Raw genomic sequence first — 1,153,433 nt, forward strand, 5'->3', positions numbered from 1 at the left:
GAGCATCCTGAACGACCTACGTTCCAGGAAGGCTGGGCCCTGTTTATGTCTCTACACCCTCTACCTCCCTCCATGTGTCTCAGGTGCCAGGTTACACCTGAAGCTCCAACATCCCCAATATGCCCTCAAAGCGAATGGGTTAAAACACTGTAAGACGCTCCTCTTGCAGTGAACTGTATGGGCCTTCCCTTCCCTTAGCACTATGGGAAGCAGAGGTGTAGCTCGTACTGGTCAGATTGGAGGACGCAGGATTACGAAGGGTCAGCAGCCACCAACCAGGACAAGCAGAGGCCACCCAGAGCTCTCGAATCAGAGAACACAAATGTCCTGTGTGAGAGACACAGAGACCCACGAACCACCATGGGCCAACTTCCCAGGACTGGGAGGAGAATTGAAACTGAGTGAAGAAAACACATTCTCACAGCATGATGGGGACGGAGGGTGAACTTCAGGATGGGAACACGGTAATGGGGACCCATAACTAACTCAAAAGTTGGGGGGGGGAATCCCAGCAAAGAGGACTGAGTCATCGTGTTGCGCAGAAAGAACAATCAGGAAGGCTGGGAGCTGTGAGGAGCTGGGGACTGGGACTACTGGGGGGGCTCTGGGCCCGCATCCTCCGGCCAGCTGGTAACTGGCTCACCTGGCTTCATCCTCTTCACACAGCAGGGAAAAAGCAGAGCCTTTTCGAAGCTGCTTGCTGTGTTGCTAAAGAGCCTGCTCTTCTCCACACACATCATGCCTCCTCCAGGTTCGGCGGAGATGCCTCAGGTTGGGGAGGCACATCGGCATCACATGCAAGTGTCTGAGATCCGACCGTCGTATGACCTCGACCTACCTCCTTAGCCTCTCTGAGACTCTGATTTCTAATCTGGATGTTAAAGTAGGAATAGTACCTAGACCTCACAGGCTCATGAGGATATTTAAATGGGATATATTTTGCAAATACTTAGAATTTACCGGGTTATTGCATATCTATGGGGAGTTTTAGGTATTGATTTTATCATTGTAACACAAAGTTTGGTACGATTAGGTGACAGGGGCAGCCAAGAGAGTGTCAACCCCTGTGGGAAAGTCCAGATAAAGCAATCCCTAAATCCAGTGCTTTAAAATTTGGTTTTTACCATGTAGACAGAAGGAAGTCACTACAGAATTTCAGGCCAGGAAGTGGTGTGATTGGTTTTGTTGTGTGTTCTACGTTTTTATTTGCCTAAAGGTCACAGGGTGATTGTTGAAATGCAGATTCTCGGGGAGGCCCTGAACCAAAAGGCCTGACATGGGCCTAAGAGGGTGCCGCTGATGCTACGCCCATGGGCACTCACTGCACGCCAGACAGTGAGCTCCTGGCCAGAGCTCCAGGCCACTCAGGAGGTTCCCAGCGGTGCTACATAAACCTTGTGCAACACAAGGCTCCTTGATGTCTAAGCTTCAATTGTCCCATATGGGGGAAAAAAAAGTGATAAAAGTAGTCTTTTGAGATTAAATAGAATGTGCCTACAAGGTCTTGCTTCGCAGGATGCCAGGCATATATTATGTGCATTCACGGCATACAAGAAGTGCTCAACAAATGTTAGCCATGCAGTGATGACCGTGTTTTGTAGGATGAGGGGAGAGAGAAGAGCCTCAGCAGTTACAGAGGCGAGTTTGAACCCTGGGCTCTACTTGACCACTCTGAACCAAGGTCGGTCGCGGTGAAGGTGTGTGGGGAGGGGTTGACCGGGGCTAATGAAGCATGTGTCTCCCTCGCAAGTTCGTGTGGCCCGACTTGGGCCATGTCCTTCCAGATCGAGAGGCACCTTTTTCTTCCCACGAAAGCAATGTCATGCCCTTCACTGCCCAGATCTGGCCAGAGACGCCCTTCCCTAACCCCCATGAGGGTCTGAGTGGGCTGCACCTCCTGCCTGTAACAGAGCGGTCGGCTGTAAGCGACAAGACATATAAAGTGCCCAGCACAGCGCCGGACAAAGTAGGCTCGATCTTTAAGCAACAACAACAAAAATAAACAAATAAATGAATAAACAAACAAACAAACAAACAGTAGCTGATCCATCGCACAATGCATGAAACTCGGTAGCCTTTACTAAGGAAGAAATTAGCCATCTTAAAAGCTTTGGAGTGATTTTTGACATTGCAAACATTTTTAACATTCAAAAACATTTAAACATTGGGCAGCCCATGTGGCTCAGTGGGTTAGCACCACCTTTGGCCCAGGGTGTGGTCCTGGAGACCCGGGATCGAGTCCCGCGTCGGGCTCCCTGCGAGGAGCCTGCTTCTCCCTCTGCCTGTGTCCCTGCCCCCCGCCCCGTCTCTCATGAATAAATAAATAAACAAATCTTTAAAAAAAAATCATTTAAACATCGAAGAAGAGGATTTCATTTATGTCAGAACCTGAAAAAATATTATATGTAGAGTGAACAATGATTCTTTAAAGTCAGTCGACAATGGAGACGTGGATATGCAAATTATAGTATGTGACGTTACGGAGAGTTAGGTAGCCTTTAAAGTCCTAATTATGGAATCCATGAAAAATTGGGGCAAAATAAATGGTCAAATTTTAAAGCCAAAAAAAATAGTACTCATCCTCTCTTGGAAAATGCATTGGGACATGTACATATGCTCATGGGCTGGCCATATAGTGGGGGGTAGAAATGTGGTGGGATCGTCACAGAGAAACCACAGTAGATTCCCTCCAAATATGTCTTTTAATGAACTGTTGTCTCTTACCTTCCTTTTTAGTGCTTGTTATTCTCACCCACCTCCTTTACTGCAGATCACCATTTGACTATGTATAAGACACATTTTTGCTTGTACTTGTGCAAAATGTGTATTTTGTGTTATTCTAAAGAGCCTCACAATTAATTATATTAGCATCTTGTGAGAGTTTTTTCATAAACATGAATGTGGCACATTTTACAGAGCAACGGGATACGCGTAATGCTCGGCTGCAGGCCAGAATTCAGCTACATTCTACACACAGCTGTGAAGATTACCATAAACTTTTGTGTCCCTGCCAGTTCATCTGTGCCCTGGGATTTAATGAACAATAAAAAGCAAATAGCTGGTCAAAGATACACATTTTATTTTCTCCATCTATTTTTTTTTTTTTTGGAATTTGACTGAATAGTAGGTTTATAGTTTACCTACAAACACCAGGTTTATATTATATTTTAATGCACAGCTACTTTTCCTGTTTTCAAGAGATTTGGAATGTTGCTCACTGCATTTACGAGCTCTTTGGAAATTTGTACACTAACTAAATAGAATGTTCTGTGTGGGCTTTTGACAATAGTTTGCTGGTAGGAAGCATCTCAGGGTATCTGATTAAAGTTAAGCAAACCAATCCTAACTCATCAGTATTCTCAGATATACATCTCATTGAGGAAACAAGACATAAGAGGATTTTGTCCATCCTTCCAGAATGAGGACTGAGTCCTTGAGTCAATAGGAGATTCAAAGTAAAGGGAAGCTGACGACTTCTTTCCTCTTCTTCCTCTTTCTTTCTTCTCCTTCTTCCTTCTTCTCCTTCTTCTTCTCCCAGATTAAAGCTTTAGTAAACAAAAACTTCAGGATATTATTCAAATAGGCTTGCTCATTACAACCAGTGTCTCACCAAGTTGCCTGGGATCAAGCCTTTCTAGGCTTGTTACTGTCCGTGGTTATCTAGAGTGGAGACTCAAAGGTAGCGGAAACAAGGACCACACAATTAACCCTCGACCAGCGACCTGGGGGCTGGGGGTCATTGGTGCTCACACCATAATTCGTGACTTTGCTTTGTGCAACTTTAGTCTTTATTTTGGTTTTTTTTTTTTTTAATTTTTATTTATTTCTGATAGTCACAGAGAGAGAGAGAGAGAGAGGCAGAGACACAGGCAGAGGGAGAAGCAGGCTCCATGCACCCGGAGCCTGATGTGGGATTCGATCCCGGGTCTCCAGGATCGCGCCCTGGGCCAAAGGCAGGCGCCAAACCACTGCGCCACCCAGGGATCCCTAGTCTTTATTTTGATACCCTTTTATTGTCAGGATTCAAGGCAGCTGTAGTTAACAAAGGTGTTTTGTTTTTCCTTCCTTCCTCTCTCCTTCCTTTCTTCCTTCCTTCCTTCCTTCCTTCCTTCCTTCCTTCCTTCCTTCCTCCCTCCCTCCCAGAACTCGACTGTTTTATAGTTCCAGGGATAAGAACAGCATTATCTCCAGTTAATACTTAGCTGTGCTGAGTTTCCAATAGGTGGATTATTATTTTAGAAGAACAATTTGGGGATACCATACAGTAGTTCAAGGACACTGATGAAAACGATAACTGATTTCATAAACATAGTTATGTGTGCACATACGCAATGTGACTAAAATACGTGAAGATGCTGAACTGCTCACAGTATTTTTTTAAAACCTAATTCTTAAAGAGCGTTGAATTTAGAGTGAGACATTTATCTCCATGTACATCTAATGGACTTTCAAAAGTAACAATTTTAAGTTTGGATGAAATTATAAGATTAAACTATTTGAGTATTTCTCAAAAAAAAAAAAAAAACAACAAGATTTTATTTACTTATTCATGAGAGACACAGAGAGAGAGGCAGAGACATGGGCAGAAGGAGAAGCAAGCTCCATGCATGGAGCCTGACGTGGGACTCGATCCCAGGACCCCGGGATCCCACCCTGAGCAGAAGGCAGATGCTCAACCACTGAGCCACCCAGGCGTCCCTATTTGACTATTTCTCACCGTTTAAAATCTTCTGAAACCAGAAAAAATAAAACTAAAAAGAAGTGTAGATAATAATTGATATAAAATATTTTCTGAATGCCAAATGCTTATTTTTTTAACCTGCTTTATACTTGCCTTAAGGATAGTTTTCCTAAAAGGTGAAATGTAGATATTATAAAATATTTTGTTGCTTTAAATAGAAAAACAATGTGTTACCCAGGCTGCCCCGTTTCCATTCCAAGTCTCCCATGCTGGACCTATTGGTATAGCATTGTTGTGTAACAATTTTGCAGACATTTATCTGCTTAGAACAACACACACACACACACACGTATTACCTCCTGCTTCGTAGGGGTCATGGGCCCAGGCCAGGGCCCCACACAAAGCTATCATTGAGATGTTGGTGGAGTTCAGCTAAGAAAATAATCTGTTTACAGGTTCATTTGGGTTATTTGGCAGAGTTGGTCTGGTCCTGACTCTATGACTGAGGGTCCTGGTCAGTGGTTGTGTACAGAGGCTAGAGGATGCCGTTGTTTCCTTGGCCCCATGGCCTCTGGCCAATTTGCAGCGTGGTTCCTGGCTTCCTCCAGGCCAGCAGGAGAAGCTCTCTCCGTGTATGAGCAAGAAAAAGCCTTCCATTTCTCCCACAACATCATTGCAAGATTGGCAGCCCGTCAGCCTTGCCATATCCCACTGGGTATATGTGAGTTCCCCCAACCTTCAAGCGGAGGGGTTGCTGCATGCCAGCAGGTGGCGGGGACCACGCTGGGTGACTCCCACTGCACCTAATACACACGGGTGGTCACAAAACCATAACTGTGTTAGCATAAATCGTAACTTAATAAAGTGATTGAAGATTCTGATCAGAGCAATATGTTTGAAAAATCAGGGATCCCTGGGTGGCGCAGCAGTTTGGCGCCTGCCTTTGGCTCAGGGCGCAATCCTGGAAACCCGGGATCAAATCCCACGTCGGGCTCCCGGTGCATGGAGCCTGCTTCTCTCTCTGCCTGTGTCTCTGCCTCTCTCTCTCTCTCTCTCTCTCTCTCTCTGAGTGTGACTATCGTAAATAAATAAATTTAAAAAAAAAAGAAAAAGAAAAATCATAGGACATTTCAATATGTAGAACTATGCTACTTTATCAGAAACAACAATATAATAAAACTCCTACTGAAATCCAAGCAGGTTGATACTGAAATAGTTGAGACACTTAAGATCAGGGTTGTTGAAAAAAGAAAAAAAAAAAAAAAAGATCAGAGTTGTTGAGGAAAACTTTCCAAAAATAAATAGAAAAAGTTAGAAGAATCTCAATGTAATCTGAAGTTACATGCAACAGAGGTACTTAGGGATCACATAAGTTGTGTCTACCATGAATGAAAAGTTTATACAATTTGTTAAGGACTCAGGAACATTTTTTTTTTTTTTTTAGGAGTAGGTAAAAATAAAGCTTCCGTTAGGTTTGCTTTGTTTCCTCACCTTCCATAAAATCCTGGGGAAGATTACGAAAGCATCCTAAACCTTGAACCTAAAGCCTATTACTAAGGATAGTGTGTGTGTGTGTGTGTGTGTGTGTGTGTGTAAAAGAAATGCAGACATACACACATGAAGCCATTCAGTGGGCACTGATGGGATCATTTTGGTCATTTAAAGTGTTCTTTATTGGACTCGAGGTGATAGGGAAACAAGAGTTCCACAAATCACTGTCCTCACCCTGCCCCATGGGAACTTGGAAAGAAGCCTCAGCATCACATTTTGCTGACTTTAAAATGGTCTCAGTTATCTACAATTCTAAAACCATAATTTTTAAATTCATACACATTTTATAGTCCTTCAGGAGCCCCGCTGCAGCAAATACTTTCTTTCTTTCTTTCTTTCTTTCTTTCTTTCTTTCTTTCTTTCTTTCTTTCTTTCTTTGTTTTGTTTTTAGTGGTTGTTTTGTTTTAGGCTGGTACTTTTTTTTTTTAAGATTTTATTTATTTATTCATGAGAGACACAGAGAGCAAGAGAGAGGCAGAGACCCAGGCAGAGGGAGGAGCAGGCTCCATGCAGGGAGCCCGATGCGGGACTCAATCCCAGGTCTCCAGGATCATGCCCTGGGCCAAAGGCAGGTGCTAAACCGCTGGGCCACCCGGGCTGCCCTAAGCTGGTACTTTCTATGCCAGAACCAACATTAGATACATTTGTATAAATATTATTTTTAGATGACGAATCGCAAAGGTTTGCTGTAACTCAGAGGAAGTACTGATTTACCCAAGTTTGTCTTTGACCCAGTAACCACTACTTGAGTCCATTTCAAGGAGCAAAATTTGGAGAGACAGACTTGTTCTCCAAGTTCATAAGTGAGTCCATGCGGCCTTCCTGTCCTTCCTGCCTCTCGCCTCTCCCCCAGAAGCAGTGACTGACCAGCATGTTGGGGGAAAGCTGCCATTCAGTCAAAGCAACGGGCTTCTCCAAACAAGACTCTGGGGGCCAAGGGGACACACAGTCCAAGTCATTCCTGTAGCCAGAGAGCTGCTTGTCCCCTACAGGGGGGACGATGGCAGCACAGGCTCTGCTCTCCATGGAGAGCCCAGCTGGTTTCTCTCTGAGCATCCCACAGCCACCTTTTGGGGCCGCTGCCGGTAGCTGGATCTTAAAGGATTATGGAGAGTTGATTTATTCCTTGGCAATGACTTAGATCTCTCCAAAAATGTGTATTATTCCCTTGAATCTGCATCCTGCTAGAGTGAAGGAATTTAGAACTGCTTTACAGCTTCGTTTAAAAGAGCTTCCTAATTTCCATAGCAACAGATCACCAAGTCACATATTTTGGAACAAGGTCAAGTTTGCCTCCAGACTCAACTGACAGGACAGGGTAATTCTGCAGTTAATGGAAACACGCGAGAGATAGAGAAGCGGGGATACCTTCCAAGAGACTCAGACTTTTAACTACACTCTCATTCAGTTTTATGTTGAATCAACTCTACAGAGAACTTAAATAATTGAAAAACAAACGCATTGCGCTAAAAAGGGACACTGGCAGCCTGAGAAACGATATTTTTCTTCCTCATCCAGATGACAAAAACTGACATAAGTATGGCCATGCTAAAAAAGAGTATGGATTACACTGGGGGGATACGCTTCACACATTGTTAAGGTGTGAATATTGTTTTTCGGCTTTTACACCACCACAGAGTCTCTTGTTCTAGGATGCTAGGCAAGCCTTCGATTCCAGAATTGTCAGAGATAACTGCAATCTTAATCACGCTCTTGTCAACATTCTCCGTTAGTAGCATCGTCTTAGATTGGACTCCCCTTAAAGGTATAGGTGAAAGTTAAAGGAAATGTAGAATCCAGTCTATTGACAGCATCGTTCCCTCTGCAATTCTCATATGATCCTGAGTGAGTCAACGGATGCCAATTCTGGAGAAGTTCATAAGGGATGTCCCAGAAAGCAAAGAAACTATGTAAATCCTCTAAAATTTAACCATTGCTATGTTAAGTGCCAACAAAGTCAATAAGAAATCATCAGCCTGGCAAACATATTTCAATGAAATGACAGTGAAATCCAATGTCCTGGGGAGAGGTAGGTTCATCACACCCTTATTTGCATGGTATGATCACCACAGTTTCCAGACCTGCTCTTAACCCACACATACTCTATCTGAAGAAGTGATGCTTCATGTTTCTTGCTCAATAGCGAGCCCTAGGGAGGTGCGGGGCACAGGTGTGGGGACCAGCAACAGGGTAGTAAATAGGACAGGTGAGGACAAGCGCACAAGAGAGCGGGTATTCCTCAAAATGAGTGTGGATCGTAGGAAGAGGGAAAGGCAGGAAAGCAGGTGATGGACAAGGCAAGGGTGATGCTGTCACGTTACTCAAGCCAGAAACCCCCCCTTGGTACAGTGAAAACAAATGTGGCTACGTTCCAATCAGTGGCTTCTGCTCTTTAGAGGACATGTTAATTCAAACCATGAGTGGTTGCAGCAGTCTACAAATAGAGTTCAGAGGAAACGGCCCTTACGGACAGAGCAGATACCTCTCTGCTTCAATCTGATCAAACATCTAATACACTTTCTCCTGAAAAGTAATCGTTTCTTGAGTGTTTTCTCAAACTGCATGCTTTTAAATAATCCCCAAATGCCCCCCAATGCCCCCCCACACACACATATAAGGTTGAGAACCTCTAGTCAATTTTCAAAAATCAATGATAAACAGAGATCTGGAGTTCCTTCACTGTCACCCTCAGGACTCCTTGGACAGGAAGATCTATGAGTAATATTGGGGCATAATACATCTCCGATTCTCATTCTTCATGTCAGAAGCCTTATTGTTGTTGTTGTTGTTGTTGTTGTTGTTGTTTTCTTTTACCCTTCATACACCCAAGAACAAGTCCACTTATTATCCCAACTCTGGTACGTGATCTAGAATTTCCCTCACCATAGTTGTGGATTGCTGCCGACGTACGATCCTAAACTGACATTAAGAAGCGTGTGGCATCTGCCTCACTGTGTTCCGGTGGTTTGGCTGTTCGTCTACCAGAGATGGACATTATTTTTTTTTAAAGATTTTATTCATTTATTCATGAGACACACAGAGAGAAAGGCAGAGACACAGGCAGAGAGAGGAGAAGCAGGCTCCATGCAGGGAGCCCGATGTGGAACTCGATCCCGGGTCTCCAGGGTCACACCCTGGGCCAAAGGCAGACACTCAACCACTGAGCCACCCAGACGTCCCCAGAGATGGACATTATCCATATACCTAGACATAACATTTTACAGACTTCCAATTCATATACTTGCTAAAAAAAATATCTGATCCGCATTTTATCATTATAAGGAGAGGCTTATTAATATTATTAATGAATATTAATATTCATTAATATTCACTCAATTCCCCTCTCTGAAGGAACACACACACATTCATATTACCTGATTCATAAATAAAAATATAATACAAAAAATCATATAATTTTATAATTGTATAAAATTATGTAATTTTGTTGGTTCTCAAATCTCTTGAATTGACCCAAATATAGTCTAATCTAGATTTCATCCTAAAACAGGTCAAACATTAAAAAAAAAACTAATCAAGTTCGACCCCCCAAAAGACATGACTATATTCTGCTAACCTGCATTAATAAGGGGCCCTAATGTGAGAATATGCATGGAAGCTGATCTTCTTTTTGCAATGGTAACAGAACTTAGAATTGTAATCGTAGAACTAGAATTTGAATTTGCAACCTAACTGAATCCGGAGTAAAACGTATTTTGTTTTGTTTTCAAAGTACAGGCCAATTAGTCAGGAAATAGATCTGATGAAAGCAAGTTGTTGATGATCCTCTATCTCAACAATATTTTAAGCTTTGGGGTAATATAAGAAGAGCCTTGACATTCTTAATAAGATCATAACTTTGTAGTGCATGGTGGATAGGAAGAGAAGAGCAAAAATGATCTGTGGTGATACATAAGAGGACTCCAGCATGCATCTACAGTTACAGGTTTGAAGACTATTTTTGTATAAAATTTTCCTTATAGTTGTTATATTTCTTTTTTAAATGAGTTTCTGAAATATGTTGCAAATTTTCTACATTATATATATACAGGAGTAAGTGCCTGGGGGTTGCTGGAGGGGAGGTGGGTGGGGGGATGGGGTAACTGGGGGATGGGCATGAAGGAGGGCACGTGATGTGATGAGCACTGAGTGTTAGATGCAACTGATGAATCACTAAATTCTACCTCTGAAACTAATAATACACTATATGCTAACTTGAATTTAAATAAAATCCAAAAAAAACATAGATGTAACCAAATCTTTGGCAAGATGAACACATCTGAACATTTTCTTCAGGCATTTCATTCTAATAGCATTTTCACATAATTAAAAGGAATACTTTTACCTGAGAGAAACTTCTGAGGGAAGAAACGCAGATTGTCCAGGGGTCCAAGCTCTGACTCCTCTGCATCAGTTGAGGTGTACGTATGATTTAGTTAATTTCGTGGATTATTCCCTTTCACTGGGCAGTTCTGTGTTAACATTCTCTGGGTTGACGATTTCCAAGAACGAGTGCATTCAGCAATAATTCAGTGATAGCTGCGTGATTAACATTTCACAACTCACTGGTACTCTTGGATTTATCTCAGCACAAAGTAAATAACTTCATTGTCAGGGAGTCAAAAGAGATGAATGAGACCACTTGTCCTAAAAACAGTTTTAAAAACCATGCTTTCTTCAGAATAGGTTTTTTTTTTTTTTTTTACATTTGCTCAGAACTTCACCTCCAATCCTAGCATACTTCAACAGATTTCAAATTGCTAAGGAAGCATAACTCTAAGTCCTTCTCCAAGATAAGTGCATCTTCATAACTCTTAATTCATCAAGGCGGTAAGATAGGTCACTAACAGGAGTGATGAAATGTTATGAGACTGCCAGCTATAAAACGTTTTCGTACCACAATCTCTTATATCAAACATGTACCCAACCGAGAAGAATAAGGTTTCTCTTCCACATCTTTTACATTCTCTCCCAAACCAGCTCAGAAGACAAACAAACTGAAAGATACAGAAAAAAAAAAAAAAAAAGTAAATAAAATCACTGGTTGTTCCCAGCTATGTCTTTCTCCTTTTCTCCCTTAAATACCAAACACTTTTCAAGATGGCTGGACCTCCCACTTACAGCTCTAACAGGTGAATGTGGATTCTATCACCTAGGGAACATCTCCCTGCCTCTCATCCAGGTCCTACATCCTCAATCTTCTCCTCCCTTCCAATTAGTATTTCATGGAACCTCTGACTCTGTCCTACAGGAGCGCCTTGCGTTCCCAGAAACCACACGCTCCTGGTGGTCTCCTGTGGCTCTGCTGTCCCCTTCCAGCCTTGTTAGTAGCTCTTTTTCTCTCCACCTTTAAATTTAAAAAACAAACAAACAAAAACAAACAAAACAAAAAAACAGTAACAACACTAAGGTCCTAGCTTAGGCTCTCTTCTCAGTGATGAACCCTCTCTCCCGTCTTAGGGATCTGTCCACTCCAGCACATGGATTTGCCAGGGGAGACAACGACTTCCAAGCTTTCATGTCTAGAGCGTATCTCCATCCCCATATCATATCTGCTTATTAGACATCTCCATTCAGATGTGCCAAAAATTCACAAGAAGCGTGGATACTCCCCATCGCCTCCACTCTCCGCTACAGCGTTTACGCAGCCAGTGTTCTCCCTTTACATGAAGATAGTCCCATCTGTATAATCGCTTGAGTCAGAAATCTGGAAGCCACTCTGGGTCCCTAACGTTTTCTCACTTCCCCTCAAATCGAGGGGAACAGGTCCAGAACATATTTCACATTCATTCTTTATTCTCCGACCACTGGGCATCACGATCATTGCTCTTCAAAACTGGAGCCAAAGACTCCAAACTCTCCATTCCTGCCTCTCTTCAATCTACTCTGCATATTGCAGAGGGATATCTGAAAAGCATTTCTGATTGAGTCACTGTTTAGTGACATTTTATTTATTTATTTATTTATTTATTTATTTATTTATTTATTTATTTTTATTTTTAGTGACATTTCTGATTTAAGTCACCACTTAGAATCCATTCATATTTTCTGCAGTCTCTTAAAATGTGGCCTCATTCTTCTCTACAGAGTCACTTCACAGCGCTCTTCTCTTGACTGTATACATCAGTGACTGAACATGTTCATGTAGTGCTCACAAATGCTATTTTTTTCTGCTGGAAAAAAAATGATTTTTATCTCCTGCCCACACTCTGTACACATACTATACGCCCAACTAATTTTTATCTGTTCCTAAATTCTTAAATATTTCAAGCTCCTGAACATTTAAACTACCTTATTCTCTAAGCTACTGTATATGTCTCCATAATACAACATTGTGTATTTTGTTATTTATTCCTATATTTGTTGTTCAGTGTCGATCTTGTCCACGGGATCACAAGTGTGATAAGACCAAGAACTAGGGCTCCCTTTTAATCCCAGCACAATGACTGGAAGTATCTGTTTAATTGAATGTTTTTTTTTTTTAATAATAATTTTACTTGATGGAGAAAATATGGAAATGTCAATACAGAAAAAAGAATTAAACATGTGTATGTAACATGTAAGACCTTTGACCAAAATACCTGCATGTGATTTTTATGTAATTCTCACAATAATGTCACAATGTAATCGCCTTAGTCAGTTTGGGTGGCTCTAACAAAAATACCACAGACTAGAGTGGCTGGAGTAACAAATGTTTATTTCTCATAGGTCTGGAGGCACGGTTGAGTTCTTGGTGGAAGCACTCTTCCCAATTCATAGAAATACACCTTCTTGCTGTATCCTCACGGGAGGGAGGGGGCAGGAAGGGGGAGAGAGAACGCATGCTCTAGTCCCTTCCTCCACCCTTTGGGGTACCAATCCCAACCAGTCCCCATACAGGGGCTCTACTCTCATGACCTCATAGAACCTTAATGACTTCTCAAAATCCCAACCTCCAAATACCATCACATTGGGAATTAGGGCTTCAACATATGGATTTGGGGGGGGAATCAAACATTCAGTCCATGGCAGCAGTCAATATTATTTCCATGATTAGAGAAAAGAAAGCTGAGCTCAGAGAGAAATGATCTTGGAATGCCTTGCAGGTGGTAAATGGTGAAGTCCTAACCGTACGATAGGTCTTTTCTGATCCAGCCACCACTTTCTACAGCAGAACAAAGGCTCTTATTGTTCCCTTCCTACTCCATACATCAGCTCTAGTGCATTACTGCTGTCCCCCCACTACATATGTTCCCGCTTCGGGGTCTGTCTACCTGGTTCCACATCTCCTACAACACTTTTTCTCTCTTGATCTTCACTCCAACTCCTAGACATGGGACATTTGGCTTCACCCTTGGATCTTCAACATCTCAGCTAGAGTCAGCAATACGACAGCTTCTTTATCTCACCCAATCCTTAGTGAAATGATTCTCTTGGGGGCAACCAGGTGGCTCAGTGGTTTAGTGCGACCTTCAGCCCAGGGCCTGATCCTGGAGACCTGGGATCAAGTCCCACGTCAGGCTCCCTGCATGGAGTCTGCTTCTCCTTCTGCCTACGTCTCCACCTCTCTCTCTCTTTCTCTTTGTGTGTCTCTCATGTATAAATAAATAAAATCTAAAAAAAAAAAAATGCTCCTCTTGTACACCAGTAGACCACCAGGAACATATATCCTATGTAGTAAATGTTTACATATCTCCTCCGTAAACTGCAAGCTCCTACGTTGTCCTTAGCATTATATTCCTGGTACTTAAGGAAGTGCCTGACATATGGAAAATGCTTTCTAATATATCCACATGGTATTAAATAAATGGATGCAAAAGCCCGTATTCAAATGCAGGTCTGCCTCTTTCATTGCTCATGACTTTGCAGTGCATGCAGAATAATTGGGAATGGTTGTAACTGAAATCTAGTGGATCATTTGAGGTTCCATGAGATGCTGAGTGAGAAAGAAAGACATAATTATTAAGTTAGAATCATTTCAAGGCACTTTATTAGTTGTTTAGGGAACAACCATTTCAAAGCACCAGAAGGCTAACATAAATCACTGTGTCAAAACACCAGCCACGTTCATGGACATAAAGGTTTTTCAAAGGGAAATGAGAAAACTAACACTTTTTTATGCCCTTTGATTTATGTGGGCAGGGGGAAAAAAAAAAAAAAAACTATTCTCAACTCAACAATATATTTGTGGTCATTCCTAAGAGAATAAACAAAAGCTACAGAAATGTACTTTTGTTAGACCAAAATAAATGAAATAAAAATAATATATAAAATTAACAGTAAGTAAATGTGAATATCTCCCCATAGGGTAGACTTACACAGGTCTGCTATATTACCATGCTGTGATTAAAAAAAAAAAGGAATAAAAATATGCAACAAAGAAATACTCCTTAGATGATTACAGGATAGATTATTTTCCTTAAGGATTTTTAAATTTGTTTTAGAGAGGGAGAGGGTGGAAAATTAGTTGGTGGGGGGTGTGGAGGGAGAGGGAGAGAATCTTCAGGCAGACTGTGCTGAGAGCAGAACTAAGCAGGTGGGGCTGGATCCCAGGACCTCGGATCTTGACCTCAGCTGAAACCAAGAGTCGGAGCCTTCACAGACTGAACCACCCAGGAGATGCTGGGCCACCCCAGTGTCCCATCAGGGGTGCCCCTCTCCTTCCATGGCTTTATTATCTAATGGTATAAAATGTGGTGATTTGACCGTTTCAAGGCACACTCACCTCATGGTACCCTCCTCTTTACTTCATGGGCTGCAGTGTTACCCAACAGAAGCTCATATATTTCCTTTTATCTTAATAAAAGTAAGCCTTCCCTTCTGTGTATTCTTTGAATTAACACGTTGACTTCTTTGTACTTAGCTGTAGTGAAAGCAACCTAAACCCTAGCTATCATCCATGCAAATCTTCGAACAAGGGCCAGACTTTGGTGTGATCTGCCTCATTAAAATACTATTTAAATTTTTTTTAAATAAAAAATAAAATAAAATACTATTTAATAGGGACACCTGGGTGGCTCAGTGTTGAACATCTGCCTTAGGCTCAGGTTGTGTTCTCTGGGTCCTGGGATCGAGTCCCACCTGCTTCTCCTTCTGCCTATGTCTTTGCCTCTCTGTGTCTCTCATGAATCAATAAATTAAATCTTTAAAAGAAAAACTATCTAATATACTAAGAAACTGCATTATAGTTCTGACATTAAATGTACAGAGTATATTAAAGGAAACGTCCAGAAAATTCAATATGAGAATATAATGCAATAAGGTCTTTCTGTGTGAAAGCGTCCATGGTATACTACACCTGAGGAGTCGTCTTAGAAGCTCTAAAAATAATTGAGCTACGTGGTATAGAACAATCTCCATGAATCTTTTACAGTCAATGTTATCATCTCCACTCTAAGAATGAGAAATGCAGCCTTGATGATACGGAGTTAACTTCCTGGGATCAAACAGCTGCTAAATGGTAAAGCAAGATAATCAATCTTCCTGTCTCCAAAACTCACATTCTTAATCATCTCTCTCAGTGGCCTCAATGTTAAAGAAATCCAAAGTCAGTATTAATTTGCCAGAGAGGCAAGATTCATCCTGTGGCCCAGAGCATCACTTCAATACCGCCGCCCTGGATCTTTACCAATGAGACACTTCCATTGGTAAGTGAAATATTAGCAAGATGCAAAATTGATGGTTATTTCAATAAATTCTTCACACCAAATCTACTAATGAATGACACACCATGCCCTTGGAGTGACTATGAGGCCCACAGAGGGCCTTAACCCAGTGTATTCTTGTACAGCCCATCATCCCATTTCCATACACAAAATGCTGGCGTTACCAAGAGTGTTAAAGCGCTCATATGGTGACACAACACCCGGAAGGTCTTTTCATTTTGCTAGGCTCATGTGTATCTGTTACCACTATTACAATCCACTTTATATTCATACATATGTTAAAAGCATACAATTCATTCTCTCTTTAATTATAATTATTTATGCGCCTAAACACCTCAGAGGACAGGAAACCACATTAAGGAAGGGAAGGAAGGGACACTATTTCATTCTTATTTATATCTTCCTGGCTAATAAGCACACAACTTAGTACATATTTGCTACTGCAAAGTCTGTTGTATCAAAATCTAGATTTTTTTTTTTTAAGATTGTATTTTTTGGGGACGTCCTGGGATCGGGCTTTCTGTGAGGAGCCTGCTTCTCCCTCTGTCTATGTCTCTGCCTCTCCGTCAGCGTCTCTCATGAATAAATACATAAAATCCTAAAAAAAAAAAATATTTATTTGGGAGAGAGACAGAGATAGTGACAGAGATAGTGAGAGAGAACACTAGTGGGAGGCAGGAGGAGAAGCAGGCTCCCCAACTCAGGAATTAATCCCAGAACCCCGGGATCATGACCTGAACTGAAGGCAGACGGTTCACCGAATGAGCCACTCAGGTGTCTCTAGAATTTTTTTTAATTTTCTCCATTTTTCATCATCTGTGTAATCTAGATTATTTTTGTTTAATCTACCTATCTATCATCATGTATTGATTAAGGTCTAGTTTAAAATGTTCACATGACAAGTCTCCATTTAGAATGGAATTTTATTTTTTTATAATGGAATATTTTTAAGGAAAAAGTTTATATTTATTCAGGAAGAGAGTCAAATAAAATTAGGGTCTGCTCATTAAAAGTATTAAGTGACTACTAATGGTGGCAAATTGTGCCTTTCAGAGATCTGTATCTCTTATGTCCTTCTTACAGCGTGTCCCTCTCCCTATTAAGAGACAGAGCCCATGAGCTCCCCCCTTGAACCTATGCTGGCTGACACTCTAACTCCAGTGCAAGTGACACTATGTGACTATCGAAACTAGGGGATAAAGGCCTTCCAGGTTCCATCTAGGTCTCTTGAGATGATAACTTGGAGTCCTGAGCCATGATGAGACCAGGCTGAGAGACTATAGGAAGATATGTAGGATTACTTGGGTACAAAGACACACCCGGACAACTCTCTCAGGTCCTGCCCTCACCCTACTCCCCGTGTGAGCTCCATTTACCATCAGACTGCAGCATTGAGACCCTGGCCCAAAACTGCTAGCTAAGGACTTCCCAAATGCTCCAACTCACAGAAACCATGAGAAATAATAAAATTTTTATTGTTGCTTTAAGCTATTACATTTTCAGGTGATTTGTTATACAACGCGAGTCACTAGAACACTGATTTTTCTTGGAACATAAATTCTTTCAGAACAGCATCTGGGGACACAATTAAGTACCTGCAAGTAGTAAAGAAGTAAAATAAAATACTTGCTGATGGTCTGATCGGATTCATTTAGGACATGCAAGGTCTTTAATATTACATTTTAAAAATTCATGATAACTAATATAAAGGCCACAGCAACTCTCATAATCTTATATGTAAAAAAAATAACATTCAATTAGTGTACCTTATCTCGCTTGGTCATATTTTGAGTCTTTAACTCATAACGCTTGTTCATATTCAATCATGTGTGATGAGCTGAACTCTAAAAACCTAAAATTCTTTGCCATGCTTGCAAGTGATAACTGACTTTCATTCAGCTTCATCTGTTGAAAAAAATTGAAGCTTATATAATTTCCTCACCTTAAAAAGAGATTTGTAGATATTATAATGTCCATGATTTTAGAGGTTATTTTCTCATTAAGATTTAGTAATGATAAATAATACATTAGGTAGGGTGTTTTATGTAGTTTTTTTTAAAACATTTCTTAGTTTCACTAATGTTTCTACGTAATTTTTATGCTTAGTGTAGGTAGCATCCAACAAAATGGAATAAAAGGCATAAGTATTAAAGAGACAGTCTACTACAAGAAATCTATATTAACTGTGGAAATCACCTCCCTTTATTATATGACTTATATGTGCCCGTAGGAGGTAACAAGTTTAATATATTTAAATGTCAAACTTGTCATGTGACTAAGGTCAATCATAATTTTTCTCCACAAAGAAGGCAATGCTATAGATTTTTCTAGAATGCTCTTTCTATCCCTCTTCTGTTTTATAATGCCAATGAATATCCTCTAACCTTGAGAGGAAGCGTACTTGGAAGTAGTATCAACTGCTGCCAAGACCAGTTTTCTGAAAAAAAAAAAAAAAATTCAAGTGATGGGCAAGAAATTAATATTAAGGTCTGGAAGTGTGCAAATACATGAAAAGTTCTGCTATCGTTCCAGAAACCATTCCAAAAGCGACAAGGAACATAATCTTAGCAGGGCAAGAGGAATTCATTCAAGATCCTTCTGATGGGATGAGAGGCTTGGAGAACTCAATGTAGACGTGAGCGTGAACACACCCTGCCATTCTGCAACTCAGCACATCGATTCTCCCCGAGTGCTCTTGCTCCAAGCACCGCACGCTACATGAAGTGGTTCACTCACTGGCATGAAGAGAAGTTTTGTTTCTTAGATTTCTCAGACATTCATTCCTCTTGCTGCCAACTTGACTGCACATCAGTGCTCTCACTCGGCCTTCTTGGATGCAAGAACCTAACACTCCATCATTCTTTTCAGGTTCTTTCTGTTCTAAAAACTGTTCTACAGTTGAAAGAAATCATGCAGATCAAAATTGGTCCTGCCTGGTTCAATCATTTTTTTAAAAAGTTTTCAGGGGGCCCATGGGTAGTGCAGTCAGTGGAGCCTCAGACTTTCGGTTTCAGCTCCAGCCATGACCTTGGGGTTGTGGGTTCGAACCCAATGGTGGGCTCTACACTGAGCATGGAGTAAACTTAAGTTTCTCTCTCCTTCTCCCTCCACTGGTAGGGACAGTGGCAAGTTACCTTTTGCAAGGCCTAAAATTTAGACAATTTTCTGACTTTCTTTTAAAAAAATACAAATTTACAAGTGTAAAATTAAGAACAGAAGTGGACATTTATTTAACATGAGAAAATAAATTATGAAGGTGCCTGGGTGGCTCAATTGGTGATGTGTCTGCGGTCAGCTCAGGTCATGATCTCAGGGTCCTGGGATAAGTCCCACATCTGGCTCCCTGTTCAGGGGGGAATCTGCTTCTCCCTCTGCTCCTCACCCTGCTTGTGCTCTCTCTCTCTCTCTCTCTCTCTCTCTCACGCTCTCTTTTTCAAATAAATAAGAATTTTTAAAGTAAATTTCAAAAATAAAAGCTAATTACATTTTTAATAGTTGGTCTATGCCACTAGCATCATAATGTCCAGACTGTTTTTTTTTTCAAAATAATAAGCACACATGATACAAATCACTAGTACTTAATTTTCTTACGTGTTTTGGCCTCATGATCCTTGATTGCTTCTTGAGAGACAGCAATTTTGTTGTACCGATATCTCCAGTGATAATTGAAAGATAATTTAGTCTTGTAGTTACTGTGATTGATCTTGTTATTGAGACCACAGACGTTCCCTTTGCTGCACAACTGTAAATTTCGAGTACTCTTGTCAAATTTAATAAATTCTCTATCAAGTTTCTGTTTTGTAGGAAGTGTAGGATTTGGAATTTAAAGCAGTGTTGTTTGTTTTGTCTTGGTGTGGGGTTTTATTGATAGGAGGATTCATCTTAAATAGTCTCAGCAGTATTGATATCCATCAACTACTTTGCTCCGGTCCTGGGAAGGGCCCATGAGGTCAGGGCTAGCGTCAGGTGAAATGAGTGAGGCAATCACCCTGCACACATTTGGGAGTCCCCAAAATGCAATAATCAATATAAATAATAAGATAATATTTTAATGCAATGTTTTGAAGGAAACACCAGCACACACACAGACACACACACACACACACACACACACACAAACCTGTAGGTACACATTTCCGTTTTGCTTCAGAGTCCAGCATTAGATGAGATCACCAGGTGTGTTTTATAGCTGGGGACATAGACTCAGAGCATCTGCTTAGGTTCTGGCGAGGGCTAAGAACAAGGGTAACATCCCAGCTTTGCTCAAATCACTTCATGGAAGTTCTGCATCCACTTCCAACACCTTTATATTACGTACCTTTTATATTATTGTCATTCATGCTAAATTAAGTGAAACATAGACAGGGTTGAGTAATCATAGGTAAGAAGCATCAAAATTGAATCCAGCTTTTTTTTTCTGATCTTAAAACCAGAGCTACTAATGGTTATTCTATCCTGTTGTAATGATCTGTTTTGTCAGTGAAAAATAAGCCATATGATGACAAATCTTGTATCAAATTGCACTACTCTGCCTCATTTTATGCAATGGGAGCTCATTTCTGCACATAATTTTGAAGTTAGAAAAACCTAAAGAAAATCGTTTAATGTCTCAAAAAAATGATTAAAAAATACTTGTTTTTGAAAAGCTTCATACAACCTAAGAAATGATACTTGATTAGACTTCTGTAGAGTCTTCTTGAATCCATCTATGCAATTTCCCTTCTGTGCATTCCCAAGGGAAAGGACGAAAGAATTTATTTTCAATTGCATATAAATCTACAACTTGTCAAGCACACTATCAGACGCTGCCATATTCCCACTGTCAAAGTGTATTAGAACTATCTCTTTATGGTTCTCAGGTTTCCAAGGAATGTCGTACATCTTCTGTCTAAATGTGTGTGGAAGACTTTCCACAGGGCTGCTGTCATTAAACCTGAGAGGTGTTATTTCCTTTTCTTACTGCTCTTAGTCCTTGTAAAAATTTCCCACTCATTTATGGATTCCAAAGTATGGCCCCAGGATCTAAGTGTGTACTTGGATGCACGTATCGAAGCCCACTATAGCAGGGGACGCTAAATCATAGTTAAGAATGAGCAAGAAACCAGAAGTAAAATCCCTGCTTGACCAAAGTTACTGTCATCTTTTTAAGGTCCCTCAGAGAGAAAAAACAAACAAGCAAAACTAACACAAACTCAAAAAAGCAAACAAACAAGACCCAGCAACAACTGTGGAAGACATGGCAGGCAGCTAGGTGCCTGGTACGGTTAATTGGGGCTTTTTCCCACCTGCTACTCTGAAGAAAGAGCAAGAACAACCAGGCTTCAGTACATCAGGCATCTCTCTCCACCCATTACCATGATTTCTGGTCTAAATAACAAGGTCCCAAAGGCTTCTTCTGCTAGCTCCGGTCAGGTGTGCCAACTGACACGTCTTAGAACAGAAAGAAATGGGAACACAAAGGTATGGAAGGCAAGAAGGTAGACCTGGTTCTGGCTCACTCTCCTGACTTTGTCGACTTGACCAAATGGACGCCAGCAGCCCAGATAGGTTCTCCTTTGTCTCCATGGGAAATAAACAGTAGATCTTCATTTAACCCCATATCTCAGAGAAAAGGCACACAGAGAGAATATATGAGTAGAAACGTTATCATCATTTCCTCTTGAAATATGAAAAGGTCATGTTTCGTTTTTTTTTTTTTAATTTAAAAAATTCTATTCACACAATGTGAATATTCTTCATGTCTGGTAAGATCCTAACCCCAGCCACGTTGACTAATCAGTAAATATTAGTGATATATTCACAGATATCACCAATATGTTCCTTTTTGTGTGCTCCAGTATGACATGGGTCAGTGGTATTAGAGACTTGGTACATAGTGCACTAACGCATAAACCATCAGGAAGCCCCATATTCTCTGTAATATATTCGCTAAGCATGGAGCCTGTTCTTGCAGCCTCTAATCTTGAATGATTTATTGAACATGTAAGTCTGTCATGGCATCAGATTAGAATTTTTCAGAGCACTTTCAGAGCAGCTTTTAAATAAAATTCTATTCCATGCAGAGTATTCCTCTCCAGTAAAACATTGCCTGATGCCTCAGGCAGAGTTAGTAATTCTGTGTACTCTACATTATTGTTTAAAATCTTTACCCCTTACATGGCAGCAAACTTATCTTTTTATATTTGTATCACCAGAACCTAGCAAGGGCCTAATTTCCTTATTACAGACTCAATTAATGTTTGTTAACTGAATAAGCTAATCAATCAATCCAAAGGTCTGATATCTGGTAACTTTCTATCAGCCTTAGATTGCTTTGTGGAAATTTTTCCTGACATTAAGATAGTTTAATAAAAGTATGGTTAATCGCATGAAAGTTAATTATGTTCAACATGGACTTAAAATGGTAGATGTGTGAGAAGAATATAAAATGGCAAGACACAACTGAAATAAGAAAATCTGAAATGAGGTGAGTCCACTTGAAAGAAATAATTTAAATTAAAAAAAAAGAAAGAAAGAATTTATAGATCTATTGAAGCACTATGCCACATCATATATACGGAATATGAAACCAAGGAAGTTGCAAGTTAACTTTGGTTTTACACTTAAAACCAAAATTTATATGTTGAGGTAAAAACTTCAAGTCAACAATGAATCATAATTCTCCACTGTATCATGCAAATAGGCTACAAGATAAAACAAGTAATAAAACAGCACTAAATAAACATCTATCAGTAATCACTCTGAATGTAAATGGGCTAAATTCTCCAATCAAAAGACTTAGGGTAACAGAAAGGATTAAAAAAAACAAAAAACAAACAAACAAAAAAAAACAAAGACCCATCTACATGCTGCCTAGAGGAGACTCATGTTAGACCTAAAGGCACCTGCAGATTGAAAATGAGGGGGTGGAGAAACACGTAATATGCAAATGGAAATTTAAAAAAAAAAGCAGACGTCAAAAAAAAAAAAAAAGCAGGCTAGCAATACTTATATTGGACAAACTAGACTTCAAAACAAAGGCACTATGTAATCAGAAACAGGACAATGGCATGCATGTTCCCCATCCACACTTTCATAGGTCAAAGCAAAAGCTGACAGGAGACAGAGAGGTGCTGGATGGGAAGAGGAGAGCCCACCGGTAAAGGCTGAGTATAGTAAATCAGAGAAAGAATCACCTCCTCCACTTCTCCCCCAAAATTCCATTGACAAAGAAACCAAGGGAGAGGATGTTAAATAGACTATCCAAGTACTAGATAACAAGTAGGAAAAAACTGCCTATCAAACCTGCATAGATCAGTAGCAAAATTAACAGATATAGGACAATGATAAGCAAGGAATAAGTTGACCTTAGTTTCAATTGTAGTTTTGTGGAGTTTTTGTATTTTATTTTTTATCATTGTGCTTTTAAAAAGGTTTTTCTGTGTCCTCCAATCCCCTAGTGCCCTTCCTTGTCTCTTCCTCGCTTGTAGAAATAGCTTTTTTTCTCAACAGTTGTTCTTTGATACCAGCTTCTTGCATTAGGAGAGTTTAAGAAGTCAGGAAGAGGGGATCCCTGGGTGGCGCAGCGGTTTGGCGCCTGCCTTTGGCCCGGGGCGCGATCCTGGAGACCCGGGATCGAATCCCACGTCGGGCTCCTGGTGCATGGAGCCTGTTTCTCCCTCTGCCTGTGTCTCTGCCTCTCTCTCTCTTTGTGACTATCATAAGTAAAAAAAATAAATAAATAAAAATAAGAAGTCAGGAAGAGTAGGGGCACCTGGGTGGCTCAGTCGGTTAAGTGTCTGACTCTTGGTCTCGGTTCAGGTCATAAGCTCAGGGTTGTGAGTTCAAGCTTCACATTGGGCTCCATGCTGCGCATGGAGCCTGCTTAAAAATAGTCAGAAACAATGAAAATGTAACAGAAGTAAAAAGAATAAAGGCAAGAATAATGATGTTTTTAGATAAAAGAAAATTAAGAGAATGGGTGCCTATAGAACATTATTTCAAAAAAAATGTTAAAGGCAATTATTTGGGCTGAAGGGAAATGAAAATCAGATAGACACTCTGATCTTTAGGGAATAATGAAGAGCATCAAAATTGCAAACATCCAAGTAAATACAAAAGACTATTTTTCCTTTAAGTACATTTTGAACTCTATATCATATTTAAAACAAAACCCAGGACTCCTGGGTGGCTCAGTCAGTTAAGCTTCTGCGTTCAGCTCAGGTCATGATCTCAGGGTCCTGGAATTGAGTCCCATGTTGGGTTCCCTGCTCAGCGGGGTGGTCTGCTTCCCCCTCTGCCTCTACCCCTGCTTGTGCTCTCACTCCCTCTCTCAAATAAATAAATAAAATCTAAGAAAAAAAAAACCTATATTAATGTCTTATGGGATGCTTTAACGTATATAGACTTCTGAAATCTAGAGCATAAAGAACGGAGTGGGTGATAAATGAACTTAAATCATTGTAATGGTCTACATTTTATGTTCAGTAAAGTAACATTCCCTATAAATAAACTGAAAATCTAAATATATATTGTAAAAAAGTTAATAAATGATTTTAAGCCTGTCAAGACACATCTTAAAAAAAAAAAAAAAAAAAAAAACGAAAAACAGTAAAATATGAGTGAGACATTAAAAGGTCCTCACTTTCTCCATCTGCTAAATCATAAAAGGTAGGACGATCTCTACCGGGGAAGGCAGATATAATGTAAGCATATGAGCATCTCCCCTCCCTAGAAAATGTAATTAATATTAGTACTCTCTTTTATTGAACTTGGAAGCAAACTCAAGATTTTAGACACGGCGCTCTATAGATCCATAAGCAATCACTAGGAGTTGTCTCTGGAGATGAAAACCATTTGCCTTTCCTACAAAAAAAAAAAAAACAAACAAAACAAAACAAAACAAAACAAAAAAAACATGAAGAGGACTCAAAATTGGGCTTCTGAGTGTGCCAGGAACCAGGTTCCAAGCACGCATACGGGAATACATGTGTTGTAGGGAATGGAAGCCAGGACATGTCTCATGGTAGCAGATGGCCTGACTGCCAGTTCACCTCTGGATGACAGTGGTTCTGCGGCCAGAGCGTGATGTCTGTACCAGCAATGTCATTGCCATGGCCCAAGTGTTTTCTGAAGGAAAAGCTACTCAGCAACAAAGTGCAACAGTCCCTCTCAGGCTACAAGACAGAGTACAAATATTTATAATGGTTTTCAAATGTTTGTTCAAGAAACACTGGAGTGAATGCTTCCACTTTCATAAACTGTCAAGCAAACAACAGATGGCAACATCCAATAATCCCAAACTGGGCGATGTCCGAACCAGTGATTCCAAGATGACCCATCAAAAATCATTTATTAGCCTCCCGAGTCTTGCTCTTCGAAGTGTCTTCATTCTGCTAAATTTGTAATATTGTACTTTTTAGTGTTAATTATTTTTTTTCCCTGAAGTCTGCAAGATAGATAGAGAAAAGCAATTTTCAGTACATAGACATTTAAACCAAATACACTTCTTTCCTTTCCTCTCCATTGGGAGCAGGGCCCTGATTTTCAACACAGAAGGCCTGGAGGAAAGCAACAGCATCTTATTAAATTGCCTGCTGGGCTTATTGAAACCCTTAAAATTATTATAGAGCTAATCACCACTCTCATTTAGTTGGCAAAGTCAACAGATATTTATTGTCTCTACCATGTTCCAAGTTCTCTGGACGTGATGCTTGACAATGCATGTGCAAGCAGGGTTCCCACTATGGGCGATGGGGATGGAGGCTCACCCAGGTCTGTTACAGGTGGTGCAAGGAGCTTTCCTACGAATCAATCACACCCCCTCCCCGATATAAGACACTGTTTAAGAATATATAGACGCATATGTTTGTAAAACTGCATCGTTTATCTGGAAAACTCACTTTCCTTTTGCTCTGGATGTGTCATAAATGCTGTGGCTTTTGTGATCAGCTACCATTGGCCCTGATGCTTTGGACTGAACATTAATTAGTTCTCAGGGAAGCGCAGGTTTTAGATACATTTCTCAGTAAAACATCTAGTACATTAGAAGTATTAAAATATCTTGGCTTGAGCCCCATGTTACCTATTCATGGAGCATGGGGGAGATCATCAAATCCAATCACGGTATTGTGCCATGGACAAGCGTTGGAGAAAGAGGAAAGAGCCTTCCCAGCGGCACTAAAAGCAAGTTAATGCAGATCCAGAACAAGAATTTAGGACCTCGATCATCTGTACAGCCAAGCTCCTAAGTTTATTATAAATCACCTCAGGAGTTCCATAGATTTTATTGTACTTGACTTACATTCTGACCTTTAGCAATAGACTTAACTTCCACTCACACAGATTTTAGTTGGGAAAATTTTGCTATTCAAGTTGGAACGTAACCGTTTCATCAAACCTTATTATTGATGTTACATAAAATAGATGTGTGTGTGTGTGTGTTTGCGCACACGCACATGTACCCCCCCCCCATCTCGATTAAACAATCTAGTCTTAAATGGGACCACTGGTGTACTATATTTTCTCTTCTTTTCATCTGTTTGGTTAAACATGAGTTATCCTAAAAATGCGTTCACTCAATTATTTCATTCTTTATTCATTCCGGCATCCATTTAAACAAATAAACATTTTCCTGTAGCTCCTATGTACCAGATACAGTTCCGTGTACCATGGTACAAATACTAAACCATACGTAACATTTTGAAACTCATATGCTGATGTAGGGATAGAAAATAAACAGACACCTGGTCCTGGAGAGAGACACATGCTACAGAGAAAGATACGGGTGAATGAACAGAGAGGAAGGGAAGGGGGTCGGGGAAGTCCTTTCTTTGATGGGGATTTAAGCAGAGCCCTGAATGGTGTGACCAAGGTGAAGAGAGTCTCTGTCTAGAAGACCTGCAAATGCAAAGGCCCTCAAGTTCTGTGAACGCAGCATGTCCTAAGACACTGCAAGAAGACGAGGTATTTCTTGAAGGCTTGGGCACCGAGGAGAGGGTTAGGAGATGGGATTTCTAGGGCCAGGTTTTGTACACACCCTTGTTTTGTTTTTGTTTTTGTTTTTTTTTGTACACCCTCTTGTTGATAAAGACTTGGAATTCCCTCCAAATATGATGGGTAGGCATAGGAAGGCCTTACAAAATCAGTCGGCCTGGTTTGTAGAGAAGAGAAAGTACTAGTGAATAATACTGGCAAGTGCTTAAAGTGACAACAGATTTGTTATGAGGCCATTGTGAAGCCTAGATTCTCATTCTAAAGCTCTAATTACAGAACTGTAACCAATAATAATAATAATAGTAATGATAATGATAGTAATGATAATGATAGCACCACCAGGAAAAGTATCCCAGAAGTAAATGTTGATTGAGTCACTGATATTTTGCACTGTCCGATTTTTACATGTAAAATCTTATGAAATTACCCCCTGATACCAGGAAACTATCGTTAGACCCATTATATAGTGGGAAGTTGGAAGTACACAGGCACATAACAGATTGCCCAAAGTGGAACATCTAGCAAGCAGTGGGGCTAGGGATTGAGTTTGGTCAAATGTTGAGTTTGGTTAAATGTTTGTGCTCAGTTCCAAAGGCACATGCTGAATGTCTGCTTACTTCATGACACAAAAGGGCATCTGTGCAGCCATCATCAGGCTCCAAGCTGTCAAGAGCAAAGGGGATGGTGTGGACCAGTCAGGCAGCACTGGTTTGTCTGGGTTTGTTAACAAAGCCCTCCCTTTCTTCTCAGAAGTATCCAGCTCCATCCTAAATTATACGTCCATTGTGTCCAAAGCCCCCAGAGGCTCTTTTTTGGTTGTTGTTGGTTGTGTACTACCCTAACACAAGAGGGAGTTTACCTATCAATGTGCCTTCTGAAAGGGGAGAAATTTCCCCATTTGTCTGCAAATATATCTTGGTTCCTTTGCTCTAGTATCTGTAGTTTCTCCTGGATGAAGGCTTGCAGGGACAATGTTCTATCACCTAATTAGGTTATCTCAATGCTGAAACATTGAAATCTGTTTTGCTTCTAAATTATAATAATGCTCATTACCTCAGGGGAAAAAAAAAAAAAAAAAAAAACAATGTTCAGGGGATCCCTGGGTGGCTCAGCGGTTGAGCGTCTGCCTTCGGCCCAGGGCTTGATCCAGACCCGGGAATGAGACCCACGTCGGGCTCCCTGCTTGGAGCCTGCTTCTCCCTCTGCCTGTGTCTCTGCCTCTCTCTCTCTCTCTCTCTCTCTCTCTCTGTCTCTCATGAATAAATAAAGAAAATTGTAAAAAAAAAAAAAGCTCAAAGCAAATGGTAAGCTCTGCAATATATCTCAACGCACACATAGAAATATTCTCTAATATTGGGAGAAAACCCAGCAAATAATGTTTTTTCTCAACTTCTTTAACTTCACAAAATGAACAGGCAAGGGTGAAGTAATGGAGAAGCTACCAACAAAATCGATACAATCATGCCCTAATATGAAATAATCTGTATAACTGAGCAGAGGGCGATTGTCCTTATAGAAAGTTAATTTATCCTTGGAACAAGTAGGTTATCATTATGCATATGTATCCAGGGCTTAATTCAGTAAATTCTAATACATATAATAACCCACAGAAACACTTCCATTTGAATTCCTGAAAATAGAAATTTAGGGTAAAAGATAACTCTGATGCATTTTTTTTTTTCATTCTTAAGCTAAACACACTCACACACACGCCAAAAAAACACAACCTTTTTATGTTGACATTTCCCATGCTTTTAAGATTTCATATCTTTGTGATACTTAATGGAAACATAAAATAAAAAGACAAGGTTATTGACAGCAAACACACTTTCAACATTTGAAATAATCCATGCAGTGAAAATATTAAATACCTTTCAAAAGAAACACCAACATCTTGATAATATCCCTAAGGTAGTACTGCACGATTTTTAAGGTCACGTGTTTTCCCATTTTACTAGTTTTTCAAAATGGGGAGTCTGTTAACTTGTGGGAATAGTACACTTACAGCTTGTCCTCAAATTCTCACTGCTTGTGTGAACCGTATCCTGTAGCTTTAGAAACAGAATTGCTGGATTGGAAACAAACAGGCATCCTATGAACACAGCATCACCACCAACAGCTAAACCACCCAAGAGAGGAAGGAGCTAGACTTCCACATGTCGATAGGTATGTGCTCACTTCTGGGCACGGATTATATCTGAAAGAAAAGTGCAACTAAGTGCTCTCCAGTTTGAAGAGTTTAGGGGTTATATCATCATAGCACATTTAGGTTATCAAAGTGGTCAAGTGGGTTGAGTATTTCACTAGAGCCCGTTCACAGAGGGGAGACGGGGTCCGAGGACTTCCATAGAGAGATTCCAGTGTAGGATACATGGGCATATGTTGGCTGGAGAAAGACAAATCCCACCCCACCCCCCAAAAAAGTTGCCTAGCACACAAACTAAAGAGTAGACATCCCTATATTCATTTAGCTGTATTTTCCTTGGATGTAAATATTCTTAATTCAGGAAATGCGGACTTTTTTATGTTTACATATTTTTTTTTCCAGTGCTATTGAAGCATCTGCATATCGAAAGCTTCTTTTATGTTCTCATTCTCTAACTTGATGCCAAAGGGGGCTCTTGAAAAACCTATTCACACAGCTGATGTCCCTGTTGGCTGTTAACATAAAGACACCAATTTGGAACAGGCCAAGGAAGCCCAGGAGAAGGTTGGCAATGATATTCCATTACTGCCCATCTGAATCGGTCACAGAAGTCCACTCAGGCCTGAATTAACTCTGAGCACAAATAATCAATGCTATATGTAAATCAGGCATTGGCCGACGTTCTTCTGTGACATGTCTATTGTAAATGCCAATTTTATTTAGATGCATGACTATGGAGATATTGTGGGGACACATTTCAGCCAGCTAAATAAAAACACCAGAAGTGGTAAATGATTGCATTTGCTATAGTCTTGTTATGAAGTGTTTAGCTTACTTTCTTATTACTCACGCATTCCCTCGCCCAGGTACAGCCCACCCTGAAAAGCTAATATGCCACTCAGTCCTCATCCTGGCCAGTATGTTTGCATCAAAATAAAAAAAAAATTATGTTCCCTAGGCACTGACCTCATTTCTTACAAATGTACAACTGCGGTCGCCAGGGCAACCAGACAAGGAAATGTGGATGGTCCAGTTTGAAACTATTCCCACTGATCCATCTCTTGCCTCATCATCAGTGCCATAGGATGATGTCATGTTTTCTGTTAATAGATAAATATAGAGATCACTTTAGGGGCTTTATGAATCACGAGATAAACAAATGTCGCCGAAGCGGGGACACTACACAGTGATGCACTGCAGCCAGATGAGACCTCCAGGACTTCCAGGTGCTGTGTTGTGCAGGTGAGGATGCTGAAGGCTAATAAGAGAGAAATTACTAGGATTTCAGAGATCACGAGGGGCAGGTCTATGGTCAATCAAAAATAGGAGAATAAGAAACATACTCTACGCATAAGTTCTCTCCATATGTGTGGTTTATGTTAGGTGAGGTATGTATATGTGTACATACACTTGTATACATACTACATGCGTCACATGTACCAATGTGTTGTTAGCTACATGTGACTGACAGGAAATAGGGTCTCAAACAAGACAAATAAGACCTCAAGACTGCTTTATGAGTAAGATACAGCTATGACAAATATTGCTGTTCATGTTATGTGTCCATTTGCCTGGGCAATACCATCAGGTTGCTTGGAAAGACAAGATGTTGCTGTGAGAATAGATGTTCTCTAGAACATCTAGAGAATAGTGATGTTGCTGTGAGAATATTTTTGTTACTACAGTTAATATTTATGACAGCAGGTTGGGTAAAGCAGAGTAACCTCTACAAGTGGAGTGGCCTCATCCAGTTAGTTACTGGCCTTAAGAACACGGACTGATGAGATCCCTGGGTGGCTCAGTGTGGTTGAGCGCCTGCCTTCAGCCTAGGGTGTGATCCCGGAGACCCAGAATTGAGTCTTGAGTCCTGCATCGGGCTCCCTGCATGGAGCCTGCTTCTCCCTCTGCCGCTTGCTCTCCTCTCTCTCTCTGTGTCTCTCATGAATAAATAAATAAATATATTTAATTAAAAAAAAAGAACATGGACTAAGGTTTCCAGAAAAAGAAATTCTCCCTCCAGACCATAACAGGGACATTGTGTCTGAGTTTTGAGTGTGCTGGCCCACCGTGTGGTCTTCAGATCCAAGCCTGCAAACAGCCTTTACCTGAGTTTCCCATCTGACTGGTAGTTCTTGGACTTGCTACTGCCCACAATTATGTCGTCAATCACTACCTCTCTCTCCATCTCCAACCTCCCTTCATTTCTCCCCCACCTAACCCTCCATTCCCATTGGCCCTTCTTCTCTGAAGAAGTCTGAATAATACACAGGGGTAATAGAAATTTGTTAGCAATCAATATATTCTGAGCACCCCCTAACCAGAATGGACTCCAATCTCAGTTCAGGGGACCCCTAAAGACTTTCTTTCATACCAGACCCTTCAGGGTTTGACTGTGGGTAGACTGGGGTGTCGAAAAATTGATTATTTGTTCATCAGCACTGAAATCTTTTAATAATCTATATGACCAAATTGTTAGAACCTTTGGCTCTAGAATGAGGGGGAAAAAAAAAACTGCTTTGACTCTTCAAATACCACTTATTGGCCAGGTAACTTAGCCTCCCAGAGGCTAAGAAATTTTAAGTCTAAATTTCTTCATTTATAAAATGGAACGGCTAACAACACTCATACATCAAATACTGTAATGGATATCTGGTGTCTAACACAATGCCTGCCATCAATCTAAAATAGAAATAGGTTCAATGTTTTTATTACCCCAGTTTAAACTCGGATTCGTAACTATCTCCCAAACTCATATTCTTCACAGTATGCACAATAACTCCCATGAGCAGAGAGGGAGAGAGGGAAGGAGAAAGAGAGAAAGATAGGGAAGGAAGGAAGGAAGGAAGGAAGGAAGGAAGGAAGGAAGGAAGGAAGGAAGGAAAAGAAAGAAGAAAGAAAGAAAAGAAAGAAAGAAAGAAAGAAAGAAAGAAAGAGAAAGAAAGAAGAAAGAAAGAAAGAAAAAGAGAGAAAGTAAGTAAGTTCAGGAAAAATCTAAACACTGAACTGACTTTTCTGCCCTTACATGTTCTTGGAGAGAGAATGTTCAGCATTCTTCAGGTGTAACATTGGAGCAAACGCTCGAGGCTATGGTTTGTACCCACGCACAAAACATCTTAGCTGATAGGCTCTGTACAGACAATATTTACTGATTAATAACAAATCAAACAATGAAAATCTGCTATTCTTGCTTGTGTCTTTCCTATTTGTGCAAATGAACTTTTTAAACCTCTAGTGTTGCTTCTACAAGTGTCTGGGGTTTTTTTCTGTCCCAGCGTGGACTGTGCTAACCTCTAACCCTGTTAGGTTCCTGCTGATGCAGCACCCATCGTATTTTCCACTTTATTTATTTATTTATTTATTTATTTATTTATTTATTTATTTCGTATTTTCCACTTTAAAAAAAAAAATCTGCTGAGGACCTTTATTTCCTGCAGCGCAGGAAGTGAGAGGTAAAGGTCAATTAACTGCATCGTTCACGCCCGGTGGTTTCTTACTGAGAGCCCTAAGACCCGGTGGGAGTGAACAACTCTGTTGGTGAAGCGCTTTGCTATTACAGTCTACAGAGCAAAAAAAAAAAAGAAAAAAGAAAAAAGGATGATAGCTTAGTCAGCTACTGAATTATAATATTATGCTTCACAGAGACAAAACCACATTTAAGAATTCCCAAGAACACTGTCAGGAGAGCTACACAAGGAGAGCAGAAGGGAGACAAGCACACCCTCAGGATCACAGTTAATGACTCCAGAGTCAATGCTAGCATTGTTGAAAGTGTCAACATTTATCTCCAGACCTAGAAATACGCCATTTATGCCATGATATTTATCAATCAGCTTTCTATTGGTTTTGCCAATATTAGACATGTTCCATTCACACAGAAATGTTCTCCGTCCCTCTCACCTCTCCACACACACACACACACACACACACACACACCCCTCTACATGGACACCTTCATATATGCATTTGTACATATATCCCCATGCAAATATATATATGCTCCCACACAAATAAATACTATCTCTGATACACATCTGGGCACACCAGTACATGCAATCCTACAACATACGCATCTTTACCAACATACACAACCCGCCCCCCTGCCACACACATACACCTAGGTTCACATAGCTCCTGCTCACTACAAAGCAGAAAGAATTATAAAGAAATCACATTTCAGCATTGATAACAAAACTCATTTAGTTTCAAAGATATTGGTATTATAAAATTCTATATAAAAATCAAATGTATATTTTAAAATCACCTGGGAGGAAATTGAGTAAAATGTCTGAATTTAAGTAGGCCATAGAATCAGCTTCCCCTATGCATGGCGAATAAACTGTTACATATAGAAGAAGAGAAAGAAAATTAAAATAAATAAGAACAATCAAATGAAAACTTCTTTAAAAATCAGGAACAGGGCACCTGGGTGGCTCAGTGGGTGAAGTGTCTGCCTTCCGCTCATGTCATGATCTCATGGTCATGATCTCAGGGTCCTGGGATCGAGTCCTGCATCAGGTCCCTGCTCAGCAGGGACTCGCTTCTCCCTCTGCTCCTCCTTCCTGCTCATGCTCTAGCTCTCTCTCAAATAAATAAATAAAATCTTAAAAAAAACATCAGGAACAGCTCACAAAGACAAGATTACAAACAGATATAATACTCGTCAAAGAAAGAAGAATCTATTGGTGCAAGAAGCCGAAGATTTTATTGGAGCACAAGAAGGTCCTAATTTCATCCCCACTTCTGCGAAATAATTCTAGTTCAAAAAATTTCTGAGATTCATCATCAATGGCCTTGAATCTGGAGTGAAAATCAGAGTTCCTGGGGGTGGCTGGTTAGCAAGAAAGAAGTGAAGAGGTTGACTCAATCTGATGGAATTAAAAATTCATCATGGCTTTAAGGTCAGTTGACCGAATGACCAGGAATGGAGGGTATTCCCAACTGGGATAAAATAAATACCAAGGCTGAGTGAAAGTTTTTAAAGTAGATTTAATAAGATCTCCAAAGAAACGGAAAGAAACACAGTCCTGTCTATCCCTGACATGCACATGTGTGCACACGTGTGTCCAAACCTCAGTCTCAGCTGAGCTTTAAATTCAAAATAGAGGAATTTCATATTTGTTGAATGAGAAAAAGTAATCCACCCCATAATGCGCAGTTACAGTTTTCATATCTGAGCAAGGAAACAAAAGCCCTGAAAATGGATTATATCTCTCCAGAGAGAGGTGAGGAATCCAGTACAGAATAAAACATTACCCTGGGAATAAAAGAAGTTAACTTACCAGTATTTTTTTACATTAGTGACTATGTTCATAATATCATGAATTAAATTTAAGAAAACTCACGAAGAAATAAAAAACTAATAAATGATTTTAAATGATTTTAAATGATATCATTGCAGAACAATTAACAGTATGTCACTCAGCAGATTATATAACTGACACAGCAAAAAAGTTCGAGGTAATCAAAGTGAATATAAGAGAAAACATCAATAGAGAGAAGATAATAGTTTTTAGGGACATGATAGTCCAATATAAGAATAACCATTATTACAGGTTGAAAACTCTTAAAAATGCCCAGTAGAGCAGTAGTGGGGATTACTATGTCATATGGTAGTTCTTTTTTTTATTTTATTTTTTTTAATTTTTTGAGGCTCTCCACACTGTTTTCGACAGTGGCTGCACCAATTTACATTCCCACCCACAGTGCACAAGGGTCCTTTTTCCTCCACTTCAGCCATTCTTAACAGGTATGAAGTGATTTCTCATTATAGTTTTGATTTGCATTTCCCTGATGATGAGTGATATTGAGCATCTTTTCATGGGTTTATTGGCCACCTGCATGTCTTCTTTGGAGAAATATCAATCCTTGTCTTCTGTGCTTCTTTAAATCGGGTTATTTGTTTTTGGCTGTTGAGTTGTGTAAGTTCTTTATATATTTTGGACACTAACCCTTTATCAGATGCCATTTACAAATACCTTCTCCCGTTTCATAGGTTGACTTTTCAGTTTGTTGATTGTTTCCTTTGCTGTGCAGAAGCTTTCTATTTTGACGAAGTCCCAATAGTTGATTTTTGCTGTTGTCTCTCTCGTCTCAGGAGACACATCTAGATACATTTTGTAATAGCCAGTGTCAGACACCTTACTGCCCGTGTTGTTTTCTAGGAATTTATGGTTTTCTGGTCTCACATTTAGAGACCAGAGTCCATTTTGAATTTACTTTTGTGTAGGGGATGAGAAAGTGGTCCAGTTTCATTCTTTTGCATGTCATTGTCCAGTTTTCCCAACATCTTTTGTTGAATATCATTGAATATTCTTCCTGTTTTGTCAAAGATTAATTGACCATATAAGTGAGGGTTTATTTCTGATTTCGATACTCTGTTCTATTGACCTATGTGTCTATTTTTGTGCTGGTACCATGCTATTTTGATCATTATGACTATTTATATTTCTTAAAATCTGTGATTGTGATACCTCCAGCTTTGTTCTTCCTTCTCAAGATTGCTTAGGTTGTTTGAGGTCTTTTCTGGTTCCACCCATATTTTAGTATTATTTGCCATAGTTCTGTGGAAAAAAAAACTGTTGGCATTTTGATAAGGATTGCATATCATCTGTAGATTGAATCGGGTATAGACATTTTAACAATGCTAAATCTTCCAATCCATGAGCATGGATATCTTTCCATTCGTGTCATCTTCAATTTCTTTCACCAGTGTTTTATGGTTTTCAGAGTACAGGTCTCTCACCTCTTTGGTTAAGTATATCCCTAAATATTTTATTCTTTTTTGGTGCAAAGGTAAATTAAACTGCTTTCTTAATTTCTCTTTCAGATACTTCCACATTAGTGTACGGAAACACAACTGATTTCTGGGTATTAATTTTGTATCCTACATTTTCACTGTATTCATTTATTACTTCTTGTAGTTTTGTTGTTGTTGTTGTTAAGTCCTTAGGGTTTGGTATGTAAATTATCATGACCCAAAGGAAACAGCAACGCTAATTCAAAAGATATCTGCAGCATTATGTTTACTGCAGCATTATTTACAATATCTAACATATGGAAGCAACCTGAGTGTCATCACTATATGAATGGATAAAGAAGAAGTTGTGTATGTGGAGAGAGAGAGAGAGAGCGAGAGCGAGAGCGAGAGAGAGAGAGAGAGATTATACAGCCATAAAAAGGGAAGGGCTTTTGCCAATTACAACCACATTGATGGACCTAGAAGGTATTACGCTATGTGGAATATGTTAGATTGAGAAATCCAAATGCAATATGATTTCACTTATATGTGAAATCTAGAAAAAGAAAAAAAAATAAAAAAACAGAATCAAACCTATAAACACAGAGAATCAACTGATGGTTGACAGATGGAAGAAGGATAGAGGGCATAGGCAAAATGGGGGAAGAGGAGTAGAAGATATAGACTTCCCATTATGTAATACGAGTAAGTCACGGGATAAAAGGTGCACCATGGAGGAGACAGTCATTGACACTGTAATAGGTCTGTGTAGTGACAAATGGCAGCTACATGTGCAGTGTGCACAAGCATACCACGTAGAGATGTATTACTACACCGTGCACCTGAAAGTAAGGTAATATTGTGTAGCAACTACACTAAAAAAACCCCATAAAATAAAATAAAATAAAATAAAATAAAATAAAATAAAATAAATAAAATAGAATTTATTTCAAATAATTTAAAATGGATCAAAAAGATGTTCAAAATATTTCACGTAACTTTTTGTAAAAGAATGAAGAGCAGAATATGAGGTTTGAAAGAAACAAATCATATTCTAGAAAACGTGGATATAAGTACAATAATGTATACCTTATTAAGACACTGAACATCAAGAATTAAGAATATTTTTTCTTCAGCTATCTAAGCTAAAAAATCAAATTCCCTTAAAAAAGGGTGAAATTTAAGCGACTTGAGAGTTTTCCAAAATGACAGTGAAAACAAGAAGTCATGAGACAATGTTTCAAATTTCTAAAGAAAGTATGGCCTTGAAGATACACCAAGCCAAGATACTGTATAGGTATAAACAAAACAAAAACACTGGACACATTCTTGAATGTGGGAAAAAATTACTAACACAACTACCATGAGTCTTTTACAAACACACACACACGTTGCATGGATTAAAAATTAAGGAAAATTATTGAAGTTGGGCATAATGAAAGAACCATGTTTAAGAAGAGAGAATTCAGGGATCCCTGGGTGGCGCAGCGGTTTGGCGCCTGCCTTTGGCCCAGGGCGCGATCCTGGAGACCCAGGATCGAATCCCACGTCAGGCTCCCGGTGCATGGAGCCTGCTTCTCCCTCTGCCTGTGTCTCTGCCTCTCTCTCTCTCTCTCTGTGTGACTATCATAAATAAATAAATTAAAAAAAAAAAAAAAAGAAGAGAGAATTCAGAACAATTAAATAAAAATAAACAGTGTGAGAAATCATTGAAATACTGAATGCAATTATCATTGTAAGCTATTGCAAGATCCAAAAAAAATGTGATTCATAAATTTGGGAGAAATAATAATTGGTTGGCTTCTCAAATTTTCATATCAGAGTCAATCTATACTGTGTAAAACTAAAATGCATTTTATTTATTTATTTTTTTATTTTTATTTTATTTATTTTTTTAAATGCATTTTAAAACATATTGTCTTTACGTCAGTCATATTTTTGCAATCTTGTCAGTCTTAATTGAATCATTAGGAAATTACTATTTGAAGTTCTTTAATTGCTTTGATTTCCATTTAAATTTACTTATATGAAAACAGACATTCCATATTTTCATTAAATATGCATATATATTATAATCCATGTTCATAAGCACATCTGTCATTGTAGTGAACCAGTTAAACTGGTCTCTATCTCTTTTCCACCTGCATACACGCCTATAGAGATATCTAGACTGATCATTATCTGATGTAAGCCATGTTTATTTTATAGGACAGTATGTCAGTTTTGCATTGCTCGATCTCATTTTTGCAAACATCTCTAATGTCTGCCACAGGGAGAACAGGGTCAGAATTACAAGAATAAGTCACGTCACCAGTGCAGAGCTTGAATTGTACCACGGGACCCAAACTCTGTCTCTAACGTCACCACAAAATTCGTGAACTTTCTTGGTAATTTCCAATAAGTAAGACCGCAGAAAGGAGAAGGAAGTCTACGTCCAGATGTGTGTGGGTACACAGCTGAGAGAGAGCGAGAGAGAGAGCTCAGGAGAAAGCCGCAGAGGTCAAGAGAAAAAGACAATGAACAAATGAGAATTATTTAATTGGGAGACTCTTTGTCACTTTATAGTTTCTCTGTATCCAGGCACACTCTCAGTTGTGAGCACTCTCCCTTAACAAGGTGTGTTTTCTCCGGGTACCCCTCTGAACATCATTTTCTATGGTTCTAGTCACTCATGCTTAGTATTTGGTGACCTGCCCTTTGCTTCCAAGCTTCCCAGCAATGAATTTTTGCCAACACATTAAGGTTCAAACCCCGGGAGAAAATTTTGTCATGAAGTCCTAGAAGGACTTATCAAAGGTCCTAGTGTTAAAACGCATGTACAGAATTTTAAGATTCCTCACTCAAAAAAAAAAAAAAAAAAAAAAAAAAGATTCCTCACTCTGACTCTGCGAAAGTAAGCATAGGTGAGGGAGGCGGAGTGTCACAGCCACATACAAAGTTGAATTAACCTTAAAAAATGTGGACTTGGCTGTTAACCCCTCACCCAACTTATAGAATTGCATCAAAGGATTTCTTGTTTATGCTTGTGTATCATTAGTAAAATTAAACTTTTTTTTTTTCTCTATTATGTTGTCTCATCTAAACAAATCTCTTTGGGGATGCCTGGGTGGTTCAGTGGTTGAGCATCTGCCTTCGGCTCAGGATCATGACCCTGGAGTCCTGGGATCGAGTGGGCTCCCCGCAGGGAGCTTGCTTCTCCCTCTGCCTGTGTCTCTGCCTCTCTTTATGTGTCCCTAATGAATAAATGACTAAAATCTAAAAAAAAAAAAAAAAAAAAAAAAAAAGAAAAAAGAAAAGAAATAGGAACACAGATAGGATAGCATAAAAATAAATAAAATCTTAAGAAAAAAAAAGAAAAATAGGAACACGGATAGGATAGCATAAAAAGCCTATTACTAACTTTATGATCATTAAAAGATCAGGGAAACCTAACACATAACTTTAAAAAAAAAAAAAAAGTTTGTGGGATGTAACGCTAGAGTCTATCATCTTAGCCGACATCCACAAAGCTCTTTTAAAAAGTCTAAATAAAGCGTGCCTTTCATTGTTTTTGTATCCTCTGGCTCCAGGAACCTCAGGGAGAGTGGCCCATGGAAAGCTGTGCCCTGCCAGCTGCAAATCCGGCAGGGAAATAATTGGCAACCTGCTGCAATGGAGAGCATCTCAGGCAAACATATGCACACCTCACATTAATATGTACACGTCACACTCAGGCAAGTCTAATGCCATCCGACCTCGGGGTCAGAATATTAACATTTCTTTGTGACATGCCGGAGCTGGAGCTGAATGCCAAGGAAGGCATTTATAATTAGAAAACAACTTAATTGTGATTTATCAACGTCTGACAGGCTGACACTTGATCTTTCCTTACTCTTTTACTGGTGTTAACGTTCCCTTGATGTCCCGAGAGATAGAATTCAGGTGGAAGGTTCTGCTCATGGGCTCTGAGACTTGAATAGCTGCTGAGCCTTCCTATTCATGCACACCTTACTTTAACTCAAGCCTTATATTTCATCATTCCTGTAACATAAAGTGAATTTCAGTGAAATATTTTGAAGACGGTTGAGATGACGGAGCTTATGACACAAGTGTGCTTCATTCGGTACATGTAGCAAAACCATTAGATGCGCAACTGACGTTTCAGAAATATCCCCTGATGCATCACAGACTCTAAAGACAGGGATCAGGGGGGATGAGTCCCCGATTTGGAAGTACATGGAAAAGTGAGAAATGGCACACACGTGGCAATGATAGTTCATCTTGTGACTATTTGGGAAAACGAGACAGTCGTTCCGGTACGGGACTGCAGCACGCGTGATTCGTTATGTCATAGAGAGTTGCTGTTGTAACTCAGTGTTACTCTAGTGAGATAAGAAGGAGCAAAAATAACTCTATATTGAACCACTTGTCAGGAGGAAGAGCTGATACATGAAGCAAACCGAGCTCTAAAGAACCAGCTCCATCCATCGGGCACACACGAGCAATGAACTTAGGTACGTTATTTATGTGACTTAGGAAACTACAGTAATGCTTCCAGAAATCTTAATTGTATGAAGAGTGTGAGTGTGGGTGAGTGTGTGCGGAGGGGCGAGGAAGAGAGACAGAGCCAACTGTCCTTGTAGAAGTCAAGATGTCAAGATACAGGTTGGGGGCATGATGGAACTCCAGAACAGCATCTCTTGTGAACTGTCGCCCTGCCCTTGGTATATTACAATCCTCATGCTTTCATTTATTTTATTTTATTTTTAAATTTTACTTATTTATGAGACAGAGAGAGAGAGTCAGAGACTCAGGCAGAGGGAGAAGCAGGCTCCATGCAGGGAGCCTGATGTGGGACTCGATTCCGGGACCCTGGGATCACACCCTGAGCTGAAGGCAGATGCTCAACCACTGAACCACCCAGGTGTCCCATCTCCTCATTCTTTTAATAGAAATTCAGACACGGACCTTCTCTGCACATCTCTTCTTTCTGTGACTATCCCTGGATGGAAGCCATCTCTGGCTAGAGAAGCGCTTCTCTATGCTTTTTTTTTTTTTTTCTTTTTTTCTGGAATATTTGTGACATCTATAGAAATACACATCCACATCCTGCAGTTACTGATAATACCAGTAACACTAGGAAGTTTAGAATTAACATTGCTCAGTTTTAATTCATTGGTGTTACCAAAAACTCAATAAAGTTTTATGAGAGTTTTTTGATAAATCTCTGCTATGAGCCAGATGACTACCATTTTATGAACTTGATGTGTGGCAGTAAATTAGGTTAAAATAATTATTTTAAAAAATGTAGCTAAATTTAAATGTGTCATAGTAATTATCTCGGTTTTAGCCTCAAAGAGCAGGATTAATAGTAGGGTTAAATTATTACTGTTCTCTGTTACATTTCTCTGCTTCTGCTATTTTTTAATTAAAAATGTGTTTGGATAAAGATTTATATGTTTAATGTAAAATCACATTGAATGGTTTTTAAAGATTTATTTATTTAGGGCACCTCAGGTGGCTCAGTGGTTAAGCATCTGCCTTCACCCTAGGTCGTGATCCCGAGATCTTGGAATCAAGTCCCACATCGGGCTCCCCACAGGGAGCCTAATTCTCCCTCTGCCTGTGTCTCTGTCTCTGTATCTCAAATGAATAAATAAATAAAATATTTGTGAAAAAACAGATGGATTTATTTATTTGAGAAAGAGAGAGAGAGCATGAGTGGGGAATGGGGGAAGCAAGGGGAGAGAGAGGATCTCAAGCAGACTCCCTTATGAGTGTGGAGCCCGTCCTGGGTTTCGATCCCAGGACCCTGAGATCAATACCCGGAGATAACCACCCAGGTTGAAATCAAGAGTCAGATGCTTAACAGACTGAGCCACCTAGGCACCCCATTGCATGAGGGATTTTTATCTTTTAAATTAATTTTTTTTTGGACTCTGGCCATGAGGGCCTTCAAGAGGGCAGTGGACTCTGAAATCTAAACAGAGACACAGTCCCCAGTGCTCGCTCCCTGCATCGAGGCTGAGTCCAAACCAGGAATGGGACACTTTATACTGGGTCCACCCAAAAGGCTGGCCGCCTTTTTGAAATTTAGCCAAAGTGCTCTTGGTACTCACTGCTGCACCGAACAGTGTGGTCAAATTTCTACAGAAGTGGCTTGTGAACCCAGGGCGGTAGGAGAGTGTTGGTCATCGGTTAGGCCAACATTCTTGATGGGGTCTGGACCGAATTAGGCTGTGGCTGTCCACGGTGCACCTGCTCTGCTGAAGTCCACGTGCACAGGGACAAAACAAGCATAATAGAGAAGGTGATGGGGTGTGACGTGAACCACGAGAAAACCAGAGCAACAGCACGGAGAGTGTAGGCACAAAGGCGATTTGTTACCGTCCTCAATACACAATATTCTTTGAAGTCAAAATGACTGGGATTGGACCTGAAATAATTCACTTCCTCAAAATTACATTTTAACTACTTGCAATGCCCAAGGAACAGGTGAGCAACTTAAAACACAGGAAATTTTCCCAACTGCAGAAATTTTACCTGAATTGTATTTGGAAACTAGGGACGTGTAATAGTCACTTAAACAATCAAACACATATTTTTTTCTCCATTTTTAAGATTTTATTTATATATTTATTCATGAGAGACACACAAAGAGAGAGAGAAACAGATGCATGGACATGGGGAGAGCTTGCTTCTCAATGTAGGACTCAATCCCGGGACCCCAGGATCACGCCCTGAGCCAAAGGCAGATGCTCAACGGCATTTTTCTAAAAAAACCCATTATACACAGTTTTGTATTCCTATACTAATTATTAATTATTTAATTTCACTGCATATAAAGTGTTAAGACCAGGGAAAATCTAGTAATGCCCCAAAATGCTCTTTCTCTAACTTCTTTCCTGATGTCTCGATATCCACAGCATATCATATCATCACCGCTGCAACCTGAGATGCTATGAAATAAAGCTTCGGTGTGATTAAATCCAGAATCTGGTAGGTGTTACTAATATTTCCTCTTGCATTAATATGGAAAAAAATGGATGGCAGTCAAATTGAAAAAGCTTGCAGAATCATCTCTTTAAAATATGTAACTATGTGTTTGTGTGTCTTTGCGCCCTGTTCAATTGCAAATTCCTCAAGATTTGCTAAATCTTTGATACATGAATAAAAGATGAATGAAAGAACCCTCCCATTCCTACTTGAAGATCACGACGAACCTCAAGTATACTAAGACCTAATTCTTCTAACATCTTAGAAGTTGTTTGTTGTTTTTCTTTGGTGGGGGAAGGGGGGATGTCATTGAGGCAGGAGGGGAAAAAAGTTATTTGACACCAGGCTATTGTGCCACACTCAATTTTCTATTTGAAATATGTAAAATTTAATGTTGCTGATGATTAGGTTTTCTAAAAGTGTAGTTTTGCGTGTTGGTTTGTTGGTTTTAAATAGGGGTTGCAAGGAAAGATGAGTGGGGCAGGGATATAGCATCACTGCTCATGAATCACCTTGGCATAACTTTCTTCCACTTGTATGCAATTATTTTTTTAAATATTTTATTTATTTATTCATGAGACACACACAGAGAGATAGAGAGTGAGAGAGAGAAAGGCAGAGACACAGGCAGAGGGAGAAGCAGGCTCCATGCAGGGAGCCTGACATGGGACTCGATCCGAGGTCTCCAGGATCACACCCTGGGCTGAAGGTGGCACTAAACGACTGAGCCACTCGGGGCTGCCCCCTGTATCCAATTATTAAGCCAAAACCTTTTCCTGACAATATATTAATTGTTTTGGGTAACAGGTCCCTGCCCAACCTGACCCAATATTCAGGGAAATAAGTAAACAAACCAAAATTTAAAAAATAATAATAATTTCAATTTTAACTTAAAATTAAAAGCTGTCTAATAGATGTGGACACTACAAGACATTCAGTTGTGTTCTGACACCCAGGGTACGTGTCTTATGCACCACTTTGTTTCGGTTTCGCCCATGTGACTACATAATCTACTCTACATTGAAGCCTACAGTTTGAAGGCAATGTCTGTAAAATCTTGGCTTTGGGTTCCTGGTCTCAACTTCAGATTAGTGAATATCCCTAAATAGGTCTGTCACTGATAAGCGCTTTCAGGATTTGGCCAAGGGCTCCCTAGTTCTGAGTCTTCCTGCTAAGAATCTGAAGGTCTTGCACTTCATGATTCTTTTTTTTTTTTTTTTTTTGTAAATTTATTTTTTATGGTGTTCAATTTGCCAACATATAGAATAACACCCAGTGCTCATCCCATCAAGTGCCCCCCTCATGCCCGTCACCCAGTCACCCCAACCCCCGCCCACCTCCCCTTCCACCACCCCTAGTTTGTTTCCAAGAGTTAGGGGTCTCTCATGTTCTGTCTCCCTCTCTGATATTTCCCACTCATTTTTTCTCCTTTGCCCTTTATTCCCTTTCACTATTTTTCATATTCCCCAAATGAATGAGACCATATAATGTTTGTCCTCCTCTGATTGACTTACTTCACTCAGCATAATTCCCTCCAGTTCCATCCACGTCGAAGCAAATGGTGGGTATTTGTCATTTCTAATGGCTGAGGAATATTCCATTGTATACAGAGACCACGTCTTCTTTATCCATCATCTTTCGATGGACACCGAGGCTCCTTCCACAGTTTGGCTATTGTGGACATTGCTGCTAGAAACATCGGGGTGCGGGTGTCCCGGTGTCTCACTGCATCTGTATCTTTGGGGTCAATCCCCAGCAGTGCAATTGCTGGGTCGCAGGGCAGATCGATTTTTAACTCTTTGAGGAACCTCCACTCAGTTTTCCAGAGTGGCTGCCCCAGTTCCCATTCCTACCAACATGCACTTCATGATTCTTTTTTTTGTTTGTTTGTTTGTTTGGTTGGTTTTTTTTTTGCACTTCATGATTCTTAACAGCAAAAACAGAATTGATTTGTTGGCCTTCTCCTGTAGCTTTTAATCTAAGCAATGTCCATAGAGGAAGCCGGGAATAAAAACTGTCCACTCCAGGTGAGTCTTGCAGAGTCTCACAACAGCGCGTGGCCTCAATGTAGGATTTCACGCTGTACATTATACACTAGGTATTTTCATTGTCTTATATTTTCATTTATTCTCTAGAATAATTCTATTGAGTTCTTTCATTAATATTTTATCTTCTTCCCATCAGGACTAATTTTCCTTCTGTAGTTTGGTTTCATTGTCTCACTACACTCAGAGCTTCCCTGATGACCAGTTCACAGCCTCTAGTTAGGATCTGAGGAACTCAGATCAATTTACCCGGACTCAGATGGAAGACTCAGCTGTTTATAGGATCGCACACCAGAAAGCACATCCAAGGACCTTCGTATTTCCGCTCCTCAGTAAGTAGCTCACTGAGATCATATTAATGGTCACTTTCCTGAAGTGAATTAAACCTTTAAAAAGCGCATGGAAGAGAAGGCGGGCAGAGGCGTGTGTGTGAACAGAAATTGCTATCCTACCTGCCTACGTGACCTTGTAGAACTAGCTGTAATTCCCTTGACTCCTTTACAGGTGAGAAACCTGATGTCTAGAAGTTCCAAGAAAATTGCTCCCGTGGCCAACTGCTACCCCGTGGTGGTCATGATCTGAATGCACCGCGCCCCGTTTCCCAAACCCACATACTTTATGGGATGTAACCCTGGCTGGTGAGGACACTATGAATAACATAATGTGTCCGTGCTCATATGGGGCCTGCATGACCCTACCAATTTCAAATAGTTTGTTTCATTCAGCCTTCAGGAATACGCCATAAAACTGAGAGCCTGGGCCTCGCTTAGACAAAGAGGATCAAGGAGACTTTGTCAAAATGATGTTATTTAAGCTGAGTGTGCCAGCATTATACGATTTAGCCAAGTAAAGACTGAAGAACCCTGAGAGAAATCTACCCAGGTGAGAAGATGTTATGTGAAACTATTTAAAAATCTGTATGACAAAAAAAAAAAAAAAAAAAATCTGTATGACATTGATGTGACCAGGACAGAAACTTCTTTACTATCCCTACATATCCTAATTTGCTATCTGCAAAATTAAAAAAAAAAAAAAAAGTGATAATAACTAATGAATCAAAAAAAGCCAAATTGCATTGGGTAACTTATTTTTGCAAAATTACACACTTTCCTTTCCTTTGCTTATTAATATGTATGTTAATGTTTGTTTCGTTGGTTTGGATACAACGCTCTGTGAAACATGTAAAGCTTCAAAAATCTTATCTTCTTGTTTTTTTTTTTTTGTTTTTTTTTTTTTAAATGAGAAAAAATTGCACTTGCTGACTGGCTTTGGTCTTTAGCAAGCCATTAAATCCTCACAAAGACTTTGCTCTGTCTTCTCCTGCTTACATCTGAGCCCCGGGATCTGAACTGTTTGAGTCCAGCCTTTGTAAGAAAAGATGGCTTAATTATCTTGTCTGCTTTTTAAAAAATCTTCCCCAACCTCTTTCGAGGCCTCTTGCCTATTACTCTCTGCTCCTTCTATGTCTAAACGCGAGGCTCTAACTGTGGCCACGAGGAACATCCAATGTACCTACTGCTACGTCATCACATCTCTAGGTCATTTTGACCTTTCTCCAGGTGGCTGTTTTCCACCAAAAACAATTAGTACTATTTTGGCAGGATCTTCTGATTCGTTGGCCTTGCATAGAATATGAAAAGTAAAAACAACTTTCTAATTATTGTCTGATCACGGATGCATAGGTTTTCATTCACAGTCCTACACCTCCCGCAGCATATTACATTGGGTAGAAGCAAAGTTAACCAGAAGGTCCTCAGAGGCAGGAGGCTTGATTCATGTATGTTTGTATTTCTAGTATTCATAAAATATTTAATGTGGCTGAGTTTGATGTGTGATTTTTTTCTCATTTAACTACCATTTGATATCCATAACTACTAAATGATTCTATGATTACCTTGTAGGCCGCATCATGACACGGGCTCTGGTAGCGTAAAATAAGCATTAGGATTAGGAGATGTATCAAATAGTAAGAAAGATCTATCAGGGCACCTGCGGGCTCAATGGGTCAAGCATCTGCCTTCGGCTCAGGTCATGATCTCAGTCGTGAGATCTAGTCCCGCGTCGGGCTCCCTGCTCAGTGGGGAGTCTGCTTCCCCCTCTCCCTCCCGCTCTGCCTACTTGTCTTCTCTTTCCGTCAAATAAATAAATGCAATCTTTACAAAAAGAGAGAGCACTGCTAACCCTTACCACTTTAAAAAAAAAATAGTAAGAAGGAATTATATATATATATATATATATATATATATATATATATAAAATTCTCCTAGAAATTCCAAGCCAATTAGATAAAAATTTGCGATGAATTCTCTAAATGTTCAAAATTACCAATTAAAAAAGAATAAGTGCTTAATCATGAAATCCAATTCATATGGCATTAAATGATTTTAAGTTTTTAATAATATCTCTCAACTTATTGTTGACGAAATTTAGTCTTCTTAGCAGCATTTACATAAATATTCTATTTGTGAAATAGTAAGAATCAAAAGATGGTTTGGTCTTCTTAGAAATATATTCAATATATAAGAATGTCTATTTCATGATGTAGGTGGAACCAAAATTTCCCAGTAGCTTGGCACCCTGTATCTAATACATTTGTCATAACTCTCAAACGGAAGGGATGGATCCTGGTCCAGGATGGCGACACCGTGGGCTCCCGAACTCACCTCCTCCCATGGACACACCTGGTCTACACTACATGTAGAACAAGTCCCTGGTCATCAAGGCTTCCACAGCCAGGACGCCAGCTCTGAGAGCAAACAGGGCTTGCGTGCACGAGACCCATGGGACTGTGGGAGAGAAACGGTTCCTGGCTGGCTGCAAGGGCTCTCTGTGGCCACCCCACAGGGTGCTCAGCACAGAGGCAGCAGACGATACCCCCCTCCCAGCCTCTCCCGTGGGAGGTCCTGTGTGCATCCCTCCAACTGGAGCCGGAGGGTTAGGCCTCTAATGCAGCGAGTACCCAGGGACAATCTGCAACCCTCCCTGAGCCAGCACACAGCCTCTCCTGCTCTCCCTCTAGTCCACTCCAAACCCCTAGGCTCTCCTGGGAAGGAGCTTTGTACCCACGTCGGGCACCTGGGCTCTTGGGACTGCCACCCAGGGGGTGTACCCCTTTGATTGCTCGGCTCTGGAGGCCAGTGGGGCTTGAGCTCATGGGTCCCACAGGAGTGTGCAAATAAAGAAATGGTTCTTAACCAACTGACCTTCCCAGGACTCAGTATGGAAGGAACAGGTGGAAACACCCAGGGCATCCTCTGATGCACAAAACCAATGCACAGAGTCGAGGACAATGAAGACGCAGAAGAGTACGTTCCAAAGACAAGAACAAGACAAAATTCCAGAAACAGACCTTAAGGAAGTGGAGGTCGAGGAATTAAGGAATCCCTCGATAAAGTGTTCATTACATTCACACGGATTCTTACCAGCATCAGCAGAAGGATGCACAAGCAAGCTGAGAACTTCCACAGAGAGAAAGACAATGTAAGGAAAAAAGAAATACAAAATCAAAGAAAACATTTGCTCTAATACCACTGCATCAAATTAAAGAAAAATTTAATTAAAATTAAATTGCTACTATCATAAATAAATAAAAAAATTAAAAAAAATAAATTGCTAAAGTTTTGGTTACTAATCACTAAATGTGTAAAATTAAGCCAGATATGCTACTGGAGGATTTCGCAAATTATGAGGAAAGTGCCTACCTTTAGGGTTCATGAAAATGATATTCAAAAACATCTGAAAAAAGGCAGAAGTTGCTGAAACAACCGTATGTCAGAGGAAATACTAAAATGTGGATTTCTACCAAAGAGAAATCAGAATATGTTGTCTTGGTAGCTGAGAGCAGAAAGTTTTAACACAAGGAGGTGCAATGAATAAAACAGAAAAAAAGGTGAGAAAATCTAGAAAGTACCATAAAATACATTGTGATTAGTATCATATATCATCTGTGAAAAATAATCTGATGAAAAAAGGTTCAAAAATAAGGAAGATAAAAGTCCTGGAAATACTAAAAAAAAACATAGATGAGAAATGATGAGAAATATAATAGTAAATTTCGAGTACTAGTTACTATAAATGACGAATTAAGGTTGATATGCTATTTGAGGAATTGGCCAAAGAATCCTTAGGATAACTGGGGAGAAAAGGCATAAAAATTGGATTATGGAAACTGTCTTTAGAGTTTATGAAACAATCATGACTAAGCTAACATATTCCCTATGACGTGCTGAATTTTTATCATACTACGAAACATATTTTTCTGAGTACTTAACATAAATTGTGATATTCAAAATGTGTATTTTAAAGTAAGACTTTTTTTCCCCAAATTGGTAAGTTAGTCATTTTGCAAATTGGCCTCCTTTCAAACGGAGCTAACCCCCCCCCTTTTTATTGCAGCGTATCACAAGACCTTAAATGGGATACACACATTGCTGTTCATCCAGCTGGTAATATATTTTGCTCCTTTCCAAGACTCTAATATATTAGCAGATGCAGAAAAACAAGCCCTGTTGGTCAGCAGTCACAAACGACCAAGAGGGATGATCGATGCATTGCCCTGGGAGTCTAAGGTCACAGGGTATGAACGAAAAAGTGCGACACGTGGATTAAGCGAACTGTTTCTAATGGTTCTTAAATAAATAAATAAATAAATAAATAAATAAACAAACAAACAAATAAATAAATAAAAACTTAAAAAAATAAAAATTTCAAGATACTACTTTATCAGCACTGCCTGATTTGAATTCCTGAAATCTACAAGGTCCTGAAAAACCCAAAGTCATTTTATTTCTCGCTAAAATTGGTTTAAAGGCATTTGAGAGCAAAACCTGAACGGAAGAGACAGGTTCATAAAAAAAAAAAAAAAAAAAAAAAAAAATCCTGTGTTTGATGATGAAATATTTGTCTCGAGCCCAGCAGGGGGATTAGGTAATGTACTGGGTTTGTGCCATAATATAAATATATCATGCATGCATCTGTGCATATATTATATTCATATCAAGTCTGAGTTTTGCCAGCGCATGGGAGAGACGGCTGGCTTGCTTGATGCCACAGTGTCCTGCTTCAAAACGCCCCTTGTCATCTTCCTCTTCCACCAAATGTGCTAAGGGATGCTGTGCTCAACCAGGTTTGCACTTCACAGAATTCCTAAATTTCCCTGACACTAACTCCAGCTAAATATCACAAATATTACTATTGGAGTATCCCCAGCCCTGGGTTAATACGAATATTTAACCAAGGCTTCATGGGCTTTGTTTGTCCCCTTTTTATATGCAGCCTCACAGACATTCCATCCTTTTTTTTTTTTTCCTTATTTCTCAATATCTGAATTAATAGGTGACTCCTGAGGGCAAAAGATGGGAATTCTGGGTGTGCTGAGTACATATACACCAGTATCAAATAATGACTATGTTTTGGGGAAATACCATCCCCTTGTGTAAGTGGTGGGTCTTCTAGGCAAACAAATTGCTTCATGAATTGAAACACCATCACCTGGACATCCTCTCCCCTCTCCTCTGTGTGGGGTGATCCACGTCCACACACAACGCCCTGAGGTCTCTGTTACGGGAGGGTCGGGGTCCGGGAGGGTTTTTAGACAGCAGTGCCTTCATGTCACCCCTAGCTCAGGAAGCAATACAGGGCAGGCACCTGCCCACAGCAGTGCACAAGACCATCTGTGTTAAGACCGGATCAGAAACCGTCATCACTGGGAAACGGACAGGAGAGATCTCGAAGATTCAGACCCACATGGCCTTGTGAGAGCTCCCCCATATATTAAAAAAAAAGGAGTATGAAAAAATAGATAAATAAAAAATAAAAAAGGCATATGGTCGGGGCTCAGGTCATCTCGGGATCGTGATCTCAGGGTCCTGCGATGGACTCCCTGCGTCAGGCTCCACGCTCAGCGGGGGAGTCTGCTGCAGATTCTCTCTCCCTCCCTCCTCCTCCCTCTAGTGCTCTCTGTTTCGCTCTCTCTAAAATAAACACATAAATCTTTGAAAAATAATAATAAAAAGGAATACGGTCCTAAGATGATAGAAAGTCTGTTTCCACAGGAGCTAGGGGAGCAGAATCGGGGGGAGAAACATTATAGGTAACTTCAATGGTTCCTGCAAAGCCCCTTCCTCCCAAAGGTGGGGGGACCATATTATAGAAGATTTTACCCTTCATGCCTCGCTTCCTTCATCACTAGCCCTGCGGGAGCCAGAGCCTATTGGTCACGGCGCCCCCAGTTTCCCCTGCAGGTGCACAAACCACATCGCCACCACCCTGGGCCGCTGAGACCTGACGTTCAAGTGGCCTCGTGGCTTATGCCGTGATCCCTACTGATCTCTTGTATTGACCATCTACCCCAGCATGTTCTTTGTGAAAATCCCTAACAAATCCAGAGGGTTTCCATTGCAGAATTCTGATGTCTGGCTCCAGGCCTGATGCCAGCTTCATCAAACGCCCCTTAGCTGATCCTATAACATAGTCTCGAAAACACGGCAGCGACTGAACCTGGTGTTTTGTGCCCTTTGTGATGCGTCACAACCCTCTGCATCCCCAGCATGTGAATAACCAACATCACAGGCGTCCCAGTGGGAAGAACGGCTGTGGCACATCCTGGACTTTATCCTAAGGGCTTTGAATGGCATCTTCTCTTATTTTTTGAAATATTTTATTTATTTATTCATGAGAGACACAGAGAGAAAGAGAGGCAGAGACACAGGAATAGGGAGAAGCAGACTCCATGCAGGGAGCCCGACGTGGGACTAAATCCTGGGTCTCCAGGATCACGCCCTGGGCCAAAGGCAGTGCTAAACCACTGAGCCATCCAGGGATCCCCAGCATCTTCTCTTAAAGTGGTCCCCCCTCCCACCAATAATGACTCTTCCTTTCTTATGCTTGAATCTGAAGAAAAGTGCCAACGTGGCCCTCTGGGGCCCTTCCTGAGGTGGGGTGTCAGAGCTACCTGCAGATCTGAAGTGGGCGTCTTCTGTGTGGCACCTGCCAGCCCCGCGCTGCCTCTCTACTCTGGGTTGGTGCACAAGGGGATCTCGCTCTGCGTCCCTATCACTTCCAGGGGCATCTGTCAAACCAACATTCAGGTACTTGCTAGATTAGAAAAAGGAGTCATAAAATAGTGTTTTTTTTTTTTTTTTGTTTGTTTGTTTTTATAGAATCATAGATTACTGAAGTCATATGAAATCACAGGTATAAACTAATCCAAACTCTCAATTCATAGAGGATAAAAAAATGACAAGACATTTTAAAGGATTTGCCAGGATCCCAAGTAGTGACAGCTGAATCAGAGTTACAACTAAAATCTCTGAATCCTAAAATCCATTAATTCCCCTTAAAATGCTGATCGTTGTATTTGATTTAAATGTTAAACATCTGGGCAGCCCAGATGGCTCAGTGGTTTAGCTCCGCCTTCGGCCCAGGGCGTGATCCTGCGGACCTGGGATCCAGTCCCGCGTAGGGCTCCCTGCATGGGGCCTGCTTCTCCCTCTGCCTGGGTCCCTGCCCACCTCACCGTGTCTCTCATGAATGAATAAATACAATCTTTAAAAAATAATAAATAAATAAATAAATAAATAAATAAATAAATAAATAAATACATAAATATTAAACATCTTTCAGCTATTGAACGAATACTTCTTCCTCTTTTAGAGCTTACTTGCTTTTCCCTCCCCGTATGGCTCTCATGAAACTGTTTAAATCCCCTTTCTTCCCCTGATTTTGGTGTCCTAGCTTTCCGATCTGGGCTTGGGCCCTGGTGATGGGGATGCCCAGCAAATTGCAATCATTTTGCTGAGCTTGAGTATGTTTTCTAGAGCTTACTTTTTAATGTTCTCCGGGATGACAGTTCCCAGGCCCGGGAGCCCCCCGACACCAGCACGGCCTGTCCTGGCCGCAGCTGTGGCTCTGCCAGACGTGTAGGTCATCTCCATGTGGTTGTTCCTTTATAAGCTAAGAAATGGCATTTTTATGATGCCTGGTTGAGCTTTTGAACCCTTTTCGATAACTCAATTATTGGTAACACAATTATGTATCTGCACATAAACGTGCGTTCAAATATGTACTTTGCAGTGGGTCACGAGATCTTTTGTGGCGAGTGGCATGACATTATTCCACGTGGCATAATCTTAAAATCGAAGAGCTTACTGGGAAAGAATAGCTACTGGACAGTTTCTTTTTTTATTATTATTATTTTTTAATTTTTTTTTCTACTGGACAGTTTCATGTACGTTTAGTAAGAAAATAAGATGATAGAGCCATAATGGGGATAATTCCTCTTTTTTTTTTAGGGTTTTCCTTAGTTTTTAAAGAGATCTATACAGGTGGCTTTATGCACGATGTGATATTAATATGGTAGTTAAATCAGCATGACCACAGGGTTAGGAGTGGATCATTATTCCTAAGGGCAAAGCCCTCTTTTTATGATCTTTTCTGGCGATGTCTCCACTGAATTCATATCACCGCATTTTGTCTTTATGGCTCTCCCTCGCCTTCTCATTTTTCTTACGTGGGGAGAAATATGAAGCTGCTTCTGTTTGTAAAGACACCTAATAACTCTCATTTATATATCTTACTTCCTTCCAAATTAGTATTCATAAATCCCGATTCTAACTGGTAATAGTTCATTTCCATTACAATGAGTGCAATCCTTTCATATTTGTCCTTCCTCTCCACACTGTTTATATCTCCTCTCTCCTTCCCATTCTCCCTGGATAGTTGTCCCTAGAAACACACTTTAAATGCCTTCTTGTAAGATTTCCGTACTCTTTCCAAAATTTTTTTTCAACCTCTTCCTGTGACATTTGTCATTTTCACCCTAAAACAGTTTAGTTAAAAGTCACCCCATTCTTCCTGTGAATTTCACTGAAAAACGACTTGGCGGGCTGTGTGGTCCTCCGCCGCACCCCACTCTGCCCCACTCCGGCCCTGGTCTCAGGCAAGTGTGTTCATTTATCAACCGAATATAGAAAACATATTTATTGAGCCTCAACTGAATGTCTTGCAGGCTTGTGATACAGACATCTCTGGTTTACAAAGAACTTTTAAATATTTCAAACCTCAAGAAGGCAAAGTACAGTTGATCCCTGAGGGACATGGGGGTTAGGGTCACCCACCACCTCGACCTTCCCTCTCCCTCAGTCAAAATCTGTATATAAGTTTTAACGCCCCAAAACCTTAACAACTGATAGCTTGATCAGAAGCCTTATCAACAGCATAAACAGCTGATTAACACATACTTTGCATGTTGTATTATTATATACTGCATTTTTACAATAAATACGCTAAAGAAAATATCTGAAAAACCGTAAGGGAGAGAAAATGTATTTCCAGTCCTATACTGTGTTTATAAAAAAAAAAAAAAAAAAAAAAAAAAAAAAAAAAAAAAAAAAAAAAAACACAAGTAAGTGGACCCATGCAATTCAAACCCATGTCGTTCAAGGGTCGACTTTAATTTGTTCACCTCCATGACCAACGAGTGTCTAATGCTGAATATAGTAAAATATGACTATAATATTATTCATGTTTCTCTCGTTTATGTAAAGGTCTGCTTTTCATCTTCCAAAGAATATGATTTTCCAGCCTTGTTCTAAATTGGTCACCCTCTTCCGCATGTGTTCCCATAAGTTGATGAATTTTATAAAATATGACACCTCAGACACAACACATCACTCCTGCTATAATCGGATCAGAGCAGGGCAAAAATAATTTGTTTCTTCACCAGTTTTGGACAATATACATTTATTTATATATTTAGCATTATTTCTTTTCTTGCTCCATCCACTGAAGATCTGAGACAGATTTTATCCATTTTTGTCTACTAGATTATTTTCTCAATATACGAATATTTTGTCCACTCTGTTGGTTATTTGCAAACTTAGGTCATTATTTCCTTAAGTTAACCTCGTGGTAATTGAGTTTCCTGGTACTTTTGTCACATGGATGATTGTTTGGTTCATTGTCCCTCATCTTTTCCAAACAGAATTGACTTTCTCAAATCCAAATATAAAACCTTCTCTTTGATATCTTTTCACTTCAGTGTTATATTGTAACATTTTAAGCACATTTGCTCAGTCTTTATTTGATTTTTTTTTATTGAGAAGTCTGGGTGTCCCTTCTTAATCTGGAGAAAACTAACTGGAATATGAGTCATTTTAATATAATTTCTCCTGAAAGGATTTGAAATTCATCCTCCCTTGTAACGTTCATCTCCTGGTCTTCTGGGGTAGAAGATGTATGGAACCGAAGCAAAGGAAGATGAGCCAGGCTTTGCAGTCACTCCTTTCAGGACCTGAGTTATTACTATGGATCTTCTAATTAAATACACTTGTAGTTGGCTGTGGGATCAACCCTGATAGGACGTGGCTGTGATGGCATGAGGTTGTGTGACTGTCTTGTATTTTAGGGAGTCAGTTTTGTCCACACACTAATTATGAAACAGCTTTTGAGGAGTCTTCAGAGATTAAATGTATAAAATTCTCCACTAGTAATATGCTTTTATATTATGCAGTTACTATGGGGCAAAAGTAAGATTTAAACTATGAGTATAAAAAAAGAAAAAAATAAAAATTAAAAAATTAAAAAAATAAAAAAACTATGAGTATACATAATTACAGACAGATTCAGTGAAAATGAAAATACTGGGTTTGGCATCCATAACTGTTTCTAGAAGGTATGTGACTCAGCTTGTTATTTTTTTGTCTTGAGTAGATGGAATGGCAGGAATCTATATAACTGAACAGATTGTAGCATATATTGTAAAAGGTCGAAAAATGTCAGTTATAACTACAGAAATTTCACAGTCAAATAACTTCTCAATCAAGAGGAGGGGAGAATTTAAGGAAGAAAACTTTCATTATTTCAGATGAGGAGGTATGAGGAATTTCTATGCCCATTGGAATCATAGTGAGCCATTTTTGAAAAGGGTAGAAATTAACTTTTATCAATTATCGCAATTGTATACACATTATCATAGAAATACCTAAGTATTTCATTATTTTTTTAAAGATTTAATTTATTCATGAGAGACAGAGATAGAGAGAGAGAGAGGCAGAGACACAGGCAGAGGGAGAAGCAGGCTCCATGAAGGGAGCCCGACGTGGGACTCGATCCCGGGTTTCCAGGATCAGGCCCTGGGTTGAAGGTGGCGCTAAACCGCTGAACCCCCCGGGCTGCCCTCATTCATTTGTTATGCCAATTTCCCATATTCTTATAACTAACGTTCATCAATATATGCTCGGGCCACATATTTCATAAAACTTTTTATCTCATTTTAATCTTTTATAGATGATTGAAGTTATAATGGAATTTCCTTCATTGGTATTTTAACATTGTCTTCCTATAAATGATCAATAGCTAGTATTGAAAAAGACTGTTTTTTTGAGATTTATTTTTATAAAAATATTGTATCCCACGGAATGTCATTACACGAGATATACAAGTAAGCCATCCATTTCCCCTCATCAGAGAGTAAGAGCCAGAATAGAGAATAGCAGTTTTTATCTACAGGGGACTGAAGCTCTGGGGGTACAAATACTGCAGGAGGAGAAGAGGGAGATTTAAAGCTGTATTTGTCAAGCTTCATTATTTTTGATGGGCCGTGTCAGAGGCAGGGTGAGCACTGGCGCTGAACCTCCAGTTGAAAGGAAAGCCGTGAAGTTGTTTGGGGAGGCTGTATGCAGGATATCACCAAGCTCTGAGCAATAGTTCCTCAATAGTAATAATTTTTAATGATGTCAAAAATGTAGCAGTTATGTTTGAATACTTGCCTAATTGGACTTAATCAGTTAAATAAGCGATCATGTTTAAAGCTCTCCGTAATGAAGTCTCTAAAAATCCATGATGCCGTGTGGATCAGTGAAAATCCAAAGAAGGGTTTTCAGAGGAATGGGGAACTCCCCCAAAGTTCTAACAAATGGAAGTTTTATAAATTCAGCAACATGGCTGAGAAAAAAACAGCGAGAAATGTCTTCCCTGTGATATTTCTCCTACACATGGAATTTTTTGCACATAAAAGAAAGAAAAACCTTCCAGCCACAAATGAGTGGCCTTGTGAGCAGAAGACACAGGTGACTGCAGAGTGTGAAGTGGAAATTAGGAGAAACTGACCAAGGGCAAGGAAGAGAGAAAGCAAAAATCAAGTCCTTTTGTAATAGGTAGTTTTACATGTAAAACTGCTCAAAGAAACTACAATGTTTCCACAGACGCAGAAACGAAGGCAATGGATTAAAATATGGAGACCCGACAGCAAAACCCCACATCGAGGATGGATGTATGAGCTGTCTACTGCTGCGTAACAAGCTGTCCCAAACTCAGTGGCTTAGTAGCGACAGGTAAACCTGCACTGAGCCTTGTCAGGAGGCTGACAAGGTTGATCGTGGCCACAGTCTCCTGTGAAGGCTGTCCCGGTGCTAGTGGGGTGAGTGTGCTCCCATTAGACGCACCCGCAGTACTGGTCCATTTCTCACCATCTGTGCTTCTCCACCACGCCACGTCCACAGCCTGTCCGATGACCTCCCCCAGGGTGAGCAGTTCTGAGAACGAGCAAGGGAGACACTGCCCAACGCCGAAGCCACCATCCTTCCATATGGTAACCTCAGAAGGGACATCCCATGACTTCAACCGTGTTCTGCTCATTACAATCATCAATTCATTATGTCTAGCCTGCCTCCAGGGGAGGGAATCAAGCCTGGCTGAGGTTGCAGGGATCCCAGGGGGTCACCACAAGGCTGCCTTTCCTAATCGACATGAGTAAACTTCCATGGATTGGGCTATAGGCAATCTCATTGTCTACACTGAGAGAGGGACAAAGTCAGAGGAAGCAAATGGACCCAGAGATGGGGGTCACACACGAGAAGACAATGCTGGATCAGAAAAACAAGCAGAACACCAAGTAGATTAAACCCAATAATAGAACCATTTGCACAGCTGAGACAAAGAACAGAAAATCCGAGCTATTCTGAAGCCACAGAGGAAGGTCAGTCTCATAGCGTATGTCAGCGGGGAAAGGGATAAAGAGCTTTGGGAGAACAGTAACACTTGTGCTTCAGAAACAGGGCCTGTGACGCGATGCAGGAAGACCGCGCGTAAGAACTCCGGAGTGGTACAGGCTGGGTGTGACCAACATGTTTATGAAACTTCTGATAACTAAGAAATTGCTCTCAAAAAGAAGAGGCAGGGTTTGGCAGACAAGTGGATATGAGTTTTGAGAATCAAAGAACACTTTCAAGATCCTAATGATGTGGGCCACCTGGGGGCTCCGTCGGTGAAGCTCCTGCCTTGGGCTCAGGCCATGGTCTCAGGGTCCTGGGATCGAGTCCCCACGTCGGGCTCCCTGCTCAGCGTGGAGCCTGCTTCTCCCTCTCCCTCTGCTTGTGCCCGCTTTCTCGCAAATCAATAATTTACCAAACAAACAGAATACTAACGATGCCCTGAACCCTGATGGTGTTCGAGGCACAGTTCTGAATATTCCAGCTCTCTCACTTAATTAGGGCATTAATTCAAAAAGGAGCACTATCATGGAAGGCGTTGTGTTCAAGTTCCTAATACCATTATGACCCGGGTAGATGAATTTAAGCTAATTATCGTAACTCCAACTCCTTTGCTGACTGGGTCACCATCCACATGTGGACAGTGATTTCTGAGAAGTTTAGCACAGTCGGCTGGGACAGACGTTCTCTTTGAGAGAGAGTCACTAGAAAAACCAAGGTCCTCCCCTTTTGCTTGACTTTGTCGAGTTCACGTACAACAATTTAAAAAAAAAAACCTCTTAGGCATCTTGTTATAAGCCAAGGAACGAACTTAACACCAAAGATGACAAGTATTTTCTAATTATTTTTTTTCTCTTTCTTTAATGTTACATTGCTTTCAGCTGCACAACCTAGGGACTTGACAGGTCTATACATTATGCTGTGCTCACCACAAGGGTAGCTACCACCCGTCAGCACACGGTGCTGTATTTTATAATTATTAGCTCCATAGTAATAGTCTCAGAATAAATCTACCCCGAGACGAAAACATCTCGCCAATTCTCAATTTTGCCCAAATCCGGAATTTGTATTGAAAACTTATTTTTCTCTCCTCCCCGCCTCCGCAACCTCACTAATTCTAAAAGGAAGGATGTTGAATCAAATCCCAGATGTACTAACATTTTTCCCCCTCTTTTCTTGTAAGAAATGAACATTAAGTCCAAGCCCTTTAACCTCTCCACGGAGAAAGAAATGCACAGATAAAAAGACAGTATGGAAGTACGGAAGTAGCAGCTTGGCATCTGGAGCAGATATCTACTCACTGCCAAACATTTACCCAAAGAAAAGCATTCTCTGCTGTCAAATTTTATTAGGCTCTGCACTGAACAAGAAAAAGGTCTCTTAGGAATATTTCTTTTTTTGACAAGAAATGAACACAGTGTCATTTTGCTTTCTGTTGGTGGAAAGACAAAAAATAAACACTTATCCAGTAATTGTGATGTCCTCAGAGTTTAGACAGTCTCCGAATCAAAAATAAATGGCAGGATATGATTAGCATCCAGTAACAACCACAGCTCCCCACCACCAATTCCCAGGCATTACTGGAGGCAAGCTACCGAGGACCTACTGGGCCTCCAGTTCTGACAGCAGGAGGGGAACAAAAAACTCACAACATCCAGCAGCTTGTCCGGAGAATCCCAACTGTCATCTCTCCAAAAAACAATCACCTGTGGCCCTCATGTTTGCTATTTTGTTGGGGACTGTTTAACTTCGGATTACTTTCAACCACTCAGCAAACACTGGATGTCGACTGTGTGCACAGTGTTGCCATCGGTGTATGCTAATTCCAGGCATTTCACATTTTGCTCTTCTGTATTTTACGCTCGTCTTCTTGGATGCTGTCTAAGAGATGCATTCATTTTCATTCATTCATTCATTCATTCATTCATTTTCAACAGTGGACAGATCTAAACAGATGCCGGCGGGGCGGAGGGAGACGGTTAGAATTTTAACTTGTAATCTTATCCAAGGATATGTGGACTCTAAATAGCACATACCCTCTAACTAGTGATGATTATTGGCAATACTCAACCAGATATTTGAATATGTTACAATTATTTCCCTCTCCCTACTCATTTGTGACAAAACATACTAGAATAGGGAACAGTTAGGTACAAAAGAATAAAATAAAATAAACAAGCAACAAATAAAGTTTTCTATAGTTTGCACCCTAATAGCTGTATGGTTGGCCAGGCCAGTAGACCTGTCTTCCAGAAGCTCAAGAGTAATGACATATATGACATATATACCACAAAACGCTGTCTCATCTTTGTTCCCCAAAGCTCATGATTCCTAACTTTAAGATATAGGATATCCTAACATCTTTCAATGTTCCTATCTATTGGCATCACTGTACTTTATTTGCAGTCTCTGTTGTCAAGGGCTCTACACAGATACCTTATTCTCTAAAGCATCCAGAGTATTCTTTTTCTTGCATCAGTAATCTTTGAAGAAATGACTTCATTCCATCTTCTTGAGCTCCCTTCCCCTCCCTCCATCCCCTGGTCCTAAAGATGAGCTCTCACCCTTCTAATTCTATTCATCTAAGGGTATTAAGACTCTGAGTTCTTCATCAGATCCCATTCCACTTCTAGACAAACCTTGAATGATTTTGATTCCCTTCCCTCTACACTTCACCTCCCCATGTTTCTGGTCTCCATCCAAAATTATAAATTCTCCCTTTACACAGTGAATCATTCATTATACCCTTTACTCCAAAGCTCTTACTCAGCAAAATCATTCCCCGTATTCTTTTTCTTTTTCCTTAAGATTATATTTATTTCCTTATTTTACAAGCATGGGGAAGGGCAGAGGGAGAAGCCGACTCCCCACTGAGCAGGAGCCCAATGTGGGGCTCGACCCCAGGATCCTGGGATCATGACCTGAGCTGAGGGCAGATGCTTAACCCAGGCACCCCTGACCCCCATATTCTTATCACCATCAGTGCATCACAGAGAGGGTGAAGCTTAGTAGGGAGAACCTGGACGTGGATTTTGGAGACAGCTATGGAGCAGTCAAAGTTATTTCTACGCTATTAATCAGAACTGTTAGTGGAAGCCTAGAGACAGGACTGCCTTGTCTTGGTGTATCTATAATATAAAAGAACTGAGACATATTCTATTGTATAGTGAGTGTGACCCACTCTCCACTCTCTTCCTACTAAAAATGTTACAGAAATCACAGGAGACATGGCATGAAAAAAATTACTATTTCAGTGGAAATAGGACATTGGAGCTAAAGCTGACTAGCAGGGATGTAAGCCCGCGCACTGCCATATGGCTGCAGTTCCCACAGGCATGGAAGGATGCCTTGCTGGTTTGAGCAGTGCCCTTCCTGCGCTACCTTCCTCCCCCAAAATCATGTTTGCTGGAAAAGTGTGAATGACCTCATTTAAAAATAGGTTCCTTGCAGGTGTTATACAGAGGTAAGAGATGGTCACAGTAGGGTAGGGAAGGCCCTAATAAAATGGCCAACGTTCTTACAAGAAGAGGCAAAACTTGACGACACAGACACACAGGGAGACTGCCATGGGACGGTGAAGGTAGGGCTGCCGGTGTGTGGCTGCACCCCAGGGAATGCCAAAGACCACCAGCAGCGTGCTGCAGTCTGAAGAAGGGTCCTGCTCTGAGGCAGCAGAGAAAGCACAGCCTTGCCAACACTTGATTTCAAGCTTCTCACCTCCAGACCCAGGACAGAATAGATTTCTGTAGCTGGAAGCCACCGAGTTTGTAACAACAGCCCTTGGAGGTAGATACAAGTGTTCGGAGTCACCCTGTCCTGAAGAGTATGCAGTACATCCCAAGAACAGGTGTTCCGACTCCGAATCGCGAAGATGGGCTTCGAGCTCAGCTCTACCGCTAAGCATTGTGACTCTGGGTAAGTTGTCTACCTTCTCAAAATCTCAGTTTCCTCTTGTGGGAAATGGAAATAAACATTGTATCGCCTTCATTTGACTGTAGGATGAAAACCTGATAATGGGCATGAAGCACATGTCACATCACCTGACATACTGTAGGAGCTTTGTAACTGCTACCTATGTATTTACGCAAACGTAATGACCCCCTAAGAGTGACCCTGATGGTCAGAGGCACAGCCAGTGAAGGGACATGAAGGATATAAAAAGAACCGATACGTCTGTTTGTTGTCTTCTAGGGAACAGCTCTCCCTCTCACATGAGCCTTCTGTTCTATACACTGACACGTTTTCACATATGGAGCCACCCCAGCAGCCAGCAGTTCAGTAGCACCCACATGCATATAATTATCTCTAGCAACACCCCATCCTCTCAAAAATGGGGGGCTGCATGATACAGCCTACCCGCGTAGGCTTAGACAGTTAAGGGAGTAACTTTTTCCGGCCCCTTTGTCCCTTTGCAGTACCAGCACCACCACTGAATTCAGGACACCTGAGTATTTTCCTGATCTGTGGATCTGCCCAGTGAGCACACTGCCTTGCAGGTAGTTGAAGCCCAAAGAAGGTCTACGTAAGATTAGGATCGATGGGCTGGCTGGCGCGACTCAGAGATGCCACGCTCTACGAAGCAGGAAGAGCTGCTCAACGTGTCCAGCAGAGCTTGAGCTGACCACATCTGTGGCTCCTAAGCTGGGTGTGTCTGGTCAAGGACCTGGGAAGCCCAGCTCCCGCCCCCAACAGACTATGATACATGAGGTCAAAGTCAGGACCCAGGAAATCTCACATTTTAGCACATCCCCAGGTGACACTGCTGCCGGACATCTGTGAGTCACATTTTGAGAAAGACTGGCTTTCATGAAACAATGATTTATTAAAGCCCAGTGACCTCTCGCTTTAGGGTTATGTTTGAAACAGATCTGAAGGTGTTATTAACATGTAAAAAAAATCACCATTTTGGTTTCAAGTGCATAGATCAAAATTTCACATAAAAAATATCTCATATAGGGATCCCTGGGTGGCGCAGCGGTTTGGCACCTGCCTTTGGCCCAGGGTGCGATCCTGGAGACCCGGGATCGGATCCCACATCAGGCTCCCGGTGCATGGAGCCTACTTCTCCCTCTGCCTGTGTCTCTGCCTCTCTCTCTCTCTGTGTGACTATCATAAATAAATAAAAATTAAAAAAAATATATCTCATATAAAAAAATCTCATATACCTTTCTTTCATTCCTATCCCCCATTCAGCTATACTAGATGTACTAAAAGAGTGAGTGAGAGAGAGAGGTCTTCACACTGTTGTCTACATGGCTATTTTGTGAAAAGTATTTACTTATTTTGAAAATCAGCCTCTGAGGTCTGGGTTTAACGTGTGGCTCCGGGGCCATCTTAGGATCTGCTCTGGCTTCTGAGCCCTGTTTTCAGGGCGGCTCTTAACAGTCACTGCACATTAGAATTGTGTGTGCAGCTTCAAAATATCTACTCTTCAGTCCAATTAAATCAGAATTTCTAGTTCAGTTTCAGGACATAGAGATCTCTAAATTAATTCCAATGTGCAGCTAGGGTTGAGTAGCACTGCCTGCATAGAATAGATTTATCAGTGGTTATACGGCTCAGGTCTCTGGCCTGACAATAAGAAGAAAACTCAGATTCTGAACCTCTGGTTCTCTGGAGTTGGCGTAACTTCAAGACTCTTCAGAGAATATGAGTATAAACCTCACACTAAATAGGCAATGAGATCACAATTCTTATGCATTCTGAATTTCAGAAACAAAGAATTAGTGGGGCACCGGGGTGGCTCAGTGGTTGAGTGTCTGCCTTTGGCTCAGGGCATGACCCCGGGGTCCTGGGATCGAATCCCACATCGGGCTCCCCTCAGGGAGCCTGCTTCTCCCTCTGCCTATATCTCTGCCCCTCTCTCTGTGTCTCTCATAAATAAATAAATAAAATATTTAAAAAAAAACCACACCACAAATAATTAGAAAAAAAAAAAAAAAAGCAGCCAGCTATAGAAGTCTAAGAGGAAGAAAACACTATAACTTGCATATCATTAGCTTAGCATCGCAGGAAAAACTGGTGCATATGGAGAGAAAGGGAATATCAAACAGACCCTATTTGGCCTGACACCTCTCCTTGAACAGAACAAAGTGAACAAATGGGGAGTTTCTTTTAAAAAGTCACATTGCATATGTGCAGGTTTAGATAACTGAATATTTTTTTTTGGCTTAGAATAAATTGATTTTATTAAACAAATCAATACTACCTTATAAGGGAGACCCAGGTTTATAGATTATTTTAGCTCCTAATTTTGACTCTATCTTCATCCTCATTAAGATCAGACAGTGTAGTGCAGCACGTCTGGGAAGCTGTCCCTCTGTGCCCTCTACTCACAGACACACACGTAACGGCGTCCAAATAAAAATCAGCTAGGGGTAAGCTGTTCTGAGTGTAACAATCTCAAGGTAAGATGGGCGAGGAAAGAATTGATTTTGGTACGATGGGCTGGACTAAGCAAGGTGTGGGCAGGCTGTGTGTCAGGAAGAGCTATTAGACTCCCGGCCTACTCAGGCTGGTGACATGCGATCAACGCAAGGAGCGTAGTGAAGAAAGCTTGAAGTGAGTCGCCCTTAACTCTTTCATCTATCTGTGAAGTGGTTATTCTTACCTAATTTTGCTTCTTACCCAGGGCGAGCAGATATTTATTTACTAGTTTTAATAAAGAAGCAGAGGGGAGACAAATCATAAATGCCATGGAAAGTATGAAAGCAATTTCCTGATGTTTTCATTAGTTTCTTCAAGTTACAAGAAAAAGAGAGCCACTTAATCTCTGAAAATACTCAACCTGGATGATGGCGTAGGAACATTCCGAAAGCAGAGCTCACAAGTAAAATTTTCAAAGAAACTCTGTGTCTCCTCTCTGTAGTTTAAGCCAATCTGTATCTATCCAATCTATTAATCAAACATATTAGTGAATATGTCATTGGGGGATACGTACAGATCTCCGTAGGGGATATGTAAGCATAATTAAAGTTTATATTTTATTTTATTATTTTTTTTAAAGTTTATAGTTTAATATAATTCTGCATTCATTTGCTCTAGGTGATGTCATCTGATTAGGTGTGAAGCTTGGAGTCATTGTCTGATACCCCACAGCACACTGCAAGGAGCTTCCTGAAGGAGTTTTACAGGCACCACTGTAGCCTGAAGATGAAGACACACCGTACAAACTCTAAACCCCTCCCCAACGAGCATCCTTGCACCGTGGTAGGAAGTGGACTATTTCTTAGAGTCACTAAGTGTCTTGCAACTATGGGAATTAGGAAATAATCGCAGGAGCATGTCGTCAATCTCTGATAAGCCAGGCATGTCAACGAAAGTTCGATCTAGAAAATGTGATACGTGACATCTCATTTCTAAGAACTCCACGGAAGAGAAGTGCCTCAGCCTCCACTCCTAGCCAAGCGGAGCTCACAGTGTTAAGGCACCAAACCAAGGTCTCAAAGGACAAACCTGTCACACTGGAAATGTTCTAGGACTATTCTATGAATTATAAAAGCTAAGGAGAAAAAAAACTGAACCGATTTCTAAAGGTGAGGAATTCCATACGTTATACCAATTTTCTGGGCAGGTTTGTCTCAAACAAATGGTAAATTTGACCTTTTAGGTTATAAATGCTACAAACTCTGAAATGAACTGAAGCACATTTTTTAGGCATACCTTTTTATATATAAATCTATAGTTTTATAACGTTGTCACGTATTTTAGTCTAAAATCACTGTGCATCTGTATTATTAACTCCTAACAAAGTTATGAATAATTATAAACTTTAATGGGAATAACCAATTAGTGAAATCGACCTAAACAAAAATTACTAGGCAAAGTTTGTGGATTGTTAAGAGGACTAAACATAATTGTGTTACTTAACCCAATTTAGCTTCTACTAAATGCATAATCTTCCCATATTTCCCAGATAATTACCTCAAGGTGATAGCTTTGTGATAGAAAAGAGACCCATCTTTTTTTTCTTTTTTTCTTTTATAAGCTGGCTCTGCTGTTACAAGTAGAAGAATAACTGGTGGGCAGGCTATATAGTAGCCAAGTCATCATCTGCACATTTCACACAATAAATAGATTTGAAAATATAATGCTAATGAGTAAATTACGACCTCAATGTGCTCTTTTCTCTGTGAATAAAATTACTAGAAAAAAAATATCATGCCAAGAAGATGTTACCTGAGATTTTCTTGAAGACTCAGAATGCAAATCGAAGTATCTTAGAAAATTAAATCATTATCCAAAAGAAATGATAATCATCCTAAATTTCCCACGTATTGTTATACTTAAACAATTTATTCACAACCTTACCCACTTATCACTTGATGTTTTACAGTTTGAAATACTTTTTTTTCATATGATTTACATTTTATTCTCCTAATAAAGCCACAGCTGTGAGAGATCTCATTGTTTATCGAAAGAAGCTTGGGAATTTCCATTATGTACTCAGAGTAATTCGATATTGTAGTCAGATTTACAAAGTGCTGATTGATAATAAAGCTGATTTATGGTCTACATATTTTCAAATTCAGCATCTAATGAAAATAGTTACCTACAGATTCAGACTATGATTATCAAACTTCCATAAAACCAATTAAAAATATAAGCTCTATGGGTATGATGGGTATGATGTTTTTTTTTTATTTTTTTATTTTTTTTATTTTTATTTTTTTACCAATTTACTTGCTGCTAAAAAATCTCCATCTGATCAATTATATCCCTGAGGTTAATGTATGATTGATATTTCCAATAAAACAATTTCCTGCACAATTAAACATTGAGCATCTCTAGGTAGCAAATATTGCTTTTAATAAAGATGCAAGCATGTATTTGTATAAAAACCGGTTTGCACAAAATATATGCATTTTGAGTTCAAATACAGAGTTTGGGGGAGAAGTATTGGAGAGGACATCTGTCTTTTGACCAGTAAACAAAATCTGTCCCATCTCTTCCATCACCAGCTCCTTCTTCAAAGGCCATTTGTTGATAGTTTCTTAAGAATTTTTGTTGGTTTCTTGAGAATTATACTAACAATTATGAGCATTACATAGAAACCAAGAGATACTGAGAAGTATATATTTTGTTCTGTAAGAAATAAAATGATGGAATAAGATGGTGAATCTTTACCTCAAAGAGCTTTTAACCAAGCAACCATAGGGGCAAAACGATTCCCATCTACACACACTTCCTTATAACGCGTTTGCAGTATTGGCATCTATTGCTATTTAGTCATGACTTGAACAACCTCAGTCTGAGTCTCCATTTCTATTTATCCTCAATGAGCTCATTCCATTGCTTCAACTTTGAGGGGATTAAAGAAACCTTTAAAACCACACTTAGGACTTTGGGGAAATGACTCCAACACCCTGTATTCTTAGATTTTTCTTTTTCTAATACGGACATCATAGTAACACCTACCTCAGAGTCATGTCAGCTATAGATAAAATAATTTGTGTATGATTCTTAAACCTCATACATACAAATGCTCAACATTTGTTTCAGTTATTGTACTCTGAACAAATGCCATTTTTATCATAAAACCATATTCTAACATCAAGATAACAGGTGATAATGAGGAAGAGCAAGCAGATTACAATGTTATGTTAATATTTGGCAATTGCTGTAAATGGGTCTCTAATTAAGAACTTTGCATGCAAAAGGACTCAAACAACTTCATGGATGTGAGTTTGCAGAGTAAGCAGCAGAGCACACAGGCGCAGAGGCGTACCTGTGTGCGTCTTTGGCACTCAGGTGTGATGGGAACAACCATTAAAGTTAGCAGTGATAACCCTGTGTCTTTTCAAGATGTATTACATCTATGCTCTCGGCATTTTACTTAGAAGCTCTCAACAACAACTCAACATGACAGTCTGGCAGGATTTTCTACACCCACCCTACACCCAAAATAATCGAAAGTTACCAAGTTGAACTGGCGTTTCCTATGACACATACTTCGAAAGTGGTAAACATTGGGTCAAACTAAGAGTGATCTCATTCTTAAAGATCTATATCACGCAATACAATACGAAAACAGAAAACTGTACTATTGTATCTGGTAAAATAAACTCTAATAATAAAGTATTTTCAGAGCACAGAGGACAGCATGATTTACATATATTGATGTTGGTAAAAAAGTTCTACCAGATGTAGATTTCCTCCTTAGTATAAAAAAATGCAATCTAGCTAGTTATATAAAATATAATTCAAAAAATAAAATAAAATATAATACATAAAGGCAGATTTATATTTATGATATAATGTAACTAATATAGTTTGAATAAGACCACACATAAATACAAATCTACTGATTTTAAATTTATAGCTGTTGAGTGTCAATATCTCTTTGAAGGAATTTTGCAGATTAATATTATAACTACCATGATTTTTTTAATGTCAACATTTTTTTTAAAACTGGCTTCAGACCTCATTAAAAAGAGGGGTACCTGGGTGGCTCAGTTGGTTGAGTATGGGACTCCTGATTTCACCTCAGGTCATGATCTCAGGGTCCTGGGACTGGGTTCCACATTGGTCTCTGCACTCAGTGGGGAGTCTGCTTGAGAGATTCTCTCTCTCCATCTCCCTCTGTCCCTCCCTTCATGTGCTCGCTCTCTCCCTCTCTCTCTCAATGAAAAAATAAATCTTAATTTAAAAAAAATATTTTTTTTTATTTATTCATGAGAGACACAGAGAGAGAGAGGCAGAGACACAGGCAGAGGGAGAAGCAGGCTCCCTGGGTGGAGCCTGATGTGGGACTCACTCCTGGGACTCCAGGATCACACCCTGGGCTGAAGGCGGCGCTAAACCACTGAGCTACCCAGGCATCCCATAAATCTTAAAAGGAAAAGAAAACATTAGAGATTCAGCCAAAGTCACTGGCTTCTTCATCTCTCCAGTTTCCTGAAGTTTTATGTATGAAGTACATCCATGTGTGTTTGGGTTAAGTCCCAAATCCTGATTCAATATTCTGGACCCAGATTCCATATTAAGTCCTCACGTACCCCATGTCTTATTATCATCAACCAACAACAAGTAAAACAGAATGTACAATGTGTCCATCCTCAAACTGCTATTGATGTGCATACCTTGAGCAGACTGGCTCATCATTTCTTATCTCACAGATTCAAATCGGTACAATAATCAAAATTTGTAATGATGGCCCTAAGTCAGGAGGAAGAATGTGAATTTATACATTCCCATATGAGGAATAACAGAGGCACATAGTAGATTTCAGTAATGTTTATGTTAAAATGACACAGGTTAAAGAAAAATTTGTCTTTAATGGAATAAAGTGCAGGAATAAAAAAAAACACATTTATGTAACATTCGGTTGACTTCCTGTTGATCCTGTCATTCACGAATACATTTTGCTGTATGTAATTTAAAGGCATTATGTTGGAAAAAAAAAGAGTAATCTTTCAAATTAGTGTTTTTGTATTTTCTGGATGGAGCTAGAGAGTATCATGCTAAGCGAAATAAGTCGGAGAAAAACAAACACCATATGATTTCACTCATGTGGAATTTAGGACACAGAAAAAATGAGCAAATGTGAAAAAGAGGGAGAGAACGAGGAACCAAGAAAGAGAGTCTTATCTATAGAAAACACAGTGCCAGTCACCAGAGGGGACATGGGGGTGGTGGGGGAAACAGGATTTTAATGACAAGCACACTTGTCATGATGAGGACGGAGCAATATAGCAATGTATAAAGGTGATGAATCATGATATCGTAACCTGAAACTAATAATACAACACTCTAGGTTAACTCTACTGTAATTAAAAATAAGATCATTTATTTTTTAAAAAATGGAATGATCCTCTAGATTCTTACCGAGGACATTTTATATCTAGGATAAAAGTTGCACTGAAATTGCAGATGGAGGTACACAGGCAGGGTTGAATTAAATACGGCATTGACTTCCAGGATCTTTTCTGACTTTCAAACAGCACTTAGAAATGAAGAAGGAAGGTCTCTGCCATCTGTGATGATGTTAAATGTTTTTGATACTTTCAGGGATTTTTTTCCCCAGGGTAAAATGAGAACGTAGTGTGGTTGCCCTGTGGGATCGGAAGCTCTGTAGCAGGGGCCCTTGGAGGACTATCTCAGTGGGGTTAGCAGGAATGAAAGGGGAGTGACTAACAAACCTGTCCCCCCTCTGGGAGAATGAACATAGGGAAGTGGTTTTGACCCTTCTGTGCCTTAAGGCCTATGGATATGGTCATTCAAGAGTTTTCAGAAGTAATACTTAATTTGCTTTCTATTTGAGTTCAGAGACATAGGTACCGAGCTAATAGTTTAAAGGATGTACTTTTATAGGGCACCTGGGGGGTCAGTTAAGCATCTGCCTTCTGCTCAGGTCATGATCTTGGGGTCCTGGGATCTAGTCCTGCATCTGGCTCCCTGCTCAGCGGGGAGTCTGCTTCTCCTCCTCCCTCTGCCTGATGTTCCCCTGCTTCTGCTCTCTCTTTCTCTCTCTCAAAAATAAATAAAGTCTTTTTTTTTTTTTAAGAATGCACTCTTTCTTTATTATAATATGCTTTGGAAGCCTCACACATATTAGGGTATAGAAATATCAGAGTCTCTCAGACAGTGTTAACAAAAGAGCATTTTTTGTTTGTTTGTTTCTCCCTGTCTCTCTCTCTCTCTCTCTCTTTTTTTTTTTCTTATTTCTCTTACTTCCAAGTATGGATTCCTGATGCAAAGACTTCAAAGTTAATTCACTATATGAAGCACCATAGTAGTATGAATTACCTGTACTTACAGATGTTATTTCCCATCTCAAAAGCCAGGGACGTAGGAATCTTATATCAAATGACAGAAACAGATTAGGGTGTGCCTCTATTTTTAAAGATTAATTCAAATCATTAGAAAAATGTGGAATCTAACACAATTACTTGGTGGTACTTTTTCATCCATGCCTTTTTACCTTAAAAGCCAAAGTTCTAAAAAGAATGTAACATTTTATTTTTAAATTTTACCTCAAAAGGTTTTTGAAGCCATGGGCAAGAATATTCCCAGTTAAATGTTTTTTAATAAATAAATGCATTAGCAATGCAAATTGGAAAATTTCAGTATTGCTGAAAAAGTAAGTGCCATGGGGGCAGGTTACTTTTCTGTTTTATTCATAGACTGTCAGAATCTAGAATAGTGAGTGGCCCCCAGAAGAGTTTGCTTGTTGAATGGCTGAATCTGCGTTATTTAGATACCAAATATATAAGACAAAGTTCTATTTTAGCATTAAAAATAATTTGAAAAAAAAATCATTAAAGAAAGTGTCTTCTATCTGTATTAGTAACAGATTTAAGAAATGGACTTTTAGCAATATCACTTTTCTCAGTGCTGTTAAAAGACATACTAGACAATTAGTTTTGCCTTTAGAGCTGAAATAATCAAAATTTGTTTCAGATAGACTGCTAGTTTTGCATTTTTACCATTGAAAGTACTATCATAGGAACCATGGGACCATTGTATTTTCCCCAGAATCTCAAACTCAGAAAATAACCTACTTGCCCACAGTTACTTTCTTACTGATACTGTAAAGTGTCAGCAAGTGGTTAAAAACAAAAAAAATCCCCTTATTAAAATCAAACAAACAAAAAACACCACAGAACTTAATTAAATCTTCCCTAAGGCCTCAAGGGGGCAGTGAATAAAAAAAAAAATGACATCACCGCTGGTTCCCAAAATGCTTAGATTTCCATCTATACATCCTGCTATGAGGAATCCTAATCCTAATGACGTATTATCTATAATAAGTATTTTCCTTTTAAGAATATTTTCCTTTAGGAAAAAAAAATTATGCAAAATGTGTTTATTAAGTTTCAATGTTAATGTAAAGCAATTCTTCGAAAAAAAAAAATAATTCCTGTTCAGAATAAGTGGTATGATCATCTAGCTGATAAGAAATACAGCAACCCCAATACCTCATGCTGCAGTCTTTTTTATTTTATTTTATTTTAATTAATTAATTAATTAATTAATTTATTTATTTATTTAATGCTGCAGTCTTGACAGTGCCACAGAGGAGAGCGGACCTGGGAGTGAATTAGTAGCAGGTATTGTCACCACAGCCATGAGTAGTCAATTTCCATCTTTAACCAGAGCATGAGCTTTGGAGCACCGCTGTCCTCAGAGCAAATTCAGTTCATGCCAAATTGATTTGATTTGTAATCTAGTTCAACGAGATGCAAGGGAACCCATAGAAAACCAGTTTCAAATGATGCTGTCAGGGGACTTTCCTCTGTGCTACAGTTTGACTTCTCAAATTGGTGTTGAAGGCCACAGAGGAGGTGTTTTTTGTTTGTTTCTTCGTTTTTCTCTCTGGACCCAAACTCACCTTCCTATCAAATCATCACCTGGGAGAGACTGAAGCCAAGAGCTACCCTCTTGAATTTATGCTGGCTTTTTGTCCAAAACTCCACTGCAGCCCTTGAAAAGTACTTAAGCTTCATTTGATGAAACGCTTTGGAATAAAATAAATAAATGTGTTCCAAAATATTACCTCCAAATAAAACCAATTCCAGAATTTCTATCATACACATTTCACTGCTATTCTAAAGAAAATGAATTTTAGAATAAATTTCTACTGGATACTTTTCTGGGATGAGTGTTGTAAATGTACATATTCTTACATTTTAGTGTAAGTACCCTGGAATCTACTTTAGTTAAATTTGGAGGGTTTTCGCTAGACAGTATAAAAGGGATGAATAATGTCTCCAATCTAATTTTATACTTAGATGACAGGAGGTATCTTGAAGAAAATATGGCTATCTAAGTAGTGTTCACCTCGATATTTATATATCCAGCAGATAGATACCTATGAAAAATTACCTTCAGGGAAAGGGGCAAACTCATGTATAAAGTGGATTCTAGCATTTTTTATGTGTTATCAAACTTCAGTATGCCACAGAGATTCTCAATGTAGAAAGAAACTTGTTTTAAAATAAAATCTTCTATCCAATAAAAAGGGTATAACTTTCAAATTATTTTTGACTTCAACTATCAGCCAATAAAATTGATTGCCAGTTTTTTATAGTGAGGAAACACAAAATGAGTAAATTGTCAACATGGCTTTGTATTAAGCACATGGCTTTGTATTAAGCACAATGGTTTTACATAAGTGGAAAATATGTAAAAAGCGGTCCTCGTTGGTGGAAAATCATTTTATGTCCCAATGTATTACCTGGAAATAACTTACTTTATTCATAACCAGAAAAAGTAAAAAGAACAGATAATCTAGTTACACATTATTTGATTTAAAAATGAAGTAGCATCATGAGATTTGCTATCTGGCATGGCTCAAGAGCGTATGACTGCATACTCATACACTGAGGATCGCAGCTGGAATGCTGGGATCCTAAGTCTAAGAGTGACAAGACAGCACTGGAAAAGGATGTCCTAAAAAACTCTTTTTTTTTTTTGTTTGTTTGTTTGTTTAATGAGTAGTATTCTTGTAGCTATGAAATTTCTAACATGTTGGAATGTTAACTAGCTCAGGTGGTAGGTAAGTAGGATGCCTGGTGTGAGAAGGCAAAGATAATCTGGGAAAGAAAGAAAAAGAAAAAGAAATAGTCTACGGACACTAAATGTAAAGAGACACATTGAATCAAATAAGCACACCAATTTATATTCCACCTTTAATATGTTTGGAGGAGGAAAGCTGAAACCAATCAAGCATCACTGACTATTACAACTTTGCTTAAAACAAGAAGGAGGGTGAAAACAAAAACCATACAGAGCCGTGATGGACTGAATACAAAAAGGGGCATCTGTGCGTGTGCATATTTATGACTTTGATCAAATTTAGACACATTTAATCCCTCAAGACCAGGATCTCAGGAGAATCGATTCCCTCCACAGTGTTGCATCAGTGATGGGCCGAGGCCTGAAGTTCCCTGCGTCAAACTGTTTGCAGACAGAAGCCAACTTAATGAGTCCGTGGGACTACAAACAGATGCACTGAAGCGATTAGACAAATTATCTGAGATGTCTTGAAAGTAATAGTTTTCTCCGTGTCATAGGAATTTAAAATAAATATGGTTCTGGTGCTCTGAGAACTAAAGCTGAATCCTGTCATTTGCATATCAATAGCGTTATTCTATCATTTCCATTTCAATGTTGTTAAATACATATTGAAGTCTTCATTCAATGACATATTTGATTTTAAATGAAGTACTGATATTCTCTAATTTTATTCAAAATGGCACCTATGGCTCTATTTACTCTATTCTCTCTGTTTGCCCCAATAGGGCTAATAGTCATAGACACTCATATCCATACCTAGATACATTATGACGTTTATTGATCAACTTTACTCCCTTCCCTCCACGAATATCAACCCATGAAGAGCACAGAAGTCCTCGTTTGCTTCATTCACAGCAACTGGCACAATAAATGAATGAATGGACTGGAAAATTAAATGGTTCTGTGGACATGACCAAGGCCATTGATTCTTGGACTGAGAGCCAAAGAGTGCACTTGACCAGCCCTGGTCTTATCCCCAGGTTGGGGCCTCAGAGAAATTCTATCCTTTCTAGGGCTTCAAGAGCGAGGAGCGAAAACGAAGGACCCTGAGCTCCTGACTCCTTCAGCACTTAGATCACTGAACTCTCGGTAGGAAAAATGGAGGCTATTTGGAAAACTTTTGAATGTTATTACAAGGTCATACAACCGCACCAGACTCATACATGAAGCTACTGATATTAGCTGTGAAAAAAATATACTTTTTCATTTTAGAACTACTCCTCTGGGAGGAATGTGATGGTTTAGAACATGCGAGGTTTTGCCAGGTTTGGCCACAGGGACATTGGCAGGATGAAAGCAGAGCCTAGCAGGAAGGCATAAAGGAAGGAAGGAGTGGGGGAAAGTAATAGGACAGGCCCCTCCAGGTACTTTACAAGGGTATGAAAAACTTAGTAACACTTCCCATTAATGGAGAAATAATGGAATTTTTTTTAGAGATTTTATTTATTTATTCATGAGAGACACAAGAGAAAGAGAGAGAGAGAGAGAGACAGGCAGAGGCAGAAGCAGGCTCTATGCAGGGAGACTGACGTGGGACTTGATTCCGGGACTCCAGGATCACACCCTGGGCCAAAGGCAGGCACTAAACCGCTGAGCCACCCAGGGATCCCTGAAATAATGGAATTTTAAAATGATTGTACACTCATCTGGATACTGAATATATTCATATTGGGCTCAGTGCAAGAGACGGGACTTCATGGTAGTGGTTTTGCGTCTCACAATTGCCCGCATTCTGAATCTCGATAGTAGGAGAAAAAGCAGGGAGAGCAGCCCCAGTGGAGACTGTCATCGAATAAAGGAAGAATAAGGCTTTAAGGACATGGTAGTTTGGGTGTTCAAGGTAATGGGAATGCATCCCCCACTTCCAGTTGACCAGATGGATCAACCAGTCACGCCTACCTTAAAAATAATAAAAAGAAACATCATACTCACACATTTTCAACAGCTCAGAACATTTAGGAGATGATTAACTTCACCTAAACGTACCCAAAAGAAGAACCCTACACCTGCCTGCACAATCTCCCTCCCTCATCCCCTTCTCCCACCCTGTGGGTCTCTCTGTGTCTCTGTGTCTCTGTCTCTCTCATAAGCAACCATGAAATCTAATAAGAATTTATGTTCACGATAAAGGGTTCAATGAGTTCTACTCTATAGCATCGTCTTTATACAGTACAAATACAGAAATGGGTCGTTAAGCTGTAAGTTAAGTGAAACTCACATAATGCCAGTAAATTAAAGATCCATATAAATATGACCATCTGTGAATAATAATGGGAAAATATTCCCTCTTTATTTTACTTTTCAAAAGTTAGAATAGTTTTCCCTCATGCATGAAAACGTCTTTAAATTGATTTCTAAGCTTATAGAACTAAATGACTTAGCTTTTCTCATTAACTGTCTAAAATCTGACTTAAGAGAAATATCACCCTCCCGTTTTACAGTTCTGCACCAGGAAAGATATCTAAGAATTATTGATAGTTTGCAGTTATTTCTTCCAGTACCTATTTACTTCAAGAATGATCTAGCTGCAAAAATTAAATTAGATTAAATTAAATTAAATTTTAAAAAGAATGATCTAGCTATTATATTTTGTCATGCTTTTTTCCATATCAGGCTTTTTTTATATTCTACTTACCCTGGGAAGATCTTTTTTTTTTTTTTTAAGATTTTATTTATTCATTCATTCATGAAAGACACAGACAGAGAGGCAGAGACACAGGCAGAGGGAGAAGCAGGCTCTCCCTACGGGGAGTCTAATGTGGGATTCGATCCTGGGATCCCAGAGTCATGCCCTGAGCCAAAGACAGATGCTCAACCGCTGAGCCACCCAGGTGGCCCAGAAGACAGATCTTTTGAGTGAATACACAGGTTTTTCTAATTCTCTCCACATTTCTAAAGTAACAGAGAACACTGTGTGCCTATCTTAATCAATTCTGTGTGTACGCAAACATATAATATTGTGTACTTTAAATTATTAACTATTCACATATTTATAAATCTCTTGAATGAGAGTCTTCTAAAGTTTGCTCTATGAAAAATCACAGCTATCCTTTCACTCACTTACTGGGTTAGAAGTTCAAATTGCTATCAAAACTCCCAAAAGGACGACAAGAAGCCAGCAGGACAGGGTAGGGCTTGTCCATGTTATCTTCATGTCTGACTGAGAGGTTACCAGATAATTAGGAGAAGGCAAAGAATCACTTAGGACATTGCTGCACTTCTGGACTGAATTCAACTTCACCAGAACATCTAAATTGATAAATCACAGTCTCTCTATCTGCTCTCCTCCCCTTGGGGTCTTTTGGGAACACATTACAACAGAGGCCTCTGTGTATGGAGTCACATGAAAATTTGTATGGTGAAGACACTTTATAAAGATGTGCAAATCTATGATTCTCACTGTGCATAGATTTACATAAAGGAACTTGATCTAAATTGAGTGTTTAAGTTTACCCACTGACATTCGAGCTCCATTTCTCTTCTACTCATCATTCACTGATTCATCTGCACATCCGTTTACAACCAAGCCTGAGAGTCCAAGCCAACACCGTTTCGAAAGAATATAAAGAAAATAGAAATGAAAAAAAAACTAATGTGAAACAATTTTAAGTGGGAACAAATGATAAAGTCCTGTCTAAATATGAAACACACTGAAGAACACACTCATTTGGGGGAAATTACAAGATTAGAAATTAATGTCATTTGAATATTTACAATGATTATCACGTACTGTTATTTATTTATTTTAATTTTTTTTTACATACTGTTATTTAAAAGCGATTAATTTCATATGTAAGGATAGAGCTGGCCTTTTCTTCTTTTGGTCCCAGGCTCTGTTTCTTCTAACATGAACCACAGGGAAAAAAATAATAAAACTGCATACTATTAACGATAGTTTATAAACCTATTTCCAGTCAACACCGGGAAAGAAATAATGTCTACTTTATCTTCATGTATGCTTTTTTTTTTTCTTTTTAAACCCCCAGCTAGAATTCATACTCTGTTCTCCCACAATCAAGATTTTTCATTTAAGGATTCCATTTGGAAGTTTCTTTTATGTCACTGATACTTTAAACACCATCCACGATAGATATTCTTCAGGCAGCATTATTGAGTTTTGACAAACAATATATGTCACGTATGTACGGTACATAATTTGACATATTTAACATCTTCCAATGCCATGAAACTATCATCACCACCAAGACTGTGAATGTCCATCAACTCCAGAAGTTCCCTCTGCTTCTCGTACATTCTCCATTCCCAATCACTGATCTTCGTCATTATAGTTTATGATTTCCAGAATTAGACATCCATGGGAACATAGAACATGTGCTACTATTTTGTCTGGGTTCATCCACTCTACCCTATTATTTTCAGATTTATCCATGTTATTGGGCCTATCATTCCCTTTTATTTTTTAATACTTCATTGCATTCATATACCACAACGTTTACATGTTCATCTGATGATGGACATTTGGGTTGTTCCTTATTTGATGCTATTACAAATAAAACTGCTGTGAATATTCATATATAAATATTTGCATGAACATATGCTCTTATTTCTTTTAGGTATATATTTAAGAATAAAATGGCATGGTCATGTGGTGAATGTGTGTTTAATATTATTTTTAAAAATCGCCAGGCTGATTTCTAGAAACTGTTGTGGCATTTTATTAATTTGTGATTTTCAGTAAGTGTGCAGACAGACCCTGCTGTGGTTTTACATTGCATCTCTCTAATGATATTGAACATCTTTTTGTGTTCTTACTTTTCATCCATGCATCTTTTTCAGTTAGAGTGATTGTTCACATATTTTCCTTCTATTTTTTGGTGTTCTCTTATTATTGAATTTTCAGAGTTCTTTATATATTCTGAGTACATGTTCTTTATCAGATAAATGATTTGCAAATGATTTCTTCCAGATGCTGGCTTGACTTAAATCCTTTTAATTGTATTGTGAGAATATAATTAGAATATGGTCTATCTTGTTAAATGTTCCATGTGGTGTACTTGACATAATGTGTTATGAATAATGTTTCCAATATGCTATATGTATTAATATAACTACATCACAAAGAGAACCCAACTTATTGTGTAATATGCATCGGTGACTTGGATCATTGAAAAATTGATGACTCTCAAAATCTAAGAACTCCCATATTTTTACTGCTAGTACAGTTAATCAGCAGCAAAATAAAATTAGGGAGAAATGGCCCTTGATATGAGACAGACCTAGTATAATTTCAGTTCCACTAATCCTGTATAATTCTGTCCACTTCCCTCATGTGCACAGAAGGGGAAATAACAACTCCTGTGTGGATTTTTAGGGAGACTGAATGATCTCACCACTCTAAAAGTACTCACCACATACTAAGTGCTTGCTTACTCTTAATAGCTTGTTGATGACATTGAACATTCAACCCTGCCCCGAAAATGCACACACAAAGAAATAATTCACATGAGAAAATAACTTTCAGATACATGTAAATTGCAAAGTATCTCGAGCAGCTAATTGTGAAGATCAGCCATGCTCTGGGTATCAGAGAGAGACACAAAGTCTGTTTTCTTGCAGATGAGAGGAAAGTCTGCTCCTCGTCAAAACCATATGTGGAAGAGTCATGCTGGCCCACTGGAATGAGCACGAGGAATCCTTAAGGACTCTAAAAACCCTGATACTTTATCTGTAAAGATGTAGTTCATAAAAAAATGATCCTGGTAAACTTGAGAGGCAGATGAGAGACTACATAGAGTTTTAATGCATTAAATATATTTGAATAAATAGTTCTATTTTTTAACAGAATATGATTTGAACAATCAATTTTATTTATTGTGAAAATAAATAAGATCCTAGGGAAAACCACTAAAGTTTCAGATAAGAGAGGGCAAAGCACTTTACAACCAAATGCTATAGTATCTAGTATTATCTTAACTAAAATTAGATAAAGATTAAATATTGAGCTGATGTCATTTCATGTTTAACCTTTCACTTACGGAAAAACTGATTAAAGTAGAAAAACTCATTTTAGAAATATTGCCCTTGGTAACACTGTTTCGATGTATTCCACTGATGTATTCCACTGATGGAATACACAGTTTCAGAGAAACATGTCATGGGCTCAGATAGTGAAAAATAAGGTTCAAGGCATTTTCTGGTCTTTGGAGTGAAAAGATCACTTTGATTAACTTAAACTATAAATAGTTAATATGATTATGAATTCTTACCAAAAGATTTAAAAATAAAAGTATTATTGTCAATCATCAAGTAATCCTGGAGAAAGCTACAGCAGTTTTTCATAAATAGAGCTCAAAAAGAGGAAAGCCGAGAAAGCACAAAATATGTTTAAGAAGTTGGATAAAGGCCATAAAATTCCAAAAATATTCAAAAACTGTAAGATATCTTGCTGAGTGTAGCATCTAGTTTGGCAAGTAAAACAAAACAAAGTAAAAACAAAAACACGTAAATAAAATATGAAATTTAATGAATAAAACTATGCACTGGTGCTTAAATTTATGGATGGTGTAATCCACCTATAATAGATACGATGTGGAATCTGTGCTGGTATGAGGGTGGGGAAAGCACTGGAGGAAGATTTGGGGACCCTGCATGCTGAACTAAGTGAGACAGTGTTTCCCACAGGTTACATGGATGACACAATCTGTAGGAAGTCAAGGACAGAAGAACAGAACACCTCAAGAACCATGAGATGGGTGGGAGGTAGCATTACTGTGAGATATCATTTGTCTTTATCTATGAAAAACATTTATAATATCCCACCATTACGTGCAGGGTTTGGCCTGGCACCAGGCGATCATCTAAACTGACTATAGTTTTGCCTTTTGTGTTTGCAACCATTCCAAATAGATTTTCTTGCAACTCATCTGTACCTAAAATTCTCTGTTTCTGAAAGATTACAGCCACAAGAAACCCAATCTTAGACAAAACACACCTTCATTCTTCCCTAATTACATATAAATAATATGAAAGCATTTCCTCATGGTCAAAAAGATTAACTCCCTTTCCTCAAGAAAGGAAAGGGAGTGTATTAGGAAAATTGCTGTCAGGAAAAGCGACAACATCTCATGTTGGAAACGCGCATTCCTTTTGACAATGATTCACTACAGGAAATCCAAGAGGTGATTGAAAAATAAATTATTCACCATTCTACAAAATTCATGAGATAACTGATTATTACTTATGAGCTTCTCTCATGTCTTCTGGGTACTAGAGTCCCATTTCTAGTCTACCCAGCACATCAATATGTTTGAGAAAGATTGGAATATATCTGGTAGATGGGCATACTGAAAGAAAGAATAAGAATTTCAGCTTCTAACCTATAAATTTCCTGATAGAATAAGTCAGTAGCCTTGGGAGTTGGGTCACTTGCGTTGGGAGAGAATGGTCTTCACACTCAACTTAGCATAAACACAACTGAACATAAAAATTCAGAGCCAGTGATTCCCCTTCTGATTATTACTACTCCCACACCCAGCTGATATAGAGAAAAGACAGGAAATAAAAGCTTGGCCTCTTCACTTCTAATCCACGATATTTGTGAGAAGAGTAATCATGATGACAGAAGAGCGGTAAATGTAGACAAACTCAGAGAAATTTTTGTTACATAAGAGAGGATAACACCAGGAGCAGAATAGGGTCTCTTGCCCTCACACATCCTTGAGGAGTGCAGAAGCCCCATAAAGAAAGAAAGAAAGAAAGAAAGAAAGAAAGAAAGAAAGAAAGAGAGAGAGAGAGAGAGAGAGAGAAAGAAAGAAAGAAAGAAAGAAAGAAAGAAAGAAAGAAAGAAAGAAAGAAAGAAAGAAGAAAGCCCCTCTCTCTATATATATATCTAAATAAATAAATGAAAGAAAGAAAGAAAGAAAGAAAGAAAGAAAGAAAGAAAGAAAGAACCTCTTATCAGGCAGAAAGGAGCTCTGAATTTTAGTGCTTTTTTTAGTGTCATAAACATCATCTTAGGTGAGTCTAACTAAGGAGCAAATCTTTGTGGCAGGGACAGTGGCCTTGCATAAGGCTACAGAGACTGCACAGAATGAAACTCAGAGTAAGACTTGAACACAGAACAGGTGTCAGTCACCCCACTGACACCTACATGAGACCACAGACCATCTGAAGACCCGGAACAAGAAGGAACATCATGCCAAAGAGGATGGATCTGGAGTGCCAAAGGCCATGGTTTCCTTTACATCATCATGAAATCCTGCAGAGTGTCCTATCCTTCATACCTCTCACCCCTCACACCACCATACACTCACACATGAGACACTTCTGCAGAGAAGGGACAGGAGGAGTAATTGACATCATGAAATACTGAGTTTTTACTTTGTTTGTTTTTAATTCCAAGAGAGATGGAATACTGCATAGTTGGGTAAATTAAATTTGGATTGGTTATTTATTTCTTCCTTCTTGCTAATAAGGCATGGAGGCTTTCATATTAGTTACAGCCAAAAAGGAAGAAATTTCATGTTCTCTGCAGATCTAAGGTTCACTTTTGTCAGTAAAGTCACGTGATCTAGCAATAAGAATGATGTAAATTCATGAGGGATAGTGTGACAAAGAAAAACAAGATTGTCAAATTAAAACTCAAAAGTAAAAAACCCAATAAAGAACAGTTGGAAGAAGGAACATAATCATCTATAATAATAAAAAATAATGCAGTAAAATTTCCAAGAAATTCAAAGCAAAAGTGTAGAGAATAAACCATAAATAAAGAAATAAATGAGATGGAAGACTGATCTGGAAGATTCAATCTACACTTAAAGAAAGTAAAGAAAATGGGAGCAGAACAAAAGAACATGGAAAAACATAATTATAAAAGAAAATTCCTCCTTTAAGGAAGATTGTACTTTAAAAATCAAATGTTTAAGACTAACTGAATGAGAAGTATTATGCAAGACACATCCTTGGAGTTTTCAAATGTTAATGACAAAGAAAGATAGTAGCTTCAGAGGGAAAAACATTCGAAGTTACAAGAATTGGATGGTCTCTAGTTCTATTTCATTAAACAGTGGAATATATTAGAAAACCATATACAGAACTCATAAGGGAAAAGAAGTTTCACCTTAAAAACATTCCACCAAATACATCATCATGCTCATGAGAAAAAGACATTTTGAGATACACAAAAGACATAAAATAATAAGATATCCTTTCTAAAAAAAATGAAGAGCAAAAAGGTAAATCATAATCAAGAGTTTTAAAATAATTAGAAATATATGTATCATGATGCCCTGAAAATGAGAATGTTAACAATGTTTTGGCAATTGTTATTCATTGAATATACTGTTTATTAAGCATTTACTAAGTGCCAGACATTTTGTTCAGCTCTTTAGTGACAGTAACATAGTCAATCTGTGTATCAGGTGTGTGAGGTAAGTACACCTGGACCCAATTTCTGTTCCAAGAGTCTCAATGATGGCTCCCAGCTGTTGAGTAACTTCTCCATGATCAGGATACTAACCTTCCTGTGTGTGCATGTGTGTGTATGTCTATAAAGGGTTTGTAAATATTAATTAAAAAATGAAATTTAGGGGATCCCTGGGTAACTCAGCAGTTTACCACTTGCCTTCAGCCCAGGGTGTGATCCTGGAGTCCCAGGATCGAGTCCCACGTTGGGCTCCTTGCATGGAGCCTGCTTCTGCCTCTGCCTGTGTCTCTGCCTTCTCTGTGTGTATGTCTATCATGAATACACAAATAAAATATTTAATTAAAAAATAAAGTTTATTGGGACGCCTGGGTTGCTCAGCAGTTGAATGTCTGCCTTTGGCTCAGGGCGTGATCCCGGAGCTCTGGGATCAAGTCCCACATTGGGGTCCCTGCATGGAGCCTGCTTCTCCCTCTGCCTGTGTCTCTGCCTCTCTCTGTGTCTCTCATGAATAAATGAATAAAATATTTTTTTTAAAAAATGAAGTTTAAAACTGCAAATTAATAGTGTATAGAAATGCCACTGACTCCTGGGCATTGATTTTGTATCTTGCCACACTGCCAAATTGCTGTATGGGTTCTAGCAATCTTGGGGTGGAGGCTTTTGGGTTTTCTATGTAGAGTATCATGTCATTGGTGAAGAAAGAGAAATTAAGGAGTCAATCCCATTTACAATTGCACCCAAAAGCATAAGATACCTAGGAATAAACCTAACCAAAGAGGTAGAGGATCTATACCCTAAAAACTATAGAACACTTCTGAAAGAAATTGAGGAAGACACAAAGAGATGGAAAACTATTCCATGCTCATGGATTGGCTGAATTAATATTGTGAAAATGTCAATGTTACCCAGGGCAATTTACACGTTTAATGCAATCCCTATCAAAATACCATGGACTTTCTTCAGAGAGTTAGAACAAATTATTTTAAGATTTGTGTGGAATCAGAAAAGATCCCGAATAGCCAGGGGGATTTTAAAAAAAGAAAACCATAGCTGGGGTTTCAGGTTGTACTACAAAGCTGTGGTCATCAAGACAGTGTGGTCCTGGCACAAAAACAGACACACAGATCAATGGAACAGAACAGAGAACCCAGAAGTGGACCCTCAACTTTATGGTCAACTAATATTTGACAAAGGAGGAAAGACTATCCACTGGAAGAAAGACAGTCTCTTCGATAAATGGTGCTGGGAAAATTGGACATCCACATGCAAAAGAATGAAACTAGACCATTCTCTTACACCAGACACAAAGATAAACTCAAAATGGATGAAAGATCTAAATGTGAGACAAGAATTCATCAGAATCCTAGAGGAGAACACAGGCAATTCCATTTCTGAACTTGGCCACAGTAACTTCTTGCAAGATACATCCATAAAGGCAAGGGAATCAAAAACAAAAATGAACTATTGGGACCTAATCAAGATAAAAAGCTTCTGCACAGTAAAAGAAACAGTCAAGAAAACTAAAAGACAACCTACAGAATGGGAGCAGATGTTTGCAAATGACATATCAGATAAATGGCTAGTATCCAAGATCTATAAAGAACTTCTTTTTTTTTTAAGATTTTATTTATTTATTCATGAGAGATACAGAGAGAGAGAGAGAGAGAGAGAGAGAGAGAGGCAGAGACACAGGCAGAGGGAGAAGCAGGCTCCGTGCAGGGAGCCCATGTGGGACTCGATCCCGGGTCTCCAGGATCATGCCCCAGGCTGCAGGCAGCACTAAACCGCTGCACCACCAGGGCTGCCCTATAAAGAACTTCTTAAACTCAACAGCAAAGAAACAAATAATCCAATCATGAAATGGGCAAAAGACAGGAAGAGAAATCTCACAGAGGAAGACACAGACATGGCCAACAAGCACATGAGAAAATGCTCTGCATCACTTGCCATCAGGGAAATACAAATCAAAACCACAATGAGATCCCACCTCACACCAGTGAGAATGGGGAACATTAACAAGGCAGGAAACCACAAATGTTGGAGAGGATGCGGAGAAAAGGGAACCCTCTTACACTGTTGGTGGGAATGTGAACTGGTGCAGCCACTCTGGGAAACTGTGTGGAGGTTCCTCAAAGAGTTAAAAATAGACCTGCCCTACGACCCAGCAATTGCACTGTTGGGGATTTACCCCAAAGATACAGATGCAGTGAAACGCTGGGACACCTGCACCCCGATGTTTCTAGCAGCAATGTCCACAATAGCCAAACTGTGGAAGGAGCCTCGGTGTCCATCGAAAGATGATGGATAAAGAAGATGTGGTCTATGTATACAATGGAATATTCCTAAGCCATTAGAAATGACAAATACCCACCATTTGCTTCAACGTGGATGGAGCTGGAGGGCATTATGCTGAGTGAAATAAGTCAATCGGAGAAGGACAAACATCATATGGTCTCATTCATTTGGGGAATATAAAAATAGTGAAAGGGAATAAAGGGGAAAGGAGAAAAAACAAGTGCGAAATATCAGAAAGGGAGACAGAGCATGGGAGACTCCTAACTCTGGGAAACGAACTAGGGGTGGTGGAAGGGGAGGAGGGCGGGGGGTGGGGGTGACCGGGTGGCGGGCACTGAGGGGGGCACTTGACAGGATGAGCACTAGGTGTTACTCTGTATGTTGGCAAATTGAATACCAATAAAAAATAAATTTATTATTTAGAAAAAATAAATAAAACTGCAAATTAATAAATACTAAATAGAGTTGTGTAGATAAACATTCTGTATTCTTCATATTATAAAATAAAGGGTAAAAAGCCTTTATGATTATATAAAATATATGAATCCATACTTTTCGCTGGTGAAAATGTTATGGCATTTCTGGATATGGACAGAACTCCAAACAAGCAGTCAAATCAAATCAGGTTCTGGACAGATGCTTACAGTGTAACTTTGTAGAGAAGAAAACCAGCTTATAAATTCTAAATAAGTTATTTTGTTGTGATCTGTCAAACCTATGACCCCTCAGTGTAAGTTTGCACTTTTGATCACTGCAAAACCAAATTTATAAAAACCTTTTTGTCTGCTTCTTATAGGAAGACACCTCCTTTAATAAATCATCAAATTCTCAACAACTGCTTTTGTAAAGCATATACCTAGGACATGGCCACTTGGAGTATTTGTTTTCAGAAGCTTTTCTATTTCATCTCTTCTTATAGAAACGTGGTTGATGGCCACATCATGGAGTGGTCATTCAGACCGAGCTGGAGGTTAAAATTCATCAAAACATGCTGGGGTTCAAATATCTGGTATGCGATTTCTGTGTTGCAACTGGTGCCTGACATGGGATGAAGGTGGTGTCTATCTGTGCTGAAAAAACAGTTATTCTATTGGACAACTAGAAACCAAGGTCCATAAAGAAATAAAATATGAAAAGAAATATGACACCTGAAGGATTGTTTAAAAAATCTTCTTTATTTATTTGAGAGAGAGAGTGTGAATACACTGGGGAATGGGGGTGGGGAGGGAGAGGGATGAGCAGACTCTGCACTGAGCACGGAGCCTGACTTGGGGTTCGATCTTGGACTGTGAGATCATGATCTGAGCTGAAACCAACAGTCGATGCTTAACCAACTGAACCACCCAGACCCTCCAAAGGAAGGCTGTTTATAATGAAGCGTTCCAAAAATGGGACGGATAGAATTAGCCAAAGCAGTCACTTTCGGTTTGGTTGATGTCCTCTGGGCTTGCGCGTAAGAAGCAGTGAATGTCAAATATTCTAAAAAGCTCTGTACGCCTGCCTCGTGAAGCGCTGATTAAAAGAACTGAATACCAATGTAACCAACAGATTTCCTTTTCATTCATCTGTTACGGAGAATACTAACCATTTGCTTATCTCCATCACTTTCAGAAGTCCTCTTGCCATGTGCCTATCGATACATATTCATCACTCTGACAGCAGAGTCAGGAATAAAAATTCAGATAAGAAAACATGATGTGCATTGCTTTATCTTTTAAATATGGGACATACATAAAAAAATTGACGTACAAAGACAGCTTCTTAGAATGAGCAGTAAAAATAAGCCCAATGTATAGTCACTTTGATCTTGATAAGCATAGAGAATGGCACAGACTGATCATTTGGGTTGTGGATATTCTTAATTCCTCTTTCTTCTCCTCAAAGTCACTAACAAAAGAGCACATCCAAAAGAAATCCGAGATTTACCACCTAGGCGCTTATACTTCTACAGATTATTCAAACCCTACTGCTACTCAGGCAGTCAAAAGATTGGTCCGAAAACACATTTAGAAGACTTTCAATGTCATAGTAAGTCTTGAGCTGAGCCTTTGGATGAGCTTTCAACTGTAAACTCAGAAAAATACCTCAGAAACAAGGGGCAGGTGCAATACTGTGTAAATTATTTCATCACTCTGCTACTCTTGTAAGAATTATTCTCTGAATAACACCTTGGAGACGGTCTGGCCATTCTACGTGACGCACTGCATTTCATTTGTCAGATTGGTAAAATTATTGTAAAATTTAACTGTATTATGCCACTAGTAGGATTCCTGAAGAAGCCAAGAACTTCTTCAGGTAGGTTAATTTGGGATTGCTTTATTGCAAGATGTTTTCTACTTTTGTTATTAATCATGTCAAAGACTGAAGGAATAATTAGTTCTCATTATTTGGCGGGAGATGTCCCTAGAAAAGACAAGCCGAATATATTCAGGGATTTCTTTTTTTTTTTTAATCACACATATTATTCAATTGTTCTTTTAAATTTATGTGATCAAAGGTGATAAATTAACTGAAAACATATCTAATATCAAAGGGTATTTTTCGAGAAACAAAACAATTGGGTATAAATGCAGATCCATTACTTTTCATTCAATTTTCAAGTTTATCTTACTAGATTCAAACAGAAATATGTGTTCCCATCTAATTCCACCTCCTTCCAAAACCAGAAGAGAAACAGCTGAGAGATACAGGCTTGGAAAGAGTCCAGATTCTTCTGTCCAGACTTTTTTGAAAGTTCTGGTGAGAAGCTAAGAATGAAAACATGACTAACATATGGAGCTGTGAGGCTTGTCTCTTGATTTATTTCTGAGACTAAGACATAATTTGCTTTCTGAGCAAGAAGTAGCTCAGGTCCTTGTAACTTGGACCCCAAATCACTCCAACAGGACCTTCCAAACAAGGGTGTTTTACTTGCCATCCACCTCTTGGAGAAGCCAGGGCTTTAATCAGGGGCATTTACCCTTCATGTACAGACATCTCTCCCCTCCCCACCTCCTTCCTTCTTAACAGGTACACAACCAAAGGTACACTGACAAGAATCTCCTCAAAGAGAAAAGGAACCAGGCAAATGGGTTTGCATATCCAAATGCTTTTGTTGCTAAATACGAAATCCACCCCCACGATATATAAAGGGGTAAGCAATACATCTACCTAAATTAACGTATAGTCCCAGATAATATATAAGTTCAATTTAACATTACTCACTTTTTAATGATATAGATAAACCAATATAATATTGAGAATAAAAAACTATGTATTTTTTGAAAAGTGGACTCTATTCTCTTTCTTCACACTGTTCCACACTCACAATTGTGGATTTTGTGTTCCTCCTAGCACTGGTAAATTTAGACTTCCCATGCTTTTGTCCTTGTGGCTTTTGGATTGGACAGATGTTTCTACAGAAAGTGGATCAATGGGCTCCTCATGGTGCTTAGCAAGAGAGTCTTTACTGAATGTCAGACAAACTAAGTCAATGAAACGTTTTTATCTTGCTGCCAACAGCCAACACTGGAGAAGGAGCAGCAAATGGTAGATATCTCCATACAAGGGGTTTTCAATAAAACAAAAGAACAGTCACAAATTGCCAAGATATCAATGATGATTGTAACTTGGATCCTCAAACCCACCATGATTTTCTTTATGATGCACAATTCTGTTACTCAGCTACTGACAAGAGGCTTGATGTATCAACTTCAATATAAAACAAAACATGCCACTCTTTACCTTATTTGGAGGTCACGTGCACGGTATTCAGAAACATGACACTGCAAATCCCTGTTAATAAAAAGAAGTGATGAGACCAGTGTACCTTCAAATGTGAATCTGAGCGACAGTTATGCAATTAAGACAAAACTATCCGTTATCCATCAAATGTTTCCTCCAAACTCCCAGTACTGATAGAACTTTTACAGGTCACCCTACGTATTCTCACATACAGAAACAAACATAATGTGTGACTGTATCATTAAAACTTGTTACTTCTCATTAAATCTACATTAACAATAGTTTCAGTGAGTTTTAGGTCCAGATACTATAGGATCATTTGAAAGCTAATTCATCCAATTTTACAAGGAATACGGAAATAAAACATAAGGAATGTTCTGGTCAGTTGTTTTTTTTTTAAGATTTTATTGATTTATTTCATGAGAGACACAGAAAGAGAGAGGCAGAGACCCAGGCAGAGGGAGAAGCAGGCTCCCTGCAGGGCACCTGATGTGGGACTCGATCCCAGACCCTGGGATCACACCCTGAGCTGAAGGCAGATGCTCAACCACCTAGCCACCTAGGCGTCCCACGGTCAGTTTTGATAAACATAAAGTTTTAACCAACCTGGGCATTAAATATATTTAAATATATATATATATATATACACACACACACACACTAAACATATATACAGTGATTACGCCAGGGGAATAAAATAACTGACATAAAATATCCTTTTTCCTATACCTATAAAATAGGTTCATTTATTAAAAAATGCAAGAATAGCATATTTCACATTGCAATGATTTGGCTTTCTGGAAAACACTGAAATGAAGTTTGGGGCAAATAATTGAAACATTAATAATTTGTTTAGCATCGTAGTGAAATGTAGCATTGTGCCTTAGCTCATATCGAAAAATGTAAAGTTTATTCTGTTGGATTCTGGACAAGGTATCTAAGTTCATATTTGGGGAAAGCTAGTTAAGTATCATCTAGCCTCATATTAACAAAATATGGTCCTTAAATTTGTCAGGTTTTTGTTGTTGTTGTTTGTTTGTTTTCTAGCAACTCTAACAATGAGAGTTCTCTGTAAATGAGATGGTAGAAGTACAAAACCTAATTTAGTAGAACAAGGCAGGCTTCTAATAAATGACAGTCCTTTCCTTTTGAAAGTATAGGTCCTAGGAAAACATTTTATATTTACCTTATAAAGTTCAACAGAAATATTAAACAGAAGTATTTTATATTTAACTTATAAAGTACATGGGTATAAAGATATCTTTTATAGAAGATATCAGTAGTGTGTAGTATAGTATAACAGTATGGAATACCTTTAATAATTTGATAATATATAGTATAAGAGGTCATGCCTAATTCTAAAACTAAACACTGTAACATGTTTGTTCACTTTTTCTAAATGTAGAAATGTTAAATTAAAAGTGGATCCAGACTTATTTGTTAATACTAGGTGTTTTAATATGAAAACAAAATCAAGGGACGCCCGGGTGGCTCAGTGGTGAAGTGTTTGCTTTTGGCTCAGGGCATGATCCTGGAGACCCAGGATCGAGTCCTATATCGGGCTCCCTGTGGAGCCTGCTTCTCCCTCTGCCTGTGTCTCTGCCTCTCTCTCTGTCTCTAATGAAGAAACATATAAAACCTTTAAAAAAAATCAAGTGAAATTAAAAGTCACACAATCAGAGAAGTGTTAAGATACACAGTCACACAATCACATAAGTGGAAAGAACCTCGGAGGGCATGGAGGTTGAACCCCACATTTTAGGGGGTATAAAATGATGCCCTGAAAGACAGTGTACTGTATAAGGTCATGTAGCACCTTTGTACCAGAGCTGGAATGAGAGCCCATCGCAAAAGGATCTACTTTCACTTTAAAAGATATTACATGAAAATAAATTCAACTGTATGAAGTTCCTATAAATAATTCACTTGTTGGACCTCAAATATTTATTTGTGGGAATCAAATGAATATAAAATGAATCTAAATTACGTCCCAATGTGCAAAGATGATGCAAAGGTCTGATGCTAAAATTGTTCTCCTTAAGGTGTTTTAAAAATCCTTAATTTTTGGCGTACTATTTTCCAATGTTATTATTTCTCAGAAGGATACAAAAATTAATGTTTATCTGTGATTCAGTGGTGCTGAATCAGCTCTTCAGCTGCACAAAAATGAGGAATATAGATTTATAATTTTAAAAATCCATAACTGGAATTGTTTTACTTTTAGTGCATAATTGAAAATAATTTACTATATATTTGTATTCATCACATAAGTATTTATCCAAAAAAGTGACATCCTTCCAAATATGAATTCCCATTGAGAATGGATAAATTTCACAGGTTCTTAAGATTTGCTAGGTTGTTGCCATTAAATACATAAACATTTTATATGTTCATTTAATACATATTTATTGGTCACTCTGTAGCTACGTAACTGGCATTTTTCTGGGCATCTGGAATGTATCGGTAAACCTTTTAAAAATACTCTGGCAAGTATAATAGAGCAATACACAGAACATAAGCAATGTGCAATAAGCATACAACAAGCAAGCAGACTATGATAGCAGGTGACAAATGGTCAGTTAGGGAAGAAGGGTGGTGAGTGGGCTGGCAGTAGTTTTCAATAATGAATAGCATGGGCCAGCGGAAGATTTGAGCCAAGTCTTAAATAACCTTTGTTTCATTTATCTAACGTCTACGGTAAAGCTTGTTAAGCTTAAGTTAAGGTACTGTCTACATTTGTAGAGTTAATTAAACTTATTTGAATTTCACAAGGAAGAAGCTAATTTTGTTTCACTACTTTTGCACAGAAAACATATCTTTGCCCTTCCCATTCTGCAGACTTCTTCAGGACTGTCTTTGAATGCTATGACTTGTATTATTTTGTTTAATGCAAACATGTCACCAATATATATCCCTGTCTGTTTTGAGAAGCAAGGTGTGTATGGAAATGGGTAGAAAGGCAACAACACATCACTCCAGGTATTGGGGCACGTCTGTGTAGGAACATGGGGTACAGCTTAATATGAAGTGGCTCAGTTCATATGCTTCGGTCCCAGGGCAGGAAAGTTCTTTTGTTTTGTTTTGTTTTGTTTTGTTTTTGTTTTTGTTTTTGTTTTGGAAAGTTCTAACACAAAACATTTTGCCTTCAAAAAAACCACGCTACGCTCCCTAAAAGTGCTCCCTTTGTCTTGTCATGAGAAAATTGGGATGGTATCAGTCCTCATGTAATTTTCTCATTGCTTGAGGGATTAATTAGTAAAAGACCTGGCACAGATTCTGATATCTGCTAAGATATCGTTTGTGCTCTAGACCTCGTGATTACAACCATCAAGTAGATGTTAAATTAGAACAAGGCAACAGGCATCAGGGTGGAAGTTTTCTTGAACTGTTTATTTGGTAAAATTTTTCTTGCAGAGCCTCTTCCAACAGTATCAAGCCTCGAAGAAATGTCTCTAGAACTGCTTTCAAATCTAGACTTCAGTGTTTATAAGAGATGAATTTATTGTCTAACGATAATATACACGCCAATAATCTGATCTATTCAAGGATGTCGATTATAACATAGTATTATTCCCTCACTTTTTCACATGCACACACATATATATTTTTGTGAGCACATGATCTGAGAGACCCAGATGTCATATTTTTCAATATTTAGCTATTGTAGTTTAGCTGGCACCTGCACTGAAGCTCTTAGGAAGTTCTCATATGGTAGATATCATAATCAGTACCTCTGCAGAAGAACCCCCATTGAAAATAATCTGATAATGTTTGCCAAATATATAGTTCTAACAAACTGATTTGAAAAATGGTGAAATGTTACAGTCATTTCTTTCATACCTAATATATATATATAATATATATCTATATATAGATATATATTATCAAAAGTTCAAAAAAATAAATTGTGTACAATATATTTAGGAAATAATTTCACTATGAAGGAATAAGGCTTAATTTCATCTCAGTTATAGTTTTATAATTATGTGTCTGAAGATGTTTAAGATAAATATTTGTTAATAAAATTCACCAGATATCCATATTGATAAATACAGACAAAATCATTTTGGTAATACTACATATCTGCACAAAGCTGATAAACCCCGGTCACAAATACACCAACACCAGTTTAATGTAACTGAAAGAAACAAAAAACACCCCTTTCATTTATATCCCAGAAATGGATTATATTTTATAACTTGATATTGAGTTGCTGGGCTTCACCAATACATTTCAAACTTGTTTTCATATATCATCATGTAGGGTAAGAAAAACAAATACAGATGCAGGGCTCCTTATCTGAAGGAGTTGACTCAATGACACCTCAAACCAGATGCAAAATTTCGTAGTAAAATCTCAAATGCCTTTATCTGGGAAGCATAGTCCCCCACTCTCTAAAAATGCTTGTAATGTGCTCTTGATACACAATATGATAAATTCATTGCAGCACTTGATCATTAGCTAATTATTTACATAAGTGGAACAGAGGGAAAGAAGGAGCCTGGGCCTTACAGATGGCCACAGACGCATACTTCGTTCAGCACTCTGGGCTTCTTACACTTGGCTAAGCTGCCTCACCTCCCAGGGCACAGCTTCCTCTTCCTGCCTATTAGGAGGTTTATCTTGACTACACAAACACAGAACCTGCTTGCTCAACAAATAATAGCTCACATCTCTTATCTTCCAAATGATACTTTGTTCTCTTGTTGGTCAAACATTTTTTAAGTATTTTCATTGGCCTTCCCTTCCTCAAATGCAAGGGGGGAAAGAAGTGTCCTTCCTAAAGATGTTGGTGGATGGCGCCAAGGAAAAGGAGTAGGTGTTTGGAAGCAAAGCATCATGACCATGACCATAAAATGAACCCTACAGTGTACATTGGGTGGGGATGTGGCTACTTCATCACATCATGAAGATGGGACCTTTGTGAACGTAAGATGTCAAATTTTATAATCTTCCAAGTGTTTGACTTAATGGTTTATCTCTACGGAATGCATAAGGAAAATCTATAAAATCCATGACCATTCAGATTCCCAAATAAAATAGCTGAGAACATACTGGTCACCTTGTTTCATCTCTGGAGTGTTTTTCTCTACAGGCTGAATATGGTATGGTTACCTCAAAAACAAAAATGAAATATAAAACGTAAAAATAAAATGAAAGACCAGGTTCTGTGCCAAGTCACGAACACAAGGTTCTGCACATCTTCATTTTATCGCAGTGCTTCAGGGGCTATTTAAATGACCTGGTTCATTTGTCAGGACAGTAATGAAGAGCGTGGTCCCTCCCACAATGCCCATAAAACAACAGGCTGCTGAGCCAAGGTGGATAATTGACAACACCAGAGCCATTTGTTCCCAGGGCACTCTGGCCAATCAAATGGTATTACTATTATGGCACTAATAATAATAACTTTTTTTAACATGTTTGCCCACCCTTAATTATGATGTTGTCCTATTTCTTTCAAAATGAAATCGATGTCTTCGCCTCAGTTTATCACTGTTATTCAATTTGAGGTATGTCAAGGAAGTAATTTCATGCTCTGAAATTAAAGATAAAAGCCAAGCCAAACTGCAAATCCTTGCCCTTTGGGGCTTTTCTTCTTCTTCTTCACTTTAACTTGAATTTTGTAAAATTATGAGATGGATTGCAATGGATTGCAATGAGATGGATCGCAATATATATATATAAATTTTAAATCTTAAAGTGTAAAGAAACTCTGAAATAACTGATCTCTGCCCAATTATGTAAGGTTGTGATATAGAGGACATACCCAGTAGAAGAGTCTGTCCCATCTAAATATAACCAGAGAAGAGGATAATTAAATACAACTCTATCTTTGATTGTAGCAGTAATTTATTTTAATGTCTATTCTAAATATTTTCCCTCCTAAATTAACCTATCTTAAGCTTAATGATATGGTGATTAAAGAAAAAAAAACCCTCATGTTTAAACAAAATCTACATAACAGAGTGGCAAACAGTTTCATTATTCCAATTCTAGCTTCCATAGCGCTACATTTACAATGATACAGCTACATAACAGCATAGTGGATAAGAACATGAAGACCTTGGTTCTTTCTCTTGCTCTCCCATCAGAGCAGTCCACCACAAAGGAAAAACTAAAAATAAACCACCAATCAAGCAAACAAGCAAACAAAAACTGTCTACTTTTCTAGCAATCTTCCAATCTTACCACATGCCTCCAGCCACTCCCCAAATTCTTCGCTCTAATAAATTGCCATGCACCATTTTGGGTATTGTGGCTCATTAGGACAAGAGGTGGTGTGGAGTCAATGCAAGGCAAGCAGTGAATTATGGCAATGTCTGTTTCCTCATAAGACTTTAGGTCCTCAGGTGGGGAGGGCATGCCCTAATATTGTCGTCTCCTCACAACCTGGCATAGTTTCTGGAAAACAGCAAGTATCCAACAAATGTGAGTGTTATTGCAATATGCAGACCCTAGACCCAGCAGATCCATGTGGGACCACATAGCCTTTCATGTTCTGACTTTGTAGGCACAGTATCCATCTGCATTTCCTCTTCATGGCCAAAGTCATGGAGAAAAGAGATGACTCCTTTCCATGGGAGTGCACTGACATATCATTAGCTACTCAATTATAATTCAAATGCATATTTGTTTCCTGCTGAATATAGAATATAATCACCAAACAAGAAAGACGACGTTGGTTAGGATGACTATTACCTAGCATGCTAAATAAATTCCAACCGTATCCTGGGTATGTTTCCAAAAGAGTGACTCTGGAAATCTCTGATTTCCGCCAAGTATAGAGTTATACACAGTACTTCATCCTTTGCTTTTATTCTCCAAAGTACAGGGAGAAGGCAGTGAATGAGGAAGCACACTGGCCATGTTTCCCTGCACACACTTCCCAGCACTTTCACAGCTGACGATGTGTTGTCACGTGATGAAGTCTTAGATCCTGTCCTTGGTCTCTATTCCAAGTCTTAAGTCTTCGCCTGGGTTGATACTACCCACTCTATTGGTCTCAGCCCTCCTTGTGCCTCAGCAGGAACCCTTGCCATTGCCTTGGTTGTTGTCATCATTGGCGTGAGGATCCCCTGGGAAGACTTGCTCTTGTGGAGTTGGTGCTTCCAAGAAAATTGGAAATGCACTCCCTTTGGCCTCCAAACCATCCCTTAAGTCTATGAGTCTGAACATAGTAATCAATCAAATGGTACATATTTATGATTATGCAGTAGTATGATTTAGCCACAACTGTTTTTTTTATTATAAAAATTTGGGGGGACTCATAACAACATAATTTTCAAGAATCAATGCGGAATTATATGCCAACATCACACCTGAGAGAGTGGGGCATGCTCCACGAATATCAGGTTAGCCCCCAGCTAGTCCCCTGAAGTGAAGGACACTCTGGACCCTCTTCCCAGAGAGGTCCGTGGCTGGGTCAGTGGGATTCTCTGACAGAAGCATCCTTCCTCTGTCTAGAAGAGGCAGATCCAGGATTCCTCAGGGGTCCAGAGGCTATACTGACATCCCATATACCTGCTTTCCTCACCAGTACAGTCTCCCTTGCACCACGTGCGGACAGCTGTATCTTCCTGAGGAAAAGGCTCAGCTCACTTTTTACTCTAGTTATGAAGGTCAGGAGGGGGCGGCATTATAAACACCTTTTGTTTTCCTTATATTGGGTGGGTGTTTAGTTTCTCTGCTTAATGGCCTGCTTGGTTAGAAAAAAAAAAAAAAGGAAATTTTTCTTAGTGTCACCATCGAAAGTAATAAACTACTCTTTAATCAGACTAAAATAGATGTTACCTTCGAGAATCCAACCCTTACTCTCAGGGTTCAGATCAGTATTCCAATTGCTTCCTGTGCACCATCTACTGACCTTTATCAGAGCACCTAACCATAATAAAAATGCACCTCACTATCCCTCCATTTCACTAAAGGTCTCTCGATAAGATAGGATAACCTGTTGTTACTACAGGTGGATCAGACTAGTCAGAGGGAGACCACAACCCCCAGAGCTGGGGGGAGGGCACAGGTGGCAAGATAGGGTCTGTGAAGGGGCATGAATGAAAATGAATGAATTAATTAAGTAGTTAATAAAATAAAGATCAATCAGGGAAGGACGTAAGCTCCTTAATAATGTGATATATTTTATTTTATTATAGCACCCGGTACCGAGTGTTTATTTTTCACTCTTCCAGCTTTTTCTGGCAGCTCTGTTCTGAGGCAGATCATTCAGGTCTGAGTGATACAGATCCCCTAGCTAAGCCTCGATTTTCTAAACCGTGGTTAACTTTTAGAGGAAGAGTCATGATCTCTAACAAAGCTAAATTTCAGCTGACCTTGTAACAATTAGGACAAGTTTTTGTTATAAGTGACAGAAATCCTAAGACAATATTGATCAAAAAAGGAGACTGGTGGATATAAATAAAAAGCTGAGACATGGCTGGATACTTGGGTTCAAAAGATAACCCCAGGACTTGGAAGAAAATGGTAACAGTGGAAAGAGAGCCAAAAGAGAGAGAGAGGTATTGGAGTATTCGTGCACGCAAATCTTCCTCACAAAACTATGCAACAGCTATAATCTATACTCCCATTTTGCAGGTGGAGGAAAATTTGGTCCAGAGAGGTTGAACTGACCTGAGCCCGCATCGCCCAGCTTGAGAATGCCAGAGCTGAGACTCGCAGGGAGCTCAGTGCAGTCTCTCAACCTCCCACTGCTCTGGCTCCTGCAGTTACGAGATGAGCCAGAGTGAAATGCTGAGCTGACTACAGATCTGACTCCTATTCCCATCACGCTGTCTTAAGTTTGCTAAGGGATTAGATGTAGGGCTTGGAATTAAAATAGCAGACATGAGGACATAGAGAAAACGTGGCACCGGGAATGAAACCCAAGAGTGGCCATGGTGTCCCTCACCATGGGGATGAGGGTCACCCTCAGACCTCAGCCAGCACCTTCCCCACTGAAAGATACCTAAGTCCCACCTCTTATAATCAGCACCCGACACTGTGTTTCCTTATGGAGAAAAAAGGAGGATCATAGCACAAAAACGACACAATCCATAATATTTGGAGTGATTGCAGATGGGAACAGTGGAAACTGGTAGGTTTTGAAGTCAAAATAAAGGAAACTCTAAGAATAATGGCCTGAGAGAAGGTCCAGTAGGATGGACCCAGCAGCCAAATCCCAAAAGAGGCTTTGGTACACTTAGCAAGTGAGATGTCTCAAAAGATGAGGGCAACTGTCTTGAAGGAAGACTATCTACAAGGCAATCAACTACAAAAGATAAATACACACAAGGTAAGAGCATAATTCTGATCTAATTCTATCCAGCAACATTTGAAATTGAATTCCACTATTTGTAAGGGTTTCATTTTAATAGGTTCTAATAGGTTTCAATATTATAACTGAAATGCTGCATTAGTTAAAAATACGTATCTCCCAGTGCCGAGTGGTGTGAAAAGTTGAGTTTTGTTATACACCTGAAGTTTTGTTTTGGTGATTTTAATTTTTATTTGTACCCCTTCTGGGCTCTCAAATGGATTTAAAGAAATAGTAGCTTTTAGAGCAGACATTCAAAATCAGTGATAACATATTTTTAAAAAATCCATGTGGGCAGCCCGGGTGGCTCAGTGGTTTAGCGACTGCCTTCGGCCCAGGGCATGATCCTGGAGACTTGGAATCGAGTCCCACGTCGGGCCCCCTGCATGGAGCCTGCTTCTCCCTCTGCCTCTGTCTCTACCCCTCTGTCTCTCTGTTTCTTATGAATAAATAAATAAAATCTCTAAAAAAAAAAAAAATCCATGTGGTAGACCTGATGTAGACTATCTAATTTTAAAAGTGATTACTTCAAGTACTTAACTGTGAGGCCATAGCTTGAGAAAATTTATGTTGAGAAGACCAGAAAAGTCTTATTTTATCACCAGGACCAGAAAAGTTTTATTTTATCACCATCTGAGCCAATCAGGTGCCGTAAAGTAGCAATGCAATCTGGGATTTCCTTAATAATACAATCAGATCCAAGTTGCTCATTTTCCATGGAACTTCTTAGTAGTGAGCATGAATTTGGGATAGGGGATCTCATTCTAGAAATGTTCACATTGCTCTTAGTCATCCACTGTGGGACATTAAGAAATGTCTTAAATCTCTCTGAGCCTCAGTTTTTCTTTGAGAAATGAGAAAAATGTGGCTTCCTTGATTAGTTTGTGCTGAATATCACATTCAAAAATGTATAGGTAGCACCTCTTAAGCTATTCACAAATTAGTCAGCTTTTCCCAGATTTTGCTTGAATAACTATGACCCTTCAAATCTCAGCGACATGAGAATAAAGACTTGTCGTCCATGATATTGGACCATCTTGACTGCTGTTCTTTTCTTCTCCAACTGCTATCCTCACTCAGAGATCAGGCTGAAAGAATAGGCCTTATTTGGAACATGCCATTGTTGTGGCAGAGGAAAACAAAGATGGGGTCTTATGATGGCTGCTGGATACGTCATGTCACTGTTTTGTTTTTGTTTTTGTTTTTATTTTTCCCGCATGTCACTCTAGATCCCATATCACTAGCCAGAGCAAGATATTTAGACAAGCCAGATATCACAGGCATGATCATCAAATCATTTGGAAAAAAATCAAACGTCATAACTACAATGTTCAATTATTATCACTTTCATTGTTAATATAATATTAGGTGAATAGAAGGATGACCAAAATGCGTATCATTCTGGAAATAATGACACACAAACAGTAAACCAAACAGAAGACTGTCATAAATGGGTTCATGTCTAAGGTTTGAAGATACTTCAGCATAAACTGCTGGCTGACTGACCAATAGCGCGCTCCATGACTCCATTTTTCAGTCAATGGATAAGCAAATGGAAAGTCTTTTTTGGGATTCCAGAATGAGCCTTTGTTTCCTTTGCATAGGCAAAAACATTTCCCCTTCCTACTTCACCTCTGACATGTAGATCTATTGGTAGAAGCTGCAATAGTCATCTTGTATCCATGAAATAAAAGCCAGAAGAATCATGCAAGCTGTAGGACTCATAGTATTAAGACTTCAACCAATGATGCAACTGTCTAATTCTTTAAGAGTAGTTAAGATATTGTGGTTATTTTTTTTCAATTAAAAATACTCTTGAAGGATAAAACCTAGGTGCTAATCTCAACTATTTTACTACCCATGTGTATAAATACCAGCAAATTACTGTTTACCTTCTCTGAGACTAGTCACATGTAAAACTATCTAGTCCTTCGGTCTTTTGATTTGCTAATATAACTTATGAATAAAATATTAGGAACTCTTAAGCAGGTAGAAAGAATAATGTGAAAACTCATGGCAGGTGTTTCTAAATATCTGCAATATTTTCAAAAGAATCAAGACTTACTTTTGTGTCACTCTACAGAAGAAAATTAGCTATTATGCATTAAATTTAAGCTACCTTTAAGAAAAATTTTAGCAGTCATGTTCTACAATAGAACTGTCTGCTTTGTGAAGTTGTAAGATACTTATCACCAGAAAGAATCAAGCAGATGCTGGAAAAGCATATATTAAAAATGCAGAAGAACTGATTCCTGGACTTTTAATAATGCTGAATTTGATAACACCTTTGACTCAACATGTCACCCAATTCATACCTTTCTCATGTAATTATAAAACTTAATTACTATATTTCTCCACTGTCATTTCCAGTTTTCATTTCATTCATTCCATCAACAAAGTTTTGTGGGTCCGGAATCTGTTTTAGATATAATGATGTGCATGAAAATGATGTATAAGAAAAAAACATCTAAAATTGTATGGAATAAAGGTGTCTGTGAGAAAGAAGAGGGGTTTCATTGATATGGATGATAGGTGAAGCTTTGAAATTTTCCTGTTTGGGGGTAATCACACACCCATTAATTAACTCACAGATTTATAAACAAAAATGAGAATTCATAATGTGTGAAGCAGAGGACTCTCAAGAAAATGCATCTTCACTGGCATGTTGGTAGCTGACATGGTTGCAGGTGGTCTGAGAGTTTCATTTTGAGAGACACAAGCCTGTCTTAAGTAGTCATCTACTAGAGTCTACGTAAAGTATAACACAACAGAAAATGTCACACATTAAATGTGTAAAACTCCTCTCATTCTTGAGTTGAATAACCTAAGCATGTATCTCTTCCTCATGTTCTCTACCCTCTATCCATTTTCCCTCCATTTTTTAAAGTCCTTTATTACTTCAGAAATTAGCTGAAATTATCTGCATTATCAGTATTGCTATCCTACCGCAAAACATTCTAAATCACTCAAGATGCCAGAGTTTGTGTACATTAAAAAACTTGAGATTTCGTTCATTTTTCATGTAGCTAGAAGCATTTATTCTTCCCCCAGAAGTCCACTTCTACAATAACTATACAGTTTTGCCTCTATGAAATTCCCCTTTTCAATACATTTTCGGTATACAGGTGATTATAGCAAAGGTGGCGTTCTAGTTCAAATATGAACTGAGTGTACTATCATTCCCCACCTGACATCTATGCAAACATCCATAACTACCGAATCTATGTTTGTCTTAAGTAAATGATACGGTTAATAGGATGATTTATTTAAAAAGAAAAAAAAAAACTAGCGCATCTATAATTTGGAAGCTGTGGCAGCAATTTATGAGTGAAAGAATATGAAAGAATAAATCAGACATTTTCCCTGTCTTCTTCTATTCTGAAGAGCAAAAGCATCATTATCTTAAGATCTGAGATCACCTTACATGTTATATATATGTCATATCTCCTCCAAACACGTGATTAATTTCTGACCAGGATCAAACTAGTTTTTGCTAGTTGAAAGGTGAAAGAAGATAACAATGTGTCCTTTGAGTTGAATAAGAAGTGCCACAATCCTTGATTTTCCTATTTCCTGAAACTAGGTAGGGGGTGATCTTTGGGGTTGTTTTCAAGTGGTGCACTGGAAGGTGGCTTGCATCATGGCAAATAGTGCATGTCAGCACCCACGTGACTCTCAGAAGGAAGATGAATGTGAGTGACAAACAGTAATAACAAGAAAAGGAATAAGTAAGTGTAGAGTGGGCTTTCCACCAAGATACTGAGGAGATTTGTGTAGCAGATGGAAGAGCGATGAACAGAAACAGAAAGAAAACCTCCCAGAGGAGCCCAAGTTAATGCATTCCTCTGGCAAGAAGTACGGGACATGCAGCTGGCTAGGAGATACGTAAGGTATAATCAAGAAGTTACATGTGCCTGGGAGGAAAATTTTCTGTGTTTATTAGACATAGAATATACCAATTTAGAGGATTTAGCAAGTTATTTCCTTGTCAGAAAATATGAAGACGAGATACACAGTACAGTCTCCATTCCTGAAACTGTAAAAATTACTTCTGCAAAGAACGTAGCTGAAGTCAGAACAAATACACAAACTTTTCTACTAAGAACAGGATGGCAAGGAGATCTCATTCCTAGGGGACTCCAGTAAGGGATCTTTTGTTCATAACAACATCATAATGAAGAGTTAAAAAACAAAAGCCACATGCCAATTTGGCACGGCAGAGTCTGAAAGTTAACTCTCTCGTTTCCTATGCCACAATTACCGGCCCTGCACCTTGCACTATTAGGTCAAGTGCTGGAGAGGTGTGAGCTCAAGTAAGGTAGCTTCTGAAAAAGCCCAGATTGCACTCGGAGACTTGAATCATCCCTGTGTCCAAGCCTGCCTCTACAGGACAAGGAGCACAACAGAATCTGATATGATGAAGAATTTAACACAAGAGGTGGTTTCCCAAATTTTGGGTTGATTTAAATTCAAGGTTCCTGTAGGATATCACAGAAAAGGGAAGGATTATTATTATTTTTTTAAGTGGCTGGGTCTCTGTTTCCTTGCCAGATTTGATTGATGAGCTGAGGCATGCATATTCAGTGATAAATTATTATGGCTCAGCATTGGTGAGCTATGCTAATTCCCTCAGTATATACTTTCATGGGGTTACTTTTTAAAGATAGTATTTATTCATGAGAGACAGAGAGAGAGGCAGTGACATAGGCAGAGGGAGAAGCAGGCTCCATGCAGGGAGCCCGATGCAGGACTCGATCCTGGGACTCCAGGATCACACCCTGGGCCAAAGGTAGATGCTCATCCACTGAGCCACCCGGGAGTCCCCATGGGGTTATTATATATTGGTGCCTTTTGGAGGTAAATTTTAAATTTTCCCACCCACGATGGTGATCTCCTCCAATGTTTTACTCAAAACATTTTTCTTGTTCCATACTTATAAGTTTCTGGTTTGTTCATTAAATATGCTTAAAGCCCTAAGATCTAAACAGTGGGTCTCATCTAATCCATGGTTAGCAAACTCCTCCTATTCTTTAGTTAAATAATCTAGGGGATCCCTGGATGGCTCAGTGGTTTGGTGCCTGCCTTCGGCCCAGGGCATGCTCCTGGAGACCAGGGATCGAGTCCTGCATTGGGCTCCCTGCGTGGAGCCTGCTTTTCTCTCTGCCTGCGTCTCTGCCTTTCTCTCTCTCTGTCTCTCATGAATAAATAAAATCTTTTTTAAAAAAGTTAAATAATCTAAGTAAGCATCTCTCATCTTCTCTACCTTCTATCCATTTTCCCTCCATTTTTAAAAGTCATTTATTACTTCAGACTGACACAGCAGTGGGAAATGTTACAAAGTCAAAATTTCTTTGGTGCGTGCACATATTAGGTGATGAGAACATCCAGATATTAACAGACAAGTAAAATAAGAATGCATGACTTCTGCGTTACTGAGAGGAGCTTTCTACAAATTAGCATCGGTCATTAGCACAGAGTTTCACCCATGGAACTTTTTCCAAAAGGAAACCAAGTACAAGCTCTTCAGAGTCCATCACACAAGTTTTCACTGACAAGTATGAATGAGTTGATAATTGTGAATTTCTGCTTTGGAAACAAGATTGATGGGTAAGATTCTCAACAAAAACCCAGAGGCTCTGCTATCTATTCATAAGTAGACAGTTTTACCGAAATGGAACCTACAGAATTGTTCTCCAAACAAGGGGTAGTTGAAAACTAGCAAACAAATTCAAGGCCTTACCTGAATTTTGCCAATTCAATGGTGAATTACTTTTTTGAGTAAGTAGTCCAAAGTCTGTTTAATGATGACTATCATAGCATCAGTAATAACAATATAAATGCCTTAAAAATATACTGCATGTCATTGAAGCCTCGGTATTCTCATGGATGGATCTGTGATATTTCCTCTTTTGCTGTGCCCCTCGTTTGATATGCCCATGTGTAATTTAAAATGTGTATGGAGACTCATGTTACAAGAGATGCTCCCTTCTATTTTTCTAAAATATAGTAAAGGGCTTCTACCCATTACTTAGAGGAGTGAAACATTTATATCTAAACTCTCTCAGGGTTTTTTGTTTTTGCTTTTTTGACTGCTTCGAGTATTGGGTTTTCCCGATTCATGTAGAAGCTTATCCAAATTTTCATAACCTTTTACTTTTATGTTTGTTTCCTAGTTCTATATTTCAAATATACTCTCATGTACTTTTTTCTTATGATGATTATTATTATTTTTAATTTCCTGAAGTTAAAAAGATATTTTAGTGTAGACATGAATCTTGATAGTTAAGTAGTCCTTAGAAACCCCGGTGGGTCTTGTATCCCAAACTATCTTCTGCCTTCTTTGATTTATCATGGTTCCTGATTACAGTAGAGTTTGCAAATTGCGGCCCATGGGTCAAACTTGGTCCGCAGACATACATTATAGGGCCTTTTTAAATGATTAATAAAGTTATTAGATCGATTGCCAATATTTTAAATGAAAATTTTACATGTAAGTCTGAATATCTGTCTTTTCTGCAAGACATCAGAATATATGATGTCAGTGCGTTTGCAATTTTGTGTGGCACCATCACCTAAGACTGCAGGAAGGATCCGCTCAGGTCAGCACAATTCCCAAAACTCCTGCTCTACTATTTGTCCTTTCTTGGTATTCCTTTTACTGCAATTTCTGAGTTCAACACAAGTACGACCTCTTTGGCAAGCCTACCTTGACCCCCCTTCATCGGTTTAGATGTCCTTTTAATGACTCTGTACCTAGCACATTACTTAGAAATTATAAGCCTTGCAATTATATCATCATTATCTTCTATTTGCCCATTAATATACTTATATTAACTTCCCATCAATACAGTGAAGACTTTGTAAAATCCTAGGCTGAGTTCCTCTTTGTATTCCAAATACCAATAAAGAATAGGAATTCAATTAATATTTGTTGTTTGATTGAATGAACAAATCTACCAAGATACAGCATTTAGCAGGACAGATATAATCAATCATGTATGGATTCCTAATTGAGTAATAAAAGGTTTTGATGATTTTTATCCCTATGAACAACATGCAATGTGGCTGTCAGGATTATGAATTAGTAACTATTGGCAAAATTGATACACTGTATATTGACTTAATTTCCTTTGGACCTTCATTCCATTTCTCTGCAGTATTTTATTTCCAAACTATAGGCTCACTTTATCAAATCACAATTTAATGTTTATTTTAGATACATAAAATTATTCCAAAATCATATTTATGAGTATTTGAAACGTGTTAGGAAGAGTGATAGTGATGAGCTATATTATCTTCTGACTTCAATCTTTCTGATAGATGTCTGCCTGTCATTTTGCAAATGTTCCTAGAAGATACTCTGTTGAACAGAAAGAAGTCATTTACTTCAAATGAATCATTATGTGACAATGCAGTCACTTGCAAAATAATCATCACCCAAACTCAAAAAAATAAAAATTAACCTCTACGTTCCAAACCAAATGCAATCACAGTGACGATGATAGCAACAGCAGTAATAATAATACAATTTCTGACATATGTAAAGTATTGAGTGGCTTAGAATGTTGATTGCACAAATATTCTCTCGCTTAGGCTTCATCAAGACCCTTTGAAGATTTTAACTATCCCCGTGCTGGTCAAGGCAACGAAGGCAGAGACAGACTAAATGATTTCCCCAGGGTCATGGTGATTTTCACAATTAGGAAGGACACCATTGTGTCTTCTGATCTCAAAGCCATTGTTCCTTTGCCATCCTACTCTAAGCTGACATTGGCAGATACTGTCCTCAACCATGATGAGTCTGAAAGAACTCTATGTTCTTTTGGTCAATTGAGGAGGAGAAGGTAAGTCACTCATATGTCCCCTGAAGCGTGGTATCAAACCCCATGGGGTAACATAGGTTTTTGGGCCTTCCACCAAACCTATGAAACAGGATCCACAGAGTATTCTCATACTCAGGGAGAATTTTCTGCCTCACAGTAGAGGCCGACAAACGGATTATAATTCTCCTGACTGATCGATCCCCTTAATTCCCCAGAGCAGATGGTCAAATGTAGTATAAGCAGCCTCACACACTTACTTCAAAAAGCCTCAAAAATAAGTATAATCCCCATGTGTAGCACATTTTATAAATGGGTGGGCACCACTGTTATCCACCTTAAATTGTGAGAAGCACACATACTAAGAGAGAAGGAAAAATGCAATGGTTAGGATAATCCCTACTTTTTGTGATTACGCCACCTTTTGCATTTTTTACAAGTATCATAATAAACCAAAAGCAGGTATTATGCTATGTAGTTTCAGAAGTCATTTAATGTAGCTTGTCTCATTTGTTTTTCCATGATTCAAAGAGGCTTAGGATGCTGTCCGGAGTCATTCAGTGAAGAGCAAACCAGGAGTTTCGACCCAAGCCTTGGGACAGGGAATGCAAAGCCATCTAAAGACCAATTTGCATTCACACTGAGCTCCAACTGTATATAAACAACTACTTGCAAAAGGTTAGTGAATTGCAAGTAGTTATGAATTAAAGCTTTTGATGGATTTGGTAACAGTGGCGATTTTTATATGAACGGATAAAATTTTGCTTTGTTTCCTGGTCCCGATCTCTCTCCTTTTTTCTCTCTCCTGCTTCACCAACTGCAAAGAGCAGCAGGTATGAAATAGAAAACTGGATTATTCTTGAGGGGTAGATCAGAAAGAGTCAAATTCATAACCTACATCCTGACACACACACACACACACACACACACAAGAGGAGAAGAGAGGGTATCACACTGCTCTAGGCTTGAAACATTTTCTGATATCGGAAATTCATCAGCATCAAGCCAATTGCCAGCTTGAGACTTAACAAATTTACTTGCTTCCCTTAATTAGTACCCTCTTCCCGCTAAGGAAATCTTGATAAAATCCCTTACAAAGCTGGCCTCTTTTAAACTCATGTACCATAGGTGAGCAATATTAATTGGATATTTTAATTATGGATTCTATGTGCAAGCTTCGCCAATGAACAACTATTATTATATTGTAGCGCTCTTACTTTTAAATTGACTCTGTAATAACTCTGAAAGCTGTGTAAAGTAAAATTAAATCCTTATCCATAGACAATTGCATTAGCACTTGTTCCTATGTTCGGAAAGTACCAAGGTTAGGGTGATATAATTCATCCGAATATAAATTAAAAGCCTCATTTATTTGCATTTTTATTCCAGTGTACCCTGGATGCAAAGAATGGAGATGTAGAAAGACAATCAAAATATAATTGTAGCAGCTAGAACGGTAAGTGACTCCTTAAAATAGCTTTTCTACATAAACCGCAAGTCAGATTTTTAGGTGCTCAATTTGCCATTAGAAAATAAGCCCATGATTTAATTTCTAAAGTACTTAATAATTTGTGAGCTGCTTTGTTTTTCATGGTATGTTCCTTGGTTTCCTTGTAGGTTACTAAGAACAGAGATTTTTTTTTTTTTAACTTCGTGTGAACTTAAATTTATCTCCGAATTTAAAATCACCGAAACACTGAGCATGAGAGAGGATCATAAAATAGCACTGTGAGTCCATGAAGAAATGATATTAATAGTGATCTATTATCAACAAGGCAGGGATAAAGTCTATAAATGAATGGAAATGTCTTTCTTGAACCCTCCTCCTCATTCCTTCTGGGGTATGCCAAATGTGCGGGGCCCTCAGTAAAAATTAGAGAAAAAAATCACCTTGGGTAACACATCACACATGTTTATGCACAGATAAATGAAAATACTACATTAATGCTCTATGTTCAGTGCAACTTTTGAGAATACATTAAAACCAGGCACCGGTGCCAAGGGACGATACATCAACAGAATCCTTTATTGTGAACCATTTATTAGATATATTTGCCCATGTTTGCAGACATTAAGGCCACATTCTATAATGGATTTTCTAAGAGTTTGGTCACTTAAAATACACCCTTCAAATGCATTAGCATTATTAAAATTGAGCTGGATCCGAAAACTAATTAAACATTGAGTAGATCTCTATTGTGCCCACCTCTACAACCACCATTTTTTTCTCCTCAGAAATCTTTGCTTGCTCCAAGTCACACACAAAACAGACATAAAATCTTTCACCTTGGCCGTTTCACCATCCAAATTTTACTCACATATTAACTTCCCAAGCTTATTGCTCATGATTTCCTTCTGTGTCTTCTCCATCCCCTCAGCAGGATGACACACTACTTACCACATAGCTCCTGCTCGTTGTTGCCTCTGCATTTTTTTCTTGTAGCACTTAATATAACTGGAATTGGAGTCATTAAGTTAAATTAAGCTGTTCTTAAGTTCCATGACTGTGAACGTATCCCCAAAGAGATGAAACCATTCCTTTCAAGTCCTCAAAGCATTCTTTAAAATATTTATTTATAAAAAAAAATTATTTATTTCAGAGAGAGAGAGAGAGAGCGTACCTGTGTGCAAGCACGGGGAAGGGCAGAGGGAGAGAAATCCTCAAGCAGACTCCCTGTTGGGTGCAGAGCCCAAAGAGGGGCCCCATTACAACCTAAGGGATCATGACCTGAGCCAAAACTAAGATTTGAATGCTCAACCAACTGTGCCACCCAGGCATTCCATCCTCAATGCATTTTTTAGCAGACTTGCTGATATACAGCTCACAGACAGGATATTCACAGAGGTTTGCTTCTATCACCAAAGTCATTTTTTTTAAAGATTTTATTTATTTATTCATGAGCGACACAGAGAGAGAGGTAAAGACACAGCCAGAGGGAGAAGCTCCATAGAGGGAGCCTGATGTGGGACTCGATCCTGGGACTCCAGGATCATGCCCTGGGCTGAAGGTGGCGCTAAACTGCTGAGCCACCAGGGCTGCCCCATCACCAAAGTCATTTTATAGCATTTTCTTCAATTCCATAAAGAAACTCTATCCCTACTAGTAGTTACTCTTTTTTGACCCCCCTTCCACTCTTCAGTTCTACGCAACCACAGATCTACTCCCTGTGTCTACAGATTTGCCTGTTCAAGACATGGCACCCAAGTGGGCTCATACAACACATGGTCTTCTAGGACTGGCTTCTTAGCATAATGCTTTCAACATTTAATCATGTTGCAGCCTGCATATTCATTTATTTTATTGCTATACTACATTCCCTTGTGTGGATATACTGCAGTGTATTTGGTCATTTAGCCTGTTTCTATTTTTGGTTATTGCAAGTAATAATAATGTGTACAAATTTTTGGATAGCCATATGATCTCCTCTCTCCTGGCTACATACCTGAGCATAAATGCTAGGTCACCTGATCACTTTTAGTTTGAAATTTTGAGTAACTGCCAAAATGTTTTCTGGAGTATCTAAGCCACTTTTTATTCCCACCAGCCGTGTGACGGGGTTCTAATTTCTTCACATTCAACATTTCACCTGTCTTTTTTATTACAGCCTTCCCAATGGATATGAAGCTATGTCGTATTGTAATTTTGATTTGTCTTTCCCTAATGGCTAATTAAGGCAGATTTTCATGTGTTTATGACATTTTTATTTTTCTTAACCATTTTATTTTTCTTTGTAGAAATGTCTATTTCTTGTTTGTACAGTTTTAAGTGTTCTTTTTCTTCATATTTTTGAGTTTTGAGAGTTCTTTACTACATATTTAGAATACAAATTCCTCATATACATAAATGGCATATTTTTTTCCCAATCTGTTGGTTGTCTTTCCACTTTCTTGATAATGTCCTCTGAAGCACAAAAGTTTCAATTCTGATAAAGTAAATATATGTATTTTTATTTTATTTTATTTTTGTTTTTTTGTTGGATTGCTGGATCATATGGTAGATCTGTTTTTAATTTTTGAGGAATCTACATACTGTTTTCCAAAATAGTTGCACAAATTTATACTCCTACCAAAATTGCAGTGTGCAAGGGTCCCCTTTACTCCATATCTCTGCTATCTCGAAACTTTTTTTTTTTAAGATTTTGTTTATTTATTCATGAGAGACACACACACAGAGAAGCAGGCTCCCTACAGGGAGCCTGATGTGGGACTTGATCCTGAGACTCCAGGATCATGCCCTGGGTCGAAGGCAGGCACTAAACTGCTGAGCCACCCAGGGATCCCCATGTCTCTTACCTTTTTAACATGTCCATTGAACATATTTTATATTAGATGCTTTGAAGATTCTATCTGCTAAAACCAATATCTGGACCATCTCAAAGCAGTTTCTGTACACATTTGATTGTTTTTCTTTTAACTTGTGTTTTGGTCACACTTTATTTTTTATTTTCATGTCTTATAAGCTTTTTTTTTGCCAAGAACTAGATATTTTAGGAAATATATTGTGAGAAATCTGGATACTGATGCCCCACTCCCCACCAGGGTTTATTTATGTTTTTTGCATGATTATTTCTTCACTGCCTTGAATCAACTACTTCAATGGAGCTTCTTCTCTCCACAGCACACAGACTCTGATATTAGTCCTCAAAGAGTACAGCCCTGGGAATGCACACAGTCACTCTCGGCTGCAATTAGGCAGTCTTTAATTATTTCCTCCATGATCTCTCTACCTCTGCAGTTGCCTACCTCTGCAGGTGTCACATCCAGCTGCTACCTCCACTAATTCCTATCTAATTATTCTATTTTTCTGGACAGTGCTCAGGGGGTTGATATTTCTTCACAGTTTGATTCAATTACATTTTGAGTCTCTTTCAGGGCCCTTAAAAGCCAGTCTCAGAGGTTTGTTCTGCTCTAGGTAGGCACCTCTTAGCTCTTTTCCTGTGTCTTTCAGATAAACTTCTAGCTGGTTTATGGTCTAATGTTTTGCTCTCATGAAGCTCCTGCTCCCTGCCTCTTTTATTCGCTTACCACCCAAAACACCACCACTTTGACACTGCTCTTAGGCTTGAACTTCCACACATTTTTCTCCCCAAATAGATTCAATTCTCTTGGTGTGATAAGTGAAGCTCTCTGTTGTTACCATGCCCAGGCTGAACCTCTGTGTCACTGCTCAAAAACTGCAGGCACAGCTGTCATTCCTCTTCTGCTTTATATACAGCATGCTGAAGAGTGGTGGCAGCCCCTTTATTCTTCAGCTCACATCTCAGGGCTGTGGTGAGGATGATCAGGACCCCATATTCCCATCCTGCCACACCTCTGACAGAGCGTGCACCCTGGAGTGCTGGCTTGGTGAAAGAAGGAAAACCCAGTCCTCTCATTGCTCTTGCCTGGAGAGCTTCTGAAACGTGGACCCAAGGGGGATAGAAACAGACAATGAGCCCCCGCCCAGAACATACTGTAGCCCTAGACTGGGACGTGTGGGGAGCAGGAACTCTGTGGTCTGCACCCATCCCAAAGCAGAATTATGTCATGTAGGGATGAAGGCAAGAAATGTGTGGGTTGTGGCTCAAATGCCACAGACTTTCCTTGTGTTTATCAACAGTCAGATCTTCTCGAATATGGTTTTTCTATTGGTGCAATGTCCTTTAGACAGTTTTCTTGAGGCTTTAGATGGCTAGTTTTTATTTAACATTCATGAGTTAGAGTCGTTTTGATGGGGACCATGTCCATGGAATACCTCACATCACCACTCTAGAACTCAGTCCTCAAATTTTCATAACACATTTTAAATTTCCTTGTTTTCCTATGGTGCTTAGATTCTGTGAGCATTCTAAGGGTGGCTGTTATGCCTCAATCATGTTGTATAGACCTGAAGTGACATGCCATGGTGCATAGTGCTTTGTATACATTATGGCTTCAAAGTATGTTTTTTTAATTAAGTGATGGCCCAGGATCAAAGGTTTACTTTATAATTTCTTGATTGTTTTAAAGAGGGGCTGAGAGGTCATAGAAAATTTTTAATCATTATTGGAACTGAACTAATGTGGTTTAATAGAAAGTCAGAGAACCACTGAAGAGCAATTAAAGATGTCCCTGCCAGTACTGCCATCAGCAAATACCCAACTGGAGGCTTGCTCTGTAAGGCACGTGACATAGTGCCACGGGTGCTCTGTGACAAGGCATGTTGAGGCACCTCATTAGTCAGAAGAGTTAAATTGATCATTTAATCACTACTGAGAGTAAAACAAAGCTCCTGGGGGAGAATATCGATCATTGTGTTCCACGATTGGAAGAAACCATATTTATTTCTTATTACTGCTTCAAAAAAAAATCACAAATGTAGTAGTTTAAAACATCACATGCTTATTATCTTACAATTATGTTGGCTATAACTCCAACACTGGTCTCACAGGGCTCAAGCTGTTAGCAAGGAAGGCTATGTTCCTTCCTGGAGGCCCAAAGGAAAAAATCTGTTTTGCAGCCATTCTTAACAGTTGCAAGCTTCCTGCTCTCCTCAGCTCATGGCATCCACCTTCAAACTCAGCAGCATCGGAGAAATCCCTTCCATATCACACCACTCTATATTCTCCTCTGTATCTCTCTTCCATTTTAAGTCTCCTTGTGATCACATCAAGCCCAAATGGAAAATCCAAGATAATATTTTTTTTCCTTTTTTCTTAAGATGGGCTGGTTAGCAACCTTGATTCTATCTGCAAGGTTAATTCCTATTTTCTCTAAAAGGGAACATATTCACAGATTCCATGGGCATCTTTTTGAAGCCATTATTCTGCTTACTGCAGATACTCTAGATGTTCATGTTATGTTTCTGTGTCCCATCACTGTCCTGCTAAAATCGGGAAAAATAGTCATTTACACTGGATCCTGGATTTCACCTATTTGACAGAATTATAATTAGATTATGTTAGCTTGTAGTTCTGCAGGTGGATATGATGAATATAAAACTTCCACAAGAGGTAATCCATATTTCTTCAATAGTCTACAGCTCCTAACACATTTCAAATTCTGAATTTTAACCTTGTTTCAGTGAACATTTTCAGATGAACCATTATTTGAAATAGTTTCCTTTCCCTGATTAAGTTAGAATTAGTTGGCTATGACTCTACATTTTACCATTTTCCAGAGTCTTATACAAATTGATTTACCCATACTTTTCTCCATGATGTGATTATCCACTTTGTGGACTAATTTTTGTGAAATTGTTTTATTTTTCCTCTTCTTCTTTTTTACCTAAATTGCATCATCTTCACAAATACAACACATAATGATTCAAGGATTGTGCTATATCATCATCATCATCATAACCTCCACTAATCAGCGTAACAAGTAAATTTTATTAAGTAATATGTCCATAAAATATCATAAATTCTTCCCATAAGTTATAAATTTTTCCTTAGAAGAGTCATAGAAGATGAGTACTATTTTTTCTATATCCATTTAAGGCATGACAAAATTGTGGCTCAGAGGTATTTAATGATTTGCCCCAGTATGGTACAAATTGAAAATACATGCTTTTCTTCAAATGACAAATCAGATACCAAGTACAAGTGGGAGAACTGTCAGTAGATGACTACAAAGTATACAAAAAAGAATCGTAATGGGTATCATGCATTTGAAATATAAAGTCAATATATTTTTCATACCCTGTAAATCTTGTTTTTCTGTGAGTCAACATCCTTTGTACAAATGGCATTCAAATTTTATGTTGAGAGCAAGTATAATTTAGAATAAAGGTGTCATTGCTTATGTTGAGAATCAATTTGGAAATTTCAAATCTTAAGCAAGAGCACAGTCTTAAGAGCCAAGTTTTTCTAAAAATAAAATGATTTCTTAAATTCCAAGGAGTTTCCCCTGACTAGAACAGAGGAAAGTTCAAGTAAAGCTCTTTACTATAAGAAAGTTTCTATTCCACAGCAAAATTAAAGCCTTTCAGGACAATGAAGAGGGGTTTTGGCCAAAGAGACAGACTCAGGGGAGTAAGACTAGGGTTAAAATTATGTCTATGTTCCTAAGAATTTATCCTCTTCTCAAGTAAACCAAGGTCTAAAAAGTGAGCCTTTGAACCTTGGGGATTCAGATCCCACCTAAAGGAAAGGGGTGGCTGGCAACAAAGCATTAAACACTCTGTTCTTCTACAATGACTTATGACCATATGAGGTGATTACGGCAGAGGATAAATGTGGCATCGTGTGTTTAGGATGAGAAGACGTGGCTTGAGAGAGTGTCAGGTCTCTTCCTGTGTAGCCTGCATGTGACACTGACAAAAATTGATCTGTTCCTATGCACTCTGTAGGGTTCAAAGGGTTCTGTGAACCACAAGTCTGAAGACCTGCTAGAGATGTCCTGGGGTGAGGGCAAACTGAGAGAGAGCAAGCCCATAGTAAGTCTGAATTTAAAAAGGAGGGGACATCGCCAGGCTGAGAAGCACCAGAGATGAGCAGAGCCGGATAAAGGCCAGACAGAGGAACCATCGAGCTTTACGAGATGAAGAGTCAGGTGTTGTGCAGCAGAGCATATTCACAAATTAATCCATGACTACGGAAACTGTTGAGCAAAAACCAGTCCACATTTCAGGCAGAGGTCAGCAGAAGCCCACAAACTCATCAACAGAAATCCCTGTTTTCCTGGCTCAGGTTGTAATAATCCATATACCATCAGGTAAGAATGAGATCTTACCAATGTGGTACATGTGGGGCTAGGATGTGTGCATGTTGGCGTGTGCATGGGGAAGGTTATGGTGGAGGAGACTGAATGGAGAAATCAGGAAGGCTTGATCATTCATCTAAGCCGGATTGGAGTTTACCTTAAAAGGACCATGTTAGGGCAGCCCGGGTGGCTCAGCGATTTAGCACCGCCTTCAGCCCAGGGCCTGATCCTGGGGACCTGGGATCGAGTCCCATGTCGGGCTCCCTGCATGAAGCCTGCTTCTCCCTCTGCCTGTGTCTCTGCCTCTCTCTCTCTCTCTCTCATAAATAAATAAAATCTTAAAAAAAAAAAAGACCATGTTTAACTAGAAAAGGCTGACATAACTTGAGTGGATAAGTTTACTTTTTATGTTGTTCTTTGTTTTTATACCATTAAGTAGATCTGAGGATGCTCAGGATAGAGAAGCTCAGGCAATAAAAAGAGAAAGGTGGGAGATCTGCGCCCCAGTGTTCACAGCAGCAATGTCCACAACAGTCAAACTATGGAAGGATCTGAGATGTCCACGGACAGACAAATGGATAAAGAAGATGTGATCTATATATACAATGGGATATGACTCAGCCACCAGAAAGGATGAATACCCACCATTTACGTAGATGTGGGTGGAACTGGAGCGTATTATGCTGAGTGAAATAAACCAATTGGGGAAAAAATAATTATCATTTGATTTCACTCATACGTGGAATTTAAGAAACAGTGCAGAGGATCATAGGGGAAGGAGGGAAAACTAAATGGGAAGAAATCAGAGAGGGAGACAAACCATAAGAGACTCTCGACTACAGGAAACAAACTGAGGGTCACTGGAAGGGAAGGAGGTGGGGGGATGGGGTTATTGGGTGATGAGCATGAAGGAGGGCATGCGATGGGATGAGCGCCGGGTGTTACATGCAACTGATGAATTGTAAAACACTACATCTGAAACTAATGATGGACCATATACTAATTGAATTTAAATAAATTTTTAAAAGGAAAAACAAATAAAAAGAGACAAGGTTACTTTTCTTCAAATCCATATCATTGTCAAATTTGACTTCCTTCTGCATAAGATATGATCCTTCTAGAACACGGTGCATCGGCGGAGTCTTCCTTGGAGAGAATTAAAGTAAGACAGGCTAAGACACCAGCATGACTACAAGAACCTGAAAAGGTCTTCCCGACTTTTTAAAACCTGTTTTGTTGGTTTTTTTTGTTTGGTTTTGTTTTACTATGTGACTTTGTAATGTGTTTCCTCTGCCTAAGAAACTGCTATATCAAATTCTATTGATCTGCATTTGACAAAGATATAAACAGACAATCTTGCTGGTAAATGGTTATGGATTGATAACTATTTTCTTAACCGGAAATTTATTGCTATTTTACCTAAGGATTTTTTTAAAAAGATTTTATGTAATTATTCATGAGAGACACAGAGACAGGGGCAGAGACATAGGCAGAGGGAGAAGCAGGCTCCCTGTGCGGAGCCCAATGCGGGACTCGATCCCAGGACCCTGGGATCACACCCTGGGCCCAAGGCAGAGGCTCAATCACTGAGCCCCCCAGGTGCCCCAGGGTTTTTTTTTTTTTTTTTTTTTTTGTTTTGTTTTACTCTAAGCACCAGGCTTTCTAAAAATGGCCACACATGCAGCCATTGCAATCGGTAGGTGCTGGAAGTACCTTTTGCTTTCATTTTTATGGCTCTACCTTAGCTCATAGAGCTGCATTTGGTTCATGCAATGAAACTGAAAATTTCAGCAAGCACTCGCACCTGAGGAGTCACTGTACAGCAAAGGTTGAGTTTAATACTCTTAAAAGTGACTCCTCTGGTGTAATGCTTGACCTCTGGCTTTTAAATACATATAACATGCACTTCAATGTCCTCCGTTCATGGATTAAGCAGACATCCTGAAGTAGCAGCAGAATGCCAATTCATTAATTTACCCTGAGAAATGCACTAGCCGATTTCCCTTGGCCAGGTCTCAAGTTTTACTCTTTTTCTTTATATATATATATATTTTAGTGACCTGAATTTTTTTCCCCAGTTAAAACAATGATCCCAAAGGAGGAGTCTTCACGCTCCCTCATGGGGCTCCCTCATGATGAACACGGGGAGAGAGACACAGGCTAGCATTGCATTTCCACCGTTGTGACGCAAAATATACCTGATAGCTGAATAAATATGATTTCTGGGTTATTTTTACATACACAGCTGACCAGCCATCAGGAAAACCAGGTTGCATGCCCCCCCACCACATTTAAACTGCTAGTTTACAGGATGATTTGCCTAAACCCAAAAGTGGCTCTTAAATTTGAAGAATGATTGAATGTACATACAGTACCTTGACATAGTGACTTTTCTCTAGTAAACTGAAGCATTTGATAGGTGATTTTACTGCCTGATGAAGCAGTTCACATTAGAGAGATCCTTAAATAGTATTAGGAATCACTGTCAATTGATAACTATTTGTAATTTCAGATCCCTTGTGCAACTCTAAGAGAATGAGAGAAATAGATTATTTAATTCACCAAAAAAAATAAAAATAAAAATAAAAATAAAATACTCTTTGAAAACCTCATCTGCTGTTTGTAACGAGATATATCTGTATGGGCAATGCTTTGCTCACAATTACCGGCAGACCACTAAAACACAAAGCAAAATGTTAATGCAAACACTGTATTTATTTTTTCTTGCAGATTGGGCCATTTAAAATGCATTACTATATTATGGCTACTAAATTGAATAGCTATTACGTAGAAGGTGCTAGTATCGGGCAAAGAGACAAACCAGTGATAAGACGTACCACCAGTTAATATTTCGTGAGTGCCCATAAGACCTCAGCACTGGGCTGCAGTCTCCATGGATTAGCTCATTCCATTCTTTCTTTTTAAATATTTTATTTATTTATTCATGAGAGACCCAGAGAGAGAGAGGCAGAGACACAGGCAGGGGGAGAAGCAGGCTCCATGCAGGGAGGAAGCCTGATGGGGGACTCGATCCCAGGACCCTAGGATCACACTCTGAGCCAAAGGCAGATAGATGCTCAACCACTGAGCCACCCAGGCAGCGCTCTATTTGCATTTTCTAACATAAGTTACACACACACACACACAAACACACACACACATATATATACACACACACATACACACATATATATTCCTAAACTTTTAAACTTTTAATCCCTTTTAGGATTTTATAATCTTGCAATTTGTTAATCTTCTAAATTGAAGGTATAGGTATTTGTTACTAGTTTCAAAGATATTATCACATTTCATTTAAATTCTTTTGGATTACAAAGGAAGAAGTTGGCTAGGGTAGGTGAGCCATAAAATAATTTGGTTTCTCGATACAATCTTGAACAAAACAGAGGATTACTACTTTAGAGATTAATACACTTCAGAAGTATATATGTTTTATGAATGCTTTTCATACAAATGTAAATACATAGACCTTTGTATTTTAAATATACACATGAAAGATGCTCCAAAAATATCACGTGGATTCTGGTCTGGGATCATTTTTAAAGTTTTTATAAACTATTAACATCATTCATCCCTTTATTAATTGTTCAATAAAGAATTCTCTGCATTAATTAATTTCAGAAACTGTTCTTGGCAACAGCAACCAAATCAAACTTCAATACTATAGCTGTTTCAATGGATTAAAATAATATTTAACAAATTACTGCAAAGCTTGAAGGCTGAAACACAGAGGTATAATTATCATTTCAAAGAATCCTATTGCTCCACAATTTATACAAATAAAAAGAGAATAGCTTGTTTTCTTATGTTTTCCTTCTCCCTCATTGCAAAATTGTACCAATATTTTCAAACAAGTATTATCTCAGACACCAAAGAAAAAAAAAAAAGAAAGAAACATTTCTTGTCATTTCTCCAAAGTGATTGCTTTGTTTACATACGATTTAAAAACTTTTAAATAGACAAGGTCTGTTAATCCCATATTCATTTGCATAGGCCTCCTTCACTATGTTAAATAGAAAAGATAAAAAAAACTCAAACTATTATACACTATGTCCTTAGATCCACAAAATCAATCTGATTTCCTCCTTTTTATGGCGCATACAACCTTGTAAGTAAATAGTAAAACTATAATTTTACAGTTTAGCCAGAAGACAAAATGATTTTTCATGTTTATAGGTCAGTTACAAAATAAAATCATTCTATGCACGTGTGTTCAAAGCAAACCTTCGGTTTTGCCGTTTACGTATAGATGGTGCTTCCAGGAGCACAATTAATGCATGACCTTGTGTATGTTAGCAGCACGTTCTAAGCGAAAACTCAAGCTAATGTCTTAAATATGCAACTTCACTCGGATTCCTGAAATCCTCTAGCCACACACGTATGCATCTTTACCATCACCCCATTCATCAACAAAACCATATATGCGTTTCCCCGGATGTCAGAGACCCCTTACAAATATCCATTCTTTAGGGTTCCCCTGACCTAAAGTGTCACTAAATACCTGTTGGCCCCTCCCTTGTCTCACACTCCACACTTGCTCATTGCTGACATCTTTACCAGGTCTCATCCAAGAGACTTACCTTTTCTCAGGGTCTACAATCCATGGCCAGTGCGCCAAGCCTGGGTGATTGCCTGTTTTTGTAAATAATCAGCCACAATTACTCTTTTACATATATTCGATGTCTGCTCTTACTCTAAAAATGACATGACATTGCCCCTGAAACCTAAAACACTATTTATCCTGTAACAGAAAACTTTGCTGACCTGGTCTCTGACACAGGGAGCCATGCCCACATTCAACACAGATTATATTTATAATTGTAAAACACACGAGACACTGTGTCTTGGAGCAGGGCTTGACTGCTTCAAATTCGTTTGCTGAAGTCACAGAGCAATCATGGGACGATATTATATGGTAAGCAATGAGTTGCACAAGGAATGGTTTTTCTCTATGAGTCAGAGATTTGTTTGCAATAAAAATGCACAGAATAGCACTGACTTTCAAATTTACAAACTCACAATAAGTCAAAATGCATTTAAATACACCTAAGACAGAATATTATTAATATTTAATAATAGGGGGGCACCTGGGTGGCTCAGTCAATAAAGATCTGCCTTTGGCTCAGGTCATGATCTCAGGGTCCTGGGATCCAGCCCACGTTGGGCTCTCTGTTCAGTGGGGAGTCTATTTCTCCCTCCACCCCTCCCCCTGCTCCTGTGCATGGTCCTGCTCTGCCTCTCTCTCAAATAAATAAATAAAATCTCTTGGGAAGAGGAAAAAAGCACTAGGAATATATATAATTATCGCAAGGTCATTTTGCACCATAAAGAGTAAAAGCCAGAGAAGTCTGAATTTCCAAAGAAGAGCAAAGAATGAGGCATATTTAAAAATGACATGTAAAAACTAATGCTATTTTATAGCACCTTCTTCTGTTTCTCTAAAAAGATGGAAATCATCTTAAAAGTTGTTAGCATTAGCATACTTCTATTCAGCAATGATTCAAGGCCATCTGACAATAATAAAACCTAACGCACATTAAATATTTAGTATGCACAACATACTTGCCATTGGGATAAAAACAGTCAAATTTCAGAAATTGTCTTATGGTTCAAATTATTATTTCAGTTAAAATTTAAGTTGGAAAACACCATTCTAACCTAACATTACAGATGAGGAAACTGAACCATCGTTGGCGAGTAAGGTGTCCAAGGTCAGCTAGTGAGCGGTGGAACCAGGAAGAGAGCCGCCAGTCAACCCGATGCCTCACCTTGATCCTGTCCTCCCGCCAATCAGATGGAGCAGGTGGGTATAGGGATAAAGCTCCACCACGAGGACCAGAGGTCTGAGTTTTTGCTGCAGTTCTGAAGTCTGGACAAGTGATCACTACGGGATCACTTAATCTCTGTACCCTTGTCACCTCAGCTACCGTGGCGGGGGGTGGGGGTGATCACAACTGTTCTCTACTTCACAGACACATGAAAATGCGCTGGAAAGCTGAAAACAAAGCACTTGGGTACCTGGAGTAGATGAACTGAAAGGGGAGAAGACTAATTTTGGTTCAAGGAGAATTGGTACCCAAGAAAGGACGGCTTTAGGGGTGAAGAGAATCGGCCTGAAGAAAATACAAGCAGAATTTCAAAGAGTGGCGTTCAGACAACCATGTATTTGAGATTTGGAGAGCAGGAGGCCTGACCTCTTCCTGGAGCTCAACGTAAAAGGGAGCATTTCAAAGAAAGGTGGCGAGTAGGGCACAGGGTTGGCGTCAGCGGTGGCAGTCCGGAAGTCCCAGCGGCCACATGGCTGGGCCGCAGCAGTGGGAAGGAAGGAAGAGAGTCTCAGAAGGATGCCAACTAACATATTTGGAATGATGGAATTAGAAAAATCACCATTTTGTAAGCACTTATCGAGGAATCGATTAGGGTTTCGAACAGGACAGTTATAGGGTTACAACCATCAAACAACGCAGCCTTCTTGCTAATATCTCCCGAAAAACTTACTTCCAAGGGAACCCATCCCATAGCACTTTCTTAAGCAAATTATACAAATTGACGTTACTACTAGTGGGATAACATGACACAGGTGCACCCTTTTAATGAGATGAATCATTCACTGCATGATATGATCTATGACACGGTCTGGCCAGAGAAGTTTAATCTGACTCTGACCTAGCCTCAAGACCTATGTCCCAACTGGTGGAGAACTCAGGGAATAAAGGAAGGAGGTCAAAGACACCAAGAAGAAATAATCAGACAAAGGAAAATTGTCCTACAAGACAGATTACCTGGTTGTCACGGGAATATGAAGTGAGCAGAAGAAGATGCCGTCCTACCAATCCGTGCGTCCTCTTGCTGTGTAGTAGGTCAGGCCCGATGGGAGGCAGTGCTCTCTGGAGACCATGGGAAAGCCCATGGGAAAGACCACAGCGATGGTAACAGTCGCTTTGCCTCTGAAAATTATTGTTTATTTAGTCCTAGGACAGGGCTCAGTCCTGTGACCTCTGCTCTTGAATTCCACTTCTTCTGGAAGGCGCTTTATTCTTATATTCATTGACTTGAACATAAATGACTCTCCCTTCTGTATTTGCACATGTGACCACTCACATGAACATCATCGCGTTCTAATAGCATCTTTCTCTCGGACCACCGGGGCAAACTGTCCCCAGTAGATTTAATTTGTGCCTTAGCCCTACTATGTATATTGTAAGAATAAAAATACCAGAATAATCGATCTTGTTGAGTCTATTTTAATCAACCAATAAGGGAATATAGGAAAGATTCTGACGTCTGTGAAATAAGGTACCTAAGGTGATTTACTTGGTGGTCCTTTAGGCATACGGATGTATAAATTTCCCTCACTGAGACGGATTCTATTTCATAAAGGTGCCAATAAGCAAACCACCTTCGTAGAGGGCCAATAAGCAAAATTAATACTGTTGAACTTGCGACCTATGCTATTTTCTGGAGGTCCATAGTAATTTGTGGTTCTGGTTTGAGTCAATATGTATGTAATCAAGGAAGATAAGTGATACCCAGCCCATTTTTTTTCCATAAGTAAATTAAATAATAAAAAAGAAATGCCTTTTGGCAACCCACTATTAGGAAGATGCTATTGGCAACGGCAAAAGAGCTTTAGAAAAATAACTGTACAATTAAACCTTATACCTGCAGTAGAAATACATGACTGAATGCCTTCTTAAAACCTTTGTGCTTTTACAGTAAATTCAGTTATCATAAAAATTAAAAAGACAAATGGAGCCAGTTTTCCAGGGTCTACACAGCAAAGAGGGCAATATATTTATGATGCTATATATCTCTGGGCTGGTGCATCCCACAAACAATACAGAACATCTTACAAAACAGACCCATACACATTTCGGGCCAGTCATTGGGAATTTAAAAGAGGCCCGCCTCCGATGTTACCCTGTGCCTAAAACAAACCCACAAAGAAGAGTAGCAATATTAAAAAAAAAAATGTAATATTTTTTTAAGTTATAGGAAAAAGAACCTTTATAATCTTTGTCCATGAAAAATGTACATGAACATCTGAGGAGATTCGAGGCTTGGATATTAGATTCCAGGTCAAACACTTCTGAATATGGATTTTTTTTACCTCAAGACGACAACTCTAATTTCACAAATGTAAGGTGGGGGGTTGTTAAATACCATTTTTCCCCTCTACGCTCGTTCCCATAAGATGTGTGAAACAGTTCCTCTGAATCTCATGCCAGATTGTGGCTCATAATACCTAGCAAAACTAACTAATGGCTTTCATTGACGGTCCTGGCTTGTTTGTCATCAAAATAATGTCTTGGGGGCACTTGCATGGCTCAGGGGGTTAAGCATCCGACTCTTGAGTTCAACTCAGGCCCTGACCTCAGGGCCAGAGCTCAGAGTCGGCTTCCCCCAGCCCCCTGCCCTCCGTGTTCTCTCTTTCAAATAAATAAATAAAATCTTAAAAAAAATACCAATGTCTTGAGACTCTAGGATTTTAAGGATGTTTTCAGGATTTTTAAATTCAGGTTTGGTATTTGTGGCATCCCTGCTTTCCTTTGTCGTCCCCATAATTCTAGTCCCCCTCTACAGCAGCTCTATCTAGGTCTTACTGGGAAATTTTCTTGAAAAGTTCCAGGGGCAAAAAAAAAGGGGGGGGGGACAAAATATTGGCATAACCATCCTAACACTGAGCAAGAAAGGAATAAGGGCTGCTTTTGACTCAAGATGTTTGTGCTGGGTGGGACTGAAGTAGGACGCTATCTCCTCCTTATGGGAAGTGATTAAGGGATTTTGATGATACTCATTTTCTCATTTGGGATTTGCTATTTTGGCAAGCCATATACGGGCACTGAAGTACAAGTAATTAGTGAAATTTGTATCTAGTAATCTGCATATAAAGCAGGTCTTCCTGTCCATTTTAATGAAATCAGTTGGGTTGTGCTTCTTATCCCACATTCTTACTAAATTCCGGGCACATTATTCCAGGATGACATTTTATTTTTTTTACTTAAAAAAAAAAAAAAGATTTGATTTATTTATTCACGAGAGACCCAGAGACAGAGGCAGAGACAGAAGCAGAGGGAGAAGCAGGCTCCCTGAGGGAAGCCCAATGAAGGACTCGATCCTGGGACTCCAGATCATGACCTGAGCCACCTGGGTGCCCCAGGATGACCACTTTGGCTCTGAGTTTCTAAATCTCATTAACATTTTATGTCCCACAATATTTTTTTCTTTTTTCTCTGGCCACTCTTGGTGGAAGCTAACCAATGATCATTGTTTTTCCCAGAAGGATTCAAGCAAGACATTTGACTGAAGACTTTAGGTTGAAAGATTTGTTTACCAGGCAGCACAATAAGCAATATAAGAGTGAAAAGTCAGCAACGTTCTATTTAAAAATCCTTCAGCTTACCAACTCTAGGCCATCACCAGCCACCTCTTTACAGGACCCTACTCCATCTGGGCTGCTAGAATTTTTCTCTCTAAAACCCTTCCAATGTTCCTACGCACATCAGTTTATCTTTTCACACCGCATCCTTCATAAATGTGTTCATAAAAGAAAGTGCCAGTAATGCTAGCCCCAAATGTTTAGTAGCACGGAAGAACTGGCAAAGATTTTAGAATTACAATGTAGTTTTGACCCCACGCCCCTAAAACACGTAGAAAGTATTAGAGACTTTAATCACTTTTTTGTAGAATTTTTTGCACTTTGCGATTCTCAGAACGGAAGGGAATAATTTTGGTCTGAGTTAATATGGCAGGTTTTCCAGTGGTCCCTCTGATTCCACATGTCCACGAGTGAACTACACCATTGCAAAAATTTCAGAAAGGATGTGGCCTCGTTGTGTCCATATGAAGATCCAGAAACAAAGAGGGCCTGGCCCATATCCCATCCATTGCACTGCAAAGATGCAAAAGACAGAGAGATGCTTTGAAACATTTAAAAGACAAAGTCATGCTAATAATACCATGGATGGGATTCACAAGGGAACTCTGGGAAGTAAGAGGTCGTTTCCTCTGGGGCTTAAAATTATGTTATTTTTTCTATTGAGGTCAAGTTCTGAACAGCAATAAAGCCTTTAATTCCACTTTCCCTTAACCAGGAGGTGAGAAAAGCTTTAACAACCTCAGGGACCTCCAGGAAGGCACTAATGAATGATAATTTATTCGCAACAGTCAGAAAGAGCAACCAACTCTGAGACCATGTGTTACAACTTCTGTAACTTTTGCAAAGGCGCAGGAAACAGTGGTGTTCATTTGTAGGTTAGGAATATTTAAAGTAACTTTTCATCTATGTTGGGTAAAGTCAACTTGTGCTGGAGGCTTCCCACAAGAGAATGTTAGCTACAAGACACACGTGAAATACGGATCTAAGCACTTTCACTTTCAGTCATGACCCAAGAACAGGCAAGGAATCAGTTTACTGTATTTTAGAACAAACAAAAAACAACAAAAACTATATATATATATATATATATATATATATATATATATATATATATATATATATTGAAAGTATCAGCACACTATTCACCCAGTATGGATTTATAAAACTTTGCTTCACTTGCATATGCTTGTCCAGTGGTTGGCTGTGTCTTTTGAGAGCTGTATGAGTGTTTCTCCGTAACACAATCACATTTCAATTTAAAAAATTTCTCCAGTGGAGTGTCTTAATTAAAAGCAGCTTTTCCTAAATAAATAAATAAATAAATAAATAATAATAAATAAATAATAAATAAAAGCAGCTTTTCCTGTGAATCTACACTAAAATAAATCTATTAAAAATGATTCACAGAACTCCTTACGTAGTCTACTCATGAAGAACTATGTCAAAATAGTTAAGATCACAACAGAGTATGGCCGTGTCTTTGTGTGTACTTGGATTTACATACAGTACGTCCACGTGTGCACACACATATAGTGTGTAGTATATGTGTAAACATCATATATGCACATAGGATGCATATAATTGTATCCTGTATTCTATAATACATAATTATACATGCATAATATGTGTGTATATTATATATATTATATAAAATATGTTATGTGCATATAATATATACTGATTTGTATTATGTATGTGTAATATGCACATGAGAATGAAATGAAACAGAAGATAGGGACTGATATCACTCATCATTAAAGGACGTTCTAAAGGAACATGCTCATCATCATTTCAGTAACTACTTAGGTTTTGCTGAGTTGTGACTTTAGGCTGAGAACGAGAGCTGCGTTACTAAGCAAATTCAGGAAAATTTGATCTAGGATATGTTTGGTAGAAAGATAACATGGCAGGCTAGAAAAAATATGGAAGGAAGAACTGAGCTTTTATTGTTTGTTTGGTTGGTTCTTTGGGTTGTTGTTTTGTTTTTTAATTTATTTTTTTCTTCTCACATATTTTTGAGATATAATTGATACCCTTTAGATTGTACTTGCTTTAAAGCTACCACGTGATACATGTTGACAGATGTATAACCCCTGAAACCATCACCAAATCAAGACACGGATTACATTCATTACCTCCATAGTTCTCATGGGCTCCTTTGAAATCCCTCCTTCTCTTTCTCTTCCATTTACTTACAGACCCACCCCCATCGACATCCCCAGACAGCCACCAACCCACCTCCTGTCACTGTGAAATTGTTTGCACTCTCTTGGAACTGTATATGAATGAAATTAGACAGTACGTTTTTGTAGCTTCGTTCACTTAATGGGATTATTTTAAAATTCATTAAATGTTATTCTGAATATCAAAAGTTCTTTTTTTTATTTCTGAGTAATATTCCATTGTATGGATATACCACTATTTGTTTATCTATCTACCTGATAAAAGGGTTTATACAATACAACTTTAATTTATCACAGTCAACTTTTTTTTTATAAATTTATTTTTATTGGTGTTCAATTTGCCAACATATAGAATAACACCCAGTGCTCATTCCATCAAGTGCCCCCCTCAGTGCCCATCACCCAGTCACCCCCGCCCCCCGCCCACCTCCCCTTCCACCACCCCTAGTTCGTTTCCCAGAGTTAGGAGTCTCTCATGTTCTGTCTCCCTTTCTAATATTTCCCCCTTATTTTTTCTCCTTTCCCCTTTATTCCCTTTCACTATTTTTTATATTCCCCAAATGAATGAGACCATATGATGTTTGTCCTTCTCCAATTGACTTATTTCACTCAGCATAATACCCTCCAGTTCCATCCATGTCAAAGCAAATGGTGGATATTTGTTGTTTCTAACGGCTGAGGAATATTCCATTATATACATAGACCACAGCTTCTTTATCCATTCATCTTTCAATGGACACCGAGGCTCCTTCCACAGTTTGGCTATTGTGGATATTGCTGCTAGAAACATCGGGGTGCGGGTGTCCCGGTGACCATAGTCAACTTCTGAGCGATATTTTACCATTTCACAGTATTACAGTACATTGTAATAATATACTTATAATTCCCCATTTCAGCATTTGTCATATTTTTTCACATATTTTACTTCTACATATTTTACCTGTACAAGAGCCACAGTGAATTTTTTATTATTTGTACTTCAAAGAGTCAATTATCAATTGAATAGATTTTTTTAAAAAAGAGAACAAGAAAATCTAACATACTTCCCACATATTTAAAATGTATGCTGCTGCTCATTCCTTTGTACAGATCCATAATTCTATATCTTCTATATTGTATTTTTTCTTCTACTTGAAAGGTATTTTTAAACATTTATTATTTTTAACATAGATCTGCTAGTGATGAGAAAGTCTTTAGTCATCTGCTTTTTTTATTATTATTATTTTTTTAAAGTAGGCTCCATGCCCAGTGTAGACCTGATGCATGGCTTGAACTTATGACCCTGAAATAAAGGTCAAGTGAGTCAGACTCTTAGGGGTTCTTGGGTAGCTCAGTTGGTTAAGCAGTCAACTCTTGATTTGGGGTCAGTTTGTGATCTCAGGGCCCTGAGATTGAACAATGTGTTGAGCTCTACACAGGGCATGGCACCTGCTTAGATTCTCTCTCTCTTTATCCCTTTGTCTCCCCCCAACACTCATGTTCTCTGTTTATTTCTCTCTAAACAAATAAATAAATACGTTTTATTTTTTTAAAGATTTTATTTATTCATTCATGAGAGACACAGAGAGAGAGGCAGAGACAAAGGCAGAGGGAGAAGCAGGCTCCATGCAGGGAACCCAACACGGGACTTGATCCCAGGAACGCAGGATCACGACCTGAGCTGAAGGCAGCACTAAACCACTCAGCCACCCAGGCTGCCCCAATACATAAGTTTTTTTTTTTTTTTTTAAAGAGTCAGATGCTTAACTGACTAAGCCACCCAATCACTCCTACTCTCCTTCATTTTTAAAAGATATTCTTAAGATTATAATCTGTAGATAGTTGTTTTGTGTTTTTCTTTAAGGATTTTATTTATTTTTATTTAATTTTTATTTTTTAGTATTTTAGAAAGGGAGAGACATGGAGAAGGGAGTGGCAGGGTAGAGGGAGAATGACAGAGAGAATCTCAAACAGGCTCTACCCCCAGTGTGGAACCCATTCTCATGACGCCAAAATCATGACTTGAGCTAAAATCAAAGAGTCAGACACTTAACAGACTAAACCACCCTGGCATCCCTTCTTTCAGGATTTTAAACATGTTTTTCCATTGTTCTCCAGCTCACATTAAGTCTGATGAGATATCTGTTGTGATTTTTATCTTTAACTGCTTTACTAAGATTGGTTTTAGGTTTATTTTTATCTTTGGTTTTGAGAAATTTCAGTATGATATGCCTTGTTGGAGTTTTGTTTCTCATGCTTCACATTTTTTGAGCTTCTTGAATGTATTGGTGTATAGTTTGCATCAAATTTGGAAAATTTGTAGACATTATTTCATAAAATATTTCTTCTGACACTCTTTTTTCATGTGTAACAACCACAGATGGCCACTTATTATTATCCTATAAGAGTTCACTGATATTCTCTTTATTGTGTCTATAGTCTTTTACCTCTCTGTTTCATTTTAGATAGTTTCAATTATTCTACCTTCAATTCTTCTGGACTTCTAATTTTTAGAGTGTTTGATTTTCTTTCAATCTCATCCAAAGTATTTTCTATTTCATATTTATCATGCTCATGCTTTCCTCTATCAACCTGTATATTCTATCATCTTGTACATTTTTTACTATTTTTTGAGTTCCAGTCTCTTACTTCTTTGAAAACCCATGTAAATAAAAACATGTAATAGTCCAAGGAATACCAGACATTTTGTGTTTTACCTTGCTGAATCATGGATGTTTTTATATTCCTCTAATTGCTCTTCAGTATTTTTCTAGAAAGCAAGCACATTACTTGGAACTAGTGTGATTCTTTCTAAAATGGCTTTTTGATCTGTTAAGTTGTGTCCAGAGCAGTGCTGTCTAGGACTATTTAACCCCATTATTAAGATAATATCTTTCAGAGTATTAATTATCCCCATTACTAGGATATCCTTCTTTTTTTGTTGTTTTTGTTTTTGTTTTGTTTTGTTTGTTTTCTTTTAGAGAGAGCAAGAGCAGGAAGGGGAGAGGGGGAGGGAGAGAGAGACAGAGACAGAGAGAAAGAAAGAGAAAGAAAGAAAGAAAGAAAGAAAGAAAGAAAGAAAGAAAGAAAGAGAGAAAATCTTAAGCAGACTCCATACTCAGTGTGAAGTCTGACGTGGGTCTTGATCTCATGACCTTGAGATCATGAGCTGAACTGAAATCAAGACTCAGATATTTAACAGACTGAGCCACCCAGGCATTCCCTAGGATATCCTTCTGAGTACTCTAACCTATGTAGAATTTTTTTTTTCTTCTCTGGAATTTACAGTTTTCTACTTTGGCCAGTTAGAACATGAATAATCCTTGGTCCTGTGTGAGCTATGTCAAGTTTTCCTCTACTCTCTTCAGGCTGTGTTTGCCCAGCCTCACGGAGTTTCTTCATAAGATTGTTCCTCAAAATTCAACTTAAGACTTAGAGGGGACTCCACCCTCTTTCCTCTTTTCTCAGGTACCAGAAGGAGGTGGTCTTCTTTTCATGCCTAGCACAGCCATGGCTCATGTTCCTAAGAAACTCTGATGTGTAGCAGCTCCAAAGCATGGGATGCTGAATAAACTGGTGTGTTTGTACCTCGTCCATATACTGGTCCCCATAAGCTAAGAGAATATCTCCCTCTTATTGTTTTCCTAGGGAACAGACTTAAGTATGCCCTAACATTAGATGAAGCAAAAATCTATATGCAGCATTTTGTTAGAATTGATGGCAAGTTAATATAACCCATCCTCCTGGTTTTATGGATGTCATAATCATTGTCAAGACTGGGATGAATTTCCAACTGATCTGTGACACCAAGGATTGCTATTCTGTTCATCACATTACATCTGAGGAGGCCAAGTATAAATTGTGCAAAGTGAGAAAGATCTTTGTGGGGACAAAAGGAACCCCTCATTGGCGGCCCATGATGCTTACACCATCCATTATCCTGATCCACTCATCCAGCGGAATGACACCATTCAGATTGATTTGGAGCCTGGAAAGATTACTGATTTCATCAAGATTGACACTGGCAATCTGTGTATGGTGACTAGACGTGCGAACGTGGGAAGAACTGGTGTGATCACCAACAGAGGAGACACCCTGGTTCTTTTGAGGTAGTTCATGCGAAAGATGCCAATGGCAACAGCTTTGCCAACTGGCTCTGCAACATTTTTGTTATTGGCAAAGGCAACAAACCATGGATTTCTCTTCCCCATGGAAAAGGTATCACCTTACCATTGCTGAAGAGAGAGACTGGCAGCCAGACAAAGGAGTGAGTAAAATGGTCTCTAGGTGACTTGATTGGAAGTCTTCATACTTAAAGACAATACAGAATAATTGAAAAAGAAAGAAAAAAAGACACTTGGAGGACTCCAAATCTCAGAAGCCATCACTTTGGGAAGCTCTTTTCTCTCTAGCCCTCTGTCTTTTGAACTCCAGCTGTCTTCTTAGCCACCTACTTCTGTCTCCTAAACTCAGAAATTGCCAGGCTGCACCTGGGTCACTCCCCAACAGGACAGCTTGGAAAGTTTCTCCAGACCACAGCTCCAGGCAGTGAGAATCAGTCTCGCGAATCCATTTTCTTTCTCACAGGAGTCCCTGTCCTCATCTCCACTGTATGAAAAGTACTATTTTACATATTTTATTTTATTTTATTTTTTTAGTATTTTCATGTAGGAGGGACAATTTAGTGTCTGTTCTACTCTACTGACTTGAAGCAGAAATCCCGCAGGGATATTTTAATTTTTCTAAGGAATTTTTATTGCTTTCCTGTAGGGACTGCAATGTAAGACTTTACATATCTTTCCATGAAATCTTCAGTAAAATAATCAGTAAATAACAAACCGTTCACAGTACATGTGTTTTGACAAAGTACAGAGACTCTTAGGCCTTCTTCAGTAACTAGGAAGTGGATATTACATGAAGTGGGCAAGAACTTTCCCTTATTGACCTGTACACCCCAGAATCTACAACTGTGTTTGTACATGGTGAATAGTAAGCTTTTCAGCTCTGATTTCTAAATAACTTTCATCAAGTTCTCTAATTTAGAATCATTAAGAAATGTTAAAGCTCTTCATGCCAACATTTGGTATAAATGTCAAGTTAATAAATGTACCCTGCCCCTGTCTCTCCAGACACTGCTCATTTCTTGATGTCACTAATAGTGAAGATCAAGAAGGAGAACTTCAGGGGCATCTGGATGGTTCGGTCAGTGAAGCGTCTGCCTTCAGCTCAAGTCACGATCTCAGGGTCCTGGGATTGAGTCCCCGTCAGGCTCCCTGCTCAGCGGGAAGCCTGCTTCTCCCTCTCCTCCTTATTTGGGCTCTCTCTTTCTCCCTCCCTCTCTCAAATAAATAAATAATATCTTTTTTTTTTTTAAAGGAGAATCTCATAGGTCTTCTGAGAAGCCTCTTTAGCTTTAGTCTGTCAGAAACATTGTGACAGCTACTGCTCATAGGGCTTCAGGGATAGAAAAGACTACTTTTATTTTAAGCTGTAGGGTCCCTGGGTGGCGCAGCGGTTTGGCGCCTGCCTTTGGCCCAGGGCGCGATCCTGGAGACCCGGGATCGAATTCCACGTCGGGCTCCCGGTGCATGGAGCCTGCTTCTCCCTCTGCCTGTGTCTCTGCCTCTCTCTCTTTCTCACTGTGTGTCTATCATAAATAAATAAAAAAAAAAATTAAAAAAAAAAAAAAAAAAGATTAAAAAAAAAAAAAAAAAGCTGTATAGAGAGAAGGCTTCAAAATACACCATTTACAAAATTCCATGACCTTGTGACATTCTAAATCACAACACCATCACTTAGAAAATGTGTTTGACGTGAGTTATAAAAATACTCGTACTCGTACCTAGTAAATACGGTCCCTGGATTTATTTTAAGAGGGCAATAGTATCATAGGATCGATAATAATTCAAAAAATTAAAATGATAGAATTTATAACAGAACACTACCCCACTATTAAAACTATATTGTAACTTCTTTGTAGGTTACTTGTAAGAAGACTATGATTACTAAATTAAATAAAATGTATAAAAAATGAAAACAAATGCATGATACTATGGTAAAATGTGTGTACACATCAATGCAAAGTAGAAAAGAGTGCAGAATAATGAAAACGGCTGATTTGTTAAGGTGGGGAGATGGTGAATAGTCCTTTATACAAAATACAAATTTAGAGAAAGAGCTGCTATAAAATAAAGGCTATGTGGACCTCCAAGATCTATTTTAAGGCTAGGTTTAATTGGGATCACAGTTGCAGATGTGGAAAATCACTTTTCACTCCTTAAAAATCTTTCTCATGTGCTTTATGTCTGGAATTAAATATCAAGTTTTTTTCTAGACTATGTGAAACCATTCACATTTGTAACCCAAGGGGCCTTGTAATTTGCATCTGTGCTTGTGGCATAAAAACACTCATCATTTGTTACTACTTCGTACAGTTAGTTCCTGGGGGCTTTGAGACCCTGTTCCTGTGTTCCTATCCCAGCTTCCTCTAGTCTGGATCCTGACAGTAGTTTCAGCATTGCTCAATGCAAGTGCAGAAAACAAGGGTGACTAGCCAAGCTTCACCACTGCTCACACGAGCAGACTGCTGCAGTGACAGAATTAGGACTAATTTAAATGAAATGTGTGCCTCGTCTCATGTGAAGGGAGTGTAAGCCTTACTGACATTGTGACAGTTACAATTATCTAAGGGAGTGAGCAGCATTAGACTGCCAAGCTAGATCTTAAAAATAGAAGCACATTCTACCAATCAACAAGGAGCCCAAACAGATGTACACACACACACTCACACACACATACATGCATGCACACGCACACAGAAGCACATGTACATGCATTCATGTATGCACACACAGGCATGCATGCACACAGGTGCACATTCACACACTACACGCATGCATGAACACGGATGCACATTCGCACACACACATGCGTGCACACAGATGCACATTCACGCACTTACATGCATGCATGCACACGGATGCACATGCACACATGCATACATGCACACAGATGCACGTGCACACACATTCATGCACGCACATGCACACACATGCATGAACACAGATGCACATGCACACACAATACATCTCGGCTGTGGGACACATATACACACAGCACATCTATCGGTAAGAGGAAAATAAACAGCCCTAATGGCTACATTAACGTCTCTAAGAATATCTAAGACTCTAAAATGAAAATCAGTTCCCACATGATCAAGTTATGAGAGAAATATGCCACTTTTGCATTTATCTTCTAAACCAGAACATAAAGCAAACAGACCGAATGATAATACACTGGGACGCTCCTAAATTATACACACACACACACACATGCACACACATGCAAACAATAAAGGGACAGTGGCAGAGCCTAGAGGTTAAAATAACTCTCTTTCCAATAAAAAATTGCACATGGTAATTTAACAGTCTTTGGCAAAACTCACTGAACACAATCCAGCTAGAAAAGTATTACACAATTCAGCAAAGGATACTCAACACTCAACTAAGAAAACTCCATTTATATTGATACTTGATGTCTGGAAAATTTGTAAATATCTTAATGTGAATTATGCTATATATACCGATATCATATGTGTATGTATGTGTGTGTGTATTTATAAATACACACACACACACACACACACACACATACATCCTGAAAAAAGACTTTATACTCCAACAGTGCATGAATGATATCCCCACGCACCCTGTTTTTTTCTTAACATTGAGATCCCCCGGCCTTCTGTTCCTAATGAAAGGAACTTCTGTTCCTTTGAAGTCAGCAATATAAATATATATTTCCACCAAAATCCTTCAGAGTTATAAAAGGTTGAATAAGTTCAGAATTCTGAGCAGTTGCCAAGGACATACCCTTTAACGCAGTTGTACCGTTACCATGTAATACAGCATCCTAGGAATACTAAAGCTAATGCCGTACTCTTAATGCGTATGGAAGATAATAGAATTTGAGAAAGCTTTTGATGCACATTTAGTTGGTTTTCAGGTGAATGCTAATTCTTGTTTTTATAGCAGGTTAAAGATTGACAAAATTACAGAAGACAAATAGAGGTGATCAGCATCACAGAATGGCTAAGGGAGATCTCAGGCCAAACTTCACCAGGCCAGCAGAGCACACGTCTTCTTGGCTGCAAGCATGTCCTTTGAACATGCCCTAAAAATAATCAACTCCACCAACAAATATCTGGAGCGGACATTACATGCTGAGCATCTTCTTCGGGGCATACAGCAATGAGCGTTTGGGTGCCAAAATCAGCAATGTGTCTGGTATAACATCTTTAGGCCTATTTGCTTCTTGTTCAGATAAAAAATGTTGACGGGTTACTGTTATTTCCTGTGTTGATCATTTGGAAACTGCTTTTCATTTTAGATTTTTATTTTTTTATTTTTTAAATAATAAATTTATTTTTCATTGGTGTTTAATTTGCCAACATACAGAATAACACCCAGTGCTCATCCCGTCAAGTGCCCCCCTCAGTGCCCGCCACCCAGTCACCCCCACCCCCGCCCTCCTCCCCTTCCACCACCCCTAGTTCGTTTCCCAGAGTCAGGAGTCTTTATGTTCTGTCTCCCTTTCTGATATTTCCCACACATTTCTTCTCTCTTCCCTTAAATTCCCTTTCACTATTATTTATATTCCCCAAATGAATGAGAACATATAATGTTTGTCCTTCTCCGAGAAACTGCTTTTCATTTTAGATTTTTAAAGATATTAACGTACTTACGAGGTACCTTCAGCAGGGACTCCTAGGTTTGTTCCATGATAGCTGTATGATCTTGTATGGGTTATACTTAAAACTTGTATTTCCATTATTTTTTTTCCATTATTTTTTATATAAGTCTTTCATAGATATGTTGAGGACAGTAAATATATATCTATATCCATATATATACATAAATATGTATGTATATGCTGATAAATACATACTTGTATATCATAAGTGCATAAGAAAACATAGCTACTGTATTTTTCCTATTATTAGGATCCAATGGAGCCATAGACATATGAACTAGCCATAAAAGCCATTGTGGGGCAGCGCAGGTGGCTCAGCAGTTTAGCAGTGTCTTCAGCCCAGGGCCTGATACTGGGGGCCCAGGATCGAGTCCCACGTCAGGCTCCTTGCATGGAGCCTGCTTCACCCTCTGGCTGTGTCTCTGCTTCTCTCTCTCTGTCTTTCAAATAACTAACTAACTAACTAACTAACTAACTAACTAACTAACTAAATAACTAACTAACTAACTAACTAACTAAATAAATAAATAATAACAAACCAACATGTGTGGAAAGTGTTTCACAGCAGCCAAGGGAGTGCATGGCAGCCAGAGGAACTTCATAGGGACAAGGTGGGTGGAGGGATGGCGAGTGATGGTGAAAGAGGACTTCCCTGAGGAGGTGACTGAAGACTGAACACTCAGGTAACTAGAAGCTAGTGAGCAAAATGGAGAGGGAGAGAGAGAGGAGAGGGAAAGGGAAAGGGAGAAGAATTCTTGTGGAAAAAAGAAGGGCGAGAACCCACGTGGCCAAGTCTCCTGCTTATGTGACACATGGTTGACAGGAGGCTCAGGGGATTGGGTTGCAAGGTGAGTCTGGCTGGAAAACCACCATGCAGTACATATAAAAGGAAAATGTATAGGAAAAATAAGATATGTCATGAATTATGTGGGGACTTAAATAACTTGGCCATTAGCACCCCAGGGATCCCTAAATGACTAACGCTGGCTTTGCTGTCAGTTCCGGGTCTCGAAATCCACATTTTCTGGAGTGTCGTTGTCCTTTGGTTGAAGTGGAATGTACATGATGATTCTGTCTCCCCCAGTCGTTCCTTTCATCCCTGACTGCACCAGGGAGCTGCTAGACTGCACAAAGCACTAGGTTCCTCCCAACTGAGCACTCTCCTAGCCCTGTCATCATCTTTCCAAAATTATCCAAAATTATGGGAACTCTGTGTCAAGAACTCACTAAATTACTAATATCCATATTCGATAAATCAAAATAAAAGTGCTAAAAAGCTAGAAAATGGAAAATATTCATTACTTTCAAAGAAAGAAATCCAAATATCAGATCTAGCCTTAAAATCAATCCCGATATCAGCCCTAGAACTGTTAGTTTCAGGGATATTGAAAATTGTCTGGAAAGACACACACTTAAAACTTGCACAGCTGCATTAAACATAAGTTACTACAGACTGAACTCATTTATCTCTCTCTTTTTAAAAGATTTTAGTTATTTATTCATGAGAGACAGAGAGAGAGGCAGAGACACCGGCAGAGAGAGAAGTAGGCTCCTTGCAGGGAGCCTGATGTGGGACTTGATCCCGGGACCCCGGGATCATGCTCTAAGCCGAAGAGAGATGCTCGTCCACTGAGCCACCCAATGGTCCCTGAACTCATTTATTTCTTAAACAGGGTCAAGAGATTAGGAGATGAGTACATAATGGGCCTTAGGTATATGATATTCATAGTGGTGTATTTATCATAAAGGTATTTGACAAACTCTTGCAGAAACATGATATCTATATAGGCACATGTTGGCTGATAATAAGGACATCTGGACCGATAATTTTCAGAAGGATAATTTGCAAGGTACCTAAAATAGGCCATAATTTCCATCTGCAGAGCACTCTTTCATTGGCTATTTACTACATGTATCTCCTCAGACTAGTTCTTATTACCTATGACCTGAATTAAAGTTCAGAAAGCAAATTAATCACATATATGAATGTATTTTCATCAATTATTTTTTAGAAAACCTCAATGCAGGGGTGCCTGGGTGCCTCAGTCTGTTGAGTATCCAACTCTTGGTTTCCACTTGGGTCATGATCTTGGGGTCATGATCTAAGGATCCTGAGATCAAGCTCCACAACAAGCTTGATCCCTACTTCCCCCATCCCTACTTCCACTCACAAGCTCTCTCTTTATAAAATAAATAAATAAAAATCTTCATTAAAAAAATAAAATATAAATGCCTTAAATGATAAAATCAGGTTCCTACCAAATGAACTAGGGTGAAACACTGATAAAAATAAACATAGAATATAGACAAATATAATGTTCCACACTCAGCTCAAGTGAATCAGCTCAGAGTAAGGGAATCCAGGATTAATAACTATGCCTGTGAAGTGAGAGTGGGGATTCAAGTTGAAATTTTAGTAATAGTAAATGAGTTGACTATGTATATAACAGAGGAAAATCATATATGCTAAAGGAGTATTTACAATAAGGGTAGAGATATTTAATAATAATAATAATGCAAATATAATAATAATAATAATAATAATAATAATAATAATGCCTAACACATAAAAGCTATAGTAAAATTCACGGCAATCACTTTATAACATAAGTACAATCATTATCCCCATTTTAGGTAAGAAAACAGGCACAGAAAGGTTAAATTAAGCCCAAGTCACATAGCTAATCAGCAACGGAGCAATTTGACTGCAAAGTTACTGCTCTTTAGCAAAACATTACATTTTTAAAGGTAAAAGGACCGTTCAGAAATGACCGGTTGTGGTAATAACAAGAGTGCATGAGAAATCCATACTTGAAAGGGAGACACGACTTATGGAAGATACAAATGAAATACATAACTGACTTCAAACTCTGAATAACTCTCTTGGGAAAGAGGCTGGGTTGTTTCTACATCTCCAAGGGAATAATAGGAAATCACAAAGACATAGTTTTTAACACAAGTTCAAAAAAAGACTTCATCACGCAATTACTGCCTAAGATGGATTTTGGTTAATGATATACACAACGGACAAATTATAGGGCCCAAGGGACTAAGTGCAGATAAATCCATCTTCAATCACAGTGTCAATATTTTTGTATGACAGTTGATGTTTGTGAACATCTGGATTTGCCCATTGTTTGCCCCTAAATGGGCAGAGATTGGTGTCCATCCAGTGTGGATCTGAAACCCCAGCAAGCAATCCATTTCAAAGGGGCATTCATGCACTCAGAAAAGCCAGTTTTTGTGCTTTGAGGGTAACATTTGCATATATCTACGCATAATTTTACTTGATGTACTTTCGGTTCAGCTAATGAAGGTAAGGAAGCTATACTCTTTTCTTTCTTTAAAAAAAATACTAACAAAATTTAAAAATAAAATAAAATAAATAAAAAAATTACTGAGCAGAACATTCCTTATTATATGTCATATCTTATGCTATCAAGTTGGCATCATTTCCCTTAAAAAAAGAAAATTCTTACTTATTCTCTGTATGTCCCTCTTTCCTTCAGTCTGCTGTGGTTAGTAACACACTGAGGCTGCCCAGTTTGTTCTAAATACCTGGGTAATTAACTATCCACCTTACATTTACCTACGAGTTTGACATAAACTAGATATTAACAGACTCACAAGTTAGTGCAATGAGGTTGGTTACTTCTGAGCACTTTCTTAGGCACAATTATTTCTTTTTGTTTCTGTTAGCCTTTTCAATTGAAATTTTTTTTAAGATTTTATTTATTTATTCATAAAAGATAGAGAGGAGAGAGATAGAGGCAGAGACACAGGCAGAGGGAGAAGCAGACTCCATGCAGGGAGCCCGATGTGCGACTCGATCCCGGGACTCCAGGATCATGCCCTGGGCTGAAGGAGGCACTAAACCACTGAGCCACCCAGGGATTCCCATTTCTATTGAATTTATTTAGATACATTTTAAATTAATTTTATTATAGCAGCATTATCTGAATAAAGTATGCATATCCATATTCTACTATGATGTGCCCTCAAAGTCTTAGGTTTGCTTTTTCGTAGTAAGGAGACAACATATTCAAGTAAATGAAAATCTATCTGATTGCTTATAGAAACAAAGTGAGCTCTCAGGGCCCCTGGGTGACTCTGGCAGTTAAGTATCTGACTCTTGGTTTCAGCTCAGGTTGTGATCTCAGGGTCCTGGAATCAAGCCCCACATCAGGCTCCAGACTCAGTGGGGAGTCAGCTTGTCCCTCTCCCTCTGTTCCTTCCCTTGATCACATCACTCTCTCTAAGAAATAAATCAATTAAATATTTAAAATAAATGAAGTGAGCTCCCTTCAAACATGAAATGAAACATGTATCTTTTAGTTTACTCCAAATTGAGTTGGGCCATCTTAAAACATGTTCCCACCCATCAAGGCCTTCCAAAAAAAAAAAATATATATATATATATATATTTTTTTTTTTGAAACATTCAAATTGGACTCCAGAAGCTTTGAAGAAAAAAGTATCAATGGGAAACATAGAGGAGATTTAAAAATGCATTAAACAAAAACTTCAGACAAATTCTCTTTAGATGACTTCCTTTTTCCAAAAGTTCCCCACTCTTAACAGGAAGAACAGTCTCCAATTCCCCTTATTGCCAATGATGCAGTTCCTTTATGGGCATGTTGTCCACCAATTCAAATTATTTTCTCTCTGCTCATCCATACCACTCACCCACCCTGTGATGAATATGTATCTCTACCTTCATTAACCTTGCTCACTGCCCTACTGCCTGGAAATCCTGATGGACAGAGTTCTTTACCCTGAAAACCTCTGTAAAGAGGTATTTGCAAGTTACCACTAAGAACTCAGCTATTTTCATAACCTGAAAACAGCTGTGACATTACTACTGTCTGTGATGCACAAAGCAGTACCTGCCAAACCATACTGGCTAAAGTTTCTGAGAGGTAGGGCTTATTCTGTAACAGGCCAAAATATCACGAGAGTTGATAACTTAAAAAAAAAAAAAAAAAAAAAAAGGAAAAAATCACTTCAAATAAAGGTTCTTTGGGAAACCCTGTCTGTCAGGAATATTTCTTTTGTCATAAATTTTCCATTCTTCCCAGAGACTCGTAAGAAATATTATAATTAGCTACCAAGTTTTAGAGTGTGTTTGCTTGTTTTTCCATTTTGTTTCTTTTTTTTTTTTTTACATAGTTATTCATTTTGCTCAACATTTTGGATTCATGAATGATCTTTTCTTCCCTCCTAAGCTATTAAAAAAAAAAAAGAATAAACACACAGCACAGGCATGAAGAAGGCATATTTCAATAAAAAAACACAATATCATATTAATCTTGAACATTGCTGTGATTTCCATATGTCCAAGACTATTACTCAAACGTAAGAGGCATTACAGACACAATGCTAGGGTTAAGACACTTCAAAAACAATGGGGAAAGACTAGACAATATAAATAGAAAAAAAAATCTAATTAAGCCAAATGCTAACAAGCAGCATAACTCCAAAGCAATACAAATTTAATGAGATCAAAGACTGTCTATATCAAGACTGCAGATCAAGCAAAGCATTGAAAAATTTTTCATGTGAGATAAGCCTTGAAGAATGAATATGACTTATGGAGGCAGGAATCAGAGGAACTATGTCTCAGAAGAGAGAAACACAATTCACCAATTACATTCTGATAATGATTGGAATTCAGGGTGTCACTTAAAAATATATTTGCAATTTCCTAAGGCTTTGATAAGATCCTGAAATGATAATAATGAACATATGTGAGGAGGAGAGCCCAGAAATACAAAGGTGAGTATGAAAAAGAATTTGTTCTCTAAAAAAAATCAATCATCTATTTTCTGAAAATTATTCAATAAAGGATCTATTTTCTTAAAATGGTTCAGCAATAACTTATGATTACCTGCATGAATTTTGCATACAGCAATTTTTTAATAATCAGGAATAATTTGTTTCTTTGGTCATCCAGCAGACTTAGCTGATCAAGTCAATTTTGCTATTTATTGGTCCCTTAATATTTAAGTATAACAATGGGAATATCGGACAGGTATTAATAAATTCCGCACTAAATACTGACATTTATTATTTAGCTCAATCTTTCCAGTATTCCCAGAGCTAATTTCATTATTCTCATTTTACAGACAACAGAAACACGGACTCCCATCAATTTGAGTAATTTGGTCCCAAGTCACATGGCTACTATGTCAGTCAGTAGAGTTAGGGAAGAACAGCCGGTCTGATTTTAAAATTCAGACTGAATAATCAGACTATGAATTAAGCTCTCCTGACCAGGCAAAAATTAAACAAAATGTGACCAATAAAAAGCCCATTTAAATATATGCTGAAACCAATTTAAGTTTTTTAAATAGTAAGACTTGATATATCAAATCTTGTTAAAATTTTGGGTTGCTGTTATCACAACCGTTATCTTAGGTAGTTCTCACCTTGGAATAATCAGACAAGAACAAAAGTATAATCGGGCAGTTCTTACACTGATCTTATTATTTCTGACACGATAAATTCAGTTTCTATCCCTGAACCCCTATCTATGATGGTTCAGTTCTATATCAAGGTTGAAATGAGATGGAGATTGAATACTAATGTAAAAACACTTCTCACAAAGGAGAAATTTTGAAAAGATCCTGATATTAAATAATTAATAAAGAACGGGCCCTGTGCTTGGGGAGTATCTCTTGATTTTATAATCATGGGCTAGGACGGAATAGAAGTCAGCAAAGCATTTGTCCTGAAAACAAATCTAGTGTTCTTGGAATAACCGGGTATGAGTAGGAACAGTAACCCAGGGGCACACCTTGCTCAATTCAGGTTCTATCTCTGAACTCATCTCAGCTAAAGAGCCTGGATTGATTGTTAATCTCACTAAATTCTATTATAATAACATCTGCAGTTCATGTTAATATAATTCTTAGTTATAATGTAACTGGAAGGAAACACTGTTAATGCTGTTAATGCTGGCTAGTGTTGAGCATCCGGGCTGATTCCAGATAGGAAAAATGATATTTATTTTGGTTAAATCAAATCCCTTTGTGGGGGGACTGCTCCCCTCAACACATCTCTACAATCCTCTGCCTTCTCCCCATACCCTATATAAAGGGAGATAATAAAATTTAGAGCAAATGCTCTACAGCGTTCCACAAAGAAAGTAGCAAAAAACGCGATCTACGCAAGTGTCCCTGGAGGTCTAGAGAGTGAGGATGTAGGAAGAAGGGACCTGGAAAATGGGAAGAAGAAGAGGAATAAGGGAGGGCATGAAAGGTGGAGCCCTGGGGATATGCCCATAGTCAATGCTCTAGAGGGCCTTTTACCAACAATCTAGATGGAATCACATAAAGTTGCAGATATTAGATTATATTTTGACCTACAAAACTAGCAATTTCAGATGCCTTGAACTAATAAATTGACATGTAATGTTAGATTTGCTATAATTAATTCACATACCTTTAGGAGATTATGGCATCTGTTTACAATTTGCAAAACTTAATGACCTTTTAAGAAATTGAAAGGAGGTAAGGGCTTCTGATAAATGGGGAATAGAAGTTTGATATATACAAATACATATTATGTATATTTATACTTAATTCATATTTACATAATATATATTTGTAAGATGTTATATCTTATATAACATAAGATATAACATATATAACATATCTTATATAACATATATTTATCTTATATCAGTATATAAGATATATCTAATGTGTAGTGACTAACATATAAATAGCATATTTAGTTTTAAAAACGATGAAGTGGACACACATTTACCACCTCTGCTTAAAACCACAAAATGCCTTACTTGAATATTAATTAAAAATTGACTCTAGATAGTGTCAGGCCTGAGGCGCCTCTGATTTAAAATAACAAGGCACATCTCAAGCTGTGGTTTGCGGTAGAGGCTTATTTCTAAAATCCCCTCTGGAATTTCTTTTCCTCTGCAGCTTGACAGAGGGGCGGAAAGATTTGGAAGAACAGCTCTGTGTCCTCTGCTCACACCCAATGCCGTCTACACTGCCTGTAATGGAGAGCAGGCTTGGAAACACGCTCCAGCTGAGCCCTGGCTGGAGGTGGGCAGCAAGGGGCAGTGCAGGCGAGAGGCTCTACTCCCCCCAACACCAGGGGACCCCACTGCTGCTTTCTGCCAAGTCAGGTAAATAAAAAGGCAAAACTTGAGACATGTAGGTACTTCATGAGGGCAAAATATGGCAAAAAAAAAAAAATCATCAGGTATCTATTATTGAGAAAATAAACTTGAAATATGCTTTGAAAAGAATAGTTTCCGAGGGAAAACATGAGAGGTAATATATTATTTATATCTGGTTTTGTACTTCTCTTTCTCCCTTGCATTTCTCACTAGACAAAGCTCAGGAAATTCAAAATAAATCTGGTTTCCGATTGATTAGTAGGGGAGATTCAGTGTTCCCATATCACTGTTTGGGTAATAAATTAATCATATTAATAGATATGAAATTGGCTAACTTTATTAATTCATAGAAGATAAATTCTGGTACATATATGAGCTATCTTTCTTTTATATATATGAGCTAACTTAATTGATCATCCAGCAATCGTGTGAGGAAGGTACTGTGATTATGGCCATTATACACGTAAGGACACAAGCTCGAAAAGACGTAGACGCAGTCACAGGGATAAGAAGTGCTGGAGTGGGTTTCTGTCCCAAGCATGGGGGGCCCTAGAGTTCTTCTGGGAACCGTTGTACTTTATAGCCTCTTCCTGTAGCACTTCCACGAGCCCTGCTAATTAATGTATGTGCTGGGCTTTCTGACACATATACACGTTAAATTGAAATACTAAAATTATGAGCCCTAGAACTACAACAAGCAACAAACTGTCATCTCCCTATTTATATCTCACAGGGAATAGTCTACATGTACATATGTACCAGGTATACGTGTGTGCATGTGTGCATGAGTTTATACACTTTAGCATGTATATAGGTATATACTCGCATATAAATGAAAACTACGCACATAAACCACTTACATCTGCATGTTCGGTTCACCACACACCCATTCATGTATGTATGCAAAGAGAGTAGACAACTAATTTAAATATTCTCCAAAAAACTTTGCAACCCTCCCAGAAATGCAGAACCCATCTGAAAATTCGTCATGATGGTTTTTGTTTGTTTGCTTGTTTGCAAAGAGGTCTTGTTGCTTTTCAGGTTTCAGAATCTGTGTAAGAATGACCTGGGCTTGATTATATAGCTCACTCCATAACGCCTGCAGAGTAATTCATAGTTTTCAGTATTTTTTAAGATTATTTTTCACCATCGTGTTTCTCCCACACCTATGTGTGATTTGGAAGTTTTTGAGAAACGTTTATAGGAAGAGTCAGTGTATGGGACCCTGAAGAAATTGAAAGAATTTAAAGTATGGAAATATTTGAAACATGAGAGGAAACATGCTGTGAGCATGTTGTCTGCCTTGTGTGTCCTCAGCATCACTTCCCACTTGATCTCTCCCCAGAGCCCTGATTTATGTGTGGGTATCTGTAAATGTTGGGAGAGGAAAGTATCCTACAGCTCCATGTAGGAGAAAATGATAAATGATGCTCAGCTCTTCGGTGTGGGCAGTTCTGCTGTCACAGGGACTGTCCAGGGCGTGCATGTGATCCCAATCCAATCAGATGCATCTGGGGCTTCCACTAGAAAACAGCAGTCTACCTTGATTCTGTGCTGGAAAATTCGGTGAGCAAATATGACTCCTGAACCTAACACTCCCATTTCTCTACGTGTAAGAATGCAGCCTGAAGTCAAAGTAAGTTCCCAGAAAAGGGATAAGCAAGAACACCGCAGAGAGTTAGAGTTAGAGCCCAAATCAAGCATTTCTGACTACCCAAATTCTCCATCTTTGTACTCGTGTGGCTCAATGCATTTCTCCAATTGTTTAAATCTATTTGGTGGGTCTTATGTTATTTGCAACCAAAACCATCATCAATGTTAAAGGAAACATCAAGAATATTGAAGATTCAATATTTGAAATGATTAAGAAAAGAAGTTGTTTTCATTTAAATACCAAGTAATCCTAGTATTATTCATATTCAATGCAAAAAAAATAACTTCAGCTGTGCATTTTAAAAAATGTGTCCCACTTGAGGTATGATTGACATATAATACTGTGTAAGCCTCATGTGTACAATATGATCATTTGATATTTATACATAATCAAAACTGAGTACCATTATAAGGTTATTAACAATGTATTTTAAAGGGCAATTTAATGTTTTTAATATCCAAGAATTTCAGCCTTGAAATAATAGTTAATGGAGCAAATGTTAGTCAATTAAAAACCAAACCAAACCAAACAAACAAACAAACAAAAAAACCCTAACAGACTCTCCATTATACCCAAAGCTCTGTGCTAGAATGCCAACACAGACATGAAGATAAATAAAACACAAAACCTCTAATTCAATCATATAATCTCATTAGCTAGAAATAAGTATTTTGACCTTTCATCTGCATCCTCATAGTCATGTAAAATCTCAAGGTTGGCCTTCCTTAATCCCATTCTTCCTTTCTTTCCAGTAATCAAAGATATCCACTGGAGTAATTACTACTTGTGAAAGAATATTCTATTTACTGAGAAAGCTGAAATGAGTAAGTTCATTAAGTAGTGTGAAAGAAAGACAACAATCAAGAATTAGATCAGATGTCTGCTCTTGAAAAAAGTAGACAAGTAAACACAGGAAGAGGTAATATTTGTAAAGTTTTGGTTTTGTTTTCTTTTTGATTATGAGGGATTAAAATATAGTTCCTGCAAAAAAATTTACCTTTTTAATGACTACCCAAGCAGCATTTAAATTACCAAAACTTAGAAAAAAAGGTAGCCTTCAAATCATTAAGATTAAATCATACATACTAATATTATTATGAGATTTTGTTGTTCTATTCATTAACAGAATATTGCAGGTAGAAAGCTATTAATACAATTGAAGGAAAGATTAAACTATATACCCCAAATATCTAAAAGTCAAACTCTCCAAAATATATAAACTAGAATTTATTGCAGATGGAAAATGAAAATAGATTAAAGAAAAATGTATTTCAATACATGAAATTATAAAATTCAATCTAAGGGGCCCCTGGGTGGCTTTGTCAGTTGAGCATCTGATCTTGATTTCAGCTCAGGTCATGATCTCAGGGTCCTGGGATCAAGCCCTGCATTACCTAGCGGGGAGTCAGCTTGAGGATTCTCTCCCTCTCCCTTTGTCCTTCCACCTGCCCGGCTCTCTCTCTTTCTCAAATAAATAAATAAGACTTTAAACAAATTTAAATTAAGTTAAATTTGAATATGGTCATAAGGTTTCAAATTTACATATTGAATGTTTGTTTTTAATACAGCAATCTAACCTGTTCTGAAAATAAAACTTTCATCCGCATTTTGACTTCTCTGATACTAGAATAAGGAGATAATACCCTTCTATTTATATTTTTATGAAGAAACAGAACTTAAAAATTAATGTACACTACAAAACATGCCTCCCTTGTTAAGATAATGAATATCAAGCAACCTACCTACAGATATGCAGTTGCCTGCACAGCAGCAGAACAGATGTAATCAGAAACATTGGACTGATGGTAGATTGAGCATAGGAAAGGGTGGATAAGCATTTGGAATGTTTTGTAAGCAGTCTAGGCACTAAATAAATATTGTGAAAAACATATAATAGAGATTCAGTAATGAGCTACTTAATGATTGATAATGCAAATTTACTGTTTACAGGGCTTTATGTTTGTAAGATTGACCAAAGGAACACCTAGACGTTTTGTCACACAGTTTTATTTTTTTAAGAAACAATCCCCAGAAAAAAAAAGAAAAAGAAAAAAAGAAAGAAACAATCCCCAGTATAGTCATAGTTGCTTACATTGTTTTCTGAGGGGAAAAAAAAAGTTCCATACAATATGTTAAAAGCCCCCTGAAACCCAATTCTAGATAATTTCCAATAGCACGCAACTAGACACATTTTTCAGAGCATATGGCACTTCTTGGTAAATTTGTTTAACAGTCATCTACATTTATTTTAGATGAATTTTGTTTCCTTGGAGAAGAAAAGGTATATCCATGCAACTCCAACAGGAAGTAAATAAACAAATACACACATATAAGTAAAATATTTTATGAAATATTTTGTTTACATTTAATACAGATACATAGATCATAGGTTTTGAAATTTTCTTTTTTAAAAAAAATACTTGCCAAAGATCTGACAAAGAAAAAAGAAAAATAAGATGTCAGAATCAATTATCCTGCTAGAAAAGTGATGGGGTGTGCATGAAAGAAGAAATCCAAATTCTATCTCCTCCATTCCAGCAAATTGTAATGGTAGAAGCAATGGAAGACTACTGGCATGGTTCAGTAAACAACTCACATGTATCACATGTTATTATTTTGATCCCCACAAAAACTTATTTTTTTCCCACAAAAACTTATGACACACCTTTGATTCCCAATTTAGAAGAGAAGTTAAGGATATGTGAGATGAAGTAACCAGCACAGGCATGCAACAATACATGTTGCACATGTGTGAAAAGAACAGAGAGAAAGTAGTATGTTTTTACCCCTAACCTCATATCATTTAAATATGTTTCAGAATGTATCCTAGCATAGTCTCAACACTGTATATGGCTTTTTTTTTACTATTTTCAAGTAACCACAATATTCCTCAAATCTTTAATGTCAATTACTCAACAATCTTGGAATTGGCACTAATCAATATTAGTAAAATTGCATCTTGTATACCTTTGACAACATTGTGCTTGGATCTACTGCAATTATCTTTGCTGCTCTCATCTCTTGAATGACCAAAATTATTATTAGAGAATAGGAACTGAATTTCCTTCTCTGATTTTATGAATTCTGGGTAAATACAAAACTCAGATTAAATATCTGGACATCAAAATCTGCCTGAGTCAAAGCAATCTTGAGGAAAAAAAAAAAAAGAACAAATTTGGAGGTATCACATTCTCAGTTTCAAGCTATACGACAAAGCTATAGTCATCAAAACGGTATGGTACTGACACAAAAATTCATACCAGATCAGCGGTACAGGATAGAGAGCCCAGGAATAAACACACACCTACATGGTCAATTATCTATAACAAAGGAGGCAAAAAAATCTAATGGGGGAAAGACCATCTATCTCTTCAACAAATGATGCTGGGTAAACTGGACAGCTATGCAAAAGAATGAAATTGGACCATTTTCTTACTCCATACACAAGAATAAACCCAAAATGGATTAAAGACCTAAATGTAAGACATGAAGCCACAAAAACTCCTAAGAGAAAATATAGGCAGTGATCTCATGGACATCAGTCTTAGTAACATCTTTATAAGTATATCTCCTCAGGCAAGGGAAACAAAAGCAGAAATAAACTACTGGGACTGCACCAAAACAAAAAAGCTTTTGCACAACAGAGGAAAACATCAACAAAACAAAAAGGCAGCCTACTGAATGGGTGAAGGTATTTGCAAATTATATACTTGCTAAGGAGTTAAAATCAAAATGTAGCCAAGAACAACTCAATGCCAAAAAATATTAGTAATCCAACTGCAAAAAACTTGGCAGAGGACCTAAATAGACACTTTCCGAAGAAAGAGATGATTCAAGTTCCTAAGCACTGAACTATTACATTATATAGCTTTTCATATTTATTCATTTTTCCCCAATTTATTTATTTTTGCATTATGATAGAATGGACCTATGTACAATGTTTAAAGATGACAATATGTTCTTATGTTTCTTTGAAAAGGTGTTTTCTCTCGTAAAACAATCAGTGTGATTCATCATATCAGCAAGAGAAAAAACAAGAACCATATGATCCTCTCAATAGATGCAGAGAAAGCATTAGACAAAATACAGCATCCATTCCTGATCAAAACTCTTCAGAGTGTAGGGGCAGAGGGAACATTCCTCAGCATCTTAAAAGCCATCTACGAAAAGCCCACAGCAAATATCATTCTCAATGGGGAAGCACTTTCCCCTAAGCCTTTCCCCTAAGATCAGGAACAAGACAGGGATGTCCACTCTCACCACTGCTATTCAACATAGTCCTAGAAGTCCTAGCCTCAGGAATCAGACAACAAAAAGAAATAAAAGGCATTCAAATTGGCAAAGATGAAGTCAAACTCTCCCTCTTCGCCGATGACATGATACTCTACATAGAAAACCCAAGTCTCCACCCCAAGATTTCTAGAACTCATACAGCAATTTGGTAGCGTGGCAGGATACACAATCAATGCCCAGAAATCAGTGGCATTTCTAGACACTAACAATGAGACTGAAGAAAGAGAAATTAAGGAGTCAATCCCATTTACAATTGCACCCAAAAGCATAAGATACCTAGGAATAAACCTCACCAAAGAGGTAAAGGATCTATACCCTAAAAACTATAGGACACTTCTGAAAGAAATTGTGGAAGACATGAAGAGATGGAAAAATATTCCATGCTCATGGATTGGCAGAATTAATATTGTGAAAATGTCAATGTTACCCAGGGCAATTTACTCGTTTAATGCAATCCCTATCAAAATACCATGGACTTTCTTCAGAGAGTTGGAACAAATCATCTTAATATTTGTGTGGAATCAGAAAGGATCCTGAATAGCCAGGGGAATATTTAAAAAGAAAACCATAGCTGGGGGCATCACAATGCCAGATTTCAGGTTGTACTACAAAGCTGTGGTCATCAAGACAGTGTGCTCCTGGCACAAAAACAGACACATAGATCAATGGAACAGAATAGTGAATCCAGAAGTGGACCCTGAACTTTATGGTCAACTAATATTCGACAAAGGAGGAAAGACTATCCACTGGGAAAAAGACAGTCTCTTCGATAAATGGTGCTGGGAAAATTGGACATCCACATGCAGAAGAATGAAACTAGACCACTCTCTTACACTAGACACAAAGATAAACTCAAAATGGATGAAAGATCTAAATGTGAGACAAGATTCCATCAAGATTCTAGAGGATAACACAGGCAAAACCCTTTTTGAACTCGGCCACAGTAACTTCTTGCAAGATACATCCACAAAGGCAAGAGAAACAAAAGCAAAAGTGAACTATTGGGACTTAATCAAGATAAAAAGCTTCTGCACAGCAAAGGAAACAGTCAACAAAACTCAAAGACAACCTAGAGAATGGGAGAAGATATTTGCAAATGACGTATCAGATAAAGGGCTAGTTTCCAAGATCTATAAAGAACTTCTTAAACTCAACAGCAAAGAAACAAGCAATCCAATCATGAAATGGGCAAAAGACATGAACAGAAATCTCACAGAGGAAGACATAGACATGGCCAACATGCACATGAGAAAATGCTCTGCATCACTTGCCATCAGGGAAATACAAATCAAAACCACAATGAGATACCACCTCACACCAGTGAGAATGGGGAAAATTAACAAGGCAGGAAACCACAAATGTTGGAGAGGATGCGGAGAAAAGGGAACCCTCTTACACTGTTGGTGGGAATGTGAACTGGTGCAGCCACTCTGGAAAACTGTGTGGAGGTTCCTCAAAGAGGTAAAAATAGACCTGCCCTACGACCCAGCAATTGCACTGTTGGGGATTGACCCCAAAGATACAGATGTAATGAAACACCGGGACACCTGCACCCCGATGTTTCTAGTAGCAATATCCATAATAGCCCAATTGTGGGAGGAGCCTCAGTGTCCATCGAAAGATGAATGGATAAAGATGTGTTGAACAATGGAATATTACTCAACCATTTGAAACAACAAATAACAACCATTTGTTTCGGCATGGATGGAACTGGAGGGTATTATGCTGAGTGAAATAAGTCAATTGGAGAAGGACAAACATTATATGGTCTCATTCATTTGGGGAATATAAAAAATAGCGAAAGGGAATAAAGGGGAAAGGAGAAAAAATTAATGGGAGATATCAGAAAGGGAGACAGAACATGAAGACTCCTAACTCTGGGAAACGAACTAGGGGTGGTGGAAGGGGAGGTGGGCGGGGGGTGGGGGTGACTGGGTGATGGGCACTGAGGGGGGGCACTTGCTGAGATGAGCACTGGGTGTTATTCTATATGTTGGCAAATTGAACACCAATAAAAAAAATAATTAAAAAAATAAAAAATTATAAATAAATAAATAAATAAATAAATAAATAAATAAAGTGTGTTTTCTAATATTACATAGCTAGAGAAGATTGCTTTTTGTATTTGCATAAAATATCATTGCCCATTCTACTATTTACATTTTGTGCCTTCAGGATTATGGAAGTTTTTTGAAAAAAATCATAGAGACAGCAATGATTGTGGCTAGTCTTAAACTTGTGAATTTAGTTTATTAGCTGCTTTTGTGACCTATCATTTGGTCTGTTTTTAAGCTTCTTTCTTCTTCTTCCTTTGATTTATTTTTTTTTTCTGAAATTGCACTGAATTTGCCTCATCGTTACTGAATTATTTGTATACACATTTCAGTTAATAGTCATTGTTATTTTGCATTATTTTAACTGCTGTCTCTTTTTTATCTTCTACTAAGACTACTGAGACATCTGCTGTTCACGTACCACCCAACAGTAGAAAAAAGTATGTTCCATTTCTCTGAGCTCTTCTACTCATTTTTTCTAGTTCACTATGATGAGTCTAGGGAAGTATTCACACTTATTCTTCCTGGGGTTCTTTGTACCTCTTGAATCTGAATGTTTCCTCAGATCTAGCAATCCTCATGTATTTCTCATCAGATTTTGTTCCTCTCAGTTCTGTTTGTTCTCTCCTCTAGACCCAGACTTAACCCAAGAAACACTTATAACCTGCTTCTCATTCTTGAGTGTCCAGAATCGGGCAGATCCTATTTGAAACCCAAATCATGTGTCAACAGTTAGGGTTTAACAACTTTAGGAAGGAAACACCACCCGAGTGAACCTTAAACATCAAGATGTTTGTGTTTTCTCTGTCAGCGTGTGTAGATGCTGGGGTAGGGAGTAGAAATCAGACCGACAATTTCTTAGGTTGTGACTTCCCCCAGCCTACTTAATCATTTATGACTACCCTACCTCATGTCTTTGAAGATGGATTTGCTTCAGTGATTGTTTTTGTTTTTGTTTTTTTTTCCAAATAAAAAAGTAGTTTTGGGTAAGAGGCGACTGGGATCGTGTGTGGAAATTCACTTATTTGAAAATAGACACACATATGATACAAACACAGGCATACACACTGTGTGCACAGATCCTACTTAAGTATGGAGAACGTAGTTATTCAAAATAACCCCTGTCTATCAAGTTGCAGTGGAGGATGAAATCAGGATAGGGCCAGTCATTGGGCAGATTTGAAGAAAAGTGGTGGAAAATGGATCAGGGAGGAGAAGAACCAGTTCTCTTTCTTTCTTTATCTTGCAAGAAGTCCTTTGTGAAGTTCAGACATTCCACAAGGTAGGCCAGAACAGACATCCAAGTTTGGACAACATAAAAGCACATAGCAATGAGTTAATGTGGTAGAGGCATCATTAATGGAATAGAAATTCAAGATTCATGATAACAGTAACTTAATATGAGCCAAGTTTTGTTTTACTTCTGTTAAATAGATTTTTTGAATACTCATTAAAACCCCAAGGCAGATACTTTTCGTCTGTTTTCTTTAAAGTTTAGTTTAAAAAGTTAACTAAACTTTTCATGAGATATAATTAAAAAGCAGTGATTCATGTATACTCCTTTGAAGATCTATATGTGACCATATAGGGCTCCTGACAGTCTTAATACACTTTGAATAAAAGGCTTATAAAATGTTTCATCCTTTCACATATGCAGGCATGCAGAAATTAAAAACAGCAAAGACCTAATAGAAAGCTTTCAAGATAACTAAGTATTTGTTTAATTTGAAATTGAAGGCAAATATGCAACCTGTACCCTGTTATTGGAGATTTGTTATGAAAAAAAACTTATTAAAGGCTCTAAAAAGTTATGCAACAAATACATCTGTGCAACTTCATTTATCACAGCATTTCCTAAACCTAGTTGAATGGAGAACACTTTTTTTTTTTAATGGACTATTGCTTCTCAAAGAGTAATGTTAGAGAGGGTTAAATATATACATCTAGGTTTAGAAAGTGTCCTCTAAGTTATTCTCCATTTCATCTAATGACTGGCGTGATGTTCTGACATACGGACCACAAAACAAGAAATAACAAGTTTATCTACATATTTAGTATTCTCAACTTTGAAAGCATAAGTGAATAACCAGGGACGCTTAGTTGATTAGGGTCTAAGCTCTGTGTTAGGCTCTATGCTGGGTGTGGAGCCTACTTAGTAAAAAAAATAATAAAAATAAAAATAATAAATAATCCAGTCAAAATGGAGTAATTAATTTTCAAGTTCCTTTCAATTTCCACCCAGTGTTATTTGTGCACAGATTTTTTTTTAAAGTAGGTAATATATAGTACATATTTACATAAAGCATCATTGCTAATTAGGAATTTTGATATGATCAACGAGATATTTATGTTCCAATCTGTTACCATTTTAATTAGTTGTTCAAGGTTCCTGGCCAATTTTAAATCTCTCTTCATCCTTTTAGTGTTACACTGGATTTCTCCATCAGGTGAGCGACAAATAATTAGATCTGAATGTTAAATAGTAAGGATGGAAAAAAAAATCCCCTAGGGACAGCAGTATTGTTTTAGTTCTTTGTAGTAATTTAAGAAAGAACATTAGTTAGTTCCAGATGCCTGCTTTAAACTATTATAGCAATTCAAAGCTTCCTGAATAAAATTTAAAAAGAAAAAATAATACAATTCCTAGCAATAATCATTTGTGAAATAACAAAGCTTCACAATATTCTTTGGAAGTTTCTATTTCTTGCTTTGAAGTCCCAATTTATTTTCATTTATCTTGCATTTTAAATGCTATTGAACATGATTTGAAAAGACACTTTGTACTGTTGTACTGAATACATGCTCAGCATGGATGATTATTTGGGAATGTGTTGTTTAATCAATAGTATTGGCTGTTCTCTTTCTAAAAGTGCTAATTCATTCCACAAAAAAACACTGTTATCACAAATGGGTGTAATTTGTCTTTGACAACATTAATTTAATGTAACAATAATAACTGGATTCATATAAATATATTATTCCACTCATTGAGTAGATAGATGTAATTATATGAAGAAAAGTTCTTTTCACAGCCATAGAATCGGAGGTCATTGCAAAAAGAAAAAAAAAAATCCAGGCATATAGACTACTATATATAACCAAATATTTTAGTTTAATGGGCCAATAAAGAGAAAATTGTTATAAAAATTGAAATTAAAGATTATCTTGGCCTTGCAACCAATTACTAATCCCATGCACACAGGGTCACCGACCCAACTGAAAGTCAGTAAATCAGAAAATGAGTTTTGGGGTTTCCTGTGCTTTTTCACCACAAAGACAGTAATGTCTTACATGCCTCAGGCATTCTTCATTTAAAAAGAAATAACTGTGTTCATACATGTTCACCTTTCCAGCATATCTAGTAGGGGCAAACAACAGGTATAAGATCAGGGGGTTAAGGAGGCATGCCTAAAATTACAGAACTTGCTGAGCAGGAGAGCTAAAAGAAAACTGGCATCTTCCAACAACCTTATGCAAGACTGGTAACTGAAGGATCCAGAGTGAGCCAGAAATCACGAATGGCTGTTCATGTGTATCCTCTGTGAAGTCATCTTTCAACACTGCCCACTAGCTCAGGAATGCATGAGGGCCTCACTTAAAAACAGAGGGCTTAAACTGTGGAAGGAGCCTCTGTGTCCATCGACCGATGAATGGATAAAGATGTGGTCTATATACAGTGGAATATTACTCAGCCATTAGAAAGGATGAATACAAAAAAAAATTTAAAAAAGAAAAAACAGAAAAAAAAAGAAAGGATGAATACCCACCATTTGCTTCAGTGTGGATAGAACTGGAGGGTATTATGTTGAGTGAAGTAAGTCAGTCAGAGAAGGACAATCATTATATGGTTTCATTCATATGGGGAATATAAGAAATAGTGAAAGGGATTATAAGGGAAAGGAGAGGAATTAGGTGGGAAAAATTAGAGAGGAAGACAAACCATAAGGGACTCCTAACTCTGGGAAACAAACAAAGGTTAGTGGAAGGGGAGGTGGGCTGGGAGATGGGGTGACTGGGTGACGGCAGGGGAATGGGGTGACTGAGGACGGCACTGGGTAGGATGAGCACTGGGTGTTATACAATATGTTGGCAAATCAAACTTCAACTTAAAAAATGAAAACAAAAACAAAAACACAGAGGGTTTCCTCTCTATAGAGAGGAATTCCATGCCAATGCAATACTACTTGGAAAAGGCTCTGCCCACCATCTAAGCACCAGAAGACTATCATGGAAAACACTCCACTGCACAAAAGGTACAGAAGGTATCACAACCTCATAGGGAAGCTAATGATGGAGAAGAATTTATCATCCAAGAACTGGAAATGAAATAGTTGATCAAAGAGAGCTAGATGAATTTGTGTAAATGTGTCTCAAAGGGCACCAGGGGGCACTAGAAAAAAAAATGAGAGAATGCCAAAGGAAAGAAAGGGGAGTCTGGGAGAAAACCCTGGTGAATTCCAATACTTCAGGTCAGGTAGAAGGTTCATTTTTATCAGCAGTGGAGAAAGAAAATCACCATATGTGGTGTTATGGCAGCCGTGACAAGGCAGTGTTTAAAGTGGTCAAGTGTGGGGACACCTGTGGCCCAGAGGTGGAGCAGCTGCCTCCGGCTCAGGGCATGACCCTGGGGTCCTGGGATCGAGTCCCACACTGGGTTCCCTGCATGGAGCCTGCTTCTCCCTCTGCCTGTGTTTCTATCTCTTTCTCTGTGTCTCTAATGAATAAATAAATAAAATCTTTTAAAAAAATAAATAAATAAAGTGGTCAAGTGTGAGCAAATGGGTCAAAGTCTGCTGAGAAGTGTCTCTTGCATGTGACAGCACAGCCACCACCGGAATAAGGCCACTGGTGCCAGACTGGAGTGGCTGAAGAGGGGACTGGCAGGGAGAAAGTGGTGCCAGGCAGTGCACACAACATATTTGAGGAGTTTTGCTCCGGAGGACAAATGTGAAGAGGGGCTGGAGCCTCTTCAAGTGCCAGATACAAGAACATGCTTGAAAGCAGCTGGGAATGGTCTGGGAAAGAAATGAAAAAACCTACCCTAAAAATGTGTTGAATTTTGTAAATGAATAAAATGAATTTGTTTTAATGTCATGAAAATATCAACCACCACTCATCTGACAAAACAAAACAAAAAAAAATCGGAACCTAGAGCAATAACTGAAAGATATTTCTTACATATGGCTATTCTAAAAATAACTTTCTCAAACACTTTTCCAATGGGAATATAACTGTCTTCTTGTATATGATTTTGCTGTAATTGAAATTTATGCTCATTTAAAGGAACAAAATTATATAAACCTAAATGTCAAAAGTATGATCCCAAACCTCAAAGAGAATTCTCAGATGTTGAGTCTTTTCAAAGCTTAAAAATATACAGCTTAAAAAAAAATGTTATCTTTTTTTATTTCAAAGAATATTTTGTTATCTAAATTTGGCTTCACTCAGCCCTTGGTCATTCCCAATTAATGTGAAAATATGCAAAACAAATGTCATCTTCCCAAAGGAAATCCATAAAAGCAAGTACAGGACTTTAGATTGTGATTTGGGCCATTAACTGCAGACGTCAGAAACAGCATTCTAGCATGTGCAAAGCAATTGCCAGATATAAAATACCCTTTAAAGGACTGCTTTAAAAATTAATTAATTAATTAATTAATTAACAAACAAATAAATAAATGACTGTTTTTTTAATATTATAAAAATGTTAGAATATTATATCAGAAACACAAAGCATAAATATTCCTCATAATTTGTAAATACAGTAAAATTAAAATAATAAAATTAAAATACTATATATATGATAATCATTTCTATGAGTTCTTGCAAATATATTCATTTTCCTATTTCAGATTGTAGAAAACAGAATTTATAAGAACCCAAGTATTATTACAACTGGTGGAAGATTATTATCTTTCTCAGACAATCCTTATATTGGAAATATTTATAAAATGCATATGCACATGTATGTCCTTCTATGTGTGTAACACTCACAAGCACACTTGTAATCTTCTTGGGAGAGTAGCCATTACCACCACAAGTTCGTGTCTAATCGTTTATTTGCTATTATTGTTTAATAAGAAAAAAAAAAGAAATCTAAGCTCTAGTAGTTTATTCGCTATGTATTGTTTAATAAGAAAAATAAATCAAAGCTATAACCACTATATAAATGTTTGCTATCTGTGTGTCTTCTAAGTGCCTTTTTCACCTCTTGTCTCGTGTTACATTTCCATGGATTATCTGTGATGACTGGCATTTCAATGTGCTGCAGAACAAATGAATCATTTAGAAATAGAGTGTGTTCATGCTAATATCCTTTTTCGAAGAAGTAATGCAAACAAACTTGATTTCTTTTTTGGTTTTAAATTTTGTTTTTGTTTTTGTTTTGTTTTGTTTTAGAGAGAGAGAGAGAGAGAGAAAGAGAGATAGAAGGAGAGAGGGGATGAGAGGCAGAGAGAGTTTTAGGCAGATTCCATGCTAAGCGGGAAGACTGAGGTGGGGCTCGATCTCATGATCCTAAGATCACGACCTGAGTCAAAACCAAGAGTCAGATGCTCAACTGACTGAGCCCCCCAGGTGACCCTGCTGGGTGGATTTTCAATGACCCACATGTAAAGGATAAGGGTAGTCATAGTAGGTTTTACGTTATAGTAGCAGAAAGGGGCTTGGGGATTATCTTAGCTTTGGACAAAATTAATTCTTTGTGAAGGTTTCTAGACTTTGTTTTTGTTGCTGTTTAAATCTGCATATTGCACAGATTTTTGGTTTTGAGAGGGCCATTTGACCCATGGAGACCTTCTAAAACTCTGCTAGCTAAAAAGGCGCTGGCCATAATTCTCACTGTCCCTGGATGGGACGGATAGCTTTAGAGTGTGTGGATGGACCTGGTCGTTAAAACAAAACAAAATGAGGCGCTATTTTTTAAGTCAGGATGGGGGGTGAAGTTCAAACCTTTTGCCCCTCACGGTGAGCATATTGGGGTTTCCACATTCACATTATAGAACCTTCATATTCTATTTCATCGCAGAGCAATGAGGAAGTTCGTTTTGAAACCACTTTCATCTTAATCACGGACACTGAATGGAGCTTCTTAGTAGACGCATGTCTGTCCCATCCTCCAAACCATGCGTTTCATAAGACAACCAGTCTCTGATCCAAGCAGAATCATACTTTTACAGAAACTATCTTCTACAGAAAATCATCACATGCTCCAAAATTAGCCAATTATTTCAATCCAGAATAAGATAAATTCGATAAAGATAAAAATTCAAGTGCCTTTCAACTCCTGAAATTTGTGTTTATTAAGTTATTCATTCTGAGACCCATGTAGTATCTACTTGGATACACATCCCTTGTTGATTGATCCCTTGTGTCAAACCATTTTCTGAGGGGCTTATCTCTAATTAGCTTATGGATTTGCTCTCCCCTAGTTGTCCAGCTACTGAAACTGCATTTTAATTCTCTACTGACTCTCAGTTGGTTTTCTCTCTCTCTCTCTCTTTTTTTTTTTTGTGTGTATTTTTCTCAATTTTTCTCTTAGTTCATTCTTTATTAACTGCATTTTAATTCTCTACTGACTCTCAGTTGTTTTCTCTATCTCTCTCTCTCTCTCTTTGTGTGTGTGTGTGTGTGTGTGTGTGTGTTTCTCAATTTTTCTCTTAGTTCATTCTTTATTAACACCCAGGGCCACTAATGCTGATTCAATTCTCTTCTTCCCTACTGAAATATCATAACAGCATTTTTAAAGCTGTATCATATGTGATAATCCAACAAGAAAACATATTACAATTCAATCAAAAATAAAGGGTATGATTTTTACCATTCCTTTAAAATCTAACTTGATTGGTTCTGGAATAAAAAAGGAACATTAGTAAATAAAGTAAGACTACTTTGCTCTTTCCATATGTCATCATCCTTATCCAGAATTCGTCAACATCTATGTTAACTTACTGTTTTCCCCACAGAACTTATAAATATTAAGTGGCCTTTTCAATATCAAAACTGTCCAGAGTAGCACCTCATTGACATCAAATTCCAATGTTTCTTTTGGTAAAGATTCTGTGAGGATATTTTGAACAGGAAAATCAGAGAAGGATTAGAAATCTCCATTTTTACTGTAGAAAATTTATTGGGGAATATTCATCAATTTAAATTTCTCCAGATGTAGTGATAAGGCATCCAAATCAACCATCAAAAGGCTTTTAATTCAAAGAAGATAAAACTTTAATTGTTTAATGCATATTATAGGAGCTGTTAGGCATGCTTTAATTAGGACGTATTTAAGAAAAGCACTTTAGGAAAATACAGGAAAGACGGTAAAACCAGCAAGCACTGGGTTAAGAATCAGGTGGACTTCAGTACTGGGTGAAAATCCATTAACTGTCAATGGTGGAAAATCCTCATTCTGAAAATTAACAACTAAGGGTAAAAGTAAGCCATTTACCACCATTCCTCTTTATGAGAAATTGAGGGACATTTCTTACTCCATAAGACTGCCATCTAGTAAAAAAAGAAAGAATAGTAGAATCAGAAACCACATTTGGAAGCCCCTAATGGAATGCTTGATGGAGGCACAATCAGTGGCTACTAAAACCAGTTTGTGGAAAAAAGGAAGTCAGATGTGTCCAATGTGCCCGAGCAAACCAACCCCTGTGCTCTATGATCACATAAAGGGGAAACACACTTTTAGAAAGAAGTACCCTGGCTCTTACCATCTTCACCATATTCTCAAAAACAGTGTGTTTCATGGTAATACAACATAATTCCTGAGGTTAACGTGATACGCAGCTCCCACTGAGTTGAGAAACCATTCCTGCTAAATGTTCTCCATGAAGTCAATAGTATTAATAGGGTCAGCAAAGATTTTAACTAAAGGGTAGATATCCTAGGCTTTGGGCCCATGGACGATCCCTACCGCATATCCTTTCTCTGGTTTGTATAAAAAGTCGCAGGCTAGATTTGGCAAACGTGGGATAGCTTAGTGACCTTGGATCTAAAGGATCAACTCGAAAATTCCTACACAAAAACAGCCATACACATTCAAAATATGAGATGTTCCAAACAACGAGCAGTTTTCTCTCTTCAAAATGTCAGCAGCATGCAAATATAAGTAATGTGGGAGGGTTGATCCAACATAGATGCGATTGAAGAGATGAACCTGCATGTCATACACAAACCTGGTTTGCACACACAAGATTAGATTTGCTTCAGGAAAAAAAAAAAAAACACACAGACACATACACACACATGCACACACATTTTTTTTTAATTATAAAGGACATTTTAGAACACTTTTGCTGATTCTAAAGTAAGCATCCTTCATTTTCAAAAATGATGGCATTTTAGGTTATGACTACTTTCCAACATCCCATAATAGCAAAACGCTATATTATCTGAAGGAATATTTGCCCTAGATTTGAAAGTCTAAAAGTGGGTGGTTTTAAGTAAGTGTGAACTTCTGAAAGAGTAAGGTTGCAAATCTGGGTTGCCCAGGTCAATATCCTACCTACGTGTGGATGTCCCACTGATGGATTCTGAATCCCCTTGTAAGTAAATCTGTATGGACGATGCCCATGGCCTTGTCCTGATGTTTAATTAACTGTGTGGGCGTCGGTCAGGAGCAGGTCCAGGGTCAGTACGTGGCAGAGGCGGGATTTCTGGGCAAGGTCCAGAGGTGAAGTAGACCAGCTCCTGTGGAGGGGCACAGGGGTATCCTGCATATTGATGACTTAGCGCAGTTTGGGGTGATCTGGATGTTTGCACAATCCTCTACACTCTAATGTTCTCTCGCTGTAGCCTAAAAAAGATCTATCTTGGCCTTTATGAGATGACATGATTTAATTATCATGAGTCAGCCTGGCCAGCTCCCGTAACTGCAGTGTCCAAACCCCAGTCACTGTAAAATGCCACCTGATATTTGGCTTAGAGCGCGATACCGTTAATAACAAGTAAGCCAGGGCAGGCAAAGGCACCCAGGCCTCCAATTAACCCTCGCCAGCTACTGAACCCACGAACCACTTCTTCTCTTGCCACCGAGCTTGTGATCAGTCGAGTGATTTCTGAAAACGTGTACATAATTAGTTGGGATTAATGAAGACTGAAATCACTAAATATCATCAGTAATAATGTTTACGGGTGCCCTTTCTGTGATCCTGGGCCAAATCCTCTCGCGAGTCCTACTAATAGCAGAAAGAGCATCTGTGAAGAATGGGAGCCTTAGCTCCTCACAAGGGTTTCCCTCCAGAAGAAAAATAGCAGAGGCCTCCCCACAGCAAGGCAACTCTGTTCAAACCAGAGCTAAATACATCCACACCGACCAAACACACAGCAAAGCTCTCCTTTGATCTAAGACAGGGTTTTCCAAATTCCAAGCCATCCTCCTAGCACTTTTTAATATGCTCCTAGCACTTTTTAATAGACTTTAACAAAATATGTCTCAAAGACAAATGATTTTGGGAATCTTCTTTCAAACTTTCAAAACTTGTCTTCCAAACCCGCGTGTGTATGTGTGCACGTGTGGTGTGGGAAACACTGAGAATTTTATTATTAGGGACAGTCAAAAACGTTTGAGGGTCTTAATAGGAAAAGGACGGCTGAGAGTTAAGAAGACACCATCATCCCTTTCCTGCATTTTCTACCCTAAAAAGAAGCAGACAGTTTAAAATAACACGTCTGCTAGTAAAGCTGAGGCTTATGATTTTTTTTTTTTTTTGTCTCAACAGTTGTGAAGTTCAAGAAAATGCACAGAAACCACATTCCCGTTCATTTACTGGGACCATAAACAAAACTTACAATAACTACTGTCCGGGTTCGCTCCTTGTGACATGTAAACTTCTATTTTTGTATTAATACTTTTGTTGTACCTCTTCATATTTATAGCCTATGTGCTGCTTATTCCAAGACCCTGAGAAATATCTATAGTATCACTACCCATGGAAAATAATCTGTTTTAACCTCGCAATCTAAAGTGGGAGAGTGAAACAAAATTCTTGATTAACCACCAAAGTTTATCATTTTGTTTACAGTGAAAATGATTAATTGTCTTCTAATGGGTAAATCGATACCTTGCTTAATTGTATCTGCTTCTCAGAATCGGGTACCTCTAGTTCATTAACTCTTTTAAATAACAGCCTGCCTTGGAAAACTGCACAAAACTTGTTAATGTTTCTTTTAAAGCTTTGATAAATCTTCCAGTCCTTCACTAAATCTGCATTAACAACAGGAAAACTAGGGAACGTCGGTGTGCTGACATACTGTATATACGATGAGAAAAAAAAAAAAGAATAAGATTCTCTTCTTAAAAACCTCACAATGGTGCCAAGCTCATGAGTGGACCATCTGATGTATATGGAAACTCACTGTGAACCATAGAGTCTATCCACCCATATTACCCAAAGTAAAAAAAATCATAAAAGGTAAAATAATAAATGAATAGGCTCATGAAGTCTGCTAGTTTGCAAACAGACTCGCAGGCCAGTGTTCTTTCATTTGGGAGCTCGTGGAGGCCTGTGTGAAGGGCTTTTGCAAGCAGAGGAGACAAAGCCCTAGCTTCTGGGGATTATTTTCTGGTGGGTGATTTAAGCCATAGAGAAAACATCAATACATTAACAAGATAAGTGCATGTGCAGCAAGCGTAATCAGGATGATGACGAGTGGGCCTGCGTAGGAAACAGGAGACAAATTTGGCCCAGTGACCAACGTACAGAGGAGGTGATGTGTTAACAGGGTCAGACTCTGGAGGACAAAGAGTCTGGTTGGCCATTCGGGCTAAAGGAACAGCAAAGACAGAGGCCGAACACAGAAGCAATCTCAGAGCAGCAAAGGACAGAAAGAGGGTGATTTTGCCCATGCATGATAAATGAGGGGAAGAGGACACATAATTATCTTATGAAAATTATCAAGCCATCTAGTACTTCTTTTAACATAATGAAGCAGCTAAAACATCGCCTTTTTTTATTATTATTAAATAAAATTTAAATGTGAGTCGCTGCCATTCATGCCATGTGGCCAATGACAAACTCAGCGGGTCCTTTTTGAGGTGTCCAGTACATGGGGTGACGTTCCCACAGCTGGGTTCTCAGGGCTCCTGCTGACTTGCTGACCATCCAGCTTGTCCATGGCCCCTTGGGGCTGAGGGACTTGGTTCTTTGTCACAGACAGGGCCTGGCATCCTCACCAGTGCTGGAAACCCAGTGCCTAGGGCACACATACCCTTGATATCATGCATCTGCCTGTTGACCCCAGCTGTGCCTTTACCTTCCTGGAGCTCATCCCAAATCACCAACTGTCTGCAAATACTAGGCCTCCATCTCCTTCCTAGTGGTTGTGATTCTCCATCTTTTTCAGGCTCCTCCCCTTCCACAGTAAAACCATGCATAATGCTCAGTCTTGAGAGGAAACAAGAGCAAGGAATGTAAAGTAATGCCTCCAGCCCTAAAGAATTGTCTTCTCTTCAAACAACCAAATGGAAGAAGACTGCACCATTTTTGAAAAAGACAAGGGGAAAGAAGGGAGAAATACAACAGGACAACAGGAGAGCAAACACAAGTAAGTTTCTTGTGTCCTCCCCGAAGATTCACGCACCTACATTTTAGGGCACTGAAGTATGATTGATTTAGGAGATAGAAAAAAGATGCAAGACTAAACATACTGTACTGAAAAACTATTCAATTTATCAGCAGTATGAAAAGTGGAAAAGATCTTACTAGAAAGTGGAATTAAGATCTCAGACATGAGGAGACATTGCACTAATGATCGATGCTTCCATGTCTGAACTTGAGATGATATATGATCTCAACACTAAGCTGCTTAAGAAATTATGAGATTCAAATATAGAAGAAGTTTCTACAGGTAAATATACCTAAGCATGCAGCTTAACTTAGATCTAGAAATAGTTTTTCTCGATATACGGAAAATAGTATCTCTTTGAATTGTGATGATTTTGGTAATTTCTTTCTTTTCTTTTCTTTTTTTTTTTTTTAAGATTTTATTTATCCAGTCATGAGAGACACAGAGAGAGGCAGAGACACAGGCAGAGGGAGAAGCAGGCTCCATGCAGGGAGCCCAATGTGGGACTCGATCCTGGAACCCCAGGATCACAACCTAAACCAAAGGCAGACGCTCAACCGCTGAGCCACCCAGGCATCCCCAATTTTGGTAACTTCAATCCCGATACAAAGATTTATGTAAAGAGACTTCAAGGTTGTTTATGTTAAGATTCCCAATAGTTTAAATAATGTCTGGTTTAAAACTGAAAAAAAAATATTCCTTAGGGCCTAAAAATTAATTACAGAGTAGTCTTCCTTTTTGCTCAACATTTCAATTAAAGCAAAACAGACATAATATTTGAAAAGTAATGGAGAAGAGCAGGAGCTACGTCAGTAGACAGAGACCATGACTTCCAGGAGACAGGTGGAGAGTGGAGGAGGATAATGTGAAGTAAAATGAAAGGGATAGAGATTAAGAAAACGACAGTGGGGAATAGAGGATCATAACAGATTAGCTCCAAGGAGTGGCCTGATTAATTAGAGTCGTAGCCCTGGTACATGAAAAACACACGAGCCCAGGTGTGACACTCGAAACCAAGGTGGGAAATGGATGTGGATACTTCCAGAACACCTGAAGAGTACTACATCACTTGGTCCATTACTTACAAGAGAGGCCAATTACATGACCTCTTGAGAAGCCATTTCTCCCTTGGCTTTAAGTATATTTCTATAACTGGTTGCGAAATGCCTCCACCTTCCTGGGAGGTCTTGATTTTTCTGAGAGCTACTTTGTGCTGTACCAGTTATTCTTTTATCTATAGGACGATCAGCATGGCATTTGCTAACTATTCCATCTCTTGCATTAATTATTTATACATATAAGTTGTACTTGTGGCTGAGAAATTTGTGAAGTCAAAAAATTATATAGGTTCATTTAACAACTCAATCGTATATTTTGGAGACACAGGATTGCAATATATATATTTTTTTTCTAAAAATGGTCACTATTAGGGGAGTAGGTTATAACTGAACCCGTAAAAAGTTACAGAAATCCTCTTTTTGATGATAAAGACTTGTTTTGTTAAGTGTTATTGTCAAAATGTAACTGAGCTACTCAAGTATCTATGAACATATATTTCTCCTCCATAGAGACAAATATTTAAAATTCATTTCTAATTAGCGATTCAATTTTTTTTTTCAGCTCTGATGCAATTGATAGTCCATTACACCCAAGAGAAATACTCTGCACCAGTGTCATCGATGGTCTCTGTATTTTTAAATTCGGTGATTTTTTCCTTTCTACTGTCAAACACTAATCTTCTTCAAAACACTTATTTTCCCTTCAATGAAATCACATCTTTTTTTTTTTTTTTTTTATTCCTCTCAAATGTCTGGCTCCATGGAAGACTCATCCACTTCTATGAGCCGTTAGCTATGGACATATCTCAAGCACTGCAACACCTCTTGTCCTTCCTCACAGACCTTCTCTATAGAAAAATGTTCCCCGGGGGGACCTGGGTGGGTCAGTTGTTGAAGGGTCTGTTTGGCTCAGGTCATGATCTCAGGGTCCTGGGATTGAGTCCCACGTTGGGCTCCCTGCTTCTCCTTCTGCTCTTCCCCATCTCAGGCTCACTTGCTCTCTCTCTCACTCTCTCTCTCTCCTCTCTCTCTCTCAAATACATAAAAATGCTTAAAGGAAAAAAAAAGAAAAATGTACCCACTAAATATTTAAATGAGTATCTTTTCACTATATGGACCTATTCCAGACTTTTAAAGTAAAGGACTGGTATAATCAACTGCCCATGAAACATCTCTTTGCATGTGTCAAAATTTCTTCCAAATCAATACATTGTAAGTTAAACATACGATTTATCCTCTTCCAGGAATTATTCATCTCCGAAATGTTCTCTCAGTTAATGTATAGAGGTGCTATGGACTTACTTTCCCCAAGATAAAAATATAGGAATCGCATTTGATGACTTCATCTTTATATTAATCACCAGGTCCCTTTCATTTCACTTCTGAGATGTATCCTGTACACCCATTCATGTATTTTCTGTCTAGATTTTCCTTCTGGATGTGGCCTTTCACCTGAGTGATGAAACTGGACCCTGGTGGACAAAATGCCCATCCTTTATTGGCCCCTCCAAACAACTCTGCACACAGGACCTTAAAAATCTTTTTAAAAGGTGAATTTGGACATGTTATGACAATTTTTCATAAGATAAACAACACAATCCATATCAGCATCTTAAGTTTCTGTGAGAATTGGCACCTAGTGACCACTCCTGGCATTTTTTACCCTGTTTCCTACCAGTCTGTGTTCCCCCCACGGTGACTATGAGGGTTCCTACCTCAGGGCATTTCCATAAATCTTTTCCCTAACTCAGAATACTTGAGCAACTTTGCCTCGACTGCCTTTGTGGAGTCAACAGTATTAGCGCAGCTGACCTCAGTTCAGTGACCCCATGTGTATTTTCAACTCACCCTGCATCATTCTTTCTTATACACTCCTATTTTATATTTAAAGGACTTACTAATATGCAATGAAATAGTTTTGTGCCAAGTCCATGAGGCCAGGTCCGTGATGTTTGCTCAGTCTTTGTATCCATAGCAAACAGCACAGTGTTTGGCTTAATGTCGGTGCTCAAGTATTTTTGATTCAATGAATCCATGAAGGAATGGGGGATTGAATCATGGACATCAGATATCAACTTTAGAACAATGTTAGACCTATTCATTATATTCCTAAAGCTCTTGCTACTTAGACTCATTGAGTCTTTTTCTATCCTCTAAGAATTCAATGTCACTGCCTAAGATGCTTTCAGATTTTAGTACTCCGATATGACGATATGAAAATAAATGAAACCGTTTATAATGTAAAACTGCTTAAAGAAAAATGCAAAAGTAAAAAGGAACTGGACATCACTCATTAATAAGAAAGCATTTCTGCACAAATGAGAAAGCAGTTTGGTGTGTTAACAGTTGATGCCACCAGCCCTCCCCAAAGGGGAGAAGCAGCGTAATGTAGTATTTCCTTCTGTTATGAAACAAGCTTAATAGCTGCAGTGTGTGCTGAAATTTGTTTAAAAGAAAAATAAGGGGCCCCTGGGTAGCTCCATCAGGTAAGTGACCAACTACTCCTGGTTTCGGCTCAGGTCATGATCTCAGGGTCGTTAGATCAGGCCTTGGGTCAGGCTCCATGCTCAGCGAGGAGTCAGCTTGAGATTCCCTCCCTCTCCCTTTCCTCACTCACTCTTATTCTCTCTCTCCAAAAATAAATAAATAAAATATTTTTTTTAAAAAGGGAAAAAAGTGTCTATAATACAGAAAAAAATACACAAAGCACGACTCTTCAGCATGCATCTTTGGCTTGATAACTGTGCCCCTTTCTCACAATATTCCTAGGACTACCCATGGGCCTCTCACACTGTCTCGTGGGAGAAAGTAACCAAAACCAAAAAACTGAACATATGACACTGCAAATGACCAGTTCTGCTCTTATTTGCAAAATATATAAGAAACGACGCTTATAAAACCAATGCAGACCCCTGCTCTATAATAAATCCCTCTATTGGCAAATAGTATTTTTCTACAGTGACAAAAAAGTAAAGATTGGGGAAAGAAAGAATTTGGTTTGGAAAAAATAGGGTGTATTTTCACTACTACAAAGCATAGTACAAAATGTGCAGTCCTGACCTCTGTAATTCATTCAATAACAAAAGAACCTTCGAGCTGATTATAGTGAAAAAATAAATAAATAAATGTTTCTTAAAAAAAAAAAAAAAAGAAAAAAGTTTCTTCAAACACTCCGACCAGACGTCTTATCAAACAGAAACATACGGTACCTACTATGTTTAATAACTACAACAACATGGGATCCCTGGGTGGCTCAGCGGTTTGGCGCCTCCCTTTGGTCCAGGGCGTGATCCTGGAGTCCTGAGATCGAGTCCCACATCGGGCATGGAGCCTGCTTCTCCCTCCTCTGTGTCTCTGCTTCTCTCTCTTTCTCTCTCTCTCTATGTCTATCATAAATAAATAAATAAATAAATAAATAAATAAATAATCTTTAACCCCTCCCCAAAATAACTACAACTTTCTTTTTATTTATGTAGGCTCCGTGCCCCACTTGGGGCCCCATGCAGGCCTTGAACTCATGACCCCTAGATCATAACCTGAGCCGAAACCAAGAGCTAGATGCTCAACCCACTGAGCCACCCAGGCGCCCCCTACAATCACAACTACAACTTCAGAAATGCTTTTCTAGTTAAAATGAGACCCCCGGGGACAATAGCTATAAATATTTTCTATTTCAAGAAATACAACCATTAACCCTCTCTGTCCTCAGGGTTAGAGCTAAGTTTTCTCATGTTAATATTGTCTATCTGCTCCTTGTGGACCATTGGGTTCTAAACAGAGTATGTTTTCTTTTTTCTTTTTTTTTCTCTTTCTCCTTCCACAGGGAACACCTGCCTCGATACCCTGCTGAACACATTCATGTTATTTATTCATTAAGAGACCCAGCAAAGACAGACACACTTTAACGAGGGGTATGGACCCACTCGCAGGAGGGTCTGGGTCCTGTATGTGGTTCAGGAGACGCTGGAAGCCCAGTCAACGGTGGGGAAGAGAGCCAGCTGCGGGCTGGTTGGCAGCACTGCCGTGTGGCAAGGCTCCTGATGAAGGACACATCCATCAAGGTCCTGTGGCAGCAACAGGGGTTCACTCACCCTGGGGTAGTTGAGGCAAACTTTCCTCCTAGGCCACCCACCTAGGACAGTGGACCTCTCCATGCACGACACCAGCCACTCATGTGTGACTTGAGAAATCCTCTGGAGCCTCGGGAGGCATCTAGGAAGGTGCAGGGGAGCTGATAGCCCGGGGGCGGTGGAAATTTGGGGTGAAATTTGGTTTAGGGCTCCAGGCCCTCCAGCTCCAGAGGGACAATCCTGGGGAGCAGGCTGCAGAGCTCCTTGGGGACCTTCAGGGGCTCGGGCCCCAGCTGCTTAAACTTGTCCCAAGTTCAGGAACGTGCTTTTCATTGATTCCCCTCCTGTCTTGTCCTGATGATTTGGGGTCACTCCTCATTAGGCTCCCTGTGCCCGCGGCCTCAGTACAGGTCTCAGTGAGGGACACCAAACTCTGACACCCCTCAGGGCCCCTGGGGACGAGAATAAAGGTCAGTGCTGGGAACTCTGAGAGCAGGATTCAGAGCAAACAGAAGCCCTGATGCTTTATCAAGGAAGGCAGGGGCCTGCGTCTGCTCTCAAGGGGGAGAAAGGAGACAGATGCCTCAACCTCACCTTCTTTCTTCTCTCAGGACACCTGCTGTTCTCTGTTGGCTGAATTCACCTGAACTCTTATCAGCCAGAGCTCCCATCCCAGGGGCTCCCACATCCGCCACATGGCAAAGGTGCAAACGGAAGGCCATCTGCACACAGAGGCCCCAAATCATGGACACCTCCTCCGGGGCTCTGCAGAGCACCATCTCCACCAGTGTCCCCAGCACCCCCAGCATCCCGTGTCCCCAGCGGCCCCAGCATGGGGTAGCTGGACCACAGCACTGACAGGCACGTCCTGTGTGTCTAAAACGAAGCTGGGATAAATAAGGGCAAGGATCCTCACACCTACGCAGGCTCAACATCTTTTCCCTGTGTTTGACAATGAACTAAAATCCACTATTCTCTAGAGAGTACACAAGAGACGAGTGCTAATGAACACAACTGGAAATGTTTCCTCTGTAAGAAAAATTACACTTTGTTGCCTGACAGCATGAGAGCGGGTGTTTAAAAACATAGACAAAACCCAGATGCATGTTCGGAAGCAGACTGTTCTCCATCATGGCCAAGAGAAGACGCCTAACGATGTTTCTGGAGCATTAAATAGTGGACAAATAATGATTCCTCAGCTCCACCACGCGCGTGTGGGAAGGTAGGGACATGCACAGACACTTCCAGGAGCCAAGATACCACAGGACACTGGACCCCAAGGCCTGTATACGGTGAGCAGGAACACAGCCACTCAATGGTTTGGTGGTTGGAAGAGGAAGAAAATGTTATGGCGACAATCAAACTCCAATTGCACGTCAGCGGTCCATTGGATTGACTGGTTTTTACTGTTGGATTTGCTGGTTTTTACTGTTGTCTCTACGACTCTGAGAAGCCAGAGGAATGGGCCCAGAACAAACTCAAAGATCTAAAGAAACACCAAGCAGCAGTTGCAGGGTAGACACTGGGAAACTCTGGACAACTAAACCTGCGGTATAGACATATCCATCCTGGACGGTAAGGGATCAGGTTCCAAGAACAGCCCAGAAAACATGGCGGTGAGGGAAGTCCACAGCATAGGGTGCTTCACAGGAAAGCTGAAACCACAGGGGTCACCACTGAGCCACTAAGCCCTGGAAGGCTCTGGGACCTCTAAGGGTGTGCGGCCAGTGCTGAACGCTGAAAAATCTGGGTTGAAGAAGTTTATCAGGATGAGTAGTTAGAAAATGGCTGTAACCGTCTATGGATGTGGAAATAAATGTCCCCAGATGAGGATGGAAGTTTGGGAAAAGGAAAGGCGCATTAGTCGAAGGCACTCTAGCAAAAGGAAACCGAACCAAGGTTATCTCTGAGTCTACACTCGGGGGCTAAATACGTCTACAAAATGGCTATTAGGGTAACATGAAAAATACAATTTCTTCTTCAAAAACACAGAACATGGGATCCCTGGGTGGCGCAGCGGTTTGGCACCTGCCTTTGGCCCAGGGCGCGATCCTGGAGACCCGGGATCGAATCCCATGTCGGGCTCCCGGTGCATGGAGCCTGCTTCTCCCTCTGCCTATGTCTCTGCCTCTCTCTCTCTCTCTCTCTGTGACTATCATAAATAAATAAAAAAATTAAAAAAGAAAAAAAAACACAGAACATTCTGTGGACACTGATGCTACACGTTGTGATATTTCCAAATTGTTTCATCTCAGTCATGAAACATAGGCCTCGAAACCACATGTAATATTATGAGCTTCTCTTGGTAGATTTTAGAACAACAACAACAAAAAAAGATGGCATGATTTAATATACCTTTTCTTCCGCAACAGAAAACGTCAGTTGCCAAGTATCACGACAAAACCCCAAGGTTATTAATTCATAAGATCCCATAAGTCATTTTATTATTTTAATCGAAAAAAAAAAAACACTTGTTTTGTAAATATTTATCATTGTAAGGAAAAGCTCCAGATCTCCCTTCTATTATAAGATCATGTGATCTGTCACTAACAGAATCTTGAAACTTTCCAATTCCACATGCCCTAAGGGCCAATTCCTTCTTACTAGAGAGTAAGACAATGGGATTCCCACTGAAGCTAAATTAACATAAATAAATTAAAGCAATAGGCCTTAACCTATAAATTCGAGTTGTTTTTTTTTTTTTTACACAACATTAAATCTAAATATTTGACTATCACTTCGAATATACCACAGAAACTGAATTCATATTTTTGTCATAAACCACGGTTAGCTTTTTAGGAGACAATTCTCCATGGTTTTCTTGTGGTCTGCATGACTTGCAGTGAGGCACTGGCGGTCCTTTCTTCTTGGCTCCTTTTTTTCAACTTTATTCACATAGCAAACAGCTTAGAAAGGAGGAATATTGTTTCGTTCTGTAACACAGGCACGCATGCCTCCCTTCCAGGGTAGTAGTGCTATGTCTCCAGACATACCTAGGGCTAGTTACAGAAGGTTCCAGCGCCCTAACTCAGGCTTCCTGTCCTGAAACACGAGCCACTATGTGTGCAAGCGCCATCTTGCCTCCTTGTGGCACCCTCTGGACCTGGGAAACGGGCACAAATATTCGGATGCTATAGTGAGCAAGAAACCATTGCTGGTCCCTGCCTTTGGACTCCTAGGTCAGCTACCAGCACCCATGCAGCTGTGGTCAACCTGTTGCCTTGGAAGCTGGGTGGCCTCAGACCCTCCATAGTGGTCCGCAAAGCTCCCCGCTTCCCTAAATTAATCCAGTCTTATAGTCTCAAAAGTAAAATTGTCTGTGGTGTCATGTTGAAGTGATGTAATTCCTGCCCCGATATTCAGTGCCACGCCAAAAAATTGATATATAAGAACAAACAAGAACAAACAGGGAGCTGTAATACAAACATTAAATACATGACTACAAGAGAAGCCAGAGAACCTCTTTCACCACTCTGGGACTCCCAGTCAGATCAAGGTCGCATCAAAGGGGTCACAGAAAAGTGATACAGAAGATTTCCTGGGTGAATGTCTTCCTTCTCCTCAAAGAAAGGGGGGGGGGTTTACTACCTTCAGACTCAAGCCCAGCCTAAATATGGCTTGGTGGACTCTCTTGGGGACCCTCCCAGCAGGTGGCTGAGTCCTGTGCTGGAGTCTGAAGTCAGATGAGAAACCAGCTAACTGTTCGTGGCAGAGGCAGGTCAGTGCTGTACTTCTGGAGTGACAGAGACAAACTCCCATGAGGCCAAATTGGGCCTCTCCAAAGAGGAAGCCAGGCTGAATACATTTTAATTACGTATTTCCCAACAAAACCTTCTGGAGAGCTAAAGGCTGGCAAAGCACGTCTGTGTGGGATAGCTCACTCAGAAACCACAAGTGGAGGGTAAAAACCCAGTCACAGGAAAGGACACAACGTTTGCACATAAGTGTCACAGCTGTAGAAGTCCTTGTGATAAGAATCTTTAATTCACAAAAATGCCCCATGAGAGGAAGAAAGAATACAAACCTTCTGGCGACCAGAGAGCTTAATGCTCCCAGCAAGAAGAAACGTTCCTGATCTTTCCCTTCTTCCCTTTCTCCTCCCTCCCCAGAGGAGCTCAAGCTGCAGTCATTTTAGAGGGAGAGAAAACAAAAAGAAAAGAAGAAGGACTAAGCTTTCTCTTTAATCTACATCCCTGGTTGAGGGGTCACCCAGTTTAGTAGTAGAGGAGGTGTGGGGGCGGATTTTATATTATATTAGACCTGATGTTTTTTAATCATGACACAGTACTGGATATTCTTACTTGCAAATTAAAATAGGTTATTACCTGATGGCTTCAAGAAAATTAATGGGGGCAGCCTGGGTGGCACAGCGCTTTAGCCTGCAGCCCGGGGTGTGATCCTGGAGACCTGGGATCGAGTCCCACATCGGGCTTCCCTCATGGAGCCTGCTTCTTCCTTTGCCTCTCTCTCTCTCTCTCTCTCTGAATAAATAAATAAATAAATCTTAAAAAAAAGAAAATTAATGGGTCTATGAGGCGCCTGGATCACTCAGTCGGTCAAGCGTCCAACTCTTGGTTTAGGCACAGGTCATGACCTCAGGGTTGGGCTCCATGCTCAGCGGGGAATCTGAGATTCTCTCCCTCTGACCTTCTCCTGCTTGCATACATGCTCTCTTGTTCTCTCTCTCAATAAATTAATAAATCTTAAAAAAAAAAAAAAGACAGGAGATTAATGGGTCTACTAGCTTTATCGAAGAATATCAAATGGCCATACTCCAAATGAACAGATTTTAAAGAATTTATGAGAGTAAAATTGCATTCTGCTATAGCACCGATCTTGCTCATTATTTTAAGATTTTATTTATTTATTCTTGAGAGACAGAGAGAGAGGCAGAGACCCAGGCAGAGGGAGAAACAGGCTCCATGCAGGGAGCCCGATGTGGGACTGGATTCCGGGTCTCCAGGGTCACGCCCTGGGACGAAGGCAGGCACTAAATTGCTGAGCCACCCGGGCTGCCCTGATCTTGCTCATTAGTATATACCTTTCACACCCACGTGACACCATGACACCAATCACGTCAACTCCCATGCATATCATATTCCAGTCAGGCACTTAGTCTTCCTTCTCCCCTAACTTTCTCCCTTCTTCTCTCTTCTATAAGCTTGCTCTACCTTATAGTATTCAAGTAATTTGAAGGAACTTTTAGTTCAAACTTCTATATTGAGCACTTAGTATGCAAACTACTCCATACAAATGGGGCATTTCAAAGCCCACAAATGGCTCCCCTCCCTCTCCTTGTAGTACTAAGTCCTCTGTTTTCCATCAAAGGGTTGCTGAGTAAGGTGGACAGGCTGAAGGGTAGAGTGGAGGAAAGAAGGAACACAGAGCAGCACCCAGGACAAGGAAGCACGAGGTGTGATTGCATAGACGCCTCTCCAGCACCACCCTTCATAATCTACTCTGCCAAGACTTTCTCAGTGGAACTCCCCTTCATTGACCCTAAAAGAAATATTCTTGCCCTAAAAATACTGGCAGATTATGATAAAATTAAAAAAATATGTATATATTTGATATAAAAGTATCAGATCCTTTTCAGAAGAACAACATAACGCTCTCTTTCTGGATGTGGGTTCTGGGTTGGTGGGGGTTTTTATGAAGATGCAATCACCTATACAAATTTGCAGGCTTTCCTAGAACTACATTGAGCACCTGTAATACTTTTAAAAACCTACCATCACTTGTGAAGCAAAGAACAATTTAGAAGCAATGACTGGGGTCTAAGTATCTTCCAAATGTTCATATAGTTCAAATCAAGTCAATTTGAGGCATGTTTTAAAATCATCGACTCAAGGAAACAGATCTTCTTAAGATATTTGTTTTTATTTGATGAACTACTAAAATGTGAATTTCAGTATTTTCCACAGCTTAGAAAGAATCACACTTTTAATAGTAGATTTTATGGTTTAGAGGGGTAATTGAGTTTGAATAATGATTATAGTTTTAATCAATTTATAAGCAGTATCTAAATAAATACCACTAATTTGGTGAAGCAAATTAATATTTGAATCAAAAGCATCATGCATAAAATTCTAATTGCAATTTCAGATCATTTTCGATAGAAAAGCCATATTGATATTTGAACACAAAACATTTGAAATACTGAATGTTTTACATGTAAAGGGTAAATTTGATAATTACAATAAATAAAAAATAAATATATATTCTTGAAAGCTGCTACAACATAAATAGCCAAGATTAATTTTTTAAAAATCTAGGTAAACCATTACTTAGACAACAATACTACCACTGTTTAGATCTGATTATTTGAAATGGAAGACCTGTTTTCTGCCTTCTAGAAAACCAATTATTTAGATATTATTACAATGAATACACTGTTCCCTGGTTAGTTACATTCACAGACATAGTCATAAATATCCTGTACATATCGTGTGTGTGTGTGTGTCTGTGTGTGTGTGTGTATTTTTTTTTTTTTTGGATTCAAACTTAAACTACAGACCCACGTATCCAATTTTGTATTGAATATTATAATATATATCCGATAGGCATATCAAATGCAGCTGGTTTGAACTTAACTCATCTTCCTGTTTCTTCCTCCATATACACCATCTCGAAAAAAAATGTGTACCATACAGAAATCTGAGAATTATCCTGATTCCCTTATACTCTTTAAAGATCATGTCTAATTGGCATCTAATCCCATCACATCTACCTTTATAAATTTACCAATGGGATTCTCTCTTGCTATCCCCATTGCTATAGCTCTGCTTTATTCCAGGCTCTCATTATCTCTATTCTAGATTTCTGTGGCAACCTCTCCACCTGGCCTCCTGCCAACAGTCACTGCTGTTCATCTTCAATTCATTCTCCAGGCTATGGTGTTTTTTCATTTGTTTTTCAAAAATCAAAATGGGATTTTTGACAGCAGAATCAGATTATATCAGCGTCTACTTAAAATCCCAGTGCATGAGAGACTCCTAACTCTGGGAAACGAACTAGGGGTGGTGGAAGGGGAGGTGGGAGGGGGTGGGGGTGACTGGGTGACGGGCACTGAGGTGGGTGCTTGACGGGATGAGCATTGGGTGTTATTCTATATTTTGTCAAATTGAACACCAATAAAAAATAAATTTATAGAAAACAAACAAACAAACAAAAATAAAAAATAAAAAAAAAAAAACAAAAACAAATCCCAGTGCCCATGGAATTAAAATCTAACCACGTTAGGAGGCAAGCATGTCTTTCCCCCTCTATCTCCAAATTCTCTTGTCATGACATTTTTCATATATTATGCCACAGTCATGCCACAATTCTAGAATCTCCACAGTTCTGTGTGTGTACTTGCATCTGTGTGTTGAGAGACTGTGACAGCAGCAAGGAGATGCAGAGAAATGGGGAGATGGAGAGAGTACAGGAACAGAGGGACAAGGACAGTCAAAAACCAAGATGTCACTGGGGCTCCGTCAACACATACAAGTTTGTATATACAACACATATGTACATAGTAGTCAGCTACTTATAAAACTTCCAGGTTCTTATTTTATCATCAAACTTACTTGGTCAGTAAATAAATACTGACTTTGGGACAAATTATGTAGATTAAGCATGGTTTAGTATCATGTGTCTAACTTTTTAGAAGAGTTAGAAGACACATACTTTATCAAATACCTTATGATGAGAACTCAATAGTAGTGTATTATGGCTATGCTTTTATTAAAGATTTCATGACTATAAGTTTATCCAATATAGTGTAGTTAGAATTTTAAAATTCCCATTTTTGATGTTTCCTATATCTTAAATAATTTCTACAACATGACATGGGAAGATTCACACAGTGTAGGTACATATCAAGCAAGCGTAAAGGAATTTCAGTCAATAAAGATTAAATCTAGTTCCTTCCGCCACCCCTTCTCCCTCCCTGCTTCTTTTGCATTTCCACAGGCTTTTGTTACACTAACAGAATTTCCAAATGGAAGGAAATATCCGGGGCAAATAATTTCCTTTGGAAGTGATAAACCATAACATGAAGTAGAGAATAATCACTAATTCAGTTTGAAAAAAGTTTGAGGGGAAAAATTAAAAATAGGAGATAAACCAATAATTGGTAAAGATCAAATTATAGGGGACTTAGAATTTCAGGCTAACAAGCTTTTGCATTTTTCTATGGCACAGTGAAAACCATTTCAGTATTTTCAACAAGTGGAGGACAAAATTGGCATTGTATTGGAGGAAGATAAAGCTCATAAAATTATATTAAATGAATATATTACAGGATTACAGAGGTGACTGATAATTATTCTATAGCAATAACATCAGATCACAATATTGATCAAGTGCTTAAATATGCCTTATTCAGAGTGCCAAAAATTATATATACTACCAGAAACCCACACATCAGTTTATCAGTTTAGTATTATAAAAGTCCAAGCAAAAAAAAAAAAAAAAAAGTCCAAGCAATGCAAATCTGGAAAGGAAAGGAAAATTGCCTTATAGATAGACAAGACATAAGAGACAGACAAGTGATAAGACATCGGTCACTGTTGGTTTACAGGGAGGATGAAGGGAAGATTTGATATTTGATGCCTGGAAGTCTGAGAGAGAGGGGATGGATATGGAAATGTTTTCATGAGGAGACACTTGGCATAACTAATTTTCAGGTTTAGGGTCAAAGGAATGTCCAGATAGAAGTGTTTTATGACATGGAATTCCACGTACAGCAGTGGAGGGCATGACTAAGGGAATGGTGGTTAAAAGTGGAGATTCTGACCCGGGAAGTCTGTTATTGGGGCGACATTGATGCCACTGTGTCCGTGAGAGGGGAGCAGATCACAGAACGGGAGTGCCCCAAAGACCACTGCTGAAGAGCACCTGCATTTGGAGACTGGGAGAACGAGACACAGAGCAACCTGAGCGTGAGCCACAGCACAGTGGGTTAAGGGCAAGTGCTGGAAGTAGAGCAGACATAGTGAACAACTTTTAGTAGTTCTTTGAATTGTGAAAATAAAAGACATAATAACTTTAGAAATAGAAAAAAAAAGTATAAGGGTTTCTCTGGATAAGATATGGACATCCTGTTTATGGTTATAGAAAGACAAAACTGGTAATGACCATAGTAAAAATGCAAAGAGGGAAGTAAGAAAGATATGGTGGAGCAGGATCTCAGACAAGAAGAGAGGAAATGAGATTACTACACAGTCATGGTCTGGATTTAAACCAAAGATCTACTTCATTTTCTGAGACAAAGGAAAGTATAACTGAAGACATGTTGGGACAAAGGGGAATGCAGAGAAGGCCCTGTAGAATGTCACCACCCACAGAGACAGAAAGTACTTCTGGGAGATGTGGGAGAGAGGGTCAGCTTCGGTGTCATCGAGGATACCTGTGGGTTCAAAGATCTGGAAAGGTCCCAAGGACAAATGTGGGAGGAGACTTCACAGAAGGGCTACATGAGTCTCCATCTCTCTCCCAAGTCATTCTAAGTACTCAACACGTGCAGATGATTTTAGGAAAGTATGTTTTTAACTATCGCTGGGGTCTTCTTGTATTTATGACTCTTGCTGCAATAGGTTGAATCTGCCATTTACCGCAACACCTTTATCATCCAAGAAGCTGAGGCAAGGTAGTATTTTCTCAAAGTTTTCACATATGTTTTCAAATTACTGATTCTTTCAACATATAATTATTGAGTGCATTTCTTTGTGTCCAGCCCTATATTAAGCATTAGGGATGAAAAAGCAAGACATTACTCTGATGTCCCACAATGTTTATAAACATCAGTCCCACACTTGGCCTAAAAACACTCTCTGCTAGATTTTACTTTATAATCCCAAAGCCATGTGGCGCCTGGGTGGCTCAGTGGTTGAGCATCTACCTTCAGCTCAGGTCATGACCCCAGAGTCCTGTGATAGAGTCCCACATCGGGCTCCCTGCAGGGATCCTGCTTCTCCTTCTGCCTATGTCTCTGCCTCTCTCTGTGTCCCTCATGAATAAATAAAATCTTTTTTTTTCTTTTTTTTTTGAATAAATAAAATCTTAAGAAAAATAAAATAAAACCCCAAAGCCTGATGTTCACAAAAGTAATTGAACTCATGTGTTGATCACTCACTTGGTGACAGATTGTCAGCTAATCATTCCCATCTCTTCTCTCATTTAAAACTCAGACTAATCTTAGAAGCTAGGACTACTCAGCCGCCCCTCATTTTATAGATGAGGAAACCAACTTAAAGAGGTTCATTGTTTGAAATAATGTGGATAAAAGTCATGGAAGCAGCTTGAACCAAGGTCTTTGTGATTCCAGGAGTGGTATGTTTCACAAGATAAATACTCATGATCTCAGGGTTGTGGGATCGAGCCCCATGTTGGGCTCCACGCTCAGCATAGAGTCTGCTTGAGATTCTCTCTCTCCCTCTGCCCCTCTCCCTATTATCTCTCTTTATAAAAATAAATAAATAAATAGATCTTTCTAAAAAAGAAAAAAAATATTAAACATACAGTCTAACCAGGATCATGACTCCCGTTTTTTTTCTTGAAATTATTATCACTAAAGATCATTCCCTGCTCTTCATCTTCCAGTGCTGCTCATCTGAACAGAAAGGGATTGATAATGTACACAAATTCAACCTTATTCATGTTAATGATCCTCTGTAAATTGTCTTTATCTTCTTTTTATCCAATATCTTGTGCTACAAGAAACTCTTATGATGATCCCTCATGTTAATTTGCTTCTAGTGATGTCTGACTCCATTGCCATGACAACTTTCACACAGTATCACATTTGACTAGATTATGAAATATGAATCCAAAGTCTCCTTGGACACACTGGTTCTTTTTCATGGGGTCGTAGTGAAATATAGAACTTACTGATTTTAAAGTTTTATTCAAGTATGATTTTTTAATCTTCACAAGAACTTAGAAAGCAATTAGAATGGCATTCATATTTCATTGTACTGATAAGGAACTGAGGCTTCAAGTGGTTGAGTAACTTCCTCTAAGCCATCTTGTATTTTTGAAAATTAAGAGCTACAATTAAGAACAAATTGTTCCTGGGGCGCCTGAGTGGTTCAGTCAGTTAAGCATCTGACTCTTGACTTCTGATCAGGTCATGTTCTCAGAGTCATGAGATCAAGCCCCACATTGGGCTCCACGTTTTGTGTGGAGTCGAGTCTGCTCGAGATTCTCTCTGTCCCTCTCCCTAATCTCTCTGTCCCCCTCTGAAAATAAAAATAAATAAATAAATTTAAGAAAAGAATAAGTTGTTCTGGGCCAGAATTCCTACTATCCAGTGTGCTACTCAAATACAATTTCCAACTGATTTCCTGTCTCTATCCCTAAGACTAAGATCCACAAGTAAGATTTTTGGACCATTCCTTTATGTATTAGAAATACTATAATTGCATCTGGCATGCTAAAGGTATATACCTTATCAGCATTGTGGGTACACACACACACACACACAAAAAAAAAAAAAAAACCCAAACAACAACAACAACAACAACAACAACAACAACAAAACAGGCCATGCTGCCATGGCAGGAGTAATGGCTGAAAAATGCTATATGAGGTATATACCTTTAGCATGCCAGATGCAATTAAAGTATTTCTATATATTATTTCTATATATATATATATATATATATATATATATATATACACATACATAGAGACAGAGAAACAGAGAGACAGAGAGATGTAGAGACAGAGATAGAAAGATAAACAGCAAGACAGAGATATAGAGATAGAGATGGAGATGCAGATAGAGATCTTTACACATAGTCCTCTCTGCTGGAAATTTTGCCTCAACACATCTGGGGTGGTGCTAGGAATCAAATCTCAATAGCATGGCACCATATTATGAAGGCAAGCATATTGGAATAATTCTTCTGTATGTATACTAGACTGAAAAATAATACTTCTGTGAGCAGTTCAAGTGGAATATATAGAGATGAAACAACAGAGAAACTAGAGAGGTGGAGAAAACTCTGTTAAGGAATAGTTGGGGGTCCCTCATGACCTGCAAAGTGCCCTCATATAGCATTTTTCAGCCATTACTCCTGCCATGGCAGCATTGCCTGTTTTTTTTTTTCTTTCTTTCTTTCTTTCTTTCTTTCTTTCTTTCTTTCTTTTTTTTTTTTTTTTTTTTGCGTGTGTGTGTGTGTGTGTGTGTGTGTGTACCCACAATGCTGATAAGTGCTAGGCCATCTTTTCCCGTTCTTTATTCTTACCATCTCCTGAGGACAGTAGTGGCTGAGGGAACATGGTTGAGGAAAAGTGCAGGACAGCCAAGAACAGCACTAGCACAAGCACCTGTTGCCCCTGAGGAGCTAAAAGAACTCGGCTCCGTGAAAAAGAAGAGTGCCACTCATGATGGATGCCTTCAATACAGCTTTATTTAGTTAACCCTGGAAAAGGAGAATGATCATCTGGCCACATACTAGATTTCAAACAAGTGAAGAAAATTTCACATTCAAAGTATAATTCTATTCTCCTTTGTTCAATTATTCTTTTAAAAAGATTGAGGGATTGTGAGCTTAAACTATTTTGTCTTACAGAAGTTAGGCTACCAAGCTGGTTAAGATTTTATAATGTTTTGGCCACACAGGAATTGTCTCCTTCCAAAAATATAAACCGAATGTGTAGGCAGCTGGTACAAACTGGCAGCCAGGCACCAGCATGTGCCTCTTTTTACTGTGTGATGCTGTACTTAATGTGAAGGGGACCACAGAGCAGCCATTCTCACCATGTGCAGGGCTACAAATGGTACCAGAGGGCTGAGAGGGAATAGAGCAGGACTTCTGGGTTTCTCAAATCCCCTGGCCACTGCACGTCCTCTCTGAGTGGCTTCTGCAGATCCATCACTGTGCTGAGGGATGTCTTAGGGATAGGCACAGAATTCAAAACATTTCAAAGATGAAAATGAGCCACAAAGGACACCTGGATGATACAGGGCTTAGCAAATTGAGTTCTGACTTAAGGGAAGATGGGGCTTTCAGCTCAGAAAAAAACTAGGAAATATATTTTAAAAATCATTTGAATAGAACAAAACCTTTGAGGGAAAAAAAATCAGATCAATCATCTAAAACATATCCTAGTTCACAAATTTATATTTTAAAAGAAACTTCTATTAAAAACTTAGGGAGGTCTTTTAATAAAGTAATATCTGAAATAAATCACACGGTGCCATTGGCAGCAATAAAGAAAAGTTCTGCTCTTTTGCAAGGGGGTACCATAAACCCAACGAGCAGTGAGGGGAGCAAATCCAACAGAGGGATTAGGGTTGTGAATTTCCCAGAAATTGGGGACAAAATTACATGTGCCTGTATGGAAAATGAATGTTAGAACAAGAAGTAAATAAAATTTAAACATCCATAATAATGCAAAAATAGGAGGATGGGATACAGTTTAGGATAAGGTCAGTGAGAATCAAAGGGTGCTTAAACTCATACCATACTTCTAAAAGAAAGGCAGCATTGTTTTAAGCACGTAAAATAACTCCAAGTAGACACGTGAGACCTTGCCTAGTGGAGATCCCACATCTTAAACAAACTGAAACTCTTAAGGTTTATTTATACCTGTCATCTATAGTGCAAAAGTTAAAGACAGGAGACTTAGGTTTGAAACCTATCTCTACCATTTTTTGAAGCTAACCTTTTTTTTTAAAGATTTTATTTATTTATGAGAGACACAGAGAGAGAGAGAGAGGCAGAGACACAGGCAGAGGGAGAAGCAGACTCTCCGCGAGGACCCTGATGTGGGACTCAATCCCGGAACCCCAGGATCACGCCCTGGGCCGAAGGCAGGTGCTAAACTGCTGAGCCACCCAGGGATCCCTGAAGCTAACATTTTATTTAAACACTGAATTCTGAATAGGCTACATGCATTACCATCTTCCTTGTTAAGACAAAACACTTCAAGATTTGTCCAGAAATGCAATGGTATACATTATGTAACTCAGTGTATAAACTCAAGATCTAAATAAATAGAATTTAATGGATGCTATTCTCAGAATACTGTAAGCAAAATACAAACTCCGTTATATAACTGGAAGCAGGCTGGGTTTCAGGATCAGTGGAAAAAAATTATTTGTGTTTTCAGCAGCATTATCAACAATAGCCAAATTATGGAGAGAACCCAAATATCTATCAACTGATGAATGGATAAAGAAGATATGATATATATACACACACACACATATATGTACATATGTGTATATATGTATATATACACACACTTATACACACACAGTGGAATATTACTCAGCCATAAAAACAATGAAATCTTGCCATTTGCAATAACATAGATGGAGCTAGAGAGTATAATGCTAAGTGAAATAAGTCAGAGAAAAACAAATACCATATGATTTCACTCCTATGTGAAATTTAAGAAACAAAAGAAAAGGGCAAAGGGAGGAAAAAGAGAGAAGCAAATTGAGAAACAGACTCTTAACTATTGAGAACTGATGGTTTCCAGACTGGAGGTGGTTAACAGACTCTTAACTATTGAGACTGATGGTTTCCAGATAGGGGAAATTGGTAATGGGGATTAAGGAGTACATTTGTTGTGATGAGCACTGGGTGATGTATGGAAGTGTTGAATCACTACATTGTATACCTGAAACTAATATCATACTGCATGCTAGCTAACTGGAATTAAAATCTTAAGGAGGAGGAGGAGGAGGAGAGGAGGAGGAGGAGGAGGACGAGGAGGGGGAAGAAGGAAGAAGAAGGAAGAAGGAAGAAGAAGAAGAAGAAGAAGAAGAAGAAGAAGAAGAAGAAGAGAGAGGAGGAGGAGGAGGAGGAGGAGGAGGAGGAATACACACACACACACACACACACACAATGGAATATTACTCAGTCATCTAAAAGGATGAAGTCTTGCCATTTGCAATGATATGAATAGACCTACAGAGCATTATGCTGAGATAAGTCAAAGAAAGAAAAATACCATGTGATTTCAGTCATATGTGGAATTTAAGAAAAAAAAAAAAAACTGATGACCATTAGGAAAAGAAGAAAGAGAGAGAGGCAAGCCAAGAAACAGATTCCTAACTCTAGAGAACACACTGATGGTTGCCAGAGGGGAGGTGGGTTGGTGGGGTGGAGGAAACAGGTGATGAGGATGAAGGAGGGCACTTGTGATGAGCACGGGGTGATGTATGGAAGTATTGAATCACTACATTGTGTATCTGAAACTAATATTACACTGTCAACTAATTGGAATTTAAGTAAAAACTTGAAAAACAAATTGATTTTTTCAAAGATGTCATCAAAAGCCTTTCAACTTTGTAGGCACGAGTCTAAGATCGGCACTAAAATGGCTACCATAGGATTGTTGTCAAATTCAGGAAAGATGTTGTCCAGAGAATAAAATAGACTAATTTTTTTTCTTACATTACTCTTTTGGAAAACAAGAGACTTACCCAATGACCAACACTGAAGGGTTGTGATGCATAAAAATGAAACGGGTTGTGTGCAAGTGTCTGAGTGAAAGAGATTCATTTTGCCAAATGAGAAAGCATTTCTTTTTTTTTTTTTTTTTAAGATTTTATTTTTATAGGCAGAGGGAGAAGCAGGCTCCATGCAGGGAGCCTGACCTGGGACTTGATCCCAGGACCCCAGGATCATGACCTGAGCCAAAGGCAGATGCTCTACCACTGAGCCACCCGGGTACCCGAGAAAGCATTTCTAACAGCTGAATATTTTTTCATGAGATAGAAAGTACATATTTTTATTAATTTATTGACTACCAATTATATACCGACCATTAGGAAGAAATTTATCTTTAGGCATAAACTCAGGTAAACACTGGAAATGCAGACTATGAGCAAATCCACTCCTGTTTGCAATGTTCAGAAGTCGAGGAGAGTGTAAGATCAACTGGAGCAAATAAAGTGGCATGTTTACATTTTATTTCGAGAATGAAACACCGTAAAAAAAAAAAAAAAAAAAAAAACAACTACAGAAACTTCAAAATTATGTTTTATAAAACCTCTAATGTGTCTCTTTGTTAAACATACTTTTCAATGAAACCTCATAGTATAATTATTATATTTATATTTATGAATGCACCATAAATGTGTAAGAATTAAATTTAATATTATAGATAACAATCTAACTGCTAGATCCTAAATGAAACCCATAGTAATTAGAGGAATATTTGAGGAAGGAATATTTAATGAAGATGCTGATAATAATAGTCAGTTGCATCAGAGGGAAGACCTAGGAGGGTGTAGTTGTTTTCTTTAGGCCAAAGACTCGATGCCAAGTTTCTTGAAAAAATAAATGTCTTTGCATATCTCCACATGGAATTATATAGATATTATCTATTAGAAATTATAAATTAAGTATAAGTGAAATTTACTGATCCAGATATATGATCTATATGAATATTTTTTTAACTCAGATGGTTTTGATTTTAAGCTTAATTTCAAAATGCAGGGTAAGAAATAAGCATGTCTAGATGATGTGAAAGAAATTAAGTTGAAATAAGTGTATGTAATTCTCCCCACACTCAAGTAGCATTCTGTTCTCAAATTATATTACACCACATGCTACTCCCCTAACCACCACTTCCCCTCTCATAAAAACTAGCTGGATTTACACTTTCTTGTCTCTACTTATACTGACCCATTTTCTAGAATGTCCTTCTGGCTCTTTTCTATCTTTTGAATTCTTTTTTGATTAAAGATCCAGTCAATATTACCCGCTCACTTCCCACCCCGTGAAGACCTCCCTTATGACCCAAATAAAACCCACTGCTCCTTCCAACATGTTCATAATGCCACTGGACCATGAATCATATCATAATAGTTAGCTGTCTGTGGTCTGTATTTTCCTGAGTTCCTTGGGCCAAGTTCCGGAGCAAGATTGCATTGCCTTTTGCAGACTTTTTATGTTACAGATTACTCAGAAAAGAGTAGATGATGAATAAATGTTTATTTAGTAAATGAAGGAGGACTGATTATGCAAACAGTCTAAGGCATTAAATATTGTTTGAACAGAAAGACATCCCAATGTTTTTAATATAGTTTATGGCCAAGTATGGCAATATATCCAAAATAGAAAAAAAAAAATCATGTACCTCATAGACAGAGGTGGCAACTAGTGTTTTTATGTCCAACATACATTTGTATGATGAATTTGCTCATAACCTATGATTTAATGTATTAATGAAGACAGGGAATGAGTATAATGATTATATTCATTCTCTTAATAATTATGTATTGTTTCTACATCCTTACACTTACTATAAAAAAAAAAAACACATAGAAGGCATAGTGGATCATTTTAAAGTATAGAATTTCCTCTAGGGATCTGCTATGAGTCTTTACTAGGACAGAATATGGTCCCCCAATTCCATGATAGAGAAACTTAACTGACTTCCAGGCACGAGAACATACGAGCTCTAAACTGGTGATAGAGCCCCCATTCATCCTGGACGAGACTCTGAGAGATCTGTGACAGATCCCTTTCCCCTGGGCAGTGTCCCCAAGTCCCGAGCTCTGAAAAGAGCTAGCACTCCCTACACCTGCTCTGTACCCTGTCATAGAAGAATCTTCAAGAATCTTCATTCTCAGAAGAGCTATCAATCAACGATGAATTCTAACTTTCCGCGTAAGCTAAATACAAAAGAGTTGATATATTTTAGAGCTGTAAACTACAATGAACTCAGATAACAAAAAGGTTGTTAATGAGTTCAGATGAAACACTATCGTCTATAATTTTAAACGGATTGTATAAACATCACTTTCCATAGGAAGAATTAAAGGGTGCTTAATTACTGTGTTTTACCTGAGTTATCTACACAGCAACTAAAATTAGAACAAGTTTTTTTTTTTTAAGATTTATTTATTTATGATAGACATAGAGAGAGAGAGAGAGGCAGAGACACAGGAGGAGGGAGAAGCAGGCTCCATGCAGGGAGCCCCACGTGGGACTCGATCCCAGGGCTCCAGGATCATGCCCTGGGCCAAAGGCAGGCGCTAAACCACTGAGCCACCCAGGGATCCCCAAGTTTTTTTTTTTAATTGAATATGCACCCAACGTAATGCAGCATCTCATGGATCAGATGTCTGATGATCTAGTGGAGACAAATTCAACTGTCATCACCAGAGAGGAATAGCTGCGTAGATTTTTCTCCCCTTCATGGGTATGGAGGACATAAGGATATTCCCTACACAACTAGAAAGTAAAATCCAAGCTAGCTGATAAGAACTCTCCCTTTCAAGTAGAAAGAAGAAAAACTAGTATATGAGATCTAATCTTTTCACATATACATACTTGGATCAGTGATTAATCATCTCAATTAATTAAAAAAAATAATCAAAAGTGTCTTAAAAAGCCACAGAAAAAAATGCCTTTACAAGTGAGGTTTTGAGATCTGAAATGAAACATAAATAGCAGAATTTTAACTCATGTAAAACGTCTGGAGGACATATGGCAATTTCACCTTGTCCTGACTCATGACTTCTCGTGCTGTCCTGTTATATGGTCACACTAGTGTAGCTCAGTGTTGGAAGGTTATTTAGATTTAAATTAATCATCTGTTATCTTACATTTAAAATCCTTATTCTTGTCCTAGCAAGCAATTATCCTGTAACCAAATACATGATCATATTGATTTTCTGAGATAGTTAATGAATATGATTTTCTGAAGTTTGTTCCCCTATTACTTAAAATGCCTAAATTAAAAAAATAAGGTAAAAGCTATAGGTATTAAATTATTTACCATATGACTACATAACAACACAAAAATAATCTACATAAAATATATTGAACATCTGCCTGGATATCAAGTAACCTAATATATTTTTTTAAAGATTTTACCTATTTATTCCTGAGAGACACAGAACAAGACAGAGAGAGAGAGAAAGAGAGAGAGGTAGAGGAAGAAGCAGGCTCCATGCAGGGAGCCCAACGTGGGACTCGATCCCAGGACTCCAGGAGCTGAAGTCAGGCGCTAAAGTGCTGAGCCACACAGGCATCCTGTAACCTAATATTTATTCTGAATTTACTATCTGGTTACCTAGGTTGCTTAGGGGGCCCTAAGCAAGTGATTTACACACATTCACACACATTTATACACACATATATTTACATTTTAAAATTAGCAAAAAATAACTACAAACACATACCTATATGGCCATGTGTGTATGTAGTCTTGTTTTGAATTTGATCAATAAAAAATATAATAAAAAGTTTCTTGTTTTCCCGAAGCTAAATTTTTCTATAAATGTTTCCTATGAATGGTTCATAACAGAGTTGTCTGAAGTACATAATCCTCACAAAAGATCTGTTACTGTTTTGATCTGAATACAATGAATATATGTGGATATATTCAACACAGGTCAGACACTCACATTTCAAGACTGGGGGTTGGGATTATCAAAATCCCATCTGCAGGAAACCACATCTACCTAAAGAAGGGAATTCTACAAATGTGAAAAATTCCTCTGATCTTAAATCAAGAATGGAAAGAAGGGAGGGGAAAAAGCAGTTTGTAGCAGGTTCTCTTTGTCTACCTTTGCCTTTATGTGGGCTTTATTATCGTTATTTCTATCTTCTTTCTTTTCAAAGGTTCAGTGTTCAATTTGAATAGTACATGGGACTGTCTTTCTCTGATTCCTCTAATTGAGAGTTAACTCCTCGCTTCTCTCCCACTGACACCAGCCTCTACGTGGCTGTCATCCTCCCTCTCTTATGATTATGAGATCTGCTCAAATATAATTTTCCTAGAGAGACTTCTTTGATCAAATATAAAGGACTGTCTCCCCTGATTACCTCTCTCTGATTATTGGCTAGCCTCCTCCATTAGAATACAAAATGGTATCTGGGATCTTACAGTCTTGTAGAAATTAACCTGACCCATAGAAGAAGCTTAAAACTATGCGTTGAGTAGATTTCTAAAAGTCATGCACAAACACTTCCCAGTCCTCAATAGGCTAAAAATAACACAAACAAAAACAGAAATTTTACAATGGGTATACAAAATTAGACGTCCGAAACCTACTAATGAATAATATTAATGTTTTCTTTTCTTTTTTTATGCTTGTGGTTGACTATGGTTGAATTTTCAGAGAGACGCCTCTGTTTCAAGGATTCAAGTATTTGATTTCAAAACAATTCGTTCTGGGCTTGGTCATTTTCTTTGGTTAAATAAAAATCGATCCCATAATTAATATCTTTAAAATTAGATTCGACAAAAATAAGTGGCTGTGACTTTCAGTTAAGATCGCGAATTGAGAAGAGTAGAAATCACCACAGGAATATAGAAATAGGAGCGTATCTACATCATCACTGAAACCTAGAGAAGAACATCAAATGTAAAGATTTCATGTGAAATATCATACAGAGGAAATGGGCTCACAGGAGGGCATAACTCTCTGTGGAAAGATCCATCCCCCAACTGAAGAAGTATTGCAGTGTCTTAGAATCAACATAAACTTTCCTGCGAAGGCACTCCGCTAACATCCTGTCATTAATGTTGTGCCAGGGATTTGAGGAAGAACCGACAGGAGACATACTTAGAACACACCTTTTAAAATCCCCGTCTCTACTGAGAATCACCAGCATTGAAAGCAACTGGTAGCAGAAGCCTGAAATTAGGGGAATATTTGCAAATCAGAGAAGGTGTGGGATTCCCCAGAGCATACCAGAGTTTCTCCCCTACCAAGTAGATTGTGTCACAGGTTCAAAGTCTGGGAATAATCCTATCTGGCAATTGTATTACAAATCAGGAGAGGATCCAGCAGAGGTGACAGTGAAGCAATTAAAAAAGACATCTACTGGGACGCCTGGGTGGCTGAGTGGTTGAGCATATGCCTTTGGCTCAGGTCATGATCCCAGGGTCTTGGGATCGAGTCCTGCATCAGGCTCCCTGCAGGGAACTGCTTCTCCCTCTGCCTGTGTCTCTACCTCTCTCTGTGAGTATCTCATGAATAAATAAATAAAATATTTAAAATAAATAAATAAGTAAGTAAGTAAGTAAATAAGAAATATATCTCCAGCACTGACCTCAGGAAAACATCTAAATGGATAGGCAGCTGATTTTTAAAGACAAGATGCATAAACAAGAAATAAACACATGAAAAATTCTGAAAAGATTATAATGTAGAAAAAATATTATTGTACATAATACATACACATTATATATTTATGTTATTTACATGTAAATATTTTATATAATAATACTCATTAATGAAAACTATTTTAAACCTAATTTGCTTTATAGTCTCTAACATTTGAAAAAAGAGTAGCATAATGTTTATAAACAAAGAAACATTTATTTTTTTTAAAGATTTTATTTACTTATTCATGAGAAACAGAGAGAGAGAGAGAGAGGCAGAGACACAGGCAGAGGGAGAAGCAGGCTCCATGCAGGGAGCCCGATGTGGGACTTGGTCCCAGAGCTCCAGGGATCACAACCTGAGCCAAAGGCAGCTGCTCAACCACTGTGCCAGCCAGGCGTCCCACAAAGAGACAATTAAAATAAGAAAACAGGTAAAAGGTAAGCTTCCTGTGAAAATATGAATGGGTAAGCTAATGAAATAAAATAAGGAACTTAAGAAAAAAACCCAAAATCATAATATACATCATTTTCAGTTTCCTACTCTCAATACAGAGTAAGAAACAGAATCAGAATGGTAAAATTCAGACAAATTTGTAAAACCCTCCCAGAATACAGGAAAAAATGAAAGGAAGAAAGAAAAATAGAGACAGAGAAATTATAAATGGTATCAAAGGGGAAAAAAATTATTTATTTATTTATTTATTTATTTATTTATTTATTTATTTATTTTTATTTTTTAAAGATTTATTTATTTATGATAGACATAGAGAGAGAGAGAGAGGCAGAGACACAGGAGGAGGGAGAAGCAGGCCCATGCCAGGAGCCTGACATGGGACTCGATCCCAGGACTCCAGGATCGCACCCTGGGCCAAAGGCAGACACTAAACCGCTGAGCCACCCAGGGGTCCCAGAAAATAAAATATTTAACGTTAAAAAATAAAATGCTTAGTCGATGACAATTTATATTCCTGGAGAAGGATCCAGAGGTATGGAAGGTGAATGCACAGGAGCAGAGCCCTCAAGGAGGTGGGGGAGCCCTGGAGGTGAGTCTCTGAGGAGCTGCTCTCCAGGTAAAGATGGCAGACTGAACCCACTTCTAAGAACATCCATCTCCAAAAATTATGCAAATGCAAAAGGTCATAAGATGCTGATGTTTTTAAACACAGTTCTCAGTCCCTGCTCCCACTCCAGTCCCTGTGACTCTGCAGATCCTGGGAAACTCACAGAGATCCCCAACATCAGAGGAGCATGAGGAATGGAAGCCCCAACCTCCCTCACTGAAGGAGCAAGGCCCAGAGGGAGATGGGGAGACAGTAACCATAGCGACTGTGGAGCTGCCCAAGGAACCTGACTGCGCATCCCAGAACAAGCCCAGAGGAGCAGGCCCAGGGTAATGGCACTTTCTGCTGCTGATTTAGTTAATGAAACTGACTTTGTAATTACAGTAAAGTGACTGTGAATGGAATTACTGGGATAGATGGATGGAGGGATGGGTGAGCAATCAGAGGGTCATGTATCTGTCATACTCATTCCAGCAAGGGTCAAGTTTACATAAAAGCACACAGCACGCAACACCCAACCTTCACACTGTAAATGTCTCACGGTAGGAAAAGAGTAATGGGAGAATTCACCTATGCTATTTTAGAAGAAACAGTTGCAGATTGAATTACTTAAATTTAACACAAGTGAGGAAAAAATAAATGGCATCATGCAAATACAATTAATAAATGCAAATAAATAGCACTCATGAAAATATATTAGAACAGTTAGATAGCGCCATTTAAAACTGGAAGAAGACATAATCCAAAAATTAAAAGAAAAATTTCTTCAAATACTTTGTACTATAGAACTTAGCAAAATAATGAGTGCGCTAAAATTAAAGCTTAAAGAAGATAAAGCAACAGAATTGAATACAAATTACAATTACAGAGAAAAGGGTACAAGTTGATCAAAGCAGCACCCGAAAATAAATGATAAATAAGAACAGAAAGGTCATGACACAATATAAATCATGCAAGTAAAGAAGGAATTTTCCTAATTATATCAAATATAAAAGCAACACACAGAGATAAAAAGAGTTAGAAGGTAAAATCTGAGGACAGTAATAATACAAAATAAAAATAAGGCCGTCCTGAACTAGAAAAGTCAATAAATGAAATGCAAAACTTATTCAAATATGTAATGATTTTTTTCGGAGATGTTGGAAAAATTATGCAATGTTCGAAAGATAGATAATAGATGGGTCATTCGATTGATCGAACTTTATATAAAATAGCTTATATATGATCATAATTTCAAATTTAGGGAAATTCAAATATAATGAAAAACGCTGCAAGGATCCTGATTGAAAGAACAAATCTCTCAAAGGTGAAAAAAAAGTCAGATTACTCTCAAATATCCCCACAGCGATATTCAATAATTGGAAACACTGGAACAAGGTCCTCAAAGCTTTGTAGGAGAGACAACACAACTGGTGGTAGCCACAGCATCAGCCCCTCAGTGATGAATATGCTAAAATGGAAGACACTACCTTGTGTAGCAAAAGGGACTTTATTTTTTTTTAAGATTTTTTATTCATTTATTCGAGAGAGAGAGAGAGAGAAAGAGAGAGAGAGAGGCAGAGACACAGGCAGAGGGAGAAGCAGGCTCCATGCAGAGAGCCCAATGTGGGACCCGACCCCGGGTCCCCAGGATCATGCCCTGGGCCAAAGGTGGCGCTAAATTGCTGAGCTACCCGGGCTGCCCCAAAGGGGACTTTAGAGATAGGATTAAATTAAGGATTTTGAGATGGGAAAATTATTTTGGATTATCCAGGTGGGCCAGAGCTAATCATAAGCCCTGAAAAGTGAAAGAAGACATGAAGAAGGATTCAGAGAGATGGCAGCAGGAGGACTGAAGGCTCACTGCTGGTTCTGAGAGGCAGGGGTCAAGGAGCCAGGAGGAGGGAATGTGGAACCCCAGAACTGAAGACCTTGGTCCTCTGCCCCCAGATGAACAAGGAAATGAGGGAACACAGTGCTCCTTGCCAACACCTTGAGTTTTAGGCCAAAGAGACCCCCCCACTGAGTGATTTACAGAGCTGAATCATCATAAATCAGACCTCTTTAAAGCCCCTAACTGGTAGAAATTTGCCGTGGCTACAATATAAACCTAATAGTTAGCAGAGGAGTAGCACACCCAGCCAAGCTGTGTCCACGCATGAAGGGAACAGAGGGCGTCCCCCAAAAATGCAGGGAGCATGTACTCCCTCGTCACCTCTACTGAGGCCAAGTGGGAAATGCATGCTCACCTGTTGTCTCTTGTTTCATTCTTAAGTGTCTAAGAAAGAGAGAGTCTTTCCAGTGCAGTGATATGGAAAGCAGCTGGATAATATCAGTGACATTATTATGAACTAAAATCTCTTTTTAGATTGGGAGGGAAGGAAAAATGATAAGAAAATTAGCATGCTATTTTTATTTTTTTTCCATAAGAAAGAAATCAAACTGCACTATGTATGTTCGATTATTATGGTTCAGATTTGCACGTGTGCACCCACATGCACATCACCTTTGAGAACACCGTTCCTTAGAACTCCTTCAGACAATGGTATCTTAAGATAAAATTATTTCATAAATAAAACATACCTTTTCATTTTAATTCCAGGTTCTGTAGCACTAAAGGAAAATTAAATATGATTATCTGTATCATTTATATGGATTTTTAAATAGTGTTTTTTTTTTTTTCATTTTTCCCTTTTCAATTATGCAGAGGTCCTGTATAGGAACTGAGCAGATAGTGAGTACTCAGTCCTCTAGCTCTAACTTCCAAGTACTGTCACATCTACTTGTCACATCTAATGAACAAGTTACACTAACCTACCCAAAATCATGCATTGTATGACCATTTGTTCTGAAATTTGCCTTTGCTCTAGACTTTGCTTCTTCAGAGACAGAAGACAACAAAGCACAGCCAGTGTGGTAAACCACAGATCCCTTTGAGTATCTGAGATAAGAATTGGCGTAGGTCTTAAAAACTGTTGAAGTCCATAAACATTAAGGTGAGACTCTAGGGAATCCAGGGCAAAGAAAGAGATGCTTATAAATCTCTCCAGGCAGAAATGAACATGGCTGAGTTTGTGAGATGCTGAAAGCATTCACTCAACAAAGAAGGAGAAAATTATATTGCAAACATACAGAGTGATCTGCTAGGGGAGGGCCTAGGAAACAGAATTAGGGCAGCAGGAAATAGAAGTAATCAATATGAAATATTGGTAGAACATGGCAATTAAAAATAGTGCTTAAGATGGGCGTCCTGGGTGGCTCAGTTGGTTAAGCCCATAACTCGTGGTTTTGGTTGGGGTGATGATCTTGGGGTAGTGACCTCAGGGTCATGGGATCACCTTGCCTCTAGCTTCTCACTCAGTGTGGAGTCTGCTTGAGATTCTTTCCCTCTGCCTTTGCCCCTCCTTCTCACACTCTCTTTCTTTCTCAAATAAATAAATAAAATCTTAAAAAAAAAAAAAAAAAACAGTGCTTAAGAACAAAATAATAGTGAAGTGGTGGTTAGAGAACAGACTAGTATACAGGACACAGTGAGATCACTGCTGAGAGATTATGTACCAGAGAGGAATCAGTGATATGCATTTTATTTCAAGAAATTTATTTTGTAGACACAGAGTAAATGCAAGAGATTTTATTTATTTAGGTACCAAGGTGTGTTTTTTGCATACGACCCTAGGACACACTCCCTTATGATAATTCAAAATGCATTTGTGCTAATGGTAGCTGTTTTGACCCAGATGAGTCAAAGAGTTAATTCTATTAAATTAAGTCTGTCAAAGCCACATCTCTCAGAGAATTCATGCATAAGCACCAGCTAGACGAGGAGATGAAGAGCAGGTCAGCACTGAGGGAGGAGAGGCCAATCTGTATAAACCCAAGGTGTGGCCTCCCTCCCAGCATTTCCATCTGAATTTATTCAATGCACATCAATCCCTGAAGACGAAGAGAAGCCATATTTAACGCGCGTGAAAATTACATTTGTGATTGTATGTATAAGCTAAAAAATAACTTGTTCTGTTTTGCTTTGTATTGTGTGTCAATCTCGACCGTCTGTCTTGCCTGTCTTCTGCTTTGAGGGCTCATTCATTTTCATGACTGCTTGTCACTCTTTGCTGGTGATCTGAATTAGTCTATGTGTTGCTGTACAGAAAAACAGAGTTTTAAAAAATATTTTTCTGGGAAGCAGATTTTCTTTTGGAGAGGGGGTGAGGGAATACAAGTAAAATTTTGCATGGAAGTCAATAATATTTCCTTCTGTTTTTACACCCAAATTTTTGCTCTTCATTAAAGTCTTATTTTAATATCTCCACAGTGTTTATATCTTAGGGTCAGCTGTACTTTTTTTTTTTTTTTTTAATAGATGAGTTGTAGGATTATACATGGAAGCATAATCTCCTTTCCAACTATCACTTTGTTCACTCACCAATCCCCCAAGGGTATCCTCTGCTTATAAGACAAAAAAAAAAAAAAAAAATTAAAAAAAATAAAACAACACAAAACCTCAAAGAAACCTCTTGCCTGAGTGCCCAGTCTAAGAATACTTGGATAGTTGCAGACAGAGCCAGTAGCTTTGCTACCAAAGAATCAATAGCACAGAGGGGAGTGAGGGGAAGTTAGGCAGAAAAAAAAAAAAAAGTGGTAAATAATGGTACTGGAATGAGTTAGAAAAATACAAAGAATGAAGGGTAGGAAGGATCATCTGATGTGAAGAGTAGAAACAAGTGTGAAAGAGACTTAGAGTGTAGATCTTCCAATAACCAAGCCCAAGAACCACTGCCCAGCAGCCATGATGCTTTAAAATCACCTGAATGAACAGTGTGGGACCTGCATGCCCCATGTAGGGATGAAAATATGAAAGGGGGTCCTGCCCCATAAACCCTGTAGTAATGTCCAGAAGCATTTGACAGTTTCCCATGAGCAGATGGGGATGCCACCACCATTGCATAAAGTTACTAGAAACACCACATTCTTATTTCTGATGTCTGTAGCTTTTAACCTAACTAGTCTTTAACTTTTCTAGTCTGAAATAAATGCATATTTCAATTTGTTATGTTTTTAGCAACAATCTCCTATTACTAGATAGAAGACTTTGCAAAGGTATTGACGCTCAAGGTCTCCCAAATTGCAAATCCATTTACTTTCTCATATTTCACAAAATGTAATCTTGCAATAACCTCAAAAACATACTTACCTCCAACTTAGTTTTTTTTTTTTTCCATATTATGTCAATTCATAGGAGTGCCTGCCTCCACTTTCTCGTGACTCTGTGCCACTCTAAAAGACTCCATTCCCATTACCCTACAGTTGCACCATTTGTTAGGGAACATAATTAAAGACAGTCTAGTGGTCAATATCCTTCACATATATAATCCTACATTTAGATGCTTCCAACCACAATTTTTGAATTGCTACTATAAATCTCCCTATATTTTATTCTTTTCATCACTACAGAAATACTCCCTGAGGGCCTGCCATGTGCCTGGTATTATCCAGTGGTCTGGAAATATGGGGACTGGGACAGTCATGGTGCCTTCTCTCCCTAGGCTCATCCTCCAGGGGTAATACTGGGTAGCTACTGCTCCTTCCTTCCCATCAGCATCAAGCAGCTGAACATGGCTAGAAAATCCACAAAACAATGAATTTTTCTCCTAGTAGACTCACCTGCCACATGTTACTTACAGATACTCATTCTTTAAGCATATCTCTAGTGACACGTTGTTATAAAATCTGTTTGGAAATCTCTCCGTTAGATGAAATGCCAGTCAACTCTAAAGCTGCACACTACTTTGTCTTAATAAACTCTCTGATAAAATGGTTATTTGTATATATAGAGTTTAGTCCCCTCTCCATTTTGACTATACTTCAAAGGTAAAGTCGGTGCCCTACTCATCTTTCCATTTCCTCTGCACCCAGTCTCATATCCTGTAGAACTTGTGTAACTGAATATATATTTCACCACCGACCTTGTCATTCACAGATTCACTCTATTCAACTAATATTTTCCTACGTGTGAGTGTCAGGTGTTGTTGAAAAATACCTGCTTCCTTGCTGTCAATATTCATGTCATCTACCATAATAAATCCAATAAATCATTTCATGTTCCAGGTACTACAATAAAGCCATAGAAATATAAGAAGGAAGAGAAGTCTTTAATTTGTGTAGAAGTTGATCAGATTCATCATCACCTTATGGGTAGGCATTTATAACCTAGCCTTTTATTTCATTCAAATAAACGCACTGGGAAAACACAACTGTGCCAACATGGTGCACACAAATGAGTGAGTGCCCAAATTAATGCATGTTAATATAAAAGCAGTGGGTAGTAGAGCACTTTCAGACTTCGGGGAAAGTAACCATTAACCTCAGAGAACCACTGGTTATCATTCCCTCCTAGCAGCCTTGAGCACCCTATCACTCACCATAACACTAATTGGGTTTTCTTTTTCTTTTTCTTGAAAAAAGATAGAAATACACAAGATTGCTGCAAAATATCGCACTCTGGGAAGATTCATCAAAATCTGTGTTCAACTTTCCCAGACAGCTGACTTTTATACTGTTGCATCAAATGGAATCTTCATGTCTGCAAAGCGCTTGTGTCTAATCTTTGTGCCCAAATTCTACTGAGATCTGTTTAATATTGCTAAGCACAGAGAGGGATTTGCGCACCGCAGCTGCCTCAGATTAAGCGACAGGGTTTGGACTGTGCTCATCCAGGTGATCATTTGCAGTTCTGCCTTGAGAGGCTTTACTTGAAGCAGTCTGCCTTCCTTCAAAGAAGGCACCCGCTTGTGAGGAAAAGTCTGTGTCGAGTAGCCCAAAAACAAGAGGTTCAAAGGAGCTCAGGTGCATGAAAAATAGAATAAAATAAAAAATTCTCAAAAATTTAAAAAAAACCCGGGTGATGATATTTGAGTCATGTGCACTGGTTTTGAAGAGAGAATAAAAGAGTACTAAAAATACCTTTTAACTGGCCTCTAAAACTCTGGGCAATAGAAATTTCAGCTTGATTGTATATTGTGTAAGCACTCACATTAGGCCTGAGTTAAAGGAAGAAGTCAACTCAAATGTTGGCAAGCGGTTAATAAAAAAAAAATAAAGTTATGAAAATGCAGGAAATAATTTACATGAAATGGTCTAGATCTGAGAAATTTTCCCATCCTCTGAGCGCCCTGGTGTCGCAGACTCAGCAACACTCTGTAATAAGCAGCTCCCGTAGCACACAGACCGAGTTGTCTCACAAAAGGCAGATGAGGGATCTGAAACCACTTTGGAATTGACATTTTTGTTGAAATTTAATTGAAAAAGTTATAGAAGTGAAGATAATGTGAGGAAGCCGTGCAGAAAGTCATCTCCTCCTTACAGCTGGATCACATGGCCCCGTCACCTTGCTAAACACATTGCTGTGATTGCCCGGTGTCCTGTGTGCCGAGGGTAATGGAGATTACATCTCAATATGGTATTAATTTAAAGTACTGGGGTTGAAAGCACAGAGACGTGGCTCCTCTAATATTATAGATTCATCTATATCCGAGGGTGCTCGTTAGTTAAAACATGACAACTTGCAGGATTGTTCTCCTCTTTTACCTTCTAGACAGTCTCATGCTTCAGCTGAATATTTAAGATTAATTAAAATGGTTTAGTAAATTACACGAAGGAACACAATGTTATACGATAAATATTCATCAAAGGTGTCAAGCTCCATTGTCTGTAAAGTTTAAAAGCTAGTGTATTAGTAGAGTTGAAATACTTGAAAACTGTTCTTTTCTTACAAGTACTATATCAAAGATTTGTTCATATATGGTAAAAGGTAATGAAGTCCAAATCAATTTGATTACTTAGCATTATTAAAAATCATCTATGGGTTGAAGCAAGACATACATTGCATGTTTCTTTCTTTCTTTCTTTCTTTCTTTCTTTCTTTCTTTCTTTCTTTCTTTCTTTTTTTTTTTTCAGATCTTATTTATTTATCCATGAGAGATACAGAGAGACAGAGAGGCAGAGACACAGGAAGAGGGAGGAGCAGGCTCCATGCAGGGAGCCCGACATGGGACTCAATCCCGGGTCTCCAGGATCAGGCCCTAGGCTGAAGACGGCACTAAACCGCTGAGCCACCCGGGCTGCCCTGCATTGATTGTTAATAAAATAATTCTGTGGGTGTTTCACAACTGTTACTTAAATATAAAAACTTTGAGCAGCCTAAATTAGCTACATCAGATTATATCTTAAGTTTCCATGTTATTTCTGATATTTCAGATGTGTTCTTATATGTGTGAGAATCACAGTACTTTTGGAGAACTCACTCTAAGTGCAGATGGACAAGTAAACAGTGGATTCAAGTGCAGTTAGAAAATGTAACATTGGCGCAAATATAATGCCCTTAGACAACACAGTGGGAAAAAGTGAGTGCATTATAAGGAAATGGAGGGATGCTTGGGGAGGTGTGGTTAAAGAAGTACTCATGGAGCCCTAGACTGGTGAAAACATGAATTGTGTACCATACTTTTTGCATAGAACTCCCTTTGCCTTCCAAAAAGCAAAGTTTTCCCCTTCTCTTCTTGTAACAGAGTCTATTTCAAATCCGTATTTTATTTTTGAGTTTACATTTTTACCTTCAAAGTCCTTCATAATTTCAATTATCGGAGAAATCTAGTAGGAGGCATGTTTGCCTTAATATCCAAACTATTCCCATGAGTTTGGGAAAGATTTCAATTAGCAAATTATATTTTTATTTTGTTACCGAGTTGAAAACTAGTAACTAATGGCCCAGCCTTTGTCTTACAAGTAATGCTTTATCAGCATCATACGGTACTATTGGAGCCATAAGCTTCATGCATCGTTGAAGAAATGTACCATAAAGCAACAGATGGCCACTACCGCTAGCCCTCTGAATGCCCTGACACTGTCTGCATATTTCAGGAAAAACGGTAAGAATAATGAAAAATATAAACCACTCTTCCAAAAGAGAGCATTTGAAAATCACAGAAGTTCTAAGATAAAGAAGTAAACTCATGGTCCAACGCATTAAACACTCAACCTGAGTTCTGTTCAATAGAAATAATTATCCAGCGCAAAGTAATACTTTAAGAAAGAACCAAACAACAATGACAAAAATGTCTATCTATTTATATACCTAACAGTTGATCAAATAGATAGATGGTAGCCAGATAACAGGTAGATAGAAGAAAGAGAAAATGATTAATGGAGCAAATAACACTTTAGAGCAAACCTGTGCTTTTCATAACATTAACTTTACAAAAACTAAATATACAACATTATAACCTAGGAAATAAAGTGTCTGAATTACACCTCATGAACTCTTGATCAGGAGGTGTGACATGGCCATTCTTTTTTTTTTTTTTTTTTTGACATGGCCATTCTAAACTCACAGTTGTCCACTCCCTAATGTCTTGTATTTAAAATTCACACTGCCAGCCAGCCATTTTAATGGACTAAATCTTTTTTAAGTATGTTTATTTTAAATCGGTGTCATGCATACTTTTTCAGTGTTCGAGATTCATTAAAACTCTTAAGAAATCCAAATTGAAATTTAAGTAACTAGTGATTTTTTAAAACCAGCATGTGCCACAAAGCAACAATTCTAATCAAACTCAGAATTTGTATTTTTTTTTAAGATTTTATTTATTGATGAAATACAGAGAGAGAGAGAGAGGTAGAGACATAGGCAGAGGGAGAAGCAGGCTCCCCACAGGATGCCCGATGCGGAACTTGATCTCAGGACCACGGGATCATGCCCTGAGCCGAAGGCAGATGCTCAACTGCTGAGCCACCCAGATGCCCATAGAATTTGTATTCTTATGAGCGTTTGTACATTTAGTTATATCATCTGCTCTGTTTCTATGAGAGCTTTCCCAAACTGAAAAAAGAATCACTCACCACATGAAATAGAAATGGACATTGATGCTAAAAGAAGTTAATTAGCTCCTTTAGGTTCATAGACACATGGAGCTTTAACATAAAACCAAGCCGGAACTTTTTTTTTTTTCCAAGCCGGAACTTTGACTCCAAACTTAGCAAGCTCTTCCCAAGAAATCCAGGAAAATAAACAGTGTGCTTTATAAGGAAACTTAATATATCTTCTTAAATATAAATATCTGATCTTTGGGGAGAATCATTTGCAAAGATATCAATCATACTCTAGTAGGACTGCTCTTTGGTAAATATTTATGCATGAACCAAAGTCTATATTGAGTGAGAGGTTAAAAAAAAAACAGAGATGGTAAGTAACTGATTGTTCAGAATTTGTCCCAAAAGAAGCAGCATCAGAAATACTTCCTGTCCCTCCCCATGGGAGGTGCCCACGCCCTCCACAGTGAAGGTGGGGCTTTGCCTGTAGGGCCTGAGAGGCCTCTCCCTGCAGGAGAACTGTATGTTCCTACCAGTCTCATCAAGAGTGGCCATAAAACCTGCTTTGACCCATAAAATGTGTCACTTCCGAGTAAACGAAGAGCCGGTTTACATGAAACTTAACGTGGTTTCAGTGATGCCTTTTCCTTTTGCCACAAGACAGACGTTGTCCCAAATGGGGATTGTCTCTTCAGGCAGTACAAAAAAAAAAAAAAAAAAAAAAACACTGTTGCTTCCTTTTTCAAGAAAGAAAATTCTTCTAGATGGGGGGAAAATTTATACACACACACACACACACACACACGTGCAAGCGCACGCACTCATACAAAACCAGCACATTTATAATGTGTATTTGAAATAACATGAACAGTTGAAGAGTGAAAATCACCTAAATTAGCATTGATCAAGATCAAACTGCCATGATTATTATTCATGGAGAGCCTGTGAGGAATGCAGACAAACAAACACGGTGCCTATATTCCTAAGGCTTACAGTTCAGTAAAACTATGAAAAGTGCTGTCACGATTTAAAATATTACTTGCAATAAAATGTTTAAAATATAATTGAAGGAACATTGAATAAAGAGAATATTAATAACTTTTTTGGGCATCTTAAATAATTAACAATATGGATTGTAAACTCCTTTCCATCTAGCAGGGAATCTGTTGACATGCTGACATCCTTGTCAGTTCTGCACAATGCAGGTAAGAAAATTTCTCATTGAAACACTCAAAATTTAAAAAAGAAAAAAAAAAACTCTCTCTCTCTCTCTTCATTTTTAATCAAAACTTTCAATGACCTTTTGAACGCAGGCCATAAGTGTTGACCTCCTTCTCAACACGGCTTCATATATAATCATTAAACGACCACATTTATAACACATGGATTTGAAAAAACATGAACATTTGAAGAGTCAAAGTTATCTAAATTAGCATTGATCAAGATTTTGGTCTTCAAACTGGCAGGATTATCATCCACCGAGAGCTTGTGAGAAATGCAAACTCTCATCCCTGCCTCAAACCCAATGCCTCGGAATCTGGGGGAGGAGCTAGGAATCTGTTGCCGCAGGCTCTCCAAGCAATTCTTTTTTTTTTTTCCCAAGCAATTCTTCTGCTGAAGTTTGAGAAACGTTGATCAAATGCAGATAGATCTCAAAATACTCCACTAAGATACGTACAAGCCCACTCAAGAGATCACCCTTTTTTATGCTGCAGCATATCACTGTTCATTATATGACTTCTACCACTGTATTGGTTTATATTACTGTATCATTTCCATCGAGAAGTCTTTAAACTTACTGGTGACACTTATTTCACCTCCCAGCACTTTTATGAATTCAGTTCTGGCACGGCTTAGTTTTTATTCAGCTCAGCAGAGAGATTTTCTTTTCATACATAAGGTTAAAGAAGAAACAGGATGTTGGAGACTATAGATAGAAATTTTCATTCTGTTATCTTCATTCATTGTGGTTCTGTTGCCTTTTTCAATAGTTTATATAACAGATAACTCTGAACACCTACTACAGGCTAAGGGATGATGCCCGGGGTGCTGAAAAGCAGTGTAAGGCCGAGGCCTTCCCTCCACTCACCCCACCCTCCCTCACACTTAAGAGTTACTTCTCAGGGCAAGTACAAATGATCAGAATGAATTTTCAAGTGAACCTCTTCATCCTGTGGTCACAAAGTCTACATCTTTATGCTGTTTATATCTTCAAAGAACCCAAGCTGTTTTTCTGCTTATAAGTTGCAAAATCAACTCTAACAGAGCACACAAGAATCATGGCTTTTGTATTCAACAGGGCCACTGAGGTACCGGATTTCCTGGCATATTTCACTTCTCGAACACAGCATAAGTACTCTTTGGCCACCTAGACTGCACCTCTGGAAAACATACAAGCTTAAACATTTCCTTCCCAAAGATGTGGTGGGGAAAAAAAACAAAAACATAAAAAACAAAACAAAACAAAACAAAACGCTGCTGAGCAATATGAGCAATATTCCTTTTTCAGGGAAAAACAATATCATCATTATATCACAATTATACAAGTTGTGATCATGATAAAGCTAATGTAAGATTATGGTTTTTCCTCATATAGTTTATATTCTCATAAAGGATTGGGGAAAATGTGAAGAGAGGATTATTTTATTCACTCAAGTATCCATTCACTGAACATAACTATCGAGCATGAGCTACGTGGCAGGTGCTATGCTGGGCTATGAGATGGTAACTTGAGAAACACAGACAGACGTGGTGCCTGTATTCCTAAAGCTTACATTTCAGTAGAACTATGAAAAGTGTCGCCATCATTTAACATATTACTTGTAATAAAATGTTTGTAAGATGCTTGAAGGAATTTTGAATAAAGAGAATGTTAATAACTTTTTCAGCATCTTAAATAATTAACGATATGAACTGTAAAACTCCTTTCCACCTAGCAGGGAATTTGTTGACATGCTGACATCCTTGTCAGTGCTGCACAATGCAGGTAAGACGATTTCTCATTGAAATGCTCAAAAACAAACAAACAAACAAAAAACAAAAACAAAAACAAAACCAAAGAAACCTCTCACTCTTTCCCTTTGTTTTTAATTGGAACTTTCAGTGACCTTTTGAATGCATGCCATAATTGTTGACCTACTTCCCAACACAGCTTCAGATATGACTATTTACTCAGAGGTTTAAGAAACAAAATCTTTGGATAGGCTTTATTTAGTCTGGTCAGATAGGCATCATCGAAGGGCAATAATCAACGGCCATTAAGAATATGTACCAAGGGGATCCCTGGGTGGCTCAGCGGTTTAGTGCCTGCCCCTTTGGCCCAGGGCATGATCCTGGAGTCCTAGGATCGAGTCCCACATCAGGCTCCCTGCATGGAGCCTGCTTCTCCCTCTGCCTGTGTCTTTGCCTCTCTCTATGTGTCTCTCATGAATAAATAAATAAAATATTTTTTTAAAAAAAGAATATGTACCAAAACCAGCCTCCAACTTGCAGGGATACACAGTTCAACACATACAAGGACAATAGGTCATTAAGGTTAATAGTGAGATCTTAGGGTCAGAGGCTTAGTCATTTACAAGATGTCTGACTTTGGCCAACATTCTTCAATGTTCTGGGGTTTACTCACATTACCTATAAGAGTAATAATTGTATCTAATTAGATGTTCTCATATGATGAGCCAGGTAAAGAACATAAAAAAGAATCTTGCATATTAATTGTCTAACACATTTTAGCAATTATTATTAACATTTTTATTACAAATTCATGTAAAAGCTCATCTAAACAAAGGAAACACCATCCTAAGTATTTTATTTTCCTCTATTTCTCCCAAAGCTGTGCTGTTAAATCCTCTATATTTAGTCTGTTTTCTGTTTTATTTTTCTTTCAAATCCCTTATTATTTCCTTCAGATATTGCCAAAAGGAATGACTGGCAGTCCTTATGAAGGCAGTCTAAAAATCCTACGGGATCTAAAACAAACTCAAGCTTTCAAGAATTTTCCATATTGCAAATTCATGATGGGGAAGGGATTATTCAGTATACTTTGGTAGCCATTAATATTTTATCATTGCCAACATGTAATGCTTAATTATAAGCAATGTTTCCAATGATGGTAAGAGGTGTTTTGACCAGTAATCTTTTTTCAGTAATTTTCATTCCAAGAAAGGCAGCAATACTAGAACTTCTTCTCAAGGAACTCTTCATTACCAATTGTATACAATACTCCCTAATATATCTCCATTTGCTTGAAATCATATGTGTTTGCACCTATAATATTGATATAATCTACTTAACCTGCCAAAAAAAAAATGGTATTTGGACAATTAATGGATGTGCATCTCACATTTATTAAATAATGCAGTATTTAAAATAGCCTATTTAATAATAAAAAGAAGACGACAATTTAAGAATAGTTATCTTCCTCAAAATTCAATTGCATTATGAGGCAAGTAATTTTAAGTGGAAAAGTCATTTTTTAAAGAAGAACAGAATAGGTACACTATTTAATGCAGACGCAGCATTTAGACACATCAGAGAACCAGATTCATGAAAACTTTGTCATGACCGTGTTTATAGTTTTTGTAGTAATACCATGTTTTTCTATCAGTTTGTATTAAACTCCTTATTATTTACTTTCTTTTTTTTAATTTTTATTTATTTATGATAGTCACAGAGAGAGAGAGAGAGAGAGAGGCAGAGACACAGGCAGAGGGAGAAGCAGGCTCCATGCACCGGGAGCCTGATGTGGGATTTGTTCCCGGGTCTCCAGGATCGCGCCCTGGGCCAAAGGCAGGCGCCAAACCGCTGCGCCACCCAGGGATCCCTAAACTCCTTATTATTTAAATACTCTAATCCTTCTCTTTGGACACGGTACAGAGCAACACCAAACAAGTGCTTAATTAAAAGTTCATCTCTCATTCTCATCACTGAATCCTGAGTCCTGGGTTTCCATCTCCCGACCTGGTCACTGTCACTCATTCCCACTTCTTTCATTGCAAAGGTTTGGGGTTATCATCTGACTTCAAATGATGATAAACTCTTAGAACTTTAGAACATCCAGAAATCAACAATCCCTGGCCTCAACCCCCTGTTCTGACAGAGGAGAAATACGTGTCCTAGAAATGTGTTAAAGGATCTGCCCAGGCTTTTCCTTGTAGATCTACTCAGTGACTTCTTACACTTGGATGTGATCATTTTGATATCAGTAAGAGGGATTTAAGGATAGGAACACACACGCAGTGAACTTGGATTCCAGAGCTTATTTGGTTTCTTATTATTTTTCTGGCCTTGGGGAAATAGCCTATTGCTTTGCTCAGCCTGCTTAAGAGATTTATATTGATAGGAAGGATCAAAATAGAAAAAAAAAAAAAATGAGGATACCCTGCAGTGTTAAGAGGGAAGAAAATAAATTTAAAAAAAGAAAGAAAGAAAGAAAGAAAGAAAGAAAGAAAGAAAGAAAGAAAGAAAGAAAGAAAAGAAAGTCACTGGAGAAATGAACAGTGGGGGCAGCCTGGGTGGCTCAGCGGTTTAGTGCCACCTTCGGCCCAGGGCGTGATCCTGGAGCCCCGGAATGGAGTCCCGCATCGGGCTCCCTGTGTGGGGCCTGCTTCTCCCTCTGCCTGTGTCTCTGCCTCTCTCTCTGTCTCTGTGTCTCTCATGAATAAATAGATAAAATCTTTAAAAAAGAAAAAAAAAAGAAGTGAACAGTGGCTTTATCTGAAAAACAAGTTGAGCTTAAGAAATATATTGAGAAAACATCACAGTATCCAAGATAAAGTTCTTACTGTTTCACCAGAAATAACATTTAGTTTGTTTAATGATAATAATTTCACAAATATCAGAAAATAGCACAATTCCTTTAATGTCAAAATCAGCAGTGACGATGGGATGATTTGCTTTAATAGAAAGAGATAAGTGTTCTCAGACTAGTTGCAACTGATAAACAATACATCTCCTGTGCCGTAGTGAAGATTGAAGTTGAATATTTTAGGGAGGGGCCGAATATACATTTTGACCTTGTTTAAATGTAAACTACCAAGTTGGTGAGAGATAGAAAGAGCCTCATTTCTAATGGTACATGATGAGAATCTAACATTTCCAACATCACTCACCAAAGGGCATTATAAACCTATTAAAAGTGGCTGACAGTTCCAAACCTTTCTAAGCCATGTAAACTACAGGAGAAAAAAGGGGGAAAAAAAAAGTACTTCCAACATGATTTTTTATTCAAGCTTTCACACTTGACTGCCAGCCTAATTAGGTCCTACTATAGAAGTTCATCTGATAGATATCCCAGTACAAAGCAGTGTTCTGAAGGTCTAGAAGGGGTGGGAGCCTCAATTTCATAGCATTTTATTTTCAATTCCTCTGGTATAAAAGCGTGCTAACCCTGCACTGACAGAAGTAGAACTACATCAAGACAGTGCATGAGAAGGATTCAAATAAACCCTCTGACAGGAGAAATCACCGTCTGGTTCAAAGTGTTTGTGGAAGGCATTTGACTTCAACATTAACATAAGGCAAGGGACAAAACAGTCTGCGTCAAGACAGAGACATCTGCAATCGTGTGATTAACAGAAACTACGTTATAAACACTCAAAGTGCTCAGGCCTCGCAGGAAGAGCCAGAAGGCTCCATTCCATTGGATCTGTGGTGTATGCACTTAAATTTTGATTGTTTTATTAGCTGTTTGATCAATGAACAGGTTTCTAATCATTCCTGGCCTTAATTTCTTTATGTGCACAGAACACATGATAAGGGTAAAACGGCTCAGAGTCAATGAGGGCTCGACGGGAAAACACACGCTAAGTCCTTGGCAAAGAGCTGGTGCTCAGTACAGGTTCATTGTTGTGATGAAGGTGTATAACCATTTGGACAAGAGGATGAACCACTGTTTCTACTCAAAAGTTCTTTGTGGATTTCTCTAGATGGATGGGTAGATGGATGGATGGATGGATGGATAGATGGATGGATAGATGGATGGATGAATGGATGGGTTGAGTCTTTCTTGTTCTTGTAAAGAGGGGAGAAATATGTAGTATGACCAGTGAAGGGGGAAATTAAGCTTCTAGTGGTAGAGGAGTGCTCCTTCAGTTGAATGGAGATGTATGCAAGAGGAAGGAAGACCGTTGCCCAACCAGGGCGCTCTTGGAGGCCAACCACTGGATTCAGGATCTGCTGGACCTGGGAGTGGGCTGACCCAAAAGCAACCCCTGCTGTTTGGGAACGAAAGTACACGAGCTTCCTGCGTGGTCACCTGCTTACCACCAGTGCACACTTTGATAGAACATATTGTGTTGTCTTTTCCTTACGTGACAAGAAGGTGGCTCAGAATTAAATATGTAGGCTGGTAAATACAGAGTTCGTTTTAATCATGCCCCTGTGAAGAAAACTGTGTCTAACTCATTGGCTTTCAAAGCCCCCCGTGTTCATCTCTTTCTATTTGGCTAATCTGGTCTCATCCCACTCTCTGCCTACTTTATCATAATCTATTATAATCATTATAATTAATTTCCATCCCCCTCAATTCCATCATTGGCTCTTAACCATCACTTAGCCGTTGAAGTAGCTGCTGCTTCTTCAGGAGAAGAAATTTTTCCTGACTCCGCCATCTGACTTTCCCTCTCTGTCCACCCCAACGAGATTTTGCCTTATTTTCTTGTTTTTTTCCTTAATATGTGAAATGATCCTGATTATATAGGAACTTGTTTATTATGTTCCTTTGGGATGCTGACTGCATTATCCCCCTGGACTTGATCACAGTTGCTCAGTGAAGCTCAACTAATAAAGTGTTGAATGAAGGGATAAATGAATCTTAAGGAAATGAGCAAAAGACACCTTGTTATTGGTTCTCCATCCTGTATCATCATCAGATGGAGGCTGCTGGGTCCAGCCACAGTCGCAGATCATAGTTTTCCTTCCTCTTCACCGTGTGGTCTCTCATTTTTGAGCTGTTTCTTTTCTTTAGTGATTATAATTCCCTTTCCATTATTTCTGTATTCTGCTATTCCGTGAAACTGTTAAGCATGAAAGAAAGAAAAGAAAGAGAAGAAAGGAAGGAAGGAAGGAAAGAAGGAAGGAAGGAAGGAAGGAAGGAAGGAAGGAAGGAAGGAAGGAAGGAAGGAGAGAGACAAAGAAAGAGGGAAGGAAAGGAAGAGAAGAGGAGAGGGGAGGGGAAGGGAAGGGAGGGGAGGAGACGAGAGGAGAGGAGAGGAAAGAAGAGAAGAAAAACCACCGCCCAAAACTGATATTTTTGTTCTTATATCACTACTACTTGGGACAAATCTGAATTGTGTCATTATTCGTGTTCCCATTTTCAAGTTACTAATGAGGCTGAGCAATTTTTCTTACGTGTGCCAGGAATTGTTTTCACCAAGTGCTGATCTGAGCCCTGATGGTCCCACATTCCCCCAACAGCATGCCTTGCAAGCAGCTGCAGGACCCCTGCTGAAGTCATCTGGCGAGGGCTGTGGACAGGCTCAGCCCTTTCTCTTGCCAACCACTCCCCCCCCCCCCCAAATGTAGAGTCGCAGCCTTCTCCCCCACTCTCCCCTGCAAGCACAGACTAGGGGCCTTCCCCAACATCCTTAGACTACCTGAATAATCCCTTTTCCAATCTCCCCTGGAGAGACTCGGGCCAAGAGAACTACAACGGTATTCACCGAGTTATATTTATTTTCCCTTATCGTTTTTTTAAATCCTATTATTTTTATTCCATTTTTAAGTGATCTTTAACTTTTTAAACATGTTTTTGTATGTCATTGGATATAAATTGCCCTTTATCCTTTCACTATATTATCAAATTTTATTTTATTTTATTTTTTTAATTTATTTTATTTTATTTATTCATGATAGGCACACAGTGAGAGAGAGAGAGAGAGAGGTAGAGACATAGGCAGAGGGAGAAGCAGGCTCCATGCACCGGGAGCCCGATGTGGGATTCGATCCCGGGTCTCCAGGATCGCGCCCTGGGCCAAAGGCAGGGGCCAAACCTCTGTGCCACCCAGGGATCCCTATATTATCAAATTTTAAATGTTTTGTTGTTGTTGTTGTTGTTGTTGTTGTTGACTTGGATCTTAGATCTCTTTTATCTCAATTATACCTTTATTTTTTATCTTTTGTGCTCTATATGTTTTAATATGTAATTCATTCAAATGTGTTAATATTTATAAAAAGCATTTGGAAGACACCAGATATCTATAGATGGGTATCTCTATCTGTATATAGAGTAGCTGCATCTATATTCAAATGTGTGTGAGTGTAATTTTGCTTCTTTAACAATAATTTTCTTTTACCCTATTTTATTCTATTTAGTCTATTTTAAACTTCAACTGTCCATTTATCATTTCCTCTTCTTTGTTTTAATGTATCCCATCTAATATAGTCCAACATAAGCATACAAACAAAACTCAAATTAATATTCTTGCACACCTAATAAATATTTGCATGTCCTCATGTAGTGTACATATATACATTCCAGACAAATTCTTATAAATTTTATCTTATTGTGGAGGTCTTAAAATGAAGAGTTTGCTTCTCATGCTTCCTGTAGACTGTACTGTTTGATAAACATATCCTAGAAAGGTCACCGGTGGGGAAGCTTTCATTTTGGGAATCATGAAATTAAAATTCTTCGTGCACCTTATTGGATGAATTCAACTTCACAAAATCCTGGGTCTTATGCAACTTTATGATTTTTTTCCTCTGGTGATATACAAGATTAGTTTTCTGATAAATGTTTGATTCCTAGAAGAGCTGTCTGTGGGAACATTTGAGTTGGGGGATATGAATTAAATACCGAATCTGGTACTTGAATCACATAATCCCTCAGAGTATCCAGGGGGTGGTTAAAATCTGCCCTGTGAGATCATGTGCCAAGGCTAGAGCCAATTCCAGTGATTTCTGTGGCTGCCGCTACAGAACCGTCACTGGAGTATAGGAATGAAGTCTCCACTGTTTTTACCGAAAGTTAAAAGGCTTTTAACAGTTCATATGTGGGGAGTCCTGAACACAGCAGCTGGAGGCAGCCTGGCCAATTGATAACAGGAGATAGCAATTTGGAAATCTTCCTACTTCCCCCTGTAATTGTGAAGAGAGACACAATATACTGCCTCTTCTAATCTATGTATTGTACCTCCACTGTAAGACCAAAAGTTCTTCAAAAACGATATTTACACATTGTTTTTATCTGCCCCTGAACTAATTCTATGCATAAAATATCACAGGTGCTCAATTACCACCTGTGAATGAGTGAATGAATCATAATATACTATTATTTGAGATGGAAGTCACTGGAGTTGCCTAACTGTACTAAGTGAGGTATATTTGAGGAAGGAATGAATTTCAGGTACTATAGATGATTCAGTTAAAATAGAAATATTCAAAGTTACACAGAAGGTTGAGGTGAAGGTCTGTCTCTGTTCAGCTGTATGAGGGTCTTGGGATTGCTACCGTAACCTGCTTACGACTCAAATCTCCTTGCTTGTAATTCTAATAGTACTGACACTAATCTATAGTTAAGAGGGCTGTAATGATGATTAAGAAGATAATGCGTGTAAAATGCTGAGCTATTCACACAAACGTTGGGCACACAGTAAGCACCTAATAAATGTTATTTAATGTTTTGGTTGCATATAAATTTAAGGTAATTTTGTATTTTCAAACAATGCCTATAATAAAAGCTAAAATGATAGAAAAATAATATTCATCATGAAACTATTGCTCAAATTTCATTCCACGAAGCAAATGCTTTTTGAATTTAGTGGCATGCAATAAAGTGAAAAGAAATTAGGTAAATTAGCACGATTCATTCCTTTATTCCATATTTCCAGCTTTTAACTCTATTGCACGTTGTATCGCCACAGAGTTTAATGTAATAATAAAAATAATAGAATACGCATAAAGTGACACATTAATAGTCCTATCTGATGACTAAAGATAGCGAGCTTTTTGGAAATTTCCTTTTCAATTTTCTCCACCATTACTGCATTACACAGTCCCAGTTAATCAATCTGCACGAGGAGAGGTAACACGAGCGCTGGCGTGTATGAATCATTACTCTGCTTAAGGTGCATGCAAGTGTTTATTGACATCATTACTCAAAGAGCATTTTTCCTATACTGACTAGGTTCATCATGTTAGAAAGGCCTTAGATTTGAAATCTGAAGGCCCACCCTCATTCCTGCACAATTACTATCTGCATAGTAAGGCAATGCCTTTGTTTTCACATCTGTCAGATAAGATGCAAATCAGAGTTCAGGTTCCTATGCAAAGTCAAGTGAGGAAATGCTGTAGAAGGCCAATTGCTAGTCACATATTCATTATTTGCATGCAAACATACATACAAGATGGGTTATAAAAATCTAGAAAATATGGGTAACCCATACTTCTCTGGATTCCACACTTAATTGCATAGAAACACTAGTAAAAAATAAATGGGTGTAATGAACAGATTCGACAAGAAAAAGGGGAAAATAGAGGAAATAGAATAATAATAGAACTATGGGCTAAAAATTGTTTTCAAAAACAAGATTTTTGGAAACCAAGTGCATTCTTATGGACTAAGAATATTTCATAGCTTCATTTAATAAAAATAACAATAGCTGGTATTGTAGACACCATAGTAAAAGAGGAATGTGCACAATCTAATTTATCCTCAGCCCAATCCAATGAAACATACAGTATCATGAACCCCCAAATCATGAGCCTGTATGAAGCTTGTAATACCAAAGGTTCAGAAGGTTTATTTAAAGTGCCCAAGGGGCTCCTGGGTGGCTCAGTGGTTGAACATTTATTTGCCTTTGGCTCAGGTCATGATCTCAGGGTCTTGGGATCGAGTCCCACATCGGGTTCCCCACAGGGAGCCTGCCTCTCCCTCTGCCTGTGTCTCTGCCTTTCTCTGTGTGTCTCTCAGGAACAAATCAATAAAATCTTTAAAAACAAAAATAAAGTGCCCGAGAGCACACTTAAATTTTCGGTATAGAAGCTGGGATGCATGACTACAAAATCTATGCTTTTCACTACTATGATTTCCCATACCAGTGTTAAGTGAAAAGGCCTACCATCTCAGGCCATCCTAACAACTTCCCGAACAATACTTCCTATAACTCAGTCAGAAGATGATGGTGTGTTATAACCATAGTCCTTTTTGAGCCAGTGAGCTCATTATGCTGGACAGCAGCATACTAAGGCTGGACATCCCTAATTACCGAGGCTGGATATCCCTAATTCTCCTGCCCCTTCCTTTCTCATTCCAATTCTGAAGCAACATCTCTGCCACTTGTCATGTTGGGAGTAAGAATGTAATTTCATAAGAACATTGAGACGTCTACCCAATAGAATCTTGGTGTGCCATTGTTTCCCTCGTACTGGTTCTAAGGCACCAGAGAGAAAATTGTTTTTGTTTTTTTGTTTTTTTTTTTTTTTGTTTTTTTCTGTAAACTGTGTGTGTTCCTTTTGAAGAAGGCATATTTCTTGTATTACAAAAATTAATTGGCAGGTTTACTGAAAAGCAGAACCAACAGATGTGTGTAAACATTATAAATCACATTAAAAGTGTTCAAATCAACCTGTTTATTTCATTTTATAACATTACAAGTCAAGCTCCCCATAAAGCTGTCCAAATTATTTCTACATTCACACATACTTCATAATCCGACATTCGAACAGCAACAGCCATCGCTTCTGGGACTTCAAAGATATTAAAAGGTAAACAACTGATAAAAAAATATGCTATTTTTCACAAAAGGCTGTTGGCTTGAATATTTCATGTTTGTCGGAACAAGTCAGGATATGAAATAGTCTAAGTTTCATGCATTTTAGATGATGCAGTCCAGAATCAAGTGATGCAGCATGTGATCACGCCATGTGCAAATAATGGTCCCTATCTCACCAAGTTGTACGATTCAAGTAGAAGGGCACATCGAGAAGGCCCTGAGAAAACCCTAGGCCCCATAAACATATACAGTTGGGATATTATCATAGAAAGACTCTTGGAAGCAAGGACTCCAACCAAGACTCTTTTTGACTCTTTCCAAGCATTACACACAAGGAATCCTGTAGGAATTATTTTTAAAAATTATTTAGATGATTGTATTTATTCTTCAAAAGAACTTAATGCATTTATATTCCTTTCTACAGAGTTAATAGATTCCTCATATTCTGCAGACAAAGGCATTGTCTGCGTCCACTTTTCAGCCATGATAGTGATGCACAGATAACCATGTTTGGAAGAACATGAACCTGAAAAATCACTCACATGCACTCAAACACACGCACACCTATAATCTCTGTTGTGGAGCTCAGAAAAAAATCAGGGTCAGTGTCATTGGTTTAGTAAGAGCTTCGTTTCTAGGTGTCTGTTTTCTAAAAAAAAATAGTCTTTTCCACCGGGTGGATATCTAGTATTAAAAAAATAAACCCTAATGCTATTAGAGACATAGTTTTCTCCAAAAGATCCTATGATCCAAAAGATGAGATGTCGAAAGCAAATCTATTGTAATGCAGCAATGAGTTTTCATTTACTTCTGATTCCCTTCATCAACAAAGCTTTATGATAATTTTCGTAGTACCAATTTATACTCACGAAGCAAAGGAAAAAGCAGGTTTAGGTGTGAGTGAAAATAACAAAGGTGCTAAGCCATTCTCCTATGACACATCAAAGACACGACGGTTATTTCTGGGTGACTGTTTAACAGTCTCGGGAATCATTTTTATAGTAATCGGAAGTTTTACAAATATGCCAAGGACATGCATCTTCCTTTAGCTCCGTCCTATCCCTGCAGACCAGCAGCAAAGCATCTGGATGAAAGTGCAAATAACCAGCCAGCTAACTGGAAGGAGTGTCCACTGGAAGCCCGACAGCAGCAAACAGATCATAGATACAATTGTGTGACATTAAATAATCATAATTCTAATGTCTAAGTCAAATCATGTCACTCTGCTGGTTTCTTTCTGTATTTTTTTTTAAGATTCTATTTATTTATTTGACAGAGAGGGAGCAGGAGCAGGGGGGAGCAGGAGAGGGAGGGGGACAAGGAGGCTCCTGCTAAGCAGTGAGCCCAACGTGGGGCTGGATCCCAGGACCTTGAAATCATGACCTGAGCGGAAATCAAGAGTCAGACAGTACACCAACCGAACCATCCAGGCACTCCACAATTCCTGGCTGTATTTCAATATGTTTAAATTTGTCTCCTAGTTCTGAGCCGCCCTGCCCTTCACTGACCTGGTCTCTACCACCCAGCCTCTCCTCTTGCTCACTGGCAGGAGCCACAGGGCCTGGCCTGGCCCTCAAACGTGTTCTGCTCTTCCTCTGAGCAGAAGGGAGGATCATTCTCACCAACCTCAATCCCCTGCTGCCAGGTGGGTGAGGCTGGCCTCCCCAGACAGACCAGCCACTGGCTCAAGGCTAAGGGGCCTAGCGCTCTCCTACATGGTCGCACATCGAGGATTTTCCTTCCCTGCAAAGCCAGGAGGTATGCTGATGATGGGTCCTGTTGCTAAGTGTGGGCCAAAAGCATCCCACCCTCCTCACAGTGACTCCTGTCTAAGTCCTTTACGTGAATACAAATATATATATATATTTTTTAAATAATTTATTTATTTATGATAGTCACACAGAGAGAGAGAGAGAGAGGCAGAGACATAGGCAGAGGGAGAAGCAGGCTCCATGCACCGGGAGCCCGACATGGGACTCGATCCCGGGTCTCCAGGATCGCGCTCTGGGCCAAAGGCAGGCGCCAAACCGCTGCGCCACCCAGGGATCCCGAATACAAATATATTTTAATTATTCTTTCAAAAGAGAGAACTTTCTGGTTAGAGATTGCACTATACATAAACTTCATTAGCAGTGTTCTCTGTATCTTATTTTATAAATATTTTGATATCCTTCTTTTGATTTTCCTTTTTTTCTCAAAACCAAATTTCATTTATTTTTATATATTATCTGAGGTTTTGTTTGTAATTATTTATAAATTTATTTTTCATTTTATATTATATTTTGATAAATATTTTAAACATGGTGGATAAGAAGGTACAATCACATTGGAATAAAAAGCCGTGTGTGGATGGTTGGAATATACAACATGTTAAATGGCACATTTCCTATTGTCTTAGAATTTAAGGATAAATCTGAGGACAAATGATAAGTACCGATATCCAGAGAGATGCTAAACAAATGTATGTAGGACATATTAAAAGATAGGAAACTAGTTCAGCAACTACCATGCCATTCTGATCAAGTGAAGATGTTTGCAGTAAAACTCCTCATAGAGACTGGGTATATTAGTTTTCCATCATTGCCATAATAAGTTATTAGTATAGCAGCTTAAAATAAAAAAAAAAAAAACATTATTATCTTACAGTCCTGTAGGTTAGAAGTCTGGCACAGTTCTCACTGGGCTAAAATCAAGGTGTTAGAAAGGCTACATTCCTTCCTAGAGGCTCACAGAAATGTCCTTGCAGTTCTCAGGCTCTATAGGTCACCTGTGTCCCTGGTTCATGGCCTCCTCCTGCCTCCTTCAAAATCATCAAGAATAGATCAAGATCATTCTGTACCTCATCATCTCTTTCCTCTTCTCTGATGGCAGCCAGGAAAGGTTCTCCACTTTTAAGGACTCATGTGGGGTCCACCAGATAGATACTCCAGGATAAATTCCTCTTCTCAATGTCTTTATCTTTATTTATTTTTTTTAATTTTATTTATTTATTTATTTATTTATTTATTTATTTATTTATTTATGATAGTCAGAGAGAGAGAGAGAGGCAGAGACATAGGCAGAGGGAGAAGCAGGCTCCATGCACCGGGAGCCCGATGTGGGATTCGATCCCGGGTCTCCAGGATCGTGCCCTGGGCCAAAGGCAGGCGCCAAACCTCTGGCCACCCAGGGATCCCGTCTTTATCTTTAGTCACATCTACGAAAGTCCTGTTGGCCATGTCAGGTAATATAGTCAACATTTCTAGACATGAATGTCTTAAGGAGTCATCATTCTACCTTCCATACTGGGTGTGGTTTAAGAGCAGGAGATGGTTTTTCACATTCCAAGGTAACTCATTAATCTACATAGTCCATTTCATATTCTCACTGGAGTAAAAAGCATAAATTCTTAGGAAAATCAAAATTATGAACTTCATAGTTTCAGGCCAACATATGTTCATGCCTTTTGCTTGGAGAAAGCTAAAGTAGGGAAGGTTGACGTCAGAGCCTATAATAGCATGGAAAGGTAGAGATGGCTCCTGGGAAGATGCATTTCAATCTGTGAAAGTATAAGGATGTGTTTCCTTTGGCCTTTTGGATTCTGCAAATGTAGACAGATATCAAACACATTGCTAGGGGGTCTCCCTCAATGTGTTGTCTGCAGAAGTCAGGGCACTAATGTTCAAGTAGATCTGGGGACTCAATGCAAGAGGATGGGAAGTAGGGGCTATCACACAGATCAGCTGCCTAGTGAAGAATCCAGATGAAAAGCAGAACTGATGTGCCCAGAGAATATTCAAATAAACTCAATTGTGTGGCATGCAAGTATCAGCATACGGACACCTGCCTAGAAGAGCATCAGTAGCCACAGATCATCAGGACCTAGTTTCTCCTCCTTTCCTCCCATTCCTGTGCCAGAACATGGAGGTTCAAAAGCAAAACAGTAATGATTACAGACACACACACACACACACACACACACACACACACAGAAAGGAAAAAAAAAAGAAAAGTAGAAAAAGATCGTGATCACATTTCCACAACTGGCCTCTGGGCCACGGATGAGGAAGTGTAGGAAGAAGAGAATCAATAATAAATGCAGGATTGAACTTTTCAATAACATTGGATTGGATGTCGGAGTACCCAAAAGATAGCTTCTCCCTCTGCCTATGTCTCTGCCTCTATCTGTGTGTCTCTCATGAATAGCTAAATCTTTAAAAAAAATACCTGAAACTCTTCTTACAGCTGAAATTTTCCGAAGTCTATAGGATCTCCCATCCATATTGTCAAAGTATGCAGAAGAAAAATTGATCAGAGCAAGTTTGGAAGCAGTTTGGATAAAAAGTCTATCATTTTCCTATTTATATACACCACTGAATTCGGTTAGTTCATAATCTGGTTACCATTACATCAAACATAAATTAAAATCAGATCCTTCCAATCTTTCTGTAAAATTATTTACACAATTCAACGTATATCATATATGGCATATATGTACATATTAATGGATACGTGCGTGTCTGTGAATATCCATTCTTATATTATCTGTCAAGAAGTTTATTAGTTAGCTTTGTCTATTAGTACTCAGACATTCTTACATTATACGTAAAGCCATCAAATATGCAATCCATCAAAAGTGTAATTTTGAGGGGATGGGTTCAGTATGCTATTTTTTTCTTTATATTCTTAACAAAGAAGCTAGAAGATATTGCCCACAAGTGTTACTAAACATCATGAAGTTCTAATTTAATTTACTTGTCTAGGCTTATATCAGAGCTAAAACTCTCTGAGGAATAATTAGTCGAATGTCCTTAGTTCACTGTAATCACTGTTGTATTTTGACATATAATTTAACATGTTTTCGGATGAGAATACTTTCAAAAATTTATTTTTTAAATATCTGTACGATACATATGAAGATGTAGAGGACCGTGTCTAACGTAACTGACATTCAATTTCCTGACACCCTTAATGGAGGCAAGACTAGGTCACATTCAATTTAGAAAAAATAAATATATATTGCATAAGAAAAGCCTGATGTTTAGATAGTTGTAATATATCAATATCAGTTTCCTGATTTGCATAAGAATGTGCTTGTTCATAGGAAATACCCTCTAGAGTATCCTCGGGTGAAGGGACATACTGTGACTACTTCCCTAGTGCTTCAGAAACAAAAAAAGTTCTTTTTATTTTTGTAGCTAGTTTTAGGTCATTTACAAAATTAAAGATTTTTACCAACCAAAAGGAAAGTTATTTTCTCAAGGGGTTAAAACATTTCTTGGGGTCCCATATAATATACATGAGTAAATCATTTGAGTGCTAATCCCCATTAAAACATAGTCTTATGAAAAGAATGCAAATTATTCAGACGGTATGCATAAGATTTTAGAATTTATTTCTCTTCTCTGAGTTTTGGTGTCCCCCTTTATAAATTAGTAGAATATTCAATCATTTTTTCACATTAAAAAAATCATACACTCCTTTAACATCTTGAATCCATAAGCAAAGACAATTAGGATTTCGTGATCCCTGCCTTTAAAGTTACGTTGAGAGGAAAAAATGAATATATGGGCAAATAAAGGGATAGAAGTAGGAAATGTCATATGCTTGGCTGACAAGTCCGATGAGTTAGTCTGAGGTATACCAAGTCGTTAGGGGTTATTTTTAGTGAGAGGCAAGTAGAGATGGACAGGCACTGTTATGCAGAGTTTGGAGACCAGTCACAGGAAACTGGTTTAGTGGGGGAATGGCATTTTCATCCTGCTGGGGGTAGGTTGTTCGGATCAGTGCTGACACAGTAAGGCAGAGAGCAGTTAGAGTCTGGTATGGTAAGCAGGTATTGGGGAGACAAAAGCAGATGGTAATGGCTCTCAAAGGGAAAATAAAGGGAATGTTCAATCCTGCAATGGTGTAACTAGAAGATACTGATGATTATCCTGGAAACGTAAGCAAATCACAACTGGGTATTGGAAGCCTCAGGAATCAGAACACACAGTCTATCAGTCCAGAAATACTTTACAGTTGAAAAACATTTTTTTTTACAAAATCAAGGAATAATTTTACTTGCTGTGTCTAATTTTTAAAGTCTAATAAAGTACGTGAATTAATTAGAATGAATTTGGGAAATATATGTATATGGGTTATTTCGGCTCCCTGTAATGACACATTTCATTATTACACAAATATTAAATGATCTGACATTCACTGATACAACTGCCACAGAAACGTACATTTAAAAATGATTCTGTGCAGATGGGGAGACAGGAAGGAGATGGCCAATAATCAGAGTAATGTAAAATTGGAATTTATACACATATATGTATAAACATATATGCATACATGTGTGTATTTACATACCATTATATTATTTGCTTAGACCTTTAGAAGTCTATTTATAAGTGTTTCATATATAAAAACATGTACAACTTAAAGAATATACCCATAAATGTAGAATATATTGACCAAAAGAAGTCGAATGTTTTTTTATGTCCAATTTCTCAAAAGGGATCACTTTCCATTTAGAAGTCAACTCATTAACATTCATATCAATTTGAATTCTAAATATTTAGAACCCTAAAACAAGTATTTTTATGTTTGTGTGCAAACCTTGGAGGATTTATTCAGTTTGCATCTTGGAAAAATATACATTTTAGGGGAATTCAGAAGTTTTCAGTGGAAAAAAAAAGAGATTACTTTACTCTGATTTGATATTTTTGCTGGGGAAATTTGAATGAGATCAGGACTGAAATTTCAATTTTCTTCGAGTTGCTTTATGTTGTGCATTAAGCTCGCCCTTCACAACGCCAAAGACTATTTTATAAGACTGGAATGTTTAAGTATTAAACTATATTATTTTATAACTGGAATCAACAGAATGGAATCTTGAACGTAGTTCAAAAAATAATTTATGAAAGAGAAACAGATGCTGTCCTAAGAGAGTTAAAATCAACTTGTCATTTTATAATATTAACAACAAGCTTAATGACATTAATTGCCCTAATAAATAAAAGTAAAAGGGAGAAAACAATATTACCTCTTACTATTTGCCTGAAGTAACATTAACACATTGATTTTATCCAAGTGTCCATCAAAAGTTCCAATTAAAAGCAAAAGCAAAAATGCCATTATAAAGTGAAATCTGAAAGGAATCCCATGGCTCTGGAATCTTATTTTGCATTTCCCCAGGATGGAGATTTTTCATTCATATAAACAAATCTTATCCCTTATATATCACCAGAAGAATTGTATCATTCCAAATTGAATGGCATTTCACTTTCCTCACTGTTTTTTTTTTTTTTTAATGAAAATAATAGAACATTTAGAGGAAAACTTCAGAAAACAGATATTTTATTACAGCATGTGCAGAACAAAACTACATGCTGAGCTATGGTTGGTACCTCCATGGGGACGTCTTTAGCTCATCTGAGAACACCCCACACCTTTCCAAAAGGTCAATTCCCCTGAAAATACATTTCTTCAGAAAGATTATATTATCATCGCTGGTTATCTAACAATAATATCTTTGTTTACAATACAGCTCTGAAGGTAACCGTTCAAACTTTCAATAAACTCTCATCAATGGGGGAGAGGAAGGAAATCACACATTTAATAATTTGGGTCATTAATTTTATTAGAGGAAAAATTCTAAAGACACATTCATTAAACTACTGGCAAAAGCATAAGCATCGTTGAATATTTTTTTAATAAAAATAACAATTTCTGGAAGTAGGTTATGCAAGTCATGCTGACGTCTACAATAGTCTAAATAATTATTGGTTTAATTATTTGAAAAATATTTCCAATATGGAAAATAAATGTTATAGAAAGATGAGTCTTTCATTAGTTGCCATAGAAAAGTATCGAGCTTTGAAATTTTCTACCAGCTACTAGAGTCCAACTTAAAAAAAAAAAATACAAATACAATTATCACTTCAGCAAAGAGTGGAAGTTTGGGGAAAACTTCTCCAAAATAAAGTCATATATTTTCTGATTGCCATTTAACAACAACAACAACAAAAAGATGAGGTCTTATGTTCAACCCCACTTGTGATCCAGCAGAGAAGGCTAGGATCACAGCCCCCTCAGGTCTTGCTCCGGAGCTAAATTTGTATTGAAGGCCAGAGCCGAACAGTGTGGCTGTAGGTAGCAGCTTGCAGGGGCACATTTGAGGGACACAGATGCCCTTCACGAGAGGCAGGACATGAGAATGAGTCACGGTCAAGGAGAAGTCCTTGTGCAAGCACGCTAGCTCTTTGACCTTGCACACACACTTGTGCAAGCACGTATCAGCAGAAACACAATGTGGAAGTCACAGAGAGCAAAACATTTGGAGAATCTGAAGAAATACAGAGGTCCATATCGTCCACATTATTTTTACTGCATAGTGTATGCAAAAGTGCCATATTAGACTAATTTGGAAAACACTGCATTCTAAGCCCCTGTCACGGGCAGACATGAGCATATTCAAGGTGCTAAGACATCTATAGTGCACCGTTTTTAAGTCTCCCATTTCCCTTATTTTTTTCTAAACTACAGTCTAGATGCAAAACTACTGAACTACTGTTTTATATGGAAACACCTAATAGCATCTCACTGAACTGTTCTCCATGGAATAATGTCTGAGATCATCATCATAGACAGTATTTTCTTTATAAAGTATTGCATTAATTCTTTTGACTATAATTCTATCCACTTTTTATTATTCTTTCTCATCACTTGTAAATGCAATGGATAGTTTTTTTTTTAAAAAATGAAATGTTATTACAATACTCTTGATGAAGAGTCCTAGCAGGCCAGGATTTTGTAACAAAATTATTCAAAGCATGACTTTCAATTATAGTTCAGGTGGAAAAAACAGCTGACGAGTCTATGCTTTATTTACATGACTATCCTTAATTGCACTGAATATTGCAAAATCTCATTTGTCATGTACAATTCCAAAGAAACAATTTGGAGTCCCATTAAAATAAAAAGCAGAAAGGAAAAACCAACCAAGCAACCAAACACCACAACAAAGAAATAAACTATGAGAGTTTTTCATCCCACGTCGTGTGTTAATAACATCTGACATCATTTCCTATAGCGCTCCCATACCGAGAGTCTTGCACTGTACTTTTTAAAAATGCTAATGCTGTGGTAGGGGTCTAAAGTGAATTAATCCTTATGGGTAATTAGTTAAGCAGATTACACACTCGGTGGTGCGTGTCTTAAAGAGTTCAACTACAAAGGGTGCAATTGCTAAAACAAATATAACTTCATTTCAAATGACAGCTTCAAATGCTGAATTTCTTATTTCCCTACTTCTGTGCAAAGTAACTATAATTAAAAGACAAGGGGTAGTCCGGCTACTTGTTGCATTTGCTAGGCCGACTCATTGACTCACTCAGGATTTTTGTCCATTAATTTTACTACGTGTTTCCTGGGGATACTAAGCAACGCACGCAAAATTTATTCCTAAAATTCTTGTTTCACTTTCTCATTTACTACCTGATTTGGTTACCAGTCCTGTCATTGTGATTCAAGTCCTTGAAAAAGAGAAGAAAGCCTCAGAGGAGCCGAACTGCATCATGGCAATCTGGCTGACCCACTAGGGGGCAGTGTCAGAGCATGTCAGAGACAGTGCCAGGCCCAACACCACAGCTTCCTGGGTAGAAATTGAGTATTAATTTATGAGCACAATTTTATGTCACTCTACTTCTCTCCATCTTTCAGAGCATGAGATTTTATTAGGATTCATCATCGTACAGATAAATAAATTTTCTCTTTGTATATTATGTCTGGAAAAGCACAGATATTAAAATTTGAATGTATGTCACAAGTATAGAATAATTTTATCTTAATTTTCTTTGCATTAATATGAACGCCCAACGAAACAATGCAGACCAAAAAAGCCAAAATTGCCTTCCCTCCACAGAGATGTGCCCCTCACGTATGATCACAATGCCTTTAATCATCAAAAACAGCGCAGCTTCATAACCAGGGATGGTAAATTAACTCTTTGGGGTCTACAGCAACCCTATACAACTTTTTTTAAAGAAGAGTTTATAAACTCTTTTAAGAAGAGTCTATGAAAATTAACTTTCATAGAAACTGGAAGAAAACATGCTATCCTTTAGAGAATTATAATATTTTAATACCAGGAATCTCTCGGGCAAATCTAAATTCTAAAACCATCTATGGATGAAAAATTTCTATGTCATAATCAGACAGGCATTATGTCTGGACTAGTAGTCGTAGACTAAAAAATTTAAGAAAGTTATATTATCATTTTAATTACCTGCCTACTTCACCATAGAAGAAAATGGTTCAATATGGGCTTACGTGACTTAGGGAGGAATCAATGATAAAACACAGAATAGGATGAACCAATAAAAAAAATCTAACCCAAAGATTTATTGTATGGAATATGCTTATTGAGATATGCATATACATATCTATTGTCTATGCTTTGATAATATGATAAAATGAATAAACACAAAAAATAAGTCAAGAATCACATATTAAAATAACAACAACAAACCACACCCACAAGCTAGGTACTGGAAAAAAGCTTTCTCTTCTCCAATTCCCCAATGTGGATGTAGGAGATGTAACCCACTGATGACATATATGTCTTCATCTGACAGATAAATACACAGTTAAAAATGACAACAAACCATTCTTTGGATAAGAGATGCCATTAGTAAATATAATCTTACGGTTAGTTTGAGGGTAAACTGTGGCACCCAATAAAATCTTGCTGAACAAACTTTATTTTACATCTATGCAAATGTAAAAGTCATTGAGTCCATCATCTTCAAAATCAAAGGAATTGTGTGTGGTGTATGTTATAGTTAGGACAGTCAGATTCAGCAGATAAAAATATTACCTAAGATTTAAATTAAACTGGGCACCTCGTATTTTCTTTGGCGATCCCACTAGGTAGGATGTGTGAGAAATTACAGTTATGGATTATTTTCTTTCCTTTTATATTTTGCCTAATCATCAGATGGAAAGGTTTGTCAAGATGCCAGAAAACACTGACAAATAAAATTGGGTAGTATTGACAAGAGGGGAATAAGTATGTTTTATACTGCAGTTCATGGTACTGTTTTTTAATGGTGGCTTACTGATGCTGGCAGGCTTTAATCATTGCAATGTTTTAGCATCTGTGAGAGTCTGCATTGGTCGTTTTCCCAGTGCTAGAATCACGTGACTCTCTTTTTTTTTTTTTTTTTTTAATTCTTGGATTTGATGTTAAAATCCAATGAGGCTCAACTCATACCAGTGACAACCTGATAGAAATTTCCATCCAGATTGAATATCACTAGTGATAGAAAACCTCCATCACGTGGAGAAAGCCAGCTATTTTCCAGCACCTCTTGTACTTGGGAGGATTTTTGTAACTAAAATCAATGTTTCTGAATTCCAGTCATTGGTTTTAGTTTACCTCTTCCACTGTACACTTTTGTATTTGGAATTTACAGTTATAAAACATACTTTTTTTCTAATCCCTCACCTTTTCTGTCTAGTACTTAAATAAATATATATTTATATATATATTTTAGAATATGAGAATATATATTTAAATATATATTAGAATATTAGCAAACTTTTATTATCTGCTTAATTTATACAGGGAAATACAATGAAAACTGTAGTAACTAACAGCCCATATATCCTAAGTGGATGTTGGGGGTGAGTTTGCTAGTAGCATTCTCTCACAAGATAACACACATCTCATTACTATTTCCCTAAAGCAGCCATTAGGTGATCTAAGGGGTAAGTAAACTATCCGTTACTATTATGTCTCTTAGAAAGAAAAATTAAGTCAATGAACGTTGTGTAAAGTTTTATTATGTGCCAAATATATACCACCCAATAAAATGAACCACTAGACCAGTCTCTATCCATAGTCTAGAAATAGCATGTGCAAACACTACACATAAACATGTAAACCACATGTATTTTGATTTTAAAATAATTGCATAATTTACTTTGGTTTTGCTATATACCACCACTATGCTAGGTATTACATCCAATTTAATCTGAATAATAACACTATAAGGTGGGTGTTTTCTGGATCATTCTGCCTGAAATAGCTCAAGAGGTGAGTAAATGCCGAAAGTTACACAAATGGGACCCGGGGAGGCTGGGAGCCTGAGGTGGAGCCGTGGTGCACCACACTGGAGCCAGGCCAGCTCATGCTGAGATCAAGCCCTGCCACAGCCTCGGAGATTTCAGTGCCCTCCCCCCGAAGGAGGATTCTGTAGTGAGGAAAGATCGCATTCTATAAATTAATGGGTCATTAACAAAAGACATATTTCATGAGATACTCAATAATATGAAACCCAGAGCTCATGTAAGATTTCACCTTCCAGAAGAGATAGGAGGTATCATTTAAAAAAAGAAAGTATAGAAGGATGCGACCCAATCACATCTGAAATGTTTCCGTGGGATATTTCCTAAATAGGAAATAGGGGTTGTTGAACTCTTCATAGTTGAGACAAAGATGTTCTGTACTTTACAAACCAACCTTCAGCATCTATAGATAAATGGAATTCTTGGTAATAGGTATTCTTGCAATATGGCAGATATGATTCAAGTAATCAACATCATTACTCTCAGAGTAGAACAAGATGATAAGAAAAGATAGTACCAAGAAAAGAACAGAAGCATCACCCAGTCATTCACAACAAAGGACTTTACAGAGAGAAAGAACCAGAAGAAAAGCCATTTCATGTTTTTTTATTTATGGGTTATACTCATTCCATGTCTGTCTATTATTTAACATAATTGGATTGACTATGTACTAAGAATGGCTTGAGTGACTCACTTAAACCTCACAGAAAGTCAAGGAAGTCAGTATTATAATCCTCATTTCCAGAGGAAAAAACTGAGATACATAGTTTAAGCCTTTTGCTGGCGGCCATCTGCGATAAGCCATATAAATGGGGTTCAACCTCAAGATTTCTTAACAACTCTTTTATGCTGTCTGCCCCTGAGTAGAAGACTTGCCAAACAGCCATTCCTTAGCTGTGAAGTAAATCTATGTATGGTTTCCTCATATTCCAGATTTATGATCCTAAGACATACAATGTTTTGGACAATTGTAGGGATTTGGGGAAACACAAAGCAAAGTGGAGAAATTTGGCTTATCACAAGCAGACAACTACTACAGAAATCTGAATAAGTATGTCATAGGAGGACAATGAAGAATTTTAATTGTATAATATGTCTCATCCGTTGGTGGATAATTACTACAATTTATCTTAATCATCTGATACAGTATGTGTCAAAACGACGATAGGCACCCACTTTTGAAGGAGATATTGGCATATTTTGTTCATTGCTTTGCAATAGATAAGAATTAGAATACTTCCTACTTTTATCCCCTGGTAATATTAATTATGTGCAACAGAATCATGTCCTCAATATCTATAATATTTGTTTGCTTACAGTGAAAAATGTTGCCTTAGAGAAAAGTTGCTTTTCCATGTGATAAAGTGGAAAGCAAGAACAAGGAAAATAAACTTGACTGCTAAACGAAACAGATGATTATTACCTTTCTCATTATCAACTTTCTTCAGTTAGTCATAGCAGTGGATACATGCAAATCCCTTCAGGAGTAAATCCTAAATGGAACATAAACCAAATACCAAAGAGAATCATTTTCCCCAAATATTCTGGAATGACTTGCCCGGTAAAATTCACATCCTTCAATGTACGACCTTTATCAATGTTTGCTGTCCTTAATGACATACAATAGACAAGAAACACAGATTCAACATGATTTCCTAAACATTAATTTCCTACATACCTAAAAAATACTAAGAGCATGGACAAAGAAACTACAATGCTAGATACCGTACGTCATTAAGAGCTTTTATCTCACTGGGATCTATATGGCATATGCTTTTATTCAACATATGTTCTCAAATGAGAAAGTTTCATATGAAAGGATTCAGGCTACTTCCCAGTCGTGAGCCGCAGAGTCCTTGAACAACATTTCTATATGGTTCAAATAAAGTTAATAGAATTAAATGAACATTTCCTTTAAATGTCAAATACATATTCCAGGAATATTTAAACAATAGGTAAGGAGTGTCTATTCAAAGGTATAATTCCTACCTGTGATTTCTGTTCAATTATTGTCATATTCTTTGATCCACAGCTTGAAAGGTTCTACCCTTCTGTAAATGTAGTAGAAAAATCAAGATCTAGAATAAGGAATATTGGGCAAGGAAAGCAAAATTCAAGGCAACTCTTAAAAAAGAAACTACCTCCTTCCCCTTGCTGTATTATGTATCTTTGAAAGATACAGAAGTTTTAAAACTTCTCTTCAGTTTGAGAGTTTTAAAACTTATGCTCATCATCACTTCTATTTAATTTGTTTTCTTTACTTATGACTCAAATATTGGCATTAAAAATGTGCTGAGAGGTTGGTCATTTCTCTCAATCTTTGATATTTAATGGACATCACTTCTCTACAACCACACAAAAAAGGCAACAGGCTGGGATCCCTGGGTGGCTCAGCGGTTGAGCACCTGCCTTCCACCCAGGGCGTGATCCCCAGATCTGGGATCAAGTCCCACATCAGGCTCCTTGCATGGATCCTGCTTCTCCCTCTGCCTGTGTCTCTGCCTCTCTCTCTCTCTCTCTCTCTGTCTCTCATGAGTAAATAAATAAAATCTTTTTTAAAGAAAAAAGGTAACAGGCTACTGCAACTTCTGTCTTAGCCACCAAGATCAAGAGAGTAAAGAATGTGAATTGGTATATTTACTACTACCTTACAATACTTTCAATTCTGGAAATTAAACTTCGGCTCTTATTTATGAAATCTGATTTTGATTCCCAGAGTTTCTTTTGTTAAAAATATATATAAATGCAGTAACAGTTAAGTATGCATACATACACATGTACACATATGCACTCTCCATAGTTCTCTATTGGTTTTCACACTTTATTCCACAGACTACGAAATGCAGGATGATTTTAAATATTTACTAAATGTATATTCACCATCTTTGAAGTAGAACTACATTTTCCTTAGAGCCGTTTATATAGTTAGTTATATCTCCAGACTTTTCACTTTTAAGTAGCATTTATGTTTTTAGCATGTAAACACTATAAAATGATGCATAACTATTTTCATATATTCAATTTATTGATGACGTCTATTATTTGTGCTTATATTTTAAATTTTAGGATTTTATATTTTTAATATACTTTCATAGAGCCTGAACTTTTATGATGCTCATTGTATGACTTTACAGTATAAGTCATTTCAAAAGCACACTTAAATCTATGTATTTTTCTAATTTTTCTCAGTAGTTTAGATCGTCAATTCAATGATTGTTTTTTCCAAAATTTTTATTTTTTTCTTCATGCCAAAATTGAGATGTTTCTATTTTTAATCTTCTAATTTTAAAAGGAAAAAATATTCCTTGGATATTCATTTAAAATTATCTCTATCAAAACTATGAATATCTTAACTGTTGTCTTTGCATTCTAATTTTGTTCACTTATTTTAAAGACCCTTTATTTCAAGACTTCTTATATCAAAAGCCAGGCATTTATTTTCTCCTATAATAAATACTACTAAAAATTATGATGTTTTGTATCATGGGTAAAACATTCACATTTGCTTTTGCTGTAGGGTATTTTTAAAGGACCTATTATGAATAGTTAGTATTACTATGAATCTGCTATATTTCTTACTCAAGATAGATGGATTCTCTTCAGTCCATCTGTCTGTGTGGGAAAACTTAATTTAAGTTTTAAGCAGGAGTCATTTTTATTTTTCGAAGCTCATAACAAAATGCCCATTGCCTCCTAATGTTTTCTCTAGTATGGCTCTGCTAAACAGAATCGGGATCTCCTTCTGTTGTGTATTTATCTGCATATGTAACAGGAAATTTAATATTGGATAATGTGAAACAGTTTATCATTTTCTCCTTGAAATAAAATCAATCCATGAAATGACTTTTGTGTGTGTATGAAATGGACATTCTCAGGATATAAAACGAGGAAATCCCAGGAGTCCTGGCGAGTGCTGATTCACAAGAGCTGACTGATAAGTTGTCAGGAATTTTACAAGCTGGTTATTCAAACTTTGGTAACATGACACCAGCCATGGTAGAAGTGTCTGCACCATATATACTGATAAATGCTACAAGTCAGATCCAGCCCTCATTAATACGTCTACGCACAAAGCAAGTAAGGCATTTGCTGTCAGATAAAATTAAACTACAAGGAAACTACAGACATAATCAAATAAAAAGAACTGCAGATATAATTAAATGTTCAGACATGAACATACACTCCATAAATGTTTTTAAAAAGACTTCTCAACTAAACTGAAATTGTCCAAAGTCCAACTTAAACATACCAATTCTCTCCCCAAAAAGAAAACATTCCAGAGTTTTATCCCATTAATAAGTCTATCTCCAAGACTCGTATTTATTTGTGAGTTCCTTTGATGAGTAGCCTCATCATGGTTAACTGATCAATCTAATTGACCCCAACAAACGATAAGGGGAAAACAGAAAATGTTAGTATATTTGGTACAATAGAATAATCTCTAGTCCATAAGATAGACTGACTCCTTTTAAACATAGGAAGGGCCTACTCTCTGCCTTTGCAATAAATGTTATTAGTTTCATTAGCTCCAGTGTGAACCCTAGGAAGATATCCTTTATCAGTTCTATTCCACAGTCATCTCTTAGTGGTGCCTCCAAAAGGATTTTCACTTAGAGGCTGTAGCCTATTGGCAGCATGATTTCTCCTCATATGAATTTAAAGGCTCAGAGATCACCATGATAGTTGATTAAATAGGGCTAATTACCAGTGTTGGTTTCTCCAAGAGTCAAGGGTCAAGCTTCAGTCTACTCATGGCTGATTAGATAAAAGTGAAGCCATGGGTTGAAAGACAGATTGAAACATTGATAATAGGCTTATCAGGACATTTGTTAGATCATACATGAGACGGTTTTACATTATTTAAGTAAAGCCAGATCAACTATGGATTTTTACCACAAATACCCATGGGGTAGAAAAAGCTAATATTTCACAGTAATATGAAAAACATGAATTTGCTTTCTGATGATAGTCTTCCTGTTTGTTCAGTAAATGGCACATCCTTCTAGGTAAATTATCTAAGATCAAGACCATAAACACACATATGCTCATTTTGGCATTATTTACATTCAAGTAACAATATTTAAATGTAATCACTGGTTACGGATTTATTAAATCTTCTAAGTACTCTCATAATTTTCTAGCTAAATAGGTAATCATAAAGACTGTGGCAAATAGAACAAATAAGGTAAAACATGCAATAAAAAAGCAGGACACAAGTCAGTAAGCAGGGTATAATTATAAAATACGTGTAGAGATATGGTGTCACAATTAGGTGTGAATTTTTTTTTCTTTTAAAAATATGCTTTACTCTTATACATAGCATTTTTTTTTTTTGGAAAATAACCCAAGAGTCAAATTTTATAACCTATACCTAAAGTTTAATTTTCAGTAGTTTTAAAATCAATATACCAATAAATGTAAAGCATTTTAGTTGGCTAAGTTTTCTATTGAAATAACAATTAAAAATGAAAAAAAAAAAGAAACAACTAATTTTAGGTAATGAGCAATCCATAGGTACAGGACTAAAATATTACTTCGTTTCACATTCCAATGAAAAGAATTTAGTCACATTGTCATACATATGTTCAGGGAAGGTCTGGAAATACTGCAATGTGCCAGCTACAATTGCATTATTAGGAAAAGATGAGGGAATGAATTTTTGAGGATAGACAGCAGCCCCTATATGATAATGCCCACAAGTCCCCATGAAAGCAGCAGAATCCTTGAGGTGAACAGACTATGATGGCTGGCATGTTAATCAATAACCAACAAAGACCAATAACCAATGGCTGGACATCTGAAACTTTGGAGCTAATACTCCAGAATCCTCACTCAATACCATGTGGAGTGAGTGAGGCTTAATTATCCATGAACTCAAGATCATAGTGAGCTCCACTCAGATAGAATTAAATTTTTAAAACATGTGTTATTCACCAAATACCCATGCTTATGGGCTGAGATTCATAGGTACTTCATAGAGTTTATCAGAGAATTTGTAAATTGGACAAGTAGTTTTATCCTCACAAAACTTGTTTTGCAGATTTATTGGTTGTTTAAACATTTGCCTATTAATAGCTTATAATCTTAATTTCTTCACGGGACCCAGTTGAACCCAGTTAACCATATCTTATTACCTTGAACTGATTCCTATGTAATTATAATATATGACCAAGTGATTATGATTGGAAATGTCATAAGTGATTATGATTGGGAATATTTCACGTTATTTTTTCAACTTCTTTGCTTGAACATCTACAGAGATGTTTTTATTCATATCAGGTAACAGACAGAAGGAAGATCAGTATTTACAAAAGTATCTCACTGGAATGAATGGAAAGCTAATCATCCCTCCCTCATTCTACTACAAATTAATCCCACTCTACTTGAAACAATGAGAAGTTATAAGGTCTATGAAGAAAGTCTTAAAACACTTCTCACACCTTCCCTTTTCTTCAGCTTTCTGGGTTAAATCTATTGTTCACAAGAGTAGAATTCTTAGTTACCTCCCATCTTCAACCCATTTAGTAATAAACACATTCAGGGAAATATTATTTCCAAGAATGCATTCATAAAAGTAAAACAAAAGAATAGCAACAGTTAGTGTTTTATTTATTTTCAACATTTATTTTACTTTCTTTTCTAATTTTACAAGTTTACATACTTAGTATAAAGAACGGAAATTTCACCAAAACCAAATAAGCAGGGGAAAAAAATAAGCATTTTCAAGTCATTGATCAAGAGATAAGCACTGTAAACATTTCAAGTAATTCACACATTTAAGCAATGTGTATAGGCATACATATTTTATTCCATATATTAATTGTACAATAGCGATCACTGCTTTTTCACGAACGTTACTACATAAATTTTCTGTTATTAAATATTTTAAATAAAAAATAGACTGACTGATTGTACATTACATTGCAAGATATATCTAAACATTACTTAATTCCTTAAGGAACCAGGAGGATCTAGAGGATAAGGAATTTGTTTTCTTCTGTCCTGGCTCTACCTCCATCCGTAATTGTTAATTTCAATTTCTAATGGTACAGAAATCACAATAGTCATATAGGGACCACTTCCTAGGGATTTGTGATGCTTTAATGAGATATTCAGTGTATACTGGAACAGTGGCACATGGTGAGCACTGAAAAAATGGCTGCTATTATTATTAAGAACCAACAGAAAATAGCCGCACTGCAGCAGCGCATGTGCTGGTAGGGAGGGCTGGTTGCATGACTGCATGTTTGCTCCATTTATGTCCCATCAAATTGGTTGTAAGGCCTTCAGGCCTGCTTGCAACCAGTTCTAATTCTATCACAATTAGATTAATCTATTTTTCCAGACTTGGTGTGGGCAGGTTAATTAGTCTTCTGTGAGGTCTAGAATATTTCTATCAATACACCTTTCATTAAATAAGAAAACTTAAAAGAGTTTCTGTCCCTTCAATGCAAAAACAGCCTAAACAAAATATAATCCTCACCTAAAGAGTTTAGTAAGGATTTGGTGTCACTCATTTGAAGAAAATTCACGCCCTTATTAGCTCCACGGATTGAAAATGAATTAGAAAAGAAAATGAACTGCATGTAGAGAATACACAAGTTATTGTTAGAAATTCCGCTCCGCTAATTGTGAGCCAGCAGGTGCGGGCTTCTTATTTAATTAATGCAACCCACTCCATACTGTCTTGATCTCACAAAATATAGTTTCCTTTCCTTATGGCAATTAGATCATGAATTTAAACGGGCTCAACGTTTTTTTTTTTTTTAATCTTAAATGTGGTAATAACACTAATGTCAAACACAGTCTTTTCATTACTAAAACGTTTCATGAAGTAAAAATCTCTTGTTTCTAAGAAGCAACACTGGAAATTTCACTTGTTCTGCTGGAATAAGAAAATAGTCGTGTACATCAGCGATTTTTTTTTTCTTCACTGGCAATTTTTTTTTTTTTTACTTCATTAGCAATTTTTCCTTCAAGTATGTGTCTGAAGACCCAGGAAAGTAGCATGGATGGCTTAATAGCTTATTAAAGCAATCTGAAAGTCTTCTTAAAATGAAAATAGGAATTAGATATTTTTTGTTAGTCTAGTGGAAAAAGTATATTTTAACCCTATAACTTTTTAAATAAAGACAGGCTTTTATTCTTATTAACACCAATGAGCAAAATAAATTCTTCTTCTCAATTTAGCACAAGTAAAGCTGACTTTAGCATAAGCAAGCTGATTTCAGGGCGAAAGCCAGGCTACTGATTAATTGGTATTTCATCATTATATGAAATCTTCATTTCAGTTATCTTTTGCTATTTTATATTTAATTCATTTCGGAGTCCGGGAATATTATCTGAAACTCGTTCTTCCTCACATTGCTGTTTCACTGTTCCCTGTGTTTCACATCATGTTCATCCTGCATTTAATAAGGTCTGCAAGAGGCTCAGTTGGTGAGGCATCTGCCTTCAGCTCAGGTCATGATCTTCGGGTCCCGGGATTGAATCCTGCATCAGGCTCCCTGCTCAGCGAGGAGTGTGCTTCTCCCTCTCTCTCTGCCCGTTCTTTATTTCAGAGAGATATTGAGCGAAAGAAGTAAATAAAATCTTTAAAAAACAAATAATACAGTCTGCAAATAGTCATCCAGTACTCAGTAATGCACATTTATTTTTATTAACTTTTTATTTTATTTATTTATTTTATTTTTTATTTTTTTTATTTATTTATGATAGTCACAGAGAGAGAGAGAGAGGCAGAGACACAGGCGGAGGGAGAAGCAGGCTCCATGCACCGGGAGCCCGATGTGGGATTCGATCCCGGGTCTCCGGGATCGCGCCCTGGGCCAAATGCAGGCGCCAAACCGCTGCGCCACCCAGGGATCCCAACTTTTTATTTTAAAGCACTTTTAGATATATAGAAGAGCGCAAAGATAGTACAGAGGTTGACTATATTACCAACACTCTGTTTATCCAACTAGTGACAGCCCATATTAGTATCGTGAATTTGTCCCAGTGAGTGAACTAGTACTGCCGTTATAATACTAACTAAAGTCCATGCTTGATGTGGATTTCCTATTCTTCTGGAACACCCCCTTTCTGCTCCTGGATCACATTCAGGATGCTATGTTATTACATCGATCATCGCTTCTCTTTAAGTTCCTCTTTAATACGCAAGTATGTGTATGACCCAATGCTTCACATGTGAGCGCTGTGCTGAAAACATAAAGACTTTTCTCCTTTCTTATGCAAAATAGCAGGAAGACACAGCAGGAGGCATCCCCCAAGCCCCCAAACCCCAAGCTGGTACACTCTGAAAGAAAGGAGAGCAACAGTGTGACCGAGGCCAGAAGCACCTCTGCTGCACCCTTTCCTCCCATGCGCTGAAGCAGACTCATGGCAGCCCAGCCAGTGTCTCTGTCCCTCTTGGAGGGATGTTGAAGCACCTCGTTGGTCACCTCCTTCAAATCCATGCTGGGAACTGTCTTGCTCCTCTCCATGGGCTAGCCAGGTGGCCACACTCACTGTGGACAGCAGAAACTAGGAGGTGAGGGGGGCCCCAGGACACGTGGGTCTCTCGCCCTCATCCCACCTGCCCTACACTACCACCCCCTGGGCCATTTTGAAGTAAAGAAGTCAGCCTCTAGATTGTTTACAGCCTTATCATCATGAATCTGTGGTATAGTAATTTATTATGTACCATACCTGATACAGTACCAAAACAGAGGATTAGAAAGTCGAATTTAAAATGTATATGTTAAAAATATTTGATTTAAAAGTATTTAATCAAAATACTGCCAAAGATTAAAAAAAAAAAAAAAAGTGAATGTCAAGTCATGTCGTAACATTCATTTGGGGATTTTCAATTATGAAGCTCTGCAACGTACACTTAATTTTATGTAGAAACTCATGTGGATTTTCATAAGTGAGGAATTTTTGACTACTTGTTAACTTCCTCTTATTCTTAATTATAAATGCCTAAAACACAGATTTATTTTGAAACGGGTTCCAAAATCGCCTTGATTTTTAAAATCGTTTTGAAAATACCTGTCTTTAAATCATCGTTTTCCCTAAAGTAAGAGACCCTCTTAGCCGAAATAGCTTAAAGCAAGAGCTATTCTTAGAAGAAAAGATCTTCAGCATTGGATGAATCCACATGGCTTTCCGGATTAAGAGCCTCCTATTAGTTTATGCGATGTGTACGTTTCACACGTTAGTCGGAAGCGTTCAGTCTTGGAACAATAAGCATGGGAATGGAGGTGTATGTGCATGACTATTTGGTAGACTGCATACTATTTGGTAGACTGCTGGATCGCTTGACAACACCTCCTTGGTCTGATCCTGGCCTTGTCCGTGAGGCTACTATGTTACCCCAGTATCATCAGCCTGAGGCTTCCCGCTCCCCCAAGAGCCCATGAAATACCACTGGAAAACCTAGGTCTGCATTCTGTGCAAAGCCTTCCCCAGGACTCCCTGTTTCTAGGGACATGGACACGGAGCCTCATATGCTCCCTTGACTTCATCTTCCACCTGCCGTAACAGGCATCTCAGTCCCTTGTCTAGGTTTCAAAAGAAACCCAATTATACCTTTTGTGTCATCAGATTTTGTAAGAGTTGTGGGAACTTAGGAAGAGATCAGGTGGTAGATTGTGTGGCTTAATGCGGCAGCCCCCCTTGCTCCTCTCCCCTCATCCCACATTTGCCAGCCCCCACATCCAATTCACACCCCAAGCCCATGGAGGTGCTCAGAGAGTCCCGCAAGCAACACCGTCCCTCTGAGTCCTAACAGCATCCTAACCTCTTCCCTGGTTAAACATAACTCCAGGATGTTGCAGTCAAAGGTTTCATTGGTCAAGGCCAGTCACTTTAACCGAAGGATATGCAAAGCAGATAGGATGGGTGCAGGACGTGGCCAAAGGACTGAGTGAGCCCAACCATGACCACATGACCGGGGAGGTGGGTCAGATGTGTGGATAACCACATAAGGGCTTCCATCCATACCATTATTACATTTTACAAGAACATAAGCTTGACCTATCCTCCATGCAGAAGCTGAAATCTGTTAGGATTCTTCACAGTAAATAAGGTATGTTATTGACTTGTTTGTTAGTTTATTCAGTTCGACTCTATTTAAATGTCAATTTTGAATGTCAAAATATTCAAATACCAGAAACCTCGTAGGTTTCCATCCAATGCAAGTAGCAAAACTTCCTTTGTCTTCTAATCTCTAAATTTGTTCTTATACTTCTACTAATCGACGGGTACACTGCAAATATTCTGAGCCCAGAGTGCAGGGGAGACGGAGATGAATGTGTCAAGACAAGGGAAAAGGCAAAGTGATAACGATGGCAGGTGGGCAGAGACCCAGGGCAGGCCCAACACAGGCTGTATTAATTCTGCTGCCGGAATATTATATACAGTGAATGCTCTGCCTCCCTGTCACCATAGAACGTGGAAAAGGGAAATGCAGGCTCCCCTTTATTTAATATAAAACCATTATTGTCATTGTTGTTGATCTGCAGAGAATCCAGTCTTCTATTGTATTCAACAGAACCGGCAGTGAGTCCTATAAACCTTCCATAGTATCCAGAGTATTTTTCAACAGGCAAAGAGCTATTAGCCTCTATTTGTCAACAGAAATGCCCAGTGTTATGCCCTAGAGACTAAATGAAAACAAGGGTCCTTGCAGTCATAGACCAATTACTGTGGCCTAGAGATATCATTTCCCAGGCTCAAAAAAAAAAAAAAAAAAAAAGGCAAAGTGGTCTCATTTCCTAGGAGGTGTGAAGGGTCTGTCCAATTGCATTCTGGCAGTGTCCTCATTTGAACCGTGATGTCCTGAGGGAAACAAAACAGTCATTCCCACTATTCAGAGTCAAGAATCAATCTGGAACAAACATCGGTACCTGACACTAGAAAGGGCTTCTAGGGAGATAAAGGAGCCAATTTGCAAAGGTCTGTTAGGAAACAGAAGCTAGCAAATCGAGAAAAACAAACTAAAACGGAACGGGTATCAACGGATGGAGAAGCCATAAAACACCATAGCAGGTGTCATCAACGAGCTACTCTGCAGAGGTCCCTGTTTGTCTTTTGTCTCATCTGGTAGGAAAAGTGTTCCGCTGAATCTAGGCCTAAAGCAGGAACCCCAAATCACCTTGCAGATTTCCCCAGTGTTCAATAAGGCTGGAGATAGGCCTTGAGGATTTTTCCATCGGTTATCCCAAGACAGAGCGTGTCAAGGCCATTTCCCCAGAATAAAGGCTGTGACAAGCAATTCTGGCAGTCAAGTGGCTTTCCACCAAAAGAGATGGCGATAGAAGAACCCAGGAAGATTCCAACCAAGAAAGGAAGGGACTGATCCTCCAGCTCCCGTTTGCTGAGATGGGCAGCCGGAGCACGCTGTCACATAGATGATGCAGCCTTAACTTCAACCAGAGAAACTGGACTGAGATTCACTACAAGACTGACTCTGGCATGGACTTCCAAGTAGAAAAAGGTTAAATGAAAGATCTGGGTCCTTCAGAAGGATGATGTTGCCCCTGTCCTCGGTCTCCTTGTCCCACCTTACATCCTATGAGGCAAATGGAAGTTGACAAAGGTGATCTCTGGTGCATGGACACTGGCATTCAGCTCTCAGGTGCATCATGAATACCTGCTCCAAAGGTGGACAAGGGTTCAACTTCTCTTATGGTGATTCTCAATCTCAACTAAACTAAAATCACCTGCATTGGGTGGCGGCATTCTAAAATACTAATGCACAAGCTAGATAGACCCAGACCTGTGGGACTCAGCAACCAGTGTTTTTAAAAGTTTTTTAAATGATTTCAGTGAAAGACCAGGTTGAAAATCACCTCCTTAAAAAAAAAAAAAAAGAAAAGAAAATTACCTCCTTACAACAGTCCTTCTCAAAGGGAGAACTGACAATGAGTCCTTTCCTGATCTGAGGAAAAAGGAGAAGGGGGAAAGAGGAGACCAGCAGTGGGGACAAGAGAATGAAGAATTTGCTTTGTTTGAGAAACAAAGACACCTGTCACAGGATTATGCGAAGACAACATGTTGAATACAGAAGTTTAGAATTCCAAGGGGATGAGAAGACTAGGTATCAATTTAATATCTTGGAGCTAGATAAGGTGATCCAAAGAGATTATGCAAATAGAGTAAACAGGGGCCCCACCACTGAGACCTGGAGCGATCCAGCTTTTAGAGAGACTGGAATGGTGGCTGGAAAAGAGTATGCAGCAACATGAGGAAATTCAAAGTGTGTACCAACAGAGCAAAAGAAGAGTCAGTTTTGAGAGAGAGGGGAAATATGAGTGTCAGACATGAGGTGAAATCAAATGAGAAGAGAGAAGTGATTGTCCCCTGGCATTGCAGACATATACTGGAGACCTCAACTAAAGCCACCGCAAGGAGAGCTGGCTACAGAAGGCCAAATGGAGTATGAGGAGGACATGTGGGATGGATGACAAGAACACCAGGAAAGGGAAGAGTATTTTGTGAGGTCAGGGTAGGCTGTCTTATTCGAAAGGGATTACAGGAGCTTTACATGAACATGGTAGATGTGAAGGATTCATCAAGTAAGGAAGAGAAGCTCAGGATGCTGGGAGATGTGGGAAATATGGGGAATTCACAGAAGTCGCCCTTTGCGAGACCAGGGACAAATGATGGGTTTGTATGTAAGTGCAGATATTCCTTGGTCTTTACTTTTCATGATTGCAAATGAGGGAGTCTGAAGCTGTTCCTTCTCTCAGTGAAGTACAAGGTAAGATCATCACCCCAGGAATGGGAGAGACAGGGTTGTGAAAGAGCAGGGGAAAGTATAAGTTCTTAAATCCTCATTTTTGAGGACAGTGAAACATATTATAAAGATGTTTTAAAGTGCTATGCCCTACTGAATGCCCTTCTGTGTGTGTGTGTGTGTGTGTGTGTGTGTGTGTGTGTTTGGTCTTAAATTGAAGTGGAAATTGGCTGGTGTGGCGGTAGGTTTTTCTCTCCAAACGTGCTCAGATCCAACACACAGATATTTGGATGGAACTAAGGGAAAGATTTTTCCAGAAGTATGTTGTAGAGAAATGATGGTGAACAAGCTCAGATGTTTCCAAAGCAGAGGCTTTAATTATGGGATAGAAATCTTAAATTGCATAAAGAGAGATGTGCAGACACAATGGGGATTATTGTGACAAAAAGTACAGTTGGGTACATTATTTTTAGGTCTCAAACATGCTGGATTTCGATACTAAAATAAGCATAGAATTGAGAGTGGAAGGGCATGAAATAGGAATGAGTAGGTAAAATAGGGATGAGAATTTATTCTCATTTGAATTAATAGAATTGGTTTATGGATGCATCATCTACAGGACTGTTGAAAGAAAAAAAATCAATGACAGGAACAAATGGCACAAATGAAGGGAGAGTGTTGTGCTAAACTTCTCCATGAATAAGTGGAATCATAGGATTTGGGGAAATGATAACCATGAGGTATTGGTAGTGGAACAAATCTTGAGGCATGAAAATAGAAAATGGTTTTTGGAAGAAAATAGGTAAGAAATAAACGTACACACAAAGATGTTGAGACATTGGCAGAGTTAATTATCATATGGTAGTATCCAGAAAAGCATATAAAGATGAATAAATTTTCATCAAGAGTAAGATAATGAAACAAACATTGATGAATCCATAAAACCAAATGATATGTAGCCATAAAAATGATATTTTTCTAGACTATTCAAAAAAGGAGAAAATTGGCACTGAATATGGAAAAAGGCAGGATATCTATTTGCACAAACATATATGTTTCTATTTTTGTAAAACAATTAACTTAAAATATAAACGTAAAACCACCTTATCTTGTCAAAATTAGAAATAATTTCCTTGCCTCATGTTTCATATTATTTGAGTTAACTATAAGCATGTATTATATTTATAATAATTTTTAAAATAAAGACTTTAAATTATGAAGTTCCGCTAAAATAATATTAGAAATTTATACATATTCATTCTTCTTAACATTTCATTTTTTTATTTTTCCTTTTAGGCTACGTTCCTCTTTTCTGGATTTGAATGTTATGATCTAACACCTATAAAAAATATCACACAGTGAAAAAAATAGCTTCAATTAAGGCTCAAAATTATTCTTATGAAAAATGTTTCCCTGTCAACTGAACTTCTATTGTAAATATATGTGTTTGGCCCCATTTTATATCATCACAATATAATGAAAAGAAGAGGCATCATGTGGACAACTTCAAAACCCCATGCTCTAGATCCTGAGGTGACCGTTGAATGGCTAATATTCTATTTCAGGGAGTAGGAGTCTAAGAGGATAAGCAGAGAGGAAGGGGAGATGATAAAAGAGGCATGACTGAGCTGGACATCAACAGGGATGACTGCTGGTTCAATGCCATAGAAACATACACAGAGCCACATGAAATGTTTCTGGACCTTCTTTCTGGGGGCATTACAGGAGGAACAGCTCCTGATCTCCTTTGGTCAAGATCTCATCCAACAGATTGACAGCACTTCTGAACCTCTAGGTATGCACTTGGTAAGGCATTCCAAATGGGAGTTTCTCTTCGGCATCAACAGTTGTGGGGCAAGAGGAAAGAGCCATGGACCCAGAAGCAGGGTGAGGACTATAGAACCTGCAACCATAGGTGACAGGTGCATTTACTAAATAATGGAGTCATGGTGGGCTGTTCTTTAATCTCCAATGATGCTGATGTAAATCCTAACTGGGGACCGTGACCAGCTACCATTTCTGAAGGTACTAAAATCCAAATTTGGAAATGATGCATAAATATCAAAATAGATCTTTGATGAAAAATGTAATATATGTGGAAATGGCTATTTCATATTCTGTTTTTTTTTTTTTTTCCCCATAAGAACAGTTTTAATAATGGTATAGGATTACAGTATCTCTACTGGGTGCCGATTACTTGATGTTCTGAAGCTTACAAAGGTAGGGTAGACACATCAGTAATTCATAGGTGATATGAAGATAGATTTTTAATGATCTATAAGATCTACAAAGTAGGGATCCCTGGGTGGCACAGCGGTTTAGCGCCTGTCTTTGGCCCAGGGCGCGATCCTGGAGACCCGGGATCGAATCCCACGTCGGGCTCCCGGGGCATGGAGCCTGCTTCTCCCTCTGCCTGTGTCTCTGCCTCTCTTTCTCTCTCTGTGTATGACTATCATAAATAAATAAAAATTAAAAAAAATTTATAAAAAAAAGATCTACAAAGTAATGTGATTCATTATTTTGAATTACATAAAATGCATACAACTTCTATATTAAAGTTGCCTTTATTTAATACAATAAAACTATGCTTATGGCACTTGCTAGCACTTGTTAACACTAATAAGTGTTAACAAGGGACTCTTGATACTTCTATCTGTGATCTTTTTTCCCTACATTGCCTGAACTGTCAATAAACACAAGCTATTTTCAACAGAACATTGCCTTCTTTTATGTCAGAAGTGCCCCCCCTACCATTTAGGGTCAAAATGTATTAAATATAACAATTAAGTGGCAGGATCTGAAATACTATTTGAAGTAATAGGCTAAAGAATTAAAAGAAATTTCAGTACATTTTATCTGCTCCAAAACAACTAACATGGTAAATTGTTGATAACACTCTACATACCCTTGGATGGGACGTACTTCAATTGCACCATTTTGCAAATGAAGACACTGAGGCTTGCAGAGATTGAATGGCAGGTCAAAGGTAATAGAAACTGAATTCCAAAAATAATTCAGGTTTCCTCATTAAACGTTCCTTCAATTAGGATTCCAGTGTTGCATGCTATACAAAGGCCTATTTATTTATTTTTAAAGATTTTATTTATTTATTTATTTATTTATTTATTTATTTATTTATTTATTTATGAGAGAGAGGGTGAGCACAAGCAGGGGCAGAGAGAGAGGGAGAAGCAGACTCCCTAGTGAGCAGGGAGCCCAAAGTGGGGCTCAATCCCAGCCCCCCAAGATCATGATCTGAGCCAAAGGTAGAGGCTTAACCAACTGAGCCACTCAGGTGCCCCTACAAAAGCCTACTTATATAAGAAAGTGGATTATTGGTTCACATGAACTTAGACTCTAGAAGACTGATAGTACTAGCTTTAGGGATAGGTAGACCAGCTGTTCATAGTATCAGCCAATTTCTCAATAGGAAACAGATGCCAAAATCATATTAGTATACTTTAACAAATATTTTAATGGGGTGATTTTAAAAATATGTGTTAGGCAGTATATTTAAAAATATGTATTCTTAACTATTAGTTAGGAATCCACAAGAACTAACGTAATACCCCAAGCATCATTACTACACCTAAAGTTATGAAAGATAGTAATTACTGGAATCCCAGAACAGAAGGAACATAGAAAGTTAGGGAGGAGCACGCAGAAAGAAAGCTGGAAGGACACACACCAACCTTCCTCAAGGAGGTATCAATTCAAAATACCCAGCCAGATGTACTTCCCTCCTCCCAGCACCTGCAGTCTTCTTCCCATTTTCTAACACAAGGGGAAGTTGGAAGGCATACAGATCGACCTCCTGAGCTGGGCTGATGAGGTACACCTGGAGCAAACAGAAGCTATCCAGGTGCTGACGACTGGTCTTTTTTTTTTTTTTTTTTTTTTTCTGGATGAAAAATCTGTGTCCCCCACAAAGACGACAAAGAAAATCCACCCGCTACCATGCCAGTTTGATCATATCTCATTCTCACCCCTGAAAACTTAAAAAACGTCATCATTTTTTTTTCATTTTTTAATAGAATAGCAAGAAGGGGATGGAAGATTAGAGTCACCATATTTAGTGAAGCATAACTGCTACAATCTCTGTTTCTACAAGGCTTAGATCGATAGGCATTTTCCACAATCCAGCATGCATTTCCTGTTCCTTTTAGCTTAGACTGGTATGTTGGGTAGAAAGTGTTCTTTACCTAGTAGGCTGGGCCACGTCTCAATTCACACAATATGCTTGGGGACTCTGCCTTTATTAAGTTGAAGTGCTTCTCCAGTGACCCAGACTTTTGAGCAAAGGAAGATATGCCCTCGGAAGACCCTATATTCTAAACATAATCATCTTTGCTTCAATGTAGAGAAACCTAATCTCTCCTTCCTTTCCTGACACAACATTGGATGGGTTCCATTCTGGTCTCCCATACCCTGACACCCTCTTTTCACCTAGTCTGTCCCTTCTCCTGGAGCACCTTCACAAGACCCTCTTCCTGTTCCCCCTTCTACTCTTTCTTAAGTACATCCTTCTTACTGGACAAAATCCCCTCCTAATGTCTGTGAAGTAGGCAGAGATGATGAATAGCTGATGGTCTTGTTAGCTACAAACTTTGGCCAAGATAAAATTTGCATAATGAAAGGGTATAAAAATAGGACAAGTTTCCTTAGCAGCTATCCTGATGACTTTTCTTGATCACTGATTAGTGAAGAATCAGTGGCCTTAATCGCAGAATGAAAGATTTAGTTAGAAAGAAGGATGCAGGATAGCCAATTAACGGCTCTGAATTATAAGAACTTGCTGAGGAAATAGATGATACTTTGATTCAAAGATAAGAAAAAAATATAGATGAAATTAATAGCTCTTTGAAGAATTACATAAGTTCAAAACAAAGAATAACGAGATGCCAAAACAAAGATACCTACTAATACTGGGAATAGAAGAAACATTCATTTGTCCTGTTTGGGTTAGAAAATATGTGATCTAAAACACATAAGACAAAGCTTATATAACATAGCATTCCTCTGAATAATCCTGTCCACTGCAGTTTTCCTACAATTGCCCTAAACACAAAAGGAATATTCAAGGGCACCTGGGTAGCTCAGTTGGGTAGGCATCCAACTCTTGGTTTTGGTTCAGGTCAAGATTCTCAGGGTCATGAGATCCAGCCCCATGTCGGGCTCCCTGCTGGGCATGGAGTCTGCTTGAGATTCTCTCACTCCCTCTGCCTCTCTCCCCTGCCACTGCCACCTCATTTGAATGAATGGATGGAGGAATGAATGAATGAATGAATGAATGGTGGGGGAGAGATATCCATGCAAGTGCAAAAACAACATTTCCATTTCTAGTTGATACTGGGGCCACATTCCATACTATAAAACTTAACATCTTTCCACCATGCCTTTTTCCTTTGGATATCACAATAAACTAAGTAATCGGCATTTCAAATACTGCTCTCATCATGTCTTTGTCTTCGCCACTTTGTCTCCTTGTTGCTAGTGGACACTCTCCCTCTTCACATGCTCTTCCGCCGGGCTATTCCATTCCAGGGAATTAACGGAGACAAGATCTACCTTGGAAATGGATGCCACCATTAACTGTAGCCTGAAAGTCCTGTTTCTGGAACTCTCAGAAGGGAATCACCAGTCCTATACCTTGACTATTGCACAGGTTAATTACCACTACCTGATGCTTCCACTCTCAACATTTCATGTCTTGAATTTGCTTCCTTCATGACTCTGTGCCAAATACATTTCAGATTTTAGACATGTACTAGTGGCTGAGCCAATTGAGCAAGATGTGTCCTTCCTATAACTATCCCAAAACCGAAGAAAAAATGAGTCTCTTAAAGGACTGTGGACACCATATCCACTCATTTTCAAAATGGATTCATTATCCCCTGTTGACGGAAATACCCCTGTTCTACCCATCAAAAAGAGAAACCGTCACTGCTACCATTTTGGGCAAAATTTAAGGCCCTGCGCTTCCTCATCTCTGTGCAGTCCTCCACCTAATACTATCCTATCTTCATTTCCACAGATAGCTGCTTACTTCACAGTGGCAGATCTATGTGTTCTACATTCTCTTGCATACAGACTACAGTATCTATTTGTATGTGGCTGAGAAAATCAATTGGCTAGGTATGCTCCTGGGTCTTACAGAAGTACCCTCTTACTTCTGGAAATTATTTAAGCATAACTTTAGAAACATTCCATTTGTTTAGGAATCCAATCTCACACAATATGAGGTGATTATTTTATGCCGCTCTCGGCCTCTCTGTAATCAATGATTTCCTAGACGAGTCCTTGTGGTTCTTGTTATGATGGCAAGACCTCTTCAGTAATAACCATGGGGAAGATTTGGGTCGGGGGGAGGGGAGTTACTTACAAGCCTTGGAAATTACATACAATAGGGACACACAGTCAGATGTAGAGAGGGGACATGGAACTGGGATTGTGCTTCTGTTGTTTATTTAAAACATAAGAGTGAGAATTTAAAGCTCAAGAAGAGAAAAGATAGCCCAAATGGTCATTTGTTGACATCAACCAAGGTCTCTAGAACAAAAGCAGTGGAGGGGACCTGAGACAGAGAACACCTGGCTCTTTATTGAGTACTATGGCTAGCCTTGTGTTTATTTGAGATAGCTGTCCATGAATCGGGTTCCTCTCTGAAAAGGATCCCTCAGCAATCAAAGCTTGCATCAGGCACTGTATTACAGAAAAGAAAGCCATACTTTCAGGGTTTACACAACAATGATCTTCCAGATTGAGTAACTTGCACATCTGAGTCCATTTATTTGCCAACAGCATCAACATCCAACGGGTGAGGACTCTCAACAGGTGAGTTTCAATTATCAGGCCCATCTACATTTTCCAGACCATGATAGCACATAAAATGAAAAGTCTCTTTCTCTTCAAAGATTGGAGACTATTTATAATGATTTTCCCCAGCCAATGACCACAGGACAACTGAGTGGACTTCTCTGTCCCATAGGATACTGGATTCCTAACTTCTCCAAACTGGGTGACACTCTTACAAGATCGGACTAAAGTTATCATACTTATACCCTTGTGGATGCACTAAAATGGTCTTCTGAAGCGTAAAGCTGCCCCTTTCCACTCTCACCTGAGCCCGTATATACTTGGACTTCCTGACAATCACTAACCATTTTTTATGTTTATATATTAAAGACTGGGATAAGCTTTTGGGATTCTAGCTTAGCAGCACAGTGGACAGCACAGACCCAATGCTTGCAGGTCTCAGCCTGTCACTTATCCCACAGTGAACCTACCCACCACATTTGCTATCAGTGGCAGACACCATGGCAACAGTAGAGCTAATTAAGATCTCTGTGTACTTAATCCTCAGACTATTTAACCTCAAAGTCCCTCATGTGTGTTTGACTTTACTTTTTACTGAAAATGTCTACCATGTTATGCTTCTAACGTGGCCTCCTATGAAGTACCTGTCTTTCACGCACATATATTTCTCTCATTGCAATACCTTACACTGCTATTTTCTCCTTCTTCTGAAACAGGGAAATCTCATGAGTGCCCCACACTCTTTTGGAAATTCCCCTTGCCTTCCCCAAATGTCCTCTAACCTTGGTGTTCCCTACAGAATTTTAAATGTCTATGTACAGCCACTCACTTGACAAATGATTTAAAATCAATTACAAAGTCAAAATCCATGGGAAGCTGTGATGGGAGCCATCACTAAAGGGCCCAAGATTACAGCCACAGCTTCCAAGAATGTTGAAGGGTATGAGACTTCATCTTACTTGTGAGCTTACAAATTAGCCTGTCACAGTATCATGAATGATGGCTGAGAACACAGAAAGCACTCCTAGGTCGAGAAGAAAGGACAATTTATTATTCAAACCTGGAAAGCTTGCTTATCAGCATATTTGAGTTACTTTGCCTTGCCCCAAGTCCTGTGGAACCATGACAGATAGGATCATATGGACACTTGCACAGTTAACAGTTCCATTACAGAAGAAGAAACAGGAGATTAGGTCTTCCCACCTTTTTATAAACAGACAGTAAGCATGCTTGCTCTCTGCTCTAAAGGAGACACTGTCTCTCTGTCTCTTCCTTGGCCATCTGCTATACAAATATCCTTGAAAAGACAGTCTAGAAAAAAGGCATTCAATGCCTCACTTGTAAGATGTGCAGAAGCAAGAGACCCAAGAAGAATGGTCTTAAAAAAAATAAAATAATAAAATAAAAAAAATATAAATATAAATATAAAATAAAATAAAACATGAGAGGTGCAGATCTAGAGAACTGAACTAACAAAGGTGGAGGCCACATCATGAGATTGAAAAAAAGGGGCTGTGGGAAACAATGGACGGCTGAGACCTCTCCATGGTGGCCTCCGATACCCTTGTCATCTCAGCTCCTTCTCCAAGCCAAAACCCTTTCACATATGACTAGCTTCTAACACTTCCTCCTATCTCTCTTGACAAAATCTAAACTCACCACTCAAAGGCCACAAATCTGCACAGTCAACTCTTAACTCTTCTGAGAATAATCCATGCTATTTGTGGGGTTTTCCCCCCAAAAAGCTGATTTTCATGGTTTCCTTCCTACTAAAGCCCCTCAGAAGATTTTGCCTCTTTCCCCAAGCTAGAATGCTCCTTTGCAGGACTGTCAAGTCTGACATTTTTGAAGGAAGACTGATGATAATTGTGTTCTGATTGATTTTCTTGCACATCAAGTTTGCTTATCTAGTCAGTAAATACTTGTTTCTTCATTCATTTAACAGATATTTATATACCAGCTTGGATCCAGGCATTGGTAATACAAATGTGAGTGATCTCATATACCTAGATTCTGCATGCTAGTTGAGTAAATAGATGGTCTACAAATAAATGCCCCATATTATATGATAATACAACAAATACGAGATACATCCCTGGCCACACACTGGAATTTCTGGTAACTTGTAAAAAATTCTATCTGTGCAGCCACCTTCCTAAATGGATTAATTTGGCATTTCTGAGTTTGACTCTGGGTAAGTGTGTCATTGTAAACAGCTGCGTAGGGGATTCTGGTATAGGTGAGAGTTGTTATTAAGTGTTATGAAGAAAAAACAAGCAGTATGGGCAAAGTGAACAGTGCTTGGGTGGATGTGCAGGCACGTGTGTGCTCTATCAGGTGGATGGTCAAGGGGTTAGGGAACTGGACAATTCTGAAAGGGTATGAATGGACCAGGCATGCTCATACCTGGGGAAGAGCAGCCAGGGCCTCCGAAATAGGGAAGCGAAGGCTCCAACACCAAGTTGCTGGAAATACTGGAGAAAGAGCAAGACTGAGCAGCAGCAAGGGAGAGGGTATGTCAGCCATGTGACCTAGTTTCACTAAGTAGCTGAGAGCACAGCCTCTGTAGGTGGACCACCCAGCTTGTTTACCTTGCAGCAGCACAACACTACAAAAACCACTGCCTCTTTATGGCTAATACCCTCATGTGCAAGGTGGCCATACCAGAAGTACCTAATCCTTGGACTATTGTGAGGATTAAACTGGTTCATTCACATCTCACACATTAAACGAGGTTATGGTAGAGATGCCCTCTGATGAGAGGTATCCCAATTACTATGCAAAAGCCAGATCCCAAAGATCCTTCTAGAATGTGGCAAAGACATTCCTTCACAGGAGTACCTTTGCAGGCCAAATGTAAATCTGATAATATGAAGATTCTTCTATGTTTGCTGGGTTTATAGTATTCAGCTTTAAAGACTTTAACACAAGGAAGCAATACTTAAAAGAAGGAAAAAAATAATTTGGAAAAAATTATCAGACGGATTTCATTGATTGAGTTGGTTAACTTTCTAATTAGTAGGTGGGCCTAGATATTTTAGAATTTAAGTCATCAACTGTATCATTCTTTGGAAATGTACAAATTTTTAAATTGTCATGCTTTAATATTATTTAATATCATTATTATATTGTTTTGACAAGGAAATATTTAGAAATCAAGATAAACTCTATTAGCTAAAGTCCACAATCAATAGATTCAAAGGCTTAAAATCATATTAAGTTGTCCTTAAATATGTGGTATTTGTAATAATGTGTGTCACATTAAAAAAAAATAGCCAATAACAAGTATTTTGGAAAGACAACCAACATGTGAAACAACCTCGAGTTTCCTCCTCTGAAACCTATCTTACTTTTTAATTCGTTATTGCATTATTAAAATATGCATTATTTAAATATTGTTATATCATCTGAAAGACTGAAAACCTAATACTGTGGTAATTAATAATTATTAAGAATATAATCAGAAGTAAAGGACATGAGTTTATTTTTGATGTGTCACTGATGACAGCTTTCTGGCTCATATCTGGAGAAGAAGATAAGCAAGCAAGGGGCCTCTTTCCCTGGAGCTGGTGGTTCGAGCCATGGAGCTGCACCCCTGCCCTAAGCACAACCACGGCAAAGCCAGTTTCATGTCCCCAGCCTCTCAAGCCATGTTTGCATCTTCCTGGGAGCCTGCCCTGTGCTCCCTAGAAAGCTTTTACATGTTATATATAAACCTTCATGTTTTTTTTTTTTGTTTTTGTTGTTGTTTTTTAGTAAATGTGGGGCATCTCAAAATCTGAACAAAATTTTGGGTAGAGAAGTCTGTCCCTTCTTCACAGCATGACCACAGCAGGATGCAAAATGCACAGTAATAAAGTATAAGAAAAATGCTCTCAATAAATTTCGTATCTGGGCCTTTCAGTTAGTAATAACCACAGAGAATGAATGAATGAATGAATGAATAGATAAATAACAGCCAAATAAAAATAATAAAAAAAGAAGTGCGTTTATGTACATATAATAAATTCACATCATTCTGATGTGGAAGAAAGACCAGCAGGCTGTAGTTCACCCTGCTACTCACCAGCCACGTGACTTTGGGCAAGATGCTACATTTGCTAGATCATGTTTTGTTTTCTGTTCAAGGGGCTGAACTAACACTAAGTTTCCTTCCAATCTTATGATTTTAAAATGTGCTGTTAAAAAAAAAAATGTGCTGTTATTTTCAAGGAAAATACACATTAAAAGCCCCAAACTTCTTGCACTGTTGACAATGAAAACACTCCTGGTCATGGATTTTAAGAAATAAGTTTCTAGAGAATGAGGATGGCATTTACTGTCCAAGGAAAAATATGTGTATATATATATATATATATATATATGATAGAAGACATTCCATGTAGCATACAAAATAGGTAGTTTAGTACGTGACTGAGCCAGATTGATTTGGATACATGATAAATCAAAGTGCAAAGGGCAGAAGGTAAATAAGTCCCTACTTGGCATCTAGACTTAACATTTTAAGAGGAATTTAACTTATAACTAGTGTTTCAGTTAATCATGACCTAATTTTAGGAAAAACTCTAACACCCAAAAGACATTACAAAAAAAAAAAAAAAAGAAGACGTTACAAATATTTCAATCAAAAGACTAAACACTGGAAGGAAACTATAATGCTTCAAGCAAAATTATAACCAAGTCAGCCAGTCACGTCTCCTTTCGTTATGGGAAGTCTTACATAAGCTAAAATAAACAAGCAAATATTCAATATAAAAACTGGAGAAGATGGTCAGAGGTTGACCTCCCTCATGAAGTTCTGCAAAGCCTTTCACATACTCAGAAAAATGTCAGCAGGATTTAAAAAAGAAAATTCATCACTTTGAAGCTTTGACCATATTTGTAAGAAGAAATGCAATATTTGTTAGAACTAATGTGTGACTCCGGCTTATTTAACCCTGATAATTGCTGCGTTAAATTCTCCAACATCTTCTGAAAGATGTGAAAATTAACAAATAAAGCTAAATAAAACTTGGCTGCTTATGAAAAAATACTCTCAAACACCCAAGGACATTTTTAAATTAATTTTTTATAATAAATGGCTTCAGTGACCCTTAGGACTGCTAAGTCATTCATGATAAATAATTTCTAAGGAATATGAATTGAAAATAGATTCATTCATTCAATCAGCAAGCATTAATTAAGTAGCTCTTACAGGTCAATATAGTTTTAGGGGCTGGAGATTAGGAAATAATGCATGTTACCCACTGAGAGGTCACTAAGTGACTCTGAGTGAGGAGCAAGCTTTCTAAGTTCAGAGAAAGAACAAGGACAATGGGCTAGCTAGGGAAGTGAACACGGGTGGGGTTGTCATAAAACCAGTGACAGAGAGAGTCTGCATATGGCATCAGTCTGCAAGCCTGTGAGAGTTTCGGGTTTTATTCTAAGGGATGAGAAGGTGCTGGGTGGGGCGGGGGGAGGGGGCATGGTATTTGCTAATTGCCCTCAGCACCCATCCCAACCTACTTGTATTATACTCTAGTAGAATGCAAGCCTGGAAACCATCACTTGCATCTTACACTTGTCCTCCCATGCAGCTAAGGCTGCAAACAAGGTCCTTTTTTTTTTTTTTTTTTTTTTAGTGTAAGTACACCCTAGCTGTACTTGATAAATACTTATCCTAAAACAGCGTTCACTGTTAAATTCAAATGGTACTAGGCATCTTACATTTTGCCTGTCCATCCCATAGTTGGAGACTTTTTCTAGCATGTCCCACCACAACCCTGATGGGTTGTTGAGAACTAATTGCCGAGCACAGGAGCAGCCTTGTCTTCCCTGACCTGCAACTCTGTAGTGTAAGACTGCACTGAATACGTCCAGTGATGGCCTTCAGATTGTGACCAGTGTAGCCACAACATGTAGGGAAACCTGTATTTCCCTGGTGATAAATGATAACAGCTCTCTTGGCCCATCGGTTCAGTAGATTTGATCTGGGAGTCAATATGACAGTGCCCCTCTAGGATGATGCCTTCCAGGACTTCCAAAGACTCTTTAAAGTGTTTCATGGAGGGGCGCCTGAGTGGCTCAGTCAGCGAAGCATCTGATGTTGGCTCAGGTCATGATCCCAGGGCCCTGGGATCCAGTCCTCCTTAGCAGGGAGTCTGCTTGTCCCTCTGCCTTCTCCCCCCCGCCCAGCCCCGCCTCCTCTCCACCTCCTCCTGAGCCTACATGTGCGCACGTTCTCTCTCAAATAAATAAATAAAATCTTAAATTCTGACAGACATATGTATACTCATAAAGTCAGTGGCAACATTAAGATATAGAATATTTCCATTATCCCAAAGGTTTTCCTGTGTCCTCACTATATATCCAATCGTAGGGGGCCATTTAGCCACTCTTTGTCATTACAGATAATTTGTGTTTCCTGGAGTTGTATTCTAATGGAATCACACAGAATGTATCTTTCTGCAATTGTCTTTCTTAACCTAACACAATTTTGTCAGTATCCACCCATAGTGTGGTGTGCATGTATAATTTGTTTTTTATTTACTGTTAAATAATACTCCATTGTATAAATGCCACATTGTATGTATTCACCTATTGGTGGACATTTGGGTTGCCTAAGTTTTGAGATTATTATGAACAAAGTAGCTATGAAAATGTACATACAAATCTTTGTGTATGTGTCTGCACATACATTATTACTAATATTGAAGTATAGTTGACACACGATATTCTATTAGTTTCAGGTGTATCACGTAATGATTTGACGAGTCTGCATGCAATGTTCACCTGATAAAGGGAATTCTCAAAACTTTCAATGTTCCTGGGCTCTGCCCCTGGGAGCCCAGGGAGGCCACCCTGTAACAATTACCAAGGTCAAAATGGCCTGGCCAAACCTCAACCCACGGGCTCTATTTCTGACCTGAGCATACACTGTACATCTGCTTTGTTAAAATAAATACATTTTAAAAATAAATAATAATAATTAATAATTTTTAAATGACCAAAAAGGAACATTCAGAACACAAGATGAAAAAGAGAAGCTTCTCTGGTTCCTGTAAGATTAAAGTCCCACAGCCCTGTGTCTACTAAAAACATCAAGCCTGTAACTTTCTGGAATGTCCTTCATCTTCATGTTTCGTAACCTTTTATATAAAAACATATATAAGTCTGCACCAAATGCTCCTTCCCTGGAGCACTCTCTTGGTGAAAATTACTTATCCTGGGCACCTGGGCAGCTGTCCTCACTTGGGTTCAAAAAAATATTTTCCTTCGTGCTTTTTTTGTTTGGTTGGTTTTTGTTGTTGTTGTTTTTTTTTTTTTTTTGGAAATTCTAAAAGTTATGTTCATTTTGTGTCGACACACTGCAGGTGAAGCTACTGTCTATCACCATACAGTGTTACAATATCCCTGACTCTATTCCCTATGCTCTACCTTTCATCCCTGTGACTGATTTATTCTATAACCCGAAGCCTGTATGAACATGGTTTTAATCTCTCTTGGGTAAATTCACAGAAAGTATAATTTCTAGGTCACACTGGAGTAGTATACTTAAATATACATATAAAAAAAATCCCTTCCAAATAATTTTCAAAGCTGGCTGTACTTTTTGTATATTTATCAGAGTGAATGTGGATTCTGGTCGTTCACATACTGCTAGCACTTGGCATTGCCAGTCTTTTCCATGTTGGCCAGTGTATGTATGTTCCAGTAATATTCCTTTTTCTTTCTTTCCTTTTTTTCTTCCTTTTTGAAAACAAAAGAAAATATATTTATCATAACCAGAGGTCAGGTGTAGGACAGAGACAGGAGTAGTTAAAAGGGTGGCTCAGTTCCATGGCTCATCTAACTGATCCACCAGCCACAGCATCTTGGCTTTGTCCTTCGACTTCTTCTCCCTCTGATGTATACGTGCTGCAGCATGCTGGCATTATAACCAAACATAACTCTGTCCGTAAGAAGACAGAGAACAATTATTTTATTACTAATTAATTTTATTATTCTCTTTTCCTGTCCATTAATGTTTAAAAACGTATATTTATAGATAAATCTGAGGTAGGCATCCATTCAGTTGTAAGAAATAATAGAGGGAGATCCCATGTGCCTTTACTTAGTTTCCTTATGTGGTAACCTCTTGCAAACCTCTAAGTACAGTAAAAAAAACAAGGATATTAACATTGATACAATCGAGGTTTGGAGTATTTTGTCCCCAGAGCAATCGCTCATCATGCTCTTTTATAGCCTTATTTATTTTGATCTTGCTCACACCCCTTGTTTAGAAACACTAATCTTCTCTTAACTGCTCTAATTTTATCATTTCAAAAATGTTTAAGTGGAATCCTACTGTACCCAAACTTTTGAGATTGGCTTTTTTTTTTTTTTTTTTTCACTCACAATAGTCCTCTGGAGATTCATGCTGGTTGTGCCTGTCTATAGTCTGCTATTTTTCGTTGTAGAGTGGTATTCTTGGTATGGATTTACCACAGTTTCTGTAACCATTCACTTGTTGCAGAAAATCTGTGTTGTTTTTAATTTCTAGGTATTATGTGGATGTAACTTATCATCTATCCGGGATAAATGTCCAAGAATAAAGTTACAGAGTCATAACATCATTGCAGGTTCGTTATTATTTATTTATTTATTTATTTATTTATTTATTTATTTATTGTTATTTACTTATTTATTTTTAAGAAACTGGCAAACTAGGGGTACCTGGGTGGCTCTGTCAGTTATGTGCTCAACTTCTGATTTTGGCTCAGGTCATGATTTCGGGGTTCTGAGATCAAGGCCCACATAAGGCTCTGTTCTGAATGTGGAGTCTGCTTAAGATTCTCTCCTTCTTCTGTCCCTCCCTGCTTGTGGTCTCTCTTTCTCAAAATAAAAGTAAAATAAAAATAAAATAAAAATAAAATAAAAATAAAATAAAAATAAAATAAAAATAAAATAAAAATAAAATAAAAATAAAAAAGAAACTGCCAAATCATTACCCAGAGAAGCTATCCTATTGACATTCTAATTAGTGGGGAGAGAGAAAGCAAGCAAGCCAACAAGCAAGAAATAAAGGAAAGGAGAGAGGAGAGGAGAGGAGAGGAGAGGAGAGGAGAGGAGAGGAGATGAAGGAAAAAGGAAGAAAGGAGAAGGAAGGAGGGAAGGAAGGAGGGAAGGAAGGAAGGAAGGAAGGAAGGAAGGAAGGAAGGAAGGAAGGAAGGAAGGAAGGAAAAAGGAAGGAAGGAAGGAAGGAAGGAAGGAAGGAAGGAAGGAAAAAGGAAGGAAGGAAGGAAGGAAGGAAGGAAGGAAGGAAGGAAGGAAGGAGAGAGGAAGGAAGGAAGGAAGGAAGGAAGGAAGGAAGGAAGGAAGGAAGGAAAGAGGAAGGAAGGAAGGAAGGAAGGAAGGAAGGAAGGAAGGAAGGAGAGAGGAAGGAAGGAAGGAAGGAAGGAAGGAAGGAAGGAAGGAAGGAGAGAGGAAGGAAGGAAGGAAGGAAGGAAGGAAGGAAGGAAGGAGAGAGGAAGGAAGGAAGGGAGAAGGAAGGAGGGAAGGAAGGGAGAGAGGAAGGAAGGAGAAAGGAAGGAGAGAGGAAGGAAGGAAGGAAGGAAGGAAGGAAGGAAGGAAGGAAGGAAGGAAGGGAGAAGGAAGGAGGGAAGGAAGGAAGGAAGGAGGGAAGGAAGGAAGGAAGGAAGGAAGGAAATTAGAAGATAACTCTATTGATATATAAATATCTATTCTGATAGGTATGTAGTAACATTTCATTGTGATTCCACTTTGCGGTCATTTTTTCTTTATATGTCTTCCTAAAGACTTGACAATTTTATTGATATTTTCAAAGGACCTGTTGTTTTTGTTGCTTTTCTGTTTTTAATTTTATTAACTTTTTTTTTTCCTTCTGCTTGCTTTGAGATATACAGGGCTGCTTTGGTTTTTTTTTTTTTTTGTGGGGGGAGGAGTTTTGGATTTTTAAAAATCCTTTAGATTCTTGAGACAAGCACTTTGATTATTGGTTTGTGACTTTTCATATTTGTAATGTATGCATTTAGGGCTGAAGATGTTCCTCTCAAGACTTCTGTAACTATTTCCTATAAACTTGTGGTTGGCCAAAGTGAGAGAGAGAGAGAGAGAGAGAGAGGTAGAAGAAATGGATGAAGGAAATCAAAAGGCAGGGATTAAAAAAAAAATAGGAAAATACTGCGAATATTGGCTAAATGCTAGTTCAGCTGCATTAAATCTGTATGTGGAAAAAAAAGAGTAAGAAGAAATATATGCTTAGTAGGTGTAGAAAAATAATGGAATAAGGTACTTGATTTAAAATATTTATCAACCTGTACTATTCACTATGCGTGAGTACACTGATATCTCAAATGGAATATGTGAATAGAATTGGATAAAATCATGACCAGAGGAATTCATTTTTTTTAAGGAATTCATTTTCTAAAGTGCATATAACAAAGAGTGCTATGTCAGAACATGTAGTCATCACAGTGTAAATCCAATACCTTCTAACTATTGAATTCTAACCATAATTATAACTAACTATAATTATTTTCATAGAAATAAATTCCTCATACCTAGAACAGACTTCTGTGCATGTTTGCTGATTAATAGCATATCAGCTTGCAATGTGCTATGAGGAAAATGAAATCTAACAAAAGGTTCCCGTATTCATAAAATAGAAGACTAATCGTAGAGACTAGTCACACACAATGAGAAATTAAAGAGTGATTTGATTTTGAAATAAAATATTTGCCTTGGCAAGTTTTTAAGAAATCTGACAAACCCTTTTTGGAAGATTTAGGTAGTGCACGTAACTGTGCTAAGTAGTATGGTGGTTAGCTAGAAAAGTAAAAGAAAGTTTAAGTTGTTAAGAAGCTTAGAATCTGTAAATGGAATTTATAAATAATGACTAAAACCAGCACATGATGATTCCTATAGGGAAAGGCAAAGTACTTACAATTTTCCACAGGACCGATCATCTGATGGTGTATATTTAGCATTTAATTTGAAATTGTACAGAAAGGCAAAAACCCCAAGAGCCTGAGAGAAGGTAGTTGGCATTGCAAGTAGAAAAAAAAAAAAAAAAAAAAAAAGGAAAGGAAAGGCATGGTGAGAACCAAGAGACTGCTACTGCTAATAACTACCATCAGAATTTGGAAGTGAGAGATCAGTGAAGAAGTTAGGGATATGCAGGATTTAGGCAAAATAGGTAATTGTGAGAGGTCATGATAATTTGTATACTGTTTCTGTTTATATGGGGCTGTATCTTAAGTATTGGGTGTGTTTAGGATAGAATGCAAGACCAGTATCAGGAAGGGGGGGTAAGTGCTTTAAGTATAATACATATGTGACTGAAAGTTAGAAAATAAGATTACGGTCAAGTTGGGGGGTATTTAAAGGACAACCTAAGGAAACAGGGAAAGTTTACTGGGAATTAGGAGCTTTCTAAATAATAAAACACTTTCTATGTTGTGTTAAAAACAAAACAAAAATAAAAACACTATATATATAAAAAATAAATTAAAAATACTATGTATTTTTTTTCATGTTCACTGTCTAATTTTCAGACATTTCCCTAAAGTGTGTCTTGGTGTGGATTTCTTTGGATTTATTCTCTTATAATACTATTAAGCTGTCTGGATTTGCAAGTTTGTCTTCTGCCAAATTTGGGAAATTTTCAGCTAGAATTTACTCAAATATATTTTTTAAAGACTGTCCTTTTCTTTTCCCTCTGGAACTCCAATGACACAAAGCTAAATATTTTGTTATACTCCCTCAAATCTTTGACAATCTGTTCATTGCACTGCTTTGGTTTGTTTCCAGTTATTCCCTCTCTTTTGTTCAGAATGAGTAATTTCTATTGTTTTAACTTCAAGTTCACCAATATTTTCCACTGTCTCCATCATACTGTTGAATCTATCAATTTAGGTTTGTCACTTGTTTCTCTTTTACTTGAATTTTGGTTATTATACTTTTCAGTTACGAAATTTCCATTTGGCTCAACTTTATACCTTCTATTTTTTCGATGACACCTATTCATGTATCCATTTGTTTCAAAATTGTTTATTATTGCTTGTGGGAGCATTTTCATGTTGGCTACTTTACAATCTATGTAAAATAATTCTAACATTTCTGTGATCTTGGTGTTGACATCTCTTTATTGTCTTAATTAAATATGAAATTTTCCTCATTTTTAGTATGATGAAAGATTTTCAATTGAAATCTGGACATTGTAGGTTTTAGGTTATGAGACTCTGGACCATTTCAAGTTTCTATAGTAGCTGGATGCCTTTGATACTAGTCCAACAGGTCAAACGTGCTGCTTCATTATCACCAAGTAAGGTTAGCCATCCATGTTCCCCATTCAGTGTCCCTTGACCAAGGGAGCAGGGCTTTTTGTTAATGCTGGGTAAAGGTTGGGTTCCATCTCCCTACTAGGTTTCTGCTTATGCCACCTAGCTGAGAGAAGCAGGAATGTCCCATCATAGCTCATAACGTGGAATCCACTAACACCTGGGAACAGTGACATTGTTACTGCTAACTTTGGTCAAAATCCTCACTTCCCATCAGTTTTTTTGTTTTGTTTTGACACAACCCAGCAAGCATGGTGAAAGGGTGTCCTGTTACTACTGAGTGGGAATGAAAGTCCAGCTCTCTCTACCTTCTTTGATAACACCCTTGTGTGTATGTGTATGTGTGTGTGTGCAACACATGTGCCTGGTTAGGATGGAAGAGGTTGCACTGCCTTATAACACCCTGGAGAATTTGGAATTCTAGGCTCCTTACACAGCCTTTGCTGGCACTTCTGGTGATGAAATATCAGGTTTTTCTGGATTCTAGCTGAAGTACAGTGATATATTCTCTAAAAGTTTTTATCTTAATAAGCTGTGCCTTTCCTATTCTTTTGGCTAGAGAAAGCAGAACTTTCTTGGCTTTTCTTGTCAGTACTTGGTGTTTATGGATTGTTGGTTTCTTTTATCCTCAAGTCTAGAATATTTAAGGTAAAAATAAATGCAGGGAGCTCACCACACTGTCCTTTCTTGGGTACTGAGATCACTGCATTATCTGCAGTCCTCTCTCTCTCTTTTTTTTTTTCAATATCTTCTTATTGTTCTATGTACAATCCTAACAGTTTTGGTTGTAGTTAGTGGAAATAACAGGGAGAAGTGTGTCTACCCCATCTTCCTTGAAGCAGAAATCCCCATCTTTTTTAAGTATATACTTTACCTTGTTTGATTTCTTTCTTTTTACAATAGAATGCTTTCAATGCTCTGCAACTGAATCTCAATTGTTATAAAGGCTGAGAGCAGGAACAAGGTATTATTTTATTTTTTATTTTTAGTTTTTGTTTTAAAAGAACCATTCTGACTGATATATGGCAAAAATGATATGGCTTGAAAGTGAAAACAAGGAAAACAGCTAGAGTAATTACTGAAGTAGTTCAGGTAAGACAGAAATAGGAGATTTCCCCTAATGGCTCCGCAAGAAATGGGCCATTCATTGTTTGTGACATTTTCTTACTTACTTGCTAAATGTTTCTTGTGGTCATATTAGTGACTAGATATTGAGTATTCAAAGATAAAATGCCATAGTCTCTCTTTACAGAGGACAAAATGGGAGTGGGGATACAGAAAGAATGCATATACAATTTTACCCCCTTTCATCCATCCACCCATCCATCCATCCATCCATCTATATATCCCTCTTTTTTTAAATTTTGTTCTCCCCTCCCTTCTCTCAACCCATCCTTCCATCTCTTTTTTCTGATTCTCTACTAGATAGTTTTTGTGGACAATTCTTCCACTCACAATTTCACCGAAGGAAGTGAAGGGCTATCCTAGCATAAAAATATAAAGGTATTATTCCATCAGAACAATCAATAATAAGAAATATATCTCCTTGCTCTACTATCAACAATTCAAGGATCCAATGAGGGAAGATTTGGTCATTCTTGATCATAATAAGGAAATGGTCACAGCAGCTTTTGAATAAAGGGTAGGCAGGTTCAAAGGCAACAATATTAAAAGGAAATATATATACACTATATCCTGGGGGAAAAATAAGGAAAAATACAGCTTATGAAGAACCCTCAATGGTATTTTGCACATCTTTCTGCAAAGCCTTTCTTTTTCTATTTTTAGAGATAGAATTGACATATAACATTGAATAGGTTTAAGGCATGGTACATAATGATCTGATATATGCATATATTACAAAGTGATCACCACAATATTAGTTAATATCCATCAGTTTCATATTTACATTTTCTCCTTGTTATGAAAACTTTCAGGATGCCCTGACTTAACATCTTTCAAATATGCATTACAGGATCGCTAACTGTTGTCCTCATGTTGCACATGATATCCCCAGAAATTATGTATTTTATAACTGGAAGTTTGTGCCTTTTGACCAGCTTTACCCACTTTGCCCCCGAACCCCCACCTCTGGCCATCACAAACCTGATCTCTGTTCTGTGAGTTTGTTTCTTTTTAGATTCTACAAATAAGTGGGATCATATGATAGCTCTATTTCTCTGCCTGACTTATTTCACAAAGCGTAATCACCTCAAAGGCCATCATGTTGTCAAAAATGGGAGGATTTCCTTCTTTATCATAGTGGAAGTTCTTAAAAGGTGCAAATGTTATGGAACAACAAAGAAAAAATTTTTTTTTGCTTTATATCCTTGATTCTGATTTTTTTGTAATTACTTAAATTGAAATATGTATCAAAACACATATTCAAAAGTCCCCTTAATTTTTCCTATTCTGTTAAATTAAATGCTAAAGCCGGGGTTTACATTAAGTAATGTCATTAAAACATAGGAGCTCAACTATTGAAGCTTTGTTTAGTGTCCTCATGTTTATAACTACTCTAACGCTAACATATGGCATATGAAAGGTGAATGACATTACAACTCTTTACAGAAATATGCTGAATGAAAACAAAACAAAAAAGCCAGGTAACTAGAAATAAAATGGATAAACAAAAAGAAAAAAATCAAGGTCAAACTGTTACAAAAAGTAGGAGGTGAAGAGGCAACCTCTTTACTTTCTTTTAAAGAATCCTAGGAACAGACTTAGAAGAATTAATTTCTCTCTTCCACAGTGACTTTTGCTGAACCCATCTTTGGCCAAAGGTGAAAATTTATGTTTTTGTTCCAATTGTTGGTGTTTTCTAATATTCATTAAAATAATTTCAAATAATAATGCTGGATAGTGCCATTTACCTACGAAGTACAAAAAGCCCTTTTAGGAAAAGATTGTAAAATATTTTTGGTATTTTAATATAGATTCTGAAAATACAATACTAATGGAATAAATGCACTTAACTGTTAATTCACTAGATGATGATGATATGATGATGATGATTATTATTTGCAAATCATTCAAAATTAAGGGGGAAACACAAATGGTTATGTAAATTGCAAAAAGGGAATGCCTTTGAGCGAAGCTAATCTCATTTAAAGAGCTTTAGTTGGCTTACAGGAGGAACTGCTCTTCATAACAAAAAGTCTATGGTTTCTTTACACCCTCTAACATTTTTTCAGGACATGTCTTTCATGGACAACAAATCCAGTTTAGCAGCATCTCACAGGGAAGCAATTATTCAAGGAGGCCACATTCTGACTTTTTTATTGTATTCAGAGGTTTTATTCTTGTACATAAGACTAAAGCTTCATGCTACACAGGAGAGATGGCAGGTTGTATTTGTAAGAGGTATAAGAATGAGACTACTGTATGCAAACCCTCACTGTGACTATTGCCCAAGGCAATGAATGTAAAGAGAATCACCAGCAAAGCAATCATCTGTTTCTTTATATTTCTCTTAGAGCCTATTTACTGATTCGTGCCCCATCCCACCTGCATTCCATCCAACTGTTCTGCTATCTTATTATAGAAATGAAAGGAACAAAAACTATTGATCTATGAATGACCAAAGTCACTACAGGAAAGGCTAAATGTAAGTGGAGATGCATCTATTCATCTGCAGGCATATCTACAGATATCCTTACTTGATAGAGGAATAGGACTTTGGGGGAAAAATCCACAAGATTGATGTAGATATGGTTCATCTCCTTGGATCAGTGCAGTTGGGGAAGAGGGCCAGAGTCAGACTAGGTTTTGGGAGTAAGAGTGTATAGTACAGACCATAAGACCAATTGCTATTATCAATGATTAATATTAGTCGTTGCTTTATGGAGACCTCAGTATAAATATAACAAGTTCCAAATCTGTGGGAGGCTATTGACATTCCCATATATTTTACTTTCGACAAAGATGTCTATACAGTTACTTGTCCCAAACTTATTTTCATTTGCCACTATTCATATGGAATATATTGTTTAACTAACTTTGAATTTGGACATTCATTACATTACCCCAAGTTTTATAAGAAGACATAACAGACTCAATATTTCTGTCCCCAGAAGTGTATCTAGAGCCATGTGAGAAAAAAAAAATTATCAAGAGCAGTTCTTGATAAAAGGAGGAAAAAAGAAAAAAAAATTCTTTTGGATTATAAATAGAGGAATCTTATTTTGAAATGGCATATATAAATAGAAGGCATCCTTTTGTGGAGGTCTCTGCATAACTGACCTTGAACAAATTATAATAGGCCAAGATATTTTAACATCTGACCCTTCCTAGCTTATTTCCTCTGCTGGACATGTAAAGCTTATTTAGGTTTGCATGATTTAGTCCTTTCTTCTCTAATCCTCTGCCTCCGCACACCATCTGCTACCAATTGCTCGGAGGAGTACCAGGGTTCGTTGGATATTTAGATGAGCAGATGCAGAGTCAGGAGGAAAGAGAGAGGGTATTCCTGAAGTAAGCAGGAGAGGACTCACAAAGAACTTTATTTAGGGATTCTGAATAAAGCAGTTGGGGTTTGTATGATGGATAGGAGGAAACAATAGGATTTAAGAAAAACAAAAAGTATTACAGGTGAATATATGTCCATTTCATGGTGTTCAGGGACAATGGTCAATATGAAATTGTATATTGGTTCCTCTGGAGTGTTCTTTAACTGTGATAGGACTACATGTAGGGTTAAAGTTATAATCTCTCTCAAACATATAAAGGCAGATAAAAATATATCTTTTCTGAAGGGGACTCAAAGTGTGCTGTGTTTTGGGAACAAATGACATTCTTTATTACTCGGGGTTGTTTCTATCACTAGAATGTTATATCAGTGATCTCTTTAAATTGTCAATATACATACAATTCTAGAAAATAATAAAATAGTTAAGATACTTTTATAAATATGGAACTGAAAATATAGTTTTCTTTATAACACTAACCACTGATGTGTATACCTGAGATTTACAAGAAATCAACTATCTTTAAAAATAATAATCCAATTAAGTATGTAGTCTCGCAAACTACAAGACTGTAATCTGCCCTACCATCAGACTGCAAATGGAAAAAAAAAAAAAAGAACAGACTAAACAAAAACACACTGACCAAAGATGAAATAGAAATATAGAGTAGCTATAAATTATAAAACTATAAACAGGAATATCTTTTCCATTTCCCTTAGCAACTTAAATAAAATATCTAACTCAGTGTTTCTTTGTGTAACCAACTGATATAGTGAAGAGTCACAGCAGGTGCATTTCTTCTTTCATTCTCTATGGCAGACATTTTGATTTTCTATTATCCTAATAGAAAATAATTATCTATTATGGCATACATTTTGATTATCCATTATACTGTTCATACGTATTAATGAACGATTTTTGCTCATGACATTCACCTGGTTAACAGCACTGATAACCTAGACTTGCTTGCAACTAGTTGAGCCAAAAGGCTCATCTGGTCAATGGGTTCTAAGTAGAACTGCCCTTGGATGTTACGGGTTTGTTTGTTTTTAGTAAAAGAGGTAGGCTCAATTGGCAGCAAGATTTTGCCTTTCTGCTTTTGCCTTTTCTCCTATCTAGAATTCACATGTCATACTCTGGTGCAGAAGCTACCTTGTGAGCCAGGGGAAGAAAGCTACACACCAATGAAGGCAAAGTCAAAAGGGAGGAATTTGGGTTCTCAATGGCAGCCTAATAGTAATTTCTAACAGGACATTTAATAGAACAAGACTTGGGACACCTGGGAGGCTCAGTCCATGAACCCGTCTGCCTAAGGCTCAAGTCATGATCCCAGGGTCCTCAGATCCAGCTCCACACTGGACTCTGCTCAGTGAGGAGTCGGCTTCACCCTCTGCCTCTACTCCTTCTGCTTGTTCTCTCCCTCTCTCAAATAAATAAAACATTAAAAAAAAATAGAACAACACTTGTATTAAGTTGTATATTAAAAAGCTTGATATGAGCAACAGTCAAAATATCTGAGTAGGTATTTTTCACTAAAGAAGACAAATTAATGCTAGTAAATAAATGATTAGAGATACATAATTAAAACTATAAAAAGATATCAAAATATTGCATATAGTCAGGAATTTACTATGAATTCTGTATATTTTATAGTAAAAGGCTTGCAACCAATTGTTAAAGCCACATTTTTATTAATTTTTATATCATGTTTATAATATAAGATGTATAAATATTCTAAGTAATTCATCACTGCCCCCAAAACTACAAATAGGGACGCTTGGGTGGCTCAGCAGTTGGGCAGCCTCCTTCAGCTCAGGTCATGATCCCAGGATCCAGGATCAAGTCTCACATCAGGCTCTCGCGAGGAGCCTGCCTCTCCCTCTGTGTGTGTCTCTGCCTCTCTCTGTGTCTCTCATGAATAAATAAATACATTTTTTTAAAAACAAAACCAAAAACTACAAATAAGCAATTATCCTGAAGGAGCAAGTTTACATATGTAATGCTATTCACTTCTTATAACTACAAGATAATATGCACAGCATTTTAAATGGGAATTTAAAGTCATTCTTCTGAGCTACTTGGAGAAAAAGAAGTCCAGAAAGAAAAAAAAAAAATCAAAGAATCTCTTTTAAAAAGCATCTATTGTGCTCCTTTTACAATTCTGTAGACTCAGTTGTCTCTAATAAGACCTTTTGTTTAAGAAAAATTATGACCAAAAAACACTAGTTTGATAAGAACCAAAAAGTTTGATAAGAACCAAAAAACACTAGTTTGATAAGAAAAAACACTAGTTTGATAAGAATCGTGGACTTATAATCTGCTTCTATATTCACTTAATTATCTATGGAAAAATAATTATCTTAATTAAATTTTATTTTAAAAATATTTTTTCTAAACAGAAAATTCAAATAACAGCTCTAATTACACAACATTCAGAATTCAAGCTCTGTTCCATGATAAATCTGAATCAAGTAAGTCTTCATACACCTTAAATAATATCAAGCATTCTAATTACAGTATCAATTTACTTCAACAAACTATGAGATGATTTAAAATCATGACATTTTTTCTCAGAGTCATAAAACCTACATTTAAAATATATTTGCAAATCATTTTACCAGAGAATCCACAAATAGACTGATTTCCTCCCATGAAATTATTAGCATCATTCTGTCATAGAAATTGAACAAGATAAAAGATGATTTGGAATTTTTCAAATTTGTATTCATGGTAGAAGTCTCTAGACTCAATAGCATGTTAATTTTTTTCTGTGATTTGTTGATGCCTGGAATAGTTTTCAAGCTAATTCTAGTGAGTTCCCAAGGATTAAGACATGAAAACATTCTAAATCAATATTTAATTAAACCTGCACTTGAACATGTATATTCTGAAATAAATAAGACTCCTTAAAGATATTGACTCAATTCATCTCTTCCTGTAATTATGTTAGAAATTAATTTATTCAAAAATATTAGAACAACAATAAAAGGAAATTCTTGCTTTTGCTCGTTTGGGAGAAATTCATAACTCATACTGGACTAGCCTGTTTGCCATAAACAACTATAAAACAAGAAAAAATAAATAAATGACAGCCTTCTGACATGAGACAGGAGGCAGCAATAGCACACACGGTGAACACACAAAAGAGGAACAAGTGAAATGAGCTACGTAATGACCCTAACGCTCTGCGTGGAGGTTCCTTCCAGACTGGGGTACAGGGACAGGGTGCTCAAGCAGAACACAGAGAACAGGAGCTAGGTAAGCTGAGAAGGTAGGAAGTCGAGTTCCAGGCTAGAATCTGCAGGTACAAGGGAGAAGGAAGCTGTGCAAGCAGCAAGTTTGAAAAAGTGCATAGATAGGCATAAACTGGCAGAAAATATTCTTAGCACATCTATGCAGTCCATTCAAATCAGTAATGAAAAAAATATATATATATCAATTAAAAATGGCCAAGGCACTACCTGGCACCTCATTAAGCAATACATGTCAGTGGTCAATAGTCACATGAAAAAGTGGTCAACATTTTTAGTCATCAGAGGGAATGTAAATTAAAACCACAAAGTCTCTGCACTGCCCAGCCATGGGGATGGCTACAATTAAAAAGAGTGATTCAATATATTTGTCAGCAAAGATATGCAGGGAGGTGAACTCTCGTATATTCTTGACAGGAGTGCAAAATGGTACAACCACTTTGTAGATCTGACACTTTCCATAAATTTAAATATATATATGCTTACCTTATGACAAAACAGTAAGAGAAATGGAGAAATTATTGACTATCTAAAGATTTATTCACGAATGTTCGTCAACAATAGTCATCACACTCTCAAGCTGGAAAAAAACAGAATGCCCATGAGCATGAGAATGAGGCATGTTGATACTATGGAAATACTATAGCATTTAGGTAGGTAGGCGTGACCATGGATGCAGGAAGATGAGTGAACCTCAAAGACATGCTGAATGCAGTAATTCAGACTCTAATGAGTGTATACTGCATGTTTCCATTTGAATGTCATTCTACTACAGGCCAAACTCACAACAGCTGCTGTCTGGCAAGAAGAGAGTATTCCAACAGCAATACTCTATATCCTAGTAGTGGCACCAGCGATATGGTAAAGTGGATGATGTGGTGCAACTTACCAAAACTGATCAAATTGTACACTTAAGGCCCGAGTATTGCACAGTACTCAAAATATACATTAAATTTTAAAAGAAATACAAGATTAGCAATAGTATGATCCTGCTGTTAATGGTTAGCTTTGTTATCTATTCATTCTTTTCTTTAGATTTTGACCTTGAACATTTCCCCAAGAAAACAATATATAGCTACAACATTACAAGCTTAAAAATAGATTTTAATTATTTTTTGCAGTTTTAAAAAAGTTCCAATGATGAACATTTTACGTATGATGAGATATGATCTATAAATCCAAGTGAGCTTCATCAATAAAATTATTTTCTAATATTTTGCTAGTTGCAACAGTGATTATAGATGAATAAAAGACTAGATTATAAAAATGTTATTCTTTTTGTGTACTAATATATTTTAAACCATCAGGATAATGAGATAAATAAAATAATAATATTTTATTTTACTTTAAATTTTTTATTAAGTAAACTCTACACCCAATGTGGGACTCAAAATCATGACCCCAAGCACTTGATGGGATAAGCATTGGGTGTTATGTATGCTATATGTTGACAAATTGAACTCCAATAAAAAAAAATTAAAAAAATAAAAAAAAAATTTAAAAATTGTGACCCCAAGGTCAAGAGCCACATGGTCCACCAACTGAGGCAGCCAAGTGCCCAGAGAGAATGGTTTATTTTAAACATATTAGTAATAAATGCTAAACACAAATGAGTCAACAGCTAAAATGAACAACATTTAGAAAAAATAAATTTTGAATAATATTATTATACTTTACAACCTAATAATATCTAAGTTTATAAAAAGCAAAGGCCATTGGTAGCACATGATGCATGTTAAACATATGCTTTTGCTTGTTTATAACAAAATTCTTCTTCCATAGGCTAAGGCACTTAAACAGTTCATTTTTCATTTTAAAAGTAATTTGGATCTCACTTCTCTTAATGTAATACAGCTGTGCCAGGGGTTAATGTTGAAAGACAGGTCACCTACGGAGTAGCTATCCACTGGACGTGACCTTGTTCCCCAGGGAACATCTTGCACTATGTAGAGTCCATTCTGTTTATCCCATTTAGGGGGAGGGTACTGTGCTACAGGCATCTAGTGAGTAGAGCCAGGGATATGGCTAAATAGTCTGAAATATACAAGACACCTTCCCATAACAAAGAATTATCTGGCCAAAGGTATCACTAGTGTCAAGGTTGAGAAACCCTGACCTACTGCTACCATGTGTCTGTATTATTTTACCAATACACTTTACTGATGGGTAGAAAGCTATCCTATTTTATTATGTACTATAGATTATTTGTCAGATTTCGGTATACAGAGATTCCATAAGTTACTATACCAGGTTTTTTTAGGTCAGCAGACCTTCCCCAGAAGAAAGGCCTCTATCTATCAGTAGATAGAGAAATATATAGATGAAAATATTTAACTATACATGTAGTTTATATATATGTGTTTTAAGTATTAAAATATATATTTATAAATATACATTTTTATATATTATACATAATATAATATATATGTATTTTAAGTATTATAAGAAATCTAATTACACTAAAGGTTATTTTCTTGGGACAACTGGGTGGCTCAGTGGTAGAGCATCTGCTTTTGGCCGAGGGCGTGATCCTGGAGTCCAGGGATCGAGTCCCATATCAGGCTCCCTGCATAGAGCCTGCTTCTCCCTCTGCCTGTGTCTCTGCCTCTCTCTTTCTCTGTGTCTCTCATGAATAAATAATTAAAATCTTTTTTAAAAAAGGTTATTTTCTTTAAATCTGTATTAAAATGTGTGTTATTCATTATCAAGAGAATATAGATTTAAATGACTTTATCAATATTTCAAAGGATTTATAGAACAGCTATGGACTGTTCTCTCCAATACTTGAGAAAGTGAAAAGTATAATTATTAATTACAAACAGATATAAAGTCCTAAATTTGGTGACAGCAGTTGAAAGGTGCAACCTGATGAAGGCGGTCAGTTAAATTGCTGGAAGGTAACAAAGTATTGAAGAGCTTTTGGGGCGGGGGGGAGTCAGATTGCCACGTGCCCTTTTCAGACAGAGATGCTTATAAACTGCTTGCATCCACTGGGTGTTCAAATGTTACAATTTATGACTTCTGAGGTTTTTATCTGAAGTACTTTGAAAAAATCCTAATAAAAACATTGTTTTTTTAAATAAATGTATTTTTTTGGTGTTCAATTTGCCAACATATAGAATAACACCCAGTGCTCATCCCATCAAATGCCCCCCTCAGTGCCCATCACCCAGTCACCCTCGCCCCTCGCCCACCTCCCTTTCCACCACCCCTTGTTCGTTTCCCAGTTAGGAGTCTCTCATGTTCTGTCTCCCTTTCTGATATTTCCCATTCAAAAAAACATTGTTTTTTAATAGTGTGTTATGCAACATGTTTTACCATCAATTTAAATTTAAGTAAAAGTAGAATTACCGAGTTAGAAGAAGACATTTAGCAATATAAACAGAAGACATTATATATGTTTGGTGTGTTTACCCTTTTTGAATAAAGTGGTAAGTTGTACCTGTTTGCTTTGCTATCAGTTGAGGACAAATAATCATCTTCCTTAAAAACATTTATTTAGTTTTAAGAGAAAGAGTGAATGAGCAGGAGTGGCAAAGGGAGAGAGATAGAGAGAGAGAGAGAGAGAGAGAGAATCTCCAGCAGACTCTGCACTGAGCACAGAGCCCAATGCAAGGCTTGATGTCATGACCTCAGATCTTGAGCTGAACCCAAATCAAGAATCAGACTCTCAACTGAGCCACCCAGGCGCCCCAAGGACATTCTATTAATTTGACAAACACAAATATCAAAAGGAATAAAATCAAGAATTTTCATGGTATCTAGTCAGAGTAAAATCTTCATATATATGTTATACATAGTTGTACGACAGAGGAAAGACATACAATAAAATAATAATGGATATAAAATTTATCAAGTATACAGACACCATAGGACTTATTTTCCATAATTTTAAATAGCAGCTAATTTCAAAATAAAAATGTTTACTTTAGGGATAAATATGTTGTAGCAAGGAAATGCAAACTGCTAGGGAAATGTTCAGTTTCCAGTTGACGTAGACAGATTTGAGTAAATTTGTATATTTCTCTCCTTTCTTTCCTCTCTCCTCCTCTCTTTCTTGTTTTGTCCAACCTTCCTTTCCACTCCAAGTCTCCGTTCTTCTCCTCCGTATCGTCCTGTCTCTCTTTCATGGATGCTATTCTATCTTGGAGAGATCTCCAAATTCCACTTGCTTTTCCCTTGGTAACCCAGAAGTAGTAATTACTGTTTTCTGACGTATAATTTCCTAAAGGGGAAAAAGTAACTTTTCTTCCCAAGCTCTATCCATGTAATCTTTTGCTCCATTTAATCCTACTTTTTAATTATGTTTAAAAGCTAAAGAAAATAATAGGAAAAAAATTATATTTCTTGCAGATACTGATGAGCTTTTCTACTCCCACTCTTCAACTATTACTACAAATGCTACTTATTATCTCTGTTTTTTTCCACTTCAACACTATCTCCAACAAAATCCTTTACTACATTTTAGGAGAAGAATGAAAAAATACCTTGATGTGAGGTATTAATATTTATGAACAGATTGAGTTTATGTCAAAATGTATGAAGAACATTTATGAACTGACCCAGAAGATAGTAAGTCACAGATGTACTAAAAAAATGAGGTATATAAATCAAATAAATATTAAGCCGCATTGAGAAAAGTGTTAACATTTGTCAGACAAGGTGGACTAGATCCTAAAGGATACACCCAATACTCAAAAGATATATAATCATCATATTAACTCATTTAAATTAATGGAGAACATTTCAATTTACAACCCAGGAAATAGCTGAACTTCTTGGAAGAACCAACCCCATGATTTCATAGTAGCTGGTTAACATCAGTATTAAAATTTAACTTTTCATATCTATAATTAAAAGTAAATTACAGCCCTTAAATGTGTTAAAGTTTCACTACAGAAAATGCATTTCAGCATTTTAGTGAAAATTCCATTTCAGTAAATTGTCTGAAGGGCAGAGAAATAGTAATCCGTCTTAAGACGTCACTTTAGCCTTTATTTTCCTTAAACAAATCTTCAAAAGTCATATCACAGACACAAAACATGAAATGATCTTTATATAGCAGCCTATTCCAACAAGTTTTTATGAAGATATATGCAATGGGCTCTCAGCAAAAATTCCTGAGAAGAAGCTCAAGTGCAGTTAATGTCAGAATCTTAAGAAAAAAAGACTGAATAAATTTTGGAAACTAAATAAGACTAAAATCTAGGGAAACTTGTCTGTTACTATTACATGAATATGAGCTTTATCATAGGATAGTAATGCGGACTTCAATTTAGCTTTTGGTCTTAATTATCTTAGAGAAAAAATAATAGATACAAATATATTTATATTCAGCCAATTTATATGAATTTAAATGAAAAAAAAATTAATGATCACTTAAACGTATTAAAAATGGAGCAGTCTAAGAGTGCCTGGGTGGCTCATCCAGCTAAGCATCAGACTCATTTTTTTTTAAGATTTTATTTATTTATGAGAGACAGAGAGAGAGAGAGAGAGAGAGAGTCAGAGACTCAGGCAGAGGGAGAAGCAGGCTCCACGCAGGGAGTCCGAAGTGGGACTCCATCCCAGGGCCTGGGGTCACGCCCTGAGCCAAAGCCAGACACTCAACCTTTAAACCATCCAGGTGTCCCAAACATCAGACTCAGCTCAGGTCATGATATCAAACCCTGTGTTGGGCTCCATGTTGAGCATGAAGCCAGCTTAAGATTCTCTCCCTCCACCTCTACCCTACCCACCCCCTACCCCCACTTCAGGTGTTCTCACACCGTCTCTCTCTCTTAAAAAAAAAAAAAATGGGGCAGTCCCTCAATGAATACTTCTTAATTGATTGAAAATAAATCATTCATCAACAGGGAAATGCAAATCAAGACCACAATGAGATATCACTTTACACCAATCAGAATGGCTAGAATCAAAAAGATGAGAAAAAATAAGCGTTTGCAAGGGTGTGAAGAAAAAGGAACCTTCATGCACTATTGGTGGGGATGCAAACTGGTACAGCCACTCTGGAAAACAGTATGGAGGTTCCTCAAAATATTAAAATAGAATTACCATAGAATCCAATAATTCCACTATTGGGCATTTACCAAAAGAAAACAAAAACACTAATTTGAAAAGTTATATGCACCCCTGTGTTTACTGTAGCATCTTTTACAATAGTCAAGATATGAGAGTTATCCAATCTTCTATCAACAGATGAAGGACTGAAGATGTGGTATATATACACAATGAAATATCACTGGGCCATTTGTGACATGAATGGATCTAGAGGATATTATGCCAAGAGAAATAAGTCAGAGAAAAATGCCATATGGCTTCACTTACATGTGGAATCTAAAAAAACAAAACAAAACAAAACAAAAGAAATGAATAAGAAAAAAACAAAAACAAAAACAAAAAGCAGAAAGAGACCTATAAGTACAGACAACCGATGAATGCCAAGGGGGTGAAGAGACGAGAAAAGTAGGTGAGGGAGTGTGGGAGATACAGGATTCCAATTATGAGATGGATAAGTCATGGGGACAAAAGTCTTGGTCAATAGTGTTTAATACAGTGAACGGCATGTAAATAGCATCATATGGTGACAGTAGCTACACTCGTGGTGGTGAGCATAGTATAACATATAGAAATGTTGAATCACTGTGTTGTACACCCGAAACTAATGTCTAATGTCACACTGCGTGTCATTTATATTTCAAGTAAAAAAAAAAATTCCATAATAGAAAATGACAAAAAATAAATTTAAAAATGCTAAAAACAATTCTAGCACTTATTCACTATTTTATTTATTTTTAAAGATTTTATTTTTTTATTCATGAGAGAGAAAGGCAGAGACACAGGCAGAGGGAGAAACAGGCTCCCTCCGGGGAGCCCATTGCCGGACTCGAGCCCAGGACCCAGGATCACGACCTGAGTCAAAGGCGGATGGTAAACCACTGAGCCACCCGGACGTCCCCATTTATTCAGTATTTTAATGTGAAAAATTAATGTATCTGTTTTCAGTGAAACACCTTATAATCCTGATTATAGATATGGTATAGGATATCAAAAGGTATACGCTAATAGAAATAACACCGATTCTCAAAATAGGCAACAGAAGCTATAACAGCTATAAAATACAATCATCTTATGAATACTTTTTCATAAGAACAGATATTATTAGGGGGTGAAAAGCCCAACTCCCTCTGTAACAGTTAAAAATCAATATTGAAAGTGACAGAAACAATTCAAATTAGTTTAGGCAAAGTTATGGCTTCATATAATTGAAGATTCCACTTACAAGTTTTCAGATAACTATTTGTCAAGTAGTTTCAAAGTTGTGACCAGAGCAAAGTACCCAGCTCTGCTTTTCTCAGCTCTGCTTCTGTGGTGTTAACATCCTTGGGGACCTCACGGGTTTGCTGAGTTACTTTTACATTCTTCTTCTAGAGTCAAAGCCCCAGAACTGAGACCAGTTGGCTCTCACCAATGTGAAAAGCATCATGTTTTCATTCCTTTTTTTTTTATTATAAATTTATTTTTTATTGGTGTTCAATTTGCCAACATACAGAATAACACCCAGTGCTCATCCCGTCAAGTGCCCCCCTCATTGCCCGTCACCCAGTCACCCCCACCCCCCGCCCTCCTCCCCTTCCACCACCCCTAGTTCGTTTCCCAGAGTTAGGAGTCTCTCATGTTCTGTCTCCCTTTCTGATATCTCCCATTAATTTTTTCTCCTTTCCCCTTTATTCCCTTTCGCTATTTTTTATATTCCCCAAAATGAATGAGACCATATGTTTGCCCTTCTCTGATTGACTTATATCATGTTTTCATTCTTGAATTATGGCCAAGAGGATGCTATGCCCATCTACCCTACACTTACTGGTTAAACTGCCCAGGGCCCCACACATCCCACTGGGAGCATTCTCACCTAAATTATGGGCTAAAAATCTGAGTCTGGTTAGGGCAGACAAGGGCTGGATGCGGGAGCTAGAGAAGCTACAGGTATGTACTAAAAACTACCAATCTTCAGGCATTTACAACAACAAAAAGCATTTTAATGTCAGAAGAGGCTTTGTTACCGGAATATGGTATAAAGACAATTGCACACAAGATAAATGGCCTGCCAAAACAACATTTCTAAAAGCTCTGAGACACTATTAACCTTACCTCTAATTTTTAAGCTGTTTGCTTTTTGGCAATAGCAAAGTGAAGATAAAATTCAGCCATTTAAATTTCAAAACACAGATACAGAGTGCCCCTAATGAAACACGTTGCTCCATATTTTATAGTCACCGTCTATTTGCACAAAAAATATGCCACAGGCAAATGATTCAATTAAATGCACATAATAAAGCTATATAGTTGACATGATATCACAACTGGAGGGGAAAAATTACATAGTCTGTTAACTGGCAGCTTCCATAAATGTGCAATATCAAAAAGACAATATAGAACATAAAAAGGAGAGTGTAATATTTCACTTAAGTGGGATGACTCCTTGACGGAACAGGAATAGAAATAAAACCCCAAATATCTTTTAAAAACATTCACCATCACTAGTATTCAAGTTTTACTAGTAGTTGTCCAGAAAGAAAATAGAAGCACGAATGCAATATTGTTAATGCTTTCCACAGCGGGAATGAAAAGCCAAGAGCCCTCAGTTAGATTTTGAAGCTGATGAATATTAAAATAAGAAAATCAAATGCACCGCATGTGTGAATGGGAACCGAGACTCTTCAGAATCCCAATTTCACATTTGCAGTCAATTTATCTCTTCACCCTCCTGAAGTAGATAAATTGAATATTGCAGTTAATAGTTGGATAGCGCTTTTGAATAAAGCCAAGCATCTGTCTATTCAGCAAAGGTACATATGCCACTGTGTCTTCCATCAGATCCCACCATCTCTTTTTGTAAGTGTAACAGCTCAGAAGAAGAAACAAATGTCAAATTTGCCAATGATTTTTCTTTCTCAGTTGCCTTTTATAGTCGAGAGTAATTTCTATCAGACATAAGATCCAGAGGGATGCACTTAGGTTCTGTCAAAAATCTACATTTACATTCTTACAGATGGTAGATTCTTTTTTTCCTTCAAGTGATGGAACAATGCCATTGGCCAATGTCTTCAAAACATTTGAGTATATATGTATTCTCAAAATTAAAAAGATAGGAAAATTGGGAGAAACAAGTAATCTGTTGGGTAACCTTAAATAAGAAGGTATTTAAAAATTTAGCTTCTTCATTATAACTAATAAATGTGACACAACAGCATACATGAATGTGGGTAACAGTTATTAAGTATTTCTACCTCGGTGAGTTCGATAGCAGTTAATAAACAGACTTGACATCTTGTCAGGCATTCAACAAGATAATACCCCCGTTTTAAATTTATTCTGGAAAAGCCAAAGGTAAAAAAAAAAAAATTAATAGGGCACCAGAGAGCCCTGTCTCAGAAGCCCATGTGGTCAAATATTTGGGGGGAAAGATAAAACTCTCATTCTTGCTGACTAACTTTATTTCCCATAATGTATTTTTTTCAACAAATGCTAATCAACGTGTATGAAGTCCCTGCTGTTTATTAAGATAATGTGCAGAATTATGGTGGTGATATAAAGATAAGAAACCTACTGTGCTAGTTCTCACAGATTTTTGAGATCTACCAGGAATGACTCGTGTGAATAGATACGTACAGGCAGTACCCAGAGTGGGAATAAAGATAGGGTGTGAAAGGATAATCCATCTCAAGAAGGCTGAGGGGTAAGTAGGGAAGAAATAAAGACTGAGTTCGATTTCAGGGAAGGGGGTGTGCAGAGGGTGTAGTGTGGATGGAACCCTTCCAACCACAGACACGGGCACGGAGGTCTGGCTGCATCAAGTATCACAATTGTAAATGCACATCCCATTTCTGAGCCCTGCTAACAGGCAGGTGCCAAAATGCAGATTATTTTTAAAAGTAATTTATTTCATATGCAGATTATATAAAACTCACCAGGGTCTGGAGCTGCATCTCATAACCAAACAATTAACATTTCTACAGTGAAACACAAACATCGTAATAAGTGAGCAAACAGAGTCAAAATGAACCTCACAACAGGTCAGGAGGGGTTTGGCTGCCAGGCATATTACAAAAAATAAATTATGCTCATAATTTATTTTAATTTAAAAATTCTAGGGGCTGGCTTCGTCGGTGAAGCGTCTGCCATTGGCTCAGGTCAGGATTCTAGGGTCCTGGAATTGAGTCCTGCTCCACAGGGAGCCTGCTTTTCCCTCTCCCTTTGCCTCTTCTCCCGCTCAAGCTCTCTCGCTTGCTCACTCTCCCTCAAATAAATAAAATAAAAAGATAAAGTCTAAATAAGGGACTATATACTTGTAATTCTTACATTCATGTTTAATTGGGTATAATTGATAACAGCGAAAAGAGGGAATGAGGTAACATAAGTTGTAGAGCTGGGCAGAGGCTGGAGGTCAATAGAGCTCCTATATGTAGAGCCAAGGTTTGCAGATGAAGGAGATTACTCAGCAGGCCCGTGTTTCCTGCTGGGCAGGGAAGGAGGACCACCTGGGAGCTGGCACATCTCCAGGGCACGACTGCAAACAGTCCCAATGAGAAAGGGGGACAACGTGGACTGTGACAGAGAACTCAGGTGCAAAGAAATAGGAAGACATAAACATCTTGATCAGATTTTTTAATTGAAGAACAATTCACATTTGTCCTAAGAAAGCATTGAGTGGGGCATCTGAGTGGCTCAGGTGGCTGAGCATCAACTCTGGTTTTGACTAGGGTCATGATCTCAGGGTCCTGGGATCCAACCTTGCATGGGGCTCCATGTTCAGTGGAGGTCTGTTTTCTTCTCCCTTTGCCCCTCCCACACTCATTCTTTCTCTCTCATAAATAAATAAATAGGGGATCCCTGGGTGGCGCAGCAGTTTAGCACCTGCCTTTGGCCCAGGGCGTGATCCTGGAGACCCGGGATCGAGTCCCACATCAGGCTCCCGGTGCATGGAGCCTGCTTCTCCCTTGGCCTGTGTCTCTGTCTCTCTCTCTCTCTCTCTCTCTCTGTGACTATCATAAATTTAAAAAATAAATAAATAAATAAAAATAATTAAAAACAAATAAATAAATCTTTAAAAAAACAGAAAGCACTTAGTACTCGACTGGAAAAAATAATTATAATATTTGAACTTGAATTCAAGAACTATAGCATGAAATAAAAAAGTGCACACCCTTTGTGACTGTACGTGTCTTTGTGTGCGTGTAGTGGGCATGTATCTCTGTATACACATATAGGCTTATTATATATAAATTCCACGAACTGTTTTGGGCTCGCGATATATACTTCCCTCTTACCATCAAGCCTTCTTTATTTCAATAGAAATATTGAACCTTATGCTTAGAGAAGAACATACTGATAATGGAAATATTGGTGATCTTTTCAGAATAGAAAATAGGGTTAAAAACTAAAATAATAAACAAAAAATTTTCCTATTTTACTTCGAAAGTATAATTATCCTCATGTTGTATCATATAACTGATCTACTTTATCTGATTACATGTGTGTTATTACCATTTCTGAAAAGTCTCTTATCAGTAAGAACATATTAACCTGCAAAGACAGAGCAAGATTGAGGACGGGACCTAGGGAAGCCTGGGTGGCTCAGTGGTTGAGCATCTGCCTTTGGCTCAGGTTGTGATCCTGGGGCCCTGGGATCGAGTCCCACATTGGGCTCCCCACAGGGAGCCTGCTTTTCCCTCTGCCTATGTCTCTGCCTCTCTCTCTGTCTCTCATGAATAAGAAAGAAAGAAGAAAGAAAAGAAAAGAAAGAAAAGAAAGAAAAGAAAAGAAAAGAAAAGAAGAAAAGAAAAGAAAAGAAAAGAAAAGAAAAGAAAAGAAAAGAAAAAAAAGGAAGAGAAGAGAAGAGAAGAGAAGAGAAGAGAAGAGAAGAGAAGAGAAGAGAAGGGAAGGAAGGAAGGAAGGAAGGAAGGAAGGAAGGAAGGAAGGAAGGAAGGAAGGGAGGATTCTAAAGAAAAAAAAAAGATTGAGGACCTAGATGCACATAGGATCCCGGGCTACCCAAGCTGTATCCTGCCCACCAACATCCTATCAGCTCACCCAGGGGGAGGCTGATGTCCAGCCTGCTCCCTCCCTCCTCAAGGTCTACATCTTGGAAACGGGCTCTGCTGTCAGTCTGGAGTAAGGGCTTGTCTCTCTAAATTGATTTTTTGCATTGACTGAATTTTTGTCATCATTATGGGACAAAGGAGACTCAGTGTCCTCAGAGGAGGGCCACTTATGCACTCTCAAAGGCATCTCTGTGCTTAGCCCGAGCCTCATCTAAACCACCCTTCACTTGCTAATTATCTCCATAGCTGTAACCATATGAAGAACCACTGCTTCATCATGTACCTTCCACATAAGAGCATCATGCAGTGAAAACAGCACGGATACTGCTTCTTGGGGTCAGAGGACATGATCATCTGGGTTCTACATCTCTGGCTTTGTGCTGTATGGACAGCCGTGTGATGGACCCATACTGAAGGTAAGGAACCAGGTTCTGCGGAAACAAGTTACTCAAGGGACCGCTACAACTATGGACTGAAGCAAAAGTCATCATATCCTTACGAAGAGAAACACATTGAAACATTTACAAATTGAGCTAAATTCTGAAAATGACTATAATGGAACTTGTACTCATAGAGTGAGAAACCACAACTTAAAAGTTCATTATATAGGTCACTAACACATAAAATTTCCTTTAATATGGCCCAATTTCTGGTTTCAGTTTGAAGTACATTATTTGTACATATTTTCAGGAAATTTGGGACCACTGTGAGTCAATTTGAAGGATTTTTATTTTTTTTTAAGATTTATTATTTTTTTTGAGAGAGAGAGAGCAAGCAGAGGCAGAGGAAGAGGAAGAGGGAGAAGCAGACTCCCCACTGAGCAGGGAGCCTGATGTGGGGCTCAATTTCAGGACCCTGAGATCATGACCTCTGCCAGAGATAGATACTCCACTGACCGAGCCACCCAGGCACACAAATTTGAAGTTTTAACTGGAAGAAAATTTTCATAATCCTTAAGTATATAAAAAAAAAATGAATTTTGTATTTCAGGATATTAAAAGCCACTTCAAGATTAAAATAGCGTATCTATGAGAAATAAAGACCTTACAGTTCTTCCTTGATTTCATATATAATAGTTATTTTAATAACTATGAACACTTTTCAAGCTTCAGTATTTTAAGCCATGTAGAAATCCTCTGGTGAAAAACAGGTCTACAGGCAGATATTGTACAGGTACTTTAGAGTACAATACTGTCTACAGGTATATTGCACTTTAGAGTGAAAACTCATAGTAGTGAAAAGAAAATCAATCTTAAAAACATTTGTGAACCCCTAAGTGCACTTATATGCACAGACAAAGATTTACATTTATATCAATATGATACATGCATATGAATCGAGTGTCATGAGGTAAATGAAGAATAAAATGTACAAGAAGACTAATGGTTCTTTGAAGACAACAACCACCACTGACAAAAAGCAGGTTCACACCAAAAATATAGATTTTTGATTCATTGAAAATAACTAAAACCCAGTGTAGAAAGAATGCTTTCTAAAATTTGGATTACTGAAGTATAACATGCTTAGTGCTTGGTTCCAAGGAAAGCAGCTAGCATTTAGGTTATGGCTTAGGGTGGGCACGGCAGCAACAGAGGCAATCTGGAATCCCCGCCACTCCTCCTTCAGCCTCAGAAATTTCTGTAGACCACTACAAGGAAAGACTCAGTGGGTCATCAGACAGGGACATAGCAGGAAATACAGAGAGATATTCGCTCCTTGTAAATATAGAAACTGAGGCATGCACATATGAGAATCTCTTGACTGTCACTGACATCTTTCTACTTCAGACCATTTCTTCTCCAGTCAGTGCAAATAAATTGGTGTGAGCCATGGGTGACAGTGCCTGCCTCCTGCACCCATGGGCATCCTTGCCAGGCTGGGTCTCTAGATTCACTACCCCGCCTGAGCTGCTGGTGACAGTGACACTGTCCTGCTGGGGGCCAGCCATTCTGCTTACTTCTTACATCCACTGGAAGAGGGACAGGACTGGTCCAGCAGGAGAGCTCAGGGAGACAGCATGCCAGCACACAGGTATAGATTGACATGCAAGTGAGGACACCATGCTATGCCGAAGAGGATTTGGGGAGGCTGATGGTGACATGGTACATCACACAAACAATAAATAAAATAAGTGAGACATTACAGAATGTAGGCCTAAATATTAACAGTGGTTATTTTTAGTGGATTATGATATAGGTGATAATGTTATCACTTTTCACGTTCTATATTTTACTCATTTTTATCATTAAGAAATGTATTATATTCAACAAAAATTTTAGGAAAAGAGTGACTGCAGATTTAGCTCTCAGTTTTCTGAAAGGGGAAAATATAAAAGTAGTCTTTCTCAGAAAACCAATGCTGGTGGTGTCACAATTCTGGACTTTAAGCTGTACTACAAAGCTGTGATCATCAAGACAGTATGGTGCTGGCACAAAAACAGATTAGAGAACCCAGAAATAGGCCCTCAACTCTATGGCCAACTCATCTTTGACAAAGCAGGAAAGAATATATCCTGGAAAAAGGACAGTCTCTTCAATAAATGATGTTGGGAAAATTGGACATCCATGTGCAGAAGAATGAAACTAGACCATTCTCTTACACAAGAAACAAAGAGAAACTCAAAATGGATGAAAGATCTAAATGTGAGACAAGATTCCATCCAAATCCTAGAGGAGAACACACGCAACACCCTTTTTGAACTTGGCCACAGTAACTTCTTGCAAGATACATCCATGAAGGCGAGAGAAACAAAAGCAAAAATGAACTATTGGGACTTCATCAAGATAAAAAGCTTCTGCAGAGCAAAGAAAACAGTCCACAAAACAAAAAGACAACCTACAGAATGGGAGAAGAGATTTGCAAATGATGTATCAGATAAAGGGCTAGTTTCCAAGATCTATAAAGAACTTCTTAAACTCAACAGCAAAGAAACAAACAATCCAATCATGAAATGGGCAAAAGACATGAACAGAAATCTCACAGAGGAAGACATAGACATGGCCAACATGCACATGAGAAAATGCTCTGCATCACTTGCCATCAGGGAAATACAAATCAAAACCACAATGAGATCCCACCTCACACCAGTGAGAATGGGGAAAATTAACAAGACAGGAAACCACAAATATTGGAGAGGATGCGAAGAAAAGGGAACCCTCTTACACTGTTGGTGGGAATGGGAACTGGTGCAGCCACTCTGGAAAACTGTGTGGAGGTTCCTCAAAGAGTTAAAAATAGACCTGCCCTGCAACTCAGCAATTGCACTGCTGGGGATTGACCCCAAAGATACAGATGCAATGAAACTCCGGGACACCTGCACCCCGATGTTTCTAGCAGCAATGTCCACAATAGCCAAACTGTGGAAGGAGCCTCGGTGTCCATCGAAAGATGATGGATAAAGAAGATGTGGTCTATGTATGCAATGGAATATTCCTCAGCCATTAGAAATGACAAATACCCACCATTTGCTTCAATGTGGATGGAACTGGAGGGTATTATGAGTGAAATAAGTCAGTTGGAGAAGGAAAATCATCATATGGTTTCACTCATACGTGGAATATAAGAAAGAGTGAAAGGGATTATAAGGGAAAGGAGGAGAACTGAGTGGCAAAATTAGAGAGGAGACAAACCATGAGAGACCCCTAACTCTGGGAAATGAAAGGGGAGATGAAGGGTATGGTGGGATGCAAAGGGTTGCAGAAGGGGAGGTAGGCAGGGCGATGAGGTAACTGGGTGATGGGCACTGAGGAGGGCACTTGATGGCATGAGCACTGGGTGTTATATTACATGCTGGCAAATTGAATTTAAATTTAAAAATGCAAAAAAATAAGAATGAAAAAAATAAAAGCAGTCATTTTCAGTTATGTATATTTAATAATAAATCACTGATGAGAAAAACAAAATCTATTTTAGGTCTCACAGAGAAGCAAAGAAGTAGTTTTCAGCAAGGTCCTTATAGATTGTTTTCTAAAAATATTACGTTTTTAACATAAAAATACTGTTCTTCCCTTTGGTAGAAGCAGTGACGTGGCTTTTGGTGCAGTTTCCTTAACGAATTCTGCAGGTAACTAAATCACAGATGGCAGCAAGCCCCTTCGGTTCCCTGCGGGATGGGTTGATGCTCCTGTGCACTTAGTACGTGTACAGAGGTAAAGAGGCAAAACTCCTTAAATAATATTTTGTAAAACCAAGGCCTGATATAGATTTGTTAATAAAAAGTACATGCTATTGATTCCTGACAAGGTTCTAAATACAGATATTTTTCACCACGGCCCTATCCACGTGACTCAGCAGTACACGAAGCCAAAGTTAGGACTGACTCACCTACCGCTGTCCAGAAAGGACGAGGGCCCGGATACCCGCAACAAACCAATCCAGGAAAGCCAGGAAGAGAGTAAACGCTTCCCTAGAAATAAAGGGGTCTGTTTTCATGCATATGAAAGTGGGTAATCAGGGACCTACAGTCCAATGCATGATCACAGCCAGATCATTTGCATCTTGGACATACATTTGAGGATAATTATATGGTAGACCAACCTTGAGCCTTAAATATTCCAACAAAGTATACAATGACTGACTTTAAGAAGTTCCATTCTTGCTAAATTTTTGGAATAAATTAAGAAAATGCATATCTCAGGGAAAATTAATGAGATTCATGCCGCATAGATACAGTAAGGAAGATGGTTAAACACTGGAAGATATTACACGCGCTGATGATTACGATCTTTGGAGTAAGTGAAGTGATCAGAGCCAGTTTTCCAATAAAGCTTCTTGCCATTCGATTAAACCATATGAAGTCACTGTGTTTTTTAATCTTCCGAACCACCAACCCCCGCCCCCCGCCCTTTCAGGTGGCAACGTTAAGCATTTCAAACTAATAGTTCATGACCACAAACTTCTTTCCTATGCTTATGGGAGGACACTTGGATTTATTGCTTATAACAGGCATTAGAATCCAGACACTAAATATGCCTACATGCATGCCTGGTATCGATTCTCTTATTACGGAAGCAGAATGCACTTTACCTACTGCCACCTGGCATCCTTCCTTCTGTTCTCAGGAATCTCTAGATCTGTGATGTGGGCATTCTGACAGCTATTGTACCTACTCTGGATGTGGGGCATGTGACCCAAGTAAATCCAATAATCACTAGCCGCAGGTATTGGCTGGTTCAGAGGCGGGTGTGGGATGAGGATGCGCTGGGTAGAGAAGAATTGGGGCTCTGTTGGAAATGCAAAGGATATAAATCTGGGAGCATGCAGGCCATGGAGAGGGCAGGAGTCATAATGACATCAGGTCTTAAAACGCAGGGCAGGATCACCAAGGCCTTGGATCAACCATTTCCTGAGGAATTCTGGACACTCAGGGTCATAAGCCAATAATGCACTTTATTGTTTATGCTAATGTGAGTTATATTTATGGTTACTCTCACTAGAAGGGGTCTAGCGCATGCGTCAAAGTAGAGAGAGATGTGTGTATAAAAAAATCATTAAAAACATACTACACATAAATATTATGCAGGCTATTGGTAAATTTATCATACTCTATCACTTTAAAATGTATATTTAAAATCATATATAAATATGTGTGTATAAATATTTTATTATTTTCTTTTCTTCTAGGGTGGACACCCAATGAATTAAAAAAAAAAAAAAAACAAGTAGGGGGGATGCGTGCTGGGTTTGGATTTCTGATCCAATCTGTGAATGCTACTTCGTTGAGATTTTCCTGCTGTGATGGGTGTAAACAGTTGTCAGATAAGTTGAGAGGAGCATCACCGACCTTACAACATTTCAAAGATCCATAACTCCTCAGTTCTCTAAGTGATGGAAATCCTCCTTATTCTTAATGACCCAAAAGTCATTCCAGTCACTAATTATAAGACAGAACTGCCTCCACGACGGTTTCTCTAATTTTGATGTAAGAGCTTCACTGTTCAGACAAACAGAGTAACAGCTGATGGTACCTGACAGGCTTTCAGAGGGTCTGGGGTCAGGCTTAAAAGCTTTCGAAGTGAGAAAAGGATGTAATCATTAAAGAAGTAGCAGCTGATAGCGTGATTCAATCTGCTTTAAGTAGAAAAAAAAAAAAACAAACTGAGCGACAGAAGCTGTCAGAGAGGCCCTGGATGCATCTCTAGCAGAGCATCCATCATTTCAGGCGTTGGAGGGGCAGCTTCGTGTGTGCAGGCCCAGCAGAGGGAGACATCAAGAGGTTGGACTTAGAGGATCTCGCTGTTGATGAAGCAATTTGAAAAATCCGACCTCATCCGGGTCTTGCAACAAACCTGCACAGTGTGAAAGGCAATTATTATTATGCTCATTTCGGAAATGATGAAAGGTAGGCTGATGTCCTGTGTTGCTTTAGCGCAGCCAGATTGCTACTCAACAGTGGACGTGGGATCCTAGCTCAGAGCCGGCTGCTGATCCTCAGAAGTTGCACGGGCTTCCGTCTCATGATACGAACCAGGAACCACAAATGTGGTTCACTCAGGAACCACAAATACGCACTAAATCTAAAAAAAACAGATGCTACTATAATTTAAAATGGAAAAAAAATTTTGACTATTTTGCCAAATCTGACTCAAATAGTTTCCAGTTATATCACTTGGATCTGATACAGCTTTGCTCACCTTGTTTCAAAAGACAGGTTTTTTTGTTTGTTTGTTTGTGTTTTGTCTTTTCTCTCATGTCCTTTCGCTCCCTACCTGCAAGGGAGGAACCGCAAACAGATGTGTTTTTTCTTCCCATTTCCCTGGCACGCGGAATGGCCCTCTGACCCATGTCTGGGCCACTGATGGAAGTGAAGAGATCAGATGGTGCTTCTGGTGAGCGTAGCTCCCCTCTAGTGAAGAGGGTTGCCCCCCAGACAGCTGTGCCCTCTTCCGGCTCCAAGTCCAGGGTGCAGGGCTGCAAAGGCAGCAGACACCCTACCACCACCCCAGGTGGGGGAGGAAACCAGCCCCCTGGCCCCGAGCCCCGATGAGTATCCACTGCTGACAACATGCTACAAGCTGCCCAACGCTGGGTTTGTCTTGGGGTGCAGAGGGGGATGCTGTAGGTTTAACTGTTACTGATATCTGCTCAACCCCAAATATCCAGATTATGCTCCTTTGGTCCCTGAAACACTCAAAACCATTTGCAACCTGCTAGGTCGGCCTTATGCTTCAAGTTAGAATGGACACAAGGCATCATCAGGCATCGCCTGACCTGAAGGCAAACGGGTATCCCCTTAACCAAATGGAACATTGTGTGTCCACCTGCTAATACCCTTCAGGGGCTTGGCGTTTCCCTCGGGCGACAAGTACCTTGTTGATACGGATTTTGTCTGCAGCCTCACACCGCGTTTCCTGCCCCCGGCCCTTTGCTGCAGGAGGCACATGCTGCCCCATGGTGGCAGCCCCCACCCCCACCTGCGCCCTCCCATGGGCACCTGTGCTCTCTCCTGACCCACGCTGCTGTGGCACTGCCTGCCGAAGGCCATGCACACACGTGTCAGGTTTCTCTGCACAATCTCTTACACGAAGCCTTGCCTGACACCTGTAACCAAAACCTGCGCATTCTCTAATCTCCTCGGACACAGTCTTAATGCTTATGCAGCAATCACATCACACATTTTATTTAGCACAGAGGTTATATTAATGCCACAGGTGGGCAGCAGGGTCGATAGAATTGATTTCTCTGTAAAAAAAAAAAAAGTGATTCTGTTCATCACGTCCGTCTTTATTGATACGTAGTCATCAGGGATGAGAGTCATCAAAGAGGATGGGTTACATCCTGAAAACTTCCCTTTGCTGTGTATGAATAAAGGTCTTTTCTCAAGAATTCCCAAAGTATCTCTGCATCGTGTCAGCAGGATTTGGCAAACGAGCTCACACAGACCGAATCCCGCCCACGGGCTGTTGCAATAAAGCTTTATCAGAACACAGCCACTCATTTGTTTATGTAAGATCCAAGGCCACTTTTGCCTTACAAAAGCAGAATCCAGTAGTTACCACAGAGATCCACACAGTCCACGAAGCCTCAACTATTTATTATATGGCCCTTTATAGAAGAAAAAAATGCTTAAAACCTTGCTATTCGGTTAAAACAACCACCTAGGGGCGCCTGGGTGGCTCAGTTGGTTCCTGTGGGACACTTGATTTCAGCTCAGGTCACGATCTCAGGTCCCCAGGTTGGGATATGTGCTGGGAGGAGGGAGGGATCTGCTTGAAATTCTCTCCCCCGCTCCCCACACATGTGCATGCTCACTGCTCTCTCCCTCGCTCTCTAAAATGGATAAATAAATCTCAAAAAAAAAAAAAAAGAACTAACTAAGAACTAAGAACTAACTAAGCTAAGAACAACTTAATAATCAAATAAATTAGGGAAACAAAATTGAACAGTTTTTTTTTTTTAACAGCAAACCTTCTCTGAGCGTTGATTCCTATTACACATCATATGGATTTCAGCTATGCAGTGCCAATTTTTATATCATTTCCCTGAGTTCCCAAAATGTTTTTGACATAGGAATTTTTTTTTTTAACAGATTGCACCTCAGGCCCAGTTATCTGAGGATTGCCAGTTTGCAAATGCTGCTTTAGGAACCTGCAAGAAAATGTTTTTTAACTGAATTGCAGTTTTTCCTCTAAAGTATTGCCTTCATCTGATACTATCCAACTCTCTGCAAATTCACTTATTATTCTAGCGATTTTCTCTGATACAATTAAGCCACTTAGCCAACTGCCCTAGCCGATAAAAGGACCACTTAGCTTCCTTGAGGTAGTAGTTACAGCATACCTTGTGTTATAAACAAGTTAGGTGGTAATTATTTGAGTGATGTGGATAATTAACATCAAAACAGCGACAAATGTACTTGAGGAGAGAATCTATGCTGTAGGATTTAAAATTATTTAATTTAATTTAAATGGAGCCAGGAATACCAGGCTTTAGTTACATTACTGTGATTGATCACACAATTATAAACCCCGTTAGATGTAGACACGACCTGCTATATTTTCTTATAGTTCTTAAATTACTGCTTTCCTCGCCCTGCAGGCTTCCCTTAGAAAATGCAACTGGCATCACTTAGACCCCTTTGAACAAACTGTTCTTTCAACTTGAAAAAACACCTTGATGACAGAAAAAGAAGATAAATTACCAAAAAATTAGGGGCTTAGAAGTGTGCACAACTTATTTGGTGATTCCCTTCATTTCATCTCACAAAAATAGTCGTAGCTAAGCGGACACATGTGTGCACCAGAGACTCCATAGGATTAGCTCACAGGGACTCATTCAGCACATAAGATCTGCAGCCTCAGCACATGGAAGTCACGCGAGCTACATGCATACTCTCACCCCAGCCCAGATGCCTTCCAGGATCTGGAGGAGACGTGGCGTGGTGCGGAGTCCAGACCACAGCTTGCCATTTCCCAACCGAAGCTTTCAAGCGAGCCAATTCTCCACAGGCAGAGCCAGCCCAGGTGGGCACACTCAAGGAACAGTGTGCCCCAGTTTGGCAACAGGTTACTGGACGTCCCCTGGTCCACAGCCCCTTCTCTGACAGTGTCTAAAACATCCTCTGTGGTCAATGCTCTTTGTCCTTGCCCTATTAATGCAACCGAGAGCACTATTAATACTATCTATAGAGGTAGATGTTGCTTTGAATGATTCACCTGTTGGATATCTTTAATGTACTTAACAAAAAAAAAATAATTGAAAATTCTTAAATATGCAAAATACTACAAGAAATCAAATAATACATCTGGGCAGAGGGCAGGTAACATCTGAGAAAGCTTAGGTAGTTGAAATCTGTATTGAGAAAGGTTCTGCCAAATCTCTCAAATTCTCAGCTCAACCGTGTCCTCGCTCATCTGTTATATAACAGCACCACCACCAACAGTGTACCTTTCTGTAAATCAGGACCAAAGACTTACCTAAAATGGAAAAAAAAAAAAAAAAACACTAAAAGATGTTCTACTTTTTTTTTTTTAATGATGACCCATTTTAGGTCTAGTGAGAGTTGTGATGGTCTCATCATCATTGGTCCACCCTTGAGCACACTCCTCCCATACAAAGGCACGCAGAGATGTGGAAATACACGCAAAGAATTTGCTCTCAGAGCAGAGGACGGAGAACTATTGTCAAGAGTGTCTATGCTGCAAACTTCGATGCTGGTCTAGGAGTCTGTCTATCTACCACACAGGTACCTAAGCACAGCTGCTAACATACATTTACGTGATTAATAATTCCTCAAGAATAAACAATTTACATGACATGTCTCCGAATGCTCTGAGATATAAAATTCATTGTGAGCTTACCTTCAACTATAAGCAGCAAGAAACTTTAGGACATGGAATTTATCTCTTCAACCATGATTCTCATGCTTCTATGCACTCATCATCAAAACGGAATCATAATTAAAAAGAATTATGTTCCTTTGCATGAAAAATTTATTACCTGAAATATATCATTCCACCGGAATTTAAATAAGCTTATATGAGAAATTAAGCTACTGTGGGGAATATAAAGCCTCACATGCACGGAGACCTACGTAGCACAGACATCTTACATATATACCTATAGCATTTTTACAACTTGAGTTGATTCTTAAAAATTGCAGTCAGAATCGCTGACAAGGGAAAATTATTTCGACTCTTCATTTTTAAAATAGTATAAATATGTCCACAAAACTGTTTGGTGTCACCGGATAGTTACATTATAAAATATAACATTGTAAAAATATTGTTATTTTTAATATTTTAAAATATTGAGGTAGCAAATATTTATGGAGAGCCTACTGTGCCATAGCACTGTGATAGATGCTATAAATATACTAGCAGATGAAAGCAACAGGTTCTTTATCTCTCTGGAGCCTACATTCTTCTAGGAGCAAAAGGAATTTAAAATATAGGAATACATGTACATACACACTAGATATTTTTTCATAAAAATATACACACGCTATATATATTTTCAATAGATATATATACCTACTATATATTTTCATAAAATGCAAATTACAGTTATGTATTTCTCCTTTAAACTTAGTATTTGTTTTTCTGAAATATCATCTTCCACTTTTAACTTCCACGTTTAAATAAAAATTTCATTCAATACTACTTCGATTTAAAAGACATTATTCTGTGCCTATTTCCATATGTTTCTACTTCTATTTCCATGAATTCAAAATATTATTAGACCACTAAAATGCACTTCTCCTTGCTGTCACTGAAGCGATTGTTAGCCAAATTTTATCTTAATTCCTGTTTTGTTACTCCAAAATTCCAAAAGCCATTTCTTCTGCAAAGCACAAGCCTCACTTCAGAAACACATAACAGAAAATTGATTTTCATCCTGAAAATGTCAAACTTCTGCCTATAACACTCAGCTATGGTTTTCTGAAACAGCAAAGTTCAACAAGAGCCATCGACCTAGTGGCCCTTTGACACATGATGATGGATGCAATGTGTCTACTGCTTTACTGCCAGAATGTCCTCCAAGAGAAGGAGAGAATCAATGAAGAATAATACATTTAAACTGGGTAGCAGGTTTGCTTGTTTTAATGTATTAAAAGAGAAAATACTGGCATTTCACTTCTCTGGGGAGAGACTTTATAAACTCTGTGATTAACTCTTTTCTCTCTTTCTGGCTTAGACAAGTCAGACAGACACAGATCTGCTAAAGGAAGGTGAGCACAGTCCAGAAGGTAAACTCTGTACATAGCTAATGAACTTAGGATGAAAGACAGATGGAATATCTTGTTCTTCTTCAAAGAAGAGGAAAACATATAAAAGATATAATGTTAAGGAAAGTACAACCACTACTCACCCTGGTGTCTTGGCCTTCTGTCAACCACAGGTTCTGGCAACTTCAACTGTTTCTAGTAAGTGATGATATTTCCATTTTCCTACAGGATAAAGTTACTGATCAATGTCACATCAAAAACAAAGACTCTCTTCAAGGGCAGAACATAAGAGCAATTCATTGTCTTATGAATTATACTCATATTGGAATGAATTAATGCATATTCCATAGAGTAAGTCTTACAATCATGCATGTAAGTTTTGGAAGAAGCACACCCCCCAGCTTAAAACGTAACTGTATGAATGTATGCCATCACATATGGTCCAGGTTATAGTCTTTACTCGAGAAACAGAAAATCATTTTCACCTGCAAATTTTTATGCCATTTTACCAGAGTCCTAACAAGGAAGCACAGTATAAATTCTCCTTCAATGACACTTTAAAACTATGGTGTTTTAAAATATGATAAATAGATTCAAGACAAATAAGGACAACTCTGTAGATCAAAGGCTACATTTGAGCCTACACCAAACTTAACTTTCAGAATGTTATGCTACATCATCATTAGCTTTGGTTCACAAACTGTGCATCTCCTTTTTCAAAGGAGAAATGGATAATTTTATGATACGGTGATGCACATTTTTAAGACATTTAAGTATTGAGTTATAATCTGCCTCAAAGTTGAAGAGCATGTCTTAATTATTCATCGTCTACAGTTCCACAGGTGATGGTGTGCTGTGTGTGTACATATCAGGATATAGGCACAGAAATAGTTGAAAATAGCTATAGTTTGTTTCAAACACTTAAACATGTTTTCTTGAAACTTCATAGAATATGATGCTAACAGGTGCACTTCATTAATGGAAAAAAAATGTGTTTCGCAGAACCAAACTTTGTGAACTATTGAAAAGTGGAAATGAATACACAAAAAATTTAGATAATACTTCTAAAATGACTTACAATTACTAGTAGCAAGTATAGTGTCACAAGAAAGGTGAGAACTAATAACAATCTAGAACATACCACTGAAATTTGATGACAATGTGTTTTTATGAATATATAGAACAATATCTACACAAATTAAAAATCAAGAAATCCACAAAAGTCGATTTCTACACCTCTTTGACAATTAAGAACTATCTGACTTTAAGGACAAATAAATAGGAGAGTTTTTAAAATTAAAAAAAAAATTAAGCAGCATATTCATCTGTCTTTTCACAATAAAATGTAAGCTCAACATCCATCTATAAAATATATCATTATGGATGGGGTTTGATAGGATCTTCACCACCCTCCACAGCCATTCTGCCTTCTTGTGGCATCTGGGACATTTTTGCACATTTCTAAGGCTCTATAGAACACATTTTGTAAACTTTTGACATAGATTGGTCCCTAACATACTTTATTAAGAACTATAAAGAAGAACATTGCATGGACTGAATAAAATTGAGCTTCTCAGGTGATTTGATCAACAATCACCATAGAAGAGTACAATTATTACAGTAGACTCTTGATTGCACTTGGGCTCTGAGTATTGCTTCCTTTGAGTACTTCCTTTGAACCAGAAATACCTAGATTTTCCCTAGGAGTTTCTTATGTTTCTGAAGAGTTGCTTAACCCTCATTAATCCCATTTTAAACAAACCATTTTATTTTTATTTATTTTTTTAAGGATTTTAATTATTTGAGAGAAAAAGAGAGCATAAGCGGGGGCGGTGAAGGGGCAGAGGGAGAGGAAGAAGCAGATTCTTCACTGAGCAAGGACACCGTGATCATGACCTGAGCCAAAGGCAGATGCTTAATCAACTGAACCACCTGGGCGCCCCAAACAAATTGTTCTATACTGAGCTTTGAGTCTATTTGGTAACAAAGTGGAGTTGCACATCCTGATTTCTGAGTAATAATTACACACATAAAATATAGCAGAAATTGTAGTAGAGTTGTAGTATTTAATGCCTTGAGAGTGAGGAGAGGAGATAGGGGCACCTGGGTGGCTCAATGGTGGAGCATCAGCCTTCAGCTCAGGTCATGATCCCGGGGTCCTGGGATCGAGTCCTGTATCAGGCTCCCTGCATGGAGTCTGCTTTTATACCTAAGTCTCTGCCTCTCTCTGTGTGTCTCTCATGAATAAATAAAGAAAAAATCTTCTCTGTGTGTCTCTCATGAATAAATAAAGAAAAAAATCTTAAAAAAAAGAGTGAGGAGACAGAAAATGAATAAAACAGAAGTTTGCATAATTTCATTTTATGTAAAATGTAATTTATGTACAAATAATTTCATGTGAAAGTGGATATACTTAACCACTATATTTATGAACACCAAAAAGTTACTTAAATTTTTACTTTTTTTATTTTTTATTTATTTTATTTTTTTAAATTTGTACTTTTTTAAACACATATCACTACTCCTACATTTGGGGAGTTATAAATTAGAGCTTAACAGAATGGTCCTGGCACAAAAACAAACACATAGATCAATACACATTATGGAGAACCCAGATATAAACCCTCACCTACATGGTCAATTAATTTGTGACAAAAGAGGCAAAAATATACAATCGAAAAGATTGTCTCTTCAACAAATAGTGTCTGGAAACCTGGACATATATATATGCAAAAGAATGAAACTGAGCCACTTCCTTATACCATTCACAAAAATAAACTCAAAATGGAATAAAGACCCAAATGTGGGACCTGAAACCATAAAACTCCTAGAAGAAAACATAGGCAGTAATTTCTTTGACATCAGCCATAGAAACATATTTCTAGATAGGTTGCCTCAGGCAAAGAAGACAGAAGTAAAAATAAACTATTGGGACTGCATCAGAATAAAAAGCTTCTGCACGGTGAAGGAAACAATCAACAAAATGAAAAGATAAACTACCGAATGGGAGAAGATATTTGTAAATGACATATCTGGTAAACGGTTAGTATCCAAATATGTAAGGAACTTCTACAACTTAAGATGAAATAATAATCTGATTAAAAAATAGGCAGAGAAGCTAAATAGACATTTTTCCCCAAAGACATCCAGATGGCAAACAGAAACATGAAAAAATGCTCATTATCACTCATCATCAGGGAAATGCAAATTAAAACCACCATGAGATATCACCTCACACCTGTCAGAATGGGTGAAATCAACAGCACAAGAAACAACAGGTGTTGGTGAGGATGCAGAGAAAAAGGATCCCTCTTGCAGTGTTGTTGGGAATGCAAAGTAGTGCAGCCACTCTGCAAAACAGTATGGAGGGGCCTCAACATATTAAAAATAGAACCACCCTGGGATCAGTAATTCCACTAGTGGGTATTTACTGAAAGAATACAAAAATATCAACTCAAAAAAAGATACATGAATGCCTATATTTACCATAGCATCATTTACCATCAGTAGCAGAGATACGGAAACAACAACCCAAGTATCCATCGACAGATGAATGGCTAAAGAAGGTGTGAATGTATATACAATGGAATATTATTCAGCCATCAAAAATGAGTTGTTGCCATCTGCAACAACATGGATGGACCCAGAGGATATCGTGCTAAGTTACTTAGAGAAAGACAAATACTATATAATTTCATTTATGTGTGGAATCTAAAACACAAAATAAATAAACAAAAAGCAAAAATAGACCCATAAACACAGAGAACTGATGGTCGCCAGAAGGGAGGGAGGAGGGGGATGGGCAAAATGGGTGAAGTGGGGTGGGAGATTCAGGCTTCCTGCTACAGAAGGAATAGGTCACAGGATAAAAGGTGCAGCAGAGGGAATAGAGTCACTGATACTGTACTAGTGTCGTGTGGGAACAGCAGCTACACTTGTGGAGAACACAACAAAACACAGAGGGAAGTTGAATCACTACGTTGTACCCCTGAGAATGATGTCACATTGTGTGTGTCAACTATACTTCAATTACAATAATAATCGGGCTCCTGGGTGGCTCAGTCAGTTAAGCATCTGACTCTTGGTTTCAGCTCAGATCGTGATCTTAGGGTCAAAAGATCAAGCCCCATGTCTGGCTCCACACTCAGCACCGAGTCCGCTTGAGACTCTCTCTCCCTCTGCCCCTCCCCCTCCCACTCACATACACACACACTCTCTCTCTTAGAAATAAATAAGTGAATCATCATCATCATAATAATAATGTCAGAAGTTATTCCTAGAGAGTAAGATTTCAGTAAATAGTTCATACATTTTCAAAAATTGGGAGGTAGGATAACGGTAACATCTCAGGTTAGTACCATGGCCTCAAGTATTTCATTGACTGTGAATATTAAAACTATTTTCCTAGGTTGATACAATAGCACCTCCTCTAAGGTCTGTATAGTACGAAGATTAAATCTAAGATTTTCTACCTGCTTTGGACTTCCCCAATATTAAGTGGCATAAATAGTAGAACCAGAGATTCTAATTATATACAGATTACAACTCCACACAGCTTTCTGGAAATGTGTTCTCTGACGAATTCAAAAAGGTCTAGAATCAACAGCTAAGAATACTAGTAGTGTTTCACAAAGTCTTAATTATGATGGGACTCCAGGACGTAGTAGTAGAGCCTTTAACCAATAAGATGCATTATTAAATTACATTCAGCTCTTCAGCACTGTCACCAAATATACACTTGCAGACAGATTTATGGTGCGATCTAATTGAACTATAGCGCATATGACAATACTAGAATAATGAAGTGCTTAGGTATTTATTAAGTAAAAGACTGTACGTTTCAAAATAACAAATTTTACTCCTGAAAATATCATTTACAAAAGGGTGATACTTTGAATTTTGAAACTAATGTAAACAGAATGGAAGCATGAATGGACAAAAATATAAAATTATATGGTTTTCTGCTGTACAAGAGTGGATGCGTGTGTGTGTATAACCGACTGCCCATTACCAGGAGTCATCTTTTAATAAAAAAACCACAGCACAGAGTGCCTGGGTGGCTCAGTGGTTAAGCATCTGCCTTTGGTTCAGGTCATGATCCTGTGTCCCAGGATCGAGTCCCACATTGTGCTCCCCACGGGGATCCTGCGTCTCCCTCTGCCTGTGTCTCAGCCTCTCTCTCTGTGTCTCTCATTAATAAATAAATAATATCTTAAAAAAAAAAAAAGAACCAACAACACTCAGGTGTGAAGTGAAAATAGGAGAAAAGCTTACTATAATTAACTGAATAGTAAAAGTACTTAATGGTAAGAAAAAATACTGTGAATTCAATAATACTTAGATTTACTTTGATACTTCAACACTGTCATCAACTGTCAGTAGACAGGAAATTGTACAAAGTCAAATCACACCGTTGCCTAATTGAGCACTGAGATGATGAAGTGATGTTTTACGATGTGACAGGAGGTGTTCAATTTATAACTAGCATGAATGTCTCCCAGAAGGTGGTGGTGAGGCTGGAGAGCAGACCATGCCCACCCTCAGGCTTAACTGCAAGATTAGAGAAAAAGAGGGCAGTGTGTCCCCAGAAACCAGCTGGCATTTCCAGCCACACCCCTACCTGAACACCTGTTCTCCCTTCAAACTCGTCGTGAGCGATGCCAACCTCCCAATTACTGTTCCCCCTCTAGGTCCCTCCTCCCAGCCACCCTCTTGCCCTCTGTGGCCAAGCAAATCCATGATTCCCATAGCCTTGGTGAAGACAACCATCCATTCTATGCACTCTGACCACAAGGTTAAGATTTACTGTCTCTCCATCTACCATTTACCATCTGGCATTCTTCCGTTCAAGATGGCACCTCAAATTTCTACCAGCTCCTATGTGGTCTCCTCTCATTTTCCTCATCAGCACCCCTACAACGTCATTCAGCTTTGCAAATGTGCATATTTTAAGCCATGATGTAGTAAGGCAGGGCGATGGGTGGAGGGGCAGCAGTTTAGTAAAAGCAGAGTGTCAGCCCACTTTGCTACTTGGCCTTGGACGAAGTTCTTGGCCTACCTACCATCTAATTTACGGGCTTATGAAACTGGTATGTTGGGACTGACTGATTCTAAAGTGTTTTGCAGATTTCGTAATCTGTAAACTGGTTTGTTCCAGGACCAGGTAAAAATAAATAAATAATAAAAAAATAAAAATAAAAAAAAAATAAAGTGTTTTGCAGATTTGTGATTCAAGACCATGTGATTTTCTTTCTTTCTTTCTTTCTTTCTTTCTTTCTTTCTTTCTTTCTTTCTTTCTTTCTTTCTTCTTTCTTTCTTTTTTATTTCAAGACTACGTAATTTTAAATCAGAAGTTAGACACTGGCTTCAACTCAAGAATTAATAGCGGTCGATTGGTAGTGGGTTTTGATGTGATTTGAGCATGTGATTGCTGATCTGGGAGAGAATGCAGCATTCAGGATGTGGAACGGCTGAGTAGTGGTGATCTGTGTCACACAATTGTCACATCTACGGAGGATGCAACTGGAAAGGGAATGAAAGAAAGAGATAAAGAACCTTTCAGTGACAGAAAGGACCTTCTTGAATCCAAGTGATAAGAGTCATTTAAATTTGAGAGCTATTTTGAATATTACACTTCAGACCTCTTAGGAATGATAAAGCCTTTGCGGTCGTCAAGGAATGGATTTTGTGATCACTCACCTTCTAAAACGTTGAGAGATTCTTAAACACACACACACACACACACACACACACACACACAAAGGAACAAAAAAAACCTAAAAATATTGCTTTTGTCTCCTTAAAAGCCCTTAGAAAACTGATTTTTAGAGACATAAAGATAAAAAAGCCTATACTGCCAATATATATGCCAATATAGTCAATGAAGTTGACTATAGTTTATATTTATATAGTTTATATTATAATATAGTTTATATTTCAGGAAAAAAAATACCAGTATAAAATGGAGAATTTTATTTTTTTTTATTTTTATTTATTTATTTATTTTTTAAATGGAGAATTTTAAATTGACTAAAATAGTACTGTTATCAGAAGAAATTAAAGCCAGTATAATTACTTATCAGTGTCATTTCTTAAATCTAAGTACTCATATAATCAAAATACTGTTTTTTTTTTCTTTCAAAATAAGAGTATAAATGTGTTCAAGAGAACATGGGTTTTGATTTAATAGTTTTAACTTAGAGAGGCATAATAACCCAGAAACAGCTGCTAGGTGAGCAAGGTTTTGTTTGGGACCAAAGTGATTAATGTATGACTTTGCAAAATGCTTGGAGACTATTTTGCATAACAAGATGCTCAACGAATGGCCACTTCAGAGCATTTGGATATTATAAATCATTATAATACCAGTTTGAAATCTAAAAGGCCTTCTAATACTCAGCATGCTACAATAACTCCATGAAATTATTTTCGGCATAGTTCAAGAGTAGGCCTCCCGTCATTACTTTCTCCTGCTGAGAGAGCTCACACAGAACACATGATTCCGTAAATTACATTTTATAGAATATGTGCGGCATCATTAAAATGTAACAAAAATTTTGAAGGGGCAGAAAGGAGAGATGGAGCCTATGTGCATTAAAATCAAGGCAGGATTCAAATATATGTACTACTGAAAGAACTAACTTCTTTTAGATTGTCTTTGCTTGAGAGAAGCTTTCATCAGAAAAAGGCATTGTTTTCTGCAAGTTAGAAACAGTTCCACAAGTTCCAAAAGCCTTTTTAATACAAAGATTTGCCAAAAAAAAAATTTGTGTTCTGCAGACTGGGGCAAGAGTCTGGGAAATCATATTTCAGAGACCCATAACCAGGGCTTTCATGCAGAATCCAGTTCATGCTTTCTCATACAAACAGTTAAGAGCTGCATTTGACAAATGGTGGTAAAATGTGTGAATTCGGTAGATCATTGATTATGCTTCCTAACCGGTTGATACAGAAGCACCATTGAACTCCTGGCTGCATTTTTAGTGTTTTTCTTGACCTCCAGTAACACTTCGAACCTCTGTATCTATATTGGCCAAGCCCCGAGGAAGACATGATGTTAGTGGGGAGGGTGACAAAACAGGAATGAGTTTGCTTCTGTGTTAGAAAGATCGCATTGGGCAGCCCCGGTGGCCCAGCGGTTGAGCATCTGCCTTCAGCCTAGGGTGTGATCCTGGAGACCTGGGATGGAGTGTCACGTCGGGCTCCCTGCATGGAGCCTGCTTCTCCCTCTGCCTGGGTCTCTGCCTCTCTCTCTCTCTCTCTCTCTGTGTGTCTTTCATGAATACATAAATAAAATCTTAAAAAAAAAGAAAGAAGAAGAAAGAAAGAAAGAAAGAAAGAAAGAAAGAAAGAAAGAAAGAAGAAAGAAAGAAAGAAAAGAAAGAAAGAAAGAAAGAAAGAAAGAAAGAAAGAAAGAAAGAAGAAAGAAAGATAGATCACGTGGATGCAATGGATGCACAGGCGTCCCTAAAGGAATATGCAGGAAGGAGATTGTGCAGGTGGATCCCTTTCCTAAAGGGTCTCGGTACTTTGCACGCCAGCAACCTTCCAAGATTTATCTAGTCTCCTAGAAAACTATGATTGAATGGATTCAACAAGGAGGCTGTTACTTAGACTGAGGCTGAGCTGGTGCTAATGGCAAGGCAGCCCATGGAGTGAACGCCCAACGTAAGCCTGTAAATGCCACAAGGTCACACAATCAAAGTGCTAAGGATGACCAATCACAAAGAGCCAACCAGGCTTTCCCCAATCACCAGTTCATGGAGCCCTGAGTCTGTTTGTGCCTCTTTTCCATAAAAGTCTCTGTTCCAGCTCCTGGAACTGGAGCTGGCGTGCTCCAAACCATTTCAATCCGGTGCTATACGATGCAAATCAATAAATGCTCAAATAAATTCATTCATTGGTTATCTTTTAACGAAAGTCCTATGACACTTTGTATTTTGTATTTTTTAAGATTTTATTTATTTATTCATGAGAGACACAGAGAGAGAGGCAGAGACACAGGCAGAGGGAGAAGCAGGCTCGATTCCAGGACCCCAGGATCACACCCTGAGTCCAAGACAGATGCTCAACCACTGAGCCACCAGGTGCCCTGTATTTTTTAAATTTAAATGTAGTTGAAGGTTTTTGCAAGCTGGACCTTCTTCAAAGTACCAATGTTGTCAAGCTACTCATTGGTTTGATCTGTTATGTAACTTTTAAAAATGCTCACTATATATATATATATATATATATATATATATATATATATATATATGTTTTATTTATCTTTTTTAAATTTGTTTTCTCAAATTTTTGGTATCCTTCAAAGGGTCGCAGAATATGCCACCCAAAAATATGCCACTTTGGCAGAAGGATTATTTTGAGCTAAGGGCACTTAGGAAAACTGCAAATATAAGAAAAACACCCTAACCTTCCTTTCCCTGGAAGCAGGAGATGAAATGCCCATGTGAAAGCTGTCCTCTTTGTTCAATCTGTTCCCATAGCCAGTAGATTTCACCATTTCTTGGGATCTTTAGTTCTTATGGGGGTTACAAGTCATATAAAACATACATAAATGTGTATGATGTTCTCCAGGTAAAATGTTTTATGTCAGTGTGATTCTCAGGCCCAGCTGAAAAGTCCTAAAAAGGTAGATGCAAAAATCTACCTTCCCTACACCTTCCTCTTGTAGCATTTTACGTAGATATTAAATAATTATACGCAGAAAATCTCTCATGTTTCCATTGCATTTATTTCTCTTCCTTTAAATTGAAAACTTATTTTTTGGCATAGACATTTGATGCTTACTTCTATTTATTTCCATATTACAAAAACCTGTACCAAAGTTTTAAATCCATGTGAAATCAATTTTGATGTAATGTGAGTGTTAATGGGTCGAAAATTATTACATTCAAAACTTTCCTATTTCATATTTTGCACTACATTTTGTCAACCCATTCTGGAAACCAAAGCATCCATAGTAAAGGTAAATATTGTGATCTTTGTTACAAAAATAGAATTTTATTCTCAAATCCTTGCTAATGAATGTTACTGTATGATTATTGAGTAACAAGACATAATCTATTTTAAGATTGATAATTGATTATTTTTATTTTTTTAAGGATTTTATTTATTTATTTGAGAGAGAGAAAGTAGGAAAGAGAGAGAGCACCAGCAGAGGTGGGGGCAGAGCCACCAGGTGCCCTGTATTTTTTAAATATAAATGTAGTTGAAGGTTTTCACAAGCTGGACCTTCTTCAAAGTACCAATGTTGTCAAGCTACTCATTGCTTTGATCTGTTATGTAACTTTTAAAAATGCTCACTATATACATACATATATATATGTGTATATGTATGTATATGTATGTATATCCTCGCTGAGCAGGGAGCCTGATGTGGGACTCGATCCCAGCACCCTGAGATCATGACCTGGGCTTACATCAAGTGTCGGATGCTTGGGACACCCGGGTTGCTCAGTGGTTGAGCATCTGTCTTAGGCTCAGGATGTGATCCCAGGGTCCTGGGATCGAGTTCCGCATCCAGCTTCCCCTCAGGGAGCCTCTTCTTCCTCTGCCTATGTCTCTGCCTCTCTCTGTGTGTCTCTAATGAATAAATAAAACCTTAAAAAAAATACATTCAACTAACTGAGCCCCTCAGGCACCTCTGATTATTCTAATTTTTAGAAGATATATTATAGCTTGGAATTTATGCGAGAAACATGCCACCCATTTGGAAATAAGTCCTTTCAGTCAACATCCTTCAAAAATATCCACCTGAGCTAAGATATGTGGAAGGCAGAAAGAACAGTAGACACAAACCCCTGTTCTTGGAGAGTGTACCCATCTGGGAGATCAGCAGGCTCTTGCCCACATAGAGCTATGACTTAAGGCGGAAGGTGCTACAACATCAGTATAATGTGGGAGAGTGAAGAGGACATGCAACAGAGGCGAGGTCTGGAAGAAGTCAGAGCTGGCTTCAGACAGCATCAGAAGGTTGGACAGGACTTCAGCAGATGATGAGATTCACCAAAGAAGGATAAAGTAAGGGAAGAAGATGCCAGAATCATAAGTGCCAATGCCAGGAAAATAGGACAACTGTTTGATACTCTTCAGTGATACAGGCCGTGGAGGGGACAGACCGTGCACCACTCTAATCACCTGGGCTCTGTACCTTTGAGATATTCAGGCAATTGTTTCTAATAAGAGATTCATCACTTTGCACTTCAGGAATATTAAGCTACTGCACAAAGATCCCTTATAGCGAGGGGCAGAGGCACGGTTAAGAGGCAGTTGTGCTCATGCAGCATTTATTCACCTGTCCCTCCAGCTCCTCATGTGCTTGCTGTGAGCCAGGCGGCGTGCTGAGCTCCCCCCCCCCCAACACACACACAGAAAAGAGAAAAGAGCAGAGGGCCCTACGCAGGTGAGACTGACCTGCCACAAGTGGTGCGTGAAGCTGTCTTTCTAAGCTGACACAACACACATGGAGAGCATAAGATAATAGATTGTGGAATTTGGTGCATGTTTTTAAAATTGTGTTCGTGCCAACAGCATCATGGAAGTAAATTAATTCCAGGATGCAAAAAAAAAAATATGTCCCAAGGTTAACTTCCCTATACTACAGAAAAATGAAAAGCTATAAAAAATTAAAATCCTGTAGATAAAGAAGAGTTATTGCATCGAGAACAAGTAGGCTTTTTGTCACGCTGTCTTACAGGATTGAGGGGATGCCCCCTTCAACCCTTTCCAGGTACATTTCTAGGAAGTCTTGTCTACAGGAAACACTCATACAGCAATTATCCTATAACAGGTTTATGTTGGCCCATGGAAAACTTGTTGCTTGGTTGCTAATGGCATATAATTATGTAACTATTCTTGAGTACTTATATTCTAGTGGCAGGGAGGGAAGCACACTCAGGAAAAAAAATATTTATAAAGATTGAAGAAAATTGACTTTTAAGAAATTATGCCAGAGCCCATAATAGAGAACCTGACTGGGAACTGGGACTTATTTCAGATTGTGTGGCAAGGCGGAGTGCTCTACTGACATGACATTTAAACTGAAGCCTACAATGAGGGGCTCCTGGGTGGCTCAGCTGGCTAAGCATCCAGCTCTTGGTTTCAGCTCAGTTCATGATTTCAGGGTTGTGAGATCGAGTCCTGCCTTGTGCTCTGCACAGTACCTGCTTGAGATTCTCTCCCTCTCTCATTGCTCCTCCCTGGATCACGAACATACACACACACTCTCTCTCTAACATAAGTAAGTCTTAAAAAAATAAAGTAAAATACATGAAGATGACAGAAGTTTGAGAGAAAGACCATTTCAGATAGCAAGAATAAGTTAAAGCCATGCTGGGAAGAAAAATAATCTGAAATTCTGTGACTTATGATTCATTGAGTTTGGGTAAACACATTTTTTGTTTTGATTTTCATTTGCAATTCTGAAAGTTCTAAATCATTTAAAAATAATGGTTTCTTTTTCTTTTAATAGGATTTTATTTATTTACGGGAGAGATAGCACAAGTGCATGAGAGCGAGCACAGAGGCTGAGGGAGAAGCAGACGCCCCACTGAGCAGGGAGCATGATGTGGGGCTCCATCCCAGGACCCTGAGATCATGGCCTGAGTCGAAGGCAGACGCCTCACCGACTGAGCCACCCAGGCATGCAACAGTTGGACTTTTATAACAAAGTACGGGGAACTTGTAATCAAACAACTAAAGGAGGTAAACTCAAGAACTAAAACAAATACCAAATCTTTAGATCACGACAATAGCAAAACCTAAGTCTGTATTTTTCTTTTCTAAGTAGAAAAAAAAAAAAATGTGGCCTACAGTATCAAATGCATGGCTGGGATAGCATCGGTCTCTAATGAAGTTTGTTATCATGACATCTGGGAAGACCTCACTTTCTGTTTGTCCTGGAATATCCTAGTTTACTTCTAGTTTTCTATCATCACTTTGCTCTGGCCTTTGTTCCAGACTTCTCATTTTTAACAAAACATTACTATGAATAGATAGACAAACACAAGTCAGGATGATTTGGGTAGACTCTAACTTTTGGGTATATATAAGCTGAAAGGACATCTCTCTCTTCCTGACCCTTTCTTTCCAGAACAAGGTAATTCCAACCAATATAGCACACACAGCACATACGCCCTCCTGTGCTGGAAGGGGTGGTCAGAGGCGTCGTCCTAGGCCTCCCGGTCCACCAGCCAGCTGAGGCAGGGGCTCTCTCTCTCTTCCCCAGATGTAATCACAATTGTGGGGTCAGTTATAGAATGAGGGAGTTCTATAGTGTTGTTGGATGTGAGGTGACTACATGAGCTCTAAGCACGGCATCCCGGATCCAGCTCACAGAGAACAGTCAGAGGCTTTCGCATGGAGCTTGTCATTTACTATTTGCTGTAAATCCACAATGAATGTTCATTTGTTGTTTTAGTATTTTAGTGCCAACTTCATTTTCAGCCATAAACCCTGTTTCTAGGGATGAACAGCCCAGTACCCCAAACTGCACACATGATGATAAATAGGGAATCTATTTCTCAAGAAAGTCAATGTTACTTGCACACAATGTGTGTTGGCTCCCACCATGGGTATCACTGGCCACGTGGAAAGCAGAATCAGCAGAGAAAACCGCCAGAGAAGCGACAGCATGAATTACAGAGGTGAAGAGTTCCTTCAAGGAGACCGTGCCCTGAAGCAAAGACGTGACACAGGGAACTGCGTGGGGTGTCTTACACATCATTCAGAAGCGTGACATTGTTTCACATCAAATTACCCTTCATGATAATACACTTGGGTCTTCTGGATGCCGTGGTTGCTCCACATCCCCAACAAAACTTATGCCACAGATACTGGTTCCATTAATAGATAAGAATCTAAAAATCATTGAAAAATGCCACTTCTATCAGATTTGTCAAAGAGAAAATGAGCCAAATTCATTTTAATAATGGATTATTTTTATACAATTCATAAATCAAAGTGAATGTTTTAGAAGTGTCTTCGGTTGGATTGCAAAAAGCTAACATGATTAATTCAAATAGGGAGCCCAGTAATTCAATATATAAGGTAAAATCATTTGCTATCATGATAGTTTGAATTAAGTTTTTGAAGCAACAAATTAAGAATCAATAAATTATCATTGCACTTAGAATAGAAGGTGTCTAAACCTAAAATATCTGAATATATACACAAAGAGATATTGAACAACATTTTTTTTGAACTATAAATATTTGGGGCAAATGTCCAGGCAGTAGGGAATGCTGTCTTTTAGCAGCTCTACCCTACTAAGATGTTAGAAATGTCTGAGCCTATGGGGAACTACTTTGTAAGATAATAGGTGTCTGAAAACAATATTGTATCTTTCTATAAACTTAGTCCTCTAAAATGTGGTAGCATTTGTTCAAAAAAACAATCTTTATAATCTTTATCACAATCTTCCTGCAAGTATAACACCATAATAAATTAACTTCTGGAGCTTCTTCATGGATTATAGTAATGGAGAATAAAGATTGCAAAGAGGAAAAGTTATATGAATAAGGCCCTAGAAAAGTATGGGCGGGAGGTATAACAAGTTAAAAGAATGATTAGGGAAAGAGTAAGATTTTATTTTGATTTCTATAAATGTTCTTTAGACACCCCCATGGAAAGAATCTTTTGATTTGTTTTTTTTCCAACCATCTAAATTTGCCAAAACATTCATAAGACTCACAAAGAAAGGTAACTCACAAAGAAAGGTAACTTTCTCTGTATTTTGAATTTTGTTACATAAAACTATGTTCATAAAGAAGTCCTCCACATGGAGAAAGAGGACAGTGCCTAGAAAATGACTGGGATGGAGATACTGATGTACTTCGATACTAAAAAACAATCATGTTGGGATTATCCTCCACTTAGTGGAGTTTGGGTGGCGCTTACCTTATAGAATATGTATAGATAGGATTTTCTCCATTACACATTAATAGGCTACAGAGAAAAGTCATCAAAGACCTCAACAATTTCATATTTGTTAGTCATGAAATGCTACTAAAGACTGAAGGTTATTTTAACAAGTAAATTAAAAATTATGAGACAGGATTGAAAAAATATGGTACTTCTATAAATACCATATACAGACTTTAATTCTTCTGTTACATTTTTATTTTTAGATAAAAAAGAGAGGGATTTTTTGCCTTATGTATATGGACATGTTCACTTTTTTATAGAGTTCTATTGTTCAAAAATTCTAAGTCTATTTCATAAGTACAGTATCATGATACAATAAAATCAGTTGGTAAATACATATAAGTGATTTTTTTTTTTTTTTTTTTTTTTTTTACTGTGTTGCCCTCTCATCTCAGCATTGCCCTGGTTCAGACAACTTATATTATGGGATCGTTTTAGCCTAGTCACTTCAGAAATGTACTTTGTGGAACTTTCTATTTTGAAAGAAAATAAAGCCACAGAAAAGAATCATCCCATGCATTTACCCATATATTTTCACCAATAATGAACAATTTTTAACATTTTGTCATTTTTCTTCTCTCTATATACACTTATACATACAGTTCCTTTTTTTCTGAAAAATTTACAATTGAGATGCTGACATCCCAGCAAGTTGCCGCTGGTCATGAGGATTCTTCTGTGCCTCAGAACTTCGTTGTGATGTTTAAATTAATCAAGCCTACATTTTGGTATAGAGTCATTACAATAATGTCAGCATTAAAGTTATAATTAATACATTATAATCACTTTTGACATTAATAGATGGGTACATTTATATTTTTCCTATATTTGATTAATAATTGAGAAGCCATTATGCCACTTTCTCAAGAACAGGAACATGATAGTCAAAGTCCATATGAGCAGAGGACTTATAACTTAGTGAGGTGTTGCAGACACTAAGTTCTGAAGAGCTTTGAAGAAAGAGACGGGGGCAAGGTAACAGGAACCAGGTGCTGTCTCAGGTAGAGTACTGAGATAGGCCCTCTTAGGAGATGCATTTCATACCGACATGAGAGAAGTAGAAGAGCCAGGCATGTGACTACCTGGAGGTGAGATGCCCTGGTCACGGGAAACATCAAGAGCAACGTCCTCACCAAAGTGAAAGTTGGAAGGGTGAGAGGATGATGCAGTTGGAGGACAGAGAGCCATGGGTAACCACACTGCTGATGATGTCAGAGCAGCTGCTAGGCTGGATGGGATGCCACAGGGCCTTTTCACAACTCCCTGCAGATCAGGATTCCAAGGCAAACTGCCCCCTTGGGGCCAATGCTGGCCCACCCATTGCTGTTCCCCACCTAGAAGCCAGCAACTTTTAGTTTGTTTGTTTTACATCTTTAAATGTTTGTTACTAAAACATCAGAAACAAAGAAAAAAAATGTGTAGCAAAGACTGTGCATGGACCACAAAGACTAAAAAGCGTTCTGTCCCTTTCCAGAAAAAGACAGGCATCTTCCATTGAAAGGAATTTTTGATTTGAGATTTTAGAATTAGAATTTGAGGATGGAGGGGTCACATGACATGATGCATGTTTTACTCTGCGGGGTGTGGGAAGCATCTTCTGCAGGTGGGCAAGAACAGAAGCAGGTGCAGGGACCGTGGGCAGCAGGTGGTGATGGTCAGGTGTAGGGGGCTACCCTAGGGGCAGCCGGACGTAGGCTGGATGGAGGACATGAACTGAAGGGGAAGCCATCAGGTTGGCTGATGGATTGGTGGGCAGGAAAGAACATAGGACAAGTTCTGTAACTGTAGGCTGAACTACTATGTGGTGGTTTTTCTGAGAAGGGAAATGCATACCACATACTTTTTGAGAGTGTTCAGGTCATAGATGATATTTTTCCTCCCTCTAGAGCTAAAAAGGAAAAAAAGAAGACAACTACTCTGGAAAATGGATGCAGCAAACATTAATAGTCATAGAAGCAACCATCTTTCTTAATTACGACTCTTTAGTATATTTCCATTTTGATCTTTAGTTTCTTTCTCTGACACCAAATTTGAAAATAAAAATCTTAAGAGTGGTAAAAATATTTTGTTAAACAGACACAAAATCATATTCACTTTAAATATACATTTTCATCCAGAAAACCCTTGCTGCAGCTCTACTGGAGTTAAAAGACTATTTTCGTTAATGTGCTTAAGTAGCCCATAAACATTTTCTCATTTTTGCACAGCTAGTCTCAAATAATCATTTCCCCATTATTTTAGTCACCATAAGACAATTTCCAAAGCTTTATGGTAACTTTTTAGCAAACTCAAAGTTCTTTAATGTGGAATTTTCCAATTTCTTAAAAAATTCAATATAATTTGCTATATACTCTCTTCTTATATTTGCAAAAAAAAAAAAAAAGTTCTCATTATTTCAATATCTCTGTTCCGCCTGTACTATTGTACCATAATGCACTCAACCCTTTGTTTCCTGAAGGACTTTCAATATGACCAGTGCTGTAGAAAGAATTACATGGGATTTATGAAGAACATTTCCTCATAATCAACAATTCAAAGGGAAGAAAAAATCTTAAGAGAAAAATGATTATTCACATAAAAGAAACTTCTTCTCGCATTGTTTCATATATACTTTCTTCTGTCAAGAGATTATTACAATGTGGATATTGATCTGATGCCACTAACAGAACCATTGGAGGGACAACGGTTGATTCCAGCATTAATGGCCACATCAAAGACAGTAGTAAGCAACTCGATGAGCATGGCGGGAATTCCATGGGCCATTCATATGTGTTTCCTGGTTATAAGTTTAAGCACACCTTTTATTATTCACATGTGATTGTTTACCAATAGCCCATTTGTCATCAGAGGGTTATCTACAAATGAGTTGAATATCCCAGACATCTCTACTGGTAGACATGAGTGCGTACATGATGAGCACAGAAGGAAATAGGAGCCTTCCAATCCTGTCCGCTTCACAAGAGATTAAGATTTTGACCAAATTAGCTCATTAGCTATAAAAGAACCTTAACATTACTTTACAAATTTTCTAGTCCTACGCCTAGATTGATTGAGCAAAACAGGCCTTTGTTCTTCATTCTAAAACATGACAACAGGAATCTTCACCTATTTTTGAATTCTTGCAATTTAAAGTTGGAAATGTAATTCTTTAAGATCACCTACACATTAAGATTTTTTTTAGGGATCCCTGGGTGGCGCAGCGGTTTAGCGCCTGTCTTTGGCCCAGGGTGCGATCCTGGAGACCCGGGATCGAGTCCCACATCGGGCTCCCGGTGCATGGAGCCTGCTCCTCCCTCTGCCTGTGTCTCTGCCTCTCTCTCTCTCTCTCTCTCTCTCTCTCTCTGTGTGACTATCATAAATAAATAAATAATAAAAAAATTTAAAAAAAATATTTTTTTAATGTGCTTCCTAACAATTATAAAAAAAAGCTCTTTCCTCTTTCTCACATCATTGACTATTCAAATACCAGAAACTATAACCATTTTTTTTTTTGCTGCAAAGAGATCATGAAATAGTTTAATGTGTTTGCGACTAAAAAGAAGCAAATTAGTACAACTATATTATTGTGTGCTGTATAGAACTGTAGAGATGGCATTTCCGCTTTCCAGAACCTGGCTTTGCTCTGAGGTAGGAGAAGCTCTGTAATTAGTGTTGAAGAGCTTCCTTGTCACATTAACCCATATCCCATCTCAGCTCTCCACCTTATTAGCTCTCTTCATATCTCAGAGCATCAGATTCTTGTTTGGAAAATGAAGATTATAACACTTATTGAAGTAAAATCATGTTTCTCAACTGTCAAAGGTTAAGTGTTGACATGATTGTGGATCAGCTGAAGTCCTGCACATTGAGGACTAGAGTTCCCACTTTTTCAAACACAAACCCTCTGAGGGACCATGGCAGCACCTACTGAAGCTGAATGCATGTCTATCTTATGACCCAGCAATCCCAGTCAACAGTATATGGACACACAAGACGAAGGATGCACAGGGCCAGCCAAACAACGTTCCTAGCAGCTTCATTTATCACATTCCCGACTGGACAGTATCTAAATACTCATCACTAAGAATAAGGGAAACAAATTGTGGTCCGTCCAAATATTTGTGAAGTAACATCTGATATACAAAACATGAACGAATCTCATAGCCTTTAGGGTGAGCAAAAGCAGCTAGATACAAGACAATACATATCGCATGAGTCCATCTGTATGAAATAAAAGAAATGAGAAGACGAATCTACATTGATAGTAGTCAGCGTGGTGTTACATGTTGGTGGGATATTAGCTCAGAGGTTATAAAGAAAACTTCTGGGGTCATAGAAGCTTTGATTTCTTGTCACAAGTAGTGCTTATGGGGGTTAACGCATACAAGACATGTTATCCAGGAGGATATACATGAAAAGTGAAACAAATTGTTGAGGGAAGGTGATCATTTTATCATCTATAAATCATGATTCAATAAAAATTATTTAAAGCAGTTTCCAAAGAACCTGGCAAATAGAGATCCTAAGAGGCCGTAAGCTATAGATCAAGATAAGTGTCACCTAAAGCATTTAGAAATCAATTTCTAATTACATCTAGATAAAAGTGAACGTAAACTAGTCAGAGAAAGACAAATTTTAATAATTTGATAATTGACCAAATGGCTTTTAGCTACATCTCACAAAAGAATGTTCAGGATATCACCTATATACCAATGAAATATTACACAATTGAGGCAGAAGGAAATACTTGCATATTTAGATAAAGGTCAGAAAAATTACGAGAAAGATAATTCATCATCTATCAGCGAGACCAATAAGATGCTGATGAAACTTTTTTTAGTGCCTTAAGCACAAGATTTGATATGGTAGATATAATAGGTATTACTCTTTATAAAAGAGCTGACCTACTTATACAATCAAACTAAATTCTCCCATTATTTTTTGACACTAATAGAAATGAAGAGCAGATGCAATCTGTTGCATTTAATATGGCATTTGATAAACCTATTTTGACAGATGTCTAGAACATTATCCCTCCTCCAGAAAAAAATACAGGTTTTTTTTTTCCTAGCAAAATGGAATAGTATCACTTTCACAGTCTGAGCCAGATTTATAGTAATTAACAAATGAACATAGCAGATATTAATATATTTTGTTGTTGTTTTGATCTAGTCTTGTATTAAACCTCTCAGATTAGAGACTCTAATTTTTTTATTCACTACTGAACACGATGTCTTTATTATAATTTAAGATTAAACATTTATTTTTGACATACCCTGTTCTAGTTCAAAGCACTTTCATATGCACCTTCTCCCTGTTGTCCACTTTTCTATCTGCACCTTTCCAGGGACAGACATAGATACGTATCGTCACGTAGACATCAACGTAGCCCCATGGGTTCATTAGCTACATTGGCATTTCTAATGAATACAAATTTCCAAGTATCTTAACACATTTTTCTTTTTACCTCTTCTAGCATCTCCTTCTCATTTTAGGTGATATCTGCACTTGATTGTCTAAGAAATGTTGTGTTGGGAAACTAAATGACTTGAATAAAGGCTCATCTAGTTTGGTATCAGATCTAGATTCAAACCTCTCCCTTCCCGTTCACCATTAGTATGGCTTACCCATGCTATTTGATCTCGAGTAGGCTTAATTTAATCCCTTTGGAAATGGGAATGATCAGAACAGTACAGGATGTCTGCAACAATAAAGACTGGGTCAGGTGGCTAATGACTGTCACATAATCCCTGAATACTTGGTACCTGCTTTAATGCAGGCTCCTTTCTTATAAATTTTATTTTTTTATTTATTTATGATAGTCACAGAGAGAGAGAGAGAGAGAGAGAGTCAGAGACACAGGCAGAGAGAGAAGCAGGCTCCATGCACCGGGAGCCTGACGTGGGATTCGATCCCAGGTCTCCAGGATCGCGCCCTGGGCCAAAGGCAGGCGCTAAACCGCTGCGCCACCCAGGGATCCCAATGCAGGCTCCTTTCTTACACTGCCTTGACACCCCAGCAAATATAAGAAAAGCACTCTCAAGCCAACGACAAACACCTGCACATTTCATCACAACTTTTTTGAACAATTTTCATGGGACACATACTCTTTCATTTTTTCCCCCTCTTATTCTCAGCTTCTCACAGCATGATACTGTATTTAAACAAACCACTGCAAATCCCAAGTGTTCGGGGGTACTGAAAAAAATAGTTAATAAGAGTACAATAGACTTTATTTTATGTTAGTCTTCCAAAGAGATGTGTGGCTAGCCAACTGTCGTGTGTTAAGAAATAATACCCTTAATAGGATAAAGGGACTGTTTTTCTTTCCTTAATTATCCCGGTCTGTGGGTATTCATTTCAATATCTGAGAGAGGAGAAAAAATGCAGAGCCAGCACCTCACTTCATTAGCTAGTTCACTCGCCACAGCACAGCCAGAGCTAAATCCCTATCCCTTCAAAGAGGGGGCTAGATGTTTGAATCCTCCTGTTGTCTCTTTCATAACCAAAATCCCTGGGGAGTTTCATAGAGGACTTTTTATCAGCTGACCTCCGTTACACTACTATTTATAAGAGAAAGAGATTGACAGGTCGAAGAGTGGATTCACACTGGCCCAGAAGACAAAATATACCACACAGTCACCGAGGAACAAAGCACTGAGTTTGTTCTCTGATTGGATATTAAATGTCTGGGAAGCCGACCTGGAATGTTCCACGGTAGCATGTGCTGTATTCTGGGTCAACGATTTCTTTTAATGCCCTTCCCAACTTTGATCACATTTCCCTCCCAATGCTCTAGCATGGAAATGTGGGAGCTTCAAAGGTGAACCCAAATAAATTAATCTGCAGGCACGTAATTAATCTTGATATCAGGGATTTCCTGACCTGCCTATCAAGGTGTGGCTTGCTCTCTTCTTACTAGTCAATTTTTTCTTGGAAAAAGTGAATAAAATCAGTTCTGCATTTCATACATGAGACCCCTCCCCACATCTCCTTCTCTCTACTCTCTATAACATGTGTTTTCTGTACTCACACACACAGATTACCTGTATTCTACTGTGTAAGGATACAGATGAGAAAACAGGTATACAATACACCTGCACAGATTCACCATCCATCTTCTCAAATTAGTACATTCTTTTGATAACTGCAAGACACTTTTTTAAAAGGTGAAGCAAATACTGTCTTGGAATATTTGGGATGAATTCTTACAGATATATCTGCTGCTTTGTGTGAGGAAAGTTGCTCTCACACTGAGCATAGAGAGCAGGGCTCACTTTTGACCGACAGGTCATACAGGACCTTCTTTCCCTCGCCAGTAGGTCGGAAATCCTAGAGTGCCTCGTGCTAATGTAGGAGATGATCAATATTCACTTACAGTAAGTACTGATGAAAGAACAGAATACGAAATCTAGAAAAACAATTGTTACGTGAAACTATAACGCAATATGCCCGTTTACTTTCACCGTGCTTAGATTTAAAACCAGGTTTTGTATGATCAACATTTGTTTTTTGGAATTGTTGCCAAAATTCATACATCTAGTTATACTTATTCAGAAAATATATACGCAATTATGTGAAAATTAAAGAAGGAAACTCAGATACGATTCCCATTAATAAAACTAATTTTTTGCATCATCATATGATGCATGCATGCGAGGCTCACTGCATGCTCTATTTATGGTAACTGTTTCCATATCTCTCACCATTTCTCTCTCATAGGAGTAAAAACAGAAAGGTAAATGGCTTAATTTAAATTCAAGTTGCTAATCCAAAAATTAAAATTAAATTAAATCCCATATGTAAGCTATATACTTCATCTATGAAGAATGACATTTTTCCACCTATGTGTGTTTCATAATTTTTTTATGCATTCAGTACTTGAGATATTTGTTGTGCAGGCTCATGAAATAATCATTAAATAGCCGTCTCTTTACGTGGATACCCAAGCAGCTCATTTTCATAGTTTTTCCTTCACTCTACTGCATATGTCCTTGAGGCTAACGGGAATACATTGAAAGTAGTGTTGCAACTTGATACACAAGTTTTTTTTTTTTCTAAAGTTTTACTTAAATTCTAGTTAGTTAAGGGGTGCCTGGGTAGCTCAGTAGGCCAAGCATCTAACTTTTGATTTTGGCTTAGGGCATGAGATCAAGCCCCATGTCATGCTCTGTGCTCAGCACAGAAATCTTCTTCCTATGCCCCTTCCCCTGTTCCTGCACTCTCTCTAAGAGAACTAAATCTTAAATAAATTCTAGTCAGCTAAAACACAGTGTAATACAGATTTCAACAGAATTAAGTGATTCCTCACTAATATGTAACACCCAATGCTCATCACAACTGATGCCCCCCCCTTTTTTAAAGATTTTATTTATTCATGAGAGACATAGAGAGAGAGGCAGAGACACAGGCAGAGGGAGAAGCAGGCTCCCTATGGGGAGCCTGACGTGGGACTGGATCCCAGGACCCTAGGATCACATCCTGAGCCTAAGACAGATGCTCTACCACTGAGCCACCCAGGCGTGCCAACAGGTACCCTCCTATTTCCCATCACCCATCTAGCACATCTCCCATCCTCCTCCCTCCATCAACCCTCAGTTTGTTCTCTATAGTTGAGAATCTCTTATGGCTTGCTTCTGTCTCTCCTTTTTCCTCCTTTCCCCTATGGTCATCTGTTCTGTTTCTAAATTCCACATATGAGTGAAATCATATGGTACTTTTTGTTCTTTGACTGAGTTATTTCACTTAGCATAATATCCCATAGTTCCATCTACGTTGTTGCACATGGTAAGATTTCATTCCTTTTGATGGCTGAATAATATTCCATTATATATATCCCCCACACCTTCTTTATCCATGCATCTAACAATGGACATTTGGGCTTTTTTCCATAGTTTGGCTACTGTTTATAATTCTGCTATAAATATTGGGGTGCATGTACCCCTTCAAATCTGTATTTTTGTATCTTCTGGGTAAATATCCAGTAGTGCAATTACTGGATGATATGCTAGTTCTATTTTTAATTTTTTGAGGAACCAAAAAAAATTTTTTTGAGGAACCTCTATACTGTTTTCCAGAGTGGCTGCACCAGTTTGCATTCCCACCAACAATGCACGAGGGTTCCCCTTTCTCCATATCCTCACCAACATCTTCTATTTTCTGTGTTGTTAATTTTAACCATTCTTACAGGTGTCAGGTGATATCTCATTGTGCTTTTGATTTGTATTTCCCTGATGATGAGTGATGTTGAGATTCTTTTCATGTGTCTGCTTACCATCTGGATGTCTTCTTTGGAAAAATATTTACTCATGTCTTCTGCCCATTTCTTAACTGGATTATTTGTTTTTCTGTTTTTTTGTTTTTGTTTTTGTTTTTGTTTTTGTTTTTGTTTTGGTGTTGAGTTTCAGAAGTTCTTTATAGATTTTGGATACTAACCCCTCATCAGACATGTAACATGGTACTAGAATGCTTAGCCTCAGTAATCAGATAACAAAAGGAAATATAAGGCATCCAAATCAGCAAAGAAGGAGTCAAACTTTCACTATTTGTACATGCCATGATACTCTATGTAGGAAAACCAAAAGACTCCACCAAAAAATTACTAGAACTAATACATGAATTCAGCAAAGTCTCAGGATATAAAAATCAATGTCAGAAATCCGTTGCATATAAAGCAATAGAAAGACATTAAGGAACGGATCCCATTTACTACTGCACCAAAAACAATATGAGACCTAGGAATAAACCTAACCAAAGAGACAAAAGATCTCTACTCTGAAAACCGAAGAACACTTATGAAAGAAATTAAAGAGAACACACACACACAAAAAGGGAAAACTCCCTGTTCATGGTTTGGAAGAATAAACATTGTTAAACTGTCTACACTACCAAAGCATTTTATACATTTAATGCAACCTCTATCAAAATACAACCAGCATCTTTCACAGGGCTACGGCAAACAATCCTAAAATTTGTATGGAATCACAAAAGACCCCAAATACCCAAAGCGATCCTAAAGAAGAAAAACAAAACTGGAGGCATCACGACTCTGGACTTCAAGTTACATTACAAAGCTGTGATCATCAAGACAGTATGGTGCTGGCGCAAAAATAGACACATAGACCGATGGAACAGAAAAGATAAAAAGATAAAAAAATCTTCTTCACAGTGAGGGAACAGTTGGCAAAACTAAAAGGCAGCCGACAGAATGGGAGAAGATATTTCCAAATGACTTGATACACAATAAATACCGGGTTCCCTAAATGATGATGAAACCATGATCTGATAATCCCTGTGTTGAAAAATCATGACCTAAATAATGTCAGTCCCTGGGAATGTGTGCTACATATGCGGTGACAGTGTACTGGGCACTGTGCTGAACTAACACACACGTACACGCACCTTTATAAGCTTGGTACTATCATTTTCATCATTGTAGGGCTGAAGAAAATGGGAGTTGAGAGGAGTGAAGAGTCCTGGTATCTCACCTGTGCTGTTATACTGCCTCTTACAATGATTCCCCAACCTATTCTTTACTCTTCAAAAACCATTAAATTACAATATCCCATTGGTTTCAATAACTGATCCTTTCTCTCTCCAGCATTCTTTTCTCTCAAACCGAGAACATTCTAGGTCTGACAGTAAATAGTATCTAGGCGAATCCTACCACGTACCAAGCTGTTGAAAGTAACGCTCTGGAGATGAGCTATTATCGCCAGTTTTTACAACTAAAAAAAGTGAGAATAGGGAGAATAAAGCTGCCCCTAAATCACAAAGCTAGAAGGCGATGGGGTCACAGTATATGAACCCAATTCCTGGCTGCCAGTCACCATTGTGCTTGCTCTCAAGGCAATGACTGTAAGGTCGTCCTTGTTCTCATCTGTGTCACTATCATGACAGAGAAATAAAACACATGCACAAGAAAAATTGCTGGCAACACAAGCCCAACTTGACGAGGAACAGATGACACATAGTATGGATGAGAAGTCCTGCTGGGATTTAGAAAAGGAAAAACTCATCTCTCTCTCTCCATCTCTGCTTCTTCAGAGCTTTTGTCTCACCTTTTTTCACAAATCCATATCCAATTCGACATATGTTAAATAAGCTCTAGCAACTCGTGCTAACTCTGATTAACTCACTTTCATTCCCTCTACTCTGTCTAGCAGTAATTAAGTCTCATGCACAAGGCATCGAGGAAATTTCCTTTAGCTTATTTTGTAAATGTAGGAGGGAGAAATGCATGCATGATGGCTTGAAATGAAACCTACACCCAACAGTGAGGAAACTGTCACAAATAAAAATTACCAAATTTAACATTTCTGTGTTAGAAAATGGGTTCTAGAAATATTCATGACTTTCATAGAATATGATATTTGCTTTCTCCTTATTTTTTTATTATACAATAATAGGTCTGAGTTTCCATTTGAAATAATCCTTGAAATTGCATTTCCTATCTCACATTTCTTCATCAGTCATGCACTTTGAATTTCTGCAGTGCACACGCTGGCTCGACTGCATAGATATGAATTCTTTCTTAATTAAGAGTTATAGCCTATCATACAAAGAAAAGAAAAATCTTATTTATTGAGGTCCATATTTTATCTATAGCCCTGGACATTAATGCCCAGTTGTCAGCAAAATCTCCTTCTTTCCCGGTTTTGATGACTGCACATTTTGAACCTCATCTTGATATCTGATGGCATCTTTTCTTTCTTTCTTCATGTCCCTCACCTCTGCTTTGGTACTCGTTTGTATATTTGCTTCTGACACCCAGTGATTTCTTTGTCCCAGTGATGCATCGTCCACACTCTAGTTATCAGAGTAGGTAACACACTGTTGCCTCAAAATCAACTTGTTTTAGTCCAATTAATCTTTTCCTCTAAACAGACTTTTTCCTGAGGCTTAAAACCGTTCCCTTATCTTTTTAATGGGTCCTTGAACCTGAACTCTCCGTGCCCCGGGGCCAGTATCTTGTGTCAAAATTAAATCTTATTTTCTCTTTCAAAATAGCTCTCACATGATTTCTTCCTTCTTTATGCTTAATGTTTTCAAATTCATTCATTCCCCCCACGAATTCTCTCTCCAATTTTGTTGTTGGTGACAACAGACACAGATTGTAATGACCCTAATGACAGAAAGCCACTAAGTAGAGTATCTCTACTTAGAGATACTCTCTCTCTCATTATAAAATTCAGGGCTAAATATAATTTAATCATATACTATTCAAAGTATTAAAGAAAAGTACTCCATTGAAGGTAATCTCTTGGTGTTTCTATATGCTGTATACATTTGCCAGTTAAGAAAAATAGTGTTTGTCTATTAAAAAAATATTTTGATTTGGATTAGCCAGGAACACACTACCAAAACACATCTTTACCAGCCTTACTATGGAATAATGTATGAAGATACTCTTGTAGAGGTACTGGTGGGGGATGGACAAGAATAGCTGCCCTTCCTTTAAAAAATAAAAATAGTGTCATGCTGACCTCTGAGAAGGAAATAAGAAAATTATCATTCTTATTCAAGTAATTCCAGAATCTAGTGGTCTATATATTTTTTTGTCTATATTTCTATTTGCCAATCCTTTTGCCACCAGAGATTCTTAAAGTAGTTAATCTAGAATGTCCATCTCTTCCTCCACCAAGTGAGCCAATTTGTTAAGTAAAAGGAATAACTACTTCTCAGAGACCAGATTAGACTTTTCTTTTCCAGAAGACATTAAGATACCAGCACTACCAATTAACACCTCTTTCTGATCAGTAAGGTGACAACTGTTTTTCTTAAAAATCAACAGAAAATAATTCTAAGTATAAAGCAATGAGTGATGACTCTAGAAGTCTCATGTCTCTATTTCTTCTATAAACAGCTTCTTTTGCTCTAAATCCCACTTTCTAACACTTGCAAAAGGAAGAGAGGCCAGGAAATGTAGATCTGAATAATTTTGCTATTGATTTCTCTATTCTTCTGTGAGAGTTATGGTTCCTTAATAATTACACTGAAGTTTCACATTAGCTTGAGTTGTTGTGGATGACCTAGGTCTTCAACACAGTTGCCTACATAAGTTTCTTTTTTAAAATTAAATATTTTATTTTGAAATAACTATAGATTCACATGCAGTCATATGATACAGAGGATGCAATACGCTCTTTCCTCAGTTACCCTGATGGTCATTTCGTGCAAAGCTATAGTGCAATACCACACTAAGATAATGACATCATTGGGATACAGAATATTTCTTTTGATCTTTGAATTTTTAAAATATCAATAAAACACATTAAGTTTTTATTCTAGTTTCCTAAGTAAAATTACCATTAAAAGCCTTTTATTTATTGTTGGAGGCTCCAGAATAAAAAAAAAGTAGAAAGGGCAAATATTCCCATCATCCCTTCTAAAACTGAAGGGCCCAATTACCTAATGTTTACTTCTACTAGTTGTTTTATCTTCTTGAAATGCTATATTTGGTTTGTAACTGGCATTCCAGTGAGATAGAATGATAAGGTATCTCTCTTAAGCATCTAACATTTATTTGATTTGATAAGATATCAAACTTATATGTCAAATGCTTCATGATTCCCTAAAATGATAAGTTTTACAGGATAAATAAGTCATCTTAGTGCACTTATTTTTTTTTTTCCAAAGGCTGAATATAACAGAATTCAGGTCCTTCAGCATAAAATTCCTTATGAGATAGCTTATTTTAATATAATGTCTTATTTATCTGTTAGTTGCCAGAGTGGAGCTACAAGTACTATGTTTCATCTATCACCTTGAAATATTTGTTTTAAAAACAAAGCCTTACAAGGTAACTTAATGTGTTATCACAACTCTCCCATACTTAAAATTCTTTGGACAAGTGAAAAAAAAATGGATGATTTTATCTGCTAAAAGACTATCAACTCTATAGTATAATTTAAAACATGACATTTTTCATTTGAGTATTTTTTATTGTGGTAAAATATAACATAAATTTACCATTTTAGACATTTTTAGCATATTGTTTTAAGAGTATTAAATATATTCACATTATCAGGCAACTGTCACCACGTCTATCTCAAGATTGTCTCTCATCTTCCCAAATTGAAACTCTATATACACTGAACAACAATTTTTCATATATATGTAGTATATATATATGGGATATTATTGAGTGTTTTAAAGGAAAGAAATCTACAATGCTATAGTAATCAATAGTGTGATGCTGGCTCAAAAACAGACACACAGACCAATGGAACAGAATGAAGCCCAGAAATAAACCCACGATTATATGGTCAATTAATCTATGACAAAGGAGGCAGAAATATGCAATAGGGAAAGAGAGTCTCTTCAACAAATGGTGCTGAAAAAACTGGACAGCAATATGCAAAATAATGAAACTGGACCACTTTCTCACATCATGCACAAAAATAAACTCAAAATGGAGGTAAGATCTAAATGTGAGACTTGACACCATAAAACTGCTGGAAGACAACATTGGTACTAATCTTTTGGACACGAGCCTGATCAACACTCCTCTGGGTCTGTCACCTCAGGTGAAGGAAACGAAAGCAAAAACAAATTATTGGGAGTATATCCAACTAAAAAGCCTTTGCACAGCTAAAGAAGCCACAGGACAAAAAGGCAACCTATTGAATGGTAGAAAATCTTTGCAAATGATATATCTGATAAGGTGTTAATATTAAAAATATTTAAAGAAGTCATAGCGTCCAACACCCAAATCCCCCAAATAATCCACTTAAAAATGGGCAGAGGACTTGAATAGAAATTTTTTCCAAAGAAGACATACAGATGGTCAACAGACACATGAAAAGATGCTCCATGTCACTCATTATCAGGGAAATGCAAATCAAAAACCACATTGAGATCTCACCTCACCCCTGTTAAAATGGCTAAAATTAAGAATACAGGAAATAACAAGCGCTGACAAGGATACAGAGAAAAAGGAACCCTTGTGCACCACTGGAGAGAATGCAGATTGCTGCAGCCACTGTGGAAAACAGGATGGAGATCCCTCAAAAATTGAAAATAGAAACTTCATGCTATCTAGTAATTCTACTACTGGGTATTGACCCAAAGAAAAGGAAAACACTAATTCAAAAAGATACTTACTGCACCCCTGTGTTAATCACAGCATTATTTACAATAGCCAATTTATGGAAGCATTCATAGATGAATGGATAAAGATGTGGTACATATATACAATGGAGTATTACTCAGCCATAAAAATAATAAAATCCTGCCATTTGTGGTGACATAAATGGACCTACAGGATATTACATCAAATGAAATAAGTCAGGAAAAGAAAGATAAATACCATATGATTTTACTTATATGTGGAATCTAAAAAAAAAAATAATGAAGAAACAAACTGCAACTGAAACAGAGACGAGAGGGTGTAGGGGGCTGGAAAAAATAGGTAAAGAGGATTCTGAGGTACAAACTTCCAGTTAGAAAAGAAATAAGTCATAGGGATGAAAAACACAGCACAAGGAATATAGTCAGTAATATTGCAGTAACTTATGGTAACTACATGTACCATGGTGAGCATTTCATAATATATAGGATTACGGAATCACTAGGTTGTACATCTGGAGCTAAGATAACATCATGTCAGCTATACTTCAATGACACGTGATACCACATGGACAAACCCTTATGACTTTGTGCTAAGTATGATTTGGTTTGCATGTGACTTTTCTAGGTGCGCTGCTCTAACAATTGTCAATGTAGAGGTTCAGTTAGTATGACTATTTGGGGAATTATCTGACAGATAGTGTGGATGTTTGAATGTGATTTATATAAATTTCTTTTTTTTCTGTTGGGCACTTAAATGACTCATTCTGGGTTTTCGGAGCAGCTTTGATGTTAAAGTTCTTTGCCTTGTTTCCACCAATGGACCTAAAGTCATCAGGTGGTACTAGGTCATGATGTTAGCACAGAAAATGCAGCTCCATGGGATCTATGAAAAATTATTTGACCTTCCTAGCAATCTAACTTTGTGTATTCAAGCCAAAGTGCTAGGTTCTTCATTTCAAGACTGAGTGAGCCACATGATTATTAATAAGGAAAAAAAAAAAGGAGGGAAAAACCCTAAAACAAAAGGAAGCCAATGATCAAGTGCTTTGCATTAGGGGTTTAAGAAGAAATGTATGTATAAATATCTGTAATAGTGAGTGGTCCAATATTATGGAGGCCAACACTGTTGATTTAACAGCAAATCATGGGCAAGGGGCAGATTCTTCACCACTGTTGAAGCAGCTGATAACAACATCCCAATGATCATTCATTCAGGAAGCCATTACTCTTGCATGCAAATGGTTCTAAGAAGTGGAATCCATCCTTCAGTCCTGGAGGCTGGCCGATGATCTAGAGGTGGCACCCATGTTTTCCATGTTCTTACACACAGTAACTGGTTAAGTAACAGATATAATCTAAGTCCAACCAATGAGGGTCACCCACAGAAGGAAAGACATCAGGAGAGTAGTACTGCTCCTCCTAGATTATTGTGCTAATAGAATGCAATCCTGTAAAGACCAAGATCCACTTTTGCACATAACATGGAAAGGGCCTCCCTGAAAATCAAGTCACCATTTATTAATCAATCACCATTTTCCAGATAATTAGAACCAATAGAGTGTTTAATGTATAAATACTGTGCATGTGCATACACACACACACACACACACACACACAGAGTTGACCCTCAGAAGTAGAGAGAGCAGGGTTGCTGGGTCCCTGCACAGGCAAGAATCCATGCAGAACTTTTAACTCCCCAAAATCTTAACTACAGACAGCCTACTGTTGACCAGAAGCCTTATAGTTAACATAAATAGTTGATTATTTTGTATATGTATTTTACACTGTATTCTTACAAAAAGTTAAAGGAAATTTTGTCAACAGAATTATAAGGAAGGAAGAGAAAAGCATTTATAGTACTGCAGAAAATCTGCATATAAGCGGACCTGCACAGTTCAAACCTGAGTTGTCCAAGGGTCAAGCATTTAATGAGAGATTATAAGAAAAAAGTACAAGGCATTGAAGGCTGAGAAGTCCCCAGACCTGCAGTCTGCAAGCTGGAGACCCAGCACCAATGGTGGCATAATTTCCATCCCGAACTGGGGCCTGAGAACCAGGAGAGTCAATGTGGTTCCAGGCCAAAGTCCCGCAGGCTTAAGACCCAGGAAGAGCCCACGTTTCAGTTTGAGTTTAAAGGAAGGAAAACATTGAAATCCCAGTTCAAAGGCAGTCAGGAAGAGGAACTCCTCTTGCTCAGGCATTTTTTTTTTCACCCCATTCAGGCAGTTCCAGTGATAGATGAGGCCCATCACATTAGCGAGAGCAGCCTGCTTTACTCAGTCTAGCAACTTAAATACTAAACTCATCCAAAAACATCATCACAGGAGCATCCAAAATAATGTTGGACCAAATGTCTGGGTACCCCTGGGCCTACCGAAGTTGATACATGAAAGCAACCACCACACCCCAGAACTGCACAGAACCTAAAGATGAATACAGAGATCATGTAGAGATGATACAATTTGAACTGTTGCTTTTAGCCATGCCCAAGCCAGCCCCACTGCTGTTTGGCTCTTGTGAGCCAGCGTGAGCTGTGTTTCTGATACTTGCAATTGAAAACAACACAGAAGCCTCAAGTGATAGAGAATTTTGCTAATGAACTAGAAATATTCCTCGTGTTATTATATTAAAAACCCAAAAGCCTTAAGTTACATCATCATCCTTATTTACTTCTCCCCTCAGAGGCTTTCTTGTAGAACAGAGAAGAATGTGGATTTCAAGGTGGTCCAGAAACACTTCCAGAAGAGTGAAACCTGGTGTGTTTTGGCAGAAAAAAAAAAAAAAAAATTAAGGGCTTTTGTTGTAACATAGCTGTTGCCTGGTGCTGGTCCACATACAATTTTTAAAAAGATTACATAGATAGATGATAGATAGATAGATAGATAGATAGATAGATAGATAGATAGATAGATTTATGAGAAAGAGAGAGAGAGGGCAAGAGCACACAAGTAGGGGGGCGTGGGGGAGGGACAGGGAGGAGCAGACTTCCCACTGAGCAGGGATCCCATGGGGCTCACTCCCAGGACCCTAAGAATATCACCTGAGCCGAAGGCAGATGCTCCACTGACTGAGCCCCCCTGGGGGGCCTCAATCCACACAGTATTGATACTCATTGATGGAATTGCAATAGGTGGAAACACGGGAAATTAAAGATGATCAAATGAGTTACTAAGCTAAGTTATTTTCACTTGAAAGAATTGTCCTTCCTTCTTCTGTCATGACTTCCCAACTTTGTTAGTAGAAAAAGGTGTTCTCTTTCAATACAATGACAGTGATAATAGAAAAGTGGGTTTGTGTGCTCTCCTGTGTCCTTTTTTGGAGAAATAAAAAGTTAGTTTTTCTGTGTTGCCCCCTCAGTGCATTAAACGTTCTGTCCTCTCCACTCCCCGGTAGAGAATTCTGAGATCAGCCCCATGGGGTAACTTCCCTGAAAGGTTTGATGATGTAATGGGCGTCACTAGAGAGTTCAGCCAACAATGGGGAGTGGGCTCCTTTGTAAAGATAATGCTGAGGTCACAACAGAGCCCCTTGCTGAATCCCAGGGCCTGAGAAGTTTGCAGGCATGAGAGCTCCCGTCTCTCAGGGCAGATACTCCTAAGTGTTAAAGCACTTTTTCCTGCAGAGGACAATGTCTCTCAATGAGAGTCATCAGCTGGGGTGTGGTGGAAGGTAAGTCACAGGGACACAACATTAATAATAGCCATGGACAACGTTAAGAAGTGGAGGCATCCCTGCTCAAGTATCTGTAGATTCCTCTGTCATCCAGAGTCACCCTTGTGGGCAGAATGACCAAGGGTGACAGAGTCAGGGCCACGATGGTGTCATTGTCATGATCTTCCAACATCTTCCTCAGTGAATAGATGGAGATACACATTTCTCTAAAAAGACCAAGTAGATTGGGCATTTCAGAAACTTTGGAGGGAAAAAAAAAAAAAACAAAAAAAAACAAAAAGATAAAAAAAAAAAAAAAGAAACTTTGGAGGGAAAGGGGATGCCCAGTGCACGATGCCGCCTGAGATGAAGGTGAGACCCACGTCCAATTATCCAAAGAGACAAGTGTTCTCAACTGGGGACATCTGAGTTCTACCCAAAGCTTTTCATTGTTGAAGTCCTCTGCTTTTTGTCATCGTGGCTCTAAAAGTGAGTTGGTGGTTAAAATGCAATATATTTAAATACATAAAAGCTCTTCCTTGAATCTCAGAAAAATTATTAGTTTACAAGTGTTTTATCCTTTTAACTCTTATAAGTGCACTGTTGTCTTCTTCAATTAGTAATTCTGAACGAGACTACCAGTAAGCATTCTATTAACACTTTGCCAGTAGAAAATCTTACTAAGCAAGGATTATCATGGAGAGAGATTGGTTCAAAGTGTCCAAGTCTAAGTTACTGGCTCCAGAAAATACACATTTATGACGGGCTGAAGACATCCTAGCTTCTGAGAGTAAACTGAGTCAGAAATGTATAATCTTGTACAGATTCCAAACTTTATGGCATGAGATCACTGTATATCTTTCAATAGTTTGGTAATTCAACGTGATCATAACTTCAGACTATGGCAGTTATTGCATTAAGCAAGAATCATCTGTATTCTTTATTTTTTATCAAATTATAATTAATGGATTGTGTTCTATTAGTTGAATGTACAATGATTCAACAATTTTGTACATCACTCAGTGCTCCTCATGATAAGGATGCTCTTTGTCATCTTTAATTTTTGTAACTCTATGTGGCAGGTACTATAATATCCAAATCTTACAAAATAAAAACACTAAGGTTTAGAAAAATGAAGCCATTGTTAGATGTCGCAGAGCTGAAGAACAAGCCAGGCAATGAACTCAAATCTAAAACTGTCTGACCCTGACAGGATTCTATTCTTCCTTGCAAATAACTATTCCTGGATTAAATCCTTCTAGTATCTTTTGGAATTACAGCACCCACAGATTTCCTATAGAAATTGGTTTTTCTCCTGTTCTGTAAACCTTTGTCCTCTCTCTGGATAGAGAAATTTGTTGAAGGAACAGACTCCTTAGATATTCTCAGATCTTATTTCCAGGCAAGAAAACCATTCAGAACCAATGCTCAGGAGGAGAATTTTAATAATCAGTATCAGGTATGAAGAGATACTGAAAAGATTTTTTTTAACTATACCAAAAACTTTATTTATAGTAAGAAAGACATATAATGAATTTTGATTCACTCAATGTGAAATACTAGTTTAAAAAGCTTAATTAGGGGATCCCTGGGTGGCTCAGGGGTTTAGCGCCTGCCTTTGGCCCAGGGCACAATGCTGGAGTCCCGGGATCGAGTCCCATGTCAGGCTCCCCGCATGAAGCCTGCTTCTCCCTCTGCCTGTGTTTCTGCCTCTCTCTCTCATTCTGTGTGTCTATCATAAATAAATAAATAAATCTTTAAATAAATAAATCTTTAAATAAATAAATAAATAAATAGCTTAATTAATAAAATGTAACAGAGACCTATAAAGAACCAGGGCTCATTAGAGAGAAACTATTATAGCCACATACCTAGAACATAGGATCATTTGATAATGCATTCTTGTTGAGAAACTAGTAGAAGGTTTATATAGATAGATATTTCAAAATATAAAATTGGTGAATTTTCTGTTGGTAAGCTTATACTAAATATTGCAGTTTTCATGCAATCCAATCATTAATGCAGTGCAAGAGATGAGTAAACTTCTAAACATTTTTCCAGGGCAAGAAGTATGTTCTTGCTTTTACTACTTAGTTCCTATTTCCCGAGTTTGATAAAGCACTGCCCCATATTTCCTACACAGGTACACACCCAGCCTAAGAGTGCTGCATATATGGTGGCGATCTGCCTTCTGAGTTTGAACAGGGCAGTTACAGAACTCTTACCCTTGGGGGAAAGCTTATGTCAAAAATCAAAACAAAACAAAACATCAATGTCACAGATTAAAAGTGGCTCAACTGGTTTTTCTTCCTTCAGATTTCAGCCTCCCAGAAGTTAAAAATATCCACCCAAATATTCCCTTTGTATATTGAGTTATAACGCAGCTTTGCTCCAATAGAGTGATAAATGAAACCTTGTGTTTTTCAAGATTCTCCCCCTCAAATCTCCTTGGGTGCGCCTGTCAGATTCTGAGGCCAACCCGCGTCATCCAGAAGGCTGGTTTCTCACTAAACAGGCCAGTATCTTCTGGTCTTTTCACTTCAGTTTTGGCTCTGCACTAAGATACAAAGGGTTGTGTGGGTCCAAGGTCAGCCTGTATATGAACTATCTGTTCTTTTCCTTCCCACTGAGTATCAAGTGATGTAATGAATATAAGTGCATTTAAGGGTAAGTTCACAACCTTAAATACAAAGTCTGTGTTGCTATTAAGCTGGCAATAACTACCTCTAAATAATTCTTATATTAAATCAGCACATATTCATCGTATCTTAGTTTTTAAAATTGATGTCTTTAAATTTCTGAGTTCATAGATCTGTAACCAAACTCACTCTCTGTGACAGTTAATTTTATGTGTCAACGTGACTTGAGTTCATGGATGCCCAAGTATCTGGGAACATTATCTCCTGTGTGTCTGCGAGTAAATCTGGAGAAGACTAGTGTTTGAATTGATGAACTGAGTAAAGTAGACAGCCCTCCTCAACATGGGTGGGCCCCCTCCAGTCCATCCAGGGCTCTAACAGAACAAGAGGTAGAGCACGGGGGGATCCAGCCTCTCTTGGAACACAATTATGAATCTCCTGCTCTCTTCTGTGGGACCCGAACCATCAAGCCTATGGTTCTCAGACCTTCAGACTCAGGCTGAAGCCAAAGAAGAGAAGCTTTGGGAGGTCATATGTTTCTAAAGCAATTGAGAAAACAAAGAAAATGGTATCTAGGGGAAAAATCTATCCAATTTAGGGGCATGAAGTTAATTAGTAACATAAGTAAAGTTCTTTATGGGAAAAGGACCAATGCCAGAACGTACTGTCACAGGGCTCTTGTCTCAGGGAATCAAAGAATGAATCTTGCAGACGATGAAATGAAGTGAAAAGTTATTAAGTGAAGATGAGAACAGAAAGGAAAGGGAAAGCTCTCTGGAGTCAGAGGGGTCCTCAGTGGGTACCCACTGAGGGCTTTTATGGTCCATCTTTTATATAAAATTGATTAAGGACCTTGGTAAATATCTTGTCTGTAGCATTTAGGCCAAAGGAGGTGGATCTGTAAGTATCAGGTGAATATCTCGTGCATACCACTTCTCCATCTGGGATTCCTGTGAGTCTGGTCATGGCCCTCTACTTATCTCTCCCTACCTGGTCTCACCTGTTCCTTCCTCAGTACTACAGTGAACAAGTGGAGAGGCTACGACTACAAGCTACTTAAAGTCAATAGCAAGAAACAATCTGGAAGGTCAGCTAAGGTCCTTAGGAAATATTTAATCATAGAAAACATATAAAAATGAACAGTAATTTTAAAAATTACTGAAGTATTTGAAGATATTTTACGGAAATGATATTTGAAATGTGATGTGAAGGGTAGGCAAGAATGACCACTACATCATTTTAGACCTAAGAAGAAAATGCTCCACTGGAAGCAGTGGGGATTTGGGGAGGAAAAAAGAATTAAAGGCACAGCTCTCAGGATTCTCAGCAATGACAAGACTGTAGATCCTGGAATCCCTATCACCTCTACCCTTGGAGGGTTTTGGGTTTGTGAGAAGGTCACTAATAAGAACACACAGCTGTTTTTAAGGACACAAGACAACGCACATGGAGGAACCAGAGATTAGTGTCAGCCCTGAACCCTGAGGCCAGGAAGGTGCTAAAAGCAGTGGCCAGGGGAACGAGGCTGAGGGGAGGACGAGCACCTACCAGAGGACATGGAAGTCCTGTGTGGGGAATGGGACAAGGTCACGGTGAGGAGGAGATGGAGCCTGGGGAGTAGGATGCCCCTCCTCCAGCACAGAAACAGAAGTTAGAAAAACGTCTTAGTGAAGACAGTGCAATTGGTCAACTGAATGGTAAAGTGATAACTTTTTTCAACTGGAAATTAAATTCCACTGCAATGTAATCATTTGCATTCCCTGTGATAAAACACACAGGAAGAAGTTGTGAAGTGAATAATTCATTTGGAAATGATGAACATTTGAGGACAAATTTACATAAGGCTACCGATCTAGTGTAAGTGCTTAGCTAAGAGGTCAATCCTGATTACTTTTCTCCTCTCTCTTTCTTACCCAAGCATTGCTTCTGAACGAAGGGCTTTTTAATATATTTGCAAGGGATGATAAATATTTCTAAATAGCAATGAGTGATGCTGGATTCCTCTCAAAGATCAAATATTAACATTTCAAACTTAAAATTGCAAACCACAAAGTCACCAGGGCAGGCAACCACTATGAGTATCCCAGTCAAAGTGGTTTCAGAGGAACAAAGAAGGTTGGTTTCTGCACGTTAACCCAGAAGGAAGACAGATACATGATAGAAAGTGAGCACCAGCATCAGTTCATTTGTGGAAAGAGAGAGTTGCTTATGATCAGGAGTGATATTCTGAATACTTATCAATGGGGCTGGCCCAGGAGAACACATGCACCTGTCAGCCGGGGGGAGGACGGGGGCATCTGAGAACCATCCAGGGATGTCCCATGTCAGGAAGTTAGTTTCAGTTTAATTGGGGAAAGCCATTTAGCAGAAATACACATATATTTGTGCAGGTGCACACGTGCACAGGGAGATACGGGGAGAGGCAGATGAATCAGGGCGGCAGTGACAGTGCAGTGGCTGCCTTTCCGCGGTGATGCACGGGGACTGTGCACGCTTCATCTCCAGGCCTGCCGCTGGGAAGAATGCCCATGTCAACCACACACCAGCTCCTGTCACTTAGGGCTAAGGAGCAGGACATGTGCCACTGGGGACAGGAGGACAGCCACAAGGTGACGTGTCCACGATTGTGACCACCCAGCACAACAGGACCAGGGTAAGGACTGCACGCTGGCTAAACAGACCACTGCCCAGAAAAGCCTCATGGTTGACAGGAGACCAGTGATTTTGGTGATCCCCTAAGTATTCACTGTTCCTTGAGTGTGGAGTTATTTTGGTCTAAATATTCTAAATCACCCATTCTGGTTAGGTAATGTTTACCAAAAAGTTCAAATTTTCTATATAATCTTGAGTTAGTCTTTATAACTTCAATTTTCTGAAATTTTTTTTTTTTACTTTTCAAAATGTGAATTTTTGACATAAATATATCTTCATGGTATTTCAAAATATGTTTAAACCTAATTTCTGTTGGATCTATATATTAAGTTCCCCTTTCCATATCTAATATTGTCTATTTATATCATCCACCGATTTTTGCTCCCTTGGGCAAAAGATCTTTATTGTATATAGTGTTTTTTTAACTTCTATCTTAACTATTATTTTCTTCCTTTTACTTTCTTCCAGTTTGTTTCCTTTATATACTACTGGAGACTAGTTAATTTACAGCATTTTTTTTTTCAATTTAAACATTAAATACTAAATTGACATTGCATACTGCTTTAGAGGGGGCACTGGGGTGGCTCAACAGTTGAGCATCTGCCTTTGGCTCAGGACATGATCCCGGGATCCTTGGATCAAGTCTCACATCGGGCTCCCTGCAAGGAGCCTACTTCTCCCTCTGCCAGTGTCCCTGCCTCTCTCTCTGTGTCTCTCATGAATAAATAAATAAAATCTTAAAAAAAAAATACTGCTTTAGGTACATTGCATGCATTTCAATATGTGAAGTTCTCATTTCAATTTTAAGTATTACCTACTTTCTATTATGAGCTCTTCTTTGACTTAAAAGTTATTTAGAAGTTTAGTCTCAAGTATATGAATTTTTATAAGATATCTTGTTGTCATTGATTTCTAGCTTAATAGCATTGTTTTCAAAGAACATATTCTCTGTGATATAGATTTTTCTGAAATTTGTTGGGACTAGTTTTATGGTTGTATACGTTATAAATTTTTGTAAAAATGTGCTTGAGAAGCAAACATGTATTTTCCACTTGTTAGAGCACTATAAATCAATTGAATAGATAAAGCTTGTAAATTGTCTTATTTAGACTTCTGTTTGTTTATTTTCTGGTCATTTTGATGCACCAACTACTGAGAGAAGTAGGGGAGAAATTTCTGTAATCATGGTATATTTGCCCACTTTTCCTTGCAGTTCTGTTGCTTTTATATATATTAAAGATAATGTATTTAGGTCTGTACAACTTTAGAACTTTTTCATCTTCTTCGTGGGTTTAACGCTTTTATCATCATATGCCCATTGTGCCTCTAGATCTTTCTCTCCATAAACCCAGTGTCATCTGGTATTTATATGGCACTACCGCTTTTGTTTTTATTCCTGTTTCCATGGGCATATATTTTTCACTTATTTACTTGCAAACCGTACAGGTACTTCTGTTTTAAGGATGTATTTTACAAACAGCGTGGCTGGCTTTGCTTTAAATGCACTCGTCATTTCTGTCCTTTCACTGGTGAGTTAATGAGTATGCATGGATTCATTAGTATTTATTGCTACTGTTTTATTTGGAGATTTTAGTTGTCCTATTTCTCCTGTGCTCTCTCGTTTCTTCCTTCTTGCCCACATGGGACTACTGAGCAGCGGAGTTGTCTCCCTCCCTTCTCCCTCCTCTGTTCTTCTCTGCTTTGGAAGCTGAACATGCTTTAACCACTCTGCAGCGAGGACTCCACGGCAAGTTGCTGTAATACTCTATCTCTCAGGTCCCTCACTCCGAGATGTCATAGAGCACCACGCTCTGACCAGTGGGAGTGTGGCTCCCCACCACTGGCAAGTGAGCCATCCCCTCAAGAGCTTTTTCACAGGCCTATTGAGTTCAACGCCCAAGATTTGTTCCTTGCAGCTTTGGGTCATCAACACATCCACTGTGGATTCCCACCTAAGATTTAGGCACCGTCTGGAATTATAAAATGTATGAAAGCTAATTGGCTCCCAGAGGGCTCAACTCCATGATCTTAGGCTCATTAGCTCCGAACATCTAAGCAGGATAAAGAACATCTAACTAGGATAAATATGACAATGAAGCCATTACGAAGCAGGAAAACAGTATTGAGAATTTGAAAATTTTTAATTTGTTGACTTGGAAAATCAAAGAAAGAAAATTAAAACAACTTTCTTGTTAGTACAAAGTTCTTATCCCTAAATTTAAATAATCACTTGATGTTTACTGAGGTGAGATGTAGCCACCAGGAGCAGGTGGTCTTGCAAAGGTGCAACAGGCAGTCCTCTGCCCGGAGCTCGCTCATGTTTGCGGTGACCTCAGCATTACAAAAATGAAAGGCATCTCTTAAATCTCTTATTTTGAGGACATCACCTTCATCCTTGTTCATTCAATTCTGTGCTAAGCAATTCGAACTTACGAGACACAGCAAAGGTTACATGGATAAAATGCAATACTATGTTCGGTGGAGGAGAAAGTGAAATTTAGCATCACACTTTTTTAGACTTTTTAAAAAAATTTTTGTGGTCTGTGTTTTTTTTTTGTTTAATTTATTTATTTATTCATGAGACACACACAGAGAGAGAGAGAGAGAGAGAGAGAGAGAGAGAGAGGCAGAGACACAGGCAGAGGGAGAAGCAGGTTCCATGCAGGGAGCCTGATGTGGGACTGGATCCTGGGACTCCAGTATTACGCCCTGGGCCGGAGGCAGGTGCTAACCCACTGAACCCCTTTTTTTTAGACTTTTTGATGTAAGCTGATAGATGCTGGTCGTCTTGTAATCACCTGGTAACAATCCCCCTTAGCCAGGACTGTGGCGGTAAAGTCACTGTCTCCCTAACTCTATGCACAACTCTACAAACATCTTGTCCTGAGCATCTGTGTAGATCCTCTTCCTCAAATCCCATCCAGCTGTGACCTCAGCTGCACCTCCCCAGAGTTCCACCTGTTTTTCTCGGCCTCAGGGACATCCAGGATTTCTGAAGTCACCACCAAATGTAAGGTAACACCACATGAAGGAGTGTGATGGGGTGCTTGACAGCAGTCTCAGGGAGAGGGGAGGGTGTTGAAGAGAGTGGTTACGTTGGTTCTAATTCCAGATCTGCTACATGGTATCTGCATAATCCGGGGCTAATGACCTGATTTGCAAGGGCTTCTTTTCCTTGTATGTAAAACAAAATAATGTCTATCACCTGTGAAAAAGGAGAAAGGCAGCGCATCTACAAATGTTTAAATATTAGTTCAATCGCACATCTAGTTCTCAGTCTGGCCTCACATCATCCTTTTTAGATCTGGTGACAGTCCCATGTCGTTAACACCAAACTGGATGCACATGGAAAACCCTCTGTTTACCATTTCTGGGCTTTATAAAAATATACAGAAAGAGGCTGTTGTAGCAGGATAAACTTAGCCATAGTCAGGTTAGCCAAGCTTTGCTTACATGGGCAAATAGCAAATGCCCTTCAAGTGGAAAGGCTCTGAGGATATGTAATGTAACTCCTTCTTGCCTTTCCTTTATAGAACACTTTTATTTTTGCGCATATATATTCTCATTCCCCATCATATTACAAGTCTGAGTGAAAAAAACCAAGCAGATATATTTCTCAGACATTGCTATGCAAGACGTAGACACAATCCTGCACCCTGCCATTGTCATAAACTTGATTATGCTTATAAAATTTTATTTGGAAAATTAACTTTTCACAGGGACGCACATAAAGTCACCAATAATATGTGAATTAACAGTGGAAGTTAAAAGTACGGACAGAACAGGAAAGGCAAGGGATTTTTCCTAAGCAATCAGGACAGGTACAGATTTTTCAGATCTCTTCTTCTTTATATAGTCCCTTCACTTGAAGGGTGTAGGTTCATCAATATTTAAAAGCTAAATATTCAGCTTAATACACACTCAAAAATCAGAAGTGAACCTGGGAGACAAATCTGACTGTGTAAATTGCTGCTAAAGCCATGCATTTGGTCATCTTGAGGAATTAGGGCAATAATTTCCCAATGATTATCTCCTTTTTCTCTCACTGAGACAATATCAACATAGAAAAACATGTTTTCAAGATATATTTCAATTTTAAATGAAAAAAGTGAAAAATTGTTTTTTGCTCTTGTAAAAACTCTGAAAATATCTGTCACTGCACACATATTGCTTGGTTGTATCAATGCATACCGCTCTAAAAATGTTCACTTTTTCATGTTCAGAGGGTTTTCTGTTTTTATATTCACACTCAATGCTTTAAAAATGAAAGCTTTAATTATTCTTTACCAAGTGATGCACGTGAAAGAGAAGTCAACGCAAGTATCTGACCTGCTCATCATTCATGTACTTTATAAGTAAATTCTAAAAAAAAACGGTTATGATCGATGAAGGTACATTATATTGAGCAATAGGAACTCATAAGCAATAGAAATAACTGAACATTTTTCAAATTAGACTGCCTGAGAATTCTGGTAAATGACGCACACGCAAAAACACTCATCGCTGTTTCAAACACTGCTATTTCCCTTCTTTATTTATTTTTATTTATTTAAATTCAATTTAGTCAACACACAGTGTATTATTAGTCCCAGAGTAGAGTTCAGTGATTCATCAGTTGTATATAACACCCAGTGCTCATTACATCACGTGCCCTCCTTCATGCTCATCACTCAATTATCCCATCCCCCCACTTTCCTCCCCTCCAGCGACTCTATGTTGTTTCCTATGATTAAGAGTCTTTTATGGTTTGTCTCTTTCTCTGATTTCATCTTGTTTTATTTTTCCTTCCCTTCCCCTATGATCCTCTGCTTTGTTTCTTAAATTCCACATGAGTGAAATTATATAGTATTTGCCTTGCTATTTTCTCTTCTTAAACACAAGTAATCAAATGAGATTATTATGTTTTAATAAAGCTGCTGTAAAAAGAATTAAAAGGGAAGATTTATATTTGGGGTAGAGCTTCTCTTTCTTAACAGGTTTTTTATTTTATTTTATTATTATTTATTTATTTATTTATTTATTTTTTTTACATGAGGGTCTTACTTTGAAGTGTGTCCTGGGGCAAAATATACAGATTTTTAAAAATGTTTTCTGTCATGATCAGTGTGGACCTGAAAAATCCAAAAAGGACCTGAAATCCTTTTTGTTGTTGTTGTTGTTGTTGTTGTTGTTTTTGTTTGTTTCCTGAAATCCTATAAGAAGGAGCACTTCTACCTCTTTAGCATGAGCCTCCTGACACCTTTTTAGCCACTTAGGACAGCAGGCTTCCTTATTTTTATTATACCTAGTCCTCGTAACAACTCTTTAAAACAGCACAACTGTTTCCCTTTTGCAGATGAAAATACGGAGGCACAGAAAGTCATGCAGCTAAGTCAGAGCATCTGTCTCCAGGGCCATCTGGGTGACTCTAGTGGCCAACCCTATTCCCCAGACATTCCCTCTGCTGCAAACCATGGAATCAAGTGCATATTAAATATAGTACCAGGGAGTTCACAGGTGTATACTAGTGGCAACGATACAGAGAATGGGCATATGAATGGGAAAAACAATGGAAATCAAGAGGAGAGAAGATAATGGTAGTAGGCATCAGTATATTTTGCCATGGATTCTATTTCTGGAATGGACCCTGATTCCAGTTTGGTGAACATCCCTCCCTAAAATTGAGGGCCAAACAGCTTTGTGTGAGTCTATTTCCATGCAAGCAGTATGCATAGTCTTGACGCGAGGCTGTGTCATATGTCTCATTTGCTCAAACTTCATGATGGGTGGGCTCATGGAAGCACGGTGAAATGAACCCAGGAAAATTGAGTCTTTGTTGAAATGTTCATTTGCTTTTCCAGACATATTCAGAAAGTATGTTGTGGAAAACTTTGGATGCCTTGCTGACCTCTGAAAACAGAAACAAAAGGAGGGACCAAGAAACGGATCCCTGGGGCCTGACTTCACCTCCATTTTTTCCCACATGCAAATCCTGATCTATTCTTGGGTAATTCAATTGCAGAAATCCTCCACTTTTTGTGAAAGTCATTTTGGATCTTTCCCATGTAAATGACGGCCAAGGCCTACATTTTGTTGACTCCCTCCATTTATAGCTCAGAAACTGGGTCTCGTTCAGGACACTGAGATTCCAGGCAACAATGCTGCCTCATAGTCTATCCCTTGACTTTGTCTTCATCATCATCCTATAATCGCTCTTCACCATCATCCCTACAATCATTCCCCATCCTGGTGGAAATACTGAAGGAGCTTAGATTACAATCCACTTTGGAAGGAAGTCACTCTGACCAACGATGATGTGTTTCACCCGACACATACACCCGACGACACACACACACACACACACACACACACACACAGCTTAGGATTCGCCAACCATGAAGAAGTCATATCTCTTCTATGTCCACTGTGGTTGTGCATCCTGGCTCCGGGCAGTTTCAATCCACACTTACTTTTTTCCTGCAAAATTACTAACAGTGCCTTCTTCCTCTCACAAGATGCTTCCCGGTTTCATAAGAAATTATGTAATCACACTATCACTAATAGTTTTACTGCAACATTAAATCATGACACTATTAATGTAGCCACGCTTTAATTTCGCTCAGATATATGTATCTAAAGTTCATGATATAGCTTCTTCTGATGTGTATTGCATGTTGGCACTCTCAGAATATCCACCATGGCGAAACTTTAGATTAATAAATTCTTTCAATAATGGTCCGCATCACTGGCCATCAGGGAAATACATATCAAAACCACAATGAGATACCACCTCACAGCAGTGAGAATGGGGAAAATTAACAAGGCAGGAAACCACAAATGTTGGAGAGGATGTGGAGAAAGGGGAACCCTCCTGCACTGTTGGTGGGAATGGGAACTGGTGCAGCCACTCTGGAAAACTGTGTGGAGGTTCCTCAAAGAGTTAAAAATAGACCTGCCCTGCGACCCAGCAATTGCACTGTTGGGGATTTACCCCAAAGATTCAGATGCAATGAAACGCCGGGACACCTGCACCCCGATGTTTCTAGCAGCAATGTCCACAATAGCCAAACTGTGGAAGGAGCCTCGGTGTCCATCGAAAGATGATGGATAAAGAAGATGTGGTTTATGTATACAATGGAATATTCCTCAGCCATTAGAAATGACAAATACCCACCATTTGCTTCAACGTGGATGGACCTGGAGGGTATTATGCTGAGTGAAGTAAGTCCATCGGAGGACAAACATCATACGGTCTCATTCATTTGGGGAATATAAAAAATAGCAAAATGGAATAAAGGGGAAAGGAGAAAAAATAAGTGGGAAATATCAGAAAGGGAGACAGAACATGAGAGACTCCTAACTCTGGGAAACAAATTAAGGGTGGTGGAAGGGGAGGTGGGCGGGGAGTGAAGGTGACTTGGTGATGGGCACTGAGGGGGGCACTTGATGGGATGAGCACTGGGTGTTATTCTATATGTTGGCAAATTGAACACCAATAAAAAATAAATTTATAAAAAAATAAATAAATTCTTTCAATATATCAGAAAATTATACCTTAATATAAAATTTCAAATATATTTCAATTTAAATCAGATACAATTTTCTTTATTTTCAAATCTGCTGAAGGGAAACAGCATCACAATTTTTTACAGAATGGTGTACAGCAAGATTTTGAGAAAATTATATTGTTAATTTTTATTTTATAAGATGAATGTTAGTAATCAAATGCCTCAGTTTCCAGGTAACAGATTTTAAACTGCACAGTGAGGAAAAAAAAAAAAAAGGAGTAAAGAACTGTTCTTCAGAATAACATTCCAAATCTCACCCAGAATGTTGGGCCCAGCCATCCTGGTATCTCACACATGTGTACACACCCATGCACACATACACGCGGCTTTCCTAGAATCTTAGAGCTGTGATTACAAGGTGGCTCTTCTGATTCATTAATTGATACTCTTTTTAAACATTCCAATATATTTATAGGATGACGTGCTATGAGACCACATGGGTCCTGTCAGTTTGATCCTGTGCTACACTACGTATCAGAAATAAAATCACAAGTTATTAGTTTTTCACTCTCTTTGTAGCTCCTTAACACGAAGAGCCCAGGGCCTTCTGAAATCTCCCAAGCATACTGATCCCCTCCTGGTGACTTAGAACAATGGTGCCAAACAAGATACTTGCAACCATCTACGGTCTCCCACACCACAGATTTGTGCCCACAAACTCCCCCTGATATGAACCAAAAGAGAGAATGGTATCATTACATGTTTTCTTCTCTTAATTTCAATGCATAAGACTTTCCCCCTCTCCCCTCCACCACGACTCTGTTTTTAAAACATCTTTCATTTATACAAATTTATCTATTTTAAATATTTTATTTATTTATTCATGAGAGACACAGAGAGGGACACACACACACACACACACACACAGGCAGAGGGAGAAGCAGGCTCCATGAAGGGAACCCGACGTGGGACTCGATCCCAGGTCTCCAGGATCAGGCCCTGGGCTGAAGGCAGTTCTAAACCGCTGAGCCACCGAGGCTGCCCTACAATTTATTTTTATAGAATGAGATAGGGGATCCCTGGGTGGCACAGCGGTTTGGCGCCTGCCTTTGGCCCAGGGCGCGATCCTGGAGACCCGGGATCGAATCCCACGTCGGGCTCCCGGTGCATGGAGCCTGCTTCTCCCTCTGCCTGTGTCTCTGCCTCTCTCTCTCTCTCTATCATAAATAAATAAAAAAAAAATTTAAAAAAAAAAAAAAAGAATGAGATAGGGGTCTAGCCTCATCCTCTCACTAAAAAAAAAAAAATAATAATAATAATCAATCAATCAATCAATCAATCAATAAATAAATAAATGAATAAAAATAGTGATGGGGTGCCTGGGTGGCTCAGTCGGCGTGAACCATCTCCCTTTGGCTCAGGTCATGATCTCAGGGTCCTAGGATGGAGCCCCATGTCAGGTCCCTGTTCTGTGTGGAGTCTGCTTCTCTCTCTGCCTCTGCCCCTCCTCCATGCTTGTGCTCTTTCTGTCTCTCTTCTAAATAAATAAAATCTTAAAAACATAAAGGGAATCGTGTGAACGTGTTGATTCCTAATTTGTCCATGTTTACAATTCTTGACGGCATTGAGGAGATTCACATCCAGTGGAAGTACCTACAATGAGTCACAGTACGTCTCTTCTCAACAGCACGTTCAGTAACATCAAAGCGGCAGCGTGACATTAGTGCTGCAGCTGATGAGGTTCTGACTCAGTCAACACATTTTGCACGAGGGTGGAGTAGCTGACAGCCCATCACATATCAGCTTTGGTGACGTTTATTGGGAAAGAACAGATAGAGATGCATCGCTATTTGTCTAATCGTGTCTCAGTCACAGGTCACCAACAGGTACAAGAGTTCAGAAACATCAGCAAAAACAACAGCGAAAGGCTCTATAAAAATTACAATAGCGATCACTCTAGAATCATTACGTGTAAATGTTGCTACAGTTTTTAAATCAGTGAAGTAGTAAGTAAACTTATAGAGATGGGCATGTGTCCCTATTTTGAAAGTTAAACATTTGCCGGCACACCACTGCATAGGTCTCTTTCCTAAATCCCCCGGAGCCTAGAGACAACCAGATTCTGAAAATTCTGAAAATTCTGAATTTATCACCATATATTAAGTTTGCCTTTTCTTGGACATACTGTATGCAGTGTGTGTGTCTGTCTGTCTCTGCCTATGTCTGGTTTCTTTCACTCCATCTTTTAAGAATCCATTCATATGAGTCTTTGGGATTTGTTTCTTTGAGATGTTGATACTCGGAGAAGTATCCCATCTGAATGCATCTCTTGTTGATGGGCAGCTGGCTGGTTTCCAGTTTTTCACTATTATGAATGAGGCTGCTGCAGCTGCTGTGAATATTTTGTACATACCAGATAGAATTTCTTTTCGAATGGATAAATTAATTCTGAATTTCTTTTATACGGATAAATTAATTCTAACTTTGACTTGGAAAACTAAAACCCATTGAGGAATATGTAAAAAAAAATATTTGAAGGAAAAATGTTCATCTGTTGAGATATAAAAATGAGTACCTAACTGAACAATGGCACAAAGTCAAATACATATAAAAAGTTTTCACATCCTCAGGAAATACACGTGATATAGTGAAAGATGTTTGGACAACTGGCTATTTTTTCAAAAGATTTTACTTATTTATGTGAGAGACAGAGAAAGCACAAGCTCAGCGAGAGGCAGAGGGAGAAGCAGACTCCCCACTGGGCAGGGAACTCGACTCAGGGCTTGATCTCAGGACTCTGAGATCATGACCTGAGCTGAAGCTAGATGCTTCACTGATTGAGCCCCCCAGGTGCCCCTTTAAAGTACATAATCACTTACCAGTATATATAATTAATTTTTAACACTAGCCCCATTTAACAACATGTTTGCAAATTCCTGAAATGCCAAGCATTGTCTGGTTCAGCCAGGACCAGCCGACTCCAGCACACCCCTGGCGTGAGGGAACCATATGTACTTACGCGGTCTATCCCATGGTCAAGACCCATTCAAATAAACGCATATAAAAACACACAGCGAGGTTTGTATTGGAATTGAGTTGACCATCTATCATCGGAAGGGTTCAAGGGGAATCAACATCTTTAAATATTGACCATGTAAGGTGGCTGATGGGACTCAGAGACTTATATCTCATTGCATTCAATAGACTTAGATAGCCACACGTGGCCAGTGGCCACTGTCTTGGACACGGTGGGTTTCCGCATCTGTGGGTGCCAGGAGGCTGCTTCTAACCAGTCACCAGTGCTTCGCAGAGAAAGCCTCACCTGCAATGCGCTCACCTTTGCCATCACGGCAGCGTTCTTATGCTCTTGATGCCCAGGATGCAGTCAAGACTTTCCTTTGGGTAGTTTCTCTGGTTTGGACCACCCACTGACCGTGCCAACATTCGAAGACCTAGTTTGCTCAGGAGGCCTGAGGTTTATGACTCCGTAGAAAGAGCTGTCAGAAACATAGTCTCCTTCGCTCCCTCCTGGAAACTGAGCTAACCTGGGCAAAATGACCTACTTTATTTGCAACCTGATGTATGAGAGGACTTCCTCCTCTTTTTAGGGCTGCAGGTTTAGAAACCATCTTTCTCCTAGCATAGCGAAAACTCTGTTCTCTAATTTACACAAGGAAGGTTTCAACGACAAGGCCTGCTCTACAAAACACCATTACAAAGCCATATTTACGAGCACTATAATTTATCGTGGAAATACATGGGCAGTTATCTGGTACGCCCTGGTCTTTAAAAAACAAGGAGATCTCACCAAATACAGATAACTGATTTCTTGCCATTGGAACGTATTCATTCTGGTTAGCCTCCCAGAACTGAAAACCTACACCCTTCCGTTTACCCCATGTGGCATCGGGGCATGCTTCCTACACAATCAGTCAAAAAACGAACAAAACAAAATAAATATGGACTAAGGGATGTGGTCAGAATTTTTATTCCTTCCTGTATCTGTATTGTTGCAAAGTGATTCTGTAAATCATCCCGTGAAGACATGGCATTTATTGCCCTCTGTGTCTGAATCTGGGTGTAGGGGGCAAGGGCAGGGCACCCCCAGGAGGGACACCTGATTTAACACAAACATTATTTTGAGTTAAAGATAGTTGAGATCCTGTGGGCTCAAGAGAAGCTTTTGTCTGTCCTTTAACTACATAGAAGAATCTAGTTGGGGTAGGAGGGAGTCTTTTCCAGAATAAGGGTTATTTGCTGAGATACCTTTTGTGAGTGACCCATCTGTACGGTAGGGCAAACATCTAATTACCAGACATCTGCTCTCATCATTGGTGAAGGGCACCCCTTCCCTCTGAAGTCCCAGACCCCACCCCTGCTCCTCAGCTCAGGATGACATACAGGCTCACCCTGCCTGCCTGTCTTTGGGATTCCCATGTCTGTGTGGATTCCCTATAGGTACATCTATTAAATTGCATTTTCTCCTGTGAATCTGTCTCATGCTCATTTGATTCTGCGTAAGACTAGAAGGACCCTGAGGGACAGGAATTCTTGTTCCCAGATAAGGGCAATGTTGACTAACAGACAGTGGCCAGATGGACATTGTATCAGTTCTGAGCCTTAGCTTTCAAAGCAGCCTGAGTGCCTTTGCTTGTTCTCCTAGAGGTGCAGGCTCTCTTCCTAGCACTTAGGGCCTTGGCTCGCACACAGTAGGAGCTCAGTCAATACGGGCTGTGTGGGTGAGCATCATTCTCTTGCTCAGTCCTTGAACTGAATGTAGAATAAAACCCCAGCCGCACACTGTGGCCTATGGGACCAAGGAATGAGGCCCCCTTCTAGCAGCTCACACCTCTCCTCCTACCATGTTCAGCTTGGTTACCTTTCTCCAGAATGGCAGGCCCAATCTCACTTCTAGTCTCCTTTGCTGCTCGTTTACCCTGCCCCATCACGTGTCAGAGCCTTGGGATCACATCCTCATCGGAAATATCAAAAATGGGGACTCCTGGGTGGTTCAGTGGTTGAATGTCTGCCTATGGCTCAGGGCATGATCCTGGGGTCCTGGGATCAAGTCCCGCATTGAGCTCCCTGCAGGGAGCCTGCTTCTCCCTCTGCCTATGCCTCTGCCTCTCCCTCTATGTCTCTCACGAATAAATAAAGTCTTAAAAAAAAAAAAGAAATATCAAAAATGCCCTTCCCTTGGTATACCCACCATGGCTACTCTTTGGTCACGATCACATTGTCTTTTTCAGCTTTTTTACACTGATCCTCAATTGCAACAGTCTCATTTCTTATTTCCTTTACTTAGCATTTGAATCCCCTTTGAGACTGTAAGCTCAGGAGAAGACCCCAGTTATAAAACCTGCCATTAGCATGGGAGACCTGGAAAAGGACATGTGGTAAAGTACGTGTACTACAGATGGATGAACGAACAGCATCCGGTGTCCCTAACTGAATGAATAAATGGCATCCCAGGTCCTTAATTAAGCATTTTGTGGATTAATTATCACTAGAACTTGTTCTATCAAAGAATGCTCCTGTAACCCAACCTTTTAAACTGACTCTCCATGAATATTTCAGTCAAGAAATGAAAGCGAAATCCTCTTTGGAGCAAGGTAGGACTGGAACAGATGAGGGATGTCAATCTAGTTTTGTATGATCAAAAGTGGATGGCCCGGTGCTAACAGGCTAACAGAACCAAAAATAAATAAATAAATATGAAAAAAGAAAAGAAAAAAAGAATCTGGCTGTTGTGCGGGAAGACAGAAAAAAGGAAACCAATTTGCACTGCAAAATCCCTTAAAAGCTCCGTAATTGTTGATGCCAGATGCCTTCGGAGGAGTGTGTATCCTCAGGTGTGTGTGTGCATGAATGACAGAGAATAAGTGGGAGGCAGAGAATAATGGGGGGATTGAGGGATCGTCAGTTTGAAGCATAAGGGGCAATTAGGTCCCCAGATTTCCTCTTTGGTCTCCTCATTCAGGGATCCTTACCACTTAACTAACGAAGGGAAGGCAGAAAGTTTATTCCTTGCAAGTTGGAACAAAGATGCTCTAGGAAGACAGGCAATAAGAGCAAGGCACACTATCTATTGATTAAAACCACATACTGCAGCCCCGTTCCTCGCGGCCTTCTAGAATGCAGAGTGGGGATTCTATCTCTAAGATGAGAGTGGAGCTGTTTTGGTGAATGTGAGCAGCCCCCAGGAGCAGAACAACAAAGAACTACACAAATGGAGATTTGGAAGTTCCCCCAAGAAACACAGGATTTCTCATCATATCTACATAGGCTGATGCTCAGCAGTTTGTAAGGATGGACAGAGTTGTTGTGTGGGTTTGTTGTTGTTGTTGTTGTTGTTGTTGAAAAGATTGATTTATTTATTCAGTTTAGAGGTAAAGAGAGAGCATGAGTGGCAGGTGGTGAGGGGCAGAGGGAAAGAGAAAATTCAGACTGTACTGAGCATGGAGCCTGATGTAGGCCTGGATCCCAGGACCCTGAGATAGTGAGCTGAGCCCAAACCAGGAGCCGGCCTCTTAACCGACTGAGCCACCCAGGCACGCTTTGCACAGTTTCTTTTGTTTTTTTTTTTTTTTAAGACTTTATTTATTCATGAGAGATAGACAAAGAGAGAGAAGCAGAGACACAGGCAGAGGGAGAAGCAGGCTCCATGCAGGGAGCCCGATGAGGGACTCGATTCCGGGACTCCAGGATCATGCCCTGGGCTGAAGGCAGATGCTCAACCACTGAGCCACCCAGGCTGCCCCCTTTGCAGTTTCTAAACAGCTTTTTAGTGTCTCACACTTAAGTAGGAACTGGCATCCAATAAAAGACATTGGAGAAAAAAAATGTAGAATAGGAGATCAATGAAATAGACAGAAGATGGACCTCAAAGGAACCAGTGATGAAGCAAGGGCACCAGTTTTAAAGTTTATATACTTATTTTCTTCAGATGGATATTGACAGTATAATTACCACAAAAGGATCCATAGAAAGTTATTCTGTATGTTGACAAATTGAACACCAATAAAAAATAAATTTATTTTAAAAAGAATATATTCAGAGAATAGGTAGATTTCATTATAATAAAATAATACAAAGAATAATAATAATAGTTGACAACAGAAATGAAAATGATTTTAAATGCTGGAATATAGAATTGGAGGTTCCCAGAAAGCAGAACAAAAAGAGAAAAGTAAATAAGTAAATGAAAATAAATAAGGATAAGGCAGTGGAGGACCAAGCCAGGCAGCCGCCATCCAGCTTATTGAAGTCACACAATAGGGAAACTGAAAGGGGGAAGGGAGGGTGGGAATTAACCAAAAACTCAGAAAACTTTCCAGTATAAAAAAACGTGAGTTTTCAGATTGAAAAGGTGACCACAATAAATGAAAACTAAGTGAACAAAAATAATCAAATTGTGAAATCAAATTGTTCAAAACAATATAGAAGAGATCCAAAAAAATTCTAAAAATGTAAAAAAAAAAAAAAAAAAAACAAGAATCACAATAGTGTCAGACTGTTCAAGAAAAACACTGAAAAGCTGAAGGAGATGGATAAACACTTTCTAAAACCCAGGATGCATTTCCATGAATACTCACACTGTGAAATAAGCCAATTGGTACATAGTCAGGGGATAAGGAAATGCATCGCCAATGTTTTTTGTTTGTTTGTTTGTTTTTCAGAAAACCACTTAAGGATCCCTTCCAACAAAATGAGGATGTAAATCAATTAAGAGCAAGATATGGAATAGAACAAGGAAAGAATTCTAGCACCAGAGAGGGGCACGTAGGCAATGCTGGAAAAATTGCCAGGATGAACTGCCCTGCAGGAGGCTTAGTGGACAGTCAGCCAGAGGAAGGATGCCTTCTACCAAGTGAACAGACAGCCAGGGGAAGGATGCCTCCTACCTAGGAGACGGAAAGTCAGGGGAAGGTTGCCTCTACCTAGGGGATGGTCAGCCAGAGGAAGGATGCCTCCTACCTAGGGGATGGCCAGCCAGGGGAAGGATGCATCCTAATATGGGTTACCATGTTGAGCCATTACAGAATTTTAATAAAAACATGAGGCTTACCTCTTGAGAGAATTTCTAAAAACTATGAAAATCATGAAAGCAATCAAGTTTTTATTGGCAGAACCCACCAGGATGTGGGTAAGTTAGGATGTGAGTCACAGGACACCACTTTGCTCGGTATCTACCAGTCAACAGATATGTGATGATATAAATACTGGTCACAAGACCTTTGCTACTATGGCATTCAGAGGATGGCTGTGTGTGGGAGGAGGAGGAGCGGTCCACAAAATGCAATCTTCCCCTGATGGGCGTAGACAAAGAGGGGATGTTTATTTGACATTTTACTGACTTTACAGACTTTTGTGCCCCTGATCACCTCCCCTGGGTCACACCCTTGGCCAAAGGCAGATGCTCAACCACTTCCAAGCCTTATTACTACCATGTTCAAAAAGTTCATATGTGATGTTTGATTTCAAAAACATTAAAAATAGCTGTGTAAGAGAATTACTTAAGAAGAAGGCAGTAAAAACAAAGGAAATATTCTATATTAAGAATCAGACTAGGAGTTGAACGGGATGATGTTATTTTTTTTAATAAGCCCAGAAAGGAGTGTTTTTGACTTCCAAAACTATGTATATTACTCTAATTAAATACATTTTAAAAAGCTAAAACCAAAAGATGCATCTCTCTTTACTACATAACAATTCTTCAGTTGTATGTTAAGTGTGGCTCTGTGCTGCTACCTACTGAGAATGAGGAAATATGTATATGTTTGTTTCAATCTGGTATTTTAATTCAGGATATTTTCATACTGTTGAAATTGAGGGAGCCTGCCAAGGCAATTTACCCTAGCCATTATTCATACTTTTGAGACATCAAGTGATAACCTAAGCATTTCTTACATTTGTTATTCTAGAAATTATGGTAAATAAATTCTTATAATTTGTCATAACCAGCACTTTTATCGCCTGTGACCTAATCGCCTCATGTCAACTGTATGTGTCACAGTTTCAAATTTTGCAAAATAGCATTCTATTACTTACCAGGACACCTTAATACATCATTTCTTAGAAGTTTTAATTATTAGCAAAAATCTCAGAAGCTTCAAATTTGAATTACATTATGATGTCCTAAAAGTACATAGAAATGATTCATAATATGACATAAAATGATTTGTAAAAAAAAAAGGAAAGACCTTAAGAGCAGTTGAGCAATACCACATTTTTTCTCCAGTGTGAGTTTATCCTCTCTTTTAGTCTCTTTAGAGTTGAAATAATAAGCTGAACTCTATAAGATAAAAAATCCCTTATTTTTTCCTAGAAAATCCATATAATATTGAATTCTAAAATACTTCAAAAGCACATATGTTATAGTATGTATTAAACATGTGACTCTTTAGAGTGCAGAAGATAATCGAATATGAAATACTACCTGAAAAATAATACGCCTAACAAAGTTTTCCAAACAGAAAACTGAATGATAAGTAACTCCTAAAAGGAAATAATATAGCATTCCAAACTACACTAAGCTAGAGCCTTATAATCCACTGTGAAAAGCAGATTTGCTGATATTTCTATTAATATTTGTGATAAAGCGTATTTAATAAAATCTACTAAAATATTTTCTAATCCTGAGATATTTTTCATGTTGTGAATCCCATATCACTTTGCTTTATTATCATAATAATGGAATAAAAAGCAAATGATACTTCATAATATTATGTGGTAGAAGTTTAGTATATATTTATTATTTTTAATATCACAATTCAATGAAATCCAGGCCTTCCTTTGCCTTTTTTCCTAACTTCATTCTAAGTTAGCAGTTATAAATTAATCTTTTTTTTTTCCTTTTATTTGCCAACTTTAGGCAAAATGGAATTATCTTCCAAACTACCCTTACAAAGCAATGGTTTGCCTCTTAATGATTCTTATTTGGTTACTTTTCTTTTTACTTGTAAGATCTAATAAAAAAATTATATTAATAAAATTCTATCATGGTTTTCTCTTCCTTCCTATTTGGTCTAAGTCCTTGATGGCACCAGCCAATGTCATGCTGGCCTAGAGACGGTGATGAGCAGTGAGAGTCTCACTCTGTTCAGGGACATAACACTTGCTCCATGATTCACTATTAAAGCAAGCTCTAACTACATCAGTAAATGTTTTAAATCTGTGATGAAAAAAAGAAAAAAACAAATCTCTTCTGTCTTCTGACTAGACGTAAATTTAAAATCAAAGTATAGATTACTTCATTCTAAACCTGCTGGGAGCCAAGGGTAATCCAAAGGAAAGAGGCTTGAGAGTCCAGTAGATCCCTTTTGTGTTTTCTTTTCCTCTCTGGATTGGTTTTGCTTTGCTTTTATTTTCATTTCTTTTTGAATTTTCTTTCCCTTCTAATTAGAAAGGTTGGCATAGCATTCAGAAGCAAGTGTTATGGCTGTGGATTTTAATGACGGGGATTTAAATTAAGTTTCTAGCAGACATCCTGACACATATTAGGCACTCAATAAGTGGTAGCCATTAGCACTACTCTGGTTAAATAAGCACTTTCCTGCTTTGACTGCTCTGTAAAATGCCTTTTAAAAATTATTCAATTCAGACAAATTGGAAAGTACATTAGAATGATTATCTATGGACACATTCCTTGGCATATGGCTGAGGGTAAACTGAGTAGAACAAGACACCTTTCTGACAATTCATCCACTTACATTCTTCACGATTATAATACAAGTAGCTTAATTTCTAATTGCTCAGTTAATGAGGTGAGCAACAGAAAGTGCACTTTTAATAAGAAATACTAATTTCCAAGTATTGAGCAATCTGTGCCCTATTAAACATTAATAGAAATATCCATATTACTAATCAAAAGAAATATCATAAAAAGAAATCAAATTCCTTCACAATTATGTTACCACTCTATATTTAAAAGGCAACATTAATTCCATATTTTGAAATAATACTGAACTTTCAAAAAGTGACTTTTTCCTATTAAATGTACTTAATTTTTATATGAAAACCCAGGTTTCACTGAAAATGTTAGCTACAAATGTCATGGATATTAAGGATATTTTATTTGTAGAATCGGTAAGCCATAGCACATCATTACTAATTTTAAAATATATATTGTAGTTGAAACAAATAATACCAAAGCAACTAAGAAAATTAAGTAATTTTAAAAATTATGGAGAAATCAGTAAAAGTGAAAAAAAAGTATAATTATACTCAAAAGTCACATATACACACCTCTGGATCACTTTTTTCATAGTATTATGAAAAATTAGGACTTAAATGTAATATCAAATAGGCTAGTATTTTATACAGTTCATATGATAGTAAAATACAAAACTAGGTTGCTTTCAGAAATTTCATGTGTATTACTTGTACACATGCAGAACAGAACAATTAAAACACTTTTCTTGGTCAGGTTGGAAGATAGTGGCAGAGTAGGAGGACCCTAGGCTCACCTAGTTCTATGAGCACAACTAAATACCTATCAAATCATCCTAAATACCTTAGAAATTGACCCAAAGACTGAAAGAACAAGCTCCCCAGTTAAAGGGAAAGAAGAAGTCAGGGAAGAAGTTAGGAAGTGAAGAGGCGTGGTTTGGGAGAAAAGTGGATCATGGCCACTGTCTTGGAGAGGGAGCCAGGGTTGTGGGGAAGGGTAAGAAACAGACCACCACACAGGGGACCTCACAGGGAGAATGAATCTCCATGGCAATTGGTTTAGAAAGCCAGCAGGGCAAAATTTTATGGGTTCTTGTAAACAGCTGGGCTCAAAGCCTAGAGTTTTAAAGGTCAGTGGGCTTGGCTGAGATAGAGCTCACAGGGCACTGCACTGCTCTGGGAGAGAAGGCAGGCAAGCAACCCACAGACAGACAGTGTTGAACAACAATCTGAGGAGTACCTGGGGCACAGAGTGGGAAAATTATTCATTCATCTTGGACCACATCCCAGGGAGACAGCATTTGTGAAGAGATCCCTCTGGAGACAAAGGCACTAGCAGGTGCCATTCCCTTTCCCTTTCCCCAGCAAAAACACAGAGACAGCTGCAGGAATCTGTGCAGAACCACATCTGCTACCAAACTTGCTTACACCAAGTCTGATGGAACTGCTTACACCAAACTTGCTTACACCACAGTCTGATGGAACTGCCTCAATCCCCAGTCATACCTGCCTCAATCCCAGCATGGCAGCTCCCTATTCTAGAAGACTGTCCCCAACACATGCACACACCATGTTCCCCCACACGGAAGTTTGTCAGAGTCTTGGTTCCAGCAGTAGTGGTGACAGATCTCATTTCACAAACAAACCAGAGCATACCTAATTAAAATGCACCCCATTCAGGCCAGGGACTATACAATGCCCACAACAAACAAAAAGAACCTCTGCAGATGACTGACCTGAAGAATAAAGTAGCAAGGACAAAACAGCAGAGCATACACAGCACACATTGTAGACATCCCTGAAATACCAGGTCCTGGGATACAGGGGACAGTCCACAGAAAAGACACTACAGGATCTCTTCCTATAAGGCCATTACCCTCAAGAACAGGAGACATAGCTGACTCTCCTAACACAAAGAAACATATAAAGAGACTTAGATAAAATAAGGAGACAGAAGATTTCATCCCATATGAAAGAATAGGACAAGCCCACAGAGATCTAAGCAAAACAGACACGTAACACGCCTGATAGAAAATTTAAAGTAATGATCATAAGGATACTCATTGGACTTGAGAAAAGTGTGGAAGACATGAGTGAAACCTTTAAACAGAGATAAAGAATAAAATAGCAGACATAAAGGACTTAGTAAATGAAATGAGAAACACACCTGATGGAATGGACAGCAGGTTGGAAGAAGCCAAGGAATGAATTAATGATCTCAAAGACAGAGTACTGGAAAATAATCAAGCTGAACAAAAGAGAAAAAAAGAATTATGCAAAATGAGAATAGACTTAGGGAACTCAGTGACTCCATCAAATGTAATAACATTCATATTATAGGAGAAAAAAGGAGAAATGAAAAAGGAAGGAAGAAGGAATAAGAGAAGGAGAAGAGAAAGAAAGAGAGAGAGAGAGAGAGAGGCAGAAAATTTATTTGAAGAAATAGTAGCTGAAAATTTCCCTAATCTGGGGCAAGAAACAGACATCCAGATCCAGGAAGCTCAGAGAACTCCCATCAAAATAAACAAAAGCAGGCCAACACCAAGATATATTATAATTAAATTGGCAAAATATAGTGAGAAAGAAAGATATTTAAAAATAACAAGACAAAAGAAGACCATTACTCATAAGCAAAAATGCATAAGGCTAGCTGGAGATTTTTCAGCAGAAATTTTGTAGGCCAGAAGGTGGCATGCATATTCGCTGAAAGGAATAAATCTGCAGTCAAGAATACTCTCTCCAGAAAGGCTATCATTCAGAATAAGGAGAGATAAAGAGTTTCCCAGACAAACAAAAACTAAAGGAGTTCATGTGCACTAAACCAGTCCAGCAATAATATTAAAGAGGACATGTTGAATAGAAAGTAGAGACAAAGAGTGATGGTATAAAGGTAGGAAACACAAAAGCAGTAAAAAATGAATATTTCTGTAAAAAAAATTAGTCAAGGAACTCACAAAATAAAAGGATGTAAAATATGACAACATATCCCTAAAATGTGGGGAGGAGAGGAGTAAAGAATGGGTTCAAACTTAAACAACCATCAACTTAATATAGACTGCTATTTTCAAAAGAGGTTATACACACACCTACTGATAACCATATATCAAAGGCCTCTAATAAACATGCAAAGAATAAAGAGAAAGAAACCCAAATATATCACTAAAGAGAATCAGCAAACCTTGAAAAAGAAAAAAAAGGATCAGAGGAAATCTTCAGAAACAACCACAAAACAAATAATAAAATGACAATAAGTACATATCTATCAATAACTACTTTGAAAGTAAGTGGATTAAATGTTCCAATCAAAAAATGCAGGGTGACAGAATGAATAAAAAAATAAGACCCATTTATATATTGCCTCGAAGAGACTCATTTCAGACCTAAAGACACCTACAGATTGAAAGTGAGGGGCTGGAGAATCATCGATCAAACAAATGGATGTTAAAAGAAAGCTTGAATAGCAACATTTATATCTGACAAAAGAGACTTTAAAACAAAGAGACAAAGACATTTTATCATAATAAAGGGAACAGTCCAACAAGAAGATATAACAATCGCAGATTTATGCACCCAACATAGGAACTGCAAATACATAAAACAGTTAACAACAAACATAAAGGAACTAATAGATAGCAATACAACAATAGTAAGGAACTTTACCACCCGACTTACATCAATGGACAGATCACCTAAACAGAAAATCATCAGGGAAACAATGACTTTGAAAGAAACCCTGGAACAGATGGATTTAGTAGATGCATTCATAACGTTCCATCCTAAAACAGCAGAATACACATTCTTTTCAAATGAACATCACACACTCTCAAGAAAGATCACATATTGGTCCCCAAAAAAAGTCTCAACAAATTCCAGATAATTGAAGTCATACCATTCTTCTTTTCGGACTTAGCCAAAAGACAAAATCTGGAAAGACCACAAATACATGGAGCTTAAGCAACATGCTACTAAACAACGAACAGGTTAACCAGGAAATCAAAGAAGAAACTAAAAAGTACATGGAAACAAATGAAAATGAAAACAACAATGGTCCAAACCTTTGGGATACAGAAAATGTGCTTCCAAGAGGCTATTTTATAGCAATACAGTCTTACTTCAAAAAGAAAAATCTGAAATACACAACCTAACTTTATACACAAAGAAGCTAGAAAAAGAACAAATGATATCCAAAACCAGCAGAAAGAAGGAAATAATAAAAACTTGAGCAGAAATAAATGAGAAATTAAAAGAAAACAAAATAAAAATGATAGAAAACATCAGAGACAAGGAGCTAGTTCTTTGAAAAATATCAATGAAATTTATAAACTTTTAGGGAGACTAATCAAGAAAGAAAGGAGAAAGGACTCATAATCATAAATGAAAGGGAGAAGTAACAACCAACACTACAGAAAGGCCATTATAAGAGAATATTATGAAAAACTGCCAAAAAAATTGGACAACCTAGAAGAAATGGATAAACTAGAAGCATAAAAACTATCAAAATTCAAAAGGAGACATAGAACATTTGAATAGACCAATAACTAGCAAAGAAATTGACCCAGTAATCACACTCCTAACAAAAATTCCAGGACCAGATGCCTTCACAGGCAAATTATACCAATCATTTAAAGAATAGTTAATATCTGTTCTTCTCAAAATATTCAAAAAAATAGAAAAGGATAACTTCCACATTCATTCCATGAGGCCAGCATTACCCTGACGCCATAACCAGATAAAGACACCACTAAAAACAAGAACTACAGGCCAAGATCCCTGAAGAATACAGATACAAAAACCGTCAACAAAATACTAACAAATCAAATCCAACAATATTTTTAAAAAGTCATTCACTGTGATCAGTGGGATTTATTCCTGGGTTGCCAGGGTGGTTCAATACTACAAATCAATCAACATGGTGCATCGCAAAAGAAAGGATAGGAACCATATGATCATTTCAAGAAATGCAGAAAAAGCATTTGACAAAGTACAACATCCATTTTTTTCATTACTGTTATACATCAGTTCCTGATAAAAACCCTCAACAAAGTAGGTTTTGAGAGAATGTTGTTTTCTAATGAACTGCTATTTGCAAAGAACACAGAAAGCTCAGCAATCTGAGACTTTGAGTTATTATTTTAATAAATGTAAAAACTGTTTTGAAACGGTTTGGCCAAGATCACTCATCCTCTTAGGAGGACATCCAGTAAGTTATCTTTATTTTTGTTCTGTGCTATGAAACTCTCAACTTAAACAGATCATTTTAAAATTTGATAATCTATAATTCTCTGTATATTTATAAATAGGACTGCTTACCTAAACATCATATGTAAATGATCACTGCTAGACAAGATTGGGAACCAGACTGCCTAAGGAGACAACTCATGCCCTAATTATTTTCTGTAAAATGTTTATTTCAAACAACAAAGGTAGGAAGAACTTGGAATATTGAATGCACTTGGTGTATGTTCAAGGAATACTATCAATACACTGGAACCTTAACAACAATGAAGCACAATGAAAATTTATATAGGCTATTTAATATCCCAATGATATTCAAGATATATACACAATGGTAAATCAGAAATCTGGACTCTCTCCCTAATTAAAACAAAAATGCTTAATAATTTAGCTTTATGATACCATTTTGAATATGTACAAGATCATAAAAATTCAAGTCTTTTCATGATTTAAAATTAAATATGAAACCCTCAATATACTGATAAATTATATAAAAGATGATCAACTTGACTTGTCCTAAGATTCAACTCACAAATGCTACAAGTCATGACGCATTGACATCTCCTAAAGGACCATATCCAATACTGAGAAAAATTAATGTTAATTTGTTAAGAAAATGAAGTAATTTTCTGAAATAAAAGGTTTAGTTTAATGTTAAAATCACTGACCTTGAAATCAGTGCATGATCCTCTTTAACAAGAACCTGAAAGTCTCATTTATTAAATGAACATTACACTTCTAGATAACTTTGAGTAGGAAAGACTTATTTTTATTTCCATTTTACTTTTGACTTCCTGACTGTTCATTTAGCCGACATCGCCAATTTGTTCTTAGTACATGAAGCGGTACGAAACTTACACACTCATCACTGACTCCAAATATTCTTTGAGTCTTGTCACTTATTTCTATGTATTCAATAACTGTGCACCATCTGCATCAACCAAGTCATTATCCATTAAAAGAAACCCAATTAAGTTAGATCGTATATGCATGTTAGAAGTTAAATTCCATTTTCAACATATTATCTAGAGTCTTGTAACTTGACATTGTGAAATGCCTAAGAATAGAATGTTTAGATACCACTGATCCCACTATCAAGCTTAAGTGATGCTAAGTGATGTAATAATCTATATAATAGTTCTCTAACAATTTTGTTTGTTTTTTTTTTTTAATTTTTATTTATTTATGATAGTCACAGAGAGAGAGAGAGGCAGAGACATAGGCAGAGGGAGAAGCAGGCTCCATGCACCCGGAGCCCGACGTGGGATTCGATCCCGGGTCTCCAGGATCGCGCCCTGGGCCAAAGGCAGGCGCTAAACCGCTGCGCCACCCAGGGATCCCTCTCTAACAATTTTGAAAGGTGTATGAATGCATGCATTTTTATTGTTCTGCAAAATATTTTGTACAATGCTTCTTATGATCTTTCATGAAAACGCTACAGCATGTTGCTTTTTGTAACATTTCCCTCAATTTTCTTTATTACTATTTTTTACAATGTTAAAAATGATTATAAGCTCACAAGCAGTTGTCAAAAAATAGTACAGCTAGTCCATGGTATCTATTATCAAGCTCCCCCCAATTATTGTACCTTCAAAGCTACGGTGCAGTCTTAAAAGCTAGAAATTGGCACAATGTACACACAGAATTAAATTTTCATCCTTCTAAAAGCGCTATAACGTGGCTCTTCATCAAAAAGTATCACTAGTTTAAACATTTCTTACCCTTCCACATGTATGTTTTTCTTATTAACCTATAAATACTGTGTGTTACCATTATAATTAAAGTATCTTAAACCACACTAAGTTTCTCTCTCATTTTAAATGGATTCTACGTTAAATTTCTGAATGTGCTCATACTGTTATTTGGTCCATCATTGCAGTCTTCTGTTTTATTTCCCTTGTCACAACCCAATATCCTTTTGTACTGTGTACTTTTCTATTCTGCACATCAGCAGCAAGAGACTACTACCTACAAGTAACCCTGAAAGTTTACTAGGTCAGAAGAAAACTCAAGTATATTTAGGGCTTCTAAAACGAGTCAACAGTGTTTGCCTGGTGTATGAGAATGTAGTTTTTTTTTTTTTTTTAATCACGTGGCCTATAGTCTCCATTGGTTTACAGAGCAAACAAAATAGTATTTTGTTTGAGCAGATAGTCAGACATTATATGGACAGATACAAGAATAATATATAAACTACATGTGCCAATGAACAGTGGGTGATTATATGGAGTTTCAATCAACCCGATTACTAGAGTGTTATTTGTCCTCATTGTCCAACAAATGGCTCTGCTTCACTTCAACATGTCAATTTATATGGGCAGACCCCAAGCAGAGCTCAGCCTAAGGTGATCTTTCACTCTGTGCTTTCTCCTTCCTATTGCATATGTGCAAAGTTTTTGAAAACAAACCAACTCTAATCATCAGTGTGTAGGTACTATTTAAGTTGAGTATAAATATCTAATGTGACTATAAGTTGCTACAGTTCTGCTTTCAAACTTTGCATCTATCAGATCAGAATTTTGATGTCTCAATAAGAAAACACTCTTCTCCAAAATTATAGGGTATGTGTTTGTTTTCTCTCTTATTTAAGACACTTGAGAACCACTCACTTTCCATTTATTAGCTAGGTATGCATCCAATACTCCATTGGGATGAATTAAATTTCAAAAGTCTTAATTTAAAAAAATCAAAATTAAAAAAAAATTAACGGCTGCTTTAAAATTCTATTCCATCCCCCATTCCTACTAGACTGTTTTAAAAGGTAGATTACTGTCAATGTCTAGAATGCAGAATCAGTTTTAATTCTTTCACTAGTTTAATTGGTTGTTTAACAAACCTCTGTTAATCTCTCAATTCTGCCTGGCACGTAGACTTTTTGTAATCATCAGAGAATCACAGTTCCCTGATTTGTAAGAGTTAAGTACCAAGAATCTGTGCAAAATGAGATGCTATCATTATCCCCCAATGGCAAGGAAACATCTGGAGTAATTGTTCATAATTAGAGCATGCAGACATCTACGAAAGATGTTCATCTCCTGCTGGGCAGGAGCAAGAAAGGACTTTGTGATCAGTGGATACTATGGACTGAATGGTTATGTCCTCCCCAGATGTAGGTGTTGAAATCCTAACCCCCCATGTGATGGTATTAAGAGTCAAGGCCTTTGGAGGTAGTATGTCTTTGAGTGTGGAGCCCTGGTAGATGAGATTAGTGCTCTTGTAACAGACGCATGTGATCTTGTTCTCTCCCTCCCTGGCCCCCACACCTCTCCTTGTCCACACTAGAATATAATGAGAAGATAGCCATTTGCAAGCCAGAAAGATGACTTTCACCCAGAACCCAGCCCTGCTGGCACCCTGATCTCAGACTCTCAGCCTCCAGAACTGTGGGAAATAAATGTTTGTTGTCTAAGCGCCTCAGTCCACGGTTATTTGTTGTGGCTTGAACCAAGATGGCAGGTGGCACTGGACTCCACAGATGCTTATCCAAGCTGTCAGATGGCTCTCACCTACAGATTTTCGATTTTAACACTAAGCCCACTGCTTAGCTCAAGAACACAAAGTTCCAAATTACCTTGAATTTCCTTTGTCCATTTCAAGTCACAAAGAGTCACAGTTGCTAGAAAAAGGCTTCAAGCCATAACATAACCATCCCCATTCTCTAGTTGTAAAAATCCAACTGAAAACAGGTATAGGCCACATATGACAAGTTGCTCCTACTTTAGAATATATCGACAGTAATTAGATAAATGTGATAGTGCAAAATATACTCCCAGCTCTTAGATATTTATGAAAGCTGTTTCATTAATTTACTTTTACATATACTATTCTTGTTTAGCTATCTAGCACTAAATTCTCTTGAGTTCTTCCCCTGAGTAATTCCTTCTCCTACTCAAGCTTGAAAAATATGGTAAATTCTTCTTAGAGTTTCAATGCAGTTAACTCAACTCTCAGTGGGACAAATCATAGTGCACAGATATGAAAAAATAGAAAATAATTAAATATACTTAATGGGACATTTCTAAAAATCAAATAAGTTTGGTGAGCGTAAATACATAGAACAGTTCTATTGTGGTTTATTTCTACTTAAATGATCTCTAAATAAACATCAAAAAGATAGCTCTTAATGAACAAATCTACAAATTATTTAGCAGACTGTGAAAGATTCACTTACACGACTATAAAATATCCTTTTAGAGAGAAATTACAGTGATAAATCAAGAGTATCTACCTGACATGGGTAAAAACATAGGTCCCTTTGCCCTTTATGTATTCCTAATTAAATATATCACCATGACACATCATTTGCCTCATGAGCACTCATGCTACCTCAAATGCAGATGTTTCCTTCATATAGTTGGACTGGGCAATTCTTTTTTTTTTTTTTTTTTTGCATAAAACAAGTTTAATTTCCAACCAGGGTCACAGTCCTCGTGTATCCCACATTTTGAGCAAGGAGAAAGAAGGTGAGTTATTAAAAATGTACAGTCTACATTCCAGAGGAGAACAAAAAGAAGAGAAAAACCAGTTCATAACTGCAGTTACCACTGTAACACCACAAAACAAACTCTGGAGGGGAGGAGGGTAGAGGGGAATCTCAGTGGGGGGGTGGGGAAGGGCTGTAACAAAGGAGAGGGTGAAATTAAATCTACCAGAGGAAAGTGTGGGAGGGAGCAGGCAAAAATGGAATGAGACACCCAATCCAAAAAGAGCTTTTAGGTGAATGGGAATGTAGAAAGGACCACCCCTGCCAGGCTCAGTCTCTCCCTAAATGACCATGCCTGCACATATAGCACATCCCAGTCGGTGATTAATTCATAGGTGAGGAATGGGGATTCTAAGAATCTGTGTATCAGAATCTAATTATCTATTCAAAAAGACAGAAGCAGAGAAAATAATGAAGCAGATGAAAAGATAACACTAAAATGCTTTTTAATGATGCCATCTGTGTATCTTAAATATGCTTTGGGTTTTTCTGGATATTTTATTCAGAAATTAAGGAAACATCTATATGCGATGCCCTGGTTTCTCTAACTTGCTTATGAATGGGGGAATGCTCAAATGCCGAGTCTAAGAATGACAAAGGTGTTCTGTACATACAAATACTCAGATATATTTTAATATAGACTCTTCAATGTAAAAGACAAATATAAAATACTTTTACATAGTAGACAACATATATAAAATACACAATAAAAAACAGACTCAAACTACTAGCATCCAGGAGTGATGAAATGAGCAAAGTGATGGAATATTGCTTTTCCTTGTCCTTGGGGACAAAGATTTTCTCACAGAATGACAGGAGATAGTTTCTCTAATGTCACCTGTTTGGTATGGGAGTGCTCACAAGTTCCTGGGGTAACTAAGAGTGAGGACTGTGCCAGACACTGTGCTCTGTATTCAGCCCAAATACTGAATTTGATCCTATTAGCTAGGTGTGATCCGTGTGTGTGCAAACTCAGCTGAGGCCAAGACAAAGTAGATATTGCACTCAGGTTACGTAGCTAAGAAAGACGGGCAGAGGTTAGAACCCAGGACTCTATCACTTCTAGATCCAACTGCCTAAACCCTCAGCAGTGCTGTCTCATGACAGCTTTGACAATTTTAAGGTTTAACTTTTTTAATTTTACTTTTTTAGAGAGAGTGCGTGCACGAGCAGGTGGGAGAGGGGAGAGGGAGAATCTGAAGCAGACTTCACGCCCAGCACAGAGCCTATGTGGGGCTTGACCTCATGACCCTGAGATCCTCGTGACCTGAGCTGAGATCAGGAGTCAAGATGTCTAACCAACTGAGCCACCCAGGAACCCCCAAGGTTTTGTTTTTTAATTGAAAAGTTAGAGAAGATGCTAGAAGAGAGGAAGTCTTCTGGAGAAGGGGGACTCTAGGATACATATATCATAGTCCCAGGCATTGAAAACATCCTTAGAAAATACAGCATTAGGCAAAAGTCCTGGTTGGACTTAAAAGACTGGAGTCATTGTCACACGTAAAGCAGAAGAGGCCTTATACACATTCGGAGTGTTGAAGGTCTAGTGGAATGTCACATAGGAGACAAAATTACAGACGGTTAGCATGAAGTAATGATGAGTTCTCAACTTAGGATAAGTAGAAGGAGTTAAACACCAGTAGGAGGACATTGGGCAGGGGGGGTCATATGGAACTAGGATGGGAGAGTGTCCACAATTTTAGCAGATATTTTTCAGGGGAAATAGAATGGAGATATTACAAGAAAGTTTGCTTATAGATCTTTTTCTTCTTTAAAAAAATTTATTTATTTAGTATATTGTTTTATTGGAGTTCAATTTGCCAACATATAGCATAACACCCACTGCTCATCCCATCAAGTGCCCCCCTCAGTGCCCACCACCCAGTCACCCCAACCCTCAGCCCACCTTCCCTTCCACCACCCCTTGTTCATTTCCCAGAGTTAGAAGTCTCTCATGTTCTGTCTCCCTTTCCAATATTTCCCACTTATTTCCCCTCCTTTCCCCTATAATCACTTTCCCTATTTTTTATACTCCCCATATGACTGAAACCATATAATGATTGTCCTTCTCTGACTGACTTACTTCACTCAGCATAATACCCTCCAGTTCCATGCACGTCGAAGCAAATTGTGGGTGCTTATAGACTTTTTTCGAAACAACTTGCATTCATGGTGGAAAACAAAACAAGTATGAGTTGGTGAAAGAAAACAGAAGAACGTTGCCTGAAAGGGAAGTTTATTTCCCTGGATGGTCTACCAGTAAGCGGCTATGTTCATGAGTATAATACTGTGTATTTTCATATTCTATTGAACTCTGCACAGCTTCCCCCAAACACACAACAAATGAACAAGAGCAGAACTCCAGGATTTTATTTAATTCAATATTGCATAAATATTAAATGCAGGCAGGGAATTGTAAATGGCAAAAGGAGACTCTGCTGAATCTAAATTGTGATGAAGATACCGGGGGGAGATTGTGGTCCCAGTTTGCAACTTAGGAAGATAATTTATGTGAATAACAATACCAGGCTCTCCAAGAACCTCTACTTAATGGTTATTTACCAGGTTTTGTTGTTACAGCGGTTTGCTGTTCAATCTCTTTACCTTTCTCAGGACGGTTCATGTAGGTATAGCGCTTGACATAAGCCTTATCTGATCCCAAACTGAAAACTATACATCCACTCAGTAGGAACCAGTGCTTTCAAAGCCATAGTCTGTCCTGTGGCTACCACAATGGTGGCACTCGATAAATGTGAAAACGGATAATTAACCGACAATAATAATCAAAATTATGGCTCTAAGAGGCTGCCTCAAACACAGGCTCTGTCTAAAGTGAGTTCTGAGTGTCTCATTTATTTCCAAATTCAAAACGGCTTTCATTCACATCACTGAACACTGGGCTCGAAGTATGTTCTAGAATGGATTCCTTTGTTTGAAAGAAATCACCCATACCTTACTGCCTCTCTGAATGCTAAATGTCCATATTTCTTCTCATTTCACCTGTCCTTTAACTCTATAAAATAGTTTAAATTCAGGTTAAACGTGTTGCTTAAAAACCTGTGTAGTCTTGGATACTTGTATGGACTTTAAATACGTCAATTAAATGTCTACAGAATGGAATACTCAGATGGCTCATCCTTAATTCTCTTTAGAGATGGTTGAGCCACATGGCTGTGGACCAAAATGCAGTGGGCTGCAGGAGACCACAGAGCCAGCCCCACACGAAGCAGCATGCTACCTTCCAGAGGGCCTTCTGTAGGGTCCACCTTTCTTCACTGTGATAGTTCTCTTTATTACTCGCCACGGGACCTCTTTCACTTATGCTCATCCTTTGACACCATTTGGTAGAATGAATGATATGCCACCCTCTTCAGCATTAAGAAAATTCAGCTTCTGCACATTAACAGGCATGGACCTGTACAAATAGTAAACAGAAGGAAACCACTCCCATTCCTCCTTGGACAGTGCTTTTCTACACCATGGGGATACTGATAAACGTGATGATTGTTAGATCCCACCTCAGGCTTATGGAAGCAGGATCTCTGGGAGATGACCAAGAAAATAGGCAAGTTTCCAAAGTGTCTGGGTTATTCTTTGTGCAACAATTGGGGAAAAAAATGAAATTTGCCTTCAACTACCTGGGTTTTCTGTCTTTTCACATCCTGATATTCTTAGAAACAAGTGAGATCCATGTGTTGAAATGTAATCTTGATCTTCCAGTGGATTCACTGCCCTGAGAAACAATGTCAGAAACAAGGGAACCCGTTAATTTTTAATGGGGAAAAAATGATTTCCCAGAATCTAGAATGTGCAGAAATGTGGGTGCTGATAGAAGTCAGGCATCCAACACAATGGGAAACTCTAAAAGAAATACGATCATTTTAGAAGGTATGGTAAATCAAATCTGTGCTCTGGACCACAGTCCCTCCTCACAGTGACATTATTTTTTCCCTATTATTGTTTTCTTAAATAAATGATACAAATTTTCTTTGTGCCTCCTACTGTGCAGGCTCCCCTTGCTCTGAAGTGTTGAAATTGGACCAGTTTTAGCAAGTCACTCATGCAAGAGATGAAAATCGAAGTAGTTTTGCATGAGTTTAAAGCACAAAGCTGGCTGTCAAAAAATCAATCACTCTTTAGAGTGTAGCATAATGTGTAAAACATAAAGGTAGAAGTTATTGCTTTAGTTCTCTAGGAGAAGAAAATAAGAGTTTAAAGATAAATTCTACTCACTCGTCCCTATCTAGAAACATACAGTGTCATGTTGTCGAACTTGAGATCCTCAAAATAACACAATAGGAAACTACTCATCTGGATTTGGAAGTTATGAAAACCACAAAGCAAAAATAAATTAAAAATGACTGAAAAGCAGCTAAAACCTCAACGCATCTGTATTGCTGCACTATTTTATACTTGAACTATTCAGATCCCATTTGAAGGTCGTATCCATATTTCCAGAGGTTGATTCTCGTCTCAAACTACAGAAATTTAGAGCCTTCTTCAACCAGATTGAAATTCAAAATACCAGGTATTCTATTCACTTTGGGCTACTGTGACAAAATATCATCGGTTGGTGGTTTCAACAACAAATATTTCTTTCTCACAGTTCTGGAGGCTAAGAAGCCCAAGACTGAGGTGTCGGCAAATCCCAGGTCTGAGTAGAGCCTCCCTCCTGGTTCGCCAATGGCTACATGCTCACTGTATCCACTGCACAGGGCAGAGGGCAAGCCCTCTGGTCTCTTCCTTCAAGGACATGGATCTCTTCCATGAAGGTCCCACCCTCATGACTTAGTCACCTCCTAAAGGACCCTCCTATCAACGCCATCACAGCAGGAGCTAGGATTTCAACATACCAATTTTGGAGAACACAAACATTTAGTCCAGGATACTAGGTGATTCATAGACCATAATTCCTTCTATTTGTGTTTAAAAATCTGTTTTAAAACCCTTTCAGTGTTGCAATGTTGCTCAAAGAGAAAGGCAGGCTCTGGGAATAAATTCATAAATCTGAGTGTTCAAAACATCGTCTTATATCTCAGGATAAATTTCAAATGAGATGGCACTCCAGCAATACGATCAATACCATGAGAGCCAATGCCTGACCTGGCTGTTCTACTTTTCTCCGCTATCCCATGATGGATACCGTAAAAGGAATTTATGGAAACCAGTTTCCACTTCTCGAAAATACTTTTTTTCTTAAATCGGAGCAGGCAGCAAATGTCTACTGAAGCCTCAAAAAACCCAAACCAGAAAATATTCTATGCTGGCAACCATGCTTAGAAGGTCACCCTGGGGCAGATGTGCAGTTGGCAATCAGTGCTCTGCAACGTCAGTTCCTGGCACCATGATAATGCCAATATCCTACACAGAGCAGCATCTGGAACATCAAGAAGGAGATCCAAAGTTTGCATCAATGGCCCAGAAGTAAATGTTTTACTGTTCCAGTGTCTTACTGTTCCAGCAGGAAGCTGTCCATGGAGCTTTTCTCAATTATGAGTCAAGATGAGGGAACATTTTAGAAGTTTCACTGTGGATATCTGCGTGTGGATAAATATCGCAGTACCTGAAACTTTATCTGCAGGTTATTTCCCTCACGCATCTGAATTCTAGACATGCTTTCGCAGCCTCCTAATGATATCCAATCAGACATGCAGGGACATATTAAAAATTGCTACTCTGGGAATAAAGACAATACGGAAATAAATATGAGTCATCTGCATTGAGCAACATGTATGAGAGGGAGTCTGAATGATTATAATTTTCTCAGCTAATTTTCCAGTACCCAACTGAAGAAGACAGGCTCCAATTACAGAAGAATAATGTGTAACAAGAAAGCACTCAAATTCAAATTAAAAGGCTCTCAGTTATAAGAATTCTTGGATTTATTACCTAAATAGAAATATAGTCCAGTTTAGGAAACTTTAGTTTCTAATCTGCTTTCGGTGAGAGAAGTAAATATTATTGGATCAAAGCAGGGAATTAGGGAAGCCACGGGCTCTAATCAGATGTCTGTGCTCCTGGAGATCAGAAGTTACGATGGTTATATATCATTTTCAATAATAACTTATTACAGATGAGCTTGCCGAAGAGTCCAATAAATTACAGTGTTAGGAAGACTTAGCAGTTGTTTGTTTTTTAACCTAATATTATATTTCTCTTGAAAAACATTAACCACAAATAGGAACACAGTGAGAAATATACAACCTTCCCTTTTGTCAGCACTCCCGACTTTATTTTTCTCCCAAGAGTAGCTCATCTATTGCGTGTTTGGTGTGTAGTCTCTGGTCCTGTTTCTATTCATTGATTTAACACACACCAGTGAAAGCTCAGGCCCAGATACACATACACTTACGTTTCCAAACAGATTTGCAGGTGCCACACAGGTGAGTATGCCACACAGTTTCACACAAACAAGGTCCTATTTTCAAGCTGGTATTCTCTGTATCTTTCATCAACTGATAGTGTATTTGGAGTTTGTTCACGGCAGTTAAGGAGAGTCTATCTCAATCTTTCAGATCACTACGAGGCAATCTTTAGTGCAGACTGGCAACACTTTATTTAAACACCCACACTGGGGATCCCTGGGTGGCTCAGTGGTTTAGCACCTGCCTTCAGCCCAGGCATGAACCTGGAGGCCCCAGGATCGAGTCCCATGTTGGGCTCGCTGCGTGGAGCCTGCTTCTCCCTCTGTCTGTGTCTCTGCCTCTCTCTCTATGTCTCTCATGAATGAATAAATAAAAAATCTTTAAAAAAAATAAACACCCACGTTTGTCAGCCTATTAGAAAGTTCATATTTTCGTTATAGTGAAATAACACTGGTGGTAGAAATCCAGCATTCATATAGTCATCCAAAACCAAAAATATTTCTTCAAAGTGAATTCAGAAAAGAACATGGCCTGGTGAAAGGGGACATGTTCATCTTCAACCTGAAAGACAGTAAAATTCATTTCTCCAAAGCTCTGCCAGTTTGTACTCTTCAAAGAGCATACGAGAGGCTAACCAGCATATTATTTAAGGATTTTTTTTTTTTCATTTTTGTCAAACCGGAAAGTAGGAGCAGCGTAGTTCTGTATTTGTTTATGGCCATTATAATTCTACTTAAGTTTTTTTTGCATTTGTAAGTTTTATTCTTTTCTTATTAAACTGGAATCTTGGGATCCCTGGGTGGCGCAGCGTTTTGGCGCCTGCCTTTGGCCCAGGGCGCGATCCTGGAGACCCGGGATGGAATCCCACATCGGGCTCCCGGTGCATGGAGCCTGCTTCTCCCTCTGCCTGTGTCTCTGCACCTCTTTCTCTCTGTGACTATCATAAATAAATAAAAATAAAAAAAAATTTAAAAAAATAAACTGGAATCTTGACTTTTTTTCTAATTTTTATTATAGCCTTTCCTTATACTCAGTAGTTGTGTATTTATTTACATTTATATGAAAATGTGTATATTCATATTCACATGCATTATATTTATATATACAAATATTCCTATATATGCAATAGTTTGTTTCAATGTGTCATCTGCATTTATATGTACTCTTATTTTAGAGGTTTATTTTTTATTTTGTTTTAATGTATAGGAAATGTACTTCCTTTATTCTCTAATTGCACTGCATCTCCTTCCTTCCTTCCTTCCTTCCTTCCTTCCTTCCTTCCTTCCTTCCTCCCTCCCTCCCTTTCTTTTTCTTTCTTTCTTTCTCTTTCTTCTTTCTTTTTCTTTCTTTCTTTCTTTCTTTCTTTCTTTCTTTCTTTCTTTCTTCTTTCTTTCTTCTTTTTTTCTTAATCTTTCTTTCTTTCTTCTTTCTTTCTTTCTTTCTTTCTTTCTTTCTTTCTTTCTTCCTTTCTTTCTTTCTTTCTTTCTTTCTTTCTTTCTTTCTTTCTTTCTTTCTCTCCCTCTCTCTCTTTCTCTCTCTCTCTCTCTCTAGAAGGCTCTACACCTGGTGTGGAGTCCAACACGGAACTTCAATTCACAGCCCCTGAGATCAAGACCTGAGGTGAGGTCAAGTGTCAGATGCTTAACCAACTGAGCCAGCCAGGCATCCCTATTTTTTTTTTATTTTTTTAATGTTTTAATCAAATTTGTCAATTTTTTAAAAAGCTTTTGTGTTTTGTGTCTATCTCAGAAGTATACCCTCAATTCAAATATTTTAAACATATCTGCTTATGTTTTCTGCTGAAACTTGTTTTTCATTTACCTATTTAATCCATTTGTAATGTGTTTTGAAGCATGGTGTGAAATAAAGGCTAACATGCATGAGATTATAAATGGAAAACTAATAAACATGGATAGGAAGACTTAGTATTATAAAAAATGTCAATTCTTAGGATGCTGGGATGGCTCAGTTGGTTGTCTGACTCTTAATTCAGCTTGGGTCATGATCTCAAGGTCATGGGATCAAGCCCTATATGGGGATCCATGCTGGGTGTGAAGCCTGCTTTGGATTCTCTCTCCCTGCCACTCTCCCAACCCCTTTCATGCCTTCTTTTTTTAAAGATTTTATTTATTTATTCATGAGAGACACACAGAGAAGGCAGAGACATAGGCAGAGGGAGAAGCAGGCTCCTCACAGGGAGCCTGATGAGGCTGCTCAATCCTGGAACCCTGGGATCACACCCTGAGCTGAAGGCAGACATTCAACCACTGAGTCACCCAGGTGCCCCTCATGCCCTCTCTCTAAAAATAAATAAGTCCCAATTCTTTCCAAAGTAGTCTTTATATTTACTATAGTCCCAATCAAAAAGCCAACAGGACTATGCAAAAGCATAAAATTGGACTACTTTCTTAAACCATACACAAAAAATAAATTCAAATTGGATGAAAGACCTAAATGTGAGACCTGAAACCATAAAACTCCTAGAAAAGAGCACAGGCAGTAATTTATTTGCCATTGGCAGTGGAAATATATTGTTTTTTTCTGGATATGCCTCCTGAGGCAAGGGAAACAAAAGCAAAAATAAACTATTGGGACTACATCAAAATAAAAAAGCTTTTGTAGCAAAGGAAACAATGAAACTAAAAGGCAACCTACTGAATAGGAGAATGTATTTGCAAATGATATATCTGATAGGGGGTAATTACTGGAAATATATGTAGAATTTCTCCAACTGAACACCCAGAAAATAAGTAATCAAATTAAAAATGGAAAGAGAACCTGAATAGACTTTTTCCAAAAACGACATACAGATGGCCAAAAGACACATGAAAAGATCTTCCATGTCACTGGGCATCAAGGAAATACAAGTCAAAACCACCATGACATACCACCTCACACCTGTCAGAATGGCTAAAACCAATACCACAAGAAACAACAAATGCTGCTGAGGATGCAGAGAAAGAACCCTCTGGCACTGCTGGTGGGGATGCAAGCTGGTGTAGCCATTCCGGAAAACTGTGTGGAGGTTCCTCAAAAAGTTAAAAATCAAATTGCCATATGATCCAGTAATCCCACTATACATTTAAGGAAACAAAATCTTAAGAAAGGAAAAGACACTACAAACTGAGAAGAGGTATCTGCAATACAGAAGCCAACAAATAATGAGTGTGAAACTCAAATTGATAAGGAAAAGACTTGGGATCCCTGGGTGGCACAGCGGTTTGGAGCCTGCCTTTGGCCCAGGGCACGATCCTGGAGACCCGGGATGGAATCCCACATCGGGCTCCCGGTGCATGGAGCCTGCTTCTCCCTCTGCCTGTGTCTCTGCCTCTCTCTCTCGCTCTGTGACTATCATAAATAAACAAAAATTAAAAAAAAAAAAAAAAAGGAAAAGACTTGACCATTCCAGGGTTGGGAGAGTATCATGACCATAATATTCATGGACACCTGGATGGTAACAGTACAAACAAGTGAGTACAATCAACCTCCAGTAGACAGGAGAATGTAAAAGTGAAGAAGGTATAGGTTTGTTCTTCAACTACATACCCTAGTGAGAAGAATGAACTGTACTTATAGGTGGTACAGTATAATTTTAAAATGTTTTCCTGACAAGATGAAAATATCAAAAAGATAAAATATAGGACAATATCCCTTTTGCAGAGTTAAGAGTCAGGCAAAACCAAGCCAGATTTTGTGTCCCCCTATATATATATATATATATATATATATATATATATATATATATATGATTTTTTTTTTAAAAGAAAGCATAGTAGTTACCTTTGGGAGTGGTAGGAGAATAATACAGTGCAAAAATACATAGGGAAGTGTAACTTTTAGGTGATGCTCCAGTTCTTGGGATGGGCAGTGATTTCATGGTATTTACTGCATTATTGTACATTATTAAATAAAAATGAAATAAATGAAATAGAAGCAGCCCATGTATGATCAATGGTAATAGTGCTCAATATGTCAAATATTATGATTAATCTTATTCTGCTCCTCTGAAGTTCTAAAAATAATCTATTTATATGGTTATTTTTCTAAAAGAAAAAAAGAAAGTACTGTCAAACAATATTTACTGAATATTCCATCTATAATAATTTTCATGTAAGTGCAGCATTCTGATTGTTACATTATTGATGTGCCGCTCACAACTTTCTGACACAGTAGTAATACTGTGTCTTTATTTCCATGTTAAATTTAAATAGAACATATTTTGTCTTTGAGGGAACTCATGGAGATATTATGCTATAGTTGTAGATGTAATATATTATATATATATATGCCAATTAAACACCTAATAGACATCATGTTCTTAATATATGTATTTTTTCTTATTTAATTATGATTTTCTAAAAATGTTGATTTTAGACAGAAGGAAATTCTGGCTTATATTTGCTTTTTTATTTACATGAAACAAGATTCTGCACATGATCCTAACAAGTCTTTTTCTGCCTTTTTTTATTAACCCGAAGAATCCACTGGTGCAAGGGTATGTGGATAGATTATGACATCTCTAGAATCTTAAAAAAAAAGAATGTGGATTTTAAAGAAGTTATTTTTCTTATTCTCCTTAGATCAAACACACTAATCTTTTTAAAGAGTTCAGATACTTGTAAAGAAATAAACGTAAATATCTAAAGGATCTGAGAAATTTAAGCAAATTCTTACAGACAATATTCTGTCACATGATCTGCTTTTATGCACACCAGAAATATCATTAAATTACCAACATTACAAGCATATGTTGCTCACTATGCAAGATTTATAATTTGTACATTTGACGTAATCTTATGTTTTATTATCATAAATTTTACTGAGGTAATTGAATAATCACACGCAGTTGTAAGAAATAATACAGACATAGCCTGTGTAGTTTCCTCCAATGATAGAAACTTGCAAAATTATAATAAATATCACAACCAGGATACTGACATCACCATAATCCACAGATCTTGTTCAGAGTTCACCAATTTTATTTGGAAAATTAACGTAATTAAGAATTACAGGTAAAGGAAAATGTCTATCTTCCAAGACTTCTTTGCTAAAGTAGGGCAAAGTCTGCCATTGGTTCTTAAATCTCCTATAGAGGAACTGGAGTGCCAAGGGGCTTAGTCAGTTAGGCATCGGACTCTTGTTCAGCTCAGGTCGTGATCTCAGGGTCATGAGATTGAGCCCCACATTAAGCACCTCATCAGGCTCAGCGCTCAGCACAGACTCTGCTTCAGATTCTCTCTCCTCTCTCTGTTCCTCCCACTTGGACTTGCTTGCTTGCTCTCAAATAAATAGATCCCCAAACACCACAACTTAAAACAAAGTCAGTCGGAGAAGGACAAACATTATATGTTCTCATTCATTTGGGGAATATAAATAATAGTGAAAGGGAATATAAGGGAAGGGAGAAGAAATGTGTGGGAAATATCAGAAAGGGAGACAGAACGTAAAGACTGCTAACTCTGGGAAACGAACTAGGGGTGGTAGAAGGGGAGGAGGGCGGGGGGTGGGAGTGAATGGGTGACGGGCACTGGGTGTTATTCTGTATGTTAGTAAATTGAACACCAATAAAAAAAAAAAATAAAAATAAAAAAAAAAAAACAAAAACAAAAACAAAAACAAAAACAAAACACCACAACTTCTCCCAGAAAAGAACTTGATGCATTTCTGGTAACATACCTTGAGGAAAACAACAAAAAGGGGATGAGGAAGTTCTCAAAACAATATTTTTCATAACAAGTCTCATTAACGAGCAACTGGACTTCTATTTGTTGTATTTTTCACTATGTTTCTGTAATCACCCAAATAATACTTGTTGCACAAAGAAAGTATAACTACTTGGTAACATTTCCTCTCCTGGGATTCCGGAGACTGTTACAGAGAGTTATCAGTGAAACTCCCAACAGAGCAAGATATCAGCAAAGGTACATTCTGCAGGGCAAGCATGTTACGTCCTACACAAAAAGGAGTGCAAATAGAAAGAATTTGTACATCTGGATATTCTTTGGTTCAATAAATCAACAAGTGCTACATCTCTTTGGCCTGGGTTTACTTCTACCTTTGGGGAAAAAAAAAAGTGGTTGGTAAAAACAGGAATATTCACCTATTTCCTTCTTTTAAAATGTTTACTTCTAATTTACATTAATTTTCTAAAGTTATGTAATATTGGAGCTAATAGTAGAACTTCTATACTCTCCAGCTTTAGTTCTTCCATTAGGAAGCCAATCAAAAATATTTCTGTGGCAAAAGCAATTTAAAAAAAGCTAATAGTAATAAAAATAATAAAAAAAATAAAAATAAAGAAAAGATAATAATTCAGAAAAGGGGACATTAATTAACTATTAAAAGTAACACGGAGGATTCTAAACTATCACTGGAGTGACAATAAAACCCAAAACCAAGGGATATAGAGCTATAAGAATCTGTGGCAAATTAGCCTTAAAATTTGAGGAGAGAATTTTCACTATATCTTCAGAAAAAGTAAAAGTCATCAAAAAAGAATAATAATCTAGAATCAAAGGAACACACACAGATACACACAACTATAGAAATGAGAAGACTAATGAAGTTCAGTCACTAAAAAAAAAAAAAAAAAAATCTGTAAAATATTGTTAAAACTAGTTAAGGGATCCCTGGGTGGCGCAGCGGTTTGGCGCCTGCCTTTGGCCCAGGGCGCGATCCTGGAGACCAGGGATCGAATCCCACGTCGGGCTCCCGGTGCATGGAGCCTGCTTCTCCCTCTGCCTATGTCTCTGCCTCTCTCTCTCTCTCTGTGTGACTATCATAAATAAAAAAAAAAAAAAAAAAGAAAAACTAGTTAAAACGAATCTATTGAGGAATCAAAATTTTCTACAGACCAAAGTCAGGAGAGCTACTAATAGTTCATAATTATTTTCAATGGGTTATTTTTCACAATTTTCAATTACCTTCATGATTTTCAGGAAGTACATAATTTCTACCAACATTCAGTGACATAGGGAAGAAATTTATTAGAACACAAATGGATGTTTAGCAATTCATGTTTGCGTAGAACAAAAAGTGTAAGAGAGGTGTGGGGACATTTTTATTTAATAAGGCAAAAAAAATGTAAGTATAAATATTAGGGACCACGATAGCTGTTTGATTTTCAACTATCATGAGGTTGCAATTACTTGTAGACTCATCTAACCTGTGGGCTGCATCTAAATGCGTTATAAGGAATTCATTCGAAGGGAGAGACAGAGACAGAGTGGAGGGAAAGAGAGAGAGGGGTTGGGGTTTAAGTTCAGTCACTAAACATACCTTGAGGAAATAATACTTGATAAAATTATACTTGCAAAATTATACTTGAGGGAACTCATGGAGATATTATGCTATAGTATCTGAGAATTTACCCAAAATCAATTATTTGGTAAAAATAATTTCTTTTCCAAACAGCTGAACTGGGTAACACTTATTCCCTCTTGTCATTTCATTAACTACTTATTTTGACTCGCATGTCTCTTAAAATGTCACTACCTAAGCCATGAATTCATTTATGCCTATAATTTCATTTGCATCGAATTGCTAATTGTTACAGGAATTGAGTTACATGGAGAAGGCAGCTTTTTTTTTTTTTTTTAGAAGGCAGCTTTACCAGTAAAGTCTGAGATCACAATCAGGCAATGTGCACTGCCAGTGAACCACTAAGGTATTTCTTTTGGCTAGGAGAGTTTGCAGCTAAATCCCAGAAACATATAAAGCTGTTCTTGTAAAGTATATGGCTCATTCAGCAATGCACATTAAACTGCACTACTCAAGTATGCTGATTGATCAATAAAGTTTGTGGCTCCATTTGTAAAATGTGCAAAAATTAAACCACTTCACTATTTGGTTCACTGAGTTAAGTACATAATGGTTCAAACAATATATTGTGCATTTGAAGTCAAGCACATTGCACATCGCAATGTAGTCAACCATGCAAATATGCCATTTCAGTGATTAGCTAAGAATATTAAATTTGAAATAAATTTGTAATTTGGACAGAAAATTACACAAAATGCTAATTAGTCTGAATTTCTTTTATCTGTCTTTTTTTAAAAAAACTTTTCATATCTAAGCATCGATTTAATACCCAAAACTGCTTTGAAAGCAACATGCTTGTTACTGAGCGCGTGCACAAAAATGTATTCATTACAATTTAAAAATGTATGTGAAAGGAATGCATCAATTCAATAAATAGGAATGCTTCACTAACTGAAATTAAGCTTTAAAAATCTATTTATAGGTGGTCCAGGAACAATAGTTATTTCCCATATCAAGAAATGATGCCTCCCAGGCTAGGTTTTTCCAGGAAGGATCAACTCTTGCCCCTGACTTTATATGTGGTAATGGTAACAAAAAAAAAAAAAAAAAGGTTGCTTTTAAGTGAGGGTTTTGGAAGATGCTATTTTCTAGGGACTGTGGTTCAGAGAGGTCAGGGCTCCAATTACAGCAGCATCTGGAAGCCTGGATCCATAGCACCATTTGGAAACATTTGTAATAGGGGCAAGGTGTCCTGTCTAGTAGTGAGCTGTCAGTGGAAGGGTGAGTTACAGATTTAAGGCAAAGAAGATCAGTTCAACTAAACAGAGGTTTATAATCCTCTACTACTTGGACAACACGAGGCATACAAAGTATAAAAGAAGACTTCTTTTCTCAAAGGATCTTTTTAACATACAGAAACAAACAGTATGAGGAAAAGTTATATGTTGGAATACACGATAAAGACAACCCGTTCTGTGACTTTTGATAAACAGGAAAAGTTTTGTGACATTTATGGGACTCGAACTATTGAAAGGCTTGTGCAAAAGATGATATTTGTAGATCTTAACCTTGCTGGATCAAGAACATTGTGAATAATTAAAAGTTCAAATTCAAGATGTGTTAGAAACAGTGCAGCCCACCCCATACCTCACGCCATGGGCACTGACCAGCGTAGTCCAGCTAGGCAGGCTTGAAGCATCCTGATTCATCGTGTTGTCTGCAATATGCTGCAGAAAGTTGGCGGTTACGTTTGGAGAGGTAAACTATAACTGGATTTTGAGATAAGTTGAGGATAGAACGACTTGGATTTAATCTGTTTGTAGTCAGAATTTGCTATAGGTTTTTAGGAAGAAGAGGGATAGGATAATTGCAGTATTTTAGAAAATTGGATTTGCTTCTAAACAGAGTTTGAGGAAGAAAGAGGTTATGGAGTGGAGTTTATGAGCTTAAGGAAAACTAGAAGTAGATTAGTATTGGTAGAGGGAAGACAGCGGAGTCTCAGTGTAAACCCACCACCGATGGGACCAGATGGCAAATGAAGGACAGAAGAGGGGAGAGATTCTAATATGATTCTCAATACACAATTCTGGAAGATTCAATTTTTGAGACGTGTGCAGGCAGTAAAGAAACGTTCTAGGAAGTGCAGGGGTGGGGTATGAGGAAACAGCAGGACATGGTGCAGGGGAGTCGTACCTGCAAGGAGGGAGTACACACATGTGCCTTGGTCCTGGAGGAAGAGCAGGGGCTGAGGCCTGAGACCTTATCAGCCCTCACCAGCCTACTGAGGCCAGTCTGGGGAGGTGCACAGGAAGGGGCCAGGGACAGAACTTAAAACTTAAAGATGCCAGGCACAAATGAAACAGAGCCAGGAGGATGCAACAGCATGTGCACCGAGAAAAAATCATCTTTGAAATAATTTTGAAATTCACCATGAAACCAAGAGTAGAAGAATTGGAAAGAAATTAGGCCATAGAGCTTTGTGGGAAAAAAACATTGTCACTTTGTAACTTCATCTCAGTAGAATTTTTTTTTTTAAGATTTTATTTATTTTTGAAAGAGAAGGAGAGAGAGAGCAAGAGAGCGAGAGAGAGAGCACCCAAGCATGGGAAAAGCAGGTTCCCCGCTGGGCAGGGAGCCCAATGCAGGACTTGATCCCGGGGCCTGAGATCATGACCTGAGCCCAAGGCAGACGCTTAACACTGAGCCCCCCAGGTACCACCACATTAGTAGAATCTAAAGATTTTATATTCTCTACCCTTAAAAATCTCCCTGCATACAAATGCATGTGTGTGTGTACATGTGTGTGTTGTATATACACGTGTGTGTTGTGTGTGGGGTTGTTTGTACACACATGTGTGTAGAGGCATGTGTGTCTTGTGTGTAGGTCATGTATGTGTCCATTTGAACATGTGTGTGCATGTGTGTAAGAGAACCAGGAGGGCTGTAAGATAAAGCAAAGGAGACAGCCAGTATGACTGAGCCCTAATGTTTGCCATAAAAAAGAATGTGAGGGTGAGACTGACTCCATGAGGCCCCACTGAGAATCCTGTGTAATGACCGGGAAACCTGGTCACGTTCTGAAATGAGGGCAAAGGTCCATTAATAAAATCACATGACGCATAGAGCCTAAATGCCACTTGGGTGTTGTGACTGATGCTGGGGGCTGGAAATCTAAGCTGCTGTGTACAACACAAACAACGGTACGCAGTGGTCCCGGTTAAGGCTCCACAGTTTAGGAGAGGAAAAATGGAAAAATGTACAATGGCTAGATTCAGGGCATGTTCTAGAAGTAGATCCAACATGGGACTAGGAGATGAATAGGATGCTGGGACCAAGGCCCACAGAAGAATTAACAATGACTTCCACATCTGAGATAAACCATCAGGTGACTAATGCAGTTATGAGGTTGGAAAGACTTGGTGAGGCGAGGCTTGGCGTGGGCAGGAAGGGGAAAGGTAGTCTAGCCCCCTGACGTAAGTTTGGTATAATTATTGAATATTCGAGAGGATAGGTCGACCAAGAAGTTCAACATATGATGTGAACCTCAGGAGACCAGTCCGTATTTGCAGATGCAGAAATAATACGTATGTCGAAGCCGTTTGATGCCTAGGACAACATGTATCCTCGCAAGTAATGCTGAATAGAAAAGAGAAAGGTCAAGAATCGAACCCTGTGCTCAGAAGGAGCAAAAGAAAAGAAGACTGCAAAGGTGTTTCGGGAGGTAAGAAGGTATCTCAGGGGACCTGGCGTGGTCACCTGTGCTTGCCCGTGGCCAGGCCTCAGTAGAAGGCGATGACCCAGGAGCAGTCACTGGATTTGACAGATCGGGGGTGTACATCACCTTAATTCCACGGAGTGGGGGAAGACTGGCTGGAGTAAATCAGGGATAGAAGAGGAAGACCTGAGGACATGGAGACATGCCCTACACATCTCTTTCCTAAGTGGCCAGGAAGAAGAAAAGAGAAGTCTAAGAGCCCCAGAGAGGGATGTAGTCAACTTTTGAAAGACAGTCAATAGTACAACTTGCTTTTAGGCCAACACAAATAATCCAGTAGAAGCTGAAAGGTGGATAGTGCCAGGACGCTAAGGGACAGTGGCAGGTGAGCACTTCCTGAGCAGAGGCAGGGTGGGATCCAGTGCACACCTGGAACGATGCTCGCCCAGGCAGCAGAGCACTGGCCGCACCTCCACTGCATCTGAAGAACAGCACAGGTATCGGGGAGCCCCTGTTCCCATAACGTGTTCCAACATGATCATTTCCATTTGCTCAGTACACTATATGTGCAAAGGTGACAGAGAAGAAAAGGGACGGGTGGAAGACAGAGGCTAGAAAGGGGAGACGGAGATGCTCAGAAGCAAAGGACGGCTTGCCTAGTGAACAAAGAAATGGTCTCCAAGTTATTTGGGAGAAGAAATAAAATTGGGAAGAAAATTATTATTGGCTTTTTAAGTTGCTTGGGGTTGGGGCCGGGGGGACAGGGGACAGCTCCCGGAGAAAGGAGGTGGCCCTCAGTGTCGTCCTGCACAGACTGGCCCCTGTCCCACAGAGCCCACGTGGTGGGGGCGCAGAGTGGGGCCTGCTGACCGTCTGCTCTTCTGGCCAGGTGATTTTCTGTCAATTTTTATGGAATGCAAAAGGAGTTTTTTGTTTTATTTTGTTTTTTTGTAAAGCTTAAAAAAAGAAAATCTACATCTTATACTTGAGCTTCCATACTTAAAAAAAGAAAAAAAGAACAAAAAAATAAATAAACAAACTGGGATGCAGTTAAAAAAAAAGGAAAAAAATGAACGAGGTCAACGTCTTTTGACTAAAAGAAACAGAATTTTAATGCATTCATGGAGTGGTCAGACAAGTAACATTTTCCTTTCCTTTTTTTTTTTTTTTTTAAAATCAATGTTTCCATAGAGTTTAATGCATTAAGCCAATTTATACAGTCTCCTAAGATTAGTCTTTGGTTGTAGCTGACTTCATTAAAAGAGTCTTCATACCCAATTGGAAGGCAAACCTCTAGGTAATATTGTAGGATGTTAAAGTCATTTAAATACAAATGACATATGCCATATTTGCATTTAACAAGTTAACTCAGGATCCATCCTACCTGTAAGGCTTTTAAAATGTTACACAAAGGACAGACAAGCAAACTCTTTTTTAAGCACTGGGCTTCCAGTCGCAAAATGCAACGTGTCACGTGGAAAGACAAATGGAAAGACGAAAGACTTTGATCTCTGTAGGAAGTTTGGGCTCAGATTCACATTGCAAGTGATCTGTGAACTGGGTCTTGTCTAATGAACAGATTCACAGTAAAATCCTCTGGGCTTGTTAGCTCTTCTCCTATTGAACAGGGATACCTCTGGGTAAACTTGACTGGCTCCACGCGCGCTGTCGCTAAAGACGAAATCTGTAGATGCTTAGGAAACAAGACCCAGCACGGTACACCTGCCTGTGCCATTCCTGCCCTGCAACTAATCACAATTCCTCAGGCTTTAATTAAGTGGCATGAGGCAGCCCAATTAATTCAACATATGCCCTGATAAGGCCTTGCCAAACGCGTGGTTATGACACATGAAATGCAATTGCTGGGACTCGGAAGGCCCTGTCTCCTTGCAGCGTTCCATCATAAACCTCCTGCTCTAAGGCTAACCTTTCCTCACAGTGGCATCCCAGCGCTGAAGGTGAAGTTGCGTGCGCGGAGATAGGTGGGCATAACAAGTCTGGGCACGGGATGCACGTATGACCATCCTTACACTGTTGCTCATGGGTGGTAAAAAGCCCATTTACTGTGCAAACGTCCAGGGTCCCCCTTGGATCGCCGCTACTGCTGCCCCCCAGAATCACCATGTTGCACCCACGCTTTTGCACGCATTTGCTCACTGCACCTGCAGGAAGTCAACGTTAAGATGTTAGTGTGTTCATCAGCACACGATCGCACACTACACCCGCCGGTACTTAGCTAAGTTTGGAGGGAACAAGACAGCAAGGATCCTGATCCCTATAGACAATTATTCCTACAAGTATCCCAAAATGCCTTATAATACTTATAATTTCAAAAGTTTTAATGAGCTTAGAAACCTCTGTCCCCGAAACTTCAAACCTGAGATGATTAGAAGTTTTTTTTTTGTAAATTATATTAAAAAATAAGTAAATTCTAAACTCATATCCAAAAAGTATGTGTATGTTATCTCTCTACTTTAAAAATTCCATTAAAAAATCTGCTTTTTGCTCCTTTTCCTGTCTCTATTCTTGCTAGGACCCACACTCCCACGTTACACCTGCCCCATAGTACAAGTGAGGTATATCCTCTTTGTAAGGGACAAGGAGTTGGTAATTTCTTCAGTCTTCCAGCACAACAGATAACCTCTAAGGAGTGACCAAGCGGGATCATCACTACTGACGCTAGACACATCGGCACCAAGAGCCCCTGGCTCCACGGAATAAGTGACGTATGGAAGATACCTGGACACCTGTCCTTGTTCCGACCGGTTCCAGGATGCCTGAGAGGACACGCACACCACATCACAATCCTCAATAGAGTCCCCAGACCCTGCAAAAAGATGAGACTCTCCTTTCTGAGTCTCCCAGACACAATGTCTGTACTACTGTCTCACTATACCCTCAACAAACTCTGTTCTCACTCCCGCCTGGCTCGCATTTGATTTCCATCCTGTGTACAGCCAGGGGCCCTCTTGTCTGGTCCTGTGGGAGCCCCCCTGGGTCCTCAGACCCAGCCTGCCTGCATCAATGCTTGAAATCTCCAATAAAAGGTCATTCTTCATTGCATTAGCAAAAAAAGAAAATGTGATCTACAGAAAGTCAAAGCCAAATACAGACTACTTCTGATTTCTTTCTTTTTTTTTTTTAAGATTTTATTTATTTATTCATGAGAGACACAGAGAGAGAGAGAGGCAGAGACACAGGCAGAGGGAGAAGCAGTCCCCAACGTGGGACTCGATCCCAGGTCTCCAGAATCACGCTCTGGGCCGAAGGCAGGCGCTAAACCACTGAGCCACCCAGGGATCCCCTACTTCTGATTTCTGCACATTTTTTTCCTACAAATTTAATTTTGCTGTTGGGAAATACATATATTTGATATATATAATCTCTGAAGATAAATCCTCAGATGTTGTCATTAAAATAATTTAAGTACTCGGAGAGATGACAAACAAGGTTTATGTAAAAATTCAAATTTTAAAAGAAAATTCTTTAGGATTGTCAATATAGAAAGAAGAAATCTTTGTGATTTAGTTATAATACTTTGAAAAATTTTTAGTTCTCACCCTGATAAACCCAACTATGAATCATCTTATGCTATTCCTGGCTACACAAGTCACTCTTTAAATATTTCATCTCATCTAGGCCTGATACACCAAACCCAAGCTACGTAAAGGAGAAAATATCCAGAACAACTAATTAACTTTCCACTGCAAATTCCATAAACACACACCTATGTCTTTTTTTGTTCCTATTTCTAGCAAGTACCACAGTGTTATCACTTGCCATCTTTGTTATACAATAGTTCTTGAATGAATTCATGTTGAACTTAATCCTCACAACAAAATTTTTCTCAGGAACAGAATGACAATTTCCCATTTATATCACTATAGAAACATCGGTTCAGAGAAGGTGAAGCCATAACAAAGTCCTACGATTAGGACCGAGGCTCACTTCTGATCCCAAGTCCTGTGTTCTCTACGTCACATCACAGCTGCCTGTGACTCATGGGTGATGGTGACTGAGACCTCAGTCTGCTCCAAGAACTCTTCTAAGGAATTTCAACGTGCCCATTCATGTACTTATTATTAAAACCTACACGTTGACATTATTCTTACACTACTTGACCGATGGTCAGACTGAACCACAGAGCAAATACATTACTTGAAGAGGAAAAAAGGTCATTTCTCTGGGATTTAGACCTAGGCAGTATGTGATATGTCACGGCCCTTGGAAGCACCAAATTATATATCTACATGTCTAATCCACATACCGATTCATTAAATCCTCATTGAGTCAGACAGAAGGGAATCAGAAGTGAAACACATTGTACCTACTCTCAAAAATCTGACAGAGAAGCTCTTTATGGTTTGGCCAACCAGGTAGACAGTCGATAAAGCACTTAACAGACATGTTTCTATTTATCTAGAAAGCTATTTCCACCAGAGGCAGGATTTTATTTTTCTACACTGCCCTAAAACCAGCAGCTACATGTGTGCCTGGTTTGCTGGGAGCACTTGAAGATTGATTAATGAACTAATCTATTACTTCAAATCTTCTGACCAATTTCAGAAGGTATTCGCCAGATGGCTAAGTGGAAACAGGTACATACAAAGGAAGAGGACACACCTGCTATACTTTGGAATCAGAGACATAATTTAAAATAAAAGTCTCTCTCTTCTTAGTCCCTTGGACTTGGGATGGGTTTCTTCTCTGTGAATTAGGGCAACCAACAATTATAAGTCAAGGTAAAATGACACTCAAATGGGAGAATGCAAGTAAAGCTTAAACCAGTGACTGGCATGCAGTGACCTCATGGATAACTAAATTAATGAGAATAAGGATGGAGAAATATGTCCTAAAATGAAGTGTTGTTTTTTTTTCCATAGATATATTTAACAGTATTACCAGCCACTCAAAATAACTAAATTCATTGGTGCAGCCACTATGGGAAACAATATAAAGGTTCGTCAAGAAATTGAAAATAGATGGGCTCCCAGGTGGCTCAGTGTGTTAAGCAACTGACTCTTGGTTTTGGCTCAGGTCGTGATCTGAGGGTCATGAGATCAAGCCCCATGTCAGGCTCTGCTTTCAGCATGTAGTCTGCTTGAGATTCCTTTCTCCCTCTCCCCCTGCACCCCCTGCCTGTGACTCTCCTAAATAAATAAATAAATAAATAAATAAATAAATAAATAAATAATAAATTCTTTCTAAATATTAAATATAGAATTACATATAATCTAATAATTCCACTTCTAAGTACTTCTCCAAAGAAAATGAAAACACTAATTCAAAAGGGCACACATACCACTCTGTTCATTGTACCATTATTGAAAATCGCCAAGATATGGAACCAACCTGAATGTTCACTGATGAATGAATGGATAAAGAAGATGTGATGTGTGTGTGTGTGTGTGTGTGTGTGTGGACACACACAATGGAATATTTCTCAGCCATAAAAAGGATGAAATCTTGCCATTTGTGTTGATGTGGATGGAGCTACAGGGTATTATGCTAAGTGAAATAAGTCGGAGAAAGACAAATACCATATAACTTCACTTATGTGTGGAATCTAAAAAATAACTAACAAAACAGAAATAGACTCAAAGTTATAGAGAACTAAGTGATGGTTGCAGAGGGGAAGTGGGTAGGGGGATGGATTGAAATAGGTGAGTGGGATTAAGAGGTACAAACTTCCAGTTAAAACATAGATGAGGCATGGGGATGGAACGTACACCATAGGGAACAGAATCAACAACACAGTTTTGTATAGTGACAGATGGTAACTGGACTTACTGCGGTGACCATTTTGTAATGTATACAAATATCAAATCACTCAGTTGTACACCTGAAATTAATGCAATTTTGCATGCCAATTATTCTTCAATTAAAGAAAAGAAGGAAGAAGCAGCACTGTAAAGATGTTTAGAATGATTTTGCCATTTTGCTGGCAGGTGCTTTCATATTTAATTAGAAGGCAGCCTCAGGATGCACACAATTTATGCTTTATAGGTCTCAGCACATTCAAGCAGATTTGGGGATAGCTGGGGAGAAGGACGGTTGACTGTTAGGACCCAGCAGGTTGAAACAGCGATCCCCCATGTTCGCAGAGGCATATGCACTTCCCCACGTCCCTTCACATGGCAGAGCCAGGGCTCTGTGCTTCTGCTCCTCTCCCTAACCTCTTCAACCACACAGGTGCGTGTGAAGCACAGACTTTTGTCTCTATGCAGATTCCTAAGACTCATCTCCCTGCATCCCACAAAACATCCATTCCACAAGGGATGCAGCTTTGCATTCACTAGTTTTGTACATGTGAACTAAGTATTTTATATTAAAAAAAAAACCTACGAGAAAACAATAAAAACCCATTATTTCCACAAGGGCGGTTTTGACGGGAGTGGTACGTGGAATTGATTCCACTTTATGTAACTCATGAAATCTTGTTGGCAGTACCATTATCAGGGCTGCATCTCGCCCTGTTATGAGGTAATGACACCCACTGTCTGGGAACAGACACCAGCTATGAGTGCGGGTAAATGACTATGCTGTTTCGGGATCATTCCTTTCATAAAAGTAGCATAGAAGAGAAATGAACAATTATTCTGAAGCTTATGCCAGTGAGAAGACCAATTAAATGTTTTGTTTTGTTCTTTAATCTTTCAATCTGTCAGCAAGGAAAAGAACACCAATGGGTGAAAACAAAACCACTCAGGGATAATTTTCTATAATAAGTTGAAATAGACATCTTAACAATTCTTATGCAACCTTCCTTTTTTTTTAATAAATTCTATTTATTTATTCATGAGAGACACAGAGAGACAGGCAGAGGGAGAAGCAGGCTCCATGCAAGGAGCCCGATCTGGGACTCCATCCCAGGACCCCAGGATCACATCCTGGGCCAAAGGCCGATTCTTAACCACTGAGCCACCCAGAAGTCCCGCCTTCCATGTTTTTCAAACAAGAATTTTTCCCCATGTTTTTCAAACAAGAGTTCAAAATCAGCATCAGAAGGTGGGATGAGGTTGGGCAGATAAGAGCACTGATAGAAAAAGGAAGTTTTATACTCTCACCTCTCCCCTTGGATGGACCATTCTTCCTCACCGCAGTCGCTAACACTCTAGGTCACTAACACTTCTCAAGATTTAGTTCCCTTTGTCCAATTTCTAAGATCCTCCAAATATGTCTTTATCATGGTACTTAACAAAACCCTACTGAACGGTCCATTGCAGGTCCTACTGGATTAGAAAGCTGTGGACACTGAGAGAAATCTCGTTGTTCATTTACAAAGTCCTAAATGGAATACTGCACTGGGCCCGGTGACACTGTTTCTGATGTTCAATGGAAGACTATAAAATAACGTTCAGATATTTTGCGCATAACACATTTTGTAAGTTCACTTCAATCTAGAGTTCAGTAGTATTTAACATTCATTTTCCAATTAGGAAAATTATGCTAAAATTAATAAATTTATTTCTGTTTTCATAGCTGGTAAGCAGTTGATCAAAGATTCAAATCCTGGGCTATATCATCCTCCCCCCTAAAAAAAAAAAAAAAAAAAGGTGCCATTACTATTACAACACTACACCCACTGCTAAGAAGGAAAGATGAATAAATAACCACCTCTGAGATAAACTGCATTCAGGCAGCAGTCATTTATTATTAATACTGGCTCCACTTGATTTGACAAGTGTCTTCATATAGGAGGTAATTAGGACTTAATGAAGATGCTTCGTCAACCCATCTATAAAGGCAACTGGTAGATTCATGACGAAGTCCACAAACAAGAAAGTGTGTGTGTAACAAGACAAATGACTTTACACCCACTAAGTTATCATCATTGCCTGGCAAAGGGGAACGTGTTTAACTGTAGGCTCCCAGCTAGAACCATCCTGCATCCTCACTACCCAATCATCATCTACACAGAGAGGTGAAGTTAACCATCCGATGTTGACTTCCCTGAAGAGAAGTGTGTAATCTCACGTAGGAGAAAAGAAGGAATGGGAAGAGAATGTTTGTAGTGAGCATAAAACCCATTATACATATTTTTTTTTAAATTCACATACCCTTTGAAGCAGGGATGTGGAAAGTGTAGGAATCTAGGCTTGATAATGAATAAGCTCACTGCAAGAGTTAACACATCCCCACGCATATACAGACACACACACGATGCGCGATGTACGATGAGCGCATAGGCAGACAGTCCGAATTATGTGGAATTACCCAGAAACTTCCTTTTTTTGTGAGACAACTTCCAGGAACATCTACTCAGCATGTCTACTGAGCCATAACTTGAGTTTGTAACCAACCATGACAGGTGCTGAAATCCCAACGCGCCTCGCACTTCTGAAATAGGTCCCTCAGTAATGGTGATATAAAAGACCCCAATAGGATCCAAGAATATACACTGCAGATGTTTGTGATGCATGAAATTGGCAGGAAACCTGACAATACTGCCTAAAGAGTGGGCTTTCTGTCACTAAAACTAAGTAGGAAGAAAACCTGCTCTATGTACATTCCCCACACATTTGACTCAAGAGGAAATAGATTTTCTCACTCTCACGCTGGCCTCTAGTTTGTCTAAATATCCTTCATGGTGGGAACTGAGCTCACTGGGAAGTGTTGGCAGTCCCATTCTCCTAGAGTCCCATTATGGTCCTATGACTCCAAGATCTTACTGATGCACCCACCCGCGGGAAGCCAGGTTACCTCATTCACCAATGAGGCCACATGCGTGCCAAGTGCTTCTTTCTAACCTAAAAATACAGTTTTTCTTCTGTTTCTTCTCTCTCTCTCTCTTTTAGAATATTTCTCTAGAATTATTGGTGCTTGTGAAGTTAATCCTTAGCCATCCTACTATATTCTGGATCCATCCATGAAGTTCCTGATAATGTATCCCTGTCCAATTTTTCTAATTGGTTAGCAATATTCATCAAACTGATTAATGCATAACATTTATATATTCTGAATGTGACTCTCAAATACCTTCTCCTTGCTCACAACTTATGTTGTCACTTTCATTTTAGGTTCTCTTGACAATTAGACGGGATTAGGTGCGTTCAGGGTGGTATGGCGTAGACTCTCTTGACAATTAGAAGTTCTCAGAGTCAACACTATTGAATTGGCCCCTTATACCATCATGTATGGTTTGTGCTCTCTTTGAGTTAAGACACCTCTTCCAATATCATGTTATAAATATGTTAATATATTCTTCTATAGTATATTCTAGATGTGCTTTGGGAATATTCTTTAAGCTTAATTTGTTTTTAGTAATCTCTACACTCAGCACGGGGCTCGAACTCATGACTCCAAGACCGAGAGCCACATGTTCTACCAACTGAGCAGCCAAGCACCCCTACAGATGTGCTGTAGTTTGTTTCCATTAGTATCACTAATCCACATAAAAGTGATTTTCTTTCATCCCAGCACTATCCTTACCCTCTAATCTCTATCCAAGCTCTATTTATCAATTTTCAGGAGAATTTGTTTCTGTGCATTACATTCTTTCTACTGAATTTTTTATTTACATATACGATTCTATTTAGCATAATTGTTTCTTTACAATAAATCTTTATAACTTATAGTATAGCATATAATTTATAATTATTTATTTCTACCCCATAATTAGGCATATGATGATAAATACTTGTGTCTTCAGCTGTTCAAAGGAGGTTTGTAATTTTTCATAAATAATATTTATTCTAAGGCACATCATAGTATTTTTGTTATGTCACACAGTACCTATTTAAATATAGATTCTAACTGTAGCTGGTAAAACAAAACAAAAACAAAAACAAATTTTCTGTAAATTGATTTTGCATCCAGAGGCCTACCAAAACACATTAATTCTAAACCTCTGCCTATGGATTCTTCTGGGCTTTCTGCATAACATACAAGTAATGAAAGTGTAATTTCTTGCTTTACAAAATTTACATTTTTTTTTTCTTACAAACTCGTAAAATTTTCAATTACAGTGTAAAGTAGAAGCACTCAGAGTGGGCGTCCTTGATTTGTTCTGGACTGTGAAGGAATGTTTTCAACACGTCACCGTTAAATGTGGTACCATTAAAAGGATTTTGTGATTGGAAATACATGACCTTTACAATATTTTTAATTTACTGATACGGTTTAGGTCATTAATGGGTATTAAAATTAATCAAAAGCATTTAAAAATTTGCTGTGTCTATCTTGTTTTCCTCTCCTTTTTTTAATGCAGTGTATTACCTCAATCGCTTTTCTAATACTACACCAACCTTACATTCTGGGAATAAAGACAAGTACACATCTTTATAACTTCCGGATTCAATATGTTCGTATTCTCATTAGAAATTTTACTACTAGGCCTGTAGTTTTAGTTTCTTGCACTATATATACTTGATAGCTTACCAAGTTTATGTTTGTCTCATAAAGTATGTCAGAAAAAATCATTATTTTATTATTCTCAGGGTTATTAGATGTATCATTGGACTATTTCTTTATATATATATATATAATTTGTCTGCAAAAGTTTCTAGTCCTGACACTGTCTTACAGGATGACTTAACTACTGTCCTTAGTTGTTGAAGAAGAATCACTATATTTTACACCTGAATCTAATAAAACACGGTATGTTAACTTCACCAGAATTCAACAAAAAAACCAACACAGGTTTCTTTTGCTTCTTTTGTTAGGAAAATTGTATTTTTCTAGTAATCTATATTTGCCAACATATTGATATTTTTTATGATAATCACTCCTTTAATTTTTTTTAGTTTTTTTTTTTTTTTAGCATCTTTGGCTACAGTCTCATATTCATTCCTACTATAATTTATTTGTGCTTTCTCTCTTTGGTACAATTCATACTTCTAGATTTTTCCCAATTTTTTAATCACTTGGAATAATCTCCTTCAACATCTTCACTAATCACTTTCACTACAGCTTTAATATTTATTTCATTAATTTGTTTTTATAGGTATTACTTATGCATTTATATTTTGAGAGTTACTCAGCTGTTCTAAGTTGTCTTTTTAAAAGATTTCATTTACTTATTTTATAGAGAGAGAGCACAAGTTAGAGGAGGGATGGAGAGGGAGAGAACCTCAAGCAGATTCCCCACTGAGCACCGAGCCAAATGCAGGGTTCCATCCTAGGACCCCCGAGATCGTGTTCTGGGCCAAAAACCACCAGTTGGATGCTTTACCCCTGTGCCACACAGGTATCTCCTGCTGCTCTAAGTTTTAAAATTAGATGCTCATCAAGTTTTAGATTTTGTGGTCACTTTTAGTCAAAGCCTTTAGGATTATAAAATACCCATTGGTTCTACCTCAAAGTCACATTGTATACTAGATATGTTGTTATTTTTTGGTTCTACACATACACTATTTTTGCCCTATGACTTCTGACCATGTATTATTTAGAGGTACATAATTAACCAAAATTTTGATACATGCATTTTATTTTTTTAATGTAACTCAGTGTGGTCAGGGTGTGAAGCCAGTATGATACCATTCTTTGGGTATGAGTTGAATCCACCTTTATAACAGTCCTGGGGTAAATTTCCTAAATGTCACATAATTACTCAACCTTTAAAAAAGGGATATATGATAAAATCACCCTCAAATTCTTCTTGTTCTTTGGAAATTCTTGCTTTATATTTTTGAGATTATGTTAATAATTTATTACATTGAGACAAATGCAACACTGTTATATAAATTTTATGAATCTGCTGGGCAAACCTGAATATATGTCTTTCAACTTTTCAACTATTCAGGGAAAACTATTCGATATTTTTATATTGCCTCTTCCCCATTTTCTGCTTCTTAAAATAAAACAAATTTCTCTTTAAACATGACTTTTTGATCTCTCTTCCATAATTCTTACATGGTGACATTTTATATTCTCCATTAATGATAAAGCAGATTAAAAATAAAACACACATTCCAACCAGTTTCTGGCTCTGCATCTTTCAGCCTAATTTCCTGCTGACTGTGTCCCCTGACTTTTTTATTATTATTTTTGTAATTTGAAGGATGTGTTTAATTTGCTTTATCATTATACTGTCATGTCCTCTACTAATGTGAGAGGACTAGTTCCAAACTAACTTTGGTAGATCTTCTTTCATATTTATGTCATTGTTACTTTGTTTCCTGGGCTTTGTATCAGCATTTTCTAATGTATTGAACCTGTGGGTCTTTTTTTTGTTATAACTATTATTTCATTCAGAGCGCTTCATTTTGTTAATTTTGTACTGTTTCACTATAAACTGTTCAGTGCCAACTGCAGTTTTTCTACGGAAATTTTAATCCTGGGTTAAAGTTGAATTCATCCATAGATAACTTTAGTTTGCTTCTATCAGACAAATGAGGACATCACCAGCCAGCGTACATGTGAAATTATATACATGCCTGATTTTTTTTTTTTTCCAGAATACAGAGTATCATGACTGGGAATCTGCTTGTGGGCTACCTTCTGATTCCGAATTTTCAAGGTAAAATTACACTTCTTCCCTCAAGCCTCATTGTGAAAACCAGCATTTCACTCTCTATTTCCATAGAGAGGGATGCATTTCTTCTTTCACCCTTCCTCTTCTAAATCACTTTGGTTCCCTAATTGTATTTATGCGCCTCCTTATTAACTAGGACTGACTGGGAAGACCTAGGCTCGGTCTTCCTTCTAACATCCCCAGGGCTCTCGAAGCAGAAGTGTAAGACCTGAAGGCTTAGAAGAATCCTGCAATAAGAGGGTTTGCTTTAAAGCTCTCATTTCTGATTCTACATTCTTTAGAAGATTTGCAGAATCTTTCATTTTATTTATTAGCTCACAGATTTGTTCTTAAAATATGTTTTTAAAATATTTTATCTAGATATGTTTTTTTTCCAGTCTGGAGAATCAGAGTATCTCATTTACCGTACTGTCCCTTATCTACATTTTTTTTTTCTGATTTTCTTGGTATTTTCCAGTTTGACATGGTCTTGATTTTAGGTTGGCCATCAAAGAGCGAGAGATCTAAAAACTCCAATATAAGTGCCCTGGCAACCCAATTTGTCTTTATTTAGGTAGCTTATAATCTGTTAGTATAAGATACCAGCTGCATTAGAAAAAGTCCTTTGTAAAATAGCCCTATGATGTGTTATATTTTGAAAAAGAGAAATTGTTCCAACATGTGGATTTCTATCTACTCATGTTTTTCAGTTTGGGCAAGTTAGGCATCTTATATACTAAACACACCTATGTACTTGTAAATATCATATTTCTTTCTTTCTGGATATCCATTCATTCTGAAATATCTCACAGAGGGGATCTGATAACCTGTACACTCCTGTGATAATCTGACCTGCTTTGTTGGAAACTAAAAAGCCAGTATAATGACAGACTGCTAAAAACAGCGAATGATCCAAGCTTATTTTTCAAGATGTGCTTCAATGTGGAGCTTGTCACAGGGTATTTCTGAGATGATTTTTTTTTTTCACTCTACTCAAGAACCAGAGTAATTATCTCCTGACTTTGCTTGTGCCTATAAGCACCATCTCCATTATGCTGCCACCATTAACAGAGTAATTAGGAAGGCTATCATGGTCTCAAAGTCTGCTAAGTGATGAGACTCCACCTCATAAAATGTTCATTAGAGGACAAATTACCATTTTTTAAATAGAGAATGCATCTTCTCAAAATATATCTCTTCTGATCTTCTTTGCCAACATCTTGGGCCTGTTTACTATCGCTATTCATTATTACAGACATTACAACTAGGTTCATCTGGAAGTAACTGTGATCTAAATAGGACTTTAGCATTAACTCAATTTTAGGAATACCTTTGTGGTATTTACATAGTAAAGAAACAGTATGTCATAAATAAATGCCAAACCATCAATAGACAGAAGTAGATCAGTTAATATATTGTTGAGATTGCTCCTAACAAGCATTGTAACTGATCTGTGTGTGTAGCTTTTATACGTCACTGGAAGAGATCATTGTCTTGTCCTTGCTGCGGATGGATATGCATTTTTTCATGAAAATTTAAAGCAAAAAAAAAAAAAAAGAAAGAAAATTTAAAGCATATAAACACCTCCCCCCCCCCAAAAAAAAGAGTTAAAAACCTAAAGAAAGTTGTGGCTAGTTGTGGCTGATATATAAACATATATCAAAACTTTAACCAATCACTACCCTATTCATGATTTTATTGTCTTTCAGATCTGATTGTTATTTGCACATTTTGAACGAGCCTCATGTGTTAAGACAATGATCATTCTCACCCGTATCAACAAGACTGCCTTCCATAAAGAGCTGCCTATCAAGTAAGAAAATTAGTTTAGACAGAATCAAAGGGAATTTCTAATATAGATGTTTCCGTTTGAATAAGTATATTTGGAAACTTCTAAAGCATCTTCATTAATAAACTGATAAGATAAAGTAAAAAGTATGTTCGAATCAGAGGGCCAGGATGTGGGATGCTTGAGTGGCTCAGTGGTTTAGCACCTGCCTTGAGCCCAGGGTGTGATCCTGGAGTCCCAAGATCGAGTCCCACATGGGGCTCCCTGGGGGGAGCCTGCTTTTCCCTCTGCCTGTGTCTCTGTCTCTGTCTCTCTTTCATGAATAAATAAAATATTAAAAACAAAACAAAACAAACAAACAAAAAAAAACAGAGGGCCAGGATGTGATGAGGGTTTTAAATCCTTGCCGTCTCTTTCACTTTAAGACTTCTCAGGCAGGAGTCTGCAATTTCTGTCCACCTGAGAAGAACCCAGAGTCTGAGCTCTTCTGATAGCGGCTCAGAGCCCGAGGCAAGCCCACACTCCAAAACAGGCTCGCTGCAATTTTATACTCCATTTAACACTTCATTTCAATGCTCAAACTTCATTTTAGTCTGCAGTGTTAAACTCCCAGCATCTACCTGATTTGGGCCACAGGTTTCAATAAAACACTCATGAAAAGACAGTTTGGGCAAACCGAGGTTTTGAAGCCCCAAAGGGGTAAGAGCCCTTGTGTATATAACTGTGAAACTCACATTTGATTTTTTTTTTTCTAGACTAAAGGCCATAAAACCACACAAAGGGAGCCTTCCTTCAAAAGGGGCTACACAATATATTCTGAAAACAGTGAGTTTCATGAGCAGGTGGTCCAAGATCGTCTGATTGATGCACAATGCCAAGAAGAACCTTTGGCGGGGTTGGGGGGGGGTGTATGTATGTAGTAGATGTGCATGGAAATTATATAGATGTTTAAGTTCAGAAAATTACTGCAAGGATAAGAACGGTGAACTTCTTTTGGAGGGGACTATGTGTTGTAAGAGATACACACAGAACCTCTGTATTTGATTTCCCCTGGAATGGACTTTTAGATCCTGGCTTAGATTTCTCAGGACTGTTCAGATGTCTCATTACCAGGCTGATTTCACTGGCAAACTGTGCAGCTGCCCAGCCTCCACACTTAGAAGGGTACCACGCTTGGTTTAATCCTCTGCTGTTGCTGCCTTGAAATTCTTCAGAATCTTTGAAGAAGAGGTCCCAAACTGTCATTTTGTACAGGGTCCCAAAGATCATGTAACAAGTCTTGCTTCTCCCATAATAGAAATGGGGTTAAATGGGGGAAAGAAGCAATTTACAAAACATCTGTTGAATGTTTTCCTAAATTGCAGATTGATAGCCATGGGGAGGGAATAAGAACAGCGCCTAAGAACAACCATGCCCAATTCTCAAGGCCTTTTGGATTTCCTAAAACAAAATGGCGTGCAGGTACTTCTCTTGCTATTTAACACCACGGTTTTGAATTTCTTACAATAAACCCACAGCTTAGTTAGGAAGAGATGGCATTATTTGGTAGGTGCCTTTCAAGTTCTGTTTTCTAAAAAATATCAACCACAGTAAATCTACAGCCGTCTGATACGATTCTACATAAAATAAGGTAGTTTACTGGTAGACATTTATCTTCTCAGAACAAAGACAACCAATAGAATTTATTTGCTACACGGATAAGCAACGTGAATGGAACTAACAGAAGTAGCCCATTTGTTATGTTGAAATTTCATATGATAGGGATAAAGTCAATCAACCCCCGCCTTGGAAAGAAATGAGGATTCAAGAGTATATCTCAGCATCTGTCAATTGTTTACAAAGATAGAGGCTAGAGTTTGTGCCAGAAAGATAGGGTGTTGCTGATTCTCCATAAGCCACATCGGTTGAACAACATTAAATGGAGAGATGTTGATTATTTCTGCATCATAGTAATAAAGATGTTCTGCTTTTAATTGAATATGCTTTATAAGTAGACAGAGTCTAGTAAGCTACATTCAGCTAGAAGAACTAAAACTAAGATTTATTTTATCAGTCCCTGGTTAAATTCACATGTATAAATTGTCCTTTTCACGACCACCTCAGGGTTCTGCTTCAATTCAATATTAAACCATGTACCATCAAATATTAATGAGAAAAGTCAGATCCATTTATATTTTATGCTGAAATGTAGCCAATTCTTCCATAGTGATAATACAATTACGGAACTAATTTTGAAGCGCATAATGGATTTTTGCAAGTTAACTTATCCATAATAGGCTGCAGCCAGATGTTAAAGAAGATACTGAGTGGGGGGAAAAAAAAGATCCTAAAACTGTAGCATATTAAAAATCTAGTGTAGGAACACCTGAGTTGGTATGATGCTATCGGACTACTAAATGCATACTAAATATTAGTTATTTTCTCCAACATTTTTCTTTTCTCCACCTCCAGAAGAGTCTCCTTTTTGATCCCAAGTACTCACAAATGCAGAAGCCATGTTTAGCAAGAGACATGAAGCACGCAATCACAGTATCGGGGGGGAGGATTCCATGTGCCTGCCTTTTCCTCCTCACCTTCCCCCTGCCCTAACTACACAACCTGCTTCCTCCCCCCAATAATTCCATCAAAGCAATGCTTCCTAAGCTCTTTAATGACATCCACACTACCCTATGTAATGCTCTGTGGGTTTTCCCCATCCTATCAGTCCTCAGCACTGCATTTCTGATAACACACTTGCTTTCCTGTGAAACTCTTACCTTTTCAGACACGATAATTGTTTTCCTTCCTGTGTCCCTGATCCCTGCTATTCATTTTCCTAGGCAGTCTCATCCTATCCTTTTATTCAATGAAATATTTTTAAAAATATTTATGCATTTACTTGAGAGAGAGAGAGAGAGAGCGCAACACAAAAGAGAGCATGAGAAAGGGTAGGGGCAGAGGCAGAGGGAGAAGCAGGTTCCCCACTGAGCAGGGAACCAGACGTGGGGCTCCATCCCAGGACCCTGAGATCATGACCTGAGATGAAGCCAGATGCTTAACTGACTAAGCCACCCAGGTGCCCTATTAAATGAAATCTTATTCCCAGTCCTTTAAGTATGTCACAGGAAGTCTCACCCATACCCGGTACTACAACCAAGCCCATGAGTGTCTCCACATCAGTTCTCATCTCTGTGGATCAAATTCATACATTTGAAACCTGGAACTTAGATTTTTCTAAGTCTGTAAAATCATACATGAAATAAAACTCATAATCATTGCTTCACTCCCTATTCTATGAAACAATGACAAAAAAAAAAAAAAAAAGGATCCTGCTCCAGAATATTCCCTTTCAAGCAATGCTATATGTTCAGTTATATAGGATTGAGATCTCAGATTCATTTCTAATATTTTCCTCCCCTGTATTTCCCATTTCTATAACTTTACCAATATGGTTTTGCTCCTCAGATATTTATAAATATTATTCACTTTTTTCCATCTCATCAACAAGTATGCTCCATCCATGCAGACAACATTTCTCACCTGAACTGATGAAGTGGCTTTACAAAGATCATGTCCACGTTGACTAGTATGGAACCTGTTTTCCAGTCTTCAGGAAGAACAATAATTAAAAATTCAAACCCAGGGATGCCTGGGTGACTCAGCACCTAAGCAGTTGCCTTTGGCTTGGGACATGATCCTGCAGTCCTGGGATCGAGTCCCACATCAGGCTTCCTGAATGGAGCCTGCATCTCCCTCTGCCTGTGTCTCTGCCTCTCTCTCTGTGTCTCTCATGAATAAATAAAAATGAAATCTTTAAAAAAAATTTCAAATTCAATAGTTTAATTCCCCTATTTAAACTATCAACAGCTACCCCTCATTCCTATGGCCTAGACCAAGATCCGTAACATGACTACCTATTAGGCCCCTCACTTCCCGATCTTGGGCCACAGTCCTTGATTTCCGTCTCATTTAAATACTGGGCTCACTACATACCCAAAGCCACTGTACATGGGGTCTCTTCTTCCTACAGTGCATGCCCTCCCTTCCCCTCTGTTGCTCACTCAATTCCAACTTTGCCTCCAGATCTCAGCTCAAGTATCACTCCTTCATAAAGACTTCCCTTCCTCATGCACCTTACTCCAGACTAGAGCAAGCCCAGGCATTCTGCACTGTCGCACACTATGTCGAGTCTGTAACCCTGTTTTATTGTTTTATTATTTATTAATTGTTGGAATTCTGCACCGACTCTCAAGGATTTTGTGCTACCTATCTACATATCTATCTACGCATCTTAATAGAGCAAGCTGCCCGAGTCTTCTCTATGAAGACTTTATTAAACAATTATTGAATAAATCAATAATTTTTTGCAAGAACAAATGAACTGATAGTATATGAAAGCCAATTTACACAAACTATTCAGAAACATTTCAATAAGATAAACCAAGGCCTTTAGAGGGTTTCAAGAATGGATATGGTTTATTTCCTTACCATTTTCTTTACTCTTCTTCCTTCCTTTCTGCTTTCTTTCCCCACTCAAACTTAGCACAGAGCTTTGTGTACCTTAGATGTTCAATAAACTATGCTGAATGAATTAGTAAATAAGAGTATCCAATTCTGTTTTTAAAACTTTCTAGGTGTATAATTCTCAGCTAGTGGCTTGTCAAACAAGATAAGAAATGGAATAATCTATTGAGAAGACTGTTTTAAAAACTGGAAAAACAATTCATAGAACTACTTTGTAAACTTGAAAGTTGACTCAAAAATATTTGTCATTATCATTCTTTTTGAATGTCTATCACTCTAATTTGTTTTATAAAATGTACAAATCAAAACAAAGTCCTACATGGGCTATGCATTGCAATTCTTATCAAAATACCTCTAGCATTGTTCAAAGAATAAGCACTACTAAAATTTGTATGGAACTCCAAAAGACCCCAAATAGCCAAACCAATCTTGAGAAAGGAGAACAAAGCTGGAGACATCATAATCTCAAGTTTCAAGATAACACTAGAGAGCTGTAGTCATCAAAACAGTATGACACTGGCACAAAAACAGACACAGAGATCAGTGGTGCAGGATAAAGGGCCCAGAAACAAACCCACACCTACATGGTCAATTTTCAACAAAGGAGGCAAGAATATCCAAAGGGGGAAAAAAAAGACAGTCTCTTCAACAAAAGTGCTGGGAAAACTAGACAGCCATATGCAAAAGAAGGAAACTGGACCTCTTTCTTACACCATACACAAAGATAAACTCAATATGACTTAAAGAGACCTGAATGTGACACCCAACACCATAAAATTCGCAGAAAGGAGCACAGGCATTAATCTCTCTGACATTGGTTGTAACAACAGTTTTCTAGATATGTGTCCAGAGGGAAGAGAAAAGCAAAAACAAACTATTGGGACCACATCAAAATAAAACGGTTTTTCACAGTACAGAAACATCTCAACAAAACAAAAAGACAACCTATTGAATGGGAAAAGATATTTGCGAATGATATATCTTTTAAAGGGTTAGTATCCAAAATACATAAAGAACTCCTATGACTCAACAATAACAAAAAAATCCCATTAAAAATGGGCAGAAGACATGAATAGACATTTTTGTAAAGAAGACATACAGTGATCACCAGACACATGGAAAGATGCTTGGCATCATTCATCATCAGGGAAATACAAATCAAAACCACAATGAGGGGCACCAGGGTGGCTCAGTGGTTGAACATCTGCCTTTGGCTCAGGGGGTGATCCCAGGGTCCTGGGATCGAGTCCCACACCGGGCTCCCTGCAGGGAGCCTGCTTCTCCCTCTGCCTGTGTCTCTGCCTCTCTCTCTGTGTGCCTCTCATGAATAAATAAAATCTTAAAAAAAAAAAACACACACAATGAGATATCACTTTAAACCTAATAGAATGGCTAGTATCAAAAAGACAAGAAACAACAGTTATTGGCAAGGGATGTGCAGAAAGGGGAACAGTGTTGGTAGGAATCCAAGCTGCTGCAGCCACTGTGGAATACGGTGTGAAGGTTTCTCAAAAAATTAAAACTAGAGATACCATATCATCCGATAATTCCACCACTGGATATTTACCCAAAGAAAACAAAAATGCTATTTAGAAAATATATATGCACCCCTCTTTTTACTGCAGCACTATTTATAACAGCAGCCAAGACAAGGAAGCAACCTGTGTCCACGGACAGTTAAATAGATAAAGAAGATGTGGTTATATACCTAGAACAGAATATTACTCAGCCATAAAGAAAATGAGATCTTGCCATTTGTGACAACATGGATGGAAGGATGTTTTCCTAATTGAAATGAGTTGGGCAAATACTGTATGATTTCATTTGTATGTGAAATCTAAACAATAAAACAAAAAGCAGCAACAGACCAATAAGTATAGAGAATAGTGGGGGGGGGGGGGGCAGAAGGGCGTGAAAGGGCACAGAAGGTACAGACTTCCAGTTATGGGATTCATAAGTCCAAGGGCAAATGGTGCAACCAAGGGAATAGTCAACGATGCCATAACAGTGTCGTATGACGACAGACGGCAGCTGCGCTGGTGCTGAGCCCAGCATCACACGGGCAGATGTGGAATCACTATGGTGCACACCTGAAATGGATGTCGTGTCGTGTGTCAGCTCCACTTCAATGAGGAAAGAGAATAAAGTTAGATGTTAAAAAGCCCCGTATAAAAAAAAATGACTTTGACCATCATAATGTTTTAGATTTAAACTGAATTCTAACGTTTAAGCCCCTTCCGAGAGTTCAGATCTGAAGCCCTGAGCAATCAAGTGAACGCTCCAGAGAAGTCTACAAAGATCTCACACGAGATAGAACATTGTCTACAGTTTCCTGATCAAAACATGGGGCTCTTTCAGGCGTTGGGTGTACTTTACAAAGACGCTCAGAGCCATGTTTCTGAGGTTAACGGTCTTGAGGTTGCTCTCAACCCTTTTTAGGGGGAGTTACCCAAGGCAGCCGCCCCAGTAAATTAGGGCCGGCTGGAGACCAGCAGTAAACTCCACTTCCCTTTGCTCTCAATAACCCTGAAGGGAAATTGAGAGAAGTTTCATGATGAGAAGACGTTCCCTTAAAGGGATTAAAAATAGAGTATATCACTCAGAATACTCAGAATTAGGGCTGTTTTCTTCAAAAGAGTGAGTTAGGGTCATAAAGGTGGAGTTTACACAGAGACTCTCACAGTCCATGATCCTACAACTCTGACCCTATACTTGTCTCCTACTTTTTTTTTTTCCCTATTTCTCACTGGTATATCCTAATAATTGATTCTGACCTGTCACCCAACCTGCTTTCATCCTGGCAAAAATTTTCAGGTTTCTCTCTTGAACTCTCCCAGCATTTAATTCCCAGCTTGGATGTGTTGGACCTCAATCCTTCCATAGGACTGCCCATGCTCCCGTATTCCTGCCATTTGGGCAGGAAAGGCAGAGACACAATTATCTTGGCGGGGGTGGGGGGGGCGGGGGGGGGCAGTAGATTACAACTGCATCGAGACAAATGCCAAATGTCTAGTGCATTTTTTTAGAAACAGCAGGCAGCGTGTAATGCTAATTTTTGGCTTCTCCTAAATATCCATTGGAAATCAGAGTTCAGACAAAGAGAAATGACCAACAGGTGGTGTAAACAACAGGAAGATCCTAAATCTGGAGAAACAAAGAAGGAAAAGCGTGAAGCCCTCAAATCCTAATACAGAACAAATTGATCGTTAACTAGAGATCAATAGTTTTCTCAATAGCTCCAAATATATGGGGCTTCCAGGGTATATTTCTACAATCCTCTTGTATCCTAAATAAAGATACACAGTGGGTTATATGTTCTCTCCAGACAGGCAACGAATTAAAAAACAATAATAAGTTCTCTCATAACACCAACCAGAGATTTTATTTTATTTTTTTTCAACCAGAGATTTTTAAAAAAAGTTAATACCATGTGCATATTTTATATTAATATTACTTCATAACATCATTTTCAAGGCACAGAGGATTGTGCCTGAAATGTATCTTTTAGATTTACCCCTTTTTGTTAAAATTGTAGGATGTTCAGATTCTTTTTTTGTTCTTGTTTCTTGCCCTGCCTTCTTCATATTATGTAGACTCCTTGGATCAAATCTTTGTTTTCGTTCAGTATTGTTTCTTTTGGATAAATTCCTATCGCTAACAAGCCTAGGTAAAGTAAAGTGAGGTAAAGTGAGGTGGAAGTAAATACCAAATGGATATTTGTAGATGTCAGTAAATACTGAATGGATAGTTTTAAGGGAACAAATGTGTGATCAAGAGCGCTGGCCTGTCCCTGAGCATCCTCCTTTCCCGAAAGAATTGAAGGTAATTTGCAGCAGACAGTGTGATCATTCCAGAACGGCAGCCCGCTGTTACACAACTGAAACACCTAGACGTGGCAAGCAACTCCCTTTATGAACACTGCCGTAGTGAAGTGTATATGAGAATTGAACTCAAAGTTAAGTACAGTTGCACTTGGGAAGGAAGATGTTCTTTTATTTTCTTTTTGACACATTATTCAAAGAGCTGAACAATAACACCAGTGAAGAAAAATTCTGAAATGCTATAAAAGTGAAATTTTATATTTTTAAGATGCACACGGCAATAACCTAGCAATGAACTCTAACATCTACTGATGCTTTTTTATTTTTCCATTAAAAATACCCAAACCGTAAAGGAAAATCTGCCTTTTGAAAACCCCACTTGGGAGCTAATACCGTGCGGCAGTAAGCTTCTGCATTTAGGCGCTACTAGGCAATAGCTAGTTTCCAGAACAGCACTCTCTGTAGCTTACTTTACCTGAGTGATGTCATACAAGTGTTCTTGTCAGCTCTCCCACTACGTATTTGGATGAGACCATTGAGTGTTGTTATGTATGTATATAAATTTGTGATGCAGAAGATAACTTTATAAAAGAAAACCATCAGATCTGGTTACACCTGTAGTTGGAGTTTGCGAATATGGATGTTTTATTTAATTCATTCACAAATATGCACTGAATATTACACAGGCAGGTGCTGCTCCATGCAGTAAGGATGCAACATTGAATAAAGCAGACAGCAGAGCAAACTTGGTTACAGAGCTCTACTTCAAAACTGGCCCTGCATGGAGCCTGCTTCTCCCTCTGCCTGGGTCTCTGCCTCTCTCTCTAGCTCTATCATAAAATAAATAAATGAATCTTAAAAAAAAAAAAAAAAAAAAACTGGCCCTCAACTGAGACCTCAAGGAGCCTCCTATCTGCCCCCACTGGATTATATCCATCTCATTGCAGTCTGCCTCTATTTTGCATAATCTTTTTTTTTTTTTTTCCAATTGAGCAGTGAGACACAGCCTATTTCCAATGCTCATGATGAAGGATATTTCTCTTTATATCCTCACACTTCCAAGTTTTATTACATATTTCTTTCCATGCATTAGTATGAACCAAGTACTGACTTAATGGACTTGCTATTTTAGGATCCATTTGTTAAAGCTTCAATTTTCTTTTAAAGTCTCAAATCAGTTCCATGATTTAAAGCTAGCCTATTATTACTCACTTATTTTTGCCTAAAATAAGGCCCTATTTTATATTTAGAACTGAAAAGTGTTCTTCGTTGATACAGACACATGGTACTAATACATAAAAGCTATTGATTACAGTATGTTCACACTCGCCATTAGAGGAAGGAACAGCAATCTGGAGTCGTCACGGGATGAAAGAAAAGAGGATATTGTACTGAGAATGTTCTACTCAAGTCTGCTCCACGTTTAAAGTTTGATGAGGCTATTGTTGTTTCGCCTAAAAGTCAAATTAAAGTGCATGTGCAAATTTTGTAATGGATTGTGTTCTATCCATTTGTACAGCCCTTGCTCTGATTATAGTGCCTAACATTTAATAAATGTTAAATTTTGACTAAGGGGTGACTAAATGGATGAGTAACTGGAATAAACCGACAATGGTTGGTGACTTCCCCAACACTATCATGTAATGATGCAAATCACTGATTTCAACGTTTTTCTGGAAAAACTACTTCAGTAAAGCCACACTTTTCTGCTTAATTATTACCAAAAAAATTTTTTTAAGTAATTTTGGCACCAGGTGGACTCCAGCCCAGCCCTCAGTGGCCTTCAGCATGAGCACGTGGGCAGAGATGGTGAGTGGCAGCCCTGTGCTAGAAGCTGCTCCAGGACCAGGTCCAAAAGCTAGCTGCTCTGACTGCATGAGCCAGGGTCAGTTGCTGTGTAGGTACTGGAGTCTTTGCTTTTTGCCCTAGATGCGTAGATGAGAGGAAACAATTAGAAGGGAACATGCATTATAAAAAATTATTCATCTTTAAGCTATGCAAGAGAACTACTGAGAGGTGAACTTTCCAGAGACCACACATCTTGCTTCCCCCACTCCTATTTCTGCCACACTAAATGATCATGAATCTTTAAGCAATCTCATTAAAAACAGTCTGGCATCTCGTTCAGCAGCACAGAAACTAAAACAAGACCCAGTTTTGTTCATTACTATTGAGGTGCTGAGGGAAGAAACTTAATTGTACCACAATATCCACAACTGTAAACTGGGGATGATGATGACGGCAAATCCTCTACAGGAGGGTACTAAAGCTTCACTAAATTTGTATTTGAAAGGCTCTGAAACCAGTACCTGGAGCATAAGTCCCACGTATATGCACTTAAATTTATAATTGGATGACTGAATAATTAAATACGTATATGAATAACATGTTTTCCCCTGTTTAGTAATATTCTTCTATTTCTCACACTGTAAAGTGTTACCGCCTTTTGTGCTTTTATATCCCAGGGTGTAGAGTATTGGGCACATATAGTTTGATTGGAAAAAAAAAAAAGTTGGGGCCAAAAATAATGCTTGAAGGCATAAATTTGCCCCAAATCAAGAGGAAATGTTTATGCTCAAAACGGATAGTATCATAGAAAATAAGCCATTTCGTTTTGACTACAGAATGATCTCAACCAAGCAAGGTAAATCAAATAAATCCATCTACAAAGCCCATCAGAATAAGAACTAAGACATTCAGAAAGGTATAAAGGTACCCAAATGGAGGAGACATAGGGCACCTGGGTAGCTCAGTGGTTGAGTGTCTGCCTTTGGCTCAGGGCATGATCCCGGATCCGGGGATCGAGTCCCACATCAGGCTCCCCATGAGGAGCCCACTTCTCCCTCTGTCTCTCTCATGAATCAATAAATAAAACCTTAAAAAAAATGGGGGAGACACATCACCTACAGAGGCAACCATTACCACAGGGCTTCTCCGCTCAACATCTTACGAACCCCTAACAGAATGTGCATATGTGAGTCTGTGGGTTTCCTAAAATGATATCTATACAAACAACATCAATTAATCAATCTGTCCATGTAAGTGTCTATCAATGTGGTAAAACATATACACGAATTTTATACGAGCCATATGTTCTTGTACACACACAAGTGTCTGCTGATGGATGAATGCATAAAGAAAACACGTGTGTTTGTACACCTAGGCACTCACAGCATGAAATATTCAGCCATAAAAAAGAAGGAAAAGTTGTTATTTTCAACCACACAGAGGAGTGGAAGACATTGTACTCAATGAAATAACCCAGACACAAAAAGGACAAAAAAAAAAAAAAAGCATGATCTCGATGGCATGGGAACTCAGAAGGGGCTGGATGGGCCTGGATGATGAGGTGATCACTATGGAAAACATTTCTTGTTCCTGAATCAGTAATACTTTCATTTCATAACTGTAATGCTTGATTCCTGTATGTTTTGTCATGAAGCCTTGTTTACAGAAATCTGTTACCAAATCTCATTGACGCTGCTTTGTTTAGGACTTCAGTGGGTTCTGAATTACAATAAGCCCATGAAAACACTGAAGTCAGTTACACTGACGCAGGACCAGCCGACCCTAAGGTATTATGTGTATTCTGAACCACGGTTGATCCACCTATTAAGAGCAAAGCCTATTTCTGAAAGTTTTCTAAAATAAAAATAGCTTACAGCTCTCAGAAGACAAAAAAAAAAAAAATCAAGATTCCTTTTCTTCTGTATTACACAGAATGTCTTTCTGATCTTGTTATAAGTAAAATGGTACTTTTTCTGAACTATTTTTGTTAAAATAATTAGTAGGAAATGTTTCACGTTTTAAAAAATAATGCTTCTTCTAAAAAAAAAACAATTTGTACACCAGCTATTTCAAAGGATGAAGCTTTTTCTGGACCCTTTTCTCTGGTAACATCATCAGAAAAAATGTGAGAATGACTTTGTGTCAACATCTATAGAAAGAAAAAAATCATGTCTGATTTCTAATGTATAAGCCCTTTATACAGAGTCTCAATTTTACTTTCTCTTTAAGTTTCTATTTACTGCTTCCTTTCTATCTCTACAACTATTCCGAGCTTACAAGTATATTAAAAGCAAGGATGGCCTGAAACTCTAGTTCCGGCATTAATGTCTTTTCCCGGGTTATCAGGATGGCTCATGTCACAAGCCCCTGTATGTGAAGTCAGACTCAGGCAAGGGTTCCTTTCAATTTGTGGAGAGACACCACCAATGTGATTAGAAAAAATTATTTACAAAGTATAGCAAAGCAACACATCCAGAAATACTTTTATGAATTTCCAGTGTTCTCACCTCCTTTGTAGAGAAAGGAGAAAGATCAGGTTTACCAGGTTTACCTAACATGGCCTTAGATGCACATTCCCTCTCCCATCCTGGGACTATGGGCATATGTGCTTCACATTTTTTTTTTTTTAGTATATTTCCAAAGAATATTATTTAAAGCATTTATACCTTGATTCTCATACTTTTTTGTGAATACGGACCTGATTTTTAACTTATTTTCAAAAGTTGACAGTAAGATTTTTGGTGTACAGTTCTAGGACTTTTGACACATAATCATATAATGATCATCTCAATCAAGGTTTGGAATAATCTCATCACTCCCCACCACCCCCTACCAAAAAATTACCTTTTGCTCTCCTTTATAACTCTTTAAATTATAAACACAAGTGTTTTTTCAGGCCAATTTCATTGTTTCTATTTTATAATTGTTTTGCATGATGTATCTTACTCTTTAAAAAATTTCTAGAAATAATTCATTTATTTTTTTCAACAAAGATTAGTAACTGCTACTATCAGGCACTAGAGCGGGCACTGGGCACATGAATAAATAGGAAGTATCTCCACCTTGTGCAGGGTACATACTCAATGAGGTTGAGTAGGGGATCAAGTGGTAAATGATAAACACAATAAATAAAAACATTATATGTTACATTAGAAAAAAATGTCCTACAGCAGGAGTATGGAAGCAGAGATTTGCAGAGGGATGACTGAAAATTTAAATAAGCTGACCACTGAGCAACTCATGCCATAAAGATTTTTAAATGCTAAATCCTTATGTGACAGGGATGCCTGGGTCGTTCAGTGGTTGAGCATCTGCCTTCTGCTCAGGTCATGATCCCAGGGTCCCAGGATTGAGTCCCACATCAGGCTCCCTGGATGGGGCCTGCTTCTCCCTCTGCCTGTGTCTCTGCCTCTCTCTGTGTGTCTCTCATGAATAAATAAAATCTTTAAAAAAAATGTGTTGAATTTAACGTCCGAAGTATATCACACCTTTGTATATCCTATCTTTGATTCTGCTTCTCTATCTTGCATTGTTTTTATTTCTAATTAAATTCATCTCTTCTACATATTTGAAAATTGCATAGTCAGGAAATGTCTTGATATAAATTTGTAGGGCTGAAGTTATTTTAAGTTGGAAATGTGTTGAATAGTGTTTTAACATGTATAATTATAACCCCATCCTCTCAACATCCAATTCGCATAACTTTAGGTGATCAAGAAGCTTATTAATGTACAAGTATGAGTGATGCCAACTCACAAAGTGGGATTAATATATACTAAGGTGAAGCCCAAGTGAAACCCAAACCACCAGTCTGAGCTCCAAGACCGTATATGGAGAATGACAAGATCCCATAAAATAAAAATAGGCGTCTGAAACAGAAAACCAGAAAATCACAAAGAGTACAACACACACATACACACATTCATACACAAATACCTGTGTGCACACTTCTGCAGCCCTTTTGTACTGCGGAAACGTAAAGCAGTTTGGGACTTGGGCATATGAGGAATAGACAGGGATGTCCTTGAGTAGGGGATAGAGAGTGACTATAAACAGATGTAAACATATGAAGCAAATAGAATGGAATTTAATTATGAGACCATCTAACTTCCATAGGGGACCCGTCATCCACTGCACCTGTAGGGCAGGTGCATCTCCCAGCAGGAGACTGACCACAGGGTTGTCTCTTGGGAGCAGACCGGTCAGGTGTACAGACTTCCGTTCTCGGTTCCCAAGGACAGACAAGGTCACTCTTGAGGCTCTACGTGAAACCTTCCAGGCAACAAGCTCTGCTGGCCCAGAGGGTGCTTCCCAGCAGACTTCAAGTTTTCTCTCTTAAGTGTGAAATAACGGCCAGGAACCAGAAGTGAGGAAGGCCTCCACGTATGAAAGAATCCAGAGCATACACATAAAGGAAAGGAGAAAGTAGGACAAAGTAGAATGAAATTTTTAGATTTGTTAAGGATTTTTTTTTAAAAGAAAGTTTTCTGTTTTATTCCCAGAAATTTGGCATTAAGCTTAATATATAATATTTACCCAGTAAATTTTTATGGAAAATTATAAAATATTTGAGTATACACTTTAAATATATACATGTGTACATCTTATATATATGTGTGTGTATATATATATATATACACCAATATATAAAATATCGTATACTAATATAAAAATCCATATTTGTAGTATGCATTTTATATAATTTAAATTGGAATAAAAATGTGTTTTAAGAAAAATGTACTTTTATGCTTAACAAGAAATAATAGTTAATAATTATTGATGTTCACAAAATGCTGGACACAGTTCTATATTATTTACATAAATTCAATGAAATAATCACCATACCAAATAATTTTAAATTGAGGTCAAGTGATTTATCCACATAGAGAGAATAGGAAATTACAGAGACAGGATTTAAATCCAAGTTTTCTAACAAAGCGTAAAGAATCTTCAAGAACAAAGTAAGAAGAAAACATATTCTGATCATAACATGGGATCATAAAGATTATAAATTCAGAGTCATTTAATCCCATGTAGTTCATAGGATCTTCATGATGTGGTTTGGAGTGTTGTCGGGGTCCGGAGCCCACAGCCAATAAATAATTCTTGCGAAGTGTTTGGTGCAAAGATGATTTTATTAAGGCACAGGGACAGGAGGACCTGTGTGCCCCAGGGTTGTGAGGGGACTGATTGTACACTTGGGACTTGGGGGAGGTAAGGACACAGGGAGGTTTCTAAAGGGCTTTCATATGTTAAAGAAAACTCTGGGATCCTGGAGACCTAACTATTGTGAAGCTGAGATTGTTTTTCCTTCTTGTAAGGCATCAAGGAGTAGACAGTTGGGAGTTTCCTGGAAACACAATATACTCTGCTCAGCTCCAATATTTGTCAATGGGCTACAGGTTATAAGGACATTTAGTTTTACTTACACTCCCTTCTGCCTCAGTTTCCCACATCACTCATGGAGGGGAGGGTGGAGTTAGGGCTCCAGGAAATTGAGTCTATGGATCTCTGGAAGTCAGGGTGTTGATAAGAATGTTTTTTCCTTATAAATCACCGAGACACTGGAAAAGTGGAGCCTCCTGTCCTGCAGTTAACCATGTGTTTTCCCTTCCTTTAGCTTTAGGGGACCCAGGAGAGCCTCTGGAATGTCACACACATCCCATGGCAGGAAGGGTGTGGGGTGTCAACTCCTGCTTGGTCCTCAGCCTGCCTTCTGCTCCATCACCATCCAGGTGTAAAATACTCTTCGACCAAGAAGAGACAAACTGAAGGTTTTCCTTAGGTAAATCCTGAAGCATCACAGATTCTGGGCACGCAGCTGAATAGGTGTGAGTTAAAGACTACTGAATTCTGAAAAGGTGGAAAACAAACCTTTTGATTTGGGTACAATTAATGGGAGAGGAGAAAATAGCATTCACGTACTTTATTGCAGGATCCCGATGTCCCGAGTAGCTTCTGTAATCTTCTCATAAGTATTAGATTAAACACCATGTATCTACAAGGTCCTTCCCACAGATTTCTCTGTGCCAGAAATGAGATGGCCATTTGGGAGATATTTTGCTAACAGCTGATTTTGTTCAACATTCTTACTTCACTATACATTGGAGCTAACATCCTACTTCCATATAACCTATGTTCAGTCCTCAGTTGGTCCCCTTTCATGATTAGCTCCTGACTCTGCAAAAGAGAGCTCCTCCTCCCTGGTAGCCCAGTCCTGAAGAGGGAACAGAGGACTAGCTGAGGACAAAGCACAAGCCTGGGGCAGCACATCAAGTCCTTGAAACAGGCAGAGGGGCATTCCTCTAGGGACTCAACTGCCTCAATGTTCTTATGTTGTTAAGGGCAAAAGGATCCTATAAGTCTACTTTAATGTATAAATTTTTTTTTTTTTTTTTTTTTTTTAGAAATTTCCTTTGTCTCTAAACCCCCCCAAGATACATGTTGGCCATCATCCCCCAAGCACATGGCCCATCAATACACGTCTGAAGGGTCTCATAACTCAGGTTTTATTAGACAGTAATAAGTGACGTTTTCCCAACAATTGCCAGTCATCTCAAGGTCCTGGACCCCTTGCTGCCCAAATTCCTTAGAGTAAAGCTAACCCCAAACCCCTCCCAACCCCCAGGTGTATAATCAGCCACCCCTCCCAGGCCTGGGGTAACTACTCTTCCTGCCCATGGGTCCTGTCCCTGGGCTTTAAAAAAAAAAAAAAAAAGCACCATTTTGCACCAAAGACTTCTCAAGAATTCTTTCTGAATGGTTGGCTCCCGGGGACCTCATCTATATTCCAAAACTTCAGACCTATGGTGGCCTCGATCTGAGGGAGCAGTGGAAATAGCAAGAAAGCCCTAAATCCTCTCCACTTGGATCTCAGCAAATTCAACGTGGTGTGGCTTGTATTTAAAGATAAACAACTCTATGTCATTCCTCCCCTGGCCAAATATGGGACAATTCAGGTTCCACCTGAGAAAAGATGATAAAGAAACTGCCTTACAAGGGAGTCAAGAAGCCCTGACCTGATTCACACTTGGGGCACTTGCTGCAGCTGCTGCAGGACCAGCAGAAACCAGGAAAGATTATCCTAACCAGGAATAATGCTTTTCATGTAGGAGGTTCCTCTCCTGCTTTTAAGGAAAAGAAGAGTCCTCCCTGCCCTGCAAAGGCACACTAGCCACTGCTCGCAGCCAACACTATTGCCACAGGCCTGAAGTCTCCTTCTTCTGCGATGAACTTCTATTTAACTCTCCAAAACTAACAAAAGCTGCCCTTGCTGTTGTCTCTTGAGACTTGACTTTGGGTTGAGTAGTTTGCTCGTCCCCTACGGCCCTTCCTCTGCCACTCCCAGTTCCCAAATCACCTTGTTTTGCTGGTCAAATAACTATTTTGAGGTCAACAGACCTTATGAGCTTTTTTCCACACCTTATTGATGTGGGAAACAAAGGCAGAAGAGAAATTATGAAATGTCCTTACTCCCTACAACCCACAGGCATGTCCTTGAACCAGGCAGAGGGATCCTCCTCTGGGGGTTCAGCGGCCTCGGTGTGGACACTTTGATGAGGGCAACAGGCAATCCTAGCCCGACCCCCAGGAGCCTGGGAGTCTGCTTTCACAAGTAAAAATTCCTTTAGAAACTAGTTTTATCTCTAACTCCCCACCCATACAAGTTTGCGATCATCCCCCAAGCATATGACCCCAAACATATATCTGAAGGTTCTCATGATCCAGGTTTTATTAGATGGTAACAAATGACCTTCTCCCAACAATAGCCAGGCCCCTCAAGGTCCTGGAAACCTTGCTTCCCAAATTCCTTAGAGATCAAAGCTCTCCCTAACCAACCCCCCCTAAGTTAGAAGTATCTAATGGGCCATTCCTCATGACCCCAGGGCAGCTCTCTCTGCCCAGGGGTCCTGTACCCCTGCTTTAATAAAACCACCATTTTGCAGCAAAGATGTCTCAAGAATTCTTTCTCAGCCTTCAGCTTTGAACCCTAATGTCTTTCCCACATCACTTATGACCCTAATTCTATAAATTAGATATATCACAAAATGATATCCTTCTAACTGCACGGCGAAGTGTTGAACATTTAATCAGGAAAGCATCTGAAATCAAGAGGAATCCTTTTGCCAGACTCAGGCAAAATTTTTATTTGGCTTTAATTGACTGGTCTTTCATTAGCAAATTCATACTTTTTACAGTTAAATGTCTTTGATCACAAGCTCAACAGTCAGGAGCCTTGGTTCCTTGAGCCTGAGGCCAGTCTTCCATTATGGCTAAACCAGATGGCACCTGGTGAGGGTCCTTTGGCCTTCTGAAGGCCAGAAAGCCATGGGTCCCATTGCTTATATACCAGTGAATTTGGGTTTACACTGAAGAGATGCACGCAGCTTGTCCCTTGAAGAATACAGAATTACGTAACTTAGAAACGTCTAAATGCATCCCTGATCTATTAAGGTCACACTAGTAAATATGATAACATGAAACGCCAGCAAATTTCTATTAGACAACTGTACAAGTCTCAACACCACCCTTTAACAATATTTCTTATGGTCTCTTTCTGTAAGAGACCTGAGATGATACTTTTACCACTTCCACTTGGAAGCCAGAGATTAATCTCCATTAGCCCCTGAAAAAAAAAATCTTCTTGCTGGCCACTGAAAATGCAACCCAAATTTAACCCACATCCATCACTGACATTTTTCTTTGAGGCCACTGCTGAAGAGGAAGTGGTTCTTTCCAGCAGATACAAGCACCAGCGAAACAGCCTGCTAAGTAATTTTAGCCTTCACCGGAGAGTGACATGTTGACGCGCACTGTGGCAGAGATGCATTAAGCAGGATGCACCCACCAAAGAGGTGCAGTCGGAGGCGCAGTGAAATCCAAGACACAGGAGCAGAGGGATTCCGAAAATCCTGTGTCATGTCTTCTCTCAGGCAACGTATCTCTTGGGATGTCACATTGACAAGTGGGGCTCATGAAAGCACATTCCCTCAAACAGACACAAAAATACATGGATTTTTTTTTAATGGAACCGTGCTCAATATTTAAATCACGACTTGCATATTTTTTTATCTAAATAGGGATTCCCCTTGGTATCCTTTAAAAATTGAGCTCACGTATTTCACTTAAATTTGATTCAATTTAGGTAAAATATTGTTTATAAGAAGTTTCAGTTTTCATTATCACATGGGGTAACACTAGGGATTGGAGCCAACTTCATTTTTTTTTTAATGGGTTACGTTGTATTTTTAATTAAAATTTTGAGATAACTGTAGCTCTACGTGTTGTCTTAAAAAAACAACACAGGTGGGTCCTGCCCCTTTTTCCCGTCACCGCCAATGGTAACATCTCGGAAAAATCATGTGACAATATCGCAACCTGGATATTGATCTTAACACTGTTAGGATTCAGACTGTTTTAAACCACCACAAAGGTCCTTCACTCTGACTTCTAGTCACATCCACCACGTGCCTCCTCCCCTTGCCCAAATTTTCTTCCTAGGTCTAGAGGACACTTTTAGGCAAATAGTCTTGATCAATGCAACTTAGAAAGGGTCACAGTGGCCCAGCTTAGAGGACCCACAGGCCCTCACTGACCAATGGGCTCCTTACAATGAGGCACAGTTCCCTAAGAGGGAACCTCGTCATCTTCCCCCTATACCAACAGCACCCACCCACTGCCTCCTTGCTGACATCCACTCCCCTGTGGTCCTGCCCCATCTCCCTTGCCTTGTATTCTAGAACTTTCATCTCCTTTGTTCTGCATCAGGTGAACTGTCACCTCCTGCACCACTCGCTCCCACCACCCCATCCTTGACCCACATTTGGGGGCCCCTATCCAATCAGGAAACACACCCTTCTTAGACACCACAGTGGCCACCACTCATCTGTTTTCCGTTTTCATAGTTTTGCCATTTTAAGAATGTTATATCAGTGGAATTGTAGGTAGGGTACGTCGCTGTTGGGTTTGGCTCCTTCCCACTCGTTTTTCTCTAGAGACTCATCCAGGCTGCTGCGTGCGTCAACACTCCCTTCCCTTTTCTTGCTGGGTAGTATTTCACAACCTCAATGTACCATCTGTTTGTTTAATCCTTCGGATGCCTGGAGGCTTTCCAGGGTGGGGCTACTCTCCAGAAAGCTGACAGGAAGGTCTGAAAACAGGTTTTTGTGTGAATGTCTCATTTTTTCTAGGATAAGGGCTAGGAGGGCAATTGGGTGTCATACTGTAGAGGTTTACTTAGTTTTGCAAGACACTGCCAAATGTTTTCTAGAGTAGTTGTACCATTTTACATTCCTACCAGCAACTCATGGTCATGGTGTCTCTACCTCCCCACCAGGATTTGGTGTGGTAACAGTTACTCACATTAGCCACCCTAACAGGGGTGCACACATACCTGACTATGGTTTTAACTTGCATTTCCTTAATGGCTATGATGTTAAACATCTCTTCATGAGCTTCTTCTAGAGGTTTTGTAAAATACCTCTTCCTGTCTTTTGTTCATTTTCTACTTGATTTGTTTTTATTGTTGCGTACTGAGAGTTCTTGTATATTCTCGATGCTAGTCTTTATTAGTTTGCAAATTAGTTCAGTTTGCAATTTGTTTTTTTCCCAATCTGAAGCATCCCTTCCCATCTCCTTAACAGGATCTTCTGTAGAGCAAAAGTTTTCATTTTGATGAAGCCCAACTTCCCGTCTGCCTTTAATGAATCATACTTTCTGAAGCCACATCAAAGAACTCTGTTTCACTCTAGATCCGAACGATTCTTCCTAAGTTACTACCTTAGCAGGTTTATAATTTTATCTTTCGTAGTTTAGTCCATAATCCAGTTGATTTTTCTGTGAAGCCCGAGACTCCTGTCAAGATTCATTCTTTTGTATGTGGATGTTCAATTGCTGCAGCACAGATTGTTGAAAAGTTCATCTTTATTAAACTTGCCGTCGAGCAAGCTCCTCCACTGTTGTGATTCTTGACACATGGGGGTGACCCAAACCTTCATTCCTATAGGGTCTGGGCCATCCCCAACCGTAGTGCTGCCTGAATGAGGCTGTGGTAGTGTTCTTTTGACTTTACTCCCAGGGCCTCACGCTACTAAGAGATCTCTTATATTGCCAACATGCTGGTCTTGCATCCACCCACCGGGGCACACCCATCTGCTTATCCCTCGGTACTCAGGTCCAAGAACGAAGGAGCACACTGACTCCCTTCACTGCCTGTTGATTCTGAGCTGTGAGTCCAAAGTGGTCCAACAGCAGTCTTAAATCCCAGTGCAATACCTTTATGGGTTATGGGGCCATTCAGAGGATCCATTTCCCATCAGGTAAATTCTAGTATTCATTGCTTTCAGGAAAATTGGTGCATTCCATGTAAGTTGTCGAAGTTGGGTCACAGAATTGTTGGTGGCATTCCCTTATCCTCTGGGTATCTGCAGAGTCTAATGAGATATTCCTGACTTGCATCCCTCTCTTTTTGTCCACTTGCCAAGAGGCTTGCCAATTTTATCAATCTTTTAAAATAAAACACTTCATTGATTTCCTATGCCTTGTGGATTTCCCTTTGTTCTCAATTTCATTGACTTCTGATCCTATCTTTATTATTTTCTCCTTTCTCCTTGTTCTGAATTTATTTTGATCTTCATTTCTACATTCTTGAGGAGGGAACTTGCATAATTGATTTGGATTTTCTTCTTCTAATGTGTGTGTTTCGCTATATATTTACCTCTGACCACTGCTTTATTGCTGTGCTTCTAATGGTGGTATGTTTGGGGCACAGTGTTACAAATATGGCAAGGAGGTTTCCCCTTTGCTGCCCTGGGTAGGAGGGGCCCCAGGTTTTTCTTTGGTGTTTGCCTACAAGTTTTCTATCTTGGTACACTGCCTCCATCTTGGTATTTGGGATAGAAAGAGCAGACTTTCAAGGGAGGTTTTTTTTTTTTTTTTTTTTTTTATCTGAACCCATTAGGTGTTTCCATGTTGTCATCTTCTCTAGCATACACTTTGGGATACGTGAAGCACAGAAAAAAAAAAAAAAACAAAAAACAGGGGCACCATGACAGTGACTTTCTCCACATTCCAAAATCCCTAGCCAAGGTGCCTTATTTTCTCTTTCAGAGGCCTGTGTGTCTGTCTATCATCTATCTATCTATCTATCTATCTATCTATCTATCTATCTATCTATCATCTATCTATCATCTATCATCATCAGCTATGAATCTACGTGTCTGTCTATCTATCATCTATCTATCATCTCCTATAAGGAACATAGGGAAAATATCATACATGTAAGAAAAAATACACAAAAAAGAAAAATATGTCTATTCCATCTTCCAACCTGTTTTTGATGGACTCCAAACTGCTTTCACAAAGCTTCCACACAGGAGAAAAGAAAGTATTGCTTTCAACCCTACATAAGATTGTAATGACATAAAAATTCTAAAATAATCGACAAAAGAGCAAAGTGCTCATCTGCACTCAGCTACTTGATTGTTTCCACTAGCCTCCATCATTTTGTGGGTCCCGGCTTCAGTGTTTACTTGTAATACAAGGTTAATTATAAGTTACCTGCTGTAGCCCACAGGACCAACTGGCCTGGCAATATCTAAAAACTCTTCGTACTTGTACATTGTAAGGCTCCTTTATATCTTACTTGATGATTATGGAACAGAGATATCAAATTCTAATATACAATATAATAGTTTAATGGATTGTACTATTTCTCTCAAACAGATAAAATCTTAAAAAAAATACAATTTATTAGAGAGAGAGAATGAGCTTGTGCACAGCTGCAGGAGGGGCAGAAGGAGGGGGGAGAAGCAGACTCCCTTGCTGAGCATCGACTCCATGCAGGGCTCCACCCCAGGACCCTGAGATCATGACCTAAATTCAGGGAAGAGACTTAAATGACTGAGCCCCAAGGAGCCCCAACAGTATTTTCGTAGTACCTCAAACACAGATGGTTCTGAAGACTCATAAAACCAAAGGGCTTCTGCCTATGATTTTCCAGAAGAAAGTAAAACTGTCTGTGAAAAAGGTAGCTATACCAGGCACTGCTTCCATATTCCTTCCAGAACAAAAAGTGTCACATTGGCTCATTTCTCAAGTGGCTAGTGCCATTGCACAAAAGGCATCATCTCAGGCACTGCCAGCAATGGAAGAATGAACCAAAGCCTATACCTAGAGGTCTAGCTCATGACCCAGTGGTTGAATCATGTCTGTCTGGCTTCATAATTTAATTTTCATTGCAACCTTTGGCTCAAACAAAGCATATGAGTTGAGGGAGATACCACTCAGAAGCAGAGATGAAATGTTTTCGATTCTCTAACCACCAGCTGACATATTCCTGCCAGGCAAGAACATCTGTTGCAGCAGAGGCTGGGAGGGGCAGTGTCTCCCTGTCCTGATACCGGAGTGGAGACCCACAACAGCAGCTGGGCCTCCTGGCACTATATCCCCTCATGGCATAGAGCTGCCCAGCCATTATAGGAGAGGGAGACACAACGGAGAGAAAATTAAAGGAGTACATGTCATTTATTTCTGCATCCTCTGAACTATCATCATGTCTGGTGCAAACAGGAACTGCATACTTTTCAACAGGAAAGAACCAACCTGAATGCAAATCTCTTCTCTTGCTGTCCAACACAGGGGAAGGCAAGAGCATCAAGAGAAACATCAATTTTCATCTTTGTAAAATAGGCATGGAAATCACACTTGCAAAATCTTTAAAAGGACAAAATTTGACAGTGCTTATATATATACTTTGTGAACTTTAAAGTGCTATGACAACATGAGGGGGATGAAATGTATCGACTACATCTACAATCTCCTCTGACAATCAGATAAGAACACCAGTGACAAGAAATATAGTATCCATTATTCTATTTAATTCCTAGTTTAACTTTCAGTAAGCCCATGAGATATAGTAAAATAATATATTTAATTTTAGAAAACTATTTTAATTTACAATTGATTTTTCTACCACTAAATTTGCAAAAAGTATTTTAAAAATTGCAAGCCTATATAACTTAAAACAGTGATTTGCAGATCTACCCGCATTATCAGTAAAATCATGAAGATACTGATAATCTGTCAATTAAATCAATCTCTCAAAATAGAAAATCTACCAATTTTCCATAAATCAAGCAATTGAAACTGGATCAAAATTATCAACCCTAGACTCTTCCATCACCACTGAAAATTTAGAGAAAGCTTTTGATTCAAGGTTTTGTTTTGTTTTTTTTTTCCTTCCAACTTTCTAAAATAGGAATATAAGTTTTGAGCCAACCAAAATACGTTATTGCACTAGCGGATTTTAAGGTCAAATATTTTCTCCTACACAGTCCCTATGAGCACTTCAGTTTCTATATTTATTCTGAATCTAGAACTTCTAGGAAACAGGGTACATTTGGTAAGAACACAAATCATGGCCTGTTCTCTTCTTGGAGAGTACAGTCCTTGGGAAAGAAGTTTTGAAATAGAGCAGTGGCAGCAAAAACAGATTCTAGAGCATCCTCCAGATGGCAGAGTTTTGCATATTCCACAAATCCAAAGTGTCAAGAAAGCCTGGAAGTAATGGTTAAGAGAAGCTGACATTTAATTTAATAGAGGCATCACCGATTTAATAAAATCTCAAGATATTAAGTATTGGAACTCATATAGAAGATCATATTGATTGCCACAGTGCACAAGTCAAATTTCACACCATGCACACTGGAAATCTTGGAACGGAAGGTTCAGATAAATTCTAATGTGAACAAGTCGATATTCACGCTTATGTTCAAAGATGACAGTACTGAAGAAAAGAAATGGCAAATGCCCAGTGGCAAAAAATAATGTGGTAAAATGACGCAAACAAACCTCCTTGAAGATGCCAAAAAAAAAAAATGCATATTATTAAATACCAGCCAGAGAAACTTTCCATTAACACGAAAAGCATTTGTTCCAACTATGGTTAGAAATATATATATATGAATTATAGTCTCAAAACTTCCTAAAGGAACATTTATAAACAAGGCACAATTGTGCCTCAGTTTAGTACAGTGAGTACCTTTTATTCCTATTTAAAAAACACTATCGTTATATAATTTTTTAAAAGATTTTATTTATTTGAGAGAGAGCATAAATTGGGGAGGGACGGAGGGGGAGTGAGGAGCAGACTCCCAGTTGAGCAAGGAGCCCGATGCAGGACTTGAGCCCAGGACCCTGAGATCATGACCTGAGCTGAAGGCAGATACTTAACCTACTGAGCCACCCAGGTGCCCCTATCATTATACAATTAATGCAGTTGACCTTTGAACAATGTGAAGACTGGGGGCACTAACCCCGTCATGCAGTCAAAAATCGATGGGTAACTTCTGACACCTCCAAAATTTAACTACTAATCATCTATTGTTGACTGAAAGCCCTACTGATAACAGTCGACTAATACACATTTTGTATGTTACACGTACCATATTCTATATTCTTATCATTAATAAGCTAGAAAAAAATGTTAAAACCATATGAAAGAGAAAATACATTTACCAGTACTATACTGTATTTATTTTTAAAAATTTGCATATACATGGACCCATCCATTTCAAACCTATGTTGTTCAAGGGTCAGCTGTATATAAAATATGCATAATATGTATAAGTAAAATATATATAACACATTTTAAAATCTTTTTTGTGGTATGCAATATGTATTTTTTTTTAATTTTTATTTATTTATGATAGTCACACAGAGAGAGAGAGAGAGAGGCAGAGACACAGGCAGAGGGAGAAGCAGGCTCCATGCACCGGGAGCCCGACGTGGGATTCGATCCCGGGTCTCCAGGATCACGCCCCGGGCCAAAGGCAGGCCCCAAACCGCTGCGCCACCCGGGGATCCCTGCAATATGTATTTTGTATATGGTTTTTGCATTTCTCTCTGATCATCTTGGAAAGATCAGTTTCTTTTTAAATTACATAAGAGGTGTTTTATGATATTTCAAATCCCTTGCTCCTTTTTAGACATTCATATGTTCATCTATGAAATCAAAGTTAATCTTAAACCAATCTTATAAAATGGTACATTTCATATTTTTTCTTTCCTTCCCTCTCTTTTTTGTTTTATAAAGATTTTATTTATTTGAGAGAGAGAGAGAGAGAACAAGCAGTGGAGAGAGACAGAGGGCGAAGCAGACTCCCCACTGAGCAGGGAGCCCAACTGGGGCTGGATCCCAGGACCCTGGGATCATGACCTGAGCAGAAGGCAGATGATTCACACACTGAGCCACCTGGGTGCTCCTCCCCACTGTCTTTCAGTTGTTTCCTATTTTTATGTAACTAAGAGCCTTTTGGCATCTACTACCCATCTTATATTTCTCTTGATCCAACTTGCCCTCTGCAATTATAATAATTTATACATTTTTATCAGACATTATAGAAACCACACTTCCTGATAATAATTCTTAGATGTCTATCTGACTGATCATTTTAGTCTATGAACATGAAAAGTATAGACAACTATAGAAAACAACACTGTAAGTGTAATGTTTAAAACTATTTATTTGAAATAATAAAGCTTATCTGTGTAATTGACTCATGTGGGATAAAAGTATAATTTTTAATAAAAACTTTGGAAATTTTATATTCAATGATTATATGACCCTGAGGGAGACGGAGATTAATGAGTCACACTAAATCTATTTCTATTTGCTAAGTCACAATTACCATTAAAAATAATTTAAGTACTAAGATTATTTTAAAGGCTCAGCATGAACAGTATAGAATATGTTTTGATATATCAAACATGTTTCACTAAATAAGATAAATAGCTGTGCAGATTATAATGAGACCTAATCAACCTGATTGAATTTAAAAAAGAAATAAGCAATAAGATTCTCTCCTGGGCCTTTGGTTGTGATATGTGTGTCCCTGATACTTGATCAATTACTCAGCCTTCCTCTCTCAGACAAGATTCAGGAGTTGAAAAAACAAGTTAAATACAGGAAAGATGAATATACTCTGATAGGCACCAAACCGTGTTCTCCCCAAATTACCATATGATCCACTAATTTCACTATGGGGTATTTACCCAAAGAATATGAAAACAATAATTTAAAAATATTTATGCACTCCTATGTTAATTACAGCATTACTTACAATAACCAAGATACAGAAGCAACTCAACTGTCCATCCATAAATGAATGGATAAAGAAGATGTGGCGTATATACAGCGAAATGGTACTCGGCCATTAAAAAGAAGGAAATCTTGCCATATGCAACAACATGGATGGACCATATAATGCCACATGAAATAAGCCACTCAGAAAAAGTCAAATACCATATGATTTCACTTATATGTAGAATTTGTTTTTTCAAACAAAGAAAAAAAGAGACAAACTAAAAAAAGACTTTTAACTCTAGAGAACAACCTGAGGGGTAGTGAGTAGGGGGTGGGTGAAATAGGCGAAGGGGATTGAGTACACTTATCCTGAGGACCACTGAGCGATGTATGGAACTGCTGAATAATTATATTATATACCTGAAACTAATGCATTGCTGTATATTAACTACATTGAATCTTAAAAAAAATTAATTTAAAAAAATCAACTCTTACCACTTCCCTCAGTGATAATAGGGAGCAACTATTCCCAGAAGACTAAGAGCTACACTTATATCTCATTTTCTGCTAAATAGCAAAATTCTCCAATTCAGAGTTTTAGCAAAGCCAAGCCACGTTGCTAGAGTTTCATGGCTATTTATATAGGATAATAATACAGTTACAAAGGTAAGCAAAATATAAAAATATCAGTCCTAGCTCTTTTGAACTTGTAGTCATGCTTTATTTGCAAGTCATTTTAAGTGGAAAGCAATATATTTACTTTTTTTTTTAATATCAGCATCTTGAATGTGAGTCACAAAGCAATACAGATGGGACCATAAAAAATAGTCTAAGACAAAAACTGCTTAGCTTGAAGAAATAAGCTAAAAGACCCAATATATTTTAATGTTATAAGAATACTACAACTCAGGCATATTTCATTTTTCTGGGTAAAATCCAATAGTCATAACTTAAACATCTCTTAAAATGGCTCGTCTTTTAGCTATTTTCTTTCTTTTTTTTTTTCAAACCTCATTTTTAAAACATGCAGGTTATATACTATTCTCATCTATGATGATACACGAATTTTAAAGACACGTCCTTTTGACACGGTGCTTGTACTAATCCTCCTATTTTTTAAGAGCCAGAAAAGTCACTGAATTGGGATAAAGATACAGTATATCACTCACAGGAAAATTATTACAGGAAAATCAACGTTCCTTATCAAACATGTAGCAGAAAGTCTGTAGAGGAAAAACTCAGATCATGACAACAGCTTCCCAAGAAAGGTTGCACTCTTTCCCCTCCAGTCCATATTCTTCACTAGAGTATCCTACAAAGGGGTCCACTGGGCCATGTCTCACCTTGGCTTCAAATTCTGTAACCACTCCCCTTACATGAGACAGTCCTGACTCACTACCACGGCTGGAGGGGCTTTGGTTGGTCTTTGCATTGCCTGTTTTTTCAGCCCATTTGTGACTTTCTGGCTCTTTCCTTTTCAAGGTAAATTTTGATGAAGTAAGGTTTATATTGTTGAGGGCTTGATTTTGCATATTTCTAGAATGTTGATTTTGTTCTAGTATGAAGATCAGTGGCTTGGGATATATCTAATCTTTTCATCACTTGTTTCTAAGCTTTGTTAGGGTGAGTCCACAGTAATCTTTATTTTAGGCTTTTGCCGATGAGTAACTTTGCTTCCCTGGTTCCTTTCCTACCTCAAGATTTTGCTCACACTTCTTCCCATGCTCGAAATCTCACTCTTCTCTGTGGGTGCATACATTTACTCTCTCGGAACTTAGTTTAAATACTTTCTAAGAGATTTTTAAACCTCAATAAAATATATCTCTCATTATTACTTTAAAATCCTTGTTTTATTATCACATTAACAATCTATAATTAAGTCATTTCTTTATTTCTTGTAAATCAGTCTCCCCCATCAGCATATAAATATCTCAAAAGCAAGAGACATAACTATCTCCTTCACTGCTATGTCCCCGGCATATGGCTGGCACATCATAAGTTACTAAAAATTTTCGTAATTGTTCCATTCATTTAGGAGTATTTTTGAAAAAAGATTATATACGTAGTTGAAGTGAACTGGAATGAATTTGATCACCCAGAAAACTACCATAACCCTTTATTTTCACTATAAAATGACAATGTTAAATTTAAACTATTTGTAATCCAACCCAGATTAGTTTATATTTAGAGATTTTGATTATGAGCTGGTTAGGCTACTAACAAAGTCAGGTTTTACTGTCCTTTGAAGAAAGGAATTAAAAAAACCTACATGCACAGCCATATCTATGCACACACAATTTTATGACACCCATTCTTCATAGCATGTATCACAAAGTTGGAAATTAACCAGTGCTTCTGAGATGGATAAATAATGTCAATAATGCCAGAGATTTGTGATCTGTGCAATTCAAATGCAATATAATATTGTAAAGTATTACATTATGGTGTGTAATAAAAGTTGCCTTCCGGAGAAGGTGGCTTTAGTTCATTCATTCATACACCATCTACTAAAAAAATCAGTTAAGTTTCGTAATACGTTCCCTAGTATCAGAAAATCTGGTCATCATGCTGAAGTCTATTTTGCTTTCAAGATATTCTGATTGGGCAGCTTCTCTAGATTTCTTTCTATCCTAAGAATGGAAGGGCATCAAAGTGAGTTAATAAGTTTGAATCCATGAGCTTGGTAATTAGGAATCAAAGGAAGCTATTAACTTTGCTTTGCCAGCTCATGCAACCTAGGGTTTTTCTGTCGTAAAGGTAAGGAATGCCAGATGAAGCCAGTGTTAAGGGGTATCAGTCGTTAGAGTAAGCAAAAAACATTTTACCAGCAAGAAAGAAAGAGGGAGAGAAGGAGGGAAAGAGAGTGGGAGAAAAAGGAAGAAAAAGAGAGATGGATAAAGAGAAATGAAACAAACAAAAAGAGAGAAAAAAGAGAAATGAGGGAGGGAGGGAGGGAGGGCGGGAGGTAAAGAGAAAAAAGAAAGGGCACTGCCTAGGCCATCTTGAAACCTTAGGAACTGACAGCAGGCAGATCCACCTGTAAGGATGAAGGTCATAAGGGCTCATGGCACAGATGGCAACACCACACATGTGCTGAGAGGTGAGAACTACTGCGCCCTTGAGTTTTTAAAAACAGATAAAACATGAGTTCCCCAATCATGGACTCTGAGTGTTCTAAGGAACATAGAATAAAAATGTTTTATGGGTTCACGATGAGCCCCTTCTGTTGTATTTAACACAGAACTGCAGGCCAGCATTCTCGGAACTAGATTTCTTACCTTCATGAGCACTATTTTTAGCATGAAATGAAAGAATAACAGAAGGAAGGAAGTATACCCAGCTTAATTAAAAAAAAAAAAAAAGGACACTTAAAAATCCACAAAAATAATAGTAATAAAATAATTCCACAGGTATGTCCTGGATCACAACCAGCAGCAAGGTCTGTGCGGGAGAACAAGAGAACTCCCCGCCTTTATAGAACTTAACCCCAAGGCATGAAGCATCATTAATTCCCAACACCACGAAAACAGCCCTTCAGCCAGAGACTCCCTTCTTCCTGGCAGAGGTTTGGCAAGTGGGGAATTCACAAAAAGTATGGTTCTTGTCCTTTATTACTTTTTTTCTAGAAATTCAATATTCCAATAAAATCTCTGCCTACAAAATTATTTTAAAATGAAACTATGGAAAACAAGCCATGGAGAGCTGATATCTTAATAGATGGCTTTGTCAAAAGGTTTCCCCATTGGGTAGCAGAACAAATGTTTTAAACCTAGAAAAGTCAAAATAACAAGCTTCTGGTTTTCTTTTCAAAGTTTTGAAGTTGACCGCACTGCTGTCCATCATGTTCAGCAATTAATCTTTGAATTAATAGGCAGACATCAACTTCCAAATGGTTTTTGAATAAGTCGTAAGTGGGTTTCTCTTCACATCTCTCTTTAGGTTATCCACGATGTGTTGATTTATTACATCGTACAGGCTGGCATAAAACATTATATTGTGAGGCCTCTGTGTTATATGGGAAAGTGAAATGGAATCATTGACAATGGCTAATTAAATTTTAGGAACCCGAATAAAATTACTGAAACCAATTATGTTGAAAAATATAACACATAACTGAATTAGAGTAAAATAAAATACACATCCCCATAAAACACAAGCCATCTGTACTATGTATGGGAAAATGACTTCCTATATGGGATGGAGATGGTTTGGAGGGCAGGGGGGATGGGAGGTCAGAGTCACCTGTGGACATTTCTCACCATTTACCTGTACAGTTGGTAACCACCCTTCCCCTTGCCTGAGTATCTGGTTTCCAACCAGAAGCGATGAAACGCTCTGTTCAGTATTCTGCTGAGGACACGGCACATCGTTATTTCATGTTGTCCTTAAAACATTCTCATAAATGTGGAACACCATCTTCCCATTAGAGTAGAAAAATCAGGGCTTACTACACTAAAATTATTGAATGAGTGATGCACAACGAGTTCATGATGGATAGAGATCTGTACTCAGGTTTATTCCGTCTCCAAATTCTCTCTTCTTAAGCGCCTCCCTGTACGTAGGAGTATTTCGATATTACAACAGATGGCATATCACTGTCCGTGTTTTCTGGAGTATTTTAGCTGCCTTTCCTCTTACACTGTTCTCACAGAGACTCAATGCAGTGTTTATTATGGGAGAGAGGACACCAAACCTGCGGAGAAGGAGATAGAAGCAGAGATCTCCAGAAATTCTGGCCCATGAGACAATGTCGGAAAATCCCAGGTCACTAATTCTTGGGTTAACCAAAGTTTGTAAGTATTTCTTCTCACCCCTCATGCCCTGGCTTTGCCACTCTGACTCTCATCATGACTTCATATATCCCAGGGTTCTCTGAGGAGGGAGAAAATCCCAACTATCTTAACTTCCTACATTTCTCATCTGCATAGGCAGCCACTACCAATGGCTTAAAAACTCAGTGTTGCATTTTTTTTTTTAAGATTTTATTTATTTGAGAGCGAGAGAGCAAGCATGAGCAGGAGGAGGGTCAGAGGGAGAAGGAGAAGCAGACTCCCCGCTGAGCAGGGAGCCTGACACAGGGCTCCAGCCCAGGACCCTGAGATCATGACCTGAGCCGAAGGCAGACGCTTCACTGACTGAGCCCCCCAGGTACCCCCAAGTGTTGCACTTCTTAAAAATTAAACAAAATGATGTGCAGTAAATACAACGTAATTGTCCCCTCATATATTCTCCTAAATAGCTCAGTTATGTTACTCATACTCAAGTTTGAGTTTCCTTGTAGATAATTTGCAAATTACCTGCACAAAATATGGAAGAGACATTACTATCATTTTTAAAAACATACTTTAAAATATTTTGCTCATGATGATATTCAGAATAAAATTACTGTACTGCTAAATGTTGTTTTCTCAATGAATTAAAATAATTTGGGTATTATATCAAGAATTATGCAAACCTCCACGATTAATACCTGGTGATTCATGATATACATATTTATAAAACCGATGTACCTTATATTTTGTCCATTTATATGAAAGGCAGATATGATTTGCCTTCTACTTAGAGTCTAGAAAGAAAATACTAGATGGTCTAACTCAGACTAATAATCCATCTTGTGAACATACACACGTGCATAGTTATTTGTCATATACATATTTTCTCCCAATAATAGTAGATAATGTCTGATAATATATAAAGTTATACCTGAATTTCTTTTTTTAAAAGATTTTATTTATTTATTCATGAGAGATACACAGAGAGAAAGAGAGACAGAGACACAGGCAGAGGGAGAAGCAGGCTCCATGCAGAGAGCCCAATGTGGGACTCGATCCCAGGTCTCCAGGATCACGCCCCAGGCTGAAGGCAGCGCTAAACCGCTGAGCCACCCAGGGATCCTATACCTGAATTTCTAAAGATAATCTAGCCACAACTAGGAATTTGCTATTTTTTCTTCGACTATATTATGGAATTAATTTTTTTGGAGCATTGCAAGAGTTTTGTAAATTTTTTTTTTTTTCCAAATACGGATGCATACAATGAAAACAATCAGGAGAAAAGATGAAATTCATAACATAGGATTTAAAATGAAGTAGCTACAGAAGAGAAAGACTTATGGAAAAATATTTTCAAAGATGTAAGTGACAGGCCAAGGTCATCTAGTTGCTAAGTGGTCACACCTCTGTTCCTCCAGTTAGCCCTCCTGCCTCCTGGCCACAGCCATGCAGGTTGCTCCTGGATGTCTGCATTTTGTCTACTCTGTCCCCACCAGTCTTCACAGAGAACCGGCCTGTAGTCTTGCTTGTAATTACACAGCTCTGTATAAAGGCTAGATTTGCACACACAGCACTTCTCGGCAGTTAAGAACTCTGCAATAGTTCTGCCGAAACACCACATGATTCTAATCAACAGGAATCTCACAGAAGTTAGGTCTAAAGACACTCTCTATGAAGTGCATATGCTCCAAAGATTTTTCTGTTTTCTGTGTATTTGTAATTACCTCAGAATAAGTAGAGCACATCCAGACATGAACATGCGACGATAAATTGTAACACTGGTTCAGGTGATTAACACAACTTCAAAGCTAAATACCAATTAGTGTCTCCGTCCTCAAACCCATCGGGATTACTTGGCTCAGGAAAACTTATATCTTGGCATGATTAAGAAAGAAATGATAACTTTCATATATTATTTTAAATCTAGTATTAAGCAGAAGTGATTTTCAGACCCCCTTAATGACACAATCCTTAACATTTATCAATAAAACCTCTAGAATTGCCAGATTTCAGTTAACATTTTCTGAGAGGGCATTGCTGAATTTTAATATCAACTGCAGAATATTAAGAACATTGATCAAAATTCTTATTGCTTCCTGTAAACCCTTAACAAAAATCTATCACTTACAAACTTTCTACAAGTCAGACACCCAAGATGCTAATCCTTGTTTCTAATTTTTTGTGCTGTGTTTTTTTGTTTTGTTTTGTTTTGTTTTTCAGCAAATTACTTTTAAAAGTCTTACTTTCTTTGGTCTCTTTGGTTTTCATAATGTTATTTTTAAACTGAAAATGAGGAGATATTGCATTACATTTCTGACCAGATTGTCTTCAAGGTAGCTCATATTTGATAAATTGGTGGCTAATATTGTTCTGATTATTCATATAATTCTTACACTGAACTTTTCTCCAAGTCCTAAATTTGAGCTTATAAATTCCACTAGTTCCTAAGTCTCAATGTTTCTAAAATAGGATTGATCCTCTTCACTCAAAAAGAGCTCTTCCTCAAAACTACCCTAGATTATCTCCTGACACAAATACCTACACACAGTCACACTCTTCAAGATCTCATGTATTGGCTCCACTACCCACTGGCTGGGAACCTGAGCAGGCGGCTTCTGAAAGGGAGCAACAGTGTGAAGATTTGCTTCATGGAGTTGTGATTAAATGTGTTAATATATGCAAAATATTTACCCTTTCTAGCCACAAAACAATAGCTCAAGAATGTTAACAAATACTGTTACATTATTACATTGTTACTATCTTTTTATAATCTTTCTTCCTCTTCCCCCTTCAATTCTCCAAGTCCACTGTGTTCTCCTTCAGGCTCTCCTGTTCTACAAATTCATGCTATCTTCAAACCAAATCCAATGGAAATATAGATTTTTTAAAAATATGTTTTATTTATTCATGAGACACAGAGAGAGAGAGAGAGAGGCAGAGGCACAGACAGAGGGAGAAGTCCACTGATGTGGGACTTGATCCCAGAACTCCAGGATCACACCCTGGGCCGAAGGCAGACACTCTATCACTGAGCCACCCATTAGATATTCTGATATCAGAATATCTAATTTTCAAATAAGTCTTTGGAATAGTAATTTATCATAGTAACTCTGCATTTTAGCTCAGCTAGTTTTTTTTTTTTTTCTTTTTCCTCCCCTTTAATAAACCACAAAGACATTTCCTAGATCAAAGAAATTAAGAGGTCTTGTATGGTCTTAAGAGCACTTTTTTTTTTTTCCATACAGGAACAGTTTTATTTTCTTAGATATATTAAAATCTTACCCTATTATTTTAACAATTCTAGGATATGGAAGAGAGACTCAAAAGTGTTTTTTTCTGATTTTCCTAGGATTATGTATTATCAATGGAGTTTTAATCAATAATGCATTTTTTAAAAGTTTTAAATATTTCAGCTTGTAGCTCTTCAAAATTTATGTTGGTGGGCTCTAACACAGAAAGTTGGGCAAACTCCATGGACAGACCATGTGTCCTACTATAGTTACCCAGAAATGGTTCTTAAAATACAGCAATAAAAGGGATCCTGGGAGGCTCAGTCAGTTAAGTGTCTGACTCTTGATCTCAGGGTCTAGAGTTCAAGACCCACATTGAGCTCCATGCTAGGTAAGGAGTCTCCTTAAAAAAAAAAAAAAGTATAGCAATAAAAATGTTTTTATATGCAAAGTACAGCTTCAAAGGGAAAAAAAAAAGGTAAAGAACAGAAAATCTTTAGGTGATAAAAGTAGAAAATGATCAAAGACACATGAGGAGGATAAGGAAATCCTTATGTTTGGGTGAATGCCCAAGAGGCGGTTCCCAGCACCCATGAGGAAAACAGAGATATGCTTTCTGGATTATAAAAAACAAAAGCCGATAGAATTAGGCTTGAGACTTCTAAAAACATCACTTAAAATAAGAAAGGGTGGGGATTTGACTCACTAGCTGTGGGGGATAGTAGGAAATAACTGTCATGTATATGAAGTCTTGAGTGAAGAACCAGAAGCATTGACCTGTAGCATGTATAGATATAGGGTAGTTACAGGAGTTTCAAATTGAGAACATAAAATAACAATTGGACAAGGACAATTGAATTCCCTTGGCACTGATGGAGCAAAATAAGAACCATTCTGTTGAAACATTTTTATAATGCAGTCATTCATCTGCCACAGGAAAAAAAAATGCCCCTTGAAGAAAGGCAAGTTGACAATTAAAACACATATGGGGAGGGTAGAGTATATGAAGGAATATCAATGAGCTCAGATTGTAGAAGAAATAACATTTTAGTAAGTGGAAATAATAAACTAATCTGAATGAGACAATACAGTCAACATTTAAAAATAGGTAAATAAAACAAGGCATAAAAGGCTTAATATAGCTCATTTTGGAACTAAAAAATCAGATTTACAGAAAAAAAAAGGGATGCTTAGAAATCTGGAAGCAGTGGTAGAAATTGCATCTCAATGTCAATGAGCAGATTAGACAAAACTGAAGAAAACTGGAGATACAAATAAGGCAATCGCCCAGGATCCATTGCAGAAAGTATGGAAAATATGAAAAAAAGAGATACAGAAAAGGCAAAATTAGGAGACTCAAATTATATTAATAAAAAGTCCTAAAACAGAAAACAGAATGAGGAGGGGAAAATACTTGAAAGTATAATATCTGACCAAGATGCTCAAATAAACACATGAGTTTCCAGACTGGAGACACTGAGTCCTGGTGAAAAGCAATAAAAGCAAAATCTGCAAGTAGATACATTTTGATGAAGCTAAGAAAACTTAACAATATCTGCCTTCCACAACCGGGTCCAACTAAGAAAAGAAAAAAAGATTTCCCCTGAGAAACTCCAACTGCATGCTGACCGTCACACAGGTGTCAGGGTGGATTTTGTATTTTCAGTGTGGTCTGAAAATTTGTAGGAAGAGAATCTAATTAGCAGTAGTTAGGAGTCATTCTGCCCACATGTACCTTGCAACAAAGAGTTACCACTGCTCTCTGGAGTGTTAGTTTCCATGCTGGCATCAAAGCCTTACCAATGTGAAGTCCAAAGGAAAACAATCAAGTTGGGGTAAACAGTCTCAAAGGACCCAAGGGACCAGAGGTACTACAGTAAGCACCAGAATAAAAACATAACAAAATCAGACCTCAATAGATTTCAGACACTAGAATTATAAAACATACAATTTTTTAAAGTTTCAGATATCTATAGATATATTTATAAACACATACATGTGTAGACATACACATATATACATACATATAAAATCTCAATAACATGAACAAAAAGTGATTGTCATTTGAAAAGTAAACAAAACTCAATGGGGAAAAAACTGATACATCTAAATTTGATACATAGTTTAAATGACAGATTTTAATTAAGTGAATACTTAAAGTTAATAAATCTGAAAATATTATTTGGTATGCAACAGAAAAGATAAAAAATGTGACAGATTAAAGACACTGCCAATAAAATGAGAAAATCTAACATATTCCTAATGGAGACCCAAAGAGAGTAAAAAAAATGGAAAGATGAATTATATTTAATGGTACTTGAAAAGGTAATGGAAAATCAATTTTGGAAGGTTTGAAAGATACACATATGTAGATCCAGACAACTCAACAAAATTCAATCATGATAAGTTAAAGGACATTTTTTCAACAAATGGCGGTGGAATAGCTGTACATCTACGGTTTAAAACAAACAAACAAACAAAAAACCTGTATCTAGACACAGACCTCACACCATTGGCAAAAATTAACTTGAAAGGATCATAGTCCTCAATGCAAAATGCAAAACAAAAAGGATAAAGAAGGAAGAAAGAAAATTCTGAGAACTTTATTATAAATTTATTACATTAAATAATTTATGAGGAAGTTTGCCAATGAATTTAAAATCTTAAATGAAAAAGACAACTGCCTAGAAATGTAAATCCAATTCGACAAAAGAAAAATATTTGAATAGTCATATAACTACCACTGAAAAATTGAAAGAGTAATTAGAAATCCTGTCCCTCAAAGTAGCTTGAAGTCCATTTATTAATATGGGTGCAGTATAGCAAACATTAATGAAAATAATTATACTTATCTCACACAATTTTTTTCAGCAAACAATAAAAAGGAGCACTCCCAGCTTTATTAGGACAGTGTAACCTTGGTATCAAATGCCAATGAGGAAATCAGGTGATTTCCATCCAATCTTTCTCATGAATACTGATGTAAAAATCATAAACAAACCAGTTCCAATTATAGCAAATCAGTTTCACTCAGGTGTTTTTAGAATGCATAATATTTGTTAACCAAGTTGGATATATTCAGGAGTGCAAGTTTGATGTAGTAATTTAAGATCAATTGACATTTTCACCATAATGATAATAATGGGACATAGGACCAATGAATTGATTCAGAAAAAAATAAATTATACGATTCATCACTTGTTAACTAATTTAAATTTTAAAATCTTATGAACTAGATAGTGCACGACTCATCTGTTTTGTTGTCGTGTTTTTTTCTAAGTTTTTATTTAAGTTAGTTAACATATTGTAGTATTGATTTCAAGAGTAGAAATTAGTGATTCATCACCTACATCCACCCAGTGCTCATCAGAAGTGCCCTCCCTACAGCAACCCTCAGTTTATTTCCTTAACCATAAAGTTACTTATGGTTTGCCTCTGTTTTTATCTTATTTTACTTCTTTTTTCTTTCCCCTATGTTCATCTGTTTTGATTCTTACATGGAAATACATATATATATATATATATATATATTTATATTTATATAATATATATATATTTTATTTATGATAGTCACAGAGAGAGAGAGAGAGAGAGAGAGAGAGAGAGGCAGAGACATAGGCAGAGGGAGAAGCAGGCTCCATGCACTGAGAGCCCGACATGGGATTCGATCCGGGGTCTCCAGGATCACGCCCTGGGCCAAAGGCAGGCGCTAAACCGCTGTGCCACCCAGGGATCCTGGAAATATTTTTAATCATAGGAAAATACTGGATATTTTTCCTTTCAGTTAAGGAATGAGAAAAGTCCATTATCATTGCTTTTATTCAACATTGATTGGGGGGGTCCTAGTCTGTGCAGGAAGAAAGGAAAATAATTTAAGAATGTAAGATTGGTAAAGAAAAAATAAAATTATTATTTGTTTTTTTAATGTTTTTAAAAAAATTTAATAGATTTTATTTATTTATTCATGAGAAACAGAGAGAGAGAGAGGAAGAGACACAGGCAAGGGAGAAGCAGGCTCCATGCAGGGAAGAAGCCTGATGTAGGACTCGATTCCACACCCTGAGCCAAAGGCAGATCCTCAACCCCTGAGCCACCCAGGCGTTCCCCAAATTATTATTTGTATGTAGTCTGCTGGTACATGTAAAAAATAAAAAATAAGCTATTGAAAATTCAATGAATTTAGCAAGTTTGTTGTAGCAATAAGTAATTATTTACAGTTTTATATACAAGGCATAATTATTAGAAAGCTAAATATACAAAATGCTTTATTATACAATAATAAATATCAAATGTATAAGAACAGTTCCAAGAAAGATGATAATTGTCCATGATCCAGTTTTCTATTAGGAAAACTGAGAACCCTTAAGAAAAAACTAAAGAAGACCTAAAATAAATAAATAAATAAATAAATAAATAAATAAATAAATAAACAAAAGCCAAATTAAAATTAATCATGCTCATGGATTTGAAACATGCAATATTATGATATCATATATAATAATACCCATAGTCAAAAAAACCCTCCAGCCCTCCACATAATTACTTGTGGAAATAGACAAGCTGATACTAAAATTTACAGGAAAATTCAATGAGATGAATCTAATCAAGGAACTCTACTTTTTAAATTTTTTTTTTGCTTTTTAAAATTTAAATTCAATTAATTAACATAGTGTATTAGTTTCAGAGGTAGAGTTCAGTGATTCATCAGATGCTTATCTCATCACGTGCCCTCCTTCATGCCCATCACCCAGTGACCCCATTCCCCCCACCCACCTGCCCTCCAGAGACCCTCAGTTTGTTTCCTAGAGTTAAGAGTCTCATGGTTTGTCTCCCTCTCTGATTAAGAAACTCTTTAAAACGAAAAACAGTGGAGGACTTGTTTTATCAGGTATATAAGTAATATGCATGTATATATTAGATTTATAATACTTGTACAAATACCTCAAATATATACAAATATAATATTGTGATAAGATGAATAGAATCAGAGCCACTCACGCATGAGCATTTGATATAAGGCAAGGTTTGTCCTACAAACAAGTGAAGGGATTAAAATTTTTGAAAAATTAATGCTTGGTTAATTATATATATATATTGCAATTATATATATGGTTCTATATACATATATAAGGTTTTATCTATCTATATATATGATAGAATACGCTAAAACTAACCACATAAATCAACTGCAGATAAACTGTAGATCTGAATGTGAAATAAAAAAGCAACAAAGCTTCTAGAAGTTATACTAAGAGAATTTTTTTTTTAAGAGTTTATTTATTTATTCATAGAGACACAGCTAGAGAGAGAGAGGCAGAGACACAGGCAGAGGGAGAAGCAGGCTCCATGCAGGGAGCCCGACGTGGGACTTGATCCTGGGTCTCCAGGATCACGCCCTGGGCTGCAGGCGGTGCTAAACCGCTGCGCCACCGGGGCTTCCCATAAGAGAAATATTTTTGACTTCAGGGCAGGGAAAGAATTTTTAAACAGTTCAAGAAAAAGTACTGACCATGAAGTATTACAGTAAACTTAAGAATCCCATTCTTCAAAAGATACAGTTAAGAGAGTTGAAAAGAAAGCCACCAAGATATAAAATAAGATCTGTAATACATGTAACCAGCACATACCTTATTTCAAGTGTATGCTTAAAATTCTTAAAATCAATAAGAAAAAGATAATAGAAAATAGGCAAGCTAATTGAAAGAGCACATCACAGCTATTAATAGTTGAGGGGTCAATAAATACATTAAAAATTCTCTAACCGTAATAACCAAGGAAATAAAACCATAAATAAATAAAACCATAATAAATAAATAATAAATAAAACCATAATTAAATAAAACCATAATTAAATAAAACCATAAATAAATAAAGCCATAATTAAATAATAAAAATAATAAATAAAACCATAATTAAACATCACTACGCACAAACATCGGAAGATCTAAAATTGATTTGTTAATATCAAAGGTGACAATTGTATGGAGCAAAAAAAGTCTCATCTGGGGCCTCTGGATGTTTTAAGTCATTACAACCACTTGAGAAGAGTCATTATTCAGGGAAGTTATATATGCATTGTCCATGATCCAGTTCTACTCCAAAGTGTGTGTGTGTTTGTGAGTGTGTGCGCACGCACTCACACACGCACACATGTGCTCAGGTCCATCAGGAAAATTATACAAGAACGGTCATGACAGTTTAATTCATAATAACTGCAAAGTGAAACGGCCTGTTGATCAAAAGTAGAATGGATAAATTGTGATGTATTCATATAATTGAAAGATGTAGCAATACACCCTAAAAAACTCAATTATTTACAACAAGGATAAATATCACGAATATACGGGCACAAAAGAAATATATCCTATGTATTCATGGAAAGTCGAAAAAAGAACTAAGCTATGCTCTTTACGAAGGCCTACTCTGTCTGTCATGGAAAAAAAACAGACTCAAGGGATTTCCACAGAGTTCAGGAAAGTCCTTTGTTGTGTGGGAAAGAGGAAGACAACGACTAAGAGGCAGGCAACTGGGTCCTTGCTGGTCAGCTCTGTGAGGTTATGGAGCTGTTCTCTCAGTGATGAAGCACCGACTTGGAAATATTGGGTCTGTTATTTACATATATTTACATATATGCTATATATTAAAAAGAGGAAATGGATAAAAATAAGATGCTGCTATTATTCAATGTAGCAAGCAATGTTATAATTTTAGGTACATTTAATGGTACCCAGTAAACGAAAACAGGATTTTGAGTGTCAACTTTTCTCTCTTCAATGGCTTTACTCCATAATAATTCTAGGGACTGCTTAAAAAAAAAAAAAAAAAAAAAAAAAAAACCTAAATAAAATGATGATTGCACTTGTATTTGATACTTGGCCTCAAGACAGAAACAAAGTAATGACTGGTAAATATCTCTTAAGAGGGAACATTGCTATCTTACTAAAATTCTGCCTTTTGTTTTATGCTCAGAGGTCATGTTGATATGGGATTAGACAGCACATGTTGAAATCTCACAGATCAACTGTTTTTTTTTTTTTAATATTTCTTCAAGACAGTGTCTGGGAATAGATTATGTGGAAGGATGAACTGAGGAGCAGGGTGAGAGAAGAAGTGGTAATAACGTGTGGATTGATGTAGAGGAGAAGAGCTTCCTGTCCTTATGGTCTTGGTAAAGGCCAGTGTCTATAGGACATGCTCCATGAAGAGCCAGTGGAAGGAGGGCTGTAGTCAAAGCCTCATTAGTAAAACCATGCTCCCCAAGCAATGTGGAGAGCCACCAGTGATCCTGCACACAGAGGGTCTCTTCCTGCTGAGACATCTGTAATCAGGGATCCCTAGAGCTACTTGAGATGGAGGCATAACTTTAAGTTCCACAGGTACCAAAAAAAGTAAATTTCCTCATGAGGAAATTTAGCTAAATATGTAATGTGGAATGATTTCCTGATACACTAATAAGGACAATACATTTATTCATCCAACATTGACCAAGAGTTTACCATGAGTCAACTATGTCAGTAGGTTCTGGAAACAAAGTTAAATAATACATGCTCCACGGAAAGCAGCACCACTGAGCAGAGGAGGCATGTGAAACCATCAGGGCAGAAAACAGTTCCTAAAATGTGGTTTACAGTAATAAAAGACCATTTTATGGGACTGGAGACCCCAACTCAAGTCCACATACTCTCAGTGCATTGTCTGCCATCTTCAGTGTCCATTTCTCGTGAGCACCATGGAGTGGTCCAGAGGCTGCATGTACAGCACCGACATCATTGCCCTGGTGTCCAGTAGAATGTGCATTTGTGTGTTCTTGTGTCCAAAATGGCTTTTCAGTACTGAGGCTCTGTGGGATTCCCAAGAGTTTTAGGAGTGTAAAGGGGCCCTGCAACCAAAAAAAAAAAAAAAAAAAAAAAAAAAAAAGGTTGCAAACCACCTGTATACACAGAGTTTGTTAACTCTATCAAGAAATGACAAAGTGCTTGGGGAAATAAGGAAAAAAAAATCTGAGATTAAGTGAGATCAAGATGAGGGACTTCTGATTAGACCAGGGTTATCCCTGAAAGTTTACTCTGAATTATTCAACCTTATCATCACCCAATGACACAGAATCCTACAGAGAAGGCAAAGGTCTCAAAAGAAGGGAGGAATTTGTAGGCAATGATGGGAGACCATCATAACCCAGTTTTTTTTTAAAGAGAATTAAATGGTAAATATGGGCTAATCATAGAGTTTTCACTACAACAAGGCCACCAAAGAATTCAAAAGGCAGAGACATGGTGACCTTACTACCCTCCCAAGACCCATTATGGTAGCAAGTGTCTGTTCTATTAGAGCAACGTGGACGCCAACGTGATACCTCCCAACGCAACCACCATATCGTAACAAACTACTATTGTCCTCATTCCCATTGCTTCATTACAAATGAGACACCTCAAATATCCTGGAGTATGACAAAACCCTTGATAAAAAAACATCAAATTTCCTTACAAGTTTATATGTTAACTACTTCCATGATTATACTCCTTTCAATACTTGAATCAAAACATATAATTTAACGTTTAGTATCTAGTTATTTGAGGCTCTCATACATGATTCTGGGTTCTTCAGATTGGTAAAGGTCTAAAAACAAGGTTTGCTGCCAGAGAAAGAAATATTTGCTCTAGATTTGACATTATTATAAAAAATGGTGATGAAACCACACATGCATATAAAACACAACTGAATAAATGAAAGGAACATTGTTGGGGGAAAAAAAAAAGCATCATGAAGTATTATATTATGTATTATATAAAGTATCTCAGATTCAGTGGCAGTGCTGATTCTTTTTTTCTTTTCCTAAAGAAGAAAATGTTCTTTTTTAATTGCCTTCTATGGTTTTAACATGTGTTTCTGTTAGAGAGTATAAATACACAGGGTTGTCAAGTCCTCATGCATTATTTGCAAATTATAGCTGTTATTTTAAACACAAATTAAGCAATCCCATGTATTTTACATGACAAGTTTGCAATTGTTCACTGAGAATAATCATATAGGCCCTTTAAAAAAATTGCCCATGTGTGACTCATCATATTATTACAGTATTCATGTAAAATGAACATCAGAAAAGCTTAGCTTTTAGTTCCTGATGCCAAAGGATTCTACATTATGAATGAAAATAAGTGAAGCTGGTTGAGTCTCCTTTTTTTAATTTACAAGTGACCCACAGCGTTATACTAGTAGGTGCACAAAATAGTGATTCAACGACTCTCTATGTCCTGCTGCGCCCACCACACGTGTCGCTCCCATCCGTCCCCATGCGATGCTATTCCAGCATCATTGATGATATTTCCTGTACTGTGTCTTTCACCTCAGAGACCTATTCATCCCATAGGTGGAAGCCTGTGTCTCCCATTGCCCCTCCCCCCGTTTTGCCCTTTCCCCACCCACCTCCCTTCTGGAGACCATCAGTTTGTTATAGGTCTAGTTCTGTTTTGATTCTTCACTAGTTGTTTAGAGTCCACGGATGAGTGAAATCACATGGTATTTGTCTTTTTTATTCTGAATTACTCCACTTAGTGTAGCTTCTAGGTCCACCTATATTGTCATAAATGGTAAGATTTCATTTATTTTTTTCCATTTAAGGAATGCTTCATTGTGTACACAAATACACACTCATGTCTTCTGTAACCATTCATCCACCAACGGATGCTCGAGCTGCTTCTATGTCTTGGGAAACATGTACATTTTCAAATTAATGGTGTTTTCTTTTGGTAAATACTCAGCAGTGGAATTACCAGATCATGTAGTAATTTTATTTTTATTTTTTTGATAAACTCCCATACTGTTTTCCATCGTAGCTGTACACTCTAGTCTAGCTGAAGTGTTAAGTTTGCACTCTCAAAAAATGCTATGTGGACTTCAAGAAGTCTTGAAAGAATGAGGCATCTCCACCGTCCTACATGATGTTATTTACTGCAGTTAGTCCTGGCATTTTGCCCACCATTTAGGAAGAAATTTCTCTTTAGAGGAAATTCTAGGGGAGAGAAATTTCTTCTCTAAAGGAAAATGATGCTAACAATCAGAAGTCATTTCTCTTTCTTTTCTCCTCACAGGTATTTCTAGAACTTCTCTTTCTAGAAACAAAGCACAATCACGGTCAACATTTGAATAGCATGAATTCTGCGAAATTAGATTACACAATTCAGAACTGTTAAAAACCATGGGTCATACTATAGGTGATGTGTGCCATGGACCATTTCACTAACCATAATCTTTAAATGTACTGTAGATAATGTTTATCCTCTCAGAATTGTTATTAATGTTAATGTTTCAGAGGTTGCTATATTATTTTTTTTTTTAGTTTGGGAATAATAACTTTTTAGAAGATTTATTTATTTGTTTTATGAGAGAGGATGCAGGGGGCGTGCAGACAAGAGACAGAAGGAGAGAAACTCAGGCAGACACACTGCTGAGCATGGAACCCAGTGTGGGGCTCGATCCCATGAGCAACCCTGAGATCATGACCTGAGCTGAAATCAAGAGCTGGCTGATTAATTTACTGAGCCACCCTGGCGCCCTGACAATTTTTTTTTTTTTTTTAAGGAAGGAATGTTATATGTATTTATTCCAAGAAATTAAGGCTTCCTATGAGAGTCTCTTTTTTTTTTTTTTTTTTTTCTATGAGAGTCTCTTAAAAACCTAAAGCAAGGAGCCCTAATTAGGAAACCAGGGAGTTGATACAGTATTTGGAGGAAAGAGTCCATGAAAATATATGGTTCAGTGCACAAGGACAAGGACACACTTTGCTATAAAATAGAGCCATGCAGCTCTTACTGTGGAAACCAGCAGGACAGGTCTCTAGAAAGAAATGGGGGCTGTATCATTACCACTCTTCCACTATTTGCATAAGGTCTGAAAGATGACTGCTTTCAAGGGCAAGGCAGCCTCTTAACAAACATTCTGAAACTCCTGATTGGAAAGTTTGACAGACAGTGAGACTTAAGAGACGGTAAAACACACTCCATACAGTCACTAGGACTTAACACAGTGTAATTTGCACAGTGAACACCACAGCATTCCATGACAATGGAGGGAAAGCCAAAAAGCAAAAAGGGATGGTGGCAAGTAAAATATACAGCTAACAGCATTTATGACATGTGGGGTTGACCTCAAAACTGGCTTCTGCTTAAAGTCACTCTGAGGGAATGTGTACAAGTTTGATATGCAAGTACAGAACCAAGTGACAGGATAGGTCTCTCTGCATGTGACTGTCAATTAATCAATTATTTGTGAATAATGATATACATTATAGGTTATTTGGGAGACTGGATTCATTTACTGTCACTAAGGTATTTGGAGACATGTAACTTTTATTTCAAAATTAAATAGGATCCTGTTGCAATTCATTTAAAAATGTTTTCTAGGTCTCACATATTAGGCAGATAATGGTTAGTTGATACTATTGAAGATTTGAGCCAAAAGCTAGATACCAATGTAAACTGAGTCAAGAGGCCCCCACTGGCCAAGGATAAGGCAATGTGTGGATCACAATATGGCTGCAACAGATTCAAGCAGATGAAGTCATCACTTTAAGTTGACACTTAAAAACTCAGCTTAATAGTCACATTAAGGATGGTCCAGGATACTAGAAAGCCAAATCACAAAAATAATACAGGTAAAGCATAAAACATCCTGTTTTGCCTTGAGATGGAATGTATCTTGAGATAAAAATTGATGAGAGAAAATCATTTCTTGAAAAAAAAAATGCATTCTTGCTAATAACCAAGGGGTAAGACAATTAGAATATCAACAAATTTAATCAATAATGAAATAAAACAGTAAGAAACATAATGCAAAAAATGTGGAACTTCATAATAAATCATGTTGCTAGGCACTGAACACATTTATAATATTAAAATCTCAGTAAGACAACCCAGAATTTATGTGACTCCCAACCCAAGTTACCAATCCCACAGAAGACAGATTCCTGGAAACAAACAAAAAAAAAAAAAAAAGAAGAAGAACTTCTCTGAATCAGAACAATACTTCACTAATTGAGAGGAAATGCAGGGGAGTGAATGTACAATCAGCAAAACTCAGCATTCAGAAACTCTACAGGACAAATCACTCAACTGCCCCCACCCACCCAAATAAATCCCAAGTAGTTGAATTGCTAGATGTGTGCCTTTGAGAAATGCATTCACTCTTCCATTTCCCTGATGTGCGAAACTAAGGTTCTGAATCTTTGTGAGTCTTCTGTCTGCATGATATTTCACTGTTTCCTTTTCTGTAAGCAGCAGTGACCCTCCGCTTGGGGTTCCGAGTGCCCAATTTTCCCCGAAATGTATGAAAAACCTGGTATTTGAATACCGCAAAGAAGCTAAATTATTTCTTTTGTAATAATTTTAATGTGGTGTGAAAACATTTTTAAAACATGATTCTATGGAGAAGATAACATTATTAGAGCTAAAATTGTAGAAGGTACTTTATGTGCTTCTAGAATGCTGAATACATTGAAACGTAAATATGTAAGATCACACGTCATCATATGTACTCGTATCATAATACTACCAGCATTTGTTACAAATTTTTTTTAAGATTTTATTTATTCATGAAAGACACAGAGAGAGAGAGAGAGAAAGAGAGAGAGAGAGAGAGAGGCAGAGAAGCAGGCTCCCTGCAGGGAGCCCTATGTGGGACCTGATCCCAGGACTCCAGGATCACACCCTAGGCCAAAGGCCAATGCTCAACTGCTGAGGATCCCCTGTTACAAATTCTATCATTAATAAACACCTGCAGTAAAGCTAATTTCTCTCTAGGCCATCTTAACCTGTAAGACATGGACTCCCATCTGCTACCAGTTCCCTGAGTCTGGGGCTCTTGTTGCCAAGAACCCAGAGTCCTTTTTTGGCCATTTGCTCTGATTCCCAAGAAAGAGGACAAAACTCAGAAGTACTGCTTGCTCCTTTTCAACTGACAGACATTACAGTCAATGATCTCCCCTTGGGTCAGCTTCCAGGTGAGGTCTGGGATTGGTGCCATCATCTTACGAAAAGCTGGAAAAGACCCTGTCAAGTGTGTGCATAAGGGAGGGCCACAGATCCAAGAGCAAAGTGACTTTAAAGTAAACAGAACGTCACCCTTAGTTTTGTTTGCTGATTGAGAGATTAGGAGGGGATAGGAACGGAAGAAAATTGTGTGCTATCCCAAAATCCATGAAAGATTTCCTCCTTCCTGGTGATTCACATGCTGATGGCTATTAGAGGTTGGCACTGCGTAGTGATAATTGATAGTAATTTGCTTGTGGTGATCAAGCAATTTTAAAGAGATATTTATAGATAAGAGCAAAGCATTAATATTAGTTTTGAAAAACTGGAGAGATTGGAGACAAACAGGAAATAAGTGGTTTGTTATTATAGTTATCTGGGCCAATTACCAAAAGAAATTATGAAGTATAAACATATTTTTCTCTAAATCTGAGAAAAAAAAATCAGAACATGAATTATGCTCTAAACACAGCCTTTCCCATGCTGAGAAAGAGGGAAACTGATAGCATCTGATAGTATAGCCTTAAATCTGCAGAATAGTTAAGAATCAGTACAGAAATATGTTTAAAAAAAAACAAAAACAAATGTCAGGTCTCCATGCCCACCCTAATTTTATGATTCAGTGACGACTGGGTGGGGTTCAAGTTCACTGATCTGTGCACCAAAATTTTAGAAATACATTTATATTCTCTACAACAGGGTTTCTTAACCCAGTATTGATATTTCCATCCAGATAATTGTCTGCTGCAGGCAGGCAGCCTGTGTACCATTGTACATTTTACAGTCACCATCACCAGCTTCTACCCACTAGATGCTCGTAGCCAGCCCCACTCTCATGTTTTGTAAAAGCTCAACACCTATCCACACATTGCCCGATATCCCCCAGGGTGGAATTCTTACAACTGAGAACCTCAATAAATGCATGTATGCATAAATGAATGAATAGAAAGAAAAGATAAAGAAAAGTTTTAAGACAAAATGTGTCATAGAAAAGCAAAATAAGGAACACATAGTTTCAAAGATTAAAAAAATTAAAAATCTCAGAAGATAAAATGGAAAACAGAAAAGCAGGGTGGGTTGAAGGAAGAAAACTATGGCCCCATTAGAACCTGATGGTCTCTCCTTCTCTACACCATTCCCTCACCAACCTCCTAAGTGGAAAAGAAAGAAAAAGAAAACCCCTCACCTATGGTTGAAACTGTAAAATATAAAATTAACAAGTGGCCATGGCAGGCACTCATGTTTCTCACAGGGAAGAACACCATTCTCTAGTGCATGAGAAAGAAAGCCCACATGAACGTGTAAGAAACCAATATGGAATTTGGAAAGGTAGAGAGTTGGTGTATCACGAGGTCCTGGAACCTCTTGATTAAGGGGTGGAGCTACAAAAGGAAAAACAAAAACACAAAGGCCCAAGCTATATCCCTATTCATTCTGGAATTTTGGTCTTCAACACCACCTTATAGTCTATGATCCAAATTGCCCATTTATTCCAACCTAGTTCAGCATATGATGATACCAACATGAGATGAAACACATCTCTGAAGACAAATGACAAATACTATAGAATGTACATGTTTTGAGAGTGGAGGTCATTGCTTATTGAAGAGGAAAACAAAGCATAAAATAGAATCTGGTACTTACACAGGGAAATAGTGACTCGTTTAGTGATGCAAAAGCATCGGTATGGAGATGACCTCTTGAGTACAGAACTGAAGAACACTATAGTACTTACAACCCGTTCATTCTTCCGATTTGCAATTGCAATGTAAAGAAAGATGATCTAAGAGGACTGGATGTTAATTACAGTAACAGAACGACGGGTCTTCGGCAAAAGATACGCAAATACGTCTTATATGAGCCCATCTCATCTGGTAACACAAACCTTAAACAGGGTAAAAAACACACCCAAAGATATTTAATTAATAATTAGACAGCCCAGGGGTAGGTAACTAATTATATGGTAGATGGCTTGTAGGACTTGATCCCTTACACATTCATCAGTGACATTTTTAAAAATATATATTTTATATATTTATTCATGAGAAACACAGAGAGAGACATAGGCAGATGGAGAAGCAGGGTCCACGTAGGGAGCCTGATGTGGGACTCGATCCAAGCACTCTGGGATCATGCCCTGAGCCAAAGGCAGACACTCAACTGCTGAGCCACCCAGGCATCCTCATCGGTGACTTTGATAAAGATGTAGAAGGTTCATTAATCATATTTTCAAGGTACATGAAGTTGAAGAGATAGTGATAGCAGAATAAAAATACCCTACGAACATAAAAGAAAGAAGGTAATTAATGTAATGAGGATTTGGTATGTCCTACATATGAGTCAAGGGGCCATCCACACGACTGCTGGATGCTGAACTGTGGTTCTACACATTGGAACATGTACAAACGAGACCTAAGCTTTCATTAGCTTGAAACACTGTGTTTCAGCAGCGTAATGGGAACACAAAAATGTTAATGCGATTTTAGTTGCCTTTATGTATAAATAAAGAAGGTGAAAGTTCTTTCTGCATTAATCAGATCACATCAAGGGTGTTATAATAGTTCCGGGTCACGTATAAAAATAACATTGGTAAACTAGAACTCACCCAGAACCCTATAAACAAAACCACAAACCGTTTTTGAAGCCATTTAATATAAGGAATGGTTGACAAACTGAACTAAAAAATAGAAATTTGGGACTTGTCAGCTTCTAGTTTATGAAGTGATTTTTTACTCGTATTGATTTTACCCAGAGGTGATGATAGAAACTTGAGTACAATGAGAAACCCATGAAGAGGAATCCGTATTAAGCCAAGAACCGTATAACTACCCCCCCACCCACCTAGTTTGGCTATGGAGAGAGCTATTTCTACCAATGAAACGTAACCCAGAAAACATAAGCAAGGAAACAAAGATCTTCTGGGGTAGCTCCTGGGTGGCTCAGTCAGTTAAGCGTCCGCCTTCGGCTCAGGTCATGGTCTGAGGGTCCTGGGATCGAGCCCCGAGTTGGGCTCTCTGCTCAGTGGAGAGTCTACTTCTCTCTCAGCTGCTGCCCCACCCAATTGTGCTCTCTTTTTCTATCTCAAATAATTTTTTTAAATACAGATCTATTTTTGTAACAGGTAAAGATAAGAGGACTGTCCCCATTCACACAATAGAGCATGGTACAAAAGCAACTCACAACTTGAATTATATTTCTTCTTCCATTTAGTATTAAGAAACACATCTAAGTAGCAAAAAAAAAAAAAAAAAAAGGCATAAAGTGCGCATGTATACAGTGCATATACATATATATGTATATTTATACCATATAATATGTATTTATAATTCTGTATGTATAATATACAGATTATATATATTTCATATATTTTATATATTTTATAGATAGCATTTTTTAAAAGATTTTATTTATTTATTCATGATAGAGACAGAGACAGAGAGAGAGGCAGAGACACAGGCAGGGGGAGAAGCAGGCTCCACGCAGGGAGCCCGACGTGGGACTCGATCTTTGGTCTCCAGGATCTGGCCCTGGGCTAGGGGGGCGCTAAACTGCTGAGCCACCCGGGCTGCCCTAGATAGCATTTTTACACCTATTGGCAGAATGGCCACAAGACACGTAAACTGCTTTAGTTGGGACAATATAGGTTCATACTTGTGGCACTGGTGCAATTGTTTTCATGTCTCCTACACTCTCAAAATTACCCTGGTTTAGAAGATAAAGTATATTAGTCACCTTAGGATGGGAAGCTAATCATTTCATACTTGTCTCTTTTCGATTGGTATTTGTTACATTTCAGGGTATATGCCTGAAAATGAAATAAAACTTCACAGTTTTCGCACAAAACCTCATCTGCATGGCACAAACAAGGTAATTGTAATAAGACGTGAACATCAATAGAATACATCGGTATATAACAAATCTCACGTCCATTATTTTTCTTTCCAAGAAACAAGAATATTATCAATACATAGCTAATTTAACCAGTCATAATATCAATAGGAAAATAAAAATGGACAGATTTTACATATTTTATGGACAATTATATGAAATGTGATGATGAGTCTATAGAATTTTGTTGCGGGCAAATGTTGATAAACATTTGTGTTAAGAATTTTTTTTTTCTGTACCTAATAATTTTTCTGTGCCTGATTTGATAAGTCCAATGAATCAGTGATTTTCAAATACATTTTACAATTCATGCATGCTACTTTTTAAAAATACTCCACTGTTTCAAAATGTATGCAATTTGCAATCTCCTTTTCTTCTGCTTTTTCTATGATAGGGCTTTATTGGCCTTATACTCATCTTTAACTCCTTTTATCAGATCAAGGCTTTTAATAAGTCTAACTAGCCAAATAGTGAAGATTTATTGCTTTAATAATACACGTTGGGATATCATACCCTTGATACAGAATCAAGTTATGTTTATTTTTAAGGCCTTCTTATCTTTCATGCGTAAAGGCTACCATAGGCCTCTCCTGCCTTGTGATCAATAGTGTCTATACATCTATCTAATGTACTGACCCGTGTGAAAATAATTAAAATACCATGCTGTCCCTGAAAACACTGGCCGCACCTACAACATTTAGAAAGTTAGTCACTGTCTTACTCGACGAGAGATTGGAATGATAGGAAATGAAGATTTTAATATGTTTGTCAAACTAATAATCATAATAAAAGCATTTATTGAATATTTTCCATTTTAATAAATAACTATTCTAAGTGCCTTGCATGTATCAACTGGTATAATTTTCACAATCTTTTCAAGGTTAGTACTATTATTATTTACATTTTATAGATAAGCAACTAGTTTTCTTTGGACTAAAGTAATGTGTATTAGCAATTGGATTTGAATAGGATTGGAAGACTAATAGCATAGATACTAACACCAGCAAAGTGAGAAAATAAATATGTCAGAAAAATCAAACTTGCGTTTTATATATCTTCTTAATGTCAGAGGCAAACTATTTTCTGGGTCGATTTTATTCATACTTATTTTCAATGACTTGTTTCCACTCCTCTTGCTTTGTGAGTGACCTACAAGACAAACTCCATTTTTTTTTTCAAATGTGTTTATGGTTCTTTGTAGAATTAATAAAATTGATGATTATATAAAGCATCTGAATCGACTATATATTATGTAACAGCGCATAAAAATATGGAATTTTTAGTTTAAAAAACAATGTGTCTTTTGCTTTATGTTTTTTTTTTCCAAAATTGAAAGAATTGGAGAAATTGTGTAAGACCACAGAATTTACTGAAAACACCTATATGACAAAGCGTATAGACTCCCTACGTCAGACTCATTCGCACAGCAAGATTAATTTTGGTGTGTTGTGAACAGATAGCCAGGCTTCGCGATTTCATGCCACAGTGATTTTGGCAGGACAGCAAGCAGAAGCAGCCTTCCTCTGGCTCTTGCTATATGATGGACCCAATGATGAGATTACGCCAGGGAACCACAGATGCTCCTTTAGGGATGTGAGAAGAGCCTCCGAGAAGCAATAATCCAGAGACGACAAATCTGCGGCATTTGGAAAGAGGAAAGGTGTCTTCCTGTCCCAGAAGCAGTGAGGACTTGGGACTCTGCCTCGCATCCAGGGAGGCAGCAGGACCTCAGAGCTGCAGGTGGCTTCTAGGAAGCGGAGTCCTGTCTCACGCTGGGTCTCATGCTCCAATTTCCTGAGCTCCAAATGTGGATTGGGAAGGCCAAACGCACAGCAGTGCCAAGGCCCCAGTGGCTGCAACAAAATGTGTGTGGGGGGGAGGCCCTGGTCCCAGCACGCAGAGATGGGGGGCACCAGCGAGAACCATATCTAAACCACCGTAGGCAGCCAGCTTGCAAGGAGAAAGCCTGGGGGCAGATCGAGGTAACTCAGGACAGGAAGGAATGGAGAGGTCCTCAGCTCAGCCAGGCTGCAAGGCGGGCCCTCTGTGACTGTGAGGAGGATTCAGATCCATGCATCCAGAACACAAATTCTACCCCAATGTTACTGGAGGATAGAAACTGGAGTTGAAGTGGCAACCTCTTTAGAGACCATGTTCATCTCCCTCTCCTTCCTCCGTCCACCCTGTTGTCTTTCCCCTGACAATTATCTTCTTTACTGGAGGCTTCTTTATCCCTCTGACACGTTCTCTCTTCCCATAGCACCTCTTCTGGTCCTCTTTAGGTAATGGCCTTCATGGCTTTGTTCCCAAATATAACTGGCAAGATTCTTGTAGGTCCCCAGTTTAAAATGCTGAGAGAAAGGTCTATATGGTTCTGCTCATCCTCAGAGAAATCAGGTGCCTCTGAGTTTTTGGTCACCCTACGGTATGGGGATTGGCTGGGGCCACGGCAGGTGCATGACCCTCCAGGGTTTGCATGGGTGGGAGAGAAAAGTAAAGGACTGACATGGTTCAAGCATGTCTCCATCCATTCAAGAAAGCAAAATATTACAACCCAGTCACGTTCTATGCACACTGACTAAAACAGTGAAACCAGATAAAACTCCCTACCCTCACGAAGTTTACATCCTAAACAAAAATAACCACATATGAGGAGTTAAGTGAATGTCATATGGTTGAGATTACAGAGAAAAATGAAGCACTGGCAGGCGATCAAAAAGAGGTGGTAAGTTCTGACCAAGGCAGATGGGGAGATGTGTGACCTGAGTAAATATGGAACAGAAGTGAGGCAGATAAAGCTTTTCAGGAAGAGGGAGAGTTAAGTGTATGAGGGTTCAGAGGAACGATGTCTGGAAGAGCTGAAGGAGTAGCAAGAAAGCCATAGAGTCTGAAGGAGGTGAGCCCCACAGAGATGGCCGAGGACCAGGACTCTAGAGACCATCGTGATTACCCGGGTTTTTATCCAGAGTGACAGAGAGATAGACCCTGGAGGGTTTCCACACAAAGGGGTGACATGCTTTTCCTATTGTTTTACCAAATTTCCACCCTCTACACTGGGTTGTGGATAAAATGCAGGAGTTTTGGGGAAAGCAGACATGAATTAGGAGCTGGTTGAAAGGATTTCCATGGGAGCTGAGGAGGAGTAGGGCCAGGCCGAGAGGATGGGGCCAAACATACTTCGGAGGGAGAATCAGTAAGATCTGCTGATGGGCCTGTGCACCATCTGTGGCGGAGGGAAGGTGGTCAGGATCCCCCAGGTAGGTGGTGGCTGTGCCACGGGGAGGACAGAGTTGCTACACACTGGGCAGGAAGACCCAAGGGGCAACTGGAAAGAGAGAACCATGGGAAGCTCAGTCTTGATGAGACTTTGAGATCAGGGGCAGAGACGTCTCTAGGCAACTGGGTGTAAACTTGCAGGAATGAGTCTGTGCTGAAAAAAGAAGTTTGGGAGGATGATGGTACAGACCGGGCTGGAGGGGGGTAATGTTCTCAGACTGGGAGAGGCCATCAGGGGACACGTGCACAGCACAGAGAAGCCGTCCACACCGCACATGGGGTCGCGGGGGCAGAGGGCAGCTCAGCTTGGAAGGAGGAGGCGGGGACAGGCATGACAGGGTGGCGTTCTGATAAACCTGGCTTCCTCCCCTGGAAGGACTTCAAATAAATGCTCTCTGGATTGTAATTTACCTTAAGCAAAATTCTGGGAATAGAAACAATTAAGAATTCTTTGAATATATCACCCTGTCTCTTATTCAGGTGATTTGCAGCATTTCATCATGTTTCACCCGGACGCCTCCTCCCCAGCAATCATGTATCCCACAGCCTCCGTCCCCGGCAGTTCCCATCTTCCTGAGAAGGGAGTAGAAAGTACATCCTACAGCTTCCATCCCCAGTAGGTTCATCTTTACTAACATGTCCTTTCCAACGACCACCCAGCTGCTTCATAAGCAGGGCTTGCTGATGTGCCCCGACCTTCAGAGCTGGTAGCCCTTCAGGACTGCTTCTCCTCAACCTTCTGTCCACTGCCCTGTTTTCCCATGTTTCATCCTGATTTGTCTTATTATTATTATTTTTTAAAGATTTACTTATTTTAAGAGAGAACACGAGTGAGTGAGATCACGCACTTGGAGGGGGCAGAGGGAGAAGGAGAAGTAGGCGCCATACCCAGCGCAGAGCCCAACACGGGACCCCAGGATCATGATCTGACCCGAAACCAGGAGCCGGCTGCTCAATGGACTGAGCCATCCAGGTGTCCCAGGGCTTCCTATTTTTAATCAAATAATCTCTTTGCTATTTTGTGCCACAGCAAGCACGGTAATGCTATATTGATAGATTAGCTATGCCCACGGCCTGATAAAACATCCCAAAGCCTGGTTGACTCATCTATGGTGCCCAGAAGTGGACTCCTACTTTCCAGGGAGCATCCCTCACTGTTTGGGGCTGCCGCCAACCACTTGGAGGCTCCCAGAGTGCCATTCATCATCACACTCTATAAAACGAAGGGCGAACCATTTTACTGTGAGAATAACTGTATAACACCACTTCAAAGCCCGGAGCCAGAGTTGAACTATGGCAATTCCTACACCTTCTTGTCAGTCCTGCACTCTATAAATCACACTTATATCATTGCCGAGAACATCCAGCTATAATTTACACTACCTTCAAAACTCATAGGTGGAAAATCGAATTTTTTTTGCGACTCCTACTTTACTTGCGATGGTAAACTGTGATACTCCGGTTTTCTTGTCCCATGATGTGCTTTATCCCCCCTTTTGTTGAAAATCCTAATGATTTCTATAATAGTTTAGTTTGCCTTTATTCACCAGACTATATGAGAAAAGAGTAAAATCTCTTATAAACATCTGAAATTTAGAAAAAATGTTTCTTTTAAGATTATACATAAATCCAGGCCAAAATGATTGTATTTTGTTACATTGTGTTTTGTTATATTAATATAAAAATAGTTTATAGTAGTGCTTGTTCTGTCTCCTGTGGATGACATCAATAGGCATTAGAGGACATGTCATGATTAATGTATAAAGAGATGTGGGGTACTATAAAACCAGACCAAAGACTATTTCAAAAAACAATCCCTACAGGGAAAAAAAAATAAAAAATAAACATATCAAAACCCCAAAAGGCAAAAATGGCTATGATGCCAGATTAACAAACCTTGACTAAAATAACAAATAACCTGCTATTGTTGGACACTTAACGCTACACCACAGCTCATTTGTCATCTAACCCACACAAAGGAAACATATAAATAATGGCTGTGATCAAAGATCTAAACAGTTGTGGACAGGAAAAAGCATCAGAGACAAATGAGCAGGTCAGGTGATTCCAAAGAGAGAAGCGCTATATTTTTATTCATTAGGATGAAGAGTCAATGCTCATTTGCCAACAGCTTGTGTCGGAAGCATCCTCTCCCAGTGCGGGGGGTGGGGTGGGGTGTCTGTGGCAGTCAGCAATGGAGGATGTAGAAATTCAGTTCTTCAGTTCTGTAGTTGACTGTGCTTTCTTCCTAGGGTCAACCTGTCCGTTCATCCTCTCTCACAATTTTAATTTGAGGTACACGTGGATCCAGGAAGGCTTACCCCAGTCCTTACTGCAAAGTGAAGGCAGGTTCCATGGATGCAACCACTTGCATCCCTCTGAATAATTCAGTGTTGAACACGTGGTCAGGCTGAAAGCTTCGAATCTCAGGACCTTTCCAGGGAGGACAGGGGGCGGGGGAAGATCCACTTCTGAACCATCTTGGCATGCATCCCCTGCGCTGTGCATTTCCTCTTTTTTAACTCTGGGATCAGTAAGTTTATATTGCAGTGTAAGCCAGGATACGTAGTTCGTTGCCTTTTTTTGCAAACAAGAATGCCCTAAACCGAGGTAGGTCTACCCTGGCTGTTAGTTGTCCTCTGAGCCAACGGTGTAGGTGACAAAGGAGGCAGACCCCAGAGCACGCTGGTAAACGAGAGAGACTGACGGCTTATTAGAACCTGCAAGGAGGAATGAAAGGACTACAGTGGAAATTCTTTTTAGGTAAGCTGAAGGACGTTTACCTAAGAAAATGCAAAGCTATACAGTATGTGCAGGTATCCTTAAAAGTAGGCCAAGGACTAGTGAACTGTTAGTTTTTACCTCAGAGATAATTAACCTCAGCCAGGGTAGTTACTGCAATTATAGTCTCCTGAATGGATAAATAAAAAGTAACCACTGATGGCTCAAGCAAGTCTAAATTATGCACATTAATACAAACACACGGTAGGTTATATGTTAGATTCTTGAGGACAAAATTAGGGGGTAAGTCCCACAGGTTTGCTTCAACGACAGGATGTGCTGCATTTCCAGTTCACATAAATCATCATCCTGGGGTTGTAAGGATGACCTCATGTCCCACTGTTATAAATAGCAGCTTCAATGGAATTTCATGTATACCATTTAACGTGTATCTGGTTATTTCACCGGCAAACCTGCATACGTGGAATTAAGCGTACACATTGTTTAAGGTTACATAAGTCCATTCAAACATCTGCCAACAATAGGAATAATAAATGTTTTGAAAATTTGGAAGATCAAAATGTATCTCCTATCTGTATTTTAATCTGTGAAAAATAAATTTTTAGGATATTACATAATTGAACTATAAGCCTAAATCAAACAGATCTTTGGAGTCAAAATTTATTTTTTTTTAATTTTATTTATTTATTCATGAGAGACACACACACACACACAGAGAGAGGTAGAGACACAGGCAGAGGGAGAAGCAGGCTCTAGGCAGGGAGCCCAACGTGGGACTCGATCCCTGGTCTCCAGGATCATGCCCTGGGCTGAAGGCGGTGCTAAACCTCTGAGCCACCCAAGCTGCCAAAATTGAAAAATTTTGATCACATATAACAAACACTAGGGCACTCATCAAAAATTCCAATGGGAATTTTTAAAAATTTTAATTGCACAAAGAATATTCGGGTCTATATGCTATGGGCAGGGCTAGCAATTTCCTGTGTTGGCTGCTGTCCTGTGCTGTCCAATAGAAATGTGGCTCTTCACATGAAAATGCAATTCCTCAGTTGGACCAGCCATATTTCAGGTGCTTAATAGACTCATTTTTTTTTCTAATGGCTACTCACTCTATGAAGCAGCACAAATATAGAAAATTTCCATACATATGGTAAGCTATACTGGACAGTGTGATCCAGTTGTGTCTGAAAAGCATTTAGCTAACCATTCTTCTCTTTCTCCAATTCTTTTATTTGTTCAAGAAAAACAGATCAAGGCCCCAGTGCCTTCTGGACACTAGAATTTGGTCATGCACAAAACCACCCCCTGCACTCACACCGCCTGCATCAAATGGGTAAGCAACTAAATACACATGTAATGTTTCGAGCGATACGTGCTTTGCAGGAGCAGGTAGATAGTAAGTGGCATGGGAGACAGAGAGTATCATCCTGGGTGGGTGGAGATCTGAACGCAGAGGGGGGAGTCTCTGAAGAGTGGGTAGACAGAGAAGCCTCCATGGGGAGGGAATAGGAGGTAACCGCAATGGTGTGAGGCAGGATACTCCCAACCGTGGGTCAAGGAAGAGCAATACACCCCGTGCGACCAAAGGGATAGAGTGACACAGGGGCAAGATCACGTCCGTGTTTGTCTTTGAAGTCTTGGTCAGGACTCCAGATTACACATGAAGACATAACAGAAAGTCCCTGGAAGGTTCTGAGCATGGGGTTAAGCGCCATAATAGGATAGACTTTTTGACAGCATTACTCTGTTGTGTGGAGAACAGGGTGAGGTGGGTGTAGGCAGGAATGGGCAGAGAAACAAGAGAGCCTTCTGGACAGGTGGCTAGGTGACCGGCGGTGCTACCTGCACCAATATGGGAGCACCAGAAGTCCAGAGAGGAAAAGACTTAAGAATAATGTGTATTTTTCTCTCTTGATCGTATCTTCTTTGCGTCTGCTCTAGTTTTGGGCCACGGATGCAGAGTCTGAGGCTTGCAGTACTCATGATGATTGTGTCCCCTGAGCTGCAGTCCCAGGGCTGTCTCTTCTGACTTATGGCCAGTAGGGGAAGAGCTTGCCAGCTCTCAGAGGCACCGGGCTACACCAGAGTCATTTCAAAACCCATGTTTGCAACTTTCAAAACTTACGTTTGCAGCTTCCCTATTCATCAATAGGTTCAAGAAAACAACTGTCTTCGTGTCTTTCCTCATGAGAATAATTTCCTAGTAACATTGATACAGACCTCTCCACATTGTTTATCTCAATGATCATTTTTTCTTCTGCCAATTATAAAGTGACTGTTTCCTGGGGGTCTTCTTTTTCAAGGTCAGGGTCATCACAGATGCTGTTTTCTATGCCCGTTTTCTTCTTTTCATAGCACGTCACATATTGCGTGGTAACAACGAATCCAGTAAGAAGTCAAATAATCAAGGAAGACGCTATGAAATCGTTCATTCACAGAATGTTTGAGCGAATATGCAAATGTAAATGCTCAAAGAATCTTAATTTTTTTGTTGGTAATACTGGAAATTGACCTAACTCACCAGCCAGCTATTTATTAATTCTTTAAATACAGACCATGATATATCTAATTTAATCCATTCTTGAAGTATGTGGTCCTTATGGTAGTTTATTTTCTACCATGTATCAGACAAATTTAAGTCTACCTAGATGGTGGTTTTTTGCTGATTTCCCTCCTAATGGTGTTTTGTATGTTCCAAACTGTCCCTACATTTTTTTTTTTAAATTTTTATTTATTTATGATAGTCACAGAGAGAGAAAGAGAGAGAGGCAGAGACATAGGGAGAGGGAGAAGCAGGCTCCATGCACCGGGAGCCCGACGTGGGATTTGATCCTGGGTCTCCAGGATCGCGCCCTGGGCCAAAGGCAGGTGCCAAACCGCTGCGCCACCCAGGGATCCCTGTCCCTACATTTGAAACAGCTTCTTTTTTCTTTCATAACCCTCCCTTTTTTTTTTTATAACTCCCATATGCATTCTTTTCAATGAAAATTATCTGTTTGATATCTGCCTCAGAATATGAGAAAAAAAAATAAGTGGCCTATTCCTCATACTTGTACTCAGTATAAAATCCCTGCCTTTAATCGATGGATCCCATCCCTACTCATCTTGTGAGGAGGACATAAACCGTGTTTTATACCATGCCCATTACGTCCTCATCGCTCAAGTAATCCAGAACATAAGACAACAATAAATAAGCCCTCTCTATGGATTCAACACTAATCCTCTTTATTCTCTATTCTATTGAAATTTCGTCACTAAAATCCCTCTTTTGTCTCAAATTCAAACCCTGCCACTTCAAGTCTTTTTTATTGACATCACTTTTTTTTATCTCTGTTGACCACAAACTGTTTATCTTTTTGAGAAACTTTTAATGTCCTCTTGCTTTCCATCAGTTATTTTTACACAGACCATCCTGTCATATTCTTTTCCCAAATCTGTGCTACTTATGTCTGCACAAGAAATAAACATTTCAAGGAATAAACATTTTCAAACAACATAGACGCTGTGCTCTTCTTTGGTTTAATCTCCCCTATCAAGTCCTCACTGCTCAAGTATCTCTGCATGTTCCTGGGTGCAGAGTCTCATGCTCCGACTTCAAGACGTGCATTTTATAAATACTGTCCTAACTAAAAGTAAAATAACAGATATAAATGTTGAGAGGCCTTTATGTGCCAGACATGGTACTAATATTAACTCTGCTCCTTTCCCCCCAGAATCTTTGATTCCTCTCCGTATTGTCCAAAAGAGTAGGCTGGACATAAAAATTATAATTGCTCAAGCTTAGAGAGCTACAGACCTGCTCTCTAATGAAGCAACTCTACCCCTACATATATAACATTAAAAAAAATAAGAAAAATATACCTGTACGAAAGGCCTTTCCAAGAATAAGAAAACTGTCTTTGTAATAGTCAAACCATAGCAATAATGTAAATGTCAACTGGAGAACAAGAAAATGAACCATGGTATGCTCAGAAAATATTCTTCAGCAATATGGATGAGTGTATTAATGATACACACAAAAGTATGGATGAATTTCACAAACTCCATGTTGAGTAAAAGAAGTAAGAAACAAAGAGCGTAAATTTTAATGTTGGATTTTATAGTTTCTTTTTTTTAAATTTAATTTAATTTAAGGATGCCTGGGTGGCTCAGCGGTTGAGCGTCTGCCTTCTGCCCAGGGCGTGATCCTCAAGTCTCGGGACTGAGTCCCACATTGGGCTCCTTGCAGGGAGCCTGCTTCTCCCTCTGCCTATGTCTCTGCCTCTCTGTGTCTCTCATGAATAAATAAAATATTTTTTAAAAATTAATTTAAATTCAACTAACATATAATGTATCATTGGTTTCAGAGGTAGAGCTATGATTCATCAGTCTTATCCAACACCCAATGCTCAACTCATCACATGCCCTCCTTCATGCCCATCACCCAGTTATGCCATCCCCCCATCCTCTCCCCTCCCCTCCAGCAATCCTCAGTTTGTTTCCCTATGATTAAGAGACTCTTATGGTTTGTCTTTCTGATTTCATCTTGTTTGATCTTTCCTTCTCTTCCCCTATGATCCTCTGTTTCTTAAATTCTATATATGAGTGGGATCATGTGATAACTGTCACTCTCTAGTGGACTTATTTCACTTAGCATAATACCCTCTAGTTCCATCCATGTTGTTGCAAATGGCAGATTTCAGTTTTTGATGGCTGAGTGATATTCCATTGCCATTTTATATGAGTTTCAATAAAAGGCTAACCTACTGTGATAGAGAAAATCCATTACTGACTGCTAGGTAGGGATCACCAGAAAAAAAAATGATGAATAGGTTATATATCTGAATTGTTATGGTAGTAACATGCGTATATTAATTAATGTAACTGTATTAATTGGGCATTTAAAATCTGTATTTCACAGTGTTTTAATTCTACTTAATAAAAGTATCACAAGTATTTTTTACTTAAAATGCAATAGAACTCTATTACTTAGGATTGATCTTACAATTAATTATAGGTAGACAATAATAAGAATTAGGATAAATAAGCAAATGCTGAACATATTAAAAAAATTTTTTTTTAATTTTTATTTATTTATGATAGTCACAGAGAGAGAGAGAGAGAGGCAGAGACAGAGACACAGGCAGAGGGAGAAGCAGGCTCCATGCACCGGGAGCCCAACGTGGGATTCGATCCCGGGTCTCCAGGATCGCGCCCTGGGCCAAAGGCAGGCGCCAAACCGCTGCACCACCCAGGGTTCCCATATTAAAGATCATAAAAGACTCCTACCCAAAACTGAATATTCTTCAACTTGAAAAAAAAAGGAAGTAAGAATCAAAATATATTCTTTAATCTCTGCATTTTAATGAAATATTTTTATAATGGCTTTTCTTACTTGTGGGTTTCTGTTTATCTTTATTTACCATAAAATAATAAACTCCCAAAAAGCTGCAGAAACCCAGTTTGAGATTCCAAAGATCATCTTGCTATCAATTTATTTTTGCAACATCAGTGGTCAATTTTACTAGGTGAAGAAAAATCTTTTCATTAAAAATGAACATTTCTTCCAAAGTTCCATTCTAATTAGATGGAAGCATCTGATTCTACTTTCAAAAGATCCTTTAAGCAAAAGCTTCAGTGTATAAAAATTGAAGAAATTTGAATTAAGTTCTGGTAGTACAGAGCTTTATAAACTTAAGTTTTTTTTATAATCTATAAGTAATTTTGCAATCTTTATATGTGACTATTTAACAGATGTGAATATAGCCAATAAATGCAATTGCATTTATTTTTAAAGTTCAAATGTAATAGGCAAACACATAGAGGGTTTAATGTTTCAACAGTATGACAGTCCCAGCCTAATTCTTAAAATATTTAAAGAAGTCCTACAAAGATTAGAAAAAAATTTGAATGCAAATGTCTCTATTTAAAATAATGGAATTGGGGTGCCTGGGTGGCTCAGTGGGTTAAGTGTCAACTCTTGGTTGTGGTTCAGGTTCTGATCTCAGGGTCATGGGATATTGCCCCGTGTTAGGCTCCGTGCTCAGCAGGGAGTCTGCTTACAGCTCTCTCTCCCTCTCCCTCCATCAGTCCCTCTCTCCTCTGTGTCTCTCTCTCAAATCTTTAAAGAAATATATAGACAATGAAATCAATTCAAATTTCTGCTTCCTTCATGAATACTCCCATTTTTTAGATTTCAACCAAATGACTTTTACAGAAGATTCTATAGTTTGAAGCACAAGGAATTTGGAATTTGGGGCACTAATAACTTTTAAATGCAGAGTGCACATTTTGAGGGAATGATAAGGTAACCCAAATGCCATTTTCTTCTTGATCTGTATATCTGGCCGAAGATAATTATAGGCCCAATATCTATTTTCAACCAAATAGATTGTAATCTCAGTCTCTATATAGGAAGCCAAATAATTGCTCAGAGCGTTATTCATATCTACCTCTCTTTCTATAACACTTGATGCAAAGACAGTGCCATGTTTGAGTCAGGAAAGATCGATGGATGCTGATGTTCTTGTTTCCTCCTCTTTAGCAAACAGTTACATGGAATTATGCAAACCAAGATGTGAATAAAGTTTAATCCCAAGTCTAGCAATTTTTTTAAAGATTTTATTTATTTATTCGAGAGCGACAGGGAGAGAAAATACACATGAGCAATGAGAAGGAGAAGAAGCAGACTTTCTGCTGAGCAGGGAGCCCAACATGGGACTTGATCCCAGGACCTTGGATCATGACCTGAGCTGAAGGCAGACACTTCACCAACTAAGCCACCCAGGTGCCCCTGGAATTTTATTTCTTATCTCTTCAGTAATCTTATCTTTAAGCTAAAAGATAAATATTAGAAAATTGCTTCTCCAATGTACAGTACTCAGCTTTTAAATATAAAAGCCCAACATAATAATACAGTATGTGTGGCAACAAACAAAATATCCCCATTAGTATGCCATAACTTGAGGAAAAGCCCATAAAAGCAATAAGCCTTCTGGAACCTCAGAATCAACTCTCTATTTAAGTTCGCAATAAAGTAAACTTTTGAGTCTCAAGTTTATATAGAGAAATGGACTTCAGATTAAAAAATCATGTGACCAGGGGATCCCTGGGTGGCTCAGTGGTTTAGTGCCTGCCTTCAGCCCAGGGTGTGATCCTGGAGTCCCAGGATTGAGTCCCACAACAAGCTCCCTGCATGGAGCCTGCTTATTCCTCTGCCTGTGTCCCTGCCTTTTTAGTTGTTTGGTTTTGCTTTTTTTTTTTTTCTCTTGAGGTGAGTATACAGTAGACCTATATTTATTCTTTTATTAAGAACAGATTTAGGGCAGCCCTGGTGGCTCAGCAGTTTAGCGCCTGCCTTCAGCCCAGGGCGTGATCCTGGAGACCTGGGATCAAGTCCCACGTCGGGCTCCCTGCATGGAGCCTGCTTCTACCCCTGCCTGTGTCTCTGCCTCTCTCTCTCTCTGTGTCTCATGAATAAATAAATAAAATCTTAAAAAAAAAAAAATCATGTGACTAAAAACTAGTAAAAAAAATCCAATTTTCTTTAGAGATTCCAATTTTCTCATTATTTAGGTTCCCATCTTTCAGAAGTTTTGTTTTTTTCATATTATTTGATTATTTTTAATTCATGTTACTCATCGAGTAGCTTTTCAATTGAATTAAATACGTGTATCTTTGTAATGTTTGTAGCAGAAACTCCACTAAAATGTGGAAAGGTCTGTAATGAAATAAAATTCTAGTAGTTGATACTAGTCAGTAGATGAATCCAGCTCTTCTCCTGTGTTCAAACACTAACAGGCTCAGAATTGTGGATTGGTAACCCTTGATTTGAATAGATGTATCTTATTTAAAGACTCGCATTTTTATCTATATAAATAATACTATTGGTACTGTTACCTCCTTTACAGATTTGTTGAGTTCCTATTACCACAATTCTGCAGCCCATGGAATTTCTAGGATTTAGTAAAATGATGATCAGGTTCACATATTCTACACCATAATCACTTTCACTTGATGAACACTGGCTTCTCTCCAAAACTTTCAATATTAAGCCTCATGGTATCTGACTTTATGGGCTTTTTTGTTTTCCCTATCCAAATGACATATGAAAACAACCTTTTAACAATTTAAAAAAATAAAGATACATTTAATGATGATTGAAAGTCTCCTTTCTGTACAACCATCTGAGTAGTTTACTGTACAGTTTTCCAGACTTTGTGTTTTTCCTATTTACATGGATACATGCTATCCTGAGATCTTCTTTTCCACATAAATTGAATCTAATTACATGTATCTTTATGATGTTCCTCAATCATTTTTTATTGGTCACACAAACTTCCATAAATGTATATGAATGGACTTATTCAACTGATATATAGTTAAGTTTTAGGTCTTTGCTTTAGGGGGAAAAAACTGCAATTCTGTATGGGCTAATCTTTGTGCAAACGTAAGCAGTTCTGGAGGAGAGATTTTTAGAAGTGTTATTATTCAATTAACGCCTGAATTTGTGTCTGAAATTCTTCCAAGCAGACGAGTGCTTTGACTTTTAGTTTTGATCATCAAATCACTGCAAATGTTACATGAATAATTTAAATAAATCGCAGTTTAAAAACAAAAATCATCCTATAGTTAAAACTGACAAAATACCAGAAATGCTTACCCTCCTGACCTCTCTTTTTTCCTGTCCCTCTTCTATCACTCCTAATTTATTTCCAGCCAATTGTATTAACTTACAAGATCATTTTTTAATGAAAACTATAGATAATTCTTAAAATATGACTTAGCAAATATCAATCAACTTAATAATATATTGAATCAGATGTTCTAAAAATCCATCATCATGACGTCAGTTAAACATCCATTTATAACTTACTGGAAAACATATAATAATACAGTTATGTCTTAAGAACAGGCCATGTAGGAGGATCCTGGGAAAATGGGGTAGGAAGCACTGGGAATGTTTCCTTCTCTATACAAGCATTGCATGTGCAGAATGAATGTGATGCAAGAATGCTGGAATTCTGGAATCTACAGAAGGCTTGGACCATCCCAGGGAAATGTACTTGGACAGTACACTGAGTTAATGTCAATTATTTCAGCTCTTAGCCTACTGGCAGCCACTCACCCCCACCCCTCACCCTCACCCCTCAACCCATGTCAGGCAGCTTGTGTGTGTTCTCCTGGAGCACCTTTTACACAGCTAGTGACAGTCCAGGTGAGTAAACAAGGATCCTGGCCTCTGAACATCAGGGATCTTGTGAGGACTGCTGCTTCTGAGCTCAGAGCTGCAAAGATGGATGGATGGATGGCTACTGTCATTGCACATCCCTCTACGCCTTGTCCAAAGTGCCTTCCAGAGGACTTAAAGAGCCAACTTCCTTTCTTCCTGTATATTTTTTTCTGTCCTGTCTTGGGAGCCAGACATCAAAGACTAAGACATTCATAAGCAAATGCATATACAGGGGAAATCAGAAAGTCACTGCAAGCCCAGGACAAGGTGCACACTTAGAAGAGACTACAGCTGACCCCACAGACTGATCTGCACAGAGAGCCCGCAACCAACAAACAAACAAATTAATAAAACAGCAAAACTTGGAAAAGGACAAAAATGTGACTTCCATATTCACATTATTAGATTCAAATGTCAGTTTTTCAGCAACAACAGAAACCAAAAAGTATACAAAAGAAGAAGAAACTATGGCACATTGAAAGAAAAAACATCAACAAATCTGTCCCTGAAAAAGATCTGTCCCTGAAAAGGATCAGCTACACAGAGACTTTAAAACAACAGTCTTAGTTAAGGGGGGTGAGGAGCTGAAGGAAGATATGGAGAAAGGCAAGCAAATGTTGTGTGGACAAAATGGAAATATAAGAAGACAGAAAGCCTGATATGCAACCTTTATTAGAAGGATTCAAAGGCAGATTTGAGCATGCAAAAGAAAGAATCCATCAACTTGAAGTTAAAACAATGGAAATCACCAAGGCTGAGGAACAACAAGGGAAAAGATTGAGGAAAATATAAAAGGGAACAGAACCGAAGGGATCTGGAGACCATCAAGTAGCACAACGGGTGCATTGTGGGGGCCCCAGAAGGAGGGCAAAGGGCAGAAGGGATATTTGAGGAAATAATGACTGAAATAATGTATTTTATGAAACGTATGAATATAAATAAGAAGCTCATGAATCTCGAAGTAAAATGAACTCAGAGACTCAGAGAATCACACTGACATGCATTATATTCATTTTCTTTCTTTCTTTCTTTTTTTTTTTTTTGAGAGAGAGAGAGAGAGAGAGAGAAAGAGAGTAGGGAGGTGAGGAGAGGCCAAGGGAAAGAGAATTTTAAACAGGCTCTATCCTCAGTGTGGAGCCCAGTGGGCTCGATCTCATGACCCTGAGCCTAGATCAAGAGTCTGATGCTTAACTGACTGAGCCACCCAGGAACCCCTCATTATACTCACTTTTAAAAACCAAGGGAAAAAAAGACAGAATTTTGAAAGAAACAAGAGAAGCGATTACATACAAAATATCCTCAATACAATCATCAATAGATTTCTTATCACAAAGTTGAGAGACCAGAAGGTCATAGACTAGTATAATCAAAATACTAAAATAGATAGGCAGATAAAATTGTCAACAAAGAATCCTCTTTCTGGAAAAATTGTCTTTCAAAGGTGAGGAAGGAATGAAGATATTCCAGGATAAAGGATAGCTTAGGGAAAGTATTACCACTGGATCTGCCTCATATGAAAGGGAGTCCTACAGGTCAAAATGAAAAGACACTGAATGATAACTCAAAGTTATATAAACAAATGAAGATCACAGTAAAGGTGAAGACACAGGTAAATACAAAAGCCAGTGTTATTTTAAGTTTTGACTCCTTTTCTGTTTGTTTTACATGATTTAAGAGACTGACACATTTAAAAAAAAACATAGTAAAAATATTACTGTAACATTGGTTTGTAATCTCCATAAATTCAGAGACTAACACAATTAACGTAATTCTTTGTGTTTTGAGACACACAATGCATAAAGACTTTTGTGACAGCAATATCAAAAGAGCTATAAAGGAGTAGAGCTTCATATGTTATCAAAGTTAAGCTGGTATAAATCTGAATGCTATAATTTTAGGATATTAAATATAATTGCCATGAAACCATAAAAGATACAGCTATAGAATTTACACAAAGGACATTTGAAAGGAGTTCAAGTATTTATTGACAAAGAAATAAGCTAAATACAAAAAACTGATGATATTCCAAGAAATAAATGACCAAAGGGGGTTGGTAAAAGCAATAAGGCACACAGTAAACAAATAACAAATGATAGAAGTGGCTCCTTATCAGTGATTATGCTAGATGTAAATTGATTAACTCTGATCAAAAATCAGAGGTAAATAAACAAAGATTAAAACAAAATATGATAACCTACCTAGTGCTATGAGACACTCGAATTAGATCTAATGACACAGATTAAAAATAAAAAGGACAGAAATAAAATAAAATAAATAAGATATTTTACATTAATAGTAACAAAAAGGGAGCAGGGGTAGCCATACTAATATTAATCAAAATAGATTTTAAGTCAAAAAGTAAGAGATAATTATATGTAATATATATGTAACAATTATAAACATTTACTCACCTAATAACAAACCTCGTGTGTGTGTGTGTGGGGGGGGGGGGTATGTGAGAAAATTGATGGAATTGAGATGAGAAGTCAATATTTCCACAATAGTAGTTGGAGACTTCAATATCCCACTCTCAATAATGGACAGGCCAGAAAAAAAGGAGGAAAAAAAAGACATGAATAATACAATAAACTAACTAGATTTAAGATATATACAGACCACTGTGTGCCAAAACAACAGACTACAAGTTAGTCTAATACATTTGGAAAATTTTCCAGGTTAGGTCATACATTGGGCCAAAAAGAAGTCACAATAGAGTAAATAGAAATATGAAATATCAGGAAAATTCACAAATTGATGGAGTGGAAAGTAAACAATACTTCCTGTATTATTGTGTTATTCAATTCCTTTATTTCCTTATTTCTCTTTTTATCTGGTTGTTCTATCCATTATTAAGAGTGTTTTTTTTTCTAAGATTTTATTTATTTATTCATGAGAGACAGAAAGAGGCAGAGACACAGGCAGAGCGAGAATCAGGCTTCCTGTGGGGAGTCTGATACAGGACTCAATCCTAGGACCCCGGGATCATGCCCTGAGCCAAAGGCAGATGCTCAATCACTGAGCCACCCAGGTGTACCAAAAGTTAGATACTGAACCAGTGGATCAAAGAATAAATCAAAAGGGAAATTAGAAATCACTTTAAAAAAAAAAACAGTAATACAGTATACTGGAACTATAGGACACAGAAAAAAATGATGCTAAGGGAGAAACACATAGCTTAAAAAAGCTTACATTAAATAAACAAGAATGATCAGGGCACCTGGGTGGCTCAGTTAGTTAAGTATCTGGCTCTTAATTTCAGCTCAGTTCATGGCCTCAGGATTGAGATATGAAGCCCCACATTGGGCTCCCTACTCAGCACAGTTTGCTTGAGATTCTCTCTCTCCCTCTGCACCTCCCCCTGCTCGCTCTCTCTCTCTCTCTCGAATAAATAAGTCTTAAAAAAAAAACAAGAATGATCTCAAAACAATATAACATAGCTTAAACTAGATAAAGAGCAAATTAAATTCAAAGTTAACAGAAGGAAGTAATAGATTAGAGCAGAGATAAAGCAAATGGAGAACAGAAAGAGACAGAAAAATCAGCAAAACCAACACTGATTCTTTGAAAAGATTAATAAAGCATTTTTTTTTTTAAGATTTTGTTTATTTGAGAGAGGGAAAGACATACGACAAACTAGGGGCAGGGGCGAGGGAGAAAGAGAAGCAGACTCCCCACTGAGTAGGGAACCCAATGTGGGGCTCTTTCCAAGACCCTAGTATCATGACCTTAGCCATAAGCAGATGTTTGAGCCACTCAGGCGTCACAAAAATTAATAAATCCTTAGCAAAGTTGACTGAAAAGAGGATTCAAAGTACTGAAATCAGAAAGGAAATTAGGACATTAAAACTGATATTACAGAAATGAAGAGGATTATAAGTGCATACTCTAATTGTATGCCAATAAATCATACAATCTGGATGAAATAAACACATTTCTAGAAACACAAAACTAACCAAAAATAAATCACAAGGAAATAGAAAAATCTGAATAGACCTGTAGCTAATAAGGACAATTAATCATAATCAAAACTTCTAGCAGTGGAAAGTCCTAGACCTGATAGCTTTACTGGTAGACTCTACCAAACATGTAGGAGAGAATTAACTCCAGTTTTAATTCTCATATTTTTAAAATAAATACTAACAATAACAACAATAATAGAAAGGAAGGACTATTTCCTAATTCATTCTTTAAGGCCAATATTAATTATTCTGATATAGAAACCAAACTAAAACACTATAAGAACAAAATACAGACAAACATGAACACTGATCCAAAAATCCTCAGCATAATACTAGCAAACAATAATAACCAGAATATTAAAGGGATTATACAGCATGAGCAAATTAAATTTATTTGTGGAATGCAAGGATATTTCAAATAAAAATAGATCAATGTAATACACATCAAGAGAATGAAAGACAGAAATCAAAGGATTATCTTAATTGATGCAGAAAAAGCATTTGACAAAGTTCAATGTTCTTTTATGATAAAAAGTATTCAACAAACTAGGTACAGAAGGAAACTACCTCAACATATTAAAAGCCATATATGAAAATCCGCAGTGATCATCATGCTCAATGCTGAAAGATTTAAAGTACTGCCTCTAAGGTCAGGGACAAGACAAGAAGGCTTGCTTTCACCACTTCTATTCACTATGGCATTAGAAGTTCTAGCTATGATAATTCAGGAAGAAGAAGAAACAAAAGGCATCTAATAATAAGGAAAGAAATAAAAGTGTATCTGTTTACAGGTAATTTATATATAGAAGAATCTATTCAACAAAAAATATGAGGCCAAAGTCAACCACCAAAAATAAGTTGCATTTATATACACTAACAATGAACAATCTGTAAAGAACTTATACAATGAAAAGTATAAAAAAAACTGCTGAAAGAGATTAAAGAAGACATAAATAAATAGAAAGACATCTCATGTTCATGGATTGGAATACTTAGTCTTATTGACATGTCAATACTACCCAAAGTGATGTACAGATTTAGTGCAATCCCTGTACAAATCCCAATGATATATTTTTTACAGAAACAGAAAAATTTAGAAGATTTCTTCACAAAAATATAATTAAGAACATGCATGCAAATTTTTGCATGTAAACATCCAGGGTGTCTTGTATCTCTAAGAGTTAGGGGACCTGAGACTAAGAATCATTGCATGAAACCAATTAAATGGCAGTTTTACAAGAATGTTGCTTTTTCTCAGAAACCATATTCGCTCTTTTGATAATGTCCTGATGATGATATAATAATATTATATCAATATATATTGATATATATCAATATATAATATACTCAATATAACTAATAATATATCAATATATATTGAGATATATCAATATCTCAATATTATTATATAATATCCATCATGATGATCACAAGGGCATCATGGGTATCTGGCAAGCGAGAGAAGTTCTGGGCCGGGGTGGCTGTAACTTAGGGTAGTTTACTCCTGAACTGAGATTAACGTCAGTAACATAGGTCCTCACCTAAACCATCCAGGTCTTCTCACCTATAAGCGAAGTGGTTTCATTCATCTCGAGGCCGTATTTCTGAGCAATACTTGCCTGTGGTGCTATCATGACATTTACAACTCTAACCAGATTACCCACAGAGCACTGCAGGTAATTTATGACTCGTGTGTCTCCAGAACCATCCATGTGCTGGGGAAAGAGGGTGAGGGTCCCATACATTATCCCTCACCCTCTCTACACTCACACTACCCACTTTGGAGTCCTATTGTGACGATCCCAGAAACACCTGAACACACTATTAAAGCTCAAAACACTATTTAATGATAATGAATAATATTACCACTTGCATATTGTGTAGTGTCTTCCACAGCCCCGACTGTGGTTTGCAGATTTTTTTTCCCCATCTAACCTTGAGAAATGCCTTATGAGCTAGTGTGGAAATCTCCATTTTACAAAGTTATGAGCCCCAGATTGCTGAGGTGCCCTGTTGATGAATTACAGACATGGGACGTGAGCTAATACCAATATCCTTTCACTATTCACTCTAAGATATTATTGGCACTATCCTATAAAGAAATACAGAAAATTAGATTCTATTTTTAAAAGTAGAATCAAATCCAGTGCCTTCAAGATATTGCCTCTACATTATAATATTTGTGATTTTGAGCCACAATTAGCAAATGGGATACGGTGAGGAAGAGTTTCTTTCCTATCAACTTGAACATACCATTTGAAAACTTTCTTAAACTAATTAAAGTTCTTTCAACAAGATGATTTGTGACTTTAAACCCTGCTCAAGGTTTTTTGAATAGCTCATTAGTTAAGTTCTTTCTAAACTGCCTCTAAATGGTATCTCACAGAAGAGGTTTACGGAGTCAGGTGTTTGGTTTTGTGCCACAGCTCAAGGCACAAAATTCTCACTCTCAGCCAACATCACTCGTGTACACCCCCTTCCATAGTGCGGAGTCAAGGCTAGAGAACATTCCTCCCCTTTGTGAGAACATCTCAAGCAGAGGTGACCACTGAATGCACACACCCAAGGACCTGCTGCCCGAGGAAAAGTTAAGTTTCTACTCCGCTGAGACACTCAAGTCTCGGTGTTCACTGCAGCGGGGTATGCGAGTTACCAAATACAGCTGTTCAATTCTTAAAATTATCTCCTAATTATAAAAATATATATATTTATATTCACAATGTTCAACAGCAAAATCTGCCTTTGCAATCGCATTTCTGGATAGTAACGTGGCCCACTCTCCACACTTAAAAAGAAGTCCTCAAAGAATAAATATGTGTCAATGTTTTTTTGTTTTGTTTTGTTTTTTTTAATTACAGCATTTAAGCCCAGGCAGTCCAGCCAAAGACAGACTGAAAAATGGAACAAGACAGAAAATGCAGAAACTCACATGTATTAACAACAATGCAGTTGAAAAATACGTGGTTTTCTGCCCCAATTAATTGCATTAGATCTTTCTGCTATCTCTATGAAAATGTTTTATTTTATTTTTAAAGATTTTATTTATTTATGAGAGACACAGAGAGAGAGGCAGAGACACAGGCAGAGGGAGAAGCAGGCTCCCTCTGGGGAGCCTGATGTGGGACTTGATCCCAGGACCCCAGGATCATGGCCTGAGCTGGAGGCAGACACTCAACCACTGAGCCACCCAGGCATCCCTGGTGCCCAATTTGATTAATTGTCATAAGAAGGCTGATTAAAACCATAACAGGGTATCTCTAAGGCCTCACCACAGAGGCTTGAAGGAAGCCGCAGGGATATCCAAGGACTGGATCTCTTTCCGAGAATGTAGAGCTTGGTCATGTCACCCTGGGTACCATCTTCATGGTCGACCTAAGCAGCACACACACATTGCCTGGGACCCAGCAGGTCCCCCCCTTGCATATACTACACACAGGTGCAAAGAGAAGATCACAGAAACAGAGGCATAAGGATGTTCATAGAAACACTCATTAAAATATCTCAAACCAGAAAAAACCCAAGTGGGCGGCAACAGTAAAAAGATGAAGGAATGTGGAATTCAGACAATACTACTACCCAGTGATAAAATGAATGTTCTTCAACGATAGTCCAAATCATGGAGGAATCCTAAAACCATGTGGAGTAAAATAAGCCATTCACAAAATAGGACATTCTGTGATTTCATAAAGTTCAGAAATAGATGCTGCTATTCTAGGGTGTTGGAAGTCTGAAGAGCGGCTACCCTTGGTGTGGTAAACTGAGGCAAGGTAAGGTTGAAGGGTGCTTCCTGGTGACAGTGTTTCTTTTATCTGCCGCTGCTGGTTACCGACGTTCACCTTATAAATTTTCATCGTCATGGACCTTTGTGTTCTTGTATTAAACAGAAAGTAAAAATAGTCAAATGCTACAAAAAAAAAAAAAAAAATCAGCCAGCCATGATTCTGTTGTGTGGTTTCATCCGAATTTGTAATCTGTGACATTCATATTCTAAGCACAAAGTTCAGAAATTTGATAAGCCTCTTCTAACGGTATTTTTCATTACATACAACCTTAGTGTTTACTGTGCTATGATTTGATTTTAAAAGTCTCCAAATAACCTAAGATAAAGGGATATTTGATAGGTGCCAACCATCGAAAATAGTTTCAAATGTATGAGCAATAATGTTTCTGCAAATGAGATAATAAAAGATAAAACGATGTAGGGAATATGTGCACCTCATCAACAGAACATTAGCTAAACTATCGAAGGCACAGGAGACATTTATTTATTTTTTAAACCATCAAGCCTTAGTATAGGACCGATGGGAGCCAGAGGAAGTGATATTTTATCACAGATGAAAAGACCCAGAGACAGTAACAGAGAAATAGGCTTATTGGGGAAACTGAGGTACAGGATGACATGACCTGAGCCAAAATCAGGAATTGGATGCTCAACTGATGGAGCCCCCAGGCGCCCCAGTAATGGCATCTTAAAGTCAAGTTCTAATAAGAGTGCTGGGCACTCACTCACTCTCCCTTCCCCCTGCTTGCATCATTCCCTCTGAAGGAACCCACAGCCATGTCATGAGCCGCTCTATGGAAGGCCCACGCGGTGAGGACCTGCGGCCTCCTGCCAACAGTTCTGTGGGTGGGCGTGGAAGTGGAACCCCTAAGCCAGGTCAGGCCTTCAGATGATTGCAGCGTTGGCTGACTGTTTAACTGCAAACTGGTGAGAGGCTATTCTATCCCGTAGGGGCTCCCTTCCTACCCCCTGATCAGCCAAAAGTAGGCCGAAGTATGCTTTTCCTATCTTCACTGGAAATGCATGCAACATTTATTTTTATTTTTTTTTAAGATTTTATTTATTCATGAGAGACACAGAGAGAGGCAGAGACGCAGGCAGAGGGAGAAGCAGGCTCCATGTAGGGAGCCTAATACGGGACTCGATCCCAGGACCCCAGGATTACGCCCTGGGCCGAAGGCAGGTGCTAAACCGCTGAGCCACCCAGGCTTCCCCAACATTTTTTTAATTATGTTTTTAAAAATGGGGTAACAGTTACAATAATCGATCCACAAAATAAAACATAAGTAATCCTAATACTACTGACTCGCTTTTACCTTTATTTGTGGGCTAATCATAAGCATTAGAGACAATTGCTTTAAAACTACATGAAGTGTTGATGAAGCCATTCACATCCCTCTCCCTGATAATAAAGTGCTTCCTTTCTAGACAGGAGATAAGGCACGACGCGTATATGGTCATCAGACATCTCACGCAGACCTAAGAGATTTCTCTTAGCAAACTTCCATAAGCTGTCACACTCTTGCAAGCTGACTATAATAAGCTGAGAATATTTCAAAACAGGAGCTAATCAATCCTTTCTCATGGTGCATAAGCATCGCTAACCCGGTTGTTTATTAGATTCCGACATCATGATCCTTAATAACAACAGTGATCTCAGAAGTTGCGTATTGCCATCTTTTGAGTCCTGTAGCTCAGATGCCAACCCTAGTCTCTAGCACCTGGCACCTCTGCAGCTGGCACAGCAGTAGAGACCTCAATGCAGAATTTGACACTTAAAAAAAAAATCCGAGGATACACCCATCCTCTTCAAAGTGTTTTCCTATGGTTTTTGCTGTGTGTTGCTGTATCTCTCATTTGATTCTATAAAAATTTCATAGGGGAGTTCGTGGGGGGGGGGTTACTTTCGACATTGTGCATTTCTGCGTGTCTCTCTCCTGTCTGGAATCAGGAGGACCTTGGAAAAGGCAACTGTCTGTGTCCCTCTGTCCCAGGCCACCGGCTTTCTTATCTCCTCTCCACCTCCCTTCCTCCACACTCATATAGAGTTGGTCACTGGAGCTTTAATATTCTTAACCTTCTAAGAAAAGTTTAATAGTGTTCACTATTTCTTCCAAATACAGGGTTTCCTAAATAGTGATTCAAGCATAAAACTCTTGATAAGTAAAGATTAAATCTATGTGGGGCGCCTGGCTCAGTTGGTTAGGTGTCTGCCTTTGGCTCAGGTCATGATCTCAGGGTCCTGGGATCGAGTCCTGTGTTGGGCTCCCTGCTCCTCTCTCTCCCTCTGCCTCTCCCTCTGCTCATGCTCATTCTCTCTCTTTCCCAAATAAATTTAAAATAAAAACAAAAGATTAAGTCTCCTTAATGTCTTTGTTTTCTGTTAGTTATGACTTACAGTTGAATATTCCAGATGTTTATTCGATACAGGGCAAAACACCTCAGAAATCGTATCATGAGCAAAAAATACAAAACATTCCTTTTCTCTTCTGAATAGATCTCATTTTTGTCAATAGCTCCATATAAATAAGAGCAAGGAATAAATTTTAAAAGTTCAAATCATATCATTTTATGCTAAATTAAAAAAAAAATGTCAACAGTATTGTCCTGACATACGCATGCGTGCACACACACGTAAGTTACAAACACACACAACCTCCTCCAATTTGGCATATTTACAAATTAAAAATGACTACCTTTAAGAAGTTCTGCAGTCGATTTCCTTAGAAATTACCTTAACTCACCCTGGAAGCCTAAGAAACTCTAAAACTCTGTGTGATCTTAAAATATGTCCGCGTTTAGTATTGATTGTTCTATCTGCAGAACAGATAGCTCTCAGAATCACTCAGAAAGGCCCGTGTCTGCTGGAGTATACAGTCTGAATTCTAAAAGGTATTTGCCATTATTTATAATTTGTGGAATGGATAGCTAATAATATCTGTAATCTTGGTAGTTCTGAGAATAATACTATAGTCTACACAGTAAGACTTAATCAGTATTGGCTGAAAGCCCTGTAAGTACGTATAATGTGCCCTTTCCACTGCTATGAATAACTCTAAGAAAATGTCACTATTTCACATTTGGATCAGGTGTAGTGCTCACTGAATGCTTTACTGAGACCGTACGAATGTGATACTTCTACGTAGGCAACGACAGGATGCTTAAGGATGATGTGTGTTGAGATCATTAATTAGGAAGCAGACAGATGTTGGTATCCTGGGGAGTTTACATAAAACTCCCATGTATTACTTGTGATACAGCTTGGACGGGTCCTCAACTCACTTTTGAGAGGAAGGAACCACCAGAGGAACATCACAGACATGCCTGTGGTCGGAAGGTCACACACCCTTCCCTTCGTCCCAGGGTCATTTTCAAGACCTGTTATGTCACAAGACCTGTTATGTCATCAGATTCGCGTGTATCCACAGTGTTGTTAGATAATTAGTGATGGAACCTCATCAATGAAATCGAGTAGGAGTTATTGACACAGAAACTTCTCAACGCTTGGCATACTCCCCAGGAGGAAACCCAGCTCTTCAACTAATATGTAAAATTGTTCATAATGCAGGTACCATGGCTCTCCACTCACTTGTAGGGGCAATTTCCCTTCTATCAAGCAGCTGGCTCTCTACATCAACTGGTTCCAATAAAATTAAAAGATGCCCTAGGTCTCTGTAAGTAACAGAGCCACCTAACACATGGAAATTGATAAGGTGTATATGGAATATCTAGAGTAGGCAGACCAGATGGTATTAGTACAATGCAAAAAAAAAAAAAAAAAAAAAGTGGTGACGCTGAGAAGAGCATTTCTTGGGCAGGACAGTGGAGCATATGAAATAGTGTTTCGCTTTGCACGGCGTCAAATCTCTGACAACAGACCAGACTACACACGAACTAGAAGCATAACATAGAATATACCAGAAGATGCTATAATTTATCCTTTTTTCCAAGTAGATTCATTCCCAAATCTTTAATTTTTGATTCCTATAAATTTAAAAGTCAACAGCCCCGTTCCACTCAGACCTCTTCCACTGCAGCGTGAAATCATTTCATCTCTTACTGTACTGATTGCACGGTTATGCCCTGTATCTAGAATGACCACAGCAATGGGCATCCGGTTGTGTACAATTTGCAGAGTTAAAGGAGGAATATCAATAATTACATCAGAACAACAGGTGTAAACAGGGCCTGTCCTGGGACTGAGACATATGGCTATCCCAATGAACCAGGTTTCTCTTTGGATAGGAATCAAAATGCTCAAATACTGCCAACAGTTTGAGAAATATCAGGGACCAGCCATCAAATGATACGGGCACAACGGGGTGTGATCAGAGGAAAAACTTAGATATTCTAAATGTTTGCTGTGTTGTAGGCCGTGATACCCACTTGTGGGGAAAGTTTGCAAATAACCAAAGAACCTCAGAAATGAATGCTTTTCCTTAAATCTCATGCAAATGAAGCTTCCCTTTGTCCTTTTAAAGTAAACAAGGGGACACAGAGGCCGTCACATAATCACTAAATTACAAAGAACAGATGTGAGCCATTTGCGGGTAAATGTGCATGCTGGCAGAGAGGAAACAAGATAAAACAGCACGCGCTGAACCAACCAGATTGGCTTTTGAATGACTCATACATGTGTGATTACTAAAGACAGCAACAAAAATAAAACTGTTCACTTGACTAAGGCTAATATACTTTAGTTACTTTAAATTAACTGCTAATTATGCCATCTTCTGTGCCATACATCCCTTTTTTGACAGCCAAATAGAAATGCACCTTTTCAGAAATTATAGGAGCAAAGACCACCACTGGTTCCCTTGGGGTAGGTCATTACTGGTTTTGTGACCAACTGTTCTTATGGATCAATGCGTGCTTTCCTAAATCATAATTTTTTTTGTATTCAGAATCACTTCTATAGCTCATACTCATAATTAATGGTATATTTAGTGATCTTTACAAATCTCTTAGTTTGATGTATTTTATTATTATTATTATTATTTTGGAAATAAAGCAGGGAAGGATATTATCTTTGAAGTAAGTACAACTTAAAGGCAGAATTGCTGACCAACCTCCGTTCCCCATCCTTATTCCCACACCCACTGCATTCCAGTTCACACCGCCTCCAACCTGCAGCCCATCAACAGGCTCGTTCACCTGAGGTTGCTTCTCAGCACGCCAAATAGAAAACATGGGCCTTGGTCTTAAATTATGTCATCACTTTATGAGTGTAAACATGTATATGTTACAAGAGATAATAGTTAAGTCTGTATTTATTACAGAGACTACACGCTATGTGATTTTGGGGCAGAGAGAGGGCTTTCCAAAGTTTCATTTGAATTTCAGCAGTGGAGCAAAATCAGGGTTCAGCCAAAATGATAACAAGGGCTCACTTGGCAAAACCCCCTAACTTTTCCCACTGCTTCTCTCCAACCACCAGGGCCTTGTGAAGATGCCCCATCTGACACACCATCCCAGAAGCTCAGTCTTCTCCAAACAACTGTGAGTACTGCACAGGAAATGGATTTAAGCAAAATTGAGAAGAGATGCTAATGGGGGTTATATACCCTCCAAGGGAAACCATGAAGTATTTTTTATGTAAGCACCTTGCTAGATGAGTGTTCCCTAAAACACACCTTAAAAGTACTGCTCCAGGGGCACCTGGGTGGCTCGCATGGTGGAGCATCTGCCTTCAGGTCAGGTCATGACCCCAGGGTCCTGGGATCGAGTCCCGCATTGGGCTCCCTGCTCAGTGGTGAGTCTCCTTCTCCCTCTCTGCTCCTCCCCAACCCTCTCCATCTCTCAAATTAATAAAATCTTTAAAAAAAAAAGCACTGATCTATAGTTTCTCCAAATCAGAAAGGCTCTCTCCTGTTCATGTCTAGAGGACATCAGGGGAAAGAAAATTTAAGTTAGTGCATGGTAGTGAGACTACACCATGATAAGTATGTTTTAGTAGCTTTTCTGAGCCTAGTCCTGAGCTAGACAGTAAGATTCAAAACACAATACAGGGTGACTGACCTCAAGAAATTCTTAGTTCAGTGAGGTTACTGTGTTTCTCCTCTAAGCCAATAAAACTAGGTCTTTTTTAAAGAGATATTTTGAAAGCAATGTCATTCATAAAAGGGAATTTGACAGATGAAATACGGTAATATTTAGTTTGGACACACGAGAACGTATTTGATTCTTTTTAAAAAAAAATATTTTATTTATTTGAGACAGCAGGCCTGCCAGCAAGCACGGGGTAGAGAGGGAGAGGGAGAGGATCTCAAGCTGACTCCCTGCTGAGCAGGGAGCACCATGTGGGGATCAATCCCATGACCCTGAGATCATGACCTGAGCCAAAACCAAGAGGAGGATGCTCAACCAACTGAGCCACCCAGATGCTCCTTCATTCTTTTCTGTTTTTCTGACCTTCAAGATCTAAAGTCCTCACGGGAACTAGGAGAGACATTGGTGTTTCTCAAATTGCCTCATAAGCATCCAATTCCACTCACATTTGTATCAAGAAATATTTGTAATTGCAAATAAACCAAATTGAAAACAATCAGAAAAATAAACCTTTATTAGAGCAAATGTGCATGGTAAATAAAGCTAGTCTTATTACTTTTCCATTTGTGATGCCTATAAACAGAGAAATGACAGAACACTAGAACTGTAATATCTGGTAAAAATCTTTTATGAAAGGAGTACTATCCCTCAAGTAAGACTTTTCCTTACTTTTGGCACCGGACAAACTCCCAGACTAAAGTCAAATCAAAGTCAGGATTTAGACTGACCTTCCCATAGTGACGAATCTAAAGTTCTCTCATGCATGATGCCTATAAAATTAAGTTTCTGGACATTTAATTTAAATTAAATTTAGCAAGCAAGCAGTTTTTGAGCACATTTCATATGCAAAGCATGATGATGTCAAGCATTGCCAGAAAAATAGAGATAAAAATTCTGTTGAGGTGTGAGTCTTAAAAAAAATACCATATAAAATACACGTTAAAATATCAAAGCCATATTGATAAAAATGCTATTTTTCCATACAAAGGGTTTTGTTCATTGCAGTAGCACAAAAGATTATTTACTTATTTTAAAGGCAATCTAGTATAGCTGAAAGAAGTGGTATTGGTTATACAATCTTCATCTCATATAAAATAATGTGATTTTTGTGGTTTCCTTTTTAATGTTTCTTGACTCGTTTTCCTATTCGCAGAAATTGAGCAGCACATTCAGCTCACCAGAATTACCAAGTTAAGCTTTCAACAAATACTTATCTACTAAAGTCAGAAAGACATACAAGACTATCTGTGTCCATTAATTGCTCCATTCCTCTGCAAAGTTTAAGGAAATATGGGAGGGCACTGTGTTACATAGCATGATGCAAGGGTAAGACAATCTTATCTTTATTGATCTTATCGGAGTTGAAAAAATAAACATGTGCCACATTAAAATGTGAATAAATACTATACAGGAAGTTCTGGTTTTTATGGGATGGTAATCATCTCACCCAGGATTCTGTGTTTTATGGGGACTTAGCAATAAAAACTGCATCTACCTTGGGACTAAGAAATTAGCCAAGTGAAGATGTAGGAGATGGTCAAGGAAGCAGATCCTCAGTACTGAGCAGGGTGATTCTTTTTGCTATGCACCCCAGTCCCTGACCCCCTGAGTTCAAAACTGGCCTCATTTACATTAACGATCAAAAAGAAAAAAAAAAAAAAAGTAAAACAACAATCATGGAGCACTGGGGTGGCTCAGTAGGCTAAGCCTCCGAGTCTCGATTTTGGCTCAGGTCTTGATCTCAGGGTCTTGAGATCAAGCTCCATAGCTGGCTCTGCATTCAGTGGGGGGTTTGCTTGAGATTCCCTCTCCCTGCTCCCTCTGCCCCTCCCCACCCCTGCACTTGCATGTGCAAGCTCTAAAATAAATCTTTAAGGGCAGCCGGGGTGGCTCAGCGGTTTGGTGCCACCTTCAGCCCAGAGTGTGACCCTGGAGTCCCGGGATGGAGTCCCACATCGGGCTCCCTGCATGGAGCCTGCTTCTCCCTCTGCCTGGGTCTCTGCCTCTCTCTGTCTCTCTCTCTCTGTGTCTCTCATGAATAAATAAATAAAATCTTTAAAAATAAATAAATAAATATTTAAGAATAAATAAATAAAAATAAACATAAATCTCCCTGCCCCACTTGCAAATTTTCCTAGAGGGGATAAACCACACCAGAGTAACCAACAGTTGCAAATGCCCAGAGGTATGAATGCAGCACGCCTGGGAAACAGCAAGCAATCTGTACACAACACGCATCGCCTCAGTGATCATCAGAATCTCCTGGAAACACTACAATGTTACATTACACTACTGTTGTTGTAGGACTCTGTCTTCATAATGTAAAAAAAAAAAAAAAAAAAAAAAAAAAAAAAAACTGGATAGATTTCCTCCAGGACAGAACACTCTACTCACATTCATCTCATCTACATTCACTCCCAAGACTTAATAAACACTAGGAACACACAATACTCCTTGTGAGAGCTTTGAAACGTTACCCGGATATAAGGAAACACATTTTGGAGAAGAGTTTATCACCTACATGATATCAGTTTTGATAGACAGTACTTATCAACAGCATTTACAAAGGTGATTGCAAGTTGGGAAAGCTTGAGAGGAGGCTCTACCTGTAAAAAGGAAGGGTTTCTGTGAATTTGCAAAATGGGAGGGTCTCCAGGGGCTTATCAATGTTCTAGCAAGAACCAGTAACTTGGAGATCGCAGCAACCCTCCCAGGCAGGTAGGCAGAGAGTCAAATACGTGTCTTGGGGATTCATCAGAGGAAGGAATAATTTTGTGCTGTCAGGAGCAAAAGCTCCATCCTTGAGGGGTGATGTGTTGGACCTTCAACAATTTGGATAGACGACCATTCCAGATGGGAGTAACATTTGCCACAGAAGGCCCAGGATTTCTTTAGTCACAATGAAGTCAACTGGTTAGCTGGAACAGGTCTTTCTATTGGGGGAAAATCTAGTGGTAGATTGAGAACAGGATTCCTCCTATAAATGGGAAATGGAAGTTGGGACATGCACTAAACACGGAAGCATAGACTTTCATGGTGGTTACATAAACACTGAGCGTGAGTGTGGCCAGAATGTACTAAAACAGGGAAGGCCAGAACAGGTAGGGATCGAGGACAGAGGGTCACCCATGGTTATCTATGTTTCTGAGGAGAGGACCAGAGAGGACCTCAGGTAATCTTGTGGATTAACTGCAGCTGATGACAAGCAGCATCTACTCGAGAGGGGCCAACCCCAGACAAGGAAACCACTTACAGGTCCATATGGATTTCATCTCAAATTCATAAATAAAGAAAAGATGTACCTGTATATGCAAGAAAACAAGATTCTGCTCAGTCACTACCATAAATACCAAAAGGGATGAGGGGGCTGTAATATTTTAATCATTAACTTATTTTCGAAATGCCGGAGTGCCACGCTCGTTGAAGAAATGGAGGGAGAGGAAGGATGGCCGGTACATGGCACCTAACTGGCATGCCACAACTTTGTAGAAGCTTAATTAACAAAAAAAAAAAAAAAAAAAAAAAGAATAAATGAACTGAGAATTCATCTGACCCATAATATAAAGATACCATAGAAGGGAAGCTCTATGAAGTGTACTCCTAGTTAATCACTACGATGAACCATGTTAACATCTGCACAAAGGCTGGACTCCGAGTACCAGCTAACAATCTTCTGTCGTCCCATCCGTGGCCTGTAAGGCCGTTTTCCCATCCTCATCGCCATATATAAGTTGGGTTGCTTACGCACAGGTTATTTATTTATTTATTTATTTATTTATTTATTTATTTATTTTTTTTACGCACAGGTTATTTAAAGCAGGCAAATGACTTCTTTTGATATTGACTTTGGTGTCAAAGCCAGTTTTGGGGTGTTGCACAGAAAGGGCTAAGGCATAATGGTTTTGGTTTTCCTCCACCAAAAAGCATGGACTATGTGGCCGCTTTTCCAGTGCGTGTGCTCGAAAGGTGCCAAATCTCATTAAGGAAGAATAAAACATAGATGATCCGGGATTGATGTTTAAGAAGAGTTCTAAGTGAAGAATTCTATGATTAAAATTAGTCAAAACTAGTGATACCTACAATATAGGATGCTGTTATAATGAATTGTGACTTCCTGAGACAGTCACATCATCACCATTGGTCTTTACTTTCTTTCTTTAAAAAATATATTTATTTATTCATGAGAGACACAAAGAGAGAGAGAGAGAGAGGCAGAGACACAGGCAGAGGGAGAAGCAGGCTCCCTATAGGGAGCCCAATGTGGACTCGATCCCAGGACCCCGAAGTCACACCCTGAGTCAAAGACAGACAGTCGACCACTGAACCGCCCAGGTGCCCTGATCTTTACTTTCCTTCCTTCTTTTTTTTTTTAAATTGGAGTTCAATTTGCCAAAATATAGCATAACACCCAGTGGTCTTTACTTTCAACCATGTTTCCCATAACCCTCGTGTACCCAAGTTTTTCTAAAATTCCCATGTTAAATTTTGTCTGCATCATCACTATTTCTACATAGAAAACTCCTGTCACAACATCTAACATCTTGTTCTTTTAATCTCTAAATGCAGAGGGGAGGTTTTTTTTTTTTTTTTCCTCTCCACCTAATTAACATATTCGACATTAACATTTGCCCTTGAAAATGACACCCAAAGTAATGGAAAGAAAATTTAATGAACACCAGTAAAATAGGAATAGAAGCTTTTGATTTTTTTTTTAAAACTACAGTCCTTTACGTGAAACTTAGAAAAGTAAGTAACATTCAAAAGTAACATGGAAATAATTATAATAGTTTTTAAAAGTGTAGCTTGAAGTAGAAGGCTTTAGCTCTAAAGAAGCAATATCACATTTTAAGTCTATATTTATCAAATTGAGATCATGGCTGTTACACACTTGCATTCCTTAGGCAGTTATTAAAAACGGTAACAGTTTACAGATAATTATTTCCTAAGATTTGAAGTTTTCATCTTTGCTGCCCTTTATCTAGAAGTCTTACTCAAAATGACATCTGATAGTGTATGGAACTCTGCAGACAACCAAGTACCATGTAGAAAAATAAAATCAATCTTTAATTCTCTACTTCTTATAAGAAAATTCACTATTTAATTAGATAAATGATAAGTATGTTACCCACCGGACTTGCAGGATTTTGAGCCATGCTACTATGAGAAAATTGGACATAAAAAGAGCTCTTGCCCTTGGCTTCTCAGGTGCCACCGTGTACGGAAGGTGATTCTTTTTGGCTTCTATTTTTTTTTTTTTTTTTTTAAATTTTTATTTATTTATGATAGTCACACAGAGAGAGCGAGAGAGGCAGAGACACAGGCAGAGGGAGAAACAGGCTCCATGCACCGGGAGCCCGATGTGGGATTCGATCCCGGGTCTCCAGGATCGCGCCCTGGGCCAAAGGCAGGCGCTAAACCGCTGCGCCACCCAGGGATCCCTTTGGCTTCTATTTAAGCTTATCTCTCTGTCCTTGGTTTTTAAAGCAAAGCTTCCTTTCCACAAGGGGCAGGGATGTTTCATCTGGCGTTTGACTTACAGTATCTGAATCATGTTCCACTTCTATTTGCCAGAGACTCTCAATTTTAGCGTTGATTACTCAGAGAAGAAGGTATGTAATACTCCTGCATGACCTTTCAGTAATTAATATTTTAATTTTTTTTGGCTTTTTTTCAACTATACTTTCCTACAGGTTCAAGATTCCAAATTCGATATCACTCTTCTTGTTCTTGGGGAGACAATGTACCCGTTAATGGATTCTTCAAATAAAATTGGAAATAACACCAGAAAATATAGGCCCTGTCTAAAAATGGGTTAAACATTTCAGGTACATTATTCATCAAAATTAGTGGCTTCAGATTTAGCAAGTAGGTCAAAATGAGGCATTAACACTTTATTTGGTGGGATGTGAATAGTAGAAACTTCTAAGGCTCAAAGTTAAATATTTGCTTCTTGGCCTAAGATTATTCACCTATTAAAAAAAAAAAAAAGCTAACTGTTTAGCCAAATTTTAAAAGAACATTCTTTCCAAATAGTAAGACATTTAAGTGTTTAAATGATGAAGAAACACCACCAGTATGAACACTTCACTCATCTACAAGAGTGTCACAGCTGCAAATGCTCTGAACCTCGCAGTAAGTTTTCTCTTTTTTCTTTTTTTAATATTTTATATATTCATTTGAGAGAAAGAGAGAGCAGAGGGACAGAGGAAGAGGGAGAAGCAGGCTCCTCCCTGAGCAGGAAGCCTGACTTGGGACTCAATCCCAGGATCATGACCTGAGCTGAAGGCAGACACTTAACCAACCGAGCCACCCAGGTGCCCAGTTTTCCCTCATTTCAAAAGACAGACTGGAAATCCTGTCACCAGGAGACTGCAGTACACCCCAGGCCTGGGACGTCACATCCTCAAGGCAATTTTGTGACAGCAAAGAGAGGGAAGCATTATTCTGTAATCATTTTCTTTGCTATGGGTTATACGGATTTTATATTCTACATTATATTGCCTCTACTGAAGAACAGAGGAGGGCTGTATTTCAAATTCTAACACGTTAAAATAAGTTATTCACTAACTCGTAGTCTGGAAAGGAAAACAGGTCTTCTTGAGGTTTATCTTTGAAACAGGATCACTTTGGTTTGCATAAACTTTTCTATGCAAGATAGCCTACTACTGCTATGTTTCCAAATCTCCATAAAAGACTACAGAACAGGGGATCCCTGGGTGGCTCAGCGGTTTAGCACCTCCTTCAGCCCAGGGCCTGATCCTGGAGACCTGGGTTCGAGTCCCACATCAGGCTCCCTGCATGGAGCCTGCTTCTCCCTCTGCCTGTGTCTCTGCCTCTCTCTGTGTCTCTCATGAATGAATAAATAAAATCTTAAAAAAAAAAAAAAAGACTATAGAACAAAGCATTCCTCTCGTATGCATTCGATCACTACATTGAGCTCCTGGCGGTCGGTACGCCTTGGTTTACCTTGGACTAACTTGATTAGTATGACTAATCAATATTCTCATATGCTGTTATTGTAGCATCCTTTCTGAAGCATCTACTGTGAAAGACACTATCCCAGTGACTGGCAGGGGTTTTCAAAAGGAGGTAGACATCAAACCTGTCTTCAAGCAGCTTATAGAACATACTTGAAAATGAGACAAATACCTAAGCAGCTATCAGAAGGGAGAAAGATCAACGGCCCCGGGAATTCAGAAGAAAGAGGTCAGTATTGCAATTCGATGTAATTCTCAGACTTTGTTCTGTGCATGTTGTGAGGCAGGAATAAATCTCTCTTTAAAGGAAACTCCACGTTTGAAACACTACTTCACTTAGCAAAGGAGTTAAAGGCAGTTGCTTAACTTTCCATGGACTGATTTTTTTTTTTCCCCATTTTTGGTAAAGGCTCAGAGGCCAAAGTACCAATATCAGAAAAGGAACTGAATGATAGCAAGGAAGCCTAGTATATAACTTTTACCTCCCATTTATATAGCTAAGTTGTTTTAAATTCAGTCCTCTAAACCAGATTGTTGGGATCCCTGGGTGGCGCAGTGGTTTAGCGCCTGCCTTTGGCCCAGGGCGCGATCCTGGAGACACAGGATCAAATCCCACGTTGGGCTCCCGGTACATGGAGCCTGCTTCTCCCTCTGCCTGTGTCTTTGCCTCTCTCTCTCTCTCTCTCTCTCACTGTGTGCCTATCATAAATAAATTTTTAAAAAAATTAAAAAAAAATAAGTAAATAAACCGGATCGTTAGTGAAAATGTTCACATATTTTTAAATTTAGCCATGTTTTAAGATTTTATTAACAGATATGGACATTGGGGCAAAATTATTGGCTTAGAAGTATATGTATATATTATACTTTTCATATTAAAGTATGTTTTAGGGGCCCCTGGGTGGCTCAGTTGGTTATGTGTCTGCCTTTGGCTTAGGTCATGATCTCAGGGTCCTGGGATCGAGTCCCGCATTGGGCTTCCTGCTCAGCGGGGAGTCTGCTTCTCCCCCTCCCTCTGCCCCTGCTGCTGCTTCTGTTCTAAAATAAATCCTTTTAAAAATAAATAATAAACTATCATGTTTTAATTGGGGAAAACCAGTAATACTAATGGTCTTGATAATTAGAAACTAAACCAGTATAGCCTAAAAGTCAACACAATATTAGAAATATTTTAGGAAAGGAATGAAAGTATATCTGTAACCATTTGTTTCCGGAATGAAACACAACGCTTTCATCAATTCCATAGCTGTAGACGGCATTGAGTGAATGGATGAAACGACCAGAACTGCAATCCATGAGCTTGGCCAAATGAGGTGTAACCACCTATAGACCAGCACCTGCCCTTTGAACAGATGTAAAACGATCATCTATGTATTCTGTCCATCCATTACCTATGCAGATGTCTTTGGCTTTGGGTCATAATCTCTTATAAAGAGAACTGAAAATGTAACACATCCCATAGACTCTCTGATCCACCCTTCCAGGCTCCAGGATCAGCACTTAAGATGCAGATTATTTTCTAGCTCAATGCATGTTACGCATTCTGAGACTTCCGTAAGTTGTGCTATGGATGAAAGTTTGCTGACTTCAGCTTTCTTAGATGGCTTGTTTTTGCTCTTATATGGAACTCTTCAGTGTTCTAAAATCTGTTTATATCCACTTTCTTCTTCCTGGTACTTATTTTCATTATCTTTTCTCATTTCTAGCCAAAGGATGCATTAATTATATTAAATATCAAAATAAAATTATACTCTCTCACCTATATTTTTCTGGCTTTCTTAAAGCTTTCAGGATATTTATTCCAATAATAGGTGAATCATTTTGTTCCTAAAACTTCAGAATTGTTTTTGGCCTTTGCTCACTAGCAAAAACATTGAACTGTGGAGACTGTGTCTGTCTCCCTGTGGATTGTTCATCACTCAGATAGGCTGAAAGTCAAAGTACAAGAGAAATAGAAGTCTCCCTCCCCAAGTCCTGCCTGCCTGTCTCTTATTCCTATTTTTCTCTCTCCTTCCCAATATCCCATCACCTCTTCCTCCTGAATCTACTCTACCAATTCTTAAAAAAAGAAAAAATAATAAACATTTTTTTGGGGACACTGTGAAAATATTAACTTATTTGTTCATTGCCCTACTCAGTTGTTGTGATGTTCTGGAGAAACAGTCACTTGGGCCTATTTTTTAGAACAAAACCTTAACAAACATCAGAGTGCCAGGCACAGGTACTCAACCATGTGAGATGATGTCATATGCGCTGATACATGTGAAGGTGATATGATGTCATGTATGTTCATACATGTAAAAAGGAGATGGTATCATGTATATTCATATGTGTGAAGGTGAGATGGTGTCATGTGTTCATACATGTGAAGGTGAGATGATGTCTATTAATGTTTTAATCAAGAAAACAAATCTTCACTTGTTGATTGAACATTTCTGTCATCTGTCCACATCAAGCATCTACATTCCATACAATGGAATATTCCTGAGCCATTAGAAATGACAAATACCCACCATTTGCTTCGACATGGATGGAACTGGAGGGTATTATGCTGAGTGAAATAAGTTGATTGAAAAAGGACAAACATTATATGGTCTCATTCATTTGGGGAATATAAAAATTAGTGAAAGGGAATAAAGGGGAAAGGAGAGAAAATGAGTGAAAATATCAGTGAGGGTGACAAAACATGAGAGACACCTAACTCTGGGAAATGAACAAGGGGTGGTGGAAAGGGAGGTGGGGGGGTTGGGGTGACTGGGTGATGGGCACTGAGGGCGGCACTTGGCGGGATGAGCACTGGGTATTATGCTAAATGTTGGCAAATTGAACTCCAATAAAAAAATTTTAAAAAAAGAGCCTACATTCCCCCTACAGATAGAATAGTAAAGAATCCCTCCATTGGCAGCCTAAGGCACTTGGTGAGTATAGATGCTTTCCTCAATGTGATTATTCTCCTAAAGTTCTCCTGTAGATGTCCTAACAGTCTAAAGGTCTGGAACCAAGGTTAAGAAGACAATTTCATGAAAAGGTAAAAACAAAGAAGGAGAAAGTTGACTATATGTGTGAAAAAGCAATACATGTGAAATATATTGTTTGAATTTAGTATTAGGCATTTTGTATTTATAAACTTAATAAATAGTGACTTATCCAGTACATAGTAAATTGCACTTCACAAATGTCAGTTCATTTAATACTTTTAAAAACACTATTTCATGTAGGAGCACATTAACACAGAGATAAGTAATTTTCCCAAGACTGTATAGCTAAATAATTATCAAAAGTATAGGTCAAACCCACGTAGTAGGACTCCAAAATCTCACCCTTAAATCCTATACTGACCTACAATTGCCTTGGTCCTTACTGTTTGAAAACAGGGAGTGTAGCTTGGCTTTCTGAAAGGTTAGTTCCCATGTGTGCAGCAGTGCTAATGAGTTTATTACAGAAAAATGGGGAAAATTAGGAAGCACCCAAAGCAATCTACACAGCCAGTTCAATTCCTATAAATACCAACAGCATTTTCACAGAACTAGAACACTACTAAAATTTGTATGGAATTATAAAAGACCTCAAAAAGCAAAAAAAAAAAAAAAATCTTAAGAAAGAAAAGGCTTGAGGGATCACAATCCCATATTTCAAGATATAGTACAAAGCAACAGTCAACAAAACAGTGTGGTATTAGCATGATAATAGACACATAAATCAATGGAACAGAGAGTCCAGAAATAAACCCACTATTATATGGTCAATTGATATATGCCACAGGAGGCATGAATATACAACGGGGAAAACACAGTCTTTAATAAATGGTGTTTGGCAAAAGAATGAAACTGGACCACTTTCTCAGATCATGCACAAAAATAAAATCAAATGGATTACAAACTTAAATGTGAGCCATGAAACCATAAAAATCCTAGAAGAGAGCAAGGGCAGTAATTTCTTTGACACTGGCCAAAGCAACATATTTCTAGATAGGTCTCCCCAGGCAAGAAAAACAATAGCAAACAAACTATTGATACTGCACCAAAATAAAAAAGCTTTTGCACAGTGAGGAAGGACAAAATCAACAAAAGAAAAGGTGACCTACTGAAGGGGAGAAGATAAATGCAAATGACATACCGATAAGGAGCTCCTACCCAAAATATAGAAAGAACTACAACTCAACACCAAATCAATCAACCCATCAAATCAATCAACCAAACAAACAATAAATAAATAATCTGATTAAAAACAGGCAGCAGAGGAGGGGGCGCCTCGGTGGCTCAGTCGGTGAAGCATCTGACTTTGGCTCAGGTCATGATCGAGCACTGTGTTGGGCTCCTCCCTGGGCATGGAGCCTGCTTAAGATTATTTCTCTGCCTCTCCCCCAACCCATCCCTGGGTCATGCTCTCTGACACACACACACACACACACACACACACACACACACTAGTTTTGTTTTGTTTTCTTAAAGGGGAAAACAATAGAAAACACAGCCCTAATTTTGTTCCCTTTGGCTGGTGAACATCAGACTTCCCATACTTTTCTATCACAGAAGGCAGTCGTTCTAGAAGAGCTAAGAGTGTTGACAGCAAAGAAAAAGCGATAACCACCCAAGAACAAAGCACTGTAAATGTCGGCTAAGCAACCAAGGAAAGTCAGTAACTTATTGCCAAAAGAGGATAAAAGAAGTGAGACAGAGATAGGCTGGTGCAAACTCTTAGAGAAAAGTGACTCTAATCAGAACTTGTACCCATACGAAAAAAATAAATGCATGCCCATTACCCTCAATCTGTCAACTTCTCATGAAATGACAGGCATGGTACGGAGGCAGGAAGAATTATAGAGTGAGTGCTTATTGTTGCAGTTGTCCAAATACTCAGTGGCCAAAAACAGATTAAAATAACCCTAAAAATATATAGGGAAATTCAAAAAAAAAATATGTGAACAAATTGGTTTGAGGCCACAGTTTAAAGAGTTTAAGTGCTCTCTGATACTACAAGCCAGATGATAACTAATAAAGGAGTTAAGCAGAATAATAGTCTCCATAGGAACCTGGGAGTATATTACATTACAGGAAAAAAGAGAATTAAGGTCTGTTCATCAGCAGACGTGAACGCAGAGAGATTATCCTGTACTGTCCTGATGGGCCCCAAACAATTATGGGGGTACTACTGACAAGTGGATGAGGAAAACAGAGAGGGGGCCAGAACCACGCAGCGTGAGAAGTACTCTCTCTACCCACCTCTGCTGGCTCTGAAGACAGAGGATGGATAGGGATTCTCAGCTAGAGTGTCCAGAGACGCACACAGCCCAGCTGATGTCTTGCTGTGAACCCAATGAAACCTACATCAGACTGTTTCCTGTGCAACTCCTAGGAAACAGATCTGTGTCATTTAAGCTAAGTTTCTGGAAATCTGTAGAAAATTCAGGTGGTGGCCATGAATCTCTCTGTAGGAGCTGCATCCTGGTGCTGGGAGTACTGACTAGGAAATCAGGTCCATGGCACCGTGAGCTGGAGTCAGCTGTGGAGAAGAGGAGGAGCTCCTTCGCCACTCTTCATAGGTTGTCCTTGGGCTCGGAAGCAGCCGCCTCAATCTCTGTGATGCTCACAGTCACTTACATTACTGTGCCTTGATCCCCATTTCCTGTTGCCCTGAACTACTTCTTATAGTTGAAAACACACCAGATTGGGCTAAGGTAACTGGAGCCCATGTCACTCCCTCTTGTGTTGGAGAACCCAGACGTTTATGTCCATAGGTAACTTGGAGTAAACGTGCTTGCGAGAGCACACAAAAAACCACATCCAAGAATATACACAATTATGTGTTAACCACGTGCCGTAATTGCAAATGTAAGAGAATACAAGTACCGGTTATTACGTAAAAAAGCATTAAGAAAGCAGAATGTTTCATATTCCCAGTGCATTAGATAGATAAAATGGCTCCTTAATAGGTAATAAATGGGTATCACATGATAATCCAATGACTTGCTTTCATTTCTTGCAAAAGCCTGCCTGTGGAAAGAGTCTGAGGTCAGTCGTGGACTGCATTGTTCGACTCACCACCTACGCCCTTCGGGAGTGTGGCCACGATTTTGAGAAGATATGAAACTCTTCTGATTTTGAAGAAAACCATGTCCCAAAAGTTTAAACCGAGACTCCCTCGTAACATTCCACCAGCGTATGGTATGATCTGATATATTGTAGCTTACTTTGTAAAAATTTAATATACTGATGTTTTAAGATTCAACCTCAAGGGCGCCTGGGTGGCTCAGCTGGTTGAACATCGACTCTTGATTTCAGCTCAGGTCATGTCCTCAGGTGGGGTGGGATCGAGCCCCATGTGGGTTCCACATTGAGCTCCATGCTCGGTGCGGGGGGAGTCTGCTTGAGATTTTCTCTCCCTCTGCACCCTCCCCCACCCCGCTCATGCACAGGTGCATGCTTTCTCTAAAAAATAAATCGTTAAAAACAAAACAAAATTTAACCTCAAAGGCAGGCTATGAAATACTCAAGCTGTAACTATCTCAAATGAAAACTCTCAACTTGTGGTTGATTATAAATGAAATTTTAAATACCCATATTCTGATGGAGAAACGAATCATTATTGCCCAATGAATTTGACTTGAATTATCTAATTTTTGGTAAGAAGTAAATAAATATCTCTTCCTTGTCTGTTTTCCTTTCTCTTAGCCCTCTCTTGTCTTCTTTAGGTTTAGCTTATTGAACAATCTAAGAAAATATTCAAACTTTTTTTTTCTTTAAAATATTGCCTAAAAAAATAAAAAATAAAATAAAATAAAGTATTGCCTTGTCACTGCTTGTGACACATTTTATAAGGAATACTGGCCATATGGCAAGTTCTTAACACTTGCATTTAGAAAAAAAACAAAATATAATCCACATGATTCTCATAACTTCGTCAGTTAACAATTTATGATTTTGACAAAGCAAAACAAAATAGGTTAGAGATTGACTGTTATAGATCTAAAATATTATATTCTATATTTTTTAAAGATTTTTTAAAAAGATTTTATTTATTCAATCATGAGAGACACAGAGAGAGAGAGAGAGAGAGGCAGAGACACAGGCAGAGGGAGAAGCAGGCTCCATGCAGGGAGCCCGATGTGGGACTCGATCCCAGGTCTCCAGGATCACGGCCCGAGCCGCAGGTGGCACTAAACCACTGAGCCACCCAGGCTGCCCTTAAAGATTTTATTTATTTATTCACAAGAGACCCAGAGGGAGGCAGAGACATAGGCAGAGGAAGAAGCAGAAAAAATATCAAATCCCATATTATTATGCATGGAATCCCATGTATTCTGTAATGTATTTGGTATTTTGTTCATAAAGAGAGATTCCAAAGTCAACCAATGAAAAGGTGACAAAAAAAGATATTCCATCATTATGTCAATATTTGGGGTATTTTTTATTATGTCTTTTTAAAAATTATTTCAGTATTTGATTAAATGTAAGATAGAAAACTGGAATTCTTTCATGCACACTATGAAAGGATTTGGTATTCATCTAACCAAAATAAAACACTTTGAGAACCAGAGATTATCTATGAAAGTACTGAAATATTTTAATGAGAAAAACTATAAAAATTGATTAAAATTTTAAAATTATTCTAGATAGTAAAATATGTTCTAAAATTTCTGGTAAAAAGGGGATCCCTGGGTGGCTCAGCAGTTTAGCGCCGCCTTTGGCCCAGGGTGTGATCCTGGGAGTCCCAGGATCGAGCCCCACGTCAGGCTCCTTGCATGGAGCCTGCTTCTCCCTCTGCCTGTGTCTCTGCCTCTCTCTCACTCTGTGTCTCATGAATAAATAAATAAAATCTTAAAAAAAAAAATTCTGGTAAAAATTTTTGGTCTTCTTTTGCAAGACATAAAAGAGACCTTTACTTTTAGAATGGACATATTTTCCCTTTCCTAAAGTGTTTATTATTTAAGAAGCATGTTTATAAATTTCACTGAAATTATATTTTTAATAACGTGACAGATCTGCTCCCTCAAGTAGTTCTCTTATCTAGATAGTATCTATCACACTGCAGTCAACTACAAAACCAAAAATAGTAAAATTCAAATTTAGAGAAACACTCTTCCTAAGGGGAGCCTATTTAAACTCTATAACATTTAGAAAATTCTCACAGCCCCAAATACATTCTTCAAAAATATAGTTTCATCAGTTTCATGTAATGTGGACAAACCCATTCTCTACCATTTTGAGTAAATGATTGAACAGTCAATGCAGTTGGATTACTAAATAAATTGAAAGTCAAGGAGTCAATATTTCTCATAAAAATAAATCAAATTACGGTACATCATAGTCTCCATTGTTAGTTCCAGATCTACTTGGCACGTTTTAAAACCAGTCCTGAATCCTGCAATTCCAAGTCTTTGATTAAGCATGCTACCATAAGGTGTGTGTCCATGATTATGACCCAAGCCATAAAGTCTTGGGGGTTTTAGAAGAATAACGGGGCTCACAGCTTTTCCGGGGGTGTTAAACGAACATTCTGGAATACTGGGTTTAGCTGGAGTCAACGTGATGGGATTTGAATCATCAGTACCCTTTAAAGGAGGCATTGGAATTATGCGAGGACATTGGCTGTGACAGGCCCAGACAGGAAGGCAGATCTAATCCAGTCGCCCCTGAGAATCTGCACAAAGTAGACATTATTGTGTACAGCCTGTTGGTCACGTGAGCAAGAACCATGTGTTCATTTGCATCTTGTCAAATTCTTCCCTATGCCCTAATCCAGCCAATGAGCCACAACCTAGGGACGAAACATGCTCCTTTTGAACTTCTAAAGCTCCACCCAAGGTAGACAGCTCTCTGATAAGCCCGCCCAACTGACCAATAGCACGGGTGGTGTTCGGTCTGGTGTAATGCTTGCACACTGTACACGCTCATGCGATCCACGGTGCCAGATGTCACCAGAGCTGTGGCCATGGCAGCGAACTAGTTATTAATTTCAATTAGCATATATGGAACACAAAGAGCAAATGCCCCAGCAAGATGAGTCACAATATATGGATGCATTCAGGGAAAGAAGACACTAAGTCCTAGAATAATTCCACAAGCTTCTACTAAGAACCCCAACATGCTCTTGAAGCCAACTCGTCCTAGCGGCTTCGGAGCCACAAGAGAAATGTTTATTCCACATAAGCATCAAGAATCAGTTAAAAGAAAGAGGCATAGACGTACCAATGAATAATCTTCCCATGTGCATCTCAGGCCGCTCTATAAAGCCTTCTTAAACACTAAAGAGAGCTCCCAGGAGAGGTACGCCAGGGCTGTGGAAACAAATACAGCCCAGCCTTCTAATCCTTCAAATCCGAGTAGACAGGGTTGGGTTTCCTCATCACTACCCAGTAACTTGCCAAACATGTCATTAAACTGAAAAGATCAAGTGGTCAAGTAAGGACGGCAGGTAAAGCTATACCGTTGGTGGAACTGAGCCCCGTGAGCAGGACGTCAGGACTTATTGGGTTTACTGCACCAAAGAGCAAGACCTTCCAGGTCCTTCAGTCAGTTAGTGGCTACAAGTCTAAATTCCTATAACTTGCCAAAAAAAAAAAAAGATGATCGTGGTTATCTAAAGAGATGAATTGTTCACATGATAAGGAACAGCACAGCTCCTGCCAGAAGATGCTCCGTGAGCTGGTTTTCCCTCAAGTGATTGTTCCAACCTTTAACGGTAAGCAGTACTTTTGTGGTATCTTGTTAAAAAGTGGATGGAATTAAGACCTAGAATAGATCAGATTTGGGAATCTCCTCTCCATTGTGCTAACGCAGGACGCCCACTGTGGATCAAAGATGTGGAAAGGATACGTGTTCACAGACTCAACAACTATGCTAAATCCTAAGTGAAAATCACCTTTGATGTAGGAAATCGTAACACGTGCTATTATGATGAAGCTCAAGACAAAGAATGACATGATAGAAAAAAATTCTGTACATTTCCAGAAAGTAAATGTGTTAGGCAAATGTTATCATATGCAAAATACAGTGACTCAAGAAAGGTTATAGGCTATGTGATATTTGACAGCTTATAAGCAATTTTTTTCTATAACATAGGATTTTCCTAAACTCACATGACCTTAAGATAAACATTTCCTTTTGTTTTTAAAATTTATTTGAGAGAGAGAGAGACAGAGATAGTGAGAGAGACCTCAAATGGGGAGGAGAGGGAGAAGCAGGATGCAGGACTCAATCCCAGGAGCATGGGATCATGACCTGAACTGAAGGCAGACGCTTCCCTGACTGAGCCACCCAGGTGCCCTAAGGCAAGTATTTTCAATTAAACTATTTAAAGGTCCATATTTGATAATGATGCAATGATTTAAATTAAAAATTATTTTTGGAAAAAAAAATATTTTTGGGGTCAGACCGGGTGGTTCTGTGGTTTAGTGCCACCTTCGGCCCAGGGTGTGATCCTGGAGACCCGGGATCGAGTCCCGTGTCAGGCTCCCAGCATGGAGCCTGCTTCTCCCTCTGCTGTGTCTCTGCCTCTCTCTCTGTGTGTGTGTCATGCACGAATAAATAAATAAATTTTTTAAAAAATAAATAAAAAATAAAAAATAAAAATTATTTTTTGGGTCACAAGGGGCCCTAGTCATTCCCCTTGAGGTCCATAACCTTGAGCCCTAACCGTTCTTCAGATGCATTCTTTTACTAAAAGCTCTTCGTAAACTTCATCTTATTTCTAACTCAACATCAGAGAATTAATATGTTAGTATCGGAATGTGATTATTAATCCCAGTGTAATTAAAATGATATATATGGAACCACTTAATAGAACAAGGGGTGTAGATGGAGAAGAATCTAAGAACTAGATTCTCTACCTGAAAGTTCTCTACCTGAACAGAAAACCGTTTTTTTTTCTGATCTCTCTGCTAATTCAGTCCATGGCCCCCAGAACGGAACTGTGGGTGCTCTATTCCATTCTGTCTTTAATGAACCTGAACTGAGCAATTGGAACAGATAGTCACTTATTCACAAATGCTGTCTAGTTCTAATTCTTGGCCAAATAAGCTCTCAGAAAGATGATTTAAAAAAGAATCTGAGCACCCATATATATGACAAAGGTATTTTGGCTTATGAGGAATGAACATAGCTTCTGTCCTGGCAAGATCTGTTTTTAAAGATGAAAATCAGCATCATCCTTACAGGAAATAATTCCTTACCCCCTCTGTCTGAAGCACAGTCACAAATCATTTCAAAGTCCTTGCTCCCAGTGGCGATGCTCACAGTCTCTTGGGCTTTCTACTTTATTGGGATTTGAAAGAAAAAAAAAATCAATGAAATAATTTTGTTAAGAATAAAAACATGAGCCTCTTGGACTTGGGGAGGAGCAGATGACACCGGAGCCCATCAGTATTTTCCATGCGGTTCCTGCTGGTACAGTGGTTCAAGAATGTTAAAAAACAAATCCCCCAAAACCAGGGATGAGAGATATTGGCTAATCAGAGCAGAAGGGGTTATATCCAGGCAGCACCTACACCACTCCACACCTGCTCAAGCCCTGCAGCTTAGTGCAGTAGGGTTTGGGGGAAGCTCCTGAAAACACCAATAGATCCGTGTCCCCATGACATAGTGAGGACAGGTGAGGAGCACGAAGGAAAGCCCACGTGTCATGGACCCAAACAAATGTAGGTTCAGTTGTCCGCTCTGCCAGAGGTCAGCTCTATGACCTTGGGCAGGCGAGGTGCCCCTTTTAACCTCAGTCTTGCCATCTGAACAATGAGGCTAATAGCACCTACTTTGTAGGGTCCCGATTAGGGGTGGTGAGCCCGTGGAGGAGAAGTCAGACCCCCCGGATTCGAGTCTGGGCTCAGCTACACACCCACTGCGCAGTCCGCCTGGGTGATGTGCGGTCTCAGAGCTTCAGCAGTTCTGCTGAAAACTGAAGATCATTCTATTGGTTCTATCTTCATCATTGTTCAATTTTCAAATCCAGGGAGAGATTCATGAACGGGAGAAAAAGACTTTTCAGGCTAATATTAAGTATGGCAGAGAAGTAGTCTTTAAAGGCATTTTTACTTCCAAAGAACCCTCCAGACTCTTTAGAACCAAAAAAAAAAAAAAAAAAAAAAAAGCATGGAAAAAAAAGCATGTATTTACATCATATCCTTTACTTTGAAAAGGTTTAATATTTGTTCATGAAAAGGTCTAATTAACCTTAAAAAGTTTAATGCTTACTGAGATCGATCATCTTCACTTATATCAGCTAAATTAATAAAAGTGAGATTAAAAAGGTATTTGTATAATATTTGTCTTGAAATCTCCCATTCTGTACTAAGTCATTTTGTTCCATCTAAAGAGAGAGATTTTTTTTATTAATTTATTTTTTATTGGTGTTCAATTTTCCAACATATAGAAAAACACCCAGTGCTCATCCCATCAAGTGCCCCCTAAAGAGAGAGATTTTAGTAAGGTAGTATTTTCCACCGAGAATGACTTTTTAAAATAATAATCTTGTCTGATTGTGAAGCCTCTTGGGTTTATCCTTTAGATTTCAAGCAAAGTAACCCGCCCGGGTTTCTATATTAACTGCAATACATGCCCTCAAAAAGCCCTTTATAATGAGGTATTATTCATAGATGCTTTTAAACAATCACTAAATCTGACTCCTTAAACAAGTATGTAAAGAGAAAACAGTCATTATGGTATTTCAGAGGAACCTCAGAAGGCATGTTAGGACTGGTGGGGCTTCTTGAACATAATACAAGTTCTTTGACATTGAACCAAGAGCTAAAAAATACTGCGTTTTTTAAAAAAGAAAGCTATCTGAGGTTATGATGCACTTGATTTACACCAGGAATTTTTTTTTAAATTTTTTTAAAGATTGTATTTATTCATTCATGAGAGACAGAGAGAGGGAGAGGCAGAGACACAGGCAGAGGGAGAAGCAGGCTCCCCACAGGGAGTATGATGATTGAGGAACCCGGGATCACGACCTGAGCCAAAGGCAGATGCTCAACCACTGAGTCACCCAGGTGTCCCTATACCAGGAGGGTTTAAAATATTCATAAAGGAACGATGAGCTGCTCAGTAGGTATCTTTTTTCCCCCTGGGGTGAGGAGAGCTCTCTGCAATACAAATTTGAGCTGAAGAAAACCAAATATTCAAAAAGCTATGGAGGTTAAACAAGTTTGGTTAATTCACCTTTACAAGAAAATCCATGTCAGACGTGCTCAATTGCTTGTGTCGCTCTTCGTTAACACGGCACGGGCTTTGCAACAGGTGGAGTCATCACTCCTGCTTCCGTTCACCCAACATGTACTGAACACCTGTTAGCTCTCTGTTTCTAGGCCCCCACCCACTTCCCGAAGGAAAGCAAGCATACAAAGTTACTCATCTCTGGAAGATCACATTCTAGAAGTGAGGGGAAATCAATGAACGTGTGCTTATGTTAGGTGGGGGTGTCTGCTAGAGGGAAAACCAAGGAGTGGAGCAGACGGCGAAACCAGCGGTGGGAACAGGCGAGGGAGCAGCCCAAAACTAAATTAATTTTGACTTCAAAGCAGCATCTGAAGTTCGTAGCTACCAGAGCCAGTGTCTGAAGCATACAACCGTGTGTCCCAGAAGCTGATTGGAGACTCCAAATTTGTCAGTGACTGGACACCCGGGAGATCTCAAAACAAAACAAAACAACAAAACAAAACAAAACAAAAAACAAAAAACAACAACACAAAAACAACGACAATGCCCAAAACAGAAGATGTTTGTTGAAAACATATTGAAAATCTAGATGCCACATTAGACATTTTATGTATATTATTTTTTTTTTTGTTATGGCATTTTTGGGATTTATTTTAGGTTTTTCCATTTCAGAGATTTATAGATGAAATACGGCCACATCTAACTTGCAACTCCCACCACGGAGAAGTGGAACTTATGTCGCTGCACCTTGAATCTGGTTTTTGTTAGGAGATGGTGGGAGAAGTAACATCGTGGGAGTCCCAGGGCCTGACTTCAACAGGATCTCAGTTTCTGCCTTTGTGCTCTTGGGACCTTGAGGGGCCATGCAGTGAGGGAGCTTGCAGCGGAAGGCCACTCACAGGAAGGCTCCAGAAGATTCAGCTGTCCCAGGGGTGCTTGGGCTCAGGCAAGCAAGCAATTTCTGAGCAAATCTGAGTGAGATTGGCAGAAAAACCTCCCAGGTAACACACACAGTCCATAGATAGAGTAAGCCTTTGCTGTCGGAAGCCTCTAAGCTTTGGGGCAGTGTTTTATGCTGGATGAGAAAACTGTGGCCTAGGCAGAGAAAGCAAAGCTGACTGTGTTCAGAAGCTCAGAGCAAGAAGGTACAGAGGCAGGACTACAGGTCTCGTCTGTCTGTCTAAAGCCACCCACCTTTGTAGCACTGCATTTCCCATTTTCCTGCTAATGCATTTTTTTTATCATGAAAAAAATGATGTTAAGGTAATGCATACGTGTCTACCATACTCAAAATTTCTATGATTCTGTGAATCTATGAGCACTTAGATACATACATCCCCTCCTGAGCCCCTTCCTCAAATAATCACACCATCCTGGCAATTTCCAGGAAAAAAAATTTTTCTTATGTCACTAAATAAAATTCCAGCTACACCTGGGAATTTTAGAAGCTATCTAACTGAAGACAAATTCCTCTATTTCCAAATATGTAAAAAAAAAAAAAAAAAAAGGAAGGAAAAGAAAAGAAAAGAAAAGGAAAAGAAAAGAAAGAAAGAAAGAAAGAAAGAAAAGAAAAGAAAAGAAAAGAAAAGAAAAGAAAAGAAAAAAGGGGAAATTATAATAGCCACCTAATATAGCTGTGAGGAGATGGACTAAGGGGTAGGAAATGCCTTAGTGCACGCATAGGATGACATTCGGTGCAGTGGGGCACTGCATGGCCCTTGCAACTGTGTACATATGTATACAGTCTTAAGTGACTCATCCCAAGTAATACCCTCTGGTCACATGGCACCGAGATTAAAGACAGTCCCAAATCCTTGGACGGTCCTTTCATTGAGGTCCAAGGTTTAGGTTTTCTCTCCTTGGATGTCTTGGAATTCTATGTCACCATGTAAGAAATCTCACTTTCCTGAGACTACCAGGCTGTGGAGGAGGTCCAGTTAGTCACATGAAGGAGTCCACTCAGTGCAGCCATCTCGATCCAGGTGACAGAGGTCCACCAGCTAGAGCTGCCAGGGCACATGGGGCCTAGAGACAGTAGCCTACTTCCACCCACCAAGCCCCAAATCATTAACGATGTCATATCGTTCTTTTGTAGCAGCTTATTGTGTTGAAATAGATAATCAGGACACACGTGCTTCTAATTCCAAGACAAAAACCCTTAAAATTTTAATCGTAGTTAATAACTTCATGGCTGCTTGGAACAGATCTGTCTCCTCGTTTCCCACTTGCCCTCCCACCAGCCGACCGACACACACACCCTCCCCTACCTACAAATCTCAAGCCACACAAACACAGAAAAAACACAGAAAATTGTATTAAGTTGCCCCCAAACTATGAATCTATAGTTAGAAGCGTATTGTGAAGTGGAGGATAAAATATACTAAAAACGACGGCAAACACAAATTTGACTCTTAAACTCGATCATGAAACTTAGAACCACCATGAATCAAAAAGGAAAGTTAAGAGACTATATATCTCTTGTTACTGAAAGGGAAGAAACATTACTTACTATTCCAGGTATACAATGTTTTCCTGGAAACAAAGGAAAATTCTTTCGATGGTTCATTCTACCTGGACCACTTGATAATATATATATAAAAAAAAAGTCTGACGTTAATAACAACGCACAGTTTTTACATCAAAATCAAAAACCATATAAAAGTTCAATATAAACTCATAAATACCATTAAAAAAAAAACAGAAAGTGTTAGACTTTTTGTTCCCCAAACTATATAGAAAGGAGTAGTTTCCTTAATATTAGGAAGGTGCTTATAAATAAATTAGAAAAAAAAGAGGAAAAAAAAAGGAAAAAATTAATTAGAAATTGGGATAATGACATGAACAGGCAGTTTATAGGGGAAAAAATGAAATGGCTTTGAAATATATGAAAATACAGTCTACTAGCTATTAGTGAATGCAACTTAAAATTAAAAAAAAGAAGATTTGGTATTCTCAGATCTCTGATGAAGATAAAATAGATTTGATGGCACAGCGCATGCTGGCAGAGATGGAGGTACCATCCCTCTCACGCCACCGTGGATTGTCGTCTCCACCGCTCGTTGGGGGGCATTTCTGCAAATTCTCCACCCTACATAACTGTTTGCACACATTTGTAAATATTTCCGAAAATATGGTCGTTAGATCACAATAGATATTGTAGTCTAAACATGGAGTCTGTTAATGATTGGTAAAATATTGACCCTCAAATATTGAAATTTTACACAATGTTTAATAGCTCTAAGTATATACTCAAACACAGAGAACTCTAATATTTATTCTTAGGTGCATAAAGCAAAGTACAAGTCAGTATGGTTTTTACTTTCCCACTCAAAAAGGGGGAATGGGATGTGTATATATGCACATATGTGTGCAGACACGTGCGTGGAATATTTTTGGAAAGATCCACAGAAACTATCAATAAACTGGGGACTACAACAGGGATATAAAATGGGCAACAGAGTCATTTTTATATGACTTTCTTTTTTTTTTTTACTATATATTTAGACTTGCATTTTTTATCATGTGCCATTACTTCTAAAATTAGCGGGGTGGAGAGAAGGTCAATGATTTCCCAAAGGCTTTCAAATGACGTGCAAGAAAATAACTAATATACAATGCAGGATTTTGGGTGCAGGAGGTTATGTAGTTACATTCCAGAGAAGCCCAGAGTCCCCCAAAGTTTACGTGGCACCACTGCAGAATCTGATGGGGGGGGCGCGAGTGGTCGAAATTATACCTCTCACCCCCACTTCAATCAAAGCACCTGCTTTTACCTTTTTTTTTTTTTTTTTTTTTTAACAAGCTTTAATTCACTTTTATTTTTCTTGTATAAAACTATGTGGTAGCCACAGCTGGAGCCTGGGTCCTCTGCACGGAGACTCTGGTGTGGGTCTTTACAAGATGGTCAGTGAATTCCTGATAGGGGGACTTGGTGAACACAGTCTCTTTCCAGAGATCAGGGGTGAGATAGCTGTAGGTCTTGGAGATCGCATCAAAAGTAGCCTTGGCAAAGCTCCCCAGGGTGGCAGCGCAGCCCCTGGCCGAAGTGTAGCAGTCGTCAATACCAGCCATCATCAGTAGCTTCTTGGGCACAGGGGCTGAGACAATGCCAGTGCCTCTGGGGGCAGGGATGAGACGCACCAGCACAGAACCACAGCGACCAGTCACCTTGCATGGGACAGTGTGGGGCTTGCCGATCTTGTTCCCCCAGTAGCCTCGTCGCACGGGGACGATGGAAAGCTTGGCCAGGATGATGGCCCCACGGATGGCAGTGGCTACCTCCTTGGAGCCCTTGACGCTCAGACCCACGTGTCCGTTGTAATCTCCGATGGCAACAAATGCCTTGAACCTGGTCCGCTGGCCGTGGACGAGGGACAGGTGCCCTCACTCGCCCTGTGCTGACCAAGGAGCAGCTGGGCAACCAGTTGGATGCATACATGTCGAAAACAAAAGGACACCTGGATGCCGAGGTGGATGCCTACATGGCACAAACAGATCCAGAAACCAATGATTGAAACCTGTCCACCCTACTGTGAGAGACTCTTATTCAAAAGTCGCCACATCTGGAAATAACCTTGAGATAACAGATGGAGAAGAAACCTGATCGATGCTGGAAGGACCTATCACAATAGGCTATGGACTTATTTGCCACCAGTTTGTGCATTTAGTGTGTTCCTTTTACTTTTTTTGATACTGTGTTGTATGAAACCTTTCTTTCCTCTGAAAAAACAACAACAACAACAACAAAAAAAAACAAAAAAACAAAAAACATTACGAGCACTGCACTTGCCAGTGCGCTGATTGAGAATCACCGAGAATTCCACTTCATCTCCAGCCTGTAGCTCAATACCATCTTGAACTTCCTTCACATGGAAAAAAGAGCTTCTTGCTATCTCCTACTTCATAATTAATGAAGCCAAACTGGTCCTTCACACACTCCACTGTGGCTCTACGCAGGGGTGTGATGTTGCAGGCCATAGGCTGTGCATTCTGGCCCAGGACACACAACTGGAACTTGGCACTCTCTCCTTTCTGTAGGCAATCCCCTTTGTTGGGGATTACGTGGCAGCCACAGAAAATGCTTTGTTTGAACGGGGAAAATCTACTGTTAGACAAGTTTGAGAATTCTTGACATACGGGAATTCACTAACAACATATCCCCTAGCTGTCAACTAGGATACAGGAGACAGCTGGCTAGTTTGATTTTAGCCTACATCACTCCGTGATACTTGAAGGACTCTTATAAACATATGCAGCTGCCACAAGCCATAAAGTCTCCTACTGACCTGTCTTGTTGGAGCGCATTCCGATTATGGGGCAGTATCTATAAAAAGCATTAGCAATTTATTTGCCAAATTTCCAAACAGGAGAAAGACCCCCAAACACAAAAATACGCGTTCTGTATTTAATTCTGTACGCTTTCCAGTTTAATGTAACAGAATCATTCCTCTCCAGCCTTGATAACTTTTGTCACATTTCCTGAGGAACCAGTTGTTGGAATCTAGGACTTCGTAGACGAGAACGCGACGTTCTCCTTAATAAAACGTTCTCAGATGCCAAGTTTTGGCTTAGTTACTATTGGTCTTTGCTTGCCTCGTATTCCTTTTCTGACTGCAGCTAAATAGGTCTTCTTTCTTAGGTCATTTATGGGTATTATTTGAAATGCCTTGGTCCAGGATGCCTGGGTTGAACATCTGCCTTTGGCTCAGGTCATGATCCTGGGGGTCCTGGGATCGAGTCCCACATCGGGCTCCCCACAGGGAGCCTGCTTCTCCTTCTGCCTGGGTCTTGACCTCAGTGTTGCTCATGAATAAATACATAAAATCTTTTTAAAAAAATAAAATGCATTGACTCCAATATTTTATTGCTGAATGCACAACCTGCTTCTACATCAGAGCTCATGTCTGCTTCCTCAAGGAAAACACCCTGTGAAGCAGAGGGCTGCTCCTGACACCACTTTCTTCCTAACTTTTGTCATTTGGACAGGAGGATTTTTGCCTGATGTTCCTGTTACAAACAGGTGAAATATCAGTCTTTCCCACAAGGCATAATTTCTATAAATTGTGCCCCCCCTCTTATGTTTATCATCCTTTTTCAGCCACATTAGTCTACTGGATTCTATGCAGATGTCTAATAACTCTTAGGAACAGATCCTTATCTAGGGTCGATCTGCATTTCTGTGCTTAATTTTCATCAGTGTTACTCTTCCATTGATCCCTTTCCACGGGTCAGCCCCCTGTGACTCTTCTTGGACTTTCCGACCCCAAGGCTAAGTGATGGCTTCATTTGTTCTCAGCTCCAGTGAGATCCCAAATAAGACTTCTATCCACCTGGAAGGACAGGTCTCACATAGGATTTTCTTTTTTTCTTTTCTTTTTCTTTTTTTTCACATAGGATTTTCAAACAAAATTCAGGTTTGGATATTCTGTGGGGTTACTAAGCAGGTTTCAATTCCTGAATGTTATCCTATAGGTATAATCACAGAGACTCTCCATCAGCATCCGACTAGATGTGAATGGGAACTTAACATTGGTTATCAAAAGCTCATACCCCCCAGAAACCATATTTTCACTGAAAAATTAAATGGAAGTTTTCTCCACCATAATCTATTGTACACTTGATTTTTACAGTGAAAAGCAACCTATTCCCTAAACTTCACTGATCTGACAGGTAGAGCAGGGCCAAGTAGTTTGTAGGAATGGATTCAACCTCAATGCCTCCCCATCACTTGGAACTGAGCCACCGGAAATTTGCAAGCTGTCCTGCCTTGTTTTTTTTGTTTTTTTTTTTGTTTGTTTGTTTGTTTTTCTTAATAGGTAGAGGGCAGGGAGGGGAATCAGACCACCATAGGTAACCAGTTCCCTCCCTGACTAATTCTGGGAGACGACTGAGCTGGATTAAAAAACACCGATCGCATGCCTCTCTTACAGCTGTGTTAATATAACTGCATACGCACATCCAAACAACAGAGTGAGGAATGGTGTAAAGCCGAAATGAAGGCCGGACGGAGAATCAATCTCTTGCAGAGTCAGAGCTGACATTTCAGCTTCCCTGAGGGAGAGTGTAGGGAAAGTGAGGGGCAGACGGTGGCAGGCTGTCTGCAAGAGGGAGGTGAACTGAAGAGCTGTCAGCTGGGTGGGGAGGTAGGGAGGAGGTAGGGAATATTCAGCTGTGCTTTCCTGCTTGAAACAAGCCAGCAAAATTACTAATTTTTTTTTTCCCATTTCAAAAGATAACTCCTCCCTAGAATACATCCTTGCTTACTTCTCTCTCAACGATGGCTGTACAGTTTCGCATCTAATCTTCACGCTAATTTGCAACAACGTCACTCTGAAGCATCAAGGGGGTGGTTGATAAGAGGACGAATGGAAGACGGTTGTGAGTGAAGTTAAAAATAGAAATACAGGACATCCTTACAGAACATGTTCAAAACCTCAAAACCCATGCACATCTCCCAGGAAGCCAGATTTCCCAATGTCTCTGCAATCCTGGAGGGACCCTTCTGGCATTCTGGGGAGTTGGCTCCCGAGAGGAACACATTATCAAGATACCCACAGAGCCTCTTCAACTCTCAACTGTAATTTCCAGTCACCTCCATTCCTGTCTCAAAGCCAGCATCTCAAACAGTACTCGTGTACTATCTTTGAAGTCTAGGAGGAGTTTAAATACCCAAAAATAATGTCTTTATGAAAAAAATTTTAAAATAAACACCCGGGGGTGGGGGTAAACTTTGGTATCTTGCAAACTGGTGAATACATTATAAATCCCGAGTTAGTAGTTGAGTTCAGCATTTTCAACTCTTTTAATAAAAATGTTAATTCGGGGATATTTTTATTTAGAGATTTTGATAGAGCGAGCACACAGGAGCGGGGGAGGGGGAAGGCAGCAGGAGAGGGAGAAGCAGACTCCTCGCTGAGCAGGGAGCCCGATGTGGGGCTCAATCCCAGGATCCTGAGATCATGACCTGAGCCGAAGGCAGACACTTCACCGACGGACCACTCAGATGCCCTGGAATATTTTCAGATTTTCAGAAAACCTGGGGACAGAGTTTCCACAAACTCCATACCGAGTGTGTCCTATTACTAAAATCTTACACGATGGTTCATTTGTCACAACTATGAATCAGTATCGATCTACTATCTTAATCTTAAGTTCATGCTTTATTTAGATTTTCTAGTTGATACCCAAGGTCCTTCTTACTCTTTCATCGCTCCAGCCTGCCATCTGGGACACCACGCGTTTGTTGTCACGTTTGTTGTGACAGTTTCTCAAACTTTGTTTCTGATGCCCGTGACAATTCTAAAGTATATGGGTCAGGTATTTTGTAGAATGCTCCTCAGCTGAGATCCTTTAACTGTTTCCCCATGGTTCAGTTGGGGTTTCTGGTTTTGGGGAGGACAACCACAGAGGTAATGTGCCCTGTTCATCTGTTCAGGTTTATCCACCGTAAACATATTTTCCTGCCTTTTCATATAGTACTTTTTGTAGAGAAGTCATTACCAGGCCCCACTTCACGAGGGGGAGTTACATCCCTTCATCCCCCCAGAGACTGGAGGACTCCTAAAATTTTTTGTGGTTCTTCCATAGGAGAAGCTTATCTTCTCTTCCTCACTTGCTTATTCGATTCTTTCTTTCTATCAGCATGGGTGTAAGGATATTTATTTTATACTCTGGGTTATACTAACCAAGGTCAATCTATTGTGCACATCGTTCCATATTTGGCCATCAGGAGCTCTTTCAGGAATCATCTGAGTCCCCTTCATATAACCCCACGACTGTGGGCTTTGTTTTCTGAACTTTCTAGCTTTCTGGAAAAATCAGATTTTCCAGGCTCCTGTAACATGTTCCTTGTCTGAGTCCTAGTGAGCTCACTAGTGGAGGCACATCTCTCTCTGCATGTGTTTCTCCATGTACCTGACCAGATCTACAGTGAGCTAAAGAGAAGCTCATCATGCACAGACCGTTCTAGACTTCTCCCTCCAGCAATGAGAAACTTGGCTCCCACAAACCACCAGCCTTTCAAAATTATTTGCTTGGGGACGCCTGGGTGGTTCAGTCAGTTGAGTGTCTGGTCAGGATCCTGGGGTCCAGGGATGGAGACCGATGTCGGGCTCCCTGCTCAGTGGGGTGTCTGCTTCTCTCTGCCCTTCCCCACACTGATGCTCTCGCTCCCACTCACTCTTTCAAATAAAACCTTTAAAATATTATTTGCTTATCGGATTCTGTAGCTTTCAAAGTCTACCGGTGGAGCCTGGGTGGATACACACACACTTTAAAAGACTTCCGAGATCATTAGGTCCATCCTCCCTCCTACATAGGTGGGGATTGAGGCTTACATGACTTATCAAAGGTCATAAAACTAACTGTGGATGTATTTACAACAAAAGCCAGCTGTCTTCTCATTAAAATTATTGAGCATCTTAGGCTTTAGAATGATTCAGCCAAATATTTGTATTACAGATGAAGAAACTTTACACCCACAGAGTTTAATGTTTTACAACTTGCTAATGACAGACTAAAGGACTTGTAAAACGGGGAATAATGTGAATAATGTAAAACAAGAAATAATGACAAGCAAATCCCATACTTACCTGAAAAAAAAAATCAAAATTTTAGTGATCAAAATGCCATCTTTGGCTAACCTATGAGTTCATATCACCCTATTTTAGAGACAGATACTTAAAGTAAATGTAAAATTATAGCTAAAATATTTTGAAGTAGATAATGATCCGTGGCTCAGCACTGAAGGAAAGTGAATCCATTTAGGTAATTACAGAATTACTCACTGAGATACAATGGTAAGCTTAAATTCTTCTCGTTTCTACATAACTGGAAACAATGTCATTCCAATGGTTTTGACCCACCTCGCCATCAGTTATAAAGGAAATAAATGTTGATATAGGTCTGCCAAAGTGATGGGATAAAAGACTTACTATTATTTGCTTTACAGAAGAGTTAATATTTATGGAAAATATTAATTTCATTACAAGTAAGCAATTTCTTGGTTACTAGCATAAGTCACATTAGAAAGTACAAAATGGAATTTTTCTAAGAAGTAATTTTTATGGCCTTTCTCATAGTAAAATTTTCAGAGGACATTTGCAAAGTAATATAAGTGAGTAACAGAAACTAAAACTTAACGTTTATTTAGCTCACGTATTGGGCACTAGTCTAAAGTTTTATATATGTATTAGCTTATTTAATATTCAATGAAAATCATTTTCCTTATTTTTGAGGAACCTGTAGCACAAAACAAAACAAACCCAAGGGGTAAGGTGTGTGTATTCTAGTTTTTATTGAATTTCAACTTTTCTTTTTAAATGAAATTTTAGGGGCCTTGAGGTCAGATATCAGTTTGTCCAGGGGTTCTCCATGCTACCTCTGTATTAGAAAGACCTACAGACCTAAAATAGGGCCTCCTGGAGATGTGGTTCTCAATTTTATGCAGAGTCACATGGATGTTTTCCTAAAAGCACTAATCACTGGGGCCCAGTTTCCACATACTCCATACCCAGTGTGTCCTATTATTAAAATCTTACACGATGGTTCATTTGTCACTCCGGATTTCTGATTTAGTAGTTCTGGAGCGGATTCTGATTATCTGCATTTCGAAGAAGTGCCCAGGTGATGTCAGAGGTCTGGACACCACACTTGAAACCACAGATTCAGAGTACTGGATTAGAGTCTCTAGAATTCGTAGAATTGGAGCCTAAGCCAAATCTGTTGGTTTTTTAAAAAACATTTTTTTTAATTTATTTATGAGAGGTGGGGGGGCAGAGGGAGAAGCAGGCTCCATGCAGGGAGCCCGATGATGTAGGACTTGATCCCAGGACTCCAGGATGATGCCCTGGGCCGAAGGCAGGTGCTAAACCGCTGAGCCACCCGGGAATCCCCACAACAGTTGGTTCTTAATTGAACTTTGCAACCCTACAAAATGTATGGAGATTTAACCCATGTACTAATTAACCAGTGTCAACAGTTATGCACCATCTTGTTTTATAGATTACAAACTTTCATTTTTTTTTTGAGGGGGGTGTTCCTTTTCTCCTATTTCCTTCATTTTTCTTTTCCTTAGGTTTTCTTCCCCTCCCCCCGCCTTCTTTCTGGAGACTATTTGAAAGCAAACCCCAGATGTGATTTCCTTCATAAAAAATTTAAGGCAGCCCGGGTAGCTCAACGGTTTAGTGCTGCCTTCAGCCCAGGGCATTATCTTGGAGTCCTGGGATCAAGTCCCACGTCGGGCTCCCTGCATGGAGCCTGCTTCTCCCTCTGCCTGTGTCTCTGCCTCTCTCTCTCTCTCTCTCTGTGCTTCTCATGAATAAATAAGTAAAATCTTTCAAAAAATAAAAAGAATTTACATGCATTTCTAAGATTTTTTTTTTCTTAAATAACCACTCTGCCATTATTAACAAGTGCCTCTAAAACACACGCTGCCCACATTTCAATACATAGCCAGGACCAGAAACCTCTAATACTAGTCTCACTCCCTTATTTCACATAATTCAGGAAAAACCGAAAAAGGCAAAATGACTTAAGGCCATTTAGAATATAGGTTGGAGGTCTGGAATTAGAGGTCTCAACCCCTAATCCTCAATCTTTTAAACTACATTTTCCCATAGAAAATTTTAAAAACAACACTTGTACAGGAAGGAAAACTTAAACCGTGTAAAAGGATTGAAGAAGTAATGGTAAGAAGAAAGGTTATTGGGTTATGTTTGGATTGTGTGACAACATATTTTAATAGATCAACAAATGATGGTCTCTACAGATGTGCTTATTTACTGATATCGGTATCTACGGTGTCCTGGAAAGTTGACTTAGGTCAGAACACATGCGTTCATCTCTAGCTCACCAAATACTCGCCAGTCCTAAGTCCTATTCCTGAAACTGGGCAATGTAAATAAGAAGTAGCTAAGAAAACACCTGTAATGATCAAAACACCTGCAGTGATCTTTATAAAAACAATGCCAACACATTAAATTCATTAAATTGACAAATGACAAAATACTTATTCAATCATGACTTTGTTTTAGGGACTACAAATGACTGTGACTATGTCCATTTAAAAATGTATATGGGGATCCCTGGGTGGCTCAGTGGTTTAGCACCTGCCTTCGGCCCAGAGCGTGATCCTGGAGTCCCGGGATCGAGTCCCACGTCGGGCTCCCTGGCTCCCTGCATGGAGCCTGCTTCTCCCTCTGCCTGTGTTTCTGCCTCTCTTTTGCTCTCTCCACATCTCTCATGAATAAATAATTTAAAAAATAAAATAAATAAAATTTAAAAAAATGCATATGTATGGTTTTAATGGGCAAAGTATTATGGTTCTAACTGTAAAATGTTCTGTTTAAGGACTTGTTAGATTGGACTTAAGCTATTCCATTAAATATATCAGTTACTAAGACCTGAATCTGATCTTCCAACAACTATTCAATTTCTATTATTTTAGGTTCTCATTTATAGATCATTAAATTATGTATGAAAATCAGATCATCTCCTTTCTAGTTTACTGACAGGTACTGATTATAAAATTTCACATTAAAAATTTAAAGAGCTTGTATTAATGGTTCCTCAATGATGAATAAATTAAGAAAATTAAGATTGAACCCTTTACACTTGCCAGAGTTGAATATTTTATAAGTCTTAAATATATAGTCTGAGTTTTCTCTAGCTTGTATAATTTAGGATAGGGGAAACTTTCAGTTTAAAATTATCCAATGAAAAAAAATTAAAAATAAAATAAAATTATCCAATGAAAAAAATAAAAATAAAAAAAATAAAATTATCCAATGAAATCCATCTTCCTTGGATTATCGAATACTGTTAAGTACAGGCAGGACTGAATGTGTACCAGCACATGTACGAAGGAAACCATCTTCTCTTGGGTTTTCCTTCCATTTCAAACTTAGGTTCATCATCCCATTATGTCTCCAAAAAGCTCTCCAAAGCACTGCAGCATGCACAGTGTAATTATAATCTTAGAGAAATGTCTGGATTTGATCTGAATTCAATTAGAGAGATCTCATATGTCTGCCTGCTGCAATTAATCTATGAATGTTACATAGATAAGCATGGTGATGCAATCCAACATAAAATATTAAAAATAAATTTCAGTATCATTTGGACTCAGGAGTGTAAAACAAAAAACCAAAACAAAAAAACAAAAAATCGAAGGACATATGTATCAATGTCTTTGGTACTTAGAGCAATTGATTTATTGCTTTCCAGGAAAGTTCCTTGCTTTCTCAGGTGAACTATGTTGCGGCAACCGTAGAATTAAAGGCAGCACTGAGAGCTCCCCTGTCATTCCAACACTTTGAAAACCCTTCCCCTCTGCCTTACTAACCTAGCAGAGGAAAGAAAGATGCCGGCCTAGGTTATTCTAAGGAAATCCAGCAAAGGATGGCCTTTGGCTGTTGGAAGCATGTTATCTCTACAAACTAAATTTCTTCCCCTTTTGTTGATACTCACATGGGCCAAAATACAACTGGATGGGTTTTCATCAAAGGTTGACGTTTTCAGAGTTTGACCTAAGATATGGTTTATGTGGTGTCTCTAAGATTTACAGGAAAGTGGCTTCAGATGGGGGCGGTCATCCCTCAGAGTTGCTAAAATTGAAGTCGAGTCAGAGACAGGCAGGGTTGCCAGAAGAGCCACGCCAGAAATATTGGGAAGACACAGGCAGAGGAGACACACTTGGGACCCATATGTTAGCAGCCGTTCAAAACCACAAGGGCTGGGCAGCCCGGGTGGCTCAGAGGTTTAGCACCACCTTCAGCCCAGGACATGATCCTGGAGGCCCGGGATCAAGTCCCATGTGGAGCTCCCTATAGGGAGCCAGCTTCTCCCTCTGCCTGGGTCTCTGTGCTTGCGCGCTCTCTCTCTCTCTCTCTCTCTCTATATATATAATATTAATAATATTTATATTTATTCGTTTATATAAATATAAATATATATGAATAAATGAATTTATTTATGAATAAATAAATAACATTTTATTATGAATAAATAAATTAATTAATTTAAAAAAAAACTAAAAAAAATAAAAAATAAAAAAATAAAAAAACTATAAGGGCATACACTTTGATTTACAGTCTCAGGTTCTAGGAAAGATGCTTCTTATTTGGGCTGTTCTGTATGAGGAACAGATGAGAATCATCAGGGATTTATTTGTCTAATGACGGTTAAGTTGAAGCCGAAAACAGCAATAACCTCTCCCATCATAGTCTACGAAAACCTTCATAAGACCAATTCTGACCAAGAGCCCCCCACACACCCCTGGAAACTCACCTGGAGTTGTATCAGACACTGAGGTGGATCAGTTTCCCCATGAAAAAGAAAAATTAAAAAAAAATTAAAAAAGAAAAAGAAAAAGAAAAATTGCTCTTCTATAAGTAACTGACTCCACACAGAGGCATTCTGGCTCTGACAATAGATCACAAGGTGTGTGTGTCCTTGGAATGGGAATGTGCCAGTATTAGGGGATTAAGTTCAACCATTTAAGAATATTCTATACTCTGACCCCACACACATCAATTACTCAACAACTATGGGAACCAGGCACCATAGTCAAAATTGCATATAAATCATCAAAGATCAGTTTGATGCACCTGCTTAGTTACCATTGATAATATTCATTCTTAAGCTTGAGGACAACAAACCACTCTTAAAATAAAATTTAGTCAACAGAATATTCAGCCCAAACATTTCGAATTTGTTCCACACTGAGAATGGTCATCATTTCATCATTGTAGTTATGGGCAGCCCAGGTGGCTCAGTGGTTTAGCGCCGCCTTCAGCCCAGGGCATGATCCTGGAGACCCAGGATCAAGTCCCACGAGTCTGCCTGTGTCTCTCTGCCTTTCTCTCTCTCTCTCTGTCTCTCATGAATAAATAAATAAAATCTTTAAAAAAATATGACTTAAAAAATAAAAATAAAGAAATCTGAATTTATCACACTTGGGTTTAATTGGACAGGTTAAAGAATAATTCAGCTCTCCTAACGTGGTTTTCTTTTGCTTTAAAAATATATTCACCGGGGCAAATGGGTGGCTCAGTGAAGCATCTGCCTTCATTCAAAGTCATGATCTCAGGGTCCTGGGATCGAGTCCTACATTCAGGCTCCCTGCTTAGCGGGGAGTCTGCTTCTCCCTCGGTGTCCCCCTCCCCCATCGTTCCTTCTCTCTCTCAAATATTAAAAAAAATTAAAACAGTCACATGGATGTTACGCATAATTGTTTTGCAGAAAAGCACAAGGCATCCCTTTGTCATTTATCACACTGTGTGTGTTTTTGTTTTTCATAGCAAGTTCTTTAAGGAAATAAAGACTGTTTATTGATCTTATTCATTTGTGTCTTTGTGTCTCATTTTTTGACAACGCTGCCTTTCAAATCTGAGGCCCAGTGGCTGAACTGAGAGTAGATGCTAATGAAGTAACTAATCTTGCAAAAGGGCTGATGAAGAGGAATAATCTTATTTCCATTTCTAACACTGCCAACGGTAAAAAGAACATTATTTTTATTTGTTGACATACGATGTGGTAAGTCTATTTGTTAGAATAGGATATGAAATATAGGCACATCTCACTTTACTGTGCTTTGCTTTGTACTTCAATTATTCCTTTTATTTTTTTTTAATAAATTAAAGTTTCAAGACTTCAGGGGAGGAAGTCACCGCAGGTGTGGTGGGAACAGCAAGAGAATGGGGATCAGAAGTGGGACCTGAACATGGGACCAGATCGCTGCAGTCTCAGGATGGAACTTGAGTAGACAAGTGGCTTCCTGTAGATGTGCAAACAAGTGGTTTCCTGAGATGAGTCTCTTCCTGGTGAGGATGCTGTGAAGATGGTTGAAATGACAGCAAAGGATTGAGAAGATCATGTAAATCAGGTAAACTGAGTCAATAAAGCAGCAGCAGCGTTTGTGAGGACGGACTCCAATCCTGAGAGGAGTTCTGCTGTGGGTAAAATGCTACCAGACAGCATCACATGCTGCAGGGAAATCGTTCATGGAAGAGGAGCCAATCGATGCAGCAAACTTCAGGGTTGTCTCATCGTAAGAACTTCTCACAGCCACCCCAGCCTTCGGCAGCCCCCACCCTGGCCGGTCAGCAGCCTCCACCAACGAGGCAGGATCCTCAGTAGCAAAAATGATGGCAACTCCTTGAAAGCTCAAATAATGCTTAGCGTTTTTAGCAATAAGCTACTCTTTTAATTAAGGTAGGTACATATTTTTAGACATGATGCTATTGCACGTTTACCAGATTACATTGTAGTACAAACATAACTTTTATATGCACTGGGAAACCAAAAAAAAAAAAATCATTTTACTTGCTTTATTGCAATGTTGGTTTTATTGTGGTGTCTGTAACCGAGTCCGCGGTATCTCTGGAGTGTGCCTGTGGTCCTGTAATTCACACCCTAACTCAAATTATCTCCTTTTTATTATTTCGGATGTCACAAATTTCATCCGTTCTGTTATATAAAAAAAGAATTCCCTAAAGGTTTTATTTTTGTGTTTTAACACTTGAAAATGAATGGCTGGAGCTCAGCATGGAAACCCTTTAGCCTGCTGGATGAACCCAAGAGCAGCAAGAAAATAAATAGGAGGGAGAGAGATTTAAAGTATTCATTTTTATCACTTCTCTGGAGGACAGACCCACAGATGCTGAGCTAGGTCAACAGAAAGTGCTCTGGTGCTTTCTGATTGGATACACATGATGAACACAATCCAAGGAAATGTTAGTTCTACGCGGATGAGACATTTGTTACATCACATCGTTAAGTGTAAGACGCCTTTCTGGAAAATTCTGTTTTCTCCTCCTTCCCTCCCAGCCGGTTTTAAACAATTTAATAGTTCTAAATAAATAAATCCATGATTTTCTAAGTATAATTTGCCAATTCAAAGAATCAGACTTAACCATAACAGGGCCATTCTCTTTTCTGATTTTATTTCCCTTCATTGAACCCTCACCATCTGGCATATTATATGCTTGGCTCATTTAATTGTTTACTGTCCATCTCATCACACTAAAATTACCCTTGCTGAATATAGAACTTTTTACATGTCTTTTATATGGTGGTTACATAGTACATACTCAATAAATATTTGCTCAATTACTAAAAGGATGGATAAATAAACAATGTTATCTGACAAGGAGTAAAACCTTCATATTTTCTGACATACACAAAGGGAAAATGGTAACTTAATGAGCCACTCATATCATGCCATGATTATTCAACCTTGTCAAAAAAAATCAGGTTGCTGTAATAAAAATTTTAAATTTTAATGTCTAAGGAAAGACAGTATTTTCAGAAATAGTTTATTCCAAAATATTATATGAGAATACATTTGTGTGTGTATATATATATGTATAATAGAAAAAAAAGGTAAAACCAACATTGTAAATATTTTATTAAAGGATTTTTGTCTTTACCTACAAAAACCCTGAGACTTTGTCAGCAAATACCAAGAATCAGAATTTAAATCATCTCAAATTTCAAATATTTTTATTTTTCATTTTAATTTTTATTTCAGGTTTTTATTTCAAAATAGTCTTCTACTTGGATATTAAAATTTGCACCATGAACCTCTCAGCACACAGAATTTTAAAATTAAAAAAAAAATTGTGAGCATTTTACACCCAATAAATTGAAACATTTTCTTTTATAATGAACATTTTTTTTTTCAAAAGATTATAAATAAGGTGATAATGAGCACTAAGCACTCTCTGCATGATGAGTTTTCCTTCAGGCCCAAGAGGGTGTGAAAATCAGAGGGACTGTAGCTTCTGAACTCACTCACTGTAGTAAATCTCACTTCACAATGCATGCTTGATTTTGCACAAGAAAGGAAATGGATCAAGGGTGCCTGAGGAAGAGCTGATGCATGAGAGCGGCCTCTTGTGCTATCCAAGGACAAAAGCAAAATCACAAAATTGATTCTCTATCATATTGGCAGCAGGAGAAGACATCAAGTCAATTCCTTCAGTTAGAGCATATTTTTCTTGTGAGAAAAATTCACGGTTTGGTTCAATGAAACACATAAATACAGTTCTATAACACGGGTAAAAAACAGCTTATGAAAACACTCTCAGAATCCAACCGCAATAATTATTCAGGTATTTGAGCTTGTAATCCTTGCTTATTATCTTCTCCTAGCACCTGAGATCTTCAAAGTTAGCAGCAGAAATCTGCAGAATAATTAGTCAATACTCCTTATGTATAGTTTGTTAATCTATGTGTGCCAGTCTTAAAAACTTCACCAAATATTTCTAGTTTCCTTCCCAGGCATTCATCTCACCTCACTTCTAGGTACACAGTAAGATGGCACCCCTGGTCCTCTCCTGGTTGGGGAAGACACGTGATTAGTTATGGCTGATGGGATGAATGAAACATGGGCCACTTCCAGGCTGAGGCCTACACAGCCAGAGTGGGATCTTCTTGAGGTTTCTCTACCCTGCATGACCCACAGACACTATTGTGACCTTGGCTGAGCTGTTAGACCTTGAGATTCTGAGTGATTACGCTCATTGGGAACTCTGTTTTCCAGCCCTGCCGCCAAACTGTGATGGATATGTAATAGGAGTGAGAAATAAAACTTTGTTATGTTAAGTCATTAAAGTTTGTGTGGTCGTTACACAATATAACTTAGACTGCCTATGTATAAAGCTTTCCAGAATTCATACCTGGGCACTCTCATGGCCATTCCCAGGCATGCCCAGAGCCGCTATCAATTAGTCACCTGAAGGGCCCTTCCAGCTGAGGTCCAAGGGCCTCACACTCTAATAAAGCTTCTTTACACAGTCTACTCAGTGCTTTTTTTTTTCTTTTTCATTTTTGTGTTTTGATGTTTTTTGTACAAATCACTCTCCTACGCTTCCTTATTTAGAGTTTCCTAAATCCCCCTTTTTCATTGCCCAGAGGAAGCCTTGACTAAACAGTACCTATCTCTGCACTCTCAAAATCCAGGTACTTAGGAGTTGGGATACGTTCATGTGTATGCGCTTGAGACAAAGAGGAAGATAAGATGGAGTTCTCTGCCTCCCCCTCTGGTAAAAAAAATATATTCCCGTTGAAACTAATAAATCAAGTCTATTTTATCCAGCTTGGTTAGGTTCTAGATTAATGTTTATTATGGATTAAGTAGGCATGTTATAGGTTGTCCTGGGAACCTAACCATTTTTAATATTGTTTCTATGAGAAAATGTATTCCAAGTTCCAAACAATTGATTCACAAATTAACTTCTGGAACACTACCAGCTTTTAAAAGGTGGACTCTTCTATGGCAAAATGAGCAAGGCACAGCAACCAAGAGATAATACCCAGGTTTGCTATCTTCTATGTTCAAGGATGGTAGCTTAATAACGATAAGACTATCTGCCGGAGCAGCCTGTCGATTATATATTTACTTAACATTCACTTAGGAGATCCAGTTTTCTCCTGTCAGTTTCTGTTATGTAATTCACAGCCATATGAGAGGAGTTTGGCCCTAGAAATGATAAAAAGTGACAGGATATATGGTATCATGATCCGTCCACGGGACATCACCATATTTGCAATCCAGAGGCCCATGCCCTGACCGTTTTCTCTAGAAGATGGTTTCTGTGCCAGAGAACGGACAGAGAATTACGATAGGCAGAGTTGACTATGTTTTCGTGAACTGTTTTGTCACACTGACACTTGATAGACTTGTGTTGTACTGAATATCCATTCTTTTTTTTTTTTTGAATATCCATTCTTTTACACAAATCTGTGTTAAAATGAGAACCCTGATTTAGAGAAAGACAAGACAACCAAAGGTCAGGTCAAAATTTCTAAGAGCATACCAAGTATACGTTTGGTATACACCATATGCATAGACGAAACCATTCACTGTTTGGATACTGATCAAGCTTGGTATGAAATTTCTGCCACTAGATGAGATTTCCAGAAGTGAGAGGAATTAGGAGCTACCGTTCTCGTTAAGACGTTTAGTTTTAATCCAAGCAATACTGGCATATTTACAGAATGGAAGCAACACTGAAAAATAATTGAGTCTATTACAGATTGTAAAGAAAAGCCAGGACTCCACTGTCCACTGAACATGCTAATTGAATCCGACCTTGCAAAAAGATGAAGCAAAGAATGTTTTCTCTAATTGCAAAGGTCTCTGGCTGGATACATATTCTTATTTATCACTTCACACTTGGATGATACATGGTGCTTCATATAGATCCTCTTTCTTAGGAAAAGATTCTTAATTTGCAGAATAAGCCCATTGCTCTTTTTATTGATGCCTCATAGAGGAATTTGGCACGAACCCTTGGAGAAGAAAACTCAAATTAATTTCAAGGGATCTTTTTAATTTCTAGGTTGTTGATAACTTCAGGGAACAATTTTCAGAGCCAATGATAGCTATTCAAGTAGCTTCCCAGATTAAATACCAGATGAAAGAAGCCGATTACCTTTCTGTTGACTGCACTCACTTTCTAGGAGTTGTCTCTTGAAACAGAAGTTGGGATGGTTATAAATCCCTACTCTAAAGAGTTAAAGGTGGAAGACAGTCATTTCACACTGGATGTTACACATGTTATCACCAGCAATTACTAATTGATAGATGCAACCAACACGTAATTTTAAAAATTAGATCCATAAAAATATTCCCAATTTCCCTTTTGGTCTATTGGAGTAACTAGGACAGGCAGAGCCGTGAGCATATACCCATAATCCCCAAACCGGAAGATAAGTTCACTAACCAAATCAGTGGAGTAGCCCATGTTGACAAAGATCAAGAACATTTTACATCAATGGAGTGACTACCACAGGATCTAATGAGCCAGAGATGCTCTGTCAATTCCATGACTATTGTCCCAGGGAGACAGCACTCTTCTATATTACTGGGATATATTGGTGGAAAAAAAAAGACAGAAATTCCTGCTTTTTTTTTGGAGATTATGATTCTAGCAGTGGAACCTAGACAATACAAATACATGTAATAGGGAAAATATTTAGCTTAGAAATGTTATGGAAACAACATCCAGATAAGTGGAAAAGGGAATCTAAGTGGTAGGAGGAGGAAAATATGGTTTGCAACCAAGTAGGGTCACCCTTCATGAGAAAGTGACATCTGAGCAAAAACCTGAAGGACCCAAAGGTGTTAGCTGGGTGTTCCAGTCTAAGGTCCCAAAATGAGAGTCTAGCTATGCTCTGGAATAGGAGGATGTCAGTGTCTACAGAACGTGGCTTAGCAATCCAGCAGATGAGGCCAGGAAAACCAGAGGAGCCTGAATGGTCTAAGGGCCTCAGCCACTGCAGGAGAAGACGGTGGCCTGTGCCAGAAATGAGATGAGGACATTTAATGTTTGACAGATGGGTTACGTGAACACCCACCTGCACAGAGGCCAACTATGGTTATGTGTGGAGTAGAGCAGAATCAGGGAGACTATGCATATCCCACTGCAATACTCAATGAGAGAAGAGGATCATCTGGATGTTGGTTACAGTGAAAACCATAAGAATTGGTCAGAACTTGGATATATTTTGAGAAATCTTATAATATGTTCATCATCTATGGAGAGGCAATGGTAGGAGTGAAATATGACTCAAGGGTTTGGGGACTGGACCAGCCAGTGAGATGGGGGTACAGCAGGTCAACAGGCTATGACCAGATGGACACACAGACGTGGAACAGTGGTGGAAGGTCCCAGAGCCGAGTTCAGGAGAGAGATCTGAACTGGAGACTGGAGTCATGGACTCACTACGTACAGAGAGTATTCAAGGCATGAGGTGGGTGAACACCAGGGAAGTACAAGCCTGTACAAGCACCTCAACACCGACAAGTAGAAAACGAGATGGAGTAACAAGTGAGATACAAACCATGACCAGTAGAGAAAATAGGCTCAAAAAAATAAAAAATAAATAAAAAAGGAAGTTGGGTCCAACTATGGAAAACAGTTCTTACAGGTTGACAAAGCTGAAAACTGAAAACTGACCATGGGTGAGTGAAAGTGAGAATCCCTGTGAGCTTAACAAGATGGGCTGCGGTGATGGGATAGGGATGAAGTTCTGCTGGGAAAGGGTGAAGGGAAGAATGCAAGTTGTAGAGCCTGCAACAGTTGAGTGGCTTTGCAGAAAACATGAGCAGAGATATGGGAAGCCCACTGATGGGCACCATGGTCAAGGGAAGGTTTGACTCCTTTTTACTGGGGAAAAATAACTGCCTATCTGTGCACTGTTCAGATGATTTGACAGCAGAGAAAAACTGAGAGCAAACCCTTCTGTGATTGAGAGCCCAAAGACTTAGTTCACCAAACCCCTTTCCAGTCGGGATGTTTCTAGGGGAATATCTGGATCTGGGATGGGCATTTCACATGGAGAATTGCGTACATACAAAGCTTTCATGGTTAAAAATAGGTCTACTTAAAAATCAGAATTGCTATAGGTGTGAATGTCTAATACATCTTTAGTGTAAAACCCTTGTGAACCAAAATGCCAAAAAAATAATCAGTGGGTGTGTGTATATGTATGTATGTGTGTGTGTGTGTATATAATATACCTTCACATAAAAATATCTGAAATGTGATCTGAGTGCCAAACCAATGAAAACAGATTTGAATTTTTTTCAAAGGCTAAAAAAAAAAAAAAAAAAAAAAAAAATCAACTAACCTAATTCAAAAATAGATTAAAATATTCAAGTGGAATTCATTGCAGATATAACAAAAGGTGATTATATAATTAGTGTATCTGTTAAAATAACTCCTATCAATGAACTGAAATATTGGCATTATTTTGTCAGATACAGAAAATTTGACAAAATTAACTTTCAATTATGATATAAGTTCTCAGAAAATTAGGCCTAGAAAAAAAACTTAATTTGATTTCAGAATGAATGGTAAAATTAATTCCACATATAAATATTTTAGAAGTATTGCCCTTATATTAGATGTACAAGATGACGATTTTTTTTATCATTGCCACTATTTAAATGGTACTAGTGATCGTCGCTAAAATAATATCACATGAAATAGAAACAGGTAAATATGTAGCAATGTGAAAAACTTTTTGTGTGAGTGATATAAAATCTTGTAGAAAATGCAACAGAATCAAGTAAGAGAATGAGTATAACAGATTTGCTGAATGAAGGATTCACTTGGAAAAATCAGGAGTATCCCCTCCACCTCATCGTTAAAAATTACTAAGGCTGAGAGAGGAAGAAATAAGACAGCTACAAACCAATAATGCATCTAGGAATCTGCTGAAAAAATGGTGTGCGGTGCCATCCATCCCCTTACTTTCAGTTCTCTCTTTGATATAGTTGTGCAGGTACATAAACATGATGATCACAAAACAGATCCATGCATCTAGAAAAATGGCATATGACAAAGTACGGTGACATACAACCTATCAATGAGAAAATGATGAGCTGTGTGAGGGATTCCAGGATTAGTCCCACTGGTTTTAGCATCTCACAGGACCATATGGCATTGACTTGCCAGCATCTACACTCTGAGACTCTCTGTGGGGGCCAGAGTCCACCCTATTTACCTGCAGGGTAACCCAGAAGTGGCAGTGAGTTCGACTCTCCCTCAGTGGGCAATAACCCCAGGGTGGTGGTAAGCTCCAGTTACATATGATGGTGGCTTGTGGAAGATGCATCTTCCACTGGCTCTCTTCTTTTCAAATAACCACTCCCCTGCAGATTTCTTCTAAGACGTTATCTCATAAATCACTTGCTCTGACTGGAATTCTTACCTAAGAGTTCAGTTTGGGTGGATCCAAACCAAGGTGGGGCTGTACTTAATTCTTCAAAGATGAAATTCAGTCGGATTTATACCCAAAATATCAAAACTAAAATTCAATCTAGAAAACTCACAGAGGAAAATTGAACCCCTGGGCAAGCAAAACGTGTTAAATGAAACCTCAGAAGGACAACTTGTTAGATCGAAATTAAAGATTATTGTTTATAATGTGTTCTGTGAACTAAGTTTGAGAGGGTAACCGACCACGAGAAAATACAGACAATGTCTAAAACTGAAAATTGATCCATACCTGAAACTACAAAGAATGACGGAAAACAACACATGAAAAGGAGAATCATCAGCAGAAAAATGGGCAAACGGAGTGATGAGGCAGTGCCGAGGAAAGGACAAAGCAAATGACTAGCAGAGAAAAAGAGGTGCTCTTCCACACGCATCAGACAAATACAAATTAGAAACAGCTAGATGCTCTCTCTCTGAGGCTATTCTGAGTTCAAAAACTAGAAATTTTGATAACGCATTAGCAAGGGAGGATGTGGAAACGGTGACCTTCCAACACTGCTGATTTGACAAAAAACATTACGATCACTCTGCTGAGAATTTACAGGACCTCGTGAAGCTAAGATTTGTACGACCTACGGCCCTTCAACGAAATTCTGCCTATGTGGCGATTTCTCACAAAACCAAATGTCCTCTTAGCGTGTGATCTGGCAGTCACGCCTCTTGCTATCATGTACCCAAAGGGGTTGAAAACCGTCTACACAAAAACCCACACACAGATTCACAGCAGCTTTATTCTTAAGGTCTAAAACCAGAGAGCAACTAAAATTTCCTTCCCTGAAGGAGGAGATAAAGGAGAGGTGGTGCAACCAATGGAGGGAGTACTAGTGTGGAAAAGGAATGGAGCTGGGAAGCCATGAGAAGGCATGACAACATGAAAGAAGCCAATCTTGAAAGGTTACCTACTGCATGATTCCAACTATAGGACATTCTCGGAAAAGATCAGGGGTTGGGGGGAAGGAGGGATAAACAGGAGCACAGAGGGCTCTTATTTACAGCCGTGTACCTACTCTCTGCACCATGCTACCATGATGGATACACGTCACGTCATTATGGATGTGTCTAAACCCATAGAATGTACAACACGGAGTGAGTTCCCATTATGGACTCTGGTGAGAATGATGTGTCAATGTAGGCTTACCAATCGTAAAAAAAAAAAAAAAAAAAAAGTACCATTCTGGTGAGGATGTGGATAGTTTGGGACAGTGGGGATAGTGGCGATGGTGCGGGGGTGGTGTGGGAACTCTATACCGTCTCCTCAATTCTGTGTACCTACAACTGCTCTAAACATCAAAAAAAAAAAAAAAAAAAAAAAAGAAGTCCATGGATCCAGAGTATACCTTGCTCAGATATTAAGGTTATATCTTAATACCATGAACTTGCAAATATTCAACCATGTTTGATCTACAAATGGTGATTTCCAAGTACGTGGGCTCATCCCCGTGCAGAGTTTTGATAGCGGGGAGCAAAACAACACAAATGCCTATCATGAGGGGAGCGGCGCAATAAAATGTAGTGGATAACAGTACCGTTTAGGATAGGTGCACATTCAGCACCACAGGGAGAGCTTTATAACACAGTGTCTAGTGAATCTGTAAAAGAAACATCTCACACCACTCACCTAAGGTAAAAACATATACAGCTCTGGGTTCAGCAAAGATACGTAAATACACATTAGTATATTAACACGGTTAAGTGTTGATTTGCCTATGAGCGAGATGATGGGCATGGAGATTAGGAAGAAAGGAAGAAAATATTAAAAATGCATGCCTAGCAAGAAGGAGAGACTTGTGTGCCAGGAACTGAAGAGTATCATTAACTCAAATCTCTAAATCTGTGGTTAAAACAAAGCTAGAAATGATATTTCCTACCTAAGTAGGATCGTTGCGAAGATTAAGAGAAAATACATCGAAAGGCCTTGGCCCAGCTTAGTATATAGTGAATATTTAATGCATATTATGCCGTCATAATTATCATCGTTATTACAGTTGCAGCGGGGTCTTTTTTTCACTCTTTAATGGACATTTGCACCACTGCTGTTTTCCCCAAAAGTTCCTCTAAGATCAAGTATCACAAAAAGTGATTAATATAAAGCTGTGATTCACTTTTAGAAACACAGTAGGTGGTTTACCTTAATATTCTATTGGCTTCCCTAAATCTGAGAAGGCAGTTGGAAGAGGAGCACTTTCTAAACAAAGTGACAAGAGTGAATTTTCATTTGTCTTAAAATAAAAACAAACCATCTCCAGCCAGGTTTCAGAGGCTGGAGCGCATCTGGTACGGGCACGGTGGGCTTGCCTCCTGGATTTCACTTTGGAGTTCCAGAGACCAGGGAAGGAAATGAGGAGTCAACAGCTTTGTACACTCAACCCATAAGCAAAGCTGGTGTGCTGCAGGCTGATTCTCAGAAGTGCAAAACCTGTAGCTTTAGCCCAGCCGGCCAAAACTACTCTGATGAAGCAGTCCTCTCTGATGGGACCCACGCTGGAAGGAATCCCAGGTGACATCACGCAACATCTCCCAGGGCAGACAGGGTGGTCCATTGTGCCAAATGATGGCCACGCTCCCCATTGGGGACGTGGCCCTTGGGGAAGTGGCCCCAAGAAGAAGCTGTCTTTCAGGACGCTGTCAGGAAGCAACCACCTGACCCCTTCTGCCCCAACCCTCCCACCTGCCGGGGCCCCCTCATGCGAGCCCACGTTTGCTTTTCCTACAATTAACACCACAGGCATGCAGTGACCGATCCTGGCCCTTCTCGCTGCTTCCCCACGTTCACTGAGTCCTTCGGATGTGCCTACCACCTCCACAGAACAGACCACCAGGTGCTGAACATGGGCCGTACTTAGGTTTTACAAGCAATTTTAATTACGTGACTAGTGAAGAAACTACAGTTGAAGAGGAGGAGAAAGAATAATAATATTAAAGAAATGAAGAACAAGAAGGAAACCAAGATTTAACATCTCTGGAGTGGCAATTCTAGGTGGTTAAAAAGGCAGGATTTGAATTCAGAGACACAGTCGGAATCTTGACTCTACTCCATGCTTGTGAGTTGACCCTACAGAATTCAGGGAATGCCTCTACATCTTAGTTTACTCAGCTGTAAAATTGGGTCCAGTGTCACTAGAATAATTACAGTAAGCGACATTACCCCTAGACCGATTAATCTGATGCCCAGTGCATGACAAGATTGATAAATATAATTATTTGCTAAAGTTAATAAATATGACTAATTATAAATAATATGCCATATTATTTAATAAGTGTTTAAGCAACAACTACTAATCCCATTACTACTTGTCAGATACTGTAATTAGGCTATACTTTGTCCGAGTGATAGTCAACAATTCTGCCCCCAAATATTTTCTAGCTTCTTGGCCCAATATTTGTCAAGGGGTATCTTTCGATGGCTATAAAAATGCATTAAGGTGTCATTAATATGGAATTTATTCTCCATACCATGACCCCCTTTTCATCTTTTGCCTTCGGTGTTCAATACAGTGTATGTACCACACACTATGACGTAAACCCACTAAGAAGTAAGAGATTTAGCCTGGTTCTCCCCGAAAGTCACCCTGGTGGTGATTTAGTCAAAATAGCAAATGGCTACGGATTTGTTATAGGCCGAGTCCAGGAGGCCACCACGGGCCGGCACATCTTGCAGCCCCTTTCTAAGAAAGTACAGGAGGTCGGGGTAAAGAGATGCATGGATACCTGTCATATAGCCCATGATGTCTGAGACTGTGGGCAGTGGAAACTTTTACAGAGAAACAGATGAAGACTGTTCTGGCCAAAGGAGGAAATACGGACCCATGAACGTGAGCACACCAAACAGACAAGGGCTTAGGAAGTTCTCTGGTTTTCCACGCCTCATCCTGTGTCAAGTACCCACCAAACCGCGTCCCCTTGTCTCACTGAGCATAGCACGTGTTATTACCAGGAGAGGCTAGTGTTGCAGCGGATAGGCTGGGGTAGCAACACACTGTTTAGATGTGTCTATAAAGAAATACTAACTTTCATGTCTCCTATGGGCACATAGTTTTTTGGAGTCTCACAAAACTTGGGTTTTCCTACACTAAATAATTTAATGAGTCAATTCCATACATATATAATATATATAATAGGGGCATCTGTGTGGCCCAGTAGGTTAAGCATCTGCCTTCAGCTCAGATCATGATCCCAGGGCTCTGGGATCGAGCCCCACATCGGGCTCCCTACTCAATGGGGAGCCTACTTCTCCCCATTTGTAGGTCTGGACAGTTCAGTAGTCCTTCTATCCCATGCCTAGAATGACCTATAGATGCAAGCACCCTGGCAGATGAACAATAATGGGTAATGGGGAGTGTGGCTATGTATGGGGAGGTATGCAAGGAAGAGTGAACCCAGAAATTCGTAAAAGGAAGTTTTGTTCAAAGAAAGTATGGTATAATCAAGTATTAACAAGATAGAGGGGAGATGAAAATGATTTTAGGGGAAACATTATGAAGATTCGTCTTGTGCAGAAGACAGAGGGGTTGGTAAAACGGAAGACTAAAATAGGGAATAACACTTGATAAATTGATATAGGAATCTAAAAAAATGCTGTGTGCTTGCTGTGTTATCACGTCTATAAGAAAATAAAACTCCACAGTGATGCGGGACATCAGTCAAAGTTTCATTTTTGTTTGGGGGAGATTTCAACCATTTGGGGAGTAAATGTGGTTATACGCATCTCTTTAAATCTTCTGTCCTCAGGTAAAACTTAATTCCTGCTCTAAGGTTTAATCAATAACAATAAAGCACACACATAGCAAATCTAACTGGGCTAGTGGCTTGCATAATTAAAATGCAAAAGAACTAGTCACCCTAGAGCTTCAGGAGAAGGATCCATACATTATAAATGATGATCATTAGGTAGCAGGTTTATCCTTAATGGGTATCCTGCAACTTGACGGAAAACAAAAACAATTTCGATCGTTCAACACATCTAGTGTGTATTTTTAATACTATTTATAACTCTAATTCACCACAACTCTGAAAATATCTATTAAACGATAATGAATGCTGTGGCCTGAATGTCTGTGTCCCTTCAAACTCATATGTTGAATTCTTAACCCAGCTGATGGTGTTAGAAGGTGGGCCTTTGGGAGCGAGAAGGTCACGAGCAGGGGCCCTTTACTGCTCTTAGGAAGGAGGCCACAGGGCCTCCTCATCCCTGCCACCACATGTGGCCACAATGTGAGGCCTGGAAGAGGACCCTCACCTCCACCAAGCTGGCACCCCGATCTCAGACTTGCAGCTCCAAAGGGTAAGAAACAAATCCCTGTTGCTACCAAGCCACCCAACTCGTGGTATTTACTTACAGCAGCCTGACGGGACGAACACAAAGGCCCTCCATCAACTATCATCAATCGGTCTGAGAGCAATCCAAATTAATTCACATTCATTCGTTGAACATACATTTGTTGTATTTTCCATCATTCTTAGTCCTGGAAATACGGCAGCCAACCAAACAAATCAGTGTCCTCATCTTCATGGCCCTTAGGTTCTAGAAGGGAATTATTGGTAACCTTAAAAGTGAAGAAGCATTGAAGTATAGTTTAAGAGGATGCCCATGGGTTACTAGAGTTTTTAAAAGAGCTAGGAAAATTCAAACGTTGCATTTCAAGTGAATAGATGAAGTCTGCTCCCCAATGGGCAGGGGGAGGTTTTCAAACACTTTGGGGACTAGTGAACTTCTAAGACACAATCTAAGGCCTTGTAAGCATATTCACCACACCTTCCATAAATCTCTGAGCTCTGACGGGATGAGCACTGGGTGTTATTCTGTACGTTGGCAAATTGAACACCAATAAAAAATAAATTTATTGTTAAAAAAAAAAATCTCTGAGCTCTGACTACCTCCTCATAAGGTTTCGTACTCTGCTTTGGTTTGGATATTGTAAGAGAAAGCTCACTTCTTCGGGAGCTCTGAATACAAGTGTAGTCTTTGATAGGTTCCTAAAACTCAGGACTGCACAGATCTGTAATTTTTAATGAAACAGAGTTGATAATTAAATAAAAGGACTTGACTTCACCAGATATGATCACCTACAGGTCATTTTCATGAGGCTGCAGAGAAGGCATTCTAGAATTACGGACTCTCTAGTATATTTAACAGAGGCGATACTACTTGGTACCTTTACACAGTTACCAAAATAAAATAGAAGAGCAGAGAGCCAACTCAAAATGGTCTCTTTGGTATCGTTTGAATTAGTACGCACAGCACTTTTTTTTTTTTCTTAATTTCCTAAACTACTGCGTGACCTTCTAATTTCGTACTCCTTAACAAGTGATTTGAAAGCAACCTCCAGTATTTCTGACTTTAAAAATACATACAGATGTAAACAGATGTGCAAATTTTTATGTTTTCGGTTTTAAAAACTCACTTCCTCTAACAAATAGCGTATTTTTAGAATATTTAATTCTATTTCCTACAATGGTCCAGTCCTACTTGGATACTAAAGGATACATAAAACACTGTTTGAACTACAAGCTCTACCAGTAAGTGCTGAATTCTGTTACCTTCCCTCAGTCTCAGAGGTCTGTTGAATTTCTGAATGAAAGGTAGACCTGAAAAATGTATTCTCATTAGATCAGTGTAAGTTGGGTGAATACAAATTGAATGTTCAAACATTGAAAGGTGGTCACGTTTCCATCCAGCTTGACGCTAACTCACATTATAGAAAATGGCAGTCCATGAAAAACCTATGTTTATGCAGTAATTGATTCAAGATATACAATAGTAAAATGCTGCACAAATTTTAGAGAAATCTATAACAGCTCTCAAGAGACAGGTAGATATTGCAGAACCAGTAGCGTTTAACATTTCTTGGAAAGTGGCATTCAGTATGACCTAATGGAATAAAATTATTCTTTTGATCTCTTAAAAAATGTAATTATGACAAAATATTGCAGCTGATAAGTACTGTGGGTGTAGCCAATTTAAAAAAAAATTGTTTACTTATAAGAAATGTGCTTTAGTATATTTTACTCTGTGATAATAGTTTAAAATATGAGTTAAATTCTAAGTATTTAAAAAATAGCTATGAATTAATTTGAAAATCATAACATGCTTTAATAGACATTTCTTGCCTTCCTTAAAAATAATGTCTTGGGGCATCTGGGTGGCTCAGTGATTGAGCAGCTATCTGTCTTCGGCTCAGGTCATGATCCCGGGGTCCTGGGATCGGTCCCGTGTCAGGCTCCCCCACAGGGAGCCTGCTTCTCCCTCTGCCTATGTTTCTGCCCCTCTGTGTCTCTCATGAATAAATAAATAAAATCTTAAAAAAAAAAAAAAAAGAGAACATCGGGCAGCCCAGGTGGCTCAGAGGTTTAGCGCTACCTTCAGCCCAGGGCCTAATGCTGGAGACTGAGGATTGAGTCCCATGTTGGGCTCCCTGTGTGGAGCCTGCTTCTCCCTCTGCCTGTGTCTCTGCCTCCTTCTGTCTCTCTCTCTGTGTGTCTCTCATGAATAAATAAAAATCTTAAAAAAAAAAGAATGCCTTTGTATTTAAGCATGCTTTCTCATTAAGAAAATGCAAAATGTGGTAAAAATCCAGCTTAGATAACAAAGGTCCAAATGTTTGATCCTACTGTAGTAACACTTGAGTAGTTTGGTATTCTTCACCATTTACTGTTAAGTTATAGTGCAAACTCATAGAGGTTAGTTCTGCATATAAATCAAAATAATACACCAGTTATTTTTCTACAATTTTTTCTTTAGGTAAAATTATACATATGGAAATAATACATGCATAAATACATATACATACATATTGCACGCTTGTATATTTATATGATATAGGTCTATGTACATATAGATGTACACATATGCACACACATACATTGCAACATTTTTAAAAATCAAGAACTAGCGAAAACTTGAAAGTCCACCAAAATGAGACTGGTTAGATTATGGTATATTCATGTACTGGAATACTATGCAAAACAAAAAAGGAAATTTTGAATCACAGTATACATAAGTTATTAAAAGAAAAACAAGGTGCAAGGCAGTGTATGCATTATGCTAACTTTAGTGTAAAAAGGACATTATGTATTAAATGCATTTTAATATAAAACTTTTTCTCTAAGTAAACACAAACTAATAGAAGGCAGTATCTAAGAAGAAATAAAAAATAAACATGGTTAGGTTGTGGTGGACCAAGTTGGAAAAACGATTTCCCCATACATGCCCTTATATATTAGCATTTTTTAAGGGTGTGATAGTTACCTATTAAGTGTAAGAACAAGTTAATTAATGGTAAGGAAAATTAGCAGTCATTTTCCTTATTTCTGTAGTCTAGCTCTGACTCTCCTTCCTCATTATTACTCTTAGAGATGAAAACTACAGGGCTCTCAGACCTGGCTGGAGGTACCCACACACTGGGGGCCAGGGGTTGGGGGGAGAGGAAATGCCCACCTAGTAGTATCTCCTAAGAATTCTTAGTTCTGTAGTCATTTTAAATTTTTCCTCCACTTCACGTGTTAAACTTGGCAAGATCAAGAGAATGAAAAGATAAGCCATAGAATGGGAGATGGTATCAGCAAAAGACGCAGCTGATGAAGAATTGTTCCCCAAATGACACAAAAACTCTTAGAACTCAACTACATAAGCAACTCCATTTAAAAAATGGACCAAAGATCTTAACACCTCACCAAAGAAGATACACGGATGAAAAATAAGCATATGAAATGATTCTCCACACCATAGGTCATCAGGGAAAAACAATATAAGACAATGAGATACCACTACACACCATTAAAATGGCCAAAACTTGAAATACTGACACCACCAAATGTGGGGAGGATATGGAGTGGCAGGAATCCTCACACTGCTGGCAGGAATGCAAAATGGTGCAGCCACTTTGGAAGATTGTTTGTGGTTTCTTACAAAACTAAATATACTTTCATCAGATGATCCACCATGTGATCCAATCACATCCTGTATTTCCCAAAGGGGTTGAAAGTTTATGTTCACACACAAACCTGCACACAGACGTCCAAAGCAGATATTTATTTGTAATTGCCAAAATTTAAAAGCAATCTAGATGTCCTCCACTGGGGTTATATAGTTAAACACACTGTGGTATATCCATAGCCAACATCATATTCAAAGTGAGAAACTTTGCTTTTCCCCTAAGGTCAGGAATAACACAAAGATGTCCACTCTCACCGCTATTATTCAACATACTATTAGAAGTCTTAGCCACGGCAATTAGACTAGAAAGGCATCCAAATTGGTAAGGAAGAAGTAAAACTTTCACTCTTTGTGGATGACATGATACTATATACAGAGAACCCTAAAGACTCCACTGAAAAATTAGAACTGATAAATGAATTCAATACAGTTGTAGGATACAAAATTAACATATAGAAATCCATTGCATTTCCATGCAATAATGACGAAGCAGCAGGAAGAGAAATTAATAAAAACAATCCTATTTACAATTGCCCCCCAAATAATAAAATGCCTAGGAATAAACTTGAAGAAGTGAAAGAACTATATTCCGAAAACTATAAAACACTGATGAAAGAAACTGAAGATGACAGAAACAAGTGGAAAGATATTCCACGCTCATAGATGGGAGGAACAAATACTGTTAAAAATGTCCATGCTACCCCAAACAATTTATAGATTTAATGCAATCCTTATCAGGATACCAACAGCATTTTTCACAGAACTAGAATAATCCTAAAATTTCTACGGAAACACAAAAGACTCAGAAAAGCCAAACCATTTTGAAGAGAAACAAAGCTGGACATACCACAATTCAAGATTTAAGTTATACTACAAAGCTGTAGTAATCAAAACAGTATGGTACAGACATAAAAATAGAAACCTAGATCAATAGAAGATAATAGGAAATTCAAAGACAAAACCCAAAATTATATCACCAATTAATCTTTGACAAAGGAGGCAAAAATAAGCAACAGGAAAAAGTCTCTTCAAAAATCATGTTGAGAAACCTAGACAGCTACATGCAAAAGAATGAAACTGGACCACTTTCTTACACCATACACAAAAATAAACTCAAAATGGATGAAAGACCTAAATGTGAGGCTAGAAACCTAAAAATCCTAGAAGACAGCACAGGCAGTAATTTTTCGGACAGTGACTGTAGCAACGTTTTCTAGATATGTCTCCTGAGGCAAGGGAAATAAAAGCAAAAATGAACTATCGGGACTTCATCAAAATAAAAAGAGAGTCATTTTAACTGAGCCACTCAGACATCCCCTGTACTATCACTCTGTCAAAAAACAAAATCTGAGAGAGAAAGAGAGAGAGAGACTCATTTTAGACTTACAGACACCTGTAGATTGAAAATGAGGGGGATTCATCATGGAAATTGATGTCACAGGGAAACCAGAGTAAGAATACTTATATTGGACAAAGTACACTTTAAAACTTTTACAGAGAGACAAAGAAGGACACTTTATAATAATAAAGGGGTGGGATAGCCTGGGTGGCTCAGCAGTTTAGTGCCACTTTCAGCCCACGGTGTGATCCTGGAGACCCGGGATCGAGTCCCATGTCGGGCTCCCTGCATGGAGGCTGCTTCTCCCTCTGCCTGTGTCTTTGCCTCTCTCTCTCTCTCTCTCTCTCTCTCTGTGTGGGTGTGTGTGTCTCTCATGAATAAATAAATCTTAAAAAAAAATTAAAGGGAACAATTCAACAAGAATATCTAACAATTTGAAATATTTCTGCATGTACCATGAAATCACCCAAATATACAATAATAAACATAAAGGAGCTGATAATACCATAATAGTAGGGGACTTAAACACTTCACTTGCACCAATGGACAGATTATCTAAACAGAAAGCAAATAAGGAACAATAGCTTTGAATGACATGCTGGACCAGATGGATTTAACTGATATATTCAGAACATTCCTTCCTTCCTAAACCAGCAGCATACACATTCTTTTCAAGGGGACATGGAACGTTCTCCAGAATAGTTCACATATTAGATCACAAAACAGGCCTCAACAAGTACAAAAAGAATGAGTCATGTCATGCACCTTTTCTAACCACAATGCTATGAGAAACTTGAAGTTAATCACAGGAAAAAATCTGGAAAGACCACAAATACATGGAGGTTAAAGAACATCTTATGAAACAATGAATAGGTCAATCAGGAAACCAAAGAGGAAATTTAAAAAGATACATGAGAACAAATGAAAATGAAAACAATGGTCTAAAACCTTTGAAATACAGCAAAAGTAGTCCTAAGATGGAAGTGCATAGATAGTAAAATTAGTAGTAACACAGGCCTACCTCAATAAGCAAGAAAAATCTCAAATAACCTAACCTTACAATAAAGGCGCTAGAAAAAGAACAAAGCCTAAAGCCAGAAGAAGGAAGGAAATAATAAAGATTAGAACAGAAATAAATGAAATAGAAACAAACAAAAACAGGGATCCCTGGGTGGCGCAGCGGTTTAGCGCCTGCCTTTGGCCCAGGGCGTGATCCTGGAGATCCAGGATCGAATCCCACGTCGGGCTCCCGGTGCATGGAGCCTGCTTCTCCCTCTGCCTATGTCTCTGCCTCTCTCTCTCTCTCTCTCTCTGTGACTATCATAAATAAGTAAAAATTAAAAAAAAAAGAAACAAACAAAAACAATAAACAATAGAACAGATCAATGAAACCAGGAGTTGGTTCCTTAAAAAATTTAATAAACTTGATAAGCCTAGGCCAGACTTAACCAAAAAGAGAAAAAAATAAAATAAAATAAAAAATGAGAAGGAAGAGATAACACCACAGAAATGCAAATAATCATGAGATAATATGATGAAAAACTATGTGTCAACAAATTGGACATACTACAATGGATAAATTCCTAGGAAAATATAAACTATCAAAACTGAAGTAGGAAGAAACAAAAACTTGTACAGACTAATAATCAGCAAAGAAAATGAATCAGGGGTGTCTAGGTGGCTCAGTAGGTTAGGTCATGATCTCAGGGTCCTGGGATCAAGGCCTGCATTAGGCTCCCAGCTCAGCAGGGAGTCTGCTTCTCCCTCTCCCTCAGTCTCTTCACCTCTGTTCATTCTCTTTCTCGCAAATAAATCAATAAAAACTTAAAAAAATGGAATCAGTTATCAAAAAACTACCAACAAACACAAGTCCAGGATCAGGTGAATTTTGTCAAATATTTTAAAAAGAGTTAATACCTATTCTTCTCAAACTATTTCAAAAAATAGAAGAGAAAAACTTCCACATTCATTCTGAGGCCAGCATGACCTTGAAACAAAAAGTAGATACATACCACTAAAAAGAAAAACAAATAAAGATAGAACTGCAAGCCAATATCCTCGATGAACAGGGATGCAAAAAATCCTGAAAAAATATTGGCAAACCAAATCCAACAATACAATAAAAAAAAAATCATTCACCACCAATTGGGATTTATTGTTGGGTTGCAATATTTGCAAATCAAACTACATGATACACCACAGCAATAAAAGAAAGGGCAAGAACCATATGATCTTCTCAATAGACACAGAAAAAGCATTCAACAAAGTACACCATCCATTCATGATAAAAAAAAAAAACCTCAATAAAGTACATTTAGAGTGAACACACCTCAACAAATAAAAGCCATATATAAACAACCCCAGCTAACATCATAGTCAATGGAGAAAAACAGAGCTTTTCCTCTACAGTCAGGAGCAAGACAGGGATGTGCACTCTCACCATTGCTATTCAACATAATACTGGAAGTCCTAGCCTCAGCAATCAGACAACAAAAGGAAATAAAATGTATCCAAATCAGCAAGGTAGAAGTAAAATTTTTGCTATTTGCAGATGACATTTTTCTATATAGAAAATCCAAAAGACTCCACCAAAAAAAAAAAAAATCCTAAAACTAATACACAAATTCAGTAAAATCACAGGATACAAAATCAATGGTATAGAAATCTGGTGCATGGAGATCATCTATGCAGAAAATCAACAAGGAGACAATGACTCTGAATGACACACTGGACCAGATGGACTTCACAGATATATTCAGAACATCCTATCTTAACACAGAATACTCATTCTTCTCAAATGCACATGGAACATTTTTCAGAATAGACCACATACTGGGTCACAAATCAGGTTTCACTGTTAAAAAAAAAAAAAAAAAAGAGATATTATACATATTTTCAGACCAAAACGCTATGAAACTTGAAGTCAGCCACAAGAAAAAAAGTGGGAAGACCACAAATACAAGGAGATTAAAGAACACTCTACTAAAGAATGAATGGATCCACCAGAAAATTAAATAAGAAAAAAAAAATACATGGAAGCAAATGAAAACAAGACATTCCAAAACCTTTGGGATGCAGCAAAGGCAGTCATAAAAGGGAAGTATTTAGCAACACAAGCCAACCTCAAGAAGAAAAGTCTCAAATACACACCTTAACCTTACACCTAAAGGAGCTAGAAAAGGAATAGCAAATAAAGCCTAAAGTCGCTGAAGAAGGGAAATAATAAAAATGAGAGCAGAAATAAAAAAAATAGAAACAAAAAATAAAATAAAACAGTAGAGCAGATCAATGAATTAACAACTGGTTATTTGAAAGAATTAGCAAAATTGATAAGCCCCCTAGCCAGACTTATCAAAAAGAAAAGAGAAAGGTCTCAGATAAAATTATGAATGAAAGAGAACACAACACCAGATAAATACAAATAATAAGAGAATATTATGAAAAATTGAGTGCCAACTAACTGGGCAGTCTGGAAAAAAATGGACAAATGCCTAGAAACATACAAACTACCAAAACTGAAACAGGAAGAAATAGAAAATTTGAACACACCCATAATCGGCAAAGAAATTGAATCAATAATCAAAAAGCTCCTACCAAACAAAATTCAGGGCCTGATGCTTCCCCAGGGAGTTCTATCAGACATTTAAAGAAGAGTTAATATCTATCCTTCTCAAGTTGTCCTTTAAAAAAATAGAAATAGAAAGAAAACTTCCAAACTCCTTCTAGAAGCCAGCATTACCTTGATTCTAAAACTAGACAAAGACCCCACAGAAGGAGAATTACAGGCCAATATCCTTAATGAACATCAGTGCAAAAATTCTCAACAAAATATTAGCAAATTGAATCCAATAATACATTAAAATAATCATTTGCCGTGATGAAGTGGGATTTATCCTTGGGCTGCAGGGGTGGTTCAATATCTGCAAATCAATCAGTGTGATACACCACACTAATAAAGGAAAGGATAAGAACCATATGACCCTCTCAATAGATGCAGAAACAACAACAGGAGCAGCATTTGACAAAAAACAGCATCCATTCTTGATTAAAAACAAAACAAAACAAAACAAAACAAAACAAAAAAAAAACACTCCACAAAGTAAGGATAGATGGAACATGCCTCAACATCATACAGGTCATATACAAAAGACCCACAGGTAATATCATCCTCAATAGGGAAAGCGGAGCTTTTTGAGTAAGGTCAGGAACAAGACAGGAAGGGATGTCCACTCTTATCATAACTAGGTAGCATAGTATCAGAATTCTTAGCCTCAATAATCAGAAGATAAAAGATAAAAACCATCCAAATCAGCAAGGAAGAAGTCAAACTTTCACTATCCATAGATGACACTCTATGGAGAAAGCCTGAAAGACTCCACCAAAAAGTTACTAGAGTACATGAATTTAGCAAAATCACAATACATAAAATCAACATGCAGAAATGTGTTGCATTTCTATACACCAACAATGAAGTAGCAGAAAAAGGAACCGATCTCATTTACAATTGCACCAACAATAATAAGATACCTAGGAATAAACCCAACCAAAGAGGTAAAGGATCTGTACTCTGAAAATTATAGAACACTTATAATAGAAATTGAAGACACAGAGAAATGGAAAAACATTCCATGCTCACGGATTGGAAGAACAAACATTGTTAAAATATCTATACTACTCAAGCAATCACTCATTTAATGCAATCTCTATCAAAATACCATTAGCATTTTTACACAGAACTAGAACAAGCAATCCAAAAATTTGTATGGAATCATAAATGATCCTCAAATGCTCAAGTAATCCTGAAAAAGAAAACCAAAGTTGGAGGCATCACGATTCCAGACTTCACGCTGCATTACAAAGTTGTGATCATCAAGACAGTGTGGTCCTGGCACAAAAACAGACACCTAGATCAATGGAACAGAACAGAGAACCCACAAATGAACCCTCCACTCTATGGTCAACTAATCTTCAACAAAGCAGGAAAAATTACTCAATGGAAAAAAAAAAAAAAGAGTCTCTTCAACAAATGGTGTTGGGAAAACTGGACAGCCACATGAAGAATGAAACCGGACCACTTTCTTACACTATACACAAAAATGAATTCAGAATGGAGTAAAGACCTAAATGTGAGACAGGAAGCCATCAAAATCTTAGAGGACACCACAGGCAGCAACCTCTGAGCTCGGCTGCCGCAATTTCTTACTAGACATATCTCCAAAGGCAAGGGAAACAAAGGCAAAAATGGACTATTGGGACTTCATCAAGGTAAAAAGCTTCTGCCCAGCAAAGGAAACAGTCAACACAACTGAAAGGCAGCCTACAGACTGGGAGAAGATATTTGCAAATGGCATATCTGATAGAGTTAGTATTCAAAACTTATCAAACTCAACAGCCAAAAAACAAACAAACAAAAAACAAAATAAAACAAAACAAAACAAAAAAAAAAAAAAAACATGTAATCCGAGAAATGAGAAGACGACATGAACGACATTTCTCCAAAGATGACATCCAGATGGCTACAAACACATAACAAGACGCTCAACATCACTTGGTATCAGGGAAATGCAAATCAAAACCACAACAAGATACCACCTGACACTGGTCAGAATGGCTAAAATTAACAACTCTGGAAACTGAGATCGGTGAGAATATGGAAAAAGGGCTACCCTCTTACACTGTTGGTGGGAATGTAAAATGGTGCAGGCATTCTGGGAACCAGCATGGAGTTTCCTCAAAGAGTTAAAAATATTTAAAGGAAATAAATAAATAAAATTAAAAAAAAAAGTTAAAAATAGAATTACCTTATGTCCTAGCAATTACACTACTGGGTATTCACCCAAAGGGGCAAACATGTGATATGAAGGGTCACAAGCACCCAGAGGCTTACAGCATTATCAACAATAGCCAAACTACGGAAAGAGCCCAAATGTCCATCAAGTGATGAATGGATAAAGAAGATGTGATATACGTAAATAATAGGATATCACCCAGCCATCCAAAAGCATGAAATCTTGCCATTTGCTATGGTGCCAGAGAGTATTACGCTAAGCAAAATAAGAGAAGGATAAATACTATATGATTCCCTCCTATGTGGAATTTAAATAGTGAAATGGATAAACATAAGGGAAGGAAAGGAAAAATAAGATAAAAACAGAGAGAGGGAGGCACACTATAAGAGACTCTTAACCATAGAGAACTGAGGGTTGATGAAGGAGGGTAGGGGATGGGTTAGAGGGGGATGGGCATTAAGGAGGGCACCTGTCATGATGAGCACTGGGTGTTGTATGTAAGTGATGAGAATCACTGAATTCTACTTCTTAAATCAACACTACACTGTGTTAACTTGAATTTAAATAAAAGCCAGAGAGAAAGAAAATAAAGGGCTGTAAAAATGTAAAGCACAAGAAAATTTGATGCTATGAATAAAAGATGGTCTTGAACAGTGAAAAAAAAAAGTTACATTGAAAGAAAAACGCGGGGGGAAAAACACAGTTATGGGGATGAATGCTGAGTGTCACATAGAATTATATGATCACTGTATCCTGTGCATCTGAGACTAATATTACACTGTATGTTCACTATACTGGAATTAACTTTAAAAAACAAACAAAAAAAAAAAAAGAGGAAAGACAGGGCACCTGGGTGGCTCAGTGGTTGAGCGTCTGCCTTTGGTTCAGGTCGTGATTCTGGGGTCCTGGGATCAAGTCCTCCATCAGGCTCCCACAGGGAGCCTGCTTCTCCTGCCTAGGTCTCTGCCTCTCTCTGTGTCTCTCATGAATAAATGCATAAAAAATCTTTAAAAAAATAAAAAATAAATAAAAAGGAACGATACTGTGGAATATTCAGACAATGGCATATTATTCAGTGCTAAAAGGAAATGAGGAATAAGCCATGCAAAAGTGAACCGTACATGCATATTACTAAGTGAAAGGAGCCCATCTGAAGAAAACTCCATACTGTGTAATCCCAACTAAAGAACATTTTGGAAAAGGTAAAACTATGGAAACTGTAAAATAACCAGTGGTTGCAGGGAGGGAGGGAGGGAGGGAAGAAACACCATGGGATTTCCTTAGGGCCGGGAAACTCTTCTGTATATAATGGTGGATACAGGTCAATAGGAATTTGTGTAAACCCACTGGACGTACAACACCAGGAGTGAGTCCTGGTGTGAGCTGCACACTTCAGATGATGATGTGTCAATGCAGGTTCATCGGTTGTGACAAATGATGGTTGGGGACGTTCATACTCAGGAGGCTGCGCATGTTGGAGACAGGATATTGGGAAACTCCACTCGGTGTTGCCCACTGCTGCACCCTGCAGGATTATGGAGAAGTTCCCAAATGACAAAGACACAAGACCCTTTGGAAATCCCTAGCAGCACACGTAGTGAGGTCCCACACAGCACCTCGAATGAAACCTCTGTCTGTACAAAGAGATCACCCGACCAGACACCGAGAAAGTTCCACGGCTGAGGGCTGTCCTACAATTTCATTTTCAGTTATTTTATTTCTTATCTGCGGGTTGCATGGGTGTCCCAGTGATTTCGTTACGCCTGTTATTTCCCCTAATCCTTGTAAAAACTCCCAAAGGAGTCATATTTCTATTTTGCACATGGAATTAGCACCAGTAAGCAATGTTTTTTTCCCAAGGTCATGCAGGTAGGAAGGGGCAGGTTCCGTATCTGATCCCCTTGCACAGATAAGCCACACTTTCAAAAATCAAGGACAGAACCCTTGAGCTGCAATTGGAAAGGATTATTTTCTCAGATGCGATGCCTTCTAATTTCATTGAAAACTTCCACAAATTGGTTCTATAGTTACAGTCATGATACAGAAAATGTAATTGCCACTTTAATTATTCACAGTGATTAATTCCCAAGGGGGAAGAATCGGCATCCCACACTTACCAGCTTCAAGTTCTCGATTTTGAATGCCTTTATTATTTTCTTACCATTTGTCGTGGATTTATCTACTGTTGCACAGCAGATGTATTTTACGAGCTGGCTTTTGAAAAAGAAAAATTCAACTCCTGAAATTAAAAATATAGTTTTCTTAGGAACTTTTAGGATAATTACTCTAATTTTCTTTATGTTTATGGGTAATTTATGTGGGCCGTCCTCTGCCCTGTTGCACTTTGCATCTTTTTTTTTCTTCTTTGAGATTTAGTTCATAGGAAAAAATATTTAAAAAAAAAGATGTTTGCTGTACTTTTAGTTCAGTATTAAGAAACTGGGCACCAAAGCAATCACATTTTTTTGAGCGCACAATGAAATAGTTAGCTAGAAATCAATTAGTTGTCCCAATCACTAAGAATTAGCCACCAAGACATTGCAGCTGAAGTTCCTTTTAATGGTGATGCTCGAAGGAAGAGACAGGGAAAGCCAAGGTTTGCAGAGTCCACAGACTTGAGAATTGCAGTCCGGGAGCGAGAGGCTACATTATCTCCTGAGAGTTTCCCACTGCCAGGGTTAATTCTCCGATGTCTGTGTCTCTGCCCAAGCAGCTTAAAAGGATTTGAACAAGTTAAGTCCATGCAGTATCCCCTCCACTATGCTGTGGGGCACGAGTTCCAGAAGGGAAAGAAAAATCAGTGTGGGAGTTGATAGCACTAAGCTATTTAGTGTATTATTATTTTTTTTTTTTAAGCAGGATTTTGCTTTGTGTCTACCAGCTGTACACGCACAATAAAACCACCTAATATTTATTGAGTGTTCACAGCTACACTCATTGAGAGGGTAAACAGGATTCCAGTAACAGGACTGGGTGACATGGCTTCAGAGCAAACACTCAAACCAGCCTGACGCCAGGTCCCATCATTCTGATCCAAGACTCAGCCCTCAGCACAATCAATACTGTCTCCCTTTGCACCAGCCGCACAAGAACCCAGTTATTTCCTCACTGGAATACTACTTCTGAGCTGTGTCCTTTCTTTCAATGACCCCTTACAGTTGGAAAATTGATTTTCTGTTTGAAAGCAATTCTCGTTTTTGCATTAAAAAGACACCTTAAGGCAAGCTACCTCCTGCCTTGCAGCTCTGCAAGTGCCAATCCTAGGAGCAACCTCCTTCTATTTTCTAAGTGAATCAAAGCAACAAGAAAGATTAAAAGTCATCATCACATGTGGATCCTTGCTAGGCTGAACCTCCAAGAGCCTTGCAGCATTAGCGTTGTGCCAGCAAAACGTATCCTGAGGCATTATATTTCACTTCTTACAGACAGGGTAAGTAAAGGGTCCCAAGACGTCTGTGTCAGTGCCAGGAAAACAATCTTCCGCCCTAACTATCTTTAATTAAGACTTGTATTTGACAATAAATCCATTTTAAAAAATGAGCATATGAACTATTGAACCATATCACTGCTGACTTTTAGCAGAAATGAAAACTCTGTAGTGTGAGCCTAATTATAGCCATTAACAAATATATAATGTAAACAGCAGAGCAATGACTTATCTCTGCCTTTTTGGGAAGTCTCGGTGTTCAAAGAAATACGAATTATGAAAAAGAAAGAAAAGAAGAAAAGAAAAGAAAGAAAAGAAAAGAAAAGAAAAGAAAAGAAAAGAAAAGAAAAGAAAGAAAAGAAAAGAAAAGAGAAAAAAAGAGAAAAAAGAAAGGAAAAGGAAAGGAAAGGAAAGGAAAACAAATTATGGACTAACTCCTTCCAATCTTTTACAGGTGGCAAGTGTCTAAGCTTGTTTATATGTTTGTTTTCCCTTAATTCCCAACATGTCAGCTGTAACATGTTGTTTAATATTCCAGAGAAGGAAATTTAGAGATGGACTACGGACTCAGAAAGTGTCAATTCATGCTAAAATACTCCCATCTCCTTGACCAGAGATCTATATATTTCATAAACATAAGATTAAACAATCTTCTTCCAATTATTCTGCTTCGAGATTCACTTAAAAATTATATTTTGTGTTTCAGATATTAGGATTTAAAACCAGAGAAGATGAAATCAAATTTAGGGACTGAGCCTTTTCCTCAATTCCAGATTAAGAGAATCTCATTCTTCAAATTTCCATTTTTTCTTAGTAAACAGAGGCACCACTTGTGTGATACATGAAGGCAGTTAAAATACAGAGTTACAAGTTAGATCAAGCTGGGGGATGGGAGCACAGGGTGAAATGTAAGCAATAGCCCAAAGAAATTAAGGGCAAGTGTAATTTTGGAGTTGTAAATTGGCCAGAATTTTTAGCTGTCTCATGTACTCAAGAATTATACTGAAGGAAATGGAAGTGACTTATGGTCCAAGATCTGGCTAGTTTAATGGGAAGACAGAGTCATGTGTTCATGAATGCTCTGGAAAGTTACTAATAAAGATCCTCAAGGCATTTTGAGGTGGCCCTATTTTTTGTGTTAGCAATATTTGTAAAGATGCATTTATATTTTCTCATATCAACAGCATATCAAGAATAAAAAAAAATAAAGGTCCAACACTCCAGTTGGTGGAATCCACACTTTTAAAGGTTTTAAAGATGACAAGATAATTGTAGATCACCCCCAATGAGACATATAGAATATACAAATGAAAATAAACACTAAGCTATAATTTTCAGTAGAAAACTATTATAATCTGTAACACAGATCTCATGGAAGATTTGTTCTCTTCCTTTCATAACAGCCTCCCCACCACCAACCGAACAGAACATGTGGATGGTTCTTGTTATTGGAACTTGAGCCACTATCATGAGTGGCCTCAGTGTGGAGGACTGAGCAAGGATGGCCATTGTAAGCCTTGAGAGTGCATCCTCCAGGAAGGATAACTATCATTTAAATGTAAATTGTTTGGTCAAGGTGGCTTCTATCATATCTACTACACCTGCTGAGATAACGAGGGAAAACACAAAAAGAGGTAACTCAACAAGAGTGAAGAGAAGAAAATGGGGCTGACAGCTGGGGAGGAGTTGTCTGCAGAAGACAAAACACAACATCCTTGAGAAAGATGAGAAGAGCATGGAGCCAGGTGGTGGATAGAATCTGTGCTGCATGGTAGTTAGGTTCAACTCCCACTAGCAGACGGGTCCAGAGGTAGCAGGACCGGCACCAGCCCCTTCCTGAGGGCTTTGCTGTGATGTTCAAGTTCACAGCTGTTGTGCAAAGTCTGACGCTTTGCTTTGAACCCAACCTATCATGGATGCCAGAGCCCTTCACAGGCCGTGTCACCACAATATACTGCAAAAGGGCCTGCATTTCCCCAGGTCTGCACCTGTGGGTTTATCATTGCCTTCCAGAAGGATGGAGAGGCTCAATGGGGAGACGTGTTGACCCAACATTGTGAATTTTACTAATGATGGCCATAGAGAAAGATAAAAAGCTTCAAAAATAATGGTTAATAGGCTTCTGATGAATTTTTATATGGCCTAACAGCTAAGAATACTTTAAGAATTATTGAAAAGCAAAATATTTTAGGCACTTGGAAATTATCTGAAAATCAAATCCATTCTCCATTCAGTTTTATTGGAATGCAGCCACACCCACTTGCTTGCATATCATTTATGCCCACTTTACACTACAACAGCAGGGAGAGACTCTCCTGCCTGCAAAGTCTAAAATATTTACAGGAAACATTTGCTGATGGCTGTTTTATAATAATAATAATAATAAAACACAACAAGGCATAATGCAAAGAAAAAAAACAGCGATATTAGATGGTATAATAGGGAGCTGCTATTAAAGTTTTGTGAAATAAAATGATTCTTAAACTAGAATTCCATAGCTAGAGAAATTACATTCAAATATAAGGGAGAATAAATGTGTTTTCAAACATAGGGACTTGGAAAATTTATCGTCTGTGATCCGCTCTTAAGATGTTACTTGAGGATATATTCTAGTATGTGAAGCCATCAGATTCTTGAAACAGTGCTTTGAATTGAGAACACCAGGAAGTGAACATCCGGATTATAGCTGCATATCACTTCTCAGTGTTCCTTATTATTTTTAACAGATTTTGAGTAAGAAAAAAAAATGCAATAAGAAACAAAAAACGAAAACCCACTAGTCAGCTCATAGTCCACTATAAAGAAAACTAAAATCTGAAATATTACAAGCAAAGCATGTGTAGTAGGAAAACTCTCCTTTGAAGTGCTTAGGAGTCAAAACACTGAAGTCATAAAAAAAAAAAAAAAAAAAAAGGAAATATACTTACAGAACACTCTACAGCCAAGAAATAAAGGATATAAAGTCATATTAATAATAATATAAATGCTGTTTTCTTGTGTTCAGCCTTTACAGCCAGGCCACGAACAAAGCAAGAACGTCTTGGTTTTCATTTTCAATGCGGGATTTAACAGTTAACCTTGAAAATGTGAAAATAAAAGTCTTGCTGACTGTGGGAGGCTGAAATAGGAAAGGGCAGGGATGGATATTCTCATTTTACATGGAGTGGAACCCAGAGACTACTGGCCTGTGTGCAGAACAAAATCAAGATGCTGGTTACAAATTGAAAAATATAGACCTAAAAAAATAATTTTAAATCTAAGACTCTAATGCCCATGACATGAATAGATGCAAGCAACGGAAAGAAGAAAATACGTACAGGGCTATTGCTATTATAACCAGGCACCAAACTAATATTTGTTTTTTTTCCAGCTCTCATGGGGGCCACACAGAACACACAGGCAAGATGAGTCCAACTCTTGGTTGCCGTTTTTGTAAGCTCATACGTGAGGAAATAAACAAGAAAAAGCGAAGAGCATTAGAAGAAAGAGGAAGAGAAGTGTAACCAAGTCAAGCATCTCTGATGGCAAGCTCTCTTCCCTGCTGACTAATCCAGGAAATGTTCTCAGAACGTTGGAGGCAAACCCTAAAACACTAAAAAGCAGACCTTACAAAGTCTAGCTCTGGGTGAAGGGAGGCGGTGGCGTTGGAGCACCGCTCTTCTTCACGAACTCCTTTAGGTTCAGACTTCTTGACAGGAGTCACACGTTGCATTTGTTTCAGGATGTTGGTTTTTCTAAAACAATATTTGCTGACAAAATAGCAAAAAAAAAAACAATCTTTAACATATGGAAAGTTTTATCGCCTGTAAAGACTATTATGTGTATCTGTCAGTTTGTAAATTCAAGTACGGGGCAATCCAATTCCCAAGAACGGAGGACTCAGACTGAGGATTTTTAAGATTAGTGAATGAGCCTTGAGATGAGATGGGCAGGGCAGGGCGGTCAGTCTGATGGGCCAGAGGCAAAAAAGTGCTGAAAGCCCAATAATGAAATGTGTTCCTGAGACACCAAACACATTTTCTGTCTGGGAAGGCACCATGCTATGATATTGATGGCAGGGATTTATTTTTTAAATAGCAATACCAAGGGATGTGAACCGTAACAGGAGTGGAAGGAAACATCACAGAAGAGTTTCTGCATTTCTCCCCTGGAGCCGGCGTTGGCAGACATGGGCTCTAGGGACAGAGAATGTTCCAGGGGGAGACTGGCGGCCGCCAGTGGTGGTAAGGCATGGCGGAAGACTGAGGACATTCCCGCCATAGTGGTTTGGAGGCCAAAGGTCTTGCTCATTCGGAATGACAGGTCATCTTGGCAGCAGAGACCTGGACGAAAAGAACTTAAATGTGTTTTCCTTTAAAAGAATGATTCTAAAGCCACTTACACAGATGACTGTGCCGCGTCTCCTTGGGGGAAACACGTGTGTGTGCACACGCACACATTCCACCAACAGTGAGAGACAGACTAGAAATGGAACTAGGCTTGGCCTCAGAATGGAGGCCTGACCGAACACGGCCACCCACTTTCCGTAAGGCCCACACACAAGCTAACAGCTGTTTGCACGTAATAAAACTAGCAAGCACTCTATGGTCCTGGTATGCGTTTATTTAAGGCCCAAGTCTGCCTGTTGGACTAGGGTTGACCCATCAAGGTTGACTCGTGTCTGCTGCATAGACAGCTCATACTTATTAGACAAGCAAGTGGGCCTGGGCACATCTCTCTCCTGTAAAAAGGATTCTGATACCTCCTCTGGTTCAGATCCCCTTTCCTGAGCTGCGTCTAATCCACTCATAAGCTCAAAGACAGTCTCCATTTCTGTTAGTTCTTTATCTCTAGCCCTTCTTCTGGGTTCCTTTTTAGGGTTTCCACCTCTGGTTACACAGGCCCTCTGTTCCTGCAGATGTCTCTTTTGCCTGTTGGAGCCCTTAGCATATCCAACATGGTTTCAAAAATCCCCTGATAATGCCAACACCCCTGTCATGTCTGCTTCTGAAGCTTGCCGTGTCTGGTCACATTGTGTCTCTTGCCTTTGGATATGCCTTGCATTGCTTTCTTGATTGGGGGGCCTGATGTATCTTAAAAGGAACTGCTGTAAATAGGTCCCCTGTGGGGTGATGGTGATAGAGGGTAAGCAGTCTATAGTCCTATTAGACCAGAGTCCTTTCATTAATCTATACTCCTGGACTGTGAACTTCAGATTTTTCTATGCAGGGCTGGGGGAGGGGGGAGGTTAAAATGCCTAGAATAGGCGGAAGGGAAGCACTTTCCTTGGTGGCTAGAGTAGATGCTCATACTGTTCCTTGGGTGACTCAGGCCCGGGTTAACTAATTTCCCTCCGGCCAGGCCCTCCTGAGAACAGAGTCCTTGGGAGTATTCCAAAGTGATCTATTTCCCTCCTCCCCTCCTCCCTGTTGGAAGCAGGAAGGGACTCTTGTCCCCTCATTTCTCTGAGCTCCTGGATATAAATCTCGCAATACTGCCAGGGTCCCCCTATCAAGGGGTCAACTTGCGGAGCTTTAACTCTCAGGGCTGTTCATGCTAAGCCCCAGCAAAATGTCCATTCCAGTCCTGGTTTCCCTGTGCTCAGCATCTGCTCCAGAAGCCACTGTACCCTGTATTCAACTGGCTCCGATCTTGGGTTTTCCCATCTTATGGGTCCAAGGCGAGTTGTTGATTTTTCAGTTTGTTCTTTTTATACTTTGTAGGAAGGACTGGAGACTTCAAACCTCCTTACATACAAAATAGGAAAAACCCTATTCCATCGACTCCTGTCCAATCTAGGCCAGGTGTGGTGGTGGCCGTAGCTGATGTGGTTTCGGCACTAAGGTTTTCCAAGTCCACTTCAGGGTTACAAAGAGGTGGATGTCAACAGCGCCAGGTAAAACGCCAAGAAGTTAACCATTTTTATGATGATTCTGTGAGGGCTGCTGCTCCCTGGTTTGATTTCTGAATAAATGCTCCTCAGATTGGCTTTGGTAAACTTGAGAGTTCTAGGAGGCTGGTTCTGACTGGTTTTAGTGTTCGAAAATCATGCTTTTTCAGAAAAGGTGATTTTTGGAAGTCCCTTCTGCACCATTTCCAAAGAGCTTCTTTTCCTTAGGACATATTTACTCCTGTTCCTATCCCACCTGCTGAGAGTCCATCAATATTTATTTAATGGAAGTTTCTTAAGATTAATATTCAGCCATGGTCATAGATCTCACTCTTTTGAGAAGTTCTTAAGATGTATTCTGTATTTACCAAAGGTAAAAATTAACATTTCTTAAGCAACAAATTGCCCCAATAAAAATGTCATTCTAAAAGCAAATAACCAAACAATTCTTTATTACCAGCTGTCTCAAATTTTTTTTTAACTTTCTAACATAAGGTAGCAAATAGTCTTTACATTTAATAGCATGTATTTTATTGGGCACCTACTGGGTGCCAACTACCAAATAAGCTGCAAGACAGCTTATTAGTACTGAAGATCCTATTAACTCATATAAGTGTTATATGATTTGTCTGCCTAAAATAGGAGCTAACATTCAAAATTGTAAAAATGAGTAATGAATTAGCGTTATGGAATTTAAGCTCAACACTAAAATGGGTATTAATGAAGACTGAGCAACAGTGTATAACTGGAAGAGGAGCTCAACACTGATGAAGAATTAGGATTCCCAGCGCCATTTCAAAGGTTGATTTATGGAAAACATTTTTCTAATTCAAGGTTATGCAGTCTTTTTCACAAATCTGGTGACCGACCTCACATGTGGATAGGTTTCTTTCATATTCCTTTGCTAACATCACACTATGTTTTGATAACTAGAAGAAGCCTTAAGACTTCCATGTTCTTCTTAAAGATACCCTTAGATATTTTTGTTCCTTTGCATTTTCATAGACTATCAATCCTAAGACACAATTGTGTACACATTCACATGAACACATACACATAGACGTGATTTTAATCAGATTGTCTGAATCTACTATAGAGGAACAATTTATCCGGATCATTTAGATTCCCAAATAGATGAATAATGATCCCTACTTTCTACTCTATACAGAAATGAATCCCAGATTATTGATTTACATGTAAAAGAAAAACAAAATATTTAGAAATATTGAAAAAAAAAGGGGAGAAATAGCTTCATGACATGGGGTCAAATATGTTAAGGACACACACTCTAAAGATTTTTTTTAACCTAACACATTGACTACATTAAAATTAAGATACCATTGAAATTGAAAAGAAAAAGACATACAATGTGTCAGACTTTTGGAATAGATATATTGGTCCAGGAACTCCTATTAAGAATATATAATAAACTCCTACAAACCAAAACATAAAGACAACTTTTAATGGGTGAAAGGCTCAAAGGAGTATTCTTCAAAAGAAGATTGCCACATGACCTTGAAACATACAGAAAGGCAATCAAATACATTACTTCTCAGAGACACAAAAAATAAAACCACAGAATGGTTAATATTTGCAAGACTGATGGACCAAGCAAACCCAATCTGAGGGACAGAGTCCAGTGTCCTGGTTTAGCAGATAGATGCTCCTGACGTAGCCACACACCACCAAAGAATACAGATAGGTTTTCACCTCTGCATATGGTAAAGTGCCCTAGAGCCATCTTAAATCTGAATAATAATTACATGTAGTAGTTTTCTGTTTAAGGTACATTTTCTTCCCCTATGACCCATTGCCAGGTATCAGTCTAAGTCAATTTTCATGTGGAAGCTCATCTTAGATGTTAAATATTTGCCATGATTTCCACTCTTTAAGTAGCTGTTGAGCAGAAAAACATACACTCAACTGGTGCCCATTTATTTGGGGGTTAAACCTGGTTCTTCCAAATTAACCATCTAACTAAAAGCAGTATGGAGTGAATCCTAACATTTATTGAATTATTATGTCCTTGGCACTGTGCTAAAAGATCTTTCAATCCTCATGACGGATTAGGACTCTACTTTCTTGCTTGAAGACAAGGAATCAAATGAATTAGGAGGTAATAGGGTGCACTAGTTAACAACATGCTCTAGCCCAAATGTCCTGGGTTTAAAACACAGCTCTGGTATTTAACCTACCCAGAATCACACAGTAAATGAACTAAACTAGCGAGAGACATACAAATAAAAGCTGATAGTTGAAATATCTCTGTGTAATGTATGAAAAAATTAACATTTGGTCAATCAAGTGGTACTTACAGGGCTTTTTACTGTTATATCTTCTACAATTATCTTAATTTTATATTAAAAACAATTACCTCCATTATTCTAAAAATTTTTCAAGTTAAAAAATAGGTATTTTTGTTAATTTTATGTATTTTTACGGAAATGAACTCTATAGATGAACTAAAATTTACCCACCCTTTAAACGTTTCACATAGCAAATTTTCTCAAGGCTTAGAATACAGCCTCTGTGCTGAGACTCTTCCAATGCTCCCTCCACTAAACCCACAGACCCTACAGTCGTTCATTTGACTCAATATAGGTTAGAGTTAAGAAAAAAAAAAAAAAGCCATCATCTTTATTTGTATTTGGTTTGCTGAGAAGACTAAAATTGTCTAGTAATTTTTTAAAAAGATTTTATTTATTTATTCATGAGAGAGACCGAGAGAGAGAGGCAGAGACACAGGCAGAGGGAGAAGCAGGCTCCATGCAGGGAGCCCGACGTGGGACTCGATCCTGGGGTCTCCAGGGTCACGCCCTGGGCTGAAGGTGACACTAAACTGCTGAGCCACCCGGGCTGCCCATAACTTTTTAAAATATCCTTGCTAACAGGCACAAATCTGTGAACATACAATCTGTTATTGTTGTGGCCAGAAGTAAAGTCTTCTTTAGGATTATTAAGATGAGAAAGAAGTTTGTATGTTATAATGTTAACTTAATAGATTCCAGGTCTATAAAAGGGAGGCCTTATGTATAGCGGCAGTGCGATGTCGAAACTAAAAATAAGGTCAGAAGCATGGTAATCATGACATTCAGTTAGGAGGGTTAAAGTGTATTTTTCAATTTTAGGAAACTCCTCCTAGTCAACTCTTTTAACTAACATCACCAGAAAGAGCCTGGAAATTGTATCCCATTCTACAGGATCACTGAAAATAAGGAGTTTACATCATTTAAGTGAATTCTCTCCATGACTGTAAACATTTGGGACTGAAAACCCATTCTTCTCTCATTGATCCACAAGGGGAAACTGGATGCTGGACTGTCACACAGTCAGAGTTTGGATCTTGCTGGGGACTCTAGGATCGTGACAACGTAGACTTTTAAACCACTACCGAAAAGAATGTATCTTTAAAGTCATTTTATTTAACCTTATGACTTGCTAATAAATAAGACAGCAAAGCATATGAATGCTAGCAAGAGATTTTGACAGACACTAGAACAGTCTCTACAACATCATAACAGAACCCCACCATAGGGAGTCCCACAATTAGCAGAAAAGGATAAACACCGTTGGTGGGAATGTGAACTGGGGCAGCCACTCTGGAAAACTGTGTGGAGGTTCCTCAAAGAGTTAAAAATAGACCTGCCCTACGACCCAGCAATTGCACTGCTGGGGATTGACCCCAAAGATACAGATGCAGTGAAACGCCAGGACACCCGCACCCCGATGTTTATAGCAGCAATGTCCACAATAGCCCAACTGTGGAAGGAGCCTCGGTGTCCATCGAAAGATGAATGGATAAAGAAGATGTGGTCTATGTATACAATGGAATATTCCTCAGCCATTAGAAATGACAAATACCCACCATTTGCTTCGACGTGGATGGAACTGGAGGGTATTATGCTGAGTGAAGTAAGTCAATCGGAGAAGGACAAACATCATATGGTCCCATTCATTTGGGGAATATAAAAAATAGTGAAAGGGAATAAAGGGGAAAGGAGAAAAAATGAGTGGGAAATATCAGAAAGGGAGACAGAACGTGAAGACTCCTAACTCTGGGAAACGAACTAGGGGTGGTGGAAGGGGAGGAGGGTGGGGGGTAGGGGTGACTGTGTGACAGGCACTGAGGGGGGCACTTGATGGGATGAGCACTGGGTGTTATGCTATACATTGGCAAATTGAACACCAATAAAAAATAAATTTATAGGGATCCCTGGGTGGCGCAGTGGTTTGGCGCCTGCCTTTGGCCCAGGGCGCAATCCTGGAGACCCGGGATCGAATCCCACGTCGGGCTCCCGGTGCATGGAGCCTGCTTCTCCCTCTGTCTATGTCTCTGCCTCTCTCTCTCTCTCTCTCTCTCTCTGTGTGTGTGTGTGACTATCATAAATAAATAAATAAAATAAAATAAATAAATTTATAAAAAAAAGGATAAACAGTTGCAACAGGTTGCTTGGCTGATGGATTCAACAGTTATTTTTTTCTTAAAAAGGTAGTTTTACTTGAACCCTTTCATAGCATGCTGAGTGTAGCTCATGTAGGGTCAGAATGGCAATAATAGAAAAAGGAAGTAGATAACATCTTATCAGGACTGCTCATTAATAAAGAAAACAGAAAGCCTTTGGCCAACCTGCAGGTTCTACAAATAAGAGAAAGTGTAGCAAGATGGAAAAGTCTGTGGAGGGTGAAAATTGGCCTACACAAATAATTTTAAAGATGGAAATTACTCCATCTAGGGGTTACAGCCTGGACAGTGTATGCTCATTTCGTGAGAAGAACCTTGTGACTAGGATTATTCAAGGGCATCATAAATTATAGTAAGCAGAAAGTCTTACAAAAGAGAACTTCATATAATGTTAGTGGAAAGATGGGAGGGCGGGGTATTTTGTCGTTTTACTCCTATGGAGCCCAACAGTGACAAACCACAAATTGACCAACAGAGGCAGAGTTTCTAACAGGTTAGCAGGCCGTGGTTGAGGACAGGCAAGGCGGTCTCCGCTGGGGGATAATTCACAGGTCAAATGCAATGATAACCTTAGTGACTAACTTGCAGAAGAGGATTCCTAACTAATCAGGATTAACGATAATCCTGTCATAAGCCGTGTTCAGCAGCATATACTCCAGCCCACAAAAATCAGCCTTTGTTAGGGACATAAAGGCAGAGAATGTTGAAGCAACTCGTTGGAGGGTGGGTTGGGCATGGGTAGACCAAGGAACTGGTAGCGAAGCTATGTATCCCAACAACCAGATCACGTAGACCTCTTCTTCAGATGAGGGGACCCAAGAATATAAGAAATCAAATGTCATGGTTCACGATGTTGCCAAAGTCTATCACTGTAAGTTAAGTTAAGCAAGGAAGCAAAGACCTATTGCTGCTTCCCTATCCAAAGACTGACTTCACACTGAGCATCAAGTGTGGTTGTGTTACAAGCAACGCAGATGAACTACTCGAGAGGACCATAGGACTTACAGTGGACTTACGTCCGTCTAGCTACAGGCCGCACCTCGCCATCGCTGGGGTCCCTAAAGGAAGATTCATTAAGTTTCCTGAAGAGGTCACCTTGTGAACCATCCTCAATCTGTAAATCAGGTAATCATTTTTAATCTTGGTTTTATTAATTACACTTGCCTGGGGACTAATAAGAGACAACAAAATTAACCACTCCAAATGTACTTGCTGAAACTGAAAGTTCAAATTTCTTCCATAGCAAGACTATTACCTTTGATCAAAGTGATTGCTGTGACATTTACTCTTTGTGGGGGACTGTTTAAATGCTACAGTCGGGACGGAGGTCAAAGCTCTCAATATAATATCTGCATTCATTCAAATATCAGACAGTAATGATGTGCATCTTTAATGCCGCTGCATATATTTAGCAGCAGAGACATATAATTTTAATTTGAGGGGCTACAGGAGAAAAAACAACTAAGATTTTTTCTTGCTAAAATAGAATAAGGTACCAGGAACCCTTTCTCCCTTACCCTCTCCTCCCACGAGATTCGGCGGACTACTCCAACTTCTGTGGCCCGTTCTGGAAATGGATCAGGAAATAAATGAACACAGACCATGAAGTGAACATGGATTTTTATTCATTGCCAACTTGCCTTTATAGAACTTGTGTAAATTAGAAAAATTCACGTGGATCTTTAGGTCATCTCCTTAAGAGCTCTTTTTCTCAGATCATCGTACTTCTGTTCCTTCCTGGGTCTTTCAGATTGCTAAATCCTTGGTTGACTGAAATGTTGAGCTTTCATCTGATTAGGAAATGCTCCATTTTGACTTGGTTGGCTCTGAAAACCTGTGCTTCTTGGCTACTTCAGTCTATTAATCCTCAACTTTAAATTAGATATGCGTATTTAGAAATCATCTTCTGTTTCTAACCTTAAAACTGCATGCTAGCCCTCAATCTTCTCGTGTCTAGCGCTCTTTCCGACAGATTCCCTGGGCTTGCAAATTCCTGTGGGGTTTCACGTAGATTAAAAAAAAAAAAAAAAAAAAAAAAAAAAAAAGTACCAAGCCAACCTGTAAGGTTATGTGGTAAGAAACAGAGTCTGCATCCATTTAGTCCTTGCAGGGTTGGAAGAAATGAATGGTTGGGGGAAAGCTGGACAGCTCCTACATAGGCGCCCGCACACCCCATAATGCAGCGCACACCATTTCCAAAGCTAATTACACTTGAAAGAGGCAAAAGAAAAAAAAAAAAATCCTCCTCTGATTAGGGCAGGGGTGTTAACTGCTTTCCCTGTAGGAGCTTTTTAATGGAGGACCTATTCCAGGCTGGAAGCCTTACCACCTACGGAATTAGAGAGGCTGGAAGCGTTGTGATCTTATGAGGATTCTGAATATACAGGTTACACCTTGATGTGTATCAGGCAGGCCAAGCCGAGCCAATAATAAGATTTTAGTTAACTAAGAGATTATGTAGAAATGTTTGTATGTTCCATAAATTTTAATAGCTTTACTTTTAAACATTTTGGGAGAACATGGGTTTCTAAAATGTGGTTTTCAAATACAAGAGGGAGTGTATGTCTGCCTGGGGCTATTTAGCTATGGGGCTATCTACAAAATGCTGTCTATGAGAAGATCAATACCCACAAGACACGGACACAATCGAATCCCCCAATAAGGAACACCAAGTGTCGGAGGCCAGCCTCTTGCCAGGCTCTGGCATGCTGTTATGGGTTTGCTCCGGGGGGTGGAGGGAGACAGCGTTGGCTGAACCCCTGGCGAGGTCACTCAGTGGTGGGAGATTCAATCTGGCTGGTCTCCTCTGCCACCCCCTGCTTTCTTGAGGAATAATTTACAAGTAAAATTTCAAGATACGTGACGTGATGATTGGATATGCATACGATATGAAAGGAGTTCCTCCACTGAATTACTTCAACCATCGCCTCCCATGTGTAACTTTTGTGAGTTCATTTACGTTCTACTCTTGGGAAACTTCAGTGACAGCATTATCCACTAGGCTTACCACGTCCTATGTGAGCTCCTCAGACCTTATTCATTTTACAACAAAGTCTGTATCCTTTTTAAAACCTCTCCCTATGTCCTCCACCCCCAATCAAGATCAGAGAGGTTGGACGTTGGCCAATGGCTGGCACTGCTCTTAGACCTGGCAACAGCGGCTCCTGTCCTGGGTTCTATTCAGTGAAAGGATTCCGGTATCACAGACTCGAACATAAATTAGACAACCCAGGCGTCTGGCTCACTTCTGGCACAATGCAACTCTGGACTCCAAACATCAATTCTGCTAACTAACGCTTTTCATGCCACAGGAAAATGGTACCACCTGTCACTTGCCACATGTCCTCAAAACTCAAGGCAACTACATCCCGGTGCAGTAAATGCCTGTGGGTCCTGCTGCTACTGATGGCAGGTGCTGCTTTGGAGTCTGGTGAAGACCTGAGGAGTGCAAATGCTTATATAAGAGAAAAGGCCACTTAATTTATCAAATTTCACACCAAAAATGAATGCCACACCTTCTCCCATAACAACACACCAAACCGGTTTTTGTGTTCTGCCTCTGTTTCAATTATGGTTTTACAGACAATTTTGAGTAAGCACAGTGATCATCACTAGTGGACATGGAAAAAATTTTTTTAATTATGGCATTCCACAATACATATAGGCATATATGTTCGAAACAGGAAAAATGAATGCTATAAATACATTTTAAAAATTCAGATCAAATTATGGAAAGTCCTGAAGATATCTGAAAAAAACTGAGCAGATGTATTAAAAACTCAAATCTCAAGATAGAAAATTAGAGGTCAAATTCTAGAAGGAATTGTTTCAAGAGAAACTTAAAATATATGTGACACAGATGTATATAGTGAAATGGGCTTCTATTTTTGTCAGAATTTACCATGGGACTCCATCACTTACTTACACAGGTATAAAAGACATTTTGAATCTATTATTTTTAAGAATTTTATTGACCATCCCAGTTGCTAGTGCTACAGAAGAGAAAACACTGCAAGTAGAAAACCACCAAAAACTACTTAAGAGCCACAAGGACCCAAAAGTTACCTAGCGTTATTGACAGTATAAGAAAACAATGTGAGAATCTTGATTCTATCAACATAATTGGTGATTTACTGCAGTGAAAAGTATAGACTAAATAGTTGTACTAAAAAAAATAAAATAAAAAAATAAATAAATAGCTGTACTAACAAAGCATATGATTTAATACACTGTACTCATAAGTTTTAGAGACCACATAAAAAGCTATAAATGCATTATACTTTCACATAATTTCTAATCTAAGATTTCTTTATGTCACATTTTAAAATATTTAGGTAAGGGAAAGGTTAAATGCATCTTTTCTAAAAAGTGTTACTCATTAAGGTTTTTTATTTCAGAACCATCAGTGGCTTCTAAATGAAAGAAAAATCTTTCAAAGATTTGGCTGGATATTTGTCTTATATTCTTTTAATATCTGCAGTGCAGGCTCTTATGCCATGAAATAACTCAAATTAAAATTTTAGATTGTGAAAACTCTGCGGATCTGCTCTAATTGAGAAATTAATGGTATATGCGTATATGTGAAGTTAAAATAGTATTTATTATTTTATTACTATAGATTTTTTATTTATTCATCAGACAGAGAGAGTGCATGCATAAGGGCAAGAACAGGAATAAAAGGAAGGGGTAGAGAGAGAAGCAGACTCTCCACTGAGCAGGGAGCCCGATCCTGGGCTGATCCCAAGACCCTAGGACCCTAGGCAGACGCTTAACTGACTGAGCCACCCAGGCACCTCTAAAATAGTCTTTTTAAAGTAACTTAGAGAAAAGAGCTAACAAATCAAAGAATGGTAAAAATAACTCACTTTTTAGAGAAGGTGGTTCAAGATCATGGTATAGTAAGATCCTGAATTCAACTGCTATAAACACAAGAAATCTACAGCTACATATGGAATAGTTTCCTCTGAAAAAATCTTCAAAAAGTAGATGAATAGCACCTCAGCAACAAAGGATAAAAGAGTCACATTGAGACAAGTAGGGGAAGCAGAGATGGACTCTGTCTGAGGTATGGTGACCCACAATCGGGAAGTATTTCAAAGATACAGACTTCTAAAAGGGCTTACCCCCACATCAGGCACTCCAATCTCTGGGTCTTGCACCAGAGAGAAGAGCCCTCAAGACATTTGGCTTTGAAAACCAATGAAGAGTATTTCGGGAGAACCACAGAACTGTAGGGAATGGAGGAAGTCAGGCTCTTCAATAAATGGTGTTGGAAGAACTGGTCAGTCACATGCAGAAGAATGGAAGTGGACCACTCGGTCACCTCATACACAAACAAACTCAAGATGGATTGAGACTTGCATGTAAGACCTGAAACCACAAACATCCTAGAAGAAAACATAGGTGGTCAGCTCCTTGATATCAGTCTTAGTGATTCTTTTTTTCTTAATTTGACTCCAAAGGCAAAGGCAACAAAAGCCAAAACAAACAAATGGGATTACACCAAACTAAGCAGCTTCTGCACAGTGAAGGAAACAATTGACAAAATGGGACAACTTGTGAGTGGGAGAAGAAATTTGTTTATCGTATAGCTGGAAGCTGTTAATATCCAAAATATATATAAAGAACCCCCACAATTCAACAACAACAAAAAGAAGCAATCCGATTAAAAAATGGGCAGAGGATCCGAATAGAGATTTTTCCCCCCAAAGATGAGCTACAGATGGCCAACAGACACATGGGGAGATGCTCAGAATCACTCATCAGGGAAATGCAAATCAAAACCAGAGTGAGATACCACCCCACACCTGTCAGGTGGGCTAGAATTAAAAGGCCAGAAAATATTCAGTGTGAGTGAGGATGTGGAGGGGAAAAACTGTTGTGCATCTTGGTAGGGATGTAACCTGGTGTAACCACTAGGGAAAACAGTATGCAGGTTCCTGAAAACAATACAACTACCATAGGATCCTGCAATCTACTTCTTGGGATCTACCTGAGGAAAAAGAAAACACTGATTTGAACAGATATATAGATCTCAATGCTCATTGCATCATTATTTATAATAGCCAAGACATAGAAACAACCAAAGCCCCCTCCCCTCCGATAGATAGATCAAGAATATATACACAGTGGCACCTGGTGGCTCCGTGGGTAGAGCATGCAATTCTTGATCTCAGGATTATGAGTTCAAGCCCCATGGTGGGTGTAAAGATTACTTAAATGTAATATCCTGGGTACCTGGATGGCTCAGTTGGTTAGGCATCTGACTCTTGATTTTGACTCAGGTCATGATCTCAGGGTCCTGGGATTGAGCCCCACATGGTCTCTCTGCTCAGCAGGGATGCTGCTTCTCTCCCGTTGCCCCTCCTCCCACCACAGTGGCTCTCTCTAAAATCTTTAAAGGAATAAAATCTCAAATGTACATACAAAAGGATGCAGGAATATGTGCGTCTATACACATACGTACACACACCAGTGAAATACTACTCAGCCATAAAAAGAGAACAAAATCTTCCCATTTTCAACAACATGGATGGACTCTGAGGGCATTATGTTAAGCGAATGGAGTCGAACACAAGTATGACAGGATATTACCTACAAAATAGAATCTAAAAAAAAAAAACCAAAGATACAGGAAACAGAATGGTGAGGCCACAGGGGAAGGAGGTGGGGAGGTGGCAAAAGAGGTGAGGGAGATTAAGAGGTTCAAACTTCCAGTTGTAAATGTCATGAGGATGCGATGTATAGCATGAAAAATACAGTCATGTGGTATTAACTGCACGGTGATAGTCGCAAGACTTATCGTTGTCATCGGTTTACGACATATACAAATACAAACGTAGAGCCACTATGTTGTATACTTGAAACTAACAGAATATCAGAGGTCAATTATATTCTAATAAGAATATGAAATTTATTGGGATCCCTGGGTGGCGCAGCGGTTTGGCGCCTGCCTTTGGCCCAGGGCGCGATCCTGGAGACCCGGGATCGAATCCCACATCAGGCTCCCGGTGCATGGAGCCTGCTTCTCCCTCTGCCTATGTCTCTGCCTCTCTCTCTCTCTCTCTCTGTGACTATCATAAATAAATAAAAATTAAAAAAAATTTAAAAAAAAAAAAAAAAAAAAAAAAAAAAAAAAAAAAAAAAAAAAAAGAATATGAAATTTATATTAGGGGACAAAACTGAGAAAACAACAGAAAGAGGGAAAATAAAAGCTGCAAATGCATTATATCAAAGTCCTTAAATTACATTGTTGTGTTTGGCTTCTAGACTTGAGATAGAACACAGCTTATTTATTTTTTTAAAAAAAGATTTTATTTATTTATTCATGAGAGACACAGAGAGAGAGAAAGAGGCAGAGACACAGGCAGAGGGAGAAGCAGGCTCCATGCAGGGAGCCTGATGCAGGACTTGATCCCAGGACTCCAAGATCATGCCCTGGGCTGAAGGCAGGCTCTAAACCGCTGAGCCACCCAGGAATCCAAGCACAGCTTATTTAAAAACAGTAATTCAAAAACTGGTGTAAAATATGGACCCTCCTTTTTTAAAACCTCATATTACAATATGCAACTCTTATAGTTTAGAATGGCCTCAACCGAGGTGACCAAACCTGTCTGCTTTGCATCGTAAGCCTATTAATATGAGAAATTAGTACAAAGTCCAACTCTGGTTAAGAAAATGGAAATGCAAAAAAAGAAAAAAAAAAGAAAAAAGAAAAAAAGAAAGAAAAAAAGAAAAAGAAAAAGAAAATGGAAATGCTTTCCTGCTTTGGATTGGACAGACGGATTCACAAAGGGTAGAAATTTGTCTTCACAAATGGGTCTATATACTTGATTAAAAAATACTAAATGTTTCACCATTTTAATACTGGAGGTTGATAGCTCTATAATCTTATTCTGTACAAATGCTATGTATAACCTACACTGACTGCCTGTTCTGGATTAATAAAGCATATAATTAGATAGCAATTTATTTAAACATCCATTTCAACATTGATTGACTTCACTTCTGTAACTAGCACCTCACAGGAGTGTTCTAAGGAGATTAATAAAACCAAAGGTCGGGGAAGAAAATAAATCATGAGGAGTTTCACACCTAACAAACTGTAGACTTCTTTGCGGGCAGCATTCATGATTTATAGAAGTTATCTGCTTCTGAAGAGGTGTTCATATTGACAATTTTATTTCCTGCTTTTTTGATCTGACCCCTGAGAGTTAAATTCTTTAAACATCGGTTATTATGCTAAAATTTACTTTGCCATTCACCCATCCAAAATGAACCTGAAAACTCATCTCATACTAGAACTTATTCAGGAATCAATTCATTACATTTTGTGCTTTTCTTTATTTTTTTTTTGTGCTTTTCTTTAAAATAGACTTTTTTGACCATTACTTTTTTTGAGATAGGTATGTGTATATGCATGTGTACATCAATTCAGTCGTGCTTTAGTTACCTAAGCTTTAAAACATAGTAGATAAAACACAAACTCAAAGTTTTTTATCAAGTCAAAAAAAAAAAAATGTAAAGAGATGGCTTTAGAAAACCCAATTAACTCCTGTTTGATCCTGTTAAATCCTACCATACTCCAACTAATCCAAGAATTATTGATAATGTAGCTCCTTTTGAGGGACTCTTACTTCTTTGTGTAAGTAGTAGTACAAAGGGTATTTAACTAGACTCTTTTCCTCAATTTGGGGAATACACATAAAAATGAATAATCTGTCTACATTCAAGTCCAGTCCTTATGTTAGAAAGTTCAGGAGTTTCAACGTGCACAAGTTTAGAATCATTTTGAAGGGGATTTGTTCTCACTGCTTCATAATTAAATGCCATCAGCTAACAAGTCTGGGTTTTCTACTTTGTAACATACATCCTGATTTCAGCTACTTCTAAGCCTCTTTATTCCCTAACACACAAAACACAGATTAGGGATGCTGAGACTCATTGTTTTACCCTCTACATCCTCCTACTCTGACAAGTATTGCCTCAATTCAACTAATAAAGGAAGAAATGAAGGGAGGAAGAAAAAGAGAAGACCATATCACCAGGGTCAAATTATTATTTTTTTATTTTTTTATTGGTGTTCAATTTGCCAACATATAGAATAACACCCAGTGCTCAAGAGAAGTAGAGAAAAATCATAGGAAACAGAAAATTGTGAAGTTTGGAGCTGAAACACTCAAAAAGCAAGAAATTGTAAATTAGCAAAGAAATTATATATATTTATGTTAAGAGAAAGGGATAGATTTTTAAAATTCTCTGAGTTTTGCAACCTTGTTTCCTTATTTGAGCATTTTTAAAATTTCCTATGAAATAGTTGATTTTATGGCAAAAAATTGTTTCCTTGCCATCTTTTATGAATTGTTACTTGTAATATATTTGAATGATATTCCTTAGCCATAAGCATTTGTTCTTTTAAACCAGAAGGTGAAAATTCCCAATTCTGTAAAGTAAATGGATTATCTTCTATCTAACCAAATTAAGAAGTTCAGTGCTACTGTTGCAAAGGGAACAGAGTCTCACAAATCAAAAGTATTCTGGAAGGTTTTGGATTTCTAATACTTTGCTTTAAAATCCCTTTAGAGAAATCATTAAAATACAAATTGCAAAAGATAAACACAAGGATAATCGCCTCTAAGTATACAAGAAAAAATGAAATTGTAAGAGTCAATCCTTTTACAATATAGAGACTTAAAGTTGTTTTGGTTTTGCTATGTTTAAAAAAATAGAAAATAATTTATACGTCTGTTAAATTTTATTCAAATAGTAGTTTCAATGCTGCACTTTAAATATTTTCAGCATCACAGACCTACAATTTATGTCTTATATAATGTCTAATAGTCTGCGGGTTTTGCTTTTTCATTTTGTTTTGCTTAGTTTTGTATTCTCTTAGCCTTCAAAGATCATTTCCCAGAGAACCCTCCATTGATTACTGACTAAGGTAAAAGGAAATTACTCTAGGACATCTAATGTGCCATCAATGAGAAGTTCAGTTCACATAGCACCATGTTATAGAATAGTGTTACATGTATTTAAAAAAAAAAAGTCTGCAAACACTACTTGTCTCTGCAAGTTTGCATAAACGGAATGCATTTATGACAAGTTCAAAGTATAAAGAAATACCAACTGAGTTCAGATAAATTTTGGAAGTGGTAACAGTGAAGATAGGGGATTATAAGTGGGGAGGCTATTTACTGTTCCAGGAATATTCCATTGTGTCTTTTGGAAAGAAAACTTCTGTCTTTATTAGAGCAAAGAGATATTCTATGAAGGGTCTTCTAATGTTAAAATATCATCCTTTTAATTTCCATTTTTATTTCTCAATTCTATATGTATTTTACACAGTATTTTAGCCCGGAAGTGTTATTTTGTCCCAATAATTTGTTTTTTGTAGTTGTTGTTGGGTTTTTTTTGGTAATTTGTACATGTGCTTTTGTCCACACTTGGGGGTCACAATAATACAAAAACTTTATGAGGATAATGATGGCCACATAATTTAAATATTTCCACCTACCTTTTCTGGAATCATACACAACCACAAGGGAATCAAATCACATTCACATCAAGTTTACAGAGTAACTAGGGCAAGAGGTCTTTAGCCTCCAGGCCTCTATCCCTGGAGGAGTAAAAATATGAGGCCAGTGGAGATGGATGCTTTGCAGAGACTCAGACAGCAGGTGAAGGAGACAGGAAAGTGAGGGAGATCTGGGGTTTGCACTCAGGAGGTCATTCCCCACACCTATGGGGTAAATGCTAGCGTGCATCTCAACTTTGGAGACTCAGTATTAACTACTAGGAAGCTAAAAGGAAGAGGCTTGGAAAGATGTGAGCTCAAGATGATAATATTGCAAAGGGGGCGCCTGGATGGTAAGGTCTCTCTTCTGGATGACGAAGGGTAACAAACACAGAAAGGGCTCTACTGATGAAGGTATTAGAGATTTAAAAGACACACAGTTTCTTTTAAAGAAACTGTACACCTACTTAGGAACAAACAAGGTAGTAACAGAACCAAGAGCCCAACTAAGCATGTCACCTATTCCCTCTCCCATGGCATTTCTTGCTAACCCAGAAAAAAGAAAAAAAAAAGAAAAGAAAAAACTCACACACAAAAAAAAAACCCACAAATACCATGTAAAGAGAGAAGAACAGAATCAAGCATCATTAAAAGGTACAAGATGACAAAAGAGACTAATTTTTTTTCTATGCAGTTAAATTTAAAAAAGGAATTGCATACACAAAGTACCTGAGTGCTCCTTAATAACTACTTTGCTATTCCAGTTAAGCATGGTACAACCGTTAACATTATTCTATGTAAGACATAAAATAATATTTCTCCGGATTCAAAGAGATAAAAATAGAAGAATTTTTAATCAATACAAATGAAGTTAAAGTAGAAACAACAATACAATACCTTGAGAAAATTGCTACAAGCTTATTCTCCAGCAAGCGAACAATAGGAAGAGGTAAAATATAGGTGATAGGGTACAGGGAAAAAATTGGAAGATGCCTGAGAACAAATAGATATAACTAAGAGTGCAGTAAAAGGACACTGAATACAAAAACAGAGTCCAGAGAAAGAAGCCACGTCACAGGTTTAAAATTCTCACAGTAAACAACAACAACAACAAAATTGATGTCTGGCAAGAGAACAAAATTAATGTTAAAACCAGTAACTTAATGAGGAACCTCAGTGGTTTGGTTAAGGGTCTGATTCTGGTTTTTGGCTCAGGTCGTGATCTCAGGATTGTGGATTGAGCACTGTGTCAGGCTCTGGGCTCAGTGTAGAGTCTACTTCAGATTCTCTTTCCCTCTCATGCTCTCACTCTCAAATGAATGAATAGAATATTTTAAAAAATAATAAGAAACCCAGTAACTCAGGAAAACCTTCCTTGAAGAGGGTAGTGGCCTAAATTTACATAATGAAACTTCTACACAGGCCAAGGAAAAACTGGCTTGAACAGTCAAAGTATAAGGACTCCCAAGCAAAAAATACCAAGTCACATACTAAAGAAATAAAGTGATGTGTGTATCAGAATCTGGACAGCAGTATGCAGGATAAGACAGCATGGGCTCATAAGAAGAAATCTCATGAAAGAAACGTCAGACAAATATATATCCCACCCAAGCTGACCTTTAAGTAACAAGGCTACAGAAATGCCATTTTAAGTATATCAGCATCTGATGCACACCATGCCCAAAAACTATCCTGAAGATTCTACTTCATTACATAAAAGATGGCTGGGCAGGGGCAGCCCCGGTGGCCCAGCGGTTTAGTGCCGTCTTCAGCTAGGGTCTGATCTTGGAGACCCGGGATCGAGTCCCACTTCAGGCTCCCTGCATGGAGCCTGCTTCTCCCTCTGCCTGTGTCTCTGCCTCTCTCTCTCTCTCTGTCTCTCATGAATAAATAAAATAAAATATTAAAAAAAAATATGGCTGGGCAAACATGGGGAAAAAAGAACAGAATTGAATAAAAGGCGAAGATTTAAGATTAAAACAAGTGTGGAGGTAAGAGTCAAAATGCATTACAGAGAAAGTTTAACATAGATAAAAGAGAAAGGAAAGCAAAAATATCCATTAAGTCTGGAATCTCATTTAAAACTAACAACCAGGGGATCCCTGGGTGGCACAGCGGTTTGGCGCCTGCCTTTGGCCCAGGGCGCGATCCTGGAGACCCGGGATCGAATCCCACATCGGGCTCCCGGTGCATGGAGCCTGCTTCTCCCTCTGCCTATGTCTCTGCCCCTCTCTCTCTCTCTCTGTGTGACTATCATAAATAAATAAAAATTAAAAAAAAAAAAAATAAAACTAACAACCAGATGGCAAACTATAAAAGAAATAGGGTGCTCTACAGAGGTTTTGGTATAAAGGTAATTGTTAAAGTGAAAAATATCCTTAAGGGGAAATAAGAATAAAACTCTAAAATTTAAAATTGCAATGAAAATAGGCAACACAGTTCATGATATGGAGTACAGAGAATACAGTATACACTGTAACATGAAGTATTGAAAAATTGAGACCAAAGATCAGCTGTATTGATAAATGCAAACAGAGCTAGGTCATCTCCCAAAGGATGTTGTCTTATTAATATACAGGAGAAAACTCAATTCTACTTTGCATAAAAGATAGTTTATTTACAATCAAAATGATTAAAAAATTAAATGAAGAGTCAATGACACAGAAGGCAAATGCAAGCAAATTAGGGCAGTGATATGGGTATGTGATAAGTTAAAATTCACAAAGAATAAAGAGAAACAAAGTAGGATGCCAATTTTTACAGTAATAAACAATATTCTTCATAAAGTAAAATAAATATAATGGATAAAAGAAATGAGCTGATTATAGGCAACTTTTCTAACCCCCCCCCCCCCCCCCCCGCAATGTGAAACAAATCATTTGGATACAAAAGCTTAAGCATGTAGAGGAACAGAAAAACATGAGGTAGTTATTTTGGATATTTTATTGACTACCTAACCTAAGATTTAGAAAAACAATAAAGCAAACCAACATATTAAGGGGTAAAAAAAAACAGGATGCAAGCAGAAATAATGTATTTTAATAGGAAAAAGTTAACATGCTGTTTCATGGGGGGGAATATATAAAATTTATAACTAAAAAGACATGAAGGCAGTAAGTCACCACCAACAGCAAGGAGAAATAATAATCAACAAGTTTGACATTTTAAAAGACAAATTTAAAAAGCCCAAAAAGAAGGAAGAGCGAAAGAAGGAACCTAAATGAACTACTTTTCTCAGAAAATAATTCACCAAACTGACATCAGTAGAGATAGAAATTTTAAATTCCAATTTTCTTAAAGAAATTGAATTTATCTAAGAATTATATTCCATCCACTCAAAACAGCACAGTATAAATTTTCATAGGGGAATTTTGTCTTCTAAAACCAGGTAATCCTAATGCTGCTTAAAAATCACAACCAAGACAGGGCACCTAGGTGGCTCAGTTAATTAAGGATCCAACTCGGTTTCAGCTCAGATCAGAATCTCAGCATAACTGTTATAATTTTGGGGTATTATTCAATTCAATCTAAAAAGAGAAAACTATAATATGAGTAATGGATAGGAAGAGTAAAGAATATTATCTGCAGATGATTTGATAAGTTGTAAGGAGAAGCAAAAAAAAAAAAAAAAAACCTCTTTTGAGAAATAAAATACATCAGTATAGAAGCAGGTTAATATACAAAAGTCAAAAACTACCCTATACAAAGATAATATAAGGGAAGGAGTAATCCAATTTTTAATAGCAATGGCAACAAAAAATAAGTAGGAAAAAGCAAACTTTTAAGTGTGCCAAACTTACAAGGAGCTCTATAAAGAATTTTGAAAGTGTTGAATGATACTAAGAGACCCTGACAAATAGAATAGCATTGAACATTTCTACAGAAGACTAGAAAGGTCACAAAGATGCTCGTTCTCCCCAATTTTCTTTAGTGACAATAACACTAGTATCAAGCTTTAGTATATGTGTGGTTGTGGTTATATTTACTGTTTGCTCAAGCTAGACAGGTTGATTATAAAGTCTGTGTTGAAAAAAATCATAAAATGAAAAAGGTTTTAAAAAAATGAACAAAGTAGAAAAAAGATAACTACTTCTATCCATTTACATGTAAGCCTCATTAACTGAGCCATTGTGATATCAGCACATAGACCTATCAACAATAGAATAAAGGAATCTGGAATAAATCTGAGTGTGTAAAGAAACCTAAAGTTTGAACACGGGTCTCTTAACACAAGGTTTAAAAAAAACTTGAGAGCATTTTATAAAACAAAATGGTTTATTCTTTATATTACACACAAAATGAACCCCATATGATTCCAAGATATAAATATGAAAGGATAGCTACTAAAAAATCATGGGTGAATTTGTGATAAATTAATTTTTGTCAACTTTATCATCTGAATGGGGAAAGCCTTATCTCTAGGACTAAAATTAGCTTTGTTGTTAAATCAGCCAAAGCATCAAACCATATATTACGTCAATAATGCATTATATGGTAAGTTATATTGATGGTTGTGACTATGAATGTACAGATACTCCTATTCTTCCCACTGTTGCATATGGTTAAAAAGATAAAAAATTAAACAATACAATTTAATGAGATTACACTTACTTTCACCAATACTGAAGAAATGATAATCTTATAGCACACATTGCTCCAATATTAAAAAAGCAGAAGACTGGAATTAACATTTTTTAAAGATTCTACTTATTTTAGAAACAGAGAGAAAGAAAGAATGTGGAAGGGGACAAGGAGAGGGAGAAAATCTCCGACTCCGCGCTGAGCGGTGAGCCCAATATGGGGCTCAATCCCACAACTCTGAGATCATGACCTGAGCTTAAATCAAGAGTTAGATGCTTAACAGACTGAGCCACCCAGGTGCCCCTGGAATGAGCATTTCAGGGCAAGAAAAAAGGCACTGCTATTGCAGTAGGAAATCTAGGATAAAAAGAGAAAACACAGCATAGAGAAATCAACATTTTAGAATCTACTCGTTATTTGGGCAAACATAATGGAGTAGTATTTTTAATTTTTGAAGTCTCTTCTATCTCATAAGCATACATGTATACACATACACTGCTATCCATCATTGCAAATTACCTGTTTCTTAAAAATCACTAGTTGGAAGGACCTCTTAAGGTCAGTTATAGTTAGGAAAGGGAGATAATTCTAGAATAATCTATACTAAAATACTAAAATAAATTTGAAAAAAAATCAATTGATATTTAATTCAAGTAAATTAAACTTAAAACATCTCCTTGGGACTGATTATAAAAGTAAAATACGGAAATGGTCCAAGTTTATTGGAAATTAAAACCTCTTGCCAAAACAGAGAAAGGAAATCTAAAATTCATTACTGCCCCTTGGGACAGAAATGGAAGTATTCTGGAGTGTGCCCGCGACTTCTCTCAAATGTCTGGAGCTTGAAATGTTAGAAGTGGCAGTCCTCTTCCGTCGACTTGTTAAAAATGGCAAGGTGGTGAATAAGAAATCCATTAGAAATTTAGTTGAGAACACTAAAAAAGCATGCAGATCCATGCCAAATGTTGTTTAAACACACAACCCACACAGCCATCTCAGGATAGATGAAAAAACTTAGGAGTTATACTGAAGGTATTTAAAATATAAAATATTCTGTAATTGTACTACAGGCGAAGAGTGCATAGCATTTATTGGAGAGTGAATAGATGTAAGTGAAAAAATTAACATAAAAATTAAATATGAATGAAGCTGTCAAAAAATGGGGGGGAAATTAAAGTTCCAATCACACCTATTGGGATGTCTAAGTTTGAAAATACATAGAAACGGTGAATATAGAAATGTCAGTGTCAATGGCTTGTTTTTTCTCTTCTTTCTTCAATGTTTGCTTAATGAGGCAGAAAAGTCTGTTTAACTTCCTAAATTGGTGCCTGAACACCTTGATTTTCTTTGCTGCTTCTTTTCTGCATCCCTGGAGAATTATCTAAATTACAGTGGGTAAAAGGGATGAAGATTTGCAGCCAGAAAAAAAATCATTCAACCCTTTTCTTCAACCAGAAAGTGAAGGGTAAGGAGGGCCTCCGCCTCAACCTTGCCTGTACAGCTATGAGACGTGAGCAAGTACTCAAATCCTTTGAACCCCAGCTTCATCTTTAAGACAGAGACACTAGTTTTATCAACCTATAAGCCAATGTCAATATTGCATAAAATAATTAGGCACAGGCAGGTAAACTGATCTAAAACAGCTGCTGGAACGGATTGTACTCTTGGGATTTCCTTTCTAGAAATGAAACCTGCTTTATCAAGCTCTACCAAAAATAAGTACAAAAAATATGTTAAAATTCCAGAGACTTCATAGAAGGAGGCAAAATGTGCTTGCAAATGCAGGATGTGGGCAGGGGTTGAAAACTGGGGAATCTGGGACGCCTGGGTGGCTCAGCAGTTGAGCATCTGCCTTTGGCTCAGGGCGTGATACCAGGGTCCTGGGATCGAATCCCACATTGGGCTCCCTGCGAGGAGCCTGCTTCTTCCTCTGCCTGTGTCTCTGCCTTCTCTCTGTGTCTCTCATGAATAAATAAATAAAATCTTAAAAAAAAAAAAAAAAGAAAACTGGGGAATCTGGTGCAAATCTCCATACTTAGGGCTCCAAGGTCCTCTGACCCATGCTGAGTGGTGACACAACGAACTCTCCTCCACCCTAGGAGAAGATTGGAGTAAAGCTGATCCTTGGAAAAACCAAACCAAAGAATAACCAAGGAATTCTAGATGCAGATGAAGGGACCTACTGGAAACCAGAGCTTTAGCTGAAATTTTTGCGACAGGAAGACCCCAGACACTTCTGATTCACGCCACCTGGAATGCTGGAGGTCAGGCCTTCACCAGCAAACACAAATTAGAGCATCCACCTCTGCCTGAGGGCCACAGCCTCGACTCGACCTACATGTGGAGTTCACATTAATTTTCTCATTCTCAATGTTAAATGCAAGTGAACTAAGGAGGATCACCAGATACTCGACAAGAGCTTTGACAGGGCAGATAGAGACCAAGCGACACCAACATGAATAGAAAAAGTCCGTCCTCAAGAAACCATCGTGTCCAACAAGAGTCGCACTGTCTCTATACCTATGTATATACGTGTGTGTAGATCTACACATAATTAACATCCTCTTAGACAAAAAGGTCTCCTACAAACAAAACACTATAGAAAATATTCACAAGAGAAAGTGTTGTGACATTTAAAAAAAAATGGTTAAAAAATACATTGAAGGGGTAACAGAGCAAGTCAAAGGGAATTTCCCAAAACGTAGAATAGGGGAAAAAAAGGGGGAGTGGGCAGAAAGGTAATCAAGACAGAGATACAAGCCCTAGTGAAGATGATTTCCAGAAGGCGATAGAGGGCCTCAATGGCCTCAGGTCTCCCGTGTCCTCCCTGCACACACATCATGGACAAAGTGTGCTTCTCTGTTGAGGTTTTGTGGGTGGCAGGACAGGATGCTGCTGGCATGTGAGAACCACACAGGAGGTGTCACCCCGGAGGACTCCAGACCTGCAGGGAAGAGCGCGGCCACCGGGCTAAGCCACATGCGGTCATGAAGCCACAGTGAAAAAGCAGAGGTGAGAAGTGGGTGCTCCTGTGCCCCGTGGAAGCTTCTGAGTTACACAGCACCTGATGACTGAGCTACAGAGCTGATAAATGAGATTCATAAAGTTACCAAAGGAATAAAGGTTTTTCTGGAACCACAGATGGGATGAGACAGTTCAAAAGCCATGAAAAAGCATCAAACATAATGAGTAATACTGATAACAGATACAAATCATGTGACACGATCATATTAACAAAATGGGTAAGAAATCACTCCACACCCTCTAAGGGCACTGGTAAGGGCAAGATTAGTAAGAATCTTCATACAACGTGTAGATGTCAAAAATCATGACAATCCTGCTTACCAATAGCAACAAAGCCCCAGGCGACAGTGGGGAAAGGACCCCATAATCAGGGAAAATTATGTTCCCCTGAGAATTCTCCAGCCAGACACTCTGGAGTCAGGAGTGGAAGTAGAACAAAGATGCCAGATTGGGAATTAAGTGTTTGGAGATTGTCCCAAACGTGCTTCCTTAGGAGACTCCTAAAGGCTGTCCCCCAAAGGAGAGGGGGGAAAGGATTTCCGAGATGGAGGGCACGCACAAAGGACTGGGTCTCCAGAAAGGCATAAGGTTTCGTGAGCAACTGGATCCAAAGAGGACCAATGGAAGGCAGGGGTCAGAGACGGCTGACCAGGGACTGGACAGCTTCGCAAGGTACGCACCGTCCTTGCAAAGTAAACCAGACGGAAAAGTCATCATTTTTTACTTTCACCTCCGCACTTGCAAAGAGTTGTGAAATAGAAGGAATATAAACCATGTGGTGGAGATAATCACGTTGACGTAGTCAGGATATTACAAGTCAGCACCTGTGGTATTAAAGCATGAGAATGTAGGAAAAGGTGCTGGGAAAGTTTGAACAGAGATGGGCAAGTGTAAGCAGGCACATCATTCTTCACGGTGGTGCATCTAGGAGTGACGTCCAAGGCAGAGAAATCAAGAAGCAGATGCACATGAAAGCTTCCTGGGAAAGCTGAATTAAAAAAAAAAAAAAAAAAAATCAGTCGACGCTGGGCCACGGGATTCATTTTTGGGGAGGAACACAGAGTGGACTTTTTCATTATGAATTCTGTGTACTATTTCACGTTTGAACCTATATACATATTAGGTGAGAAAAAAGATCTTAAAGACAATGGTTTAAAATAAAGAGTTTTTGCTAAGAAAGGAGACATAATGACCTGGGTGAGGTGGTCTTAGGGTCCTCAGTTGTCAGGAACCAAACACAGCACTGCCTTTTCTACAAGACCAAGACAACAAAATTATAGAGTGAGTCATTTTCCTGTATGTTAACAGCACCCTTTGCAATAAATCGCTCACCTATATACAACGAGTCAACATTTAGGTATTTCCAAATTTTTTTAGATTTCTTTTCCAGCTCCAGGGAAGAGGTGTTAGACGACTAGTCTGTTCCCCCCCCCAAAAAAAATTATCCTCTCTATTTAGAAAAAGAGGTCGACAAATATTCACAACAAATAAAAGATCATTTGTTTCTTAATTGTGGAAAATTTGAGGCTTTGGGGCTAATATTTTGAAGCTGGGAACTTCTGATTTGTTATCACTGACAGAATTTTAAATATGAAAGGACAAGGATTATTTATAAAAACTCGTTTATATGCAGAGTCAGGTTCTGTGTGACGCAAATCTGCCAAACATAGTATTGCTTATGTAATCATGATTCGTAACATCCAGAATATATCGCTGAAGGTCCCACAGGAGCTGGGAAATACATAATTTGCAATATATTCAGACTTATTTATTAAGGAGACCCAACTTAGAAATTGAAGGCAATCAGTTAATTGGTCACTTTAGTTGTATCAGGAAGCTACTCTATTCGGGAATAGGTAAGTCAAAATGGTTATAAATTAAACAGAATGGTCAGTTCTTTCACCAGTTTTGATTTTATAGTATTACGCAGTCACATTCTAAATTCTACACTCTCTATTTCCCCAAGGTGTGTCAACAGATATACTTAATATGTTTATAATCACATGGGTATCGTATTGATAGACCCTGGGTAAGGATTTACATTAAAGATCACCTCTAAAAGTGGATGCAAATTCTGAGAAGTCTTAAATGCAAAGAAAATCTCTAAAACATCACCAGTCATTTCATTTAAGAACTTTCCAATCCAAAGCTCTGCTTACTTCTTCATATTCTCTCAATGTTTCTGTTCAGCATGGCACCCGTACTTTTACTGCAGGATTTCAGAATTCTCTTTACTATCTTATACAATGTCGGATGCATCAAAAAAAAAAAAAAAAAAAACCGATTCTCAAGTACTCCAGGAATCAAGGCAGGTCTCCGAGCTCAACATGTTAAATCACAGGAAATCATTAACGACGGGGATAAAATCCTAAGGGTACACCTACAGTGAAGTATCTAACTGTACTGAAGGTATCAGACTCATCTGTTTAAAATGATATTTAGGATTATGGCAGTTAAGGAGATATAGGCAAAATAACAGAGAAATGCAATTTTTAAAGAAATAAAACTAAAATTGGATATAAACTTGGACATGAAAAGACAGAAAGCTTCAGTAAAAGTGTCCATACATCACAGACTATAATAGGACTAATAAGATTTTATGGACTTCCGTATTAATTTTAAGGGCCTCAGAAACCTCTTAGTATTATCTGCACATCTTTTAATTATTCTTCCTTGACAGTAAGGTCTTAGGTCTTCTAGCTTTCTCAATTTAAGAAGTGGTAAGCCCAGCATCCCTCTGTTCACAAATTGTTTCTCCCCAATTTTTTCCAAGGGAATATTTTTAGGAAAAAAAAAAAAAATCAGTAATCTGTTTCACCCCAAACCCCAGTATATTAATGAGAACTTGATGGCATGACTAGATTAACCAATTTCTTGAACAGAGAGATTTCTGGGAAATCAAGGAAGATCTAAACAAATAAAAAGAGGCCTATGGCCCAGACCTGGTTTAAGATAGCACCCCTCCACACTCCCCTCCACACCCCCGCCCATTTTAACATTTGCTTATCATGTAGAAAGAATATCTATGCCTTTTAGGGAACTACAGGGAGATCCAATAATGCTCCTTAATACCAGGCTAAGTGCATCATGTAGATAATGCGACCTCATGGAATCTGGAAAATCTAGTTAAGCTGCCAGAGGCTAAGGAAGTGCATCTCCCTGCAGGAATAAACTTGAGACAATCCGGGAAAGAATGGACAGCTCAGCTCAATGCAATTGCAAAATGTAATTATTTCTCAGGCTCATTTAAGCACGGGGAAAAGGTTATCATATTCTCAAATAGTCTAAAGGAATAAGAAATTGTCAGTGATGAGAGACACTGTCACTCTGGATACAAGATTACAGCCCATCCGAGGAGAGGGTTTGAGACAATAAGTGGAACCAACTTAGAATCTAGTGCCTGTGGGGCCCCGTGAGTGGTGACGGCTCGGAACCCGTCTGGAGGCATCACCTAGGAGCTGATGGTGCGGTCAGGCGTGCTCTGGCATCTACCCATACGGCCAAGTGACAACTCCCCAGGAACTAAATGAAAGTAACCTAAGACACTAGCTGCCCTGGGCTTGTCTTTTCAAACTGGCCACCTGCTCAGAGTCGCTGGAATTTTCATTAATTAGGATTGTACAGACAGGAGTCTTGATATGGTCCATTAAGAGGAGTCTATACTGTCTACTTCCAGGTTTGTGTGGTCCAGGGCAGGGGTTTCCCTGGCTGTCTGGCAAGGCCTATGCTATACTGAGGGGGCTATGCGGCTCTTGCATAAGCGCATATCAATACCAACCACCCCACCACCGACAGTAAGGACAGATGGGTTCCTGCTAACCAGCCAATCTCACACAGCCTCTCAACAACTCTGGCACACAACTCTTCCTCCAGATATCTCTAACCTGAGAAGGAGGGGGGGAGGGGGGTGAGACTACTTTAAAGAAACAGGTAGGTGGAAGGAGGAGCACCTACCATGCATCACCTGGGATCATCCTAAGCCTACCATGTAAGCCATCTCGAACATGCAAGCAGAGCCCCACCAAGCCAAGCTATCGAAGAGGCAACAGGGTGAAAGGGCCCGGTCAGCCAGCAGGAGTCTACACAGTCGACATTCGGATGGGGGCTTTCGGAATCCAGAGCCCACATTCTTTTCATCACAGTATGGTAATACTGCCCTGACCCTGTTCCACATCCCCCACCCCTCTAAAGGAAGAGACGTACGTGTTCCTGCTGTGCATGCCCAGATCTGCCCATAAGCTGTCAGAGTGGACTCCTTTATGAACACAAGAATCACATACAGTCCCGTCAAAGGGAAGATCAACCGAAGTGTCTTGGTCTAAAAATCTCTGCGACAAAGAAAACCGGTATTACTTCTAGCTCTGCTGCTGAGTGGACCTGTCTGCACTATGGGAAAAGTCAAATAAAGCCTATGTGTGTTTGTAGGTCTCTACGTAGCGACGTTTGAGGATTATTCGGGTCTTTCTCAACACGTAAGAATTACACAGCTTAAGCTCCGTTTCCCCGGATAGGTCTCTATGCTCCGGTGTCAATAAAGGCAAGTTACCCCACACGTTCCCAGATCTCTAAGAAGAAGCTTACACCTGTAAGTTATATGGGCTGTGAGAAAATGTATCAAATATACATTATTATTAAGTTGTTCGGTATCTTAAGGATTTCCCATTACGGATGAAGAGATAATTCTTTGTCTTCCCATTATCGTGTACTCTAGCATGAGACATAACTTGCTGATTTACAGAGATCTTCAAGGATGCCCTTGAAAGAGGGGAAGTTCTGAGACATGATTACATGCCTATTTCAAATGCTTTGAAACTGCATTTTATGAGGGTCGCTTAAAACCCAAAGACCAGCATAACTTACCACTGTGACAGGTGGTCTCTGAAGTAAACCTAATTATCCACGTGTTTGGCCTGCATGTCATCTTGACCCATAGCCAGACACTAATTCAGGGAAATGCAGAGATAACAGGACCCCGGGGGGGGGGGGGGGCAGATGCTGGCCAAGGTCAGAGTGGTGTGGCTTTCCGAACTCATCTAGGAGGGATGTCTAATACCCAGCTAGGCTCCAAATCCTTAAAAAGGAAACCTAGATTCTAGCTGCCTTCTTCAACCTGACACTAAGCCCCCAGTCGAAAGAGTGAATAATTCATCCTGGGGTTGACAAAATAATGGAGCTGCAGCTTACACATCCAGGCTTCGTCCCTTTTGGTTGCGTAGCCCAGAATCTGAGGGATGGTATTCAAAATTTTCTTATTTCACTTGTTTTTTGGTTTTGTTTAAGCTAGTATTTGTGACTCCAACTCGGAACAATTCCCACTGGCATCATCTTAGCATATTGATAGCCCCAAGAACCGGGGTGTGTTGTGACTCAGTTATGGAGAAGAGCAGCAGCGGACAAGCCCTGGAATAAAGAGGAGTAGCACATCATCAATCTCGTGGCACCAACTGGGCTCCCGCTACAAAGAGCGTGCACTTTAAAACTGAAATGCACTGTAGGATTCACGTGGGAGGGGCCTCAGAGCAAAGGTAGGAGATGGGAAGGGACTTGCAGAGATTTAAGCCATCGTGTGTGCATCTGTGGAATTTATAGGATTCAAGAAACTATAGAATTACAGATAAATACCTCTGCTGGCGCCCATTTCCACAATAGATGCTTTCCCCGAAGGTTGTTTCGGGGTGGCGGGGGCTAATGTGTGATCCCATATACAGGATTTAGCACTAGGCCTTCCGTCTGCCTCTCCAGTCTCTGCGTTGTGTGAAGAGGACCGTTGGGATGGCCACCGTGAAAGTACGAGATCCGCAGCTAGAGGAAGACTGGATGGAAGAGATGCCCTCTCGATGCTCGCTTTTTATTTGAAATGGAAACAAGAAATGATTTCCGGGAGGCAGTGGACTTGACGTGCCACGTACGCTTCTACAGGGAGAAAGACTTTATGTTTGTTTAAGAGAAAAACCAAGGCCCCCACCTCTGATCCTCAAAGTTTCTGGAAACTCAGCACACATGGAGGCAGCATGAAGGAGTTGCCCCACCAGGGAGGGCGGAGGGAAAGTGCGAGCAGATTGGTAAAAGGCTGCTTTCTCCAACCCCAGGCTCCATGGGGGGTAGACACTCCCCCGACCCAATGACCCCAACCCAACACGTCCCTAACCACTAACCCTTCCTCTCAAGCAGCTACCACCTGCCTTCTGCAGGCTGCCATGGAAATCAGAGCACGTGAATGGGTTCATGAAGCGTCCTTCTAAGGGTGAAGGCAGGCAAGGCCTGGGTGGAGAGCAGAAAGCTTTGGCTCTGCCTCCCCAACCTGGGCGGTTGCCTGGTAGACCCCGGGGGGCAGAGCCACAGGAGGCCATAGGGATGAGGCATCATCACTTCGTGGAGAGCCAGCCCCAGACTCCAATAGAAATGCCAACGACAGACCCCAACACAGAATCACGAAGAAGAGACGGATCCCCACTACAGGCCCCAACGGGAGAAGCTGGACACTGTGTCTCCTGTAGGAAATCCACTGCTCCTGCAGCTCCAGCAAGGAGACGCCAGCACCTCCGTGAACTTGCTTTTCTCCGATGGGCTTTCATTCAGAACCTCTACTCTCAGTTTTCCTTCTGCTCTGAAAATTATGTTCGTTTGTGGGCCTTGCCTATGGTTCTGCCATAGTTTGCAGGTCTCCAATTGCATTTCTCGGCTACTACCAAATAAACTCATTTTTTATTTAAGAAAAAAAAAAAAAAAAGATAAGACACTGAGTAGGTGGCTACTTTTACCCATGAAATACACCCACAGCCAATCTCTTTATTGAAGCGTCACAGTTCAAGTCCTCATTCCAATCGTTTCTCTACCTTTGTGAGCTTTCTGGGCTACTTCCTTCTACTGACGCCTGCTTTTTCCATATAGAGACCTATGACCTATCTCTAGTTGGGGTCAACCAGTCATCGGGTTTGGTGTTCCCTCCTATTTCCCTGGCTCGGATGCCTTCTCTGGACAGCAATGCTAGATTCTGGCCCTAGCTGTCCGGCACTCGCTACCACCGACAGACAAACATCCCCCACCTGCAGTTCTAAGCTGCCTTCTCGCTCTCCTACCTCTGCGCCGCCGGCCATACATCCCTCAGGCTCACACCTGCATTACAGAGCTTTTCATCTCCCCCCGCCCCTACTTTGAGGTATAGATGACAAATAGGAACTGCATATATTTACAGTACATAGGCTTGATGTTTCGACCAACGTAGACTTTGTGAAATGATCCCCACGAGCCACCACTTGCGTGTGGTGAGAAGACTTCAGAAGCACCCTCTCAGCAAATTTCAAGTATACAAAGCAGTAAGTCCAACTATTTATCACCCTGGAGTCTAGAGCCCTAGACCTTACTCACCCTGCATGAATGAAGCTCTCTACTCTTCCACACACACCTCCCCATTTCCACCCTGACCCCGGCAGCCACCACCCCACTCTCTGCTTCCTGAGTCGGTTTGAGAGTCCACATGTGAGATCACAGAGTACTTGTTTTTCTTGCGTCTGGCTTTTTTTTCACTAAACACAATGTCTTTTAGCTTCATCCGAGTGGTCATAAATGGCAAGATTTCCTTAAGGTTGAATAATATTCTACGGTAAGTATGGACATACCATATTGCCATACATATGTGCAAACATTTCAGGTATGGACATTTCATCCATTCATCTATTGGCATTTAGATCGTTTCCGTATATTGGCTATTGTGAAAAATGCTGCAAATGTGCAGAGATCTCTGAGATACCAATTTCATTTCCTTTGGATAAATACCCAGAAAGTAGTGATACTTTGGTAGTGATCTCTCCTTTCTCATTCATGATTTTAGTAATTTGAGTCTCCTCTCTCTTCTTTTTAATAAGGTTGGCTAATGGTTTATCTATCTTATTAATTCTTTCAAAGAACCAACTCCTGGTTCTGTGCTAGATACATCCACGAAGGCAAAAGAAACAAAAGCAAAAATGAACTATTGGGACTTCATCAAGATAAGAAGCTTTTGCACAGCAAAGGATACAGTCAACAAAACTCAAAGACAACCTAGAGAATGGGAGAAGATATTTGCAAATGACGTATCAGATAAAGGGCTAGTTTCCAAGATCTATAAAGAACTTCTTAAACTCAACAGCAAAGAAACAAACAATCCAATCATGAAATGGGCAAAACACATGAAGAGAAATCTCACAGAGGAAGACATAGACATGGCCAACAAGCACATGAGATAATGCTCCGCATCACTTGCCATCAGGGAAATACAAATCAAAACCACAATGAGATACCACCTCACACCAGTGAGAATGGGGAAAATTAACAAGGCAGGAAACAACAAATGTTGGAGAGGATGCAGAGAAAAGGGAACCCTCATACACTGTTGGTGGGAATGTGAACTGGTGCAGCCACCCTGGAAAACTGTGTGGAGGTTCCTCAAAGAGTTAAAAATAGACCTGCCCTACGACCCAGCAATTGCACTTCTGGGGATTTACCCCAAAGATACAGATGCAGTGAAACGCCAGGACACCTGCACCCCGATGTTTCTAGCAGCAATGTCCACAATAGCCAAACTGTGGAAGGAGCCTTGGTGTCCATCGAAAGATGATGGATAAAGAAGATGTGGTCTATGTATACAATGGAATATTCCTCAGCCATTAGAAACGACAAATACCCACCATTTGCTTCGACGTGGATGGAACTGGAAGGTATTATGCTGAGTGAAGTAAGTCAATCGGAGAAGGACAAACAGTGTATGTTCTCATTCATTTGGGGAATATAAATAATAGTGAAAGGGAATATAAGGGAAGGGAGAAGAAATGAGTGGGAAATATCAGAAAGGGAGACAGAACATAAAGACTCCTAACTCTGGGAAATGAACTAGGGGTGGTGGAAGGGGAGGAGGGCGGGGGGTGGGGGTGAATGGGTGATGAGCACTGAGGGGGACACTTGATGGGATGAGCACTGGGTGTTATTCTGTATGTTGGTAAACTGAACACCAATAAAAATTATTTTATAAAAAAAATACCCAGAAAGGGTATTGCTGGATCACATAGTTCTTCAATTTTCTCATGACCACCTTTTTTCCATAATAAGTGGACCCTTTCTTTACATTTTGAAAGAAGACGATTTGTTGGTGGTAGCTCACTGTGCCAACCTCTCTGGGCAGTTTAAGAGTGTCAAACTATGGGTGTCGTACTTTTTACCTTACTCAGAATAGAATCCCATGTATCAGCGGCAGGAAGAAATGAATGTTTTCACTAAGTTGGAAGTATCTTTATTGGATTTGGTTCTTTACTCTGGGTGTATCGCATTCATACAAGACCAGAGAAGAAAATTTCTTTCTCCTTCCACATAATAGTATATGTGTCTTTTAAATGATGCCATTGACCAGAACATGGAAAGGTAATATGGATATTTATATTTATGAGAATATGGCTCATTCTATTTTCAAAATAACTCATATATTGATAATCTAAAGCTAAGAGGTTCATTTATGTCCATATGAGATATTTAAAGGAGATTCAGGGTACATGAAAAGCAGTTAAGTGCAATTAAAAATTGCTTAGCCTAGTTCTCCTGTCTAATCAGCTTAAATACTGCATCAGCACTTAAAAACTGAGTAAATGCAATAAATACTCAACTTTTATCCCTGATTTAAATAGCTTCACGTTATAGCACCTGACAAAAGCAAAACCATAGTGGAAATCGAATTATAATATTCTACATAATTGCCTTTTAAGTGGTCAGTGATATTTACATCTGCTTTAAAAGTTTAGCTTGATAATTATGTATACGTATACCGTAATGGCAAATAAAATATAAATGATGCTGAAAAACTCATTAAATCTGCCAAAGCTTGGCCTTTCTTGAATTGTTGGAATTTATGACACATAGAATCTCTTAATAGGGATTACATATATATACACATACACCTATCCACACGCCACTATTTATTCAGATATATACACCTGCATATACACATAGATAAATACATAAACATATCTACACCATCTCCTATGCTTTGAATAGTGCTTTCAAACAGTACTGACATTTTGCCCTGCATCCTCGATCAGCGCGGAACATTGCAAAGGGTGGTGCCGTCAGCGTACAACTGGTCTTTTTTTTTTTTTTTTTTTTTATTTATTTATTTTTTTATTTATTTATGATAGTCACAGAGAGAGAGAGAGAGAGAGAGAGAGGCAGAGACACAGGCAGAGGGAGAAGCAGGCTCCATGCACCGGGAGCCCGATGTGGGATTCGATCCCGGGTCTCCAGGATTGCGCCCTGGGCCAAAGGCAGGCGCTAAACCGCTGCGCCACCCAGGGATCCCCCCACAACTGGTCTTTGAATGAGGAAATCTGAACTGAAATCCAATAGGCCATTCTCTGTGGGTTTAGTAGTCTAGCTAGACACAAACTCATTTGCTTTTAAGGACTCATTTGTAAGCAACAAGCCCAACCTACAGGGTTTTGGTGAGACTCAAGCACGATTGTCTTGTGAAGCATGGAGCCAGAGATTGTCAATTATTGATAGTTCACTAACTCATATGTGAAATATCCACGGAAGATAAAACCTTTCTATGTATTCGGACTAGATTTATCCCTAAGCCTATTTCAGGCTTACTGTTCAACGTCTGCTATACCAAGGCAAATTCTAGAATTCAGGTTCTCAATATAATACTCGAAAACGGTGTGAAGTTACGAGATCAACATTTACCATTTACTGAAATCATAGCATAAACATAAAGATCATTATGAGCTGTTACACTTTGAAGAGATCAATAATACATTCTTCCTTGCCACAATCAAAATCAATCAGTACTTTTGCTTACTTTCCATTCAATAGCAACGTAAATATAACACTCATTTAAATTCAAATTCATATAAATTTATGTTTTTTCCAGGGATATTGGCTTATATCAAAAATGTAAGTACTTATTAATGACCTAATTCCAAATTAATCTGTGAATATATTTACAGATAAAGCATTCTGTAAAATTCAGAGTATAAATTATTAACATAAGGCCTTTTTAAAAACCTGGGGGGTGGCATCTGGGTGGCTCATTAGTTGAGCATCTGCCTTCACCTCAGGTGATGATCCTGGGGTCCTGGGATCGAGTCCTGCATCGGGCTCCCAGCAGGGAGCCTGCTTCTCCCTCTGCCTATGTCTCTGCCTCTCTCTCGCCCTCATGAATAAATAAAGTCTTGAAAAAAATAAACATAAATAAAAAACTATGGGGTACCTGTCACATGAGAAAGACAAGATATCAAATTATAGGTATGGTATGATGCTGTCTGTGTAAACAATATCCTGGTGTATGCATGGAAATGTCTATATGTACATTTTATTTTGAAATAAAACAGGAAAATATTCATAGTCATTACCAATGGAGAGAAGTGCTAGAAAGATGAACAGGACTGTCTGCCCATGCAGCTTGAATTCTTTAAACTCCATATTTTCATGGTAAAAATTGATGGACTATATTATGATCATTTATTTCCTAATATCCTATTTCAAAAGTTTTAGAAGTAATGGTTTTAAATTCCAACTCTCCTGTATTTGTGGTAGAAGGGATCCTGAGGAAGCATGAACCCATCAGTGTAACTCAGTGCTTCCATTTACATAGGTTGGAAGAAGGTCATCTTGAATATTTTCCAATCTATAACACCAAGCACACAGTATTTTAAGAACATTTTTTTTCTCAAGTAGGTGGAGCCTGAGCTCAAAACCTGAGATCAAGAGTCAGATGCTTAACGGACTGAGCCCCTCAAGGTGCCCCAGAAGAACACATTTTAGATGAAAACAGATTTGAAATTTTCATTTACCTGAATTAGGAGGTATTGGGAAATTTAGGTATGCCTAGGCAGATCTCAATGTGACAGCTTTGCCAGACTGGCCGAGATTTGCTCTAAACTCATTCTAGGATTTTATAAGAAAAACCGAAACCACCGGCAATAATGCTATTAAATCTGGTTCCATTAACACTTCATTGTGTCAAAGTCCTCAGTAGTAAACTGGTAATTCGTGTATGCAGCTCTCTCGTACTGGTGGAATAAAATGCCAGAAGGAACAGTAATGTTTGAGTGGAATTACAAAACCAGTCATGCTACTGTGCTTACGTGAAATTCTGGAAAAGACCAAAAAAAAAAAAAAAAAAAAAATAAAGTGGAGGAATCATTTCTTTTTAAAACACCTTGGAAATCCCAATGCAAAACTACATGACATATAATGTGATAATAAGGACACAAAAAAGGCAAATCTTACGCTGCAATTCAAAGACAGACAGGGAATAGGGTGGGAAAACACACAATGGAGTAGCCGAAGAAAAGCAGACGTCATCCATATAATTAGACTGACTCACCGTAGACAATCCCAGATTTTAAAACTAGAAATCACGATCTCATGCTCAGTGCCAGTCAAAATAAACAACTGAAATTCAGTCGTCTGCCCAAGTGACCTGTGCTCTCTGTATGGATGTGCAAGGACACGTGGTTTGTGTGTGCGCCCAATCAGGCCCTCGTGGCACCTGCACATGGATACAGGAGGGCACAGAGGCAGCACGGCTGCCTAGGAGCCCACTATCAGACAAAGGCAGGGAGTCTTCAGAATGAAAGTCTTCTGCTTAGTGCCCCCTGCAGTGTCCTCCAGGTCCCTAAGAAGGGCCAGGCCCTTCTAATGACATAAGGAAAGAGCCAGCCATTAATTTAGCTCATTGGAGCAGACGTCAGAAACACCAGCATAAGTAGGGGGGATGATGGGCACCAGGATACCCTGAGGGGCTGATGATGGTTTGCTTATAAACCCAATGGGTTTCATCATGGCCCTTACAGAGAAAGGTCAGACATTCCCAAGCTACACTGCACATAGTGAGTCAAGCCAGCCATCCTCTCATTCCCATTCTAGGGTATTACTATTCTTGTAAGTCCAACATGACCTTTGTCCCTAAACTCAAACCACTCCACCATAACAATGCCATACCATCTTGTTCATGACACCAGCATGACCCACGTGAGGCAAAAACCTGGGACTTACCAAGGGAATATTTTCATTAAAAATACAATTTCTTGGATTAAGAAGCTTGAAAACATTTTTTTTCCACTCATAGCAACAATTATAATAATACAGGCATTATTCAACGTGTGATTGTGATTCAACAGGGGAGAAAAAAATCAAAGCTCACTTGCCTGAAGTCACAGTGGTTAGTAAGAGGCATAGTCAGAACTCGAACCCAAGGCCTACTGTCCTTAAGGAGTCAGTCTTTCTTGAACCTGGTTGTATATTTTGAAACTCTTGCAGACTCGGGTTAGCGCCTACTTCACGACTAGACTCCGCACTCAAAGACGCACCAGCTATCAGTTAAGAAAGCTGCTTACTCAAACCTACAAGCCTGTTTTTATTGATTTGATCAACAATTCAGTTGTCTAGTTAAGCCACACGAAATCATAATTCAACACAGCCATAAAACCTCAGTATAACAGCATCTTTTTTTCCAGCATGAAACCTGGAACTTTGCCACTCCCAATGGCTAAGGGATGAAAACTGTGTCACTTCCCTGACAGTTCACTCATTTCATTTCTCAGAGTCCTTAGGAGAGCACCCGATATTGAAACAACTTTGGTTCTTATGAAAAATCTTGGTTCATGGAACTTTCCCCGAAACTATTAAAAAGCTCTAAGTGGATTTTATGTGCTCTAAAATTTGAGAATCTCTACTCATCAGTAGAAAGATCTCCTTATGTTAAAATGTGCTTCCATGTGGCATGGTCTCTGGAAAAAAAAATCATATAAAATGTATGAATTTTATATATTCCTTGGGCTAAAACTTCCATTTTTTTCCCAATGATTTCTATCCCCTAAACACAGTGCCAGAACTATGACCTTCACTGAAAGATGGGGGTGGGTGGGGGAGGGGTGGAGCAGAGATTCTCAAACCTGTGTATGTATCAGAATCACATGGGGAGGGGAGGTTGTTAACCAATGATGGTAGTCCCTATCCCCATCACTACAGTCTGACTGCTTGGGGTGGATGGAAAGAGGGTGGCATTTCTAGTAATTTCCCAGTGCTACTGAGGCTAAAATGAGAAGAAAACCCAAGAACCACTAGACTGGATAGAAAGAACTCCCAGATACACGGGGACAGGGTCCACATAGAGCTCTATGACCACATAGAGCTGCAAACATCTCTCAGTGTTCACTCATGTGCTGCTTTTAACATACAGGGACTCCAAATCATAAGGACTTAGGATTTTGTGGTTTGTATGATGCTTTTCAGTTGATTTTTTGATTGTTTGATATTTTGACTTCCTGGTATTGTGCTTGTTTTAACTCACATACTGGTTCCTTTCTTCTATTTTTTTTTTTTTTTTAGATTTTATTTATTTATTCATGACAGACACAGAGAGAGAGGCAGAGACACAGGCAGAGGGAGAAGCAGGCTCCATGTAGGGAGCCTGACGTGGGACTCGATCCCGGGTCTCCAGGATCACACCCCATGCTGAAGGCAGCACTAAACTGCTGAGCCACCGGGGCTGCCCCTTTCTTTTAAGATTTTATTTATTTATTCATGAGAGAAACAGAGACAGAGAGACAGAGACAGACACACAGGCAGGGGGAGAAGCAGGCTCCATGCACCAGGAGCCCGATGTGGGACTCAATCCTGAGACTCCAGAATCACGCCCTGGGTCAAAGGCAGGCGCTCAACCGCTGAGACACCCAGGGATCCCCAACTTTCTCTGTTTTATTTCACTTTGCTAGAGTTCACATCAGTTGCTACCTGCCAAGAGAGTTATAGAAACAGATTCCATCACTTAACTTCTTAGCTTCTTAGCTAGACCTCCCAGATTTTTCTCTTCAGAATTCAGTTGTCTTTATTACGTATGCCAAGTTGACAGCTTCATTATAGTTGGGTCTTTGCCAAAGCAGTTTGCCCGTGTTTACCAAATATGTTAACATATTTTTGAGAAACAAACGTTTGAACGGTGTAGATCCACTTGCACACTGATTTCTGATATAGTATAGTTCTATAAATGTGTTATTTTCTCAGATTCTTTTCTCTAGATTATAAAAATATAGCATATACTACACACACCAAATACGTGTTACTGGCCTGTTTATGTCATTAGTAAGGCTTCTGGTCAATCATAGGCTACTACTAGTTTTCAGGGGAGTCAAAGTTACATGTAGATTTTCAACCACGCAGGTGGCTGGTGCTCCTAATCTGCATGTTGTTCAAGGCCAACTGGACTTGTTAATGTAGTGAGAAAAAACTTGGTGTGGTTTGTCGTTCCCAGCCCAAAATGGAATCTAGTCACACATGTGTAAGATTAAGAATTAAGTCCAATAATTGCAAAAACACAGCCATGACAATATATGGGGAACTGACTCACACGGAACTAACGCCTGTTCCTTTTGAATTAACCTCAGTTTTCCAGTTTCAGTGATGGTGCATAATTTTAAGATATCCATCCTGGCTCCCTTACACTCTTAACACTTTTAAAGTCTTCCAGGGTCAAATGTCTGAACCAAGTGTTATGGTCTTTATCTAATTTATTTGCCCTGTGTTACCTAGCTAGTGTTTCAGTAAATCTGGGTTATAACCTTGACTCTTTGAATGTTCGATAATTTATAGGCAAATAGGTGGCCAATAAGTTGTCCCGTGAAGTCAAATATTTTCAAGAGAGTGGGGGCGGGGCAGAAGCAAAATTCTTGATTTAGCTTGTGATTAGATTCTGCATTCAATTAATGTAAGCTGGCTTGAGTTGGAGCCACTGAAATCTCTCGCTAGATGCTCAAATGAAGGGAAAACTGAAAGTTGCAAAATAGAAAAACCAACAGGTCTACCAATTGGTACCAGATTGGGATTGAATTTTACTGCGTTTAACAGAAATCCAATGACAGTCTTAACCAAATATTTATTTATTCACTCAACAGAGTTAGAAATAAACAGTATAGCTATAGTGGCTCAATGTCTCAAACACCCTGTCTCCACCGAGGGCTCTTCCAATCTCACAGCTGTCTCATGGTAAGAAAACATCTGACCACCCACTGTCTTCTACTGCTAAGCAGGAACAAATGACAGGAGTCCCTTTTCTATCTTGACTTGCCAGGATCCACAGAAAACTTACTTGGGTTTTTGGGACAAGCTTCTGTTAGATGTCTAGGGTAGATTTAAGGAGATGCATTGCATCCCCAGATAAAATCCATGTTCTGTCATTAAGAGTAGAGGAAGAGATATCATGTGGCTAAAGAGCAAGGTTTGCCACACAATTCATGTGGCAATCAGGGATAAACTCAGGTTTGGAGAGTCTGAACTCTCAATTTGGAGGGATCCTCTTTAAATAAAGGACAATAAAGTCATGAAAAGAAATTTGGACATGAAAGTATGTGAGAAAAAAACAGTAAAATCAGTTAAAAATAAATACAAATAATGTGGTCATGTGAGACATCTCAGGACTTGGATCTACAGAGGCATCAAACTTTATAGTTCCTAAATAAATACAACTGCATTCACACTTTTGTTTGCCAGCATATACATACATACATACATATATATATATATATATATATATATATATATATAGTTTTTTTTTTTTTTAAGATTTGAGAAGGAAATGAAGAAAGAGTGCATGCAACCATGGCGGGAGGGATAGAGGGAGAGGGAGCATCGTGAAGCTGACTCCCCACTAAGCAGGAAGCCCAGCACCGGGTTTGATCTCATGACTCTGATCAAGACTCAGCCACTTAACCAAGAGCCACCCAGGCACCCCACTGGCTGCATTTATTAAGACCATCTAGGTCACGGACATTCAGTTGTAAAAAAGATCAAAAAGAAACAAAACAACTTTCAAGTGCTCAGTAGTCCTAGTTATTAGGCTGCTACACAAATGGCCTTTGTGATATGCTTTTTACTGTTATTTTGATATAAAGATTATTTCTATACTTTAAAGAATATCAACTATTAGAGCTAACCTATTAGTCATTCAAGTTAAGTATATTTCCTACAAATAATCATCAAAGAAAAAGTTGCATTTGGAGTCTATGCATGCACTGAATGTCACTCTCTGTGTCACGATGTCGACAAATTGCCTAAAGAACTACTTTCTTAGATTAGTAGGTAGGAAGCAGAAATCTTTTCTGAGCTTCTTAGATACCAATAAATAAATAAATAAACAAACAAATAAATAAATAAATTAAATAAAGCACAGATTTACTAGATTACTAGTGATTTAACAACTGAGACAAGGAATCTTTGATACACATTATCTAGCAAGTTTAAAGTTGTATTGGGTTAAATCTAAATCATATTGGGGGTTTTCTTTTTGTTTTTTGTTTTTATTTGCTATTTCATTAAAAAATGGACTTTCCATCATTTTCCAAAATTAGCTTGCTTTAAAGAAATCATGTTGAAGGTAAATTTTTACTTGGTTTTGTCACAAATCCTAGAGTATATTAACATCGTTAATTTCTGAATATCTTCTCTTTCAAATATAGCATAACTAAGCTCCATAAAGCTTTATAGAATCTACACTCATAACTCATGAGGAATAGAATACAAGAGCATAGAATATATAGTGATAGGATTTATCTAGGTTTCTACTGTAAATGAGCCATTTGATTCTGAACAAAAATCTTTCCCTATCTTTAAAATATTTATAAAATGTTTTCTTATCTATAAAAGGTCTTAAAAGTAGTCTTATGCCCCATTCAATATAATCGGTGTCTTTTGAGGGCAGATAATTCAGAAATCATAGTGTCCACAACATCTCAGGGTTCAAATTCCAAACTATAAACATGGCATTTAAGGGAGAACATGGCAAGAGTAAGATTCCCAGGAAGTAAACTCATTAAGTCACAAATCAAAAGTAACCAGGAATGTACTACACTTCAAGGACGTCAGAGGACAAATACCACATGATTTTACTTACACGTGGAACCTAAAACCAAAGAAGAGTAAACACAAAGTAGAAACAGACCAATAGACACAGAGAACACAAGGGTGGTTGTCAAGGGGGCAGGGGGTGAAGGGGAGTGGGAGATACAGGCTTCCAGCTACGGAATGAAGTCATGGGGATGAAAGACACAGCATAGGGACTACAGTCAAGGGTACTGTTTTAGCATTACATGGTGGCAGATGGTAGCTACACCTGCAGTGAGCCTAGCAGAACATGGGAAGATGTGGAGTCACCATGTTGTACACTGGAATAGAACACTCTCAACTCTACTAAGAAAAAAAGAAAAGGAAAAAAGGAAGATAATGAACATGAACAGAAAGAAAAAGTCATTTATACAGATAACCTCCATCTTTCAAATAATAGATGTGAATTGCTAAGTCAGACTATAAAGAGCAGAGTCAAAGACTAAAAGACTAAAGTGATCCTATGTAAGATACCCACCCACCTTCGAAAGTTTGTAATGAAGAGCATACCCAACAGGCCCGCGGGCTACGTGGATGGAACTCTGAATGCAGAGAGGTGTTTGGAGAACAGTTGTTCTGAGGCTCTGCTCTCTTGCACAAGAATGCAGAACCACTGGTGCTGAGTTTGGCTCAAGAATCAGATGACTGGAAGTACAGAGCCTAGGATTTTTAAGTTCTTAGGAAATGAAACAGCCTAACTACAATGGACCAGCGCTGAGGCAGGAGCTGGTTCCCATTCTGAGTTCCAGGGAACCCACATGACTAGAGGGCAGCTGAGCACCTGGTCACAAGCTGGAGGCAAGGAAAGAACCCTGCAAACCCTCCCCACGCATGACCCAACCTATGGAGCTATTGCATTTCTGTACAGCTCTTAGACCTCAGCTAAGGCAGCCAGGAAAGCTTTCCTCCTGCTTCTCTGGAATGCATCTGCAACACAGGCGTGATGGTAGAGGCGAGGCTACAAAGTTAAACAGAAACCAGTAATTATCAGCCTTTTAGATCTGCATGTAGTTTGGATTTTATCTGGAGGAAGAAGAGGAATATTTGAATAATTTTAACCAGCAAAGTGTCCTCTCCTCTGTGGTTGGTGAGAGCAAGGTTGAAGCGAGACCCAACGTGGAGTGATTAGAGATGGGAGCTAGGAGTCTCCCAGCTGGTGTGATAGGTACAGGGCTGGAGAAGGTGACGAGCTGGAGAGATTGGGCTGCTTGACTAGACTCCAGCTTATTGGCTAAAGAGGACAATATGGAAAGTTCAATGTAAACTGAAGGTTGACACTGGGGAGTTTGAGATCTGAAAGGTGCAGTGGGCATGTCCACGGTGATGCACTCATGTGCTCTAAGCATTTTTTTTAAAAAAGCTATTATTTATTAAAGCAAAGTACTGCCCAGATATGAGCATCTCAGGGGGTCACTTGGCTAGTTGAAGACTGGGGTTTCGCTTGTATTATTCAGTACATAATCATGACGGAAGGAAGAGCGGACAGTGTGATTCATCAGGGGCTGGAGGGGGTGGAAATTGTCCACCATTCTTTTCTCCTTCTCCCCCTCTGATGTGAAAAGCAGAGTCCGAAACTGCTCAAGCTGATCATGATCAACCTCTACGGGCTGCTTCTTAATGATCCAGGTGACAGACTCAGAGAGTGGAGGGGTAGTCAGGGACCCCGAGTAGGTCCAGTAATCTGGGCAGGCAGGCATCAGGCAGGAAGGATCGAATGACCCAAATGCCACAAGGGTGTCCTTATGCTTGACTGATGGCAAGGTATCCACCAATTTCTGTAGTTCTTGGTGATGTTTGCCTAACTTTAAAAATACTATTACAGCCAAACCATGTTCTTCTAGTGCTGCATCCTCAAAGTTTTCAAATTTGACTGCATTCCAATGCACCAAGTGCAGCTCTGCCGGGTAACATTTGCTGTCCACAGTATGCTCAGAGCCCCAAGCATCGATGAGTGTGTACAAGTGAACACCGGACGCTGAAGAGCAAAGACACTGGGGAGAAGGTTCAGGGAGCAGAGACCCATGGCTGGTACTCGCAAGAGTGAAAATAGATGAAGTAACCCAGACAGATCAGGGTCATGAGAAGAGCCGGAAGGCCAGAACAGAATCCTGCAAGGCAGCAGCAACTGTGGAAATAGGAGTTAACACTACAGAGGGGAGAATAAAAAATCAGGATAATGGGGTCATTTGTAGAGGAGAGATGGTTTCTCAAAAAATAGCTTTCAAATGCTCTAGAAAAAGTGACTTGTAGTGATGAATAAGAAAGGTCTGGGGAACATCTGGAAGAAGGTGTAGTGCAGGGTAAGAACTAGATTACAGAAGAGTTCTGGAAGGGGATGCTGACCACGGCGGAGCTTCACCCTGGATACGTCATGTTGAGAGGTCTTCAATGCATTACTTTTTTTTTTTAAGATTTTATTTATTTATTTATTCATGAGAGATACAGAGAGAGATGCAGAGACACAGGCAGGGGGAGAGGCAGGCTCCATGCAGGGAGCCCGACGTGGCACTCGATCCCAGGTCTCCAGGATCACGCCCTGGGCTGAAGGCAAGCGCTAAACCACTGAGCCACCCAAGGATCCCCGCATTAGTCTTCTTTGGTTAATTTAAATCTGCTAATAATACCAGTCGATCTTCACCTGATACAGTTTTCATATTCAGAAATTCAATTTTTAACACACACGATGGTTATCATAGATGCTTTAATAGGTTTATTTATTTGCTACGAGTAACATCTGAATCAGCCCTGGGCTGGTTCCCATCGTGCGACTTATCATCTCATCATGGGTCACGTTCTCCTGCGGCTTGGCCTGCCTTACCGGAGAGCGAATGCCAGGCCCTGCGTACTTTACCATGTTGGGCGCTCTCCACGTACATATTCTGATAATTCTGAGCTCTGTTCGGGAGTCCTGTTACTTGCGAGCATTTTGATACTTTCTAGGGCTTCAGTTTGGCAGGTAGGACGCATATAGTGCTCATCTAGGCTCAATTATTTCTCCTTGTTGAGGCCAGAGCCTTCTGTAAGGTTGGCGGCGGGGTTGTTATAGGGACAGTCCCCGTGCTAGCAGCTCTAATCATCTGGGCTTGTTCTCAGCTTCCCATGGTTTCCCCAGATACACACACAGCTCAGGGGTTCCCTCTGTGCAGCCCTCCATTCTTCAGGGACCTGATGGCCTCTGTGAGGCCTACCTGTCTTGATCTGCTCAGACTCTCGATTTGTTTCTCAGCTTGGAGAGGCAGCGGGGAGCACTGTCTGCTCTCGCTCAGGGCAGCCACCTGCTTCAGGAGCTTCAGATTTAGTCCTTAGTACTGCTTTAGCCCAGACCTTCATAGCAAGAGGTCTTAAAATATTGCTGTATCCCTTATAATCCTTTAAATTATGCAGAGATCTAGGGACTTTCACTCTTCTGGATTTTTTTTTTATAGGTTTTTATGGTATGTTTTCCAATATTCTTTAGGAAGCACATAATGTTGCTTTCATTCTTAATTCCAGGGTTCATTTTAAAGTTATATAATTAAAAAAAAAATGAAGTCCCATATGATGAACATTCACACAGAAGTAGTGGACAAAACCCCTAAAGTTTTCAGTTGCCTCTTCCTAGGACACCACCAAGGGAATAAGGACCAAGGCTTTCAAATTTTTCATATGACAACACCTACATACTTATTCTGATTCCTAGGACCTTTCTTGGTATATTTTAATTCTCACTTAGACATAATAAAAATATTAGTCCTTGCCAACATAATCAAATTTACGAGAGTGTCTCAGGTGAAATTTCTGTTTTTTAAATGAAGTTCTCTTACCATCGAAAAATCACTATGCCATTGCCAACCTTAGAAAATATAGGTCATCCCAACTAATAGCCAATACTACCATCTTTAGGTCTGAAGAGACGGTCTTTTACTGAATCTATGCGAAAAGGAAAAAATACATATCGACGTACATAAATATACTACCACACATAGGAACCACTCTGCTAATTCAAGACTTGCTGAATATAAGGCATTCTTACGGGCAGAAAGTATAAGCTGTATCACATAGCTTTATATTCTTCCAAATGCAGCTGTTGTAATAATTTGTGACCTGCCTTCCTATCCTTAGGATATGCTCATGTATATGCCCGTACTAGGACTGTAACCCACACTCTGCTCTTATTTCAAAGAGGTGCATAATCAATAAACCACAAATCCTTCGGTATTTTTCCTAGGATGCATCACAACATACAACAGGCAAATAAGACAAAAATTTCATTCTAGAAAATAACAAAAAGATAACTAGAGAATAAGAATTTTTCTAAAAACTTTACTGGCCAGGAATTCTTAGAAATTCTTCCAAATATGGCAAAATTGATCAATATTTCCTTTGTTGCTTTAAGGCATTCATAATTGATCTCAATTAGTAATACTGTCCTCTCAGGATGTTAACCAGTAGGAAAATATACATGACACCATGAGGTTAGAAGTACTTGTGACCATCCTGCTGCTAAACGCATGGCACCTGCTCCACCTTGACCCCCCAGCGCTACTTTCTGTCATTAGGCTGGGCTGGATTACACCTGTAACTTTCTGTGATCAACATAAAAAAAAATCTGTGCAAATCGTGTGCAAAATCGCCTTTGACTAACATATTTGTTATTTTCCTTAGGCTTCGACAAATGTGATAAACCTTGAAGTTTGCCAGGTTTGCCAACTCCAGCAAATGTGAAGAATATAGATATACTAAATCTACAAGAGTTGTAAGGTCACAAGTTTATTATTTTTCCTTAATGAGCTTGTTTTCAATAAAGAGAAATCTGTAGAGGACTTTTTTTTTTTTTTTTTTACCCCCGTAACTGCACATGGATGTTTTATGTAGTAAGTGTTGATTGAGGCAAACTCCTGACTGCACATTGACCGCCTTCATCTCCCTCCATGAAAACAGAACGTAGGAAGGGTCAGCACCCGATAGCAAAAAACAAACAAACAAACAAAAACAACAACAACTACAACAACACCACAAAGCCGAAAAATCAGCAATGACCTGAAGTACAATCCAGTAATTTTAGACTGGTATCAGCCCAATTTTCCAGAACAAATGTAAACAAAGCAAGCTACTCAGACTTTAAATTTCATACACTAGGCTGAGCCGGTTTACGTGGATAGGAAACCCACCTGTTTATCATCCTGTCAATATTGATCACAGGATAATACGTATTCCGGTCCATGAGGTTGGGGGGAGAAGACTGGGGTGTAAATAGACTTGCTCTCCAGGGGGCTGTATTCATCAGTGTTGCATGGTTCAAGGGCTGCATGCTAATCACTAAAGGCATGAAGGGAATTACACTTTTTTCCCCCCATGTATTTCTTCTGGGGAGTTTCACGTAAGAGCCATGGCTTGTGTGGGTGTAGAAATAGGTTTTCAGCTCATTCAAAAATCCACAGAACACAAGAACATAAACATTGTGCTTCTCAGAACATCTCTTACTATATCAATTCATGGTTAGTGGAGAAAGCATTTGAAGTTTTTTTGTTGTTGTTGTTGTTTTTTTTTTTTTTTTTAGAAAGGAGCAAGGAATGAGCCTGCCATCTGTTGCTTCAACCTAGAGATGGGCTTCATAGCTCCATCATTACAAAGCAACTGCGCATTTATGAGCGCGCACCCAAACACGGATGCCAAGAAACCGCAGGAGGATGAATACACCGCACGATGCCGTTAGGATTAAGCACTTTTTCCTCTCTAAGGGGCTGTTTGGGTTTTTATTGTTCTTTGGCAGTTTAATAAAACTTAAAATGTCGTCTGGATGGCAGGAATGGGGAAGACAGTGACGGGGAAAGAAAGGCAAGTAGATGCCCAGAGACCTGAGGAGCAGACTGCAGGAAAGCGGCCTGGGTCCCCCCACCCTGGGGGTGTGGGTGTGGGGGGGTTAGGCGTGCAGAGCACCCCTCTACTCTGGGCGACCAAATACAAGGCCGGTTCACATCTGCTCCAAAACCATAAAAACAGCCTAAGTAGCAAGTAGCAGCAAAAATTACGCAAGTAAACCTATAGTGAGAGAAACCCATCAGTTCCAAGGTAGTGCTTTGTATGCAAGCATTTTGTTCATTTTAACTCTTACTAGTCCAACCTTTGGGTTTTTCAGTTTAGAGGTTGGAAACAGCGGTAACGTGCTGTCACTGTTTTTAAAAAGTGTGAGGTCTGCGGGGAGTCGGCTTCTCCCTCTCCCTCTGCTCCTCCCCCTGCTTGTGCTCTCTCTCACTGTCTCTCAATTAAGATTTGTTTTTTCTTTTTTTTTTTTTTTTTTTTTTAGGAAGTGTGGTGTTTCCTAGAGAGTAGGAGGATAGGCTGACGGGTCTATTCCCCTCAAGAAGATTGGGGTAGAGTCCAGCCCCACTGGGGCCTGCACACTGGCAGCCGCACCTTTGGTTACACTGTAGGAACACTACCGGCCAGGCTGCAGCAGTCTACAGGGGCTTAGCCTGTCCGGCGCCACTGGCCGGAGAGGGTTGGGAGCAGAGCTCTGTCTCAGAGTCAGACAGACCTGGTGTAAACCACAGGGTCTTGGATTAGCCGTGTGACCCCCGACAAGTAGTTCATCCTACAGGCTTTCATCTGCTCCCCTGGATGTGGGGCTGGGGGGCTTAGAGCTAGAGCCTGGGCGTTAGCCGGCCTCCTCCAGAGACCAAACCCGCAGGTGTGTGCAGCTGACCCTCGAACAACACGGGCTTGAACTACGTGGGTCCACATATACACTGATTTTTTTTTTCGATAAATACAATAAATGTATTTTCTCTTGTGATTTTCTTAATACTTTTCTCTGGCTTTTGCTTTATTATGGGAACATGGAGTGTAACACATGGAATATATGGAATATGTGTTAATTAACTGTTCACACGATCAGGAAGGCTTCCAGTCTAGGCCGGTGGTTAAGTTGTGGGGGAGTCAAAAGTTACACGGATTTTGCATGGTGTGGGGGCCGGGCTCCCAAGCCCTGTGCTGGTCAAGGGTCACCTGTATAGACGGGGAGAAGGATATTTGAAGGAATCGACTCACCTCCCGTGGGGTGGACGCGTGTGCACCGTGCAGGCGGGAGAGCCTGCTGCCAACCCAGGGCGGAGTCCAGGCTGAAGCCGGAGCCCCACGCGGGCAGGAAGGGCCTCCTGTCGGCATTTACTGGCTGTGGGGCCTCTTCATCGAGTCGTGGTTCTTTTTTTTTTTTTTTCCAAGATTTTATTTATTTATTTATTCATGAGACACAGAGAGAGAGGTAGAGGCAGAGGGAGAAGCAGGCTCCATGCAGGGAGCCTGATGCAGGCCTCGATCCCGGGAATCACGCCCTGGGCCAAAGGCAGAGCTCAACCGCTGAGCCCCCCCACCCGGCGACCCCGGGTCATGGTCCTCGGGGCGGGGTGGGGGGGAAGGCGCAGGTGTGCTGCATCACGGGCAGGGGAGGGGATGCTGCTGGGTCATGCAGGCCGCACCTGCCTGCCTCAGGGGCACCTGCAGGGCTTTCAGACCTTCCCCCGCCAGCCCCGCCCCCTTCCTGCTTGTCCACGAGGCTCCCCAGGTGAAGGCAATGAATGTGCACCCGGAGCTGGAAACCAGGTGTGCAGGGAAGATGGGGGAGGGGCGTCTAGAAATAATGAGCAGTGTGCCTCCCCCTCCCCCCGGCAGGGACTTGCTCAGCCCCTGCTCCGGCTCACGGACTCCTACGCACCCTCCCCTCCTAGGATGTGTGGCCCCGGCTGCCCGGGGCACCCCTGCCCGTCCAGGCGGGAAACCACCCAAGGACCCTGGGCAGGGCACCTCGCCGAGCGCAAGAACAGGAAGACGATGCATGGGCGCCCGGGGGGCTCCGGGGTTGGGCGTCTGCCTTCGGCTCAGGGCGTGACCCGGGGTCCCCGGATCGAGGCCCGCATCGGGCTCCCTGCATGGAGCCTGCTTCTCCCTCTGCCTGGGTCTCTCTCTGGGTCTCTCTGTATCTCATGCATAAATAAATAACATCTTAACAAAAAAAAAGAAAGAGAATCAGGTGGTTCCAGGAAACTACAAACACGAATAAAACGGGGAAGGTCAACTGGAAAAATATCCCACGTGGGAGGAGCGGAACGTTGACGGCGCTGGGGGGTTACGGAGCCTCAGGTCACCTTGCCCAGCGCGCATCGCATCGCATCGCAGGTCGGCAGGTGGCCCGCGCTGCCCGCGCCCCGCACCCGGATCCCCTCGCAGCGCCCAGGCGAGCTGCGGCCTCTCAGGATGCGTGGGGGAGGGGAGACCACCCGCGAAACGGGGGATGCAGGTTTACAGGAGCTTCGGGGCCAGCTAAGGCCTAGGAGGGAAAACAGAAACAGGGCGCAGGAAACGGGACAGGAGGGCCCAGGGAGGGCGTCTGGCCTGGAGATGCCGCCCATCCCCCCGGACAAGGTCGCGGCGCGGGCCGCCAGGGGTCCCCACTCGCACTCCTCTCCCCCGCGCACCTGCGCCTCGCACCTGCGCCCCACCGCTCCCCGCACCTGCACTCCACCCCTCTCTGCAGCTGCGCCCCGCACCTGTGCACCTGCGCCCCGCACCTGCGCCCCATACCTACGACCCGCACCTGCGGTCCGCCCCGCACCTGCGCCCCGCACCTACGTCCCGCACCTGCGCTCCTCTCCGCCCCGCACCTGCTCCCCGCTCCTGTGCTCTGCCCCGCACCTGTGCCCCGCACCTGTGCCTCGCACCTGTGCTCCTCTCCGCCGCGCACCTGCGCCCCGCACCTGCTCCCCGCACCTGCACCCCGCTCTGCCCGCCACCGTGTCCTCGCCTCTCCCCGTCCCCGTCCCCGCTTCCCCCTGCCCCTCCCGCTCACCGGTGCGGGCCTCTCGGGACACCTGTGTCTCCCCGGGCGCCCTGCGCCCCCAGAGACGCAGCCCCTCGGGGACCTCCGTCCCAGGGCGCTCAGCTCGGGCAGTGTCCCGCTGCGAAAGGGGCACAGAGGAGGGGATGGAGGGGTGCGGCGGGCCAGGCCCCGCGGGGGTGCGGCTGGCCTGCAGGGCGGGGGCGCACCTGAGCGGCCGGGGCGCCAGGTGTGTGCGCAGGGCAGGAGGGGAGGGAAGCCCGCCGAGCCCGCAAGGCCCACGGCCCGTCTCTGCCAAGGAGCCGGGCTCCCAACGCCGAGGCGTGTAAGGGAATGACAATCTGGCCCGAAACACACACTCTTGCATAAATCCGGAATGTGATGAGATTTGACATCGAGACTACGATCTTCAAAAGTTATTCGAGAGCTCTACGCTGATCTAGATTTTCCACAGTTTTCTAAGCTGTTTAGAAATGCGCCTGTATGTTTATGGATATTAACCTATAAAGTCACATTGTTATAGTCATAAATTCGTGAACGTCTTCTGCAAATAAATAGGTCCTCTCTGGGAGGTCTAGTAGTTAGCAGAAGCAAAGTAACCAGAAAAAGAGCAACAGGTTTCACTTAAGAATTAAAAATGAGTCAGTTTTTCAGACCCACTTTCCACCCACCTATTGGCAGTTTCTTAACTGGGAACATTATTTCCTCAAACTATAAATGTGGGTATTTGTTAAGTATTAGAAGTAAGTTATTAAAGAAGCAGTTTCTCAAAAACAAGGCAGGAAACCATCCGGGATTCATTAAGTGTAAATAATCTGAGTCTTGAGAATGAGCTTCGTTAGAAAATGCTAACATCAATCCTACAAAGTCCCCGAACACAGAATCCGATGGGTCGGCCTCGTGAATGTGTTCAAGACATTAGACAGTGGGATTTGAGTATCTCCATTTCCCTTTAAGCATAATCTAAACTCAGATTGGAATTTTATGCTGAAAAATAATTCCTGAGCAGAGCTTCAGCTTCCGCCTCCTTCCAGGAAAAGGTCATTATGTGTTTAAACTGCCTTGTGTACTAGAAACTGAAATGAGGAAAGTACTTTGAGGCATGTTCCCCCTAAAACACAAGGCTGTGGAATTCCTCTTAATTTTAAAGTGAAAAATGCATTTTATTTTTCTACTAGAATGTAATTCAGCATCTAAACCATGCAAATGAAGCATTTTTCAGAACCTGTTCATTGTTACCCTTTACTACAGATTTTGTCCAGGGTTTAGTCTTTAGTGACAAAATAACAAAATGTCTATTTTTAAAAAAGATTTTATTTATTTATTCATGAGAGACAGAGAGAGAGAGAGAGAGAGGCAGAGACACAGGCAGAGGGAGAAGCAGGCTCCACTCAGGGAGCCCGATATGGGACTCGATCCCAGGTCTCCAGGATCAGGCCCTGGGCTTAAAGCAGGACCTAAAGCACTGAGCAACCCGGGCTGTCCTAAAATACCTATTTTCTTTTCTTTTTTTTTTTTTTTAATACCTATTTTCAAAAGTGTTTGGATTTCATTGGAGGCTCTATCCATAGGAATCAAGCCAATGGATGTGCTAACAAACTGTATGGGGCCTTTACCTGCCCACATGTAAGCAAAAACTCTAACCCAAACTATCGCCAGCTTTGAAGCAAAAGAAAAACCATAGTAATTATCTCTTATTTTTGCACACCATCACCTAATTAATTCTTCAAAAGCATGGGGAATTGTGCTTTGATTCCCTTAAGTTATCAAAATTAGCTTTATATTCATCAACTCTGATAGCGAATCAAAACAGCTCATAATCTTTTTTTAAACCTAAGAATTTGATGTCAAGTTAATTTTTTTTAACTTGTCACCTTAGGAACAAAAGAAAAAGACGCAAGGAAGGAGAACACTAAACTGGAGCCACGTGCGGATTACAATCTGGACGCAGAAGCGGCACGGCTTGTCCATGACCTGATCAGAGGGCAGCCAACACCTTACCGCCCGCGCGAGAAGAACACCTGACCGTGAAAACACCTGTATTGCAAATCTGCATCTTCCTGGTTTTGCCACATTTAGGTACTACGATATATTTGTTTTTCTTCTAGTGAATTAGCATGCAACAATTTGCTTCATAATTACCTTCCACATGTCTTTATAAGCAAATCATTTAGAAATATATCTGTATATGCATATATGCTTACAGATAAATACATATCACAATATTATGTAAGTAGATTAATACATTTATTTTGCTTTTTACCTTACCAGTATGATAGAATCATTGCTATTACCATCCACACAGACAGGCGTCATCATTTCATATTGATACTGAATATTAATTAACATTGCTTTACCATGTATAACTATTTCCCATTGACAAAATTTGACTTCTATCTTAATTTTCCCTCTAAAAATGACTGCTGTGCATTTTATCATCTTCATTGAGATTTCTCTGTCACGTTAAAAGGTTTAACCTTATTTCTGTTTTGATATCTGAGGTCGTCTTTTTGCTGCTCCATTGGCACGAATAATATACTCATGAATATTAGCCCTCTGTCATACTGTCATACTGCAATAATTATTTTCTCCCAAATTGTTAATTTTCACTTGCTCATTTTTAAACAATTTTATTCATGTATTGTGGCATTTATGCCATGCTTAGAAAAGCTGATATATAAAATATTAAAGTTATGATATTAATTACATCAAAGTATTTTTATTGACATTTCACTGTTTTATTTTTTTCCTCTTTTTAAAACCATTAATTTTCTGGAGTGTCCAGCTGGTTCATTCAATAGAGCCTGTGATTTTTGATCTCGGGTTGTGACTTTGAGCCCCACACTGAATGTAGAGCTTATTTAAAAAAAAATCTTTTTAAAAAGAGTATTAATTTATTGATCTGCCTAGAATATATTTTGGTTTAAGGCAGCAGGTGAATCTCACTTCTCCCGTTTTCTCCAAATAATTAAGTATTTGTGTTCACTCCCTTTATCAACTAACCCTTTATTAGCTTGACATAGGAACAGAATTCTTTATAATTTCTTCATGCTATTTATCTGATTCAGTAGTCTGTCTATAATTATGCTGTTTAATTACTCAACCTTAACAGTAGGTCTTTTCAGCTCATAATCTAGGTCTCACTCACTACTCCATTTTTCCCCAAAAAGTTTCATGACTAAGTTTATATATTCAAGCCAACTTTCATTTAATTTTAATGAGTGTAAAAGTATTGTTAATTTGCTAGGGCTTCAGTGAACATAATTCATTAGGAACTAACTTTTTCAAATGAAAAGACTGTATCCTGTAAAATTTGGTAGGAATATAATCTAGGAATAATTCATACTAATCATCATGTATCAGTAAACATCGCTGATTAAGTTCACTCAGAGAGAGTTCATATCCATATTAATATTTTAAAGGGCTTTTAAAAAATGTATATTGGATCATAGTTTGTAAAGTTATTCACTTTATGTGTCAATAATATTGCCAATGAACTTATTAAACTAATTTAAGGACATTTTATTTATTTATTTATTTTTTTAAAGGACATTTTAATTGTTTACTAGATTTTAAGTTATTCAACATTATATTCCTACAAGAAGAATGGTAACTTCTTTTTTAAGTATTTTTTAAAATTTACTGGATTTTTACTTAAACTAGAGGAAATCGTAAAGTTGTGACAGAAGGTATCTTCTCTTCTCTTGATCTTACAAGTTTGTGGGTTGTTTTGTTTTGGGACCAGATAATGATGAGACAGCAGACATTATGCAAATACACATGCATTTGCTCAATTAATGCAATAAATACATACTGAGCATCTTCCATGTGACATGCACAATTCTCGATGTTTTGATCTAGCACAATTTTGCTACTGCTCATCGCTGCCATCGTTGGCGAAATCAGGTCCCGGTTATGTCCATGCCTGAGACCTGCTCAGCTGAATGTGGCTGAAGAAGAAGATAACTGGTTTCACCCAAAACCATGATCTCTAATCCCAGACAGGTTCTTCTGACTCCCCAGCAGTCACTGATTTGCCCTGGTCCACATTCTCTCTCCCTTTCTGTTTGCTATTGGTCCCATTTCCTCATACTTGGGGAATGAAATGAGGTGAGCACCTCGGGTTGTTATGTGTGTGTGTGTGTTTATATATGTATCCTATATGTATTATTTATATTATATTAATTATATTATATTATATTAATTATATTATATTATATTAATTATATCATATTATATTATATTATATTATATTATATTATATTATATTATATTATATTTATTATATTATATTACATTAGTCTATGCACTGTTGACTCCCAAGTACAAAATTCCAGGCTGGACCAGCCCAAAATCCAGAACTCTAGAAACAGCTGATGACCCAAGGGCTTGGCCTGCATGTCCACCAGCTATTTGCAATGACTGTGTCCCAATTTGAGCTTCTGATGTACCCCTTTGAGCCAGCTCCTCACATGGACTTACCCATTTCAGCTCAAAGCAACTGCATTTTAGCCACAACTCAGGCCAAAGGAGTAATCATCTCTTTTGCTTCCATTCACACTCCACACGTAGCACATTCTGTGGACTCCCACTTTGAGACAGATCGTAATTCAACCATTTCCCAGCACCGCACTGTCAATGCATGGTGGTGTGCACCCCGCTACCAAATAGTCCCATGCCTGGGTGAGACGGATGTATCTATGATTTACAGCAGAAACACACACCTAGTATACACACTCACGTGAGTATCGAGAGCATCTGTAGGTATATGTTAAGGAAATATACATCTATTTCTATTTTGCAAAAATACAGAGGATTTTTACGATTCTTTCGGCACACTAAAAATGTGCCCTCCCTTCCTTTGACCTACTACTAGTATATCCAACCCACGCATAGATTCCTTAATGTCAGACTATATTAAAACAGTGAAAATAATCTGCCTCTTTCTCCCTAACTGGATCATGGTTACTTGAGCACATACGTGTGGATGGTATGAATGAGATGGCCTGTGCGTGGGTGTGGGTGTGTGTGACTGCAAATGGTCGTTGGAACATATTAGTAAGTACTATGATGGTTTTGTCAAAAAAAAAAAAGTTTTTTTTTTTTCTCTTTTTCTGTACAGGGGCATATTAGGTAGCAAGTTTTGCTTTCATCACCTGGTTTGCTGCTTTGTAGGGAAAGCTCTTCGATCGACTTCTCAACCTCTTTGCTGGTTTTGGCTTTGTTACTCGAACTCAGGTCCATCCAGGAAGTTGTAATTCCTGCAACTTCACACAGCGCACAAATTTCTGCTTGTTATGACCAAAACAGAAGTAGCTCTGATGATTCCAGCACTCATCCTCATATCCAGGCCTTCAGATGGGTGTGCAATTTCTGGTTGTGCCCTTTATGAGGTTAATTGTTCATTGCATATGATTTTTGAAAAATCTCTTCGATTTGATGACCAATTATATATTTTCTATTGTATTTGTACTTATCATATTCTCTTTTTACTTCTATTCATGTTTGTCCTATTTTTCTTAGATTTGTTTGGCGGATTCTCTCATAATTTGTTTGGTAGGATGCTAAATCCCCTTATTTTTCTCTTTTGTTCTTCTGTTAATAATGTAAGTTTTTAAGAACTCTGCTTTTGTGTTGCTGCAGCTGCATCCCAGGGTCTGATGGTCATGTTTTCACTGTCTCTGCTTCTGGGATTCAGTGATGACTTTTTAACCCAAGGGATGTTCTGAAAGCATCCTTTGCTTTCTTCAGAGTGCTTCTCTTTTATGTTTCGTTTTGGAATTTACTTTTGTTGTTAACTTTTCTGCTAGAATGCAGTATGTTCAGAAAATAGACTCTGCACGAGTGCTACTGAAAATGTGCTCTCTTGAGCATCAGCTGGGAACGCGTTAGAGCTGCACATCTACGGGCCCCTCCACAGGCCTGCAGAACCTGCATTTCTGTGGGTGGGGCCCAGAAACCCACGTGCCTGAGATCTTCAGGTCATTCCCGACGTGCCAATGTGTAACAGGGAATTTCCATTCTTCCCATTTCTACTTTGGATTCCTATCCCCTCTGCTATCTACTACTGATCAGTATTAGTTTATGGACATAGGAAAAGCAGTTGCATCATCATTATTATTATTATTAATTATTATTAAATTGAAGAATTTAATGTTGCAAAGGAAACTTGATGCCCTGTTCCTTTTTTTAAATTTATTTTTTATTGGTGTTCAATTTGCCAACATATAGAATAACACCCAGTGCTCATCCCGTCAAGTGCCCCCCTCAGTGCCCATCACCCAGTCACCCCCACCCCCCGCCCACCTCCCCTTCCACCACCCCTAGTTCGTTTCCCAGAGTTAGGAGTCTCTTATGTTCTGCCTCCCTTTCTGATATTTCCCACTCATTTTTTCTCCTTTCCCCTTCCCTTTCACTATTTTTTATATTCCCCAAATGAATGAGACCATATAATGTTTGTCCTTCTCCGATTGACTTATTTCACTCAGCATAATACCCTCCAGGTCCATCCACGTCGAAGCAAATGGTGGGTATTTGTCGTTTCTAATGGCTGAGGAATATTCCATTGTATACATAGACCACATCTTCTTTATCCATCATCTTTCGATGGACACCGAGGCTCCTTCCACAGTTTGGGTATTGTGGACATCGATGCTAGAAACATCGGGATGCGGGTGTCCCAGCGTTTCATTGCATCTGTATCTTCTGGATAAATCCCCAGCAGTGCAATTGCTGGGTCATAGGGATGCCCCATTCCTTGACTGAGCTGTCAGTTTACCTGCAGCTCTGAGAGGCCATTTCCCTCCAATTCAGAGCTTTTTACTTCAAACTTCATTTCTCTTATTTGCAGGGTTGGTTATGCTATAGTGAGAGGGTCATGCTCTGGTATCTTGAACAAACCACACTGAAAATGAGATGAGTTTAAGTCTTGGGGCGAGGGGGTTGTGACCCACAATCAGGATGGAAGGAGACTGCTGCATCCACATCCAGGCTCTCTTGTCTTCTGCTGGGTCACTCTGAGGCTGGACACCATACATTTTTGAGCGTCCTCAGTGGGCCTGAGTGTCACATCCCCGTGGTGGTAGTAAGTAAGCCGAAACGATTGTACTGTTTCTCTCCATCCTTGATCTCACTTCCCCTCTCCCTGTACTTCTTGGAATAATGTTCCAAATAAACTAACTGTATCAAGTAGTTATTGAGTATGTGCTCTGGGAGGCACCCAGTTGAAAGCATCTGTTTGTTTATATTCCAAATTAATGATCTTTTTCAGATTTATCTATGGTGCTAATGATGCTTTCTGCTTCAGACATGTTGAGAACTACAAAGCAAGTTTTTCTATTATCATTTTGTTTCTTATTTCTTCTAAAGCTTTTAACTTCAGTCTACATTTTGCGTAGTTTACAGCTATGCTCTTTGGAAGATTTAGAATCACTGTTCCGATTTATCTCTGTACTATAAAATGGGTACCAGAACCTTGGCTCAAATAATGGGCAGAATTTCCAACCTGTAATGGGAAGAAAAGCAGACCACACAGCTGAAAGAGTGGTTTCATCAAGACAACAGAGACTGACTGACAAACCACCAAATTTTCTCTATTGAAAGAGAATGTTGTTGTGTGATGGATAAAATTATCTTGAGAAATGCTCAGTCTCAGATGTAGTGTTGTGGGATTTCTCTTTTCTAGAAGTAGTCTGCTATCCGTGTTACAAAGACCCAAGCATGCAATGTTCTAGTGGAACGTCCTAATTCAGAGCTGTAGAGCAGCAGTATGAAAACACAGGTGTAGGACATCCTCACTAGTTGGGGGCTCTTTTCTTTCCCTGAAGCATCTGTGATGTAGATGAGACACTGTTGATTCAGATTGGTGGACTTATTGCAATTTGTGTTTCCTGACCATCACTGAGGATGTAATTCTGACCTAATGTAGCTGTTTCCTGGACCTTTCAGATTCCCCGAAAGGAATAAATCCAGTCTCAAGAGATAGCGATATATCTAGGGTAGATCTGTAAACAACACCACAATGTAAAAAAAATCGTTTCCCCAAGTGTCTACTCTCTTCTCTAACAAAAAGACCATGAAACCAATGCAATCTCATCAATGAGAATGTTGCCTTTAATGAATAGCTTGACCCATGGACATTAATGATATAATGTATCTCATTTATTGTTTTTTACGTATCTCATTTAATTATGAAACATGGATATGCAGAAAATACAGATTATCTTGAAACAGCTTGATTATATTTCCTAAATTCTTACAACTAATACAAATTGAGCTTTTATTCATATAAACAGTCTTTTCAATACCAACTAAACTGTATTGCTGTAGGTAAAAATAACTCTGATTGGAGATGAACCTGGAAATAGATGTCTCATTACACAGAACAATGTTTTATTCATAATTCCATATCCACTGTTCTGTTTCTCCTATCAGGGAGGAAAACTTGACGTGCTTTTTCTTAGGTAAATTATCAAACATTTTTTTTTTATTTACTTTATTCTAATTCTAGTGTAGCAAACCGAGTGTTATATTAGTTTCAGCTGTGCAATATAGTGATTCAACGATATAAGACAGCCAGTGCTCATCAGGACAAGTGCCCTCCTTAATCCCCATCACTCACTGAACCCATCCTCCCACCTACTCCCTCCGTGATAACATGTGTTTGTTCTCTATAGGTAATACTCTGTTTTCAGGTTGGCTAGTTTTTTATTTATTTTCTTAAATTCCACATGTGAGTGAAATCATATGGCATTTGTCTTTCTTTGTTTCGTTTAGCATTATATTATCCAGATCCATCCCTGTCATTGCAAATGGCAATATTTCATTATTTTTGATGGCTGAGTAATATTCCATTTTGTGTATATGTATATAAACACACCATATCTTCTTTATCTACCAATGTTCACTTGGACTACTGCCATAATTTGGCTATTGTAAATAATGCTGCAATAAACACAGGGATATGTGTATTCCTTTGAATTGATATTTTCATATTCTTTAGGTAAAAACTCAGTAGTGGAATTACTGGATCAAAGGGTAGTTCTATTTTTAATTTTTTTAGTAAACTCCATACTGTTTACCAGAGTGGCTGCACCAGTTTGCATTCCCTCCAACAGTACATGAGGGTTCCTTTTTCTCCACATCCTTCCCAATACTTGTTGCTTCTTGTGTTTTTGATTTTAGCCATTCTGACAGGTGTGAGGTAATATCTCATTGTGGTTTCAATCTGTATTTCCCTGATGATGAGTGATGTTGAACATTATTTCGTGCATCTGTTGGCCATCTGGATGTCTTCTTTGGAGAAATATCTGTTCATGTCTTCTGCCCATCTTGATTGGATTATTTGTGGGTTTTTTTGGTGTTGGGTTGTATAAGTCATGTCTATATTTTGGGCAATAACCCTTTACCAGATATGCCATCTTCTTCCATTCATTTTTTTTTAAACCATAATCCCTTGAGCCCTTTATTTATTTATGATAGTCACAGAGAGAGAGAGAGAGACAGAGACATAGGCAGAGGGAGAAGCAGGCTCCATGCTTCCCACCAGGAGCCCGACATGGGATTTGATCCCGGGTCTCCAGGATCGCGCCCTGGGCCAAAGGCAGGCACTAAACTGCTGCACCACCCAGGGATCCCTCCCCATTCATTTTGTTGTATAATAGCTTTGTTGATTATTTCCTTTGCTGTGTGGAAGCTTTTCATTTTGATGAAGTCCCAATAGTTTGTTTTTCTGTTGTTTCCCTTGCCTCAGGAGACACAACTAGAAAGATGTTGTTGCAGCCTATGTCCAAGACATTACTTGCCTGTGCTCTCTTCTGGGATTTTTATGGTTTTTTCACATTTTGAGTTTACCCCTGTATATGTCATAAGAAAGTGATCCAGCTTCATTCTTCTGCACGTTGTTGTCCTGTTTTGCTAACATCATTTGTTGAAGAAAACGTTTTTTTCCCATTGCATATTCTTTCCTGCTTTGTCAAAGATTAATACGCCATATAATTGTGGGTTTATTTCTGGGTTTTCTGTTCTGTTCCATTAATCTATATGTTTATTTTGTGCTAGTACCATATCATTTTGTTCACTACAGGTTTGTAATGTAACTTGAAGTATGGGATTGTGATACTTCCAGTTTTGTTCTTCCTTTTCAAAATTGCTTTGGCTATTCAGGGTCTTTTGTGGTCAAATATTTATTTACTCATCACTTTTTTCAAGTAAAAGAGTAATAGTTGACATTTATAAAGTAATCATTACATATAAAATTATATTCTTATTTATGCCTTATTTTATTTATTTTTGACAATCAGATGTTAAAAATACATAAAAAAATGAGGCTTGAGAAAATTGTTTCCAAGCCAAATAACTCTACTGACCAGTAAGAGCAAAATTAAGATGTGGACCTCAGTTTCACTGGCACGAAAGACCATACTATTTATTACCATACAATAATGATGTCATGTGGGATTGAGGAATAAAAAGGTGAGAGACTCCTGGGTGGCTCAGCAGTTGAGCATCTACCTTTGGCTCAGGGTGTGATCCTGGAGACCCAGGATCAAGTCCCACATCAGGCTCCCTGCATGGAGCCTGCTTCTCCCTCTGCCTGTGTCTCTGCCTCTCTCTGTGTCTCTCATGAATAAATAAATAAAATCTTTAAAAAAGGTGAATTACACCTATTTTCAATGCTAACAGAGCTCAAGATGAGATGTGTGTGTGTATGTACCAACTTTGACATTATGTACAAATAAATAAAAACTATAAAATATATAAAACTATTAGGAGCATCCAGACAAAAGAGAAATGGACAATGTCTCAGGAGGCTGGAGATTTTATCACACTAGTCTACACTACATTGACTAAAGGAGTAATGACATGGATCACAGAGTAGCATCATATTAATAATAATAGTAACACCTTCATAAAATCAATGTTTTTTGAAACACTAAGGTCTAAAATTGGCTTCAGAGAGAAAAATAAGCTTAATTAGCATTTTTCTGAAGTATGTGTATTTGGCAGACTATCACCATATCAAATTTTTTAGCTGGGCTTTCCTAAGTCAGCTAAGAGGGATGTTCAGAGGCAGGAATCTATCTTTACCCCTGACCTTGTATATTCTAGGGTAACCTAAATTATCAGAGAATTATTGAAATATGTTATTGCAATTCACTAAATTCAAATCACAATATTTTTTGATACATTTTAAAGCAATGTTAAGCATAAAAAATAATAGTAAGGTGTCACCCTTTTAAATAGGCAAAGAAATGTTGCCTGTAGCAATTTGGTCAACAGTCTCAAGTCAGGGACAGAAGCCCCAAAAGGATTTTAGAACGACAGATTTTTTTTTTTTTGAACGACAGATTTAAAAAAAAAAATTAAGTGTATTAATTATCTGGTTTAATACTCTCAATCATATTGCTGGCCACAACTAACAGACACTTAAAACTATTCTTCTAACACACGCTGAAAGATAAAATGATAGTTAAAATTTTTGAAAACCTTGGCATTATCCTTGACCTCAAGTGCATTAGGAAATCCTGTTGGTTCTACCTTCCAAAAAATCTTTACTCCTGGTTTGCTTCCCTGGGTGTTCCGCTGTGTGCTCAAATGTCACCTTTACAAAGGGGTCATTTATGGTCATCCTATTAAAATCAGTAACCCCTTAACATTACTTTCTAACCTTGTATCTACTTTTTCATTATAGAACTCTTCTCCAGCTGACATTATTTAGTAAAACATTGTAATAAGTTCCAAGATTATTAAGGATTCACATTATTGTGAGGCTACATTATTATGAAAACCATCAGTTTTAGATCTTGTCTATATTGTTAAAACTGTATTCTGGAACAAGAAAGTCCCAGTCACAGGCAGTGACTTCCTGATTTGCCCGCCCATGTCCCACCTGAACAAGGACTGAATTTTGACCAGCTCAGCCTGTAGTGGGCCTACCACCTGGCATCAGTTGCCAGTCATGCTGTCTGAGCAGGAGCCAACTCCACTGCATGGTTTCCGGGCCCTCTTCCCATGATACAGCCGTGAGTTTGATGGTTTAATGACCCCACTACAATACAGGCTCCGTGAAGACAGGAATTTGGTTTAGTTTACTACTTGCTACCTTGTGCAAAGCAGTAGGGGCCCACTTAACATATATTAATAACAATCACTAGATTAATTGGATTGCCACAGACATGTCAGGATGTGGGTCGTGTTTCTAGGAAAACTTCAGAGGGATTATTAATTTACTGATCTTTTACATGTTCCATAACCCAAATGATACTTCCAGCCTTCAGGGTGGCATATGAGGATTGGGCATCAGAGCTCATTCTACTCACGGACAAACTATGAAAGAGAAGCAGTGAAGCATGAGACAGACACTCTTCAAATGAGTCATTTCCATGATTCCATAGCTCACTTCATCACACTGTCATCCCAAAACAAGTATAGTTCAGGATCTTCTGAAAATGGGATAATTGGCAAAAGTTGATAATGTTCCAAGAATATTGTCTCATGATGTAGGAACTTAAAATGAAACAGGAGACTGCTCCAGACTTTGCCCTGCATAGAAAATACAATAGGGCCATAGAAAGAGCTGTGTTCCCATCATTCTATACGTAGAAGATCCTGGTTTCAAAAGAGCCACAAAGAGATGTATAGAAGAAGAAATTTAGGGTTGACTGATGCTTTTTGGTCCAAAAAGGTTTAAATATGAAGAAAATCAATCCAGCTTTCTTTGATCTACTTACTGCTTACTTATTGCAATTTTGAACTCTGTATGATTTTCCTTTTAAGCTATCTTGCATTCCAAATATAATTAAAGAGAACTGCAATTGTACTTACCCAAGGCAATAAATATTCTATAAAGTGACCCCTGATTATCTTATTTCCTCAGTTACTGAGCTGCTTAACCCTCCTTGCCTTTATAAACTGAGAAAAACAAATTCAATTCTGTGTTCCTGACTTTAATATTTTTTGCTCTATAATAAAATCCTTATTCAGCAAAAAGCACATAAACTGCCAAGTTATGTTACATTTTAATATATTTAAACATGAAACAACAAATTATTTCTATATACCTGTATATCTTTGCGTGATAAAGAACCCGTATTCAGCTAAAATAGATACCCCTTCCTTTTCCCTTAGACCTGAACATTAGAATACAATTGCACTCATTGTTGGGCATAGATCACTCTCACTGGAGGGAGGAGAAGAACATGTGACAGCAGCAGAGGGATGGGGGCAGAGGCAGAGCCTTGAACATATGGCGTGACTTCTCCTTAACATGACTCTTTGCATTGGGTTTGAAAAACCATATTTAAATGAATGAGGCCAAAATGCAAGCTTGACATGTGCATCAAAAAAGTATGAGATTAAGGAAAAGAATTTGACAGTCAAGTCAGAAGACTGCTCAGAAGAGACTAGCCTCTGATCATGGGCAGGTCTGCTTGGGTGTGTCAGGGGATGTGGTGTGGCAGAGATGGGAAAGCGCCATTCTCTTTACATCAGTCCCACTCATCAGCACTCTGGAGCTCTATGGAGTACAGGTTTGGAGAGCATGGTGGAAACGTCATGCTAGGCACAAACACCTGTGATTTCACACGAGATGACATTCACATGGAATCATGCAATGTTCTTGACATGGCTTTCTGCTCAGATGTCACCTAGAATGAAATATCTCTGAAGAAAAGGGCTGTGCTTACTGTGCTAATTCTCCCCCCAGGAGCCTAGAAACGTGTCTTATACAAGGCAGGTCTCCCATAGATGCAGGTGGAATGGATGAATGAAGTGCCAGCCTCAACAGGTGCAGACCGCACTATTAGGAGGACTCTTCCTGGCTCCATAAGTACCACGTACTATAGCAGTAAGAAAGAATCTCTTCATTGATTTTCAGAAATAAGAGAAAGAGAATTTGTGTTGAGGCACAAATATCTTCCTTCAGTCAAATTGAGGCTTGGAGTCCATGTAATTTGTGCATGAAGGTATATTTATATTATGGTTTAGGTATAAACTTGCAAGTTCAGGTTCCTTTGGATTTGACACATAAGAGTAGAGCGTAAAGGTTAACTCAAGAGAGAACATGATACAATGATGCCAGGCTGTAAGTTAGGATGACTTCCCATTTGCTCTTTATTTGTATTTTCCCAAACATATAGTAGAGATAGCTATAAAAAGGTCTTTAAAACTTAGAAAAGGCCTATTTTTTAAAATAATATAGGGGTGCCTGGGTTGCTCAGTCAGTTAAGCATCTGCCTTTTGATTTTGGTTCAGGTCATAATCTCAGGGTTGTGGGACTGAATCCTTATTGGGCTCTGAGCTCAACAGGGAGCCTACTTGGGATTCGCTCTCCCTCTCCCTCTGCTCCTGCCCACTGCACACTCTCTCTCTAAAATAAATGCATAAATATTTAAGAAAATAAAATGAAGGGGCTCCCTGGGTGGCTCAGCAGTTTGGCGCCTGCCTGCCTTTGGCCCAGGGCCTGATCCTGGAGTCCCGGGATCGAGTCCCGCATCGGGCTCCAGCATGGAGCCTGCTTCTCCCTCTGCCTGTGTCTCTGCCTCTCTCTCTCTCTCTCTCTCTGTGTGTGTCTATCATGAATAAATAAATAAATATTTAAAACAAAAGAAAAGAAAATGAAATAAAATCAAATAATATGTATGATGACTTCCACTCTTAGTAATAACTACATAAGACTCTTCTGGACAGCTACTTCCCAAAACATACCTATAACAGTTGGACACACTGTGTTTTGTGTTTATTATTTTATTAAGATGGTAATTCTCCCAATATTGATCTATAGACTCAATGCATTCCCAGTAAAAATCACAGAGGGTCTTTTTGAACAAAATGACAAAAACAGTCTCTAAAATTTAAAAGGAAAGGCAAATAAACTAAAAGAGCCAAAACCATTTTATAAAGAAAAGGTTTAGTGTACTCACACTACCTGGCCTGAAGATTTCCTGTAAAGCCACAGAAACCAAGAAAGTGCCTCATTTGCCCAAGGGCAGACATATAGTTCAACAGAATAGAGCACAGACCTAGATCCTCACTTATAAGTCAAATGTCTTTTGACAAAGGTGTCTGCATGAATCAATGGGATATAGATATTGTTTTCAGTAAATCGTACTGGAAAAAATGGATTTATGCTTGAAAAAAGAATAAACCTTTACTTTCACTTCACACCATGTTAAACAAACATACAATAGACAATAGGTTACAGAATTATATGTGCACACGAAAACCACAAAACTACTGGAGGAAAACAGGGAGAAACTTCATGACATTGAGTAAGGTGAAGATTTTTTTAAAAAGAAAAAAAGTATAAGTCGTAAAAGAAAAAGTAATAAAATGTATTTCATCAAGAAAAAAAGGTCAGCCACAGATTGAGAAAAAATACCCATAAAACCTATATCTGACAACGAACTTGAATATGTAAAATAAATATTTTAAAAATATCTTACATGTCAAAAATAATAAAACATCACACTAATATAATGGGAAGATCTTTAAAATGACACTTCACAAAGAAGAAATGAGTGGATAGGGAGTACATGGAAAAATGCAACTTCAAACAACAAGAAATCACTGAACACACAAGAACGGCTGAAGTTAAGCGATTGATATTATCAAGTGTCATCAAGAAAATGGAACAACATTTAACTCCTATGTTGCTGGTGAGGGTGCAAAATGGTACAACCACTCTCACAATCACTTGGCCAGTTTTTCAAGATTTTAAACACGGATTGGCCACATGACCCAGCCATTCCATTATGAGATATTTCCCCATATACAGCCACAAAAAGACTGGTATGCCTCTTCATCTCTTACTACAGTCTTTGGGATAAACTTTAATTTATCTGATATGAGGATTGCTATCCCAGCTTTCTTTTGAGGACTGCTTGAACGGTAAATGGTTCTCCAGCCTTTCATTTTCAGGCTGTAGGTGTCCTCAGGTCTAAAATGAGTCTCTTGTAGACAGCAAGAGAGTGGTTGCCTCTGGAGGATGGAAGAGGAATTTAACTGGGATGGGTGTACAGGGGACTTCAGAATTCTGAGGAACTGGAAATGGCCTATTTCTTTTTCTAGGTTGTGGTTACCCAGGCATTCATTTTAAAAATTTTCATTGAATTGTATATGAATGATTCGTGTACTTTCCTATTTATATAAATTCACAATTTTTTTAAATGTAAAACAAAGCAAAACTAAAAGACTGGTATGCAAATATTCATAGCAGTACTTTCCATATTAGTAAAAAAAAAAAAAAACTGGAAATAACTCAAACCTGCATGAACTGGCATAAGAATAAATTATAGTCTATCCATACTACCCACACTCTACAACATAAGGGAACAGATTTTTTAAAATTTTTAATTTATTTTATTTTTCAAAAAATATTGTATTTATTTATTCATGAGACACACAGAGAGAGGCAGAGACACAGGCAGAGGGAGAAGCAGGTTCCCTGTGGGGAGCCCAATGTGGGACTCTATCCCAGGACCCCGGGATCACAACCTGAGTAGAAGGCAGATGTTCAAACACTGAGCCACCCAGGCACCCCAAAGGAACAGATATTAATCTGCACAGTGACATGGATAAAGCTTAAACACAGAATACAGAGTGAAGAAAGGCAAATTTAAAAGACTACCCCCTATATTGTTCCATTTGTATGGTATTATAGAAGAGGAAATAGAAATTATTCTTTATCAAGTGTGACAAAAATAATTTGAGCTTTAAAATTTCATAAATGATCATAACCAGTCTGGAGCCATGCTGGACTTCCTAGGTCACTCTGTCTATCTAGTTGTATAAACAAGATGACTTATGGTGAGCACTGGCTCTCCTTGGAGGTCAGTGACCATGGCCGTCGCATAGGCATTGTGTGCCCACAGGGCCACCCCCCAATAAAATCCCTGGAGTCTGAGACCCAGGTGAGTATGGCTAGCACAGCACACACATCAGAATTCACTGGTGGACTGTGTCCTGTGTACAAGAAAGCTCATTCTTGGTTTCCTCTGGACATTGCCCCACATGCTTATTTCCTTTGCTGATTTTGTTGTTGATTTTTCTGTGTATCTTTTTACTGTAATAAGCCAAAATCATGAGTATAATGCCTTCTGAATCATTTTATCAACCCACCAAACTTTGAGAGGATCCCAAAGACCCCCCCTCCTTAGTTTAACATAACAAAAAATATGAAGGAAGCAACGAGCAAAGAAAACAGTGAATATTGTACAATCAACGAAAGAGTAATTAACCAACCTTATTTATTTATAGGGTTTTGCATACTGAATATATGTAGTAATTTATATCAGAAATACTCGAAATCATAGGTATAAAGATACAGTATCACATTTCTCTAAACTTTTATAGTATAAATAAATGACATAGGCTTTTTTATGAAAACAATTTCTTTTTCTGGAGCAATGAGTCAGAATTCACATTAAAAAGATCATATTGTATATAGCAAAGAAATAAATTCAGAAAAATATAAATTCAGAAGTCATTTCTGTATATGTTCATACATTTCCCTTACACTGAGAAAATACCAGGGTGAGGGCCCAAGTCCCCCAAAGCTCTTCAGCTAATATAAAACTCCAGCTGGAAAGCATGTGTAAGATGTCCTAGGGTCTCCATCTGGGTCTATATAAGGTCCCCAGAAAGAGGTAGCGACAACTAGTTCTCTTCCTTGATGCCAGGCCACCATGAAGTTGAACGTCCCCGGGCTTCCATGTGTTTGCAATCTCCCTGGATGCAACATTCGTACTCACTTATTATGCTCCTTTCTGAAAATCCTCCCACTGCTGTTTTTCCTTTTAAGCAGTTTACTATTTATGTAGAACCAATATATTCCTGAGCAAAAAAAGCTCTATCACCTAAAAGCTCACTGTTGCCCATAAATATCTGTCCTTTGTGCTTGACTTAATGGGGTGTGAATTTTTCTTCTCCTCAGAGAACCAAAGCTCTCTCGGCAGCTGATTTTCTGAGACCATATAAGGTATGAAGATGTGAGCGAAGGCAACCTTCTCTGTCTTGCCCGTGGTCATTTAAGCCATTCATATTCTATTAGTAAGCCCAAACCCTGCCTACATTCGGGGTCACGTTGCTTGACCAATTATTCTGATACTTCTGTGTCCTCATTGTGGACTCTGTGACATTTTGGTGCCTTCGCCCATGTTAAAACAGAGGAGTGAAACACCTCACAGCCTTTTTTCTATATCGGCCTTAATATCTTCCCTCCTTGCCTCCTTTGGGGACACACTTCCACAACCACCCAAGAGTTGTCTTCACTTCATCTGCGTGTGGCCTCATGCGTCCTACCAGCCGCTGGGATTCTGAAACTCTGTGCACCCACCAGTGAAGTAGAGGACACCTCTGAGAACACTGGTTACTCTGTATGTCACCTGACCTTCCCTGCTGCACATCCTTCTGTCACAGCATCTCCCTGAGACTCATGCAGTTAATGCTCTACAACCAGCAATCACAACGCTCTTGACACTCTGTTGAATGTTCTGTGGCAATAAACGGGTTAAATCCGCTGTCATATTTATCACACTTGGGTGCTGCTATGAAATGTGATGCCACAATAAGGTGTAACATTTAATTTCAGATGCCTCCTTGTTGATTTCCCTATATATCAACCACAACACACATTTGGGCACTAAAAACACATACGTCTGTAGGATCCGTTTCCAGAGTCTTCAAGTCTTTCCGAGTCTCTTCTGTGAGACTAACTCTACCTAACACATTATAATTTCAATTTGTGATACTTGTCCTCATAACTCTATGTGGGTAAGCTTATGCTCAAGTTAAAAAAGAGGTGACCATGATATTTTAGCAAATTCAAAGTCATGGTCAATGATAAGAAATTCTATTTTAGAAGGAGAACAATTGGTATCCAGAATTGTTTAAAATTATTTAAAATATAAGTTCAGTCTTGGAGGATTGATCGTATCAAGTATGCCATTTATTTTATATGTAGTTCATATGAAGATAAAGAGAATTTCTGAATAGATCACTGCCAATTCATGGTTAGATACTAAATGCATATTAATTTCCTCCAGCCACAAGTGTCCCACCATGCTTCAGCTAAAAGAATAAATTGTTATTCTATTTGCAAAATTCAAAATGTGGCTTTATACTTTCTTAATATAATGTAGTTATTTGGGTTAAAATTCATGTAAGATATTCTTATGGGTGAGGCTTTTTATTTTTCCCTGAGAAACAACTGATCCATACATATGAGATGGTCTACACTCGTAGTGCCGTAAGTAAGTATCTAAACAGAATAGCCGTTACACGTATTAGTCGAATTTTAGTGTATGGATGGCAAGTCCGGCGGTCACGTCAGATTCCCTGAGGTAGCAGAAATGGACTGGACATTTTCATTAAAAGCAAAAGAAAACTTATTGATTTTGATTTTAGGCATTTCACAGAAATATTAGGCAGTCCATTTTTCTTGATGAAACTACTTTTGAGATCACAGTTATGAGTTAAATATTGAATTTAATATGTAACCCATTTTGTATTGCTTTCCTAGTGCATTCTGACCCAATTAGGGAAAAACGCTGGAGAAGGAACTTAGTCTAATTCACTACTGGAATAATTTTTAAATAAAGATCAATTAGATCATCATCAAGTTAAAATTATCACAAAGTATAAAACAGATCAATTATAGATATTCTGAATTACCAGTGGAGAAAAATTGTATATGATTTTGAGGAATAGTCATTAAAAAATACACACAAAAGGGGGATCCCTGGGTGGCTCAGCGGTTGAGCGTCTGCCTTCGGCCCAGGGCCTGATCCTGGAATCCCGGGATCAAGTCCCACATCGGGCTCCCTGCGGGGAGCCTGCTTCTCCCTCTGCCTGTGTCTCTGCCTCTCTCTCTCTCTCTCTCTTTGTGTCTCTCATTAATAAATACATAAAATCTTAAAAAAAATACACACAATGTTTTTTTTGTTTTTGTTTTTTGTTAGCTGAAAGATGATTCAGGAATGAGTCAAGAAATGCACTAGAAGAGCATCCAGAAAGTAATGCAATAAGAGGTGTTGCAATCCTTTTCTTAAAGAAGATATTTGAAATAGTTTAAAAATCATGGAAGCCACCGCAGATTGTGAAAGACATTATTAGCATTTATACATTCAAATCAAATTAAATCTTACTATTTAATTATGGAATAAATGATATACTTTATGTACTTAAGAATACACTTATATTCTGTGACTATAAGTTAGATAGTGAAACTGGAAAGCAGAAATGTACAATAAAATCTTAAAACCAAGAAAAAAGTAATAAGAAAAAATGTATAGCAATACAAATACTTTTAACCACCATAATTTTTGTTTTCTTTTAAAAGAAAAATAATTACCTACTGAAACAACTTTATGGATTTAGTTATAAGGTGGAAAGCTAATGCATTACTTATCTTTCAACATCCTCTAAAGCTTGTCACTGAAATAGTGATTGCAGAATTTTATTTCTGCCAGTGATAAATGTGGCAGGAAGAGAACAGGTTAGCTTTACCAAACCAGCAGTTACAAAACTATCTGTGTCTTGATATGTCATAAAATTTTATTTAAAAGCCATTGAGAAGGAATAAATATGGAATCTCATAATGTCATTTTTACACTCACTTTTTTGGAGAATATCTTTACTTTAAAATATGTGTTCTTACACTTTATAGGCAGTACTTAGCTTCCTAATGTAAAATCTACTTCCCACTGTTACCCCATGAATAATTCTGATATGGAAAGTTATCTCAGTAAATTTCTCACACATCTCAAGTAAGAAACACTTCCATTTATGTCTTCTTATCAGGGAGATGAGTAGATAGCACTACATACTCCTTTCAAAATCCCTAAAGTTCATATTTAACTACAGAAATATGTTCTTTTATTTTTCCTACCACCCCTAAGGTATTAAAATATTACTGTGGCCTTGGCAACGAATATTATTCAATGTAGAAGTTTATTCTGGTATAGGTTTAAAGCTACACAAATGAGGATCCAGACAACGAAGCAGGTTTTTGTTTCTCATGTTATCTGAAATGTGAGAAATTAATGACTGCTAAATGTAAAAAAAAAAATAAAAACAAAAAAAAACAATAAAACTTAGGAAGCAATGTCTAAGATTAAAAATAAAAGAAACTCAAAGTTTGTTACCAGTTTCAAAAAGTCATTTTCCTGCTTAAAGACACGCTTTTACCCAGGAAGTGTTCGTGATTATAAAACTTACTTTCTGAAAATGGAAAGAAACTTGGAAAAAAAAAATATATCACATGGCTGTTTGGGCACACGAGCCACGGTGGGGGGGGGCACACTAGGTGTGTCGTCCAAGTCGTCACCTCCCGCAGCATAGAAGGGGGGCACAAGCAGAGCCCCAGGTGTGTCCTGCAGAAGAGGGAGGCAGCAGAGTTAGGGACCTGCAGGTGCTTAGAATTTGCAAGACAGAGACCTGGAGAGGAAGGGGCTGTAGAGAGGTGTCCCGGGGGTCAGACCGAGGGCTGCCTGTGGGCCTGGGGTCTGGATCAGCTCCATGGGTCTGTCCCCTGCACCAGGGACAGATCAGCTCCATGGGGCTGAGCAAACAAGAGCGGAGGATGGGGAAGCGCCAGTGCCCTGCAAGCCAAGCAGTCTCCCGGATCTCGCAAAGTGCCAGGAATCTCTGGAGACCCCAGGAGAGGGCCAAGGGACACGCGGGGGTGTGCTGGAGACCCCAGAGGAGCCGCTCAGGGTCTGTGCCACCTCGGGGCCCTGGGGTGGGGGGACTCCTGACTCGCCCCAAGATAGCTAGAAACACACATTTAAATAAATCAAGCTGCTCGGGTGTATTATCAGCCTAACAGATGTCTAATTGTATTGCCTGGAGGGGGAATGGGTGGGAGACAGAAAAAAAAAATATTTGAAGAAATCACAGCTGAGAAATTACCACATTGGATAAAAAGTATAAACTAATGATCCAAGAAGCTCAAAGAAGCCTAAGGAGGATAAACATAAACGACATAAAGACACGTCATGATGAAGATGCTATCAACTAGCATCTAAAGAGCTCCATGACACGCCCGGCGTGCAGGGCAGGACGACAGAGGGACAGGACCTCTGGAAGGACAAGTAAAGAGCTCCGTGGACACTATCCCCAGCAAAGTAACTTAAATGGTGGAAATTATTATTATTATTTTTTTAAAGTTAGTATCCGTCCTTGGACATTTTTGCAAGGTCATGCAGAAAATGGAAAAGAACATTTGCTCAGATGCGTGCCTGACTTCAGCAGGAGCAGGGGGAACGTGTGGCATCTGGGCCACAGTGTGCACCTGGGAGCCCTGCCCGGATGTCCAGTCCGGGCTCCCTCCACCGGGCTCTCAGCTTGGGTCTGGATTCCCTGCAGCAGGTGCAGGACTGGATCTCATCCTGTAGGTACCCTCCATCCCATGTCCAGTTCAGGCTCCCTCCACCTGGCTCTCCACCTGGGTCTGGGCCCCCTGCAGCAGGTATGGGAATATTGGACCTCACCCTGCAGGCACCCCCCACCCCATGTCCTGTCTAGGCTCCCTCCACTGGGCTCTCATCCTGGGTCTGGGTTCCCTGCAGCAGGTGCAGGAGGACTGGGTCCCCACCCTGCAGGCACCCCCACACCCCATGTCCCGTCCAGGCTCCCTCCACTGGGCTCTCAGCCTGGGTCTGGGTTCCCTGCAGCAGGTGCAGGAGGACTGGGTCCCCACCCTGCAGGTACCCCCCCACCCCATGTCCCGTCCAGGCTCCCTCCACTGGGCTCTCAGCCTGGGTCTGGGTTCCCTGCAGCAGGTGCAGGAGGACTGGGTCCCCACCCTACAGGCACCCCCCACCCCATGTCCCGTCCAGGCTCCCTCCACTGGGATCTCAGCCTGGGGTCTGGGTTCCCTGCAGCAGGTGCAGGAGGACTGGGTCCCCACCCTGCAGGCACCCCCCACCCCATGCCCCGTCCAGGCTCCCTCCACTGGGCTCTCAGCCCAGAGGTTCTGAGACACAAGCCTTCTGGGCCTGCCGCTTGCCACTTGCCTCTCACCCAGCTTCTGACAAGCACCTAACATCAGGGAGTTAGAAGCTAAGTCCACAAGCCTTCCTGGCCTGAACCGTGCCACTTGCTCTCACCCAGCTTCTGACCAGCCTCTAACATGAGGGACTAGCAGTCCCCCCACAACCGGGCGCCTCCCCAGGGGGATCGGCTCAAGGGTAAAATATACCTAGTGTTCCTGGCGCCCTGGAAGGTGTGCATGACCCAAAGTGCAAAGCAACTCTCAGGAATGGTGGGAGAGGGTTTTCCTAAGCTCTAGTCCCAGGACAACCGTGGGGCGAGAACCCTCAGAATGGGAAGCAGCCCTTCCCTCGGGTCACCCACATCGCCAGTGCTCAGTGCAGCACACTGACTGGCTAAAGGGATTTGGCTCCAATCTTCCACCAATAAATGGCTTATATCATCCCAGGAGCTACTTTTTTTTTTTTTAAAGACTTTATTGAGAGAGAGAGAGAGAGAGAGAGAGAGAGAGCGGGAGGAGGAGCAGAGGGAGAGGGAGAAGATCACCTCCAGCAAACTTGGAGCTGAGCAGGGAACCCCAGGTGGGCTCCTCCCAGGACCCTGAGATCATCAGCGGAAACCAAGCATCTGATGCTTGATCTAACCCACCGAGCCACCAGGCACGCCCTCCCCGATATTTTTAGACAACCAGCATAAAAAATAATAGGGGAAGGGGCGAGTGGGTGGCTCAGGTCATGGTCTCAGGGTCATCAGTTCAGGCCCATGGGCTCCCTGCTCAGTGGGGAGTCTGCTAGACATTTCACTCTCCTTCTCTCTCCCCCACACTGTGAATTATTTATTTAGAAAAAAGATTTCATTTTCTCAAAATGTTAAACATAGCAACTGACAATTCCACCCCTACTCATATGCCCGAGAGAAATAAAAACCTTATATGCGGATGTTTATGGCAGCATTATTAGTAAGAGCCAAAAAGTGGAAACATGTATGTGTCAATTAACTGAATGGAAACATAAAATGTTGAATAAACAAACAACAGAAACCTATTCATTAGTAAAAATAAATGAACTACTGATGCCTGCCACAGCAGGAATAAATGTCAAAAATGTGGTAAGGGGAAAGAGCCAGTCATCAGAGACCACGTTGTAGGAATCAATTTTTATGAAATGTCTAGAACAGGCAAATCTGTAGGACAGCAAGTAGTTTAGGACTTTCCTACAGCTGGGGGTGGCAAGGGGCTGAGAAATGGGCTGCTTCTGCTAAATGAGTTTTTTTTTTTTTCAGGGAGAAACAAAAGATTATAAATTAGATCGCAGTGATGTTTGCACAACAGGATGAGCTCACTAAGAACTTTGGATTGAGTGAAATGTATTCTGTGTGCATTATATCTCAATACAAATTTTATAGGAAAAAAAAAAGGAATCCCAGGCTGCTGTTCAAAAATGCTATACACCAGAAGATAATGAACACTATCTTTAAAGGTCTGCAAGCCAAAGATTAAAATGGAAATGAAACTACTTATTTACATACACAGGCACACACAAAGGTTAAATAATTAAGTAAATAAGCTATAAATAAAGGTAGCTAAGTTTTTTACTATCAGAGAAAACATTAAAGAGGAGGAGGGTAACGTAAATCCTGTGCTGCTAAATTTAAGTCAGAGATAGTACTTTGAAGTCATTTTAGTGTTAACATGGACAGAATATTATGGAAAAATTATAGATTTGTGTGTATACTTACTGATTAGTATACATATATTTATATATTATATATTATATATAATATAATGATTAGTATATATCTGATAATGATTGATTATATAATGATATATAATATCTGATTATTGATTATATGATATATAATATAATGATTAGTATATATCTTACTGATTAGTATATATATTTATATATATTTATATAAATATATATATTTATATATATACTAGTTATGTGTGTATAGATACAGGTTTATATATAAGTATACATACACACATATATGTTAATCAAACTATGGAAAAATGATAAGAAAAAGCTGTATGTACAACCAAGCCAATAATCCCAAATATTCTTTTAAATTAATGTTTCAATTATTGTTGACAGATGTAATATAGAAAAGATATCAGATTTCATGGTTGATTAATTTTTCTAAAGGTCAAGTTAATAAGATTAACCATTTCTGCATGACTTCACATTGACTTTAATAAGCTAATTTGTTTTATGAATCTCAAAAAAAAATGCACAAAACATGCAGTTTACTGGGATTTATTTGACCACAGAATACTTTTCTGAGCTATTTTTCATGGGGAAAATGTTCTGCACAAAATGACAGGCTATAAATTAATCCAAATATAGGGTGAAATAAAAACTAAGGAAGGTTACAGAACATCAGCATGCATCTATATATATATTGAAAGATGTACTCTTTTTAAAACCCTTTTAAAAAATGGGGGTTGGCTGTATTTTTTGTAAGTCATAAATAATAACACAGGTTCGATGAACCGATCATCAATATGATTTCCCAAAATTTTATCCAATTAAATGTTTGTTCCATTGGACAAACATTTTATATAAAAAATGAAATATCTTTTTGACAAAAATTAACAAACTGAAATAACCAGTCAAAAATAAAACTGTTTCTGAGGGCCCTTGGAAAAATTATTTCTGGGAAAATAATGACAAAGTTTTCTTAGATTCATACATAAGAATCTTATTCTCTGAATGCCGCTTCATCACCCACACTCCTGGAACTCATTTTTCACATAAGCTTGCATCAAATATCTGGCAGGATGACTCTATCTACATGGAGATAAATGCAAGTGAAGAGATGTGAAATGAGCACAGTGAACTCTTGAAATCCTATCAAGTTCAAACTGTACAAGATTAACTGGCAATTTCTGTAGTTTCTTGATTCAAATTCTCTCTTATCTGTGGATAAGCATAAGTCTGTTGGGTTTAGCTCATGTCTAGTCTTAAGCGCAGCTTCACTAATGTTTATACTTTTGAAGACGGATATGGGTTCCAAAGACTCCACGTTCCTCATTCAACTATAAAACAACTAAGGGAAGAATGGAATTATCTCCACTGAAATGTTTCTAAACAGATTTAGGTAGCTGAAATGATTAGGTTTTAAAGTCAAGATTACACTGGAGGCTCCTTCTGGGTCTCACTGACTCACTGGAGATTTGCAACTGATGAAAATGTTCCTAAAGGAACGAGTTATTTGATTCTTTGTGCAGACATCCGAGCCTACACATCTCCCATGGGCGGAGTGAGAGACACCTGCAGAATCGGCCGTTAGCATGCTTTTAAATGGCAGGAAGTTCTACACACACCAGCAAAAGCAAATCGGGGACCTCAGTCTATAAGGTATGTCCATTGATCCCAAATCCAAAGAAATAGAAACAAAACACCATGAAAGTTCAATGTTTCCTTTTCATCAAGGCTCTTTCAAGTGAGAACTGAAGCGTACACACTCATGGTCCCGGGTGTCTGACATAGCCTGAAATGACCAGTGGACTTTGGTAACACACTGTGTCACCACTGAACACTGTATGCTGTGTCCCAGTGCAGTGAAAGCCAAGTTCCCCGAAGCTAAACATGGTCTAAGCCAAGTACCATCTAAAGAGTTGCTGCTATAGATGCTCGCCATCCTTGGAATGAGCTTGCCCTTGAACCTCTGTGCATCTTAAAGTGGCAACTGACAGCAATCTTGGTGGTAAACAGTGTTCTAAGATGTGCCCCCCTATTCCTACCCCCCTGGTGAATGCACCTTGTACAACGGTCTCTTCTCCTGAGCATGGGAGGCCAATCTGAGGTATCACAAATAGAAGTCAGAGAGACTTCAAGATGCCCTAGTGCTCTCCTGTTGGCCTCAGAGCAGCAAGCTGCCATGAGAAAGACAGGGCCACAGGTAGGGAACGGTGGCATCTTCTATAGGTGTTTGAAATGGTCTCCAGTTGACAGCCAACAAGAAAATGAGGGCTTCGGTCATCCTGCAGTCACAAAGAACTGAATTTTGCCAACACCCACTGAGTTTGGAAGAGGACTGGAGCCTCGTAGGAGATCACAATCTCAGCTGGCGTCCTGCTTTCCACCCACATCCCGATTCCTGACTGGGGGAAACGGGGAGATATTAAACAGGTGTTCCTTCAAACTGCCAGGTTTGTGATAATCTGTCTGATAGAGATAGAAACCCAATGCGATTTTGATCTGATCTTTCACATGACCTGAAGGGAAAAAAAAAAAAATTGCATATGAGAACACAATGCTGTCAACCTTCCTAACATAATAATAAAAGGAAAATTTATACTCTCTTCTTTGTTGAGTCTCTCAACACATAAATAATGCTGCCTCTTCCAGTGTCTTACAATCCCAGGTATATCAATCATTCTCAAAAAAAGAAAAATCTTAATCATTTTGTTTACACTTTTTAATACATCCTTTTTCGGTTTAATTGTCCAAGCCAAACTTGGATTCAAATAAAATAGATAAAAGTTTATCCAATTAAAAATGCATTTTCTAGGATTTCTAGACAAGTAGCCTCCAAATACTCCAAGTAGAAATAGAGCTTGTATTTGCGTTTAATTTATAATGTTTTAAAAAAGCAAGTTAACATGAAAATCTTTCAAGGCTTAAGGTTTTGTAGAATGTCAAAATTAATAATTCAAATTAGTACAATTATATTTATTTGTTTAATAATCGTTTCATTTAGAATAAAAGATTTCAAATATCACATTGTTTAGACTAAGTAGATATGAAAGAGATTTTAAAATCAACATAATACATTGAAATAATTGTGTGGTTTTATTCTATGAATGTAAAAAGACACACAATTTGAAAATTATGAGACTTCATGCTCCATTAGATGAGAAAAGGTATTAGAAAATACAATACCTATGATAAATATGTTAGCCACTATGAGTCATAGTATAACCATGACTATTGTAATAGTCATAAAAGCAATTGTTAATGATGATTATGGGAACAGTCTTTTAAAATTGAATTTAGGTTTAATAAATCAAATAAGAAGAACAATAGAAGAGCAAAAGAATTCCTGTAAATGACTGGGGACAAGAACACTTGAAGGAATTTATTAGGATGTATTATGTTTTAAAATTTTCTATGGCAGCACCAATTACCTTAGGATAAAATTGACCAAAGTAGGTTCAAAAGAAAACTGCAATATGTAGAACAATTAAGCTTATTGAAGCAATTATACACATGCATATATTTCTTAATTTGTTTTTTTTTTTGATAAATTGATTACCCTATTTTATAACCTTAGTGTTAGGCAGTGCACCAAACAGATTACCAAGAGACAAGAAGTTTTAAAGTTTTATGGAGTGCTGAAAGACTTACTAAAATTCTCTAGAGAGGCACTTCTTGGTGTTTGATGTGAGTATGCATTTCCTGGGAATCTCATTACAATGGAGATACTAATTCAGTAGGACTGAAGCAGGACCTAAATTTTTCATTTCTAATAAGCTTCTATGTCTTCACTACCTCATTCCTCTGAAGTCTTTGGGCAACCAGTGTGAATTATGACTCACTTGAACAAGAAGTAAAATCTTTGAATGTATATAAATTCAGAATTCTGTCTCTATTATTGCCTCTATAACTAGTTTTAAAAAATACTTAACAAATATATATTGATGACTTGGTTCTTTATTTGAGAGTGCTTCAGTGCATTTCAAAGCAAGGTTGATCTTTTTTTTTTTTTTTTAAGATTTTATTTGTTTGAGAGAAAGAGAGGGAGATCATAAGCTGGGGGACGGGTGGAGGGAGAGGGAGAAGCAGACTTCCCGCTGAGCAGGGAGCCCAATGACACAGGACTTGATCCCAGGATCCTAATATCATGACTTGAAGAGAAACCAGATGCTTAACCAACTGAGCCTCCTGGGCACCCTGGGAAGTGAGGTCAATCTTATGATCAAAATCAATGATAGTTGGTCATTGTTATGGGTTGTACTGCGTCTGCATGCAAGATACACTGAGGTTTTAATCATCAATATCTGTGATTTGCAAAGAAAGTGTATGTGCAAAGAACATACAATCAACTTAAGATGAGGTCCTTGGAGTGGTCCCTAATCAAATATGACTCATCTGACAAGAAGAAGAGTAAACAGAGATAGGGAGAGGACTGCCACGAGACATCAGAGGGAGGGAGTGGAGGGATACACTTGCAGGCCAAGGAAGATCTGGTGCTACACAAAGTTAGAAGGAAGGAGAACCTTCCCTAAGAGGCTCTGGAAGGAATGGCTCTACCCACATGTTGGCTAGAGAAATCAAGTAATTTAGAAATCAAGCAATTTCTAGAAAAAAACTCCAGTACAGCAAGAGAATAATTCCTGTTGTTTTAAGCAACCCACTTTGTGTCACTTTGTAATAAAAACCCTAGGAAACTAATGCAATTATTAATCATATTGGGGGGGGTGGTACACTTGAAAGCTTGTTTGCATAATAGTATTGAATAGTAATTAATTATTAATTACTCATTTTCTAAATTTCCTCTATTCTCATCCATTTATTCCTTTTAGCTGTAACAGGCAAAAGCTTTATTGAGCTAGTGAAGTAAAACACACACACAAAAAATTCACCAGTACCACCTGGATTATTAGATGGAGCTTTAGAAATAAAAATGCCTTCTAAGAAATTAATAATTTCCTCTTAAATCTTAAAATTTTCACATTAGTCAGAAAGTGTAATTATGCCCATTGTAAAATACAAAGTTAGAGTAGCTGAATGGTTTGTGTAAATAGTAAATGGAAGCAGTAAATGAAGAGGTCCTCAGTAAGAAGACATTGTTTAAAATTCCTATGGTTTATTTGGTGAAGTGGATACTAGTATTATAAAAAAAAATATCAATCCCTTGGTCATCAATCAACCAATTAACCAATCATCACTGCTAACTTTGTGATAAACATTCAGCTATCAATTGAGGTCAATCTTATGATCAAATTGGAATATGAATAAAGATATATTCTTTTACCAGAGAGCTTACAATAAAAGCAAAATAAATAATATTTTAATGGCAGTATTTTATTCCTTTCCCCTCCTTCTAACTTGTATTTCTTTGTAAGCCTATGTGACCTCTAAACCAATATTTTTTTTCAATATAAGTTCCTTCTTATCTAAGAAATCATTCCTCTAAGTAAAAGGTGGCTTAAAAGAATAAAACAACAATGGTTCACCATTGCTCTTGTCCAACCACCATTGCAGCATCATAGCACACTTGACTCTCCAACTCTTTCCACCCTATCCATGGTTCCTTCACACTGTTCCCTGCAGACACTATCTTCCTGTAATAACAGCATCACTGACCCATGCTGTTCTGTCTACAGTGGACACCCTTCCCATCCTCTTTGCCTAGATAGCACCCTTTTAAGCTTTGTATTTCAACAAATCTTGTTTTCTTGAGAAAGACTTCTGTGGATTTCCTGCATCAATCAGACACCTCTGGTATACACTATTATCATCACGTATATGTCTACATCATAACATGGATGTGACTTTGGATTATTATGTCTATTATAAGATCAAAATATATCTCATCTTGCAGTGATAAAGCATGTTTCACATGTTTTTTCAACCTTAAGACCTAAAAGAGGACCTGGAACTTCATAAATAGTCAGTAGATGTCGTCTTAGTCGAGAAGTAGAGGCACATGCTTATATACTTCATAGGAAGAGAATACAGAGTAGCTGAGGGAGTAAGTGCTGGAATGCTATATGGTACAGAAGCCCAAGGAGACGAATGCAACTATTAATCCTATTGGGGGAGGGGGTTCTTAAAGGCTCATTTGCACAAAGTCCATTCTAGGCTTTAGGAAACATTGCCACATTTTTAGATAAACAGTGAAACTGAAAGTAAAAAATTACTCAGATGTGGTTTTCTAAGTGAAATGATATTGTGTCAGACTGGTTAACTCAAAGCTTAACTGGGGTTTCAATTAGAAAGAGAATGTTCCAACCAGTAGAGGAGACGAACCATGTTCATAACTTTGAGCTACGGTCCTATGTCATTTTTCTGTCTGTAATTTTAAATTTTATAAGTAAGTTGATATGAACCTTTCCAAGGCCATGGGCTTTCTAAAACAGTGGGGGGAAACTTTTATTTAGTTTTCATTTAGAAGTTCCAATTATTTAAATTTTGAGTCTACTCCAGAAGCATATTAGAGACTTCACTGTACTGTATGCAGCGTACCGAAATGAGAAGCCAGTTGAACATGAAGTTAAACTGTAAAGAAAGATCAGGAACAAAGCTAGTGAGAAAAAAATCATGTCAGATTATCCCACAGAAGAATAATTAACACTGCAAGGTCTTTTTTTTTTTTTAAGATTTTATTTATTTATTCATGACAGAGAGAGGAGGGGTGCAGAGACACAGGCAGAGGGAGAAGCAGGCTCCATGCAGGGAGCCCGACATGGGACTGGATCCCAGGTCTCCAGGGTCACGCCCTGGGCCAAAGGCAGGTGCTAAACCGCTGAGCCACCAGGGATCCCCCAACACTGCAAGTTCTGATTTAAGGTCCAAATAGCCAAAGCCAAGCAAAACTAAACGCTATTCACATATGTCTGTAAGACAAAAGTTTAAAATATGTAAAACACAAAAATACGCTTCATACGCTATTTCATTCATAACCCTGATGCAAGCACATGACAGGACAAATCAGATAAGCTGACCGTTTAAGAAACTGGAGTGAGATGAGGAGGGGAGTCAAGGTGATCAGGGTGTGCACACCGCGCATCTAGAGGTCTGGCCCCGGTGCCACGTAAAATAAAGGATGGAAATCCCAATGCTTTCAGGATCCAGGCAGGCAGAAAAGGCATCAGCTCCCCGATGCAATGGCTGCGAAAGGGGAGGATGCTGGCCAGCCCTAAGAGCACAGGCTTCCAGTCTGAACATAATAAACACGGGGTGACCCAAACCAAAATCAGAATCGAAATCCCAGAACAAACCAGAGATCAGCAGGCAGGCCTGGAAGCCAAAGAGGCTCTCAGACTGACAGTGTCTCCTGCTTTACAGAAACCCCTTGAGCATAACCCAACAAAAACATCAGGGTGATAGCCACTAACAAATTCTGGTTTACATACATCCTGCCCTTCAATCAGGAGAGAATCCCCCATTTAGAAATGTAAATAGGATTTATATGGCTGCCTCATTAAAACAATGACACCAATTGAGAACAATTTATACAGATGTCTGCTTTATAGAGCCGTCCTCAGAATTAGCATGGTAGGGTGTACATTATCTTTTCTTTTTGCTTTCATGATTTCTCAGTGTTCCCATATTTAATTTGATAAGGACGTTGGCAGCAATCTGCATTTAATTTAAAGCTTACAGAGAATCGGGTTCTGAGCGTGTTAGGCCATAGGCGGCAACAAAACATTATTGGTGATTCCCCAAGAAACCAGCGTACAGCTGGGTCACAAAGCATTGCACCATTGAGCCTCCCAGCTGGAAGGAGGCCTGGGGATCATCTAATCACTCTATAGGTGAGGGAGCAGCTACCTAGCCAGGTAAAACACAGAGTCTGACCCATGGACCTGCAGGTTGGAAAGAAGGCAGGATAGGAACCCGCTGTTCTGAACTGGGGACAATTCCAATGGGTAAATGATCGACTTATGTCACCTCTAACACAAGAAATGAATGAATAAAAATGCTTAAGTTATTTTTATTCATACTCCTACTGTCGTCCTACTGTCGTCCCCTACTGTCGTCCCCTGTGACTCCTCACCTCCCAGGTGTAGAGCACAGGTATGTGACCCGCTGGAGGTGTGCACAAAGGTCTACTGAGCGGAATCTCTAAGAAATATTATTTTTAAGAGCATTTGTATCTTAAGATGGGATTTGAGATCTTCTCTGACAGGAAATTACAGCGATGCCATTTATTTATAGACTATGTCTCAGCAACCACAGTATGTTTTTGAACAACGGGAGCAACAAAAACAAATACTCTCTTCATATGATAGAACGGACCGATTTGAGGGGAACAGACCCCTGAAGCCAAAACTAAACTATTGGTACATTTTTCTTCCAAGTTCAACTTCTTTGAGTCCGGATGTTGACTTGTTTTATTTTGAGTATGTTTACAAAGGATTGCCCAAGGATGGAACGCAGGGGCATGGGATTTATAGAGATAGCACCAGAAAAGCAATGGTTTAACATTGGTAGTTAAGTGTGTTTTTCAACCTTGAATCTTTAAAAGAAAGTTTCTAAGCTATCAACATTTCAATAACCATGATTTCCACTCTAAAAAGTCCAGCTTCTTACTAAAACATTTGGTGAGCTGATTTCTGATGAAAACAGATTTGGGGGCATTCACTTATTTGTTCTGGTTATATAGCTTTTAAAATTTATTTATTTATTTATTTATTTATTTATTTATTTATTTATTATTATTATTATTTTATTTATGATAGTCACACAGAGAGAGAGAGAGAGAGGCAGAGACACAGACAGAGGGAGAAGCAGGCTCCATGCACCGGGAGCCCGACGTGGGATTCGATCCCGGGTCTCCAGGATCACGCCCTGGGCCAAAGGCAGGCGCTAAACCGCTGCGCCACCCAGAGATCCCTAAAATTTATTTATTATTGTAAGAAAAATCTTCAAAATTCCAAAGCCAAAACAATGTAGAATAGAAAATAAAATATCCTTTAAGTCAGATGCCAAACTAAGTCTAATTTCTCCCCCTGAGGGAAAAAAAAAATGTTGATTTTAGTTTCTTGATTCTCCTCAAAATAACTTAAGCATTTTCATTCATTCGTTTCTTATGTTAGAGGTGACATAAGTTGATCATTTACCCATTGACATAGCTTTTATGGCAACAGACACTGAGTTTCTTTCTCAAACTTTAACGAGTCTCTATGTGCTCAGTGAGTGTCTCATATGTGCAGAATAACATCATGTACAATTTGGACACTAATCAAACGCGGTGCCCACCATATAGAAGGACACTGCTATGTCATGTCTAATTTTCTTCCTCTTTATTTCAAAAAAAGTATTATCAAAACACTACTTTGATACTAGAAGTCTGTCCTCATATATTTTCTTCTGACATTAAAATAAAATTATGTCATCTGGACAGAAATCATTAAATTTTTAGGGGTTTAGCTATATGTTGCACAAACTGTTTTCACACGAGGTGAAGATTTGGGGAGGACTTGCAAGACAATACTGATCATCCTTACATGGCAAATAGAGTTGGTATATTCCTGTCTCCTGCAGTACGAAGTTCTTGTCATAAAGCCACCTTTCTCACTGAGCCCCAATCCAAACTTTACTTACTTCAGACTTAATTCAAACTTTACTTACTTAGGGACTTGTTATTATGTGCATGAGGATGATATAGGATCTTTGAAATGCTGATATGATTAGCCCTACAGGAGATGGACTATGAGATACTAATTCAGTTCCCCACAAGATGTTCCAAGGACATCCTGCAGGGTTACAGCTCCAGGAACGCACCTCATGAAATGTGGCTCTCCATCCTTCTTCTAGCAACTATCACCTCTTGCCCTCAGTGCTTCCACTCTGATTTTTAGTGGACCATCTACCTTTCCCTACGCCGATCAACAGGAGAGTTCTTCAGTGAAACTGATAAGGGGAAATCACTGGTTTATCCTTGCTCAGTTACCACGGAGAGCCTTTTATTTCCAGAACCCTGACACCTTCTGTAAATAGGACCGGCAGTGAGAAGAAGGAAACATATGGAATTTAAAGATTGTTTTCTAACCAGAGGGGTCCAAGCCAAGCCATGGGCAGAATTAGTGTATCCCAGTTCTTCAGACCCTCGGTTCAGTGTTTTATCATCCTCAGTCACTTGCTTTTCCAATGCAGAAAGAACAGAGGAAGAAGTAATTAAATAACATTTCTTCCTTCTCCACAGGAAACCAAGATGACAACGGCAATTTGTTAGCTTCTGGAAATAAGGGAGCAATTAAGAGAGAAATAAATCTTTGAGGATTTTCCTAAATCTTGAACTCCTTGTACAGCAGCTTATTACCAAGCGCCAGTGCGTACCCTGGCTTCATTTGGAACAATGTCTTAACACATATGTGATTCTAAGTTTAGTGATGGATTGACTGATTAAATAATTATTGGCAAAAAAGAAAAATAAAGAGTAAAACATAGTTGAACATATTTCAAGACATGACTGATATTGGTATTTGTAGAAACTTAGAGAAGCCAACAGTCCATCTCCCATAAAAAGTGTCCTTAGAAACAAATTAAACAAATAAACACACAAGAAAGGGCTTATGTTTGCTATGGTCTCTAACCCAGTTACCTAGATATATAGTATATAGAGATTGTGCTTCTGTCTTCTCTGTGACATCAAAACCCTATCCTTGTACGTGATTCCACAAAAACTAAACCTCCCTCCTTGAAACTTAGACCTTGGTCATCTATCAAGTGTCCTCTAGTATTGCTCATGCCTTGTTTTTGCTCTTACAACTCAGCTTTCAATTAAAGACCATTGTTAGAATATTATAACATTCAAATGTAATTTAAAAAATAAATGTCACGATTACTTGGGATTAAACATACATAATTACACCCCTTTTATAGAAGACAAGATAATGTTGGGGAAAAGTAAATAAGTTGCTTAATATTGGATCTTTGTATCTGATGGGATTTAATGGTGATAGACATTCTCTATGACTGAATGCTTTTATTAGAACAATTTTTAAAAATTAGTAATATGGAGATGTGGGAAGAATAATAGTTATAAATCTTGCTATTTTTTGACAACTCTATACCAATATGGTTTGCATATTTGCTCAAGTACAAAAGTCATTAATAATTAGCCACTAATTATTACTAACTCTATCTTGGTCCGGGACACTATTATTTTTGAGAATACTTTATGTGTCAGGACAGCCACTGAAGAGCTATCTTTTATAGCCGGTCCCCATTTTCTACCCCCAAAGTCCATTAAAAGTAGTACAGATCTATGTGAAGCTCAATTTATTTCATATATTTCAAGAAAAAGAAGGTATTGCAAGAGATTGAATGCAGAAGTTGATATAGGAATCTAGCTGAAAAATGACCATATTTTATTGAAGTATTTTATTTGTATTAGTAACAGGTTTGTATTATTATATTTAAATCAGTTAGTAAAGTATTATAAAATGTCCCAATTAACATTTTTAATCTGGTTGACCAATATGTACAGCCCACATAAATACAAGTTCCATGGGAGTCCCCAATAATTTTAGGAATGAAAACGAAGTCCTGAGGCTTAAAAGGATAAGAACTGCTACTTTATATTTTTTAAAAGATTTATTTATTTATTTCAGAGAGAGAGAGAGAGAGAGAGAGAGAGAGAGAGAATCTCAAGACCCTGTGCTGACTCGACTTGGGGCTCGATCCCATGACCCTGAGACAATGACCTCAGGGAAATCAAGAGTCTGTCACTTAAATGACTGTGCCACCCCGGTGCCCCGAGAACTGCTACTTTAAATAAAACATAACTGTTGCACAAATCAAAGAATTTCACATGTGCGTTATCAGCCCCATAATGGTTATTTCTTATTTACTTTATAGTATATAATTGCCCAAAAGTTTGTGAATTATTATTGTTTATGTTTGTGTGTCTTTCAAAAAGATTTTCAAAAATACATCTATATTCCTTATTTCCTTGTATTGTAGAAATTCAGATTTCTAAACTACTAACATTCAATTTCAAATTTCCAGCTCCACGGATTTTTATCTCCCTGAGAAGTAGGGTTTTGATCTTACTCATCTGGATAATTATTTACTCTCCATACCAGCTGGTTTCTGCAGGCCTTACATTATGCACACTTCTTCAACCACTCGCCAGTCGAGAACTAAAGAACGCCGTAGCAGGTGGGAAAGGTCAGAAACACAACCCAGGCCACTGCCTTTTTACACAGCAAAACCTATGGTACTTTGGATACTGAATGAGAAACAGCATTTCTTCCCTATTAGCTTCACAGCATCTGCAAATCATACAGTTGTTAACTTTTTTGCCATTCACCTTTTCTCTATAAATTTTAGACTCTCCTAGAGAGAAGAAGAATCAGAGGCAGTAAGTTCTTTTACAGGAATATTTGACTAGATGTCTAGGGATTCATAATAACTGATATTTAGTGCTTTGTGACTGCAAGTTAAGGCAAAATTTAATATAATCAGCTAGATCACAGTTCTGGGGAATGATAACTTTAGATTTTTTGCGTGTGAGTTTGATCACATGGACTGTGTATTTCAATACCTGTCCCCCTGTAATTTTGGGTCAGCTAATGGAGACCTTATACACTTTGCCACCAACTATAAATACTCAAGTTTAACGTGACACTAAAAATTTGATGATTGTTCAATGAACACAGAAGCACAAATTCTGTGAAGGCAAATGAAACTTCTACAGAAATATTAGAGGAATAAAAGCTAAATTAACTAGCTAAGGGACTACTCTGAGTATTGGAAGGATACAAAGGACGTAAATAAAGAGGTTGAATAAAAGTAGTTTAACATGATTTTAGAGGCAAGACAGAGGTGAAAAATTCATGAGAATTGGACAGTGAAATTTAAGTCAACTGCCAGCAAGCTCCTTCAAGTAACATTGTCCTGGCGAATTGGTCAAACTCAATCCCTGTTGCTACTGTTGGCTTTACTTCCAGAAGTGGGATATAAATTAGCAAAATATTAAAATCCTGAGCATTTGAATCCTACCGGTTTTCATTATGTTAGGATCCCAAACACTTTTACTATATTTAACCAGGAAACAGCAATTCTCCTTTAGAGGCCCCAGAAGCTAGAGGCCAATGAACCCCAACATCCAGATCCAGGCACCCCGCCTTCAGTGTCAGCCAGGTTCACTCTCTTACATCTCACTGAAATTATATCCACCCAGTGGAGGCCTTAGGATAATGAGAAATAGATCAGGAGAAGAAACGAGTGACCAGAAAATGACCAAAGACACAGAATAGAGATGATCATTATCTAACAGTGATGATAATGATTCTTAACATAATTTACCCACAAAACCCTTGCTTTACTGTTATTGGTATTAAAACAAATAATAAGTTTAATAAATATTTGAAGATTTCCTAAGATAACCTTTTGTATAAATCTATTAGCTCCATAATATATAAAGAAGTCTTAAAACTCAACAGTAAAAGTCCAACAAAATAAGCCAAAAACATGAGCGGCCCCTCACCCCAGAGGACATGCAGGTGGCAGGTGAGCACGTGTACCATTAGGGGAATGAGATATACCCTGAGACAAGCATCACTGCACACTTACTAGAGTGGCTACAGTTAAAGAATGGTGGCACGTTCACACCCTGGGAGCAGCTGTGTCGGATGATGCAGCAGTTCTGGAAAATGCTGTGGCCATTTTTAACAAAACTAAACGTAACTAAAACTAAACAAAACTGAACACGACTACGTCACCCAGCAGTTGCACTCCTGAATTTATCCGATGGGCCAAAAACTTAAGTTCACAGGAATAACTGCACAACAGGTGTCCACTGTAGCTTTATCCCTCAGCTTCAAAACAGGTGCACCTGCCACAGGTGAATGGCCACAGAAGCTTCCTGAACGTGAGCCAGGAGCCTCTGAGCCCTCTGGTCCACCAAGCCTCGAGCTTGGCCTGTAAGGACGTGAACAAACACGGGTGTAGTTCCTAGCAGCTCATGGCTGCAACCTTGGGGTGACCCAAGCCCCCCTTCAGGTGTCCAGCTGGGAAAACCGAAGGCCTGCAGAAGAATGAATGTACGGTCTCTTCTAGCCTGGTCTTACCTGAAGACAGGGCCCGTGTCTCCCAGTCTAGCAGAGCTAAGCCCCAGTTAGCAAGTCTGCACAGGGACCCATTCCCCTTGCAGCTCCTTGTACATATTCATTCACCTGACTGTACTTATGACACCACCACTCCCCACCCCAGCTGCCCATTCTTTCATCCTCCCTTTACAACACCCAGCCACCCCTCTACACACTGGAGTGTGTTCCCTCCTGCAATGATACATCGCTGATTAAAATCTCCCCACACCACTTTAACTGATGTCGGGTTTATTTATCTTTGACAACGCACACAACGGCCTGGATCAATCTCCAGAGAATTATGCTGAGTGAAAAAAGTCAATCCCAATTATACTGTATAATTGCAAACAAACATTCTTGAAATGATATTGGAAATGGGGAACAGATGAATGGTTTCCTGGGGTTAAGGATAGGATGCATGTGGATGTGCAGGAGGGGAGGGGGCGTGCCTACCACAGGGCAAGAGACCCTTGCGCTGAGAGAATTGTCATGCACCTTGACCTTAGCAATGCCAATATTCTGGCTCCGATGTTGTACTACAAGATGTTATCATAGGCAAAAAGTGGGCAAAGGGGACACCAGATCCTTCTGTAGTATTTCTCATGACTTTATACGAATTTGCAGTTGACTTAAAGTAAAGGAAAATTAAAATACATTCGTGGTAATTAGAAATCTCATCAGGCTATATGTTTGAAAATTGCAAGAGATTTCCCAAAGGAAATATCCTTGATATTTAATGGTATTTATACGAAAGCCAAACAGAGGATTTCCTTATTGTACATGTTTTACAATTTCCCAATTTCCCAGTATGAAAAACTTTCAAAAAAATCTATTGTTGGGGCACCTGGGTTGGGGGGGCTCAGCAGTTGAGCATTTACCTTCAGCTCAAGTCATGACCCCAGGGTCCTGGGATCGAGTCCCCGCAATGGGCTCCCTGTGGGGAGCCTGTGTCTCCCTCTGCTTGTGTCTCTGCCTCTCTCTGTGTCTCTCATGTATAAATGAATAAAATGTTTAAAAAAATATATTGTCATACTCAAAGCTTTTACTGTGAACATCAAGCAGCTTGTTTTTTTGTTACCTAATATCTAAGCATATGATATATATGATCTGCTCTTGAATCTGCATAGCAAAGTTTGCAAGGATGCATGATACTGTTTCTTAAATTCTCTAAACCTCCTCAAATAAATCGGTAATGCATGGCATACATGTACCTAGATTATAAGGTAGTTCTTTCAGGATAAAATAACAAGTCCGTAAGCATACACACTGCCACAGGGTAAAACTAAAAAAATTAGGGGTTATAGTATTATTTATAAATGAGTTTAATTATTTGAAAATGAAATTCAAATGGGGATTCTATTCACTAATTATATTATGTCAAAATCATTAGCTAACGAACAACAGAGAAACCATTCCTACTTTTGGAAGAGATCACCGTATTTCCAATCTACTGAAAGAATTCCCCATAGCATTTTGCTGATTGGCTCACCAGTGAGCATTTCAAATGGTTGAGAATGGCACTGCACTCTACAATCTTTTCACACTGATCACAATCTAGAAGGGCTGTATCACCGAGTACGGGGTGTACTTCTCTATCTTCTCTTCTCTCTTCTTTTTCTTTGTAAGATTTTATTGCATTTTTAAAAATATTTATTTATTTATTTATTTATTTATTTATTTATTTATTTATTCACAAGAGACAGAGAGAGGCAGAGACACAGGCAGAGGGAAAAGCAGGCTCCCTGTGGGGAGCCCAAAGTGGGACTCAATCCTAGGACCCCGGGGTCATGACCTGGGACAAAGGCAGACACTCAACCACTGAGCTACCCAGGTTCCCAGTATAAGATTTTATTTTTCAGTAATCTTTACTCCCAATGGGGGGCTTGAAGTCCCAACCCCGAGATCAAGAGTTGCACACTCCACCTACTGAGCCACCAGGTGCCCATTCTCTGTTCTTAAATCGACCCACTGAAGGACCCCAGAGAGGACTGTGATGGTATAACATGTAACCTACCACAAAGTTACAGATTTGCAATTACTATTCTATCATTTCTGAATTACAACTGCAACTTTTAATTCTTATTAAATAAATTCAATCTTATTACCAATGTTATTAGAATTCAAATGCAACTGACCAATTAGGAAACTTAAGGATTTAAAAAACAAAACAAACAAACAAAAAAAAACAAAAAAAAAAAAAAGGAAACTTAAGGATTTAAATTTGAATGAGCAAGAATTCAGAGTCCTGTGGAGAGACTATTCCAGAATGACAAGGGCTGAAATTATAATTTTCCAAACAAGTTGGATATGTACCTTCTTAATGATGAAAGTCTGTAGATGATGTAAATCATCTGATAGAATGATGTTATCAGTCTAACACAGAAATTTTCATTACAGATAGAGAAACATGTTTTTATCTTTAAATTTCAAAAAAATAAATAAATAAATAAATAAATTTCACAGTAATCAGTAGTTTATGAAAGTAGTTGAAACTCCAGTTTCTTTGGACATATGACTGTCTTTTGGCCCCCAAAATGTTTTAACAATCTACCTTTCACCACATTCATTGATTTATCCCAAAGATAATTTCTAAGCCTATTATATCTTATACGTATTTTATTTACATTTTGATGAAGACAAGTAAGATTTGATCTCAGGCCTGGGAGAGTCTATGAATTTATACCCTGTTTTCAATAAGGTGCTACTGCTAAGAAAGATAATTTAATTAAAGTCTCCTTGGAACTGTAACATTTGTATGTACTGTAAAATTCTTGAAATAATGGACATAAACCTTCAAATCCAAGAGTAAATGCCAATTATAAAATTCTGGCTATTTCCATTATTCCATCAACATTTCATAATTTAGTATTTTTGACAATTTCACTGTAAAAATTTTAATTTGTCAAAGAAACTATCTGTTCCCCATTTGTATTCATGGCCCTGTCCTCAAAGACTGGTTGATTGTATATGCATGGATTTTTTTTTAAATCTGGGCTCTCGGGATCCCTGGGTGGCGCAGCGGTTTAGCGCCTGCCTTTGGCCCAGGGCGCGATCCTGGAGACCTGGGATCGAGTCCCACGTCGGGCTCCTGGTGCATGGAGCGTGCTTCTCCCTCTGCCTGTGTCTCTGCCCCTCTCTCTCTCTCTCTCTCTGTGTGACTATCATAAATAAACAAAAATTTAAAAAAATAAATAAATCTGGGCTCTCTATTCTCTATTTTACATGTGTCTTTAAGCCAATAACACAGTATTTTGATGACTGAAGGTTTATAATATATTGCAAAATCAAGAATGCTTCCAGCTTAGTTCTTTCTTAAGATTGCAGTTATTATTCTGGGTATTTTGTGGTCCATGTGAATTTTGAGATGGTTCTTTCTATTTCTGTAAATTGTGCCATTTGGGTTTTGATGGCTGTCATATTGAATCTGTAGATACTTTGAGTAATTTGGGTTTTAACAATGTTTAGTCTTCCAATCCAAGAACATGGAATGTCTCTCCATTTATTTGTGTCCGCTTTAATTTTTTTCATCAGTATTGTATAGTTAACGTGTACAAAGTTCTCACTTCCTTGATTACATTTATTCCTAAGTATTTTTTTAAGTTTTTTATTTGCTTATTAAAGTCATCTCTATTCCTAATGTGGGGCTTGAACTCACAACCTTGAGATGAAGAGTCACACGCTCTTCTGACTGAGCCAGCCAGGGGCCCCGACACTTAAATATTTTATTCTTTTGATGCTATCATAAGTGAGACTGTTTTCTTAATCCTCTTTTCAGATGGTTCCTTGTTAGCATATAGAAATGCAACTGATTTGTGTATGTTGATTTGTATTCTGCATCTTTACTCAATGTATTTGTTAGTTCTAGCAGTTTCTTGGCGATCTCTAGAATTTTCTACATATAGCATACGTCATCTGCTAAGAGAGGTAATTTTACTTCTTTTCTGACTTTGATGTTTTATTCCTTTTTTCTAGCCTCATTGTTCTGGTTAGGACCTCCAGTATTATATCAAATAGAAGTAATGAGATCGGTTGTTCTTGTCTTGTTCCTCATTCCTCACTCAGAGAGAACACTTTCAATTTTTTACCATTAAGGAGAATGTTAATTGTGGACTGGTCATACATAGCCTTTATTATTTTGAAGTATATTCCCTATATATCTAGTTTGTGGAGTGTTTTCCGACCATAAAAGGGTACTGAACTTGCTCAAATGCCTTTTCTGCATCTGTTGAGATGGTCACGTGACACTTATCTGTCATTCTGTTTATGTGTTGCATCGCATGGGTTGATTTATAAATGTTAATACCTCCTTGCACCCAGGGACAAATTTCACCCAGTCCTGGAGCACAATCCCTCTAATGTACTATGAAAGCCAGTTTGTTACTATTTTATTGAGGATGTTTGCATTTATGTTCATCAGGGATACTGGAATGTAATTTTCTTAAAGTGTCTTTGGTTTTGGTTCAGGGTAACTAACACTGGCCACATAATGAATTTGGAAGTGTTCCCTTCTCTTTAATTTTCTGGAAGTGTTTGTTGAACAACTGGATATCCATATGCAAAAGAGAAAAAAAGAAATGAAAAAGAAACTGGTCACTTGCCTTACGACACACACAAAAACCAACTCAAAATGGATGAAAGACTTAAATGTAAGACCTCAAACCATAAAACTCCTAGGAGAGAGCATAGGGGAAAACTTCTTGATATTGATCATGCCAACAATTTCTTGGCTATGACACTAAAAGCATAGCCAACAAAAGCAGTAATAGACAAGTGAGACCACACTGAACTAAAGTTTCTGCAGTGCAAAGGAAGCAATCAACAGAATGAAAAAGCAATCTATGAAATGGGGGCAAGTATTGTGAACCATATACTGAGGAAGGGTTAATTTCCAAAATATATAAGAAACTCCTACAACTCAATAGTAAAACAAATACAAATAAAAACACAAGCTCATTAGAAAAATGGGCAAAGGACTTAGACCCTCCTACAAATAAAACGTACAAATGGACAATAGGTGTATTAAAAGATCCTCAATATCAGTAATTGTAAGGAAAATGTAAACCAGAACTACAATGAAGGATCACCTCGCACCTGTTAGGATGATGATATATATCTATATATATATATAGATATATAGATATATAGATATAGATATAGATATTGATATTTATATATAATTTATATATATATAATTTTTATATATAACAAGTATTATATATATATATATATCAAGTATTCATGAGGATAGAGAGGTTGGAACCATTGTACATTGTTAGTGGGAACACACAATGGTGCAGTGGTTACTGAAAAGAGTATGGAGGGTCTTCAAAAAATTTTATTTTTTATTTTTTATTTTTTTGGGAGGGTCTTCAAAAAATTAAAAATAAAACGAGTATATGAACCAGCATTTCCACTCTTGGGTATATATGCAAAAGAATTAAAATCAGGATCTTAAGAGAGATCTGTTCCTATGCTCACTGTAGCAATATGGGCAATAGTCAAGATATATAAACCATTGTTTATAGTAATTGTATGTTGAAATAATACTTTGAATATTTAATTACATGTATATGTAAAAATAATTTTCATTTTATTGTAGGATGGTGAGTTGCTTGTGTGTCTTCTCATAGAGCCTTTGGAGTCATGGACCATGACTAAATTACTGTTTCCAAAACACAATCACATGCCTGGCACATAGAGGAAACCATGTAAAGGTTGCTGAAGAACTATCTCATTAACTTCACTTTTAATACAATAAAATAAATCTAAACACCCATCAAAGCCATGAGTAAAGTTCCACTAAACAACTTTTAATGTATCTTTAAGTCACTATCCTTAAACAAATTAAACTCAAAATTCATATTGAATTACAGACTTCACTTAAATAGTTACTTCCTCTCAAATGTCTCTACTTGTGCTGGATCGTACACATAAACTTCTCCCAGTATGTTAATACACCACATGATGTATAATATGTTTATATTTATATATATTTATATTTTTAATTTTGGATGTAGATTTGAAGTAACTGTTCACTCAAAAGAAGAAGAATGTAATACAGGACTCTGAAGTGCACAATAGACTGATTTTGGAGAAATATTTAGAATGAAATAGGGGCAAGAGTAAAACACATTTGATTTTGGCGTTGCGAGATTATACAACAGAAATAAAGTGATAATGCAGGTGGATACTGTAAATATCTCAGAATTTTGATAGAAACATTTGTGCAGAAACATCCGTAATGGAAATCTTGCAACCAATTATCATAGCTCTGAACGATACATGAAGATATATTTAACTTCTTAGGTATGTTACTCTCATCCTAATTTTCATGTTTGAAAAAGTCACTAGGTAGATACATGATTGAGTATAATTATTTATTCAAAGTGAGGTTCACGTGTCTTAAAACTACACTGTTCATTTCTCATGTTAAAATTACATGTTATCAAAATACACATTGTAATATCACTCAATTTAAAAAAGTATTTTGGCTCATCGGGGTGCCCTCGAAACTCAGTTAATTTAAGCATCTGCCTTCGGCTCAGGGTCCTGGGATGGAGTCCAGCATCAGGCTCCCTGCTCAGCGGGGTATCTGCTTCTCCCTCTACCACTCCCCCCAGCTCGTGCTCGCTCGCTCGCTCGCTCTCTCTCATATAAATAAGATCTTTAAAAAGTATTTTGGGGATCCCTGGGTGGCGCAGCGGTTTAGCGCCTGCCTTTGGCCCGGGGCGCGATCCTCGGGACCTGGGATCGAGTCCCACGTGGGGCTCCCGGTGCATGGAGCCTGCTTCTCCCGCTGCCTGTGTCTCTGTCTGTCTGTCTCTCTCTCTCTCTCTCTGTGACTATCATAAATAAATAAATACAATTTTTAAAAAAATAAAATAAAAATAAAAAGTATTTTGGCTCATAAAAAATTCTGCCTTTAGTTTCCATGTTATTTTCTTTTGTAAATTGAAAGACTTTTTATTTATGGAATACTAAGCAATGTCAAAACCTATCTAAACCTCCCAAACCTCCAAAAAATACGAACTTCGCAATCTGGTGATTAATTTTTTACCGAAATGAAATGCATTCACAAATATAGCAGGTTCTTTTAAAGTACTTTCATAGGATGGAATCAAAGTAACTCGTAAATCTGCCCTTATAATTTCAGTATTCATCACTGTAGAAATAAGGTGGAATCAATATTGTGTGGCAGCAAGTAGCACAGGAAACCAGGCAAGCGCACAGGAGCCGAGACCTTCGGCACTCGTGTGATTGACGGCATCCTGCAAAACAGCTAATCATCCTGACAAGACTCTATTTCGTGAAAATGAGCTGTTAGATTGAGAGCTGTCAAAATCAATAAATGTGAATTTTAAATATATAGTCAACCTAATTCTGCGTGCAATTTGTTTAAAATCATTTCCTATATTTCTATATATTTAGTGTCCTTCATTTAACAATCTGCCTGGGTGATAATAAATGGTTCTGAGTTAGAATATGTTTGTGCTGCTAACAGACAAGACTAAGGCTGCATTCTAATATATCCACCCACTACTTCATCTTCCTAAGATAATCAATATAATTACAATTTCTTCATTCGGGGTCATCAAAATCAGCATTATTATGAAATTTAAGACGCATTTATCTGTGTCCAGTGTCTAGAAAACAGGATCTGCTCAATAAATCTTTGTGCATTTCATGGATGACAAACCTCACAATGGTTATTAGCATCTTTAACCAAACACCCCCATGGTAATTTATTTTCACCTCTTATTTAAGGCCTTGGAACGTGATTGTATTTGCCTTTGCTTCCTTAGTGTCTGGCAAGGTCCCCTGTCAATGGCTTCCCGTAGCACAGCATCCTATTGTGGGACTCTCTCTAAAACAAGTGCAACTGCTCTCCACCCAGTTTTCTCATCTTGGCCTAAAACCTATCTTTCCACCCGGCTAATGTTGATTCAGGGTCTTTGACAGACTAACACGCTCCACCAGCATAATCAGCTTTGTCCCCTAGACTCGTGGCTCTGTCATTAAGACATGTCACTAAAGTTTTTCGAACTCACTATTTTCTAATTAAAGAGATTCACAGATTTCACAGAATGAAAAAGAAAGGTCGTGAAACTTCTCCAAGGAGGGATCAGGCAACCGAAGTCACGTAGTTCGAAGGCAGCAGAGATCGATAGAAATCTTCCGTAATGATTCCCAGGCTATATTTCTATAGACAGCTTCATATAGTGGCAAGACAAATTTTCAACAGTTGTCTGTACCTTATCTGTCTAGTTGTATTACATATAAAAGAGAAGGACACTCCCCTGCCCCCTAAGCATCATTTAGATTACTAGACATGATTCCATGCAGATACGTCTGGTCTTGATTCGTTTTCATTCTGGCTGACCCAAAGTTTGCTTGAACTGGGTAGCAATGTTTTTAAGTTAAAAATTGCAGCAAGAAGCACACAAAGACAGAATGGATTAATTCTAAGGATGACATTTTTTTCCTAGAGGCGTGGTTTACAGGTGTATTAGCTTTCTGGAGCTGTGTAACGAAGCAGACAAATCGTGTGGCCGAGAACCCAGCTGAGTGCCCTCACAGCTCTGGGGTTCAGAAGTACAAGACCAGGTGTTGTCAGGGTTCACCCCTCTGAGATCTGCAGTGGATCAGCTTCTGGCGGTTTGCGAACAACCTTTGCCATCCCTCGTCTTGTAGAGGATGCATCACACAGATCTCTGCCTTCACCCTCACGTGGCATTCTCCTGTGAAAGGTCTTTTTCTCTGCGAACACCGTTATGACCTCATATTAACCTACTGTATCTGCAATAACCCTATTTCCAAATAAGGTCACATTCTGAGGTGCCGGAGATCAGGGTTTCAACACAGGGATTCTGGAGGGATTCAATGAATTCATTAACCTATAAAATTCTGGACATCTCTGAATTTGGTCCGCTTTATTTATTTAAATCCAGTTGATTCAGAAAAAGGAGAAAGCAAAGAAAAATCTGGCTTTGCTGTATGACTCGAATTCAGTGCTTTGTCGTTGTCACAATGCTGCCTTCAAGTACTGCGAATGTATTTTTAAAACCGCAGCCTTCCGTGAGTACAAAGCTCAAACACAGTGTTTGATGTTTGGATAATAGATATTTTTTCTCTTCTGACACCGAGACAGACAATTTTCTCTTTATGCAGGCAAAACACTCTTCTGAGTGCTTAACACTCATGAGTTAATAGCATTTTTTGAGGATGTAGGGAAGAGAAAACATTGATTCTGTTCTCGACAAGTAGCTCACTGGAGTGCTCCAGCTATTTTTACATTTCTATTAAGTTACGTTTACTCACAAATCCACGTAAGAGATGCAGTGTTAGAACTTACCTCAATGGATGCATTCGGGTTTCATCATTAGATTTTTAGGATCACAACTCCTGAGACTGATCCTCCAAATCCTCCTGCGGTCCTTCAGTTACAGGGACACATGTTGTCCCCATGTGACCACTAGGTCCTCAGCAGTATTACCCACCTGCAACACCTACACATGTTTTTAATAATCACAGACCTTAAAACAGTGCTGGAAGTACAGGATGTATAAGTAAAAGAAAAAGGGATTTGCGTTTTCATTCACTGATGTACTACACTAATGTTTCTTGGGGATGTATTTACATGACTGATAAGTGTGGATGAATCAACTCTAAAACTGCCAAAAAACATTATTGAGCATCTCAACGCATGTCTTCCTTTTTTATTTATTTGAGGGAGAAGGAGAGAGTGTGTGCATGCAAAGGAGAGCACACGAGTAAGGGGAGAAGCCGACTCCTGATGAGCAGGGACCCTGATGCAGGACTCAATTCCAGGACCCTGAGATCATGACCTGAGCCAAAGGCAGATGCTTTACGAACAGAGCCACCTGGCCGCCCCATGTAGTTTCCTTGTAAAGTAGGTTCCTCAACATAATTACTTTAAGATTAAAAAGAAGTTAACTGGTCACTTGCCTCCAAGTTCAACAGATGTCTGAGCAGGTGAAGTCGCCTTTATTAAAATGAGCGCGTCTCATGCCTTTTCACCTCTATCAATCTAACTCACCTGGTTCCATTGTGTGTGATAGGGAACAATACATTTTCATTGATTTATTTTAGTTTCATTTATTCTTGTAACAGTGTGTGGGGCTCCATGGGTTGATGTTTAATTGTCAGCATCTTTCCTACCTAGCCCTCAGCCCCAGGTTTGGGCAGGGTGATAAGAAGCTCTCTGGTTTGGCACTGACAAAGATTCAGGCCACTTGTAGAGGAAATGATCCCTCTCCTGCCAACCACTCTGCAGAAACAGAAACAAAACAACGAAGCAAAATCCAGTCTTCTCTCCTGGTTCTTTCAAGCTATTCCAAGCTAGACGGACAGTCTCACTATTCTCCGTGTGTGTGTGTGTGACCATTAGTGAGGCCATCAGATCCAAATATTGGGTGGGGATCCACCTTGATTCTGCAGCTATAACAATTTTGTTTTGTATGATTATGTTCTCTACGTTAACAGACATCTACAGAAGAATAACGATGCATCTTTGTCCTAAGTCATGATACTCAAAAAAAAAAAAAAAAAAGTAATCGACAGAGGGCCTTGCGCATATAGAGCAAAAGGTACGGAAGAAAGATACTCATCCCCACGATGAGTTGGATATTGCATGTTCTCTTGGTTTGATTTTAGCTTTGTGGGGGCCTGAGTCTCATCCAAATTTCCTTTGTAGTTAATCTCTGGAAAATTAATCATTTTAAGCTAGCCAAATCTATTTAACGCAATTCCAGGCGAGGAAGAAGTCAACATCATGTTTCTTTGCACAAATAATTTCACATCACAAGTCGTGTGCTGGAGCTGGAGGCTCTTACAGTTTCCAACAGTTTGTACACAGCTATTCCCAACTACGTGCTTGGCAGCGGCTAGTTTTCAGCTGTAGTGGAGCATTTACACCATGAAAATTGGCAAATCCTGCAAATCAGGACTTTTTTTTTTTTTTGAGAGCACAGTCAGATTTTAAAAAGGAAACGAAGACAAATGATTTGGTTTTGGTCTCGATAGCCATGTGTGCGTGCCAGCTGGTAGCTGTCAAGCTTTAGTTGTGTTTAATCTACGAAATTAAAATTCTCTCCCAAATCCAGGTAAGATAAGAGACCCACTGACAAATTATCTTTCAACGTACGCATTTGTTTTTTCATCCTCATCATGCCAACATTAAATGCCACCGGTGCGCACATACAGAAAAATGATAGGTGGGGGACAAATTAGAATCAAATGTTATCTTCCTGACACCAAATCAGCCTCTTTGAGGTATGTTCTCTCTCGATAAAGAGATGGGCGGTTTGAGAGCTACACAGCTCTTACCTATGGCTGTGTACTAACATAGCCCACAGAGCTGTCTGCCAGTGTGGGCTGCATGGTGGAAACATAAATTATCAATCCAGAGACAGGACCCCCAAAGATTCTACATTAGAAACTTACTCTGAAATCAACAGTTGTTTGGCTTCTTTGCTTTTGTTTTTTCCTACAGGCAAGATGACTAACCTTCATTTCTCACAACCCTACCTTTTGGAGATCGCTCAGTGAAAGATCCTCCTCTGCAAGAAAGGACAAACACACCTCCTGTGGGAGTGACTCATGTCCCTCAAATCTACAGAACCACTTCTGGTTAGTCACTGAGTAACAGCTGTTGTACCCAGATTGCCTCACATCCGTGTAAATGAGAAACTACCAACACAAAGCATTATTTGCTAAAATACGACATCACTTGATTAATCTTACGTATGCTAATTAATAGAGCAAGAGATAGTTGCTCATGAAGTATCTTAGATCCATGTAAGAGATCCCTTAAAATGATTAGAATCTTGAGGGACAACGGGAAGGAAAACTAACAGAAAAAATATTGGAGATAGTGCATTTTAAGAAGTAAATGAATTTGGGCAGCCCGTGTGGCTCAGCGGTTTAGCACTGCCTTCAGCCTAGGGTATGATCCTAGAGACCTGGGATCGAGTCCCACGTCAGGCTCTGCATGGAGCCTGTTTCTCCCTGTGTCTGTGCCTTTCTGTGTCTCTCATGAATAAATAAGTAAAATCTTTAAAAAAGAGGTAAATAAATTCTTTTTGGCAAAATTAAAGATCTACACTATTGTAATTTTATGTTAGAACTTTATCAATTAAAAAAGTAAAAAAAAAAACTTTATCAAGTAAGGATCAATAATAAAATTTAATGAATAAAATAAATAGGAGATTATGAATCACAGTTGTAGGTAACTACTTATACTTTTAAAATTTACCAAAAAGCAGTGTGATGAAGGGAAAATTCATAGAACACCTGCTGTGCGACTCAAGGACTATCTAATACACACAGCATATCTCAATGGTACACAGTTATCTGATTGTAGGAAACAGTCGTAGCAGGGTTAATGCAGCTGCTCATGTCCCAGACACTAAAAGGCATAACTAGATTTGAATTTAAATCTATCAATTGCAAAATGCATGACATTTTTTTTTTTTCCTGAAGCGTAGTCCTTGATGAAATTAGTACCACAGCCCCTTCTGCTTTCTCCATAATCAGGAGCAGCTCCACTCAACGGCCTCATTAATCCCAACTTCCTGCAGAAGTATCGCTCATATATTGGTCACCAAATATTATCCGAGTGACTTCTGTAATAGATGCTGCAGATTCAGAAGTGAATAAAACAAAATAGTTGCTCTTTTCATTGAAGTAGGAGACCAGTATTTTCTAATAGTATTTTAAGGCAAAATTCAAAATAGAGTTTAAGTCTGGGAAATTTAAATCCATGTGGGTTTGCTGAGGCAGCTCCATCCTTCTATCTGTTCCTCCTTCCCTGCAGCCGGTGGGCAGTTCTTGGAGGGGAAGAGCACGGCCGGAAGCTGTTGCATTTGATGGGTTGGCACCAGGATGGGAGGAGGTATCTGCCTGGGAACCCCACACACCAAGTGTCTACAGCTGTGCCAGCAGGTGAAGCATCCTTAATAAAAATGCCGTCCTCGACACCCATCACCCCAGAAGTGTCCCCTTTAGCAGAATTCCAGTTCATATTCTTCCTGTCATTACTCGACTTGTCTTCTCATGATTAATCTCTCCAGGCTTCAGGAAAATGGAACTTACCACCATTTGGGAAACTTGACATTTCTTTATGGTCTCTCAGGACATTAATTTATCAATTCCTAAAACTCTCCTTTCTAGGTCACAAACCAAACGAATCCCCTATCAAGGCAGATTTTCAAAAACCGAGAACATGACTCCCATTTAACATGTAGCAAGCACAAGTGTCACGTGTTTATATCATCATTAATGTGAAAAAACAGTAAGATGGTAAAGATGTGTCTAAGAACACTTAAAGAACTCAGTATGTAAAGGCATTTAAAATATGTCTAAAAATATATATATATGTTAGACTAAGATTCCTAGGTTAAATATGGAACTAGATAACGTACTATCAAAACTGTAGCCCTTAGGATCAATGGTTCTACCAGACAAAAATCTACAGATTAACATTTAACTTCATAATTTCTAGGGCATAATCGATAAGAAGAAAGCACAGTGAATGCAGATAAATTATCCCAAAGATTTAAATAATGTTTAGGTAGGCCTATCAAAATATGCCCCAAGGGGACGATGAAAGAACATGTTTTACTTTCTTTTTGTCTTATTTCCAAATCTTGGGACAGTTTTCCTTAACGCTTCACATCAATTTAGTGTCCATCCCTACTGTATGAAGGAATACACCCCAATATGACAACTGTCATCTGTAAACACAGCGAGGCTAAAATTCAGCAGACCACACGCAGTGGAGCAGGTATGTTGTGCCTAAGGGGCCAAGTGTAATGCAATCAGGTGTTTGCAATGACAACATTGTCTTTCGATTTGCCATATTATGCCTTCCTGCGACGTTAGATGAATTGAAAACAACTGAGCTCATCTCGATGTTATAGATGTAAAACATGTACACGAAACACAGCTCCATCACATTTCAATGGATTTCTCTTTATCACCAATCCTCCTGAAGCTTCTAAGATGCCTGATGGATGCATTTATTTCATATCCAAGGGTATGTCAAGAAATGTATTTTGAACCTTAAAATATCAAAGTATGAAACTAAGAATGCCCTCTATACTCTCATTCTCTCGCACAATTGTATTTCCATGTCATATAAATGAAATTTTGCACACTCTCCTTTCACATGATTGCCACTCGATTTGCTGGGAAACAACGTATTATTCAAATGTTGCTGCTTCCAGGATCCCACTAAACGGTTTTAATATGCTTAATCTGTACTGCTCTTGCTCAAAGGATACTTTCGAAACGTTTTTGAATGTATTCCTGTCTCTAATTTTGGAGAAGCTCCCAATTCCCTCCACTTAAAAATTAGAGGGGAAAATATGCAAATACAAGGCTCATTTGCATATCTACACTTTCCTGCATTTTCCTGACCAATGAGCAACTCCCTACATCCACAAATGCTACAGGCACAGGAGCATGCGAAAGAAGCACTCCTCTCCTCCTTCCTCCTTTAGCCTGAAGAAAGGAAACGGGGAAGAAAGCTGACATTGGCAACCCCAGATTGTTCTATTTTAATGCTTTCTCTTACTTAAGCTTCAGGTTTGAATTGCTAACTTTGTAGTAGAAATTCCCTTTAAATTTCTCACTATCACACCATAGTCAACTTATTCAACACAAGACACATCAACTTTTCTGCACACTTTTTTTTAAATAATAAATTTATTTTTTATTGGTGTTCAATTTGCCAACATATAGAATAACACCCAGTGCTCATCCCGTCAAGTGCCCCCCTCAGTGCCCGCCACCCAGTCACCCCCACCCCCCGCCCACCTCCCCTTCCACAACTCCTAGTTCGTTTCCCAGAGTTAGGAGTCTTCCATGCTCTGTCTCCCCCTCTGACATTTCCCACCCATTTCTTCTCCCTTCCCCTCTATTCCCTTTCACTATTATTTACATTCCCCAAATGAATGAGACCATATAATGTTTGTCCTTCTCTGATTGACTCATTTCACTCAGCATAATACCCTTCAGTTCCATCCACGTTGAAGCAAATGGTGAGTATTTGTCATTTCTAATGCACACTGTTTTCTTTTACTGAAACTGTGGTTTCTTTCACCTTAACATCAGCTTCTATTCCCCAAGTACTCATGAGCATAGCATACAGCCTAAATTAATTCTTCCCTTAAAGACATGAGCATCGCTGACACTGTTCTCCTTAACTGTCATAAACTGGTCATTCTAGAGTCACAGCTATTTTAGTTTTTAATAAAAATTGACTTTTTGTTTTCTGTCCTGTCCTTTTCTATGAGCTCCTCAATAGTCTTTTCACTTGATCCCCAACTCTGACATGATTCCCTCTAGGTGGTTCAAAATCTGCACCATATTTTGAGTTAGATTGACAGTAAGAATGCTTGTTAAAATATGTAACTTTGTCTGCAGTGAAGACAGGTGGAAAGACAGAAGTAGACATGAGGATAGTCAGGCACCCCAGGGCATGTTACATGCAAACAGAACCCTCTAATAAGTTTTCACATTAAGAGAAATAATTTTGGGGAAATAATTTGATGATTAACTTAATTCTGGAGTGGACATGTCTTGCCCTTGAAGTATGTGCCCAGTGGTGTCTGCTGCATCCCACCTGATATTGCCACACACCACTAGTGAACACCTGCCCTTTGTGACCGTTGTGCATTTTCATTATTGATGGCATCTCTCCTGACCCTGTAATAAGATGTGACACCTTTCAGAGTTCCTATTCCTCTGATATCAAAGCCCTGAGGTAGATCTGAAGATGACACATTCATGTTTTCTCTATTTGCTCCAAATTTAAAAGATACGGTTCTAGTCTTTAAAAAAATCTATTTATTTATTTCAATTGAAGTGTTGCCTACACACAACGTCACCTGTGTTTCAGGTGTACAGCACAGTGATTCGACAATTCTGTACACTATGCTCAGCACAAGTGTAGCTATGGTCTGTCAGGTGTGGCGTTCATCTTCAATACATGCTAAAACTATGTGGTTTTAGAGAAAAGCAGAGTCCTCAAGGCCTCATGATGATCAAATCATATTTGAATCAAGTATCACAACTGAATTTAAAATGAGAAACAGTACACAGAATGATGAGAGAGGCCTGATATCCCAGATCACAGAGTCTTTCCCTATTAAGAGGTTCCCAGGCTGAGCCCAGGACATCAGCCCCCAGGACCACAGGTGCCTCTGCCTCACTGCACACCCCAAGGGCAACTCCACGGGCAAACCTTCTATGTCACACGATATTTCCCAGTTTCAGCTGAATGCTTAATAGTGGAACCATTGTACTTGTAATTATTTGCTATATATGTATACCCTCACCCACGTACAGAGAGACTTTTATTGGTAAGAATCCTCACATGATGATTAAGAGGCTTTTCCCTTCTTTCCTCCCTTCCTTTTAATATGAATATTGTTCCCCTTCTATTCATTTGGATAGATTTCATTGGATAGATTTCCTTCAAAAACTAGCCCACAGTGAACATTAACCAAGGGTTTTTGAAGTCATTGATAGCTTTAATCTCTGGCACCCACAGCCACTCAACTAGAAAAATGAGACATCATTTTCTTTTTTTTTCTTTTTAAAATTTTATTTATTTGTTGGAGAGAGAGAGAGAGAGAGAGAGTAATTGAGCGAGAGGGAGTGAAAGAGAGAATCTGAAGCAGGGCTCAATCCCAGGACCAGGAGATCATGACCTGAGCTGAAACCAAGAGTTGGAGGCTCAACCAGTTGAGCCATCCAGACACCCCTCATTGTTTTCTTCCTAATAAAACTGGGAATATTAACAATATTTACATCAATATCATGATCACCATCACGAATATCATTTCTTGAACATCTACCAAGTACTTATATAAAGAGTATTGCATCTCCTAATAGTTTGGTCCAAATTATCAAGTTGATTACATTTTTCAAAAACATACATAAAACACCTTCAGGTAGCACCTAAAACATTATTTGATAAGACGTCTCCAAATAAACTGAAAATTTTCCGTACCTCTTCAAGCACTGTATGCAAACTGGTATTCAATAATGTTTCTGGATAGCAGCCATTAAATACTATTTTCTATTTTCCAAAAACTCATTTTTATCTGTCTCTCTCAATTTTCAGAATTTATCTCCCTCCCAAAGACTGAAATAAAGATATTTAGAGCTTCCCCATGATACACCTTAATTTTTTTTCCAACCCTATCTCTGATAATGGGATGTTTTCTTTCATAAGCTCCCCAGTAAGAGCAAACACATACTGTCAGGCCCCATTACTGTTGCAGACACTTCACAGATACTAAGTCCTCAAGTCCTTCCAGCCCTGTGAGTTAGGTACTAACACTGGCCTCATCATACAGAAAAGGAAACTGAGGCATGGGAAGGTTGACCAGCTGTCCAAGATTATACAACGAGGTGGTGGCAGATCAAGGACTCAAACCCAGCAGTCAAATTGCACAGCTGACTTTCCTAACCAAGCTCCTAAACATACTTAGATTGAAGTACAATGAGACTGTGTACGAACACAGCTTTTTGACGGTGACTTAATTTAATTCTTCAGTGTGTGGCCCGTCTATGAGGTGGGCTAGGTTACCTTCTGTGAGCCTCACTCTTTTAAAAGAAATTGCATATTAATTTTTAATATTTAGGCTCAATTGTGACGGACTGGATTTTGCAGAATCTAAAAATATAATGCAGTGAGTCTATTAAAAGTTTCAGGAAGAAAGCTGCTGAGTGAATAGATTGGATCCTGCCTCATAAAATACGATGCCTCTCTCTTATCCCATCATTAAATTGAGATGGGAATGAAGCACACTGAGGAACAGGATGAAAAGTGACAGGAGGAGAGCGACCAGGCCCGGGCTGCAGTAGACAGTGGCAAGTCGAAGGGAAGCCAGCGTCTCTGCACTTCCAATAATCCAGATGGCTGTGTCACATGAGGAAGTCTCCTTCCTGCTGTAACTCACTACGGGCTCTCAGGAGGCATGTGCTCACACTGAGAATAAAGGGGTCCTCAAGAGAAGTAATTCTAGATTTACTCAAATAAGTAAAAATGCATCAAAGAGTTCTAGGATATATGATGAGTATTGCTTACAGGACAGGCTACGCTGCAACAGCTTGACCCACAATTTCATCTCACAGATTAAAATCGAAAGTTCCCCAAATATCACAGACAATTGAGTTCAGAATTATTTGAATTGAATTGTCCGATTATTGCAACTCATGGTAACATATGTCATGCTTGCAACCGATGGAGAAGTCAGAGACGTTAAGATGGAGAAGTCAAAGATGTAAGCTACTTGTTTTCACAACTACAGAATGTGGTATTGTATTTATCTTTTTCTTTTTAATATGTATTTATTTATTCATGAGAGACACAGACTGAGAGAGAGAGGCAGAGGGAGAAGCAGGCTCCTCGCAGGGAGCCCGATGTGGGACTCGATCCCGCATCCTGGGATCAGACCTGAACTGAAGGCAGGCGCCCAACAGCTGAGCCACCCAGGTGTCCCCGTGGTATTGTATTCAAACTACTAAATAGAATATTTATGAGACTGTTCATGTTGTTACATAAAGCTTCTTATAAAGCTTCTCTTGTGATCACGTTAATGCCCAAGTGCCTACATTAGAGCAAAAACCCATTAATTAAAAGGAAGTTATCACATTTATTCCGTTTCTTTTCTTTTTTTTTTTTTTTTGGTATATTTATCTAGGATGTGGCATAGGACCTTACATAAGGTAAATATTTGTTCATTGGTGAGCAGTGAAAAGTCTAGAAATAGAGAACTTTGTAACTAAAAGCTAAGAAGAATACATATTCATTACTTTGTTTTTGAAAGTAATCTAAATGTAGAATATGATTTACACTAATAAACGTTCAAACATTCTTCGTGGGAACCCCTGCTGTTCTAATCAAGAAAGCCAACATTAAGAAAGGGGAAAAAAAAAAAAAAAAAAAGGAAGATGTAGGTATACTGACTCTGGTGTGAACTTTATCCCCGAGGATTTCTTCTGTCATTTAATCTAATTATACCCAGTAGTCTTATGATCATATTACAAGTTTTCTTAATGAAGAGAGGAAGGTAATCTACATCTTCTACTTTTCAACCCACCCAAGACAAAAAACACAGGGATGAAAATAGATTAAGCCAAGCTATCTCTAAGATATCTGATAAAGGTATTCACTCTTTTCCTTTTTTTGTCGTGATTGCTTTCATTTAACTTTCTTCTAATCACAGAGCACATTTACTATATATGCCCTTTAGATTTTCATTTCATTTCCATTTTCCTACAGAAAAAAAAATGATGTATTGAGAAAATTACCAACCACAAAACTTACTTCGAATCAATGTTACTTAATTTTACATTTTCTGAAGCTATTAGAAACCATCAACAGGTTTTTCAATAAAGCAAGGCTGAAATAGAATGTTCTTTAAGACAGCAAAGTTTGCCATTTATTTTGCATTCATGTATTCCTTCATTCCTTTTGACTATATTTTCATTTTCACCAAAAGATGTTCCAAAAAAAAAGTGAAGTGTGTCAGAAACAGTGCCAAGATCTAGACTCGTGTTACAATGACCTCCCTCAAAAGCTGGAGTTTGAAAAAGTATTTGTCTGAAGCAAGGCAGATGAAACTTCCTACAATTAGATCCTACAATTAGATTGTAGGATCTAATCTATCACTACTATTGCACAATAGATAACTGACATGAAAACAATATATAAACTCCAGATGGAAAAAAAAAATGGGACAAGCTTTGGAAAGGGTCTCCGAAATTACTTCCATGTCAATGTAGCAGGATTCAGAGATATCCCCACTTTCCAAAACAGACAATTATACTTAGAACATGACTCATGAAACTCCCTGCAGGTGGGAAACAAGAATTTCTGGCCCAAAATCACAAATAAATCAAGGCATACTGTAGAAGCCATAGTTCTCCATGGAGAAAAAGTGAAAAGAAGGAATATTTAATGAGCTGAGCTACTTAATATGCAAGGACTTCCACCACTATTTAACTGTTAATGGTTCTCTGAAAAAATACTGAGGATATTTTATAAATAACAATGCTGTCATTCGGAGAGATTAAATCACACAGCTAATAAAGACATTGAATTTCAATATAGGTTTATCTGACAAGTTTGCTTTTTCCTCTAAGCTAGCGGGCACCAGGATGTTGAGATTTCACAGATCAGTAAAATCTGGTCTGATACTCTTCCCTAACACAACAAAGAGCAATATAAGATTGTAATCATTTTTAAAAAAAATAGGAATTAGAGAAATTAAATAAATGAACTACCATCAAGTGTTATTGCATGCTCTTCAGGTCTCATGTTGACTTTCTCCTTCTTGCAAGACTAAAATTTCTGTGTGTTCCTTCTTACATTTGTTTTGATACATTTCCCCAATATAAGCCATTCACACACAAGAATTTGGAAATCCCTCTCAACATACATGTATGAGGCCTTTATTAAAAACAAAATCAATGAATTACTGGTATAAGTCACTGAGTTATTATAATTGATTTAATCAAACTTTCATGAAGCCATTTATTCACAGAACCAGGCAAAAGTGAGGTAAACTGAGTTCTAAAACTTTCTGCTGGGGCAGCCTGGGTGGCTCAGTGGTTAAGCATCTGCCTTCAGCCCAGGGCATGATCCTGGAGTCCCGGGATCGAGTCCCATGTCGGGCTCCCTGCACGGAGCCTGCTTCTCCCTCTGCCTGTGTCTCTGCCTCTCTCTCTCTCTATCATGAATAAATAAAATAAAATATTAAAAAAATAAAACTTTCTGATTTTCTTCCGATTATATGTGTGTGCGTCTGTGTGTGTGCCCTATACATATAGATTTATGATAGTTCTGAATGTGTAGTTACACTAACTGTAAGCTATAATCTCATATATATATGAAACAGACAATAAAGATGATGAAGAGCCCAAAACAGCCCCAAAAAAGGACTATTCAGTATTGGATGACTGCTCCTATGGTTTTGCAACTTTTAAAAAAATAAAAGTAGCTGTGATATAAACCCTAAAAGACCCATGAGCCCAATGAGACAAAGAATAGCTCCTGCAGACATTCCACCTTCCTCCATTTAGTTCCTCTTGTAAACCCACCATCCAGCTCGGGGACTATACCCAACGAATCGGTAAGTGTGGTGATGTTCCCATGTAAGATTCTCAGTATAGCATGGATACCTGTGATTTCTTAGTCAGTTGTGGTTCACAGTTATAACAGCATGTGTACTTTTGTACAACAAAGAAGCTGTGTAAATAAATCTTAACATGACGAACTATATACATGAAATTAGGGCTTACAGTTACACACTCAAAGTTATTACATTTAATTTTTCCCAAATAACTTTAAATCACCTGAGACAAAACTGTTAGGCCATTTAATGATAAATGAAATATTGGGTTTCTTTACCAACTAGATTTACGTTAAATGTGAGATAGAGAGGTACAGCAGTAAATATCTGATGCATTTTGTTGCTTAAAAATCGAGTTATTCATATTTTTGAACCAACCTTCTCAAATCTCCCCTAACATGACATCAAAGTAAGAGCATAATGATTATGAATTGTCTTACCTTCTGCATTTAGAAAGATAAAATTCTCTGAGTTTGTTATTTCCTTACTACTAGGAAAAAGATTTTCTTTGTAATGATAAACGTGTCCCTCCTCTTATTACGCCTTCATATTCAATCCCAATGTACCCAAAATAAAAGGAAAACTCTCTTGAACCCTGTGGAAAGACTGGTTGCAGATATTGAAAATCTAAGCCTGTGCATCTTGGTCATTAAAACACGCACACACTGCTCAGAGCCTGACAGGGATGGAAGTGGCAAGGAAGATCAAGCATCCACATGGCATGAAGTTTAAGACATTCTCAGGGCACAGGACCCAACCAACCTTGGAACCACAAGGCTTCCATGGAAAAAGAGAACTCTATATGAAACTCTATAAAAAATAACTGCAGTTAGAAGGAAGAAAAGTATTATTTTTCAGAGAAATGGAAGTTAGATATCTCTAAATATACTCTACCCTAATTCTTCCCCCATTTTCATAAGCGTCACTCAACATAGGTATGCTATTTTTTTCCCTTTGTTGATCAAATTAACTTGGCAATTTTATCTTAAGGATTCACGACGCAGATCACACATTGATGGTACAAATACTTTTTAGAGATTGTGAAAACCACAGAGACCAAATGGCAAAACTAAATGAAAATTAAAACTGTAGAAAAATTAAGGTGAGGAAAAAAACTACAGAAAAAGAATACAATAGTTGAGTTAGGAATATAGTATTTAATATTTTTTTTTAGTATTTAATATTTTAAACTGCTGACCATCAACCCTGTTGGCAACTCAAAATGCATCCAATTGTCTTTGTTTCTCTCAATAAAATTCAATTTAAACTCACATTAATGTAAAGCAAGATCATTTGTCTTAGTGGGAAGATGCAGTAGAGAGGAAGAGGGCAGGGGGCACAAAGAGCCCATGATGCCCAGTGGGTAATAAAGGACACTGCAGTGACATGAGTAGCATGGAATCAGCGCAGATTCAACCAGTGTGGGCAGTCTCAGTTTGGGTCTCCCTCCAAGTCACTACAGCTGGTTCACATAGAGAGAGGATAGAGAAGGAGGTAAGAATTTCTGCCAATGTGAAAAGATAAGGATGATGTTCACTCATTCAGATCTAATTTTAACTATCAGAAGAAATAAATATAAAAGAGATTTTAAAAAATTACTGTGACCGTTTAAAATATAAGTCGTGTAGTAGTATCATGTAAGGTTTTTATTAATATTCCTCATCATTTTATTTTCCCATTGCTTCCTCTCCAACTACACGGCAGGTGCTCCTGTGATGGCATCTCGGAAGGAGCCGCGCTATGCTACTACTAGAGATATCCACAGTACAATTTCTACTTACACATTCACAGTGAAGTAAGGGCAGTGGGTAAAAGAACGAGATTCTAAATATAAGTATAGGAAGCATTATATTAGGATGCTGTGGGAATGCACGGAAAGGGTACCTCACCCAGACAGAGGAGGAGAAGTAGTTTTGAAAAGTGTTCTGCTGAGGGAAGGGAAAAGCTTTGTCAAACAGCACCAACAGTACATAAAAAGGCTGAAACACATTAAAGAGTGAAGTGAGTCTCATGAATTACACATACTTTCCAATTCTGTGTGACTGAAATAAAAAAGATCAAAGATGACCACAAGTATTTTTCTTCCTTCCACTGAGAGGTGGAAGCTAATTGCTCTCCCTTTGAAGATGGACGGCCCTTCTGATTTCCTTGGCCAGGAGGATACAGCAGATGGCACATTTGGGGATGCTTGAGGTTAGATCATGAAAACCACTGCAGATCCTCCAGTCCTCTTGAAATATTCACTCTATGGGAAGTCGGCCACTGTTATTACCATGCAGGGAAGAAGCAGAAGGTAACAATGTCAGGAGGAAGAGAGACAAAGATCTGACCAACCCTAGGTGGTCGGCCATCCCAGCTGAGGTGCCAGGTGTGTCAGCTAAGAAGCCATCCTGGTCATTCCGGCCCTAGGATCATGACATGAGCAAGAACAAGAAATCCACAAAAATGCCAGACTGGGCATACAGCCCCAGGTGAAGCCTTCCAGAGATCTGCAGCTCTCTCTGAGACTCCGGTCATCACCGAGAAGACATTAAACTGTCCCTGCTAAGCCCTCTTCAAGTTCCCAACACACAAAACACGTGAGCTTAATAAAACGGTTGTTGTTTTATGCCACAAAGTTTTGGGGTGTTTTGTTACACAGCAACCGATAGATAATACAGACATGGTAGGGAGAAGAAAAATAGTCCGCGAGGTCACCTGGGGTTACCATGGTAAGGACCTGTCTCACTCCCAATGTGTCTGAGCTCTTTCTCAGAGCCGTGTGGAATGACTAAAGGATAAACTTGCATACAACTGAGTCTGCACAGAAACGTGAAGTCACCCTCTAGACGATGTACAGGTGGTGAATGGAGTAGGAGCCCAGTCTTAGGAGGGAAGCTGTGCAGGAGGCTGTCCTGGCTCCTTGTGTCCACTGTCGGGGGGCACGGAGCAGATGCTGGAGTGGAGGATATACATCAGTGATAGAAGTTCCTACCTATGAAAGCTTTCACAGGGGTGACGGTGCAGTGAGTTTCCTCCATGAACAGACCCTCTGCAGGTTGTGTGTGTGTGTGTGTGTGTGTGTGTGTATGGAAAGCAGTTGGGGAGGAGGCTGTAAGGGTCCCAGAGGTGCGTGGAAAGCATTGTGGGAGCTGAGGGGAAGCAGAGACAGTGGGATGGTGACGTCCTTGGAGGAGGAATCTATTAAGTAGGGGTTGAAGAATGATAGGCTAGGGGCAGCCATGAAAGACATGGTAAAAATAGAAAGAAGATTTGAGCAGAAGAAAGGATGAACTGGTGAAATCAAAGAGGTCTCGGAAGACTGATACTTAGAATACAAAAACATTACTTTCATGTATATAACCTATTTAACACATCAATTAGAAGTGGATTGGAACCAGAGAAGCTAAAAGTACAAAAAATAAATCGAATAATATTGAAATAGCGTGGTATGGCACACATTTCAATCATCTCGTTTTAATGGTAAAGCCTAAATGAATATAGCTACAATTCAGTTTGCTGAAGAAGAATTGATAGCTAATAAGGCCAGAGCAGCAAGGTGGTGGTGGTAGTTGTTTTTTTTTTTTTTTTTCTCAACACATAATCAGAGTATCTAGATTACTGATTTTCATTGCCTGAACTACTAAAAAAACATTCTCTAATAAGACTGGCAAGAAACGGAAGTCTAATGCATTTACTGATAGCACACAGCTTGAGTCAATTTTGTTTATATCCCTTTAAAATTACTTTAAAATTATTACAAAAAATAAAATAAAATTATTATAGAACAAAATAATAGTAAAATTTTGGCTGGAACAAAATCAATACAACAAATTTAAAAATTCAAAATTGACTGTTTTGGAGATGGGGATATCTCTCACATTCTTTCTTCCTAACTGTGGTAGTTCAGGCTCTGTGTGAGAGGAGTGGACCCGAGGTAGCAGCTAGATGTCACGAGCTACATGAGACAGTAAGGGGAGAGGAAAGAGAAGTCCCTCTTCTTTTACTTCACCTTTTTTTTTTCAAGATTTATTCTTATTTTAGAAAGAGAGCAACAGTGCATGCAAGGGAGTGGGCAGAACAGAAGGAAAGAATCTTAAGCAGACTCCCCACTGAGCAGGGAGCTGGACTTGATCTCAGGACCCTGAGATCATGACCCTGAGATCATGACCTGAGTGGAAACCAAGAGTCCAAGGCTTAACCCACCAAGCTGCCCAAGCTTTGCCTTTTAATTTAGCCAAGATGTTCTTCTTGGGCTGGATGCACTTACCGCTTAGGTAGTTTCCTTATGATTTGAAATGATCATGTTTCTTGATCCCTCAAATCCCGATGAGGCTGAGTAAGGGACTTGAGCGCAATATATTCACCTCCTTGGTTGTCGATGCTGTCAGTGAGGGGCTAAAGGGAAGAATTTCTTTAGAATTCTTGGGTTATCCCCAGTGTAGGGTTATCCTCATTGTTGACTGGTACAGTAGGGATAGAAGAACCCAGATAGTAAGTGATAGAGACCCTATGTATACTTGTATCATTAATGGGAAGAAACTTTATTAACTTAGGGGGTTCTGTATCTCCCCTCAAAACCTCAAAAATCTTATTATATTTACCCTGGGTCCCAGCCCATTATATCGCTACATAAAACATCCTGTTTTCTTTTTCTTGTTCTATAGATGCATCACAGTATTTTCTCAATCCCAATGCCTAGGGCAATTTCTGGAATATATAAGAAAGAGAGCGCAAGAACAAGAAAGAGAGAGAGAGAGAAATAGAGAGAGAAGGAATGACTGAAGGAGTGTAGCCCTAACATATTCTCCTGACCACGGAATCATAGTTCTATGTTCTATCCATCTATTTTTGGGTTGTGAAAATGATGTGGTGTAACTGACTGTCATTTCTCATCCCAGGATACGCCAGTGATACATTTATAATAAGCCAGGAGAGTTCTCTTCTATTCATAAAATCAGTCACCATTATAATTTGTCACAGGGGATTCGGAAGGTGGTCTCATTGAGAAGGCTGTCTGGGAGTCAGAGTAAGTGCTAAGCATGTCCTTGGACACAAAGGTCCGTGTGCGGCAGCTTGAGACACTGGATGCAAGTATTGATTATGTTGCCAGGTGTCTAAATAAAAACAAGCCAATTTTATACAGAACCACTATTATTTAACATTTCTAAAGACAAAGCCTTTGGCCCTGCCATCATTTAAATTGTTTCACTAAATCTGTTCTCTTTTTTTAAAGATTTTATTTATTTATTCATGAGAGACACAGAGAGAGAGAGAGGCAGAGACACAGGCAGGGGTAGAAGCAGGCTCCATGCAGGGAGCACGACGTGGGACTTGATCCCAGGTCTCCAGGATCACGCCCTGGGCTGAAGGCAGGCGCTAAACTGCTGAGCCACCAGGGCTGCCCTAAATCTGTTCTTAATAAAAGAATAAATATAGGTCTACTGTATACTCACCTCAAGAGAAAAAAAAAAAAAAAAAAGCAAAACCAAACAACTAAAAAGAAAACAAACAAACAAAAAAATAAAATAAAATAAAAAGAAAACAAAAATAATGTTTTCTTTAATTTAATGGAAATATTTACTATCCTATAACCTTCTTTTGTTTTACACGTTTCAAAAATGACTCTCTTAGCATATACACCTTGATGTACAGATTTGCAAATATACTAAAAAATGACAGATGATCCTCCTTCCCATATTTGAGACAAAAGGCTTTATAATGAATCCTGTGTTCTCTAGAGGCCTGGGTTACATGATAATGTCTTGGCACATTTTGAGGGTAAGGAAAATCCTGGCACAAATCTCATTTCTAAAAGAGGTACAAAATAACAGACACCTGATGAATATTTGAGACACAACAGTTCACAATCTACCACTGATTGTCAATATGCAATAGCATTTGCACTAACCTTAGTGTCGTTGTACTTCAAAATATCAAAATTCCTCCTTTTATCCTTTATAGTCATTATGAAGCTATTTATAGCAAGCTGTTATGACAGTAGGTTTAACCACAAGATCTTTAATTTGTAAAAATGAATCACATTGCTAAATTCAATTCAGCTGGCCATTCCTTATTCCTTCAATTACTGTCGGCAACAGCAATTTTGTGGTTACCTAATGCAGCTTAAAATAACGTGCATTCTATGTGGAGACACTTTTTTTTTTTTGCAAAGGCTCTATAGAATCCATAGTAATATTTGATAAAATGTGTAATCATCTTGGAGGCTAATGAGAAATTTCTTAATACAATAAGTGCTAATTTTACAGTCTGAGAGAAAACAATATAGCCTTTAATATCACCTTGTAAGAAAGAATTTAGTGCTATGTTCCCAGAAAAAGTTAATATTCCTGAATGGGAGAAAATTACAACAGTATACTTTCATCCTGGGGAGATCATGAAAAGATCAAGACTGGGAAAACTAACCATTATCAATGTCGTTTTCTTTCTTCTTCTTCCTTTTTTAATGACAGAGTTATTTTTATTTATTTATTTTTTTAATAATAAATTTATTTTTTATTGGTGTTCAATTTGCCAACATACAGAATAACATCCAGTGCTCATCCTGTCAAGTGCCCCCCTCAGTGCCCGTCACCCATTCACCCTCAATGTCGTTTTCAAGTGTTCAGTTTTCAATGTTTGCTAATTTTCTATGAGTATATATTCACTGTGAAATCAAAGAGAAATACTGCTATTCTTAAAAGTTATTCATGAATGTTGAATTTGAGTTAAACCTGCCCTTTAAAGATCTTGTGAAATAATAAAATCTCCACCTTCCTTGACTTATCTAAATGTATAATTCATATTCCTTCATCCATATTTCTTGTTCTAATATCTGAATGATTTTTCACATTAAATAACTTAATATCTAAAGTTTTCTAAGTTTGTATCTGAAGTTTAAGAACTCCTTAAAAAGTCAAGTACAGAAAAAAGTACTCATATGTGTCGTATGTGTAAACATTAGATTTCAGAGCACATGTATTTTTAAAATATACTTATTCTGTTTACCTTCTAGTCAGACTTCTTCAGAGAAGACTGAAACACTTTAGAGTAGCAAACAATTTTTTCTTAATTTAATAGAGAAAATCTGCTAGATTCCAGTCCTAAGATTTATGTAAATACGGAAAATGTTTGCAAATAATTTTTTGGGGGGCCTATTTTCAATTTATTAAATAGAGCCTTACTCAATGAGTTATCTGAAAGTTACTGCCAAAATTTGTGCAATAGCTTTTATGCACTTGTGGGGAAAAATAAAGCCACGTTGTTATGATAGGCTGTAGTATGTGGGGTTTAGAGAAAAGTTCATTATAAATATGAATATTTATTGTAATTGTGAGCTTAATTTCTTTGTGCTCTTAATCAAAGGCTAAGAAATCTTTCGAATATAAACAGTAATTAGTACTTTATAACTTAAAAAAAGGTATTTAATTGTTGTAGTCAACATTCTGTTGGTAGAAAGGTTATTGTTTTTGAATGCATCATTTGAAAATTAGTGAATCCCAATTCCAAATAGGCTTTGAAAATATAATGCATGATGCGCATAAGCTTGTTATATAATAACTTTTATTTTAAACCATTATAAGTACATAAACTAAAAGAGAAAAAAACCAATGAAATCATTTTTTATATCTAAAAGGGATTCTTTTTTCCTTAAAATCAAGGGAATACTGAATAATGTTTATGTCCTTCGGAATCATTTAAACTTAAATTTGTTCATGTAATCTTGTGAAGAATTATACCAATAACTTCAGTTATTTACTTAAAATAAAAGTCAACGAAGGAAAGAAATGAACAAACAGAAGAGATAAATAGCAGAAGGGTGCATTTTTTTAATTTACATGCAGTGCATATAAAAGTTATAAAGATCTGAATTATAGGAACATGTCCTTTAAAATTCCCTTATATTGTCTCATAATTAGAGGAGAGACGATCCTTGATCACAACATAGTCTATGGATTAGACTCCTAGATTAGCTCTTTACTACCACTAGGGTAATCACAAAACATCAAATCCAAATGATTCATGTGGTTCATCCCTGGGTATCTAACCCAAGAGTGATGCCCAGCCATACAAGACATTTCATAAATAGTTGCTGAATTATTAAATAAATGTTGAATTATTAAATAAATGTAAATAAATAATTATTAAGTAAACGTAAAAAATTAAATAAATTCATAAATAGTTGTTAAATTATTAAACAAAGGTTCAATTATTAAATGCATTAATGTAATATCAAATAAGTGAATAAATAATTATTAAATAATTTAAATGTATGAAAGGATACATGATAGAACATTTAAGAATACTTGAGAAAGTTATTTTTTTCTTAAGGTTTAGATTTACGGAAAAATCAAGCAGACACCACAGAGTTGGTATACAGCCCTCCTGCGGTTTCTATTAACAAAACGAACTAGGGGTGGTGGAAGGGGAGAAGGGCGGGGGGTGGGAGTGAATGGGTGACGGGCACTGGGGGTTATTCTGTATGTTAGTAAATTGAACACCAATAAAAAATAAAAAATAAAAAAAAAAAACAATGCCTCGCCTTAGTGAGGTACCTTTGTTACAATTAGTGACCTGATACTGATACATTATTATTACCTGAAGTTCATCGTTAATTCAAATCTCCTTAGTTTTTACCCACTATCCTTTTTCTTTTTTTCATCCTAGGAACCCTTCCAGGATCCCACATCACACTCTATAAAACACCTGTTAGGCTTTGTTTCCAAAAGTGCCTCCTGACCACGCTGGGATGACCTTGACAGTCCCAAGGAGTACCGGTCAGTACCTGGATGCTGCCCCTCAACTGAAATTTGCCTAGTTTTTCTTTTTTTTCATGACAAGACTGGAGTTGTGCATGTGGCGGTCTATAGAGGTTTCTTATGAACTCTTTCCTCAATATATCAATTACTTCTTCCCTGCTTTTCTCAGGGAAGCAGCATTCCCATAATTTATTAGATAGTTTTCTACCTTTAAGATATTTTAAAACTGTACATTAAAATTGTCTTTCAAGGGTTGCCTGGGTGGCTTAGTGGTTGAGCATCCCCTTTGGCCCAGGGCACAATCCTAGGGTCCTGAGATCGAGTCCCTCATCGGGCACCCTGCATTGGAGGCTGCTTCTCCCTCTGTCTGTGTCTCTGCCTCTCTCTCTCTCTCTGTGTCTCTCATGAATAAATAAAATCTTTAAAAAAAGCCTTATTATGTGCTGATGTTTTTCTGATACATTTCATCTTCAAAATGGTCAAAAGGAAAAAAAATGGTCAAAAGGTAGACCAGTGTATCCTTATTTTCAAAAAGATGAAAATGGGTTCCTCAATGAAGCAATTTGCCCTTGGTCACTTGGCTCCTAATCAGCAGAACTGGTACATAAACTTGTCCTTTCTCAATCATTTCATCACACAGCACTTTCAGTATAACCGAATCCAGTCTTTCCTTTCTTTCTTTTACATTTCGGCCTCTCCAATAATTAAAACTGATAGACTTCTGAATTTAGTAATGGGCAATGGTTATAGGGTGTTTTTCCCCCAAACAGGTGTTTTATTTCTCCCCAGAGAATATCCCTTCTCAGTTTTTGACCAATGGAAGAAGAGCAAATAATTGAAGACCATTTATTTGACACATACTATATTTGAAATTAAATATTAAGGAGACATGGAGATGTTGAAGTAGGAAAGAGCCTACCTTCAAGTTTCTGCAATGTTTGAATGACAGGTTGGAAGTAATGAGTGTGCTTGATGGATTTTTTTCCCCCATCTGGACAATTTTAAAGAATGTAGTCTGAAACATCATAGATGTATGTAAAAGGCATAAAAATTTAAAGAAAGCCAGAATATCCACCATTGAGCTGAAGAACAATTTAACTTTTAAAATTATGATACTGGGCCAGCAGCTGTCCCTAGGTGCATTATTTCCCCTCCAGACACTTCTCCTCACCTACCTGCAGTTATCACCTCCCTCATTTTGGACTCTCATGCAGACACCTTCCTTAATTCTGTTTTATATTTATGCATCGAAGGCATTTACTGTTGCACATTTTAACTTTATAGAACTTTAAACTTCCTTAAAATTTCTTCCACAACCTTCACTCTCTCTCTTTCTCCCCTTGTGTACATGTATCTGGTTCATAAGTCTTCATTTGTCTTTTATGATTATATCACAATATATGCATTGTCTCACTGGTGGATATTTAGGCTGCTCCAAATTTTTGATATTAAAAATGTGTCATAGTGAAGAGTATTGCACATGTCATCTTGTTTGCAGAGGAGAGTGTTCCCACCGCCCTCGCACACACTGAAGGGGCAGGTGCTGAGACTAGTATTACAGCTCCTCCACGACCCCACGGGGCACATGAACCTGGCTCTGCAAAATGCTTGTGCCAGCTCGCACTGCCTGCAGCAGTTTGCCTTACGATGTTCTACATTCTTCCCTAATTTTGAAAATATGAGATATTTTTGATTTTTATTTTTAACAAATTGGGTTAAAAATTCCTTACACTGTATTTTATTGGTAACTAGAAAATGTTGAGTATACAGCCATTTTTTTCTTAATCATATGGATCTCCTCTGAATTGAACTCTTTTATCATATCGTTTGGCCATTTGGCAGAGGGGGTGCTGTCTTTACCTTATTAATGTTTAGGTCTGTGTGTGTTCTTGTCATGAAATCTCTGCACTTAATGTTATGTGCAAATAATTCATTGAATTCCTTCTCACCATTTTCTAAAATCAGTTTTTATACAAATTCACCCATCATTTTATAGTTTATGTTTTCCTTCTCCAATATTTGATACTAAATGGAAATCTGGCTATGGGGACACTTGGGTGGCTCAGTGGTTGAGTGTCTACCTTCAGCTCAGGGTGTGATTCCAAGTCCGGGGATCAACCCCTGCATCAGGCTCCCTGCTCAGCCTACTTCTCTCTCTGCTTGTCTCTCCCACTGCGAGGAACCTGCTTCTCCCTCTGCCTGTGTCTCTGCCTCTCTCTCTGTGTCTCTCATGAATAAACAAAATCTTAAAAAAAAGAAATCTGGCTATGATATGTTTTGATGTATACATCTTGGATTTGATTTGGTAAACTGTCAATTTACTGAGTCAATACCCGTAAGTATATTATTCTGTAATTTCCCTGTTTTACATTTTCTTTATATAATAAGACAAGGTAGATTTATGCAACAACTTTTATAGTATTTACTAATATTTGCTTTTCTGGTCAGGTCTCTGGTATTAGACCCCATGATCCGATTGCATGTCATCAGCAAGGTTTGTTCAGAGGCAGCTTGCTAAACAGGAATGCATGAAGAGCTGGGAGGTGCCTTCGACATCAGGAGCAGAGCAGGGGCAGGGATAGTCTCCTGCTGTCCACCATCACATTGAGGTTGCTCCCTCCGCTCTCATCAGCTTACCTCGTGATGAGTTAACAGAGAACGAAAGAGGCCAGTGTTGCCTGGAAGATGAGTCTGCTCCATTTGGAGTACTGCTGCGCTCAAGTCCAATCCCCAGTGGTCCTGGGGCCAAAGGAGTGGGAAGTCTACCCAACCACCCAATGGACACTACATTATCACATTGTCTGAAGACATGGATGCATCAGAAAGGACTGCAGATCAACCTGTGGGAGTTCTGAAGAACTTGTATGGCTGTCTAGTGGCCTGGACCAAGAAAGTCCTGAAGAATGGAGATGAGGAGGGCTGGGGAGAAGTCACTCTGAAGGACTGAGAAGGTGGGAAATGTCACAAGTGTAGAGCACAACATGTTGTCATGACCACATTCATGTAGCCCACACCCAGGTGAAGAACTAAAACACTGGCTGTCCTCCAGGAACCTCCCAATGCCGCCTTCCCATGCTGATTCCCCATCCGGTTCTAAGACTACTGATGCCCTGGATGTGTTCAAGTGTAAGGACTGCATTTCATTCTTGGCTGTGACCTGTGCCCCTGTGCAGGGTTATGACGCAGCATGAAGAGCATCTCAAAGGTTCCAGAAGGACAAGCATGGCAGCCCCAGACAGAAGCGAGTCTATGCCGATATCACCAATGGGCCTATGAGGACTCTAAATGGAGAGTAAACACGCTCCTACCTTTATTCAGACAATACACTGAAAAACTGAGTTTAAAATTGTGAAAGGGAATGTGACATGAACATATTATTACAATTATATAAAGTGCAAACTGGCAAATTTGCAAAGGAGAAGCAAGAACTGAGGTCAACTATCTTCAACGGCCAAATCATGCACGGCCCCTACGAAGGATGATTACCACCAGGCTAGATGCAGGATACTGTTATTTCATACACTAGAAATGGATAAAAGCCTGTGTTCTGGGGAATAATGACAGAAGATTACGTGCTTCATCACAATGAGTAAAAGTGCTTAATAGGTTTGGTTTTATTCATTTTAAGGTAAACTGCTGACATTAAAATTCAAAAATTGTATTGCATGTTAGTGCAGTACAAACAGTATCCACTGCAGTAAAAACATTCAGAGCTAGAATCCCATTAGATTGAATACATGGACGTTTGCACCTCGTCTCACACCTTTTTTCAGCAACAGTGTAATTTTCTTTCTTTTCTTTCTTTCTTTCTTTCTTTCTTTCTTTCTTTCTTTCTTTCTTTCTTTTAATAATAAATTTATTTTTTATTGGTGTTCAATTTGCCAACATACAGAATAACACCCAGTGCTCATCCCGTCAAGTGCCCCCCCTCAGTGCCCATCACCCATTCACCCCCACCCCCCGCCCTCCTCCCCTTCCACCACCCCTAGTTCATTTCCCAGAGTTAAGAGTCTTCATGTTCTGTCTCCCTTTCTGATATTTCCTACCCATTTCTTCTCCCTTCCCTTCTATTCCCTTTCACTATTATTTATATTCCCCAAATGAAATTTTCCCTAATAAAATTTTTTTCCAATACTCTGTAGAGTTCCCTTTACATAATATTTTGAACTACCAATGAATCTTAACGTTCCAAACACTATAGTTCTCCATGATCACTAAGGAAGTCTCCAAATGCCACCACACGTAACCTATAAAAAAAACTTAATTACATCCCTAGACCCACAGAGTGCTTCAGACCATTAAGGTCAAACTGTTCTCCAATGCACTGACTGAAGAGCCATATTCAGAGACATCTAGGGAACTTCCCACTCTCCCCGTTCAGAGGCTCACACAGTAACATATACCACCATGTGTAAGATGACCTGACACTTCTTGAAATGCCAACTAAGCTTCTATCATAATTTAGGCTATTTTGAGAGGTTCTTAAGAATGGGCAAATTTCCATAGTGCTGTCTTCTACTCAGCCAGGAGAAGAAACAATGGAGGAAAAAGCAGAGAAATGGCCCGAATGCAAGGCCACGCATGGAATGCACAGATTTCACAATGTGGTCATCGTCAGGCCAGCAGTGCCCACTGTCATCCCATCATTATCAATGAGCTGATCACACACAACCACAGCAACGTCCCTAAGCCTGAGCACCAATGAACTGATCCTTCTCTCTCCCTCTCTCTCTCTCTCTCTTTCTCTCTCTCAATCTCTCTCTCTCTCTCTCGGTTGTCTAAGAGTCACTGCCTTACTTGGTAGTGAAGCTAAGTACCTGAGTGTCCTTTAAAAAACATACCCCTGTGAAATATACTCAGAAGCTCTGATCCCTGGGACTCTGCTGGAGGTTGGGCACTCCCAGGGGATGATGACACCGTCTACCCCAGTACGGGCTCTTCGGGAGCGCCAAACCCTCATCACCTACCAAAACGCAGTGAACTGGCAACTGTATATCAGTCCTAGCATGGAAATAAGTAATGTCACCGCATATCAGATGTCCTCAAACTTTCCCCCTCTTGGCAGTGTTTTTACGTGATTTACCACTTGTAAGTCCTGTGACATCTCTGCCACTTGCACTTCATCGTCATCATAGGCCTTTTCTGGCCAAGAATGACACATTGTGCTCATACGTTCAGTGGACCACAAAATTATTGAGGTATAAACAAGAATTTTTCTTCTTTATGGAAGATAAGTATAATTAAATATGATATTAACTTTTCCCCTCACAATAAATCTTAAAACATAAATCCAATTTCACTTATATTTTAAATAAGAAGAAATATGTTTTTGTTGGTAAGAATTACTAGTTTTTAAAAAGCTCAATACTGTTTTTTTTTTTTTTTTTTTTTTTTTTTAAAGATACTCTGGATAGGTCATTTAGAACCAGTCTGAAAACAAGAGAGAATATTCATTTAAGAAAGAGCTCAGATATTTCTTAGGGAATAACCCGAAAAGTTGAGTAGAATACTTTCACAGAACAAAAGGCAAGAAATTAATCTTTAAGAAGAAAGAAAGGTAAAAGCCTGAAATGACCTTTGAAAACTGTGAAGTTAACAATTCTCCACATCATTAAACATTTTATATAAAATTTATTTCAAAGCCACGTCAGGAATGTGCATGCTACACTTCTAAAACACTGGATTAATAGGAAGCCTTTGGATTTTTAGAACCAGCCTCATTTTTCCCTGTAGCACCAACCAAATCTCATCATCACACTTGCTTGAAAACGACCTGGAATTGCTAGAATGTATTTATCCAAAGTGTTCTGCATTTACCCTTTTGTTTTGTTTTGTTTTGTTTTGTTTGCATTTACCCTTTTTTAAAACTTTTTTAATAAATTTATTTTCTATTGGTGTTCAATTTGTCAACATACAGAATAACCCCCAGTGCTCATCCCGTCAAGTGCCCACCTCAGTACCCGCCACCCATTTACCCTTTTGAACAGGACAAAACAATAGTAAGTCCCATGACGGATAATTATGTTGTGTTTTCCCCAGATGCATTAAGAACTATTCTCAGAAAAAGTACATTCTGGAACAATGGGAATCTGTGGCCACAGATACGATGCTCCTGTCCCCAAATACCACTCCGAATCCACTTATGACATAAAGGAATTCCATGAACTGAGCATCCTTTGATTGCCCTCAGGCAGCTCTCTTAGGAGGCATACTGTCAATCATCCCATGGGGACCCCTGAGCACCCCTGTGGAAAGAGGAGAGGGGCATGTTTTCCCAGAAACCAAGAGTGGCCACTTTCCTTGGATTTAGGAGTCAGTTTTGGAGGACGAGAAAAAGAAAAGCAAGTAGTATAGTTAATGAAACAAGAAATTAGCTCCAATATTATTACAACGATAACATCTGCTAGTTACAGAGACTGCCCTCGTTTAAAATTAATTCTTCAATTAAGATACTAAATGTCATTCTGTGATTTTTTTTTAGTCAGGGGGGCATCTCAGAAGACTTAGAATTAACCTTTTATTAGGTCATTAATTGACCGAACTTTCTACCTTTGTGCTTCTCAGCTAATGTTATAACACATTCGCCCCACGGCCACCCTTCGATTCCCTGTCATATTCTCTGCACTCTGGTTCTACTTACTTTACTGTCTCAAGGTTAGGGGCATTTGTAATTTTACTTAACCATGCATCACTGCTTTCGCATTTTAGGGTCTACTCTTGCAAGGAAGAGTATTATAACAAAGCATTTAAGAATACAGAACTGCAGCTTAGCTGAAAATTTATAACAAATGGCACCGTTGCTCCTAATTTCCTGGTTCATACACTGCCATTAATAAAATGGAAAGAGTTTTATCTCCACTATTGTTCTAAGGAGTAAATCAAATATGTTTTAAGTGTTAGAAATATGTAGGATAGAAAAAAAAAAAACTTGCATCACATTTTCCCACATACATATTTAGAAAAGTCTCAAAACTTCTGTTTAGCATAACCAAAAGTTCATGTTTCAGAAAATAAATGAGAGGCATCGTGTCATAATAAAAGTAGTTTAGAATCAAGTACATCTATATTTCAAACCCAATTTTGCCACTTAGCTAAGCAATATGTTGAGCTTCTAATAAAGCCTATTGTCTACATGGGTATGCCTGGGAATATCAGGTTGCTGAGACATTTAATTAAGATCATATGCAAGAAATCAGTGTTCGGCAATATGTAGGCCCCCAAAATAATAGTAAATAAAACAGAGTGAGATTTATAAATAAAAATCAAAGAGATTCATTAGCAAATAAAACTATTTAAGTGATATCTGGAAGTTAAAATTGAAAAGATTAAAATAATAGAAATTTAGTTGTACTCAGATCAAAAATTGAAAGGACTTTGTGAGGAACAATAGGCATGGGGTGAAGAGCAGGATGCACAGTTTTCTGGTTTACATAACTGGATGGACAGTGATATCACCCAAGGAAATACTGTAAAAAAAAAAAAAAAAAAAAAAAGCCGGGTTTAAAAGGATGAAATTATGAGTTTGGCCTTGAACAAGCTGAACTGGAAATATCATTAAGATGTCCAAGAGAGGCCATTATGGAGCTAAGGGGATAATACGATTTAACACATTAGAATTATTTAGAAGGAGTTTTGGCATATGGTAGTTGCTTTAATGCCATTTATTGTTATTATTGTTGTCATTCACAGTCTCCAAGTCCAGAAGAGAAACTTGAACAGGAAATATAAATTTTTGAGTCATCTGCATGCAGCCTCCACAACAAGGGAAGTATGGTGCACCTACAACAATCCCAAACTGTCTAGCCCTGGATGAAGATGATAAGGCCTTCACACCACGCTCTCCCTCAGTCACTACATGCGGGCTTCCCTGGGAGGGACAGGATGGGCAAAGTAGCTCCTACTCCAGAGTTCCCTGGGGAAGGCATGGGGGCTGGCATCCACAGAATGTCCTTAGAAGGCACCCCTACACACTAGAGCCACCATACTTCCCTGAAGAGGGGTTAGGACAAAGAATCACCATGTCCACCCCTCGCCCACCCCTCGCCTAGCTGCTTACCACACTCAGGTTAATACATTTTTAAACCTGCTTGCTCCTAAGCTACTAACATTCTGTGTCTATGGGGTATACTTTGGGAAATGCAGCTATATATATATTTTTTTATTTTAAGGATTGTATGATAAAAGGTCTTCAGGTTTTGTCCTTCAGATAGAAATAAAACTGTCTTCATTCATAGATGGCATTATAGCTTGTGGAAAAAGCGCAAAAATATCGCTAAAAGTGAGAAACAATCTTAAGCCTAGTTTTCAAGATATAAGGGTAATAAACAAAAATTCTTTCCTATTATACCTGCAATAAACAAGTGCAATTTGAAATTCCAAACACTACTTACATTAACAACTAAGAAAATGAAAAGTTATAAAGCTAACAAAATATGTACAAAATATATGTTTCTCTGTATGAGACAAACTAAAAGCTCATGAAAGAAAAAGCACTAAATAACTAGAGAGCTGTGTCATGATCATAGATAGGAAGACTCAAAAATGTAAAGATGTGAGTTCTTTCCAACTTGACCTCCGGATTCAATGCAATCTCAAAGTCCAGCAAGTTATTTTGTGGATATGGAGAAATGGGCTTTAAAGTTTACTGTAAAGTTTTGTAAATGACAAAAGACCCTGAAGAGCTAACATGATATTGAAAGGGAAGAGCTAAGTTAGAAGACTGACATCACTCAACTTCCATAAAAACCACAAAGCTACAGTAATCAAGACAGCATGGTAAGACAACAGAAAATCAGATCAATGGAATCTAAAAGATCCTCAAAATAGACACATAAACTGAAGATCATTTCAACAAGTGGTGCCAGAACAACTGGGCATCCAAATGAAAATATAAAAAAAGAGAGAAAGAGAGAAAAAAAAATCTAGACACAGATCTTACAACGCCTCACAAAAACTGGATCACAGAGCTAAACGTAAAACACAAAACTATAAAAATTCTAGAAGATAGCATGGGAGAAAGCCACATGGCCTTGAATTTAGAGATGACTTTTATGTTAGAAAACCACAAACACAACCCATGGAAGAAATCACTAATAGGCCAGACTTCAGTAATTATAATCTTCTGCACTCCAAAGAATGCTGTCGAGAAAATGAAAAGACAAGCTGCAGATACAGAGGAAATATGTGAAAAGGATACATCTGATAAAAGACTGTTATCCAGATTACAAAAAAAAAAAAAAAAAAAACTCTTAAAACTCAACAATGAGAAAACAAACAACTCAGTTAAAGAAAGGGGAGGTGGGGGGCAAAGACCCTAACAGACATTTCACCAAAGAAGGTATACAGATGGCAAATAAACAATTAAGAAGATGCTCCACATCATATACCATCAGAGAAATGTGAATTAAAATGAGGTGCCACTACACACCTATTACAATGGCCGAATTATGGAACCTGACAATAGCAAGTGCAACAGGAACTCTCTCGTTCATTGCTGATGGAATGCAAAATTACGCAGCCACTCTGGAAGAAAGCTTGGCAGTTTCTTACAAAACTAAATATACTCTGACCATATAATGCAGCAGCCGTGCTCCTTGGTATTTGTCCAAAGGAACTGAAATATTATGTCCATACAAGAACCTACACATAGATGTTTATAGCAACGTTATTCATTATTGCTAAAATTGCCAAAACTTTTAAGTGACCAAGATATCTTTCAGTAGATAAGTGGATGAATAAACTGTGGGACATTAAGACAGTGGAATATTATTCATCACCAAAAAGAAATGAGTTGTCAAGCTGTGGAAAGACTTAAATGCATCACTACCAGGTGAGCGAAACCAGTCTGAAAAAGCTACCTATAGTCCCAACTATATGACATTATGGGAAAGGCAAAAACCATAGAAATATTAAAACATCAGTGGTTGCCAGATATTGGGGAAAGTAGGAATAAATAAGCAGAGATTTTTTTTAGGGCGATAAAACTCTTCTGGATGATATTATAATGTTGGATATACACCATTATACATTTGTCCAAACCCATAGAATGCACGACACCAAGAGTGAGCTGTAAACTACAGGCTCTGGGTAAATAATGACGTGTCAATGTATTCATCAGTTGTAACAAATGGAGAATGTTGATGATGGCCATACATGAGGTGGAGCAAGGAATATATGAGAATTCTCTACCTCCTGCCCAATTTTGCTGTGAATCTAAAACTACTCTAAAAGAGAGTCTATCAGAACATTAGATATTCATCCCACTTCTTGTAATGGTGAAGAGTTGGAAGCAACTTAAATGTCCATCAATAAGAGAGTAAATGAATAAAAAATGATTCATTCTGTGGTAGATGGTAAATTTGAACGCACACTTTTCTCCTCCCTGCATCTACACACTTTCACTGTGATGCTGCCCTGACAAGAGTTGAAGTCGGTTCCCCGACTCCTTGAATCTGGTCTGACTGTGTGACTTCCTTTGGTGAATGCAACACTAGTGACGTGAAACAAGCAGAGGCTTAAGCAATGCTTGCACAGTGGGGATCATTCTTTTGCTGTGCTCAGAACCCTGACATTGTGAATGAATGAGCCTGAACCAGCCTGCTAGGAGATGCAAGGCTTCGGGAGAACGGAGGCACACTGGTGAAGAGTGGCCAGCCTCCAAAGTATGGGAGAGGCCATCCTGGGCCATTTGGCGGCCAACCGACCTGTCGACTGATGGCAGATACATGAGAGAGCTCATCAGAAACCAATCAAAGGGGAACAGACCAGAAGAACAGGGCACCTGACCTTTGCAAGTCACCAAGTTTGGGTGTGGCTTGTTTGACAGCAGCAGACAATGGATACCTATCTCTAGAATGAAACATCATGGAACAGTTTGAAAGAATGAGATGAATACATGCATATTAGTATACTGACTTGGAAAACTTGCTGAGACAAATTAATAAGAGAACACACACACACTTAAAAAGCATGTAGACTTTGTGATTCTACAGGCTAGCCTTCCAGGACATTCCTTTTCCTCTTACAAAAGAAAGGGATCTTAAATGGTTTATGGGTCACGAAGAGAGTAGAATTATCCATACTTTAGGATGCTTCCACGCCTTCAAAATCACCCAAGATGTGAAATTTCTTCTACCACAGATGGAAACGTCACAAAATGAACCTGTGCCACCCCAACCCCACCATCGGATATGACCAACTCCGGTGAGTTAGCTACGCCTTGTGTCAGGCTCACTCACACCCTCTCGACTTCCAGGCAAACCAAGGGAGGAAAGTGCCCATTTAGTCACTTGTGGAAATTTAAATTCTTTTTTTTTTTTAAATCAAACAAATATTTCCGAGTCGTATTGAAAGATTCAAATATGTTTATCTTTTATTTTTTTCCTACAATCTTCTCAAAAAGAAATAACAGAAACAACCACTTCAAATGAAACACTGCCATGAGATTATCTTCAGATCATTTTGTTGTGTTGTCGAGGAAATACAGGTGATCTATTACGTTCTACATTTCCAAAATCAGTCTTATTTTCCTCAAATAATCTATTTTCAGAAATAAGAAAATACCAACTTCAGAAAAGCACAGTAATAAAAATGTAAACTCATTCAGAATAATCTAACATGCGTGAATCTATGTCTGTCAATGTCTATGAACCTTCACCCTAATACTTGTAAATGTTTTTTAAACTAATGATTACTCTGGAGACAGGAGGGATGATGAGAATAATTATTCAGGAAAAAAAAAAAAAAACTTACAGGTTAACACTGCCATTGATTGCAATCAAATATGCTTTTTTCCCCCCCCTAAGGAAGCAAAAGCTCAGAATGAACTAAAAGACATAGATATCTTTTAAGTTGGGAAAAACAGTCCTTTGTTCTCAAATACAGGATAATGAGAAGGAAATTTCTCATCTGAAATTTCTGCAGATTGTTAAATTGTTCACGGCAATGTCACACTTATGAATCATCTTTCTTATTTCTTAAAAGTACTAGAATCCCATGCTGCATTTCTTTGGCAGCATTATCTGTAATCCGTATGGCAGGAGAAGATACGCTAAGTGAACAAACAGAGGCACCATGGAATAAGCAGAGACAAATGCTTTAAGAAGGTTCTTAAGTAATTTTTAAGAAGAAAATAATTTTATGCGAGCTAATGCGGCTCTCTCCACAGTCTGGAGCCGGTCTGCATAGGTTTCCAACACCGTCCTAGAGTGCAGGATGATATCTAAAGATACCTAAATCTTCCCGCACATATTTTATAATGAAAATACTAATTTACTTTAAAATTTAAGATTGTAAGAGATTTGATGAATTCTAACATGACATCTTATGAGGCTCAAGAGCCCATTTTTTTTCTTTAGGAGTACATCTCTGAAATTACGTTGTCAGTCACTGGGAAAATATGGCTTGATATTCAGAGAGCACAAAGTCTGATTTATATATGACTTTTAAGAAAGCTTCATTTGTATAAAGTAATATATATTCACTTATGCTGGGAATATAGTGATTTATACTTGGTGTATAATTTACCATTATATATATATGTGTGTATGTGCATGTGTGTGCGCGCTAATAAAAATGCGGGCAAAGCAGAAAATGTTTTCCAATGCTAGTGATTTCCATTCAGACCTAACACAATGCCTGATTTTCTAGAAACCTATTTAATTTTTGTCACCACTTCCTTATTAGCTGATGTCAATTATTTCTTCTTTCAAAATGTTCATCATCTGTTTACCTTGGTGTTGCCAAAGGCAATAATCCTAACTTTTAGCTGTTTCTGATATGTTACAAAAAAATCTGCAAAGGACACTCTTACAAAAGTAATACCCCCAAAAAATTCCTCTAAATGGTTTTCATAGATGTGAATGTGAATTGACTTAGAAATCCTCAGCTCTCCTATAGATACTAAATAACTCTTAAATACAAATACAGGTAGTGAGTAAATATGACGCTATTATCAGGTAACACTTTACGAACTGTAGAGTGCGGAAATCCATTTCTGCCTACCACAGTCAAGTGTACCGTAGAAGCCACTCACGCAATAGCAACTATAGCAAATATCTTCAAGGTAGTTACTAGCCTTCCAAAACAACACATAAGGTCGAAAGATAATTATTATTTTATGAGCAGCGCATTGTCTTTGTTTCGGGTGGAAATCACTGCACATATGAGACAGGTGCATAACCTAACCCATGAGTGTGGAGAGCTGAGCGACAAGTAAACATGAGGATAATGAGGAAAACGGTCAGGAGCTGGACACAGACATTCCAGTTACACCAGCCTGAGCTTAATTGTTTGTGCCAACCTGCCCTAGATTTTTGAAATTTGTATTTCATCATTGCATGCATTCTATCCCTGCAAGGTGATAGAAGCAAAGGTAGGGAACTGGGTATGACATATGTCCACCAAAAGAGTCTTCACCTGCCATTTTTCTTGCTATAAACCTCTTCCAAAAAAATTCTGATTTTAATTAAATATATCATTTATGTTTTTTTTAAACAATATTATATGAGGTTGCAAAATACGTTCAAGGAATGGATCTGAAAGAGTGGATAAAGACAGATAATAAAGAAGCAAGCATGGAACATATCAGATAGGGAATCTCTGCTGTGATAACACATCACACAGGCAAGGGAAGAAACACGGTAGCAGAAATAATATTTCAGAAACCCTGAGCAGGTGGGTCTCGCTGCGAAGGTTCCCTTTCTGCAGAGAGCTGAGGGAAGTATGGGAGAAAGTGTGCTGTTGGGCAAAAGAGTGTCCACTACAAGCGACCATGGTGACATTTAGAAGTTCCAGAATGGTGTGCGTGTGCAAGTCCCTGGAGAACAGAAGATCAGCAGGGCTGAGGCAAAGAAGGGATAAATAGGAAACGCTGTCAGAGAGACGTGGCTATGCTGGATGCACTGATGTGCTGTGCAAAGTACATTCACTTTGAACATTTTAGTAATTATTAAATTGCATTTCCTTTATAATACAACTTGGGGGAGAGAATGCACTGTTCACAGAGGCGGAGGAGACAAAAACACCTGTCTGGGGACAGGTAGCAACACACCGAGGCACCCAGGGAGCGCACTTTGAAAGCATTAGGCCGCAGCTGTGGAGGTAATGAGCTCCTCTATGATTGCTTCTTCATAACTGAGAAAGAGCCGAGTAAAACATAGATGACAGAAATTCAAAAATTTTAAAGAAACAAAGGTAAAGGTCGTTAAATGCCAGGATGATTCAGCTGCCACCCAGCAGCAGGGCTGATCTTGAAAGGAACCAGGAGACCCCCCTATCACCCCCAGGCCCTTGTTTCCCCTGCATGGTGATAACAGGGATGAAAATACAGCAAGACACCTGGGGCTGGTCTCCAGATAAAAGTCCTCAGACCCTCCACACTCAACACCATTAACTCCAACAGGCATCCCTTGGGTCCTTCGCAGAGTCTATGGGATTTGATAACCTCAGTAGGAAGCTGGCATATCCAAACATAATGAAATGTAGTGGTGTGTTTCAGTGCTGCTACTTACACAAAATAAAATCAGAATTAACAACATTTTCATATGAAATATCAAATTATATGTTCACTTGAGGGGCCTATTATTCAACACTAATGCTAAAGAGGTACACTTACTCTTTTGTTAGGCTTTTGTTGGATGCTATATCCTGCCAGTAATGTAGTCTGACCCATGATGTGTGCAAAACAATTCAGGTTCTGTGAGCTTTCCATCCGGTATCTGAAATCAATGATGTGAAATATTGTTGTAACTACTGTATGTTGAAATAAATATAACATGTTTATTTCAAATATATCAATAACAGGCTAATGTTTCATATGAAAATCACTAAATGATGGGACGCCTGGCTGGCTCAGTGGTTGAGCATCTGCCTTTAGCTCAGGTCATGATCCCAGGGTCCCAGGATCGAGTCCCATATTGGGCTCCCCATGGGGAGCCTCCTTCTCCCTCTGCCTATGTCTCTGCCTCTCCCTCTCTGTATCTAAGGAACAGACAAGTAAAATCTTAAAAAAAAAAAAAGAAAATCGGGGATCCCTGGGTGGCTCAGCAGTTTAGCGCCTGCCTTTGGCCTGGGGCGCAATCCTGGAGTCCCGGGATCGAGTCCTGCATCAGGCTCCCGGCATGGAGCCTGCTTCTCCTTCTCTCTATGTCTATCATGAATAAATAAATAAAATCTTTAAAAAAAAAGAAAATCATTAAATGAAAAACGTGTTAGCATAACATGATATCTCTACTAATGTGACATAACATTGCATCAAGATTTGAAATTTCTCCTTGATATTGTTGGAATGGTACCAAAAAAGTAAATTTTCACCACTACAGAGAGAAAGAGACAGTGAGAGATCTTGTTCTGAACCTTGGCCTTCCCACTTACAATCTGAATCCCATTATCACGTTGAAAATGTATAAAATTCCAGAATGTGGACTCGAACCACAACGTTAACTGCATGGTGCTCTTTATTACTAGCTGTAAAACTCTACAGCTGCTAGGAAAAAGGAAGGAAAAGCATGGTTATAATAGTTTTCACAGCACCAGCAATGTAATGGTAAGGATTTTACGTCCCTGGGTCAAGACAGCTGCTGTGACAAGTAACCTGCACACTGTCTGAGGGTGGGCCCCACACAAATTAGTGACGGGAGGACCACATGTGTGTTCTCGTTACATCCCCAGCCAAAGAGCAGGATTTTAGTAACTTCTACCCGCTGAATGACTGAGCCTAGGAAATGTGTGGTCATTTAGAAAGTAATTATTTCCTATCGATACTTCCAATAAGAGGTTATTTAGTGATAAAAGACATAATTCCTCCAAACTATACTCATCTCGGAGTACTCCCTCAAGAAACCAGAGCTCCTCCCGTGCTCTTTCCCTTCACCTCTGGCCATAAGGATTGCAGTGGGAGTAATTAACCACCATTTATAATGAATCTGAATCAGTCTAGTAATATAATAGATTCCTATAGCAGTATGGCTCGCTGGTCTATGAAGCTGCTGAAGTCATATTGCTCCAAACTTGATACCTCCTAAGCAAATGCTTTCAACTAATTTCATGATTAATGTACTGAACTTACAACCTTATAATGACTTATAGCCTATCCTTGCTACCAGAGGTGAAAGATGGATACTATTTTCATAAAAAATTATGCAGGTTCAGTTATTGTCAGAAATCTCCCGATGTAGAATTATTTGCCAAATAAAAGTGGAAATATGATTCTAAAGAGCCCTTATGTTGCATTATTTGAGGTGACGATGGCAGAGGTGGTGGCCGGGGGATGCCATTAATTTACTCCCGTACTGGGAGACAACAGTAATCTCCAGAGAAAAATCACGTCCATAGTTGGAAGTGAAGCACCTGTAATAGTACTCTTTGCAGGAGTTCTTTTCTAATCAAAGAGCTGAAATATCAATAAATGTTAGCACTCTCCAAGCTAGAATTGCCATTTTCTGTTCGATTGTCAAGTGTACACGAACGGCACACATTTTTCTTCAAGATTTTGTTTTCCTTCCCTGAAAGTATCAAAAACATATTGCACTTTAAAATTGCCAGACACTGGAAGAACCACATGTGACCAACTCTTTGTCCTAGCAACAGAATATGATACATGAACATCAGCCTTACTTCTTCAAGCTGCTTAGAAAAGGTCATCTGTTCAGAAAGAACAAAACCAAATTAAATAGACCTTCTTTGCAAGTTGTACTATGTGTTCACCATGGATGATGCCTGAGAACGGGCACTCCCTTGTAGGTAGTATGGCTCACAGAGAACTCTGCACGTTTGCTCTGCTCCCCACCTATTGAATTCCCTCGATTTATTTGCATTGAATGTGTTGCCCCTTGTGACAAGGACAATGAGTGTTTCTATGTTTGATGCAAGGCCATATGCAAATTAAGACTTCGAAACGTGTTTAATACTTAAACTCAGTAGTGGTAAAATTCTCTGTAATATTTATAATAACAATGTCCAATTTCACCTACAAGAACTATTTTCATTTTGAAACCATTTGAAAAAGATGAAATGATTCTGCTTGTTATGGATTCTCTCAAAATTCCTGTGTTGAAATTCCAACCCTTAACGTGACACCGTTAGGAGGTGGGACACGAGAGGCCGTGAAGGTGGAGCCCCCATGCTGGGACTGGTGTCCTTATCAGAAGAGCCTCCAGAGGGTACTCACTGCTCTGCTCTCATCATCATCTGCAGATCAGGGGAGCCTCCCACCAGAACCCCCATGTTGGTACTCTGATCTTGGGTTTCTCTGCCTCTACAATGGTGAGAAGTTAATTTCTTGGGTTACATCACCTTGTCAATGGTATATCTTATTGCAGGAGCCTGAACAAAGAGCAGGATAATATGGAGTCTGTCCCAATCTATCATTTCTATCCCCAAAACAAAGTAACAAGAAGCCTTAAAAAAAAAATGAATGCTTAAAAATGAAAACAAAACAAAACAAAAAAACACAAAAATAACGTTGGACAAAAATGATGAAAAAAATAATCTGTTATCTAGTTTTAGTAAAATTATCTTAAACTATGCCTTATCTCTTCTCCAAAGGAATTACAGAATTTTTCAAAATCTCTTATGGGACGCCTGGGTGGCTCAGCAGTTGAGTATCTGCTTTCGGCTCAGGTCGTGATTCCGTAGTCCCGGGATTGTGTCCCACGTCGAGCTCCCTGCATGGAGCCTGCTTCTCCCTCTGACTCTGTCTCTTTCTTTCTCTCTGTGTCTCTCATGAATAAATAGATGAAATATTTTTCTAAAAAAATGAATGCTTAAGAATGGAGAAAAAAACCACAAAAATAATGTTGGACAAAAATAATGAAAAAAATAACATTTCCTAGTTTTAGTAAAACTCTTTAAACTATGCCTTATCTCCAAAGGAATTACAGAATTTTTCAAAATCTCTTATAAGATAAATCTATTCTTTACATCTGTGCATGTGTAAATAGTTCTAAAGTATATTTCAGAACAAAAACTTAAACATTGTTCTGAGAATACTGAGGATTGGCTAAAATTTATTCTCAATTTGATTTTCGTATACATACCTATATGAAGATCTAGAAATATTTTTAGATCTTTAAATGTATGTAGTCAGTATATATTTAACATCAATTTAAATATGCTATTATACAAAATTCTGTGGGGATACCTTGAGAAAAAGGCAGGATAATTATATTGTGTCAGTCATTGAGTTTAGCCTACCTACTTGTTCCAGCTGTACTCACAAGAACTTGTATCCTACTTAATAGCAGGTAAATTATTATTGTCTGTGTACAGACTATTTTGAAGGCCTTTTATAGCACCGTTTTATATGAAGAAAAAAATACTGTCCTGGGAAACTCCCATCCTCACGGTAAAAGACAAAACAGAATTAAACCTATTCAGGTTAGATGAGTCAACTATCAGTGGTTTGAATAAAAATTGATTTTTCAGGTGAGGATTAATGTTAAATTCACCTAAAAGATCAATCTACATAACCTCTGTCTAGCAATATTTTAAGATATGAATTGGATTGCTAACTTGCTGATATTTTGCACACAGAATTAAGTCTGAGGGAAGAATCCTGTCACAGCAGTCAATCCAATAACTGTTCAATTTCTAAAGCCTTGAGAAAAAATAAACTTTAGCCGTCCTTAAAGAGTCAACCTTCTAATTAAGGTTGCATTGAAAATATAGGAGGGTGAGAGTATGTGTTATTTTTCCCGTCCCAGAATGACTTCAAAGTGAAAAGCCACCAAAATATGTTTAATTTTATGAATCTAAACAGGTAAGATTAATATCATCTATGATTCCAATAGACATGATAAGTAATTTAGCATCTTCTAAATTGCCCGAATGTATGGAATAAAGCAGCACTAAAAGCTCAAATGACTGTGGAACACAATACCCTTCAAGTGACAATTCTGAACAATTAATTAATTATATGTGGCTGAAGTATACTAATGGCGTTTTCAGTGCTGCTGATTTTCAGATTTATCTATGTGAATACAGCAAATGTACTGTTTTTTTTTTTTTTAATTTTGGATTTTAATTCTGAACTATGTTTATTTCCCCAAACTTTTGTGTTTTGGTAACAAAAGAAAATCATCAATACTTTTTAATTAATTAACTACTTTTCTGAAGAGGTTTGCTGGTTTATTTTTTTATATCCAGATACTGAACTTAGAACTTCAATATGGAGAATTACATAATAGTATTACTGTATTAGTATCAAAAATATCCTTTTTTAGTATTACTCTATTAGTATCAAAAATATCCTTTTTGCTTCTCACTTTTAATATGTAGACAATAATCATAAAAATTAATTATAAACGGACTTCAGATTAATCCGTTAATTTAACATAGGTGACATCAGCAGGACAGAAATAATGGAGACTTTAAATGATCACGTTAATTTAACGTAGGTGACATCAGCAGGACAGAAATAATGGAGACTTTAAATGATCACAGAAGGGTCAGGAGGGAAACCTCTCAGCCCTGAGCTCCTCCAGGAAGTCTCTGCTGATTCGTCTCATACACTCCTTGGGTCTTGAGTCTTGCTCCTCAGTGACCCTCATCCGCTCGTCTCCAGAACTGCACTGAGCCTGTTTCTCTACCTGCCCCCCGGGGTCACACGCGGGTTCCCCAAGATTCTGAGTAGATGCTCTGACCTGTGCCTTTGCATCAGCAACTATCAGAGTGCTGTAGGTCCTGGCACAAAACAGGCATTCATGACTGCTTCCAGAAGGAAGTAAAAATCTGTGTGGCTGAAGTTAGTAGACAACTAACATGTCAAGAGCATCAATGATGAGGGCACAGACATTTTATGACGAATCTGTAATCAACATGTTTTCTTTCTTTCTTGGTTTGCGTATGTATTTTTTTGTAATCTCGGCCTCCAACATGGGGCTGGGACTCATCACCCCCAGATGGAGAGCCACAGGCTCCACGGACTGAGCCAGCCCAGTGCCCGCCCCCAGTAATCAATGTCTTACGTATATGTCCCTCTGTTACTACCCCCTACTCTTATTTTCTCTCCACTCCTAGACCAGGTTCTCTGGTATCAAATATCTCTTTTTAAGTATTCTTGCAAAACACATACTGTTGTTTCACATTGTTGTTTTTACATTGCCCTTTATTAATGCTGGCTCTGCACTCCTTGTGACCCTGCACACCCACCTGACCCCAAGACGACCCTGAGGTCCAATGCATAGGCTGCCAGAGGGCACCAGATGGAGTCCCCCGCCAGGGCAGTGCTGCACCCTCCAAGCAGTCAGTGCTCCAGCCCTCTCACCACGTCTCTACCACAGCAGTTCCAGAAGCTCCTTTGATTCTAGGAGGGCTGGAAAAAGAAGACTTAGCACCAACTGTCCTCCAATCACAGAAATGCTCTCTCTGCCAGTTTGCAAACAAAGGTTACCATACACATTATAGTATCACACAGGTTATCTAATGCAACCGGTTTGAGGTTTAGTTTGACAGCAGTGAAGAGGAGTAGAGTGTATCATGTGCCTTAATGAGGCTTACCAGGGAAAAAATAGGAACTTATTGATACTAAAATGTATGTATGTATTTATGGAAAAATAAAAGAGGGGTGGTGAAGTGGTTTATCTGAAATTACGTTTAACTGGGCATCCCATATTTTTAAAGGTAAATCTGATAAAACTTAGCATTAATAGTATCTGAGCCACAGGTCAGCAAGGCAAATGTACAATTAAATGTTCTCTAATCACTTGAAAGTCAGGATTTGAAGAGTTAATTCATTAAGAGCCAGTGGTTATCCAGAATGGTGACTCCAATAATGGGATGTGATGAGAAAGTCATTGAGGGATACTTCAGTAATCATCTAAAATCATACTTAAAATTGAATGCAGAGTTGGGCTTTGATAGTTTAAATATAATTGGCATTAATATATCCACAAAATATTAATAGGCACTTAAATTATTTCCAATAGGTTATCATGAGCAACTGATATAAATTAACTCAATGGATAGCAAATCTTTCTCCATAAGTTTTAACATCGCTCTTATAATACCAAAATTTATTTATATTTTTCCTATAAATAATCCATCTTTATTATGAAAAGAGGTACATTTCTAATTAAAGAACTATGAATCTCAATGAATGATTAAAATGGAATTATAAGAATTCAACATTCACTCTTATTTTGCACATTAATTATAGCACAAACATAATGAGTATAACAAACATTAAAACTCATCGTATGTTTATAATAAAGTAGAAATATTGAGGCCAATGATTAAAGTTTTCACAGGAGAAATTATGCAAATGTAAAGAGTTTGCATCTCTAACATCTTCCATTAATTTAAATGGCTTCAACAGAATTCAGTCTGTGACCCAAAATGCTTCTCATCAGCTCCTAATCTCCATGGTGTGTGCAGTGAGCATTCCGTCTGAACATAACCCTACTGACTGAGGCGATCCCATAGCATCAATTTCACAAACCCAATCATCTTACCACTTTCAGAAAAATTATAATAACAAAATTCTGAAATTATGCTATGAGCATCTTCTGAAAAACAATGTTATAGATGCTTATATATGTTTCCTTTAAAAAAAAAATTTTTGTTTGTTTGTTCATGAGAGACACAGAGAGAGAGAGGCTGAGACACAGGCAGAGGGAGAAGCAGGCTCCCTCTGGGGACCCTGATGTGGGACTCAATTCCAGAACCCCGGGATCACACCCTGAGCCGAAGGCAGACACTTGACCATTGAGCCACCCAGGCGCCCCTATATTTTCTAAATATAAATGCACTTTTTATTATTTTTCAGGGGATGCAGTTTGTCTGACTCTGTAAGTTCTAGATCTTCAAGGTCAGGCTTCACCAGATGGGTAGGAGAAAATCCTAGTAAGGTAAACGATACATACTGTAGAAAGAGTCAAGTTGGAATTTTAATTTGAGCACTTTCCTTAGAAAAATCAATTAAAATTCCAAGACTTCAGCTTCCTCACCTGTCAAGTAGATAGACAGATACACATATATGAAGATGCAAATTCAGATATAAATGTCCTTTATGTATTAGGATTTTGTTAAAGATCAGAGTTGACTGTGTTTCAAATTTTGTAAAACGCGAGGCTGCAAATCTTTGGGTGCGATTATTATATTTGCACATAATAAAACCTAAGTAAATTATTGTAGGTACATGAAAATAATATTTTGATTCATAAGCAGTTTTATTATGATTCCTGAAAAGTTCTGACACGGTCTGTCTGGTTACCGTTACCACCACCACCACCACCACCACCATCATCATCATCGTCATCCTCATCATCAACAAAATAACAGCACTCCCCTTTACTGAATGCTGGCTGTATTCCCAGTCTTTAAAGAAGGGTCATTTGATTCAGTAGGTGCAGAAATCCCATGACATAGGTACCAGGATCATTCCCCTCTCATAAATGTGAAAAGTGAGACTCACAAAGTAACTCACTCAAGATTACAGAACTGGGAAAGGACAGACCATTTTGGAACTCTTGTGGGACTGCAAACCCCTGAACTCAAACAGTTTTCCATCCCACATTTTAAGGGATTTGATTAAAACCCATCGCTTTGCTTTCTTTTTCCCTGATGAATGCAATCGACCAGCGCCTGGCACCACGGCCGGCCGGTCTTCTCACTGAAACCCTGTGGATTCAAAATCTATTCCAAGTACTTAACTTTCTTCTGCAAATTCCCTCATCTATAAAATTGAGAATGATGATAATTGCAGAGATGCCAGGGAAATTTATAATCATTAATGAGCTAAGCCTTTCGAAAATATAAAGCAGCATTAAATGTTAATATTACTAATCTTCTTAATTAGAGGAAGTGGCAAATGTGTCCAAAAAGTCTGTAACTAACTTCATTACTCTTTCATTTATGTAGCTACGTTTAAGTCCTTCAAAATGTGTTTTATGTTGATTAAACATATGGTTGCCCGCATTTATAAATGTCCATTACTAATATGCTATACTATGGTAATTCTATTTTTGCTGTTATGACTAGTGAGTGATGAATTTTGGTCAAAATTTTTACATTCCAATAGTTAGATGCTCTTCCTCTATTTTTATTTGCAATAAACATGTATTTATTTATATATTGATATTCTTCTTGAGGTAAGGAATTTTTTAGGGAACTTACACTGAGAATATAGCCATCTAAGAAAAAAATAGGATCTAACCTTAAGTTTAAGAATCTAAAGTTAAGGGGCACCTGGGTGGCTGGGTGGTGTCTGCCTTTGGCTCAGGTCGTGATTCTGGGGTCCTGGGATCGAGTCCCAAGTTGGGCTCCCTGGGTGGAGCCTGCTTTTCTGTCTGCCTATGCCTCTGCCTCTTTCTGTGTCTCTCATGAATAAATAAATAAAATCTTAAAGAAAAAAAAAAGAATCTAAAGTTAAGTTACAGGAGGACGGAAATACAATGATAACAAAGGCCAGTGCTTTGCTGGTATTAAAACTAGAATTCGTTTTTAAGCTTTCTGGCTGTTAAAGAATTACCCAGGCAATTTATTGCCCCTTTGTTGTCCTGTTAACAGAGAGGAAACAACCTAATATGAAAGGTGTTTCATACCTCGTATGTGTCATACATTTAAAAAAGATTATATGGTGAAAATAAATATTTTTAGGATCACAATTCTTCACTGTAAACACGCTCATATGGTAAAGATATCAGTTGTGTAATTTATCAAGCAACTCTCCTCAATTATTTTTGTGTTCCTTTCAAAGTTAACATGAGTGATAACATGAAATTCCCTTAATTATTTAAATGGGTTCAAATTCACCATATTCAGTACTGACAATGAGCAGCATGTTTTGTTTTAAACACAAATTGATTTTTATCCCTTGATCTGGATTACACAGAGAAAAGGCACCCAAGCTGGTCGTGCTAGACCCTCTCACACGTATCTCCCCACCAAGAGCAATAGATGTGGAGGTATTATGCATTTGATCACAGCTTTAATATCAGCAGAGGAGACACAAACAATGGGATGAGATCTAGAGCATTTCTTTAGCCAAACTGGGCTTGTTTCTGCCAACACCGTAAAGGATTCTGACATAGGTATTTATTTTTTTCTGGTTTTATTTATTTATTATCCATTTATTTTTATTTTTTTATTTTAATAATAAATTTATTTTTTATTGGTATTCAATTTGCCAACATACAGAATAACACCCAGTGCTCATCCCGTCAAGTGCCCCCCTCAGTGCCCATCACCCATTCACCCCCACCCCCCGCCCTCCTCTCCTTCCATCACCCCTAGTTCGTTTCCCAGAGTTAGGAGTCTTTATGTTCTGTCTCTCTTTCTGATATTTCCTACCCATTTCTTCTCCCTTCCCTTCTATTCCCTTTCACTATTATTTATATTCCCCAAATGAATGAGACCATATAATGTTTGTCCTTCTCCGATTGACTTACTTCACTCAGCATAATACCCTCCAGTTCCATCCATGTTGAAGCAAATGGTGGGTATTCCATCAAAAGATGAATGGATAAAGAAAATGTGGTTTATGTATACAGTGGAATATTACTCAGGCATTAGAAACAACAAATACCCACCATTTTTTTTTTATTTGAGTATAGTTGACACACAGTGTTATGTTACTTTCAGGTATACAACATAGCCATTCAACCCCCCTAGGCTGCACTCACTACAAGCGCAGCTACCATCTGCCACCCTACAGCACTATTATAATACCACTGACTGTAGTCCTATGGTCTTTCATCCCATGACTTACTCATTCCCAATGGAAGACAGTACCTCCCATCCCCCTCCACCCATTCTGCCCATGCTCCATCCTCCTCCCTCTGACAACCATCAGTTTATTTTCTGTCTCTATAGGTCTGTTTCTGCTTGGTGGAACATGAATTTGTGCACCCACTGTGGAAAAGAGTATGGACTTACCTTAAAAAATTAAAAAGAAATAGCATGTGATCCAATGATTTCACTACTGGATATTTACCCAAAGAAAACAAAATCACCAATTTGAAAAAGATACATGCATTCCTATGCTTATTGCAGCATTATTTATGATAGCCAAGATAGGGAAGCAGCCCAAGTGTCCATTGATAGACGAATGGATAAACAAGATGTGTGTGTACACACACACACACAGACACACACACACACACACACACACACACACACAAAGAATATTACTCAGCCATTAAAAAGGATGAGATCTTGTCATTTGCAACATGGCTGGCTCCAAGGATGTTATGCTAAGGGAAATAAGTCAGCCTGAGAAAGACAAATATATGGTTTAACACACATGTGGAAACTAAAATAAAACAAATGAATGAACAATAGAATCAATTTTGCATTTGAGATTGGCTTGTATAGGGATCCCTGGGTGGCGCAACGGTTTGGCGCCTGCCTTTGGCCCACGGCGCGATCCTGGAGACCCGGGATCGAATCCCACATCGGGCTCCCGGTGCATGGAGCCTGCTTCTCCTTCTGCCTATGTCTCTGCCTCTCTCTCTTTCTCTCTCTCTATCATAAATAAATAAAAATTAAAAAAAAAAGATTGGATTGTATATTTTTTATACCTAAGAAAACAAGTTTATTTTTTGTTTTAACATTAATTTTGCAACCACATCAAGAGCTGAATGATCAGTTATGCTATCTACTAACTATTTGAAAGAACTGCCTGTGGAATCACTACAAATTATATTTATTTCAATGTTGATCAAGGTTGTAGAATCTATGACCTGACTGTAGAGATCCACAGTCTGGCTCTGCTTCCTGTGTCATCTGGACCAAGTTATTTATACTCTGTCACTCAGTTAGTTCCCTTGTCTCTGGAATGGGAATAACTATGGCACTTACTCAAAGGTAGTTACGTGACTTGAATAAGCAATACTGTAGGGGAAGCTGAAGATACTCCATTTGAGAAAGGCTCCCTCTCTGCATCTTTTCTGCTAGGACCCATTTACTCATATTTTGTCTCTGAATAAGCCCAAGAAGCTATTTCCCCAGTATGGGGGGAAACAAGTAAGTCAATCATTCTCTGAGTTTTGTCCTAGGCCCTAAATACCTGATAACCCCCAAGAAGAGCCAGATCCCAAACGTGCTCTAGGACATTAGCTTCCAGCAAACCTCAGCTGGCACTGGCATCAATATCCTCACCTTCAATGATTTATGGAGTCACACCTATTGTTCACCTGACACTCGCCTTTGATTAGATGCTAACATGGATTCCTGGATGAACATGAGCCGTAGGCCCCTTTCCAATATATATCTCTAACCCCGAGCAATGGCTAGACTCGTTCTTCTCTCCTTTTTGAGTCTCCAAGATACTGTGACTGCTATTCTCTGCCTGTCATACTATTGAATAAACTCTGTTTTCACTTTCTCTGGCTCACATTTGATTTCTATTTTGTATGAATCCAAGGATCCTTCTGGCTTGACCTGTGGGGCTTCCCTTGGGTTCTCAGATCCAGCCTGCCTGCCTCAGTACTTCCTACAGATGGATCACACAGTAAATGACATCTATTGTTAAGTAGATGATTACTATCAGCATTAGTAAAAATTGGCCCTGGTGCTGAAAAATATTAATTAACTCCCTCCTTTGAGGCTTTCAAGAGATGCTATGATATCATGGCTATATATGCCTGTTCATCTCCCACTGCTCCTGGTGTCCATAATATGTCATTAGCTATCCTTCAGAAATAGTTCTGGTCATCCAATAACCAACATCAAAATCTTATATAATTAGCAACAACAACAACAAAAATATTGATAAGATTATAAGAGAAAGGAGACTTCTCAGTCTTAATAACTTTAAAGAATATATTTCACATATTTTCACATATTTTCTGAAAAATTTCAACTGAAAATAATGTATGAGTTTGTGGGAAAGCATAAAGATGAATAGGTGGTTAGAACTTCCTAGAACGGTTGCTGTTAATGTCTAATTTCACTTATTTTATAATTAAAAACAATAATCTACTTGGGTATGGTGTGCAGACTTTATCATCTAACAGAAATTGCCGTCAAACTGAACTGTATGTCCTTTTCCACTGCAAAGAGTAAGTAATACATAATAAAAAATAACAATAGTAATATGTGCATATCCTTAGTTTATATGTTGGGGTTACCTATTATTATTTAGGTTATTAAAATATTTGGAATATAGATCAGATACATGACACACATATATTATATGTAATACATATGTTAAGCTTGTTTTATAGACAGAGTGCTATCTATGCAAATTCAAGTGATTAGAATTTTCAAGATCGCACGGAAAATAACAGCCATGAGAGTGAAAATCATATACAAATATATGTAAAGTATTTCAAACAGGGACATGACCTTTGTCAGGCTAGAAGCAGCCACGAGAAAAAAATGTAAGAAGGAAAATATCTGCTGAGAATTCCTACAGCACAAGGTTATCTCTCATGTCTCCACCACAGTCCCATCACTGTGTCCTTCACACCCACTGTGCACACCTGGGAGGTGTGGGCTCCTCTGCTGTTGACTTGGGCTCATTCATCCCATGGGAGGCACCAGCAGAAGACTGCATGGTGAGAGGAGTATCCACGTGGCTTTCCAATAGGATGGCATATTCTTATAGGTAATAAGCACACAGCGTCTTGAATTACCTCATTGGATCATACCAATAGTTCTCTAACGGGAATCTGAATATGCTCCTGCAATATCTGGAAATTTAAATACTTTGTTCCCTGCATCTTTTAGAAACCCCACTTTAGGAACTGACTTGATAAAGAATTACCATAATATATATTTTTGAAAATATCTTTACAACTCTATCAACCTATTATATAACAATTAAGTATCAAAGCTATTGCTTTATCTACTTATATTTTCCTTTTTTATGTGTGGTATGCATACCAAGACACATTTTATACAACCCATAACACAAGACATACATAAAATTGGTCTATTAGTGGAACACATATTTTCTAAAGGGGATTTTAAACATGTAAGTCAAATGTCTTAATATTTTTAATAGCCTTTAAAGAAGTAATACCACTTCTGAAAATGTGCTCTAAAGAAATAGTATTGGATGTATGGTTAGATTTAGCTACAACAAGGACATTCAATATAACCATTCTTCAGAAGTGAATAATTAAAATCAATCTACATGTCCAACTTGGCCATGGCTAGCTATGGAATACCAAGGAATAAAACCTATGCTCTTAAAATAATTATCAGTGTCCCCAAATATATATTCAAAATACATGAAAGGAAAAGAAGTATGTTCTTAAAGGTGACAGGTTTCTTTTTGAAAATACATGTTAATATGAAAGTTATGACATTCAGGGAAACTAAAAAGCAGTGTTAGGTAATATTTTCATTATAATAAAATTTCCCAGGCAGCCTGGGTGGTGCAGCAGTTTAGCGTTGCCTTCAGCAGGGCGTAATCCTGGGGACCCAGGATCAAGTCCCAGGTCGGGCTCCCTGCATGGAGCCTGCTTCTCCCTCTGCCTGTGTCTCATCCTCTCTCTCTCTCTCTCTCTGTCTCTCGTGAATTAATAAAATCTTTAAAAAAATAAAATAAAATTTCCCTTTCTTGCAATTATAAGTTTTTTTTCTTTTCCCACTGTTCATCTATACTGTAAACACAGCACATGTATAATTTATGTATCAAGATAAAATCAGTAAGTTCAGCTCAAAATCAAAATGAAAAGCCACATCACAGAGGAGAGGAGATAAAGATGGGTTTTGCTCTTCCCCTTATCTGATGAAAAAGAGTACATGGTTTACAAAGAGAAACAATTTTCCCTCTGGTTCCAGCTCTAAACCATAAAAGGAATTTACTGTGTAGATCTGGAAATAAGAGGTACTGAATAGCTAACACGCATAAGATAAATCACTGTTTTAGCTTTTTTGACAAAATAGAAATATTGCGTTATCGGTTACTGTATCAACTCACTGGAAAAGAAAATTTCAAAAGATTATTTAAAATAGAAGAGTTTTGTGATTTCACCAAAACATTGACAGCTATTATCTTAGATTAAGCAAAGAGCTTTCTAGGGATCTTTATATGGTGCTTACATCCACCCTATATGACACAATTAGGAGAATCTAAAAGATCTGGACTATCATCATCATGCAGCTCAGTTTGCAACAATTTTTGTTCATGTACTTAGTATTCACAGGAAGAAACACATGCACATTAGATGTCAGATATGAGGATGACATAAATATCTTCAGAGTGCTTGTGTCCTACTCTGAAAGACATGCGTTAGGAGTCTGGAATTTCAAGTTGCTTCTTCTCTATTCTTGCCAAGTTCATGGTAGGATATCTACGGTTGAAACTTTTACACTATAAATACAAATAATAATAAAAAATGGCTTGAAAATATGCTTCCACCTCATAAATAATACTAAACACTCTTTAAGCAAGGATGGTGTGTGCATAGTAATGTAAGCCTCCTCACTGCTGACATAATTAAGAGTCAATTCAGATTTGCTACCATTTATTCAGAGAGGTAGCACACTCATAATGCATGTTCTGCTTACAGTTGCTTGATAGCAAATAAATAAGAACCAATCCAATTTTTTAATTGAACTCAAATTCCAAAAAAGATGAAAAGAAAAATGAAGCCACAAAGTAAAATATAAATGAAAATAGTTCATCTGAGAGAGAAGTTAAGCTACCCCAGACAATGTTGGAGGGTAGGTTTGGCTAATACAATAGAAAAGCTGCTAATTCTTATAAATAGTAAATCAGAGACATAAATATTATACAGGTGTGACTGCAAGAAGCTGGGATTAATCAAAGCTACAGCATTTTCCATGCTGCAAAAATTACAATTGTAAACACTTTTTTCTACTCAATCAAATGTTATGTGAATAGTAAATTAGTTTGAATAAAATCTACTGTATCAAACAGAATTTTTACTGTGGATCATGACAGTTAAAGAGGCCAGGTAATAACTTTCTTGTAGTGCACTTGACCCCCCTGGACTGGATGGGACAGGAAAGGAATTATGCAGGACCAAATGGCCACATAGGGAGATTATGAACACGCTCCACATGCACATTCCGACCTTGGCTTCTGGGAACTTCAGATTGTGGCACAACTTCTAGATCTATTTGGAACTGGTTCTTTCACTTAATAAAACAGTCTTGGCTATGGAATAATCATATATATCATCCGCGGATTATTGGTTTTTCATCATTAAAATTCACTGACATATGTTGAACATGAAAATTATACAAATATAATTTTATTACACTAGAGTATCTTTCAGATTCTACAGAATTTCATTCTAATCATCAACCAAGATGATATAATATTGAAAAGGTGGGAGATCCCTGGGTGGCTCAGCGGTGTAGTGCCTGCTTTCCGCCCAGGGTGTGATCCTGGAGTAAGGGATCGAGTCCCACATCGGGCTCCCTGCATAGGGCCTGCTTCTCCCTCTGCCTGTGTCTCTGCCTCTCTCTCTCTCTCTCTCTCTCTCTGTGTGTGTCTCATGAATGAATAAATAAAATCTTAAAAAATATATTGAAATAGTGGAACATATACTCATAGGTTCAGTATTCTGAAGGGTTTATTTTTTCTTAATAATTATCTTAAAATAATCTTTCTCTTATAAAGTGTTAGAATATCTGATAAGTGAGAACGTATTTACTTTAAAGCAATATCTGTATTAACCAGCTTTATGGGACCAACAACAGCTCCTAAATTTAAAACGGTGTACATTAAAACCTTATGTTTACACCTGGCCTCATTACACAACACTAAAGCTGTTTGCAAATTTAGTATCATCATTAAAATAAACTGGAAAACTTTTTTTTTACAAGATTATTTATCTGAGAGACAGGGAGAGAGAGAGGGGAAGAGAAAGAGAGAGTCCCAAGCAGATTCCCTGCTAAGAGCAAAGCTCAACGTGGAGGTCAGTCTCAGGAGTTTAAGATCATGACCTGAGCTGAACCCAAGAGTCAGCACTTAACCAACAGCACCACCCAGATGCCCCTAAAGTGGAAAACTTTTAAGATCATGATGAATAGGCCATATCCCAGACCAATTCATGCTGAATCTTTGGCCAAGATTCAAGCATCTTGCATTTGTTTTAAATTCTGCAGGTATAACCACAGTTGAGGACCACTGTACAAAATAATAAATGCAACTCATGTATAAGTAGATTTAAAAAAAAATCACTGAGTTGATGTCAATGTTTGTACAGATAGTTGCAAGTCATGGCAACTCACGCACATGTCAGGAATTCATCTTAGAGTTGAGACTATAAAAGACCTGGAAATTGGGGTATTTGTATCTACATCCTCCTGTAAATATCAGAGAATGTTTATTTTGATCCTTTGGAAGGTAAATAAAAATTTTGCATCTCATTTCAAAAATTCTGAAATTATTTTAGACATACAATTTGGTTTTTGTTAGCTCCTGTCCATAAACTAAGTCTTCTGCTTTGAAGTAAGTAACTTCAATCAGGATTTCTAAAAAAAAAAAAAAAAAAAAAAATCAGGATTTATACTCTAGTGTCCAGTACGGAATTCTAGTAATAATGCTTACATTGCTTACTACTAAGTTGAAAACATGTATGGTTGTTGATATTAACTGTATAATCAATAGCCATCTAGAGAAGAAAGTCTAAGTACAGACTCAGGAGTTGAAATTTTTTTTAAAACTTAAATTTAACTCCTGGTCAAATCTTACTCTAAAATTATGTTGGATGATTGTGATGAAACATGTGTGATTAGAACCACCTGATGTGAAACGAACTAGGGGTGGTGGAAGGGGAGGAGGGCGGGGGGTGGGGGTGAATGGGTGATGGGCACTGAGGGGGCACTTGACGGGATGAGCACTGGGTGTTATTCTGTATGTTGGTAAATTGAACACGAATAAAAAATAAATTTATTAAAAAAAAAAAGAAGAACCACCCGATGTGTCTGTTGATTGCACCACCATGCAGAAATACCAAAACCAATAAATTCAGAAATCACGGAGGGAAAGTAATGCAACACTTTATAGGGAATTTTTGGAAAGCCTAAACCTACCAGAACATTCTGGCTTGCCTAATTTCATCCTGTTTATGGGTGTGTCTGTTTGTTTAAACAACAACAACAAAAATGAATATCTTGAGGAATTTCTCAGGAAAGTTGAATACTACACTCAGTTCTAAGGCCTCATTATGCTTTAGGAAAAGAATGTGCTGTACTGCAAATAATGAAGTTTTAGTTCGATAGTGCTGTGGCTTAGAAACGCAGAGGAAGTCATTTTACGTATCATCCTCATTTTGAGCATTTTTTTTAAAATTTTATTTATTTATTCATGATAGTCACACACACACAGAGAGAGAGAGAGAGAGGCAGAGGGAGAAGCAGGCTCCATATAGGGAACCTGACGCGGGATTCGATCCCGGGTCTCCAGGATCGCGCCCTGGACCAAAGGCAAGCACTAAACCGCTGCGCCACCCAGGGATCCCCATTTTGAGCATTTTTAAGACAGGGAAAGTCATATCTACTCCACCTACCCCATCAGATTATTGTAAAATATAATGAGAGACAGAACTTCACTCTACAAAGTTGACAGTGTTGTTTAAAAAATAAAGTATGATTACCTTTGGTATTAACAGTAGCTTAATCATAAATCAATATACTCTATAAATGTTCTCATAAGCCACAGGAGTTTGTGCCTATTTACCAATTCATGCTAGGAAAAAAGACCCCTTTAAATTCAGGAACTTGAAAAATCACTTTAAGATACTGACTTGAAGCAAATTCCCACACAAGGTGACACAAACTTGCTTTTTAAATAATTTACCATTTCTTCTAAATACATTGGAAAACTTGAATTCAATCCTTCTAACAACCCTTAAATGCTATCATGAAAATAGTAACCAATTATTTCTCTCACTTAGGTACGGGCATAGATGAAGACAATTGAAGTCACTTGGCTAGTCCACAAATCCATGGGACCTAAGCCCGAGTCTCATGAATTCCGGGCTATCGTGCTTCCATGAAGATATACCACTCTTCTCCATTACTCTCAATCCCCAACCTCTAGAGAGGCTCATCCTGGGAGCTGTGATAAAATTGAGGCCAGGATGTCTTCATACATATTAATGACAGTTTCCCACCTCTCCTGAGGTCTGTAGCAATGAAAATACAGAGTTAGCTTCTTTTACCTTCTCCACGACCTCTTATTGTTTCAGTAAACTATGTAGGGGAATTTATAATGCCTCACATTGTGCTGTGTGCAAGGACCTCACAGAGGATTCGCACATAGTTCCTCCCCACAGATGGCTCTCAGTATATAAGGGGGACCAAGTAGGCAAAGAGAATATAAATGCAATGCGGAAGAACTATGAGAAAGTTGTGAACAGAATGACATGACAACATATAAATACTATACTGAATTCTATCTAGTGAGTAGGAAAGATTTCCCCTATGAGAAGACATGTCTTCCAGGAAGAGTAATTTAATAAGACAATTAGAAAAGGATTCTATGTTAACAGGGTGACCAAAGTCACCTTCACACATAAGATTTTGGTGGAAAGTCACCAGGTTGAAGGGAAGCCACAGATTGGAATAATGAGACACACCAGAGCTGGGAGAGGTAGGTTTGGACTAGATTATGCAGATTTATGTGCAAGATTATAATTTTCATACAATGCATTGCAAGGAATGAGAACAATGGTGATTGACAGGTTATGGCAATGTCATGCAAGTGACAATATTATACCTTCTAAGCATAATAGCGATGATATTAGGTGGGATCGATAGATAAGTATACCTATTAGAACAGAGTAGAAAAGAAGTGTTAAGGACATCAACAAGATGGTAGAGTAGGCAATAAGGCTCTCTTCCCCTCACACCAAACTACAATCAGACAGCTATCTGTGACTGCAAGTAGCTCTGGGAAAGCTCGATAGTTTAGTTAGAAAGTGGAGCTCAACATGGAGAAATACATCACACTAAGGATGGCAAGGACATCAGTTTAGCTGATGTGTCTGGGAATGGCAGGCATAAAGGAGGGTGGGGGCTCTCAGCATCAGCCATGCAGCAGATGCTACTGTGGTCCCAACTGGCCTGCTCTGCAGGACCCTGGCAGCTCCTATGACAGTCACAAGCTACCTATAGCCTTCATGAGGGAGGATCCCATAGTGTTCACTGGCACAGACCCCAGAAGCCTACTTTGTAGGGAACATAGGCAGCTTTAGCAACTGAGGAAGCCAAAAGCCATTGCTGCCACTCAACCCCCAGAGAGAGAAATGCTGCTAGGTCTCTTGAAAATGAGCTGCTGTTGTGCTTCCTAAGGACAGGATTGCCACCCTAAGCCCCATACACATCCTGAATCCCAGAACTGTAGCTGTTCCATGTGCATGCTTCAGAGCCCAGCTCTACGGCTGCTCTGCACACAGCTGTGCTTCAGAATCTGGCCCCTTAGCTGCTCCACATCTACTCATGTCTTGGAAACTGAACCCACCACCTCGGTGAGCTAGGTGAGCCCAGAGCTGCTGGCACTCCACAAGCACTCACTATCCAGAAACCAGGTCCATGGCTGCCCCATGGGCACATGCACATCAGACATCAGTGTCATCACCACTGGGAAGGTATCTAGGTGCCAAGGGGGGATCCCTTTGCCATGACAACTCTCCAAGGAGAAAAAGAGATCAGAAAGTTCCCATCAACCATCACCATTGAAGACCCTAACAGCCCTCAACACCACTGCAGATAGACATGACCTTGGCACTGAGGATCCCTGCAAGCTTCACTGTCTCTGACTCAGTTGACTGAGTTACATGGACACTATGTCGTTAGTCCTTTCCTGGAGCAGGAGCCACCACCCTCTACCCAGCTGGCACTCTCACACCCACTCTCAGGTGAAAAGACTTTCCCCACTGAAACTAGTCAATAATGTCAGGAAGAGGTGACTGCTCCATCAAATATACAGACATCAACACAAGGCTATAAGAGACATGAAAAATCAAGGACACATGACCAACAAACACAATAATCTTGCAATAACCAACCACAAAGAAATGGAGATCTATAAATTACTAGACAATGAAATAATTCAAAATAATTGTTTTCTAAGGAATTTCAGCAACCTACAACTAAATGAAATCAGGAAAACAGTACATGAAAAAATGGAGATGTTTAAGAGAGGCATTAAAATGATAGAAATAAATCAGCAGAAATTCTAGAGAGGAAGAATACAAAGAATGAAATGAAAAATAAGAACAATAAAGAGCGTAAGTAACAGAACTGATCAGAAGAAAGCACCTGTGAACTTAAAGTCATTTGAAATTATCCAAAGGAGAAAAATGATTAAAAAAAGAAAAAAAAATGAAGAGTGTAGAAAAGCTATGAGAATTACAGAGCATCATTAAACATAACACTATTCCCATTGTGGGAGGCCCAGGGTGAGTAGAAAAGGAAAGAAAGGGTCAGAAAGTATATTTAAAGAAATAATGGCTGAAAACTACCCAAATCTGGGAGAGACCTTGACATGCAGGTATTCAAAACTCAGCGGTCCCATGCAGAATCAACTCAAAAAGAACTTCATACCCCCCCAAAAAAGAGGACTTCCCCCAGAAACATTATAATAAAACTGTCAAAAATCAAAGACCAAAAGAGAATTTCGAAAGCAAAAAACAAAACAAAATAAAAGCCTCATTTCTTACAAGGATACTCCCAAAATGTTATCAGCAGATTTCTTAACAAAAACCTTGCAATTGGGAGAGAATGGAATGATATATTCAAAGCGTTGAAAGAAAAAAAAATCCTGCCAAACAACCATATTTCACCTGGGAAAGCTCTCCTTCAGAGATGGAGAAAAACTTCTCAGACAAGCAAAAGGTGAGGGAGTTCATCACCACTAGACCTACCTGATAAGAAATGATAAAAGGAGTTCTTTAGAAAGAAATGAAAGGATGCTAATTAATAACATGAAAACATTTGAAAGTCTAAAACTCTCTGGTCCTGGCACAAAAACAGACACATAGATCAATGGAACAGAACAGAGAACCCAGAAGTGGACCCTGAATTTTATGGTCAACTAATATTCGATAAAGGAGGAAAGACTATCCACTGGAAGAAAGACAGTCACTTCAATAAATGGTGCTGGGAAAATTGGACATCCACATGCAGAAGAATGAAACTAGACCACTCCCTTGCACCATACACAGAGATAAACTCAAAATGGATGAAAGATCTAAATGTGAGACAAGATTCTATCCAAATCCTAGAGGAGAACACAGGCAACACCCTTTTTTGAACTCAGCCATGGTAACTTCTTGCAAGATACATGCACGAAGGCAAGAGAAACAAAAGCAAAAATGAACTATTGGAACTTATCAAGATAAGAAGCTTTTGCACAGCAAAGGATACAGTCCACAAAACTCAAAGACAACCTACAGAATGGGACAAGATATTTGCAAATGACGTATCAGATAAAGGGCTAGTTTCCAAGATCTATAAAGAACTTATTAAACTCAACACCAAAGAAACAAACAATCCAATCATGAAATGGGCAAAAGACATGAAGAGAAATCTCACAGAGGAAGACATAGACATGGCCAACACGCACATGAGAAAATGCTCCGCATCACTGGCCATCAGGGAAATACAAATCAAAACCACAATGAGATCCCACCTCACACCAGTGAGAATGGGGAAAATTAACAAGGCAGGAAACCACAAATGTTGGAGAGGATGTGGAGAAAAGGGAACCCTCTTACACTGTTGGTGGGAATGGGAACTGGTGCAGCCACTCTGGAAAACTGTGTGCAGGTTCCTCAAAGAGTTAAAAACAGACCTTCCCTGCGACCCAGCAATTGCACTGTTGGGTATTTACCCCAAAGATTCAGATGCAATGAAACGCTGGGACACCTGCACCCCGATGTTTCTAGCAGCAATGTCCACAATAGCCCAACTGTGGAAGGAGCCTCGGTGTCCATCGAAAGATGATGGATAAAGAAGATGTGGTCTATGTATACAATGGAATATTCCTCAGCCATTAGAAATGACAAATACCCACAATGTGCTTCGACGTAGATAGAACTGGAGGGTATTATGCTGAGTGAAGTAAGTCAATCGGAGAAGGACAAACAGTGTATGTTCTCATTCATTTGGGGAATATAAATAATAGTGAAAGGGAATATAAGGGAAGGGAGAAGAAATGTGTGGGAAATATCAGAAAGGGAGACAGAACATGAAGACTGCTAACTCTGGGAAACGAACTAGGGGTGATGGAAGGGGAGGGAGGGTGAATGGGTGATGGGCACTGAGGGGAGCACTTGACGGGATGAGCACTGGGTGTTATTCTGTATGTTGGCAAATTGAACACCAATAAAAAATAAATCTATTATTAAAAATAAAAAATAAAAAAATAAAACTCTCTGGTAAAGGTAGGTATACACTCAAATTCAGTGTATTTGAGTCCTGTAACAGTGGTGTACAAATCACATCATTCTAGTATAAAGGTTAATGACCAAAGTATTAAAAGTAACGAACAATAATTTTTAATGGATATACAATACAAAAAGACATAAATGACATCAAAAACATCAAATGTGGGGGACTGAGTGAAATGATAGTTTTTGTATATGACTGAAGTTAAGCTATTAGCTTAAAACAGATTGCTAATATAAAATGTTTTATATAAGCCTCATGATAACTGTGAAGTGAAAACCTATAGTAGATACATAAAAGAAAACTAAATAAATCAAAGCATAGAGCCATGAGAAATCATCAGATCAGAAAAGACAGCAAAGGAGGAAGAAAAGAATAATAGAGCTACAAAACAGCCAGAAAACAAGTAACAAGGTGGCAATAGTAAGTCCTTACTTATCAGTAATTACTTTAAATGAACATGAATTAATGCCTCTCATTAAAAAACATAGAATGGATGGATGCATAACAAATAACAAGACCCAACTCTATGCTCCTTCTAGAGAATCACTTCCAGCTTTAAAGACACATGTAGGCCGCAAGAGAAAGGATGGAAAAGATATTCTGGTGAAATGGAAGCCACCAGAGAGCTTTTTTTGCACCAGACAAAATACACATTAAGTCAAAAGCTGTTCTGAAAGACAAAAAGGTCACTAGATCATGATAAGGGAGCCAATTTGTAGAGAGACTCTAACAATCATAAATATATAAACACCCAACATCAGAAGCCCTAACATATTAAGCAATTGCTAACAGATCTGAAGGCAGAAAGGGACAGCAATGCAATGACAGTAGTGAACTTTAAATACCCCACTCTCAACAATGGAGAGCTCACCCGGACAGGATATCAACACGGAAATACTGGATTTGAACTACATTTTAGACTAAATGGACCAAACAGACACATACAGAACGTTCCATCCAATAGCAGCAGGATACACCTTCCTCTGAACCACACATGGAGCATTCTCCAGTACACATCACATGTTAGCTCACAAAAAATCTTCACAAATGTAGTAAGATTAAAATCACATCAAGCAACGTTTCCAACCTCGAGGGTATGAAACTAATACTCAACAACATGAAAAACTCTGGAAAATTAGCAAATATGTGGATATTAAATGACACTCATGAATAATCGAAGAGGAAATTGAAAAATATCTTGAGACAAATGAGAACAAAAATGACATAACGAAATGTATGGGAGGAAGCAAAAGCAGTTGTAAGAGGGAAGTTCATAGCAATGAGTATCTAAAGAAAAGGGACAGATCTCAAATGAACAGCCTAACTTTTCACTTGAAAGAACTATAAAAAGAAGAAGGAAAAAAAAGTCCAAAATAAGCAGAATGGAGAAAATACCAAAGATCATAGCAGAAACATTAAATGAAATAGACTAGAAAAACAGAAAAGATCAATGGAATTAAGAACTTCTTCTTGAAAAGATGACAAGATTGATAAACTTTTACTTAAATTAAGAAAAAAGGAGAAAAGACTAAAATAAGGCCAAAATTGAAAGAGGAGACGTAAAAGTTATATTGCAAAAATACAAAGGATTTTAAGAGACTACCGTAAATAATCATACTCCAAAAATTTGGTTAAATTAGAAGAAATGGCCAAATTCCCAGAAGTATACAACATATTAAGACTGAATCATGAAAAAACAGAAAATCTGAATATGCCTACAAATAGTATGACTCAGTAATCAAACGTCTCCCACCAAAAAAGGCCCAGGACCAGATGGCTTCATTGGTGAGCTCCACCAAATATTTTTTTTTCCACCAAATATTTAAACAAGAACTGATGTCGATCCTCCTCAAAAACTGAAGAGGCAGGAACATTCCCAAACTCCAGCGAACATGGGAATGTGGAGACCTCTGTGAGATCCTGAGTCCTGGGAGTCAAGGGATGGCTCCATTCTCACCAACTCATTTCCTGTGTTTCTAGATTAGTTTAAAATCAGGTTACTTTTCACGTGAGTGTATTTCAAACTATGAATATCTATAACTAACTCATATATATATACACACACATACATTATATGCGTTATGTTACCCACATATTTTGTCTATATTTACGTATAATAAATGTATAATGTAAATTATATAAATATATAAATTTATATAAATATAAAATGTATAATATACACACAATATTTGTATAGCTCTCTTTTCTGGACTTATATTAATTTCCAAATTCTTCACAATGGGCTATTCTAGAAGGTAAGAATCAAATCTCACCTGATTGTGAAGAGGGGCAATCCCCATATGTGCAAAAGGAGATAAAGGAGATTTTGCACCTTTTCAGATGACCCCGACCAACCTAAATGTATTGCACTGTATAAAAAGGACACGACACCAGATGTCAAGAGCAGCTCTGGGATTACTGCGCGAATACGGGTTTGCACTGTGCTTTCAACCTAGGTCTTTATGTCTACACAGGAGTAATCATACCTGCCCCAACAACCTCACAGCCGTGCTAATAATCATGTGGGGCAATATACGTAAAGCGGTTTGTCATCTGTAAAAGTCGGCTAGGTCTAATTGAAAGTTGTACCCAGTGTCCAGACCTTTATACCTCCCTGTATACCTAACCACCGGAATTCTATGTCCAAATGAAAAGTATATATATATTTTTTGAAAAGTATATTGTATATTATCATCGCATATTTAAGCCAAATAAATGTTCACGGTCCATAACATGGTATATACAAGATTAATACATATGAAAACTCTTTAGACATTTAATCACGCTACCTCTACTTAACAATATGACAGTATGCTGATTCCCAAGCATGGGTGTGTGATATGGTAAATAATTCACGAAATGAACTAAGACTTTGCACTGTAAATAATCTGCACGGAGGTTTCATGTGTAGAACGGCTCTGAGAAAGCACCGTTCTGCAAAACTCAGACTTGGAAAATAAACACCAATCATACTTTGTTAACTGATACAGAAGCAGGCAGGAATGGCTCTGTAAACAATATTTAAGCTGTCATAATAAGGTGCAGGAAATTCAAACGATCTTGAAAGAATAGGCAAGATACAACACGCTCTTCAAACATTACGCACTTTATCCTGAAAACCTCTAGCGATCTCTCTTAGGTAACTGTAACACCAAAAACAAACAAACAAGCAAAATTCTGAGTTTGAATTTATCACTTGGCGATTCCACGCCTGACTCTACATCCAAAGGAAGAGGGAGGGCTCGAATAGAAACTCTGGAAGGCCAAACGGTCGATATCAGGGACTCCCCAAAGTGAAGGAAAGGAAGTTCAAATGCGTTTAACAAAACCATGTTTTCAAACTAATTTTCAATTCACTCAAAAGAGGTCTGTTACACTTGTTCTTTTTTAAAAGGGAACTTCTGAATTAGAACTAAATCATTCATTATTCACTGTGATACAGGGTTTAGACCTCGAGGTTGCGTGTGATCATTCACATGTGCAGCTGAGTGAGAGGGGAAAAAAGCTACTCTAATGACTGAGCGTGGCTTTAACTCGCTGGTTTTTATCTCCTTTAACTTCCAATCTTGGTTACAGATGGTATTAAAGGGGGGAAACAACAGTCTGGTAGATGGTGGGGGATAAGTGCAAGTCATTTCGAGTTGCTGAAGCTTTCGTTAAAGACGGCAAGCTATTTCAAATCCTAAAGCGATTTAAATGGAGGGCCAAGACTTTTCTGCTGTACTTACTTAAGAGCATACACGGTCCAGTGCAGAATCCAGCAGTCCACCCCTCCTGAAGGATGTGATCAGACATTTATTTTGACAGTACTCAATGACAGCCCAATGATGGCCCCGGCGTCAGCCTTGCACATCATCAAAATGTCTAATGATCTGAGTGTTTATGGGGCAACAACAACCCACATCCTCAACGGTTTGCCAGAATTTTGTCATTATGACATCTAAATGGAGCATTTGGGTGTTTGTCTAATGCACCTAAATCTAATACGGAATGTTAGCTGAAAGAACCGAAATTATTCCGAAGCACTTCACGCAAGTTACCAGAAGATGTATTCTTGAATAATAAAATGGCTATTTGTAGAATCAAAGAATGTCACCGGTAGAAGGAACGTGTTAGGTCGTTTAAGTCAGCCCTCGCATCGTTTCGATCTGGAACTGAAATTCAGAAGTTGTAAACGGCTTATCCAAGATTGGACAGATGATACAAGACAGGGCTGAGCCAAGAAGACAAAGCTCTTAATTCATATAAATATTTTTTTAATTTTCTATCATGCCAAAGTGTTTCCTGGAAATTACAATTAAATACAGCATGTCCAAAAGGACACATTCCCCCCAAGATAGGAATTCGGGGTACTACTGCATATAAGCTAATATTGTTTAATCAGCTGTATAGGATGTTATCAGAAGAAGAAAATGAGATGTTATAAAAAAGGCTCTCATCACCACTGGAATACTGAACTCCTATGCTAACCGGAAACCTTGAAAGCACGGTGTTTAAGGCGAATGACATACACACGAGGGTCTTTGTGAAATCCCTGCAACTGAAATCTGTCAAACTAGCAAAACGTAAGTTCAATACTGTATACAAAATAGCAGAATTGTGGCAATGAGAAAATATTAAAAACAAAGTCAGAAATCTTGGTGTCTCCTGCATGTCTCTGTCACCTACGGTAATTCACTTAAACCCTTTGCGCATTGCTTTTAATAAATCTGCATGGTCCCCCTTTGATTTCATTGAACTCAAGTATTTCCACTTTATACTTAAGTAAGCTATGGAACCACGCTCTCAAGCTATCCTATCAAGGTAGTCTGTCCCTGGGGGGGGAGGAGGAGGGAAGTGGAGATTCTCCAACATGTCTTTAGTCCCAAAACAGAGTTCTCTTGGAATCCCCAGATGGGTCTTGCTGGTACCCCGTGACAAGCTTTGCCTCAGCTGGCCTAGCTTCCTTCTATCTTGAGCTCCAGGTAAAGACAATCCACAGCTCATTACCTACATCCTCTGAAGGAAGTTGGTGACGCTGTGTAGCCTGTCTTTGGCCGCCACTCAAACATACAGGGTTCTCGGGCTCCTATGAACTTCTCGCCACAGTGCGTGGGCACCATACAGGTAGCACCAGCAAAAAGCATAATGGGGACATATACTACTTTTCTACTTTGGAATATGTGAATAGATAATTCAACTCTCAAACAGGTATGCTCTAGGTTAAACGACAATATCCTGCGTCCCTTTTATCCAAAGGATTTGGTAGAAAGCAAAATATAGCACACGTTATACATAGAAGGATGATTACTTGTGATAATTGTGACTATGATCTTTATTTCTCCTTCTGCTTTTCTGGACTTGGAAATGCTCTGCAAAGTAAATGTCTTGATGAGTATGGAAAAGTTCCTACTCTAAGTCCCTAGCATCATTCTTTCCTATCTTCTAGAAAGTCCTATTCAAATAGCTCCAAGCAGAATAGAAAAGACACGCACTATTCAAAAGACAGATGCTAATGCAGGTTTCAATTATTAAATGTATTTCCCACCTATTATTGATATAAGTGGTGTGTCATTAAGGCATATGCGCTATATATTTCTATTCCAATAGAAAAATTAAAAAGAAAATTAATTTTTAAACTCTTTTTAATTATTGAAGTTTCATCTTAATTTTGAAATGCCAAAGGTGTACTATTTAACAGTCAATAAGTGAATAGTAAACTCATTTCTGAGTAGGGATTACCTAAGAGAGGGATGTGTGTTTTCCTAAATTCATCTTAGAATAGAGACCCAGCAGACAGAGGGAGTCGTTCTTTGTAGGGATTGTAATGAATTCAAACAGATTCATTAATTTTACAGCAGCTCTTTTGGTTTCAGAGAAACATAAAAAGGTCTATCGTATTGGAAAGAGCACCCAGTAGCTACCTTGATACTTGATGAGAAGGAATTTGTCCTACTGTTTTAAATGCATGGGTGATAAAGCAAGACTTAGAAATATTTTTGTTAGACAGTTTCATTCTAATATATCCTCTATAACAGAAATGACCTATAGTAAAATAATTCAAAATACCCTCTCTTCTGAAGATGATTTCCACATAAAATTTGAACACAATTTTACATTGCCATTACTAGGATATGAATTTGACTGACCTTTGAAGGAATAATATTTTCTGCTGATGTTAAAAGTTTGCTAATATACATTTTGTTAAAAGCAGTTTGGTCACTGTTCCTGGATGATCCACCTCGAACCATCAATGTTTAAATAAACCAGTGTGCTCAACTTATTTCTAACAATGTTCCTGGGGGATTTCTAACCGTTTTTACCGTTTTAGGTTGACTTAATAAGGAATACTGCATTAGTCATACCAAGATAGTGTGACAACCAAGGTTATCTTGGTAGGAGGGTGACATAATGCCTGTTAATAAGAGCTGATGAAAATACACAAGAAAAAAAAAATACACAAGATGTCTTGACAAATACAAGCAAAGAATGCCTTTTAAAAGAAAATGAAATAATTTTCCTTTTATAGGAAGCCTTCACATTAATTTGGAACTATATTCTAATATAATTTAAACTGTTCCATAAATGGTCATTAGCTAATTGGTTAATGATTTGGAAAATTATTTAAAAATCAGATCCCTATAAATATCTTACATTATAATTAACTCAGGCTGTACTGAAATATAAAATAAAATTTAAAAATAAAAGATGTAAATGAATATTTAAATAATTAAACAGTAAGAAAGCTCTTTATGCAAATCATGAAAGGCAAAAGTAATGGACATATTAATAGAACTGACATAAAAGTGGAAACAATTCATTCAAATATACCATCAAAAGTTAAAGATGTTAAATTGTGAAAAATAGCAAGAAGCAATAAAAATAATTCAATTAGCAAGGAAACCTCAAAATTGCATGAAGTCATTTCAAAAATAAAGATATACAAATAAATAATTATCATATATTTAAAGTCAGTCTCACCATTAAAAGGACACAATGTAAAACAGAAAAGAATTGGACAATACGTTGCTTAGTGAAAGTGCAAATTTCTTGCTCACTTCCTATGTACTTTAAGTCTGTAACTTTCTACCCCTACAAATACATAAGAGGAAATTAACTGAAGCAATGCAGAGATATATAAAGATATTTCTAGAAGCAATATATCTATAGTACTGCAAAATGAGCACCACACTAAGGAGGGGTATTTAAGAGCCAGGTAGTGTGATATAAGGTCAGAATGCCCTAGGGAACAGCCTGACCCACCATGCAGCAAAGTTGCCCTCCTACTTCCGAATCTCCCATATTTTCAAAAGAAGAAAGTTCCAAAAATTCTTCAATTTATAAGTACTGACAGCAAAGCCAACTTTTAAAAAACTGAACTGTAACAACAAAATACATCGTTGGATCTAATTCAGCCCAATACCAGGTGGCGACGTCAGATAATAGAACTGCATAATGTTGGTAAAAAACAATGCGATAGAAAAACACTGGTATTCAAATGTTCATAGTAAATTCATAAAGGACAAAAGTAGTATTTTATTTAAAGGAAACACGAGCTTGAGGCACCTGCCTGGCTCTGTTGGTTAAGAGACAGACTTTTCATTTCAGCTCAGGTCATGATCTCAGGGTCATGAGATCCAGCCCCCACGCTGGACATGGGAGCCTGCCTGCTTGGGATTCTCTCCCTACCTATCTCTCCGCCCCCTTCCCCGCACCAGCTCGCTGTGGGCATGCACGTGTACTCTCTCTCTCTCAAAATAAAAAATAAATAAATAAATAAATAAATAAATAAATAAATAAATAAATAACATAAATAAATAAATAAATACATACATACATACAAAGGAAAAATGAGCTTGACAAAGAATTACAGGCCACTATAAATAAGCAAGGATATCTTCCAACGGTAGGATTGATGATATTTTTTTCCTTTTGTATTTTTCAAGATTTCATCGTTGGGGTGTATTATTCTGAAATTGGGAATGGGAGGAGGAAAAGAATATTGTGACATGAAATTTGTACGGGGAAGTAAAGTGCAACATGTGAGGTAGAGCCCCACCTAACAAGGCCCCTCGTGCAAGAACAACCCGGGAGGTCACAGGATATTTGTCCTGCACCAGGAGGTTATTACCAGGAAGACACGACTGAGAATAAACTGCCCAGTTTGCAAGCAGGAATGAAGTGGAACGCATCCCACAAAGATCACTGTCCCAGTTGCATCCCTCCCATTCTCTTTCTTGGGAAATAGGGGTGTTTATTACATTTGTTCACCTGTCCCTGTTTCAGATTAGATGGGGAATGGGACTTAGATGTTATTTCTAAGTTCCAGATCACGAGGGGACCCCCACATAGACATCTGCACTCCAGAAACCTCATATTTCTAATACTTCTCTAATAAAAAGGTATAATCACTGCAGTTACTGCAAGCAATGAAAGCCTCTAAGGGAACAGGTAGCGTGTTCATGGAAGCCCTAGAACGTGCCCCTATTTCTGCTGTTGAGAAATGCGAACCAACAAAGCACTTGTCCGCGGATGAATGAGTGCCAACGGGATTACATCATCAAACATCTCACTGGCATAATCAGTTCTGCGACCTGCTGCACTTACAATCTCTTTCTAACAATTAGTGCCCCGAGCTCCAGAGAAATGGTATTGATCCCATATTGTTTTAGAGTGAAATAGTCTAATACGTTCTCTGCTGCTCTTCCTTTTAATTCTTATCCTCCTAATTATCTGATAATGACCATTTAGATTGGGAAAGCTCTGATTACATTACAGCCCTCACTTCAGCCTGGCACTGGGTACGACTCTGTGGCCGCAGACCCTTGGCTGAAGACTTCACCTGCGACACGAATCTCTCTCGTGCGGTAATCAGCTTTTAGAACTGCACCCGAGTCTAAGACTTTGTTTTCCTCCTCAACTTTTAAGTTAATTCTATTCTAACTTTTAATCGATGCTGCTTAGTTGTAAAGAAGCCTGAGGGCCACTGATTGGTTCTGAAAAAAAAATGCAGAGAGAAAGACACGTAACTCTAATGAAATCAGAGCAGAATGCAGAGGCCTTATTTAAAAAATAAAAAAAAAATAAAAAAAAAAAACACACGCACAATTATCTCCAATAACTGAGCTTTCATTTCAGATAATTTTCAACAAGTATAAGGGTATAGAATAAATACAATTCCAGGAGAAAGCCAGGTTGCCTTTCTTAAAAAAATGGAATTGCTTTGTTATTTATTTTTCAGTCGTAGCTACTCAAAGCCAGAGAAATGCTGAATGCCCATAAACCTGCTCTCTCTGTTAAGCAGTTTTGTTTTCTTGTTTCATTTTATCTTATTTTATTTTAAAGATTTTATTTATCAATTTGAGAGAAAGAAAGAGGGAGAATCAGCAGGTGTAGGGGCAGAGGGAGAAGCAGACTCCCCACTGTGCTGGGAGCCCGAGGTGGGACTCAATCCCGGGACCCTGAGATCATGACCTGAGCCTAAGGAAGACGCTCAACCGAGCCACCCAAGCACCCTTGTTGTTTCGTTTTAAGTCAAACTAGTCGTTTAGTATGAAAATTCTCTTCGGTAAAACTTTTTCAGCTTTCACAAGAGTTAGGTCAGGTGTTACTTGTTGTAGCTTTTCGTCTGTGAATCTATTTTCCTAATGCCAGAAAGCCTACTATTCCTAAGAGTGTCCAAAAACAAAAACAAACGAACAATCGCAACCATATTTTCACTTAAATATATAAAAATACACCTTTTTCCCTTTCCAATACATGACAAGCATTTTTATTTATAAGATGATATTTGCGTACACAGAACACTACCAGGCAGTCATACCTGAATTATTCTTGTCTGCTGCTTTCCTCCCACTTGTTCAGAACGCTCACCTTTCAGCAGCCTGAAATGTGTGTCCAGCATCGCCATAAACAAGCCTCAGAGCCCAGAAGCCCAACTTCCAGCCTTGTAACATCCCCCAGTATCACGCACTGACCCCACTAGGCCTCCAGGAGGTGAATCCGCTAGCACGCATGCCATCCAGAACATCACCTGGCCTCCAGGAGCCCCCCCTGGATGAACACACATACAGACAACATGCCTAGCACGACGACCACAGACTCAGGGAGGAGAACCTGTGCTTCCTGCTCTTTGTAGAACAGAAAGGAACGCAGCAGAGTTTGGAATCCAGGTGAAAATTAAATGTGCGAAAACAAGAAAAGCACGATTGTCAACATATTCTGTTTGGCAAAACCTTCTTTTCAGAAGAAAGCTATTTCAGTCTTACAAAAAAGGCACCCGCATACGTTGATAGGTTGAACCCAGTATTCCAGGTGACTTAAATGCGAAAAATAAGAATTTCTTCATGAAGAAAACAAAAAAAGAACAGTCACGTAATTAACTTCTAAAGATACAAAACACAGACTTGCAAGTTAGGGCAGTATGTTCTTTTTCTCATATAATAAATGCGAAACTGTATCAGAATAGAAGATCCTCAAAGTAAAACTGGGGCTGGCAATGAGCACAATCACATACTGTCTGATGTGACATTAGTCATGTCTACGGGGAGTTCACATAGTGGCTCGTGGTATTTAGGAAAGTCATCAAGAGCCCTAGAGCATAGGGCGCCAAAGCACCGTATCTGGACTCTTGATTCGAATTCCATCTCTTACTGGATGACTCTGGCCAGAGCTCTTCACTTTTGTGAGCATGCATTTTTTTAATCAATAAATTGGGAAAACAATAAGATTTACCTAACGAAGTTCTAAAGATAAGTGAGTTAGTAAATGTAAAATTCTTGAAATCATAACTGGCGTAAAATAAATTTCTACGTGATAATTTATTATTATTTTCGCTTATTTTTTAGTCTAAGTATAAATGTAAAAATATTACATTTTTTTAATTTCTGAAATGTTTTTGGCTACTTATCATGCTGAAAAATATGGCTTTCTTGAAGGGTATTTAATATAGAAGTTACTTACAATATTTATTAATATTAATTATATTAATTTTACAATACTGGAATGCTATAATTTAATATTAATTTTTATAATTTTATAATTATATTAATATTAATTTTACAAATACTGGAATGCCATAATTTTTAATCAGTTACAGTAAGTCTTCATTTACCAACTTTTTATTTATTAAATTTTCGCCCAGAGTAATTAGTGTTCTTTTCTAAGATGTATTTCTAAGCATATGGTCTTTTTTTTTTTTTCTCATTAGAAAGATGAGTAAACGTACTAATGCTCTCTGATCTCCACCATATTTGTTAGTTAATAATGCTCCTACCGAAGAATATGTTCACAGTGAACACAGACTCATTGCGTTTTTACCAAACTTAATCTGCTATTTTTGGAAACAGTATGTTTAGAAGTAGATTTGTAATTTCTTAGTACATGCCAAAAGTCATCAGTATGTCATGGCCAGATGGATTCTAAAGGCCAACAGAAAACCAATTCCTAGAGCTAAGTACACATGATATATTTTAGACTGTGAGGAGTTGGGTGACCATGGGCATTCTTTAAAAATCATTATTTGTGCGTGTGTATGTGTTGTACATATCTGCATAGGGTTATTATTTTTATACTCTGGATACCGAACTATAGAATCAACTTATATTGCCTCACCTTGTCACACACTGATCAACAAGAATATATATATTTGTACCTTAAAAATTTACCATGACATGTTTAATAAACCAGTATAATACTTTTTAGAGGAAACAGTATAACACCCCCAAAAATGGAGTTATTAGGTCTCCAGGTTTATTGCAAAGTCATAGTTAATATGTAATTTAGCTGTCATATAGTAATTAATGTTATTTTTTCAATTGTAATAATGTTTCAGGATTCAACACCTATAACGCTTTAAACTGTATGAAATATAATGCAAATAATGATATAAACTCAACTTTACACATACATTTTTGCACATAAAGACCCCTTTAATAATTTAAAATTTTGTTTCACATTTACAAACCCATTTAAGAGAACATAAAATGTTATGCAGATGCTAATTTCATACATATTAAATTACCTAAAACTTGTTCTGAATAATATGTATTGTGTTAATGTTACAGAATTATTTTTAAGACAGTAACACTGTTTTAATCAGAAATGTACAAAAATACAGTATTTCAAAAATACAGTAATTGGATTCCATTGATCCATCAAATGATTCAATCATAATATTGGTGAATACAAATAATTTTTACTCTTCTAAGTACATTGAAATCTATCAGAAACACAGTATAAATAATAATGTAAATAGCATTTGGCTTATGTGTTCTAGCAGAGAAAAATAAGAACTGAGACATTATGGATTTTTAACTCATACCTATTTGATTGTTAATTATCCTTTTAAAAATATTCTTAGAAGGAATTTTGAATCAAATCATTAGATTAATTAATAATTGATTTTTTTAATCTCTCAGAAAAGTCTGTCTTCAGTAGCAATGGGGAGAGAACTTCAAAATGAAAAGGGATAAACCTGTCAATCAGAGTAAGTTCAACAGGAAAATCCTAATGCATATGTATTCTGATATATGTTATATATGTATTTCTAAAATATATTACATACATAAGATTTTCTTGTTATTTGAAGCATGTAAGAAGAAAAAAAACAATATGAGAAAATAACTTTGAGATCCTTTTTTCACAGGATTCTCAAATATCTTAAGTCAAAATCGACAGATGTGCTTTCTTTCCCTTTCTTGCTTCATCCGTGAAAATAATTCATCATGAAGAGGTGGGGATTTACATAATTCACAAATAAAAACCGTAGGAAAGTTAGAAAACACCTACAGCCACAGAAGTCATTCCTAATGTTTTATTTATCTTTAAAACGGAAGTCCGCATTTCTGCTTCACCCTTTTCTACGCAGCTGTAGGATGCAGTCCACGGAAATCTCAGTATCCTTGCCTAAGTTGTAAGACGTTAAATGATGTCATTGACCAACCACAGCCCTTTTGCTCTGTAAGTAACCCAGGAGATGCAATTCTTAGAAGACAATTATGGTTTTAAGACTGAAGAATGAAGAATTTCCTTTCATCAGGAATCAAACTTGCACTTGTCATCCTATAGAGCAATTTCTCAAACACTAGCAAAAGAAGAAGTTGCAAGAGACAGGTGGGCAAACGTCCTCCCTGCACCCTCAAAGCCCAGGAGGACCGGCCCCAGGCACTAGGACCTCTCCCATGGCTTGTGTTTGTTCTCTCTTCCCCAGTTGGGTCTTCCAGTGTGATCCCACTCACAAATCTTGCCAATGGCCAACCCAAAAAGACAGGATCTAATATGTGGCCTACCTTTCTAATTTCCCTAGTCCCTGGATTCCATCTTCTGTTCCTACATTAGCGATAACGTCCTATTCTCCTTGTTCAAATCTCAGCTATGGACTCAATTCTCGTTGCTTGTTTGCACTGAAGTCTTTGGATAGGCTCTGACACGCCCGACATGAGATAACCCACAGGGGAGGCCTGCAGATCTCAACCAGGTTGTAGAGCCGGCCTCATATACCTGTGACTGGGGTCTGGGAAGCCTTACCTTGTAGGAATGGTTGTCTAAAGACCTGCAAACCCTCCCTGGAGACACGTGCTAGGATATGTTTTCTTCTCCTGGCCTTCTATTAAAATGCAAACGATCTGTTAAGGAATCCATTAAATCGCTGACATATTGTGGATTTTTTTTTTTTTTCTGGTAGCATAGAGGAATTTAAGGTAAACACATGTGGTGTACCATGTAGAAGAGGAGCCACTCTGATTTTAAGAACAGAACAAAGATAAGATATGTAACACTGCAGATGACTGGAAAAGTACGTACCTACTAAATGTGAAAATCACTTTAAGAGATAGTATCTTAAAAAAAAAAAGAGATAGTATCTTCTATAGCTATGAAGTGATTTATGTCAGAACACAGGGGAGGAGAATGGAAAAAAAATATAGGAGTCATGGCTTCTAGGTTTTCTTGGACAGAGATTGGGAAATCATTTTTTAAAAGGCCGTCCTTGGCAACAATGGGCACTCGGACCTAAAAAATAGTATGTTTACTAGGAAGATGCTGTCAGAAAATTTATCATTAGAGAAAAGCCCAAAGTTTCCTTTGGTATACTGGTAGCTAATGGTGGTTCAAGGGTAGAATTATGTAAAATATTATTCATCACAACAGTGCCACCATGTGGGCTACTCTCTCTTTCACCCCAGGGGGGAGGGGCTATGTCATAGAAAAAGAAGTTTCCAGAACCTCTATGTAAAAGTTCACATATTTTTAAACATAGAAATGGATCGTCTTTGCTTTCAGTGATGTCACCACTTTACCAAAAGTCTTTAAAATGTGGCAGGAATCCTGGAACGGGTGGCACTACATTTCTACCTCCATGCATCAGTTATAACATCTGTGATTTGGGTCTAATACGAAGCAAAATTGTGCCTTTCTTAGGTTAAGGTTATCCCGCTAGGATTAAAGTAAGTCTGTGATTTCCTTCCCAGCTTTTTCACGTCTTACAGCGTCATCAACCAAACATCCAAAGAGGCTGTTGGAGTTTCAACAAAAAACAAAAACAAAACAACTCCAAAATTAGCCTTTAGTTCACATGAGCCACATCTGTGCCATAAATCACTTGAGAGGTCCTATTTTATTAAAACATGGAAGCTGCATTTTAAAGAACTTTCAGCATGCACACAATTTCAAGTAGTAGTCAACCAACGTACGTATACAACTAAATAGTGTTTTGTTTTGTTTTTTTAAGAAAATAAGCAAATACAATATCCTCCTCCTTTATTCGAATGTGATGCCGTGCCTTTATGGTGCAAACGTTTAAGCAACAGAAAGCTCTAATCCCTTACTAATGTGAAAACATCTTCTGTACAAGCAACACTGTATACAACATACGATGAAGTGCAGAAATGAGAACCTAATAACAAAATATCAGTGAACACCACACATAATGAAGACCATGACAATGAATGACCAACTTGTTTTGGTTGGAAAGAATGGGGAAAATTAAGAATTTCATGGAAATGTCACTTGGAAAATAAGACCCCGATGAAATGACCAGTTTTTTTCATTGGGTTCAGGAGTTCATCAATCCTTTCCTCCACCTTTATGTCACTTCCGTGAAGTCTTTTTTATTCATGGGGAGAATAGCAAAAATTGATTGTAGGGATTTTTAAGTTTACTTTTTCTTTTTATTGTATCATGTAAGCTACTTGAAATACTTGCCGTGTTAGCAAAAAGGTAAATATGTAAATATATGAAATAAAAAGATTAACATTTTTAAAAATATCCTTCTTCTGGTAAGGAAGAGATGATCATGTTTACTTAACCAAACCATCAAGTACGTTTCTTAAAAAAAATAAAAATAAAAAAATAAAACATAAAATCTCAATCGAGAAGCATTTCTACCACCTGAGTGACACAGGCACATTAGTGCTTCCTGGTCTTAATCTCAAATGGCCACCATCCATCCTTTCAAATCTACAAACGATAAAAGTTTGATATTTGAGAAGAGCCATCTCCTAGCAGAACAGATGTGACAACAAAAATGACACAGGTAATGGAAAACAAGAAAAACTCAAGAAGATAAACATTAGAAAAAAAATTCAGATTAACATGATGCCTTCCCTAAAAAGCAAGTTCATTAACACTAAGCCTGTGTTTTTCACAGAATAATTCTTGAGCTAGAGAATTGGAATCACCCATGGCGTTAAACATGCAGCTAATTGGATCCTCTTGAACAAATTTCTCATGTGTCTGGGGTCATAAATCTCCATTTTTATGCATTCTTAGGCACTAAAATTGGACAAAAACTGTCTTCCACCCTAAGACTAAGGGGTTTATTTGGGCAAAGGAGGGCTGTTTAGTTTCCTGGGATTCCCAATCCTTTTTAAAGCATTTATCAAGCAAGGAGTCTGACCTTTGAGATAACCTGCTGGTGCAGATCTAAGATAAGGTTGATTCCTGCTGATAACCGGACCCCTCTACACACACACACACACACACACACACACACACACACACCCTCAGATTTCAGCTTTATTCCACCCCATCTGCCCTGCCCCAATTCTACTTAAGTGCGACCCATACTCCTAGCTTAGTCTGTCTCCCACTCCCACGGTATTGGGGTCTCCCCTCACGCCCCCCCTACACACCTGGCTCAGCAGGGAGCTTGCTGAGCACCTGACAACTGCACACAGTTTACTGCTGGGGGTTTAACAAGTTCAGTTCAGGGCAACCCCAGCTCAGTGCTGCCATGGGAGAAGGAACACGTGAGGGACGGAGCTTATTTCACAGAAGAGATTTAGGTTCAGATCGGGAGGCACCAGTGCAGAGGAGCAGAGGAGGAGGAAAGGAAGCGCAGAGGAAGACGCTCCAGATTCCACTAGTTGCAGCTTCCCTGAAGGATTCCTGGTAGTGGAGAGGCAGCCCTGTGGCCTGGGGCTGGGTCCTGGACCTGGTCTCTCTCTGCAGGACAGACATCCTGGCATCTACAGCACCCGTGTGTCAGGAACTAAACGAACCCATGCAACAGCCCTCTATTCCCACAAACCAGGGCAGAAATGAGATGGAACAGCAGTCTTCCTACAGATAGGGCATTGCAAGCTGGGAAAGCTCACTGTTCATTTAGTTCCCTGATTACCATATGCAGCTATGAAATCCCACTGATTCTCAGTAAAGTTAACTTACCTCTCCGCTTTCCTCTATGCATCCCATACCTACATTTTGATACTGATTTTTTTTTTTAATTTCCCCCCACAGTCCAAAAATATTGCTTGGCAAAAAAAAAAAAAAAATCAAGGGCTGTTTCTACCATCTCCTGCAATTTCTGTCATTACTGAACATGCAACCAGAGGGATCAATTACACACACCACATCCCAAATCTTACCATGCTGAACTGTGCACCCCAGATACTGCATGCATCAGTCTTACCCCCAAAATTACCTCTTTTAACTGAAAAAAAAAAAACAAAAACAAAAACAAGATGAGGTATTTAAATAAAAAACTTCAGGCAAGGCTGGCAACAGCCAAGTCTCATCATTCCTGCAGACTGTAAAAGTGTTCCGTTCCCTTTTACCTCCCCGGGGCTTTGTTACGGGGGGCAGCACCTGGGAGAGGGAGCTGGGGAAGGATGGAGGCAAGGAGGGAGGCAAGGGGGGGAGGCAGGCAGGCAGGCAGGCAACCTGGCCACAACGCCCTTGACACCCGGCACTTTAAGAACAGGAGAGCCCCCTCCCCAGTTTACAGCTGCTACAGCAAGCCAAGCCTCCGTGCTTTATATCTGGACATTACGGGAACTTGCATGGGGTAAACTTTTCTTTTTTGGGGGGGCGGGGGGAAATGAAGGTGATTTCCGAGCTGGATTGCAGTTGTACACGACACTGGCATTTCTTTCCCATGATTCTTGCCCACAGGAAACACATCCTTTAAGAAACTGAATAAAATCGAGTTGGACCTTCTCACAACCTGCAAGCTACCAACTTCCCGGGGACCCCCCCTCAACCGCCCCGCCAGCAGCTCCAAAGGCCAGCTGCGGGGCACGGAGGCGGGGAGCGGCGGAGGGCCATCCGCCCTGGGAGCGCGCTGAACCGGCGCCCCGGCCCCGGCCCCAGCCCCAGCCCCAGCCCCGGCCCCGGCCCCAGCCCCAGCCCCAGCCCCAGCCCCAGCCCGAGCGGGAGGGACAGGGCGCGGCAGGAGGGGCGCGCGGGCAGCCCGGGTCCCGCAAAGCCGGCGCCCCGTGCAGCCCACCTGCGCGCAGGGCGCCCGGTCCCAGCCCCTCGCCTACCTCCGGGCTCCACCGCCGCCGCCGGCTTCCTCCCGTGGCTCCTCCGCAGCCGCGGACGCGCGGACCCCGAACGGCGGGAGCCCGGGTCCCGCAGGGCGCCCGAGCCCAGCGCTCGCCGCGGGCGGCCCCAGGACGAGGCGGGGATGCGACCGGGGCGCACCCGGAGGGTCCCCGGAAGGCTCGGGCGCGCGTCCCAGCCGCAGGCAGCGGCTCCTGCGCCGGCACGAGGGTCACCGAGGGGCCCGGCGGCAGCTCCCTCCTCCGCCGCTCCCGGAGGCCCGGCCGAGACCGCGCGGGGGAGGCGAGCCGGGGATGCGACGCGCTGCTTTTTCCGGTAAAAGGAAGGGAAAACTTTGATGTTGGAGCCGCACGCGGGGCACGGCGGGCAGCGGAACAAGTTGCAGGTGCCGCGGGGAGGGCAGCTCCCGGGGGGAAGGGCGGCCGTCCCCGCAGCCGCGGGGGGCGGGGGGATGCTCAGGCTCCCGGAGCGATGCCCGAGCGCGCCTGGTCCGCGGTGGCCCCGGAGTCCCCGGAAAAGCGCCGCGTCTCCCGGGATGCGCGCAGCCCCCGCGCCTCCCTCCCTCCCTCCCTCCCGCTGGAGAGCGAGCCTGGCGGGGGCCGGGCGCCAGGAAGCCTGCGCGCGGGGAGCGCGGGGAGCGCGGGGAGGGAGGGGAGGGGGGGGCCAGCCTCGCGCGCCTCCCTCCGCGCCGAGTAACTGCTCCGAAGTGCGCGGCTGCTGCGCGGGGCCGGGCCGAGCGGGGGCCGCCGGGGAGGGCGCGCGGGGCGCGGGCTGCGCGCGCCGGGAGAGGGGCCGCCCGCCTCCGGGGCCGAGCGCGGCGCAGGTCGGCCCCTGAGCCCCGCGTCCGAGTCGGGGCGCCGCCGGCCCCGTGCTGGGGGCGCGCTCGGCGAGCAGGACGCGGCCGCGCTGCGTGGACCGGGGGGCCGGGCGCCCCGAGCTCGCTCTTCAGCGCAGCCTCGCTGCCGCGCCGCCGGCCTCGGAGGCCTCATTCCCCGTCATTCTGCAAAGTTAGTTGGGATCCACGGGGCGCGGGGAGGGCGGGGGGAGGACACGCTCCCGTCTGGAACCCCCAATCCGGATCGTGCCAAACCCTCCCCTGGCCGGACCCGCGGCCTCCCGCTCGGAGCGCGGGGAGATGAAGCCCCGGGAAGCGTCCCCAGGGTGCTGGCGGCCAGTCTCAGACGCTGCTCTCGCGCGCACCCCCCCGGGAGCCCCCGGGCCTTTGCACGAGCAGCATCTCCCAGGGCCCCGCGTTAGCACAGGCGGCGAGCTGCAGGGTTTGCGTTCCTCCCAGGCCGGTGGCGAGGAATTCGTTCAGACTCGCAGAGGAGGGCAGAGGGAGTTCGTGCTCGCTCCTGGGTGAAGACGCGCGGGTCCCTGCCCCGCGGGCGCTCCCACGGGCGCCGCGGCACTCAGACGTCGGCGGCGTGTTTGCAAGTAAGGAGGAAGATGCAGCGGAGGTGGAGACAGGATTCCGAAAACGGGGGGTGGGGGGGTGGGGGTGGCCCTTCCGCGGCCCCTTCTGCACGCTCCTTCCCGACCAGGACACGCAAAGGGAGCACTTCGGGGCGGTCCCGGCCCTGCGCGGGGCACCCGGACACCTGCAGGTGCAGCGCAGTGAGGAACGGGGAGCAGCACGGGGTCCCCCCGGGAAAGGGGAGCCCGCGGCTGTGCAGGGCCAGGACCCCCGCGCCCCCAGCCGGGAGCGGCCTCGGCCTCCCCAGGGCCCCCTCGGCGGGACCACGGAGGCGGAAAACGCAAACTCGGCGGGAGAGCGGCAGCTCGCGGTCCGCTCCGGTTGCGCGCGGCGGGCCTCCCTCTAGCGGCCGCGCCCGGGAATCGCGCGGGGGGCGGGGGGCCGTGCGCGCCTGTGTGCGCGCCCGTGAGCGCGAGCGTGTGTGCGTGCCCGGGAGCGAGCGGGACGGGGTCCCCGGGAGCGCTCCTCCTGCCGGCGGCCGCCGTGCGCTCGCGGGGTCCGAGCCGAGCTGCTGCGGCGCGTCACCCCCAGGCGCTGCCAACTTCGCCAACTGGCCTCAGCGCCCGCGTGTGCTCCCGGGGGGCGGGGGGGCGCACGGCGGGGCGGGGGGGGGGGGCGGGAGAACCTCAGTAACGCACACAACTCATTTTATTCCTGCAAATAAACAGGCTCCGCGTGCACATTCCCAGGCAGTCCGTGTTGCGTCGACCCCTACGCCGTGCGCTCCCGCCGCGGGGCTCGGTCTTCCCAACGTCGCCCTCCCTCCGGCTGCTTCTGGGGCGCGGGAGGGGCTGGTCACGGAGCCGGGAAGTGCCCGCAGCCCGGCTGTCCCCAGGGTCCTCTCCACGGTCTGCGGGCCGGCCGCGCGTCCGGTGACCTCAGGCGTCGCCGCGGTGCCGGGACGGGCGAGCATCGCCGGGCTCCAGGCTCATTCCCGACGCAGAGTCAGGGCGCGGGCAGGGGAGGACGGGGGCACCCCCGGGTGGGGACGCCGCCCGCGCAGCCTGAGCAACGGGGAAGGCACCCCGACTCCGGGGGGACCGGCGCCCTCCGCAAGGTGGACGGAGAAGGCGCCCCAGGCCGAGCGGACCCCGCGCGCGCCCGCTGAGCCGCGCGCCCAGTGCCCGCGGCGGCCTCCGCGCACCGCCTCCCGGGAGCGAGACCAGCGCGGCCTGCGCGGGAGGACAGGGCTGGGGCCGTGGGCAGGCGCACCGAGCTCCTCCCGCGGGCGAGAGAGGGCGCCAGGCGAGCGGGGCTCCGGGGAGGGCGCGCCCGAGGGCACCGGGGACGGAGGCCACCGGGTCAGCGGGGGCCCCGGGGAGGGCGCGCTCGGTCAGCGGGGGCTCCGGGGAGGGCGCGCCCGAAAGCACCGGGGAGGGAGGCCACCCGGTCAGCGGGTCCCCGGGGAGGGCGCACCCGTTCAGCGGGGGCCCCGGGGAGGGCGCGCCCGAGAGCACCGGGGAGGGAGGCCACCCGGTCAGGGGGGCCCCGGGGAGGGCGCGCCCGAGAGCACCGGGGAGGGAGGCCACCCTGGGTCAGCGGGGTCCCCGGGGAGGGTGCACCCGGTCAGCGGGGTGCCCGGGGAGGGCGCATCACGGGAGGGCACCCACACTGTCGGGGATAAGCCGGGGAACTGTGGCCAGGGCGCCCCCCACCCCGCAGGCCCCAGCGGCTGGCTCAGAGGAGGAGCACCTGGTGAACCCCGAGCTGGCACACCCTGGTGTGCGGTGCGTCCTCCTGAATTCCCCTCCAGGGGGGCCCCTGGGGGTCCCTGTGAGCTTCTGCGCTCCTGCTAGTTCCTTTGAATGGGACCCGGCTTCACCTGCACCCCAGCCCTGGTAGCAGGAGACCTTAGGAGGGTGGAGCAGACAGGGGGCACTAATTTGTCAAGTGGGACTATAGTTTCCAAAAGTGCAAACTTCTTGAATATGCCCCAACTTTTTCTGAATGTGCTTGTCATCCTAGCAAAGCTGCCCTCACTGCCTTTTTGTTTCTCAGATTTGACAAGTCACAGACACGGATTTGTGGCCTCAGAATTGTTTCTGCTTCTGTAAGCTCATCAACGCTTTCTATTTATTTATTTTTGTCCTAAAATAGTGAAAACATCTTGGTGGGATACAGAGAAAAGTTACATATTAATATAACCTAATTAGATTAAATTGGCATAATAGTAAGCAATATTGAGTTTCCACTTATGGTAGCCTACTTTTGTGAAAATTTGTATTTTTTTAAGATTTTATTTATTTATTCGTGAGAGACACACAGAGAAGAGAGAGAGGCACAGGCACAGGCAGAGGGAGCCCGACGTGGGACTCGATTCCGGGTCTCCAGGATCATGCCCTGCCTGGGCTGAAGGCGGCGCTAAACCGCTGAGCCACAGAGGCTGCCCTTCTTTTGTGAAAATTAAAAAAAAAAAAAAAAAAAAAAAAATCATTTCCTTAGCTTTAGGAAGAGCTCACCTGTAACATTAAAACGGAAATACTATTTTTAAAATACCATTCAGTTAAAAGTACATTTTGTGTGTATTGACATTCTTATAGATTGAATTATAACTTAGTGATCCAGATCAAAACTTCTAAAAATAAATCTCAGAAGATCATTGGAGAGATGGCAAGGAATCTGGTATTTTTAAGTATAGTAAAAAACACATTCCATAAAATTTACCATCTTAATCGCTTTTAAGCGTGCAGTTGAGTTGAGAAGTACTAAGTTATATGTATATAAACAGGTCACCAGCACTTTTCCATCTTGCAAAACCAAAAGTCTGTACCCATTAAGCAATTTCCTTTCTCCCAGCCTCTCTCTCCTCTTTTTTTTTTTTTGGGGGGGGGGGCGTCGGAAAGGTCATCATCTGCAAGCAGGGAAGATGGTTCTCACTGCTCCCCAAGCCAGCTGGCCCCCCTGCATCTTGGGTGTCTCAAGCCTCAGTTTTGTGTAACAGGTTTCTGGTGTTTAAGCCACTCAGCCTATGGTATTTTGTTGTGGCAGCCTGAGCAGACGAATACATATGCTGATTCTATTTTTGTTTTTTTATTAGGAACCACCATACTGTTTTCTTTTTTCTTTTCTTTTTTTTTAATGATAAATTTATTTTTTATTGGTGTTCAATTTGCCAACATACAGAATAACACCCAGTGCTCATCCCGTCTGGTGCCCCAGCAGCTGGTACCATTTTACATTCCCACCAGCAGGGCACAAGGGCTCTGATTTCTCCATATCCTCCCCATCCCTTCTTAGTTTCTGTTGTATTGATAATAGCCATTGTATAGGGTGTGGGGTAATATCTCATCGTGACTTTGACTTGCCCTTCTCTAATGGTGAATGTTTTGGGGCATCTTTCCATATACTCATAAATGAACAGATAAATGCCTGTTCAAGTCTTTTGCCCATTTTAAAATCTGGTTGGTTGTTTTTTGTTGTTGTTGAGTTGTTGGAGTTCTCTATATATTCTAGATCAAACCCTTATCAGGTATATGATTTGCAAAAATTCTTCCCATTCCAGAGGTTTCCCTTTCACTCTCTTTATTGTGTCTTTTGATATATAAAAGAATTTTTAAGTTTGACGTGCGTGTACCTTTATATCAAACTACATCTTGTCTCAATAGCTTTCATATTTTGGAAATTCACATGTAACCACTGAAACCCTCCTTAAAATGTGAACTTTGCTGATAAGTCATGAGTTCTTCGTTCTCCATAAATATATGAAAATTATCCTCTTAAGCTGTTCTATATTTTATTTTATTTTATTTTACTTTATTTATTTATTTATTTATTGCTGTTCTATATTTTAAAACTGTATTTGGTTGTGGCTTATTTTACTTATTACTGAACCGTCAATGGTAATGATCTCATACTTTTTAAAATGTTTTGAAAGTTTAATGTATTTCACATGTTAAGGAAGAAGTAATATATTTGTATAATGAGAGATCTGATTGTTTTTAAAGTTACTGTAAAAATATTCTATATATAAGTGAAATATTTGTATTTATTTATTTTTACTGTAATGAAAACTTCAACTAATTCATCCTTTCTTTAAAAAAGGAATGGTCCATTTGATAAATATATAATGATTACAGTTAATGTGTGTTGAATTATAGGCCTAGTTATGCTTCCAGTAGATCATTCGTTTGCATTCTTATCTGCACTGCATGCATATATAAGGTTCATATTTTAACACTTTTAATCCACGTAGAACTAAGATGTTCTTAACTGGACAACCTTGTGCTCCCTCTCTAAAGTAATTCTTGCAATCACCAACTTTATATTTTGTTTCAAAATTAGATAATCTGAACACATGAATCATAATAGAAGTACACACGTGTATTTGACACAACTGAATTATAAAAGATACATAAAAATTTGCTTATCCATTAATTTAAGCCCTAAAGTCTTATGTAATTCTAGGAGGAATTAATATGAATTCAATTCATATTAAATATAAAACCGTTTAATTTACTAGTTTCTAGGGATCCCTGGGTGGCGCAGCGGTTTGGCGCCTGCCTTTGGCCCAGGGCGTGATCCTGGAGACCTGGGATCGAATCCCGTATCGGGCTCCCGGTGCATGGAGCCTGCTTCTCCCTCTGCCTATGTCTCTGCCTCTCTCTCTCTCTCTCTCTCTCTGTGACTATCATACATAAATAAAAATTTTAAAAAAAAAATTTACTAGTTTCTATTTAGGAGATCCAACTGAGTTTTGATTGAAGTATTAAACTATATTTATAGGTTTATGTGTTTAAAATAAGTTTGGATTACATCTTGTTTGAGACTTTGCATTCCAGAATTTTAAAAAATACAGAGATCTTTGCTTATACATTAACCTATGTGTTTAGTCTCCTAATTAATGTCAGGTTTTTCAGGAACATCTTTAGACTGTGAACAGCACAGTCTGACTCTTCTGGTGAGAAATGAAACAGGAAGGTCTATGAGCCGCCAGTTTGTTGTAAATGGCACTTTTAAAATTCTTCTGTAGGAATTCACATGTTATCTTTCTTTTTTTCCCTGGTTAGAGATGCAACCTGTTTTCTTTTTGGACAGCCATCATGGATTTACTATCTCCAGCAAAGCCCAGAATATTCTTAGAGAAACCAAAATGTTATGCCAACTGAAATAGATGCCATTACTAGAGCTAAATATAATCAAGAGGAATCATTATTGCAAATCATATTGACAGCAATAGCCATCTTAGAGATGATTAAAAAGATATTGAATAAAACACTAGATGTAGAGACTGTTTTCAATAAGTATAATGTGCAAATGGAACATTACAAGAAAGTTACCTTCGGACACACATTGCATACCTAGGAGAGCTCCTTCAGTAGCAGTGAGGTCTATTAAACTCAAGGGAAAATAATTTATTATTTATCAACAAATGTCTCATAACAAAATCTGCTACCTCTTCTTTATAGCTACTGGATAAAATTATGTTTAGTTCAATAAAACAGTCCTCGCTCCATATGTGCAGCCATTTTCCTATTTGTTATTGTCGTAACATCCCAACATTATGTATCCTGTGGTTGTTTTTACATATAGATTATGTGGACGGGGTGTAATTTTTTAAAATTACTGTTGCAGTCCAGCTTCTACCCAGGACTGATAAAATCACTTTAGGAAGAGCCACTGGGAAAATCAAACTTAGGATTTTCTCAGGTGCTTGAGAAGCAAACTACCTTTGATTCTACTTTAAAAATTCATATGGGGTTTTAGCCAAATAACCAAGGTCATTAGGAGAAAAAAAGACTTAAAAATTGAAGAGACAGGGGATCCCTGGGTGGCGCAGCGGTTTGGCGCCTGCCTTTGGCCCAGGGCACGATCCTGGAGACCCGGGATCGAATCCCACATCAGGCTCCCGGTGCATGGAGCCTGCTTCTCCCTCTGCCTGTGTCTCTGCCTCTCTCTCTCTCTCTGTGACTATCATAAATAAATAAAAAAAAATTTTTTTAAAAAAATTGAAGAGACAATAATAACCTAAATAAACCTATCTTACGGAAGCCATATTTCAAATACACAATAGATGGTAAATTTGGTCAATAATTCTAGCATTAAGTTTTACAAGGAAAGAACTGTTTTTCTCCTTTCTCTTCTCCTTTTGCCTAAAAATATTGTCCTATAGAATTCAATGAGAGCAGGACACCTGGGTGGCTCAGTGGTTAAGTGTCCGCCTTCAGCTCAGGGTGTGATCCTGAAGTCCCGGGATCGAGTCCCACATCGGGCTCCCGATGGAACCTGCTTCCCCCTCTGCCTTTGTCTCTGTCTCTGTCTCTCTCTCTCTGTGTCTCTCATGAATAAATAAATAAAATCTTTTTTTTTTAAAGAATTCAATGAGAGCAAGCCATTAGAAATCAGACACAATACATGTGTTCACAAGTAAATTCATTTTAAATATTTCTTGGCTGTTTAAAATATGTATTTCCTATAAATCTCATCTCTTACAATAATTTTTAAAAAGTACCTTGACAAACCGAATATGTTCTTGAATACTTGAGCAGCTTGTGTTAAATTTTTTTTTCTGCCGCCTTCAGTGACTGTCACAGAAAACAGATGCAAATAGCATCTGCTTCCATGACAGATGCCAAGGTGGTGTTGGCATCCTCGAGATGTCCACAGGGTCTGTCTGGGCAGTGATTACATTCTGTGGGCTCATCCATGCTATTAACTCTGCAGTAACAGAAATACTGTTAAATAATCTAATGATTTTATGATGATCAGTTTTTCTACTGTACTAAACTGCAAAAACGACGTTGATGACAAACTTCTCCAAATGATATTGAAGCATTTCCCAAGTACCTTGACACTGACTATAGCTAATTAGCAAATAATAAAAATTCAGGAGGAATAGATAAAAACATGCATACTTTAAAGGATTCCTTCCTTCTTTCCTTCCTTTCTCTTTCTTTCATTCTTTTCTTTCTTTCTCTTTCTTTCTTTCTTTCTTTCTTTCTTTCTTTCTTTCTTTCTCTTTCTTTCTTTCTCTTTCTTTCTTTCTTTCTTTCTTTTTCTTTCTCTTTCTTTCTTTCTTTCTTTCTTTCTTTCTTTTCTTTCTTTCTTTCTTTTTCCATGAAGTTTATGGTAATTTGTCACAGAAGCAATAGGAAGGCACTACAGTGATCCAAGTCTCTCTGTGTTAGGGCTCTCACTATTAATGTCTACACATTTTAGCCAATGACCATCTTTTTGGTGAGAGAAGGATAGTTATCTATAAAGACCAGATAAATTATTTGCAGATAAAAGAATCAAGGGGAGGTTTGAGACTGATTCTATTTCTCCCACCCTAATGCACACACATACATTTTGCAGAGGATATAGGTCAAGAGTGGATTATACATATCCTTTGTGGTCACTGCACATAGAAAAATCGCCTTTAATAAAATCAAATGGGTTATTCAGTCATTTATCTACTTATTTAGTTATAAAACTGTCTTGTTCTAAAACAATACATATTCAAGCACAAAAACCTAGCAAGCAAAACAAACTTTCAAAGTCAGGGAGAGATCAAGGGGAAATAAAAATTTAACATTAAGGAGTCTGTGGTGAAGTTAGTAAGTAAAGTGCATAAATCATTAAAAAAATAATTACAGATTTTAAAAGGGGACGGGCTCTCTTTCTTATAAGAATCATACCTTAGATATAGGGACAATAAAATGTTAAAAATCAATAAATAAGTTATATTCTTATCAAGACATAGAAAATCTTAAGAGACCACTACACCAAACCTAGCAAAGGGGGAAAAGCTAGATGGGCTGCCAATTCATAGTTTCAGGGCCCCCATCAGAAGTATGATGATGCAATAGGTCAGAAAAAAAAAAAAAAAACAACTAAATTCCAAAAAAGGATGGGCACGTCTTGAGAGAAATGAGTTCCACATGTGACACGAGATTAGGAAAGGGGAATAGATGGTAGACAAGAGTGAAAAGGGACACCTTAAATTTTAGCACATTTTTAAAAAGATTTCATTTATTTGAGAGAGGGAAAAAGAGAGAGCATGAGCAGGGGGAGGAGAGGGAGAAGCAGACTCCCTGCTGAGCAGGGAGCCCAACCCGGGACTCAATCTCAGAACCCTGAGATCATGACCAAACCGAAGGCAGACACTTCACCAGTGAGCCACCCAGGCACCCCCATTTTAGTACATTTTTAATGTGACACATGAGTGATCCTGTAGGATCAGAATCCAGAGAAGCCCAGCATATCTGATGTGAATGCACTTGCCAATTCCTTCTCAAATGCCATTTATAAGTGCACAAGAGTGGTGTGATAAAGGCTGGGAGAAGAACAGAACACCTGAGACATATATTCTCACAGATAGAGGGTTGTGTTTGTCCCTTTGGGCTGTTATAACAAAATATGGCAGGGCGTCTGGCTTATAATGACAAGAATAAATATTCCTTCAGTTCCAGAGGCTGGAAGTCCAGGATCCATGTGCCAGTGCAGTTGAGTGAGGTCACAGGCTTTTCATTACCTCTCATGCGGAATATGGGAGATCCCTCTGTAGGGTCTCTACAGTGATGAATGCTTCATCAAGAGGGCTCAGGCCTCAGGACCTCATCACATACCAAAGTCCACACCTCCTATTAAAACCACTTTGGACATTGGATTTTTAACATATGAACTTTGGAGGGACACAAGCATTAAGACCATAGCAATGGTCTTAAGAAGCTTAAGATAATGGTGCCCTACAGTTGGGTAATGGTGCCCTACAGGTTGGGGTTAGGACAGGAAAGTGAGCTAAATACCAAGTAAGAGCTCAAGGGCTTCACCAAGTCAATGGTGGTATACTCGCTACAGACCTTCATCCTAATGTCCGGGACCAAGTCATCAAATTGGAGAGAAATTCTTCCCCTAACTACAGAAATAAGGGGGCTTCTTCACCTAGAGAAAAAAGAGACCCCTCCCAACATCTGGGCTAAGAGTAGAGATAAAACTCTGACATCTCCCTGATGATCAGATACCAAATGTTACCAGAGTTTGGTCTACCCTTGAGTCAGCTGAATGGAGATTAACAAAAGCTGCAATGAAGCCTAGATCTAGCTGAATGGCACATATGAGGGACTCAGCCCAATCCAAACCCTGGTGGCCTGACAGGACTAAGTGCATGCCATTCAGTCTACAAGCATTATTTACAGTACTTTCTGCTTTTTATACATATCCAGGATATGCGAGGTATAATGTATTAGGAAAAAATAAGAACATATACAACCCAGAGGAAAAAATAGTCAATAGAAGCAGATTCATAAAATACCCAGCTATAGGATTACTACACAAGGACTTTACAATAGCTATTATAAATATGTAGTAAGGACTAGTATGTCAAAATGTGTGAAATCTGAGGAATTTTCTGGAATGTTGGAAACTAAAAAAAAAAAAAAAAAACCCACAACCCATTGGACATTCTAGAGCTAAAATATAAAATATGAAAAACGGGTATAGCAATGAACTGGAGTTAGCTGCGAAAATCAGGGTGTCTTGACTACTAGTCCACGAAAATGAACAGACCAGAAGCACAGAGAGGAAAAAAAAAAATAAAAAAACGAAAATTGTGTCTGAGACATATGGAACAATATCAAAATGAAAAACAGAATTCCAATTATGTATCAGAAGGAATAAAGGTAGTGAGTAGACAGGAGACATATGAGATAATGCGTATGAATTTTCCAAGATTGATGAAGCTCAGCAATCTCCAAGTAGCATAAATGCAAAGAAAACCACACTGAGATATATCACAGTCAGGCGGCTGACAGACAAAGATAGAGGAAAACAGCAATAGCAGGAACCCTCGTGTCCTGTTGGTGGAAATGCAAACCTATGCAGCCGCTGTGGAAAACTGGAGGTTCTGCAAAAAAATAAATAAATAAATAAAATAAAATAAAATAAAATAAAATAAAATAAAATAAAATAAAATAAAATAAAATAAAAATAGAAATACCATGTGATCCAGTAAGTCCACTACTGGCTGTTTACCCAAAGAAAATGAAAACACCAATTTGAAAAGTATGTTCACGCCTCTGTTCATTGCAGCATTATTCAGTCGCTCTTAAAATATTTGTTGATATATTCTGTACCCCTGCCCTCCTCATTCATCTCCCAGTCTTGTTGCAACCAAGGAAAGACGCTTCTCAGCCACCTGTGCAGGCACAAAATCCGGTGAAGAGGAACAGACAAGGAATGCAATTTTCTTAGTGCAGTGAGCTATCCTGCGACGTTATAACATATTCAATATTTAAAGACCTGCAACTCAGAACGAGTAAGATAAATAGAAGTGCGGTGATTTAAGTGCAAATTAAGCTCTCGGAAGTTTAAAAATATAGGCTTTGTATGTAATTAATGAAGCGATGAGAGTGTAAATATTATGTAGTAATTAGATTCGTCAGTGGTAGAACTGAGGTAACTGGTGATTTATTTTCCTATGTCAGGAGCAAATTTCAAAATAAATATAATAAACAGCAATTACTGTTTTGTGATTATAAATAAAGTCATATATTTAAGATTTGAAGCCTCACTTACCATTCTTAAAAAGTCATTTCAAACCCTGAATCTCTCAGGAGTACTTTAGTCTGAATTATTACAACTCTCCAGTTTAAGAGCATTTCCCATTTATTTCGGGTTGAAGTTATCCCAGTACCATATTTTCAGGGGCAACCACTTTTGTGTTTTGTAAAATGTAAGTGCAGATGCTATTTACTAATCGCTAAGTCTGCGAAATATGATTTTGACGAAACAAGGCATATTATGATTACGTGACCAAAAAAAGGGTGAATTCCTTTTAAAATTATAATAAATCATTCAAATTTCCCTTACCACCAAAACGAAAAGTACAATTCATGTGCTTTTTCAAATGAATGATCGGTTGCTAATTAAAAGAAATAAGAGGAATCTTACTTTCAATTAGAAGCTGGGGATTTTCAGCTTTTCTTCTTGTCCTATTGGGAACTGAATATGGACAGATTTACACTAACAAACACAGAGATCCTTAGTTCTGTTTTCTCTGCCTAATCACCTCCACGCATGCTGTCCCCAAAAGCACACGCAGCCTCTCGCTGGGAGTGTCCAACACATTCTCCATCACCTGCGCTCCCCATCTCCTCTTCCAAAACCACCCCCCCCACCTCCCTTCTTGCCTCTGATGGCTTACCTCCTCGTCTTCCAGGCATCCTCTGAGGTTGGCTTTCCCATGCAGGATAAATTAGCTGCCTTTCGTGGGCATGCCCACTATGTCCTGGAGTCCTCTTCTAGCACTTTCTGCACTCTCCAACGCACACGTATTGTACCTGGTGTATCAGCATGTCTGACCCAATACAGAGTATGATCTGTGGCGGGAGAATCAGGATGAGAAGGGTAAACCCATAGTAAGCATTGAGGTTTGGTTTAGACTACCAGCTGTTTCTGAATTATCTGGCATCGTGTGCGTGCTGAGCATCCAATGTACATTAATGGAATGTATGAATAGCTAAACCTATAATATCCAAAATATGGACCTTTAGTTTGCTTCTTGTAAATTAGCTTCCCTGTTTTGCATGATAGCTCTCTCATAGATTGTGAAATAGTCCCTGTTTTCATTTTTTAGTTTTCTCAGATTTTCTTAGGTCCTTAGTATTTGAGAGAACCCAAAGGGAACTATGGATCCTACTTTTAGAAAATGTATATATGTATTTTTGCAAAATGTATGGAAATCCTGAGATTCTGGCTCTAATCATTCTTGGCGAGTAACAGCATCAGTCCTTTATCATTTATTCACCTTCAAAGAGTCACCTATATCATTTAGAACTTGAAATGAAGTGATCGTGGCAGTAAAGGATTGGCAGTGAACAGGGGAAGACATAAAAAGCATCTGGTGATCCGATTAAAGGAGAGCCTGAAGTGTGGTTGCAAAGTTGTCATAGTCAGAAGATCATGGGTTTAGTCAGTTATAAAGGAAATCTTTCCTGGTCATGTCAGTAGAACTGGAGCTCTCTCTTCGATTAGCCATGCCCACGCTTTCTCTTAAATAGAAAATGAAATGTTGAGTCTCAAAAGCAGTTGTGCTCATGATCAGTTGCCATATAACAAATCGCACCAAAAGTGGAGGGGCTTCAGGACAACCACCATAGAACAAAAGGCTGATCCTCCCAGGGGTGTGGAGGACACCCTCTTGCTGCACGGCCCTCAGCGGGAGGAAGGTCCCCTCACTCCGGGGAAGACCAGCCTCTGTTCCTTTCAGCCTGGCCTGACTGCATGGGACGTGTCCACACGAGGGAAAGTAAACAGCTGCAAGAAATATGCACCCCGTATTTATAAATGGGTATATATCATATTTTAATAGCTTTATTTTCTAGTAACTTTAGCTTATATCATTATGTTTCATATTTTAATAAACTAAATTCTTTTCAATGAAAATAAAGATTTTCATTAAAAAACACAAAGGAGAGGTGCTGGGTGGCTCAGGGGGTTAAGTTTCTGACTCTTGGTTTCAGCTCAGGGTTGTGGGATCGAGCCCTGCATCAGGTTCTGCGCTCAGCGTGGAATCTGCTTGAGATCCTCTTTCCCCCTCTCCATCTTTCCCTTCTTTAGCTCGTTCTCTCTCTCTCTCATAAATAAATAAATAAATAAATAAATAAACAAGCAAATTTAAAAAAAAAAAACACACACAAAGGAAAAATGACTACCACTGTATGACTGTATTTTGCATTTCATTTGAAGTTCAGGGTTAGAAACACATTGATAAAGAGACAAGTAGAACAAAACAAGCTTTGAGCCTTTCCTGACTTTACCACTAGGCGACACATTAGATTACTTGGAGGGACAGCGTGGTCGGTCCATTGCAATCACAGTTCTGTATTTTGGATACAAATGATAGGCCAAAGGGACAATTTCATAAATATTTTGGGAAGAGATGGTAGAGAAAGCCCCTGGATTATACCAAACAAGAAGAAAGGACCATCCAGGAGAGGGAACCAGCAGCAGTGGTCTCCTGAGAGATGGAAATAAGTAATATCTATGGTTGAGTTTAGGGCCCAACACGTAAAGTGGGGAAGCAGAAGTCTGAAATAGACTCTTCCATCTTCTAGAATGCATCGGATCGGTCACATGAAATAAGCAGGCTGGCCCTCGATAGTTTATCACTAATGGAAGTTTTGCCAAATGGTAGTGAAGAAACTGAGCGGAATATCTGACAAGTAAACATATAACTCCGTCAAATTGCTACCCACCTAGATTTATAGGTTTAAGTGCTTTGCATGATGGGGAACTGACCAGAAGCAGAGCTTCCAGCAAGGTCAGGTGTGGGTCAGAGCTGGGTCGCACTCTAGGATATGGGTGAGTCCTGCCTCTTCACCTGCTCCCTCTGACTCTCCAGAGCACGCTTCTTAGGGTCCTGTAGGGAGGAAGGCCCTGCTCTCTCTCCTCTGGGGATTGGGAGACAGCCAGAGTTCTTCCATTTCCAAATAATCCCTCTTTCCAGGGCTCACTTCAAATCCTTGCTGGAAGTTTACCTGATGGTTTCAATATAGGTTCGAAAGGGTTCAGAAGAAGCCTCCCCCAGAAGATGCCACTTTGGCATGAAGATCATTCTGAGCTAAAGGCAATCACAGCCCAACAGACTCTCCCTTCACTGCCTAAAAGAATCCAGACAAGGGAGCCTGTACCAAGGCAACCAGAGATAACTTTTCTATCAGAAAAATTTATGCCATGGCATGACAATATTTTTCTTTTCATCCTTCCATGACTTTTTTTTTTTTCCCCCTCTGAAGCCCCCACACCGTTTCCTTGGCTCAGGATGGCTCATGACCTCAACTGCCAGGCTCGCCTGAGCCTCATGCCCGTATAGGGCTCTCATGTATAAGTAATTAAATTTGTTTTCTCCCTGTTAATCTGTTTTATGTCAACTCAATTAAAAGGGTTGCCAAAGAACCTAGAAGAGAAGAAGAGAAAGGTTTTCCATCCCCACGCGTTTATAACGCTGTCTCCTATATTTCTTGAACACTGGTTTGAAATCACAAATGGAATATTCAGAGGTAGAATTTCTCTTCTGCTTTCATGCATTCATTTAAACAACCAACGTTTATTTGATACTAAGCTTTATTCTTTCAAGTAGGAGTTCTCATAAGCACGCAGGGAACAGACCATTCGGTCAGAGGAAGAGTTGAATCATGAGTGTTTTTGCAATATAACTTGGTGAGATACAGACCTGTATCGACAAATGCCATTTCTCAAGCCCCTGCTATATACTTAACCATGTGTTTGCTATCGAGGTTGCTAAATAAATAGATAAATGAATAATCCCTTTGTGGAGGTTCCCAAGATTCTTGTTGGAGGGATGAATAACAATACATCAAATAATATTAACATTTTATCAAATATAATTACATTCTATGTTCTTCTGGGAGTTTAGAAGCAGAGAATTAATGACTTTTCTTATATGCCAGAGATGTTGAGCTTCAACAGAAAAAAAAATTACATATTATAACTAAAACCATACATATCATTGGTAAGCTGCACTTCTTATCCTTGGACACATCTCAGGTAACCTGTGTTTTTCCCTGGTGCCAGCAGCAGCTGGCCAGAATGGCAATACCACACTATTTTCTACTGCAGTTCTTAGATTAATATTTTTTCAAAGCTAAAGCCTTTCCTGGGTCCAAATATAATATTTGGACATTTCTGCCCTAAGGTCTCTGGGAAAATATAAAATTCTACTCATAATATAAAAATAAAATACATGCTTCCAATGTCTAAAATTTCCACATATGTCTCTGTATGGCCGTGGGGGGGGGTGGTAAATATTGCATAATCACCTTATTCAGATGCTTTATTGTTCATATTTTTGTAAGGTTTAAAATAAGTTAATTACAAACAAAAAGAAAAAGGTAATGATTAAATACATTTTGTAGGGTCACATGCAGAATTTATAATTAAAATGTAATAATCAATCAACATGGTGAACTTCAGGATCAAACTCAGTATTTTATGCCAAAGCTGAAACTTCTTAATTTTTTCTGTTGCCTCTGAACCATCAAGATGGCAAGGGATCAAAGAAAGGAAAATTCAGCTGAAGTAAGAGTTGACTTGTGAATTGGAAGCCCAGGTGCATCTTGCAAGGCTAGGTTACGGGTTCTGATGAGTACCAGGAGAACCTCTGTCCCAAACATGGAAGGACTTGCGTCCCGGCAGCCCCTGCTCCTGCACCACAGATAGGTTGAAAGAAACAAACGAACAAAACTTGAGGTGAGCGAAACTGACATCCTTGAGCAAAGGTCATTTATAGGGTTCAAGGGGTCCCTGTCTTCTCAAAGATTACTATGAATCAGTCCATTAGAACTTTCTGAAAACCATTAATGTCAAGATTTTTCCTTATCTGATTTAATGAAATACAAGGTGGAAAGAAGTACAATGAGATTTTTAAAGATCTAAAAAATTTTTTATTCATGAGAGACAGAGAGAAGCAGAGACACAAGCAGAGGGAGAAGCAGGCTCCATGCGGGGAGCCCGATGCAGGACTAGATCCCAGGACCCTGGGATCACACCTTGAGCCGAAGGCAGACGGTCAACCCCTGAGCCCCCCCGGCACCCCTCAGTGAGATTCTTAATAGTATGCAGAGTACTGTATGACATTAGATATAATTTTGTGATTTTTTTAATTTTATGAACATATATACAGATAGATATATAAGTGTATGCAAACAAATGCAGGTTTTCAAAGTAGATTATTGCATGATTAATTAAATGTGAATTCTGTGTACCTTCTTACTTAAAAAGAAAACCTGAGAACTAAGGAAATGCAGACAATGTGATATTGGTATATACCTCCAAGTGTGCTTAAAATGAAACAGAAGGGAAGATACTAGTATTAAATGTTGACAAAAACGTGGAGCAATCAGAACTCTCAGACATGACTGATGTGAATATGAACTGATCTGGCCGCTTTTGAAAACTGTCGCGTCCTAGTGACCGCAGCTGAGCACAGCTGAATGTGCCTACGCTACAAACGGGACATTTCTTCCACCTCTAAGAAAACTCAACAGATATGCATGCATGTGTCCAATAGCAACAATACAGCTAACTGAAATATTTATAACAGCTGGATTTTTAATTTCCTGCAATGAGAAAATACCTAAGTATTCATCAAGAGCGTAACTAAATGGTATTATACTCATACAGCAGAACACTAGCCAGCAATGGAGAAGACCAAAGGCATAATTAGATGCAAAGTGTGAAGCAATTTCACAAACATAACGTGGAGGAAAATAATTCAATGTGATTCCATCTGTGTAACTTCAAAAAAAGAGACGAACGTAAGCAGTAGTAACAGGTCTGCAGAGTGGTTATGTTTGCAGGGAGGCTGGGAGGGAAGCAGGAGAGCAGCCTCACGTGCGGAGCACTACCCAGTCTCCTATTTGGGATTCACATTCAGTTTTTGAAAAGTGTATTGGGCTATAAACTATCACTGTGCACATTTCTGTCTTGATGCAGTTTTGCTACTAAAAGCTGAACACGAAGCATCGGGTTTTCTCTGGTCTTTGCTAGAGGAACATCAGGTTTGAAATGTGTCATTTCAAATACAAGCCATTTAGAGCCAGGGAACCTAAACAGCTGCTTAAGAGTGTTACTTGATTAATACAGTCATTGTAGATGCCACATATCAGCTAAATTTCTGGATTTCATAAATCAAGCCCACATAGATTACCTTGAAAAAGTAGTTAAATCTGTATGAGTTCTACAAAATGGTTTACACAGTGCTTTGCATAACTTTTCACGAAAAAGCAAATCTGGAAGACAAACCCAATTCGAGCAAGCCCGTGCACCTCCTGTCTCTGTCACCAAGATACCAGCTCAGGAACAGATCTGCACGTGCAGATACCTCGTGGTGCACGAGGGCACTTACACGCCGGTTTTACCTGAAGCAGTGTTTGGCTATCATATTGCCTTTAATTTCTGCACAAAGAATTTATTTGTATCAATAGAGACACATTTCAACCTAACTTGCCTCTTTCTTGCTTTTCGTTCTTTTGCTGTACCTATTTGAAGAGAAAAACAAATGTAATAAAAAGCTGTTCCCCAAAATGCTAAAGCACTCGACAGCGTAACGCGTCTCTCGTAAATTTAATCTATTAATTTGTCAAGAAGATCGCGATTCTGTAGTGGTTACTGCCATTCTTAAAACATATATATGGGGTCTCTGTGTACGCATGCAAAATATGTGTATATGGTTTACTGAAGCGACAGTCTCAGATTTCAAAATAAAAATCCAACACCGTCCTCCAGTGCTCCATGTAAGACAACTCTACACTGGTGAGTTCTCCGAGGGATGTGCTGTCCCTTGAGTAATGCGGCTCTACTGCTGGGAAGTGGTCCTCCCAGGCTGTGTGTGTTGGAGGGGTGGTGGTGGCAGCAGCCCCCCTCCTGGGCCTGTCCCCACGCGCTGCCTTGCCTGCCCTTTTGGGAGAATCTGAGCTCCACTTATTTCCTGGCTTTCATACACAGTTTGCTGTCTCTCTTCTCCCCTCAGGACATCTAAGATGATTTTTGCAGTGGCTGTTTTTTGCTTTTGTTTTTCCAAAGAAAAGAAGGACACAACTCCTCAATCTGTTCAGACTTGCAGTCCAGAAAAGGAAGCTCTTAATCGGAGAAGAACAAATGGATCTGGTTCGATATATGCGACGGTGGGGGCAAGGGAGCTAGAAGAGAGTTGATGTCAATGGACATTTTAGGATTTGCAGTAAAAGATGGCTTTTGTGCACTGTGGGCATTCATAGTTGTTCATGAGCAACTTTGTTATTTATGATGAGATGGTCCATGGTGGACTATCAGGAAATGGGAACATATGTGTTGGTAAGTAAAAATAATTCAAAATATATTCTCAATATTTTTAGATGCCTAGCAATCTGTCTGAAGTCAGATACCCAGAATGCTTTGCTTTGGCATCCTTTTCAGCATTTGGCAAGATATTCTTGATTTTTTTTTCTTTTTTAACACGTATTTATATGCAAAAAATTGTACCGTGGGAAATATTCGAATGGCTACTCTCTTGGTACCACTCAGAGGGTTCCGCATGGAGCAAGTAGATTGGTTGTGTTTTAAAATTTTATTTATTGAGGGGCTTGCATTACTCAGTCAGTTAAATAACCGATTCTTGATTTCAGCTCAGGTCATGATCTCAGGGTCCTAAGATGCAGCTCCACATCAGGCTCCTCACTGGGCATGGAGTCTGCATGAGATTCTCTCTCTTCCTCTGCCCCCCCATATAAATAAATAAATCTTAAAAAATAAAGATAAACATTCATTCATTATGTCATTATACAGATTATCTTTTTTTTAAGATTTTATTTATTTATCCATGAGAGACACACAGAGAGAGAGAGAGAGAGGCAGAGGGAGAAGCAGGCTCCATGTGGGGAGCTCGACCCTGGGTCTCCAGGATCACACCCTGGGCTGTAGGCGGTACTAAACCACTGAGCCACCCTGGCTGCTCAAATTATCCTTTTTCTTAAAAGATTGTATTTATTTGTTTGAGAGAGAGAGAGAGAGAAAGCTCCAACTGGGCGAAGATAGACACAGAGGGAGAAGCTGACTCTCCACTGAGCAGGGAGCCCAATGCAGGACTCAATCCCAGGACCCTGAGATCATGACCTGAGGTGAAGGAAGATGCTTCACCGACCGAGCCACCCAGGTGCCCCTGTACAAATATATTCTCATTCACATTTGCACAAAATAAATATTCATCTGAGTTTTGACTTGGAGAGTAGTTTTGTGTTTTCCCTCTACTGATTTATATTTTAGATAATAGATAATATATTTTGTTCTTATTTTAGATTTACTGACATGCTTTTACTTTGCTTTACTTGTTTTTATGTATGGGAAGTAATTGAAACTTTCAGAATGACTAAATATAAGCAAGTTGACTCATATTAGTTATTTTTTTAAAGGTTTTATTTATTTATTCCTGAGAGACACAGAGAGAGAGGCAGAGACACAGCCAGAGGGAGAAGCAGGCTCCATGCAGGAAGCTCAATGTGGGACTTGATCCCAGGACCCCAGGGTCACGCCCTCTGAGCCACCCAGGTGTCCCAACTCATGTTAATTACTAATTAAAGTTTACTTTGAGGTAATTGTTGCTTCACATGCAACTCTAAGAAATAACACCAAGAGATCCCTGGTACCCTTTACCCAGTTTCCCCCAATAACACCAGAATAATAGTCAAGTTTCAGGGAAATCCCATCTCCCCAAGGACCCTATATATTGTAGTGCCCCCATTCTTCTCACTCTTCTACCCTCTTCCCCGCCCCCGACAACTCCTAACCTGTCCTGCATTTCTGGAATCTTGTCTTTTCAAGAATCTTACAGAAATAGAACCAAGTTGTTTTACATATCAATGGTTTGCTCCTGAGTCAACTACAATTTATTCAGCCATTCGCCTATTGAAGACAATCTGTTTTTTTTCCAGTTTTTGGCTATTATGAATAAAGCTGTTATAAACCTTTACGTACATGTCTTCATGTCAACATTAATTTTAATGTTTCAGAGATAAAAGATCAAGAGTGCTGGATTGCATGGCGGTTCCACGTTTAGATCTTTAAAGACGCCTCTCCACTCTTTCCTAGAGTGGTTGTAACATTTTATATTCCCACCCTCAAAGCATGTGTCCTTACCAACATTTGAGGCTGTCACAGATTTTTACTTTAGCCATTGCAATAGCTGTGTAGTGATATTTCACTGTTTTTAATTTGCATTTCCCTGGTGACTACTATTCCTGAACATCTTTTCATCTGCTGGTATGCCATCTGTATATCCTCTTTGGTGAAATGTCTGATCATGTCTTTGGACCATATTAAAATGGGATAATTCGTTTTATACTATTGGGTGTTTGGAAATGTTATATATTCTAGGTATCAATTCTTTGTCATATATGTTGTTTGCAAATTGTTCCCGCCAGACTGTCCTTAGAATTTCATATTCTTAGCAGAGATGCTTACAGAATATTTTCCATTTTGATGAAGTCAAAGTTATCAAGTTTCCTTCTTAGGGATCATGCTTTTTGCTGGAGAGATAAAGCACCGTTAGCTGAGTTATAAACCTCAAAGACATCATCTTATATATATATATTTTATTTTTTATTTTTTTTTTATTTATGATAGGCACACAGTGAGAGAGAGAGAGGCAGAGACACAGGCAGAGGGAGAAGCAGGCTCCATGCACCGGGAGCCCGATGTGGGATTCGATCCCGGTCTCCAGGATCGCGCCCTGGGCCAAAGGCAGGCGCCAAACCGCTGCGCCACCCAGGGATCCCATATATATATATTTTAAAAGACATTACATTTCACATGTAAGTCCTTGTTTCAACTGGAGTTAATTTTTGTACAAGATGCAAGACTCAATTTCTGTCCCCCTGGTAATGCCACAGTCTTGGTGACGGTAGCTATGTGATAAGTCCTAACGGTACTTAGACTGATGTACCTCATCTATTTCAGGATGTTTTTGGCTCTTCTAGTCCCATTGCCTTTCTGTATAAAATGCTTTACCTTTATATGTTTTAATTCTAGTTCCTTTGCCTTTCTCCTCCTATGTCTGCAACAAGTCTCACTGGGATCTAGACAGGAATTGAAGTAAACGTATATGAAAGGAGGATTCATATGTTCACTATTTGACCATTGTAATCTATGAAACCGATTGTCTAAATTCCTAAATTTTAAAATCTGTGATTTCTTTCATGAGAGCTTTGGAGCTCCTGGTATATTGGTCCCATATATATTTTGTTAAGTGTAAGCCTAAGTATTTTGTTTTAGTAATTGTAAATGGAGTCACATTTTCAAGTTTGGTTCCCATATATTAGTTGGTGGGATACTGATACACAATAGGCTTTTATATGTTTATTTTGTGTTCTTGCCCCATCTGAATTCATTTATTAGTTCTAGGAATTTTTCTGTAGATTTCTTGGGATTTTCTGTGGAGACAATCATGTTATCTCCCAATGGGAAGTTTTATTTCTGTTTCATCTGTACACCTTGTACTTCTTGCCTTTCTGCACTTCCTCCAATCTCTAGTCCTACTTTGAATAGGGGGTATTGACAACTACATATTTCATCATTAAGTATAATGTTGGCTGTAGGTTTTTTGAGCTTTACTAAATTAAGAAGGTTCCCCACTATCCTTATTTTTCTAGGAGTTCACATTATGAACAATAAAACATTTCACAATTTCTATGTTATGTGAATCATACCTCAGTAAAAATAAATAATTAAATAATTTTAAAAAGAATTTTCACAATTTTATTTTTGCTTGATTGGTATGATCATATGATTTTTCTTCAAAGTACATTGATATGATAGATCACACCAAGCAATTTTAGATCAATATAATTGATCTAGCTGTGCATAACTAGAATCAACTGTATGGCCAATGTACAGCTATGTTTATATGCTACAAAGGTATTTTTACCAATATTATGTTGAGATTTTTTGGTGTCTATCATCATGAGGATTATTGATCTGTAATTTTTTATTTGTTTTGTCTTTGTCTAGTTTTGATATCAGACTAATACCAGCTTCAAAAACCAAATTGGGAAGTTCTTCTTCATTTTCTATTTTCTGGAAGAAATTGTATCAAATTGTTGTCAATTTTTCTTTAAATGTTTTGTAAAATTCACCGATGAAATTATTAGGACCTAGAACTCTCTTTTGTATGATTTTTAATTAGAAACTCAATTTCCTTCAGTTTTAAAGCTGTTCAGTTGAGAAATAACCTGCTACTTCCCTGTCACATGTGGGTACCAGGAGTCTTCTTTGAGATCATCCATGATCCCCCACGTCTACCTGTGCCATGCAGACTTTCTGTATCACCCTCATCAGCCCTTCACAGTGGTCCTAAACACCAGGGATTATGTTACTTCTGCATTAAGGACTTTAACAATCCTCTTTATTTTCTTCCTCTTACCCAAATGGGTCATAACCTCTTAGTCTCATGATCGCTTTTTCCTTCAAGACGTTATGCTCTTCTAACACCTTCATTTATCTTCTCTGCACACCTTTTGAGATTTTTTTAGACCTTAGTCTTTTCACTGGAAAAGCCTTCAAGACATAAAGGAAGCTTATGCTTCTTTTTTTATAATAAATTTATTTTTTATTGGTGTTCAATTTGCCAACATATAGAATAATACCCAGTGCTCATCCCGTCAAGTGCCCGTCACCCATTCACCCCCACCCCCTGCCCCCCTCCCCTTCCACCACCCCTAGTTCATTTCCCAGAGTTAGCAGTCTTTACGTTCTGTCTCCCTTTCTGATATTTCCCACACATTTCTTCTCCCTTCCCTTATATTCCCTTTCACTATTATTTATATTCCCCAAATGAATGAGAACATATAATGTTTGTCCTTCTCCGATTGACTTACTTCACTCAGCATAATACCCTCCAGTTCCATCCACGTTGAAGCAAATGGTGGGTATTTGTCATTTCTAATGGCTGAGTAATATTCCATTGTATACATAGACCACATCTTCTTTATCCATCATCTTTCAATGGACACCGAGGCTCCTTCCACAGTTTGGCTATTGTCAACAGCTAAAAGAGGTAGAGATTTTTTTCAGCTAACCTCATTTTGTGGAAAATAACACTGAGCTCCAGAAGAAATAAATGAAAAAAAGTGAGCCAAGAATTAGTCCCAGTGGTATGCCTTTTCACACATTGACTTCTGTTTTGAATCAAGGTGAAGTATGTTGTAATAATATTAACTGGATGTAATTTAGCTTCACAAGAATTAATTCTGAATCCTGGATGCATTTTTAAAATCATGCTTTATGATTGGAGCTGCAAAAATGTTATTCTTGAATATTTTAACCTTCTTTAGCACAGAGTAGGAATTCTCTCTTTTCATTAATGAAGACAAACATAAAGAAAGTGGACTGTTAAATACTATAAGTGATCCCAGGTCAGTATTATATTCCTAAATATTATATTTCCTAACAGTCTAATAAGATTTTGAGAAACCAAAAGAAATATTATGTCTTCCTATCTTTTGTCTAAGTTATCAAATGTCTTAAGGAACCATATTATTAAATATGCAATTTTATAACTAGCTTTAATTTGGACACATACACAAATGATAAGGTTGATAATCAAATCAGATATCAGCCTTCATTTCTTGTTGCATCACAATTTAAACTAAAGCATAATTTTATTTTGTATACCAACAAAATTGTCATTCTGGGAAATAGGTTCATAATATATACTAAGACCATATAAAATGGATTGTTATTGTAACTAAAGTATGCACTGTGAAATGACTTTAGTAAAGCACTAGCTTGCATGCCATATTTTTGTCCTGCTTAACAATTACAATAACATAGAAATGATGGGCTCTAAAAAACAGCATAGAACCAGAAATAGAAATGACTGTACATCACATTGCCATTTGATATAATGCACTGTAGCTTGCTGACAGTAATCTTAATGAGGATTACACTAAAGATATCAAAAATATATGTTGTCATCTATTAACAGATACTCAAAGGTATTTATCTTGTGTCTACATTTGCATGCTACTTTTAAAAGGCAGTTATTTTAATTAACAGAATGTTGAAATCCCATTTGAAAAGAAATTTGAATGCTAAATTAAACCATCAATAAAATTCAACAGAGACAACATAATGAGGAAATGCAGAAATTTGAATGGTATTGAAATTTTGATTGTGAAGGACAAATTAAATTCAACTGGGAAGATGTATCATCTGGTACTGACAGTCAGAAAATTATGCAAGATCTGGCCATTGGCTCACCAGGTGGATAATATGCCTTTGTGTACATCTACTCCCACAGGATGAGCAGGATATGTCATTCTATTTAAATCCTCAAGCAATCATGTAATTAGTGGTCTATATTTGCTGCATTGCCATTGAAGAATCTAAATGTATTTTTCAATTTGTAGGACCCTGTCACTTAAACATATCAAGTATCCCAACTTAAGTGGGGCGCCTGGGTGGCTCAGTTAGTTGAGTGTCTGACTCTTGGTTTCTGCTCAGGTCATGATCTCAGGATTGAGAGATTGAGCTCTATCTAGGGCTCTGAGCTCAGCAGGGGGTCTGCTTGAGATTCTTTCCTTCTGCCCCTCTCCCCACGCACATGTGCACATTCTCTCTCTCTCTCAAAAATAAATAAATAAATCTAAAAAAAAAAAAAAAAAACCAGGATCCTAATCTAAATAATAGAAAGTTAAGGTTGAGGGTGAAGTCTATTGACTAAATACAACCAAGAAATTGAATAAGTCAACCAAATGGCAGGGAGGAAGCTGGACCAAAAATTCATTTGGATTTCAAACTCTGATTGGTTCATCTAATTTGTTTTTTCTCTATTTGTGTTAGTTTATTATTTTTTTCACATTTTTTCCCTGCACTATGTAAACTTGGCAAACACCACTTTCCATGTCTATACTTTAGATCTTAAGCTTTAACTCATTTCAAAAAAATTTTTTTTAATTTTTATTTATTTATGATAGTCACACATACACACAGAGAGAGAGGCAGAGACACAGGCAGAGGGAGAAGCAGGCTCCACGCAGGGAGCCCGACATGGGATTCGATCCTGGGTCTCCAGGATCGCGCCCTGGGCCAAAGGCAGGCGCCAAACCGCTGCGCCACCCAGGGATCCCTCATTTCAAAATTTTTAATCCAGGTAAGGTTTCTAGTTTTCTTGACTTGAGTTTGGTTCCCATGTATGATGACTAGGGTTTCATTGGATAGTGGAAAAATGAAGAAGTTGTACTGTGGGCAAATTTGTTTGGAATAGCACAAAGTTCATGGGAAGGGCTGTTGTTCTTAAAAGAGGAAGAAATGATAAGCACACCAGATAATTGTTACCTTGTGTACAGTCTTATAGTTGCATGCAAAATAAGTGCATATAGAGAAGCTATCCTCAGGTCTCTGTTTAGGTTAATTAACTCACCCAAAATTAGCTAGTGAGTATGTTCTGTGTTAGAAGGTGTGCAAGGCACCTGGGGTTCTACAGTTAGAAAGGCTGACAGCTTCTTTGCACTCAAATCATGCACATCTCAGCGTGGAGATGGCTGGACTACAGGTTAACAAGCAAATACACAAACATTAGTCATAGATATCATGTGTTAAATAAACAAGGGATTGAGATGAAGAATGCTGTAGGGTGTCTATTTTAAATAATACAGCCAGTGAAGAACTTTTGGGAGCATCCTTCTAGTCAGTGAAAAGCAGGAGAATGGCATGTGCAAGTGTGGGTTGGGGAGGTGGTCAAAAGTCCTATGTGGATTATTTTCCTATTAATGATACCTTTATATAATATTGGAGACTAAAGGGTCTATTGGGTCCTAATGGGCCCAAATAGCAACAATGCCTGGAATTTCTGCAATTTTTTTAAAATTTATTTATTTATTTGAGACATGGAAAAAGAGAGACAGCACGAGAGTGGGGGAAGTGAAGAGGGAAGGGCTGAGGGAGAAAGAATCTCAAGCAGAACCCCCACTGAACATAGAGACTGACCTCACAACCCTGAGATGATCTGAGCTGAAATCAACAAATTGAGTCATCCAGATGCCCCCCCTCCTTTTTTTGTTTCTGTTCTATGCCTAACTTAAAACAGCTATTACTTAAGTAAATTATTGCAGGTCTTTCGTGGGAAGAACAGGAAATACGTACTAAATATAGTTGTCATGAATTTTCATGCCCTTCCAAATAGGAATATGGGCTCTCTTTCCTTATGGTTTCATGGTCTATGATGTGATTCAAGGTAAGTAACTGACCGTGGACAGTGGCTTCATGGGGCCCTGTTTTCCTTGGTCTTCCAAAAATCCATTAATAATCTGCTTCATTACAGAGGTTAAGCAATACTTTCATTAACTGTTCATGCATCTTCCCTCTAGAAACAAGGCAATCTATCACTTCCACGACTCTTTAAAAATGGACTCCTTTAGCTGCCACTCTGATGTAGCTTCTCATTGCCCTGATTGTGTCCACCTGGCATTTGACAGGTAAGTGCCACCACATGGCCTGTAGGGGAACCAGTTCCTTTATAGCGTCATCTACTCTAAGCTTGGGCCACAACAGGGAGCTGCCACTCAGAGATGGTGGTGGCCTTCTCAACAGCACATTTGCCTTGTCACTTTGGCAAATGGAGTATCCTCTAGGCTCTTGAGGAGAATATTGTTGTTGGCCACCGGAATTTCTAACTTTATGCTGTATATTTACTTTATAAACCTCAATCCTCTAAGCCTGTGAGTCTCTCCTTCACTTTCACATGATTTTGGAATTTCTATTTCATTAAAATGAGTCACCACTTTATCCAAGCTTAAAAGAGAAACTCTAACAGCATTGTAGGTCACCTACCAGGATTACTGTCAAGGTGTCAAATTTTGTATCATAGGAGGCTTCCCCCAGATCAACAAACCCTCCCTTTTCAATTTTGTGTTCTCCTTGCTCTATCAAACACCCTCAAGATCCAGTCCAGCTCCTGAAAATACCTGTTAACCAGATCTTGAAACATTTTGTTTTTATTACCTCTCCTCCCTTTGAAATGCCAGCTTCTGTTCAGTCGGGCTATGTTAGGTTTGAGTTTTGCGTTATTGATCTAGTTGCCCAGAAGAGACATAATGAGGGTAAATCCTGAGTCAGAAAAGCTTTGTTTTGCTGATACCTTCATGATCTCCAAACTAGGAAGAAAGACACTATCTTCCAATAGGGGTGATGTGCCACTTCTGTATTAGTTCAGAGGGATCTGCAAGTAGAAATTTCCAATTTGTCCCCTAAGCTTCTATCCCCATACTAATCATTTTCTATTAGGTTCCTATTATTTTTGGTTAAAATCATAACATCAAATATTTCCTGAAGGGGAAGGACTTTCTAAATCAGAAGATTACATATATAAACTCATGAAACTACAAGAAACTACATGAAACTACAAGCTAATTTGCTGAATGTGTTTCATTTCAAAATAAAAGAAAAATTTAAATAAAAAAAATTTAAAGAAAACAATAATCTTGGAGCTCACAGGTGGCTCAGTTAGTTAAGCATTCAGTCATGATATCAGCTCAGGTCATGATCTCAAGGTCATGACTTCAAGCCCCGCACTGGGCCTGGAGTCTGCTTAGGATGCTCTCTCCCCCTTCCTCTGCCTCTCCCATGCCTACTAGCACTCTCTCTCTCTTTCTTTCTCTCTAAAACAAAACAAAACAAAAACAAAAGCAAAAACAAACGACAATAATCTTTTCATCATGAGCAGATACTTATAACTAAGAAAACAATGACTTGCATAAAATATATTCAAATTAAATAACATACAAAATGATCTTATATGACTAAATATGAAAATAAATATAAATGTTTTTCTAATATGTGGTTAATTTGTCATATTACAGTGACATTAGGAGAGCTATTTCAATTCTCTGATACTTGGTTACTCATCTGAAAGTTGTGATTAAAAAGAACACAACTTCATGATAGTTTGCTATGAATATAAGAAATAAAATATATAAGGATCTCCGTATATGGTACATGGTAGATACTTAATGGATGTTTCTTCAATAAATGAATTTAAATCATTCATTGCAAAATAACAAATATGTTTATGATAATTATGACAGGTTTGTGTCTGTGTCTGACAATTCTCAGAAAAATATATTATTTTGATTATAATGGGGGGGGAAGGACAAGCCTTTTATGTTACTGTCTTAAACTTCTCTTCCTAGCAGGTTAAAGTAGCCAAAATTTGTAATATATTCTGAATAAAAAGAGATGATGGTTTCAGAGCTTAAGGCACTGAAAATTCAATTGACATATTTTATTGCATTCCATGAAGAAGAGTGCCTCTCTTTTCTAAAGAAAGAGATTAAAAAATAGATTTAATTTATTTTATTTGTTTAACCAATTTATGAAATCCTATGCATATTAATGGTCCTTTCCTCTGTAATAATCTAGACGCTCCATGTTGTTTTGATGATGCTTTTATTGTCACCAAACTTTTTGGAACATCTCTTTAGATTCTAACTTTAGAACTAATATCTGAGAATACACGAGACACACACACACGCGCGCATGCATTACATAATTTTATAACCAATCTTTATTTCTTAATAAAAACTTTATTATCCAATTTAGTCATCCACCCACTTTATTCTCTCAACAAACACCATACATGTTTGACAAGATACACATTTGACAAGATTAAGCAGGCTCAGACAAATGTGTTATAAAATGTGAAGGCAAATCTGCAAAAGAGAACTATAAAGCTTGCTTTGGCAATGGTAGCATCACCAAAATAAATGTCTGACCAATTAGGCAAAATCTTGGAAGTCACCATGGCCATTTTCACACAAAATTCAGTAAATTTTAGGTGAGTTTATTCAATGTGCTATACGCTCTTTGGAAATCTACCGTCTTGTTAATTTCCACCTAGAGTGAGGAATTTATGCTACATATTATTTTAATGTGGTATTTTGGTGGTCAATGATTCATTGACAGATATTCACATGTTTCCAGCTACAACAAGGATTTTGAACAAGAAATTAAATTAATATGATATATATTTTATTGCTCAAGAACACATAAAAATGCTCATGCTAAAACTTAAAAAAAAATCGCATGTAGAAAAGATCGATTCTGTCTCGGTTATTAACACAAAACAACCTCAAACATAGGACTGTGTTATACACATTCAAATTCTATCAGTTCAAGATCTTTGAGAAAATAAATATACCAAATGAAAATGCCTCCTCTTATTAGTTTAGAAAGAAAGTAGAGTTTTCTGAAGCAGAAGACTGAAGACCAACAGAAGGGATATTAGTAAAAAAACTATGAGGAGCCTACTAAACCAATGAACTCCAGCAGTATTCTAGGTTATTCTTTTAAACTTTTATACATGTAACAATTTTTGTAGGTATGAAATGCTGTGTAATTAAATGTCCAGTGACCCACAATCTACCAAAAGAACAGCATATAATAATGATCTGGAAGACCTAGATATGCCTCTCTTCTCTATAGTTCTATCTTTTCACCCCAAAAATAATGTTTTGTTTTAACCATTGCCATGATTTTTCAAAATTAGTGGACTTTGTTTTTAGAGCAATGTTTGCATTAAAGAACGAGTGAGCAGGAAGTTGAATTCCCATAACCCCTCCCCTATTGTTAACATCTTGCATTAGTGTGACACATTTGTGATGGTTGATGAACCAATATCGATATATTATTCTCAACTAAAGTCCATATGACATTAGGGTTCACTCTTTGTGCTGTACAGTTCTAAGGGATGTGATAAATTCATATATCCTATACCCACCATTACAGTATCATACAGAATAAGTTCACTGCTCCGAGTATCACCTCTTCTGTAGCTAATCATTCTGTTCTCAACTTATGCGTCCAACCCCCTGCCTACCAGAACTCCCTGGCAACCACCGACTTTTTATTCTCTATAGTTTCTTCCATAATGCATATATTTGGAATCATAGAGTATATGGGCTCTTCGGACTAGCTTTCTGGACTCAGCAACATGTGTTTAAAATTCTTCTCATGTCTTTTAGTGAGCATAATATCTCATTTCTTTTTATCATGGAATAATATCCTATTATATAGACGTGCCACATTTTGGTTATCTCTTCTCATACTGAAGGGGCGTCATGGTTGAGTCCAATTTTTGATGATCATGAATAAAACTTCTGCAAACATTTGTCTGCAGATTCTTATATGTACATAAGTTTTCTACTCATTTGCATAACAAAGTTGCTGGGTCATAATCTAAGAGTATGTTTACTTATGTAAGAAAATGAAAAATTGTCTTCTCAAGCAGCTGCGTCATTTTGCATTCCAACCAGCGATGAATGACTTTCCTTGCTCCACATATTCATGAGCATTTGGTGTTGTCAGTGTTTTGATTTTAGCCATTCTATTAAGCGTGTAGGGGTATCTCACTGTAATTTGCAATTTCCTGATGACATACGATATTGAACATCTTCGCATATGTCTACCTGCCATCTGTATGTCTTCTTTGGAGAGGGATCTGTTCAGATATTTTACCTACTTTTTCATTGGGTTGTTTATCTTCCTGTTGTTGAATTTCAAGTGTGATTTGTAAGGGTTTGATAAAAAGTCTTTTATTAGACATATTTTTTGCAAATATACTCTCCCAGTATGTGGCTTCTCTTTTCATCCTCTTAACAGAGCAGGAGTTTTAATTTTAATGAAGTTTCTCTTTATGGACCATGCATTTGGTGTTGTATTTGAAACTCATCGCCAAACTAAGGTCACCTAGATTTTCTCCTATGTCATTCTTGGAGTGTCAGAGTTTTGCATTGTACATTAGGCCTATAATCCATTATGAGCTAATCTTTGTGCAAGATGCAATCTGTTTCCAGATTCATTTTTCTGCATGTGGCTGTTCTGCTGTCCAGCACTGTTGTCCAAAAAGCTGCCCTTTCTCCACTGAGGTGCCTTTGCTCCTTTGTCAAGGATCAGTTTACTATATTTGTGTGGTCTGTTTCTAGCTCTCTGTCCTACTCCAGTGATCTATTTGTCTACTCTTTGTACAATACCACACTGTCTTGGTTACATGACTTTATAGTAAGCTTTAAAGCTGAGGAGTATCAGACCCCTAACATTGCTCTTCTTCAATATCACAGCAGCTGTTTGATGTTTTTTACCTTTCCCTATAAAATTTAGAATCAATATGCAACTATGCACAAGGTACTTTGCTGGGATTTTTATTGGGATTGCAATAAACCTGTAGATCAAGCTGAGAGCAGACATCTTAATAATCTTGAGTCTTCCTATACATGAAGATAAAATATGTCTCCATTTATTTAATTTTTTTAAATAATAAATTTATTTTTTATTGGTGTTCAATTTGCCAACATACAGAATAACACCCAGTGCTCATCCCGTCAAGTGCCCCCCCCAGTGCCCGTCACCCATTCACCCCCACCCCCCGCCCTCCTCCCCTTCTACCACCCCTAGTTCATTTCCCAGAGTTAGGAGTCTTCCATGTTCTGTCTCCCTTTCTGATATTTCCTACCCATGTCTTCTCCCTTCTCTTCTATTCCCTTTCACTATTATTTATATTCCCCAAATGAATGAGACCATACAATGTTTGTCCTTCTCCAATCGACTTACTTCACTCAGCATAATACCCTCCAGGTCCATCCACGTTGAAGCAAATGGAGGGTATTTGTCATTTCTAATGGCTGAGGAATATTCCACTGTATAATGGATAAAGAACATTTATTTTATTCTTCTTTGGTTTTGTCCATAAGACTATTGTAATTTTCCTCATATAGATCTTATACATATTTTGTAAGATTTATACCTAATTAGTTCATTTGGGTGGGTGTTAATGTAAATGGTATTATGCTTCTAACTTCAAATTTCATTTGTTCATTGCTGGTATGTAGGAGGCAACTGACATATAAATATTAAAGTTATATCATAAAAACTTGCTATAATTATTCATTCAAGAAATTCTTCTGATTCTTTGGAATTTTCTTCACAGATGATCATCTCATCTGAAAACAAAAATAGTTTTATGCCTTCTTTCTCGATCTATGTAATTTTTATTTCCTTTTGTTGTCTTACTGTATCAGCTAGGACTTCCAGGACCATGTCTCACAGGTGTGGTGAGAAGGAACACCCTTGCCTCATTCCTGATTATAGGAAAAAGCATCTAGTTTCACCAGTCAGTAATGTTTACTGTAGGTTTTTGTAAATGTTCCTATCATGTTAAAGAAGTTCCTTCTTTTGTTCCTACTTTGTTGAGAACTTTTATCATGAACAGATCTTGGGTTTTGTCAAATGCATATCCTGAATTGACTGATGTGAACATATGATGTTTCTTTTTATCTTGTTACGGTGATGAACTACCTTAATTGGTTTTTGAATGTTGAACCAGCCTTGCATACTTGTCCTTGTAAATAAATTAGAGAATGTTCTCTCTGCTTCTGTTTTCTAAAATACAGTGTCATTTGTTATTTAATTTCTGCCTACTGGGTCTATTCATTTCTGATGCAGGACTGTTAAAGATTCAAAACATAATACTCTGCAGCTCTATCAGTTTTTGCTCCGTGTACTTTTGCGCTCTGTTGTGTCAACCTTAAAAGAAAAACAGCCTGTTATTTTACTAGCAAATAGATTTATTCATGAATAGCGGAGGAATTACAATGCAGGATAAGCAAGCTGTAGCAAAGCCAGAGGCAGTCAGGAAATCAAAGGGAAAGGAATCTTATTTTATAGAGTAAAGAAGACAGCTGGGAGGAATGGCAGCTGCTCTGAGTGGAAGTCCAGAGGAGGAAGACTAGAGCTTATGGTGGTGACAGCTCCTCTCTGGCCCCGTGTGGCATTTTCTTATTGGCTGAGCTTGCTGCTGGGTGAGGACAAAGTCTGTCCTCCTCTTGCTTGGGGGGACAGTAGGCTCTTCCTTCTGGGAACAGAACTGAGGTCGAAGGGTAGGTGGGAGAGCTCCCCTGCTCTTCTCCTGACTCAACTTTTAAGGAGGTTTCCTTTATCCAATTTCACTTGCACAATAAGGGTTATTTGGTGTTCTTGATGATCAATCCCTTTATCCTGTAATAAGGGGCTTTATCCCTGACAACTTCCCTCCCTCTGAAGTCTGCTCTGTCAGATATTCATATAGCTGCTCCTGATTTCTTCTGATTAGTGCTAGCATGGTACATATCCTTCCTCATTCTTCTACTTTTAACCTCCTTGTGTCTTTATATTTACTGTGAGTTTCTTGCAGACAACATGTAACCGAGCTGTGTTTTCTGATTCACACTGTTTCTGTCCTCAGGCTGGTATATGTAGTTCTTTTATATTTCATTTGATTATTTACATGGAGTGATACTGACCATATTTATATCTGCTTCCTATTTGTTGCCCTTATTATTTGCTTCCTTTTTTCCCTTTTTACCCTTTTTCTGCCTTTTATTATTTTAACTGGGTGTTTAATATAACATTTTATTTCTTCTATTAGAATTTAATGATATTTCTGCTAATTCTTTTGGTGGTTGTCCTTAAGTTTGCAATGGATATTTACCACTGATCTCATTCCACTTTCAACAACACTATACCATTTCAATGTATAGCATGAATACCATAAAACACAAATACCACAAAAAATCACAAATACCATAAAACAATGTATCCCCGACCCCTCCCTCCCATCCCTCCTTTATGTCAATCATGAATCCATAAGTTATATTCACCCAACACATTGTTGCTATTATTAATTGAATATACTATTTATCTCTTAAGAATAAGAAAAGTAAAGGATATTTTTTGCTTTCATTTATTCCTTGAAAAACATTCTTTCTTTATGTCAATCCACATTCTACTCTACATTATTTTCCTTTTCTCTGAAAAAAAATTCTTTTAACATTCTTTCAGGTCAGTTCTGCAGGTAACTGATTCCCACAATTTTTGTTGGAGAGAGTTTATTTCTGCTTCACTTTTATAAGATAATTTCACTGGATCAGAATTCTAGGTTGTTGTGTTTCTTTTGATATGTAAACATTTTATTCTACCACAGTCATTTTGCTTGACTTTCTGACTTCTCACTCTTGTGGTAAGTATTAGCCTTGGGTTTGAACAGGGAAACTGAAAAGTAACAGGAAAAAAATAGCCTTTTACCTCTTAAATGTACCTGTTACAGGTACAAATACAAGTACCTGCTGCTTCCAAATCCCATTCTTGAATCTGTAGCTGTCATCATATATCTTTCTCTAGGAAAGATTTCAGAACATAGCACTGGTATATTTTCCTGCAATTCAGAGCACCACATCTAATTCAAGTTCTTCTTATAAAGCCAGCAGTTATTTTTATGAGACTCATCTTATTTGGTAGAATCTGCTACTTCTTCCAGTCAGATTGCACACAAATCTATAAACACATATGGAAACACTCATATGATCAATCAGAGACAGTCATCCCCATAATCCTTTGCCTTAATGGTGAAGCAATGCAATATAAGGCATTGTTACCAAATATTTTCCAGTTTAAGTTAATCCATTATTGAATTAGAAAATAGAATTAGCTCAGAAAACATTCAGTAATGTTTATTTTCCTAACATACGAACTCTCATTCTACTGTTTTATGTAGGTTGGAGTGTGAAGAGATTAAAACATCCTTCTTTGTCTTCCTGAGTTATGATTTGATATTTTCTGTTATTTATAATAAATATAATTAGAGATGATAACTTAAGTCTATAAATAAGAAGACTTCCTAAGACTTTAATGCTGAATTTACTACTTCCTTATCATCAAAGAGATCAAGCGCAGACCTATAGGACAGGGTCAGGTCACCTAACCTAGGAAACTGGGAGAAGTGTGAATGGTGAAGACACTTTAATTTAAAACAAGAAAAAAAAAAAAAAACTGATTCTCATATTCTTACACTTTCTTCCCAAATCTCTAATGAGATATATCAATTCATGAGGGATGAAAAGGTTATCTCACATTCTTTTTCTCCCCTCTAGGAAGTAGAAGGAAGTGTTCATCTGTCATGGAAATTTGAAGTAAACTTTATCACTTAACAATAAGTGTCTGACAGCTACTAGTATCTGGTCTGTGATGACCCTGTCAACTTCTCTTCAAACTTACGGGGAGTATAGGAAGTCCTGCAACTCTCTGCAGTGTGCAGAAGTAATGAATCCACAGTCTCCAGGGAAATTTGAAGAACAGACAATGTTATTATGACTATTCCTAACATTCAAGAGAATTTTTGAAGTTCTGCATGGTTCACTTTTTTTTTTTTTTTGTGCCAGTGATTTTTAGGGACCAGTGAAAACACTTCCTCTTCTGGAATATCCAGAAAAAAATTAAATACCAGGAAGATAATTTATATACTTGACTGAATATGGAAACAAATATTAATTAACAAAAAGTACCATGTTATTTTAATGTAAAAGGCTTTCTTATATGAAAACTTTTACTCTCAAAGATGCCCTCAATAAAATAGTAAGATTGCCTTAATGTTAATTAATACCAGTTTTCAATGAATATCTAATGGAATGAAGAAATTGCCATGATGTAATATTAATTCTTAAATGTCTTCTTATTTTATCAGAATGAAGCCAATACAGCTAATACACACATTAAAACACATTCACACGTTCATTAATTTTTTTAAGGAGAAGGAAATATAATTACATTTTAAAAAATGATCTCTTGCATGGTGAAACACAGAACAATTTTAGTTTTGTGTCAGATCTCTCTAGATTCCCCAGTCTTACCTAGACTTAACCTAGGGATTCTGAGGGGATCCCTAATTAGCTGTGCATCTCCTAACGGCACAAGGACACTAATTTTGTTTCGAGTTAAAACTACCTTTCCATGTAAGCAATCATAGAAGAAAACTTCAGTATTTTAGGGGAGAGCTTTAATTTTATTCTATTTTTTTGATTCAGGTTAAAAGAAAATATTCCCTTCAGCATAACTGAAGATTACCTGTAGTGTTTTCAGCATCATTGTGAGCTCCTGGTCACAACAAAAGCAGTACAAGGTGAGGTTGAGTGCCAGACAGAAAGATCCAGGTCAGAATCCTGGTATTGCAGATTCTGGTTACATGTCTTTGTGCAAATTGCTGATCCCACAAAGTATTGGTGAACATTAACTGAGCCAATGAATTCATATCAAGTTCTTGGTCTTATTACTATTGTAATCACATTACAGAAAATGAAGCTTAACTGAGAAATAGTGAAGAATTTCTTTAATAATATTCATGTCCATTATGTAATATCTTCTCATTTAATAAGAAAAAAATGCTTCCCCAAATGAGTATACATTTTACAATCTTGTTTTCCAAGCAGCTGGTTTTATTAAGATATATTAAAATACTATTCCCCAATTTTAGAGATTGTCTAGGAGATACTTAAAGATAAAGTTGTTTGCAGTATAGATTTTCATTTCTCTGTGCAAATGTTATAATTGGCTGAGTATCAACGTTTTAGGTTGAATGCATCAATAAGTTATTCTACTGTAAGTACTGCCTGCAAAACTTTGGATTTGTCTTATTTGTAAATCTTATCTAAAATCCAAATATATAATTGACTTAAACATGTAAAAGTATAAATCTGAATGTCAGAGAAGTAAATATATTTTAATTACCTTACTTGGAAATAGATTAAAAGTATGCAATGCTTTGAGGAACTAAAGATAGGAAAAAATGCTTTTTTTAAAAAAAAATCTCAATTCCAGTATAATTAACACACAGTGATATGTTAGTTTCAGGTATACAATATAGAGATTCAACAATTCTGTATTACTCAGTGCTCATCACAAGTGCATTCCTTCATCCCCATCACCTGATTCCACATCCCTCTGCCTCCTCTGAGGATCATTGGTGTGTTCTCTGTACTTAAGAGTCTATTTGTTGTTGTTATTTGTCTCTGTTCCCTTTGCTTGTTTGTTTCTGAAATTCCACACATGAGTGAGGTCATGATAATTGACCTCAATTGTCTTTCTCTCACTGACCTATTTCACTTAGCATGATACACTCTAGTTCCATCCATGTCATCACAGATGGCCAGATTGCATTCTTCTTTTATGGCTAACAGTAATATTCCATTGTATATAAAACACATCTTCATCCATTCATCTGTGGATAGGCACTTGGGCCGTTTCCACATCTTGGCTATTGTAAATAATGCTGCTGTAACATTAGGGTGCGTGTATCCCTCTGAATCAGTATTTTTGTCTTCTTTGGGTAAATACCTAGTAGTTCGATTGGTGGATCTCAGGGTAGTTCTATCTTTAACTTTTTGAGGAACCTCCATACTGTGTTTTCCACAGTGGCTGCAGCAGTTTGCATTCCCATCAACAGTGTAAGAGGGTTTCCCTTTCTCCACATCCTCACCAACACCTGTTGTTTCTTGTGTTGTTAATTTTAGCCATTCTGACAGGTGTGCGGTGGTGTCTCATTGTGATTCTGATTTGTATTTCCATGATGATGAGTGATGTTAAGCAGATTTTCATGTGTCCGTTAGTCATCTGGATGTGTTCTTTGGAGAAATGTCTTCTCTTCATTGCATTAGATGATGATGATGATGATGATGATGATTTTGGTGTTGTGTATGTTCTTTATATCTTTGGATACTAACCTTTTATCAGATATGTCATTTGTAAATGTCTTTTATCATTCAGTAGGTTCTCTTAGTTTTACTGATTGTTTCCTTTGTTGTGCAGAAGTTTTTATTTTGATGTAGTCCCAATAGTTTATTTTTGCATTTGTTTCCCTTACCCTAAGAGACATCTAGAAGAAAGTTGTTCAGGCTGATGTCAGAGAAATGACTTCTTGTGCTCTCTTCTAGGATGTTTATGTTTTCAGAAAACATTATGATTTAAAGAACATGGATACAGTAAAGTCTTATCCCTGATGTATTAAAAAAATTATTCAGGCTAAATTTATCTCCAGTTGTCATGGCAATGTGCATTTTGTCTAATGAAATGAAAAACATCTAACTTCTAGCTCATGTATTGCTCTATAATATGTAGCTGATACTTTACACTGTGTTAATCAATTTTATTTATTTAATTTTTTAAAGATTTTATTTATTCATTCACAAGAGGTACAGAGAGAGGGTAAGATAGATATAGGCAGAGGGAGAAGCAGGCTCCCCGCAAGGAGCCCGATGCGGGACTCCATCCCCAGAGCCAGGATCACACTCTGAGCTGAAGGCAGATGCTCAACCACTGACTCACCCAGGCATCCTGGGTTAATCAGTTTTCAGTTAAATATTATTTATTTGCAGCATAGCTGACTAACTCTCAGAAACACAGGATTGATTCCAAGCTATCTCTGGCACTAAAATTATTTTCTTAGTTTTATATTATCATTTGAAAATGTGTATTTTTATCTCTAATGAAATCACTAAACATTTCCAGCATCAATTTTTCCTAATTAAACACTTTTATTTGTTAAAACTGTCTTACAAATATGTAGAGATGTACAAAAAAATAAATGTTGGCATTTATAACTTTTTAGTTTAGAAATGAAATTGAGTATAGATAAAACTCTTTTTTAAAAAGACCCATTTCTTTCACAACATCTTACTTTACTCCAAAGGAAGAAATGATATGGGCTAAAGTATTCTCATTAGTGTAAGACCTCTATATCTATTAAACATTGAAAATATTCAGTTGTTAATTTTCTTTTCTGCTTGAATCATTGTGCTACACGACTGCTTTATTTTTTGCTCAATTGTTTTTATTGTTCCCTTGAAAATGAGTGAAATTTGGTTTTGCCTGACTTTTTTTCCTTATTTTCTCCCGTTGAATTGACTACATTGATTGTGAGGTTTTTGTTTGTTTGTTTGTCTGTTTGTTTGTTTTTTGCCACAGATGGCTGATGTTGCCTTGTGGAAGACAGGTGTAGGCTTACATCATTTAAGTGATTTCCAGGTCACACCTTATTACCAACAGGAATGAATGATGGCTAGCACATCCTAAAGCACACATTCCTGAACCTTTTCCATTGTTTTCTGGCCTCCATCAACCTCTTGGTTTGTAACCAGGTGATACCATCCAAATGACTGAGGAAACGAGGAAGAAGGAAAACAAACACAGAATACCTGGTGTTTCAGATAGAACCTCACAGAGCAACGGGGTGCTTCTCATTGCAGGGTGGAAAACTCAAACACGTAACTACCTTAGGAGGGGTTCCATTCCGGGAACAAAGTCATGCTGCAAACTCATAGTAACTAATGTTACACTTTACAACAAAATTCTGCAAAATTGAAACTTTAGAATGAAACCACCGAGGACGAAGTTCACGAAAACTTGGGAATCTGATTTTACCAGCTAACATTTGTTTGACCAGCAGAACAAATTCCTTGGAGCTAATGCCCTAGAAAATGTGACTTTGACGGAAGTTCTTCTAATCCTCAAAACACAAGATAGTCCATTATGCCACATGCTCTCTCTTTAAAACCAGAGTAAGAGGGAAACCTAGTGCCACAGTCGTACTCTGGTATCCCAGGATGCAAATAAGATTCTGAAACATGGTCTTGATTAAACATATCTTGATTATAAGGGAGAGTGAAAACGGGAAAGGGAAAAATAGGAAAGCATTCTAGACGACATGGGATGGTGAAAGGACACGGGTCCGCTGAAAATACTTTTGAAGAGAAGTGGATAATCATGTCTGTGACAGAGACTCTCTCTTTGTTTTTTAAAAAGATTTTACTTATTTGAGAGAGAGAGAGAGAGAGAAAGGGGGGGGAAGGGTGAGAGGGAGAGAGAGAATCTCAAGCAGACTTCCCGCTGAGCACGGAGCCTGATGGGGTTCGATCCCATGACCCTGAGATCATGACCTCAGCTGAAATCAAGGGTCAGTTGCTTATTGGCCTGAGACACCGGGCTGCCCCCCAGAGCCTCTCTCTTAAAGAAGGCTGGCTAAGTAATGTTAGAGATTGATTTTCAATTTCCAAGACCTATTCTTCAAGATTTTTCAAAACTCCATATAATGGCATTTCACTATTGCATCTTATTGACGTATTTCATTTTCTAAGATTATATAATTTCTTTACATTTGTGACATCTGACTTTTGTTTTGTTTTGTTTTGTTTTTTGAGGATGTACTCATCTCTCGTGAATACTTCTGCAAACACTCCTCCAATTCTCAGATGGGTAATGCTGTCCCTGAAATGCCTCCCAGAGGCTTGTGGTTTCAGCCTTCCTGCCCATGTGGCCCACATCCAGACCCAGCTCCCCCACAGAGCTTCCTAAACTCTCCTCTCTTCATATTTTTACTCCAAATGCTAATGACCCCTCTCTGCTTCCCGGCCTTCAGTTCAGAGGCGCATTGCAAAGTGCCGCATGGATGGCTTCGCCCAGGGATGCTGTCACAGACTCTCACTTACATTTTCCAAACCCAATTTCTGGCCATTCCCAGCTTCCCACCCTCTCTCAAGATTCTAGCCTCATTGTGTGGTAGAAGAAATATCCCAGCTAACTAGCTCTTCCTTTCAGCTCTAATAGTCTTCGGCCGTTTAATGCTTTTGCAATGCTTCCCCTTTCACTCTCCTTTTTAATCAAGATACTATCACCATGTCTCAGAACCTTATTTGCATCCTGGGACCTCAGAGCAGGACTGTGGCACTGGATTTCCCTAGACACAGTCCTGGCTCCTCCAGACAGACAATGAGGGCCGCAGGGAGCTGGCTCTGTAAGGCAGCTCACATGTGAGCAATTCTGAATTGTAATGCTTCCTGCAACAGTCAGAGTCCACCCCAGTTCCTAACCCTGGGATGAGATTCCCTCCATGCCTCAGAATGGGGTTTCCCCCAAAGCTTACTTGGAATTATCATCTCCAAACAGTAAATTACAGTTAGTTTAGATCATTTCCAGTTTCAAAAATTCTACCCTATGGTTCCTAGTTTCTGTGACTGTTGACACATTTCACCTTCCTCTCATTATTTCTACTTTCCTAAGCTATGAAGGAATCCCAGATGGCCTTAAAGATCCAGCTCAAGTGATTTATTTTTCTCCTGAAAGTGTTTTGTTTAAAGCAATCTCTTTTCTTCTGAAACCCCCATGGAGTCTCCTTATATCTTACCCATTTACTACAGTGTATTGGATGCATTAACATCATTTTCCCTAATTCTATCCTCTTCATAATCACCCACAACCTGAGCAACTTCTCATATTTCTTCCTCTATAGTGCCATATACCTTATAGAAGGCTGTGAATATTTGATATGAGATTGCTGAGTAAATAAAATCATTATGCAAGTAAGACATTGACATTGGTAAGATGGTAATATTCCTCTATCTTTAAGGCTTTATTCTGAATATATATTATTAACATTTTTTTTTTATCTCTCAACTGTTTCAATCTTTTGCTTTTCCTGGTTCTCTAAACATCCTATAATCAAATTAAGTGCTCTCTAGCTATGTATTTCAACATGTACCACTGTCTGGGAGCAATTATGTCACTGTAACGGCCCCGTCCTTGACGTGTGCTCATCACTCTGTGTTACATCGTAATTGCTACTTGACCAACATACATTTATTGTTCATCCAAAAAGTGCACAATTAATGTTGATGCCTTAAAATAGCCTTCCTTCTATTTTGCACGATAAATTTAGTAAAATACGCATTACTCTTTCCACATGAATGGCCTCTGTAAACTCAAAACTGCAATCTCCCATTTTAATGACAGCCAAGGTGTCAAAATAATGAACATTTAATATAAATTTTGAAGCTAATTCTAGGATGACAGATTACTATGGCAGAATAATTGTTTTTAAAACTCAGAAAAAATAGGCATAATAGTATGCAGACCAAACAAAGAGACCAACAAAATCTTCAGTTCTTTGCTTGGAAAAGGGGGGAAGGTAGGTAAATCTTGTGAAAAAAAAAATCTTTTCAAATGATAAATCCAAGACTGCTAGTGATAATGAAGGCTAAGAAATAAATAATTTAGTATTAAACTTGAGGCTTTAGATGTGAAAGGTGGGAAAAAAGAGAGGAGAGTCATCCATAATTTATGACCATAACCACATATCACACGGAAGCTGTGTATGGAAGACAAAACTGTAGCACAGAGAAAACTAGTTTAAAATCCATGTGGCCACTCTTACACCAAAACCTCAGATAAGTAACACTAATTTACCTTTTGTTTTTTTCCAGTTCACCAGGGGTCAAATATCCCTATTCCTCTTTTCACAGGAAGACTGTTACTTCCAGCTCAGAAAGTATGGAGAATGCTTTTGGGTTTATGTAAATGTTTGATATTAGCTTTTGGTTCTCAGATAAATAATAAATTTATACCAACTCATTACTGCACAGCAGCTATTTCAGGAAGAAACATCAAGAACTGTAAAGTCTATAAAGATTTTTTTTTTTGCTTATATTCTTTCAAGTAATCAGAAATAATTTTGTGTATAGCATTTTATTTCCCTAATAATTCACATTCACAGAAATAATTCTGACTAGTATTTGTGGTATTATATTCTTTTTTTCATACCGTTATATTCTATTTGTGTTGAAAATATCATTTCTAGTGATGCAGAAACTAATCATATAATATGCAAGTTTATTAGAAGTTCTATATTTATGTGATATAGAAAAATATCACATAATATAAAAATATAACGTATTTTCCCTCTTTTATTTCATGTGTAAACATTGAATAAATACTATCTTCATTTAAAAAAAAAATCAGAGTTTTCTGCTTCTGTCCACTGTAAAATAACTGATGTTGGGCTAGGTTTCATGCCACAAAGAAGTGTCAAACCAGGTGAGATGTTTTCAGATGTTTGTTGAATAATAATCTTATAGGACAGGGACCGTTCATCTAATGGAAAATCCCAAGGTGAGTCCGGGACAACTGTAACTTCCTGACTAGGTTCTTGTTGACCTCATCCCAAGGAAATGAGCCCAAACAGCATGTGGATCTTGCCAGCTCAAAAATAGGGACCTGGAGTTCTTAGTTGCTGATATAGCTGAGATTTCAGATGGGGTACCAGAAAGCAGGAGTTTTTCATGGAATACACTGCAGAAATCTGCCTGAGTTCCCATCATCATTGTCCAAACACAGTCATCCATGCACAAATCCAGACCACAAGCAGGCAAAGAATGGTTTCCAAGGTGTTGTTGATGAAACAGAGAATTGGGAGAACTGATTGCGACGTGGAGCTGAGAGGCAGGAGTTCTGTGCAAGCACAGAGGGGAAATCTTCCTGAACATGTCAGCCATCCACGCCAGACCCCAGACATACCATTCTCCAGGAATATGCATGTGAAAAATTAAATGTTTAAATGAAATATGTGGATGAACACATCCTAGATTATTTTTAACCTTGTTAAACTTAGAAAGGAGCATGGGAAGGAAAAGCCAAGTGTGAAATGCTTGTGCACAATGCATCATATGCATAATTAAATATATAATGTACATTTTATGTGTACATATGCTGATAGAATATTTAAGCCTATATTTTTAATTAAAAAATAGACCATGGTCATAAAGGACTTATCTGAGTAATGAAAATATGCTAGTATATCAGAGAGTCAAATAAGTGTTGTATGAGTACCGTTACTACAGTTACATCTTCCATTAGAAATCAGTGAGATGGAACAGTTTTAGTTAAGGAATAATACTTTCTAGGGAGGACATCCAAGGCCCCTCAGACTGGTTATCAGTTCCTCTTAGGAGCTTATCTTCAGTACAAGGACACAAGACTTTGGAGCCTCAGGGGACTATCTACGAGGAACAGGATAGAAACAGATGGGAAGAAGAGAGGAGTAAAGAGCCAAAGCAAGCCCTGGGAATGCTGCTGTGGCTCCATGGAATCCTTCTCCTGTGGCCCAAAACTATTCAGTGAATTTACTAAGACAACTTCCCTTGAAAACAGTCCACTTGAGACATCTATACACCGAAATTTATTTTGTACTCAATACTTTAAAACCTAAACCTTAACCTAAAACACACAGCCCATATCCTCAGGGCATGTGGGTTAAATCTACTCAATATGTAGTTCTTACACAACAAAATTGCATTCTATAGGAAGCCTGAAAAAAAAAATAGTGTAGATGTTTACATGTCATTGATGGATGCATAAGGAATTAGCATTCTACACATAAGACTTTCTCTATGAGACTTACCTCAGTCTAGATTTTTTGATAATTTTCTCTGCTTTAAGCTTTAGGGAATGTGGGACCTTCTCTTGTGAAAATGTAGTATTAGAATTTACTAAATTTGTCATTCGAGCACGAACTTCCATAAAATTGACTGTAATAGCTGTTGCCAAAATTCTGAGTTGAGATATACAATTATATGTACGATAATTTTTAGTGGGACTATAAGCTGTTTTTAACTTTGAATCCTTCTACGAGATCTCTAGTTAAATATTCTTAGGCTAGTATGCTAATATAATCTGATGACACGAAAAATCTGTGTGAGCTACTCTAGGCAACCTTTCTTATTATTTTCCATTGCCTACAAATAAATTCAAGTCGTAGTTGTATTAATGATCCACATCTCTAGTAAACTGTGATCTTTCACTATTGCAATTCAAAGGAAAAAAAAATTCCATTTTATGAATTCAGATCTGAAGTTAACATTTGTTGCCTACAGATGAAACCTCCCCATAAGTAACTGCTCAATTAACCTGCCTTGACTTCCTTTTAAAGAGCATAAATTCAACTGCTGTAGCTCTCTTTCTATCATCAGTTTTGTAAATAATCAAAAGGAATATAATTGTCAGGGCAATAGGGTAACATATTTTAAAGCTTAGGTGTTTTGCCATGTTGTGAATGTATCATAATTAGTTGAAAAAGAAGGAAAAGTATAAAAATATTTTGGAGTTTCTGAGTTTCATATATTTCTATAAAAACTGAAATTGCTGTGGAATTCTAAAGGGAATATCTAAGCAATAAACCTATGGAATTATTCTTGCCTGCAGCTTTGAATGTTTGGAATGAGTAAAGTCAGTGCAGAAGACCATTGGCAAGTGGACTTACCTAGGTTCAAGACTTCCACTTCCACTCACCCTAAACATTTATAAATCCATATTCCAGAAAGGTAGCAAAGTAGCAACCTTAATAATACCTCCAATAAAGTCATCATTTCTACTTGAAAGTTTATTTTCCTACTGAGGTAAAAGTCACTTGTTTCAAATATCAAAACTGACATATTTGATGTATTTATTTCCTTATATTCCTGAGTGCAGGTGGTGACCTAGCTCTCATGAGCCTACTTATTTCAGTGAAGGTATCACTAGGAGGCTGGGCTATGACCGTAATACTGTTTAGTGTACTTTTGTATTCATGGATTCTTAAACTGGCCATAAATTAATTTATGCTGATGTGACTTAAAAAGAAAATCTAATTTTCAGGATACACAAACACACATACACACACCAGCGATGAGAGTTAGGTGTCTTCTTTTACTCAATCCTATACAGAATCTACAATACACTAAGGGGGAATTTCATTAAAAGGAAAAATCCTTCCCAGTATAACCTCATCTTTGGCTCTGGGGTGTCAAGCTCTTAAGAAATTTGGTGTCAAAATTTCTTTCCAATGGCTTCCTTCTCTTGCTACTCCACATACGATATCTCACTATTTGCAATTTACTCAGAAAGAATGGAGGATAGTCTCTTAAAGCAAACTTAATCTTCAATCAAATTTTACGGGCTCTTAATTCCACAGTCCTCAGAAAATTCTTATGAGCTACAATTTGCTACAAGTCTTTTTAATAAGACCTCTCACTTCCATCAGTGGAGAACATTAAGCAGGATTTTGTAAAACTTGCAGATCTTAATAATCAAGATTTTACTTTTCCAAAAATAAAACTGTTTGTGAACTAATGTTTTAGATATAACACTTCCTTTAGATTACTCCCAGTAAGTTAAACATAAACTTGACTTATGACATCCCATAAATTACTATTTTAAAATATTTTTAAAATAAATATATTATTTGTTCTGAATAATAATTTTTGTCTATTGACACCATCTATAAGCCTATTCAGAATTGAATAGTTAGGCACAAAATTCCCAAATTTAAATGTACGAGAAAGTTTACAATCTATAGTTTCTACTACTGTCTTTTGTTCTCAGAAATTCAGGAAAAAAAGTTCCAAATGTCAAATGTATAAATAAATAAAAAGACACTCTAGCTACATGGCCAAATGGTTTCTATCAGTTCTATCTGAAAAAAAAAATAGGGAGAAGACAAATATTTTACCAGATTAAGATTTGATTGGAAAATAATATCTCTTTTAGACAAAAGGAAAAATAAAACATTTTTATTATTGTTTTTGCTTGTCCTTTAGAGGAAAGGATATGAAGGACCACAGCACATCTGATACTCGGGTATCAGAACTCACTGTCGTGATTATCACCCACACTGATCCTGATTTTCTATAAAAATTGCTCCTAAGGCATTAGGAGTCCTCTGTGAAAAGGAATTACAAAACCTAGATCCCATAATGTATGATACCTGCTATCAAAGAATAAATGGCAAGGAGGCTTTTTATCTATTTTATTTATATAGGATTTCAGAGAGGCTAAATTACTTTTGTGGATTTAGGATATGCAGGGAAATCCTAGATCATGCATCTTGATCTAATTTTGAATTTCATTCTCGGCCTCCGCGGGACAAATTTGTAATTTGCTTTAGTGCTCTTCCTTCAGAGCATCTCAGGATACACTTCACAAGAGGGGTTGTCTAACTCATGAAAAAGTCACAATGGTATTATCGCTCAATTTTGACACCGACTCAAGATGAAAAGCACTGTTGATTTGAAAACTCTTCTTAATATGTGTCAAGGGTTTTTTTTTTTTCTTATTTAAAAAAAAATATTTTATTTATTTATTCATGAGAGACACAGAGAGATAGACAGAAGGAGAAGCCTGATGCAGGACTTGATCCTGGCACTCTGGGATCACTATCCAAGCCAAAGGTAGACAGACGTTCAACCACTGAGCGACCCAGGTGCTCCTATGTTTAGATTTTCAATGAAATTTTGTTCCTCATTTATTTTAAATATATCTATCTTCACACATAGGAGTCCACTTTGCTAGCCTTTTTTTTTTTTTTTTCAAGTTTAAAGGAGTATTTTAAATTTTGAGGAAAGGGGAACAGGCTTATCTATATCAAACTCATTGCTTTGTTCACAAAGTTACAATGATTAGTATGAAATTTAAAACTTAAAAATAAAAAATAAAACTTAAAAATAAATAAGAGAAACGTATTTGTCTTCTGGGAATTTTTACTGGCTTTGTTAACTTATTGTAAAAAAGAAAAAAGTCACTCTGAATACACAGAATTGTTTTGGAAGAAACAGAGACGGGCGGTAGCCAAAGCCCGTTTTACAACTATACTGTTTTCTTATTTATTTTTGAAATGAGGGTCACTTGAGTAAAAGATGAGCTAGAATGTACAGAGATTTAAAGTTTCTGGTACTAGAATCGCTATCTCCTCTCCTGAGGGAAACGAATGTGTTTCCCTGCCTTATTTGAAAATGACAGTGATGTTATGTTTTTTTATATCTGTGGTTTCCAATTTTTGTATTTGTGTAATATATAAAAATATACTGATGTTCATGTTTTATATTTGTGGTTTTCCTAGGCCACCATCCTTTCTTGTTTGCCATCATGTGACTGAGAAGGGAAATATGAAAGCCAGGCTTTCCGAGGTAAGCCATGGTTTTCTCCTCTTGGACATAAAGACTTTCAAAAATCACTCACATCAACTACAGCTACTCTAAATCACAATCCGGATGGACCAGAAAAAGACCACTCCTGTGAATCATGTTCGAGCATAGGAAAAAAAAAAAAAAAGTAAGAACCCTGTCCAAACCATAAAGATGGCCAAGCATTCCCTTTTTCATTACAGTGAGTTACTGAAGCTTCTTCATTAATTGCAACTTTAGACCTGCTCCATTTCTCCACCCCCTAAACATTGTGTGATGCCCACATGGACAACTACCTCTGCTCTCCCACAGCACTCAAGGCAGAGCAAGACACTGCCCATCTGAACCCTCTCCAAAATCACCCAGCGGGAGCCCAAATCATGCCACAACGTCGCCCCAACACCGTCTCCCCAAGAAGTCCCTTATTCCCTCATGGTGGCTGTCTCCCTCGTTGCAAGGAGCTGACATGCTCTCCCTCATTCGCCTACATATATGTTCCTAATGTTGGCCAACGGGCAGTAGGCCGGCTGCACGGTACTGACTTTGTACACGTATGAAACTGTACATGCATGGCCCTCGGGAAACATGTGTCATTTCTTTGCATTTCCACAATTTAGCTATAGATGACCTCTCTTTTCTCGTACATTTGTGTGTATGTGACACTATCAGAATATAAACTTAAGCTCTGATTCGTCCTTAATCAAGCTGTTGTAAAGGTAATACATTAAACATGTAAGTACATTTGGCAACTGTCTTCCTTTTTTTTTTTTTTTTAGTACTGAAGTATAATTGACAGTGTTTATTAGTTTCAAGTGTACAACATACTGATTGGACAACTCAATGCTCACTGTGAGTGAAATCACCATTTGTCACCACACAACGTTATTACAATATTATTGACACTCCCTGAGCAGTACCTCCCATCTCCGTGACCCATTCATTGTATAATTGGAGGTCTGTGCCTCTTAATCTCCTTCATCTATTTCCCTCACCTGCACACCCCCTCCCCTCTAGCAACCATCATTTTGTTTTCTGTTTTTTGTTTTAAGTCAGTTTGCTTTATTTTTGTTTGAATTTTGGATTCCATGTATAATTTGAATCATATGGTATTTGTCTTTCTCTGAATGACTTATTTCACTTAGCACTATGCCCTCAAGATCCATCCATGTTGTTGCACATGGGAAGGTTTCATTGTTTTTCATTATTTTCATTATTTTCTTTTTTTTAAATTTTTATTTATTTATGATAGTCACAGAGAGAGAGAGAGAGAGAGAGAGAGAGAGAGAGAGAGAGGCAGAGACACAGGCAGAGGGAGAAGCAGGCTCCATGCACCGGGAGCCCGACGTAGGATTGGATCCTGGGTCTCCAGGATCGCGCCCTGGGCCAAAGGCAGGCGCCAAACCGCTGTGCCACCCAGGGATCCCTATTTTCATTATTTTTTATGGCTGAGTAATATTCCATTGTATGTATAACATATCTTCTTTTTCCATTCATCTATTGAGGGACACTTGGGTGGCTTCTATTTCTTTGCTATTGTAAGGTTGAAATAAGCACAGGGGTGCATGCATCTTCCCAAAATAATGTTTTCATTTCCTTTGGATAAATATTCAATAGTGGAATTACTGGATCATGTGATAGTTCTACTTTTAATTTTTTGAACGTTTTCCACAGTGGCTGCATCAGTTTGCATTCCTGAGAACAGTGCACTAGGGTTCCTTTTTCTCCATGTTCTCACTGACACCTGATGTTATTTGTGTTGTTGATTATAGTCATTCTGACTGGTGTGAGATGACATTTCACTGTTGTTTTGATTGGCATTTCCCAAAAAAGATGTTGAGCATCTTTTCATGTGTCTGTTGGCCATCTGGATGTTCTCTTTGGAGAAATGACTATTATATCTTCTGTCCATTTTTTAAAATTGGATCATTTGGTTTTTGAATGTTGACTTGCATAAGTTCTTAATATGTTTTGGATACTACCCCTTTATCAGACATGTTATTTGCAAATATATTTTCTTATTCAGTAGGCTCTTTTTGTTTTGTTGTTTCCTTCACTGTGCAGAAGCTTTTTATTTTGATGTAGTCCACATAGTTTATTTTTGCTTTTATTTCCCTTGCCTGAGGAGACATATCCACAAATATGTTGTTAAAGCTGATGTCCAAGAAATTCTTGCATATGTTTTCTTTCAAGATTTTTATGGTTTCAGGTCTTATATTTAGGTCTTTAATTCTTTTTGAGTTTGTGTGAGTGTGTACAGTGTAAGAAAGTAGTCCAGTTTCATTCTTTTGCATGTGACTGTCAAGTTTTCCCAACATTGTTTATTGGAAAGACAGTATTTTCCCCAAAAACTATCTTCCTGAGTGCCTATCATATGCTGGCCAGTCTTGTGTGTGCTTGGCAACACTTGGAAAAACAATTCGAACAACACTCTTGCTCTCTACTTAAGAAGCTACTACGTGCCAAATCCTGGGGTCTATTACCTTATTTTCTCAAAGATTTCTTTATTCATTCATGAGAGACAGAGACAGAGAGAGAGAGAGAGAGAGGCAGCGATACTGGCAGAGGGAGAAGCAGGCTCCATGCAGGGAGCCCGATGTGAGACTTGATCCCAGGACCCTGGGATCACGACCTGAGCCAAAGGCAGATGCTCAACCCCTGAGCCATCCAGGTGCCCCTAATTAACTTATTTTTTAAAATCCACATTCTAACATCGCTAAGGAAAAAGGCATTGTGAAAATAGATGCATTTAAGTAATCACGGAGTAGAGGGAGAGTGTTAGCATGAGGAGGTGAATGTTGAAACAATTTTCTATTTGTTAGCAGATCTTGCTCTCTAGCCTGCATTCTCTTTCATCTTGTTTTGAAATCCCACCAATTTCTGCCTGAGATAATTTCTTTGTCGTAGAACCTTGTCAGTAGTGTGAAAAGCACACAAACACACTTACTCTCTCCTACACTTTCCTGGACCAGCTGCTTCACAGGCCCATGTTCTGGCTTCAGATGACTGCAAATGACATTTACCTCATAATTTGCTATTTTATAATGTGGCTTTCTAGCTTTCCAGCCTGCTACCTCATTGATGCAAGCCCAATTCCCAACCAATGTCGAACATTTTAAGGCTTTTTTTCTTTTTTTTTCAGTACCTCACTCTAAAGAACTACTTTCTCTGTTAGCTCAGTTACCACTTGCTGCTAGAAACACATCCTGGTTTACCATTGGCTTTAGGGAGATAAGAGCTTGTTAGTCATTCATGTTGCATTCAGAAGTGCACATGCTCCGCAGGGACACAGACCCCTTCCTCTCTTGTGAGGCCTCCATCCTCCGGCTCATCAGCGTCCTCCTCATCATCTCAGAAGACAGGTGTGAGCCCTCCCATATCCAGCACTTGGCCTGACACACACACGCTTATTTGTACATGGTTTGTCCAGGACGCAGGTAATGACCTCACTTAAGTGCAAGGGAAATTATAACAAATGACCCAACAGAGTAGGTGGTGAGGAAATGAGGTAGGTTTGGGTGAACACGTCCCAGTCCACCAATAAAGCCCATTTAATTATTTTGGACTGATATTGTTGTTATTATAGCTTTTCCATAGCCACAGTAGCAAATGACTCAAAATGGAATGAGGGGAACCAGATTCTAGGACATTTCTTGTCTGCACGGTCCATTTCTCTAAGTTCAGTTAAAGAACTGCCATTTGTTATGTGACTCATCGAAATCAGAGAGAAAAGCGTCATGCCTTAATGTGAATGTGAGTTCTCATTTAAATTCTGTTACTAATATCAAGCCAGGTACTCGTTCAGAGTATTTATTCATGAGCAGTAACACATCATGCAGCTTTTGAGAAGATGCAGTTATAAAGCAAATTTGCCCATATCTACCATGTTCAGGCATTTCTTTAATGCACTGCAAAGCACCTGACTTAAATTCACCTCATTTCCAAATCCTGGGGTTGAAGAAGACCCCTTGGCTTCTACTGTATGAGCTCTATGACAACCTGGATGGCAGAAATTTGAGCACAAAATATTCATACTCTTCTAATTTCCATAATAACTTCAGATTCATTCATGAGAAGAGGAAGCAAAAATGTTACCTGATGGTAACTTGCTATTTTGAATATCTGCATTTGTTTTCTCAACCAGTGCATAAAATGGATATTCCAGGAAGTTTTATAGACCTTTTTTTTTTCTCACAATACAAGAAAAAAGATACTGTTGAAGTATTTCTGTGGTTTTCTTTCTTAATTAAGCTGAAGGATATCCAAAATTATATAATTTAAAAGTTAGAGAATCACTCTTTAAAAAAACAAAAAAAAATGGGGCACCTGGGTGGCTCAGTGGTTGAATGTCTGGCTTCGGCTCAGATCATGATCCCAGAGTCCTGAGATCGAGTCTAGCATCTGGCTCCCCACAGGGGGCCTGATTCTCCCTCTGCCTGTGTCTCTGTTTCTCTCTGTGTCTCATGAATACATAAATAAAATCTTAAAAAATGAAAGAATGTCCTCAATAGGAAGTTTACTGGAGAATTTTTATGATTTTATGCACTCAAGCTTTATTTTTACTATCTTTCAAAATCGTTTCCCTTGTTTACACTGGATGGTATGAAATAGTTTAATCCTGGTTTTTAAGAAGACGTTGGAAAAAAAATAAGAAGACGTTGGAGGAAGGTGGTTGGTGGATGGAGAAACTGAATAAAAAGATAAAATTGATTCACTAACTCATGATTTTTTGCTGCTGTTATTTTATGAGACTTCACAGACAGTGTCATTCCTCCTCCATTGCTGACATGATGGGTGTTACTGGTCACAAAATGCCAAGAGTGGGCAATTCTTGACCAGAGGCCCCCATTCAGGGTTTCCCCATGTTGGGGGGCATCAAAATTTTTCAACTATTAGTTGAGAATTATTTTTCCCCCATTCTTACATAGGAAGGAAAATTTTTTTTCCTGTTCCAGGAAGAAAATTCAGATTTAAGCACACTGACACTAAGGTCTATAAAGATAAACAGGGCCACTTTGAGTGACAGTCAGCAAAGGCTATATGAGTAGGCATAAGGAAATAATTTTTCCAGTAATTTGGCATTCAAGTCCTTATTTGATCACTATTCTTGACTTCAGAAAATGGTACTGAAGAAGAAAAGAAGAAATACAAACAGGAAATTACAGAGTAGAATGCAAATTGAGAATATAACAGATAAAAATACAGGAACTGGACAAACATTTGAAAGTAATTGGAATTATTGTACATTTTCACATATTAAGCTGATCTGAGAAAAATATTTCTGAAATATTTAATGGAAAATCAGTCACATTTTTTAACATTTTAGGGCATCGATGGAGTAACGTTTTTGCTTAGACTACCCGGTTCAACTTATAAAAACATAAATGATAGAAGTAAGCCAATACGGAATGTCTGAGTAGTTGGTTAAATTCTATTCATTTTATTGCATTTGCAAGGATGGAGCCTTAAAGCCTTGCTCGGGACCCCCCTGATTTCATGCCATATGTTAAATTTCATTTAGTTACTAAAAGCCTTTTTTCTCCGTCTGTTATTCTGATATTCTGTTCAGCTTTGGCTCTCATCAGAAGGTAGTTTAGAAGCAGGAAGTGAGTGGTTGTCTTCAAATAAGCTGCATGACAGAAATAAGAAGTAACTATCACTACTGAAGCAAGAAGTAGTTAGCAATTACTGGAAATTAAAATGATATTAGTCCATTCAGTGTAATTCAAAAACTCCAATGTCCATGAGTATATCCTTGTATCCCTGAAAAATTATATATGATTTAATGGTGATCCAGAGAAATCAAGAAGTATTAATGTCAGACCAATATAAAGTTTAATAAAGAAAAGTCCTGGGGATCCCTGGGTGGCTCAGCGATTTGGCACCTACCTTTGGCCCAGGGCACGATCCTGGAGTCCAGGGATCGAGTCCCATGTCCGGCTGCCTGCTTCTTCCTCCGCCTGTGTCTCTGCCCTTCTCTCTCTCTCTCTCTCTGTGTGTCTCTCATGAATGAATAAAATATTTTTTAAAAAAATAAAAAATAAAGAAAAGTCCTATTTTCATCCAAATGGATTTCACGTTTTAAAGATCTCACCACGTATGGAAAGAACACTATTCATAAAAGATCATTACTCAATGACGTTTTCCTCCAAAGAGGTGTTTCACTATTTTAGTTGCATTTTTTTTTTTTAAATGTGACCAATCTTGTAGCATTATACAAGAGGAACAGCTCAGGAAACCTATTCTTTCTCTTTCTTTCTTTCTTTCTTTCTTTCTTTCTTTCTTTCTTTCTTTCTTTCTTTCTTTCTTTCTTTCTTTCTTTCTTCTTCTTCTTCTTCTTCTTCTTCTTCTTTTCTTTCTTTCTTTCTTTCTTTCTTTCTTTCTTTCTTTCTTCCTTTCTTTCTTTCTTTCTAGTTCTGTTTAAGTCATAATTTGCTGTTGTGAAATTTAGCAGTCTTTATAGTACGTGTATAAAACTACTTAGAGCAGTTAGTTTGAGTTAGATTGTATTCAAAATTAAATGTTTTAGAATTCATTAAATTAATTCATTAAATTAGAATTCATTCATTCATTTAATTCATAAATTCTATTTATGGCATTTTATTACTACTGTCGTCTAAATTTATCCTGTTGCTCAGTACTATATAATAGGTGTCACAAAGGGATGTCATGTTTTAGAAAAGGGAAGTAACTTTGCCAGTTCCATTGGCTAATATGTTTATTTTAATTTTTAGCTGTTGTTGGAGAGAAACACCAGTATTTCTGACTTATCACATAGACGAGGCCTCATTCCCTTGATCAATGTTCTTATTTTCACTTGTTTCAAGATGTACTCAGGTGTCTATTTTTCTACATCGGTGGATCACACTTTCTTAATATGTTTTTCGCCACAGGATTTTTGAAAGTGTGTTGTCAGACAGTTGATAAAACAATAAACTCGGGCTATTCCTGTAGCTGCTGCACCATTTGAGATATTGCTTGATTTTTCTACCTTTCCTTTTGTCCCCATTTGCTATAAATTGCTTCCATTTTTCTCAGTTAACTCATTACATTTTGTCATTCTCCTTTTGTTTAGTTGTTTCTTTTGTTCTCAGCTTACTGTCTCACACCATTATGTATATTTACCAAAAAAAAGGTTTCTAAATTTATGAGGTAAAGCACATTCAGAATTATGTTTCTGAATATTCTCAAATAATTCTAACGACTCCTCTTTTTATGAAACTGGTGGCACCTGACCTCTGTAATTTGTTCAAAAATGGAAACCATGGTTTGATGCTGCAATATGCTACATTTTCTAGGCTCTAAGGGATAATTTATACACCATAAAATCCATTCGTTTTATGTTTTCAATTCAATGATTTTTTTTGTAAAAATCTAGAACTGTGCAAACATGGTCACGATGAAATTTTGAAACGTTTCTATGACCCCAAAGAAAATACCCTTGTCCGTTTGCAAACACTCTCAAGCTGTACACAACCATGAATCTACTCTCTGTTTGTATACTTTGCTTTTTATGGACATTTCATGGAAGCTAATAATATGTAATCTTTTGTCTCTGAGTCCATTCACTTACCATGATATTTTGGAATTCATCCACACTGTAGCACAAATCAGTACAATTCCTTTTTTTCCTTCTAAATAGTTTTCCATTGTATGGATATACCACATTTTGTTTATCTATTCAGAAGTTGATGGGCTTATGGGCTATTTTGCTTTTTCCTGCTATGACCAATTCTACTACAAACATCCATATACAAGTATTTGTGTATGCATATGTTGTAATATGTCCTGGAGATCTTGGACTAAAATTGGGTCATATGGTAAATTAGAAAATTATGCTCAAAATTTTAAGAAACTGCTGAACTGTTTTCCAGAGTGGTTACACTCTGGTTGCATGATCCAACCAGCAATGTATGAAGCTGGCATGTAGCTGAAGTTACTTGAAAGCATAAAATCCACAGTGGTACAGTTTAAATATATTCTAGGAAATATCAGAAAGGGAGACAGAACATGAGAGATTCCTAACTCTGGGAAAGGAACTAGGGGTGGTGGAAGGGGAGGAGGGCAGAGGGTGGGGATGACTGGGTGGCTGGCACTGAGGGGGGCACTTGGCGGGATGAGCACTAGGTGTTATTCTGTATGTTGGCAAATTGAACACCAATAAAAAATAAATTTAAAATAAATAAATAAATAAATAAATAAATAAATAAATAAATAAACAAACAAACAAATTCTGGAAATCAAATGTGGGTGTTTCTAAATGGTACTCTACATCAAAACTCTCCAAAAATGTCTTAGCCTATTCACAAAAGGATTAATATTGAGTATATCACATTTTATAATAATAAGCATTTTAATGTGGCTTTATGATAATAAACATTTTAAATGTTTTGTGATGCTATTACCCATCAGCATCATCCTTTCAGCATTAATACAGTAAACACCCCATCCATTTAGGGAGAGTTTGAATGAGCAGTTCTTTCTTAGGGTCTTGCATGCAGTTACAGGCAGACGTTGGCCAGGCTGCAACCATCAGGTGGTTCATCAGGGCTCGGGATGACTCATCCCCAGAGCTGCCAGCTGGGAACTCAGCCCAGCTGTTGACTGGAGTTCCTACAGGGAGCCTCTTGTATGCGTGATTTTCTCAAAATAGTCAGACTTCTTACCTGGTTCTTGGCTTTTCCCAGAGCTAGCATCCACGTAGAGTCAGATGGAATCTGCATTGCCTTCTATGCACTCTTCATCTCCAGAGTTCTCCTGCATCGCTTCAGATCTGTTCTACTGGTTACCAGTGGGTCCCTAACATTGACCTGAATTCAGAAGAACCCACTTCTCAATGGAGAGGGGTGCCAAAGGTTTAGGAACACTTTTTTTTTAAGTATTTAATTTATTTATTTGAGAGAGAGAGAGAGAGAGGAGTACCAGCCGGGGGGTGGGTGGGGAAAGTCAGAGGGAGAGGGAGAAGCAGGCTCCCTGCTGAGCCTGGAGCCTCCCAATGTGGGGTTTGATCCCAGGACCCTGAGATCACGACCTGAGCCAAAGGCAGATGCCTCACCGAGCAAAGCCACCCAGGTGCCCTGGTTTTGGAAACATTTTTTTTAAAGATTTTATTTATTTATTCATGAGAGACACACACAGAGAGAAAGAGGCAGAGACACAGGCAGAGGGAGAAGCAGGCTCCATGCAGGGAGCCTGATGTGGGACTTGACCCTGGGACTCCAGGACCACGTCCTGGGCCAAAGGCAGATGCTTAACCGCTGAACCATCCAGGGATCCCCTGGAAACATTTTAAAACTGACTCATACATACTAATTTAAAGTGCGCTAAGTGCTCTGGAACATGTAAAAGGTGCAGTTAGTAGAACAGGAGCTTGGTTTAGACCCTGGGTCAAGGAATTCTTTTCAGAGAAGGTGGTCTATTAGCAGCCCTAAATTATGAGCATGACTTAGAAGAGCAGAGTCGGAAGATCGTTTTCCAGGAACGTGTAAAATCTGAAACAGGAAAGAGGGCCATCGGAGGAAGGCCAGTGTGGCAGGAATTAGCAGGAACCTGGCAAGGGGCGGCCTCAGCCGAGAAGAGCGATGCTGGACCGCACCAGGCGGGACCTTTCAGGATTCTTCAGTGACTTGACCTGTTTAAATAAATTCCATGTTAAGTCACTGGAGGATTTTAAATACAGAATTGTTTTTGTTTTTATGTAAGAATGGTGGGGAGTGAGGGTAAAATTACAGGCAGTAAAAATCAGAAACTAGGATCTTTTCTGGTGGTCTCTCTCCTTTCTCTTTTCATTTACTTAAAAAGAAAAATTCACCACCATTATTGGTTGATCCATAAAAATCACAGAATTCTAGAAGTGCGTGAAAAACAGATCTTCCATTTCTACATCCATGCCACACTCAGGGCATTTGCAAGTGCTGGTTCTTCACCTTCCTGGAGCATTACTTCTCCATCACACACACACACACACACACACACACACACACACACACACGCCTGTATTTTCATACTGTTTCCAGCCCCAAGCTAAGAGCTTTGCACAGAGTAGGTGTTCCATTTATATGCAATGACTGAGAGGAAGGTATTTTCAGCATTTGCAACATTTACAACAGCACGGAGATGCGAGATGCTCAATTGCACAAATCACGCCTTTTTTTTCTTTTTGACATTTGAGGTAGTTATCAGTATGTGCCCTAGTAGATGTTCAAAATACATGTGTTGGATAAATTATTTTATTGCCTATTTCTATCAAATTTGCATGGATTGCCTACTTTGAGCCAAGTTTTACAGGAGGGATTTCAACGTCATTATCCCGTTTATTACTCATGCAATATTAACAGGTATTAGCTATAATTTATAGATAATAACACTGGGCTCAGTAGGTTAAACGAATTGTCTATTGTAATAGTGCTAGCAAGACAGTATTGGAACTTGTGTCTGATAATAATTTTTGGTACATTTTATCGAGTACTGGCTATTTTGTATTATAGCAAATCTTGTTATGTCAATCATATGTCATATTTCATTAAATATGAAATGAAACCCTCAGATTAGGAACCGGGCCTGACACATATTTAGATTTATACTTTCTCTCTAAGAAGTACAATTCAATAGTTTTATACTTGGACATGTGACACAAGTATTTCCAAGTTTTGTTACAATTTATTCATTCTATAGATATTTACTGAGCCCCTACTATGGGTCAGAAATCAGACACTTTATGCAGCACTGGGAAAATAGCAGTAACTAACATAGATAAACTCCCCATTTTCCCTAATCGTTAGGGAGAGGCAAAAATCAAATTCTTATTAAATCAACTTTAGAAAACACATCTCTAGGATACAAAAATAATTTTAAAAGTGTATAAATAGAATGATCATTTAAAAATGAAACCAAAAAAATAAAAAAATAAAATAAAATAAAATAAAATAAAAATGAAACCATTGATACAATTGTTCAATATGTTTTTGTTTCTTAGTCTTAATTTTTTTCATTTTCGTGAATTTAACAGGCTACTCTCAGTAGAACAAGTAAACTTTGGTGGTAGGACTGGAGCTTCGTCTTGTTGGGGATATTTGAGATCTTTCTGAAATACACCAGTCAGCAATGGGATTGACAGCAAAATCCTCTGGGGCTTTGGAAGCCACAGATGTCTGCGACAGACACCGGATCTACCCTTCCTGTTTCAAAAATGAAATATGAGGTGGCTTGGATTTCATGAATTTGCATTTTTGTAAAATCCGCAACGGGAAGATAGAGTCAAGAATAACTGATCACTTACTAACACGGTCCAAGACCCTTTATCCAAACTCCAAGGGTCAAAAAGAAACCTAGGAAGTAAAGGGCAAAGACAAAACAGGGTTAGAGTCATTAGGGAAATTCTTTTAGAGTCCTGATGTCAAGAGACTTCACGTAGGAGAGTAATTTGACTTCTCAACCTCATTTCAGAATAGCACATTTGGCATAAATGTGTGTGAAACCCAGAAACCACTTCTTCCCCAGGTATGGCAGGAAGCGAGGACTTAAGTAGATCTTTCTTTCTTTTCTTTCTTTTTTTTTTTTAAGTAGATCTTTCCTGGAGTTCCATATTCTGTAGGAAATGTTCATGAAGATTTCAATTGCTCAGGCTTTAACAGGCGAGGTGCGGCAGGAATCTAGATGCCTGTGAGATCCATAGGAGGCTGGAGGAGAGAAGCGGGCAGGTGCACAAGAGTTGGCCTGAAGGACTAGTGGGCCAGCAGAGGAGGTAAACAGAATTGCACATTTTTAAAAAAAATACTCTTAAGGCATTTATTTATTAAAACCTTCTCTGCCAAGATTTCACATTAGCTTAAAATTCAAATCAGTCTTTACGTTTCTCTACTGAGGACTCCACCTCAGTGTATGTCATAAAAGCACCTTCTCCAGCAGTGAGTGTTCCCAGCATCCACACAGTGAGCCCCATGGTCAGCCTCTCTGTTCCCCAGGTGACCCAACTAGATGTTAATATTGCTCTGCTACAGGGTAAAAGCTCCTAACTCAAACTCATTGGAATGCCTGCCACTCAACCATTAAATTCAAGATCTCTATGGTAAATTGAAACTGGGAAGAAACACAATGAATTAAGGGAGACAGCCTGTTTGCTAATTTGCTTTATTCATCTACTTCATGGGATTTCTAGAACTTTATGATGTGTTAACAGCTCTCATGAACAGTTCACACAGCCATGATCGCGTAGCTGGCTTATAATTCCTGGTAGCTCATATGCCGTCTCCTTTGGCAATGAGGGGGCCCATACACCGCGCAAATGGATCCATCTGACCAGCTGCTGCGTCGTTCACAGTTCTACGTCCTGTGCAGCCTTTTACTTGGCTCCAAGAACACCACATGGGCATCCTCAGAACAGATGTCCAAGAGCACGGCCCCCCCCTTCTTCTTTCTCTCCCCTTCTTTTTTCCCCTCTCATCTTTATCTCTTTAAACTAAAGATAATTGTACTGGTAATTGCTCTGGAAGGATCCATGGGAAATTGATACTCTGAAGCACACGGTGCTTCCCTGGCGATTTCCTATCTAATTATTTATTTATTTATTTATTTATTTATTTATTTATTTATTTTTCCTGTCTAGTTTTAAACGTGCTTTCAACACATGGGATTAAGAAGGTATTACTCAACAGATTACAACCACAAGTCACCCATTAGTTCACTTACTCACTTACATGCTCATTCCTTCAATATTATCTACTGTGTCCCAAGAACTCTACCAGGTGGAAGTGCATTGTTTCTTTCACCAATTCTACGAGGAGTCATCAGTCACTCATAAAATAGTTTAAATATGTTTACCCAGCGTTTCTAATAATACAACCTTAGTATTCCCTAAACTGGATAATTATGTTAGTTTTCATCGTGAAATTCATCCTAGTATTTTGGTATTTGGGAGATAATTCGGAGAGGGGACTAATATCATTTACTGCAGAGGAAATCATATCTGTGTCAATAAAACCAGACCTATCATTGATCATTTGCCCAATCACATTAAATCGCTCTATTTTGCTAAGCATTTTGTATGTTTTTGTGAATTATTATTCACTTTGTTTACACAAAATCTTTTCTGTGTTATGCTCTCAAAGAATATGAGGTATATAAGGTGTTCACAGTTTAGTGGGAAGAGAACTGGCTTTCCTTCTGGTCTCAGGTCCCGATTCTAACCAACCCCCCGCCTCTGACCTCAGCTTCCTGGTTGGTTTAATGAAGGGCAAAGTCTAAGTTCCTTTCAGCAGCAGAATTCTATGATTTTAAGGATATCTAGCTAAACAGGAATCAGGCATTCGACACTCATTCGCTGCCCGTCCTTACGATATATCATTATGCATTCACAGGGAGTTTCAGCAAATTTAAGCTTGAATAATCCTCCATCTTAGTCTCTGAAATAAAAGCAATTAGAGTTGAAAATGTGTAATCATTTGGAGCTTTTAAGATTCACTTGTAGCAAACCTAAACACTCATCCTTTTTTTTTTTTTTAATCAGCAAACTTAGTTAATAGGCTCCAAAGCCACATGTCAATGCAAAGAAAATAATACCTATTTCAATTACTACTTTGATAAGTACGAGATAAACACTCAATGATCGGTTCCCCAAAGGGAGTATTATGGACTTGGAAGCTGGAGAGGAAGAGGAAGTCCCCAGAAGATGGGAATACTGCTTCAGAAGCCCTTCACGAGGTGCACCCGAGTGTGGTTTTCACATGGTTTTAATTACGTGGGCCTTGGTTTTCTGGAACCGGACCACAGGATCATTTATAAATGACTTATAAGTGGCATTTATAAAGTATTTGGAGGTTTTCAAGTACTTTTCTTCACATACCCTTTGAGTTTCATGATTCAAAGTGGTGAAAAGTCACAGTAACCCACATTCCTGGAGCACTCAACACGTAGGTACTTACGTCATAGGACAGTCACAAAACGTCTGGGGAGGTCGACAATACTGTGGTCACTCCACTGATGATGGGATGGAGATGCTGACCGGTCACATCCCTCGTCTGAAGTGACGTGATTAGGGGGGGTCCATGGAGCCCAGAATCCAATCCACCTCTGCCATATGCGCAGCAGCCATAGGACACTGCCCATAGGCCGGCAGCGATCCTGTTCGAGATGAGACAAGTCAGTGGGAGTTATAATTTACACCACCACACAATTTTTTTAAGATTTTTTATTTATGTATATCAGAGAGAGAAAGAGGCAGAGACACAGGCAGAGGGAGAAGCAGGCTCCATGCTGGGAGCCTGATGTGGGACCCGATCCCAGGACTCCAGGATCAGGCCCTGGGCCAAAGGCAGATGCCAAACCACTGAGCCACCCAAGGATCCCCGACCACACAATTTTGAAGCATTATTTACAACTGAGACAACTGAGACCTGGGAGTCTGAAGGTCACACAGATGTTTGTCTTGGCAGTTAGGACCGGTTTTTAATCCCTCCTGGTTCTAAGCTCATTGCTATCTTTAGGGCTTCTCCTTGTCTTCCTCAGAGATCAAAACAATGAAATAAATAGATAGGGATCCCAGATCCTGCTGAAATAATCTCCATCCCTGGTGCCTAACATAGCTGATGCTCTTCACAAGCTCATTGTCTCCATCTAAAACCTGTCCTCAGGTACGTCCACTCACCTCTCTGCTCCACCAACCAAACCAGCTTCCAAGCCAAGAGGGGTCGGGGACTAGGGTTTCTATGGTAGTTAATAAATAAGGTCCTACTGACTCATACTCAGCAAACATCTCTACTTTAGGTCAAATGTCTATCTTTCTTGCACTTAGAGCAGAGCAGAGGGACTGGAATGTGCAGCTGGCCCGCCGAGAGAGGCGCTGGGATGCCTTCCGTGATACAAACTTGGAAGTCTCCGCCACTGCAGTGGGAGCTCAGGCTTCCAGGGCTGCTTTGACCCCGGGCAGGCTTGAAGTTTCAGGAGTCAGATATCCCACGTGAAGGTGATGGGTTTCATCCCGGGCTGGGTCACCAATCTCCAGTGCCCGGCACTGGGCTTGTCACGCAGTGGGGGCTTCCCACACCCTGGTTCAGCGAGTGAAGGAAGGCCGCATGCTCAACTGTCTGCCCTTCTGACATCCATCTCTTCCTCTTACAGAATGTGGGGGGCGGAGGGGCACCTGGGTGGCTCCCTGGGTTGAGCAGTGACTTTTGATTTCAGCTCAGGTCATGAGCTCATGGGTCAAGCATTGGGCTCGACACTGGGTGGGAGTCTGCTGGAGATTCTCCTCCCCCCTCCCTGCCCCCTCCCTTCAGATAAATAAATCTTTTTAAAAAGGTAGCATAGGGGATCCCTGGGTGGCGCAGCGGTTTGGCGCCTGCCTTTGGCCCAGGGCCTGATCCTGGAGACCCGGGATCGAATCCCACATCAGGCTCCTGGTGCATGGAGCCTGCTTCTCTCTCTGCCTCCCTCTCTCTCTCTCTCTCTGTGACTATCATAAATAAATAAAAATTTAAAAAAAATAAAAAATAAAAAAATAAAAAGGTAGCATAAGGGATCCCTGGGTGGCGCAGTGGTTTAGCACCTGCCTTTGGCCCAGGGCCTGATCCTGGAGACCCAGGATCGAATCCCACGTCGGGCTCCCGGTGTATGGAGCCTGCTTCTCCCTCTGCCTATGTCTCTGCCTCTCTCACTCTCTCTGTGTGTGACTATCATAAATAAATAAAAATTTAAAAAAATAAAAAAAAATAAAAAAAAGGTAGCATAAGCCCCCAAATGGGATACATCAGCCTGAGGTCCTTAAGTTATCTTAAAGAACAGATCGATTAATCAGTAACGAGATATGCAGCGGGTCCCCCTCACTGCACCGGCTGCTCGGCCTGGGGATACAGTTGCGGGGCTGCAGGAAGGGCTCTGCTTGCTTGAGGCAGTGGCTCCCTAACATTTCAAGAGACTTTCTGTACTCCTGCCCCAAAACCCTTAGACAACTGGGTTGGGCCATGGGTTTTGCTGATTCCCACACGAATGTGATGTGCTACGATTTCAGGATAAAGGCTTATTTTCCAAAAGGTGCTGGTCGATCCTATTCCTAGATCAGTGTTACAGGGTCTTGGGGAAAAACAAGATTTTTGAGGTCACCGAGGAGAGAGACAAGATTCATAGGAGCAGGAGCGCGATTTAATTTCCATTTCATGTGGGTTTGCTTAATTTTAACATTTCTCTTGTGACTGTTTCCTCTCTCCGTGTCCTAAGGGACGCTGACCTTTTATTTTTATATGCGGCGTCACAACATAGCCCACCTTCCTCACCGGAGGGGTCACAGCTGATAAAGCAAGGCTGCTTCAACACACTCAGCCTGGAATGTCTCAAAACAGATGTTTAGGGACCCCTGGGTGGCTCAGCGGTCGAGCGCCTGCCTTCAGCCCAGGGCGTGATCCTGGAGTCCTGGGATCGAGTCCCACGTCGGGCTCCCTGCAGGGAGCCTGCTTCTCCCTCTGCCTGGGTCTCTGCCTCTCTCTCTCTCTGTCTGTGTCTCTCGTGAATAAATAACTAAAATGTTTATTAAAAACAAAACAAAGTAAAAACACCGTTAGACTATTAAGGAATTCTCCGAGCCGAATTCATCCAACGGGTCATCCAAAGAATGCGGATGCATCGGTGGATTTGTGATGACCCGAAGAGTCTTTAGACAAAAAAAAAGTCAATAACTAAATCTTAACTGCGTCTCCAAGACTGACTGGGACGTTAGTCAGGTTCTCTAGACAAACGGAACCGATAGGATTGAGGTAGAAGAAGAGACTTCTTGTAAGCAATTTGGCTCCTCCGACCCTGGAGGCTGAGAAATCCTGTCTGCTGGGGGCACACCCGCAGGGCCGGGGCTGTGATGCTGGTGCCAAGGCCTGAGAACCGGGGGGACCACAACTGGGTGAAGACCGTGACCTCCGCTCCAGTACTGTGGCCAAAGTTGGACGGATCTCTCCCTCTTCTGCTTTGGCTCCGTTAGGCCTTCGGTGGACTGGATGGCGCCCACCGCATCCGAGGACAGTCTGCCCTCCTGAGCCACAGATTCACATGCCAACCTCACCTGCGAGCGCTCCTGCACCCCCCCACCAGAGGTGTGTGGTCTGGGCACCCCGGCCGGTCAAGGTGACGCACACAGGCCAGGGTCACATCCAGTGCCTGGTCTGGCAAAGTGAACACATCAGTGTATCTTGGATGAGAGGTCAAATGTGAGTGAAGAGGCAGGAATCTGGGAGTCTGGAGGTGAGGCTTCCATCAAGGTGGTGATCAAGGCCTACGTGATCTCAAGGCTTGGGTTATGGAGGGGGGGCTGCCAAGCTTACTCTCCTGGCTTCGGGCAGGACACGGGCCCTCGTTCATGGCCTTGGCGACGTGAGCTCCTCCGTGGGAGGACTCCTCACCCCATGCCAGCTTGCTGCCTCCAGAGCAGAAGCCGTGGCCCGTCCGTAACTCAGTCCTGGAAGCCACACCATTGCTTCCCCAGCAGCCTGTCCTCATGGAAAGATGACGCAGGGTGTGGACACTGGGCGGTGGGGGTCACTGGTGGCTTAGCACCCCCCCTGCTCCCTGGATCCTCACTGTGGGCCGAGAGGTGATGGAGCCAGGTCTGCCCGCATCGTGCGCTGGTCCCCAGGTCCCGGGTGGCCAGACACCCTCCTCGTGGCACAGGTGCTTCACGGAAAGAGCGCTCCTTTTGCCAGAAGAACAGGGAAGGCCCTGGGGAGGTGGAGACTGCTGCTGGGACAGGCCCCCAAGGGGGCTGTTTGTCTGGGAGGCTGCGCATCGGGAGAGGGGCCCTGTGGCCCGATGGTCTTGGGCTGCCACTTGACCTCTTGGGTAGCAAGATGCCTGCCAGACTCAGTGGCTGTGAAAATGCAACTTTGGAGATGTGCAGAAGCCACTGTGCAGGAGGAAATGCTGCTAAAAACAGGCTGAGTGTGAGAAGCAGTAAAACACATTGCACGAGGGGCTTCGGGGAAAATGCTCGGTCGGAACCAGGCAATCTTCACCGAAGCACCAGTTTTTAAGAGCCTCTGTTCGCCCATCTCTCTCCTAAATCTGAATATTGCACAGCCCGAGGTGGGCGGGCGGGCGGGTGGGGATCTGTGTTTTCCTAGATCTGCTCTGTCGTCACGCGTGCGCCCCATGTCCTAGCTGGGGTAGTTGTGCTGTGTCCCCGCGCAGGCTCCCCAGCCCCTGCTCTCCCCATGGGGGGACTGTGGGCATCTTGAATTACCTGCTGCACTTAGATATGAAAACAGCAGCAAAGTCAGGAAATTTGACGGGATATACAAAAGATTAAAAATAAAAATAAATAAAAATTTAAAAATAATTAAATTTATTTATTAATTTTAATAAATTAAAATTAATAAATAAAAATTAAAATTTCGTTTGTGGAAAGGCAAATATCTCAACTCTTGATTTTTTTTGTTACCTCGACTACATTGCAAAAGGAGTGATATCTGGACAACGCTGAACAAATGTATCATTTGGTTGATTTCAAAGTATTTTTGGAAGACCCATGATGCGCCATAAAATAGTGAGCAAAACCCTGTGCCCTTTGGGAACTCGGAGTCCGGCTCCGTGGGGAGCACAGCGTGTGCATGTAACAAACGGCAATCAAAATAAAATTAGAGCAGTAATTGTGAGAGGATCAAGGAGCCTGAGACCCGACAATGAGGAAAAGTCAGGAAAAAGCCATACGCCCTCCCAAACCAGACTTCCAGGCATAGGTGGCTAAGAGGGGGTAGAGGGACAGGACTCGGTGGTTCGGGTGGAGGGGGAGGCAGCAGACAGGGGCCGCCGCAGGAAGGGCGAGGGACGGGTGCCAAGAAGGTGGGCAAGGGTGGCGCCGGGGAAGGCCCACGGAAGGGCCCGGCAGTGGACAGGATACGGCTGAGGGTGTGATCTCAGCCACGAGCGGCCCAGGGAAGGATGGAGAGGGGAGGCAGGTGCACGTGGCTCTGTTTCCCCAAAGTGGAGGGAAGGCAGGGCCGACGAGGAGAGGCTCTGGCCACAAACACGAACACCCCTCGCATGACGCCCGGCCGTTGTCTGGCCACTGCAAGGACACGAGCACGGGCACAGCTGCATTTGCCAAGTGGGAGAGAGAGAAGTGTCCGGGTCCCCTTACGGGAGTGGACTGAAACTATACCCCGAGGAAGACCCTGCATTTGCTCAGGGGGTCAGGTAGGGGGAGATGTTTTCGCCAGCTGGGGCCTATATAGTCACACTGGGTAAAGACGGGGAGGAGGTCACAGGGCATTGGGGGGGCAGTGCATTAACCCCCATGGGAGCCAATACCATCAGTGTAACTGGACCTTAGAAGATTTCACCTCTTACCCCAGAAAGATGGCAAGGGGATTGAGGCAGGGTTCAAGGAAAGGAGCATGAAACCCAGAAGACTCAGAATGAAGGCCTATATTGAGAGTGCGCTCGGGCCCCAATTGTTAGATATTTCTTGTGGTTCAGGCATATACAAACTTATATGTTTATAAATTTATCTGGGGGAGCCCTGGTGGCACAGCGGTTGAGCTCCTGCCTTCAGCCCAGGGCATGACCCCGGCGTCCTGGGATTGAGTCTCACGTCGGGCTCCCTGCATGGAGCCTGCTTCTCCCTCTGCCTGTGTCTCTGCCCCTCTCTATCTCTCTCTCTCTGTCTCTCATGCATAAATAAATAAAATCATAAAAAAAAAGAAATAAAAATTTATCTGGGCCAGTGATATCCCAGAGCACGCGACAAAAGCAAAATGAAAACGTTGCTGTGGCGTGAGCCGGTCTGCACCAGTCACGCAGGAGGAGAGAAGGCCCGCTCCAGACAAGCTCCGAGGGAGACACGAGCTAACAGACGATGAGATGCCATCTACTTACTACATCAGCAAAACCTAGCTACGAGCACCTGCCCCATGGCCCTCGCGGGTGCTGCGGGGTCACCCTGCTGTCCGTGCACCTGATGCAACGACCTGGGCGTCTCGGGGAGACTCCTAATAAACAGGAGCTTTCCTCGTGACACACTCGCCCTGTGACTCAGGACACATTTTTATAGGTCCTGAGTCACAGGACCGTCTCAGATGTGAACACCATCCTGTGCTTGTAAATACTCTACCGCACTGACCCTGATCCGTCGTCCTCGAAATCGAACTTGGCAACTGCCATCGTTTTCCCTCTAACAACGCCTTTCCCAAGAGGGTCTGTGACCTTCAGATGAATGAATATTCCCCTACCTATGAGCCTGCGTTACCAGTGCCCCGGCCACGTCTGGGCGTACTGATGGTTTGAGGTAGAGACAGGTTGCGCTCCCACTGTGCTCCTGCGGCAAGACACTCCTACTCCCACCTTGCCCCACATGGAGTTGTTATGCAGCTCAAGTGGATGAAAGGTGTGGAGGCATTCCGAAGACTGAGAGCCGTGTAAACCCCGGGGGATTGCTGTTTACCCATTTTTGGGTGCTTTACAAAGCTGATCCATCTTTCTAAGAGTAGATGATGGGGCGCTGGGAGGGGCTGGGAGCTAAACAACTGGCCCAGTTTGAAAGAGAGATTCAGGGATCCCTGGGTGGCGCAGCGGTTTGGCGCCTGCCTTTGGCCCAGGGCACGATCCTGGAGACCCGGGATCGAATCCCACATCGGGCTCCCGGTGCATGGAGCCTGCTTCTCCCTCTGCCTGCTTCTCTGCCTCTCTCTCTCTCTCTCTCTGTGTGTGTGACTATCATAAATAAATAAAAAATTAAAAAAAAAAGAGAAAGATTCACCATCTCAAATGACAATCACTTGACCGTCATAACTGTCAAATAGACTGAGACTGTCCTTCCAACTCATGGTGAAGATGTTCAGGGAAATGCATGCACCCCCCCCCGCCCCCCCGCCATCCTCTCACAGGTCAAGGCTACCACAAATACAAAGACAAGCCTCCATGTGGGTGACAGGAGTGCCACAAAAGCTAGCAATGCCGTCCAAAATACTTTCAGTCGAGTAACGTGGGGCTGTCCGTTTCTCCAGAGCTTTTATCTGCAAGGCCATCGTCACCATCAGAACGGGCTGTGGGTGCAAGCACCGCTTCCTTTGCCCGGGGGTGCTCCCGACGGCCGCGGGCAGGCTGGCTCGAGGCCCCCATCTGTCGCAGCCCGCACGCCTGAGCGCTTCCTTGAGTGGCAGGCACACATTGCTCAGAAAGGGCAACGCAAAACCAGCTTTCCGATTTCAATAACTGAGGTCGGTCTGACATTTAGAGACAGTGGGCTTGTTGACGATGTGTCTGCATACTTTTGCATGATTTTAAATGCTAAATAAGTCGCTAGGCAAACAGAAAATAAAAGCTGGGCAAAAATAAAATTTTCTGCCTGACTGAAGAGAATGATGAAGATGCATACTTTCATTCTTCTAGATCGTATTTAAAGATTTGCTTTAATTAAGATAAGGTAAAGGGGAAGACAAAATAACGACATTTTATTTTATTTATTTATTTTTCTTTAAATCACAACATTTTAAAAGATATTTCCAAGCCCTGAAAACATAGGCGATCCGAGGTCACTTTGTGTTTCATTTCTAATCTTTTCGGGAAGTTTTCTCTTTGTGTTATTGTGTCTCCAGACTTGGGAGCCTCAAGACAAACATATGAATGAGACCTCTCTTCTTCAGTGGCCCCCCACCGCTTCCCGTCCCTGCCCAGTCACCCTGTCTGTGACTCTGGGCCTCAAAAGGCCTGCTGCCCTGATGCACACACACCCCGTGGACCTGGCTCCTCGCACCCCCCACCCCCGTGCCTCTGACCCTCTTTGTTCTCTCCCTTGACATGTCCAGTGCTCACCAGTTTGGTCAATCACCAGCAAAGCAGCATTACCTCTGTTTGGAGCTTCAGTCAGCGTGGAAAATTGATGTAAGGAACTGATTTCTGATACTGATTATATAAAATAAAGGATCACACTGGTAACAAAACAGCTCCACGACATTTTAATCAATATGTGATATCACACACAAAAAGGAAAAGAATGAAATTCCAGGGCAGACCTGCCCTACGACCCAGCAATTGCACTGCTGGGGATTGACCCCAAAGATACAGATGCAATGAAACGCCGGGACACCCGCACCCCGATGTTTCTAGCAGCAATGTCCACAATAGCCAAACTGTGGAAGGAGCCTCGGTGTCCATCGAAAGATGAATGGATGAAGAAGATGTGGTCTATGGATACAGTGGAATATTCCTCAGCCATTAGAAACGACAAATACCCACCATTTGCTTCAACGTGGATGGACCTGGAGGGTATTATGCTGAGTGAAGTAAGTCAGTCGGAGAAGGACAAACATTGTATGGTCTCATTCATTTGGGGAATATAAAAAATAGTGAAAGGGAATAAAGGGGAAAGGAGAAAAACTAAGTGGGAAATATCAGAAAGGGAGACAGAACATGGGAGACTCCTAACTCTGGGAAACGAACAAGGGGTGGTGAAAAGGCAGGTGGGCGGGGGGTGGAGGTGAATGGGTGACAGGCACTGAGGTGGGCACTTGATGGGATGAGCACTGGGTGTTATTCTATATGTTGGCAAACTGAACACCAATAAAAAATAAATTTATATTAAAAAAAATTAAATTCTGGGGCACCTGGGTGGCTAAGGGGTTGAGCATCTGCCTTTGGCTCAGGTTGTGATCCTGGGGTCCTGGGATCGAGTTCCACATCCAGCTCCCCACAAGGAGCCTGCTTCTCCCTCTGCCTATGTCTCTGCCTCTCTCTGTCTTTCATGAATAAATAAATAAAATCTTTAAAAAAGAGAGAATGAAGTTAAGATAATGGGATGAGTCTACAACAGAGCTAAGAAAGTCTCATCGGATCACCATGGAGGACTTCCTAACTGCCCTGTCCCCCAACCACCCCGCTGCCTCTGTCCCGGAGGAGGGAGCCCAATCTGAAATCCACCTGTGGTTTACCTTAAGTTCTGCCATCCTGTTGTTCACCTTTGATAAAGTAGAGACCCGAAAGCTAAGAGCTCAAAACCTTACCTAAACCAGTAAGAAAGCACACACTCCAGTGAAGGCCGATGTAGCTGACCTTCGGAGAAGCATGACAAAGCAGCCCCGTGCTAACCTGCACTTACCTCATGTCTGTACTGAATTATCAGTGCAAATATTTGGGTTCCAGGCCTACCTGTTTTTAATTAGCTTAGAAAAAGTCATTTAAACACTCTAGTGATGGGTGTAATATACACATTTAATCTGTAAATAGGAGGCTGGCGTGAGTAAATTCCAAGTTCTTTATGACGCGGCACAATAACTGTTGAAGACTTTAAAAAAGCAAATATGTTCAAAATGATGATTGCATCTTATGTGAATTAAGAGTAATTCTCTTTGGCAAATATTTTAATGATACAAATAACCAAATTAATTATCTTTCTCATTATCTTAAATGTTTAGCCTAATTGTGATGGTGGAAAATCACTGGCCCTTGTTTTTTTTTTTTCTGTTACAAACCAAATATAATTTATCTAATTAAAAATAAGATCTCTACGTTCTTCTTCACAATGGCAACGCAGAGGAGGCCTCTGCAGAGATGCTTCCCGTCGAACGCAGGTGTAACTGGTGTCAAGTCCATTCAGGCTTCTATTTCAAAAATGCCATAAATCAGGTAGCTCATAAACAATGGAAATTTGCTTCTCGTAGTTCTGAATACGAAGTCCAAAGTCAAGGCAGCAGCAGGGTTGGGGTCTGCAGAGGACTGGTTCATAGCCTCGCCTTCTCACTGCGCCCCCACAGGGTGGAGGGGACAAGGGAACTCTCTTTGTCAAGGACACTAATCCCATTCATGAGGGCTCCCTCCGCATGACCTACTCACCTCCCGGAAAGCCCACCCCCTGACACCATCACATCGGGCCCTGGGAGTTCAACAAAAGGAATTTTAAGGGATACAAGCATTCAGACCACAGCAACTGGTGAAAAAAAAAAAAAAAAAGAGAAGAAAGAACACACAACGTTTCATGAAATGTTCTAAAAAACACACTGGAAACAGGGAAACATTTATTCCAGAAAACCTCCTGATACTCAGGAAGAGGACGATGGAGATTTGACAGCAGATGGGTGGAAGCAGACACCGGACTCCCTCTGCTTCTTCCAGTTCAGGGTGGGACATCTGACTTTCTCATTCCCACCAGCTCATTACCTGTCCAAGTGGTGAAAATCCAAGTGAATTTGTCCACGAGGCTGGAGGCTGCATCCTCCACCCAGACACACACACACAGCTAGAGGTGCCTGCCTGCCTCCGCCCCAGCTCATTCCCAGAACAGACTTTCCATTCTCCACAGAGTATAGACACAGGTAAGCCAAAAAGGCCAGAGATCATCACCCCTACTCTTTTAGGGTAGTAGCATCACTCAGAAAGAGGCCTTGATCGCCAGGATCAGCCTCAGATCTGTACCCCTGGGAGGGGGGAGAAACTGGCTCAAACTGGCTCTCCCCAGTTTGAGACACTGCGGGAGAAAGTGCAATTCTAAAGATACTCTCAGAAACCATGGTTTTGGTGAAAAGCAATAAAGGGGAGACCTATAGCTTTATTCGTTGATATAAGCTAAGCTCCAGAGAAATAAATTTATATTAAATAAATTTATTTTAAATTTATATTAAAATAAATTTACAGGAGAAAGTTTTCCAGAGAGAAACAGGGAAGAGGTGAGTGAGAAAGTCCTTGCGGAGACAGAACAGTCATCAAACTGGGACTTCAGAAACAACCTGTTTAAAGGAGCCGGAATGTGCCTGGATCAGTTGGTGAAGCAATTTCCGCTGGGAGGTGTTGGTGGAGACAGTAGAGCAATCGGCCATCAATTAGTCGAGCTAGAGGCTGGCTGTGGTCAGGAAGCAGACAGGGGGCCCTGCTGAAACCAGTGGCCTCGCCAGGTGACGGTGCACCCATCCGTGCTGTGCCCCCCAATGAACAACAGAAGGCTTCACACTGCTCAGAAAATAGATTTTATTAAAATGGTCCAGCCACATGCACAGGTGAACAACCATCACAAGTCCTGGGGCGGGGGTGTTAGGCAAGAATGTGCAGAAGTCCTACCTTGTCAAAATCATCCAGATTTCACCACAAAAATGGGAAAATTAGGAAGTGCGTGCGCACACACACACACACTTAACCGGGAAATAGACCTTCCTTGAGAGGGTGCAGATTTCAGACTTTAAACAACTTCAAAGCAGCTAGTACAAATATGTTGAAAGAATTAGAGGAAAAAGAAAAAAAAAAAAGAAAGAATTAGAGGAAATCATCCTAAAGGAAGCAGAGGAAGGTATGATTACAATGGCTCATCACATATACAATACCAATAAATACAGAGACATTGTATTAAAAAAAAAGGGCCAAAAACAAACAAACAAACAAACAAAAACGGGCCAAATAAAAATTACGGAATCGCAAAGCTGCAAACTGGTGCAGTCAGTCTGGAATGTTCCTCAAAAAGTTAAAGATAGAGCTACCCTGAGACCCAGCAATTGAGCTACTGGATGTAAACCCAAAGGATACAAAAATGCTGTTGCACCTGCACCCCAGGGTTTATAGCAGCAAAGTGCACAATAGCCAAATTATGGAAAGAGCCCGGATGTCCATCAACTGATAAATGGTTAAAGAAGATGTGAGAAGATAAAAAAAGATATATATATATATATATATATATATATATATATATATATATCCATCTATGAAGGTGTGAGACGCCTTTTTGTGGACGCTCAAGTAAACACACACACATATGGGCCCCTGGAATCTGGCGCTGCAAGAGGAAATCGTTAAAAGTGAGGAGGTGGTTTTTGGATTTGGGGGATGAGTGGAGACTGGGGGAGTCTTGAGGTGCAACATAAAACAGGCCCGGAGTCTTCTGAGGACTCCAACCGTAGCTAGGAGCACAGCAGAGCGAACCTCAGTCTTGGGGCACACGCAACCTGTCACGGGCAGCGTGCTGGTAGAGACAGAAACAGGGAAGGCACTTCTGGGGCAGGCTCGGGAGCACATGAAGATGTTAATAGGACCGGGGAGAAGGTGAGCCCAGCGCTGGTGGAAGAGATTGGTGCAATTTTGCCCTATGCTTGTGTGGGAGGCAAAACATACACCAGAGGAACTTGCATGTTCCGTTGCGGAGTTTCCAAACAAAGCATTGAAGGCGCAGGTGTCTTCCTTGTAATGAAATGAGAAACCAAAGAGATGAACAGAGTGAGGAAATATGAACCAAAAGGAAGGAGAAGCTGGTGATTTGGAACGTTCTTGCTCTGTCCAGATTGCACGGGACACACTCCAGTTAGAAAATCCGCCCTTGAGAAGCTCTGGAGAGCGGGCCAGCAGTGGAGCCGAGCAGTTTGCTAAAGCTGGGCGTAGGAAGGTTTTTTTCCAGGCTTACTAGGGTATAATTGACAAATAAAACCCTATATATTTATGGTGTATGATAGAATATTTTGACATATGTGAAATGGTTACAATAATCGAACTAATTAACATATCCAGCATTTCACATTGTTATTGGTGTGCGTGTGCATGTGTGTGTGTGTGCATGTGCGTGTGTGTGTGGGGGGAGAACACTGACCATCTACCATCCTAGTAAATGCAAAGCATCAGGACAGTGTCACTGATTACAGTCACCGCGCTGCACAGTAGGTCTCTGGCGATTATTCATCCCGCATAACTGACACGTTACTCCGTTAAGCCAACGACGTCCCATTTCCCCCACCTCCTGGCCCCTGGCAACCAACATTCTGCTTTCTGCCTCTTGACTTCGACTATTTGAGATTCTCTGGATAAGTGGGATGACTCAGTCTTTGCTTTTTCTTTTGCGTGACTTATTTCAGTCGGTATAATGCCATTCAGGTTCATCTATGTTGGTGAAATCACAGGAGTCCCTTCTTTTTTTTTTTTTTTTAAGGCTAAATAATATTCACACACAGACACTCAGCTGGGTTCCTTCCACACCTTGGATATTGTGAATATTATTGCAATAAACATAGGGGTGCAGTTACCTCTTGAAGACCTTGATTTCGCTTCCTCTGACATATGCCCAGAGGTGAGTACGCCCAGAGGTGAGATCTGCTGGATCCTATGGTGGGACACAGTGAAAGCAAGAACACACAAATGGGGTTGCATCAGACTAAGGAGCTTCTGTGCAGCAAAGCAAATACTCAACAGGGTAAAGAGACAACCCATGGACATTTGTATGGCTGTAGTCACCTTTCCGAAATCCAATGGGATTTTCTTTCAGAAATTTACTCAGATTTTCCCCAATGTGTGTATGATTCTATTTCTATGAAAGGCAAATCTATGGCACAGAGGTAACTGCCTGGGTCTGGGAAGGATAAGGTGGTTGGCAGGTGCGGGGTATAGCTCAAAGGTACAGGGTTTATTTTGAGGGTGACAGGAACATTTTAAGGTTGATTGCAGTGAAAATGTCACAATTCTGTGAATATACTGGAACCATTGAATTGTACAGTTTGAACAAAGAATATAGTATGTGATAATAACCACAAAACCCCCCATTTCTAGAAGAAATAACACCCCACAAGTCAAGGCATCCTATAACTCCATCTTGATATTACATTTTATGCCCTGTTTGGGCTCTCACTTAATTTATATAATTCCTTCTTTGCTTTTTTATGACTGAATGCCGTAGCATCACGTTGCAGCCACTGTTCTCAAAAATTATAATCCATTAGTAAACTTCAAAAACTTAAGTGATTGGCTCTGTATTCACTGAATATTTGATTTAAAACCTTCGGCCAATTTTTTGAGCACAAAGTAACTAAAATTATAGTATTATTTACAAAAAAAGAGCTCAACATCATCGTAGGACAATTATACTGATTATATTGATTTACAATTATACCCTCAAAGGTTGAAAGGATGGCGAAGGCAACTGATGGGGGACGACCAGTAGATGGGCGTATGTGCGCTTCCGCAGTTCCTGTGCTATGTGAAGGTATCATCGAATGTCATAGTAAAATTAACCTTTGTTTAACTCAGACATTTTAACTCAGACTATGGCTTCCACTTTGATTTACATCATGGCTTGATATAATTCTGTGTGTGCACAGTCCACTCCAAGCAGGGCTGTCATCCTAAGTGTCTTAATTTCCTATGAACATTTTAAGATTTTATTTATTTATTCATGAGAGACACAGAGAGAAAGAGAGAGAGGCAGAGACACAGGCAGAGGGAGAAGCAGCCCCCATGCAGGGAGCCTGACGTGGGACTCGATCCCAGGAGCCCAGGATCACACCCTAGTCCGAAGGCAGACGCTCAACTACTGAGCCCCTCAGGTGTCCCCTATGAACACTTTTAACCACAATATTGTGCTCTACCCCAAACTGAATTTTTTTTGTCAGAAAATTATCTCCCCCACCAAATATTGAACTTTTAAATGAATTTACAAAAGACCCATAATTATGCCAAGTGTTTACCTTTATTGGCATCAGCTTCTTCTTCTTTTTTTTTTTTTTTTTTTTTTTTTTGGCATTAGCTTCTAAAACTTGCCTTGATTGGTATCACAGAATGGAACCTTCAGTTGGAGATAACCTATTCAAAGCACCTGTTGACACTGACCTAAATCAAGCATAATTTAAATGTCTAGATAGTTCTTCCAATGGTGCTGGCACATTAAAAGCTATCATCCCACTGGTCTTTGGACACAGGAGCTGTCACTTTTTTGTCTCAATGAAGTCAGGCTTCTTAGAATTATGGTAAACCCAGGTTTTTGTTTTTTTTCTTTTTTAAGATTTTATGTATTTATTGAAAGAGAGAGAGAGAGAGGGAGGAAGATCATGAGTCGGGCGAGAGGATAAAACCAAACTACAGTAGAGGAAGTTTCATGATCTTTCCATAAGCACCGCAGGTGTCCAGCTACACGTTGCACGCATTTCCCGTACCCCTTACGTAGAACTTGATGATTTCCGCAAGACGGGAGGTAGCTAGGCTGCATGCCGAGCAGCTGAGGGGGTGAGTCACGTTCTTAGCCATCTTTCATAGTTGAGCACACTGAAGGACAACCTTCTTCCCCGAGGAAGCTGCATGAGACACGGTGAGAAGCGGGAAGTGCGGAGAGGTGGCCTCTGGAGCTCATCACGGGATGTTGTCATGCCTTTCGCACAGGAAACTGTGGTCTGGATGTGGAAACCCAGGGGAGCCGATGCTGAACTGAACGAGTGCAGGACCACAGGGATCAGCGAGGCTCTTGGGCTCATGTTCTGTGTGGTCACACGCGCATCCACAGAGGAAATGTGAACTCACTCTGCACATTCGGTGATGCAGAGACTCTTGACCACGACGAGACAGAGTGACCAGAGGCCGGGAGGGGCCCTGGAAGGCTGCACACTCAGAGCTGTGTTCCCAGGAGGTGCTTCCCTCTGCAGGCCTCTCCTCCCCACTCTGTCCAGGGACTTGCATCACCTCCAGTGGATCCCACGCATTGAGGAGAATCTGAGGAAATTTCTGAAAGAAAATCCCATCGGATTTCGGAAAGGTGACTATAGCCGTAGTCATGTCCTCCACAGCCCCCCCTCCTCCTCCTTTGAACCCCAGGGGAGAAAGAACAAACTCTCCTGCTGGAGTGGCTCCTGCTTCGCCAACAGCAGGCTCCCGGGAAGCGATTTGCTTGCTGATAGGATGTGTCCCAAATCTACGAATTAAGCATTCCTTCCAAATCCATCCCATCCGCAGTGAAAAGAATCCTTGAATTGTACTTATAGTCCTCATTATGCTCCAGGTGCTCAAATTAGTGTGACACAGCTTCTTCCGCGAGCTACTGGTATTTTGGATACTCCTCACGTCCAGGGAATGCACCGCAGGGCAATGAAGGCAGATGTTTTCCGAGCACTGTCAGAACACAGAGGAAGTGGTTTCATTTATATAAACACTACATGTCAAAGGCCCATTGAAGAATAAATTAAAGATCTACATTAGGGTAGGCCTATTCAGGGCTTAATCTCTGTGCTGCAGTTTATTTCTATTTTAGCTTTTTTATTTTTATTTATTTTTATTATTTTTTTTTTAAAGATTTTATTTATTTATTTATGAGAGACAGAGAGAGAGAGGCACAGAGACACAGGCAGAGGGAGAAGCAGGCTCCATGCAGGAAGCCTGATGTGGGACTCGATCCCGGAACTCCAGGATCACGCCCTGAGCCGAAGGCTGGCACTTATCCGCTGAGCCACCCAGGCGTCCCTATTTTAGCTTTTTTATTTTTAAAAAAATCTTGTTTATTAATTCATGAGGGACACACAGAGAGAGAAACAGAGACCCAGGCAGAGGGAGAAGCAGGCTCCATGCAGGGAGCCCGATGTGGGACTCGATCCTGGGACTCCAGGATCATGCCCTGGGCCGAAGCCAGATGCTCAACCACTGAGCCACCCAGGTGTCCCATCTATTTTAGCTTTTTAAATAGTCCCTTTAGAATGTGTATTTCAAGAACCTGGGTGTTATCTTCACCTGTCATACAGGGCTGCGTCTCAAAGGCCGCTCTATGGGTCAGTGGCCATCTGGCTCTCCGAGATGCTTCTCTGGAACTAACAACGACATGGAAATTTCTTCAGTCCTGTCCTCAGGAGTCTGACTCAGACAGTCTTGGAACTGTCTGTGGACAAGTAGAGGGTACTCCCGACCTTCACATATTTCAGGTTGGAAATGCTTCACCTGCCAGCCCCCTGCGTTCCATTCTTTCTGTGCTGCCCGAAAACACATTCTCCTTTATTCAGGCCTGCGAGACCATGGGAGCCTGTTGGGTGGACATATGCCTACAAGCAGGCCTTAGATGAGGATGGTGGTGGGCAAAATGGAGGACAGTGGTTGGGTTTGTAGGAGGCAAGATGGACAAGAATCTGTACAGAGTTCTCTGAAGGGGGGCTGGTACCAGGGTGGGCAGGATTGGATGACTTCCTACAGCGGGCTCCTGGCCGGGCCTCCTCCACGCCCCCTCCTCATCTATCTCCCACAACACAGATGTCACCCATTGTTGAAAACGCAAGTTGACCCCTCCTATCACCTGCCCCCTTCCACATACTTCCCCATGAGCATGTTCCTTTGGCATTTTCACCTGCATTTAGGACAAAGTCAAAATTTCTTAAAAGCGTTGTGTAGTGTGCATACCGCAGCCAGGAGCACCTCCCAACATCTGGCACCAGGCTCCCCTGTCCTCCTCTGCCCCGGCCACAGCTCACCTCTCCCGTCTGTCTTCCAGCCCATGGTGGACAGAAGGATGCTCTCCTCCCCAGCCTCAGAGACGCCCACATACCAATCCCTGGAATCAGTGCTGTGTTGCGTTAAGAGGCGAAAAGAAACCAATATTTCAGTGGAATTGAAGTTGCTGGTAAATTCAAGGTATAAGTATTTTCTTGAGCTGCCTTGCTGGTCCGATCTGAATTGAGGAGTCCTTAGGAGGGAGGAAGAAAAGGTAGAAGGATGAGTTAGAAGAGACTGACTGGCTTAGCCAAGGAACGGGGTTATACCCCCGCAGCCAGGAAGGGGACTCGCTTCACGACCACCAGGACCTGACTGCCAATCACCCCAAAGACCAAGGAAATGCACCCTTCCCAAGAGTCTACAGAAAGGGGTGAAGCCTGACCTTCCGTGACCTTGACTTGTGGCCCACACGATGCTTCTGACCCACAGGGCTGTATGGGAATTCAGGGATCTGTTGGAGGCCCCTACATCTGGCATGTTGTCATGGTGGCAACAGAAAAATACTACATGCCCCAAACCCTAGCCCACGATGGTCTCTGCCTGGAACATGCTTTCCCCGTGTCTCCACTTAGCAGGTGCTTTATAATTAGTCAGATCTCGACTTCAAAAATTCCGCTCAGGTTCTCCTTCTCCCAGAAACTTTCTCTCTCAGCTGGAAAAAAAATCCCTCCTATTTCTGAATAATTTGGACAACACTGTCTGTGTATCTTCTTGCATAAGTAAATATCCTGGTTCTGTTTCCCAAAGTAGACTGTAAAGTCCTGGGGAGCCAGGCCTAGCACATGTCCCCCTGCGTGGTTCCTTTCCAGCAGTGGTTTTTAATTTTGTTTACTTTTTTCTTCAAATCCCAGGATTCTCGTTTCCAGAGAACTAGAACCAGATAAGAGAGGAGTGTTCTTCTAGAAATAGGCATTAGGCCTGGACCCACCCCCTCTGCCCCATTCCTCTGGGCACCTGTGGGGACCCCCCAGGAGGCATTCACTGTGAGGGAAACGTGCCCCTCGATCCACAGGACATCTCTGTTCCCAACCCCACGGTCCCTCTGCTCTGAGGCCCGCTGCCCAGCGTTGTGCGATGTTGCCCCTTTGTTCCCCCTTCTTCCTGGAGGCCTGTGTGAACATGGACTCAAGACCCTGAAACCCACACGCATTTGCCCCACTCCCATAAGAACATCCAAATGGTTCTTGTATCTGATCTTTTAAAATTTGCTACTCAAGGTTCCTATCAACCAATCAGGCCGTTCGCCAGCGTCCAGGTTCCTGTGTACTGTCCCGCTGGCTGCTTGCTGTAACTGTCTTGGGTATTCCAGCTGCGTTCGAACTCAGTCCTAAACCAGTCGTTTCCTTCCTACCACCGAGCCCGCCCCATGTGCCAACCACGCTGATCCCCACGTTCTCTGTCTCTTCTAGGGCCACGTGCCTGCCAGGAGCTCTACTTCAGGTTCTGTGCTGGGCGCGACATGGCTTTATTCTAGATCCCTCCAAGTTCGTCACGTGCCTGCCTTCCCGGGGCTCCTCATGGATTGCATACGATGTCTGTATCTGCCCCCACAGACCCACAGTCAAGGCCACTCCTCTCTCAGCCTCGACTTTGCAGAGGCTTCATTTTCTCTGGGCCCCACTCAAAGTTGACCTTCTGCCATGTATCTGGGTGACAGGAGCATTCTCGAACATGACACAAGCTGAAATCTAAATGTGTGCTAGGGATCCCTGGGTGGCGCAGCGGTTTAGCGCCTGCCTTTGGCCCAGGGCACGATCCTGGAGACCCGGGATCGAATCCCACGTCGGGCTCCCGGTGCATGGAGCCTGCTTCTCCCTCTGCCTGTGTCTCTGCCTCTCTCTCTCTCTCTCTGTGTGTGACTATCATAAATAAATTAAAAAAAATTTAAATGTGTGCTAAATGCTTTGTCTTCATCTCAGTGGGCTGGAAATGCAGAATGTGATACATTTTTCCATCATTTAGAAGCGATACCCTTGCGTGCATGGGGTCCCCAAAACCTTCAGTGACCCGGGGTATCACTCAGTTTCTGGCTTGCATGTGTCTCATCAGGGACCCCATTTCCTGGCCTTTCCAGTGCACATTAATGGATTCTCATCATCCTTCCTGATGGGAATTCAAAAGAACATACATGCTAGATAGTTTAACACTCATAGTATGTTCTGGAAGCTGTGTTGAGCCTCTGTCCTAATAGACACACCACATGCAGCAGGAATTTTGTGATTGGGTGATTAAGGTCACCATGGCTCACAGCCATATGCTGTGTAGGGAGGGGGATGCTGAGTGACACAGGGGTAGGCGCCACCAACGTGGCCTCCCTAGTCTTGGAGCATGAGGGCTCCTCTTTCACCTCACCAGGTGCTCTCGCTGGATCAATCACTAGAGAGGGGGCCCCTTGGTGGCTTTCACTTGGTCATTTCTTTTAGTGTCTCCTGTATATCCTGCTGACTGTACGCTCAGGGGCCTGGAGATGTCGTCCCTGTGCAAGCCCATGCCAACGGACTCTGTGGTGGCGCTGCCTTTCCCCTGGTGTCAGAACTCGTCCAAGACAGGCTGGAAGGAGCCGCATATTTCTTTTCCTCCAGTGACGTTATTCTGGGAAGTTGGCATCAGCCTCTTTGATAAAGGGGTTAGGGGACGTGCTCTGTGCACACCTGCCATAGCACTGCTGGGACTTTTATTGAGGTGATCAGGTTTTCTCTCAACAGATACACTTTCCCCTTGAAAACTGGCTCGAGTCTGGGAAACGGAAAGACACATCTTGATGTTCTACAAGGATGGATGTCATTGGCCCACCATCTGGTGAGGGTTTCCATACATAGAACGTAAGCAATGCCCCCACGTAGCTGGCATCCATCTCATTTGTGGGACACTATTGGGTTATTACACGGCATCCCAGACCCTGTATGGTTAGGATCAGCTGACCTTGCTCGTCATCAAAGTCACTATGCCACTGTGTCTCTGACAGCCAAGGACTATTGTCCACCTTAGGTTTCCAGAATGCCTCTTTTGCCTTTGACAATGAGGCATCCCTGGGAGCAACCCCATCCAACAGAGGAGAGCCACCATCATCCATATAAACTATGTTGCCCCCACCTCAATCAGTACATTGTTTATTGATTTGGTGAAGAGTGTATGTCCCTTGAACCTTCCCGGAGAACTCTAAACTGGTGGGCTCTCCTGTGTTATAAAAGGTACCTGTTCTAGTACATTCATCTCTCTGAGCTTTTTGACAATTTTTCCAACACTCTAAAGAAGTTGTTTCAGCATTTCCACCCAGTTTGTGGTAAGTTATCATTTTATCCAGGCTTCAAGGAGCCATCTCAGCAGAGCACTGGAACCAGCTCTGTGTCCTAAAACCAGGATTTCCAGTCTGAAGACATGGACAAGTGTTCCCCCAAAGTCCTCCTAGCCTACCTCATCCAACCCCACTTCCAGTACCTTCGAGATCAAATTTCAAGCACAGTTCCAAGCCTGGGGACTTGTCTGGTGGAAAAGAACCACATCTTCCTGGGTCAAATCTGTTATTGTGCCCTTCTGACTGAGGACATGCTGACCTTTGAGCCTCACAATGAGGGGAGGTGGGAGTGAGTTGCCAGAGATGAACGCTCATTTATTGCTGCTTTTGCCCTATTCTCTGAGTTAATCACCGGCTCACCTGAGCTGACTCGTCGCAGATGGTAACCCACAAATAAATCACACTCCTTTCACTCGCCACGGCCTCCACGTCCCTTGAGTGACAGGGACCCTGGGCCACACCACAATCTTTGCTTAGCATAACCTCATGCATGGTGCCACATCCGGGAAAGGTCATCCTCTTTCCCCGAGACACTGGCAGTAGGATTGCTGTTGCCCTGAACCAGTGGTAATTCGTGCCAAAGCTGTATCAAGAGTATCTATCTCTTGGGGGCACTTCTGGAAGCAGATACCTTAGGTCAGCCTCCCTTTACACATAGAGCCTGATGCAAGAATTAGAGTGACGTGAAGTGTATTTGTTAACTGGGCCCCGGGGAAAAGTAACAGGGAAAATGAAGGAGTCATTCACATGTGTGCTGTCTCCCAAGTGACCTCTGAGCTTTTCTACAGCATAACCCCACGAGGAACCCCTGGAAGCTAGAGTGCAACATACACTTGAGAGTTACTCCATCACCCAGTGGGTGAGAAAATGATGGGGCTCACACACCAGTCACAGCCAGTCCTTAGTTGAGGACTGTGAGCTTTGACAAGAGTGGAGAACTAATCCTACTAGTTTTCTCTTGCTCCTGCCCAAAGTGTAAACAGCAAATGGACTGGGAGCCCACAGAGACCTGGGGAAAGACACAAAAGCATGGGCCACTGAGGTGTGGGCTTGTAACCGAGGGCTGAGGGGGGGTACTATGCCAGCAGAGAGCAGGGCGTGAGCCTGCTCAAAGGTCCACCACCCAGTAGGATTGGGTTCCCCAACCTCCCCTCCTCCCTATCCACAGAAATAAGAATATGCCTTTAACATGCATTTCTGAAGACTGTTTTTTTTTTTTTTGAAGACTGTTTTTTTGTGGACAGACAGCAGAATGAATAAAAAACAACAGCGAAAAGATACAGATGATGAACAAATACAAATTTAAAAATGCCTGTTGGGAGTCTTCCTTGAAATCTAAACCCCCTGCTATGTCTGACCCCCCACATCCTGGCTTCCAGTCACAGCAGGTGCAGATTCACAGTGTTACTCAGATTTTGCTCTGGGACGATATGGTTGGGGTCAAGGCTAGATCTGGTGGGGGTGTTCGTTCTGCTTTCCACTTCTCAGAAGATTCCTCTGCAGGTGGAGCTCTACTGTTTTCTCTAGGGTCCTGAGTCATGATGATTTACTATAACTCAGTCCCTTCTGCAATGCTTGGTACCATACTGCTCACACCCTGGGTCTGACTCTGCAAGGGGCAGAGCCTTGCCCGACAAGCCTAGGGACGTATCCCAAGACATCACAGAAGAAGGCTGCACTGCCATCTTTCTTTTGTCATATTCAGAATAATTAGAAGTGATATGTCATGTCCCCAGGGATCCCTCCCCCAAGCATCTGTCAGGTCTACAGCCACATCTGAAGTAGCCCTACACAAAATTAAGTATTTCAAAAGCTATGTCTTTCCTCTACTCCAAGGACCTTTCCCTCACGTTAACCCATATTCCTATCAACTTGATTTGTTCTCAGTCTCTCCTGATGTCTCTTCAAAGTTGAATGGTCTTCTAGAATTTTAGCACTGCAGGTATTTTACCTGGAACAAAAATGGAAATTCTCTGTCATCACTAAGAGAAAATACATTTTCTATTGAGAGTATCATATAGCTTTCTACCAAAAATTCTGAGAACTAATAATTAGACTCATAACTTAATTTGACTAGTGATATGAGCTTCTTGTGTACATTTTATTTCTTAATTAAAAGAATGTATTCCTCTTTGGACTTCTGTAATCATTGATTCATTTTATAAGATGTGCTGTATGCCTTGATTATTAGGTCAAAATAACGAAGTTTATTAACCTTCATAAAGCATCAGAAACGTATCCCACTTTGGCCATCAGCTTTATTTTATTTTACTTAATGAGTCTAGACTGCTCATCGAAAAGCCCAAAACTTTCTTAGTTATTAGGTAGCAGGAGTCAATGCCCTTCAAAGAGAATTCATAAATATTTTTGACTGAAATATTGAAATATAGCTCAGAAGAAAGAAGCACCATGTTAAAAGAGTAATTAATTTATAGCTAGCTGTGTTTTTCAAGACATTTTCTATTCATGAATATTTTTCAGAAACTCACAAGGTTTCTTACTCTACCTACATATTGCTTACTTTCCACAGACACAACTTCATCCATAGGAGTGTGCAGAACAAAGTCACGACAGGGAAATCACATTGAGTGTAGATGTGTTGACCACAGGCCTGCTTAAAACCCTCCAGGGATTTCACATAGCATCCTACTGCAGCTAGCATCATAACCAGCACTTGGATTTAGCAATTTACCCATGCTTTTTGATGCTAATCTGGTCTGTCTCTACCTGGAGGTTGTGGCACACAAGAAATGCACTTAGACTTTGCAATTTGACAGAACCACACATGAATTTGGTAGGATCACCTGTTGATTGGTTTGCCTTTGAAAAATAACTTTTTTTTTTTTTTTTTTACTCTATAGGATGAGAATATTATCTGACTTTGTTTGATTATTGTGACAAACATAGTTGGGTGGAAAGATTGTTTTATATTCAACAATTTACTGGTAAATGTATGATTTCTACGTTTACTGCTTAACAAATTCTTGCAAGCTTAGCATCTTACAACCGTACCATTTGTCTCAGAATTATCATGGGTCAAGACTTCAGGTTTAGCATAACTGAATTCCCTGCTCAGGTCTCCCAAGGCTGTTTGTCCGCCTGGGTGTGTCTTCATCTGGAGATGTGACTTGGCAAGAATATATTTATAACTTATTATTAAACATTTCAAACAACCAGAACATAGATGAAAAAGGTAGAATAATAATAGGTGAGAAAACAGAATAATAAGGTAGCACATGTTCACCATCTATTTAGAAAATTATTTTATTTCATTTCTGGCTATCCTCACATGCACACTTTAGCTTACTGGATTATTTTAAAGAAAGTGTAAAACATTAATTACATCCCATAAATACCTTGCTGTGTAGAAATCAGAGACATATATGAGCCTTCATAACCAAAATGGAACATGAGCTTTGGGGAAGATGGTGGAGTAGGAGGACCCTAAACTCATTTCATCCCACAGATCAGCTAAATAACACTTGCACCAGAGAAAACAACCAGAAAAAGACCAAAAGAGGGTCCCAATAAACTCCAAAACTAAATGTAGAGAAGGTGATGGATAGAAAAGAGTGGGAAGGGCGAGAACCCAGTGGGAACCTGGATCTGACTGCTGGAGGCACAGAGAGTTTGAGAAATAGACAAGCACATTGGGGAACCTATGAGGGGAAAAGCAATCCACATAGAATTTGGTGTTAAAAATGAGAGGGGCCAAATTTCATGAGTGCATACAACCATCAAGACTTAGTGCCTAGAGGGATCCCTGGGTGGCGCAGCGGTTTGGCGCCTGCCTTTGGCCCAGGGCGCGATCCTGGAGACCCGGGATCGAATCCCACGTCAGGCTCTCAGTGCATGGAGCCTGCTTCTCCCTCTGCCTATGTCTCTGCCTCTCTCTCTCTCTCTCTCTGTGACTATCATAAATAAATAAAAAAAAAATTAAAAAAAAAAAAAGACTTAGTGCCTAGAAATTTAAAAATCAACAGTCCTGGCTCTGAAAGAGCCCTGAGGGTGATAGGAAGTGGAGTCCTTGCCAGTACAGGAAATAGCCCTTAGAGATACAATGGGGAAGCAGCAGTTTGAAAGGCATCTGGGCTTTAGGGGAGAGGGTTAGTTACTAATCTCAGAGTTCCTGAAGGACTTCTCCAGGAACAAATGAGCTAGCAGGAAACACAGCCCCCTCTACTCACAACATACACACTCCAGCATAAACACAGAGCCATCTGTGAAAACCAGCGCTATGTAGGTATTCACTATCTAACATGCTTATGTTGAGCCCCACCCTTCCAGACAGGCTTGCATCAGTCCCAGGGCTGCAGATCCCCCTGTACCAAAAGACCCATTCAAACCTTGCTAACACTATCTGCCACACCTTCTGTGGAAGACCTGCACACCTCGCTAAAACTATATCCTCACTCATGGGTGCACAGCAGAGCAGAACCAGCCAGGGCCTGGTCTGCACAGTGGCTATGCACATCTGTGTAGAAGATCTGCATGCACAGCTTGTAGCACTAGGTACTTATGAGAGCAGTTTGCTGAGTGCCTCAGGTGGCCTGGGGCTGTTCAATGACTGCACTTCTCCATCCCCTATGGAGTAGAAGGGTGCACAGCTTGCCCCACCACATCCCTGCCTGCCTGGTCTCCCCGAGGCTGTGCATCCCCTGTGGAAGAGGCCTAGTTAACAGGGCGCGTCAGTCTCACTACTTCCAATAGCAAGAGACATAGCTGACTTTCCTAACACACAGAAACAGACACCGAGAGTTAGGCAAAATGAGAAGAGAGGAATTTGTCTCAAATGAAAGAACAAGACAAAACCACAGCAAGAGATCTAAGTAAAGTGGACATAAGCAACATGTTTGATAGAGAATTTAAAATAATTGTCATAAGGATACTCACTGGACTTGAGAAGAGTAAAGAACATCAGTGAGACCCTTAAAACAGAGATGAAAAGCACAATAAATGAAATTAAGAATACACTTAATGGAAGAATAAATAGAAAGCTAGAAGAAGCAGAGGAATGAATTAGTGACCTAGAAAACAGAGTAACAAAAAGTAATCAAGCTGAACAAATGAGAGAAAAAAAGAATTATGAAAATGAGAATAGACTTAGGGAATGCAGAGACTCCTTCAAGCTTAATAGCATTCATATTATAGGGATCTCAGAAGACAAGAAAGATAAAGGAGTAGAAAATTTATTTGAAGAAGTAATAGCTGAGAACTTCTCTAATCTGGGGAAGGAACAGATACTCAGGTGCAGGAGGTACAAATCCTCCCAAAGAATCAACCAAGGGAGGTCCACACCAAGACACATAGATATCAAAATGGCAAAGAATAGTGATAATGAAAACATGTCACAAACAGCAAGAGAAAAGAAGACAATTACACATAAGAGAAACACCATAAGGCTACAGATGATTTTTCTGCAGAAACTTGACAAGCCAGAAGAGAAAGGCACGACATAGTCACAGTGCTGAAAGGAATGAATCAGCAGCCAAGAATATCATTCAGAATAGGAGAGATAAAGAGTTTCTCACGGGATGCCTGGGTGGCTCAGAGGTTGAGCATCTGCCATCGGCCCAAGGAGTGATCCCAGGGTCCTGGGATCGAGTCCCACATCGGGCTCCCTGTAGGGACCCTGCTTCTCCCTCTGCCTGTGTCTCTGCCTCTCTCTCTGTGTGTCTCTCATGAATAAATAAATAAAATCTTAAAAAAAGAGAGTTTCTCAGAGAAACCAAAACTAAAGGAGTTCAAGGCCACTAAACTGGCCCAGTAAGAAACATTAAAGAAGACTCTTTCAGTGGAAATGAAAGACCATAAGTAAGACTATGAAAGGCAGGAAACACAAAAGCAGTAAAAATGAGTATTTCTGTAAAAAAAAAAAATAAGTCAAAGGATTCACAAAATGAATTCACAAAAAGAAACATTAAAGAAGACTCTTTCAGTGGAAATGAAAGACCATAAGTAAGACTATGAAAGGCAGGAAACACAAAAGCAGTAAAAATGAGTATTTCTGTAAAAAAAAAAATAAGTCAAAGGATTCACAAAATGAATTGCAAAAAGATGTAAAATATCGCACCATATACCTAAAACGTGGTGGGGGAGAGGAGAAAAGAATGGGTTCAAACTTAAGATACCATTAACTTAATAGAGACTACTATATGCAGAAGATGTCATATACAAACATAATGGTAACCACAAATCAAAAAACAGCTATGGATATACAAAGAATAAAGAAAAAGGAACCCACCTATGTCACTAGAGAAAACAGGCAAACCATGAAAGAGAGCTAGGGAAGAAGGAATTAGAGAATAACTACAAAACAACAGAACAAGGAACAAAATGACAATAAATATTTATCTATCAATAATTACTTTGAATGTAAATGGACTAAATGTTCCAATCAAAACATAGGGTGACAGAGATAAAACAAAACACAAGACCCAACTTGCTGCCTACAAGAGATTCATTTCAGACCAAAGACACCTGCAGTTTGAAAGTGAGCGGAGAAACATTTGCCATGCAAAAGGATGTCGAAAGAAAGCTGAGTAGTAATACTTACATCAGACAAAAAAAAAGCCCTTAAAACAAAGACTGCAATAAGACAAAGGGCAGTATATAGGGGAACAATCCAACAAGAATATATAATTATTATAAACATTATACACCCAACATGGGAGCACCCAAATGCATAATACAGTTAATAAAAATAAAGGAACTAGGTAATAATAATGCAATAATAGTAGGGGACCTTAGCACCCCCCTTACATTGATGGGCAGATCATCCCATCCAAAAAGAAAATTGACAGAAAAACAGTGGACCAGATGGACTTCACAGATATATTCAGAACATCCCATCCTGAAACAGCAGAATACACATTTCGTTCAAGTGCACATGGAATATTCTCCAGAAGAGATTACATATTAGGCCACAAAACAGGCTTGAACAAGTTCAGAAAGATTGAAGTTATGCCATGCGTCACCAGCCGCTTGAGCCCTAACAAGAGGTCAGCCTGTCCCTTGAGGCTCTGAAGCTGGGCTCTGACTTCTCCTCTCTCGCTAGGATGCTCCCAGATGGCATCTGCTTCCAACAGACGACGGCTTCATCTACGTTAACGTCTGTTGTTCAGTGTGGCCATCTTCCTGAATTATCCCCGCTGGACCTTCTGGAGAGCTTGCCGTGGCTTCTCCACCAGCACCCGCTGCCTCACCTGGCCCCTTTATGTTATGGAGACGCTTCTCTCCTTCACCATAGTGACCAACCTCTGCTGGCTCCAGACTCTCCTTCTGCAGCCTCCTCACCCCCCTCGGCCTTCACAGAAGTGAAGAACGTCAGGGCCTGGCTCTGGGTTAGGCTGTGACTTTCGGGAATGGTGATCCGTTCTATCCAGAGCACTCACACTTTCTCCACATCAGCAATAAGGCTGTTTGGCTTTCTTACCACCTGTGTGTTCACTGGAGCAGCACTTGTGATTTCCTTCAAGAACTTTTTCTTCTCATTCATGACTTGGCTAAGGTTTGGTGCAAGAGCCCTAGCTCTCGGCCTGTCTCAGCCTTGACGTGCCTTCCTCACTCAGCTTAATCACATCTAGCTCTTGACTTAATGTGTGAGATATATGACTTTTCCTTTCACTTGCACACTGAGAAACCAAGGTAGGGCATTAATTGCCCTATTTTCAATATTGTGCCCTAGTGAATGGGAGTCCTGAGAAGAGGGAAAGAATTGGGAATGGCCCTTTGGTGTGGCAGTCAGAATTATCACATTTATTGATTAATTTTGCCCTCTTGAATGGGGACTGTCCATGGCACCCCAAAATAATTACAATAGTATTATCAAAGATCACTGATTAGAGATAAATATAACAAATGCAATAATAGTGAAAAAGTCTGAAATATCGTTAGAGTTACCAAAGGTGACATAGAGAATTAAGTGAGCAAATACTGTTGGAAAAATGGTGCCCAATAGGTCTGCTTGACCCAGGGTTGCCTCAAACTTTCAGTATGTAAAAAATGCAAATCTGAGAAATGCAATGAAGCTCAATGTAATAAAACGAGTTATGCCTACATATACATCAATAGCAATAGTTTACGCACTTTACAGTTTACAACTTACATGTCAGAAAAAGAAAGACAGGCAGATAATTTCTCTGGATAGAGTAGTGTGGGAATGAGCCTTAGATATTGCATGAAGAGCCCAGGGCCGGGCTCTTACACTGTCTTCTCTTAAATAGCCTTTTATTCTAACTCAACTTATGTTCCCAAACTTTAAAGTATGTGAATTATGAAAACTTCTACTATACTAAGGGTCCATGAGCTAAGGAGTAGTGAAAGATATCATCAAACCTTCTTAGAATTCTACTACTATTTACAAAAAAAGGTATTAATTTGAAAATTTTACTAATTCTGCATTTTACTAAAATCTATATTTTACTAATGCACATGGAGACACAAACCTTCCCTCGCCCCATGTCATTCCACCCTGAAAAAAAAAATGAGAAAGAGATTTATATTCTTGTAGCATTTTGAGAATTAGGAGAACTCCATGATTTAGCAGGGTCCTCTTCTTCTCCTTTTCTGGGGAAGTAATAAAACTTCCTGGTTATATTCTCTGTCTACAGAAACAGGAAGTTTGATGTAGAAATCTAGAGTAAGGTTAGCATTTATACAAGCATGTCATGATAACCAACACCACTTACTGGATGATTCAGTGACTTTCTTGGTTATTGATTGACTAAATGGTAACTAAGACCATATCATTTGTATTCTAAGAGTATTTAACTATAAATGTATCAAATAGTGAAGTTATATTGTGAAGTTCTCATTCAGGGGCTTTTTCATCATCCTTATCCTTGCACTCACCTTAAATTCTCCCCAATTTTTTTCTATAGAAATTGTTGATACATTTTAAAAGCACGCTTGAAATGTTGTGTATTTTTCATGCCTTTGGTGGCCTGAAGATTCAATTTAAAGTTTTGATTTTAAATCGGTTCTTCTGGATGACAGTGGGATTTATAAGATATTTTATTTAACTGTTTAAAATTAAATTTGTCACAAATAACTTGAAATCGTGTAATCAATGAAAACAAATCATTCCTATTTCCCTTTTAAAGCCCTCAGTAGCTCCTCATTGGGCTGGGGGTAAAGTTCCAGCGCGATGCCATGACTTAGGAATTCATACTGCTTTTCCCTTATGTAGCTGAGCCTCTGCATCCACATCCAGCCTCAACTCCCACTGTCCCTAAGTTCTATTGCTATGTGGAGCTTTATTCAAATGCTTTCAATTCCCTAAACATAGGTTTTTCTTTCCCTTGTGCACATTTGAATAGTTTTCATCGTATTTTATTCCATTTCATAAAATAATCCTTTTCAAATATTGCAATTATACAACACTACAAGAGCCTCTTAAAAATAATACCGTTTGGGGCACTTGGGTATCTCAGTCAGTTAAGTGTCTGCCTTCGACTCAGGTCATGTCTCAGGGTCCTGGGATCAAGCCCTGTGTCGAGCTCTCTGATCAACTGATCAGCAGGGAGTTGACTTCTCCCTCTCCCTCTGTGTTCTCCTTCTCTCAAATAAATAAATAAATAAATAAATAAATAAATAAATAAATAAAATCTCTCTTTAAAAAATAAAAAAAATAATAAGAGATAAATTTCACTCTGTGAGAAAATGAAGTAGAATTTATGCATTAGCATTTCACTGTCATTTTCCTAGCAACATGCCAAACAAACACGTTTACTTTTCAAACCATTTACACAGTTATAAAATATATGCAGAAGAAAAAAATTCACATAAATGATCTTTTATTGATTTATTGATCTTAAGAAATATTTAAAGTGTTAATGTAGCTGATTCCCTAATATAATCCTATTTTTGTTCATTATCAGTAAATAAACAACTGAAGTAAATAGTAAGGGAAGGATATAGTTCTTTCATGGCCTAGCTGTGTGATTTGGGGCAATTTATAAACTCTTTAAGCTTCACGTTGCCCATGTTTAAAATTGGATAAAATTGGTTTGTGGGTTAAATATTTTGTGAATGAAATTTCAAAATAAGCTAATTTAAGACTTCCAATTCCCATGTAGGATGCAGATATCACTGTTTGTGAGAGTTTGAAGGCAGGATGAGCTATCTGAGAAAGCCATCCCTCTTGTGTGCATCTGGGAAGCAGAACATAAGTTTCTGTAGGAAAGACATAACTTCCCACACATAGATTATATTCTTCTATGCTGCCTATGAAAAAAAAAGCCCTTGGAAGAAAATTAGCAAAGAATATTGCCTTAGGAGAGTGGCGATATAATGATACAAGGGTCAATTCACCAAGAAAGCATACTAATGCTACATGTCCATGCATCTATGAGTAGAGGTTCAAAATATTTGAATCAACACTAATAGAAGAGACAGGCGAAATAGACAAGTCAACAGACCTAGTTGGAGACTTCAAGACTTAGATTTAACTTTTGTAGAATCAGCAGTCCAAGTGCTGAGGATACCATAAGGATAGAAAAGAAGTGATTGGCACTATTATGACTAGATCCACTCAGCATCTGTGTGATGCTATATAACTAGAGAAGGATATACACTTGTTAGTGCTTATGCCCCAAGATAGACCTAGTCTCAGTGATAAAAGAGGAAATAACGAGTTCCACATGTTGAAGCCACAGAAAAGTATCTTTATTGGAACATGATTAAACAGCATGCAATAGCAGAAAGATGAACAAGCCAACTACTTATATATTAAAAAACATACTTTTAAATAAACAGTGGGATGGAATGCCTGCGTGGCTCAGTGGTTGAGCTTCTGCCTTCAGCTCAGGGTGTGATCCTGGAGTCTGGAATTGAGTCCCCCATCAGGCTCCTTGCAGGGAGCCTGCTTCTTCCTCTGCCTATGTCTCTGCCTCTCTCTCTCTGTGTCTCTTATGAATAAATAAATAAAGTCTTCAACAATAAACAAATAAATAAATAAATAATGGGCCAAAGAGAAAACCAAAATATATACTGAAAAATATGTACAATTGAATGAAATTTTCTAAAACGTCACATACGAATACTTGTAAGGTGGATCTCAAGTAATGCTTAAAGGGAAATGTATAAAATTAAGAAAAGTACTCATGTCTAAAAATTATCTGTGGTAACATAAGGGGATGCTAAATGCAGAGCTAGCAGCAGAAGAAGGAAAAAAGAAAAAGAAAAACAAAAGAGACTGAAAATCAACAGAGAAAATTAATCAGTCACAAACATGGTTCTTTGAAAAGCTCAATGAAATTTATAGAGCTTTAGTTATATCAAACAAAATCAGAAAAAAAAGAAAAAGAAGAAACAAAAACCAAGAGAAGATATAAATTACCAATATCAAGAAAGAAGGCATAGCTGTAATCCCTATCTACACTAAAATGCTATTAGTGGAATATTAGAAATAACTCTCTGTCCTTAACATTGACCAATTAAATTCACTAGACAATTGGTTAGGGAAATAAATTGTCGAAGATTTTTCAAGAGATAATAGAATGAATAATCTTACATGCATTAGAGAAATTGAATTCCATTTTATGTTCATTATCATAGCAAAAGGGAAACTCCAGATGGCTTCCTGATGAATTCCACCAAACATTTAATGAAGAAATGATACCAACCCTATGTAATCCAGCCTGAAAAAAACAACGACTTGATTATTTTTAAGAGTCTAGTAACAAACTGACACCAAAACCCAACATAAATATTACTGTAAAAGCAAACTATAGATCATTGTTCCTTATGAACAGAGATGTAAACATGTTCAATAGAATATTAGTAAATCAAATCCAGGAATATATAAAATTGATAGTACATCTTGACCAAATGTAGTTTACCTTCATTTTAGAGACAGGTTAAAAGTTGGAAAATCATTCAAGGTAATGCAGCATTATCAATATACTAAAGAAAAAAATATGATCATCTTAATGAATGCAGGAAAGTCTTTTGACAAAATCTAACATTTTTTTATGAATATGACTTCCAGCAAACCATGAATAAAAAAAGAATTCTCAATCTGTAAAAGGATATCTTTAAAAAAAAAACCAGCAGTTCACATGTTAATAGTGAAAAACGGATGTTTCCTCCCTATATTGAGGAAAGTCACAGATGTCCAGTACCACTGTTTCTACTCAGTCTCATAGAGAAGATCCTGGCCAGTGTAATAAGACAAGAAAAAAATAGACATAAAATGAGAAAAAGAAGAATATTCATTTGCAAAAACCTAGATTGTTTGCATAGAACCACACAAATGGCTAACAAATGCTAATTGAATGAGTTAAGCAAGTTTGCGGGACATAAGTCAATATAGAATCAATTGCTGAAATGGCTAAGACTCTAGAATTATAGGAGTTGATGACTTAAGTGAATAAGATGCAGAAATTGCCTTCAATATAGGTTATGGAATAAAGGAAGACCTAGAAAAACAAATGAAATTATGTATTATATCATATCATAGCATCCTACATTACATTTAATTATAGTCTATTATATTATAACCAAAATTATTCTAGTGAATGGGTGTGTTTACCTGTCCCTCCACCTTTGGGGTAGGAATTTGCCCTGTGTCCTCCTCTGTCTTAAAGTCCAGAAACTGTTGATTTTTTAGTCTATTCAGCTTTTTACTTGTTAGAACAGAGTAAACTTCTAAGCTCCTTATATGAGGAACTGGGAACCACAGGTGCTGTTTATTCATTTATCTACTCTCTTTATGCCATGCACAACTATTTGCATGTTGGTATATGTATAAATTATAAATGTCCAAAGTTAAGAATAAATTCATACACAAGCAGGACTACTTACAGGTGCACTGTTTATAATGGCTGTCCACATTCCATGGTGGCTAACACCACAGGAGATCCATATTTACCTACAACCCAACCCATCTGTCTGGTGATAATTGTTAATTTATTACAAAGAAAGAACAATTTATAAACAGAGTAGAGAAAGATGAAAATTGCAAGTACAATATGGTTTTGACATATCCATACAAGGGTGTAACATATCAGATTCTTTTCTTCTATGAAATTCTTTCTTCTAAGAAATAATACAAAGAGATTCCCAGTAAACTTAACCCAGTATCTCCCAATGTCAACATGTTGTAAAATTTTAGTATGATATCATATCCAGAATTTTGATGATGTTCATACAATCCATTGATGCTATTCAGATATCTCCTGTTTCACTTTTACTCATGTGTGTGCCTGTGTGCTTGTGTGTGTGTGTACCTAATTGTGTAATCTGTATAGGTTCTACTGCCACATCAAGATACTGAACAGTTCTAATTCCACATGTATCACTTGTGGTACTGTTTTATCCACCACATCAGATTTTTTTTTTTACAGATATTTTATTTATTATTTATTTACTTTGATTTTAGGTAAAGATCATATGGTATCTTAAGGAGATAAATATTTCAATTAGTATGAAAAAAGTGGAAGAAAAAGTGAGAGAGACAGAGACAGAAAAAGAGAAACTTTTTAAAATACCTATTCTTTGGATGTCCATAAAGGAATGCATTCTCGATGTTGCTCTATAAACTGCTTCAATCTCAAAATGCTTCTGGTCTACCACTAGGCTTCAGATTGTTGGTTTTTGGCTTTCCACTATGCAGAATGCTTTTCAAGTAGAATATAAACCTAGTGCATTTCTATCATGCTAATTCTGTTTGAATCATTAAATGAAAACATCAAATTATCAACTTCATGGAAATCTAATCATTTTTCAGAATTTCCCTGATTCCATTCTTTTAACAAGTAAATAAAAAGACCTTAGACATGTCTCTTTGATGTTGATGATCTTTCAGTAAAGCTAACGAGTCTATTTAAATTAGATCATTTCCTTTTAACGAAGATCATGATTTTCCATGTTTTCTAAAGTTTTATGTATAAAATGAATAGTCTAAATTTGGAGCCCCTACTTGTTCAACCTCCATATATTTACTTACCAACCATTGAGATACAGTCTCTGGTCTGAATATTTAATGACACCTGACTCTATCAATTCACTCATTGTGTCTTTCTTGATCAATACATTTGCAGATTTCAGACCTCTTACTTCACCATTTTATTGCACTGGCTCTTGTGAAAATGTGTCTTCAAATGTTTTTGCTCTAAAACACATAAAATTATTTTGTATAACTATGTATTTCCTTGCCTGATTTGAAATCAAATTGTGTTTAATATATGTTTTACATATTTACAAAGGTTATAGTTAAAATATTAAATACTGACTTGTCATTTAAAGAAAAATGCTGCATTTTTCACATGAATTAATGGAATATAAAAGCTGTAATGATTCAATACCTGTCATCATCAATTTTAAAGATATGAATATGCATTTTTTTCAGTATTCAGAAATTTTATGCTTTCCTTTTATTCCTGTACTCATACCTTCTTTGCACTTCCTCCACAGAATTGTATGCTTATATGACCTATTTAATTGCTTGGAAATATTTCATGATCAGCTTATCATACTTCCATCATAAAATTATATACATGCATTGAGATGTAATCTTCTAGAGGGAACGTTAATTCCTATATAATAGAAAGTGTCCTCTGTTAAGATTAAATGAGTCCTCATTGATATTACAGCTCAAAAAAAAGATACTACAGCTCACGCAACTCAATAATATGAATAAAGTACTATATTTTATAAATAATTATTAAACACAAATATTAAAATATTAATGGGAATTTACCAGTAATGTCAACTAATGAAGCACTAGTATCAGATTTTTTTCAAACAATTAAATTTTTGAAGAGTCAAAGTTCTGACTGACACTTATTTTACTAGTCTTCTTTTAGTCATGAAAACTGTCAAGTGATTATGATGATCACTTCTGCCAATAATTCTAAAATGTTCTGGTACCGTCTCCTTTTAGACCCAGCTAAATGATCTTACACATTTATCGTGGATTAGACCGTGCAGCAGGTCCTCTCCACTAGAGACAAGTAATTTGGAGAGTATTTGAAATTTCAAAATACCTAAAATAATAATACCCACCATTTGTGATTGCTTAAAATGTGTGAGGTACTGTGATCTATACTTCCTATATGCTATTTCTTCTATTATAACCTTATGAGATAGGAGATTGTTATACCAACATTACATATAAAGAAACTGAAGATCAGAAGATCAGAGAGATCAAATGAACTTTTGAAAATTTTACACTTCTTTAGCAGAGTGTAGAACCAGGATTTTAAAATCAGAATTGTTAAAGTTCAAATTTCTTAACTACTATTCTAATGTGTCACCACATAGGGTGAGTCTCAATATTCAATTTATATGAGGTAAGTATACTTAGGAGATATTCAATTCACTGCACTTTTGTGCTTCAGTGGTAAACCTAGTAACGAGTATAATTTAATATACATACCATGCTCCCTCACAAGTTTTTTGTCTGATGATATATATTGTAAAGTAAAAGTAAGAGTAATTCATAGGTTTCCTTTTTTTCTTTTTAAAAATATTTTATTTATTTATTCATCAGAGATGCAGAGTTAGAGAGAGGCAGAGACACAGGCAGAGGGAGAAGCAGGCTCCCTCTGGGGAGCCTGATGTGGGACTCAATCCCAGTACCCCAGAAACACAACCTGAGCCAAAGGCAGATACGGAACCACTGAGCCACCCACGCATCCTTAGGTTTTCTTTTTTAATAAAGCATGCTCAGTTAGACAATTTTAGAAAACTCACATCTCTAGTTTTAGACTCCAATATTACAATTTGCATTTATTCTTTGTCCTACTTGTTGAAATACAATTCAGCAACTTACTGCATTTCAATGATTAAATTCACATGGTGGCATTTCACATAAAGTAAAAGAACTCCTATGCTTTATGCCCGATCATCTTGTAAGGCAACACTAAATAGACATATGCGAATTATAATAAAAGATACTGGGGTTGCAGAGTATTTTAATGTCTTAACTGCTTAAGTAGTTCCTAAACATATTCTATTCTCGTTAACACTTAATGCAAACTTTCTTTGAATGAATTATTTGTGGAAGGGAACATACTAGATTTTTAACATAGAGAAAAAACAATCACAATTTTTGCTTTCTTCATGAGTTCAGTTTAGGTTAAGGAAATGTGTGACAGGTGTGGATAAACGAAGCATGTGAGAACATATGCAATGTGGAAAAGATTCCTTCTAGGAAACAATTTGGGCCATAGAAACCCAGAGGAGGGACAGCCAGTGGGGGGTGGATATGAGGAGCAGAGAGACAGCACTCCAGAAAGCAATTTTCTGGACGTTTTCTAAACAGAGGAGTGGATGGCCAATAGCTGAATGCTAATATGAATCTGAACACCAGGGTGCAAAGCAGATTGGAAAGGGGAATCTGCAGATGGGGACTTTGGTGACAGAACTTGTAATGACATATCTGGGGTGTGGTGGCAAGACTGTGAGGATTTACGCATCTTCTAAAATGATGATTGAACAGAATTATGAATCTCTTATGTTATCTTAGATCGCTGTATCCGTGAGTCCAAAAATTTCACTGGAAGTAGATATCCATGGAATAAATAAGTAAATAATAATAGGGATCACTAATAATTTTGGATTTCTTAAGTGTCATTCTCATAATTGTGAGCCAACAACAAGGAAACATGGCTCTGTCATTCCCTTGCAATGTCTAGGTTTCTCCCAGGTGGAGATCATGCCCTGTTCATCTTTGCAGTCCCTTTGCCAAGCACAACGCCCACATGAAATAAAAGCAAGGATTTTATCCTTAAAGATGATATAGGAATGTGTAGATGTGAGATGCAATAACACACGACCAAGCGCAATGAATCAGTCGACCAAGGAAGTAGGCTGGAAACCAAATAGAAGGGGAGATAGTTCTGTGAGATTCCAGAAGGTTCCACAAACCAGATGTGTTTTCAGCGGTGTCTCTAGAGATGGATAGAATGGAGGAAAGGGAGAGTATGGGAAGGCTACTCTAGGTCTGCAAGTCAGAAAAAGATAGTCTGCAGGGATGGGGACCATGTATGAATACATTAGATTAAAACTATCTCCTTAACGCATGAAATATTGATATTTCATGTCAGATTTCTGTCATTGTTCCTAACTTGGTAAGCACAGAGGCAGAAAACAGAAGGCAGCCTGAGATATTTTGCTGTGAAGGAATAAATATTCCTGTATGTTTTTGTTGTAAGATGCAAATGGATAATATCACTGAAGCCAAAGGTACTGAAAGTTGCAAAGGGAATGAGAGGGGAACACTTAGCACCCAGTTGAGGATGGCTGAGACATGCCTAAGACGCATCAACAATTAGCCTCAGTGTCTATCAGGCACACACCCTTGGTCCAGTGAGGGGCCACCGTGGATCACACATGGAACTGATCCGGACCCCCGCCCCCGCCCCGGTTCTTCCCTCACAAACATCATCTCTGCCCCTGCTCCTGCTCTCGTCACTTCCTTCTGCCCCGGACCTCAGGGAAGTGGCCCCTTTCACGGTCCCTATGTTATATGGGTCACAAGCACGGGTTTGACTCTTTATGTGGCTGGTATTGATCTTGAACCAGGGCCAAAAGAGTTCCATCACCACACTGCAAGAACTTAGAGTAGTTGAGGGAGATCCTAATTCTTAAAGGAAGTTTATCTTCAGGGGGACAGAGGGAGCTTAGGTCTTTAGGGAAATAGGAGTTGGAGAAATGAATTCTGGAAATGGTGTGTGTGTGTGTGTGTGTGTGTGTGTGTGTGTTTTATTTGAACTCCTGGATGCAACCATTCAAAAAAGTATTATCCACAGTCTTGACAGTGGATATGAATCACTGTAAAGCCCTAGTTTTTCTTTTCTTTTCTTTTCTTTTCTTTTCTTTTCTTTTCTTTTCTTTTCTTTTCTTTTCTTTTCTTTTCTTTTTTTCTTTTCTTTTCTTTTCTTTCTTTTCTTTTTTCTTTTCTTTTCTTTTTTCTTTTCTTTCTTTTCTTTTCTTTTCTTTTCTTTCTTTTCTTTTCTTTCTTTTCTTTTTTCTTTTCTTTTCTTTTTCTTTTCTTTCTTTTCTTTTCTTCTTTTTTCTTCTTTTCTTTTCTTTTTTTCTTTACTTTTCTTCTCTGTTCTCCCTTCTTTTTTTCCCTACCTCTCTTTCTTTTATTTTTTTAAGATTTATTTATTTATTCATGAGAAAGAGAGAGAGAGAGAGAGAGGGAGAGAGAGGCAGAGGGAGAAGTAGGCTCCTCACAGGGAGCCCAATATGGGACTCGATCCTGGATCCTGGGATCACACCCTGAGCTGAAGGCAGACACTCAACTACTGAGCCACCCAGGTGTCCCTCTCTCTTTCTTTTGGAGATGAACCAAAGAGACACTGAACTCTAGGAAACGAACTGAGGGTTGCTGGAAGGGAGATTGATAGGGGGATGGGGTACCTGGGAGACGGGCATGAAGGAGGGCATGTGATGTACTGAGTGCTGGGTATTGCATGCAATTGATGAATCACTAAATTCTACCCCTGAAACTAACAAAAAAAATTTAAAAGATCCTTTTTCTAACTGTTTATGTTGTCTTTCTGGCTTTTAATAACTAAAGAGCTCTGCTGAATACATAAGCATGAAATTGCTTATCATCACAGTATATTCTATAAAGAAAAATTATAGCTTGTATGACAGGATATTAGTAAGAGGGATATATTGGGGCAGCAGGAAAGACATATACAAGGAAGTAAATTGATTCTTAAGCCCAATTTATGTTAAGCAATTATCAACTATGTGTGGGAGAGATAAAACATATTCTTAAATAAAATATATATGTGAAAATATACAAGTAAAAGAAAGAATTGAATTTGTTAACACCATTCTACCATTTGCCCATAAATCCAACTGAACAAATGATCTGAAGGGTAGCATAGCTGATTGCTGTTTTACATTTTTCTCTGGTAGGAATTAGAAAGGCAATGACTGCGTGAAGAATGTGAAGTGGATAATTGATATAATTAATCATAATGTTTAGGCCAGTAGAGCATCAGAGGCAATCTCTGATACTGGATGGATTGACCAGTCAGATGAAACTCACTACTGGGAAATCCAACTTTCCAGGATATTTACTGTATAAAGGAATAGCCTAAATAAAGGAATAACCTAAATAGGAGGCACTAAAGAATATAATGAAAATTTCAGCAATTAAAAAAAAGAAAACCTGAAGCTAAAATAGTAATCATTTACCTCAACATTGAGGCGAGAGGAACCCAAGGATGTCTTTGCTAGGACTCCACATTGGGAAGTCGAGGTCGAAATGGCAGATGGTGCCTCTCACCCCCACCCCCCCAAAGTGGGCAGTAACTCCCCCCTCCCCGTGTCCTCCTGTGTCCTTCCTTGGCATCTCTGGTCACCATCAACCTTGCCAAAGAGACCTGGTGTTGATCTTGTTTCCATTCTGAATCCTTTTGGAAATTATTCAAGCCTACAGTTACCAAGTCGGGGGGGAGATAAATTATGTATGTTTAATTCATCAAGAGGCAACTTTTGCCTTTCTTTTGTTCTATTCGTACCATTTTTCACCTCGCACATTAGTGTTCTCAGAATAAAATAGCTTATGACATTGAAAGCTGGCTTACAACCAGAACACTCTATATTTTTGACAATTCTTAGTTGAGAAATATTACTTTTACAGATCAATGTCAAATGAGACTAAGCTCATAAGTGTTGTTTCCTAAAGCTTAAAAAAAATCAATGCTTGTGTCCCTCTGGGCCCCTCAGTGTAGCCAGTGACAGCAAAGGTAGCATAAATCAGGCGGTTATAAATTGCAAGGAGGCATTTACAGCCATCAAGGTCTCACTATAAATAATCCAAATATAAATAACCAACAATTGAGCTGACCTCTTATGGGCCCAGGAGTAAAGCAACCAGCCCACCTTCCAAGGAACCAATTAGAAAAATAAAATCAGTATGTCAAACCGACTTTTTAACACCAAATCTGGTTTCCCTTACATTAAAAAAATAGAGAGTTTTGCCTTTGCCTGAACATATGCAACCTGCATTTTAATCCATGAAAGAAATGCCAAGACCTCATTACACTGTGTCTAGAGAACTCAGAAATCTGCACAATTTCAAAATTCCACTTTTATCTTTCAGCAGGATGGCTTCCATCATCTGTAAAACCATATTCTTGTACACATATGTCCTCCAGACCCATTAACGCCCTAAACACACACAGGTATTAAAGGGAAAGAGATTGAGCCGCGTATTTGCGTCTGTTAAAAGCACAGATCACGTTGATTTGAACCTGTTACCTGTCAACGGCAAGCGTAACAGAAGACGTAACAAGAGGGTTGAAATGAGACATCGCGTCACCTGTCAGAGGAAAACTAAGTACATCCCGTCTTCCCTTAATAAGAACATTATCCAGTGAGCTCCCTCCATCCAGGAGACTAAAACCTCACTCTAACATGCATCTTAGTGAAGACCTGGCAGTTCTATTACCAGTCACCAGACTTCCTGCTCCTCTAGAAAGCATCTTCATCACAAGGGCCACTGGTCCACCGGAAAGACAAGTTCCATTCCAGTGAATAGAAGCCCTCATGGCTTCTGGCATGAGACTCACAGACCCAGCGCCGCCTTTGTCTCCATGCTTTGGTGTTTAAGGAAAGTTTCCCCTGAAACCAGTGAACTTTACTTATAGCATTAAATAGATGTGGAGAAGCGAGGGTGTCATTAGCAAATCCTTTATGACAGAGGTCCGTTCTTCGCTTATAGTTTCCGCACCCATGGAACCTACAGAAGTGAACACAACTGTCAAGTGTTCTCCTCTGTTCCGCATCATCACATCGCAGATTCTAAGGGCATTGCTGTAAAACCATGTGGTTGCTGTTTGGTTTAGCCTACTCGACCGGACACTTTCATCTCTGTTATGCTGAAAAGTTTGTCGTTTATTTTTATTTATTTTTTATTTATTTTTTTTGAAAAGTTCAGCTTACTTATGCTCTGTGGGGATACATAGAAGAAAGCAATGAAATCCTCAAGACTCACTCCAGTGCTCTCTTTATGACTTCTGTTTGACCTTGGGCCAGATAAAAAACCTTTTAAAAATAAGGATAATTATGCTTAACCGTCAGGACCCGGAGTCATATTAACTAAGGTACCTGAGGTGACGACAAAGGTGCATTGAGATTAAACCCTTACCACGTTTTTAGCTCAATATCTACACCTTTGGGTTCATGGTAAATGGTATTTTATAGCCAATCAATGCTCTGTGAGGACAGATTAGTTTCCCTTTTGCATTAGCCTACAATAAGCAAGAAAATCTCATTCTTTTTGGATCAAATGGAAAGGATCCTCGAAGGTGATGTGAAATATAGTTCCATTTCTTAATAGGATTCCAAGCTTTTTCTGTTTTGGAATCCATGATTAAAAATAAGATTGCATTTCATATGTCTTCTTCTCTGTTTCTTACCTTCCTTAATCATTGTTGCTGTATGTCCAGGGCATGCCTGCCTTCCTCAGAGCAGAGAATAAAAAGAGGTAATCTGTTCTTCTGCGTGGGGGGCTTGGCAGGCCCAGAGCTATGGTGCATGATTTAAGAACAGAACGTGAAGATCCTGGCTCCCCCTGGGAATTCCTCTGAGTTCCGCTATGCTTATTTATGAAACAGGGACAATAATGGTGCCTTCCATAAAGAGTTTGCTTTAATGATTGAATACATTAATGTAGGGGAAAAAAAAACTTCAAGCAGTATCTGGCACAAAATAAATTCTCCCTAACAGCTCTCCTAAACTGCAATGCAATAAAAGTTTATAACATTTAAATAAACTTCAGGAAAGTCACTATTTTTCTTGTATGAATGACCTGGGGGGAAAAAAAACCCCACTTAATTCAAAGTAGTCAAATAACAGAAATATAAGCCAGTGTCTTATGAATCGGTTATTTGTCCTGTGTCTACGTGGATGATAAGTTGTTGTTCTGAGAGAGCCCAGGCCCACCTTCCAAGTTGGATGCCTAACCTTTTTGGGACAAATCGACACTCTTCTTATAATTTACACAAAGCAAGGAAGAGGGGTTTTTATTGCTGAATTTTTAAAAACACTTTTATCTATTTTTACTCGAAAACTGTGGTTATGAAGGAAACTCAGTCACCAACTACACACGTTGGGCTGGGTTTTTGGAGCTCAGAGGAAGAGAAGGGATGGATCTCCTCAGACTCCACAGGACTTGGACTCCGGGTGCCACCATCGTGGCGTCGGGGCCAGAGCACAGCGTGAGGCCATCTGGGGAGAGGACACCAGGCTGGCCGGTCCACGGAGCCGCTGGGATGGTTCTGGCAGCAGGTGGCACAGAGGGCAGCTCACAAAGCTGCAGCCCTGCCAAGGGGATGGCTGCAAGACTCCAGCCACTTGGGGAGAGGAGGTCCCAGGGGTGAGGAGAAGCCCAGGGTGGATCCCTGGGGAGTCACACACACACACACACACACACACACACACACACACAGTTTGTAATGAGCCAGTGAAACTCCTGCAAACCATCAGAAGCATCTTGCAAAAGGGCTGGATGTTTCCAAGACCTGGCGCAGCCTGGAAGACCTGGGGCTCCCGCCACCCCTTTGTTTAGGAGGTGTCACTGGATGAGGGAGGCTGCAAACGGGAAGGGAAAATTGACAACGTCCGGCAGGGGCGGCTGGCACATTTCCTGCTGATGCTGTGAGTCACTGGGCATTTTTGCTGACCAGCGGGTCTTCAGAGACTGTACTGGTTTCACCCGTTGAAGGTTTTACATCCTGCATTAGCAGTCTTCGCCCTAAACCCCTAGCACTCACACAACCATAACTATTCCTCACTAATGGACGTTATCCATGTATATTTAAAAGTCACAAATTGGTCTTTTAAAACATATTTATAAACGTACCCACAGACGTTTTTGCTAACATCCTCTTGTGCTATTAATACTTTTATGCAATTTGTTCTCTCACTTCTCCCTGGGGAAGGAGGTATGAGTTAAAATTCCTTTTTCGGAAAAAAAAAAATTCCTTTTTCACCGGTGCATAATGTTTTGTAGCATGGTCGTGTTAAAGGTAGTAAGCGCGTCTCCCTGCAGGCGTTTTGGATTCTCTCATCTGGTCACTACGAGCAGCGATGGAATAACAACCTCATGTTCCAAGTCAGTAAACAGACCTCCTCTACCACCCTCTCAGAAAAAAAAAAAAAATTATCAGGGACCCACCAGGGGGTACATTTTAGATAATAATAAATCTTCCCAGGTTTGTGTTTTCTGTTTTTTGTTTTTTTCTACTGCGCTATTTGCTTCTTTCTCACAAAGTTGCAGGAGTGCTTTGCTGATTATGGCTGTTTTATTTTCTGGAATTCTTGGTTATGAGCAAGCAACACAAGATGAGTTGTGTTGACAGCTCAGTTGTCACTCTGAGTTAGGCAGAAACATAATTAATTAGGGGATACTAGATAATTCAGCAGGTCATCAGGAGGGTGAGCAGCGAGGGGACACCTGCCCCAACTCATTTCATGGAATTTTAACTGGCAAGGAAGCTGCTGAAAAGGAAGGAAGGAAGGAAGGAAGGAAGGAAGGAAGGAAGGAAGGAAGGAAGGAAGGAAGCCAGCTACATGTCCCTTATGTGGCGCATGACTAGCTCTGGAGCTAGAGCTGGAAGGTAAGTGTGGGGCACCCGGCTGCAGGCCTGGGGAGCATTGAGGACACAGCCAGGCCCTACAGCTCCGTTGTCGGGGTGCAGGGGACTTGCTGGGAAGGAACCTCTAGGCAGAAGCAGGCCAGAGCAGCGACCTGGGGAAGGAGACCCGGCCTCGGAGGCAGCACGCTGCCCGGGGCGGTGGGGCTGGGGCCAGCAGGGCAGGGGGTGCAGGGGCCCAGCCTTCAGGGGCAGGGACTCCCCCTCAGGCCGCATGCATGCTGAATAGTCACCTGGAAATGCCAGCGGGGATCAGGAATTCAAGGAAGTGGAGAGAGGTGGGGGGGAGGGAGGGGGACAGGCTTGGGCAACAGCTGCTGGCCCCGGAGCCCGGAGCCCCGGAGCTGGGAGCCCTCCACGCCCGGGCACGACCCGGGGGAACAAGTGCGGGAGATGCCAAGGCCACCGACACGGGGAGAAGCCACAGGGTGGCCCCAGGACCCCGAGAAGGGGCGGCCCCAGAGCAGGGTCCCCATCAGACCTGCTCCAGGACACCCCCCGGGGACCCCAAACTCTCCAAGTGGCCCAGTGCGGCCTTCTGCTGGGAGCGGGTGGGAGCCCTGTGGATACTCGCTCCCACCCCAGGTGAGTAGGTCCTGGGTGCAGGGGGGCCCAGGTGGGTAGGTCTTGGGTGCAGGTGGCTCCAGGTGAGTAGGTCCCAGGGTGCAGGCGGCCCCAGGTGAGTAGGTCCCGGGGTGCAGGCGCCTCAGGTGAGTAGGGTCCCGGGGTGCAGGTGGCCCCAGGGGACCAGACAGGCCTGCCAGAGCACTCCCGTGAAAGGCTCCCCATCCACTAAGCTCAGCAGTACCGGGCAACCTGAAGAATGTGGTAACCTAACAAAAGTAGTTTTTGGAGTTTTGGAACTAAACGTTGAGCATTTGCTTCTGCTTAGGGCGCGACCCCGGGCTCTGGGGATCCAGTCCCATGTCGGGCTCCCTTCGAGGAGCCTACTTCTCCCTCTGCCTCTCTCTCTCTGTCTTTCATGAATAAATAAATAAAATCTTAAACAAAAAAAAATAAAAAAAGAAAAGAAAAAAATGAGATTGAAGAACTGAAAGGAAGGGACAGTGGACAACCCACGCAGGCACTGTGCTGGAAGGGAAGGCAGAGAAGGGGGCTGGGAGCTGGGAAAGCTGCTCCGGGGGGCTGGCAGGACAGAGGCCGAAGGAAGGACCCAGGAGAGATGGGAGGGCGGGGTGAGATCTGCACAGGTGCGGGCTGCAGGAGGGGGAGGCGGGAGTTGTTTGCAGGCACAGGTGAGACGCAGAGGGCACAGGGGGTGCCAGAGGGTGGGCAGATGTGGCCTGCGGACCTTCCGGACCTCGTGGTCCTCCTGTGGCTGCGAGCACCAGAGGGATCTGCAGGGACCAGGGCGCTCATGTGTGGCACCCCATGTTCTCATGGGGCTGCCCCTGCAGGTCTGCAGGTTCCTAACCTGGAGTCCCCTAGAGGCAGCCACACGACGCTGAAACCTCCATCCTTTGTCAGTTGGAGGGTGGGGGGGCGGTATATTCCTTTGCTAAAATCATCTCTGCCAAGGCGTCGTGTCACCGGTGCCTTGCAGGTGCTCAACCACAGGGTGAACCTCCGAGGTGGGCTGGCCCCCCTGCCCCACCAGCACCCCTGCAGCCCTACCCTCCTCCCACCTGCTGGCCATCTAGTTCTGTGCCCCCCAGGTCTCCCCCTGCCCCTGCTGCAGAGCTCGCCAGGGCTGGCTGGCTTCACGGTGCCAACCAATGTTCACAGTCTCCGCTGCCTTTGTTTATATTATAATATCATTATAATACATATGTTATATTATATATATGTCATAATTATATTATATATGTATACATATGTCATAATTATATATGTATATATGCGTTATATATGTTATAATTATATTATATGTATATATAACATATAATATATATGTTATAATTATATTATAACATCATTCTCTTATTTTGTTCCCCGAGTGCACATTCTGCACCTCTCAGTCTTCAAACTAATTTGTATGGTTCCCACTCACTTGGTGCCTCTAACCAGCTTTTTTTTTGGCCCAGTTACAAAATGGAACTAATGTGACTGAAGCAGAACCATCACCCCCGTGCTGTCTTACCTTTCCGCACACCATCGCCACTGAGCCACGGAAGTATATTTATTTGCATGTGGTTATGAAGGCAAATATTTTTATTCCCTTTATCCCCCACATTCTTGCGACCACTGGACGCTACCTAATGTTAACATTCCTGCTAATCTCTGGATATGAATTGATATCTTGCTATTGTCTCTGTAGGTTTTTTTCATTTTTTTTTTCAGACTATTAATTAGTTTTCGCTCTCATCCTTATTTCCCCACATAACCCATTGAGTTGTCTGAACTTTTTATTGATAATTTTCAGCAGGTCAGTATACATTTTACTCTTTATCCGTTTCTTCTAGGCTATCCTGCTTGTTGGTGTGTAATTGTTCCTAGTAGTTTCTTAGGGTGCTTAGTTCCTTAGTATTTCTTTGGTGTCAGCTGTAATGTCTCCTCTCTCTTTCATTTCTGAATTTGAATCTTTTTCTTCTTTTTTTTTTTTTTTTTTTTGCTAGTTCACCTAAAAGTTGGTCAATTCTGTTTATATTTTCAGAAAACCAACTCTCAGTTTCACTTCTACTGTGTTTCTAGTCTCTGTTTCCTCTCCAGTCTTTGCTGTTTCCTTCCTTCTACTTACTTTTGCCTTAGTTTTTTTTCTCCTTTTTTCTAGTCCCTTCTGGTGTAAAACTATATTGCTTATTTGAGACTTTTTTTTTTTACCATAGACTTTTATTGCTACGACCACCCTTCTTTTTTTTTTTTTTAAATTTTTATTTATTTATGATAGTCACACAGAGAGAGAGAGAGAGAGGCAGAGACACAGGCAGAGGGAGAAGCAGGCTCCATGCACTGGGAGCCTGACGTGGGATTCGATCCCAGGTCTCCAGGATCACGCCCTGGGCCAAAGGCAGGTGCTAAACCGCTGCACCACCCAGGGATCCCTACGACCACCCTTCTTAAAACCGCTTTTGCTGGTGTCCCATACACTTTGATGTCGTGTTTCCATTTTGATTTTTGTCAAGATATTTATGATTTGTCTTTTGAGTTTTTCTTTGACCCACTGGTTTCATCTTCATTTATTTGTGAATTTTACAATTTTCCTTGTTATTGATTTCTAGGTTCATGCCATTGTGGTCGGAAAAGATGCTTGGTATGATTTCAGTCTCAAATTTGTTAAGATTTGTGTTGTGGCCTAATATGATCTATCCTAGAAAATGTTTCTTGTGTGCTTGAGAGGAACATGAGGGGTTCTGCTGCTGTGGGATGGAACATCCTGTGTGTGCCTGCGAGGTTCACTTGCTCTAACCTGTGTTCAGATCCACGTATCCTCACTGCTCACCTGTCTGGGTGAGCTCCCCATTGTTGAAACTGGGGTGCTGAAATGTCCTACCATTACAGCACTGGTGACTTCTTTTCTTATTACGTGGTTACAGAAACGGAAATTATTTTCTCATGGTTTTTATTTTACTTTTTTTTTGGCTGAAAAATCTTATATTTCTATAAAGTCAAATTCATAGGGTGTTTTCTTGTTCCCTTTTATTTAGAAGAAACTATTTAAGAACATTTTCTACACAAAATGTTGTAATAATTCTGCATATGCTTATAAAAGCGTTCTATCTTTCATTTAGGTCATGAAACCGAAGAGAATTTATTTTTAAAATGGTGTCAAATAGAGGATCTCACTTAATTTTATTAGTCTGTGTAGTCAATGATCCTAAAATCATTTGTTAAGCAGTCTAAACTTTCTCTTACGAAGTGTGATACCGCCTCTATTTCATATCACAGTCACTGATGTGCACAGACCTATTTCCTCAGCCCACATTTCTTCTGTACCAGCGCCAAAGGTTTTATCACCGAGGCTCTCAAATATGTCCTAACATCTGCTAAAGTTTATTAGTCTCCTTTTCCTTTCCAAAATTGCTTGGCTGTATGTGAATTTATTTATTCTAACATGTACATTAAAAAGTTACCTTTTCCCTGAAAAACACTCCTGATGATTAATCATGTGGATTTATCTGGATTTATCTGAGAAGAGCTGCTATCTTTACAACATTAAGACCCAAACCATGCATAAATCAGATATCTCCATTTAGCCAGATGACCTTTCACACATTAAATATTATCTTTAAATTATTTGTAAGTATATTTCCATCCACAGTTAAATTGAATTATATGGATTTTATATTTTATTGCCATAAGAGAGTGCTACTTTTAAACATTATTTTTATTTTTTTGTTGACAATAGAAGCAAGGAGCAATGATTTTAAAATGTTGATTTTGAAAAAAAAATGTTGATTTTGTATTTAGCTAACCTGCTGAGTTTTCTTATAGTGCCAGTAGGCTTTTACTTACCTCAGATTTTTATGTCAATTAAAGTAACACACCCACTAACAATAGATCACTATTTCTTTGTTCTTTTCCCTTCTTCTTATGTTGACTGAATCATCATTTTCAGTGATGTACCCAGACAGCACATTGGAGGTGGGGACCCTTGTCTCTTCCTTCCCATTAAACATGACTTAGTGGCCACAAATCAAGGAAATTGCCTTAATATTTTAGTGTTCTACATGTTTTATCAAAGCTAAGTATGGGACTTTGGACATCACTTTTTAAAAAATTGATTACTCTGGCTGAATGTGTTTAGTCAATTAAAGTGGGGCATTGCAATCATAAAATTTTGAATGGATGGCCCTCTTTACATTCCTGAAATAAACTGGCCCATTACTGTGTCATAATTTTGCTAATACACCCTAGGTATTAGCTAATGAATTCTTAGACGTATCTTCTGCTCTAGAGAGGCAGAACCAGGTAGAACCTCCATCTGCATCTGTATCATCTATGGAGATGTATTGCGAGGAAAGGGATCACACAGTTACAGAGACCCAGAAGGCCCACGCTCTGCCACAGACTGGATGCTTGCCCGTGCTTTCTGGGGGAAGGCAGTCTGCTGTCCTGTGCCCCCACCAGCTCAAATACTAATCTCATCCACAAACACCATCACAGACACCCCCAGAAATCATGTTTAATCTATGCACCCGTGGCCCATCAAGGTGACACCCCAAATTAACCATCAGAAGAAACCACTATTTATTTAGTGATGTACAAGTAAAACTGACCTACAGTATTATGTTTCTACTCTGTTCAATTATTATCAAAATTACCCTAACCGACTAAAATGTGATAATAACTTCATTATGATTAAACTATTGGGAGAATTTTTTTCTCTCATTGCTTTGGATATGTCTGGATCCTGTGTAAGGCTGATCCAGAAAATAATCCTAGCTCTTGCTTTGGGGCATAATCACATTTGTGAGAGAGGATCCTTTCACTTCAAAGGATGAAACAGAAATCCTGAGCTGGAGATATACTTTTGTTCCAGAATGTAGTGGAAGTTCTGGGCCACCCAAGAAACTATTTTATATTTAATATGTTATAAATCTGGCCAACTGAATTAAATTCATTGTGAGCATCTATAATGGGCTCTGAGTATAATAAATAAAGAGCTTAAGAAAATGAGGCACTGCTCCCCTCTGTCCGCATTCACACTAGAATCAAAAATGGTTTCAGGGGGATGATCAAGTCACCAACAGAGCTGATAATTATTAAAATTAAGAGATGTTAGACCGAATCATCTCAATGCTCAATTGGTAACACAATCAGGATGTAATGTTGGCCAGTGGCACCTTTTAAGGGCCATCAGCCTCATTAGAGGGCGGGAATGAAAATCATGCTAGAAATCATGTTCGAACAAATTGTTCGAACAAATCCAAGTCAGGAGACTAAAGGATAGATATGAAGGGCTCCAGCACCAATTCGAGAAGCATTCAAAGACCTGTGCTACTGTCAGCTGTTAAGGGAAATGCAATTCATGGTACTATCAGGAAGCCAAAGTAGTGGAAATGTAAAAAAGCAGAGTGCAGAAGGACACACGTCTGAATCCCAACACCATACGGTCTGAGGCGAGCAGACTGGAAAATGTGACTGTTCAAGATGGTAGACAAGTGACCCAGTGAGCTCTCAGGGCTCACTCCAACAGAGGAGAGCCATGAAGAGGCTCTTCAATATGTTCAGCAGGGTATGCTCCATCTTAGCCATACATTGTAGTTTTACCCTGACTTTGAAAAGGCACTTCTTCACCTCATGTGGAAAAAAAAATGCACGTATCAAGCAGCTTACAAGGTAGAATCTCCCTATTGGCCAACTGCAACCATGCAAAGATGCCATGATCACATCTGGGACTGCATTTTAGCATAAAGCACCAAAATAATATGCTCTGCTCCTGATTATGCAAACCCTCATGAATCACTCATGTAAATGTTCTCTTTTCAAGATTCTGTCCACTGATTTCTAAGGATTAATAACAATAATAAAAAATAAAGATATGGCAGGTAGGTAGCATGAGTACTTCCAGGGAACAGACAAGCAGATATCAAGTAGCAAATCTTTCTCTAAATTGCTTTTTGACCATTTATTTGTCATTTGAGTATAGGGAGACTCCTTTTCTCATTGGATATATTTAATTTTATATTAATGATCCCTTATAGGGGGATCCCTGGGTGGCTCAGCGGTTTGGCGCCTGCCTTTGGCCCAGGGCGCGATCCTGGAGTCCCGGGATCAAATCCCACATCGGGGTCCCGGCATGGAGCCTGCTTCTCCCTCCTCCTGTGTCTCTGCCTCTCTCTCTCTCTCTCTCTGTCTCTCTCTCTGTCTGTCTATCATAAATAAATAAATAAAGAAATCTTTAAAAATAATATTAATGATCCCTTATAATGATCCCTTAGGCTCAAGGTCAATTTAGTAAGTCCATGTTGGAAACTGGAAAAGAAAGAGAGAGAGAGAGAAAAAAAAAACAAAATGGGTAACTGATTTTTCAGTTTCAGTGGCTTTATTAACCACTAAAGCACTTAACTATTTATTAAAGAGAATCCCCCCAATATTGATTTTTATCCTGTTACAATGGATTCATAGTCTTATCATCTTTTTGGAAAACATAATCTGAAAGGACTCCGTAAATTTACGAGATACACAGCGAGCCAACATAGTAAGAGTTTAAATGATGAAATAAATAAATTTAAAAAATAAATGATCTTGCTTTTATATTTATAAGGAGAGATTATATTTTTCTATATCTTCCATGTATACTTGGGGGGTTGGCATAGAGATATACATAGTATTGTAACATTCTTATTTATATGCAAAACATAGTTTGCATTAAATTTTCATTCTTACTCTTTTTATTCTAGGCATTAAGTTTGAAAACTGCGTATAAAACTATGTACTTAAAAAATTTTAAAAAAAAAGGGGGATCCCTGGGTGGCGCAGCGGTTTGGCGCCTGCCTTTGGCCCAGGGCGCAGTCCTGGAGACTCGGGATCGAATCCCACGTCAGGCTCCCGGTGCATGGAGCCTGCTTCTCCCTCTGCCTGTGTCTCTGCCTCTCTCTCTCTCACTGTGACTATCATAAATAAATAAAAAAGTTTAAAAAAAATTAAAAAAAATAAAACTATGTACTTAAACTTACATCATTTCTAATATAATACGCAATTTCAACAATGTATGATGATGTAATACATAAGTGAAGTTGCTTTATAATGACTCGTTTTTCTTATTAAAACGTTTCCTTTTTTTTTTTTTTTTAATGATTTTATTTATTTAGTTATGTGAGACCCAGAAGGGGAGGCAGAAACACAGGGAGAGGGAGAAGCAGGCTCCCCACAGGGAGCCCGATGCGGGTCCCGATCCCAGGACTCTGGGATCATGCCCTGGGCCAAAGGCAGACACGCAACTGCTCAACCGCTGCACCACCCAGGCGTCCCTATTAAAACGTTTTCATTGCATGAAACACTCACTCCAAAGTGTTAACACACATGCACATACATATTGCCCTATATAAAGCAAAAACACAAGATGAGGCTCATAGTAATGATCACTAAACTATAAATTAAATGTATTGAACAAAGTATTTAGTTTGCAAAGTAACCCATGCATGTTCCATATTAATTAATAATTTATATACGTATATATATATTTTTTTTCATAAACGTGGGGCTCGAACTCTACCCTGAGATTGCGAGTTGCAGGCTCCATGGACTGAGCCTGCCAGGCACCCCTATTCTTTTTTTAACAGCTTTTGGGTGACTTTTATGTTCTGTAACTGTTTGTAGAGTTTTATTGCAAATGGAATAAGCATATCGTAATACATCCGGGATACACATATTGTGTTTGTCTCTAGGTTGTCTTATGTCATGTTCAAATATTTCAACATCTTTTACAGTCTTCGGAAATGGGGGGAGGAATATAGCAGTGTCCTGTAGGTTAGCTGGGTTCAGATCCTTATCTACTTTATTCTTTGTCTCCATTTCCCCCAAGGATATCTGCAATTAGTCTTCATGTTGTCTTTCATGAAAATTCTGTAGGATCTAACTACTTTCAAAAAAGTTTTGTTTTTAAGCTTGTTTGACATGTTCTGTTACATAAAAGAGAAATTAAACTATAGGCTAAGAAATAACATCTTTTTTTTTTTCTTTTTTCCCTAATGGCAAGTAGTTGAGTACACACGCCACTGTGTCACCTACGAACCGTAGAAAGTGCTGCGTTGCACAGGCTAACTGTAGTAGGAGCTATACTCCTCTCCCTGGGCAAACTGAAGTGCCGAGTATATTGAATTCAGTAACCCCGAGCAGGGAAGGCTTTACTTATAATCTTCAGAATAGAGAATTCCACTTGATAAGTTAAATCATTTTCCAAGCGTTCGTTAATTTATCAAAAGGATTTATAACATTTTACAGAAGGGATTCAAGCTAAGCTACAGTTTTATAAAAATCACCCATACCTTAGAGAGAAAACCTTAAACTTATTTTTCAAAACCTAACTCTTTCAAGAAATAAAGCTCAATGTGCCAAACAAATGGAAATGGCAAGTCACTAGCTGGTGTGAAGCTGAGGGGCCCAGAGTTCACCCATCCAGGGCACCTGATGATCCATGATTCCCTCTAAGATCCAGGTTGCTTGTGTGAACACCACCATTTTATTGGAGTACTGTGGGTTTTAAGGTGACCTGTCCATTCAAACACCTGTCCTCTGAGCTCTAATCCATATGGATCCATATAATCCATATTTGGAAGTTTGTTTGTATGTGTCATTTGAGACCACCCAGCCCCATGGATTGCGCTGTGGATGGACAACTGGTTCTAGTGAAAGCTGTCCATCTGCAGGTTAGAAATCAACCAGCCTTTATCATGGGGGCGTGCTAACTGGGATGGAACACATGATGGTAATGCCTACTGGACACAGCAAAGCCACCCAGCTTTGGGGATAGTGTTATTGGGCCACAGCTGAGCACTGGGTACTAGTGGGACATCCAAGGAATCAAAGAGCAGGGGAAGTAAATACTGTCCTGGAATGACGGAAATCGCTAAGAAGCCACTGCCTCCATGCAGGATGCCTGGAGTTCTGTGTTCATCTAGCTCTCCCTGGCCTGCACTCCATGTCATCCACTTCCAAGCCACACAAAATATATTTACATGATGAACATCAGCCAAGTTCATTAACCAAAGAACTCTGACTAGAGCAAAAGCAAAAGTGCTATCGGTCTGTGGTTCATTAAACATCTGGGGAGAAATAGTGAAAACCAGGAAGAGCTTTTCAGAATGGGCCCTGAGATACATATAAAATGAGATACAAACTTTTACTAAGAGTTCTGCAGCTTGAAAAAATTAAGCAGTTTTCTAAACCGACTGAAAATTTCTAGTGATTTGTTTTGTGACAATTCACTATGCCCAGAACATTTCACATTGTGCAGTGAAATGATTGCTGCTTGGTAGTACTCAGTTTGAGAGTTGGTTTCAAAGTTTTCCGCCTGAAGAGGAAACATGTCTTGCATTTCATTGTAAAATTATCCAAGCGTTTCTCTCTTTTCTGCATTAAGCTCGATATTCTTCAACACATGAGTCAAGGCACCTCGACAATTCACCTATCTACCCAGGGGACCCACTCGTTGTGACCTCAGAGGGTCACTTCACTGGAGAAGGTGCGCAAAGGTACAGCGTGGTGAAGATCCATCCCAACTGTCATGTTGGAATCTGTGATAAATGCAGCCCATGTGGCCCAACTTGGAATTAATTATGAATTACAAATTTTCTAGATATATAAATAAAAGTGGAATGAAACTACCATATAAATCTAGTTATAGCCATGAAAGTAAATAACAGGGTGATAAAAATAATTTAATGCTAAAACATTTATAGAGTTATAAATCAGATATTTTGTTCAACAATGTGTGATTTTTGATTATAAGAACCATAAATTAAAAAAAAAGAACCATAAATTAATATTTAAAGGTAATAGTTCCTTAATAATAAATCATTGGTGATGAAAATAATAGATAGTTGGAAAATAAAGTGAAATAGCATGGTTAAAATCCTTTACTATACATTAAACATTAGAAATTATATTAAAATGATTATGAGAAACTGTATATTAAAAATTAGCAAATAAATCACCTTTGGAATTTACTTAAAAAAAAATCCCGAGTCTCAGAAAAATCATTATGTTTTGATCTAGAGAATCATTATTATGTGATATCTCTATTCCAAATGCATTTTCAAGACTAACATGTTTTTAATAACCATAGCACTATTTAAGTATTAAGCATAAAAGACTTTGTTGATAATATATTTGAATACAAAAATATACTAAAGATATTTTTCTGAATTTTGAATTTGCATATGCATAAACTATATTATCAGATTTTCAAGATATTCAGCTAACGTGTGGCAATATCAGGACACCTACACTTGTCCTGTATATAATGCCTAATCCATTTTTTTCCATTATTTAGTAAGGTTACTTTTTTTTCCTGAATAAACTTGAATTCTATTTTATATACCTATATATATATAATGCATACATATAAAATATTATATATGTATACATCTATTCATATAACGAAATACGTATAAAATAAAATTTGCTCATTTGTAAAATAAAGATATATAGGGGATCCCTGGGTGGCACAGAGGTTTAGCACCTGCCTTTGGCCCAGGGCGCTATCCTGGAGACCCGGGATCGAATCCCACGTCGGGCTCCCTGTGCATGGAGCCTGCTTCTCTCTCTGCCTCTCTCTGCCTCTCTCTCTCTCTCTCTCTCTCTGTGACTATCATAAATAAATTAAAATTTAAAAAAAAGGATATATATGCATGTATATGTATATCTGTGTATATACATATGTGTGTACACATATTTCTGTTAGACATTAAATAGTAATATTATGTTAGCAAACTGACATATCTGCTTCAAAGAAGTATCTGTTGCTGTCCTTCTGGCCTCATAAGGGAGGAAGCAACTACAGCACAGAGAACTACAGAATCCAAGAGAGTATGCAGAGATCTGGAATCTGAGGGCACAGAGGAATACTGTGGCACAGATTTGAATGACAGTCTATCCTATGAGAGCACTCTCCATGTCACACATTGTACAGTACCAGTGCATGTTAGGATGGCTCCTAGAATCAAGAAAAGGATGCCCCCCCCCAAAAAAAAAAAGAAAAGAAAAGAAAAGAAAAGAAAAGAAAAGAAAAGAAAAAAAGAAAAGAACAGAAAAGAAAAGGATGGCCCACAATAACCAAGGTTAAAGTGTCAGCTTGGCCTGGGAAGATAGTAGAGAAAGGGCATATTAGAGAGAAACATAATTCCAGGAAATCCCATCAAATGATTAAGGTCTTGAGTGCCCTGAGGAGACACTGGAACTGCAGCTCTAGTAAATCATGGGTTATATCTTGTCTCTGAATTGGGTCTGACAGGTAGGAGATGCTGGACAAGAACCATACTCACTGGTACCCATGGGGATGATGAAATCCTCACATAGTCGAGGTCAAGTGGCAGGACGTACACTACAGAGCTAGGTGGGTACAAGGTCATGACGTATGGCTGTGAGAGGGTGTCCAAAGGAGGCTGACTGGTAGAGACTTACAGGAATGACTGGTAGGATTTGGCAAGTGTAGTGACCAAATACAGAGGCAGCTAGGAAGATAACAGCTTGATCTCCATAATCAAAGGAGATCAAGCATGGATAATCAGGAGATACTGGGGAGTTGCCTCAAAAAAATATTTTTTAAAGATTTCTTTTTATTTTATTTATGAGAGAGAGAGAGAGGCAGAGACACAGGCAGAGGGATAAGCAGGCTCCATGCTGGGATTCCAATGTGGGACTTGATCCCAGGACTCCAGGATCGTGCCCTGGGCCAAAAGGCAGGTGCCAAACCACTGAGCTACCCAGGGATCCCCCCCAAAAATATTTTTTAAATCACACTTTTGTCCAGTTTCCAGACCTGAGCCAGTTTTATAGATAAGTTCCTTTTAAGAAAGACCTTGTGACACTATGAACTATACATGATAATGTCTTCCCCAGTCCTTCATCAAAGGGACTGTTCATTTACTCCACTGAATATTTAATAAAGGATGCATATGTTCAAAACTGTTGGAGTAAAGATCTGAGCTGACAATGACACTAGAGCCCAAAGAGTCATCGTGGTGCCAGGCAACAAACTGCACCCTGCCCCATACCTGGTTCCCTGGGGGTCCAATGAGCCCGTGGACTCACTTGCTGTACATCTTTCTCCCTGGTCCCTGAATGTGTAACTGGAGTAGACATACCTGAGAGGTGCTGTAACCCTCACGCCTAGTTCCTTAGCCTAGTATGAGTCATCGTTGTGTCATCGTTGTAAAGAAGGGTGAGGAGAAACTTCGATAACCACCTCTCCATCACCTGCACCAAACCAGCAAATAAGAACGGTAGTCCACTCAGGGATAATGGCAGGAACTAGCGCCACACCTAAAGACCTATCAGGTGTAGGAACGGTAGTTCCCCACAGAATCTCTACTTCCTCCCATTTTATCTCCTCGGAACTTACAAAAACCAGAAAGAATCTGGAATCTGAGAGCGAACTTGAAGAAGCAGAAGTTCGGATTGCACTCACTTTGCCTGGTCTACTATATTTGCAAGAGTAGATTAAGTGGGCCACAGTGTGTAGTGTCTGGCAGTTACCCTCACAGATGAGTTCTCTTCATCCCTAAAATGGAAAATCAGGAAGAATTTTCTCTTTCCTGGAATGAACACTGATAAACATTTACAATCTTGGCCCAGAAGAGTATTAACTCTCCCGATCTGTGACATGACAAAAGTCAAAGGAATCTGAATCAGGTGCACATCTCGCAGGACATATCGCTGATTCTCTAGACTGATGCCATCATGCTAACCAGATGGAATGTCTACCACGTTCGAGGCCTAGGAGGGACACAAGTGTTCTAGAAGATAAAAGATAATCATCATGAAGATTTAGGGACTACAGCATCAGTTCATTTTTAGTAATCCAGTGTTCCAAAGGATTAAATCCCTGAATTTTTCACCTCCAAACACTAAAAAGGAAGCACAAGGCTTCAGATTCTGGAAGATGAATATCCTCTCTTGAGAATGCTGTTCTAACCCACATACTCAGTAGCTCTGAGCGTGGCTCAAATGGGACAGAGTATAGAAGCTGGTTCAGGGTACAGTACAAATACCCCTGCCGCCAAGGTCATATGACACTTTAGATCCTATAATTTTGAGGGTAGTAGTGGTGGGAAATGAGTTCATGTAAGTCCCAACAGATGAATCACAATGTGGACTCCCAGGGGTCTGCACCAGGACAGACCATCTTCAATGGGAAATTAGGAATTTTTTGAAAAACATCTTCTATTTTACTAGTGAGCCATTGTAGAGATGAAGCACGTGGCCTTAGGATATCATGTGACCGTGAGACGCAAAGTCACCTTAGAAATAGAATTGCCCATTGGGAGCTGGATTCTCATAAATACAAAGAAATAATGATCTTTCATCTATCTATCCATCTATCTAATCTTTCTTTTCTGGAAATCAAAAGGTAACAGAACGTATTCAATGAGCTAAAAGAAAAACACTGTCAAAACAGAATTCTAGAGTGGTGGCACCGGTTCACATTCCCACCAACAGTGTAAGAGGGTTCCCTTTTCTCCGCATCCCCTCCAACATTTGTTGTTTCTTGCCTTGTTAATTTGCCCCATTCTCACTGGTGTGAGGTGGGATCTCATTGTGGTTTTGATTTGTATTTCCCTGATGGCAAGTGATGCAGAGCATTTTCTCATGTGCATGTTGGCCATGTCTGTGTCTTCCTCTGTGAGATTTCTGTTCCTGTCTCCTGCCCATTTCATGATTGGATTGTTTGTTTCTTTGGTGTTGAGTTTAAGAAGTTCTTTATAGATCTTGGAAACTAGCCCTTTATCTGATACGTCATTTGCAAATATCTTCTCCCATTCCATAGGTTGTCTTTGAGTTTTGTTGACTGTATCCTTTGCTGTACAAAAGCTTCTTATCTTGATGAAGTCCCAATAGTTCATTTTTGCTTTTGTTTCTCTTGCCTTCATAGATGTATCTTGCAAGAAGTTGCTGTGGCCAAGTTCAAAAAGGGTGGTGCCTGTGTTTCCTTCTAGAATTTTGATGGAATCTTGTTTCACATTTAAATCTTCTATCCATTTTGAGTTTATCTGTGTGTATGGTGCAAGGCAGTGGTCTGGTTTCATATCTGCAGGTGGCTGTCCAATTTTCCCAGCGCCATTTATTGAAGAGACTGTCTTTCTTCCAGTGGACAGTCCTTCCTCCTTTATCGAATATTAGTTGACCATAAAGTTCAGGGTCCACTTCTGGGTTCTCTATTCTGTTCCATTGATCTATGTGTCTGTTTTTGTGCCAGGACCACACTGTCTTGATGGCCACAGCTTTGTAGTACAGCCTGAAACCTGGCATTGTGATGCCCCCAGCTATGGTTTTCTTTTTTAAAATTCCCCTGGCTATTCGGGGTCTTTTCTGATTCCACACAAATCTTAAAATAATTTGTTCCAACTCTCTGAAGAAAGCCCATGGTATTTTGATAGGGATTGCATGAAACGTGTATATTGCCCTGGGTAACATTGACATTTTCACAATATTAATTCTGCCAATCCATGAGCATGGAATAGTTTCCCATCTCTTTGTGTCTTCCTCAATTTCTTTCAGAAATGTTCTATAGTTTTTAGGGTATAGATCCTTTACCTCTTTGGTTAGGTTTATTCCTAGGTATCTTATGCTTTTGGGTGCAATTGTAAATGGGATTGACTCCTTAATTTCTCTTTCTTCAGTCTCATTGTTAGTGTATAGAAATGCCACTGATTTCTGGGCATTGATTTTGTATCCTGCCACGCTGCCAAATTGCTGTATGAGTTCTAGCAATCTTGGGGTGGAGGCTTTTGGGTTAAAAATAGACCTGCCCTACGACCCAGCAATTGCACTGTTGGGGATTTACCCCAAAGATACAGATGCAATGAAATGCCGGGACACCCACACCCCGATGTTTCTAGCAGCAATGTCCAATAGCCAAACTGTGGAAGGAGCTTCAGTGTCCATCGAAAGATGAATGGATAAAGATGTGGTCTATGTATACAATGGAATATTACTCAGCCATTAGAAATGACAAATACCCACCATTTGCTTCAACGTGGATGGAACTGGAGGGTATGATGCTGAGTGAAATAAGTCCATCGGAGAAGGACAAACATTATATGGTCTCATTCATTTGGGGAATATAAATAATAGTGAAAGGGAATAGAAGAGAAGGGAGAAGAAATGGGTAGGAAATATCAGAAAGGGAGACAGAACATGGAAGACTCCTAACTCTGGGAAATGAACTAGGGGTGGTGGAAGGGGAGGAGGGCGGGGGTGCGGGTGAATGGGTGACGGGCACTGAGGGGGGCACTTGACGGAATGAGCACTGGGTGTTATTCTGTATGTTGGCAAATTGAACACGAATAAAAAATAAATTTATTATAAAACAAAAAACAAAAACAAAACAGAATTCTATACTCACTGAAAATATACTTGAAAGATGACTGTGAAATCAAGTAATTTTCATATGGGCAGAGGTTGGATGGCTTCCTCCCCCCAGTCCTCTACTACAAGAGGAGGGACTCATGTTTTGTCACACTGGATGAGGGCACGGCACGGGTCACAGTGCATGATAAGCTGGACGTAGCACCTGCAGAGGGCACACCCATGTTGGGTGGGACCGGGGCTCACTCACACACCAGCAGTGCATTAGCATCTCCCTTCATCTCATAACCTCCTGAGAGAACCCTTAGAATAGGCTGATTTAAAAGGGGGACGATGGTTCATGAGTTAGTTTTACAGGGCTGCCGTAACACATTAAATCAAATTAAGTGACTAATTTCTGAAGGTGAGAAGCCCAAATCAGACTCAATGGGCTAAAATAAAGGTGTCAGCAGGGCGATGTTCCCTTCTGGAGGTTCTAGGGGAGAATCCATTCCCTTCCTTTCCCCACATCTAGAACCTGTCCACCTTCCGGGCTCATCGCCTCCTTTCCTGCATCTTCCAAGTCATCAACAGTGGGCCACACCTTCTCCGCACCAACGCCCCCCCCGCCACTGCCATCCCTCTGGTTCTCCACTTCTGTCTCCTTTCCCACTTTTTTGAGATTCTATTAGGGAATCTGAAAATGCAAGACGGTCTTTCTGCTTTAAGGTCAGTCCGGCAACCCTTATCCCACACTCCCACATATGGTAACATTTTCACAAGGTGCAGGGATTCGGAAACGGACAACACTGGGGGCTGGTGCTACTCTACTGACCACACTTCAAAAGTGACCAGACTCAGTATGTGTTTGCAAGCTGAGGATGTACAGCAGCTGCGCTAGAGCCCCTTCCAAAGTTGGTCCTAGGAGACACTGGTGAAACTTAACTCGGTAGGTGTGAGCCTCAGGAACTCTAAAAATGTTGAGTCCGGAAGAAAGGAGGAGAAAATCATCCCTGTGTGCTGAGTTTGGGTGATGCACCAGGTCATGTACTTTGTACGGAAGAAGAACAGGATCGGTGTCAGCATGTACCAATAGACTTCAGGACAGGGGCAAAGTGTTTTATTGACTTATCAGGAGTTTAAAGGGGAGAGCTTGCAGGACCAGAAAATAAGGAAGTATGGACTTCTATGTATAAGTAGATGAATGTAAAAATAAATAAATAAATAAATAAATAAATAAATAAATAAATAATAGACAGATGTACTAAGTAAGCAGTAAAGAATTCTTCATATTGCATATAATGTCTACAATATTTTTTAAAAATCAGGAAAAATGGCTCTGGCAGTTAAGCCATCTCGTTCCAATACAAGAGATGCAGCAACCTAGCATCTCTTCTTGCAACGACAGAGGGTGTACATGAGTCCAGGCGCATGCCCAGAGCTGAGTCAGGCACTACCACCAGTCAATATCTATCTAACTGGACAGGAGCAGAGATGAAAACCGAGTCTCCAATCATGCTCCATCGCTGAGAAGACCAGCACCCCCATTCAGGAGCAAACTGAGCACCATGGTCTCCTCTTCTGGAAGCCACGACCACTAGTTTTAACAGGGATTGGCACATATTTCAAGTATAGGTTTGCATTTCAGGCTCAGGTCCACTATTAGAAGGATGATGATGTGCTTGGTCCAATGGCACAGAGGGTCCATAATATCATGTGAGACCAAGGCCCCCATCGTGCAGCAAGAGGATGTGGAAGTGTGCACCTGGCTTTCTGTAAATTGGGAGGACCTGCTGACCTGGCAAACCAGGGGTGATGATTTTCTTGCATTTTAAAGCAAATACATTTAGATGCTGTCCCCAGTAGGAAGAGTGTGTCACCAGTCTGGAAACCATGAAATGGAAACATGAGTGGTGCTGCTCATCCAAGTCCCTGGACTGATGTTAGGAGCTCGTGCCTCCCATCCTCCCATCAGTGGGCTCTGTGCACTTCAGGACCACAACCTCCAAACTGGTGAGGTCAACGCTTCCCTTAAAGACACAATGAAAGGGCCAACAAACCACAGTCCAGGGGGTCTCTTGGGGTACTGGGCTCCTCACATCAGGACCCTGACCCCCATGAGCAGGGAGTGGGGAAAAACATGTTTGGCACTCGGCCCTCCATTTAGATGATTATAAACCTTTGTCTGTTTTTGATGGTAAATAAGAAAATGACTCCATAGTAAATGTCCTTCCTGATATAATCCACCTCAATGTGAGGTTCTCAAAAGATCTCAACTGTGACTACCTATCTATCTACCTCTTTATCACACTGAGAAATAATTAATATTATGCCTATTATTAGAATAAACTGGTAATTTAACCATATACCCCGTTTAGTAATTATCTCATAAATAACAGATAAATGGAATGAATATTTGAGAATATGCAGGAGAAGCAGACCAGTCAGAATCAAAATGGAACTTAAAGCATCAACGTCTTCTTTAGCAAGGTAAATCGTTCTTTGTATTTTCTAGGGACAGTTCTAACATAGTCTGTCCTCCTGACTGAATGGTCTTGTGTCCACTGAGGTACCAGGCTTATTGGTTTCAATCTCTTTTCTTTTCTGTGAAGGTCATTAAAAGAAATTGCCTTAACTACAGTGCGTACAAAATTTCCTCCTTGCCCAATTTTGCATCATTTTCCTAAATTTTTTTATCCTCATCACAATATATTACTCAACAAAAGTGAGTAGGTCAGGAGTGCCCGGGGGGCTCAGTTGGTTAAGCGTCTGCCTTCGGCTCAGGTCATGACCTCAGGGTCCTGGGATCGAGCCTGGCATCAGGCTCCCTGCTCAGCACAGAGTCTGCTTCTCCTTCTCCCTCTGCCCCTCCCCTTGCCTCGTGTTCTCCCCACCCCCCGTCTCTCTCTCTCTCCCAAATACATAATGTTTTTTTTTTTTTAATGTTTTTTTTTTTAAGTGAGTAGACCAGTAGATATTAGTAAAGCACATAGACATGTCCTTCCCTCCTTCTAGATTCTATCCAGACACTACTCAAATGATCGTAAAAAATGAACTGTGAGCCGCCTCCAATCCGGCCACCCAAACCCCATTTTCCACTCTCCAAAATGAGCAAAAACCTGTTCTTCCATAGCGGTGTCTCAGGAAATGGCAATACTGTTCCATGTCTGAGGACAAGGCAATAATACCTCCGAGTGACTCTGTGAGTGATACTGTCACTCTCCTCAAATCTCTACAGTGGGTTTCCATATCATTTCAAATAAAACTCAGGCTTCTCATCACGGCTGCAGGGCCCCCCACAACCTGGCCCTTGGCTGCCTCTTGATCCTCATGTCTTAGCATTTCCATCCCTCACTGTCCTTGGCCACACTGGCCACCTGGCTGCCCCTCAGACACATGGAGCATCCTCCCAACATAGAGCTTTCAGGTTTGCTCTGCTCTCTGCCCAGAACATTGTCCCCCAGATAATCCGTCATTACGTTCTGTCTGCATGCATGTATCCATTTGGTCACTGTCTCTTTTCACTGAAGGGGACGCCCCAGTGGATTGGGACTTGGTTTTCTCACAACCGTATTCCTTGTGACTACCTAGTACCGAGCCGGTATGAGATCAGTGTTTGATGAATGAAGCTTCTGCTCCCTTTCATTTCTGTTTGTGACATTTCGTCACCTACCAGCATGGCACAAGCCACCCTCGTTATCCATACTACGAAATAGCTTCCCATCTGATGAGGCCCTTTCCACCTGTGCCCCCCTGTAATCCATACTTCACACTAATGTCAGTGCCATGATCAGAAATATAACTATGATCCTCTGTTAATTTTTAAAATCTCTCAATTGCATTCTACTGATCCTCATCCCAAATTTAATAGAAGTCTACAAACCTTGACTCCCTCTGTAGCCTCTTCTTACCTCTTTTTCTCTGTCTCCAGCCATAATCCTTTGTCTTATGTACCTTTAAATATTCCATCTCTCCTCCTAACTCTGGGAAACAAACTAGGGGTGGTGAAAGGGGAGGTGGGCGGGGGGGTGGGGTGACTGGGTGATGGGCACTGAGGGGGGCATTTTATGGGATGAGCACTGGGTGTTAGTCTATATGTTAGCAAATTGAACACCAATAAAAAATAAATTTATAAAAAAATAAAATAAAAAATAAAAAAAATAAAGAGAAAAAAATATTCCATCTCTCTTTTTTAGCCTATTAGCCTATGTATTTCCTGTATATGAATATTGCTTCCCTACTAGTAGTATCTTTGGTGATTCTATCCCTCCCAATCATATTACCTTCCTTTGTTATACGTTCCAGATCATCCTACATTTCTCTCAAAATTGCCTGTGGCTTTCTTCAGCATGAGAGTTGAACCCTTGCAGATTAACAGGAAGACTTGTTCATTCTCCTCCTGGAGCGGGACCAGGTCTGTCTGGGCTTAGCAGTGTCCTTCCCAGGGATTTTGCATCGAGCATCAGCTCTCTACGCAGATGCCAATGAGGGAAGAAGAGCGTCTGCTTCTACACAGGGAGAGGAAGACCTTATAATGTCTCAGGCTGTACTTGACAGCACTCTGTAAAACAAATTTTGTAGCTCTTACCAACGCTACACAGGATTGTTTTAAGATCAAGAGGTGTTACATTGGATTGGGGATGAACCCCACGGCTAGGAAGGCATTAGAAAACACAACAGATTTCACAAAGGCACTTTTCTGTGATTTTTTTTCCAAGGCTACTAGATAAACTTCTCAAAAGAGTCTAAGACATGCCTCTAGCCGGCAAAAGTCAAGCGCTGTGATGTTCAGGGATAGAAGCCACCAGTCCTGGGGACCAAAGTGGCAAATCTGCTTCCTGGACGATGTCCCCTCTCCTTGTCAAGCAGTTGCTTGACTGCTTTTTTACAGATGTGCAGTCATCAGCTTTCCAAGTATTTTGCTCTTCAGTTGGTGCCCCACCTACAAATAACTTCAGGGAAGACTCTCCAGTAGCAGACAGTTGATGGTGTTCAAAGCACCTACTGAGCACTGGAAATAGTAACCTCAAGACGGCCAACAATAGGTGACAGTGTTGATGGATGCAATGCAACGATCCTATTCTACCCTTCAATTTCCAGGGAGGTGGAGGTTGACTCAGGGTAAAAGGTGAGCGGCAGTGAACGCTACCAGGTGTATTTCAAGAGGGCCCAGGAAACAGGAATATCAGTAACCTCAGGACTCACCCATAATGTTCCGCATCCACGGTGTGTTCACATTAGAGATGATATTAAGAAAACTTAAGTTCCGGTTGTAGTGACATTCCTCAGCTACTGCTAACTTTATCAAATCACTTTATGAGTTCAGCGAAGAAATATCTGGAGCATCTGGAAAGAAGTGGTTCTCAAAGTCAACCAGAGAAGCTGTGATTTTACAGATTTCAGCTCTTATACTAAAAGTTAATGACAAGATCTGAGCACTTATTATGTATCACAATGAGTGCTTGATTGCTTCCGAAATTATTTCTTCTGCTACTGACACGTCATCCCATCAGGAATCGTTGAAGTTACAGCCCAACCTGCATGAACTGACCCCTACGTTCAGGAGCCACAGCTATGGATGGATTGTCCCTGCTTTCACTTCAGCATAAACGGTTATGTACATTCTCTTTGCTGTGGTGGGTATGATTATTCGACATGAGGTTCTCTCATCTTACTTAGGACATCTTATTTTGCACCAAGGAAGATTTTGACTTTAAAATAAGAAAAAAAAATCCAGTAAAATTCATTATTCATCTTTTCACAACTCTACTTTTTCTGTTTTACTTTGTCTCTGTGGCTCTTTTTTCCTTTTTCTGATGCGCCCACCTTTCTCTCCTAACTCATCTGATATATAGCTTCACAGAGCACTCTGGAGATCTCTGGTCTAAACTTGGGTGTCAAAAAATAATAATAATAAGATAAAAATAAAAAAATATAAACAAACAAACAAACAAATTGGGTGCCCTGCTTCTGATTTGTGAGATATCTGCCACGTGTCCCCAGATGCTGGCACTCTTGTCCCTGTCATGAAGACATTAGATTAGAATCTATCAGAGTCTGGGTCTGGATATGGTTTCTTCATTAAGTCTTCCAAATATTCCAAATCAGATCCATTCCCTGTGTCTACACATAAAATGGAATAACAATAGCCAACGGTCTGTGTTTGACAAAAGCAAAGGTGAGGATGTCCTTTAAGAGGCTTAGCCCTGTGCATAGGAAATACTATTCTAGCTCAACAATGCCTTGAGTCTTCAAACATTTTAAGACAGCAACCTTGATCAAGACTTTAAAAATCATAATCAACATAAAACTATCTAACTAAACTAAAACTATCTAACTAAAAAAAGAATAAGAAGAATATTTATTGAAAGGTAATTTGCAAACTGAAGGAAGTTCTGGAAAAGCAAGACCAAAGAGAGACAGCCCTGAGTCTCTTTGAAGTCTCTTCTTCTTTGAAGGACAACTCTAGGCACATCTCAGGTTCACAATGAGATCATCTAGGCATCTTTAAGAGAATGAATGCCGGCATCCCATCCCCAGATGCTCGCGTGTATTTTCTTGCTCTACCCCTGATGTCTGTGCTCAAGAATCCATTTCCAGGAAGAGAGAAGGGGACTGACTTTTGATGCTGTTCAGTCCAGCCATGTCCTTTCTGATTTTCTGCATCTGTCCGTTACTGATGGAAGACTGTGAAATCTTCAAACTAGAGTAGTGGATTCTTGCATTTCTTCCTGAGGTTCTCTCAGTCTTCACTCTTGGATTTGATGATCTACTGGTGGATGGATATACGTTAAGGATTGTTATGTCTTCTTGAGGAATTACGCCCTTCCTTATTACATAATCTTCCTTGTTATACCTGATAATGTTCCTTGCTGTGCAGTTAGATTTTTCTGAAATTAATATATTTACTTCAGCTTTCTTCTAACTAGCCGCACTGTGGTGTGTCTTGCTTTCAGCTAAATCTGAAGCTTGTCCCCCCAGAGCTCCTGACACTTCACCGATTGTGGCTCTGGACCACCAACACAGAGTGGCCTCTGCTGGACTCGTCCCCACTCAGCTTGGGCTCTTTGCATGTTCCCAATCTCTAACCGTGTTTAGTGGCCTCTGTTTTTTGATGGATCCAACAAGAGCTGGTGAGAGTTTGTACAGCTTTCTCCTGCTGTGAGGTGGGAGTACCACATCCATCCTTCTGACAGATCAGGGCAGATCACTCACCTGCTTCAGGTCCTGCACCCATGCTTGTGTTGCAAAGAAATGTTATAGCTTGTGGTCAGGCCAGAACTACAAATATTAGGAAAAGGTAATTTCCCACAGGAAAGGGAGATGCTGTTGTGAAATACAGAGGGTAAAGCACAATGGGAAATTTCAAAATAAGCAGAGAAACACAAGGGTCTGGACACAAGATAAATCCCAAATGAGAAGAGAAGGCTAATGCCCTGATTGGACACAGGATTGCACATTTTTGTTGAAATATTTCCTTGAATATGAATACTTGATTGAGATGTGATCATCAGAATTTGTTTGACATGTGGGAAAATGATGCATTTCCTGTTCAAATACACATTTTTATTTTATTTTATCCACTGGATATATGTTGGAGAAATATATTTGGAAAATATATTTCCCTCAGCGTATACTTTGTCATATAAATAATTATTGGAGGGAAATAAACTTAGATTATAAACTCGACTATATTGGATTCATACATGAATTGGTTCTCCTAGTCTGAAAACCACAGAAGATCAGGACATGGGTGACACCAGGGTCCCACAACCGGGCACAAAAATCAGAGAATGGGCAAAGTTTTCAGTGTCATTTTCAAAATTAAAATTAACGCTGAAAGTCCATTTGAAGAAATTATTAGCATTTCCCTTGAGGCCAGGACAAGCATTATGCTATAAACTACTACTGTCTCATTGGAATCAGCACAGTTACCTCCAGCCAGTCCCCACATCCTCCCACCGAGGAGATGAAACACTGCAGACCGCCCATCCTAAATTTCATAACATAACTCCCTTCAGAAACACCTTCCATATTTTGTTTTGTTTGCTCCTTTTTGTAGGAGAAACTCTGAGATCCTGAATGGAATGAAGCTTCTCCTGGCTCTCTGCCATCTGGTTTTGAGATTGCCTGTGCTCTCTCATGCTCCGAGAGCCTTGCAAGCCAGGAAGGCCCCTCGGCCCCTCAGTCACGTCCTTCCTCCTCCTGGTACTCTGACGGAAGCCCAAGTCCACCTGCTGAAGCAGGCTCCCCCAGGGAGGCTTATGCAGAATCACCTGCCTCTGCTACTCCATCACCTTGCCTTCCAGCCCTGAGCCAGACTGCACACTCCAGGAAAACAGGTAAGACCTGACATCGCTCACCATTGTGTGTCACCATCGTCTAGCTGAGTCTAGCATGTAGCCTGGCTCATCGTGTCCTCTCTCTCTCTCTCATATATATATACTAATAAATCCAATGAATCCAAGCAAAATAACAGGATATGAACTAATAAATCCAATAAATCCAAGCAAAATAATAGATGTTTTAAGAATTGTCTAAGACTCTCTTATAATTCTGTTAGAGTTAACACGCTGTGGAAAATCATGTAAAAATCAACTTCATGCGCGCCCCCCCCCCCGGATGACTCAGTGGTTGACCGCATGCCTTGGCTCAGGTCTTGATCTCAGGGTCCTGGGATCGAGTCCCACATTGGTCTCCCCGCTTCTCCTTCAGCCTGTGTCCTCTCTCTCTCTCTCTCTCTGTTTCTCTCATGAATAAATAAATAAAATCTTTAAAATAAAATCAATTTCATGATTTTAAAGAAACATGCTAACGCTACTGTTTCTTTAAAAACCTAACAGAATGACTTATAAGATCCTTTCAATAATTCAGCTGAGGTTTATAATATTTGAATGAAGAAAAGTCTATCACAGCAATCTGTGAATGCTTTGTTAGAAATGAAAGGCAATCTTAGGAATTAGCAGAAATAAAGTAACATTGACAACGTCAATTTGCAGAAAGATAAAAAGTTATTTTTTTTCCTAAATAAAAGGAGGATTATTAATAGCTGGGGTAAGAAATCAGAAAGTAGTTCAACCCTATTTCAGATGGGAATGTCAAATATTATTGACACTAACATAAAAAAGAAAACAAAGGTTTCTGCAAATGAGTTGCCACCCTTGATGTGCCTCTTTCAAGCTAGCCCATAGTCCAACTAGTTATTAATAAATCAAAGGTAGAAAAGATCAAATCCATCACTTTGTCTTCTACTTCCCGCCCCCCCTGTAGCTGCCTGACAGAGTGTGATTTATGACATAGACGTTGTGCGATGGGGCTTGACATGGTGAGCGTGAGCTCATTTAATATTTCTTGCAATCAACTTAGATCTCCCCATGGACAAGCATTTCATCTGCAGGTGTTCTCAGAACATAAAGAACGTCAATGAAAACAAATGTTATATCCTAAGGTATATGTGCATTCTCTGTGTATTACAGTTAAATTTTTTTTATAACTCTTCAAACATACATATTTATAATAAAATCTAACCATTCTCTGCTAGAATTTCTTTAGATGCCAAAAATATTTCGTTCTAATAGATGATGCCTCCTTTTCTGGGTATAGCCCAAACACAGAAATCAAATTTTGTCAGAGTTTAGGTGGTCTCAGCTGAAATAGCTACAATATTTTAATTTTTGTTTTAATGCTTTGTTCAATCAATCAGTAAATCAATGGGATAGACTGACAAACCAATTATGATTGGCTATTAGTGATTTATATTTATGCTTGGGTTCGCTCTTGCTCAAAGTAATACAAATAATAAAGAGGTAGAACATTTCATATAACAGGGATTCAATCATTATTTCTTATTTCTCAATGCACGACTTATTTCTTCCTTTTTCTAATATAAGGGCTAATTTGCTCAGTGTATTAAAGCAGCCTAATCCTTGAGTAGGCCAAAGGACTGTCTTAAAATAAATCCTTGACAATGAACAAAGCTTTTAAACATTGGCAGCTTTATAAAATACGATGTTGGTCACAAAGAAACAATCACCTGAAGAAAACAGCAAAATATATGATAAATAGTGAGACCAACTCAAACCTTACCCCCTGATTATGTCAGTAAGATTACAGATACATACATGGATGTGTAGTTTGTTTAATATCTATCCATTAATAAATTTAACATATTCATTATCGGAGAGCCATCGCACAGGTGGGTGGATACATGGCGGAAAGATCAAAGTCTCCCATTTTCGTCTTATCCCACCTTAATCTCAAAGGTTTTAAGATGACCTACGAATCATGCACAGAGCAAGATGTCCCTAGGTAAGCCTGCTAGTTAAGAAGGAAGAATGCACACAGAGATAGAATATAAAGCAGGAATCTGACAACTCCAATGCCATAGCAGACATGATTATTTATGGAGAGCTCGTTCCCTGATGCTGAGTACCTGCAAGCACAACCCTGGTTGGCCAGGGACAGGGGCACGAGGTCAAGGGAGGAAGAAGCTGAGGGGCTGCCTTTGGCCCATAGGACACGGATACACGGATGTGATCTCCTCACAGCTAGGGAAGTTCAAAGATGGTTCATGGTCCTCCATCTTCTCTCTTCCCTTGTTGGAATGACCAGGGAACACTTGCTAATTAATGATGCCACAGAGTCAAAGCCACCACATTGGGCTCAATATGTTCTTACATCACAGGGTTTTCTGAACCGGCCATGTAGACTGTGGCAGGAACAGTAAACTTTTCTCTGTGCTAAACAACTAAACATGTAGGGTTGGTTGTCACTGCTAAATTACCTAGTGCATCTTAAATAATACAAATGTGTTTATGAGAAAATCCTAAACTAGACCCCAATGACCAGTAGAGCTTGTCATTTATGTAACCCACAGACTATAAGATAAAAAAAGATGCAGCTCTCTGGAAATAAATATCTATATATTGTTCTAAGATCAGTAGAAATTCTGAAGTTCATTAGAAAAGTGCATTATGTAATGGGGTAAATGAAAATAATTACAGTTACTAATATTTACTGCATATTACAGTCCACAAACTGTGCTAAGCATTTTCTTTTGAGGATTATTTTATTTAATTCACATAACAGTCCCATGAGGAATATAGTACAATTATCAGCCTCAGTTCGTAGTTATTGAAAATGAGACCCAGAGAGGTTAAGGATTTTGCCCAAGGTCAGGCAGCTAGTTAGCAAGGACCATGAAATTCAGAAAAGAAAAAAAAAAAAAGACTTTCTCATCTTAAGGGAAATTTAGAAGAACAAATATCGAGGCTCCCTTTTTAATCAAGGAAAGTATAAAACCAAAATGTGAGTCTTTCTCTAAGCAGGGAATCGACTTTAATTAAGTTGAAACAACACATGACACTTCATTGTTTGGACTCTGTTTTATGAATCACTTCTCCGCTGATAGCAAAAGCTAAGAACAGAGAATATTTATAACCCAGGTTTCAATAATGAATCTACCTTCTGAGTAATCAGAGTAGACAAGGAAGTGACACTAACACATAATTATTCTTGCTCACATCTATATGGAATTATTTTAGGGTTTGGTCAGCAATTTCAACATGCTTGGGGGGCTCACCACACCCACCAACGAACAAGACTCTGACACCAGTTGGGTGACCTACAATCTGACACTCTCTAGGGATGGATTCCACGGGTGCATTCATTCCTACAAGATCGCCTTGCACCCCAGGTTGTTACCTGGGCTTCTGATCCACAGGCTGTAAACCAGAGGTTCCCAGGTCCCTCTCCCCACATTTCATTAATTTGCAGCAGAGGCTTGTAAAACTCAGAGAAACATTTCCTTACTAGATCACCGGTTTATTACACAAGGATACAACTCAGAAACAGCCAGCTGGGGTGATGCACAGGGTGAGCGAGGTGTGGGGAAAGGACACAGTTTCCATGTGCTCACTAAGCAAGCTCTCTGAACCCCATCCTTTTGGGTTTTCACAGAGGCTTTATTACAGAGGCTTGTTTGATTAAATCACTGGTGACTGATTCAACTTCTACTCCACACCTCCCAAGTAGGAGTGGGACTGAAAATTGCTGGCAACAAGTCCCCATCTTTAGGATACCTAAGAGCTTCCCAAAAGTCACCTCATTAATGAAACAAAAGACAGTTTTCTTGTTTTTTTCCTTAGTAAGTCCCAAGACTTTTAGGAGCTCTACACCAGAAAAGGGGACAAGGGCCAAATACATATTTCTTATTATAAATTACAATAGCACAGGAGTATAGATTTCTTTTTCTTACATTTCTGCTAAGATCAATAGGTACAACTGCCAGTTCATGTTATTTTTATTCAGTATAAATGACATCATACATTATCTTTTCTTTATTTCATTTCCATCATAAAGTCACAAAAATGTTTTAACTTGGCTTCTTTGATAGTTTACTATTTGACAGCTCTTACCTCTTTGGGATGAGGTTTTTTGAGATAGATTAATTTAGACAATCATGGAGGAATTGAAGTATTAGCAGAAGTTTCTAAAATAAGAGGTGATTCAATAGTTGTCTAAATGTTCCGATGGTCAACAGGATTGTGAACCTGGGTCTTTTAGTTCTCAGAGTATATGTTCTTAATACACATTACCTGCATGTCAATGTATGACTTAGAATTTCTTGGGAGGGATATTTAAGAATATCAAAATTAATAAAAACCTTAAGTTACATACTATTTGCCCGGGCATCAAGGCAATCTCCAATAGATTCAAAAGAATGTCTTCGAGTGATTTGCTCAACAAAGATTTCTTCTACATAGACTATTGGGGAGGAAGAGTTTCCTGTCCCCTTCAAGATCCATCTAGCTGGATTAAGAGTCAAATTGACAGGAGACAGATTTGCAAGAGCAAAGCAAATTTAATAGCATAGGGACGAAGAATCCACACAGACACGGAAATCCCAAAGACAGTGAGGCAGCGTGGTGCTTATCTGAGCAGAAGAGAAGGGTGGGGTGTGAGGGTGGGGACCATTAATAGGAAGGTGGGAGGAGATCCTGCAAGCAAAGATCCTATTATGTGCCTTATGTAGATAAGCTTCTTACATAAGTGGAGCCTCTGTGAATAGCTCTCTTCCTCGAACAAGCAGACAGTTGACAAGGAGCTAAAGAGGCTTGCTCTCAATCTGCTGGATTTTGGTTGTTTTTAACTCAAGGTTCATATTGAAGTGACCGATCCTGGAGCTGCCTGGCCCTGGTCCCTACAGGACTCATGGCAAAGGCTTACTCACTGGCCTCCTCTGTCTCCTTGTGGCCAGTGGGACACTTTATGAAAGAGCTACCTAGTCTAGGGATTGAGTTGCATCTGGCTATGGACGGACCTCAGTTTCTCTACAAGAATCAGATTTACATTAGCACAGAGAATTAGTAGGTTTCCGTGGCCTCATTAACAAAATATTAATGCCATATGAATTGTCAGCCTACCTGAACATTTCCATATTTAGTGCTTGCTGTTAGGTGACTCAAAGCATATACTTTGCGTCCACTGATCAAATTAAGACACTTTTAGATCCTTCCAATCCTTTATTAAACACGAGTTACAGATCATGTGAAATTGCCTTAACAGTAGGTAATCGTCGTGATTTGCCCTCCCATCACTCCCCCCAAAGAATTCCTGCTGCAGAAGTCCTTTTGGTAGCCTGTGATTCTTGGGCATGGAAAAGGAAATTGAAAGGTCAAACATCATGCTTTGTGAAAATCTAAATTCAATACCAGCACAAGGACCTAAAAGTACCAATTTTGAGAGGAACATTTAGGAGGAAATGACTATTATCTCTCTAAAGCTGTCTTTATATGCTTATTTTTTCAACTTCTGACACCAGCCTGACCCCAAGACCTGACCTTTCCTGACACCTGCATTTACTCACCAACCTTTGTCTCACATTTTCCCTAAATTTCTCACTCCAGCTTATCTCAACTCAGGACAAAGACCCCAGGGACTCAGCATCCCATACTTGGAACCATCCTACCCCTCAGGCAATAGCAACTGCCCCAGCAGACAGCTCTGATCCCCAGACACCCAGACCAGTGTGAGCTCAGCCTCGACTAACTCCTGTACAAATGGACCAAGGAGTGGCCCATGGAGTGACCCGCAGTGACCTCTACCTCATTATAATACTGAAATCTACCCAAATTGGAGCAGGAGGCCCATTTACACAATATACAGTGTACATGGAGGCGGATTTCCTTCAGATACATGCATGCCCTCATGCCCACCTCTACATGTGATGACAGGGCTCCCCTGCCTAAATACTTATCCTAATCCTAAATGAAAGGAACCCATCCACCCTTGCTTAGGAGTTACAGCTTTGGAAATTACTCCCCATGATCTCCTCATCTGCTGCAAATAAAGTTCCCTTTATGTGAAAACTTCCCCTGGGGTGGTCTCTCCCTGTAACTCACCAAGCTACTCTGCAGGTATTCAAATGCACCTGCCCTTTGCTACACTGGACACTCCGACATCTTGAACAGTAGTCCTTAATTGTGATTTACATGGGTTAATAATTCGTAGAGAAGGAGTATTTTTTTCTTTTTTGGTTGTCATCTTGGATGAAAATATTGTTTGACCAAAAATAAATGGCATAAGAAGAGGGTACATTAAAAATAAAAATTGCATATTAAAGTTTTTAGTTCAAATAAACTATAAACAGTTGAAACAAAATTTAGGTATTTGCCTGGAACTTTAAAGTAAAATAATGAGTCTAAAGACAGATGCTGGGGAATCCCTGGATGGCTCAGCGGTTTAGTGCCTGCCTTTGGCCCAGAGTGTGATCCTGGAGTCCCAGGATCGAGTCTCACATCAGGGTCCCTGCATGGAGCCTGCTTCTCCCTCTACCTGTGTCTCTGACTCTCTCTCTCTCTCTTGCTCTCGCTCTCTCTATCTCTCATGAATAAAAAAATAAAATATTAAAAAAGAGACAGATACTTTAAGTCAGTGTTTTGTTCCTTGAAAAGATTCTATATAATGTCTATATTTCTGTGATTGGAGAATAAGCCTCTGATAGTGAACTAAATTCATAAATACCTTTTTGCAAGTAAAAATACCATTTAGACTTATTCAAGGATTTAGGGTTTCTAAAATATGATTTTGTTAGTACTTTAACCCTATTAATGTAAATAGTTACGGCACATGTAAGTGTTTACAAAATAGGTACAGCATAGTATTTGGATTGTGCTCCATAGTACTTCCCAGCATTCACATTTACAGATAATTGGAGATTTGATACAATTCATCCAATTCTTCACTATATGTATGAAAAGCGCACTATTGGGATTATACAATGGAAAAAATGTCAAAATATATACTGACAGACTTTTTCCACTCAGAAGTGAATCATTTCTTATTCTAATTTTATTTTTTTTGAGAGAGAGCATGAAAGCATGAGGAGGGAGGGCAGAGAGAGAGGGAGCATCATAAGGCAACTCCACGCTGAGCATGGAGCCTGACACAGGGCTCCATCCCACGACCCCTAGAGCATGACCTGAGCAGAAATCAAGAGTCGAATGCTTAACCAACTGAGACACGCAGGCGCCCCTGCTCTGTCTTGTTTTTGCAGCCTGGCAGGATTTGGTACTCCAAACCTATCTGTCTCTGAATCCCACCCCTTTGTTGAGGTCAGAACGGAATGAACTGGGGATAAATTCTTCTCTCACAGGAAAACATGAATATATCCCAAACTAGAGTGAGTTCTAGCAAACAATTAGGCTATGATAATTGCTCTGTGCCTTGCGATGGGTTGAGTAGTATCCCCAGATGGATGTCCAAGCTCTAAACCCCCATGTCCCACCTCCCCTGCCAGTCCCTGTGAATGTGACCTGATCTGGAAACAAGAGCCTTACAGATATAACCAAGGTGGGGAATCTCAGGAGGAGTCCATCTGCATTTAGGGGGTCACAAACCCAGTGACTACTGTCCTTGTAAGAAAAAGGAGAGAAAGATTCGGGACCTACAGAGACATAAGCAAGAAGGGCCTGTGAGAGTAGAGGGAGAGACTGGAGTTCCACAGACACAGCTATTGGGTGCCAGAGCATCCAGGAGCTAGAAGGGGGTTGGAAGGGATTGCCCCCCAGGGCCACTCGGGGAGTCTGATGTGACTAGCACCTGATTTTAGTCTTCCTGCCTCCACAACAGTGAGAGATTTCCATTGTTTTAAGTCATCAATTTTATGCTGATTTGTTCTAGTGGCCCTAAGGAAGCTAATATATGCCTCTGGCATTTGGATGAAAACAGACTAGATTACTATTATTAAACCAATGGCTATCAATATGATTATGACAAACACAAATTTAGTTTTAGAGATTTTTCTACTTAACAATGCATATTATGATATTGAGCTGTTTCACTCTATAATCTTATTTGCCACCTATGAATACTGTTCTCTAGACTCCAGGCCTTTTTTGAATTCATGGCGCCTGGTTATGGATTGAACATCTGTGACTCCTGAAAATTCATATGCTGAAGACCTAACCCCAAATATGATTTGGAGGTAGGGATCTTTTGGAGATTGTCATGTTGACACGAGGTCATGAAGGTGGGGACCCCATGATGTGATTATCATCCTTACAAAGAGAAGACCAGAAACCGGGCAAGCACACACTCTGTCAAATGAAGACACAGGAGGGCTCTCACCAGGGTCAGAATCTACAGGAAACATAATCTTCAACCCTCCAGGTTCCAGAACTATGAGAAACAGACAGTTGCCGTGGTAGTCACCCGTCTATATGATTTTGTTATAGCAGCCCGAGCTGACCAGCCCAAACTCGAATAACCTGAAGAGACTGATGCAAAATGAAGTTCTGGGAACCCACTTTACCTTCTAAGAACCTCTTGCAAAAATCGTTTAAATATTACCACCCACTCCATTTACACAATCAAATTAAGGAAATTTGTGTTTTAATCAAGCCTTTTGAGATGAGCACGCTCTCCTTACAGAAATAATTAATAATCCATGAATGTTAATTATATTGCCAGGTTAATTTTCATCCTGTGTTACATTGTAGGAGAGTCTGAAATTGATGAACCCTCTTCCATTTAAAGTGTCACAGAGCTAAGGGCTAACCATACAAATCTGGGAGATGCAGCTTTGTCAAGGTTGGGGTTCAATGGTGTAAAATACCTCGGTCTTGAGAATGGAACTTGTAATTAGTCCAGTAGGCACTGAAACTTTCTGCAGAGTGAGTTCTATCTTGCTCAGTTTTATCCAGTCTTTAAAGAGAATGACTTTTATTCTCTTGATCTCCACCCCATGAACTTTATTGAAGCATGTCTGTAATGGCCACTGCTTGCAGTTTTAAACTTGGATCAAAAATGTTCACCTGTGCAGCAAAATTGCACGGAACTTAAAAGATGAAGAACATGGTAGAGAGAGCACTTCTCCAGACCAATGCTGCGGACGTGTATGGGAGCCCTTGACATCAGTGCTGTCTTCTACATCACTAGTAGTTTGTTCACGGAAGAACTGGCTAGGATGACGTTGGTGAGTGACCTTTCCTCAGTTTCTGGGAAAGGGTACATGTTAGGGGTGTTACCTAAGTCCCTAAGTAATGCTATCAACCAGGTTACACCATGAGGGAAGCCAGCTTTAGGGTGAAGACAATGCTGAGTGAAATGAGCAGAGAAACAGACCAAACCCTAGGTCCCTGATGATGTCATTGAACTTCTGGCCCAATCAATTTTGAGACTTTTTTTTTCTTTTCTTTTTTTTTTTAATAAATTTATTTTTTATTGGTGTTCAATTTGCCAACATATAGAATAACGCCCAGTGCTCATCTCATCAAGTGCCCCCCTCAGTGCCCATCACCCAGTCACCCCCACCCAATTTTGAGACTTCTAATTCCTCTTTCCAGGTGTGATAATACATTTCTTTTAACTTTTTTAAGTCCCATCCAGCTGAAGCTCCTCTAAATTATTGCCCATAGCATTCTAACTATTCATGCTAGGTTTATTTGTTTCAGACAAAATAATTTAATTTACTTTATTATGGTCAAATATACATCATTTAATCATCATTTAATCATTTTTAATTGTACAATTCAGTGACACTGAATAATGTTCATAATGTTCTATAACCATCACGACTATTTCTTTTTTTAAAAGATTTTATTTATTTATTTGAAAGAGAAAGAGATAGTGCACACAAGGAGGCAGAGTGGTAGGTAGAAGAAGAGGGAGAAGCAGGCTCCCTGGTGAGCAGGGAGCCCGATGTAGGGCTCAATCCCCAGGACCCTGAGATGATGACCTGAGCCAAAGGCAGACACTTTACCAACTGAGCCACCCAGGAGCCCATCACTGGTATCTCAATAAGATTTTCAAAATCCCAAAGAGAAACTCTGCACCCATCAAGCAGTAACTCCCCATTCCTCCCTCTCCATCCTCTAGTCCCTGATACATTCCCATCTACATTCTTCCTCTATGGCTTTGACTATTAAGGATATTTCATATAAAATGAATCAAATGTCATTTGTCCTTTTGTGTCTGACTTATTTCACTTAGCATGATGCTTTCACATCCATCCATGTTGTGTCAAGTATCAGAAATTCATCCCCTTTTTATGGCTGAGTAATATTTCATTGCTTACATGTCCATCACTTGATGGAACTTAGTGTATCCCATTTTGGGCTATTGGGAATAAGTGTTGGTGTTGGGCTTGGGCTCCCAGCCACTTTCTTATAAGGGATAAGCAGCCTGTCCTGCACACAGCACTCCTCTGATGGTTGTTAACTGTCTTATCAGCATCAAGAGTTACAATATATTTAACTCATCATTTTTTTTCCAGCTTCATGGCTGTTTTGAGGGAGAGACCAACGCTCAGAACTTTCTATTCTGACCTTTTAAAATTCGCTTTTAGATAATGGTTTAAGTTGTGTGCTGCTTGAATAACACTAATGAGAAATTATTTTACTGATTTCCTAAAATTCATCATAGAGACAATGTCCTTTGACTATTGGGTATTTTTATATTTGGTATAGCATGAAAAACTTTCCTGGAGATAAAAACTTTGTATCTCATATTTAACACAGTATTAGGACTGCAATAAAATGTCATCAATTGCCTTTTGGTTTAAAGTGAAATATAGGCATGTAATGATTTAAGAAAGGTCAAGGTCAAAAATCCTCTCATACAATACAAACTAATGAGTAATTCATATTTCAAAATAGGTTTTACTGTCATGAGAAAGTTATTAATTAATCTTATAAAATGAGCCATAGGGATTTTTCTTACAGGTACTTTGCAATGTTGTTGATGGGAACAAAAATAAAGATGCTTTTAATCTAAAATAGTGGGGAAAAATCTCTACATATTTAAATATGTATACCGGGAGTAACTGAAAGATCTGTTGTTGTTATCAAAAATTTCAAAAAAACACTGTAATTGTCCAGCAATGGAGAAGTATTTATGTACATTATAAATCCATACATAGGATGTGTACCAAATGTATACACCAAAATACAATAAAAATATAATCATATTTATCCTAAGATGGATTAACAAAGATCCAGACTTTGCCCTGTGTTTATTATATGGTCTCTTCTAATTAGTGAACAAAAATGATAATGAAGAGAGAAATAAAAACAAAAAGAAGAGGAGAGGAGAAAAAAAGTGAAAAAAAAAAGAAGCTAAATGAGAATGCAGATTTTTTTGGTGGAACGTTAAGAAACACACTTTTCTCTGGAAGGATTTTGGGTCTCTGAAACTATTGCATTGCATGAGAACTGAGAGCAGCAGGAACGCAGTTGATTTTGCTAAGGACAACTGAAAAAAAAAAAAAAGTCTTGTGATTGTAAGAGGAAACCGAAGGTTGAATTTCCTTCCCTGAACATTGCCACTTCCTGTGAGGATATCCCAAAAGAGTGAAGATGGAAAATGCAGAGAAAAAACAAGGTAAACTTAAAAAGGAATGAAATGCTCCTTTCATTCATGCGTACTGAATGCCTTCCATGGACCACATTCTGTTACAGGCCCCGGGGATACGGCAGCGACCAGAGGGACAGAAATCCCTGTCTTCCTGCACCTTGCGTTCTTGTGGCAAGTGACATACAGTAAAATAAAAACTAAACTACGTAACATGCTCAATAGTGCCAAGTCCTATGAAGACAAAGTAGGAGAAGCAAGAGGGAATGTCAGGAGGAAGATTTATTTATTTTTTCTTATTTTCTGTATTCTGTTTGTTTTCCTTCAAATTTTTATTTAAATGCTAGTTAGCATGTAGTATAATATTGGTTTCAAGAGAAGACTTCAGTGATAAAACAGTTGGGTACGACACCCAGTGCTCAACAGAACGAGGGCCTCCTTCATCCCTATCAGCTATGGAGGAGGATTTGACTTTGAGTAGGGAAGTCCGGGAAGGTGTGAGGAAGAAGGTGGCATTTGAGTGGAAGATCCGTAAGAGCTAAGATGGAAATCCAGACGAGAGGTGGGAATTTTCTGGAGACAGGTATTTTCAACCAGAGAAAACGCACACGAAGAATCTGATGTGAGACTCTTTGAGGAACCTCCACACAGTTTTCCAGAGTGGCTGCACCGGTTCCCATTCCCACCAACAGTGCAAGAGGGTTCCCCTTTCTCCACATCCTCTCCCACATTTGTGGTTTCCTGCCTTGTTAATGTTTCCCATTCTCACTGGTGTGAGGTGGGATCTCATTGTGGTTTTGATTTGTATTTCCCTGATGGCAAGTGATGCGGAGCATTTTCTCATGTGCTTGTTGGCCATGTCTGTGTCTTCCTCTGTGAGATTTCTGTTCATGTCTTTTGCCCATTTCATGATTGGATTGGTTGTTTCTTTGAGTTTAAGAAGTTCTTTATAGACCTTGGAAACTAGCCCTTTATCTGATACGTCATTTGCAAATATCTTCTCCCATTCTGTAGGTTGTCTTTTAGTTTTGTGGACTGTATCCTTGGCTGTGCAAAAGCTTCTTATCTTGATGAAGTCCCAATAGTTCACTTTTGCTTTTGTTTCTCTTGCCTTCGTGGATGTATCTTGCAAGAAGTTACCGTGGCTGAGTTCAAAAAGGGTGTTGCCTGTGTTCTCCTCTAGGATTTTGATGGAATCTTGTCTCACATTTAGATCTTTCATCCATTTTGAGTTTATCTTTGTGTATGGTGCAAGAGAGTGGTCTAGTTTCATTCTTCTGCACGTGGATGTCCAATTTTCCCAGCACCATATATTGAAGAGACTGTGCTTTTTCCAGTGGATAGTCTTTCCTGCTTTGTTGAACATTAGTTGACCACAGAGTTGAGGGGCCATTTCTGGATTTTCTATTCTGTTCCATTAATCCTTTATGCCTTTATGTGTCTGCTTTTGTGCCAGGACCACACTGTCTTGACGACCACAGCTTTGTAGTACAACTTGAAATCTAGCATTGTGATGCCCCCTGCTCTGATTTTCTTTATCAGTATTCCCCTGGCTATTCAGGGTCTTTTCTGATTCCACACAAATCTTAAGATTATTTGTTCCAACACTCTGAAGAAAGTCCATGGTACTCTATGACCCAGCAATTGCACTACTGGGGATTTACCCCAAAGATAAAGATGCAGTGAAAAAATGAGACACCTGCACCCCAAGGTTTATAGCAGCAATGTCCACATAGCCCAACTGTGGAAGGAGCCTCGGTATTTATTGACAGATAATGGTTAAAGAAGCTGTGGTCTATGTATACAATGGAATATTCCTCAGCCATTAGAAACAACAAATACCCACCATTTGTTTCAATGTGGATGGAACTGGAGGGTATTATGCTGAGTGAAATAAGTCAATCGGAGAAGGACAAACTTTATATGGTCTCATTCATACAGGGAATATAAAAAGTAGTGAAAGGGATTAAAGGGGAAAGGAGAGAAAATGAGTGGGAAATATCAGAGATGGAGACAGAACATGAGAGACTCCTAATTCTGGGAAACAACCAAGGGGTAGTGGAAGGGGAGCAGAGTGGGGGGATGGGGTGACTGGGTGACAGGCACTGAGGGGGCACTTGATGGGATGAGCACTGGGTGTTATGCTACATGTTGGCAAATCAAACTCCAATAAAAATATACAAAAAAATAAAATAAATAAGTCACAGGAATTTAAAAAGTACAGCCTAGGGAATAGAGTCAGTACTATTGTAATAGCTTTGTACAGGGACAAATGGTGACTACACTTCTCATGGGGAGAGCTGAGTAATGTACAGAATTGTTGACTCACTAAGTTGTAGCCCTGAAACTAATGTCACATTGTGTGTCGACTACACTTAAATGAATATTAAAAAACAAAAAAGGTATCTGATGTGAGAAAACAGCGGCTGCTCAAGGGCGTCATTAGGAGGTGGGCCCACAGCGAACCTGGGGCAGGTGCACTGGGCGGGGGGTGGGTAGGGTCTCCTAAACTCCTGCAGTAAGACACTTCCTGTGCTCCATGCAGCAAGAGGAGAAGCTGCTGAAGGTGACTGAGCAGGTGGTGATGGGGGTGTGATTCTGCCAGGTCACGTCCTCACTGATGTCCTGAGGACAGACCCAAGGGAGAGTAACAAGGAAGCAAGGGGCTGGCGGGGGGGGGGGGGGGCGGGGAGGGTGGGGACAGGTGGATGACAACAGCAGGTGCATGGAGGACAGTGTTGCTGAGAAAGGAGAAGTGTATGCAGGAAGAGTAGGGGAAGATTGTGCAACGTCGGAGCCTCCAGACCTGGGACGATCGGAGGACTTCTGCAGTCACAGTAGCAGGAGGGGACACGTCTTCACCCTGGGATTCTGAACACCTGTGGGCCGCTGCTCTGGAGAGGCACAGGGGGCTGGAGACGAGGAAGTAGGGCACCTGGGAAGGTTGGGAATCACAGCCATCCCACTTAAACCATGTGGTGGCCACGAGGACAGCACACACTGCTGTTCCCTTCTACCAAAAAGACGCTGAGCGGACACGTTCCAATGAACACCAGAGGATGGGAGCACAAGCGCGGCCCCTCTGGTGTTGCACACTCACATAATTTTTCATGTACTCAGCACCATCAATAATTAACTCAATATTCCCTATTTTCCAGTTATCAATTCGAAGAAGAATGAACATGTTAACCAAGAAGCCGGCCTGGATCAGAGTCCCTCCTGCACCACGTAGTAACCCTGTGGCTTTGGGGCGAGCCTTGTGAAATCACGGCCCTGCTCTAACTTAACACGGACACGATAGCGCTGCAATTACAGATCGTGACAAGGATTTACCTGTAAGGCTACGACTCAATCATAAATCCTTTTCTCAATTATAAATGCACGATAGGCCTTGCATGGAACGCTTCCTCCGAAACCCCAAGGTCATCGCTTAGTAAAAATATGCCAATATGTGACAATGTCATGACTCATATTTTGAGAAATATACACATAAACTCACATACCACCTTTAATGGTATTTTGCGAGGACATCACGTGGAGGAAGGTTACATCCAGGAAGATGCACAAACAATGGATGTGTGCCCTGATGGCCCTTCCATGTCCCCACACTCATGCTCACACTGCCTACATCAAGGTGACACATGGTTGCACGGCCCAGAGCACTGCCCTGTGCCCATCCCTGCCCACGGCGCTGTGGCTCTTCCAGTAACTGTCACCGCAGCCTCTTTTGGCCTATGCTGTTGAATTTTGGGTATTTGGAGTCATGAAGTATATATACTCTTCGGCATCTGGTTTATTTTGCTCAGCGTCAGGTTTCTGCCATTTGTCCACCCTGCTGTACCCATCAGCACAGCAATTTTGGGTTTGATGACTGTCTAGGCCAGTGTCATAACTGTACAATGCTTTGTCTTCTTGATAGATTTCTTTTTTTTTTTTTTTGATAGATTTCTTTCTAGGTTTTGCCGAGCATGAAAACACTTACTGTGATATTATCACCCTCTGTCTTTCTTAGGTGGCTCTGTGCGCTTATTTATTTTTGGTGCATACCTAGAAGTTTAAGCGCTGTGTCATTGGATATGTGTGCAGTTCTGCTGTATAAGAAGTGGCTAAACTTCCGTAGAATACAGCTGCGGGGGGCCTGGGGGGGCTCCGTCGGTGAGGCATCTGCCTTCGGCTCGGGTCATGGTCTCAGGGTCCTGGGATCCAGTCCCACATCGGGCTCCCTGCTCAGTGAGGAGTCTGCTTCTCCCCCCAGCTCATGCTCACTTGCTCTCTCTCTCTCTCAAATAAATAAATGAAATCTTTAAAAATTTAAAAATAAAAATAAATACGTAAGAATATTTGTGGGCAGTGCTGCACTCCCACCCCAAGCATGTGATGCTCCCCTCTGTTCGTGTTTTCCCCACTCGGGGTCTGCAGCCCCTGTAGGATCTGCAGTCCTGGGTAGGTGGAGGCCGCCCATCGAGGTTTCTCTCCTCGTTTTCCTGATGATCCCATGTTCCATACATTCCGCCTGGATCTCTTCTTTTATGACCCAAAAGTGCAGATCTTGAACCAAGATTTTAATCTGGCGGTTATCTTTTACATATAAAGGTTTCTTTAGTTCTTTATTTTGAATTTCGAAGAAATACGAATTCTTTATGCCAAATTTGTTTATTCTGGATAAAATGTTTGGTCAGACATACATCATTGCATATGCGTTCCCTCACTCTGTAACATGCCTATTGCTTTTTTTTTTTTTTTTTTTTTTTTTTTTGACTGTGGTGGGAACACTTGAGATCTACCATCCTGGCCACCAGACTTCCTAAGCTCACAATCCTTCCCGTGACATGTAGGCATCCCCTCATCCGACATGACTTGCAGACCTTACCGAAGGCTGTCCCCTGTTCTCCCCCTCCCAGCCACTGGCAACTGTCCTTCTACTCTGTCTCCATGAGTCTATTTCAATTCCTTGTACAAGCGGATTCCTACAGGTTGTCCTGTGTCTGGCTCATCTCACTCAGCATTAGGGCCTCTGGGTTCATCCATGTTGTCATAAATGCCAGGGTCTCCTTATTTAAGATCATAGTGACTCGGCAAATATTGTATTATTATAGCTGCTTTAGACCTGGGGAAAATGGTAGGCAATTTAGTTTTTCCTACTTAATCTTCATAGAAAAATCGCAGCAGAGTAAATATTCTTCAAGGCCTTGTTATATTACATTGCATTTCTTGACAAAAAAAAAAAACAAAACAACACACTAATTTTTAAGTATTTAATGGTTTGAAAACACAGTTTGCTGTTTTTTTAAGTAGATGCATACAGACTCTGAAGTAGAATTTTTAGTACTGACCTAGATACTTTCTCCACCAAATACTGTTAGGCAAGAAAGCAAATGGTATTTACATATTTATTTGTAAGAGACTGTTTTAGATGTAGAAGTCCATGAAACATTTCCTGAAGGAGGCTGTTGAGCACTGTAGGAGAATCCTGGGGTGTTTTTCTCAACTGCGTGGCTCTCCCCTTCCCCAGACACCACCAGTCTGCACCTCTGCGGCATCAGCTCACATGACTCCGTGGATGTCACTTACGGCTTTATTTTTCTTGTTCCAGATATGCCTCCCCTGTCAAATGAGCTCTTAAGCCTCAGAGCAAGGATCATGTCTCAACTGTTTCATAACCTCCACAATTTATAGCATAGGGTTAGGTACGAGAAAAATAGAACATTTATGACTGAGCTACTTGGCCTCTATCCTGTGGGAAAGTCCTTTCATGCCATAGACATCAGAAGAGAATCCGACAAATGTGCTAAAAAAAAAAAAATACAGCTGAGTAAAAGTCAGGGTTTTTAAAAAATATTTTATTTATTTATTCATGAGAGACACAGAGAGAGAAGCAGAGACATAGGCAGAGGGAGAAGCAGGCTCCCTGTGGGGAATCCGACGCAGGACTCGATCCCAGGACCCCAGATCATGACCTGAGCCAAAGGCAGACGCTTAACCACTGAGGTACCCAGGTGTCCCAAATATTAGGATTTGATTAATGAAACTGGCTTCTCCCTTTCCCTTCAAGTAGAGAGAGAGGCTGGAAATGTGTTCCAACTTTGTCTACCTCCTGAAAGCTCCGGAGTGGTACCTGCTTCTGCAGTGGAAAGGCAATGGGTAAGAAAATGCTATCTTGCTCGTAATCATCCATTTATCGGTTCCAAATGAACTTGGAAGCCAAAGTAATGCTAAGGAGATTTTTCGTCTGTTTACAAGGGCTTCACCGAGTTTTCTAAAATCCTAACACATCTCTGTGCATCAAATATGCGGTTGCATGGAGACATGATGGTCAATGCACAATGCGACTCTCCTTTCAAATTTCACACAACAACAACATAATCATTATTCAAATCTTAGAATAGATATTTGTATAAACTGTAAGTCTTCAGAGAACCAATTTTAATGTCTTTGACAGAGCCCATATTAAAATAAATTTATATGTAACAGATATTAACAAATATTTATAAATAAGGCTCATAAGGGAAAGATTTATCCTAATATGACACATGCTAACATATACTAGCGGTAAATTAAATATATCAGTCTATTTCAGGAGAATTACCTGCATAACCAATTGAATCTTCCAATCCATGAACACAGAATGACTTTCCATTTATTTTGGTCTTTAATTTCTCTTAAAGATGTACCATATTTCATTGTACATGTCTTACGGTGATCTTGCTATCTTTATTTCTAAGCATTTTATTTTTGTAGTATTGCGAATAGAATATTTTCTTAATTTCATTTTAGGATTCTTTTGGTAATATATATAAATGCAATTGGCTTTTTTATATTAAGTTCCTATTCTGAAAACTTACTAAATTAATTTAATATTTTTTGTGGTTTCCTTTAGATTTTCCAGATAGAAAATGCTATTCTCTATGAATAAAGACAGTTTTACTTCCTGCTTCTCAATCCATGTGCTTCGATGGCCTTCATTCCTCATTGTACTGAACGGAAGCATCTGGACAATGCTGAATATAATCAACAAAAACAACACAACATCCTTGGCTTGCTAATGGGGAGGAAGGTGGATATTCAGTCTTTCACCATTAGATACAACATTCAACACTGAGGCTTTGTTGATGACCCTTTCCAAGCTAAGTTCCACTCTATTTCCTGTTTTCTGAGGTGTGTTTGTTTTTGTTTTAATCACTGATGGATGTGAAAGCCTGTCAATAGTTTTTCTGCATCTACTGAGATGAGTGTGTGGTTCTGGTTCCTTATCTTCCACGTGGTATATCACACTGATGACTTCTTGAAGATGAAAGTAATCTTGCATTTCTGGGAAACTTTCATGTCATCATGGGTATAACTGTTTTCACATATTGTTGGGTGTAGTGTGATAATATTTTAATGACTATTTTATGTCTATAATCCTGTGGTACATTGTCCACAGGGTCTCCTCTTCTTTTCTTTTCTTTTCTTTTCTTTTCTTTTCTTTTTTTCTTTTCTTTTCTTTTCTTCTCTTTTCTTTCTTTTTTTCTTTTCTTTTCTTTTCTTTTCTTTTTTCTTTTCTTTTTTTCTTTTCTTTCCTTTCCTTTCTTTCCTTTCCTTTCCTTTCCTTTCCTTCTTCTTTCCTTTCCTTCTTTTTTCTTTTCTTTTCTTTTCTTTTCTTTCTTTCTTTTCTTTTTTTCTTTTCTTTTCTTTCTTTTCTTTTCTTTTTTTTCTTTTCTTTTCTTTCTCTTCTCTTTTTTTCTTTTCTTTTCTTTCTCTTCTCTTTTTTTCTTTTCTTTTCTTTTCTTTTCTTTTCTTTTCTTTTTTTCTTTTCTTTTCTTTCTTTTCGCTGTTTTGGTTTTTTGAGATTTCACTACTTGGCTTTTGAATCAGGATAATATTGGCCTCATGAAGGAGTTGGGAAATTTCTCTCTTCTAGGTTCTGAAAAGGTTCATGAAGGATTGGTATCATATTTCAATGTAATATTTGAAATGATTTACCAGTGTGGCCCTGAAAATTCCTATAGAAGACTCTCGATCACTACAAGCACACCTCATTTTATTGTGCTTCCCAGGTAAGTTGCCATGTAAATCTGTTTCAGATAAGTGTATTGACATGATTTTCCATGTGTATTGGCTCATTTCCATATGAGCATTTGCTTATTTTGTGATTCTGTCACATTTCAGTTATTCTCTCATACTTCAAACTTCTTCATTATTATTATATTTTCTATAGTGATCCATGATCCCTGATATATTATATTACTATTGTAATTTTTTGGGGGTGCCATGAACAGTGCCCATATAAGATAGGAAACTTACTTGATAAATATGAGCATTCTGACTGCTGCACCGACCAGTCAGTTCCCCGTCTCTCTCCCTCTCTGGGGCCTCCCCACCCCCCAAGACACAACAGTACTGACATCAGGCCAGTTAACACCCCTACCTTGGCCTCAGGTGTTCAAGTGAAAGGAAGAGTCATAAGTCTTCCACCTTCGTCACAAGCTAGAAATGATTCAGCTGAGTGAGGAAGGCACGTCTAAGGCTGAGACAGGCCTAGAGCTAGAGCTTGGGCTCTTGCACCAAACATTAGCCAAGTTGTGAATGAGACGGATAAGTTCTTGAAGGAAATCACAAGTGCTGCTCCAGTGAACACACAGGTGGTAAGAAAGCTAAACAGCCTTATTGCTGACGTGGAGAAAGTGTGAGTGCTCTGGATAGAAGATCAAACCATCCACATCCTTCCCTAAAGTCACAGCCTAACCCAGAGCCAGGCCCTGATGTTGTTCACTTCTGTGAAGGCCGAGGGGGGTGAGGAGGCTGCAGAAAGAGAGTCTGGAGCCAGCAGAGGTTGGTCACGATGGTGAAGGAGAGAAGCCGTCTCCATAACATAAAGGGGCCAGGTGAGGCAGCGGGTGCTGGTGGAGAAGCCGCAGCAAGCTCTCCAGAAGGTCCAGCGGGGATAATTCAGGAAGGTGGCCACACTAAACAACAGACGTTAAAGTGAATGAAGCAGTCGTCTGTTGGAAGCAGATGCCATCTGGGACCATCCTAGCAGGAGAGGAGAAGTCAGAGCCCAGCTTCAGAGCCTCAAGGGACAGGCTGACCTCTTGTTAGGGCTCAAGCAGCTGGTGATGTTGAGTTGAAGCCAATGCTTATTTACTGTTCCAAAAACTCTAGCGGCCCTAAGAGTCATGCTGAATCCCCTCTGCCTGTGCTCTAGAAATGGAAACACGAAGCCTGGATGACAGCACACCTGTTCACAACATAGTTTCCTGAATATTTTGAGCAGCTGTTGAGACCTAACTGCTCAGAAACAATAGTTTCTTTCAAAATACAACTGCTCATTGATGATGTTTGGGATGATATCACCCAAGAGCCCCAATGAAGATGTACAATGAGGTTAATGTTGTCATGCTTGCTAACATGCATCCATTCCGCAGACCATGGATCAAGGACTCATTTCAATTCTCAAGCCTCATGATTTCATAAAAGCATTTCATTTACAGTTGCCATCAAAGTGATTCCTCTGATGAATCCAGATAAAGTAAATGGAATATTTTCTGGAAATAATTCACAACTCCAGATGTCATTAAGAATATCTGTGATTTGGGGATCCCTGGGTGGCCTGCCTTTGCCCCAGGGCGCGATCCTGGAGACCCAGGATCGAGTCCCATGTCGGGCTCCCGGTGCATGGGGCCTGCTTCTCCCTCTGCCTATGTCTCTGCCTCTCTCTCTCTCTGTGACTATCATAAATAAAAATAAAAAATAAAAATAAATAAAAAAAGAATATCTGTGATTCATGGGAAGAGGTTAAAATATCAACATTAACAGGAGTTTGGAAGAAGGTGAGTCCAACCTTTGAGAGGTTCAGGACTTCAGGGGAGGAAGTCACCTCAGATGTGGTGGGAACGGCAAGAAAACAGGAATCAGAAGTGGGACCTGAACATGGGACCAGATAGTTGCAATCTCAGGATGGAACTTGAACAGACAAGTGGCTTCCTATGGATGAGCAAAGAAGTGATTTCCCTAGATGAGTCTCTTCCTGGTGAGGATGCTGTGAAGATGGTTGAAATGACCACAAAGGATTGAGAAGATCACGTAAATCACGTAAAGTGACTCAATAAAGCAGCAGCAGAGTTTGTGAGGACGGACTCCAATCCTGAGAGGAGTTCTGCTGTGGGTAAAATGCTACCAGACAGCATCACATGCTGCAGGGAAATCCTTCATGGAAGAAGAGCCAATCGATGCAGCAAATTTCACTGTTGTCTTATTGTAAGAACCTGTCACAGCCACCCCAGCCTTCAGCAGTCCCCACCCTGGTCAGTCATCAATAGCCATCAACATCAAGATAGGACACCAGCAAAAAGCTGATGATGCTTACCATTTTTTAGCAACAAGATATATTTTGTAAAGGTTTTATTTATTTATTTGACACACAGAGAGAGACAGAGAGCATAAGCATGGGGAGTAGCAGGCAGAGAGAGAGGGAGAAACAGTCTTGCTGCTGAACAGGGGGCCTGATATGGGGCTCAATCCCAGGACCCTGGGATCATGACCTGAGCCAAAGCAGATGCTTAACCTATTGAGCCACCCAGGTGCACAGCAATAAAATACTTTTTAACTAAAATATGTACATTTTTTAGGCATAATGCTGCTGTGCACTTAGTTCAAGCATAATTTTTAAAGAGTTTATTTATTTATTTATTCATGACAGACACAGAGAGAGAGAGAGAGTCAGACATAGAGGGAGAAGCAGGTTCCCTGAAGGGAGCCCCATGCGGGACTCAATTCTAGGACCCTGCGATCATGACCTGAGCTGAAGGCAGATGCTCAACCACTGAGCCACCCAGGTGTCCAATCAAACGTAATTTTTATATTCAATGGGAAATGAAAGAAATTCATTTGACTCTTTATTGTGCTATTTTCTTTATTGGGTGGTCTAGAAGGAAACCTGCTATATCCTAGAGGTTGCATGTACATGTTAATAATTTTTGCCATCTTAGAAAAATTCTTCTCTCATTTCACCAACTTGTCTGTGAGCCTACAATGCCTCCTCAGGAGGTCATACACAATTTTGTCCATCCATCCTGAGTAGCTATATATAGTTAATTCATTTTATTCACCCTAATTCCTTGAAATAATCACTGAGCTCCTCCCAACTTATATGATCCTTAGAGCTCCAAGTGGTATTGCCTTATTATTTTCTCTCTATCTTTGTAAATGCCCTTGACTTTATGTCAATTTCCTTTCTCTCTGCTGCAACCTGTACTTTTACTGTTGTCTTTAAAACATTCTTTCCTCAAGAAACCCATTCCCAATTTATTAATATCAGACTTGGATCTTTGAATAAATATATTTTTTCATTTCATATTCTTCTAGCAACTGAAGACTCTTAACTTATTAACTGTATAGAGAACACTCAATACATCTGTAACTTCTAATAAAAATAGTTTAGCATCCTTATAAGTAAATGATACCCACAAAGTTTTTGTTCTCCTTAGTGATTACAATAGCCTTTAGAAAATATTTCATTATTTATTAACAATCCTAAATAGCTTTCCAACAGCTAACTAAAAAACAGGCCATTGAGCTTGGAGAAGTTCACAGGGTTACTCGTCTTTTGCATGAGGTGAGTAGCCATGGAGAGACCATTTCTCATGTATCAGAACAATCAGAATTGATCTGAGGATTAAAAGGGGGATTTTGGTTTTCCAGATCTTGTTTTATTCCCCTTTTTGTCTTATTCTTTATTACCTATTAATTCACTCTTTGCAAATTACTTGGCATTAATTGTAGTTGTTTGAAATGAGGAATAAAATATGGCCTCAGTGGCTTACACAGTGTTCAGTACCTCCTGTAGGTTGCTGACAAATATGATTTTATTTGGGGTACTGTTATATAACTACTCTTTTGGCTCTTCTTTTATGTTTCCCAACTGATAGGAAATTATCCTCATATTTCATTTCCATTATTAGGAGTAGGGAAAAATCTCAGACCATTCACTCTCCTTGATAACAAGTAGTCAAGAAATTTGTATATCTCAGGAGAATATATAGAGATACAAGTACAGATAATACTACCTGCTCGTATATAGATGAAGAATTTTCTCAAATACTTAGAATATACTATTTCTGATTATCTCATGCTTTATATAAAGCAGCTATGTAAATACAACTCTATTTTACATATATAGATCTAAGGGGCAGGGATGGTGAGTTTTTGTTGGCACATCACTTATAATTAACAATTAAATAGTTTCTAAGGCTGATATAAGTATCTAAAGAAGAGGTGATTCCTGCTTAGAAATTACTTTATCTTTATTAAATGTTTTCAATGAAGCATTGACTACGTTAGAAGTAAGTGTGAAACATTGCAAGTAAATGTGTTAACAAGGGAAACTTTCATTTAAATAATTATTTATTTGTAAACTCTTGCTCATAATAACGATGAATTTTCTGTCTTCTTTTAATTCTACCACCTTCCACTGTCACCTTAATACATCATGAACAACTAAAATCATTTATTAAAGAGGTAGGAATAGGGATCCCTGGGTGGCGCAGCGGTTTGGCGCCTGCCTTTGGCCCAGGGCAGGATCCTGGAGACCCAGGATCGAATCCCACGTCGGGCTCCCTGCATGGAGCCTGCTTCTCCCTCTACCTGTGTCTCTGCCTCTCTGTCTCTCTCTGTGTAACTATCATGAATAAATAAATAAAATCTTAAAAAAAAAAAGAGGTAGGAATATAAGAATATGGGATATTTGGCCTTTGGGGAATTTTACCTGCTATCTAGCTGCCTATGCCTCTGATGGGGGGTATGTGCAACCCTATTTCCCTTCAAGAGGATCCATTAGGGTGGATTGTGACTTCTAAATCTATCTCATTAAAAAAATTATAGATTTTATGTACAAAATATATTGGTACAGTTACATATGTATAAATTTAAGAATAAACAAATGTTTCCTTTGATCAAAAATTATCTTAATCATAGGAATAAAAATATAGTTTAGTAAAATAAAATTCCATGATGCTAGCAATAGGAATGATGACATCAAATTCTATTCAAGCACTCACTATGGTCCAGATACTGTGCCATAAACTCTAACAGACTCTCCGCCATTACAACAGGTAAATGAAGTACAGTATTGCCAGACCAATGTCAGCAATAAGCCAAGTCTTGGGAATTAAGGGGGTGTGCCAAGGTGAGGTTGAAACTTAAGTCTTGTACTTGCTTGAGCTCAAGACATTGAAATATCTGGCTGCGTGGCCTTCATTCCAAAGTTCTAAATTGGCCAAAACTCATATAACAGACAGGAAATTCGTAAAATTATTACTTTCTACTTTTACCCTAGAAGTGCTGTTAATAGTCCCAAAAAAAGAGGGTAAACATCTTTTCTACTGGAGATAAGGCAAATATAGAGTGTGCAAGAAGGTATTTTACCAATGTAAACACATTTAACTAGGAAACTGAGAAGGGTAATTATGCAAATAAGGCTTTTAACCTTTGGCGAAAATATAAGACTTTAAGTGGATTCCTGTAAAAATAGAAAAAAGTAGAATTTGATTTTCAAAACTTCCTTGAGCAGAATGCGTTCTGATTCCATTGTAATATTAGGGTAATTCCATGTGGTTATAATTAACCCCATGTGGTTCTAGAATTCTGAACCATCAACACACATAAACAGTCTTTTGAAGAATAAATAAATCCATGAAGAACTGAGAAACTGAGGTTCTATTATCTACCTTCCCAATGTTGTCCAATCATGCATGTGTCTTAATCTGTTCCTCCTTCTTGAAATACACAGCTGGTCACTCCAAAACAGACCCCTGGATTACTACAGTTCTCGATGGCTTTCATCCTAAAACGCTTGACCTAGCTCATAATATGCCACTTGTCACCACCACTTATTCTGTATGGCGTTTGGCCTCATACATTGTTTTCTTATCTTTGTTTGAACCTGAACCCATAAGACCAGCACCAATGTTCTAGCTCTGACCCTCTTTTCAGGGCAACATTCCAGACTCCCCATTGACTCTGCTGCCTTCAAAATCCATTTGCTTTGGATAGACTTCTGGTCCATCCCACTTGTCAGACGCCCTCTGAGCCAAACTCCAACCAAAACAATTTCAATGCCTGTGTAATTTGGGAAGTTGTGAGAAACAGTAGCAGAAATCCTCAGGGCAGGCAATGATCTCACTTTTGCTCAATGTGTTAGCTCCTTCTTGGATCCACTTACAGTCACTTTCCTGTCTTCCCTGTCCATTGATACTCACACGGAGGAGGCCAATTCAAGATGACATTGGTGTTCATACTCCAGAATTTTTTTAAAAAGGAAAGGAGATGGAAAGAAAAGAATGTCCCATGGGAGCTGCTGAGCTGGTGCAGAGTCCTTACTGAGCAGGACGTCTTATCTAGCTTCTTGTTTTGTAATGAGAATGGAGTGGAAGAAGCTGAAACTGAGCTGTGAGGGACAGCACTACCAGGACGCTGGTCTCCTTGGTCAGTAAACCCCAGTGGCAGGCGGGTAGTCCATGGTTTTTGCAGTGCATGTTGTGGTCACTGCTCACCCACCTGCAGGGCCTTGCCCCAAGATGTCAACAACTGGCTACCAGGTTCTGTTAGGTGCAGATAGTGTCACAAACACTCCCGCCACCTGCATGGCCCAATCCGTCACATCTTACCAAGAGATAAGCCCTGATCCACAACACTGCTGGAGGATGCTGAGTGACTTCTGACTCCCTGAGCCCCACCTCACAGCCTCCCCTTGTCATGGTCCCACATTCAGTGCTTCCCTAATCAAAGCATATACCATGATCTTTTATTTATCATTGTCGGACTACAAATGTCACTATGCTCATCTCTGGGCTGACTCCCTCACAACAGAAGAAAACTGAAAAATAAATGCTTTTCAAACACCACCTGCTCAGCCCTTAATACAGAGGAAAAACACAGCTGTACCGTGTGACAGAAAAAAATCCATTAGGTTAAGCTCAGCATGTGTCTTCTCCCACCAACCGTGAAAGTGTGGGCCACCCAGGGCTTGAGGTGACATCCTGCATGGCACCTGACTGTGTTCCCTGGGAGCCTTCATCCAGCACACAGTGTGCAGGATGGGTTGTGGCCCATATCCAGATCCGACACTGGCCATGCAGAGCTGGGAGTAGCAGTTGTTCCAGGGGAGAGTGGGCAGTCAGCAGTAGAGCTCATCAGATGGCCCAAAGGGGGCCGGGCAGGTTGTGGCTCACAGTTGCCCCGAGCACAGCACCAGGGACCAGATGGTTTTCATCGGGCTCCTCCTGACACCTGAGCCTTGCGCCTCCGGGAGTGGAAGGGCAGCTCGCAGCCCCTGTGGTCTCACACCTTCTGTGGAGCAAAGGCAGTCAGGGGACATGCAGAGGAGGCTGGCCCCACGGTTCAGGAGAACCACTCATGAAACAATGCCTTGCTCTCACCACCTCTGTCACATAACACCCTGCCAAGAACATAAAGCGCTCCTCTTGCTTGAAATTTCTCTCTCTCGCTCCATTTGTTCCATTTGCTGAGATTTCTTTTCTTCCAGTTGGGGACATAATCTTTAATAAGATTGCATGTATATTCATAGCCATTTTCAGGTTAATTAGAAAGTGAGATAAAGGTTTTGACTTTACCTGAAAAATATTTATGATCCAGACATTGAGAGGATGCAGGTATAGTATTTTAAGGAAACACAATGTCAGATTCCACCAAGCCCTAAATCACAAATAGAAGGAAGAGAAGTTTGCTCTCAGGTTTTTCATATATTGAAACATTTTATATTTCAGTGCAAAATAATATGAAATATTTCATATTTCAGTGCAGAATCTTTCCGTCCTGCATATGTGGGATCTGGGCTATAGGAGCACGTAAGGGTGAAGTCCTAGGTGCGAGGTTGGGGATAGAGGTGCTGCACTGCACAACCACAGAGCGGAGCCCTGTCCACAGGTGATGGAGAGAGCTGACCCTGAATAGAGCAAGGAGAGCAGGGCCTAGGTGTCATATGTCACACACATAGTGGCCTACGTACAGCCTACTTAAGGTCTCCATTGTAATCTCGTATGGTAGGCTGTGCTCCTAGGACCACCCTAGAAAACAGGAAAGTTCATTTCAGGAGGCCACAGGATGTGTTTACCTTGTCCTGCACTGTGAACACATCAGCCACACCTGCCAGCTCCCTGCAGGGTCCCTCCACCCCCTGCACTGTGTGTCGACACAGGACCTTCCACCCGTCAAGTGCCAAAGCAGAGACTCTTGGAGGAAATATCCATCCGAGAAGCCTGGGCAGAGAAGTGGAAGCCAGATCACAGGCAACAGTATCCCCTGTGACATGACAGGTGTCAGCCACGCATGTGGAAGGGATGATGGGAAAGGTGGCTGGAAGGGACGATGGGAAAGGTGGCTGGAATGTGATGGCTGGAAGATAGTTGGAAGGCTGGCAGAGGGTATGGAGCTCAGAGAAAGGACACCCAGTTCATTCAAACTGTGAAACACGCCGCCTTCACAATTGCCATCCCTGTAAAATATGCCTATTCTACTCAGGAGAAGAGAGGGAAAGGAGTCCATGCAGCCTGCCTTTAAAAATGCTGATGCTGTATTTACAGTGAACTTGCTGCATTTTATTCACTTGCTCATAAATGGAATTTTCAGAAACTCTCAAAGTTTTCAGAAACATTAACATAACACAAGCAGGATCCAGACATTTCCAGAAAGACAAAGGTTGTTGACAAACCGCAGTTGCTGTGGTTCCTGGCCCTGGGCCCTGGCTCTCTAGCTGTGAGCGCGTGGACAGGCCATCGTGTCAGAGCGGATCTATCAGGATGGGGAAGAAACTCCAAACACACATGTGAAATACACGGAGATGAGACCTGGGTGTTTTGGGGGGATTGGAATGCGACAATCTAACACATGACAGCACAAGGTTCCCGAGTCTCTTCAATGTTACTGCAAGAGATGGAACAAAGATATTTAATTTTGGTGGGGTCAGGAATGCTCTAAAATACATTTTTGAGATGAAAATTTGGGGGTGCCTGGGTGGCTCAGTTGGTAAAGCATCTGCTTTCAGCTCAGGTCATGATCCCAGGGTCCTGGGATCCAGTCGCACCTTGGGCTCCCTGCTCAGTAGGGAGTCTGCTTCTCCCTCTCCCTCTCTGCCCCTCCCTGCTGGTTCTCTCTCTTTATTTCCTCTCTCAAATAAATGAATTAAATATTTTTTTTAAAAGGATGGAAATGTTATAAATGTGGAAGCATTTCCCAAAGAAAGTTAATAATTCCATCTACACATTTTTTTTTTTTTTTGCAGCATACACAATCACTTCTTTGTGGTCTTATAAAGAGGATTCAAGTATCAACTGGAAAGCTGAACTCCGTGGCCGTCTTATCTTCTGATATTCTTGAAAAGTCAGAGTCATCTACTCACATTCTTTATAGACTGTCATGAGTTAGAGTAGCTGCTGCTATGGTTATAGGTAGGTGTTTTCCCCGACTGTCTTCAATGCTCAGCATTCAACAGCATCCTTAACCACGACAGAGGTGACATTTATTATTGTCAGGTGTCAGCGATCCTTTGCCACTCCCAGGTTCTTTCCTGCATTTCCATTCCTTGTGTTCAATGCAGGCATTCCCACTCTCGGTCCCACTCATCCCTTCGGACTGAGCTTTCTCTTCCTTCTTCCTTCCCTCCCCTTCTCTCCCTCCCCCACTCCCTCCTTCTCTCTTACCTCCTCCTCTCTCCCTCCCTCTTTCCTTCCTCCTTTGTTCTATCTTTTTAAAAAAAAATTCTTTCTCTCCAATTTGAGACTAGAGCCCATGAAGCTCAAACAGTGCATTTAAGTCTATCACATCTAGGGAAACAATGATAAATCGTTATAGAAGAATGAAGAGAATAAACAAATTGTCCCAAAACCCATAGGTGAATGACAAATTTGAAAGTAAAATCCTTGATTCTTGATTCACAGTCTAGTGCTACAATTATTCTTCTGATTAATCCGTTTTAATGATTTCAGTAAACTGCTGAACAGTCAAATATTATGTATGTGAAAGTTCCAAAACTAGCTTTGATATATGAAAGGAGAAATGAAATGGAGCCACTTAGATTGGTTTCAAACAGAGCCAGGATTGGGTGGGGGGGGGGGCGTTAAGGACGTGGACCCCATGCACATCCTCTCCTGGCACAAACATGACCCTCTGGACCACCCCCCCAAGACCCCCACAGAGGCCAGTAACAGACTTCTGCACAACTGCGGCCTCGGCAACCAGTTATGATGACTCAAGAGGGTTCCTGCCGTCGACACCATTGAAATTCCTTGTAAGCATCTTATTCAAGCACCTCTTCTTGTCTGTGAAAACCCCTGACTTCTGATCCCTAGTGGGGCATTATTTGGGTTGCTGCCCAAATCTGCGTGCCTTGAATTGTAATTCTTGGATTCCAGATAAATACTTTTGGTTAATTACTGCTTCCTGACAATTTTAGGTTGACAGATATGTAATCAAATAATTCCACTTTTTAATTCCAAACAACAAAGTGCTTTGATGGAGGCTAATAGATCTTCTAGGGAAGGAAGCTGTCCCATAAATCTAAGTAAAACTTTGAAATGTAAAATAAGACTGAGTAAGCCATAGATCACTTTTGGTAGTAAGTGTCATGACTTATTACTTACAAAGTATCAATTATTATGGAAAATTATAAAAATAATTCTATCAGGGCATATAATTTGCATTTTTAAAGGGAAAACGGAGTAAAGATTCAGCAAGAATTGAGTCCTTACTAGATACCCATTATTGTACAAAGATTTTTAGATTGATTATAACATTAATACTCATGGACACCCTATGTATAGTGTATTTTTGGTGGATTAATTTTTTAAATTAACAATTTCCTAAATGAGTTTTCTGAAATGAAAGATTACTAAAATGTAGGCACATCATTTCCAAATTTATGAGTTAATTGCCAATAATATTATTCTTATTCAACCATTTTTCTTACTCAATTATTCTCAATGATTTAATGAAGCAGTAGGATTACCTTGTGTCCATAAGAGTGTATTTGTGTGTATTCCTATGTGTCTGTGTGTTTGTGTCTGAATTTGTACTGTGCATGTGTGTACGTGTATCTGTGTGCATGTGTGTGCGCGTGCGTGCACGTGCGTGTGGGTATGTTGTGGAGGATGAGGTGCTGATGTGAGAGTGTGGACTGAGAATCTGATAACAATGACAATAACCGGGGGATCCCTGGGTGGCTTAGCAGTTTGGCACCTGTCTTTGACCCAGGGCATGATCCTGGAGACCTGGGATCAAGTCCCGCGTCGGGCTCCCTGCATGGAGCCTGCTTCTCCCTCTGCCTGTGTCTCTGCCTCTCTCTCTCTCTCTCTCTCATTCTCTCTCTGTGTCTTTCATGAATGGATGAATAAAATCTTAAAAAAAAAAAAAAAACAATGACAATAATAGTGACCTTGCTGAGCAGAGCTGGTAACCCAGCAGCTCCATCTGTGGGCATTCCCCTTGCGTCTACAATGCTCCCCTGGTAACTTAGCTAAGGTAAGCCTTCTAACCTAGATGAACTCACTCAGAAACTACATTTCCTAATATCTTTATAAATACATCTGAGAAACAGAGTACACAGTGTCCATGTTTCCATAGAGATCTGTGGGATAATTAGACAAATTCATATGATAATTATAAAAATTAGAACTGAAACAGTGCTCCTCCTAGATGAGAAAAACCATTCAAAGTCATACAAATCTTCTATCTTTAGTCCAAATGACCAATTTTCTTTTTTTTTTCTTAAAATAAAAACAGAGGTGAAAAACAAGAAGCCATAGAAAATCAAGTACAGATAAAAGAAATACAAACAAGGAGCAGTGTTTTGCCAAAGCCATTCATCCCTGTGCACGCGTCTGTACGCTCGTGAGTCAACTTAGGTGAACAAATTAACAAATCGAACAAAAAGGCCCATGTGTGCACATTTGTGTGTATGCATCTTTGTGTGCTGGCGATGAATGTTCAGTTTTATAGAACTTGGAAATAGAAAATAGAATAGTGTTGCTACCCACAGTTCATAGAGAGCCGGAGAAAAGGCCCTTAAATAACCTTGACAGAGATGTTGAAAATTAATGCAGAGAATTGTATTTAGAGTGAGAATGCCCAAGTGCCTGACAGTCCTGAAAAAGTAATTAAGCAAAAGAAATTACTTTTAGAGCTTGGAAGGATTTAAAGTGTCACCATTAAAGTTTCGGTTGATATTTTGCTCTATTAGCAGACCCCGCCTGTGAACGCTGCTACCCTGGCCCTCAGAGCCGGGTCACTGTGCTCACAGAGACTTTGTCAAGACTTCGATCTTGGACTTACTGCTGCTTAGAAATGTCTCTGTTAAGACTATTTGGCCTCTCTTCCAGATGCAGACCCAAGTTAGAGGTACAAGCAGCCTGAGGTAGAAATCTATCTTCAGAAACAGATTGAGTCTTTGTTTTAGCTCATTGTGCTTGCATTGCAGCGTTCCTACGTTTGAAGAGTTTCTTCTATTTGCCAAATTACACTTTTGCTAATTCGGTTGATTTTCTTTTTAATCTCTGTATCTATCTGTGCATCTATGTATCTGCCTCTCAATCTGTCCATCCACCCATCCATCCATCTCTTCATTTTTAAAATATTTTATATATATTGAACAGGGTCACCCAGCTTCTTTGATTTATGCTAATATAGAACAATAGAATGTGAAACTTCAGACAAACCTGTTAGCATGGAGCTGCCTGAGGTCAGCAAAGAATCCAGTGTGGATCCCATCTGCTTAGATTTATAACTACACAAAAATGTTAGTATCTGAAGAACACAATTCTTGGGGGATCCCTGGGTGGCGCAGCGGTTTAGCGCCTGCCTTTGGCCCAGGGCGCGATCCTGGAGACCCGGGATCGAATCCCACGTCGGGCTCCCGGTGCGTGGAGCCTGCTTCTCCCTCTGCCTGTGTCTCTGCCTCTCTCTATCTCTCTGTGTGACTATCATAAATAAATAATAATAATAATAAAAAAAGAACACAATTCTTGGGATGACACGGAATTTTTTAATCTTGGACTCTGCCATTGACTGTGATTCGGGTGACTTAAATAGAGTAGGTTTTGTTTCCTCTTTTATAAAGTGGGAATAATAAAAGGCCTAACTTTATGTTAATTTATGTAAAATGCTTCAAAAGAGAGAACTGTCACTGGATTGGGTTGGGGAAATGGAAGCTTAGTGTGTCAGGAGGGAAACAAGTTCAGCTAATAATACCTGCTTGGCTCCTGGAGGCCAGGCCAGGAGCAGGTGTGCACATGCCACTGACAACCTCCCAGAACTTTCCTGTCCTGTCAGCAGCAGAGAAAGCACCAACCTGCTCACCATCTACAGGATCCGCATGTGCAGCTCACACTATGTGACGTAAACCAGGTCAGGAGACACTTCACATCCATCTGTGCTCCAGCTTCCCAAACAACAATGAGATGCTTCCAAATGTGAGATGAAACCCATCAATAATGTGAGTTCAGGAATGGGTTCTGACCATGCATATTTTAGAATTACATACATTCCAACCAAACCAAGACTCTTAACTACAGAGATCACACCACTGGTCACCAGAGGGGTGGTGGGGGTGGGGGATGGGGAAGCGGGGGATGGGGATGAAGGAGCACACTTAATTTTTTTTTATTATTTTTAAAGATTTTTATTGGTGTTCAATTTGCCAACATATAGAATAACACCCAGTGCTCATCCCATCAAGAGGAGCACACTTGAAATGAGCACTAGGTGATGGACAGGAGTGTTAAATCACCTCCTGTGCACCTGACACTAGCATTACACTAAATATTAACTAAATTTAAAAAAAATTGAAAAAGAAAAAAAGTAATTGTATATATATATATTCCACTATCACTTGTGGCTTCACAAGGAAGCCATTAGGGATCTACGGTATCCACCCTTTACACATACGAATCAAAAAACTGTATTCACGTGCTTTATTTTAAGTCAATCTTTCACTTTATAAAATATTTCAATGGCTATTTTGCCATCCACTTGTGCCAGTTCTTACCATTTCCTTCCTTAGTTATAAAAAAGAAAAAAAGACAATGCAAATTTCTAGTGGCCTGTCAGCTATTTAATTATTTTACATTTGTGATATTTGTTTCTAGAAGTCATCGGAGGAGCTTTCTCTTATAGAAATGATTATGAAACATATATGTTTGATAAAATTTCACATTTCATTTTCCTATAAATCAGCTCGCTTGTGGAGATGGAGGTATAGTATATCCAGGTGGTAATAAGTTTCTGATACGAAGAATTGTCAGGATTTCACTTTTGTAGGAACTGGGCTCTGAACAAATCAGACTCTATAATAATTTTGATGTTAATACTCTTTGAAAAGACTCACTGACTGAGCTAGAAATCTCTGCTCACTGATTAAAAAAAAGATAAAAAAAAACATCATTCCACAGTGTACTAGTGTTGTTTGTCTAGTTTTAACGTTTTGTTTATAAGTACTATTTATGAGGAACAGCATTTCTCTGGGATCCATCTCTGCACATGCGACTTTACAAAATCACTTTTCTGATCCCTTTATCTCCACCCACAGCAGCTGTGTAGCTGAATGAGAGCAGAGATGGAAGTGCTGCATAGTAAGCGCTGCTTTCTACAGCGGCTGTGACCCACCTGTCATCCATCTGCCTATCATTATCATCTATCTATCTATCTATCTATCTATCTATCTATCTATCTATCTATTATCTATCATCTATCTACTGATTTATGTATCTATGCATCGATCTCCCACCTATCTCCCCATCTATCATCTATTTATCTATTATCTAGGTATTATCTATCTATCTATCTATCTATCTATCTATCTATCTAATCTATCATCTATCACCTATGTATCTATCTACCCATCTATGTCCCGATCTGTCTATCATCTATGTATCTATCATGTAGGCATCATCTATCATCTATCTATCTATCTATCTATCTATCTACCCATCCACGTATCTATGTATCTATCTAAACATTTATCTCCCGCCTATCTCCCCATCTATCTATCATTGATGTACGTATCGTCCATGGATCTATCTACCCATCTATATATGTCTACGTATCTACGTATCTATCTACCATCTATGTATCTATGTATATATCTATTTCACTTATCTATCTATCTATCTATCTATCTATCTATCATCTATCTATCTATCTATCTATCTATCTATCTATCTATCTACCTACCACTGCCTACCTATCATCAGTCTCTGTGTGTATTGACTATAAACAGTGCACTCTGACTGCAGTCTAACAGCATATTCTAGGACAGACAACAGAGCTGATATAAATTAGGTGTGAACTCTTCACATGCACTACCTTATAAATACTATAAGCTAGAGAATTTGGGACTAGAACCTACAAACCGCAGATGTCAAGGCCAATATACTCACTTTTTAATTGTTACTTAAATCCGCATACGCACTTCAATTTATAGTTTCCTGTTTGTTTTCAGAAGACTTTAGGCCTCAGAAGAGGTGCTACAGCAAGTATCCTCTGAGATTTAGAAGAAAATAAATACCAGTAGTTTATGGCTAGAAAAAACAATCTGCGAACTTTATTACCCTCACGTGGCCTGTCCCACGTGGCAAGACAAGCTGTGTCTCCTCCTAAATGCGCACAAGTGGAAGCACCTCAGCTTAGCCTTGGAGGGAAAAGAGAAAATGCTCAGGAGGCCTTCATACACCAACAGGAGGGCTTGACCATCTGAGGGAAGCCCCACCAGGGAGGGGGACGGAGCCAGGCCCGCAGCTGCCTTACCACACTCCGAGCCAACAGCGGGAACGACAAGAAGCGTAAACCAGAACAGTGACCTGAAGCACAGTCCACCTGATGTAAAACAAGCTTATCCAGAGTGTGGGATCTGAAACCTTTCTCGGGGAGGTAAGTGACAGTGATGGTTATAGTGGGAGCCTGATTCTTTGCCTTATTAGGTCCACTGGTTGGACAGTAAGACTTGTTTGTGATATAAAGCTATTTTTTAATAGGCTCCGTGACATGTGAAGTTATCTTCTGGGAGAAACCATCTCTTACCAATTCATAACAGACTTGCTTTAGGGAAACAACTTTTCATTCTGATGAGTCAACAGATCACTAAGGATCACTGAGGTGGGAAGTGGTGCCAGGAGGTAATCATACAAACAACTAGCTAACATCTGTCCGGGATGAAGACATCAGGTATGCAGAGGCTAGTGTCAGTAAGATCAAATGGTTAAGTTCAAACAAAGTCAACAACAGCAGTAAACACTTTGACCCTGTTATAAAACCAGCAGCCATGAACCTGTGTTAACCATCTTACCTATCGATGGGTCGGTCACCTATTTACCTGCGTGTGTGTTTCAGAATGGAGCGAGGGACAGAGATCACATCCTTGCCTGAACAGATATTTGCAGAGGGCCTGCTATGTCCCAGATATTAAGCAACGATGATTGAGGAAAAGAGTATTCAAAACCTACTCATGGCTGGAGAAACACAGTTTATAACTAGGGATCCAGACAAGTAAGTGGACATGTACAGTGTAGGTCTGCAGGTCGGCCAACAAGATTAAGAACAGAACGGACCTGCAGCGGGGCACCTGGAGTTCAGAGCCACCTTTAATTTAGAGGCGATCCTTCCAACTGGAGCAGTCGCACATGGCACAGGTCCTCAGGGAGACACGCCGTCTCCTTACACAGTAATTTTATCACTGGAGAACTCGGAACACGGTTCATTACTTAGCCGGTTAATTACTCCCTGGCTGTGAGAGGAACTCGGGACTCCAGCTACAGAACCAGGCTCTTTCCATTGGTTATGCTGCTTCTATTGAAATTTCTTTTTGGAGGGTCACCTGGGTGGTTCAGTGGACGAAACCTCTGCCTTTGGCTCAGATCATGATCTCAGGTTCCTGGGATCGAGTCCTGCATGGGGCTCCCTGCTCAGGGGGGAGCCTGCTTCTCGCTCTGCTCCTCCCCATGCTCATGCTCTCTCCTCTCTCTCTCATAAATAAGTAATAAATAAATAAATAAATAAATAAATAAATAAATAAATAAATAAATAAAATCTTAAAAAAATTTCTTTTTGGAGACAGTAGAAGTTTGTGGAAATGGAACACTTGCAATGTTAACTCTTCTCACTCATTTTTCCTTTGTATTTTTTTCCCAAAATTGCTATGAAATATCTATAATTAATAAAGATGCTAAAGGGAAAATAATCAAATCGATGGCTTCCTACTGAAGGATAATGTCATTAAAATCCTTATAAAAGCCACTGGTGATCTTAGAAGTTTCATCCATTCCAATGAGGGCTATTTGGGGGGATTCTTTAGCAATTCATTCTACCTTTGCTTGGGATAAAGGTAATTGTATTTCTGTATTTGGCCGAAGTAGCATAGAGTTTCGTCTTCACTTTGTTAAATTCTGTACTTTGACATGATGTAATATAATCTGAAATAATATACTTATACTGCATATAATGTATCATTAAAGATTTAATGGGCAAACACCTTAACCTCCATCTATGCTACTATAAAAAAGAGGCTCATTATTATGATTAAATCTAACTGCAGGCTCAGGCTGCCTGGGCTAATAAAGATCAGGAAAATAAATTGGCCATTGGAGGACTCGGAGCTCGGCCGGGGGGCAGTGGTGACATCACAGGCTCACTCTGGTTCTAATTGACACTCAGGATAATAGGTTGAGCGCTAAAGCTCATCTGAAACAAACTGGCAAAGTAATAATGCCTTATATGCTAAACTGATTTATGAGTCAAGTGTAAGCCCCATGCCTTTGTTACAGAGAGAGATGAATTTTTATCCAAACCTCTGGGCAAACTGATTAGAGCTTTGGCTCTGGAATCAGCCGGACCCATGCTGAGTTCTGAGATTCACTAGCTTGCTGAGCTGGAACATTTCTGAAAATTCTGAATTTCAGGGTTTCTTTTTTAACCATAAAACTGAGGTAAAATTTCAACGAAGAGATTAAAAATCTTTGGTATGTACTAATCACTCAACCAATGCAGAATCCTATTAAATCTGCAGGTGCAATATAAAGAAATAAAGAGGCTGTCCAGGCAGTTCTCTGATTCCAGCCTTTGAGAGCTCACAGGGGAGGTCAGCACTTTGCTATGTGGGCCACACAGTAAATATTCTAGCTTTTGAGGATATATGCTGTTTGTGGCAACAATGCAATTACCTGTGGCATAAGAGTAGCCATAGACAATATGTAAATAGATGACAGTGGTGGCATTCCTATCCAACCTTATATGGTAGTTCAGGAGGCGGTGAGTGATGTCGGCGAGATGTTGGATTAGGAGCTCCAAGCTTCTCTTCCTCTCAAGAAACATCAAAAACAAGCAGAAACTCTCAGAAACAACATTGCCATAAATATGAAAAACAAAGGTATATAGCAACAAAGCTGATGGTAAATTGAGAAAAAGTCAACTAAATGTGGCAAGAATCTTGGCAGATTTTTCTCCTGCCCTTGCCTCTCCCACTCGGGAGATGGGGGGTGGGTTGGGGGCAGTTCTGATGGCAGCTCCAGGCTCCTGGACTGGGAGTAGGTGTGTTTCCAAGGAAGCAGAGCCCAGCCTACTCGCAATCAGTGTGGTGGTCTGTGCTCAGGCCTGAGAACTCACCATACAGACCACCCAGCCTGGGGGAAGAAGAGCCAAGTTGTCCTTGCTACTGTTGGGTCATCTTGGAAAAGCTGGATGATCAAAAGCAGCCCGAATGTGGAGTCATTCAGAGAGCCCTGCACCTGCCAGGGTGAGATGCGAGTGCAGAGAAGACCTGAGAAGCCCTTCCACACACGCAAGGCTGATCCCCAGGTCAGTGCGGCCTGGCCCTGAGTTTGTGAGTCTGCTGAGAGACGACCCCCACAGGGAAATGACCGAGACAAGAAGAGGTGTCTGCTTGCTGTCGTAGCTCCTGGTATTCACTGAAAACTCAGTAAAAACTCTAGCTGAACAAAAACTAGGAAACAGAGGCTTCATGGAAACATAGGACATTAAATACATTTCCTGTGAAAAGAGTGCAGAAAAGTCACTAGACAAACAGCCCTCAAAAAAGGTTTTAAAAAAGAGTAAAACTCAGGAAAGGAAAATTAAAACAAAACAAAAAAACATCTAATTTCCAGAGGAACAGCCCTACGATACCCCTTTCCAGCAACAACAAAAAATTGCAAGGCACACAAAGAAACAGAAAAGTAAGGTTAATTTAATGGAACAGAATAAACTGATAGATACCATACATGAGAATCCCAGACATCAGATTTACTAGAAACTCTGTAAACAGTGATCTTAAATATACTTAAATGGCTAAAGAAAAATAGGGACCAGCAACTTAAAGACATTAGGAAAACAAGGTGTAACTAAAATGAAATATCGATAAAGAGATACAAATTATAAAAGGAACAACAACAACAAAAAATCTGGAACTGTAAAATACAAAAATAGACGCAAAAAATTCAGCTGAAGAGTTTGCAGAAAATCTGAGCAACCTGAACACAGAATCGGCAAATGGGCAGCAGAAAGAGAAAATGAGCACAGAAAAGTGACCCGAGCCATCATATGCAAAGATAAAAGGCTGAATGTTGTCCCCTACCACCAGGAAAAGTCGAGGATGCCTGGTCTCAGCCCTGCAGAGTCAACATGGTGCTGGAAGTTCTTGGGGACCCATTAGAGGAGGGAAACAAACAAGAGGCATTCAAAGCAGAAAGGAAGATGGCAGGTGACACGGTCCTGATCTAGAGGAAAAATGTGAGAGAATCTATCAGAAAGCAACCAGAACTAATGAACAAATTCAGCAGAAGTTCAACACACAAGGCTCGGTTGTGTTTCTACACATCAGCCATGAACAATCCAAGAAATAAAGTGAGAAAATAGTTCCATTCATGATAATATCTAGAAGGACAAAATACCTGGGAATCAGTTTAATGAAGGATGCAGACATTTGCACACAGGGAGCAACGAACCATTTGCTGAAGGAAATTAAACTTCAATAAATGACAAGAGGTCTCGTGGCTATGAATTGGTAAACTTGGTGTTGTTAGGACTGTAGTACCACCCAAAGCTATCCAAAGATTCAGCAAAATCTCCTTCAAACTCCGACCGCTACTCTGCTGGAATGGGAATACCAATCCCCAAATCTGTATGGAATTGCAAAGGGCTTCAAATAGCCTAAACAGTCTTTAGGTAAAAGAATAATGTTGGAGGGCACCCACTCCACTCTTTCAAAACTACTAAAAGCTGACGGTAATAAAACTGTGATATTGTCATAAGAAGACATGCATTGATCAATTGAGTAGAAGAGTCCATAAATAAATCTCTCCACTTACAGCCACTTGTTTTCGAACATCGGTACCACACTTATTCAATGGAGTAAGAATAGTTTTCGCGAAATTATTCTGGGACAACTGGATTTCTACATGCAAAAGAATGAATTTGAAACTCTACTTGACAATATTTTTAAAAAATGACTCGTCACCCAGTCACCCCCACCCCCCGCCCACCTCCCCTTCCACCACCCCTAGTTCGTTTCCCAGAGTTAGGAGTCTCTCATGTTCTGTCTCCCTTTCTGATATTTCCCACTCATTTTTTCTCCTTTCCCTTTTATTCCCGTTCACTATTTTTTATATTCCCCCAAATGAATGAGACCATATGATGCTTGTCCTTCTCCGATTGACTTATTTCACTCAGCATAATACCCTCCAGTTCCATCCATGTCGAAGCAAATGGTGGGTATTTGTCGTTTCTAATGGCTGAGTGAGGGGGGCACTTGATGGGATGAGCACTGGGTGTTATTCTACATGTTGGCAAATTGAACACCAATAAAAAATAATAAATAAATAAATAAATAAATAAATAAATAAAATAAAAATTAAAAAATGACTCAAAAATGGTTAAGTGACTCAAATATTTAAGAGCTAAAATCCATGCCCTTCTTAGGAGAAAATATGAGGGTGGAACTTTATGAATTGGGAGCTGGCAAGGGCATCTTCATATGACACTGACAGAGTGGGTGACAGAAAAAACAGACAGTGATAATTCTTCTCAATATAAAACTTTTGTTCATCAATGGATATTATCAAGGCAGTAACCTATGGAATGAGGGGAAATTCTTGCAAATCATATATCTGATAAGGATTCAATGTCCAAAATATATGAAGAGCATCAGAAAGACAAACAACCCAATTTAAAAGTGGGCAAGAGACTTGCATAGACATTTCTTCACAGAAGATATACAAATGCCCAAGAAACGCATCCAAAAATGGTTAATATCTAACATCACTAGCAATTTAGGAAACACAAATCAAAGCCCCACTGAGATCAATTTACGTCTCTTGGGATGGTGGCGATAGAAGAAAAAGAACAAGAACAGGTGTTGGCTAAGATGTGGAAAAGTCTGTGGGCCATGAACAGCTGCCCCTACCCTTCCAGCTATTATGTGCTCCTGCGTGCATTTCTAAGATGTATTTATCACCCCACTTCCAACATTTAAAAAATATTTCTGGGTAGCCCCAGTGGCTCAGCGGTTTAGCCCCGCCTTCAGCCCAGGGTGTGAGCCTGGGGACCAGGGATCGAGTCCCACATCGGGCTCCCTGCGTGGAGCCTGCTTCTCCCTCTGCCTGTGTCCCTGCCTCTCTCTCATGAATAGATAAATAAAATCTTAAGAAAGAAAAAAATATATATATTCTGTCAGCAGGGCTGTTTCCAGTTCTAGACTCTACACACATGTTCCGTATTTTCTCTCTGATCTTTTTAAGGAGTCACAAGCCTTGTGATATTCATGTGATTAATAAGATCATCCTGTTCTTAGAAGCAAAGCTGGGTTCTCTGACATCCTTCTGGGCTCCTCTTTGATGCCAGACACGAGGAACACCGAGTCGAGGACACTCTTGCCGGTGAGGTGGTGGCCAGCGAGCCTAACACACGGGCTCCAGGGCCAGCTCACTAGCCTAACTGGCTCCCGACCTAGAGAAATTCACTCTTGAAGCACCACAGTTTTCTCACACATCGAATGGAAGTGGTAACGGGGCCTACTTTAAAGATGTGTTATGGGGATTAGATTGGTTAATATATTTGAAGTGCTGAAAGCAAACCTGACTACCTTCCTGAACATTCGTAAGTGTGAGCCTCCACTAGTGAAAACCACCAACGTGAACAATACATACCCAGCAAAGCAACCCTTCCAGGTAGGGCTGTTCAAAATAGTCAGATGTAAGAAAAAGTAGGGAAGTCAGAAAACATATAAAGTATCAGAAAACACCTTACCCGTTACCCCAAATGGTAAAATGTTTGTTCCAGTGCAGCCTGCTTGAAGGTGAAGAGCACAGAGCATTTCCATGCAGTCTGGGGAGAGCCGCGATGCCTGGATGCTGGGCCTGGGTAACATCTACCAACACCGGAAATCCCACATTCTCCCACTTAGCAGTACCTCTATGAGCCCTACAAACACAGAAACAACAACAACAAAAAAATGCTGTATACGGAAGTGCCCACCTGTACTTATTTTCTCCTCTATAATTAGAGGAGGATTACCTGTAGATTAAGAAATTGGGAAGAGACCTCTTGACCTAGTATTTTGTAATATTAGGCGCAATGTGAATATACACGCACACATACATGCTCAACATGTGCGTGTTCTGGTTTTACTATTATTATTTTTTTTCTATTATTATTTTTTGATTCATGAAATGCTACCTGGGAAGAAAATTATGCTTATTCACAGTTCACTTTATTCTATATATTTAAAAAAAAGATTTAATATCCTGTTTTTCAAATACTGAAAGGATGACATTGTTCATCAGTGAGAGGACATGGATAAGAAATGTTGACACATCAGGACATAATTTTAAGGGCTATGTTCATGTAGCAGAAAGAAACACGGAGAGACGTCACATGCAACTTAAGCAAGAATGAGGCTGGGGGATGAACGAATGTGGAGTAACATCATGTAGTCCCTGGCGCATCCATACCAGTTAGTAGATATTTTGGTGGTTTTTGCCGTCAAAATACAGAATTAAGGGTTTGTACTGCGTTTGGAATAAGGGATGGAAAGGGCACAGAACTGGATGTGTTTGTAGAAGATAAACCTGATTTCACACAGAGAAAATTTCAAAGTGAGCTGGCCTTTAAAATATCTCCTAATGAAAGTCTGAAACAAGATTGTTCCAGAGAGATGCCTCGGTGAGTAACAATTCTCTTGTGCTGGCAGAGACGACTTTGCCGGCGAGTTCTCCAGAAGGAAATACAGTGATCCCTAGTCTATCATGACGGGGTGCTGAATGTTTTGGGAATGTACAGGAGCATCAAATGTCCATAGGTTCAGTGGTCCTCCTGTGATACACACGGAGCCAACACAGACACTTGGACGTGCGCACACGCACACACACCGAGTATTTGGAGGCGACACAGGCAACAGAAAATCAGAAAATCAGAAAGTGGACATAATACAGCAGAAATACAAAGTGGACATTTCCCAAGGAAGTGAAGTGGAGAGAGAACCTTGTTCAGAAATTAAGCGATTTTAAGGAGAAATGAACCATATGAGCAGCAGGTGTGTATGCTAATAGAATGGTTCTGTGTTTTAATTAAGCAGCATTTCCCTGCAGAATAATTACATATGTTGTTTACTCGACTATTTTTTAAAGCCATTAACACTTCTAGAATGTACTTTCTTCCCAGGCTATGAGTTAAAAGCTTTAAGAACATTTGCTTTCATCATGAAAGAAATACATAATAGGTACCCTGCTCTCTGCCAATATTTTATTCCTTACAAACAGTGAGTGCATCCAGGAATTCAAACACATTCATGGTCTCGACTTCCATGGCTTCTTTTAAGTTTAGGAAATTTGCCATAGATCTGTTGCAAAGAATTATGCCTTGGACTCTACAAAAGTGCAGAAGTTGTTGAGGGAACATTCAAGGAATATCAGCATGCCCATGGCTGTGGGTCGCTCTCATGGCGCTGTATGGGGGAGACAGACCGTGCCCACAGCGTGCGCTGCTGGAAAAAAATCACCGGGTGCCGCCTTCCCAAGTAAATGCTTGTCAACTGAATTAAAACACCCGGAATGGAAGCATTTATGTGCCTTTTGAGAGAATTTCTTGGAAATCATGACAGCATTGTCTGATGAGCACAAGAAATCTAGACATTTTAAAGGCTTACAGAAGACATTACTTGGACTCTTACAAATCCACAGAATTTGGGCAAAAAAAAAAAAAAAAAAAAGATTCAATGGAGCAGCATTGCTCATCAGAGAAAATTAGCTAATTGGATTATCTGAAAGACAAGCTCACATAAAGACCCGCAGAAGAAGCCCATACTATTATCTTTCAAAATGTTGAACTTGGCTTGTGAGGATCCTGTACTGGAGAGCCTCTGATTTCGATTCTTTCTGCCGGGATAGAGAACTTGCCGAGGCAGCCTCCTCTGTAGCACACGGATCTCATGGAAAGAAGAGAAAGTGCTTGATTAGACTTAATTAGGGGATTGAAAAGTAATGTCTCCCACTTTTTTTTTTTTATCTCCACCTATCAATTTTACAAATTATTGTCAAAAATACTCATAGCTATGATAATGATGATAATGCTTGGCAGCCAGCATTTTTGACAGAAATAGTTCTAGACAAATCATGCCAATTTGTCTGGGAAGGCAGTGAGTATGAGTAACTGCTGAGAGGAGATGTCACAGTGGGCTCAATTCATTTCTCTCTCCACAAAAGTAGGCCCCGGAGGCTGCCAAAGTTGTGTGTCCAAAGGCCAGAGCTTCACACAACGCAGACAGATATTAATCCCGAGTGCATTTTAATCATCTGTGCCGACTGGAATAGTTAAGTGTTACACACACGGTTGTTTGCACCAGCACATTCTGGGGAGGTAAGTTTAATGCACGGTGTGAGGGGAAGATTCCAGCACAGCCGATCCGAGAGGGTAGATTTCCAAACAAAAAATTTGGAAAAAAAAAACAAAAAAACAAAAAAAACAACAAAAAAAAATTTGGAGTACTTTTCTTTAGTAAGTAACCCTGTGATATGGTACAGACTTCCTTCGTGTTGAAGTATGAAGTTTCTCCTTAGAATTCAAATTCAGTCGTCACTTAATGAAGCCATCACATGCAACTGGATTTTTGGGGTGGCTTTTCATGACTCTTATAATTTTTTTTTTAAAGATTTTATTTACTTATGAGAGAGAGAAAAGGAGAGCAGGGTGAGGGGTAGAGGGAGAGGGAGAAGTAGGGAGCAGGGACCACTGAGCAGGGAGCCCCGACATGGGGCTCGAACCCAGGATCCCGATATCATCATCTGAGAGGAAGGCAGATGTTTCCCCAATGGAGCCACGCAGGTGCCATAATGATGTCTCTTTCAAAAGAGCTTCGAAAGGTAGACAAAAAGGAGCCAAAACAAGACCATGCAAGCTAAGACCCTAACTATTGATTATTGCTAATTTGTTTGTTTCTTCATTTTTAAAACAATGAAGTAATGATGTGCTTGCATATCAATGTAGCATGTGCCAGATTTCAGCCTCTCCGGATGTCTTGGAACTGAGGTCACCCTGAATAAGGGAGAGTCTTCTGGACAGAGTTCTGAGCAGCAATCTGCAGACATAGGTTCCAGGTCAAGCTAGTAACCATCATCTTCCAGTAAACACTGTGTCCCCCCGCTCCAAGGATTCTACAATTTTAAGAATTTCAAGTCTTATCAAATACTCCAATGACATCAACTATAGAAAAAAATATGTAAATTAATTCTCATATTTTAGAGGTGCATTGTAGTCTTTATCTAATTTTTGTGAACTCGGTATTCAAAGAAGAAAGAAGAGTTACTCTAGGTCTCAACATCTATATCGCTAAAGTATCTTCCCTTAACAAGAGCGGGGGCCATCTCTGCACTATTTAATTACAGAATCTGACTTTTTTACTTGACAACTAGCTAGATGTAGGGTAGGGAACACGAATGAATGGTTTTCCTGTTCTGTATCTGACACAATTGGTGGTCACTAAAGACCTATTGAATCAATATAAAGACTATTATAACAGCAACAAAGTGAATTACTTTTTCAGTTGGAAACTAGAATTTCCAGAGACAGTTTATTAATTTCACAGCCTGCATTAGTTCCTAGGACTCCATAACAAACTACCACAAACTGGCTTAAAACACCAGAAATGTGCCCCCTCCCAGTTCTGGAAGGTGCTGGAAGGGGGCAGGCTCCCACAAGAGCCCCTGTTTCTTCAGCTTCCAGGGAGCCAGGTGCTCCTTTGCTGATGGCTGTGTGATTCTAGCCTCTTCTGTCGTCACAGGGCTGTCTTTCTACTCTTGTCTCTGTGTCTCTGTCTCCCTCATTCTTAGGACGACACCAGTTATATTGGATTAAGGGCCAATCCAACTTCTCTGTGACCGCATTTTAACTAATTGCATCAGCACTGACCCAATTACAAAATAAGGTCACCTTCTGAAAAAGTGAGTTAGGGCTTCAGCATATCTTTTTGAGGGAGATACACCTCAACCCTAGCAATACCAGACATTAAAGATACTGGGATGCATGACTTGGGACTCTACCCTTGTGGAAGGAAGAGATGATAATGAGGATGTGTTCCCACAGAAAAGATAAACTGAGAAGAGAATGTTTATCTAGCAAATAAAATCTGTCGACAGCCAATCTCAATAATGAAGTAGACATTTATGCTCGATATTTACCTTGACCTTCATATTCACATGATACTCACGCCTTGTAACATGTCAACAAGCTGTGTATTTTCTTCCCTATAACGAAGGCCAGAACTGCAGTGTTTTCTTTCACATACTGGACATTTAACACACTATTGACATAAAACTGAAATCTTAGCATTAACACAAGTTTAGGTAATATTTCCAGTAGTGCATCTCTAACACACTAGGTAATTTACTATTTCTCTAATCGGGTATATTGGAAAGCCACCTTTGACCTCACTACTCAAAAGTGAGGTCATATGAAAATAGACTGAATGTAGGGACCCTGGGTGGCTTAGCTGGTTAGGCCTCAGACTCTTGCTTTCAGCTCAGGTCATGATCTCAGGGTCGTAGGATCGAGCCCCATGCTGTTCTGGATGCACAGAATCCAGAAGATTGGATGCATACAATCCAATCCATAATGCTGTTCTGGATTCTCAGTACAAATCACTAGAAAAATGATATAGTTTAGATATGATCATATAATCTAGCCTTTAATGCTTCATTTTCTCATTATATTATTTCTACTGTGATTTTGGCTATAAGAACTGAAACTGAATTTTCTTGGGAAGAGAAGTTAGTTAATTGGTTTGAGGATGCTTGGTAGAATATAGATTTTATTTTTTTTTATTTTTTAAAAAATTTTATTTATGTATTCATGAGAGACACACACACACACACACACAGAGGCAGAGACCCAGGCAGAAGGAGAAGCAAGCTCCATGCAGGGAGCCTGACGTGGGACTCAATCCCAGGTCTCCAGGATCAGGCCCTGGGCTGAAGGTGGCGCTAAACCGCTGAGCCACTCAGGCTGCCCTAGAATAGAGATTTTAGCTTCAAATTTTTATCTAAACATTATCAAAATAAAATAAAGAAGAAAAATATCTGGCTATCAAAACACATTTCACCTAAAACATACAATGAAGAAAATAGAAAACGTAATATAGATATCAAATGTGCAACCAGGTATTGCTGCTGTTTTATGCTGAATACTGTTTTTTAAAAATTTTATTTATTTTTATTTTTTTATTTTTTTTTTAATACTATTTTTTTAATAAAGGCTCAATGGGATATTTCAAGTAACACCTTGAAAAAGCATAAAGCTGGGGGACATATTTAAATTTCTTGGGTTTATGAGTTTAATAACGGCTGTAGTTTTTAGATTAGCATTGTCAAATATGGTTCCCACATGCAGCTGTTGAGCATTTGATATGCGGCTGAGTTGAAATTTTAATTTAAATTATGTTGATAAAATTAAATTGAAAAACTAAAGCAGAGTAAACTATTTTTTTTGCTAAGCACATTTGTTATTGTTTTGGTAGGATTACACTTTATCATAACCATGGAAAATATAGGATTCAAATTGAGAAGTGTTGTGACTGTATGAACCAGAAAGAAGAGAAAAAAATAATGTAAAATATGTCAGTAATAAGTCTGAACTAGATTAAATGTTGAAATTATACTATTTTGCACATATATTTCCTTTTTTATGTAATACTATAGGTTTTAAAGATATATATGTGGCTCAGATTACATTTCTATTAGATAGTGCTATTGTAGAGTAACCTAAGAAAAACAGAACTGTTTTACAGTTTCAGAAGATTTACAAACAATTCAGTCTTAGGATGAAGCACAGTCTTTTGCTAGAAAAAGTAAGAAGGGAAAGAACATTTCAAACTCAAGTCTGTCAATAAAACCTTTGTCTTGGCTCTGTAAAGTTTCAGAGGAAAATATGCTTGTCTGAGCTCCCCATGACTTGAATGACAAATGTTCTTTCTTCTATTTTTTTCTTTTAGGTTTTATATATTTATTCATGAGAGACACACAGATAGAGGCAGAGACACAGGAAGAGGGAGAAGCAGGCTCCATGTAGGGACCCCAATGTGGGACTTGATCACGGGACCTCGGGATCACCCCCTGAGCCGAAGGCAGACGCTCAACCACTGAGCCACCCAGGCGTCCCTCTTTCTTCTTTTTCTAATTAGACTTGGATTTACACACACAATTCAGCCTACCCCCACCCCCCACATGCATACACACACGTACACACACACATGCAAACACATGCATACATACATAAGCATGTGCACAAGCACATGTGTGGGAGAGGGGCATGAGGGAGACAATCTCAAGCAAATTCCCCATGGGGCTCGATCCTACAACCCTGAGATCATGACCTGAACTGAAAACAAGAGTCTGAGGCTTAACCGGCTGAGCCACCCAGGGTCTCTACACTCAGTCTATTTTCATATGACCTCACTTTTGAGTAGTGAGGTCAAAGGTGGCTTTCCAAGACATACAGGAAAAAATATCTGCTCTCAAGAGAATACCATTCACTTGAACAAATGCAAATCAAAAGCAAACTATGCGTAAGGCCCAGATCAGGATATTTTGTTCTTTCCTTTAGTCTGTTTTCCTAAAACAAAATACTGGCTTTGTCCTTTGATTGATTGATTGGTGTTATTTTTCATGGGTGCAAAAATAACCACTCCTGAGTCATTACTGGTATCACCTGCTTACTAATGTATTCTATATGAGAGCTCATACAGCTCATACACAAAGCACAAGTAATTTAAACAAGTATCATCAGCAGTCTTAGTACTCAGAAATCGTTATTATTTTGGCAACTTAATTTCTGTTTTTTCTATATGCGTATAATACATGTAAATGTGTTCCCATATATGCATTTTTGACTATTTAGTTTCAGTTAAAAGAATGTCATAAACACTTTCTATATCATCAAATATTTTAATATTTTTCAAAGATTACTCTTAACTATTTTGATTAAATGAAAAATATTCCTTTTAAATATTCCTTTTATGCACTTATAGATTGCTTTCAATATTTCTCTGTTATAAATAATGTTTTGGTGTTAATTATTGTAAAACAAATCACTTTGTGTATCTCTAATTAGTAGAACTTCCAAAAGATAGAAGGGTAAAAGAAGCAACTATATAGAAAGCGAATGAAACACTTCAAAAAAGAGAAAAAAGTTATTGAGCTCATTCTATTTATAACAGTAGTTTATAAAAATCTTGTTTCACAAAGTTTTACCAGTACTGAATATTTCCCACTTTTTTGTTTTAATATTTTGTATATTGTAAATTTTCATTTCACATCACTGGTCAACTTTGCATATAAATTTATATTCAATTTTACATTATGTGTCATATTTCCTGTGTTTAGTCACTTTCCTTTCATTAATTTAGACTAATTTTCTTAGTAATTTCTTAAACTCCTGTCCTTTAACGGTATAGTGAGTACAAACAAAGCCACCAAAAAAGGGGGAATTAAAAATCAACAGGGAACTATTTCTTCCCATGACTTAGTATTTTTCTTTCTTTCAGGGAAGAACAATACAATCCTCAACTTTTGTCTATGATTTGTCCTTTAACATGGGAAGTAGAAAGGCACAATGATAGACACGCTTCATGTGAGAGTAGTCACCCTTCCAGTAAGTATAACTTTTTGAATTGATGGAAGCATTCAGGGTTTGCACTTTCGATGCACAAAAGAATTATGATAAAATCAAGACAAACATAAATTTGAATAGAATCCTCACAAAAACAGACTTTTAAATATTATCAAAAGATATTGTAGACCTTCCTGATCTCCCCTGTGACCTGTAGATTTTCTATGACCTGACACGGACGCACCCCTGTAACAAAGCCTTGTCCATATTGCTCCTACATTGAGATTTTCTTCACACTACTATTTCCTAGGTGTGCAGGCACAATGCAAATTAATCCACTCTGATGAAAACCAGGTTGTCCGCTGTAGGGACTGCAGGTGCCCAGCGTGCGAGATTCAGCTCAAGCAGCTCCACAGCTCAGCTCCATAGCAGCAGACCAATCCCTCCATGAGAGTCTTCTGAACATAAACGCAACTGAATTTAATCAGGAAAGCCTTGAATTTTGAAGTCAATCTTCCAGAAAATGCCAAATTAAATGGAAAATTACTCCGGTTTACCTTGGAGATAGCTTCCCACTTAGGAAATTACCTTGCAGAAGCAGCTTCTTTCTATTACGATAGTTTCCAGTGTGTCCTCAACACCAACAACCCCCAATAATAGTGTGGAAATATGAATTGTACGCTACAACAGTAGAAAAACTAGGAGGGATAATGGAAGACTAGTTGAGGAAACTCAACTGTGTATCTCCTAGAACAGTGATGTGTGGACATGCTCTTCCATTTCGGTGTGACGAGAAATAACCCTGTAGCTTTTTGTTTATTATATATTTTTATTTACAGTTATTTTGAAACTTTTGGCACATATCCACTCATAAATGGGAGGGAGAGTCATGACTATGTATCTCAGAGTATTCAACACACAGAGATTGGAAAAAATAGATGGATTCACTGACTCATAATGAAGAAATATGGTTTCCTTCTTGACAAAGAGTGATCTGAGTATCTGTAATCCCGTATCCACTATTCACAGAGCCCTGAAATATCAGCTCCCCCGTGAGGTCCTCTCTGGTTGTCAACCGAATCTCCTGTTCCCTTTCTATTCTATTTCTATCACTAGTTCATACCATCATCATCATCATGGCATACAAAGTCTTACACCGCAGGTGGATTTGTATATTCGATGTGGCATTATAATAAGATAGGGTGGGAATTAGCCACCATAAATGCAAATAAGACAAGTACATAAGCTACAGAGAATTTTAAAATGCAATAAACCTACACTAAAATTCAGTCTGGTCTTTATTATGGCCGTGCACGAGGAATTGTACATAATGAGATGACAAAATGCTCCTGTCCTGCTTGGAAGATCACTCCCTCCCATGGGCATCCCCACTTCCCACCTGTCCCCACCCCACCTCTGTTTAGAATAAACTCATTATATCCCTCCTTCCTCAAGTGCTATATATTTGATGATTGAAGCATTTTAACCTAATTCATCTATCTATCTTACCTACCTACCTACCCATACAGAAGACACCCAGCAAATAGCAGAAGTGTCTTAATGAATAGCACAGATAGAAGATCTCAAAAGAAGGGAAAATGAGAAAGCTGAGTTTCCTATTAAATGATATCAAAAAATATTTTCCACATTAAAGCAGGGAAAAACATTACATGAAACGAAATTAATGATGGGAAGTTTTTATAAAGTCACTTTCCAAGGTGTGAGAAAAAAGGTTATTGAAATATATGGCAAATAATAAAATAAGCAGCTACTTAACAAGAAAATGTGTATCTCACATCTGCTCATGCGTCTGCCTGCAAACACCTAGGATAAATGCTGAAATAATAACTCTCCTTTGCATGAGTTTTCTGCACCTCACAAAGTGGCTATCACTGATGTAATCAAATCCAGAAACATGAGGAAATGGATTTTGGAAAATGCAGGCCATGACTTATCTTCGTGGTGCAGAAGAAATGATCCTGGGTGGTACTCGTGCCACGTTGACAAGAGCTAACTAAGTACAAGAGATCTGCACTGGGGAGGATGGTGTGACAAGAGTCCACGGTGCAGGCACACAGTGGGAGTGCATAAAGCTCTTTTTAAAATTAGGAAAAAAAACCTTCAGGGGTGCCCAGGTGGCTCGGTTGGTAAAGCATCTGCCTTCGGCTCAGGCCATGATCCCAGGGTTCTGGGATTGAGCCCCACATTGGGCTCTCTGCTTCTCCCTCTCCCTCTACACCTCCTCCTGCTCATGCTCTTTCTCCCTCTCTCAAATAAATAAATAAAATCTTAAAAAAATTTAAATATAAAAAGTAAAAAATGAGGAAACAACTTCCATTCTCCCAAAATAGCAAAACATTGGCTGTATACATAGGAGGTATACACATACACATACATATAGATATGGAAAAAATTGTAAGATAAAATCAAAGAAAATGCTGAAGGAATATGGATTTCCTCCGCAATAAAAAGCAAAAGAGGCAAATGCAGTACAAAAATCATGGTAAACCACATATGCAATACTGAAGATCTTCTGATTTTGATATTAATAATTTAGATGTCATTGTTTCCCAGCAACAAAATTGAGTATGAAGAAGTTAATTATTAGACTATGATGGAATTGACTTTCATGCAGAAAGAAACACGGAGGACAGAGGTTCATCTTTTATACTAAGTACAAAGTCATTTGGCGTCACTGCAAATATAAGTTGAAAGGGGAATTCATCACCTTGATGTGCACGCTCCTCCACTCAAAATTTAATCAGGAAAGCCTTGATTTAGGTATTTAGGAATGTAAACTTCCCTGCCTACAACAAAGGCGGGGTTTAAAAGGGCTTTTATTTATTTATTTATTTATTTATTTATTTATTTATTTATTTTTAAAAGGGCTTTTAATTTGTGGCTATTCAGTTGCATTATATACACCATATACATTCACACACACACACACACGTAAGTTTGTGTAATATGTTGTATATATTATTATATAATTATATATGATGTATATAATGCATTGTACACACAATACATGTTATAAACGATATATATTATTTGTTACAATTCATGTCGCATATAAATCATATGTAAATTCTAAGTACTGTGCATACTTCATGGTCAAGTGTGGTTTTTTTTTTTTAAGATTTTATTTATTTATTCCTGAGAGACACAAAGAGAGAGGCAGAGACAGAGGCAGAGGGAGAAACAGGCTCCATGCAGGGAGCCCGACGTGGGACTCGATCCCGAGACTCCAGGATCACTCCCTGAGCCGAAGGCAGATGTCATCACATGAATAGCATTCAAGTGGACATTATATTAAGAGTTTAAGTGCAGCCAGGTGAGAGAAGAGTGAGGGTGGGGACGCATATGAACAAACATATTGCTAGGTTAGTGACATCCTCATTAGCGTGGAATGTGGTGAGGGAGAGATTAATTTACTAAAGAAAAATTTTAATAACCTGATAAACTTAAAGATATTATTAGTTTTCTGGTTTTTACTTTTTATGGTAAACCTAAAATTAAACACAGCAGATTGGAAGGCTTTATGGTGATTATTAAAGATATTATAAACTATCAATTTATATCAGGCGACACTGAAGTTTTACATTTTTATTCAGCCTTTCCTAATTCAAAGCGTCATTATGAAAAGCAAAAGCAAAATAGCAGTGTCTTAAATATCAAGGTGGCATGATAGTTCTGATCACTTTATTTTTGGTGTGTTTCTAGAAAAATTTCAGGGCATTATATATGTACACACACACACACACACACACACTGCTATAGTCTAAAGGCTGCTTGTATTTAAATTTTGAGTTGTTGAATGGTTTTAAAGAACAGAGGGTACAAAGAAGGACTTGAGCATATCTCCAGCATCCCCACACCAACATGAATTCAGGAATTACTAAAACATTACCGTACTCGCACACCTGCACCAGGTACCTTTAGAAATGAATGGATCCTTATTTCACTCACCATAATACCCTCCAGTTCCATCCACGTTGAAGCAAGTCAATCGGAGAAGGACAAACATTATACAGTCTCATTCATTTGGGGAATATAAAAAAAAGTGAAAGGGAAAAAAGGGGAAAGGAGAAAAAAATGAGTGAGAAATACCAGAAAGGGAGACAGAACGTGAGAGACTCTTGACTCTGGGAAACGAACTAGGGGTGGTGGAAGGGGAGGTGGGCGGGGGTTGGGGGTGACTGGGTGACGGGCACTGAGGGGAGCACTTGACGGGATGAGCACTGGGTGTTATTCTATATGTTGGCAAATTGAACACCAATAAAAATTAAATTTAAAATAAATAAATAAAAATAAATAAATAAATAAACAAATAAATGAAAGAAATGACTGGATCCTGAATAAAGGACTCTAGGTTATTAGCATTAACAACTCTACTCAGGGCCCCACACGTTGCGTAGACCCACCACGGAATTAAGGACTCAGCCTAACGTTTCCTGAACACACAGTTTGTGTTCAACGCTTTCCACGTTTCCCTTGTGAGGTCGGAGGAAGTAGCCCCATTTTACAGGCTGGAAAAATGACGTTGAGAAAAGCAGGAGAATCTGTAGAAGAATCGGGATTGGCATCCAAATTTTTACCCGATTTTTTCCCTAGATCACAATAGACTCCTCATATGACATCTAACATGCAAGCTGGGCTTACAGCTTTCCCTGTATCTTGTTTGCAGCATCCTTTAGTGAGCCACAAAAATCTCTTCATATGCATACAGCTGGCAATGTCTTTAATCCTTTTATGGAAAAAGTAAGAAGTAGCAGGTGTGATTTTCATTTTCTTCAATTTGTAGGGTTTTTTTGTTTTCTTTTTTTTTGTTTTTTTTGTTTTTGTTTTTGTTTTTTGTTTTTTTTACTTTATAAAACTTGTAAATCCTTTTTAAAATATATATATATAGGGCAGCCTCGGTGGCACAGTGGTTTAGCGTCGCCTGCAGCCCAGGGTGTGATCCTGGAGACTTGGGATTGAGTCCCACGTCAGGCTCCCTACATGGAGCCTGCTTCTCCCTCTGCCTGTGTCTCTCATGAATAAATAAAATCTTAAAATATATATATATATATATATATATATATATATGTATTTTTTTGTTGTTTTGTTTTGTTTTGGCATAGTTTTCAATTTATAGGAAATTTATGAGAAGAATACAGATAGTTCTATATCCTCCACTGGAAAGGCCCACCTACTCAGATCCTTATCTCATCCAGAAGCACCCTCCTAGACTCATCCAGAAATAATGCTTGAGCAGCTCGCTGGGCACCATCGATCCAGACCAACTGACACATAGAATGAACCGTGGCTGTTAGTATGGTGCACTCATTACAGTTAATGAACCAATATTGATCTGTTGTTCTTAAATGAGGCCTACTTTCTTCAGCCTTACCTAGTTTTTGTATAATACCCGTTTTCTGTCCCAGGACCCCACCCAGGACACCACTGACCATCTCGCCGCCCTCACTTCCTTGGCATCTCTGGGCTGTGACAGTGTCTCAGACTCCCATGGCTCCTCGTGGTCTTGGTAGCTGTCGCAGTCGCCTGCTGATCACGGGTGCTGATCAAGTATTTTGTAGCATGTCCCCTCTCTCTGGATTTGTCTGGTGTTTTGGTTATTTTTAGAGTGGGGCAGTCATCCGGTCATATCAGGGCCCAATGCTATTAGCACAATTTATTACTAAGTTCATGGTAACTTTGGTACTTTGCTTCAGGTTTCTCTAATGAAAGGTAATTTTTTCAGTATTTCAGTTTTCTTTCCCCCCTTTTAACCTGAAGTATAATTGACATCAAATGCCCTATCGGTTTCAGGCATCCGATATAGTCACCTGTTATTTGTCTACATTACGAAATGATCCGCAGCATCAGTCCAGTTGCCCTTGTCACCGTACGAAGTTATCACAGCATTACTCACTACCCCCCCCCCCGCTGTACTACCCACTGCATCTCCCCACCCTGGTAACCAACAACTTGTTTCCTTGTCTATTTTTTATATAAAAAATTAAATGATCTATACTCTAATCCACATATTGCCCAGTATCAGTGATTCCAAAGTTTGAAAGCTGTAACATAGGGGACAATTGTTAACAAGGTCATATTGCAAGAAATTTGCTTCTTTTTTTTCTCTTTTCTTTAAAAAAAAAAGATTTTATTTATTCATTCATGAGAGACAGAGAGAGAGAGAGAGAGAAAGAGGCAGAGACATAGGCAGAGGGAGAAGCAGGCTCCATGCAGGGAGCTTGATGTGGGACTAGATCCCAGGACCCCAAGATCATTACCTGAGCCAAGGCAGATGCTTAACTGAGTGAAGCCACCCAGGTGCCCCTTATCATATAGTTTTTTTTTTTTTTTATAAACCACCTATAACTCTTTTTTTTTTTAAGATTTTATTTATTTATTCATGAGAGACACAGAGAGAGAGGCAGAGACACAGGCAGAGGGAGAAGCAGGCTCCATGCAAGGAAGCCTGACGTGGGACTCGATCCCAGGACTCCAGGATCACGCCCTGAGTGGAAGGCAGATGCTTAACTGCTGAGCCCCCCAGGTGTCCCATTGTTCTTTTTTCAATCTGTGAGAAAACCAAGGAGAAAGTTAGGTGTCCATCGTTTTCATGCACTATTTTTTAGCACAACTGGAGCTGCCTCGGGCTCAAATATTTGCAGGCAACTCTTTCTACCTGGATCAAATGACAGTATTTTGTTTACGTCATATTCATTTTTAGAATCAGGCCTATTTTTTTTTTTGTCAGTAACACTAGCTTCAAATTCTAAAAATGCAATAAAATCACAGTTAAAAATGTACGGTTAAAATGTTATAAAATTAGAAAGTGAGTCAATTAAAACAGATAAGTAAATAGTGGTACCAGTTGTTTGCAGAAATAGCAAAGTAATTGACAGTTTTTTGAGAAGTACTAAGTTAATATTAGAAGTAGCAAGCTACAAAAGCTATTGGTAGAGTTCAAGTGTGTCTTCAGGTGCAGGAGCCCCGATTAAGTATGTTTTTTTATCATTGCCTGGCAATAGGAACAATTTCATTTTTTAAAATACATTATACAATTCATGGAATCATTTGAGGTATAGTGATTTATCACAGAAACTTTAGAATAAGGGGTAAATAAGGAGTTACATATTTATTACCCCATCTGTGCACATGGAAATTCTTCAGATCGTTCAGGGACCATTTCTTCCCTTTTGGGCACAGAAACCATCTCTTCCTATTTGCACAATCCCTGCAAATTTCATATCCCTTGCCCCAGAAAAAGCCCACGGCACTACTACTCACAAAGCCACATCTCAATACAACTGTTTACACCGAAGCCGTCTAGATACTCTCATCTCTGCAGTTCTCTGACGTTTACCTAAAGCCAGTCACGTCATTACTCATGAGTCTACACCATTCACTGTGTCGCCCAAGAAGGCTTCCTTGCAATGTCCTCTTCTCAGTTGGGTACTCCGCTTTGTGAAGGATGACCCCAAAGGCAAATCTTACCCAGAATATGCAGGAAGATGTGAAAGTCTGTGTTATGTAAAAGGTCATGTTAAATATGCTCTTTGGCATTTTATTGAGGAAATACAGCATGTATCTTCCATTTTGTCTGTTAGGTCATCCGACCTGCCTTCCCTCTGACTCCTGGGACCTCATGGCTGCATTCCTGACTGCAGTTGCTGAGAGCCGAGCATACCCTCGCCTTTCATGTACCCACCACCAGCAAGGAGGAGAGTGAGAAGCTAATCTTCTGAATGAGTACGGTGGTCCCCACAAAGAATGTCGCTTCTTCCTCCAGGGGGCTCAGCCTGAATCTAAGGCCCCAATGTCACCCTCAAACCAATCAGCAATAACAAAAGGCCAGTCAGTCAGAAGGGCCCATGCATTTGGAATATCCTCAGGAGAAGACTGCCAGCCCATGAGAGCTGCCATAAGGGACCACCACATGTCAAACTCGGGAAGGGGAATGACCACCTCCCCGGGTGCCAGCAGAGGAAGGACAGTGAGCTCAGTGACCTGGCGACACACACAACATCCTCAAAAGGATGGAGGAACATCCTTTTGAAGCTGCCCAATGGTGCTAACAGGAAATGGCAAGTGCAGATACATACGCCCATGATATGGATCCAACCTCAAGGGATAGACCAGCAAGCAGAGTGCTGAACTTAACCTGTATCTGACGTGCATGAGAATCACCCCAAACTAAGGTATCAGCAATATTTTGGTGACTCAGTCACAGCCAGTGGGTCACCAGACAGCTCTGTGTTACAAAGGCCAGACCAGCAGGTACCAGGATGAGGACAGAAGTGTGTTTCCCCTCCTCCTAACCTCCTAGAACATCTGGTTGACCACAAGATCAGAGCCCTAGGAGGGGAGAGATACAAACTCAACTCACACTAGGGCTGCTTTGCCCATTTGGCATATCTGGGGTCTCCCAGTCCTATCGGAAGAGAACTGAACAAATTCTGAGAAAAACAATCCAAAGTATGGGGTCTTTGGAGCCAGATCTGAATGGAGGGGGCCCCAACTGCCTGAGTACAGGCTCAGTGCTGACCTGGTTATGCTCCAACCTTCCCTTGGCAATTACAACATGAAGCATTCTCATTATTAAAAAATCCCTTGGTATATAGTGGAATAATTGAAAAAAATCTAATGGATATTCCATAATTTAACAATTTAAAACATTTTGGTAATATAATACATTAAAAATGTCAACTTTGGGGAATCCCTGGGTAGCTCAGTGGTTTAGCACCTGGGTGTGATCCTGGAGTCCTAGGATTGAGTCCAGCATCAGGCTGCCTGCATGAAGCCTGCTTCTCCTTCTGCCTGTGTCTCTGCCTCTCTCTGTGTCTCTCAGGAATAAATAAATAAAATCTTAAAAAAAAAGAAAAGTCAACTTTTGATTCATGACTTGAATACATACAAAGCAAATGTCCTTAATATCTAAAATTTTTATTTTCATGTGGTGTTTTAGTGTGTTTCTTAAGTCTGAGTACTTTTATATTCAGTTATTTAATACATTAATCCAAATATTTTATCAGCTTGAGGTTTGCCTTAAAATTATCATTCAGATGATATTTGTCTCTCTGACAGATTTATTTTGCTTAGCATAATACACTCAGATGTGAAATTTAAGAAATAAAACAGATGAACATATGGGAAGAAAAAAGAGAGAGAGGGAAACAAACCTCAGAAACTCTTTTTTTTAAGGATTTTTGTTGCTGTGTATTTATTCATGAGAGACACAGAGAGAGGCAGAGACACAGGCAGAGGGAGAAGCAGGCTCCACGCAGGAAGCCCACTGTGGGACTCGATCCTGAAACTCCAGGATCATGCCCTGAGCCAAAGGCAGATGCTGAAACTGCTTAGGCACCCAGGTGCCCCAAACCTTAGGGACTCTTAACCATAGAGAACAAACTGAGGGTTGAGGGAGGGTGGCAGGTGGGAATGGGCTGGATGGGGGATGGGCATTAAGGAGGCACCTGTTGTGATGAGCACTGGGTGTTGTATGGAAGTGATGAATCACTGAATTCTACTCCCCAAACCAATACTATACTATACTGTATGCTAACTAACTTGAATTCAAATAAAACTTTAAAAATAAATAATAAAATTATCATCGGTTAGATGCATAGCTTAGATAAAACACTATCACTGGTAGTTTTCTTTGTCATGTGTTGAAAGTTCTAACTTTTAAAAAATTTGCTAAATACCTTTGTACGACGCCTCTTGTTTTGATTTTTAATTTCTTTTTATCCATTTGTAAAAATTCAGATGCTTATGTTTATCCAGAATCAAGGTGATTTTTTTATCTTTACAAAATGTTTTCTAAAGTCACTTTCAGAATTAGTAACGTCACGCCCATTGATGTGATTCATTATATATTAAGGTCACATAAACTGATAGGGTTGAACCATATTTGTTCATTTATATTCATGTTTTGAAATATATATGTATATGACAAAATACTGTAAAGTTTATTGTTATCCTTAATTCTTTTGAGTATCTTGTTTAAAATGCAAAAATTGGAAAATTAAATAGTATTTTTGATATACTGTTATATAAAATGAAGACTTTTAAGTCATTAATATTGTAGAGACCAATGGCAGGCTGCCCCAAAATGTGCCACTTTGGAATATTGATTATTTTAAATAAAGTGATTGAAGAGACAGGAAGACACTCAGTCCCGTGTCCCCTGAAGGCAGAAAATCCATCCCCCCAATAAAAGGTCATCTCCCTGTCCTAGGAGGTAGGGGACTTCCTAAACCCCAGGGATAGGAAATTTAGAGCCGAGAATGCTGTATAAACACCGCTGGCTATTTTTTTTACTAATATACTACTGCAGCCCAGAGTCTCTTTAGAATTCTTTACTAATCGAAGTTCCCAAAGTTGAGTTCTCTTTGTCCTGTCAATTCCTCACAAATGTACTGTCTCTTTATCTAAAAATTATAAAAACTGCCATCTTGGTCATCTCCTTGGGTCTCAGTTTCAACACTGGGCCTCCAGGCACACATAATAACACTTTTGGGTTTTCTTCTCCTGTGACTCTGTCTCATGTAAATTTAACAGTTGGTCCCAATGGAGGACTCTTTTGTTCCCTTGGACATCATCTGGAGATTTAGAACCAGCTCACTCACAGCAGGTGACACAGGAGAAGTCGCCTAGGACGCAGGACTGAGCCATGCTCCCTGCTCCGCCTCCATCGGCGCTGCCACCATCAGGTTCCAATGCCATCGGTGTGTTGAGCTGGGTTAATGCCCAGAGCAGCAGAATTGATGAAAAATGATATTTGCAGAAGAAAAGCCATAGAGTTAGGACCCGCAGAGAATGACAATCCTAGAGTGAGGGGGACAGGAGGACCTGTGAGAGGCACATGCAGGGGTGCATCCTCGGAGAGCATTTTAGGAAGTTGTAGAGGAAGTGGCTGCCCCTGACCCCACGCAGGGTCCTCAGACGAAGTCAGCACAGACCCAAGAGACATTTCAGAGCTTCTGGATCTGTCCGTGACTTCCCTGGGACGCTGCATCATACTGAATGTGCCCTGTTTTCAGACCACAGGCATGCAACTCTATGAGGGTCTCATGTAAGGCATCTTTATGCATTTTTGTTTTTTACATTTGCATCCTAATAATGCCCTTAATGAGATGTTTATACAACACAGATAAGCTTCAATGTTCCACACCTCACGGGGAATCAATCTGAGAGCCAAGTGCTCGTCCTGATGTCACTGCCAAGGATCCTGGGGATCGGCCTTCTGACCTCGTGCTCCCCCGGAGTTGCTAGAGCTGGTCCATTCTCGAGGAGTGAGGAGGCAACAGCACAGGCATCATGCATTTGCTCTGCTCTAATACATTCAATGTTTAGTGATAGCAAAAATATTTTATGAACTTTATTATAGCTTAACATCACCACTATTTGCTTTTTGAAATATAAGGGCAAATGCTGGCTTTGAGCATGAGGAAAGCCCAACAAATATCAGCTTATACTTGGGTTTTCTTACATGGGTTCTGCATTGCATTCTGCAACAGCTTGCTCATTATGCCAAAGAACCTTGAATTCTCCTTCTATATATTACAATAAGCAAAGGCACATAACTATAGCTCGAAAGTAAACACATTTTTAATGACCTATTAGCTATTAAAGCAATGACTGTTGGAAAATGAAAATGGATGTATAATTTGATTAATTCAGTTTGCTATTAGAATGATATGGAAAGCAATCTGCTCTCATTATGACATCTATAAATTCTGCATATCCTCATCACTCCTTAAACCTAAACACAATCTATTTTGTTACACTTTTAATACATGCTACACCAAGGTTGTACTTATCATCAGACATAATCAAAAATGGAAAATGGGCTCTAAATCGTTGCTCGGCAATAATTAAATATAAATTTGTAAAAACTGTTAAAGCATAAAGCTGAGATAAAAGTGAAACAAATGTTGACTGAAGAGATGGTGGGTGAATATATGCACGTACATGCCTGGAGACCCGTGTCATGCACCTGTGTGCCTATCTATGTTCACACAGACAGACACACAGACTCACCCATAGTGACTTATATTAGAGCCACTGGAAGACCTGAGTTTCAGGTCTAACACATACCTAGCTGGGCAAGATATTTAACTTAACTAGATCTTAGATTCCCACATTGTAATTTTTTTTTTAAGATTTATTTATTTATTTGACAGAGAACGAGAGAGAGCACAAGCAGGGGGAGAGGTAAAGGGAGAGGGAGAAGCAGGCTCCCCACTGAGCAGGGAGCTGGACACAGGATCCATCCCAGGACCCTGAGATCATGACTTGAGACAAAGGCAGACAAGTCACCAATGGAGCTACTCAGGCACCCGCTCATTGTGTAATTTTTATGTATTTATAAGACATTCAGATTTAAGAGAAAATACTTTTCAAGTAATGGGGTCCTTAAAAATTGCTGATTATCTCTCTTTCCTGTTCCTTCCTCATTTTCAAAACCTATCATTTTACCCTGTTTTCGCTCTTCCATCCCCCAATCCAGCATGGACCTAATTTGCTACCCACACCCCATGGATTTGGTCTCACTATTCACCTTTTTTCTCATCTATGGCTCCAAACATTCTATTCGATCACATCTTTCAGCACACAATCATATCACAGACTGGGAAAAAAAAAATATTTGCACATGGTGTACCTGATAAAGGACCATTACCTAAAATAGACCAAGAACTCTTAAGATTTAATAACAAGAAAATCAACAGAAGGGATCCCTGGGTGGCGCAGCAGTTTAGCGCCTGCCTTTGGCCCAGGGCGTGATCCTGGAGACCCGGGATCGAATCCCACGTCGGCTCTCGGTGCATGGAGCCTGCTTCTCCCTCTGCCTGTGTCTCTGCCTCTCTCTCTCTCTCTCACTGTGTGCCTATCATAAATTAAAAAAAAAAAAAAAGAAAAAAGAAAATCAACAGAAGACCTTAACAGATAAAAATGGGCAAAGACATCAACAGACATCTTACCAGAGAAGGTTTACAGATGGCAAGTAAGCATATAAAAAGATGCTCAACTTCCTAAGGCATTAAGGGATTACAAACCAAAATAACAATGAGCTAACACTACACACCTATTATTAGTACAAACACTGGCAGGAGTGTGGACTCACAGGAGCTCTCACTTGCTGCTGGTGGGAATGCAAAATAGTATGTCCACTTTGGAAGACAGTTCGCTGGTTTCTTCCAAAACCAAACATACTCTTGCCAGTGATTGTGTTCCTTAATTATTTTACCCAAATGAACTGAAAACATATGTCTTCACAAAACCTGCACATGCATGCTTATAGCAGCCTTATTCATAATTGCCAACAACCTGGACTCAACTATGATCCTTTTCAGTAGGTGATGGATAACTGTGGTCCAGCCAGACACTGGAATATTACTCAGCACCAAAAAGAAATGAGCTATTAAGCCATGAAAGAGCATAAAATTGCAACCTCTATAACATTCAGGAAAAGACAAAATTACAGGCACAGCAAAAAGGTCAGTGGTAGCCAGGGATGGGGGGAAAGTAGTTAAGGCACAGAGGAATTTAGGGCAGTGAAACTATTCTGATTGATACTTCAGTTGTGGATACAGGTCAGTGTCCATACATCAAGACCCACGGAAGGTACAACACCCAGAGTGAACCCTAACCTAACTACATACGTAAACTACATACTTCAGATGAGTGTGATGTGCAAATTTAGGTTCATCAACGGTAACAAACGCCTCACTGTGTGGTGAGATGTCCACAACGGGGGTTGGTGCAGGTGCGTGGGCAAGGGATATATGGAAAATCTCTGAATGTTCCACTCAATTTTCTATAAACCTAAAACTGCTCTGAAAAATGAAGTAAAAAAAAAAAAACATGCTGGCTACAGTTTTTACTTCATTTAAAGTCATGTAAGTTATCTGACTATGTGACTACCTTTGGTGAAACTTTGTGTGATTTTCCATTGCTTACAAGAGCATCACAAGACATACCCATGGTTTTCCATGCTTATCTATGTTATTAAGAGTCTGATGCCCAAAAATCCTATCAGACAGGTCATGCCCCATGGTATCATCTCTTGTTTTTATAATTACTCAATTATAAATTCAGAAACAGGACATGTAGCTAATTTACATTGCTCAAGTTTTAAGCCACTTTGTGAGAGGTAGTGATGACCTTCATTCTGCCAGTAAATGGAGGTTGAAACAGAGACAAGTTTCAGGAGTAGAAACATTGATTTCCATTCTAGCTGGCGTGTTTACTCACACACAGAACTCACATTCATCCTCTCCAAAGAGGAGAGATGATAAACAAGTTTTAAAAGGAAATAGACTCGGACCCCAATAGCACACAACATACACACACACATACACACATGTGAAGGTAGACACAGAGTGGGTTTTATATATTTCTAACTTAGGGGATACATGCGGAGACACGTTTATACATAGATGTAGACATCTATCAAGTCAGTCTTGTCCAAAGGAGAAAATTACTCTTACTTCAACTCTTAATTGTTTTGAATGTTGGAAAGAACATTGAACCCACTGTCAAATATTTGAGAGCAAAGCTTGGTCCTTCTCTTTATGTGCTCTATGACTTTTGGACAAACGATGAGCTTTATAGTTTGATAAATAGAAATTCTTCCTTTTACTAGTGCGAAGATATTTGGTGAAAGTGGTCAATGTCTTTGAGACTCAGAGTCCTCCTCCAACAAACAGCGTAATAACTTATAGCCTGATGAGTTTTTATTAGGATGTTATATGAATGTACGTCTTATATTTGAGGTTTTAAAATCCATACAAGGAATGGTCTTAGCCATCTTTTCCGCATCGGTTACTTGAAAGATGACTGGACTAATTCAGAAGAGCCAAAATCTATCCCAGGGTGAGCCATCCTCTGCTTTATTTGGGGTATAACACTAAAATATTTGTTAGATTCATCTTTCTCAAACATAACGAATACAATTGTTGGACCAGGTGATCAATTTTTCCCCTTTTCTTCCCAGTGAAAAATAATTTGTCCCAACTGTTGCCTCATTGCATTGCTTTCTTGATGTAAAATTCTATTGTATCACATTCTGGCTTTCTTCCTTTCTTTGTGGATGTGTGTTTATGCGCATGTGCATGTGAATGCATTGCCCCTGAATGCAGCAATGGCGGCATTGCAAAGATTACCTTTTACTCTTTCAACAACCAACCAGAAGCTCACAGTAAATGTGTACCATCTTTCTCTTAAACTATCTAAAGAAACTTGCCAATTAAAATAATATGCATGGAGAAACATTCTGACTACTTAGCTTGATAAATGCCCTCCACAGTTATGCTTGCCACCCTTCACAATTTTTCCATCTGGGATAAGATTTATGACATAATACACTAATTAAGTAGTTGGAAGTTTTAATTTTACTTCCTAGAGAAATTGTGAAGTATGCTATGCCAGCAATTTGCTTACATTTGAAAAACTAAAGACTAACAAACTACTCTCTTGAAACTCTATTATGGTGACAGGATCAGTATGCCTCGTACAATTTTGGTCACTTTCTCCAGCAATGCTTCAAGGATGAATTAACATGCTTAATACTTTTAGTTTAAGTTCCTAGATTTGGAAAAAAGATTTTAGCAACTAATAACAAATTTAATTTACAATTGAAAAATTATTAATATATTTGCAAACAGCACAGATTTTCTTAAACATAATTATGTAATAAGCATGGAATAACTTTAATGGAAACAGGTAGCTTACAAAAGTTACATGTTCTAGCTCATAACCCATGCAGATGTTTATGTGTAAACATGTGATTTCTGAATTTCTCTACCTACTAGATAGGATCTTCCAGTCAAACGTATTTATCATATGGTTTTGTGCATGGAGCTATGTTGTATATTGTTGGATATTTCCAGGGCGACATCCTTGGAAAGGGCTAATGATCATTGTATTGAAGGAAGAGCTAGCTGTAATTAACATAACGGAGAATTAGGAGAAAAAAAAAAAGATGATAAAAAGGAGTTGATTTGTTGGTTAGAAATAAAAGTAACACACAAGCAGATAATAGGAAATCCACCTACCTCCCACTAGCAATTCCTGAGGACCTCCCCTCAGACCCCTTGTAGACAGAAATCACTGGTGTTGACAGTTGAAGCACTGGGTCCACCTGAAGCAGTGTCAGAGGAAGGTCAGTCTCTGAAAAGATGCTGTAAAATCCAAAAACATTTGGTTCTATGTAAGCTAAGGAGTAATTTATGTCATGAAGTACAAAGAGTGAGATTCCTCAGTCAGGCCCATAAGTAGTGATGACACAACATCAAGTGCACCAGGGAATGGAGTTTGTCATTGAGGGTGGGGGTCAGGAGAGGATCTATGTGAGGGCAAGCAGGTTAGAAAAGGAAGCGTGACCACAGAAGGAGGGCCTTACAAGGGGGTCTAACCCACCGGAGGCTCCACCATTAATGTGCCATTTATATCAATCACTAGGATGAGAAAATTAGCAGAGGAAAATGCTACTGAAATATTCAAAACCAAATGTCCAGCTACGTTTTATCACCCATTTATTGTGGGATAATCAGAAATATAAAACTGTAGCTGAAATTGTTAATATATTGTCTGAATTTTATAGAGGTTGTATTTAGATCAGTTCAACTTAGTGTAAAGGATTTCCTAGGATAATTTATTTCTTTGGTATTTGACTAAATTAATGATCCCTATGATTAACATTTCCTTGAAATAGATATATACCTACACAGAGGTACAGGCTGTAAACTCACAATCTTAACTTAAAAATTTAAGCAGGGTATATAACACTGGCATGTAACTTTTCAAAGAAAGAGAATTAAGCCTTGGCTGCACTTGACAGAAAATTTGTGCCATTGATATAAAGAAAGAAAAGTAATTAATTTTACCTTATGGACATTGCTGTGTATTTTGCTGTTATATAAGTATATATCATATGCAAAGTTGATCAATGCATTTTTATTTTTATGTATGCATGTAAGCATTTATTCATTTATCTATTTCCTTATTTCCTTATTTATTTATTTTTAGAGACGGAGAGAGCAGGGGGGAGGGATGGAAAGGGAGAGAGAATCTCAAGCAGACTCCAAGCCCAGCACAGAGCCCAATGTGGGGCTTGATCTTACGATCCTAAGATCATGATCTCAGGCAAACCAAGAGTCCAACACTTGATCGGCTGAGCCACCCAGGCACCCCATCAATGCATTTAAAAAAAATGGATGGCCATTGAAAGCTAGTGCTTTCACCAGTAATATCTTCCATAAAGATCTTATGTTTTTTTATTGTCTAATTTTGCAGACTTTGCTACATTGTGGCATGAATGTAGATACGTAGATACTCAAATGGAACATTGAAATCAACTATTGGTTCTAAAACTCTGCCTCAAATCCCGGAGTATTTTCTATTTGAAAGATTATTAAATAACTGAAATATCCTATATGGCTATGCTTTTCATGTTCCTACCCTAAACATCCTATGATCATGTTGTGAACATATTCTGTCCCTAAGGCTCTAAGAATAATTAAGTTTTCACACGATACAGAGGAGAGAATTGTAGAGTGGGGCAGACAGGTCACTCTGTGCTTTCTAATTGAGGGTGTTGGGATTGTCAACTTCAAGCGATACATGTTTTCAAATGACCATTAATCCTTGGAGTGCAGGCACCATTCCTCAAGCTCACAATCCACTGATGGAAGCTTTAATGGACTTCAACACTTTCCCATGGATTACAGATATGTTATTTAAAAGTCAATGAATCCTGACAGGTAGTGCAAAAATACTCTGCAGGTAAGAGCTAAAATAAGTGTTTGATAATTTTCATAGATGGATTACATTGATAGGAAGATGAAAGCCCTTCTTTTAAGTTCTAACCCTTAGTATTCAAAGAAAACTAATTCAAACACTGTAAATTCATCAGTATGATGCCTTAGAGCTTCACAAGACCATCTAACTTTATGAAAGTGTAAATCTGATTTGTATGTACATGTATATGATAAGTACAGCAGCCTGTGCACTTATAATGCTACAGGAAGTATAGCAGGAAGTGCGTGTCTACAGTTAAGAGCAAAGGATCTGGGTTTAATGGTGCAAGAGGTAGGGTCTGGCTACCTAGAGTTGGTATCATTTATATTTTAGCATTGTGAGGAAGAAAAGGTACATTAGTATGAGTAAAAATTCTTTGAATTGTGTGAAACAGTTCACATTTTCCCCCCTAGTCAATAAGAGAACATTTGGACTGATTAACCACAGGGGTGCCATTAGTATTCTTGGGTCAAAGAATGTTAACTGAGCAAATTAAGAATTTAAACTCATTTTCTGGCTTCATTAGCACAATTTTCTTGTCAGCTGATTTAACCAGTCACAGACTTAAAAGGCCAAAAACAGAACTGCTGTGTACCTTAGCAATGAGCTTGCATATGTAGGAAACCACTTCTGTAAGAAATGGTTTTAAAGGGTATTTTATTTTCCCCATTACCTGTCTCTTTGGGCTAAATTTACAGTGATTATTGACAGTCACTTAGTAAACAAGAGTGCTATACCTTTGCCTGCTCATGAATGTAGTTTTAAATAGTTATTAATAATACATTTTCGTAAAATGTTAACACATCCATCAAAGCAGAAGTCTTGTCAAACAAAGTTTTAAAAAACTGAAAAATTTCAAAGCTGAGAAAGATTTTTTTCTCTCCCTCTGAAAATTCAAAATTGGATGAACAGGGATGCCTGGGTTGGCTCAGCGGTTGAGCCTCTGCCTTTGGCTCAGGGTGTGATCCCCGAGTCCCAGGATCGAGTCCCACATCAGGCTTCTTGCATGGAGCCTGCTTCTCCCTCTGCCTGTGTCTCTGCCTCTCTCTCTCTCTCTCTCTCTCTGTGTGTCTCTCATGAATAAATAAAATCTTTTTAAAAAAATTGGATGAACAGAGATTAACATAATTTCCCAATAGTTCACTCCAGATATGGAACTCTGTCTGTACAATTTCAGCATAAAGGAAATACTTTACATCCTACAAACATTGTATGAAAAAATACATAACTCATCACTCCCAAATTTAAGTGATGATTACAATAATATGTTCATTCAAAAACAGAAGTTTTCTTCAATAAATTTTGAAGTCATCTGACCATTTAGATTTATTTTAAAAATTGTTATTGAGAAAGACAATCAATCTTTGCTTCATTTTTTTAAAATACCAATTTTGATTGGAAACAAAGGATGGTTAACAGAAAAGAAGAGTGTAGCATTATCAATCGTAAATGGTATGTGTCAATTCCATCATAAGAAATATATGTAATTCTATTTACTACGTTACTTCAAGATCACTAAATTTATTTAAATCTATTGTTTATTTCTGGTTTTGGCAGTATGGCAGACAGGACTACAGAGAAATTAGTTGGAAGAAACTTTTTGGGAATTACATAGAAGAAAAAACCAAAAGGCTGATACAATTTAGAAAAGATATATGTACACATGATGACACATGGTTATGTTCGTGAGAAGGGGAAGAAATCTTAGAATGCCATAAATAAATTGAAATTGGGAATATAGAAAATTCAAGTCAGCCTGGAGGTAACCTTTGCTTTATGAACTAGCCCAGGTCTTAGATTTTAGTGGGTCTTTGAGAGAGATAACCTAAGGACTCTCCTGAGGAAGGGTGAAACAAAGACCCCCACATCCTCCCCCAAAACAAATCTGGGTCTTCTAAAAATCAGTGCCTACAAGGACAAACTAAGCATGAAAAGCAGAAACATTTCATAAAGGGAGACAAAATTAAAAGATCCTTCCCTAACATTCCTAATTACACGCTGATAATCACACAGCATTGGAATGTACATTTAGAACATGCGTGTCCACCTAAAAAAACACAGGCAAAAATAAAAATAGTGATTGTCCTAAATATTTAAGTCCACAAGGGACCTGCCAGAGGTAACTATCCCTTCTGAAGAAATGCAATTAAACTCTGAACAACCTCCCCCAGATAAGGTGAAAGTGTCACGGTCTCACCACTAAAGATCACAAAAATACATGAAGAAATACTCCCCTGGGACTGAGAATTAGGAGAACCAACAAAGGGCACATCAGCCTGCGTATACTGGAGTCACCAGAACCAGAATAAAAACATATTTAGTATATTTTGAGATACAAAGTAAGGTAGTAAAATGTCATGCATGCCACAGAGACTGTAAAATATCTGGGAATACCTGTAAAGGAAAAAGTTTTCCAGAAAAAAAAAAAAACACAATAAAAGATACACACAGTATGTGAAGTTAGCAATTCAATCCAGAATTAAAAAGTAGATTGTAATCAGCAAAATACAGATCTGGCCTCCTGGGAAAGAGAAGAACCACACAGATCATAGCACAGACCAACGAGAAGACAGGACATGGTGTGTGTGATTGAGACGTTATTGGTGGAGTGAGACCTATGATAATACGAACTGGAATTAGGATAGGTGGCACCATGAGAATGGAGAGGGGGAGATAATCAAACACACCATGGTGCCTTTTCCTTCTCTATGCTCTCCGCCTCTAAGTCCTTCTGCCCTTAACTGCCCTTCCAACGCATGGCCACTCAGCCCTAAGGCAGACAGGAAGGGCCCACTCAGGTGATCATGTAGAGCGCACACGATAGGAGTGTGGGGAGGGGACACATAGCATGTGGAGCCTGAAAGGTGTGAGGGGAGCATCTGAAAGAGGACATGAAAATACAGATGAGTATTTATGAAATAAATAGAAGTCAACCGGAGCCATTTTCTCAGTGTCAGAGAAGGTAAATACAAATATGGAAAGAAAGAAAACAAGAGGGGACCCTATGATGTGGGACTGGACTTGGGTGTATCTATGTAGATTCAAGAATGCTGATGATGCATAGATAGAAGAATAACTGCTATTCTTGAAATGTGAACAAATACACACTTTATAACTGCCCCTGAGACCGCTGGAAGCAGCAGCACCCCAGGAGAAATGAACATAACAAATATTCGTACTTTGGCTTCTAAATACCATCCTTCTTGAAAACATACCAAGCGTCCTTGTACAAGGTAAAGACATATAAGAGTGTAGGATGATCCTAGAACAGCTTCTGCCACATAGTAAGGAACCCCTCTGAGATGCACATGCGTCAAAAACACACGGAAGCCAAAGATATTCCTACTGGACAAATCTGGAGAAATTTGACCATCAAAAGCAGCAACAGCAATAATAATACACAATGGATCGTAACATCAAATAAAGCAGGAAAACATGAACCTACAGTGATAAAAATTAATAATTTAGCAATTCATGAAAGACAAGTTTTTACATCGTTTCGAAGTAACTCATAAGAAAATACGTATCTATTACACAGGAAAAACTTGAGATTTTTGAGTGATCACGTCGGGAAGACAAGACCCCATTCCAGGGAGTGAAGTGACCATCACTACTAACAGGCAAATCTAAACGCACCCCCTTGTAGACACCCTGAGGAGAACACAGCACCAGCTCTGGGAGTGTCTGAACCTGGACCGTATCACACAGAAACATCACACAAACCCAAGTAGAGGTGCATTTTCGAAAATGCCAACGACATAAGTTTAAGGGATAAACGAACTGTTTGAAGTTGAACGTGACCCAAGAGACTTGGAAACTCAATGCCACCCATGTTTCTGAGCCGAGCTGTTTGGCTAGGGAGGGTATTATTGGAAAACCTGAACCAGAGTTTGAATGTTATATAGAAGCGGTAAGTCACAGTTTGTTGTCATATATGTGGCTGCATTGAGGTCAAGTAGTAGAATATCCTTCTTGGTACCAAAATACCAAAGTATTTTTACTTTACTGCATATTTTTTATCTCACCACTAAAGATCACAAAAATACATGAAGAAATACTCCGCTGGGACTGAGAATTAGGAGACACGTTCATAGCATCAGGTCAACAACAAATAGTTCAGAAAAGTCTTTGTATTACATATGCAACTATTTTATGAGTTTGAGCATGCCCTAAAATAAGACAAAGTATTTTATTTTACATATTTCTTCTTAAATTGCCTTCATTTACGACAATGGTTTGTAAATCTTTCTTTTTAAAATTGTTTTTCTTTAATTTCATGTTTTCTGCTTTTTTTTTTTTTTAATTTGCCTTAACCTTAAACGTTCTTAAAGTACTGCAAGATGCGTACTTATTACTATTAAAGGTAAAATAAGTAAAAATTCATGTGGGGAGTTTTTCCTAAAATTTTAGGGGTCCTATGTTGTACAAATCATAGAAATAGATTGTTTTGAGATTCATAATTCAAAATGCACTTACAGAAAATCGTTTTTGGTTATGCAAAGGTATAAATTCCACAGAGAGTTTTTATAAACCCTGCCTGTAGTTTTTATTGAAGAATATTGATTGCTATGTCTGGAAGAAAGTGAGGGCACGCTGTTTCCAGAAAAAGACTGTATAGTAAGTTACAACTTTCTTTTTTTTTTTTTTTTGTTTTTTTTTTTTTAAGTTACAACTTTCTGAAATTAGTTAAGCAACTTCAGAGCTCTGTGTATCCATGAGGATTTTACATAGAACCCCCAATAAAATGAGAACACATGGGATGGTTGAACTGCATACTGGCTGCAAGTTAAGCAACTTAAAAGTCATGTTCAACACTCCACGGTATTGTGTAAAGAAATTCCACCACCAGTTACTGTCCAAACGGTACCCTAGGGACCTGAAATGTTGAACATGGGATTTCTTTCAGGAAGAAGCCTATGCACTCAACTTTGGTTCAGTGATTAATACTTAATTTTAATTTTGTTAAAATTTCCTATAGTGTAAAGAATAGTTGGTATTACAAACCATAGTAGGTAAACATATACAACTTTAAAACTATGATAGAAAGCAAATGCCTTTTAATCACTAAAAACATGGGGCATATGGACCAACTATTTCTCGGATGTACATAAAACCTAATAACCCAGGATTATCTCAAAAGAAGCAAAAACATCCCAAACAGCCCACAAAAATCTAAATTACTCTTAAGGGCAAAATTATTTTTTTTCCCAGTTAAAAATACACATTAATATGCTTACTTGATATTGATGAATGGTGTCAATATTAGGCCTGAAAGAATGAAGCTCTAACAACTCAAGTTTCATGAGAAAACCAGCTCCGTCTCCTGAAGGCAAAGAAAGAAGAGGTCATCATCCTTCACAGAAGAGAATTATATGTTACTGTGGCATTTTGTTGTTCATAAGGGAAGGCCAAGTATGAGTTTATTGGTAGTTATGTGTCATTCTCACGGATATTGTAACCACACAAAAATAAAAAAAATACATTCCAAATAGCCCTCAACCCCTGTTTACTTTTTCATAGTTTGGCTCATCCTGGGGCACCTAAAGTTGAATTTTCAGAAACACGTATTTTCAAAACAAGTGCCTGAGAAAGTTACTAAAATACTAGTCTGCACATTATCCATCAAATCCATTTTACCATTCCACCTTTTAATAAGGAAGTCCTCCATTTAAGAAGAATAACCGGCGGAGCAGGGACATGCCACCTGTCCTGGCCTCCCGGCGACGATCTGTTCTGGGACGGCTGGTGGAAGGCTGTGCACAAGCTCTGTAGCACGTCCTGATGCGACCAGTCTGCACATCAGACAAAAAGGGAGAAAGAGTTCTGAGGTTCTTGGTTCACTTCATTTGGGGATCTTTTTAAAACAGCTTAATCTGGACCCTAACTCAGAGGCTTTGTGCATGTGGGTGCATGAAGATTCCTTCACGAGTATGATAGCATGGACAGGTTTATGGGATTTAAGTGTCAACCACTTAACTTCCATATATACCCCTTACAAGAAATGACTGGCCCAGGAAGTTGCCAAGTAACCCACAGCCCTCTCCAACTTCACAAAAGAGAGGCAGGCCTACCTGCTTATCAATCCCCCATCTTGGTGGCGTGCCTAGCTCAGGCTGTGCCAATCCCCCATGGTATGAAAATGGGTACCCATAATCCATGGGAATACAGGGCCTCCTGTATTCTGATCATAACAAAGTTAACTAACATGAGGTGTAGACGGAGGGATCCAGATTCAAACCTAGGCAGTTGGCTCCAGTGCCTATTCTCTTGATCACGGGATGGACAACAGGAGGACAAACCCAGAAGACAAAACCATCATGCACAAAGGTCTAGTCATGGGTTCTGGGTTTCTGAGCCGTATCAACAGCTCTCTTCAAGGGGGCAAAGCCTGATTTAGATGACGGGAGGAACACGGAGTGCTCTTGGCGTCCAGTTTTTAAAACAAACACAAGAATAAGAAACTAAAATTTATGGGATATTCCCCATGTGCCAGGCACCATGCTAAGCTATTTACAAAGACGCACAATAACCCTGTGAGGTTTTACAGAATGGGGCACAGAGAGGTAAAGCACACCTTTCAGAGGAGAGAGGAAGTAGGTGGTTGAGGAAGGATTCCAAACAGCGTGCTCTGAATGTAGGACGGGGTGGGGAGTGGGGGGTGTTAATTTGTGTTTATCTAACTGAACACCTGAATTACAGATAGCACATCTGGTAAGTAAATATTAGTAGAGGCAAACATAGGTGTGACTTTAGGATCCCTTTCAATGTCACGTTCTCCAAAAGGCCACACATTTTGTTGAGTAAGGAATGCTTTTTGATTATTTCGGATGTCACAATAAATTAAAAAAAATAATAATGTCAAAAATGCTGCTACTCTGTGCATGGATAACGATAGCCACTTCACTTTTTTACCCACCTGTGCAATGAATCAATGAATCACAAGCCACTGGATGGCTTGTCAATGGGAATCCTGGATTTCCAGGGAAGTCCAGGCTGCTCTAAATCTTCATGTGCCAGTGTTAGTGTAGACAGGGTTTTATTTCTCTTGTGTAAATTGGTAGGATTGAAACCTCTGGGTTGTATGGATAACTGCATGTATAATTCTGTAAACAACCTGAAATGTTTTCTGGAGGGAGTGTCTATATGACTCCATAAATAACTTCAAAAAATATCCATGGTTATGCCATTTTTATGTCACCTCTGCTGCTGGTACTGCGTGACAGTTCTGGTTGATCCACATGCACACCACCCCTTGATTATCTTAATATTTTAAATTTTAGCCATTCTAGTGTGTAGATAGCTGTGTATCGTGCTGGTTTTATTTTATTTTTTTTTTTATCGTGATGGTTTTAATTTGCATTTCTCAGAACACTTATTTTTAATTCATTAATTATTAATTGGATTTTTATTTAAATTCCAGTTAATTAACATACAGTGTTATATTAGTTTCAGGTGTACAATCTAGTGACGGGACACTTCCGTACAACACCCCGTGTTCATCACAAGTGTCCTCTATCATTCCCATCACCTACAGAACCCTAATCTTTGAGCATATTTTTACGTGCCTGTTAGAAATTCACATATCTTGTTACTTGTTCAAATCTGTTTATCTTTTTCTTGGGTTGCTTCCCTCTTACTCTTAAGTTGTAAGAGTTTTTCATTTATTCTTGATACAAGTCAGAAGCAAATGTTTTTAATATTCCCTCCCACCTCTGGGGACCCTTTTCTCCCTAATTGTTTCTGCTCAAGAACTGAAGATTTTAATTTTGATAAAGTGGATGTATTCTTTTTTGAAAACTTGTTTGTGATTCCTCTGACCTAACAAATCATTCCCTTTCCCAGTGTCACACAGATATTCTCATAGGTTTATTTATTTATTTTTTAATAGATAACTTGGTTCTCACTTTAGTGTTTGGATCTATGATTTCAAGTTAAGTTTTGTATGATGGCAGGTTATGCTCAAGGTTCGTATTTCCCCCCATAAATGTATAAAGATTGTCACCTCCATCTGTGAGAAAGACTGCTCTCTCTATCATTTAATATTCTTGGAGTTTTAACCAAAAATCATTGATTTTTGTGGGACTTACTTTTGAATTCAAAACTCTCTTGCTTGAACTCAGGTGTCCATTGTTGGTGACACACAGTCTTGATTACTCTGTAGTAGGTTTCGAAATTAGTTAAGGGAGGTCCTCTATGTTTGTTCTTTGTCTAGAAAACTTTTGAAACTAAATGGCCCTTTATTTCTAATACACATTTTAAAATCAGTTGGACAATTTTTGCAAATCACCTGCTTTATATTAATTGAAATCGTATTAAATCTATAAATTAGTTTGGAGTAAGCCGAGATCTCAACAATATCAAATGAAAGTATAGTATAAGTCATTCATGCATTAATATAATTTAAAAGAAAAAAGTTAAAAAAAAATAAAATAAAATAAAATAAAAAATAAAACAATAAAAGAAAAAAGTGAAAATTAAAGGACTTCCTGTTATAAGAGACAACCACTAGTACATTTTGGTTTTAGAGACAGACAACAGATTAAAACATCAAATTAGCTATTTAGTTTACATATTAAGGATATACATTAATTATAAATATTATCAATATATGACGATATATGCTTCAAAACTGTTTCTGTTTTAACACTATAATTATACAAATATATCCATGTTGGAAAATATGGATCTATCTCATTTATTTTTGCTATTACAAATCACATTTTCCCATTATATCAATATACTCTCATTGATTAATTTTAGAGCATTCAGAATACTTCCATTTTTGTTAATATTAAAACAACTCTATAATAAAAAATCGTGCAGAAATTTGATATAGCAGTCTACCTGTATATCTAGGATAAATTTCTAAAATTATAATTGTGCATGTGTATATTTTAGTTTTTCACATGCACATTTTTTATTTTTTAATTTTTTTTTATTTTTTAATTTTATGTATTTATTTTTTTACACGCACATTTTTTAAATGTGAAAATGCCCTTCATAAATATCGGTGTTCAAGGTTTTTACAACAGTGTATTAGAGGGTCCATGTCTATGGACATCTGCGAGCATTATGTATCATAGTTCTTTTCCACCTTTTTACATTACCTTTCAAATCGCTTTGCTTATGATCTACTGATAAACTCGTGAAGGACTTACTCAAGTCTACTAGAATCTGTTAGATATATGGCAATTACTTAAGTGCTTTTAATGTTGGGTAAGGCTAGAAATGTGTTAATTCTGGAAGCAACTTAAAAAGTAATTGCTTATCCTATGACAACTGTGTCATTTAATTAAACATGTCTGAGGTCTTTGTATTTGCCGAGCACTGCTTATGTACTTGAGATAAACTGGTGAAGAACACAGGCAAAAATGTCATATTTCACAGATCCTAATTTTAAGGGCATGGGGCGTACAATAAGTTAATAGTTTTAGCAAGGAAACTGCAAAATCTTTCAGCAGCATTAAAGGAAAACTTACTAAGCACCCACATTCCTTAGGGTATGTTATTGAATAAAGCAGGGAAAGTGTTCATCCTTGCAGGGCCTAGGTTTTAGAAATCAGTATAAACAGCGAGTAGGTAATACGCATGTTGTATCATATGATTGAAGCTTGGAAGTGCTGTGGAACCACAGACCAGCATCCAGGGAGGCAGGACGACGCAGGTGCCACACAGACCATTACAGCACGTAAGGTGAGAGGAGGAGCAGTCACTAAGGAAGGGACGTACAGGCTGAGGCTGGAATGACAGGAAAGGAAACTTGCTTCTGAAAATGTAAAGTCAGGGAGACTGGGGACTCCCCGAGTGGCTCAGCCTTTGAGCATCTGCCTTTGGCTCAGGGCATGATCCCAGGGTCCTGGAATCAAGTCCTGCATCGGGTTCCCCGCAGGGAGCCTGCTTTTCCCTCTACCTGTGTCTCTCATGAATAAATAAATAAAATCTTTAAAAGACAAAAATAAAGGGCAGCCTGGGTGGCTCAGTGGTTTAGCACCGCCTTCAGCCCCGGGTGTGATCCTGGAGATGCGGGATTGAGTCCCACATCAGACTCCCTGCATGGAGCCTGCTTCTTCCTCTGCCTGTATCTCTGCCTCTCTCTCTCTCTCTCTCTGTGTGTCTCTCATGAATAAATAAATAAGATATTAAAAAATAAATAAAGCCAGGGAGACCAGACACTGCAAAGGCTCCCCCGCAGGCATGAGCATCGGCATAGTTGAAACAGAATCAAACTGGTGTGTGTAGGGCATCGGCGTGTAAGGATCCCGAGAGCTGGTGTCTGTGAGCCACAGACTTTGGAGAGGCATGTGCAGAAAAGCCCATCTGTTGGAATCCCATAATGTCTCAACTCAGAAAGTTCAATCTCTGTACATCCTCATCAGTATCCATATAATTCTACTTATCTGTGTGTGTTTCTGGAGACAAGCCGATGTTCACATGAGTGATGCTACCCAGTTCATGTTTCATTTCACTCCACTGACTTTTCACTGTGACTGGCCACATCTCTGGAGGTGTTCCGAATGAGGTGTCAGAAGCACATGCAATCAATCCGTCATGTTCCACGGTAGCCGGAAAGAACAAACCCAGATGGCAGGAAAGTTGGAGCACCAGGCGAGGCCACAAGGTGTCTGAGAAGGAGGAGGGGGGATGAGGATGGTGTGATCCCTTTCTGCCATCTCCTGCTCATTCATCTAAATTGCACAGATTTGGGAGAAGAGGGACCCTCTGTCTTCTCGTCATCTATGCCACCAAACCTCATGACCATGAGCTGGTGTCGTCTTCGACCACCAGGCCCCACCACGGCCCTTTGTATTTAATTAATCTTTGTGCTTTCATTGAAGTATAATTGATAACACAATATCCTATAAGTTCCAGGTTACATCATGGTGATTTGATATCTTCGTGAATTATGCAACCTCACCGGCGACAGCCGCGGTTGTCACCATCTGAAGTCAGCGCCACGCTGTTGACTGCATTCGCTGTTCTGTATGTGCCACAGCCCGGGGGGTTATTTCATAACCAGAGGTCTGGACCCCCTTGTCCCCTCCACTACATCACCTGCTCCCAACCCCTCCCTGCTCTGGAAACCACCAGGCCCATGTTTGAGTCTGTTTCTGTTTTGTTTTGCTTCTTCATTTGTTCTGGTTCTTTTTTAGTTTCCACATGTGAGTGAAATCATATGGTTTTTGTCTTTTCTGGCCTTATTTACTTTAGGATAATACCCTCTCAGTCCATTCATGCTGTAGCAATGGCAAGATGCCCTGCTTTCTTTAAGGCTGAGGAACACTCTGCTGTGCTTCTGCACAACCTGCCACCTGCTCCCGCCCACCCACCCTGCCCTCCGTCTACATCAGCGATGCCACCATGCTCATTCCAGCCTGTCCATCTGCTCTGTCATCTCCCCATGTCTGCTCCTCCACCTTCTCCTTGCTCTCTTTCCTGTTTCCTGAAGCCGAATCTCAGAAGCATGACACCCTCGGCTCTTCAATTCCTTAAAGGACATGGGTCTTTCTTGGCTCACGACTATCTTCTCTTCTAGGGTGTAGCTCTTGGAGAAGGTTAACAGAAATGCTCCCATTCCTGAGAAGCCATGAGTGCCTATCCCTGATCTCCCCCAGCCCCACGAAGAGAAGAGCATTTTCTTTTCTCTACTCTCAAAAAAAAATTTTTTTTTCATTTATCAATCTGCTTCCTCTAAAGTAATTTTTGCAGTTGTGAACCATTATAGTTCCCGAGGTCCTAAATTTGGAAAATCAAAATAAAAGAAAATGTGAAAATATTTGGGAGGTTTCTCTCTTGGTTTGTTTTGCCTTTGCTTTCATACTCCTCCCATGAGTGCTTGAGCCCAGCAGATTTGGTGATGGGGGTGTGTATGCGCATGTTGGCGATGGGTAGTGCAGCCCAGAATACATCAAAAGGCCCAAAATGTGGAATGCAAGGCAAGTACACCTGTTAATTATTCAGAATTGTTGTGTTGTCATCAAACAATATCATGACAAATTGAGACACAGACTAGGATACGAGATGGAAACTCTGTTTTGAAGGTAGCTTCCATTTGCAAAGCACTTAGATACTCACTTCTATATGACGTTCAGATACTTGGTACACTTGCCTGACCCACAAAATGTTTCAAACTTCAAGCTTTGTGATCATGTTGATGTGTTCATTACAGAAATCCTTTGAGTTCTTATTTATTTAAAAACAAGGACCATGAATTCCCCCTTTTCTGCTTACTACTCATGTAATACATTATATTAATTTGCAAAAAAAAATAGCATCAGTAATAATTACAGTTTTTTGCTATTTTGCTGAGAAGGAAGGTCAGGGGAGAGGGCTTTGGTCTTTACATTTGTGTTAGTTTGATCATGAAAGCATTTCCATAATAATGACTTCCAAGTGTTGGGAGAATCCACACCTTGTTCTTTTACTGGTTATCATGGAACGAATCATTGAGAGTCTTGGGATGCTATCTAGTTATGTACACATCTTCAGTATTACGAAACCACGAAAATGAGTAATGGAGCTAATTAAAGCAATCTGAAAGGGAAGGATACAAATTTCCATGTGAAGTATAAACGAGAGGACAAATCTAATTTGAAAGGTTAACAAGCACTTTAAAACCACTGAATTAAGAGTGATGCACCTAATATACTCTTTGTAGTTAGAGGGCACACTCATTCTTATATATTAAAATCTGTATTTCATTATGCCAAACAAAATCTGAATTAAAGGTGTTGCAGATTAAGAAATCGGAATTAAGGTTTTTAATTGATTCAAATTCAAGTCCATTCTTGTAATTAAACAGTATTCGTATGAACTATTTATTGTAAAATACCATTATAAAAAGTCACTTTATACATTTATTAAATATTATTTGTGTCCCTGAGTGATCAGACACCAATGAACAAAAAGGCTCCAAACCTATTGTCAAAAGCAATTATGATCCAGACCCTAATAATGGAACAAAGAAGTGTGACGAAGGATAAGGTGAGGAATTGAGACTTACTTTGAGATGAGAGAGGAAGGATTTGGGAAATGTTTCTAAGTGCAGCAACCTCAATGGCCAGGCTTTACAGGTGGGGAAGAGATCAGGGTTCTGAGCAGGAAGGGTCAGCGGGTGACAGAGCTATAGGGAGGGAAACCCAGCACATTTGTGCAACCCTCAAGAGCCAGGATAATGGCATCCTAAACCCGATGAGGAACATAGTGGGAAATGAGGTTAGAAACACAGGCAGATGCCAAAGGTGTAATGGTTTCCTATGCTGAAATCATGGGGTTGAGCTTTGTTTGAAAGTCTCTGTGGGTTGTAAACACAACATATTCAGAGATGCATATCTAATCTGTTCCAGATGGGTATTTTCTTCCAGAGATACTTAGCAATAAACACGTAACCCAGGACCCAAAGCAGTTAAAATGACAGAATCATGAGGATGGGAACAAAGGATATGAGGAGCCACAGCATCTCAGTTTAATTCCTTTTCTTCTTTTCTTTTCTCATTTTCAACTCATATCCCTCAGTGAATAAAACATTGGCCCCCCTTTCTTGTGGGACATTATAGCAGAAGAGAGTGTAATATTTGGGGTGAAATGGACTCAAAAAAAAAAAAAAGAAAGAAATGCACTCATAAAGCCCCACCAAGATGTTGTAGATTGACACAACCTAATGCTTATCAGACCTAGAGACACATTTTTTTTTTTTTTTTTTTTTTTATGATGCCAGAGATCAGCATGAGAATTGCTGCATTTCAAAGCACGGAGCAGTATGTTTAATGCCTCAGGGCACTCCAGGGTCATGTTTAACTGAGAAGCAGGTTTGGACTCTTTGTAAAACACAAGCGTTGCTGACAGCATTTACTGTTTGGATCCCAGCAGCCTTGCTTTTCCTGAGAGAGAAAGTCACTTTCCTCCCCAGTTGAAAAATGCCATTGTTTGTTGATACGCTTAAGACTATTTTGGTAATTCAGATATGAGAGCACATTTCTAGAAGGTTTTTCCCCCTCCTTGTAGGCTTGGCATGGAACACAAGCTCAGTAAAACCTCAATTTCTCCTGCCCCAAGCCTGCCATCTGCACTGCAAAGAGCCTAGGAAATGGGCCCACAGTTAGAATTAAATAGGAACTTCATGTGAAGCAGACGCAATACCAAAAAGTTCTGTAAATGGAGAAGTTAGACACTTCGTGAGTTTGTCAGAGAGATCAGCATGAGAATTGGTCAGTGAGATGGAACACAAGTGCTTTGAGTAGCAGATCAGCAGTGAATATTTTACTTTGCCTAAAAAAACAAATCATTGATGTGGTGTAGACAAAGGCATGAAGACCAGAGATGGTGAGCAACAGAAAGCAGAGCTGCAGAGGGAGGCTTCCAGGAGCTTCGGCAGAGTTTGAGAGACAACTTCCAGACCTTGCATGGCGTCCATGAATCCAGGGCCCACTACCCCCAGGAGCCTGTGCTCACAGAGAAAACCAGGTCATGGGCTCTAGCAAGTAGGGAAGATCCTCTGGATCCAAACCTTCCCTGGATTAAAGGCTAAGCAATTTAGTCCAATACCCTGATCAGAGAAAAGTTCAGTTTAGGAAAAGGAATCATAAGCTAGATGAGTCGTGTCAATGTACAGGGGACCTAGATACATCTGTGTCTGTACCAGCTTTTCTGAATTGAATTGAAAAATGATCCAGAAAAAAAAAAAGAAAAATGATCCAGAAGTGAGTCTATTTTCCAAGAGAACAAAGGACCTATGGAGCAAAAGAGGTAAATTTTATATATCCAGGCTCACTTCGTTTAAGTGTCAGTCATGATCAGTTACATAAATATTAGTAATTTTAAAGGAGCTCCTAATTCTTTCTTGATATTTTTTTTTCTTTAAAAAAAATTCTCTCTTCCTGTAGCTACTAGTACTGCATGTATCTTTTAAAATTTTGTGGAATTCTTGGGATATAGCAGAGCATTAAGAAATCTAGATACCGCTGTGCTTTACAGTTGATTTGTGATTAAAGCAGAGAAGAAATAATGAATCAAATCCCTAGGTCCTCTCGGAAACCAAACAGTGCAGAATTTAAGTACAGGACAGCATCGCTGAGAGTGGGGACAAGTGTGAGGAAAGATGCCGCCTACTGAGATTTTGAGAATCCCCTACATGCAGCACGGGATGGAAACACTGCAGTGTCACTGCCAGAGATGTCAGCCTAAAGTCAACAGTAGTTGTGATACAGAAATTAGTGGACTGATTAAAAAAAAAAAAAAAGATTTAAGAAGTAAGTCCTTCCAGTTTCTCTAGTTAAATGAATGTGATTCTTAGGGGTCATTGTAAGAAGTTTCTGCAGATTAGTTGGGGAGAAACTAGATTATAATGGGTGGTGTAATGAGTGTACAGTAGGTAATTAAACTGAAGTATACACATCTAACAGAAGTTTGTTGGAAAAGGGAAGAGAAATGTAATGATTTGGCCTTGGGGGCAGGAAGGAGACAGAAATGTCCATGCTCCTAGCTGGAAGCCTATGCAGAGAGACAGCTAAAAATATCCCTGAAAAGGGAGACTGGAAATGAAGTCTAACCTGGCAGATATGGTTGGATTCAGAGCAAAGGTAGAAGCATGAGCTTTAAACGGGACCATACATTTTACAGCAAGTACGAGGAAATCAGCTGTGCTGCTCTGGGTGGATTTGTGGCTGGAGTTTGAGATCAGAAAAATGTTAAGGTGACAGCTGGACGGAATCAATGGAATCACGAGGGGCCTAGGACACTGATGATGCTTATCACAGAAGAGCGGGCATTACCGACCACTAGATTTAACCTGGGACAAAATCAGGGAAAAAAACACAAGTGGAATGCTCTAGAGACAACACAGCAACCAGGAGTTTGAAGAACAATAAAGACACATGAACAAAGGAAAAACAGGGAGGAAGCCCTCTGTGACCTCCTCGTTCCAGAGGCCATCCCATCAAGGGAAAACAGGGTCCAGGAACCTGCCAGAAGAGAGGTGGTTCCAGGGGATGGAGGAGTACGTCGCAGAGATAAGTGCCCCAGGATCGAGGTCCAGAGTTGTTCTTGTTGGGCTATGTAAACACTGAAATCACCTCTCTCACATACACAGACGTAGAGAACATGGAGGCGGCAAAAGGATTTAAGAAGGGAAAATGAGCAGAGTGTCTGCAGGTGGTGGCGGTAGGAAGGCGTAGACGCACATCCACATGGCCTTTGTCTCAAAACAGCATGAGGGTGAGCCAAGGATGAAAGCACACTCATGTGAACCTAGTTTGGTGTCCTGAAGAAAGCTGGTCCCTTTTCACACCCTGTCATATGGACAACACATACGAAATAATCAACTACCTCAAAACCAAATGCCATCCAATATGGGACATCAAAAATCTCCCCTCCAAAATAAGACTTATTCTAACGTACACATCTCTCCTGTTCTCTCCTTCCAGATTTTCTTTCTCTATTCATGTCAAATGTGATATTAATTTCATGCCCACAGCCCCTACCCCCAAATGTATTCATTCTTATGCCCCTGTTTATGGTGTGCAATGCCAGTTAAAGTATTGCCTGCAACTAAAAATTTACCTAGATAATTTTCAGTGTTTTTTACCTAGCATTTTGCTACTTTCTGAAAGGGTTGCAAATTAACTAAAACTCTACATCAGAAATTTAATCAACATCTGAGAACAAAATATATTTAGAAAGTTAGAAATCTTTCAGGCTAGGGGAGCCTAGAGGGCTTGGTCAGTTGAGTGTCAGACTCTTGGTTTCAGCTCAGGTCATGATCTCAGGGTCATGGGATTGAGCTCCGTGTTGGGTCTGTACCCAGCACAGAGTTGACTTGAGATGCCCTCCCTCTCCCTCGGCCCCTCCCCTTGCTTTCTCTCTTTCTCTTTAAGATAAGATAAATGAATAAAATCTTAAAAAAAAAAAAAAGCATTCTTTCAATCTGGAACTAAACACACACACAAGTACTTCTGAACAAATATGCTTCACGAAAAATTGACTTTATCATGACTTTATCATTAATGCCCAACTACTCCTGCTTGACTTGACTTATTGTTTTTCATAACATTTCCTGTTGAAAAGACCTATCATGAGCTTGATTAACAAATGATTATTTTCAAATTGGCTGCAAGAGAACATCTCTAAAATTTTCTTATGATTATAAATTTTAATTTCTGTAATCTTAATGTATTAAATGTCAGAGATTCATTTTAAATTCCTAACAGATATTCAATCAAACGAGAAAACATGCAAGTTACAAAGGTCAGCTGAGGAGGCTCCGCCATTAAATTCTGTTGTTTCTCAATTTTATGTCCAATCTTCAATCTTGATCACAGGTCTGTTGGTTCTAAGATCACATTCTCAGCCTCATGACTAACATAGGTTAAGAGATACTCTTGTCTCCTGCTGCAGAGGCTGGTAGATGACTGGAATCATGCAATGCTTTTTTTTTTTTCTTTCTGTTATAAGCTCTGTCACAGGAATTAGTTTTTAGAATTTTATGGCTTCATATGTTTCCTGAGAGATAATATTATACTATAGAGCTTTGATCTTTGCCATGTTCTGTAATATCTCTGTATGTCATTCTGATTTTTCCTTTTCTGTGCTCATAAGTCAGTGACAAGATGAAAACAGACACAGAAAATGCTATTTGTAATTGATAATTGGCCAAAGGCAGGAGACTCAGCCTGTCTGTCCCAGCGTACCTTGTGCCAACTCTGGCTCATCATCCTTGAAACCTAAATAAGCATTGGAAAGAAATAAAATGTCATAAATCAGTTAGTGGAAAACCAATATTATCTTGTGGTGGCTTGAGTATCCCACTTCATGCACGAGGCAGTTTGTCACTGAAAAGATGATTAATTTGTCATGTGAGGAAGAGGAACCCCTGTTCCCTTCTTCCTCCCTGTTCCCCCACATCCGTGAAGTCACTGCCTATATATATATATATATTTTTTTTTTTAATAAACAGGAAACTATTGTGACCTCTGACGAACTATTATCAAGTGATTACTCTAAGCCAGCTCTAAAAGTAAGAAGAGTTAAAATATACAGTGGCTGTAGTTACGATCTCTTCAATACTGTGTATCTGACAAGGATGTGGTCTGGATATGGTTTGATATGAACAGAACTAGCACGAATTGTCTTTTTAGTTTTAGCTTTCTGGAGAAAGATGAGCAAACTCCAAAAATACTCAAACATGTTGAGAACAGGTCTCACGAGCCATACGCAGCCACTTGCTTTATCTGCTTCATCCATACCTCGCAGGGTCATAGAATCTTCTGGACAATGGCCTCAGAGCTACGTCATTTCCCCAATATTTTGTTCCTGTGATATATTGCTGACTCCGGGCGCTAGTCTCCTTTATTCAACTTCTATAGTTGTTCAGTAAAAACGGTTCATATCACTCACTTTCCTCCCAGTAAATATTAGTGGCAAGAGAACTTTCTCTGGACTGTGTTCTTTTAAATTACATACCAGTAAGAATCCATACATTTGACACACTATATGACATTCACGGCACCTGATAACTTTGTCTAAAAGGTTCAGGCTGAGAAATGTTAGAGTTATGTACTTTGTAGATATCTCTGCTTTCAAATGCATTACATGGCCAAATAAATCATTGAGTACTGTAAGTAAATGCCTAGGGATATTTTAGGGTGTCTGGGCTCTTAGAATTTAAGTAAATTTGATTTTTTTTCTGATGGATTGACCTTTGTATCACTCAAAAATGTTGCTTTTTTTTTTTACCTCCACTAACAATTTTTGCTTTAAATCCTCAGTTTTTATAGTGCTAAACACATATAAGAACATTTTTTATCTTAACCATTTCTAAGCCTACAGTTGAGTGGCAATAGTTGCGCCCACAATGCTGCATGCCATCTACTGATTTCCCAAATATTTTCACCATCCCAATGTAGCCATTAAGGGCAGCTCTCCATTCTGTCAAATTTTAATCTATTTCTGAACAGAACTATTTCGGATATTTCACTCACATTGACTTCATTATATAGTATTTGTCCTTTTGTGCCTGGCTTTACTTAGCAAAATGGTTTTAAGTTTCATCCATGTGGAATAATGTCATCATACACACACACACACACACACACACACACTGCACTTTGTTCAGTCATCTGTTGATGGACATTTGGACTGTTTCACCTTTGCGCTGCTGTGAATAATGCTGTAGTGAACATCAGTGCACAGATGCCTGCTTGCTGCCCTCTTCTCGGCCCTCTCGGGTGTACTTGGATGGTTGACCACTCGGCGATTCCAGGGGATGCATGAAGAAGTCACCCAGCTCTTTTCCACGATGGCTGCACGCTCTAACATTCCCACCAGCAAGGCATGGAGCTTCCAACTCTTTCATATCTCTGCTTACCCTTGCTGGCTTCCATCTGCTTCTTCGTTTGCTTAATACAGCCGTTCTAGTAGGTGTGACATGGTTTCCAAGTAGTTTTAATTTCCCTTTCTCTAATGACTAATGATGTTGAGTTAAGTTCGCAAGTGCCCACTGGTCCTCTGTACGTCTCCTCTGGAGAAATTTTGACTCATGTTCTTTTATAAATGGAGTCATTTTTTTTTCATTTACCCCACAGAAATTTCAAATTTTGATGAAGTCCAATTCATCTAGTTTTCTTCTGTTGCTCATGCTTTTGGTATCATGTCTAAGAATCTACTGTCAAGTCCAAGGTCATCAAGGTTTACTCCTATGTTGTTGTGTGTTTTTAAAGATTTATTTATTTTAGAGATAGAGAACAGTGGGGAAGGGCAGAGAGAGAACGAGGAAGAGAATCTCAAGCAGACTTCATGCTGAGCCTTGACTGGATGGAGGGGAGACTCGCTCTCATGACTCTGAGATCATGGCCTGAGCTGAAACAAAGAATTGGTGGCTGAACCAACTGAGCCCCCCAGGCACCCCAACTCCTATGTTTGTTTTTCATCAGAGTTTAACTTTTTTAAAAAACCCATTATGCCAATCCCTGTCTTTGGATTGGAGAGTTTAGTTTATTTACACTTGAAATAATTATCATTAAAAGAAGACTTCTGCCATTTTACTGCTTATCTACTTCTTGTGAGTCTTAATTTTTTCTTAACTTACTTGAATCTGCTGTTGAATTTCTAAAGGCAGCTGTCCATTTTATGGTCCTTTTCATCATGATAATTTGTTTAGTTTCTGTTTATAATTTTGACCTCTTTCAGATTTTCGTTTTGTTATACATTGTTTTCATGATTTTCTTTTGGTCCTCTGTCCATCTATTCCTTTAGCTCTTTGAGGATAGTTAAGATTTTTCACAGAATATTTTGTCCATTAAATCCAACGTCTGGCTTTCTTGAGGATGGTTTCTGTCAATTTATTTTGTTGTTTTAAGTAGAACATACATTCCAGTTCCTCGTGTGCCTTGTGATTTTGTTGTTGGTGGTGAGAACCAGACATTTGAGTAGAATAAATTGTGGAGACTTTGGAAATCAGGTTCCCGTTCTTTGTGATGTGCTGTTGTTGAGGCTGAGGGCTTGAACTAATACTTCTATCAATGACTTCTCCACACTAGCTCTGCAAAGACTCTGTTTTTCTTTATGACCCCTGAAGTCTGTATTCCTTTACCTGAGCTAATGTTTAGACAGATTTCCTCGGACATCAAGTAAAAGAAGAAATCAATAAAGTAACAACAAGAAATACAACAGAAACACAAATGTACACCAAACTGCAATGAAAGAAAGAACAACAGAGCAGTCAAACATCCATTTCTCTCTTTGCTGACTGGCTCTGGATGGACACTCCAACACTTGGCCAGCCTGGCACCAAGTCACCTAGGGAGCAGCCCAATGTGAAAATTTAAGATTTTCAGATCTTTGCTGGGCATGTGTCTTGCTCTAGTCATGTGGATAGCTTTCTAAATCCCTCCATGTACAAGGATGCTTTGGACTGTCCTGATTTCCCGAACTCTCTCCTGGCTTTTCTTACCAGGTGGTAGGCATTCCATCCAATACTCAGCAGTCATACTTTGCTTCTGAAATTTACAAATGTTTAGTTCACGTTGTAGCATTTTCAAGATGCCCCCGGGGTTTCCCAGCCTAAGTTCTGTTTGGCAAAACAGAATGAAGCACCTTCCAAATATCTGTGTGTAGCTCCCACACACATTAGAACAGACACACATGATTTTTCACAAATTGAGTCTTTTTCTCTTCCTCCCTGAGCAAGAACCAGGTCTCACAGCAGAAACAGAGGCTTGTCTCTGACACATCACCTCTGCCATGACAATAAGGGGATTGGGCAAGACACATGAAAGGGCCATCAAAGCCTTCCTACCATTTTGAAATGGCACTTGTCTTGATTCAGCTTTTGTGAAGTTGCTGAAAATGATTGACTATTTTCCAGGATTCTGAAACAGTTGGTTCTGGAAGGGTCTGCTTGTTTCTGGATGTTTCTGTGGAGGGACAGAAGCTGGCTACTCCAGCAGCATACTTTTTAAAAAATATTTTATTTATTTATTTGGCAGAGAGCAAGAGAGTGCATGCAAGCACAAGTATGGGGAGCAGCAGGCAGAGGAAGAGAAGCAGGCTCCCCACTGAGCAGGGACCCTGATATGGGACTCAGTCCCAGGACCCTGAGATCATGACCTGAGCTGAAGGCAGATGCTTAACCCACTGAACCACCCAGGTGCTCCTGGAAATATATATTATGATAATATAGTGAATAGACATGCAGAAAAACGAGACAAAGAACTTATGGTAATCAAATAACACATTAATAAATTATTATCTATTGTGTTATATTAATTTACGGATGAAAATATTTTATACCATTTTCAGTATTTTTATGCCATTATGGTCTTACTTCTGTGTTAGTACTAATCCTTTTAAGTCTTAAATTAATGAAATATTTTAAGGGAAATGTTCTACATTTCTCCATATATTTTACCCCTACTTTTTTAAGGGTGCTGGGGGACAGATCCTACATTTTCATTTGCACCAGGTCCTGCAAATTATGTGGCTGGTCTTGGATGTTTGCTGTATCTGTAATAAGCAATATATCTGTGTTGTAGCCAGGAAGAATGAGAAAGAAGTATAAAAAAAAAAAAAGTAAAAGGAGTATGTGGACATATCTTTATCCCTTAAAAACACTACTTTCTCTCCTCAACCAGTGGTTAATGGCCGTCTTATTGACCATAATTGTGTTATGCACTCTCATAATTTCAAGGACATTTTGGAAGCAGAGCATATTAATTGGGCACTTTGCCACTCTGAAAAAATCCTTTGTAGAGCTCTCTTTGTAGAGGAGAAATGGCAAATGCAAAGCTTTTCATTTTGTCAGTGTTGACAACATACCCATGGTTCTCCACGTTGTCACATCCAATGCCCATTTTTTTAAGTGGCTCCGTGCCCAACGCGGGGCTTACTCTCTGTGTAAATACCTACTCATTTCTATAAATACCTACTCAATTTAAAACAAAGATCTTCCTCAATTATAATGCCATTTCCTCAAATATAGGACTATTTCCCTTGCTAACAACAATGCAGCACTGTATTTTCCCAGTCTTCCTGTACGAGTTGCATGACTCTTAGGAAGCTTAAAATTCACATCTAGCACTTAATTCGTTGTAGAGCATATATAGTATAAACTCAACTATTTTTGAGGGAATAAATAAATGTATGTATTAATCTCTTGCAACATGCCTGGGCGGAGGGGGGCGGGAGGCATGAGTATGTGATTTTGGAAAGGCTGTGTCCTCTTGAATTTCATTTTTCTACAAGATCTGGATGTCCGGAGCTAAAGTTAAAACCTAAATCGACGTTGTCTACCACCATGTGTCAGCCTGAGATTAACAGCACGGCTCTATCGAAGTAGACAGCACTCACCTAGCAAACCTGACATGAGTAAAAATATCTCAGATTTTTTTTTTTCTGTCTTAATACTCTCTGGAAAGCCACATCATTCCAGAGAAGGTCAGGAGTCATTCCAAGAAAAAGAACATAAAATATTCTGGTAAGAACACTCTGAAAGCTGTTAAACAGTGTGCAGTTTCCCAAGCGGGTTAAACTCTTGAGGCATCTGTTCTGCTAGGGGTCAAAGGGCACAGACCCCCACAGGCTCCAGGGTACAAGGCGGTACGGTGTTCTCACGCACCAAAATGTGATGATGCCCAGAGGAGTGTGGGTAACCACACCGCAGTCCCAAAGCATCGGGGGGAGGGCGGGTGGGAGGTGGCATGATGTCCTGTGCTTTGTGCTTTGAGCGACACCAGCGTGGGGAGAGCACAGTGCACCTGCAGGACGTGCACCCTTGGAGAAAGCATGTCAGGAGGACCACCAGGAGACCTTTATATGTGTGTCCTCACACTTAGCTGATAATGTGAATGGGTGTGTGGCTCGTGTCAACAAAGCCTACAGCAACGAGCTGCCCCCCTGCGATGAAGGTGCAAGTCCCTCCAGCAGCGGTCAGGACAAATCATGCAGAACTGTGCCCACTGTGCACCCCCCAGAGCGGGGAGGACGGAGAGAGGAACCACTTCACCCCTTTCTGGGGGGCGGGCGGGGGCAGAGCGGGGAGTTCACCCTGCGGTGAGGGGAGACTTGAGGTTTGGGCACCTGGCTCCACTGGCCTAATGGGAGACCCTCAGCAACGTTGGGAAGTCCTCCCAGGACACGGGCATCACCTCCGTGGGAGAAGACAGGAGGTCCCTCAGCAGGAAGGGGGCACCGCGCCACCTCAGCTGGGCCCTGGGGCCCGCTCACCCCCAGCAGGAGCTGGAACCTGAAGGCTCGCACATTTCGTTTGGGGGATAAAACAGTTTTATCTAAAACTTGGGAATCTAAAATGGCAAAGAAATATTTGCATTACCTAAGAATGACAAGAAAAAAAAATCGATGAGGGCAGAGCCAGATTTCAACTGAGACAGAAGGAAAAATCAGCCTTACAGTTGGGGGGTCGTGGGTGTTATGGATGGATATAGGAAAGAAAAGAATGGAACTGTCTTCTCTTTTTTAAAATATTTTATTTATTTATTAATGAGAGACAGAGAGAGAGAGAGAGAGAGAGAGAGAGAGAGAGGCAGAGACACAGGCAGAGGGAGAAGCAGGCTCCATGCAGGGAGTCGATCCCAGGACCCCAGGATCATGCCCTGGGCCAAAGGCAGGCGTTAAACCTGAGCCTCCCAGCGATCCCCTGGAACTGTCTTCTGTGGATGCCCATGGCGTCCCACCTGCTAGGGTACAGGGAACAGCACCCTCCGGGCCTGAGGACCTTCTCATTCCCGCGCGTCTAGCCTAGAGGTTGACTATGTGGACCCTGAGCTGCCGGGCAGTTGGGTGCTTTTCCGGAGCACCCCCAGGGGCAGATCCGCTGAGCAAACGGCCCATCGCCAGGTGGGCAGCGGAGGATGCACCCTCCCGACGCATCCCCCTACCCCGGGGTGCAGGCCGGGCCCCCGCTAGCCTCCTGGCCAAGGCCAGGTCTCCCTGCCGTGGAAAGTCACCCCAAAAAGTCAGCACATGGTGCCACGACCAAGCTGCTGGACGCGTTACCATCGTCAACGACTTCGACCTACAAACAGGGCTCTGCAGAAATGATGCTAAAACCAAAGGGCGTTTGGGAGGCGTCAGGGTGGTCGCCTGCCGGGACCCTCTGTGTCCCCCAAACCTCAGATCTCATGAAGCAAACGGCCCATTGTGATTTCAACGAAGGTTAACAGGATGGTCCCCAACACTTGGTGGATGGAAACGTGAGGGTTCAGGAGGGAAACTTGCATCCCTAGGAGACCTCTCCACCCAAACTAAGCATCCTCCGGCCGCAGACTCCAGCTGCAGGTGGCAGGCTGGCCAGTCATGTCCAGATTTCAGGGATCGCCAATTCAGCTAATTAAATAGTTCATGATTCAGCCTTTGGAGCTTGGCTTCCTCTATTTGAGCATATTTCTCGGGCTTTCTCGGATCGGGGTGATGATCTGCCCTCCTTTCCCTTTCATTTTTAACCCAAGCTTTTGGACACGTTCGGATAGACTCCCAAGGTGACGCCTATCAGGGCAAATCCCGGGCTCCTAGGCGTCTTCTCCGAAGTGGACTCTGCCGGTTTGTGTTTTTTTAAAAGGTTTTATTTATTTATTCATGAGAGACACAGAGAGAGAGAGAGAGAGGCAGAGACACAGGCAGAGAGAGAAGCAGGCTCCCTGCGGGGAGCCCGACGTGGGACTCGATCCCGGGACCCAGGGGTCACGCCCCGGCCCTAGGCAGCCGCTCCACCCTGCCATGGACTCTGAAGCGGGAATTCGCTTGCTGACAATGCGCATTGGGCCGCCCACCGGATCGCCCGGGTATCTGGGAACAGGGGAGGCTCGCAGCAGAGTCGCAGCTGGATCCCGACCCAGGGTGACGCGGGGACGCAGCCGCCATCCCCACCCCGGCTGCCCCTGCCGAGGGGACCCGGACGGCCTGCAGGGCCTGGAGGAAATGCTGGTTCCCCGCTTTCATGACGATGTGGGCTACGGGGAGGGAGTCCTTCTATTTTTCTGGGTCTAAGTAAGTATTCCTATTTTCAAGGTCAAGATTCTGCTACCAGGAAAAGACCGTATGTTAGGCCCCTGGCCGCGTGCACACATGTGCACGTGTGTGCTCACGCACGCTCAGCTGACTGCAGGAGGGCGCAGAGGAGGGGGGCGCACAGTGGAGAGGGGCGCAGAGGAGAGGGGGCACAGAGGAGGGGGCGCGCAGAGAAGAAGGAAGCGCAGAGGGGGGCGCGCAGAGGAGAGGGGCGCAGAAGAGAGGGGGCACAGAGGAGGCGGGCGCGCAGAGGAGAAGGAGGCGCAGAGGGGGGGCGCGCAGAGGAGAGGGGCGCCCAGTGGAGAAGGGGGCGCAGAGGCGGGGGCGCAGAGGAGGGGGCACGCAGAGGAGGGGGCGCAGAGAAGGGGGCGTGCAGAGGAGGGGGCGCAGACGAGGGGGGCACAGAGGAGGGGGCCGCGCAGAGGAGAAGGAAGCGCAGAGGGGGGAGCTCAGAGGAGAGGGGGCACAGAGGAGGGGGGCGCGCAGAGGAGAAGGAGGCGCAGAGGGGGGGGGCGCGCAGAGGAGAGGGGCGCCCAGTGGAGAAGGGGGCGCAGAGGCAGGGGCGCAGAGGAGGGGGCACGCAGAGGAGGGGGCGCAGAGGAGAGGGGGCACAGAGGAGGGGGGCGCGCAGAGGAGAAGGAGGCGCAGGGGGGGCGCGCAGAGGAGAGGGGCGCACAGTGGAGAAGAGGGCGCAGAGGCGGGGCGCAGAGGAGGGGGCGCACAGAGGAGGGGGGCGCAGAAGAGGGGGGCGCAGAGAAGGGAGCACAGAGGAGAGGGGCGTGCAGATGAGGGGGGCGCACAGTGGAGAAGAGGGCGCAGAGGCGGGGCGCAGAGGAGGGGGCGCACAGAGGAGGGGGGCGCAGAGGAGGGGGCGCACAGAGGAGGGGGCGCAGAGGAGGGGGGCGCAGAGAAGGGAGCGCAGAGGAGAGGGGCGTGCAGATGAGGGGGGCGCACAGTGGAGAAGGGGGCGTAGAGGAGGGGGCGCGCAGAGGAGAAGGGGGCGCAGAGGAGAAGGAGGCACAGAGGAGGTGCGCACAGAGAAGCGCTGGGCCGGGGCTTTCCTGGGGCCTTTCCGCACCGGCACCCGCCTGCTCCTCACACGCCTGCCCTGGGAGATGGCCGAGTGACAGCCGGGTGACAGCCTCGGCAGGTGCACAGCCCGCGGGTCTTCCTGCTGCCAAGCCCCCTTCCCCACTGGCCGGGTGACGCGGTGGCCACTGACCCGCCAGGTGCCTCTTGTTCCCTCCTCCTGATCACAGGCCCGGGTCTCTGCCTGCAGACGCTGTGTCCTCGGCCCCAGGGGCCACCCCCGGGGGGGGGGGCGGGGGTGCAGCAGAACCCTTCCCACCAGGTGGGCCCCGGGCAGCTTCACCGGTGGCCGCAAGGAGCCCGTTTCCTGCTGTGGAACGCGAGGTGAGGATGCCACCAGGGAAGGCGTGACTTCTGTTTGTTCGAAAGACCCCCAGGGCTTGCCTCAAATGCCCACCATCATCACAACAGGATGATGCTCGCCTCTGCCCGACTATGAACATGAGCCTCAGCTCGGAGTGCCCTCCTGTCGCCTGACACTGTGCGGCAGGTTCCCTAGGAGACCCTCATGCAGTCACTCTGGGAACAGTGCCCACCTTCTCCCAGCTGAGGGATGTACCAGGGGTTCCCCTGGAGCTGCAAGTCTGAGCTTCCTGGTTATTTCCCTGCACACACATGTATGCACATGCACACACACACACATGCACATGCACACAGAGGCCACATGTGTGCACACAGACATGCACATGTGTGCACACGCACATACATGCACAATGCTCACACACATGCACACAGAGGCCACATGTGTGCACACAGACATGCACGCACACACAAGCAGACACACACGCATGCCCATGCACATATGCATACACCCACAGAGACACCCCTGTGTGCGTGTGCATGCATATGCTCACACATGTGCACATGCACACACAAGCATGTCACATGCATACACCCACACATAGACACACGTGTGTACATATCTACACTTGCACGCATGTGCATGCACACGATTGCACATGTACATACATTTCTTCATGCACGAAGATCACTTCAAGCTGATGTCTTCTGTAGAATTATCCCCTTACTTTTTAGTTCATGTGAATAGTAAATTATTTAGAAAGTATGATAAATATACTTTGAAAAGACTTAATTTTCTCATTTTGCAATGCGATATTGCTTGAAATAAAGGCTTGTGCAATCTACTGTTGAAATGAATTTTACTCAAAAACCCAAGTGAATTTAACGACAGTGAAGCATATTGCTTTAACATCCCTGCTGTAACCAGGGCCTTAAGATTCTTTACTTGCTGCGAAACACCTCGGGTCACGTGTCATTTGCTTTTCAAATAAGAAAATAATTGTCACAATAACAAAACATCCCTATAAATACACACAAGATGGGCCAGTGCCAGGGGTCAGAATAAAGAACCTCAAGACGAGGAGATCTTGTAATCGCCTCATACGGAGGGTCTCTACGAAGGATGCCAGCAAACCAATTCCACACACTCTGTGTTCTCTCTGCTGCAGTTTATGACCAAATAATCAGGAAAGGCTCCGCCGCATCGCCCAGTGCACTACACAAACTCCTTGTTCCGACAATCCCGGGTCTGCAGGACACTCACAGCACCTTTGTGCGCACTGGAGCTCTATGACCCAACTGGCAAGGAACGCACAGTCTCCGCATCCCGTCACATAAGGGATTGGGAATCCTGGGGCTTTTCTCAATTAAGCAAGAAGTATTCCAAATCTCTAATGTAGGCCATTGAGGTCAACTCTTCTTAGGTGTGGACTTCATGCTATCATTTTATTAGAATCTTTCAGACCAAATCTTTGCCCCCCCTGCCCAACCCTGTAGGTATGACACCATCAGGGCACACCAGGGATGTGAGCTTTACTCAGTAAGGCAACAAAAAGGTGTATCGTAAACTCACCCTCTATGCTTAATATGTGGTGTTAGAAAATAATACTTTTTTTCTTTTTTTAAATATTTATTTATTTATGAGAGACACAGACTGAGAGAGAGAAGCAGAGACACAGGCAGAGGGAGAAGCAGGCTTCATGCAGGGAGCCCGACGTAGGACTCAATCCCAGATCCCAGGATCACGACCCAAGCTGAAGGCCGTCGCCCAACCACTGAGCCACCCGGGCATCCCAGAAAATAATACTTCTTAGAGGTGCTTTGTATTGGTATTACTGTTCAGCTTTCCCAGCCAACAAATTAATCAACCAAAAAAAAAAAAAAAAAAGCATTCAGAATATGAATGTTTAACTTACTTCTGTATCAAACTTCACAGTGCATTGTGTCTGAGGATTGCTCAAAGCCAACACTCTATATTTTTGTTCAGTCTACCTCACTGGCCATGCACCGGTATCACTGAGGATTTTAATTGGAAGAATGGAAAAAAAAATTAGGTCTACAGGTATAATATCTGAAGGCAAACACACTTCTAACCATTTTCTTTTGATAAAAAGTATATTTTAAAATCTGTTTTTCTTAACTTTTGGGCAAAATAGTCTTTTGGAGAAAGACTGTTCAAATGCAAGCAAATGTAGAAGTTTAATGTGGCCTAAGAAGGTGCTGTTTGTTACTTTACGTTAACTCAGTGTTTTGCAGTTATTTGCACAAACTAACTATATAACACGTCTTCTTACCTGCTTTGTCAAAATAAATTTATTTATCGAGAACTTACGGAGTTAAGGATGATCCTGTTGTCATGCATTTTCTAGAGAAAGATTAAATGCGATTAGGTCTGCCAATGACCCGCGAGTTTCAGAATAATATATTCACTAGGGATAAAATATCTTTCATACTCCCTCAGTGTCAGGGTCGGATCAGAAAATCTGAAATGCCAGAGGGAGTCAAGCAGGAAAAAATTTAACACAAGGCAGGAGGTGTTTACTGTCTCAGAGACACTGAGGTGACCCCACAACTCAACGACTCCTGATGTCCACCTCTTTATTTCATTCCATCCACTTGGTTGTAGGCACAACCTAGGACTTGTTTCTTTTCTTTTTTTTAAGATTTTATTTATTTATTCATGAGAGACACAGAGATACAGAGAGAGGCAGAGACACAGGCAGAGGGAGAAGCAGGCTCCATGCAGGGAGCCCGATGCGGGACTCGATCCTGGGACCCCAGGATTGCGCCCTGGGCCAAAGGCAGACACCAAACCACTGAACCACCCAGGGGATCCCCTAGGACTTGTTTCTAATCAGCAGACGGTGGAAAGCTGATGGGCCGTCGGGTCCACCACATGTTACATTATGTAGCGGTCCACCCTAGCACAGGGGCAGAGAGTCGCCACGTGGAAATCGAGATGCAAGAAGCCATGTCGTAGAACCCAACCTCGAAGGAACCTCAGGTGGCCTCTCAGGCCTGTGAGGTGCCTCTGGGCCTGGGGATGGTCTTACAGCCCGGCTGGTACATTGAGCAGAGGGCCCCACCATCTATGGGATGATAAATAGATGTTGTGTGAAGCTGCTAAGCGTGTGGAAAATTGTCACACAGCAATGGAGGATGAAAATACTCTTGGAAGTACTCAAGGAGAAGCTCAGAATAATAAATAAATAAATAAATAGAAATAAATAAATAAATAGAAATAAATAAATACTGTTAGGTGTCTCAGTGATTTGCCCTGGAGGCCTTCCTGGATAGAAACTACCCCATGCCCAGAAGTGCATACAGGCCCGGAGTAAAGATCTGCATGGAAACCACTGATGTTCAAAGCAACATCTTGCATCAACGACCTCCCACCAACTATCCACTGGGCTGTGGGAGGGAAAAAGTAGCTTCTGCTTTCCTTCTGCCTTTGCAATATCCCCAGAGCACCTCCCATTAGCTGAGTGGAAGCCGGAGCCTGGTCCGCGAGGGACTGAGGAGAATGCAGTCCTCTGGGTGCACAGCAATAAAGGGCGGTTGGCAGGACAGTGATGCAGAGCTGGCTCTGTGCGCATCTACTGAGTCCGAGAAGTCAACCCTCTGGAAACCCATTTAAACCCTGTGATCTCTAATTGTGTCTTCTATTAAAGGTGCGCACATTTATCTGCCACGTGGGTTACGGGGAGGATTGCACATGTCTGTAGCACACCTACACACCTTTATAAATGTAACTACTATTATATTTATCACCATTACTGCGGCTCTCATTAATATTATTGAGCATTAAATCTCTCTGGAAAACGTGTCCCTCCTCTGCTAAAGTCAGAGCTTCCCAGGAGGTTCTCATGTCCCTGGACCGTTCCTCTTCTGCTGCTGCTCCTTTTTTTTGTTTTGTTTTGTTTTGTTTTATAAATTTATTTTTATTGGTGTTCAATTTGCCAACATATAGCATAACATTCAGTGCTCATCCCATCAAGTGCCCCCCTCAGTGCCCATCACCCAGTCACCCCCACACCCCGCCCACCTCCCCTTCCACCACCCCTAGTTCGTTTTCCAGAATGAAGTTAGGAGTTTTTTCATGTTCTGTCTCCCTCCCTGATATTTCCCACTCATTTTTTCTCCTTTCCCCTTTATTCCCTTTCATTATTTTTTTATATTCTTCCCTTTCACTATTTTTTATATTCTGCTGCTCCTCCTTGATTACTATTCTCAGCATGGCCTTGCCACCTCTTCTCCTAAATTCTCTTTCCTTCCTTTACACCTTCAGACAGGTACAGCTGGTTTCCCCTGCCAGCTCCCTTCTAAAGCATGTCCCTCGGATCCAGCTTCAGGGAGCACTGCTCTATTAAAACTCTTCAAGCCACAAATTGCCTTATTCTTGGCTGTTTAAAACCTATTTAATTGTTCCTTTCTCTTCCTGTGCCTCTTTTTAAAAAGATTAAGTCTGGGATCATTTGTGGCTCCTAGTTGTTTTCGAGAAAAATATTAATGGGAAGCCAACTACTTCCCAGGTACTAAATTGTGGCTCTATATTTTTGAAAAAAAAAAATCTATACAGATATTTACAGATATCTCTGAGACCAGTGAGGAGATAACGTGCATCAATTTTAGTGTAGAGTGGTATGAACCTACACAAACCTAGAGTCCACAAACCTAGAGTGATATACATACACCTAGAGCTGTACACACAGATCTAGAGTGGTATAGCACAAACCTAGAGCATATAAGCAAATCTAGAGCGGTGCATCCAAACCTAGAGTGGTATACCAAGATGACAGCGGCAGACCCGAACTTTGAGTGGTATACCCAAATCTAGAACGGCATATGCCCAATCTGAGAGTGGTATTCTGAAATCTAGGGCGCCACAAACAAGGCATAAGGAAGTTAACTGGGATACTTAGGAGAAATGTATCCTTGACCCGAGGCTTGGACTGTAGAGAGTAAAGGGAAGAGAGGACTCGTGATGACAGCAGTGATGCATAATCTATGCCCTCACCTTTACTCCTTCTTGCACAGAACTGTGGCTTTTCCAGTATCCCACATTCTTCTCCCTCTCTGGCTTAATCTCAGGATGGATCACCTCTGCGGATGGGATTACATCTGGATTGCATCCGGATCACAAATCTGAACTGCACCCGTCACTCTTACTGGATCTCCTTTACATTTGTGCTGAAGAGAGTCATGAAGGGAAAAAAAACGAAATAAGGAAACACCGAACAATTGTTTGAATTACAGTTTTTGTTTACATACATGGTAGATGAGAATCATTCTGATCATGGATCTTTAAAGATTTTTTTTTTTTTTTTTCCCTTGGGCAGCCCAGGTGGCTCAGTGGTTTAGAGCCACCTTCAGCCCAGGGTGTGATCCTGGAGACCCGGGATCGAGTCCCACATCAGGCTCCCTGCATGGAGCCTGCTTCTCCTTCTGCCTGTGTCTCTGCCTCTCTCTGTGTGTGTCTCTCATGAATAAATAAATTTTAAAAAACTTAAAAAAAGATTTTTTTCTCCAAAATGCATAAATACTTTAATTGTAGGCACCCCGTGTTGGCTTTTGCTGTTTCCTCTCCTGACCTCTTCCCAACCCAACATTGAGCACAACGTACACATATGTTAGGAGCTCAACAGCTACTTGTTGAAATGAATTCCAACCTAATGGTCTGCTCTTTCTATAACATGATAGACTAATATATTTCTGGGTATCTGGAATTTTTCATTCATTGTGTGGTGTCTGCAACACACAGGCAAGCAGATGTGCACTGTGATAGACTCTAGAGTTGAATGCCACTCCGGCAATAATGGGGTACATCAGGATAGGGTGATTTCTGTGTGATTTTAGTTCTAAGGATAATGCCTCTCCTTTTTCTTTTCACTGTGGAGGAAGTATTCTCATTTCCATAGTCAGTAGGAAGTCAATCCCCAGCCATCGTTAATGATCTTCAGAAAAAACAGATAATTTCATTTTTATTTTTAGATGCCATGGCTTGAGGGTTCCCATGCCTCCTAGATTTTTACAACAAAAAAAATTAAGTCAAATATAGGGAACGTAAAGAAGAAATAGAATGTCCTCTAACGTACCATTTCACTCTTCACAAACTATTCCTTTTTGTAGTCCTATATTTTCCAGTATTTTGCCGATTCTTGAATGAGCGTAATAAGTTTTGAAAGAAAAGCTCAGAAGACGCATATATTTTGTGTATGTCTTTATGACAAGTTATCTATTGCAGCAGGGAGAGTAGTCTGCAGACTCGCCATCGAGATTCATTACAATCGTTATTGCTTCATATAAGGAGGGATTTGGCTGAAAAAAAAAATAAAGCATAAGGACTTTGGGAACTGCTACTTAAAATGAGATGAGCGTCTGAATTGTGCTAATGCAGATAAAGCAGCCTTGACAGGACTATCTTTAGATTGAACGTACCAATCACTGGGATTCTCCGGGAAATAAATGACTGCCTTTTAATTACCAACTCAAAACCAGTGTCGTTTGGGTAAATGACAAAGTTTATGGCTGAATGCAGGACTTAACTTTCACTTACAAATGAACATGCGACAAGGCATAACACATAAAAAATTGCCAGTGAACTTAGATTTTAACGTGGCCAAAGCATAACCCAATATGAAGAATAAATAAATGCAGTAGAAAACCAGGAGTCTTTCACTGTTTGACTCTATCCCATTTCTAGGCATTTGGCAAATATGTTACATTTTTTGCTAGTTTGATGACTGTGCAGTGATATTTGTGCCTTGTTGGGAGACGGTTGTACAGCGGTGACAGCCAAGTTGCTTCTATGTCATCCAGTGGCCACTTCATCAGAACTACATGGTTTGCACGTTCATTGTTCAGATGGTCCGATCCTCCCTCAGACATATTCAATCAAAATTCATAGTATTTGACACAGGAACTTAAAACATTTCCAAGCTCTTTGGGTTATTTGTATATACTGACATTTGAGAATCCTGACTTAGAAGTTTCTATATCCAGATCCTCCTTATCACCCTGAAACACATTCATATGCTAGGAGGACTCACATTAGAAGTCATCAAAAGCAAAAAAAAAAAAAAAAAAAAGAAAAAAGTCATCCAAAGCAAACTTCAAAGAAAAAAAAAAATCCTCACAATGTTCATAATCATTATATGGTTTTCAGTGTAAAACTGTGTTGTGATAAAAGGAGACAAGAAATAACACTTTGGGGGCACCCGGGTGGCTCCTTCGGTGAAACATCTGTCTTCAGCTCAGCTCATCAGCTCAGGGTTCTGGGATTGAGCCCCACGTCGGCCTCCCTGCTCTGCAGGGCATCTGCTTCTTCTTCTCCCTCTGCACCACCCCCTCTAGAATAAATAAAATCTTTAAAACATAAGAAATAAAACTTTGGATGATGCCTGCACTCATCCAAGCGAATTTCTTGAGATCTTATCAAAGAGCAACGTCTTAAACGCCCTGGGGATACAGTAATGAAAACTAACAAAACATGGAAAAATGTTCTCAAACCAGCATCAACCTTTCCTCCCGCAGCAACCTAGTGGCAGGAAGTAGAAACCAGTAAGATTACAGCTGAACTCTACAGGATGTAGGGAATCCTGGGTGATATCATTCATTTCTGAAGGCTACATAATGGAACTTTCCATTACACTTCTTTTTCTCAGCAATTTAAATGTGTTATTCTCTTGTCTTCTGGATTCCATTGTCTCTATGAAAATCCTATGTCCCTTTCTCTCCTGTTCCTTAAAAATAAAGCAGGTTCTTTTCTCTGGATACTTTCATAAGTATCTCTTTGTCTTTGGGTTTTGAACAGTTGCACTATGATGTTCAGGTGGGTGCAATGTGTCTGCGTGTGTGCGCATGTGCACATGTGTGCTGCGTGCACGTCCATGCGTGTGCCTGTGTGTGCCATGTGCATGTGCACATACGAGCTTAGAGTTTATAAACCATCTTGATTCTTTGTTCTCTTGTCTGTTGTCACTTTTGAGGGCTTTTTTCTTTATTGGGCAGTAGCTCTTCAAACATTTCCGTTCCTAATTCTCTCTGCATTCACATCTTGAGTCAGAAATCATACATATCTTAGAATTTTAAATTCTTTCCTATATTCCTTTTAATGCGTCTTGTATATTTTATAAGACACTTTTTCTCTGCATTTTTTAAGGTGGATCTTTTCTATTCTTTATTTTCCAGTTCACTGATCTTTTTAGTGTGTCTAAACTGTTTTTAGATGTAACCACTTAATATCATATTTTTCCATATATTCAAGTTCTCAGACACAATTGTCTGTCTTATATTTTCTGAAACACACCTTTCCGTTATTTTTAAATGTCTGTCTTATAACTACAAAATCTTGATCACTTTAAATATCGTTCTATTATTTATTTCTCTCTGTCTCTGCCTCTGTGTCGGTGTCTAATATCAGACTAGAACAGAATTCACTTCTTCAATCCACTCAAGTCCGACCTATACATCTATGATGTCTATGATGTGCCCACCCACTGCTGGGTGTCAAAAGGAGACCACCTGCCCCCCGCTGGTTCTAAAGGACACTCCCTATTCCTTGAGTCTTTGGAAGATTTTTCCATATGGGTTTCTCCTTGGCTCCTTCTTCAAGCCATCAGGACACTCTTACATCAGAGAGACCCCAACCCCTTTTTAAAAACTTCCACCTGATTAAAGGACATCCACCCCAGCTGATCACCCTTTGGAAGACCCCAACTTCAGCTGATTTGAAGACCTCGTTGCACCTGCAGAATTCTTGCACCTTGTCCTGTGGGCTAGGAGCAGGTCCCATGCCTCACCCACACTCAAGGAGAGGGGATTACAGACCATGAAGAGCAAGAGGCAGGTGTCCCTGCGGACTACACAGGGTTTACCCTGCACAGTGGCCTGCCGGGAAGTCACTGCTAGGAGAGCAGATGCACTTTCCTGCACTGCCTCTGTCTACCTTCTAGGCCTCTTAGTTTATAACTCCATGAAAGCTCTGAATGCAAATGTTGACCTACCCCTGGTGAGATGTTTGCAAGTACGATTCTGCTGCTTTCTCTTCAAGTTGGAGCTCATGAAATGAGTTGACATATATCCTTTGGAAAAAAAAAAAATCTGCCTTCTTTCCCCATCAAATCCTGCTCTCTTGGCTGTTCTTTATACTTTCAACTTCTCTTTCTTATTTTTTCTGTCTAGTTGATGCATTTTCTTTTTTTTTTCTTTTTTTTTTTTGATGCATTTTCAATCTAGTTTTTATAGCTGTTCCCAGGACAATATTCTTTCCAATACCAGCCTCTTCACCAGAGCTTGAAGCAGAGTTTGGAAGTACACAATTATTTTAATCTTTTGCAAAACTCAACCCTCTCCTCTTTGAAATTAGATTCATTCTGTTTCACATAATACACTACATGAGGCATATCTTGGAGGAATTATTGTTCTTCTACCATAAGCCTGTTGTTTAACCCCTCGTCCAGACGCATGGCTTGGAAATGTTAGTTTTATTTTGTTTTGCTGTTGGGATGTAAGCATTTTTGTATAGTAAGGAAAGAAGGGAAGCAGGTCCAGGTTACAAGTTCATTTACATCAATCGTCGCCCACTGGTCCACACAAGATTTTTAAATTTACTTAGTGACTTTGTTGCCATCGGTACAGACACAACCTGATGTTTTCCAACAAAGGGGCGGTTGAAGAAAACATGGCATGTACACACATGCATCCTAAATATTATTCCCTCACAAAATAGAGGAAATCCTGGCATTTGCAGAACAGAGATGAAGCTGGAGCACAGTATGCTAAATGCAATATGTCAGAGAGAAAGACTGATAGTGTGTGGATCATTTACACATGGAATCTAAAAACAAACAAAAAAAACAAACTGATTTTCTGGAAGCAGAAAAATAGAATGGTGGTTTCCAGGAACTGCGGAAGAGGTAGGGAGATGGCGTGATGTAGATCACCCACATAATTTTCAGCTGTAGTAAGAACAGATCAAACACACAGCATGGTGACTACAGTTAACAATATAGCATTATGTACTCAAAAGTTGTTGAGAGTAGATCTTAAGCATTCTCATCACATTAAATTTTTTAAAAGTTAGCTGTGAGAATTAACAGATGTGTTAATCATCTTGATCATGGCAATCACTATTCTCAATAAGTTTAAACAAAACAAAACAAATAAAAAGTTGAACCACCTTCCAAATTGCTCAGGGAACAGAAAAATCTTTAGAGAATAAAAGCCACGTGGAACAATGAGACTTAAATTACATAAAGGGGGAGCTGGGGGTTTGGTCTGGCTTCTGAAACAGGAGCAATAGACATACATACAGACAGAGGCTGCCTCCACATCGATATCGTCTCCAGTAATCATGTGAATGGCCCCAAGGTGGAGGTTTGCTAATAATCCACGCAGGTACTTTCAAAAGATCCCCAAAGTCACAGTATGTTCCAGTTAATGTCATCTGAAAGCAGAACCAACCACCAACGTAGAGACACTCTTCAGGTTCCAGTTTGGGTCTTTCGTTCCCTTCTGTAACATCCTGGTCACCAAATCACACTTCCATAGAACTCTACTAGCCTAACTCAATAAGCTAAGGACCAAAAAGGGCCTGAAGATTATGAATTGAACATAGGTCTGCAAATAGCATTGAGCATTCTGTTTGGTTTCCCCTCCACTGAATCAATAATACATCTTGGAAGATCCCAATTATGCACTATCACACTTCACCAAGCTTGAAGGCAAAGACCTCTTCCAATACAGTCAGCTGTAGTGACAAGTACGATCAGAAAAGTCTCGCAGGCAAAGAGGGTCATCCGTTAGCATGTTATCAAGCCCCATGGTCCTTCTCTTGCTGGACTGTGATACAAGAAACTTAAGTGTCTTTGTAAAGTTTTTTACCCAAAGAGCCTCTGCTAACACCTTTGATAACCTTAAGCAAGCAATTAGAGCCACTGGGTCAATGCGTGTCCAGGTTTCCAGCTTGCATACCTCCTGCAAGAGCCTGAGTTCTATTATTTAAGGAAAATCTAACCTGCTACTAAATGTCAAAATCATCAGGAATGACTCATCCAAATAATCAAAGATCTAGTTTAACCACCACATCAGACTTCTATTGATGAGAAATCTGAACTATTATATCCCTTCCTTAATTTCACATATTCAGTAATACCAGATCGGGGCCAGCCCAAGGTTACGTCCTGTGCATTCATTTTCCCACTCTCCTACACACTCTTACGACAGCTCTTAACGCAATATTGGTGCAAAAAAAAAAAAAAAGTGGCTTTATTTTTCTTTAAAAAACAGAACAAATAGTAGAAAATAGAGACCTGTCCAAAGTACAGAGTACTTGCAAACTATCCAATCTTTTAATGGGCCAGTTAGTCATGATGTAAATTCTGGCATTTTAACTTAATAATGTACTGGATTGTTCTACCACGAAATATGACTCCTCACTCTCTCAACCACTCCCTCTTTCTCTCCCTTTCCTCTCTCTGCAGAAAGGGTTCCCTCCCCCTCCAAGCCCCACAGTTTTTTTCCCCCAGTTCACTGCCACCTGTCTGCCTCCAGCCCTGGCGATCCTTCTCGCATTCCTCAGGAGTTTTCGATACAAACATGTGACAAGCCAATTACATATGGCTTATTTAAAGTTTACTGTTAAAAAAATTTTAAAAAATGAAAAAATAAAGTTTATTATAAAGGTGTGTTACTTAACCCTCAGCCTGGAACACTTTGTAATAAACGATTGAAAAATAAAAAGCACAGCAAAAGTAGCTGATAAATACTCCTGTTGTTTTAACCTTTTCAGGGCAGAATTTGCAAGGTAGTGGGTTATAAACCATATCCTGTGAGGAGAAAGGTTTTGTTTAGCTCACACTGTTTTGGATTGACCATATATTTCAAAATGGGATGTTTCACATAAAATATATGTAATATGTTATGTGTAAAATTGTATATGTTTCAAAAGTATAGTTTATATATAAGAAATCTTATTTTTAAATTTCATATTTAAATCCAATATTTTGTTTATATGTTAATCACTAAATGTAAAGTCTAATTTGAATATATATTTCAAATATATATGAGAATATACATATAGATACACATATAGATATATAAAAATTCTAGTCTCTCTTGATAAGAATTGAAAATTTTGGCAACATATTTTCAACATGATAACAATTAGCCAGAGCTGAGGCCAAGCTCCCCTGAACCCTACGCGTCCCACATTTCCCACTTGCTGGTCATCTGTACCCTCCCGATTTTACAACCCTTAGTCCATCGTGGATGTTGGGGAGCGCACATATTCATTACAGTCTACTTTATCTTCTACTTCCCCAGGGGAAGCAGTAGACAATAAGAGTCGATACTTTTAAGAAAATGCATTCTTTCATAATCAAGAAAACGTTAAATGATACTTAATACTGTAAACTGAGTCTTTAAGTCAAATTTTTAACAATGTGAAAAGAAAAATTAAAAGAGAAAGGAAATATCTTTCCTGCTTAGTTAAGTCAATCAAAAAATTCAATTAGAATGGACTTTCATTGCATTAGAATTAGTGAAATCTTTACTTTTTAGAAATAAATGATGAGCCCAACATGCAAATTAGTTTAGAAAGCAACATGAAATTCCTGCAGGAGGAAATTGTATTTTTGAACTTAACATTCAAATCCAATAAATAATTGATAAGTTGATCAGAAAATTAAAGCAGCCTAAATTGAATATCTAGATATTATTTATTACAATTTTAATAAAGTTCTAACAGACATTATGTATTCGTTTATACACAATTAACCTCCTGTGATAGTCCTTGAATATCCAGACAGCTCAGAGTATGAACTTCTCTACACAACTGCCTTTTAAATACTGCTAACATTGTTTTTTACAACTGATTTAAACCCATCATCATTAGAAATTTCCATTAGTAGGTTCTGCTCTTAAAAGATTAAAATATTCTTATTGATATAAATAAATTCCCTGCGTGATTGACCCTAAATTCTTGTAATTTCAGAATTACTTGGTAGAATTTATCCAGCATTTCCTTTGAGTTTTATGTTTAATTCTTATTTGTCAGCATTTTAAGTGCAGTATGGACAGTATGATTGCCCATACTCGGCCATAAAATGGGCCTTTTACCACCGATGTTTCTAAAATTTGTACAATTAATATATTTTGGTTCTGGTATGGTGACATACATCTCGCTACCCAGGATCTTTTTGATTGCTACTCTGTGTTAATAGGTAAATTTGTAAACCAACCTAATTCTGGATAAATGATGTGTTCCTGCACCAATGTGTGCTTTAAATTATGGTTTTCTGGAAGAAGAATTAGCAGAAACGTTTTAGGCACTTGAATTTGGAAGTGCAAACACTTATGCCCATTGACTGTTTGCTGATGCGGTTTGGGGTGGGGGGCATACTCTGAATGTCAAACTAGAAACAAAATAAGATATTAGTAAAAAAAAAAAAAAAAAAAAAGCACAAACACTGAATGTTTTGAGCTTAGGGTCACGTTACAAATTGTCCCAAAGATGACAGAGTGGTAAACTGAGGAAAGCAAATATGCTCGGGTTGAGATCTCTTCTGACTGGCCTTGGATCTCAGCTTTGCTACGTACCCACAGAGATCCTACAGAAGATATTTAACGTCTCCTATCCTTGACTTACTTGCCAATGAAATCAACAGAATAAATACCTTAGAGATTTGTTGAGATAAAGAAAATAATTAAAAAGGAAAAAAAAAGCCTTTAAACTCTACATTTAGATAATTCATTTATTCCTCTTTAATTAGACATTTGTAAAAGCAATTGCCTTACACACCGTTCACCTTTCTGTGGGAAAACATAAGCTTGCTGTAGTTTTGCTATTGAACATTTAGAAATATTTTGGTGGCTAACGTTTATTAAGTGGCACAGGTGCCTGGTAATCAGAGTAGCTAATAAGCTATGATCCCAGAAAATCTATTTATACTCTCAGCCTCGCACCCCGACGGCCTGAGAAACTCATGCACCATCTCCTAGAGTTCTTTCAGCGAAGCATAAATAATCCTTATCTGTTGAGGTGTTAAAAGGATTAGTATTTGTAAAACATTTAAAATCCCTTCATTGGATATAAAAATCATTGCACAAGTATTTTTCCCCATTCCACAGTGAGGATACACATGGGCTATTTAATTTTACATAAATGCTCTGGATAATCCAGCTTCCCGTGCTTGCAACAACTGACTTGTGAATGGAAGTTCCGTTCTTGGCATGTTTACTGATGGGGATTTTTGTCCTGCAAAGTGAAAACACCGAAGTGCAGCGGTGAAGGTCGGGTAAGGGAGGCAGAGCTAACGATGGTTACCTGCAAAGTAACCCGGGAAGAGTTCCCTGGATCAGACCCACCCCCGCTGTCGCTTTCTCCCGACCCTAACATCCAGAACTGAAGCTATCCGAGGTGACCATTGCAACCAGCTTTTGAACGTTGATGAGAACTACGAGTGTGGGGCATCTGGGGGGCTCAGCTGTTGAGCTTTTGTTGAGCCTTTGGCTCCGGTCGTTACCCCAGGGTCCTGGGATCGAGTCCCACATCAGGCTCCCTGTGGGGAGCCTGCTTCTCCCTCTATGTCTCTGCCTCTATTCTTTTCATGAATAAATAAAATCATTAAAAAAATAATAAAAATTAAAGAAAATAAAAAGAGGCTTTGCTAACTATAGCTGTCCACACCTTACCCCTGGCACGTGGGGTTGGGCACCTGGGTCGAAGCACCCATTTTACAGAAACCCACGTGGAAGGATAATACCCTGCAGCAGTGTGTCAGGGGAAGCAAAGGATGAGAGGGAGGATGTGGCTGAAGCTGCAAATATTTTCTCCCCAGCATTGGTAACAATATGGGCAACAAGACACGGAAACTATACACGAGGACGGGTGCCACGTTTTGAATTAAAAAAAATTAAAATAGCAGCATCATAATCAACTTTCGAATATTTGTATGCAGGCATGTACACATCAATAGGAATGCGAGCGCACGTGTCATGCATGCACCTGCACACGCACACCTGTCCCTGCACCCTGCGGGGTGCGCGGACCCTCAGCCTCCAGGTGAACTGATGCGGGGGGTAGGGGAGGGAGGAGGTGGTGCCTTTGCACAGGTGCCGTAGCCTGAGACCACAGGGCAGACAGACAGGAAGACAAGGCGGGGGCAGAGGGGGAGAGATCCCAAGCAGCTGGAATGCACGCCCAGGTGCGCGGAGACCTGCACCAGGTGTGTCAGCGTCAGGTGTCAAGTGCCTCACTCACGCGGGGGGAGGAAGGGCCCCAGAGACGACAGGGCCTCTGCTGGCTTCACAGATGGACCAGGGGAGGCACAAGGTACCCGGGCTGCACCCTGGTGGGGCCCGTGCCCCCGGGTCACCCTCGGGTCACTCCTGGGCCTTCAGCTCGCCCCACTGAGCGCTCACTCTCGGCTCCCCCCTCTGCCTGTGTCTCTGCCTCCCTCCCTCTCTGAGTCTCTCATAAATAAATAAATAAATAAATAAATAAATAAATAAATAAATAAAATCTTAAAAAAAAGAAAGAGCAGCCACCACTCAGTAGAAGACGCTTACAGAACTGTACTTGCAATTCCCCAAATTCGTCTTTTGTGTTCTTGTCATAAGTTCTGCCTCCACGTATAACCCATAATTTATTGCTATTTGCTTTTGCCTTAAATGATCAAATTCTATTTTTAAGGCTAGTAAAATCCGGGGGGTGGTGGGGGACAAAGGCTCCTATTTACCCTGACCCTTTTTGTAGAAACCGCACCATTTTGAGATCCAATCCCAGAGAACTTCCTGCAGGAGGCGTCAGACCTCAGGGGAGGGAAGCTGACAGCGACTTGCAGGAGGCACAGGAGGAGATGCAGTCTCCAAGGAGGGAATTGGGGGCAGAGTCACCCACTGAGGGGCTCTGCTGAGACACCTGCAGCTTCAGGGGTGCCGGGGACGCAGACTGACCCACACAGGCCCCTGTGCACAAGTCAGCTCTCCATCCTGTGGCCACGTCCTGTTCCCCTCTGGGCCTCCAGGCCCCGCACCCACCCCCTCAGAAGCCAGGAGGACAGTCAGAGGAGGTGGGAGGGAGCAGAGGCCTGCAGCTGGAGGCAGGGAGGCTGGCCTCCCCTTCTGTGCGGCCTTCCCAGGTCCCAGCAGGTCAGGAGGGCAGGGAGGGGAGCTTCCACCTCCACGGTGCTTGCACCCTCTGACAAGCCTCCAGGGCTGGGCACCCACCCCTGGCCAGAGGAACGTGGGCACCCGGCTCTGCGAGAACTCAAGGGGCTCCAGGTGTCACCTGGGGCCGGGGCCATGCTGGGGACACGAGCCTCCCTGTGCTCTGTGCTCTCTGGCCGGCGCCACTGGGGCCCTGTGAGGTGGGCATCGCGGCAACAGGGGAGTCACTGACCCCATCCGATAGCTCTCAGAGGACGTGGCTGCACCTCTTCCTTTGACGTCCTGGGTGAAAGAGGAAATGATGTCTCTTTGATCTTTTTTGGTTTTAATTGCCTTTTATTTTTTAAAAGATTTTTATTTATTCATGAGAGACCCAGAGAGAGAGAGGCAGAGACACAGGCAGAGGGAGAAGCAGGCTCCATGCAGGGAGCCCGACGTGGGACTCGATCCTGGGACTCCAAGATCACATCCCGAGCCAAAGGCAGACACTACCACTGAGCCACCTAGACGTCCCTGTTTTTTTTTTTTTTGTTTTTTTGTGTTTTTTTTTTTTGGTATATTTTTTAATAGGACTTCGATTTGCCAACATATAGTGTCACACCCAGTGCTCATCCCATCAAGTGCCCCCTCAGCGCCCGTCACCCCAGTCTCTCTCACCTTTTATACGTATCTCAGCATTGCTCATACGACGCCTCTTGTCTCATTTTCATGGCAGTTCCCTCCGGATGGAGACACAAAACAACTTTGTGATCAATTTACCCAAGTGATCACTAGAAGCAGAGTCAAGACTGTAGTCATGGTTGTCTGATTCCAAACACCTAAATATTGTTTTATTTTCCCCAGTGATTCAACTCTTTGAGGAAATAAACTAAGGCGTAGGCCCCTTCGGCACCATGCTGAGTGTTTAAAAATGCTCAGTGGATACATTGGTGGATTTTTTTATTTTTTATTTTTTATTTTTTTATTTTTTTTAGTGGGTACTTTTTTACTGCTCAGTTCACAAGGATAGTGAGAACCCACGTGCACCTTGAGTATTTTCCTCTTCCTGACCCTGTGGTCGACCAGATGGTCGGTGCCCAGAGCCTTGTCCCCCCCAAGAGATGCTCCGATACCGAGCGCTGGCCCCCGCAGGACCTCTGCTGCTTGGGAAGGAGCCTCCAAAGGTCATCAGCGGAGAATGACCTTCGCAGGGGCCAGTGTAGCCTCGTTCTGATGGCGTTTAGATCTGAATTCGCGGCCCACGCCAGGCCCCTGCTGTCCCCACGTTTCAATCCACGCGGTGAAGGACCCTTTGTGACTCTCCACAGGTAAGTGGCCCCACCAAGGCCACAGGTGAGCGCGGTTCTCTCCGCTGAGCAGCAGCTCGTCTCCTGGGCGTGAGCTGCATCCTCAGGAGTCTCTGCTCGTGTGTCCCCTCGCTGGACACAGACAAGGGGATGCACGGAAGGAGCACTGTGTGTGAGCACCGTCGTGGGCTCCATCCTTTCCCACATATCGCAGAGAGCGACAGCACTGACAGGTGGTGTAAGGCCGACAGGAGAGCTGGGGCCGCCGCCTGTGTGCCCAGCAGCAGGGTTCAGGGCTGCAGGACAGGGGCCATCCAGCCATCAAAGGACCCTGGGCTATGACCCCTTGGCATACAATCGCTTAACACAAACTGCCCATCGGGAGCAGAGGGCCTTCTCTCCGGGTGCCTGTTTCCTACTGAACACCAGCGAGGAAGCACGTGTAGTTCTGCGTGTTCCCGTGTCACCGCGCCGACCGTCGCCTGTATCGTCAAACAGCAGGTGGGTCACACCTCTCCTGGCAAAATCAGAGCTCGAGAGCCTCCCGCCTCGTGTAGGTCGAAGACCGTGTTTCAGTGCGGAATATGGTAAAGGATCCCAAAGCACAGAAACCCGACACACTTGTGACTCCAGGACAAATGGGTACCAGCCCCTGGCTTAGACCACAGTTACGAGTCAGAGTAAAAACCCTGCAGAACTATGCTTTTATGCACAGACAGAAAGAGTGGCATGGGAGAGGATGCCATTTCTCAGACTGAGGGCAGAATTTACTGTGACCGCACTTCCTGTGCACACTGAAGTCTTTGTCCCTTGTTCCAGACAATGCAGAACAAGGATCCTCCTGTTTCATTCAGGCAAACTGAGGCAGAGCACGTGTTCCTGAGTTTCCTTTCTGGGTGTTGGAGTTCACCTGAGTGCTGGGACCTCCGGCCTCTCACTCCAGCCCAGCTGCTCCCAGGTGCCCGACTCCCCCCGACTCCCCCCGATGAGCCCCAGTGCGCCCCAAGCAGGCACACGGTGACCCCACACCAGCTCTGCAGAGCTGCACCAGAGAAAACCACTACATCTGTGTGAACAAGGGTCACAAATGCAGCCGCCTCCGGATCCACACGGGTCCTACCCGCGGTAGGCTTTAGGGCACTCTTGTTTTTCAGTGAAAATACTGAAATGGACACTGAGTGCAAAGCAATATGCTTTCAACCCACTTTCCTGGAAACCTAAGACTCTAAATTTTGTCTTTCCTATTTTAAAATATTGACTAATAGAGAAATGCTTTTCTACTCTAAGAATACTAAAAACTGCAAACGATAAATTCGATGTATACTCGATATCAATTTTGAGGCATTGACAAAGGAGCCCTGGGAACCATCTCCAACTGGAATTCGCACGTCCTTTCTATGGGGCACCCTGTGTTCCCACCCAACACCCCTTCGCCACGTGAAAATTGGCTCCAAGGGTCGCTTGAAAATCTAGTATTTCTAGAGAAGCCAAAAATACAGATTTTGAAATAAGACCCACCTCTCTGAAACGCTTTTTTGAGAACTCAATTTCAAAAGCTCGTTCACTCCGAGGGCCACATATGCATTCTGTGTGCGTGAGATCACATTTAGCCCACAGGCTAAGAATTTTCAACTTCTCACGTGGAAAATGAATTTTGTATAATGCAAATTAAATCATGAAGCTATGACAATCACGAACAGTTCAACTTTACCCAACTCACAACTGTATAATTTACTGCGTGCACAGCTGGCTAGCACGTCAATCAACACGGTACATGGTTCGGCTTTCAAATTCTCTAGGGTTAGTGAAGATGACATGACTAGATGGGATGATGATTGGGCACAGGAAGGTTTTGTGTGTTAGGAAATCAAACAGGGTGAGGTGTTTGCAACCCATTTTGCTGTCACAGTAAGTACGACTGCCACATTGCAGGGCATTTCCAGCGGTGTGCAGAGATTTCTGAATTCCTGTAATTTTTTTTTTTCCGTAATGTTTAATGATAACGTTAGTGCAATGAATCTCATGAAGGGACATGGTGTAATACACCGTCTCGTTCATGCTTCTTGTGAGGATGTTGATACTGGGAACATCATTCTTTGTCAATCACACATTGCTAGCTCTCGTTATTGCCGTACGTCCACTTGTATATTTTAAACTTTTATCGATAAACAACACATATACAGAAAAGTACATATAATCAATCTTGCAGTTCGATGAATCTATACAAACAGAACATCTGCTTCGTCAGCACCCGGTTCAGGTGCTAGACGTTCTTCAGCACATTAACCCCATTTTGTGTCTCCCGCTAGTTTACTTCTCTAAAAGTGTAACCAATATCCTGATTTTTATTCATGGGCTAGTCTTGCAATCCTGTGAACTTCATATTGCTTTAAGAGTCGAGTACATACATTCAGGGACTGGCCCCTTTCATTCACTATTGTGTCCGTGAGACCATCTATATTGTTGAAGGTACTTGTGGCCAATCCATTCTTCACCACAGTGCGGCATTTCATTCTGCGACTATCTCACGATTTATTGATGGACCCCATTGACGGGCCTTCTTTGGTTTTTGAAGGGTTGGCCACTGCACACAGAGCTGCTAGGACACCCGTGCATGTGTTTTGAGGAACACAAATATTCACTTCTTGTAGACAAAGCCATGGAGTTCCTAGGCCATTGCTTTTATATCTGTATCTACAGGCTCCTCGTACTGCTAGTTTTCCAAATTCACTGAGTCATGTCGGACTACTTAAGACTCTGAAAGCAGTTTATGAGCTTCCAGTTCTCAGTATTTTACACAGTACTGAGTTTTTAAGGTTATATTTTATTCTTTAGCCATTCTTATGGTTATGTATTTTCATTTCGAATATCCCTAATGACTAATTAAGTTGGACATTTCTTATATTACTGCCCTTTGGATATCTTCTTTGGAGGAGTGCTCATTAACTTATCTATATCTTTTGCTTCTTTTTATATTTTTAAATATATATTTCTATTGTTGCTTATATTTTTCAGACTTAATGACAATATATCCATTTCTTTGCAATTTTGTAATGAATTGGCTTATGATAAACATATATAATAAATATTAAATTAGTAAGGAGAGCTTACTCTTAAAGATTTTCACAAAAATATTAGAAATAAGTTCTAGCTATTTTTTTTTCTCTAATTAGGTCCTTTGAACATAGTTAAAGCTAATGATCTCAGGAAGCATGATTATCAACAGGAACAAATAATCGTAAAATGACAATTCAATTCTCAATTTGATTTTTCTTTTCCTTTACAATAATTCTGGACATCTAATCATGTTCAGACATGTGTGATACATCTGTTCAAAGAACTATACACAGGGCAATACACATATTCTTGCCCTCGTTATAAAGAGAAAACCCAAACAATTCAATTAGTATGAAAACTCCTGTTACATGTTTTTTTGCTTTTTAATTAGACATGAAAAGAAAGCATGATCTCTCCAAAACTTCTCTTGATGCCATCATGAAACACATTTTTCGAGTTGCACATGCATAATTGTCTTCTGTGTTAACACAACGTGTCTCCCATCATTGCAAATAGTTCACTTATTTCTGGGGGAGAGGCTCTGAGGCTAAGGATGCAAATTCACCTTAATTTTCTGTGAGCAAATCACTTCCCGTGGTTCATGATGATGAAGTACGCCCAGGTCAGAGAAGAATAAAGGCTGCCTTTGCTGTTCTTTCTTGACAATTTGACCAGTCTCCATGTCACAGTCGCACACATGTTGCTAGATGCCTTTCAACCACATGTAACCTGCCTCTAGCTCTAAACCTCATCCTGGAAAAAGAATCCAGCTGGAAGAAAACAAACACAAGAGGAAATAAAGATTTTCCTTTGACACACCCAACAGCAAGGCCAGCCACGGACTTCCTGGGTCATTAAAAGTAATTAGTCTTGGCATACAACTAACAACTTGACAGCTATGTTTTAAGGAAAAGACACAAAGACATAATAGAATATATTAAAGGAAAATAGGAATCATCCTCCCCTAGGATGTATAAACTAAAATATTGATTTTTAAAGTCAAATTTTGATTTTTTTTAAATGTTTAAAACAGAGGACTGAATTATCGTGCATGGAGATCTCAACAGGTCCTGGAATCCCACGTTTTTATAGGTACACCTTACTTTGATTTGGTGTTTTTCTTTCTCACTGTGTTTTGGCTGTTTATTTAACATAGGGAGTGTGCCACTAACTTCATTTCAGTTTCTAAAATCCTAGGCTAATAGGATTTTAATCCTATTAAAATAGGATTAAATTTTAATACTAATGTAACTATTTTTATAAAAAACACTCAACTCCTTTTTGTTCTTGACACTTGCGCAGAGCAGTGAGCCAGGGCATTTTAAGCTTATGCCCCAGTGCTTGGTCATTACTTCAAAAGTGCTGGCAAACAGCAATGAGTTAATAACTGACTTTTGAATTTCAAAATTAATTTAGGAAGATAAGTCAAAGACAAAAAAGGCAGTGGTCATCTGGGATGATTTGTGGGTGCTCCTTATAAGCAACCCCTTGCATCCAGGCCACCACGTGGAAAAAATATAATCTACATAAAAACAATGCTCTTGCTATGAAAAAGCAATAGTTTAATAGAGTCTTTATGGTTTTCACCTACAAATAGTGACAGTTTTATTTCCTTTTCCAATCTGGGTGCCTTTGATTTGTCTTCTTGCCCAACTGCTATGGGGATGGATTGTTTCCAATACCATAAGAGTGACATCATTTCTTGAGAGGATAATGCAATTTTCAAGTTTCATTGTGCTAATGTGGTGTGTCGTGTTAATTGACTTGTGGATGTTAAGCCATCCTTGCATGCCTGGAATAAATCCCATTTAATCATAGTGTATGATCCTCTTAACGTATCATTGAATTCAGTTTGATAATATTTTTATTGAGGATTTTTGAATCTATGCTCATTGGGGATATTGGCCTATAATTTTCATTTACTATGGTGTCCTTGTATGGTTTTGATATCAGTGTAATGATGGCCTTGTAAAATGAATCTAGACATGTTCCCTCCTCTTTGATTCTTTGGAAGAGTTTGAGAAGGACGGATATTGAATCTTCTTTAAATATTTAGTAGATTTTAGCAGTGAAGCCATCTGCTTTATATTTTATTTGTTGAATGTTTTTTATTACTCTCTCATTCTCCTTTCTAATAATTGATCTATTCAGATTTTCTATTACTTCATCATTCAGTCTCAGAAGACTGTATATTTCTAGGAATTTTCCATTTCTTATATGTTCTCCAATTTCTTGACATATAATTGTTCACAGGGGTCTCTCATGATCCTGTATATTTCTGAGGTATTAGTTGTAACTTATCTTTCATTTCTAACTATTTATTTAAGCCTCCTCTCTTGTCTTGGTGAGTCTGGCTAAAGGTTTGTCAAATGTATTAATCTTTTCAAAGACCAAGCTGTTGGTGTTATTGATGTTTTTTTTAGTCTCTATTTCACTTCTTTCCATTGTGATCTTTATTATTTCCTTCTTTTTACTAAATTTGGACTTTATCCTCTTTTCCTAGTTCCTTTATTTGTGAAGTTATATTGTCAGAACGAATAAATTAATTCAGTAAAGCTACAGAATACAATATCATTATGCAGAGATTTGTTGTGTTTCTATACACTAATAATGAACCAAGAGAAAGAAGTTAAGAAAACATTCCCACTTACAATTGTATCAAAAAGAATAAAATATCTATGAATAAATTAAATGATGAAGATGAAAGACCTGTATACACTGAAAAGTATAAGACATTTATGAAAGAAAATGAAGAAGATATAAAAAATTGAAAAGATATATCCCATGCTCATAAATCAAAAGTATTAATATTGTTAAAATGTCCATACTATCCAAAACAATCTACGAATTCAATCCAATCCCTATCAAAATTCCAATAGCATTTTTCATAGAACTGGAACAAATAACTCTAAAATCTGTGTAGAACCACTAACGGACTCTGAAGAGCCAAAGAAATCTGAAGAAAGAAGAAGAAAGCTGGAAGCTTTACACTCCCTGATTTCAAACTGCACTGTAAAGTGGTAGTAATCAAAACAGCATGGTACTGGCAAAAAAGGAAAAAAAAAAAGACACATAGGTGAATGAAACAGAAGAGAGTCCAGAGATGAACCCAAATGCATATGGTTAATAAATTTATGACAAAGGAGCCAAAAATATACAATGGGGAAAATACAGTCTCTTCAATAAATGCTGTCAAGAAAACTAGACAGATTACATGGAAAAGAGTGAAACTAGACAAAACACAAGAATTAATTCAAATTGATTAAACTTGAGTGCCTGGGTGGCTCAGTTAAGCCTCCAAGTCTTGATTTCAGCTCAGGTCATGATCTCAGGTTTGTGGGGTCCCCATGTTGTGATCCACACTCAGCAGGAGTCTGCTGGAGATTCTCTTCCTCCCTCCTTCTGCCCCTCCCCCCATTCACATAGGCTCAGTCTCTCTCAAATAGATAAATAAATCTTTAAAAACAACAACACAACAAATGGATTAGACTTGAATGTAAGACCTGAAACCATAAAATTCCTAGAAGAAAACATAGGCAGTAAGCTTCTTGACATCAGTCTTAGTCTTGAAGTTTTGGATCTGACTCTAAAAGCAAAGGCAACAAAAAGCAAAGACAAACAGGCAGGACTCCATCAAACTAAAGAGCTTCTGCACAGCAAAGGAAGCAATTTAACAAAACGAAAAGACGAAGCACTGAACGGGAGAAGATAGCTTTAAATCGTATATCTGTTAAGAGGTTAATTTCCAAAGTGTATAAAGAATTCAAATAATGCAATAAAAAAGGAATCCAATTAAAACTGGGCAGAGAATCTGAATAGAGGTTTTTCCAAAGGAGACATACAAATAGTCAACAAACACATGGAAAGATGTTCAACATCACTAAGTATTAGGAAGATACAAATCAAAACCACCATGAGATATGACTGTTAAAATGGCTATTACCAAAAAGACAAAGGAGTTTTGGCAAAGATGTGGAGAAAAAAGAATACCTTTTCACTGTTGGTGGGAATGTAAATTGGTGAGCCACCGTGGAAGACAGCATAGAGTTTCCTCAGAAAGTTAATAATAGAACTACTATATGACTCAGCTATTCAACTTCTGAGTACTTCTCAAAAACAAACAAACAAACAAACAAACAAACAAACAAACAGAAATTCAATAAGATGTGTTCCTCTATGCTAACTGTAGTATTATTTATAATAGTCAAGATATGTAAAACCCCAATGTCCATTGATTAAAGATACTGGAAATATATATACAATGCAATCAATATTACCCAACCATAAAATGAAGGAATTCTTGTCATTTGCAACAACATGGATAGCCTTTGAGGGTATTATGCTGAGTGAAATAAGTCAGACAGAGAATGACAAATACTGTATGATTTCTTATATCTTCCACTTATATGTGGAACCTAAAAAAAAAAAACACAACAAAACTCAAAGATACTAAGAACAGAATGATGATAATTGCAGGAGAAGGGGGTTGGAAAGGGGCAAAATGGGTCAAGGGGGTGAGTTGTGCTGTGATGGATGATAATTGGACTTATTGTGGTGATCGCTTTGTAGTGTATACAAATATCTAATTATTATGTTGTATACCTGAAACTAATAACAATGTTAATGTTATAAGCCAATTTACCTCAATAAAAGTAAGGATGATTTATCAAAAAAATTGTTCAAAAGTAGACACTCTGCCATCAATAATACGTGCTCTAGCTATTTTCTACGCAGCTAGCTACCCCTGGCCCTCCTGTATAGAAATTCTATAATTGTCACTGAAAATACTCTAGAAAGGACAGCCAAAGAGTTTTATGTGTTATGAGACCTTGGCTTATAAACCTTTGGTTTATAGACCTTATAGATCTTCAATTTTTAAAAGCAGAAACATAAACTTTGTACTGCCAACGACTGGCATATATAGTTTATGTCCAGACTAAAGGAGGGTAATGTGGAAAAGTCAGGAGACTCCAATAGACCACTTTTTTGGGTCTCTAAAAACCTCCTGAATGATAACCTCCTGGCTCATGCCTGATGTAAATCAGAGAAGATCAAGAGATCTATGGTGATCTCAGGACAGAGGCACGTCCCTCCCCACAAGGCATGGGTTACTGATATGGTCCAGACATGCCCTGGGGCTGGATATGGATGGGACTTTGCAACCAGGCACGTGTCAGCAGAACAGAATAGGCTCAAGACAGCCTGTGAAGTTGCTACTGACCGCACACGACTAGAGAGGAGCTGAATTTGACCACGCCACCTTGAAGTTCATGAAGTTCATGGGGGTTTTATGAGGGGATGAGATCAACGGGTCAAAGAAGTCCAGGTCCTAATGAGGGATCCTACCACAAAATGCAGTGTGGACTATCCGACCAGAGTGATGTGGAGACACGTGTAGTCCAGTGGCAGCCCCACTAGTTAGCGGTGTAACCAATCACTCTCAGACTTCGGTGGCTAGAGCTCAGACTTTATTACTTCTCCCAGATCTGTGGGTTGGCTGTGGGGGCTGTGGGCCTTGTCTGCTTTATCTGACCTTGGACAGAACTGTTACTGAGTCTGCAGTCAAGCCGAATCTCTGGCTAGAGACTGACAAGGTGAGTCTTAAAAAAAATACGCTTTCCTAAAATTTATTGGCATTTTCCCCACAGGTGAAATGAAGCTTCAAGGTGAAAACAGTAAATTTATGGGGGGGGGGGGGGATGTTGTTTTGCAGACTTGTACAAAGGGTGTGAGAAGTCCCAACAGCACAGAGATTTCAGATGTGTCTGATTTCATTGTAAAATCAGAAGCCGTAATGTTTCTATTAATTGTACCAGGACTGCCGATGCTGCCCGCAGTGCTTCTGCAAACCAAAGGAGGTACGTGTACGTAAGTTGAAGAAATGCTGTGTTTTCTTTAATTTTCTGAAATATTTGTTATTTAACTGTAACCTCCGCTGCTACCACCCAAATTAAACTCTTCTGATCGTATGCCCATACGATTCTATCAGCATCCTAAGTGTCCGATCTGTCCCTTGTCCGACTTGCAGAATTGCTGAGTTGGCACATACGCAGCCCTCACGCCGGTGGCTGCTCTTAGGAGGAGGTAAAATTCGTAGTTGCTGGGATACTTAATATTATCTCAATATTAAGCCAAATACAACCTCACAAACAAATAGCATGTTCATATTTTTATTTTTCTGCTTCCATCGCTTCGGTTATTCTTTTCTTTGGCATGAAATGCCATGTACATCATATTAATGTCAGTCTTTCTCTCTCTGTCAAGCTTCCTTGCTGGAACCCTGTCCTCTCTCTGCTTCAGTAAGGATGCGTGAGTCTTAATTTTCTCTCTCATACATTTCCTGCACAGCCACCAGCAGGGAAAGCATTTTGGTCTCCTCCGAAAATGTCTACTTGAAATTCAGGGGCATCTAACAAGAAGGTGACATACAGGACAGTGTCCACCCTGAGTATTGTAGCATAGACTTTGCCCACAGAGTGTTCAAATAATTTTGCAAGTTAATTTTTTTTTTCAAAACAATGCTGATTTTCAGTTTCTCTTGAAATACTAGAACATCTGGCAGCCCTAGGACTGCACTTCCAAAAGGTAGGACTTTCTAGTTTGCCATAATCCATCATCCCCTACTCCGTGAGACGCTATTTACCACCAAAATTGCACTCTGTTTCCTACATTAGAGTAGAGAAATACATTTATTACGTCTCTATCGCCAGTGAAAAATTTAGGTGAGTTGAAACATGGGAGAGAGCATATTTCTTTGTGAAAGGAAAACCAATTCACAAGTGGCCACCTGGTCTGCTACTGTCATGTTGTTACCCCTGCGGGTTTCTGGACTGCGATGCTACTAATCATGCATGGGCTCGTTTTTTACATATTTTATGTATATGTTTTATTTCATTTCCCAGAGTATAAATTAACTGATGATAAGGAATCACCTTTCAATGCATATTTTACAACTTCATACTTGAATACTTTACTACATTTGTTTTCATAAGTGACTTCACCATGTTCACATGTATGTGCTTATACACACACACACACACACACACACTCACGATGAGAAAGAGAAGCTTTTGGGGAAGAATGCTGGTGAAAAGAGTGTTGGTCCCATGTCTTTCAGGGACTACAGAGCTACTGTGGTGTCAGCTGCCAATGCCTCATGATTATAAATATTGGAATTTTCATTTCTCTCATCGCTGATTCTCAATCCCATTGAACCACACCTAATGTTGGTTTGTACAAGTTTCAGGATAGGTGACTCTCCATTCCATAATGTAACCCGATGCAGCCTTCTAAGTTCTCAGGTCTGTCAATGAGCCTTCTCTCAATCTTTGCCAATATAACCCAAAGTCTTCCATGTCAGCGCATAGGCCCATCAGGCGTTCTTGAGAAGAAAACTGAATCAAGGTTAAGTAAGTTTGTGAAGTGTATTTTCATTTTAAAAGTCTTTGAGTAGGGCTGCCTGGTGGTTCAGTCGGTGAAGCATCTGCCTTTGGTTCAGGTCATGATCTCAGGGTCCTGGGATTGAGTTTCGCTTTGGGGTCCCTACTCAGTGGGGAGCCTACTTGTCCCTCTCCCTCTGCCACTCTCTCTCTCTCTCTCTGTCAAATAAATGAATAAAGTCTTTTAAAAAGTAAAAGTCTTTTAGCAAGTGTGAGTGTGTTCAAGACTCTCTGAAATGTCAAATGAAGAGACTCCTTTAATTTAGTATAACTCAGCATTTTCAGGTATATTGGAATTGAGAGCACTTTTCCCCCCATCCATCCAAGTGGGACTGAAGATTCTTAGGTTACCACTAGTAAGATCTTATCATATTAAAAACTTGATGGTTTTTAATCTCTTGAGGAGCTCAAGAAAAATCAATAAGAAATTCTCTTTGTCTCTACACTATATCTCAAATTTTTAAAGAAATGGGTAAAATTATTTTTTCTATTTACCTCCTTGGAATATCAAATTCAAATTTAAACTCATCATAATGATGAATTCATTCATTTTCCTTAATGCATCTTCCTTTTTGTTTGTCCTTTTTATAATTTTATGTAGCCTGTTTTACTTTAAGTCACTCTTTTAAACGTATGTTTAAACACGTTTGGGGGACACCTGGGTGATGCAGTCTGTTCAATGATTGACTTGATTTTGGCTGAGTCATGACCTCAGAGTGGTGAGATCGAGGCCCACATCGGGCCTCCCACTCTGCACACAGAGTTGACTTGAGTTTCTCTCACCCTTAGCCCCGCTCCCCCTGCACACTTTCACTAAAATAAAGATTTATATCTTTATACAAATATTTAAAAATATGTTTTAAGCTGATAACCCCCAGTTTGTTAAACATGGCACATTAAGAGCATATGCTGATTTCTGCTTCCGCCAAATGAAAGTGAAAGGCAGGTTGTATCTGCGGGTGGACACAGGTCGGGCCTCAGCCAGATGGTGGTAGGACCCACCCACAGTCTCTAGCTTTCTTTCTTCTTACAGCATCACCCCTTGGTTATGCTGTGCTGCCATGGCTCACTGGCTTGGCCTTAGCTTTCAATTTCTCACCCTACTTTGCAGGGTCACTGATCCTGGTGGTGAGACCAGCAGGCTGACCCCAGGAAGTGAACTGGCACAGTCACTCATACCTTCCTCTTCACACTCACAGCCCGCTGCCTGCTGCCCAGTGTCAGAAAACTACTGTTTTCATCTTGTTTTTCAGTTGTTTAACGTGGAAAGATCAACCCAGTCTCCTTTTCACACTGGCCTGCTCAAAGACTTTTGAAATTTAAATTTTGCATTCCTGAGAGCTACTCCCCTTGGTCTATATGCATTATGTTTCCATAAATTGCTAGATTTATAACCAAATTTCTGAAAAGCAGTACAAAGAGAATAAGTTTGGAAACAGATCTGTACTGAGCAATGAAGATTAGAACAGAAGTAGACTTCTCATCAGAAAGCACGTAGGCTGGAGGATTTTCGCATGATATGTTCATGTGTGATACTGATTTGTACATTTGCTTGCTTCCTCTCACACTGTCCTTGACTTGTTCTGATGAGTGTTCTGTGGAGATCATGAAGAAGGTGTGGCTTCATGCTGGAGCCCAGGTGACTAGGGGATCCCATCCCAGCCCTGTCCCTGGAATGTCCCTTCTGCTCACCCTTCCTGCTCTCAGAAGCTGCAGGGAGGATACCACCGCAAGAGGGCAATGTGGTGTTCAAGCACTACCCTGATGGTACGTGACACTGAGCCTAGTGGAGGCCTCCGTATAAACTTTTAAGACTCCATCGAAAGATGATGGATAAAGAAGATGTGGTCTATGTATACAATGGAATATTCCTCAGCCATTAGAAATGACAAATACCCACCATCTGCTTCAACGTGGGTGGAACTGGAGGGTATTATGCTGAGTGAAGTAAGTCAATCAGAGGACAAACATCATATGGTCTCATTCATTTGAGGAATATAAATAATAGTGAAAGGGAATAGAGGGGAAGGGAGAAGAAATGGGTGGGAAATATCAGAAAGGGAGACAGAACATGAAGACTCCTAACTCTGGGAAACGAACTAGGGGTGGTGGAAGGGGAAGAGGGCGGTGGGGGGGTGACTGGGTGGCTGGCACTGAGGAGGGCACTTGATGGGATGAGCACTGGGTGTTATTCTGTATGTTGGCAAATTGAACACCAATAAAAAATAAATTTATTATTAAAAAAAATAAATAAACTTTTAAGACTTGCTGGGCTGGGGCAGATATCTCCTCATCACATAGCCACAAAAGACAAACTTCATGAATAAGTTCCCTTGATTATTAAGGCCTCTGCCTACCTACATCTTAGTTTGCTTCTTCTTTGGTCTCTTCCTGCCATCCAGATATGGGAACTGGTTTCACATTAGATCCAGGAAGTTTCCAAGGTGGTTATAAAACCAACTGGGAAGACTTCTCTTCTTCTCTTCTGTATTATTCAAAAGATTTTGTATTTAATTGAAATTAATCCTTTCTAAAATGTTTGATAGAATTCACCAATAAAGATTTCTGGACTTGGAGTTTTCATGGAGAGTGATTTAAAATCAAAAGTGAGTTGGATTACATTGGAAGATGGTGGCAGAGTAGGACCCTAGGCTCACCTTGTCCCATGAACACATCTAGATAACTATCAACTCATCTTGAATATCCCAGAAATCAAGCCAGAGACTAGTAGAACAAACACCTTAACTAAAGGGAGACAAGAGGCCATATCAAAGGAGGTAGGAAGTGATGAGACTGGCACGGAGAGGAACAGGTCCTGGCTTTTGCAAAAAGGACAGAGCTGTGGTCACAGGAAGAGAGAGAGGAGCACACAGAGGGACCCACAAGGTGAAGTTTCCTCTCAATCATGGCTGGAAAGTGAGAAGGGCTGAATTTCATGAGTCCTGGCAACTACCAGAGCTTCACCTGGAATTTTGAAGGCCAGGGTGCTGGGCTGGGGGAGCTCAGAGGACACTGCAGCTTTTGAAGAAAAGACAAGGCAAACAGCCCGTGGACAGTGAGGAAGGAATGATCTGAGAGCACCCAGGGCACACAGTGGGGAGATCAGCTGCTCATCTCAGAGCCTGTCCCAGAGAGGCAGCGTTCATGGAGTAACCCCTCTACCCCAGGAACAAAGGTGCTGACAGGTGCCCTTTCCTACCTGCCCCTCAGCATAAACACAGAGCCACCTGTGAGAACCAGCACAGAGCCAACACTTACTCCCTAACTTGCTGATACCAAGCCTCACATCCACACTTGGGCAGGACTGCCGCCACCCTTGGGCACACCTGCTTCAGTCCCAGCATGGCGGGACCCTCCCCCTGGGATACTGGCCCAAACCCTACGCACACTGCCTTTCCTCACCTGTGAGTTTTGCAGAGCCTCTGTTCTGGTGGAGGTGGTGACAGGTCTCATTTCACAAGCAGACCAGAGCACATCTAGTTAAAAAGCACCACATTCAGACCAGGGACCAAATACCAACATCAGAAAATCTATGTTAGAGGGTTTTACTATTTTTCTTCATATATAGGTGCTCAGAAGAGATGGAATATGGCAGTAACCAGGGTCAGTTTACCCAAGATACTAATTACTCTCTATTATGAGCTAAACGCCTCTTTCTACACAAACTGGTGTGTGTGTGTGTGTGTGTGTATGTTGCAGCCTTTGCAAAATTACTTAATATTTGTGTAGTATGTGCTTCGTGTAAATGTCTTACAGAGATAAGCTCATTTAATTCAATTCCCATAATAAACCTTTGAGTTAGAAATCCACCCCATGCCTCATTCTGCCGTGCAGTAATGTGGTGCTTCCCCTTGTTCCTTTGCTGCTGCTTCAGCCCCCTGAATGGAAAGCCTCTGGTCACCCAGTGCTTCTGTGAACGACCCCTCTGCTAAGTTAAGCCACTGCCCTTGCAACCTCTGCTAAGATTCCAGGCTGAGTCATGGCCTCAAATCGGGGCTCCTACATTAAAATGCATGCAACTCGGTCACACCTGTCGGTTAAAGATACTTAGGGTCTATGGGATGCCCAGGTGGCTCAGTGGTTGAGTGTCTGCCTTTGGGTCAGGGCATGATCCCCGGGGTCCTGGGATCGAGTCCCACATCGGGATCCCCACAGAGAGCCTGCTTCTCCCTCTACCTGTGTCTCTACCTCTCTCTCTGTGTCTCTCACGAATAAATAAATAAAATCTTTTTTTTAAAAAAATACTTACTGTCCTGAAAGTATTCCTTCCTGCTGTCTTCCTCTCTGTTCTCAGGTTCTTTAAGACAGAGCATCTGTATCATTTGCTTTTTGTGTTTTGTGCCTTATGTGAGTTTCCAGCCACAGCCAATAACTTTTCTGCGTAAAAGAATAGCCGATTCTGGCTTCTCAGACCAGTCTAACTTCCCTGCTGCCTCTTCATCTTTCTGAGTTATTTGGCCAATCTTCATACATACATTTACACACACACACACACACACTCACATACCTTCCAGTGAGGGGATTTAACTGTTTAACTCTTGCAGTGAAGGTAACCATCCGTGGAAACCATGTTGCCTGGGTGGGTAAGCTTGGGAACTTAAGAAAGCCTGGCTCAATGACATGCTGATTTTTTCACCTTTTTCTCTCAAGTTTTCATTTGTAGCTATTAAAAAATAAGTCCTTAAAAACATCTTTTACGTTCAAGTCTGCTTTGACATATTTGAGGGGAGGGATGGCAATTGCACTCGTAGAAGAACACAGGTGAAATCTGCCTTCATTTCAGCTTTTTGCCACGAGCAATTCTCCTTCTTCACTTCTTCACCTGATTGAAAAGATACCTGATAGTCAACCGCGTGATGTAAAGTCTCTATAGGAAAGCATATGTCACATTCTCCTTTTAGATGACTGTGGATGGAGGTGGTTGATAGGACTAGAAGGCCATTTACCTCCTGGCTTGCAGGCATGAGTTTGGGTTCCAATAGCATTGGCAGAGGCTTCATGTTTCTGGTAGAAACAAGGCGAATGCCTGGAGAGAAGCATGGGCATGGCGTGTAAACCCGAAGTTCTCAAAAACACATGCAGTTTGCTTTTTGTTTTCTTTGCTTTTAATAAGTATGAGCCTGCTGATGAGCCACCAAGGAATGCACACAGTAGGTCTTTGACTCATTTAAACTCTAAAAACCAGAAGTGATTTGGATCGTGCATATCCAGTGCTTCTCCTGTGTGACCACATAAACCAGCACCGGATATGCAATTATTTCACTGTTTTCTGTCACCTGCGACCTTCTGTATGTAAGGGCTGTGATTGCATAAAGCGGCTCTGCCTTGTTTACACTTCCAACTCCAGTGTCCAGCAGTGTAATCAGCACATACAGCCACTTAGTAACTAAGACTACTTGTTGCATTACTAAAAGGTGTGCACTGATGGCTAGTGTTCCGAATGCGCTCAGGTATTTCAGGTTCAGGAATCCACAGAAGGGATATGGGAAGGTGAAGGATGTGGAGAGGGGAAAGCCAAGTCTATTCCCTGCAGAGTAGGGAATTCTTTCTAGCGTGTTTCAAAAGACAGAACATAAAAGTGCCTGGTGGCCAGACAAGATCTTTTGAAGAAAAAGTGAAATGCTTGGCTTAGGATCCTGATGTTTCATTCTCTGGCACCACCGTTAACAAAATTCTCTGGGAAGTATGCGTGTAGTTTGCGTGTGTCTCACTGAAGCTGTCGTTGAACCTTCTTGCACGCCAATATTAACGGTTCACAAAGTCCTCATTTCATGTGAACAGAATGGTGGACGTCAAACTTTTTTCTTCGTTTTTGGGTATTTGGCAACCTCGGTTTTTGCCAGATGTTTTGTTTTTTTATTTGATAACACATTAGCGCTCTGCACAGACAGCTGTTCCTGGAGAACGGTGAAATATGGTAAGTGATTTTGAATTTGGGACATGAGCAGAGGAAATCTACTTCGGGTCTTAAATATTTATCATATGAAATCGTCTTGGGATGCCTGGGTGGTTCAGTGGTTGAATGTCTTCCTTTGGCTCAGGTCATGATCCTGGGGTCCTGGGATCGAGTCCTGCATCAGCCTCCCCGTGGGGATCCTGCTTCTCCCTCTGCCTGTGTCTCTCCTGTCTCTGTGTGTCTCTCATGAATAAATAAATAAAATCTTTTTTTAAAAAACCCTCTAAAAATCAAAGATTTTCAGTCTGCCCAAGAGAATAGCAAAGTGGATTATCCATAAATGCATTTTCTCCATTTTCATCTGTTTGGATAATCTAAGAAAAACAAGAATCTATATAAAATAGTTTAATATTAAAATAAAAGCATATTCACAGAGCTCACATCGCTTCTTGCAGCTTTAATGTTGTCTTACTATAACATGTTTAAATCGTGACTTTATTTGAACATATTTTTTTTTCTTTGACCCGTATGTTTTCAAAGTGCTTTGCTCTCCATAATGTATTAGCAGTGAGCAGTCTGTTGACTCTGAAAACCAAAGTCGGCATTAGGAATACAAGGAAAATCATTTCTAATCTGTAAATTCTAAAGCATTTCCCCCTTGGTCTCTCATTTTCTCATCCTTTCATTTATTAATCAACATACATCATTGATTCACATATACTTTTAATATATTTTATTATGGTTACAAACATACAGATAAGTAGAGATGTGAACTGCTTTGATTAATAGTAATTTCGTATCATCTTGCCCTTAAACAAGCGTCAGCAGAAACCATGTCTCTGGAGATGTGCTTACTCTTTGAAGTTCCTCATTCCAGATTTTTTAAGCCCACCCCCAGTAGCAGGTCTCGCCGGGGTCAGCAGCGCGCTGGGGGAGGAGTGCCAGGGCCTGGCAGGGAGCTGCCTCAGCCTGACCCTGGCTCCTCCCTTTGGAATATTCTTGGATCCTCTACCCCGTGTGTGCAGTTCACTCGTGTTCACGTGAGCCCTGGAGACCAGCCCAGGGGGCCTCCCAGGGCCAGGGCCAGGGCCAGGTCAGCAGCCTAATGACTCTCCTTTGTTGGGGGATGTTTTCTTCATAGAACCTTGAGACATTGGCTGACAGAGTGTTGCAGACACGTTGATTTGAGATGACTCTCATTAGAGACAAGATGAGGAATCATTGTGAGCAAAATGGGGAAAAATGAAATAGGTTGCATATTTTATTAACTGGTATGGTTTTGATGAGAAAATGGCTGCTACTCTTTGTCCCTCTGTATGAAATGTCTTTTTTTTTCCCCTGGCTGCTTTTTAAGATTCTCTCCTCCTTTCTGGTTTTATACAACTTGATTATGATGTGCTTTGGAAAAAATAATAACTAGGCAGGAAATCATGAGATAAAAATACAAAGGATAAGGGACTTAATGCTGCTACGGAAATTTTGGACAGACCCTGGTGGAGAAAGTGATGTTTGAGCAAGTCTTAGAAACAGTGGTCAGATAGACAAATGAAACCCACATTTCAAGCAAAGGGTATTGAGTTCATAGGTTGTTTGGGGGAACACAGAAGACTAGGGTTTGGGGGGCTCGATGTGAGTTCAGGACCAGCACAGGGATGGAGTGCTCATTTGCATATGTACAGTAGGAAAAGTTTACAGGAGATTTACAGAGGCAAAATAAGCAGTTTGGTACTCAGGTCGGCACCTCTGAGAAGAGGTTAGGGCCCATACATTAATGGGTAGGCACAGGTGTGAATTGAAGTCATAGGAAATCTCAGTCTAACGGTTGCAGGAGGACAGACAACACAAGATGGGCTTAGACATGTCATCGCAGTACCTTGAGTCCACGACCTTGAGTAATTCATGGACGAGTAGAGTCCCTGAACTCATCCCTCCGTTCTCAGGGTCACCCTGGATGTGGCTGCTCCACCCAGAAGTGCATGTTCGTACATCATGACCTGATTTGTTTTGTTTCCAGAAATTTGCTAGCTCCCCACCACCTGTGGGGTCACATTAAAAGTCTCTAGCCTTGCAATCCAAACAGCATCTTCTTCTGCTCTCTCACATGGTTGAGACATTAATTTTTCTTACTCAGTATTCCTGTGCACGTTCGATGCATGGCAAGGCCTAGCATCAGATCTCTCTTGCAGGAAGTTCTCACTCCCTCCAAATACAGAGTCTCTCCCCCATGCACTGTGTGTTCGGAAGCATAATCTGCTGTCTGTGCGTTAAGTCTCCTGGGTGGTAAGAGCCATTGTGTTTGTAATTTTGCAATAATCATCATGTTTTTCAGTATGGAGACATTGTCTTCCATTTAATAAGTAAATAGACATCTCTCCTCTAGCTTTTCATATCAGCCGACATAGCATCAGAGAAATATAAGTAAATTAGTCAATATATACTTAAAATTAAAGGAATAAGATATTATAATAGTGTACCTTGAGTTACATACATTATATAAAATGAATATTGTCGGCTCAGCTGTATCAAGTAGTTTTAGGGGGCTTCAGGGGCTCTCCAAGGCTCTCTATTGAGTCTGGCCCGCGGAGATCCCTGTCTGAGGAGTGGACATTCGCTGCCTGTGTCTCTCCATACTCTCTGCCACCCCGTCATCCGCTGCACTCACTCCCTCCTGCCCTGCTCCCTGGTTCTGACTGGAGCCTCAGAGCGGCCTGCACATCTGTCAGGAACTCATCTCTTACCTGTTGGGGTTCCTCTCTACCCCACCTGTCCAGATTCCACTCTTAGTTTATCATACTCACTGATCCACTTTGTGTGCAGACCAGGACTTCTGTTATCACCATTCACTTCTTGATCACACTAGGAAAATGTAAAATTATTGTATTTATTGGTTTACTTTGTACTGGGTTCTGCCCCTCATGTACATACAGACTGTGTGAGGACAAGGGAACTGCACTCACAGGGTTAAACAGGCAAGGGACGCTTTACTCAAGATGCTGCTGTGGACAGTGCTTGAAGTCACTCTGCTGAGACAAAGTAGACAGGCTTTAGGGAGGAGATTTGTTAAGGGATGGCATGGCCGATGGAAGGTTCTGGAGGAGAACAAGGGAATCGGTCCACAGATGGGGCCACCTGAGCTTGTTGTTCGGGGCTTCTTGGGCTCTGGGTCCTACTCTTCATGGAAACCCTCAGGTCCACGCAAAATACAGTCCTGTGTCATAGAGGTGGCCAGAAGCTCTCAAGGAGAGCAAGAGAAAGAGTGTATATTTGTGGTTTTCCGAGGTAAATGTCATGGGAAAAGGGGAGCTGGGGTCCTCCACTCAGGAAGAAATATCAGGTTCACTTGGGCTGAGGCGGACAGCACAGCCCAGCTGCTTAGGTCACTGGTCCTCTGCCCTTTGACCAAGAACACGTAGCAGCCATACAAGATGAATTTGGTGAGCAAATGATGATTACGGCCAACGAGAAAGGTGCAAACGGTGGTTGACCTCACCCTAAGTGCTCATCTCCCACTGCCTTCACATTGTGGGAGGAACTCAAACATAAGCACCAGGCACTGACCTGAGCTTCATGAAATGACACAGCTGAGAGGGTGTGAAAATATGATAGAAAACATATTCATGGGCAGCCCCAGTGGCTCAGCTGTTTAGTGCAGCCTTCAGCCCAGGGCCTGATCCTGGAGTCTTGGGATCGAGTCCCACGTCGGGCTCCTGCGCGGAGCCTGCTTCTCCCTCTGCCTGTGTCTCTGCCTCTCTCTCTTTCTCTCTCTGTGTGTCTCTCATGAATAAATAAATAAATAAATAAATAATAATAAAAGAAAGAAAGAAAAGAAAACAAATTCATGGTGTGGTTCTCTTCCTCATGCCAAGTAGTCAGAAACCTTGTGGGGTACTTTGAGTTGTGGCAGTCACTCCTAATTTCGTGTGGGTATGTGCATTTTTTTAGGCAGGAAAGGAGTGTGGGTGAGGATGGGCTGCTCCCTGTTTTCTCTGGAGGTACCATGCAGCTCCAAGGCCTGGGTTCCAGCCAGCCCAAGACCCTGGGGGCGGGGGGCGGGTTGGCCAGTCCATGTGGCTCGGAGCCCTGCTGTGTTTGACTACAAAGAATGGTCATTAGAAGCAGTGTGGGGAAGGGTACAGATAGGATTGGCTGGAGCACCTTCTGAGTCTTCAGTACCCCATAAATCCTGTGTGTGTGCGCGTGCGCTCACGCATGTTGCTAAAACAAATAGGTATTTGACAGGTCATCATGTTTCTTTCCCCCAGAATCTGAGTGACTGCCTAAGCTTTAGGCACAGGCTGAGCTTTTAGTAGAATCAAAAGTTTGCCTCTCACGTGTAGTAGCTGCTGAGCACAGGGCAAATGCTGACTGGCACAGGGGAGGCGACCGAGTGCTTCCTGAGGGTGGCCGCGGTGAGCAGGTGCAGGCCGACACTGCAGGACCCTTCTTGGGGGTTAGCTCCTCTAAGACATTTTTATTATTCCTCAAAGTAATTAAAAACACATTTCCAAATAAAAATCTTAACACTCTGAATCAAATATCCTAAATATTAAATTACATCTAACTAGAGTCCATTGAAACAGTCTTCATTTCAATAGAAAGGGTAATAGGGTACCTCACATTATCCGGGTGTTTTAACACGATCACGTTTTTTGTTCCCAAACAGTCCTTTTTTAAAAAATGTTGTTTTAACTGAAGAGAAATTGACATTAAATTATTTTCTTCCTATGTTGTTCTGTAAGAAAAACAGGTTTCAGAAATGGGAGTTTGGAATGATTCAGGGTTATTTCATATACATTCAGTACACAAGGTCTAGAGGTAAGAGTCAACATTTTTAACCAATTTGTTTTTATGCTTAATTATAATGCCTAACTTTTCTAACCATACATGTTACTACTTATGAGAAAAGACTAAAATTTTAAAACAGCAATTTTCAATGAAAACTCTCTGAGGGAATCCCTGGATGGCTCAGAGGTTTAGCGCCTGCCTTCGGCCCAGGGCGTGATCCTGAAGTCCCAGGATCGAGTCCCACATTAGGCTCCCTGCATGGAGCCTGCTTCTCCCTCTGCCTGTGTCTCTGCCTCTCTCTCTGTGTGTGTCTCTCATGAATAAATAAATAAAATCTTTTTTTTTTGTTTTTTTTTAATAAAATCTTTAAAAAATAAAAAAAAGTAAAAAAATAAAAGTCTCTGAAAAATTGAATTTTTAGATGAATCCTGAGTGACTTACATATATGCACAAATGTTTTTGTTTTTGTTTTCTGTAAACTCAATTCAGAATATTTGGGGCAGTGAAGAAGACTGGCCTAAGACCCTGAAGTATTTCAGAAAATAAATGGTTAATTCCATCCATGAAAATAGGTAAGTCATTCTAAAAGTGTAGTAGGTCTTTCAGTGAAAAAAAAAAAATTCCTATAAGCAAAGTACATTTGATGGATGGCAAACATATGCAAAGTAAGCTTTAGTATCAGCAAAGCATTCTTATTTTCTATTTATCTGGCAATCCTGAGTGTCCAGTTCACTACTGTGACGATCACCCTCAAAGAGTGTGGCTGGACCCGGGACCTCCCCCTCTAAACTCCCAACACAACACATGTGTTTTCTGTGTCAGGCATTTTTGGCATCACAGGTGCCACCTGTACAGAAGTGGAGGGTAGTGGGGGATAAAGCAGGTAGTGGGGGATAAAGCAGTGGAGGGTAGTGGGGGATAAAGCAGTGTGACTTGAGGAGAGAATGCAGGTTAGACATGGTAGGTAGAGGCCTCGCACCCATGGGGTGACAGTGGCTCTGATGGGATGGGCCCTCTAGCTACACCAGCTCACCAGCCGGAGGTGTGTAGAACCTGCCAGTGTCAACAGTGACACCTCCAGAGAGGTGCTACACACGTGTGCTCAGCAACATTTCCCCTACGGTCTGTTGCAGCGATTCCGAAAATACGTTATTTGGCTCCATGGATCACTTGGCATTGGTGAGTGGTGCCCATGGGCACTGTTTCAGTTTCCTTGTCTATCTAGTTGGGCATAAACTAAATTGAATAATACCTCGTGTCCGACTGCATCCTTGGCGAACACACGAATCTTACAGGTGGCTCAACTTCCTCAGAAATAGATGGCGTGTACTGTAAAAATCGTAAATATAAATAGAAGTGAGGATAATAGGTTACGTGTTGAATTCCTAGCAGCTCATTTTCTTGTGAAATGGTGCAGTACAATTTCAAACAGCCGAACCTTGTAAGCTGCATTTTGTTTACTCTAGGTCTATTTACTTCTTCTGCGTGGCAGTTTAAAATGGGGTACTTGTAATTCTGATGCAAGATCTCATTTTTTTTCCTTTAATATGCCTTCTCTGAGCTATCAACCCTGCTGCTGCCATTACTTTATTATTTGTGTTGTGAAAATAACTTTTTTTTTTTTCCAAAAAATGCCTCCTACCAATTTTAGTTATATGTGTTTTCGGTTTTCCTGATACCTTTTTGACATTTCAAAGAAAGCGTGAGAGACAACAGGATGTAAAGGTTAACTCTCCAGTTGAAAATGATGCTGGGGTGCAGAGGTAGACGCGTGGCTGAGGGGTGTTCTGGGCCACCTGCTGGGGCAGCAGGGACACACTGGCCCTGGATCCCCTGCAGCCCCATAGATGAACCCTCCTCTGCTGTGGATGAGATTAGATGAGGAGACAGTCCTATGGGCTGAAAGAAATGGGGGTAGGGAAAACATATAAACCACTAATAAGTGGCATTTTTAGGGTGACATGGAAAGATATTTAAGATCATCCTGTTTGAATGAGATTTGAAGGATGTGACAGGCTGTAGTGTGAGGGATGTGTCATCAGTGACAGATGACACACACACTAGAGTGGTTAAGTCTGAAGGCAGTAGACACACACACACACACACACACACACTCACACCCCATACAGTGGGGCCATGTGTTGAGCAGACACCATGATTTATAAGCCTTGGAGGCAACCTAGATGGGAGGCAGGTCATTCTCAGTGGATAAAAGTCATGTAAAGCCAGTGTGGGAGAGCAGGAGCAGAAGCAGGCTTGCTTTGAGGGAGGATGGAAAGGAAGTCGGACTTGAGAGGCATTGCATGTCGAGTAGCACTGGCCGTCGGAGAACGATCTTTAGGAAGGAAAGGAAACCACAGGTTTGTAGTTCTTAAATGGATCAGAGTTAGAAATAAAGATTTAGGAGCCATAGTAACATAGGGAATGAGTGTCATGGGTAGGGCGACCCAGAAAAATACATAGAACTAAGAGAAAAAGATTGACAATAAATAGGAAAGAGCATGAAAATACAGAGGGTGGGCAGAGGACAAATGTTAGCAGAGGAGACTCTGTAATAGAGGCAGAAGGTAACTTGGGAAGATAAGAGAATGAACCCTAATGAACTGGAACCTTGCGCATTAGTGATTATCTTAGCGGGGCCTCTTTACTAGACTAGTTATGTCAACATCCATAGTGTAGTGGATTGCTGGAAAAATAATATGAGGAACTAAAGTAGACTCTACTTCTAAGAATTTTGGTGTTTAAAGGAAAGAAGAAGATCCAGGGAAGCCGGTTAAGATGGGGCAATTTGATTTTTCTATAAGCACAATGTAAGGAATCAATGGACACGTTGAGGCTGAAGATATAAGTGATAAAGTATCTATTCAAAGAACTAATGGACCGAGGGTATAAGAAGTTATGTTAGTGTTCCCTCAGCTGCAGAGTAAGAAATTTCAAAATAAGCCAAGCCAAAGAAAAGAAAAATGACTTCTGACAATGGAAGTATTAGGAATCTATCCACTTACGAGATAGCAGGCATAGCCTGCCAGGACCTGAGATGGCAGTCAGCAGAGGGGCAGTGAGAGTTGGGTGTGTGCTGTGACGAGGAAGACATAGGTTAGGGTAGAAGACAAGTGGGTCTCACCCAGGCTGGTACTCAGCCCATATGCCCCGAAACAGCTGTAGAAGGTGTTAAATTATTAGAATATTGTCCATCCTACCTCGTAAATGGTCATATGCCGAATCTTTCAATGGCCCATTTGCTTGCTGTCGAAAGTGCTCCATTTACCTCCAGGAACCTCAAAACGTCCAGCATTCAGATGCAAAATAGATAATTTCTGGCAAAACAAGAGACTCTAAGCCCTGGCTTCAGCTGTAAGGCCTGCAGAATTTTTATGAGAAATGTTACACCATTCTTATAATTGTTGACTATGGTTCATGGTGCAGGAGGTGATGATGGAACAGGAGGCGATGATGGTGCAGGAGGTGATGATGTAGAAGGTGATGATGGTACAGGAGGTGATGATGGTGTAGGAGGTGAGGAGGCAGGAGGTGATGATGGTGCAGGAGGTGATCATGGTGTAGGAGCTGATAGTACTGGAGGTGATGATGGTGCAGGAGGTGATGGGGTAGGGAGGTGATGACGGTGGAGGAGGTGATGATGCGGGAGGTGATCATGGTGTAGGAGCTGATAGTTCAGGAGGTGATGATGGTGCAGGAGGTGATGATGATACAGGATGTGATGATGCTGCAAGAGGTGAGGAGGCAGGAGCTGACGACCCAGAAGGAAATACAGGAGCCAGGGCACTTCCTCAGCCTCGGTTTCCCTCTGTGGTTGAGCCTGCACAGCGGCCCCCACACCCTCACATGTCCTGCTCTGCTCACGATCACTTCAGTACGTGGGGTTGACACCAGTCGCTTCGGCTTTGGGTTTGAGGGCTTCTCAGAAAGCACAAAGTTTTCACTGTCTAATTTTCTCATGCACGGTGGGTCCACACCCTTGGGGGGAACCGCTTCTGCAGACCCCAAGGCTCGGGATCTCCTCACTCCTGGAGAGAGTTGTTCGGTGTGCTGACCTTTACCTGAAGCGTTTTTCCTCAGGGGCTGAGCTGGCCTCTCACATACACACGTACATGCAATGGAGCATGCATTATTTATGAGTGTGCATTGCGTGAGCTCCCAGCTCGCATGCGCAGGCATTGCATTTTTCTGATATGACTAAAAAATAAATTTTGAAAACCACCGATTTTATTTCTCAGGTTGGCCCCCTGGACTGGAATTGGGGATGGGTGCTTAGATCGCTAAGATCCTGCGACAGAGCAGTATTTCACTTGGAGGGAGGACTCTGGTGGCTTCCGCTGGAATGCGAGGACGTACTGTCTGGCCTCATCAGCCGGGAGCACTGGGGAGCTTAACCATTTCTGTCCACAGTGGGTCATCACAGCCTCCCCAGCTGGTGCTCGGGCACAGGACCCCAGACAGGCCCTGCTGTGCTCATATTTCCCAAACAGTAATCCTTGAATCCAGACTGGATAAAGCGACGGCCGTTATAGGGCCTGTCAAGGTCAAAGTGTCCTAATTGTCGTGAGGAAGCGAACCTTGCCAAAGACGTCCATTGGCAAATAGACTGTGATTTAAATTTTCTTTATAGAGCTGCTACCTAAAAACTGTCATCACAAACATATTTGATTTAAACCGTGATCCTTCTAATTAAAAAAAAAACTCTTCTGGGGTCAACACTCACTTTTGATAAGCAATCCACTATTTATGGTTTGATTATATCTCTAAACCAGTCCACGTAAAAGGTGAACATTCAGATTATAGATGTTTCTTTAAAAGAACGAGGCACATTTTGATTACATAAGCTGTTAATTTAACAAATATCCATTGTGTTCCTATTACCTGTCTGGTGCTGTGGCAAGATTTTTAGGTGTAAGAATGAATAATCCTTGAATCCAAGAGGTATATAATTTTAATAGGAAAGAGACTTAAACTCATGCGGTCAGAAGACGAGCAGGCCTTGGGGTTGCTGGGTGACCTCATGACCAGAGTCGCGCTGTTCTGTTACACACAGAGAATTCACAGACCACCAACGTCAGCAGACAGAGTTACTGTGACCCTGACGGATTCAAATTCCGGAAGACCACGGTGTCCCCATGGCTGAACGCAGATAATCATGAACACAGTCCAAGACCTACAATCCCAAACATCCCCTCTTCTGGCTGAGGTGAAGAGCCGCTACTTCTTTGCCACCTACAAACTTAGCTTTGCCCTAGCCTGCCCTACGGGTGATGGCCATCAAGATTCCCAACCCACTTGCTACTATAGGAATGTTTATGTCTTTCCCCCAAATTTGTAGGTTGTCATTTTAAGCCCAAAGTGGATGGGATGAAGCTGTGGAGCCTTTGCAAGGTCATGAGGGGGGGCTCTTATGGAGGGTACCCACAGAGCACCCTTGTCCCTTTCTGACATGAGAGGATACCAGGGCGGGGCCTGCACCCAACCACATGACCCCGTCTTGGCCTGGCAGCCTGCAGACCCGGGAGCAAGGAATTCCACCTGTTCACCAGCCCCTGGTGGGCAGTGCTTTGTTCTAACAGCCCAGACCCCCTAAGATACCAAGCCTGCAAGGTGCCAGTCCAGAGCAAGACCCCCATTTCCATAAACGTCCCCCAAATCCCCTAGCGGAAACTGAAACCCTAATATATAAGTCTTTCCTAAAACCCTCCTACTCGAACCCCGTGATTCCCCACGTGTGGGTTCTCCCTCACAACGCCGAACCAGAAACCCAACCAGCTCAGCTACACCTGTCTTCCTAGTGACCTTTGGCCAGGTGATATTGACAAAGGAATTATAATCAGAAATAAACTAGGATGAAAAAAAAAAAAAAGAAATAAACTAGGGGCGATATCTTCTCCCATCCTGTAGGTTGTCTTTTGGTCTTGTTGACTGTTTCCTTTTGCTGTGCAGAAGCTTTTTACCTTGCTGAGGTCCCTCTAGTTCTCTTTGGCCTTTGTTTCTCTTGCCTTTGGAGATGGGTCTAGTAAGAAGTTGCTGTGGCCGAGGTCACAGTGGTTGCAGCATGTGTTCTTCTTTAGGATTTTGATGGGTTCCTCTCTCCCACTTAGGTCTTTCATACATTTTGAGTTGATCTTTGTGTGGATGTAAGAGCTTCATTCTTCTGCACGTGGCTGTCCAGTTTTTCCAACACCATTTGTTGAAGAGGCTTTTTTTCCACTGGATATTCTTTCCTGCTGTGTTGAAGATGGGTTGACCATACAGTGGAGGGTCCACTTCTGGGTTCTCTATTCTGTTCCATTGATCTATGTGTCCATTGTGCCAGCACCACACTGTCTTGATCACACCTCTGTAATACAGCTTGAAATCTGGAATCGTGATGCCCCCCTGCTTTGGTTTTCTTTTTCAATATTCCTTTGGCTCTTCAGGGTCTTTTCTGGTTTCATACGAATTTTAGGACTATTTGTTCCAACACTGTGAAGAAAGTCCATGGTATTCGGATAGGGATTGCGTTGAATATGTAAATTGCTCTAGGGAGCATAGACATTTTCACAGTATTTTTCCAATCCATGAACATGGAATGTCTTCCCATTTCTTTGTGTCTTCCTCGATTTCTTTCAGAAGTGTTCTGTAGTTTTCAGAGTACAGATCCTTTACCTCTTTGGTTAGGTTGATTCTTAGGTATCTTATGGTTTTTGTGTAATTGTAAATGGGATCGCTTCCTTAATTTATCTTTCTTCTGCCTCTTTGTTAGTGTACAGAAATGCCGCTGATTTCTGTGCATTGATTTTTATTTCCTGCCATGTTGCTGAACTCCTATAGTGAGTTCTAGCAATTTTGAGTGGGAGTCTTTTGGGTTTTCCACATAAAGTATCATGTCATCCTCTTTCTTTCATGATTTTATTTAATTTGGATCTTTTCTCTCGTCTTTTTGAGAAGTGTGGCTAGGGGTTTATCAATCTTATTAATAGTTTCAAAGAACCAGTTCTTAGTTTCGTTGATCTGTTCTACTACTCTTCTGGTCTCTAATCTTTATTGAGTTGAGTTCTGCTCTAATCTTTATTATTTCTCTTCTCCTGCTGAGTTTAGACTTTATTTGCTATTCTTTCTCCACCTCTTTTAGGTGTAAAGTTAGCTTGTGCATTTGAGACTTTTCTCATTTTTTGAGAGGGATTTGTAATACAATGTACTTCCCTCTTAGGACTGCCTTTGCTGCATCTCAAAGGTTTTGAACAGTTGTGTTCTCATTTTCATTAGTTTCTATGATTTTTAAAAATTCTTCTTCACTTTCCTGGTTGACCCATTTAACAAGACAGGAAGCAACAAATATTGGCGAGGATGTGGGAAAAGGGGAACCCTCTTACACTGTTTGTTGGTGGGAATGAAAACCAGTGCAGCCCCTCTGGTGAATAGTATGGAGGTTCCTCAAAAAAGTTGGAAATAGATTGACCGTATGATCCAGCAATTGCACTACTGGGTATTTACCCCAAAGATACAGAGGTAGTGAAACGGCGGGACACCTGCTCCCCAACATTCATAGCAGCAATGTCCACAATCGACAAAGGATAGAAAGAACCCAGATGTGCTTTGACAGATGAATGGATAAAGAAGATGTGGTCTATATATACAATGGAAGATTACTCAGACATCAGAAAGGACGAATACCCACTATTTACACCAATATGAATGGAACTGGAGGATATTATGCTGAGTGAAATAAATCAGTCAGAGAAAGGCAATTATCACATGGTTTCACTCATATGTGGAATATAAGAAATAGTGAAAGGGACTCTAAGGGAAGGAGGGGAAACTGAGTGGGAAAAATTAGAAAGGAAGACAAACCATGAGAGACTCCTAACTCTGGGAAACAAACAAAGGGTGTGGGGGGTAGGTGTGTGGGGATGGGGTGACTGGGTGATGCGTGTGAAGGAGGGCATGTGATGGGATGAGCACTGGGTGTTATACACAACTGCTGCATTATTGATCACTACATCTGAAACTAATGATGGACTATATGTTGGCTAATTGAATTTAAATTAAAAAAATGTTAATAAAGAAATAAACCATGGAAAAAGTTATGAACTGTGTGTATGTGAGAGAGAGGGAGAAGGTGGGGAGGGAGGGGGAGTGAGAGATGGGGAGAGGCAGAGGAAGGCAGAGCATGAGTGCCTCACGAGCACCATCTCTGCCTGGGTTGTTTGTTAGGTAATGAGGTCTGGCAGGAGTGCAGTGGGTTAGGCACTGTTAATACCCACGTATTTTTATGAGGCCTCAGAGGGAAGAGGAGCCAGTTTAAAGCTTTCCCAGAGTCACACCACCGGAGCTGTCAGGACGTGGAATCCCACGGCTGAGCCATCATCCGTACTTTAGGCAGATCTGTATATAACAACACAGATTTATGTTACTATTTGATAAAAAGCGAACATGGTCAGTATTATTAGACATGACCCTGGGTCACCCTTATTGTTATAATCCAGTAACAGTGAGGGAAGAGTGCTCGATGAATACTGGCCATCTGGCTTTCTTCTCAGCTAAGTTTCTCCGGGGGTGGGTGGTGTACTAAGGAAGTGGACACAGTCCACGCGGGAGAGAGGTGACATGGGCATGACTCACAAAGGGACCACCAGGCCAGTTCCCCAGTGCTGGTTCCTTCATACTTATTCTGAAACAGGCTCCTGCCCATGTCTGAAAACCCAGAAAAGCCAGAAGTTTCACAGAGCTGGGATAGATGAATGGGGGAGAGGAAGGAACAGATTGAAACACTTGCACCCCAAGTGTGGAATTCTGGGGTGACCTGAGATAGGGAAGATGAGAAATTGAAGTTTTGATCAAAGTTCAGTGTCACCCAAAGATGCCATAGCCTCATTCCAAAGCCTGGGACTATATTATGCAGAGTCAACTAAGAAAATGTTTTCCTAGACCACCTGAGAAGGCCCAATGCCATCCACATAAACCTGGAAAAGCAGAGAACTTTCTTCACTGGGAGGCAGGACAGGGATGCAGCAGGAGAGTATTCGAGGGCTTCCCAGGGTGGGGAGGAATGGACATCCTGATTCTCACTTCCTTTGAAGGGGCTCATGTGCCAGACTAAGCAGAGGACTCAGAGCTGAGAGGGAGCCCGAGTTGGGGAGATGGGGAGCTTGTTCCTCCAGCCTCAAGGGACTGGGTCTGCCAAGAACTCAAGTGAGCAGAGAGCAGGTCAGAGCCTGGACGTCTGACCCACACTCCTGGGAGCCAGCAGATTTGTGTAGTGTGAGCTGCTCCCTTTTGGTGATTCATCACAGCACAAGAGGAAAGTAATAGTTAGCTCGGACTTTTTAATGTCACAAAGTCAGACTTTCAATGTCTGCAAGTACCAAACACATAATAGGATTTTCTCGTTATCCGTAGGCAAGTAAGGAGAGAAGTATTAGAAAATGTGTTTGAAGACGATTACGCTTTTCCATGCCCGTGTGAACTCAGCCTGTCCTGGAGCCTTCATGGGAACTTCAGTAGGTCTTAACAACTACTCTAAGGCATGCATTTTAGATGCAAATCTCCTGGTGGTCTGCAGGTTTCTGAGAAATGCCCTCTTGCTGAGAACCATGGAGAAGGTGTGGAGAGACAGTGCCACCAGCAGTGGGGCAGCTTGGCTGAGTCCCTCGGGGACAGGGGGCCGTAACCAAGGCCTGAGAATCCCCCAGGAGGCCTGCCCGTCTGGGCTGAGTCCCTGAGGCAGAGCCACTAGAGTCCCCATCCCTGATGCTTCAGAACACAGACTTCTTGGGTTGAAGGTCAGAAAACACGGCCATCAGCAGGTGTTCTCTGTGCTGTCTTCTTGCTATTCTTCCCGTGACCTCTGCCCAAACCTCTCTTTCTGGCCCCTTTGCCTGTCCTTCTCTTCTCCCTCCAACCATCCTGCCCATTTCCCTTGTCCCTGACCAACACATGTCTTAAACCACTTTTTAAGTTTCCCCGAATACCTGAAATTGAGTGAAATGATCTCTGTAGCAGGAAAAACACACACACGATCACATAAAATACGTCTGGCAAAAGAACGAATTCCATTCTTTACGTCTGTTAATGTAACATAGTGGCCTAAGACTTTCAAACATGTGAAGAAAGCTGTAATGATTGAGCACAGCACTTACAAGTAGGCTTGTGTCGTCAAATTATGACATTATTGTTATTGTCACCGTTCATAGATTTTAAATCTGTGCCAGGATCTCTGATACATAGTTTATGTATGTTATCTCCTTTAATCCTTACAACTCTCAGAGATAGATTTATCTTCCTATTTTAAGATTAAGACGTTGGGAAGTAGCATGTCCTAGGAATAGCGTGATGCTCAAACACCAGACAGCACTGGAATTAGCTGCTCTGGCTCTTGGTAGAAAATTTTGTCAGACTCAACTGAAGAAACAGCTGAAAAATAGTGGTGTAACTAATATCTTGCCTCTTTGTCTATGACTGAGACACCTTGACTTACCTAAAAAATCAACAAATCCCTAAAGATGTTCCCACTTGTAAATATTCCTGATGCTACAACCATTCTAAAGACAACAGAATCTCAATTTATTAGATTTTTCTAATTATTATGTCATTTCTTGATGCTTTTTGCCTTCATGATATTTATATATCATAATTTTAATCAATGTTTTCATGTTGTAATACTTATTTTAAAAGTATGGCATACTTAACATACGTTTGATCAATCATCTGTCCTAAGTCATTCTTTATAAACCTTAGAAAAGTTTACCCACTGTGTTCTTACTATGCTGGAGTTTCACACTCAACTTACTACCCATCTTTCTCTTAAAGATTATCAGACTTCTGTATTATATTTCAAAAATAATGACCAGGCAGTGAAATTGTTTTCTTGGAAAACTCACTTTATTGAATTATGATATTCCTATGAGAGGATTTATCTATTAATATGTGTATTTATTTCCAAAACACTTTACTTCAAGGACCATTTCTTCAAATTATGTGATTCTGTAAATTATCCACCTTCTGGAAGAAAAGAGACATGATGGCACTTTGATCTTCCACTCTGAAGGTAGTTTGTAATATTTTGGTCGCCAGCTTCTCGGGTGAGTATAATTATAATAATTATAATAAAGATGTTCCTGGAGAATATATACATCTACAAGCATTAATGAAATAATTTATTCAAGTAGGAAAAAATCAGTTCCTCAAAAAAGAAAAAAAAAAGTCACTTTTCTGAAATTAGAACTCTCAAGAACAGAATACTCACCAAGAAATTAAAATTTTAGAAATGATGATGATGATGATGATGAGAAACAGGAATGTTGTCCCCTTCTTTTAAAATTGTTTACCGGACTCTTCTTGGAGACAGAATAGCTGCATAATTTCTTAAACTGAGGGACCTAGCCATGTTCAGAAATAGCCTTGGGACTCTTGATTCTAAGATTGTTACATTTTGGATTTTTTATTCTGTAATTTTCTTTAAAAAATACTAAAATCAGGTTTGACATCATATTAACCATTGTGCAACTAAAGATCGCCAAGATTTCATGACTGGTACTTGTGTCTTTTCAATCCTGTTTTTGACAAGGAAAAGCCAAATCTAGAGCCTTTTGCAAACTAAGTTGTCCAGGGGAACTGGGTTGCCACACACTCCAGTGCCGGCTGCAGAATTCACAACTAGAGTGACTTTGTATTCACATTTTGAACAGGCTCCCTCTAATATTTGAGGATATTTGCATGGGCTGAATAGTGTTCTTATGAAGTAGCAATAAATATGCCAGAAGTATTTTTCTGTTCTAACAATGATTGGATTGCATGCTCATTCAATTCAGAGCTCATTAAACTGCACGGTTAATCTTATATTTAAGGTAATGAGATAGCATTATAATAATCAAACGGCATACCTTTAAAGTGGCAAATGCTCATTAGTGAAGAGTTGTATAAATATGGAATCTTATTATCTATAATCAGAAAACGAAGTTTTAATATTTTCAAATCTGTATTTTATAAAGCAGTTTGTAAACAATCTACTCTGCATAAGTATTATTGAAAGAAAAGAGGAAAAATAGATTATATATATTGCAAGACTTGGCACAACATATTTCTAATTTAAAAGTGAAATCAGTGATTTATTTCTAACCCAGTATCATCTATTATACTTCATTATAGTTATTCATTAGAATTTTGCTACTTTGGTCATTTTGTTATTAACTTGTAGATTTGTCTCCGGTTTATACTTGTATAAGCACATACGCAAAAGGAGTTTAAATCTAGTTCTGTATTTGTACAAATAGCCTTAAAACAAAATGGCAGTAAAGAAATAAAAATATAGGGCAGCCCCGGTGGTGCAGCGGTTTAGTGCTGCCTGCAGCCCAGGGCGTGATCCTGGGACCCTGGATCAAGTCCCACGTCAGGCTCTCTGCATGGAGCCTGCTTCTACTTCTGCCTGTGTCTCTGCCTCTCATTCTCTCTCTGTGTCTCTATGAATAAATAAATAAATAAATAAATAAATAAATAAATAAATAAAAATATATTTTGTTTAAAAATATGCAATTCAAATTTGAAAATACTTCTAACATAAGAAGTGCTGTAATAAGAATATTCAAATCTGTAACAAGTCTTAGACTTAAAAAAATACCACCTGTATTACCGTGTTAGTCAGTAAAATGATAGGACCTTGCTCACGTGCACTCACTGCTAACATGGAAAAAAAATGCCTGTTTCCATACATTTACAAGTTTGTTTTGCCAGCCCAATGATCTAAAATGATATTAAGTGGGTGGAAACACCGCGTCCAGGTGGCACACTTGGGGGGCACCCTGTGTGGTCCATCCTACGGTGCCCCGTCACCCATGGGAGGTGCCATAAATGAGCAGTAAAAGAAGGAGGTGAAAATCCCCTAGCTTCCCTGGCTGGCTGCTTATTTTGTTTTGTAATTTTGCCCTGTGACCTTCTTGAGGTCCTATTGATTCTTTTCAGTCAACTCATAGGAAAGATGGATGAGGAAGGAATACATTTCAAGGGATTTGTTCTATTTGCATACCATTAAACTGATTCTGGCTCCGGGGGGAATTACAGAAACAGCCCCAGTCTTTGAAAACATAGTTTTCCTCTTATTTTCATTGATGGTTTTGATTTCTCCATCTGTAAAAGGAGCTGTTTGAAATTCTGAAATTCTAAATTATAATGTTAGCTTAAAGTATGTAAGAAAATGAGTTTGCTACTCAGCTAAAATGAGTTTATATTTCAAAGAAAATGTTTTTTTTTTTTAATTTTGTAATTGAGATTCCACATATTCCCAAGAGCTTGTTTTTACTAAAGCTAATTTCACTTTGCAGATTTGTGGGTGAGAATGTACTTTTTCTATATTACCAAAATTAGCATTGAGAATTTCTCTTTTTTTTTTAAATTGGTCTTTTTCATGATGCAAACAGATCCATGTCAGTGATTTCTTCATTTTAATTGCAGACGTCTTAGTTATAAAACAACAAAAATATGCCATGTATCTCATCAGATTCCATTTCGTACTGTACTCTTCCATGTTGCTGTAAAAATGAAATAAAAAAAGAGATACTTTTGTGGTTGCTGAACCAGTGAGTTATCTTTTATACTTTCTGGAATCCTTTAATAACAAGTATTTCCTTCTCTAAAATCTCTCGCTTCAAAATACTTCTCTCTCTTTGAATCTTGTGACTTAATTATGTGAGAATGGGTAAATATTTAACATATTTATGTCAATATATTTAGCAATTTGATGGAATGGAAGAATTTCTTTAATATAAAAACCACATACTAAAAAGAATAGAAATTTAAACATACTTAAATTTTAAAAAACTTAAAATTTATTTTTGTATCAATTAGAATAGCTTACTTTCTTACTAAAAGTCTTCCCACAGAGACCACTCTGTGATCTTAATCTTCCCTGATAAATTCTTCTGACATTTAAGTTGAAGTTAGCACCAATTTTACTCTAAATCTTCTTCATGGTAGAAAATATTAAGCACTTCCCAAATAGTTTTGCAATACTGATTCTTCCTTGAAAAATCAATCATTGTAATTCAATACATTAATAGAAAAGAAAGAGAAAGAAACATTTGGACAAATTCTGAAAAACTATTAAAAAAAATCTGACATCTTGGGGGATGAGAAGTGGCTAGAATTAGCACTTCCTAAGGTGGGAAGCTCTTAGGCAGATCATGCATCTTGGATGATTCCATAGTTATTTGTTGTCTTTTTCCCTCCACTTCAGAAATGAGTTTTCTGCATTTTTTTAATGTCCATGATTATATATTTTTTTTCTGAATGGACTTTACATTTTCACAGCACCAATAAAGAAATAACATAGTTTTCTCAAATTTCCCTGTTCAAAAAGCAGAAATGCTTTGAGATGAAGGGATATATTGCTTATAATAATTGAAATACAATAGTCGAGGGATCTCTAGGTGGCTCAGTGGTTTAGCACACCTGCCTTTGGCCCAGGGCGTGATCCTGGAGTCCTGGGATCGAGTCCCACATCAGGCTCCCTGCATGGAGCCTGCTTCTCCCTCTGCCCATGTCTCTGCCTCTCCCTCTTTGTGTCTCTCATGAATAAATAAATAAAATATTTTTTTAAAAAAAAGAAATACAATAGTTGGAAATACAGTTGACCCTTAAACTGCACAGAGGTGAAGGTACTGACCTCCTCACACAGATGAAAATCCACATGTAACTTCTGATTCCCCCAAACCTTAACTGGTGGTAGCCTGTTGTTGACAAAAGCCTTATCATAACATAAAGTGAATTGATATATATTTTGTATATCACATGTAATAATACTATATTCTTTTAAAAGAAAAGATTATTAAGAAAATCTTAAGGAAAGGAGGTACCTGGAGGCTCAGTCAGTCAGGCACTCAAATCTTGGCTTTAGCTCAGGTTGTGATCTCAGGGCTATGGGGTCAAGTCCTGTGTGGGGCTCTGTGCTCAGCGTGAAGTCCGCTGGAGATTCTCTCCCTCCCCTTGCCCCTCTTGCCCCTGGTGTGCTCTCTTTCTTAAAAAAAAGAATATTATGAAGAAGAGAAAGTACATTTACAGTCCTGGACTGCAAAACGCACATGTAAGTTGACCTGTTTTTGAAGGGCCAGCAGTAGTGTGCAAGGTACTGAATATCTATTTACACATAGTTGTTTTTTTTTAATGTATTAGAAGAAAAAGCCATACAAAAAAAAAGGAAGATATGTTTTTAAAAAGAAATAAAAATATGCCTCTGAACTAAAACTCTATTGCAATTCAAGGACATATTCCAACAAAGCCTTTCCTAAGTATTTCAGGTCTTCATCTCAGGATGGAGACAAAAGGGATTTAGTGTAAGGAGCAGGCTGAGAGCTAAAGGGGCATAAAGACAGTGAATGAAGACAAAGATGCAGTGTTTGTGTAGGAGCTGGAGAAAGGGTGCGAGAAGACCCAGCAGTGAGTCCCATCTTTTTTTTTTTTCTTCATCTTATTACCTTACCTTAAGTTCTCTAGCTTTGATCAATACATACTTTTTTTTTAAAATTGGAGTTCAATTTGCCAACATATAGCACAACACCCAGTCTTTGATGCGTTGGTTTCCCCACCTCCCTTGTTAGATGTCATAGTAATCTCAGACAAGGTGGGAAGTGGGGGGAGTCAGGCTGAGGGAGTCATGAGCAGCAGTGGTCATGGCAGGAGAGCCTAAGGAAATAGACCAGAAGCCTGCTACACTTCTGAGTGTCTCGTTTTGAAACAGGACTGGAGTGCACGTAGTCTACTCAGAAGTTGGTCCCAAAGACAGAGGTTTGGGGGGCAAAACGAGAGGAAGCCAAAACCACTGAAAGGCACCATTTCAGAACCAACACACTTGCTCCAGGGCCTCAGAGGACTCTAGAGGATACCTGCTAGCATCGTCTGGGAAAGGGGGGAGGCTGGGCCATTTACTGAAGACTCTCCCCCCGCTCCCCACTAATGGAGAACCGTTCCAAGGATGTTAATTCTCCCTCATTTTCAGGCTGTGTTTTCCCATAAGCTGATTAGCTGTGAGGCTTTGGAGAAAGCCTTGAGTCAAAAAAGTGGTAATGGGGAGTGGAGTAGGTCTTTGTCAGCAGGAGCAGGAGCTGTCTGTTCCTGCTGGCCAGATCACAGACTCATCCAAAGCAGTCGTGTCACCAGAAGTATCTAGTTACCTCAGGTGTGACAGTCCATCCAGTTTGAAAGCCAGCAGATGTGTTTGGTAGGAGCAATAGAGTCTCATTCATTCATTCATTCATTCATTCATTCATTCATTCATTCAATATATGGAGCTGCTATGTGTCTGTGTAGGATATATAGGAGCAAGATATGATGGTGAGCAGCCCCAGCCCTGGAGAGTCCGTAGTCTGCAGGCCATGAAAACATGCATATGTTAAGGTACAGGGTGAAGGGAACATAGAGACAAGGTGCATCCCCACCCAGAGGTGGGCACTGACATAGGGGCTGGGAAGTATATCTGGGGCAGTGACTTCTAGACTGAAACGGGAAAAATTAGTTGAAATGATGTAGGCGAATTCAGGGAAGGGATGGGTTCTGTTCAGGGACAGAACTTTCATATTCTTACACAGACTTTTCTTTCCTGCTTCTGTATTTTTAAACTTCTCTGAATTGTATTGGGACCACATAGAGGACAGACCCTACTATGTGTTAACTGCTCAGTAAGTGTTAACTTTTGTTTTCATCATCATCAGTGTCTTTATCATTAAAATCATGTGCATCTTTAAGCAGAGGGAATGCTAACAGTCCAGAATTCCTTTCCCACTGGGTAATTACAGCAAAGACTCAGCTTAACATTAGTTTCATGGAAGTGCAGATCGTAAGAGCTGTGCAAATACTGCAGTGGGTAGCATAGTGACATTTAGGTCCCTGCATGGAAATAATCAAGTATTAGAAAATGCACTATCAAGGAGTGCCTAAGAGTCTGAGATTTAGCATCAGAAAGGTCCTAGTTCCTGCGTGGCGTTGCCACTTACCCTGCATTGTGATTTGTAGCGATAATTACATTTCTGTATTTTCAATATCTTTAACTGCAAAATGGGTATAATTATAGTTCACACTCAGTAAGTAGCTTTGAGGTTAAGAGGGATCACTCAAGCAGAGCATCAAACTATCTGGCACATAATTTGTCCTGAGTTGGAATATTTATTGTTATTATCTTTTTTTTTCAATACTTAAAGAAGGCAATAATCAAATCAAACTACTAAAAAAAAAAAGACTTCCAAGCTACCATTGACCTAAGCGCCCCCCAAGCATCACCCCCAAATTAGCATCACATTTGGGAATTAAGACTTCAACATACAAATTTGGGGGGGTACCAACATTCATACTATAGGGTCTACTGATACACTAATAATTCATGCAATGGTAGACGCAGATATATTCAATTGGATTTTTACAGGCAGATCCCATAGTGCTAATTATTTTGTGACATTCCCAGTGGACCTGACCTGCTCGGAGTAAAGGTGACGTACATTGTGTTCCTTGGTGCTGAGAGACCTGATGGAAGAATCGATGAGAAGACCCAGACTTCTGGGGGCTGATGATGCTTTCAGTAGACACGGGCTTGGTAAGGAGGGTAAATAATGTGGTTTTCTATTGATAGCGAATGTGGGGACAGAGGAGAAGCCATTTACAGGGAAATTTCCCTGGTCTACAGGGGAAAAGAGGTTTGGCTTTATTGCATTATAGACATTAGATAGTTTTGTGGCTTCATTTCCAAAGAAAATTTATCTTGCACTTCACAGCCACTTTCCCAGTTCAGAGACGTCCAGGACGTCTGAACATTCCTTCTGACCTCTGAGTCTCACCACTGCTATGAGCACATGTGCGGCCACTGTACTCAGCTTCCTACAGTTCACTTAGGATCATGTCATCCTCCAGTTCAAAACCTTCAAAAGCTCCTCGAGCTTGTATCCCTTAGCCTGAGATTCATCATCTTTCTAAGTTTTTCTTACGCAGCCTCCTGTGGCACAGCCTAGGGTTCCACCCATCCAGCCTGCCATTATTTCCTCACCTCTGCATGCTGTCTCTACGGCAGGAAGCTTGCACTCTACCTGTCTCCATCTGCGAACAAACATCTTCTTTGTCCTTTGAAGCCCAGGCCAGAATCATCGTGATAGAGGTTGTGCTGACCCTTCGTGGTGAAAATGCACACGGCTTCCTCAGCAGTTGCTTTAAGCGTCTAGTAGAACATGTCTGTTCGTGTAACCACTCTGATGCATTTTAGTCTGAGGAATCCTCTTGATTGTAAATCCCTTTGTGTTCTAGAACCAGACTCTTTTTAGCAGTCCCAAATGCAACTTGGTATACAGTAGGTACTCAACAAATGCACATTTACTGAAAAAAAGATGGCCATTTGTGATGAGCTGCTGATTCATAATATGTGAAATATGTGTAGCTAAATGGTGCAAAATATTTACTTAGGGACCATCTCAACCATGACTGTACTGGTAATTCCTGCCTCCACTGCAGGAAGAATATTAATTATGTCCAATAAAATGTTACTGCAGAATGCTGAGTAGGGTTACAGAGACTCTGAGGACCTGAGCTTACAAGGACTTTTAATTATCACATCATAAATATTACAGACTATACCTTTAAGCTTCAGATGATACAAGTAAATGGATTTTTAAAATGTTTAGCAGACGATGGATCTGTTTGACCCATTGCTAATTAGGTAGGTTGAGAAAACACTTTTTATTCCCTTGGTTTAAGTTTGCTTCTCTCATATTCACCTTACAGTCAATAAGAGCTTGTCTCATAGAAAAGAGCCCTGTTAATAAGATCTCAGTTAAATCAATGCAGTGGGCTTTGAATGAAAATGATAGATGCTCACATTTATGTGCGAAATATATTATTGAAATATAAACTTCATATAAAAATGAAAGAAGGGAAAATTATAAGACACTGTCCTATATGGTTCATAGATTCTGAATTTCAATATTTTAAGACAGGAGAATGTTCAGATTATTTTTGAAATGTGACACAGAAAATGTGTTACTCAGAGCGAATTTTCAAAGTTTGCTAAACATTTCGCCTCTCAATAAATAAGAACAACTACCATCACTCAAATGCATACTTTTATTGAATTTCAAAACTAGGGGTTGTATTCTTGGAAAGGAAGAATTATAGGCAGTTCTCAATGCATCATAACCAAAAGAACATTGAGAAACACGTAGATACTTTTCTTCCCCCTCAGTTCCTTTCAGGTGGCTGTGTCTGCCAAAATAGATTGCCGGGTAATTATCAAGCAAATGCTATATACAGAAAATTACTTCTTACATAGAAGATCCTATAAAGGTAGAAAACATATTCTTCTGTTTGGAATTGTTTATAGTTTGTTAGAGTGCTGGAAAAACATTAACAGGAAAAATATTAAAATTTCATAAAGGAGTCAATAATTTGCTGGGTATATCAGATGCCATTATCTAGATCTGAAAACAGAAAAATATTACACCCAAGCCATGTGCACTAACTCTGGAAAGAAATGAAAAACAGTGAGAAGAAAAGTAAGGAAAAATAAGATGGGACTTTTGTACCCAAAATTCAATGCGCTAGCCTCCATAGACCTTGTTGAATCTGTCCCACTAAAATATGAGCTTCGTTCATGCAAGGATTGGAAGTATTTATTTTACCTCCACGCAGCCTGGCCCTTAGCATGTCTGGCACAAATGAAGCAATGAGTAGCAACATGGTGCATGCGTGGTGCATGAATGACTGCGAATGCGTGAGTGTCAGGAGCAGCTCAGGACGTGCACACCGAAGTCGTGTCTTTCACAGCATCAGGTGTACTCAGTCCTGAAGCAAGGCTACCATAACCATAATGCGGGTTCAGGATTCCAAATTCAGGGGTATTTCACCATGTGCTTAACTTAGCTTCTTACACAGCACACAGAGTGAGACCCAAGACAAACCACACAACAAACACGATAACACAGGGGGTTAGACGTTATCCAACCAAACACGAAGTTAGTCTGTGGTACACGGCTGAGATGAGGCCTCCCTCTGGTCTGGGCCAGCTCTCAACACTTACTGATTCTCATGCGCAAGCAGGGAGGGGTCTCAATTCTGTTCAGAGGTGATTTGGGCAGAGCCTTGGGGGAGAGCTGTCTTTTGGAAGTGGTCAGACATGGAGGAGTCAGGTCTGAAGAGTCTGACAGTTCAAGGCCAACATTGTTCCCTGTTTAAAGGGATGCAGTGGGCCTTGGGCCCCTGCAGACCTCCGCTGGTTCTGCTCATCATCAGTTCTGGGGTGTCATCAGCTGGTGCCGGTCTCAGCAATCTCCTGTCTGAAGTCCCTTTAACTGCTGGCACCAGTGTGCTCTCTACAGTGAGTGAGTGGAAAATTGAAGGAATGAGGGAATGGTTTACTCAACTGACTAAATTCATGAATTTATTTTTTTTTTAATTTTTAGACAAAGGGAGGAAGCACATGTGTGTGAGCAAGGGAGTGGGGAGAGGGAGAGAGAATCTCAAGCAGACTCCTCGCTGAGCATGGACCCTGATGTGGGGCTCAGTCCCACACCCTGAGGTCACGATCTGAGCCAAAATCAAGAGTCTGACACTCAACCCACTAGACCAGCCAGGTGCCCCTCTCATGGATTTATTTTTAACTGTTCCTTATTTTGGCTTTATTACCCTTGCTCTGTGCAATACTATTTCTGCCTCTCTGTGGTTAAAGCAATCACACAAGGAGGCCAGTGCACTGAGGTGGCTCTGATACCCTGGCGCCCTACGTGAGCCAACCAAAACCCCAGCCAGAATCAACGCACTAAATCCCAGAAAATGATACATAAGAGAAACCAACCACAAACAATCAGCTAACTAGGCTTTCCCAAGTAGGGCAACTGCATACACTGTGGCCGATTTCCTAGCTTTGCTTCTGCGTCTTCTCTGTAAGCTTCCTCCCCACCAGCCCCTGGGCACCTTTAGTCTGGGACTGCTCAATTGAAATCTGTGTGTGCTCCCATAAACTCCCGAGAATGTAATGTTCTCACCTTACCTTTTGACAGTGTCTTCTCCAAATAATGCGCTTTTAATTTCACCTAAGAATATAACCCTGAGCGTGTCCCCACTTTATAATCCCAGCCCTTGCGGTGCCCTTCTAGAATTCTTCCAAACCTCTGAATTCACAAGAGAATATTAAAGAATAGAGTGGAAAAATAACACTATCTGGGTAGGCCGGTAAGGTATTTTTTTTTAATTTCTTATATCTTCTTCCCATACATTAGATTAGAATTCATGACAATTTGGATGTGTCAGTGGGTTTCTGATACGTTCTTGTTAATATATGGCATGAACTGTCTTTTGCGTTAACATTTCTGACCATTCTAGGAGAGACTCTTGAACTAAGTAGAAGCTTTCTAAAAACTCACGGGCACAAGTCTTCAGGATCTTTGGGAAGGAACTCTGAACACCACAACCAAACACTAAGGGTGTATTGAAAGTAGTTCAGGCCTCACAATAAATAAAACAAACTGTAAATATAGGAATCTCCAGTTGGTAAAGGTCACATAGGACTCTGTGTTCCTAGGTGTTCAAGGGAAGTAGCATGGGAAAGAAGACATCATTTCTAAACTCATATCTATAGTATATAATACACAGTAATATATAGTCAATCATTTATTTTGTAGAGGATTTCTGCATCTGTGTTTATGAGAGATGTTGGCCTGTTATATTCTTTTTTCTAGAATCTTTATCTGGTCTTGATATCAGGGTAATGATGGCCCCATAGAATGAATTTGGAAGCTTTCCTTTATCTTCTATTTTTTGGAACAGTTTGAGGAGAATAACTATTGATACTTGTTTGCATGATAGGTAGATGGCCTGTGATGCCATCGGGCCCAGGACCTTTGTTTGTTGTGAGTTTTTTGATTACCCACTCAATCTCATTGCTAGTAATTAGTCTGTTCAGATTTTCTGTTTCTTCTTGATTCAGTTTTTGAAGACTACAAATATATGAAAGCATTAGAGTGTGGTCACAAGTATGCCAAGCTTAGGGGAAAGCTGACTCTTGAAAAGAGGGAAGAGATTTGGGATAACAACCATATTATCAAGTGTCACCTGAGGGCAAATTCCGGTCCATGCTCTACAATGCCATTCAACTTCATGCAGAAAGCCATGGTGCTACTGGACCACGGAGTGAAATAATGAGTTTTAGGCTATGGTGTCAAAGCTGCTGAACAATGAATGAGGAGTTCTGGAAATGAGGGCTCTGTAAAGAGGAAGGCCTCCTAATCTGTTTATAGATTCAAAACACAGCATTAGAAGACCACTGAACCACTCATAAAAGAGATGACTCCAAGCATGGGCACCTGGGTGGCTCAGTGGTTGAGCATCTGCCTTTAGCTCAAGTCATGATCCTGGGATCCTGGGATTATATCCTGCATTTGACTCCTCTAGGGGAGCTTACTTCTCCCTCTGCCTATATCTCTGCCTCTGTCTCTGTGTCTCTCATGAATAAATAAATAAAATCTTAAAAAATAAAAAAAAAAAACCAATGACTCCAAGTAGAAGGCACACATGAGAGAGCTCAAAGAACTTGAGCAGATATTCCAGCCATTAACCAACGCAAAGGAAGCAATCTGCAATTGGAGGCTGACCAACCCAACTTCCTCCTAAAACAGTATCAACAAACTGCAAAAGCGAACATAGACCAGAGTCTTTATAATATTTCTTCCTTGATATCCAATATACAATAAAAACTATTAGAGCTGAGAAGAGAATAAAAATTGGAAACACGGATAAAAAGGGCACTCCATAGCAGCTTTGTCAAGAAACTCCAGATGTGTGAATTAACAGATTTGATCTTAACACAACTCTTAAAAAGTATATCTTTAGAGAGTTAAAGTCATATATGACAGTGACCTACAAGCAGATCAACAGTCTCAGACTGGAGAAAACCAAAATTAGAAAGAACAAATGGAAAATCAAGGGGTGAAAAATATACTAACAGGAAAAAAAAAATCAGCTATACGTCTTCAAAAGAGACATTTGACAGCAGCAAAAAAGAGGAGATTTGATGATAAATCAATAGAAATTACTTGTAAATTGCTTAAATGTAGAAGAAACACCTGTACTGGTAATACAGTGTTAGGGGACTTCTGTGTTTAGGTCAATGCTTCAGTCACGGATATGGATGAAGTCACTTGGGGGAGCAAGCATAGGGTGAAAAAGAAAAGGACTTGAGACTGAAGGTTGAGATATTCCATGTTTAAAAGTGGGTAGAAGTCAACAAGCCTGCGGGAAGTTCTTCTCAGAACCTACACCAGGGCAGCAGCCAGGAGGATGTAGAGAATCGAGGCTGTTGTGCTTTAGCCCTAGAACAACCATATTATCAAGTGTCACCATCCGCATTTAACAGTTAAGTAAACTGAATTTCACAATGCTTTATTAATTTTCCCAGTTCCATTCGATGATTTTGAGTTGTATGTATCATTTTAAACTAGGGTCTTGGACATCCTGGGTGGCTCAGCAGTTTAGTGCCACCTTGCACCCAGGGTGTGATCCTGGAGACCCCAGATCGAGTCCCTGCATGGAACCTGCTCCCTGCAGGAGCTCTCTGCGTGGAGCCTGCTTCTCCCTCTGCCTGTCTCTGCCTCTCTCTCTCTCTGTGTCTCTCAAGAATAAATAAATAAAATCTTAAAAATAAAATAAAATAAAAAATAAACTAGGGTCTTTCTGACTCTGAGATCTGCTTTATTGCCACTGTGGTTTACTGCCTGTAATTACTGCCATGAAATGGACTTTCAGAAATTGGTAAAGAACACGTTTGGACTTGAAATATCAGAGGGGATTTAGTTATGGACAGAGGTTTAAATATAGCATTTCTAGAAACTATCTTATTCAATAAACCGTCTCCAAGAGCCTCACAAAATGGCTGACAGGTGGCAGCCACCTAATGGCTATTTGTCAAACAGTAGATGAATTGATAATATAAGCAAAATTATGAGGGTAGAGAACGTTGAGACAATATTCAGTACATATGTAAATTCTAATTTAACAGGAATAGATTATTCGTCACAAACTGCATTTATATAGTGTCACATAATAGATATTTTACTCACAAAGCATGTAGAGTTTTAAGGAGAGGATGTAGAACAAATTGCAACATGACATTATTTTTCGAAGAGCCAATAATTTCAATACTGCTCTTGAAATTGAGCCTGAGACCATTATCATCATGCAGCCCCCAACCATGTTATAGCATAACTGGGCAGACTATGTCATCTGTCTTAGCGATCAATTGCAGTCTTCAGAGCCTTTGCTAAGAGCAAATCAACTGTGCAACAATTTATATCAATTATTCAGAGCCGTGGAATGACTGGAATATCAGTCTTTGAAAAATAGGATTGAAGAACCAGAACCCTTAGAGCAGGACTTTGTTCTATGAGAAATATGAACAATTTTCAAAATTCTAAGCAAATGATATTTGAGAATATGCATGGATGGTAGAAAGTATAAATATTAATTGAGGCTGAGGAATATTAATCCTTGATAATTAGTATTCTTCCATGGTATTAATCAGGGATGAGCCTAAAATGCTAGAACCCAAAAGACATCAAAATGCAAAAGCTCTAACAAGATAGTTTCTTTCTCTGTCACGTAATAGCACAGAGATGACAAGAACAGGTTCCTAAAACAGCTCTGATCATGAGGTCATTCAGAGACAGATTTCTTCTATCTCTCTGACACTTTCCCTGAAACACTTGTCCTCGTCTGCTTGTGGAGCCAGGTCACCTCCATACCCACATTCCAGACTGGGGAAAGAGGGACGAGTGTCTGGAAGATAAGTGACTTCTTTTCAAGAAAGCAGTGTGGAAATTCCCACTTAACAATTCTGCTCATATTCTATTTATTGAGAAATTATTCTAGCTATAAGAAAGGCTAGAATGAGTAATGTTTAATTGGTTGGCTATAGGCCCAAGCCTTACCCTATTTTAAAAGACATATATCCACATTCTGACTTCCCAAGTATCTGTTCTTACCCTTTTCCCCCTAGAAAACACACACACACACAATTATGACAGAATGTTTGTGTCTCCTCCCAAATGCATATGTTAGAGTACTAATACTCAGGATGGCTGTATTTGGAGGTGGGGTCTCTAAGGAAGAAAATAAAGTTAAATGAGGTCACAAGGGTTGGGCCCTGATCCAAGAGGATTATTATCCTCATAAGAGGGGACATCAGAGAACTTTCTCGCTCTCTGTTCCACACACACACCAGGAAAGACCATGTGAGGACATGGCGAGAAGGTGACCACCTGCAGGCCAGGAAGAGAATCTTCACCAGAAGCAGAATCCATTGGAATCTTTTTTTTTTTTTTTTTTTTTTTTTTAATTTTTATTTATTTATGATAGTCACAGAGAGAGAGAGAGGCAGAGACACAGGCAGAGGGAGAAGCAGGCTCCATGCACCGGGAGCCTGACGTGGGATTCGATCCTGGGTCTCCAGGATCGCGCCCTGGGCCAAAGGCAGGCGCTAAACCGCTGCGCCACCCAGGGATCCCTCCATTGGAATCTTGATCTTGGATTCCTAACCTCCAGAATTGTGAGAAAATTAACTTATGTTATTTAAGCCACCTAGGCTGTGGTATTTTGTTATGCGGCGCAAGCTGATGAATACACTCACACACGCACACACACACAACTACTATTTAGAAAGAAAGAATGGAAAATGCTCAGCAGCAATAATCCAAAAAAGCTATAAAATGCACCTGGGCAGGAATTCTGCTCTGGCGTGGAATACATTCCTTGGGCATCCCCTCTGGGCCTTGGAAATTGTCCTTTCCCCAAGGCATGGAGAAAGATATGAAGAGAACGCTTGCATCCTTCAAAAGCACAATAATGGATGTCCTTGAGAAATAGGAACAAAGACAGGAGCCACTGCTGTTGAAATGGGCTTCTCAGTTCGTTAGAAATTGGTAGATTCTGGTGTGGCCGGGACATTTAACCAAGAGACAGAGTGTGGTCTCCATAGCAGGTAATGGTACCAAAGAAATAATGTTTTGGTTTGACCTACAAGGGTCTTCACGGACAGCTGGTTGATCATGATGTGTTGTTGGACTGAAGTGGATGGCAAGCATCTTTATATCTTAGTTAATATTTTTAACAGAAAATTACTCTTGATCTGGAGTCATTTGTCCTGTCCTTAAATGCATACTTTCGACGGCATCTTCACATTGGTGATAGAATCTGTGCATTGAGGACTAAAATTGAAGGAAGAGTCGTGGGAGTTCCTACAACTTTCCCTATATGTTAGAATTGTAACCCAAAAGATATGCCATATTTCCTGGGGAGTCACCAGCATTAGTTTTGCTCTCAAAGACTTCGAAAGTGTAAATTGAATGAGTCTTAATGCATCTCATTTGGACTTCTGCTGAAGTTGGACAAGCCTTGGAGAAGGACTGAGGTTGGCATAGAGTGCAGGTGCTCTTCCAGATGGGTTCATGTGGGGGTGGGCACATTTATTTGCAGCTACCATTTTGGCAAATGCTTGTTTCTCTGTCTCAATAAACAGAGAGCACAGCCCGATTTGCTAAGCACCGGAGTGAAGTTCTCATCTGAGGGCCACGGCATCTTCTCAGGGTTCTGCGCAGCAAGCTTTGAGCGCTCTGTGGATTCCTGAGAGGCCCTGAGACCTTTCTGGGGTGTCTCTCCTTAACATAAATGCTATTTGCATAATAATATGGAATGCTGGTCACATTTTTTCTCTGCTGCTGTTCTCACTGATGGTACGAAACGATACTGGGTAAAACTGCTGCGATCTTAGAAAAAGCCACGGCAGTTGCATCGAACTGTGTTAGTGGAGATTGTTCACTGGATGAACTTGGAGGAAGAAGATGATTTGTTATAGCAGCCTGAACTGACAAAGACGTGTGTTAATCACAATTTTGCCAAGTATTTGTATTTTTAGAAGCTCAATGTAAAAGAGAGTTGTACATTAATTCGATCCATCCAAGAGGGTAGAGTCAACTGAAAAGTGTACAGGAATGTCTTTGTGAGAGTATGATGGCAGGACACAACCAACCAGGGACGAGGAAAGCGAATTTATGTAACTACCGTTAATATGAAATAATAAAATTGTAATGGGAAAAAACATTTGAGTAACTCAGAACAAAATACCTCTGATCTGACTTCATTGCAACACAAATCCAATTTTTATGTAAATGTTTTCATTAGCCATAACCCTTCAAATTAATTTCAAAAGGTCCGTAATTACCGCTTACTCACATAAATCTAAGTTGATCCATTCTGAGCCAATAAAAACAGTCCAAGAAATAGTCATCCCTTTAATGCAGCTAACAGTCGTATCTCAGCTATGGGAGAATTCAGAATCCATGTGAATTATCTTGAGAATTTTTAGAGAGTTTATTTGAGGATAAATGTTAAGAAGAATTTATTTGAGGGTAGACACTAACAAGGACCTATTCGAGAATAAAAACTAACAAGATACCAACTGCTAGCCTGCAATTTAAACTTTAAACACCTGGCTATGTAAAAATTCTCTAGGATGGTGCATCTGTTTGACGAGATGGCACTTCTGATGTCAAAGTGCCTGAACAGGGACTCCTGGGTGGTTCAGCGGTTGAACTTTTGCTTTCAGCTCAGGGCGTGGTCGTGGGGTCCTGGGATCGAGTCCCGCATCGGGCTCCCTGCATGGAGCCTGCTTCTCCCTCTGCCCATGTCTCTGCCTCTCTTTCTCTTTGTCTCAAATAAATAAATAAATAAATAAATAAATAAATAAATAAATAAATTGTTAAAACAAAACAAAACAAACAAAAAAAAAAACCAAATAACAACAAATTGCCTGAGCACTTTGACCTTGAAACTACAAGTGAAGTGACCACTCCTTATGTTCCTCATCGTCCCTACTCTTTATCCTCTGATGTGCAGGTGACTCTGAAGAGTTCACACTATGCTTTTATCTCCATCGATAGTCCTAGCAAAGTGACAAGGATAGTGAGATGGAAACTGCAACCTTCGTGTTTGCACGTGAAAGGATCGTTACTCACGAAATCTGATGGTTCAGCATGGTAGAGCCGATGAATGGTAGTGCTCCAAGTTAAACCCGGGCTCTCCAAAGCGCATCCATTCCTCTGTACAAATTTTCCATGCCCAGGAGCAGTAATAAGCTTCATAAGTTCAAAGAGATGACATAAACTTAAGAGTATCTGCTTTGTAAAAAAAAAAAAAAAAAAAAAAAAAAAAAAGAGTATCTGCTTTGTAATCCAAAGAGAGATTTTGGGGGAAAAAAAAAAAAAAAAGGAAGCCAGGAAGTACATGTTATACAAATCAGCCTCAGGAAAGCGATGACAGCAATGCATTCCTCAAGTTGTTTTTAGGATTTGAAAAAATGGATCCATTTTCCTTTCCATAAAAAATAGGAACTCTTGTGGGTTAAAAAGAGGAAGAACGAACAATCTGAGAAATCACTGGGAAATTGGTATGACTTATGCCTAATTATTACCGAAGAGAATGTCAGCTTTGAGCTTCTGTCTGAAATCCAACCACTTGGCATATGTGATTGGACAGTTGAGAGAGAATTTGGAAAGTCAGATTGTTTTCCCTTCCAAAGCCAGATGTCTAAAGTATTTACAGACTTACAAATCCGATTCTAAAATCTCCTTTCTGTCCAGAAGTATGGTGCTTACATCCCTCATCAATTTTCAAGAGTATCTTCGCCAATCTCCCTTATGTGCTTTTTACCTCTAGGGGCCCTTCCCGTGTAATCATTTCCAGCATTCCAGGACTCTGAGAGTGAGTGGTGTAGACCGAGGAGGCCCGGAGTCAGGTCACACTGCCTAGGCCACCAGGGCGCTTGTTCAAAGTCAGGGTCCACGACTCCCACAGTAAACTGCTGTGTGGGTAGAGACTGGCTATCTTATTTCAAGCAAAAGTTTCAGGTTATTAAAAAAAAAAAATGAAAGGAAAAGGAAGGAAGGAAAATAAAAATGCTCTACATGTTACGTTCTACAGAAAGTACAAGGAAGGAGACTGGACACGTTTGCCAGTGTGTTTCTGTGCTAGATAATGGGTAGAAATACTCCATCATCAAGGATACTAATTTTTTTTGGAGGTGGGGGGGTTTCTACTTAATTTTAGAAGGTATCCAAAGTATTTTTCAAAAGAAAGTCTCACTACTCACCTAGCATGGGGGCAAATGTTCGAATGCTGAGCACAGCGAGCCCTATAGGGGATGGGGGACCAAGGGGACTCTCCCTGGCTGCTGGTTTGGAAAGCAACGTGGTGCAGCCACTTGGGAAGACACTTGCCGCACAATCCAGCGACTGTGCTCTTTGGCACCTCCTGAAGGAGTTGGAAACATGTCCATACGGAGTCTGCATACGGATTATGACTTTTGTCATAATTATGCAGCCTTTTGTCAGAATTGCCAAGACTTGGAAGACAGTCTTCAGGAGGTTAGCAGGTGATTCAGCGGTGCCTCCATACAGGGGAAGTCACGCAGGAATTTCCGGCTCAGGAAGGAAGGAAGCCTGGGAAGATCTGTGCATCTCAACTATGTGACCTCCTGGAAGACATGCAGTGGTGGGGACGGTAAAAGACCAGTGAATGGCAGGGGCTGGGGAGGGAGGGATAACAGGGCAAAGCACAGGGTTAGGTTCTGTAGGACATGGTAAGGGTGCACGTGTGTCTTGACAGATGTTCAACCCCACAGACTGTATAGGAGGGAACACAGGTGTCTGCTACCGGCCATTGGTGATAATGATGCCAGTCCTGGCCCATGGGTTGTGACAAAGCAGCAGTCTTCTGGGGGGTGTTGCAGCGCGGGAGGCTTTGTGTGCAGGGCCGGGGTGTGGGGCAGCTCTCTGTACACTGGGCTCCACAGTGCTGTGAGTCCTAACCAGCTCCTCCGGCAGTGTGTTCACTTAAAAAACTCACAGCATTTCAGAGGATAAATATTCTGAGGCCAAAAAAGAAAAAAAAAAAAAGAGTCATTTGTCTCATGAGAATATTTTTATTTAACTCAGGGCCAGACTATTTCAACTCTATGATTTAAAGTTTTAAATAAGTCTTACGGGAGCACTTTTGTGACCTTAGGTATATCAGTGTATGAAAAGCTTTGCAAAAACATATTCAGGGGCACCTGGGTGGCTCAGGGATTGAGCGTCTGCCTTTGGCTCAGGGAGTGACCCCAGGGTCCCGGGATCGAGTCTCACGTCGGGCTCCCTGCATGGAGCCTGCTTCTCCCTCTGCCTGGGTCTCTGCCTCCCTCTGTGTCTCTCATGAATAAATAAATAAAATATTTTTAAAAAATACATTCGAGTAAGGTGTTCCATAAATTTGCTTATTCTTTAAACTGATTTATTATTGAAAATATCAACTGCCAATTTGTTCTGTTCTTATACTTAATCATTAAAAGTTAAACTGTAGTCATTAAAATAGAAGTATGCCTAAAAACTGTCTAGACTATGAAAGACTTCAGTACCAAGTGTTTGCTGGCTATAATCACTGTGCCTGTACTTACCATTTTTAGTTAAATTCCCTTTCTTTCCTTTTTTTAAACAGATGATAATTATGCTTATCAAGTCCTTATACATTCCATTCCTGAAAACACTAATTTGCCCCTGTTCCAAGCTATATTTTCAATGCTCATGTAAGATACGGTTATAGAGCATTATCTGACTACATAAAACATTATTCTCCAAATCGTTCTCCTCATTCATTTTTTAAAAATCATTTCATTTGGTTTCTGATATTATTCCTGAGCAGAATGACCACTTTTCTGGGTGCTCATGACTACTCTGATGCTGAGTGAACAAAAGAGGTTAAATGTTACATTTCCCCAAGTTGTTGTAAAATAATCAACAGGCTTAGCAATAACCATATCTTTGTGACCATTCCTCTCTCCGATCTAGTGTTTAGATGTGGATATTCAGATTACTGGGTAAAACCCAGTCAACAATTTGGGGAAAGTATAAATAAATTGGCTTAGTATTTATATTTAGTATCTCCTTAGGATTTTTCTTTACAATAACCCAATTTTAGAGATCTCTAAAACTTCCCGTTGCTCTTCAGCACATGGTTTTGGCAAATTGAAACAACAAGACTTTTGATAAGTTCGAATAGTAGGATTTCCAGGAAGATACTGGAAATATTTTTTTCTGACACAACAACAAAAGAATAATTATTAATCTTTCTTAAATTCTAATAGCAACACACTATATGGGTGTCAGTGTTATATAGACAGAAAGAACAAAAATACAAATCAAGCTTGTTCTTTTTGTATACAGATAGGTCAAATTTGAAGGTTATTAGAATTCAGGTCATTATTTACACTTTTTGAGACTTTGTAGTGTACTAGAAAATAATTGAGGGCTGCTATGATCTGCAAAGTCGGTATAAGAAAAGAGAACCCATCTTCATTGTGAAACAATCTTGAGACTGGACTTGATGGTCTCATGAATGCAATACCCACTCACAATGTCCGTGCTTTTGTGCCGTGAAATTAGAATATAGATTTAACGTCTCTCGTAGGAACATGAGTATTGCAAAAAAAAGAAAGAAAAAAGAAAAGACCTTGAAGATACTGAATTGTTGAAAACCTGTTACTTCATGAATTGTGTTCACTTTTTAGAAAAATAGCATATATAATATTAGTCACTTAACAATAAATATGTCAACATGTAAATCTATGTCAATGATAGTCATGACATGAGATCAAATATTTATTTGAATATATGGTCAATATAAGCTTTTTAAAATGTACTCTTCCCATGCCGCTTCCAAACATTTAAAAATAGCATTGGGGCACTGGGTGGCTCACTTGGTGAAGCATCTGCCTTTGGCTCAGGTCATGATCCCAGCAGTCCTGGGATCAAGTCCTACGTCGGGCTCCCTGCTCAGGTGGGAGTCTGCTTCTCCCTCTCTCTCGGCCCCTCCCCACAGCGTGTACACGTGTGCCCTCTCTCTATCTCTCTCTAATAAATAAATAAAATTTTAAAAATAGTATCAACGGGTTTATAAAGCACATTTAAGTAAATATACCTTACCAAGTTTGGAATCATCCCTTCCTTATGTAAAAAGTTACTGTTATGTGCAAAATCACAGTAGTTTTAGAATTTTTTTTTTCTTGTCATTTAGCTCTTTAGTGTGACCAACTGTGAATGCATGAAAATGTGACAGTATTGTCCAGAAAACACCTGGACCTTTCCCCCCAGACTCTCCAGCCGTTAACAGTTTTCCAAATGTACTGATGTGTCTAGTTATACATTTACCTACCTCCCTGCCCGTCTGCCCCTATACGTCTTGAAAGTAAATCACATTTCTAATATGGTGGCTGTAGGCAGAACATATCTAATAAAGTCGAGTCTTAGGACCTAGTAAATATGTCAACTGATTTTTTTACAGAAGTGAAAAGTACTGAGTGATCACGTGGAAGAAGGCTAGCCATTGCTACAAACCACTGGATGTCCATATTAAAAAAAAAAAAAAAGAAAAACATTGATTCAAACCACATACTGTATATGAAAATTAATGGACCCTAGGAAGTAGAAACATTTGCACATTGTATATCTGATTATCTTGGAATGACTAAAAATAAAGACTGAGCATACCAAGTGTTGGCTACGATGTAGAGGAGCTAAAACTTTCATATCCTGCCCCTGAGATGAACTGGCTAAATTGTCCAGTCCTATTATAAAACAACCTGAGTTTCTTAAAAAAATAATTATAACCATACAGTATGTATTTTTTACAGTATGTAATTTTAAATCTATTCTTTTATATTAAAAAAATATTTATTTATTTTAAGAGAGTGAGTGAGCACAGGCAAGAGGAACAGAGGGAAGGAGACACTGTAAGGACGCGGGCTCCATCTCACGACCCTGAGATCTGACCTGAGCTGAAACCAAGAGTCAGATACTCACTCTACTGCATCACTCAGTCACCCCACATCTAAATGTTTTAGCTCATCGTTTTTGTGAGATTTTTATGAAAGTACATAATAATGCTTTTATTTTCTTTGCTATAAGCAACACTCTTGAACAGACTATTTTGCAATAATAGACATTTTCTATAGGGGCACTCTCCATGTGTCAACCGCTAGTGACCCATGGCTATTGGTTGAGCCCTTGAAGTGTGGTTAGTAGACAGAATGACTTAGCTTTTAATTTTAATTCTTGAAAATTTAAATAGCTACACATGACTAATTACTAGCATATTCAACGAGAAACCTCTTACATTCCGTTTTTATGACTGTGCCAAAACATTTAACTCTATTATTGTGGATATGCTTTTAGATTTCCTCCCATTTTTGGTTAACATTAATATTGCTGATGTAAATATTACTGTGCATATTTTACATGAATTTGTGTTTTTATTTCTGTTATGTGCATATCTGTGCTACTGAAGAGGTTTTTATTCAACTTCAGCAGGTTATGCTAAACAGTTTCCAAAGTGTTTGCACATCCAGGCTCTGAATCCCTACACACTCTGCCTCCTTGTTTACCTTGAGTCCTTGTACTGGGTGACCATTAACAATATGCAGTATGGTTATAGTAGTTCCCAGGTGACATTTGGTCAGGCTGGTAATGAAGTCATTAAATTTCCCAGGTGCGCATGCTACACCATTGTAGCTTTTACCTTAAATTGACAATTATTAAATTTCCATCTCTTTTTAACAATTCTTTATAATGTATGAATCCTTTATAATGTAATCCTTTATAATGTATGAATAAATTCACCAAACTTATTTTCCAACTCATTTTCTTGCTATATTTTTATGACTTTATTAACTGAATAATGTGTAATTTTCATCTAATTATTTTTGAGGTCTTTGCACTTTCCTGTCCTATCTGAAAATGAAAGAGTTACAATATGTACAAAAATGATTATACAATATGTACAAAAATAATTTGTGCATTTTGCTCTGCTTTTATTTTTTTTTCTGTTATTCCAACAATGGAGTAATTTCAATAGTTGAGGACACAATGCGTGCAACTCAATAGCCTCATCGAGAGCACAGATGCTGGCCAGATGGCCATTTCCCCCATCACTCTGTATTCCTATTGCTGACAGTGCTCACAGGTCTCCGATTCTCTTTGATCACAAGGTTATCTGAGTCACCTCAAGACGTTTGTGTTGTATATTCATCTTTTTATCTTAAACGGCTGGCAACTATTGAAAATAGTTAAAAATCCTACGGTAAAGTCTGATGGGGTAGCAATAATACTATAAGGGAATCAACATATATATATAAAACATATTATAATTCAGAGAAATCAGAATTTTCTATATACCCCATTATTTAACCATGTTGAAACTCTGCACATTTGTAAATTATTGATAAAAGGAACACTTGTCATACAAAATTGTTATGAGGAGTAAGTGAGAAATAGGTCCAAAGTGCCTCAAACAGTTCCCAGTATGCAGGAAACACCTGTAAGTGGTTGTCCTTCCCATTGCCTTACTAGTCCTTGTAACAGCACCACTAACAACATTGATATTGTCGTGTTTCGATCTGAGGAGATTGGGAAAGACTTCTCTGGAGTGGCCAGTTGTATCATCCTGCTGGGGCTGCCTTAACAGAACACCATAGACATAAACTACGGTAGCTTCAACCAGAGAAGTTCTGGAGCTGAAAGCCTGGGGTTGGGGTGCCAGCAGGGCTGGGTTTTCAGGAAGGTCCTCTTCCTCTCTTACCTGTGGTGGCTCCTCACCCTCTTCCTGGGCCCTCACATGGCAGAGAAGGACAGTGAGCAGACTCTCTCATAAAGACCCCAATTTCATCACCAGGGCCCCATTGTCATGACGTCTTGGAGACCTAATCACTTCCCCAAAGCCCCACTTCCAAATACCATCACCTTGGATGTTAGGACTTGTGCACATGGGTAGGGACCATGGAGGCAGTTCAGTCCATACTGGTAGTTAAACTGAATTTTCTAGGCTCCATGGAATGCAGAATTTTGGTTGATGGAATCTGGTCATGGAAGAGACCTTCTGTACAGAGTGAAGCGGGAAGACAAACAAATCAGATAGAGTTGTGTATGTTCCTGAAAACGCTACAAAAGGCTGGATGTCTTTATGAGTGACCGTTGTAGCCATATCAGAAGTGGCTGTAACCATAGTAGTAATAGCAGTCTGCACTGATTGAGTGCCTGCTGATTACCTGTGACCAAGGGGGCTTCCCATTCCCCTCAGCTTGGTTAAACTTGTCTCCACCTCAACTTCTTTCTCACTCTAGCCACCATAGAACCTGTGTCCCAATCAATGAGGTGCCTCCCCTCCCTTTTTCTGAGACCATTTACTTAAAAAAACTTGTAAACTCTTCCTCTTCCCCTTCAAGAAGTAAGTCTTTAAAAAACATCTTGTCAGTTTTACAGCCCACGACTGTCTTTCTCAAGGATCCTAGGATGTCCCTTTGAAATCCCATCACCAAAAAAAAAAAAAAAAGAAAGAAAGAAAAAAGAAATCCCATCACCAAGAAAGCTAGAAAGTTTCCACCCTCTTCCCAGAGAGTTGAGTTCAGACCCCAATCTGGCCTCGTTCTCCTATCACAATAACCTTGAATGGAAAACCTTCTCTACCTGTTGTTTGCTGTTTGATGAAATGTTTACTTTGACACCTGTCACTGGAGGATTTGATTGACAGTAGTCATCTTAGCAGTCCTGGGAATGAATAATTTCTACTCTTCCCTTTTTCAAAATGGGGGACATGGAGGTGGATTCAAAGAAATTAAGGGCTTTGCCCACGGTCACCCTTATAGAAAAAGATGAGGGCAGCTTGTAGGTCATAGCAAATTAATTCCCCTGAGTAAACTCACTCCGTGCTACTTTCTTTCTGATCCCTGGTTGCACTGTAAGAGGGGAAGTAGTAGGGGTGACTCTTTCCCAGTCATTAACCGGTAGCTTTCACCCTTGCCTCCATCTACAGCCGTAGGATGATCTCCCAGGCAGTGCTCTGTAGTCGCTCCTGTGCTGCTCCACAGGACTTGCTCATGTCTAACAGGACACTTCTTACCCACAGCGTGTGGAAATTCTCCAAGAATTGGCAGTTGTCTGCGCAACAAGAGCTGGTTTGCTGAGGTTAGGATAAGACAGCTATACCTTCTTTAACATGACAATTGAATTGTGCTATATTTTTATGTGTGTGTTTAGCCGACATATTTTCCCTTAAAAAGTGAGACTAATGTAGGATTAGATGAATTATTTTCTGATATGATTCATGTAACTGGGCCTCATGCACACGTACGTATATCATGTAACTGCCATATATTTACAAGGAACGTATATCAGATATGTAAGAGGGGGCAGGGTGTCACACTTTAAAAAAAATATTTTATTTATTTATTTGACAGATAAAGGCAGATAACAGAGTGTGTACACTCTGTGCACACACAGGGGAGGAGCAGAGGGAGAAGCAGACTCATTGCAGAGCAGGGAACCCCATGTGGGACTCGATCCCAGGGCCCTGAGGTCATGGACCTGAGCTGAAGGCAGACGCTTAACTGACCGAGCCACCTAGGATGCCACATTTATAGAAAATAATAATTAGATTATGAAGTGTATGGGGACATCAAATAAATTAGAATCAGGGATTACATTAAAATGGAATCCAAGAGTCTATGTATTGGTTAACTCTGACCTTTAAGAAGACAGGTTGATTCAGTGTTGGAAGAAGCACAAATATCTGAGCTCAGTAAGCAGAGGAAATCATTTTGAGCTGATGGCCTATCATGTTAAATAAAATAAAGATAAAAAGTTAATTGCACGCTAATAAAACTTATTTAGATGGTATGAGACAGACTGTATATTTCAGATTTGTGAGTCAAAATAAGAGTTTTACTTTCTCCTCATCACATAGTCTATACTTATTTAAAATTTTTGAGAGGTGGGACCCCTCCCTGGGTGGCTCAACAGTTGAGCGGCTGCCTTTGGCCCATGGCGTGATCTCAGGATCCGGGATCGAGTCCCCCATCGAGCTCCTTACAGGGAGCCTGCTTCTCCCTCTGCCTATATCTCTCTGTGCGTCTCTCATGAATAAATAAATAAATAAAATCTTCAAAAAAAAACTTTAAAAAATTTTTGAGAGGTAAAAATTTGAATTTTCTAAAGGGTATAACATTGATAAAGATGGTATCATATAGATTCTTTAGAAATTTTTAAGAGTGCGGTGGTGTTTGTCCCTTAAAGTAAAAGACAAAAAGGCATAGTCACATTTTATACGGCATTTTGGTTTCCATACCGATGTGATTGGCATCTATGAACACTATTTATATCCGCATATTATTTCAGGGCATGAATACCAAGAGCCAAATGCTGATCGCTAGATCTTACGCTTGCCCAGATTTGAGTGAGTAATCTTTATCTCTGTGATATCATTTGTATTCAGTTCACCTGTTGGCATTTATCCTGGATGTTGACTCACCCTCCAAAGGAAATTATGAATTCAGGAGAAAAATAGAGGCTCAGGCCTGGTAAAGTTCCTGCTGCAAAGCATAAAGCTCCACTACCAGGAAAAGAGCTTCAGCCAAAGCACTTAATTCCTGCTTGATCATTTGACAAAGAACAAATTTAAGGCCTAGCGACGTACCAGGGAAGAGATTTTTGCGTCAGTGGGACAACTCGAGAAGTTGTTCACAATATTTAAACTTCATGGAGAGACAGCGGAAAGGCCTCTGCGTGGTGCATTCACTATGTTACTCCGAAAACGTATTTTGAAGATAAAATATTGAACACTACGAAAAGCCACACATCATGGTGTTTCGTAGTAAAAAGCAAAAAAAGAAAAAAAATTAAATGTAAAGATTGTATATAAAGTTGTGCAACTGTTTCCTAGGCCTAGAGACCACCCTTTTGGAAACGAACCTTCTCGATTATGAGGGTAGGCGGCCAATCCCTCCTCCCAGTACGTTGATTCCTTAACTGTGTGAAAAAAAAAAACAAAAAAACACATGCATAGGCTGGAATCTTCTCTTCCATAAAGCATGTTTTATATGGATCAGCAAACTGTGACTGTGAAAGTTTAGGGTTTGACCCCCATTCCCTGTTTTCTTTCCGCGCTTTTTGCGTGGAGAGTCTGCTTTGTTCTCACAACGGGTGTGTGAGTGTGCGGGGGGTGAAGCTGTGCATGTGCTGGTGCTGTGCTTTTGTGAAAGTGGAACCCTTACAGGGTTCGGAAGCTGGGGCTGCCCTGCCACAGGAGCCCCGCGTGGGCTGGTGTGTGTCTGCCTGCTGCATATATATATATAAATATATAGGGTGCTGGGTTGGCATTTCGGGTGTTGTCTGGAATAAGTTGACTGTGTCTTGCACGTGGGCCTATGTAAGCCTGAGGATGTGAATGTTTGGCAAATTCCTCCTACAGTTATCTCTGACGATACAGAGACAAAACATGCCTGTGGGAGCTGCCCTGAGTGGGGTAAATACACTGGACAGGACCCAGGACCAGGACAGAGCTCTGGCCTGGACCGTGAGGTGTTATGCCACCAAGAGCACCCACCTCCTGAGGGTTGAGATACCCACCCCAAGGAGTCACCTTTCTCAACTGCAGAACCCTGTTGGGTTTCACGGCCCCTGATACGGAGGTGTGCTTTAAAGGACTTTGGATATTTTCTTTCCCTTTGTACAATACTTCAAATACATTTTGTTAACCATCACACTTATTTTTATTTTTTATTTTATTTATCTATTCATGAGAGACACAGAGAGAGCGAGAGGCAGAGACACAGGCAGAGGGAGAAGCAGGCCCCATGCAGGGAGCCCGACGTGGGACTCGATCCCGGGTCCCCAGGATCACACCCTGGGCTGAAAGTGGTGCTAAACCGCTAGGCCACCCGGGCTGCCCAACCATCACACTTATTTTGAGCTGTGCTTTCTAGAATAGCCAGGCTGGAGTAGGTCTTTACTGGGAAACTGTGTTCAGACCCGCCGTCGGAGGGCCACTGGGATTATCAACATTAGAGCAAATACCCAAGTGAAGGAACAGGCTGCTGTCGACTGGTTCTGGAATATACCTGGGCTCTATGCATTGGAAAACATCATCAGTGGCTAGGGGTTTGGTAATGCAGAGGGGATGTTCTGTGATTAGGTAAAACCATAATAAAGAAAAAACACTTTGTGACCTCAGGCTGCTGGGCTGGAAATAGGGTGCCCCTGAAGTACCGGTAGGCACCCCAGCTATCTTGCTAAGTCACCTGGCCTCTGGCGATGGAGCTAAGTCCCTGGGAAGTCACTGAGGGCACCGCAGTTTCAGAGGCCCTCCGGCCCCGTGAGGACCTCAGCAGGTGTCAGAGGGCGCAATTCTCAGGGACCAGCTCAGACTGTGGGGGGCCTGCCCTCTGAGGCCTTCCAGTGATGTGCATGCTGCTTTGGTCTGCTTTTAGATTTTCATAATGTCAATGTCAACATGTGAACAAGGACTTCTCTTTCTTTCACCTCCCTGCATGTCTCTCCCGGACGCCAGCCTGAACCCGCAGTGCTCCCCCCGCTGAGCCGCAGAGATTCTGCGGCTCCCTGCGGACACACCGAGGGTCTTGGGATTGGACGTTCCACTCCTGTGATTATGGACTTATTTTCAAAACACACACCCACGCATGAATGTACTCACACAGACGCATGCACACACATGGATGCCACACACCTACACACACATGCACACACATGCACACAGACACATGCATGCACACACGCATGCAGACACACCCACACATGCATGCAAACCCAGACAACCATGCATACACTCACACAGACACACCCACACATGCATGCACACAAACACACACACAGATGCACATGCAGCCAAACATGCACGCAGACACACATGCATGCGCACACATGCTTGCACACAGATACTCCCGCACACCTGCACGTAGATACACGCATGCAGACACACCCACATATGCATGCAAACCCAGACACCCATGCACACACGCGCACAGACACACCCACACACGCATGCACACAAACACATTCACACACATGCATGCAGACACACATGTATGCTCATACATGCTCACACACAGACACACCCACACACCTGCACGCAGACACACACAGGCAGACACACCCACACACGCATGCACACAAACACACACACATGCACGCAGACACACACATAAACACACATGCGTGCACACATGCATACACGCACATACACAAGTTATAAGCATATGAACTAATTTTTATTAGTCTATATCTACCTGTTAAGATTTTAGTCTATTTTAATAAGCTTCTTTTTCTTTATTTCTGCTCTCCAGACTTTCCAAAATGAAACTATTATACTCCCTTATAAAACTAATTAATTGAATGCATTACAAATAAATTATTTATAGAATAAAATGGGGTCTACATAAGTATCAAAAATGTGGCAGGTTGCTGGTATTATCGATTCTCCTCATTTGTCTACTCTGTTCTCTCTCTTCTCTAACCCGCTATGAATCCTGAGTAAATCAGAGGTATATATGTGTGCACGTAAGTCTAGGACCCACACATACACACACATGCATATATATATGTATATATTATATGAATGATTTATATTTCATATAAAATTATGCTCCAAATTACTGAATCAAGGAGTCATCAAATACATCTTCAGCGCCATAAGAGGAAAATAGTAATATAAATAATACTCCTTTTGATATCACTGCAGGCGGATTTAAACTTCTATGAGGCACAGACATTTCTGGGTGGAAGAAGCAGGCAATACAAACTTAAAGGATACAAATCTTCAATCTCGAAAACATTCTCCTTCCTTCACTGCTTCTGTGCCACGAGCCTCTTATTATCCCAATAAATATGGTCCAGGACGTCTGGTGTCTAGAAGCCACAGGCAGTGAAAAGCCCTGGGCCCTTTTATTACCTGAACCGTGTTTCTTACCTTTGGAATTAATGAGGACACCCTGATGTTTATTCTCCCAAGGAAATTTCTCTTTAGCCCGAAACAAACTAAAAACACAGAATGAGAAATAAGATTGAAGGCATTTCTTATTTCCCACGTCTATTTCCTGGCTAGAATAAGGAGGAGTTTGATCACAGTTTCTCTCTGATCACAATATTTTTGTCTATAATTAAGCTTCTTATTCTAGAATAATTGATGTTTCCAAAGTACAAGGTTGGAGCGTGACTAACGTTTAAATTCTCTCTCAACATGTTAAAAAACGTTATGAGGAGCAAAGAACCCATCTTTAAATTCTGCTTTCCTATATCTTCCTAAAAAGTCAGATATTTAAAGACTATACACATCTGAAAATAAAAAAAAAATATTACAAATAAGAAATTAGGTTGCATTGTTGTTCCTTAACTCCTAATGGGGAAAAAACAAAACAAAACAAAACAAAAAAAACAAAAAAACACAACCTTTTGGAATAACAAGCGCGTATGTGCTGAGGGGAAGAGCAGCGTGGGCATCTATGTGCAAACCAGTGGAAAAGTGTAGATGTGGACAGTGGGGCGCACAGACTCAGGGCATTTTGGTTTTACCTGTTTGCATATCTCAGTTTCAAACTCAAAAGAGCATTGTCACGCTGGCTTTATATTTGGATTTAAGTTACAGTCCAGCACAGGACAAATAGGGAAGCATATATGAAATCTGTTCTTTTTTTTTTAAGATTTTATTTATTTATTCATGAGAGACACAGAGAGAGAGACAGAGACATAGGCGGAGGGAGAAGCAGGCTCCCTGCGGGGAGCCTGAGGTGGGACTAGCTCCCACAACCCTGGGATCAAGGTCTGAGCCAAAAGCAGACGCTCAACCACTAAGCCACCCAGGTGCCCCTGAAATCTGTTCTTCAGATACTGTTCATTTTTACCTTCAGGCTGTGTCTCTGTATCATTTTGCTAGTGAATAATAAGTCCTTTATTTGACAGCATCATTGACTAAAACATTTCCTTATCAAAAGGATGTAACGGGCATCCCTTAACACTAAGCAGCCCGTGTGTCCTGGGTCCGTGTCCCCTGCTCCGCGAGCTCACATCCCTAGCTCTGCTGGACCACCCACACTTGTAAAAACCCTTCCATTGGTGACACCTCTCCCGTCAGCCTTCCACCTAAAGCTCCAAAACACATTCTCTGCTCACCTCTGTCTAATATAATCACACGCGATTGAAAACTAACTTCCCTATCCACCTCTCCAGAGCCCTTTTATTCCTCTGAAATGGAAGAAATTCCCCCAAAAAACCTTTTCCAAATTCCTAAAATAGCTTGTCATTGGTCAGATCACACACAACAGCCACTGCCTTTTTGTGAACTGATTGAAGAAAACGGCTTCATGTCATTTCCTAATACAAAAACTCAAAATTCTAGCAGCCCAACTTAAACCATTGTACCCCCTAAGTGGCCTAGACACGAATTATGTCATTAGTGGATGCTGAATAGATATTGGTTGAAATAATAAACTATTGGCAATGGAAAATGCCCATATATAAATCTGTGTGCTTCAGAAACTACAATAACAACCTATCAACTGTGTTGCAGTCTCTTGATGGCAAAACAATTAGTGAGGGTTAGAAGAAAGAAAAAAATGGAATTTGCTAGCAATTAATTATTAAGATGCTGGGAAAAACTAATTATCATTAACGCTTGGCATACAAAAAGGATCTTCACATGTATTCCATAAAAAAGTATTGCAAAATCCTAAAATAAGTAAAAAAAATACTCAGTTTTCTTTCCAAGTAATGAGGTGCTAATAGAGTAAATACATCTTTGGTCTTACTAATAAAAACCCTTGCCAAATATTGCACTGTTGAATTGTGGTATAAAATAAAGATCTTGGAAATTAAACATTCATTCTATAAGAGTATAAGTGTACTGGAAATATTAGAGAATTAAAAATCTAAAACCTGGGCTCTAGGGATCCTAAGCCTTTTTAGGTCCCACAAGTACTTTTTTAGGTCCCACAAGTACCATGTATAACGTGATAGTTTGGAGCCTTAAAAATCTCTCTAGAACGGATGATATTAGAATAAATGAATTTACTATGAATTTGTGAATTGATCCCAGGAAATGCACAATATTTTGATATTCCCTTTGACGTAAATTTGATTCAATCTCCACCAAAGAAACATGAATTCAAATTGGAGGGACACCTGGGTGGCTCAGCGGTTTGGCGCCTGCCTTTGGCCCAGGGCATGATCCTAGAGACCTGGGATCGAGTCCCACGTCGGGCTCCCTGCATGGAGCCTGCCTCTCTCACTCTGCCTGTGTCTCTGCCTCTCTCTCTGTGTCTCTGATGAACAAATTAATTCTTAAAAAAAAATTGGATCAAAACTACAGAGGAAATTTGAGGTGGCATCCAAATATGACACAACAGAACCAACTCAACAGGCTGAGTTTGGGGGGTGGGCAGGGAGACTTTGGTCCTCCTGGATATTTCTCTCCTGACTTCCTTCAGTCTCTCTATGAATGGGAAATAGAACTAGGACTGGTCAGATTCTGTGAGACAGGAGTTTGAGTATAAATACCCTGTTTTCATTTCTCTCTCTGCCCTTTCTTCTGTATTTATAGTTGATGTGAGAATGAACTTACAAGACAACCACATTGATTTAATGTCTACTTTTTGGCAACAGGACCCTGATTCCCTTTTTCCATCCATCTTCTTCCATTTCACATCCACCTACTTACCTGTTACAGTATGTCATATATATGCACGTGCCATAATTGCATTAGGTTTGAGAACCAGTTGCAAAACCCACTGCTATATGTTGGCGAATTGAACTCCAATATAAATGAATGAATGAATGAATGAATGAATAAATAAATAAATAAATAAATAAAGTCAGCACAGGAGAAAGAAAAAAAATCCACTTGGGATCTTGGTGTAGAGATAGTAATGAGTGTTTATATGAGGACATAACATAAACATGCATTTTATCCCATGATTCTCTGTATTTGGCTACCTTTAAAGCTTGGGGAGAACTTGAGTATTTAGGCAGAACTATTGAAATACTATGATATATCATCGAAACATCATCTTTACTTCTTAAAATACCCACTTATTAAAATGAGAAAACACATAAAATAAGAGTCCCGTTAAACCTTTGCAACCTCACATTGTTTGCATATGTTGGGTTGAGTTTAAGGTGTGGAAGGGTTTCATTTGTTTATGTATCAATGTCTATCTATCCATGAAGCAAAAATAAGCCAGAGTTGCAAAAAAAAAATCAGAATATCTAAGCATGTAAAAATTGTTAATTTTTAGCATGTGTACAAATATATGTCCTAAGATCACTGACCAGATCAATAATCAGTACATATGACAACTCTTTGGTATTTGGCCTCAGCGAATAATGAAATACTTTGATTAGTTAATAAATATCACAGTTCAAGTATCAAATTCTAAAGCAAATATGGGACACCGGTGGCTCAGCGGTTGAGCGTCTGCCTTTGGCTCAGGGCATGGTCCCAGGGTCCTGGGATCGAGTCCCACATCGGGCTCCCTGCGGGGAATCTGCTTCTCCCTTTGCCTGTGTCTCTGTCTCTCTCTGTGTCTCTCATGAATAAGTAAATAAAATTTTAAAAAGGAAATATAATAATAGACATTAAAATAGTGTATGAATGATATTTTCTTGTGTGTTTGAGAAAGACCACAAGGTCTTGTAGGACCTCAGAGCGATCGTGAGGACAATCACTTAACCTAGTACTTGGCAGTTGTGATGTTTTGTGTTAATAGAGTGATCATGTTGGTGGAAAGCTGGTTATCAAGGAATATGTTTAATAACAGGCCTCTAATATTTTAACTCTATTGAATGGCATACCCTACTAAGAAGTAGATTATGTCCATTTGTTTAAATTGCAATCAAGTATAATACATCTTTTACAGTCAACCATTGATTGCAAAAGCAATGATAATTTATATTACTCTGTTTCATATTGATCAACACTAAGTCAAGTGGTTTGAAAAACACACAAGTAGTGCTCTATAAGTATTCAGGAGGGATGTGTCTAAACAGAAACAACTCATACTAAATCCTTACTTAAGCTAATTTTAGTAGAAAAACATAGAACATAGAAAAACGTAGAACATAATGCATACTGTTCTAGTGAATTAAAGCAAAAGTAGCTGTAATTATGCCCAAATTTGTGTGGAAATTTAGTTATAAAAATCTATGTGTGTGTGTGTGTGTGTGTGTGTGTAGATCATTTGAACCAATCTGTCTTAATTCCCCTGTTTTTTTCCTGTCTGTGCTCAGCATTTTTAGGCCTTTCCACTGGTGTTTGCTCACCTCAGGTGGATTTGAGTACTAGTCATAATTCCATCCTCATTCTTCTGTAAGTCTGACAGTGTGTGAATATCCCTCTTAATCCCTTGGGAATCTGCCACAAATTTTAATACATTAGGCAGCACTCTTTGACCAAGAGCATTTAATTAGTTATAAGTTGATGTAAATACCAGTATCAGTAAGCACTCAGTAATCAATCTTAGAATTTCCTGCACTAGTCATATCAAAAAACATAGTTTTGTTTTTGTGTTTGTGTTTGTCTTTTTTAAGGTGTTCATTACGTAGACTTATCAGAATTATTGACTAGTGCGGTTGGTAAACTGTATCACTGGTTTATTACCTGAGGTTATGGAAACTCGTTTAAGGAAAGGGACTAAGAGAAATGCACAGTTGTGCTTGGAGAGGAGGTCTGATCTGAAAGCTCACAGGTGGGTCTTTTCCCCATCTCTGAAATAAGGGTTTATGAATTCTGCTATGCATCCTTTAAAAACATTGGTACATTTATTTGCCAATATATTTGGAATGAAAATAATACTAATTATTGGGTGAACATCAATCCTTTGTAAAATTTCTTTCTTTGCTGCCTGAGTTGTGTGTGTCTGTATCTGTGTATGTGCACATGTGGAAAATTTCATTTTTGTAATTGGAAACAATATAAAAAGGGGGATTTTAAATCATGTATTTGTGTCGTAATAATAGTCCTTCATGTTCAGTATCAATGTTCTAGTGAGAGCATTTTTCATGTGTGGAATATGTACTTTGATCCCCTGAGGTTCACAGTTACTGATGGTTGTGTGTTTGCGCTGAATTCTATGCAATTTCATCAATTGTGTAGGTCCAGCTGTCCATTGTGACAGCCGATATACTAAACCTTTCCAATATAAAAAGTAAAAAAAATAAAAAATAAAATAAAATAAACCTTTCCAACATCACAGGGACACCTCATGTTGCCATATTTATTTTATTATGTCCTAACAGTATCTGTCGTGTCTAATTAATAGAAAATAGATCAGTGTATCATCTTTGAGGCTCACTTTTGTGTATAAGAAATTTTGGAAGTTACTACTTATAATGTATTTATGATTCATATTTAAATCTCAAGGTATATGTGTCTTCATTGTTGGAAACATGCCAGATGTGGTTTCATGTAAATGTACCTCACCATTAGGACAGGCTCAATCAGTAATGGTGATTAAATCTCCTAACTTATAACAAAATAAAGAACAAGAGATAAAGATCATAGCTAACCCAAGAGAATTCTGGAACACTCATAAATAGCATTCTTCTAAAGAATAATGGAAATCTATGGGGCGCCTGGGTGGCTCAGTGGTTGAGCGTCTGCCTCTGTCTACGTCTCTGCCTTTCTTTCTGTGTCTCTCATGAATAAATAAATAAAACATTTTTTAAAAAAGAAATCTAATTATATGCTGTATACTTAAAACTAAAAAAAAAAAAAAATGTGGAACTCTTTAGGTGGCTCAGTGGTTTAGCTCCTGCCTTTCGCCCAGGGCATGATCCTGGGGTCCGGGATCGAGTCTCACATCAGGCTCCCTGAATGGAGCCTGCTTCTCCCTCTGCTTGTGTCTCTGCCTCTCTCTGTGTCTCTCATGAATAAATAAATAAATAATTAATCTTTTAAAAAAAACTTAAAAAATGTGCAAGTTTTCTAGGTGTTGAGTACAGACTTTTCAAAATATTATTGAAGACCTCTCAGTAAACTATAGTAATGCAAAAACCTTCACTTAGGAGATCAGTGGATATTAAAAACTGTTGTCATAGAATGATAAATTCTTATAAAGTGTTGTTAGAAAATGGGAAAATTCTGTTATCCCGTAACTCTCTTCTCAAGAAGTTGGCAGAGTTCAATGCTCCTTTTATGCCCTCGAGATTAAGGATGTTAAGGTACAAGGAAAACAACTTAGAAGGACAAGCAATGCTACTCCTGTACTTGTTTTTGTCAAATCCCTGATGTTATTAAGGAAATTTTAGTCAATTCTTGAGACCCCCTGATGGGGACACTTCGAGAAAGATCTTACAATAATTGATTCTAGAGGAGGAGAGGCAGGAAGGAAAACAGAGGCAGAGATGACTCTCTGGGTTCTCTGAGCACCAGGAATGAGGCTCTGCCTTGTGGCAGTGCGTCAGAATTTGTCCTTTACATTCCATCCAGGGATGTCACTTACTGCCTCCTTCTAGGTAGTTCTCACTTCCAAAGATGCATCCATGGCAAGGAGAGTGATTCACAGGTGTGTCCTCTTGAACAGCCATCTTCCCAGATTCCGTTTGGCTCATTACTAGTACTGCTTTCATTCCCCTTTTGGTACATCATGAAATGAAGTGTTTTTTACACAGATCAAAATCCCATTTAATATACATTTTAGGATTTCTATTTATAAAATGAAAATTAAAAGTCTGGTGTAACAAATTGTTGGAGTGATTTAGAGACAAGTCATAAAGTTTTAGACCATAATTCATGAGATTGAGCTGACCTGCCATTTCTTTCGCATAAAGTCAATAAATCCTAAAGGAAGCCTGGGAAAAACTGTATAAATAGAAGAAGATATTACTGTGCATTTTGAAGAAATAGCTCAGCACTATAGCTTACAAAACTTCAAATGCAGGATTATTATTAAATAGTTGATTATGCATATCTGTTTATAGTATATTGCCTAAAGCATCATATATATATGTATATATATATATACATATAGCCTAGAAAAATATATCTATATGTAAATATATAATAAGCACATGAATAATGCATGTTACACATAGTTATATTATAAAATATAATAATATGTCATATTAAAACCTAAATATTTAAATACCTATCTATAGAGCTATATCTATCTAGGCTATATAGAGACATATGTAGATCTATAGCTTTATTCTGTGGCTCATATACTCTCTTTTCTGACTCTATCCTTTTTTTCTTAATATAGATTTTACTTATTTTTTCATGAGAAATGCGGAGACAAAGAAGTAGAAACATAGGCAGAGGCAGAAGCAGGATCCCTGCGGGGAGCCCAATGCAGGACTTGATCTCAGGACCCTGGGATCACGACCTGAGTCAAAGGCAGATGCTCAACCACTGAGCCACCCAGGTACTCCTGACTCTATCCTCTTTTACAAACTTACTATTCCTACAATGCCTTCACTTGCACAAATTTTAACATCATATGTCTGCTTAGGGTCCCCCAATACTACTACTTTTGTCCCTGATTTTCTTGTAACCTATATTGCTCACAATTAGGAAGAATTCCTCTTCTAATTTACTACAGAATTTTTTTTTTTTTATTTTCCTACAGTACTTTTGACTATGTGCAGGATAGTCTCTTAACTACATGCATCCTAACAGCCCTAACAGACTCCCAGTTCATCACAGAGAGAAATTGTCAGGTCTGTTTTTACATGATCTGTGTAGTCTAGCTTTTTTCAAGTGGTACTCACTACTTAATTGGGGAATAAGTAAAAGAAGGTTATTTCTTTAAGGTAGTTATAACATAGTCAAATGTTAGAATTCTGAAATGAGAAGAAGCATATTTTAACTGTTTCTAATTTTATATCTAAGAAAGGTGTTTGATGATGCCCAGATTCATTTAGGTAGTGTTGCCTAAAATGTTTTGGAACTTTGTTTAATTTTAAGAATTTTTTTTCCTGCAGTGTTGACCTATGATTATTGTAGTCAGATGATCTACATTTAATCTATTTTAAATATAAGATTTATTTTGAGACTACATAGAATACTCATGATTAATTTCTGTGGTAGTAATTAATGTACCTAAATAAAATATTTCTATTTACTGAGACAAAACTTTAGATAGACTGGTTCTTAATTCATGATATATATCTTTATAATACTTATAATAATTATATTCAAAAGAAATGTGAGACATGCCATAGTTGAAGGAATAATTGAAAGTTTTTATCAGATTTCACCAATGTAAAATGTTTGAGAAACTTACTCTTACCTTTTATTAATCCAAAGGAGATTTTGTCAGAGTGTTTCTTCATAGATTAGAATAAATAACTCAGCTTGGAATATCTAGGCCCACTGTAGTTGGCCTCTTATGTTCTTTGGTGGCATACTCTTAAGTTAAATATGGAGGTGAATATTGATTGTTTTATTTCTCACACTACACTCCAGGTCTTACGTTGAAGTCTTTGATCCGTTTTGAGGTAATTTCTGTAAGTGCTGTAAGACAGAGGTCCAATTTCATTTTTCTGCATGTGTTTATCTAGTTTTCCCAAAATTATCTGGTGAAGAGACTATCCTTTCTCCACTGAGTATTCTTGGCCTCTTTGTCAAGTATTAGTTGACTGTATATGTTGGGTTTATTTCTTGGCTCTGTTTTATTGCTCTATGTGTCTATTTTTCTGCCAGCCCAATGCTATTTTAATTACTGTAGCTTTGTAGTGTACTTTGAAGTCAGGAAGTGTGATGCTCCAGCTTTGTCCTTTTTCAGGTTTGCTTTGGCTATCCAGGACCTTTTGTGGCTCCACACAAATTTTAGGATTGTTTTTTTCTATTTATGTGAAAAATGTCATTGGTATTTTGGTAGGGATTGCATTTTGGTGGTAAAGATAGTCCAATAACATGACTCCTTCCAGTCCATAAACATGGGATACCTTTTCATTTGGCTGTGCCTTCTTCCATTGTTCTGCAGTTTTCATTGTAAGGATCTCCCCCTTCTTTGGTTAAATTTATTCCAAGGTATTTTATTGTTTTTGATGCAATTATGAAGGAGGTAGTTTATCTTTAATTTCACTTTCAGGCATATCATTGATAGTGTGTAAGAATACACCTGGTTTCTCGGGATCCCTGGGTGGCACAGCAGTTTGGCGCCTGCCTTTGGCCCAGGGCGCGATCCTGGAGACCCGGGATTGAATCCCACGTCGGGCTCCCGGTGCATGGAGCCTGCTTCTCCCTCTGCCTATGTCTCTGCCTCTCTCTCTCTCTCTCTGTGACTATCATAAATAAATAAAAAATTAAAAAAAAAAAGAATACACCTGGTTTCTGAATGTTGATTTTATATACCGCAGCTTTACTGAATTTGTCAGGTGGTTCCAAGAGACTTTGGTTAAGTCTTTAGAACTGTCTATACATAAGATCATACCATTAGCAAATAAAGACAGTTGTACTTCTTTTTTTTTTTAATTTAATTTGCCTTTTTTTTTTTTTCATCTTGGGTGATTGCAACAGCTAGGATTTCCAATACAGTGTTGAAGAAAAGTGGTAAATAAGATTACAAATAAATCTCCCCTTTGATACAGCAATCTTTCTCCTAGTTATTTGCTCAGGAGGAGGAAATATGGGTCCATAAAAAACTTTGTTTTTAAAAATGTCATAATAGTCTTATAATCCTTATAAATGGAGAACACCCTAAATACCCATGAACAGGAAATACTAACCAGCAATACATGTGAAGGCTGTACTTATACATGAAACAGCAAAGATGAATCTTTGAACATTATGTTGTGATAAATTCAGGCATAGATTGTATTTTCTGTGATCACAAATGCTACAAACCACTGAGCTATGGTAGGTCAGCCAGACACCATTGCATGAGAAAGACTGACTGCAGAGGGGCAGGTCAAGACTTTGTGACATGATGGCTCATATTTTCCCATGGATGGTAGTTTATCATGGTTGTCAAAACCTACCATTTTGTTATTGGTAAATAATTATTTATTGAAATAACTAGGTAGCTAGGTAGCTAGCTAAGTCATTGATTAAATTAATAGATTCAACAGGAATTCCAGGTAAGGTATTCTCCTTTGCATCGTCATCAGAGCTCACTAATTTATTGAAAATTAAGTAAGACATAAAGAGATTTATTGTGTCATACTATTTTTAACTTAAAAAGACATAATCAGCTGCTGTATATTTTCCATGATATATTGGCACACACACATCTAGAACCTGCAGTAAATACATTAGAGAAGCCATGAGGGGTATTGGAGGTAAATAAATAAGTGAAAACAAGTTCAATAAGATGAAAAGAGACAAATACCTCATCTAGGCTAATGATGTTAGTGTGTCGTGAAAAGGAGAATAGAATTGACTTCAGTATCCATACAAATAAATATATATATTTGTTAAATTTGTGAGAAGATAAAACAATTTAATAGAAAAAATTATCCAAGCAGAAAATTCATAAAGGAGAATATAAATGGCCAATATAACCTTAAGAATGTTTTCTTTCTGAGTAATTATCAGGAATATATAATTCAAGATAATATTGTAAAAGGCAAATAAAACACTTTTTCTTCTCATAAAAACAATAAAAAATTCATAATACTTGATATTGGAATCTGTGAAAAAACAAATATTTCTTAATGATGTTGAGCTCTGTATTGATATAGTTTATTTTTGATGATTTAATAATATCAGTCAGTCTTGAAATACACTTGACTTTTCCATATTTAAGAAATGCATAGAGCTACTCTAAAGACTTCAACAATAGCTTAATTTTTTTTCACATAAGGAGAATGTCTGAAAATATGCCTTAACCACTTTCTTCTCCAGGACCCTAGGTTTGTTTTTGTTTTTTTTTTTCCCCAGTTTTCTCCTTAATGTCATTGGACATTGCTGCCTTGCATCACTCCCCATCTTTCATTCATTTTCAAGAGCTTCACTTGAGGGGCACCTGGGTGGCTCAGTGGTTGGGCATCTGCCTTCAGCTCAGGTCATGATCCCGGCATCCTGGGATCGAGTTCCACATTGGGCTCCCTACCAGAAGCCTGCTTCTCCCTCTGCCTATGTTTCTGCCTCTATTTCTGTGTCTCTCATGAATAAATAAATAAAATCTTAAAAGAAAAAAATAAAGAGCTCCATTTGAAGCCATGCGGACACCTGGATGTCACTGGCTATTGTGTAGCCAGACCTATAGGGAGAAAGGTCAGAAAATGAAGATTTTTACATTGTTGAGGATAATAGACTATTTTTCAGATTTGCTGAAAATTTGAGAGAAAGTACAGAGTCCCATATACACCTTTCTCCTCTCACACACATACTTCCCTGTTATAAATATATTGCATCCCAATAGTTCATTTACTACAAAGCATGCACCAGCATCAATGCATTATTATTAACTAGTGGACATTCTTTGTGTTGTACAGCGGTGTACAATTCATAATGACATATTTCCATAATCTCCATATCATACAAAATAGTTTCAACATTTAAAAAAATACCTGTGCTCCATCTGTTAACCCTTCTCCTACCCTGAACCCCTGGCAACCGCAGATCTTTTTAGTTTTGCATTATTCAAAATAGTTACCTCAGAATAGATGATAAGTACCATGGGAAGAAAGATATTCTCACTTTTTAATGACATTTCCATTTTTATTTTAAATACCTTTGTAATGTTTAGACTTTTTAAAATAATGGTGTTGACTTAATTACCTAATTTTACTGCACAAAACAGTATTTTTTCCCTCATGATTGTAGAAATGCCTCTAGGCATGTTGTTCAGAGTACATATCTCATGAGAGTGTGCTGTTTTGGTGTAAGTCCTGATTGTGTCACCTATAAACTTCATGAATTCCGAATATCACTCTGTATTTCTGAAGATAATAATAGTATCTACTGCTCAGGCTTGTTATGGGAAATTAAAGAGATGTGTGTGCACAGGTTGCTTAGCATAGTGTCTAGAACACTTGCAATCACTCAGTGGTTGTAAATTCTTGTCTCAGTTATTACAAAATGAGAGATTGAAGTTAGACATAAAAATCATAGGTGCTTTTACTGGGCTTGATGGGGCTACTGAAGACTTGGAAGATTTTATTTTTTGTACTACCTCTTAAAATCCCAAGGCAATATTTGCTTAAGGCAGATAGGTATGTTTTTTTCCTATAATGAAGCCTTCGCAATCTAAAATAAGTTGTAATAATTCAGAGAAAAATGGATCAGTTTCTAAACTGAAGGTTATGCTTTCCTCCTAAAGAATCATGTTGAATACTCTGTGAAATATATAGAAACATCAAACATTATCAAACTGTAAAATAACTCACATAAGGCTATAGACTAGGGATAAATATGCAGGGCAAGAAAAATAATAAACATTAGGACAAATGGAATGAAATTTACTCCAATGAATGATTCACCAAGAAAGCAAGCTCTGAATCGCATTCCTGAATGGTCAATTCTAAAAGTCTGTTAGGGATGCTGGAGATCTAACTCAGGCGAAGTCTAGGCTTGGCCCACCTGAGGCAGCTCCATCCAGACTCCCTGGCTTCAACTGCTACTGGGAAGTAGCTGGGATGGGCATGGTCTCCCCATGGGACCCAGAGCCCCACAGATGCAGGCCAGGGTGAGAATCTTCTATGGAGACTTTGTTTGTGTATATATATATATTTTTTCATGCTTTCCTTTTAGCTATAGCACATCCCTATCAGGAATCAATCTAAATATCAGTTTGCAATGGTGAACACAGGATCAAATATCTGCAACGTGCGGGAGATGGCATAGAAATTCATTCTGTAATTTTTGTTAAAGAAAGTTAGTTCTCTTGTCTTTTTTTAAAGATTTTATTTATTTATTCATGAGAAACATAGAAAGAGAGAGAGGCAGAGACACAGGCAGAGGAAGAAGCAGGCTCCATGCAGGGAGCCTGACATGGGACTCGATCCTGGGTCTCCAAGGTCACACTCTGGGCGGAAAGTGGTGCTAAACCGCTGAGCCACCTGGGCTGCCCTATTTCTCTTGTCTTTGAAAAATATGTTGATCTATTTAAGAACCTCTTACATTCTACATTTTCCTAAAAGTGAGTCATTGAGAAATAAATACAGACTTTCATATAAGAAAACCTTCTAATGTAAGATTAACTAACTACATGATTTGGATGGAGTTTTGGCCATCTGCTAGTGGGTAAGTCTACTTGTGTCCTAAAAACATTAACCATATCAGATACCAGAGAGCAACACCATTAATTTTTAAACAAAATCACAGTGTTGAGTTTAAATAGTCATTTCATAAAGCAATTGTTCTCAAAACCTTCTTTGCTCCTTGTTAATTAAACAATATACTTTCTACATTTAATTAACTGCCATATCTTACCCTAAAGCTTCCATAAGGAAAATGATGGAAACACAAAGAAAAAGATACACAAGTCTACAATCGGCTCTCCAAAATACGTTTAAACATATATTATAGGATGGAAATGTGTAAGTTATGAAATGATTGATAGAGAACAAAATGAGCAACACAACAGCTACATTTTGGCAACATGTACTTTATAAGAAATACTTGATGATATCATTTGAACAGAAAAGCACCACTGTGATGAAGTAAAGGACAAACAGCAGGGCCATACCGATCCCAAAAGTGGCTCTTGAGAACGGATATGCAGCCGAAAGTCATTATCCAAGCATCCACGATACATCTAAAAGTAAAACTTAACATCTCTCATTTGTGCCGTGGGAACCTAGAGTGAAGGTGAAGGAATCCCCAAATGAGACAAAAACATTACAGGAAAGTAAACTACAAAGAAAAAAAAATATTCGTCATGAAAAAGTGTTTTTAAAATATTAGCAAATTGCATAGAGCCACATATAAAAAGGATAATATACTGAGGCCATGTTGGGTTTTTCCCAGGAATGAAGATTGTCTCAAAATTCAATTTAATTTGTAATACCATCAGGGTACTATTTGGAAAGTGATTTTTTTTTTTAAGATTTATTCATTTATTTATTCATTAGAGACACGGAGAGAGGCAGAGACATAGGCAGAGGGAGAAACAGGCTCCCTGTGGGGAGCTCAATGAGGGACTCAATCACGTCCTGAGCCAAAGGCAGAGGCTCAACTGCTGAGCCACCCAGATGACCCAATATTTGACAAGTTTACAGCCAACATAGTGGTAAACAACTAAAAGTTTTTCCCCTAAGGTCAGGAACAAGAAAAGGATGCCCACTCTTGCCAATTCTATTCAACCAAGCACAACAGAGCAATAGGGAAGGGAAATAAATAAAAGGAATTTAAATCATAAAGGAAGAAGTAAAATGATCTCTGTTGATGCCACAGTCCTATATGTAGAAAAACCTAACAAATATTAAATATTAATTTAATATTAAATTTAATTATATTTAATATTAATATTATATGAATATTAATTTAATATTAAATATTAAAAACAAATATTTTAGAATAAAGGAAATCCTCTAAGGTGTGGTATACAAAATCAACATACAAAAATTAGTTTTATTTCTATACACCTACAACAAACCATCTGAAAGGGAAATTACAAAGATGATCCCACTTATAAGAGCATCAGAAAGAAGAAAATAGGAATAAACTTAACCAAGAGATAAAAGGTGTGTACAATGAAAACACTGATGGAAGAAATTAAGGAGATATAAATAAATGAAAGACATTCTATGTTCATGGACTAGAAGACGTAATACTGTTAAAATGACCACACCACTGAAAGCAACCTACAGATTCACTGCTCTCAGGATCCCAGTGGCTTTTATTCATAGAAATATATATATTTTTAAAAATGTCCTAAAATACATAGGAAACCACACAAGATCCAGAACTGTCAGAGCAGGCTTGAGCAAGATGAACAAAACTAGAAGGATCGCACTTGATTTCAAGACAAATTAGAGAAGCTCAGTAATCACGAGTAAGGTATCTACATAAATCCAGCCATAGCGACCTGTGGGAATTGAACAGAGAGCCCAGAAGGAAGCGCACACAGAGTCAGCTGATGTCTGACAATGGTCCTGAGAATGTGCAAGGGGAGAAGGACAGTGTCTTCAACAGTCTGATATTCACCTGCAGAGGTGAAATGGGACCCATGCCTACACCATGTGCGAAACTCAGCAAATGGATTAAAGACTTAGTGAAAAACTCCTCGAAGAAAGCACGGGGCTTGGCCATGGTTTCTCGGATGGGACACCAGACACATCAGCCACAGAAGCACAAATACACCAGGGGACACCCTGGAAATCTGTGCATGTTCTTCAGTGCTTCCTTGGCAAGTGCTTCTGTGTCCTTGTGTCCTCCAGCCTCTCCTGTTATCTGCATTGATAGGATTGTCCACGTTACTCTTGTTGCTGACTCCTCAACCCAAGCAGAGGAGGGAGGTTTGGGGGTTTCTTTTCTTGAAGATTCTTTTTTATTTATTAGAGACAGAGAGAGAGAGAGAGAGAGAGAGAGAGAGAACAGAGACTGGCAGAGGGAGAGGCAGAGAGGGAATCTCAAGCAGACTCACCACTGAGCCCGGAGCCCCATGCAGGGCTTAATCCCCAGACCCTGAGATCACGATCTGAGCTGAAACCAAGAGTCAGATGCTCATCCGACTGAGCCAGCTGGGTGCCCCTGAAGGACTGAGTTCTGAAGAGTAATCAAAAGCTATGATCTAAAAAATAGCATTGATACCATGCAGTCAAAAAATTAAAGGTGACTAAACTTGGTAAGCTGTGCTCCAGACCTTTTTTTTTTTTAAAGATTTTATTTATTTATTCATGAGAGACACACAGAGAGAAAGAGAGAGAGAGAGAGGCAGAGACACAGGCAGAGGGAGAAGCAGGCTCCACGCAGGAAGCCCGATGTGGGACTCAATCCCAAGGCTCCAGGATCACGCCCGAGCTAAAGGCAGACACTCAACCGCTGAGCCACCCAGGCATCCCTCCAGACCTTTGACCTATTTTGGTAAATTTTGTTCTGCTTTCCATCATTACGTCATTGCCTTTCCATCATTGTGTCATTGCCTCAGTGAGGTGTCTGAGTAGGATGCACACAGGGAAGTTTCTGATGATGCTCAGAACAACCCCAAGCATGCTCTGTCTGGATCTACATCCCCTATACCCTGTGGTCTACACGGGTTGTAAAACTCAGTGTAAAACACACTGTCTCACGCTAGGGTTTTCTTGAATGGATATTTCTGTGTCTTTACGTGAGTCTCAGACTATTTCTTCCCCTTTACGAGGGTTACACCTTTCTCTCCCCTCTCCCTCTCTCCTTTGTTCATGTAACTGTATTGGAACAAATAAAAGCAATAGCTAAAACGAAACAAATTAGTGGCGACCCAGGGCTCCTGGGAGGCACATTGGGCTAAAAGCAGCCGACTCTCAGTTTCATGGTCTCCAGGTCATGAGATTGAGCCCTGTGTGGGGCTCCACATTCAGCGGGGAGTTGGCTTGAGATTCTCTCCCTCTCTCCCTCCCCTGCCCTACACGTGTGCTTGCTCTCTCTCTCTCTCTTTTCAAATCAATCAATCAATCTTTGAAAAAAATCTAATGGAGACCCAACAGAATGAGAAACACTGAAACTCCCACTGGGTTTCTTGAGTATTTACATTCTTATCTCTCCCGATAGTTGTTTATTTCAGCAGCCACCATTCGGGGGATCTAGGGAAGGATTCTAGATGACTCTCCTGTGGGGTGACCCTGACCTGCCTGACACTCAGCTTGCCCCTCCTGGTCACTGGGAACTGGAGGCCCCTCCAATGGCTCCTGCTCACGGCTTGTTTGACTGAATGTGTTTGTGGCATTTCCATCGCCCCGGTGGTGGCCTCTTGTGGGTGGCCTCCAATAAAGGAGAAATGCCACATTATGGTACAGTTTCTCTAACTGAAGGATGCGCCAAATGGGGGAGAGATTTTTTTTTATAATTACCAGAAAATCAGCTGTTTCTTGCACATCACTTTCTCTAGTTCCTGAATACTTCATACAGGGGACACGTTTTTACACCATGCGTGTTTTTCACCTGAAACACCACAGACACACGGGCACAGACGTAATCCAAGTCAGTGAGGTGACAAGAACCAAGAAGAATGCAGCCACATTAAGAACCAGGACCTAGTCGCTCCCTTTCACCAGGTTCTTTGATAATGGGACTTCACTGTATGAAAACAAAATTTATTTGAAATCAAAGGATTGCTTTATTTTTAAGGCATTTAAAGAATAAGTGGTGAAATAAATCTTACACGAGCAAAATATCAAAATTTCTCTCTCTGAAATGAATATTTAAAGGGAACCCAGCTACATTGATCAGGATTGCTGAGAATAAAGCCTTTTAAATATTTAGGTATGTGTGGCCCTTTTCAGAATGATTTACTCTTGTATCCTCTCCCGAGGAAAAAGGCTCGTATCCACAGAACTTCATAGGATATATTTGAAGGCTCTTTGATGCGAATTCATGGCTTAATGGTTCTCAGACATTAGGTTAATAATCTTGACATTAGAGGTTGTATATCCACAATGATCACTTATTCTTTTATTTATTTTCTTAAAAAAATATTTATTTATTCATGAGAGACACACAGAGAGGCAGAGACACAGGCAGAGGGAGATGCAGACTCCTCACAGGGACTCTGATGTGGAACTTGATCCCAGGACCCAGGATCACACCCTGAGCTGAAGGCAGACCTCAACCACTGAGCCACCCAGGTGTCCCTCACTTATGCTTTTAAATGCATGATCATCTCATGTCATTTTGCCTTCAAACAATGTACCACATACGGACCTGATTATCCAGATCATAACTGCTTTTCTACAATGAAAATAATAGCCTGAATGTTTGTTTATTTTTTATAAGATTGTCTTACAAATTTAGGTAAGGTAGGTTATGCTTTTATCCTTATGGTCAGAAAAACAAATTTTCTAATTTGCAGTAAAATTAACACAAGTAAAAGCAAAAACTAACGGCAAGGGTATATTCATTCAATTATGATTTCTCTAAGAATCTCACATATTTAGAGCAACACTGCATAATGGTAAGCATGAAAGAAACTCACTGATTTTTTTTTTCTTTTACTATTTGCTTTATTACATGTGACAAAGATCCTGGCCCTATTTGTGCAAAGTGAAAGAAACCTGTCCACCACTACGCCTCTACCTTGTTAGGGAAAAAAGATCAATAAAGGATCACAGGTTTAGGTATGGCAGTGCCATACATCGGTAGGAGACCCAGTACCCTGAGGCATAGCCCCTGGACCTCGTGACCATCAGGGCTGGGGAACACTTCAAAGCACAGGATAGAGGAGATCCGGGACCTGGAGCATCATGGTCCTCATGGGTGCACTGTAGATGCTGACCAGGTCATCCATCCCGGTGCTCACCCACTATTGGCCCAGGGCAGGGAGTCAAGACCCAGGGTGGTGCTGTGCTTATACCCCACCATGTGCTTCTGGCCCTGGGGGCGTGTTGCTGATCTTTAATCAGAGATCTTTAACATAACTTAGTTCCAATAAGCTCAACATGGACTTCCTGTGTCATGTCATTTCTATTATATCTGTAGTGCATACGGGAAACGAGATCTATGAATAACTATTCTATTCCTTTCTTCTTTCTTTCTTTCCTTTTTTTTTTTTTTTTTTTTTTTTAGAGAGAGAGAAAGCATGAGCAGGGGAGGGGCAGAGGGAGTGGGAAATAGAGAATTCCAAGCAGACTCCGTGCTCAGCACAGAGCCCTGCACATGGCTCGATCTTATGACCCTGAGATTATGACCTGAGCTGAAATCAAGAACCAGACCAGCCACCCAGGGGCCCCAGGAGTACCTTCTCTTTAAGCATTGCTTTATTAAGTGTTATCCGTCTACCCTAATTTTAATACAGACTGTTGACCAAACTTTTTATAAAATTGATCTCTTCAAAAAAATAAACAAAATTAAAAAATTGGTCTCTTCACTTGGTCTTTTTGGAGATATTCAATAAAAGTTCAATGTTTTGGAGGCCAAAATTTTTGCTTGGAAAAGAAAATCCGTAAACCAGATTATCTGATTTTTAACTATATTAAAGATACTACATGTCATTCTAGGAACACATTCTTTCAAAAAGCATGAGTCCTAAGATCCGCCATTACCATGGCTAGGAAGTCATTATTTTATGTCCTGTTGCCTCTGTGAATAACAACGCCCTCAACAACAGTGCTAAGGGAGCTGAGGGCCAAGCTAAGATACCAGGGCCATGAGTTAGTACCCATGGCATAGGGCACCCCCAAGGGGAAGAGGCCTTCATCACCACAGACCGTTTCCTGTATGGGTGCTTGTCCATAACCTGTGAGCAGGACAGTGTGGACCCTGACACTGCAGACCTGGGCAGCCCCTGGTACCACCTTCCCCAGCTCTCACAGCCACCAGCGCCCTCATTTCTGAGCCTTGTCCACGGTGGGAACAGCATTGGCCCTGTTGCTCAGTGTTGGTGCTGTCTCATGGGACCCACCCTGGTAGAAATGATGAGCTTAGCTGCACAGGGAAGACAGGAGGATATCGCTGTATGCGTTTGGTGGCTGCCACCCAGAGAAGTGCCCGGGATTGCCTGGCTCTGCTGACCAGCAGACCTTACAGTCATGGGACCCACAAGACTGTAGCAAACAAAGATAAATTTCTTAGTGGACGATTCCCCAAGTATATTACCCTTCTGGGATTATCCTCCTGAGAGTCCGTGTGGATGACTGTATTATCCCTGGTCTGTTGGCCATGGGTCAGGTTCACCTTAGGAAAACTGCACGCCAATATAAAGATGTAGCAAATTCTATTTCTAGAGCTTAGCTAGGTGGTGATCCCTTTAATAGCCTGTGTGTGATTGGATGTTAAAGGAATCTTGAAACTCGTGCATTTATTACAAAGTATAACAGCCATCTATGTGTTAAATTGATCAATTCTTTGTTGTTTACCTTTACCATGACCATCTAATGAATGAATCAGTCTCCTACTTGATCTTCCTGACACCATTTTCTTCCTCCTTTTGCAAAATATTTGGAGCAGTAAGATGTTAATAATAAATCTGTAATTAATATGAAAGTTATAATTTAGCAGGGTTGATAAAATTATAAAATAATTATAATATCCAGAATAGAAATGAACAAAAATAAGGACACTGGCGGGCATATTTAACATAATGACAACTTACACGTTACCATTCTGCTTATATTCATTATATTAAACTTAACATAAATATATACATACCTAATTAATGTATATGGAACCAGCTACGAATGTGAAGCATTTTTGTAAAAATTATTTGGATACCAATGAGCGAAGAAAAATTATAGTTATACAAGTTAAGCTTTCAGGTAAAGCTTATCAGAGACCATTAAATGGAAGCACTTTGTGGCCATCAGAACACTTCAGTGTAACAACTGAAAATCCTCAGGAAGGCTCATGGAGGCACAGAATTCACTATTACCCATCCTTGAAATTCTAGTGGAATCTGAGGTCTGCCTCTAAGACATCATTAAGATACTGGGTAGGTTGGGAAGGCTTGAGGGGCTGATCATAAAATTAAGCTGAAACTGGAACAGAAATTTAATACCCCTTTATTTTTGGTGGTTTGGATTAAGCTTGATTCAAACCAAGAATTCATGAAAATTTAAAGTATGTGTGTGTGTGTGTGTGTGTGTGTGTGTGTGTGTGTGTGTCTGTGTGTGGCTATTTATTATTCTTGTATGAATGAATCTTTGAGGCTATATGTTTGGATGCCGAAACCCATAAGCATTGGCATTTTTTTTAAATCATCTTAAATTGAATTCCTTTGGCAACAGAAATTGAGTAAGAAATTTAAGTACAGAAAGTTATAGAACATTATATCTTTGGAATAAAAAACTGCAGGAGTGAAGGAACAGAATAGGGGAGAAAAATGAATGAAAGTGACGTAAGCACAGCAAAGGTCCGTATATACTCATAATCCCACAGGATGCGTGCAGGAGGGCTGGCTATGACAGGTTTTCCCAAATTGTGGTATGAGGGCTGGGTTTTTATGAGCACAGATTAACTAGTCATAAGATGAACATGAAATAAAAACTTTTTGAAAGAAACAAAAGCTGAGCAGATTTTTCACCAACAACTGTGAACTGCAGGAAATGATAAATAACATTATTTAACAGAAAGAAAATGCAACCAGTTGGGAATTGGATCTAAGAAAGGAAGCAAAAAGGGTCACAAAGGAAGAATATTGAAGAATCAAGTGTGCTTTTCTTGAGCCGTTATTATTTAGGATTATAATTGCTTAATGTAATATTATTTTTAAAAGGCTTTCTGGTGTTTATGATATACATAACTAAAATGCCTAACAATAGGTAATAAACCAGCAGAGGACACAAAATAAAATATTAAAAATATTACTCAGTTATTCTAAATGAAGATAGGTGTAGAGAATATAAAGATCAAAGTAAATATAGGGCATATGAGAAACAGTCATTTAGGTGACAAACGTAAGCCAACCATAGCATTAATTTTATTAACTCTAATGGATTTATGCCTTCCAATTAAGGCAGAGGATTTAGGTGGAATAGAAATTCAAGATGCAAGTACGTTCCATAGCCATAGGAAAAAAAAATCCCCATCAAATACAAAAACACTGAGAGATTAGAAGTAAAAGGATGAAAAAGCGAACCATGTAAGCACTAAGCGTATTAAAGCTGGAGTGGCTACATTAATATCAGACAAGGTAGATTCACAGTAAGTTTTCTAGGGCTAATAGAGGCATTTTAGAATAATAGGTCAATTCACAGAAAATGCATAAATATCATAAGAGCTTTAAATTAAATGAAATCAGAGGATACTGAAAAGAGAAATAGATGATCCCACAAATATATTTATTTCAACACTCTTCTCTCTGACAAGTAGACAGAAGATAAGTAAGCATAGGATAGTTGAGCACCACGATCAACTTGACATAATTCATATTTGTGAACCACTGTTCAAGACAAAAGTAGAATTCATATTTATTCTAGCCTCCAAGAAATAATGAAGATAGGATATTTATTGTTTAATAATTTTATAATGAACCAAATTATTTCTCCATTAATTTAAAAGGATAGCACTTGTGCGTAATATATATCCTGATCACAACACAAATAGAGATAAATAAAAGCGAGATAACTGAAAAAAATCCCAAAATAAATAATAAAGACAAGAAGAGAAACAAACAAAAAGAACAAAACAGATTTACGACAAAGACATCAAGTCAATCTAATGACAGTTCATCCAAAAAATCTGTAAAGTTGACAAACTTTTTCCATCATATTCAGGGAAAGAAGGGACAAAGCACAATTAACAATATTAGTTCAAAATAAGAGATATCGCTCGAGATTCTGCAGACATGAAAAGGATAAATGGCAGAAGTGTGAAATAAATGAAATAAATCTCATAAATTAATGAAATGGACAAAATCCTTAATAGACACTTGTAAACAAAATTGACAGAAAGAAATTAAAAAAAAAATGGCAGTATGTGTTCTTCCAACCCATGAGCATGGAATATCTTTCAATTTCTTTGTGTTATCTTCAATTTCTTTCATCGGTGTTTTATAGTTTTCAGAGTACAATTTTTTCACCTCTTTAGTTAGGTTTATTCCTAACTAAAAAAACATTCTTTATTTTTGGTGCAATCATATGTGGAATTATTTTCTTAATTTCTGTGTCTGCTGCTTCATTACTGTTGTATAAAAATCCAATACATTTCTGTAGATTGCTTTTGTATCCTATTTCTTACTGAATTCATTTATCAGTTCTAGCAGCTTTTTGGTGGAGTCTTTTGGGTTTTCTATATATAGTATGACGTCATCTGCAAATAGTAAAAGTTCTACTTCTTCTTTACCAATCTGGGGGCCATTTATTTCTTTCTGTGGTCTGATTGCTGTGGTAAGGTCTTTCAATACCATCTTGAATAAAAGTGGTGTGAGTAGACATCCTTGTCTTTTTTCTGACCTTAAGGGAAAATCTCTAAGTTTTTCCCTGATTAAGGATGATGTTAGCTTTGGTTTTTCCATATATGGACTTTATTATGTTGAGATATATTCCCTCTAAACCTACTTTGTTGACAACTTTTATCGTGAATGAATGTTGTACTTTGTCAAATGGTTTTTCTGCATCTATTGAAACAATCATACGATTGTTGTTTTTTTTTTTATCCTTTCTCTTATGGCTGTGATGTATCATGTTGATTGACTTGCAAATTTGCAAATATTGAACCACTCTTGCAACTCAGGAATAAATCCCATTTGACTGCGGTGAATGATTTTTTTTAATGTAGTATTAGATTCATTTTGCTAGCATTTTGTTGAGGACTTTTGCATTTAAGTTCATCAAGGATATTGGCCTCTAGTTCTCTTTTTTAATGGTGCCTTTATCAAGGTAATACTAATGTGACAGAGTGAATTTAAAAGTTTTCCTTCCCATTTCATGATTGGATTGTTTGTTTCTTTGCTGTTGAGTTTAAGAAGTTCTGTATAGATCTTGGAAACTAGCCCTTTATCTGATACGTCATTTGCAAATATCTTCTCCCATTCTGTAGGTTGTCTTTTAGTTTTGTGGACTGTATCCTTTGCTGTGCAAAAGCTTCTTATCTTGATGAAGTCCCAATAGTTCATTTTTGCTTTTGTTTCTTTTGCCTTCGTGGATGTATCTTGCAAGAAGTTACTGTGGCCGAGTTCAAAAAGGTTGTTGCTTCTGTTCTCCTCTAGGATTTTGGTGGAATCTTGTCTCACATTTAGACCTTTCATCCATTTTGAGTTTATCTTTGTGTATGGTGCAAGAGAGTGGTCTAGCTTCATTCTTCTGCACGTGGATGTCCAATTTTCCCGGCACCATTTATTGAAGAGACTGTCTTTCTTTCAATGGATAGTCTTTCCTCCTTTATCGAATATTAGTTGACCATAAAGTTCAGGGTCCACAATTCAATCATGAAATGGGCAACAGACATGAACAGAAATCTCACAGAGGAAGACACAGACATGGCCAACAAACACATGAGAAAATGCTCTGGATCACTTGCCATCAGGGAAATACAAATCAAAACCACAATGAGATACCACCTCACACCAGTGACAATGGGGAAAATTAATAAGGCAGGAAACCACAAATGTTGGAGAGGATGCGGAGAAAAGGGAACCCTCTTACACTGTTGGTGGGAATGGGAACTGGTGCAGCCATTCTGGAAAACTGTGTGGAGGTTCCTCAAAGAGTTAAAAATAGACCTGCCCTACGACCCAGCAATTGCACTGCTGGTGATTTACCCCAAAGATACAGATGCAATGAAACTCCGGGACACCTGCACCCTGATGTTTCTAGCAGCAATGTCCACAATAGCCAAACTGTGGAAGGAGCCTCGGTGTGCATCGAAAGATGAATGGATAAAGAAGATGTGGTTTATGTATACAATGGAAGATTTATTCTTCAGCCATTAGAAATGACAAATACCCACCATTTGCTTCAAGGTGGATGGAACTGGAGGGTATTATGCTGAGTGAAATAAGTCCATCGGAGAAGGACAAACATTATATGGTCTCATTCATTTGGGGAATATAAATAATAGTGAAAGGGAATAGAGGGGAAGGGAGAAGAAATGGGTAGGAAATATCAGAAAGGGAGACAGAACATGGAAGACTCCTAACTCTGGGAAATGAACTAGGGGTGGTGGAAGGGGAGGAGGGTGGGGGGTGTGGGTGACTGGGTGGCAGGCTCTGAGGGGGGCACTTGACGGGATGAGCACTGGGTGTTATTCTGTATGTTGGCAAATTGAACACCAATAAAAAATAAATTTATTATTTAAAAAAAAGTTTTCATTCCATTTCCATTTTTTGGTCTAGTTTGAGAAGATTCGGTATTAAGTTTTCTTTAAATGTTTCTAGAAATCACCTGTGAGGCCATTTGGTCCTGGTCTTATTCTTTATCTCCTCTGTTAAGGGTCTCACTCATGCATTTCACTCATTTCTCAACTCCAGTGAGTATCCTGATGATGATTACTTTAAAGAGTCTCTCAGGAATGTTACTTACATCTGTTTTGCTTTGATGTGTGTCTTCTCATTTTAAGTCTCTGTGCCTGTTTCTATGTGTGTTAAGAAGGTTAGTTATGTCTCCTGTTCCTGAGGGTAGCAGCCTTATGAAGAAGAGGTCCTGTAGTGTCCTGCAGTGCAGTGTCCCCCATTCACCAGGGCTTGGCACTTCCAGGTAAGTCTCCAGTGTGCTGCACGTTCTCTGCTGTTTTGTCCTGGCAGCTTTATCCTTCAGGCCATCCATCTGCAGAGGCTTTTTTTAAATTTCATTTATTCATTTAAGAGCAAGAGCAAGAAGGTGGAGGGGCAGGTAGAGGGAGAGGGAGAAGCAGACTCCGCATTGAGCAGGGAGCCCAACATGGGACCCCATGATCATGACCTGAGCGACCCTGCAATCATGACCTGAGCGACTGAGCCACCAAGGAGTCCCTATGTGCATCTTTTCTACGTAAACTTGCTATAGAGAAAGTTTTCCTTTTAACACGTCTTATATGTAAATGTAGAATCTGGGAAAAAAATGTTAAAGTATTGGAATAAAGCTAACGTTCTCACAAACACACTTACCTTTTTGGTGTGAATGTGTAATCAGTTGTTAACATAGTAAATAATTGTTAATAAGAGGAAAAGAAAAAGTCACCAAATATATGAAAAATCATCAGTGTGTGAATTCGCCTACCTCACCGCTGTACTAATACGGACTCTGGAATATCCAGGGCAGCTTCTTTTTATTTTTCGTCATATGGGTTTTCCTTGCATGAGTTTTTCCATCGCAACTAATTCACTTCAGGAAGGACAGAGCTTTAGGTAGTGCCAGATGATTTGTGAATCCCTATCATGACACCCATACAGAGACCCTTAGTCATCGATTTTAATGAGATATTTAAAAGACAACCTTGGAGATTTTTATTGATGTAACCATCCTGCCATATATTCACATTTGGGGCTGCTGGTTTTACGGTCTTGTAGGTATTTCAATTGTAAAGCATTGTTTTATCAGCAGATCAGCTGATTATGACCCTCTTTCATTGTCTTACATAAAATAAGACTGTGAATGTGCAATAAAATTGCTATTTTCATTGTTCCCCCACCATGTTCTCTCTCCTTTCAAATGTCCCAGTCATCGTAGATCAGAAATGGAAGCAGCCTGCTTCCCCTGGCATCTGTATGCTCCTGAATTCTCTGAATATCCCCTTACACTGAATGTAAAATGTGCATCTTTATATGACACGGAATTTGAAAACTACCAAAGCTAACCTTTCTCATGACCAAGAATAATACCTACTAAAAAAAAAAACCACATTGCCTTAAATTAAATACTCAGCCTGTCTCCATTGCTTCTGTTTTCAAATCGTGGCTGACATATCAAATGTGTTAAATTTTTTGGCATTTCTAAAATATAATAAGAGGCCTTTAATTTTAAACATTTTAAGCTTTGACTCTCTAATAGTCCCACTGCCTGTTTAAACATACGAAACATGTTATATCCACTTGTGATTTTTTAAGTAATGCACATTTATGAATCATCTCTTTGGGACAGTTTCTAGGCTAAGTACTTTATAAATAGTGACACCTAATTCAAATAATTAATCTATACAATTGGTACTACTTCTATGGAAAAATTGACACATATTCTTTGAGGTTTACAAAGATATTAAATGGTATATACTCATAAATGTAACAAAGTCAATCACATTGTAGAAAAGATTTCTAAACATTATGCCATATGCTGCCTACTTACGCTACACTAATTAAAATAAATCATTATATATTTTATTTATATAGGATTGTCATCTTCTGCCTTTACATGATACACATTTGGGGCATACAAGAGATTAGACATGGAGCGCAGCCCATCCTACATCAAATGGCATTGGCACGCCCCATGTCCAGGGAATGACTTCTGTCCACAGAAGTGCTAACGTTGCACGGGCTGGTCACATCCCTTACCCTCATCTCATGTCTGGCAATAGGAGATAATGTTTGTCTCTCAATTCCAGTCTGTTTTCCAATTTATCTAAGAAAACATGCTAAGGTAAAACAGCTATAACTATGCCTAAAGAGATCCCACAATGTGTAGACCATTTTGGTGTGATTTTGAAAGGGGTAAATGAAAAGACTTTGAATTTTAGATCTACTTTAACAGTTGATACTTTTTTATAAATCATTGTAAGTAAAATTTGAGTTTGCTTTAGTTGGTCTAATATTTAAGAGTTCTTTCCCTTTTGATTCCTGATGTTAGAATGTCTCTTCATCTCCCACCCACCATTATCTACTTTCTGTGGTTCTCTCCTTCTTCCCAATTCCCAAAGCTTATCCTCAACCCCTTAACAAGGGATTCTGTTCTGGAGGCAACTGGGTTTCCTTTCTTCTCTTTAGATTCCCGTACAATAAAATCTCTAACTATGTATTACTCGGGCAATTACCTTCCTTCTCTGGTACCAAGGGAGTGGTTGTTTCTGCGTTTAAAATGTACAGGAGTCTCAGCACCTAATGAGAAAGCCTTCTGGTGTCTCATACATTTGGTATTATATCTAACTTCATGCTTAAGAATTTCTCTTCTATAGTGTAATTTAAAAGTGTCATGTAGACATGGAAGTTGATGTCAGAAAGAAAGAAGTAGAGAAGTAATGCATTGGAGATTTGGATAAATATAATTTCTAGGTTTTTTATCTATTGAAAAGGCACCATTTGTAAATAGTTTTATTAGGTGTACTCCCAATTTTTCACTTGCTAAGACATTGAGAATTGTACCCCTTCAAAGACACTTAAAAATACCTTTTGAACAACTACATGGAAGTTCATCTGAGCCATCCTTTCATCTATGACAATTTAGTATTAAGAATCTGCAGAAAATCACTACCGATCACCAGCATGCATCTGGAAGCTGTGCTGCGGTCAGAGTGAACCAAAACTTAACAATTTCACAGTCAGGTCAATGCAACAAGCACCTATGAAGCATTTTATGTACCAGGGGTTTTTCTAGGTGTGGAGTAAAACTCAGTGAGAAGAAACACAGAGCCTGTTCCACTGCACAATGGAGGCAAAGTTCATACAAATGACCTATAGTGGGAATGAAAGCAGTGGTAAGGGGCTGACACAAATAGTAATTCCAGATTCAGAGACTACAGAGCAATCATGAAGTGACACCTGAGCTGAACCCAGAAGGCCTCCAGAGATGGAGAATTCAAATCCAGGAAAATAAGAAGTAAATACGTTGGAAGTGTGAAAGTGCATTTATAGTAGAAGAATCACGTGCAAGTTATCTAAGGCAATGGACAAGCAAAGCCAGTCAGGGCTCAGATGTAGAAGTTCAGAGCAGCTGCCTAGAGAGGTTCCAAGTCATGGGTGAGTAGTACGCTGCTCCTCCGTGGCTGTGTACTTTCATAACTCTCACTGTATACACGGTTATTCTGCTTCTGTTTAAGATTTACTTTAAAAAACAAAATATCTACAGATGTGCTTTTTTCTAAATTTTTTATAAAAGCTAAACAGGTCTTTAGAAAATTATGCATTCTCAATTTTTGAAATTTTTATTAAAGATGTCAATGATTAAATTATACGTTTCTTCAGCTCTCATCTGGGCATGTTGTGAGGAATTGTTTTTTAGCATCCTTTTGTCTGTTTAAAAATTAGGTAAGTAACAAAATATACATAATTCCCATCGTAAGCCTTTCAGGCAATACACAGTTGAGTAGATTATGGCAATATTCCCTTCATAACCAACTTCACTGTTTCCATACCTTTAAGTGGGACTCTAATTACTATACAGTGCGTATTCTGCTAGCTGTTGATTATATATATGTGTGTGTGTATAATACAAATGTAATCTTAATATATCAATTATTTTGACTTTTACTTATTTCTTCTTTTTCACTTTTACTTATTTCTAATAAACAATGACGTAGAGATATTTGATTCACCCTTCATTCTATTCTCCAAAAACTGCAACTATAAAAATATGTGCTCATTTATCGTTCTCTACAAGTACAGAAGTTTAGTTGGTAAATTAAACAGTTTAATATACATATAAACTTGGAAGACTTTACTCAGAACATCTAACTTTCAATAATCTAATGCTCAGAATTTTTAAAAAATAGTTCGATATAAAATCACACATCATTAATCTTTTTGATGTATATTTTTTTTTCTGAAGATTTCCTGTTTCCTTATACTTTCCAGCCTTAACTTACTGAAGCTAAAACCTCTTAATAAAACTCCCATGTTTGTCTATATTTATATAATCATACACAAGCAGATAGATACATATACATATGTGAATACATATATGCAAAAATATGTGTGTATATATTTATCAATTTACAGTTTATTCTCATTTTTCATGGATTCCATTTCTGGGAATACCCCCATTCACTAGAATTTATTTGTAACCTCCAAATACTGCAATCCAAAAAAAAAAAAAAAAACAAATACTGCAATCCATGGCACATCTATTGTCACTCTTGGGCATGCACAGAGCAGTGGAGCTCTGAGCCCCCCAACCCATATCTTCTGCTGAGGCTCAAAAGATGGTGCTCAAAAGATGGTGGTCTCCCTCTTTCTGCTATCACAAGACAAACCAGGGTCCTTTCTACAGTCTTGTTAGTCCATGCTTCTTTGCATTTTTGTTCTCTGTGTTGCTGATTTCGCTCATCAAAATGGTACCAAGTATAGTACTGATATACTGTAAGTCCAAGAAGGTTGTGATGTGCCTTTCAGAGAAAATATGTGTATTAGATCAACCTCATTAGGCCTGAGCTATAGTGCTGTTGGTTGTGATTTCAATGACAATGAATCAACAATGTATAGTAAATATAATGCCTTTAAACAGGAACACACACAAAATAAGTTATGTGTTGACTGGATAACAAAAATATTTTGGCCAACGGTTCTCCAGAATCTAACGCTATGTTTATTTCCCCTGGGGGAAACTATTCCTTATTTGCTAATTCAGTAATTTTAGCAACTATAGAGGCCATAACCATCATAAGTAATGAGAACTGATAGCATCAATATCTATCTGTAGTTTCATCTTTTTTCATAATGTGGATTATATTTTAAAAGAGAATTGATGTAAGTTTCTGATAAAGTGTTTCAATCTTATTTATGTAGTTTCTATTTTTCACTTGGAGTTTTAATTAAACTACTATAATCATATGCTGTTTCTATTCTATATCACCCTATAACAGTTTACAAGAAAATATTTCCTGCAATTGTAGCACTCTTGAATTCTTGTGATAAAGCACAGTTAGAAATATACATCATATCTTTTTTTCAAAAATATTTAATAAAATATAGATAACAAGTAGAAATTTATATATATGTATACATATATATATAATTATTGTACAACAGGATTAATTTATCACAAATAAACAAGCTCACATAATCAACACCGAAATAAAAAAAAAAAAAGGAATATGAGCAGGTCAAACAAAAGCTCTTACCCTGCTCCTTCTCATTCAAAAGCATCCATGTTTCCTAGGGAATTGAAATGATCATGCACATACCACAAGTAATATGCATGCTTTAAAAAAGCTCTAAAAAGATCCTACGCTTTCATCTTAGATGGACTATAGGCTCAGCAAGTTCAGGTAAGTGTCAATGAAGTGCTGTAACACAATTTTCAAAATTTTAGACAATGTTTTTGTTGGGTTGTTTGGTTTTTAGTTCCTGGCATTCATTAAAATCTGATAAAATACTAATTAAATTTGGGCTAAAGAACTGAATCTTCAGAGACTAAACACAATAAAAAAATATAATCTCTGCAAAAGATAGTTTGTATAGTCTCTAAAAAATTATACTACAAAAATTTTTTGAATTATATTACAACCTTCAATAATAAAAAAAAAAATCAATTTTTTATAAAAGGGGTGAGTATAATTTCCATACTTATATTAAACTAACTGAGTTCCAACAAAAATCACAATGCATACAAACAAAAGAAAGTATGGCCCATTCAAAGAACAGAATAAATTGACAGAAACCATCCCAAAGTCTACACATTAAATTTACTAGAAGAACACTTAAGATTGCTATTTTAAATATACTCTGAGATAAAAGAAATCATACTCAAAAAAGTAAAAGAAATAAAGAAGACAGTATATGAATAAAATAATAATAAAGATATAGATAAAGGAGGAAAAAGAAATAAATAGAAATTCTGGAGGTGAAATGTAAAATAACTGAAATTTTAAAAATAGTAGAAGTGTTCAAAAGTGAATGGAACAGAAAGAAGAAAGAATCAATAAGCATGAAAGCAAAACAACTGAAATTGAGCCACAGAAGCAGAAAGAAAAAAAAGAACAAAAGGAAGTGAAGCGACTAAGATATATGTAGGACAACAACAGTAACAGCAAAGAATCAACATATGCATTGTGGTAGCACCACATGGAGGAGAGAGGGAGAAAAAAAAAATGCAAGAATGGTTCAAAGTAAGACAATAAATCAATATAATATGTCACCTTAATAGAATGAAAGGAAAAAAAAAACATGATCTTTTCAATTGATGCAGAAAAAGCATTTGACAAAATCCACCATCCTTTCATGATTAAAAATTCATTCAGAAAACTGGGTAGACAGAATATTCCTTAATATGACAAAGAGCACTTAGAGAGGACTACAGCTAACATCACACTCGGTGGTGGAAGATTAAAAGCTTTCCCTATAACGGGAGAAAGAATAAAAGCAAGGATGCCCACTTCACCACAACTAGCTAACAGTGTACAGGAAGTTCTAGATAGAACAAGAAGATAAGAAAAATATGAGAGAGAGGAGTTCAGATGGTGGAGGGGCAGGGGGACCCTGGGCTTGCCTAATCCCCTGAACCCAGCTAGATAAATATCAAATGGTTCTCAACACTCAAGAAATTAATCTGAGGACTGAGAACATAAACTGCACAACTAGTGGTAGAAATACAGGCACCTTCTGGAAAGGTAGAAGCTGCAGAAAGTTGATTTGGGGGAGAAAAGAACTGCAGGCACTTTGGTGAGGAGTGAGCCCTTCACTGGTGAAGCAGTGGTGAGGAGAATGTACCAGAAAAACTCTTCCCCAAAACCACTGACCAGGAAAAGGAGAGGGGCTGAATATCGAAAGTCATTATAAGCATCAGAGCTCAAAATCTGAAGTTCTAGACACCCATGCAATCGCCCAGGTCATGTCTGGTAGGCTCAGCAGTGCTCCTGCAGAGAAGGAGGGTGGAGGCCCAGGAGTGGGCAGCATGGTCTGAGGATACCCTGGGTCACACAGGGAAAAATGATTCATCTTCTTGGAACGCATTTAGGAGAGATGGCACAGTCTCTTCAAGGACAAAAGACCTGGTGGGCATCACTGAGCTGCCCTGTTACCTGCATAGGAACAGAGACACCTGCCAAGGGCAGCAAGCCTTGGTACTAGCTTTTTGCTGCAACTTTACCATACAATCATTTTGCTGAGATGGACTGGCACGGGCTGTAGTGCCATAAGATCCTCCCGCAGAAGATCAACATGAGTCCACACTATGTGGATCCCTAAAATTTGGAGTTCTGAAACCCAGCCCTGTACCTGAGAGAAAACAGGAGTACAGAGCTGCCTGGCAGGCAGAATGCTTGAACATAGTCAAAGTAAAGGTGGGGATGGTGCGGAAGTCCAGGACACAAGAGAGGTGATTGTCCGTTCTTCCGTGAGGGCTTCCTGAAGAGTAGCAGACATGAATACCACCTCTGGAGTCAAGAGCCATCAGCACTGACCCACTTCAGTGAGCAACGCAATGCTCCACATTGGAGGCTGAAGCCACTTGGCAACAAGCACTGCCCTGCTGTGCCCAGCAGGTGCACCTCCACTAGGGCAAGTCCAACTGAGAGTCAGCACAGCAGGCCCCTCTCCCATAATATGAATATAAACCCTCACACACACCAAGTCTACTGATCATAGAGTTCCATAAACCTTCAACTCCAAGAGAAATAGCATCTAGCTTCTTCTAACAAGCAGACTAAAGCACATCCAGTTAAAACATGCCACACAATGGCTACTCCACCACCCTCCACTGCAGGCAAGGAGAAACTCTGCAGAGGACTGACCTGAGGGAAGGAGCAGCCATAACACAACAGCAGAGAACACACTCTGAAACACCTCTTGAGGACCAGGCCCAGGACAGTACAGGACCTCTTCCTAATATAACCATTACTCTGAGCAGCAGGAATATAACAGGCTTTCCTAACAATGACACAAAAAACCAGCAACCCAGACAAAATAACAAACTAGTGGATTTCACCCTAAAAGAAAGAGCAGGAAAAAGTAACACCAGGGATTTAGTCAATACAGAAATAAGTAAGACGCCTGAGCCAGAATTTAAGACAATGATCATAAGGATACTAGCTGGGCTTGAGAAAAACATACAAGATACTTGAAAATCATCCCTTACTGCAGAGATAAAATAACTGAAAACTGGTCAGGCAAAAATAAAGAATGCTATAACAGATGCAGAAATGATTGGATGCCATGACAATGAGGATAGATGAAGCAGCGTAATGAATCAGTGATATGGAAGATAAAATGATAGAAAATAATGAAGCTGAAAAGAGAAGAGAAAAAAAGGTATTGGGTCATGAAGATAGACTTAGGGAACTCAGAGACTCCCTAAAGCATAATAGCATTCGTATCAGAGGAGTTCCAGAAGAAGAAGAGAGGGAAAGGGGACAGAAGATTCATTTGAGTAAACTATAGTTGAAAACTTCCCTAATCTGGGGAAGGACACAGACAGTCAAAATCCAGGAAGCACAGAGAACTTCCATTAAATTCAACAAAAGCCAGCCATCACCAAGGCATAGCACTGTCAAATTCACAAAATACACACACAAGGAAAGAATCCTGAAAGCAGCAAGGTGAGGGAAAGTCCTTAATCTACAAGGGAAGCCAAATTCGGTTCCTAGCACATATATTCACAGAAGCCTGGCAGGCCAGAAGAGAGTGGCAGGATATATTCAACATGCTGAATGGGAAAAATATGCAACCAAGAACACTTTATCCAGCAAAGCTGTCATTTAGAGTAGAAGGAGAGATAAAGAGTTTCCCAGACAAACAAAAACTAAAGGAGTTTTGACCACTGGAAGAGATACTAAGGAGATTCTTTAGGTGGGGAAAAAAAGACTAATAGTAACAAAGATTAGAAAGGAACAGAGAACATCCACCAGAAACACTGACTTTACAGATAACACAATGGTACTAAATTCATATGTCTCGGTATGGATTAAATGCGCCAGTCAAAAGACATATGATAGCCAAATAGATTAAAAAAAAAAATCAAGACCATCAATGTGCTGCTTCTGCTTACAAGAGACTCATTTTATACGTAAAGACACCTACAGATTGAAAGTGATGGTATAGAGAGCAATTTATTATGCTGATGTATGTCAAAAGAAAGTCAGAGTAGCCATACTTACATCAGACAAATTCTCTGTCTCTGTCAAATAAATAAATTTTTAAAGAGAGTGAACGTGAGAGGGGGAAACACAGAGGGAGAAAGATACAAATAGGCTCCCTACTGAGCGAAGAACCCAGAACAGAGCTTGGTCCCAAGACTCTGAGATCATGACCTGTCCCAAAATGAAGAGTCAGAAGCTTAACCGACTGAGCCACCCAAGTATGCCCAGACAAACTAGATTTTAAACCAAAGACTATAACAAGAAATGAAGAAGGGCATTATATCATAATTAAGCAGCCTATGCATCAGAATCTAACAAATGTAAATATTTATGCCCCCAACTTGGGAGCACCCAAAAATATCAATGAATTAATAACAAATGTAAAGAAACTCCTTGAAAATAACACAGTAAGGGTAGAGAACTTTAACACCCCAACTGCAGCAATGGACAGATCATCTAACGAGAAAATCAACAAGGAGACAAAGGCTTTGAATGACACTGGACCAGATGGACTTAAGAGATACATTCAGAACATTTCTCCTAAATCAGCAGAATACACATTCCTTTCAAGTGCACACAGAACATTTTCCAGTGTAGACCACATACTGGGTCACAAATATGGCCTCAACTGGTACAAAAAGTCTGAGATCATACCATGCATATTGTCAGGCTACAACACTATGAAACTTGAAGTCAACCACAAGAAAAAATTTGGAAAGACTCCAAATACATGAAGATTAAAGAACATCCTATAGAGAATGAATGAGTTAAACAGGAAATTAAATAATAAATAAAAAATATATAGAAGCAAATGAAAATGAAAACATAACAGTCCAAAACCTTTGAGATGCAGCAAAGGCTGTTGTAAAACGAAGTGTGTTGCAATACAGGCCTACCCCAAGAAGCACGAAAAGTCTCAAATACATAACCTAACCTTACATACATCTAATGGAGCTAGAAAAAGAATAGCAAATAAATCCTAAATCCAAAAGGAGAAGAGAAATAATAAAGATTAGAGCAGAAATAAAAAATATAGAAACAAACAAACAAAAAACAGTACAACAGATCAACAAAACTAGGAGCTGGTTCTTTAAAAGAATTAATGAAATTGATAAACCCCTAGTTAGACTTCTCAAAAAGGAAAAAGAAAGGACCAAAATAAATAACATCACAAATGAAAGAGGAGAGATCACAACCAACACTGAAGAAGTACAAACAATTATAAGGGACTGTAATGAAAAATTATATGCTAACAAAGTGGGCAATCTGGAAGAAATGGACAAATTCCTAGAACATAAAAACTACCACACAAACATATGAACATACAAACTGTCAAGACTGAATCAGGAAGAAATTGAAAATTTGAAGAGATTCATCACCAGCAAAGAAATTGAACTTGTAATCTCAAATCTCCCAACAAACAAAAGTCCTGGGCCAGATGGCTTACCGGGAGAATTCTATCAAACATTTAAAGAAGAGTCAATATCTATTCTTCTGAAGCTGTTTCAAAAATTAATAAGGAAAGGAAAACTTCCAAACTCCTTCTATGAGGCCAAAATTCCCTTGATTCCAGTACCAAAGACCCTACTAAAAAGAAGAATTGTAGGCCAATATCCTTGATGAATATGGATACAAAAATTTTCAGCAAGATACTAGCAAATCCAATCCAATAATACATTAAAAAATATTCACCACCATCAAGCGGGATTTATCCCTGGGATGCAGAGGTGATTCAATATTCACAAATCAGTCAACATGATACATCACATTAGGAAAAGAAAGGATAAAAACCACGCAATCCTCTAAATAGATGCAGAAAAAGCATTTGACAAAGTACACTTTCCATTGATTAAAACCCTCCACAAAGTAGGGATAGAAAGAACATGCATCAACATCATACAGGCCAAATGCAAAAGACCCACAGCTAATATCATACTCAATGGGGGAAAACTGAAAGCTTTTCTTCTATGGTCAGGAGCAAGACTAGGATGTCCACTCTCACTATTACTATTTAACATGGTATTGGAAGTCCTAGCCTCAGCAGTCAGAAAACAAAAAGAAATAAAATGCATCCAACTCAGTAAGGAAGATGTCAGACTTTCACTATTTGCAGTTAACATAGTATCTAGATAGAAAACCCTAAAGACTCCACCAAAAAATTATCAGAACTAACATATGAATTCAGCAAAGTCACAAGATACAAAATCAACATACAGAAATCTGTTACATTTCTATACTTCAATAATTAAGCAGCAGAAAAAGAAACAAGAAATTGATCCCATTTACAACTGCACCAAAAACAATAAGATACCTAGAAATAAAATTAACCAAAGAGGTAAAGGATCTGAACTCTGAAAACTATAAAATACTTATGAAAGAAATTTAAGAGGACAGAAAAAAAGGAAAAAAACATTCCATGCTCAAGATTGGAAGAATAAACATTGTTAAAATGTCTATGCTACCCAAACCAATTTATACATTTAATGAAATGTGATCAAAGTACCACCAGCATTTTTCACAGGGCTAGCACAAACAATCCTAAAGTTTATATGGAATCACAAAAGATCCTGATTAGCCAAAGTCATCCTGAAAAAGAAGAGCAAAGCTGGGGACATCACAATTCTAGACTTCAAGCTGTACTACAAAGCTGTCATCACCAAAGCAGTATGGTGCTGGCACAAAAACAGACACATAGATCAATGGAACCGAATAGAGAACCCAGAAATGGACCCCCCATTATATGGTCTACTAATCTTCAATAACGCAGGAAAGAATATCTAATGGGGAAAAAAAAACAATCTCTTCAATAAATGGTGCAAGAAAACTGGAAAGTAACATGCAGAAGAATGAAACTTGACCGCTTTCTCATACCATACACAAAAATAGACTCAATATGGATCAAAGACCTAACTGTGAAACAGGAACCCATCAAAATCCTAGAGGAGAACACAGGCAACAGCCTCTTTGACCTTGGCCATATCCTTACTAGAAACATCTCCAGAGGCAAGGGAAACAAGAGCAAAAAAGAACTATTGGGACTTCATCAAGATAAAAAGCTTATGTACAAAAATAAACACACACAAAAAAATGAAAAAACAAAACAACAACAACAAAAAACTTCTATGCAGCAAAGGGAACAACTAACAAAACTAATGGGCAGCCTATGGAACGGGAGAATAAAAGAAGATATTTGCAAGTGACATATCTGATAAAGGGTTGGTACCCAAAATCTATAAAGAACTTCTCAAACTCAATAACCCCAAAAGAAATAATCCAGTTAAGAAATAAACAGAAGACATTAACAGACAGTTTTCCAAAGACATCCAGATGGCTAATATACACATGAAAAGATGCTCCACATCACTCATTATCAGGGAAATGCTAATCAATACTGTGATGAGAGAACACCTCCCACCTGTCAGATTGACTAAAATTAACACAAGAAACAACAGTTGTTGGTGAGGATGCAGAGTAAGGGGAACTCTCTTGCACTGTTGGTGGGAATGTAACTTGGGGCATTCACTCTGGGAAACAGTATTGAGATTCCTTAAGAAGTTAAAACTAGAACTACCCTACAACCCAGAAGTTGTGTTATTAAGTATTGACTCTTAGGATACAAAAACACAGATTTGAAAGGGCGCAGCCCCCCCCCCCCCCACCATGTTTACAGCAGCATTATCAACAATAGCTAAACTATGAAGAGAGCCCAGAATACCCTTAACTGATGAATGGATAAAGAAAACGTAGTATATCATCTACAACGGAATATGACTTAGCCCTTATAAAGAGTGAAATCTGGCTAATTGCAGTGAACATGGATGGAACTAGAGTATAATGTTAAGCAAAATAAATCAGTCAGAGAAAGACAAATACCATATGATTTCACACATACATGGAATTTAAAAAACAAAACTGACGAGCATAAAGGAGGGGAAAAAAGAGAGAAAGGAAAAAAAAAGCAACTCATAAGATACTGCTAATGATAGAGAACAAACTGAGGGAAGATGGAAGGAGGTGGGTGGGGGATGGGCTAGATGGGTGATGAGTTTTAAGGAGGGCACTCGGTGTGATGAGCACTGTGTGATAAATCACCATATCCACTCCTGAAACCAACACTATACTATGTATGTTTTAACCAACTAGAATTTAAATAAAATTTTTGAAAGAAAAAAGAAAAAGATGAAAGGCATCCTCTTTGGAAAGGAAGAAATAATAACCAAATCCACAAATCACATGATCCTACACATAGGAAATCCCAAAGAATCCATAACACAGCTACTATAGCTAATAAACACATTCAGCAAAGCTCTAGGGTAGACTGATACACAAAAATCAGTTCTATTTCCAAAGCAAAGAATCATCCAAAAATGAAATTAGGAAAGAATTTCCATTTATAAAGATATCTAACAGAATATAATAGCTAGGAATAAATTTATGCGAAGAAATGAAAGACTTGTACAATCACTGAAACTTATTGCAGAAATAAATCAAGAATATAAATAAATGGAAAGATATCCCGTGTTCAAGGGTTAGAGACTTACTATTACTTATATATCAATACTACTCCCAAAATCTACAGATTCAATGCAATCTCTATTAAAATTCAAAAATAAATAAATAAATAAATAAATAAATAAATAAATAAATAAAATAAAATTCAAACAGCCTTTTATCAGAAATGTAAAAAAATATTTTTACATTAGCATGGAACTGCAATGGGCCCAGAGGAGCCAGAAGAGTGTTGAAAAGGAACAAAGTTGGAGTACTCATACTTCCCAATTTCAAAGCTGACTATAAATTATAGTAATCAAAATGATGTTGTACCAGCATAAAGATAAACATCTACACCAATGTAAAAAAATTTAGATCCCAGAAATAACCCCACACATCTAAGGCCTATTGATTTTTGACAAAGGTGACAAGATTCAACCAGGAAGGAACAGTCTCTTTAATGTGTTGGAAAACTAGATTTCCACCGGAATAATAATAAAATCACATCTTTAATTCACACCGTATATAAAAATTAATGCAAATTGGATTGATGTCCTAAATATAAGAGCTAAAATCATAAAACTGTTAAAAGAAAACATAGAAATAAGTCTTCATGACCTGGCGCTTAGCAACAAGTTCTTAGGACTCCAAAAGCATGAGCAACAAAGATAAATAGGTAAACTGAACTTCATCAAAATTTAATGCTGATATGCATCAAAAGACATTACCAATACAGTGATAAGATAACCTACGAAAAGGATAAAATGTTAGCAAATGATATATTTGAATGTATAATATACAGAATTTATAAGAAACTCCAACAACTCAGCAATGAAACCAAACCAGATATTTCAGCTTTGTACACCACACAGTCAAGATATAGAAGTTTTCATCCACCAGAAATTTCCTTGTGCAATTTTTCAGAAAATCTGCCCCCCCCCCAATCCCAAAACATCATGTCTCACCATTGATTAGTATTGGCTGTGCTTGAATTTATATAACAAACTTATAGGGAATTAACTCTTTTGCCTTTGACATTGTTTTCCAACAGGAGGTTTTTGAGACCACTGTTTTTTCACATGCCAGTAAATGTTCATTCATTCACATGGCTGACTAGCATGATATTGTGTAACTGTATCAGAATTTTTAAATCAGTCTCTTGATGAAATTCTGCGATATTTGTAGTTTGTACCATTATAAGTAAGGCCACTGTGAACATCTTTGTGTATGCTTTTTGTGACATATAGCTTTATGTTCCTTGGGTAAAAATTTAAGAGCAAAGTTGCTAAGTCATAGGTAAGTGTATATGTAACACTAAAATAAAGTGCCAGAAAGTTCTCCAAAGCTGCTTCCTCATCTTCCATTACCAAAAGCAATGAATGAAAATTCCACTTGCTCCTCATCATTGCCAAATATCATGGTTATTTTTAGTTCTTTAACTGTGCCTTCTATACTGGGTATGAAGTAGTATCCAAATATATATACTTTAAAGATTTTATTTATTTATCCATGAGAGACACAGAGAGAGGCAGAGACACAGGCAGAGGGAGAAGCAGGCTCCCTGCAAGGAGCCGGATGTGGAACTCAATCCCAGGACCACAGGCCCACGCCCTGAGCTGAAGGCAGATGCTCAACTGCTGAACCACCCAGATTCTCCAAATATACTTTTAATTTAAATTTCTCTCATGGGGGTTCCGGGGGGGCTCAGCGGTTTAGCGCCTGCCTTTGGCCCAGGGTGTGATCCTAGAGACCCGGGATCGAGTCCCACGTTGGGCTCCCTGCATGGAGCCTGCTTCTCCCTCTGTCTGTGTCTCTGCCTCTCTCTCTCTCTCTCTTTCTCTCAATCTCATAAATAAATAAATAAATATTATAAATAAATAAATAAATAAATAAATAAATAAATAAATAAATTTCTCTCATGACTAATAATGTTGAGTACCTTTTCTATGGTTACTGACTTTTGCATAAGTGGTATATATTTATATATATTGTGAAGTGCTTATTGAAGTATTTACTCATTTTTTTAAGTTAGGTTGTTTTGCTTTTTATTACTGACTTGTAGGAGTTTTTAAATACGTTGTGAATGTAAGTTGTGTATTAGATTCATTATAGCAGAAGTATATTCTCATAGTTTGTGGCATTTTATTTTTCATCATGAAAATTATAAAAACATAAAATGTATCATTTTGACCATTTAACATCATTTGACATGGTATGACCAATAAGAGAGCTTTATAGGGACCTGCGTGGTTCAGTCAGTGAAACGTCTGTCTTTGGCTCAGGTCGTGGTCTCAGGGTCCTGGGACTGAGTCTTTCATCAGACTCCCTACTCAATGAGTCTGCTTCTCCCTCTCCTTCCATTCCCCCCATGCTCATGCTCTCTCTCATGCTCTCCCTCTCTCTCAAATAAATAAATAAATAAAGTCTTCCCAATAAAAGAGCTTTATAATTATTTCTAGGCATTTGCCTTTTAAATAATTTGAAAAATAAATTGTGGAGTTACAAAAAAAAAAACACATAATACTATATTTTATAGCTGCCCATGTGGTTTCTTTTATTGGGGATCTTTGTTTCTCCATACTGCTTTAAATATGTCAACCTACTGTCTTTATCCTCAATTTCTGGTGGGAAATCATCTCTTCATCTTACTGAGGACCTCTGGTATGTGACTAGTTGTTTCTCCCTTACTACATTCAAGAATTTTGTCTTTGTCTTTGGACAATTTGATTATAATATGTCTTGGCATGGATCTCTTTGAAGTTATGCTACTTGAAATGCACTGAGCATGTTGGATCTGCAGATACGTGTCTTCAGTTAGAATCAGGATATTTCTGGCCTTCTTCAAATATTCTTTCTTCCCCTCTCTCTCTTCTCCTTCTGTTACTCCTCTAATGCATGTGTTAGTCTTCTTTATGGTATTCCATAGCTCATTATGCTCTATTCACTTGTCTTCATTCTTTATTTCTCTCTGTCCATCAGACCAAATGATTCAACTGCCCTATATTCAAGCTCACTGATTCTGTTTTCTGACTGTTCAAATCTGTTGAAACTCCCTACAGAGAATTTTTCCTTTCTGTTACTATAGTTTCTAGCTCCAGAATTTCTTTTTGGTTCTTTAAAAAAAATAATCTTTTTTTTCTGGACAGTCCTATTCTAATCATACATCATTTTGCTGATTCCTTATAGTTGTTTTATCTTGTTTATCTTTAGCTCTTGGGAAATATTTTTTTTTCCCTTGGGAAATATTTGAAACATTTCCTTTAACTTCATCAACAAACAGAAAGAATTATCAATTATAGAATGAGTAAAAGATTTGAGTAGAATTTTCTCCAAAGAAGACATATAAATTGTCATTCAGCATACAAAATAATCCTCAAGGGAAGCTGAGTGGCTCAGTGGCTGAGCACCTGCCTTTGGCTCAGAGCGTGACCCTGGGTTTCTAGGATTGTGTCCCACCTCGGGCTCCCTGCCTGGAGCCAACTTTTCTCTCTGCCTGTGTCTCTGTCTCTGTCTCTCTGTATCTCTCATGAATAAATTAAATCTTTAAAAAAAACCCAAAATAATCTTCAAAATCAGCAGTTATTAAAGATACCCAAATAAAAACCACAATGAAATAAATATCACTTCACAATATATCTACCTGTATAGATATAATAGAAAAAAGAAAGGATTAAATAACACAAAGGATTAAGCACAGAGAAATTAGAATTTGTTATATATTGTTGTATATATTATACAACAATATAATATTGTTGTATATGTTATATATTGTTGTAATGTGTATATAATGTAGCTGCTGTTGGAAAAAGTTTGGCAGTTCCTTAAAAAGCTGAAAAGGAAGTTTCAAATAAAGACAAATATGATAATGCTCATTACAGCATTATTTAGCATAGCCAAAGATGAAAACAACCCGAGTTATCTATCAAGATATGAATAAACAGGGATGCCTGGGTAGCTCAGCGTTTGAGCATTTGCCTTCGGCTCAGGACATGATCCTGGGGTCCTGGTATCGATTCCCACATCAGGCTTCCTGCATGGAGCCTACTTCTCCCTCTGCCTGTGTCTCTGCTTCTCTCTGTGTGTGTCCCTCATGTATTAATAAATACAATCTTTTTTTTTAAGAGAGAGAGAGATGAATAAACAAAATGTAGTATGTACATATAGTGGAGTATTATTTGGCTATGAAAAATAATGTTCTGATATATGTATAACATAGAAGAACCCAGGTAGCATTATGCTAAGTAAAAGAAGTTTGCCACAAGTGATCCCATATTTTTAAATCCCTTTTATTTGAATGTCTAGAATAAGAAAATTATATAAAGTAGACTGTTGGTTGCCTGAGGTTGGGGAGCAAAAAATGGTTTAACAGTTTGTTTAACAGTTAGTTTCTCATTGGAGTGATGAAAATCTTTTGTAAATACATAGTGGTTATATTTGCACAGTGTTCTGAAAGTAATCTATGCTACTGTCCAATACAATTTAAAAACAACTAAAATGCCAAATTTTATATTACATGTATTTTTACCACAGTAGAATAATATAAAGCCTATATTTTCTTCATTTTTGAAGTATTTTCCTATAAGTGCAACATTCTAGGTTGAGCATTATCTTCTGGCAGATTTCTGAAGATGCCTTTCCATTTTCTTTTTATTTTTTTTCCTTTAAGAAATAAACTATCTGTCTAATCATTGCTCTTTGAATATATTGTGTTTATCTCTATTTCCACCCACTGGCTACTTTTAAGTTTTTCTCTTTACCATTTCCTACTCACAGTTGTATTATAAAGATCCCAATTGTGGTTTTATTTGTATTTATTCTTTCTAGTGTTTACATAAATCCTTCTTGCTAACTTTCACCAGTTCTTAAAACTCTATGAACACTATATTTTCAAATATTGCTTCTCTTTTCTTCTAAGGCTTCAAATTTGTGTGTGTGTGTGTGTGTGTGTGTGTGCGTGTGTGCGTAAGCACATGTGCGCACACACACATGTTATGGGTAGAATATATTTTCTTAAAAGTTTCCATTTGTCTGTTTTTATCAGAGAAAGGTCTATTCCACATTAATGAGAAGATACTATTGGGAAGGGCCTCATTAATTCCATCACAGAATGAATACAGAGTGTGTCTTCCATCGAAGAATAAGTTAAGATTCCCACTAAACATAAAACTAGAACTACCTTCTGATATTTGGAGACAGTGGTGATTCCCTCACTTCAAATAGCAAAGAAGTGAGTTACTCTCCTGGAAGGAGTGGTTCACACTGATCATTAGGCCGAGGTAGACTTGCTGTTCCACAACAGAGACAGGGAGAAGAAATGTTGCTGTAAAGTACTGATCTGTGTGGTGTTTCTTGGTGCTTCATGCAAACACTGATAATCTTCAGGGATAAAAATCTGGGTCATCCCCTCCCCAGTTGAAGACACCTAGATCTGAAGAAATGCTGACTCAAGATAAGGAGACCTTAGAATAGATAGAAAGATTATGAATATTAGTCACAGCTTCAGGACCAGCTGCAGCAGCAAGAGCTCTAGCTATCTTACAAAATCTCCTGTGGTGGGTTTTACCCTAAACTCTAACAATACTCACATGGATGGTGGGGCTGAATGGAGCATATTTAATTTGAGAGGTGACATTGATGAGTGCAAAGGGTCAACTACCATGAAATGTGCTACTATTCAAATTAGATGTTTGTTCCTTTTCCTGGTTTGCCAGGTCTATCCCCAACTCCTGCTAGCTTCTTCCTTAATGCCCCACAGCTTCAAAATTTATCAGAAAGTAAACCTGGATAAGTAGAACCACTTTGAAAAAATACCTAGAGAGACATAATAAATAGGACGATTGCTCGTGGTCAATCGCTGGCTAATAGAAGAATATGAAAATGTAACCTCCTTTCTTCAGGCCAGAATAAACCCTGTAGTCAAAATGATACTTCAGAGCTTCTTCAAAATTGAGTCAAGATTGGGACTTTACATGAAATAACACCTTTGCTTTTCTTCTTTCTCTGTATTATCATGCTTCTCATCAGCCCTTACCAGTTTTTCCTGGGAACACCTTCTGAACAAATCATTCTCAGATACAACTTCATCTGCTTCTAGTGGCCTGATCCAGGACAACCAATGATATTATTTTGTACAAAATCATGTACTTGATGACATACATCCCCAAGTATGTGATGGAGTTTAGAAGAATTATATAACTTTATGAAGAAAAGATGGATAGCTAAGTATAACACCCAATTACAACTTAGAGTTTTAGAAGAAATATTTTTTATAACTTATCTATGATCTATTTTTTTAATTTATTTTTTATTTTTTTTTATTTTTTAATTTATTTATTTATGATGGTCACAGAGAAAGAGAGAGAGGCAGAGACCCAGGCAGAGGGAGAAGCAGGCTCCATGCACCAGGAGCCCGATGTGGGATTCGATCCCGGGTCTCCAGGATCGCGCCCTGGGCCAAAGGCAGGCGCCAAACTGCTGCGCCAGCCAGGGATCCCTTATCTATGATATAAATCTATTCTATGAGCAATATGAATAATATCACAAGTTTTGATAACTGTTCGTGTAAAACATAAAAGAAATCAAAACAATCACCCTACATACAAATGATTGGTTAATAATTTCTCCCTCAAACAATAGGAGGGAAATGATAGGAACATTTTGAAACAGATCTAAACATGAAGAATTAAATCTCCAGAGCTGATCAAGAAAAATGATTCTAGAATCCACACTGTACATACCCATTGAGAATTTCTCCTTTAGTTTAAACCTAAGGACTATATGCAGAAATGTTGTAGGTACAGTTGTAGGGTTGGTACATACTAAAGAGAAGTTGTTTCCATACATACTAAAGAGAAGTTGTTTCCATGGCAACCATAACCCTAACCTTGAAAAAAGGGCTATATTAAAGACATAAATTCATATTACAACCCAAATAAAATTCACTCAAGTCCATGAAACACAAATGGAATGTGATCAACACACCTGATACATTAAGGATATTGTCCCTTTATAGGAAACTGAGACATTCAATAAAAATTTAAAGTCAGTCTGTGTTACACAGTCTATATTACTTTCCACAATTTTCAAAAAACTGGTGCGATAAAAAGGATCTTAACTAGTCTTTAGAGTGTTATTTCAGAAATAGTATATAAATGTAGTTATTTTCCATTTATTTAACCATAGCTTGTTTGGTGGCTGCTACATCTCAAGTATTTTGTTAGATGACATACAGAGCAATAGGACAAAAATACTGCTCAGTATCATTGCAGAAAGCTAATTTTTTAAAAATATAGCAATAAATAATCTTAATAGAATTATCCGATAATTGCCTAATCTAGTTAGTTCTGAAATAATTTTGGCATTTCCTGAAACTAGGATCTCCAAATTGAACATAATTAACTCCCCACTGACACAGCAGTAGAAGCTGCAGCACCAGCAGTTGGAGCGACCAGTAATTGTGGTACCGATACTGATGAAAATGATTAAAATGGGTCAAGTTCTACCAGTCTTGTCCAATTTGAACTTGATAACATTTTCCTAAACATATTTATGTGCTTTAATTGCCTACCATTCACAATACCTTCCATCTATGTTGAGCAAAGTTTTCGGTTTATCTAATTAGAAAACTTTTTCACAGAAAAAAAAAAAAAAAGAACTGTTTTCCAGGAAAAAGATGAAGCATACAAATAAATCAAACTAAAATACTTTCTACAGCTAAGTTAGATATAGTTATTATAATTAAAAAAAACAATTTCAAAATCAGTCGAACAGACAGGAGATCTAAAGTTATTTCAGGTCCATGTTATGATGGGTTTGGGAGGTCTATCATATAATAGCTGAGACTATAAAAACTTCAACTGACAAATGATCATCATGTTCTGATTGTTAGGTTAGGAGGAAAGTGGGCAAACTGCTAAAAAATATGGAAAGCCAGGATTAAAAAGATGGAGCTTGGGATATACAAAAAACAAAATAGCATTTTTGATGTATTATGTGACTATGAAAATAAAATCTGTGCTGATTTCCTATTGATACTTACGGATGGTATCTCTTCATAAGGGTTCTAGTTTTTTTTAAAGAAATTGTGGGTCAGATGGCTTAAAATTCTACAAATCGATCAACTAAAAAGCAGCTGTATTGTATCCTTTTCTTCTAGGAGGTAGTGGCACTGAAATATGCTGGCTTCTCTTTACCAAGTTTTCTTAAAGTTGGGCCTAAGTACAAAGTTATGGACATTTGATGATCAGTAGACATATTAAATTTTTGCTTATTTCAGTGTATTTAACACTTAGAGTGGTGCACCTAGCCCTACGATAATGACTAAGGGCACACACGCCTCACACTTTGCTCTGTCAGTGCCTGGCATGCCCAGCAAGGGAGATTAGCAAGTTACCAAGAGGGAAAGTGACGGGCCCTGGGACCAATGGACTAATCTCAGGATGCTTTCTCATGTTGACGACAGAGATGCATGGGAGAAATCAGAAATACCAAAGTCTTTTAGGGCCTCGGCTCAGAAATGGCACACCGTCACTCTCACCTTTTTCCTATTGGCTGAAGCAAACCACTACAGAACCTACGGGAAGAACTAAAAACCACGTGGCAAAGGCTATGGAAATGCGTCTGTTTCTGCGCAATAAGTTAGACTCAAAACAGTAACACTGTCTAAATAGCCTTCTGTCCTAATTCCAGTTATTGGCTCCTGGGTTGGGAATGAGACATGAAAGCGTGCGCCCTCTAGCATGACTCAAACATCAGCCAGGATCAGTTGCTCGATGTGGGATGTGTCACATCACCTCAAAGACCCAGGACGGGATGCTGTGATGTTTATGACCAACCCTGGGAAAACAACCTACCACTGGTCTTGTCTTCTAAATAATCATCCTGGACCTTCCCACATGATTCCTTACTGATACTTTTTGGTATTCATTCTAAAACATGAAATGCTATGTCTTGATTTTGTCTCTTTTGAAATAAAAGATACATTTCCTTTAAAAACTACCTTGTAGTATGTGTTCACAAATTAGAATTAGCATCAAAACTGATGAAGCCAAGGCTGCGCCCTTCACAATTGAGGTATCTGTAGCTGGTAGAGGAAACACACATCCAAATGAGACTATAGCCCATTCCTGGGACAGTTCTACAACCCCTATGACCACAGGAGCAAGTGCGCCTGATGAGTACAGTTCCTTTAATGAAAAAACTGTGTTTTCCTTGATTTTATTTGGGGGGATGAAAACTGTCAAGTATGATAATCATTACTTCAAATCGCCTACTAGTCAAGCATCTCGATATTCTTAATCCAAATGCCTGAAATACAAAATTCATATTTCTGTTATGGCAGGTCAGAAGACATCTCAAATCAGGTAAAAATGTATAAAGAAAAAGAGAAGGAACAGAAGTGGAGGATGAGGGATAAGTGCATTCTTAAGAAGTCTACATTTTTTTAAAGATTTTATTCATTTATTCATGAGAGACACAAAGAGGGAGAGGCAGAGACCTAGGCAGAGGGAGAAGCCCGATGTGGGACTCGATCCTGGGACTCCAGGATCACACACCCTGGGCCGAAGGCAGATGCTCAACTACTGAGCTACCCAGGTGTCCCAAGAAGTCTAAATTTCTTACCCTATTTTTTAGTACCCTCATTTTCCATACTTACTGAGCATTTAATACCTTCTGTACACTGGGATATGTATTGATACGTTACCTTAATCTTCACAAAACACAAGATATTCAAAATATGAGTAAAGGTGCCAATAACATATTTTCACCACTTATAATAAGACTCAGTGAAGAAAAAAAAAAAAAGACTCAGTGAAGGTTTCATAATGGATCCAATTATTTATCAATCATCATTGGTAATCTTACATTCACTATCAATAATAGAATTCAACACAGCAAAACTTGTGCTCATCTTCATTAATTTTAATATCTATATAATGGGAACCTGACTTAAATTTTTACTATTTTTACTCTCATTATTGATCTTATTACATAGATTACTTCTGCTCTTCCATGGACACACTTCTTCCTCACCTAATGGGTCAAGCACTTAAAGTCCAACACAGCCAGTGGAGACATGGGCTGCGGAGCATCCAGAGAACATTCCAGACACATGCTGGTGTGCTTAGGCCCCTGAGCCCTCTAGGTGTCCCTGAAGCTCAGAGTGGCTTCTGCTGTGCTCACATCCATGCCATGTCCATATCACTCTGTGCTTGAAATATTTTTCCTTTTTTCAAAAAAAGATTTTATTATTTATTCATGAGAGACCTGTAGAGAGAGGCAGAGACATAGGCAGAGGGAGGAGAAGCAGGCTCCCTGCAGGGAGTCCGATGCAGGACTCGATCCCAGGACCCTGAGATCACTCCCTGGGCTGAAGGAAGACCCTCACCCACTGAGCTACCCAGGCATCCCTTATTCCTAAAAAACTCTGAAGATAATCTTCTAATATATTCAATTTTAAAATGAGAAATTTTTGACAGGCAGTTGATGTGATTGATTTTAGTCCACTTAACCTTATTATTAGGGATAATATATATATATATAAAATAATAACCTAGTTATTAGGAATCTGAACAACTCTTATTAATGAAAGGCATATTCTGTTCTCCTTCTTTAAGGGAACAACCATATGCCTATATACAATACACACATATACACATGTATTTTGGATGGAATCAGAAGAGAATGAACTTCAAAAAAAAAGAGAATGAACTTCAGAGATAAGCTGACCTAGATTTTAGTATTTCTTCCCCACTAAGATACACTTTGGCAAAATTCTCAACAGTGTGAACTTATTTGCTCTCTAGAAAACTCAGTTAACAACTGACAATATAATAATATGTAGTGTGTGTGTATAGGTGTGGTGTGTATATGTATTGTGTGTGTGTGTGCATTGTGGGTGTCTGAGTGTGGGTGTGTGTTGTGGAGGGTGTGGGGGGTATGGGCATGTGTGCGTGTTGTGTGCACACATGCGTATTGTATGCATGTTGTGGGGTCTATGAGTGTATGTGTGTGTGCTGTATGTGTTGCGTATGTGTGCATGTGCATTGTGTGTGTGTTGTGGCGGTGTGACTCTGTGTTGGATGGGTGTGTTGGTATGGGTGTGTGTGTTGTATCTGTAGTGAGTGTATTATGTGGGTGTGCATGTGTGTGTGTGGGTATGTGTTGTGTGTGTTGTATGTGGGTGTTGATGGGTATGCGTGTTGCATGTGCACGTGTGTTGTGTGTGTCGTGTGGGTATGGATGTGGGTGAGTGTGGGTGAGTGTGGGCGTGTGTGTGGGTGTGCGTGTCCCGGTAGCTGTTTGCTCCTATCTCCTGCGGTGTTCGGGACCTCATGATGCCAGCTGAGTGTTCTGACTCAGTGTCGCTGCAGGGATAATGCACAGCAGCTGGTAATTTTGTTTTTCTTTCCTCCTCCTCCTCCCCTCAGAGTGGATTCAGCTTCCTCGAGAGACTGTAGGGCAGACAGTGATCCAAGCATGAGGCCCCACGTGTTCTTGGGCCCAAGATAATTTGCACATGGCATCGGGAGAGCGAGCTTCTGCTTTTTCTGTTGTCATTGGTTACTTCTTGTTAAAAAGCAGATTAGTGTGTCCACTAACAAAATGTGGGCATAAAACAATGTCATTTTATATTTTTCCTATGAAATTCACTGATGCATTTGTCAATGCTGTGTTGAGAAGAGGTAAATAGCAACTTAACACAAAGACCTTGGAGATTTCCCTAAGATTCACTGTGTATGCTAAAACCAGTCTGGTGCACAGAAAATTTGATTTCCGTAAGACTTGTTATTTAAAATTATGTTTTTAAAAATGGCTTAACACTGAATCTTCACTTCCTTAATGACAACTTGGGAAAATGGTATATTTCAACACGGTTGCATAGGATTTTCACTACTGCATGTAGAGGTAAAAATAGTCCACCTGTTAATGGGAAAGTAGTCATTGGCAGGCGATTGTATCCCTCAATTATTTTAAGACAGCCTAGGACAAAACATGATCCCATAAGTAAATTACCATTATTTAAACAGACATACAGGATAAATTTAATGCAGTTGGTGATACTGGCCTCAGATGCAATATTCAACCAATTTAGCAAAATGACATGGATTCCACATACTCTGCTCTGTCTGCATATGGCCAGTTAAAAAAATCAGTTGAAAATAAGTGAAATAAAAAATATAGTCTGATGTTATGCAGAAACATATACTCGGTTACTTTTTCTAATGAATCTGTTTTTTTGTTTTTTTTTTAATTTAAAAGTGATGTATTTGTCAATTTTTTCTTTGGAGGGCAACTGAGAACATTACTCTGGAAGTTTATCTGTGGGGTGAGTATAATCTAATTTCTAATTTACATGTGACACCTACTTCCCAGCAGTTAAATGTACCAATTCTTTTTTTTTAAATGTACCAATTCTTAAAATGGCACCTAAACTCTTTAATATTTTTCAAAATTGGCCTAATATACTTCCTGAGAGCTTGTGTACCTGTAAATAAACACCAGCAGGTAGCTTTGCCTGGCGGTCTGGAGACAGCACACAGAAAGGACATCTCATCAGGAGAGGAAAGGAACGGGTCATCAGCCCTGAACCTCAGCTGCCTGGAGGAGAGGATGTACTGGAAGGGGCTGCATTTTTCAACCTTCGGTGACACTCTGTCCTTGTGGCTCCAATCTCTCTGGCAAGGAGACCATGTGCTCGGTGGTCAGGGGGAAGACCGTTAAGGCAGACCTAAATGAATCCTGGCCATGTGCCTACGTTCTGGCCAGCCAGGGTGCGGCTCAGAGGGGCAAGGAGCTGGGTGGGCATCACTTTTCTGCACATCAAACCATGGGTCACCCCTGGGCCTGAGGTGCACTCAACCCTTGTAGCCTGTGCCTGCTTGGGAATGAAGATGGGGCAGATGGAGGATGTCATCTCCATCCCTTCCGACTGCACCTGTAGCATTGATGGGACGTCAACTGTCTGTGAACCCAACTCCTCAATTATCGCTTTCTGTCAATAAACTGTGTTTGTGTAAGCCAAAATAAAAACAAACAAAAAGTCAGCAAATACACTCCTATATTGGTTGCATATAAACAGCTAAGACTTTTCTGGGTAGAAAAAGACGTCAGATAAATGGAAATTACATAAATTTGTCTTAGCATAAGCTTGACAGTCAACTATTGTTGTATTAAACTAGACAACTGGTATACCCCATCATTAACCCCCTCTGCGTTCAGGAACAAAACCACAGCGTAAACACAAGGCTGGCTTTTGACGCTGAGGTGGCATCAGAAATGCAGACGTTGCAAGGATTCCAAGTCTTCTCCTATGAACACGTGGTGAGGGGGAATGGTAACTGAATGTAAAGTAGAGGGTGTTAACTTCCGTCCCTTGTTTGCTTTCCTCCACCAAGCATTTCACAATGTTCAGGGTGGATGATAGAAACTTGGGGGAGTCAGCGAGAGGAGAGTGGTGAGCCTAACAGCATGGCCATGCAGGTGCCCCTGCTGAGACCTTCCTAAGTGGAACCCAGGCAGAAGGAGCTGCACACACATGTGTGATCTGTTTGGTCAGTTCTGAGTGTGTCTCAGGAGACGTGAAGCTCAGCTAGAAGGACATCAGTCGCATCACTGGCTGGAAGCACAGTTGGTGGACCATCACCAGATGCTCAGGGCGGGGTGGGCGGCAGGCAGCACAGGCTCCTTGGACTGCATGGAGGGAAGGGAAGAGGCTGTGGGGAGGAAAGAACAGGGAGTCCAGCTGAAGAAAGAACATTTCTCACACAGTGAGAACATACAGGCCCAACACGGTAGTAGTGAGGACGACTCTTCCAGGACAACAATCAATCCAGCATATACACACCCAGGCTTTAGGACATCACCCACTTCCATTCAAACCACTGATTTGATCTGCAGTGTTCGATGCAAATGATGGGAAACCCTACCACAGATCTACCCATCACACACGTGTTATGGGAACACTGGAGCGATATATGTTGTACACTCCACCCAGGTGGGAGAAATAGAAGAAGACGGGGTATTCATGAGCTCATCCTCTGTCTTCCTTCTCCTGAAAACACTCCTATTTCTTTTTTTTTAATTTTATAAATTTATTTTTTATTGGTGTTCAATCTGCCGACATACAGAATAACACCCAGTGCTCATCCCGTCAAGTGCCCCCCTCAGTGCCCGTCACCCAGTCACCCCCACCTCCCACCCTCCTCCCCTTCCACCACCCCTAGTTCGTTTCCCAGAGTTAAGAGTCTGTCATGTTCTGTCTCCCTTTCTGATATTTCCCTCTCATTTTTTCTACTTTCCTCTTTATTCCCTTTCACTATTTTTTTCTATTCCCCAAATGAATGAGACCATATGATGTTTGTCCTTCTCCAATTGACTTATTTCACTCAGCATAATACCCTCCAGGTCCATCCACGTCGAAGCGAATGGTAACATTCTTATTTCTATTATCCATCAGAAGTCAGATGTCCAGAAGGCCAAGAGCCTCCCAGGACACTATGCGGTGTGAGAGGACACAGAAGTTCTCCAGAATCCTGTTTACAGAATTACAGGTATCAGTGAACCGCACAGTGTACAGTCATAGGAATTTTCATCTTGGGTAAACATACATTTGACTTAACCCACAGATTAACTTTCCTCTCATGAAGCTAATCACACATCCTCAATGCTGATTTTGCAATCTTCAAAAGAATGTGATTTTTTTTTTTAATTTTTATTTATTTATGATAGTCACACAGAGAGAGAGAGAGGCATAGACACAGGCAGAGGGAGAAGCAGGCTCCATGCACCGGGAGCCCGACGTGGGATTCGATCCCGGGTCTCCAGGATCGCGCCCTGGGCCAAAGGCAGGCGCCAAACCGCTGCGCCACCCAGGGTTCCCAAGAATGTGATTTTTAAAGAATGGCTGAACACTTGGTTTTTTAAAAGATAGTAAATCACATGTAAAGTAACTTTGCAGACAAAGGAGGGCAACAAAACCAATGAAATAAATTCTAAATATTAAAACCAAAAGAACTTTTATAGCTATAACCATATTGTGGTCAATTCCAAAGCAGTAAAATCGCTACGAGATATCTCTCCAGTATCTTGTAAAAAACAAACTGAAGGAAACAACTCTCTGGAGTTGCCAGGACCTCATATCAAGTTTTTCTTTCTTTTTTTTTTTTTTTTTTGGTGTCTCTGCAAATCTGCTGTATGAAAAGAGCAAAATGTGTAGATAAATGCGACTAGAACAGATAGGCCATGAATGCTCCATATCGCACCCCAACCCCTCCAGGCCTGCAGGCTACACAGCAAGGTAAGGGAGTTGCAATTTTACCTGAACAGGACAAACATATCACATGCACTGAAGCATCTGCTAGCAAACTGGGGACATGTTTGCAGACACATTAATGAAGAACCCTCAGTGCTTAGATATCAGACCCTGAGTTTTAGTCTGTCAAGTATATCTGAGTAAAATTAATAGCATTAAAAATTGATCTGCACACACAAAAAATACTGATGTCATAAAATTTTAAATATTTTCACATGTTGCTGCTAAGCATACAAAAATCACACATCTATACCTGAATTGTATTACATAAGTTGGAGCAGGGTTTTGCTCCGTGGACTCCTCAAACTTTCTTAAATTTTTCCAATTTAATGTAATTTTGTGGTCCAGGCCTATTTTTGCAAACGAGAGGTTTCTGCTCTACGGTCTTTTAATCCACTCAGATCAGATGTTAGATCCAGTGACAATTAAACACCTGTGCTACATAGCTTTGTGCTGATTCAATGTGAAAACTCCAGATTGGCCACACAGACTCCTTAGAGCTAACGAGACCTTCACGATTAATTCCCTCTGTGCCAGGATGTATATTGCTCCCTGGCGTTCAATAGCCCTTAAAGTTTTCTCATTTCTTACCTGCTGTACCACCTGCTAATGATGGAGTTATGCCATCTGCTCCTTGCACATACTCAGGGAGGAAGAGAAGGAACAGTGGCTTCTCACATAGAGCTTTCAACCACAGTAGATGCTAGAAATATACACAAACCTGCTTGAACATTCTTGCCCAGGGGTAATTTTTGCAGTCAATATTAACAGAAGGAATTCTTAAGGGTTTTTAATCCTTCTACAAAAATTCTTTATACACTAAAACTTCTATGTTTGAGATTTCCTCCCTGGGAGAAGGAGTTACCGCGTAAGAGAGATGGGGCACAAGTTGGTTCATAAAAAGACTAAATCTGCTCCTACTAAAAGTGAGGAGATACTCACCCGGTCAGAATGTTTAATTCCATTTTTATCAAGTATTTGTCTTGTGACTGACTTGGTGACATCTCTGTCTTCCAAGACGGCAAAGCTTCTTGAAGACCGGAATAGAGTCTCAGGATCATGACTGTACCCCTAGGGCCTGACACAGGGTCAGGTTCAGAGGAGGGATGGACATTTTTTTCAACTTTGCTATGTTATCACAGTAAAACATTTTTTTTTTACGTTAAAAATAGATACTGTGAATGAATGATGCCTCCAGGTAGCACCTGGGAGGCCTGGATACCAACCTGGTGGACAATGCTCCCCCTTCAACAGCAGACATCTATTCAAAGGCACCATTGCTCTAGAAACAATGGTGCTGCAAAGGAGAGAAACTGCAGAGGCAGGAAGCTTTCAGAGGAGCACTGGGGATCCAGAGCTGACCTGGTGGGCATGAGGCTGTCCTGGGCACCAGCTGGAGGCCTCGATCTGGAGCTGGCTTGCCTCTCTGGTCATGGAATGAGCTGGGGAAACAGGAGGACTGGACTCCAGAGAATTAAGGCAAAGCCTCTGAAAAACAAAGTGGCCTTAGAGCCTCCAGGTGCCAGCACGGAGAAGGATGGGTACCCTGAAACAGGATCTCCAACCACCCCTCCGTCTGGTCACCTACCAGTCTGAACCAGTGACTAGAATGTGCCATCCTATTGCAGCTTAACTTGCAAATCGACGACAATGATGTTTATTTAGCACATTTCCAGGTGCTGTCTACTTTAGTATTTTATATAATTATTTCTTATAAAGCATCTGTTCAAGTTTTTTCCTGCTATTAATTGAGTGGGAGTTTTTGTGTTATAAATGTTGACTCTTATAAAGGGAGAGAAATCCAACAAAACAAAATGAATACATGACAGAGATTATAAAAGTCATAAATTACAGAACAATATTTGTCATGAATACAGATGGAAAATCCTATCTTTCATGGAGTATAAAAAAATTGATTCCACCAAATAAAAAAAGAAGTTAATGGATCGTGACCAAGTGGAGTTTATTGTACAAGTGGTTAACATTAGAAAATTAATCTTTGTGACTCAATGTTAGTAAAAGAAAAAAAAAAGAAAAGCTAATTAATCAGTAGGTAGATTCCAAAAATGTATTAAACAAAATTCTAAATTGACAAACTCGGAATAATAATACATTGTTAATAGAATAAAAATTTATCTATAAACATGTACAGAAAACCCCAATTAGCCTGTGAAATTATGAAGACATTCCTCTGCAAAGTAGGGACAAATAAGGATGCCCATCATCATGATTTCAAAGCAAATATAAACATTTAAGGAGAACGCTACCAGGGCTCCTGGGTGGCTCAGTCTGTTAAGCACCTAACTTTCAGTTTGGGCTCAGGTCATCATCTCAGAGTCGTGATCTGAGAGTTGTGGGATCGAGCCCCGTGTTGGGCTCCATGCTCAGTGGGGAGACTGTGGTTTTCCTTCTCTCTATGCTCCTCCCACAACCTGCTCTCTCTAAAATAAATAAATAAATAAATAAATAAATAAATAAATAAATAAATAAATAAATATTTTTAAAAAGAAAGAGAATACTACTTATAATAGTGTTGAAACTATCACATATTTAGGAATGAATCTAACAAATATGCTCTTTATACACAAAAATGTGAAAAAAAAATAATTATTTAAAGAAATTGTTTGGGGCACCTGGGTGGCTCAGTGGTTGAGCATCTGCCTTTGGCTCAGGTTGTGATCCCAGGGTCCTGGGATCGAGTTCCGCATCAGGCTCCCCACAGGGAGTCTGCTTCTCCTTCTACTCTGCCTCTCTCTCTCTGTGTCTCGCATGAATAAATAAAATCTTTTTTGAAAAAAGAAATTGTTCAAAGAATAAACTTAAAAAGGTAGGTACCATATTCGTGGATTAAAGGACTCTAGGTTTATCATTCCCCTCTCCCAAATTATATATTTTGTGAAATCCAAATAAAGTTCAGTAGGATGTGAATATATTTGTCTATGAACATGTAACTTTGTTTCTAAAATTCATGTGAAAAAACAAAGGGTTTATTAATAGTGTAAAAACAGAACTACACAGAAAAGAACAAAAATAAACCACATACCTGGTATCAAGTCCAAGTCTGAAGCTATTTACCACTGACCCCTCCGTGACTGATGGGGGATAGAGAGCATACGTCAGTGAAACTACACAGGTGTTTCACACTTGGACCGTCTACAGTCAGTCACATAAATACAATGAACATGACACTTCAGTGTAATAAAAACTATGGTCATAGTAACAAGTGGTCCTGGGCCAGCTGGTCATCGATATGAATGACTATGTCAGTTCTCGTCTTCATTAGGCATCAGGAAAATACAAAATAAAGCTACAGTAAAATGCCACCCCGTGGAAGACAGAATGACCAAAGTAGAGGAATTGGCCAATATCAAGTTTGGCAACAAGTTAAAGCAACCCAGGAACACTTTTCCTGCAGACAAAAAGCTCAATTTGTTGAGATGTCTGGGGTGGCTCAGTAGTTGACCATCTGCCTTTGGCTCAGGGCGCGATCCTGGAGTCTCAGGATCAAGTTCTGCATCAGGTTCCTTGTATGGAGCCTGCTTCTCCCTCTGCCTAGGTCTCTGCCTCTCTCTCTCTCTCTCTCTCTCTCTGTGTGTGTGTGTCTCTCATGAATAAACAAATAAAATCTTTATTAAAAAAAAACTCAATTCATAAAGCTACTTTGGAAAACATCCAGTAATGACAGGAATGAACACATCCATACCCTCCAATGCAAGAGTGCCACTCCCAGGTATACAGCCCCCTATGACGTTTACACACATTTAAGACAGATACGTGCACAGGTGCATGATGAATGTCCATGTTATCACTACACAAGGTAGTTCCAAGGGTAAACTTCAGAAATGCCTATTAGTAGAACGAATAAATGTATTTGGATTACTCGTCAAGCAGATTATCAAACAAATGCATGGTAACTCCCAGCAACAGCATGGATGATCACAAGCAGCACGCTAAAATGGTTGTAAAAATAAAGTTTCTACACTGAAAAAAAATTTTTGCTAAACAAGCCTTAGCCTGGGTTATAACTAGGATTTCCTAAATACCAGTACAAATCATACTACAGTTATAAAACATTAATAAGATATTAACTAATATGAGTTTTTACCAAGTGTGATATCTTATAATAAGCCTAATTTATATGACTATGTTGTCTTATTATCCAAGGAACATCTGAGATGACTAAATATGATTACTCTCACTTTATATATTTAAACAACTATAACAACACAAAACAGACCCCTAGGGCAGTTAAATAATTTCCTCAACTTGACTCACAGAGCTAAAAAATTATAACACTTGGATTTAAAAATCAGAATTCGGCTTTGACACTATGTTTTCTTACTTATAGCTAATTAATTGAACTTCTAAAAAGAATTTGATTTAGAAATCAATTTATTAGCTCATTCATCATTTACTTTGTTGGCGATGAAAGCGTAGTTTTAGTCGTCCTATATGCTGGATTTTTTAAGGGATTCTTCCAAACTCAGTTACTTCAAAACATTAGACAGTTGGTCATATGACATAATGTGTTTTAGGAAATTTAAAGACTAATCACATAAAACAATTTTTTCCTTAAATATAATCTGACAACCAATAGTATGAAGACCATCTGTCTCAAAGATGAAGGTAAATTCCAGTGCCAAACATTTTCTTCAATCCAAGCATTTGAGTTAATGATACTTGTTGCCCACATGGTCAATTTATAAGACAACAATGTGTTTTTGTCCTTAAAATATTTCATACTGCAATCAATCTGCGACTTGCCTTTTGCATATTCACGTGCCTGCACAGCCTAAATAAACTTTCTACGTTGAGGATAGTAATAAAATACAATTTGTGGGGGCCTGGGTGGCTCAGTCAGTTAAGTGTCCGACTCCTGATCAAAGGTCAGATATCAATCTCAGGGTTATGAGTTTGACCCCATGTGTACACACACACACACACACACACACACACACACACACATATAATTTCTGATATTGTAGTATTTAACACATTAAATAGTACTTAAATTTTAAAGTGTGGCTTACAATTGCTTAAATGAATCATCAATGATCAGAAATTAAATAAGAAATTTAAAAATTATATGCACTACTGAAATGTTAAAGTTAAATCATACTTTCAATCCCCTTTTTACAAAAATTAATTAACCTACCCCTTTTAAAAGCATCTTTATTAGAGCTTTTGATATTATTTAAAATTGGGTTTCTCTCCATAATTTATATCTTATAGTTTTAATTTTTCTCGGTTTCAGGGGGAGATTCTGTTTTCATATATAGCTAATGTGTGGCTGTTACTTCAGAAACCATGCTATTTAAACAATTTCTATCACTATTTCTTCATTTCTTCAGCATTCCCATGTTGATTTTAAAATAGTTTCAAGCATTTATGATTGATTGTTTTAAAATGAACTTTTTTTTTAATACAAAAGGAACTATCAAAAGCTAGCACAAGATCACAGTGCTAAGCCTCAGATGTGGCATTATAATTCACGATTTCACAAGCTGTTCACCAAATTGGATAAGACCCTCTGTGCTTTTGCGTCCAGAATACTTGTTTTGTGTCACCTATGAAGCTGGTCATATTGAGATTCAGAGGGGAAATTTAAACTCCTCCCTGTAGCATCATGTTGGTAAGGCCAGAGTACAATCCCTCCTTGCATACAGCTGAGATCTCCTGCAGGGCAACATAATGATGCCTCCTACTGGTCTGAAAGCCAAACAGTGAATTCCTGCTGAATACACTGCATCCAAGATGCAGAAGGAAACAAAGCTCACATCACTGAACACTACTTTGAGAACAGAAGCTCTTTTAAATGAAAGCAATTTTTTTTTTATATTGTTGGGAAGGATTTGTGGAGGAGTAAAGTAGTTCGGGTTTGTTAAATTTCTAAGCAAAGGCAAGAAACATAAAAAGTAAAAAAAAAAAAAAAAAAAAAGAAACATAAAAAGTGTTGAAAAACTGGTATTATGTGATGTAGGAAAGACCTTAGGGTTCGAAGCTGATGGCCAAGAAAGAATTAATTGAGACGTCTTTGGTGCAAGAAGATGGTTTTATTCAAGCCCCAGGACAGGACCTGTGGGCAGGAAGAGCTGTCCTGGGGTCATGACGGGTGGTCCATTAGTTACTTCCAAGTTAGAAGGGGGTTAGGGAGAGCATAAGTCTCTAAGGAATTCGGGAAGCAAGGTTTCCAGGACCTTGAGGCAGTTACTTGTTGTTGGGAGAAGGTCATTTATTACCTTCTAATAAAACCTGAGTCATGAGACCTTTCAGATGTGTATTGGTGGGTCATATGCTTGGGGGATGATTGCCAACATGTATCTTGAGGGGTTTAGAGATAAAGGAAGTTTCCAAAGGGATTTTTATATTTAAAGTAGACTTTCAGGATCCTGGGGGTTTGGGCAAAGACTGCCTGTTGCCCTCAGCAAAGTGTCCACATCAAGGCCGCTGAGCCCCTAGAGGAAGGTCCTTCTGCCTGGTTCAAGGACATATCAGTCAGCTGTGGGGAGTAAGGACAGTCCATCATTTCTCTTCTGCCTTTGTTTCCCACATCATTATGTATAGGGTTTTTCAAGATCCAGGTTTTACTCAGTTTTCTCAACCATTCAGTTCTCAAAATTTATAACCTTACAAATGCATGTCTACTTCATGTAAAATAAAACACTGGGGGAGCATGTTGAATGTCAGTACCCAAAAGCTGAACATTTTACTTCCAGCCTAAAAATACTTTCATTATAAACTACTAAAAAAATTTCTTTTTTTAGTGAAAAGGAATACAAGTATTTTAGAAAGGTGCAAGTATACTTTCACATCTCTTTGAGCATAGATACTGCCCCCTGATGAAGAGCACCTGTTGGCTTAGGTATGCAATTGGATATAATGGGAGTTCCGCAGCAGTATGTGCACACAGCACACGGAGTCACAAGGACCAGCTCAACAAAGGTAAGAGGAAGTGTTCAAGAGCAACACACTAACACAGGTACAGCTTCTCCTACAACTGCTGAGGAGAGGAAATCTGAAATTGGGTGGCAGCCCCGGTGGCAGGACTCTGGCAGCCATGGGACACACACTCTCCAGATGGCGGAGACACAGCAAAGCCAGCTATGACCAAGGACGTCACCACATGATGGGAGCTGGAGATCTTCAGATTTTTTTTTTTTTGAGATTTTCAGATTTAAATATGTTTAATTTAGGAAATTCTCTTTTTTCTAGAATTAATTTTTTATAAAAAAATTCTGAATATACAGAAAGTGTAGTTGTTTTATACCAGCTGAAGTTGACTGGTTGCTAAATACGTGCCTATGCTTTCAGATTCACAAAGATGTAATGGAGCACCCATCACACAAGACAGGATGATGCCAGAGACAGACAGGTAGGGACCTGGTAAGATTAGTCCCCAGCAGGGGTAACAACCCTATGTCCCTAAAGGATAGTCGATGCCCAGGGGCAGCCAGAAACTCTGCCCCCGCCCAGCACTAACAAGGATCCTTCCAGGTTTGTGGAGGCTGAGCAGGAAAAATGTACTCTCTACCCTCCAGAGTAAGAAGGTGGGGTCCCTACATCCTGCACCATGGCAGTGTCAGAGGAAAGCAGCTAAAACCGAAGGTTTAAACAAGATCCAGAGACGATAACACCCAAAATATGCCATTTTCAATTTTAAAAAATCATATCAGAGGAAAATCTCAAACTAAATGAAAAAGGACAACTGAATGAAACCAATACAGAGGTGAGAGATGTTAAAATAATCTGATAAAGATTTTAATGTAGCTATCACAAAATTGCTAAGAAGAGCAATTATAAACACTCTTGAAACAAATGAAAAGATAGGACATCTCAGTAAAGGAACAGTAGTTCAAATGAAGAACCAAATACAAATACACTAACTGAAATAAAAGCTCAGTGAATGGGCTTCAGCACAATGGAGAAGACAGGAATGACTGTCTTCTGGACACAGAACAATAGGAATTACTCAAACAGAGAGAAAATAAGTGGGAAAAAATGAATGACTATATAACGAAATATCCAACATCATAGTCTTGGGAGGATAGTGGGGAGTGTCTGAGATACACGAGGAGAAATAATGGCTAGAATTTTCAAAGTAGGCGAAAGACATAAATCTACGGATTCAAGATAAGTGAGCACAAACAAAATGCACCCATAGAAAATCACGTAACATCATAGCTGGAATTCTGAAAACTGAAGACAAAAGGAAGTTCTTGAAAGCTGCAAGACAGAAATTACAACTTATCTAGAGAAGAAAGACCTGAATGACTGGAATTTCCTCATAGAAACCATGGAGGGTAGAGGAGTTCGCACACCATTTTTCAAGGAGGAAGAAGGAAGAGGAAGGAAGGGATAATTGTCAACCCAGAATCTTAAATGCAATGAAAATGACCTTCAGTGATAAATGGGAAATCAAAGCATTATCAGATGGAGGACACGCGACATAATTTGGCATCACCACACCTACCTTAAATGAAGGCCTATGTAACTAAACAGAAAGTGATAAATTAAGGAAACTTAGAACATCAGTTGAGAAAGAAACAACAGCTACCAAAAAAAAAAAAAAAAAAAACATGGAAAAATACAATGGACTGTGCTTTTCCTCTTAAATTTTCTAAATTATGTTTGAAAGTTGAAGCAAGACGTATAATATCCTCTGATGTGGTTTTAAATGACTGTAGATGAAACATCTGAGATAATTATAAGTGGGAGGAGTTGTAAAGGGATGTGGAAACAGGTAAGTTTTCCACACTTCACTCATTCTTGGGAATGATCCCACTGTAGATTGTGATGTCTGTGTCTCCATCTCTATCACCTAGAGCTACTGTAAGAAAAGCTATATCAAGAAACATACTCAAAATAATAATGAAAAACCCTTCTCATGATAGAAATGTGCTTTATCTTGATTGTATCAATAGCCATATCTTAGTGGTAATATCGTACGGTATAGTTTTGCACGATGTTATCACTTGGGGAAATGGGATCTCTGTGTGCTATTCCTTACAGTGGCTTCCTAATCACAATGATCTCAAAATAAAAGATTTAACAACAGCAAGAAAGCTACTCTAAATATAGAAGTTTCTAGGTCAATCCTCTATTACATATTGATTTCTTCATTTAACAAATATTGATTGACATCGGGGGCATAAACATTCAGTCCACGGTATCAACTCCCATGCTTTTTTTTTTTAAGATTTTATTTATTTATTCATGAGAGAAACACAGAGAGAGAGAGAGAGAGAGAGAGGAGGCAGAGACACAGGTAGAGGGAGAAGCAGGCTTCATGCAGGGAGCCCGATGCGGGACCCGATCCTGGGTCTCCAGGATCAGGCCCTGGGCCCAAGGCAGGTGCTCAACCACTGAGCCACCCAGGCGTCCCAGCAACTCCCCTGCTTGCATAAACTTTTCTGATAGAAACATCACAATTTAAAATAATCATAAGCACCAACAAGATTCTGTTCCATCGGTCTATGTGTCTCTCTGCCATTACTATCCAATTTTGACTATTATGGCTATATAAATCCACAGAAATAGGCCAACTAATTTTTGACAGTAGTGCAAAAACAATGCAGTGGAGAAATAGCTTTCTCAGCAAACAACGTTGGAGCAAGTAGAAATCCAGCAGGTACTACCTATGATCATTAATGAAGGCCGAGGCTCAGAGGTGTAGCCTGCGGGGACCCCTTCTGCCAAGGGAGTGCTCATACAGAAACTACAATTCCTAACCTAATTTAGAGTTTTATGAGGTCACATAATAAGATCTGGCCATGTGCACATAATCTAAAATGGCCTGATCCAAATATATGTCTCCCTCGATGCTCCCATGTCCTCCTTTAGGTTGGATGGAACAGAGGTGACCTCATGAGTATTCTTGAAAGACAACTGACAAAGGCATAAACTCTTATTAGCCTGTGTCCCTGAATGGATAGATATTTCTAATACCATTTGTTGTAAGACTCACCATTTTTAATGTACATAACCAAAACAGACGCCAATCCCGTTTCTATTTCGATTTCATTTTCAATTTAGAAAAACTAGCATTTGCGGCATAACCGAATTTCAGTTAGTAAACATGTGGAAAGGAAAGCTCCTCTCAGAATTTATGATATTCAATTCATACTCTGTAAGTAGTTTACAAAGATTTTCATAAATATTCAAATATTCACCACTAGAATCATCAATTGACTGGCAGAAATATAAATGTCCAAGGAGGAAACTGATTGGCCAAAATTTCAGAGCAGTTGTGTGGCTAAGACTGGCCCAGACCCAAAGTTATCTGACTTCAGCACTCTATGATTTATCTCTTTTAAAGTCATATAAAGACTTCTAGAGTCATATAGCCCTTGACTGTTAGGCGACCCTCGTGATTGTCAGCTGAAATACCATCTTAGAAGGTGATAATTTCAGCTTACAATTTCCCTGCATCTGTGTTTCTCGTCAACCTGCTCTCTGTACTATGCTGAATGTAAATATAGGCCCTTTTTAAAGAATTTACACTGTGACCCTTGCATGATGGCTTCATGTGGAATATGTATGGACATCCACAATTTCTCCCTATGGTGATTGGAATTCAACAAGGAATGAGTAGTGAAATGTCTGCCTTCAGCTCAGGTCACGATCCTTGGGATCCTGGAATCGAGTCCTATGTCTGGCTCCCTGCTCAGTGGAGAGGCTCCCTCTCCCTCTGTTCCTCCCCCAGGCCCATGGTCTCTCTCTCTCTCTCCCTCTGTCTAAAATAAATAAATAAAATCTTTAAAACAAATAAAGGTGCAATAGCTCCCCCCAAATAAACAAACCTGCAAATAGCTCCCAAATAGCTCCCGAAATCAGAGAATGTTTATGTATATTCCTCTTGTATTATATAATTACTTCTGCTTTAAAAAAAATTGCAGTTCTTTGGAAATTTATCCTTGTATGCAGTTTGATGTTTGACTGCAACTTTATTTTACAGACAGCCATTCAACTGTTCTAAAACTATTTATTGATATAACCACAACTTTTCTGTATTTTAAAGTTATTGCAAGTGGCCAATATCATTATAATACACTAAGCAATTTAATCATTTTAATATATTTGGGGACTTTCCATCCATGGGCTAATACTGCACAGCTGTTGATCAACGTGGTTTCATCAACTGCATCAGTACCTGGTGGTATAAATACCTCTTTCATCTATATTTTCTTCTCCATAATACATCAGTTGTTTTACCAAGAATTTTAAATTGGTATACTTAAATCAGCTTTATCTGGAGTTTCTTTTTTTTTTTTTTTAAATAAATTTTGGTACAAATATTATTTTCTCTAAATATATTATATTAGCTTTTCTTTTTCTTTTTTTTTTTTTTCATTTTCTATGCTCTGGATTGGCTTAACATTAAAATGACCTATCAAAAAAAAATACAATAAAATGACCTATCATTATGGTTGTTAAGAACTGCTGTGTAAATTACCTCAGGACTGGTGTTTTATATACAGATAGAATTTAGGTGACATTTCTCTCTGATGCTACTATGCTAATTAATCTTTTCTTGATTTCCCTTTCTTGTGAGAAGCCCTTTTGATAAATTCTTATTTTGTAGAAAATACTATATTTTATCTATTTTTACTAAATTATTTTTAGTATAAGAGAAAAGCATCTTATGATATTTTTACTTTTTTCTTATTTGTGGTTATTTCCCTCTTGTTATTCTTATTTTGTACAACCATAATCTTTCCCCGTTTATATTCAGTTAGCTAAGATCTGATTATCTTGTTATTTTTAAATTATTATCTTCTGCATTTTTCCTCCTTAATCCCTTTCTTCTCTCCTTAGATGATTTCACTGTAAGATTTAAATTCAATTTTAGATTTCTCTAACTTACTACAATTTATGCTTTTCTGGTAATTTCTTATCCTTTAATTTTTAAATAAAATTAAATATGTGAACTCCTTTGTAAGCATGATTTCAAATATTTTCAGTTTATTCTGATGTATATTATTGACAAAAATAATCTTAGAACTATTCAACTATTCAAGTTTGGATTGGATCTGTGATCCAAGAATTAAGAGACAGTACTTTTGTTTGCTTATTTGTTGTTTCTCTTTCATATGGTTGAGATATTTTCTTTTCTCAACTTGTTTTTAATTTTTATCATATTCTTTTTAAAAATGTTTTATATATTTATTTGTGAGAGACACACAGATGAGGCAGAGACACAGGCAGGGGGAGAAGCAGGCTCCCTGTGGGGAGCCTGATGTGGGACTTGATCCCTGGACCCCAGCATCAAGCCCTGAGCCAAAGGCAGATGCTCAACCACTGAGCCCCACAGGTGCCCCTTATCATATTCTTAATCAGAAACTGACTTTTCAGGACGTTTACTCTTTGGAAATTATGGGTATATTATTTGCAGGCTCTGAAGGGTCTGTTTTCATAATGTGATTCAGACAATTCAGATGAAGATGGTTCCCTATCTATCGGTGCTATTACTCTGCTGGAACAACTGATTAGTGCACGTTGACTGACCTTGTATCCCAAGCGTGGATGAATTCATTTACTCTTCTAATGGATTTTTTAGTGAATTTCTTAGAATTTTTTATGTAAGATAATAGGCCAACTGCAACTATATTCTATCGTTTTATTCCTACTCTGAGAGACTTTTACTTTCTCAAGGTCGTAAAACTTGGAAGTAATGGAACTCAAATTGAGCCCAGATCCTATGACTGCGAAGTTGTCATTCTAACTCCCAATTACAATAGAGGTTCTAAAATTCTAAGCAGTATTTTAAAGCCAGGAAGAACGATAAAGATTCAATGCAGTGGTTTCCTATTAAGTTTCAGAAACTGATTTAAAAAATGAGGCGGAAAGAATGGTATGACTTTTTGTCAGAAAACATCAAGCCAACAAAACACTACAGTAAAATAAATACCACCAAAATCACCACGTTTTCACAAAGCAGACGTTAACTCCAAGAAATTGGAAGGGCACAATCTTAACACAATCTGTCCCAAAAAAGATAGATGGTTGGTACCTTTAACTGACAGGTGCACACAGGCTACCGTGCAATTGTAAGTATTTTCCTTGTGTGACTGTGGATGTATGGAAATGTCTGTTTTATAAATGATAATGTTGAGAGGGAAAGGGTAAAAGGGAGAGAGGGAAGCAGGGAGGAAGAGAGAGGAGGGAGAAGGAGACAAAGAGAGAGGGAGAAACAGGGAGAGAGAGATGGGATGTGTGTGTAGATAGACAGGAAGTGGCAGGAATTACCAACGAAACTGTAGAGACACTATCCACCTGGAACATGTAAAAAGATGACAGTTGACTCGATCTCCAATTTAGCTAAAATGTTTTAAAGTTATCATAGAAAAGGGTTGTTCTTTACAAAGGTCTTAAACAGGACTGACCTTCAAATTTCCATTTGTTTTTATATATACACGTATATCAGCTGAAGCCTGCCCTGCCAATGTCAATGGTGAGACAGTGTCAAAAAGATGAAACTCTGAATCAAAGAAACTGGACAAATCAGTAATGTATATTATTATTATTATTATTATTATTATTATTATTATTTTATTAAGTAATGTATATTAACATATGGCTTACCCTTCTATACCGTGAAAGCAATGCTCTTTTTCTTCAACACTTGTCTTGATTTGAAGAACGTCCTCACGAAGCCTCTGAATCAGTTCTAAACCCCGAGGAAAACTCCAAAATGGAAACAGTGGGGAACAGAGGCAGATCATATATTGAATGTCTATATACCGAGTGGCTTCATGGCACCCTGACTGCTCAGTGATCGTGGTAACAACTGCTGATAACCAAGGGGGGTGGGTGAACATCCACCCTGCACGTCATGCTCACGTGCCAGCATCAGGTGCATCACCGCTGGCATCATGGGATTACAGCCTTTAGCCCTACAAGAGCACCAGGGCGGCAGGTGGTGAGGAAAGTCCACCACACTGAGGGGTTTGTCCAAGGTCAGGCTTCAGCAACTTCATGTCTGAGAAAATGTAACCACTCTGTTAGCAAAGCAGCAGTTTTTATATTTAGAATTATCATTAGTAAATATTAAAGACTGTTATTAAAATTCTAGTAATTGATTAGGCTTTAAAATAAAAACCAGACTGTACTACATTGAATTTGAGTAATTTAGTAGAATATTAATATCCAGTAACTTCACTCAATAATTATGTTTCACAAATAGCACAATCTATTTTTAGATCTGAAAATCTATTATATTGTCATTTAAGATGAAAAAATATTTAACTAGGCTTAAAAGCATGCTTTTATCTTTGTAAAATGTCAATAGAGTAATCACAGTGATCTGAGACATATTCTAAAAATTTATGAGAAGAAAAATCTCAGGTTAGTTTAAAAAGCATTAGGATTATACTCTGACCATTCGAGTTTTAATCTAGCCAAACACTGCGCTTCCCTGAATCTCAGTAACGTCCTCTGAAAAGTGAAGGGCTCTATCTGTGGTCTGTTAAGAGTCTTCCTTAGAAAAGTCACTGTTTCAGCTCTTACAGAGGGAAATTTCTAATAGGAATGGAGTTGAACAATAATATCTCATCTTTTAGTCAATCTAATTAAAATAAGAATATTTCAGATTTTTTTTAAGTAGGCTCCATGCTAACATGGAACCCAACGTGGGGCTTGGACTCATGGCCCTGATGTCAAGACCTGAGCTGAGATCACGGGTTGGTTCTTAACCAACTGAACCACCCAGGCACCCTGAGAACATTTCAGATTTTAGGTGGTAAGTTTGGTCAAGTTAATTTCTTGATACTGACTAGATTTTTTTTTAAGATTTTATTTATTTATTCATGAAAGACACACAGAGAGAGGCAGAGACACAGGTAGAGGGAGAAGTAGGCTCCCTACCGGGATCTCAAGACCCCAGGGATCATGACCTGAGCCAAAGGCAGATGCTCAACCACTGAACCACCCAGGCGTCCCTGAATAGAGTCAGTGCTGTGTCCAAAAGGCTGGAGGTGAAGTAGTGAAAATCTTGATCCTTGAGATAGTTACAGTAAGGGAGTCCAACATATAAAGTGATCATCTAAGTTAGTCTAAATGAATCTACTTTAGAGACGGGAAGAGATGAATATAGCTACACTGATACACTGAATCTTGCTCTACTTTCTTCATACGTCAGGGCCTTTCCAAGTAGTAAAATTCTAAGCTCATTAAAATGTAAAAATCTGAATGTGAGGTCCTTTGGTGGTTCTTGGTGACTCGTGTGACATACTTTATCTGAACTTTAGTTCTGTTCTTTTGTCTTCAAACTTTTCAACAGGCCTCTTTCAACTTCAGGGCTTAAGTTTAAAACCTACACTTTAGTACCTAAATCCTTTCCATCTCATTTAATCTGTATCTATTCTTGAAAAAGCCCTATGAAAGCTCCTGATTATATATCAATGAGTGTTTTACGTGTCTTTGAAAATTGGGTCTTTATGATTCAATGTCTTCTTCAGTTCATCCCCAGTTCATAGCGTGAGTTACACATTGGCCCTAAGTAGGCCCCCAATGAAAGGTCCAATCCAAGAAAACGTAAGAAAAATTTGTTTCTCTCACCTTCTAAGGTACGTGGAAGATGTCCAGATATTTGTCCAAATGTTATTCTGGGTGTTTCTGTGAGGTATTTTCAGATGACACTAAAACTGAAGGTAAGAGTCCTTGAGAAAAGCTGACTGCCTCCCATACGTGGGCCTCATCCCCAACAGCGGCACGTCTATCACAAAGACGGCAGGCTCCCCGGAGCCACAGAAAGAACTCTCTAGCAGGCTCTCAGCTGACTTCAGAGCAGCACTGGCTTCCTGTCCCCACCACAGACAGTCTTCACACTGCAGCTGGAACATCGGCTGTGCTGGGCAGCCATTGGACTTGCCAGGCTTCATAACTGGGTAAGTCGATTTTGGAAATCATATATGTCTCTATATATTTAAGTATAAAACATGCTATTAAATATAAGTAAAATAAAATATGTGTGTCTCCCACTGATTCTGTTTCTCTGGAGAAATCTAATGCAGGCTTGGTGCTGAGATACTGGTTACCAAGGAACAAAATCTTAAGGATGAATTTCCAAATTAGTCTTAGGTGTTCTGGAATGGACCTTCTAATCTGATTAAATGGAAAGTCACTCGGTGGTAAAGAGATCACTGACGTAGGTCTACTGTGGGATCTGGCAGCAGAAACACGAAGTATCGCCACTGGATGCTTCTAATCCAACACTTACACGAAACAATGGCCTGGTGACTGTGTTCATGACACTTTCCCAGGTATCTGTCAAAGTAGCAAGGGTAATTCGTGGTTGCTTCTAACACGGCTGGACAAAGTGGAGAAAGAAAAGGATGAGTCAGGGACTGGAATTCCCAGCTCGAGAGCCACAGGAAGCACCTAAAGCTCCTATGTCTACACTGAAGGAGGCCCCTCATCTCCCCATGGCCCCAGGGCTGAGAGTGCTGAAAACAAGAACACAGGTTCATCCTCTGAGAGGCTGGCCTAGCAGACAACCGACATTCCCAGTTTCGTAGGCTGCCTATGACCAGATGGGAATCGGATCCTGAAAGTAGGAATGGGGAGTTATGGGAAGACACAATGACACTGGGGTTGATGAGCTCTGAAATTCTAATGAGCCTTTTCTGCCAGCAGAAGGGGTCTCTCATAGCTCCTCCCAGTTTAGGAGGTTCACCCTGCTTGGCCTGAGGAACTCATAAGAGTCTCCAAGAGGCAGCCGCCAAGCTCTAGCACCGAAAATCACATCTGTTTGACCATGCAGGCAGCACGGCAAAGCTTCCATTTCAGGACCGATCAAGTAAAACCAGGGCTGATGAAAACACGCTGCAAACTCAATTAAAATGGGGAAGTAATGCATTTCAAGGTGCGCTTTCATGGCCTTCCTGATTCCTTAATGGAATACTTAGCCACTATGCATTCTATTAACAGATACAATAGTATGTCTAATATACAGCAAATACACATCATGCAAAAATGTAGGCTTAAAATAACAGATATCTGCTTATTTATTTTAGAAGAAGAGAGAGTGTGTGAGTGGGAGGGGTAGAGCAAGAGAGAGAATCTCAAACAGGCTGTACACCCAGCACAGAGGCCAACACGGGGCTCCATCCCAAGACCCTGAGATCATGACTTGAGCCAAAACCAAGTGTTGGATGTTTAACCAACTGGGCCACCCAGGCACCCCACAAATATTTATAAATTCAGTATCTCAGTTGCTGTGGGTCAGGAACCAAGTCCTGCTCAGTAGATGCCTATGGCTCACAAGGCTGCAGTCAAGGTGGGAAGAAGGGACACAGCTTCACCTGAAGTCCCCACAGCAGAAGACCCACTTTAAAAATCAGTTACATGGTGGCTGTGGGCTCAGTTTCCAACGTGCTGCTGGATGAAGGCTTCAGTTCCTCGGGATCTACAGGACAGAGGTCTCTTTCAGGAGCTTTGTGGAGTATCTCCAAGATGGAATAGAACTTCATCAAAGCAAGTGAGTGAGTGAGCAAGCACGAGGGCGAGGGGACACCAGGAAGACTGGGAAGGCACTCAGGTAAGGAGAACCACAGCTCTGCAACCTCACCAGGACAGCGATGCTCCCTACCTTATAACTTCTTTTTTTTTGGACAGAAGTGAGTGCTGACATAAAGCCCAAAAACAACTTGAGGACAATTACATAATGCTGTAAATATTAAGAAAGAGGGGTCACAGGAGAGCACTTTGTAAAGTTTGGCCACCACACTTACTGTAAGGAAGACTTCAATTTTCTCTACTTTTTCATTACTGTGCTGCTCTCTTCAGCTCTGTAGATTCTATTTGTCTTTGGCATGACTTAAAACCAGTCATTAAACTGCATTTAAAAATATGTAATGTGGGGCAGCCCGGGTAGCTCAGTGGTTTAGAGCCTGATCCTGGAGACCCGGGATCGAGTCCCACGTCGGGCTCCCTGCATGGAGGCTGCTTCTCCCTCTGCCTGTGTCTCTGCCTCTCTCGCTGTGTCTCTCATGAATAAATAAATAAAATCTTAAGAAAATATATGTAATGTGTTCCTCATTTGCAGCATGCTCAATAGTGGGAAAATAAATTATTTACTCGGCAAGTCCTTACATCACTCAAACTAAGTAATCTGTAATGGATTAAAAAGACATGCTTGAGTATAGGCTGATTGAGTAACAGACAGCCTCTAGGTGCCCACTCTCATTTTCTTCCTACTCTTTTTAAAAATGCTTATTGATTTTAAATAGTTTTTATTATTAATAATCAGGTGAAGTAATTTCTGGACGGACACATTTTTTCAAATTATTTTTCTGTAGCAATTTTTATTTATGCTATATTGAAGGGGAGCAATAATTAAAGCCAATGCATAGTCAGTATGTTCCCATAAAAATACAGAAGAAAACTAACTCATCTTCGTTTAATTAAGATAATCTGCTAAGTATACCAATGTTGTTTAATTGTACCTGTCAAAAACAAAATGAAAACAGAGGAAACTGGTATTTCGAATCCCAGAATACACTTGCACAGTTTAAAAAAAAAAAACTGATCTGCTTTCTGTCACTGTAAGAATTTATAGAATTTTATGGAAATGGAATTGTGGATTTTATGCATTTGGGGGAGGTTGTTATCTTCTTCACAGTAAAACTATTTTGAGATTGATCTACCTTGTTATAGCAACAGTCCATTCATTCCTCATTATTGCAGAAAAGTATTTTGTTGTATGAATGTACCACAGTTTATCAATTTACCTTTTGATGGGCATCTGAGTTGTTTCCAGGTTTTGACCAGAGAAAATAAGGCTGTGAGAAACATCGACGTATGTACAAGTCTTTGCTGGGACATACACATTTATCTTTCATAAGTAAACACAGTGGGGAAATGGCTGGAGTAGGTGCTAAGTATATGTTTAACTAAAATATAAGAAACTGCCACACATTTTCCCAGAATGATTGTACTATTTTCTATTTTCACCATTTATGTTTTTATCAACAAAATGTGTTTTTGTTTACTAAACCTGGCAATCCACCTGAGTTTAAATTCTGCTGTAAATATAATATAGAATAATATAACATAACATAATATTATATTATATTATATTATATTATATTATATTATATTATCAAGTTATTTCATCATTTGTTTTCCCAATGGTGTCAGGAGATAAAACTATATTGTGTTGTAATGCATTTATGCTACGTTGTAGAATAAGAAATAAGTAATAAAATCCACATAAAAGTTACCACAGTATATGACACAATAAATTATACTGAATTGTAGCCACCATGGTATTCTTAAGTTCTAATCATAGCATTGTTTTTCCTTAATTATAAAAACGATGCCTGTTTTTCCTTCAGGAATATTGAAGAACACGGTGAAATATATATAAAAGAACAAAAAGCACGTGAGCTTGCAGACATGTCCACTAATAAGACCTCAATATATTTCCTCCCAGCCAATTACCATGCCTCTATCTTCAAATTTACGTCACTTATCAAAAACCATTTTAAATTTTTTGTCGTATTTTTTTGTCTTTTGATAACTCCTCTTAAAAAACTATATTGATAGCTATTATAAGGTAGTATTGATAAGAATTAATATATAATGAATGTTCTCCAAGTATCTTAGCCCTTTTACTCATTTGTAAGCTGAACACTTACATTAGATTATTTCATTTGAAAAAAAAAAATTTAATTAAAAAAAAGATTATTTCATTTGACCTCATGACCAATATATTTTCCTTAACTGTTATATTATCTTATTTTTAAGAAATTCAGGCTCTTTCTACAAATTCACTCTTATTAAGTGACAGTAAACATCACTTGTATAGATCTGATAATACTTCAAAGGCTTTTTTTAGTGTGGAATCCTAGTTGTGAAATTACTGGAATAAGAATATTTCAGTAATTAAATACACACAAAATAAAAATAGATTTATAAAGTAAATATTGTATAACGTTACCAGTATGTTTACCTCATATATACTATACACACATATTTAAAACTCTGCCAAATGGGTTTTAATCATTCTATTCTCAATAAACCCCAATTTGTTATGGTTTATTTATTTTTTTACAATTTTTATATTGTTCTATTACTGTTAAAGTGAACATCTTTAGAACTGCAGAGACCAACCGAATTTCCCACTTGGTATCTGCCACATGAAGCTGGTGGGGTCAGGGTTCACCATCCATGGTTAATATCCCAACGCCTACAATGAAGGCAACCGTCAACACGTTCACTTCACTGTGTGCGGAACAGATGATCCGAATAAAACAAAATGTCAGCAGGGAGCAGATCTTGACCTAATCACTCTTGAGTGTTATTTCAGAGCACGTAACTGCTGCAGCCTGTAACACAGAGAAGTGTGGCATCATCTCATGGGAAAATGACCCAAGATTTCCAGATGATCAGAGCTAAGTATGTGCAGCATGTCGTGAGGCCAGGAAAACCTGGCAGACACTGAGCCTTTACAATGGATGGAACTAGAGGAAAACAACATCAGTCCGGCTTGAGAGGTCTATAGGGATGATCACTGAGAAAATCAAGATTCAGCCTCAAAAGGAATAGAAAGCCTCCTTGGGAATAAGTTGTGAAGTTTTCACTTAACTAATCATGCTTTCCCTTGACAAGTTATTAAACTTTTCATTAGTACAATCAGACGAGTAGATGATGTGATGTATCAGCTCCCAGGAAACTTGAAAATTAGAGAATAATTATGACACAGTTTTGAAGAGCACTCACTTGGGAATGAAGTAGGCTTATTTCCTACATTCTATCAAATATTTATTAAATATCAACCATGTGCAAAGCACAGCCCAGGCACACAAGAGAAGCTGAGAAGGGTGGCAAAGCTGTGTGCACTCACGTAACCTGGAAGAGACATGGGGAGGAGCAACCGGCACCAGCAGGAGTCCTACAAGGTACACGGGTCAGTGAGTCCTAGAACGGGGCATGCCCTCGCCCTGATGCCAGTCTGTGCCCGTGGGTAAGGGTGGGCTGCACAGTGTGGACCAGGGACCAGCACCTGAAGCAGCTCACGTAAACCATGCCCCAACATGGAAGACACCCCATGCTGAGTTCACACATTTATGCAGGTCCAGTTGGGGGGACCACCTGCAGCTGGTACAAGCTAGGGTTGTACCAACTCAAAGGTCTCTTTTACTTACCCTGCTCCTGGACAGTAGGTACCAGCTCAAAGGGTGCGAGCAGGGATGGGAGCAATGCTGGGGACTGTTGTTCATAACAAAAGCTCTTTATTATTTCATATAAACTATATTTTTCACTATTCATTTCATGTGGCTTTTTTTTTAAATCTCAAAATAAACTAAATACATACCTTGAAGACAAACTCTGTTTCATGATATTTTTCTAAATTTTTTTTTTTTTAGATTTTTAGTAGAGTACTGAACTCCCCAGGAGGAGCCTAAAACACCGGTGGTCAAGCATTAAAACACACACAGAAACTAATAAACCGACTTCCTACTCTCCAGCATGAACCTGTGCTAATTTCTAAGCTATGCTATAAGAACTGTGTGCGTGTACGTGTCTGTTATCTCAGAGGCAATTGTTCATTATTAGAGTTTAAAAAGCCATCTGCTCATTTATATAAAAGTGATCTCTGGCCCAGCATCTCTCTAAAGTCAATACTATTTCTAGACGAACCCTATTTTCTTGTTATCAAGGCTCTATCCTCCAGAGAAGCATTAAGCATAACCAATAATCAACTATAAATACCTGTCATTTGTCACAGAAATCACATTGAATCTGAAACTTGATTAAACGATCTGGGCACATTACCTCTTACATCCTGTGATTAACAGGGGTTCATTTCCAGCACTTTTATAGAGAGAAACAGGGTGCGTGCATGTGCACAGGTGTGTGTGTGTGTGTGTGTGCACTCACGCACACATGCATCTGTTGGGACTTGAGGTGCACGTCAAAGAACCAAGGCAGGAGGGCTGCAAAGAAACGTGATGGATGTCCGAACCTCAAGTTGCCTGCTTAAGCTGAGGAGTAGAGAGGCATGAGCAGTGAGAACCAGAAGTGCATGGTGAGTGATCGTTCTGGTGCTAAACCACAGTGCCTATTGTACACGAAATATTCAAAATACATTTTTAAGTAAAAAAAATGTATATATCTATATCTTCAAGAAGTCCCAAAAGATTCACATCATTGCTTTTTTAAAACTGCTCAGGTACAGTTACAAATACAGGGGAGAGTAAATGTAAGAGAAAGTGTTGTGATGAGAAGCCAATGTGGATCTTTTTTTTTTCTTTTAATCCAATGAGGTTGTTTATTAAGAGCAGTTCTTAATTTTTTCTTTGTGTAACACTATCATATAGACCAAGGGTCAGCAAACTGTTTCTATTAAGGGCCAGATAACAAGTATTTTAGCCTTTGCAGGTCATAAGGCTTCTTTTCCAATTACTCAGTTTTGTTATTGTAGCACAAAACGGCCATGGATGATGTGAAAATGAATGAGTGTGGCTGTGTTCTAATAAAACTTTATTTATAGACATTGGAATTTGAATTTTATATCATTTTGTATCATAAAATGTTATTCTTCTTTTGATTATTATCAATGAGGTCAATGATTTAAAAATTTAAAACTATTCTTAGCTCAGAAAACATACACAACAGGTAATGAGGTAATGGGGTGGATTTGGCTCAAGTGCCAAAGTTTGCGACCCCTGAAACTGAGTTAGGTTTTTGGTTTCTTTTTATATATATATATATATAAATTTATTTTTTATTGGTGTTCAATTTCTCAACATATAGAATAACCCCCAGTGCTCATCCAGTCAAGTGCCCCCCTCAGTGCCCGTCACCCAGTCACCCCCACCCCCCCCGCCCACCTCCCCTTCCACCACCCCTAGTTCATTTCCCAGAGTTAGGAGCCTTTCATGTTCTGTCTCCCCTTCTGAACAGCTATACACCAATAAATTAGGCAATCTAGAAGAAATGGACGCATTTCTGGAAAGCCACAAACTATCAAAACTGGAACTGGAAGAAATAGAAACCCTGAACAGGCCAATAACCAGGGAGGACATTGAAGCAGTCATCAAAAACCTCCCAAGACACAAAAGTCCAGGGCCAGATGGCTTCCCTGGGGAATTCTATCAAACGTTTAATGAAGAAACCATACCTATTCTACTAAAGCTGTTCGGAAAGATAGAAAGAGATGGAGTACTTCCAAATTCGTTCTATGAGGTCAGCATCACCTTAATTCCAAAACCAGACAAAAACCCCACCAAAAAGGAGAATTATAGACCAACATCCCTGATGAACATGGATGCAAAAATTCTCAACAAGATACTAGCCAATAGGATCCAACAATACATTAAGAAGATTATTCACCATGACCAAGAGGGATTTATCCCCGGGATGCAAGGCTGGTTCAACACTCGTAAAACAATCAGTGTGATTCATCATATCAGCAAGAGAAAAACCAAGAACCACATGATTAGATGCAGAGAAAGCATTTGACAAAATACAGCATCCATTCCTGATCAAAACTCTTCAGAGTGTAGGGATAGAGGGAACATGCCTCAACATCTTAAAAGCCATCTACAAAAAGCCCACAGCACATATCATTCTCAATGGGGAAGCACTGGGAGCCTTTCCCCTCAGACCAGGAACAAGACAGGGATGTCCACTCTCACCACTGCTATTCAACATAGTCCTAGAAGTCCTAGCCTCAGCAATCAGACAACAAAAAGACAGAAAAGGCATTCAAACTGGCAAAGAAGAAGTCAAAGTCTCCCTCTTCACCGATGACATGATACTCTACGTAGAAAACCCAAAAGTCTCCACCCCAAGATTACTAGAACTCATACAGCAATTCGGTAGCGTGGCAGGATACACAATCAATGCCCAGAAATCAGTGGCATTTCTAGACACTAACAATGAGACTGAAGAAAGAGAAATTAAGGAGTCAATCCCATTTACAATTGCACCCAAAAGCCTAAGATACCTAGGAATAAACCTAACCAAAGAGGTAAAGGATCTATACCCTAAAAACTACAGAACACTTCTGAAAGAAATCAAGGAAGACACAAAGAGATGGATCTTTTATCACAGAGAGAATTACAAGGCTGGACAGGTTTTGCTCACACCGTAGCATTGTTCCTCTGGTACATCATTTATCTTCTCACAGCTTTTATGTAAAATATCTGAAAATCTAGCAATTAGTTCACCTCTGCTTTATATTTTTTCGAGAAAGAACTTTGTATATTTAGAAAAGTAGAAAGATGCAGAAGTATTTGTTAGACACTCATATTTAAGTCAAGATGCCCTGTGAGGTCAGAGAGCCTCCACGTGGTCTGACAGTCACAAATAAATTAAGATTTTCCTGTGATTATCCATTAGGGCGCAGATCAAATAATACCATCTCACTGATCAGGAGGCTACATTCTTCAGGTCATGATTTTATTGCTTATCTTTGGACTAAGAATCCCTGGTCTTAATTAGATAAATGAAGTATGATATAGTTTTATTTAGCAGGATTGTTTTCTCCTGGAAGGACAGCAGTGGTGCCAAGTAATTTAAGAACTGTCAAGTCAGGCGGACCCTATGCAAAACCCCTAGAATTTAGTGTTCATATGCTGAATGAATGCAGTCATAGATGTTAAATACAGGGATTCATGAGGCATTATTCCAACCCAGATACTTTAAAAAGATTTAAAAGTTGGGGCACCTGGGGGGCTCAGTGGTTGAGCATCTGCCTTTGGCTCAGTCATGATCCCAGGGTCCTGGGATCGAGTCCTACATCAGGCTCCTTGCGGGGAGCCTGCTTCTCCCTCTGCCTGTGTCTCTACCTCTGTGTGCGTGCGTGTGTCTCATGAATAAATGAATAAAATCTTTTAAAAAAGATTCAAAAGCTTTTAAAAAATGATATAAATAAATAAGTAAATAAATAAATAAATACGATGTTTACTATATTGAAGGTTTCCTATTTCCTGGGAACAACCTTTAATACCTATGAGGTTCCTTAAAGTTAATATTGGCTTCCTGCAAATTGCTTATGGGGAAATCCCAGAAAAAATATAACAATCGTGAATTTGGCATGCCAAATACAGTTTGTGAGCTATGGGAACCTAAGAGAAGATAAGCAGAACTTCGGGAGCACTGTTACCGCCACAGGCTCCACAAGATGTGCTACTGAAAACCTCAAAAACCAGCACACAGCCCAGTTTCTGCTGCCATCGTGCTCACAACACTGGGATGATTCCTGTGTCCCATGGTCTACTACAGGTACATACGCTGCTACTGCTGGGAAAATAAAAATGAAGGATACACAGAACATCTCTGCCCTATTGTTGCAATTTTCCGTGAATGTGCAACTATTTCAAAGTAAAAAAAAAAAAAAAAGTTTAAAAAATATTTCATTAATTAATGGAAAGGATTTTATCAGCATGGGGTAAAAGGAAGGATGAAAAAAATATGTCATTTCTAATATCCCCTTTGAATTTTTCTCATTCTAAATTGAAATGTTAGTTCATCTGGAACATCACGTACAAGTGAGCAGATCTATGGATTTTAGTATTTAGGATTACTTAGTATCATGAGGTGAACTATCTGTAAATTAGAAAAAGTCTTCCAACGAGTACCAATTTTGTACTGACAGGCAGACAGACCCGCAGGGCGAGCAGTAGAGGAGGCCCCGGGAGCGGCTTCAAGGAGCAAGCGAGCATGGGATGTGCCATGACTCACACTTTGTGCCACGCACATCACAATGGCCACAAACTGAGCTGTGAAAGGAGGAAAAGGCACAGTTGTAGGGAGTAATCAACCCACCAACCCAACAGTCTCTTTGCCCACCTAGCGGCTGACCTCGTCCTTCCATCATTTGCACCAGGCCTGTCATTTCTGAAATTCTCCCGCCTGGCAGGGAGGAATGGAAATCCCTTTTGTTTTTGAAAAAGTGATTTGGAGGGGGGCCTGGGGTGCAGTCGGTTGAGTGTCTAACTCTTGAATTCAGCTCAGATCATGATTTCAGGGATTGGGATCAAACCCCAAATCGGGCTCCATGCTCAGCTCAGAGTTGGCTTGCGATTCTCTCTCTCTCCCTCTGCCCCTTCAGCTCATGCTGTCTCTCCCTCTCTCAAGTAAATACATAAATCTTTTTCTCAAGTCATTTGGACACATTGGTCATAATTTTCTATAATAGATATACTTCTAAAAATTCACTCTGAAAGCAAAGCAAATCATTTCATAAAGTTATCAGAAAAAAAAGAAAAGTCCATGCGTACAGCTGTGAAACGTAGTGTTATTTATGATACCGAGGAAACAAGACAGCCAATGTCACATACAGGGTCATGTCATGCACCGAATAACAGCCCCAGAGACGACAACATTTAATCACCAAGCCTGTGGCTATGGCACCTTACATGGTAGCAGGAACTCTGTAGGTGACATTAAGAGTTTTAAAAAAATAGGTGACTATCCTGGATTATCCTACCTCAGTGGGTCTCAGGGAATCACAAGGGTCCAGAGGGGAAGAAGGCAGGTCAGAGCCAAAACAATGTCAGGCTGCAGACTTGGAAGGTCGAGAGAGGGGTCACAGGTGGAAGGAGGAAGCCTCTAGGAGTCAGAGATGCAAGGACATGGATTCTCTACAGTCTTTGCAAGAAATGCCAGGTCCCAAACTCTTTGGCTTCCCTCACTATGAAATAACATACGTATATTGTTTTCAGTTACTAGCTTTTTGGTAATTTATTACAGGTTGTGGAAGTTGTTGTGGTCGGGATACACTGCTCAATGGAACTTCAAAAATTCTATGCCATGATGTCTCTGTGACAAAGCTGGTGAAACATAAACCGGGTGAAGTGTGAGCACACCAGCAGTGGATAAAACCATCAGAGATAGGGATCCCTGGGTGGCGCAGCGGTTTGGCGCCTGCCTTTGGCCCAGGGCGCAATCCTGGAGACCCGGGATCGAATCCCACGTTGGGCTCCCGGTGCATGGAGCCTGCTTCTCCCTCGGCCTGTGTCTCTGCCTCTCTCTCTCTCTCTGTGTGTGTGTGTGTGACTATCATAAATAAATAAAAATTAAAAAAAAAACCATCAGAGATGGATGGACCACAAAATCCGGCACAATCTACTATATCTGCTCGAACACGGCATTCGTAATCGAGCAGTAGAGTGATGCTTCTCTGTATCTTCCCATATTTACCATTTTCCTGTAATGAGTATTTATTTATATTAAATAATATAGTAAATCATAAACCACTTTGCCATTCTTCAACAGAGACTAAGGACATCCGTTAGACTTGTTTGTAAAATGGTTATTCATCAGTTGGGCCTCTTCCATCTCCTTCTCCACTAAATCACTGAGGTGCCTGATTATTACACAAGCAAACTCTGACCTCGTCTGAGGATCTGAGGCACGAAACGTGCTGGGAGGCTGATTTTTCCTTACTCTGGTAGCTCGGTACTTCTATGCCTCCCGCCTGTGACTATATTATTTCTCACTTTCCCAGAGGTGACAAAATTCTACCAAAACATCATCTACTTCCCATGACATACGTTTCAAAATTATGTTTCAGAAATAGAAGCAAAAATTCCAGCATTTGGACACTTAAAAAAAAAAAAAACAAAATAAATGAGGTGGCTGATTGAAAGGTTAATTGACTTGGCCCAGGATTCTCATCAGGAAAAATTACTTGTACTAAAATATTATATGATGTCGTGGCTCTTGGACCAGCCACTGTGATGCAAGATGTGACCATGGTCTGGGCCAGGCCAACACCACAGACCACCCACGAGGATGTAAGCACAGCTTGAGGAGGAGCATCCAGGGGGCCTTGCTCTCATTAGCCTTCCTATGATCACCTCACTTGCAGTGGTCACCGTGACCTTCGTGAATTCAGAGTGACCCTGCTGTGCTAATGCAGATTCCAGGCCATGTGAGCTTCGCCTAAATTGACAGAACATTTCAGCCAAAGCAGTTGGACACATTATATTTATAGATATGGTCGCCAAATACCTTCATCCATCCACCTCTCCATGGAATAGGATTTTTATTTATTTATTTTTAAAAAAAATTTTTTAAATTTATTTATGATAGTCACAGAGTGAGAGAGAGAGAGAGAGAGAGAGAGGCAGAGACACAGGCAGAGGGAGAAGCAGGCTCCATGCACCGGGAGCCCGATGTGGGATTCGATCGCAGGTCTCCAGGATTGTGCCCTGGGCCAAAGGCAGGCGCCAAACCGCTGTGCCACCCAGGGATCCCGGAATGGGATTTTTAAATAAATGTGTGAAAGATGAATAAAAAAAATATGTTTGGAAAAAAATTTAATTTTACTTCATAAGTGTAATTATAAATTGTTGCAAAATTTGCTCAGTTATTTTCTATAGATAAATTTATTTTAATCATTAAAATATTGTGCTTTCATTATAAAATAATTTTTGTTCATCTTTAAATCCTGCTCCTGGTACCTGAATATTAAATGAATTTTGCAGCTCTTTGAAGCAGGAATATTTTTTCTAAATTTGGCCATGTGAGTGCCATGAATAAAAGTTTAAGATTTAGCATGCCTGGGTGACTCAGTAGGGTAAGCAACTGCTTTCAGCTCAGGTCATGATCTCAGAGTCCTGGGATCAAGTCCCAGGCCGGGCTCCTTCCTCAGCAGGGAGCCTGCTTCTCCCTCTGTTCACTTTGCCCCTCTTCACTCTCTCTCAAATAAATAAATAAAATCTTTAAAAAAATTAAGATGAATATAGGCATGTCTATATTTTGGTAAACATGTTTTGTTTGCCATTATTTGCATTTTATGAAAAGCAGGCCAATTTTATTGATTGATTGATGATTTTATCCATTTGACAGAGAGAGTACGAGAAGGGGGGAGCAGAGGTAGAAGTAGACTCCCCGCTGAGCAGGGAGCCCCACATTCCAGGTCTCTGAGATCATGACCTGAGCAGAAGACAGACACTTCACCCACTGAGACACACAGGCACTCCAATGAGACCAATTTAAAACTGAAGATATTTGACTTCAAATTTAGACTTCTAATTTTTCGTGAATAATTGGAATTTCTGGCAACATATAGCTCACAGAGCAGCATGACCACAACCAGAACATTCTGAAGAAAATATGCATGCCTTGAAAGACATGTACATGAACGTGCACTCAAATTTCCCTCAAAGCCCATCATTTGTACAACTCATGCACGTGGTTAATTACCTACCTGATTCTTTTAGGCTTGCATTTTCTGGTAGTTATATTAGATATCCTGAAGTCCCACAGTGAATAAGGATACAAAATTGGAGGAAAGTTGGCAAAGGGGATATGTAGAGATTAGAATTGAAACCCAAACTTTCTTAATAATTTTGTAACTATTATTCTTTATCTGTCAGGAAGCATCAGGTGTGGATTTGACATGTGCAGAGAGCTGACAGGGCCTCTCTAAAATGAACTTAGAAAAGTTCTACCAAAAAGGAGTTAGACTATTACTTGTATCTTATTCTATTCTTTCTTTCTTTGATCAAGAGTGAACACTGCCTTCAGGCCCTGACCTTTCAATCCAGCAACAGGCAAGTACAAGGTCAAGTGCAGGGGCTCATGAAGAGTATTTCCATGAGAAATGGCCATTCCTGGTATATAACACCAAGGCGGTTGGTAAAAAAGTGAGAGGATTCCTCAATGTTATAATGTTAAGTTACAGTTATAACTTAAAATATTGTACTCAATGACACACATGCCACTATATGACAGTCAACAGTTTACTGGAATGAAAGCAATACAAATATATAAATGTGACAGTTCCCTGTCTGAAAAAGACAGATCACAAAACTGACACTGTGCAAAATGCAGTCATGAACCAGAGACCTAGAGGAACAGAAGATACGCTGGAGTTTTACAGGAAAGGAAAAAGCCATTTGACAAAGGCTTCAGGTGATGGGTACATCTCTGCAGAACATAGGAGCTTGCTCTAAAAGCTTCACTGACAGGAATTTATGTGATAAATTCATTACAGGGAAACAGAATTTACATAATGAAAACTAACAAAAGAAAATTTTATTTCACAGAGTATTTACATTTATGAAGGAAGCAATGAATCTGTATTTTTAGCTTACAAACTGCTTTCACTTATAGTTTCTTTCATATAATTCTTACAAACCTTTACAGCAAAATTAGAAATGTCTATCTTTTGAAAATGTACTTTCTTAAAAAGGCTATTCCAAAAACTATCCAAAATATAATGAAAGAAAATAAATTCCTGGGTGCTCTCAGTGAGGTGCTGATATGACTTTGATTTGTCTGGTCTATACTATAATTCTCTAGGGACCAAGTTAATTTCTAGATTTTATTTAGTAGAGATGCAAATCATTTTTGTGCAGTGGAACATATGACTGTAATGGTATGGTTTATGGTCTTTTTGAATATTAACCAGTTTAATATGTAACCAGCAATCATATCCTACCATTGCCTATAAACAGTTGGTTTTTCACATTCTCTCTTTTTTTTTTTTTTTTTGTTTTTCACATTCTCTTTGAATATTGCGGACATTTTAAGGATTCTCTCATTAATTAACAATGTTCATGAACATTTTATGGGTTCCTGATTTTACATTTTAGAATAATACACATTAAAAACTTATATTTATAGGACTTCCAGGGAAGCTGGTGGAGAAGGATGATCCTGAGCTCATAGTGACCCACATATACAAGTAGATAACACCCAAATTGGTGTAAATAACCCAGAAAACAACTCAAAACCTGAGAGCTAAATGTTGAAAAAAAGGCCACTGCCACAAGGTTAGGAAGGGCAGAGATGCAGCTGGAAATCAAAATGACCTCCAAGACTGTCTGGGGAAGGAGAGATACCAAAACACAGTGATGGAAATGGAGCAGACCCCATCCTAGGCACCTCAGGCACAGGGGACCCACACTAGGAAGACTAATTCCCATGATATTTAGCTTCAAAAACCAGTGGGGCTTACCTGTGTGAGTTCTTATGATCAGTGGAGCTTAATTCTTGGAACTTTGAATATTTTAAACATTTTTTAAATTTTTATTTATTTATGATAGGCACACAGTGAGAGAGAGAGAGGCAGAGACACAGGCAGAGGGAGAAGCAGGCTCCATGCACCGGGAGCCCGACGTGGGATTCGATCCCGGGTCTCCAGGATCGCGCCCTGGGCCAAAGGCAGGCGCCAAACCGCTGCGCCACCCAGGGATCCCAATTCTTGGAACTTTGAAAATCAGATGTTCAGCTCTGCAAGAGTCCGGAGGGTGAGAGGAAACTGAGTCCACACCCTTAAAGAGCCAGCATAACAAACAGCCCCACTAAGATATAGCACAGAAGCAGCAGTTTAAAAAAATGCCTCAGGTGTATGGGAGGGAGATTTATTTGCTAGTCTCAGAACATGTGCTGGAGGGGCAGGGATTTTTGAGCAAAGGAACTGTCAGGTATAATTTTCCTCTCCCAGCCCCCATTCCAGACACACATACACCCGTGGAAACCAGTGCATTGCCAAAACTCCATACCTAACTTGCTAATAGCATGCCCCACCCCCACAATGGCCAACAGACCCAGCCCCTCCAACAGGTCCCCTCCCACAGCTGCCCAGCTAACAACTTACTAATACTCTGCGCCCAACTCAGCACTGTCCTGCAGACCCAATAACTCCAACAAGCCCTCAGCAGGAGTCCATCCAAAGTGGCTCCACAAGCTTGGCACTGTGCAAGCAGCCCCAACAGGATACAACTTCAAAGTAACTCCTGCCCCAAGAAAAAAAATGAAGGTAACCATATAGCATAAGAATGGGGTCAACCATCTGGTCTGATCGTAGGGCCTGCTCACCAATAAAATGTCAGGGGACAACACAGGGAAAGCACCCCATCCTACTGCATCTCTGGCAATTACCTGGTCTGACTCATCTCAAGACAGCCCCAGTTAGTCTACAAACAACCCAGGGAACAAACACTGCCCGAATCAGGCAGGAAGAAACACTGCAGACAACTGGACTAAAGACAAATGTAGCTCAGCCATGACAGCAAGATGCACACAACACACATAGGAGGCACCCTTAGAGCACCAGGTTCTGGTGAACAAGGTACACTGCCCTGCAGGGCACTATGGAGCCTCTTCTTCATATGGCTATTACTTTCAAGAGTAGAAGACATAAGTGACTTTCCTAATAAATAGAAACAGACACAGAGAATTAGACAAAATGAGGAGACAGAGGAATATATCCTGAATGAAAGAATAGGACCAAACTATAGCACAAATCCAAGAAAAATGGAGATAAGGGATATGCATGATAGAGAATCTAAAGTAAGCACACAAAAGTACTCACTGGACTAGAGAACAGAGTAGGGAATGCCATGAAACCCTCAACAAAGAGACAGGAAACATTTAACAAAATCAGAGATAAAGATCTCGATAAACAAAATTAAAAATACACTAAATGTAATAAATAGTGGACTAAGGAAAGAAGAACCATATATCAGTGCCCTGGAGGACAGAGTAATGGAAAGTAATCAAGCTGATAAAGAGAATAAGAACGAAAAGAGGAATGCCTGGGTGGCTCAGTGGTTGAGTGTCTCCCTTTGGCTCAGGTCATGATCCCAGGGTCCTGATTGAGTCTTGCACCGGGCTTCCTGAAAGGAACCTGCCTCTCCCTCTGCCTATGTCTCTGCCTCTCTCTGTGCGTCTCTCATGAGACAAAAGTACAACATCCATTCATGATAAAAATCCTCAACAATGTAGGTTTAGAGAGAACATACCACAACAAAAGAAAGGCCATAAATGAAAAATCCACAGTTGACAATCATATTCAATGGTGAAAAACTGTGAGCTTTCCCCCTGAGATCAAGAATAAGACAGGAATGTCTACTCTCGCTACTTTTCTTCAACATAGTACTGCAAGTCCTAGTCACAGCAATCAGACAACAAAAATAAATAAAAGGCATCCAAATCAGTAAGGAAGAAGTAAAACTTTCACTATTCACAAATAACATGACACCTTATATAGAAAACCCTAGAGTCTACAAAAAAAAAAAAAAAACCTGCCAGAACTTATAAATGAATTCAGTAAATTTGTAGAATACAAAATCAATGTAGAGAAACCTCTTGTATTTCTATGCATCAATAACAAAGCAGCAGAAATAAAGAAAACGATCCCATTCACAATTGCACCAAAAATAAGAATATATTTCTGAATAAACATAACCAAGGAGGTGAAAGACTTATACTCTAAAAACAATAAAACACTGATGAAAGATATTGAAGAAGATATAAATGGAAATGAAATGAAATATTCTTAGACATTGAAGAAAAAATATTGTTAAAATATCCATACTAACCACAGGAATCTACAGATTTAATACACTCCTATCAAAATACCACCAGCATTTTTCACAAAACTAGAAGAAATCATCTTAAAATTGCTGTGGAACCACAAGACATCAAATTGCCAAAGCAATCTTGAAAAAAAATGGAAGTATCACAACCCCAAATATCAATATATATTACAAAGCTATAGTAGTAAAAACAGTATAATACTGGCACAGAAAGAGACACATAGATCAATAACACAGAATAGAGTTTAGGTATAAACTCATAATTACATGGTCAATTAATCTTTGATAAAGCAGGAAAGAAAATCCAATGGGAAAAAGACTGTCTCTTCAACAAATGATGTTGGAAAAAGTGGACAACATGCAAAATAATGAAAATGGACCACTTTCGCACACCACACACAAAAATAAACTCAAAATGGATTAAGGACCTAAATGTAAGACCTGGAATCATAAAAATCCTACAATAAAGCACAGGAAAACATTGACCACAGCAAACTTTTTCTAGATAGGTCTCCTGAGGCAAGGGAAACAAAAGCAAACATAAATTATTGGGACTACATCAAAATAAAAAGCTTATGCACAGCAAAGGAAATAGTAAAACAAAAAGACAACCCATGGGATGATAGAAAATGTTTGTGAATGACATAGCTGATAAAGGGTTAGTATCCAAAATATATGAAGAATTTATCAAACTCAGCACCCCAAAACCACATAGTCCAGTTAAGAAATGGGCAGAAGACATGAACAGGCATTTTTCCAAAGACATCCAGATGGTCAGCAGACATGAAATAATGCTCAACATCACTCATTATCAGGGAATTACAAATCAAACAACAGTGAAACATCACCTCACACCTGTCAGAATGGCTGAAATCAAGAAACAAGAAGTGTTGGCAAGGATGTGAAGAAAAAGTAACCCCTGTGCTCTGCTGGTGTGAATGCAAGCTAATGCAGACACTCTGGAAAACAATATGGAGGTTCCTCAAAAAATTAAAAATAGAATTACCATCTGATTCATTAATTCCACTACTGGGTATTTACCCAAATAATGTGAAACCAAATAAAATATGCCCCCCTATGTGTATTTGAGAATTATTTACAATAAACCAAAGTATGAAAGCAGCCCAAGTGTCCATCTGTAGATGAACAGATAAAAAGATGTATTATGTATGTAAAATGGAATATTACTCAGCCATAAAAATGAAATCCTGCCATTTGCAATAACATGGATGGAGCAAAGAGTATAACACTAAGCAAAATACGTTAGAGAAAAGCAAATGCCATATGACTTCACTCATATGTGGAACTTAAGAAACAAAGCAAACAGCAAAAGGGTGAAAAGAGGAGAGACAAGCCAAGAAACAGGCTCTTAACTACAGACGACATTCTGATGTTCACCAGAGGGGAGGTGGGTGGGGGGTTGGGGAAAACAGGTGATGGGGATGAAGGAGAGCACTTGTGATGAGCACTGAGTAATGTACAGAATTGCTCAATCACTATATTATATACCTAAAACTAATATAATATTGTATGTTAACTATACTGGAATTCAAAGAAATTCATATTTGCAAGGGATAAGCATCATATGAATTTTATACTCAAATTTTGGGGAGACTAATGATCCTTGGAGATCCTTTATGGATCTGGACAAATGTATTCATATCTCAAAGTTCTTCCTAAGCTATAAAATGAGAAAACTAATATCTATATTTCTTCCTCTACTTTAAAATACTACGATATTGTGATTTAAAGGGCTCAATTTGAGTGAAGTCGTCCTTCTTAAGCCATGACAAACCAAGTAGAAGCCCAAATAATCTCTCTGAACTGTGGAAAGGAAAAGTAGAGGACTTCGATACTACGCTACTCTTAGAAATGCTTCCCAGCAATCCTTGGAGAGAGAACTTACGCTGAGAAAAATAATAGCTACATAAAGCAGGCCAAATACACAGAGTGGCTGAATCCTAGCATCTCCAATATTGGTAAATCATAAAATGCATTTCATTGTTTCCTTTTTTTAAGACTTATTTATTTATCAGAGAGAGAGAGAAAGAGTGCGAGAATCCCAAGCAGACTCTGCACTGAGCACAGAGCCCGATCTCATGACCATCTCATGACCATGACCATGACCATCTCCAGGTGGAGCCTGGATCTCCAGGCTCCATTTCATGACCCTGAGATCATGACTAGAGCAGAAACCAAGAGTTGGGTGCCCAACCAACTGAGCCCTAAGGTCCCCTTCATTTTTTTATTACTCTTTATTTGTTTCCAGGTCTTTGAGATTCCCAGTTACTTACGCATGACTCCGAATAGACTTACTGCATCACCCCGTATATGCTTCATTTATTATAGTTCTCTCCATACATTTAAGGTGCTGGGGAGGATGAAGAGGAAGATATTGGCTTAAATTCTCCCATTTGGTTTTTTACAAAGTTCATCAAGTTTGCTGGATAACAATTTTACTTAATAGTTTTCTTGATCTTGAGATCTCCAAATAGCTGCTTCAGGAAGATACTCTTACCATCTCTATTTCAGGAGTGAGAGATTAAAACTCTGAGAAGTGATTTACCCAGAAAACACATAACTGGTGCCTGACAGAACCAGACGAAGTAAGGTTGGGTGACCAGACTGCATGGATGTGAACATCCGACTTGAATGACAGTGGGAGGTGGCCTCTAAGACATCCCTCAAGGATCCATACTTCCTGTTGTTCACTCCGGGTAGCCTTTCCCGCACTGATAGACCTGGCCTGTGTTAGCAGGACAGTCCAGAAATGACACAGTCTGCCTTCTGACACCAGCCGGTAAGAATCTCTTTCTTGGGTCACCTGCTCTAGGGAAGATCAGCTGCCATGTCCCAAGGATGCCCAAATTAGCCAGGCATCCTGGATGAGCCACCTTGGAAGAAGGCCTTCCAGTCCCAGTTAAACCTTCAAACACCTCCATCTGTAGCCCACATCCCCGTGACAAGCTCATGAAAGACAGACCCCGGGACATAATCACCCAGCTGACCCAACTGGATTCTCACCCTACACAATAGCACACACTTATTTTTTAAAGCATTTCTTATATTAATATAAATCAATTTTCCTTTCCCCTTGTCAGGACTCTGGGAATCTCAAAATTAAATCATACTGATGCTATGATGACATTGCAATATATTGCCATTGTCAATATATGTAAAATACTTTGCTGTGATTTTGAAAGATTGAAAAATTAAGATATTATTAAACGACAAAATACATAAGATATATACTGGGAGATATTATTCTATAGACAGCATCTCCAGTAGATTTTCAGAACAGAAAGCCAGTAAAATCCCTCACAGTTGTAGGAAACCTTACCACAGGAATCAGTAGTAAGTCACTTAAAAAATACTATATCTTGTGACTTTATAAAGAAGCTTTGGGTGAACAGCAGTGACATCACATACGTCAGAGTGGCAAGTGAATGTTGGCTGGGGAAATATTCCTGAGGAAGCACTGCTCTAACTATTCCAAGAGGCCGTGCGCACAGGGGGCAGGGGGAGGTGTGAACTCTGTAGTTTCACCCCAAGTTTGCTATGAATCTAACACTTCTCTAGAAAATAATGTCTATTTTATATACACACATGCTTACATACATACATATAAAATACACACATATGTTATACATAAAAATACATATAAAATACATACATATATCTTATATAGTACAATGTGTGTCTATATTATATAATATATAGATGTACTTATCTATCTCTATATGTACCTAATACAGATGCATATCACCCATATATTATATATCTAGCATAAATTTAATTCATTTAAATATACTTGTATATGAAAATTAAAATAATCTGAAATTATAAACAGAAGGAAAACAATACTGATGGGAAAGGCTGGAAAACTTCGTTTAACTATTCAATGTATCCACACGAGCATACATAGAACCTAAAGTAAACGTCTGGACAGTGAAAATAGTTTAAAATCTGATAGAATATAGTTTTTACGCATCCTGATGTCTATGTATGCTGCAGCTCAAGAGTCCTTCTCTTTCCTTGGGATCGCCTGACCTTGCAAGGGCAGAGGACAACTGGGGGACGGCCTTATACTCCAGAACCTCTTCAGAAACACATCCTCAATTTACTGAGTCACAAACGTCACCCAGGGAGTAGTCTGTGCTATCTTTGAAGTATTTCTACATTTAACGTGAATCGTGTGACTCATCCGAGGGGTCTCTGCAACATACCCACCCTCTTGTCACAAAAGGACATTAACAGAGAGAACAACTCTGCAGACTTCTGATGATACACTTAATACCAGTACAGACAACTCAATGACCTGTTTCTACAACTGTGAACTTTTACTTAATGAGGAAAATATAGGGGCACCTGGGTGGCTCAGCTGGTGAAGCCTTTGCTTTCAGGTCAGGTCATGATCTCGGGGCCCTGGGATCAAGTCCCACATCGGGCTCCCTGCTCAGTGGGGAGTCTGCTTCTCTGTCTTCCTCTGCTCCTCCCCTCTGTTTGTGCTCTCTCTCTCTCTCTCAAATAAATGAATAAATAAAACAATTTTTTTTAAAATAAGGAAAGTGTATAGTTTAAACTCCCCTATGGACACATGCACTAAGTTTTGTTCATCAGCAATATATATTACTTAAATTTTTAATGTTTGCCTTTGGCAATAAAAGTGGTACCAAACCAGACAGTATGGTTATCAGAAAAATGTAATAGTCTACTTGTCCAGTAAGAAGAAATAGATGACACACTCATCAATTCAAATCACTTTTGTTTTCATAAGTGCCCTTATTGTGAAAAGTAGTTTAACAATACAGAAATACACAAAGTATTACTTCCATTAAAAGTTATTGATTTCAAAAGAATAAAATTAAATTAAAAAATAAAAGTTACTGATTTCAAGTGCAGTGGATTCTCATGTTTGCTGAGCGTGTGTCTTTGCCTTCTATTAAAATCTCCATCCAGAAAACAGACTGTAATCAGGGTTTGGATCTTGAACATGAATGTAGAATTGGGAGATATTTGTCAAAATGGATTATTTCAAAAAACATAGTACTCTACACATTCATTCTTGAGAAAATCTCCAAGACCCAAAAGATACTCCTTTTTATAGGTCTTTAGATATTCTCTCACAGAGTATAAAATGTAAGGACCCATACTCTTCCATGAATATTTTATATCCCTTAAAATTCACTGTAAGCACTAGCCTTCTGGTTGCATTTCTTTTTCTCTAAATATCTGTACAATTCTGACATATGAGTGAACATTATTTTCACAGCAAAATTGTCCTGCTCTTCATCAAAGACACCAAGCTGGTCTGATGTGGAGAAGTGTTAGAAAGGCAATCACTACATGTCACAGGAGACCAACAAAGAAGATTCCATACCCAAGGATAAACTAAGTAGTTCATTAGGTTACCATCATCCTTCCAGTCTCATGAGTTCTAAAAGTTCTAAAACACCAATGTATATACACTGATAACTATAAATACCAGACATTATCCTTTTGGCTTCATTTTCTGTGAATTTCTCTATAGTTCCTAAAGCAAAGCCTCTCTACTTTGGAATCCCGCTGCATGGTACATTTTTTAGTTATGTTTATAAAAGGATTAACAATGTAATTCTGAAATATTTTAAATTGAAAAATCCCATTCTCTTGGAAAAATGCATCTGGAGAACTGAAATTTTACAAAAGTCTAACTTGAATGTTTAAATACCACTTGGCAGAGATCAAAGCTGTATTTTATTTAATATATGCTTCAAGGTACATGACAAACACTTCATACTGAAAGTTCCTGGAAGAAGGTATAGTCAATAATATTCTAAGGACCTCTACAACGTGCTACAAAAAATATGTATATATTGTGTGCTTTGATCTGTTTAGAGAAACAGGCTCCTTTTGACATTGAACTTTCTCAGTTTTATATTAAGTGCCATAAACATTAAAGGAGTCAAAATGATCTGCACATTTTTATTCTAACACTTAGGTACCTTCTTTTTTTAAAGATTTTATTATTTATTTGTGAGAGAGAGATACCGAGAGACAGTACAAGCAGGGAGGAGATGGAGAAGCAACCCCCGCTCCCAAGCAGGGAGCCCAATGTGGGGACACGATCCCAGGACCCTGAGAGCATGACCTGAGCTGAAGTCAGATGTTTCACTGACTGAACCACCCAGGCGCTCCAACAAATACATATCTTCTTTTTGTAACTGCTTTTTATATTTAATGATGAGAGGAATTTGAAAGCCAATCAACTTGCCTCCTATTCAAAACTCTGATAATTGTCAGAATAGTAAAGACAGACACAAACAAAAAAAGAATAGTAAAAAAAAAAAAAATCCCCTGCTGCTGGTAATTTTGAAATAAAGAAACTGATTTATTACTGTAATGATGTAACATTTTACTCTATTTTCATATTTAATACTATCCCATTTAGGAGGCTGGGCATTATTATTTGCTTTTCGACTGAAGAAAAGTGTGTTAATAAGTAAGAGATTCACACCAATACTAACCTAAGAACTTGGTAAAGTGACTTACTATAATAAACATCAAAACATTATACAGGTTGTAATGTCACATATTACTTTTTCAAGGCTCAATATAATAGACTTTTAAAAGCAGTCTGGCTCTCAAATGAGAGATTCAGATGTATCTCCATTTCTTTTATGCAAATTATAAGGATAAAAGACATAAAGGAAGAAAATTAGTACCATTGAGATTTAAAGGGAAAATAAATCAATTGTCTTAAAAGTGTTATTTCTGAGTGACCTTTCTGGGATACCTTCAAAGCCAGTAAGATGCCTGGACAGACACTTACCCAAGGCATTAGGACAGTGAAAAATTAAATATTAGTAACAACTTTGCATTTGGCTTAGCATGTTGTCTTGGAAGATAAAAGAGCCCAGGATCCTAGGGTAGGGCGTTAAAACCTATCTGCTGAAAAGATTATTTTAACTCACTGTTATCTTTCTTCTTAGATTTACTATGGAAATGAAGACTTTATCAAGGGGAACAAGGAAAAAGAGTAAAACCTCACTATGTAAGGATGTAGCAAAATCATCACCAATGGCAAATAGGTGGTGTCGTTTGAGTTTCCTCTATGACTTCTGAGAGACACTCACACCTCACAGCCTAACAAGGGCTGCACTCCTCCTGGGGGACGCCGTGTCAGCGTGTACAGTGTGTATCAGAATATGTAAGATGTAAAATGTTACTTGCAAAAACGTACAGGCAAGAAAGGAGGTTTCTTAGTTAAGAATTTAAATGAATAAGGGAGTAAAAATTAACACCAATGATTAAAATTAGTTATATATCAGACCATCAACAACTCAAATATCAGTATCATTTAATATTGCGAATTTGAACATTCTAAATGAGGGGTTTTCAAAATTTCTGCTGTAAAGCGCTAGATATTAAATATTTTAGGCTTTGTGACTGACAGGATATCTGTTCCCATCACCTAATTATGCCACTGGAAAGACGTAGATGAACATGGCTGATTCCACTAATATATTATTAACAAAAACATACTGTCCTCATGGATAGTAAGTCCATCGCTACTTTACATAAATAATTTTGATCATGAGTTTAATTTCAGGTGTGTCATGTATAGACCTATCCTTATTGCTTTTACTTGTAAACTTCCTAGAATTTAGCAAACATGCACACATACACTACAATAAATATTATATGTACTTGTTATATGTGACAAATGTGTGTGCAAACACACATATATGGTAACATATACACACATTCATATATATATATATATACACATAGATTTATATAATACCTGTTTTTAATACATTTGATTGAAAATCAGGACAGTAGTCTTTCTCAATATTATGGAAGAGATTTGGTTTCTATATTTACCCAGTGGTCATAGAAGCACTTCACAGGCGATTAAAAGTGAATTAATTATAAAGAAGATTCACGGTATCTCCCACCTTTTTTAAAAAAAATCAATTTTACTGTGATATAATTTATACATAATAGACTTTTTTTCTGTACTTAGCAACATTTCATAGAATGAAAGAACAGGTTTGTTTGTTTTTGCTTTTAACTCAAAACAGGAAGCATCACAGCCTCTTAAGAGCAACACATTTAATACAGTCATAAGATTTCAATGAAAACCATTTATCAATCATGCTAAGGTTTTCAATCTTCCTCAGACAACATGAAAACACAGCACTCGAATCGCCTATTTTGACAAGCGGAACATGAAAGCTCATTTTGACACAAAAGTTAAAAAATAAAATCAAAGCAATGTTGGCCTAACCCAGCAGCAGCAGCAGGCTCCGGCCCCTCAGGGCGACCCCCGGGGATGCGTTCCTGCTGCAGCAGAGCGGTGTCCCCAGCGCTGTCCCTGGTCTCCACCGTCCCCCTGGGCTGGGTCTTCCCCTGCCCTCTGCCCTCTCCGTCCACGGTAGAGCACGTGCGGCCCTGCTTTATGGTGTCACCGCTGGGTCTTCTGACATTCTCTCCCTGCAAACTTGAGAGCCCGCTTTCTGGTCTCCCAGGCTCAAGTGGCTTCCAACATTTTATGGAGGAAAAACACTCTTTGTGATGATTAGATCTATAGTGGGCTGTCCGGGGGGGACAGAGGTGGGAAGACCCCCTCAAACCTTCAAACCTCAAACCTTCACAGCTGCACCGGGAGAGCTCAGATCAGTTCTTCCTCGGTATCTCCGTGCCACCTCCTTGGGGCCCCGTGGGAAAGGGAAAAACCCTCCTTCAAAGTCCTCAGATTCTTTCAAACTCACAATCCGCAGACACCACTGAGAACAAGCCAGTGCTGGGATAGATCTATAAATCAAGAACATACGTGATGCCTGCTTGATACGTGGTCATCAAGGCCTCACGCGTGACCATCTGTGACATTACTTATTTAGCTTATTTTAGAGACAAAGTAATTCAGGCACAGGAGTTCGGGAACCTGTCCCGGGGTCACACTGATGGCAAGAGGTGAGAATGTGAGCACGAGCCCCCCTGCTGCAGGCCCCTGCGTGCAGGACAGCCACGGCCTCCCCGCTGGGCCCCCCGGGTCCCCAGCAGTGTCGCTCCCCAGCCTGGTGACCCCCCGTGTGACACTTGCCAGGGCAGTGACACACATACCTGCTTCCACTTCTCATCCCGTGCACCTCAGGAAACCATAATGCTCTCTTCCTCCCCCTAAGAGACCTCTGGCCCCAGAGTAAAGGAGCCCTTCATCTCTTCCAGTCACAGAAGTTGAAATCATCTTTTATCCTGTGGCTACGAGCTACTCCAGCAAGACTCTTAATTTCCAGAGATGTGGAGAGTTTCAAATCAAATATGCATCTCATCTTGTTGATTTTTAGGTTTCTGCTTGTGTTTCTTTTATATGAGCTGTGGCACAGGCAACTTCTAGCTGCAAACGTGCCCGGGAATTTGTGTCGTTGGCTTGTTTTCTTCTCATTTTTTTTGTTTTGCTATACATATTTTTTTTATTTTTTATTTTTTTCAGTGAGATTCATTCCTCCTCCCCTCACCCAAAATGAGATTCTGTTTTTTGGAGAAGTAGTGGAGACCACTCCCTAAGAACACCAGGTGATCCAGCCTCTCGGCCAATTCAAGCTCACAGCTCTGCAGGCCGGGTGTCTGACATCAAGGCTGCAGCAGGTCACGCGGTGTTAGGGGTGAGGGGACGCCCTGGGGTCTCTGTCACAAGGCACTGACCCCATCATGGGGGATCCACCCCATCACACTGGGAGTTAGGATTCACATGTGGACGTTGGGGGTACAAACATTCAGTCCACGGCGACAACTTCTTTACTTATGTGGATTTTCCTGATTGACATATCACAACCTAAAATAACCATAAACACCAAAAACTCAGTTCTTGCTCAGCCCTTTTGGCCATTGTTTTCTCTTTCTTCTTATGTTTATTTTTATATTTATGACAGATGTTATGGATGAGGTCACGGGGAGGAATGGTGCTTCCCTTTGTCCCGTGTTCAATATACACTCTATTTGCCAAACATTCAATGTTTCTCCTCCGTTCCTAACCCAAGTTCTCTTAGCCTTTGCATCTGCATTTAATGTTCAGAACACTTAATGTCCTTGAAGACCCTCCTGTTAGCCCTTTCTAGGTACTTGAGCTCTATGTACAGAGACCAGAAAAGAATGATCACTACTTCTTCAAGGTGTTCTAAAGATATAAGGCTGAAAATAAATGAAGCACTTGAAATCTCTAAGGCTTTTTCTTTATTATTCATTGCTCAACATTGATGACCTAAGTTCCCCCAAATTAGTTTAATTCCATGCATAATTTCAGAGTGGAGATTCTGGGTTAGAAATTCAATAGAAAAGTGTGTCTGTGTGTACATGTGTGCACGCATGTGTTTGCATGTGCCCGTGTGTACACAGGTGTGTTGCACATGCATGTGTGCATGTGTGTGTGCAGGTATGAGGAGGTGTGCATGTGTGTGGTGGTACATGTGTCTGCATGTGCATAGTTTGAGTGTCTGTGTGTGTGCACATTTGTGTTCAGGTGTGGGGAGGTTTGTGCATTTGTATGGGGTTCATGCAGGCAGGCATGCACATAGGTATGAGTGTGCATGTGTATGCATGTACGTGTGCAGATGTGGGGAGCTGCATGCACATATGCACATGTATGTGTGAGGTGCATGGGGCCTGTGTGTGCATAGGTGTATTGCACATGCATGTGTGCACATGTGTGTGTAGGTGTGGGGAGGTATGCATGTATGTGTGGGGTACATGTGTCTGCATGTATATAGTTTGAGTGTCTGTGTGTGTGCACATTTGTGTTCAGGTGTGAGGAGGTTTATGCGTTTGTATGGGGTTCATGCAGGCATGCATGTGCCTAGGTATGAGTGTGCATGTGTATGCATGTACGTGTGCAGATGTGGGGAGCTGCTTGCATATGCACATGTATGTGTGGGGTGCATGGGGCCTGTTGTGTGCACATGTGTGCAGGTGTGGGAGGTGTGTACGTGCATGTGTATGTGTAGGGCACCTTGTAGGGGGTGGTATGTACATGTCTGTGCCTACAATCCTAATCTCTACGAGGAGCATAAGGCTTCTGGGATTTCCCACTGGTTTGACAGAGCTCCGTATGAATGCAGAAGACACAGGCCTCAAGCTATTGTATACATGTCGAGGTCATCAGGAAAGACTAATAAACACTTCTGCACAGTTTTTGAAAAAACCTCATGTATGTTCACTTGTCCCTTCTGAATATTGATATTCTAAGAAATAACAAACACAACACGCATGGAAGAGAACTCGATAGACACAACACAGTTGTGTTCTAATAAATATGGACACGTCTGTGGCTCTGTGAGGTGCACCTGCTGGCACAACGTTCCCCTGATTGCATCTGCACTTGAATGTGTCATCATAATTTTTAAGACAGTTCTCAGAAAACATTCACAGACTCTAATAAAATGGTGTTCTAGGAACTTACCCCTCCAGTCCTCCTCCTGTCACCTCTGAGTTAGATCAGAAAGGCTGTAGAAGACCAGGGAAGGTCACTCTCGACCAGGACATGAGCTGTGGGTTAGAGAACACCTGCGCTCTCCACCATCCCCACGTCTTTGGTTTTTTTTTTTTTTTTTTTGCTTTATTTATTCATTTATTTATTTATGTATTTATTTATGTTTATTTATTTATTTATTATTGGAGTTCAATTTGTCAACATGTTGCATATCATATGTACAACATATGTACAACATGAGCATATCACATCACCCAGTGCTCATCCCACGTCTTTGTTTTAGGGCAAATGGGCAAAGAGAAGGAAGCGCTAGCCAGGCCTGCAGTTGCAGTTCCCAGCACCTGCAGAGCTCTGGTGAGGCTGAGGGAAGCCGTGAGAGCAAGAGTCAAGCACCCTCAGGATCCAGACATCAGGGAAGGTGAAGAGAGCAGCTAAGGCCTCCTGAGCAACCATGTGTCGAGTGCTCCAGTGTGGCTCTTATTAATCAGGCGAATGAGCTGGGCTCGGAGGCAACCACTCAGGCCATGGCACAGCCCACGTCCCACCTTCGTGTGGCTCCTCACCCCCTCCGCCCTGCTCACATGGAGGGAACAAGAGGGGACAACAGGGAGATGGGATCGGGCGACGTCTGCGGGACCAGGCTTGCCCTGCACCTTCACATCTTGTATGGATTTTCTTGTGTTGGAACTAATTTTACTCTTTTTTCCAAAACAAAAAAGTGCTTATTAATATGCTTTAATAATGTTAGTTTTTAAAATATAGGCCATAACAAGAACATACTTTTAAAATTTACAGTCATCTTGAACCACAGATGATTGTAACAGTTGTGAATTCACCCATAGAAAACCTTCCAAATTTTTTGTTTTTGTTTTTGTCTGTGTATAAATACCTTCCAATGTTTACAAATACAGCATCTTTTACAAGATAAAACCAGTAGTTCATGCTTTGTCATCTTTCAACGTTAACAATAGAGGGTTACACCATCCTTTTCAGTAGTCCTTATTATTTCTTTTAAAAACTTTTACTTGACTGGGTGACAGGCAGTGAGGGGGCACTTGACAGGATGAGCACTGGGTGTTATACTATATGTTGAAATAGAACTTCAACAGAAAAAAAAAACACAAAATAAACCTTTTACTATTCTTTTGTTATAATTCATTAAATTCTTCAGATGGCTATTAAATACAAGAGTTGCTTTAAATATGCTGAAAAAGACATCTATGCTTAAACAACTTAATCCTAAATGTGTATTTTTTGTGATTGAATGGGGGGCTCATTACACATCTTTTCCAGACAGTATTCCTATAAAGTACGCCTTTATCTCAGTTACTTACTCACATGAATCATTTCACCCCTTTAGTTTAGAACTACTGCCAAACAGTGAAATGCCGGGACCCCTGCACCCCGATGTTTCTAGCAGCAATGTCCACAATAGCCAAACTGTGGAAGGAGCCTCAGTGTCCATCGAAAGATGAATGGATAAAGAAGCTGTGGTCTATGTATACAATGGAATATTCCTCAGCCATTAGAAACGACAAATACCCACCATTTGCTTCGACATGGGTGGAACTGGAGGGTATTATGCTTAGTGAAGTCAATCAGAGGAGGACAAACATTATATGGTCTCATTCACTTGGAGAATATAAAAAATAGTGAAAGGGAATAAAGGGGAAAGGAGAGAAAATGAGTGAAAATATCAGTGAGGGTGACAAAACATGAGAGACTCCTAACACTGGGAAACGAACAAGGGGTAGTAGAAGGGGAGGTGGGCGGGGTGACGGGGGGACTGGGTGATGGGCACTGAGGGCGGCACTTGGTGGGATGAGCACTGGGTGTTATGCTATATGTTGGCAAATTGAACTCCAACAAAAAAAATAAAAAATAAAAAATAGGAAAAATAAAATAAAATTTCCTTTCAGCTAAAAAAAAAAAAAAAACGAAAGAACTACTGCCAAACCAGTACAATGGAAAAGATCTACTACTATTTTAAATTGTCCTTTTAAATTCATTAATGAACGCCCATCCTTTTGCCCACTGTGGATGGGGTTGCTCACCTCTTTCTCAATAATGCGTATAAAGTCTGCATACAGAAAGGATGCTGACCATTTGCATGCTGTGTGTGTGGCAATGTTTGATCAAATATGCCATTATTTTTTAAAATGCTGAATATGGTTTTGTTTCTGTGAAGTGTAAAAAGATTCCTGAGGTCACCTTTCTTACCCTGCCCTCCATAGCTGCTAGTGTGGCATCCGCGTGACTCTGGAGGGTGGCCCGCAGGCTCCTGGATCCCAGGCAGCAGCCAGCCGGGGCCCTGTGAGCCTGAGCGAGCCATGGGCCACAGGCCCCGTCCCCTCTTGCTTCACCAGGGCAGACCTGAGATGAGTGTGATCACAGCCTGTGCTCCCCTTGCTGCAGCCGAGCCACTCTCTTTCCTAAAGGTTCTTCTCTCAGCAACGCACATGTGCAGAGCACAGGACAGAGCACAGAGCGACCCCTGTGTCATGCCTCCTGTAGGGAGGATCTAAGAGACTCACCGAATATCTAACTCAGGCCTTGCAGTTATTTTTAAATAAAAGCTTTAGACAAATATTCATGATTTCTTTCTACGTACCAGGCAGTGAAGTCACCCCCAGGGACAGAGCCGTGAAGAAGAAAGAAGACAGAGCAGTGGCTTCATCCACTCTGCCAAAGGCCCAGGCTCAGCTCTCAGGAAGAGAAGAAGGTCCTGCAGATGTGAAGAGAACATATGGAGGCAACGTTGTACTTACATGTGGGTGAGATCTATTCTATTTATTTATGAGGAGCTGAACAAACTTCCTTCCCAACCCCATGCCTTACGTCTCAACATCTAAGCTCCTTCAGCACTGTGCTCCCCGCCTGAGACTTGAGTACTTAATTTTATTTTGTCATTTTCATTCTCAAAATCATGTACAATTATATTTCCAGGACTGTCATATCTGATTTCAAACTAATAATTTAATGGGATTTTAGATGTTCACTGGAGACAGAATTTTTTTTTTTTTTTGAAAGCAAGAGAGAGAGAAAGAGAGGTCTCTGTGCGTGTGAGCAGGGGCAGCAGACAGAGGCAGAGGGAGAAGCAGACTGACTCCCTGCTGAGTGTGGAAATGGAACGACCCAGGCTCGATCCCACGACCCCGAGATCAGCACCTGAGCAGAAACCAGGAGTCTGGCACGCAACCCACTGAGCAGCCCCCCACCAGGCACCCCGACACCTGACTTTAAAGACCGTGGTTCTAATCCATGCTGCACTGGGATCTCACAAGGACAATGAAATGCTAGATTAGACACCAAAGTCCAGCAAGTCCACTCTAACAACATCATTAAGCAAGCAAGCAAACATATACCATGTGGTCTTACTACCCAAGGCCCAGACCCATGCCCAAAATATTTGATATAAATCACTACATGGATGTTAGACATTTAATAAAAGCCATCAAATGGTTAAAAAAAATAACTAGATAAAAAGAAATTTTAAAAACAACTAGATCTCTTTGACTCAAAAAAAAAAACTTGAAATAAAACACCTGAAGATTCCCAATTTTATTTACAAATTTCCCATTAATGCATAAATTTTTAAAGGTAGTTGAAAGAAATTAACTTACTCAGAGTAGTCATTATATATGTATTATATATTGTATCAATTGTCCTCCAAACTATTATTATTAATATAAACAATGGCTACTGCTTCTGCAGCTCATTAATATTCCATCAAAAATGGAATCAAGGGGATCCCTGGGTGGCGCAGCAGTTTAGCGCCTGCCTTTGGCCCAGGGTGCAATCCTGGAGACCCGGGATCGAGTCCCACATCGGGCTCCCGGTGCATGGAGCCTGCTTCTCCCTCTGCCTGTGTCTCTGCCTCTCTCTCTCTCTCTCTCTCTCTCTCTCTGTGACTATCATAAATAAAAAAAATTTTTAAAAATAGAATCAAGGAATCTGAATAGATTACACTTGTGTATAATGGCAAATTACATATTTCCTAGAAATTATGACCATTTTGTCATTGATTACAATGCATTAAAACAGACATCCCATCAAAAGTGCGTAGTTTACATCACAATAGAGAATTTTGCTTCATATAACACAAAGAAAATTAGCTTCCATACGATTCCAGCACTAATGTGCAGTTAATTGCTCTCCATAAATTATTCATTATGAATTACACAGACATTAATCAAAAGTTGCTAACAATTTTAACCCACTGAAAAGAAGCAGTCAAAATTAAGCCCAGAGCTACACTTTCAACTAAACCGATTTATTTTCTAGTAGTAGAAGAGAAATATGGAAAAAACATTTAAATAACAGTCCATTTTGGTGCTTAATTCTTAGGAAACCACAAACCATTAAACTAATTAAATTGTATTGTAATATGTAAATTGTTTAGAGAGGGCCATGTTGAGAAATGTCAACTTTTCTGGATTTCACATGCAGAATCATCCAATTAGCCAACTTCTGATTCCTAAAGACCTTTTGTTCCAGATGGACACAGATATCCTCTGTTTCAACTGATGTCTTTCTTGATGACAGTTAAGACAGCAGCAAGTTTTCTGGTTGAAAAGAATCAAATTCCTCTATGAATGACTCAACCTGGCCCTGACTTATGACATGGCTTTCTTTTCTTTAAAATGTGTTATACTATATGTTAGCAAATCGAATTCCAATAAAAAATATACACTATATATATATTATTTATACATATATATGTATACAATATTTATATTATTTATATATATTTATAAATATTATATATAATTTTTATTGGAATCCAATATATACAAAATATATATAGTATAGTTATATATAGTATATATACTATACATATATTTTGTATATATGTATATGTATAGTTTGTAAATATATACAAAACTAAATAAATAAACAAAAAATTAAAACTAAATAAAACAAAACTAAATAAATAAACAAAAAAATTGAAAAGTAACAAAGTGTTTAATAGAAATGAGTGTTTTCTACTAATATACAAAGCTGCTTCATTTATTTCTGTTATTTATTTTTCTTGACCAGACAGGTCTGCATGGATGGAAAAATTGGTAAATGGTGATAGTTTTACAAATATTTTACAAATATTTTAATATTTACTAAAATATTTTACAAATATTTTCAATATGTTACTGCATGGCTTTTACTAAATTTGAATTATGGGAATTTCTTCCCATTACCTGTAATTTTACTCAGTCATCTAAAACACTAGCTTTCTTGGCAGAAGAGCAGAAACAAGCAGAGAGCCAGAAAGTACTGATGAGGATTCAGGGAGGTACTCGTGGAATCAACCCTCCAATGGCATATGAACCAGCGGGCACGAGTCTGTGGACACGGCCCCATGTAGCACGCACAGCCTGAGAACATCTGGGTCGTGGGGACCAGTGGGTGGCACATATGGGGACAGACCTGCCTGGCACCCCAAGGGTTTTGATCACTGACCTCACACTGGACCCACAACACTCAGGAAGCTGATCAGAACGTGTGGCCACACTCAGCCAGGTGGACTGCCTTCTAAATAAAACAAAGGCAGCGACATACCAATGTTCAGCCACAGGATTTGTACAAGGTGTCCAGAATCACAACAAAAGACTGGAAATGTCCAGGCTACCATCCAAAATTACAAAAACAACAAAAAAAATTACTTTACACGTGTACAATCCACAGAGCCCAACGTCAAAACAGCACCGATAATGAAATGATCGGACAAATACTTAAGAACAGCTATTTTAAGCTACTCCAAGTGATGGTAAATGCTTGTTAAAGGATTAGGAATATAGGAACTCTCAAGTAATTCTTGAGAATCTTTTCCATTACATATTACATACTATTAAATTATAAGATTTTCTAAATTCAGGAAAGGTTACTGAATTTAACTCACAGCATCTACTAAAGTAATCAAATGATGTTTCTTCTTTAATCAATAATTGTAATATATTACTGTGAGTATATTAAAAACAATGTGCTCTGCACTTCCATTAATTAATTCACCTGGAACACATGACACTGACAGCTGATTCCTAAATGGCTAATTTCGAGGGAGATCTGAAGGGCACTTCACATGTACAGGCTCACATTCAAACAGGATTTGAAGCTGGCAGACAGCTTGTCTGTCCTGCATGAACCACCAGGGCGGCCTTCAGAGACCTCCCCTCCATCTGGTCATCTGATCATCTGTGCAGAAGCAGGTTCACTGGAGATCCACCCTTCAAGTAAACCTCCACTCTTCTAACATGTTCAGGCCCCTGACCACAAATCTGCTCTCCATTCCTACCACTTCTAATTACATATTTTTTCTGGAGCATTCTACTGATTGAAAAAGGCAAGAGAGAAGATAAATGCAATGGAACAATAGACATAAATATCAAGAATAAGAATTAAGGCAATATTTACTTGTAGATCACATGACTGCACTTACAGAATGTTCAAAGGAACCAAATAAACCTGCTAGGTTTAAAAAGCAAGGTCATCAAGGTCTCAAGACTCAGGATCAAAAATCAGTCAGGGGTGCCTGGGGGGCGTCAGTCAGTTGAGTGTCCAACTCTTGATTTCAGCTCAGGTCTTGTTCTCAGGGTCCTGGGCTGGAGCCCCGCGTCAGGCTCTGCACACAGTAGTCCCTCTCCCTGGGCCCCTCCCCTGTGCTAATAATAAAATAAATAAAATATTTTTTAAATGACTGTAAATTTCTTAAAAAATCAGTCATATTTCTTTATTCTAGGAACAAATTAATTTACACAATCTAGAAATAAAAACTAAAGTATAAAACTATTTTCAATAGCATCAAAAATGTCAAATACCTAAGAATGAATTCAACAAAAGAAATATAAAAATAATCCTACTCTAAAAGCTACAAAACATTGCTCATAGAAAATGTCATGATGCAAATATTTGAATGCATTTCAAGTTCATTGGTAAGGAGACCAATAGTGTAAAGCTATCTATCTTTCCAAATTGAGTTATTTCAGCATGCTTTTTTCTAGATATTTACAAGGCCATGATAAAATTTACAAAAAACACAATATTTTCAATCCTGTAAAGGTAGACCAAGTTGAGGATATTAATACTATATGAATTTGTCTTACTGTAAAGTTGCAATAACAGAGTGTGGTATTGGCATAAGATAATAAAAAAGTTTAATTAGGCTTTAAAAATTCCACACTTAAACATTTTTAATGTTTAAAACATTTTTAATCAAATTACTTGAGAGTAATTTCACCCTTAAACATTTAATCATTTAACTAAGCAGGAAAGAAGACTTCTTTTGGAAAATGTGCATCAACTGTCTTACTTAAAGGGGAGGGGCTTTTTAACCTACATCATATGCTGGAATTAACACAGACATAAGTGTGCAAGCCAAGATTATAGGTCCCAAAAGAAAGCATAGAAGAATAGATAACAATCACAAAATAGTGCTAAAAGGAACTTCATAGAAAACAACATGCTTATCTAAAGATAATAGAAATGAAAAAGCCTCAGACTGAGAGAAAAAATTTTACACACACACTTCTGACATAACCATGCACCCAGAATATCCAAGAATATCAAACGAATCAATAAAGAAAAGAAAAAAAACAATGGGGGGAAGAAAACCCACACATACACAACAAAAAACAAACAAAAAATCCTTGTGCAGACTCCACACGCAGTCAGCTCAGTGAGTGGCTAACAAGCATAGAAAAAGACGGTCGGTACCCCCGGCCGGCAGACAAATCCTCCAGACCCCCCAGGAAGGCCCGAGAGCCTCCACGGCTACAGGAGAGCACTAGTGAGTGAAGTGAGTTCCAGAAGAAGTACTTAGTAGTCTGACTTCTCATGCATTATGACAAGTTGTAAACTTGTACGACTCTGGAAAATTATTTCATATTAAAAAAATAAATTTATTATTATTTCTTTATGATGCAGCAATTCCATTCCTGTGTTATTATCTTTTTTAATAAAAATACATACCCATAAATGTGGATTGATTATAAGAATGGTCATTGCACTTTAGTCATGAAAGCAGCATTTTAGAGCAATTCAAACATCTCTCACAGGAGAATAAAGATTGTGATATATTCATAGAATGGACTATTACTCAGGAGTTAAGATAAATGAGCTACTAGTTCATACAACATAAAAAAATTTTAAATGTTGAAAGAATTCAAAGCAAAAGGCTTTATGCATTGAGTCCATTTGCATACGGCGTAAGTAATCTGAAGAGATATAAACCAAAATAGTGATTGTCTCTGGGAGAAAGGGACAGGGAGCGTCCAGAGTGAAGGCATAATTAACGGGCACGTTGCTTAAATATGTGTATACACTTGGCGAAGCTCATCACACGGTGCTGTTAATACGTGGGCATTTTTACGTAAGCATATTTCAATTTTGAAAACAAGAGTTGGCGATACACATTTCTCTTTTTCACTTACTGAATGGTGATCGTTGGCACTACACAGCCGTCGAGTCCTTCTCATTTGCTGTTCTTGGGTGCTTGGGACAGAGCTCAATGTGTGGTTTCTGAAAGGTCTCCAAGGTCACGACCTTCTGTGCTTCTGTATCCCTGACGCCAGCTCCACATGGCCTGCGCGTTCCTACTAACTGCCGAATTCATTAGAAAGCCTGCCTTGTTCCCTCTAGTTTGTTCTATTCCCTGAGGACAAAGACAACATTTTGGAAATTATTAATACTCTAAAGAGAATCCCTCAAAATAAGCAATCGATCTCCTTATTTTATAATATAAATGCAACTTCCATCAAGCTGTCTCTTTCAAAGCAACTGAACCATATTTTCTTTGTTTTTTTTTTTTTGAACCATATTTTCTAACACTGTGTCCCCCTTTCTAAAATATGACAGGCGGCTGAACTCATGTCCCTTCCCACGCGTGATAGCTCCTGAAATCAGAGTCGGTGAGAGGGTGTGCTCAAGCCACAGAAACTGCCCTCTCCCATGCCCACTCTGCTCTATTCAGGTGCACAGCTTGGTTTCTATGTCAGGATGCTAGAGCTCCGTAGGTAAGGGGAGGAAAAAAGAAAGAAAGAAAAAAAAAAAAACAAGAAGGATTTCCTTTAAAGGAAGAGAACTAATGTTAGAACAAGCAATTAAGAATAAGAAACATCAGGATAACTGTTAAGGACTCACAACCGTTAGCCTTGACAATAAACTCCAGCTTTACATATTTAAATGTGTCCCTTACAGAATAAGGAGAATTTACACAGTTTCTTTCTTTCTTTCTTTCTTTCTTTCTTTCTTTCTTTCTTTCTTTCTTTCTTTCTTTCTTTCTTCTTTCTTTCTTTCTTTCTTTCTTTCTTTCTTTCTTTCTTCTTTCTCTTTCTTTCTTCTTTCTATTTTTTATTGGAGTTTGATCTGCCAACATATAGCATAACACCCAGTGCTCATCCTGTCAAGTGCCCCCCTCAGTGCCCGTCACCCAGTCACCCCCACCCCCCTCCCACCTCCCCTTCCACCACCCCCTAATTCGTTTCCCAGAGTTAGGAGTCTCTCATGTTCTGTCTCCCTCTCTGATATTTCCCACTCATTTTTTCTCCTTTCCCCTTTATTCCCTTTCGCTATTTTTTATATTCCCCAAATGAATGAGACCATATAATGTTTGTCCTTCTCCGATTGACTTACTTCACTCAGCATAATACCCTCCAGTTCCATCCACCTTGAAGCAAATGGTGGGTATTTGTCGTTTCTAATGGCTGAGGAATATTCCATTGTATACATAGACCACAGCTTCTTTATCCATCATCTTTCGATGGACACCGAGGCTCCTTCCACAGTTGGGCTATTATGGACATTGCTGCTAGAAACATTGGGGTGCAGGTGTCTCGGCATTTCACTGCATCTGAATCTTTGGGGTAAATCCCCAACAGTGCAATTGCTGGGTCGTAGGGCAGGTCTATTTTTCACTCTTTGAGGAACCTCCACACAGTTTTCCAGAGTGGCTTCACCAGTTCACATTCCCACCAGCAGTGCAGGAGGGTTCCCCTTTCTCCACAATGGCGGAAGTTAATACCTTCTAGAACATGACCAGCATACACAGAGCTTTTTTATTCATGTGAAAATTGACACCGTCACAGGTTTCCATTGGACAGGAATGAAAATCAAGGCACAGGAGACCGTGCTCGCGGGGAACACATGGCTCACATCAGCCATGGGTGACACTCAGCGACAGTACACTCTTCCAGAATGAGGACTGTCCTCTGAAATGTCCACAACTTCATGCAGACATTATAACACAAGCAGAATGTCTACATTTGTAGATTTTCATATTAACAAGATTGAGAAGCTGAGACACCGCTTAATCTGAATTCTATACAAAAAAGTAAATTGCATTTCAAACACAAGCTACCAGCCAAAGGAGACCTTTAACGAGTGACTGCTCTCTCTAAAACCAGTAAATCCTCCTAGTTATAGATAATCTATCTCCTCAGATAACCAATAACTCCATTCCTAAGAATGGGAAAATCAACCAAATCCAACTCTTCTGAGAAAAGCTTTCACACGGTCTGCCCAAGTGTGAAGACTACTGTAGATTTTTCTAGCATGTTTATTCTAGTTAACCTGATCCATCTGGAAAAAAATAAAAAACAGGAAAACAGAATAACTGTCTGCTCTCATCACCTTTGGCATTGTTGTGGATGCCTCCACCCAGAGCTGTGTCCGTGGGGGCAGAGGACAGCTTGCCCAGTGTTGTCAACGACGACGCTGATGCCGTCTGCCCACAATCTGCCCACCGGGAGACCCTCGATTCCGAGTGGCCCTGCTGGCACCACCTGACGGGGACAGTCAGTGCTCACTCGTGTGGCCCCCGTGACTGCTAACGATCCTGCCTTGACCTGCCGGCAGGTCCTTATTAAGGACACGAGATCTGCACATCTCTGGTGTATCAATTAGCAGAAATACATGCTGTCAACTTTAACCTCCAATTAAGCATCCAAAGCACAGGGCTGACTGCCTAATATGAGGCACATGGTGACTTTCTAGATGTCCTGAGCACTTGGTCCTGGTGTTGTGTGGGTGTCACATTACAAAGATTATAGTAAAGAATCTCAAATCTGATGAGTTACTGAATTTGCGGGTACTGCTGGGGTGGCGTTAGGAGTAGCGGGGTGGGGGCTAGAAAGTGACCGTTAAAGAGCCTCTCTGTCCCTGGCTGGAAAACAGCTGCAGACAAAGGCAGTGGAGTTCATGATAACTTTGCTCCACCTGTCTCCTGAGCCCTCATCATCACACCTGCAGTCATGTGTGCACAAACCACACATACACCTGCCATGTCTCGCTCAGTCAACAGCACATTTTGTATCTCAGACACGTCCTAGTTTCTGTGATAGGAAATAGCTAAATAAGACAAGACTCTCATAGTTCAAAGTTCACAACTGGGCTTTCACTTTATCCCCCACAAATTAATTAGTTGAAAGCACCTACGTGAAATGACATCAGTGGCCCATCCCTCTGAACATGGGCCTATTTTGGCATGTTGAATTAAAACTTCCAATCCATAAAGCTCTCCACTCTATAACGTGATATGCTTTTGATCTGTGATAGTTCACAAAGCAAAATGAATCTTTTTATATTATATGAAAAAGAAGAGCAGCTACCATTAACTTCACACTGATTATATGCACCGTGCTACGACAAGGCCTCTGCACACAGAATCCATGTGTGCAGCGACCATCAGGGCTCATCTACTGTGTGCAAGACACAGTGCTGGGTGGACAGAGCCGGGCAGGGGAAAAGCTCACTGCTTTAGGGCGGAAGAGAGAGATTTATAAATAGTAAGTGACCAATAAGGAAGAGAGAAGCACTACAATAAAAATAAAACGTCTTAACAGCTTAGAGTGTGTACAGTGTTGGATGAAAATCCTCATGTGTCTATTCCAAGTTAGCACAGAGGTCATGGATTCTCCCATAGGGTTTCCTCGCCCCCTAAATCACCCCCGCTAAAAAGGTTTTGTTCAGTTAGGAGGTGATGAAGTCCACCCACCATAACCGAGTACTCCTGCTGAAAGTGGGTTAAGTCTACTACTACAGCTCCCACTTTTCTCACTGGAATGATACAAAGAATGGAAAAAGATAATCCCCAGTAAGTGCTTTCAATCCATTCCATGTTACCAGATTTTACATATTAAAGCTGAAATCTATAGAAGCTCACTCTTCATTTCACAATTCCAGTCTCTTCCACTTCTTTTTGTGGGGAAAAGAGGAGTTATAACATTAAAATGTAATTACAATGTAAAACGTCCCAGATATGATTTCAGTCTGACCCCTCAGATTCTTAGAATGTGCTGGTCGTCAGTCTCTGCTCCCAGTAATATTATATAATTGTTTCTTAAGCTTCCTGGTGAATAGAAGTGAGAGGTATATTGTTAGGACTGAATTACAAGTTACTGATGTGGAAAGCTACTTCCCAGTGAAAAGACACACACGCTCACTCACTTGCTCTGAGCAGAAGGACGTGCAAATCAGAAGCGAAGTACAGTATTTTAGTACTTAAAGACTTGGTAGTTTTTAATCAGAAAATCCTTAGCTCAAATCCTAGCTCTGCTACTTCCACTTCATGTCCATGCTCTTCATCTCCCTGTGCAGTAATGAGGATGAAGTCAGAGACTGTGAGGGACCAGTGAAAGAGCCTGTGTGAAGAGCTTTGACCACTGTCTAACAGAGCTGAGATTCAATACACATGACCTCTATCATCACTCACTTAGGAATATTAAAACATAAAAAGTGCTTTTAAAACTGAAAACGACTGTATAAATGTAAGCTGTAATGGACCGCATTAAGTGGTGTGTGGTGACGCATCATTCGCTCAAGCACACATGCATTCATTCACCCCCCTGAACCCGATGCCCTATAGCACATCTATAATACACACAGTTGAGCAAGCTTAACTTCAAATGTAGGAATCCAGAACAGATCACTGTACTCACCTTAATAATTTTTAAAAGCTGGATAAGCTACTGGGGATGCTTGGGTGGCTCAGAAGTTGAGCGTCTGCCTTTGGCTCAGGATGAGATCCTGGAGTTACAGGATGGAGTCCCACATCAGGCTCCTGCATGGAGCCTGCTTCCCCTCCCTCTGCCTGTGTCTCTGCCACTTTCTGTGTCTCTCATAAATAAATAAATAAATAAATAAATAAATAAATAAATAAATAAATAAATAAAATCTTAAAAAAAAAAGTTGGATAAGCTACAAAGTCATAGTTTTGAAACCTAATCAGAGATTACAGACACGAAGGACTAAATAAAACTAAACTCCAGAAAGCAGCAAGCCTTTTCTCTGAGACAAGAAGCTCATGTTCTCATTCGCAGTAGACTTGAGAGGAAGATAAATCTGTCATGAGACAGGAAAAGACAAAATCATCCAAAGTGCTGTGGGCTTTGACCCGCCACATGTGGCCTATCATCGCAGACTAGAACTCCAAGGAAACATACAGGTGGGTTGTCCCCCAGAGCAGCAAAGGAGGGCAGTCTGGACAAAGCTGAGTGTCATGTGGGGCCCTACAGAAATAAAAGCTAAGATGTTGCCCTGCACAGGTCTTTCATGAGTGGCCATCCACTCCAGAGGCAGGGCTGCAGCGAGAGAGCACAGAGTAAGTCAGCATAGGCACGGCCAACTTTGGACAATGGCGCTACCAGACTCCTCCATGAACTAATACTGTGAGTTTAGGACCAAAGCCTGTAGACACCCAGGGGGAGCAAGATAACTGAAAGAGATCCCCTGAAGTTGCAAACAGACCAGGGATAGAAGGTCCAGGGACAAAAACAACCTGTGACCTGAGCTATACGGCTCAATGAATGGCCCACAGTCTTGGAGATGGGCATCTCAGCAGTGAGAAGACAAGGACCCCCAGCAGGGCTACACTGCTCAACATCAGGGCCCACAGTCCTGGAGGTGGGCATCTCATCAGTGAGAACACGTGCTAGCAGTGCTTACTTCTTCTACCCTATCAAGGGGAAAGGACTGGTCCCATTTGCAAATGTGTGAAGGGAGGTCAGAACCAACCAAACTAAAGCTGCAACAAAACCCAGATCCTGCTTAACTGCCTATGTGACTGCCTCAGACTACACTCCAGCTGCCCAGCAGAGGAAAGGATGTGACCTTTGTGTCAGTGTGGTCCACTTGTAAAGATCAAGAGTTGTGGCAGAAAAAAGAAAGAAAGCAGCAATCCATCAGGAGAGCAGAAATCAATAGTCAGGACAAGGAAATATTCAAATACTGAAAGTATAAGAAAAAGTATAAAGTAGCTTTGATAAAGATATAGTGAAAAAGGTAAACAACTTATCCAAAAATATTAAATTTCAGCAAAGACAGGATAACTATAAAACAAAATAAATGGCAACACTGGAAAAGAAAAATATCATATAAAGATGAAGAAAAAAAAAAAACCTTATCAACCAAGAATCCTATATCCAGTGAAACTGACTTTAACAACAGGAAGGCAAAGTAAATATATCATCACACTCACACTTCTGGAAATGCTAACAGTCTAATTTGCATATTTATGTACTCTCTTTTAATAACTGATAGAATAAGCAGAACAAAATCAATAAAGGCATTGAAGGTAAGACCAAGTGACTTAAAAAACATTTGTAGGATATGACACCCAATAACTGCATAAAATAAATATACAAACCACGATCTGGGGAAAATATCTGCAGAATGTCTATGTATCTGACAAAGGGGCTTGTATCCAGAATACCCAAAGAACTCTTTCAACTCAAGCATAAGCTCACAATCCTTTCACAAGATGTACATATATCAAATCATCACACTGTATACTTTTTTTTTTAAACATCTTTTTTTTTTTTTATGATAGTCACAGAGAGAGAGAAAGAGGGAGAGGCAGAGACACAGGCAGAGGGAGAAGCAGGCTCCATGCACTGGGAGCCCGACGTGGAATTCGATCCTGGGACTCCAGGATCACGCCCTGGGCCAAAGGCAGGCGCTAAACCGCTGCGCCACCCAGGGATCCCCACACTGTATACTTTTAATATCTTGCAATTTCACATGTCAATTATACCTCAATAAAGCTGGAAAAAATTATAAACTTAAAATCAACTCAGTAAAAAAGTTATAGAAGATCTGGACAGAACCTCAATAAGTAATATCCACAGATGGCCAATAAGCCCATGAGAAGATGCTTATGAGAAAATTAAGGAAAAAGACAATAAATTTAACAATTGGGCATGGAGCTGAGCAGACTATTACAAAATAAGTTAATGACTGGCCAGTAAACATGAGAAAAGATGTTCAAAATGATTAATCAACAGGAAATTTTCATTAAAACCACAATGAGGGATGCCTGGGTGGCTCAGTGGTTGAGCATCTGCCTTCAGCTCAGGGTGTGATCCCAGAGTCCTGGGATCAAGTCCCACATCGGGCTCTCTGCAGGGAGCCTGCTTATGCCTCTGCCTATGTCTCTGCCTCTCTCTGTGTCTCTCACAAATAAATAAATATTAAAAAAAAACATAATGAGATACCACTTAAATCTGCTAGAGTAGCATAAATAAAAATATTGGCAACACTAAATGTTGTCAAGATGTAAAGCAACTGGAAATCTCAAAACTTGCTAGTGTGAGTGCAGAATGATACAACCACATTCTAGAACTCTTCATAGTGTCCCATAGTGTTCAAAGCTAAACATACAGCTATGCTATGGTTATAGAACCCACAAATATCACTATTAAGTAGATACCCAGTGGCACATGGTCTAGAAAGACAATCATATCCTCACTCTTGGAACTTTGGAAGGGCTTGAGCATTTGGACTTATACTGATGTTGTGAATTCTATGAAGATGCTGTTTTATATTAGTAATTGCTACTTTAAAATTTATTGATAATGACACATTAGAGATACCTAACAGAATATTTTAGGGGTGGATATAATGTACATTTGCTATATTATTTGGCAATGTTGAATTTTGCCATTATAAACAAGAGGAATAAATGGGATTGATGAAATTCACATGAAAGTTTAAGCATAGATAGTAAGTAATCCAGTATCTTTTGAATTCAACTGAAAACTCAGAGGATGTGGTAAAAACAGATAGTGAGAAAATAGTTTATACATTACAGGCACAGAATTAATTCATGCTATGTGTTAAATTTAGATAGAAAGTAAATTAACAATATGTGACTTTTTATAGCAAAAAAAGGAAATATCACATCATAAGGTATGGATCATGGCATCTTTCTGTAGCTCAGTCATCCCTAAACTGGCCACTCATCAGTCACAATCAGGATGTCTCATTCTGCCCAGAGTGACAATGATTTCTTCAAAAAGTGCCCCACCTTGGTGGTGGAAGGGGAGGAGGGCCGGGGTTGTGGGTGAATGGGTGACGGGCACTGAGGGGGGCACTTGACGGGATGAGCACTGGGTGTTATCCTGTATGTTGGCAAATTGAACACCAATAAAAAATAAATTTATTATTAAAAAAAAAAGTGTCCCACCTTGTTTTGTTCTTTCCAATCATCCCCAATTGTTGAGACATGTTCTCAACATGTTATTACTGGATTCTCAGAACAAAAAAAAATATTTTAACTTCTATCTCTATGAACTTTCACTCATTTTTAAATGTCTATGTTCAGTATTTTGTAATGTGCATAATGTCTAGGTAGAAGGGTACATGTGCTGACTTTAAGTATAAGAGTAAATATTTGAAGTCTTCAGGAATTAGTACATCTGAAAGATTTTCTTCTTTTTCAAAATAGTAACTCCATGAACTCTTATGTATAATAGAAATTGCATTGGAAATGAAAATGTTTTGAAAGAACACTTCTCTCTGGGTACATGCACTCTTGTCTTGCTCAGCTGTTTTATGTTCCCATGATTTGTAGTCTGAATGATCTTCTGGATGTATTAGTGGCATGGAATAGAATATATATATATATATATATATATATATGAATTCTAACAAATTATTTCACATTGTGTTCAAGACAGATGACCTTCTGCGATATTCACAAACTCTGGGAAAGGTATGGGACCACTGTACAGCCATCTCAGCAAATTACATTGCTTCTTGGCAATTTCTAGAGGGAGGGAAGCCAGTAATTTCAGCTGAAGTCATCATTTGCCTCCCAAGCCTCTTCCAGTGACCCTCCGGTCAATAAAGCCTAATATACTAAAGGAGCCAAGAAATCATTTCCACCTCATAAGACTCATTTATTACCATAACAAATGAGGATTCATTTACTTCCATGAGCAATCTGATCCTTGAAAATAAAAAGCTGATCAAGAACAAGTTCTATTCATTTCAGGGGGGCCCAATAATAGCACCCTACCAGACACATATAAAAGTTATAAAAAAATCCGACTTATAAAATACCACAGTAGTTTTACCATATGTTCTAGCTTTCTACTTAGAATTTTGACCTTTCTTTCCTGGATTTTTAATATTCTATAAATGTACCGTTTCTGAACTTGTAGTCTGTTTGGATTCTAACTCATTGTTTTCAAACCTATCTATACCATCTGGGAAGCCTTACTGTAATATAGTCCCACAGGGCCTACCCCCAGGAATTATTTCAATTGGCCTTTATTAGAGTACAGGAAACCAAACTGTCAATAACTTTCTATACAACTGGGCAGCCCGGGTGGCTCAGCGGTTTAGTGCTGCCTTTGGCCCAGGGCATGATCCTGGAGACCTGGGATCGAGTTCCACGTCAGGCTCCCTGCATGGAGCTTACTTCTCCCTCTGCCTGTGTCTGTTCCTCTCTCTCTCTCTCTCTCTCTCTCTCTCATTCATGAATAAATAAAATCTTAAAAAAAAACTTTCTATACAACTACATTTGGTGGCTTGAGAGTCTTCTCTCATAGCTAGATCTGTCAGTGAGACACTGACTAATATCTTGACTTACTTATTTTTTTTCTAAACATGAGGTGTTTTATTAATCCTGAGTTATTGGAATATTTTCTTCTTAGAAGAAAGGAAATAAAGCTCCTCTAGTGGACAGCTGAGTGGGAGTCTAATTTGGCTTCACCTACACTGAGAATATGTCTCAACTGTCTCATATAACAATAAAAGGTTGGCACCAATATTCTCTTTCCCAAGAACTGATAGTAAAGGAAGTAAGATTCCTGTGTCTCTGCCTCTCTATCTCTCATGAATAAATTTAAAAAACTTAAAAAAAAAGAGAGAATACAAGACCTGATTGCTGCAAAGGAAGTGTTTCGTATCTCAACTGTGATGATGAGTATGTGAGCCTACATATGTGATACACTGCACAGAGCTAACACACAAGCCAGCTTACACAAAACCAGGGAAATGTGCATACAAGTACTCGGCAGTATAAGGTCAATATCCTGGTTGTGACCTTATAGTATATTTTGCAAAATCTTATCATTGAAATGCACATGGAATTATAACTGTGCGTGAATACACATTCTCTCAAAGCTGCCTCTGGGGACCTGGGGACCTGGGGAGGGGGGAGAGGACCATGGCCTCATGGAAACTTCATTTGGAAGACTGGTAAAGGAAAACATCAGAATTACGGCTCATAATTTTATATTTTAACTTCAGCTTTAAATTTTTTTAAAGATTTTTTAAATTATTTTTATTATTTATTATTATTATTTATTATTTTATTATTTATTCATGAGAGTCATAGAGAGAGGAGAGAGAGGCAGAGACACAGGCAGAAGGAGAAGCAGGCTCCATGCCGGGAGCCCGACGCGGGACTCGATCCCCGGACTCTGGTATCTCGCCCTGGGCCAAAGGGAGACGCTAAACCGCTGAGCCACCCAGGGATCCCCAGCTTTAAATTTTATAAAGTATCAAATATTCATGAAATTAAAAATGTTTTTATCGTTTAAGCAACTAAACTTTAGGGGCTCTTATTATGCAGGAAGACTTTTATAATAGGTACCGGCCACAATGAGTGTCAGTTTTCTGACAATACTTAGGAAAGGAGACCACCTAAGACACACAGAAATTTTCAATTCATAATGAAAACATTACAAGCTACGAGAACACTGATAAGATTTCTGTCTCTGCAAAAATCAGAGTATTTGAATCTATCCCCATATGAAGAACAATTAAGAAACTGGGAAAATATGCAAAAAAGTTGCAGACATGGCAAAACCTGCAACACACAGCACTAATAAATGACACAGCTGATCTAAACCTTGTAATTTCCCTGAATTCCTGCCTGGAGGCAATTTCTTGTTTGTAGCAGAAAGGGCACCAGAAAAAGAACCCATTAATCTCTCAGGATTGAGAGAAAATGAAGTCAGACTTGAGAGAGAGCACACCCACTAAAATTTATATGCAGAGTAAATAAGAGAAAGGAGAATAGGATAAAATAACCATTAATGTAAGAGTTGAAAAAAAATAGATTTTAAAATGGCAATTTTTGAGAAGAAAAATGTCAGTATCCAAAAATTACATAGTCAGTGAATGGGCTACTAGGTAATCCAGAAGACAAGGTCAGTGATCTGGAACATGCAGAAATCAAAACTACTCACTGAAGCAGACAGGAAACTATGTTGAGAAAACAGGGGCACCTCCAGGCACGCACCCCACGTCTCTGGGCCACTGGGTTTCCTATCTCTCAAGCAAGGTGCTAGAAGCTATACCACAATTAATAACAGGCTCCAGTTTGAGTGTTTGGTACAGGACAGGCTGTAAACCAAGATATCCACATAAGTAATCCCTGAATCCTGATGGGAACATGATTAGGGAAATACGAAATTCATTTCCAAAGATGATGAAACTGAGGCCCTGTGCATTTCACCAGCCTGATCAATACTGGCACAAATAATCAGTTCTGCCTTAGTCACTACACAATTCTACTTCCCTGCGGTTGGAATAAAACCACTGAAATCTCCTCTGGAAATGCAGAGCTGCCCTTAGGACTACCTAGAGTTCATGAAGTTCTATCGTTTTATCCTTCACTATGTCTCTGTGGAGCCTCACGTGCTACCAGTAGGTATCCCTTTCGTTGGGGAAGAAGATGTGAATAAAAAGTGAACTGGAAGGCTGCCCCCTGGTATGGGCTCCTTGTTACCCAGCTAAAAGCAGGGTCATGGTAACTACCAGCAGGAAAGGAAACGTCATCCGAGGAGCAGCAGAGAACTGTCCAAAGCCAGGACCTGCAACCCCACCTCCTTTCAACCCTGGTCTGGCCCCACCATAGGGGTCCATCACCAACAGCCTCAGGATGTGTAAGAGGAAATCCAGACTCTCAGTCACAAGTAAGGATGAACAGTCCGAGTACCTCCAGGCCACAATTAATTGCTCAGATTCTCTCACAGCTGATGACACAGAAACTCTGGGGTCTGCTGCAATGCTACCTGAAAATGGAGAATTCACATGCAAAAAGTGAGAGACGTAGAAGTGACTTGGCATTTTGGCTTTTCCCCTGTTCTGTGTGTGTTTTCTCTCCAGGAGGAGCTTGTAAGAACATCTGTGATTACTCAGCCGATGAACACAAATTTCCCCTCTTCCTAGGAGAATGGCCTGGAAGGGGGACAACACAGGAAGAGGAAGAACCAGTGTGGGACCAGGTCTGCAGACACGCGGCACAAGGCACCGTGCACGCTGGTGACTCTATGTTCCCCGGCTCCCATGGAGTCCTGCCCCGGGCACAGTCCTCACTGATGTGCAGCCCAAGAAGCCCTGTTGGGGCCCCACAGATGAAATAATCCCACTTCAGCTCCTACAGGAAACCTGACCCAATTCTAAAACCCGGATGGATCAAAAGTGGATTACGATTCTTGGCCACGAAGTAGTCATCATGGTGCTTCCTTCAAGGCCAGCACAAAGGGAAGCAGAGTCCTGTGGACGTAAGAACACCAGGATCCTTTCCTTGCAACATATTCACAAGAAATAGTGATAATAATATTCACAGCCACTAACTTGATGAGTCCGCCACTTCAACCACTGTGCTAAGTCATTTCGTGGATTATGTCAAGTTTTACAGACAACGTTATGAGAGAGATAGCCTGTTTACAAATGAGAAAACCTAGGAGGAAATTATTTGACTTGGTGGAGACGGCATAGATGTGAGCGGTGGACCAGGATGGGAAGACATCCACTGGGCCAGTCCACGCCCACGGTGCTCATTAGGACGGTGGGGCTCAATGACAACCATCATCCTTGAAATATGCACCGTCTCCCTCATATGTGTGTGCATCTCATAGTTAAATCTCCTGGATTCAATTTAAAAAAAAATACCTCTGCCATTTCTCAAACAACAACAAAATTCCTTACCTGAATTTACAACTGAAGAAGCAGGAAAGTAAAACAAAATATAAAACAAAAGACTGTAGAGTTGAAACTCTCTTTTATGCTCAATCTGTAAAAGTGCTATTTTTCTAAGTAGGATTATGAATGCTGGAACTCCGTTCAATAAAACATTTATTAGGCCAAGGTGACTAATGCCACACTCATAAAGTGCTCTTCATAGAAAACATACTTCACAAGAAAACAGCTAAATAAAATGGGCTGTAAACACGGCTTCCACGCAGAGCAATCAAACAAGATACCTGAAAAAAAAAAGGCACAAAATAATAGAGTGCCAACATCATGAAAATAAAGAATGGATTGAATGAAGGCCTTTATCTTATATTTATACTTATGAATAAATGAGGCAGGCTTGATATCACAAGATAAACAGTCTTCAAATGAGGGATGTTTGAAGAAAAACATAATAACAAAAAAAAAAGAAAAGAAAAACATAATAACTATAATGTAAAAGCGTTTTTATCTCGCAGAGAAGAAAGATGAGCTGTGGAAATTTAAACGTGATAAAATAACGACACTGAAGGACTCGGTGAATTTGCCAGGCCACAGGAGGCGCCTTACGTTTTCACTTGAAGTACCTGTGGCTAACCTCCTCTTGAGACGCCGAGGGCACCAATTCCAAAGGACATGATAAGTACTGCACTGCAGTGTCCTCCCTTCGGGGAGACGCCACGTTCACCAAGAGCCTACGATAGGCAACACGGGCTCTGCTGCTCCAAGTCACATTCTTTTTTAATCCCACAAATATGTACAACCGCTGGAGAGAATGAATTACATCATGGGCAATAGTGAACTGTGCTGCAGAAAAATGAGAAAAAAATAAAAACACCTGGGTTCATTAATGGACATACTACTATTTGTTTCAAAACGCCTCCTACATATTCCTCAGCCATTAGAAACGACAAATACCCACCATTTGCTTCGACATGGATGGAACTGGAGGGTATTATGCTGAGTGAAATGAGTCAATCGGAGAAGGACAAACATTATATGGTCTCATTCATTTGGGGAATACAAAAATTAGTGAAAGGGAAAAAAGGGGAAAGGAGAAAAAATGAGTGGGAAATATCAGAAAGGGAGACAGAACATGAGAGACTCCTAACTTTGGGAAACGAACTAGGGGTGGTGGAAGGGGAGGTGGGGGGGGCGGGGGTGACTGGGTGACGGGCGCTGAGGGGGACACTTGATGGGATGAGCACTGGGTGTTATGCTCTATGTTGGCAAATTGAACACCAATAAAAAATAAATTTATTTTAAGAAATGCTTCCTACATTTAAAAGAGAAAGCACCACATGGTTTTATGGCTCTTTCACCAGCCTGGCCCTTGTCATCCAAAATGGTAATGCCAACATGTGTGCACACGAAGATCTGAGGAGAAGTCGTTAATTTTGATCCCTGTCCCCGGCAAACGTTCGTGGGGCAGAAAAGGGATGCTCTGTCTACCTGAGAGAGCAAGCCCAGAGCTGTGCACAGACTGATGCACAAGAGGACACCCCAGAGCCACAGCGATCATGACCCCGTACACGAATGGCTAATCTAACACGGACAATCACTGAAGAGTAACCAGCTTTTATGGCAAGCCCTTTCTTAGGATGGCCCAGGATTTGCAAACTTGATAGTTCATTTTTACCCACTTGGGGAAAAATGCAGAGAAGCATTCAGAGCCTCACAATAAGGTATCTTCCGAGCCAAGCAAGGAGGTGCTTGGCTATTGGGGGACAGGGCAGTAGGGCTGAAAGTGGTCCAGACACGATGGACAGCACCGGGATGTACAGTAGGCTCGGCCCGTCTACACCTCGGATACTCCTCTTGGCTCTCCTGTTGGGCTGCTTCCCACCCAGACCCTGCTCCTGGGAGGCTGACGCGGGACCTATTCCCCAGGCCCTAACAGAAGGGAGAGAAGTTTGCTTTCTGACAAAACTGTCAGCTGACCACCAACCTCCTACTTCTTTTCAGATCTTCTCTCTGCTGCGTGTTGTCTTCATTCCCTGCGGTAGTCTTATTGGCATTTAGAATGTCCAGCTGCAAACGAGTCTCCGGGAGCGAGCTAAACCCCGTGTCTCCAAGTTCCCAGTTGTCTCCTTCTCTTACAGATACCGTTTTGCAGTTGGGAGGACAGGCAAGGACATCTGTTAATAATATGCATGGAAACAGATTAGTTTCTAGGTGGCAATTTAAATAAAATTACTTCATTTTCATGAATACCTAAGTTGCTTAAATATGAATATGAATATGAATATGAATAGAACCATGCTTTATTAGAGAAGAGGAGCGTCCCGTAACGCAGAAGGGTGACATGCTGTTGTAGAGCTTTGTTCATGGAAGCCTGTAAGGAGTCTGAAAAAGTCCAAACAAATCAGCTCCAGCTAAGCCGTCCAGGTGCAACCACCAGAGTGTCACTGTGGACACAAACCCTGGGTGTCTGACACCGTGAACTGTCCACCCTGGCTTCTCACGCTGGTGCCAAGGACGCTTTTCCTTCAGTGGAACACTACTCTGCTCTTCCTCATATGTGAGAATCTGAACTCCTCGACTGCGAGGTCTGGACAGCCCTTCTGCACGGTTCCTGTGGGGATCTTCCATTAATATCTAGCTTTTCATAGACTCATGTCTTTAGTCTGCAAACCAAATTATCCTGAAGTTTCTAAACTCCGGGATTTTCTTTTTTCTTTATTTAATCTCTTCCTATCACCGAGGAAGATAGCCTCGACCTCAGAACCGCTGATAGATTTGTTTGCTGTTTGAGTACGCATCCACCTTGTGCTTCCAGGATAAAGGTATTTCCTCTACAAAATGCTACTTCTGGATTAAATGTTTCTATATTCATACATTCCTGACGCTGCATTTTCTATGAAATATTAACTTTTCAGAACAAACTGGGATTGTCCTAGTAGATTAAAATTAGCTGTTAAAATTAGTTTCTCTTTTTTTTTTCCTTTGCTCATTTATTTCTTAAATTCTAGGTATGAGTGAAATCATGATATATGTCTTTGACTTATTTCACTGAGCATAATACCCTCTTTCTCCATCCATGTTGTTGCATATAAGATTTTATCCTTTATTATGGCTCAGTAATATTCCATTGAATATACACATCCTTATCCATTCATCAGGTGATGCGGAGTTGGGCTGTTTCCATACTTTCTTTATTGTGGACATTGCTGCTATCCACACAGGGGTGCATATATCCCTTTGAACTAGTGCTTATGTATTTTTGGAATAGATACCCAGTAGTGCAATTAATTATTAGATCATAGTGTAGTTCTATTTTTGATTTTTCGAGGAACCTCCATATTGTTTTCCACAGTGGCTGAACCAGTTTGCATTCCCACCAACAGTGCAGGATTCCTCTTTCTCATCCTCACCAACACCTTTGTTTCTTGTGTTGTTGATTTTAGCCATTTTGATAGGTGTGAGGTGATAGCTCATTGTAGTTTTGATTTACATTTCCCTGATGATGAATGACGTTGAGTATCTTTCGGCATGTCTCTTGGCCATTTGAGTGTCTTCTTTAAAGAAATGTCTGTTAATATCTTCTGCCCGTTTTTTGACTGGATTTTTTGTTTTTTGTGGTGTTGAGCTGTATAAGTTGCGTATATATTTTGGATACTAATCCTTATTGGATATATCATTTTCAAATACCTTCTCCCACTCAGTAATTATGTAATCATCATTAATGCCCACAATCCAAAAATATACTATGATCTTAATTTTATTAAATTTTTTATTTTTAGGGGATCCCTGGGTGGCTCAGCAGTTTGGCGCCTGCCTTTGGCCCAGGGTGTGATCCTGGAGTCCTGGGATCGAGTCCCATGTTGGGCTCCCGGCATGAAACCTGTTTCTCCCTCTGCCTGTGTCTCTGCCTCTCTCTCTCTGTGTGTCTATCATGAATAAATAAATAAATAAATCTTTAAAAAACTGTTTGATTTTTAAAATTTGCCATTACATTGCATCCCAGAGATAATAGAACTTAAAAATATGCACAGATTATCAAAACTCCAGGAAATAATACAGTATATGTGTAGTAATCTTTGGTGAGGAACTAATGGAAAGTAATCTTTGGTGAGGAAACAAAGCAACTTGTTCCAGTTTAACTAAAAGACAAGATACCTAAGTGTTTGCCCACACTTACTTGCAAATACCCTAAACCCTATACTTCTGTACCAAAGTGGGCTTTGATGTGCCGCTTCCTACTTTACTACCCTCTCTCCTACAAGCACTGCAAAGTCACCCTAAGAACCAAAATTAAATTGAGTTTTTCTACACATTACCACTAAAAAAGAAACTTGTATCAGAGCTTTAAAAAAAAAACAAAACTGCTGATTGTGCACAGCAAAATGTAGAATCTGTACTTTTTGGGAAAATATATTAGCTCTCGGTAATGGGCAAGCACAGTTTGCAAGCTACAGCCCTGATTCTATAAACCACTGCCTAAATGTTTTTACCTGGGAAATATATAAAATTAGGAGAAAAAAGATATGTTCAAATTTTAGTTTTTTACGTCCTTGAGTACAATTTATACATTTTGCTCCTTTCACAATCGTCAGTCTATACATCACTTCTACCCCCACAGCCCCCAAAATAAAGATGTTAAACATCTGAATAACCAGTATGGCGTAGAGTAATTCTCCACATGAAGAGCGGTTTACCCATTTTTCACTAATCTATGTGTCTTCTTACTCTGTCTTAAATAATGTGATTTTATATTGCATATTTAAGTTAGTATTATGTACTGTACTTTAAAGAATAAGAAAATTCCAACCTGGGGATCCCTGGGTGGCTCAGCAGTTTAGCACCTGCCTTTGGCCCAGGGCATGATCCTGGGGTCCCAGGATCGAGTACCGCATCAGGCTCCCAGCATGGAGCCTGCTTCTCCCTCTGCCTGTGTCTCTGCCTCTCTCTCTCTCTCTCTATGTCTATCATGAATAAATTAATAAAGTCTTAAAAAAAAAAGAAAATTCCAACCTATAATATTTAGAAACAGAGATTTGGTGAAATCCAGTGTAAATCTTTAGTAAGAAATAGGTTAGAGTGAAGTGGATATTTAATGTATAAATGGAAACGTATATATAAAGGAAAAAAAACCCTCAAGAGGATATTTGAGGAAATAAAAAAGTGGACAAAATGGGAAACCAGTATCATCTAGGCCTTAGTATCACGCTTTTAGCAGGAAAATCTATAGGCGATCTCTGATGATCGAGATTACTCTCTAGTGAATAGCTATTACTTGTAATAGATTGTGCCTTCTCAAAATTAATTTTAAAAAATACCTATGTAGGCATTCGGAAGTGTTTTAGTGGATGGACAAAATCAGAGAACAAATGAAAAAAAATGAGCTTCATTCATTCATCAGCCCGCTCACCTCTGTGCATCTACTCTCCCAACTATCCATGCCCACACTTTGACCATCTTGGATAATGTCCAAAATTCATAAAGCCTTCCCACCCTCGTTTTTCTTCCTATGAGAGCAATGATGATGTACCTTCTTTGTTGTTATTTGTTGGTTTCTCTGACTATACTGAACCCTTAACTCTGAGGTAAGGTACTAAGGAATTTAAATACAAGATGTAAGTCTGAGCAGGGTTTAAACCCAAGCATAAGAGGTACTTCAACCATCCAATGCTAGATTCCCAAACGTGAATACAAAGATGAGTTATCACCACATAATTACTGTTGGACCTATGAAAATCTTATTGTCCCCTGGAAACTTTGGTTGTGAGTGTGTTTGAAAAAAAAATGGTTTCTATAGATGCAATTAAGCTAAGGATCTCAAGATCAGAATATCTTAGCTTAGGCCATTCCCTAAGACCAATGTCAAGTTTTCTTGTAGAGAACAGAATGAGGGAAAACACGCAGAGATCAAGCCATGTGAGGACAGAGACAGAGATTGGCGTCATGCTGCCACACGCCAAAGGACCACCTGCTCCACGAGGAGCTAGAAGAGGCAACAAGGAGTGTGGTCCTGCCAACACTGTCATTTCAGACTTCTGACTTCCACAATGATGAGAAAACAAATTTCATCATAATTTGTTCCAGAAGCCCTGGGAAACTAATTCACAAGCATACGTCCCTTATCAAGTAAACAGAACTGAAGTGACCATCTGGTGCATGTGGTACATGGGATCGCACAGGTCACTGTGTGCTGACAGCATCACCCTAATGGCCGGGCTGTGGATATCCAAGGTTTCAGGTGAGAGATCACTGCAGCATGGACATGTGGGGTGGGAATGCATGGAGAGACACCTGAGACACCCTCAGGGGACAGAATCGCAGGACGTGATGATGACTGGGACACCTACACCTGAGGAAAACCAGGTCTCAACCCTGACTCAGGAGTCTGTGCTGATGGAAACTAGCCATGCCAACTACGCATCAACCACTCCGTGTGTGGAGGACACATTACTCCAAAGGGCAAACTGTGGGATGATGTGGAATACACCAATCTCTATAAAGCACCAAGTTTGGGGAACTTTTAAGGAAAATAGCAATAATGGTTATCCTTTGGGCCATTTGGCTGAACCGTTGCATTCTTTAATATCACCTTAAATTTCCACAGTGATCATTTCCTTTAGCTCTTGAAGCAATGGTCTGAACACTGATGTTTTATTTAACATTTGAAAATCCCGCTGCACTTTACCATTTGTTTGTGGGGCAAAAACGTTAAGCGTGTACGCATCTTGTTCATGCAAAAGTGAGAAACATCTCTGCTTCTACCTCATTCCTGATGCCTGTGCATTAACTCATGAGAGAACACATTTAAATAATGTTCCACATCTGGTCCTTGCTTCAGAACACTCGGATATGCACACTACAGAGTAAAATCAAAGGTTCCCTGTTGTCTTCACTACACTGAGCCTTAAGGAGTGGACTAAAGCTTACGATTAGCGTCCTACGAAATCTAGTTAATAATCCTACAGCGGCATCAGATTCCTAAGTAAAGACCCCTGCAGGTGTACAGTATGAATGAAGCCGTCTCCCCGGAAAGCCCTTGGTGACAAGGGCTGTGCTTCTCTTTCCTGATCGAATCGTTAAATAAGGAAAAACTTTAAAAATAATGGTGTGAAGCCTTCAAAGGCAAGCTTGGAAAATAAAACGAAGCTGGACAACCACTCCCTTAGAGAAGTAACTAGAAAAAACGGTATCCCCGCTGCCCAGTCATTGTTCTAAGCCCAGGTGAGTCTACTCTGGCTCTGCTCTCCTTGTGCGTATTCATTTCACCTCTCACTTGCTTCTTTTAGAAACTCAACAGCCCCTCCCCAAAGTGAAGGTAGGTACACTTCCTATCTACTCAGCACTGTGAAACCACTTGCAGTTTTTATTCCATGGTCATGACCAGTTTGTCTTCTCTTCTAAAGTGAAAGTGTTTTTAAGGCAGGGGACCCACTTGCACCCCAATCCCCACCACAACGCCTGGTGCCAGGTGGCACGTCGTAAGTGTTCGCTAGTCTGAAGTAGGACCAGCTCCCTCTCACTCTGTGTTCCTCACACCTCTGTCCATCCTTAATCTGTTCTGAGAAACCTTGCAAGCTCATTATTTCTCCTCCAGGCTCCTAAAAATATAGAAACCACCGGCCTTACATTTTCCAAGACAATCTTAAGTGTCTTACCTACCCAAATAAACTAACAAATGCGTTGCCTACTCTTTGTCTGTTATTGCACTATGCAAAAAAAGACTGGATGGATTTTATTAAATTTGATATTAGTTAACATAAAATATAGACTTCATAGCACACCTCTTTAAAAAAAGAAAAAGGAAACTTTAGGAAATTCTGGAAGGAGCCCAAGGACACAGATATTCTTCCCAACAACTCCAAGTGTGAATCTGTGGGAAAGGCTACAAGTGGGCAAGCCTGTGTGTCGCAAGGGGCCGTACTACTTCACCCTGGGGGGACCACTGTCTGCACGGAGAGGGACGCCCCACGGAGACTGTGTGACCGTGCATTTCCACCCTCAGACCACCACTGTCCAGAGGAGTCTGGTGTAGCACCCCGCACACGGCTGAGGATCCCTTGCTGGTGGCTGCTTGGTGCTTTCCTTACAGATGGGAACGCTGACTTTGCACAAGGGGAGCCACAACCCCAGTAAGCTACAGCACGGACACAGTTAGGACTGAATCCAACTATCTGTAGGTCAAGTTAAGGCACCGCTGCGCAAAGTTTCAACAAGTGTTTTAAGATGAGTGAATTAACATAATATAAACATAATCAGATAAAAATTGCATGTAAAGCAATTATTTTTAGCAAGTGTGGTGTCTACGTGGGGTGTCTCTGGATGAGATGGGGGCCCCTAAATGTGGAGCAAGGGTCAGGTGGAAGCCAGTGGTGGGGGCAGTGAAGAATTCACTGGATGCAGAACAAAGGTGATGGAAGTGATGGGCGGACTACAGGGCAAAGGGGACTGGGCAGGATCCCAGGGGAGGAGCTCTGAGCAAGAGGTTGCTGTTGCAGGGGATGGGGGGTCTGGGAGTCTGGAATCTTCCCTTCTCAGCTAACTGTGCCTGGTGTCAGGAGCCCCCTGGTCAGTTAGGGCCTGTGGATACTCTGAGTTGGGCCACCCAGTGGGCCTGGCCTATACCCCCCTGCTTATGCGTGTGCCTGAAAGCAGCCTCCACAGAAAGGGGGGAACCTTTCCTTATGAGATACTCTGTATTTTCTGTCATCCATTTATTTGCTGAATATTTGCTTCCTTTGAACAATACTTTCCTTTTAACGTGTCCTTTCTCCCCAGCTTGGCTGATATCTTGCAAACTGATTGTTTAATGTCTCTTGAAACCATCCCAGTCTTCTCCACTATTAACTCCCAACAATGATTTGCAGGTTAAATTGATGTACAACTGAATTCATGTCATTAGAAATGAAAACACTTTGTAACTCAAGTTCTAAAAATCGTATGCAGCCATCCCATAATAAGGAAGGTGCTGCAAGGTCTGGAGGCCACACATGCATCCACGGGCCACGTAACTCTTCATCACTGTTGGCACTGGAGATGATTATCTAATTTGTCCCCCTGTTTTTGTTCCTAAATGTGTTCCCGCTCAACATCTCACTCCAAAGGAGCGCTCTGTGACAGGGCTGATTGGGGTGGGAGACAAACATTCTTATCTCTTACCTCAAACTAAACCTGCTCATGGTGGAAGACAGCAAGCATTTCCTGAGCTTGTTTCAAGTGATCTGCAAGTACTGAGTCAGGTGATCTTCACAAGGATTTTTATCTGTATTTGCAGATGAATTTACTGAAGCACAGGGAGAGAGGTGAGCCACTCCCATCAGTCCTCGGCAGTAGAATCCCACAGTCTGACCCCAGAGCCCACACTCCCTATACTGAACCACGGGGGTCTTGTCCAAGAAGAGCCACAGGTGACCCGAGGACACAGAGCAAGTTCATGTCGCAGCTGCCAAGGACCGTCAGGTTGTTCTGTTAGAAGAGTAACCTATCATTTCCAAGCAGACAACCGTTCTTGTCTCAACCAAGTGTATATATTCTAACAAAGTTTACTTTCAAGAAAATATTTCAAAATTAACCTCTAAATTGTGTTGAGAACAAGTCACAATGGAAAACGGGCAGAAAATTCACAGAACAAATGGTCAAGTTTCATGAAAAATCATTTAGCTTCATGTGTCTCTAAAGAATGGACATTATTCAGGTTAATAACTGAATTTATGTATAGGAATCATAAGAATCAAAAATATTTATACTTTATTGACCAGGGAACCTTACTTTTTAAAAAATCCAGAGGAGGGATCCCTGGGTGGCGCAGCGGTTTGGCGCCTGCCTTTGGCCCAGGGCGTGATCCTGGAGACCCGGGATCGAATCCCACATCAGGCTCCCGGTGCATGGAGCCTGCTTCTCCCTCTGCCTCTCTCTCTCTCTCTCTCTCTGTGACTATCATAAATAAATAAATTAAAAAAAAATCCAGAGGAAATAATCATAAAACTTAACAATATATACATAATAATATTAATAATGAAAGCTTAGATTAAGCCTAAGTATCTGAAAAAAAAAAGGTTCTTTTACACAGGACATACTTAAGTAATTAATGTGAAAATCTAAAAATAAATTATTTTCAGCCTTCAAAATACTAATGAAGACCTTTTAATGTCATTTGAAAATGTGGATATTTTGATAAGGACAGTGTTGAATATGTACAGCTAATTGAGGAATAGTGCCACCTGGATAATATTAAGTCTTCCAATCCATGAATATGGGAGTCTTTTCGTTTATCTAGAATTTCTTCCATTTCTTCCAACAACATGGTCTAGTTTCAATGTATAAATTTTGTACCTGTGTTAAATTTATTCCTAAGTATTTCATTTTTATTCTATTAGAAAAGAAATTGTTTTTCTTAATTTTTTATTTTTCTTGGTTTTAGAGAAAAACTGACCTTTGTACATTGATCTTGTGTTCTGCAACCTCATCTATCAGTTTCAATCATATTGTAAGCGATTCCTTAGAATTCTCTAGATGCAAGATTATAATATCTGGAAAGAGAGATTTTTACTTCTTGTTTTCCAGTTTAGAAGCCTTTCACATGTCTTTTGCTCACCTAATTACTCTACAGCTAGAACCTCCAGTACAATATGAAATAGAAGTGGTGAGACTACCTGACCTGTATCTTGTTCTTGATTTCAGGAAAAGTCTTCCATGTTTCATCAGTAACAAGAATGTTATCTGTGGGTTTTATGCAGCTTCCCTTCACTGCGTTGAGGAAGTTCCCTCTATCCTTAGTTTGTTTAATGTTTTTATCGTGAAATGGGATTACTGGTTTTACCAGAAGCTTTTTTTTTTTTTTTTTTTTTTTTTTTTTTTTTTGGTTTCTACTGAGAAGATCCCATGCTTTTTAAATTTCTCCTATTATATAGTAAATTACACTAGCTGACTTTTGGGTGTTGAACCAACCTTGAATTCTTGGACCATATGATCATTTTAATGTTGTCTAACCCTTTTATATGTGGCTGGATTCAGTTTGGTACAACCGCTGAGGATATTTTCATGCATACATCAAGCTGTAAATAAAGATAAGCCCCATTTACTTTGTTCTCCTTTTGCCTCCGTCCCCACTATAACTCACATGACTCTTCTACTGCATGCACATCTTCACATGAAAGCAAATGTCCCCTTAGATCAGTCTCACACCTAGGTTTTCCCTTCCACATTGAATCCTCAATATTTGTTTCATCATTTAACTGTCACTAGGGAAGATTCTGTTTTTTAAACAAGTGATGAAATTCTTCAGGGCATTTATAAATACGGTAGCTGAAATTAGTGATCTTTCTGGATAATGCTGGTTTAAAATCCTACAATCATTATGAAATCACTATTCCAGTCTGAATAGCTTTCAACCACTTGTCCCTATGAATACTTCCCATTGTGGGGCTAAGAAATGAGAGGAAAGCATGAGTAGATTCTGAAAATCTTTTGAGTAGTATATGACATCCCTGGATGGTTTGAGATGTTGAATTTTGGGCGATGTCAGAACTACTGCTTCCTACAGTTTAACGAACTCCCACTAGTAGCATCACTCTGTGCAGAAGAAAATAAGCAAACATAGAATTTTAACTGGGTGACTCCTACACTGCAAAGTTTATGATAGTGAGTTACAAACTGTTTCCTGGTCTGAAGTCATGAGAGGGATTAGGTATGTGTACTTGTTTTAGCTAATCTGGTGGATCCCAGTTCTTCAAAGGGGCATTTATGAGACTGTTTTCACCACATATTTATTTTCATTCATGTTTTAATGTATGTGTACGTTGGCAGGTGAGGGTGGTAAGGATACTAACCTGGAAATTTGAAATTCTGTGATGGTGAAGACATCAAAATCATAAACCACAGATGTTTAGAGACACACATTCATGGAAATATCAAGACCAGCACATTAAAAAATGAGAAGCTTTTATCTTACATAAAAATTAAGCATGTTTATGTTGAGTGCTATGGTGAAGTAATGGATATTTTTAAAGACAAAAGCAGTGTCTAATAATTTTCTAGACAGAGATTAAAACAAACTTTTAACATACTATTGCATTTAAAATTTTACTTTCCAATTCATCTTCATGAAGAGTACGTTTCAACTTTATTACAATGATGTCAGAAGAACTAGAAAAAGGAAGTCCACTGTACTGACCTCTAGGAAGGAGACTCTCAGACATAGGATAAAGCTGAGTGATGCTTTAGTAAGTTTGGAAATGATGAATAACATATGATGTGCCCGAGGAACTCCTACTGAACTTAAGAGGATCCAGAAGAAAAGATGTCTTTATAGAAGTACAGAACAGTGTGTGCCATTGCCGCAGATGAGTAGAACCTGTGCTGCAGAATCTCACTCCAGGCAAATTTAAGAGATATAGTATATATGCATCAATATAAGAAATATTTCCTCAGGTCACTATCTCAGGGTTGTGGGACTGAGCCCCAAGTTGGGCTTGGGGCTGGGCATGGAGCATGGTAAGATTATCTCCCTCTCCCTCTGCCCGTCCCCCCACCTCCTGCTCATATGTGCTCTCTCCCAAAAAAAACATTTTTTTAAATTTTAAAAAAATTAAAAACTAATAGTCTCTTTTCCCTATAGAAGTCTCTTTTGAAAAACCACATAAGGGGGCACCTGAGTGGTTCACTGGTTGAGCATCTGCCTTTGGCTCAGGTTGGGGTCCTGGGACTGAGTCCTGCCTGCATTGGGCTCTCCACGAGTAGCCTGCTTCTCCCTCTGCCTATGTCTCTGCCTCTCTCTGTGTCTCTCATGAATAAATAAATAAAAATCTTTTTAAAAAGAGAAAAAAATCACATAAGGTGAATAATGCATAGAAAATTAAATACATCTCTGTTGTTAAAAATCAAAGCTAAAAAATTTTTTTTAAAAAATTAAAGCTAAAACAAGAGCCAGATATTTAAAGCATCTGCTTCCTTAACCATGATAAATTAGACTTTAAAAGATACACAGTGTTTTCCAAAATGGAGTTAATCTGCAATGACATTACCAGGCAGTTGCTCTTCATATTTTTATAGAAAACTAAAACATCATGGATTCAGTATCATTATCAATAAAAACTGTCACAGAACAGTCTTTTAGTGTAACTGGAGCTGTCATGTATATATTTTAGCTCCTCACCTGGAGATAGCATGCATATATATTAGTTCCTGAAATTCAGTCTGCTACTTGCTATAGATATATTAGTTCCCAGAAGAGTGAGCCTGGGAAACACTAAACTGTGAATAAGATAAGAAATGATAGTCAACAAAGTCATGAAGGTCACCGAGCATGGGTCAGAATTATAGTGTCCCCCAAAATCAATCGGTAAGGCAGTATGAAGCTCATGTGCTCCTCCTTCTGCACAGGTGGTGGGGAAGGTGAGTACCCAAGATGCATCGAGGGTCAGATTACCTAGTAAATGAGAAGGACATTGTAATTTGGTTTCATCTGCTATTGCTCTTATTCCGCTCTGCTAGGTGAAAAGAATCACGCCTCCCTATCTTTAGCCGAAGTGTCTGCACTGTGGCAGAATGAACAATTCTTAAAAGTTTCCCAGAAATCAGATTTCTGTATCTGTATATTCATAATCTAACTGTGAGCTTACTTCCGCTCATTACCTGGGAAAATCAGACCTAACTTTCTCTCTGACACCTAGCCTCATGCCCCAGAAAGACCAAAGACCCCAAGAGCTCAGCAAATTCCCAACATCTTGCCACAGCCCTGGCTCCTTGGAATTTACATTCCAAGTTTTGCCTTCATAACACATGGTTTCTTTCTTACTTTGTTGAGATCCATCATCTCCCTTTGTTTCAATGCATATCACTGCCATGCACATCACTGATGTCATCAATGTGTATTAAGTGTGCACCCATTTTCCAGTAATGCTAGTGAGTTCAAATAAGGCCACAGGCTTCTCTTTCCTTCACATCCACTTGGGTCACCCTGCAGCCCACTAGTTCAAGCAATTATCTATCCCCATCCCGTCTATCTGTTCCTCTCAATCCGAATCTCAAATACTGTCCTTGTTTCAATGCAAAATACTTCATGCTCATCTTTTTCTGAAGCGCTATCATCAGTCACCGTCCTGTTTCCAAAATCATGTGTCAAGCCCTTGTAAGAAACGCCTCAAAATAAAGACAGATTCCCCTTGATGGAAGTTGGGTGACATACACGCTATCCCAATACGGCATATATATTTACTTTTATATACCATCAATTCCACCAGCCATATTAAGTGATGGAGTATTTGTCTTGTTGGTTTCATGTGTGCACATCTTCCTCTCATTTAATAACAGGTGGTAAGCTTTTTTGAAGAAACAGAATTTTCTGGGGATGAAGTTTTGGACGATGCAGATTTAGATGAAAGTAAGCATATCTTGCAAACCTGTATTAATGTAAAGCCTCTTTACATTAAGTTCAGAGAGGTAGTTAGATAGTCTATACCCAGCAAAATGCCCCAAAAACTTTCAGGAATGAATGCTTTTGAGCTATCAAAAAACTTTAATCCTATAAAGAGGTTATATCCAATTCTTCGACAAAACGCATCACCATAATCTTATTTGGTACATTATTTAACTGGTGTTTATTTACTTCCCATATATGCCAACTACAATGTAAGCTTCATGAAGGCAGAAATTTCTTTTTAAAATTCATACATCCTATTTCCTAGAACACTGATAAGTACATGAACGCATGATAAATATTTGTTGAATGAACATTCATTATAGCAGCTGTGAATACTTAATTTCAATACTTTATTTCTGTTGCTGATATTATATTTGTTTTAACTTTGTCAAACGATCTTCTTTGTTGACTATGTCTCCCTTTGAATGATTAAGAAGAACATAGTGGATAAAATGAACGCTCTGGCAAGCAAAATGTCAAAGCTATTTTCACTCCACATGTAAGACAAATAAGACAAATACTCCATCATTTGATATCTTGGAACTTAAATGGTTGAAAGCACATTTTTAGAAGAGAGGCAATCTAAAATTTGAATTTTTGTTCCATCATCTCAAACATGTGACGAGCAAATCTCTAAACTTTGCCATGTCTTCATTCATGTTGTGAGACTTGTGTAATACAATTGTCGAAGATTAAATTAGACGACATAGTTCACGGAACTATCAATGACCTGGTAGTTTTTGCAAGTATTATCTCTATAGAGAGGTTGTTAAGTGTTTATGTGTTTGGGCTGAATAATAAAAACCCTTCACCATGGTGTCCTCTCCTCTATGTAGGAGAATGAAGTGATCAATAATTGATCACATACGAATAAATCAATAACATGACTGCTGCAGGTTTGGCTGCGGGGAGCCCTTTAAGATTGGCTTCAGTGTCCTTTGATGTGATGACATCCTTTAATTTATTTACTTCCAATCACTTCCTTATCTTTAGGAACCATAAGAGTCTCCAAGCTTATTTTTATTTTGTATTTGCTCTGTCTAGTCCTGGAATCAACAAAGTCTCCATAGAAGATGTTCTTATCGGAAATTGGGATCTATTCCACTGGTTTTGCTCATTCCAACTATTTCTGGGAAATTTATACACAAACGCACATACACACCCCCCCCCCAAACATGCTACACATACAGCACATATATCAGCATGTATGTATACTAACATGCTGCCCTGCATATCCACACACATATGTTGTACCTAAGAGTCTGTATATTATGTGTACGTGAGACACACACACTCATGTCATAGCCTCCACCTCCTATCCACATTGTGGGGTGGATTCTAGACTCCCCCCGCCCTCCGTCTGTCACTATGTACTCTTTCAATCAGAGAGCCCAGCCTCTCACTGTTAACAGCGTACTTACGGACTTGATCAACCCTGGTATGTGTATACATTAGTCCAGAAATGCTACCGCACAGGTCTGTGAAAAATACATTTAACTACTTGAGTGCAATGTTTATGTAGAGTTCACTGTCTTCAGCCTCACAACAGCCAGTTAAACAGTTTTCCACAGTTACTCAGCTTAGCTCCTCTCTTCTCTGCACCCCTCGCCATGCTTATGGACTGTGTCCAAATTCTCTTCAACTCCTACTTGATCTATTTTTTTTTAATTTTGCATAAAGTCTTATTCAGAGCCTCCCCTATGGAGGAGCTGGGCCTCACCTCCACTTGCCCCCAAGTTCCCACCCACTGAGTTAGATCCCAGGGTGGCTGCCCTGCCTGCTACCAGGTGTGTCCCACCATAGTAGAGAAGACATGGGACCCTGTCACCTGCGAAGCCAGCCTTGCACCTGCAGAGAGAAGCAGGCCCTGAGCAGCATCAGGTGGGGCCGCCTCACCCCCACCCCTCCCCAATGTCTGACCCCCGCCATCCCACCCTGGCTCATTTCTCTGACACTGTGCCCTTGGGCCCCAGCGGTGTTAACACAGTTTTATTCACGTAATTTATGACTTTTACTCTGTGAGTTCTGACGAGTGCATAGTCATGCATTTCCCATCCCAGCCTGTCATACAAGAGGAGTCCCATCACTGCCACAGCACCGTGACTCCCATAGTCAGCCCCTTCTCCTAGCGTTCCTCCTATAGTATCAGACAGCAAGTAGCTTTCTTGAGTGTAGATCCTCTCATTTAAATACATTTAAGATTCGGGCAGCCTGGTTGGCTCAGCAGTTTAGCGCCGCCTGCAGCCCAGGGCCTGATCCTGGAGACCAGGGATCGAGTCCCACATCGGGCTCCCTGCATGGAGCCTGCTTCTCCCTCTGCCTGTGTATCTGCCTCTCTCTCTCTCTCTCTCTGTCTCTCATTAATAAAATAAATAAAATATTTAAAAAATAAATAAATAAATAAATAAATAAATAAATAAATAAATACATTTAAGATTCATTAGTGTTCTATGGATTAATACTTCATTCTTTATCAGTGAGTGCTATGCCATTGTATGGATGCTTATCTAGAACTGGTTGAAGGAGATCTGGT

General features: G+C 39.3%; 1 protein-coding gene, 3 long non-coding RNA genes and 3 pseudogenes across 4 annotated transcripts; 2 read left to right on the forward strand and 5 right to left on the reverse strand.

Moving 5' to 3' along the window:
* Positions 1-17,356: 17,356 nt before the first annotated feature.
* On the reverse strand, positions 17,357-711,629 carry LOC144299571 (uncharacterized). The gene is made up of 4 exons (XR_013366263.1): positions 711,549-711,629; positions 289,883-289,961; positions 88,661-88,711; positions 17,357-18,310 (listed from the first exon to the last, which is right to left on the reverse strand). It is a non-coding gene; the product is annotated as an uncharacterized LOC144299571 (long non-coding RNA).
* On the forward strand, positions 129,521-130,301 carry LOC144299615 (small ribosomal subunit protein eS4-like; annotated as a pseudogene).
* On the forward strand, positions 468,447-482,883 carry LOC144299570 (uncharacterized). Its single transcript, XR_013366262.1, has 5 exons — positions 468,447-468,691; positions 470,394-470,566; positions 474,931-475,065; positions 476,263-476,446; positions 482,206-482,883. It is a non-coding gene; the product is annotated as an uncharacterized LOC144299570 (long non-coding RNA).
* Positions 484,509-485,819, reverse strand: LOC144299616 (zinc transporter 6 pseudogene; annotated as a pseudogene).
* LOC144299617 (small ribosomal subunit protein uS5-like) lies at positions 493,139-536,904 on the reverse strand. The gene is made up of 5 exons (XM_077875011.1): positions 536,728-536,904; positions 536,494-536,591; positions 536,255-536,393; positions 494,140-494,227; positions 493,139-493,747 (listed from the first exon to the last, which is right to left on the reverse strand). The coding sequence occupies exons 1-5, from the start codon at positions 536,902-536,904 to the stop codon at positions 493,200-493,202; spliced, it is 1,050 nt and encodes a 349-aa protein (XP_077731137.1). The 3' UTR covers positions 493,139-493,199.
* LOC144299618 (carbonic anhydrase 5B, mitochondrial pseudogene) lies at positions 580,371-581,851 on the reverse strand (annotated as a pseudogene).
* A 291,221-nt stretch (positions 711,630-1,002,850) lies between the features above and the next one.
* LOC144299572 (uncharacterized) lies at positions 1,002,851-1,010,295 on the reverse strand. Its single transcript, XR_013366264.1, has 3 exons — positions 1,010,091-1,010,295; positions 1,004,575-1,005,351; positions 1,002,851-1,003,600 (listed from the first exon to the last, which is right to left on the reverse strand). It is a non-coding gene; the product is annotated as an uncharacterized LOC144299572 (long non-coding RNA).
* Positions 1,010,296-1,153,433: the final 143,138 nt, after the last annotated feature.

This window comes from Canis aureus, chromosome 27 (assembly GCF_053574225.1).
Source record: "Canis aureus isolate CA01 chromosome 27, VMU_Caureus_v.1.0, whole genome shotgun sequence".
Taxonomy (NCBI): domain Eukaryota; kingdom Metazoa; phylum Chordata; class Mammalia; order Carnivora; family Canidae; genus Canis; species Canis aureus.

Bases quoted from the DNA above. Each gene is read 5' to 3' on its own strand.
- LOC144299617 (XM_077875011.1), bottom strand. From the start codon at position 536,904: ATGGCGGGAATGTCCTCAGTCTTCCGCCATGCCTTACCACCACTGGCG. The intron at 536,592-536,727 runs GTATTGCTATTT...CTGGCCCATCAG, and splicing joins GTTACGGTTCACATCCCTTG to ACTGACCGCCCTGCCCTGCC. The intron at 536,394-536,493 runs GTACTTGAATTT...CTATTTTGTCAG, and splicing joins CTTGGGAATTGGATTGCCCC to CAAATATTGTTTTAGAAAAA.